Genomic DNA, 1095171 nt, shown 5'->3' with positions numbered 1-1095171 from the left:
TTTATCAACATTATCTTCCAAATTTTCTATTGGGATTTTAAAAAAATTTTAGTCGCATTAATTTCAAAGAAGCCTTTGTGTTTCAATGGCACCATTTATTATTATTATATCATCTTGTTCTTATGTCATGGATACATACTGCAGTAGCATCTCTAATTTCTCTGGATATGATGGATCATTTTATTTATTTATTTATTTATTTATTTATTATTTTTATTTTTGTACAGAGAGGAAGGGAGAGAGATAGAGAGTTAGAAACATCGATGAGAGAGTCATCGATCAGCTGCCTCCTGCACATTCCCTACTGGGGATATGCCCGCAACCAAGGTACCTGCCCTTGACCAGAATCGAACCCGGGACCCTTCAGTCCCCAAGCCTACGCTCTATCCATTGAGCCAAACCGGTTTCGGCTGATGGATCATTTTAAAAAGATTTCCTGTGCTCCCTGAATATTCTGTGTTTTTTTTCTCTTGTTAGCAGGAGGCAGGGCCCTACTCCCGGCCTGAGCCTCTCTCTCTGACAGTCCCTGTACCCTCTATTCCCGTCCCTTCACCAAAACCTACCCGTCTGAGGCCAAGTTCCTTAGCAACCTGCTGCCACTTCCCCAGGAAACATGCAGGGAACACAGCCCTGGAGAGGGCCTCAGCCCTTCGCCTCTGCAGCCACAGCCTGGCTCTGTCTAAAACCAGGGCCTCACAGGACCCTTTGGTGACTGAGAAAGAGCAATAAAGAACCACCTTGGGCCCTAGCCGGTTTGGCTCAGTGGATAGAGCGTCGGCCTGCAGACTGAAGGGTCCCAGGTTCAATTCCAGTCAAGGACATGTACCTTGGTTGTGGTCACATCCCCAGCGGGGGGTATGCAGGAGGCAGCTGATCGATGTTTCTCTGTCGTTGATGTTTCTAACTCTCTATCCCTCTCTCTTTCTCTCTGTAAAAAAATCAATAAAACAAAACAAAAAAAACTCCTTGGGTAAGAGGGATCTCCCAGTCCCACCTCCTCCCACCCACACCCTATGGTCCCAGATAAGCCTGCTCTCCTGGGGAGACAGGTCCTGGGAGAACAGTGTACTAGCTTAAGAGAGCCGCCTGTCCGAGCCTCAAGAAGTGGGTGAGCTGGTTGATGTCACATTGGTCGCTTGAAGTCAGCCGTGGTGAGAGTCTGACCACCGTGGGACTTGGCAAAGGCTACACGTTAGCGATGTTTTGTTTTGTTCTCAGAACTGGTCATTAGACGCTTGCCAGCACACACTCTGGTCACTGTCCCCGCTCCAGGCCAAGGCTCCTAGAGAGTGAGGTGAGGCACAGGGCACCTGCCTGGGGTGGGGCATGATGGGGATTCGTGCTGTGAGGCCGGGCTTGCTCCTGATGACCTCTGCCCCTTGCTGCACGAATGAATTGATTTTAGTTGTGCACTTGGGACCATGGCTTATTCTGCAAATGAGTCAGCCTATCTTCCAATGACTGGCTTTGGGACAATTTTAAAAAATATAAATGTACTAGAGGCCCGGCACAGGAAATTCACGGGTGGGTACCGTCTCTAGGCCTGGCCTGAGATCAGGGCCATCTTCCCCAGCTGCCTACAGCCGCCCCACCCCCCGCCACCAGCCACCAGCCACCCTGGTTCCCCGTTCACCATCGGGCGATCAGAGCCTGCCGGCCAGGGGAAGGGACCGAGAGGTGGTCAGTGCACCTCAGAGTGACTGGTCGAGTGGTCGTTCTGGTCATTCTGCCATTAGGGTTAATTTGCATATTACCCTTTTATTATATAGGACAGAGGCCCGGAGCAAGGGTAGGGGCCGGCTGGCCTGCCCTGATGTGGGCCCTGGATCAGGGTGGGGGGGTCCCCGCTGGGGGGTGGGCTGGCCGGGCCCAGGGCTGCGGTCATTCTGGTTGTCCCGCCGTTTCGGTCATTAGGCTTTTATTATATAGGATAATCCCTGTATCCACATAGCAGGGGGCCAACCACAAGCACCAGGCCCCCGATTGTTTGCAGGAAGCAAATGGGCCTCTTCCAGGAAAGGCCAACTGGGAACGTGAGTCCACGGAGCCCTGAAGGGGCAGGCAGCCTGGCACCCCCGACCCCGGTCAGCCTTGGAGCCTTGTGCTTCTCTGTCCCCCTCTCGGATACCCTGTGGAGAGCATGGGAGGTTGGGCTGGTCTCAGTCACCTGAGCCTGAACGGGACTTACCCGCCAAGGTGAAGGGGGAGACTGCGGGCTAAGAGAGAAAGGGAGACTCCCACAGCCCCTTCATGCCCTACGCTTCCATCTTCTGCTGCTGCCGTCCCTCTGGTGCCCTCAGTGCCGGCTTCTGCTGCCAGCCAGACTGGAGAGAGGCTGCCCAGGCACACTCCGGGTGGGGTGGGGGGGAAGCAGTGCCAAGGGGATGGAAGAATCGGGGAAACAGGAGAAGGATCATGGCCTCGGAGCCCTCACCAGCCTCTCGTGGACGCTGGCGGACGGTCCGAAGGGAACTGCCCGAGTGTGTGTGCCCCGGGCGCGGCGGTTACCGGGGCCAGGGCGGCAGCAGCTTCAAGGAACAGTGGGCCGCCTGCCCTGCGCTGACCTGGCTTCCCTCCGCGCCTCGGTTTTCCCGTGTGTGGCGTGGAACGCATCGCCCTCAAACGCCCCTGCGAGGTGCTAATTACCGCTGGGAGGAGACGTGGGGATCGCTGGGTGGAACATAACAGGACTAATAATGGATAATAACCCTCTGCCCCTCGCCAGGGCCTTTCATCCGCGGATCTCAAAGCCTTTAACAGCCTTAATTAATCCTCCCAACACTCAGCGCGGGAGGCTGGTGGTCATTAGCCCCACTTTACTGGTGGGGAAACTGAGGGAAGCCGGGAGGCTGGCTGGAGGCCACACAATACGCTGGCGGCCCCCGAGGGTTCGAACTCACAGCTCCAGCCGCTGGGAGAGGCAACGGCCCCAGCCTGCCTGCCCATGGGGGGCCCAGAGCGACGGGAGAGGCGGGGAGTTGGGGTGGATGTGGGGAGGAGCCTGGGTTACTGGGCTCTGGAAAGACGTGGGAAAATAGGAGGAGACCCGTAGGCCTGGGCTTTGACATCTTGACCTGGCACGTTAGGAAGGAGAGAGACAGTTACAGGGCAGCCTGTGTGTGCCAGGCGCCGTGCAAGGCCCCTTTGCGCTCTCTGCTCTCCTCCCGCCTGCGAAGCCTGGCCCTCTGTTTCCAGGGGAGGAACCCGGCTCATTGAAGAAGGCACGGTTTCTCCTTACCCGCTGCGGACCGAGCAACTCGCTTTGCCCTCGACTTGTTCATTGCCCAAGCCCTCCAGGCAGCACTAGGTGGTGTGGAGCATCGTTCCGGAGCTGGGGAAACTGAGGCACCGGGGAAAAGTGCCTTGCTCAAGGGCGTCATCTTGGATGGGCTATCCTCTTCAATGACCTCCCTGTCCCCCGCCCCTCAGGCCTTCAGAGCATGCCCCTCCCCACCCCTCCAGCCCTGACTTCCTCCCAGCCCCAGCGGGCAGGGGAGGCTGAGTGAGTCACCTCAGGAAGGACTCTGGAGTGCCGGAGGGACCGTGCAATTCCTCGGTCCGGGGCCTCCTGTCATCCCACAGGAAGTTCTCAGAAGAAGGAAAACAGCAGGGTCATGTGGGGGGGTGGCCTGGTGAGCATCCCTCCAGGCCTCAGGGGTGGCCTCCCCTATCGCGCCTGGGGTCTCTCCGGGGAGCACCGTGCCTCCACTTCGGGACCTGAGGGCTGAGCAGGGTACCTCCTCCTGGCACAGGGTGGGGAGGGTTTGAGGCCAGGGCATGTGACTGGGCAGCCACAGCCTCTGTCCAGGCCCAGTTCTCCAAGGGGGTCACCTAGGACGCCTCTGAGGTCCCCTCCAGCTCTGACAGCCCCCAGGGCCCCCGCTACCCTGACTCAGAGCCACACTCCTCAGAATCCCGTCTGCCTAAAGGGTTGCCCCGCACAAGTGCAGGGGATTCCTTAGGAAGCAGATCATCCCAGCAATCTCCTGCCGTGGGACGTGGGCTGAGCAGGCTGAGGTGGCCAGAGACCTGGCCCCTGCCCCTGCCCCTCACAAACATGCCCTGGGCCTTCGTTTCCTCTTGATAAAAGTGACAGTCAAAGTCCGAGGGGGAAAATGCAGGGATGGACAGCAAGACCAGCTTTCTCCTGGCAAGGAGGACAGTGTGCCGAGAACTCAGCCAGGGTAGGGAGAGGTGGGTGCAGGGGGGCGGGGTAGGAAGAGGTGGGTGCAGGGGGGCGGGGTAGGGAGAGGTGGGTGCAGGGGGGTGGGGTAGGGAGAGGTGGGTGCAGGGGGGCGTGGTAGGGAGAGGTGGGTGGAGGGGGGCAGGGTAGGGAGAGGTGGATGCAGCGACTTTGGGACGGGGAATGCTAACAGTTCTACTTGAGGTTTTACCCTCAGCCTTAATCCTGATGGAAACAGTGTCTACCATGTTATAGCCTTTGCCTCAGTTAGCCAAGTGCCCTCTCTCCTGTGCTGTCTCTTTGAATGCCCTTCCACACCCGGGGCAGAGGTGGGTGTGCACGCCCAATTTACAGATGGGAAAACGGAGGCTCAGAAAGATGAGCTCATGGGCTTAAGGGCACACAGGTAGCGAGGGGCATCCCCAGCCCCCAGCAGGCCTCTCTGTGGGACCAGGCCCGGGCAGGCTGTGCGAGGGGCCGAGGCCTGTTCCCGGAGTCCTCTCACGGGGCCTTTTCCTCCTTCCGAGGCCCTCCGGAGGAGTCTGGGGCGGGAGGCCAGGGTGTGGCCGGCAGTGGGCGGAGGTGCTGGAGGCTGCTGCCTGCTGGGCGGGCGGGGCGGGCACCGGGAACAGGGTGACCTGGACCGCCTGACCTGTGGTCATGGAGGGAGGCAGGCACGCAGAGGCGGCGGCGGCAGGGAGGCCCCCGGTGCCTGGGGCTCCACGCAGAGTCTGGGGCCCCACGCCGCCCGCGCTGCCCGCCCGGCCCTGCCCGCTGCCCTTCGGCCGCCGCTGGGCAGCTCCCAGCAGGGCTGTGCTCCCTCCCGCCCGCCGCCCTGCACCCAGGAGCCTGCTCAGACCTGTCTCCTCGCAAAGCACGGTAGCAACTCCCTGGGGCAGGAGATGTCTCTTCTGAAAGCAAGACAAGATTTAATTAAGCCCTCAACGCGCACAGTTGAGCCTGAAATTAGGGTGGTGAAGGGAGGGGAGACGGCAATAGAGGACAGGGGCCCGCAGCCCTGCCCCCGCCGAGCCCAGCAGCTCTGCAAGCAGAGGACAGAGCCCGGCCGGACACCAAACCGGTTCTGACAAACACCGCGTTCCTGCCCCCTGAACTCCCGTGTGGCTGGGTCCTGGGTCCACAGAGAATCTGGGAAGTGGAGACAGGCCACCTCTGAGATTAGGCCTGTCTGGGGGGGTTGGTTTGGTCCTGGGGGGGGGAGGCGGGTCTTGCTGTGAGTGGTACTGGGCCGTGGAAACCTTCCCATTCCTGAGGCCGCTGGGCTCTGGGGTCAGCCAGTCAGACCTCACGTACACATGTGCCAGGGTGGGGGCTCCTGCCCAGTACCCAGCTTGGCTTGCCCCGGTGGGCAAAGCTCACTCTGCACCCCCAGGAGGAAGGCAGCAGCCAGCTCTGATGTGCCCGCCTGTCCGGGCACCTGGCGTTAGGGACAATAGAGCAGACACTGGCCGTGGGACCGGCTACGGGCACGGGCAGGGGCCGTGTGGAGGGGCACTGACTGCTCCGCCTCCCGCTGCCCCGGGTCTCCCCTGGCTGCTCTCAGAGTCCAACCACGGCCTCCGCCTTGCAGCCTCCTCTGCCTTGCCATTTGGGTTTGCCCTGACTCTGCCAGGGACTGAGGGCGCGGGCAGGCGGGCAGGCAGACGTGTTACCGCTTGTCTCGGGGCAGAGAGGCTGTTGCGACAGAGCCCCTGAGTGCGTGTAAAAGTGCACGCGTGTAGCTCCGGGGAGCGGGCGGGCCTGCAGCTGCTGTAGGTTGTTGGCCGGGAAGGGGCAGCCTGCTAGCGAGGCCTGAGGAGGAGCCTGTGCTGGCGGCCACGGGAAGCTCACCCAGGGCTCTGGTGCTACACAGACTCCCTTTGGGCCTTACACCTCAATGGCACCCCTCCTGGGACCGGGCAGGGGTGTGGGGGGGCTCCTGGCACAGCTCCCCCATACTGAGCCAAAGGAGCCACCAGGGTGATGATTGGGAGTGGGGGTTAGGAGGGCCTGCCTCCCTACAGCATCCCCACCTCGGTCCGTGTCCTGTGGCCGAGACAGATGGCCACAGACCTGGGGCTCTAACCAGCAGGAATGTCCTAGCTCACAGCCCTGGAGGCCCGGCGTCCAAGGTCAAGGCGGGGCCTCCTCCGGTTTCCGGTGGCCGCAGCGTTCCGTAGCCGCATCGCTCCAACCCCTGCCGGGGCCTTTGCCTAGCCCTCTCCGTGGGTCCGAGCATTTTGGCCTCCCTCTTATAAGGACACTGGTCAGGGAACGTGGGGTCCCCCCAGATAGCCGAGGAGGACCCCACGTTGAGATCCTGAATGTCATTACATCACATGCTCGGGGCCTGGGGGGTTTGGATGTGGACATGTGTCTTCCAGGCCCCTGCTCCGCGGCCTCGGCCACCCTGTGGTCAGTCGGCTGTGGCTTGGACCCCTCAGGGGCGGGGAGCTCACTGCGTCACGCGCTGGCTCAGGTCACGTCCAGACAGGTCTCTTTATTTTAAACGTTCGCACTGGCGTGAGGAACCTCTGCCCACTGGCTGGCCCTCGTCCTGGCCGGCCTGCAGAGCTCATGCAAAACGTCCAAATACATAAACAATTCCCGCTACCGTCTGCCCTGGACAATAAAACCAGAAAAAGGCCCTGACCCATTTGGCTCCATGGATAGAGCGTCGGCCTTCGGTCTCTGGGGTCCTGGGTTCGATTCCGGACAAGGGCATATACCTTGGTTGAGGGGACATCCCCAGAGGGGAGTGTGCAGGAGGCGGCTGGTGGACATTTCTCTCTCATCCATGTTTCTGACTCTATTCCTCTCTGTAAAAAAAATAAATAAATAATAATAATAATAATAATTATATATATATATATATATATATATATATATATATATATATATATAATATACTTTAAAAAATAAATAAATAAAACCAGAAAAAAGATGAGCCAGCTTCGTCCTGACATCAGGATGGTGAACGGACCTTGGGGTCGGGAGACCTTGGCTCTCTGGAGGCTCTGTCCCTAGGACCTGGAGCCTCGGTTTCCCCACCTGAATGCCAGAGGGCTGGCTGAATCCCTGTGTTCGAGGGACGCATGTGGGAAATGCATCCTGGAGATTCACCGTTTGTGCTGGCTTATGAAACGCTCTGGGAAGCCCTGAGTAAAGAGAGTCCTTAAGTCAGAATTTTCCAAACAATGAAAACACCACCTTCTTTGCTCAGCCCCCAGAACTTCCGTGGCTTGGAGAGCGTGGTCTCCGTGGTGGCGGGGGGTCTTGGCCAGCTTTCACAAGCTGCTGAGGTCAAACCAAACAGCGGAGTTCAGAGTTTCGGGTTCTCAGCCTGCTTGTTGCTAAGCGTTTTGTTGGAGGTAACAAATGATCTGTTACAGGATGGGAGTCGAAAATCTGGGAAATGAGAAGGCCCTCCCGAAGCCGCAGACAGCCAGGGCGTGGCTGCGGGCCATGGCCTCCTTCCCGGGGCCCGGGCCTCTCTGGCCCCTGCCCGGCCCCGCCGAGGCCTGCCTGTGGGAGGAAGCCGGGGCGGAAGGAGCGCTTCCACTGCTCTGCCTGCCGTGCCCGCTGGGATCCAGACCTCACCTTGACCTCAGACTCTACCTGCTGAGCCCTCTTTCACCAGGCAACACTGCCTCTGAAGCTGGCTCTTCCAGAGGTTTCTGCTGAAGGTTCCAACTAACTCTCCTTCCTTTGCTAGGGGGGGATGTTGGACTATAGAGGTTGGATCTTATGAAATGGGAGCAAGAAGAATACCTGGACCTGCCGAGGGAAAGACTGTGCTGGTGGGAGGAGAATAGATGAGGGGGTGCCCCCGCCGCAGGAAAAGCCTGAGGGTGAGTCCAAGTGGGGATGGGGGTGGGGGCTCCATCTCTGGGACCAAGAGTAAGACTGGAACCTTGAAGTGAACATTAAATACGAAGAACAGAGTGAGCTGAAGAGGCCACCGAGTTCATTGCCCTGTCCCTCCACAAGTGAGACGATGCCTGGGGTACTGTCTTCTGTCTGGAAGAGCCCCCAGAAGGACAGCCCAGCTGGGGTCCACGCTCACCACACTGGTTACCTGGGCAACAGGGGGTTCACAGAGCTCAGATACAGCTTCCGGGCTGTTGAGTATAGAGCGCCTGTTCAGGCCGGTGTTATTTAACCCTCACAGCCTCTGACACTCTACAGGGGCACGCACTGAAGCGCAGGGAGTGAAACATCTCTCCGGAAGTCAAGAAACAAACCGAGTTGCAGGAGGAGCTCTGCCCGGCTCCCCGTCCCACCCCACAGCTTTCGGGGGTCATTCAGTAACGCACGCGGCTCCTGAAGGCATGGGCAGTTCTCCCTGCGTCTGACCCGAGTCTCCCCTCTCCTCCCCTCTCCTCCCCTCTCCTCCCCTCTCCTCCCCTCTCCTCCCCTCTCCTCCCCTCTCCTCCCCTCTCCTCTCCTCGCCTGAGCTGGGTCTGAGGGAAGGGCCACATGCTTCGGTCGGATCAGCCTCAGGAGACATCGCCCACCCTCTCGTGCAGGCAGTGGCCTTCAGGTATTGGGGCGGGGGAATGTTTGCCTTCTGTTAATGAAAAGAAATAGATGTGATAATAAGTCCATGCCCAACCCAGCGCCGTAATCAGTGTCCCTAACAATAGAGCTCTGTGTTTGCTCTGGGCTCTGGGTTTCCTTACCTTCATTGGCTGCAGCCGCAGCTCAGGAGCGCTGGCATGTCCTCCAGGGCGGGGCCGCAGGCACACTTACCTAGGGAAGGTCAAACCTGCCTGCCTTGAGTGCCCAGAACTCACCCTGGGAAGCGAGGTTCTGACAGCCTGCCTCAGGGTGTGCCAGACCAGCCCGAGGGAAATGTGCCCGGCTCGGGGGCTCCCGGGGCCGTGCCATGGTGCCCTGCACTTGGCGTCAGGCGCCTGGTGTCTGGCCCAGCTCTGCCTCTGCACCGTGGATGGCCCGAGGCAAGCCGGTTTCCCTCTCGGAGCCTCAGTTTCTACATCTGTCTAATGGGGGTTGAAACAAAAGGTCTCTCATGTTCCTTCCAGCTCTGACGAGACAGGACCCTGTCGCCCTGGCTCTTCTCAGAGCTGCTTTATGCGTTAAGCACGCGGGCCCTTGGCGAGTGGTGGCAGACCTCAGAGCTCCCAAGCTTTTCCTCTGGAAGGTGGCTGGCCATCCATTCCTGCCTCAGCTCCCTGAACCCTCCCTTTCTTTCTTTCTTTCCCGCTTCCTCTAGCTCTCCTGTGCCTGGGATCTCCCAGCTTGTGAGGCACCCGCAGAAGCGTTATTCCCCTGAGTCTCACCACAGCCCTGGGTGTGTGTGTGTGTGTGTGTGTGTGTGTGTGTGTGTGCGGGACACTAGCAGGAACCGCAGGCCAGACCTTCCCCCTGTTTCACTGCACTTTGCCCACAACTCCAGGAGTGTGTTTGGGAACAGGGCAGCGTACAGACAAATGGACGGTGCACGGATCTTTAGATGGGTGCACACATGCATACTCCTTCCCACAAGGGAGCAAAGTGAGGCTCAGAGGGAACCCATAACGGCCCAGGGTCCCTTGGCTCTCAGCAGCAGAACTAGGATTGGGCCTGGGCCTCTTTGAACTAAGCCCACGGCCTTTCTGGGCATCGAACTCTCTACTCCTCTTTGCAGATGAATGGGTTACGTGTATAGAGATGAAGTAATTTAGTCAAGATTTTGCAGCTCTGAGTGGCAGACCCAGGAATCAAACTCTCCATCTTTTGCCTATAAACTTAGGGCTATTTCTGGAAACATCAAAGCTGCCTCAAAAAACAAGTGGAGGCCTTTCCTCCCTCCCTTCTCTTCAGGAACATCACCTGCCCTCTAAGAGCTTCTGTGTCCCAGGCGGGAAATCACATGATGTGCTCACTTGTGCAGGTAACAGAGCCACCACTCCCAGGCTCTCTGTGTCTCTAAAGGCACGGGGGAGAAGGTGCAAGTCCCATGTGGCAGCCCATGTGCCTAGTGACCCACCACTGATCCATGGGGTGCCCGGGTGGGGTGTGCTGACACCCAGAGGGTGCTCAGTTCGGACGCTGGTGGCCCCTGGCCCCACTTGGGATGTCTTATACTTGGGGTGTCTAGCTGAGTCCGTGAGGTCTGTCTTTCCCATATGAGCACACCCCAGACAGCTGGAGTGTTGGGAACTGCCTGAGTGTGAGCATTAAACTTGGGCTCTTCCCATCCCTGGCTCTCAGGTTCTCCCCTTCCCCAACCACTCCTCTCAGTCTCCCATCCTCTACCTGCCATCAGGGTGAGAGGCTTAAAGCTAGATTTTTCAGATTCAGGCCGCAGCCCATTATATTGCAGGGGGGGGAGGGGAGTCTTGCCCCAAGGAAAGCATTCAAGTCATTGGGAAAACTCAGGCTTATATGCATAGTTCAGATCATGTCCTCTCGTCTCAAAAAATTATCAGTGGAGGAGTCATATTTGCTTTAGATTGCTCTCCCTTTCCTGCCCCCCAAAAATGTACACACACAATTTGAATAATTACAAAGGCAGTGTTTATTAAAATACATTTCATTTTCAAAATTGAGCTATCAGCTATTAAAGTATGTATATATAATTTTGGGACACACTGTACAAGTATAACACAATTCAGGTCTCACTCCCTCTCATAAATATACACACATGTGTATAAATACATATATATGTATATGAATATACATACATTTGAATATATATACACATATATATGTGTGAAAATATCATTTCTTCCTCTTTCCTTGCTGAGATGTTTTGAATTGAACTTCAAACATTTCTATCATTTCATCTCTATGTTCTTCAGTATTCATCTAAAAAATATGGGTATTATCTTATATAAACACGGTGCATGCCATTATCCTACCTAACAGAATTCATGGGCATCATCCACTATCCAGTCCAAAACTCCAAATTGTATGTTTATAAAACAGATTCACGGGTACAGGTGAAGCTCTGACCCATCACTGTTCCCGTGTCCCTTTCTCACTCCTCAAGTTGGAATGAAATGCAAGCCCCTCCAAGGTCAGCCCCGGAGAGTTCCGTGGCTGGAGCTGAACTCACAGAACCGTCTGGGTCAGCTGATTCCTATTCCCATCTGGCTTCTGAATCCTCTTGAGGACGCCCACCAATCACTGCCTCCCGTTGAACCTCTCCCAGAACTTTCTGTGATATTTTCAGGCAGGATTTCTTCCCTTCCTCAAGCTGAGGTCACTTCAGCTCCCTCACCAGCCTCCAGACCACGTAAGCCTCCCTCTTTTTCCCCAGGGAATGCCCTCAGAGATTGGGAGACAGCTCAGGGCCATCCCCTCCTCCCCTCCCCCCAACCCAGACTATAAATCTGAGACCATTCCCCTGCTCTCAGTCAATCCACCAGTCTCTTCTTGACCCACATTTGTATATTTTCCTGAACTTGGACTCATCCTTAATGCTGTCAGCTCTGCAACCTCCCCCACCTTCACCTGTCAGCAGCCCATCAGACTCCCAAGGCCGATGTCCCTGCCACCACATTTATGAGGCCTTTTCTGATGTGTCCCGTCTCGTATGTTCTTACCCTCTGCCTTAACCAGAGAACCGTGGTAGCTGCCTTGTGGCATTTACTATGTTCTGACTTGTTTTAAAGTTATTGGAGAATTTTTTCCTCCTTCAGCAGATTCCAAATTTAAAGACAGACACTTCCGTACTGGTCTCTGTTGTTGTCGTTTTTGGAACCTTGAGCGAATAGTAAGAGCCAACAGGAGGTGCTCTTTATGTGCTCAGGGTGCATCAGTGAAGACTCTTTTAGTTGTAGGTGACTGATACTCAACTCAAACTGGCTTGAAAAGAAAAAGGAGGTTCTTGTCATATAATGGAAAGTTCAGAAGTAGAACCACTGTAGGCACCAAGGGGTCCATGGGATCAGGCAATGCCCTTAGAGACTTCTTATTCTCCACTGCTGGGCCCTTCTGGGTTGGCTTTCCTCCTTGTAGCCTCTCCTCGAATAGTAGCTAAGAGGTGGTCTCTCATTTGAAAAAGAGAGTGTTCTTTCCCAAGGGTTTCAGCCAAAGTCTTAGGTCTGACTCTCAGAGGCCATGCTTGAGCCCCCTGTACAACCCTGAACCAGTCAGTAAGCAGCCACCAGGAAAAAGAGGTGTCCTGTCGGGCCAGCACTGGATCATGTGTTCCTGTGCCCATCCCTGTGCCTCAAGGGTAGGGTCAACCCATGGCACACGGAATGGGAACGTGGAGGTTCCCCAGAATAAAATCAGGGCACTCTTACCAGAAGGGGGAATGGCTGATGGGCCAGCCAAAGGGCAGAGAATCGGCAGAGAAGAAAAGCAAAAGGACTGGCAAGTGGGGGGTCAAGAGAACTGGGTGCACCGTGCTCTGCATGCAAGGTTGGTTTGACATTGAGCCCATGACTTAACCTAACCTGAACCTCAGTTTCTTTCTCTGGTAAATAAGGCCACTCATGGGAGCTCTGGTTACTGCGCAGGCTGTTGGAAAGGTCAGATGAACCCTTGTGCAGGGGATGTGTCTGTGTGTGTAGACATGTTTGATGTCATGCTAACAGGAAGATTTGTCAACACCTTCTATATAAGAGTCTGGGGCCTGAGTGCACATGTTTGAATCACAGCTCAATTTTTTTTTTTTTTTTTTTTTTTGCTGTGCTACCTTGGGTGACTTTACCTCTCCTGACTCCAGTGTTCTTCATCTATTGAGTGGGGGTAATAATCGTAACAACCTCATAAAGTTGTTGTGAATATTAACTGAGTTAATGTGTGTGACTCAATAAAGCACTGTCTGGTGCGAGGGAAGCCCTATAAAAGGCTTTTATAGGTGTCCTCATTGTTAATTGCTTCATGCCCCCACTATTTTGTGTGTTACCCTTCATTCTTCCCAGCAGGATTGTAAGCTGCCTGAGGGCAGGGCACATTCAGACTTCAGGCTTCTCTTATGCTCTCGCTTCTCCCCTAAGTGTTTGGTCAGAACCTGGTGGCTGTGACAGCGGGGCAGGGCCCTGGTTGACCAGATTAGAAGTGGGCAGAGTCTTCCTGGAGCCTCTGGCCCGGGCATGGAGCAGGAGCGGGGAAGCTCCCTCCGGAGAGCCCCTCCCCCTGGGATTTCCGGTCCTCAGATGCTCAGAACAGGAGGGTGAGAGAGATGTGTTTCCAGGTGAGACTTGAAGATGGCTGGGCAGGAGACCGCTCCTGATGGAGGACCAGAGGGAAAGCGTTTCTCCCTGTAGGACATCTGTGCCTCCCTTGCTCCATGACAAGCCCTAGGTTCAGCCCATCCTCTTGGTGGCAGGTGAGGAAGCAGAATTCTGAAGATGTCAAAAGACACGGCCCTGGTCACACAGTCGGGGCCGCCCTGCGACCTTCCAACTTGAAGCTCAACCCAGAGCTTCTCTTCAGTGCAGATCTTAAGCCCAGAGGGGAAGCAAGAAAGCTGTCTTCCTCCTCTCTGCACCCGAAAAGCATTCCTACCGGGGATAACTTCTCTTCTGACTCATAAAGATATTTCTGAATAAGATCACTAGTCACTTTATCTCTGGAATGTATCCGGCTTCACACACACACACACACACACACACACCCCACAGGAACTACCCTGTTCCTGCCTGAGTCTTTCTAGGGCAGCGACTGCTCAGAGTCTACAGAACTGCAAGCTGGTGGCCAGGAAGGCCTCATTTGCATATATGCTTTCTGAGAAGTGTTGCACAAGCTGCAGTATACTCCTGAACGTAACTGAAGGGAGCTCAATGGTTTTCGTTGTTGTTTTCTAATACACAGCAAAAGTCAATAAAGTGCCCTCATCTAAGGGGTGAGCTTGTTGGATTTTTTAAAATTCATACCCGTGTAACCACCAGCCAGATGCAGATCATTCGCTTTATTATTACCATGACGACCGCCTTTAAAGCAATAGTATCTTGACGGCCCCGTTTTCATTTCTTCTCGTTGGTGTATACCCCATACCAGCAATGGGAATCACCAGCAATGGGAATCATGGTGGGCAAAGGTACATGCCAGGTCTCAGAGCACTTCAGCTGGGAGGGTCCCCTTGGGATGTAGAGGAGGCTGAGGAAGGCCACAGGGGAGGGAGGGAAGGAGGGAGGGAGCAGTGCTTATCCACCCAGCAGTGTTCCCCAATGCTCATCTCTCTTGATCAGCATCTCTCTTTTTTCTGCTCCCCACACCGGAGGGACACAACCCATTGCCCTGGATTAGTGGCTGGGTGTATCCGCGCCGTTTAAAGAGAGGGGAGGCCCAGTCTGAGAAAGCCATTGTTTTAATGCCCACCCCCACTCGGGATGACGTGTGAGACTCCCTGATGGACTGTATTTCCCCATGAGGAGCTACACCGGGATTTAATAGCATCTATGCTGGTCATCTCCCATTTGCCGAGTATGTGCCTTCCCCCTCCACCACAAGACCCACTCTCCACACTCTTCCTCGCCCTGACCTCCCTGGACAGCCACTGTCCAGAGATGGGGGAGGAGGTGGGAGAGACGGGCCTGCATCCCTTTGCCCCTCCCCTTCAGCTCTCTCTCCCGCACTGGCTGCCTTTCCCTCCTGCCGCTTGGTCCTCGCTCATGGCTCTCACATCGCTGTGCTCTCCCCTGGGCCACAGCTTCCAGCTGCTGTGAGGCTCTGAGTGTCACAGGTCCTCCAGGTGCTGTCTTAGTCCTGCCCACACCTCAGTTCGGAGCTTCTCCCTCAAAGCCTCTCCCTTTGAACCACTGGGCTGAAGTCTGTATCAGGACTCTGGACGGATCCAGAGGTTTCTGGACAAACAGAAACGCCTCCATATTAAATAGTCATTGATGATCAGGGGCCCCCGGCTTTCAGAGAGATTAAAACGCCATCAAAGCGTATGGCTTACTATGGAAAAAGGACGGCAGGTTCACTCAGGCGTGGTGGGTAGAGGACTGTCGATGGTTAAGGGTTTGCTTCTAACCCGCCCAGGCTGGGAGCAGGGGCAGCCTGCATGCAAAGTCAGGTGAGCTGAGTCTGAGTTCAGGCTCTGACACCCACAGGCTGGGGGACCTTGAGAAGGCTGCCTTGCCACTCTGTTTGCTCGGCCTCCTCTTTGGCAATCCAGAGTCACCCCAACCGACCAGGGTGTTGTGAGGACAAGCGAGGCCACAGCTGTGGAAGGGCTTCATGAATTATCCAGCCCTCGGACGTGTGGGCCAGGGCAGTCCCAGGGAGGCGGCCATTCTGGGGTTCTAGTCAGGAGCCACCAATTGAGCTGGCGGGACAAAGGAGGAAGCTGGCAAATGCAGGCACGGAGGCCCCAGAGATCCAGAGACAAAAATGAGAAGACACGGTTCCTGCCCCACACCCCTTCCCTCCTTTGATGTGAGCTTTCCTTAGGCTGAGTGACTGACGGGTGCAAGACTGTTTATTCAGCAGAGAATTAGGCGCATGACAAAGCCATGGACCAGGTGATGTCCATGCTTGCTGGAGACCAGTAAGAGAAACAGAGGCTGCCGGGGGTGGGGGTGGGGGGTGGGGGGCGGGTCCTGCAATGTCATGGAGGCCCAGCGGCTCTTCCAACCGGGTCACTAGCCCACTCATCAATTCTCCCGGGCAAATTGCCTTCACCTCACTTTCTTGATCTTTGACCAGGAATAACACTCCCCTCAAAGGTTTGCTGGCAGGAGCCAGTCCCTGCACAGTGTTCAGCCTGGTGCCTCTTGGTAAGCTCTCAGGGAAGGCTGGCCTCTGCTCCTCTTAGTTATGTTATTCCGGGGAGCCAGGGGACCCCTTCGCACTGGGGCGATCCCGCCCTGATCCCCCACAGAGGGAAGCTGGACTCGAGGTCTGGCAGACACCCTTGGGCCAGACCAGCGCCAGTCAGCCCCCGCAGCACCGGGGCTCAGCTCTGTGCGTCCGGCCCTCGGAGGCCTGCAAGGCGCGGGCAGGCTGCAGGAGGCAGCACGAGGTCTGGGGCAGGGGAAGGCCGGGATCAAAGCGCTCCGAGGCAGGCCGGGGCGCAGCCAAGGGAGGCTGGCGACTTGCATCAGCACAGATTCCGTGATGCTCTGCAGACTTCTCGGGGCGGCTGGGCTTTACGGGAACCCACAAGAAAGGAAAGGGCCGGGGACCGGCAGGGCGGGGGCGGCGAGGGCGCGCCGGTGCGCTCTCCCGCCCGCGCGCTCCCGGCGGCGCCGGCCCGGCTTGGGCGCGCCCGAGGCCGCTCCCGCTGCCTTTCCCCTCCTCCTCTCCCCCGCGTTACTGGAAGGAAGGGCTGTGTGTGTGGGAGAGACCCAGAAGCACCCGGATTTTGGAGTGCGGGGCCGGGGAGGGCCGGGCGGCCTCTGCAGGTCAAAAGAAAACGAAAAGTGCATCTGGTTCGCGCCTCTTGGCCAGGCGGCTGCTCTCTGGGGAGCCCTGGACGCCGGGATTGCGCCTCCCTCTGCCGACCCGCTCCCCCTCCCTCCCCTCTGACTTCGCAGAGGCTGCCTGGGCCCGCGAGGCGCGGGCGGGAAAGGGCAGAGAGAGAGAGGGAGGGGAGGAATGAGAAAGTGTCACGATTTCTTCGGCAGCGCCCTCCCACACGGTCCCCACCCCCGGTTTTCTGGGTTCTGCCGCTGCCGCTGGGGAGAGGGTTGATTGGTTTTGCGTCAAAGGACTGCATTTACTCAGTCCTGCTGGGAGAGGCACGTAAACAGCCTGGCAGGCGGCGCTCAGGGATTTGAAGACACACACACACCTCCCCCTCTCCCCCCGAAACCCCGCGGCCAACGCGCGCCCCGCGCCCCCGGCGCCCCGCCACCGAGCGGGGGACCCCGCCCCGGCAGTCACGGGGAGATCGGGGAGTCTGGCTCGCCTCGCCTCGCCTCCCCGCGCGCGTCCTTGGGGATGGCGCTCGGGACAGAATGTGTTTTATAACTGTAAACAATGACCCCGACTATTGTTTGGGATTACCGTATCTCGGGGCCATTGGGGCGGCCAGATGCCGCCAGCCGTCCCGGAAACGCCAGCGCTTTATATAGAGAGCCCCCGGGAGGGCTCTGAGTTCCCGGCTCTATTTTCTTTCCTAGCAACACCCCCACTTTACAGATAAGGAAACTGAGGGGCCGGAACCGTGATGTGTTCCAGGGCACGACGCGTCATCGTCCCCGCGCAGCTCCCCGTGGGGTCCTCCCAGGGATCTGTGGGGGTGAAAGTGGCGCCCCTGGAGAGCTGGGTAAACTGAGGCTAAAGCAGAGCCTGGACCAGCTAGACCCGAGCCCCTGGACTCCTGGTACAGTGCTCCTCCGGCTCACCCCTGCAGGAAGGTTTAGGTTCCAGCGTGGACAGGGGCCTTAGAAGGGCACCTGTCTCAAGCCCTTCATTTTATGGGGAGAAACTGAGGCCCAGAGGTCTCGAGGGGCTCTCCTGAAGCCAGTCCCACAGCTCCCAGACAGCACAGCCCGGCTCCGGCTCCGGGGCTCCGAGGCCTGTGCCCTTTACCCCGAACCTCGTCCCGCCCGGCCTGATGAGGCGGGAAGACCTAGGAGTCCGACTACTTTGCTCCTTGAACTTCGCTCCAAAACAGCTGCAGACAGTGCTCGCCCACACCTCCTCCCAGGCCCCTTCCCTGTTTATCACTGTTGTTGGTGTGTGTATGTGAGAGAGAGAGTGTGTGTAAGTGTGAGTGTATGTGTGTGTGTGTGAGAGTGTGTGTGTGTGTGTACGTGTGAGTGTATGTGTGTGTGTGAGTGTGTGTGTGTGTGTGTATATATATATATATATGTGTGTGTGCGGGCGCGTGTGCTTTAATTTCTAACAGCCTGGAGTTTGCTTTTAATGCCCGATTGCCCCTATTAGCTGCGTTCCAACTGCCCTGGCTTAGAGGGCGGTCGGGATGTCTTGAACTTGATTAATTTCGTCTTCCAGGCGACTCCTATGAAATTAATTGGAGAGAAAGAGAGAGAGAGATGGGGGGCTGAGGCAGCAGGGTACAGCCGGCCACCGAAGGGAAAATTAGGCAAACAGGCCGGCCCCGCCCGGCGGCGCCGCGCCCTGCCCAGCCCGGCCGCAGGGCGGCGCGGTGCCCGGGTGCCCGGGGCGCCGCAGAGGGCGCCGGCGACCACGCGCGGCCGCGCCCTCCCCGCGAGCTGCTCTCCGCGCCCGGCGCTCGGCCCGGCGTTGGCGCCGCACGGAGCCGCCTGTCTCGCCCTCCAGGACTGTGATTATTCTCCCAAACCCGGCGCCGAGGCCCAGAGAACTTGGGGGTGGCGGGGGGTGGAGGGGGGACTGGCGGCGCTCTCCGGAGCCCGAGAGGGAATCCCTGTCCCTACACGTCACCCGAAAGCGAGGGAACCCGCACTCGCGTCCTCTAACGCAAATGACCATCTTTGGCAACCTGCGCCAATGGAACAGCCCAAGGGCGCCGAGCCGGGGAGGGGTGTGCGGGGGCGCGCTGGGGCCGCTGCGGCTCCCCCAAACCGCGGGGGCCGGCCGCTCGCACCCCCGCCACCACCTTCCTTCCCCGCGCGGGGCGAGCTGCTGGCGTCAGCGCCGCCCGGAGGACGGGCGGGCGGGGAGGGGAGCGCAGCGCCCGCCCCCTCGCGCGCCTCCTCCTCCTCCTCCCCCTCCTCCCGGGCCTCCTGCCCCCGCCTCCCCGCGCGCTCCTCCCAGCGAGGTTGACGTGAGTGAATCCACATGGTACAGGGGCTGGAGAATAAAGACTGTGGAGTTGAACTCGTGCCATTGTAGTGACTCATCTCGGGCAGAGCACAGGGGCTCCGAGCGAGCGAACTGGCGAGCGAGCGAGCGAGCGGCGCTCGGCGGGGACCGCGGGGGAGAGAGAGACGCGGCGGGCGCAGCGGGCCGGGCCGGGAGCGGGCGCCCGGGAAGGGGTGCGGGTCCAGCCGCCCGAGCCGCGGCGGTGCCGGGAGCGGGGCGCGTCCCTCTCCGCTGGGATCCCACCGGCCACGACGGGACGGGGCGCAGGCTGGGCTGCCTTCTCCGAACCCAGTGTCCGAGCCGCTGCGAAACTCCGGCGGCGGCGGCGCGTTGGCCACAGGAAGTTTATTTTCAGTGTCTTTTCTAAAAAAGGAGGAAACAGAAGTTTCTCCTCCGAGCGGGCAGCCTTCCTTGTCGCCTGATTTTTGCCCTGCCCGACATCGGGGGTCCGCAGACCGGGCTCCCATTCTTTTCTAATTGCCCATTTTTGATAGAACCGGCGGCGCGGCGGTCCGGGCTCCGGCTGCGCGCGGGGGCGGGAGGGCGCGCGCAGGGGAGGGACCGAGGGACGCGCCGACTTCTTAGAGGGAGGGACCGGTCCCGGCGCCGGTCGAGCAGGAAAGAAGTGCCGCGCTTGGCGCTCAGGGGCCACTGTTCCCGGGTTCGTGCCGCCGCCGCCGCGGGGGAGCACCGGGGAGCGGAGACTTCAGCCCGGGCGCAGCCCGCAGGGAGCGAGCGAGCGCGCAGCAGCCGGAGCGCCGCCGCCGCCGCCGCGGCCAGGGCGGGGAAAGAAAAACACGCTGTTTCCTCTGGGGCCCCCACCGCGGATCATGTACCAGGATTATCCCGGGAACTTTGACACCTCGTCCCGGGGCAGCAGCGGCTCTCCTGCGCACGCCGAGTCCTACCCCAGCGGCGGCGGCAGCCAGCAGGTAGGTGCGGGGCGCCGGGGTGCACCTGGCGGCGCGGGCGGGCGGACCCCCATGCCCTCCGCTCGCCGCCGCCTCTGCCTCTTTGGCTTTTCTTTTCTCTCCCTGTTTTGGCTTGGCGAGAAATGTTCTGTGGGCCACCACTGTAAGTGCTGGCTTTTCGTCCGGTCCTGCCCATCCCCATCACTTTTCTCTTAAAAAAAAAAAAATGGAGCGAGGAATGGGTTTGGAAGCCAGCAAACCTTTTCCTTCACCCTACATCCTACCCGGACAGCACCAAGCCTGTTACCTACTCCTTACTTCCTCTCCCGGGAATCCTGCACCCCCTTTCCCTCTTTCTCCTTGGCAGACAAAAAACCAAAACAAACAAACAAACAAAACACCTTTGTACCCTCCCCTGCTCCTGCAGGAGCGCCTCTCCCTCTCTGCCCCACCAGCCTTAGTGAATTTCTCAGAGACGGTGGGCTCCTAGTCCCCGGGAGGGAGGGGGGCGGGGGGCTCTGGGAATCAGGTGCGAAGGTCTGGAAGGAGGAGGTGAGCCTGGGTTGGCTCTGGGTGGCCCCTGTGCGCCCCGCGCCCATCCCTCTCCGGTTAGGGTCAGAGCAGGAGCCCGCACCGCTGTCAGAAGGGGTACCCCGCCTTGAAGGTCCGGAGGCACCTGGGACAAGGACGCCTACAGAGAGAAGTGGGGGAAAAGGCTCCTGGGTGGTTCTGGAAGCCGGAAAACAACTTGCTTCTAAAGCAGCCGGACTGGTTTGCACTGGAGGGATTCTGCGTGTGATCTATGTGCCCATAAATACCAGAAAGGTGCTGGTGGGGTGGTGGTGCTGGTGCGGTGCCTGTGGCAGCCCTCCCCCCCACCACCACCACATCCCACACCCCCAGACTTGTGAGGGAGCTGGCTTAAAAGGCCACTACAACCTGGAGCTGCTGGTCAGGATCTAGCCAAGCTGACTGCACCAAGAGTTGCTCTGGGAAGGCGCAGTGGCCTTGGCTTCTAGAAGCCCCAGCCCGGGGGACCCTGCTGGAGTAGAAAATGGAAACACGGTTCCCTTGGGGATCTGAATCGCCTTGTCCCAAAGTGGCTCCCCATCCCTGGTGAGTCCCCACCATGGCTTTTCCGTGTCTTCCCTTTACCTCCCCCCCCCCCCCCCGCGTCCCCCTTAACCCCCCCCCTAGAGAGTCTGGTCTGTGCGTGGAGGGTGCGGTCAGCGCGCCCTTTGTGACGGGCACCAAGGGGATGAGTTTAAAACCTTATCGCAGACGTGTTTGAGGTTGTTTGCTTTCTAGCCCCGCTAGTGGTTTGTATGGAATCCAAACATCCTTAGGCAAGGGGCTGGGGTCAGGTATGTCCACTCCCTCCCAACAGATGCCCAAACATCCCTCTCCTCCCCGAATTGGGAAGGGGGGGGGCTCCTTTGATTTCTTGCCTGTTGGTTGGCTGCTGTTGCTGTGGCGGTCCTCATTGAAATAATAACAGCCTTGCCGCCTGGCCCCGCTCAGCCCCTGGGGCCTGCATGGGAAGTCAGACCGGACACCAGCGCCCCGATTGAATAATCTGTGTCACTAGGGCTTTGAGCCCAGGATGTGAGCGGAGGCAATTCCCTGTTTTGGAAGAAAATCAGACAGGAAACCGGTGCTAGGAAGAAGGAAGAGAGCTCGGTCCAGCAGAGTGTAATGGGGCCTCATTACCGAAGCAAAAAAGCAGCTGTTGGCTAATTCCTAGCATGCTGTAACACATGAGGGTTTTGCAATTAGTAATAACTAGTGCACGGGGTTCTTGACTATACGCCTGCCCTTGGCCCAGCAGCTTGAGCGAGGCGCCTTCAAAGCAGAGGGATTGGCAGGGGAATGCCGCTTTAGACAAGTTTCTCAGCCTGTCCACTCCTGGCTGGGGCGGGGGGCTAGAGGGTTGGGGGGTGGATTGGGGGGGTCCATCACCTCTCCGCCTTGGAGCAAATCTGTTCTATGGTCCTAAGAACTGACTTTGGAAGGCTTTTGTTCCTGAACAAGTCAGCGCCACGACCCCACCCAATCTCCAGGTAACTTTATTGCACCCCAGATAAACCCTGTAATCACTTTATTTCTCTCAGCTTCCCTTCCGGGGAGACTGCCGGCAGTTAGTGATGGGCCGTCCTCCTCTGTGGCGTCTCAGTGGACCAATGCCTGTAAACCACTGTTCTCTGGTTTTCCCCTGGGCAAGTGAACGTTCTTTTTTCCTGATCTCTCTGTTTTGGGGGGCGCTCATATGGCTGCTGTTTACTCCACCCAGAACTTTCCTCTCCTCTCGAGCTTCCTAAAGCACAGGTCAGAGTCGTGTGTGCGTGTGTGTGTGTGTGTGTGTGTGTGTGTGTGTGTCCCGGCTGCAGGGCGAGGGGGGAGGGTGGGGGTACCGGGAGAGAGGAGACAACTTTTTTGTCAAAACCTCTGTTCTTGTGTATGGCAGGAACTCGAAGCACGAGAAATATTTCCTGTCCCAGTTATAGTTTGAATCTCTGAGGTCGGTCATTGGTGATTTTTGTTCTGTCGGTGATCGTGGCACACATCTCCCCTTCCTGGCTTTTTCTTTGTGTTGTTGTGTGTGGTTTTGTTTTGTGTTTTTTTCTCTCTCTCTCCCTCTCCTCTCCTGACTTTCCTAGGAAAACACCTCCCAGATAAATGCCCTGCTTGGCTGCTCCACTATTACGGTTTCAGGCCCTGAGCATTACGCAATCCCGCCGGTTACACAAACACAGGTCATTTCATAACTTGTTTTCATCAGCTGGGTCCCCTTTTAATGAAAAAAATAAAAATAAAACAAAAACAAAAACAAGACCCAGACCTTCCCCAAGGCTGCCGTGTGTCTGCTCTGTAGATAACTTGTGAAAATAAATCAAGGTGGGGGGTGGGGGGGACAGTTCTTTTTTGGAATCAAGGAATCCCAGACTACCTCTCGTCTGCAGCAACCACCCTTTCCCAGGAGACAGACACACACACAAAATTTCCCGGAGCGAACTGTTGCCAACTGTACCAGGCTGGGACATTCCTCACATCAAAGAACTTTTACCAGAAATGACTGTGATTCCCAAGTCAGCCCTAACCGTGCCTCTCTGGCGCCCCCTACGGGACAGTCTTAGAAGAGCCGTCTGGGGAGTGTATTTTTCCAGCTCCTGAGCGTTAACTGGGTGAGTTTTTGAAATTCTTAGCATTTTTTTTCTTTTTCTTTTTAGTTCAGGACAAATAAATGGCACACACTTAACAGCAGTTAACTCGGAACTGCTTGACGTTGAGATGCAGTTTAAAAAAAATTTTTCTTTCTTTTTTTCTAAATAAAACCTGGTTGAAAAGGAATGTTTCCCCCCCCCCCCCCATTCTAATGTCTGTCTGTTCAGGAGAGAGCCCGCACAATGGCTTCCAATTCCGCGGGCCTGTTTCCTGGATGTGCTGTGTTAGGAGACCGGGCATTGTTTTGGCGGGGGATGGTCTTCAGGGTTTCGGGGAAGGAGGGAGGTATATATGAAGGTCTCCTGCCTTGCTTTTTTTTTCTTGGCCTTGATCTTACAGACGTCAGAGGTTAGGATCAAACACAATGTTGCCCCAGGAATTGGTCTGTTCCGCTGATTCTTGGTGGTGGAATCAGCGTCCCTTTCTCATCAAAGTGAGCGGGTGCAGCGGCAGTCCTGTGTGGTCTGAGTGGCCGCTGAGTGTTTCTCTCCCGCCCGCTGAGTGCACTTCCATTCCCTTCTGCCTGCCTTAGTTTCCAAGGTGAGGGTAGAGTTAGGAGCCCCGTGGTGTCTGCTCTTTTCCGTCGTAAGACAGGCACGCCAGGGCGTACACGGCCGAGTCACGGTTGTCCCTTCGGGATTGCTCCCCGAGGAGACTCACACACACAGGTCCTTAGTCAGACTCAGAGAGGTCTCACAGCACCCCTCGTTTGGCATGGCCCTCAGCAAGTTCTTTTGAAAAATCCTTCCTGCTAACAAGTCTTTGTCCTTGGAGGTAAGTTTCCTATTTGGAAATTACCAAGAGACGTGACATGTCAGGGAATCACAGCTGACGGGCCAGGTCTGGGGGGTCCGGTTGGGTCCTCGGTCCACAGCAGAGCGTGACTCCAAGTCCATTGGTCTCAGGCCTGGAGTTCGCCTGCGAAAACGGTGGCCAGGACAGGGCACCCCAACGCAGCACCTTTGTCCTCTGTACCTTAGGGAGCATTTTCCTCTCCGTTAAACAGGAATGAAAAGACTGGCTTTGAGGATTCAAGAAATGAACTCTCTGGTCTACTTGTGGAAGGAAAGGAAAAAGTAGCCTCGTTACTTGGTGGATATGCATTATTCGTGTTGTATACAGTGTCTTTTGGTGGCACCACGTCATTTCAGAATGGTGGCAGCTGCCCTGATGGAGGCGGATATGTCTGTTCCAGCCCCTACCTCCTAACTGTCTCCCATCAGCCCGCCGGGCCGGAGAGGGGAGCTCGAGTTCTCCTGCCCAGCGCTGGCTCTTCCTGTCACAGGGCAGCTGCTGTGGTTGTAGGGGAGGGGGCGTGCCCTTCTCCTGGAGGGGACATGTCTGAGGGGCCCACGGAGTAGTGGAGAGAAGCCCCTGTGTTTGGAGTGGGGTTTCTGGTCCAAATGGCCCTGGGAGGAAAGAAAGGGGAACCCAGGGGAGGAAGCCTGCAGCAGCCACCTCCTTCTTCAGTCCGTGCCTTTCCCTTTCTCCCCCGATTTTCTCCGTCCTGGCGGGGAGGTAGAAAAGGGCCTCGGGCTCTTTCCCGTGAACCTGGGAGAAGGAGGGCGTTCGGAGGAGGCAGGCTGCCTGCCGTCGTGTTTTTACGCTGTACGGTTTGGGGAAACCACGCGTTCTTAGCAACCATTGCCATCGTGGCCTACGTGGCTTGCTCGGGTGGGAGTGAAAAGTCAAGGTCAGGCTCAGTGTCGATCTGTGAAGATTGGCTGAATCCCATGTGGAAGGCTTTGGAGGACATCCCCGAGTTCAATAAAAATGCAGAACGTCGGAGTCGAACTGGGCCTCACCAGGGTGGGGTGCTGGGGTTATGAGGGAACATTCGCACTGACCCTCTCGTCTTTCCCTGAGCCAGACTCCTGGGATGGGGGACTTTTCCTTTTCCTGTGCTGGGAATCTAAAAAAAAAAAAAAGAGAGAGAGAGAGAGAGAGAGAGAGAGAGAGAGAGAGAGAGAGAGAGAGAGAAAGGCGGGGGCGGGGGGGAGGATTCGTAAAAGCCATACCTACCTGACCATGGAGACAGGCCACAGGCATTCATGGGCTTCATGACTTGAGCGCTTGGGGGCTCAGTCTGATCAGTCTGATGGAGAAATGGCTGGCCAAGGGGATGGGCTGAGAATGCCAGCCCCAACTGCCATCTCCATGCCGTTCCTGCCCCGCTCGTTAGTGGCTCGGATAAGCCCTGCCCTGTCCGTGTCTGCAGGAAACAGGAGCCCAAACCCTAGTTCCGAGGCCCTTCTTTCTATAGAAGGCCGTGGTTGTAGCCCTCATCTCTGCATCCAAGGCTGTTGTGTAAAGCGCAGGAAGGTCATTTCCCAAAAGCGGCAGCTGCTGGGCTGCAGAGACCTCTCCGGTCTGATGAAGCGGAGGGGGCCCTGGGCACCCTGTGTTCCAGCTGCCTCTTAGGCAGGGGGAGGAGGACCCGCGTACGTACTGAGCAGCTCCTGGCACCCTTGCGTCCAGGTGCTGCGGATAAAGGAGGGCCTGACGCCCAGGGACCCCCAGCGAGGCTGGTGAGGGTTCGGACTTCAGCTCGCTCGCGGCTAGAGAGGCAGGTGCCAAGCCAGAGCCCGTCCCCGTGACCGGCTGGGCCAGAGGAACGCCTCGGGTCTGATGTGCTGCTTTCTCGCTTCCTCTCTTTGTTCTTTTCCCCCAAACCTGAGCACGGGAAATGAAAATGTCCCTCCAGAAGAGGAGGCACCCAACCACGGCCCCAGGATTTGTGTAAGGAAGGTTTCATGGAGCCCAGGCCCGCCTGCGTGTTTACACATTGTCTGTGACTGCTGCGTTCACGCTGCAGTGGCAGACTGGGGTAGTTTGCAACCGAGACAGTGCGGCCCACAAAGCCTAAAATATTTACTGCCCGGCCTTTCACAGCAAACGTTAGCCAAACCCCCCTCGGAGAGGTCAGCGGGGGCCAGTGTGTCCTTATATGGGCATTCTTGCCCACCCAGAAACCGGCAGGATGGCCCGGTTAACTGCAGCATGTGGAGGGCTGGCCAGGTTGGAAGGCCACACAGACATCCAGCATCTCTGACCCTGTCCCTCGATGTGGAGCTTCCCGGGGAGCTGGGGGACCCCAGAGGAGCCAAGGGAAGTCCCGGGTCACCTCCTCTAGCCCCCATGCTCAGCACATGCCCGGTGCTGCAGCCAGAATCGAACGACCCAAATGCCCACCCCCGGGAACCTCGTCTTAGTTTCTGTTCAGTGGAACCCGTTCTTAGAGGTTTAACCCCAGGTGTATCTTGGGCCCGCCTGCAAGGAGGAAGGCCAGCCAGGCCGGGACCACAAACTCCTCGCCCCACCTCTTCTCTGAATAACACCTTCAGAGGTGAGACAAGACATCTGCCAGATCTCACTTAAACTGGTGTGTGTGTCTCCCAGCAGAGGCTCCTCCGGGAGACAAAGCCTTCTTTATCAGCCCCAGGCCCCTCTGGGGATGGGACGGTGTTTACAGCCAGGGTGTTATCCAGATGGCTGCAGTCCCTCTCCAAGGAGGTGTACCTGCATTTAGAGGCAGTCATTACCTCTGTCTTGCTTTTATTGCTGTCTTGTTTTGTCTAGACCAAGCCATCGCTGCAAGGAATCTGGCTGGGGGCCGGGAGCACATTCCCTGCCATCGAGCCAGCCAGCAGGCTGAGGGACCCAATCCTCTGCCTCCTCCTGAGGGATCTGAGTGTCCAAGCTTTGCTACTGGTTCTCTGCTCCCCTTGGACTGAAATGGGGGCTCCTTTTGGTGCTTGGAATGAGGAGTGTATTTCTTGGGTGCTTTCCGGAAAGGAAAGCTGACAGTCCCCCACCCCATCCCCCAACCCCCATAGGTGGAGGTCAAGGTCACATTAAACCCCGGATGCCTCAGGGGTCCTTCAGACCCACAGCCTGACTTGGGAGAGAAATGGAGTGAAGTGTTGGGTGCTCCCCGGGAGCGGGGCGCTGGCAGTTCTCCCCGGAGCCACCCGTGCGGAGCGCGCAGACGATGGCGATGATGATAATGTGATGGCGGTGGTGACAGCAATGGCGATGCCACCTGCCATTTGTCGGCGGCGTTTCTCAACCCTGGCTGCACATTAGGATCTCCCCAGGTGGTTTTTAAAAATACCTTATCAGAACCCCACCCCAAACCAGTTATTTCAGGACGCTAATGGCGAGGCTGGCTCCAGCCTTGGTGTTTTGAAGAAGCTCCCCGGACTGTTCTCATGTGCAGCCGGGGTGAGAACCACGCGTGTGCTTTTACAGCCTGTGATTACAAGTAGCTACTCATTTAACCCGCAGCACAGGGCAGTGAGTGTGGTGTTGGCATTCCCACCGAGGCAGGGAAACTGAGTCCTCAGACATGCCAAGGCCTCAAAGCCAGGCCTCCGGACTCCCAAGTGCAGACTCCCTGTCAACACCCCCCCACCCCTCCCCACCCCCCACCCCCTGTCTCATCCTCCCCATTCTGCCCCGCAGCCTGAGAAACAGCCGTCGGGGCCCAGTGCTCCCAGTGCTCCCAGTGCTCCCAGTGCTTCTGGCTCTCATGGCTCTGCCTCCTCAAAGCCTCACCCTGGTTGTCTGTTTTCTTCCTTGTTCACTGCACGCTTCCCTCCCTCACATCACACGCACACCACGCACACACATGCCCACACGCACACCCACACCCACACACACCTTCTTTGCAGTCAGCTCCTGATAAAAAGCCCAGTTGTCTGCCTTCTGAGGCAACACAGAATCCCCTTGCCCTGAGCAGCCCTCCTCACGGGATCCCAGGATCCATTGCACCGGAAGCATCACACAATCCCTGAATTGATTGCACTGGGTGGCATGCTTCGTGGAATCCCAGAATCCCTTGTGCTGGGTCCCTCTCTTCATTGAATGCTTTTGGCCCGGGGCTGTCTGGACCATGAGGCAGCTGCTAGGGTCCGGCAGTTAGAAGGGGAAGGAGCCAGGAAGGGTTCTCGGCTCCCTCAGATCCCATGAGGTGCTCTAAGCGCCCCTTCATTTATACAGCAGGAGCTCAGGTGTCGTCACCAGCCGCAGAGACGGGGGGGGGGGGGGGGGGGGGGCAGCCATTGCTGCTAATACCGCTGATCCTAGTTGGTGGGATTGGGCCCGAGTGGGGGAGGCGCCGTAGTGCCCTTGCTAACGAGGGCATAATGACAGCGGGATTGCATGGGAGGTTGGACAGAGTTTTGTGGGGCCTCCTGGGTGAGAGGATGATCTGATGCTCTGTCTGAGGGCGGGGAGGGGGAGGGGGAGGGGAGGCGGGGGGGGGTCCAGCACGTGGGCTGTATTTTGAGGGACAGCTCCGGCCTCCTTGCCGGGTGACCTGGCTGCATTGGCAGAGTGGCCTGGGAGACGTTCACCTCTGGAGCCTGCCTTTCTGCCTCTAAATCGGCCATCATGGTAGCTCTTGCCTGGGGGGAGGGGGGAGGATGGGGGGTAATCTAGGTAAAACGCCGCCGTGCCTGTCGCTCAGTGTGTGCTCGGTGCGTGCTGTCACTGCTGTCGTCATCGGGCCCTTCCGATCAGGGGAGAAAGGGCTGCGGGCTCTTTTTATAGAAACAGGAAACTCCTGAGGACGAGGGTTCTTTCTTGTGCAGGGGAGCTCTTCCCCGAAAGCTCCGTGTTGGTGGGAGGGGGGTGTCCCCTCCTTTCTCCCTCCTTCTCTCACTTTCTAGTAGCCGCCCCAGGAAAGGTCAGGCCCCCTGCCGAGGAGCACGCCGGCTGAGCGGTGTCGTCATCTCACGTTTTGAGTAGGGCGCTTCCTGCACGTGCTCAGAGGGCGCTGCAGCGTGGCCCGGGCGAACAGAGAGAGAGAGAGAGAGAGAGAGAGAGAGAGAGAGAGAGAGAGAGAGAGAGAGGAGAGAGGAGAGAGAGAGAGAAAAGTCTGAGCTGGCAGCGCCGGTGTCCCCCAGATGCATGGCTGAACACGGGGAGCTAGACCTGCAGACAGGAGAGGCACCGCATGTCCATCCCACGCAAGAGGGGGTGGAGGGCAAGGTGGAGGTCAAGGGCAGCCAGGGGCGGTCTGACCGCACACGCTACCGCTTCCAGTCTCGGGGGCGGGAGGACAGCTTTGCATGGCCCGGGCCTCACCCTGAGGGGATCACAGCTCCATTCCGGTCCTGCTCGGAAAGGGACGGGAGCAGGCACAATACGCTTCCTGACCCTGGGAACCATGGGCAGGTGACCCAGGGCCTCGGGAGGCTCAGGAGGGAGGCCAGCCCTCCTGCAGATGTGCACAGAGCTGGCCTGGAGGGAGCCGGGGGGCCTGCTGAGTGTGAGTGGTTAGGGACCACACCTGTCCTCGAAGTCGTTTGGGATACGATGACGACGTTGTCCCTGAGGGATGGAGTCCCCGGGGCTGCATTCAGGGAGCCAGTCTGACAGGGGGCCCCAGGAGTAGGTGAGAGCCCCCTGGTTCTCGGATGTGCAGGATAAGCCCACCCGTGTCCTGACCTCGGTCCCCCCTGCCCCGCCCCGCCCCCAGCGTTGGCCCTGCTTCCTGCTGGCGTTCGCCTCTTGTCTCTACATGCCCTGTCCTGCTCGGCACTCCCGGGCTCAGTCCTGTTCTTTCTCATTTCAGAAATTCCGGGTAGATATGCCTGGCTCCGGCAGCGCCTTCATCCCCACCATCAACGCCATCACGACCAGCCAGGACCTGCAGTGGATGGTGCAGCCCACGGTGATCACCTCCATGTCCAACCCGTACCCCCGCTCGCACCCCTACAGCCCCCTGCCGGGCCTGGCCTCTGTCCCCGGGCACATGGCCCTCCCGAGGCCCGGCGTCATCAAGACCATCGGCACCACCGTGGGCCGCAGGAGGAGAGATGAGCAGGTACAGCTCACCGATGGGCGTGGAAAAGCCACGCCGGGGGCTCTCGGGGCCTCGTGACACCGTGTGCCGTTTTGCAGCCTGGTGGGGAGCTGGGTCAGCGTTCCGGGGTCACTGGGAGGAGAGAGAAAGAGGGGCTGGGAGCACCGGATTTCCACCATGGAGGCCGGGGTGGAGACCTGAGGTCAGGGCCGGCTCTGTCACCTCCCGCGTCCCTTAGGATCTCTGGCTGCAGGAGGGGGTCAGGGCACCTGCCAGCCAAGGCTTGTTGCCGCTCGAGTGCGGCCCGGGAAACACCTTGGAAGTGGTGAGGGGTCGGCAAATGGGAAGAACTGTTGGGCCTGCCTGCAGCAGTGTCCTTCTTGGTCCTTGGCAGAGTGGCCACAGGACAAGCAGCCAACGCACCCTGGCCAGCTTCTTGGGATTAGCCCTTAACTGTCTTCCAGCGTCTGGTGCAGGCAAGCCGCCCGGCTGACCCTAAGGGTCGCGTTCTAGGCCGGTTCCGCCCCCAGAGCTTTACCTGCCTCCCACCGAGTGCGGGGATGAGTGTTCCTGGGGCAGGACTGGGGTCCTTGGGGCCTGCCCCGCTGCTTCAGCTGACCCAGGCGGGGTGGAGGGCAGGCAGCAGCCTTGTGTTCCTCCAGGGGCTCAGCGTGGAGGAACCAGCTGGCTGGGAGGGACCAGAAAACGGTGGGGCCTCTGCTCTCTAGTCAGCGTCCACCCGACACCCAGAAGGCCCCAGGGAGCCAGGCAGCCCAGGCCTCCTAATTCCAGAGGGAGCCCCCAGAATCATGCCTAATTCCAGAACAAAGCACCCCTTCCCCGATGACCCGACCAAAGCTCAGACAGCCCTGCTGGGCCACTCAGCAGTGCGGGAGGAGCCTGGACTAGAACCCAGGGCCCGGGGCTCCCTGCGCAGTGATCTGAAGCCTCACACCACCAGGAGCCCGGGGAAGAGGACACGCTATGGCAGGGGAAGAACCCCTTTTTCAAATACAGTGTGGACCTGGAGAGGCCCTCCGATGGCAGCATCGGGTCCTCCGCTCGGGGGCCGTCCGCTCGGGGGCCCTCCGCTCCCCGGTGCTCCAGGATGAGGATCTGTAACCACGGTCCTCTGGGTGATGGTGACCCGGGGCCAGAAGTTCCCAGTTCAGATACCTGGAATTACAAGGGCCGCTCTCCAAGGAGCCGGAAGCTTCTGCAGGGGCCCTGTATCCGCTGCGTGCTGGCTTGTTCTGCTCACAGCGGGACCCGGGAGGGGGGCCTGGGAGGGGTGTGTAAGAGATGCTGAAGCGACACAGCTCCCAGTTGCTGTTGGGCTGCTGCTGGGGTGGGTGGGGAGGTAAGTGGCCAGGATTCCCTCTCCGTTGCCTCCATAACTGCAGTAGCAGATAACGCAGTAGCAGCGGTCCTCGTGTCTTCCCTCAGCGTGCTTCCTCCAGGAGCCCGCGGTGCCGAGCTCTGCAGTCCCCGGGGAGCTGGGTTCTCCCTGTGTGTGTGTGACTCCCGAGGGACAGCCAGGCTTGTGAGGGGGATGCTTCGGGGCTAGGAGGACAACAAAGCCAGATGCACCGAACTCTCTTCACCCTTATCTGGGCTCAGCTCACCCCAGATTTAGAAGTTTATGCCCGGAAGGGATTTTGGAGACCAGCTTTTTAAAAACAAAAGAACACGTTCCCTCTTTGCCCATTTTACAGATGAGGAAACTGAGGCCCAGAAAGGAAAAGGGCCTTGGCCCAGGGTCACACAGTTAAGTGAGTGCAGAGCCGGGACTGGCATCCACCTCCCTTGACCTCCAGCCCTGTGGTTTCCCCGCCGCACCATCGAGGCGTGCCCTAAGACAATCTGTCTGGGAAATTTCCTTCCTTTTTTTGAGAGGGAGGGAGAGAGCCAGGAGCCTTTTTTGTTTCATGTCATTGTCAATTAGGAGTTCAGACAATCATCCGGCAGCTTGGAGGCAGCTTGGAGGAAGCCTGGGCGGCAGCATCCTCAGCCTTGGCTCTCAGTGGCTCCTAGCCCTCGGGTCTTTTCCCTGAAACTTGCCTCTGCCTTCCTGACCTCCCCCCCTCACCCTCCCCCCGCCCCCACCCCGGGGGAGGGGCCGCCACAGGAGCCAGCCTGGTGCCTCCCTTCCCTCCTCCGGCCTGCCCAAGGCTCCCTCTGAGCCCAGGGCGGTGACAGACCGAGGAGACGGGGAGGGGAGGGTGTGTGTGGCTTGTGGGTGGGTACCCGGTAGTGCTGACACACTCAAGCTGCAACCCTGTTGATGTCACCACCCCTGAACGTTTCCTATGCCCACAGCTCCCACAAAGGTGCCCGCCCCAGACCACAGCAGATAGGAAAGAGATGCCTAGGCCCATGGCGAGGCCACAGGTGGTCCCGAAGCAGCCAGAGGGGAAGGGAGGCCCACGTGGACCATCCCGCCTTCCATCCTTGCGGGGGAGGGGCGCGCAGGGCCTGGCGGGGAGCCTGAGCCCAGGCCTGCAGCAGGGCCTGGGGGTTGTCCTGGGAGCTGTGGGCTCAGGGGGAGACAAGCTGAGGAGCAGCAAGAATTCGGGGCCTCTGCAGAGCGGCCTCAGGATGTCAGCCAGGCGCTGGCCCCGCACAGGGCAGGGTGTCCGGGTCCCTGGCCTCTGGGTCTCCGGTCCACGCTGACTCTCCTGGGACTCAGAAAAAGCATGAGAGAGGAGACCTCGGAATCACATCTTCTTCCCGGCGCTCTCTAGTTAGAGGATCCACACACTGGGGATCTCATCGGATCCCCACAGACTTGGCTGAAGGCGGGACAGGTCCTGCGGACCCCGTTTTACAGATGGGAAGCCCGAGGCTCAGGAGGTTCAGCGGTTTGTCCCAGGCCACACAGAAAGGCCGTGGCTGGGTTCTGCTCCCCGCCGGCCTGATACCTCCCAGAAGAGAGGATGGGGGCCCGTGGCTCTCTGGGGGGGCGGGGGGGGGACACAGGGTTTCAGAGGCTGGGACGGAGGCCAGGACGTGAGGGAAGTGGAGGTGGGACTCGGCTGTGGGGTCAGGTTTTAGGAAGGGGCCTGAGGACTCCTAGGGATGCTACCTGCTGGACTGCTTGGTGCATCACCCCACCTGGCAGCCGCTGCCGGGGCTGAGGGACTCGGTGAGGGAGGAGCTGGTGAGAGAGGGGCTGGCCTGGGTCTCCACCCGGGATGTGGGAGCGGCAGAGGAGCTGAAGGAGTGTGGTCTGCCCTTCTGGGAGGGAAGGGGTCCCAGGGCAGACACAGATGGGTGGGCGCTCAGCCCCGCAGAGCCCGGGAGGCAGGGCAATCTCCCTGGTCCCCACCTCCCTCTGGGCCCTGTGTCTGGCCTGCTGGGAAGGACTTGAAAGCTGAGAAGGTGTGAAGAGCTTGTCTGTGTCTGGGCAGTAATTGGCACGTTTTCATGCCAGTGTTTGGAGAATTTGGATACAGGGCTCGGGCAGCCAGCGTGGGGCCACAGGGTCACCTCAGTGTCCACAGGGATGGGTGTGTCCTCTCTGAGGCTGTGCCCTGCTTTGCTGTTCCAGAACCCCCTGAACAGCACAACACAGCACAGCAACCGAGCTGGGGGTTCAGGGAGTGTCCCAGGGGCCTACCCTCCTCCCAGGGGAGCCCGGAGCACCCCTCAGGGAGGGCAGCATCTCTCCCCCAATCCAAGAGTGTGTTCGGCTTTCTTACCCAAGTGCCCCGAGAGATATAGCCCCAGGTCTGAGCCCCTCAGAGTCCCCTAAGCCCCCAGGGCTGCGCTGGCGTGTGCCGTCCGTGTGGGATAACCTCACGGGATGGTCTTTCCTTTTGAATTGCTGCCTGCCTTGGCCCGCAGCCATGTCCTGTGTCACCTCCGCCTGCAGGGCATTGGGACGGAGCCCCGGATGGGCGCTGTGTCAGCACTGCTGAGTGGAGCAGAGGGCTTGCCCCGTGGCATGAGTCACGGCCCCTCGCCAGCCTCGGTGTAAGGAGCCGGGCTGAGCTCTGCGGGGAGGCTTGCTCGCTCCGGCCTCTGATATACCTCGAGCCCCTCAGACCGTGCCTGGCACGCAGAAGGTGCTTGCTCGCTGAGGGAGCGGATGTGGTGGGCAGGGGGAGCAGAGGCGCCTGAGGCTCCTCCTCCTCTGGCCCATCCTGTCCCGCCTCGCGGCGTGTGCCAGGCCGCGGGCAGGTCCTCGGGTTGAGCCGAGAGCAGCTGGCAGAGGAAGTGGGGAGTGGGGTGGTATCCTCCCTCTGGCAACAGACCATCCTCCCTCCCTCCCCTCCCCCCCCCAACCTGCAGGGTGGCTCTTACTCGGGGCCCAGCCACTTAGCCAAATGGGGATAATGAGGCTTGCAGAGCAGGCGGCGGTGGGGAGGGGTAATTAGCCCGGGTTTGGAAGAAGCTGCTTTAGTGGGTGGGGCCGGGCCTTGGCTGGCACCAGGGGACTCCCTGGGGGAAGCAGCCGGCTCCCTCCTCTGGCTGGCCTTGGCACAGGACCAGGGCTGACATGACAGATGCTGCTGCCGTCATGCCTGGGCCGCGTCCCTGACCCATGGCTGCCCTGTTCCCCTTGGGCACGTGGGCCCTCACCTATAGGTGGGTGCAGCCCTGAGTGACCTCTGAGCCTGGCCAAGCTCCTCCGGCCTCCCTGCCTCCCTCCCCAGTCCCAGAGGGGCTTCCTGCCCTGCTTCAGATGCAGCTAAAGGCAAAACCGGTTTGGCTCAGTGGATAGAGCGTCGGCCTGTGGACTGAAAGGTCCCAGGTTCGATTCCGGTCAAGGGCATGTACCTTGGCTGTGGGCACATCCCTGGTGGGGGGTGTGCAGGAGGCAGCTGATCGATGTTTCTAGCTCTCTCTCCCTCTCCCTTCCTCTCTGTAAAAAAATCAATAAAATATATTTTTTTAAAAAAAAAAAAGAAAGAAAAAAAAAAAGATGCAGCTAAAAAGAAACAAAAAACCCCCAAAGCTGGGGACCGTCCCTGAACCTAACCAGGACCTCTGCCTTGCCTCTAGCTGTCCCCTGAAGAGGAGGAGAAGCGTCGAATCCGGAGGGAAAGGAACAAGCTGGCCGCTGCCAAGTGCCGGAACCGCCGGCGGGAGCTGACGGAGAAGCTGCAGGCGGTGAGGAATCTGCCTGGGGAGGGGGTACCTCGGGGTGGGCTGCACGGGGCCCCAGGCTCCTGGCCTCCTACCTTCTCCTGCCCACTAGCGGCCTGCAGATGGGTTCGTGGCGATGCACAGCCCTTCCTCTGTGCCTGTCGGTAGCTCTGGCCTGGTTAGAGGGAGCGGGACGGAGGGAGCTGGCCTCTGGCACCAGGCTGGGCCCAGGAGAGAAGAGCTGGCCCGCTCAGTGGGCCCGGGCCCTTCCTCTCTCAGTCCGAGTGTCCCCTGCCCTCAGAGCTGCCGGGGCTCCCGGGGGAGGGACGGCAGACTGTGTGGGCACTGCCAGGCCCCAGGAGCCAAGGCAGGCCTAGACCTGCCCCTGCCAGGGCTGCCTCCCAAGCTCCCAGCCTCCCCCCTGCCGCCTGCCAGCAGGAGGGGCCCCGCTCGCACAAGTGGCTGGTTTGGGGCCGGGGACACCTGCTGTCGGGTCTTGATGCCCTCGGGAGTCCCTCTCCCCTGCCACCTCGTTGCCCACACCTGGGAGCCTTGGCGCTGCCCCGAAGTTTGACCTGATCGATGTCACTCAACTCACTCAGAGCCTGCTCCACCGGATGGGCCGTCCGCCACGTGGGGAAGCCCCAGCTGGGACAGGCTCTTCCGGCGGAAGTGTTTCTCAGGGAGGAGAGGCGGGAGACCCTGTCAGTGGTCCTCACAGAGCCCCGCCAGGGTGGGGCTTTGGAAATCACCCGGGACCTGTGCATCCCATCACCTTACGTAATCCTCCCGGGTACCACTGGGCAAACGGCTACACCTCTCTGAACCTGTCCCCTCGCCTGCAGAGTGGGTTGAGGATCATATCTGCTTCAGAAAACTGCTAGAGGGTGGGACGAGGAAAGGCCTCTGAAACGCCCCCCTCGGTGCCTGGCACCTGCTCCTGCTCCTCTTGCCCACCCTGGGGCCCTCGCGCCTGGGTATCGCATGTGCCCCGCGTGGGTTCTGTGATGCCTGTACTAACGCCCCCTGGAGGTGTTCCTTAGAGTCGGGCGGGTGAGGGGGAGTTTTCTGTCGCCACGTGAGGCGGGCCCACGAGGGTCAGCACTCCTTGCGGGGACCTCCCCTCCCCGGAGAGCCCTCTTCTCTGCCAGCCACCCAAGGAGGCAGGCCCGCTGGGTCTACGCCGGGCGCTCCTTACCACACACCCCGCTCCCCCGCCTCCCCACCCCCGGCCCAGCCACCCAGGCCCCTGAGCCACATCCTCCACAGGAAACCTCTCAGAGGCTCGTGACGTGTGTCAGACCCTTGAGACAGATGGAAACTTTTTTCACTCCGGAATGGGCTGCGTGTGCTCCGTTCGGTGACGCTCCGGCCCCGTTTGCCTCGTGCTCGAACGGGAACCCGTGTGCGGGGAAAAGTGGGAGGAGGCCGGTGACACACACCTTCTCGGCTGCCATGACTACCTACCCCTCCGTGTGTGCGTTCACGTGTGCGTGAGCGTGTCTGCTGCTTTGGCTTTATGTGGACGGAGGGGCTGAGGTCCCTGCAGGTGAACCCCGCCATCCTCAGGTGCCTGCCTAGCTGCCAGGCTCCTCACCCACCAAGCAGGGGGGCTGACCTGAGTGCCTGGCAGGTTCCCCAAGTCCCGAAACACACGCTTCTGAAGTCCGAGCGAAAAGGGGAGGAGGGGCTGCGAGGACCCGGCCATGAGCCGGGCCGTGCCTTGGGCTCCGGTGCTGTCCTCCTGCCTGGTGTTCGGTGTGTCCACTGCAGCCTCTGGGCTCTGGAGGCAGATGCATTGGGGTCAAGTCCAGGCTCCCTACCTGTTGGCTCTGTGACTTTGGGCAAATGGCTACACCTCTCTGAACCTGTCCCCTCGCCTGCAGAGTGGGTTGAGGATCATATCTGCTTCAGAAAACTGCTAGAGGATGGGGTGAGAAAAGGCCTCTGAAACACTCCTCTCTGTGCCTGGCACCACGCAAGCGCTCGGTCGCTCAGTCATGGCCATGCCCGGTGACCTTTCACCTTTCCTTCGGGCTGTCTGCCTCCTTCCTCAGGCTGGCGCTTTGGAAATAAAGGGAACCTTGAGCCTCCAGGTGACTCAGCAGCAGCAGCGGGGTCTGCAGCCCAGGGTGCGCTGGCTGCTTCCACAGTCAGTCCTCTGAGGACGTGGCTGGGTTTCCTTTTGTGCCTGGATTTATTTTTTAAATATATTTTATTGATTTAAACAGAGAGGAAGAGAGAGAAGTAGAGAGAAACATCGATGAGAGAGAATCATCAATCCGCTGCCTCCTGCACACCCCCTACTGGGGATGTGCCCACAACCAAGGCACATATGCCCTTGACCAGAATCGAACCTGGGACCTTTCAGTCCGCAGGCCGACGCTCTATCCACTGAGCCACACCAGTTTCGGCTCGCGTCTGGATTTGCACGGCCTGCTCCGAGCCGGTCCCCGGCAGGTTGGAGCAGCCCCTGACGGCCCCCTCTCTCTCCCGCAGGAGACGGAGGAGCTGGAGGAGGAGAAGTCGGGCCTGCAGAAGGAGATCGCCGAGCTGCAGAAGGAGAAGGAGAAGCTGGAGTTCATGCTGGTGGCCCACGGGCCCGTGTGCAAGATCAGCCCCGAGGAACGCCGGTCGCCCCCGGCCTCCGGGCTGCAGCCCCTGCGCGGGGGCGGCGGGGGCGCCGTGGTGGTGAAGCAGGAGCCCCTGGAAGAGGACAGCCCCTCGTCCTCCGGGGCAGCGGGGCTGGACAAGGGCCAGCGCTCCGTCATCAAGCCCATCAGCATCGCCGGGGGCTTCTACGGGGAGGAGCCCCTGCACACCCCCATCGTGGTGACCTCCACGCCCGCCATCACTCCGGGCACCTCGAACCTCGTCTTCACCTACCCCAGCGTGCTGGAGCAGGAGTCGCCCGCCTCGCCCTCCGAGTCCTGCTCCAAGGCGCACCGCAGGAGCAGCAGCAGTGGGGACCAGTCCTCGGACTCCTTGAACTCCCCCACCCTGCTGGCCCTGTAACCGGCGGCCCGGGGGTCCTCGTCGCCGCCTCCTCCCCGGGGGTCAGCTCCTTCCAGCGCCCGGGGCTGCGAGGGCACAGGGGGCCGGCCAGCGAGCTTCCTGGCTCCGGGACCGAGGAGGCACGGGGCATGAGGCGCCGGAGGACCAGCCTTCTCTGGGTGACCCCCGAGAAGTCCCGAAACCTCCTCCCTTGTCCACCTGGCAACGCAAATCCTGTTTCTTGAAGCGCCTGGGAGAACTGAGCGGGCTCGGGCATCTCTCTGAAGCTGGTGCGGACCGTTCCTGTCTCTGCCCGCGAGCATGCCCGTGGCCTTCCGGTGTCACCTTCCCCCTCGATGTGCCACTTCTGCCCTCCCCCCGCTCCCGCCAGTGTCAATTCCACTTCCTCTCGGTTCTCATCAGACTGGCCATGACATTTCATCCGGGTGGTCTAACTATTAAATAAACTTCATTTCTGGAGACGTGGCAGCAGGTGGCCCTCCGGCCGGGGCAGCCTTGTCCAGCGGGGACGACGTGCAATATGGAACCTTCCTCCCCCGACACTCCCCGACACCGCCGCCCCGAGGCCCCGCCGGCTCCGCGGGCCCCGGAGGGGGTGCACCGGCCCGGCCCGGGGAGGCCCAGGACCTGCCCCCACCATCGGAGACGCCTCCCTCGGCTCTCCGCGCAGCGGCTTGGCCAGAAGACGGGGAGTGAGGGAGGCAGCCAGGGCACAGGCTGTGTTTGCCAAATGCCTCGTGAACAGGCCAGGAACCGTGCCAGCGAGCCGCGCGCTGTTCTCGCCGGTGTCCTCCTTCACCTGGTGTCTGGAGCAGGACGTCTCCTGTAATTACCGCCGCGCGTCTCTGCCCCTGGACCCTTCTTCTCTGCCGACCGGGGAGGGGGGTCCCTCCCTCGGAGCCACACGTCACTCACTCCTCGCCCCAGCGGCTCTGCCCTCCCCGCCCTGGCTCTCGGGGTGACGCCACCCACAGAGATTTAATGAGCTTGGGCCTGGACCCTCCCCAGGTGGCTGCAGGTGGCCCCTCCCCACGCTTCAAAGGCACCTGCGCCGTGGATGGAAGGCAGGGGAGGGAGGCGGCAGCCGCCGAGTGGGGTTTGCCTGACGCCCGCCCCGGAACCCCGCTTGCCCTGTCCTGGCTGCTCATTGGATGGGTCGAGTGCTTTCTCTTTAGACTCCCCACCCCCCTCACCCCAGTGTGCTCCTCGGTTCCGATGGCCAGCCCAGAGCGGTCGGTTGCTATGGCTTATGGCTTGTGCACCATTCCCGGGGGGCCGCTGAGATGCGAGATGAGATGAGATGCTCTCACTGCCAGACAGCTGCCCCCCTTCCCACCGCGGGGGGAGCGGGGAGCTCCCTCTGGCCCTGAATCAGAGCAAAGCTCCGCGGGGCCCCGGCCTCCCACCCTCCCCGCCTTCTTCTCACAGCCTCTTTGGCCGTCCTGGCCCAGCTCTGGAGATAACTGTATGATAATTTAAACGATGTCGCTGTTATTTAAATCAAACCCAGTGGGGAGGGGGTCAAAGGAGGGAGAGGGCAGTGGCCCTTGGAGCATACCTGCTCCTCCTCACACCTGGGCCTCTGTGCGGGTCCGTTTCGTGTCTGTCACCTGCTAGACACGAGAGTGGGATGGTGTGTGCTTCGAATACGCAGCCCGCCTGGCCTGGAGGCCACGTGTGGAAGGGAAAAAGGGGTGTTTTTCTGGGCACACTTTGCAAACGCCGTTTCCCACGTCCCTTGGCTGTGACGCTGCCCTCCAGGTCCGGAGGCTCTGGGACGGGTATGCCTAATTAGAAGGGGCAGGAGGGTTTCCGGCTTCAGGCTAATCAGAGAAGAAGCCGGCCAGGGGAAGGCCAGCTCGGAGGAGCGTCATCATCTCAGCTGGTGTTCGTGGCCAGTGGGAGCTCTTATCCCCTCTCTCTCTCTCTCTCTCTCTCTCTCTGAAGCTGCTTTCTGGTGCTTCATTTCTCAGAGCCCCTTATGCCCCAGTTTGCACAGCTCTGACCCCAAGGCAGGCCGCAGTCTGTGACTTGGGGCCGGGCTGGACATTCCTGAGATGGAGTTTGGCTTCCGTGCAGGTTTCCAGCTGCGTTGGCTTAGGGAGCAGCAGCAGGCAAAGCCCCAGGCCCTCCGGAGCCTCGGGCTGCCTCCCATCCGGGCCCTCGCCGTGTTCCAGGAGGCGGCTGGGAGGTCTGGGGGGAAGGCGGCTGTGGCACCTGTCGGGAGCCCATCCTCAGGTGCTTCCTCTGGTTTGTTCTCCAAGTTCATGCACACACGCCCCCGTGCTCCAGAATCACCAGACGGCAGGCCCGCTACGGGGCTCCCGCCACGGGAACAGCTGCTGTGGGGCCTTTGCACCGGGGCCGGGACCGCCGTGCTGCCCCCGTGTCCCCGGCAGGGAGGCAGCTGGCGGGGCTCCCGCTGGGCTGCTGGCAGCCCTGGGACCGCTCAGGGCAGGCATCCGACAAGCAAGCATGAGCATGGCCTTGGCCACCTGGCCGGCCTTGCTGGGAACTGTGCTCCTGGCCGGGGGACGGGGACAGCTGCTGACACAGGAAGGAGAGCAGGTCCCAGGTGAAGCTTAGGAAATCGCCGGAGCCAGCTCTACGCAGAGCATTAACTCACAGGGGAGGTTTCCAGAAAGAGGCCATTGTTCTGCCTATGTGCAAGGCCAGGGTGTCCGCTGGCCGGTCAGACCAGTGTCTCCAAGCCAAGAGCCATCAGAGGCTGCTGCTGCCTGCCTGCCTCGGGCTCTGGGGAAGGAGTGTCCTCTGCTCCCATGAGGCTCTGAGTGTGAGGGTGGGCTGGGCTCCACATGCATGGGGACTTCTCTGCCCCTCGATGGACCAACCGTGCCCCTGGCAGCCTCCCCTTCCCCCCATTTAACCTTCAGGTTGATTTCCTTCCTGACCAGACATCTGTGAGGTCCCTTTAAGAAGGAAAAGAATAAGCACCTAGTCTGTGCCAGGCACTGTGTTAGGCACTTTTAAGTAATACCCTCTTTCAGATGAGACGAAGGAAGGAGGACATGCCTTCGTAAAGGTCCCCAAGCAATGGATAAACAAAAAGCTGGAGACGAGGAGGTCTTCCTTCCAAAAGCCAAGGCGAGATTGTCCTCGGCCTGAGGCTCACTCCCGAAGACCTGTCCCCCGCCCGATCCTCCCGCCTCTAAGGCTCCTCTCTCTCTCTCTCTCTCCCTCTCTCTCCCTCTCTCTCTCTCTCTCTCTCTCTCTCTCTCTCTCTCTCTCTCTCTCTCTCTCTCGTGATGTGCCCCTTCTCACTCCTCAGACGGCCGGAGGGGTAACCTGAGTCCTTATAGATTTTGTGGACCAATAGGGTATGTATAACTTGCTTTAAAAAAAAAAAAAATGTAAGTAAATGGGTCTTGCTACTTTTCTGCTTGTGGAGTCTTTTTGGCATTTATCTTCAAAGCCAGCATCTCACTATTTATTAACAGGTTGGGGTATGTGTGTGTGAGTGTGTGTGCACATGTGTATGTGTGTGTGTGTGTGTGTGTGTGTGTGTGTACATTTCCAGGTGTGCCCGTGTCCTCCTGCAGCTTTCCAAAGGAAACCCAGTCAGCCCACCACTCATTGGACATTCTTCTCCTGCTTCTAGTGCTTTGGCCGGACATCAGCAGAGGGTTTTAAATTTTCCGGGGCTCACGTGTCCAGGAGGAGCGGGGTTAAGTTTTTGAGGAGGGTGTGGGAAGGGGAGGGGGAGAAGAAACGGACGTTTATTTTATTATTTATTTTAAATGTTTACATCTTTTGTGCTGTACCAAGCCTGAATAGAAACAGATAGCATTAAAGTACCCGGTTCCTCTCTCCCTCTCTTTCTTCCTTATTTTTTTTTAAATTAGGCTAATGATGCTTTTTGTTTATTTGTTTCTGAAATGATTTGTGACTTGCGCTATATAAACTGTATAAAAAGGTTCTGTTTTTTTAAAAGATGAATTGTCACTCCTCTGGGGTCAGCGGTCCCCCCCCCCCCGCCCCAACAAGTCTACATCAGGAGAGAACACAACAAAAGATCCTGCCCCGTCCCCTAAAAACTATTGTATCCGTACGATTAAACGTCTATTCCAGTTATTTCAGTTTGTGGTTACTTGCTGTCGAGGGAGAAAACCTTCACTTTTGTACACAGAGTAGGTGTCGGGAGTGGGAGATGTACATATATATATATATTCCGGTGTACAGTGGGGAGTGGGGAGTGTGGTGTGTCCCTATTTGAGATGTTGACGACGTGCTGCTCTCCGATCCCGGAGGGAACCACCTGTGCAGCTCCTCATAGCCCCGTGGGAACCTGAGCACCGTCTGGCACCCCTTTTCCTCGGGGAGATGGTCCCAGGGGAGCGGCTCCCCATGGGCCGCTCCAGGCAGGACCCTGAGTGCCACGGTCTTTGTACGGTTCTGAAAACGGAGGCGTATCTCTGCTCCGAAGCATCCCTGGCGGTGTTCTTGTCCTCGTTTCGTCCCTTTACTGTAAGACAAGCCTCCAGTATTTGCACTAAAGAAGCTTGTTTGAAAAAGCTTGCTGCTGTGGAAGAAAGAACATATTGAGACTTTTTTCCCCCTTGGCTTTTTTTTTTTTTTTTGGTTAGCTTTTCCACTTTCGATTGAGTAGTATTTTGTAGAATAAAATGAATTAAGATCGAAGAGCCTCGTATGGTCGGTTTATTCCACCTCTTCTTCTCCCCTCTGCTGTCATTCTCCCTCCCAGGCTGCCCTGCCGTGGGCTTTGTGGGGTGCCTTGGTGTCTCTGGTGGTGAGGGAGGCAGGGAATGAAGGGTCTGCCCGGAACCTCTCTCTGCAGCTCCGGGAGGTGGGCTGCTGGGCGGGGCTTGCAGCGCCTTGCCTCCCGCCTCTAAGGCTGCTTTCTCCTCCGGACCCTCCCAGGCCTGTTTCCGGCTTCTCCGGCCTGATTCTCAGCTCCCTGCCAACTACCACGGAGGTGTGAGCCAGTAACAGTTGGAGGTGCTGTCCCTTCCTGGGGGTGTTTCACTTGAAACCCAAGAATCTTCACAGAAGCAATGAAAGGTATCGCTCAGAGGGGCCAGGGGGTCAAATTGGAACCCGCACGGGGAAAGGGCCCTGCCAACAAGCAGGTCCCCCTTTTCAGCACCAGGAGGCACACGGTGTTCGGTGCGGCACACCAGAAGCGTCAGCCAGCCCCCCGCGTCCTGTCCACCGTCCGGGAGACCCGGGCAGCTGGGGAATGCTGCCCCGGGCCCTTTCCTGGGGCCGTGAATGGCGGGGAGGCACACCGGTCCTTAGTTGATGCTTGCAGTGTTGCCAGCTGCTGAGAATTAGCCCAAATCTGCCGGGGCCAAGCTGGGCGTGCAGGCCTCAGCCTCGGGGGCAGTGGTCGGCAAACTCATTCGTCCCCAGAGCCAAATAGCAACAGTACCACGATTGCAATTTCTTTGGAGAGCCACATTTTTTAAACTTAAACTTCTTCTAGCGCCACGTCTTCAACATAGACTCGCCCAGGCCGTGGTATTTTGTGGAAGAGCCACACTCTCGAGAGGCCAAAGAGCCGCGCGTGGCTCACGAGCCGCAGTTTGCCGACCACGGGTCTGGGCTATCTTGGTCCCAACCCTCTCAGGGACCTGGGCTGATTGCAAACGCCATTGGTTACATTTCCGGCAAAGTTGGGCTTCAGGGATGAGCGGGGCCCACGCCCTGGGGAACGGGGTCTTGGCGAGGGGTCCAGGGAGGCTCCCTTTCTGCTGGGCCTGGGCCGCCCCGAGGGAGCACAACTCTGTGGCCAGGCTGTCCTTGCCCTCGGGACGGCCTCCGCGTCAGGGAAAGGGGAATTCCTCCAGGAGCCGCTGCCTTCCAAGACGCCCAGCCCCGTCTGTCTCTCGGGCGGCAGGGTGAGACGATGTCTGTGAAGGCCTGGGTGAGGCGCTAAAAAAAACAGGGAGGAAGCTTACGTGGTTAAAGCCCTCAGCCCTCGGTTATAAAGCGGACAGATGCCACTTGATTATAGGACAGCCGCTGCGGCTGCGGGGCCACGTTTGGAATGGCAGGGTGTGATTTCCCTTCGGGCCTCTGTGTTTAAAGATGGACGGGCTCCGTGGACGTGGGCGGCCCAGCCCCCGCCGGCCCCGGAGAGCAGGAGGGCTGGTGGCCCCCGCTCCGAGCCAGCCATGCATCCCCCCATCTGGACGCCACGGGTCCTCCCGCCCTGGCTCCCGTGACAGAGTCGGCTCCTCCCCCGACGAGGCAACAAAGGGCCGCCGTCTGGGGAGCCAGCCGGGAGCTGCCGGGACAAGTCCACTCGCCTTCCTGGCCGTGCAGCCGGCCCGGCCTCGGCCTCGGCCTCTGCAGGGCGTGCCCGCCGTGGGGAGGAACTCTGCCCACGACTCTGCCGCGGGCGGGTCCTCCTGCTTCCTCTCCGCTGGGCCCTGGTGGACAGACAGACGCCCCAGGAAGCCGTGGGGCTCTGTCCACCATCTGCGAGGTGTCTCTGGAAAGTTCCACTTGTTCGGTGGAAAAATAATAAAGCCCTGGGAAGTCCTCAGGGGAAGAAGCCCCTTCCCCAGGGCCCGTGCAGCTGAGGGGAAGCACGCCCAGAGCGTTCTCGGCCCGTTTCCGTGGGGCTCAGCTGAGTGTCTCTGAGGCCACGGAGAACCTGGGCCTGCCTATGCAGGGGGGACCCATTCCTGCCCGAGGGCAAAGTTTAGGGTGCCTAAACTTCTGGAACCTAGCTCTGTCTTATCCCATAGGCCAGTGGTCGGCAAACTCATTAGTCAACAGAGCCAAATATCAACAGGACAATGATTGAAATTTACTTTGAGAGCCGAAAACCGACTTCTGCACATGGGCCACGAAGTTTCAATTGCACGTGGTATTTTGTGGAAGAGCCACACTCAATGGGCCAAAGAGCCGCGTGTGACTCGAGAGCCACAGTTTGCCGACCACTGCCATAGGGCCTGTCAAAAAGGGTTCTGTGTTATTCAGGGGGATGGGACCTTTTTTATTGAGGTGAAGCTCATGTAACATAAAAAGCAACCATTTAAAGTGAAAAATGTAGTGACATCGAGTGCTATGGCCACCATGTTGTACTACCGCCACCTCGATCTGGTTCTCACACATTTTCCTCAGCCCAAAAGGAAACGCTGACCTGCTGAGCAGTCCCTCCCCGTCCCCTCCTTGCCCTCCCCACTCCTCTATCTGTCCGTGTGCGTGCATACTTAGGCAGCTTTTGAGAATCCCAGTGACTGGACTGGCTGCCCTAAATACCATCATGAAACACGAGCAGGGAAACTAAACCAATGAATAGCAATATAGTTTGCTCCTTGCTTTCGCACTTAACGGATTTCCTAGGCCTTCCCATTCGTGGTCTTGCTCAGAAGCCCAAGAGACGAGCGTTGCTGAACGTGTTGGCAATTATCAGCTCCGGGAGAAATTCCTTTTCCCTTACGCACCGGCGGATCTGGTCCACTGGCAGCCAGCGTCGCTACCTTGAGCTGCTGCATAAGGCCTGCGTTTGTCTCTCAAGAGGAAGACAGAACAATCCTGAAAAGACAGACTTTGTTCCCCGACGAGAACAGACGCTCTTTTCACGTAAACATAGGAGAACCGAGTTAAATTCACTTTAAAAATGAGGATGTAGGCAGAGGCCATCACCATCATAGTCTTACGGGTTTGAGGGGGAAAACGCCTCATTCATTCAAAGACATGTTTGTGTCCCCAACTAAGTACGTGGCACCGGGGAAGGCCTGCAGGAGACAGTTGTGAAGGACATGATCCGTGTGTGTGTGTGTGTGTGTGTGTGTGTGTGTGTGTGTATGAGTTGTTGAGGCGTCTCTGCCTCCCCCTCAGGTGTTTTCCTTTGAAATGTCCTCAGAGCACACAACACAAGTTCCCTCGAGGGGGTCACCCTCTGGTGGGAGTGGAAGGGGGGGGGGGAGAGAGGCGTTGACAGTGGCAGGCGCTGCCTGGGTTGGCCTGTGGGTGGTGGGGCTTTCTGAGAGGATTCCCCAGTGGAAGGGCCCTGGGTGGAAGAGGCGTGGATGTCTGCGCAGGATGGAGTGGGAGCGGGGCCTGGCTGAGGGAGCGGTCTGTGCAGAGACTCAGTGGGAAAGGGAAGTGGGCGGCAGCTTTGGGGCCGGGGAAGGAGTCCCCGTATGTGGAGCTCGGGCTGATGTCAGGGAGTGATGGCAATGTAATCTGAGATTTTGAGGGCCTGGATGACAGCCCAACGTAGTACGCCTGTTTGCACCACAGAGTCCTTCCTGCGGGGGAGGTAGAGGTCTCACGCACGTGCGCGCACACGTGTGTGTACACACACACACACACACACACACACACACGCCCTTGGCAAGTAATTACAGGTGCACCGAGTCTCTCAAAGAAGATGTACAAAGTGTTGTGGGTGAACACAAGGTTTTCTAGGGAAAGTAGCCTCCCAGGGGATCTGATCATAAATTCCTAACTCAGCAGGTCACAGTGGGCAGTCATGCCCCAGGCGCATAGATAGCTTTTTAGTAAAAGTTTTATCTCTGCCTTAAGCAGGCCCTGACCATGGTTCTTGTGGATCTTGGCAGTCAAGTCCTTAAAGGGGCTGCTCACCCTCAAGAGAGTGCGTGACCTTGCTAACTCTCCTGCTATCAAATCCCTGCCTGCTTTCTCCCACCTCCGCCTGCATCCCCTCCTTCACCCAAATGCATAAAAGCATAAAAGTAGCCGAAGCCGGTTTGGCTCAGTGGTAGAGCGTTGGTTTGCGGACTGAAAGGTCCCTTGTTCGATTCCGGTCAAGTGCATGTACGTTGGTTGTGGGCACATCCCCAGTGGGGGGGTGTGCAAGAGGCGGCTGGTCGATGTTTCTCTCTCATCGACGTTTCTAGCTCTCTATCTCTCTCTCTTCCTCTCTGTAAAAAATCAATAAAATATATTTTAAAAAAAAATAAATAAAAATAAAAGCATAAAAGCAGCCACAAAACTTATTCTCAGGAGCGTTTGCGGGCTTGTTCCCCGGCCAATGGCATCTGTGTGGCTGAAATAAACTCTCATCCAAATTCTCTACGGGGTTGGAAGTTTCTTAAGTCCACAGTGTCCTTAGTGCAGGTGCCACTGAGACTTTTCCTAAAATAGGGGTTCCGTTGGGGTATTGGGAGCTGCAGGGGGTTATAAATGGAGGGGCGTGGGGCCCAGTCACACTCTCGGAGGACTCCTGCAGGATGAGGTGAGGGGTGGGGAGGAAGGGGTCTGGGCAGGCAGTCTGTAAGGGACTCACGGGGGAGGGGGAGGGCAGGAGGGAGCTCCTGGACATCCAAGCTGTCTGGTTCCAGGAATAGAAATTTGGAGGCCCAGGAGGAGCCGGGTGGGGCAGGGCGGCCCAGGCCCATGGCGAGGAGCTGGCTGGCTTGCAGGTGCGGGCATCCCGCTGCAGGGCCAGGGCAGGCCTCGCTCAGAGGCGGGCAGGACGGAAGACCCAGCTGGGAATTTCCTCTGGAGAAAATCCCAGAGCCTTGCAGATCGGCACCACCATCAGCTCGTTTCCAACCTGGCCTGGCCTCGGCTCTCTGTGCTTTCCTGGCCCGTTGTCTCTCTTGTTCCCCAGAAGGCGGCTCAGACTGCTTCCTCTCTCTCAAACCTTCCCCCAGCCCCCCTCCCCCCCCCATGTTCCACAGATGAGGTCACCTCCCACTTCATAGAACATGGGGGCCCTCAGAAGGGGGTGTCCTCACCCAGCCATTGCTAGATCCGCAGGCCTGCCTTTCCTCCTGTACCAACAGAGAAGGGACCCTCTGGGCCCCCAAGGCTCCTGCCTCCCCGGCTCTGGATCCCACTGCCTTCCTTCTTCTCAGGGACCCTTGTCAATCATTTTCCTCCTCTGCTTCTTCTGCCACTGGCCTCTGCCTCCCCAAGGGCCCCTTCCCATCAGCCTTAAGTGAGGTGCAGGGTCACCCATCTTAAAAAAGACAAGAACCCTCCCTTGACCCCACCCCCTCTCCGCCTCCCAGGCCAGAGTCCCAGAGGAGGCCTCTTTTCTTGCAGTACCACTTCCTCACCTCCCACTCTTCCCTCAGCCCACTCAAGTCTGCTTCCACCCCCACGGCCCTGGACTACTTCCCTGTGACCAAATCCTGCAGACACACCCCAGTCTGCATCTCCTTGGCTGTGGCCCCACAGCCCGCATGGCTGACCGCTCCTTCTTCGGCTTGCCTCTTCCTGCCCTTGACTCTCCTCTCTCCCTCACCATCATCCAGCCCTGCCTCACCTCCTACATACGTTTCCAGTCAGAGTGTTCTATCCAGCCCCACTGTCACCATCCGCACACAAGCCCCCAGCATCCCTCACCTGGGCAATTCAGCCGCTGTCAGTCCTCCCTCTGCAGGTTCTGTGTGGTCACTGTCTATTTCCTGGGGCCCTGGGGTTGTGTTAGGGATGAACTGTGGAGACTCTGACAGGCCCCAGTGAATGCTTTTTGCTGTCCGGTACATTTCCCTCCAAAGCCTGTTGCTGTCCGGTACATTTCCCTCCAAAGCTCAGCAGGATTCCAGTCCTCATGCCGAGGAGGAAAATGCTGTGTCCCCTCCTTCCACAACCACGTCAGCATTACGGCTAAATGACAGAAGCAGCCTTGAGACCCGCCTGCAGACTAGCAGAGCAGAGGCCCCATAACTCAGGATATAAAGGGAAAGCCACACCAAGATGGGCCTTGTGTCGTGCATCAGCAATGTTAGGGACACAATGCTGCACACACTTGGCTGATACTGGAATAAAAGTCGAAATAATGGCCCGGCCTGAATAGCCCGAAATAATGTTGGCTCAGTGGTTGAGTGTCGAACCATGAGCCAGGAGGTCATGGTTTGATGTCTTTATTTCTCCCTCTCCCTTCCCTTCCTTTCTGAAGTTAATAAAGATATATATATATATATATATATATATATATATATATAATATATATATACACATACACACACATACACACACACACACACACATATATATAGTATTATCTTTGTTTTATTTTTAATATTTTTTAAAATTATTGTTTAAAGTATTACAAATAGTACATATGTCTCCGGTCTCCCCCCATTTACCTCCCTCCCGCCTCCCCCATTTCTCCCACCCCCCGGCACATGCCCGTACCCGCCTAAGTGTCTGTTTATATTTAAATTTTTTTTAAATGTCAAAATAAATGAAAAAAGAGTTTAGCGGGCTTTCAATCTGTCGGATTCTGGTTTGTTTTTCTTATAGAAACCCACGGCTAAAGAGCTAGTGTCACCATGATCGGGACATGCGCACCGCACGGGGACCTGGAGTGGCTTGGGAAGGAGACACGCGAACCGTCCTGTGCCTGGCCACACCAAGCCACCACGTGCACTGGGATGGAAAGACTTCTAGTAGATGTGTGAGGGCATCTCTTCTTGGCCCCACCCCCCACCCCCATCAAAGGCACCGCTGCTCTCCGAGGCTTCAACTAGAAGACGAACCATCAGGATGCACACCGACCTCCTTCCACACCTGCTTCCTCTCTCGTGCGCCCCCACCACCCTGCCGACCCAAGATCAGGGCTCTCGGGATGGTCCTCCTCTTTGGGTCAAGTCCCACGGTCTCTCCTGCCAGGCTTGCTCCTCGATGTCTGAACGAGGAAGTTAGAGGCGTCCAGAAAATCCTTGAACAAGTATCCTCTCAAGACTGTGGTCTGGCCGAGCAATCTGATTTTCGGGGTGTCAGGAGCCACCTATTACTAGCTGCTTCCCTGCACGTGTTTCCTGGCTGATCCCCACTGCACTTCCAAGGCAGGCAGGTGACTGCGCTGACCAGGACGAAGGTCACGTGGGCGGAAATGCAACAGAGAAATGCAAGTTCTCCCACTTTTCAAAACAGGATCTTATATTATTAAAGACTTCCTGCTTTGCTCAGGGTAAGTCCAGAATGTGCAAGATGGTCCTTTGGGGTCTGGCCCCTGCTTATCTCCCCAGCCTCAGCTGATCACACTTCCAAAGTTGACCACACTGGGCTTTCTCACTTCCTTCAGCACATGCTGCTCCGGCCTTCCTCAAAGCTGCGTGTAGTCTGGAAAGCTCCTGGCCTTTCTCTTGAATTGACAAACTCCTATTCATTCCTCAGGGTTTCCTCGTTGTTAATTCTCACCGGAGGGTATTTTTTTTTTTTTTTTTTTTTTCCATTGCCTTTCAGAGAGCGTGGAAGGGAGAGAGGGAGGGACAGAGAGAAAAAGGAACATGGATGTGAGAGAGACACATCAACTGGTCGCCTCCAATACCCACCCTGACAGGGACGGGGAGTCAACCCGCCATGCAGGCGCGTGCCCTTGACCAGGAATCGAACCTGAGACCCTTCGGTGCTCCAGCCGACGCTCTAACCACCGAACGCAGCGGCCAGGGCTCCTGTCTCAGGTTTTGGTTTAGATAAAAGTCACTGCATGGGGGAGGACGTCCCTGGCCATGGCACCCTTGTGGCTATTGATTATTCTCAGGATGCACCAGGCACCCCTGTTCCCCGCTGGAACAGCAGCTGCGGGAGGGCAAGAGCGATGTTGCCTCCCTGCACATCCTCAGGTCATCAGGGTCCCTCATCTAGATGAGAACGATAACTTTCTGAAATGCAGGTCTGCTTGAAACCCTGGGGCGGTTCCTCTGCTCGCTTGGCTGAAAGGCCAACTCCTTCCTGTAGCTCCCAAGGCCCTGCAGGACCCGGCCTCTTCCCTCTCCCCTCTTCCTTCCCCTCTCCCCCTCCCCCCTGCTCCCTCCCCCAACCCTTTGCCATTCTTCTAGTCTTTCAGGTATTGCAGGGCCCAAACTTTGCCTTCAAGTCTCCGGACAAGCCATTTCCGGTACAGACAACTCTCACTCACCCTTCAGCTCTCAGCTGACAACTGCACTGATTGGCTGATGGATCAATCGATTGATTGCATTGAACAGTTCGCTCATATCTTGTCCTAGGTGCCAGGAAATGTGCTACGTGCGGAGGAAACAGAGTGAATGAGACAGACCACCCCCAGTTTCCTCTACGTTATCTGTTCCTGACCGTTCTCGCCCCAAGGCTGGGTTACCGGTCTCCCCCGGGGCTCCTCGCTCAGGAAAAAGCCCTGGCGGCTTTACCACACTGTCGTAATGATGGTGTGCCTGGTCTCCGCTCACCCATTGGCTGTGGTTAAATGACTCTAGGAACCATCAAAGGCCTCGGCTCAGGGTAGTTATGAGAAATGGGAAACGGCATAGAGTGGATGAGCTGAGAGGAGGGGCTCAGGGCAAGGGGGAGAGGGGGGTCGGGGGGCAGGGCCAGGGGGCAGGGCCTGAGAGGAAAGAAGAGGCCCCTGTGTCTCCTCCTTCCTCAGGGAGCTGCAGAAAGTGTGGTCAAACGTGTGCTTGGAGCCAGGCCTGAAGGGTGATACGTGGTACCATTCTGTCTATTCCATTACCAGAACTGGTAAGCCCAGAGGGACAGGAAGCAGGCTGGTGACAGACCGAGGCTGGGCAAGGCAGCCAGGGGCTGGGGGGGAGGGTCTTTTTAAAAAATAAATATTCTATTTATTTTTTTCAGAGAGGAACAGAGAGGGATAGATAGTTAGAAACATCGATGAGAGAGAAACATCGACCAGCTGCCTCCTGCACACCCCCTGCTGGGGATGTGCCCACAACCAAGGTACATGCCCTTGACCGGAATCGAACCTGGGACTTTTCAGTCCACAGGCCAACGCTCCATCCACTGAGCCAAACTGGTTTCGGCAAGGCTGGGGGGTTCTTGATAAAAATGGCAGAGGTGCCGAAGCCAGTTTGGCTCAGTGGTAGAGCGTCGGTCTGCGGACTGAAAGGTCCCAGGTTTGATTCCGGTCAAAGGCATGTACCTTGGTTGCGGGCACATCCCTGGTAGGGGGTGTGCAAGAGGCAGCTGGTCGATGTTTCTCTCTCATTGACGTTTCTAGCTCTCTATCTCTCCCTTTCTCTCTGTTAAAAATCAATAAAATATATATATTTTTAAAAATGGCAGAGGTAGTGGTTGCACAACACTGTGAATGGACTGAACACCGTTGAGTTGTACACTTTCCAACGGTTGCTTTTATGTTACGTGAATTTCACCTCAAGAAGGAAGCGAGGGAAAGAGAGAGGGAGGGAGGGAGGGAGGGAGGGAGGGAGGGAGGGAGGGAGGGAGGGAGGGAGGAAGGAGAGGGGGTGGGGGTCTTTCCTTTACGTCGGCCAGTCTTGAAGTCAGACTCCTCAGTCTCTGGGGAGGCCTGGGTCTGCTCTGACAGGAGAAAGGACCTCCCAGAGCCGCCGGGTTCTTCTCGAGGGACAGGTGAGCTGGGAAGGCCAGGACACTGGCCGGTGTGCACTGGGCACCGTGCAGCGTGGCCGCTTCTCAGACACAGGGACCGGGCGGTGGGGCTAGTCGGCCATTGGAAGCGTGAAGTCCCGCGGAGTCCCGCATCGGCTGCGTTTCCTTGGACAAGTCACCTCCCTTCCAGAACTTCCTACCTGTCATCTCCTCCACGCGGCTGCTGCCGGGATCAGGTGCCATAAAGCGCTGACGGTGACTCAGACTCACTCGGCCCTGCATAATGACGATGGCATCGCGCTGCAGCCATCCTTCCTCCTCACAACACGAGGGAGGAGGAGCCCAGAGCGGGGAAGCCACTCATCCAAGGCCGCACAGCGCGCCCGGGGTCGGCCCGAGCTCCCCCGGCAGTCATGCCCACCCCTGCTTGGTCAGGCCTTTTCTGAGGATCTTTAATGGATCAGTTTGCCTCTCACACCCTCATCACCTACCCCACCACCCCCATGTGGCGATGGACTTGGAAAAAAGCAGGCTGCCACTGTTTCCTCGCTCTGCCACCACGGGATGCAGACGGGCACAGAGAGGTGAAGGTGCCTGGCCACACGGACACAGCAAGGGAGGGGCCAAGCCAGGCCAGGGACCTGCCTCTATGCACCCTTTGCACGTGTTTTTACCAGGTAGCCACTGTCTCTTCTTTTTGGTTTGCATGGCACACGGGCACAGCAGGCACTATTGGATGGAAGGTACAAGTGAGGGTAGCTCCCAGATGCCCAGAAGAACATGGGCCAGGCCGGACCACGCCCGCAGTGTGGCTGTGCCCCCCTCCCCAGGTTGGCAGCGAATGCCTGGGGAGGTGCGGTGGGGGGGAGGGGTAGGGGAGGAGGACCGAATCCCAAGCAGCGGGTGAGTGGCCAGGAGGCCGTGTTTGGAGAGGGAAGGTGACCTCTCTTCATCAATGGAGCGCGATTCTGGGAGACCAGGAGCTGATTGGTTCCTCCAAACCCTCAGGGACGAGGCAGACCCTTTTGTAGTGTGGGGTGCCCAGTGGACAGTATTGACATGCTGTTAGCAAACCCCGCTCCTGCCAATCTGGGTTCCAGGTCCCCAGAAAGACCCAGGCTAGTTGCCAAGAGGCACGGCCAGCACTCAGCCAGCTAGCTGCTGGACGCGGGTGGCTGGCCGTCACCCATGGCCGACACAGGCCGACCTTGACCCGGCCTGACAGCCCACTTTGGTCACAATGGCAAAGGGGCCGGCTGCCAGGGAGGCCCGGGCAGGTGTCTGGCTGCCTGCCCAGGTCAGTGGGGGCGCCCCAGTGACCTCGCAGGGAGGGCAAGGAGGAGGGCCTCAAAGCACACAGACCTCGGGGCAGGGAGCTCCAGAACCTTCCCGTGCCAGGCCCTCCGTTTGCTGTGTCTGGGAGCGACCTGCCGGCCCAAACCTGCATCCCTTCCCCCAACTCTCTCCCGGCCCAGCGGCAGGAGGCAGAGCTACTCAGCAGCAGCCCATCCTGACCCACTCTGGCGCGGGGAGGGGAAGCCAGGCCTGAATGGACGCCGAGGTAGTTCCCATTTCATCACAGGCTCTTGGTGTGAGGAAGTGCGAGTCGCTCGTAGCCCATTCTTTCCACATTCTGAGCATTCCAGGGGTTGCATTTCCTCTGGACCATTCCAAGGGCGGCATGGTTACCCAATCTGCTTGCATTCCTCCCGTGACGGGGAGCCTGCCACCTGACAAAGCAGTTCCCGGCAGCTGCCGTGCGGAGCGTCCATCCTCACACTGGCCGGCTCCCGCCCTGGGTCCCCTCTGCGCCCCGACAGAAGCTGGCCGGTCCCTCTCTGCGCGGCTTTCGGAGATTGGGAGACAGTGATGGCTCCCTGTCTCTAAGGGGTTAGCAGGAGGAAAGGAACCCGCTCAGGGCCCAGGGCAGCAGCAGGGTGGCCCCCTAGGCCGTCTGCAAGGCAGACACACAGCCTTGCTAGCTGGGGGCACCTGCACCCAACCGTGGAGCCTTTTGGGGTCCCTGGGGCCTGGAGAGAGGGGTATGGTGTCCCTGGAATTCTGCCACTTCTAATCTCATCACTTCCCGGTTGGGATCCTTTAAGTCAGTTGCTGAGACTTTCCGAGCTTTAGTTTTCTGCTCTGTTAAGTGAGAAGATATCTTATTGTTCTGTGTTGCGGTTCAAGTGACATCGCCTATGGAAAAATGCTTTGTCCACCCAAAGCTGCGCTACGAATCACTAACCGATGCCCGTGGCTTTGACGTGGGCCTCCCCGGGGGGGGGGGGGGCGTCCCCCTGAGTCAGCGCGCACCCTAAGAGGCCCCAGCCTCTTCCCCGAGGCCCGTGGCTGGTCCCTGGCACTGTGGGGCTCACAGCTCGCCCGTCCTGCCCCAGGGCCTCGGCTGGCTTCGGAGACCCGGAGAGAGGGGTGAGCTGCTCAGGTCTGGGTTTGGAGTGGGAGCCACGTGGGAGGGGCCCAGTGGGGTCCCCCCCCAACACACACACTCTCAGTGGGTCCTCCTCTCCCGGGGCTGCACCTGCACAGACTGGGCACAGCACAGCGGCCACCCCTCCCTGCCCAGCCTTCAGTTTGGACAGAAGTTCACTAGGATCCCCCAAGGAGAGGGGTGTATTGGGGGAAGCAGGGGAGGGCCCCGGGAGGGGGGAGGCACAGCCTGATGACCTTGGAGGCCTTGTGAAGGGAGGCTGGTGTTCAGTCCAGCCCCGCCCGGGCCCGAGGAGGCCCTGGCAAGGGAGGCGCCCAGCTGGGCAGTGAAATATGGGGCTGTCCGCTGCATCGGGGCCCTGGGGCCCAGGCCAGGGCTCCTTCCTGGCAGCGAGGCGCCTCTCTGAAGATTCCGTGCCGCTAGCCCCCGGCCCAAGACTCCATCCGGGCTCCCCGGCGGGCCGATCCTGCGACTGGGCAGCGGCTGCCGTGGCGGAGTCATGGGAGCAGAGAGGCCAGGAGCCTCCACAAATAGCAGCCTGTCGCCACCACCTAACCCCGATTCGGTTTATCCTGAGTTCGCAGCAGCTCCCGTGGGGTGCACTTCCCAGGCGGGGCCAGGCCGGCGGCCCGTCCTTCCTCATGCCACGGGGTGCCCTGAGGGAGGCAGCGCTGCAAACAAGGGGGGGCCCTGGAGGAAGGGGGAGAGGTCAGGATTGTCTGGGAGGGGGGAAGTGGTGGCGGCAACCCCAGGTCAGGCTGGGGGTCAGGCCGCCTGTCTCAGTGGGTGCATCCCCACCTAGTGCAGCCCCCCACCCTGGGCAGCCGCAGGGCTAGCAGGGACGTTACCCACTGTGCTCAGACCCCAGGAGGCACTGGGCAGCACAGCCTCCTCTCTCTGCCCATCCATCCTCCGGGCTCGGGCTCCCCAGCCGTACAGTGGGAACAAGTCCCATCCCTTACCTGCCTGGGGGGACATTGAGCAGGAGTGAGATAATGTCTGCACGCTCAGCCCTCTGCTGGCTGCTGGCTGGCTGCAGGAGGCGGCCTCAGCACATGTGGATTCTCACTGCCTAGCTTGTGCCTGGCTCCCTCTGGGGGTCCCTGCTGCTCCCAGCCCCCACAGAGCCAGTCTGCAGGCCCCACAGGCCATCCTAGGCATTGCCATGGCCGAGGGAGCGCACCAACCGGCACCCAGCTCTCTGGGGCCCGAGGCCTGGGCCTGGATTAGCTCCCCGAAGCCCATTTTCCAGGGTTCAAGGAGCCGCCACCCGCTCCTGGCATTCTGGTTCAACCAGGAGCGGGGCGGCTGGGTGTGGCGGGGCCTAATGAGCAGGGTGTGCCCCCAGGAGTTGTTAGGAGGGGGTGGCAGCTGTGGGCGGGTCCCCACCCAAGGCGGACGGGCGGGCCAGCTTGCACAACATTCACCTATGCAAGGGGCCCCGCATCCCTGCCTCGTGTGTGTTTATTTAAAAAAAAACAAAAAACACTCCACTTTGGTGGTGGGGGTGGAGTGTTTCCAAATATTTAAAAAGACAGAATGCGAACACTTTCTTAAATCCCCACATCTATGGGACGAGGAGTGCGGGTGCACGTTTGTAGGATTCTCACTGATGACAAAGAGGGTAGCGTGTCCCGGCGTTAACCGGCTCCTGCTCTCCCTCGGCTAACCCCTTTTGCGATCACTGGGTTGTGGGGGGCGGGGAGCCTCCCGCCTGGTGTCCTCCACGCCTCATCAGGGCCTGCCTCCTGCCTCCGGCTCTGCGGGAAACAGCTGCCCGCGGCCTCCGTTGTCCTTTCCCGGGCGGGAGGGTGGCGTGTCAGGGCCTGCCTGGTGTTTGGGCATCAGGCTGTCACCTACGACCTCTGACAGCTCATGGAGTTTGCGCCCCGATCGGTTTTCCGAGTGATGCCAGAGTGGACTCAGGGCGCTGCCCACTCGCCGTCGGGTGCCTGGGACCGTTGCCCTGTTTGCGAAAAGCGGCCTCCAGCAGAGTGCCTTTGGGTTGGATTGGATGTGGGGGTGGGGGTGGGGGTGGGTCTGCGGAGAACACTGCTGAGGCTCCTGTGTGTGCACTGGGGGCCTTGGGGTGGGGGTGAAGGAGCGGGAAGGGGTCCTGCTGGGTTTGGAGACTGGATTGTGGAACTGGAGGCCTCGGCGGCGGGAAAGCCGGGGAAAATGGACGACGACTGAAATTTAGCAACAGGACGACGATTGAAATTTCTTCTGAGAGCCAAATTTTTTAAACTTAAACTTCTAACGCCACTTCTTCAAAATAGACTCGCCCAGGCATAGTATTCTGTGGGAGAGCCACACTCAAGGGGCCAAAGGCCCACAACCAAGGTACATGCTCTTGACCAGAATCGAACCTGGGACCTTTCAGTCTGCTGGCTGATGCTCTATCCACTGAGCCAAACTGGTTTCAGCGAAAAAAACAGATATTTACATGACGATTCATAACAGTGGCAAAATTACAGTTATGAAGTAGCAACGAAAATAATTTTATGGCCGGGACTGGTTTGCTCAGTGGATAGAGCGTCGGCCTGCGGACTGAAAGGTCTCGAGTTCGATTCCGGTCAAGGGCATGTACCTTGGTTGCGGGCACATCCCCAGTAGGGGATGTGCAAGAGGCAGCTGATCGATGATTCTCTCTCATCGATGATTCTAACTCTCTATCCCTCTCTCTTCCTCTCTGTGAAAAATCAATAAAATATATATTTTTAAAAATGCAACTCTCATTTAAAAAAAAAAAAAGAAAATAATTTTATGGTTGGGGGTCACCAAAGCATGAGGAACTGGATGAAAGAGCTGCGGCATTAGGAAGGTTGAGAACCACTGCGCTAGAAGGAGGCACAGGTGCCTGGGAAACAGCACAGGTGATGGTTTAAGTCTCATCCCGCAGGCCTGCCGTGAAAATGCTGGAGCCACATGCGGCCCTTTGGCCCCTTGAGTGTGGCTCTCCCACAGAATACTATGCCTGGGCGAGTCTATTTTGAAGAAGTGGCGTTAGAAGAAGTTTAAGTTTAAAAAATTTGGCTCTCAGAAGAAATTTCAATCGTCGTCCTGTTGCTATTTGGCTCTGTTGACGAATGAGTTTGCCGACCACTAAGTCTAGAGAATTCAAGGCCCCTTCCCCCAGCTCCGCTTTCTCTGAACGTCTGCAAAGAGAGCAAGTTGTTGGGCATTGCGGCCAGACATACAGAACGGCGTGATCCTCGGCCTGGGACAAAGGCAAGGTGGACCTGCCCTGCATCCGTGTCAGGAGGCTCACAGGGGAGCACAGGCCACAGGGCTTTGGGGCCCAGCGTCCCCATGGCAGTCCCTTCACTGACCCCGCGTCCCCAAAGGGAGGTCTGACCTGATTGCTTAGCTGCTGGAGCTTACATTCATAATTTTAGTAGCTTTATCCTTTTCTGCCTTTGAATCGTTTCAAATAAGTGATGGGCCAGAATTGCTAGTTTATCAGAATTGCTTACATATGTGGTTGACCAGTTTGATTCATGTTGTTCTATCAGAGTTACAAGCTCCTCATCTAATCCTTCCAGAAATGCTCAGTCCCTTCACTGAGCCGGCTGGCAGCGCCTAGAGCATGTGGGAGGGGCCAGTCCCCTTGACCCGCTGTGACGGGATCAGGAGGTACCAGGGTCCAGGGTATCTGGTGGGAATGGGGGCAGACCTGAGAAACCAGGCTCTTCCGAGTAGGATTCACAAGAACTTTTTCTTCCAATGGCACAAGCCACGTGAGCATTTGAGACCTCCTCCCCTTCCAAACCCACGGGGGTGCCGTAAATCAGGTGGTTACTCTGCCTTGAGGGGTCCCACGACCTGCCAGCAGCCAGCCAGCACCAGGCTGGGTGACCTGAGGGCAGAGCGTGGCAGCCCTCCAGGTCTTATTTTATGTTATAGTGTATTGTGTTGCGGTGAAATAGACGTAACATGCGATTTACCGTGACTCTTCTACTTCAAGATATTACATTAAGAAATTAAGTTGTGTTTGCATGCTCATACATAAGGTTTGTTAGGTTGTATGTGGTAGCATATCTGGTGTGTGTGTTCAATTGTGGTCTAATAGGCATCACCTACAAATGAGCATTTTAACCGTTTCTAGGGGTTAAGTATGTCCGAATTGCTTTGCAACTTCTCTCCAGAACTTGTTCTTGCAAAACTGAAACTATACTAAACACAGCTCTTCAGTTCCCCCTCTCCCCGGCCCCTGGAAACTTCCTTTGTTCTCTATGGAGGCATCCTCCACACACTGTGTGATGGATAGACCTTCAGTGCAAAATTCGGTGCATTTTGACAGATGCATACACCAATGTAACTACATCTCCAGCTTCTCCCCCATTTTCTCCTTTAAAAAAAAAAAGTATTATTAATTATAATGATAATCAGCATGCTGTACATCAGATTCTCAGAACTTTTCTGTCAATCCCCACCCTCTACCTGGAGGCAACCAATGTTCTGATTCCTATCATCATAGATTAGTTTGGCCTGTTCTAGGACTTCATTTAAATAACATTGTACCGCATGTTCTCTTTTGTGCTGGTTTCTTTCAGCGTAATGTTGTTGAGGTCCATCCACGGAGCATCTATCCCCGGTTCGCTCATTTCTATGGCTGAGTATTAGTCTGTTGTAAGAGGGTGCCTCCGTTTGTTCATTCATTCACATCTAGATGGGCATTTGGGTTGTTTCCGGGTTTGCTCCCCATCTTCCCCCACCCCTTCCCTGTGAATACAACTGCTGTGAACATTTTTGGACAAGTGTGTTTGGGGTTTTTGTTTTTTTTTTGTGAATATGTTTCCATTTCTCTTGGGTGCATAGTTGGGAATGGAATCTGTGAATCATAAAGTAGGTCTGTGTTTACCTTTATAAGAAACTGCCAAATGTTTTCCGCCATGGTGGTACCATTGTACACCCCCCACCAACCTCTGAGGTTCAGGCACTCCAGGTCTTCGCCAGCATTTGGTGTTGTTGGCCTTTTAAGTTCAGCCGTTCCAGTGGGTGTGAAGTGTATGTGCCCTGTGGTTCTCATTTGCATCTTCTGATGAACACAATGATGTTGAGCAATTTCCATTTGTTTATTGGCCAGTTGTAATCTTCTTTTGTGACATGTCTGGTCAAGTCTTTTGCTCTTTTTCATTTCTTGTGTTTGTGTGTTTTTTCTCTTTTTTTTATTGATCTATTGGTATTCTTTCTATATTCTGGATATTAGAACTTTATCAGATATATGCAGGGTACCCCCCCAAAAATGTATACACTCTTTAACAGCTGATAGCTCAGTTTTGAAAATAAAATGTATTTTAATAAAACACTCTCTTTGTAATTATTCAAAGTGTGTGTATACCTCTTTTGGGACACCCTGTATATTGTGAATATTTCTTTGTGGACTAGCTTGTCTATTTTTTTAAAAATGTCTTTTCATTTTAAAAAAATTGATGAAGTCTAATTTCTCCATTAAAAAAAATAAAGGTTCCTCCTGCTTTTTGTGACCTGTTCATGAAACCTGTGTGAGCTGTTTAAGAAACCTCTGCCTTCTTCAAGGTTTCGGAAATGTTCTCCTCTGACCTCCTTAAGAAGTTTTAGGTTGTATGTCTAGGTTTATAATCCATTCCCAAAGTAATTTTTGAGTGTGAGGTGAGGTACGGGTCAATGACCATCTTTGTATCCACGAATATCCAGTTGCTCTAGCACCACTTAAAATTGAAAAGACTCTCCTTCTGCCTCCTAATTACCTTGGTGCTTTGTTTATCATCAACTCACCACATATGCATCTCTGTTTCCTTGAACCCACTATCTGTTCTTATGCCAAGACCCCACCGTCTGATTACTCTAGGTTTATAGGAAGTCCCAAGTCCAGCAGTGAAAATCCTCCACGGGCAGCATGCTTTTGAAACACCAACTCCTTCCCCCAGGATCTATCCTTTGCCCTTGTGACCTTCAGTCAGTTCGATTCTGAATGCCAAGGGGAAGTGAGCACAATCCCAAGAGGCAGGGCATGGAAGAAGAAGGTCTTCCTGCCGTTGGTTTTGAAAGCTAAGTCCTTAGAGAGTAGAGACACACAGCATGAGAGCTAGTAGCTCCCCAGCTGCTTCCAGCCAATAACTCTGCCAAGACTGTGCGACTCAGGAGCCATCGAGACCTCAGGCGATACAGGGCAGCAGCATGAATCCTGGACTTCACCGTGGCTCGTGGCTGTGGCTTGGGAGAGCTGTGCCCTGAGGGGCTGTGGGCCATCCCAGCAGAGGTATGGACAGGTGGCCCTGCGGAAAGTCGCCCCAGTGCTTGGGCTCCTGTAGACCCCCCAGAAAGTCAGTGCTGACGCTAAGTAAAGGGCAGGGGGATCATGAATGGACTGTGATTAATAATCTCCCACTCCGGCGACCGGGGTCTCAGCTGAGTTAGAGGAAAGGAAGAAAGTAATCTCTCCAACATCTGAGTTTATTGCTTAAGGTTTATTCTGGCTTTATATGAAGCTTCTAACAAATGACATTTTATACACACACACACACACACACACACACACATATATATATATATATATATATATATATATATATATATATATATATTGATTTCAGAGAGGAAAGGAAAGGGAGAGAGAGATAGAAACATCAATGATTGAGAGAGAATCATTGATCAGCTGCCTCCTGCACACCACCCACTGGGGATTGAGCCTGCAACTGGACATGTGCCCTGACCAGGAATCCAACCGTGACCTCTTGGTTCATAGATGCTCAACCCCTGAACAATGCCAGCCAGGCAACAAAGGACATCTAAGTGACTAAGGCTAATGGTAATAAAAGTGATGACGGAGAGGGGACCCAGCCTTCTTGGCCAGGAGGAAGCAGGGGGCTCCCCATCCAGTTGGTTTGTTTTTCTCACTTAGGTTCCAGCCCCGCCCTCTAGTTCCCTTCTAGTTAACGCACCTCTCTTGTCATGAGCAATCAGAGGACATCATGGGAGGGGGGGGGGGGCCCCAAGTGACACCTCGGATAACCTCGTGGAGCGAGGCTCTGTGAGCCCCATTTCCAGGTGGCAGCGGCTGTGGGAGGAGCTGAGGCTCTGAGTGAGGACACCGGGCTGTGGTGGTTGCAGAGAATATGAGGGCAGGGCCGCCTCGTGCTTCGCGGTCCTGGCATTGTTTTCCATGCCATCCATGTGCCGGCTACGCCCATTTCAGGTATGGGGAAACTGATGCTTCAGCCCTATTTACCGAGGGCCAGGACTCTAGATTGCATGTTGTTTTGCTTATATTAGCAGGTTCAGCTCGCGCCTTAACTCCAAGAATGTAAATTAGACATTTCAAAACGCATCGAATTAATACATTCCTTTGCTGTGATCCCATTTCCACTAAACGTTCAGAAATGAGGCACATGGAAAGTGGAAAACACGCAGAAAATATGTGCTTGACTGCACTCTGGATTCGGGTGTACAGGAGAGCGTGAACACACACACCCAATTGCACACACACCCTGTAGGCTGGGCCCTGGATTAGGGCCCTTTCAAAGCAGCCGAGGCTGAGCTGCCAAGTTCAGGGTTGCCCCGGGCCTGGCTGTACTGGGGTGAGGCCAGGGGTGCCCGGGTCAGGGAACCACAGTGTTCTGGAGCCCCATGAGGGCCTCCACCCTGCACCCACTGCTCAGGCAGCCCAGAGGGCGGTGGGGAAGGCCAGCATCGCTCAGGGGTTAGATGCAGGGGGCCTGGGTCACAGGACCTCGAGCCTGTGGCCAAGTAAAGCTGTGCTCCTCTCCAGGGTCCTGTGACCCCTGACCCTCACAGGAACCCCTGGCACATGCCTCAGTGCCCTGCTCAGGGAGCACTGAACTCGTTCACCCTTCCGGCAGTTGGGCCATGACGCGCATGGGCCTCTTACTCATCCTGAGGTCATCAGTCATGTTTCCAGGAGTGTGAGTCATTCAGGGAGGCGGGGTGGTGGGGGAAGGGGCAACTCCAGGGTGGGGGTGGGATGAAATTGAAGAGGCAGTGAGTCCCAGAACAAGCCCTCATCCCTCTTACTGCAAAGCAGGAAATGCTACTTTAAAAAAAAAAAAAAAAAAAAAAAAATATATATATATATATATATATATATATATATATATATATATATATATATTTTATTGATATCAGAGAGAGAGAAACATGACTGCTGAGAGAGAATCATTGATTGGCTGCCTCCTGCACGCCCCACACTGGGGATTGAGCCTGCAACCCAGGCATGTGTCCTTGACCGGAATTGAAGCCGGAAACCTTCGGTCTGCAGGCCAATGCTCTATCCACTGAGCCAAACCAGCTAGGGCCGGAAAAGCTACTCCTTTGGAGAAGGGATGTAACCTTAATCTGCTCCAAAGTAGGTGTGTGTGTGTAGAACAGGGGCAGCGTAAGCCAACAGGAGACAAAGAAGTGTCCCCTTCCTGGGTAGCTGAGAAAGGCTGGCAGCCCGGAGGAGGGCGGCCGATAGGATACCTTTTGGACTTATCAATAAAATAGGAACTCACATTTGTCTAATGCGTTACCCCATCTATCTGCCTGGAAACTGCTCAGCGGGGTGCCGTGAGTGGCTAATGCCCCAGCCTGGGAGACAGCAGAGCTGGGACCAGCACCCAGGCCCTGACCAGTCCAGCATCTACACCCCTGGACTGGGAGGCGTCCTCCGATCAGGGGCTTTGCCAACCTTGGACTTGTTTTCTCTTCAAGATCAGCTTCCCACACCTGGACCCATGTTTTTACACGCTGTGCTCTCTGGGGTCTCGGCAGAGGGCACTCCTGGGGAGGTTCAGTCCCAGATCATCCCTCTTCCCTCCTCCTTCCTGCTCTGGGGCTTAGCTGCCTTCAGCATAGAATCTTTTCCGAGGCAGTCACAGGTGGGAGAGCCAGGAGACCAGGTAAAATGGGGAGCTTACCAGCCGGGTCTGTGAGAGGCCCCAGCCTGAGGAGGTAAGCACAGCGGTCAGGCATGTCAGCGATGGACAGGCCCAGGGACCCGGCGTCTCTCCCCCTGTGCCCAAGTTGCTGCTGTTTCCCGGAGGACGGCTGAAATGCACCCTGAGTTTCCTGGAAGAGGAAACCCTGCAGGAAATGCCCGGAGAAAGGGAACTCCCGTTTTGTGGGCACCTGCTCTGTTCCCAGACGTTGCGCTGTGTTTTGTGTGGCTTATCATTCTTGGATCTTCACAAAAATCCCCCGGGAGGCTGATCGTAGCATCCTCATTGTACTGAAGGAAACTGAGGATGCACAGGTTATGAAACTTGGGCTGCATCACCAATGAGTAAGGGAAGGAGGCAAAATTAGAATGTAGATCTGACAGCCGCGTGCTCTTGCGACTGAATCATTCTGCCTTCGAAAGTCAACAACGACACGGGAAATGTATCTCAAACCACCTCCTCTCAGATGCTAACCTCAGATCAAGATCAAAGAGAAGGGCAGTGTCACGGGGGAATAGCCTCTGGAGACCAGAGCCGCCCGCCAGCTGAGCTGGAGCCCCCACGCCGGAAGTTCCTGCTGAAGTCCTCATGTGCTTGGAGAGAGGTGACTGAGTTAAAATGAGCTCATTCGGGTCCTAATGCCACGTGGCCGGCGTCCTTTACAAGAAGGGGTTGTGGCTCCGAGGCTGAGCGTCAACCCAGGAACCGAGAGGTCACCGGTTCAACCAATAGGTCACTGGTTCAACCGAGAGGTCACTGGTTCGATTCCTGGTCAGGCCACATGCCCGGTTATGGCCTCGATCCTCAGTAAGGGGGTGTGTGAAAGGCAGCCCATCCATGATGTTTCTCTCCCTCCCTCCCTTCATTCTTCCTTCCCTCCCTCTCTCTCTAGAAATCAATAAAACGTTTTTCTTTGCAAAGAGATTAGAGCTCGGAGAGAGGATCATGGGAAGACACAGGGAGAGGTGGCCTTTGGTAAACCAAGGAGCCAGGCTTCCAAAGAAACCACCCCTGCAGACCCCTTGGCCTCGGCCTTCGTGCCTCTAGAAGTGTGAGAAGGTACCTTTCTGTGTGTAAGCCGCCCGGTCCTGGCTGTGGCAGCCCTAAGCGCATGGATGCGGAGCCCGTCCTAAAAGTCACCTCTGTGCTCCCAGCCCCACACGAGGCAGGCACCGAATCACGGTGCTGAGCGGCCGGAGGAAGTGGCAGGAACAGAGAGAATTCGCTTTTTGATTTTTGCAGCCAGCCTCTGCCCTCCTGTCGAAACTTCCTGTTTCTGAGGAACAGAGGTTTTCACGGATCCCAGCGGACATCCAGTAAGCCCAGCAGCGATTTCCAAATAGTTCTGGTTTTGGTGAGCTCAGCGGTATGAATCAGAAGCGGGCAGAGCGGTTTCCCTGGAAATATACCTGAGGTTATGGGTTAGAATGAGAAGCAAAGATGCGTTTGGGGATTCGTTGGCAGCAAGGAAATGCTGGCGATGCTGGCACCCTCAGCCACGGGGGGAGGGTCTCTCCTCCCGGGTGGACAGGAGCCGCCGAGGAACCTGGCGTCTCCCCCGAGGGCCTGGGCAAGGCTTGTGGCTCCAACAGCAGCAACCGCTGGGTACCCAGGGCCCATCCTCAGGATTTTTGTTTGTTTGTTTTGTTTAAACATATTTTTATTGATTTCAGGGGAGGAAGGAAAAGGGAGAAGCATCAGTGATGAGAGAGAATCACTGATTGGCTACCTTCTGCAGGCCCCACACGGGGATCCAGCCTGCAACCCCGGGCATATGTCCTGACTGTGACCTCCTGTTTCATAGGTTGACGCTCAACCACTGAGCCATGCCGGCTGGACTCAATCTCACGGTTCTCAGAAGGGTCTCTTACTTGAAAAAAAGAATTCCAGGGATGAGGGTGGCTCCTAGGAACCCTGGTCATCTGGGGGGAGTGGGGGGAGAACAGGTGGTAGCCTAGAGGGGGGCCTGGCTACAGTCTCTCCCCCCCCCCCCCCCCCATGAGCCCTGGTAGCTTCCCTAGACACCTGGTGCTTTGAGACGCTCGATCACACTACGGGAAGCCCCGCCTCGGACTCAGGGAGCCAGGGTCTCGATGCTGCGATGGATCGACAGGGCATGGGAGACAGGGTTGAGGCTGGGTGGGCCCCACATCCCAGGGAAGCCAGCTGTTTTTAAGGGAACGGCCACGGCTGAGGAGGAGCTGTGAAACATCGTGGAAAGCACTCTCAGCAGGAGGGGGCTCAGGGCTCAGAGCTCAGCCGGAGGGCCTTGGCAGGCCTAGCTTCTGATTCTGGCTTGGCCGCTGGTTGGCTGAGGGGCCTGGGCATGCTCCTTTTCATCCCTCCACTGGGCAGTGGCTGGACCTCCGAGGGTCCCTGGGAGTGGCCTGGGTGGTGGTATGCGCCTCATGACTAAAGGCAGCCTGGCTCCTGAGTGAGCTAGCTGCCCTCTGGCTGGCTGGCTGTCCTGGGTGGGACCTTCAGGGCCCCCACCCGGAGGACAGCAGCTCAGCATCTCTTCCATCTCATTTTCACCACATCCTGCTTCACCTTCTCTGGAACCACTTATAATTCCCCAAACCTTCCCCCAGCAGCAGCCCGCTGTGCCTGCAAGCACGATGCTCCATCCTCGGCCTGAAACTCCCTGCCCCTCCCTTGTCTGGCTCCTGCCTACGCCTCCCACGCGATTTACCCCAAACATCCCCTCCCCTCCCCTCCTTCCCTCTTTGGGGCGTTTTTGTTTTTTTTTCTGGCCGCTCTCTTGAATGGGAGCCTTGCTACTGGCCTCCAGTCACATCTGCACTGGCCCCTGCACACTGGCCCCTGCACACTGGCCCCTGCACACTGGCCCCTGCACACTGGCCCCTGCACTGGAACCACCTTTTGCTTCCAGGCCATACCCCCCCACCCCCCCCAGGTCCTGTCAGTTCTCCGCCCCTCCCCAAGGCCTCGTCCAGAGTCTGAAGCGCCACAGCTCACAAGCGGAGTGTTGAAAGAACTTGCTAACTGAATGGCTCCTGGGTCTGGGGGCGGGCTCAGCAGTGAGTCACAGGGCCCGTCACCGTGCCTTGCCCCCACCCACCGGCCGGGTGAAACACTCCCCATGGTGACGTCCTGAATTCTCAGAATCACCCATGCCTTCCTTCTTCTCCTTTTGCTCCTATCTGCTTCTCATCCCCCTCCCCCTCCTTCCTCTCCTTCCCCTCCGGGGGCGGCACAGCCAAATAAGGCGCCGTTCTCTCCCGCCCCCTGCCCCGTGTACTGTCACCACGCTCACCCAGCGGTGACCCCGGGGTGACGGTGCGATAGAATCATGAGCTCAATCCCCAGGTGGAGATAAGATCGCAAGGCAATGCCTGGAGCTGGACAGAAACGGAGACTGGGTTGCTGATGTGGGACAGGGTGCTCTTCGCTCTGCTAACGGAGTGGAGGCCTGGGAGGGAGGTGAAGGGGGAGGGCGCTGTTTCACTGGGAAAGCCTGGGCCCGGGAGAATGGGCGGGAGGTGTGGGGACCTGGCAGAAGGTCTGGCCTCTCAAAGCCTCCACATTCCAAGACAACTCCCGCCTCCCGCCTGTGGTCCCTTGGGAAGGGCAGGCCTCCTCCCCCAACCCAACTCAGAGGGTCGGCAAGAAGGTCCCCCGGAGGGGACAGCCTCACTCACGCCCCACCCAACCCCAGCGGACATCACTGCCCTTCCTCTCCTTTTCTGTCTTTGCTCCCCTTTCCTCTTCCCTAAGACATCTCACTCAGTGTGTGTGTGTGTGTGGGGGGGGGGGGGGGGGGGGGGGTTCTGGCCATTCAGACCGCGCCTCCAGGTCGTTGTCATTTCCCTGTTGGGTACCTGTCCCTGGGAATTGAAAGATCCGTGAGGACCCTGCTTCTGACACACCCCTATGCTTCTGGGATCTTGAAGAGAACAGAAGTGATCTATGTGACTCTTTAAAAACACACACAAACATCAGAATAGAAAGCAGCGCTGGGGCTGGAGAGAAATGATACAACAAATAAAAGGATCGCTACCTCCTGTGCCTGCCTCGTGGGAAATGCATGGCCTGAATTAACCCCAGGAAGGCAGGTAAGTCAAGGATGGTTCTTGGCTGGTTCTTAAGTAAGGTGACCAGCCGTCCCACTTTTGGCAGGACAGTCCTGATTTTTAACAATTTGTCCTGCATCCCGAGGCATTTTAAAAAAGATTCTTTCCAAACATCGGGACTTTTTTAAAACTCCGAGGGACAAATTGTTAAAAATTGGGACTGTCCTGCCAAAAGCGGGACGTCTGGTCACCTTATTCTTAAGATGCAGAAAGGGGCTCGTTGGCCACACAGCGCTGCTCCGGCCCCATCGCCTCCCTCGGCACCCCAGCTGTCTCCTGGGCTGTGAGCCCTGGAGGCCAGGGGCTGTGCATTGCACCTCTGGATCCCTGGTGCCGGGTACAGGACCTGGCACGGTGGTTGGACTGATCGTATCATTTATCACCCAAAGTGGGGCACTTCAAGAGTGAGGGGGGGGCTGTTAATGATGGCGTCAGGACAGCAGGTGTAACCCAGGGCTAATGAGCGAACGACCGAGTCTGAAAAAGATCGAGGCGCTTGGCACAGAGGCACCCGTGGCTTCCTGCATCTGCTGATGCCGCGGTCAAGCAGAAAACGCGCTTGGGCACACACTGCATTTTAAAGCCCGTGAACCATGTGGCTTAATGGGTTGGGTGCCATCCGGTGCACCAAAAAGTTGCCTGTGGTCAGGGCACAGACCTGAGTTGCAGGTACGGTCCCCTGGAGGGGCCCGTGGGAGGCAGCTGATTGATATATTCCTCTCTCTCTTAAAAAAATAAAATCAATGAGTTCATCTTTGTTCTCTTGCAAACGAGGACTCTCGTTACCGAGGGAGCGCTGGGCTGAGACAGCAGGACGCTGTGGGAGCTGCTCAGAGCACCCTCCACCATGTGCGTTCCATCGTTCTTTATTGCGTTTCATCCTCACACCTGCCCTGCAGAATGGATCCTCTTGTTACTTTTTGCAAGTGAATCCACTGAGGCTGAGAGAAGTGAAATATTGTGTCCACCGCCACGCAGCTGCCAACGTCAGAGCTGCCTCCCAGGCCCGAGACTGCTGGACATGGGGCAGCGTGGTTTGGATAGCCTCCACCCTGCTTTGGGTGCCTTCTCTCCCGGAGAGCGCTTAGAACAGAGGCCCGGGTGTCCCACTGAAAACAGCAGCCTGCTTGCCCCTGCTCTGGGCCTTGGTGGCCCGCAACCTCCCGTCCTGGGGGCTGGGACCAGGGCCCTGTCCACATGGGAACAGTTTGCCTCCTAGAGGCCAATCCCACATCCGATTGCAGGGGGGCCTCCTGGGTGGCACGGTGGCCAGGCAAGAAGGTGAGACGTGGGCTCCTCGTGGTGCCAAGCCCTCCAACCTCCCCTCGGGGAAGGCTGGGAGACTTGAGGGTTGGGGCTGGGCTCTCATGGGGGAGTGGGTTAAGGGAAAGAAGGCAAAGCCAGACGCCTAATCAGATGCTCCTCTCTGCGTCCTGCCCTCCCAACTCCCACTCCACCCCCAGGGGGGCCATTTCTCCAGAAAGGCCTTCTGTGGCCAGTTCCTGAGCAGGCCCGGAGGTCTGCGGTCTCCAGCTTAGGGTGGACCATGCCATCCCAAGCACCTGGCAGGGCCTGGCCAGGCTAAATGGGAAGAGGAAGGCAATGCCAGGGTGCTCATTCCCTCGCAAGATTCCCAGGAGCCTAGGCTGCGAGGGCCCCTGCTGTTGCCCTGGGCAGGTGGGGGAGTGAGAGGAGGTGAGCCTTGGCCAGGCACTGGCACTGGCTCGGCCAGAGCCCTCTCCCAGCTCACCCTCCCCTGCCTGCCCTCTGCCCTCAAACAGGTCTTCAAACAGGCCTTGCCCCTTGCTGCCAGCCTCTAACGGCTAACTGGCGCCCTCTAGTGTCAGCCTCTGGCCCAGTTGCCCCTCTGGGTACATCTCACACAACTCCCTCCGGGGAGGAGGCAGGCCTGAGTGTCAGTCCCCCAAACCTAGGGCTTCTCTTCCAACCCAGACACCTGATACTGATCCGGGGACAACAGACAGAGAGAGGACTGTCCCAGGCAGGTTGGGCACCTGGTCCCCCTCTCCGGCTAGAAGCGCCCCTGCCCCACCGCTGCTCCCAGAGACACATCCGTGGGAGCGGCCCCCTTGAGTAAACAAGAGAGCGCTGTGAAGGCCCCTTGAGTAAACGAGAGAGCGCTGTGAAGGCCTTAGCGTGAGGCCGGGGAGAACAGGTGGCCGGTGAGCATCTATTAGCCACGCTGGGCAGCAGCCAGCCTGCTGCGGGCCCCAGGTGAAGCCGCTTGGGGAGCAAGGAAGGGCTCCGAGTCCCGGAGCTGGCGCCTCTGGGAAGGGCCGGAGGGCTCCCGTGGTGGCTCATGGGATGGACCCAAGGCGTCCCTCCTCTTGCCGTTCTGGGTCTTGCTGGGGAGTCCAGAGGAAACCGGACCTCCGCTCTCAGAAGAAGGGGGTCCTGGCAGGGTGCCTCTCTGCTGGTTTTGCAGACGGGCCGCCCCTCCCCTACCCCCCTGTGCCAGCTTCAGCGATGACCTCTGATCCGCTGGGCAGGTGAGTGTGTGGGCGGGCACCTGGCCTAGCTCTGTCCCCACTCCCCCTCCCCCGTTTCCTCATCGCTGCCTCCTGGCTCTGGGGACAAGGCCTCAGGTGGTGTGATCGCTGCTGACTCCCAGGCTCTCTGACCCGGGCTGAGGAGAGGGGGCAGGCACCTGTGACCCCAGTGCCAGGCCCAGGCCCAGGCCCAGGCGGGCCCAGCATGGGGCCTGGGTCTTCACTGGGCAGCAGGCAGGGAGGGAGCGGGCACACACACACATAAGCTATGGAAGGCCCCAGGGTCAGAGCCGGGTCAGGAGGACAAGCAGGCTCTGGAGGCAGAAGAGGGGGCCCGGGGAAGACCCATAGGATGGGAACAGCAGGCTCAGCTTGGGGGCTCCCAGGGGAGAAATGGGGGAGGGGGGGAGCTGTGTGTGTGTGTAGGTGTGATTCAGGGAGGCCCAGAAGTGACTTCGGCAAAGCCAGGGAGATTTGGGTGCTGGGTTCTCCTTGGGGTAGGGAGGACAGGGCAGGCCCGGCACCTTGTGTGGGAAAGGAAAGAGATTTGAGTTGGTTTTTGTGTTCCTCAAACCAGTTTGCCCACATCCTTGGCATCTGTGCCCTGGGCACGACCTGCTGGAGTCAGGCATGTCTGGGCCTGAGGGGCCGCGGTGCCTACGTGAGGCCATGGGGTCACCGGGCACTGGGAGGGGAGGGAGTCCTGGACTCTGCCTGCTTCGCTCACGTAGAAGGCCCCTCCCTGCACCTGACAGGCAAAGCAATGTCCTCCCGCTCCTCTCTCAGCCCGACCCTACCCCCACCCACAGGGAGTCACAGTCCGAGGGCATCTCTCCTCGGATCCACCTTTTCTCTCCTCAGGGCCCTCGCTCTGCACAGGGCTTTCTTCTGCTCACAAATAGCTTTGTATGACCAGCACCACACACACACACACACACACACACACACACACACACAGAGAGAGAGAGAGAGAGAGAGAGAGGCATTGAGATTGAGTCTGGAGCAAAACAAAACACCTGGCTCTGCCATTTACTAGCTCTGTGGCCTTGGGCAGGTCAAACTCTTTGAGCCTCAGTTATCTCCCCTGTAAACTGGGGTAATGACACTTAATGGTCCTTATCTCATTGGGTTGTCATGAGGCTCAGGGAGATGATGCATGTGCAAACCCTGCACAGGCTTCACCCAGGGCAGGGATTGTTATGGCAGCTCTCATAAAACACACACACACACACACACACACACACACACACAACCCAAACACAACCCTCACCCGAGAGTGGGAACGCGGGCGCGAGGGCTGCTCCCGTGCCCGGCCCTTCTACGTCCCTCACTCAGTAACTACCCTATTGAGCCCGCTGTGTGCCGGGCACTGTTCTAGGCACACAGGCGGTATGAATGACTGAAATGCAAGATCTCCACTGCCTTGGAGCTCACATTCTAGGAGAGGAACTCCCTGTACCCCCGCAAATCTACCCAGCACACACTCTGACTTCTCCCCTGCAGCCACAAACCTAGCCTGGAAGGCCAGGCCACATTAGGCCACTGGGAATCCTCTTCTTAAGTACCTCACGGTCACCTGACAGTCGGCAGAAGCCCTCGGGGGGAAACAAGGCCGCCCTGACACTTGCTAGAACACTCAGAGCCTTGTGGCCAGAAGAGGACAGTCATTAAGTCTAATTGCCCATTTTCCAGATGAGGAAATTGAGGTCCAGAAAAGTTAACTGCCTTGCCCAAGGTTATGCAACTGGTCACTAACCCAATTACTCATCCAGTCAACAAACATCTATGGATCTCCGACGCTGTGCCACCCAATGTTCTGGGCACTGGGGACAAGGCTCTGCCTTGGTGGGGCCTTCATTCTGTCAGGAGGTGACTAAAGATATAGATAAGGGCCCTAGCTGGTGTGGCTCAGTGGGTAGAGTGTCAGCCCGCTGACCAAAGGGTCCCTCCCAGGTTCAATTCCAGTCAAGGGCACGTACCTTGGTTGCAGATTCCTCCCTGGCCTGGGCTCATGCAGGAGGCAACCCATCGTGTTTCTCTCACATCACATGGATGTTTCTCTTTATCTCTCCCCTTCCACTCTCCCTAAAAACCAATGAGAAAAAAAATCCTCAGGTAAGGATGACCAACAACAACAAATACAATAGGTGAGCTAATTACAGGCAGTGTTGAGTGAGTGCTGGGCAGACAATCCGACAGGAGAGTGGGAGGGGGTTAAGGGAGGCTCAGGAAGAGGGGGCATTTCAGCGGAGAGACCAAGCAGAGGCTGGAAGGACTGCAGAGAACCCCGCCCCTGCACTTACAGGGCAAAGCTCTGCCCTCCACCCCGCCCGGCGGGAAAGGTAGCATCAGCAGAGAGAACGGGCTGTGAGACCCGCGGGGAGAGCAAGGCTTTCTGAGCCTAGAGCAGGGCAGCCTTGGCGTGGGGAGCAAGGTGGCCCTCCTTGCTGCACAGAGCCAGGGGATTGGGTGCTGCTGTCTTAAATATGTAGACTTTATTTTTTAGAGCAGCTGTCGCCAAGCTTTTGGACCTCGCGGACCACCGGTTGGTGACTGCTGTTTTAGGTTCACAAAATTGAGCAGGAAGTATAGTGGGAAATTACATAACCCCACAGACACCCTGTCCCACTCATGTACAGCCCCCGCCCCCATCAGTATCCTTCCCCAGAACCTACATGGACACGTCATTATCACTCAGAGTGCCTACTTTGCATTAGGGTTCACTCTTGGGGCTGTGTGTTCTGTGTGTTCAGACAGGTGTATGATGACCTGCACCCACCATTGTAGTATCAGACAGAGTAGTTTCACTGCAAGGAAATGCCCCATGCACACCTCTTCTTTATCCCTCTCTCCGAATCCCTGATCTTTTTACTGTCATCATAGTTTTGCCTTTTCTAGAATATCATGTAGTTAGAGTCATGTCACCTTTTTAGATTGGCTTCTTTTGCTCAGTACTTTGCAGCTAAGTTTCCTCCATGTCTTTTCATGGCTTGATTGCTCATTTCTCCCCCTGCCCATTGATGAGAGAGAGAGAGAGAGAGAGAGAGAGAGAGAGAGAGAGAGAGAGAGAGAGAGAGAGAGAAACATTGATGTGAGAGAAACATCCATCCATTGCCTCCCATACACACCCCAACCAGAGATCAAACCCACAACCTTTTGGTGTATGGGATGATGCTCCAAACAACTGACCCACCGGGCCAGGGCGATAGCTTAATTCTTTTTAGCACTGAATAAAACCCCATTGTCTGGATATGGCGGCTGCTTTTGTTTAGTTCTTGGTTTGAGGGGGGTGTTTTTTTTTTTTGTTTTTTTTTTTTGTGTGTGTGTGTGTGTGTGTGGTCGTTTATCTAGCCTTTCGTTCAGCAATTTCAGCCTTTTCATTCCCCACTGATGGGGCAGAGCTGGGATGTGGCAGTTGCTTGCAATGGGACTAGCTGGGAACCATGTGGCCTCCCTGGGCCCCAAAGCTGCACTACCCCCAGTGCCCAACAGGTGGCCACACATCCCTGTTCTGGCCAACTTCTAGCTGCAGTGACTGCGCAAGACCCGGAATTCTTGGGAGGTTCTGGGAGGGTCCAAGATAGAAACAGTGGCTCTTTCCCATGGACCACGGCTCTCTGTAGGCAGCCTGGGGAGCTGAGCTACATGGTTTGGGGAAAGGAGAGAACTTGGAGCTTTTTGCCATTTCTGTTTAAGGAAAGAGTCGTTCCCACAGTACTGTCTTCTAGAAACTTCCAGGAAGTCTGGCCCTCAGGATGGGATCTGATCCCAAGTGAGTACTTCCAGGTGCAAATAGCCTTATTGACATGCGGAAGGCTCCCCCAGGGAAAGGAGAGAGGGTGCTGGTGCATTGCTCTTGGAACTAGCAGCCTAGAGGGAGAAAATATTTCTGTGGAAGGAGGCAGTGAATGAATACACAAAATGTGGCATGTTCACTCAGAGAAATACTACTCAGCCTTAAAAAGGAATGAGATTCTGATACTTGCTACAAAATGGACAACCTTGCAAAGCTAGTAACAAAAGGACAATTATTGTATGACTCCACCTCTAGGAGGTACCTGTAGAATGTAATTTTTAAGACAAACGTAAAATGGTGATTGCCAGGGGCGGGGGAGGTGGCTGAGGAGTTGGTATTTAAGAAGGAAAGAGCTTCAGTTTGGGGTGATGAAAAAATTCTGGAAATGGATGGTGGTAATAGGTGTATAACATGTGAAGTTGTACTTAATGCCACTGAATTGTACACTTAAAAAAAGGTTAACATTGTAAATTTTATGTTATACATATTTTATTATCATAAGAACTTTTTAAAAAATCGATTGATCCAGGACCATAAAGTCCACAGAGCCCATTTTGTTTCTTCCTGGCTGTCCACTCAACCTCCCTCTACAACAATCTGACATGAGGAGACTCCCACCCACCACTTCAAGGTCATAGTTTTGCCTTTTCTAGAATATCATGTAGTTAGAATCATGTCGGAGATTTCACTACTTTGAAAGAAAATTGAATCTCAAGTGGCAAGACTTGTGCTAGCGCTTAATAGCTAAGCCTCAGCCTCCATATCGATATCATCGGGAAATAATGCTGGCCCATCCTAGTCACAGGTTGCAGAGCCATCAAAGGTCCAGTGAGGTACGTATGTGAAAGTACGTCATAAGCTCGAACACAGATAAGGAATAGTTAGCACTATCATCCTTATTGCCTCCTCGGTCATTGGCTCCATTTGGGGACAGCTCTAATTGTTGGAAAGTTCAGGCAGAATTGTGAATGAGCAAAGGTTGCCATTGGTATCATCTCACCTCTATGTGTGTCTTGGGATGTCTCTCTCCTTTTGGCAACTTTATACTCCATAGCGACGCTAACCTCCTGATTATATCGTATCCCTTGAGAGCTGTGTCAGGGAAAACCCATTTCTCCTGTGTGTCTCCTCTACCCTCACATGGCTGTCACACTCACAACCAGATGTATGGGGATTCCCCACCTCCTATCTCCCTGCCAAGCAATTCTGCAACACCAGGTGGGTATCCTACAAGTCAACCCAATTCTGACACTGTCTATCCGGAGGTAGTGTCAGATTCCACAGGTTAAGGCTCAGTCCCACAAGACTGTCCCTCTCCCCCACTTCAGGTACCAATTGCAAGTGTTGCTTGTCACTTGTGTGCTGCGGACCAATTAGCTATAAATCAGAGGTTCCCATGATTAGCTATAAATCTTGGGTTTGATTAATTTGCTAGAGCAGCTCACAGAACTCAGGAAAAACAATTTACTTGCTGTTCTTTTTCTTTGTTTTGTTTTGCTTTTTAGAGAGGAAGAGAGAGGGAGAGAAAGACAGAAACATCAATGATGAGAGAGAATCATTGATCAGCTGCCTCCTGCACACCCCCTACTGGGAATTGAGCCCACAACCCAGGCATGTGCCCTGATTGGGAATGGAACTGTGACCTCTTGGTCCCTAAGTTGATGCTCAACCACTGAGCCATGCCGGCCAGGTCAATTTTACTTACTGTTGACCAGTTTATCACAAAAGGATATATAACTCAGGAACAGCCAGATGAAAGAGATGGGTAGGACATGGTATGTGGAAAGGGGAGAGGAGTGTCCATGCCCTCTCCACTAACCTGGAAGCTCTTCAAACCCCATATTTTGGGGATTTTAGGCAGGCCTAATCACATAGGTATGATGGATCATTAATCCCATCCCCCGCCCGATCCCTCTCTGGAGGATGGGAGGTTGTTCTGAAAGTTCCAAGCTTCTAATCATGCCTTTATCTTTCTGGTGACCAGCACCCATCCAGGAAACACCAGAGTCACCGTATCAGAACAAAAGACCCTGCTGTCACCGAGGAAATCCCAGGGATTTAGGAATTCTGCGTCAGGAACGGGGATCAAAGACCAAATATTAGAACAACAGGTGCTCCCTGTGCTCTTATCATTTATAAATTGCAAGGATTATTTTTTAGGAGCTTTGTGCCAGGAACCAGGGGAAGAGACCAATACGATTCTTTTTTTTTTTTTTTTTTTTTTTTTTTTTAATTATCTCACAGGAACTAAAGTGCCACCTCCTCCAGAAAGCCTTTCAGATACTTACTCTCTCTTTTCTCACCTAGCCAGGCAGGGTTTCATGGCTGTGTTATGCAATGGGTACAGAGGTGAAATTATAAAAGACCTAGATCTGGATTCGCCACAATTTACAATGCAAACACTTAACCTCTTTGAATCTCAACATCTCTCTGTTGTGGGGACCTGATGTGGTGGGGACCAGACATGGTGGGGATCTCCCTTTTTCATGGGAAGAGAGATGAAAAAACTAGTTCTAAGTGGAGGTGGCCAGGGATTGAGAAATAATAGAAATAAAAGAAAAGAAAAGAAAAGAAGAGGAAAGAAAAGAGGAAAGAAAAGAGGAAAGAAAGAAGGAAGGAAGGAAGGAAAGAAAGAAAGAAAGAAAGAAAGAAAGAAAGAAAGAAAGAAAGGAAGGAAGGAAGGAAGGAAGAAAGAAAGGAAGGAAGGAAGGAAAGAAGGAAGGAAGGAAGGGAGGAAGGAAGGAAGGAAGGAAGAAAGGAAGAAAGGAAGGAAGGAAGGAAGGAAGGAAGGAAGAAATCACACAAATAGATTTAAAGCTGGGAGCTGGGTGGGCCGTCAATCTGTCTGATGGAGAGGCAGGAAGATCTCGACCTGACCCCTCCCAGCACATTTATTTTATACCCCCAATGCCAGAAAGTAACACCAAAAATTAGGATCAAAGGAGCTTATTTGCATTCTTAAGTAGGCCCTAGCATTCCTGTTGCTTGACTGGGCTGATATGAAGGCCAAGCTGACTACACTTTCCGCCATCTTGGGGAAATGTGTATCCTAGATGCAGCTCTGCCAATCGCTTTGGACTCAGCTGGCAACAATTAAAAGAAATGTCCATGTGCCTTCCCAGGAGGCCCTCTACACTCTGTAAATTGATGGCAATGAATTATTTAACACGCTGATAATGAAGATTAAATGATATAACCAACAGTGCTAGAACATGGAGGATGCTCCATAAATGATAGATGTCTTCCTTTGAGCTCTCACAGACATTTATCTGAGCTTCAGCCTTGCATCAAAGGTGTTTTTCTGTTCATTCACTCATCCAACAAATATTTAATTGACTATAAAGGCAGTAAGTGTTATGAAGAAACTAAGCAAGATATGGGAGGAAGAGAATGTGTGTTGCACTACTGGTTTATTTAGGATGGTTAGGAAAGATCTCATTGATAAGGCATTAATTTAGATCTCATTTATTTAGGATGGTTAGGAAAGATCTCATTGACAAGGACGGAGGCATGTCGTTGCCAGAGATTACAGGGTTTGGGGAAAGTCCCTGATGCAGGAATATGCTCATGTGTTCTAGGAACTGCAACAAAGCCAAGATGGCCAGATTAGAGTGAGCAAGAGAGGGAGGGAGAACGAGCAGAGGCATGGGAGGAGTTTCCTCACATGAGGCCCTTGTAGACGGTCATAAGGGGCTCTCTTTCATTTCTTGGTGAGGTGGGAAGCCTGTGGGGAGTCTTGAGCAGAAGAGTGAAAGAACTGACATAGGTTTAAAAAGGATTCCTTTGGCTGCTGTGTCCTCTCATTGATGGTAGGGTAGCAAAGGAAGAAGTACAGAGGTTGAAAAGCAGGATATTGCAGCAATCCAGGCAAGAGATGATAATGATTTAGATGAGAAAGACAAATGGAGGTAGAAAGAATAGTCAGATTCTGAATATACATGATTTGAAGGAAGAGTCGAGAGCACATGCTAAGGAGTGAGAAAGGCACTGATACCCAGATTTGTGCCTGGGGAACTATAAAGTTGGTTTCCATCACTGAGCTAACCAACGTTATGAGAAAAGCATGCTTTGGTGAAGGATATTTTTGCTGGATATAGAATTCTAGGTTGAAAGTTCTGACTTTTAGTACTTTAGAGATGTTAGTCTACTGGTTTTAACCTTTATTGTTTTTCTTCTTTTTTTCAGCTTTATTAAGGTAGATGCTCAACCACTGAGCCAAAATTGTTGATATCTAAAGTGTACACTGTACAGTATAGCCTGGCTGACGTGGCGCAGTGGTTGAGTGGTGATCCAAGAACCAGGAAATTACAGTTCAATTCCCGGTCTGGGCATGTGCCCAGGTTGGGCTGGATCCCCAGTCGGGGGCATGCAAAAGGCAGCCAATCAATGATTCTTTCTCATAATTGATGTTTCTATCTCTCTCTTTCTCCCTCCCCCTTCCTCTCTGAATTCAATAAAAATACATTAAAAAAATAAAGTATACAATATGATGATTTGATATATGTATACATTTTGAAAGGATTTCCTCCATCAAGTTAAGTAGCACATCCATCATCCCACATATTTATCTTTTTTGTGATGAGGCAGGCGGTGAGAACACTTAAGTTCTCCTCTCTTAAAAAATTTTAATTATACAATACTATAGTCATCAACTTTAGTCACCATGGTAAGCATTAGACAAAATTTCTCACTAGTGTTAGTAGTAGTGGTTATTAATAGTAGTGCTATTAACAGTAGTAACTCATTTCAACCTTTAAAGAATCACATTGCCTGGTTCTTCTCTTTTCTCTGGTAAACATCTCCAGTTCCATTGATCCTTCCAGGCAAAGTGTGTTTTCCTGCCCCTTTGTACCCACTCACGCTCCTGGAAAGAGACGTTCACACAGTACTGTCTTCTAGAAACTTTCAGGAAGTTTCTAACAGGCTAATGCTTCTCCAAAAAGGGCAAGCCTTCAGAACAGGACACCGGAGTCCTCATGCAGGCACCGAGGGTGCAAACAGAGGCTCTCTCCTCCCGTGGCCTGAGTGCTTGGTGGCTAATAATGCTGCCAGAGATCATTAATAACTAGCATCAGAGCAGAGAGAGGACTGCAAGCCCAGATAAACAAGGCGTGGGAGGGATGCTGGGAAATCAACGAGCTGGCATCCTGGAAGGAATGGGGCTGCAGGAGCGTGGCAGCCCACCCAGGAGGAGCTCGATGCCCAGCGGCTGCACCAGCTGTCTCAGGGTCTGGCAGCTGCAGGGAGACCGAGGGAGTGGTGGGGCTGTGATGAACTTGGGCGGCACAAGCTCCATGCGAGGGAGGAAGCAGTCCCTCCCCTCAAGCCAGTTACTACCACGCAGGAATGTGGGTCCTCAGGTTTTAAGATCACCCACTTTTCCAAAGAAGCCAGGAATACGAAGTCTTATATATAGAATGATCTCATTTGAACGTACCAACTAATTAAAAAATGTTTCAAAGTATGGTGTGAAGCCACAGCGCCCAGGCTGTACCAAACCCCTGTGACCCTCAGTCCAGCTTTGGGACCTCTGTTCTGGGGGCTGGAGCCTGGTCACTGCCCACCGAACTTCTACTCCAGCCTCCAAACAGTTCTCAAGTCGCTGCTGCCAGGGCCAAGTTCAGGAAAACGTCTGCTTTCTGAGCAGCCAGAGGGAGCCTGCCCGAGTCTCACTCATGCTTTCTGGGCGGGCAGGAGAGAGCCCGGAGGCTGCAGTACCGTGTGGAGGAGGGCTTTGAATGGAATCCAGCCCCCCCCCCCCCACACTCACCACCTCTCCCTTCTCCCGGGGCGGGAACATCCCTGCTTGTTGGAGGAGAACAGCGGGCTTTGGTTGGCCTCTGGCTTCTTCCTGACTTCAAATCCTCCTTCCCAATGACTGTTGGCTTATCTTTCTGCAAAGAGATGAGCCTAAAAACGCATCGTGTGTGCTTTCAGATAGAAAACATGCAATGTTTATCCGAAACCGGTTTGGCTCAGTGGTAGAGCGTCGGTCTGCGGACTGAAAGGTCCTAGGTTCGATTCCGGTCAGGAGCATGTACGTTGGTTGTGGGCACATCCCCGGTAGGGGGTGTGCAAAAAGCAGCTGGTCGATGTTCCTCTCTCATCGACGTTTCTAGCTCTCTATCTCTCTCCCTTCCTCTCTGTAAAAAATCAATAAAATATATTTAAAAGAGAAAAGAAAAGAAAACATGCAATGTTTATATGCTAATCATAACATTTTAGGTGCCTTATGGATCCACAGAATCATAGACTTTTAGCGCACGAGGGGGGCCTTTCAGCCAGCTAGCTGGTCAAATCAGGTAAACTGAGGCAGGGAGTAATTTGCCTGAAGTCTTGCCATTGGGTCGCTGGCCCCTCTAGTCCAGATAATCCTCCCATTGCCTTGGGAAAGTAAACCAGAACTACCCCTCACCTGCCCCCACCCCACTCACATACTTCACATACTTCAGAGCAACTCATCTTAGAGATAGTATCGTATTTTAACAAAGTAGAAAATTTGCATAACATATTAATAAAGTTTTAAAGATATTTTATTTTAAAATATTAATAACCTAGCTGGTGTGGCTCAATGGTTGACCATTGACCTGTGAACCCAGAGGTTGTGGTTCGATTCCCGATCAGGGCACATGCCCTGCTGGTGGGCTCAGTCCTCAGTGTGGGGCATGCAGGAGGTAGCTGATCAATGATTCTCATCATTGATGTTTCTATCTCTCTCTCCCTTCCTCTCTAAAATCAATAACAAATTTTTTAAATAAAATAAATATTAATTAAAATGTTAGTAAATCCTCCATGAAATCATGCAAATCCCCAAAAGTTGTTTTTTTTAATGTACTTTTATTGATTTTATTTTTATTTATTATTTTTTTAATATTTTATTGATTTTTTACAGAGAGGAAGGAAGAGGGATAGAGAGTTAGAAACATCAATGAGAGAGAATCATTGATCAGCCGCCTCCTGCACACCCCCTACTGGGGATGTGTCCACAACCAAGGTACATGCCCTTGATCGGAATTGAACCTGGGACCTTTCAGTCCGCAGACCGACGCTCTACCACTGAGCCAAACTGGTTTCGGCACTTTTATTGATTTTAGAGAGTCATTGATCGGCTGCCTCCTGCACTCCCCCTACTGGGGCCCAAGCCTACTACCCAGGCATGTGCCCTTGACCGGAATTGAATCTGAGACCCTTCAGTCCACAGGCCAACTCTCTATCCACTGAGCAAAACCACCCGGGGCTCCCCAAAAGTTTTAAAAATTCTTCACAAATTGCTCAGTTGAAACCCAACAGGCCAAGTGAACTGTAAACTGTGTTTAGCTAGTAAACAGAAACTGCTACCATGCTTTGTCAGGACTGGTTTTCATTGGCGTGAGTTTTAAAATGTGCAGGTTTTCAAAATGCATCTTTCACATAACATGAATTTCCTGGCACTCACTGAGCAGGGCTATTGTCCTTCCAGATGGATGAAGCCTTCTCTGGCCTGAGCTTTTGGTGTTGATGGCTGGCTGCCCCGCCCACAGCCATTCCTCCTCTCTACCTGGACAGTGGTAGCAGCCCGAGGAGGTGAGTCATGCTTGGTTTAGGCCACTCATGGTTATCCCCTCTCCTTTTTTCTCTTTTTTTAAATATATTTTATTGGGTTTTTTTTGCAGAGAGAAAGAGAGAGGGATAGAGAGTTAGAAACATCAATGAGAGAGAAACATCAGTCAGCTGCCTCCTGCACGCCCCTCCCTTGGGATGTGCCCGCAACCAAGGTACATGCCCTTGACCGGAATCAAACCCAGGACCTTTCGGTCTGCAGGCCAATGCTCTATCCACTGAGTCAAACCGGTTTCGGCTCCCCTCTCCTTTGCCAATGCTTGGTTTAGGAGTGGTGTGACCCAGTTCTACCTCGTAGACCTGAGGAGGAGTTGGCTGGAGACCTCTGGGAAAGATTTCCTCTGACAAGAGCAGAAAGATACAGAAAGCTGCTGTTTCTCCCTATCTTCAGATATCACTGTGCACAAGTCGGATGCTTGGAGATGTGGCAGCTATTGTGCAGCCGTGAGGGAAAGCAAAGAGGATCATAGAGAACACCTACTATGTGCCAGGCTGAAACCCGTGCTTCGTGGTGACAGTCAGGGGAGGAAGACGAGAAAGAGGTAGGCACAGAAAGCTGAAGCAGATAGAGCCTGCCCTCTCAGCAAGTCAGGACCCAAGCTGGGGTGACATCGGCTCCTGGAGCCCTGAGGTCTCTCTCCACTAGGGATGAGAAAGAAACGCTTGTCCTGGAGTGGGAGCAGAGGGCACCCAGAAGGTGGGGGGAGGGGAGGGACCAGGTTGACCTCTGCACACTGAAGGGCATGTCTGGGACACACCCACATGCGCCACATGCCGTAGCCAGGGTGCTCCGGAGAAGACATGAAAGGTTCGCGGGGCGCCCAGATGTGTGTGGAGCTGTGTCATGATGGGGACTATCTCTAGGAAGGGAAGCCATTCAGCAGTTCACTCGGGCATTTTACGAATTTACAAAATGCTGACTTGGAGCCACACCCTGTGTGGCTTCTAGGAAGAGGGAATGAAGCTCAAAAATAATTAGGAGCCCAAACAAGACAAATCACATACAAGGTGTGAAGTGATCAGGCAGCCAGAGCTTGGGGATTCGGAGAGGAAAATGGTCCCTGGCACCTGGGTCGTCAGGAAGGGCTTTTTGGGGTGAAGGGGGCAACAAGAGGGAGTTGGATGGCGGAGGCTTGGAGGCTGGAAGATGGACAGAACGGAGACTCTCAGATAGAAAAAGGAGCCTTCATCTTACTGCTTCCTTTCTCCAATGGGAGGAGTTTAACTTCTAGGTCGTAATCTACCTTTTGATTCACGGCTTCATTCTATTCAACACATTTTTTTTTTTCTTGAGCAGCTACTACGTGCCGGTATGTACTGGCAATGGGGGCTATAGAGAGACTGATGCCTCAAGGAGCTCTGTGCCTGCATTGAGACAGACCTGTGGTCAGCCATAGACTGGGGATAAGTGCTTGTTATGGGAGAAGACACAGGGCGTCACCAAGCCTCGTTGGAGGAGGAACACCAGGGGGAGTAGGGGAAATGGCAAAGTGGTTTTTCAGGGGCACAGATTAAAGCTTATCACGGGGTTCCAGAGAATTCTCCAGGCCGGTGAGGCTGCTGGCCTGATGATGGACTCATCCCCCACTCACCTTCCTAGTAAAGTCCAGTCCCTGGGAGTCTCTGTGGATGACCCCCTAATTCGTCCAAATGGTTTTGGTCTCCCATCCCAGAGTAAGGAGAGACACATCTTCACCCCCCTGGACACGTTCTCTTTGCGTTGAGTTTACAGCACGGGCATCTGTAAATAGACACTTACTGTACTGGGGTGAGGAAGGGTGTGACGGGATAGTGTAGGCTCGTCCTCCTTACATATTCCTTAGTCAGCAGTTTTTTGTTGGCCCTGAACTTCCTCCGGAGCTTTCTGCCTGCTCATGGGGGACCATCAGTGCTAACACCTCTCCTGGGTGGAGGTGCCTCCATCGGAGGTCAGCGGAATGGAAAGAGCACTGGGATGCGGGGAAGGAACTCCCTGCGTGTGGCATTCCATTTGCACAGTGCAAAGAGATGAGGCCATGTTGAGTGGCCAAGCTGGTGAGGCAGGATCCATCGGGGCACAGAGGCTTCTCTGGCCCAGTCCTGCCCAGCATCATGGTGCTGGACAGACAGGAGGAACTGGGAAGTGGCTAAAGTGGTCTGATGCACTGAGATGAGGTGTGAGGCCAGGTGGTGAGCTGGTGGCGTCAGAAAGCAGCTGCTGGCTTCTGTTGGCCTCGGGGGAATCTCCAGGCTCAGGGAGGTGTTTGTTGTCCCCAGCATGGGTCATCACAGATCTGTCAACAATGGCTATTTCCATTCCCTTCCTGTAATACCCAGAGGGCTACAGAAGGAGCTCCTGCATCCGAGGAGTGCTCACGATAGATGGCCAGTTTGTGCTGACAGGACCAGAAGTGTTCTGGAGCTTCAGAGGAGGGCCAGATCACTGCCGGTGGGAGGGGCTGGAACCAGGCGCCCGTAGCAAGCATTCCTGAGTCCCTGCCAGGACCCAGGTGCCAGGCTGAGCACTGCATACACCTAATTTCATTTAATCCTCACCCCCCGGAGGTATGGATCACCCCTTTCTTTTATGGGTTGGGAAACGGGCTCAGAAGACATGAAGTAACTTGCCCAGGGACACACACAGCTGCCAGGTTATGGTCAGATGTCAGACTCCGAAGTGCATACTCATGCATTTGCCTTGGCGGCCACATGAGACAGATGGGACTTGAGGTGCATCTGGCAGGTGGGAAGGAACGTGCCAGGTGAAAACAACAGGAAGGCCTTGGGAGCTGGAGGGACAGCCTGAGCAAAGATGGGGAGGCAGTGTGGTTCCAGAAGTGTGTGGTTAGCTCAAAAGGAGTCTTAGGGTGAGGCCGGAAGGAAGGCTTTGGGCCTATGGTGTGGGGGGCCGGGAGCCCGGGCCGCCCTGCTCGAAGGGCCGCGGGGGGCTCTGCCCGTCAGCGGGCAGTGGCTCGGGCGTGGCCACCTCCTGGATGACGGAGCCGGCCCCCTCGGCCTCCTCGGCCTCCTCCCCGGCCTCGAAGGGGGCGTTGGCGGGGGCGGCCAGGTCTGCGGCGGTGTTCACGGCGTCAGTCCTCAGGGACCCTTGGACCCTCAAGGGTCCAAGGTAGGGCTTTATGTCCCTTCCAGAGGCCGTACCACTCTAGGGTGATGAAAAGAAGACGTGATGACAGAAAAGGGAAGAACAAACCCAGAGGGTGGGGAAGGAGGACCTGCTGGAGAGATGGGCTGGAGGCAGGAGGAAAGGGGAGGAGTTGCCTCCCTCGTGTGGGCAGTGGAGTCTCTTAGAGATTTGCCGCCTAGAGACACTTGTCCCGGGCTGAAGGTGCAGCGGGCAGACATCAGGGAAGAGCCCAGCAGCACCCACCACCTGGGGTGGAGAGCGAGAGGAAGAAAGGAGCTTGTGAATGGACAGGTGAGACATGACCCTCTGTTGGCTTGGTTGGTGGGACGAAGGAGGGACAGGTCTGGTGAGGCCCACCACACTGTCGTACTCAGGTGTTTTCCACAGACCCAGCCTGGCTGTGCTGTGCTGTGAGTCTGTGTCTTGGTCAGGGAATGGTTCCTACAAGATGACGCCTGCTCTTGCTTGTCCCATGTGCCGTGGGACCTGTGGCACTCCCTATGCTTTGGGCTGGGGTCTGTGCCCTGGACCCAGACTGAAGCAGCCATGCCCACTCCGAGGCCAACCCCTTATCTGTCAGCTCATGGCTGACCCAGCGGCGCCTCTGATCAAGCTCCTCCAATCACTGTTTTTAGACCTGGCTCAAGGTTTGCCTCTCCCAAGCAGCTTTCCTCGGGGGCTTACCCTTTGGCGGCTTTCCTTTGCTTACTGTCTCTCTAGATTTTGTTTTCACTGTGTTCATCTTATCTCCCCAAAGAGATGAGAAGGCCTTTGATGATAGGGATCGTATCTTATTTCTTTTCTGTCTCCCACATTAACACCCACAGTTGGCTAACAGAAGGTTGAATGAGTGAGAATTCCCTTCCACCCACTCTAAGAGTGTGCCCCCAAGACACACTCAGAGGATGTGGTGAGATGCTAAAGCCTGCCTCCTCCATGATGGTTCTCTGGAATGATGCTCACCTGGGAGGAACCCTGGTGGTGATCCCACCCTCCTCCTCCACTGAGGGGCAAGCAGAAGTCCCAGGTGGGCACAGGCGCCTAAGGGCTCGGAGCTGAGCCAAGGCTGAGACCCACCACTAAGATCAGCAATGACTCCCCTTTGCTAAAACCCAGCTTTCCAGGCCTCAGATCCTTAACTTCTCAGCAGCACCCTCAGTTTGCAAATGTTCTTCTCTCCAGGCAGCCACTGGCTTTTCCTCTTCCCACCCTCTCCCCTCCCTCCCCAGGCAGACTCACCAACCACCGCTGGAAAGGCCACATCTGACTCCCGCACAGCTCAGGCTCAGAATTCTCTCTTGAATTGATAGCTGCCTTCTCTCTGGCATCTCTCGGGCACCTGTCATGGCCGCTATCTCCAAACCTGAATGTCTGACATCCCCTCAACATTCTCCCAAGAAAATCTCAACCCTGCTCAGGGGTCCCTCCTTAGCACGTGAACTGCTCCCCTGTCTGTGTTCAGGTCAGACCTCAAGGCATCTTCCTCCCTCCCCCCTCACTCAGAGCCCATCTTCCTAAACATCTCTTTTCCACTTCTCTCCATCTCCCCCACGCCGGCCTGCCTTAAGCCTCCTTGTCTCCTGACGGGCTCCCAGCTTCCTTCCTTGTCTCTCCACTGGCCATTCCCCACCACACAGCCACCAGTCATCTTTTCAAAACAGTAAGCAGGTCCTATCACTTCCCCTCTTAAGACCCTTTTTTGGCTTCTTGTTTCTCTTAGCATAAAGGCCCCGATGTCAGCAAGGCCTTGAATGGCCTCTGCCGCCCTTCACTCTGCATTGCTGCTACCTTGGCCTCTTCACATACTTCCGCTGATTTCAGAGCCTTGAAATGAGCCTGGGGGAGGGCCCCTGGCCACATGTTTCCATTCTGTCATTTTCCATCCATTTGTGAAACGAATGAATGCTTCTCTACCTGCCTGGAATATGCATGCCATGAGGTAAGGGACCTCACCTGGCACATGAGAGCAGCTCAGGAAGTATGTGTCAGTGCTCAGGCCTCTCTCAGGGATGACACTCCTGGCTTCTGCTCCCCAAGCTCTGGGGCCAATGTGTGCTGTCCCTGCACTGGGTAAGGTGTGAGCACCTGGGGGCCAAGAGGGCCTGGGGGTGATGGTCACAGGAAAGAAAAAAGAGAATGACCAAGGGACTTGGCCTTGAATTGGGAGGGGGGGGAGGTGGAGATTGCTTTGTTTCCTAGCAATGTGAGAAAGGAGGAGGGAGAGTCCAGTCTGAGACTTTATCACTCGGTGGGTGGCCCTTACGTTCTCTTTAAGTCATTGTTACACATTGGAGACTCAGTCACGTGCTGGGCCAAGACCCCTGCTTACTGGGGCAAATACAAGGAGCCTTCGAGCCTTCCAGCAGGTGGGGTCTTACCTGCAGAAGCTGTGAGTGGCTTGGGGAGTGAGGGCCTGCCTTGGGGCGGTGCTCAGCAAGGCTAGGGCAGGGTCTCTCTGAGCCCCACCGGGGAAGCAGCCATGTTAGCAGGTGCTGCCCTCACAGGGGGCCCTCGGCTGGCTGGGCTCCTCCTAGTGGGGCCCTCACGGCTCGCAGGGAAGGCCCTGGTGAAGAGCTTTCATGACACCTGAGTTTTGCAATCTTCAAATGGGGCAGGAAAAATTGCAGATCAGGAAGCCGGGCTGTAGCCTGAAACCAAACGAAAAAAGGAGCCCCAGGCTTGACCCCCGAGGAGGCTCTGCGTGCTGGAAGCCCAGCATGGCCGCCAACCCAAGGAGGCGGGTCGAACCCCAGATGGCCGCTTTGCTGAATGTCCTGGACACAGGGCCCAAGCGGAAAGTACCTTTGTCCTCTCTCAGCCCCTGCAAACCTTTCTCTGGCTCCATTCTTCCCTGCAGACAGAGCATCCTTTTCTGGTCCCTCTCGTGGAATAAAACATCTCGCTCCTTAGGATATTGAAGCTCTGTGCCACTGAACAGGTTTCCCACACTCGGGCTGGGGAAGCGGTGGGGGCAGAGGAAAACAGCCCATTCTCCTCTCTCTCCACCTGCCCTTCCCATTCGGGGAGAGCGAGGCTGCCGTGGGTAGAAAGTTTGGGCAAGAAAGGGGAGGGAGAGCTTGGCTTTTCACATCCGTGTGCGGCATTGTGCCCTCAGGTAGGCAGACTGCAAAGCTAGATTCTCTGATGGGGGCTGGGGTCCGGCTGGAGCCTCTCGGGTCCCTGAGGTTCTCTGACACAGGCCGGGCCTCCAGCCTCGAGGATCCCTCTGGCTCCACCAGTCCTCACTCGGTCCTTTAGCATCCTCTTCAGGGGTCTGTATCGCCCCACCCCCTGCTCCTCCAGATCCTGTGTGATAGTTGATTTCTAAAAAGAAATGTATATTTGGTCTTTGCCCAGGTTCCAGGCACAGTGTGCTTCAAATCCTTGGGATTTCTAAGCGATAGGAAGGGTCATGCTGCCTTTTGTTGTGTTAAGGAGGTGGGTTTTGGAAAGCCCAGTAAGTCTCCGATGGCTGCACCTAAGGTTGCCAACCAAATGATCAGAGGGTTGGGCCTTTCCATCTGAGCCCCCATTCCTGCCTCACCCCCTTCACTTCTGGGGAGGGAGAGGGGCTGGAGATGGAGTTCAGTCACCAATGGCCAATGGTTTCCTCAGTCAGGCCTGTGTAATGCAGCCTCCGTAAAACCCCAAAGGATGGGCTTCGGAAGCTGGGAAGGTAAACACATGGAGGGAAAGCGGTGGGCCTGCAAAGAGGATGAGAGCTCTCTGTCCCTTTCCTCCTGCCTTCCCCACACATCTCTTCCGCCTGGCTGCTGCTGAGCCATATACTTTCATAATTAACTGGTAAAGAGCAAGCGGGCTGTTTTCCTGAGTTCTGTGGGCCACGTTAGCAAACTAATCTAACCAGGATGGAATCATGAGAATCTCTGACTTATAGCAGATTGATCAGAAGCACACGTGACAACCTGGATTTGCAATTGGTGTCTAAAGTCTGTGTGTATGGGATGGGGCAGTCTTATGGGACTGAGCTGTTAACCTAGGGCCGTGGTCAGCTAACTCCGGCTCACGAGCCACATTCCAGCTCTTTGGCCCCTTGAGTATGACTCTTCCACAAAATACCACAGCCTGGGTGAGTCTATTTTGAAGAAGCGGCATTAGAAGAAGTTGAAGTTTAAAAAAATTGGCTCTCCAAAGACATTTCAATCATTGTACTGTTGATATTTGGCTCTGTTGACTAATGAGTTTGCCGACCACTGACCTAGGGGACTGGACTCTATCTCCAGGTAGACCTCGTCAGAACCGAGTAGAATCGTAGTGTTACTGGACAGGGTGTGTAGCCCTGAGTGGGTCTGCTTAGGGCCAGTCGTGTGTAAGCTCTTGACTTCATGCAGGAAAGATTTCACAATCCTTGTCCAGGTGCATTTGAAGGCATGAGTATGACAACTGGGGATAGTGAAACAAGTAAGGGCTTAGAATAGAAGAAGCAACAGGAAAGACCTAGTCCTGGCTGCTTTGGTTCCAAGATTGTTATGGGAAAGAAATGAGCCAAGGTGAGGCTGCTTTAGTTCACTGAGGAGTCAAAGGAAAGGAGGTCTTGGAGACAGGTTCGGGGGTGAGCCTGGGACGAGCTGCCACTGCCCATTGCTCCCCTGGTTGCAAGTCTCCTGGGGACCCTTAGAGCTTAGGAGATGGGTGCGTTTGGGGCAAAAAAAAGGAAAGGGAAGGCGCCGGCATACTTCCAGGAGGAAGTGTGCCCAGGGTCCTTTGTCTTGGGAATTTTTCTCACTCTTTTGCAGGTGGGAATCTTAGGCAAGTTCTCAGGGGAGGGTTTCAGCAAAATATTAGTTTCCCAGGTGTGCCCTTTCAGGGTCATGCTCCACTGACTGCTCAGTGCCAGGGCAGGGAGTCATTGGTCATTGCAGCTGGTCCTGGCATCACCCACCTGGCTTTGCTGTTTTTATGAGCCTGGAGCTGAAATACGACGGAGGCCTAGATGTTATTTCTAGGCTGAGACCTTCTGTATCTGGCTGTAAATGGCTCGGCCAGTTTGTTCAGCTGTCTGTCTGAGTTTTTCTGTTCCCCTGTCATGGCTTACTGGCCTGTCTCAGTAGGACACCCAGCTGGTATTGCAGAATTGTTTGAGCCCCACATATCTGGTGTCAGAAGTGTTGCGTGACAGTAGTGTGAGTATAAAGGAGACACACAGGAAAAGTGAGGTTTCCCAACACTGTGGAAGGTCAGCCCCTCCTCCCAAGGTACCCTCTCCCAAGGAGGTTTTTAGGGGTCAGAGACCACTTCTGCTCCTCAAATTCCCGGGGACATCTGTCAAATTCTATGAGACCTCCTACCTTCAGAGGAAGCAGGGGCCCTACACAGCCCACAGATAACTTCCCTTCAGAGAGAGGCTGGCCATGTGCCTCTTCTCTCTCCTGAGGAGCTGGTGGTGGCACAATTGATTTCTCAGACTCTTATTCAAAACAGCAGAAGTTGGCCAGCACCCCGATTTGGGGTGCAGCATATTTGGCACCATGATTCTTGGTCTTTGGGGGCTTTGCCTAAATGCTAAGACAACAGGAAGTCTCACTTGTGTCCTCCAATTTCATGTGCTAAAAAGTTGGGGCAAGAGAGGAAGGTACGGTAAGTCCAGGGAGAGGAACCAGAGCAGGGGAGGCACAAATAGAGGTCGGGCAGGGAGAGACATGGATGGAAGCCCAGGAGAGGACAATAACTTGATATTTACACAGCATGGGGTAGGGGTGGTGGCAAAGTGTCTCATTTCACTTTGTTGATTCTTTCTTCAACCCTGGTGGGGCAGGGGTGGGGTGGGGTATGATTCCCATTTTAGAGAGGGGATGGAAAAACTGAAGCTCCCAAATGCAAGGGACTCAGAGGGCAAGAAGCAGAATTTGGGTGTCAATCTAAGTTAATCAGTAAAGCATCTAGAGAAGGTCCCAATTGTTTTCCCACTTAAAAAGGATTTCAAGTTACACTGAGCAGGGTTAAAATACATTCTCCATGTAAAAAAGATAAATAAAACTTTAATGATAAAACTAATGACCGCTTTGACCTTCAGCCTTAAGTAATGGTAAGGTGTGTGACCCCCTACACACACACACACACACACACACACACACACACGTAGCTTTCCATAGAATACATGTAGTCTTTTATTAGTTGTGTGTGTGTGTTGTATTGTGTATTGTGTTGTATTGTGTTTTTTTCAAAGGGTCTCTCATTATTGGGCGCCTTTGTTTCTTCCCTCAAAATTATACCCTGAAAAGGCTGTGTTTCTAGGTGCGGGCCCACCCCATTCTTTTGTATTACTGTCTAGTATGGTATTCTACCACAGCTTACTTAGCCGCTCCCCTGTTGAAGGGTAATTAAAGAGTTTCTAATATTTAAAATAACAGGCACGTAGTTTAAAAGAACTGCAACATTGCAGGAATCAATGTTGGAAAGTCTCAGTACTCATGAGGGACCCAGGAGGCTCACTTGGTAATGAGAAGGGACACAGGTGGTAGTGGAGGGGGAGGGGAGAAGGGAAAGGCCTGAGTCACCGGTCAGGAGCCCAGGTTTGAGTCCTCTTCCCCTCTCTGGGCTTCTGTTTCCCCTTCTCTGAAACAAACAAGCCGGGTGCCAGTGGTTCTCAACCTTGGTTACTCATCTGAATCACCTGGGAAATGCTAAATTAAAAAACAAACAAAAAAGTAAACAAAAACAGTGCCCGCCCCCGTCCCCTAGAGGTTCTGATTCTACTGGTCTGTGTTTAAAGCTTCCCAGGCGGCTCTGACATGCAGCAAGGTTTGAGACCAGGGCTTGTCTAACGCTAAAGTGCCCACAAAACACCCGGAGCCTCCTTAAACTGCACTTCCTGACCCGGGAGGTCTGGGCTGGGCCTGCGATTCCACCTCCAACTCACTCCCCGATGACACCCACGTAAGCAGAAGACTAGATCCTCTGAGCTCTTCTTAATTCTACCCTGTTTCCACACTGACCTTCAGCCAACTAATGCAGGGCTGAGGCTGGTGTGTAGAGTGTGCCTGAGAGCCCAGGTGCAAAACAGAATGGCTCCACGGGACCAGCAGGGCCGCTGGAGGGACCCGGGGCATGGGGTTGGCAGGGCTTGTTCAGCTTCGAGGTAGGAGCTCCTGTCTCAGCCATGATTCAGGCAACAGTTGGCCCAGGGACCTCCGAGAGGAGGCACAGTTTCCAGTCAGGCCAGCTGAGCCAAGCTGCAGGAATTCAGGGCAGATCCTGGGAGGAGGCCTGCCTCCTCCGAGGAACTCCACCAGATGTCAGGAAGGGGGTCCGCCTAACAAGACCGGGTAGCGTTAGCCGTTTACCATGTTTATAGGCGTGTTCATCCATAGGGAACCAGTAAGAATTAGGACCACCAGTTGTTTTATCTGTGAAGTCATGTGGTGGTTGTGAGTTCTATACTGTTTTCTTGCTTTGAGGTCCTTTCAATGTATTCCACCAGTTGTTACCTGGTTTTAGGTTTAACCCACTTAGAAAGTAAGATGAGCGGACAGCTTTGAGACTGACTCCTGAATTTTTCTTGGAAGATAATCTCTAGTCTGTCCGTAAAATCTCCTTTTGATTCATTTTTTTCCTCTGCTTACAAGATTGTATCAAGAGCCAATCAATTTTGCCTGGCCGGTGTTGCTCAGTGGTTGAGCATTGACTCATGTACCAAGAGGTCAATTTCCAGTCAGGGCCCAGGTCTGGGTTATAGGCTTAATCCTGGTGGGGGCTATGCAGGAAGCAGTTGATTCTATCGATATTTCTCTCTCATCAATGTTTCTATCTCTCTCCCTTCCTCTCTTTCTAAAAAAATATCAATAAAAGCATACTTTAAAAAATGTCCACAGAACTTACATGCATATATGCATAATCCATAGATAAGCAATAGGGTGGTAGAGGTCTGGGGTGGGACTGGTGGGGGAGGGTAGCGGCAAGCATAAGGGGTCGATGGGAGAAAAAAGGGACCTATGTAATACCGGTACTTTCAACAATAAAGATTTTTTTAAAATACAGAGAAAATCATCATCAACAACAATGAAAATAAATATCTACTAAAGATTCAATCAATATTTTTATTATTTAGTTTTTTAATCTACTTTATTTTGAGCAGTTTTAGGTCCACAGCAAAATTGAGAGAATATTCATATAGCCCAGGACCTCTTCCCCACTCCCCATTGTCAACATCCTGCACCAGAAAGTACATTTTTAAAATCAGTGAACCTGCCAGTCGTGGTGGCTCAATGGTTGAGCATCAACCTATGAACCAGGAGGTCACTGTTCGATTCCCTATCAGGGCACATGCCCGGGTTGTGGGCTCAGTCCTTAGTGGGTGTGTGTGTGCAGGAGGCAGCTGAACAATGATTTTCTCTCATCACAGATGTTTCTATCACTCTATTCCTCTTTCTTCCTCTCTGAAATCAATAAAAAATATAAAATCAAATCAGTGAACCTCTACTGACATGTCAGTATCACCCAATGTCCACAGTTTACATTAGGGTTTACGTTTGGTAGTGTACATCTTGTGGGTTTTGACAAATGTCAAAATATAAGACTATACTGTCATGTACCCACCACAATTCACTGCCCTAGAAATCCCCCATGCTCTACCTGTTCAACGGTCCCTCCATCCTAACCCCTGATTTTTTTTTATTATATCCATAGTTTTACCTGTTCTAGCATGTTATATAGTTAGGATAAAACAGTATATTATCTTTTTGATTTGGCTTCTTTCACTTAGCAATGTGCATGTTAGGTTCCTCTATGTCTATTCAGGACTTGATCACTCATTTCTCTTTAGCACTGAATATTTCTTTTTTTTTCTTTTTTTTTTTTAATATATTTTATTGATTTTTCACAGAGAGGAAAGGAGAGAGATAGAGAGCTAGAAACGTCGATGAGAGAGAAACATCGACCAGCTGCCTCTTGCACACCCCCCACTGGGGATGTGCCTGCAACCAACATACATGCCCCTGACCGGAATCGAACCCGGGACCTTCCAGTCCGCAGACCGACGCTCTACCACTGAGCCAAACCGGTTTCGGCAGCACTGAATATTTCATTGTCTGGATGTACCGCAGTTTTTCTGTCCACCTACTGAAGGACATCTTGGTTGCTTCCAATTTTGGGTAATTATGCATGAAGCTGCTATAAACATCTGTGTGGGCATGTGTTCATCTCTTTGGGGTATAGTACAAGCATGTTTAGTTTTATAAGGAACTGCCACACTGTCTTCCAAACTGGCTGTGCCATTTTTCATTCCTACTGGCAATGAATGAGAGCTCCTATTGCTCCACAGCCTCACTAGCATTTGGTGTTGTCAGTGTCTTGGATGTTAGCCATTCTAATAGGTGTGTAGTACATCCTGTTTTAATTTGTAGTTCCCTAATAACATATGATGTGGACCATCTTCTCATATGCTTATTTGCATGTCTATATCTTTTTTGGGGAGGTGTCTATTCAGGTCTTTTGCTCATTTGTAAAATCAGGTTTTGCCTATTCTTATTGAGTTTTAAGAGTTCTTTGTTTATTTTGGATAATAGTCCTATATCAGATATCACGTTTGAAAATATTGTCTCCCTATTTGTGGTTGTCTTTTTATTTTCTTGATTCTAATCACTTTTACAGCGAAGGTCCCAGAATTCACTGGTAGTAAATTCTGACCTGTTTTCTGGGCTCTCTTGAAGCCTGTTGGTTTGGCATGCATGCTGGGGTCCCTAAAGTCTGACCCTAAAGTCTATTCTTCCCTTTTCATTGATAATTTAGGATTTGATCTTCCTACCAACAGGTGAATTAGTTGGCAGAGATATGACAGGCCTGGATCATAAGCCCCTGGGAGAGTCTGGATTTTTTTTAATAAAGAGGTGTCTGTCTTGTCAGGGTTTGGGGAAATCTTGGACAATAGCTCTTAATTGCACTGAGAACAGGGTTTAAACTCTGGTGCAACACACATGTGATTCTCAAAAGGGTGTCTTTGTAAAGGAAACCGATGATTTGGGGTGTAAGGGCTTGTTAGGAACAGGCCAGGGATCCAGGCGAGGGGAAAGAAGAGGGAAAGGGTGGAGGGATTAAGGTCAGATCCAAGCAGGAGTGGAAAAGAGGGTTTGGTGAAAAGGGGGGGAGTTTAACAAGGGAGCCAATTTTATCCCAGGTCATTTTTTACACTTTAAGTCATCCAGTTCCTTGTTTGGCCTTGGCCAACAAATTCTTTGAAGAGTTGGAATTCTGTCTAGAAACACCAGAGTTACAATTAAAAAAAAAAAAATGCTGCTCATGAGGCCCGAGGAATTGTATTCCATTGTGTTCTAAGGCACCTCTCAAATGAGCAGTTCTACACACGCGTCCCCAAAGTGTCCGCTGAAGGCACCAATCATTCTTGGCGCAGTTCTGCCAATTAGAGAAGGATAGGAGTTATCATGGGTAATGGGGCCCCAGAAAGGGCCTGCTTTCCCAGCGGGGACACGAGTCGGACCGAGACAACTCCCGATTACACTCAGTGGAAAGTCCAAGTCAGGGGAAGGTGCTCTTGACCTTGTATCTTGAGTCCTTGGCCTAATGGTCAGTGACCTCTGAGCACAGACCCAATGGTCTGAGTTCCTGGCAGATGGAACTTAGAGAGAGGGAATGTGTTCTCTCTGAGCCGAAACACAGCTCTCAGGACAGATAGCCAGGATGGAAGGACACTTGCATCCGGTTTTGTTGGTGATTCACAGCAAAGCTTGTCCTCAGAGGGTGCTGGTCTGGTGAGAACTGCCTACTCTCCACTCTGTGAGGTTGACTCAAATAGCCAGCTTACAGGACCCTCCTCCTCATGACAAAGAACTAAGGACACCAGAGAAAGCAAAGAGATTTACTGGTCCAGGTGGACAAGTTTCCTGGGCAGTGAGGTTCCAGGGACCTTGGTGGACATCACACCTGGGCAAGAAGCAAGGTCCACAGTGCCAAGCAGGACAGACTGGATCTGAGTCCTGGCACCACAGATTACAATAAAAAAAATCAAGCGAAACCTGAGACAAAATTAGCCAAGGCTTTTTATTTATAAACTTGCAGCCACAAGGGAACTGTATATCATTGCTCTCATTGCAGCCGGGGTTCAGAGGTGTCTCAAAAAAGAGCACGTTTTATAGAAAAGAAATGGGGGAAAAAAGAGAGAGAGAGAGAGAAAATACTGACAGTCTATGATTGGCAAGCATTCTATTAGGGAGGATTGTTAGAAACGGGAGACTCAGACTGACCTCCAAGGACACTTGGCAGTCCTCGAAGGGGTCCCTCTCCATAATTCACAAGAGTGGGAAAGCTTCAGGCTTCCCTGTTTCCTGGGGAGAGCTATTTTCAGAGATGCCGTGACTCTGGGGGACGTAGGAGGATATTTGGGCCAGGCCGAGGCCACGCAGGGCTCCCCCTTCCTTCGGGCAGCGATGTGTTGTTCTTGGTCCCAAGAGTGCAATTCTTGGGACACAGTTTCCTACTGGTGCACAGCCACTGTGTGAACGAGTAATGAAGATGAATGAAGCATATGCCATACCCTTCCCAGCCAAGGCGACAGAGCCAACTGAACAGCTTTTTGACACCTGACAAGATGGAGTAAGGGATGTAATGGAGCTACAGTGAGGGCAGGAGACGTTCATCTTGATTCTGTTTGCCAGGAGTCCCCGGGGAGTGACTGGAGCTAGGCTGGGTGTTTCCATCCAGCTAGGAATTGCTGAGCATCTGCTCATGCCCGGCCCTGTGCTAAGTGCTGGGGTCACAGCAGTGAGCCACTTGGTCCTTACTCATGGCCAGACAGACAGGATAGACTTTGAACAAGCAATTACAAGGGTGCTGAGTGTTCGAGGAGAAGCACAGAAGGCCGGGAGCAATGACTGGGCAAGAGCAAGCATTTCATAATTATGAAATATTTTAACTAAGTCCTCCTTTCGTGAGGCCAAGAAGTAAGAAGGGTGCTGCTGTCGCCTGAGAGTTCCAGACAGAAGGGATTGCAGTCATTCTTAGAGCTGAGATGGCGGCCTGGGCCCAGATGGGGTGGTGAGGATGGAGACCGGTGAGTGGTTTCAGGAGGTGGTCTAGAACATAGAATTGATGGGCCTCAGTAATTGAGGATGTGTTTGGGCTGAGGAGAGGGAGTTCTCAAGAGTCATTCTTGGGTCTGTCCATAAACACTGTTGCCATTTCCTGTAGGGGTACAAGTGAGTGGGGGAGAGATCCTACCTTCAGTTCTCAACTCCTTGAGTGTGAGGTGCCTATGAAGCATCCAAGAGGAGATGTTGAGTCAATGCATGAGTTTATGGGGTTTGAGGGCGAGAAGGGAGGGCTGGCTAAAAATTGAAACTTAGGAACCATTGACACAGATTTTAAATGTTAGGAACCATTGACACAGATTTTAAATGTTAGGAACCATTGACACAGATTTTAAATGAAGCCATTGGGTTGTGAGGGATCACCTTGAGAAATGGAGGGAAATAGGTCAGGCCGGAGTCCTGAGGAGCTCTAGCAGCAGAGCTGCAGCTGGCAAAGGAGGCTGAGAAGGGACGTGTAGAGAAGAAACCAGGACAGGGTATTTTGAGAATAGGGAGAGGTCACCTGCCAAATGCTGCTGAGATGTCAAATAAGATAAGGTCTGAGGACCTTATTGTCCAAATATTGCCCTGAAAGCATTCCAGGTAGAGTGATGGGACCTGAAGCCACCCTGAGGGGGGTGGAGATGAGGAAGTGGGAGTATTTCACAAGGCTGCCCCCTGGGATGGGTGTGGGATTGGGCAGCCCACCTATAGGGGTTGGTACAGGAAACCAGATAAGAGGTGATAAAACCCAAGAGCTTGGAGCCTCACTCTAGTTAAGAAAACATGGATCTCAGTGTCAACAAAGAGGAACGATAGCAAACTTGGCTCGAGGTAGCTCCCAGAAGCAAAGATGAAAGTGAGTGGGAAGGGGAAGGAGCCATCAGGGATCCCACAGAACTGGGCCCAGGAGCCAGCTGCTCTCTGGAGCCTGTGATGAAGGTGCACGTCCCTGCATGTTCCTAGTCACGCGTGTCCTTGGGGGCCTCTGAGGGTCCATTAAGAAACAGACTGGAATGAACAGAAGTAAAGGAATGATAGCGTCTCGGGGTAAGAGAACTGGCCTTCGGAGCAGAAACCCCGGTATTAACAATCCGCCTTCGCCGCCTGCTCTCTGTGTGATCTGGGGCAAGTTTCTAAACATTTCTGCGGCTAAAAGACAGTCCGTCTCCAGGAGTGTTGTAGTATGGGCTAGTGTGCATGAGGTAGAAATGGAGGAAGTATAGAATTTGAGAAGTTCTTTTCCTCAGGTTTTCTTTTCTGGCTGCTAACCCTCCAGTTAGGAACAAGGCCCTTCCTGAGTCCACGGAAGAAAACAAGCGGAGGCTGAGCTGCCTGAGCCAGCAGTGCCCGGAGGCAGAGCACACAGGCACACCTGGGTGCCAGAACCCGAGTGATAAAGCTCCTCAGCGCTGCTGCGCCCCGTCCAGCCAGGCCGTCCTGGTGGCTGGAGCTCCCAGCAGATCTTCCCTCTTGACCTTGCCTGGCTCAGCAGGCCCATCGGCATCAGGGCCTTGGGACAGAAGGCCAGCCCTCCCCTCTCCCAACCACCCCCAGAGCCCTCGCCTTAGGTGGTGCCTTTAGAGGTAAGTGGTAGGCCTGCCCAGGGAGCTGACAAAGCAAATGCATGCATGCACCATCCTCATTGCTAAAGCTAATGACACTGTGTGCAGTGTGTGTGCGCAGAAGTGTCAGGGTATGAGTGAATGTGCGTGGATCAGCCCAGCTGGTGACACCACGCCACAGCAGCCCCGTGCCCCGCAGCCGATGGCCCAGGGCCCCTTCTGGAGCAGCAGCATGGATGGGGGGATGTCTCAGCTGCGGTAGGAAGGCTCTTCCTTCCCTGGACCCTTGGTCTGGGAGAAGCCTTCCAGGCGGGTGATCTGCTCTGAGCACAGCCAGGGAGGCGTGGAGGTTAGCACATGATGCAGCAAGGTGTGGAGCATGTGAGATTCCTGGGAAAGACCGGGAGGCTTCAGTTCTTTGGAGAACAGGTCACAGCTCTCACACACAAGATGCAAAGGGAACTGAGTTAAGGGAATGTTTAGCAGAAATTCCTTGGGAAGCCCTGGTGGGCAGAATACTCTCACACACTTGTCTGCTATGGTCGGCAAACTCACTCGTCAACAGAGCCAAATATCAACAGTACAACAATTGAAATGTCTTTGGAGAGCCAAATTTCTTAAACTTAAACTTCTTCTAATGCCACTTCTTCAAAATAGACTCGCCCAGGCCATGGTATTTTGTGGAAGAGCCACACTCAAGGGGCCAAAGAGCTGCATGTGGCTCGAGAGCCACAGTTTGCAGACCATGGGCCCAGAGCATTCTGTGGACCCTGTCACGTAGAATCTCAGGTCTGATCCTGAAAGAACTGCTCCTGTGTGCCAGCGCCTACTGGCCATGCCGGCTGGCCTGTCTCCATGGGACCCCCCCTTTTCCCGGATGGAGATGCAGGCCCTGGGCACCGGGAAGGCCTGGCTCCACTGGACCCGGGGCCCTCAGCCCTGGCTGCACATAAGGACCCATCAGGGAACTTTCCAAAGGACCAGCGCCCAGGTTCCACCCAGACCAGTGAACTCAGAGTGCCTGAGGGGGAAGCCCAGGCACAGGCATTGTCCTAAAAGCCTATCAAAATTCAGGCGATTCCAATATGCAGTCAGGATTGAGGGCCACTGCATGGATGGATAAAGGTGTTTTTTTGGCTGTTTTTTTTCTTGGGGAAGAGCCAGGAGCTGGGAAGCTCAGTGTTGCTTCTCCAATGTTTCCTCCCATTACTTCATGGTATTGGGCTAACCTGCCCTCTTTCCTTAGTTTTCTATCATAAACATGATTTGTATTCCTTTTGTCTTTGCTATTTTGTTCTGGCGAGCTGACCCTTTTTATGGTAGCCTTGGTCTCCTTCCTTTTATCCTGCCTTTCATATATGTATTGATTTACATTCCAACGTTGAGTGAATTCCTGCTACAACAGGCAGAGTGCTAGCTGCTAGCAAGAACCAGAAGGCCAGGTCTGGTGGAGTGTGTCTACTGCGATTTGTCTCATTGTTCTTTCTTTTTTCTCTCTGTCTCTCTTTTTTTTTTTTCCTGTGATATTTTAAATTTTTTTATTTTTTTTATTTTATTTTATTTATTTATTTTTTTTGTGTGTGTGTGTGTGTGTGTGTGTGTGTGTTTTAATAGACATACAGCCGAAACCAGTTTGGCTCAGTGGTAGAGCGTCAGTCTGCAGACTGAAGGGTCCCAGGTTCAATTCCGGTCAAGGGCATGTACATTGGTTGCGGGCATATCCCTGGTGGGGGATGTGCAGGAGGCAGCTGGTCGATGCTTCTCTCTCATCGACGTTTCTAGCTCTCTATCTCTCTCCCTTCTTCTCTGTAAAAAATCAATAAAATACACTTTTTTAAAAAAAAAAAAAAAATAGACATACATCACTGGTCCCTTCTTCATTTTGTCTCTTTCACTGGAAACAGCTTGATTGGGCTGGGGCAGGGCCTCAGGGAATCATCAGGGTGGGGCAAATAGTATGAGTCAGGTTGATGGAGTCTTAGATATGGTACCTGCCTGCTGGTTCTGGGGGGGGAGGGGGGCCAAGGAGGAGTGAGGGAGGTCCTCAGAAAAGGAACAATGGCTTCTGCAGCACCTCATACTGGGAGAAAGCTGCTCCCCACCCTCAGATCTTTTGCTGATGCTGGACAGTTCAGTTCCTCCCCATATGTCTTTGGTGCCTTTCAAATTGCTGCTCCCGAGCTGGGACTCAGAGCGAGCAAGTCCGAGTTAGTCTGTTCATGGGCCCTTTAAAGGGGAACTGCTTGGGACTCCAGAAGCCTCTGTCCCCCTCAGCCTCAATTCCCGCTGGTTTTTACAGCCAGAAGTTATGGGGATTTCTCTTCCCGACACTGGAACTCTGGGCTGGGGGTCCCCATGTGGGACTGGGACCCCTCACTCCTCAGGGGAGACCTCCTCATCCCAGATATCCCTCCCGATTTTTATCTGCCACCTGTGGGGATGGAACCAGCCATCCCTGTGTCCCCTTATACAGGTCTCCATGTGGCGTCTTTAATTCCCTCTTTGTGGGGCTTTCATTGCAGCTTGACTTCAGGCAGTTCTGAATGATGGTTGTTCTGTGGTTTAGTTGGAATTTTGATGTGGTTGTGTGTACAAAGTTTGATTTATATACTCTTCCCCAGGCTCAGAGCTAACTGCAAGCATTGCTTATAGCTGCTAACACAGGGGAGTTTGGTATAGCTGCATCTTTCAACCAGAGGGAAACAAACATGTTTTCTTTCTTTCAAAGTCTAAGGATTTCTTTGTGGATCTGATCTACTACTCTCTTGAGTAGTTTTCTTTCTTACTTTTTTTTTTCTTCCCCATGATCAATATTAAGAAATATATATTGCACCACCCCATGTAGCTGAAACAAAATTTCCCAAAACATTATTTACCCTTACCAAATGCAATGCCCTTGGATGTTTTGTATTCTATTTAATTTTTTTAAGTGGGCTGATCATTCACCAAATTAAATTCATGGGATAATAATGGGTTGTATGTAACTCCCAGTTTGAAAATACTCTTAGGGCAGGTCTGCTTTAATCCACAAGCTTGGTCTAGAACCCCCTTATGGATTGTTGGACAACAGCACTCAGCTGAGGCATGGACTGCCATTTCTAAATGATTTAAATTTATGGGCCTGTGCTTTTCCCAATAGGAGCATGTGCTGATTGAGGCTGAAAACTGAAATGGAGCATCTTCCCTTTTCTAGGACATGTCCTTTTGGGACATTTCAGTAGCAAAAATCAGAAAAACAAAAATTTACAAATAAGTGATGGAGCTTGTCTCTGGCTTTTGACCAGTGCTTTCCCTCTTGTTTTCACAGCTGCTAAGAGATCACAAAATAAGTAGGTGCTAATTAAACTAACACATGTAAAGAGCCCACTGCTATGCCTCATGGAGTGCCCAAGGAATGTTATTTCCCCACTGCCTCCCAGTTAAGAATTTCTTTTATTTCTTTTATCTTTTAGAGAGAGGGGAAGGTAGCAATAGAAACATCAATGAGAGAGAAACATTGATTTACTGCCTCCCACACACCCCCTACTGGGGATCAAGCCTTCAATCGAGGCATGTGCCCTGACCGGGAATCCAACCAGTTACTTCTTTTTTTTTTCCTTTTTTTTTTTTTTTAAATATATTTTATTGATTTTTTACAGAGGGGAGGAGAGAGGGATAGAGAGCTAGAAACATCGATGAGAGAGAAACATTGACCAGCTGCCTCTTGCACACCCCCCACCGGGGATGTGCCCGCAACCAATGTACATGCCCTTGACCGAAATCGAACCTGGGACCCTTCAGTCCGCAGACTGACGCTCTACCACTGAGCTAAACCGGTTTTGGCCCAACCAGTTACCTCTTGATTCATGGATCCATGCTCAACCATTGACCCACCCTGGCTGGGCTTAGTTGAGGATTTCTTGATGTATTGAGAGGACTCAAATGTTTCTAAAACTAAGAGAACATTTCAAAATGCCTCACAAAGGTTAAAAATCTTTCGTAGTCATTTTCTAAATGTAAAGGAGATTAGACTGGTGTATGTGTCAGCCCAGTGGCGCCTGGTGATCATACAGAAAAGTAGGAAGAGACAGGAAGCAAATGCATGGCTTGTAGAGCCAAGTTATTCCTGCCTATTTCCCAGCATGATGGGAAATAGGCAGAAAAAATTTGGCTCCAACTTGCCAAAGCATGAATGGAGACCTGTGAATGCTCATTCAGTCCAGGCAGACTCAGGGATGTCCTCAGAGCTGCTGGGGGCATAGAGCTGGACTCCTGACCTTTTGACTAGCAGGACAGTAGCTCTGGGTCTCTGTGGAGCTTGTGGGCAGTTTAGTGAAGGTAAGTGTCAGGTGTTCAGGAGCACCTATGCCCAACTGGCCCCTGCAGACCTCGCGTTGGGGATATTTTCTTCTTCCTTCTCTGTGTCCTGCTCCCTGCCAGACTCTAGGGCCAGCTGACGGCCAGTGGGCTAGTTGTATCAGTGTCCACACACTCCTGCTGTGTCCTGAGACCTCTGTGCTGCATGTGCCACATGTTTCTGAGCAGATAAGGAAAAACAACAACATCTTAATATCAGGAGTGAGGAACAAAGAGCCGCCCACTTAGTCTTCACTTTATATTCAAGATAACCAAGCTACCACTGTGATTTTAAACACAGGAGAAACATGTCAGCAGATCAAGATCTGAGGTTGGGTAATAGAAACCAGCTCCAGACTCCTAGCTAGATCTCAGGAGTCAGGCTCTTGGCCTTGCTGCCGTAAGGGTAGCCACATGCATGGGTGGTTTAAATATATTTGCTCATGTTAACCGAAGGCATTTGTTCCTTGATATCTGCGGGGGGATTTAAATTTCACCCTCAAGGGTATTTTGTCGTCCAGGCTTTACATTTCAGCCCTGCCTGTCCAGTTGAGACCCAGGCCAGCATTCCCACTGAGTTTGCCCACGGGAAACTGTTGATTCTTTTTTTTTTTTTTTTAATATTTTTTATTGATTTTTTAAAGAGAAGAAGAGAGAGGGATGGAGAGTTAGAAACATCGATGAGAGAGAATCATCAATCAGCTGCCTCCTGCACACCCCCTACTGGGGATGTGCCCACAACCAAGGTACATACCCTTGACTGGAATCGAACCTGGGACCTTTCAGTCTGCAGACCGATGCTCTATCCACTGAGCCAAACTGGTTTTGGTGGAAACTGCTGATTCTGCCCAATGAGTTCCACAGCTCACCTCAGGCATGTATCTCTCACTGGAACATGCAGACAATAGATGTGTGGTGTGCATGTCAGGCCATCACTCCCGGCCACCCACGCTGAGGGGATGAGGGACAACAGGAACCACCCTCTGTACACGGTGGAGACCAATGCCAACAGTGGCCATTTCTGGGCACCCATCCTCCTGGGAGCCCATACCTATCTTTGACCCATCTGCCCTGAGATATCATTTGCCTAAATGTTAATATTTATCATTTACAGCTGCCACTATCCCATTCAAAGGTGAACACAGTAAAATTTATGACAGGCGCGTTATCAGACAACAGAGGCGCATAAAAGGAGGTGCGACAGCTCATCCATCTGCTGACAGGATTCATCCCAGACCCTCGACGCCTGGAGGACTCCGACATGGGGCCACGGCTGCACACCTTCCTGCTGGGGCTGCTCCTGCTCCTGGGGCCAGGTACGTCTGCGATGGCCCTGCTGGTGGCCCACATTGCTGAGACACGGTGCTCGGGAGAGGAATGTGTCCTTTGCATTAGCACAAAATGCACGGCTTGGGCCCACGCAGGCTGCAGTGCTGCGGTGAAGTGCCCAGGGCTGGGGCCAGAGGCATGATGTAGGCCAGTGGTCGGCAAACTCATTAGTTAACAGAGCCAAATATCAACAGTACGACAATTAAAATTTCTTTGGAGAGCCAAATTTTTCAAACTTAAACTTCTTCTAACGCCACTTCTTCAAAATAGACTCGCCTAGGCCTTGGTATTCTGTGGAAGAGCCACACTCAAGGGGCCAAAGAGCCGCATGTGGCTCGAGAGCCGCAGTTTGCTGACCACTGGTGGAGCGTCACAAAGACCTGGGTTCTCGTTCTCTGTGTTGCGTGGCCTAGAGCAAGTGTTCCCTCTCTGAGCCTTGATTTTTTTTTTTTTTTTTCTCATCCGTAACATGGAAAAGCCACTGCTAGTGATAAGCACATTTTGATCATCCTATGTATGGTTTTCGTTTTTGCTACCAGGACAGAGGAAGGCAGGTGTCAGGTTGATAATTATAAAGGATTGCCCACAGTCTTTAGTGCTGTTGGCCCCGATGGAGAGAGTGGGCTACCAGGCAGGACTTGGGTTTCTCCCGATGCCAAGGGTTAGGTTAGGAGAAGGTTGTGCCTCTACCACAGTCCCTCTGTGCCCTTTGTCACCTGACCCCTGGCTCTGCCCTCCTCCCTTTATTCAGAAAGACAGAATCCTTTACACTGAGGAGGGCTTTAACGGTGCCACGTTAGCCCTCCAGGTGAGAGGCCGGGTCCAGAGCCAAAGCACTTGCCTGGAGGCCACAGAGAAAGGAAGGAGGCATGAGCCAGCAGCCTGGCCTGCTGGGTGCAAGAGCCGGTCCTGCTGCTCACCTTTGACACCTGAGTCCAGGGCTGTGTGTGCAAGGTGGTGGTGCAAGGTAGGGAGCATTGAGGTAGGGGTGCAACGTGGGTGGGGTGTGAGGGGGGAGTGCAATGCCTGCTGTACTTATTGCTCAGGTGATCACATTCTCTAATTGCTAATGAGGCTGCAGTGCTTTTTAAAATATTGTTTGTTGCCCATTGAATTCTTCTTTCATAACGTACCTGTTCAAGCGTGTTTCCCACTTTTGTATGGGTTTGTTTCTTTTTCGTTGGTTTTTAGGAGTTTTTGTGCATGCTGTGCACTTGCTCTTTGTTGCTGTAAGTATGGCAGATATTGTATACTCTGAAGTTCATCTTTCCACTCCCTTTAGGGAACATTAGATGAGCAAATTCCTTAATTGGGGGAAAGAGGGGATAGGGCATGAAAACCACCCAAATGAGAACAAATGGAGGCTATTTATTCAGAAATGGCTATAGCAAGGGGTCAGCCACTGCCACTTGTGTTAGGCAGACTCCAAGGCAGGCAGGGGCGTGGAGAGCTTGGCAGTGAGAAGGGGGAGGCTGCAGGGGTGCTCTGGTTGGAGGCTGGAGGCCTCTTAGGTCAGTGGTTGGCAAACTCATTAGTCAACAGAGCGGCAAACTGAGGCTCTCGAGCGGCACGAGGCTCGCGAGCAGTGGTTTGCTGACCACTGTCTCAGGTGATCCTTTTGGGGAACATATCTGGCTTCCTCAGGCTGGGCCTGAGTAGTAAGCAGGGACAAAAGTAGGGAAGCTGCAGTCATGAGCGAAGTCCCGACCGCGTAGGGCAGTGGTCGGCAAACAGCGACTTGCAAGCCACATGCGGCTCGCGAGCCGCAGTTTGCCACTCTGTTGACTCATGAGTTTGCCAACCACTGACCTGGACTCTTGATTCCAATAATTACAGGCTGTTGTTGTTCCTTGTGATTCTAGGGCCTAGGCTGGCTGCTGAGGGTGGTGGGCGGGCTTCTGGGCTGGGCTGCTGCAGATGTTTGGGAGTTGGGAGTTCCGTTGTCAGCTGTGGTCTGGCCTTTGTATCTTCAGTCTCTCTAGTTCCAAAGTGTTTCATCTTTTCCTTTATGGTTTGTGCTCTCTGCTTCTTATTGGAGAATCCTCTTCTGCCTCACAATCATGAAGATAGCCTGTGTTTCTTTCTAAAAACGTTACGAATTGATTTTCTCTTTCGGGTGTTTAATTCAACTGAATTGGCTTTTGTGACTCGGGGGAGAGACAACCCCAATTATATATCGTACTTTGCGTGCAGGTGCCTTGTTGTCTCGGCACCATTCACTGAGCAGTTGTGTCCTCACAGCTCTCATCAGCCGCCTCTGTTCATATATAAGGATCCCCATGTGCCGGCATCTGTTTCAAACTCTGTTTTGCTTTACTAAGTCATTGGTCTATCTCTGTGCCAAAAGCACATTATCTTAATTCTATAGCACACATGTCAAACACAAGGCCCGCGGGCCAAATCCAGCCCGCCAGGCCTTGCAATGTGGCCCGCACCGCGCTGTCATCACTGCACTCCGCTGTCAGTTTATGACATTGTCAGTTTATGACTGTTCAGTAAACCATTCGGCCCGCGATTTAGGCTGGATTTTAGATTTTGGCCCCTTCTCTGATTGAGTTCGACACCCCTATTCTATAGCTTTATGCTAAGTTTTATTATTCGAAAAACAAGTCTATTTTCCCTTCTTTATTTGTTTGTTGTTGTTTATTCTCACTCAAGGATATTTTCCCATTGATTTTTGAAGAGAGTGGAAGGGAGAGGGAGAGACGGTGAGAGAGACACACACACTGATTGGTTGCCTCCTGCACGCACCCCAACCGGGGCCAGGGAACCTGCAACCGAGGTACGTGCCCTTGACTGGAATTGATCCTCGGACCCTTCAGTTCTCGTTCTGACGCTCTACCCACTGAGCACAACTGGTGAGGGCTGTTTTTCCTTCTTTTTAAGGAATGACGTGGCCCTAAACTTTCATACAAATTTTACTATCCATGTGTCAATTCCACCAAACAAGCAAAAACCCTGTTTGGGGTTTTTGTTTTTTGTTTTGTTTTTTGTTTTTGTTTTTTCCTAAATATATTTCATTGATTTTTAACAGAGAGGAAGGGAGAGAGATAGAGAGCTAGAAACGTCAATGAGAGAGAAACATCGGCCAGCTGCCTCTTGCACACCCCCTCCCGGGGATGTGCCCACAACCAATGTACATGCCCTTGATCGGAATCGAACCTGGGACCTTTCAGTCCTCAGACCGACTCTCTACCACTGAGCCAAACCGGCTTCGGCACCTGTTTGGGTTTTCATAGGAATTGCTTTGAAATCTATGAATCACGTTGGGGGAAAGAGAGATCTTCACAATATTGAGTTTTCCAAACCATGAGCATGCACTTAGATCTTTAATGCCTCTCAAAGTTTATCGTTTTCTCTGTTCAGGCCTTGCATATGTGTCTTAGGCATATACCTTTTGTTGTATGGTAAACAGATTTTTAAATTTTTATTTTGAAAACATTTGCTATTGGTGTCTAGAAATAAAATTGATTTTTATATATTGATTTTGAACCCAATTAAACAAAATTTAATGTTACCTGCATATCCTTTTGGATTTTCTATAGATACATCCTGCCAATCATGACAGTTCTATTGCTCTTTGTAATCTCTGTACCTTTTTTAGCTTCTGCCTTACTGTGTTGGTGGGTACCTCCATGATAATTTTTCCCAAACATGGTGGTTGGAGGTATTCTTATCTTATTCCCAAGTGTTGTTTTTTTTTTTAAGTGTTTAATGTTTTGTCAGAAAGTAGGGTGTTCACTACTGACTGTTCTGTAGATAACTCTTTATGAAACCCAGAAGGCTCTATTTTATTTTTAACTTTCTAACCCTTTTTAAAAAATCATAAGTGGATGTCAAATTGTATCAAATATTTTTCTGCACATATTACAATGGTTGTATGATTCATTTCTTTAATCTGCTACTGTGCTGAGTTAATTAGTTGACTTATCAGTCACTGATTATTAGATTCACCAAAGATCACACATTGCATTTACTTGACCTGCTTCTTTAATCTCTTTCAATCTAGAACATTTTGTTAGGCGTTTTTGTTTTGTGTCATTGAACACTTAGGCTGGCTTTTGTCTAGCAATACAGAAATTATTTGGACAAATCCAAATTGAAGTGCAAAAGCCAGTCTAATCATTTCAGTATCCAAAGTCTTTTATCTGATTCTGCTCTTTTTTTTTCCTTGCTAATTTTTGTTTTAGTCAATGTTCCTAAATGCCTTATTTTTTTCTGTGCTTGATTTTTTTTTTTTTTTTTTTGTGAGCTGCTCAAACTCCTTTAAAAATTATTTGTGAGATTCTTTGAGGCCTAGGATAAAAATGTCTGTGTTCAGAGACTATATATGTCATTCTGTCAGGCAATGGGACATTCCCATTTGAGGATCACTTCAAATTAAGCTCATAGTGTGATCTTTAGAACAGCCAAGCTCCGCATTAAGCACTATGCATATATAACAGCCTCCCTTTAAGAGGGATGTACTATTACCCCCATTTTACAGATGAGAAAACTGAGTCTCAGAACTTAAATAACTTGCCCAAGGTCACCCAGCTAATAAGCACAGGAGTCAGAATTCAGTCCTGAGTCAGAGTCCAGTTCTGGGACCCTTGACCACCACCCTGCATTACAGTCCAGCCCCAGGGAAGAAAGAATTGCAACTGGGCTTTATTTAAGCTTTAACATTGACAAGGAAAACAGATTCCTGCTCTAAAAGTTTGGGTTTATAAAACTGAAGTATCATTATCTCAAAACTACAATTGGCAAAAGCAAGTTAACAAAAAATAATAAAAAAATAATAATAAAAAAATCACTGTTTCTAAGGATATTAGAAAAGACAACCTTCACCTGAATTTCGTTTTCCAGGGGATTGTCATGCCTTGGTAATGCCCCTATGCCAGGCATATCACCTCAAAGCCAAACGTGGGGAAGAAGTATCTCTTCTGTTATCAGCACAAGTGAAGCTAGTCAATGTTCATTTTACAAGGGCCCAAAGTCCTTCCTCCTTCCTGGAAGTTGCTAGCCTTCTGGAAATACAGTCTTGCCAAATAAGAGTTGGAAGCAATCTCAACTTCCAGTGGCCCAAGTCCTTCCAGTTTTTGATAAGAGATGGATGGGGACTTGCTTGGGTCCTATACTTAGTTGGTGGCATCCCCACCCAGGTATGGGGTCTTTTCTGGAGGCTCAGGTGTCCTGCCTGCCCGGGATGTCATCTGTACTTTGTTACTTTTTAGGACTTTGTTGTCAATCATTTTCATCAAGCTGCGTTTTTGCTGCTGTCAGTCAACTGTCTGAGCACTCTTCTAAGAACAGGAGTTAGGCTGAGCCTGGCTGGTAGATCATAAACCAAATGTGAGGAACCCTCTGGGGAGAGAGAGCTGATCTGCATAAAATCACTGGAGCAGAATTAAGTACCAAAATAGGTGCAAGTGGCTGCAATGAAAACACCAGGATTCAGAGAACTGAGAGATGAATGTGGGCTGCGGAAGTTTCATGTGGGAGGTGAAACTCGATTGAGCGCTGGAGGCTGAATGGGATTAAGTAAACACAGAGGAACAAGGAGGACTTGCACGTGTGGGGAGCAGCACCGCCAAAGGCAAAGTGGGGGCTCAGCACATGGGCGTGAGGAGCAGGGCAGGCCTGGTCTGGATTGGTGCTGGGAGGCAATGGCCACATAAAGGGGAATTTTGAAATCCCAAGACAAGAAGAGCAATGGGATGATCCTGGTGTCTTTCAGCTTGAAGAGACTTCTGAAACGATTTCATCCAAATCTTTTCTTTCACATTTACAAAAACGGAACCCTACAGAGGTAAAGTGACCGGGCCCAGGTCACCCAGCGCTCTGGAATTGGAATTTGCTAGAGCGGAAGTGGGGAGCTATGAAAGGTTCTCCCGCAGGAAGTAGCCTATGCAAGTGGCATTTGGGGCAAGATGTGTCTGTTGGCTTCAGACGTAAAAGGTCACGAGTCGAAAGAGACGGCACACTGTTGAATCAGTATACCCAGCTCTGGAGAGCCCAGCAGTGGGTGTGCTGGGCTCTGGGAAGGTCCGAGCATGGCAGTGAGAAACGGATCCTTCCCACCAGAAATTCCCATTCGTCTTTGGGAGGAGAGCTTCCTGAGGGCACACAGTTCCCTAAGAATCCTTCTGGTTGGAGCTCACTAATCATGATCATGCCCCACCCCCAGCTTTGAGTGTCCCTTGTCTGTCCCCTTTAATGTTCTGGCCTTGGTGGCTGCCGCTGGGAGGGGTCCCGAAGGATATTAGTGTAGGAAGAGTTGGGGCTCCAGGCTGCTGCCCAGGCAACATCTATTCACTTTCACCACGGACCCCCTTCTTTAGGGTGTTCCTTCCTGATTCTGGGTCTGCTTCACTTGTCCCGGGATGGGAGGAAGTTGGGGAAAATACAGTCTAAAAACAAAGCATTCCTGTTTGAGGTCATAAAGTCAGTCAACTGCAAAACTCATGTCAACTTCGAGTAGGTTCTCTCCTGTTAGGGTGTTCCCTAGAGCATCCTTGCCGGTCTAGGGGCACGGGTGTGCTTGTGGGATCTTGGGTGACACGAGTGAAGACATGAGGGTGCACTGGTCTCTGGTTGGACTGGGATCTGCAATGGGTGGTGGGGTCTCCCTGTGGTCGTCAGCACAAGACGTGGAGTATTTAGAGGTTGGTGGGTTGGCTGTCCACATCATCTCTAGTGCTTCTTATCACCTCATCAGACTAGAGGCTGTGTCTGCCCAGGGGCTGTGACGGTGTAATCCTATTGGCCGCAGAGTAAATTCCCATATGCTAGGAACTCGGGTTAGAGAACAACATCCATACTAATAAGCCTTTTTATAACCTTGTAAGAAGGCCCTGGCACCAGGGAAAGCAAACCGGAGTAGGTTAAAGAGACTCGAGCTCCACACAGGACCCTTTTAGCAACTTGCTGAATGGTCTCCGGCAAGTTTGCTAACCCCTCTGTGTTTTAGTGTCCAGAAGTATTAAATGAGATGACCTCAGAGATCCGCCCACCTCAGCCATTCCAGAATTCTAAGACAAACATGCAGAGGTCAGACTAGCTCCCCAGAAAGGTCCTCTGGCCTTCGTGTCACCTTCCACTGACTCTGGCATGTGACTCCCCAAGCTAACATCCCGTGTTCCTCGGAGCACATGGAATTCTCATGTTGGAGCAGCAGCCAGACGTGACTCATGGCTTCTGACTCGGGTCCCACCACAGTCATGTGCCTGCTCACAGGGGGCCAGCAGCAGCCCACAGGCCGTGGGTGCGAGTAGGAATGACAGTGAAAGCCTGGCAGCTTCCAGTCCAAACCAGCACAGGGACAAACACTGGCTGATTTGGACCCTCCCCTTCCCAGCTCGCCACTTAGTGGGTGCAGGGGGTAAGGAGGAGGGGAGAGAGTGCAAGGCCTGCCCTGCCCTCAGTCTGTGTGAGCTGGTGGAAGTCGCCTGGCCTCTCTGAGCGTGTAAAACATGCCCACAGGATCCTATCTGCCTCCTCTTTAGGGTTGCCGTGAGGACATTATACACTTTCAAAGAGGCCAAGAATGCAATGTACACTGAAGAGTGGACTTAAGGCCACATGTGTTGGCCTTGACCGTCCTCCCCACTGCCCGGGGCAAGCACCTTCCTTTCATCCAGAGAGATCACTCACCCCTGGCATTGTACAGCCCTCTGGTTCACAGCACTTTCTTCTTCTTTGATCCTCATGAAAACCCCATGAGGAAGGAAGGGAAGCCAGTCTCACCCCCACTTTCTAGATGAGCAAGTCCAAGTTCAGAGAGAAATCCTCAATCAAGGTCACAAAATGGCAGGGCCAGTCCAACCTGCATCTCTGGGTTGTGGGTCTAGGCAGCAGGCCATGTGCTGGGAATTACTGCTCCAGGAGATACTGCCTTGAGGGAGAATTGGGTGTGACTTCTGGGAGCCAAGGCCCCATGCTCTAAGGGTCCTTTGTCAGCTCCAGGCCCTCCCTGGTGGCTGTATCCACTGCGGGTGGTTGATCTTAGCCAAGCCTGTCTCTTAGAGTGTACACAGATGTCTTTCTCTTTCATTCCCATCAAGGTGGAAAAGTACATGTTTTTTCCCCTTACTGACCTTATGGAGGTGAGTTCTTGTTGTTGTGTTTTTTTGTTTTTGTTTTTTAGAGCTCTAAGCTTTTCATAGACCCATGAGCTTGGGCTAAAACAACCTTCCAAATAGGAAAAATTCCCTTGGGATTCCTGGATTGGGTTCAATCATGTCACAGGTGCTCTGACAATTTTCCCCACAGTGCCTGAGGGCGCTGCAGGAATAGGCAAGAAACTTTCTTCCCATGTACCTGGTGGGAAGCAGAGAACCAGAGAGAGGGCCCACGCCATCCCAGGATTCAGTGGGGACAGGACCAAGGGGTCCACAGTTTCCATGTGGGTCTTCAGGTCTAGACATTTACATTGATTCCAGGCGGAGCCTCTTTCTGACACCCCAGGGCAGTCAGTTATCATGGATGATCAAGATCTTCAAGTTGAAAACATGAACTATATAGTTCTATGAGGAAACCCCAGAATATGGAGCTGGGAAGGGTCTGAAAAATGGCCTTTGCTAACCATCTCTCTGACACTGAATTATAATAATCCTAAGTAGCAATTACTGCATCTTTACCATGTGTCAGACACCTCCCCTTAGCATCTTTTTTCTGATTTTCCCAAGTGATCTATTTAACACTTTCAGTGTGTCCTACCTGTTCTATGATCTTTTCTCCTTTCTCCCTCCTCCTCCTCCTCCTCCTCCTTTTCCTCCTCCTCCTCCTCCTCTTCTTCTTCTTCTTCTTCTTCTTCTTCTTCTTCTTCTTCTTCTTCTTCTTCTTCTCCTTCTCCTTCTCCTTCTCCTTCTCCTTCTCCTTCTCCTTCTCCTTCTCCTTCTCCTTCTCCTTCTCCTTCTCCTTCTCCTTCTCCTTCTCCTTCTCCTTCTCCTTCTCCTTCTCCTTCTCCTTCTCCTTCTCCTTCTCCTTCTTCTTCTTCTTCTTCTTCGCTTCAGTTCCCATCACCCTACCAACATTAATAACTCACTGATTGTACATTTTTTTGGTCATTTTGGCATTTAAGATTACAACATGCATCCTTGAGTTATTAAAGTATAATATAAGTGTTACTCTGTTTACTCCAGCCAAATCTGCTCACACAGCAATTTTATATATATTTTAAACTCCACACTATATTATTTTTATTTATTTATATTGGTGTTGACAAGCTTTTTCTGTAAAGGGCCAAATGGTAAATATTTTAGGTTTTGTGAATCATATATGGTCTCTATCACATATTTTTCTTCTTTCCATTTCCCCTTCTCTCCCTGCAAACCCTTTAAATATGTAAAAGCAATTCATATCTAGAGAACCATACAAGAATAGGCTGTGGACAGAGTTGACCCTATGGGTCATAATTTTCTGGCTTCTGGGTTTTTTTGTTTGTTTGTTTGTTTGTTTATTTTTTATGTGTGTGTTTTTACAGTCATTATTATTTTAGAATTCCCTTTCATATTTATTCTTTCTATTCTTTATTCCTCTAGAACCATTTTCCTCTTAGCATTTTGAATGTGTCATTCCACTGTTGTCTGGCCTCTATAGTTTCTAATGATGAGTCAGCCATTAATCATCATGTTGGTCTCATGTATTTAAAAAGTTGCTTTTCTTCTGCTATTTTCAAGATTTTTTCCCCCTTATCTTTAGAACTATGCCTAGACATATTTATTATAGTTGATATGTCTTGGTAAAATTTTCTTTGTGATTTTCCTACTTACAGTTTTGTTTTTATATAGCTTCTTCTATGTATGGCTCAATATTTTTCATCAAATATGAGAAGTTTTCAGTAATTATCTATTCAAATCTTTTTCTGCCTCTTTCTCTCTTTGATTCTTCTATGAATTATTACCTGTATGTTTGTATGCTTGACAGTATGCACAGATCTCTGAGGCTCTGTTTATTTTCCCCTCTATCTTTTTTCAGAAATGTGCTTTCTATTGATCTGTTTACGTTTACAGATTCTTTTTTCTGCCATCTTAAGTCTGTTGGCTGAGCCCATCTAGTAAATCCTTCAGTTATTATACTTCTCAGCTCTGGAATTGATTATAAGTATATATTATAGCTATGTAAATATATGTAAAAGAGTCTTTAGTTCTGTAGTTCTTTGAACATAATTTTTTAAATTCTTTTCAACTCATAGCTGCCTTGAAGACTTTGTCTGCAAAATCTAACACTGAGCCCACTCAGAGCCAGTTTCTATTCATTGCTCTTTTTCCTGAGTACAAGCCTAACTTTTCAGGTTTGAGGCATTTCTAGCAACTTTTGGTTGATAACTGGATGTATTCAATAAAATTTAGCAATTCTGGATTCAGCTTTATTTTTCTGGGAGTCGTTGGTTTCGTTCTTAGGAACTTGTCTGGACTTAAATTGTGGAATCAGTCTCTCTCATCTATCCTGCCACTGATGTCTTCTTTATTATTTCTTTAAAAAAAAACAAAAAAAACTAACATATATATATATATATATATATATATATATATATATATATATATATATATATATATATATATAATTGATATTTTACAGAGAGGGAGAGAGAGGGAGAGAGAGTTAGAAACATTGATGAGAGAGAAACATCCATCAGCTGCCTCTTGCACACCCCCCACTGGGAATGTGCCCGCAACCAAGGCACATGCCCTTGACCAGAATTGAACCTGGGACCTTTCAGTCCCCAGGCCGAAGCTCTATTCACTGAGCCAAACCAGTTTCGGCAGTTTATTATTTCTTGTGTTTATTTTTTTTTTTTTAACCTGGAATCCTAGAGGCTCAGGCCTGGGTCTACATGGCTTCTTGATCAGCCAATGGTTGGACAGAGGTCATGCTCAGACTCCTGGCATTTGTAAGGTTCTGCTTATTGGTCTGTGAGTAGATGGGAAAATAAACACAAAATTGCATCCAATTCCCATTTCTCATTCCTTTACTTGTACATAGGGCTCTTGCAGGTTTCTTTACCACATACATAGATTTCCAGTCAGCCCAGAATATGTGAGAACATATTTCAGTTTTCATTGCTGGGGTTTCCCCGTTAAATATCTGATCGGTTCACCTCTAATCCCAAACCGGGAACAAAACGGCAGGCTAACAGAGCTGCAGACATTACCCTTATTCCACCACTTTTCACTTTCTGTTGTTTGTTTTATTTTTCTCTCTTAGTTTCTGTTTATTGTGTGTGTGTTGTCTCCTGGGAATTGTTTTTATTATTACACGATAGGCATTGGATAGGAAAAAGCAGAAAGATAATTTCATGTTCTGGGTGTTGCTATCTTTTTCCATCAGGGCTTCACTTTTGCTTTTGGCAGGTGTTTAGATAGAGGCAGATTGCCTTAATCTAATCTGGAGCCAGACTGTGACAAATATACCCAATGGAATCTTACCTGTTGCGAAGGCATGGATGGACCCACAGGGCGTTATGCTAACTGCAAGTCAGACAAAGACAAATAAGTACCATATCATTTCACTTACACATGGAATCTAAAGAACAAAACAAACAAACAAAACAGAAACAGAGCCATAGATACAGAGAACAGACTGATGGTTGCCAGAGGGGTGGGGGTTTTGGGGGCTGAGTAAAAAGGGGAAGGAATTAAGAAGTACAAATTGGTAGTCACAGAATAGCCACAGAGATGTAACTGACAGACTAGGAAATACCTGGTATAGTCAATAATGACATAACTATGTATGGGGCTAGGTGGGTACTTGAAATATTGGGGAGACCACTCTGTAAAGTACATGATTTTCTAACCACTATGCTGTACACCTGAAACTAATACAGAATAATACTGAATGTAAAGTTTAATTGAAAACTAAAACAAACAAGAAAGCCTGGCTTTAGTCTTTTTGGAGGCTGGTCTGTGTCAAGTGCATCTCTATGCCTAGGGTCTAGCTCTTTGAGTCCCAGCGGAAACCCCGGGACATTTACCGCAAACCCTCCTCCTGACGGCCATGGAGCCCCAATGTTTCCCCACCTCCATGGGACTGCTGAAGCTTCACAGCACATCAGCCTCCTACCTGCTGATATCTGTGGCCTGTGGTTAGGAAAATGCTTCAAGGGTAAAAACAACATCAACTGTCGGGCTTATTCTCTTTACTTCTCTTTGGCTCTTGACCCCTCAAATTCTTGCTGCATTTATGACTCTCAACAGCTTCTCTTTCTCTATCTCTCCCTCTATCTCTCTCTACCCTCTCCCACTCTCCTTCTCTCCCTCCCTGCTCCTCAATGTGGAAATGCATAATAGAATGTCTGCAGAGGAAAGAAATAAGGCCCAGCATAGTTCAGAATAGTTGCAGGGGGAAAAAATGAAGGGATCCGTCAACTGTCTTCAAAAATAGCCTCTTTGAGCCCCTTTAAAACCTTTTAGAACTAGAGTCAGCAGGCAGGATCTGTCAACCCAGCCCTGAAATAATTTTTCACTTTTGCTGTTACAAAAGTGTATTAATAATCACATCTGTCCTCCTGGATTGTCTGGATGGTAAAGCAATAGCATCTTTACCAAAATTAACCCTTTTCAATACATACTTTGCATAGGCAGTGGGCTGGATCTTCTACTTGTGTTATTTCATTTAAAATTTGTATAGAGTTCTGAGTAAGCTCGCTATCATAAAAACCTTTTTATATAAGAAAACAACTTCATAGATCAGGGGACCAATGGCTTTCGTTGAGGATGAGAGGTGCTGGATGGCACTGTACCATTATTTGGATATTTAAAAGGTCAATGCTTTATGGGAAAACACATTAATTTGTACACTTAGAGGGGTCTATTTTTAAAACTAAAAGAGAAAGGTGTTTAAAAGACTGTCCCACAGAAAGCTGGGATGGGTAGTGTCTCTGCCATCTTGCTACCTGACTTTTCCCCCCTTCACCTGCATTCAGCAAGACCCCCCGAGACAGCCCCTGCTCAGCCATTATGTACAATGGTGTCTGCTGGAAATCCCTTGAGGAGCTCTTCTCCTAAGCTCACGGCACTGGTGAGACTGTTCCAGAAAGCCTTCACCCCCCTGCTTTGTCCTGGCTCCCCAAACCACAGCAGCTATTTGTCCAACATGACCTTCCTCGAGCGTTCTGCCTTTTGCTAAGGAGCCAGTGGAGGAATGTGCTGTGATTTGCCTGTGCAGTGTAGAGTCATTGCTGACCCCTCTCAGATAACACGTCTGCTTTTCAGCCTGGGGTTCTGCTCTAATCGGCGGCATTCATGGAAGTAGGGTGTTCCAAACAATGGAGGTGATAGCGGGAGGAACGGAATCCAGATTTTCCTAACATAGGGATGTGACTGGGCTGGGAGGAAGGGCAGGCAATGTGCATGTCTGGGTGGGAGTTAATTCCAGCTAAATAACCGGAACTATTTTTGCTTTATTTTAGGGACCACCCAGGTCCATTCCTTCCCTGGAGAGAATACATCGGAAGAGCAACTATCACCAGAGGTAAGGGCTGTCCTCTTTGAGGGATGAAGGGATCTCTTCCATTGGGCAAATCCAAGTTTGTTTGTTTTTTAAAATATTTTTATTGATTTCAGAGATGAAGGGAGAGGGAGAGAGACATAGAAATATAAAAAATAAGAGAGAATCACTGATCGGCTGCCTCCTGCATGCCCCCTTCTGCAGATTGAGCCCGCAACCCAGGCATGTTTCCTTGACTGAAATAAAACCTGGGACCCTTCTGTCTGCAGGCTGATGCTCTATCCACTGAGTCATACAAGGTCGGGCTTTTTTTTTTTTTTTTTTTTAATATATCTGTATTTATTTCAGAGAGGAAGAGAGAGAGAGAGAGAGAGAGAGAGAGAGAGAGAGAGAGAGAGAGAGAGAGAGAGAGAGAGAGAGGCATCAGTGATGAGAGATGATTATTGATCGGTTGCCTCCTATTCACCCTACACTTGGGAATCGAACCTGCAACCCCAGTATGTGCTCTGACGGGAGTAGAACCATGACTTCCTGGATCAGGGGTTGATGCTCAACCAGTGAGCCACACTGACATCCAAGGTTTGATGCAAGTTGGCAGGTCCCTTCCTTGAGGGAATGAGCCGGATCAGCTGCTGCCCCTAGGACAAGGGCAGCGTGACTGTATCTTCTGGAATTTGGGGCTCATCAGTCCTGCAGACGGAGTGGGTGGTTCCCAGAAGTGTCCTCTGACGAGTTATCTCTATGAACCTTGAAGCAGATGCTGTGAGTTATCTGAAGGCATCTGGGTTAGGTCTTCCCAGCATATCCACAAGATAAGAGCTGAGAGTAAATGCTTTATCTCTTACTGCAATCGGTAATTTGAGAGGAATTAACTTGTGTCTTGTGATAGTGAGAGAGATGGCCAAGGAACTCATTTACTGCACCTTTCCCTGAGTTGGAGTACAGTGAGTCCTCACTTAACACCGTTGATAAGTTCTTTTTTATTATTATTAAATTACTATCTGTGTACATATATCATTGCTCCCCCCCTCCCATACATGCCCTCCCTCCCCAAAGTTTTGTGTCCATTGGTTGTACTTATATGCATGTATATAAGTCCTTCGGTTGATCTCTTATCTTCCCCAGATCTCCCTACCCTCCCTGCTGTAATTTGACAGTCTGCTTGTTGCTTTACTGTCTCTATATCTTATCTTTTGGTTCATCAGTTTATAATGATCTTTATTATCCACAATTGAGTGGGGTCATGTGGTGTTTCTCTTTCATTGATTGGCTTATTTCACTCAGCATGATGTTCTCCATTTCCATCCAGGTTGCTGCAAATGATGAGAATTCCTTCTTTTTTATGGCAGCATAGTATTCCATTGTGTAGATGTACCATAGTTTTTTTATCCAATCATCTGCTGATGGGAACCTAGGCTGTTTCCGAATCCTAGCTATTGTAAATTGTGCTGCTATGAACATAGGGGTTCTTATAACTGCGCTGAAAGGACCTGTAATGAAACCGGTTTTACCAGAGGCTAACTGCCATAGACAAGAGTTACGTTTCCGTGGCATCTCATCTCTGTTACCCTGTTTCCCTGAAAATAAGACATCCTCCGAAAATAAGACCTAGCGCATGGAAAGATAAGACATCCCCTGAAAATAATTTTTTCTCCTAGTGCAACTTTGGGAGAAAAAATTAATATAAGACACTGTCTTATTTTCGAGGAAACAGGGTAGAAGTTGAGTGAAATGACTTTATTTAAGGACCTGCGGTATTTCCTCTGCCCCTTTCCGTTCTGGGGAGAAAACATAGGATCTCCCTTCCCACAGCCACTCATGTGATTCCCAGAAGCAGATGCTCTGGGCTCCTGTGAGAGCTGAGGATGCCTGAGTGGCCTTGAGGACCCGAGCACTGGCCACCCAGCCCCTCCTCTGCTCTCAGGAGGCCTCTGGGCTCAGGACACGCCAATCTGGTGAAGACTCAAGTCTCCAGCTTCAAGTTTACCCAGTTTCCAGCAGCATATAAACATAGTGCCCCATCCACCTGCTTTGGTGCAAATAATCAAATTAGATGAGAGAAGGTAGATAATACAGATAAATATATCATAGATGGATTTTCAAAAATCTTTTCCTCTAGGCACAGTGGGTCTCTTCTTAATGTATTTCTTTCTTTTTTTTTTTTTATTGTGGTAAAAGGCACATAACATAACATTTACCATTATAATCCTATTGAAAGTATCCTTCAGTGGCATTAGGTACACTCACATTGTTGCACAACCATCATTGCTGTCCACCTCCAGAACTTTGTCATCATCCCAAGAATGGATTTTTAGGCTCCCTCCTTCTCCATCCCACTTTTCAGAGGCACCCTGATGTCCCACCAGCTAAAATTGTTGTAAAAACAAAACAAAACCAAAGTGTCCCCTTGTCCTAGGTGAACGGTATGGGATTAGTAAAACCATGACTGTGGACAATTGTTGCTTCTGGACTTTGAATGTAGCTAGAACAAGTACATGCTCGTTTCTACATCAGGCTTCCAGGACCTGCAGTGTTTCCATCCAAGGCAGCTGATGTTTCTGATGTTTGATTTCAGTTGCAAAGCCTGAAGAGTTTTCCATTTGCATGCGACCTAAGGAAGTCAGGACCCGATGTGCCTTCTGAGTCAGGTACGTGACCCCTGAGCCATGGCTCTGGTGTGGCCAACAGAGGCTCCAGCCCGCCTTCTCTTGTACCTTGGTGATTCGCATCTTTCCTCTTCCCCATCCCTAGTCCCTCATCCCTTCACCTTCCCCCTCATTTATTTCTACTGTGGGACTCAGACTGACACACCAGTCAGAGTTAAAACCAACAGGACCGCATAGTGGCTTGGCTGATGAGAGCAGCTTCCAGGAGAGACTGCAGATCATGTGACAGGAACTGTTACACAAGGAGTGTAGGCGGGAAAGAAACTGATGCATTTCTTAGGAAACGGCTTCTTGGGGAGCCCATTGGATGAAAGGGGTATCTAGGGAGACTGAATTCTAGAAATACAGGCAGCCCACATGGACATGGAGGCTTGCTGGTGTGCCATTCACGTACAGCCTGCATCCAATGTTTACGTCTGTTCATAGGCTTTGGGTGCTATTCTCCGGCAATCTCCAAGCCAGTGTGATCCTTTATGTGCACAAGTGGTTCTCATTTTAATACTTTGCCCTCTCATGAAGGGTGGTCCAGAAATAGAGCCGTGCGATAGGTGGGAGGGAAAATGAGGCCCATGGTGACCTGCCATGGGACACCTTTTGGAGATCGGAGTTCAGTTCGCAGTGTGGCCTCCAGAGAGGAGTGAGCCTCTTTGGAGCAGGTTCCTAGGGCCCCCAGCCACCACCTGGTCTTCAGCTCTCCACTTCCGTGGCTCAGCTTTCACAGCTGTCCTCAGACGGGAGGACAGGGGTCTGCCCCTTCCATCCAGCATCCTTGGCCCGCATTGTGGGGAATGTAGACCTGACCCTCTTCCCTGGGTTCCTCTCGTTGCAGTCCATTCTCTGAGACCTTCCGATATTAAATTCGTGGCAGCCATTGGCCATGTGGAAACTGTGAGTATTTCAAGGGGATGGAGGTGGGAGACAGGGGTTGGGATTGTTATATAAGGAGTGTCCCTCCCCTGTCCCTGCTGCAGGCTGTGCTCCCCACAGCCTCAGCTGCTCCCCCTTCGCACAGGCCCCAGCCCACTCCCCCATGCACAGTGGCGGCTGTGTGCAGAGTATGAGACTTCACTCAGAAACTGACCACAGACCCCATGAAATCGGCAAACAGAGTCCCTGTCCTTGTTTTCCTCTAGCTGTGCCGGTGGTGGCAAAGCTGCATGTATGACGTGTGTGTGTGTGATGTGTGTGTGATGTGTGTGTGATGTGTGTGATGTGTATGTGTGTGTGACGTGTGTGGTGTGTGTGTGTGATGTGTGTGTGTCTGTGTGTGTGAGAGACATGTGTATGTGTGTGTGACATGCGTGTATGTGTGTGACGTGTGTGTGTGTGTCTGTGTCTGTGTCTGTGTGTGTGTGTGTGTCTGTGTCTGTGTCTGTGTGTGTGTGGACTAGGGTGAAGGTGGAGGTTTCCTGCTGGGAGAGCTGGGAGAAGGGAGATGGTGAGAAAAAAGGTTTCGTGTCACGGGGAGCGCACTGACACTGCTGAGCTGTGTGCCCTGCATGCTGATGCTTGCATTCCAGAGCCGGGAATGTGTGACACTCGCTGGAGGACTCACAGCCTTCCACTCTGGGCAGGAAAATCACTCCGTGTCAGGCTTCCGAAGTCAAGCCAATCAATGACTTCCAGCCTTTGGCCCCAGCTCTGCCAGGCTCCGTGTTCATGAATTATTCAGATCCCAGCTCCTGCCTGTCACTCAGGGAATCCTTTCTCCGTCTGCGAGCCTGAGGCCCAGAACACAGCTTCCGTCCAGGATGGTGCCCCAGCCCCAGAGGCATTATCATGACACTGACGGGCACCTCCACCCACAGAGTAAGACCTGTCTGCCCCAGAGCTGGCTGTGTGAGCCGAGCCTGGTGTATAAAGTGGCAGGCCTGGGAAAGAGAGACAGCGAATTTAACATGGGAAAAGCCCGTAATGCAGACACTTTTGCTTTGAGTTCCCGGGGCTTTCTGTAACCAAGGCGCAAGCACTCGCCTGTGACAGGACCCAGCACTGGTTTGTTAATTGCTCTGAACTCCCTTTTCCTCATAGAACTTTAAACATCAGATTTGTAAATGTAAAAATCATTTTCAAACTAACACTTGTGGCTCATGTTTAATATAAGTACAAGTCAACCACAACACATGCATAGAGTGTAAAATATTGAAGACCCATTCACAGCTCCTATTCCTCTGCCTCAGGAGAGGTACACACACACAGTACACACATGCACACACACACCACACACATGCGCATGCATACACCATACACATGCACAAGTGCACACACACATGCTCATGCATGCAAGCACAACGTGCACATATGCACACATGTACACACATTGCACGTGCACACAAACAAGTACACATATGCATGCACCTTCTATTTCTCTGGGTTCTGCCCCATGTGCTGTGGAGGGAGCCTGCCACTCTTCCTCCCTGAAAACCTGGCCTGGGTGATGTGACCTTCCTCTGGGTCAATGTTCCCCTTTAGTCGGTGGGAGGGGCTGTCTGACAGGGCCTCAGGAGGACAGGCTGGGCCGCCTTCCAGGCTGGACTGACACCTGCTGTCTCTTCCAGCTCCCGGACCCGGGGACGGCCGGTGCGAAGAAGCAGCCATGGTAACTATGTTGGAATCACAGAGCCGTGGAGCGGGGCGAGCCTCAGAGGGCCTGCTCTGCTCTCTGGGGCCAGGCAGGAAAGGCCTTGCTCCGGCTCCCTTCGGAGAGGTGTCCCTTAGGAGACCCCAGTCTCCTGCCTCCCGGCCCACATGCCTCATGCCTGTGAACCCCCTGGAGGAAAAGCAGGAAAGGCCACACTCGGCATTCTTGCTTCCCTCCATCATCCAGGCGCCCTGCTTTGCTCAGGGGCTGTGTGCAGGGTGGGCCAGAGTCTGTCTCATTCTTCCCGGGGCCCGCAGCCCCTTCCAGCTGGGGGTGTGGGGAGAAGGGCCCAGACCGAGCTGTGGACCTCATTTGGGCGACTCCTTTGCCATCTGAGCTGTGTCTCCAACTCCAGGAAGGAGAGTCAAAAAAGCAGAGCCAGGCTGAGCCAAAGCTTGTCAGGCCCAGGGGGTTGCTGGCCCCGTGACACAGCCAGTCTGACCCATGCATGTGTGCTTCTGCTTGCAGGCTTGGGAAGCGGACACAGCAGGCGTGCATGGGAGTGGTGACAGGTGAGCCCTGGGCCTTCGGGGCCAGATCCCAGCTCGTCCCATCCCTCCCAACAGAGCACATTTTGGTAAATGGAGAGAATGTGCCCTGTTGGCCACTTGGTTGTGGAGTCTGAGGAGAAAGAGGGGACAGTCACCCTGAAAGGAGGGCGTGAAAACCGCGCCTGAGAGTCCCTGAGTGAACAGAAGCCAGGAGGCCTTTGTGGGTTGCAGTGTTTCCCAACCTTCTCTCATGATGAGAATCACCTGGTGGAGTTTTTAAAACACAGATTCCTGAATCCCAACGAAGAAGTGCTAAACTAGAATTTTTGAGAACATATAGGTAAAATTGCATACCTAACTTAGTGCTCTGTATATAACATCTGTGTTAGAGCACTAGTTAAGTATGCAATTTTACCTATATGTTCCCATGAGAGAAGGTTGGGAAACACTGGTTAGAGGACTTGGGAGAGGGGCCAGGTGGCTGGGCTGGAGTCCTGAGCCTCCCCCACCCCCACACACCAGCCCCGGAGCTGGACCAATAGCACTTCATCTGCAGGAACTGCCCGCCCCCCACCACAGGAGAGGGCCCGGTCTAATTTTCAGCCTCTTTCATCTTGCAATAACTCCCGAAGCTATAAATATATCAATTGGATTCAGAAGGAAAAAAAAAAATGAAAATCAACGATATGCCACCATCTGAAGATAATCATTGTTAACACTCGGGCTACTTTACATATGAATGTGCTGATGATGTGCTCTCTGCAACCTGTTTCCTTCGTTTAACATCAGACACCCCTTGTGACTCTATTAAAAGTCACCCTGGAACCTCAAGTCCCTCAGCGCCTGCTGAACTAGCTCGTGGGATGTTAGAGTCGATGACAAGGAAACCACCGTTCGCTCCCTCACAATTAGAGCGAGGCGGCTTGGATGCAGCGTGTGCTCTGCTGAGCTGACCTCCTGAGAGCAATGGCAGTGAGGGGGCCGGTGGCCTCTCAGTGCAGCCAGGAGGGTCCCCACGGGCCTGGGGGTGACTGGGCTCCCTGCAAAGGACGGGGTGAGGGAGGCACTGGGCCTGCCTTCAGCCTCGCCCTCTAGCGGAGCAGATGGAGACTGGTGCTCCGCCTCCAGGGTTGATTGACAGAAGAGGGGATACTAGTGGCCAAAGTGGTGGGAGGGTCCCTTGGAAAAGGCCAGAAGTTCTGAAAGAGGAGGCCCCGACAAACTGGGTGACCGTCACAGCCCTCCTAGGTTTGGCCTGTTTACCCTTACGTGGCAGGAAGGAAGAAATGGGTGGTGTATTTGTGGTGTCGGGAAAGATAGGGTGTAGCTTAGATCCTGAAACGCAAACACAGGGGCTGTGCCTGCTTGCCCGCCTGGTGCCACGTCCTGGCGACCCCTCCTTAAGCAGCGAGGCCAGGAGTCTCACCTCACCGGGTTGGAGGTGCCGCACAAGCAGGGCAGTGAGGACAGGTCTGGCCCCTGAGGTCCTCAGAGGCAGGACTCCGGAGCTGCCAGGGGACCCAGCCTATGTGCAGGGCAGGGCGAGCGGGCAGACGGGGTGGAGGGCAGGTCCTGGGAGCTCAGCAGGTGTGTGTGTGGCAGGGTGGGTAGGGGGGGCTGAGCCAGCACAGGGGCACCAGGTCTTCCAAGGAGAAAGCGCTGGGGATGCCCAGACGCATGCGGTGTGCAATGGCACCGCCCACACTCAGCCCACCCTGCTCAGCCCCGGAGCCCAGAGCTCTTCAAGTCTCACCAAGCCCTCCCCCACCACTGCCAGGTGCAGAGAGGGAAACTGAGGTGGGATGGGTGAGGCAGGGCTTTCTCCAGATTACATGGTCAGTACATGGCAGGGTTCCTGTGAACACAGGGGGCCAGCCCCGCAGCCTGAGAACCAGAGAGAGGCAGAGGACAGAGAGGACGGACAGGTGTCCAGCAGAAGGAAGACACAAGGACAGGCAGGTTTATGGGAAAAGAACCCACGGAACTGTCTGAGCAGAAAGAGGCCACACAGCAGAAACTCCTCTGGTTGGGAAGCAATTCTGTTTTAAAGACCTAGCGCCAGATAGGTCTCTCGCCCTCACAGCTGTTCTGATGCCCAGGAGGAAAACTGAACCCCCCCCCCCGCACCCCTGCACCACACATGCACACACACTCAACACACACTCACACACACATGCACACACAGGTAGTCTTCCACTGGCCACAGAGCTCCCATTTTCTCACCACACGTGAGAAGGGGCTCCTTCTGCAAGCTGCTCGGGGCCTAGAAAGGGATGCTCATGAGTTTGGGTTGAGGATGAAGAAGACTGAGTCACATGGGACCTTGGTGGCTGCCAAGCTGACAAGGCTGAGTGGCCAGTGTCCTGCCTGCAGCCCAGCTTCTCTCCCAGACCCCTTCCCTGTCTGCTGCCTGCACAGTGCCGGCTCCTTCAGCGGAGCCCTTTGGATTCTGCTCCCACGAAGCCCCCGGCACTTCTGGGTGGGGGCAGAAAGAGAGGAGGACCCGGGGGGAGTGTGCGGGGGCATCCCCCTCTCACGACACTCTCCCCGCTCTGCCCTCTTCTCTCCCGGGAGCAAGACACCACATCACTGCTCCCGGCAGCGCTATTTCTGGCGGCCCCTGGCTGTCAGCGCTGGGACACGATCTCCCATCTCCGCTCCCCAGAGCTCTCCCACCTGCTGTCACTCTCCGGAGAGGGGGGCCGGGAGACAGCCTGCCCGGGTCCCCTGTCCTGCACGCTTTCCCAGGGGTCCATGCCACCCAGCTTCTCTCAGCCTTGGAACCTCGAGTGCGTTGCTTAGCTTCTTAGCTTGTGTCCCCTTCCCTCATAGAAGATGCTGAGTACTGAGCCTGGCCTAGCGCTGGACAGAGGTTCATTTTAGCTCCATTCGTTCGGTTTCCGGGGGCCTGCCACGAGGTTGACTTCACGGCCCAAGGCCAGTGTGAAGGCCATGGTTTGGAAGAGGGTCGGTGACCCTGGGCCTCTCACCCCAGAGGGGACAGTCCCTACAGGTGACCTGCAGCTGTGAGAGCCACAACCCTCAGACCAGCCCTCTCTTTCTCTAGTCCTTTCAGACATCATCAAACACTTCAACCCCTCAGTTCTGAGACCCACGTGCACCCCTGGGGGGAGAGTGATACCCCGCATTGGTGCTGAGTAAGTTCCTTTCCTGGCTCTCTCCGGGGTAGGGACATTGGGGAAGGGGGGACCTGGCAAAGTCAAAGGGGCTTAAAAATTGAGGTCCGTGTTAAGTCAGAGCCACAGTGCATCTCCTGCACCGATTTAAGTCTGCCTAGTGGGCCTAATTTTAAAAATTGGGACATGGTCTGCCCTCCAGGACAGGATTGGTAGGGTAGCTTTGAACTCGGAGACTGGCTCCTGGGCAGGGCAAGGGGCCAGCCTCCAGCCCTGGACAAAGTGATATGGAACTGGTTTCCTCTCTGCTCACCTCCCTCTGTGCAGAGACTTGTGGATTCAGGCAAAGGAACTGGTGAAGAGCATGAAAAAGAACCAGGTAAGAATCCATCTGTCTCTGTGCCTGGGGCTGCCCATTTATTCCAAGCACATGTATATAGTTTATAAAACTAGGATGCTACTCGGTGTAGATACTTTTATAACTGCTTTCTTAAGTGTGGTATTTTCCATGACAATAATTATATTTTCCAACACCGTTTTAGTAGCTACACAGTGTTTCATCATATATATATATATATATATATATATATATATATATATATATATATATATATATTGATTTCAGAGAGAAAGGGAAAGGAAGAGAGAGATAGAAACATCAATGATGAGAAAGAATCATTGATTGGCTGCCTCCTGCACATTCCCTCCTGGGGATTGAGCCCGCAACCCAGGCGTGTGACCTTGACTAGAATCAAACCCAGGACACTTCAGTTCTCAGGCAGATGCTCTATCCACTGAGCCAAACCAAACCAGCTAGGGTAACACAGTGTTTCATCTTATGAGTGTTTAACAATCTGCACCTCAATCCCCTATGTTAGACACTTATATTTCTGCTTTTTTACTGTTATAAACAGGCTTCATCGTTGCAGCTCAATCTTTCCTGAATTCTTATTTCTTTACAATATGTTTTGGGAAATGGAATTGTTGAATCAAAGAGTATGCCCTTAAAAGTCTTTTAACTATATTTTGCCAAATTGCCCTCTTAATCAGTTATACAATTTGAGTTTCCCACCATATAATTCTCTTTTTGAAAAAAAAAAAAAAAGATTTTATGGGGGTGTGGGTGTGAAATTGAAAGATATGAAAAGAAAGCCCTTTTGGTATCAGGTCTTACCACTATCGCTTTTTGATGCTGTTGCCTTTTCCTTCAGCAACTTGACTTTCAAAATGACTGGAAGCTAATCAATGTGTTCTTCAGTGACACAAGCCAGTGTCACCTGTGTCCCTCCACCCAACAGGTAACCCACAGGCTGGGGGTCAGAGGGATTGCAAATGCCAGGGTGGGGGCAGAGTGAATGAACTAATCTACACCTGGGCTGGGTCTGATGGCACCTACTGTCGTGTTTAACCGAAAATAAGACATCCCCTGAAAATAAGACCTAGCGCAACTATGGGAGAAAAAAAATTAATATAAGACACTGTCTTATTTTCGGGGAAACAGGGTAGTATTTCAGGATTTGGATGGGTGGGTAGATGGATAGATGGATACCTAAGGATTCAAGGAAACATGTACAGGGAAAGATATTTTACCATCTTTGATATCAAGTAAAGGAAATTGAGTTATAGATAAGCTGAGTCAATGATCATTATACAATTGAGAAAAATCAACCCCCTAGTTAAAAATTGTTTTGCCTCTCTTAACTCTGATGTCATTTAAGTATGGAATTTAGGAAATAAAGCAGGATGTGCACTCTTGTCATCATCTCTTGAACTGGGAAGCCTACTGTTAATTCCCGTAGACCATCCTCCAGGCTCCTTAGCTTTCCTGGATGCAGGACATGAACTATGTGACTGCATTATTTTTATTTCTAGTAGGTGACTATCTAGGACAGTGGTCGGCAAACTCATTAGTCAGCAGAGCCAAATATCAACAGGATGATTGAAATTTCTTTGGAGAGCCACATTTTTTAAACTTAAACTTCTTCTAATGCCATGTCTTCAAAATTGACTTGCCCAGGCCGTGGTATTTTGTGGAAGAGCCACACTCAAGGGACTAAAGAGCCTGATGTGACTCTAGAATTGCAGTTTTACAACCACTGGCCTAGCCCATTGCAGTGAAACAGACACTTACAGGGTCTGGACTCTTTACTGCTCTCAGGTTAAAATCTAGTTTTGTGAATGAGTAAGATGGAAGAAAAATCAGTTAAAAGAAGAGAAAAACATGAAGAAGAAAAAACAAAGCCAACGACAGTGCAAAAAATCTATCATTCATTTGTTGCAAATGCCTTTAGAAGCAGGGTTTGGTCGGCATTGGGAGGGCACTGTGGCAGGAGGCTTCAGGAAACGTAAAAGTGTTTCTACCTTTTGACTGAAGCATTCTTCTGACTGTGAAAGCAAGATACACACAAAAATGTGTCCTTTCATGTGGAAAAACAAGCTTTTTCCTGACTTTGGGTTCAAGGGGGAGTTTATTATGTGTGTGACCTTACAGACGAGGGGCATGTCTGTAAGAGTTTGCTGTGTTCCATTAAGGAACAGGGACAGTTGGTGCCCAGGGGACAAGCATCCAGCATCCGAGGGACCAGTGGGCCCCGCTCGTTCTGCAGCCATGGATAAGCACCTTGGCGGGGAGAAGCACGCAGGGACCCCCAGGTTCCCTGTGGAGGCTCGAGGCCCTGAGTGTGGGCAGCGAGGGCCTTTCCACCCAGAGGTCCCCAGGCTCTGCAGAAGGAAAAGTGAGATGCTCATGGTCATGTTCAGAGAAAGATTCCCGCCGCCTGAGGAAAAGGAGACAGCAGGCTTTATCTCTGGCTACGGCCACAGAGCGGGCTCAACTGGCTTCCGGAGGCCAAGCTCCCGCCCGTGGCCTCCCGCCTGCCTGGGGACTTGGGTGGGGAGAGAGTCTAGTGCGGTCACAGCGCGGGTGATTGGCAGCTGTCTCCAGCATCACCGCCTGCGTTCCCCCGGGGGGCAGAACAGCTCCTGGGCCTGCCTTGTCTTCCTTCGGGGGACAGCTGATCTACAGGCGGCTTAGCAATTTGTCTCGTCAAGTTTATTTTTATTTGGTGTGTTTTATTTTTTTGTTTGTTTGTCTTGTGTTTTTGTTGTTGTTTTTTTTTTTTACCCTGAAGAGGTAAACCAGGGTCTGTTTTCAGAGTGCTCTCATTTGTGTATTTACTTTCATCACCTGCAGGGCATTAGTGGGAAAAGGGTGTTTTTAAATACTCTTACTCCGGTGGATGTGGCAGGGAGAGGTCTGATGAAAGAATGCCATGTGGAAGTTTCAAGGCCCATCTGGGACCTTAAACCCAAGGGTAATTGTGTTCGCCCTATGGGAGTAAGTCCTGTCTCCTATCTCCCATCCCATGATGCAATGCGAGCTGTAGCGTCTCTTTGACCTTGAGCTTGCCCTTTCCTGACATGGAACTTCTCACTCGGGGGCGTTTGATTTTGTCCCAGCGGATGATGGGCGGGGGAAGTCAGAATGGACAAAAACCCGGGAGCTCTGGAAACTCTACCGTTTGTGTGTGGGAAATGGGCATCTAGTTTGTAGGGCCCTGGTCACTGTCATCTCCGCTGAGAGTGAAGGGTGAGGAGGGGAAGGGACAGGGCGGCCTGAGTCTAGGCATCCTTGGCCCCATGTTCCCTGGCCCTGCCCACACTCAGCACGTGTCTCCTCTCCCAGCACAAGCACGTGACAGGCAGCATGGCTAAGCTGACCAGGATGCTGGACTACCTGCTGCAGGAGGTGAGGCTCTGGGTGCCCCCTCTCCCCCTTCATGGACCACGCCCCTGAGCTGCCTGGTGTCTGCCTTCTGCAGGATAGAGGGCACTGCCCTTCGGAGGGCTGGGGACTGGCAGGGAAGATCCTGGTTACTCGAACTGCCTCCATGGGTTGAGAGAAAGCTAGTGGCAGACCTCCCAGGAGGGAGAGCAAGACTAGGGGAAGGGTCTGGAGGAGACTTGGAATAAAAACCTGGGTTGGTTTTAGCGCCCTCAATTCTTGCAAAAGATATCTCCAGCAGACTCCTGGGCAGGAAGAGGAGAACGCACAGCTCCTCCCTGAAGCTCATTGACCCCCCTCTCTCCTGAACAGTGAGGGACAGTGAGGCGGGAGGTCCCTGAGACCCCCCCAGGGCTTCCCTCTGTGGAGGGACCGTGATGGGCAAGCTCTGTGGGTCTGACTCCTGGGAGTCAGCGTCCCTGTGGCGGAGGGTCCGGAGTCCCGTCACCAGCATGGTCCTGTCCTGCTTCCTCGCTGACACCTGGTGGGACAGTGCCCTGCCCGCCATGAGGGTGGTGAATGCCACGTTTCTGCATCACCAGCAGGGCTGGCAGCTTTGGACCAACCCCAACCAAACTTCTCCCATAGAGGCCCACCACGCTAGCCAGACCCCCAATGGGCTCACACCTAGGGCTCCAGGGAAGACCCTGGGCAGCGATGATGACCGCATCTTCTCCTCCCACCACCAACCCCCATTTCCTCTTAGGTCCCCAGAGCATTTGTGAACCTGGTGGACCTCTCTGAGACTGCGGGCGGCTCTCCGCGGCACCACGGGACCCAGCTCAGGTAAAGAGGGAGCGGGATGGGACCAGCATCTGTGGAGGAGCTGCCAGGTGCCAGGAGCTGGGTGGGGCATGTCACTATGTCACTACACACTAAATCTCCCTTGAGGATTTAGTCAGATGGCCTGCCCCCACTAGAATGACCTGAGAGTTTACAAAGCAGGTTTGGGAAAATATCCATAAGCCAAGAAGTGACACTTGTAGAAACTGGAAAGGAAGAAAACTTAGCCTAAATGTACTTTGTCTTCACAGAATGTGATTGGCATGTAGGTCTGAGATTTGTCATAGAATGTAAACTCCTTGACCCCCGGATCCTGAGATTTCTGGCTTTGTACTCAGAAAAGAAGTTCACGTGGCGAGAGTCAGGGTAGGGACAGCTGGGGGTGGGGGCAATGGAGAGGAGAGGACAGTCTGAGCAGAAAGGGGAGGTGAAGAGAAAGAGCAGGGAGTCGGGAGGGAGACGTGGAGGTGGGTGTGTGGTGAGGAGGCAGGGAGGGCGGTGCCTCCGGAGATGGAGTGAGGGGGGAATGTCTCCACCTCCCTTCCTCCCTTCCCCACCCGATGGGGGAACGGCGGGAGCCAGGTCACAGCGCACCCCTGAGACCGCAGCTTCTCCTTCCCACTCCCCGAGCAGCCAGGCCCCAGCCCCCTCACTCCCCCACAGCGGCCAAGCCCATGATCAGAGCTTCATTCTGGCTTATTCTCCCTGCAGCCTCGCAGCAGAGCCCTGCAGTTGCTCGGAGGACACCTCGAAGATGTCCCGGGTGGTGGCACAGTGGTCCTACCAGGTGAGCCCCTCGGGGAGGCTGGCGGCTCTCAGGGGCCGTCATGGAGGAGAACAGGGTGGCAGGGACGGTTAGGGTGTAAATCCCCCTTCTCCCACGGAGTCAGGAACAGAGAGCTGCTCTCGGTTCACTCCGGGTGTGACTAGATTTTTCCTCATGTAAAGTGGAGACAATACTAGCGGCGGTGGTTCCCTCGCTAGTGAAGGACTGGGCAGAGTCATCCAGAAAGGATTTGGGTCATTATCACCTAGTGTGCCTACAACTGCACTGTGGCTGCTGACCCGGGTGTGCCCAGGCTGGGCCCATACCCCAGCCCACAGCCCCAGGCGACTCAGAGGCCCTGAAAGTGGGCCGCTGGTTTAGAGATGAGACCCCCAGAGGGTGAGGATGGCTCCGTGGAGGCTACCAAGCCTGCCAGCAAACAGCTCAAACACACTTCCTGTTGACATGTTCACACAAGGTCTTTGGCTTGAGCAGAAAGTTATGCGTGAAGCCCTGTGGCCCTTCTCTCCAGAGGCGACACGTTCTGTACAGTTAACGGCACGTCTCTCTATCGAACTAGCCCTTCGCAGAGCATGGCACCCTCGCTGCGTGCCCGGCTGCCCCTCCTCCGTGAGCTCCAGGGAATAGAGTTCGGCTCTGTCTGTGGGATGAACTCAGAAAGCGTGTGGCATGTGCTGCTCATGGCTGAGGGCTGCTGGGAGCTCCTGGGGGGGCGAGGCGGGCCGGCGGGGCCTCGCTGTGCTCCTGGCGCCCACACTCCGCTCTCCCCTCCAGGACAGCTGGGACCGCCTCCTGGCCTCCAGCAGGTACAACGAGCAGGAGTCCTTCTCGGTGGTGTTCCAGCCCTTCTTCTACGAGGAGGCCCTGTCCCCACGCTCGGTGAGTGAGGGGGACTGTGAGCAACCAGGCGTGCACCCCCTCCTTCTCCCTCTCCCTCTCCTTCTCCTGCCCAGGTGGGACCCACTGAGCCCAGGACAGGCGCTCTCAGGGGGAAATGCTGGCCGACTTCCCCATGGGGTTGGAGAGCCCCGAGGCAGGCTCTTGGAGGCAGAGTGGCCAGGGGCACAGAGCTTGGGCTTGAGCGGAAGGCTCCCGGCTCTGACACGGGCCAGCTGTGTGACCTGGGCAAGCTGTCGGAACTCTGCCCGGCTCCAGCTGTGAAGTCGGGGCCACTGTTGCTGTCCCCGCCCTCTTGGGTGGTGGCATGAGTGAACAGGTGTGAGGGACTCAGGAAGCCCTCAGTCCCTCTCGGCTGTGTGACCCTAGGAGAGAATTTTAGGGCACAGGGCACCCTCCCCCCGCTGCAGGCTCTCTGCCTCCACCCCTGGAGGAAGGGTGGCTTGAGTTGACCCTACTGCCCCCAGGTCACTGGGCAAATACCCCTTCTCCCAGTGGGGTGCCTAGACCATGAGCATGGGGTGGGTCTGCACGTGGTCAGTAGGGTCTCTCTGACGTACTGTGTGCCCGGGACAGTCCCCCCTCCAGGCTCCTGGCTCCTGCCTGTTGGAGTTGTGCCCCCCACCCCCGGACTTAAACCCAGACAAGCAACCCAGGCATGTGCCCTGGCCAGGAATCAAACCGTGACCTCCTGGCTTATAGGTCAATGCTCAACCACTGAGCCACACTGGCTGGGTTTAAACTGTCTAAATGATTATTTAAAAGAAGGAGAAGGACCTAGCTGGCATGGTGGGCTCGATTCCCAGTGTGGGGCCTGCAGGAGGCAGCCGATCAGTGATTCTCTCTCATCATTGATGTTTCGATCTCTCTCCTTCTCCCTTCCTCTCTGAAATCAATAAAAAAAAAAAAAATATATATATATATATATATATATATATATATTTTTTTTTTTTTTTTTTTCAAAGAAGGAGGGAAAAAAAAAAGGAGGAGGTATATTTGTTCCCAAACCCCCTGCCACTCAGACCACACAGAAATCCCTTTCTGTCACACTGCTCCTGCTGTTGGGCTCAGGTGTGGAGAAGCCGTGATGGTGAGGGTTTGGCCCGCTCCTGCAGGCCTCACCTCCATGCCTGACCCCCGACAGCAGTCCCATGTGGCTGCCATTGCTGCTGTGGAGAGGTTGAGAGGAGAAGTCTGGACAGAGCAGGGCCACCCCATCTCTGCCAGGGACAGCTCCAGGGCGTGGCAAGCCCTCCCGTCCTTGGGGCCCAGGCGCTCTCATGTGGTTCTCTTTCAGGGGAAGTGGCCACACCAGGATCCCAGCACCCTCGCCTTGAATCTCTGGAACATCATGGTGAGTTGGGAGGGGTTCCTGGGGCTGCGGGGCCAGCCCGGGGATTGGCCTAAGGAGGGGCAGGGCCTCCACCACCACACCCACCCTCTCCACTGCTTTGATAGAGGGACTGCGGGATGCTGGCAGGTCCCAGAGCAATGATGCCAGGCCACCAGGGATCCTTCCCACATCTGGGCATGGCTAGCTCTGCCCACCAGGGAGTTTCACTGCCTCTTCCTAGAGCAAGGGCACAGCCCTGGCAGCGTGCAGAGGCCGAATGTCCTGGGAGTGTGTGAGGAGATGCACTTGCAGTGGGGCCTAGGGGCCATCTCACACAGAGATCCAGGCCAGCTTTCCACCACGTGACATTTCAACACCAGCACGCGATTTCATGGCCCAGGGTGGCACCTGGGCTGAGCACGGACTTTCGAGCGATGGAGACCTGGGTCAAATCCTAATGCCATCTCTCACAGGTTGTGTGAATTGAGCGTCTCCCCTTCCTTTCTGCAAAACCCAGATCCTGCGGAAATCTGTTTAGCTGAGTGGATAGAGCATCGGTCTGCGGACTGAAAGGTCCCAGGTTCGATTCCGGTCAAGGGCATGTACCTTGGTTGCGGGCACATCCCCAGTAGGGGTTGTGGAGGAGGCAGCTGATCGATGATTCTCTCTCATCGATGTTTCTAACTCTCTATTCCCTCTCTCTTCCTCTCTGTAAAAAATCAACAAAGTATATTAAAACAAAACAAAACAAAAAAAACCCAGATTCTAACACTGGCCGGGACCTGGCCTGTGTGCACCTCACTCGTGGCCCACAGCGCATATTGGACGCGTGTTGGTGCTCCTCACGTAACTGTGCCTGGTTTCCCCACCTCCTAGGCCCCCCAGGGCTGCCTGGTGGGTGGGATGAAATGTCAAAACTTCGAGCCTTGGTACCAGACAGGCACCTGATTTTGCCGTTTATTTTTCTTCCTATTTTTTCCCTATCCAAGCTACACTATTTTTAGAATTCCAGTGACAGGAACTTGTTTTTCTTCTACCTTGGATTAGAAAATGTTTTCTCCATCTTTTCTACTAAGTGCTCTGCTGAGTATCACCAGCAGCGAGCGAGCGGGCGGGGGCGGGACCGGCCCCTGCAGCCCTTGTCCATGGAGTCTCACTCTCCTTACAGAAGGCATTTGCTTTCTTTGTCGGTGGGCCTGGCCCTTGGGTGGAATATCTCCGAGGGGACCACCTGCTGTTCATCTCCTGTGGAGGCAGAGGAAGCGAACCTGCCCCCTCTGGCAGGGCCGCCCTCCCGCCGCCCTCTCTCTGGACAGAAGGGCCGACTATTCCAGCTCAGCCCAAACTACCTCCTTCCCCTCCCACGCCACCTGTCTCCCAGGCAACGAGAGAGAACCTACCGTGTTCCCTGTGCTGGGGCCAAAGCAGACACAAAGACACACCAAACAGTCTTGGCCATCACCCAGCCCAGTTGGAAGGGTCAGGAGCCTCAGAGGGACAAGAGTAGACTTGAACTCAGCCAGCAATGATGCTGGACTGGGCACCCAAAGTGACAGAGCAAGCGGTCAGGAGAGCCCCATGGTGGTGGGGCTTGTGAGAGGTGGCAGAGGAGGACAGGCCGGTATGCCCAGGCCAAGGCCTTTGTGAGCAAAGGATCTAGAGAAACACAAAAGCCAAATGCATGCCGAGAGACAGTGGAAGCTGGTCTGACAGGACAGGAAACAGGACAAGGAGGTCCTGGGAACAAAGGAAGCCCTCAGAAGGCCAGACAGAGAGAAGCTGGGGAGAGCAGACAGGGAGGGAGGACCCCTTCTCCCTCCTCCTTCCTCCTCCCTCCTCCTTCTCTCTCCTTCTCCCTTCATCCTGCCACTGAGTGTCATCTGGTGATGGTGGCAGTAGTGGCAACGCCTTTACTGAGCCCAGGTGACATCCTGTCCATTTAAACAGGCACACACGCATCCTTTAACCCCTTGTGAGAGAGGCGAGGACGAGGGTGAGAGGGGCACGGGGGGTGGAGGGTCTCCCGCTCAGTGTGACAGCAGATGTCACAGGGCCCGAGGAGAGGCACGGGCTTTCCTGAGGGAGCAGTTGCCCCGTTCTCTTCAAATCAGGCATTTCCCACCGAGAGTCCTCAGGGCTCCTGCTCCATGCCAGGGAAGAGGGAGGGGTTTCCCTTGGGGCGTCTTCTGGCTGTTTTTTGAGTGAGTCCCATGACTCTGCTGTGTTCATTCTACTAGAATTATGAAGATGTGGCTATTCCCATGTTCCTTTCCAGACTCCGTTATTGATTAAGTGTTTGAGAGATTGGAAAGAAGAAAGCAGGCCAGCTGGACACCTGGCCACCACCCTGGGCCCACTGGACACCTGTGTTCGGAGCAGGCTGACCCCTGTGGGCGGTCCTCCCCTCAGAATGAAGCTGGAAGAAGGGACCGCAGTTCCTCCCCCAGGGGAGGGAGGCCACTCCTTTTCCGAAAGGTTAATTGCACCCTCTTATCGGACTCTGCCCTTTTGGGTGAAGAGCCAGCCCCTAGAAGAGTTCAAGTTCTCCTCCTGCTTCTTGCTTAGTGGGCACAGATCCTGGGACGAGATATGGCCAGAAGCCGAGTGGAGGCTGGCAGAGCTGTGGCTGAGGCAGGCAGGGTGCTCCGTCCTGTAGCCTCCTGACCCTATGTCCCGTCAGGTCAAGGGCCTACGGTGTCCCTGGAGCCTAGCACCTGCGGGGAGTAGCCCTCCTGTGGGAGAAGACGGCTCCTGCAGGAGGAAACCGTGCGCTCTCGACGCCGCTGCGTTTCTATGTGTTTATGGACGTATAATGAGGCATGTGTGAGAGGCGGGCTAGCAGCCAGGGCATTGACAAATAACAACGGGAACTGTACAACACTGCTCCCACATCAAGTCCTTCAGCAGCCTTCATTCTCCTCTCTCCCCTTTGATGCCTGTACCTGCCGGGACACTGTGCACGCTTCGTCTGGTTGTTAGACTTTGGTTATTGTTTAAGAAGTAGCTGCCTGTGTCAGAGCTGATGCCACCATCACCCATTCCCAAATCAAGAGACATGGGAAGCCGAGAGCCGATGAGTTGGATCGAGGACCCCAATGTCCTTGTCCTGGCCCAGCCTCCCTGGTGCTCAGCTTCTCCTGTGATCTCGGGGGAGAGGGGGGCCAGGAGTCAGTGACTCCTTGCTCGCAGTGGGCTCAGCTTGAGCATATGTCAGAATCGCCCGAAGGACATGCTAGAATGCAGAGAGCTGGACCCCAGGGTTTCGGCTCCATAGGTCTGGGGTAGGGGTTGGGAGGACACTTGCATTTCTCACGTGTTCCCAGGTGACATGATACCGCATCCAGGGTCAACTCGGAGGAACGCTGGACGGACAAGTCTTTCTTGGTAGCACCTGGAATGCTGCCGCTGGCCGAGCATCACCTTCTGTTCTAAAGATCGCCCTCTTTCCTAGATGGAGCCCGCAGGACAGAAAGATGAGCTGCTCAGTGCCAAGGAGAGCTGGCCCATGAAGTGTCCGTCTCAGGTAGGGGAGGCCTGGGAGAGAGGAAACCTCTCGCTGAATAGGCAGAGAGATGGGGCCACCAACTGGGCTTTGCTGTGAGGTGGGGTCTCACCTGGCCGAGGTGTTGGCCGCTTTCGAGTTTGGGTCTGTTCGGGGTTTGTTTGCATACTTGGCACACGAAGGTTTACCAAACATAGCTATTGTGGCAGAACTGAGCTGTCTTCATGATGTTATGGCCCCTTCCACCCAGGGGGAGGGCATAGGGGCAAGGCCGTATCTCACCTGACCCCACGTGTCCCAAATGGGAAGATGGGTTTCTTCACCATGTGCCAGATATGTAATAGGCATGTATGTAATGCTCCTGAATGAATGACTGAGTGAATGAATGAATGAATGAATGAGGGAAAACCAGAAATGGGTAGAATTCCTTTTGCCATTTAATGGTGGTCCAGGTTTTGGCTTTCTGGGTGAAGTGTTAAGTTTTTGGTGCGAGGCCATACGAACAGTGTAATTCACCCTGTTTCCCTCTTTGCTCTGGCTGCCAGGATGCTTACAACTAAGTTCTTCTCTCATGGAAGCATACGTACTTTGCTGGTAGCGTGACCTACAGGTAGAGAGCCCGAGATGCCAGCTATGGCCAATGGGGAATCTTAAAGCGTGAATGGGCTCCTTCAGGGACCTCATAGGCAGCACAGAGAGGAAAAGCCAGAGAATGACTTTCATTGAAGGGATGGTGTGAATGCTCCAAGCTGGCCAGAGGCATTGTGGGTGACACAGCCTGATGGTTAAAGGGTGCAGATGTCTGAGTCCTGGTTACAACGCATTGCTTTTCTCTGCAGGAAAAGCCATATCTGTTCACCTATAACAACAGCAACTACCTGTCCTGGCCGCCAAAGCCCCGTGAGAAGCCTGAGGTACAGAGAGGTGTTCTATGGTTGACACTCATGCAAATGAGCCAGGGGCCATACCGCTGGCTGAGCCTGCGGAAACGTCCTGGCACCCCAAGGGCAGGCTGGATGGGTGATGGTCAGGGGTGTGGCTGTCTCCTTGGTGCTTGAAGGATGTTTTCCCTCAGTCTCTGCCTCGAGAGCAGCCTGCCAGCCAGCGTCCTGCAGCTCCCTGGGGCTGGGGCTGGGGCGGAGGGGGGGTGGGGGGGAAGGTTGGGTGTCGGCACTGCCTGCCCCTGTCTGTCCTGCTGTAAAGCAAGGCTCTTCAGGCCCTTCCCCAATCTAGGACAAGCCCCTTTGTTTTTAACAGGAAGCTTTTATGAGTGTTTATTTGAGCCAAACACTGAGGACTAGCCTGGAAACCCAATCTCTGAGGATTAAGAAAATGCAATTAAGAAAATAACAATTCTGCAGTCTTGTTTGTTTATTGGAATGATATTGGTTCACAAAACCATACAGGTTTCAGCAATCCAGTGTACGACTTAACAAAACATCACCTTCACACTGTGTGGTCTGCCCATCACCCCAAGCAAAGTCTCTCTTCGGCCCCATTTCCCCCTCCTTGGCCACCTCCACTGCCCCTACCTCCTTTCCCTCTGGCTATTCTCACACTGTTGTCTACATCTGTGTGATGTGTGTTTGTGTGTGTGTGTGTGTGTGTGTGTGTGTTTGCTTAATCTCTTCACCTTCTTTCATCTAGTCTCCCAACCCCTACCCTCTGACAGCTGTCAGTCTGTTCCCTGTACCCATGCCTCTGTTTCATTCATCACTTTAAATTCATCCGAGGCCTTCATCAGAAGAGAAAATCAACAGGAAAAGCTGAGAAATGTAGCAAAATCTGCAGCCAAACAGGCCTCTGATATCGGCTCCCACTTCAAGGGCCACCTCACACTTACTCATGTCCTTCTTATTGCTCATCTCATGACTCTGATCCTCTCTGTCAGATTAGATAGGGCACCTGCACTGCTCTGAGCAGCCGAGACACTTGCAGGCTGATGTCCACCTTCTTTGGGCACTGGGAACTGATACGGGTTACATCAAATTTGGCCTCGTGCCATCACTGCCTCCTTACTGTATAAAAGAGGGAGAGGGTTACTCCTGGTGGTGGAGGCAGTGCTGATGGCCGGGGCCTGAGAAGCACAGTGTGGAAGACTCTCTTGCACATCCACTTGTCCTGCACCTTCTAACTGTCACCACAGCAATGAGGACAATCTGAGGGCAGAGAACTGGCTCTGAGTTCCAGTACAGGCTTTTGCACTTGCAGGCTCTGTGTCACTGGACGAGCTAATGAACTTCTCTGTGCCTTGTTTATTTGGATATGGGAAGCGATGAAAGTCATAGCCCTACCTCCTGGAGTTGTTTTGAAATCATAACAAATGATAAGTATAAAGCATGTGTGATAGGATCGGCATGCTAGAGTTATGCATTCCGTGCTGCCATTGTTTTCATATGATGACAGGGAGAGATACATTCCTGCAGGTTACAGTTATTGATTACCTACCTGCTCTACGCCTCTAGGACTCAAGGTCGGTGAGAGCAAGAACCCAGAGTAGGTATCTAATCATTATTTGTTGAGTGACTAAATGGGTGGGTGGGTGGAATGGGTGGATACCAGGCATGGGAGGCAAAAACATCAATAAAATATTTGCTGGTCCTAAGGGACTCGGTCTAGTGGAGCCAAGCAGGACTATTGCACAAGGGAAGACGTTCTGGAATCAAAGTTTCCGTGGAGCTTTCAGGGAGCAGCTAACTGAGGCAGGAGAGGAGGAAAGAAGACTTCCCAGAGAGTCCCCACGACCTCAGCCCTGAAGGATGCCTGAGGTTAAACCAGGCAGATGGGAATGTGGGGAAATGGAGGGAAGGAGAGGAAAAGGGAGAGTAGAGGTAAGAGCTTGTGCAAAGAGATGGAGGCATGGAGAGTGCAGAGCATTAGCTCAATTCTTAGGGTTTTGAATGACTGGGACTGCGTAGACCATGCTAAGGATGGGCTTTGTGTTGATATTAATCAGAGTAGAAATGTATTTACTATTCAGCAAATATTTATGAGCATCTACTGTGTACTGTTCTCGGCTTTGGGGCTGTAGCAATACCCAAAACAGACTTTTAAAAGAGTGCTGTTTTCTCTGAGAATTTGGGCAGGGGAGTGGTCTGATTGTATTAGGTTGAGAGAGAGAGGTCCCCCAAGAAGCTGGGAAGGAAGCCAGGGGCCTGAAGTGGTGATGCTGTGAATACTGCAGTGGTCCAGGCAAGAAGAACCAGGCCTGGACGTCAGCTGAGGTGGAGGGACCAGAGAAGAGGGGACAGGTTTGGAAGCATTCGGAGAAGATGCTGTGGGCACCTGAATCTGTGTGTTGAATGAGAGGAAGAAATCTTAAAAGATGGTTGGGTTGCTATTTTTTTAAAAAATATTTTCCAATTTTAGAGACCCCACGCCTCACCCAATTTCAACGTGTCCCATTTCTCCTATTTCTCTGTCTTGTTTCAGGTGAGAGATGCATCGGAATTCAGGTGCCCGCCCATGGATCCCTCCAACAAGATTCCCACCTCAGGTACACGCTTGAATCAAGTGATCTGTGAGCTCGTGGGAGGCCTGGACTCGTCAGAGTAAGGGCACCCGTAGAGTCACAAGGGCTTTGCACACAGCCTGAGGTACACCCAGGAGGTTTTTCAAGGACAGTAGCAATAGCTCTGCATGTGCAGGCATGCCTTCTTTTATTGCGCCTCACAGATGTTGCATTTGTCACATAATTGAAGGCAATACCCTCCCCCAGCAAAAGAGATGATGACTCACTTTATTGCGACACTCCCTTTATTGTGGTGCCCTGGACCCATACTCGCAATATCCCTGAAGTATGCCTGTATATTTGTAAGTTCATGCCTGTGTTTGATTATTCTTTAACTGAAATAAGATATGATGGGATGGGATGTGATAAGATATGATATGTTCTAATGTGATGTGATATAATACGATCAGAAAGCATTTATTAAGCATTAACCGCGTGCCAGACCATATTCTGCAGAGCTCATGTTATTGTCCCTGCCATCAAGCCTTGATAAGGTGATTTGCTCTCCAAAAAGCAAATATACCTGGAAGCAGAAAGAGAAGTAACTAGACCACAGTCCCAGTCAGAGCGACGTGCAGGACACACACTCAAACCCCACACAGAACAGGAAAGCTGTCTTACAAATGTGCTATTTTTACTGCTGCTATTTCTAAAATGTTGTTGGATATGAAAATGAAAGTCATGGAATGTTCTAGGCAGAGACCTTGCCACAGAAGGGCTGCCTAAGGGCCGAGCCTTCTGCTCCGGCCTGCCAGTCTGGGAGTGATGGCTGTGTGTGTGACTATGGGAACTCACAGGTGGGAGTTGGGGGCGGGGGGGTATATGGTGACCCAGGCAACTCCAAACACCAGCCCCGGAACATTTCTGCAGCAGTGAGATGGGGTCCTGGAGGGTGACTCAATGGTTCATTGACTTGTTCACTTGCTCATTCATTGTTGAGATGCTTGTTGAGTGCCTCCTGCGTGTCCAGCAGGATAGACAATTAAGTCTGGAGAGGCCGCAGTGTCTACAGAAATCTCAGGGATGAAAAAAATTTTTTTTTGAGAACTTTTTTTTTTATTAAGATATTATATGTGTACATACCTTACCAATCCCCAACCCTCCCCCCTCCCATTCCCAAACATGCCCTCCCTCCCCATAGTTTTTCCTCCATTGGTTATGCTTATATGCATGCATACAAGTCCTTCGGTTGATCTCTTATCTTCCCCAGATCTCCCTACCCTCCCCGCTGTAATTTGACAGTCTGTTTGTTTCTTTACTGTCTCTGTATCTATCTTTTTGTTCATCAGTTTATAATGTTCCTTATTAAGGGATGTAAATCTTTAGTCAGGTTGCCTCTTTTTGCTGATTGTTTAGTAGAACAAATAAATGTCTGGCTATTAGCCTACCTCCCACACATGTCTCGACCCTATGCACTCTATTTAAGCCAAATCTCCCACAAACTTTAGTGTATAACTAGCTCTAGTTCTATAATGCAGAATAAGGGAATAGGTGGTTGAGTTACATTCTCTCTCTCTCTCTCTCTCTCTCTCTCTCTCTCTCGCTCTCGCTCTCGCTCTTTTAGTCTTTGACTTTCCCCTCATACAGTTGGTGACAACGCACTTCTCTTGGTTAGTTTATTAGCAGGATTTTTAGCAGTAGAAATAAGTTATTAGCTTCATATGTAGGCCCTCCTATAGCAAAACCTCACAGTTGCTATTTATGTGTCTATGTATAGAGAGAGCAGAGGAGAGGAGGAATATCCATGTTTTAATAGCCATAGTCCTTACAGTGAAATGCTATCCGTCCTCTCATTAATCTTATCACTCTGCAAGAATGATCTACAAAGTGTTTTTGCAATCTGCTTAGATTATGCTCCTGTCATGACAGTGATAACCAACCAATCCATGAGCGCATATCTCAGCATCTAAAAGCCACATAAAATCTGAGCCTCCTCCTCATGCCCTGACCCCAGAGATTGGTATTCACTGGCACTTGAATGTGTAAGTGCCAGACATCTCCGGGCCTTGAGATCTGAGATATGCTGGTGATAGGGGCTGTTTGGATAAGCAGATGGGCAGATTTAGGCTGGCTTGCTCTAACCAAGCGGGCATGGTGCGGAAACACTCCCCAGGCAGCGGGGCAGGAGGGTGGGGCAGCGCTCACAGATCAGTACTGGGTCCCTATTTAGGCAAATGACCACTGCTAACTGGCCCATAATGAAAAACACACTTCAGTGCTGTGCATGGCCTATGACTGGACATTTTAAGCATGTGTGTGACTTACAATGGAGTAGGCAAATGGACTTAGCACAGGGCCACATCATTATTTTCCCTTGATAATGATCATCTTTCTGGTGAGGTCGTTCACTTTTCTAGAGATCACATTTGCAATTTCTAATCAAGATGAAGGCATCTGATACATATTTATAACAGGTTATCTTATCTTTATATTCCCAATGACTCAGGACCTGGTAAGGACCCATACATGTTTGCTGAACTAATCTGAATTATTGAATATTTCTAATTCAGCAAATCAACAACTTCTCAGAATAGAAAAAGACCTTCAAGCCTACTAGACCAGTGGTCAGCAAACTCACTAGTCAACAGAGCCAAATACCAACAGGACAACGATTGAAATTTCTTTGGAGAGCCAAATTTTTTAAACTTAAACTTCTAATGCTACTTCTTTAAAATAGACTCACCCAGGCCATGATATTTTGTGGAAGAGCCACACTCAAGGGGTCAAAGAGCCGCATGTGGTTCTCGAGCCGCAATTTGACGACCAAAGTATCTCCCGTTCAAACCATTTTTCTTATAAAATAACTGTTTTGCCCTCAGAGTAATTTTCAGAAACCTTTCTTAGCACCCCCCCGCCCCTTGCTTTTTTTTTTTTCTTTCAACCCAACCCAGAGACAACACCTAGCTAACCAAAGGTGATGGTTCCCAATAGGATACTGCTTTCCTCAACAGGCCAGCCAGAGCTCCTGGCAGCCTCACCCTCATTCCATGGGAGCCCACAGGAGATAAACCTCTTCCACTGGTCTATGGGCTTCAGTGAGATGTATAGGATTGATGTAATTTTTATAACCAATTGGAATTTGGTAGCCAACGGGTGGATGGATAAATGAATGAATGGATGCAAGCCTTTTTCCTCCCAGTCCGCTCACCTGTGCAGTTTGCTAGGCACTATCTCCTGTGGGCTTCACAACTTCATAAATACTTGCATCATTTTACATTATTCCACGACCCTGTCCCTATCATAGTTGGAATAACTGAGAGAAAAAGTGTTGGGGCCTGGTAGCTGGGTTAAGGTTTTCCTAGTGAGAAAAGGAGTCGCATTTTGCAAACAAAAGAGTGGCAATGATAAGGAACCAGAGGGACATGGCTCATTGGCTGTCTTTTGAAGTTAAAATCAAGCTTCAAATTCTGTGCAGGGAGAAAACTTATAGTATTTGGCGCAGCTGGCATGGATCAGTGGTTGAGTGACAACCTATGAACCAGGAGGTCACGGTTCAATTCCTGGTCAGAGCACATGCCCGGGATATGGGCTTGATCCCCAGTGTGGGGTGTGCAGGAAGCGGCCCTTCAATGAGTCTCTCTCTTCATTGATTGTTTCTCTCTCTCTCCCTCACCCTTCCTCTCTGAAATCAATAAAAATAAAATAAAATAAAAACCAGTGTATTTGAAAATGGGGATCCACAAAGCTCATTATATGCCACTGTCACCAACAGTATGATTCAGAACCGTTCATTCATTTAAGCCATTGATTCCTTTCTGAGTCCCTGATATTATTTATTCTACCCATTTGGCTAAAATGAGCTACAGTAGGTCCTCGGGTTACGTCGGAAATCCGTTCCTACGTAACGTTTCGCCTTAAGTCAGAACCCACCTATATAAGCACCAACATCACTCACATGGGGCACATACACAGCAGTAATGAAGTGAGACAGTAAAAAGAATTTAAAAGAGAGAGAACAATTCCTGACCTTTACTTGTGGTAAATAAATAATAAAAAGCATAAAGCACATATGTACACAGGTCGAAATGACGGACCTTTATATATATATATGGGAGATGACAACGTAAAGTAACCCGAGGACTGCCTGTACACAAAAGCTGATGTGAAAAACACCCCAGGGCACAGCACTGAGTGGTCCCTAAGGCTTTCCCTTCATTGGGACCAGTACTGTCATGTCCAGTGGAGACCCTGATGCTGTTTGGTTAGCCACCCGCTGCTCTGGCTCTTGCTACTTAATCTAGCCTGTGACCAGGAAGTCATGATGCCCCTCAGGGAGGAACAGCCTGCATGTGCCTAGGTGAGACCAGCCTGCTTGGCAAGTTCAAACTCACCCCGAGACATCTGGATAAATAAGTGTTTCCCTTCCCTGTAGTTTCCATCATTTTAGGCTTGGAGAGCTGTCAGATCCCTGACACAGAGCCCCTTTCTTAGTCTGGCATTGACCTTAACACTTTTCTTGGAGCTCCTACTATGTGCGAGGCACATGTTTTATATAAACTCACACTGAAGCACTTCAAAGGCAGTAAACAAGGACCCCTCTTATTCCAGCAGTTTACCACCATTGAAGTCTTTACATAGGTCCCCAAAATCAGAGAGCTTTTGTTTCTGAAATTGCTCCACTTGGTTAAGTTGTTGGATTTCACAAGACAAAACTCCAAAGTGCCAAGCCTTTCTCCTGGGTGTAACTCTTCATGTAAAGAGGGTAGTTTCCCTGATTCTTCACTCTTGCCTACCCTTTCCTTGCTATTCATCGTATTTCCTCATCATTCTGATGGCCTTCTGATAAGAGGGCCCCTCTGAAGAAATCTTGATGAGCTAATGATGTGTTTATCAATTCCTTCCAAGGTGCTGCACAATTTGTACCAGATAATGCTTAGCTAATCAGTCCGCACAAACATAATCTTATCTTTAAATAGTTCTTTTCCCAAGGAGAGCCATTGCTAAAGTGCTTGCTGTGTTTCCAGGCTGTGTCTGTGTCGTACATGATGCTATTAACAAAGCTCAAATCAAGGTCTACAGATATGAAACCGATGATACGTGTTGGACTCCATCTTAATAAAATCCCAGATAAGTCAAACGCCTCCCATCTAGCCTTGGCTCATTTGGTTTCTTATCTCTTACAGGAAATCCTTTAGGATGACCAACAGGAGAAACCCCCTCCCCTATCACACATAAATTAATCTGTCTACACGTGTGTATATACACACACATATGTATGCATGCATATGAATGTGTATTTTCTGTCTGCTATAAATTTTGGAGACAGGAATGGTTGGTTTCAGCTGCCTCTTGATCAAATGATAATGTGATTTTGATGCAAATATATCCATTTCTTCCACAGGTGTCACCCCAAGGGTTTCCCCTAACCTTTTTCCTTTAGAGTTTCACAGAATTCACTGTGTTACCCATTACGGCAACAAGAATATGGTGATTAACTCTCATCAACAGGAGTTAAAAATCAACCTTCTGGTTTCTTTGAGGAAGAGGTCGTTTTGAAGTTCTTAGGCTCAGCCCCGCTAATGTGTGCAGCTGGCTTTGTGATTTGATATTGTTTCTTCTAACCACATATCCTTGGGCACACCGCAGACCTACCAAATCAGAGACTCTGAGGGTGGGGACCAACCATCTGTGTTTTAACAAGCTCTCCAGATGGTCGATGCCTGCTCACATTTGAGGACCGTGAGCCTATATATTCTGCATACGCACGTTCACAACGGTGTACGTGTTAGTTTGCCTGCTGTCGTGGGAAGAGGCAGGGACTTGTACTTCTATCATGAGAGTGATTCCTCGGGGGTGGCAGGTCCCCATCTGCAGACAACACAGACGTCAGTCAGGTAGACAAGATGTCGCCATGGAAGGAAACAAAACATGGGGATACCGAGTGTTGATGTTGCTTCCTCCAGAGGTGTAATGACACAGCCACGATTGGGATGTTGATGAGTGAAGTGGGCTTTAGGTTGTCCAGCTGTGTCAAAAGCATCTTTTTCCTGGGTGTCACTGTGTATTTATAAAGTGGCCTGCCAAAGAAGAGCTGTCGAGAAAGCCTCCTTGCACATGCATTTCGGTTCATCCGTTTTAAGCAATGGCTGCTGAAAGGATGGGCTTCTTCCCTCGGGAACTGGGCCCCTCCCTGGCACAAATGCTGTTAGACTTCTCCGAAGGCCTGAAGGCTGTTTGATGATGTAGCTCGGCCTTGCACTACCAGAGATGAGGAGGGAGGCTCATCTAAGAAGAATGTGGAGCTATGGCAAAGTCAGCATGACTGTGGGACAAGGCACTCTAGGGGAACGGGAGATATTGGGGGTAGGAGGAAGTGAGGCTTGTGATCTGAAAGGACAGAGCTACACAAGGCAGAAAGAATCTTAGGTGTGGTTTCCAACATGCACTTGGATTCGCATTCCTATGTGTATAAGGTGAAGGGGTAGATAAATATAGTGGCAGGTATACCCATGCAAGTTAGTCTGTATACATATAGGGTGGGGCATAAGTAGGTCTACAGGTGTGAGTGTGCAAAATACAGAATTTACTCTTGTACTATTACATATTAATTGTCATACTTCCCATATGAACCCTGGTTAGCAAAATTCATGTTTGCCAGGCATAAAAGGCCTGTGGCCCTAATCTACTTTCCAACATTATTTTTGTTAGTCTTCCATACCCATCCCTTAACCAAACCGTACAACTATGTGTTCTTCATAGGCATCCCAGGCCATACCATACCACATCCATCCTGTATGCTTTCCATCGCCTGCCTGGCTCTCTCTCCATCTCATCTCATAATGTCCTGAGGCTTAGTTCAAACACCACTTTCTCCATGAAGCCTGCTCAGAACCACCCCCACACCCCTAGAGGTCAATCCTCCTTCAGCTCCAGCACTTCCTATCACTTCATACCTCTCAGCTATTACATTTACCAGCCTATCAGTTGTAACCATGGCTGTTTCCCGTTTCCTCCTCAGCCCATGAGGTTCTTGAGGCCACTTAACTCACCAATTCCACTCCTAGATATATATCCAAAATAATGGAAAACAGGCTTTCAAATAGACACTTGTACATGAATGTTCATAGCAGCACTGTTTACAATCACCAGAAGGTGAAAACAAACCCAAATGTAAGTCCTTCAAATGATGGACAGATGGACAAACAAAATATGGTGTGTCCATGCAATAGAATATTATTCAGCTGTGAAAAGGAACGAGGCACTGACATATGCTATAACATGGGCAAACCCTGAGAACATGCAAAGTGGAAGGACCAGACACACATGGCCGCATGTCGTATGATGCCATTTGTAGGAAATGTCCTCAAGAGGCAAATCCAGAGACAGGAAGCAGGCTAGTGGTTGCTAGGAGCTGGGGGAAAGGAGCGATGGGGAGTGACTGCGAAGGGGCCAGGTCTCCTTTGAGAGGAAAATGTTTGGGAACGCGATAGAGGTGGTGGTTGAGCACCATTGTGACAGTAGCACTAAATGCCACTGAATTGTTGACTAAAGTGGTTGATTTTATGTTGTAAGAATCTCACCGCAATTTTAGAAAATGGCGGTATGAAAGCATTTCCCCTCTTCACTGTAGAGAAACTGAGCTACTCTTTTTAGCAGGATGATAGGAGTCTTTGCCCTGAATGTGACCAGATCCTAGAACAGAGTCTGTGTTGGCCGTGAGTCCACCAGAGTTCCTTCCCTCGTCCCCATGCTGGGGCCACTTCGTGCCCTGAGGATGATGCTCACCTGTGGCCTCAGGTTTCCTCAAAAGCCAGCAGACTCCCCCCTGCAAGCAGGGCCACCTCCAGCCCCGCGCCCTGTATCCAGGTGCCCCCGGAGGACCTGCTGTTGCTGACCCTCCTGGCAAGGACGGGCCCGGACTCTCTGTGTCCTAGCTGAACTGCTGTGGAAAGCAGACTTGCGCCCCAGGTTCCCGGGAGGCAGGAACCCCGATCTTCCATTCACTCCCACTTGGTTCTCAGTTCACAGGCTGAAGCCCTCGGACATCAAGGTGATCGCAGCCCTGGGCGACTCCCTCACGGTGAGTGACCCTGACTGTGGAGGGGAGGGGAAGGAGCAGGTAGGGCCTGGCCTGGGGTCATGGGGCAATGGGAGAGAAAGCCTCACCCCTGGCTCTCAAGTGTTGCCATCTCGGGTCCCGATCGCCAGTCCCTCTACATCCCCGTGCTCCCTGGAACCCGGCGTTCCTTGCCCATCTGGTTTTCCCACCTACACTCTGCACTCCCCATTCATTCTTCTTCCTACACTGGGACGAAGGAGAGAGCAGGAAGTCGGGGGATCCCAGAGGGAGCATCTGGGGCGGAAGTGACCCAGCCCAGGTCGCACAACGGAACTGGATCGGGTCCCCCACCCGCAGAGCGGCCGTTCCTCAGAGACCTGGGGCTTTGTCTGTCCACGTGGCAAAGCTGAGGGAGGGGCAGAGAGATGATGAGACAGGAGCAGTCTGATGGGGAGTCTGGGGGTGAGGAAATGGGTCAGGAGAAGACAGGCCCCTCTCTGCAGCTTCTCCCCGTGACTCCCAGGCCCTACAAAGAGCTGTCCCTGAAAGCCAGCGCAGGTTCTCCTGAGGTTCCCCTACAGGAGCTTCTACTCAATAGCGGCTCATTACCGTGTGGCCAGCATCTGGTCCAGCCAAGTGTCCCCCAAAGGCCAGCGGGCACCTTCCCTGCCTGTGGCCTGTTCCCAGAGATATTATCTCACTCGATCTCTTCCACAAAATCCCCTCAAGTCCGACTCTTCTTAAACTCAACCGATGAAGACTGCAACGCTGGGTGAGGCTGTCAGTGACCCCAGCCACTTGGCTTGTGAGTGCTGGCGGGGCCGGACCCCATCCCAGGACTGTCTCCTCCTGACCCCTCAGTGGCCCTTCACCCCAGTGGCCTACGGCTAATAGCCCTCAGGAAGGATGGGCAGGCTGGTTCTCAGCACTGCTTACCCCACCTCCACCGGCCAGGTATGGCCTGGTGTCACCTCCACCCCCCATGGCTCCTTGAAGAGGCTCTGGGACAGTGGTCGGCAAACTCATTAGTCCACAGAGCCAAATAGCAACAGGACAAGGATTGAAATTTCTTTGGAGAGTCAAATTTTTTAAACTTAAACTTCTTCTATCACCACTTCTTCAAAATAGACTGGCCCAAGCTGTGGTATTTTGTGGAAGAGCCACACTCAAGGGGCCAAAGAGCCGCATGTGGCTCATGAGCCTCAGTTTGCCGACCACAGCTCTGGGAAGAAGGAGTCCCCAGGAATCCCAGCCTGTTCGGGATTCCCTGGGGAGGCCTCACTGAGGGCGACATAACCTGCAGCAGCAGAGGACTTGGGCACCAGAGCAGGGACCCTTGGGGTTGGGGGTGGGGCGCTCTCCTGGAGGCCCGCCCTCCTCCCCAGGCTGCCGGGGAGCCTTCCGTGTGCCCTCGGGCATGACCTTGCTCAGAAGCAGCAGCTTTAGGCGAGGGACGTCCGCCTGCCGAGAGGGTCCCCATGGTGGTGGTAAAAGACCCTGCTCTTCCGTCGGCCTAGGGGTAGGCGCACGGACACCTTTCCGCCGTCTGGGTGAGGCACCGCCATATAGAAGAATGGTGATACGCTTCCTTCACGCCAGATCTCACAACTTTTTTAAATGAAGAAAACAGGCCCCGACACGTGTCCTCATCCTCGAGCACCTGGCTAGACCAGGGGCACCTGCTTGGCCCGGGCAGGGCTGCTCGGGGTGCGCCGAGCGGCGGACGGCCCGGGGTCCCAGCAGGAGTGGCCGCTCGGCTCTGAGACAGGAGCTGTCCGGACTCTGGGTTCGAGAGAGGGCCCAGGCGTCCTGAGCAGAGCAAGGTGCGGGCTTCCGGCCAGCAGACAGGGACACTCACCGCCGTGTTGCTCCCTTCAGGCAGGCAACGGGGCCGGGTCCTCACCCGGGAACGTCCTGGATGTGTTTACGCAGTACCGAGGCCTGTCCTGGAGGTGAGTGAGGTGCGGCCGGCCCCCGAGACCCACTTGGATCCCTGCCCCAGTGTCAGGAGGAGCCCTGGGCAGCGTAGAAAGCCATCCCTCCCACAGAGGGATGCGCCGCCTCGTACTTTTCGTGCGAAACTTCTGGGTTGAATTTGAGGAAGGTATTCATCAGCTTTCCCTAACCACTGCACTTCCCAAAGCAGGGCCTGGGACCGGGAGGGGGCGTCTGGGGGAGACACCAGGGAAACGTTTGGGGTGGAAGAGCTTCTCCAGCTTCCACTTCTCCCCGAGGGACCAGATCCCGGGCGGAGGCAGTGGTCTTTGGAGCCAGAGTGTGTCTGGAACCCTGGCTGCCCAGCTCTGTGCAACTTTGGGCAAGTGACCTACCCTCTCTGGGCTCGTCCCCTCATCTTTGATAATATTGTGTGAGCACTGTCGTGGGGGTTAAAACCGAAGCTCCCCGGCACCATGCCTGGCACAAAGTAGGTATAAATGGTAGCTGGCATCCTTATGAAAGGATTTTCGGTGGAACGCTCAGAGAAGACAAGTGACCTGTCCCAGATCACACAGCCAGGCGGTCAAAGGCCAAGAAGTGTGGAGGCTTGTGGACACCTCGCACGGCAGCTTCCCCCGTTGCCCGATGCTTCCTGCAGGCTTGTTCCTGCCCCGACTTGAACCCAGGCGAGCACAGGCCTGGGGGTTGCTCAGCCTGGAATCCGGCCTCCCTGGCACCAGCTGGTGTTGAGTCCCTGGCATCATAGCTCGCTCGTTAAGCCCCACCCACTTGGAGAGCCTTTTAGATGTTCCCAGGCCTGTTGGCAGAGGAAGAAGGACTATGGAAAGCAGGGAACCCAATAAGCTCCGGAATGGTGCATGTTTTCATGCCTAGAAACGTTTATTTCCCCAGAATGTTAGAAGTGCTTGGGAGCTGGTGCTCTCTCGATTCAGACACCTTGGAAAGCGGGTTTGCCCAAGCCCAAGGGGAGGAGAACGTGGAGGGCAAACCCTCTCACTGTGTTCTCAGTAACAACAGCCACGCCCAGCCCGTGGCCAGGGGCAGGACGACGGGAGCTGGGGAGAAGGGGATCCACTTGGATCCCTGCCCCAGTGTCAACATTCAAAGTTAAAATGTGCAAAGTCAGCAATGACTGTTTCTTGCTTAGATGTTCAGGTTTGCGGGGGAGAGGGGAGAGGCGTTGCTGTATTCTGGTTTGTTTTTCAAAGTTTTGTTGTTTTTTTACTGAAATCATAAATGAAAGACAGGCTCCAAGCCCCCTGGGTGTTTCTCAAAAGGTGAGAGGTCTGTCTTGCTAGCGTCTGGGATATTTTGGCATCGCTGGGTTTTCTAATCTTCTTTTTTTTTTTTTTCCTTTCTTTTTTTTATTTCCACAACACAGCGTGGGCGGAGACAGGAACGTCAGCAGTGTCATCACCCTGGCCAGTGAGTACTCGCTCCCTCCCTCGGGGTTTAGGGCGGGTTTGCAGTCACCCTGCGTGTGTCTTCCGCGCCCCCTGGTGGCGGCCGCGGGCCTAGCAGGGGACCAGGTGACAGGAGGCAGCCGCATTCGACAGGGGGCGCTGCTTCGCCGTTGTGGTCGCCCTGCTTTGCTTCTGGAGAGTGATAAAAGCTGGGAGGTGGTTTTTCTTCTCTTTTGAGAAATTGTATTTGTCCAAGGAAGAGAACACGAGAGGAAAAAAAGAGACCTCAGGCCAAATCTTAGTGCAAGTCATTATGAAGAAATGATTCAAGAAGGAAGGAAAGGAAACCCATCTCTGCTATGGCCTATCCACAGAGCAGAGCACCTCGGCATTGATGGAGGCTTGGGCTGCATTAGGCACCACATGCAGGCATTGAATTCCCGGGTGCCGCTTTAGGAAACGCGTACTGAAGCGATAATAAAGAAGTTACCTCGCTCAGGCTATGCGAACACGGTCGCCTTTGGAGCTTGACGTTTTCTTTCAATTATTTCACCCACAGCCTGCTTGCAATGATGTGTTCAAGCCTGACTAGGTTCTCTGAAAACCTTATCTTACTCATCTTTTTATTCCCCTTTGTGGGTGCACATCACCATGCTGGTTCTTAAGGATACCTGCAATAAATGTTAAAAATGAATCCCCCCCCCCTTAAAATCTATAGCTAATAATTATACCTGAGAGGAATTCCCTCGGTCCCGTTCTCATTTACTCTTCCTGTAATATAGGCCTTTGTCATCTATCTTTAGCAGCTAGGAAGTTATTTGAGCTCTAAATCACTAAGAATTTGGGGATTGCTTCATCTCCACATAGGCAGAGCTGATTGTGCTTCACATCGGTTATCTGTTTCTGCTATTTATAAATCCTGTTGAATTTAAGCAGGTACAGTCCTATGGCACAAGGACTCCCTGTCTTCTTTATTTCTAGATCTACACACGAGAGCTATAAATAACCTCCCTATTGCTAGGAGATGCTTTGGGTTGCTTTTGTAAGTGTGATTGACTGGCTCTGAGCTGGCCCCGCCTATACAATAGCTTGCTGGGCTCTCTGATTCCCACGCTGTTATCATGGATAACATAATTGAAAATCAACAGGCCCAAGAGCTTTCACCAAAGGGACTGACAAAGGATTGAGACTATGTCACCCCTCAGGTGGACTCTCTTTACACACTTAGCCCATGCGAAGACCATTCAATGGGTGGGGGAGGGGGTAGTCCTTTCAATAAATGGTACTGGGGCAACTGGACAGCCACATGCAAAGGATGAAGTGAGACCCCTACCACACACCATACACAAAAATCAACTCAAAATGAAATGCAGACCTAAATGTAAGAGCTAAAATTAACTCTTAGAAGAAGATAGAGGAGCAAATCTTCATACTCTAGTTTAAACAATGCTTTTTTAGGTATGGCACCAAAAACACAAGTGACAAAAAAAGAACAAAATAAATATATTGGACAAAAGTTAAACACATTTGTGTTTCAAAGGAAAAAGCCCAAAGAAAGTAAAAGACAACCCAAAGAGTGGGATAAAATATTTGCAAGTTATACATTTGATAAGAAACTGTGTCTAGAAAATATAAAGAACTCTTATAACTCAGCAATAAAAAGACAACCCAATTAAAAATGGGCAAAGGCAACACTATGGACGTTTTTAATATTATTGAACTGTACACTTAAAAATGGTTAAGATGGTAAATTTTATGTTAGTTCTACTGCAATTTTTAAAAATTGGGCAAAGGATTTGAATCAACATTTCTCAAAAAGAGATATACACATGGCTAATACGCATCTGAAAAAGATACTCGATATCAGTGACAGTCAATGCGAATCAAACCACATCATTTCACAGCCACTAGAATGGCTATAATAAAAACACAGCAAATAACAATAAGTATTCGTGAGGATGTGCAGAAACTGAAACCCTCATACGATGCCAATGGAACATACAATGGTACAACATCATTGGAAAAGACTCTGTGAGTTTTTCAAAAGATTAAACAGATACCCAGCCATTCTACTCCTAAATTTGTACCCAAGAAAAATCCAGGCAAAAACTTGTACACAAAAGTTTACAGCTGCATTATTTGTAATGGCCAAAAAGGTGGAAATATCCAGGTGTCCTTCAGCTGACGGATGAACAAGTAAAGTGTGGCCTGTCCGTACACGGGGATATTATTTGGCCATAGAAAGGAACGAGGTGTTGACACCTGCTGTATCGTGGGTGAACATCAGAAGCACTATACTAAATGAAAGAAGCCAGCCACAAAAGACCTATTGTGTTGTATGATTCCTTTTATATGAAATGTCCTGAATAAGGACATTTGTATATAGAGAAAATAGATGAATGGCCGCCTATATTTGTATATAGGAAATACATTAATGGGTTGGAGGGAACGGAGAGTGAGTAACTGGAGGAAATGGAGGGTTTCACTTTGGGGTGATGGGTACAGGGTTTCTCTTGGGGGTGATGGAAATGGTCTCAGGTTGACTGTGGTAATGGACACACAATTGCACTAACGCTATTGAACTGTATACTTTGAAATGGTGTGTGCATTATCCTAATAAAGTTATATACTTGGGGGAGGGGCGGGAGACTCCTGAGCATGACTCTTCCTTGTATTTCCAGACATCCTCCGGGAATTCAACCCGAACCTGACGGGCTTTTCCGTTGGCACTGGGAAAGAAAACAGCCCCGGAGCCTTCCTAAACCAGGCTGTGGCCGGAGCCGTCTCTGGGTGAGCAGGGGAGCCCGGGGTGAATGCAAGGTCTCTGGGGACCTAGTTGGGGGTGTGGCCTAGACTGGGATATATGATAGCCGGGGAGGCTGGTCCAGGGGGAGGGTCTGAGGGTCAAAGACTGGACGAGATGGGCTCTCCTGGGGTATCCCTTGCTGTGGGACACAGAAAGCTGCTAGCCTGCCTCCAACTCCACCCCAGGGACTCGTCACAATTGACCCTGATGCCAGGTATATGCTTTGAGCAAATTCCTTTTCTCCTCTGTGAATCTCATGTGACCAGAGATTCCGTTTTTATTAATTTATTCATATTTTACGCCCTCTTCTCTGTCCCTTCCTCAGACATGCTTGTTGGGCTCTGGACTTCACATGCTCATGTCAGGAAGGCACCCTAGAATGAAACCTTAGCCCCACGGGCTTTGGGGCTCTTTCATGCAAGTAATCCATTTGCCCAAGCACACCCTGAGTTGCAGGGAAGAGTGAGAAATGATTATCCCTGTATCACAGAAATGGGAGCACAAAGAGGCCAAGTGGCCTGGAAAGATGCATCAACTCAATGACATGGCCTGGTGGATTTGTGCCTGCAGGGTTATCCGAGATTTGATCATCACCCCTTACACCGGTACAGCAGAGCACAAGTTACACAGTGCTTCTGTTTCTGTTATTCTTTGTGTTCTGCACAGTAACTGTGAGTTGGACAAAGCAGAGGGTCAGATACCCATGTTTTCTTAATGATGATACTGAGGCTCAGAGAGGCCAATGAATCACCCCAAACTCTGGCCCCACATCTGATAATTTCAGACGTACAGATGAGGAAATCGGGCCTCCAAGAGGTTGCATGGCTTACCCAGAATTCCCGCCCAGGCTGACTGGTACCCGGTCGATAGTGACTAAGACCAGGCCAGTTGGGCTAGCAGCTGAGAGGAGGAGGAAGACTGCTCGTGTTTCCTGCAGGGCACTGTGCCAGGGACTTTACTGGTGATGATGGTGATGATGATAGTACAAATATTTCAGTGGATGGTTTATAATATGGAGACTCACCATGTGCTGTTCTGAGGTTTTGTTGTTGTTTTTTTATATTTTATTGACTTCTTTACAGAGAGGAAGGGAGAAGGATAGAGAGTTAGAAACATGATGAGAGAGAAACGTGGATCAGCTGCCTCCTGCAAACTCCCCACTGGGGATGTGCCTGCAACCAAGGTACATGCCCTTGACTGGAATTGAACCTGGGACCCTTGAGTCTTCAGGCCAACACTCTATCCACTGAGCCACACCAGTTAGGGTTGTTCTAAGTTCTTTATGGGCACCGTATTTAATCTGCCCAGTGATTCTGTGAAGAAGGTATGCTTACCATCCCTGCCTTACAAAGGCAAGAACTGAGAGTGGGCAAGGGTAAGTTCTAGCCAAGGTCTCCGAGCTGGCCAGTGGTGGGACCAGCACTCAAACCCATGCTGCCTGGCGCTCATAAGGGCTCTTCCTCCATGGGTCAGTTTTGACCATCTCACTTACTGCTCCCAATGACCCTCTAAGATTGGGGATTTATCTCCATGTTTGCAGGTGTGTTTTTTTTTTGTTTTGTTTTTTTGTTGTTTTTTTTTTTTTTGCTTTTGTTTTACTAGGTACATAAATCACATTCCCACAGTTAGCAAGAGGTAACTAAACGTCAAACCCACGTGTGTCTGGCTCAGCTATGTCACCTTGAGAGTGAGGGCCTTTTGAGGCTGAGGTCACGGCAGGAGCCATGCATGACACCAAACACTCACATGCAGCCTCCATGTGCCCTGAGTGAGCATGGCTGGGGGAGAAAGTGTGTAATCCAGTCAGGAAACAAGTCCTCCAGCGGTCCCTGCCTCACCGTGGAGTGTTCCGCTCATCCGTAGACATGACGCCCCACCCCCACCCCCAGCTCTGAGATGGCATGGCCTTCAGTCCAACTTCCCTGCTGTTTATTTTGTTCCTGTCCTCTGCTGAGTCCCCTCCCAGCCCAGCTTCACAGTCCCAGCTCCTCACATGACTTCTTCCTGGGTCTGCCCACAGGGATCTGCCTGCTCAGGCCAGGAGGCTGGTGGGCCTGATGAAGAATGACACGGTAAGTCTCGGGGAGGAGCCACCTGGGGCCACTTGAGGTCAGACTCCCCAGAGCAGGGATTGGACGGGAGAAATCCATGGAGACAGAGAGAGTCAGCTTAGGGGGAGGACAGAGCCATGTGGAAGTCTAGAAAGTCCACCTTTTGAAAACAACAACAAAAAAACAAAACAAAAAAAACAATGATTTAGTACCTATGACCTGTGACCTATGACCTCAGGGCCCCAAAACCAATGAACAGGAAACATCAGTGTCCTCTAAACCCTGTGGTGTGTGAGGACCCTCCCCTAAGAGTATTCAGCACTTTGCATTTTCCTTGATTTGACTCTGGGATAAGGCATTTACTTGTTTGTTTTTTATTCATTTCAGAGGGTAAATTTTGAGGAAGATTGGAAGATTATCACCATGTTTATAGGAGGCAATGACCTCTGTGATCACTGCAATGATCCGGTAGGTCCCAGGCCCTTAACTCAAGACACACACAATCCCCATCCCCACCCAAGGACGGATTTCCACCCCAGGTGCCTGGAGCAGTGCTGTTGGGTTGGGACTTGGGGCTTGTGGTTTGGCATGGATCCAACCTGGGAATAATCCCAAAACTGAGTGGGCATTGACCTCCAGGATGAGATTTTAGCAGGACGAGCAGCACTGCCAATGAGATCAATCCTGATTAGGTTTCTGTGGAGGAGGCCTGATCCTATCATTCTAGAAACCAAGATAACATTCCAGTGCTCCCCAAACCTGGCATCTCTTTGTAAGTCAGCTCTTTTCTCCTGGGCTGAGCGGCCTCGCTTCTCTGCCTTTGTGCCGTCAGTTGTATGGGAAAGTTGATTTCCTAATGCAGGCACTTGGGCAAAGTCCAGAGCCCAGCCATTCCGGGCTGATGGGAAGCCCAGGAGCCTGGCGGCTGCCCTGTGGGTTCGATGCCTCTTCCTGGAATCCCAGGTTCTCTGAGCTGGAAGAAACCCACAGCCATCCTGACCAGTCTCCACCCACAACAAAAACGCCTTTCGCAGAATCCAGTGGTTGAACATTTCCAGTGATGGGCAGCTTTTGAACTTGCAAGGCAGCCCTAAGTAGTATTTGGAGTCAGTGTAAATTGCTTTGTGTTAAGCCCGAATCTACTTGGTGATATACATGCCAATGGTGATATCTATGCTGGGCATGCCTCTTCTACACTCAATTCAGCTGACTTTCTTTTAAGTAGGTTTTTTTTTTTTAATTATTGTATAAGTAATACACACAGAAATCATATCAAAGCCCAGAGAAAATTATGTTCTCTGTACCATATTTACAACATCCAGAAATGCCGTTGCTAACATTTTTATATGTGCCTAGCATTTTCTGTAACTATGGAGAAAATGCTTTCTTATTTTCTAAAACTGGTATCTACCTGAAAATATTGTTTGGTAACCTGCTTTCTTTTTCTTTTTTTCAATGGCAACACATTGGGAAGATATTCCTATATCAATATTTAATTCTTAGTTGCTATATAGTAGCCCATCATATAGATTGGCCATAATTGAGTACTTAGCTTGTATTACTTCTGATTAGGCCTATTATGTATAACACCAGGATAAGCAACCACCTTTATGTACATCCAGAATTATTTCCTGGTATATATTCTGAGTAGTAAGCTCTCTAAGCAAAAAGATATATATATCCCCCCCGCCCCCCATGTTTTATTATGAAAAATTTCCAAACATATTGAGAGGCTGAAAGACTGGTGCAGTAAGTGCCCATATGCCCACCACAGAGACTTTAAGGTTGTTAATACTGTGCCACATTAACATATATCTGCCCATCTATCTCATCTGGGGGTGACTCCGCATATTTTTAAAGCTTTGTGTACATATTGCCAAATGGCTCCCAGAATGTTTATACCAATTATGCCTATTTCTCCCTATTCCAACTGGCAATGTATGTTATTTAATAACTGCTAATCTGATTAATGAAAAAAAAATTGTATTATTTTCAAATTTTGCATTTATTTACTTTCTAGGTGAGAATACATTTTTATTTCCTTTGTTTGAATCTCTCCTCTTGATAAATTCTACATTATGCCCTTTGGCCATTTCCTGTTAAGGCATTTATCTTTATTGATTTACAAAAACCCCTTATGCCAAGTATACTAACCCTTTTTCAAATACGTTGCCTATTTGTTGTCTTCCATTTAGCTTTGTTTACAGTGTTTTCTGATAAACAGGACTTTTTTTATTTTATTTCTAGTATCGTTTGCCGGGCACGTATTATACGCCAGGCATGGTACTAGGAGCTAAACAAACGAGTGAAAACGCAATCTCTGTCCTCAGGAAACTCCCACCGTCAGGGGAGGATGACACAGGCAATTCACCATAACACAATTGAGAAAACCCCATGTGTGGGTCTGGTGCAACACTGAAGGCAGAATTGCCCTGGGAACTTGGGAATTTGGCATGGGGTGGGAGGAGTGTCAGAGTTTATACAGAATTAGGAGACTTCCCAGCTGGCACTGAAGGCTAGGACATTTGTCAGGCAGAGATTTAGGAAGCTGAGCAAAATTTAGGAGGTGGTGAGTCTTGCTGTGGCCCTAAGGGGCGGCCCTGCTCCCAGGCCCCTCCTTTCTTGGCATCGAAGTCCCGGCATCTGGAGCTCTGGGGCCGGGGGAGAGGTAGAATCCTGGGCCCTCCACCACTTCGCCACAACTCTGATTAGTTTGGTAGAGCAAGGCTTTTGATTAGACTTCATTCAGAAAGGATGCCACTGCTTTAAAAAAGTGTAAGGACCACACCGAAATCAAGAGAAATGACCATTCAAGTATGTTTATGCCTGGGAGAGAGGTTCACAGGACCCTCTTGCCCTCCATTGTCTCCTGGAGTGACTTGGTTGGGCTGTGGATTCCCTGGCACTTGAGGTCGGGTGGGGAATCTTTTCTCTGCCAAGAGCCATCTGAATATTTATAACAGATCATTGGCAGGCCATACAGAATTAGCAACTTAAAAACTGGCCTGCTCTATTTGTTCAAACATTTCATTAACTCATCCCTAATGCCTCGGCAAGGCCAGACCAAATGATTTCTCGGGCCTTAGATGGCCCCCGGAACGGACCTCCTCCACCCCTGCCTCAGCAGAAGAGGTCAAGGCAGAGGACCAGAGGATGTTCAAGCTGCAGGCGCTCTTAGGGGTCCTCTGCTCCAACACCCATTATAGAGGGACCCAGAGATGGGCTGTGGCTTAGCTAAGGCCCTGCATCGAGTTGATAGGACGTGGATCCAGAGCTTTCCATAGCTCCATGGAGGAGAAAGGGTGCTTCCCGTGCAGAAGAAAGGGGTCACAGCCATGAAAAGCCTGAGGGCTGTAGGGTTGGTATGGAGGCTTGGGACCCCAATGCAAACCTATGCTTCAGTGGTGCCCATTCTGGCTGAAATATAGGAAGGAGGGAACCTAAGAGAAGAAGCCGCCTGGTCTGCGTAGAGATTGGGTGACGAATGGTCTGAGGTGTTTCCTCTTCCTGCAGGCCCGCTACTCCCCCCAGAACTTCACGGACAACATTGGGAAGGCTCTGGACATCCTCCACGCTGAGGTACCAGGGCCGGGTCACGGGGCCTCTGAGCAGCTCAACCACAGTTCTCCTCAGGCCTCAGACCAGCCTGGAGGCGGCTCTGGCTTCTGGCTGAGGTGCCTTTTCCTGGTGCCTTGACCTGGAGACCAGAACAACCATGCTGTCTGTCCTGGTCCTAACAGCCTAAACACATGGGTGTCGATGGGGAGGAGGAGGGAGAGGCAGGGAGAGGCGGTGATGCAGGAAGTGGATGGGGCCAGATGGAAGGCCATGGACCTGACAGCCAACAGGGGGGCTGCCCAGCCTCCAGCCTCTCAGGGACTGGTCTTGCCTTTGCTCAGGTCCCTCGGGCGTTTGTAAACCTGGTAAAGACTATGCAGATCGTCAACCTGAGGGAGCTGTACCAAGAGAAGAAAGTCCCCTGCCCACGGCTGATCCTCAGGTAAGCTCCTGCTCCTGCTCCTGCTCCTGCTCCTGCTCCTGCTCCTGCAAGGGACATAGCACCCTGAGCAGAAAGTTACTCTGATGAGTTAGGAAAGCCCAAGGCAGAGTGTGAGCAGTGCCAGGACCGCCCCATTTTCTAGCCTGACAAGGTCTAATGGAGGAGACTCTTATGACCTCAGCTACCCTTGGAATATGCATTTGCAACCTAACATGCTTCTGCTGTCACGGCAGCTCAGGACACCCTCCATCGGCCAGGGAGGGAAGAGTTGAGCATGAGTCATGGGGGCCTGTGTGGACCTACTTTTCAGTGTATGCAGAGCTCCCCCTCCCAGGGCCCCATCTCTAGGACAGAGGGAGCCTCTGTCTGGCATGGTGCTCCAGGCTGGGTGCTCACAAATGTAGGGCTGTTGTCACTCGATGGAAAAGCAGGTGCTCCAATCAGAACCAAGAGGGCCCAGAGGACAGAGTCTTCCCCGGAGAACAGACGCCCTGCTCCTAGGAAGCCAAATAGAGGGGGTGCCCCCTCTGGTATCCCACGTCTGCATGACCCTCAGGAACAAGATGTCCTTCTAGCCCGAGCACAAGGCCTCCTCTGGACCATCCACTGAGGTCATGGTGGCTCTGCCCATCCCCCCGCTGCCCCCAGCTCTGTAGCGCCTCCCCGCCTCCCCCAGCATATCACATGGTATTTATTCATGTGCCTCTCCCCCACAGCCCTGAACTCTGTCTGAGTCACTGCCAGCACAGCACGGGGGCTCAGCGGCTGTTGGCTGAAGGGCTGAATGAATAATTTACAAGGGCCAGATTTGCTCGTTGAAATGAAGGGATACTTGGCTGGTCCCCTGAAGATCCATGCCAAACCTCACCTCAGGGCCCAGACTGCACAGGTCCCCACAGGAGGCCTGAGGGAGCTGAGATCAGGGGGGCGGCTGCCGGATGACACACGCCTATTAACACAGCCGGTGTCAGGCGTGCTATTTTCAGCTACTGACGCATCCGCTGGCTCCCACTTTCTCCAGTCCCCGGGCCACGTGGGGTTCAGTGTTTTCATTCCGTTTCAGAGCAGCTCACCCAAGAGTCTCTTGCTGCCAATCATGGGCAGGGTTTTCAGACAATTAAAGCTCAAGGTTCAGAGCATTGCATTTGCCAGGTTCGTTTTCAAATCTGATGTCCAAGTCACAGACTGTGGGTTAGACAGGTTCAAGGTCACCTTGTCCTGCCACCTGTCCAGTGCACTGCCTTCTCTGCTGCTCGGTCTCAGCAGGGGGTGCTGAGTCTAGACTGGGCTCCCCACACTAGTATCATCTTATCCCCCTGGACAAAAAGCCCAGATCAGAGCTGCAGACTGGACAGAGGCAGTTTCACCAGGAATTAGGAGCTCAGGTTCAGACCAGACAGACTGGAGTTCAAGTCCTAGCTCTACCCTTTACATCCATGTGACCTTGAGAAAAATCACCACACTGAGCCTCAGTTTTTTCCACTATAAAATGGGGTAATGATAATACAACTTCTAGAAGAGCTAAAGAGAACTGAACAGGTTAATACTCAGAAGACTCTTGGCACAGTAGCTATTCAATATGCGTTAGCCATTATTATTATCGGTATCACTATTGTTATTGAAAAGGAGGTGTTCCTTACCCGTGCTGCACTGTCCTCAGGCAGTCATGAGGCAACTCCACCCCGTAAAAATCACGCCTGCCGATCTCAGAAGTGACTGTCTCATCTTCACGAGCAAATCCAGGTCTGGGAGATTTTCTCAGTTCCATCTGGTACACCGGACAGGTTAGCCAGTCCGTTAGCACAGACTCCTGATACCATCAAGCTGAACAGATTCCGAATCTCAGGCCAGCATTTCTGCACCATGCACTCAGACCGTGACTTGGTGGGGTGGGGCACCTCTTCTGTTTGCTCTGCAGGAACCTGTGCCCCTGTGTCCTGAAGTATGATGATAACTCAACAGAGGTTGCCACCCTCATCGAATTAAACAAGAAGTATCAGGTGAGGTGGGCAAGGGTTCTGGGCTGCTGTGGATTTGGTTGCTCAGGTTGGAAAGAGATTGTGCCAAAGTTATTGTGATCCCAACCGGGTGTGAGGTTACCTCTGACCAGTTTGCATATTGAAAGACATCCTGCAAGACGGGGGTGGGGGTGGGGGGGCGACTGTGGTTTCATTTACTTTATCAGCTATAGAGTCACGTAACTGAACACACATCACCAAGTCTCAGTTATTTCTAGTTGTCCGTGCAGAATGGGTAGGAGCCTCTGACTCCCGGTAGGAAACTATTTCCACCCAGTGGAGTCTGGAGGATTCCGTGAGAGAACATGCATTTCCTGTGTCCTCCCCTCCTGGGGGAATGAGTGTTACTGGGGAGCACGAGGAGAAAGGAAGTCAGCAGGTGGCCTTCAGACATCCTATGGGTTGGTCATGCCCGGCCTTTCTCCATCAAAACTTTGACCAGAGCATCGGACTCCCCTGACTCTATTTTGTCTTTCCCCCAAATTAATTGTCCGGTCACTCCCAGCCTGCAAACATCTTCCAGAATGGTTCATCCTTCAAGTCCAAGGTCTCCTTAGAGTAGAACCACTTCTCTGCAGACCCTTTCGGATGAACACCACCTGCCAGGGGTGTCAGGGCTCAGGAGAAGGATCTCTATCAGGCTCTGACGCCCTCGCCCAGCCCTCTGGGTGACTGCCCTCTGCACCGCCCTCTCTGTGAGCAGACGCCTGGTCTCCGAGGCCAGCACCAGGAGAGGGAAGGCAGTGGAGATGATGGCCATGAGAGTAGACCTGTTCCAGGTGGGGTTCTTGGGTTCAAGCTACAAAAGCTTGTGCCATTCTGGTTGATTGAATCAGATTTATCATTTCATCCAAATATTGGAAAGAGCTAGAAAGGTAAGGTCAGTGGCCAAGCCACCAGAATCATGGGGTTTTAGAGAATAAGCCCTAAGAATCAAAATTAGGCCCAAGAACTAGTCCATGAGACACCATGGACACCACTGGATCAGGTGCTGCCCTCTGCAGGATGGAGTTTGTGTGACTCCAATGGGAGTGTCCATTGGGGACCCTCGGCACGAGCACTTGCCCAGTTGTAAGGGGCGTTGAGAAGCTAGTTTTTCCCTTTCTCGCCTTCTACAGTTAGTGGCAGGCTGCCCTCTAACAGAGGAGTTTCTCAGACATAGAAAGTGGGTTCAGCCCGACCGACATGGCTCAGTGGTTGAACGTCACCCTATGAACCAGGAGGTCATGGTTCAATTCCTGTCAGGGCGCACGCCCAGGTTGTAGGCTCCATCCCCAGGAAGGGGTGTGCAGGAGGTGGCTGATCAATGATTCTCTCTCATCATTGATGTTTCTCTCTCTCCCTTTCTCTCTGAAATCAATAAAAATATATATTTAGAGAGAGAGGCGGGGGGGGGGTTCAGATGCTGGTAGACAAAAAGAACGATTCACCAAATTGCCTTCAACCTTTCTAGATTAGCCAGCTGTTCCAGGCCTGACCTTGCTACCACTGAGACTCTAACTTAGTGTCCTGGAGGAACTCACACCTCAGCCACCTGAGGCCATCAGGCCCTCTCTCAGGACCCTTTCCCTCCCTACTTCCAGCAAAAGCGATGGGTTCCCCCTGGAGACGATCATTGCTATTAGTGCCACCAGGTGCCAGGCATTCTAGACAGTTTCTTTCATTTCTCAAGAGGCATGGTGCCATGGTGAGCCATTGTGGTTGATCCATGGAGTAACCAGTAGCATTGGGAAGGACTTAAGTGATGGTCGAGGTCTTGCCAAATATCCTCCACTTACAGATGAGGAAATAGAGGTCTGGAGAAGGAAAGCATCTTGCTGAAATCCACCATCTAGCTAGTGGCACCGCACCCTCTGCCCCACTCGAGGCTCGGCTTGTATCCAGGAGACTCCCCTGGGAGGTCACACTGAGGCATTCCCCACACAGGCGCCCTCTTTCTGGCTGTCCCTGGACAGAGACAGTGCGTGGTGTCTTCTGAAGTGACCACCCTAATGTTCTCGGGTTTGCTAACCTGACCTCCCCCGGCAGCCAGGGTTTTGGCCCCGAATGGTGAGCACCTGGCAAGCAGGGAGACGGCAGTCTGGCAGGAGCAGAGCCAGAACTGGGCTAATTGGTCCTCCTGGAACGGAGCCCGAGTGGAAGCTGTGAGAGGAACAGCTTCATCACCTTCCTGGACAGACCTGAGCGGCTCACAGGAGTGTGCAGGCCGGGAGCCGCGTGCTCACACACCATGCTATAGAAATAGGCATTCAATGGTGTGGACTCATCTTGGATTTTCTGAACAAATGTAGGACAGAAATAAAGTAAATGTAAGGGTTATCCCAACAAGTCATTTGATCAAATATGTACCCCTCTCCAAGTTTTAAAACATATATATATTTTTTTATCGATTGCAGAGAGAAGGGGAGAGGGAGAAAGAGATAGAAACATCAATGATGAGGAGAATCATTGACCAGCTGCCTCCTGTATGCTCCACACTGGGGATCGAGCCGACAACCCGGGCAATGTGCCCTGAGCAGGAATTGAACCGTGACCTCCTATCTCATAGGTTGACACTCAACCAGTGAGCCATACCAGCCAGGCCCTGTCCCCAAATTTTAACCAAGAGCTTTACAAGAGGATCAAGCTGATGGACTTGGGTCTTCCCCTACATTCCATGGTCAAATGTATGCAACGGCAACATAGGCTGAGGACAGGTTGAGATAAAGGCTGATCTAAAAAATAGTGGACTCCTGATCAGTTGAGATTGATTTCACTCCAAGTCCAGACTCTGTTTCCTTCTCTGGCGGAGAAGAGGGTTGCACCAAGCCGGAACAGGTGCAGGGAGCCCTGACCCCCTTCCGTTTGCCTCCTGCAGGAGCGGACGCACCAGTTGGTTGAGGGTGGGCGCTACGACACGAGGGATGACTTCACGGTGGTTGTGCAGCCGTTCTTCGAAAGAGTGGACATGCCGAAGACCCCGGTAAAGAAAGCTCGCGCCGTGGAGAAATGGGAGGCCCAGGTCATGCCCAGCTGTGTCTGAGCATAATCCGTGTTCCCCAGCGTCGCTTAACACAGCCCCTCTTCTCTGCCCTGTGCCTAGGAGGGGCTGCCGGACAGCTCTTTCTTCGCTCCAGACTGTTTCCACTTCAGCAAGAAGTCTCATGCCCACTCGGGCAGTGCTCTCTGGAACAACATGGTAAGATGACCGAGTTCGGGGGGAAAATGTCCTTCCTCTGCTGAGAAAAGACCCCAGAGAGCTTTCCCGGACCTCAGAGGCCCATCACTCGGGCTTTGTGAGTCCTGGCACAGCACCGATATCAGTCCACCTCTTTGTCCCTCCCTCCCTCCTCCAGCCCTGACCTTTCCATTCTTGCCACCTCTTTCTCACCACCCCCACCTTCCTGCTTCTTGGTTTAGCTGGAACCCGTTGGCCAGAAGTCAAGATGGCATGATTTTCAAAGCAAGATCAATATCACGTGTCCAAACGAGGTACAGTAAAAGCACATCCTGCCATGGCTCCATCATTCCCAGCCTTTTAAAGTCACATTAAGGTTTCTCAGTTCCTTGTACACCACAGCTCTGTTCGCCTGCTCACCCACCGGGCTCCGGGGAACCACCCACGGAGCCCTCTCCGGTTGGACTGTGATGGGTGACAGCCCTGTGGCCAGGAGGCCCTAGGGGGCTCCTCCATCTCTTCCTGGCACTGCCAGCCCTAGCATGGGCCTGGGCTGCGGGCAGCTCTTTCCAGGCAGAAAGGGGAACACGGCATCACCACCCAGCTCTCACTGGGAAGGTGGGGGGGGAGGGGGAGAAGCTCAGGGCAGGATGGGACAGAAGGACACTCCATCGCCATGTGGCCACGGTCTCCAGGGCACAATGGGAAGAGCGAGGAACAGGAACTGATTCCAGAATAACATCTGCTGGGATGGGGGTGGGGTGGTCATTTGGAAGCTGGCGCTGGGACGCAGACATTAGCCAGGAAGGCAACGTCGATCAGGCCCCCACGCTCACTCACATGTTGCTGGGAGATTCTTGGGCCTCTGCAGCTGCTCCCCCACCTCTGTGAGCTCCTCTGAATTCCCAGTGGGTCCCACTGAGCTGGGCTTGCGTGAGGCAGGACCTCAGGAAGCCGGACTTGTCTTGCCTGGGCAGGAAGGAGCCCAGGCTGCTGCAGGGTATGGGTGGCAGGGGGTGGCCAGGGGGCCTGGGGAGCAGAGACAGGGCTTGTATGAGAAGAAAGGGGTGCTCTGTTGGGAGGGGCAGGGTTGAGAAAGAGGTGACACAGCCGCCCAGCCAGCGAGGTGGGAGGTGAAGAGCAGGCCGGGCCATTCCTGGGAGCCACCGCAGGGTTTATTCTAATTGTTTCTGGGAGTTCAGGTTGGGTCAGGGCTGCAGAGAGGGCCCCAGTGCATCCTGGGAAGGAGCTCCAGGGTCAGCCTGGCAGGGAGGGGCTCACAGTGTTGCTCACCCCCCCTATTCTCACAGGACTCGCCGTTTCTGTGGACCTACAAGAACAGCGTGCAGGTATCTGCCAGTTGCTTTCTTCCATTTCACCAGCCAATGCATGGGGCGGCCCCTGAGCTGGGACTGGCCCAACAGGGTGGGTGAGAACAAGGGGTTCACACTCCTTTATGAAGTCCGTCCACCTACATCTTAGGCGGGGTACAGGGCGGGGTAAGTTCCATCAATGGGCCCAGCCGGTCAGGTCACGGCGTCAGCAAAGACATAGGTGGCGATCTCATCCTCCCCATAAAGCTGCTCTGGAAGCAGGACGGGGGCTGGGGTGGGGTGGGATGGGGTGGGGTGCGGTCATTTTGCTGATGCCGGGATTCTTGCATAGTTGGTGGAGAGGTCTGCACTGTTAGCAGATCCCAGGAGTGGCTGATGTCCAGAATCACCTAGGAAACCTTCTTCAAATGCCCTTTTGGCTCCTCCCCGGGGGGAAAGGGGACAGGAGTCTGTCTGTTAAAGCTTTCTCAGGGTCTGACGCTCAGGTCCGTTCACCCCTGAGGTTCATTCTGTGCCCTTAGGGCCATGGGAGCCAGCTGCTGTGCAGCGACAAAACCCCTTCGGACTCACCGCCCACCTCAGGTGAGCCCTCAGCGGTACGCCGGGACCCAGGGCTCTCCACAGGGTCGCCGGAGCCCGTGAATGTTCTGACAGCATTTTTCACATGCAACTCAGTGCCTGCTTCCTGTCTGGGCGGTCGCCTGGGACAAGTCCCTGATTGGCCTCCCTCTGCCCTGTGAGATGCCTCACCTGGCAGGCCCCAAGGTGTCAGGCCGGGAGCTGTTCGCTGCCCTTCCATGTCAGCCCCTTACAGGGAGCACAGGGAGGAGCATGTGACCTCCCACCCAGTGGCCTCGCCCAGTGGCCTGACCTCACTGAGGCCCAGAGGTAGGGTGTGGGGTGCTGAGCGAGTCCCAAGAGTGGCCCAGCTCTGTGAGTTGTCCTGGGCTCTAGGCTCTGCGATCCCTGTCACCTGAAGCTTTAGAAGGCACTTGGGGCACAGGAAGGCCTGATCCGATTATTTCTCAGTTGTTGTTGGAAATCCAGAACCAGCTCCAAATGGGCGGGGGGGGGGGGGGGGGGGGGGGCGGGGTGTGGAGGAGTGCGTCAGGCCCGGAACTGAATCTCCGATGGCGCAGTGCCCGCCTGGTTCTGCACTGGGGCCACAGATGGTATTCCACATGACAGCTGGCACCACAGTGGTGGGATCCCACCATGCCTTCCCTCCCTCCCTCCCACTGTGCCGCCTTCCCTCCCTCTTCCCCCCTTCCCCATCTCCTCCCCTTCCCTCTCATCCTCCTTCCCTTCCTTCCTCCCATCCTTCCTTCCATTCCCTTTTCTTCCTCTCTCCCTGCACCTCTCCCTCCCATAGGTCCAGTATTCCTCTATTGTGTCCTTATGGGGATAGTCTGTCCTTATATAACCCCTGCCTCCAGGGCCCATGGACCCTCAGACCCGAGAGGCCCAGGCGCCCTACGCTGGCATTCCCGATCTCGCTTAAAGAAGCACTAGGCTCCTACTCAGCTTCCTTCCCGCAGACTCAAGTGTGTCCGCTTGTCTCCGCAGTGCACGCCCTGAGACCTGCAGACATCCGAGTCGTGGCTGCTCTGGGGGATTCTCTGACGGTAAGGCCCCAGGGGTGGAGTTGGGGGGGGGGGGCGGGTAGCTGCGGTAGCTCCCGGTGCCAGTGCCAACTCCAGGGCCTGCGCTCCCGACCCCTGCCGTGTCCCCCTCCCTGCTCTGGCCTTGTCCATCTAAGAACATGGCCATGGCTTGTTTCGCAGCCCCTTTCCCATTCAGCTGTGCCAAGGGAAGTCCTTGTCAGGAGGGGACTGAATGCTCTCAGGCAGTGGAGGCTTCAGACACCTATTCCACTTTTTAACCATTGCAAAAATGCCATTCAACTCAAAAACCCTCCTACACCCCACCGTGTGGGCGCACTTCCCCTGCGGACGGTGCAGCTCAGGCCCTGTCCGCTTTGCCTGGCACGGAGAGCAGCAGCGACTCCAGGGCTGTGGCTGGCGTGCTGCTCCTAAGTTCAGAGAAGGACTCAGCCGTCCCAGAGGGCTGCGGGCAGGCCGCTCTTCTACAGCCATGGGTTGCCTTGCAGAAGGCCCCAGCGGGAAGGAGAGGAGCGTCAAGTTCATGAGAAATCTGCCCACTGCAGCCCGCCAAGATCCGTGGCCTCTTCCTCGGGCTTAGGGGGAACTCCGGAGCATGACGCTGACAGTAAAACCATAACGGTGTCTCACGTTTGTAAAGCACTGCAGAGGCTTCCAAACCGTTTTTGGTTTTTTTTTTACAACTCTGATCCCATTTGGTCATGCAAGGAGCGCTGTGACATAAGCAAGCCAGGCCCTCTGTGCAGCGAGGAGGCAGCTGCGGTGAGCAGGCCGCGAGCCCAGGGTTTCTGACTCCCGTCCAGCGTTCTGCTCATGCGCGATGCGTGTGCTGGGGACCCCCTGCACGCCCGCAGCCTCCGCGCGCTCTCCCTTGCTGAGTTCCCTGTGCGTTTTTGTGTGTTTCCTAAGGCTGGCAATGGAATCGGCTCCAAACCAGACGACCTTTCTGATGTCACCACTCAGTATCGAGGGCTGTCATATAGGTAACGTTAACCCATAGTCCCCTCCTATCCCATGTCCACTCCCAGAGATGGGGGGGGGGGGGGGGCTGTCTCCTGTAAAGACATAAATACCAAAGAGCTGGGACCAGGTCTGGAAGGGGCTTTCAGAAGGAAAACCTCTATGTCTGTCTGCCAGATGTGACCATGTGGTGAGTAGAGAGATCTTTGACTGCTGGTGACCTTTCTTTTTCTTTTTCTTTCTTTTTTTTTTTTTTAATTGTGCAGAAAAAGCAAACCAGGGTCCTTATCAGACTCCTGGGTCAGCAAAGCCAACATGAAATGCACCTGAAAAACACCCACCAGCTCTCTGAGTCTCCACCCACCTGTTTGCATGTATACGTGCACCACGTCTCTGTCTACTGTGTCTCTATGTGTCCACTCGTGTCGGTCTGTAGTCGCACCTCTGCCTTTACGTGTATGTACACACCTACTCAGAAAACTCCACAATGCAATCCACCTCGGGAGGAAATAACCAAGACAACATCACAGCCAACACACGTGGACTGAGGGGGATGTAAGGGGAGCACCGGCAAATGTGTGTGCTCATCCGGTCAGTGGCCAAGTGCCACATGGATGCCAAAGGGGGACTTCCAACCTGGCTTCCCAGAGAAGACGGGTCCCCAGTCATGTTGAGACACAGATTAGCCATTAGGTTGGGGAAAGGGGGAAAGAGAACTTTCCAGCCACAGAAGTAGAAAAGCTCAAGGTAGCAGGGGGGTGGTTAGATGTGGGTGTTCTTAAGTTTCCTTCCTAATAAAGTTAGAATTGAAGCATGCTTGCCAGTCATTGGCGATGAGCTCAGAATTCAGAACAACTAGAACAAAGCCAGCCACGAGAGGGCAGCGTGCTAACGAGAAGCTGGGTGGCCCGGCCATGCACTTGCCTCCTCCCTCTCCTTCGCAGTGAATTATTCCTATGAGTCGTTCCTTCTGAGAAAGTGAGAGGGAACACTGGGGTGATTAGGATTGTGACCGTTCTCCGGTCATCCCTGAGGACACTCAGAGGTGTCCTCTCTCAGCCTGTAGCCACCCACAGAGAGGACCCAGGGCGTGGGTAGCAAGAGGCCATCACCCTGAGAGCTGAGGAAATCGCCTCCCAGCCCTGATGTCCCCTAGGTTTCCACATATCTTAGCCAGGTAAGTGGCCACTAGCAGGCTGCCTGGGAGCAAAACCGAGCCTCCCCTCCGGACCCCTGGGCCCCAAACGTTACTGAGGCTGTGAGGAACAGAAACACCTGAGAGAGAGGAAGGAAGGAAGCCGAGCTTATTCCAACCCGGAAAAAGTCTGAGGCCGTGGCAGCTGCATGTAGTCTTAGCCAGCGAGGGCCCTGGCCTCACATCACAGAAAATGTGGGAAACAAAAAATAGATGCGCCCGCCCACGGGTGATGGCGACGCTGGACCTGGCGTGCAGTTGGGGAAGGGAGGTGACCTGACACTCTTACAAACAGTTGGCCTGGACAGGTGCTGAGAGTCAGATACACACAAAGGCCACTTCTGCCTAACGTTCCTCTCTGCAGCAAGAGGGACATGTGGCCGCTGTGCCGCTTCTTCCTGCAAGTGAGGTCCCATATGAACTCACGTTTGTCTTGGAGTTCTCATTCCAAGGCCCCATCTGTTCGATGGCTGCTAGTCCTTTAAGCCCTTCGTTTGTTCTAAATGTTTTTAAATACCTGTCCCGGGATTCCCAGGTGTTCAAGATGAAGCTCTGGGTCAGAGCCTGAGAGACAGCTTGACACATGGTGGACTATGTAGACTGTTCCCCAAAGTGTGTTCCAGGGAACACCAGCCCCAGCCACATTCCTGAAGAGGGCAAAATTATTTGTATTTTGGGGGAAACATTACCTACCATAGCTTTCCTCTGGGGAATTCCCATGCATGTTAGCATATTAAGGGCTCTGAGATGATCTACAATGAAGAAAAAATTTTTTTAATTGTATCTATTTAATCCAGTGTTTCCCTTAATCCCAGAAGGCCTGCTTTGTTTGTATACCAATTAGCGTCCCCTGGAAACGGTCCACATACAAGCCCAGCGATTTTTAACTGGTGTGCCGCAGCAATTTTAAAACATGCAATCCCTGACTATTGCGTCAGGGGCACTGACTTCTTTCCCTTAGATTGTCAGTCATCGCTGTGAATGAGTCAAATGTATACCTATTTTTTTTTTTGTCAGATCGGCCAAAATTATAATATATATTCTGGTATGCTGAAGAATTTTAGTAATCAGTTTATGTGTGCCATAAGGTGAATAAAAGTTAAAAATCTCTGTACTAGACTAATCTGAGAAAAGCAGTTTTTCTGAAGTAAAAAATGCTCCCCGATTGGAAATACTAGACAGTGAATGATCCTACGAAAATTAAAAATGCAATTAGATCTGCTTCCTCTAAGGAAAGTGGACAGGGCGGGCCTCATGGAGTTGGACCGGGAAGAAGTGGACCCCGAATTATCGGGAGGTGGGTGGCTGTGAGCAGGAGGTTTGGCTGAGCGTATTTCTGAGGCCCCTGGACCTGTGAGAATCATAGCTTAACGGTGTGGACTTCAGAGCATTGCCTTTTCTTTTTATCGAACTCAGTTTGCTTGTTGGACACCATTCAAAGGACCAAAATAAAACTTACCAGAAAACGCATTTCTTTGTCTTGTTAATGAGTACAGCCTCACATTACCGAAGCTCCTTCGGCCAGCATTCCTGAGCATCTCCTCTGCGTTTCCCTGCTCTGTGCTGGCAGCGGAGGCGCAAGCCCAGCCGCTGAGCTCATGGTGTAACGTTGAGCTCATGGTGTCATTCCAATCACATGAGTCTGCACTTCTCCTGTAGACTCGCTGTTCGTATGGATCCGTTTTCTTTCACGCTTCACATCATCCTGGTCACAATGAGGGCTTACAATCCCCGTTCCATATGTATTTGTCTAATTCTCTCTTTTCTCCTGGAAATGTTCGCTCTAAAATGGGCTCAGAGAGAGAGAGAGAGAGATTCCGTAGCCTATTGGTCTTGATCGGCTAGAACACTTATTTTTAGAACAAAGGTACCTTTTACAGTAGAAAGCACTTGCCCTGTGTGTTTACGTGTGTCTCTGTGTTTATGTTTCTGTGTTGATTGAGGGAGAAAAAGAAGCAGAGTGAGAACACCGTGATTAGAGACGGTGCATGATTTATCACTTTCTTGCAAGTGTGGGGTGTTCTGATTTCGTGCTTTTAGTTCAAAGAAAGGAGGGTCAGAAGCAGCTAACGCAGCAGCGTGGTGGAAAATTGGGAAAGAATCAGAAGCTCATACAAATGCCCAACCATCGGCCAAGTTCGGGTCAGACGTTTTTTGGGAGGCGGGAGAGAAAGACCTGAGTGAGGCTGGAAGGGCAGGGCTCACCTGGCTGCTCTCTCTCTCCAGGACCAGGGACTGCTGAGCATTTGGCTTAAGTAAGCCCTTGACCACCTTGGTATGCAAGAGTCAACTTCATGCCAAGCATTCCTTGAGTAAAGCACAGCCATGACTTTGATTCATGGCCTGTGCTTCGGAAGCCTGTCCTGGTGGGCTGGATGCTAAACACTGTGTTTTTATGATCTATTGGTCTAGGCCAGTAGTCGGCAAATTCATTAGTCAACAGAGCCAAATAGCAACGGTACAATGATTGAAATTTTTTTGGAGAGCCAAATTTTTTAATCTTCTTCTAATGTCATTTCTCCAAAACAGACTCGCTCAGGCCGTGGTATTTTGTGGAAGAGCCACACTCAAGGGGCCAAAGAGCCTCATGTGGCTCACGAGCCACAGTTTTCCGACCATGGTTCTAGACGAAGGCTGGGATTGAGGAGGGAAGTGCAGAGGGAAAAAATAACAGTAAATGCAGTGCATCTGACCATTGAACTCTGTTAAAATAGGTATACTTCTCTCTTCCCACATATATTCAATTTTAATGCAGGGAAGGAAAGGAAATTTTGAGTGTGTCTTGGGGTTAGATTGAAGGCCAGAAAACAATTAGATTAGGTGAAATTAGACTATGGTAGAAAGGCTGTGAGATTGACCTCCCCACTAGACAGAAAGGAGTTATCCCTTTTCTAAAGGTTTCCAGCTCAAGCTGGTTTTTGTTACGTTTTGGGTTTTAGTAGCCTTTAGAAAGTTAGGGAACCTCAGCTTCCTATTCTGTCAAATGGAAATAGTGGCATAGACCTCATAAGCTTGGGGAGATGTGAGATAACTAATGCAGAGAGTGGAGTTCCTGGCTGGACACATAGTAGATACTCAGCTAAGCTCTCTCCCTCTTGATTTGTTGGAGAAATGAAACAGCTCTCTTTTACCTTCAAATCCTAGATTTGGGGGAAACCAGCCCATTGGGGAATTCAGATTTTCTCAGAATCCCTCAAACACAGAGATGGGTGGGTCTGGCACATGGATGCTAAAAACAAACAAAAAACCTCATACTGGCTTCCTCCCTGCAGTTCAGGAGGAGACGGCTCCCTGGAGACCGTGACCACCTTGCCGAGTGAGTAACCACCGGGGGCTGGAGTCTGTCCTCTCCTTGCATCTGACCCTCGGGTTTCTTGAGATGCCTCTCAGCTAGGAAAGGAGGAAACAGTGTCTTCCTTGGACTGCTATTGACCTGGGAGGAGGGGCTTGTTGACAACTAAATACCCTCGGCGTCCTGTCTGGGTAGGGGTCATTCTCTGGCCAATATAAATGAATTGTGATCATGTTTAGACACATTCATTGGAACTCCACTAAGCCGCCTGATCGAACAGAGCCCTCTGCAGAACAGCAGTGACTCTGTTAACGTGCGCTGCCGTTGCTCCCTGCTCAGCTCTGCCTTCTGCACTCCTATCTAATGCCTCTGTTGCTTCAAAGCACCTGGGGCAGAAAAAGACTGTGTACGTGAGGCATGCATTAAATTTTAATGGGGGTAATCTATGAATAACCAAACACTGAATTAATATTCTGTAAAATAAATAAATAAATAGAGAGGCATGGGGACAGGGGGCTTATAGGGCTGGAATAAACACCGTATTTGGAGCCCAGAGACCTGGGCTCAAGCCCTGTCCTTTCTGTGTGTTTGCCAGGTGACCAAGGGCAGGTCACCAGACATTCTGAGCCTCCTCTTCTTCAGCGGGCCCAGAGTGTGAGGAGACAATCAGATGAGACAGCGAGGATTCTCTGTGGATTGTAAAGGAGAGAGAGAGAGAGAGAGAGAGAGAGAGAGAGAGAGAGAGAGAGAGCGAGCGAGCGCGAGCGAGCTGGGAGGCCCTTGCTGTCCTGTCCCGTCCTGTTCCCTCCCGGGCTGCATGAGAGTGGTAGCACAGCCCATGTTGGCGACTCTAGACCAGAGGAGATCCCTGGCCTTCCCTCCTGAGCTCCGCGTCCCATTCTCCCCCTCTTCTCGCAGACATCCTTCGGAAGTTTAACGAGTACCTCACAGGCTACGCGCTGGGCACGGGCGAGGCCAACGACACCAACGCGTTCCTCAATCAGGCTGTTCCTGGCGCGAAGGCTGAGTACGCATTTGGGGAGGGGGCCTGCGGGAGGCACCCCCTTTCGGGGTAATGCTGCCCTGCGTGTGCCAAGGGGGCATGTATGCGTGTGCAGCAGTGCCGCTGAGAAGTCGGAGGTAGCAGCAGCAGAAGTGCCCAGCCTCTCAGGCCGATCTCCCAAGGGAGTCCCAGGGGTCCCAGAGGCCTGGGTTCCCTTGTTTCAGCCCCGTCAGCTGTGCTTCTGTCACACTGTCATCTTCTTACTGACGCCCATGCCCTCTGGTTGATGGGCACAGCCCAGAGCTGTTTGCTGAGCCTGGGGAATGGGAGTCAGGTCAGACGGGCCCACCGTCAGGTCCCAGGAGATCACCAGTCTGAGGATCCATCCCAACAGGGCCCTGAACCAGTGGGAGCTTGGGGTGCCCGGGACCCAGTCCTTTTGTAAATTACAAACCCACACACGTGTGCCGTGTGTATTTATTCTCCGTCTATTTCTAAGAGCATTGAGATACATTTATTTTTTAAAATAACATATTCTTAAGAGAAAAGCCACAGCCATGGCGGGGAGAGGAAAGCACTCCGTCAGTAGGAGCATTTGGATGGTTCCTGTGTCTGAGCATCATGCTGTGAGCTTCCCGGCAGCCAGGGCAGAAAGGGGAAGCATGCCAACGCTCCATGGACCTGAGTTCAGGAGCGAGGCCAGTCCTTCAGAGGCTACACATGGCGTCCCAGCATGGAATCCTAAAAGGCGCTTTGCACGTGTGGTTCTATTGAAAGGAGAGGATGAGGAACAATTGTGATTGGCAGGTCCTTTGACTACAGCGTTAGGACAAACACTCAGTGGGTTTTTCAAAGGGTTGTTTGTTGTAATAACTCTCCAGAACAGGCAAGGCGCTCCTGTCCCTGAGCAGCGGGGTCTCCGCCAGCTCACACAGTGAGGCTCCTGCCCTGGGGACCTCCAGGACAGACCCTTTAGGAGGGAAAAGCCGGGCACTGTTCCTGAACAGGACTGATCTCCTCTCCCTTTCAGGGAACTTACAAGACAGGTCCAGACTCTGGTGCAGCGGATGAAAGATGATCACGTGAGTCTGATTTACGGCTCCTTTTAAACCCTCATGCCCTAACCCACAAAAGTTCCCACGTGGACTGGTGTGCTGTGAGAACAGCGAGCCCCCCTGTCACTAGAGGCACCCAACCAGGGCCACCCTTCAGAGGAGATTGCGTTGATGGAGAGAGGTTTGTTGCTGATCACCACGTCCTTGAGCGTCCCTCCGGATGCTAAGATCCTGTGATCTATAAATAAACCCCTAAAGTCTGATTTTATGACTTCAAGCGGACAAGGACGTGTTAGCGCGGTGGTGTTTTAGATTTGCTTGTTGGAACTCATCAAGCCTGTTCCTCCCTCTGCGCAGAGAATAAATTTCCATGAGGACTGGAAGGTCATCACGGTGCTGATTGGAGGCAGCGACCTGTGTGACTTCTGCACGGATTCGGTAATGGGGGCCCGGCCTGCTCATGGCTCCTGACTTCGGCATGTAGGCTCGGGAGCGCCTCTTTGAGGACGATCCCTAGAATCCACCCTCGGATTGCACGCCCACACCTATGTGTGTGTGTGTGTGTGTGTGTGTGTGTGTGTGTGTGTGTCCGCGCACGGGCACACTCCTTACCCCAGGACCCTCAGGTTTCTGGCTCCAGGTAGTGTGAGGGTATCAGGTGGCAGCTCCATGGTGCTTCTACCCTGCCCCTCCCTCTTACAATTCCCGAAAATTCCAAAAGAAAAAGACTGGACCACCCCTCCCCCCCCCCCAAGCAGTTTGAAGGAGGACTCTCCATTTCTGCCCCTTTACGCAAGCTCTGGCTGAAGGTTCCAGTCTTCTGCTGGCCCATCTTTGATAGCAGCGGCTGCTCGTCTCAGATTCCGACGATGAGCTGGTGACGGCTAGAGGCCAGAGAGAGGACAAGTCCTTGAGGCTGGAGCCAAGGGGGCTTTCGCCCCCCCCCCACCCCCCACCCCACAGCCCTCTCCTCTTAACCAGCTCTTCCTCTCCCTCCTGTCTCTTCCCAGAATCTCTATTCTGCAGCCAACTTTTTTGACCATCTCCGCAGTGCCTTGGACACCCTGCACAGAGAGGTGGGTGGCACAGCTCAGGCACGGGGGGCAGGGCGAAGGTGGAGCGGGGAGAGAAGGTGAAGGCTCCTCCCCTTTCCAGAGGCTGGGGCCTGTGCACACGGAAGCCTCATTGCCTTTGGAATCAGCCCAGAAGGATCTTGGGCTTGACCAGGGAAGGCAGTGTGGGTGCTCATTGTCCCCCCAACCCGTACCCAGGACATTCCCTGGAGGCAGCAGCTGGGTGACTCTCAGGCTGGGCACTGCCTTCTGGGCCACACATGTGTCCAGAGCAAGCCCTTCCCCAGCACTGGGCTCTGCCCCCACCCCCAGCATAGGCAAGCCCCTCCAACCACCAGGCTGTTCTCTGGGTGGCTGAGTCTGGACCTGCTCAGCAGAGTTAGTCCAGGTTAGCAGTGGTCGGCAAACTCATTAGTCAACAGAGCCAAATACTAACAGGTATCCACAGTACAATGATTGGCATTTCTTTGGAGAACCAAATGTTTTAAACTTAAACTTCTTCTAACACCACTTCTTCAGAACAGACTTGCCCAGGCCATGGTCTTTTGTGGAAGAGCCACACTCAAGGGGCCAAAGAGCCGCATGTGGCTCGCGAGCCGCAGTTTGCCGACCACGGGGCCAGAGAGACATGGTCCAGGGCTAATGTCTGGCAAACAGGGTACCTAGCCCACTACACTGAAAGCTGACAGGTTTGGGTTCACTGACTGATGGCTGGACGGAGCTGAGCTCGCGGCATTTAGACTTGGGTCTGCCACCTCACCCCGTCCCCTGGGCTGCCCTTCGCTGCAGCCATGGGGAGCATGGCCACAGGATCCTGGGTGAAAGCCCAGTGTTGGCGCTTCCCCGACCCCCACTCAGCAACTGGAGGGAGAAGGTGCCCCTGGAGCCCCTCTCTTACCCCTGTCCTTATCCTCAGGTGCCCAGGGCCCTGGTCAACCTTGTGGACTTCATGAGCCCCAGTGTCATGCGGCAGGTGTTCCTGGCAAACCCAGACAAGTGCCCGGTGCAGCAGGCCAGGTAGGCAGGTGCTGGCTGCCCTCGGCGGCAGGAGCGCTCACTCCTGGTCTGTCTCGTGCAGCGGGAACGCCTTCGGGTCTCTGGGACGTGGTCTGTTCACGTGCCCAAGTCTGTACAGGGGGCCTTGTGCCAGGACAACTCCTTTTTGAGAGGTTAGAGTCATGATTCACCCCATATCCAACCTCAACGTGTCAGCAGGGTGTCTGTGATGTGGGGGAGCCCCAGGGAAGAGGCCAGCTGGGACAAAGGCTAGTGGCCCCAGCCAGTGGGGGGTACAGCATCGGATGGCGAAACGGAAGCAGAAGATACCTTCTATGTTCACGTATTTATGTAACAAATACTTGGACAGAACTTACTGTGAACTAGGCACTGTCCTGAGTGCTCTCTCTTTTTAAAAAAATTGATTTTAGAGAGGAAGGGAGAGTGAGAGGGAGATAGAGACATCAATGATGAGAGAGAATCATTGATTGGCTGCCTCCTGCATGACCCCTTCCCCCACCCACTGGGGAGGGAGCCCACAGCCCCGGCATGTGCCCTGACTGGGAATCGAACCATGACCTCCTGGTTTATAGGTCAACACTCCACCACTGAGCCACGCCATCTGAGCTGATAGCATGAAGTGCATTTCATGGGCATGAAATAATTCATAACAAAATAAATGCCACACTGGGCACTGGTGCCAACTAAGGTTTCTGAGGGCCTGAGCACGGGAAGCCCAATGCCAAAGGATGCATGTTTATTTTATTCGTAAAAATGAAACGTTTCACTTTCATTGCCTAAATTCATTCTTTTTAAAAATATATATTTTATTGATTTTTTACAGAGATGAAGGAAGAGGGAGAGAGAGTTAGAAACACCAATGAGAGAGAAACATTGATCAGCTGCCTCCTGCACACTCCCTACCTGGGATGTCCCCGCAACCAAGGTACATGCCCTTGACCAGAATCGAACCTGGGACCCTTCAGTCTGCAGGCCAACGCTCCATCCACTGAGCCAAACCGGCCAGGGCCTAGATTCGCTCTTTCGGTGTCATTTGCTCTGGCCCAGCGCCTGCAGAGCACTGCTTGTGCTCTGTTACTACGAGAGGATGCTCTTCCCTGCATCCTGAGGCCCCGTGTCAGGCCTGAAACCCGCCCCCAGCGTGTGCATCAGAGCCTCAGGCACAGGTGCTCCGAAGCCCGGGCTCCATGAGCTGCCGGTGCAGCGGAACCAGCCCCTTACTGGAGCTCGGGCTCCGGCCCTCCTGCCTCCCTCTCTGTGCAGCGTCTTGTGTAACTGCGTGCTGACGCCTCGGGAGAGCTCCCTGGAGCTGGCCAGGCTGGAAGCCATCACCAGAGCCTACCAGGTGAGACAAGAAGGGCACCATTTGGTGTGCTCTGTCCCCCACCCTCCGCCCCCATGCAATGTACACACCTGCCCAGATCCCCCGAGGGGAGAGAGGCACACAGGGAAGGGAAGAGCTGTTCAGGGTTTGAGGGAAGACTTCACCATCTAGGCCCCTTCCTCTGCCCCCCAGATCCCCCCGCCTGGCTGAGGCGTCTCAGGCACCTGGTTGGAGTGGGTTCAAGGGAGTCTAGGTGGCCAAGCCCCATGGCCCGACGCTTGGCCTGAGGAGGACCAAAGCCTTGGATACCTCATGGGATACCCTTCCCCTCCCCTGCACGGGGCCCAGCTGCCCCCTCACCTCCTCCGCGGGTGGAGAGGTTGCAGGTCCCCAGCCTGGGGGGGCTCTTGGGAGACTCTTCCCAGGTTTCCATTTCTTGTGGGACGTTCTGCCTGGCCCTTCAGAGCTTGCAGATCCCTTAAAAACAAAACAAAGAGGCGACCCAACCTGTTTCCAATTCTCTGGAAAGAGCTTTGCAATCAAGTGTGTTTGCCTGCTCAGCTCTGGGGAAGGACTGAGTCAGCACCACCACCCCCATTTCCCAGGGCGGTGGCGCTCTGCCCACCACTCCCACCCTTGCCCCATGGGCCCTGGGGCCACCGGGGGCCTGTGCTGAAGGCACCCATGGGTGTGTCCCCAGAGCAGCATGCTCGAGCTGGTGGAGTCCGGCCGCTACGACACACGGGAGGACTTCTCCGTGGTGCTGCAGCCCTTCTTCCGGAATACCAGGCTTCCCGTCCTGGAGGTACGTCCCTGCCCCACCCAGCGGGGCTCCCGGAGGGAGGAGGACAGTCAGGGCAGAAATGCCACGTGCTCCCCGCCAGAGAGTGAGCAATGTGGGAAAGACACGGGCAGCTCCCCAGGTGCAGGTCTGCTGAGCGCAGCCTCCTGGAGCACCTGAGTTGCATTCTCAGAGCCAGCCTGAGGTGGGAAAGCAGCCTCCGTGTTATGGAGCGTCTCCTAGGTGCCAGGCACTGTGCTTGCCACAAGTACCTTTGGAGGTGAGTTTTATTTTCCCCCTGGAGCGGAGGCTCAGGAATGTGAAGTAGCCTTCCTGAAATCATAGAGGAAATACAGGACACAGAGGCAAGATTCGAGCATGTCCGGCTCCAGAATACTCCTTTTCTGTCACCTACACATGGTGCTGTGGTCACAGAGGAGGGCCCTGGGCATTCAGGTTCCACCCCTGCTTGCTTTGCACCTGACATTCCCACTCTGAGCAGAAGACTTGTGAGGGGACCCGGGTGGGGACTTGCTTCTGTCCACCTGGGTGTCCATCCTAAGGGCCTCACCTGACTGGAAGGAGCTTTGAGCAACCTTGAGTGCCTCAGGAAAGGGGAAGGTGGCACACTGGTTTTGCCCAGGCCTTCCCTGAGAGTGGGTCCCATTCTCCCCACCAAGTCCACCAGGAGCATCTGGCCAATGGCTGGGAAGTAGCTTTCCCCATCTGGCTGGCCAAGACTTCCTTAGGGACTAGATCTCATGCCCTCAAGCATGGCATGGACTAGGGCATCACAACAATGTGCCTAAAATCAAATAGGACTCTTTTTTTGTTAAATAAGGGAAATTGGGCCAGAAGGACAATGGGGTTTAGGGTCACCCAAAACTATTGATCTGTGGGATTGCTCTGATCTCCCTCTTGAGGTGATCAGGCCCTGCCCAGTGGCTCAGAGCACCCCCAGGTGAGACGTGTGTTGAGGCCAGTCAGCTGTGGCTCCCTCTCCACCCTTGATGCCAACAAGGTCTTGAGGAAGGTCTGTTTCTCTCCTCCAGGATGGGCGCTTGGATATGTCTTTCTTCGCTCCCGACTGCATCCACGCAAGCCAGAAATTCCACTCCCAGCTCTCCAGAGCCCTTTGGGTCAACATGGTAAGTGAGGGGGCCCTGTTTCTCTGGGGTCCTAGTCTAGAGCAAAGCACCTGCCCCCATAGACTGGAGGTGCTAGTTCTCAGCCTTCCTTGGCCAGCAAGGTACAGAGGAGCAGTGGCCACACATCTGTACACGTCCATGGATTTAAAAACACAGAGTCCTTACGATCCCAGGATTAGCCACACTCTCTCCTCTGTGCTGATGACTCTTTACATGAATCCAAAGCAGAGCCCTCACATACATGCACCATCTTCTGTGTGTCAGGCACTCACATAGGCTTCTCACTGAGGCTTCTCAACAGCCCAGCTACATTATGAATGTATGAGGAAGCCGAATCCTAGAGAAGCTGAGAGATGTGCCCAGTATCACACAGCTGGCAAGTGGCAGAGCCAGGAGTGAAAGCCAAGGCCCCTTACATCGAGCTGGGAGCCTTCCCAGGGCAGGGAGATGTTCATTTCTGTGTAAACAAATTAGTACACCTGTGTCTCTCTCTCCTTCCCCAACCAGCTTGAACCCCTGGGAAGGAAAACGGAAACCCTGGACCTGTCAGCAGATATACCCCTCTCCTGCCCCACACAGGTAATGAGGGAGGAGCCCAGAGCTCTGACCCTGCCCTTCCACCTTCATGCTCGTCCCCAGCTTCCTCCTTGCCCATCTTGCTGTCCACTGGAAGCGGATGGCCTTTGGAGGGTGGGAGGAAGTGGATGAGAATGGAAAGGGGAGAAGCACTTATTTCTTTGGGTTGAGGATGAGGGTGGGGAACGTGGATTCTTGAGCAGGGGAGTCAGGAAGCCAGAAGGATGACCAGAGGCTCCTTTTATTTATTTTTTAAATATAATTTATTGATTTTTTTTTTTTTTAACAGAGAGGAAGGGAGAAGGATAGAGAGTCAGAAACATTGATGAGAGAGAAACACCAATCAGCTGCCTCTGCATACCTTCCACAGGGGATGTGCCTGCAACCAAAGTACATGCCCTTGACCGGAATCAAACCTGGGACCTTGCAGTCTGCAGGCTGACTCTCTATCCACTGAGCCAAACTGGCTAGGGCAAGAAGGCTCCTTTGAGCAGCCGCGCATGAGGCAGATAGGAAAGTCAGTCTGCAGGTGGAGGCCAGGAGAGAAGCCAGCCGGTCAGAAGTTGTGATCAGTGTCTGTAGAGCCTGAATGGGGAGTTTCCAGCAGAAAGAGGGTCAGAGGACGGCCCGGGAGCTGTGTGGAGAAGGCCACATCGCAGTGGCCTTTGTGAGGGCTCTGGTAAGGACTCAGCTCCTTTAAGGAATGTACGTGGTTATTCAACTTGATCTCGGGCCTAGGGTAGGGGTAAGTTCATGTTCCCACTGCCTTCAGCTCTCCCAGCCTGGCCCTGTCTCATGACTTGTTAACCAAATAAGGCCGAGGCCCGAGAGCCCTCAGTGGCAATAGAAGCAGAGGGGCCTGACCCAATCTGGGACGCTGGGTTCCCTCCTGGGTAGGCTGCATCACTGGCTCCCACCCTCCGGCAGGACAGGAAATGGCCCTATAGCTCCCCCGTGTGTCTGCCAGGGCTCCAGAGAGGGTGACAGCACCCTGTCTGCTACCTTCCTCACCCCAGTCTGCAGCCCAGGCTCAGTCTCTGTGCCATCAGCCTTAGTCTGGAGAACAGGAGTGATGGGAAGAAGGAATGCAGAAGTGAGGGCAGAGGCAGCAGAGGGCTTGGTGGCTGGGTCTGGTTCTTGGAGCAAAAGAGATAGTAACAACCAGTGTGTGGATGCCTCCACTCAGAGGCCAGCTGCTGGCCCAAAGGCTGGGGAGCCCCCAGAGGACTGTGCTGTGCCAGCTGTAAATAGTCTAATGCAAAATCCTGAGCATGGCTAAGGGGACCTTGGGGAGGAACCAGACAACCTCTGTAGTGGGGGTACTTGGGGACTCAGAGAAGAGACTATAAACCATGCTGGAGGTAAATCCTATATAATAAAAGGCTAATAGGCAAATCAACCAAACGGTGGAATGACCAGTTTCTATGATGCTCAATTCAGGAGCTGCCCCCTGGTGGTCAGTGTGTTCTAGCGGGGGAGTGCTGCTCAGCCAGAAGCCAGGCTCACGGCTGGCCAGCACAGAGGCGGTAGGAGCCTCTCCCACCTCCATAGCAATGCTGAGGATGTCCCAACTGATGGCTTAGATAACCAGGCCTAAGCCATCAGTCAGACATCCCCTGAGGGCTCCCATACCACAAGAGGTGCAGGCCAGGCTGAGGGACCCCCCTCCCTGAGTGCACAAATCTTGTGCACTGGACCTCTAGTGTTTCAATATTTTTACACCCATATGATTACATTGAGCATCAGCCATAGATGTTCACTCTGCCCATTCAACCTTCCACTAAATAGTAAATGTGATAACAGTCCATTCCAGGGGTCTGTCATTACTCTTCCTCCCCACAAACGTTTATTAAGTACCAGGTTGGAGCCTCGGCACTGGGTCGCCATGGGCCTCAAGGGGACCTGTGCCAATTCTCTGCCCCAGCAAGGAGCCCCGACAGGGTGCCTCTCCACCAATACTCAAGCCACGGTGGGCTCTGCTCCTCCTCCTGGCTGAGCCTGGCTGAGCCTTGGTGAGCAGAGGAGAGCAAATCCAACCTCCTAGAGCCCTAGAAGCCCAGCCTGGAGGAAACGGTTGCCAGGCAACCCTGGGGCCCATTCCCAAAGGCTCCATCTGTCAGCTAGCCCCACTTCACCGCACCAGGCAATGTAGCATTCTGTGTTCCTCAGGTCCCATCTGCTCCCTCCCGTGTGCCCGCCCGAGAGCTATATAAAGTCCACCAGCATCTCAGTGTGAGCTGACGGGGGCCAGGCAGCTAGTATTTTAGTGCGAGCCGTGTCTAAACATAGAGGCGACAGGCAGGACCCAGCCGGGAGAGAAGAGAGCGATGGGGAGCTTTCTCAGACTCCTCCCTGCCCTTCCCCTGCCCCAGCCAACTGCAAGTGCATTCTGCCGGGCCAGCTCGGGCCCTTAACACTCCATGGATTTCTAATGGACTTTCGGGCTGGACAAATGATTTCACAGCCAACTTTTGAATAGCCACTCTGTGGACTCCTCTTCCTGCCTTTATTACCTAACTCAGGAAGCTGGCGGCGGCTCCTCAGGCTTGGAAGAAAGCAGCTGAAGACCAGCCCCGTCCTTTCTAAGCTCTTACTCATCTTGCTCTTTCAAAGTGTTTGACAGTTAACCCTCTGCTCCCTGAGTTTCCTAGATGTGAAAGCACCTCGTTGCTCTGTTTTCTAGTTGTTTCCCCTTCTTTTAAAATTTTCATTTATTGTTTTTTTATTTATTTTTTAGAGAGAGATTGTGGGAGGTGGGAGGAGATTGACTTGTTACATCTATTTATGTATTCATTGGTTGATTCTTATATGTGCCCTGACCATGGATTGTACCTGCAACCTTGGCTTTTGGGAACGACACACTAACTGAGCTGTCCAGCCAAGGCACCTATCTGTTTTAATGACCCTCTTCTCCTCTTCCAGCCTTGCAAATGTGGACATTGTCCAATCTCGTTTCAGCCCTGTTCTCTCATCTCTCTCTCCCCCCTTCCCCTCACTTGGAGATTTGCCCATTTCCGGGGCTTCCTGTTAAATTCCTTTGCACCAGACTCCCCAGTCTGTGTCTTCATTTCTTTCTTTCCCAGCTCCCCTCTGTCTGTCTAACCCCTGAGAGCTGTTCCCCCTGGATGCTCTCTCTGCTACAAGGTCACTGAGACGGCAGCTGAAAGGAATGAATGGTCAGGGCATCCGCTAAGCAGGGAAACCAGAGAGAGGCGCAGAGAGAGGCAGAGAAAGAGAAACCAAAATCATCTCCAGCAATAGCACAGCCAGCCTTTTATTTTTGAAAACGCGGAGGTTTGTTGGATTCCATTGTGCATGTTGTTTGATGGTGTTTCTATTTCGAATGACACGTGGGGGACACTGTGACCTTCTGAATGCTTTGGACTTCTGAATCCCCTGATCCTGCCCTGACCTCACAATCACCTCAAACTCAACAAGCTCTCATTCAAAAGCCCATTTTTTAATATGAAGTGTTAAAATAGGAACTAAATATCTGTCTTCCCAGACTCTGCTCCTTAGGGCTTTCCTGTTTCTGTCGCTGTCGTGGTTTCCACCATTCTACAGGCATGGAACCTCAGGCAGGACCCTACCTGATAGGAGACTTCCCAGTGCCCCTCCCACCTGCCCCTGCTTTCCATTCTTCCCCCTCCCTCCCCCCATCCCCATTCAGATTCTTAGCACTTTGCAGGTTAAAGGTTACCTGGTCCTATCTTCCCATCATAAAACAACAGAGAACTCTATAACCTTAGGTTCTCAGCAGGAGGGCCTTGGCGTCCTGTTGTGACTCTCGTTGGATAAGTGAATTCTTCTACCACATCCTCCCACAGCCTCTACTTACATGTCTGTACTTTCCGGGCGGTGGCAACCCATGACCAGGTTGTGAAATTAGCCTCGTAGGTCATGAACCAGCCCAGATGGGATGGGATGGGATGGGATGGGATGGGATGGGATGGGATGGGATGGGATGGGATGGGATGTCAGAGGTCATGGCTGCTATGTTATGTCTCCTCCCTCCCACCACCCTTCCCTGATCTTCTCTTCAGCGCCCTGAACCATTTATGGCAGAACAGCCTCGCGAGCCCTGCCTCACGTAGCAGGCATGCCTTCTTGGAGCATGGCCCCTCTCCAGGGGGCTCCCCAGACCTGCCTGTTTGGTCTGAGCAGCACAGACAGAGCCAGAAGCACCACTCCTTCGTGGTGGAACTTTAAACCTGTGACACAGCCAAGACGAACGTGACCTTTTCCCAAAGCCTCTGACGCATGATGCTGACTCACGTCAGGTGGCTGTCCCGGCTCTGCCCCCACCGCCAGGCAGGCCACACCGTCTTTGCAAAGACTTCCTTGTGCTGGAATTGAACGGGCTTCACCTTCTGCTTACGGGTGTTATCAGCAGAGTCAAAGAGAGCCAATCAGATCAAACAGTAGGCTCTCTCCTCCATGGCATCTGCTCAACTCCAGGCCTGGAAGCCACTCTGACTCATGCACGTACCAGCAGCTTCTGGTCAATAAAACAAGCCCTGGGCGCCTGGCTACCCGTCTGCTACTGCCCTGGACCTGTTCATACGGTTCCTGCTTTGACCTCATTCCCTGCTGAATCCCAGTGTCTCCCTGACCTCTGACCCTTTGACTCAGTTGGCCCTCTCTGGCCCCTCTCCCAACCCTTGCAGCGGATGACCAGGCACACTCTCCAGTCTGACATTCAGCACCTCCAGGAGAGCAGGGTGCACCTCTGCCCTCTGGTTCTTCCTGTGCTTCTCACTCTGGGACTAGCTCCAGGCCCCAGACCCTAGGCCCAGTCAGGGTTCCCTTGAAGTGGGGGGGAGTATGTTAACTAGAGACCCACCCACCGCTGGTCTGGTCTTTGAGAACCGTACATCCCCAGATCTCACGGCCATTCCTCCCCAATCACTGCACTATGGCACACTATTCTTTGACATTTCACCGCCGCCTGGAAACTTCTCACGCTCTCTATCTGCCTATTTTGAACACCTCCCTGTATCCTCCCCTCATCCTAGCACTTAGCACGGTGCTCTGAACACAGGGGGCACAATGAAAGTGGGCCAGTTATGTATAGAAAGCTCCCAGATTGCCCTCGTGATGGCGAATGCTCTGGAATGCTAAGTAACATGAGCCGGAGACAAGCCTGGTTAGCTGTGGGGACACACCGCGTAAGGCCTCTCTGCCTCGCACGGTTGCAGGTGGTCCAGGGCGCCCTTCCTGCTCTCGGCCCTGAGTACTCCTCCAGCCCATGTGTCAGCAGGAATGCTGACACTCAGGAGGAAGGAGAGACGTGTGTGGTGCCCAGGGAGCCAGGGCCCGTGTGGGGGGCTGGGACTTTGGCGTATGTAGATTTGTTTCTTCAATCGAAGGAAAATGAAATGTCTCGGGAAAATGTCTGCTGAGTCCATTTTCCACTCCCTCGGTGTCTGACCACACAGGGCCTGACAGTGTGAGGAATGGAACCAGGTTGTTCCTGGTCAGCAGGGCCTGCCCAGGCAGGTCAGGCCCTGTTCTCACTTACTACTTGCTCAGTGCCTGGAACAGACCCCTCGCTCACTCTGGGCCTCAGTTGCTCTTCCTCTGTAAAATGAGGGTTTCCTGGGGCTGTGAACTCAGATCTGATGCCTAGCAGGAACATGATGGTGTGAATGGGATCAGGATGCGAGAGAGGCCGTGGCAGGACTGGCACCGAAGAGAGCCTGTTTCTTCTGTAACGAGGGGGAAAGAAGACATTAAAAGCAAATTGATCATCATAACACTGTTTATAAAAGGAAAAAAATTGCTATAATGTAAATCTCTTGCCAGAGAAATCACAAAGGAAAGAAAACAGATCAGTGTGATGATTAGGGCGATGTTCTCAGATCCCTGAATAAAACATACATGGCCCTATTTTAGGCCTTTCCTTTATCCCTTGCCAAAGACGATATGAAAAACCCCCTAAGGAATGAACAAAATTATGTTTACACAGTTCTTTTTTATTTGAGTGCAGAAAACTCACATCAAATAAATCTAGAGGACAGGATTATTAGTTCTTTCCTAAGCAACCTCTGATATTGTCAGATAACCTCTCCTTGTGGTTTCTTTTCTCTCTTAGAATGAGCCTTTCCTGAGAACCCTCCGGAACAGTAACTACACATACCCCACCAAGCCCGCCATCGAGGTAACTCCTGGTGCCCAGCTGCCTCTCTCGGGGACAAACCATTCCCACCTGCCAGTGACTCGGGGTGGGACGGAGGTCTCAGAGTGGTAGTTAGCTTAAGCAGGAGTGTGCCCTTCTTACATACTGAAAATGGAAATGTTAAAAAAAAAAAAAAAATTGCCTGAACCACAGAGTTCCAGGATTGTCCTAACATGTTCTTCGGAGCTTACCTGACATTAGCAGCCAACAAGAGGAAGTGGCCATGGATGTTTGACCTTTGTACAAACATCATTTCTGATTAGGCAACTGAGCTTTTCAAAGGATGAAGGGGAGGCCATAGGTATGATGTGCCACTGACTTCCTGAAAGGTGGAAGCCGAGTGGAAAGAATCTCAATTCCAGGGCCCGGGCCCAACAGGCAGTTGATGCATATCCAGGCGGGTCCCGAGCCTGGTTGGGTTCCAGTTAATGGTACTGGCTTTGAGGGACCCCAAGGATTCGGGGCCCACGGCTTTAATGATTACTACTCCAAAGATGATGGCTTAGAGCCGTGGTTGGCAAACTGCGGCTCTCGAGCCACACGCGGCTCTTTGGCCCCTTGAGTGTGGCTCTTCCACAAAAGACCATGGCCTGGGCGAGTCTATTTTGAAGAAGTGGCCTTAGGAGAAGTTTTAAGTTTAAAAAATTTGGCTCTCCAAAAAAATTTCCATCGTTGTGCTGTTGATATTTGGCTCTGCTGATTAATGAGTTTGCCGACAACTGGGCTAGAGGATCCTGGACCACACCAGGCCTGTCCTCTGTCTTATGTGTCTTTGCTTCTGCTGCTTTAGATGAGTTCAAAACCCAGCCCTACAAGGTGTGGTTTTTTCAATAGCTTGCTATTTTAGCCACAGACAGGCAACATCATTAGAAATGCAAAGTCCCGGACCCCACCCCAGTCCTACTGAACCAGCATCTGCAGTTAACAGGGTATGGGGCACACTGCAGTGTGGGGTTCTCCCCTGTGACAGACCCCAACTGTGTCTCTTCATCGGTATGGTACTTGCTTGTCTCTGGCTCACCGCTGACTGAGATAGTTCTAAAGTACTCACAGTTATAGAACATTTTTTAAAATGCCCCCTGATATTTGTCATAGCACAACAAGCACATTCTTGACTTGAGTAGAACATCCACACAGAAGAAGGAATCCATGCGTGTGGTGAATTGAGCAATTCCTTGGAATAAACTGAATTATATCAAATTAAGCAAATAATATTTAAAAGAAGTTTCATTTTGCTCCCTGGTGAGAATAGTGTTTTGAGAAGGCTTGTCTTTGTCATCATCTGATTAAAACAGAAGAAATGAGCTTCCAAAACCTCTGTGGAGAATCAGCCAACCAGTCAGTGCCTGTCTGTGGAGCCCTACTGTGCGCTCAGCACTGGGCTTGTCCCTCAGGCCATCTTAGGGACATGCAGGTATTTGCACCTCTGGAGAGGGAAGGAGATTCTGTGTCTCCCCCAGCTTACTGGTCATTTATGTGTTCTCTGCTTCCGTATTATTATTATTATTATTATTATTAATATTATTATTATTGATTTGAGAGGGGAAAGAAAAGGGAGAGGAAGGGAGAGGGAGAGATTTGTTGTTCGACTTACTGATGCATTCATTGGTTGCTTCTTGTATGGCCCTGACCAGAGATCAAACCCACAACTTTGGCATATCTGGACAACACTCTAACAACTGAGCCACACAGCCAGGGCAAGGTGCTCTGTATTTTAGAGAGGAAGAAAGAAGGAATTTGACTAAAAGTGCCCAGGTTACAGGCATTAATGTTTACACATACAAGGAAATGGTTGGCTATTACATTAAATATCCAAAAAGATACACACATGTGCAGGAAAAAACACGCAGAAAACAGGGACTCTGCAATTGTAAAAATGCCATGTTCTTTTTCTAAATATATTCTAACTATAATTATTGTTTCGGCTCTGGCATCCTAATTAGTGTCCATTAGCTTAATGTTAAATAACAACACCAAGACCCAGCTGGAACCGCTTATTAGGCGTCCAGAAATGTGTTCTCTGGGAGACCCCCTGCAGCGTGAATGACTGCGCTGTTTCTACCCTGTTCTGCCAGGACTGCTGGCTCCACTTAAGAGTGGAGATAGTGGAGATGGGAAAGACTGGTGTGTGTGTGTGTGTGTGTGTGTGTGTGTACCCACCAATATGTGTTTTGCGCATAGGGATGAACAGACACCCACTTTCTCCTCATTTCCCTCGAAGACCATCTACAAACTAACAAATCCTTCCCTCACGTGACCCCCTGCAGTGACATAGTTCTAGCAGCCACCAAATGTTTCTTAGCTAGGCCAGGTGGCTCAGTTGTTAGAGTGTTGTCCTGATATGCCAAAGTTGTAGGTTTGATCTCTGGTCAGGGCACATACAAGAAGCAACCAATGAATGCATCAATAAGTGGAACAACAAATCTCTCCCCCTCCCTTTCTCTCCCTCTTCCTTACCCTGCCCCCTCTTAAATCAATAATAATAGTCTCGGTCCGAAGCTAACTTCCCTGCACAATGAGTGTTGGGCGTTGTGTCTTTCCTCCTGTTGATTTAGAACTGGGGCAGTGACTTCCTGTGTAAGGAGTGGACTCCGTCCAGCAGTGTTCCCACCTCGGGTGAGTGAAAGCGTCATTTCCCACACCACTCAAGGGCCTTGCTAAGTGTCCAGGTGGTGGGAGATCCTGCAAGCACATCCTGGAGCCTTGAGCGGGCCTCGCCCATTCCCATGCAATGCAGTCCTAGATCTGGTGCAACCCAAGAATAGCTGGCCTAAAAGCCCTGCCGGGCTGCCAGGCCTCTCCACCAATCACACTTCTCAGTTCCACTTAGTCCCAGGGGCAGTCCCTCGGGCCTCCCTGCCCTGTGAGGTGGGGACAGTCAGGGATTAGGGTCCTCTCTGCCTACACTCATGACCCTCGTAGCTAGGACTTCTCTGGACCGCTCCAGTGGGAATCTGGCACCTCTCAGGATGGACGAGGCCATCAAGGTCATTACCTTGAGTGCCTTGGTTCCTCTAATGCAGTGATTCTCAACCTTCCTAATGCCTTGACCCTTTCATACAGTTCCTCGTGGTGTGGTGGCCTCCAACCATAAAATTATTTTCATTGCTGCTTCATAACTGTAATTTTGCTACTGTTATGAATTATATTGTAAATATCTGTGTTTTCCGATGTGGGTCAGGTTGAGAACCACTGCTATAGAGCCTAAGACCATCGGAAAACACAGATATTAGAAAGGTTGAGAACCACTGCTCTAATGGATGTAAGAGGCAAAGTTGCTAAGGCCCTAGGCTGGAAATAGTGTAGTGGGGACCAGTGGGACTACAGCAGAATCTCAGACTTCTAGTCAAGTTGGTGCTTTAAAAAAAAGACCTCCCCCTGACCACATCCTTTTGCCTGTCTATCCTAGTCCATGAGCTCCGACCAGGAGACATCAAAGTGGTGGCCGCCCTGGGTGACTCGCTAACTGTGAGTACTGAACTGCGCCAGCACGGGCACCCACCAAGCCCTGTGCGGAATCAACATTCCCTCCACACTGGCTCTGTGTTTGGCTGGCACTAGTGAGAACCAACCTGTGTCAGGCACTGAAACACAGCCAGGCAGCCACAAAACATCACCAGACAATCTATAATGCTCTGCCCTCTGCCCTTCCACCGTCTCACTCAAACACCACCTCCCCAGGGAGAAGCCATAAATTTATACATGCCCTTGCCCTATTGTCCCCAAGCATTTTGTCTCTGCTAAGGTACTCAGCCAAACCTGCCACCTATATCAGGAAACTCACCTCCATCTACCTGACTCACAGAGTGGTGGTCTTACCCACACCTGCCCAGAGCCCCTCACCCCATTTGAAGATGTGTTCTTTGGGGCAGAGAGAGCCCAATTCCTGCACTTAGCACAGTTTCACCAAGTGAATCCTATTAGCCGACTATTTAGCTACTGCTGTGTGCACTCTGCTAGCAATTCTGAGGGGAAAGAAGAAAGACATAGCTATAGCCTCAAGAAATCTATTGAAAAGAAGGAATGCACATAGAAGAAGCTACATAATCATATAGATGACATACAGGCCTCCCCCCCCCCCTTTTTTTTTTTAAACCAGGTATTTATTTCTGTAAAAACAAACAACTTTCCCCCCAGGTGTGTGAATGTGTTTTAATTTTGGTATGATTAGCTTTGGTGACGCGTGTATGTGGGTCAGGGGTGAGGAGGGGATGGGGCAAGATTATAAGATGGGGTAGGTTAATTTAAAAAAATCTTTGCATCATTTTACTAGTTATGGCTACTATGCATTATTTTTTATAAGATTTGAAGAGAAATCCCTCTCTCTTTTTTGAGATAGGGCATTTCGAGAAAGTTTATAAAGGAGACAAAAACTGGCAAAGGTCTTAGAGAATGAATTCAGCACCGATCCAAGGCCCTCATGTATCAGATCAATTTGCTTAGACCTGGAAATGTGTGTGGACAGGAAAGGAGAAGGAGAAGGAGAAGGAGAAGGAGAAGGAGAAGGAGAAGGAGAAGGAGAAGGAGAAGGAGAAGGAGAAGGAAAGAAGGAAGGAAAGAAGGAAGGAAAGTGGAAACCAGGTTATGGCGAACTCAGGAAGCTGGTAAAGGGGGTTGGCTTTGACCCTGTGGGTAAGAGAGGCCCACTGAAAGGTCGGGGTCAAGGGGAGGTGTAAGGACAGGTGAGCTGAGAAGAGCAGCCGGACAACTGGTAAGAAGGGAGCAGGCACTAGAGACCATGGAGTCAGGTCAGAGGTCATTGTGTTGCCCATGGTGAGAAGATGACGGTCTCACCTCAGACTATGGCAAAGGGAACAAGAAAGAAGTGGGAGCTAGAGAGTGTGGGAAGGAAGGACCTTGGTTCTTCTAGGACTTGGTTGCTGGTTGTATTTAGCGGATTGGGGCATCAGGATGGCTCAGAGGTTATGTGGCCTGGAGAGGAGCTGGTACATTTTCAGAAAAGGTCCATCCAGGCCCCGGCTGCTACACAAGGGCACAGGGGCCTTCCCAATGCCCCCAGCCTGCCCTCCCACCCCCTACCGCCCCCCAGGCTGCAGCCTGCCTTCTCTTTGTCTTTCACAGGCAGCGGTAGGAGCCCGCCCCAGCAACTCCAGTGACCAGCTGGTGTCCTGGCGGGGACTGTCCTGGAGGTAAGGATGTTCCCACTTCATTTCTCTGGATGACACTCCCCCAGCGGCCATGAGTGGTGTTTTCCTGTGAGCCCTGCGGAGACAAGGCTCCGTGGCCCGGCGCCGAGATGCCAAAGCCCTGGTGCTCATGCTGGTCCTAAGGGGGATGGGAATCCCATACCAGGGGCAGACTCTCTGGCTCTGACTCAGAAACATGACGACCTGTGGAGCAGCAGGCCGGGTGGTTTGAACAAATGTGTTTCTCTCCCCAGCGCTGGAGGGGATGGGATCTTGGAGACCCACACTACGCTGCCCAGTAAGTAGCAACACGCAGAGGCATCACTGGGGCCACAACAGCCCCTCGCTGAGGCCAGGGCCTCCCCTGAGCAGCAGCAAAGGAGTTATCTGCAAGGAGGGAAGTCGCCCAGCCCCGAAATGACCCCAATCCACCCTGCCCCCCACCTGAGCCCCAACGCTGCCCATCCAGCTCCCACTCACCTGTGCCGCCTGCTTTCTCCCTCCGAAAAGACATTCTCAAGAAGTTCAATCCTCAAATCCTTGGCTTCTCCACCGGCACCCAGGAGGAGACGGCAGGCCTGAACGTGGCCGTGGAAGGCGCCCGCGCCCGGTGAGTGGACGTGGGCACGGGAGGGAGGCGGGCGGGCGGGTGGGCTGGGAAGTCAGGGAGGGAAACAGAGGCAGCGAGGAGGCAGGGACCTGGGAGCCTGACCCCATGAGCAGTCATCGCTGCCGGGCACGGAGCACTTCTCTGAGCTGGCCCTCACGCACGTGATCTCCTGTGACCTCGTGCCCTTTAGGATGGGCACTGGCATGAGGACACAGGCTTAGAAAGTTTCCTGAATGGTCCAAGCTTAGCAGTGAAAGTTGTCAGGGGACCCAGGATCTGCCCTGGCTGACTTGGGCCGTGAGCTCCCTGCCCGGCAGAGGGTCAGCGAACTTCTCAGGGACTCGGGGACTCAGTGCGTAACCCCATGGGCAGCCCCCTTCCTCTCTCCCCATCGCCTCGGATCCTGCAGTGTGGGTTCTGGAAGGGCTGTTATTTTGACATTAGGGAGTGAGGTGTGCGGCCCGGGAACAGCAGGGTAGGTGTTTGTTTTCACTCCGGTTTCTGTTGTTGACAATAATTCAGATAATTAAAGCTGAAATGCCTGGCAGAGTTCATTGATTTTCTGCACCGAACGTGCTGGGTGTTTGCTTTTAGCACGATTGCTGCACTCCCATCACCAAGGAAACGCCGCGGCCCTGACTCACTGTGTTTACAGGAGCCTTCCTTTCCGTCTGTCCGTCAGTCCGGAGGGCCCCACGCTCGGCCCGGCCCTGAGACTCAGGAAGCCATGTCAGTTCCTCAACGTCATAAGCAGGAGGAACTAATTTTTCTGCAAAAAATAAAATCTGGGTTTCGTGGGGTTGACCTCTAACTGCTGTTAGGACTATTATTACAATATTATTACCTCCATTGTCGTCGTCATCATCATCATCATCATCATCATTTCATTATTATTTACAGCCCAGGCTTCGTTAGCCAGGAGGTGATTCTTCAGTCTGTTGGCATTTTAGCCCCTTTCTCGCTTCACTGCTCTCACTGCCTTTCCTATTTCACTGCTGCTCCACAGTGGCTACTAAACCATACAGAAAAGTCAGGAGGTGACCTCCCTCCCTCCCAAGGGCTTACAGTCTAGTGAAGCAAACAAATAACGTTTGGGGGGAAATGTTCCGTATGGCAACCCTGCAGACCGAAATGATTTCGTACTTGGAGTGCAAACCGAGAGGATAGAAAAGTGTAGTGTGAGGACTAGACAGTCTCAATACAGATGCAGGAGGGACCCGAGAAGTGATACATCCGGCCTCTTCCTGTAAAAGGTGAGGAAAACTCAGCCCTGGCAGGGTTGGCTAGCTGGAGTGAGCTCGTGCAACAAGTTGGTAGCAGAGCTGAAAGGAGAACAGGGGCCCTGTAAGTCTTGGCGCCGAGGTGGAGAAGGAAATGGAGGAGGCATGGATGAATGAGCTCAGCGGAGAGAAGGCTCGCAGGGAAGGTGGGACTTGCTCTGAGCCTGAAGAACAGGGCTGGGAAGAGAGGAGTAAGTGGGCGTTCCTGACTTCCCCCAGTGCTCACGTGAGCTTATCGCCCCTGAGGGCCCCTCGTGGCATCTTGAACCCATTAAAAGGTTATAAATACTTCTGCGGTCACCTTTAACCAGGTCAGGCTTCCTTTATAGCTTTCTGACGTGCCCACCGATAGCAGGACTGCACGGGTGTGGCCCCGGGTGTGTAAATGAGACACAAGGGCAGGGAAGGTGTCATGTTTGCTCGGCCACAGCTGATTGTGGGCATGCAGAGATTTTAAATGGCCAGGCTGTACCAGCAACTGTTCCTAAGACATCCTCCAAGGAAGCCTCGATTGGCTGTATCTCTTTGCTGACATAATTTCTCATATACATACTTTAAAAAATAAAATTAAAATTAAAAGGTTTCACTGGCATTCAGTACACTGTCATTGAAAGTCTGCAGTTTGATGCTTTGTATGTGCATATGCCCGTGAAACCATCACTGCAATCAAGTTGATAAACACATCCATCACCCCCAAAAGTCTCCCTGTGCCCCTTTGTAATCGCTCCCCCTTGCCCCTTCCTGCCCCTACCGCACTCCAAGCAACCACTGGCCTGCTGTCTGTCGCTAAGATGAGCCTTCTTTTTCTAGAATCATATGTAACTGAAATCATAGACCATGGGTGCCTTCGTGTCTAACCTCTCAGCCAGCAGGATTATTTTGAGATGCCTCCATGTTGTTGTTTGTACCAGTAGTCCGTTCGTCTTGATTGCTGAGTAGCGTTCCACTGACCCGCAGGTCTCTCATCCGGAGCATTTGTTGCCTTGTTCATAGCGGGCATCGGGAGGCAAAGGGAGAGCGAACCCTGTCCTTTTTTGTCTCCCCTGCCTGTCTTGCTTGGAGGGGAAAGTCAGGAGAAGGAGAATGGTGTTGATCGAGAAGGAAAACAAAAGGATTAAAGGGCAGAGAGTGGGGCTCCGACGTGAAGGCTGACGGAGTCGGGAAGCCTGGAAGGGGAACGCGGAGGGATAATGGAGGGCTGTGGCTTTTTTTCAAATACACAAAAGGCTGTTTTTAAAACAGGCAGCCGATTAAGAAGTGCCCGGGCTCAGCTTGCAGTGAGAGCACTGGGTGAACTGTAAGGGCGCTTCCCTGCTGGGAGGTTGAGCAGATGCCACCTCATGTGGCCGGGAGGACTGGCCGACAGGAAGAGGTGGTGGGATCAGAGGAGCCTCCAGCAGGGTCTGGGTCCATGTGGCTCCGAGGCTCTGATTATTACTTGGCTGCCATTTCTTAAGAGTCAAGCCTTTCAATACATCCTGAGGGAATAAACTTAACATAATGTGAGTCTTTCGGAAACACATCCCTGCTGGGCCAAACTCCTGCCGCTTGAGCCCTTGCTCCTGGGCCCCCTCTAACCATCCCTCTCTTCTCCTGCCTAGGGACATGCCAGCCCAGGCCCGGGACCTGGTGGCGCGAATGAAAAACAGCCCTGTGAGTACAGGACCCGGGGCTCCAGCTGGGGTGGGTCAGTGGTTCTGAGAGACCCCTACGGACGTCCCACTGCAGCTCCTGCTCGAGGCATGTCCGTATGAGGGCCCAAAGGAGCCACCAGAAGCAGGCCCTGCCCCCTACCCCTAGGGTGGGCAGCAGAAGGAGAGATGGAGCAGAGAGCTGGAGATTGTGGTGTAGGCCTCCAACAGCGTCCCCCTTTAGGGAGCTGGCTCTGCAGAGCCCTATTATGTAAATGCTGGCTCTAAAAATAGGCTTCTCATTCCAGTCCTTCCTCCTTCCCCATCCCAGCCCCTCGCAACCTTCTCACTAGTCATTGCTTTTTTAATGCTCTGTGTTTATGCCTCGGAATCCAGCTCCTGGCGGGACTCCTATTATGGTGGTGGCTGAGTGGAGAGCGGCTCCTTGGAGGGCCTCTCAGCCCACACCCCACCTCTTGAGTCCCCGCATAGCTCCTCTCCGGGCCCCACCTTGGTCTGCCCCCTGCTCCCTCACCTGGCCCACCCCCTGCTCCCTCACCTGGCCCACCCCCTGCTCCCTCACCTGGTCTATCCCCTGCTCCCTCACCTGGCCCACCCCCTGCTCCCTCACCTGGTCCACCCCCTGCTCCCTCACCTGGCCCACCCCCTGCTCCCTCACCTGGTCTATCCCCTGCTCCCTCACCTGGTCTGCCCCCTGCTCCCTCACCTGGTCTATCCCCTGCTCCCTCACCTGGTCCATCCCCTGCTCCCTCACCTGGTCTGCCCCCTGCTCCCTCACCTGAAGAGCCCTCCCAAGAGGCAGCTCTGGGTTTTTGCTTCCAGCTGCATCCTTTGCCCTGGCTCCTGGAAGGCCTTGATGCCTCCACTGCACACAGGACTGCAGCTCTCTAAAGAGCATTTCAAAGGACAATAGTCTCCTGCAGTGTGTGAGCAGATACATGTGTACACCTGTATATTCTCATATTCTCTCTCCCTCTCCCTCTCCTTCTCCCTCTCCCTCTCCCTCTCTCCCCCTCTCTTTCTCTTCCTCTCTCTCTCTTTCTCTCCCTCTCTCTCTCTCTCTCTTTCTCCCTCTCTCTCTTCCTGCTCCAGCATCACAGTGAGGGCGAGGCATTGTCTCTCTACTGTGAGACAGAGAGAGTGAGGGACACTTGGGGGATGTCTGGCCAGGGAAGCCCCTCCTGAATATGCCCCACACCAAGCGCTAAACCTAGGATCTCTGTCCCCGCAGGAAATCAACCTGGAGAAAGACTGGAAGCTGATCACTCTCTTCGTTGGGAGCAATGACTTGTGTCATTACTGCGAGGATCCGGTAAGCCACTGGCCTGCGCCTCGGGGACCAGGGGAGGGAGATGCTGACCAGCGGCATTATTGTGCCCGGAGCCCTGAGCTTCCTCTGGAGTCACCGTGCCTGCTCTCCAGGCACCAAGTCTGCCCAGGCAGCCCGGGCTCACACATGCCCCATGAGGCCTGGCATTTCCCACTGTGGGAGGCCCCTCGGAGACCAGCTTCATTGGTCTGACTCCAGAAGAGTCTAGAAGCACCCAGGCTGGCCACTGCCAATGGGGTGGCCTCTGTGATGCACACACACTGGTTTCTGGGAGCCAGTGGGTAACTTGCGAGACCCACCCCCACCTGCTTGTCGTCCCTGCCCTGTTTGTTGGTGTTTTTCATGTGGGTGGAGGGGGTGCAGGGGAGCTGAAACCATGTCACACCTGGGCTGGCTAAGGCTCCCTGCGCTTCAGGGACATCATGAGTGAACCAGCCTCAGCCTGCCGGCCTGGGAACCCGCCCCCGTGCCTAACGCTGTTTCTCTGAGGAAACAGATCCAGACTTACAAACCTTGGGAAGTTGTAACTTTTGGAATACATCTTGTTCTAAGTTGAGGACATCCTGTATTTTATTTGGCCAGAAAAAGACAGCTGCCATTACTCAGAGGTCATGGTAGGATGTTTGACAGGCGCAGGCGGGGGGAGAAGGCATTCATCATTCCTTGTGGCTCAGAGACACCACCGGAGGCTGCATGAGAATTCCTCCCCCCACACACGGGGCTTGCTCTTCCAGGCCCCCCGCCCCGCTCTGTTCACTGCCTCACTGTGCAGACCCTGGAGGCAGTGACACCACCCCAGGGGGCGTTGAAATGTCATTGCATCTTAAACTCAACGGGGTCCCGGAAGCCAGAAGTGACCTCGGAGCCACCTGTGGGCACTTGGGTCAGGAAAATGCCTCCACTAGCCCCAGAATGCCTGTCCTTGTGTAAGCAGGTTTATACTGAGAGTATTTTTGTGAAAAGGACCCGATTGCCACCCCACAGGACTAACTAGGAAGAGGCCTAACCAGCCTCCAGTCGGAAGATGGAGGTCAGAGGAGCCCTAAAAGGACTGTAGGAGTTAGGGGGAGCCCATGGGGCCAACATGGCCATCTGGTTGGAGAAGAATGAGGCCGGTGACGGAAGGGAGTGGAGGAGTGGCAGGCCCAGCACTGCCAGGGGCTGTCTGTGGGTTTGAGATGCCACAGAGTAGGGTGAGGAGGGGAGGATTCGTGGTGTCCAATAGAGACCCTGTCCACCAGCAGTGAGGGCTGGGCTTCTGGCCGGTCCAGTGCCATCAAAGCCCCTCTGCACTCACGCTGCCGCCATCCCGGGCGCCCCGGGCCCCCTCGGCTGGAAGCAGACCACTCTCCTCCCTCTGAGGAGGGCCCAGGGCTGAGGAGAGCCCTTCCTTTCTTCACAGGAGGCCCACTCAGCTGAGGAATACGTTCGGCACATCCAGCAGGCCCTGGACATCCTCTATGAGGTAGGACAGAGCAGCAGCACGTCCTGCTGGTAACCTGCCTGCCGCTCACTCCCTGGGGCTGCTCCCAGGGTGCACCTGGGCAAGTTTGTTCCGGGAGCTGCACGCTGAGCAGAGCCCCACAGCGAGCAGGCCTGGAACACCGGATGCCATGGAGAGGCAGCCGCCGGCTCCCTGCGGGGACATTCTGATGGATCAGACTGCATTGCTGGTGGCACAGAGTTTGCCTCTGAACCCCATTAGCCTTGTTTGCAGCCAGGTAGTGTGGCTTACCAGCAATGGGACTTCTCCGGACCTCAGTTTCTCAATGTAGAAAGTGGGGCCGATCGAGAAGATGCAGTGAGATCGATAGAAATCATATTTCCTCTCTGAGGCTCAGTTTCTTTATTGGTGAAAGTAGGGCGGGGAAGTTGGCTTGTATAGATGATCCCTTAGGCTCATTCCAGTAGTCATCAGTGCCCGCACCCCATCTTCCCCCACCCCCTCACAACTGCTTGGGGATTAAGGAAGCCCACCCCTCTGATCCCACAGCTTCCAAGGGCTTTTGTCAATGTGGTGGAGGTCATGGAGCTGACCAGCCTACACCAGGGCCAAGGCGGGAAATGTGTCATGCCACTGGCAGCTCAGTAAGTACACGGTCCCAGTCCCAGGGTGAGGGTACTCTTGGGAGCAGGGCTCACACATGCCAACAGTGAGACCATTGCTCAGAGCACACAGTCCTATCTAATGGGCAACTAGCCAGGGACTTGCAAAATCACTTGAACAGGCCTCTACATTGTTGAATGCCTACTATATACACGTCCCTTCCTTTCTCAGGACCTCAGTTTGCTTTTTCCATAAAGGGAGACAGACAGGCCAAATGATCCTTAGAGTCTCCTGAATTGTCAACGATTCTAAACGCCAGCTCCAGCGAGTCGCTCTGTGTTTGAGAGACAGCAGCGGGCACTGAGCTCCACCTGGCCTCAGGTCCTGGCTCTGCCATTTAGGACCTGTGGGAGCTTGCCCAAACCACCCAACCCTCTCTGTGCTTTCTACTACTCACCTGTGAAGTTCCTTGCAAAGGAGATGGGAAGTCTAGAGGAAATGCATGCCAAGTACTTGGCCCCAGTCCGGCAGGCTCTTGGGAAATAGTGGGTTTTATAAAGGCCTTTATAGGACTGTCCTTGAAAGCCACTGCAAGAGGAGAATTTCTGTTGGGGGCTAGAATTTATTTAAAGCTCAGCTGTTACCCTGGCAGGAAGTTGCCTTTTTCTGAGGCCAGAGGGTCTCCCAGAGTTTTGCTATGGGGAGGAGATTCTGTAGGGGGTTGAAGGGTCCTATCTGGGGTCAAATGGATTTGGTGGGAAGACGACAAGCTAGTTCCCATTATTGATAGGAACCTAGACCCCCAGGTGAAGTGGCCAACAGCTGGGGGTATGGCGGGTTCCTCCAGCAAGGTGGTCTTACATTCCACCTGTCAAGGCATCTCAAGCTGATTGGCCCGCCCTACCCTCTCACTCTGGAGCTCTGAGAGAGAGCCCCAAGCAGCTGGAGATAGAGAAGGGAGGCCTCAGGAGCATAAAGGAGAGGGACTGGGCCATCATGGCAGTCGTCACCCAACTCCATCCCACTCCCTATCTGGTCATTCTCTGGACAAACCACAGAAGCCAGAAGCTTGGGATGGAGCAGCCAGGTGGCATGGGGAATGGGCAGCCTCTCTACACAGAGGCCTAGGCATCAGGTGCCAACTCTTCCACCTTCTCTCTCAACAAGTACCTGCTGGACCTTGAGGTTCACTTCTGTGACCGGGGTCCATGAGTCAGCAAGGCTGTGTTGTGGAGGCACCTGGATGTCATCCCTTTCCCATGTGAGGCAGCACAGGGTCCAGGTCTCTGTGGGCAGCAGCTTCCTCTGGGTGGGGGGTCATCCTCCCAGGGGCCCAGAGTCAGGCTGCCCCCAGGGAGCTTCTCCATAGGACTCCTTGCCTTGTAGGAGCAACTGCACTTGCTTCAGGCGCTTCCAGGAGAACTCCCCAGAGATGCAGGAACTGAAGAAGGTGAACTGGAACTTTCAGGTAGATCTGCACCCCTTCTCTTCCTGCCCCAGGTGAGAGGCACCTTTACTCCAGAGCAAGGGTCCAAAGTCACGATTTCAGCAGGGCTTTCCTGAAAGCAAGTGCTCCCTAAGGGCAAGTCACAGCCCCTGAAATATTTATTCAGGTGGATCGAACACCAAGGCTGGGGGAGAGGGGGGGATGGAAGAGGGGAGTGAGAAATCTCAGAAGGGAAGCTAAGAGAACTTCCACTTGCCAGCACTGGGTCAGCCCGAGAGTGTAGTAGCACTGGGCTCCCAGAGTTGATGTCATGTGATGGCTGCCATTCCCACCCTGAGGAGGAGGAGGGCATTTACTGCCTGTTGGTCTTTCTCCCAACTTACCGTCTCCTCCATTGACATGGCCACTCTGAGCTTTTCTGCAGCTTACCCATCTCATGCACAGGACATGTCATCTTACCCCTTCTAAGCCACTTCCCATGAGCAACTTCACCCTCAGATATCTCCCCATATCTCCCCATGAGCAGCCTGCACTTCACTGACCCTACCTGCTGCTCATGGGTTTTTTGTTGTTGTTTTTACATCTTGTCTCATTTTCCCAATTGGATTATAAGCTCCTTAAGAATAAGCATATCTCATCTATCTCTTTTAGAGTCCATAGTTTTTAAATCCAAAGACTAAGGACACTCATCCCCTAAGTTCACAAGCATTTGGGGGAACTGGCATTGGACTGGGGCCCATGTGATAATTCACCTCTTCATGCTGTGTGAACCGGGGAGGCCTCTGGTTCATGCAGTCTGGCCAGCAGCTCAGACCCAGCCTTGCAGAAACATCAGAGTAGAACTGGGTGGTACTCCTGCCTGTACCCTAGAGCAGCCCCTTTAAGTCCCCATTGCCTAGGGTGGGTTGGCCTCCATCATGACCAGCCCAAGGCTAGGACCTGCCTGTCCTGGCCAGGAGGGCTGAGCAGCCTCTCTCTCCGTCCTCAGAGTGGTGTGTCCAGGTTCTCCTACTGGCACCAGTACCTGCAGCGTGAAGACTTCGCGGTGGTCGTGCAGCCTTTCTTCCAAAACACCCTTGTCCCCCTGAACAAGGTAAGCTGCAGGCATTTCTAGGAGGCACGTGTGTGGGGCCATATCTTAGATGGTGCGTTTTCTTCTCTATGTAGGCTTTTCTGTCTGCTTCTCCTTTACCCTTTTTAATTTTTTTTAAATTTTCATTTTTTTAAAAAATATGATTAAAACCTAGCTTCATTTGGAAAGAAAAGGAGAAACTCGACATTGACCAAGCTCCTGAGGCCTGGCCCTGCTCTTTGCTAGATTGGGATAGAATGGAAATCTTCCTAAATGTGTTATTCTTTTTCAACCATTAGGGCAGGGATGCTCACGGAAAAGGATGGACTGTGGGTGGCTATCATTCATGTCTGTTTACAAAGTAAAAATTGAAAAATTGGGCAACTTCATCAATATCTGGGAGGGTGACCCCATTATCAGCAGAGTGGAAAGAATGAAAGGAGAAATGCCCAGGTCGCCTGCTAGGTGGGCGGGGGCGGGTAGCAGTGCCCTTGTCCCAGGAAGATAATGCCCTTGCCTTTGGTCACAGAGAGGAGGGGCTGACCTCACCTTCTTCTCCGAAGACTGTTTCCACTTCTCAGAACGTGGGCATGCCGAGATGGCCATTGCGCTCTGGAACAACATGGTGAGTGCCTGGGTCCGAGTGGGCTCCTGTCAAAGAGGGCCACCCCAGGATGTCGACAACAAAAGCCTAGTGGCTGTCAGAGCTCCTTTCTCCCCAAAGCTCAGGAGGGTAGCACACGCATTTGTCCTGACAGATCAGATGATCCTATCGGTAACGCCCTAGTACTATGGGGGGATGATTTTGTAATCAGGTAGACTAGATGAAAACAACAGTTTCAACCCCTTACCGTGTGACCTTGGGCAAATGATCTTTCTCTCTCTCTGGCCATCCGTTTCATCATCATCTGTAAAAACAATGAAAATGGCACAGATCTCAGAAATTGAAGGTAATGTGAAAACAGCATTCAGCAAGATAATTAACATTCAACAAATGTCAGCCCCATCACTCCACTCTCAACACATTCCCAACTCTTATTTCTTTAAACAGCAAAAAGAAAAGAGCCACTGGCCTGTTTTCCCAGGTTGTCACCTGTTCCCATCCTTTCTTAAGGTGGCAAAGGGGACATTATACAATGAACATACAGCCCAGGGGCCACAGGAACCCCTGGCCTTGCCTCTGCCCTGCATAGCCTGCTAGTCACTACTAGACAACCAGCTCCGTCTGCACAGGGCAATGAAACGCCTTGCCAGTCCTCTGGCTTCTTTTGCTTTAATCTCAGTGAGTAACCCAATCTCCACCCCCACGTGCATGTTCCCTCATTTCTCCCATGGTGACTAAACAGACTGCACTCCTGCTACTTTTACTGCCGTTCAGGCCCACCGTGTCCCTGCCAACCACCACTGTCCAAATATTCCCACACCTGTCAACTCACCCAATGGGTCCAGTATCTCACTCGGCTGACTCAAAATATTGACTTTTCCCTTAGCTACACCATCCCTTCACCTCAGAACAGCACGTAAGCCGGTTGAATCCTTGGCTAGCTTCATTGCAGACTCAGCCTTCCTCCACTTTTTGTTTCCCATCTGTTGACATCACATTCTACCCACTCCTAAATCTTTCATCATACTCTCAGCCCAGGACTCTGAATTTCAACCACAACATCTTTTAGTTCCTTCCCCACCCAACCTCCACAGGGTCATTGTTCTAATCCAAGTTTGTGCAGCCTAAAACAAAAATCTATGAAAGAAATGAATCAAAGTCCTATTGTCTTTCAGTGGCTGAGTCACACAACTTCATTCCTTTTAAACCCCCGCCCCTGCTCCCAAGAAATGGATTTCTATGCAATTATTCTCCTGAGATGTCAGGGGATTTCAAGAAGGGCCCAGAATTCTAAGCCCTTAGCCTTTCCTTCCCAGCATTTTCTGGTGGCATTCTGAGCCTGCCTAATGCCAGGAGTCTCCTGGGGCTTGATGACTCAAAAATGACAGAGCTCATTGGTCTCTTTCTGCATGAATTAAGGATGTCTTTCTGGCCTCTTCCAAAGCAGCTCAGTAGTTCTCCCTATTCACCCAGGTGGGAGGTTTTTATACATAAAGGAAACTGGGAGGGGTTTTTATCTGAAAACAAAGGTACACACTGCCATGGAGCCATATAGATAAAGATACAAGACTGCCCTTGGCTCCCTGCCCGTCATTGTCCCAGCCATACTTCTAATTTAAGAAACAACAAAGTAAAACTGGACGAAAATCATCTAAGAATAACGTATCCTTTGCTGTGTAATTTTGGGAAATAATTATCCAGTCCAGTGTTTTCATCCAAAGCCATCTCAGCTATAAAGCTATTGCATCACACCAACTTTTCAGAGTATTTTCTTACTGGAATTTCCCCCGTAGAGTGACATAAATAAATAGCACTCTTAGAGGTACTCTGGCCAGAATGCTCTATAACTAAAACACAGAGACACGAAGCCATTTGCCCAGGATCACACAGCCAGTTAGTGACAGAGCAGGGGTTGGCCGGTGATCCCAAGGTACCCTACCAGTGACCCAACAATTCCACTCCTGGGCATATGCCCATCAGAAAGGTCTTAGTTGTCTAGTGTTCTGGAAACAGCACCACCTGGCCTTCCCGCTCCCAACCAGATAAGCTCATATGTACCCGGTGAATTCCTGTCTCATAATTAGAGTCCTATGACATAGTGTCTGCAAGCTTTGGCCGGTGATCCCAAGGTATCCTACTGTGCAGCAAACACCCTTTAGATTCATCATCTCCTGCACCTCCTCTCTTAACAATTTAGGCTTCGTTCGGAACGTTTGCAAAGCCAGAAATATTAGCAATACCAGGAAATGTTTTTCTCCTCCTTTTTATTCTTTTGTCTTCTTATAAAGCTTTTCCTTATTTTTTTCTGATGCCTAGCCAGCAGTATTGAAATCTCCTCCCCGCCCTCCCCACCTGCTATGTGCATCTCCCCAGGCTCTGAGTGATAGCCGAGCCTCATGATGGCATCGCTGTCTCCAGGCTTATGGCCCTTAAAATAGCAAATCTGAGCTCTGGCTGTAGAGTAGAATCCTCTGGAGACTTTAAACACAATATATGCCTGCAACTACTTTGAACGTATGGATTCCCTGTGACCCAACAATTCCACTCCTGGGCATGTGCCCATCAGAAAGGAATGCATGGGTCCACCACAGCTGCATACAGACTTTTCCCAGCAGCATTATTCATAGTCCCCATGTCCACCACCAGGAGAATGGACAAACTGTGACACCTTCATACAATGGAATACCTTACACTTAAGAGAAACACACTTCAACAACACACATATATTTCAAAAACAAGTCAATTAATATATAGTCTCATTGGGGGTGAATTATACTGGATGAGGGAGGCAGAGGGGCCCAGGGTTCTGGTAATAATTCCTGCTCACTTATGATTTGTACTTGTTTCTATATGTGTGTCAGCCTCATTGAAAAATTTGCTTACAATAAAAGAAAAACGTCTGGGCCTCATTCCCAGAAATTCTGACTTAGTCTGGGTGGCACCTGGGTTTAGTATATTTTAAAAGCTCCCCAGGTGGCATTATTATACAGGGTTTGCAAACCACCGCCTGAGATTTATTCACCACAGTAGTCTGCAGAAATGAAAAGCTGACACTGCTTTCAAATTTCCAAGGTCCACCCACCCCGAAGGAGAGGCCTGGCCCCTTAGCACCAAACATCAGGCCACCTGCGACCTGACCCCAGTCAACCTATCTGGCAGCCGCTCCGCCACCCTCTGATTTGCACTTGGCAGTCTAAAAAGGAGTGAAATTTCCTGCGCCGCCATGCTGTCTCTGCCTCTGTGTGTCTGCCATCACTCACCCCTTCCTCCGGACTGCCCTTCCAACCTGCTTCTTACCCTCCTCACCACTCCACTCCAGTGCCAGCTCCCGCAGGAAGTCTTCTCTGAATCCCCAGAGCAGTCTAGAGGCCCACCCAACCCCACTGTACCCTGGCCCAGACCTGTCATTTGGCTCTTCATTGGTGGGGAAAAATGGACTCTAGAAAAACAGCCTTGTTTCTGTGGCCAGCCCATGCCTCCTGCCCCTGCACTTCTCCACTGCAATCTCCATTCCACCACCCAATCGCTCAACCACTAGGTGATGGGCACTGTTCCGCGTGCTGGGGACACAGCAATCAAAAAGAAATAATGGCCCTGATCTCATGGAGCCTACAGTCTCCTTGGGAAGGAACAAATAACAAATAAACAAATGAACAAGGTAATTTCTGACCACATTCAGGGCTTAAGAAAAAGCAAAGCAGGGAACTATGACAGAGAGGAAAGGGGGGTGAGAAGAAGGCCTCACTGAAGAAGTGAGGCCTCACTGAAGACCTGTGAACTGAGAGAGGCTGCCAGGCATGCAGAGGACTGGGCCAGACTGCTCCAGGCAGAGGAGGTAGGACCTGTGCAGGCCTGGAGACAGGGATGAGCTTGAAGCTTCTGAGGAACATAAAGGCCAGTGTGACTGGAGGGAGAGAAAGGGTCAGAGAGGTGAGCAGGGCCTAGTCCTTGGATGGCTTTCCAGCCATATAAACCCTCTTACCCTCTGGCTGTTGAGTAGCGATGAAACCTTAGTCTGAGGTTAAGGAAATGGAGTGGGTGGTTGAGGTGGTAGAGGGAAGAAGGCTTGGGAGGGAAAACTCCAAGTTCTTTGTTGGATGTGGTAAGTTAGAGATGCCTTCCAGATAATCACCTGGTGTTATCAGATGAGCTGTTAAATATCTGAGTCTGGAGCTCAGAGAGTTGGTCAGGGATGGAGATTTGGGCGGGGGGGGGGGGGGGTGGAATATGGATATCATTAGCATAGAGGTGGTATTCAATACCACTGGTTTAACTGAGCGCCCTAGAGAAAGAATAGGTGGAAAAGAGTATAGGACCAACTGCCAAGCCCTAGGACATTCATTCCAACCTTTGATACCAGCAACAGAGGAAGATGAGAGAGGGGGAGGGAGGAAGGAAACAAGCAGAGCATGATCTCCAGGGAACCAGAGAAGTGAGTGGCTTGAAAGGGAGGCATCAACTTTGACAAATGCTGCTGAGAAGTCAAATAAGACGTAGACACACACACAATAAAGTGACCATTGGACCTGGCAATGCAGAGGCCATTGGTGACTGACAGCTTCAGCCAAGTGAGGAGACTGGAGACCCATTGGAATGGGTGTCAGAGAAAAGGGAAGACCAGGAAGTCCAGTCAGTGATTACAAACAACTCGCCCTAGGGATATGAGAAGTAATGGCAAAGGTCGCTAGAGGGGATGTGGGATCCAGGGGAGGGCAGTTAAATGATGGGAGATAGAATAGTTTGTGCTCTGATAGCAGGGAACCCGTAAAAAGGGAAAAACTCATACAATCATCAAACCCAAATGATCACTGCCTTCCTCGGCACCACTTGGTTCCTGGGTCCCTGGGACATCATTGGGAATCATCCAAACTGGCCTTCGGTATTCATCTCTCACCAGGTGGTTCTGTTACCATGGTGCTAAGTAGAAATAATGCTCTCTTATACGTGTAAGTCACGTCCTGCTCACACGTGCTTTCATTTCATCTTCTCATCTGATCACAACAACCCAATGTGCAGTTGTCAGGACAGAGTTTAATGCCCTGCCCCTAACCTTGGGACAGTTCAGGAGCCAGCCTAGCTTCATACTGGCCGTTATCAGCAGAGCCAGGACCCCAGCGGATGACCCTGCTGTGCTCTGTCCAGTCACCATGTGGGCACCAGAGCAGCCCTTCCTCCTCTGTGTTGCTAAGGAACAGGTATAAAGGCTTTAAGTGAACACAAAAACAAGACCATGAGCCAGGTGTGGTCATTAGCTGGCACAGAGTACTTCCACTTACCTCACAGGCAATACCTGGAGTCAGGAGCTGCTGAGGTCAGGAACAGGCAGGGACAGATTATCAGATGGTAGAGGCCAGAAGTTCAGGACAGTTCGAACCGGTGTTCATCCTTTTTGGGACTGAAGGTGCTGGGCGGAAGAGGTCCAGCAGCTTGCGGCTCTTCCTCAGAGGGCCCTAGGGCCAAACGTATTTGGGAGAACCTCTCTAAACCACAGAAATGTTGTGAGTAAACCTTTTTATCTATGAAGAAAACATACAAAGATGCTCAAGTGAGAAAACCCAATTTCTTAAGGTTGACAAGCTGAGTCTAGTCATGGTGTCATGGTAACCAATGTGTTTTCCTGAAGTTGACTAGCCCCACACACTTAAAAGAAGTTGGTAAATACGAGGATGACCATTTTACAAATAGAAAATGCAGAATGTCTGCCATCACAGCCACCCACAAGGAAAACAGGAAATGGAGGTGCTGGGCCCTGACTTCCACTCAGTGTGGCCTCTAGACCAGTCAGTCTCTCTTGGGCCTCAGTAAATCCAGGACACAGACTCAGTCCTCTCCCCGCCCCACCCTGGTGGGCCTGTCACTCTGTGAGAGAGTCAGGTCCAGCTTTGGCCCCGGAGCTGCTGGTATCTGCTGTGGGTCTTGCTTCATAGCTGGTTTCAGTTTTGGAAAGAGAAGGAGTCTGGTATGAGAGACCACTCTTTCAGGAGGGGTCTCCCAGCTTTGGAGGAATCAGGATTTCCTTTCTCTCCTCAGCTGGAACCAGTGGGCCGTAAGACGACCTCCAACAACTTCACCTACAGCCGAACCAAACTCAAGTGCCCCTCTCCTGTGAGTAACGGTCCCACCTGTCCAGCATGGGACAGGCGTCTGGGGTGGGGATGGGGGCGATAGAGCCACCGGGAGACACACAAATCCCCTGGGAGGCTTTGGCATCGTACACTTCTTTCACTGCCACCATTCTCACATCTCACCTTTCCCCACTGTCCCAGGCACCTTTCAGCTCCTCAGAGTGGGGGCAGCCATGGGTGAGGGGCAGGAGGAAGCAAGAGGTCCTGACTGAAGGAGGAAGAGGCACTCAGGGGAGGCAGGCAGGACTGGCGGAAGGTTGAGTCACCCTCTACCCTGAGGAGTCTGAGTCATGCTCTGTCTTAAACAAGGTGGAGGAGCTCTCCCAAGCCAGGCATGCCACTAGGGCTGGGGGGTTGGGAGGCAGAGAGAAATAAGACACCAAGTCTGCCCTGGGAGCCTACAATCCACCTCCTCCCTTCCCACCACTGCCTTTTCCAGGCCTTACTGCCTTTACCTGGACCACTGGCTAACTCCCGAACTTGCTCCCCAGCTCTCTCCTCTCCCCACTCTATCCATCCCATGTTCACTGCAGACACCAGCCTGCCAGGATTGTCAGGACTACTTGAAACCCTTCCCTCCATGAAACCGTCCATGGAAGAAAGGCACCTTAGACATTGTTCTGTCACCTTCAACACTCTCTGCTCCTGAAAACAGAGCAGTTCCCTGGCGAGCCCCACAATTGCCCTGTCTGTGCTTTCACTGCTGCCTCCTCTGGAGGCGCATCCCCCATCTCTGCCTTTGGAAAATCTTTACATCCTCCAGGCCCTGTCTTAGTCTTTACATCCTACTGTCCCTGCATACCTGCCTTAGTCTCTCTTGTGTTTACACTGCTCCTAAGACACCGAAAGGCTCCAGTGATGTGATCGCTTCTCAACATGTCTTATCTCCCACCTGGGCAATGAGAGATGTCATATCTTAGCTCTCAGGCACTCGCACAGCTCCCTCAGCCATGGCTCCCGCAACAGGCACTCCGTGTTCGCTGAAAGGGAGGAAGGGACCCAGGAAGGCAGGCCCAAGCGCCTTCTCTCCCGGTCCCTCTCATTTTGGTTCTCCAGTTGACTGCAGAACCAGCTGTCCTTCCACCCTGACCTTCTCTGCTCCCCCAGCACCCCTGGATGGGAGGATGGGAATATTTGTCCAGCAGTGGCCTAAAAGAAAGAGTTGGGGTCTCCCCCAAGACTTTTATTGGCCACTGTCAGTTCCCAATCTTCCACAATGGGGTCAACAGGAGGGAGATGCTGGTGAGACACACAGGAGGTTGTAACTGGGTATTGACCACTTTGGACACCCTCCTCCGGAAGGTCTGGGCCCAGTGGGATGAAGGAGCTTTGCAGATCATGAGCTGGGGATATGTGCAAGGCTGTGGTAGCATCTCCAGCCAGGGACCCAAAGAGCCCAAGGTGGGCAGCTAGATGGTTTTCAGAGGCCCCAACGCCTGACCCTCTCCTCCTCCGCAGGAGAGTCCTTACCTCCACACCCTGAGGAATAGTCAGCTACTCCAAAGCCAGGCTGAAGAAGGCCCCAACATGCTCCCCTGGGCCGTGCCAGTGGCAGCAGGAGGTGGCCTTGCAGTTGGTGTCGGCGTGGTGATGGCATGGAGAGCCATGAGAAGCCGCCAGAAGGAAGATCCTCCAATAAACCTGAACACTGTGAGTTTGTAGGCCCACCAGCTGCATGGATGCTCATCCTAGAAGCCCCAGCCACACACTCCTCCCCAGCCCTCTACCTCAGCCACCGCAGAGCGCTTCCACACCTGGTGACGTAGGAAGCCAAAAGGACCATCCTGACTTACCGAGGCCTGGGACCAATGCTCCTGGAATTGGCGAATTTAAATGAAGGCCAAAGCCATTCTGTTCTTGGGTTAACCTGCTTGAAGCTCTTGCCTTCCATCTTGTCATGTGATGAGGATGTGGGAGCTAGAGCCTTTCGTGTCATCTCAGCCAGTGCTGCCCAAGTGATCGCCGACCCGAGCCAGACCGGCCCCTGTCGGGCTCCAGTCAGCACTGGAGGAGCAGATCCTCAGTGCCCAAACCCACTACTTAGAGTGTGGGGAGGACACTGGTCAGCAGGTGCTGGCTAGAATTCGGGAGCTGGCTGGCCACCATCCATTACAGTCCAACACATACCTGCCGTGCACCTGTTTTGGACCCGGGGCAACACAGAGCACTGTGGTACCTCCAAGGCTGTGAGGTTCCTGGCCAAGAAGACAAAACTCCTTCAAGAGACAAGAAGCTCTGTGACAGTGCAAGTCAGCGCTATGGCAACGACGGGTAAACACAGCCGATTGCTCTCAAGACTAGGAAGAGTTCCTTGGCAAAAGTTTCCTGAAAGAGGACAATGTTGAAATTCCATTTAAAAAAAGATAAAGGATTGGAACATGAACACCTTACATATCCTCAACCTGGCTTACTCCAGGGACTAAATTTCGGAGTGATTTCCTCTTTCTACGTTACCAGGTTGCTGAGAAAGAGACAGAGTCTGACAACCCAGGCCCTACCATGGCAAGACCCTGACTGGATGTCTTTCCCAGATCATTCCTTTGATTTTGCACAAAAACCCAGGGAGGGGATGAGTTTTGAAACTAAGAGTGGTGGTTGCGCAGCATTGTAAATGCTACTGACTTATTCCTTTAAAAAGGTTAATTGTAAGTCCTGTGAATTTCACCTCAATAAAAAGCAAGCAAAATGAATCCATTATCATCTGCCTTCTAAGCATATCTTCATATATCTCCGATCACATAGTGTGGGATGACAAAGAATGTGAGTTAGAACCCCAGTTATACCATCTGAATGTGTGGCCCACAGAGCAAACCCCATCAGCAGCCTGAGCCCCGGTCTCTCAGATTCCTCCTCTATAAAAGTGGACTCAGAGAACCCATTTTGCCTGCCTCGCAGCACAGCTGGAAAACAAGAAATGCCTGTGAAAATGCTCTAAAATACTGCACACCTGGAAAGGAGCTCTTTTCTCTTCTGTGGAGAGTTGAGATAGTGTTCAGACTGCAGGGGAAGTGGAGAGGTCTGAAGACAGGTGTGGGAACGGGGCAGTAATGGATGGATGGATGAAGAATGCCTGCCTTCCTCTCGTGAAGGGTCATCATCTTTTGCAAAACAGGGTAGAGTCCCCGGAGGACCTAAGTCCTGTCCCAGTGTTCTCTGAGCTTCAATTTCTGTTTGTCCAGTGGGAATAGCATACCTGCTCCACTTCTTCCTAAGGACCAAAAAACAGTGACAAAGACACACACGTCCTAAAAAACTGCCTCATCATAACTTGTGCTCCTGGCTTACCACAGTGTAGCAACAAAGAGAACCATTAAATCTAAGAGTTCATCTTCCCCCCACACACCCCCAGTTTGCCCTCAAGTCTCTATACCTCCAATAGTTCCCATTTCAAGAAATCACAGAATTCCTAACCTCAAGTCCCTCACTTGAGTTGGAGTTGGAATTTACACTACCTGAGTAATCCAGGAGCCCCCGGGGCTGAAAAATGAACAACAAACAGTGGTCCCAGGCTGGTGACCAAGGAGCACTTGACAGAAACAAAGAGAACTCTCTAAAGGGACACAGACCAGGCCCCAAATTCCCACCAAATATATGCTGAAAATCCAAAATGTAAAAACACATGAGAGTACGTACTTGAACCCGGTGGTAGTATTCACACATTGACCCCATGCCATGTCCCTGACCCGTAGGAAAATGTTCTGTCTCACTAGGATGACACCCACAGCCACACCACAAACAAAGCCAACAAATCCTGAGGAAGCTACAGTCCATGTTCCTCTCCATAGAGGCTCTTTTAATGCAAACAAGATTCGTATGGATTAAATTTGGTCAGGAACCTTCATAAAGAACATGGAACTTTGTGCTCTTTAGGGTGGAGAGATGATTTAGTTAGAGGCCAAAAAGAAAGGGTTCGTGGAGACTGAGGAAACTCCATTAAGTGGAAAGATGTGATTAGGAGACAACAAGAAAGCCAGAGAAAATGAGGATGGATAAGCCAGGGAGAGTTGGGTTAGTGAGACACTATGGAGGGGGTGAGGAGTTAATAGTGATTATGTTGTTATAAAGGTTGTAATATCAGGCTGCATTTGATTTGGGACTATAAATGCAATTGGGATAAGGTTGGTACAGCTTGGCTGGCATGGCTCAGTAATTGAGTGTTGACCTATGAACCAGGAGGTCACAGTTCAATTCCCGGTCAGGGCACATGCCCAGGGTTGTGGGCTCAATTCTCAGTATGGGATGTGCAGAAGGCAGCCAATGGATGTTTCTCTCTCATCAATGTTTCTATCCCTTTCTCCCTCTCCCTTCCTCTCTGAAATCAATAAAACATAAAAATATAGAAAGAGTGTTTTTTAAAAAGTTGGTAAAAATAAAAATAAAACCAATAAGAGCTGACAGAGGGCTTACACTATGATAGGCATCATGGTGCACAATAATTAAAATTTCTATATCCCTATTGTCATCCCCCCTTTTTTAAATATATATTATTGATTTTTCACAGAGAGGAAGGGAGAGGGATAGAGTTAGAAACATCGATGAGAGAGAAACATCAATCAACTGCCTCCTGCACACTCCCTACTGGGGATGTGCCTGCAACCAAGATACATGCCCTTGACCGGAATCAAACCTGGGACCCTTGAGTCCGCAGGCCTACGATCTATCCACTGAGCCAAACCAGTCAGAACTGTCATCCCCTTTTTACAGAGAAGAAAACCAAGACTCAGAAGAGAGGTAACTGGCCCTGAGCTATACTTTCACTGCATAATGGGACATTCATCAAAATGAAAACTAGTGTCCAGGGAAAGGGAAAATCCCAAAGCATAAAACAGATGATCCAGCAGGGAATTGGGCCAAACTGCAGATAAACATGGTACAAAATAAAAGTCTAAAAAAAGAGGACATTGTTTTCACAAGGCTAGGATGGCACCATGAGTTCCTCTGTTTCAATTAAAGAACTAAGTCATCTCTAGTTAATAAGCTATTATTTTAAAAATTAATGGAAGGGACTATGGTTTATTTTACTAGCATCTATGTAGAGTTTCAACAGCAGGCAAATCTTTTAATTAGAAAAATAAAATGAAGATACAATCCCTGTGAGAATCAGTAGACAAAACAAATGGCAAGATTAGACCCACATTTTACGTAACAGTCTTTCTTACAACAGAATTGAAGACAGACTATACATTTGTTTAGAAAGATTAAAGATGAGGGATTTATATAAAACATGAGACAAGAATAAGGCACCCCCCCCCCAAAAAAAAGCAAATTTATGAAAGAACTAAGAATCAAATAGAACTTCTAGAAATCAAATACATTGGTGATAAAGAAGATTAAACTTTGGGAGAGATAACAGTAGGTATTTAGTGAAGCAGTATTTCCTGGGTACTCACTGTGTACCAGGCATTGTTTTTAGCGGGAAGTCTGCATTACTCATCGGTTCTCACAAAGCCCAGGGAGGTACACCCTACTATTAGCTCAAAATCTTACAGACAGGGCAACTAAAGCAGATTCTGTGTCTTTTCAGTCTTTTTGTAAGAACTGGGATAAAAACAACAGTTTAAAGGATGGGCATTCAATACTTCCTTCCCACATCAGTGGTTATTCAAGGGGCTTTGTAAAACAACCATAATAATGAAACTACATTTGGCACCTTACAGTTTACAAAGCATTTCAGCATCTTTGCATTTGATCCTCACCACAAACGTGGAAACAAAGGTCAGTGTTGTTAAGAAAAAAACATCTAAAACTTGGAATGAAGACAGGAAAGTCGCCACCTGCCCTGTCAGTGCCCTCGCTCCACAAGCTCATTAAGAGCTTTTCGGTCATCTGGGATACACTGTCAGGCTGTGCTGTTTACGATTGGATTAGAGCTCAGGCATGTTGACTAGTGGATTTCTGACTAGTGGGATAGATAACCCGAAGGCTAGTTGTATCAGTTACCAGTTCTGTGTCTGTAAGCAACATTATTTCAGCATTCCTTTAACCAGCTAATTGCAAATCTCCACTCCTCAGATTCTTCTTTGAACCGAACTTCACCATCTTAATCATTCCCTCATTAATTACTGAGTTGAAAAGTCTTTGACATGTGTTCATTCTGTATTACATGAAGACATGCTTTTAACTTTTTAAAATTAAGAAAATGGTTTTTTAAATTATTTTTAAAATAACAAGAGAACATGTCTTTTAAAATTTTAAGAAAATATGCAAAACCTCAGGATATTTTTTTAAATTAGTAAAACTGAAGTAAGAACCAACCAGCCAGTATTTCTATCCCCAGCTAATAGTTCTCAGAGAAACATTTGCAAATATGTCTCTCTAAGGCAGTGTTCTGCAAACTCATTAGTCAACAGAGCCAAATATCAACAGTACAACGACTGAAATTTCTTTGGAAAGCCAAATTTTTTAAACTCAAACTTCTTCTAATGCCACTTCTTCAAAATAGACTCGCCCAGGCCGTGGTATTTTGTGGAAGAGCCACACTCAAGGGGCCAAAGGGCCGCATGAGGCTTGCGAGCCGCGGTTTGCCGACGACTGCTCTAGGGAGATGGGTGCAAGCATATTCATGGCTGTGTTCACAAATCACAAAAACTGAAAATGATTAACTCAATGTCCATCATGAGTGGATTAGGAAATACCTTGGGGTATTTTAACACACTGGAGCATGTAGACATCAGTGGAAAATGAATCACTACAGTTTCATTCATCAACTTGGGTGAATCTTACATCTAATGTTAAAAGAAGAAAGTTTGACAAAGACTTCATGAAATCTGATTCCATTTTAAAAAAGGAGCTAGATAGTGAAGGTAGCAAAGGAAACCAATGTGACAATTACCATAAAAATCAGTAAAGTTGTGGCCTTTGAGAGGAGGAGGGCACTGCATTTGAGAGGGGATGTGCGGAGGTTCTAAGATACCAGCATCGCTATTTCTAACGTAGATGTTGGATTCACAAGATCTTGCTTGGTAACTTCCTTTAAGTTGATGCATGTATATATTTCAGGCTTTTCCTATACATACATTTCATCACATTTTTAAAGTTCAAAGAATGAAGGAAGATGGCTTATACAAGAACCAAGCTAAACTAGGTCGTTTATTTATTGAGTGGCCAGTCGCAGGGGGCTCTTCGTGGCTCTGAAGCCAGAGGACATTTCCAAAAAAATCCCCACCTTCTTGGTCCGGTAGAAAAGCTACTCTCAAGGGCCACATACAAATCCTTGTAAGTGTTCATTACAAAGCCACCAAAGTGAAGTAAATGTGAGTCAAAGTTGACCTGGGCAAAGAGACAGAGACCCACTCTTCAGGGCAGGCCCCGGATCCAGCTGGCCCAGACCCAGCCTCCTGGGAGCTGGCCAGGGGAGGCCCAGCTCCTTAGCAACAAGGAACTTGGAAGCAGCGGCGAGAGCTCACTGGGCTTTGGCTGAAGAAGGCCGGGATCTCTGTGCCATGGTCAGAAGACTCGTCAGGTAAGCGTGCGTCCACTGTCCTGGCACTGTGTGCCTCTCAGAGAGGCCCAGAGTCCATCCCCCTTGGCCCTGGCGCAGCATCCAGCCACAAGCATCTGCCATCAGCGTTCCCCTGGTGCTGGGGGAGCAGGAGAGGAAGTGGGGGAGGGAAAGGGCAAAAGAAAGGGAGGTGAGGAAATGGAGGCTCTGCTAAATAGAGTCCACATGGACATGTTTGGGTATTTGAGTTTCAAATACCGCTAGCAGGGTACTCCGCACTCTCCAAAGCTAAGCGACCAAATCCATGTCCCTTCTGGGGGGAGAGGAAAGGAGTGGACAAAGGCGGTCAACCCCCTAGGAGGAAGGTGCCCTGAGCCCTGTGGCGGACCTCAGAGGCCGTGCCCGAAGGGAGGTCTGCAAGGCAGCTTTGTTTTTTTCCACTTATTGGAAAATAGCTCAGAGCAGATCTCCTCTGACCAGTAGATAATGTCGTTATGTATGGAGGTTCGATTTCAACCTTTCTTTTCCGCTTCTATTTTTGTACCGCATTTTCCCCAGCAGGAGACGTGATCAGCATCTCTCTGGGTCTAAAGTCCCCTGGGAGACAAGGAAACAGGAGCGGTTTCCTGTCCCCAGGGTAGCCCACCTAATCTAGAGAGAGGCACAGGTGCCTGAAAAATAGCACAGGCGATGGTTTATGTCTCATCCCACAGGCCTGCCATGAGAATGCGGGAGCACTCAGCACAGAGCTCCACCTGGCAGAGTGGACACTCCATTCATTTAGCAACTATTGATGCTATCCAGACAAGCAATCAAATTAAATAAGAAAACCAAGGAGCCTTTTGTTACTCAGCCAAATGCTTATTTATTTATTCAGTCCACACACACACACACACACTGCCCCAAGTTTATATTTAGGTTGTTCCTATAGCAGAACACTTTGACCAATAGGTGTCTTCATTCATTCTGTCCATCAGTCAGCCAATCAGCCGACGGAGCTGAGCCTCATTACCATGTGTCCTGTGTAAGCCACCAGGAAACATGGCTGAGGGCAACGCAGGTCATCCCCAACAGTTTCACAGTCTGCCGTGGGGCTCGCCATGTTGTTTTGATAAAGCACTTATATCAGCAAAAAGCTTTAGCATGTAGAGCCCAATATAGATATAGTTATTATAAATTATATATATATGTACAACTGTACCGATATATAAATCACAAGACATTACAAAAATAGAAGCTGTTAAAGAACTAAATCACGCTGAAATGAAGTTTTGCTCTTGTTAAAATAGTAATGATATTTGAGGGGGAAGAGAGCATTTTGATTGAAGGTGTTTCACTATCGTTTAAAGTCTGATTTAAAGCTCTGTAAGATAAGGATTCCTAGGTCTGGTTTCCTATTAACTTTGTTTACATGCTTGCTTTCAAAAGTTGTCACAGTTAAAAGGAAAAGATTCCTTGCCAACATGGGTAGCTCCAAACAGAAGGTACCTTGTCGGTTGTGTTAACTACATCATGACTGTCGTTCATTTACACAAAGATGGTTGTTGAGCTGTCACTAATGAAAGGCCCTCCTCCCCGGCTTCAACCTTTACTTCTCAGCAAACGCGTTGGGAGGTGTCCCATTTTGCACAAAGGGGCTCAAACCCCACTGACACTCTTCCCTTTGAGATTTTAAAAACAGGTTTTATAATGTACTTCTCCGTGTTTTCTTTTTACTTACAGATATGAGAGTCTTTACAGAATCACAGAACACTGGCAACATTCCCAAACATCTGCTTTCAAAATCAATCTCCTCCCTAACCTTTGTGTTTAAAAAGCACCATTGCACATTGCTCTATATAACTTAGTTTCAAAAAGCAATTCCTTCTTTTCCACAAAGTGAGGCTTTCTTTGTTTGTTTTTCTAGTATGTACTAAGTGACATAATCCTGACAACCAGCTGTCATACTAGAAAGGGTCAGCAAGTTTGGAAACTATTGATAAAAAACGTGTAATTAATCCTCAAGCTTAATGGTTGTTATAAGCACGTTGCTTGTATCTCATTACAAAAATGTTGTAAGGATTCTATTATACTCAGAAATCTTGTTTTTGTAACAATTACTGCATTGAAGATATCTTGCTGTATTTTGTGCACTCCTGGCTTGGAAGCAATAGCTCACCAGCAAATGAAAGACTTTCATTGACGGTGCTAGATCTGTATTCTTACCAAGGAACCTTTTATTCGACTCTTCAATTGGTGAGTACACTTTCGCAGTTTTTGCAAAGAATTGGTTTTATTAAAGAAAACATTTTCTGATGAAACTAAATCTTCACTGGTACATTTTTCTTTTGATGGTACACATTCACACAGCTACTGTATGTATATTTTATAACTAAAACAATCCAACCGATACCATAGGCTAGAACATGCTGGAGTTTTTATCTATATTACTAGAGGCCTGATGCACGAAATTTATGCACGGGGCAGGAAGGCGGGGGGGGGGGGGGGTGTCCCTCAGTCCAGCCTGCACCCTTTCCAATTTGAGACCCCTCAAGGGATGTCTGCTTTCCCGTTTAAGCCTGATCCCAGTGGGATAGGGCCTAAACGGGCAGTTGGACATCTCTCTCACAATTCAGGACTGCTGGCTCCCAACCACTTGCCTGCCTGCCTGATTGCCCCTAATCACTTCTGCCTGCCAGCTTGATTACCCCCTAACCACTCTGCTGCCAGCCTGATCAACCGACACCTAACTGCTCCACTGCTGGCCCAATTGCCCTCCCTTGCCAGCCTGGTCACCCCCAACTGCCCTCCCCTGATGGCCCGGTCACCCATAACTTCCCTCCCCTGCCAGCCTGGTCGCCTTTAACTGTCCTCCCCTGCAGGCCCAGTCACCCCTAACTGCCCTCCCTTGCCAACGTGATCGCCCACCCCTAACTGCCCTCTCCTGCCGGCCTGGTTGCCTTCAACTGCCCTCCCCTGCTGGCCATCTTGTGTCCACATGGGGGTGGCCATTTTGTGTGTTGGAGTGATGGTCTATTTGCATATTACCTCTTTATTATATAGGATAACCAGATACCTGATGTTTCATAATTTGTTCTAACACATAGCAATGTTTTCTCTGCATCTTCCAACAGTGTGTATAAACAAGTACCTATTCTTTTTTATAGTGTATAATTTCCCTGGTTTTATCTTAGTCATTGTGGTATGTAATTCTTTGCCTCTCTACTAAGACAACTTTAAAAAGATAGACAAGGCCGTTAAACATTTATCATTAAGTTTAGAGAATTTTGTGAGGTGGTGATTTCAGAACCCTATGATTTCAAATATTGCTTTTAAAACGCATGGTGGTTTGTGGACACATAACAAATGTCTTGCTAATCCATATAATCTTATATCATTACTTTATATCTGGATGCAACATACATCCTTAGGGAGGGGCTTATTATTACTAGGGAGAGGGTTATATAAATCGGTACTCAATATAGACTTCTTGATAATGTCAATGTTTTATCTTCTCGTCAGGCCTGACTAGATCGTCATTGTTTTTATTTCATGATGTGGCCATGTGGAGCCCAACTGTCAGAAAACTGTCAGCTCCGCCATTTTCCTTGTTGCTCTTTCTGACAGCTTGTCAGGCCGATTTCAGTTCCAGTTCTATTACTTGCTAACTCTGTGACCTTGGAGGACAATTGTCACAGCACGTTGAAAGTAAATGATTGAGCAAAGGGCCACTTCCAACACCTCTGTGTTGGGAATGTGACATGTGATACTTGAGTGAGAGTGCCAGGGTCAATCCACAGATTGTTTTTACAATTGATTATTAGAGAGCAAGGAAGGGAGAGGGAAAGAGAGAAACATTGATGTGAAAGCCGTTCGTGGATCGGCTGCCCCCTACCAGGATCAAGCCTGCAATCTGGGCATGCGCCCCAACTGACTGGGAATCAAACCAGCAACCTTTTGGTTGTATAAGATGATGCCCAACCAACTGAGCCACACCGGCCAGGGCCCAGCACACTCTTGAAGAGGAAAAAAGACCAGGATCCAGGAGTGGGAAGCAGAAGGTGGCTCTGGTATGACTCTTGGCCTGGCTGAGGGACAGTGGGACTGAGTTTCCCAAACTATGCTCTGGGACAGTGGTCGGCAAACCACGGCTCGCAAGCCACATGCTGCTCTTTGGCCCCTTGAGTGTTCGAATGTCACTTCTTCAAAATAAACTCACTCAGGCCGAAAACCGATTTCTGCGTATGGGCCACAGAGTTTCATTCGCACTGTACATGGTATTTTGTGGAAGAGCCACACTCAAGGGGCCAAAGAGCCGCATGTGGCTCACAAGCCACAGTTTGCCCACCACAGCTCTAGGAGATGTTAATATGTGTGCTCAGGCAAAAAAAAAAAAAAAAAGTGCAGTGGGAGGGAGCTCAAAAAGTTTGAAAAACTTTGCTCTCAGTAGCTCTCACCTGGAAATTAGCATGGCATGCTTGCATCTGAAAGGTGCTGACAACCTCTGACTTAAAGGAACTGCTTCACTTCATTGGATCTGCTATTTCCCATCTTTGTTGAACCCACGGCATCCTTCCTGCCACGCTCAGAAGCGAGGCACGGAACAGTGCTGTGGAGAATGTCCGCTTGGAAACACAGCCACACCGAGCGTGTCTGCCAACGACGCCCTAGCTCTTCCCCTACAGGCTCTCCCCTGCTTGCCGTCCCCCGTGGACTCAGACCAACCTAAACACTCCCACCTAGTTCAGTCTTGGACAGGCCGTCTAAAAACACCCTCTGCTTTATGTGACCTGACTTAGTGACAGGCTCCATGCTTGGTATTCTTGGTATCTTGCCTAGACACTTTTTTCTGCCCAGACTGTTGGTTGCCAGACTTGAATCCCTAACAATTCTTCTCCAGAATTCAGGGTCTGGGTTCTTAAAATCAGGCTCTGGACCTGACCGGTTGCCTCCTGCCTCCCTCTTTTCCTTCCCCCCCTCCTACCCGGCTCCTCCAGGCCTGCTGGGGGGGGCGGGGAGGGGAACACACACCTACCCATTACTCCCCACATGCGCCGTGTCTGGGTGTGACCTTGGGTCTGCTGGTTTCTGGTACCTGTGCCCTTCCCTCTCAAAGCATTCCTGCCCCTCCCCTGGGTGTTCCATGTCCTGTCCTCACTGGGATGCCAACTCGGCTCTCAGAGCACTTTGTTGGTTAACCTTCAGATGTTTTTCCAGAGTTGCAACTTGGGGAAATAAAATAAGAAAAGAAATGACAGTCACTGGCAATAAGCCTGCCAGGGCTTGGGCAGAGTGCACCTGAATCCTTACGGATGGTGGCCTGTGTGTTCAAGGCAGGGGACCACCGCAGCATGTGCACGGGACCAAAAGGACAATAGAACTGGGGACAGCCAGTTTGCTTTCTGGACCTGGGTCTGTGACTGTGAGCAAGTCCCCTGACCTCCGTGAGCCTCCGTTTTCCCGACCACAAAATAAGAATAATCACACCTGCACTGCCGACGTTAAAAGGAGGCATTGGGAAAATTCAGATGAAATAAAATCTATGGGCTCTTTGAAAGTGAGCATTGCTGTAACAATGTAAGGCATTATTATCCATATTTTATGGCTTAGCGTCTTTCTGCCCACATCACAGGCTCCGGATGGGGGCAGGGTGAGGGAGGTTGTTGTTGATTTTAAAAGCAAATAAATATCTTTCAAAGGTTGACTCCGCAGACTTAAGTTATGAAGTGATGGTGAATCACTGGCCACTTCCCCCATCCACTCCACTGAATTGAGAGTGAAGTGACCTATTCAACCTGCTGCGTGGTCACAGAGCACAACCATAACCCAATGGGCATGGCCCCTGGGCTCAGGGAGATCCGAGTTTCCGTCCTGTCTGGGTAAGCACTGTGTCTAGGGTCGGATGACTCTGCACCTCTCCACAGAGCAGGCCCTCCCTGCCAGGGTGAAACCCACAGGCCTGGTGCAGGGACTGGAGGGTCAGAGGAAACACTGAGCAGTGGGGACAATACTTGCTCTGGAGTTAGGTGACATTTAGTCCCTGCCCTGCCACTTACTAACACTGAGTCCTCAGACACGGGACTTAATTTCTCTGTCCCCTATACTTCTAAACAGAGACAATGGTACTTAAGCCCCAGGTTGGTGTGACAACACTGTATGGGTGTGAGCTAGAGGCAGAGGAGGTAGAGATGATGGAGCAGCAGAGGGGAGAGAGGTGGCAGTAATTTGGGTGATTATGGGGGTGATGGCAGGAGGTGATGGTAGTTGAATAGGGCTGGATTGGATTCCATTGAAGAGTATTTGGATTTGTCCAAAAACAATACACAAGCTAAAAAGAGACCCTTGAACCTCAAAGGGCTTAGACCAGTGGTCAGCAAACTGCTGCTCATAAGCCACATGCGGCTCTTTGGCCCCTTGAGTGTGGCTCTTCCACAAAATACCACTGCCTAGGAGAGTCTATTTTGAAGAAGTGGTGTTAGAAGTTTAAGTTTAAAAAATTTGGCTCTCCAAAGAAATTCCAGTCGTTGTACTGTTGATATTTGGCTCTGTTGACTAATGAGTTTGCAGACCATTGGCTTAATAAGACCATTGGCTTAGGCCATAGCAAAGACCCCTAACAGAATGGTCCTTGGCCTTGAGATCCTAGTGACCACCTTCCTGGCGTCGCAGAAGGCTTTGGTCACGGGGTGCTCAGTGAGGCCGAGGGCACAAACCTCTCTGTGTGGGGATGTCCCGGGTGCCAGCGGAGGGAGGAGCAGAAATGCTTGCTTTCTCTTTCTGTCTGGTCCTGGGTCACTGGGCGGCAGAGCTCAGCAGGTTGCAGACAAGGCTGGGAGTGAAATTCATTTCATTCCATCCTGCAAGCTTCCACTTTCTGGTGAAGTGGCCGTCCGGCTGTCTGAGAACCATTCAGAGAGGACACATTATTTTTCACCTTGGAGGGATGCAGGATCAAGTAGATGACAGCTGACCAGCTCTTGGACAAGATGAAGATTCTGCTACTCAGAGTGGCCCCAGGCTCGGTGTCATCTGGGAGCTTTTAGAAGTGCAGACCTATGAGTCAGAATCGGCATTTTTCATCCTCGAAAGATTCTCAGGAGATTACTATGGAAGGAGGGAGGGAGGGAGGGAGGGAGGGAGGGAGAGAGAGAGAGAGAGAGAGAGAGAGAGAGAGAGAGAGAGAGAGAGAGAGAGATGCACTCACAGGGCTCCATTCCTTCTGCAGGCTCTAAAGGGAGAATCCACTTTCTGACCTCCAACTGGTGGAAGTCACCTGTATTTCTGTGTTCCTTGGCTCTGGGCCTCTTGCTCCCTCTTCAAAGACAACAGCACAACTTTCAAAATAAATTTAAGAGGCACTAGTGCAGTGAGCCATGCCTGGACTAACAGTCTGGTGTTGTTTTTCACAATATTAAATTCAGTATTCATTCCTCTCCATTCAACAGACATTTACTATGCACCTAGTCCCTGGAGATCAGGCAGTAAACAATACTGGTCCTGTCTAGGTCCAAAAAGAGCTTACAGGGATGTCTTGCAAAGGAATGGGACAGGCCATTCCTCCCTGGCCACATGTGAGGAGTTGCTCACAGCGCTGGGCAGACACCTAGCCTGCAGACACCTCACCTTGTTGACAGCGGAGTTCAGGTTGCTGTTTGGCTGCAGGCGCTTGGAATCAGGACCTGGTGTACAATAGGGACATACTGTGCGTACACAGAACTGAATTGCTCAACTGTGGCGAATTGACACTCCTTTCTCCTGCCCAAATTCCTCCTCCGTCCTCATCTTTTCCTCCTTCAGAATTGTCCCAAAGAGGCCTCCCTTAGTCTTTCCTACCATTTTCTTTTCCCTGTGTCTTCCCAAAATTTCCATGTACATTTCACCAGTCTGTGTAGCAAAAACAACTGATAACCCAACAGCTTTCCAAAGTTACTCTTAAGCCAGGATGACACACACATGTCACGGAGCCCTGACCCACAGCACTTCGGACCACCTACAGCTTTGTAACGTGACTCTCCCTTTTGAAGACTCTTGAGCTCAAAGGCATAGTTGGGGCAAGCCAACCCCCCACCCACAGGCGCCAGAGGCCACAGCGCTGGGAGCTGCCAGCCTCCAGGAAGATTAAATACAGCTGTAACTGGATGACATCTTGACGTTCTGAGGGACCTCCCCTCTTATGCTAATAGCACCAAACATGGCTCAAACTCCAGTGGGAACCCAGAGCAAGCAGGGTTGCTTGCAGTGACAGGACCCAAATTCACTTCCTGGCTTCGAGGCAGGAATTCTAGAAATTCACTCCTCCAGACGGGAATAGAGCACAGGGTTGCTCCACCCTGGCAGCACAGAGCGGACAGCCTGTCCGAGCACCTGAGCCCACGCCCCACACTGTTCTCCCCAACACGCCCCCAGCCAGACTCCTTGTCCACAAGGAGTGCCGTGTCAAGGCCCAGGCCCCAACCTTCCCTGCCACCACGATGGATATTGTGTAACTCCATGCCCGGAGGACTGAACTTGATCTCTGGGATAGAATATCCTGCATAGATTCTCTCTCACTACACGGAAAGAAAATTGCCTCTGGTTTTCCAAGTAAAAGAAATACAGACAAAGTCCCTTCTCCCCAAGGCCCTGTTGACAGCAGTGTTGACGTAGATAGGCTCGTGTGTGTTTACTCAAAGCGCTTGGGTTTTCAAGTCATCAGTACAATGTGTGGGCTGGGAGGAGGCAGCAGAGAGATGAGAGGAAACCAGCGTTGACTCAGAGCCCTCCACATGGCGGGGTGGTGCTTGGCCTCCTCCATCGTGGTGGCGGCAATAACATTTGTGAAGGTGGCATGACGAGTCCCACTCCGGAGACAAGGAAACGGAAGCTCAGATTCATGGAGCAAAACCAGGATTCAGAGCCCCATTGCCTGATTCCAACGGGCTTTCCTCTCCAGCCCGCTGTGTTCAGGAAGCCAGCAAAGCTCCAGAAACTTCCACCAGGGACGGCAGGGGCAGGGCCATGCGTGTGGAGGGTAGACTTGTAATTAAAGCTCAGAAAATCCATGACGTCCTTGGAAACTATCTAACTGATAACTCCCCTGGCTTCCTGGCCGTGGAATCGGGCTGGAACTCTGACAGCCCTGCCTCCTGTAGGCCCTGAGGCCTTCCGAAGCAAGTCCCGGCAGGTGGGCAGCCTCTCACCCTTTCGGCCACACGTGTTGCGACAGACACTCGTGATTCCACCTGCCTTCCTGCAGGCCTTAGTCACCACCCTCGTTCATAGAGCGCCTGTTTCTAGCCTGGAACCCCTGGCTGTCAGCTGGTCCTCGATAGGAGGCCCTGCCCCAGCCCCACCCAGCTCCAAACCTATGGAGTTTCAGGTGGTGGCTACCCATCTCTGCCAGAGACCCCCCTTTCTCTGCCCCACACTTGGACCCCAGCAAACCCTTGTTATTTGTCAAACTCAGTCACTGATGTGGATGCAGGAAATTTTGGCCGCCTCCCTCAGAATCCAACTCCACAAATGGGTTGCCCTCCTCCCCCCAGTACCTCTCTCCTTCCCACCTCCACTGCTCAGTTCCCAGCATGGATCCAGCTCAGCCCACCTGAGCCAGGACCATCCACAGGTGCAGACCCGAGGACGGTGCTATGGCTGTGAGAACTGCTATATCATTAGATCAGGGGAGCGCGGAGGATTTCACCGCTGCACGGGACAATTAAAAGTTTCTCGCCAATAACTTTTCATAAAGGGATGTAAGGGGTGTTTAACAATGCATCTAATTCAGCATGCCAATCCCTGACGCATGTAATATTGACATCCCACCCATCCCTGGAAAGACAAAGCATGGCGAAGTAGAGACGGGACACAAAACCTGAAACACCAATCAGGTCGACTGTGCCTGCGGGAGGGGATGTCCCCCCATCACCATGGCAAGGAGCTGGTGGAAGATGGGCAGCGAGAAGTAGCGTGAAGTATGGAGAATTCCAACTGCTCGTTGGTCATGTTTGCTCACGCAAGGCAGCCATGAAGGGCAACACCATGAAGGGCAGGCATCCAGAACTCACAGGCAGCTGCCAGCTGAGAATCTTTGGCCGGGAAACAAGAGCACAAGAGAAAGCTGGTTGGGAAAGCTGGCCTCCCCATTAGCCACTGGCACGCCTCGCCAGCCCTGCCTGTCCCAGCTGGCTGTTCCAGCCTCCTCCTCGGTTTCCTTACCTGTTGTCCCTCGCGGCCATGGCTCCTCCTCCTGGATGGGCCTCCTTCTCCCCGGAAACAACAAGTACTGGAAAAATGCCTTGTGCCTCCTGAAAGCCAACAACCCAGACAGGCCAGGACACGCCCCACCGCGCTCCCCAGGACTCTCATTGTCTCATGGTGGCCCAGAGAGACCGCACACTCTTGTTTACTACCCTTTTCAACTCTCACCTGGGCGTGCCTGCCAGACAAGTGTTTTCCAGGGCTATTAGAGAATCCCCTGGTCCAGTGGGCCTGGGGGAAGTCTAAGAAATTTGCATTTCTAACAACACCCAGGTGCTGCGGTGCTGCGGTCCCAGACCTCTGGGGAACCACGGTGCTAGTGATTGCCCGAGTGAGCTTTGAATCAGTGTAAGGCCCAACCAGCGCTTCCTCATCCTACAAATCGTGCTGTCCTGGGTCCGAGATGGAACTAGACAAGCAGCCCTACTTTCTCATCCTGTATAAGACACTATTCATCCTGGCCAGAGGCTGGGCTCCAACAGTGTCCTTGAGTTCCTGTGTGGGGACAGTAGACTATTAAAGGAGACGTTCATGGTACTTTCATAACACACCATGGGCCCCAGGACAAACTTCTTACTGAAACCTAGGCAGCCACAGATTCTAGGTCCTTGGCCTCCCAGGTACTTACCAAGCCGGTAATTGACAGGGACCAGAGGGTCAGCCTGATGGGGCAGCACCGCAAGGAAAGTTCCTCTTTGGGCCTCTACGGAGTTGCTGCTTCCTCCTGAAACAGGACTCCAGGACTTCAGGACTTCATTTGTTTATAAAACAAAAGAATATGGGCGTCTTGCCCTGGAGATGAGGCAATCCAGCAGTCTGCTCCCGCCTCCCACTTTCTAGGGGAGAGAACCCTGGGCTGGGAGTGAAGGAACGCAGGCTCCAGCCTGCTCATGACTATCTGTCGAGGAGAGAGGGGTGTCTGTCATGTTTTTAATTCAGAGGGTTACCCAAATGGCATAATGATGCTATATGACATTGTGGATTTTTAGGACCGTTATGGTTATCTTTTCTAGAACAGGACTCTACACCAAAGCAGCTCCCCCTGCACTGGGAACAAACCCAGTCTCAGCCCACTTTCCTGAGCCCCTCCCTCCTGTATTGTTTCCGATGGTATCTGTTCATTCATCAGACACTTGCTGAGCCCCTTCTCCTTGCCAGCACTCCACCAAGTCCCAGCGTCTGGAAATGAAACTGACAGGATTCTCAGCCTGGAAGAGCTCTGGTGGGACAGAGTGTGGTAACAAGTGCAGTCCCAGCCCAGCAGGACGCGTTGATAGGAGAGTGGGCCGAGGGCACAGGGAAGCCCAGGGGAGACCTGCAGCAGAGATGGCTGGTTTCTGCCTAACACCTATTCACTCTTCTTCCTTAGGAACAGAACCACCATTTTTAGTTTCCTATCGGGCAACCCAGAAAAAAGACTTTATTTTCCATCCTTCCAGGCTGTCAGATGTGACCATGTGATGACATTCTGGTCAATGAGATGTCCTTGGGGATGATCTAGGGCCATGGTCGGCAAACTGCGGCTCTCGAGCCACATGAGGCTCTTTGGCCCCTTGAGTATGGCTCTTCCACAAAATACCATGGCCTGGGCGAGTCTATTTTGAAGAAGTGGCATTAGAAGAAGTTTAAGTTTAAAAAATTGGTCTCTCAAAATAAATTTCAATCGTTGTACTGTTGATATTTGGCTCTGTTGACTAATGAGTTTGCCGACCACTGGCTAGGGATACTTCTAGGAAACCTCCCGAAATGGCACTTAGCACGTGCCCTTTCCCCTGACTCCACCTCCATCTCTTCTCCTTCTTCTTCTTCTTCTTCTTCTTCTTCTTCTTCTTCTTCTTCTTCTTCTTCTTCTTCTTCTTTTCTGTTTTGAATGTAGTTTATTATTATTATTATTATTATTATTATTATTGTTTAAAGTATTACATGTCTTCTTTTTCCCCCAATTGACACCCCCCCCCCCATTTCATCTTAAATCATAAGAATAGAGATGGTCTTAATATAGTAGAGCATAAACTGGAAGGAATAGGTCACGATTCCTAACAGCTTTGTGTATCAGTCCTTGGTTGGCTATCCCTATAACTCATTGACATGAAAGAAAGTACACTTTTATCTCATTTTTAAGTCACTATTACTTTGGGTTTTCCAACATATGTAACTGAGCCTAATCTCAACTAATTCAAACCCATATTACAAGTGACCTGAGGACTTTGGACTTCATTTTATAGGCAATAAAGAACTATAAACCCTTAATTTTTTTCTGCAAAAAGTTTTATTGTTTCTATGTGGTCCAAGCCTGGGAGAGGGCTGAGGGTGGATAGAAGGATGGCTAGTGGTTTCAGGGAGAAAGAGGTTCAGACAAAAGCCAGACAGCAGGGGGTGCAGAGGCCCCTCAAAGGCCTCTGGGCTCCACAGGCTCCTGGTGGTGCCTGAGGCAGAGCCCGTAGAGGAGCTGCTCGCCCAGCCCAGGCCGGGGCCGGCGGCCTGCAGAGGTGGGTCAGGTGTCGCCCATCTCCCTGATGGGCTTCACCTCCTCACCCCGGAAGTGGTTCTCCTGAAAGTCACAGAGCGGAGGGTCTGCGGGTAGAACCAGGCAGGCAGGTCCACAAGGGCCTGGTTCAGGCTCCTCTCCAAGGCCATGGCAGCTTCCATGTGCCCAGAGGTTTGCCCCCTCATCCTGGGGAGGCTTCAGCACGTCCTGGAGAGAATGCGGCCACCGCGCTGGTGTTGCATCTTTAAGAAGACGCTCAGCGCCCTGCCCTTCTCCTCCAACTCACCAAAGAAATGGCCCTCGCCCTCCAGAGCCACGTCCTCAGCACCGAATAGAAGCCCAGAGAGAGGTAAGTGTAGAATACCCACAGATACAGGTTGGCCAGGCGGTTGATCGCAGCCTGCACCTCAGCGGAATAATTCTGACAAATTTGGGAGCAATGGTTGTTTAGCAATGAGTTAAGGTTTAAAAAACACACAGAAATGGTGTTGGCTGGTCTGGGAGGCTGAGGATGACTGAAGGTGATGACTGGAAAAGAGGTTGGAGGGTGGTCGGAGGCTGGAAGAAGGGGCATCCTGGGTCTATTCCATCCAAACACTGCTGAAGAGAGAGGCAGAGCCAGGGAATGCTGAGGGCACTGCCACTGTAAACTCGGTATAAGCTGTAAAGGAACTCGACATGGAGAGATTAAGGATGAAGGAATAGAGACTGGGGAAGCTTGTTTTGTGACAGAAATGAGAAACTCTGATTTGGAGGGAAGGGTGATGTATATGGTTTTAAACTTGTGGACTTTGAGGTGACTGCAATGATTCCATGCTAAAGAATCCAAAAGGGAGACCAGCCGGTATGGCCCAGTGGTTGAGCATCAACCTATGAACCAGGAGGTCATGGTTAGATTTCTGGTCAGGGCACATTTCTGGTCAGGTTGTGGGCTGGATCCTCAGTAGGGGGTGTGCAGGAGGCAGCCGCTCAATGATTCTGTCTCATCTTGATGTTTCTATCTCTCTCTCCCTCTCCTTTCTTCTCTGAAATCAACAAAAATATATTTTAAAAATAAAATGGTAAAGATGGTTACAAAATGCATACATTCATGAATAAATAAATAAATAAATAAATAAATAAAGGAAATATCTAGTAACTTTTTTAAAAAGGAACAGCTGAAACCCCAAGAGTGGATAAGGCTTTCTGGGAAGAAGAAAAAATAGACAGGCTCAGCTTTGCAGAACATAAGAAGGAAGCTAATCTAAAGAAAGAAAGACAGTTGGTCTGAGAGGAAGGAAAGACATTATGTCACCAAAGCCAAAGCATGTGTGACATAATTGGGAAACTTTTGGAAAGAAGCAACGAGAGAGAGGCCGATTGTTCAACCAAGTCTAGTCAAATTGCTTTGATACCCGTGGAGTGTCTGAGTTAGCACTGGCTGCAGGTGGTGACCATCTAAATTAGATTTTCTAAGCTGGTCACAGAAAATGTCATTTACAGCAAGACAGGGCCTGCAGGAAGAACAACAACGGCGCCCATTCCATTGTAATCGTTTTCAAAGCAAAACGCTGCCCTGCGTGAAGTACAATAGCGAATCCACCAAATCAAAAGTCCGTTTCTGAGCTGTGGTGGAAACTAAGAAATGCAGAATAAAAAGTGCCTGCAGCATGCTGGGAGAAGTGCCGAGGAAGAGGGCGAGAGAGGGGATTCTGGAAAAGGATCTTCACTGTCTTACAACGGCTCACTCCACTTGCAGTCAATCCAGGGAGGTGACCTTTAACACGATCCATCTGCAGCCACTAAGAACTCACGGAGGCATGTCAAAAGCCAAAAGCAATCTTTCGCTTCATATCTGGAAACAGATCCCTCTTAGGGGAAAAACTGTCTTCGCCTAGGAAAGAAACCTTTATCAAACATGAGAGGGCAGATGTGACTGGAGGCATAGGTTAGCAGGAGAGAAGCTGAGAGAAAGTTAAACAGTAGGGGTGACAGAAGGAGGGATAGCAGGACTGCAGAGTCGCCAAAGAACTTGTAAAGACAGAGGGGTCTCACGGTGCATTGTGACTGAAATGAAAGCGTGCTCCTTCTGTCTCCTCAGACTTTAATAGAGGGCGGGGGAGGTTGGGTTAAAAGTAAGGAGCAAAGAATGAATTCCACATTGGCAAACACCAGGGCAGCGATTGAAGGGAGAGACCCAAGGCAAGAGCAGAGAACAAGAACTCTTTGGAGCCGAAACCGGTTTGGCTCAGTGGATAGAGCGTCAGCCTGCGGACTGAACGGTCCCAGGTTCGATTCCGGTCAAGGGCATGTACCTTGGTTGCAGGCACATCCCCAGTAGGGGGATGTGCAGGAGGCAGCTATCGATGTTTCTCTCCCATCCATGTTTCTAACTCTCTATCCCTCTCCCTTCCTCTCTGTAAAAAATCAATAAAATGTATTTTAGAAGAAGAAGAAGAAGAAGAAGAACAACAACAACAACAACAACAACAACAACAACAACAACTCTTTGGAGACAGGAAGCTGGAATCAGAGGTGACCTTGAGAATCAGAGCAGAAAGACCCCAGGCAACATCTGGGGTAGATTACCGTAAAGGACTGACTTCATGCACAGTTGGGCTGAGGTGGGCTGGGCTGGGGTTGTTGTAATAGCCAATCAGTCTTTTTAAGCAATGGACCACTTGTTTCTTTAATCTATCTCTGTTTCCTTCAATCCTTCACAATGAGTTGTAAGGATGAGGGGGTGGCTCACAGCTTCAAGTAAAACAGATCAAAGAAAAGGAGAACTGAGAAAAGATTGTCAGATTTGCAAAATAGCAAGTCATTAATGATGTTGGCAGGAGAATTTCCTGCAGGAGTGGGGCCAGGGTCACTGCAGGCAGTGGTGTGGACTGTCTATCGCACAAAAACAGCCACCGGCAAGGCACTGCTCCCATCCTAGCCATCACACAGTGAATGTTCATGACAATGCTCCAGCCAAAGGAAGAAAAGTGTCTTGAGGAATGGGTCCCTCTTCTTAACTGGCACAAGGGCATCTTGTGGGCCAGCAGCAGCCTTGGTGGGGACGGAAGGCAGATGGCAAGAAGGATATGCATAGGTGGCTAGTGAAGAAATGAAGGCCGTGTATTTGGAGCTCCTCTCTAGGTCTCCACTGTTTATCCATTGCTGCATTACAAATTGCTCCAAGATTTAGTCACTTCAAACAACAAATATTGATGGTCTCGGTTTTGTGCGTCGGGAATCAGGAGCAGTTAAGCTCAGTGGTTCTGGTTCAGGGGCTCTCATGATGCCAGTGTTAAGCTGTCACTAGGGCTGCGATCATTTCAAGACTCAGCTGGGGCTGACGGGTCCACTCCTAAGCTCACTCAGAGAGAAGTCGGCAGGCTTCCGTTCCTCGTACACTAGTGGAATGAGTTGGGCTCAGCTTCTTGCCATGCCAGGTGGGGTCTCTCCACAGAGTTGCTCACAGATTGACAGTTTGCTACCGTGACTGATGAGAGAGAGAGAGAGAGAGAGAGAGAGAGAGAGAGAGAGAGAGAGAGAGAGAGAGAGAATGAGAATGAGAGAATGGGGAGGAGGGGGGAAAGATAAGAGATGAGTGAGGGGAGGAGAGAAGAAGAGAGGAGAGACAAGTGAATGTTCAATACAGAAGCCGGAGTCCCTTTATAACCTGATTACAAAATGATGTGAGTATTGGAAGATGGGATCATCGGAGGCCACCTCAGAGGCTGCCTGCCTGTTGAGATAAGCTCTAGGCCATGGGTTGCCTGAGATGAAGTTGACCAGGAAGGAACAGATCTTAGAGGTGGGTCGTTCTGGTAGGCATGGCGGCAAGAAGTGGTTATGTCAGGTGTTTCCCACTCAGGGCTCAGCTCATCGGGAAGATGTGCATTTGCCATAAACCCAAACGTCAGTCAAGGGCAGAGATTGACATGCTAAGAGAATGGAATTTAAAAGTTCTCAGCAAAAAAATAATAATACATTGATAAGTAGTGAGGTGATGGATGAGTTAACTAACTCAATGGGGGAAATTCTTTCACAATATATACATATAGGAAATCATTATTGTATACTTTTAATATCTTATAATTTTATTGGTCAATTTACCTCAGTAAAGCAGATAAAACAAAACTATTTTCTCATGTGTCAAAAGAAGAAATTAGACTAGAGGATTCTGTAGTTTCCCTTTCTCTTCTGCTATTCTGAGATTCAATAGTGTTGAAGAGGACACAGATTAGCGTTGACCCACCATAAAAATATGCAGTTGGCTTCTCAGCATTTAATGGGAATCGGAGGGGGCCTAGAAGAAATGTTATATGCTCACCCTCTCTGTTCTGTTTCCATGGAGTCTGTGCGTCTGCGGAGGAAGGTAAAGCATATTTCCTGTGGGCAGTTGCTTACGTCTCCTGAACCCTCTGGGGAAGAGGCAGCATGGCAAAGCTGAAAGTTTATTTGGACTTAAAAACGAGCAGACCTGGATGCTGGTCCCAGACCAGCTGTGTGAGCTTGGCAACTCGCCCAGCCTCTTTGGGTCTCCATTTGCTCATCTGCAATGAGAAGAATGCCCTGCCAGGCTCACAAGATTGTTGGGGAAAGATCTCTCTGAAACATTAAGTGCTAAACAGATGGTCATATTAGGAGAATCCAGTCAAAAAGGCTGGTAGGGCATGACAGAATGTGTGGCAAGTGGCCCATAGTTTAGAGCCACAAGGGACTTCTTAAAGATTTGTAGATTCCAGCAAATTAAGATGAAAGCTGGACTTTGTGAGTCTGTCTGGTAAGAGGCAACATGGCAGAGCTATTGAACCAGTAAAACTGGAGGGTCAGAGTTCCAACTTTGCCATTTACTAGCTCGGTGACTGTGTGCACCACATGCTCCTCTCTTGAGTCTCAGTTTTCTCATCTATAAAATGGGCATAATCTTCTTACCTTGCCTGCATCCCAAAATTGTCACAGGATCCAATAAGGTCATGTTTCTAAAAATGTGGCCGACTGTAAAGGTGTGTGTGACCAATGGTTGGCAACTACTGGACTAGATAAACATCTACAGGTGATTTGTGGGCAGCTACAGGCTTCATCTGTCACTTTCTCCTCCTCCCCAACCTGGAATTCGTATTGGAATCCCTCCTGGGAGGGCATGTTCAGATGAGAGATTGCTCAGAGAACAAGGGTGTCCAGGCAAGGGGCAAGCAGATGTCCAACCCAAACTCCACCCACCTGGGCCTGTGCCAGGCAGCAACTCCAGCCTTCTAGATAAGCAGACGGCCACAGAAGAGGGCTTTCCTCCTGCTGAATGAAGGCTCTAACCTAACCCTTGCTCATGGAATCCATCCCTTCACCTCTGGAGTCTGGGAAACTTACCCAGGGAGAGAAGGAAGGGGAAAAAGACACAGGACAAACTGCACCTCCAGTTTGGAAGAATGGGGAATAAAAGGTCTTTTGGGTCTGGATAAAGACCTAAAAGGGAACTCTTCAAAGCATTGGTGAACGTTTCTTCCATTTTTAATGCAAGATTGATCTGAAGGCCAGAGTCAACTCTTTTCCGAAATGGGTATTGTGATAGACAACAGTGCAGTTGATTCTGGAGCCCTCGTGTGCAGCCCATTCGAATTTCTTGTGCTATTGGCTCTGCTTTTTTGAGATGTTTGAACATCCACCATGAGAAAAAAGGAAAACACATCCAGGGTCTCCCAGTCATCTCAGTGAATGATTCTCTGTCTTTTAAATCAGGTTTCCCCTGGGGTTTCTCATAAAAGCAGGCCATCCCTAACATTTGTGGGGCCTGACACAAGAGTGCAAACAGAGCCGCATTCTTGTAGGTCTACTATTTGAAAGTTATTGATCAGGCTAACGAACAGAATATGTCGTACCATTCTAGCTTGATACAATGGCCAGGTTGAAATTCAAAATTCTCACTCTCCTTGGAATTCTTCTACACAGAGAGAACCCTCCCCCAAATGCTCAGCCCTGGGCTCATGGCCTTCTCTCCCCATGGCCCACTCCATTTACTCACATGCCCAATTTCCATCCACACACCCCACTAACAGCCACTCCTCTGCCACCCTTTGCACAGACTGGCCATGCTGGTTGTGACCTCTGCCCTTGATAGGATGGACCTAGAAATAGACTTGAAGAGGTGGCAGCAGCCTTAGGGCCGTTCACTCAGGAAATTCTAGGTACGTTAGAGATTCTCTAGGTGCCCAGAGAATGTTCTGGGAGAGGTTCGCTGGCTCCAGGTATCATGTCTCTTCGCCATGAAGACTCCTTACCCCCAGGGAGAGGCATGGCTGGAGGAGGGTCAGAGGGGAGTCCTGTAGAGGCCCAGGGTAGGAGAGGGCATCTAAGGGCATTATTGTTATATAAAAATCTGAGTGCTCTCCTGGATCACTCCCACACAGTACGACTTTGGGCAGCTTACATCTATTCTCTGGGCCCAGTTGCTTCAATTGTAAAATGTGTTGTTTGAGCCAGAAATTTGTAAGTGCCTTTACAGGACTAAAATCCACCCTAATTGGAACATTAAGTTCCAATAACACGGGTGGAGTGTGTGCCACAGGCCAGGTACTGTGGTGAGTGCTTTTGCAGACACAGTCTTGTAAATCTGTGATTCCATCACTCCACACCCACTTCCCAGCCAGGCAAGCTTAGGGCGCTGTGCCCAGGCTGGAAGTCCCAAAGACTTCCAGGGATGGATGCTAAAAATGATAAAATACTAAGATCAAGGACTGGATCCCACAGTCTACCTGCAGCAGCAATCAAGAGGGGCTGCAGGGCAGTGGACACTTTGTAACAGACCCAAGGGAGAACGGGTGCCTCCTGCCTGGTCAGCGAGGTGGGAAGGGAGCTGGTTAGGGCTACAGTTCAGACACTTTCATACACACACACACACACACACACACACACACACACCAAAAAAAAAAAATTTTTGAAAACCCCTGTTCCCTTTTATTTGCTCTTAAAGGGCCAGGCAAAGATAGTAGCCATAGTGGGAAAAGGAAAGCTAAATCTGAAGGAGATAGGAAGGCCAATGCAAGGATTCTTGTGTTAAGACTGAGGCAGGCCTACAGGCTTTGGAGAACAAGGCTTCCTATCCTTTTTCTGCTTCCCTACGATTCTCTCTAGAGCAGTGGTTCTCAACCTTTTTAATGTCTTGGCCCTTTAATACAGTTCCTCATGTTGTGGTGACCCCCAACCATAAAATTATTTTCGTTGCTACTTCATCACTGTGATTTTGCTACTGTTATGAATCGTAGTGTAAATATCTGTGTTTTCCGATCGTCTTAGGCGACCCTGCTAAGCAGTTCTCAACCTGTGGGTCGCGACACAGATATTTACATTACGATTCGTTAACAGAAGCAAAATTACAGTGATGAAGTAGCAACGAAAATAATTTTATGGTTGGGGGTCCCCACAACGTGAGAAACTGTATCAAAGGGTCGTGGCATTAGAAAGGTTGAGAACCACTGCTCTAGAGTTTCACAGTCCCCAGTCTTGAGGTCAAGCTGACTCCTGTACCTCGTATCTTTGGTTCATTGGCCTCTTCGGGCCATAGACTTACTATTTAACCTTGCACAAGTGTCTTCATTCTCCGGGCCTCAGTGTCCTCAACTGTAAAACGAACCTTCTGAGGACGAGAAGAGATAACACCTGTTACGCGCCTGGCGCAGAACAAGCAGCGGCAATAGCCCAGTGTTAGCAGCCTATCCCTCTCACCTGGAACAGCAGGGAAATGAGGCTTGCCCATGGAGAGCTGGGTCAGCCCTGCTCTCTGCCTTAAATGTGCCAATGTGCACTCCTTCCTTGAGGGCATCGGTCTTTGGCATGTCACCTCAGGCACAGGACAGCCTGCAGCCTGCACAGCCACCCAGACCGCCCTCCAGCCCTCATCAAATATTGACACAGTGTACAATGTCTGCGGAACACAATACCCTGCTTCTCAGACGCTGCACGGGAGCCTGCCCCTTTCTGACCCCAGGGGACGGGGAGGGCTTTTCAGGTCCTCAAGCAGCTGCACACCTGGGAAATCTTCCCTCATCAGGGGCAAACCATACACACCACCCCTTTTATGACAGGATGAAAACTCCAGCCGCCTGCCTAAAGGTTTTCCCTACGAAGCCAGCTCCCCAAGAGGGAAGGGAAGGAGATGACAGTAATGTTGGCAGTACCTCCTCTGTGCCCAGTGCAGACAGAGGGCTGTGCAGGCATGATCTAACTTAATCCCACAGGAGCCCCGAGAAGTGGGCGGTACTGGCTACAGGTGATAGATGACGGCACTGGGACGGAAGGGGATTAACCAGCTAACTCAGGCAAGGTCACCACGGTTGGTTGCCCAGGGTGATGTTGAGATCCGGATGCCCATGGAACATTGGTGTGCTTCTGCTGGCGCTGCTCGGGAAATGAGAACTGAAGATGGTGGGAGATTCCCCACGGCCCCAGTAGATCTGCTCCTGGGACGGAGGCCTGGGGTCAGGCCCACTTAGCAGGGCCCCTTTCCTTGCAAGCCAGTCACAGACGTGGGCAAAATTGAAACTGTAAATTCTTTTGGCCCCTGCTAAGCAATTCCTGAGCAGATGACATCTCCTGATCTGTAGAGGGCCCCCTGAGAAAGCACATGGACATTCTTTAAATTGTTAGCTGAGCCGAAACCGGTTTGGCTCAGCAGTAGAGCGTCGGTCTGCGGACTGAAGGGTCCCAGGTTCGATTCCGGTCAAGGGCATGTACATTGGTTGCGGGCACATTCCCGGTGGGGGGTGTGCAAGAGGCAGCTGGTCGGTGTTTCTCTCATCGACGTTTCTAGTTCTCTATCTCTCTCCCTTCCTCTCTGTAAAAAATCAATAAAAATATATTTTTTTTAAAAAAAATTGTTAGCTGAGCCCGAGGCACTGGAAGAGTACCTTTGTCCAGGTGTCAAAAGGGGCGGGTCTAGATATGTAAATCCAGTAATGCTAGGGCCTAGTTAAGAATGCAAATAAGCTCCTTTGACCCTATAAATAAACCTGCATGGCTTGGGGGGTCGCTTGCTGCCTCTCCATCAGAGAGATGGCGCCCACCTAGCGCCCAGCTTGATGAATCTATTTCTGCCTCCATGTCTCTTTCTTAATTCCCAGCTCCTCCACTCAGGAACCTGTCATTTTCCATGATGGACACGGAAAACAGAGAACCTCCCCCTCCCCCCGCACTAATCCCCAGGGCCAAACCTTGTTTTCAGCCTCTTTGTGAATCAAATTACACCTATTCTTTAAGAACGTCCATTAATAATAGACATGTACTGAGCTGTCCCTGTGACGGGGTCCTGAGCAAGGCCGGGGCGGGATGGGACATAGGTGTGGCACATCCATTTCTTAGCTTAAAATCAGTGTTATCCTCCAGTTACGTATAATCTACTTACAAGTCACAAGAATAATAATAGTATGCAATGTTATTTATTAAACGCTTTAGAGTTTAGAAAGTTAACCATCAAAGGAAGTCCATGCCTCCCAGGTTGATCTTCATAACAACCCTATGGTGTCAAGTAAAGGGTATTATGAGGAAACTTGGTCACAAACTGGTTACTAAGTGACTGTCCCAGAGTCACACAGCTATGTAGTAGCTGAGCCAGAATTGGAACCCAGGTCTGTCTTACAAATTGTATAAACCGCTGTTGTAAAGCCAGCCACTTTAAAGATTTAAAAAAAAAAAAAAAAAAAAAAAAAAAAAAAAAAAAAAAAAAAAAACCTGAGGTGCAGAGAAATAAAGTGGAGCGGCTTGCCTAAAGTCACACAGCAAGCTGGGAATTTGTACCCAAGCAGTCTGGCTCGGGTCTGAGAGCTTACCCCCATACGCTTCCTCTGTAAGAACTGCATTTCTATGCCACGTCCCCTCCACTGGGGAAGCAGAAACCCAAGTTCTGAAAGCACATCTTGATTAAAAACCACACCATTGTCTGCATATAGGCACATGCATGTTGAGGGAGATCTGAACAAGAGGATTTCATAAGGTTCCTCAGGATAAACGTATTTGAGGGAGGTCTTGCAGCAAGTACACACTGATCAACCCAGAGGAGAAAGGAGAAGTATTTCCACCCAGCAAGCCAAGGGGTAATGACACCACCCCTCACGGAGCCAGAGAAATTGAGGGCAGATAGCAAGCTGTTTCCTTCCTGCTCAAGCTGAAGGTGAGGCAACTAATGTCATTCAGTCTTGAGCACCTACTGTGTGCCTGGTACTGGGGATTCAGCCAAGAACGAAACTCAAAGATGCGCAGCAGGCCCATGCCTGGTAAAAGGCCAAGAAGACCGGAGTTCCATGAAGATGCCGTGACCAGGTGTCCTCAAGAGCCATGGTGAGGAGGGGACATGAGGTCTCATAGGGAGATCTCGTGGCTGAGGGCCTGCTCGCCGTGGGCCCTCAGCAAACAGCAGCTGCTGGAATGGTTACCACTATTTTGAGTCTTCCCCACGCAGGAGCCGTGTCACTGTTTCAGCTCTCCTGGGTACCTCCACTGGAGGCACAGGCCGGGCAGAGGAAGTCGGGGGCTCTACACCCCACTCGGTGGCCCCAGAGGACCCGTGTCTCCGTGTCAGGGGGGCTGTGCAGCCCCAGACATTGGCCTTGGCTCAGGCCTGGAGGGAAACCTGCTTCCCAGCACGACTCCCACATTCCTTCTGGGTGGAATGCCTTTATATGGCCAAGGCCAAGTCTCATGGGCAGCGACTAATTAACTCTTTACGTCCCTTTACAAAACCCCGAATGGGAGGACAAGTCCTCCTCTATCCTGAAAGTGCTGACGCCTCGGGAGTGTTTTTATTTGGTTGTGACCCCATCTCCTCTCGATGAGAGCCTGTAGCGCCGGTTAACCCAGGGCAGGGATCTGTCTGAGCACCGCGGTGAACACGTCAGCGGGACTGAATAATTCCGGGGGGAGCGAGAGCTTGTTGAGTGGGGTTTGAATGAGGCAGGAACACCGCAAACATGGTGGGGAGTATACAACGTTGGAAAAGATGGGGTTCCTGATTTCAGGGCGGTCCCTAATACAAGAGAGTAAGCGAATGGTGGTGGATCAAAAGGAACAGCAATCGGAAAGGAGGGTGACCCTTAGACCATCAGGGGCTCATGAAAAGCCTGAGGTGAGAAGCAGAGGTTCGTTTGGAAAGGATAGGGCCCAATGCCGCTATCTGATCCTCTCCCTCCCCCACCCCAACTGGCTGGATAAGGTCAGGACATGAGAGAGGATCCCTGCTTATCTGTGACACCCATGCAGCTGTGCTGGCCACCAGACTGGCCTGTGCAACCAGCCGCCTCACCAGGAGCCCTCTGCCTGGCACAGCACGTGAGGGTCACACAGCCAGGAGCAGCAAGGTAGTGCCAGGTCCCCATCGGGAAATCTCAGGCCACCACAAGACTGTAGGATGGGCCTTCTAGAAGGCCTGGTGCTAGGCACAGCCTTCTTCATTTCATACCTGGTGGGACTTCCAGCCTGACCTCTCTAAATGCCAGTTTGAATCATGTGACTGCCAGGCTGTCCCCTTCCCACTGTCAAACTCCTATTTAAACACCTCAGCCCCGCGCCCAGTACCCTTTCCCCTCTGGCTGCGTTCACCCTTGAAGCATCTCCCCAGGACTGTGCTGGTCTCCCACCATGACACCTAGCTCCCCTTTCTCTCTTTCACCAAGGCTGCCCTTTCCTTCTGAGAGTCTCCCTGATCCACCCACAGCCTCTCCACTCCTGCCTACTCCATCCTTCTCCGGAAACAACCCTGCAATGTATACCTGCCTGGTGTCACTTGTCAAGTTCCACCTAGGAGTGGGCCTCCCTTACTCCATGAACTTGGATGTTCCCTGAGGTACGACGTGAGGAGCCCAGGTGGAAAGCAGGTAGATTAGGCTCCAAGGACATGACAGAATTCAATCCCTACGCGTCTAGGAGCCACGACAGCATTTTGGCTCAAGCCATCGAGATTGTGGTTTTGGAAAAGCCCCCTGCAACAGCAGTCCACAAGACGGGGAAACCAGTGAGGGGGCTGTTGTCACAGGTGAGCCAGTCGGGAACCCGGAGGCTGGGGGACAGCAGAGGGCATGGTGACAGAGGCCCTCCTGCTCTTTGGCAGTACTGCCCACGCTCCCCACCTCTTCAACTTCCTCTATTCTTTCATTCAGTCCACAAACACCAGTTGAGCTCTGCTGTAGACACTGTGCTAAACACCAGTACACCAGGTCCACTCTCCCTCCCCATCTTGCCCCGCTCCTCTCCTCCCTTCTCATGCCTCTCAGTCCTTGTTTCCCTGACACCCTCCTTTATGTTACTTTTCCAACAGGAACTCGGGGCTAAGGCCCAGCCTTGCTGGGGGCAGAGTCACTGAGGCCCAGAGACCATGCTGCCCCTGCAGAACTTGCAGAGAGGCCCCCGGAGTGCAAACTCAGCAGCAATGTGGTCTGGCCGACCAAACAAATGCAAACACCCGACTCTCCCCACCTGGCTTAAACTTCCACACCACACACCCTGCTCCATCTCATAGAAAAAGACAAAGAGGAGTCCAATACCTCCTCCAACGTAAACCTCAATGACCTTCCCCGCTAGTGGGAGGTCACCGACCTGAACTGGTATATTAGTCAGGGTCCGGCCAAGCAGACAGAGCCCACTATGAATATTTACACAAGGGGATTGAACGCAGGGAACTGGTCACATGAGTCCCAGAGGAGCTGGAAAGTCTACAGGGGATGCTGAGGCAACTCAGAACTGCCCCCACCCCTTCCCCAAGGGCCGGAGGGACAGGGCGAAGGAGAGGCAGAGCTACCTGAGCCCAGGGGTTAGGATCACCTGTCAGGAGCTGCACAGGAGCAGGCCTATCTGGCAGAAACCAGAAGGCAAAAAGATTCACTGCCAGAAATGCCATCAGAGGCTGAGAGAGACGGGAAAATGCCCTCGCTCTCTCGGCCTCCTCCTCCCACTTCCCACCGGGAGCCCTGGCACAACAAGGCCTGCCGTGGCCAGAGCAGAGCAGGAAGCCGGCCAAGAGCCAATCTGTGAACAGATGTGGTCTGGGCTCAGCTGGGTGGGCTTTGGCATGGCTCTCACCCTGTGCCCGGGCCAGGCCTCCAGAAGCCCACCTGGCGTGGCCTTGGATCCACAGGTTGGGGCCTGAGCATCAAAGAGAAGCCCCTTTCACCCTGGCGGCCAGAGGTCACTCAGGACCTCATTCCCCACCCCCTGGGATGATGGCTTCTGAATGTTCAGACTCACTCGTTTCCACTATGTCCGTGGCCTGCAAACCGGGGCTCGTGAGCCACATGCTGCCCTTTGGCCCCTTGAGTGTGGCTCTTCCACAAAATACCACGGCCTGGGCAAGTCTATTTGGAAGAAGTGGCGTTAAAAGGAGTTTAAGTTTAAAAAATGTGGCTCTCCAAAGAAATGTCAATCGTCCTTTTGGTATTTGGCTCTGTTGACTAATGAGTTTGCCGACCACTATACTATGTAGGCCTTCCTTCCTCCTTCCTTCCTATTTTCCCTCGTCTTTTCTCTTCCCTTCCTCCTTTTTTCTTCTTCCTTTCCTTTCTCCCTCCCTTCCTTGCTTTTCCTCCCTCTAGTATTTCTCATTCACTCATTTGATGACACAGGGATCACCCTCTATGTGTCAAGCTCTGTGCTGGGCCCAGAGGACATGTTGGAAAATGAGACAACTTATGAGACAGTTGCACATGCACAGATTTCTACAGGACAAGTCCACGCATGGCCCACAGAAGTAGAGGGAGGTCAGTGCTCCCGGGAGGATGGCAGGAAGGCTCCCAGAGGTGCTGACGTTGAAGCTGAAGCTTGCAGAACATTTCAGCACTAAGCAAACAGAAGCCGGCTTCCCAGGCAGAGGGAGCAGCATAGAAAGACTCAGAGGTGACTAGGAGATTTATTCCTGGGCTGGGCGGAGGGCGGGGCGGTGAAGGGCGGGTGGTGTGAAGGAGACAGGCAGGGCTGCTTGCAGGAGGCCTGAGAGTATTTCTCCTGGAGCTGTGGATGGGCTGGAAGAGAGAGAGAGAGCTTACCAGAACTGAGCTTGAGAAAGGCCACTCTGGCTACAGCTGGAGGGGGACCAAGGGGGGAGGCCAGGTGGAAAGCTGGTGCCATGCAGAAGTCCACACAAGCAAAGGGAGGTGAATGACCTCATTGCACAGGCAGACCTCGGAGACATTGTTCGGTTCCAGCGAGGCTCATCTTTTTGCTGGTAGAGGGTCTTGCCTTCATTTTGTTAAAAAAAAAAAAAAAAAAAAAAAAAAAAATACAACATCTGTGAAGCTCAGTAAAGCAAAGCACAATAAAACAAGGTGTGCCTGTAGTTGAGGTTTGATTACTTGGAAAAAAGGAAAGGAAGGAGGGAGGGAGAGAGGGAGGGAGGGAGAGAGAAATGAAGAGGGAAATGAAGGAAAAGAAAGGGAGGAAAGAAGAGAGGAAGGAAGGGGGAAATCCTGTTTGGAGAAAGTGAAGCTTGTGTTCAGTACTAGTAAGTCAGTCGTCAGGGGCCCAGGTTGCTAGGCTACGGGAAAGTGGAACAGCCAGTGCTAAAAGGAGCTTCCGGGGAGTGGGTGTAATGAGGCAGGTTGCTGCCTCCTCCAGGCCCCAAGTTCCAAGCCTCACCCACCCACCCTTCCAGGGCTGATGGGGGGAGGGGGCGGGCTGTTCCACCTCCAGGAAGGGCTTCCGGGCCTTGGCTGTGTCAGAGATGCCCCGCTGGACGGCTGCGGTGCACCTGTCCCTAACTCACCTGTGCCACGTGCCCCCAGACCAGGCAGCACCGCGCTGATCCCCTGTGCAGGTCCCAAGTGCCATTCACCCTTTCCACCTGTTTTTAGGCCGTTGGAGGTGTGGGCTTTTCTGGATATCTACTCTTCCTGGTTTGCCCTGTGTAACCAAGTAGCTTTATTTTTATTTTTTATTTTTAATTTTAGCATCAAATGACTTGATTAAAAACACTTGTACTTTTTTTTTTTTTTTTTTTTTTAAGCAAATTCAGAGAATGGGGGTAGAGAGAGCTGCATTGCAGCAAGAATTGAGGCTTGACCCTGGAATTCAGACTTGAAGCCACATGGCCTAATAGGGTCTGGAGACTGCGTGTGACCAGGGCTCCAGACATGCATTCCTTCGCCTTTTCCCCTGCACCAGGCCCAGCACAGGCCAGCTCTGTGTACTCGGGAGGAGGGAGAGGGGGTGAAGCCTGGGGCAGGGGGGCAGGGGCAGACTGGGAGAGGACAATGGGGCAGGGAGAAGACCTATGTAATACTTTCAACAATAAAGAATTTTTTTTTAAAGAGTTGCTCTGAGACGAGTACTCTTACAGGTCAATCACATCAACCTCCCTCCTTCTGCTCTGATGCACCAATGTCCCTGCAGCCTCTGCCTCCTCCCACAGGGTCTAGTGCTCCTGGAGTGAACAGTTTAGGGAGCTGAAGCCGCAGTAGACTCTGAGAGGCAATGATAGGGAAGTGACAGGTGCCCGGAAATAGGAACACAAGAGGAACATCACATGGGGGACGGAACTGGTGAGGGATGATGGAGTCAAGACCTGATTAAGTCTCCTTACAAGAGACCAGCAAGAGAGGTGAGCGCAGTCCCAAGGAAAACAGCTGAAAACAGCGAAGAGGACATGAAGATGGGACCTAGAGAAGCCTCTGGGGACCATGGCAGGGGATGCAGAAGGAGGAACGGATGGTTGTCAGCATTCCCTGTTCATCACCCACCGGGGCAGAGACTGCAAGAAACAGTGTTGGCACAAGGCCACCGCGTCCCCAGTCCCTACAGAACTCCCCCCCCCCCCACACACACACACACACTCCCAGGGGGGTAACTGTTCCTCTCCTACTAAATGTGATGTCCCCTACCTATGGGGCCTGTGCAGCTTCACCTCTCTGGGCATCGGTTTCTCGTCAGTAAAATGGGATCATAATCACCTCAACCTAACAGAGTTGTAAGGTAACTTAATATAGGAGAGGTGGTTGGTTTGATTACTTGGAAGAAAGGGAGGAAGGAGGAAGGAAGGGTCTGGCAGATAGGAATGACTCAGTGAGGGTGAACTGTTAGGATTTTCATCATCACCATCACCTGCATTTTACTTTAAGCATGAAATGAATGACTTCTGCGAGACAGGAACTCTTACCCCCTCCTATTAATTAGGAGAAGTGAGAGTGAGGAGGTCAAGTGCTTGCTGAGGCCACACAGCAAATGGGTGTGGGAGCCGAGATTCAAACACAGACCTGCCGGCTCTTCAGCGCGCATTCTTCCCACTGTGTTCATTCGTCTCTCTTGGTAGCTTGGATCCCTGATCCTATGGAAGTGTTACAGAGGCCCCTCCCCTTGGAGAAGCAGCCGTGGGCCAGTGGGAAGATCACAGCTGGAGTCGGAAATCCTGGGTCCCGGGTTCTGGGTCCTACCTGCTAATGGGGTGACCTGGGACACATCACTTCTCTCTGGACCTCGGCTTCCTCGTGTACAAGGGGAAACAGTCCCCTCCTGACGGGTGTTGTGAGGAAGGCAAAGCTTCTCTCTGGTGAAAACACCCACACAGAGCCTTTCTCGTGGCAGACAAGCAGAAACATGAGAGGGTTCTAAATCCCCCCACTTCTCGTGGATTTCTCATCGCTTTTCCTCTGGCTTCCTGGGTGCGCCCTCTGCCCTGGGAAACCACTCCAACCTCCGTTCCTGAAACACCTTTCTGCCCTTTGCTCTCTCTTCATGCTTACGTTGTCTTTCCCGGGACGTGTACATCCACGTTCGAGGCTCCAGTTCCTGTTCTGTTAGTGACCAAATCTGTGCCTGCACCGGGGCTTTTAGCCGGAGACTTAAAACACTGCCCGATTCCGAGAACCAACCCCAAGCAAAATGCGGAATTGGGTAGAGCTCCAGCCTGCTGCATCTTCTCACCCTCAGGCCCTGGCAGTTGAGGTCCCTGGATTTTCTCTCCCTCTGATCAAAGCTGATCTCTGGACAGAAGCTGACATTCCTTTACACTCTAGTGAGAGGAACAGGCATTTGAATGAGGGTGAGAACGTCCGCAGAAATCCACGCTTGTACCTCCCCAAGGGAAAGATGCTGGATTGCAAGCACAGGCCATAAACCATGCTGACCATTGGGGCCCACCGAGGTGTCAACCAGGCCCTAGCATCGTCTCTGGGATGTTTCCTTGCTTTAGGGGCAGGATTACTGTCATACCTGTCAGGCCTCTGACATCTCTTATCTCTGTATCTGAAAGAGCTCTGGGAATGTTAATGAGTGCAAAACAGTCTAAGAAAGCAAACTTGCAGGCAGGCAGTAGCTTTCAACTCCAACTGAAGTTCCTTGTATATGTCTAAGCCTCCTTTAAGAAAGTCGAGGTTTCTAAAGTCCCTGTCAGCTCTTGTTCTAGAGAAGAGGTACTAAATAATGCTTCGAGTGCTCTGGACCACAGTTGTAGTTATGTTGCTAGCTGATTTCTAAAAAGCATTTCACTCTTATTATTGCATGCATACTGGGCACACGTGGATTCAGTTTTCAGCTCCCAGTCCCACCTGCGTGACCTTGGGCAAATCTTGTGAGCTTTCCTCTCAATTTCCTCCCCTACAAAGGGAAATAATAGTAGCTGACTCGGGGGATTGCTGTGAGGCTTGTAAATGAGATCATTTCTGCAAAGTATCTAAGTCAGTGCCTGGTACTTCGCACTCATAAAAGCCAGTTCCCTTCTTCTCTCCTCCCCCACACGTCCACTCCTCTGCTACACAGCCCCACGGAGAATTAACGGAAAGATACCCTCAAGGCTATCCTGAACCATGTGTTCTAAAAGGAGATACATTTAATTATTTAAAAACCTCAGACACACATTCCTTTTGTTTAATGACTTCCAAGGTTCTCTTTCGCCCTTTCCTCCGGTCCCTGGGAGAGGGAAAAAGAGTAAAAGATGAACAGGAGAGTGGTGTGTGGCAGTCACTGTGCTAGACCCACCAAAACAAGGAGACTGTTTGGAACTAAGAAATTATCTACAGTCTACAGAGTGGAATTATTAACCTGACCTAAACTGTAACGTATGAGAGGGAGGCCAGCCACGAGTTCCTCCTTTGGAAGCACCGGGACAATTTGTCCGTTGGTGTGGCTGGCATTCTCTTCAAGATCACAATAAGATGGAAATCTTGTCCAGCTCATTGTGCCTTTCTTAAATTTCCTCTGGCTGCCCCCAGTGCCCCAGACCCATGACTAGCCCAGGTAGGAATTTATGATCAGATCTACCCTGTGAGGTCACTGGGTTTGTCAGTTTCATTATAGAACTCCCTTCTCATCCACAATATGAAGGTGAAGCTACATGCAGGAGGCGAAGCCAGAAAGACTCTCCAGGCCAGAAAACAGAATGGCCGGTTGTAGAAGGGTCCACGATGGGCCTGGCTGGATGGAGCGGTCAGCGTCAGCTGACCCAAAAGTGCCAGGCAGGGCCAGGCATAGAGCAGGAGCCAAGTGCCAACCCTGGGAAGGGGAAGGAGCCGATGGGAGGCTCCTGCTTGGCCCTTTGCCCATCAGTCTCTCTCAATGTTGCTGATCTGAAAACACTCACTCCTAAAAAGAGGTGGCACTAATAAATACACATATCATTAAGAAAGAAAGAAAAAAAAAAAAAAAACTTCGCAAGATCATAGCTGTTACAGCCCTTTTTACAGACTAGGAAACTACTGCCAGTGGTTGAAACAGCCTCAGGCCCTGGGGCTCTGCGAGTCTGGGACCAATGTCATTTCCTCTGATCCTCTCTGTCCCTCCCCCCACTTGCACTGGCATGCTGGGCTGTAATTTGCCTTGGATGCGGTTCAGGTTTCTGAAACGCTTCTGTGTTGTCCAAAGCCTGGGGGGCTTCCATCAAGCGTGTGTGTGGGGCTTGCTTGTGAGTTTCCAGAGAGTTCAAAACACCCACCATGCTATAAAAATATTTTACTGCCCAGACATTCACAAACACCCTGCCAAATTTTTCAAAGGTCTCTCTCTACCTAGTCCTACCCACACTCTCCTCTTTCTCCTCCTCCTCACTAGAAAGCTTAAGAGAATTACAGTGCAAAATTCATATATTCTTAAAATCTACAAAGTTTAAATTATTATAGCATGGGTCACTATGATGATAATTCAAATATTGGAAAGGAAAAAAAATGTTGAGCAATTCTCCAAATTATATATCCCAGATAAATCTTTCTTTTTTCTTTTTTAAGTATCTTAACAAAGGCAAGTAGAGGAAAGAATGCCAGGGAAGACAGAGAGAAAAAAGGGAAAGCAAGATTGTCTATATTCATAAACCCTAAATACCTAAACGGATTTATTTAGACTCAGTGTGCAATTGGCATGCTTTCATATGAAATGCTGAAAATTTTAATTGAGATAGTCAACCACACAGCATGGCCAATAGGCAGCAAACTGTCTTTGGAAGTAAATTAGGATTTCTTGGCTCATTACAGGGTTTGGAAAGGAGGATGAGTCGAATGAAAAGGAGAAAGAACTCCCCATGGTTGTCAACAGAAACAGAATAGGGAAAGAGAACTGGTCTTGTTCTCTTTCCCTATTCTGTTTCTGTTGACAACCATGGGGAGTTCTTTCTGGCTTTCAGTCTTAGCTCTTCCACTTGTTTGCTGGGTGACCCTGGATAAGCCATTTCTCTTCTCTTGGCTTCAGTTTTTCCCATCTGCTGATGATTCCACAGTGCCTTCAAATTCCATAAGGAGCCCTGGCTGGTTGTAGGCTCAATCTCTGGGAGGGGGCACACAGGAGGCAGCCAATTGATGTTTCGCTGTCACATCAATGTTTCTCTCTCTCCCTCCCCGCCCCTCTCTCTCTCTCCCCCTTTCCCTTCCTCTCTAAAAAATAAAATTAAAAAAAATCCATAAGAATATTTTTAACCAATATAGAATCACAACCTTATTTTTTGTGTTGTTTTTGCTTTCTTCCTCCAAGAGAATGAGGCGAGGCGAGGAGATATGGTTGCTGCTGAACACACATTTACCCAGAGGGCACAGCACACAGACATTTGGTTGCAGATCTGACAAGAGCATGTCTCACATCCAAATCCCAGGCTCAGTGCAACTGCCCACGTGACGCCGGGCTGGAGCAGCCTTGCTAGGGAGGAGCTCCGGGGAGGCCTCTGAAGCTCTCTCACTGCAATGCTCCCAGAAAACCAGCCCTGTCATTACGCCTGCAAAGTCAACATCACCCTCGGCAGGAGCCCAAGGGAGCAGTCCCCTAACGCAGAGCTCGCTCTTCTGAAGGGAGCTCTTTCACCATTCATCACTCCACCGGTCCCTGGTTAAAACATGAAAACAAGCGTGGGGCTCCCCAAAGAAATCACAGGCCTTCCACCCACAGCCGCCGCAGGCTGTGGGCAGCATTCAGAATTAGGTTTCACTGGCTGGTCCAGACCAGCTTGTCTGGGGAGAAAAACATCCACAGGAGACAGAGAGGCAGGGTTCTGGGGGTAGGGGAAAGAAAGGAACCTCTGCTAGGATGGCCACAGAGCTATGGATGGTATTAACACATTCAGAACATTTTTTCCCCAGAGTCCACATTTTAGACTTATCACGAGCATTTCTTGCCCTAACGATATCTCATAAGTATATTGAATTTTTGGCATATCATTTTGTTCTTGTCCATGGAGATACTGCTTCATCTCGTCAAAGCTGCATCCGTGTGTGTGTGTGTGTGTGTGTGTGTGTGTGTGTGTGTGTGTGCCTTGAAGCCCTATCGAGCTAGTAAATTCTTCAAAGGCAGAGGGAGTTCCAGTTGTTTGCTTTCCAACCCCAACAAGGTGCCCAGTGCAGCACTGAGCCAAGACGGGCAGAATGCCTTCGCCAGGAAGTCAACAGCAGCTCTTCAATGTGCCTCAAAGCCCCTCTCCCACCCATTTCTGTGACCCACAATGCACTACTTCCTCCCTGGGTCTGAGAAGGCAGGAGAGCATTGAGAAAAGTGTTATCATCTATGTCTACATAGCCCAGACTATTCTATACTCCATCTTGTGCTTTCTGAAGAGTGGATCTTGCAGCATAATCTTCATATTACTCTATGACATAGCTGCTTTGTCATTTCCATTTTACAGATGAAAACACTGAGACTCGGATACATAGCTAAGAAATATATAGTAGACCTAGGATTTAGGTCAGGGCTGGCTGACTTGAATCCTGTGTTTTAACATCTAAGACAGCAATTTTTAACCGGTGTGCCCCAAGAGGTATGCTGCAAGAATTTTTAAAACATGTAATACCTGTCTATTTCCCTTAGACATCAAATTTAAAAAATGACAACAGCCAACACAACAATAGCATAAATGAATTAACATCATACCTATTTTTTGTCAGATTGGCAAAAATATATATTTTTCAGTGGGCTGCAGAATTTAAGTAATTAGTTTATGGGTACCATGCGATGAAAAAGGTTGAAAAATCGCTGATCTAAGACATACTGCTTCCTGACGTAGTTTGTGAATTCCTCAAGAGCAGAAATCCTGCTTTTTCCTTTTCTGCACTCCAGCAGAGCCGAGAAGAATCCTGAGCAACAGTGGGTTCTTGGCATCTACCTGCTGACTGACTGACGGATGGGAGGTCCAGGCCCAGGGCGGTCGAACACCAGAGACAAGAGTGACGAAAGCATAGAGAGTGATCTTGCAAAGAGTTTAGAGAGCTGCTTAAAGCCAGGCTGACTTGGGGGTGGGGTGTAGGCACAGATACCCCTTCTGGGCAATATTCAGAAACTTTCAGAAAGCCCTGAGAAGGAAGATGGCTTTTTCTCCTCTAAGGAAAATCCTTCAAGGAATAAGGAGGCATCAGCAAGGGCACAGGGATGGCTCTGGGGCCAAGCCTAAGTCAGTGTCCCCATCACGAGTGATCACTGAGGAGCCAGTGTTGCTCTTTGTAAGAAACTGCTCAGCTGTTGCCCTGGCTGACATCCAGTTTAGAAAAATGTCAGCACTCAACTGTTCCTCTTCTTTGGGCAGTCTGAGGGATTTTCCTTCCTCCTCCTGCACTACAGATATGAAGGATCGCAGCCCTATTTCCCTAATGGCTTATGTTGCAATGTATAATTTGTAAATCAGTTATTTGGAACTGAGTACACATTTCCCATGAGGAAACGTGTTATTTTAAAAGGTTGTGATCTCATGTCGGTCCTAAAGGCCTTCTGTTGCCCATTGTAAATAGCACTGAGTCTGATGGTACATGTCACCTACAAATAATCATGTGTTTGTAGAGGGAAATGCATTTCCAATTCCAGCTCCTGCTAGCCTCTCAAGGAGGTCACAGCTGCTGCAACAGAGCTGACCAACTCCCCTGAAACTTATGGGCTCGGGGTGGCACACGTGAGGCTATAAATCACACTAACTGACCTCCATCTTAAAATTCACAGGGATTCCCACCATTCCCAGCCTGTTAACTCCCTGAAGCAAAGAGATCAATGCGAACCTAGTTCCAGCTCCATCTCAAGACCCTGTCCTCTGCCTACTATTCTATGCGAAGGGACAGGGATTGAACTAGTGCCGCCAAGAAGCTCCATATATATGGTTAATCCTCTCCCGAGGAGACTTTTTCCATTGATTTTAGAGAGAGTGGAAGGGAGGGGGAGATACAGAGAGAAACATCAATGTGAGAGAAACACATCGATTGGTTGCCTCCTGCACATGCCCGGGTCAGGGGATGGAGCTTGCAACCAAGGCACTTGCCCTTGACCAGAATCAAGCCCAAGACCCTTCAGTCCACGGGCCAACGCTCTAACTGCTGAGCCAAACCAGCTAGGGCCTTATTTATATTTGTTAAACATTATAATAACTACTAATTTTACTTAGTACTAACTTTATGCCAAAGGCCTTTTAATTTGTTCTGTTTTAATTTATTACATTTTCACAACAACCCTATTGTATATTTATCATACCCTTACACAGAATCTGAGAAAACTGAAGATTGGGGTGATTAAATAACTTGCCTTCAATCACATGACTAGTGCAGGGAGGAATCAGGATTCAAACCCAGTCTTTCTCAAACCTCAGATTCCAGGCTATGAACCACTTTGCTATACTTGTTTCTTTAGAAAAGATATTTTTAAAAAATCACAAATATTACTCCCCCCCAAAAAGCTAATGTGGCTATTACTGATATCAGACAAGTGAGTTTGGGATAAAGCGAGTCACTGCGTTCTGATAAAAGTTCTCATTCATGTCTTGGCTGGTGTGGCTCAGTTAAAGTTGCCAAATCAGTTCCTGATCAGGGCACATGCCCAGTTGTGGGCTCCATCCCCAGTCGGGATGCATGCAGGGGGCAGTCGATCAATGTTTCTCTCTCCCGTTAATGTCTTTCTCCCTCTCCCTCTCTTTTCCTCTCTCTTTAAAAAAAAATCAATAAAAATATTTTTTACAAAAGGAAAAAGTAAATCATGTCAGACCGAGGAAATACCACATACCAAAAACCAGAGAGGCAAGAAAGCATAGCATGTACAGAGGTCTAAAGCATTGGGTAATTACACTGAGTAAGAAAAATCAAACACTGAAGGTGGTAGCGATTTCCTATTCATGAAGACTTCGTTTCTGTGATAGCTTCCTGGACCAGAAAAAAGAACCAAGTTCCTCTTCAATATAAAGCTCCGGCTTTATATTGAAGAGGAACTTGGTTCTTTTTTCTGATCACTAGATATGGAATACTACTTCCGTGAGGGGTGGGAAGAGCAAAAGCAGCTAATGCTTTCATGTTCCTTGGCAAGCCCTGCATTGCAGAATCCGGAGTCCCAGAGCGATTCACTCCGGTGATGTCATTTCAGCCTCGGATGATTGCATGTCCTGAACAATCACCAAGAGGTCCAAACAAGACCGACTGCATTACTCAGCCGAGCGAGCTGCCTTAGTTCCTCACTTTCATAATTACAGTCTGATTTGTTACATGCAATAAAAAAGAGGGGAAGAAAGGAGGAAGAAAAACAAGGGTGAAAACTATTTCATATTCATGCCATGACCTAACACATCCATCTGATTTCAGTTGGCAAAGGAAGCAGCAGATCCAGTCGGACAGAAGAGATCAGGAATGGTTACACCATGGGCTTCTGAGTCAGGAACACCTTTTATAGGTGGTCAGTTTCTACCAGGACGGGTGATTTGCTCAGTCATGAGCAAAACTCTTAGAGAGTAGCCAGAAAGTCTTAGGAAATAATGTGTGCTTTAGACAGAAGGAACTGCTTTTTAAAATTTCGGACCAATTAGACAATTTGGACCCACTTCATGTTGATATGGGAATTGACATTTATTCACTTTTTTTGGTTTTGTTTTTGTTTTGGGGGAGTTGGTGTTGAAAACTAGAAAATGAGAAAAGAGGCTGGGGGGGCTGGGTAGGGGGGAGGGTCTTCTTTCTGGTTTTTTCAAAATGTCCTTTTTATGAGAGTTAAGCATGGTTTTCGCTTTAACCGCAGCAGAAAGCGTTTTCCACGTCAGAGGAAGTGGACAGCAGGCCTTGCACCCTGTGCTCTGTTCTCTCTCCAGGGACCCACGTTTGCCTCTGCGAGGAGCTCTCTGCCCCTCTTCTCTTGTCTGCGCCTCCTTTCTTTGTTCATCCCTCTGTTCCTTTCTTGCCCAACAGAGAACAGCAGAACGTCTGCAGCTGCTTACGCTTTGTAGAAGCTGCTTGCTTCTGATAAATCTGCAAGTATTTAGCAAGGGCATGCCGAGCGACAGAACCATGCTAGGTGCTGGGAACACAGCAGGAAACCAAGCAGGCAGAGGGCCCCACTGTCATTGAGCTACTTTTGAGGGTCGTCCATCTGGGAGGGCATCTCAGAGGCAGTGCTCTCTGAGCTGAGATCTGACTGTGAGCAGAGAACACCCGGAAGAGGGCTCTCACCAGAGGGAAGAGCCCGGTGCGAAGGCTTTGGGAAAAGCATCAGCTCCATGCCTTCCAGGAAAAGGAAGGGACTCGGTGAGTCACTCCTGTCCGGCCACCCACACATGAAGGCCACTCGTAGCTGCTAGGTCACTAGGCAGGAGCCATGCCAAGAGAGAAAGGAATGTCCTCTGCCAGCGGTGAGAAGCTCAGAGAGTGAAGGCCTCTGATTCTGGTCTGGGGAGTCTGTGGTTTCAGAAATTCAGTGTGGCAGCCTCTGGCAACGGCACAGAGTAGAAAGAGGCTGGCACCTGAGAGGCAGAGCGGGGAGGCCAGGGCGGCAGTCCGGGCTCTAGAGATGGTGGCAGAGGGCAAGAGAAAGAGGAGGTCTCTCTAGGAAAGGGAGAACAGGGCTCAGTGCCTTTGGGAGAAAAGCATCAGCTTGGGTGAAGAAGAATGGGAAACTGGACATAGGAGATGAGAGAAATTAGTTTAGGGCATTTGGCCCACAGAGTTCCAGAGTCTGAATAGATGCAGGAGAGAGGCGCCCCTTTAGAGGTCTGAAAACTGGAGGCAGGTGAATCAGAGAAGGAGGATCGGGTTTGTGGAGGGGATGGGGAAGATGGATGGGCAGACAGGTACACCCTTACATGATCACACATGCACTCAGCAATGCCAGTGCCTCCTCACAATGTGCCTAAATGTATCTTTTTTTTCTTTTTTTAATTTTAATTACTTTATTGATTAAAACCCCCCCCATTCCAATCCCCCACCACCCCCCACTCCTGCCCCCACCCCCTATTGTCCTTGACCACTGGTTAGGCTCATATGTGTGCACACAAGTCCTTTGGTTGATCTCTCCCTTTTATCCCCACCCTCCCTTTGAGGTCCAACAGTCTGACCCATGGCTCCTTATCTCTGGGTCTGTTCTTGTTCATTAGTTTATGTTGTTCACCATTTCCCCAAATGAGTAAGATCATGTCCATGTATCTTTTTTTTTTTTATATACTGGAAGCAAGATGGCCAAGCCTCTGTTTTTATAGGCTGCGTTTTCACCACCTTTTAAACCTTTGTTCCCTTCCAGTAAACATAAAATTCACATGCTCTTTTTAGAAGTCATTTGACATTTTAAAATAGATATAGGAACTAATAACAAGGCAAGGTAATGTCAGAATTTTTTTTCATGTTTTCTGTATCTTACTATATGTTTTCGTCGTTAATGCCCTCTGCCCAGATTTTTGGTCTGTACCCTTCTGACCTACTGGAATTTCCATGCAAATCCCTCCCGGTGAGCTGCCTGCTGCCTGAAAGTGGGACCAGATCTGCAAACCAGCCTTGGGCTACTGTTCATTAACTCCAAAGGGAAAGGAAAAAGGCAACAACTTAGTGGACAGGCAGGGCTTGTCTTAAAACAAGGTAGATGTTCCCTAGCTGGTTTGGCTCAGTGGATAGAGCGTCGGCCTGCGGACTGAAGTTCCCAGGTTCGATTCCAGCCAAGGGCACATGCCTCCGCTGCAGGCTCGATCCCCAGGAGGGGGCATGCAGGAAGTAGCTGATGAATGATTCTCATCATTGATGTTTCTATCTCTCTATCCTCTCCCTTCATCTCTAAAATCAATAAAAATAGCCGAGACCGGTTTGGCTCAATGGATAGAGCGTCGGCTTGGGGACTGAAGGGTCCCGGGTTCGATTCCGGTCAAGGGCATGTACCTTCGTTGCGGGCATATCCCCAGTAGGGGGTATGCAAGAGGCATCTGATAGATGACTCTCTCTCATTGATGTTTCTAACTCTCTATCTCTCTCCCTTCCTCTCTGTACAAAATCAATAAAATATATTTTTAAAAAAATAAAATAATAAAATAAAATCAATAAAAATATTTAATAAATAAAAATAAAAAAGGTAGAAGGAGGAGGCCACTGGGTGAAGAAAGCTCACCTTGTCAGAGACCAAAGCTAGGCCCAGTGACTACTAAGTGGATCTGAGCCTAGAAGAAACAAAATCCCAGAGCACAGGAAATTACAGTTATAATTTCTTAATTATTCTGTTGTTTCCAAAGATATTTGCATGTATAATTAAATAAAAAATCACCTCTCTCAATTTAAAAGAAGCTATGCTATATATAGATTTTAATTTTAAGGTTTGTAGTTCTTTTATGATCCAATCTGTAAAACTAGAACCTTTATCAAACTAAGAGTGTGTGTTAATATAAGTAAAATGGAAAGATGAACACTTTCTGACAGTTGAAGGAGTGAACAGCCAGCCCTGCAGGTGAGCTATATTGTAAAGCAGGAGCCACCCTGGGTCTAGGGTCCCTTCCAACACAACACTTTTGTTCTATGAATTGGTTTGTATCTAAATATCATGAGTACAGCATTGAGTGTGGGCATTCACAAATTTGGTTCTCTCATCAGAAATAGCCAGTTGAAAAGAACCATGAACATCATTAGTCATTAGAGAACTATAAAGCAAAAATCACAATGACATACCTCTTCTCACATACTAGGATAGCTGCAATGAAATAAAATAAAAGACACACAATAGCAAGTGTTGACAAAGATGTGGAGAAATTGAAACCTGCATAGTAGGATTGTAAAATGGTGCAGTATTTTTGGAAAACAGTCTGGCAATTCCTTAAAAGTTAAACATAGAGTTAACATATGACCCAATAATTCCACTCCTGGCTTTATACCCAAGAGAAATGGAAACATACATCTACACAAACACTTATACATGAATGTTCATGGCATCATTACTCATAATAGTCAGTAAGTGGAAATAATTCAAATGTCTATCAACTGATGAGTCGTTAAATAAAATGTGACATATCCATACAATAGAATAGTATTCAGCAACAAGAAGGAATGAAGTCGAGATACATGCTACAACATGGGTAAACTCTGTGAATATACCAAAAACTTCATGTGTACACTTAAAATGAATGAAGTGTACAGTATGTGACTTATATCTCAATAAGACTGTGGAAAGAATGGAAAGGAAAAAAAGAGGTAGGAAGAAAAGAAGGAAGGAAGGAAGGAAGGAAGGAAGGAAGGAAGGAAGAAAGGAAGGAAGGAAAGAAGGAAGAAAAAGGAAGAAAGTCTACGGCCATATCACCCTGAACGCGCCAGATCTCGTCTGATCTCGGAAGCTAAGCAGGGTCGGGCCTGGTTAGTACTTGGATGGGAGAAAAAGGAAGAAAAAGAAGTCAAGGGAAAAAAGAAAGGAAGAATTCAGTTATCAAATTCAGAATGCACATTGACTGATAGTTTCCAGAGCAGTTTAGATTTGTGCTGGCAACACCTGTGGGAGGTGGGGATGAGAAAGAATGAGGAAGAAAGAAAAAGGAAAAAAAGAACAACAGCAAAATAGGAATTAAAATTTTAGCATAGCTGTTATTTGTAATTTGCTAATTAAAGTGGGATTGCTACTGTATAAGTATCTGCTGCCATATTCTGTCACCAGAGTTTTTATAAAGATAGTTTCTCCTAAATTTCCAGACCGTAGCACCCTGAGACCCAGGCAGCCCAGGTCCCTGACTACTCCCCTGTGTTTACTCCACACACTAAGCAGATCGGAGAGCATGTGGGTGCCTCTGGCCCAGTGCAACCCCTAACCCTAAACATTCCTTCTTGAGATAACATCACCCAGGAGCCACGGAAACACACCATATCTCTCTTGCCCCTTGTCTTCAAAACAAAACAACATTTTGTGGGTTGTGTTGCTGCTGATATTAGAGAAAAAAAAACAAAAAAAACAAAACCACTGCTTTGCCAGAGCATTGATCTGATTACTGAAGGGTTTGATTCCAGTCAAGGGCATGTGCCTCAGGGCTCATGCAGGAGGCATCTGATCGATATGTTTCTCTAGCATCGATATTTCTGTCTCTCCCTCTCTTTTCCACTCTCTCTAAAAATCAATGGAAAAATAACCTTGTGTGAGGGTTAAATAAACAAACAAATAAAAAAAACTGCTTTGGAAAGATTTGAGTGGTGGAAAAGCCTAGGTAAGAAAAGACAAACTAATTAAGTTGTCAAAGCCTTCCTCTCAAAGTGTATCAATGCAATAAGTTCTTGTATAACAAAGTATCATTATCCAGGTGACTGAGAATATTTTGCAATAGTAAACAATTCATATTACTTTTTAAATGTGAATATACAGATGTAGCTGCAGCATGCATGAACCATAATACTGATGTTTTATACTGACAACCAGATGGATATTAAACACTAGGACTGCAATAATTTCATTTTTATTAAATATATTTAATAAAATGTAATCAAATATTCAGAGTTAAATTTAAAAGTTCAGCTATATTTAAATCATTTTATTATATGTAAAATGTTGGTGTACTCATGTATTATTTTTATTTTGTCTTTTATTTTTAAAACAATAACTGCTTGAAAATATACAAAGTAATTATACTTTAAAATTTATACGTACTCCAACTTACATTTTGATAAAATATACTCAAATATTAAGCATTTTGAATGCAATTGCATTTTATTTTTAATCTATTTTGTTATTACTGTCAGTTGAACACAAAGTACATGAAAATATTTACTTTAGAGAATCCAAGATGGCTGCTCGGGTAGACACCTAGCCGCAGCCGCACGCAACAATTTCAATAAAATACAACTAAAATATAAAATGGACATTACCCAGAACTACAGGAAAGTCAACTGACTGGAAATTCTACAACGAGAAGCAAGGAGAAAACCAGAAGGAAGCACGGAGGAGCTGTAAAAGCCCAAGGTACGGAGACACGCGGTGCGCGCGGAGAGGACGGAGCCGGAGAGGAGGGAGGCCGAGTGCCTGGCTGGCGTTCCCTAGCGGGAAGGAGATAAACACTCGGACTGTGCTGGGCCCCCAACTGCTCTGAACCCCCGTTCTAGGCCAGACCCTGGGGACCCAGGCTCATCCAGAGGGAGCTGGGCTGTAAGGCGGTACTCGGGGAAGCAGCGAAAGGAGGTCCCGGAGGTGCACACAGCGCGCAGAGAAGGGCCGGCCGGCTGTGCCGTAGGACTGCCCTGGCGGGAAGGAGACAGGCTCCAGACTGCTCTGAACGCCACCTCCAACTCCACTTCCAACTGAACTGAACCCCAGTTTCGGGCCCATTGCGGGAGAGCTTACACTGTTTGGTAGCAGGCGAAAATCGAGGGCACCTTTCTCTCAGAGGCGCTTGCAACAAGTACTGAAGGACCCTGAGTCTCAGGAGTCGCATAGGGCGGGGCTGACGGAAGCCAAGGCTGTAGGCTCCACCCTCAAACTCCGCCCCATCAGAAAAGCTGCCTGCGAAAATGCCTAAACCAAATAGATCACAAACGAAAGAAATGGAGGACAAAAAGCGACTGGATATAGAGTTCAAAACCACACTTATAGGGTTTTTCAAGAGACTCCTAGAAAAGGCCGATAAAATAAATGAGACCTATGAGGATATGAAAAGGGATCAACAAGAAATGCTAAGGGATCAACAAGAAATAAAGAATACATTGTCTGAAATAAAAAATATTCTACAGAGTCCTAAAAACAGAATAGAAGATCGCAAGAATCAAGTCAAAGATTTGGAACATAAAGAGCCAGAAGACACTCCTCTGCAGAAGCTAGAAGGCAAGAGAATCCAGAAAATTGAAGATAATGTAAGAAACCTCTGGGACAACTTCAAACGATCCAACATCAGAATCATGGGGGTCCCAGAAGATGAGAGAGAGCAAGATATCGAAAACATACTGAAAGAAATAGTGACAGAAAACTTCCCCCACCTGGGGAAAGAATTGGACTTACAAGTCCAGGAAGCACACAGAACTCCAAATAAGAGGAATCCAAAGAGGACCACACCAAGACAAATCATAATTAAGATTCCAAGAGCAAAGGACAAAGAGAGAATATTAAAAGCAGCAAGAGCTAAGCAGGTGGTTACCTATAAAGGAGCACCTATACGATTGTCAGCTGATTTCTCAACAGAAACCATGCAGGCCAGACGGGAATGGCAAGAAATATTCAAGGTGATGAATAGCAAGAACCTACAGCCAAAAATAATCTACCCAGCAAAGCTATCACTCAGAATCGAAGGCCAGATAAAGAGCTTCACTAATAAAAAAAAGCTAAAGGAGTTCATCACCACCAAACCAGAATTATATGAATTGCTGAAGGGGGTTCTTTCAGAAGAGAAAGTAAATAAAGATAAAAATTATGAACAACAAATACGTAACTATCAACAAGTGAATCTAAAAACCAAGGAAATTAAAAAAACAAATCTGATGAACAATATTAACTGTTGAATATAATATTGTAGAATCAGAGGTATGGAAGGGGAGTGAACTGATGATTCTTGGGGAAAAGGGGAGAGGGGAATGTGGGAAGAGACTGAACATATAAACTGTGCACCTATGGATGAGGACAATGGGGAGTGGGGAAAGGGCAGAGGGTGGGGTGGGAAGGGGGGGGGAAAGGAACACTTGTAATAATATGAACAATAAAAATTTATTAAAAAAAAAAAAAAAAAGAAAGAAAATATTTACTTTAACAACATAATTAGTGTTTTGCTGAAATCAAGAAAATAAAATATTGTGGAGTAAAAGAATAAGAATTATTTGTCTTTTTTTACTCAAATTATTTGTCTTTTGTTACTCAAAAAAAAATGTCACTAGCTCATCCAAACATGTACACAAATAATTAAATTCTTCATCTTTGCTATTTTGTTAACATTCATTAGCGTTTTTGGATTTTGTTATTGATTTGTCAAAATAGAAGGAGAGAACGTATTTTATTTAACTTTTAAAAACTTTTTTGCAAAGTTTAAATGTGTGCCCTTGCTTGGCCTGCTTCCAGAGGGGTCCAAGCAAATGTAAGGGCTGAGCTGGGGAGTTTGGAGGAAGGCCCAAATCTTTGCCTTCTCCCCAGAAAATAAAGACAAAAATTCCAGGAATTCCTCTGGCTAGCTATACTTCTCTGAGCACGCTTAAAATTCACCTGAGAGGCAACGCCGTCCCCTTGGGAATGAAGGAGTAGAGAGAGGAGAACTAGGAGAGGCCACCACCAGCCCCAGTCTCCATGGCAGTTCTGAGAGCAAAGCAGAAAGAGCCAGGCCCGCAAGCTTCCCAGGGTGGGTGAAGGGGGTGGTTCCGAGCTGAGAGACGGCCCACCCCACAGGAATCAGCCCAGAGAGACGCTGCTGTTTGTGCTCCTCACCCTGGCTGAAGCGCTGCAAGCCCCAGGGATATGCAGGCCAGGAAGGTGGCGACAGGAGTGGGGTCAGACGCTCTCTCGGGAACATCATGAGCCTTGGGCCTGGGTCTTGCAAGCTCCTAAGGCTCTTATGCTGGTCAGAAAACCACATCCCCTTTAGACAGAAGAAACATGCACGTTTCCCTTTCCTCTTTGCAGAAGCAGCGGAGGACCAGGGAGCTCGGCTTGGCCAGGGGAGGCAGGTCTGGGTTTCTGTCCCCGGTAGCCCCTCGGCTGGGCACCAAGCCCAGCCCACGACCTGCACCATCATGCTCCAGCCTGGGCGGCGGCGGCCGCGGGAGAGCAGGGAAGGTGGGCCGACTTCTGGTGGTGGCACAGGGGAGCAGAGCTTTCGAAACCCCATGCCATGCACCTTCACGGTCCATTGAGGTGCCTCTGACCCCAGCTCCAAGTGACACATCAACTCCAGCAGCTCCCCGTCACCTGATGTGCAGCACAGTATAGTTTTGTTTTGTTTTGTTTTGGTCTGGAAAAAGGAACTGTACAATTAAAAAACTTTTTTTTTTTTTTAATTTTGATCTAGACCAGCCACATCATGGCCTCTGGAGGCAATGGTAGAGAAGGGACAGCCGGTGAAGGAGGGGGGTGTGGGTGTATTTCAGGGATAGCAATAGCCACTGACTTTTTTTTTTTTAATATATATATATTATTGATTTTTTACAGAGAGGAAGGGAGAGGGATAGAGAGTTAGGAATATCAATGAGAGAGAATCATCGACCAGCTGCCTCCTGCACACCCCACATTGGGGATGTGCCCGCAACCAATATACATGCCCTTGACCGAAATCGAACCTGGGACCTTTCAGCCCACAGACCGACGCTCTATCCACTGAGCCAAACTGGTTTCGGCAATAGCCACTGACTTTTGTCCCTCTAGCAGTAGGTGTACCCCTTCTTGACCCCACCAGATACTGTCCTTGACAGTTACTTAGAGTTTTTTCAGGGTGGGGAGTCTCTGTAACTCTAAATTACTAGGCTTTATGAAACATTTCACAAGCCAAAGCAGACAAACAATATGTTTACATTTTAAACATCCACATTGGAAAATCTTTTAGGTATAATCCACTGTAATGTATAGCCAGCAAAGCGGCCTGACATTATCTCATTGTCCTGACTAAATTTAGAAGCAAACCTTTTCAGAATATGAAATTAAACAACAAAGGTCATAGGACAATGAGTAATACGCTATGTGTAGTTCGTTATTCCTGGTCTTAGCCTCTATATAAAAATTGTGTGTATAGTTTTTTCACTTTGAAATGTCATAATATTCCTGGTTTCCAAAACATAAAGGAAATGAAAAATAATATTTCTTCAGAGAATGTAATGTTTAATTCTTTATTGCATCCCTTTGACCCGTAGCTTGCGTATAAATATGTGATGCACAATTCTTTGTGCCATTGAGATTAAGGGTTCAGAGTATGTTTAGCCTTTTCAAGTAGACACCAAATAATTTAGATACAGAAAAGATATAATTGTTTCTCAACAGCTACTAAATCTGATGAACCATTTTAATCATAAGATAGATAGAAGTACATTTCATCATTTTCCATTAAGAGATAACCTCTACTTTTGAGGTTAACTTCAAACAGTACGCTATTGTTATCTACCCTTCAAATTTCAGACTTCAAAAATCAAGCTTTTCTATTAATATTGAATGAAAGTCACTTGTCTGCCTAATTTTTTAAAAAAATAAGCTCTAGAGATTTAATGCACAGTAGAGTGCATACAGACAATAATGTACTATAATCATCAAATGTGCTAAGAAACCAGAACTATTATACATGATTCCAACCACTAAAAAGAAAAGATAATTAGGGGGTGTCATTGGGAGTGAGCTCATTCTAATACTCCAATAAGATAAAATAAGCCACGCTGTTAACAGCGATGATGGAAGTGATAGGCTGACAGATGTTTACTTGTGACTTGGGTGATCACTAAAAAAAGATGCATGAGGTCAAATCCACTTTTGCTTTTTTTGATAATGTTGCCTTCGTGCCCTGGGAGGTCTGAGGATTTTTCCTCTAAATTTTTTTTTTTTTCTTGCTGCCCTAGGATTTACACTCTTGCTTCTTGACTACTTTAACATCACTGAATGCTCACTAAGTGTCCAACAAACACTGGACTAGATGTTAGGAATGCAAAGATAAAGAATACAGTCTTGGCAGTCAAGGAGTTCAGTCTGGAGACTTCAGACAATGGGCGTTCTGTGTGGTATGCACTAGTGGCCTGCCTAAGGTCCAGTCCAGCCCACAGATTTTAAGTCCAGAGAAGGGATTCAGTTTCTTCATCTGGATATTTTTTCTAGGTAGGACCCATTCAAACTCTAAAATGCATATGATTCTAATTGTAAACTCTAGGTTTCATATTATTTCAGATAAGGTGTTTTAAAGACACACTGATATAGCTACGGCACTTCTGTAACGCAGATGCCAGTGGTAGTCTTAGTGTCCCAGACTCCTCTTAATGTTTTTCTGATGTTACTTAACCTACATTTACAGTTTATCTGCTGGGGGGGAAGGGTGTTGGTGTGGGTATGTTTTGAGAGTGCAGTACCCCTTTAATTAAGCCTCCCTTAGTAAATAATGGTTTTGTCATCTTTCTCAAATTACTTGCCACAGATTCAAATTTTGAAAGAATTTGCTTGTCTTTGACCCTTTTTAAATGAAGACAAATCTGAGACACACTTCTCTCTTATGTTTTAGAACCTTCAAATGGTTCCAATTTGTGATTTAATGGGTGGCTTCTTGCCCGTCTCTTGGTTTGCATCATCTAAGCTCGTGGGGTTTGCTGATTCAGCAATCATTCTGCTCTTTATAGCTCTTCTGCTGGCTACCTCCAATAACTAGAGCCATTCTCCAGCTTCAGGGGTAATACTCGTTTTGTTTGTTTTGTTTAAGGAGGTTCAAGAAGACCCAGAGCAGAGTTAGATGAACTATAAACCAGTGAACATCAACTGGGGGTAAAGAGGGATATGAGCTTTTTCAAACTACACAGTGTACCCCCACCCATCCCTGTCCACTGCAGCATCTGAAGTTCACTGCAGGCAGAGAAGTAATAGATTAGAATATAGAGCCCAAACTCCTCTTACATCTCTGTCACCAACTCCCCAACAGCTCTGTGATCCTGGTTCATCTCTGGTCAATTACACTAGTCAAAATTGCACATTTTTGAGTTTCAATAAATAAAATTTTTAAATAATTTAAATCCCAAAGAAGGAAATATTTCATAAGAAAGTTATCATGGAAAACATATATTTACACTGTCGGCTATATACTTACCCCAAAAACCAACAGCAAAGTTTGTTACATTGGGTTCTTTGAGTAAGTCTTGTTCCTCCCTCGAGGAAACAGACATTCAATTGTAGCTGGAGGATCTAGTTTCAAAATGATCCTATTCCTCCACTGGGGTGTGATTTAGGTGTGTTATCCTAGCTCCTGGTGAAGAGCCCCTTTCCCAGATGAATGGTAGAGAGCTGATGGGGCCCGTCAGAGCCAGGCGGTCCCAGACCCCCAGAGAAGTGAGTGTGAAGCTTAGAAACACTGACTCAGAAAGCCCTGGGATTTGGTACTTCCACCAATTACCAGAGCTCATCTCATTCCATGTTCTCCTGAGCTTTCTCTAGAAAGTCTCATCTTGCCTCCCTCCACTCTGTTCTCCCAAGTGTTCTAGGAGGTCACAGCTCTTGTCCGGCCCTCTGGTCTCTGTTCCCTTCTTGGGCCTTCCTTGTCTCCTTTGCTGTCAAAGCCTAATAATGTATTTATTTTCTGGCAATTTACAAAGACATTTTCTCATTCCATGAACTAGAGTGTCTTTGGTTTCTTGGCTGGGACCTTGTGGATTCTTGAGGATGTGTCCAGCTAGAATACACTCCTGGACTCTTGTCTTTCCCTCACTCAGTATCCCCTCAGGAAGTCATGTGAGTTATAGGATTGGTAAACTTCAGAGAAAAAACTGAGCTTAGATCAGCCCCTGTCTTATCAGAGACAGCCTGTCACAGGCAGTATAAATTCTAGCCTATTCTCTGTGATGCAGTATGGGGCCAACACAAGTCGTTCTGCCCTGAAACTTTATCTTAGGGGCAGAAACACACTAACCCAAGCTCACAGAGACTGGGTATAGCCAGAATTCAAATTTATACCATTTTAACGATAAATGCAGCCAACTAGGAAGATGGCCCCTCACATCAGTAGATCAGCGCATTTGCTCCCTGTAGACAGGGACCAACGTGATTTAAATACTATATTTAAAGCATGAAATCTGAGTAAGAAGAGGTAGATAGTTGATTTATCAAAGGATGCATTTGACACAGGGACCTGAGAGCTCAAGTCCTGGGGCCAAGGCCCCTTCTCCTCTGAACAGTATTTGGAAAGTGCTACCAACTTTTGGTTTCTTCAGCTTAGGTCTCCCATGCTATGGGCTGACAGCACCTCTGCCCACCTCCTCTGTTCACCTGGGCTTTCTCCAAACAATTGATTCATTTGATGCTTGCCATTCTGAGATGACCTGCAAGTCACCTTGGTTGAAGTTATAGGTGTGTCTAAAATCTTCTCTATAATATTTATCAGTTGCCTATCAGTTTACTCCTCTGCCAAGTGTGTGTGTGTGTGTGTGTGTGTGTGTGTGTGTGTGTGTGTGTGTGTGTTTACTGATTTAACTCTTAGAAGACAACCTTATATTCTATTTCCAGGTTTCTTTGGAACATACTGTACTGTTACCCCATTTACTTCCAACTAAGTATTTTTTAGCTCTTTGGGGAAAACAAAACAAAACTTTAGTATAACTGTTTTTTATCATAATTTACAACTTAACTGCCTGAATTCAAGCACTTAAGCAGTTTTCCCCGGTTTTATATTGTAATAACTTATGAGACTGAACTAATGAAGATAAACATCCAGTGAGGACTCTCAGTTTAAGTCATCTGGGGTTTTTTTTAAACCGCTGTTAAATAATCTTATGTAATAAACTCAACACATCTCTGAGATCTCTAATCTGTCTCCAATGGATAAAAATATTTTACTTTTAAGCAAAGAAATACCCAGTTGGATGCTTCCAACAATAGAATCAGCCTGAGATCAGAAATGCCTTTCCCGGCTGTCTTCCTTTATTTCCTCTCCCAACCTCTCTCGTGTGTTAGGCACAGTTTTCTGCACTGTAGACATAACAGTGAAAAGATGATATAATGGAAGGTTCTAGCCCTCTGGAGCTTACTTTCTAGTTGAAAGAGACAGATTAGAAAAAAAAAACCCCACACAAATAAACAAGAAAACTGTCAGAGAATACAATTGAATAATGTAATATGACCATTTTAGATGGGGTCGTCGGTAATATGAAGAGTGATGTTGAAGCTGAGTCCCTGAAGAGTGATGTTGAAGCTGAGACATGAATGATAAGAAAGAACCAATCATGGTTTAAAAAGAAAAATGGAAGGTAAAGGACATTGCAGGGAGAGGAAGGCAGGGACAAAGGCCCAAAATAGAGGAGCTGGCTTGGTGAGAGTGGCAATAAGAAGAGAAAGGAGGCTCATGGAGTGGGGCTGGCGAGGAAGGAGGTTGGCACTAAGGAAAAGTCTTCCTTCCAGAGCATAAGGATGCGGAGTGTGTGCGGGCAACTTCCTTGATAATTTCCTCATTTAGGGGGACGATGGGAACTGAACTGCTTTGCCCTAACTCATGTTTTTTGCTCTATTTTTAAAATATCTCATAAGCAAAGAGGAGTATGTAATATGGTTTGGCTCAGTTTCTATACTATTGTCTCTGGCCAAGCTCATTTGTGTGTCTTTTTCAGATGTACCAGGCCATACCATGTTCCAAGTGAGACAAATGACATTTGAGAAGAGCAAAAGGGCGAGGGTGTTAAAAATGCATCACCCACCCCTCAAGAGCTCAGAGGTCACATGTGTTTAAAAGCCAAGCATGAAAGGGTAGGGCCCAGGTGAATGACTTTTTATGAACTGTCTTATTAAATTTGAAAATACTTTTTGAGGGATGGAGGTGCCAGGATTCTGGGTCTCAAAGGAATGAATAAATCAGGCTTCAAAACATATGTCAGCCCTAAAATTTGTAGGTCCATAAACTCATTGTTCTCACTTTATTCAAGAGAGAGCTGACTCTGGGGAACTAATTCAACATTAATCAGAGGTATGGTAGACTAATTAATAAAAATACAATGCCATTTTATTCATTACCTGTGACTAGTAAGAAAATTTATTTAAGAAATCCAATTAAAGTCAGAAGGTTAAATATGGAAGCTGAACAAATCAAGTTGGGTATTTTGAAAGACTGTTTTCATTAAGCAATGGCAGTCTGCTACAGTCTTTCTTTCACTACAAGGACATACGATTCCATCTGGGAGAATAATCTACTTATTCAGCTGGATAGAGAAGGCCGAAGAAACACTAGCAAACTTTTTACTCCATCATTCCTATTTCTAGGTCTGGGCCACTGTTTCCCACAGAGTGGTCTAAAGTCTCCCTGCAGTGAATGTGCCTTGGAAATTTATTAGAAATTTCTTTTTCTAGGCCCCACCCACACTTCTGAGTCAGAATCTCTGGTCTTTGGCTGGGAATATTAATTTTACGTCCTTCTCTGGAGAACTGTAAACACAGGACTGTTTTTGAAAAACCACTGCTAGCTGCTAAGCTATATAACTCCAGGCAAGTTAGTTACTTAGCTTGTCCACGCCTCAATTTATTTGTCTGTAAAACAGGGGTAATAATAGGATCAAATGAGTCAAGATGTTTAAAGCCTGTAGAACAGAGTCTGGCACCTACTAAGCCCACAATACATGCTTGTATGATATGATTACCATCATTAATGCCATTCGTCATCTTCATTGTCACCATTCAGTCCCTCACACTCCTGTTTGCTCAGAGATGTGATTTTTATTTGTCATGAAACAAAGCCAAGTTTGTTGGTTACTATAGTAAAGGAGACAACACCCTTGACAGAGTCTTAATAGCATCTCTCAGATTGTTTTTCAGGGTTTCTGCTAATTAAGGAGAGAAAAAGATAGTGTCTTGAACCACTTCCAAACCATGCAGCAGGACCCATTTATTTTTAGGAGGGTTTCTAATGGCACCCTCAGTGTTTGACTCAAAGCTCACCTTTGATCTCAGCATCTGGCCTCTCATTGCCCTGTATTGAAAGTTGGGCTACATCTTACTTAGGGGGTCTCAACATTCTCTATTTACTGACAACAGCAACAAATTCATCTCTCTGAATGTTGTCACTTGTCTTGAATTACCCTCATATTTACACCTTCCTTTAAAAACTGAGCAAAATGTAGAAAGGGGGTGGGGGGGAAGGAACATTTGTAATAATATGAACAATAAAAATTTATTTTTAAAAAAATGTAGAAAGAATCCTCTCCACCTAGTATTGGCTGAGTGACAGTGATTCTAATTAAACCCTGGAGGTTCCATGCAAGCACATCTGGAAGCAGAATACCACATACCATGCTCTGCAACTTGTCAGAGTCTGTAGGCACAGCAGAACTTGGGACAGCACATTCCTATCAACTCTCTTTTCATCTGAATTCCTTGGGTTACAAACATTAATTAAGCCTCCAAACACGCCTGGGGCACAGATAATCACACTAGTCATTCCTGCATTGTAGATGGGCACATGAAAGGAGGAAGAGGTTAACTGAAGTTAACTCTTCAGGTTGGGCTGAATCAGCAGCAAAACCACTTTTCATCCTTATAGCAATGAAAATAGTTCTGCAACTGGTTTCCTTAAGCCTGACATTGAAAACTAAGTTGCTGAGAATGGATACATTTTTTCAAAAACAAAAATTAAACCTAATCTGGTGAAGAAAAATGGAATTTATGTCCTGGATTTAGCCAGAGTTTAGCTACTCTGACTTCCTATAGGTCCAATCTGTTTCCCCAGTGCTGGACCTCTCTATCTTCCAATAAATATAGATTCTTGTTCTCTCTTCTCATTTCCACTTACCGGTAAACTGTGAGTCTACACTCTGTTGTTGGCCTGCAGTGGGGGGAAATAGTTACTCATGATAAGGATGGCTTACACGACCTGCTGAGAGAGAGCCATGCCTATCAGACCACCTGGCTCCACCCATTCCACTCACCTACTGGTTGCTGCTAATATAACCTAGCTCCCAGGTCATCATTTAGCTGTGTCCAGGACTTAGAGTACTAGATCTAGATTGGTAGCTGAGATTCAGCCCTAGCTTTTAAAAATAATAACTTTTGGCCTTAGCCAGTTTGGCTTAATGGATCGAGCATTGGTCTGTGGACTGAAGGGTCTTGGGTTCCATTCCAGTCAAGGGCATGTACCTTGGTTGCAGGCTCCATCCCTAGCCCTTGTCGGGGCCTCATGTGGGAGGCAACCAATTGATGTGTCTCTCTCACATCGATGTTTCTCTTTCTCTGTCTCTCCTACCTTCCACTCTCTCTAAAAATCAATGGAAAAATATTCTTTGGTGAGAATTAACCAAATAATAATAATAATGACAATAATAACTTCTATTTTTCTCTTGTTACAATTAATCATGTCTTCATTTTAGACTTTTTGGAAAATATAGCTGAGAAAAAAGTGAGAACATTTAAAACATAACAAAAAGAAGATAATTAAAATTTCCTGTAATACTTGTTATTGATGTATAGTATATATGTTTATATATTAAAGTGTACTAATCTTAAATATATATTTTAATAGATTATATGAGTATAACTGTATATTTACTTAACCAAAACCTAGGTCAACATAAAGAAACATTCTAGCACTACAGAAAGTCCTCAGTTGCCCCTTCCCAGCCAATATCCCTATGCCCCAGAGGTAAAGTATATTTTTGCTTTTATCACTTTTGATTAATTTTTTAATTTCATATAAATGGAATCATATAGCATATACTTTTAATATCTTCCTTTTTCTACTCATTAGAATGTCTGTGAGATCCATCCCTATGTTATTTGTAGCAGATCGGCTTTTGTTTGTTTTTGTTGTGTAAAATTGCACCATGTAAATACACTGTAATTTATTTATCAATTCCCCTGTTGAGGGATATTTAGCTAGCTTCCAAATTTTGGTTATTAAAAATAAAATTGTCCATGTCCTTCAGTGGTCACATGCATTCATTTTTGTTGGGTATATACCTAGGAGTGGAATTGCTAAGTCATAGGGTTAGGCTTAGAGCTGGCTGTTAGACATGTGCTAGTTCCCCAAACTGATTGCATCATTTTACATTCCCATCAGCAATGTGTGAAAGTGCCATTAACCAACACTTGGTATTTTCAGTCTTACATTTTTGACATTCTGTAGAGTGTGAGTTGGCATCTCATTGTGATTTTCACTTGCATTTCCTTGGTGACTATTGATGTTGAGCACTTTTTCAAACATTTATTGAACACTGGACATCCTTTTGTGTGAAATGCTTGTTCAAATCTGCCCATTTTTTTATTGGGTTGTTTGCCTTTTTCTTATTGATTTATAGGATTCCAGTCCTTTGTTAGACATATACATATTCTCTCAGTCTGTGACTTACCCTTTCACAGAACTTCTTAATTTTATTAAAGTCCAATTTAACAATCTTTCCTTTATGGTTAACTTTTTATGTCTACTTGTCTCTGTTTTGCTTTCCATCTTATCACTCTCAAACATTCATCAAATTACACACACACACACCAATGTGTGGTCAGCACAAAGTGTTAAATATTTCTTCTCATGCTCTGTTTAAACATTACATTTACATGTCTCATGACTTCAGCAAATCCCATTCTATACAGGAATATCTGAGATATTTTTTAAAATATTCTGCTCACCCCAGCTACAGGAGAAAAAAAATGTTTAGCTACTAAAAAATGACAATTTTGTGGCAGTAAGTTAGATTCCTCATTTAGATCCTCAGATTCCTCATATAAAAAATATAAAAGACTATGACACTAAAGTTCCTCCAATCTCTAACATTCTGCTATTTTACTTAATGGATGTCATTTGTAAAGAGAAAATAGATTAATTCAAATAAATATCAGAACATAAATATATAATATTTAAATAAAAGCACAGAATGAAGAAAAATACATGTGCAAATATAAATAAAAGATCTTTCCCTCTAAAATACACTGATAGAAACAGATACAAATATGTAATTCAAATATGTATGGTAACATTCCATTATATGCCATAACTAATCAAGAAAAATGAACCGAAAGTTTATACATCTGGTAGTAAATGTAGTAAACCACCATCTGGAAAAAAATGGAGAAGCTTATTAAAAACACAAATTAAGGCTTGGCCGTTATGACTCAGTGGTTGAGCATCAACCTATGAACCAGGAGGTCACAGTTCGATTCCCAGTCAGGCCACATGGGTTGCAGGCTCAATCCCCAGTGTGAGGCATGCAAGAGGCAGCTAAACAATGATTCTCTCTCATCATTGATGTTTCTATCTCTCACTCCCTCCTCCTTTCTCTTTGAAATCAATAAAAATATACTTTAAAAAAGCACAAATAAAATGACATTAATGCAGCGATTTTCAACCTGCTGCAAGAATTTTTAAAATATGCAATACCTGACTAGTCAGGGGCACTAACCTTTTTTCCCTTAGATTGTAAAATTTTTTAAAATGTCAACAGTCAACACAACACTATCACCCAGTGTGAATGAATCAAAATTATACCTTTTTTCTTTTTTTGGTCAGATCAACAAAAGATACAATATTTTTTTGGTGTGCCACAGAATTTTAGAAATTAGTTTATGTGTACCATGAGATGAAAAAGGTTGAAAACAGATACATATTTGTATCTGTTAAAGGCTGCATTAACAGATACAAATATGTAATTCAAATATGTATGGTAACATTCCATTATATGCCATAACTAATCAAGAAAAATGAACCGAAAGTTTATACATCTGGTAGTAAATATGTAATTCAAATATGTAATTTGAATTACATATTTACCCACCTTCCCCTGGCTGTAGCCAAGAATGACCCCTCCTTCCCTCTCATTCCTGAAAACTCTGCCCCACTGAGAAATCACCCGTTTTCTACACACACACACACACACACACACACCCCACCGTGAGTAACTGCTGTGAGTTAACTATCCCTACCATGAAAGCAGATAACAGCCATTGACCAAATCCACCATCTACTCACTTCTCACTTCCTCTCACAACAGTGTCCCAGAGCTGGTCCACCTAACTAGCCCCAACCTCTAAGCCACACTGCCTGGTTGTTCCAGCCAGGGCTGAAACTGGAATCAGACTGCCCTGGTGACTAGAGGCAAACCAAAGCCTCTGTCTGAGCCTTCCTTCCTGTATCTATATAAGGGAAAATCTTTGTGGCACAGGATTTCCAGGGGGATTAAATGTGATGTCAGTAAAAATTCCCAGCGCATGGTACATTTAGGAAGCTCCAGCCAGAAGCCTTCTTTCTGACAAAGGAGCGACGCCCAACACCTGGCCAGGGAAACACTGACCCTCCCAGCCACTATTAGAAGTAAACCAATGTTACTAGAGTTTGGTATTCACTCTCATTCTCGGAGTGGTTTGTTCAAACGTGCACTAAAGTACTAGGGGCCAGAGCAACCTTTTTAGCAACTAGAAAGTTGTCTGTTAAGCTGGTGGCGCTGTTAAAACACATTGAAGCCAAACGGAAAACTGTTGTGCTCATGGTTGACCAGGCTGTCCTGGAAGACCAGAGGATAAAAAGTAAGGTGAAGCTGGGCATGGGGGTGCAGCGCTCTAAAGGATTCCTGCACAGGAAGGAGAAAGAATTAAACAAGTACCAGGGGTCCTCAAACTTTTTAAAGTGGGAGCCAGATCACGGTCCCTCAGAGAGCTGGAGGGCCGGACTATATGAACTACTAATTTCTACTGTAACACCTCGGCTGCGCTCACTGCCCAAAAAACCTGGCGGGCCGGATCAGACTCCTCTGCGGGCCGCATGTGGCCCACGGGCCGTAGTTTGAAGACCCCTGATAGACTCTTACTCGGTGTGATCGCTGTCAAGGAGGGGGAGGAGGAGGAGGAGAAAGAGAGAGAGAGAGAGAGAGAGAGAGAGAGAGAGAGAGAGAGATCCAGGCTTGGTACAGATTCAAGTACTAGTTTTACTATTAAGTCAATAATTTAACCTTCCTGAATCTCAATTCCCTCAATGTAAGAGTGAGATTAAAAATCTCTCTCTCTCTCTCTCTCTCTCTCTCTCTCTCTCTTCTCTCTCTCTCTCTTTCTCTCATTCTCTCATTTCCCAGCACATATGCTCACTCCATTTTTTTCCTTCTGCCCTTGCATTCCTTATCTTTTGGCCTGGAACCAAATCCTCCTTTCTGGCAACCAAACACCAGACATCATGAACTGTCCTCAGCCCATCTCCTCTCTCACTATTAGATCAGAAGTATCAGAGCTTCTCTCATTCTCCCAGCTGCCAGCCCAGCCTTGGTTGAAATTTATGGCCCAGGTCTGCTGTGAACTAGAATTGTGTTCATGCCTATTGCTCAGAGTGGTGGAAAACGCTGATAGATGTTTTCTGCCATGCCAAATTAGAATCCTCACTGGCTTTTTCCCATAAAACTCTGCTATAATTGGTGGTTAGAGTCCCTATTACCATGGATACTCTTCTACAGTTACATTAAGAAGTAAATTGATTTTGCAGGCAGATCTGGGAATTTAACCACTATTTGTACCACAGTCTCTGTGGGAAAATATAGTCTGTGTTCCAAACAATTGACCTTTTGGAGTTGATCCAGTTCCTAAGTTGGGGACGGCCTGTACAATATTGTGTTACATTTTGGGTTTCATTTGTGTAGTTCGGAACCAAAGACTTTTTGTAGCTGAAAGGAACTTTGGAGATCCTTTATTAATGGACTGGCTTTGTAGTGAATGAAGATGAGGTTCAGAAAGCAGAGGGATTTGTCTACAGTTATTCAGCTACTTTGGTCTCTTACCTCCAAGCCAACGTTTTCCCCACTAAGCAAATCACTGTGTGCTCATTTCCCCACGTGGTCATGGAAGAAGTTGAAAAGAGCATGACTTCCTCAGCACAGGATCAAAAATACTAAATGTTTCATAAATACTTAATTGGTCCATTATTCACTTTTCTTTCGAGGTCCATTCACTGTATGATTTCCTTAAATAGCTAGTATCATTGGGTCACTTCAATTAATGACTTATTTATAATGGGCTTGAGTAATAAGTCATAAATATTCTAGTTAACCAGTGTGTCTCATATTAAAGAACCTATCAGTGTTGGATGTCATTCCAATAAATATTTTTCACAGCTCACAGACATATGTGGTTTTAGTTTCAGAAAATACATGCCATTAATTTTAATGTGTTCTTAGGGGAGAGTTACTCATTTTATAACTACATTAGAAAGCTTAATGCCTTGTTTGTTTTGTTTGCCAAAACTAATTAAAACAGGCTTACAAAACTATTCAGAAGTAAAACTTCTCCAACTGCAAAGATGCCTCACATAATTTAAACATACGGCATGAGGAGAGAAAATATCATTAGAAGTAAAATATTTAAATTACTGTATTTGAAACAAATTTTTCATGTTTTGTATACCTTCCTTCATCGGCAAGCACATTTAGTTATTTCCTGGTATCCTGTTTGAAATGAGCAAGATCAGAGAACAATGACAGAGAAACAATCTCATATATGTTGATGACATGGTTTTACCATAACAAACTTGGAATGACCTAAATAGATAGCTGACCCTGTAATCTAATTACAAGAAAAAGAAGAGCCACCAATCAACTCTTCAAAAATTCAATAGTCGTCCTTTGTGGTGGCTGCCCACCCAATGTTAATTGCCTTAGAGTTAACAGTTCTATATAACCAACTAGCTCTTTTGGTTACTAGGCATTTATTTTGCCATCGTTTTATCTTGAAGAATAGAGAGTTAGCTTAAGAGACAATGCTCCGCTGAGAGGTTGTGTGTGTGTGTTGGGAGGTCGGAGGTGTGTGTGTGTATGTGTGTAGGTGGGGGAGACAGGGGAGACTGTTATTGGCCAAGAGCAGGGGAAGAGGCTTTTGGTAATACCTGGATATATAATTTTTGGACTAAAATGACTGAGAACATGACTTAGTTGATAACTTTGGTGCTTGATTCTTCTCTCATATGTGTACTGAGATGAAACCAAAACTAAATCCTAAGGAAAAATCTTGGCCCTGTCCATGTAGCCTGGCTCTGGATTGAGGGGTGGCCTCCTACTGATGCACATGTTATTGTATGGTGTCTCAATATCTTTGAATTGAGCTAACCACAAAAGATATACTGCCCTTGAAGTATATTTGGCAAAATTTAGAACTTGTTGCCACCTAAGACTTATTGAAGACTTGATTAAGAGGAATCATATTTTTGGAAGGGCGGCCCACTAAATAGCCATTCAAAATTTATAAACTATCGGGGATCGGTCAGGGCTGCAAAGAGCTGTATATTACCATCACAACCTCCTCATTTCGATATCTAAACCTATTCACTTTCACACTATATTGGCCTGTACTGAAAGGTATATAAAAAATATCCCTTGAAAGTCCATGCCATGTTTACTATAATACAAGAAATGAGGCTGTTATTTACTATGTTCCAAAGTGCCTTCTTTGGAACATAGTGAATATCTATGTTGAAATTCAGCACAGTGATGGTTGGATTCCTCTGAGCACTGGTCTAAAGGGCACTGACCTGTCCCAGGTATTCCCTATTAGTCAGTACAAATGAGATCATGATTGTATTAAGACCTCAATTTTTGATTCCCCAAACCCCTTGCACTTAGGAAGTCCAATTTTCCTCCACAGACATTTCTGGAATTACCCAAGAATATGGACACGCATGACCCAAGTCTCCCTAAGCCTAGTGGTATGCTAGTAAATGTTTAATAACCAGCTCTCTGATAGAAAGAAGAAAAAAAAACCTACAAATTTATAGCATTAATTTTACAATAAGGAAATTAGCAGAACTTATTGTAAAAACTCCCTGTCAATATGATGTCACTAAACAGGGAGTTGAAAGGAGATGCATTGCAGCATATCATTCTACTCAGGGTCCGGTGCATGAAAATTCAGGCACTGGAGAGGTGGGGGTCTCTCAGCCCAGCCTGCCCCCTCTCACAGTCCAAGAGTCCTCAGGGGCAGGAGGCGACCGGGCAATCAGGGGAAGGCAATGCCACATCACACCTCTGCTGCTGCCACTGCCAGCAGTGCAAGCCTTGGCTGGCCCTGGTTACCTGAGCCTCCGGCCAGCCCTGGGCAGCTGGACAGCTGCCATCCGAGGCTTGCCTATGCCTGGGGCTGGCCCTGGGAAGCTGGAAGGCTGAGGGGACTAGGTGCTGCCATCTTTGAAGGCGGGGCAATCAATTAGCTTATTCCCTTCTTATTAGATAGAACTGGAGGCCCGGTGCATGAAATTCGTGCATGGGGGGAGGTATCCCTTAGCCCAGCCTGCACCCTCTCCAATCAGGGTGGGGGTTCCCTTGGGATGTGGGGTGGCCTGGGTGACAGGCCTGTGGTGGTTTGCAGGCTGGCCATGCCCCCTGGCGACCCAAGCGGAGGCCCTAGTATCTGGGGTTTATTTATCTTCTACAATTGAAACTTTGTAGCCTGGAGCAGAGCCAAGCCTTCTGCTTGCTCCTTGGCAGCAGCCATTTCTGTTTGGATTTATGTATCTTCTATAATTGAAACTTTGTAGCCTTAAGCGAAGGGCTGGGCCAGCCAGGGTGTGTGAAAAGCTTGGCTTCCTCCAATGCTGGGGAAACCCAAGCCTCCCTCCTGCTCTCTGTGGTGGTAGCCCTCTTGGTTGGGTTTATTTGCATATATGCTCCTGATTGGCTGGTGGGTGTGGCTGTGGGGCGTAGCAGTGATGGTTAATTTGCATATTACATATCTTTTATTAGATAGGATAGTATTTCCATCATACATATACTACAGATGTACTAGTAAATAACCTCTAGACTATACATAATAAATGTAGCAACATACTAGAAAATAGGATGAGTTTTGAGTAATCATTACCTTTGTTTTCAGTACTGTATAATTTATTTGTAAGTCTATATAATTTGATTTTTAAATAATAGCTCTGTTTAACAACTGGCTTGCAAAATTCCTGGAAGTTCAACCATTGGCTCTCATGAGAGTGTAAGCTGGCTCCAGCACTCCACTACATAAAGCCTCACTGGTTTGGGAGTCCTAGCTAATATTTGCCCTTCGGTTTGTTAGAAGGGGATCCTAGGAAACAAGGAGCAGAATCCCCTAAGTCTTGCCACATGTCCGAAAAGAGTGGGGGGGCAGTTTCCTACATGCAATCAGCAGCACCACCTGGTCCCCTCCTCCGGAGCCTGCTAGTCTCCGGGCTTGGGCACTCTATAGGATTGGGGGCCACCACGGATGGCCAAATCAATGTCTCCTCCGCCACTGGCAGCCTTCTCCTGTCTCTGCGGCTAGTGAACTACTGATGGCCTTCCCTCTGCCCACTGGCCCCTCTGCACACTAAGGCCAACAGCCTCAGGGCAGTATCTGCCACACCAGGCTTCTCTTTTCTTGGTACCCACCTACGCTTGAACCTTATGGAGGCTCCAACTGCCTCTATTTGCTGCTGCTTCAAACATGGGTAATGCATTCCGCGTTTCCCCGTTAACGGAAACATAAAGACTTGTTTGCAAAAGCAGGGAACGAAGCCAAGAAGAGGAACGCGAGGCGGGAAGGGCACAATAACATCGTCCGCGCAGCGCCGGGGCCTGGGCGGCTGGGAAGCGGGAAGGTCAGGGCCGCCTCCGCACCGCCAACCCCAGGAGCCCCCGGGGCGCCTGCGCCGCCGCGGCGACTCCGCGCTGTGACCGCGGCGGCGGCGGCAACAGAGAGCCGAACCCAGTGCGACTGCGCGAAGGCCGGCGGCGCGGGAGGGCCGCGGACAGAGCGCCGTGCGCCTGCGCCGGGCTGCGTGGCGCGGCGCGGGGCCGGGCCGTGCGCAGTCGGGGCCGTCGGAGGCGCTGGTGAGCTTTGCGGATCTGGGCGGTGCCGAGGAGGACGAGGCGGCGCTGGGTCTGACGCGGCCCGGCTGGTGGGGGGCCCCGCTGGTTTATTTATTTATTTACCGTGTGTGTGTGCCTCCGAGTGCGCGCGCTCCGCTGCTTGGCGGGGAGGGGGTGGGGGGAGGGCCGGGGGCCAAGCGGGAGCTGGAACCGGGTGGAAACGCCGCGTGACTCGTAGGTGAGGGAACGCCGAGCGGTCGCCGCCGCCGCCGCCGCCGCCGAGAAGCCCAGGTTCCGGCCGCCGGGAAGCAGCGTCTGGTGCCGACAAGATGGCGGACGGGGAGCTGAACGTGGACAGTCTCATCACCCGGCTGCTGGAGGGTGAGTGCGGGGGCCGCGGGGAGGGGAGGGGGCGCCTCGCTAAGGTCTCACGCCCCTCCGCTGCGGGAACCCAGGGGACCCCCGGGCTCTCCCCGCCCCGAGGCGGCCGGCCGTGGAGGGGAGAAGAGGCTGGTGGGCCGGGGGGGGGTCGCGGCCCGCGGGAGGCTGGGCTGGAGGCTCTGTCGCCGCGGGGGCCGGGCCGGGCCGGCGGGCAGTGTCCCCGCGGAGGGGGGTGGGGGCCCGCACGGCGGCGCGCCGGCCTGGGTGCGGGGAGCCCAGGGTGCTGGGTGACCCTTCCCCAAGGAGGGTGCCGGGAGGCGGACGCCCGTGTGGTACGTCCGTGGAACGTGGGTTTCTGTGCTCTTTTTGTGCTTTGCCCTTGGCTGCCTCGGATCCTAGTTCCGGAGTAAATTTTATACAAAAACCTTCTGCAGACGATTGTGTGACCTGTTTTGCATTTTTTCATATGATGCTTTAGGAAGAGCTCTGTTTTTAAGGAGAGGATCACAACGGAAGTTAAATACCTCCCATGTATTATTTTGCTTTAAAAAAAATAGTAAAAAGGTGTCTGAGCGAGTTAAAGATGCTCGCAAGGAAAATGGAATGTGTGGGCTCGTTTGCTGAAGGTACTAGCTTTCGGTTTTGAGGATTTGATTTCTGCACAAACTCGGAAAGGGTCTATTGTACGGCCTCTCCTGTGTTACAAGGTATTTACAAGTCTTCCTTCGCAGATTTTGAAGTTTCTGGACCATTCAGTTTTTATTGAATAGTTTCATGTTGGGGTGGGGATCGAAGGAAAGTTGAAGAGATGGAGAGGCCGGGATATTCACAGCTAATCGCGCTCTCCTCCCGGTGAATCCCTTTACCCTAAAATTTGCCTCATCACTAATTGCTTTATGAATATATATATATATAGAGAGAAAATAAGCCTTTAAAAATGAGTTCTTTCTGCCAGAAACGGTCAAAGGATTATTATTTGCTTTCAGATTACTGAAGGTAATTGTTTGATAGTGAAGGTAATTGTTTGATACAGTGTAGCAATATACTTATATTTGGAAAGTCATCAGAGATTGTATGATGATTTTGGGTGAAGGGGAGGGGGCGCTAGTTCCTTTTCGTTTAAACCAGTGATCGGCAAACCGCGGCTCGCGAGCCACATGCGGCTCTTTGGCCCCTCAAGTGTGGCTCTTCCACAAAATACCACCGCCTAGGCGAGTCTATTTTGAAGAAGTGACGTTAGAAGAAATTTAAGTTTAAAAAATATGGCTCTCAAAAGAAATTTCAATCGTTGTACTATTGACATTTGGGTCTGTTGACTAATGAGTTTGCCGACCATTGGTTTAAACCATTGTGGGTACCTCATACTGGTTGTGTAACAAACTACAGTATATTTGCTCCAGATGTGAAAGCCTTCCAGCCAATTAAGACTGAATAAGAAGCAAAGTTTTCCCAGGAAGTATTTACCTTTACTACCAAGCTATTCCTGGGAGGCCCCCTGGTGCCTGCAGTTAGTGTTCACTACCTAAGACTTAGTGGACTTGAACAGACGTGAACATCTTGCCGAGTGAGACATTTGCTTTGAAAGAATTTGTATATTGTTATTGTGTGTTCTAAGAGAGTAATAATAGCATTTTAAAATATTTAATATGTTAATTTGGGGGGAAGTTTCGTTTAGGCCCACATCTATTTTTATGCATTTTAAATTCAGCTCGTAAATTTAAATAATTTTAAAATCTGATGTTTGTGTCTCAACTCATTCACTTTTATTTTTCATATACTTAACATTTATATTTTATAGGCATAAAACAAAATAGACTTACATGTTTGATCTGGAACTTTTTAAGGCAAATGCAATTTTTTATGATTATAGATAATTAAGAATCTTTACTAGTGGATTATTCAAGGTTATTGGTAAAAAAAAATGGTGTGAAAATAGAATGAGTGAATGATTCCATTTATTTTTGTGAATTCAAATTACATAAATGATTGGTTTTGGTTTTGGGTGATCATTTTTCTTTAATTGGTGAGAGTTCTAGTCCAAAACATTTTTCCCTTTTTAAATTACCAAACGTTGACCTGCTTTGTGCCAGTCACCAGGAATCCAAAGAAAAACACAGTTTTTAACTCAAGAAACTCCTAATATAAGCAAGTGATTTGGGAATTTTTTTAGCCTTCTCTCTGTTCATATTCATCACACCCATCAGTAAAGAATTCCATTACTTGCTTCTTAAGCCAGGAAAGTATATTTAGTTTGTTTGACAGTGCCTCCCTGAGGTTCTTAAATTCTCCAGGTTCCTTCTCTCCTTTTCCTACCAAAATCTAGACCCATTAAAAAACATCCAAAACAGACTTGGATTTTCTTATAAGTAATTTTATCTTCACATAAAAATTTTTGTGTTTGCCTTGTTTTTCAGTGATGTCACATGATAGTTGAATTTAATTCAAATTTTTAAGTGATTTCAGAGAGGAAGGGAGAAGGGAGAGAGAGAAACATTGATGGTGAGGGAGAATCATTGATTGGCCACCTCCTACAGGCCCCACACTGGGGATGGAGCCTGCAATCCCGGCATGTGCCCTGACCAGGAATCTGGTTCATAAGTCTGCTCAACCACTGAGCATCGCCAGCAGGGCAGCACAGCCAACTTTAGAATGTTTCCACCCTCAGGCACAACCCTGTTCCCATTAGCCAACACTTTCTTTATTTCTTCACCCCACTTTCCCTTCTCCCCACACTAGGGAGCCGCTAAATCTATTTTCTGCCGGGATTGTGCCTATTCTGGATGTCTGATACAAATGAAAGTATATAATATATGGTCTTTTGTGATTGACTTCTTTTAATGTTTTAAAAGTTTACCTATGTTGTAACACATGTCAGTATTTCACTCCTTTTATGGATGAATATTTCATTGTATAAAATAACTAATTGTATCTATTCATCACTTGAGTTGTTTTCCCTTTTTGGCTATTGTGAATAATACTGCTATGAATATTAGTGTGCAGGTTTTTGTGGGGTCATGTTTTCAGTTCCCTTGAATATGTAACTAGGAGTGGAATTGCTGGATCACATGGTAACTCCATATTTAACCTTTTTCGGAACTGCCAGACTGTGTAAAGCCTTTTTTCTGAGTAAATTGTTTAATTTTGACCCAGTAGTGTAAAGGTTAGGCAGTTTGAAGGAAGTGTTGAGTTGCTTGTGGCAGCCTCAGCTTCTGCAGAGAAAGTGTGTATAGATCCAAAGCCAAGTCTGTTATAAAAGAGCAGGTTGGGGAGCAGGGGAGATCATCTGAGGAATACTTTCTTCTCTTGCTTCTTGGATGAGAAGCTAGAGGAGGCATAAAGTGTTACAGGTTTTAACTGATTCAGAAATTTGGAGTGTTTGTTTTCCCAATAGTTACTTCCAGCAGGCGAGGGAAAGCTTGACAGTTCGAATAGCCCAGAAGTGTTTCTGTTTTGTTATTTAAGGAGAACTGGAGCTTTTCTGGTAAATTTCTAAATCCAAGATTAGGATTTATTGGGACTTATACATCTATTTACATTTGAGTCTAAATCCAGGTTATAGTAAGATTCAGAATTAGTAAATTGTATCTGATAGGCTTTTATTCTTCACATTTATTGTTTAAGAGGGTATCCATCCCAATGACAGGCATTCTTAAACAACTCTTAACAGAAGTAAAATAATGTAGGTGCAAAAAGAATGTCAAGGTATTTAGAAATAATAACGAAAATGTCACTAAGTGTTTCTGAAACAAAGGTTATCCTGGAAGTCTTGGGATTGGGGTATAGGGATGCTAAGAGAAATGGTTTGTAAATGTCAGGAAGTTCAGCAGTGATGTGGTGGAATCTTCTGTTTTTGCGTGGATACATATTTTTGTAATCTCAGGCAGCAATCATTGCTCCTCTACCTGCTATAAATAGCTATTTCACCGCTTATTCTTTCTGGGAAAATGGAGGATCAGAGAAGATAGGGGAAAGAGATAAATGTCATAATTCTTCCTTCTGGTACACCCTCCATATTCCCCCAGACTGAATTGATTATCTTTGAAATCTTGGTTATTAGTAGGTGAAAAGTGTGTGTGTGTGTGTGTGTGTGTGTGTGTGTGTGTGTGTATATTTCAGTCTCTGAAACATGCCATAAAACAGAGACTTTGTATTGGATAAAATGAAAATGCTTAATGGAAATAAAGTCTATTCCACAATTAAGGGGAGTGCACACACTAATTCTGAAGATAAAGAAGTATAAATAATTAGTAGCTAGTCCTTTCTTAGTTTGATGGATGAGTTCAGTTTCTGATAACAGTGGGTACTTGTTATATAGTAGAAAAAGTAGTTAAAGGGCAGTGACAGTTGTCCTTATCCTGTCTCTGCACTATTCACATGTGTAAGTGATTTCTGAAGGTATACATAATCTTCCTGAAAATCACTGGCCTCGGGCTCTCCCTTCCCAAATTTACCCACATCTGTGCAAGGACGAGGAGAGGTATTTATACTATGTGCATATCTAGTGGGAACATTGTCTTTGGCTCTTCATTTGTGCTGATACTGTATAATTTGGAGGTTTGGGCACAGTTTTTGTTGTTGTTGTTTTCACTAAAAAGGAATTCTATACCTAGAATTCATCAGAATATCCCCGAGTTCCCAGCCTGTCAATTACAGGTTGACCAAGACATTTTCTTGGCTTGTCTAATACTATTTTTACTTTTCCCCTAATCCTACCCCCTATGTTCAAGATTTAGAGAAATCAAAGTTACTTTTCATAAGTTTAAGGACATCTGTTATATATTGTGGGCATTCTTTAACATATACCAAAAACGTACAAGTGGTAATTTCTTAACAGTTTATTCATTGATCTATCTTGTACTTTAAATGGGTCTTACACATGACTTTGTAATATGCATTGGTCATTTGAGAACACTGGTTAAACTGAATTATGTAGATTTCAAATGTACTCACACTTCTGTGATACCAAAAATATCACATTTGATAATATTATAACAAGATATTAGAAGAATCCTTAAGTATGGAGAAGCTGTCAGGTTCATGGTGCTGGATATAAGGTTTCCCAAATTTTAATTTTCACTTGAAAGCTTGAAATATAACATTAGCAACAAATGCTGTCAGTTGTTTTCCTTGAAATGACAAGCACACTTTATTCATTTTCAAGAGTATCTGTTAAATATCTAAGTGTGAATAACCATAGTGTGTTAGTTGTGCTTTCTAGTAAAAAAGATGTTCTGTTTGGGGATGTAAGGGAGTGGCCAGATCAGCTTCAAACTAAAACAGTCACATGAGTGCTTTTCTTGGAGACAGCTCTTGTACTTTGGTATGCAGCAGAAATGTTTTATGGGTACGTCCTATTTTGTCATACTGAATATGAAAAAGATGTATACTCAGTGGTGGAGATGTAATAAAATTGTTTTTACTGCTTCATTAAGGGCATTCTTAAGTGAAGCTGGGCTTTTTTATGTTTGCTAAAAGTGGATGGCAATAAATACACTAGTGACAACAGTAGTACAGTTAGACAGCACTGATTTGGTTTGTGCTGGGTACCAGCAGTTTTACCAGCCGTTGCTTTTACATGGTACAGATGTCAGCACAATTAAAAAGGAGTCACACTTTGAGAACCTTAGGGCTAGGGCATTCCTTCCTCTATTCCTAGATTGTCTAGCCCTCATCTATGTGTGTTTTATCGATGTGAGAGAAAGAGAATCAATTGATTGCTTCCTGTACACATCCCCACCAGGGATTGAACCTGAAACCTGGGTATGTGCTGTGACTGGGAATCAAACGGGCAACCTTTCTGCGCATGTGCCAATGCTCAACCAACTGAGTCACACTGGCTAGGGCAGTTACTTTCCTTCTTTTCCCTTTTATCATTATCTGCTTATCAGTGTACTCGAAATGATTTCTTTGAGAATTTATGAAAGCCAGGGGTCTTCTCAGAAAAACATGTATGTTCATGTGCATACACAATATTATAGACATTCGGGTTTATTATGCACGGCTCTGAAGGCCACCTGTAGACTCTGAAACCACATTAATTTTCCTATCAGACAGACTTCAGGTACATTGAAATCAATGGTGACTGCTTAATTCTTTCACTTAAAACTAAAATTATATATTTTAGCCAATTGTAAAAATTATATATTTTTTCTTTTTTGGCTAAAGGTAGACTTAACGTGCAAAATACAGGCTGGGGCAAAAGTAGGTTTATAGTTGTGGGTACACAAAATAGAGTTTATTCTTGTATTCTTTTTTATTCTGCTTATTTTGTTTTTTAGGTATGTATTTATTGCCATTTTATTGTTCATACTTTATCTGCCTCCCCCCCAAAAGAAGGCCCTGTAACATTTCATATAATATTGGTTTGGTGGTGATGAACTCCTTTTATCTTTCTCTTGTCTGGGAAACTCTATATGTCTTTTGATTCTGAATGATAACTTTGCTGGATAGAGTAACCTTGACTATAGATTATCTTGTATTATTATTAATTGTATTATTTTCCATGCAAGTAACTGTAAACTACTTTTACTACACCATGTATATTGAAATTAATTGACATTTATTATACAGAAAAGTTTAGGCAATATAGGAAACCTGGATTTAAATGCACTTTGCTATTGAGTCATATGTATCCTTGAGTAAATCTTTATTAGGTGTGGAAGTAGGGTAGAACCAATTAAAATTAAAATGTTAAAGATGGGGCAGATATGATAGATAGTAGAATTAGTTCTTTTTTTCTTGGCATCCTTTCTATTTTAGAGAAGGCAAGTATTAATAAGAACTTGCTGGAGAAAGTAACAAGTGGTTATTGAAAGATAAAATTTATTTAGCCTGGCTGGCATGAGTCAGTGGTTGAACGTAAACCTATGAACAAGGAGGTCATAGTTGGAGTCCAGATCAGAGCACATGCCTGTGTTGTGGGCTCAATTTCAGTGTGGGATGTGCAGGATCAATAATTCTCATTGTTGATGATTCTAGCTCTTTCTCCCTTTCTCTTCCTCTCTGAAATCAATAAAAATATTTTTTAAAATGTATGGGCTTAATAGTAAATGGAGAATAGTAGAGGTATATAGAGATATAGCCTATGCTTTCCTTTTTAAAATGTCTTCTCAGTTAAGATTGAATGGGAGCTAGCAATATATTTAGAGGTTAAAGGGAAAGTGAATGGAGAAGGTAATGAGAGGAAATTATTACAAGCTCAATTCATTAGGACAAATAAGGAACTCCCATGCACCATTTCTCCCCACTCCATCTCAGAAGTTACTGGAAACCATATTAGTTAATGAATTTTATTTTTTCATTCATGTGAAAAGTGTTTTTCTTCATCTAACTAGCTTATAGAATTTTTAATGTAATGTCCTACTATAAACATAATAATTTATTAAAATTTATTAAATATCTGCCGAAACCGGTTTGGCTCAGTGGTAGAGCGTCAGTCTGCAGACTGAAAGGTCCCAGGTTCGATTCCGGTCAAGGGCATGTACATTGGTTGCGGGCACATCCCTGGTAGGGGGTGTGCAAGAGGCAACTGGTCGATGTTTCTCTCTCATCGACGTTTCTAGCTCTCTCTCTCTCCCTTCCTCTCTGTAAAAAATCAATAAAATATACTTTAAAAAAAATTTATTAAATGTCTGGCTGGCACCTTTGAAAATCTGTTTTGTTTTGATTGGAAAATAGAAGTGGTAGTTGATTTCCAGAAGCCAGTTCCAGCATGTCATGATTGCAGGAGTTTCATCGAAAGGTTGATGGAACTTGGGAACTCAACAAGGGCTGAGTCACATATGGTATGCCTGCTATGAATGCTAAAGGCATTTCCCCAAACCTGAAAAGGATGATTGTTTACTGCCAGACGGCTCAGGGCATCTTAGTCTACATGTTATTGCCTCCTCCTGGCCAAACACCTGAACAGCCAGTTGGAGGTAACACCCCTAATCTGACAATAGATTTGTATAAGAAACCCTGGCCTTTGATGTGTATATCTCCACCTTGCCTTAGGACAATTTATGTTAATAAAAAACAAAGGGTCCTGACACGGGAGAACTTGGTTTCCTTAGCCAGGCCCGCCCACCCCTCTGCTCTGTAGGAACAGAGGCCCTTAAATGCCTTTCTTATATATATATATATATTTTTTTTTAATTGATTTTTTTACAAAGAGGAAGGGAGAGGGAAAGAGAGCTAGAAACATCAATGAGAGAGAAACATTGATCAGCTGCCTCCTGCACACCCCCCACTGGGGATGTGCCTGCAACCAAGGTACATGCCCTTGACCGGAATAGAACCTGGGACCTTTCAGTCTGCAGGCTGACACTCTATCCATTAAGCCAAACTGGTTTCGGCTCATATGCCTTTCAAAATTTTGTTTCATCTCTGGACTCTTATTAATTTACGCATAGCCCCTTCTCCAGATTGTCTGAACCCTTCTAGATGCTGATTCAAGACCACTGGCATTAAATGGTGCCCAACGTCCGACATTAGTTGATAAAATTCTTGGGACTGCTGATGATATTCCAAGAAGTGTGTGAAGCTAATTCACCCGACAGCTGCTTTTCCTAATCTTTCTTTCTTCATAGCCACAGTTTCTTAATGATGCTATTTTGGCATTTTATTATTAAATGCAAGACTTTGCTGAGAGAATAGGTCAGACACTCAACAGGTGCTGTCCCTGAATCATTTTAGGACTGTGAGGCCTCACGTTAGCCACTGAAGAACAAAGAGGGCTGCATTTCCATGGTAGCAACTTGCCGGAGCGTCAAGAACTAGCATGAATGGAGATAGAAGCAAAAGATCATAGAATAATCTTACTATTATCATAGGACCTAACAGGTTTTCTGATAGTTTGCTGCCTGTCAAAATATTGTCTTATGGATAAGTTTTAGAAAACTGACCATTTATTCATTGTTTATCAGTACGAGGATGTCGTCCAGGAAAAATTGTGCAGATGACTGAAGCAGAAGTTCGGGGCTTATGTATCAAGTCTCGGGAGATCTTTCTCAGTCAGCCTATTCTTTTGGAATTGGAAGCACCATTGAAAATTTGTGGTAAGTAAATGGGTAAAGCTTGAAACAATCTCTTTTGAATCTGTTTTTCTCCCATATTTACATTGAAGATCTAGGGGAAATGTTTTAAAGTTTTTGTATAAAAGAGACTAATAAGTTTTCTTTTATAAAATTCTATAAAAATTGAAACTTTTGCCCTGGCCGGTTTGGCTCAGTCGATAGAGCATTGACTTGTGGACTAAAGGGTTCCAGGTTTGATTCTGGTCAGGGGCATATGCTGGGGTTGTGGGCTCAATTCCCAGTGGGGGGCATACAGGAGGTAGCTAAACCATGATTCTCTCTCATCACTGATGTTCCTCCCTCTATGAAGTCAATAAAAAATATATATTTCTTTAAAAATTGAAGAAATAGCCAAAACCGGTTTGGCTCAGTGGATAGAGCGTCCCCCTGCGGACTGAAAGGTCCCGGGTTCGATTCTGGTCAAGGGCATGTACCTTGGTTGCAGGCTCATCCCCAGTAGGGGGTGTGCAAGAGGCAACTGATCAATGATTCTCTCTCATCGATATTTCTAACTCTCTATCCCTCTCTCTTCCTCTCTGTAAACTATCAATAAAATATATATTTTTAAAAAAAAATTTGAAGAAATATTTCTTGTCATTTCTTGAAATGACAAGTTACAAAGTATTAGCTACATATACCACAGATAAAAAGATTGCTATTCTCACTATATAAAAGAGTTCTTATAAATAAATAAGAAAAGGCTATACAGTCAAAAAAAATAAAGAGTCAGGTATTAGAAGAAATTCAAATGGCCAATATATGTAAGATCTTCAATCTCACTAGTAGTCAGGGAAATGCAATTCAGAATCAAATCCTGAATTATAATCAGATTGAAAAAATATCAAAAAATTGATTATCTAACGTTAAAGAAGTAGTGAAATAGGCATGTCGGTACACACAAGTTAAAAAAAAACAACAGGTACAGCCGAAACCTATTTGGCTTAGAGAATAGAGCGTCAGCCTATGGACTGAAGGGCCCCAGATTCGATTCCAGTCAAATGGGTACAGAATTAGTGTCAATATGGCAACGTCCATGGTATCCTACCTTTGTTGTGATTATTTTATTTTGAAAATTATGTAACTTTACAGTTTGTTTGTTTTTAAGTCTGATAATGGCTTTTGGCCAAAAGCAAAAACTTAAGAGCTTAAGTAGAGTGATCACATTTTTACATAGTTCATCTAACAGCTGGAAGTGGTATAAATAATATATTGTGCTGGCTTTGGTTTAATAATACAGTTTTTCTTGATAGTGGCTATTAGTGATTAAGACATAGTATTTATAGACTTAACTATCAGTTTTTGCTCAATTAAGGATTATTTGCTATATGCAGAAATTTATCTGGCCCTGGCCAGTGTGGTTCAGTTAGTTGGGAGTGTTGTCCCATGCACTGAAGCATTGGGGGCTCTATTGCCATTTGGGGTGCATATAGGAGGCAACCCAATCAATGTTTCTTTCTCCCTCTCCATTTCTCTCTCTCTAGAATCAATGAAAAATGTATTCTTGGGTGAGGATTTTTAAAAATTTATTTTTCACGTTTCTTAGTGATCTATTTGAGTTCTTGCTATTTTATTTGTCTTGCTATTTGGTATAACAATAGGACCTAAGTTTAACTACCAGATAATAAGATTAACTGTATTAGTTCTCTGTTGTTATATAACAAATCACCCCAAAACCTTATTGCTTAAAACAACATTAATTTATCACCTCACAGTTTTTGTAAGTCAGGATTTTGGACCCAGCCTGCCTGGGCCCTCTGATTCTAGGGCTCGCCCAAGACTACAGTCAAGGTGTCATCTGGGGCTGTGGTCATTTCGAGGTTCAACTGGGAAGGGATTCAGTTCCTTATGTGCTAATGGATGAGGGCCTCTGTTCCTACTGAGCATGTGGCCAAAGTCCTCATTTAGTTCTTTGCCATGTGTGGTTTTCCAGAAGGCAGCTGGCTTCATCATTAAGAGTGAGAGAAAGCAAGAGAGTACAAGCAAGATGGAAGTCACAATCTTTTGTTTGTTTCAAAATATATTTTATTGATTTTTTTTTTTTAGAGAAAGGAAGGGAGAGGGATAGAGAGCTAGAAACATTGATCAGCCACCTCCTACCCCCTCCCTCCCCAACTGGGGATGTGCCTGCAACCAAGGTACATGCCCTTGCCCAGAATCAAACCTGGGACCCTTCAGTCCACAAGACACTCTGTCCACTATCCACGGAGCCAAACCAATCAGGGCAGTCACAATCTTTTGTAACAATCTCAGATGTGACAGCCCCTCTTTCTTTTGCTATATCCTCTTTATTAGAAGCAAGTCACTCAAGGGGAGAGGATTACACAAGGGAGTAAACATGAGGAATCATCTCATAGAATGTGATTGTACAACAGTAACCAAATATTCTAAAGCTGACTTTTTCTCTTTTTAGGAGATATTCATGGACAGTATACAGATTTACTGCGATTATTTGAATATGGAGGCTTTCCACCAGAAGCCAACTATCTTTTCTTAGGAGATTATGTGGACAGAGGAAAGCAGTCTTTGGAAACTATTTGTTTGCTATTGGCTTATAAAATCAAATATCCAGAGAACTTCTTTCTCTTGAGAGGAAACCATGAGTGTGCTAGCATCAATCGTATTTATGGATTCTATGATGAATGTAAGTAAAAATAAAAACCTATTTCTTATTAATGGGAAAAGTCCCTAATAATTTTTTACTTAAAAAAAGTTCTTCCAATTTAGAGTTCTTTAAAAAAAATATGATTTATTAAGCATAAGCCCAAGAAGAGAACCTTTCATGGAAGAGGAACCTGAAACTGGGAAATGTAATAGTTAAATTGGTTCCTTGGGATCTCTTTCAGGTTGACTGCAGCTTGGTCGGCTGAAAGGACCTTTTGTAATTAGCTTACATAGTAAAATATCTAAGTAGAATAAAGGTTATTACAGATAGTAGCTTCGCTTCTGGTTTTCTAGTGTCCATTAAGGTTTTAGTGCTCAGCATTCTTGTGATATAACAGAAAATCTTACTGGCTCTTTGTCAAAGAAATATTGAGGCATCCTATGATTATTATAGATATTTATTTCTGAGGGGTAGTATGTAGTTTCAATTGTTTAATCAGACCAGCAGACAGAAAGTGGGTTGTAGTGTATCAAACTATAACCACTTTTCTGAAGCTACATCAGAAATAAAGGTTCATTTTTAAAAGATAAAATACAGGCTTGAATATCCTCAGGATAGAAATTGTATAAAATGAAATAATGTATGTGAGAACAGCTTACAAGCACTGCTTTGAGTTAGCCTTACCATTGAGAGACAGGTAGAGATGTAAAACCATAGGAAATTAGAGTTTGCGTCTTTTATCCCTTCCCTGGGTTAGTTGTTGCAACTTATTGCCAAATTCAGAGAAATTGAGTAACACTAAAAAGGTGAACATAAACTTAAGATTGTTTTTGTTGTGCCTTTTTATGCTAGACTAAAGGAAAATTTTGGCTTTTGTCTCTGTTTATACTTGCTATAGTGCCAAGTTGTAATTCATTCAAAAGTGAATACCAGTTAAGCTCTTGTAAGTTCTCCTTTATTGGTAATAAGTTTATGCTGTATTACTCAGTGCATTAGAGTTAAAATGGACAATGTCCAGAGGCACCCCTTTTGCTTCTATTTGTTTATTTATTTGGCTACATATGTAACTAGTACATATATTGAATGGAAAAAATAAAAATAGTCTATTAGACCCTTTCAAAGTTGCTGTCACAGTGATCTTAAAAGACAAGTGTTTGATGTATTGTTTCATAGAACACCTAACACAATCTTTGAAGTCTTTGTAACTTTACTGAAGGTGTAAATGTTTTTTTAAATGTATTACCATTTTTAAAATATACAAGTAGCACTTGTTCATTATAGAAAAAAACAGTGCTAGATAAACAAAGAAAATTGAAATTATTCATAATCTTGTGGTTGTGAGATAACTAATGAGAACAATTTAAATGTATTTATTCTATTTGCTTTTTCTTTTTGTAGGCAAACGAAGGTTTAATATTAAGTTGTGGAAGACCTTCACTGATTGTTTCAACTGTCTGCCTATAGCCGCCATTGTGGATGAGAAGATCTTCTGTTGTCATGGAGGTAGACTACTAAATTTACCTTATGAGTTTTTCTTATTCTTCTATTATTTAGAAAAGACCTATAATATATTTTTTTAAATATATATTTTATTGATTTTTTTCACAGAGAGGAAGAGAGAGGGATAGAGAGTTAGAAACATCAATGAGAGAGAAACATCGATCAGCTGCCTCTTGGACATCCCCTACTGGGGATGTGCCTGCAACCAAGGTACATGCCCTTGACTAGAATTGAACCTGGAACCCTTCAGTCCGCAGGCTGACGCTCTATCCACTGAGCCAAACCGGTTTTGGCAAGACCTATAATATTTAACAGTGCTTTTGTGAAAACTCAAGTGATTAAAACTGTTTTAAACATGACTAAAATCTCTCCTACCTAGAAATTTATATTTATATATAATGAAAATTTAGTATTTATCTTTAAAGAATTTCACATAGGATAACCATAGTTTTGTTTTTAATAATATCATCCTTTTGCCTCTGTTGTAACAGGAAGATGCCCCTACTATCTGTAAAAATAAGAGGATAGCTGTTTTCCTGCCTTTATTTAATGCCTTTTATCAGAATCCAAACATCATTTAATATTTCCACATGCCAAGAGTTCTAGGCTTTATGTAATATGTCTGCTTTAGTTCTAAAAATAATTTTTGGTAGAATGTTACTCTCTATGACTTGTTAAATAAGCTTGATTTTTGAAAACTTATTTGAAAAATTAATACATTTCTAGCATCAGGCTACATGCCATGAAAATAGATATAGATATGGCGCCAATATATGAGTTGGCTATCTTGGGGAATTTAAAAATCTATTGATAAAATATATACTTTCAAAACAGATATTGAGTAATGAAAGGAATTTATGTCAAAGAACTTATAGAGACAGTAATTATGAGAAGTCAGGAAAAGGAGAGAATTGTTGGGTAAATGTTATGGAGACACAGGTTTTGGAGAGGTGGAAACATAAGACAATATGGTTAGTTTAAGAAATGAGTGAGGACTGGCCTGTCTAGAATGTCAAGTACATGTTGGGGAATGATGGATGGGGTCAGATAATAGAGATTTGAATACCGAGCAAATGAGTTTATTGAATGGTTTGATAGCCAAATTGGGTTTTTATATAGGGAACTAATTTAATGAAAATACTGTAAGAAAATTAGTTATCTATCAGTATAAGGGAAAAATTAAGACAATGCTAAAAAGATAGATGTACTTTTCTAGGTAGTTTATTCTCTAATGGTACATAATTCTCTGTATTAATTAAACATTTTACAATAGATACTAAACATTTAAGAAATTGTAGCTCTTACACATTAGCATAGCTAAGAATAGAAGTGTAGCAAGCAGGAAGGAGTATGAATATTTAGGTTCATTCTTTGTGATAATGCTTAGATTGTCTACCAAAGAGAAATACTGGCTGTACTGTGTACTGCTTGAAAGATTACAAAGTATTTTCATGTTTATCATTCTGTTCAACAGGCTTTTGTGAAGATAAATGAGCATGTTGGCATGGATTATAAGAAGGTCTAATGGACAGGGAATGGTTGGAAAGAGAGTGGTAGGATTTCTTTCCTTGGGAAATTTTTTTGAAATGAAAGAGAATTTTATTTCCTGGTAGGAAAGAGTAGAGAAGCTAATTATAATGTTCTGTTATATCAAAATGGGATTCTATTTAATAACAAAATATTAAAAGGAAAATTTTAAATGTCTTTAATTTCACATAGTGAATCTACTTAATTAAATATGTTTTTTTGTTTGGGTGAAATTATTTTAGACGTCAATAACTATTGACTCATGTTTTTATTTATAGGACTGTCACCAGACCTGCAATCTATGGAGCAGATTCGGAGAATTATGAGACCCACTGATGTCCCTGATACAGGTTATGTATATAGCGATGTTTGCTTAATTGTTTTATGTAAAATTACTAGAGGCCCGGTGCACAAATTCGTGCACCGTGGGGTCCCTTGGCCTGGCCTGCAGGGGTTGGACTGAAACCGCTCCAACATCCCCTGAGGGGTCCTGGATTGTGAGAGGGCACAGGCCAGGTGGAGGGACCCCACTGGTGCACGATTGGGGCCAGGGAGGGATGCAGGAGGTTGGCCAGTCAGGGAGAGACCACAGTAGGGCTTCAGGTCCAGCTCATCTCACGCAGTCCCCATTGGCTGGACCCCACCAGCAAGCTGACCTACCAGTTGGGGCGTCTGCCCCTTAGTGGTCAATGCGCATCATACCGAGAGGTTGAGCGGCCTTAGCATATCATTAACATATTACACTTTGATTGGTTGGACAACCAGACAACTGACCCTTAGCATATTAGGCTTTTATTATATAGGATTGGCAATTTGAATTTAATTATATTTAGTGGAAGTAGAATTGGTTTATATAATAAATAAATAATAGCACCCTACCAAATACAGATTTATTTAAAAGTTCTAGTGTGTTGTTGGCTCACAGATACGTAAAATTGATTAGTGGAGTAGACTACAGCACCCAGAAATAGACAGTGTAGGAGGTAACTCTGTAAGGAAAGGATGAACTATTCAGGAAATGCTTGTGTGTTACTTGCTTATCAATATGGAGAAAACACATACAAAAGATGAACAGCCTTTTCCATATATTGTGTGTGTTCTTAGAATGAGATGTACACATATTTCCTCTATGGAAAAGGTTGAAAGTATACCTTAAGAAACCAAGGATGATTATATTTATATGGGGCTTTAATAAAAAATGGCTAAGTTTGATAACTTAGATACCAGAGGCAAGAAATTGTTACTGTTTATTAAAGGGTGAAGGGATAGGAGAAGAAATGTAATGAAGGTATACTTTACTTTATAAACTTTGTTTTGCTTTATTCATTGCTGGTTTTATTCTTTAAAGGTTTGCTCTGTGATTTGCTATGGTCTGACCCAGATAAGGATGTGCAAGGCTGGGGAGAAAATGATCGTGGTGTTTCCTTCACTTTTGGAGCTGATGTAGTCAGTAAATTTCTAAATCGTCATGATTTAGACTTGATTTGTCGAGCTCATCAGGTACGAAATTTAAAACTTTTGTGTATTTTAATATTAACTTCACACAAGTCTACTTTTATTTTTGAGGAAACTGAGAGGTGAAGCCTGTTTCACAATTAACAGTCTAATGATTTGTTAACCCTTTCTCACACTTTAAGAGGAAATGTTTCAAAATAATATATTTTTGCAGTTATACTGCAATTTAATAAATTTTTCAGTGTTTGAAGCTTTCTAGAAATATTTGATCCCATTATAATGTGATATTTACATATTATAGATAATAACCAAATGAATTGTGGGGATTTTGATAAGAACCAACCACACTGTAAAAAGACATTTTTTAGAAAGTTGAGGAAATTTGATTCCAGTCAAGGGCATTTACTTTGGTTGTGGGCACATATCCACAACTGATTGATGTTTCTCTCTCATCGATGTTTCTGTCTCTCTATCCCTTTCCCTTCCTCTCTGTAAAAAAAAAAATCAATAAAATATATTTTTAAAGAAAAGAAAAGAAATAACATTTGCTTTGTGGCTCAGTTGGTTGGGTGTTTTCCTGCGCACTGAAAGGTTCAGTTTGATTTCCAAATCAGGCACATACATGCCCAATTTTCTGGCTTAATCCCTAATAGGAGGACATGCAGGAAGGAGGTAGTGATGTTTTGCTTTCACATCAATTATCTCTCTCTCTCTCTCTCAAAATCAGTTTTGAAAAAAATCTAAAAAAAAATACATATTCCAAAGCAATAATAGATTACACACTGTTGTACCAGGCAAAGGGAAAGAAAGTAATAAAGTTCTAATTGAACTGAAGTGTACCTTTATAGGACTTGGTTGGCACTCAGGCTTAGGAGAGATGGGTTAGCCAAGGAGAAGTGACAAGTAAGAGTCCCTTGTTACTAGGGCATGCTGTTAGGCAGTGGTGGAGCTAGTGTTGACTGGTAAGATGATCTCCTTTGTGGGGGCTGCTGCACAGCTTTCTCGCTACTAATAAGCTTTTACCGGGAGAGGAGCTAATGCCCTTAAGAGAGTTACTTAGGTCAGCAGAGTCCCCAGGAACTCTCACATGGTCTTCACAAACTCTGGGTATTTATAGTTTAAATGTTCCCTTGCCATAGTTGTTTCTTTACATGTGTTTTTTTGTTTGTTTGTTTGTTTTTTTAAATATATATTTTATTGATTTTGTACAGAGAGGAAGGGAGAGAGATAGAGAGTTAGAAACATCGATGAGAGAGCGTCATCGATCAGCTGCCTCTTGCACACCCCCCACTGGGGATATGCCTGCAACCACGATACATGCCCTTGACCGGAATCGAACCCGGGACCCTTCAGTCCCCAAGCTGACGCTCTATCCATTGAGCCAAACCGGTCTGGCACATGTTTGTTTGTTTTTTAAGTTACTTTTGTTGTTAATCTTCACCTGAGGATATGTTTTTCCATTGTTTGTTGTTTATTTGCCGGGGTGGGGGTGGGGGGGGTGGGGGGTAGAGGGAGTAGAAGGGAGGGGGAGAGTCAGAGAGAAAAACATAGATGTGAGAGAGAACATCAATTGGTTGTGCCTGACAGATTGCAGTCTTGGGGCTAGAGCCTGCAGTTTAGATACATGCCCTTGACTGGAATAAAATCTGTAACCTCTTGAATCTGAAGGCCAGTGCTCTCGCCACTGAGCCAAATTGGCTTAGGGCAAATTTTTTTTTTTTGCTAAGCCCCCAGCAGTGTCCCCTAGTAGCTGAGCTGCTGAGTGCTTATCAATGACAGCAGATGAGATCATGACAGCTTACCTCATTCTTATATCAAAACAACTTTACTGCCCTAGCTGGTTTGGCTCAGTGGATAGAGTGTCAACCTGTGGACTGAAGGGTCCCAAGTTCAGTTCCTGCCAAGAGCACATGCCTGGGTTGCGGGTTCGATCCCCAGTTGGGGGCATGTAGCAGGCAGCCGATCAATGATTCTCATCATTGATGTTTCTTTCTCTCCCTCTCCCTTCCTCTCTGAAGTCAGTAGATATATTAAAAAACAAACAAAACAACTTTACTCTTACGAACTTCATTTTTGTCATAAACAGGTGGATTTGAAATCATATCAAACCAATACAAAACACAAATCATCTCTAATATTAAGAGACTTGTGATGAGAAATAACACAAGTTCCAAATATTTTCTATAGGAACAAACCTGTTCTTTCAGTAAATGTGTGATTGAATGAACAAGGAAACTAAGAACTAAAAGGATGTACTGAGTGCCAACCACCATGCTGAGCCTGGAGTAGATAAGGTGGCCAGGGCTTAACAGAAAAGGTTAATATCTAAATTCTACCATGAGATAATTACATCATGAGCATGTACCTGATACTAAGAAATTATTTTAAAACATAAATTGTTTTGGAGGTGCTTTCTTAGCAAGTGTTGTAGGATAATTGTTGCTTAATCAAGGGTACCTAACAAACAGTATTATTGCCCATTATAAATAAATATTAAGTGTTTAGATATCATTACCTCTTAAATTGTAGAGCTGAGAAATAATAAATTAATTCACTCAGAAATTGACAATACTAAAAATTATGTTAAATTATTAAAGAAAATTTAATTATTAAAATTTTAACCTATAACAAGCTAATTTTTAGGAGTATTATCTGTGTAAATTAAGTTCAATTTAGTAGAGCATTATTTGTAATATAAAATTTAAAAGTGGAGCAAGAAAAACCTTGCCATAATCTGTTTTTCCTTGTCTGGTTATTGTTCACTGAACTAAGAATTCTATAGTTGGATTATAATGCCATCATCTAGAAGTGCTTAGGGTCTCAGCTCCCTGTAGACACTACATACCCTGTTTCCCCGAAAATAAGACAATGTCTTATATTAATTTTTTCCCCCAAAGTTGCACTAGGTGTTATTTTCAGGGGATGTCTTATCTTTCCATGCGCTAGGTCTTATTTTCAGGAAAACACGGTATTAGCATATGCAGAGCCCTGGAAATGGCATGATTTCTAAACTTCTTAATAGTCATAAATTTATTATGATATCATGTAAACTAAATCTTGACCATCATAGTAAAAGCACACTAATTTAAATATTCTAAGGCAGTTTAAGAATAAAAATCAAGTTTTCAAAACGGGGTTTGCTTTTTTTTTTTAGGTTTTTATTACATTAATCTCAGTGAGTTTAGATGGTTGAGAATTACATGTTTTTTTCCTTTGACAGGTTGTGGAAGATGGATATGAATTTTTTGCTAAACGACAATTGGTGACCCTATTTTCAGCCCCAAATTACTGTGGTGAATTCGATAATGCTGGTGGAATGATGAGTGTGGATGAAACTTTGATGTGTTCATTTCAGGTATAATATAAATTTATAACAACCGGAAATATAATTAATAAAAGTATTGTCAGAAGAAAATTTTCTTTTAGACTGGTGTACTTTCCTTGAGCCAGTGTAGAAAATCGGTTTTATTAAGAAGTGAACCTCATTGTAATATGAACAATAAAGATTTATTTTTTAAAAAAAAATAGAAGAAGAAGAAGAAGTGAACCTCAGCATAGGTTCAGTAGAGATTTCTGTTTTTATTCACAAAGGTTTCAGCCTTTTGGTATATATCAGATATTAGAGTTTTAGGGGACCTAAGTTATAGCAGTCATTTTTCCCAAAAAAATTTTAAGAGAAAGTTTAATTAGAAAGTTACAGAGGTAGTAGAGGTGAGCCAGCTCGGGAAACAAAAGAAGCCAAAGAAGGGCCAGTGGAGCTCAAGAGAAAGAAAGGCAAAGGAAAAATGCCTGGGGAAACTGAGAGGGAGGGAAAGGCACAGGCCAGTGCAGGGTCCTTAGTATTGAGGGTTTTAAAGACCGAGTTTATAAACTCAGATGAAAATAACAATATTTACCTAAGAAAAAGCTTTCCAGATAATTTTAAAGTACCAATTTATAAATGTAGAAACATTTATATTTTAAAAGTGAATAACTTTAACATGCTACTTAAAATCATTCTTGTTGATAGGCCAAAACAACTTTGATACTTTGTTTTTGCAAAGGTTATTTTATATCCCCGAACATACATACCTTCTTTTTAAATGTAGACCATTCCCCTTTTTTTTTTTTTATATTATACTGTTTGTAACTACTAGTATAAATGAGTGTAAATTTTTGACTTCTCACGTATAATTTAAGGATAGTAACCAGGCCATATCCTTCAACAGTCACCAGAGTGGAGTTGAATTAATATATTATTTTTCAGTGAGGCACTGTGATGCTTTGAATAGTTTTAAGAAATATTTCATAAGCCTTTTGTATGCATTTTTTGTATAAATATTGAAATTTTCTACCTATAATGAGCGTAAAGTTCTATTAAAAATGAATACAAACCAATGGACACAAAACTCTGGAGAGAGTGGGTATGTATGGGAGGGGGGCAATGATAAAATATGTACATAGATAATAATTTAATTTAAAAAAAAATGAATACAATTTTTGCCAAAACCGGTTTGGCTTAGTGGATAGAGCGTCGGCCTGCAGACTGAAGGGTCCCAGGTTCGATTCCGGTCAAGGGCATGTACCTTGGTTGCAGGCACATCCCCAGTGGGGGGTGTGCAGAAGGCAGCTGATCGATGATTCTCTCTCATCAATGTTTCTAATTCTATCCCTCTCTCTTCCTCTCTGTAAAAAATCAATAAAATATGTTTTTTAAAAATGAATACAATTTTAATAAGACAATAACAAGTATTGCTGAGGACATAGAGAAATTGGAACTTTCACACATCCATAGTAAAAATGTACATTGATAGTGAAAATGTAAGATGGTGTAGTGAACATGGAGTTTCTGCATGACCCAGCAATTTTAATCTGAGGTATACACCCAAAAGAATTAAAAATAGGTATTCAATTATATGCATATGCATAGGAACATTATTTATAGTACCCAAAGGTTGAAAACAACCCAAATGTCAATCAGCTAAAGAATGAATAAACAAAATGGCATATTGTTTGACAATTAAATGTAATGAACTACTGATATATGCTGTAACATATATAAATCTTAAAAACAAAGAAGCAAGTCACAAAATTCCACATATTGTCAGGTCCTATTTATATGAAATAGCCAGAAAGACAAATCAATAGAGTAAGAAAGTTGCCAAAACGGGTTCGGCTCAGTGGATGGAGCGTCGGTCTGCGGACTGAAAGGTCCCAGGTTCGATTCTGGTCAAGGGCATGTACATTGGTTGCGGGTACATCCCCAGTAGGGGGTGTGCAGGAGGCAGCTGGTCGATGTTTCTCATCGATGTTTCTAGCTCTCTATCCTTCTCCCTTCCTCTCTGAAAAATGGATAAAAATATGTTTAAAAAAAAAATAGAGTAAGAAAGTCGATTAGTGGTTGTTTAGAGTTAAAGGAGGGAGAGTGAGTAGGGGAGTAGAAAGGGGATGGGAACAAGGTTTCTTTTGGGGTGACAAAATTATAGATTATGGCCGTTGCTCTACAACTCTGTAAATACATATACTAAAAAGCATTGACTTATACATTTTAAATGGGTGAACTTTATGCTATATAATATATAAAAATAAAGCTGGTTTGTTTTGGGGTGTTTTTTGTTTTTGAATTTTTATGAGTTTATTTGAGCCAAACTGATGGCATATGCTCGGGAGCAAGGTCTCAAATGCTTCCTCAGAGCTGCTTTTTAAGTGAAAAGGTCTGTTTACAATAAAAAAATTAAGGTGTGAAGAGTTTGTGACTAGTTAACCTCTAAGTAGTGGCAGAATTATGGTGAGAACCTAGGTCTTTTTGACTCTTAAAGCCAGAGTGTTTTCCTCACCACAGAGATACACTGATTGGAAAAAATTTTTTTGCTTAAATCTAAGGAATGGTAGTTGATAGGTTTTGTATACTAACAAATGCTTTTGTTAGTAAATTATTGATGGAATGGTACAATTGCACTATTCAGATGTTTGAAAACTTTAAAATGTGAGAAATATTTGTGGAAATTTACTGTTTTTTCTACATTTTTATTGCACTTTATAATTTCTGCCATTTATTGAATAAGAAAAAAAACACACCCACTGTTGTAACAGTAATTTTCTTAAGCTTATTGCACTTGAAAGAATAACGTTGTTAATAAATTGTTTACTTTAAGATATTGAAACCATCTGAAAAGAAAGCTAAGTACCAGTATGGTGGACTGAATTCAGGACGTCCGGTCACTCCACCTCGAACAGCTAATCCACCGAAGAAAAGGTGAAGAAAGGAACTGTCTAAAGAAACCATCAGATTTGTTAAGGACATACTTCATAATATATAAGTGTGCACTGTAAAACCATCCAGCCATTTGACACCCTTTATGATGTCACACCTTTAACTTAAGGAGACGGGTAAAGGATCTTAAATTTTTTTCTAATAGAAAGATGTGCTACACTGTATTGTAATAAGTATACTCTGTTATAATATTCAACAAAGTTAAATCCAAATTCAGAATTACCCATTAAAGTTACATCTTCACTTACCACAGTTTTTAAAGTTGAAAAGCATCCCAATTAAACTAGATGTGATCGTTAAATCAGATGAAAGCATGATGATCCATCTGTGTAATGTGGTTTTAGTGTTGCTTGGTTGTTTAATTATTTTGGGCTTGTTTTGTTTTGTTTGTTTGTTTTTGCTAGAATAATGGCAAATATTTTAAATTTTTCCCCCTAAACATTTTTAAAAGTGAAATGTGGAACAAGTTCTAAAGACATTCACCAACTATTATTTTCTCTTGCTTATTTACTTATGTACCTGTTTAATCTTACTTAGAAAGCTTATGCTTCATTGCTGTGAAAAGGAATTTTAGAGGTTGGTATTTTAAAAGTATGCAAACTGTCCAATCCAGTGATTTAATCAACAGTTTGGGCAAACATTATAGCTGGTAGTGAATATTTTGCTTCATACAGAAATTGCCACAGATATGGATTTGTGCACTCTAATTTTTAACTGATTGATGCTGTATTGTGAAGTAGCATTTCATTTAACTTTAAGATAAAGTACATATAGTATTACCCACCTAGTTGGTAATGTGATTATGTGGTACCTTTGTTTTAGGTTTTAATTTGCACGAAACACCTTTTGGCATGCTTAACTTTCTGGAAACACTTTCACCTGCATCGATTTTGTTTTTTGGGTTTTTGTTGTGGGTTTTTTTTGTGTGTGTGTTTGTGTGTTTAAATCCATAAAACATGGGAATCCTTTTTTGATAAGCCTTGGAAAGCTGACACTCTCTCCCTTTCTCTGTACGAAGGACATATTTAAATGAATGCTGGTCTGTGGGACATTCTGTCAACTAAGGGTATTGGGTGCTTAACAGTCTATTAATGCCATGTGAATGTTGTATACGATTGTAAGGCTTATGTCACTAAAGATTTTTATTTTGATTTTTCATGATCAAAGTCCATATGATATTGTATAGACATGCTTTGTAGTGAACTATAGTAGCAATAATTTCTGTACATGATCAAGCGTTTTTTGCAGCATTTCTTTTCTCTCTCCCTCTATTCTCTCCCCCCCCCCCCCCCCCCTTAAGGGTTAGCATTAACAAATGGCAAGACTACAAAAGTGAACATAAAGATTTTATAAGGAGAACTTAGAGGACACAGATTTGTGATTTTTGGGTGTGATACTTTCGATGTGATTCTAAAAGCTTTTATTGAGCATTGTCAAATTTGTAAGTTCATAGGGACGGATATCATATTTATAATGCCCTTTTATGTTTGCTACCACAGATGTGAAATTCTTGACCTTAATATTGTCGTTAAAAATGTTAAATTGAGAATTCTGTTAACTTACGTTTTATGAATTGGTGTATTGTATTATTGCAAGAGATTTGATTTTCAGCTCAGTGCAACGTTCTTTCAAATGCATATGTCTTTTTTTCTAATTTCATTTTGTTTTAAAGCACATTTTAAATGTAGTTTTCTCATTTAGTAAAATTGTCTAACTGATATGAAGCCTGACTGGTTATTTTATTCCTTTTTTCCCTTTACAATGAGACATTTAGATATATTTTATTCAAATACGATTTCAGGGTCTTTTACATATATTGAATTGGTCCTTCTCTGAAGGTGTTCATGTACTGTATATGATGTATTAGATTAGTTTACACAAGCTTTTATCTAATGTGATTCAAATATCTTCCTCACTGGAGTGAGGGTTGAGCAATTTCTAGTAGAATTTGAGGTGCATTCTTAGTATTCAAGTAAAGTGGGTCTAGAAAATAAGCCTTTGGAATAATTTATCCAGGTCAATTCTGATTATAGAAAAATAGTCACTAATTAAGCCAATTAATATTGGTCACTACATTTTAAAGGACGGGAACTTACCATGTTTAAATGTTCAAGCAGCCTTAAAGTCACTTCATCATGTACATAATTTGTTTATTACAGATATTTAGTTAACACTGCTACTTGAAATAAAACTACATTCCTTAGGAGAAAAATAACCTGTAATTCTAGTGTCACTAATTTATAGTGTTCTTCCTCTCTGATTTTTAAAAATGTTTATAGAGAGAGGGAGACAGAAACATTTGATCAGCTGCATACCCCCTACTGGGGATCAAGCCCAAAATCCAGGCATGTGCCCCCTGGGAATTGAACCAAGACTTCTTGGTGCATGAGAGGATGCTCAACCAACGGAGCCATTCGGGCCAGGGCTCGACATTTATTTCTTCACATTTTTATGCTGAAAATGTTTTTAGAAAAGGAAGGTGGGCAAGCTTACTCTGCTCTTGTTACCCTGACCTAATCCACTCCTCTTTTTGAGGGTCTCCCCCTGAAGGCAGAGCTGCATCGGTGGCATTCACTTGGAAGAACCGAGTCCCTTTTGCTAGATTTCCCTGAAGAGCTCAAACATGGTTAAAGGGATTTTGAAAGTGACAGCATACCTTATAAAATTAATAAGAGTTAAATAAGACATAAACTAATCCATGTAAGTCTACACCTAAAGTTCTATCACTGTGCTCTTCATAATGTTCATCAACAAGTGCCATTTAGATACAGTGTAACAATTTCGATGTTAAATGTGTCGCACTGCGGCTGGAGTGGCCTGCAGTGGGGAAATAGCCACGAAAAGCTGGGACATGGGGAGTGGGGGTGGGGTGGACTCAGTCACCAGTTAGGGAGAAGGGGAGAGGAAGGAATGTCCCAGAAAACACCAAAAAGCTGTGATGAATCCTTTGTTGTATTCCTTCAACAAACATTAAGCACCGACTACATCCTAGGCACCTGATCCAGGGCTAAGTCAGATGAGGCCAAAAAGAAAAGGCTCCTGTAGAAGAATTGACAACTCAGAACAGATTTAACAGAAAGGGAAGCATTAGCCCTTCTGTCAGAGTCCGAGGTATTCACACCTCTTACTAGTTTAGGTTATAAAATCACTTTAACATAGCAGACAGACGGCTCTGTAAATACACGCCTCACTTTGGAAGTGCCCTAGAGAAAGGCTTGGGTTAAATTCGGGGGCCTGAGGACACCTGGGAGGTCGTGGCCTTTCGCTTTGTCCCAAAGGTGACAGGGTACCAGGGTAACGGCTGAAGGTCCAAGGGGAGCTGTGATCTGGCACGTGGGGCACGTGCGCACGCACCCTCAGCCCGGCCACGCCCCCGGAGGCCGTCCCTGGGCGCTGATTGGCCCGCACTGCCCTCGCTCCGGATGGGCGGGAGTTCTCGAGGGTCCTGGAGCTGTGGAGCATCCGCGGAGGAGCAACCGTCTGAGGCCGGCGGCGGCGGCGGCATCCGGGAGGGAGAGTGACCCCGCTCGGCCTGTCACCAGCGCCAGAATTTCGCAGGTACCTTGGTCCCGGCGACTCCAGGTTCGTGGTGCCTGGTCCCTCCATCCCCTCACACCCAGCGCCGCCGCCGCCCACCGAGCGTGAGGTGGGGCGTCGGCCCTGCCCTTTCCTCACACGCTTCCCGGGAGGCCCTGGGGTGGCCTCGCCGCGACGAGGCGCCCTTCCAGGGCCACCAGCCCGGGCTGGGAGTCGGGCGGGGCGGGGTGGGGGGGGCGGGAAGAGGGCCGACGTGGAGCTCGCGGTTGTGGGGCCTGGGAAGGCGACGGGGCGTCAGAAGGGGCCGGGCGCCCTCCGTGGTCGGGGTGGGAGTTTCGCGGCCCCAGGCTGAGCAGGTGGGAGGGCCGGCCCGGAGGGGAGAGGCCCGCCGCCGCCCGCGTTCTCCGGGGCCCGGGGTCGCGGTCGCTGCGCCCCCCGCACACACACGGAGCGGTGGCCCCTGCATGTCGGTTACAGGCCTGGAGCGGCGGACATGTTCGGGGGCCCTCGAGGCCAGGTAACCAGCCTCCGCTAACGTGTGAGGAACCTAATGGAGACCCTAATGACAAGCGTAAGAACGCCTGGAAACACTGTAATCCTGTTCCCAGGGAACAGTGCTTACATTGAAATTGTATTTATTCGCTGAAGCGCAATGTGGCTACCTGTCATTTTCCGTTGAAAGACGAGCCCTGCTTGTAAAAAAAAAAAAAAGATACAAGAATAGTGCTGCTCGGTGTTGAGGTTTTGGTATCAGCACCGTGTTAGCACTGGTTCCTCATGAACCTTACAAAATAGGTATGACTAGCCATGCTTCCTAGGTAGCTTTAAAAAAAAAACCAAAACATATTTTTATTGATTTCAGAGAGGAAGGGAGAGAGAGGGAGACACGTCAACGGGGAGAATCTGACGGGCTGCCTCCTGCAGGCCCCGCGCTGAGGGTGAAGCCCGCACAGGCCTGCGGGGGAGGAGGAACCGAACCCGGACCTCCTGGGTCCCCGCCAACCACGGAGCCACGAGGCGGGCCGGTAGTTTTTATTGAAAGTTACTAAGTCCATGTCTCCTCTCTCAGTGAGGAGCCGTCCCCGAGATCACACGGCCTCAGCCGCGAAGCCAGTCCGACGGAATCAGCTCTTCATCCGGGTCTGCGCTCAGCGCTTTCCTTTCCTCTCAGCTAGCGCTGCCCTTCTGCCTTCCGGTGGCCTACAAATCCTGTCTTTTTTTGTTTGTTGTTTTTTAATTGATTTTTTAAAATACATTTTATTGATTTTTTTACAGAGAGGAAGGGAGAGGGATAGAGAGCTAGAAACATCGATGAGAGAGAATCATCGACCAGCTGCCTCTTGCACACCCCCCACTGGGGGTGTGCCCGCAACCAAGGTACATGCCCTTGACCGGAATCGAACCTGGGACCCTTCAATCTGTGGGCTGATGCCCTATCTACTGAGCCAAATCGGTCAGGGCCTTTTTTTTTTTTTTAAGGCCTCATTTGATTGTTGTCCCTTTTCGCTTCGGTTCATTCCCTTCCTTGGAATTATTACCAAGTTTTAAGAAGGTGGGGGCGGGAGGCAGAAGGCGAGCGTGTTCCTGCTGCTGCACGTCTTTCTCCAGCTCCTCGGCTCCTTCAATTCTATTCAGTCCGGTTTCCATTTTTCGCAACACTTGACTCACTATTGGGTTGGATATCTAATCAGATTTGAATTTACTGAAACAGTTGTGCCATATAATTTTACAAACACTGTAGCATCTAGGCTAAAAGTGTTCTGTAACCATTAGATGATAAATTAAATTTGGGAGAGAAAAAAAGTTTAAACAGGAAAATTGTGGAGATTTTCTAAATTTGCTGTGTTTCTCAGTAATTAGATTCTGTGGTTATAATAGAGAAGAATGCTATAATAATTTCAATAAGTATTATTTTTAAATTTTTATTTTTTTATTTTTAGAGAGAGTAGCAGAGGGGAGAGAGAAAGGAAGAGAGAAACATCTGTGTATTACACTTATTTATGCATTCATTGGTTGCTTCTTGTATGTGTACTGACTGGAGATTGAATCCGCAATCTTGGCGGATTGGGACGGTGCTCTAACCAACTGAGCTACCCAGCCAGGGCCAATAAAGATCTTTTTTTTTTTTTTTTTTTTTTTTTTTTAAGGTTTTATATGTGTATATATCTTACTATTGCCCCTCGCACTCCTATACATGCCCTCACTCCCTAGAGTTTTGCATCCATTGGTTATGCTTATATGGATGCATTAAAGATTATTTTTTGAGTTATTTTAGCCAAAACCGGTTTGGCTCAGTGGATAGAGCGTCAGCCTCCAGATTGAAAGGTCCCGGGTTCGATTCCGGTCAAGAGCATGTACCTTGGTTGCGGGCACATCCCCAGTAGGGAGTGTGCAAGAGGCAGCTGATCGATGTTTCTCCCTCATCGATGTTTCTAACTTTCTATCCCTCTCCCTTCCTCTCTGTAAAAAAATCAATAAAATATATTTTTTTAAAGTTATTTTATTTTAGAAAATATATGATAAGCCCATCTTTCTTCCCTACAGCAATGGCTTATTTAACCACTAAGTCATAATTTACTGTATACTGATACTGCAAATGCTAGAATTAAATTTTTATAAAATATAATCTTGTAGCCGGGTTTATGTTTTCCTGTCAAGGTGACAGTAGGTAATATTGGACTGCTTATTATATTTCAAGTGTTTGTACATGATTTCATTTAATCTTTAAAGCAATTCTGTAGTGGTAAAAGAATATGGAGCTTTGGTGTCAGTCTTGGATTCAAGTCCTAGCTTTATCACTCACTAATTATATGACCATGGGCAAATTTCTTAACTTCCCTAAGCCTCAAACTTCTAATCTAGAAAATAAGGATAAAATAACACCCTCCTTATAGAGATGTTTTGAGAGTCAAATGAGCTAATGCATGCAAAACCCTTGGCGAAGTGTCTGGCACATATTAAGTGCTCAGTGTAAGGCTGCAGTTAAGGCTTACCTGCCTGTCTTGAATTGCCAATGAGTATTGTTTTCATTTAGGACCATGAATTTCCAAACTGCTGCTTCTATTGTTTGATCACTCTGTATATTGCCTGCAGAGAGAAGAAATTATTTAGATACCTATAAATTAGCTGTTGTCCAAAAAATATCTCAGATATTCAAGTATGAATTCTGGTATGATTGTTTTCATGTTGGTTGAGTCCATATAAAAACTCATTATAGGATTTTGCCTTAGGAGCATAGTTCCTCCTTCTCTATCTCTTATCCTTCCCAGGAGTGGCCCATATTTTTTGTCTTTTAATTTTTTACACTTGCATTCTTATTAGTGGCCCATATTTTTTGTCTTTTAATTTTTTACACTTGCATTCTCTATATCTAAATGAAGAACCTCAAGGTGTAATTTGACCGAGAATATAGCATTGATAGCTTCTGTCCTTAAGCACCTTCTTCATAACTTTATTGCCAATGTTTGCATATTAATCTCAATATCTCTTTGGAGAATTTCAGCCATTTCTTTGTCTATTTTCTCAATTTTTTTGTGAAGTATCCTAACACATACATCAGAATTTAGTGGTATAGTGTAAAGTTATGAGCATGATATTTATCTTTTTGATTGAAAGAAAATTGCATTTTATTGCATGATATATCCATGGTTGTTTTAATATAACAACACTAATATAACTTAACATTGAGTAAAACTTACTTCCTGGGAGATATACCTCTTGGGAGATATACCACCGTTATTCTATATTCTGGCATATTCTATGCCTGAGCCTAGCCCCTATACTCCAGTTTGAGAAGTCTATTTAGTTTTTTTCATCTAAATTGTTAGGGGGTGGGGGGGTACAGATGAAGCCCCAGTTGTCTGCCAGATGAGGTGGTTAGAAAAGAGAAGAAAGATCTTACATAATTCTCATGGCTTAATTTATCACCCATTTCATCTTCAATTTGGTTGAACCTTAGGATCTAGGAAGAAAGATGAGGGAAACTGTGAATTACTTTTTAATATAATACTTGATGTATTATATTTAATTAATTATAATTAATTTCCAGAAATTGTTTGCCTTGTTCTATAAAAAATTTGAGGTGTTATATAATAATCATATGATAAAATTATGTCAATGCAAGCAAAATGTTAATCAGTAAAAAAGAATATCACAAATAGATTATAAAGTCAGTATAGTTTCTTAAATTAACTTTCAAAATTGGTTTTTGAGTTCCCTTGTAGTCAAAGCAAAATAGTATACAGGACCTTATTTCTTGGGAAGAGGAGGTATATCAATTAACCAAAGGAAGTCCAGCATTTCTTAGCACTGAATTCTAAAAGCACTTTCTCATATGAGTCACTGTCACAACATTTTAGTAGCAAGTTCAGAAATGTCTCACATCACTGCGTCTGGTGGTATCATCCAGTTAATTTTTTTCATATAGAAATGAGTAAGAGTGTGATAAATAATTATATGTTTTATTTTTACAGGAATCTTGGAAAAGCAAAATGAGGCATAATCAGCTGTGTTGTGAGACACCACCTACTGTCACTGTTCATGTAAAATCTGGGTCAAGTAGATCACATCAGCCTAAAAAGCCTATTAACCTGAAGCGTCCTATTTTTAAAGATAGTTGGCCAGCATCTGAAAAAAATGCACAGAATAGCAACAAGTCTAAACGCCCCAAAGGACCCTGTCTAGTTATACAGCGTCAGGAAATGACTGCTTTCTTTAAATTATTTGGTAGGTTTAAAATATTATAATAGTGTAATATTGATAATTAGTACTTAAAAATGAGAGAATGTGAAGATCTATTTTATCATTTTCATAATAATCAGAGGATGCTCTTATTTTCTATCAGATTTCTCATTCCAATCAAGTCTATTTTTATGTTTATTAGTCTTTTTTTGAATGTAGATTTTGATTCTTTTGGATTAGAAATTCAAACTCATTTTACTTCTAGATTACTTAACTACAAGTGTCAAGTATAAATATTGGGCAATTCAAATTCATAGCATGATTTTTCTTTGACTTAAAGTAAAATACTGCATAAAATGTCAGCCAAGCCAACTACTCAGCTTCAAGATTTTCTTCAGTGCTCTAACTAAGCTATTGAATTTGTTCAGATCATGAGACAGTGAGTGTTACTTTTTTTTTTTTTAAGATTTTTTAAATTGATTTTTAGAAAGGGAGAGAAACATTGATATGAAAGCAAAACACCTGCCTCCTGCATATCCCCTACTAGGCATTGAGCCAGAAACCTGGGCATGTGCCCTGACAGGGAATCAAACTGGGGACCTACTGGTACATGGGAGGATGCTTAACCAACAGAGCCACATTAGTTGGGCAAGTCATTATTTTTTAAAGACTGAGTTCTGTATCAGATTCCATTTCCACCTTTTAAAGATTGATTTTGGAAAGTAACAAAAAGCTAATCAAGAGTTACCCAATACCTATCTCTCAAAAAGTTATTGGGATATTCAATGAATCAAAAAGTTTTACCATTCCCACTCCAATCTAAGCTATATATTAAGACAATTCAGAGCATCCTATATAATATAGATGTAATATGAAAACAGTTGTTACACCAGGAAGTGTAACAACTGGCCGAGTAATGATCAGATCACGGATCAGCAGGAGGGTGGGGTAGCGAGCTACAAGCAGGCAACAGAGATCTACAGGAGGGGTTGGGCAGCAAGCTATGAGGGAGGGGCTGGGGGGACACGGAGGGAGCTACAGGAGGGTTGCAGCGAGCTACTGGCACAAGGATTCTTGCGCAGGGCTACTAGTCATTTATAATCTTATGTAGAAAATCTTCAAAAGGAAACATTCTCTCTTTAAAAGACAAGTCATAGCTAGCTATCTTTTGTTATAGATGATGATTTAATTCAAGATTTCTTGTGGATGGACTGCTGCTGTAAAATTGCAGACAAGGTAAATTTAGTAATAATATAATCATTAATGTTTATTAAGTTTATTATTAAGTTTAGAAAAAGAACTAGCCTGCATTGCTCCTTCAAAGTGGAATCCTTGCATATTGATTTTTAAATTAGCATAAATCATAGATTCATTCTGTATTTTGGGGAATTACATAGTATTAATAATTGGATTTAAAAGACTTTAGACTTATATCTGTGTGATAGAAAACAAGAATCATTATAGATTTAATATGTTTAGATCAGAATTACTACCTTTTTTCAGGCTGTAGAGAAAGAATATTCTGAGATTCATTCCACTAAAGCAGTCTATTATATATTTTAATATTTTGTAGGTAATTTATATCAAACAAATCCCAAAATCTTAGAGTAAAATTAGCTCATCATGTTCTTTTATCAGTGTTTCATTTAAAAAAAAACAAAAAAACATGCTAACTTAACATTCTCAGGACCGAACTATGCTGTCCTATACTCTTTCAATTTAGCTAAACCCTTATGATTTCAGCTTCGTGATTGCCATCTTATAATAGGTAACCATAGAAACTTCAGCATGACTTCACATCAATCTTAATGTGCCAACTAACAAAAAAAGGAAATGAATAAGTTACTCTTGGTGTGAACTTTTAAAAATTTCAGGTTTAAGATAGCAGAGATATAATCAGAGAAGGTTTGTTTTTTAATTTTGGAAAATTTCAACCATACACAATTTAGGGTAGATATTAAAACAAAGACCCTCCAGGAACCTATCCACTAACTGTGGGCCATTCTTGTTTTTTCTAATCCCTCTCCCCAAAAGTAGACATCCTAATAATTTTATCCATAAATATTTTAAGATGTATCTATAAAAAATGATATATTTTTAAAATTAATCGCAATGCCACTAACACTTTTAAATGTTGATGGTACTGACTTAATATCAAATATTCAGTTCATTTGTGTAGTTTTACACTTGATTACAGTATATTAAATGCATTATAATAATTAAAGTTGTTGGACAGCAGGGGGCAGTGCTTTCAAAGTTACCAACCAGGAGCACTCTGTTTTAACACTATCATATTTAAAACTTGGAATCTCCTTTATGGCCAATCCTGTGAAGGTAGGATACAGAGGCATTTATGAGAAGGAAATCTAATACATAAATATTACAACTTATTTTTTTAAGTTAAACAACCAAGGCTTAGCATAGTGTCTTAAAACCAGGCTAGACGTGTGTCTTTTTAGTAATAAACATAAAACTTTTTTCAGTGAAAATAAGTCCATGTTATTCTAATTTTTGATTCGGAGTTATTTTTAAAAGATTATGTTAGAAAGTGAACATGGATATTTATAACTAAAAGAATTCAGGGGGGAAAATGTGTATAGAACACAACCATTGTGGCAACATATTAACATGATGAATCTAGGTCAGGGGTCCTCAAACTTTTTAAAGTGGGGGCCAAATCACGGTCCCTCAGAGAGCTGGAGGGCCGGACTATATGAACTACTAATTCCTACTGTAACACCTCGGCTGCGCTCACTGCCCAAAAAACCTGGCGGGCCGGATGTGGCAACGCGGGCCGTAGTTTGAAGACCCCTGATCTAGGTGAAGAATATGTTTATTCATTTTATGATTATTTTCACTTCTCTATAGGTTTCATATTTTAGATAGGAAAAAATGTGTTTTTGGTTCAAAAGTAATGACAATAAAATTTAGGAGTTCATTCTAGTTATAATCTTAATCATGATAAATGGTCAAGAATTAACTTCTCACTGTTCACATGGATTATAGGAAGCCAAAAAGGAAGGACCCGAATAGGGAATTCTGTAATAAGGATAAATAATGCTTTATTGTTTTAGCTTGTTAGTCATCTTAAAGGTAACTGTTTTAAAGCAGTTTTATTTATGAAAACACAACATTCATATTAACTTTTAACTTTTTTCCCTGTAGTATCTTTTGGCTATGACCTTTGTTTATTTCAAGAGGGCTAAATTTACTATAAATGAGCATACCAGGATAAATTTCTTCATTGCTCTGTAAGTATGCTTTCTACTGTGATTTTTGTGGTAGTTATTTATAATATAGATGATACTTTATTTCAAGCAGAGGCTATTTAAACCTGATGTATATTTTTGAATAAACCTTCCTGTATAAAAGCTATACATTTTTAACTTTAATACGATATGTTCTTTTCACTGATCTTATTCTACTTTATGCCTAAGATTTATTATTCTACTTGAATTTGTACTTGTACATTTTTTCAGTGTTTCATATAAATTGTCCCAAATTCTCTTCTTTTGTACTTAGGGTTTTTGTTTGTTTGTTTGTTTTTAAATATATTTTATTATTTTCCACAGAGAGGAAGGGAGAGGAATAGAGAGCCAGAAACATCAATGAGAGAGAAACATAGATCAGCTGCCTCCTGCACACCTCCCACTGGGGATGTGCCCGCAACCAAGGCACACGCCCCCGACCTGAACCAAACCCTGGACCCTTCAGTGCCCAGGTCAACTCTCCATCCACTGAACCAAACCGGTTAGGGCTGTACTTAGGTTTTTGAAAGCCAGAATATACATTTGGAATTAATATACATTTCCAATTAATATATACTAAAAACAATTATCATCATTGCTCTTTTACATTGACTCGCTTGCAGAAAATGCTCTAGACATACTCATTGTGGATTCCTGTCTATAACTTAAGTGTTACTCATATCTGATACCTATAGTATCTACTCAGTACTTAACACTGTATTTGACCAAGGCATATTGTTTTCCAATTTCTTCCACTGACTTTGTAGTAGTCAGATTATACTAACTTTGTGATTTGGTAAATGGTTTTAATGACATGGCTTTCTAATCCTTGGGTCAAAATTCTTCCAGAATCTATGTAAATTAAGGATATGTATCTCTAGCTCAAAACCATTTATACCTAGTAAATTTGAATACCAAAACAACTGTTAGCACTATAGGATAAGTGTTTACTCAAAATCTGCTTAATTCAGAATCAAAGAAATCTCTGCATGCATTCAGGAGACACATTTCCTCATACATGGGAAAAATGAATTCAATATGAAATTTGGTGATGATTGCTAAATTGGGGGAATATAATAGTATTTGCTAATACCGAGTATTAAGTGCAAGACACCACAAAGTATTTTTTACAAGTTCACTTAATCTTCTGATGATACATATTTTTTAATTATCCCCATTTTACAAATAGGGAAATTAAGGCTTAGATAAGTACTTTTCAAGATCACAAGTTAATAAGTGGCAGAGCTGGGGCACAAATTCAGCTGTGACTTGCCAATGGCCAAATTCAGCCATTGACTACTAGCTATAATGCCATTGTATTTACAATGTTTAGTATCCTATCTAATGAAAGAATAATTTGCAAATTGATCATCACTCCAACACAAGATAGCCCGCAGGGGCGGGAGTTAGGAGGGACTAGGCCTGTAAGAAAGGGCAGTTGGGGTGATCAGGCCTGTAGGGGAGGACAGTTAGAGGTGACTGGGCCAGCAGAGGATGGCAGTTAGGGAATGCCAGGCCTGTAGGGAAATTGGGGGGAATCAAGCCTGCAGGGAGGGCAGTTGGGGGGACCAGGCCTGCAGGGGAGGACAGTTGGGGGGAACCAGGCCTGCAAGGGAGGGCAGTTGGGGACAACTAGGTAGGCAGGGGAGGCAGTTAGGGTTTACTGGGCAAGCAGAGGAGGGCAGTTGAGGTGGACCAGGCCTGCAGGGGAGGGCAATTAGGGGTGACCAGGCTGGCAGGCAGAAGTGGTTAGGGGCAATCAGGCATTCAGGCAGGCAAGCGGTTGGGAGTCAGTAGTCCTGGATTGTGAGAGGGATCCCAGATTGGAGAGGTGCAGGCTAGGCCGAGGGACTACCCACCTCCCTCATGCATGAAATTTGTGGGCCTTTAGTTATATTCTATTTGTACTAAAGGTCCACCGTGTGAAATCACATGAGACCCAGACCCCAAGTGCTGCGGGACTCAGGGTCAAATCCCCGCCCACCCACACGTGTCTTGCTACACACGCAGCCCTGCTCACCCGCACAGTTTTTTTTTCATACTCAGTTGCCTCTTCTACTTGACTATAGGCATAAGGGCAAGGAGCATGTATTTAACCTTTTTTTTGCATCTTTTAGTGGCTAACATATGAAAGGTTCTTAATTCTTTGAACCTTGAATAAACACAATTATTATGCAAAAAATGGATTCTGCTCAAAGAAAATATTAACAATTTCAAATTAGAAGGGGACTTATATGTATACAGTGCAGATATTTTATCACTGGCCGGGACCTCTTATGTACTTTTTAAAACCATGTGCATATTCATATTTAGTTATATTAATATAAAATGAGTACCTATATATTATTTCAGTTGAGACTGAAAAATTGTTTAATCAAGAATCATGATGTCCAATATCATGGTACATTATAGATTATTCATGTTTCACTTAGCAAGCATGAAAGGAACCAATCTTCCACTCTCTCTACCCTTTTAAGAATTCTCAGGGATACTAAAAGTAAGAAATTACATAATTTTATAGAGAACAGGATTTGATTCATATAATGAATGGTTTTAAAAAAATTTATTTTATTGATTTTTTTACAGAGAGGAAGGGAGAGGGATAGAGAGCCAGAAACATCGATGAGAGAAGCATCCACCAGCTGCCTCCTGCAGTATGCGTATGCACTCACAACCAAGGCACATGCCCTTGACCGGAATTGAACCTGGGACCCTTGAGTCCACAGGCTGACGCTCTATCCATTGAGTCAAACTGGTTTTGGCTAACTGAATGGTTTTAACAAGGTGCTTTATAATTCTCTATCTAATAAAAGGGTAATGTGCAAATTAACCATCACTGAGTCTAACACAAAGATGACAGCACCCATAGCCACAAGATGCCAGTGCCCAGTCCTCAGCCCCACTGGAGTCCCCCAGTCCTGAGGGGAGGGCCCGCTGAGAGCAGGCAGTGTAAGCGGCCTGGCAGAATGCTTGCTTCTCGTCACAGCGATGAGGCAAGCATTCCACGCCTGGCTGCAGATGGGCCCCTGGGGCGCGGAGAACCTCTGGGCAGTAGAGATACTACTGGTGCACAGATTCGTGTGCAGGGCTACTAATAAGATAATACTAAAATACATACAATTATTTTAAGGAAGGAAAAATAATATATAGGTACTCATTTTATATTAATGTGTCTAAATATGAATATGCACATGGTTTTAAAAAGTACATAAGAGGTCCTGGCCAGTGTGGCTAAGTGGTTAAGCATCGACCTATGAACCAGGAGGTCACAGTTCAGTTCCCAGTTAGCACATGCCTGGCTTGCTGGCTTGATTCCAAGTGCAGGGCATGTGAGAGGCAGCTGATCAATGATTCTCACCATTGATTTTTCTATCCCTCGCCTTTTCTGAAATCAATAAAAGTATATATTTTTAAAAAGGTACATAAGAGGGTATACAATTAAAAGTAAGTCTTCCTTCTAAAGACCTTGGTCTCCTTCAAGGACAACTGTTTCATGTGTATCAGTCTAGAAATAATTTTCTATACATTAAGCAATGTGTATATTACATGAAGTATACTCTACACTTCTGTATCTTTAAAGACTTTTTCATGTGAAATATGTACAAAATAGTACATGGACCTGGCCAGTATTGCTCAGTGGATTGAGCATCTTTCCATTCAATGAGAGATCACTGATAGAATTCCCAGTTTCTGGCTTGATCCCTAGTAGCGGGTGTGCAGGAGGCAGCTGATCAATGTTTTCCTCTCTTCTAGAAACCCATTCTCTCCCTTCCTCTAAAATAAATATTTTAAAAGTGATCTTTTAAAAAATAGCACATGGTATATAGTATGTAGCTATAGAGTTCTCACTGCAGAATAATATTCTATTGTTGCTTATATATTTGGATTTTTTTCAACCATCTTGTGTACTTTTTTTATGTTCCATTTATTCTGTTTCTTCTTTCCCCTCCATTTTTTATCTTTTTGGGGGTGAGATTTTTAAATCATTTTTGACACCTTTTTTTACTTCCACTTATTTAGAAACTATGCAATTTATATCTATTCTTTTAGCAATTACCCAAGTTATTTTTAATCACACAACATTGAGCATTTTAACTCCAATTAACCAACAATTATCCATTTAACTCTCTTTTTACAATTCTGTAGTTTTTGTCTGATGTCCAAAAACTATTATTGTTTTATACATTCAACATTTGTTTATATTTACCCTCACATTTATATCTTTGCTTACTGGTCCTTCTTGCGTCTGAAACCTCTCACCTAGGATCATTTGCCTTCTTTCTAACTGCTTTTGAGGTCTCTCTCTTTCTTTTTTTCCCTTGATGTTTATTCTAGTATCTTCAGACTTCAGGGTCCATTTCTGCTCATGACACCTTAAGTGCTTTGTAATTTTCTTATTGTAAATTGCCCACTTTTCTTGGAAAGTCATCTATGGGGCTTGCATTGTTTCCAATGGGAAATCTCCATTCTTATCTCTTTTCTGTGTTATTCAATTTACATTTCCCCCCTCCCACCCCTGACTGCTTTTAAGATTTTCTCTTTATCATTGGTTTTGAGTGATTTGATTATGATGTACCTTGGTTCTTTGAGCTTCAAGCAGCTTCTTTGTGGGTTTATAATTTTCATCAAGTTTTTAAAATTTTTAGCCATTTATTTCTTCAAATATCTTTTTCTGTGGACCTGACATCTTTTAGGGACTCCAATTTCACTTTTATTAGTCTGCTTGAAGTCTTATGGCTCATTGATGTTCTGTTTATTATTTTTGTTTATTTTCTCTACATGTTTAATTTTGGATAGTTTATGTAGTTATGCAGTTTTCTTCAATGCACAGTTTTTTTCCTGCTGCAATATTTAATCTGCTATTCCACTCAGTGTATTTTTCATTGTACACATAGTTTTCATTTCTAAAAGTGTGTCTTAACTTTTTTAACATCTGGAATAGTTATAACTGTTTTAATGTTCTTATCTGTTACTTTTACCTTGTACTAGTATGTCAGTTTTGATTGATTGATTGGATTGTGTTCCGCTTCTGTGTATGCCTGATCCCTCTCAAGCATTTGACAGGATATTGATTTCCATTTGTGCATAAGAAACTACCGGATTGCCACAAAAGGCCATCTGAAGGGTGGGATGAGGGCATGCGACAGGGAGTAAGGAAGGCTGGGGGAAGGTCAATAGGGGGAGGGAAGGATATATGTACTACTATATGTAATACTTTAAATAATAAAAATAATTTTAAAAGCTCTTAAAGAGAAAAATAAAGGTTTAGAGGGTAACAATGCCTAAAACTTATCCAGGGCTGGAAATAGTGTCTGTTCCCACTAGCCAGACTGAAAAAAAACCCTCATAATTGACAGGATATTGAGTAGAGTATTCAAGAAGTTATTGCATCACTAATAGAGAATAATTAGCCCCAGACTGAATATTGTTCCACATCTACCAAAAGCATGACCTGAAAGGATCATAATGTTTCCAAGTAACTGCATCCCAGAACAAAGCTCAAGATTTATAGAAATTAAAAAAAAAAGATTTATAGGAATACACAAATATGCACACAAAAGAGAGTTCACAAATGTTCAGAACTCATTAAGGTAAAATTCATTGCATCTCTTTTGTTTATTTATTTATTTACAGTAAGATGGAACATTTTTTTATGTGTTTATAGTGCTTTGCAATTTTTTTTTTTTTTTTTTTGTGAACTACCCATTCTTGTCATTTACCTGTTTCTTTCTTTGAGTCATTGGTCTTCTTTGCTAGGTATCTGGCTAATACAGTTGAAGAAGATGAAGAAGAATCCAAATATGAAATTTTTCCATGGGCTTTAGGGAAAAATTGGAGAAAATTGTTCCCTAATTTCTTAAAATTAAGGGACCAACTCTGGGATAGAATTGATTATAGGGCTATTGTAAGCAGGCGATGCTGTGAAGAGGTAAGATTTTAAAATACTTTATATGTGTAATCACTGTCTTTTGTTCATATAATTTTCCTTGCTTTTTAATGTGCTTCTAACATTTGCATTTTATTTTTTTATATATTTAAGGGTAGATCATTAGCCTTGATGGTTAACATGAATACAACTTATGTATTGCAATGTTGTTTTAATTTTATACCACAAGAATTTAAAATTGTTATTTCTGTTTTTCAGAGCAGTCTGTTTTGGTAGGGTTTTTATTTTAGTGTGTTTCTCTTGTCTAAAAGATCACCAATATATTGGAAAAGGATAGGTGTGCATATTTTTAAATATCTCACTGGAGTTGAATAATAATTTCATTAAATAAAATATATGAAATTTCAAGTCCAAAGATTTAAATGTGAATTGCATGATATAAAATTTATATAAATGTAGAATACATAAAGTTTCCTTGATGCCAGATTTTATTAAGATAAAGCAGAAAGACACTAAAAGTTAAAAGATTGGTTATTTTATTTAATGCTTTGGTATTCAATAAAGAAGAAAATTAAGTTTTAAACTAAAGAAAAATTCTAAAGTAAAACATTAAATCAGTGACCACTGTAAGTCAATATTAATAAAGAAAACTTCGATAAATGTGAGCTAGATAATGCTATAATTAAATGGAGTTATATCCAGATAAATGGACTATAGGCCAAAAGAGACAATGGATTCGTGTCAAAGGGAGAACTTTAGGGGCATATCATAAAACTCTGCCCAGAACTACAATGTTAATTATATTTATTAATAAGATAAAGATTTAGCAAGTATGCATATTTGTAGATTAAAATAAGAGGATTGTTGAATGTTGGGGAAAATGCAAGGATTCAGAGATAACTTAGAAATTCAATCATTTCTTTTGGGAATGTAAAATAGTATTGTTGCTTTGGTAAACAGTCTGGGTGTTCTTCAAAAAGCTAAACATAGAATTCCATATGAAGTTAGAGGTACACTTCCCTAGCTTGACCTCTTAAATACTAGGAGCTACATTTTCCAGTTGCTTATACAGATTTTACACATATCTAACCATCAGAATAACCCTGAGGCAGAATACTATCCCCATTTGAGATATAAAAAAAATTTAACCTCAGAAAGATTAAGTAACTTGACCAGTATCATACAGCTAGCAAGTGGCAGAACCAGGATAAGAAACTAAAACTGACTCTAAAGGCAGTGTTTTATCTAACAAACCTCAGACAACAGTAACTGATAATATAGTGAGAAATCTTAATTGCTTCATAAATAATTCATGTAATCCTCACAACCCTCTATAATAGACACATTCTCTTTCTTCATCTACAGATGAGGAAACTGAGGTACAGAAAGGTTAAGTAACTTACCTTTGTTCTTACCATATTCCTTGTCATAATTGCAAACATTTTAAGATTAGCCTAACATACATAGTTGGAAATCTCAATTAAACATATTCTTCTCAGCCCAGTATATTCCAAAGCTAATAATAATTGTTTTGGGATAACTGTATTGTCTTTCACAAACTTACCCGTATTTTCCGGCGTATAAGACGACCCCCTAATTTTACAGTTAAAACATAGGTTTAGGCCTATATTCGCTGTATAAGACTACCCCCCACTTCAAAGAAAAGACTTTGCTGTCAAGATCTGCAGGTAATTTTTGTGCAATTTTGGTCTTTTGCCCCCGATTTTCGGTTGACTTTTTTTCGTTTCAAAAGTCGTCTTATATGCCGGAAAATACAGGTAAAATATTCTGAATTGAAAAACCTAGAAGGTTGCTTCAGTCTTGTTTTCTATTTGAAATGATTTAAATATTTTAAATTATTGTCAAGGGTTCAAGCAGTGAACACTTTATAGGTAAATACTGCTGTATCAGGAGATGTTTTTTTTTTTTTTCAAGATTGGTAACTTAGACTTTTAAATCTAGTTTTTAAAAATAGCTGTTCTTTCCTTCCCTCCCTCTCTCTCTCTCCCTCCCTCTCTTTCTTTTTCCTAAAGAGGAAGTGAGAGAGAGAGAGAGATGAAAACATCAAGATGAGAGAGAATCATTGATCAGCTGCCTCCTTTTTATACCCCACACTGGGAATCGAGCCCACAACCTTGGCATGTGCCCTGACTGGGAATTGAACTGTGACCTCCTGGTTCATAGGTTAATGCTCAACCACTGAACCATGCCATCTCGGCTAGAGATAGCTGTTCTTAAGTTATATTTTTTGTGCTTAGTTTTATTAAATCAAACGTATTAAAATTCTAAAAGAAAGCTTTCCACTATAGGTTATGGCCATTGCTCCAACCCATTATATATGGCAACGAGAACGCTCTGTGCATCACAGTGGAGCTGTTAGAAACTACAACAGAGATGAAGTTCAACTGCCCCGGGGACCTAGTGCCACACCGGTAGATTGTTCACTCTGCGGTAAAAAAGGAAGATATGTTAGACTGGGATTGTCTTCATCATCATCTTTATCCAGTGATACAGTAGAGGTGATGGAAAAACATTCTCAGGAATCACACAACTCAATGAGCAAGATAGTTGAGCCTTCTCAAGCTTATAGCTATCCTCAAGGTATGATTTAATGATATGTCAGAATCAGATTTATGCATGTTAACACAAATTAGTTATTGACCTATAGGCAGGGATACATAACATATTATACAATATGAGTTAAATTAACATTGAAATTTGTCTCCTTTTCGGTTACTTTTTGTCTTGTGTTACTGTTTTTGTTGGTAACTTACCTAAACTAAAAGATTTTAATGTGATTTATGTTAAAGTAAAACCTAATCACCCTGGGTCTCAAATATTTTAAGAGCATTTGAAATATTTATTCAAAAGAAATTTTAAAAGGAAAATAAATTTATTTGTAATCTCATCATTTAGTTTTATCAGTGATTAACTATTGGTTTTCTTCCATACTTTTTTATTTTAAAAGTTTAATACCACTATGCTACAAGGTTGAAAAACACAGAAGTCCTTTGTTTTACCCCTTCTTTTTTTTCTATACACTTTTTAAAATTGTGATATAATTGATACATAACATTGTATTAGTTTTAGGTATACAATATAATTTGATATGTATATATTGCAAAATGATTGCCACAATAAGTTAACATTCATCACCCACATAGTTTTAGTTCTTTCCTTGTGATAACTTTGAAGATCTCTTCTCTTAGCAACTTCCAAATATACAATATAGTACTGTTAAGTGTATTCATCATATTGTACATTACATACCCAGGACTTAATTATCTTATAACTAGAAGTTTGTACCTTTTGTCCACATTCATTCATTTTGCCTGTCCCCCTAATTTCTGCCTCTTAAAACCACCAATAGGTACTATGTATCTATGAGTGTGATTTATTTTTTTTATATAGATTCTACATATAAGTGAAATCACACATTATCTTTCTCTAATTTATTTCACTTAGCATCATGCCCTCAAGGTCCATCTATGTTGTCGAAAATGGCAGGATTACCTTTTTTTTCTGACTGAATGATATTCCATTGTATGCACATACCACATTTTAAAAAACCATTCATCTGTCAGTGGACACTTAGATTGTTTACATGCCTTGCCTATTATAAATAATATTAGAGGCCTGGTGCACGAAATTCATGCACGGGGGCAATGGGGTGTCCCTCAGCCCAGCATTCACCCTCTCCAATCTGGGACCCCTCAAGGGATGTATGACTGTCCATTTAGGCCTGATCTCACCGGTATCGGGCCTAAATGGGCAGTTGGACATCCCTCTCACAATCCAGGAATGCTGTCTCCCAACTGCTCACCTGCCTACCTTCCTGATTGCCCCTAACTGCTTCTGCCTGCCAGCCTGATCACCCCCTAACCACTCCAGTGCAAGCCTAATTGATGTCTAACTGCTCCCCTGCCAGCCTGTTTGCCCCCAACTTCCCTCCTCTGCCTGGTCACCCCTAACTGCTCTCCCCTGCAGGGATGATCGCCTCCAACTGCCCTCCCTTGCAGGCCTGGTGCCTCCCAACTGCCCTCCCCTGCTTGCCTGATCACCCACAACTGCCCTCCCTTGCAGGCCTGGTCCCTCCTAACTGCCATCCCCTGCTGGCCATCTTGTGTCCACCTGGGGACAGGATCTTTGATCACATGGGGGCAGCCATATTGTGTGTTGGAGTGATGGTCAATCTGCATATTACTCTTTTATTAGATAGAATAGAGACCTGGTGCACGTGTGGGGGCCAGCTGATTTGCCCTGAAGGGTATCCTGGATCAGGGTAGGGGTTCCCTTGGGATGTAGAGTGTCCTGAGTGGGGGGCCTGTGGTGGTTTTCAGGCCAACCACACCCCTGGTGACCCAAGTGGAGGCCCTGGTATCTGGAATTTATTTACCTTCTACAATTGAAACTTTTTAACCTGGAGTGGAGCCAAACCTCCTGCTCACTCCATGGCCAGCAGCCAATTCTGTTGGAATTTATGTATCTTCTTTTTATTTTTTTATTTTATTGATTTTTCAGAGAGGAAAAGAGAGGGATAGAGAGTTAGAAACATCGATGAGAGAGAATCATCGATCATCTGCCTCCTGCACACCCCCTCCTGGGATGTGCCCAAAACCAAGGTACATGCCCTTGACCAGAATCGAACCTGGGACCTTCCAGTCTGCAAGCTGATGCTCTATCCATTGGGCCAAACCGGTTTTGGCAAATTTATGTATCTTCTATAATTGAAACTTTGTAGCCTGAAGTGGAGGCCTGAGCTGGCCAGGGTGTATGGAAAGCTTTGCTTCCTCCATTGCCAGGGGCAACCCTAGCCTCCCTCTCTTTCCAGCTCTGTGGCTGCCGCCATTACTGTTTGGATTTGTTTACTTTCTATAATTGAAACTTTGTAGCCTTGAGTGGAGACTTAGGTCAGCAAGGGCAGGCGGAAAGCTTGGGTTACTCCATTATCTGGGAAACCCAAGCCTCCCTCCTGCTCTCTGTGGCTGTAGTCATCTCGATTTGGTTTATTTGCATACTCGCTCTCATTGGCTGGTTGGCGTGGCTGGTTGGGTGTAGTGGAGTGATGGTTAATTTGCATATTACTCTTATTATGTAGGATGGCAATAAACATGGGGGTGCAGATGTCTTCGAAATAGTGTTTTTCTTTCTGTGATATTGGATCATATGGTACTTATATAAAACACACACACACACCTTTATTGTTGAGAGTATTACAGATGTCCCCTCCACCTGGATCTCACCCCAGGCCTTCGCCACCTATTTACTGTCTGTATCTATGAGTAATGCATATATGCATATACTTTGGTTAATCTCTTCTCACCCAACCTCCCTTCCCTCTGAGATTCATCAGTCTGTTCCATGTTTCCATGCCTCTTTCTATTTTGTTTTAAATTTCTTTTTAAAAAAAATATTTTTATTTATTCCAGAGAGGAAGAAAGAGGGAGAGATAGATACATCAATGATGAGAATCACTGATTGGCTACCTCCTGCACTCTCCCCCTACTGGGGATTGAGCCCACAAGCTGGGCATGTGCCCTTGACCAGAATCAAACCCGGGACCCTTCAGTCTGCAGGCTGAAGCTCTATCCACTAAACCAAATTGGCTAGGACTATTTTAAATTTATTTTTAAAAATAAGTTTTTATTGATTTGAGAGAGAGGGAGAATAAAGAAGTAGAAACATCTATGAAAGAAAAACACATTGATTGGTTGCCTCCTATACAACCCCTATTGCATGTGCCCTGATCTGGAATTGAACTGATAACCTTTTGATTCATGAGTCGAGGCTCAACCACTGAGCCAAACCAGCTGGGCTGGTTCTATTTTATTTATTAGTTTATTTTGTTCATTAAATTCCTGGTTCATTTATTTTGATTTTTAGATTCAATTTTTGACAGTTATGTACTTATTGCCATTTTATTGCCCATACTTTGATCTCTTTTTCTTCTTTGACCCTTTAACATTTCATGTAATACTGGTTTGGTAGCAACGAACTCAAGCTTTTTCTTGTCTGTAAAGCTCTTTCTGACTTGCAATTCAAAATGGTAGCTTTGCTGGGTAATCTTGGTTGTAGGGCCTTGATTTTCATCACTTTAAGTATTTCTTGCCACTCCCTTCTAATCTGCAAAGTTTCTGTTGAGAAGTCAGCTTACATTTGTATGAGTGCTCCATTGGAAGTAACTGTGTTTTCTTTCTGCTTTTAAGATTCTCTTTGTTTTTAATCTTTGGCATTTTAATTATGATATCTTGGTGTGTACCTCTTTAGGTTCATCTTATTTGAGATTCTCTGTGCTTCCTGGACTTTTTGCTAGATTTTTTGTGCATGGTATATAAGTAGTGGTCGATTTTAAGTCTTTTGTAGTGATTCCAACACCATTATCCATTCCCAATTACACACATATTCTTGGCTCCTTTGTTGTAAATTAATTGACCATAGTTGTGAGTTTATTTTTGGGCGTTCTATGCTGTTCCATTGATCTATGTGTCTGTTTTTATGCCAACACCATGCCATTTTGATTACTTTAACTTTGGAATACTATACATTGAAAACCTGATTTTAAATCATGACATGGTACAAGTGTCATATTTATTTGCATATTTCATTTTTCTTGAGATTTAAGTAGCTTTGAATGGTGTTTTATATTGGGAAATAATCTTATAAACTAGAAATACTTTTAGTCAATTACACAATTTTTATTTAAATTTATAAAGGTATAGTATTTCTCTGATATTTCTCAATTTGAAATAATCAGAATAGTATCCTAGCAGAAATCCCTTTTACTTATTAGAGCCTTCCAAATTTTCACCCATCTGAAGACAGGACTGATAGATTTCTATGTTTCTTTCTCACTCTGTGAGACCCACATTATTTCAGAATTTTATCTATTTTACCACATCTTTATGAGATTAACAGTGGCCATTGAAGTTTCATTTAAAGCAGTGTTCGGCAAACTGCGGCTTGCGAGCCACATGCGGCTCTTTGGCCTCTTGAGGTGGCTCTTCCACAAAATACCACGGCCTGGGCGAGTCTATTTTGAAGAAGTGGCATTAGAAGAAGTTTAAGTTTAAAAGATTTGGCTCTCACAGTGGGAAGATTAGGGAGAGGTGGGGGAGATAAGAGATCAACCGACTTGTACACATGCATATAAGCATAAACAATGGACGCAAAACTCTTGGGGATGAGGGCATGTATGGGAGTTGGGTGGGGAGGGGGCAATGGTAAGATATGTACACACATAATACCTTAATTAAAAAATGAGGGGGGAAAAAAGAGAAATAAAAAAGATTTGGCTCTCAAAAGAAATTTCAATCGTACTGTTGACATTTGGCTCTGTCGACTAATGAGTTTGCCGACCACTGACTTAAAGAAAAACTAGACTTTTAAGACTCTTGAAGGTAGGGGTCATGTCTCAGTCATTGTTCCATTTCCAGATCTTAGTAATCACTACACAATTTTGACTTATGAAATATGTAGCCTATTGCCTTCGAGCACTTATAAGCATAATTTTTATTGGTTCACTCATATTTGAAGGTAAATAGGATCTACTATAGGAAATAATAAAATAAGAATTTCCTTCTAGCATCCCTCTCCTATTTCCCAACTCCTTTTACCTATTCTCTTTGATCCTATAATAAGTAAGATTTATTAGATGTTTAAAATGTTAAGCATTTTACACCATATGTTATTTAATATTCACAGCCAAACCTAAGGTAAATACTACTATTATCTATACTTTGCAGATAAAGAAACTGAGGTTTAGAGAGGTTAAACAATTTGCCCAAGATGGTGGTGTGACATCTGAACTCAAGAATGACTAGACTAGCCGGGACCGGTTTGGCTCAATGGATAGAGCGTCGGCTTGGGGACTGAAGGGACCCGGGTTCGATTCTGGTCAAGGGCATGTACCTTGGTTGCGGGCATATCCCCAACCAAGTGTGCAAGAGACAGCTGATCGATGACTCTCTCTCATCGATGTTTCTAACTCACTATCTCTCTCCCTTCCTCTCTGTATAAAATCAATAAAATATATTTTTTTAAAAAAAGATATTCTATTAAAAAAGAAAAGAAAAAAAGAATGACTAGACTAGCACCTGAGTTCCTAACTATTATGTTTTACTGCCTCTTTTGAAGAAAACCTGCCTTTGTGATAAAAATAAGGTACCACATACGTCTGTCAGCAGACTGCTATGGATTAAGGAAATAGTGAAAGCATTAAGAACCAAGTCCCTAATGAAAGGCTATATGGAGTGAACTGGAAGAGAATGCCAACCACCATTAGAACAGATATTTACAGAAGCATTATATTTTATACAAATTAGCTCTTGTAGTTTCAGGAACAGTAGCACTATATTTTAGGCTTTGGTATCTCAACAGAAAATCAGAATGCAATCAGGGAATAGGGCTCTACCAGTCACCTTGCTCTGAAAAAAAACAAAAACAAAAAAGCAGATCTTTGAGGGATTGTGGATGAAAACTGTGGTTAGGCCCTAGCCAGTTTGGCTCAATGGATAGAGTGTCGGTCTGCGGACTGAAGGGTCCTAGGTTCGATTCTGGTCAAGGGCACATGAATAGGTTGCAGGCTGATTCCTAGTAGGGGGTGTGCAGGAGGCAGCCAATCAATGATTCTCTTATAAATGTTTCTCCCTTCCTCTCTGAAATCAATAAAAACATATATTTTTTTAAAGTTAGGGGAGTTGTAAATGCAATAAACGGAACTATGCTTTCACCCCAATTTCTCTCCCCCCCCTTTTTTTAATCCTCACCTGAATATTTTTCCTTTGTTTTAGAGAGTGGAAGGGAGGAATGGAGATAGAAACATCGATGTGTGTGAGACACATTGATTGGTTGTCTCCCACATGCATCCCAACTAGGGCTGGGGATTGAGCCTGCAACCGAGGTATGTACCCTTGACTAGAATTGAACCCAGGACCCTTCAGATTGTGGGTGCACTATCCACTAAGCCAGACCACCTAGGGCTCATTCGCTCCCTTGATGAAAGCCATAAAGCCCTGGTTTAGGAAAGACAATTCCTATACAGGAAGGAACAAATATTTACTCATCAACTTTTATTCAGAGTATTGACTCAAGAATAAATGTAAAGCTGAAACTGGTTTGGCTCAGTGGCTAGAGCGTCGGCCTGCGGACTGAAGGGTCCCAGGTTGGATTCCGGTCAAGGGTATGTGCCTTGGTTGTGGGCACATCCCAGTAGGGGATGTGCAGGAGGCAGCTGATTGGTGATTCTCTCTCATTGATGTTTCTGACTCTCTATCTCTCTCTCTTCCTCTCTGTAAAAAATCAATAAAATATATATTTTTTTAAAAATATAAATGTAAGCCCTTTGTTTCAGGATGACAGAGAGTAGGCAGTACAAAGAAAATTTAAACATTTACATTCATTTTCCCTAAAAAGGATTAAGGGAGTATTTGAGAAAGGGAGGGTAGAAAGAGGAGGTTGGTTTAAGGGTCAGAATGTTATCAGGAACAGTGATCGGTCTCTCACTGCCTCAGTGCTGCTGATTCCCTGTAGTGACCTCTGCTAGCAAAATTTTCTTCCTCCTATCAACAAGAAGGTGGCTGGAATCACCTAACAGTTTGTGGTTGCAGTAAACTCAATTCAGCTTTCTCCAGAAGAGACACAAAGAACTGATGCTCTGCTCCAGGCTCTTACGCCAAAACTTAGCAATAGATGCTTACCAATGCTTCCATCTTTCTTTCCAACACAAGCAAGTAACTTCTCATTTTTTCAGGTAAAACATTAAAATTCTTTCCTCAAAACAAAATGCTCAAAAAACAAATTTTATATAAGCATGTTTATGACATTTATTAAGAACATAATATTTTTCTTTTGACAAGGCTGGGGGGAAATAGATGAAGCATTCTTTATAAATTTAGATACATCACTATCACTAATCATGTGCTAGGCATTTTATAAAGGTAGCCTCATTTAACACTTTACCTGTTTCCCCAAAATCTCTTGAGTGGCACTATGATACTCATTTTACTGATGAAGACACAAACTCAGAGAAGTCTCAGCTGACGCTCTATCCACTGAGCCAAACTGGTTTCGGCGAGTATATCATTCTTATCAGCTTCTCCATATTATTTACTACTAGAGGCCCGGTGCACTGGTGGGGTCCTTTGGCCTTGGCCTGCAGGGATCGGATCGAAACATCCCCTGAGGGGTCCGAGATTGCGAGAGGGTGCAGACCAGGCCGAAGGACCCCACTTGCACGATCAGGGCCGGGGAGGGACCAAGGGAGGGCTCCAAGGTGTGTCTGGCCCATCTGGCCCAGTCCCAACCAGCCAAACCCCAGTAGCAAGCTAACCTACCAGTCAGAGCATCTGCCCCTGCTTGTCAGTGTGTGTCATAGTGACTGATCAAACAGTTGGACACTTAGCATATTAGGCTTTTATTATAAAGGATAACCCAGATTTCTTTGTACCTTTTAAGATACATGCAAGCCATTAAAATATGTATGTTAAATACAGATACATAAAATTTATCTTAAAATGCATATTTTATTTCAGTAGCCAATGACCATCAATCAAATAAAGAAAAGAAAACTAATTTCATGAAGAAAGACAAATCTATGGAGTGGTTTACAGGAAGTGAAGAATAAGATGGCTCAATTAAAACAACTTGGAATCATTAACTACAATATGTCTATAAGACAAATGTCAAACTGGACATTTAAGCAGTTTTAAAATGTTACACATCTTTTGCTTTTGTTATTTTTCAGAATTATAAGTAAAAGTTATAAAAATCATAGTAATAGCAAAAAATACCAATCTACAAAAGTAATGATTTGCAACATAAAGTTCTATTTTGATACTTTTCTGTCTTCAAATTAGTTGCCGTCATCTGAGGTATTCAGTTGAGTTGTGGTTTGAACTTCCTCAACTTGACAAGAAAAGCTAATTTAAGGGGGGGGAAAGTAAAGGTCATTATAATAATTACAAGAAAATACCATTTAATATGGCCTGAAAAGATTACTCACCTGTATGACCAGTTTGCCAGTGCATAGGTCTAGCAATATAGGGAAATGATCCATATGGAAAATCAGAATGTGATTCTTCTGTTGTAGAACAAAATACATATTGTAAATTATATAAAATATTTCATAATTTGTTCAAATATTTCAAAATTGTTAAAATACAAATTTATGTCCTTTTACTGTAAGTTTTTCTTTCACTTTTTTTTTTTTTTTAAAGCATTTTGTTTTGGAGTTACTATGCCAGTTACCTCACAGAAACAATGTATCAAGGATTACATAATAAACTTATATATATGGTTTTATAACTTAACAGATAAACTCATATAATAAATCAAGGAATATATGAACATTTATTCATAGCCTAAATGTGTACATACAACAAAGTCCTAAATTTAGAGAATTCCAGCCTCATAAATAGCACATATTACTTTATTTGCATATCAGGTCCTATGAAATTATTTTCCTTCAGTAATAATCACTGATCTAAATTTTAAAAATTCTTTAGTATATATATAAAATATTTCAAAAGTCAATCTTGTCACAGGTAAAATATGAATATTATAAAAAGCTAACTACTTCAAAGGTATCAAAGCTTTATATAAAAGGCAAGCAAAGTCATTCTGTTTCTTACAGATTTTAATTTAACAGCATAAATACCACATTTCAATTTAAATACAAAAAAAATCCTTCAGAAACATTTATTGGTCAATACTCTCAAGAACCTATTCTCCACTAAAAATTTCATACACATGCATAAAATAAAACTGAAGCTCACCATGGCTATCCTCCTGAAGTATCTCACCGTCAGCTCTAATCTTTTGAGAATGTAATTGTACATCCACGTTAATTTCAGGTTCTACTCTTTGAGCTAAAATTCCATTTTTCTGTTTTGCAAGGCAAACCAACCAATCTCTGACAATGACTTCGCTTATCTTTTCACATGAGAGAGGAAGTTCACAAATGCGAATTCCATCTAAAAGTTCAATAACCTGTGTGATGCTTTCAGAAAAGTAAAAAATGTACTTTAAATTTCTAATACAACTTTAAATTTACTATACTTAAAAGTAAAAATGCAAGTTAGGGCACATAAGCAATTTTAAAGAATACTAAGTAAAAAATACAGAGAACATCATTTAACATTATTTGTTCACATTACACTTTTTAAATGTTTCTTTTAAATTTCCCGAAGAAAATGCATCTTATATTGCCATTTATGTAAAGGACGATTTAAGCAGTAGTAAAAGTGATTTGGGACATATGTAGTTTCATAAGTTTTACAAGATGACATATATATCTAACTCAGTTACAAATGAACGTGTTTCAAATCATAAGTAGCCACATCACTCACTTTGCAAGATATACAGCACATGTACCACCCTGTTTAATATTAGGGTATAAAACAGGCAAAGCAACTTGAGGATTCAACATATCCAAAGCTACCTGTGGGGGAAAAAGAGAATCAGACTGAATTCTATTTAATTATGGTATAGGTTATCATGGTAAAATGATACACTTTTGGAAAACAATTACCCAGTTAAAGTATTGCATTTTCTTGAATACTGTACTACTATTACTTTACTGCTCCTCAAAAGATATATTATCACACTATTTGTCATAGTACTTTACTACATAAAAATGGTGATGGCATGCCCTAGAGCAGGGGTCTTCAAACTACGGCCCGCGGGCCACATGCGGCCCGAAGAGGAGTCTGATCCGGCCCGCCAGGTTTTTTGGGCAGTGAGCGCAGCCAAGGTGTTACAGTAGGAATTAGTAGTTCATATAGTCGGGCCCTCCAGCTCTCTGAGGGACCGTGATCTGGCCCCCACTTTAAAAAGTTTGAGGACTCCTGCCCTAGAGGTTTGGCTCAATGGAAAGAGTGTCAATATGGGGACTGAAGGGTCCCAGGTTTGATTCTGGTCAAGGGCCCATGCCCGGGTTGCAGGCTCGATCCCCAGAAGGGGGCGTGCAGGAGGCAAATGATCCATGATTCTCATCATTGATATTTCTATCCCTCTCTGAAATCAATAATAAAAAATGGTGGTGGCATGTCTTGCACTGGGCAATGCTGGTAATAAAGGAATCCTCCTTTAGTTATGTGTGTGTGTATATATATATATATATATATATATATATATATATATATATATATAGTTTCAATGCTTTAGTTGAGCTTTTGGCAATAGAAATTCACATCTCAAATATTTTTTTTAAAGATTTTTTTAAATTGATTTTTTAAGGGAAAGAAAAATCAATGTGAGAAATAACGTGATTCTTACACTTTAGAATGCCTAAAATTAATATTCAGAACTTTTCTTCTGAATATAAAAATAAAATATCTGAGCCTGGGTAGAGTGGCTCAGTTGTTGAGCATCAACCTATGAACCAGGAAGTTATAGTTCAATTCTAGGTCAGGGCACATGCCCAGGTTGTAGGCTCAATCCCTAGTAGGGGGCGTGTAGGAGATAGCTGATCAATGATTCTCATCATTAATGTTTCTCTTCCTTCTCCTTTCCTCTCTGAAGTAAAAAATATATTTCAAAACAAAACAAAACCAAAACATTTGAACCCTGGCTGATGTGGCTCAGATGGCTGGGCATCATCCATGCATCAAAGGATTGCTGGTTTGATTCCTGGTCAGGGCACATGCCCAAGTTGTGGACTGGATCCCCAGTCAGGGGCATGCAAAATAAATATGGTCAAAATAAAAAATTTAGTGTCATTAAGGACATTATGATATACTTTTAAAACTATGGAAAAGGCCCTAGCTGGTTTGGCTCAGTGGATAGAGCATTGCCCTGCAGACTAAAGGTTCCTGCAGACTAAAGGTTCCCAGATTCAATTGTGGTCAAGGGCACAAGCCCAGGTTGCGGGCTCAATCCCCAGTGTGGGGCATGCAGGAGGCAGCAGATGCATGATTCTTATCATTGATGTTTCTATCTCTCCCTCTCTCCCCTTCCTCTCTGAAATCATTAAAAAATAAAAATAAAATAAAAAAAAGACTGGGAGAAGGCAAGGAAGGATAATGATGGCTTACAACAGCAAACAGCATTGGATGTGATGAGAAGTGGTATAAATTTTGAAAAGGTAAGAGCCAAATAGGATTGGCTGTGAAATGTGAGAGAAGCACAGGAGTCAGAATGAATCCTCAACATTGTTAACGAATACTCCTCTACATCCCGCCTTTAACGGTCTGTTCCCTCTCAAATAGAAGTTATTTTTCCACAAAAATCTCACAACATGAAGCCAAGTGTTAAGCTCAACATGCTCCAAACACTGCTTACTCTAGAAATGCTGAGGTTTATGATGCTCAACTCCTCCTCCTTGTTCACTACCCCATATTTATTAATAACTTTGGCAACTAATTCAGTAAGTCTCTTTGCTCTAAAGAAAAAATACTCCTTCCATGCCAGATACAGAAATGGGGCAAATAATGAAAGAAGACCCTCTCCCATACAAAAGAAGTGTAATCCTTGTTTTTGTCACACACAGTAATAAGTAATATCATAGGAACCACTTTTGAAAACTTACCGCATCGAATGTTAAAGATTTTATGTCTTCACTTGCTCCTGAAATATCTTTATGAATAAAATGCACATTGTCTGGCCACTCTTCTACATGACTAATTTTCCATGAATCACGCCAGTGTTTATAATTCTTCTTAGCCAGTTCATGGTGGTCTTTTCGTATTTCAAAACTTATGACCCGTCCTTGTGATCCAACTTAATTTAAACAGATAATTTATGACAGTTCATGGTATTAAACATTTCATAAAATAATATAAAAATTATATTGTAAAAAGGTATTCTATGGGTCCTGGATTGATTCCCCAACATTAAAAAAAAAAAAAAAAAAAAAAAGTTATATGGATGTGAAAAGAAAAAAAATTCAAATAGTTCAAGTTTACAAAAGTCTCTATCCCTTCCCAGATATCCAATCAATCTCTCTCTTCAGGGGTAACCATATTATTAGTTATTTACCCTTCCCAAGATAGTTGGTGTCTACACAGTGTGCAAGTACTTCTTTATTTTTAACACACATTGTGATATATTGTGTCCTCTAACTTCCTTTATACTTATCGTGCCATTTCAGTGATTAACAATCTACTGCATTATTTTTAAAGATTTTATATTCTATTGTATGGCTATGGCATAATTTATTTAGCAATCACTTGCCAATAAAAATTTAGTTTGTTTCTAGTCTTTCACTATCATAAACAATATTGCAATAAAATTTATTATGCCCAAGTTTTTGTATGCATGAGCTAATATATATATCTACAGAATAAATTCCTAAAAATGGGATTGCTGGCTCAAGAGGTATGTGAATGTTTTATTTTGAAAATTATTATAAAATTGTCCTCCAAAAAAGTGATACCAATTTATACTCTACCAGCAAGTATTTAAGTGCCTATTCTCTATACTCTCAAACTTTTTATCTACGTCAATCTAAAAGTGAATATAGTTTATCGTTGTATTTTTTTTTCTACCAATAAAGCAAGTCAAATAAAAACTTTATTGCTCAATGTTGGGTGAGAGTAAAATAGGAAGAATCAATATTAATCTAGTTTGGTTAAACAAAATTATGTTTATATTCTCATAATAATGTTGCCTGATTCATCCAGTCCATTTTAATTGAGTGCTTCCTTTGTATCAGTTCCGGGTATTGAAAAAGTAAAATTATATTCCCATTCCCCAGAATATTAAGGTGCATAATGTTTTATCGTTGTATTTCTTTTGTTATGGATCAGGTTAGACCTTCCACATATTTAAAAAGTATTTGTATTTTTGTGTGCCTAAAGACTTTTTAACTGTTTAGCATAGTAATACTGTTTCACAAAAAACCACTGCATTTTAACAAGGCAATTCATTTTCCACCCACCTCTATCTGAGGTCATCATGTTCTCAAAGGATAAAAATTAATGCTAATAGTAGCATAAGATAAACAATTGGAAAATCTATAATAAAAAAAAGCATAATATGCTAATTAGACTGGATGATCTTCTGGATGAAGCCAGAGCTGCGAGGGAAACCAGGGTCCGGGATACCAGAAGGAAGCCGGTGCCAGCTGCTGGGGGGCGGGTTACTCTTGCACAAATTTCGTGCACCAGGCCTCTAGTATAATTATAGAGGGGGAAATCCATTCCAAAGGTAAATAGTATTAATTTTTTGATCACTCATAATTTGCTCAGTGGATAGAGCATCAGCCTGAGGACTGAAGGGTCCTGGTTTGATTCCGGCCAAGGGCACATGCCTGTGTTGAGGCCTGATCTCCAGTAGGAGGTGTGCAGGGGGCATCTGATCAGTGTCCTCCCTTCCTCTCTGAAATCAATAATGAAAAAAAAAAAAAAAAAAAAAAAGCTTAGTGGTGGTGGTTGTTTTTTTGTTTGTTTGTTTTAAGTAGAAGCATTAAAAAACATAAGAGGAGCAAGAGAAAGCAAAACAAAAGGTAAGAGTGACTGGAAAAATGTACAAAATGGGGAGAAAATTTAGTTGCTTACATTTGTTTTAAAGAGAATTCTTTGCATCCCAAAGTCATGTGAATATTTTCCGAAACATCTTTATTTAACTTTCTGTTACTATGAACAGATTAAATGTTTTCTTTGTTATCTACATTCTGCTCCTTTATCCCACTCTCTTACCTGCTCTGGATAAAAATAAGCTCATTCCACCAGAGCCAGAGCCAGCTTCCAAAACAGTATCTCCTGGGTGAATATTCATCATCAACAGCATCATACTTATATCCTATGATTTAAACAAAGCAATCAATAAATATGTACTAAGCACCTACTATTACTTCCTCTTATCAAATATCATGTTGGACTTGGGAGAAGTGACAAAAATGGATTAAACCCTGACCCTGCCTAGCAAGAGTTTATATATATTTTATTGACTTTTTACAAAGAGGAAGGGAGAGGGACAGAGTTAGAAACATCAATGAAAGAGAAACATTGATCAGCTGCCTTCTGCACACCTCCTACAGGGGATGTGCCTGCAACCAAGGTACATGCCCTTGACCAGAATCGAACCTGGGACCCTTCAGTCCGCAGGCCGACGCTCTATCCACTGAGCCAAACTGGTTAGGGCAAGAGTTTATATTTTACTTGACAAAATAAGAGATTCAAGAATCAATTAGCTAATAAAGCAGTATAATGTTGACATTATAGACAATTAGTACAATGAGAGCTCAGAAAAAGAGAAATCAGCAGACTATCCTAGTTTAAAGACAGAGTGGGGAATTTAAGGAAACAAAAGGTAGAAACAGCTTTGAACAAATACTTTTAGTGGTTAACACAAAAGTATTGAATTCTGCAATACTTTTCCCTTTTCAAGACACTTGGCTGCTACCTCTTTGCCTGACTGGCTTTTCCTTAAATTGCGTTTCTTATCAAATGTATCTCCTTGGAGCCCTGGACAGTTTTGCTCAGCGGTGGTTCTAGTGTCGGCCTGTGGACCAAAGGGTTGCAGATAGATTCCTGGTCAAGGACACGGACGTCAGGTTGTAGATTGGATTCAGATCTGGTCATTCCAGGACTGGTCGGGGCTCATGTGGGAGACAACCAGTCAATGTGTGTCCCTCTATCTTAAAAAAGATCAACAGAAAAACTATCCTCAGGTGAGGATTTTTTTAAAAATGTACCTCTTTGGAGACCTTCTCTAACCACTAGACATAAAAACAATTCTCTTTTCCCATGTCACCCAATACAGTATCACTGTATCTTCATGACATTTAGCACTGCCTGAAATTATATTATTCTTTCATTTACTTGTTTTTTTCTTTGTCACCCCCTCTAGGATGTAAGGTCTGTGTTAAGAGCAAAGACTGTGGTTCACCACTCTACTTCCCTAAAGTAGTGCCCTGAACATAGAAGGTAGGTGATTATTTGCTGAATAAATAATGAGTGTCTCCTCATCTGAGAATAGGAGTTGTTACAAAGGAGCAATCTGCTCAAGGACTGTGACTGTAACTAAGGACTGAAATAAACCACTAGCAATAGATGATTAGTGTAAGATTCTAACAAGGAAGTAGGTAGTTAATTTATTCAAAAAGGATATTCCTTTTATGTTTAGTGTCTAATTTTAGCTGTGTTAATATAAAACTTTAAAAAAATATATATTTTATTGATTTTTTTACAGAGAGGAAGAGAGAGGGATAGAAAGTTAGAAACATCGATGAGAAACTTGGATCAGCTGCCTTTTGCACACCCCCTACTGGGGATGTGCCCACAACCAAGGTACATGCCCTTGACCGGGATCGAACCCGGGACCTTTCAGTCCGCAGGCCGATGCTCTATCCACTGAGCCAAACTGGTTTCAGCAATATAAAACTTTTTCTATCCATTGTTGATAACACACTTCTAGTTTCATACCTTATCAAATGAAATATAATTAAAATATCACCATAATGGTACTAAAAAAAATTGTTCCATACTGAAACCGGTTTGGCTCAGTGGATAGAGCGTCAGCCTTTGGAGTAAAAGGTCCCAGGTTCAATTCCGGTCAAGGGCATGTACCTTCTTGGTTGAGGGCACATACCCAGTAGGGAGTGTGCAGGAGGCAAGCTGATCGATGTTTCTCTATCATGGATGTTTCTAACTCTATCCCTCTCTCTTTCTCTCTGTAAAAAAATCATATATATATATTTAAAGTCATATCCATGATTTTTTTTATATATATAGACTGCGAAGAATAAAAACCCTTAACACCTGAGAAGTGCTTTAAGTACGTGAATCAGGTCGTAGGGCTGCATCTCTTTTGCTCTTTCTGGAACCAATATGCACCTAACTCCCATCGCGTTACCTTTGGGTATGTTATGGCAGGACCTCTTTTCATCAGTAACACATAGTCTTCCAGTGCCGGCCTCCTCAGCATAAAGCGCTTACCCAGGGAACTCCTTAGGATCTGGCCAGGGAACTTCCCCACGATGTCGCTGAACGGGACCACCCCCCAGCTACTATTTAAATGCCCGGCGTTGCTCAACCGAAATAGTTTCTTAAATTGTGTTTCTCTTTCCCCAGTCTCGGCTAAAATCAGCTCCCCAGCCCGAAAGGGCTCCTCTCTGGAGGTTGTCCAGGGAGAGGCGCCGTGAAGTTCTCCCACCGGGGCGGGCAGTGGGGGATCCCCGGATGCCGGGTGTGCGGGATCGGGCAGAGCCAGGTCTCCACTCGAGTCCTCGCGCCCTTGAAGGGATGGCTCCTCTCCACGCGTCGGCAGTCTGAGGCTTTCCAGGGAAGACAGCCATCTGGTCCCAATGCCCCGGCTGCTCGGAGGGAGTGATGGAGGCGACTCTGCCCCGGGTACCTTCTTCGGTGCCGCCTCGTGCACTCTCGGTCCACCTCGCGCATCTCTTTGCGAGGATTCGCTACACCGTGACCGGGCTGTCTCCAAGGGCTCCGGTCCGAGGCCGCGCGGGAACGGGCAGGGCGCGATCCCCGGCCGCCGCCTGAAGCGCCGCAGCCAGAGCAGGACTGGACCGCGGTGGCCCGCCGACCACATGCTGTGTCGCGCCGGCGCCGGCGCGGGGAAGTGACGTAGGGCCTCGCGAGGCCGCGCAGGCGCCGTAGCGGAGGAGCTCGGGAGCGTCTCCGCGGGGAGAGCTCGGCGCCTGCGCCTGTGACCGGAGCGGCTGGAGGCCGAGCTGGGGGCGCGGGGCCGCCAAGCCCTCGCTCCGTAACCGCCCCGGGAGCGTGTCCCGAGCCCCCGGGGCTCATTTTCTTCTGAACCGCTGACCGCTGGCAAGTCTCCCGCAGCCTCGCCTGGGGACAGCAGCGTGAGGAGCCACAAGGCCTGTGGAAGCGCTGCCTAAACTCCATCCCAGGGCCCGCTCTGTCGTGGTCGGGAACACGGACGTCTCCAGGTCACCCCCAGGTGGACAAGCAGAACGCCCCGAGTGGCGTTTGACAGGCGGCGGTTGGAAGGGCCACCCGCCGACCCGCGCTCCTTCCCCGCCGACCGCAAAGCCTCCCCGGCCCTGCCGAGTTCCTTCCGCCTGCGCGCTCGCCCCAGGCCCAGAGATGGTAGTGGCAGGATTCACTCTTTGCTTATCTACTTATTAAAACAGTAGTTTGTTTTTTTTTTAAATAAACAAACATAGTTGTTTTTAATAGTTAAGAATCGACGTTTAGTTAACTTTGTATTTTACCCTCCCCCCAAAGGGTAAAAGGCCACTGCTGAAACAGGTGTCAGGGTAGCGGGGTGTTTAAAGGCTTAATTCATCCCTCCAGAATTCATGTGTTGAAATCGATGCCTCTGTACCGCACAATAGGACAGGATTTGGAGATAGGATTTTTAAAGAGGTACCTAAATTAAAAATGAAGTCCTTGGAATGGGCGTTAATCCAGTCTGACGGTTATCCTTTTAAGAAGACATTGGGACACGGGCGTAAGACCGCCATCTACTGGCCAAGGAGAGAGGTCTCAAGAGGCCAAAACCTGCTCTAGCCTCCAGAACTGGAAGAAATTTTAGTTGTCTAAGCACTTTCCTCACACACACACACACACACACACACACACACCCAATAGCATTAACTGTATTTTCTGATTCTCTTTAATTGGATCTCTTTAAAAACGTATTCCTAGGTTTTGGAACCCTTCAAGAATTTAAATAAAAATAAATTTACTCGTCCAAACAAAACGAGGAAAAGATTTCTCTTTGGATTCCAAAGATTCATTTAATGTTAAATATCACTAACTTATTTGTTTAACATTAACTCAATAGGCACAAATTTACCGAGGGTCTGGCAATATTAGGCACATTAGATATTTATTTCATTTACGTTTACAATAACCATGTGCTAGAAGTAACTTTTCCCATTTTATGTATAAGAAAACTGACCCAAGGAGATTCAGTGAATTGGAATGCATCCCATAACTGACGAGTAGCATGACAGGGTTTCCTATTTATGTCAGTCTGGTTCAGCAGTCCATGCTCTTTGTACTCTTAATACTCATTCTCAAAGGCCAGTCAACAGTACAATTGAATTCAGAGTTAAAATAAAATATATTCAAAGGGCTGTGAATTCAGTTTAAATTTTATAAAATAGATCTTATTACTTTTGGAGACTTAATACTTTTCTAATTTGTGCTTTCTAAAACATCAGCCATGGTAAACTTATCATCAGGATTTCTCTCTCTTGATCCTAAAAATGAAAAAAACTGTTCCCAAATGCATGTTTCACTTTTAGTTTTGACATATATTTCAGAGAGGAAGGGAGAGGGAGAGATAGAAACATCAATGATGAGAATCATTGATCAACTGCCTCCTATTGGGGATCAAGCTGCAACCTGAGCATATGCCCTGACCAGGAATCAAACAGTGACATCCTGGTTTATAGGTCAATGCTCAACTACTGAGCCATACCAGCCAGGCTGGCTGACATTTTTAAATCTCCAAACTAGTTCACTAGTTCTATGTCTAATCTTTCCCTCTGAGAACTGTAACACTGCACCCTTCCTTTCTGCTTTCCAACTCTTTCTCAAGTGCTGCCAACTCACCCTGTATATTCTAGTGTAGAACTCAACCACAATTCCTCTGAATATTATTTGTGAAGCATTTAACCTTTATGTTTAAGGTCTCTGTCTTTGTTTATGAATGCACATAAATAAACTCCTCTAAACTTAAAACCCTTTAGAAACTCAAAACCTTGGGCACATCTATACATCTATTTATTAATTGTTAATTAACTTATTTACTTGGCATAAGTGAACCCTGGTCGTGCATACCGTATCTTACCTCCAGAAGACTCCCCTGAACACCCAGGACAAATACTGTTCTACTTTCTTTTATGAATTGCTTGTTATTTAATTTTTGTAAAACTGTACTCACTAATTTTTCTCATTGACTTTTTGTATTGTAGATTATAAATGAGCATAGAGTAAAAACTTAGCAAGACCTTGTACAAGTGCTACTATTGTGAACTTTTAATACTCTAAGAAATCCTCAATTAAATGACTCTTGTTTGTGTTCTGAATATTTTAAACAAGTTGGTAAGGTTACATGTTAGTAAAGATACAATGTGTCTAAGTAGGAAATTTCAGGCTAAGAGGGCACTCGGAAGTGTCAGGTATTCCTGGGTGTACTCTCCATTCCAAAAATTATGTTAGAGTTTGGTATGGCTGCTCAAGTTCCAGCCGTTGTATCCCAATTTCAGTCAGTGATAAGGAGGAAGAGGGAAGGTCATGCCCTCTTTCCTTAAAATACTTCCCTAAAAATGCACATATCACTTCTGCTTACATTTCATTGACTAGGACTTAATTACATGGACAGATCTAGCTGCAAAGGAGGCTGTGAAATTTAGTTTTTAAAAAAATCTTTATTGTTAAAAGTATTATGTAGGTCCTCCTTCCCTGCCCCCTCCATTAACCTTTTCCAGACTGCTCCCATCCTCCCCCTGAAATTTAGTTTTTATTAGAGCTGACCATAGGCCTAACTAAAAAACCTGAAATTCTATTACTATTGAAGAGGAGAAAATGTGGATTTGGAAGCAATTAGCATTTTCTCTCACAGGTGCATGCTTGCTAATTTAGGCAATCCTCACTTAATAAATGAGTGTATCCCTAAAACTTGTAAATAAGACATTTTCAATCCCTAAGGTAAATAGTGGTTGAATTCCAAGATCTACTCAATAGTCTGTTGATTGCCTGCCCTGAGTAACTTGGTGACTGAGTTACTTGGTCCACCTATGAACCAGAAGGTCACGGTTGGATTCCCAGTCAAGGCACATGCCTGGGTTGTAGGCTTGATCTCCTGTGTGGGGCGTGCAGGAGGCAGCCTATCAGTGATTTTCTCAAGTCATTATTGTTTTTATCTCTTTCTCCTCTCCCTTCCTCTCTGAGATCAATAAAAAAATATTTTTTAAAAATAGGGCAGGTGGGGTGGGGGAGTCTATTGAGGGAGAAAGTAACTGAAGCAGTATTCACTATTGAAGAGACAATGGAAAACTATAAACTATAGACAGGCCCTTGTATCTTTAAAAAAAATAAAATTCATAATTTAAACTGTCTGTTAGACACCATCTCTGGTTGATCTATTAGTGCCTCAAACTCAGCATGATCCAAACTGAACTAACTCATTATTTCCTCCTTTCTCCTTTTTGTTCTTCCAGTTCCCTGGAAGCCTGATCCTCTTTTATTCCCTGTATCAGTTAAAATCACACGATTTTCTTTTATTTCTAGGCTAAAATGTTCCAAGTCATCTGTGACTTTTCTCTCTGTGAAGCTCTCTCTGGCACAGACAGATGAACACTTATAACCTCTGATCAGTGGTCAAGTCCTGTGAATTTCCATTTCTATTAGACACCACTCAACATAATTTGACCAGCCCCACAGTTTCAAATAGCATCTGTCTTCTAATGCATCCAAAATCTGTCTCTTTTAGCAGTCATCTCACATATCCAATTTCCTACTGAACAACTCTATTTAGATTTCTAGTATGCATATTGTATTAAACTGTCCAAAATAGAACTCCACCCAAACTTGATTTCCCAATTAAACTAATGGCACTATTCACTTACTTTTACACTGTTATGATTGGATACATTATTATTATGTGTATACATGATTATAGATTGAAAATGGATAGGCAAAAAATGGAAATGATTGTTATAATCGTACAGTTATAAGTATTTCTTTTAAAAAAATATATATTTTATTGATTTTGTACAGAGAGGAAGGGAGAGAGATAGTTAGAAACATCGATGAGAGAGAGTCATCGATCAGCTGCCTCTTGGACACCCCCTACCGGGGATATGCCCGCAACCAAGGTACATGCCCTTGACCGGAATCGAACCCGGGACCCTTTGGTCCCCAAGCCGATGCTCTATCCATTGAGCCAAACTGGTCTCGGCTATAAGTATTTCTTTTAAACATTTGTTTAATCATGCTAAATAAAAAACAAACAAACAAAAAAAACCAGCTTTGTCCTGTGTGGGTGGCTCAGTTGATTGAAGCATCATCCCTGTACACCAAAATTAGTTTTGGGTTCGATTCCAAGTCAGGGCACATACCTCAGTTACAGGTGCACTCCCCGTTTGGGGCACGTAAAGGAGGCAACTTATTGTTGCCCACTTAGGTGGCACCAACCCTGACTTCCAAAATGGAACAATGCATCTACAAAAGTAAAAGTGATGGCATCTACGCCATCAATCTGAAGAGAACCTGGGAGAGGCTTCTGCTGGCAGTTCAAGCCACTGTTGCCATTGAAAACCCTGCTGATGCCAGTGTCATACCTTCCAGGAATACTGGCCAGCAAGCTGAAGTTTGCCACTGGAGCCACTCTGACTGCCAGCTGCTTTACTCCTGCAATCTTCACTAACCAGATCCAGGTAGTCATAAGGGAGCCCAGACTCTGGTGATTACTGATCCTAGCGCTGACGACCAACTTCTCCTAGACACGTCTTAGTATATTATAACCTGCCTACCACTGCTCTGTGTAACGCAGACTCTCCTCTGGGCTATGTGGACTTCGCCAGCCCTTGCAACAACAAGGAGCTCACTCAACAACAAGGAGCTCACTCAGTGGGTCTGATGTGGTGGATGCTGGCTGGGAAGTTTTGTGGCACCATCTCCAGTGAACGTCCATGGGAGGTTAAGCCTGATCTCTACTACGGAGAGCACGAAGAGATTGAAACGGAAGAGAGGTAATTTTAGGGTGTTCCCTGCCGCTCAGCCTGAGGCCAAGGATGGGTCTGATGAGGAGCAGGTGCCCTCTCTGCCTATTCAGCAGTTTCCTATTGAAGACTCAGCACTGAGCCTGCCACAGAAGACTGGTCTGCAGCCCCCACAACTCAGGCCACTGGATGAGTAGAAACACCCACTACGTGGTCTTAAGTTATTCTTCCACAAACTCTTAAACGGAATGAAAATAAAGTGGATGAAAAATAAAGTTTCAAAAAGTAAACAACTCAAACCTCTCTCTTGTTTTAAAGAAACGGGCCCTGCCCTGCAACGCACCCGTCCAGTTACTCCACGCGATCACGGTACTTGGTACTAGTTAGTTTTGGGCCCTGCGGGCCACTGTCCGCAGGTCGGGCCCGCCCCACGTTCTCCGGCGTCGCCCAGAGCCACGCCCCGAGTTCCCTCCACCCCCACTTCCTCCGTCCCACTTCCTCCCTCAGGCCCCGCCCCGCCCCGGTGCGCATGCGCGCCAGCGAACACGTGGCTGCCGCGGAGCCGAGCAGCAATGGCGGCGGGTGGCGGCCGAGTCGCCGACTCCCTGTCTTCCGCGGGGGTCCCCTGCGCCTTCTCCCCGCACAGTCAGGCCTTCTTCGCTTTGGCGTCTGCCGATGGTCACCTGCGAGTGTGGGAGACAGCCAACAACCGGCTACACCAAGAGTACGTGCCTTCCGCGCACCTCAGCGGTACCTGCACCTGCCTGGCATGGGCGCCAACGCGGTTGCAGGCCAAGGTAAAGCGAGCGGGACGGCGGGGGTTGGGCGTCCGCCCGGGCTCGGCTCGACTCCTCCCCACCCCTCCAGCCCCACGGCCCGCAGCCCCGCATCTCGCGGGGCTCTCGGGAGCCCGGGGCGTGGAGGCGGGGAGTGTGGCGGCGGCGGCGCGGAGTGGGCCCCGGCGTCGCCAGTCCCCGGCGGGCTGTCCAGAGGGCAGCGAACTGAGTGCCCGCCTGATCCGATGGGCAGTGGACCAGAGCCCTGTCGGCGGGCTCCATGCGGTCTTCGCCCTCTCCCCGCTGTCTCCAGGGCCGCCATGTTCGCCGAGGCCCCGGCCCCTCCGGCTGCCCGGCCTCGCCGAACAGAATGCGATCTTCCGAGCCCTGGCTTTTGACAGAGCCCCACTTCGGGGCTACACCACTCATCGAACTCACTCTTTACCCTCTCATCGGATTTGCCCTGGGCGGCTGGAATCAACAAGTCGGTTTCCTTGCTTCGGTGCACCCCACCCCACCCTTGGGTGCCGGCTCACCACGTGTTTGTCTTCCACGTCCAAGGCGTGGGACTCGCCCTCTGGATTCTCACAGGCTCCTTTCCATCCTCAGCCGTTTGCAGCTTCTTGCTTTTCACAGAGGCTCGACTTCCCTTTGAATGCATCCTTTCCCCCCAAGTCTGAAGTTTGTATTAGGATATGTAGGTAAAGTGAAGTGGTTTAACTTAAATATGAGTCCAGGTGAAGTTTGTCTTAGATGGGACACAGCCGACTTTGGGAAGGCTTTTCTCTGTTAGGATTCATCTCAGGTAAGATGCCATGCCCTGGTGAGTCACAGCCGCATCTGCTCTAACTCACACGCACGTGGGAACTGCGATTAAGCGACACTGCCGGTCTTTCAATCCAGGCTTAGCTTCCTAGTAGTAATTTTGCCTCCAGTTCCCTATTTGTAAAATGGAGATAATAGTACCCACCTCACAAAGTGTTTGTGAAGATTAACAGATTTAGTGTGTAAAGCATTTAGAATAGTTCTTGGTGTAAGTGCTACAAGTTTTGTTACTCGCATTATATTTGTATGGCTAGTTCTGCAAGGTAAAGACTGACTTTTTGACTTGTTTGGGAAGAAACGGGCTCTGGAAAATTAAGCAACTTGCAGAAAGCAAAAAATTGAGCTCAGTTCTCCATCATATGCAACGAATAGTTAATATTAGGCTGGTAAAAAAAATTTTCCCCCGTTCTGGTTTTCTGTAGACTTAAAATGACATTGAATGCTTCAGAAATAAGACATTTATCTAGGCTTAAATTTCCTGTTAAAAGTCATAGTTTTGAATTAAATATAGCACTCTAATACAATAGAAAAGTATTTGGATTTAGTTTCATAACCAGGACTCAACTCAAACTTGGTTTTGTCACATTAGGCAAGTCACTTTAATTTTGGGGGCCTCATTGAAAAGTGTGAGGGGTTACATTAAAAAGTTTTTTTTATAGGTTTCATATCCTTTTGCCTGTATTCTTTCATTTTAGCACACAACTCTATAAAATGCCCTGAAGTTATTACATTTTTTAAAACTAAGAATCAGAACTAAGAAAGTTTAAATGACTTCACCAAATTCTTAATGACCAATAAAGTAGTTGTGGCCCCTGGAGTTGAGATACTATGACTGGTGTAGCATGGTCTGGCATGTAGTGTGTGCTCAATGTTAGTTGTTATTGAAAGAGTCAATGAGTGATCCATATGGACTCATCTATGGTTTGCTGCTCCACTCCTCATTGAAAAATCAGCTTGTAAGAATACTCTTTATGTTTCAGTGATTGGCAATTCATCACCCAAGGACAAAGTTTGGTGATGCTATCCATAGAGGGAAAATGGGTGATGTCGTTTTTCTTAGGTAACAGGAGTTAAAGCAGTTTATAAATGTGTAGGAAATTTAGACTGCTACTTCTTGTTCTCAGTCACAGAGTGATTATAATACTTTGCATTTAGGCCACAGTAGTTTTTAAAGGGTTTTTGTACATATTATATAGCTGAGCATTTCTGGGCGAAGAGGACCTTGAATGATGACAAGAAAAGTACAGGGAGACATTGATGGACTATGGATGGATGCCATTGTTTGAGCTCCTTGGGTTTAGGTGTGCAAACTAAGACTGAGATGTTATGTTATATGCCAAAGTCACACAGTAAGTGGTTAAGCCATCTAGGAACTGACTTGCTCTTCATTCCCCCCTTAAATCTTTCAAACTTTTTCTCCTTTTCTGCTTTATCTGCCATAGAGCATGGAGAAGTAGACCTTGTTTACTATTGGCTACCACAGTAAATGTATTTATGCTGTTTTGCTGTCACTGCTTAGGACTTGCTGAAAGAAGCACATGACATTTCAGACATTGGACAGGGCAAACCTATTAGTATAAAGGATGCTTCTGGGGAAAATCTGAGCTGAGCATCCCCACTCCTTTCCCTTAAAAGATGTAGCACCATCCAGTTGTGTTGGTGTACAATGCTCTGTCTTAAGGTCTCTCCAGTATTTAAATGTCAAAAGAAGGTAAACTTTGCAGATAAGATCCCACTGGCAGAAATAGACTTTCCTTTGTATTAGAATGTAGTAGTAATTGTTTTTAATGTAAATACTATATGTAATTATATAAAATGCACACATTTTGCTCATTGCTATCCGTGAAACTTGCCAGAGTAAGTGACTAAGGCCAAGAAATGGCATAGAAGACTAATTGCAGTATGAAACTTGAAACTTTGGCATAATTTTCAGTGTCTAGAGGTCAGTATTTTTAAAAAATGCATTAGTGGATTGTTAGTGGATTGTGAAATAGATTAGGGGGTTGTCATTGCATTAGACAATAGTAGAGTATTTTGCATGGTAAAGGATACATTTTTTTGGTGAAACTTCTTTCACTTATATATACACATTCTTATGAGTATGCACCGGCTCTCCATGTAAACACTTTTCTTCTGGGATTTAGTTTGCTTAACTGATCAAATTCAGACTTCTCTTTACCTCGATATGCCTTTTTCTATGTTTTCACCACATCTGTACTGTGTCTTGCTTTTATAAATTATGCACCTGTGCCATTCAGTCTCTTACTCAGTCTTATTGTCTTCTGGATCAAATTCTGATCATCTGTCTTCAGACTAGTGTTGATGTTGATTGCTTAGCTCACTTTCACCTTCATATTTGAGAAAGATTCTAGCCTTAAAAAAAAATCATATCCTTTTGGTCTTCACTCCTGGTACCTTCAGGAACTCAGGATTTCCAATCACATACACACATAGGAACCAAAGTTTTTGTGATCAGGGAGTTAATGTAAGGATGGAATTGAAAATAAGCTGGAAAGGTTAGTTGGAGGCAAATTGGGGATGCTTTTGAATGCCAGTTAGATGTTTTACTCTTAGGGTTGTCGTTGACGTTTTTGATCACAAGAATAACAGGTTCAGATAGAAAATGCCAACAAAGGCCTGTCATAACCTGTTATCATCAGGTACGTACACTAAACTTTTGGTTTCAGAAATATTTAGTAATGAGGTAGTACTTTAAGTATTAGAGTTCACTAAAATGCATCTTGGTTATTGAAACTTCTTAACTGGTTGATGTGTTACATGTTTGGACATGTTCATCCTGCTGAATGGGAAGTTATTTTTAAAAAGATCTTCTAAAACTGAGAAAACATACTACATGGGTCAGTAATTCTTTGAGATTAATTAGATTATGTTTAGATCCTCAAAATTGGATAATACTACCACTTGTTTGCTGATACGAAAACTAGGGCTTTGAATATGCTAATGTTTAATCTCTAAAATTTCTGTGCTTTTAAATGCAAATCCACAGAAAAACAAACTATTGTACAGGTTAGAAACCTCAGTGTAGATAATTCTAATTTGATTTGGGAAAACCAAAGCAGAAGAAATAATTTCTGGAATCTTTTAGAGTTTCCTGATGAGGTAGTAATAGATGGGTATACTTTCCCCGATTATCCTCACCTGAAATAGGGGTTTGTGTTCATAACCATATGCAGAAACCACATTTGCTTTCTGGGGTCATTCAGATGTGGCTTTAGAAATTCATTTAACTGAAGCGGGGATCTAGGACAAACCTTGTGCTAAAGTTTCAAGGTTTCAAGCAAATTAAATGTTACTCTTGAGATTATCAGATTGATTTATTTTTTTTGGCTTTTAATTGTAACATCTCTTTTGGGTCTATGAATGTGGATACATTTTTCAGAACTTGCAAAATGTGTTATTTTTTCTGTGTGTAGAACGTTAACCTATTTTTTTTATTGATTAGTATGTCAGTGGATCAAATTCTTCAAATGTACCATCTCTATAAAATAACATAAAGAAAAACATGGAAAATGCTTTATAAATCTAGTCCTTGATATTCTTGATGCACTGGTAACATAGTTTTCATTGGTGGGTATTGGGTTGAGCAGATTTTTATGTATCCTGTACTGCTTTTTTGTGCTGTAGAGCAAAGATCGAGCTCTACAGGGAAAAGGTCTCTTTGGGCATTGGTTCGTTTTACACTAAAAGAATGGATTTCTCAGCTTTTTTATGCTAAAATATAGGCTGGGAAGTTTTAATTTTAAAACATTACAAATATGGAAGATAATTTTGGAAATTACAATTTTTCAGCATTATAAACTGACATAGTACTCTGAAGTTGGGATCATTGATTATCTTTTGATGGACAAACAGCTGTTACTATCATTTTTGAAATAAATCCAAGTCTTATCGCCTTTGAGACTAGATTTAAACTTGTGCCTTGTGCCTCTTCTGTCATTGGAATCAAGACAACTTTTAGACTAGCTGTGTGCTGCTGTTTAGTTACAGCAATTTTTTTCACTCAAATTAAAGTAAATGCATTTTATAAATATTAAGACATTTGTGCCTGTTTTCCTAAAAACAAAGCTAGAATGTGAAAGAAAAGATGAGGTGGAAGGGGGGGTGGTGGGCTGCTTACTAGTAGGTATGGGTCTGTCATCTCTTTGCTTGGGATTGGAACATTGGACCTGTTAACAGAATATCAAGAGCATACCAGGTTGTTCTATTATACTTGACACCTTCCTTCCAGGGAAGTAGGAGATGGGGGACGAGAATTATGAGCTCTTCTGTTGGATTGATTTTTTTTCTAAGTAGTGAGAAAGTGAGAATCCTACCTCCACTTTTTTTTTTTTTAAGTAATGTCACTTAGTAGCAATTACATTTCCTTTGTGGGTTATTGGGCATTTGCATTTATGCATTAATGATGTTTCAATGTTCTAAATACAAACTAAACATTTTTTCTTCTTTTATTTTTAGGAAAGTCCCCAGAGGAAAAAAAGGAAATCAGAACCTATAGAAACAAGTAACCAGATTGACTTGTTGGCTCTTGGTACAGCAGTTGGTAGTATTTTATTATACAGTACAGTAAAAGGAGAATTACACAGTAAATTAGTAGTAAGTATGTGTGTATGTGCTATAAAAGCTATGGCAGGGAAACTGGTATATTAGAGATTTGTTAAATAAAAACTGTTCAGGATATGCAGTAGGAGTTACAGGTGCACTATGGGTGCATTTTTCTGCCCCTTGCACATTTAAAATTCTGAACATAATATTTGATCATAGCTATGGTAGGCAACATTGTTCTTATTATAGATCAGGATATGAAAAAATATTGTCTAGATTGAAAATAAGAAAGGGTGAAAAGAATTCTAAGTATCATAGAAAACTGCAGGAGGAAGTCCACCATCTCTCCGTCAGAGAACGAAGGAGATGGTTGGAATTATTGCGGAAACTCAGACCCTTGAGCTGTGTGGCTCTTCATGTGGTGCTGTCTCTTGACCAGGAGTTGGCCCCATGGACCTGGGCTCCAGAACTCTGAGGAGGGGGCTCCAGAGGGGAGGGCTCCAGCTGACTGCTGGTGTCTGAAGGGAGGGGATGAAACTGTTCTCCAAGTGCTGGAAAAATTGCATTCAGCCACTGCTAGAAAGATTGCCACTGCTGGGTTGAAGAAGCAGTGGGATGATGCAAACTGGGAGGTAGGAAGGAATGAGTCTCTTGTCCCTCCAGACTTGTCTCCCGTAGCGCCCCTTATTGGTGGAGCCGCCTGGCCATCCAGCTGGCAAGGCAGAAACATGGTTTGTAGAAGCCAGCCCTGGCATTGCAGAGCAGAGAAGTGAGAGTTTATCTCTGCAAGATAGTAACTTCTGACATACTTTGTTTCAGACAAGATTTATTGCAGTATGTTTTGGTGTTCACTAGATAGGAATGCTTTCTGTAGATATGAATAAATGTTTTCTTTTTTAAGTTACATCTTACCTACTTTTGAACTACATAATGTTGAAAAGTGAAAAATTTTATACCTAAATCTGTTTTTAGTTTAAGATCCTGTTTGATAGTTTATATATTTCTTGGCCTTATGCATATGTTTAAAAAGTACATTTGGGTATTTTGTATCCTGATATTTTCTTTCTTTTTTAAAAAAATATATTTTATTGATTTTTTACAAAGAGGAAGAGAGAGGGATAGAGAGTTAGAAACATCGATGAGAGAGAATCATAGATCAGCTGCCTCCTGCACACCCCACTACTGGGGATGTGCCCGCAACCAATGTACATGTCCTTACTGGAATCGAACCTGGGACCCTTCAGTCCGCAGGTGACGCTCTATCCACTAAGCCAAACCGGTTTTGGCGTATTCTGATACCGTTTCCCCAAAAATAAAACAGTGTCTTATATTAATTTTTGCTCCCAAAGAAGCACTAGATTTTATTTTCAGGGGATGTCTTATTGTTCCATGCACTAGGTCTTACTTTTGGAGGATGTCTTATTTTCGGGGAAACACGATATTTTCCATTCCATTACAACATAAACAATTTTCATATTTGTCAAGAATTACTTATAAACATTTTTAATGGCTGCCTAAAATACATTAAATTGGATAGTCCCTTGCTATTACCATTTACGTGGTTTCTGATATTTATTTGGTATTCTAATTTTTTTTTCTTACATGAATTCCCGGAATTACTAACCTGCAATTAATGAGTCAAAGGTTTTGAATATTAAGGCGTTTTTTACATAGTATGAAAATACTTGCTGGAAGAATTTTCCTGATTTGTACTTACATCAGCAATGGAAGGATGGTACCAATAGCATTATTGCCTCCATTGAATATTCACATTAAAATAGCAATAACACTAACCAGAAAACAGCTAATTTGATAAGTGGTGAAAATTTCTTTTAATCTTGTGCCTCTGAGTAAGCGAGCATCTTGCCATGTTTAAAGTGTCATTAATATGTTACCTAAGACCCAAGGGAACATTTAGTGTTTGCCTGAAAAGAACAGTGATTTCTTTATTGAGACAGTTTTGGCACCTTTTAAAAAGGATTATCAATGATAATTTTGACTGGCCATGATTTTTACCTAAAATGTTGACTTTAAACTCTTAGGATTGGGCTATTCACTCTAGTGTCACTCCCCCCCCCCCCCCCCCCCCCACTGTATTTGAAGAATGTACCATGCTTTATGTTGGCATACCTGTTAAAAGCAGTGGCAGTTAGGATTAGGATCCTTTAATTTAGCATGTAGAAGTATGTTTTTCCAGCAAAGAAGGGAAGGTTAACATTTGATGACATTATGGGTGATTTATCTCATTTTTTATGTTAGAAACGGATAGATGTAGGTGTTTTTAGTTTAACCCAAGCCTAATGTTTTAGTTAACTGTTTAGTGATGATTCCAGGATGCATATGAGATTATTTTTCCTTTAATCTCTCTCTCTTTTTTTTTTTTTTAAATCTACAGAGCGGTGGACATGACAACAAAATCAATTGCATACAGTGGCATCAAGACAATGGCTGTTTGTATAGTTGTTCAGATGATAAACATATTGTGGAATGGAATACACAGACGTGCAAAGTAAAGTGGTGAGTAACATTGATGGTTCTGTAGTATTGGAGGATTGACTTGGAGATACATTAGAATTTGACAAATGAAGACTGGTTTTTAAAATTTCCCCCCCAAGATTGTATTCTTGCTATAAGTAAAATTTGATATTGGGCATAGTGGGGAATGTTGACACTAACAGGACTATAGACTCTTCTCAAGGAACTTAAAAAAATATATTTTTATTGATTTCAGAGAGGTAGGGAGAGAGAAAAGCATCCATGAAAGAATCATTGATCACTGCCTCCTGCGCACCCCCTACTGGTGTGTAATAAAGTAATCAAAACAATGCTCTGGAAAAAAGTAATCTGTCACTGGTGTCTAGAATATATTGGAACAAGCTGGTTTGAGAGAATTAACTGTGCATTTGCTTAGGTTTGTATATACTTGTCATTTAATTCTCACTTCTGTAGTAGTATAATTCTCAGTTATTTTTAGACATTAGTTTTATTATTTATTGGAGGCTTTCCTCCAACTACATTTATTTTTTTGAAGACTTCTGCCTTGGAGGGTCTGCTGAACAGTTGTCCTGGCAGGATTTCCTTTTTCCATCATCTTGAAAAGTAGCCTCTATTTCCTAAATTCCATGTTTCATTGTTGGTTTGCTCTTTTTTCTTTTTCATAAAACCAAGTTTATTCATTTTTTTTCTTTTTTTAAATTGTCTAAAGTTTTACATATGTGTTCCCCCTTCCCCCCATTGACTCCCTGCCATTCCCACCTCGGGCAAGCCCCCACCGCCCCAGTGTCTGTGTCCATTGGTTATGCTGATATGCATGCATACAAGTCCTTGGGTTGCTCTCTAACCCCTCTCCCGTGCCATTTGTCTCTGGATCTATTTTTGTTCATCAAATTTATGTTGATCATTATATCCCACATATGAGTGAGATGTGATATTTGTCTTCTCCAACTGGTTTATTTCACTTAGCATGATGCTCTCCAGTTCCATCCATGCTGTTGCAAATGGTAAAAGTTCCTTCTTTTTTATAGCGCCATAGTATTCCATTGTGTAGATGTACCTGTCTTTTAATCCACTCATCTGCTGATGGGCACTTAGGTTGTTTCCAAATCTTTGCTATTGTAAATTGTGCTACTATGAACATAGGGGTGCATATATCCTTTCTGATTGGTGTTTCTGGTTTCTTGGATATAGTCCTGGATTACTTGGTCAAATGGGACTTTCATTTTTAACTTTTTGAGGAAACTCCATACTGTCTTCCACAGTGGCAGCACCAGTACTCTGCATCCTGCCAGAATTTGTAGTTTGTTGATTTGTTGATGATAACCATTCAGACAGGTGTGAGGTATCTCGTTGTTTTGATTTACATCTCTCAGATGATTAGTGACTTTGAGCTTATTTTCATATACCTCCGGGCCTTCTGTATGTCCTTTTTTGAAAAGTGTCTATTTTATTTAGATCCTTTGCCCATTTTTTGATTGGATCTTTTATCTTCCTTTCGTTCTCTGTAAGTTTTGGAGGTTAAACCCTTATCGGAAATATCATTGATGAATATGTTCTCCCATGCAATGGGCTTGTTGTTTTGTTGATGGTTTCTTTTGCTGTGCAGAAGCTTTTTATTTTGATGTAGTCCCATTTGTTTATTTTCTCCTTAGTCTCCATTGCACTAGAGATGTGTTGGTACACGTCTGCTATTTCTTTGGAGTTTTGTAGGATTTTTATGGTTTCCTGTTTTACATTTAAGTCCTTTAGCCATTTTGAGTTTATTTTTTTATTTAGTGTAAGTTGGTAATCTAGTTTTTTTGTTTGTTTGTTTGTTTTTTGCATGTATCTGGCCAAATTTCCCAGCACCATTTATTGAAGATACCTTCTTAACTCCATTGTATGCTCTTGCCTCCTTTGTCAAATATTAATTGAGCATAGTGGTTTGGGTTGATTTCTGGGTTCTCTCTTCTGTTCCATTGGTTTATATGTGTGTTCTTATGCCAGTACAACGCAGTTTTGAGAACTGTGGCATTGTAGTATAGCTTGATATCTGGCATTGAATTTCCTCCAACTTGTTCTTCTTTCTCAGGATTGCTGTGGCTATCCGGGTTCTTTTTGCTCCTTATGGTGAAGCTTACTAGAAAGGGTGCAGGGATGGTAAATTTATTGAAATTTTGCTGGCTCACGAGAGTCATCATTCTAGCCTCACAGTTGATTCATAGTTTTAGGATAAGTAATTTTTAAAATTTATTTTTTTATATATTTTTTTTGATTTCAGAGAGGAAGGGAGAGGTTGAGAGAGATAGAAACCAATTATGAGAGAGAATCATTGATTGGCTGCCTCCTGCACGCCCCCCACCAGGGATTGAGCCCGCAACCTGGGATGTGCCCTGACAGGGAATCAAACCAGTAACTTCTTGGTTCCTGGGTCGAAGCTCAACTGCTGAGCTACACCCGGCTGGGTGAGGACAAGTAATTTTAAGTTGGAAATAATTTTCCCCTCAGGATTTTGAGCATTGGTTTATTGGTTTTAATTATCCTTAGTACTCTAAAATATCCTGAGAATTTTTTTTTTTTTCCATTAGTCATTAAATTATATTGGAATTTGAGGCACCATTTAGCCTGGAATTCTGTATTCTTCAATTTTCTTATACTATATTTGTCCCCTCTGTGGTTTTCTTGTTATTATTTTTTTCAATCATTCTCTTGAACTCACTGTTGTTTAGATTTTATCTCTCCTGGACTGCTTTAAGATTTATATTTCTTTTTCTCTCTCTTATTTTTTCTCTTTTGTCTTTCTCTTCTGTTAGCTGGTGAATTTTTTCAATTTTATCTTCCAAATCTTTTATTGAATTTTTAAATTTACCATATTTTTTAACTTACAGGTACTATTTTTTGTTTTCTGAATTTTTTTGTTGCATCATGCTCCTTTTATGCACTTACTGTATTATAACTCTAAAGAAATTAGTTATAGGATTTAAAGTTTATTTCTTTTGTCCCTTGTGTCTTGTTTGATTTCAATCTGTCTTTATTTTTTTAATTTTTTTTTATTTTTTAAATAAGTTTTTATTTTTCATATTATTACAAATGTTCCTCCCCCCCCCCCCCCCACCATTGCTCTCCTCCACCAGGTTCCCACCCCACCCTCTGCCCTTTCCCCTCTCCCCATTGTCCTCGTCCATAGGTGCACAGTTTATGTTCAGTCTCTTCTCACGCCCCCCTCTCCCCTTTTCCCCAAGAATCGTCAGTTCACTCCCCTTCCATACCTCTGATTCTATTATATTCAACAGTTAATATTGTTCATCAGATTTTTTTTAATTTCCTTGGTTTTTAGATTCACTTGTTGATAATTACGTATTTGTTGTTCATAATTTTTATCTTTGTTTACTTTCTCTTCTGAAAGAACCCCCTTCAGCAATTCATATAATTCTGGTTTGGTGGTGATGAACTCCTTTAGCTTTTTTTTATTAGTGAAGCTCTTTATCTGGCCTTCGATTCTGAATGATAGCTTTGCTGGGTAGCTTATTTTTGGCTGTAGGTTCTTGCTATTCATCACCTTGAATATTTCTTGCCATTCCCTTCTGGCCTGCATGGTTTCTGTTGAGAAGTCAGCTGACAATCGTATAGGTGCTCCTTTATAAGTTACTACCTTCTTTGCTCTTGCTTCTTTTAATATTCTCTCTTTATCTTTTGCTCTTGGAATTTTAATAATGATGTGTCTCGGTGTGGTCCTCTTTGGATTCCTTTTGTTTGGAGTTCTGTGCGCTTCCTGGACTTGTAAGTCAAATTCTTTCACCAGGTGGGGGAAGTTTTCTGTCACTATTTCTTTCAGTATGTTTTCGATATCTTGCTCTCTCTCATCTTCTGGAACCCCCATAATTCTGATGTTGGTTCGCTTGAAGTTGTCCCAGAGGTTTCTTACATTATCTTCAATTTTCTGGATTCTCTTGCCTTCTAGCTTCTGCAGAGGAGTGTCTTCTGGCTCTTTATGTTCCAAATCTTTGACTTGATTCTTGCGATCTTCCCTTCTGTTTTTAGGACTCTGTAGAATATTTTTTATTTCAGACAATGTATTCTTTATTTCTTGTTGATCCCTTATCATTTCTTGTTGACTCCTTATTAATTCTAGTTGATCTCTTTTCATATCCTCATAGGCCTTATCCATCTTTTCTAGGAAATTCTTGAAAAACCTTATAAGCGTAGATTTGAACTCTATATCCAGAAGCTTTTTGTCCTCCATTTCTTTCGTTTGTGATCTATTTTGTTGTCGCATTTCGCAGTTACAGATGGGACGGGGTTTCAGGGTGGAGCCTGCAGCTTTGGCTTCCGTCAGCCCCGCCCTATGCGGGTCCTTCAGTGCTCGCTGCCGGCGCCTCTGAGAGAAAGGTGCCCTCGATTTCCGCCTGCTGCCAAACAGTCTATGCTCTCCCCCAATGAGCCTGGTATTGGGGTTCAGTTCAGTTGGAAGTGGAGTTGGAGGTGGCGTTCACAGCAGTCTGGAGCCCCAGTCTCCTTCCCGTCAGGGCAATCCGGCGGCACAACCGACCGTCCCTTCTCTGGGGTCACTGTGCGCTCCTCCGGGACCTCCTTTCTCCGCTACCCCGGGGTTCCGACTTACAGCCCAGCTCCCTATGGCTGAGCCTGAGTCCCCGGGGTCTGGCCCAGAACTGGGGTTCAGAGCAGTTGGGGGCCCAGCACAGTCATAGTGTTTATCTCCTTTCCGCTAGGGAACGCCCGCCAGGCACTCGGCCTCCCTCCTCTCCGGCTCCGTCCTCTTCTCGTGCGCCGCGTGTCTCCGTACCTTAGGCTTTTACAGCTCCTCCGTGCTTCCTTCTGGTTTTCTCCTTGCTTCTTGTTGTAGGATTTCCAGTCAGTCGACTTTCCTGTAGTTCTGGGTAATGTCCATTTTATATTTTAGTTGTATTTTATTAAAATTGTTGTGTGCGGCTGCGGCTAGTTGCCTACCCGAGCAGCCATCTTGGATTCTCCCCGATTTCAATCTGTCTTTAACATTAAAGGCATTTTTAAATGAGTGCAGGTCTTCGGCTGGCTGTTGCTTTTGAAAATGAGACATTAAAAACCTTAATCGAAGGACTGTGTGTGTTCTGTGACTCAGTTGTTGGGCTTCGATTGTAGAATGATTGGGCGGCCTTCAGATTTCAGTATGGGTCACTCCTCTGGAACCAACCACATTTCCCTGAATGGAGTCTTCTGATCTAGTGCTTTTCAAGCTCTACTGTGCATATACAGTACTTGTGCATACAGACCTGATTTCGTAGGTCTAGTTTGGGGCTTGGAAATATGTAATTCTAACAGATTCTCAGGTAATGCTAATATAGGCGGGTTACACTTAGGCTTGTAAAGCTTTTAATGGAGAACGGGTGGAGGAAGTGGTGGTGATATTAGCTCTGCCGGCATTTTCTTTTTTTAAAAGTATATTTCAATTAATTTCAGAGAAGAAGGGAAAGAGAGAGAAAGATAGAAACATAAATGGTGAGAGAGAATCATTCATCTGCAGCCTCCTGCAGGCCCTGCACTGGGGATTGAGCCCCCAACCCGGGCATATGCCCTGATGGGGAGTTGAACCATAACTTTCTGATTCATAGGTTGAAACTCAACCACTGAGCCACACTGGTGGGGCTAATATATCTATTTGACATTTTTTTCTAGCCTTTTGCTTTTATTTTATCACTTATTTAGTGGTCATTGTTTTTCCCTCTATGATTTCTGGTTTATAATTGCTTTGGAAAAATCTGTCCTAACCACAGGATTATAAAGTTGGTTCTATATATTTTTCAGTACTTATTTTTAGTAAGTCTTATGTGCATATAGTATAAGGTAGGAGTTTTAAGTTTTTTTCAAATGAGTAATTTGACATTCCAATGTGATTGGTAGAGCAATACATTTTCTTTCACTTTTGAGTTAACCTCTTTTGGTCATAAGTTTGCTACTGTTATTTCTTGATTTATAAGTGAATAGTTAAGCTCCCTGCTGCCTATGACAGTATTATTGTGTGCAGCAAACTGCAAAGACTGTTACTAATTCTATTTGAAGTATTAAAAAGGAGTAATCTACAACTAATTTATTTTACCCTATCAGATGGGGCTCATCTATGTGGATTTGGGATGACATAACCTTTTTGGTTGAGGAATCATTTGTATTATTAGGTAAATTAAAAGTGAGCTTTCCAGCCCAGCTGGCGTGGCTCTGTGGTTGAGTATTAACATAAACCAGGAGGTCATGGTTCCCTTCCTTGTCAGGGCACTTGCCCAAGGGTGCGGGCTCAATCCGCAATAGAAGGCATGCGGGGGGAGCGTGGGACACTGATCAATGATTCTCATCATTGGTGTTTCTATCCCTCTCTCCCTCTCCCTTCCCTTTTGAAATCAATCAAAAAAAAATTTTTTTTAAAAAAAGCCAGTTCTCCAGAGCATGTAGGAACCATTGGGGTTGGGGGGGAGGGGGGGCGGGGTAGGATGGACTTGCAGAGGTCCAGCCAGCATGGTAATTTCCTGGCATTAACAAAATCCACCTCATGGATCACAGGGTATTCCAACTACCCATTTTACATTCTTATATCTCTTAACCATTTCCTGATACCTTTTAAAAACCAATCTTATCAGGGAGGCTTTACCATAGTGATATGTTTAAGGTTATGTTCAAGTGATATGTCAAGTTTCCTGACACAAGCTTTTAGGGAATGCAATTTGGCATTGAACCTTAGTTGGTATTTTTAATGTCTGATTTGTCTTTTGTTATGTTTTTGCTCTGAATAAAGTTTCCTCTGTATTGAGATATTTTTGTTTCTCTTCACTATACAGCAAATGGAAAGGTGACAACAGCAGCGTTAGTTCCCTGTGTGTCAGCCCAGATGGAAAGATGTTGCTTTCAGCTGGTCGAACAATCAAACTATGGGTTTTGGAGACCAAAGAACTATACAGAGTGAGTGAATCAAATTAGTTATAAGCATAATAGTAATCTAAAGTAAGTATGGAGAAATCAGAGGTAATGGGTCATAGTATAATATTTTAAGAATACAGATTCTTGCCTGGCTGGTGTGACTCAGTGGATTGAACATTGTCCCATGGACCAAGAGATCCCAAGTTTGAATTGAGGTCAGAGCACATACTGGGTTGCTGGCTCAATCCCCTGTAGGGGGTAGAGGAGTGTAGGAGGCACCCGATCAGCGATTTTCTCATCATTGATGGGTCTATCTCTCCCTCTCCCTTTCTCTCTACATACAATCATTAAAAAACAAACAAACACATTCTTTATTTTTAAACATATCAAATAGTAGAATTATTAGGCAAAAGTTAGCCTCTAAATCTAGTTGGTTGGTGTTAAATATTATTATTATTAAAAAATATATTTTATTGATTTTTTACAGAGAGAGAAGGGAGAGGGATAGAGAGTTAGAAACATCGATGAGAGAGAAACATTGATCAGCTGCCTTCTGGGTATGTGCCCACAACCAAGGTACATGCCCTTGACTGAAGCTCTATCCACTGAGCCAAACTGGCTAGTGCTGTTGGTGTTAAATATTAAATAGGTTATACATGTCCACTTCACATACATTGGAAAAAGGAATAGACCAAATGAGTGGAATTACAATTAAAAATCTTTTACTCTATTATGCAGTGATTTAGTGATTTTGATTTCTAGCTTGCATTCAGCATTTGGTCCACTTAAAGTATTTAACTGAAGATTAGTATTAGATGTGGGTGTTCTCAGGGGTTACTGAACTTGTGGTGCTGTGATGATGCCTTAAAATTGTGGTTTCGACTCACTGAGAGTAAATGAAGACCTACAATTCCTTGGCTGTGTCTGAGCACCTTTTCAGTCCTTTAATAATTGATAGAATTTAGTCGATCTTTAACTCAAAAATGGCAGAACCACAGGTAGTGGAGTACTGTCGTGGGAGCTAAAAGGAACATCTTAATTTTTATTATTTTCTGTTGGACTTTTTAAAAGAAGTGATGATATAGCACGAGTAACCTTAGTTCTTAGAATTAAATTTGTTAACTTTAGTCTAGAGCTCTGGATTCAGATATGTCTTATGATACATATGGACTCTTTTTTGCTGGTTTATATCCTCTGATAAACATGATGTAATTTTTTTTTTTTAGCACTTCACGGGACATGCAACGCCAGTTTCATCACTTAGGTTCACTACTATCAGACCTCCCAATGAGAGTCAGCCATTTGATGGGATTTCAGGTCTTTATTTTCTGTCTGGAGCAGTACATGACCGGTTACTTAATGTCTGGTACGTAATCTTTTGGCTTTGCCTTGAAAGAATCTATCACAGCTTATGTGGTTAATATAAATGATGAATATGAGACTTACTTTATTATAGTTAATGTTAGATTTATATTGACTTATAATAAAGAATTGAGCCTGCCTTAAACTGACCTATATAAAAAAAATTTAAGAGCACTGTATAATAAAACTTCCTCCGTTCATTAGAGATGTAGTGGGCTCAATATTTTTATTAGTGGGCAATTTAAAAATAACCTTTAAAAATTTTTAGGAAAATCTTAGTTTGTTGAAATAGATGACTTCTGGGTTAGTACAGTAATGTTTATTTGTAGATGATTTACTGAGGACATTAAACTACTTGGCTATGTTTTTGAAACTACTTTTAAAAGTAAAAATTAATTTTGTATTAAAGTGCCATCAAAAAGTTTTCAAATTTAAGAAATATGTGAAATTTATTGAATTTTATGGTATCATCTGGCTGTTCATGGACAAAATAGAGATTTAAAATATAGAAGTTTTTCATTCTAGTAATCAGTTGAGTTTTCTTGGCCATAGAAAGTTGCTATTTATATCAAGTAATATTCAGATGTAAGTGGGGCTCCTTAAATTATGTGTTCCTTAAAGTTGTGTGCGGAAAGGATCATGAGGCCACTCTGTTTACCTTCAAACCATCAGCTAAGCTGTGGTTTCTAATTATATTTCAGTCAGATTACATTGGTTTTCTTTTATTTTTATTTTTTAAATGTTTTTATTGATTTTTTAGCCAGAAAGGATGGGAGAGATATAGATAGAAACATTAATGAGAGAGAAACACCAACTGGGGCATGTGCCCTGACCAGGAATTGAACTGTGACCTCTTGTTTTCTGGCTCAGTGCACAACCACTGAGCAATACTGGCTGGGCAAATTACATTGGTTTTCTATTTTGTGTCTGATGTTTGAGGAGTACCTATTGATGGGATTTCTTTTCGTTCTTGAGGGTTTACTACTTATATAAGAAATTAGTAATGCCAAAAGCTAAAATCTGCCACCAAAGACTTCTGACATTACTAAGGTGCTTCAGACTTAAATGTTTTACCCCTAGACCTAGGGTTCTCTGGGTACAAATTTTTTCTGTAAAAGAAAAGGTGATTTCTGTTGTGTTAAGTACTTTGACAAGAATAAATGTAAAAGCCTATATTGAAAGGCTTCCCAATAAGGCCATCTATGAAAACCTTGTTTTTTGTAGACGAGTGAGCCTAAAATTCCCTGATAATTACCATTGAACGATTCATTTATATAAGGAAATAACATCTAAGGGTTTTTGCTGCTGAATGAAGATTTTTAAAACTTTTATATTATATAAGGAGATAGTACTATCTCCTATTGTTAGGCTAAGATAGCAGTTTCTTCTGTAAATAGTGGTCTGATGGCAGTAATTTTGAACATGTCTAGTATGAATGTCCAGGTTAGAATGAATCTTGTTTGAAAAACTTAGAATTTGTCAAATCAATGCTCTTAATTTTCTTGTATCAATTTAATGAGCACCATTTAGTGATACTGAACTGAAATAATAAGGCAGAGCATAGCCTGGTTTATCCTCGTGAGTGGTGGGCAAATCATTTTTTCACTGCCAGTACACATAACTGTTAAAGACCATGAAAGCTCCACAGATATTGAGTTTGAGGTTTACAAATAAATTTTAGCATGTAGGTGAATTCTCAAATCATGAGGATCATTTGTACACACACACACACTACTGGACTCTCAGTATTGCTATGATGTTTATTCTTGGATTAACCTTTAGATTCAGTGTGAACCTAGTCAAAATCCCAGCAGACTCAAGTAGAAATTAACAATGTGATTTTAAAATTCACATGGAAATGGACATAGCCAAAACAAATTTGGAAAAGAAGAAAAATGTTAGAGGACTCATCTGATTTCAAGACTTGTCATGCTACAGTAATGAAGACAATATGGCATTAACATCAATCAAAATAGACAGATAGGAAAAGAATACAAGAATGTTATCTGTTGTTTAAATCTGCCAGAAATGCATTAATGCTTTCTCTTTTCCCAGATAATCATGTTATACAGTAGTGATACAAGTGCTTCTCTTACTTTGATCTCTAGTTACCTTATTAGTTTTCAAAAGATGAAAAAGTTGGGGATCTAATGGTGTGACTACTTTTTGGTGTTTGCCTTTAAAAAAATTGTTTTACTTCCTAATCATCAGTTTTGTTATCTAGGCAAGTCCGGTCAGAAAACAAACAGAAGAATGCAGTGATGTCTTTCACAGTTACAGATGAACCTATCTATATAGACTTGACTTTGTCAGAAAACAAAGAAGAGGTAAATGGCTCAATTTTTGAGGATTTGTTTTCTGATTTTACAAATATTTTTAAAATTGGGGTTTTGATGATTTAATGAAATAGGAAAAGAGGGGGAGGAAGAATGAAATATGACAAAAATCTTAGATGGTTTGAAATAACAATTAGGCCACTGTTCAGCTCTCCTGAGAGGAAGGGACCAGTGGTACCTTCAGCAATCCGGACTATTACAGTTTCCTGTTGTCCGCTTTTGGATTTATCGAACCTCCAAGCTGCATTCTCCTTGACTGTGTTATCTTTTTGGCTAAAGATTTTTATTTATAAGCTTGACAACAACTTGAATTGTTATTTTGAAAACAGTAATTATTTTTAAATGCAACAACTGTGCATTCTTGCTGTTCTAACTTTTTCTCTGGAGTTTTGTAAGTGTAGTATGAAAGTAACTGTCCGTTAGGGTAAACTGAAGTTTATTTATGACTCATTTTTTTCTTTTAGCCCGTTAAATTAGCTGTGGTTTGCAGAGATGGTCAAGTTCACCTTTTTGAACACATATTAAATGGGTAAGTAAGAATTTTCTTAAGTCAGAAATTTATTTCCCTTCCCTGGCTTGTTATTTCTCTATACCTTCACCCTAATATTCTTTGCGTTTTCAGTTAGATTGTTTTGAAAGCATCCTTAATTCTTAATCCATGTGACTACGTACATTCCCAGAGAGAACTAAAGATTTTGGCATTGTGAATCATTTCTTCATGTTTGTGGTTAGGAGAATGGCTTTCTGTGATGCACACTTAGTACCAATAAATGTTGGTAGTTCTAAAGATAACTTTAAAAGAAAGTGGTTTAGTTGTAGAGTTTTGTTTGTGAACTTTTGGTGAAGCCTTAATTTTTAACTCTGATAGTACTTCCCTCACCACACATGTGGATCCGTGAAGCATGGCGATGCTAGTGTTTGGTGGACAGAGGGGAGTGTTATTGGTAGGCTGTATAGTAGTCAGATTAAGGGCCAGTAAATTATGGGCTGGAGGCCTTTTCCAATAGAGACCACATGTGGCCTCCCAGAACTAACATACTAATATTTACTGCCTGGTTCTTTACAGAATGTTTGCCAACCTCTGCCATACACTATAAACATGGTTGGAACTCAATCATGTACATAATTATACTAAAATTTAAAATAGTTTCAGCTTTTTATTGTCAGTTGATATTTCCTTTTATAATCCTAGGATAGTTATTTGTTTAAATATAAACTATTTGTGAAAGCATATACACTTATTTTAAAACATTCAGTATGCAGAGACAATTATAACCCAAGTCTCTGTGTTTTGAATTCTACTCTCTAGAGGTAATTGTTAATAACTTGATGCCTTAATTTACATAGTCATGTATACTTGGACTGTATCACTGAGGGCCCAGAAGTAGTATGCCATGGTGAGGACTTGGGCATTTCTCCTTGGGCTATAGTAAGTAAGCCATTGACGGATTTTAAGCAGTATAAGTGGGGTTTTACAGTTTTAAAATGTAAGTTTTGAGTCATTCTGTTTGATGTGTTGAAAATTGACTATAGAGGTGTAAAGGGCAAAGCAGAGGTCAAAAATCCTAAATAGAAATTGCTTTGGAGTCTGGGTACTAGGAAGGGTGAATTGGAAAGATGGATAGTGGCATGCTTACAATTGAGATTATGGCGGTGGGGTGGGAGGGGTGTTAAGATGATTGGTGATAAGATGTCTGTGATGTGAGAGTGAGTGGCTGAGATGCAGTGAAGGGCAGAGTTGTTGGAGGTAGGAAGGTTAGGGAACTGAGAGGACAGTGTCAGAGGAGCATTGACCTGCATGCTAAATATAGAAACCACTAAGAGGAATTCCTCAGGAGTGGTGTTGGACAGAACAACAGGAGCCACTAAAATCTTTTAAGAAATGAGGGAGAGTGACCCAGAGGGCTTTGGATGATGGCAGGACGGGGAGGTACTTGGTATCTCGTGACAACAGTTTCAAAGGTTTTAGAGGTGAAGGAGGGAGAGGGACTATTTGTTGTCTTGGAGTGTTTTGTTAAAGAACAAGGAGCATGTTAAATTATGTCCAAGCCCCTGCCACAAAGAGTGTTGGAGAGCAAACAGCTACAACTTGTGAAGGACTGCTGTGGTGAGCTACCGTAGAGCAAGAAGGTGAAGAGAGCTCTTAAGAGAAGACTCTGAGGATATAGTTTTATTGATTATATTTTGCTGATAATTTTTTTCCTGGAACTATGTTGCTGAAATCCTGGTGAGGCTTTTAATAGTTGGGAGTAATTAGAGTTGAGGCTGATTAGGGCTTGTCCATAGCTATTTGGGACTGAAGCTCAGGGTGATGATAGAGCCCGTGGGAGCTTGGGCCTCTTGGGGTTGACAAGTCGGATAGAAGGGCAGATGGGGCTGAAGGAAGTACTTGGTGGTGAGGTCTTGAGTGTTGGGTAGGGCTGGGAATAGATGAAGTACTGACAGGTGCTCTGGGGACCCTGGTGTGTGAAGGCTAGAGGAGGGTCACATTTCATGCCAACTTCAAAGATAGTATGAGATGTTATTGCTAATATTCTAATTTATTGTTTTTATTTCTAGATACTGCAAAAAGCCTTTTACTTCAAACTGCACAATTCAGATAGCGACACCTGGGAAAGGCAAGAAATCAACACCAAAACCCATCCCTATTCTAGCGGCAGGTTTTTGCTCAGACAAAAATTCCTTGTTGCTTGTATATGGCAATTGGTTTCAGCCCACCATTGAGCGAGTGGTACGTAGATGCTACTCTGGAGTAAAGCAGTAACAACATGTCTATGGAAAACAATGATTTTTAAATGATACATTGGTCTCTTATTGGAATACTTAAAAAGAACCTTTCACTGGGTGGTTTATTTTCATTTGTGTGAACTGTAATTTTCATAGTGAGCATATCTAAAATATTTCAATGCTTAGTCAGTTAATATAAAACATTATAGATGTTTGATGCTTGCTCCTCCTCTGTTTGGTGTGCTATAGCTTTGAAATCTGGTGTCTCTTTTACACTTACAAGCATATCAGTTTGGTCTATCCATGTTTAAAATGCTTGGTAGCCACACATTTGTAGTGGCTTTCAATACACACACACACACACACACACACACACACACACACACACACACACACTATTGATTTCAGAGAGGAAGGGAGAGAGAGAAACATCAGTGATGGGAGAGAATCACCAATTGGCTGCCTCCTACATGCCCCCTGCTGAGGATCGAGCTCACAACCCAGGCATGCGTCCTTGACTAGAATCAAACCTGAGACCCTTCAGTCCACAGCCAATGCTCTCTCCACTGACCAGAAAACCCAACTAGGGCATGGCTGCTGTTCACAGATAAGGATGAATTTGCCCAACTACCCAAAGTTAATGTTTTGTTTTGTTAATCTTCACCCAAGAATATTCCATTGATTTTTAGAGAAAGTGGAAGGGAGGGGGCGGGGAGAGAGCAAAAATTGATGTAAGAGACATGAGAGACATATCCATTGGTTGCCTCTGGCACTTGGTCCTAGTGGGGCCAGGGATAGAGCTTGCAACCAAGTTACATGCCCTTGCCTGGACTTGAACCAAGGACCCTTTGGTCCATGAGCCCACACTCTATCCACTGAGTCAAACTGGCTAGGGCCCCAAAAGATAAATCTTAATAAAAGGGCCCTTAGTGATAGCACCCATTGAGTTTTCTAAGTGGAAATGTAATGGGTGGTGCAGCCATCTGACTTTTTATTACAAAAGTTTCTTTGGAGCGGGCCCAAGGTGTAGATGAGCCTCGGGTGGCAGCTGCCCAGCCGCCCAGGGCCACCTGAGGCTAAGGTAACCATGGCCGGCTAAGGTAACCATGGCCGGCCAAGGCTTGCACTGCCGGCAGTGGCAGCAGCAGAGGTGTGTTGGGGTTGTTGCCTTCCCCTGATCGCCGGGTTGCCTCCCTCCCCTGAGGACCTCTGAACTGTGACGGTGGGCAGGCCCGTCTGAGGGGCTCCCCCCTCCAGTGCATGAATTTTCATGCACCAGGCCCCTAGTACATTTATAAAACATTGGTTCAGGAAGACCCTCAGAGACACTGAATGGAATATTTCATGCCAAAGCAAACTCTTATTGAGTTTATTTAAAAATACTTTTTAAACATCTACATGGATTTGGTATAATAAAAAAGAAAAATTTTAAGTTGTAAATAAAAAGTCTTATTGCCATATGTCGACCCTATTGCCCCTGGACCCCTCCAGATGCAGCCATTGTTTCCTATTGTTTTATCCTTCCAGACAAATTAATTATATGGGCATAGAGAATTGCATGTAACCTTAAAGCTTATGGGTACATGTGGGCTTTTCTGCATTTGACTTCCCCTGTTTAATGCTGAATCTCAGAGCACTTTGTTGATCAGCACTGCTGTCTTTGCCTCACTTATGGAAAGGCCAACAGTAGGAAATCTGGGGTAGGATCATTCTTAGCTCAGATTAATTATTTACAAGGGTGATGAACTTACATTTGTCTTAAAAGTCTGTCACATAAAATTTCTGTTCATAATATGTGAAAAATTCAAGCAGTTCCTAACTGAAAAAAGTAAACATAATGTCTTGTATCTTCCGTTTTCCCATTTTCCTCAGTGCTATTAATTTGACAGTCTGAGTTGCTCACAGTTTTATATAGAAGTCTTTCATACTTTTCTGTATTTTCATGAAAATGTATAAGTAGGCATTTGGTTTTCTTATTCCCGGTTACTTTGTTTGACATACTGTCCCCTCAAAATTATATTTACAGGCTTTAAATTCCAAAGAACCTCATATGTGCTTAGTAAGAGATATTTCAAACTGCTGGGCTCCAACAGTAGAAACAGCTATAACTAAGGTAAGTGCTTTACATACTAGAAGGTGAGAAAAAAAAGATTTGGGTAAATTGAATTGTCACATAATATATTTGGATTCTTTAATATCTTTATAATTTTAATAAATTTTGTGGGATTGGGTTTTAGATATCAAGGTTATAAAACTTCATTTCTGTTCTCTTGATTTGTTGAATGGAATAAGTAAACAGATGACTAGAAGTTGAAGACCTTGCTTTTAGTTCTTTCTGCCTCCATGCATGTTCATTGAATAAATATCAAAATCAAAATCACCTATTATTGTTTTAACCCAGTACTTAAAGGAGCATAAATTTGTTGAGAGGAATGTTATATTTCAGGGTGGAATAAGACCTAAAACCATGATGGGGCTGTAACTTAAGACCATGAATAAAAGCTAAGCTCATCATGATACTTTATTTTGAATATAATGTGACATCTACATGTAGGTATTGTTTGGCCAGTTTAATGAGAAAAGGAAAGCCAAGACATGCTATGATGACATCCATATGGTTTCGCTTCTGGCTGAATTTCAGAGATGACACCTTTCTCTTGGCTGTCTGAGCATTTCTGGCAAAGATCAATTACTGGCGGTGGTCGTAAGATGTACAGCTTTACTCTTTCACATTGTTAAGTCAGTGTGTCCTTGTGTAATCGGTAGATTTTGTTTTTCCTGGCTTTTAATCTTATGTAGTTTTGAATGCTTTAAAACTATGGCTTCAAATTATAATTTAAATACTTATTTGCCAACATTTATTTAAACTTTGATAGCTATGTTAAGTTAATCAATACGTTTTCCAGTAGAAAAACCTTTAAAAGCTGTTCATTTTCTCAATGGGGATAAATATAGTAAGGACCAAGGCATAATCCATGCCCCTTCTGTTCCTCGTTAACAGGTGAGAACACCAGTGATGAATTCTGAAGCAAAAGTGCTGGTGCCCGGGCTACCTGGTCATCATGCAGCCATCAAGCCTGCTCCTCCACAAACTGAGGAAGTAGAGAACAAGAGGAAATTGGGGGAAAAGGAGGTAATGTATTCACTTTGACCATTTTTGAGTTTGAAACTTTAGAAACTTACTTTTAGATTGCAGCTGTTAACACTCTGGTTATTTATCCCCAGCTGTGTAGATTCTGAAATTCCAGATTGTGACTTTTGTAAGACCTACATAGAGTTAACAGGTGGTTTACTTACAAAGCCACTGTTATGAAGAAGACACTTCTATTAATTAAAGAGAGGGCTGTTTTAGCCATTTGTTATGTTAACTGGATAACATAATTAAACAGATTAAGCCGGGACTTGCTGTGATGATTTTCATTGGGTTTCGCATTATGCTGAGTTCCAATGATGCCTCTTCTCTTGGCTGTCTGAGCATGCCTGCCTGGTTTAGTGCTAGTTGATCTTTAAAAGTGATAGTTATTACAGCTTTTTAAAGTACTTATAAATTTTATTTTTTCTCATCTCTTCAAACCCTCCTGTGGTTGCTATACTTACATATGTAGAATCCTCTTTTCATCTTCCAGTCATGTATCACTGTTGTCTAAGTAATCTAGCATTTTAACTCTTACCATTAATTAGAGAAAGATTGTTAATGTTTCTTTACCTGATTTTAAATGTCTTACTTTGTATAGTGGGAGTTTGGGAATAACATTGCTTTTCATAAAAACTGTTTCTCAGTAACATTAAATGTATCTTATCTAACAATAGATAAACATGTAAAATTAACCGTACTTCCGCTATGCCCATGGCCAATCAGGAATGAGTATGCAAACTAACCCGACAAAGATAGTGGATTAATTTGCATATGCAGAGCGGCTGGGTGGGGCAGGATGTCTGCTATGAGAGGAGAGGGGGCGTGCAGAGGGAGCTATAGGAGCAGTGCTCTGGCCAGGAGCAGGGACTTGGTGGCTCCTGGGCGGCTGGGAGCGAAGCCAGCGGAATGAAGGCCTATTCTTGCACGAATATGCAATGGGCCTCTGGTATTAAAAATAATGTGCCAACTTTCTTGAGCTTGGCTTAGGTCTAACCCTTTCATTTCCTCCTGCCTTCTTAATATTTTTCATAAGTTAAAATATTCCAAATTGGAGGCTTTACCGAAGCATCTCTTTTTGCTTTGTTGGTCAGAAAACATTTTTATGTAATCATATTGGTTTTATAAGGGATCAGTTCTATACATTTAAGTTTTTGTATAGCAGATTTTATCATGTTTATTTACACTTACATTTTAGATTTTTATCAGGGGAACTTGGTTGTAGTTTTGCATCTTATAGAAAACTAGGCTCCCTCAGCCTGGCCTGTGCTTCTTGCAATCCAGGACCCCCTTAGGGAATGTTGGACTGCCAGTTTTGGCCTGATCCCCGCAGGCTCGATCTAGACAGAAGGGAGCCCAATCCCCATAGGTCCAAGCCAGACAGAAGGGAGCCCAATCCCCACAGGCCCATTCTCCGCAGGCCCGATCCAGATAGGAGGAGCCTGATCCTGTGCTTTGAGCACATTTCTCCTGGTGGTCAGTTCACGTCATAGCGACCGGTTAGCTGGTCATTCTGTCTTTTGGCCACTTAGGCTTTTATTTATTTATTTTTATTTATTCATTTTTAACATTTTATTGATTTTTACAGAATGGAAGAGAGAGGAATAGAGAGTTAGAAACATCGATGAGAGAGAATCACAGCTGCCTCTTGCACACACACACACACACACACACACACACCCCACTGGGGATGTGCCCGCAACCACTGTACATGCCCTTGACCAGAATCAAACCCGGGACCTTTCAGTCCGCAGGCCGATGCTGTATTCACTGAACCAAACTGGTTTCGGCCACTTAGGCTTTTATATATATATATATATATATATATATATATATAGAGAGAGAGAGAGAGAGAGAGAGAGAGAGAGAGAGAGAGAGATAAACCAACACCTGGGACTGACTGATAAAGGGGAAAATTTAAAAATTGTTTTGGAAATAAGTCTCTATGCTCTTTTAATAGTATTTGTTTCCTTTTGCAGATCTCAGGTTGATGGCAACGAACAGTTATTTTCACTTTGTGAAAATAGGTCCTTTCTTGAGTTTTAGTAATCAGTTGTTGAATCTTCATATATAGAGGGATTTTTATCAATTACACTAGGCCTGGTGCATGAAATTCATGCACTGGGGAAGGAGGGGGGGGGGGGTCTCTCAGCCCGGCCTACACCCTCTCGCAGTCCGGGACCCTTCAGGGGATGTCCCTCTTGTATTCTGGGAGCCCTTTGGGGGATGTCTGTGACCCCTCAGTCTTTACCACCTGCCTGCTCGCTGTTCCTTACTTCCCCTTAGCGCTGCCACAGAAGCGGGAGAGGCTCCCACCACTGCTGCTGTGCTCCCCAGCCATGAATCTGGCTTCTGGCTGAGCAGCTCCCCTTATGGGAACACACTAACCCCAAGGCGCCTGCCCCCTGGTGGTCAGTGTGTGTCATAATGACTTATCGTTCCCCCATTTGGTTGCTTTGCATAGTAGCCTTTTACTATATAGGATATTTAAATTATGGCTTCTTGGACAGTTGTTTTTTTCACTAGACCATAGAAACTGGAATTCTAGATATTACACTTGGCTTTAAGGCAATGAGGTTCTATTGGAATGAGAAAGCAGGCTTGTGTTTTTCAGGGTTGACGTGGGAATCAGTCAGTGTCTTTTCTCATATATAAGCAAAAGTAATTTGACGAAACTATTAATACTTTATGCCCTAAATGGTTTATCATTAACGGGTTATCTCTCTCTTGTAGGTTAGCATTGAAGAACGCCTGGGATCATTGAATATAGAATCAAAGAAAGAAAAGGACGACCTACAGACAAACAGTTTTCCAGTTCTTCTGGCACAGGGTTTAGAAAGTAATGATTTTGAAATGCTAAATGTAAGTATTATAGCAGTTTTTAATTGAATTAAGATGGTTAATTTTTCTTAGAAATGATTGACATATACATTCAGAGTGAATTGTCATGTTATATAGCCATTTTAAATGTAATATTTTATGAGTTGAATCAAAAATATATATAATTTGGTGGCATTATACAGACAGTCACTAACCTACAAAGGAATTGTATTAAATTATTTTGAACCTGGAATGCATTTTCTCATAGAAACATTGTTCAGAATTGTTATTAGGATCTTAGGCTTTAGTTCACAAAAGCCTTTGTAGACATAGTATACAATACTCAGCATTCTAGATCACAATTTATATTTTTTTCTGTAGGAAAATGCGTTCCTGAGTTTTTACTCTGGATTCCAGAAACTTATTTCCCCCTGGCCGTGAGAGGGGGCAGTGAGGTGGAACCTTGACAATGGGTAGGAGGTTTGGGGAAAAATTCAGGAGGGTTGGGGGTTATGTTATGAAGTATTTAGAAGTAAAAACTACTAAAAACTTTGTATAAAGGAAGGCATTTATGATTTCTGTGTTTGTAAGTTGGTGACTGCTTGTATGAAGTTACTTAACTAAGTCTTTTTAAATTCCAGAATTTGATACTGGTCTGTAGAGAAAATTTAAGTGTAAAAAATTGGATTTAAGCACTGTTTGATTAGCTTAGGGCAATTTATATTTGCTGAATGCATATAATTTTGGTAACTCAGCAATATTACAGTGCCACTTATTATAGATGTGACTCATATAATATGTAATTTATGAAGTTTGTATTCATATATGTTTTAAAAATCTATTTTTTATTAATTTCAGAGAAAGGGAGAGAGAGAAACATCAATGATGAGAGAGAATCATCAATTGGCTGCCTCTTGCACACCCCCTTCTGGGGATTGAGCCTGCAAACTTGGGCATGTGCCCTGACTAGGAATCAAACTGTGACCTCCTGGTTCATGGGTCTATGCTCAAGCACTGAGCCATACCGGCCAAGTTTTGATTTATATTTTTTATTTAAATTGGGAATATGTTATGTTTGTGTCTAAGGTGATTTTGCAAAATGAGAGGGGAAATCATCATCTCTAAAGTTAAAATGACTTAAAATAGTTTGGAAGTATATATATTTTGGAAGGTAGATTATAGTTTAGCATGGCATGCACAGCTGGTTTTCAGCAAAGGTACTTACTAAGTTGAGTCAGTGGAGAGAATAAGTCTTTGAAACTAGTGCTGAACCAACTGAATATCCACATGGGAAAAGAAAGCATCTTGGCTTTTACTTCACACTCTACACAAAAGTCATCAAAAAATAGATCATAGGCATAAATGTAAAACCAAAACCTACAAAACTTCTAGAGAAAAACAAAAAAAATTTGAAAATTTGAGTGGAGAAAGGTTAGTTAGATGCATTATGAAAACAAAACAAAACAAACAACATAGGATGCTAAAGAAAAATTGGTCATTTGGACTTCATGGAAATTAAATACTTGCTCATGAAATGACAGTTAAGAGAATAAAAAGGCAAGCCATAGGCTGGGAAAAAATGCAACTCATATTTGAGTGAGAATTTATATCCAGAATATGTAAAGAATTCTTACTTTGTGAGACTTAACTCAAATAAGAATTCATAAGGCTAATTACTGCATGTAAAGCTCTTATGTATCAGTAACCATCACAAATGCAAATTAAAATTACAATGAGATAACTCTATTAACCAAAAGATTGATTAAAAATTAAAAGATGGACTATTCCATCCTATATGGATGTGGAGCAACTGCAACTTGCATCTTGCTGGTGGAAATGTAATATGGGTACAAATAATTTGGAAAACAGTTTGGCAGTTTCTTAAAAGTTAAGGATACATCTGTCATATGACCCAGCCAGTCTAGGTATTTGCCAAGAGAATAAAAAAACTAGGTTCATACAAAGACTTGTATGTGAACTGTCATAGCAACTTTATTTGTAATAGTCAAAAACTGGAAAGAACCCCAATGTCCCTCAACATACGAATGGATAAACAAATAAGTTATTGATACATCAACATGGGTGAATCTCAAATTTAGACTGTAAGAAAGAACCCAGAACAAAAAATAAAGGTATATATTGTATGATTTAATTTATATAGTAATAATTCTAGAAAGTACCTACCAATATATAGGGGTGCAGGTGCAAGGAGGGATAGGACATAAAGGGGCCCAAGGAGACCTGAGGGTAATAGGATGTTTACCTTCGAGTTTGTTTCATATGTAAACATATATCAAATAGTACACTTTTTAAGTGCACACAGTTTATTATGCATCAGGTATATTGCAGTGAGATTGTAAAAGAAGAAACAGATTATCAAAATTATCTTAACCATTTGCGGCTGTGTTGTTTAGGGTTGTTCTTTAAATATATTATTGGCAGAAATGAATGCTAACTTCTGTATCCATTTAATAATTTTGCCTCATTTGGGATGACTTATTTTTGAAGGTTTTTTAAAAATACATTTTTATTGATTTCGGAAGGGAAGGGAGAGAGAGATAGAAATATCAGTGATGAGAGGGAATCTTTGATTGGCTGCCTCCTGCATGCCTGGGAATTGAGCCTGCAACCTGGGCATGTTCCCCAACTGGGAATCGAACCTTGACTTCCTGGTTCATTAGTTTAAAGACCAACCACTGAACCGCACTGGCTGAGCAAGAAGAAATCCGTTTATTGACGCAAATGTCTCGTAACTGAAGACTGCTTTTCTGATAGCCATAAGATAATAACATTCTCATTCAGGCCCTCCAACCTTTATTTGCTAAAATTCAGTTAGTAGTTTATTGCTTGGTTTTAAAAATTATTTTACAGACTTTTTTTTTTCTGTAGTGTTCTTAACCTCTGAATATGCTTATATGTCTTTCCTTTTGTCACAGAAAGTACTTCAAACTAGGAATTTAAACCTAATAAAGAGGACTGTATTAAGGATGCCCCTGCATGCTGTTATTCCATTGTTGCAAGAGGTAATGTTGAGTACTCTGTTCATTTTAAGGTTTTAATGCTAAGAGTTTAAGACTAAATCCAGTATTTAGAGAAATGGATTTGCAGTATGTAAACAACCAGAGCAATCACAGTGGGTAAAACATAATAGATCTATTTAAACAATATTTGCCTAGTGATTTTGGCTGCATTTTTTATTGAAATATAATTCATATTCCATAAACTTTACCCTTTAAAAGTAAATAGTTCAGTGTTTTTACTGTATTCACAGGTTATACAATTAATCACACCAAAAAAAAAAAATATATAATCCTGTACCTATTGGTCACTTCCATCCTCCCATATCCCATTTCTGGCAGCCTCTAACCTATTTTCTATCTCTACAGATTTGCCTGTAGAGATAGAAAATTGATTTATATGCATGCATATAAATCTTAGCCCAGATTTTTATCAGGTCATTCTTATTGTGGGAGCATATATTGAGATTCTGTTACATTGGTTGGACATTTAGGAATTAGGATACTTAGGAATAATGATTTCCTAACATGCATTATTTTCATTTGTTTTTGTGGATGTGTGTATCCTGGGAATTGGTGGAGATTAACTGTCCCTGAAGTACTGTTGCTTATATTGTTTTTCTCCCCCTCAGCTTACAAAGAGATTGCAAGGACATCCTAATAGGTAAGATGCTTAAATAACTTAAATTGTTTTGTTTTTATAAATATTTTATAGCTTTTTTATTTTATTCAGAAAACGCCTGTGTAGGTTTTTAAATTTTATTATCAGGTCATTTAATGAGTTAATCTTTTTTAATGATTTGGTGTAAAATTGCCATTTGTAGAACTTAACCTCTGGTAGCAGCTAAGATAAGATAATCTATTTATCTATCTATCTATCTATGAAGAGCCAGCTAGTGGAATGACTTTTTTGCTATGACACCCACTGAGGCCAGTCAACCGCCCAATCTCCCTTGGCCCCTTCTCGTTGGCCTTGCTCTCAATTGGCCTGCCCCACCCTGATTGGCCCACACCCCCTCCCCCTGGCTAGCCCTGCCCCCTATTTCACACCCTACCCCAGTAGGGGGCAGGGTTGGCAGGCCAACCTCCTGCAGCCCCTCCCCTCAGTCCCTCCCCAGATCAGCCCGTCCACCCAGATCAGGGGCAGGGCCAGCCAGCCAACCTCTTGCCTTCTCCTCCTCCTGACAGGCCCTGATTGGGGCAGGGCCAGCTCCCCCCCCCCCCCCCCCCATGCATGAATTTGTACACTGGGTCTCTAGTATGTTATAAAAGACTAAATTTGTGGATCTTTTTGTTATTAATTTGATAGTTAGATTTAAACAGGAAGTTGATATTTCAGAGACCCTAAGCTTTACTATAGTATTATTACTGTCTACAATAAGCAGTTTTTCTTATCTAAGTTATTGCTAAAGAATTAATTCATTAGGCCCAGCTTACACATTTTTGATCTGTATTTGTTTGTAATGTTGGTGTGGTGGGAATCTTTTGCTAATTGTACCTGATGATGAGCTCAAATATTATGAACATAAAATATAAAGTTGAGCTCAGGTTATGTGCCCTGATAGCAGTTAATTATGAAATAAAAGCTTGAGTTTTATTCTTAAAATATTTTAGAGGAAGGGAATTTTGTCCTATGTTTCCGTCCGTCTTACTTTCCCCTCACTCCCAAGAAATTAGTATAGTACACAGATCTGAAATAATGAAAGAATGTAAGGACTGTTAAATTCTCAGAAGTTTATTCATATAGTTATTTTCTGAGGTAATAGTTTGTAGATCTTCACTTCACCTGAGTTTTTCTAATTTTATTACTCAGTTGTATTTAGTTTCAAATTAGTTTACTTGGATTCTCCCCCCTTTTTTTCAGTGCTGTTTTAATGGTTCAGTGGCTAAAATGTGTGTTAACAGTCCATGCATCATATCTATCCACAGTAAGTCTTTTCAGCTACAATTGAATAGTTTGACTTTGATAAGGATTATAAACTGATGGCTTAACAAAACCACTCTCCATCTTCAGCCATAAGCTACTGCTTTTTTTTTTTTTTAATTGATTATGGTATCACATAATTGTCCTTAAGCTACTGCTTTTAAGAGAAATGTTTTAACATATATTGACATGTTAGCTTTCAGGTGTTTTCCTATATCTATAACCTGTTCAGCAAAATTATCCTTACATCATATGTGTCTTCCCACTTCCCTCTTAAAAACTTAGCAGATTTCAGAAGTTTTATATATGTGCTAACATGTCTTCCCTACCTTGTCACAAGGTAGCTTGTGATGAAAATGACTTAAATTAAGCATTCAACACGTGGCATTTTGCTGGGGCTGTTCTCAGCTCTTGGTTGTCTGTGCACATGGAAGGGAGGGAGCATAATGTCTTACAGCAGCACCAGAAAAAACGTTATCGGTCAGTGTGAGATGCTGCTGCTAGGCTAAGTCGTAAGCCGCCACACCGCTGGAAATGTAAACAGATGGCTCGTGGTGTATCGGCTAAATACTCAGGCACATCTACACATGACTTGTGCGTTTGTTATCTATATTATGTCACAATAATATAAAACCTTTTTTTTTTTTCTTTAGTTGCCTGACCTGGTACCCCAGCTGGGTACACTATACCAGTTAATGGAAAGCAGAGTAAAAACTTTCCAGAAACTTTCCCACCTTCATGGGAAGCTTATTCTTCTTATCACACAAGTGAGTAAATTCAAGTGTTTTGTGCTAAAACTCTGGATGTGGTAGGAATGGAGTGAGGATAAGGATCGTTTACCTGAACATTGAAAACTCCCTATCTCAGTAAGAAGTGGCAAATCAGGATCCAGTCTTGAACTTGAAAATGTTATGTATTTTAACATTACATGCACAGTAAACTCAGTTGTACCTATCTTAACTTTCACCGAAAGGTTCTCATTTCAGTTGTTAGAACAGTTAAGATGATTGTGGCACTCTGAACAAAACTTACAGGGTATTTAGCCCGAGGCAGTTTGGCTCAGTGGATAGAGCATTGGCCCTGCAGACTGAAGGGTCCCATGTTCACTCCCAGTCAGGGGCACATGCCTGGGTTGCAGATCAGTCCCCGGTAGGGGGCGTGCAAGAGACAGCTGAAAAGTGATTCTCATCATTGATGTTTCCATTTCTCCCCTCACTTCTCTGAAATCAATAAAAATATATTTTAAAAAGTTACAGGGTCTTGAAATAGTTAGAAGAAGTTGACACAGGAACAAATTCTGATCATCTTTTAAAAAGATTTTTCAACTTTTACAGAGTAATTCTTTCCTTATTGCACTTGATGAATTTGTTTTTTCCCTTGTATTTGATCTGTGTCATATTGAGGTAACCCATTATGGTTGTTGAGGGTGAGTTTATACTGTTGGAGAAGGTTCTGTTGTGCTGCTTGAGATAAACTTATACTCTACTTGTATTAACAGCCTTTCACTCTCTTTCAGGTTACAGCTTCGGAAAAAACAAAGGGAACGACTTCTCCTGAACAGAAGGCAAAATTGGTGTATGAAGAAGGTAAAGCTTGGGGGGAGGGGCTTATGGGGTAGAGTCTACAATTGGAACATTTAGTTATTGACTCATTTCTGTTATCTTATTTTGTAACAATATTAATGTGAATGAGGTCATGCTCAGCACACCTTCTCCAAGAAAGTGGGCATGCCTATGGCAAAAATATGACTAGTAAGAAAAAGCACAAATATAATAACTAACAAAAAAAGGCATTAGGTATGGGAAGGTATGTAGATTTAAATAGAAGAATACTATTTCCCCTCATAAGCCACCAGGTAGATGAATAAGTTTTTACCTTGTGAAATTTAGGCGTCTTTATGAATCAAGACCAGACAAGGATAGTGAAGAAAATAACATTTTAGACTATCCTCAAATATCTTAGGTAGCAAATTGACTGTGGAAGTACTTAAGTAATCATTTAGTCATTACTGAGTAGAATTTATTTAAAGATTATAAGGTCATTTAGCATCAAGAAATCTGTTAATGTAGTCACCATATTAATAGATTAACAGGGAACACTATATATTTTAATAGAATGAATTCAGTTAAATTGAATGTCTCATTACTTGATAAAGTGAACAACCTAGGAATTTAAGGGAATTTCCTTAATCTATATCAAACAAAGTTCAGAAGCATTTTCAGAAAGACAGGAACAAGATACTAATGTAACTTTTACTGCTGCATGTCCTGCCTAATACTGGATTGAAAACATGAATTCTAGCATGTTGATCTTTGCAGTTGTTATCCTTCTCCAATAGAAAATGCAGCAGGATCTGTAATAACACTGTTACTAATAGATATGTAAATCAAGTTTACTGGATACCAAGGCCAGTATTATGTAGTATTATGTAGTATTATGTCTCAGGAATGTACTGTGTGTCCACTAATGTGTGTCCCAGTCAGAAAATGTATTAGAAAAATAAGATCTCGTTCATAGCAATAAAAAACTATGAAGTACCTAAAAGTACATCTAAAAGTGAAGTATAACTTTTGTAAGTTATAAGACATAATTGAAGGACATAGGAGCATATGCTGTGCATACACAGGACTTATAATTCAAAGTTCGCCCCTCACCTCTGGCAACCACACTCTGTTCTGACTTATTTCACTTAGGTTACTGCCTTCAGGGCCCATCCATGTCACAAATAGCAGGATTTCTTTACAAAGTTTTTTTATGGGCATTCCATTATATATATGTGCCATATTTTCTTATTTATTTGTTATGGACACTTAACAAATAATGCTGCAGTGAATATGGGGTGTAGGTAGCTCTTGGTTTTGTTTCCTTCAGCATACACTCAAGTGGGATTGCTGAATCATATGGTAGTTCTATTTTTAATTTCTTGAGGAACCTCCATACTGTTAGTGGCTACACCAGTTTACATTTCCATTCATAATATACATTTTAAAAAATTTTAAATATATTTTTTAAAATATATATATTTCTTTATTGATTTCAGAAAGGAAGGAAGAAAGGGGGGGGGGGAGAGAGAGAGAGAGAGAGAGAGAGAGAGAGAGAGAGAGAGAGAGAGAGAGAAACATCAATGATGAGAGAGAATCATTGATTGACTGCCTCCTGCTGCATGCCCCCTTCTGGGGATCGAACCCATAACCCAGGCATATGCCCTTGGCTAGAATTGAACCTGGGACCCTTCAGTCTGCAGGCTGACACTTTATCCACTGAGCCAAGCCAGCTAGGACATAAATTCTTTATTGTTTATGTTTTGTTTCCACCCATTGACCTTTCCCCAGCTGCTCCCACCCCTCAGCCCATGCCCTCACCCCCTTGCAGTCTATGTCCATTGGTTATGCTTATATACATGCATATAAGTCAAGGCTCCATTTTTCCCCCACATCGTCAGCTTTGTTTTTTAAGATAGTATTTTGGCCGAAGCCGGTTTGGCTCAGTGGTAAAGCGTCGGTCTGCGGACTGAAAGGTCCCAGGTTCGATTCTGGTCAAGGGCATGTACATTGGTTGCGGGCATATCCCCGGTAGGGGGTGTGCAAGAGGCAGCTGGTCAATGTTTCTCTCTCATCGACGTTTCTAGCTATCTCTCTCCCTTCCTCTCTGTAAAAAATAAAAAAAAAATGAAAAAAAGATGGTATTTTGTTAGCATTTTGGTACTTCATCCTGCTCAGTGAAATCTTGATGGAATAATGTGCCATGTGCTTTTATGCTGATGAGAATATTAATGTTACTACTTAGATGGATCATAGTTGAATATAATATTTCTGATAGTAAACTCAGGTAACTGATGATGTTTGGTTTTCAGGGCTCTGCCCTCTGCTTTGATCACAAAATTAAGGCAGCATTTTTTCCCCTCTTATAGAATCTTCTGAAGAGGAATCGGATGATGAAATAGATAAAGATTCTGATGTGAGTAATTTGTTAATTGGTACATAAGTCTGCTTTTATAACCTTGTACCCTGTAAGAACAAGATCTTCATGAGCACTTTCCTTGCTTAATATTTTTTGCCAGGATAATTGGGATGAAGATGAGGAAGAGAAAGAAAGTGAAAAAGATGAGGAGGTTGATGAAGAGGAGGAAGATGAGGATTCGGAAGAAAAAGATGAAGAAAATGGTGAGGACAGAGATGTGACAAGTGAAAAAGAATTAAATGGAGATTCTGATTTAGATTCTAACAATGAAAGTGAAGAGGAATGAAGACAGAAAACAAGCCAGTGGAACGGCACAGACTCTGGCTCACCTTCCCCAGTGCTGCGCGTTCCCTGGGGCGGAGGTTGACAGGATGCCGAGGACCGCTGCACATTTCCCAACTGCTGATGGTGGCTCCCGGCCCGAGTCCTGAGCGAGACTCAACTGTGTAAATAAGAGTGTTTCATTCAAATGTTAATAAACTTTACACAGTAAATAGACACATTTTCTGCAATGTACTGACATCAGTGTCGAATATATGGTATATTTTTATAATATAATATCCTAGTATGACTTGGTTATACCAAGAATTGGCATCAGTGAAGATAAAGACATTTCCCAGATAGGGTTCAAGAACTGGACTTGTGTGAAGGAGTCAGCTCTTATCTCAGGTTGGTATCTTCCATCACATCCAGACATGAAGCAGCACGAGCGAAAGAAGTTTTAATTTGATAATTATAAACTATGAAGGCATAACAGAATGAGTAAAAATGTGATTAAAAAAAGAAATCACCAGTGTCCCTAGATTGTCTGTTAACCATGGTAATCTGGTTTGAGTCAGATTGGATATTTGGAGGGCTTCTCTAAATAAATAACCACTTATTTTTTAAGCTGTCATGTGAAATATTTTTTAAAAACAAAAAATTATGATAATTAAAATTCAAGAGTTAGCCATATTAAGGATTTTTCCTGACTACAATTGCCTGTAAAGAATCATTAGTGTATAGATTTAGAAGTGCTCATTACCTGCAACTTTTAAAGAATTCAGTTGTAGCTGCTTTTGAAGAGGTTTTCATTTTTATTTAAATTACTAATGGATCAAAGAAGAATTGTTTATTTTTCCTCTTTGGTTTTAGATATTGAAGATAACCTTGTTGGAGTTTTTTTCCAAAGAAAATATTTTTATAATTCAGTAATTTAATGTTTTCCTTTCTTTTCATTACCCACTCTTGGCAGTGTTAGGGTATCTGTTTACCTTTAAAATAATAAATCTGACCCAAGATTTTTTATGTATGTATAAATACGTATTTTGGTGTGCCACAAACGCCTTTTCAAATTAGTGATTTTTTTTTTTTTTTTTTTTTTAAACATGCCAGTATTTGTTTAGTGCTCTCTAGGGAACATTCAGATGGAAGCTCGCCTCTTAAGGAAGGCTGGGGAGGTGGGTTTATTTTTCCCATCTGTGAATATGTAAAACAAAGCCATTATCTTTGAGGGACTTCCTAACCATCCACGGTGAAACAGATTTCTGTGCTCAACTAATAGCGCTGGAGCGGGAGACGTATCTTGGGAAAGGGAGTTTCAGCCAGCTACTGTTCTAATGTACAGTTATATTTGTCTATAAAAGGAGCTGTTTATGGGAATTTAATACCATTCTCTTTGTAAAGTGAATAAATATTCATCTTTACCCATTGCTTGTCTTGTGATATATGTAGGGAAGTGGCCGCACGTTTGGCCTTGTGGTATAAAAGTTTTTAAAAAGCAGTCTTGCTCCATTAGCATTAATAGGCAAATGCTTCCAGTGCTTGTTGGATAACATTTGTAATGAAGTGAAAGAACCAAGAACTCGGTTGTAATCTAGTGATTTCTTTTCTTTTTTGTTTTTTTAAATATATTTCATTGATTCTTCACAGAGAGGAAGGGAGAGGGATAGAGAGCTAGAAACGTCGAGAGAGAAACATCGATCAGCTGTTTCTTTCACACCCCCCACCGGGGACGTGCCCAGAACCAGTGTACATGCCCTTGACCGGAATTGAACCCGGGACCCTTCAGTCCACAGACCGACGCTCTACCACTGAGCCAAACCGGCTTCAGCTAGTGATTGTTTCTTGATGTAGACCCACTCAGCTGGGTCACCTGGCCCAGCTCGCAGCTGTCTGACCTTCTGGATCCTGTGCTTCCATAGTTCCCATTTTGTGGTCTCGGTCAGATTTCCCTGCACCTGACTATAAAGAGGTGTCTAACAACTGCTTACTAATTACTTTTTAAGTTGATTTCAGAGAGAGAAAGAGAAAAGGAGGGAGGGAAAGAGAAAGAAAGAAATATCAACGATGAGAGAATCACGGATCGGCTGCCTCCTACAAGCCCTCAACTGGGGATCTAGCCTGAAACCTGGGCATGTGCCCTGACCGGGAATTGAACTGTAACCTGGTTCATAGGTAAATGCTCAACCGGGCACTAAAGTTTTTGGTTTAGATGAATCCAGAGTTAAATTATGTTTGTTACAGGGTATTTATACTGTATTCTAATCTAGACGGAAAAGTTGTGTGTGTGGTTTCGTCTTATGATTTGATTTTTTTCCAACTTTTGATTTTGAAAAATTAACCATTCGTGATCAAAGCAAGAGTCACACAGTGTATTTGGTTGTCATTGCTCTGACAGGACAGTTCCTGTGGTTGGGTCTCCTCATCACCACTTAGACGGCTGGTTAAGGGTACGTTCTAATGTAGGGAGCAGGTGGTTCTGACCATGGCACCACCACAATATGGTTATAGTGAAACAAACTTGTTATTTTTAGCCAATCTTAGATCTTGTTAATCTCAACCTAGCCAAGTCTTCCCCTTCTTTTTTTATTGTGAACTGTACCCTTTCAGCCTTTGTAAGTGTACAGTTCTGTGGCATTAAGTACATTTACATGGCTGTGCAACTGGCAAAGTCTCTTAAGTGGTGATTTTTGTGATACGATCAGGTCCAGGAGGTGAAAGGGTGAACATGAATATAGTCAGTCTGTTGTGAAGAGACCAAATGTGAGGCCAGAAGCTCCAATTCTGGGCTTATACTGCAGCCTGGCAATGAAAAGCCTGCTTGGTTTCTTTTTTCTTTGGTTCGTAACAGGAGAATAATGGCAATGCTGGTGTCACAAGGATGCTGGGAGAATCAAATGGGACAATGTCTGGGACACTGAACCCCAAAGTGCAGTACCGACAAAGGAGTTCTTTATAGAACCATGAATTGTTAGACATTTTTCCAATATGGGAGGGGAGGACGGGGCCCAAGTTCCTAAGGGAAAGTCCCTATGTTCTCTCACACTTTTTAAGAAATTGAAACAGAGCCTATGGGTAAACAGTCCTTTTCCACAGGTGAAAAATTACTTAATTCAATGTTTTTCCCTTTAATGTATTTTAAAATATATATATCTTATTGATTTTTTTTTTTTTTTTACAGAGAGAAAGGGAGAGGGATAGAGAGCTAGAAACATTGATGAGAGAGAAACATCGACCAGCTGCCTCTTGCACACCCCCTACTGGGGATGTGTCCGCAACCAATGTACATGCCCTTGACCAGAATCGAACCTGGGACCTTTCAGTCCACAGACCGATGCTCTATTCACTGAGCCAAACCGGTTTCGGCCCTTTAATGCATTTTTTAATTTGTCGTTTTAAAAGTACCAATAAAGATGTTGCTGGTGGGAATGCAGATTGGTGCAGCATTACGTTCCAAAATTCAAAATGGAATTTCCGTTTGATCCAGAAATCCCACTTCAGGAAATACTAGGTGTACTGGTTAATAATGCGGATTTTTTTCTATATCTGGGTTACATATATGTTGATAAAATATATGATTTGGTATGTATGCCATTTTGTTGTATTAACAACAAGCTTCAAAACTTCATATGTCAAGTTTTCTGAAGGTGTTAACATCATAGATATTTTTACACTTAAAAATGTTGAATTTTGTGCCAAAAAAGCATTTGTGTGAAGTTTTCATTACTTTGAAGAAAAATGCTGCTGAAAGTTATCGTATACTTTGGGAAGCTATGGTGAACATGCTCCATCTCACGATATGTGTGAATGCTGGTTTAGACAGTTTAAAAGTGATGATTTCTATGTGAAAGACAAAAGAACGTCCAGGTCAATTTGAACCACGCTTGGATCGTAAAACAACCAGAATGGGCCAGAAGACACGGCAAGTAATTTTGCTTCATGATGATGCACCATCACCCACTTCAAAACCAGTTAAAGACACGTTAAAAGATCTTGCCTGGGAAGTATCAACCCACCTGCTATATTCACCAGACCTTGTTTCTTCAGGTAGATTACAACTTGTTCTGAGCAATGGCACATGCACTTTCTGAGCAGCACTTCAAAACATGTGAAGAAGTGGAAAATTGGGTCTCTGAATGGTTTGCCTCAAAACAAGAAAAGTTCTATTGGGATAATATCTACAAATTACCTGAAAGATGGGGGAAATGTGTAGCTAGCGATGGACATTACTTTGAATAAAGCACTTTTGATATTTCTCTTGAAATGATCGTGTTTTCTTTGATTACAAAATCCGCATTATTAACTGGTACACCTAGTGTATCCTAAAAAACCCAAAACACCAACAGAAAGAATACATGCACCTCTATGTTCATAGCAGCCTTATTTACAATAGCTAAGATTTGGAAACAGCCCAAGTGTCCATCTGTAGATTAATGGATAAAAAAAAAAAAAAAAAAAAGGCGGTGGGAAATTTACACTGCAATACTCTGCAGCTGTAAAAAAGGATCTCACCCTTTGGGACAGCATGGATGGACCTGGGAAATACTATGCTGAGTGAAAGAAGCCAAACTGAAAAAGACAAGCATCACATGATCTCACTTGTGGAATCTAATGAACAGAATAAATTGACCAACAAAATAAGACCTGAAGCATGGAGGCATGGAACAGACTGACATGTCTTGATGTGGGGTTGGGGGAATGAGAAGAGATAAACCCAAGAGCTTACATGCACAGCCCCTGGACATGGGCAATAGGGTGGTGAAGACCTGTGATGGGTGGGTGGGTGTGGGAGGAGCGGTGTAGATTGCAGGGAGGAATGGGAGCTATCTGTAATACTATCAACGACTGAAGAGCATGAGGAAGGGACATAAAATCAACCATTTGTAATGTTTTCTTGTGTCTCCTTTTCATCGTTCTGCACGTGTGCACACATTTTTCTTAAGGAATCTGGATCATATGTTTTAAGTGGCACATAGTAATTATCCTTTGAAATAATGTTGCTTGTGGCACCCGTGTTACACCAACTAAAAGTTCTGTTATAATTGGTTAGAAGTAATGCTACAGTGAACATTGTTGCATTTCATATTTTCCTTTAAAGGTACCCTTGTGAGATATTCCTAGAAGTGATGTTACTGAAATGCAGCAATACTCTCTCAGACTTAAGGAATTTGCCCAAATTCTTTCCCAGAAGGTGGTAGAGATGCGAAGCCCACAAGCCCTCTCATCGGGAGACTCCGTTCGCGGGCTGTTTTCATCAAAGTATTGCGGGCTCAGATTCTTGTCTGTGCTTCAAGGGGCTGTCTTACCTGTAAAAGCTTTATATATGTGAAAGATATCCCTTGCCAAACAAGCTACAGACATTTTATCCAACTTGTCCTATCCTTCTTTCCTGGATGCTATATATATATATATTTTTTTAGATAGTTTTCTTATTTTTAAGCTTAAAAACTTTCTCCTTGGAAGATACTCCTTGTATTTTGCTCTAGTCATTTTATATCTTTATTATTATTTTTTTTAAAAAAGGATTTACCTCTCTAGTAACTGGTTGTTATTTACCAATGCACTGGTTGTGAAATAAAATGGGTTGCCACCACCATTTTTCAAAGGAGACAGGTGATTACCATGGGAGGTACTGGTGCACTGCGTGTAGTTCAGGGTGGTTGTGTCAGAGGGGTTCATATCCGCGAGGGTGCAATGCGGAAGGTGTTCTGTGGGTAAGACTGAAAGCTGCTGCTGTCACTCGCGAGGAATTCTGTGTATCAGTGTGTCAGCGAGGCGAGCTCTCGGGCTCTTTCTCTCCCCCTAACCCCCGGACCAGTTCTCTGCACGCTGTGGAAGACTGCTTGCTGTGCCCTGAATTTGTGTCCTCTCCAAACTCATTTGTCAAAATCTTAATCCCCAACGTGATGGCGTTTGAAGTTGGGGCCTTCGGGATCCCTCCTGGTGGGATCATCCTTGTTAGAAGGATGGGAGAGGGCTGGCTTCCTCTGCTCTCTGCGGGGGGAGGGGCGTGGAGAAGGCGGCCATCTGCAAACTCAGCGGGTCCTCCTGGGGCACAGGTCTGCAGGCACCTTGGTCTGGACTCCCCAGCGTTCAGTTCAGAGCGGAGGAAGAAGTGCTTGCTGTCTAAGCCACCCCGTGTGGGAATTGGTCACAGCAAACGGATAAAGGTGCTCTTTCCACCCCCTAGACTGGGCCTTGCTTTGCCATACGGCAGGTGTGTTTCAGCTTTTCGTCCTAGTCCACAGATCGCTTCTTGTGCCAGTACGTTAGCTTGCACGATGGTAGCTTTATAATTCATTTTTAAATTTAAACATATTTTCCTAAACATATCTTTTATCTTCCATATTATTAAGTAAAGTTTCTCTGGTTGTAAGAAACAAAAACTTAACTAGAGGCAGCATCAGCAAAAATAAACGCATTGTAATGTCAAAGAATCTCAGTGTAGAAGGGTCAGCCGGGCCTCAGGAAGGATTGCGAGGAGGTGGGGGAAACCATCGGACCGCGGTGCGGTCCCTTAGCTGTTGTCCTCTGCCGTCCTCCCTGTCTTTCCCTGCCTCCCAGTCCTACAATCCAGCCACCCTGGTTTTCAGGACAGGTGGGTGTTCTCTGCCGCTCTGGTCCACTCTCCTTCTCCATCTGCTCTATGCACTGGAGGCTGCCTTTTGCACACTGCGCCAGCCTGGCTTCTGGTTAAGATCAGCCAATGCGAGGTCCTGGCAAGGCCTGGAGGGAGGGAGGGAGGAGGTCAGGATACTTACTGGCCTGGGGAGCTCCGCTGTCTCCACTTGTGTTTTGACTCTCACAGGAGTGCAGTAACAACCCCCTCTTGGCTCTTTTGTGGCTCTTGGTTAAAGGTTGCTTCCCCATTAAAAACCAACTCCCCACTTTCCCCTCCCCCAGCCCCTGACAACCACTTATCTTCTTTCTATGATTTTGGTTAAACACCACATTGAAAAAATAAATTAGAATTAGACAAGTAAACACAGAAATGTATTGTTGTAAGGAAGGATGAAAACATGACCTTGGCCCAGGCCTTGTAGGAAGCACCGATGACTGGTCAGCTGCCAACAGATGCTGAACAGGTGCATCCTAGAAACCAGCAACTCGGCTTAGAGCTGAGGTCCTTGATTCAGTTCTACTAGTACGGGTGGGAGACTGTCTAGTTTTGAGATACTAAAATATGTTTTTTTCTTCTTTTTAAAAAATATTTTATTGATTTTTCCCCAGAGAGGAAGGAAGAGGGATAGAGAGCTAGAAACATCAATGAGAGAGAAACATCGACGAGCCGCCTCCTGCACACCCCCCACTGGGGATGTGCCCAAGGTACATGCCCTTGACCGGAATCGAACCTGGGACCTTCCAGTCCACAGGCTGACGCTCTATCCACTGAGCCAAACCAGTTTTAGCTAAAATAAGTTTTGATGAACGTAGAGGCTGCAGCCAATTTTTCTCGTGTCCCCAAACCCTCTCTCCCTCGCTAGACATCCTGTGGCTGGAGTTCAGCTTGCACAGGGGTTTGCTCGCTGCTCTTGCTCTGATTTGTTGAATTTGGTGGCTGCACGGAGAATCAAGATAATGAAACATCATCCCATTGTTAGTGATCTATAATTGTGTTTTCTTGCCTGCTCACCAGGTCTATCCAGGTTGCCCAGTTACTTTTTTAAGAAGAACAATGTAAAAATAAAAACCAACCACTAGGTGTCAGCCTTGCTTTGTGCAAATTTCTTCTTATCGTGGACCAGGCATCTGGAGGAAAGGTGCTGGTTGTGACTGCTCCTGTGTAACACATGCCGGATTGATTGCTTCCTCAGTGTGGGTTTAACTCATGCCTCTATCCCTGTATGTATGTTCTGTAATCTGGACTGTTATATGCCAGTGCTATCCAACAGACCATTCTGTGAGGACAAAAATGTTCTCTGATGCCCAGTATGGAAGTCACTGGCCACGTGTGGGTATTAAGCCCTTAAAAGTAGCCAGTGTGGCAGAGTAAATGAATTTTAAATTATATTTTCATTCATTAATTTACGTTAAATAGCCACATGTGGCTATGGTTTGGAGCATCACAGGTCTTCAGGCTTGATTAGATTTAGGTGTAATAATTTAAAAAAATATGTATTTTATTGATTTTTTTACAGAGAGGAAGAGAGAGGGATAGAGAGTTAGAAACATCGATGAGAGAGAATCATCGATCAGCTGCCTCTTGCACACCCCCCACTGGGGATGTGCCCGAAACCAAGGCGCAAGCTCTTGACCGGAGTCAAACCTGGGACTTTTCAGTCGGCAGGCCGACGCTCTATTCACTGAGCCAAACCGGTTTCGGCTAGGTGTAATAATTTTGACAAGAGATCTTATCACGATGTATACTTCATATTGTAACACACCAGGAGGCAAGATAATGAAACATCGTCCCATTGTTAGTGATGCTGGTAAAAAAAAAAAAAAAAAAAAAAAAAAAAAAAAAAAAAAAAAGCCTTTACTGGGTATAATTTACAATTAATAAAAGCATACATTTTATATTTACAGCTCAATGAGTTTCAACAAATGTTTATACCTGTATAACCATGATATAATCCAGTTACAGGAAATTTCTATCACCCCAAAAGGTTCCTGTGCATCTTCCCAGGTAATCCCCAATAGCCCCAATATCCCTCTTCCCATAGGTCTGTGGCAACCACTGATAAGCTTTCTGTCACTATAGGAGTCTTTCCAAGAGCTTCATGTAAATAAAATCTTACACATACATCCTTTTGATTCTGAGTTTCCATGAAGGCTACTTGACATACTGTTTTTGAGATGCTGTATCCATAGGTTATTGGTTGTTGCTAAGTACCATTCCGTTGTACGGATATGCTACAACTTATTTATTCCCCTGCTGATGGAGATTTGGGTTGTTTCCAGCTAAACGTTTCGAGTCTAAGCACTGCTTTCGCTGCACCCTGCAGGTTTTATAGGCTGTGTTTTCCTTTTCATTCAGTACAAAACATTCCCTGTCTCTCTTCTGTGAGTTCTCCTTTGACGCATGGATTATTTAGACGCATGATTTTTAATTTCCAAATATTTGGGGATTTTCCAAAGAGCTTTCTGTTAATAATTTCTAATTTAATTCTGTTGTGGTAAGAGAACATCCTCGGAATGACTTAATTCTTTATATTTACTGAGACTTTTTTCTAATGACCCGGCATATGATATATCTTGGTGAATGTTTCTTATGCCTCCCCTCTCCTCCCATTCCCTGTCCTCCTATAATTGTTATAAGCTAGCGATTCTGGAATACAGGGGAAATGGGACATACAATCCCCTGCCTTTCATTCCATGTTTCATTCCAGCCACATTCTGGAATCATGCCGTTGGCCAGACCTGTCCCAGGACCAGGATGATCTCCAGCCCTGACATTCCTTCTGTTTTGTGAAACAAATGTAAATGCAAAAAAACACGCACCTGTCAGGGTCCCTCTCCATCACCCAGCTCCCGAGCTCAGCCTGTGGTCTCTGTATTTCTGGCATCTGGCACAGAGTGTGGCACAGGCAGCTTCGGGGACTGCTTGGTGTTTGACATCCCAGCAGGGACAGGATGTGAGCGAGGGGAGCAAGCAGAGACCCTGCTGAGGGACAGGGCAGGCGAGCTTGGAGGGGCTTGTTGGCCGAGGTGCTGAGTGCGACCATGATCCCAAAGACACTGGGAGCTACGAGGGCTGCCTGGCTGGGCAGTGACCACCAGGTCTCACTTTCAGAAGCTCTGGCTATGGGCTGTGATGGGAGGGTGGGCTTGGGAGGCAATGCCCAGGTGGAACTAAGGGACTTCAAAGCCGACCTTATCCTGTCCCCACCTGAACTTGGACAGGGGTTACCTTTCCAGGCCTCAGGGTTCCCACCTGTAAACGCAGGTATCTTCATATCTAGCTCTCGGGGGACCCGACACAAAGCCCAGGGGGTCTCTTGCTGCTGCAAGGCCTGGTTTGGAGGCAGCACCTCCTTGCTGGGGCCTCTGGTGGAGGGCTTCATTAGTTCAGTTCAGCCAGCCAGCCTTGGACCGTGGAGTGGAGCGCCCCCTGGTGGAGCCCAGCGTGCCTGCGGTTCTGGCTCCAGGCAGGGCCCGCCCTGGGGCCTTGTTCTCACTTCCTGTTGGCTGCTCGCCTGGCCCCTCCCGGAGCTGGTTAATGAAGCTGCTCCTCCCGGGGCCTCAGAGGAGCCGCCCTGGGCGGGATCTCAGAGGAGAGAAGCCCGGGGAGCGCTGGGAAGGCCGGGAGCCGGTTCGGTCAGCACGCCCTGGGCACAGGGGCCTCCGCCGGCCTGGCCTCCTGAATGTGACCAGCCTTCCGCCAGCTCTCCCTGCTCTGTGTCTCACACGCCTGCCAATTCCTCTGCAAAGAACATGGGGGATTGAGGATGGGGGGTGAGGGGGGTGGCGGCGGGTACAGAGAGGGAGGGGGGCAGGGAAGAGGGTCAGCCTGGAAAAAGTCTTCGTGTCTTTGGGCAAGTGGTTCTTCGCAAGACTGCCCAGCATGGGTGAGGCCCTCCGGCCCTTGGGTCATGAGGGCCAGAGGGGGGCAGGGTGAGGAGGGGGGACAGTTATCCTTTGAGGGGAGACGCCAGCCTGGCTGTATGTGTGTCCGAGGGCTGGGCTCGGTGAGAAAGCACATGCCGGCTGCGAGGGTTCCTGTTTCCCACGAGCTGGGGCTGTGGCCTGTGGTGGTGGAAGAAGCCACAGGCTTTCTGCTGAGAGAGGTTAAGCAGTGGCCAGAGGTCACGAAGCTGGAAGAAGCAGGGTCAGGATTCACACCCAGCTCCGCCCGCGGCCAAGGCCTGGACGCTCGCTGTGCGCCCTCTGCCTCCAGAAGCAGCTGGAGAGCCGGCCCAGAGTTGGGCCCAGGGGCCAACTGCCCCGAAGCCAGGGGTTCGAGCGGGGGCCTCCCTGCCCCAAACCTGCCAGCACGCCCTTGCCGCCCGCGTCGCCGAGCAGCGGGGCCCAGCGCGCTCTCTGTGGCCCCACAGGACAGGCCGGCCCCGGGGAGCCCCCGGCCGCGGTGAGCCCCAGCGGGGCTGAGGCCGAGGGGAGCCGTCTCCCGGCTCCCTCTCCTCCACGCCAGGAGCTGGGCTCCTGAGTCGTGGTTGCTATGCAGCCTTGTTTATCCAGAGAGCCTGGCAGAGAGCGGGAGCAGGCCAGCAGCGGGGCCGGCGGCTCTCCCAGCGCCTGCCCAGAAGGAGGCCCCGGGCCCAGGGCTGGGAGCCAGGCAGGAGCCAGGGCCGCCGGGCACCGGGCCACCCTGTCCTTGCTCCCTGGACCCGCCAGCAGCAGCAGCGTCTGTGGGCAGACCATGGAGCCCGGGTCCCTCCGGTGACAGGAGTTTGTGCCCTGGACGGGGCAGGGAGAGGTGATGTGCCCGCCGCTGTGTGTGGGGAGGGACGGAGAAGCCCTGGGAGGGGCATCAGGGAGCTGCTCTGGGGCGAGGACCAAGGGCGGTGAGGGGAAAGGCCCCTCAGGACGTGGGGCTGTGTGACGTGGGGCGGTCCCTCCCTCTCCTCGGGCCTCAGCTCCGGGGGCGGGGGTGGGAGTCTGTGAGCCTAGGAAGGAGGGGCTGCCCGGCTGTGCCCACCCAGCAATGCCCTTAGGGGGCAAACTGCACGCAGCACAGGCCCCACCGGCCAAGGCTCCCTGCCAGGGCCAGGGCTGCGGTGCCCGCGGAGATGGGGCCTGCAGTGGGGAAGGCTCAGTGCTCAGGGGCACGGGTGGGGTGGGGTGGGACCCCCAGGAGAAGCCCAGGCTCGGGGGGGCTCTGCTCTGGGTGGGATTCCGGCCCCGCCCCCTCTTCCTGGCTGTGCGGGCTTCGGCTCTTCACCCTGAGCCTCAGTCTCCGGGCCTGTGAAGCGGGGGTTCAGTAGCCCCCCTGGCAGCTGCTCGGACTGGAGACAGGAAGGAGGGCAGCGTGCGTCGGCCCCTGTGCCAGGCAGAAGCTGCGCTTGTTGATGCCGTTGTTATTTCGGGGATGATGGGGTTCATCGGAGCGGATCTCGGCTCTGACACAGGGACCCTGTGAGCCCCTCTTCAGGACCAGGGCCCCCGTGGCTGGGCCCCCGGGCTGGCATTTCCTCCGGGCACCGCGGGGACTGGTGTGCTGTGCCCTTGGTGCAGGCGGAGGCGGGTCGCAGAGCTCGGTGGTGCCCTGCCCCCGCGGGGTGTGCAGGCCCCACACTGCGGTCCTCTCGCCCTGGCCCAGGCCGGCCGCTCCCGGGCTGGTCGGCCTCAGCCCCCCCATCCCCGGAGGGGGCAGCTGCGGGGGGCGTGTTCCTGCAGCAATGCCCAGGCCCCGGTCCTGCCGGCTGGGCTCGGAAGGCAGTGGGGGCAGACTCGGTGCTCAGTGGTTTTGTCTTCTCTGGAGGACCGTCTTGAAGGGCCGTCGGTATCTCCGTTTCCGTCGCTGAAGGAAAACGGGGCTCCGAGAAGTTTGGTAACAGGCCTGCCGTCACACAGCTCCCGGGTCCTGACATGCAGTCTGATCCACCCGTATCAGTGCCTAGCTTGTGGATGAAGGAGTGAGTGATAGTCTGGACCCAGGAGGTCAGAGGTCAATAGGTCACCTGAGAACATCAACAATTTCCCTGGAGGTTTTATTTATTTATTTATTTTTAAAATATATATTTTTTGATGTTTTACAGAGAGGAAGGGAGAGAGATAGAGAGCTAGAAACATCGATCAGCTGCCTCTTGCACACCCCCTACTGGGGATGTGCCCGCAACCAAGCTACATGCCCTTGACCAGAATCAAACCTGGGACCTTTCAGTCCACAGGCCGACGCTCTATCTACTGAGCTAAACCGGTTTCGGCTCCCTGGAGGTCTATGGGGCGGGATGGGGCCCTCCTGTTGAGGGGAGGGGACTGGTGTGTGTATGGTGAGCCAAGGGATGGCTGGCAGTCGGAACGTTGCCAGTGACGAGGGGCAGATCTGGGTTGAGCCACATGATTTCTCCGTGCCCGTCCAGGGTCTGGGCTGTGGTGTCTACGTCTCAGTCCTAACGTTTTGTCAAGCCCCCCCCCCCCTCCCCTTCCCCAGGAAGTCCCTCCCGGGTCCCACTCGAGGGCTCTGCATGGGACGCAGGTCAGAGGACGACATTCCTTTTCCAGAAACACCTCCAGCGTCCCCTCTGCCTGCGAAAGGCCCGGCCTCCCCTCTGCCTGCGAAAGGCCTGGCCTCCCCGGGGAGCCTCCCGGGTCTCCCCTCCTGGGCCTCGCCACCTCCCCTGGGGCTGGTTCCTAGGACCCTGAGGGCCCAGAGGTCAGAGGTATGGACCCCAACAGGGGCAGCCTCAGAGGGCCCCGCCTGCTGGGTGGCCTTGGGGGGGCAATGGAGTGGACCCAGTTCCTTCCGGACTGCCGGGGTCCCTCCGGGCGGGGGTGGGGGTGGGGGTGGAGGTGGGCGCTGTGGGCGGTCCTGGCTGGTGGCAGTGTGCCCGCTGAGAGGCCTGTGGGGGGCGGGCTGGGAGGCAGTCTGCAGAAGGCCCTGTGCCACAGAGGTGGCCTGACCCTCACGCCAGCTGGACCCTCAGGCAGCCCCGAGCCTTCCCTTTGCCTCCTGGAGAGTGGTCGCTTTGGGAAACCGAGGCAGTCATCTCCACCTTGACAGCCGATGATGAGAAGCAGGGCTGGGTCTTGTTATAAAGGGAATCTGGCCTGTATGGCGCAGTAGTTCTCAATCCTATTCAGACATCAGCATCACGCAAGAGGTAAGGGGGAAAAAAGACATAAAAAAAAAAAAAATCCCAGCAACAGGTCCCGTGGCCTCTTCCAAAAAGACTAAGTCAGGAGGGGCCCGAGGCAGGGCCTTGGAATTCATCCTGTTAATTAGCTCCCAGGTGATTCTGGGCCGTGGCCCAGGCTGAGCACCGGAGCTGGAGTGATATCACCTGTCTCCCGGTACTCTGCACAGGGAGTCTCCACTCTGCTCAGGGCGGTAACAGGGGGTTGTGTGGCCTCTGTCCCCAGGGCCCGACTCCAGCTTGTTGGCTCTGATTCAGTGGGTGGTCAGTCCTCTCCTGGCACATTCTGGGCAGCTGCCTCACCCGTCTCTTGCCTGTCCCAGCTCACGGGGGCAGGGACAGGGTCCAGTCCCAGCTCACCGGGGCAGGGGCAGGGGCAGGGGCAGTGTGCAGTCCCAGCTCACCGGGGCAGGGGCAGGGGCAGGGGCAGTGTGCAGTCCCAGCTCACCGGGGCAGGGGCAGGGGCAGGGGCAGTGTGCAGTCCCAGCTCACGGGGGCAGGGGCAGGGTCCAGTCCCAGCTCACCGGGACAGGGGCAGGGGCAGGGGCAGGGGCAGAGGCAGTCCCAGCTCACCGGGGCAGGGGCAGGGGCAGTGTGCAGTCCCAGCTCACCGGGGCAGGGGCAGGGGCAGGGGCAGGGGCAGGGGCAGAGGCAGTCCCAGCTCACCGGGGCAGGGGCAGGGGCAGGGGCAGTGTGCAGTCCCAGCTCACGGGGGCAGGGGCAGGGTCCAGTCCCAGCTCACCGGGACAGGGGCAGGGGCAGGGGCAGGGGCAGAGGCAGTCCCAGCTCACCGGGGCAGGGGCAGGGGCAGTGTGCAGTCCCAGCTCACCGGGGCAGGGGCAGGGGCAGGGGCAGGGGCAGGGGCAGGGTCCTGTCCCAGCTCACCGGGGCAGGGCCGGGGTGTTGGGACCTGCCGGGAGGATCTTCTGACATCTTGCTGGGAGAAGTGTGTGTCTCAGGGACATTCCTGGCCACTTGTCATGACCATGTGGCCAAATCCCATCCCCAGAGTCAGCAGACGGAGGGTCCTCTCCCCGGGGGGAGGACATTTCCTGAGCCGCGTGGTGGGAGGCCTGGGAGGGCTGGTGGACCTCGGTGCGGCCCGGCCCGGGGGGTTGCTAGGAGCCGCTGTGCCTTCGGGGCCAGGGCGGGGCTGGGGACCAGCTGGCTTCTGGATGGAGGGCAGGCTCTCCCAGTTCCTGAGCTGGGAGTCCCTGCTCAGCGGAGGGAGCTGGCGCTGCATCCTGCCGGTCCCCAGAGGCCATCTCGAGGGAGCCCCTTGGAGGAGTGGTGGTGGCCTGGTGGGTGTAGGTGTGGCTTCACCCCTGATTTTCTCCCTGATCAGCTCTGGCCTCCCATCTCCCTGCCTGTCAGGGTGAGAGTGGCTCACCATGATCTCAGCCAAGAATTTATAAACCTGGGTGAAGCCACAGAGTCTACGGTGAGGCCCTTGTCACGTAGAAAGAGAATGAAGTCAGACTGAGGACAGGAGCTGATGACAGACCCCGGAGGTTGAAGGGGGTCTGGGAGGAGGCTTGGGCGGTCCAGTGGTCAGCGCAGGATGATGACATGGCTGCGAGGGCCGGAGGCTGGCTGGGCAGTGCGGGTGAGAATGAGGGCCAGAGCTTCGGCAGACAGAGACAGGACGCCCCGAAAGACAACACGGGCTGGGTCCTGGGAGGTGCCACCAGGTACTGAGGGGTGACAGGGTCACGAGTCGTCCTGCGTCCTGATGTCAGGGTGCTCGGCAGCAGCTGATGGAGGGGCCCAGGGTCAGCTCCCCGTGACGATTCCACTCCCCACTGTCCCGAGACCCTGAGGTGGCCCTGTCGGAGCCACAGGCAAAGCAGGTGTGTGGGTGTCTGACGCTCCATCACGAATCTGACCGCAGCCACCTGGCCTTGACCCTCAGGCTGTGAAATGTCCAGAGGCCAAATGTGAGAAAGGAGCTGCCCATTGGTCCAGGGCAGGTTTACTGTGGAGGCCATGCTGTGTTTAGCCCGACAGGCCTCTGGGGTGCGGGAGGGGGTGGGTGGAGGGGTGGTGGTGGTGTAAGAAGCATGGTTACTCGTGTGCTGACTCTCTGCCCGCCCGCCACAGGGCCCTGCATGGTGCAGGTTGGGGCCCTTGGACCCTCGAGGACTGTCCTCCTGGCCCAGAAAGTCGCCGCTGCCTCTGGACAACCTCCCGGCGCCTCCTCTGCCCGGGGCATGGGCAACCGCGATGCTGCCCCCCCAGGTAAGGTGCCTCGGGGGGGGAGGGGGTCCGGCTCAGGATCTTCCTCGGACTCTCCTGGGGATAGGGCTCTGCCAGGGAGACATAGCCAGGCACTGTGTCTCCCGTCCCCGCCCAGCTCCCCGTGGGTGGCACAGGCCTCTGGCTCCCTGGCTGGGGAGGAGCTGAGAATGTTCTAAGAACTCTCTGTGCCAGGGCTGCCCCTCCTGGTGGGAGAATGAGGACGGGCAGAGGACTGGGGGGGGGGGGGGGGCGGTGAGGAGGGAGGTGGGCCCTCAGCTGACACGGCCGGAGAGAGGGAGCCGTGTGGCCGGCTCAGTGTCGGGATCAGGGTTCCAGGCCTGGCACTGCCTCTGGGAGCCACTGTGGGAGCCTCAGTTTCCCCTGGCGAGCGAGGGGGTCGGCGGGTCCTGCCCTCAGTGGAGTGGGTGCTGGTGAGGTGGGAGCCCCAGCTGCGCTCCAGCCAACGTCCACCCCTCCCCCACCCCAAGGTGCAGGCGCCTTCTGGCCCGGTTCAAACACGTCCCTTCCGGAAGGTTTTCCAGACCCGCCCCCTCTGAGCACCAGGGGCCCCACTGGGCGGGGGCGTCGCACAGCTCACAGCTCCCCCTGCAGTAAGCCCCTGGGAGCAGACCTTACTCCCTCGTGCACTGAACGCCCGTTAGCGATAGAGACTGGTCACGCGGTGGAATGTAAACTAGATGCAGGTCTCCCCTGTGCTTTATTCCTGCACAGACTGTCAGAGGGCTCTGCCGGGGGCAATCTTAAGCGGGGGTAATGTGCACTGGAGGATCCTAAAGAAAAAGAACACTTGGCACATGTGTGTGTGTGTGTGTGTGTGTGTGCATGTTTGTGTGTGGTGTGTGTATACACGTGTGGTGTGTGTGTACATGTGTATGCGTGTGTGTGCACGCGTGTGTGTGTGTGTGCGCGTGTGTGTGCACATATGTGTGACGAGGCAACAATTCTGTTTGGAGCAATATGGTGAAGGTGCTTTGCTGCCTAAGAAAGAAAAAGGTTCAGACGGTTTTGAAACCTCACGGAGGTGCTGCTCTAGCGTGACCACGTGTTCTCACGGCTCTGCCGCAAACCGGCCAAGCGATTCGCTCTGAGGAAACACGTTACAAGAAACAAAGAGCAACAGCCGCACGGAGCGGGCCCCACACGCCTTGTCGCCCATGCCTGCCGGTGCTGGGCACGGCCTGGATACTCGGGCGTTTGCCAAGGAGAGATCGGACGCACCGTGTCTGCTGGGGGCACGATCGGCTCTGATCAGCCTGCACATTTCCTTCCTGCCTGGGTGGTGTGTGTGGTGTGCTGGGTGCTGGGTACCCCTGGAGGGGCTGGTTGGGTGCTTGGCGTTGGAGGCGGGTCCCTGGGCAGGAGGCCTCTCTCTGTGCGGTGATAGGGAGTCCCTGCCTGTCGAGTCCCCCTCGCCCTCCGGCCTTTGCAGGCTCCGCACTCTCTAGATGCCGCTGAGACTTAATGTGACCAGATGTCCCGCTTTTGGCGGGACAATCCCGATTTTTAACAACTTGTCCCGCGGCATTTTTAAAAAGTCCCGATTAATTCGGGACTTTTTAAAACGCCGCGGGACGCGGGACACATTCAAAAATCGGGACTGTCCCCCAAAAGCGGGACGTCTGGCCACCTTACGCTGAGTGAATGAATGAACCCAGGGGGCCCAGCAGGGACGGACGGGATTCACGGGGCAGATGGCTGTCTGTTCCGGGGAAGTGGTGCCAAGAGCCTGCCGGTGCCCGGTGCCGCCCTGGGCTCTGGGTGCCAGGCCGCTCCTGCCTCTGTCCCCCCAGCTCCCCTGCAGCCAGCGCCCAGCGTCCTGCTGGAGGCGCCCTCGCAGCTCCCGCGCGGACGTGGGGACCCCGGCAGCCTCATGCCAGACGCTCCCCAGAAGGGCTGGCCGGCGAGGAATGGCCACCCCGGGGACCTCGGGGCCCCGTCCCGGGGACCCCACCCTCCGGGGCCCCTCCCTTCGCTGGAGTCAGAGGCCAGCAGTGTGGCCCGGGACACCACCCAGATCAAGGACAAGCTCAAGAAGAGGAGGCTCTCGGAGGGCTTGGCGGCCTCATCCCAGGGTGAGCCTGGGTCCTGCCCACCCGCCCCGGGCCCACCTCTGAGTTACCCCCACGCTCTGAGCTCCTGGGACTGACTTATTCCCCCCCTCTGCCCCATACAGCCCCTCTGGATGCTGGGGGAGGCCCCAGAGGAGTGGCCCCCAGGGGTGGCATGCCCCGGGCCACCGCTCAGAGGCTGCTGAGGCTGCCCAGGCCCATGCCTCCCATCGAGAGCGCCCCCACCACCCCCGAGGCCGGCGCAGCCACGGAGAGGGGCGCGGACCAGCCCGGGGGCAGCCCGGGGCCCCGGGAGAGGAGCCCCGGCGCCCAGGCGGTGAGGACTCTTGTCTCTTCCCTTCCACCCTTCCTCCTCCCTTTCCTGAGCCCCGCGCTTCTCCGGAGGGCTCCCAGGCGTAAGGTCACCGACATCCTGCTTTTGGTGGGACAGTCCCGATTTTTAGCAATTTGTCCCGCGCCCGCGTCCCGTGGCGTTTTAAAAAAGCCCAAAAGATTTAAAAGATTCTTTCCAAAAATCGGGACTATTTTGTTTTTTAAAAAAATCTATTTTATTGATTGTTTACAGAGAGGAAGAGAGAGGGATAGAGAGTGAGAAACATCGATGAGAGAGAAACATTGACCAGCTGCCTCTTGCACACCCCCTACTAGGAATGTGCCCGAAACCAAGGTACATGCCCCGGACCGGAATCGAACCCGGGACCTTTCAGTCCGCAGTCCGACGCTCTATCCATTGAGCCAAACCGGTTTCAGCCAAAAATCGGAACTTTTTAAAAATGCCACGGGGACGCGGGACAAATTGTTAAAAATCGGGACTGTCCCGCCAAAAGCGGGACGTCTGGTCACCTTACCCAGGTGCGGCCCTCGGGGTGGGAAGGGGCTTGGGTCCCCCTCTCATTCCCCCCCTCCTGCCCCCACAGTGCCCAACACCTTTGCAGCTGGAGCCCTGAGGCGGCCCCGGAGTCCCCGAGCTCCTGCCGAGCAGGGGCTGTTGGCCACCTGGCTGTCACTTGGGGGCCCCAGGCCTCCTGGGTCTAAAGGCTCCCGAACCCCGCCTGCCTCTGGCCCTTCCCGAGTCAGCCTGGGGCGCGTGGCCGAGGGGAAGAGTGCGGGCTGCGGACTCGGGAGTCTGGGCTCTGCTTTCTGCTCTGCTCCCGGCCGGCTGTGTGGCCTTGGCCATTCCCGTCCCGCCCTGGGCCCCAGGGTGCACGTCTATGAAAAGAGGGGGCTGGGCCAGGTACGTGTGAAGGTCCCTCTCCGCCCTGGTGCTCTGGGATTTTTTAGAATGAGGAAAACGAGAGTAAGAAAAGGGGTTGGAGCAGGGATGAGGGACCCCTTGCCAGGCTTGTTGCCTGGAGTGGTGAGGGAACAGCGAGCTTCCCGGGCCTGGGCCCAGTGGCCGGGGAGAGAAACTGGAGCCACTCCCCGGCACTGCCGCCCGCCCAGGGGGCTCCAGCAGGCAGGGGCCGCCCTGGGCGAGGGGCCCGGAGGGGAGTGTCCCGGGCCCGTGTGTCTGTGGACTAGACCTTCCTCCCCCTCTGCTCCCAGACGCACACCTCCCGGCAGTACCTGCACTGCAGTGACCAGAAGATGCACCAGCCTCCGGGGGGCATGGTGATCCCGCCCATCCCGAAGGCCACCCCTGGCTCCCTGCCCAGCCTCCTGCCTCCAGGCCCGGATGTCCTCGTGGGCCCGGGGGCCCCCTCCACACGGTAAGCAGCCTAAGTCATAAGCCCCTGGCAGGCCGTTCTCCTTCTATCCCCCCCGAGATCTGCTTGGGGTCCCCACGGCTGGACCCCCTGCCAGAGCAGAGCTCTGGGGGCCCAGGCGTGTGAGGAGCAGCGCCCCCCACCGTGAGTCACACACCTGGGGAGGCTGCAGCCCTGTGACCCCGCTCTGACCTGACGCCCCCAGTGCCTCAGCCTCTGTCCCCCGCCAGTTTCCTGGTGTGAGGTTGCTGCAGTCATGACTCAGATACACAGGATTTTAAAGCTCTATTGCAAGGAGGCTCTTTGCTATTATGGATTCTCTTAATAGGTGGATATTAAAGATATAAGCTTATGAGCTTGAGGCAGTGTGGGAGGGAGAGTAAGGCTACAGAACTTTGAAAGGGTCTTCATATCCAAGAAGGCTGGGGACCAGTGGGGTGGAGGGTCTCTGGGCCGTAAGGAGGGGGAGTTTATGGAGTGTCCTTCACATGGCCAGGCGCATCCGTGTGGTCAGTCCAGGCTGACATAGGAGCTTGTGTGTGTGTGTGTGTGTGTGTGTGAGAGAGAGAGAGAGAGAGAGAGAGAGAGAGAGAGAGAGAGACTCTGCTGACGTAGTTCTCTCCCATTCTCTGGAGCCTGACGTCCTGAATTCTCCCTCTGCTCTCAAGCTTTTCTCTCTGTGTCTCCCCAGCTGCCTCCTCTGTCTGTCCCCACACTCCCCCAACCCAGTTGGAGTGTGGGACTGTCTGTGGACCTGCTCCTGGGCCAGAGCTTGCTCTGGACTCTCACACAGTGGGAGGCTCCTCTGCCCTCCAGGCCCTCAGCACCAGACACACCCCTCCTCTCCTGCTCCCACACCTGGCCCCGCCCCCCGAGGGGCAGTCTGGGAGCTAGAATGACCAGAGTGACTCTCTGGCTCTGGGCCAGAGGCCTCTCCGTTCATCCCATTGCTCCTCACTCTGCATCGCTGGAGCTTGATGCCCTTGAGCTCTCCTCGGGGCTCACTCTATGCCTGCTCTCCGCCTTCCCGCAGCTTCCCCTGTGCCCTCTCTCTTCTACCTTAAACTGGCTGTTCCTGAAGTTTGTCCCAGGGCCCTGGCTCCCGTCTCCTTCCCTTCCCTCCCTGGCATCCTACCGGTGTGGCGGCTTCCAAGGCTCCGTGGGCGTGGGTGACCACCACATGGCCCGCTCTGCCTGGTCTCCCCAGGGCCAGGCTCCGGGCTGGGCCTCCCCCGTGTGCAGGGCGGGGGGGGCATTACTCACAGGCGAGGGGGAGTGTAGGGGTTAAGCTCTCATGAGTGGGGCAGTTTGGGGGCCTTGAGCCCAGCCTGCTCTGAGCTGGGAGATGTAACTTCGCTGCTGCAGGTTCCTGCAGGGCCGGGCTTCCTTCAGGACGGAGCAGACTCCGTGTGGACTGGCTTCCGGGGAATCGAAGCCTGTGCAGCTGGCAGCGGGCTCAGAGCTGTGTTGGGACGCCCGGTTAAGTTTGCAGAAGGAGCTACAGCTTTGAACCCCTGGGCCCTCTCTTTACAGGGCACCCTCCACCCCCCTGCACAGTGTCCCCCTCGCTGCCACCCTGTCCTCGAGCTGCCTACCCAGGATTTTAAAGCTCTATTGCAAGGAGGGGGATAGATAAAAACATCCCCACAACCTCTCGCTCACGGTTCTTTTCTCTCCCCCGTTCTTTTAAGATTGCCTCGGGAGAGTGGGCCTCGGGAGAAGACCCCTAAACCTCTGGGTATGTACTGTCCCTGTGCACCCCCACTTGTCACTCAAGCTCGGGTTCCTGGGCTGGGTCCTGGGGTCGGAATTAGGACCGGAGGAGACCTGAGAGCTGTTGGTCCCAAGCCGCTCATTCCCCGGACGGGGACGCTGATGTCAGCGGGCACCAGTGCGTGTAGCTTCGTGGCGACCAGCTAGAAATGGGGTGCTGCCTTACGGGACCATCTCCTGGTCTCTGAGTGTGGAAGCAGCCAGCCCATCCCCCTGTACTCAGAGCCGTGGCTCCCAAGCTGCCTCTGACACGTGGCGAGGCCGCCCTGCCCTGTGTGATCAGGGGGGGAGGGCATTCCTCGCCAGAGGAGGAGAGAGGTTAACCCCCAGTCAGCCAGGAGGGGCCAGGGTCAGGGGAATAGACTCCAATGCTGGAAGGGAGGCAACCGGCAGTCAGACATCCCCCAAGCAGTCCTGGATTGGAGAGGATGCAGGTTGGGCTGAGGGGACCTCCCTGCACCCCCCACACACCCCTGCCGTGCATGAATCTCGTGCACTGGGCCTCTAGTATTGGAATAAGGTGTGTAGTGATTATTGAATGAGTGAATGAAGGGATAAGTGAATGGATGAATGACAGGAGGAGAACATTAATCTTTGGACAGCCTGTCAGTGCATCTCTGTAGAGTACGTTTCACTTGGGCCTTTCTCCACCCAAGCAGTGTTGGGCAGAAGACCTGAGGATGGAGGGCTTAGGCAGTAAATGTTACCACAATCGCAGGGTCATAGAGCCTCCAGGCTTCCCAAGGGACTGCTGCTGCTCCATCCCCCCCCCCCCTTTTTTTTTTTTAATGTTTTTATTGATTTTTAGAGAGGAAGAGAGCAGGATAGATAAAAACATCGATGAGAAACATCATCCATCAGCTGCCTCCTGCATGCCCCCTAGTGGGGATTGAGCCTACAACCAGGGCATGAGCCCTGACCTGGGAATGGAAACCAGTGACCTCTTGGTTCATGGGTCGATGCTCAGCCACTAAGCCACCCTGGCCAGGCCTCAGTTCTGTTCTTATTCTTGACTCCTCAGAGCCAACACCTTTGGCCCCGCACGTCAAAGGCAGGTCTGCTGCCCCAGAGAAGCCTGCTCCGTCTTCATCTCAGTCTGCTCCTGCGCCGACAGCCTTTTCCGCCAGCCATACTGAGGAAGCCCAGCGCTTGCTAAATGAAGGGGAACTGAAGGAGAGCAGCACCAAGGTATCTGAAAATTGAGAGGAGGAGGAGGAGGAGGAGGAGGTCGGGGTCAGGGTGGACACCTGGCTGCATGCAAGCATGTTTCTGAAATGTACCACGTGGGTCCCCTTGAGGAAAGCAAAGAAGAACCTTGAGGCAGCTGCCCCTAGTACGTGAGGCGAGAACCTGCAGAGGGCCTGGGAGAAGGCTGAGGAAGAGAAACGAGAGAAAAGGGTGAGGGGGTCTAGGTGAAGGGAAGAGTATGGTGGGGAGCTGAGGGCAGCGGGGAGGTAGGGAGGATGGGAGGGAGGGAGGGAGGGCAGGAGCAGGTCACACCTGGTTCCGAGGGAAACAGGATGTGGAGGAGAGTACAGACGGACTTAGGTGCCCCAAGCCGAGTAATCTGAGCCAGAACCCAAGATAGCAGGCGAGAGGCAGCTGACGGAGACAGAGCAGCCAAAGGCTATGCTTGACAGGCTGACAAATGGCTTGCACTTAGAAGGTGACCTTGGCCCAGATGATTCTCTTCCCCGAGTGAATTCAGTAAAGCTGGGAGAGTCACTGTATGGGGGCTGGTGCTCCTTCTTTGAGAGATACAGAAGTGCCATGAACATAGCTCGAAGGCCTCCTGGGTACTATGTTAGGTCTGGGATCCAGGGATGGTGGGGGTCGGGTCCAGGCCACAGTCCTTCCACTCCAGCGAGGGTGACTCCGTGAAACAAAGAAAGAATGACTCAGTGCTGTGAAGTGACCTCATCCTCCACCTCACAGTGGCCACTCACTCCCCTGGTCACACCGTAGCCCTTGGCACTGCCAATAACTTCACCCCCACCGGCATCTCAAGTTCAAGCAGCCCCCTCACTCGCCACTGTCTCTTGTTGTTCCAGCTCAGTCCATCTGACATTCCAGCTCTAACATTTTGTTCCTTCTTGCGCACAAACAATATTCTTCTTGAAATTGGATCACTCCTATTGGCATCTTCACTCTCTGTTATTTCTTTCATCTTCACTGCTCCCAGCTCCTCACTGCTCCCAGCATGCCCAGCCCACCCCAGCCTCAGTGCTGTCACTTTCGCTGTTCCCTCTGCTCTGAATGCTGCATGGCTTGCTCCCAGCCCTCATGGATGTCGCTGCCTACTCTTGGCAAAATAAAACAAAGCCAAAACCATTCTTTCCTGAGTCCACCGGAGTCAGGCTCTAGTCCACATCTCCCCAACCCCCATCCCAAACTTCCCACATTCAGGCCACTGAGGACCACTCCTGTCCCAGGTGTGGCACATCACTGTCCTCTTTTAACTTGACCCGTCGGCAGCGCGTCCTACTTGGGTTCCCTCCTGGGGTTGGATGCCAGGGATTGGCTTCTTCCTTGGCTCTCTGCCTCCCTCAAAGGCAGCTCCTTCCTAGTCCATCTTTGCCGGACCCTCTTCACACCCCTGACCTCTGCAGGCTGGAGGCCCCCAGAGCTCAGACTTCTGGCCTCGTATCCATTTGTACTGACCCCATGACCTGTATGGCATTCAGGGCCATCTATATGCCAGAGGACATCCAAATGCCCCACCCAGCCCAGACCTTCCCCTGACGTCAAGTAGCAGTGAAATTATCTAAGTATATAAAAGCCAAGTGTCCAGAGTGACCGGAATGACTGATCACCATGATGTGCACTGCAGCCAGCCAACCAGTCCAAAGTGGGCGGGGCCAGCTGGCCAACCTCCCGCAATCCCTCCCTCTGGCCGGCCCCCACCCATGCATGAATTTGTTCACCGGGTCTCTAGTATATATAATATATATGACCTATATTATTACATAAATTATATATTATTTATAACCTTATCTAGAAAGGAGAGAGATACTTATCTTCTATGGTGGGTGGCAGTAAAAGACGACTCCAGCAGTCCAGCTGATCCACCCAAAAACATTGGGCCCATCCTGGCCTCCTGTCTCTCTCTCATTGCTCACCTCACGCATCAGCAAGAGCAGTGGGCTCCACTTTGAAACAGTCCAGATCCAGCCAGCTGCCATCCTGCTACCCTCGTGCAAGCCCATCACCCCAATACATGCGATCTCTTGCTCTATTTTTGCAACTTCTTGTGAGTGTTAAATTATTTCCAAGTAAGTTACACAAAACAACTCTCAGAGCCCCACCCCCAGTGGGAGTCAGATCACGTCATCCTCTGCTCAGAACTCCAGCCACTCACTGTGTCATGCAGAGGAAAAGCCCAGGTCCTGGGCATGGACCACAGAGCCAGCGCACTCACTCCTGTCCCACCCGCCGCCTCCAGCCGGTGGCCCAGCATCCTCTGACTTGGGTGCTCCAAGCAGGATCCTCCTCACTGCTCCCAGCATGCCCAGTGCACTCCAGCCTTAGGGCCTCCACATTCGCTGTTCTCTCTGCTCCGAACACTGCATGAACTGCTCTCTGCTCTCACGGATGTCACTGCCTACTCTTGGCCTCCTCAGTGAGTCCCCTGGGCCCTCTGCCCCTCATTTCCTGTTGGCATGCAGTGCCTGGCGTTACAGGCGGTAGAGACTGGCCTGCTTGTTCTTTGTCCCCTGGCCTCCCCACTCCATGGAAGCACCCTGGAAGCACGGCCTTGCCATTTTGTTTATTCCCAGAACAGTGATTGGCACACGCTTGGATGAAGAAAGGCATAGAAAGCCCAGTTGGGTCCCCAAAGGTAATGGAGTTTGCCTTGACCTTGTGCCAGATCCAGGTCACCATCTCCAAGTCCGCCCAGGAGACGATGCGGCTGAAGCAGAAGAAGGAGATGGAGCCGGTCCAGAGGGTGGAGGAGTCAGGGAGCACGAGGGAGCTCACGGCCCAGGGCCTGAGTGCCCAGAGAACCTCGATGAAGGAAGGTACTGGTACCCGGGGCAGGATTCCCTCAGGCTGGGGGACTTTGTGGCCAACATCTTTGGCCCAAAGAGAGGCTGCTGCAGTCTCTCCCCCCCCCCCCCCGCACCCCCCCACTCCCCCATCCTCTCCTGAGACTGGACAGGGAGCCACAGCTGCTCTCTGGTAGCCCGCTCCTGGGCCCATTTCCAAAGGAGGGCGCTGGAATTGGGGATCAGACAGAACCGGCTCCTTCCTAGGACTTCCTCTCCCCCCCAGGCCTCCTTCCCCTCTGGGGCAGGGGGACCCTGTCCGTGCCCACCGGGACAAGCAGCCCCCGCAGACACACCACCGGCGTCGTCCTGAGGAAGCGAGCCAAGCGGGCCTCACTGCCCAGCATCCCCGTCAGCAAGCAGGAGCCCTGCTTCGCCCGCCATGCTTCAGGTGGGGCCCAGACCGGCTTGGGGCAGGGGGGGGGGGGGCACGTGCCCTTCTCGCTGGGCTGCCTTGGGATTCCATGGGCATGGCAGAGGCGAACCTGGCTGCCCATGTTAGAGTAGGGGTGGCCCTCCCCCCAGAGAGAGGAACAAAGTCTGGGAGTCAAAAGCATCTATGGGCCGGGCTGGGACCCCCCGGGGTATCACCACTGGAACTGTGATGGCTAGACAGGTATGACCAGCCTGTGTGACATGTCCTAGACCATGGATGCTGGGAAATAGCATCCCCGGAAGTAGCTGGACACACCAGGAAGAACAGGAGAGGGTTCTGGGAAGGCCTGGGGGTCCTGCATGTTGCCTCATAAGATGCCAGGGCTGGACAGTGCTGGGTGCAGATGGGGTCGGAGGACCCAAAGGTTCTCTGGGATATTCAGGAAGGGGTCAAGGGGCAGGGAGGCTCTGTCCCCATTCCCCCAGGGCAGGGGTCGGCAAACTCATTAGCCAACAGAGCCAAATATCAACAATATCAACAGTATAACGATTGCAATTTTTTTTGAGAGCCAAATTTTTTAAACTCAAACTTCTTCTAACGCCACTTCTTCAACATAGACTTGCCCAGGAGTGTTATTTTGTGGGAGAGCCACACTCAAGGGGCCAAAGAGCCACAGTTTGCCGACCACGGCTCCAGGGGAACGTCTGTTCTGCCTCGCCCTTTTGTGCTCCGGGCGTCCACATGAGATTTCACTCAGAAAGAATGTGCTGCTGAGGGATGTTTGGCTCAGAGTGCCTGTGAGTGCGGGGCGTGGGGGGACATGGACGGGAGAGCAGAGCAGCCTCTCTGCGCCGGGAGTAGTGTTGACCCACTTCCTTTCCCCTTCCCTTTCTATCCGTTCGTTCAGCAAGCAGGAAGTCTTCATTTGGTGCTAGTCTGCAGCATGTTTTTAAGGCTTGCAAATATCCTTTTATTTATATATTAATTTATTTTAAAATGTATTTTTATTGATCTCAGAGAGGAAAGGTGAGGGAGAGATAGAAGCATCAATGAAGAGAGAATCCTTGATCAGCTGCCTCCTGCACACCCCCTCCTGGGGATCGAGCCCGCAACCTGGGCATGTGCCCTTGACCGGAATCGAACCTGGGTACTTTCAGTCTGCAGTCTGATGCTCTCTATCCACTGAGCCAAACCGGGTAGGGCAAAAAAAAAAATAAAAAAAAAATCTCCTTTTAAATAGAGATCTCTTTCCAGGCTTGAGACATGGGAAGCTGGCTGCAATTTTATTCTAGAGTTTAGAATGTTCTTTTAGTTTTACTGTGAGCATAGACCATATTTTGTGACAAATGATATTAGTTTATCAATTATGGTAGTGATATAAATTTCCCTTTAAAATAAACTTATGTAGGATTTGAAAAGTGGTTTAATTTGAAGAAAAATACCATAACAATACAAGTATAGGTGATTAAGAGATATGGCAAAAACGACAACAACAACAAAAAACAACCCGCCACGAAAGTGGTCATTGAATGGTTGACACTTGGGAAAGAGCACTCTATCCAACCCACCCTACTCATTTTATACAGCAGAACTGAGACCCAGAGTCTCAAGGTCATCCGAGGTCATGCACGGGGATGGTGGTCCCTCGGGACTAAGACTTTGGCTGATGACTCTTGTGCCAACGTAGAGCGGAGAAGAGATTTGCCCGGGACCTCCTGGGTGCACCAGAGCCAATAGCATGCCAGCGGGGATGCAGTTAGTGTGGCAGTGAGAGCTCTGGGCTCTGAGACCTTCCCATCGGGCTCTGCTGGCACAGGAGCTGAGGGGCTGTCGGCAGGGAAGGGGGGTGGGGGTGGGGTTGGGGTGCCAACTTCTCTGGGCTCTGATGCCTCAACTATGCAATTCCTGCATTGGACCAGATAGACGCTTCCCTTGTAGGAGCTGAGGATTCTAGCATCTGTCCCCGAGGAAGGAGAGCCTAGAGAACATGACCTGTTTTCTAAACAACATCCCTGCTTATGGTCAGTCCCTGCAAGTGTGGCCACGGCTGGACCGTGCAGTTGCCTGGCTGCCTTCATTGTCCCTGCTTTCTCTGGCCTCTGCCTCCGATCACGTCCCTGCCCTTGGGCAGCCTCAGAGGGGTAGAGAGAGGGGGACGGGGAGGCTGATAGCACAGGCTCAGGGGTGGGTGTGAGGTTAGAGTGACGCCACAGGGAGTCGGGGAGTCATTCCTTGATGGACTTACTGGCCTCACCCCAAGCCCAGAGAGGGCGGGATTGGAGGTGCATGCCATGGGTTCAATCAGATGGCATCAAGAGGCATATCACAGGCAAGCTTCTGTGTCATAACAGGTTGGCAAAGGCAGGGATGGAAAACTCAAGGAGAGGTGGAGTTGGGAAGTCTGTGTGGCTCCCGGGAAGTCGGCGTCTCTCCCTGACGCCCACTCACCCACCCACCCGGGGAGGGGGGCTCAGTGCTGCGGGCCGGGCCTGGGTCCTCTGGTAAAAACCCCCTCGTTTCATTCCTGTGAGCGCAGCTAACTCGTTACCCGCGGTGCTAACGTTCGGGTCCCCTGAGTGGGAAGAAGAGGAGGAGATGGATCTTCGGGCCTTCGAAGAGCTGAGGCCTTTCTCGAACCCAGAGCTGGGGCTGATGGACGCCCTCCGGTGCCTCGACAGCAGTGACTGGTGAGGTGACACCTTCCCCTTCACGTGTGGTGGCCAGGGGAGAGCTGCAGAATGGCTGCTGCCACCACCCCCCACCTCTCCCACTGCCGGGGCCTGGTCCCGTGGAGGGAAGTGCGTGTGTGTGTGCGTGTGTGTGCCCTGTGACCTCCAAGAGCCCACTATTCTGCTCCATGGCACACCAGGGCCAGGCATGGCAGGTATAAACGTGGCTTTCCAACACTTCGGGAGCCCTTAGAAAGGTCACAGCCCTTCATTTCTCTAAGTGAAGCCACCCTGCTACCAGTTCCTACCCCTGTGCCTGTGGACAGGTTCTTAGTTGTGAGCAGCGCCGTGACTCGGGGTCCAGAGCATTTGCGGGAAGCCCTCCCGTCTTCTGTCCTCATGGTCAAGTACCAGCTTGTCACAGGTGTGGTGCTCCTGGTCCTGGGGTGGGCTTCCCTCTTGGGGGAGGTTGAGCCAGGGGTCCCATAAAATGGCTTTTACTGGCCTGGCCTGTGAGGCTCAGTGGTTGAGCTCTGACCCATGAACCAAGAGGTCACTGGTTCCATTCCCGGTCAGGGCAGGTGCCTGCTTTGCTGGCTCCATCCCCAGTAGAGGGCACGCAGGAGACAGCTGATTGGTGATGCTTCTCTCTCTCACTGGAGTGTCTATCTCCTCTATCCCTGTCCCATTTTCTCTCTCTAAAATCTACAAAAACATATTTAAAAGCAGAAGCGGTCAGCCTGGGTGCGCCAGCAGGAAGCACTGGGGTGCGGAGAGAGTGGCGGTGCGCTGCCCTGGTCGGCGGAGGGCGCGGGGCTCCGTCCGCCCCGCCTGCCTGTGACCGGCCTGGGCTTGCTCCTCAGGCACCGGAAGGAGAAGGGCCTGGTGAGCGTCCAGCGCCTGGCAGCCTGGCACCCCGAGGTCCTCGCCGGGAGGCTGCACGACGTGTCCTTGGCGGTGACTGGAGAGGTGAGGCCTCCCAGACAGCCCGTGGCCGGGGCCCCCTGCCCGCTCCCAGCCGGTCCCCCTTCCCTGGGGCTGCTGCCCACGGCGGGTCACGGAGCAGCCACGGAGAAGCCACGGCCCCTTGGAACAGGGGCATCAGCCACGAAGGTGGGAAGTAGCCACCCATTTCTCAGATTGGAGAAACTGAGGCCTGGGCTTTCCTTATTTCTATGCCGCCGGCCTGCATTGTCCTTTTACTCAAAATGCCAGTGGAGGGATGGAGTGTCCAGCCTCAGGGTGGTCGTAACATTTCCCAAGCCCTTTCTCTCAGCTTCGGCGCTGGGCTAGGCCGGGCGTGGCCGGGCCCTGATGGGCAATAAGATGTGTCTCGTCGCAGATGGAGGCCACGCCCCCCCCCCCCCCCCCCCAGCCCCTTGGGAGTAGGTTGTTCCAGTGAAGGACCTTGTGAAGATCCAGTTGAACGTTCTTTATAAAAGTGCTCGGAAGACTGTGGTACAAATGTCCAATGGTAATGATGGAATTCGTCATTAGGATGGTAACCACAGCAATCATGTTTTTTTTTTAAAATGGGACAAAATATTGCCCAGAGCTGCTGCAGCCCAGGAGGCCTAGGCCTGGGGCGAGGGTGGAGGCCCGGGAGGGGGTGCAGTGGCCATTCTCGGAGCCCCTGACGGGGTCCGGCAGTGTGGGTCCTCTCCCATCTCTCCCCGAGGTCACCAACCTCCGCTCCAGGGTGTCCCGCTTGGCCATCGGCGTCCTGGGAGGCCTCTTCCGGGCCCTGAAGAAGAACATGGACCAGGAGGCGGAGGAGGTGGCCCGCTGCCTGCTGCACAGGATGGGCAACACCAGCGAGTTCATCCAGAGGGCGGCCAACCGCTCCCTGGGGGCCATGGTGGAGCACGTGACCCCCGCCCGGTCCCTGGCGGCCCTCACCTCAGCGGGCATCTAGTACGTGGCGGCCAGTTGTCCGAGGGGAGGGGTGAGGGTGGCCCAGGAAGGGGAGGGGAGGGGAGGGGAGGAGAGGGGCATGGGGCGGGAGAGGAGGGGGACTGCTTCACACGTGTAGCTGGGGGAGCTCCTGGTGGGGTGTCCCGCCTCTGGAGCCCGGGGATGAGGCCTGGGCCTCCTGGGACAGGGGCAGTGCTCCCCCGGGAGCACCTAGGTCTGCCTGGGGGCCGGGAAGGCAGAGATGCCGATGGGGCGGGGGGGGGGGACCTTTCTTGGTGGAGAAAGATGGGCATGAGCATTAAGGCCGAGGTGGGGAGTGTCCGGCCTGTGGGCCTTATGAGGCCCACGAAATCATTTGGTCTGGCCCTGCCCAGGCATTGGGGTGAGTTAATTAAATGCTTGGCCAAATACAGCAGGAAAAATGCACAGCTGATAATGTGGTGCGGCCCACAAGTGATGTTTGAAACACCCAAATGGCCCTTGGCAGAGAAAAGGTTCCCCGCCCCTGATTTAGACACAGGCAGGCTGTGAGGCGGGAAGGCGGAGAGCGGCGGGCACAGGCATCTCCAGGGGACACCAGTGGCTTCTCTCGTCCTTGCCTGTCCCCCTGTGGTTGTTGTCAATCTAGTTCCATTGTCAGGAAGGGTCTGCTCTTCCCCTCCGTCCACACAGGACAGAATTGGGGGCCCATCCTGGCATGGAACATGGATGCACAACTGTAGGACCATGCGGGCCAGTCCGGGGACCCCCTCCCCTTCCTCGGCTGAGCCCCTGGCTCGCTGTGTCCTCTCAGCCACAGAAACCCCGCGGTGCGGAGGTGCACCGCCGAGCACCTGGCGGCCGTGCTGGAGCAGATCGGCGCTGACAAGCTCCTCTCGGGCGGCAGGGACAGCACGGACATGCTGCTGCGCAACCTGGTCAGGCTGGCCCAGGACTCCAACCAGGACACCAGGTGAGGCAGGGCAGGGCCTGGGCACCGCCGACCGGGCCTGTGCAGGGCAGATGGGGCAACCAGCCAGCCCTGACCCGCACAGCTCACTTCCCCGGGGTCATGGGGAGGGACAGGTGGACGGACGGAGCGGTGTCCTTTCCTTACAGCCGTCCCGTCTCCCCGTCGTCACAGCCAGGCTGCTCAGGGAACGGTCAGCACTCCCACGCCCACTGTCCGCCTTCCTTCTCTCTCCAGCCACAGCGACCTCACTCTTCTTCCTGCCCCACCCCAGCTCCCTTCTCTGTCAAGACTCTGAATTCATTAAAAAAAAACAAACATATATATATATATATATATATATATATATATATATATATATATATATGTTATTGATTTTTTTACAGAGAGGAAGGGGGAGGGATAGAGAGTTAGAAACATCGATCAGTTGCCTCCTGCACACCTCCCACTGGGGATGTGCCCGCAACCAAGGTACATGCCCTTGACCAGAATCGAACCTGGGACCTTTCAGTCCGCAGGCCGATGATGCTCTATCCACTGAGCCCAACTGGTTAGGGCTGTATTCATTTTTTCAAGAGATCATTAATGAGCATTCTTCATTATTCTGGCGATGACCGTGAATAAGAAAAACTATGCCTCAGCTGTCTCCTTGGAGTTTATCTCCTAGTGGGGTGCACGAACCATCAACAAATACATAGTTATGGTGATTTTAGATGCAGATAAGGGGTAAAGAAGGAAAAAACAAGATGTCATGGAGAACGGGGTGGGGCTATGTTAGACTGAGAGTTGGGGCATCCTTCTAAAGGGAGACATTTGAATTGAGAGCTCGGTCTTTGAGGACCTGGGGTGGGAGTGTCCCAGGCAAAGGAAATGGTACCGAGGCCCCTGGATGGGACTAAGCTGGGCGTTCATGGGAGACAGGGCCCGGCTGGGTGGGGCACGGGAGTGGCAGGCAGTGTGGGCGATGAGGCCGAGGGGGCAGGGCCCCTGCCCAGGAGGGCCTCCCAGGCCACAGTGAGGGGTGGAGGTCTTTTGTGTGTTTCTTTTAATAGCTTTTTTTTTTTTTTTTTTTTTTTTAATATATTTTATTGATTTTTTACAGAGAGGAAGGGAGAGAGATAGAGAGCTAGAAATGTGGATGAGAGAGAAACATCGACCAGCTGCCTCCTGCACACCCCCTACCGGGGATGTGCCCGCAACCAAGGTACATGCCCTTGACCGGAATCGAACCCGGGACTTTTCAGTCCGCAGACCGACGCTCTACCACTGAGCCAAACCGGTTTCGGCAGGGGTGGAGGTTTTGGTTTGTGTGTGACCGGGAGCCACTGGAGGAGTTTTCAGTGGGAATGTGAGGCGGTTAGGCGATGCTAAGCAGGCGAGTGATGGGCTCGGATTGATTGGCTTTCAAACCCAGGGTTGGGGTCCAGTCAATCACACTCAGCTCACAGTCCGCTGCCGCCATGTCTGCAGACTGCACCCCACACGGTACAGCCCCAGAGGTGCTGGGTCCACCCAGGGTCTCTAATTTTTATTGATCTAATGCACATGTGTCAAACACAAGGCCCGCGGGCCAAATCCAGCCCGCCAGGCCTTGCAATGTGGCCTGCACCGCGCTGTCATCACTGCACTCCGCTGTCAGTTTATGACATTGTCAGTTTATGACTGTTCAGTAAACCATTCGGCCCGCAATTTAGGCTGGATTTTAGATTTTGGCCCCTTCTCTGATTGAGTTCGACACCCCTAATCTAATGGGTAACAGTGCCAGCTCGGTGCAGAGTGCTTTTTTTTTTACCCCTTACTATAATAGTTTGAGAGTGTCTTTATATGCTTGCTAGCCTTTTACTAAGAAACAAGGAAGCAAACACCCTGGCTGCTCATTGGAGGATTGACAGTGGGGGGTGGAGCCTGGATGGAGGAGGGGGTGCCAGACTGAAGGCTACCCCAAGGCCAGGCAAGAGGGGCTTGTGACTGCTGCGTGCAGGGAGGTGGATGGGGCTGGGGCTGTGGTTTTCAAACTGCGGCTCGCGAGCCACATGCGGCTCTTTGGCCTCTTGAGTGTGGCTCTTCCACAAAATACCACAGCCTGGGCGAGTCTATTTTGAAGAAGGGGCGTTAGAAGAAGTTTAAGTTTAAAAAAGTTGGCTCTCAAAAGAAATTGCAATCGTTGTCCTGTTGATATTTGGCTCTGTTGACTAATGAGTTTGCCGACCACTGGCTTAGGGTTAGGGCCGAGCCAACAGGAGGTTGGCTTTCGAAGAAGGGGCAGAGGTGACATTGAGGTTTGTAAACAGCCGGGAGAACGGTGCTTCGTGTTACTGACGTGAGCAATGCTGTCGAGGAAGAGGAGGTTTGGGCGGTGTGTTTTAGCTGCCGTGGGGGATGGAAATCAACATCTAACACGTCTCCAGACCCAACGCCCCCTCCCTCTGACCTTCCTTTCACACTGGATCGTGCTGACTGCACGTGCCTTCCCTTCCTGGAACCGTAGGCTTCTCAGCTCCCGCGGCACCTACTCCCTGTCCCTCTGTGGCCATTCCCCACCTTCCCTGCCATCGGAATGTCGGTGGCCACAGGAGTGTCTTTAGTCCCTGTCCCCGTCGTGTGACTTTCTCTGAATGGTGCCCTCTCTTCCGGTGGCTCCCGCCACAGGAGACTCCGATGCTCCCCACCCTCTGGCTCCAGCCCACGCCCTCTCAGGGCCTATCTCTGATGCCTCCACAGCAGGGGTCCTCAAACTTTTTAAAGTGGGGGCCAGATCACGGTCCCTCAGAGAGCTGGAGGGCCGGACTATATGAACTACTAATTCCTACTGTAACACCTCGGCTGCGCTCACTGCCCAAAAAACCTGGCGGGCTGGATCAGACCGTAGTTTGAAGACCCCTGCTCCACAGGGACCCTCACCGGGATGCCCAGCTGCCGTCTTCAGGTGCACAGTGCTCCTAAATGAACCCACGGCCTTCGCCCCAAGCCTGCTTCTTCCTTCTGTTGTTAAAAGTCACTGTTATTTACTGAGTCGTCTGAGATGCAGAACGGGGAATTTCATACTTCATTGATTCTAAGACACACATTTCCTCCCCACATTTTAATATCTTACAATAGCTCACCGTTATTGACCAGGGAGCCATTAGGACCCAGGTTTTACTATCTGCACATTTGCACACTTGGTCATTGCTGCTCATGGTAGGAACCTTTGAATTAAAATCCGCACCGTAGAAACTACACTAAGAGGCTTTCTTTGCTTGCTAGCCTTTCATATTTATTTTAAGAAGTCATTGTGGATGCTCGGTGGGGAATTATTGAGTTTAATTGCTGTTAGAAATATCATACTATTACTTGGCATCGAAGTGGAAAGTTATTGCGTATAAGGGAAGGCATGGAAACAGAGCTGTGGGATATAAATTAGACATTAATGCAAACATTCGTCACCGAAGGAATGACCAAAATTCCACATCTTCTTGCAAAGCCACCAGCAAGTACGCCACTCACCCCTTACATACCGCTCCCTTCTGTTTCTGAGATCCCGTGAGGAAGGAGCATCATCGAGGGCAGCCATCGTGGCCAGTGTTTTCCTTTCCTGTTTTTCCTCAGTGGAAAATAAGTCAACGGTGCATTTCACAATCAATAAAGTCTTAGTTGAGCAAAATACGGCCATTTTCAGTGTCTCATGCTCTACCTCCAGACAACTGCCACGTCCCGCAGTTTCAACGTCTGATCACGCCTTCCTACCCCCCCTCCACCGCCTCGCCCCAGGCCTGGGTCCTCTCTTGTCTGGACTGGTAGAGTGGCCCCCAAATTGGCTCCGGCCTTAGCCTTGTCCTCAAAGATCCATCCTCCACACTGATCACAGTGCAAATTGGATCCCCCCTAGCTTCCCAGGGAATGTGGGCTACAGTCCAACTCCTCCCCCTCTCCCTAAACTGGTCCTACCCCCTCTCCAGTGGACTCTGTTCCAGAGTCCAGCCCTGCCTGCCTTCCTTCAGGTACACGCCTGCTGATGTGTCAGGCTGTCTTATGGATCCTAGAATTTCCCCCTCCTCCCATTTCCTCCCCAATCCTGGCCCACTTGTGTGCTCCTACTTACCTTTTGAGCTCTAACCCAAGGATCACCTCTTCCAGGAAGCCCTCCGTGATTCCCTGCCCCACCTACCACTATTCATATCACCAGGAAGCGTTGGCCACTTCCTCCTGGTCTGCCCCACTGCACCTTTCCTCAGATTTCTAAGTATCCCATACTAGAAAAAGTTTGGTATAGCCACCCAATGGAATATCATACAGTCATTAAAAAGGATGACATGGGAAGATGATTGATGGAGGAGGAAAAAAAGTTGTACACAAGTTGTTTATACATTCTGATATCAATGAAATGTATTTAAATTGGAAAAAGATGATAAGAAAATGCAAAAATGTAATAGTGGTGTTTTTCTGTAATGGGAGCGGTGTTTATTTTTGTATGAATCTAGCCTTTAAGTAGAGAAGATTGTCATAATTAGAAAAAGTATTGAAACCTCTCTAACTATAACTAGAAAGCTGTGTGAAGTCGTAATGCGACTTTACGATGTGTTTCTGTGGCTGTTTCCTCATCTTGCCCTTCGCCCTGTGGCAGGTTCTACGGCCGGAAGATGGTGAGCATCCTGATGTCGAACGCCAAGTTTGATGCATTTCTGAAGCAGTCCCTGCCATCTCACGACCTGCGGAAGGTCATGGCGGCCATTAAACAGCAGGTGAGCCGGTGGGTGTGAGGGGAGTTGGGTGGGGGACTGGAGCTGAGCCTGGCCACCCTCACGCAGGTCAAGGGGCGCAGGTCAGGGGGCGGGGGCTGCTCTCAGAGGCTTTTATTTCACCCGGGACTCCTGCTGGGCGAGGTCAGCATGATTTCCTCGTCCTCTACTCAGCCTGGGTCTGCCCCTGTCTGCCCGTGTCCCTTGAGCCTCCCTGGGCCTCTGCTTCTCCATCTGTGAAATGGGCATCTTGACCCCCAATACTTGGCCCCGACTACCAGCGCTCTGGGAGGCTCAGCTGCGCCCGGGAGGCCTCCCAGGGGAGAGGTTAAGGCCTGGGCTGGAGTATCTGGCACGTCCCCAGAGGCGACTCCTTCCGGTTCACGCTGTGTGTGCATTTTCCAAGGGCCTGGAAGAGAGCGGTGAGCTGCCGTCTGCCAGAGGCCACAAGGTGTCGAGGAGCCTGCCCGCGTGTGAGAGCGGGCTGCCCGGTGAGGACGGGTACGGCCTCCCTGGTCTCTCTGGGCTCCACCTCCGAGATGCCGATGGGGCAGCAGCAATCTGAAAGTCACTCCTGTGCCTAAATCCTGGGAAGGCGCATCTGATCTCCTTAGCGCATCTTCTTAAAATCCAGGGAAGCCACCCCTCTCTCCTTGAGTAGTCTCCTGCTCTCTCTCCCACGTGGCCTCTGGGCCAGACCAGAGCAGCCGGTTCCCTGCCCCTTCGCTCCCCTCTCTCTGCTGTGCCTTTGCTTCTGCTAGTATTGCCTGTATGGGCTGTCCGCACCCAGAGCATGCCCGCTCGTTCCACCACATCCCACAGGATCCAGCTCGCCTGCCATCTCTCCCAGGGGCTCCATCTGACACTCTGTGTCCCCACGTCCTCTGGGTGGACAGGTCCTCATCCGTCAGTCCTCTGTCCATCACAGACTTCGCTGTGCTGCCTCCCGGGGCTGTGAACCCTTCGGGCAAGACCGTCTCTCATCTCCTTGTTCTCAGCGCCCAGCCCAGGCCTTGGCGCTCAGTAGACAGAGGGCAGAGTGTAGGAATGAAGGACCGAATGGTGTTGGTGGGACTCGGGTGAGAGGCATGAGCGCAGAAGAGCGAGGCTCTGAGCTGGGATGGGGCTGGCATTCTGTATGGAGCCGCTCTCATTCTGGCTGGAATGGGCTGGGGGCTTGGTGGGAATGTGCTCCCTGCCTAAGAGAACAGGACTTCTTTACATCTTCCCAGTTACCGGAGGACTGAGCGGGGCCTAGACAGCCGGGGGCAGGATTCGGGCACCTGGCAAGATCTTCCCCGACTCTTAGATGAAACGTGTCCTAGTTATCCTTTCGTGATTCCACCCCCTCACTCCAGCTTTCTCCTCCATTCTTCACCTGCCTGCTGAAAAGAAAAGGAAAGGAAAGGGAAGAAAGGGGAAGGGAAGGGAAGGGAAAGAAAAGGAAGAAAAGGGAAGGGAAGGGAAGGGAAGGGAAGGGAAGGGAAGGGAAGGGAAGGGAAGGGAAGGCAGGAAGAGAGAGCCCTGCCCGCTGGGGCTCTGGGCAATCACGTTGTCCCTGGAGGAAGAGGGGTTTCCAGATTCCTCTCCCCCCCCCTCCCCCGCCTGTGGGGGGGGCCTGGGATAAGGTGTGTCCATGCCCCGGCCGCCCAGGTCAGATGCTCCTTCTGCTTAGGCTCAGCTCCAATGACCCGAGGTTGGCGGAGCTGCGCTCCTCCAGGCGGGGAGGCTCGGAGATGGCGGAGCAGCTGCGGGAGCTGACGCGGCTGCTGGAGGCCAAGGACTACCAGTCCCGGATGGCAGGTGTGGGGCGGCTCCTTGAGCACTGCCAGGCCAAGCCGGAGCTCATCACCGCCAACCTGGTCCAGGTGAGCGCTGCCTCCCCCGCCCTCCCTGCCCGTCTCTCCTCATGGGTGCACCTTCAATTTGGAAATCTCTGAACGGGGTTAGACGTTGGCCAGACCCCTCAGGGTAAAGGGAGCCCAACAAGCATTTGCTAGCCAGTTGCCTTGGTAACGCTCTAAGACGACTTGGAAGTGGCTGGAGGGATGAGGGCACTGCCTCTTACCAGGCACCTGACCAGGGACCACTCAGAGGTGTCCCGGCATCTCTCAGCCTCTTGGAGATTTGTGGGGGAGGAGGGCAGAAGTGAAGGTGCCATGGCCAAGAGCACTACCGGTCTAGCTGTGTGCGTGACGTTTCGGGGCAGAGCAGGTAGCTGGCCAGGAGACTGGGCCAGGATGGGCGAGGAGCAGGCACAGGCTGGAAACCAGAACAGGTGCCTGCTTCTTCCAGGAGCAAGGCTGCTGACAGCCGAGCCTCATGGCGAGTGGCTGAGACACAGGCATGGAGGCAGCAGGCTGGGCTTCCTTCCTTCCTGGCTGTGATCTGGGCGAGTGATTTCACCTCTCTCAGCCTCCGTTTTTTTGTTGTTTTTTTTAAAAATATATATTTTATTGATTTTTTACAGAGAGGAAGGGAGAGGGATAGAGAGTTAGAAACATTGATGGAAGAGAAACATCGATCAGCTGCCTCCTGCACACCCCCTACTGGGGATGTGCCCACAGCAACCAAGGTACATGCCCTTGACCAGAATCGAACCCAGGATCCTTGAGTCCGCAGGCTGACGCTCTATCCACTGAGCCAAACTGGTTTTGGCTCAGTTTTTGTTTTTAATGGTGAAGCAAGGAGGAGAACACATGCCTGCCGGGCTGTGAAGATCATTCCAGGAAAGAGAGAGAGAGGGCACCTGACGAGATGCTCTCAAACTGGGCACACGAGTGCTCCATGTGGGGTCCTTCTTCCCTCCTGCACGCCCCCGCCCCTTTGAGGAGGCGCACTCTGAGCTCTGGCCCTGGTTGGATGACGCCTGTCAGGGCCGCGGGGGCCGCCCTGCCGAGGTGGGTGGCTGGGCGCTGGGACTCCTGCCCGCCCGGTTCCCACGGGCTCTTGGCTTCTGTTCTCTCCATAGGTGTTCGATGCGTTCACACCACGGCTTCAGGATTCCAACAGGAAAGTGAACCAGTGGGCGCTGGAGGCCCTCACCAAGATGATCCCCCTCCTCGGGGAGAGCTTGCACCCCATGCTGCTCTCCATCGTCGTTGCCATCGCGGACAACCTCAACTCCAAGAACCCGGGGATCTATGCTGCCGCTGTGTCTGCCCTGGATGCCATGGTCGAGAGTCTGGGTGAGCCTCCTGCCGGGGTCCCGCGTGGCTCTGGGCAGCTGGCTCCGCCCCGACTGCCACCCTGGGCTGGGCCCATCCTTCCTTCTTGGCAATCGGCGGAGTGGAGAAAGGCACGGGTTTAGCGTTTTCCCCGAGGCTGGGTAGGGCGCGGGCCGGTGGCCCAGGGCCTGTGAGGTGCTTAGTTGGCAGAGTTTCCATGTCCCATCCGCCTGCGGGTCTCAGAGGGTGAAGCTGGGGGAGATGTGAGGGTGATGCAGACTTGCCTCCTTTAGCACGCGCGACGTAAACGACTCGCCCAAGGCCGGCTGGGTCTGGAAGGAAGCACGGGTCAGGATTGCCAGGAAGGAGCCGGGCAGAGCTGTCAAGCATTGTCTCAGTTGTAGCTGGGGTAGCAGAGAATGCGGCCTGGATGGGGACCAGGCGGATGGATGCTGGTGAGACCGCAGGGCGAGCCTGTTGGAGAGGACCAAGCTGATGGGCAGGTGGCCTGGAGGGCTGGCCACCCTGGTTGGCTGGTGCAGGAGGCAGGCCAGGGTCCCACGGGCTTTTTATTTTTATTTTTAATATATTTATTGATTTTTTACAGAGAGGAAGAGAGAGGGATAGAGAGTTAGAAATATCAATGAGAGAGAAACATCGACCAGCTGCCTCCTGCACACCCCCTACCGGGATGTGCCCGCAACCAATGTACATGCCCTTGACCAGAATCGAACCTGGGACTCTTCAGTCCACAGACCGATGCTCTATCCACTGAGCCAAACCGGTTTCGGCTCCTACGGGCTTTTTGAGGGTAAAATAGCTGAGAGCTGCCTTTTAACAACACTGTTTGGGGCCAGAGCTTCGGGTGTGAGGGGTTTGGTGTGAGGGGTGGGGAGTGACATTGGAGTGCGGTTGGGGGAGGAATGAAAAGAAAAGGTGGAAGGACCTATGGGAGAGACATCAGGAAAGGCAGGCGCTTCCCAGTTCCCAGGGGGCTTTGCGGTATCACATCTTGGTCCTTGAACAGCAGGTGGCATTTTGGTGCATAGACTGCGGTTCTCAGTCCCTTTTAGAGTACTTGAAGGTGCTATTTAGTGCACCTGGTACACAGGCTGACGTGCAAGGTCAAAACTCCCAGGGTATGCGAGAATGTAGTTCACACTTAGACTTGTGTCCCAGCCAGGAGTGGAGCCGTGAGTTTCCGCAAGCCAATCTCGTCGTGATGCAAGGGAGCGTGGGATCCAGGAACCGTTGCTGTTTGCCCGTTGCTTGCTGTTTGTTCTGATGAGCCCAGAGCGATGTCCCCTCCTTAGCACCCGACCGTGAGGCTGGCACCTAGCCTGGCCCACACCCTCCCCCCGCCTCACCCTCACAGCCTAGCTTGAGCCCAGCTCCGTGTCCTTGGCTGGAGCCTCCAGAAGAAGTTTCAGTTACAAATCAAACGCCTGTCCCGGCCCTCCTCCGCCTCTCAGGTTCATAAATATTGTCAATTTCCCCCCTTCATCTCGGAGGGGATTTATGATTTGCTGGGTTTGTTGCTGTAGAACAAATAATATAAATCCAGCCCTAAATTATGGCTTGTTCTCAGGGCTGCTGTGGGTAAGTGAGATTGCTGTTGCCAATAACCGAGGCTCTTGGTAAATCATCGCGGGCCCTGGGATTTATTGGGAAAACCTACACCAAGCAAAACGGGCTTTAGCTGTTTGGAGAGGAAAGCACCCTTGTCTGGGGAGAGGAGATTTAACTCTTCCTTTCCGGGCTTGCCATGGGGCTGCCAGTTTCTGGCTGCAGAAGCTAGTGTCTCACATTGTCCCAAGACTCAGGTCCCCTCTCCTTGGGGCCCTGCCATCAGCACCCGAGCCGGGGACCTGGGGATGGTCTGCTTTTGGGAGCTGACCACACCTGGAGGCAGGTTGCAGTTCCCAGGAGGACACCTAGAATCCTCATTTCCGCCGGCGACAGGGTGTCCCCACGTGTGGCTGACGGTGCCCCCTCTGGCCCATCAGCGCGGGGACTGGGTGCAGGGAGCCTGGAAGCAGGAGGGAGCGGAGCTGTCTTCCTCTCTGCTCCTTGGGTTGGGGCTAGGCTGGACTGGAATGGGGTTGGCCTTGGAGGGATGGAGGAGTCCAGGAAATCCCTGGCACAGGCTCCCGTGGGTCAGGTCCCACATGAACAGGTATGGCCTGGGCGCTCCGGGCCACATGGCTTTGCTGTGAGCCGTACCCTGTCCGCCCCACCAGCAGCATGGGTTTTGGGAGAAATATTCACTAGTGATGAGCTGAGCTCTGTATCCACCCAGGTCAGACCTGCGGGATTTAGGTTGCCAACAAGAACTCATCTGTGCCAACAGTAGACACACTCTTCCCGGGAGGGGTTCTCATGCCGGGAATGGCCACGCCTGGTCTGCAGAGGGTGAAATGGAGGCGGTAACTAAACTTCCCCCTGGTCCAGGGCTTTGGTGGTAGAGGCAGGGATGGGGCAGGTGGGACAGAAGAGAAGGGGTGCAAATCTTCCTTCCCACGTCACCCAGGCTGAGCCTGGTGGCCCTGGTGGTTCGGGGGAGAGGGTGGGAGGGGGGTGGACCCTCGGCACTCTCCTGGGAGTGGCTCGGAGCCCTTTGAGCAGAGCGGGCTCTCACCCAAGCCTGGTCATTCTGTCCCAGAAAGGATTCTGCGCCCCGAGCCGCAGAGGATCTGTGCAATGCTGAGAAGTACTTAAATGTGAAAAGTCACAAAGCAACAGCTCAACAGGCTGCATTCACTTCCTGCTCTGGCGGGCCCAGGGGGTCGGGAGCACAGCCATGCTGGGGGGCTGGCCTCGTGGGCTGCTGCTTAAGACCCCTCTTCATTCTGGAAGTCAGTAATCAGGGTGACTCATCAGTCACCCCATCTCTTCTAGCTTTTAGGTTTTTTTGGGGGACAGGAGGTATGTTGGTTACAGAGCAGGTGGGATTTCCGTCCCTTCTCGCTTTTGAGGAGATGGCGAGGAAGGAGACACATTGCTCCTTCTGATTTTAGGGGCATTAGTCCAAGTACCAAAACAGTTCCCGAGCCGACTGGCGGGTGCTTTGGGCTCAGTAAGCACCAGCAGCTGACAGCTCACCTGCTTCCGGTCAGACCCCCACATTCAGGCTTCTGAGCGCCCAACGTCCCATTCACTCCCCGCAGCCCCTGGCCAGTGCTGCCGAGAGCAGATGAGCTCGGAAATGGGTGGCTTCAGATCTACTTTGGCTGTTTTTCTCTCTGACTGGAAACCTTGTATAAGTCATGTGACCAACATGATAGTGTTCATGGAATTTACAGACCCGTCCACGGTGTCCCTCCATCCACCAACCGCCCGAGGACATACCTTACCCTCCGTTGTCTGCGTGCACTCAGAGTTCCCCGTTAGAAACCATCATGTAAGCACAGTTCCGACTTCGCGTCTTTCATTCAACACGACCCGGTTTCCCCATGCCATTATGCAGTCTTTCTAGTTAATTTAAAAATATAAAGTGTACTTCCCACCGCCATAAACGTATACTTATTAATTATTGAGGCAATAAAAATGCAAAGCATCCGGAGGGGAAAAAAACCCTCACTTACAGTCCCAGCTCCTAAAATAAACCATCGTTAATGCTTGGCACTTTCCATTATAGATATTTTTCTGGGCCTGTTTGTATACATGGCTGTGATTACATTACACATTTGAATCTGACTTTTTTTTTAAAGACAAAGCATGAGCATTTACATATCATTACACGCTTGAGTCACTGCTACATCAAAGCTTACATTTTCTGTTGAGGTGGCTCATACCGGTTTTTCCTTGTGACGGACGGACTTAGTTTTAGCAGCCGCAGGGAAGTGGGCTGTGTGACATCGTCACTTACTGAGCTCATTGCATTGTGACATCATACCAGCTTATGGTCAGGAGTCCAGTTTGATTCCAGTTTCTGCTGCTGCTGTTCATATGCCACCATGTTTTTTGTATACTTCCTTTTTTTTTTAAAAAAAAAACACACATTTTTATTGGTTTCAGAGAGGAAGGAAGATGGAGAGAGAGATAGAAGCATCATTGATAAGATCCATCAATTGGTTGCCTCTTGCACACCCTCCCCATCCCCCCCCTGGAGACCCTGAAACCCATGCATGTGCCCTGACCAGGAATCAAACGGTGACCTCCTAGTTCATAGGTCGACGCTCAACCACTGAGCCACGCCGGCCGGAAGGCAAGCATTTGCTCAGCACCTGTGTGTGCCAGGCGCCTGGGCCCATGCTCTGGAGTAGGTGTCCGTGGGTCGTGCATTTTTAAGTATTCCCTATGTTCTCTCTTCTTCCCTGCTGTGGGAGGCCATGGCAGTGGCCCGGAGGGGGAGGCCCAGCTGCACCCAGAGAATGTCCTGGGCTGTGTTGTGAGGAGACAGCACGGAGGGAGGAGTCCTTGTCCTCAGAGGGGAGCTCGCGGCTGATGATGGGGTAGGGGGAGAGGAATGGGGGAAATAGAAACACCCGCACACAATAATGCAGGTGGTGACAAAAAACTTACACAATCACGGCTTTACCGAGCGAGACACCGAGACCACTTCTCTCTCTCTCTCTCTCTCTTTTTAAAATATATTTTATTGATTTTTTACAGAGAGGAAGAGAGAGGGATAGAGAGTTAGAAACATCAATGAGAGAGAATCATCTACCAGCTGCCTCTGGCACACCCCCTACTGGGGATGTGCCCTCAACCAAGGTACATGCCCTTGACCGGAATCGAATCTGGGACTCTTCAGTCCGCAGGCCGACACTCTATCCACTGAGCCAAACCGGTTTCGGCCCGAGACCACTTCTCACAAACTGCAATATTCTCTCTTACCACCCAGCGTGAATTATTTTCACGACTCTTGTCTTAGGGAGAGAGCTTTTGGAAGCAGCAGAGAGTACATTTCCTCCTCTCTCTACCTTACGAGTCTCAGGTAGAGAGCCAGGGAAACAGGAATTAGCTCTTGGAATGGCTACCTGGTGGAAAAAGAAAGCTTTGGTTGCATACCAGTGTGCACGCGGAGCCTCCGTGCCGAGCTACGGCAGGAACTCAGAGAAGGTGCAACTCGCCTGGAAAGACTCCCTCCGGCAGGTCCCTAAATGCTGTCCCCTGTGGAGAGAAATCTGGCCTTGAGCTGGTCAGCTCTGGGGTCGCAGGACGTACTGGCCGGGCTCCGCTCTGGTAGCGCCGCTCACCTCCCAGGCCCCACAGCCACATCCCTGAAAAGTGCCTTTTGTTACTGGTCCCACCTCCCCTTGGATCCTGCTGTGACTGCTGTGGTCGCAAAACCCTGGGGGCCGGGAGTGCCGGCTGCCTCCAGGGTCTGTGCAGAGGCAGCCGGAGGCGAAGGACACTGGTCCGACCGTGTGTATTTTCCAGATCAGGGTCCCTTCCTTGAGCGAGGGGACTTCCTCACCTTACGTGTCTTTGTGAGGAATGAGGGTTTCAAGTTCAATCGTTGGAGAAGCCAGGAGACATCGCCAGCATGGGGAAGAACGGGCAGCTTCCAAACTCAGTCTCTGTGGGGCCCTGCGGGAGCTGACGTTAGGATAAGGTGACCGGACGTCCCGCTTTTGGCGGGACAGTCCCGCTTTTGAACAATTTGTCCCACATCCCCGCCAAAAGCGGGATGTCTGGCCACCTTACTTTAGAAACACGTCAGAGCAGCTGAAACCGGTTTGGCTCAGTGGTAGAGCGTTGATCTGCGGACTGAAAGGTCCCAGGTTCGATTCCGGTCAAGGGCATGTACTGTACTTGAATTGCAGGCACATCCCCAGTAGGGGGTGTGCAAGAGGCAGCTGGTCGATGTTTCTCTCTCATCGACGTTTCTAGCTCTCTCTATCTCTCCCTTCCTCTCTGTAAAAAATCAATAAAATATATTAAAGAAAAAAAGAAAAGAAACAGGTCAGAGCAGGCCGGAGACCCGCCTCTTTATCCCGAAACACCGCCTCCCAGCCCCTGGGATGGTACCGCCAGTGCTTCTTCTCTGTCGTCACAGAGGGCCCGCCCAGGGCCTCTTCCCCACGTGGATGCTGTGTGTGTGTGGGGGGTGCCTGGCGCCCTGGCTCAGGCCACAGCATAATGGCCACGGCCACGCCCCTCTCTTTCAGACGGCCTCTGCCTCCTGCAGACGTTGGCTGGGCGGGTGCGCTTCCTCAGTGGCCGCGCCGTGCTTGACGTCACAGACCGCCTGCCAGGTGAGCACCCCCAGACATGCCCCCCCCCCCGTCAGTCTCTGTGCTCCTCCCTAGACCAGAAGTAATTCCAGACCATTTACACTTTTTGATAATTTGGTGTTTAAAGATAACCCCTAGCCGAAACCGGTTTGGCTCAGTGGATAGAGCATCAGCCTGCCGACTGAAAGGTGCCAGGTTCGATTCTGGTCAAGGGCATGTACCTTGGTTGCGGGCACATCACCAGTAGGGGGTGTGCAAGAGGCAGCTGATCGATAATTCTCTCTCATCGATATTTCTAGTTCTCTATCCTTCTCTCTTCCTCTCTGTAAAAAACCAATAAAAAATTAAAAGAAAAAGAATAAAGATAACTCCTACATGGCCAGGATATGGTGTTTGCATTTGGTCAGAATGAAGCAGGTTGGAATATAACTGAAGCAGTTCCTTCGGAGACCACAATGCTTTCTTCCTCTCCACCACAGCCCTTTGGGTACCAGGTCCCCATCACTTCCTCTGCCCCCCTTCTCCCCAGCCCTCCTGCCTGGTTTCAGGTGCCTCTAAGAGCACATCCCCCCTGTGCCCGCCTCCCTCTGCTGGCCCAGCTGGCGCCTCACGGCATCGGGCCCTGGGGAGCTCAGCACATGCAGCCTGACTACGGGCATCGTGCCACCTCCTCCACTGCTCCTGGCCTCACTGCTTGCCTGGTTTCATTACCCCAGTGACCTCAGAGTGGCCTCTAACCTTCCATCCAGGTGCCAGGCCTTCCCCAAGTAGGCGAGGCGGGTGAGGCAGGGCTGGGGCCATGTGCAGCCACAGTGCGATGCTGTGGGAGCCCGGGGGTGAGACCTGGGCCACGTAACCAGACCAGCCTGGGTACCACACAGGGAACCCTTTCTGTTGCTCCAAATCCGTACTTTCTGGGGAAAAGCCTTCCTGTTCTTGTATTGGTCACTTATGGGGCCCAGAGGTCAGTGCGCACCCCAATTTAGATGACCTGTTTACTATATATATCCCTCTTCTCCCTGCAAAGCAAGAGTTTCTGAGTAGCTCTTCTGTGAACTAGGTGCCAGTCAGGAACACAGGAGGAATTCCAATCCACACTGGCTTGGACTAATAATAGTGCAGCTTAACACCCGTAAATCTTTGGCTAATTACTTTAGCTGCCTTTTAAGCTTACATTTAATGGGGGTTTCTTCCTATTGGTGACTCCCAGAGGGCCACTGCCAGTCTCTGCCAGCTTGAGGGACGCATCCATCAGCCAGGTGCCCCCCTCCCGGTACCCGAGGAGTGGGAGCTCCTGTGGGGATTGATGTTTCCTTTGGTGTGTGTGCATGTGTGTGCATGTGTGCGTGTGTGCGTGTGTGTGTGTGTGTGTGTGTGTGTGTGTGTGTGTGGACCGCCCCCACCCCCCTTTGGGGGAAGCAGGGGGCCCTGCCTGGGCCTGGTTCTTGGGGAAGTTCTCACCCTCATTTGCAGGTGGAGAGTTAGGAAACGTTTGAGTCTAGGTGTTCAGAGCAGGTAGCTGGTTGTCCGGTGAGGTTTGGCCTCCAGACCCTGGGAAGGCCAGGTGGGGCTGTTTTATTACTTTCCGGGACTTCTCCCTTGAGTACAAGTTTTCTCTGTTTTTTTGTGACGTCTCATCAGTGATAATGAGGATTTAAGCGTTACTATATAGTAGCATTTGTCACCTGCCTACCTATGTCAGCACTTCACACACATGTATTACCTAATCTAACAATCACAAGAGGTTGGTTCAGGATTATGATCTTTCCTGGCGAGGGAACGGGCTCAGAAAGCTTGGGCGGCTTTCTCAAGCTCCCACAAGCCAGCACAGAGCAGAGGCAGGACAGAATCGGTGTGCCCGCCTCTTCCTCGCTCCTGGGCTGCTGGGACCCCAGCACTTTGCCTTTGCCTGCCCCTCCCTCAATTAAAAAAAAATTTAAAATGTTGTTTTATGACCATTTGGGATAAACACAAATACACACCAGGCTGCATATCTTCAAATTTCCTTCTTCTCATTTTATTTTAATTAATTAATTTATATATTTTAAAAAAACATATTTTATTGATTTTTTTTTTTTTTTACAGAGAGGAAGGGAGAGGGATAGAGAGTTAGAAACATCGATGAGAGAGAAACATCCATTAGCTGCCTCCTGCACACCTTTCCCTGGGATGTGCCCCCAAGCAAGGTACATGCCCTTGACCGGAATCGAACCCGGGACCCTTCAGTCCTACAGGCTGATGCTCTATCCACTGAGCCAAACCGGTTTCGGCTCCTTCTTCTCATTTTAAAGGAAATTAAAATACGTTCCTGGGCCCATAACTGTGTGAGGCTCGGTGCTGTGCCTCAGGCATCCGTCGGCCCGGGCCTCGGTGGAGTGACCTTTCCTCTCTCCTCCTCACAGGACTGGTGGCCTCGGTGTACCCCCGGAGGCCGCAGGCCGTGGAGCGCCACGTCCTTCCGGTCCTCTGGCACCTCCTGACCGACGTGATGGGGGCCGGGGTGCAGCCCGGGCGCGGGGGGAGCGTCCGGGCCGTGGTGTGCCGGCTGGCCCGCTGCCTCCAGCAGCACCTGGGCCCCCGGCTGCAGGCCCTGGCCGCCGGGCAGCCCCAGCGCGTCCTCCAGGCCCTGCAGGCGCTCCTGGCCACGGAGTCCCGGTGAGGCGGCCCCGGCCACCGGCGGAGGGATGGCACCCACAGCACCCGTCCCTGCCAGCTGGACTGGAGACGGATCCGAACTAGGCGATCCTTATTTTGTATCTTATTTTACGTGTATGATGGCAGCATCGCCCGGCCTGCTTCCCTTAGCGTTCCAGATGTACATGGTATATTTTGAAGTAGAAATAAAAGAGCGACTTATTTTTCTAAGGTTTTTCTTGTCTTCCGCTCTTTGAACCTCAGAGAATTTTTCAGTACTAACCAGGTTTGTGGCAAACAGAACAAAACATGAGCGCAGCAACCCGGATAATACCGAGACAGGGAAGGAGGGAGAAAAGTGCAGCACAGGCCCCCGCGGGGCAGGCCATTTTGGGATGTAGCCCCCACCCCCCCGCCCCAGTCTTTGAGCAGATGGACAGCCCCCACCCCAGTCCCGGGACCCTGAGCTGGTCATTCCATCCCAGTCCGTGTGCAGTGGCCTGATGGGAGGTGAGTGTGACAAACAGCCCTGGGAGTGGACGGACGCTGTGCTTCTGCCTTGCAAATGCTCTGTGCGGCGTCGGTGGGTCCTAGGGGAGCCTGCTCATGACATCTGTCCAGCTGCTCCTGGAGAGGCAAGGAGAGTGTGACATGTGCATTCCTGAAGGGACCTCCTGGCTCCTTTTTTAATATATATATATTTTATTGATTTTGTACAGAGAGGAAGGGAGAGAGATAGAGAGTTAGAAACATCGATGAGAGAGAGTCATTGATCAGCTGCCTCTTGCACACCCCCTACCGGGGATGTGCCCGCAACCAAGGTACATGCCCTTGACCGGAATCGAACCTGGGACCTTTCAGTCCCCAAGCCGACGCTCTATCCATTGAGCCAAACCGGTTTCGGCCTCCTGGCTCCTTCTGAAGTAGATGATGCTTTTGCACTGGAAGCGCATCAGTGAGAGCACCTGGAGCATCCGGCTCCACGCGGTAGGCGGGGCCCCATGAGGCTCCAGGATGGCGCAGGTTCCCCCAGTTGGGCTGGATGGTGGAGCTGGAAGGTGTGTTGGATCAGGGGGGCCAGGACGTGAGGAAGCAGGGAAGGTGCTGCCCCCGGATGGGGCAGCCAGAGAAATGGCGTCCCGGAGGTGAGAGGGGGCCGTCCGGGGCTTGGCCTCTGGACACGGGAGGAGCGGCTCTGCCTGGACGAGGTTCGGTGGCAGGTGAACAGTGGTGTGACCAGGAAGAATTGGGGCTCAGGGCATCAGCAAAGACACATGGGCAGTATGGTCTCAGTCCCGGTCAAGGAGCCCAGGACAACAGCAACTCGCGGGGGCAGGTCACGGGGTCAGCACTGAGGCCCCACCTGACGCAGGGCGGAGTGCCACTGTTCTGGGCAGACAGTCCCCCCAGCAGGCCGGGAAGCCCCCACTAGACTCACCTCTGTGTTTCTCAACCCTGTGGGTGCCCCGGCTAAGGGGGCCACTTTCCCAGGTGTAACTAGGCAGCGCCTTACCCCCCCCCCCCCCCAAATGCCCTGTGGTGAGCATGCGCACCACACAGCCATCCTGGGGTTTTAATAGGCAGCTTGAGTGTGACTTTGGGTAATTTAGCCCCAATGTGAGCACTTCTCACCTAATTGTGGCCCCAGCGGGGGCTTCCTGGCCTCCAGGGCCCTTGGTTGGTTCCACCTGAACCGGGTTGAAGGCCTGCTGGACCGGGAGCCATCAGAGACGCTCTCGGGGCTGATTGTAAGCATTGGCTTTATTTTTACATCATGTCATTGGTTTTGTTTGCTGGAGCCTGAGCACGCTTTTTGGGTTTGGTCAAAAGATTGAATTTTCTGCTTGTCAAGATCCTAGGACCTAGCAGAACATTCCGGGGCCTTTGAGAAGGGTAGGGGCTCAGGGACAGAGTCAGGCAGGGATTTCGAAGGCAGAGGTTAATTAAGCTCAAGGTCATTGCCCTGACTCCCTGCGTTCCTGGCCTGTCTTCCAAGTACATTTTCAAACCCCAAGCTTCCCGTCCCCCGTGCTCTGTACCCACCCCCGAAGGGAAGGTGTTTAAGACAACTGGAAACAGCTGAAAGGCAAACAATACTGCTTTGCCTGGTCCTGTTTTCCTTCATTATTTCAGGTTTCAATCTCATCCCAGGCACCCTGGGCTCTGGGTGAAGTCAGTGCCAGCAAGACTGAGGCTAATGGGGCTGGCCGATGTGGCTCAGTGGTTGAGCATCTGACCTATGAACCAGGAGGTCACAGTTTGATTCCTGGTCAGGGCACATGTCCAGGCACAATCCCCAGTGTGGGGTGTGCAGAAGGCAGCTGCTTGAATGATTCTCTCTCATCATTGATGTTTCTCTCTCTCTCCCTTCCTCTCTGAAATATATAAATAATATAAATATAAATATAAATATAAATATAAATATAAATATAAATATAAATATAAATATAAATATAAATGATGAGGCTAATGGAAGGCCAGTGGTGGGGAATCTAGATTGGCCTGGGAGCCAGGGTGGGTTTGAGCGGAGCCACCACTCCTGGCTTGGTTGTGTGTGAGGCCAGAAGCCCTACTTACCTGAGATGCTCTGACCTCAGATGCAGGTGGGCCTGGGGGGGCAAGCACAGCACAGTGTAACATGGGCTAGAACAGGCTCAGAACACTGACTTTATGGCAGTTCAACAGGACCTTTGACGTAGGGCTACTGACCAATAGGCTGTCTCTGAACAGCTCGCCTTGGGAGATGGGGTGGGTGCTGGCAGCATGCAGGCCTTCCAGCAGATGGTCAATTGACAAACGTGTTGACATTTATCATTCACTGCACCAGCTCCCCTGATACACGCAAAACACTGGTTTATTTAAAAAAGAAAAGAAAAAAAAGAATGTATTTCCCAAAATCCCTTTCATTCACGGTGTAGGCTTCAGGAGGCACATCTTGCCAAACACACGCTCTTCACAATGAAAGAAAAGTGGTTTGCCTGCTCTGCCTGCTCCAGCCACGTGGATCGTGTTAGGTTCTGAGCTGGGTGTGGGATGCGAGGAAGGAAAATAGTTGCTGCTTACAGTAAACAACCGCTCAGACCCACGCTGTGGAGGGAAGGTGCAGTTCATTTTCAAGATTGTATTCATACTTGCAAAGAGCTGTCACGGCTCCGCCAGAATATTATATTTGCTTGTTTCCTCCAGGAGTCCTTCTGACGGAACCGGGAAATTGTGCTTCCCCCGGGGTTGAACTGTCTGCTGTGAGACCTACGTATTGATGGAGAGCTGGCTGAGGGCCTGACTCCCCCGGCTGGGGGCGGAGGAGGAGGGGGCGGGTGTCATACACCTCAAAAAGGAGCTGGCCCAAATAAGAATAGGGGTGCATTATGCACCCCTTCAATGACTCTCCTATGCTGGGCTCCCTTTTGTCTTTATAAACAACATTCTTTCTTGGTTTCCAACTCTGTGAAGAAAAAGTGCCGACTCTTGAGTCCCCCAAAGGGTTGGGTTCATGGCTTAATTAATTAAAAAAGACAGAATGAACCCCAAAACCTGCCCTCCCATTTCCCTTGAGCACAGGAAGTGGACTGGGCCCGGCAAGGCTGAGGTCCTTGGTGGGCGGGTAAGGGTGACCCACTTGGGAAGCGGTGGGACTGGGATCGTCCTGGCTGCCAGCTGTGCTCTCCAAGGCAGAAGCCAAAGGCTCAAAACCGAGCTGATGCCACCCACACAAGCGGTCCGCTGTGGTGGACTTAATTTCTTTTGTCCAGAGTCTAATTCGCAAATAACCTGGGCTAACTCTGGTAGTTGGGATGGTGGCCCACCTGCTCCTGTGCCAGCTTGGTCCTGCTTCCCCTTTCACCTTTCCTGTCTCACAGCCCCTGGGCTTTGGCACCCCCTCCTCACAGGCCCTGGGGAAGCTGACAGGGTTCTTGAAGCCTGTGGGTCCTTGTGCAACATGATATCTACAGGAGCTCCTTGTCCCGCTGCCTGAGCCTGGAGGCTCCTGGGACCTCTCATGACATCACACCTGGGGACACACGGTGCCCAGCACTGGCCTGGCACAAGTGGGTGCTCGGTAATTGCAGGGGGTGAGGAGGCATGAACTGCGCTACAGCTGATGGCAGGAATGCTGCCCACAGCTCTCAAAGCGTGGGTGTTGGCTGCTGCTCACCAGCCTAGCTCGGGGGAGGGGCAGCCCTTCATCGCAGAGAGCCTCCCACCAGGCACAAGGACGGGGGCCAGAATGGGTCATTCCAGACTCTTCCAGGGCGTTCTCTCTGATGCTGACCCCTCCATGGTATAACATGCTGCCCGGCTCCCGGCTGCCCACCGTAGCTCCCATTGGGCAGCCAGGTGCTCAGGCCCCACTGACACCCTCAGGCCAGCCCCAAACCTCTAAGACAAGGCCCTTTTGGGGGTGAGGGGGTGATGGAGGGGGGGGTGGACACACAGACTCTGGCTCCTGCTTCTATCCTGGTGCTAGTCACTAGACTTTTTATTGCCTGCACGCTGTATCCCCGTTTTCTCAGCCATGTCCCTGTCTAGTCTCCTTGCAGCTGGGGTTCTGCTCTGTTTCTTCCAGGACTCGGGGAGTCCTGGCCCTAAATCCTGGCACAGGGTGGGCTCCACTTTCTGTCCAGTCCTCTGGCCTGGGAGCTGGGTCTCTCCACACGGCCGGCTTCCTGCGTGCCCAGCCGACCCAGCCCCCACCCCCCACCCCCGCCTCGTTACCCCGCTGCAGGCCTGGCGCTGCAGGTAGACTGCCCGGCTCTCTATCCTAAACCTGATGTTCTCACACGCTTACCTCAGCCCGGCCCTGCCTGGCAGCTGGACGTCCTCCCATTTCCTGTAGTTCCCAGGGTCCGCCCACAGGCTCCGGCGTTTGGCTGGGCCCCAGGACCCGCCCTGCTGCCTGAGCTCTGCCCTGAGGATTAGGGCTGCTTCCAGGAAAGCATGAGCTGCATGAGCTGGGCGGGGCGGCACAGACATTCCCAGCAGGGGGTCCGGGGTGGCCCCTCTGGGTAGTTCCATCACTGTTCCTGGGGGCCTTTGAAGAGTTGATCCCTGTCACCCCTATTTTAATAGCTGGACAAGTCAGGGTGAGATTCATTTACTCGGACTCATGGCCTACCCTGAGGTCACAGCTTAGTCCCCAGGACCCAGGTGAACATGTTCTTGGGTCATGATCTGTTTCAGCAAGAAAGGACTTGAGCTGAGACTGGTTTGGCTCAGTGGATAGAGCATCGGCCTTTGGACTGAAAGGTCCCAGGTTCGATTCTGGTCAGGGGCATGTACCTTGGTTGCGGGCACATCTCTCTCTCATTGATGTTTCTAACTCTCTATCCCTCTACCTTCCTCTCTGTAAAAAAAAAAAAAAAAAAAAAAAAAAAAAAATCAATAAAATATATTTAAAAAAAAAAAAGAAAGAAAGACTTGAGCCCTGGCCGGTGTGGCTCAGTTAGTTGGGTGTCATCCTATGCATCGAAAGGTTGTGAGTTCGATGCCCAGTCAGGACACATGCCCGGGTTGTGGGCTAGATCCCTGGTAGAGGGTGAGAGGGTGCGTAGGAGGCAGCCAATAGATGCTATGCTCTCACATCAATGTTTCTCTCCCTTTCTCTAAAAAAAAAATAAAAGGACTTGACGTCTATAATTTCCTCAAGCTTAAAAAGTCAGCTATGCAGCAGAACTGGAAGGTTGTCTCTCAGCTGTACCCCGTGGGTGAGCGTTCTTGTCTTGTGACAACCCACTGAGCCGGCATTGAGTCACCCAATTACTGCAAATTCTTTCCTAAAGAGAAAACACTTCACAGCCTCCAGTGGAAAAATTCCAAGGTCCACAGCAAAGATCTAGCTTGTTGGCAGAAGCAGGTTTTTGGCACAAATGACTGCTCTTCACTTCAATTTCAACTCCAGCAGAAGTTCTGCAGGCAGGTGACCCGGTAAAGGTGGCCAACAAGACCGGGGGGTGGGGGGTGGGGGACGGGGAGGAGCTACACGTGCACGAGAGACCTCACCTACACCCCCCACCTCCAAGCCCAGGCTTGGAGAATAAGCTGCTTGTTTGGACGGCGTGGCCGTGCCCCCTCAGTCCGAGAGGCATGCGGAGGCGGAGGGCGGAGCACTTGAGATGCGACTCAGCCCGAGAGGCGACGTGGCTGCCCGAATGGGCTGGAAGCTTTGTGTTTGGGGCTTTGGAGCTCAGCTGGAGAAGGGGGAGAAGAGAAAGGGGGCAGGGGTGGGACTGTGTACTTTAATTCCACCTCAGTCTTCTCATCTCTGGAGCAACCAGCTTTCCAAACAACGCTCTTATTGGGGACGTGAATGCTGAGCTTCAAACACAGAGCTTTCCAACCATTTGCACGGCGAGTGGTGGGATGCTCATGAGCAATGAAATGTCACGGGAGGCCATAGATGCTAGGTCCCCATCTATTGGCTGTGTGACCTCAGGCCACCCTCTGGGTGAGGGGTGCACTGGTTTTCTGACCTGCAACACCGGGAACATGCTGCCTGCTGCATTTATTGTGGTGAGGATGCGACAGTTTCAGAGGGCTGACTCAGAACACCTGGCCCATCGGGCATAGACATCCCTCCCTAAGAGAAGGCCGGTGCTGAAAGGATTATGAGAGTTGTAGTTGACTTTTGGGTCCCAAGAGGACCCAGGAGCTGGCACTGAACACAGTGCTTGTTCATGACTTAGCAGACCTGTGGGCCGGGCCAGGCCTTCCCGGGACACCCCGAGGAGCTTGTTGGCCCACCGTCCAGGGGCAGCCTGACTCTCGGCTGGCACTCTTCTCTTCGCCTTCGGGGTGACTGGGTGACGGGGTTCACTGATGTTCCGTTGACCAGCCCATCAGGCCACTTCCTTCCGCTGGGGTTTGTCCTGAGTGCGGCCGGCGCTGGCCTCCCGGTGCAGCCCGTGGCCCAGCACGCAGAGCTCCGGGGGAGACGCAGCCCTGCCGCCCTTCAGCTCTGGGGCGCAGGGGCCGCTCCACAGCTCCGTGTCCTTCTTGGGGCTCCCCTCACTGCTGCTGCCGAGAGAAAGGACAGGTGCCGATGATCAGACAGCCCTCTGCTGCTGCTCTGGCCCCACCCTGCTCTCTGCTCTCCCTCTGGCCCCACCCTGCTCTCCACTCTCTCTCTGGCCCTCCCTGCCTGTCCCAGGCCTCTGCCTTTCTGTGTCAGGTTTGCCTGGCAGGTGCCGTCCTCCTGGCGCCCGCGGTGGCCGGGCATGGTGGAAGCCAAGCTCCTGGAGTTTCGACGGACAGGCTGAGTCCTGCTCTTCCTCTCATGCCCAGGATCCTGCTGCTCTGAGCAAAGCCACTCCCTCCGGAGCTCTGGGAGCCGGCCTTGATGTTGTTTTTGTTTTTAAAGCTCTTAGTTAATAAAGGGCTAGGCTCAGCGAGCTGACTTAAAAACACCACCAACAATACAGCCCTCCCCCTAGCCCCCTGCTTTTCTCAGCTGCCACCCTCTTCCTGAATGGAGTGCCAGGGAAGCGGCATGGCCCCGGGCTGGCGTGTGGCTAGAACAGACCTTCTGGCTGCTAAGTGACAGAGGGTCACTCACAATCCTTCCAGCAGCGGGGGCTCTGAATGGGGAGGGAGGCCCCGTGTGCGTGGGGAGCACAGAATGGAGGGTGGTTATGAAGGAGCCAGCTTGGGCCAGAAGGGGGACCAGCTCCGAGAGCCATGCTGGCTGTGTGCAGGCAGGCTAGCCTCAGGATTGCTGCAGGGAGGGTGGAGTCTGGCTGTCTGGGTTCAAGTCCTGGCTCTTCCACTCACCAGCTGTGTGACCCGCAGCATGTGAATGAATCTCTCTGGTTCTCTTCTGTGTAACGTGAAGATGAGAATAGTACCCATCTCATAGGGCACTCAGAGGTATCAACATTGGGTGAAGCCTGCCAAGCTCTTAGCGTGTTAATTAGCTCGTGATAAGTGCTCAATAAACGGCCAGCTGTCACCCTGTGCTGCTCTGTAGCAAGAAGAGGAAGTCACCCCTGGAAAGGGCCCCTGGGACCACCCTGTCTACGGAGGTGAGCACTGAGGCCAGAGCCTCTCCACCGGTCACCTTCGGGCAGGATAAGACCCGGCTCCCCGTGTGCACAGACCAGAGGCCCTTCTCTCGGCCGTGCCAGCGCGCTCCTGACTGTGCCGTGGGCTCTAGCACGCGTGGGCCCAACTCCGTGTGGCCAGGCTCCTGTGGGGCGTCCAGTGGAGGACACGGTTGAGTTTGGATCCCACCAAGATTACGGTGGCAGGAATGGGGGGTTGTGAGGTGGCAGCGGGGTGGGGGGGGGGGAGGTGTATCAGACTGGTACACATATGATTTTCAGGCTGTGAGGGACCCACCACGCACGGTACCTAGAACCAATCTCATCTGCAATGGGATCTGGTCCCATCCCAGGCCCCTGCAGGACCCTGTGGGGCCACAGCTCACACCTTACTTCTTCTCCCTGCTCCCGGGAGCCACTGGCAGGAACAGGAGGGGCGTGCCCAGAGGAGAGGCTGTGGCACACAGTGCCGGTGGAGGCCGACGCCGAGGTCTGAGCCAGGATGTGATCCTAGAACTCCTGCCCGGCCTCAGCCAGGTTCCACGCCTGCATGAAGCTCCGGTTAGGAGATCTGTTTCCTTGGTTGCCATTGACTGTGGCTCTGCCTGCTCCCAGATCTACTGTGGAGACAGGTAGCCTGAGCCAGGAAATGATGTGTGTGTGTGTGTGTGTGTGTGTGCTACAGAGAGACCCTGCCTGGGGGGTCCAGTCCTACAGACTAATAGCACCACATTTAGGGGAGAAAGTCTGGACCCTTGCCAAATGCTCAAGTGCCCCAGCATGCAGAGTCCTTGAGAGCGGCCCTCCACCAGGGCTTCCCACGTAAGAACAGTGGCAGCTGGGTCACTGAGCTTCCTGGGCACGCCTCCCAGGATGTTCCCAATCCTCCGAGCCCCGGGACCGGCTAGATATAAATATCATTTTTTCTATAAAAGGGCGTGTGCCTAGCACAGGTGACCTAGCACAGGCTGTGTCCCTGCAAGTCCCTGCCCGAGGAACCGGCCGCTCTGAGCGGGTTCTGGCTGGGTCTGGCTCTCTGACCTGGCTTGCCGGCTTGGTGTATGGCAGTTTCCTGGAATGGCTTCCCATCTGCAGGAGGGCAGGACAACATGCCTGGCATCTACAGAGCGGAGAAGGCTTGGGGTTCTCACAGCCGGCACACTTCTGCTCCCGGACGCCAACGTTACAGGGCTGAGGGGGGACGGAGGCGGGAGGGGGGCGTGAGGAGTGAACAGCTTCACAGCTGGGAATGGCTCAGAGGTGTGGGCTCACCAGGAGACAGGGGCATGGGTGCGAGTCATCGTGTGACCTTCCACGTGACCTTGGGAAGGTGCCTGTTGGTGAATTCTCCTCTCTCTTTCAAGCCACACCCGTGGGACCTGGAGCTGGCCTGCACCTGGTGTCGACCCCCCTGCACCCCCCACCCCCAAATATCTCCAAGCATGGAGATTCAGGACATAAAACAAACTTTCTGGCTGCCCTTTTCTGAGGAAAAGCCTCCGAGAAGGGCACTGTTTTCTCCTTGAACAATTTTCTGCTGCTTTGCTGTTGCTCCTGGTGTTTTAGAAACGGTAGTGCTTTTAATTAATGCCACCTTATTGTGCCTGTTCTTTCCTGAAGGGCCCGGTTTTAGAAATCTAATAACGGAGCGAGTGGCTGGCGTGAAGGATCATGCATTAACATTTAGAGCGGTTCTCTGATGAAAGGCATGGAGCTGCGGGAAGCTCGTTTTGGATTTAAGAAAAAGAGCAGCGCTATATTAAGATTCTTGCAAAAAATAATCAATACTTCATTTTCTTTCGAGGGGCTGGGGAAGTTTATGTAACTGTAATAATGCACAACTTTCCCGAGATAATATCTTTATTTAAAATTGACTTGCTGAGCTCGCTGCTGAAAAATGACCATTTACGCCTCGACAGGCTGTGGGGGCTGCAGGCTGTATCGCTTGGGCAGCCACGGGCTGCTGATTTACACAACCGCGGGCAGTGCCAGAGAGCGGGGCGGGCGCTGGTGAGCTTTGTCTGAGCTGATACCCAGACACACTGATAGCACTTCCTCTCTAATAGGCCTCAGATTTATGTCCTCCTCCCCGCCCCCTTCCATGCCACAGTCTGGCAAAGACACACTTCTCCTTCAGGCTAGACAGTGGCCCCTGGCCCATGGCACCAAGTGCCCAGGCCTGTCTGCATGCTGGGTGCATGGCAGACGAGTCGGCTGCCCTCACAAGAAAGCACACTTAGATCAGTCTGCTAAGGGCGCTGATGGGGAGTCTGCTTCCTGCCCTCCAGGCTTCTGAAGGGAGAGGGGAAGGGGCGGGGGATGGGGGCTGGACTCGGGGAGAAGTGAGGGCAGGTCCTTGGGGGACGGGAAGCTAAACATTTCTGTCCCACATCTCCAGGACCAGCCCTCCTCAACATGTGTCCCCAGGGGTCCCTGAGACACTTTGGGGGAGGGGTCTGTGATAAGGGTGGCCAGATGCCATGATTTTTAACAATTTGTCCCGCATCCCGTGGCGCAAAAATCGGGACTTTTTTAAAACGCCGCGGGACACGGGACAAATAGTTAAAAGTCGGGACTGTCCCGCCAAAAGCGGGACGTCTGGTCGCCTTAGTCTATGAGGTCAACACCGTTTTAATAATGATTCCGAGCTGGTTTGCGCCCTTTTCGCTCGTTCTCCCATGGATGCAGAGTGGGTTTCCTGTCTGACTGACCTGTGACAGCACAGCAGACTGATTGCTGGGACCTCTGAGAGTCAGCTGTCTCTTCCTGGAGCCACCTCCAGCGAGGCTGGCGGGGATGTGAGGCTGGCGGGGATGTGAGGCTGGCGGGGATGTGAGGCTGGCGGGGATGTGAGGCTGGCGGGGATGTGAGGCTGGCGGGGATGTGAGGCTGGCGGGGATGTGAGGCTGGCGGGGATGTGAGGCTGGCGGGGATGTGAGGCTGGCGGGGATGTGAGGCTGGCGGGGATGTGAGGCTGGCGGGGATGTGAGGCTGGCGGGGATGTGAGGCAGGGCCACCCCGCATGGAGGTTTTTGTTGTGGAAACACTGTTAGCTTTCCCAAGGATATGTTATTCACATTTACATACAATGGGGTCACAAGCTTTCAAAAACTAATACTATTTCAAACCTTTCCCAATTCTAACTTACAATGCAGTGAACAGTGATGGATCCCACACACATACTCAGAAGCTCTTTTGGGTTCTCTGTGGTTTTTAAGAGTTTAAAGGGGTTCTGGGACCAAAGCCTTTGACGAACTCCCCCCTGATGCTGGTCTAACGCAGGGGAGCCGAAATGACAGAGCGCGCGGGCTGCTGGGCCTGGACAGGGTGACAGGGACTCGGCCAGGGGCAAAGCAGGCCATTTCCGTTTCCCGCCTCGGAAATACCGGGCTGGCTGGCTGGGCTAACGCGATGGCTTTCCGCTGTGTTTGTAACTGAGCAGAGCCGCTTTTCAGAGCAAATCTCAGGAGCCCGAAAGGAGTGACAAATGAAAACACAGCTGCTCACAGTTTTGGGGATGCCTGTGGGGAGGGGGGGGGGGGACTGGGCATTCCTAGACCCTTTTCTCTAATTGCCTCTTCTCTTGGAGCACAGTTCGAAAGCTATGGATTCAGACAACCCGAAGGGCGAGTCTGGTCTATTCCGGTAATGGGGGGCCATGGCCCGAGGGCTCTCCTTACCTGCTCTGGCCACGCTGGGCTTCACAAGCATGGCCGGTGGTGCCGGGGGCAGGCAGGCGGAGGCGGACGCCCGGCTGGCAGTCAGAAGCTGTCCTTCTGATGAAGGGCTGAGGGTTGAGGGCACACAGGGTCATTCCCCGCTGCAAGCCCCCGCTTGGTCGTGGCCCTGAGCTGCTCCTGCGGCATCCCATGGGGGCCTCTCGAGGGCCCCCAGCTGCAGGTGGCAGCACTGGACTGAGCGGGTGGGCTGCTGCGAGTGACGACTTAGCTTCGAGCAGAGAGGAGGTGGCTGGGCAGCACACTGGACACGTGTTCCCAGAGGCCCTGGCTGTGGCTGCCTCAGAGTGTCCAGAACCTCTTGTTTCCTTGTGCCCCTGAGGGGGGAACTCTGGAGAGGGAGGGGAGGGAGCAGAGGCCGGAGACAGTGCTTCTGTGCGCTGGGCCGTGGGGTTGGAGATCTGGTGCTGAGCAGGTGGGCTCTCGGGGGGAGAGCTGGGCAGCTTGTGCTGGGGTGGTGTCACTGTTGGGGGGCTCAGCGCCCTGGGGCTTGCTGGAGGGCTGATGGTGGGGCTGGGGGACCTGTGCACAGAGGGGACACTGGGCTGAGCAGGTCTGTGCGAGGAGAACGGGCTTGGGTGCCTCCTGTCTGCTTTGGGCGCCCCATGTGCCTGGGTAGGAGAGACCTTCCTGCTCGGAGGGGAGCTGCGCTCTTGGCTCTGCCTCGGGGCCTCAGAAGAATGCGGCCCCCGAGCCGGTCTGGGCAGGCTGGGCTCTGAGGTCCTGCTCTGCCCGGACGTGTGGCTGGAGCGGTGCCAGGGAACTGCCCTCCGGGGGTGCCTGGAGAGGCTCATGGGCCTGTCCACGCGCGCCTGACCCCGAGCCCCGCCGTCCTCCGCCTCTGGGTCTCGGCTGATCGCTGGCGGGGGGAGGAGGTCCCCAGCCAGCTTCCCCGGGCTGCAGCCGCTCCTGCCGCCCCCCGGCCCGGTGCTGCGGGGCCCGGTGGGGGTGGCCGCGTGCCTGCTGGGCAGCAGGTCCGTGGGACTCACGGAGGCTCCTAGCTTCGGGGAAGCCCATGGTCTCCGGGCAGAGCCAGCCTCTCCCGGCCCTGGCACGTGGGTCCCTTCAGGGGAGCTCCCTGCCAGCCCTCTGCTTTCGGGGAGCTCCAGAGAAATGAAGGATCTGTCCATCAGGACTTCCAGGGGTGGTGGGGGCAGGTGCTCCGGGTCCTCTGCCTCCCAGGGCAGGTCCTCCCTGGTGGGCGCTGCCGGCAGAGGGGGAAAGAGGGGGACGAAGGGCCTCCCGCCTGGGCCGGCTGCTGGAGAGATTTGGGGCTTCGGATACAGAGGGGCAAGCCCCCTGTATATGGGAAATCGGGGGTGCATGATGGGGACCCCCCACTTCCTGAGGCAGGGGCCCGGCCCGGGGTCTTTGGACTCGCCCAGTGTCTGGAGACACTCCGTGGGACTGAACGCTTCAATGAGTTTCTTGACTGAGGGTCTGGGGGGCTGGCCCCTGCCGGCCCAGTCCTGGGCCCTGGCAGGCTCCCCGGCCCCCTCCCCCGGCGGGATGGCATCTGGAAGCCGCTCCGCTGCCCGCTGCCAGGGCCGCTCACCCTCCGGGCGGGGGCGGCGTCTCTGAGGGATGCTCTTGTCCTGATTTGGCAGAATGCTGAAGCTCTTGGCCAGAGAGGCCTTCAGCTTGCTGATGGTGCTGCTGGGGGCGCCCCTGCCGTGGTGGTTGGGCCTCAGCGATGCCGCCCTGGGCAGCAGAGCCTGCCCCCTGCTCTGCCCCCTGTTCTGCCCCGGCCCTCGGCTGCCCAGGGCGTAGAAGGCCTCCAGCCGCCGGCTCAGGTCTCCCTGGACCCTCCGCAGCTCCTGGAGGGTGAGCTCCTCCATGTGGCTCCGAAGACACGCCTCTGACTGGCACCTCCTCTGCCTCTGGGGGCTGCTCCTGCTGCCATGGGCCGTGCTCGGTCTTGGTGGGACCGCTGTCCTCTCCTCCTCCTCGGCCCAGTCCAGGTGCCCAGAGGACACGGGGACGAACTTGATCCTGTCACTGATGGCTTCCTTCATCTTCAGGATCATTTCCCGCACGTGGGGGCTCCCCAGCCTCCCGGGGTGTGGCTGAAACAGGCTCTCGGGGCCCGCAGGGGAGGAGCGCGGCCGCGGGGGGAGACTGTCCTCCTTCTCCTCTGTGCTGCTGTCTGCTCCTGCTCCGAGGGAGGGAGTGCCCACCAACCCGGGGCCTTTAGGAAGAGGTGCTTCCACGGAGACCCCGGCCCCTAAGGAGTCACATGAGTTGCCTTTGCCCAGCCCCCCAGGCCTGCAGGGAGCACCTTCTGGGCCTGAGCTGGAGGGGCCTCGGCTCCCTGCTCCCCCCTGTGCTGCTGGCTGCACCTTGGCCCCAGGAGGGCCTGAGAGCGGGCAGTCCTGGGGTCGGTCTGAACCCCCCCAAAACGGGCTTTGCTGCCAGGCGAGTCCCACCAGCCCGGCCTCCGCCGTGGGGGGTTTCCCCGGCTTCCCCTCTGCAGGCTCCGGCGTGCGGTCCCAGCTGGCTTGCTTGCCCAGCCGGTCCACCTGGTGCACAGGCTCACTGTCCGCACCGATGCCGCTGTCCTCGGAGCACAAGGGTGGGCCCTGCCCGCCAGGGTCGCTGCGGCCGCTCGCCAGGCTCTCCAGCTGCCCCAGAGTCCTTAGGAGGCGCTCATCCGTGCCCCTCTGCACGCTCAGCTGGTTCCCCAGGCGCCGGGCTGCAGTCTGGAAGTGGCTGCTGGAGCCCTCCAGGCAGCCGCCGGTGAGCGAGGCCACCGCGGCCTCCAGCGCCTGCAGCCGGCTCACCGTGTACTGCAGCAGCTGCTGCAGGAGATCCGGCTGCTCCTGGGGCTCCCCTTTCCTGGACGGCCAGGCCAGGTCCTCCCCCACGTCCCGGAGGAGCGCCTCTCCCTCCCGGGAGATCTCCCCCAGGAGCTGGTTGGCCTCCTCGAAGCACAGCAGCAGGAGGCTGACCATGGGCTGCAGCAGCTCCCGGGTGTGGGCGGCCTGGCGGGCGAGGCTCAGGATGGCCTCGTACTTGGAGAGGCAGGAGTGCAGGTAGGCGTACGCGTGCTGGTGGGCCTTCACCAGGGGCTCCGGGAAGTCCACCTTGCCTCCAGACCCCTGAGCGGGAAGGGCGGCTTGGCAACGGAGGTCCCGCTGGCTGGACCCACTGGGGCGTTTGGGGTTCTTTTCCCACAGGGAGGGCCCCTGGGTGGCACTCTCTCCCCCACAGAAGGCTGCCCCCTGTGACTCTCGGGAGCTCTGCGTCTTGAATGGGATGTCCTCAGCCATGTGGCTGTGCGATGTGGTCAGCTGGGAGGGGGAGGTTTTGGTTCCTGGGATCAGCCCTTCCAGAGGTTCCTTGTTGCCTGCGGTGGGATCTCTTGTGAGCTGACCGTGACCTTCAGCCAAGGTTTGGGCCCACCTGGGACCCGGCTGCACCTCTGTCGGCCTCCGTCCCCGGGACAAGCCCCCCCCAGAGTCATAGCAGGCGGAGCTTCCGTCCAGCACGGGGATGGCACCCCTCTCCCTGGCCCCCGGACTTCCTGGCAGGACTGCTTTGGGCTTTTTAAAAAACTGGATGCCACTCTTAGCCACGCTGTGAATAATGTCACTGTGGGAAGGTGTACACCCCATGACTTCAGCTTGTATTCATCTCCCACCCTCGACCCTCAGAGAATCACATAGAAATAGTAGCCAAGGGCAGTCTTACTGGTCCATCAGGCAATGTCCGGGTCAGAATCCTCTGAAGTCCGTGGTATCGTGTCCCCAACTTGGAACAAACTTTCTGACTCCCTGGTCCCCGTGTAGAGGTGATGGTGCCTGTTGTCCGAAGTTTTGACCTCTCTGCGGTCAGCGAGCAGCGGGGCAATCATGAAGGGCCGTAGGCTCCCGGATTAGGGGCCTGCGTGAGCTCGTGTCCTGGCAGATGTGGACGGCAAGTGGGACTGTAAGCCTATTAGGCTAATCACGCCCCAGCCAGTCAGCGCCGGCGGTGTGCTCCAATATAGAACTTCTCCGCATTTACCCTCTTGGGAAGCGGATTATCTCTGCACGTGCTTATGCTTTTAATTCTGTCCAGAGGCCATATGAAACCTGGAGAAATGAGCTGTAATTGCACAAAGCTCTGGAATAGACATTTTGTGGGAAAGAAGCATGGGCGCCCCGGGGACAGCTCCTGGCAGGGAAGTGACCTTCACAGGGTACGAAGGGCAAACCAGCCCCGTGTGCTCCAACCCGCCCTTCCACACTCAGTTCCCACTGACGGCAGTAGGGAGACGGCCCTTTATTTAATCATTTTCCAGTTCTGGACATGTTGCTCGTAGCAATTTTCAAGTTTCCTTAACAGAAAAGAAAACTCACGGAGAATCTTCGAAAGTTGTTGAAGTTGCTGATATTCTGGTTTTTGTAGGCTTTGTAGTTTTTCTTTTCTTTCACAGAGCCCGGTGCACCCCAGGAAAACAACACGGAGGGTGTCTGGGCAGCTTCAGAAGCAGAAAGGACTCCGCGGTACCTTGTCTGCTGTGAGCAAGCTGGAGACTGGCTCCTGGGCCCATGCTCGGCGGATGCCTGTCACACACAGCCCGCAGCCCCAGAGCGCATCATTAATGGAGCTCTCCAGCCTGTTTGTTTGAAGCAGAACTCACGGGAAACAGAGCTGACTCGGAGCCTGGGGCCGCGCTGTGGCAGGCAGCAAGAAGTTGCTAAATTTGCCACAGAGGCGGGCTGGCCCAGTGAACACAGCACTGGCAGGAGGGCTCTTTCCTCTTTCTGGTAACAGAAGGCTTCTGTGTGTAAACGTTCTTCCTCTCAGATTGGGGTCCCTGCTGGGATCATCTCTGTGAAAACCTTTCATCTAAGAGGCTAAAAGTATTTCCAAACCAATGTAAATATAAGTATTTGCCAGAAGGCTCTGCTGTCAGATAGCTCTGCCTTGTAGACTGGTTTTCTTGCTTCTTCCAAGTAACTTAGGAAGTTCTTTATGCACCGCCACTCAGTTTTTCATTAAGACTCACTTTTGTTTTTCCTTCTTTTCAAGGTAGGTGCTTCAAATGGAAAAACAAAACACACACACACACACACACACACACACACAAACAAACAAAACCCAGACTACTCTGAGTGGAAATGTAAAATGCCCCAACAGCGTTGGGAAATGATTTGATAGCGACACATACACTTATCTTTTGACCCAATCAATTCCACTCCTAAGAATTTGCCTGATTATTGAATGGGAGGCAGCCAATTGGTGTTTCTCTGTCACATAATTTTTATTCTCTCTCTCTCCCTCTCCTGTACTCTCTCTCTAAAACCAATAAAAACATAGTTTTTAAAATTCTCAAAATGAAAGTGAACTGGCTGACACATAATACTATGTTTTTTTTTTGTTTTTTTTTTTTGCCCCCCTCCCTCCCTCCTACACATCCCCTCCCTCCCCAGCGTTTTGTGTCCATTGGTTGTACTTATATGCATGTATACAAGTCCTTCGGTTGATCTATTATCTCCCCCAGATCTGTTTTCTGGCGAACTAGTGCGGTGACTTGAACGTGTATAAGTGAGCACTTACGTGAGAGATAAGCTTTACGGTGAAGGAGGATGAGTGCGGTTGTTCATAAGAAAGCTATTTTGATCACCATCCTTCAGTAATTTGCATTTGCTAATGAGCAGTCAGAATAGAGCAATAGAGCCTTTCAGGTAATGGGGTGGTGGGGGCGGCCAAGAACATGTATTTCCACAAGCAGCTATTTCCCCAAAATATTTTTAGGACAATCTTGTTCAGAAGTTTCTTCTGAGCTATTTTTGGCTGTGATATAAAATTAGCCTAATTACTGTTGGTTGTTCTCCACAAGGTAAAATAGTAAGTGGCATTAAACCAGACTACGTGTGGCAGACCCGGATGTGGATAAATGTTAACGGGCGCGCTCTCCTCTCTCCTGGTACTCCCAGACGTGGTCACAGCCGTGCTGGAAAAGCCCCTGCCTCCCCTCACCACTGGTTAAATACCCGAGCGAGGAGAGGGGAAGGGTCTGGAGAGAAGCCCCAGGGTTGTGTGTGTGTGTGGGACGCCCCTGCCCCATCTCTGATCTCAAGGCTTCATCTGCAGGGTCCTTCATCTGCCTGTGCGCTCTCCCTGGGCCCCACCCTGAGACTGCAGAAGGCCAGGCCGCAGCCTTGGGGAGAAATGAATGCCCATGTCGTCTTGATGTGGCCGAGTCGGAATGCTGGTGTGGCACGTCTGTACAAAAGGATGGGAGCTTGTCTGCCCCAGGCTCCTACAGGTCTGAGCAGCACAAGAGCACAACCACAATGTCCTGAGGCTTCCCTGGAGAATAACACTTAGCAGAGACGGGTAGGGAGCCCTCGGCCGCCCAGATGAGGTGTGAGAATCAGGGAGGCTGGAGCTGCCCCATATGGACAGGATGAATGAGAGTGCCGTTGGGTCCCAGTGACCACCCAGGTCACCTCTCAGGGAGCCCAAATCATGCCCAGAGTTGGGCAGGACAGACTAAGTCCAAGCAGCGGGCTCCTCAGGTAAGCCCCTGGGAACTGAGACTCAGTGCCAGGGAAGACAAAGGGGAGGAGAAAGAGTTTGAAACCTAATTGTGGCTGAATGATAAACCTGCATCGACGAAGAAATGACTGGATTTGGGTGCGTTTATCTGAGGGTGACGAGATTACATTTTCTGTGCTTTGAGGCAGAATGGAAGCGCAGGGCAGAAATTACACTCAATTATGGGAGAAGAAAGACGATGACGTGGGCGCACACTTGAGTCAGTGACTGTGAAATCTCCACTGGCTGCCATAATCACAGGCGGCCAGGCGGCAGCAAGATCTCGGGGGGACCACGAAGCCGTTCCGGGCTGCTCTTCCAAGCTATGAACTGATTGGCGGCTGCTGCTCAAAAGGCTGACACAATGTCTTGCTGACAGTCATGACAAAATCCATTCAAACTTCTGTTCAGAATGTTCCCTTTTAGGGGAGTTAACACTTGGTGGTGGAACAAATAGATTTTTAAAGTTCTGCGGAGGCTCAGCCTAGATGAGAACCCCGTGACTCAAAGAGGGAAAATATGAAATTCCAGGCTAGTTGGCTAGTTCTGTTTGGCCCTCTGACCCTCTCTTTACCTCTCCATCTCTCTCAGAGCCCTGGGAGGCAGAGCCTAGGCATCCTGCCCTCAGAGACATTGGTGGGACTTGGAGGGAGGGAGCAGTGAGAGTCGGGGTATTGATTCCGCCATCTCCCTTTGGGAGAGTCTCTTCAGTCCCCAGGCTTCTTCCTTGCTAGGGAGTGAAGGACCAGGCCCTGCTCTGGCATTGCTGCTGGCAGCTGAAGAGGCTGGTTAAGGTTCTTAACCAATGGTCACTGGCCCTTTAAATCTGGTATCCATGGCACCCGAGGCAGTGCCATTATGATGTATGTGCTGCCTGTAGGGAAGCAGGCTGGTGCCCTCACAGGAGGACTCCACCAGCAGGGAGGCAAGTCGCAGCCTGCCACCACCACCCAGGCTCTGTAATTGGAATCAGCTTATGGGCTCAAAGGAGCCCATTATAAAAACATCTATTTCCATACACTCCCAGCCAACACGCTAAACAATTTGCACTCTTGCGGAGGAAGAGACCCATGAGGGATTGAAAGAACTCTTTCCTGGGTGACACTGAGGAGGCAGTGACATGATTTGGGTAAGTCACATTATATAATGCATCTTGTCCCCACCCAGGCCTCTGACGAGACCCCATTCCTCCTAAGGCACAGCTGAGCATCTTGGACAAAGCATACTATTATTTTAGACACAAGAATAGAATTTTGTGTACTCACACCAGGGAAAAAAGAAAGCTTGGGAGGGCAAACATGGCAAGGCAAAGCAGACCCCAAAGGACATTGTCCTAAGCCAGTGGTCTGCCAACTCATTAGTCAACAGAGCCAAATATCAACAAGTACAACGATTGAAATTTCTTTTGAGAGCCAAATTTTTTATACTTCTAATGCCACTTCTTCAAAATAGACTCACCCAGGCCAGTGGTATTTTGTGGAAGAGCCACACTCAAGGGGCCAAAGAGCCGCATGTGGCTTGCGAGCCGCAGCTTTCTGACCATGGTCCTAAGCTCCCCAGCAGCTCGCTGGCAGGCCGCATTGAACCAGCTCTTTGAAGAGCGCAGTCACTTCCCATGGACAGTAGAGCCCTGTGTGGTCTCTTCGGAGGGGAGAGAGGAATCAGGAAACATAGGTGTTCCACTGCTCACCACCGAGGGAAGAACAAAGGGGGTTGTTTTTCTTGGTCTGAGCTAACTTCCCTCAAGAAGCTTCTCTGGAGTTGCATGTAGTTGCTCGTTCAGGTCACCAACACTGATTCTACAGAGACTCAAGAGAGTTGTCCTAGTGAAAAGACACATTCATTTTCAGAACTCGAGTCACTACCTTCTCCATAGATGTTACTATCCTTTGTAATCTCTCTCTACATCCAACTCTCTGTCCCGCTCCTAATGCTGCCCCCCTCACTAAAGCCACCCATGTGCTTACAACAGCCACCTGCTGGATCTCCTTGGCTCTTCAGTCCCTCTCACGGTGATTTGGGTTCAAAGCACTGGATCCAGTCTTTTCCTTCATGAGGTCCCATTCATTGTTTTTTTCTCTGCAGCATCTCTTCCTGTTGATCTCCCCCTCATCCCAGGACCCCAGTATCTCACCTCTCCTGTGCATTCTGAATCAAATCTAGGCTCTCTGGTCTGGATCTCAAGGGGCTTCCTCTAAATTGAAGGAGACCTTCCCATGCATTGCTCCTGCCTTTGGCCCACTGCTGTTCATGTTTCTCCCTCTCTGGCTTGCATATTCTTTTTCTCTCTTCCTCCAAAGAACAACTTAAATTCTACTTCCTCTATATAGAGTTTTAATTTTAAGCAAATAAAATACCCAAATATGCAGTTAAATTTGAATTTTGGATAAACAAAAAAAGCTTTTTAAAATGTGGGACATATTTGTGCTAAAAAATACCTGATGTTTTTATGAAATTCATATTTAATTGGGAACCCTATATTTTACCTGTCAACCCTACCACTTCCGAACCTTTGTTTAATGACCCAATTCTCCCATATCTCCGACTTTCATTTCCTAAAATATCTACTTCAGTTTTTCATTATAAGCTGTCTTCTACTTGTTGACTATGCACATAGAATTAACACTTATTGAGCAATTTAACATCAGGCTCTGTAATTTTTTATTTTTATATAATAGTTTATTGAATTCTTACAAGAAATGTGTGATATCCATTTTATAAATGAGGAAGATGAGTCTTTGAGAGGTTATTTGATTTGTTCAAGGTCCTAAAACTAATTAAAGTTGAACTTTGATCTGTCTGTAGTGTGTCCATCTTGTTCTGGTATCCTTAGCACTGTTTTGATTTTAATGTTGAAAGTACCTTCCCAAGAACCCTCTCAGTTCTGAGCTAAATCTATATATCTGACTTCAAAGCCTGGGAGTCTCTCCCACTTCCCCCCTTTTTTAGAGTTTCAATTTCTCCTCCTTTCAGGTTATAGAGTCCTTAACCTAAGGGTGTTTGGTGATACTAAGAATTACTTAGTAAAGCTTGACAAACAAGGACCAGGAGCTGCCCTCAGAGCCTGCACCTCTTTGGGATTGCAAAAGCTGAGGACTGTGTGGACCAGTGTGTAGATGGGGCGGCCAATCGTAGATGCAGCTGAGCCCTGAGCATAGCTAGCATTCGTGATGTCCATGGGCACTGCTTGCAAAGATGTTAGGGCAGTAACATGACGGCTCATGAGCCCCAAGTGGCTCTTTGGCCCCTTGAGTGTGGCTCTTCCACAAAATACCACAGCCTGGGTGAGTCTGTTTTGCAGAAGTGGCATTAGAAGAAGTTTAAGTTTAAAAAATCTGGCTCTCAAAATAAATTTTAATGGTTGTACTGGTGATATTTGGCTCTGTTGACTAATGAGTTTGCCGACCACTGTTAGGGCATTGCTACTAGCCACAGTTCTTTTAAATTGGTGAAAATGCAGCTCCAGGATAGGCGTGTGGTGCCTCACTTGACAAGTGGAACCTTGAGAGACTCCCTGCTTTGAAGTCTGAGTTAAGGCGTGGGGAAGGCTGGAGATACGGAAACCACTGTGTCGAGAGGAGGCCTGTATAGGGTGGGCAGCATTCTCATCAGCACCTTGCTGGATGGACAGCGACCAAGGAAGCTGAGAATCTGGTGTTTTTTTGTTTTTGTTTTTGTTTTTTACTGGAACTGTGCTTTTGTGCAATGGGCACACATCCAAAACATGGTTATATTATTACATAATAACCAAGTTGTTAACATGATGCTAGGCAGGTGTCGCCGTTATGCTGCAGAGTGGGTAATAAGGTGTGGTGGGAAGGGCAGAAACAATAGCTTTTCATTCTCACAGGCCATTGGCATGACTTTTCTCAACTTCATTTTGAACACAGGTCATGACGGAGCACACGCTAAATATAAAAACTAAGTAAGTTGTCTGTGGAGAAATCATTTGTAGAAACCATTGGCTATTTTAAAATTATTTGTTTAAATCATATTGATAAATGCAAAGATCTCAAGGCAACTTTATTTTCAGTTGCTAAATTTCACTTTAAAATGCTTGAATTTTAAAATATGCTTTTTGTTTCAGGATTTTGAGAAAGCATGACAGATAGGGGACGTAAAAGTTAGCCAGGAGCTTCTATTTTGAAAGATTCCTAACCCTTTCTTCTTTAGAAACTGGTGGTGGCTTTTCCCCCACAGGACAATCCTGGTCAAGCCTCAACCCCTATCCAGCCTGTACTGTAGGTTCTCCTCTAGCTAGACTCTTTAAAAAATAAAAATATATTATATATATATATATTTATATGTCTATGTCTATGTCTATATTAATTTCAGAGAGGAAGGGAGAGGGAGAGAGAAATAAAAACATCAATGATGAGAGAGAATCATTGATCAGCTTGCCTCCTGCATGCCCCTTCCTGGGAATCAAGCCTGCAACCCAGGCACGTATCCTTGACTTGAATCAAACCTGGAACCCGTCAGTCCGCAGGCTGACACTCTATCCACTAAGCCAGTGGTTGGCAAACTCATTAGTCAACATAATCAAATATCAAAAGTACAATGATTGAAGTTTCTTTTGAGACCCGAAAACTGACTTCTGCGCATGGGCCACAAAGTTTCAATCGCACTGTACGAGTGTGTCCGCATGTGGTATTTTGTGGAAGAGCCACACTCAAGGGGCCAAAGAGCCACATGTGGCTCTTGGGCAGCAGTTTGCCGACCTCTGCACAAAGCCAAATTGGCTAGGGCCAGCTAGACTCTTTACTCTCCTCCAGTAAGTTTTAATGTTGCCTCCAAGCTTTCCTCTTGCAAAGTGTCATAGTTAAGCATTGAATGTCTTGAACTAGAGTGCCCGAGTTCAAATCCTGGTTCTGCTTCTACGGTGTGATCTTGGGTAAGCTACCTAACTACCATGCGCCTTGATTTCTCCCACTGGAAACTGAAGCTGACATGATATTTCTCCATCAGGAGTGAAATGACTCATGAACATGCTTAGAACAACACACATCACACCCCACACACTCAGTAAATGTTAGCACCTTGTTTTCATAACTGAATCTCATTATCCTTCCCAGGTGGCTCAGAATGTCTATCTTGATGCCTTTCCCAATGACCCCATCCTGTAACGTGCACTCCCTCTTGGGAAATCCCTAGTACTGACACCGCTGTTGTTTTTCTTGTCAGGTTGTTAATATTCTTTTCTCAGGACCACACACTGCAGTTTTTACTCAGCTGTTTAGTGAGCACTCACTTTGAGTCAGGCCTAGGGCTCATGACCACACTTGGAGGCAGGTAATTCTTTTATTTTTAAAAAATACTCACTCTAGAGAGAGACTACGGGAGGGAGAAACATCAAGGAGAGAGAGAAACATCAATTGGTTGCCTCCCATAAGCACCCCGATCCTGGATTGACCTTGTAAGCTAGGTATGTACCCTGACTGGGAATCAAACCTGCAACCTTTTGTTGCTCCAAACCACCCAGCCAGGGCCCAGCTGCTGTTCAACATACTTATTCTCCCCAATTTGTCAGCCATCTGTTGATTTTTTTCCTATGGTATTCTTCACTGAAGAGAAAACTTAGTTGTGGTGTAGCCAAATCTCCCAGTCTTTAAGTTTTGTGCTTTTGCAGTCTTGTTTTATGAAGTCAGTCCCTGTCCCACATTCATAAAGATCTTCTCCTAGATTTCTTTTCTGCCTTTCAAATGTGGGTCTTCATTCGTCTGGAGTTCACCTTTGTGTATGGTGGATGTGGGAAATCCAACTTCATCTTTTCTTCATAAACTAAGCCAGTTTCACCAATACAATCTTCTAAATAATTTACATTTTCTCATTAATTTATGGATTCTACCTCTACAAATATTGAGGTGCCATGGGTCTGCTTCCGAGTTCTCTATTGTTTCACTGTCCTGTGATTGCACTGGTACCACACGTTTTTATCACCACGTGGTAGTGACATAGTATCTGGCAGGGCCGGTTTTCCCTCTTGGCTCTTGCTTTTCAAAATTGGCTTAACTATTAATATTTCAAAATGTATTTTCCCTTACCTATTGTATAAGTTTATTGAAGTTCCTTAAACTTTGAGTTCCTGTTGGAATTTTGGTGGTTATAACAGTAAACTTAGAGTTTAAATGGGCATTTTTACAATGTAAAGTCATCCTATCCACGGAATATCTTCCTTTATCCAATCTCCTTGTATATCCTTAAATAGTTTAAAAATTTTTTTCCATAAAGTTCCTGGATATTATGCTTTAGAGTTTAATTGCTATGCTGAATGGTATCTTATTGCCTATTAGATTTCCTGGTTGCTTACTGCTGATGTATAAGAAACTATTGATTTTTAGAAATTGATCTTGTACTTGGTAACCTTCTTGAACTCACTTATTACTTCTAATGGTTGATTCTGTTAGATTTTCTAATCTAATGATTTTATCATCTGCAAACAGAAATATTTTAGAGGCTCTACCTAGTGCTCTGCTCTGTTATTTTGCGTTTAACTGCCTCTGCTAGTTGGATTCCAATCTGGCAGCCCAATTCTGACAGCTGGATGTCTCTTGTACACCCCGATTCTGGAAGCAGAATTCTTGTCTTCCCCACTATGACTCGCTCACTACCTCAGTCCATGTTAAAAGCAGTGATACTGTCTTCTTTCGCCTATTCCCTCTAACCCTCTCGAATGGTTTGGTAGACTCTCTCAAATGGTTTGGTATCCTGGCAATTTGCCTGTGTGACCTGTACGGTGTTTGGGTGTAGCAGAAAAAGCCAGTGGCCTGGCTGGTTCTAACAGAGACTTTTATTATCATTAGGAACAACTCAGCTAGCCACACCCTGCCATTTACTAAAAGGGGCGTCTCAGAGGAACAATTTAAATCGGCAATAAAAGCGAACCGTATACCCGTGGAAACGTCATCCATAGCCTCTTCTGTCACACGTGGGTCTTTATGAGTTTCTGTGGCTCACTGGCAACAGGGAACAGTTATGGTTACTGAAAGCCAGCCAGGGCAGACTGTCTTCCTTCTTGTCATCAGTTAAAGAGTTGGGCGGGGTCATGCCAGAACAGGGTAGAAGAGAGCAGGGAGAGGGAGGTGGAGTGCACACACACACACACACACACACCCAGTGAGAAGTAAGCCTCTGCCTGGCTTATCATCCCTGAGAGAGCAGGAAGACGCTAAACCTGCAGGGACAGAGTCCCTGGCAGCTGACCAGGAGCTGTGGGATGGTCACGGCATTTACATATTGTGCAAGTGCTAGGGGTTTTAGTGACAGCATGCCCCACCCCACTCAGCAATGCGATGCGACTGCTGCAAACCCCGGTTTTGGTATTCCGAGCTGTGCTAATGGGAGCATAGGAGTAGGAAGAGGTGGCCGTTTCTCTCCTATCCACACACCAGGACACCCCGTTTCCTTCCTGAGCTTCAGACAAGCTGCGATGCACACCTCTGAGTCCCTCAACCTGCGGGTGAGTGGGGCCATCACCCTGTCCTGTGAGGAGCAGCCTCAGGGACAGACAATGCCTGTCCTCCGGACCCTGCTAGGAGTCAGGTCCAATTTGTACGTTCCCTGGGGTAGAAGGAGGAGGAGATGCAGGGAGGGGGACGTTAGCTCCTAAGGTCGGATGAACGTCTCAACAAGGCTGACGACAGGGGAAATGGCTGCTTTCAAAGGAAGGACGTTCTTGCAGAGACATGAGCAGGTATTTACTCAGTGTCAGCCCCTGCCAGGCACCGTGCTTGGTGAACATAGAAACACAGGGTAGCAATCTGTATATCGGAGCCAGAACAAAGGGCCTCAGAGAGAGGTGTTAGGGCGCAGCACTACTGACTGGGTGTGAAAACCTCAGTCATGGGAAGCAGTGGACTTATTTGCTTCATCGAGGGGACTCCTGAAGCGTCACATAACACCTCCCCTCCCCCTGGATGATGGAGATCCAGGATGTTCGCCTCCGTGCTGTTCGTGCTGTTCGCTGTCACACTTACACCACTCTCTGTTTCTTGGGGGAGGGAGAAGGGGACCAGGAGAGGAGGGGGTGAGAAGGGCCAACACAGCAGGGGAAATAAACTTCTGGAGTGGCTACTCATTCCGGCCTCTACCCTGACACCCTTGGGTGTCATTGTCCCACTTTGGGCGTATCAATGACTGGGCTTTTTCCAGCCAGACCTGCAAACTGGCAACTGACTGATGGACCTACTCTGGGCTGTGCAAGGGGGTTGGGGGGGGGGGTGAGGGCTAGATGCTGGGGAGCCCCAACCGGATGAGACCAGGTCCCTGCTCCAGAGAAGGTGGTAGGAGCTCTCGTAGCTCGGGAGGCAGGTCGAGTAGGCCGGCTAAGAGCTTTCACAGAAGAGTGTGCAGCAGGCCAAGGGCTGCTTCCCAGGTCACTGCCCTGGGCCAGGCGGGGTTCCTCCAGAGCCCGCCTCGGGCTGCGGGGGCAGGGTGTGGGGAGAGTCCCAGCGGCCCAGCTCCACGCCAGGTGAACCCAGGAAGCACCCCACCACCTTCCAACCAACCTCCAGGCCCAACCTTCTGTCCGCAGAGGCTGGGGGCTCAGGCTGGAGGCGCGCGAGTGCAGGCGCGCCCCTGTCCTGCCCCCGCCCCCCCACCCCCCGCAGCTGCGCGTGCGCGCGACCCGGGAGGCTGCACTGCGCGCGCGCGCAGGACCCGCGTGGGCCCGGCTCGGGCGCGCGCGAGGCGGCGGCGGGGGGGCCCTGGAGGTCCGGCGCGGCGCGGCGGGAGGCTCCGTGGCGGCCACGGGAGACCCGGCCGGGCAGAGGGGCGCGCCTTTCGGCCTTCCGTCCGCGCCCCCGCGTTCCCAGCCCGTCCCGAGGGGACCCGAGGAGGCAGGTGCGGCGGGAGCGCGCGGGGCCGCGGGCCGAGCGGGCGGGGCGCGGGTGCCCGTGGGGCGGGCGGTTGGCGGTTCTGGGAGGGCCGCGCGCGGAGGCGCCGGGGTCGCCGGCTCCCCGAGGCCTCCCTGGGGCGGCGGGGCTCACCCGTGAGGATGTGGGTGCCCGTTCCCGTTCCTCCGAAGGGTGAACTTGAGGAGGAGAGGCCGCGCCGCGTGGGGAACGGGCCGGCGCCCGCGGGCGGGGCTCTGGGCTCCAACCTTGACCGCCCGGCGCCCGTGGGAGCGCCTCCCGCGCGCACGGGGGTGCGTGCTGGCTCGGCCCTGCTCCCGGAATGGGCCTCTTCCGCCCTCGCCTTGCTTATATTACATTGTTAATAAGAAACCTTTTGCCACTGGGAATGCAGAACTAAACCAAATGACTATTTTTTTGCTACCCCGAGATTCCTTCATTTTAAATCGTGGGAATAATGGGGAAGTTTGGTGAAACGCGCGAGACCTGCCCCACCGAGAGGCGAGAGGCTCGGCTCAGACGTCATCCCTGTGGATCCGAGTGATGGGTTTATAATGTCAGCTTTCTTTCCCATTAGATGTCAGGTGGTTCCTCCCCCCAGAGACCACAGGCAGTGTGGATACAAACCCGGAGACAGTGTTTTGATATGGATCAGAGCATGACAGTCTCCTGGGGGTAATTACCTCGCTCTGTGCTCCCAGCTGGATGGTGGTTCCCCTTGCGGCGATATATCAATAGGATAAAAATCATGCCTTTGAAATGTTTCAACCCTCTTCGGAGACACGTTCCCCCGAATCTTTTCATTGTACTTCCACGTGCACCTTGACATTTGCCAGAGAGCAGTCGGATGCACCACAGTTTTAAGCCGCCTCAATGGCAGATCACGTGGCGCAGGACATGCAGCGACGATGGAGGGAAAACAGAATGGAAGATGGCAGAAGTCTAGCTTTGTTCATTTTTATGCTGCAAAGCCTCCCCGGTTCTATCTTATTTTGCTAACATAAATATGCATTTTTTAAATGCTTTCGTTAGATAATGGACGGACCTGGGCTGTAAGATTGGATCTTGAAATGTAATGAATATATTTATTTCTATTTTATAGAAAATTTGGCACAGAATATATATTACATGTAGGATTTTATTTCAGACGTTTCAGATGACCAGATACAGTTCCCACCAGCAAGGCCTTTAAGAAAAAAAAATGTTTTTTTATGCTGTCTTTGATTGTTCATAACAGCTTCAGTTTGGAAACATACGCTAGTGTTCTTAATGTTACAGAATTAATTCTTTCCCCCTGTTTGAACCTACAAATATCTGCTTCCTTTTAGGCTTTCTGTTCCCTGGGTAATGATCTGTAATTACCTATGCTGTTGCCGGCTTGCTTAGTTTGTTAGCCTTTTTGTTGTTGTTGTTTGTTTTAGGATCTCTGTATTGTTTTCTCACCTGGCCTTTCAGCAGCACAGTTTTCCTTCAGAACTTTCCATGACCAAGGGAACGTTTTTTTCTGCCGTGTTCATATGGCAGCCACTGGCCACATGTGGCTTTTGAGCACGTGTATGGCGCTAGAGAAATGGAGCACTGAGCTTTTAATTTGATTTAAATTGCCACATGTAACTAGAAGCTACCTGCTTGGGCACCACAGCTTTTGATTATTAGTCCCTCAGGAAGTCCCCCCTGCCCCCTTGACTCCAGCACTTAGTACAGTTACACAGTAATTACACCTTTCTTGTAGGCTATAATCTATGTGAGGGCGAAGGCTTATCTGTTTTCTTTATGTGTGCTATGCCCAGACTGGGATTCAGTAAGAAACACTGGATAAATATTTGCTGAAGGACTAAATCAACTTCTGGAGGGCAGGTATCTTTTGTGTTCTCTCTAGGCCTAGAGCAAACTCAGTATCAAATACTGCAAATCTCTGCTTAGTGGTTAAACAGATTTCATGGACATGGGTTGCTGAGGACGTATTTTAAATGCTTATTTTGGTTGGGCTACTTTTTTTTTTTTGGAATTTCTTGAAGACTCATGAGAAAATGCTGTGTGAAGTTGAATGATTCCAACTTGTGTGGACACAGCTTGGGTTTCCTGTTAGTTGAGTAGGTCAGGGATGCTGCCCTTTAACCATATTCCACGTAAATCCGAGGGCATCTGGAGGCCTCCGGGAGGTTCCTTCCTGAGGCCCTAACCAGCCTTCAACTACTCTGAAGAAGTTAGTGGGCCTCTCCACTCACCACCATTCTGAGTTAGGTCATGGACCAGGAATCCTTGAGAAATCATGAGATACTATAGCCATATTACAAGATGCTTTGCTCAGAGCTGATTTGGGATGATGGGATAGGATGGGATCTACACTAATAAAAGAGAAGTATACAAATTGCACATCTGTGACACCCATCAGCCAATCAGGAGTGAGTATGCAAATTAACCTAACAAAGATGGTAGGCTAATTTGCATATGCAGGCGTGGATTGGCTGGGTGGGGCGGGACATCTGCCATGAGGGGGAGGGGGGAGGGTGGAGGGAGCTCCAGGAGCAGCGCTGCAGCCAGGAGTGAAGACTTGCAGGCTCCCAGGCAACTGGGAGGGAAGCCAGGGGAAGGAAGGCCTATTCTTGCACGAATCTTGTGCAATGGGCCTCTAGTTCATATATAAATAAAGATTTGGGGAATTTGAATCTACTTAATGTATCTGTTATGTACACAGTTAAATAGGGCCAACTTAAAAATCTTAAGCTTTACTTTGTATAACCCATTATCACCAGTTAACCATAGTAGAATTTGAAATGAAAGTATGTACTCCATTCAGGTTAGTATATCTCCAAGTTTGACCAATATTCTCAGGTGTCATGCCATCTAGAAATTTCTTTTGCATAAGGATTTTAAGGCTATACAAAAGTTTGTAGAGGTGTATAGATTCCTTTGGTGGGGCAGACTATTGGGATTTCATGAAGGAAAGGAAGTAGAACTGGGGAAAAATGGAACGAAGACAAAATACAAAGAATGTTCACTCCATTGGTTAGGTAATACAGCTCTCTGAACTTGAAGTAGCTGACATGTAAAATGATGAAGTTGATTACATTGTGTTGAATGACTCATCTTTCCATCTTGAATCGAGGACTTGAATATTTATTAAGTATGTGAAGGCCACTAAGCTAACTCCTGTGGCAAGTGATAGTTATATTATATAAGATACAGTTCTTTTAAGAATCACAACAGTCTGCAAAGAAATGAAAGGTGCTTTGGGGATCACTTCTAGAAAACATTTTTGAATGTAAAACCCACTCTGAAAAGGAAATTTGAAAGGTGGCTCCTCTTAACCAACTTAGAATGATAACCACTTATTCACTCTGCTGAAGAATTACGAGTCTCCAAATGTGATTGTAGTCAGGCTAGTCTTCCTAGAACACAGCTTGAACAGTAGGACAGCCTCCTTTGAAATAATCAGTGGTTTCCCAGTGCTCATGGAATTAAAAGGTTTCGTCTGTGATCAGGTATTTAAAGTACTTCTGAGTAAAGCCCTAAAAAGCCATTACAGCCTTACCTCTCACTGTTTTCCGGGATGTAGAGCACATTCCAGCCTATGTTCCTCTAAGTGCTCCCCCTTTACATTTCTGCCCCAAATCTCTGCCTACTCATCTTTTAAGACCTGTACCCTAGGGGATGCCTCCTTTCCCACACCATTTCTGACTCTCAGGAGATGCCACACGGCATGTTCCGGGTACTTATGTTATGGAACAAATCCCCTCTGTTTCATCATCTGTAGTAATTAGTGCTATTTTATTCACCCTAGTAGACTGTAAGCCCGAGACCATCTGTAACTCATTTTTTATTTTATTTCCTGAAACATCCAGATCAGTGTAGTGCCTTGTAGGCAGTGGTTACATGTTTAACGTTTTAACAAGCTGTGCTAAAGGTAGCTTCATTCTCTGCAGGGAATAGTTTGTTCATAGTTATTGGAGGCTAACAGGTAGAAAAGCTGAGTTACTTCTACACTGAGAAGCTACAGTGTTGAAAGGAGGGTGGTCTTGGTGGCATGTGCTACTTTTTAGAATGGATAGTGTTTAAGGAAGATCACCATGCCATGTGACACCAATCCTTGTTATATTCCTACTAGAGGCCTGGTGCATGAGATTCAGGCACTTGGGGAGGGGGGTGGTCCTCTCAGCCCAGGGGGGTCTCGCAGTCTGGGAGCCCTTGGAGGATGTCTGACAGCCACGGGGAGCTGGCCTAAGCCGGTTGTGCGACATCCTTAGCATTGCCACGGAGGCAGGAGAGGCTCTCCCCACCGCCGTGAGCCCAGCTTCTGGCTGAGCAGGGCTCCCCCTGTGGGAGGGCACTGACCACCAGGGGTCGGCTCTCTGTTGAGTGTCTGCCCGCTGGTGGTCAGTGTGCATCATAGTGACTAGTTGTTGTGCTAATTGTTCATTTGCATATTAGCCTTTTATTATATAGGATTATTTAGCAAGGTTAATGTCAAAATGATTCAAAGTATTGGGTGGCAAGTCATTCTAGTATCCATGAAAACTTGAATACTGTTAACATAATAACACTGAATTGGGTTACTTAATATGTGATAATCTCTACATCCATGTAAACATACACCGTATGAGAACAACGAAACCATTTTACTCTTTACTAGTTCCTGCTATCATTTAGCAAACATGTGAGTCAAGTTGGGAAGGAACCAGTTGTCTTGGAGAAGTGATGTTTCCTTAGACAAGGGTGGTGATGGTAAAGATGATTAAGTTAGATGGCAGGTTGGTTAACCACATGTAGTAGAGCACATTGAGTAATAATAGCAAGGCATAATCTGCTAGAGGACACAATCAATTAGCTATTTTCACTTATTCTATTCTTTCTACTGAGATATACAAAATCATTTTCATTTGGCTTTGTAATACGGTTTTTTGTTTATGTTTAAAAAGTATATAGACAGTCTTAATATTTCATATTTAAAGATTTGATGCAAAAGAAATTGGATGGTTTTTGACCTCATAGTTCAGTTTCACTAACATTTTCTCTTCTTTCTACATCATTTGGCTTGGTGCAACACCAGTCCAATTTACAGCAAATTTATTCAAACCACTCATGTTGTCTGGGGAAAAGGTAATAGGGATATGGTTTAAAAAGCATGACCTTCCGGAAAACCCATTAGAGCCCTTGGACACCCAGCCTTTGATCTGCCAGCCTGGTGTGAGGAAGACAGAGCGGGAACCTCCTTAGCACCCTGACGCCTCTGGCCCAGACACGTACTGGCTTCATAAAGAGCTAGTGTGTTTGGGAGAAAGGCCTCCATTCTCAGAAATCCAGGACTGTGCAAACTTGCAAGGGCCTAAGCCTTGCAAGTAGGGGTGTCGAACTCAATCAGAGAAGGGGCCAAAATCTAAAATCCAGCCTAAATCGCGGGCCGAATGGTTTACTGAACAGTCATAAACTGACAATGTCATAAACTGACAGCGGAGTGCAGTGATGACAGCGCAGTGCGGGCCACATTGCAAGGCTGGATTTGGCCCGCAGGCCTTGTGTTTGACATATGTGGCCTAAGGGCTGACCTTGAGCAGGGGTTTTCAAAGGGGTTTCACACTGAATACTTTCTGCAGACAAAGCCTTACCTGAGGCCATTATCTAAAACAGATGGAAACTAAGCTGCTTGGGGTGCAGTGTTGAAGGTGCCTGCTGCAGTCCCCTTTCCCTTAGCTATGGGTCCTGTGGAGATGGGGTTTGGGGTTGGTCCTGGCGGTGGGATGGGGCAGCCAGGAGAGGGAGATCCCTGTGGAGAGGGCAGTGGCTGATGTTTACTAACTGGTACAGAAGGGCTTCTATATTTTCAGAACTGCGTGTTCATGCCCATGTGGCTGGGCCAACAAACTCATCTTTCACAACAAGAAGTCAGTCTATACACACAAAAATGAAAATGCATCCTTGGGAAAAATCATAATGACTTCGGCCTTTAATGCTCTTTCAGTTTCTTTCTTTTTTTAATCTTGAAGGGATGTTTTAGGACCGTGGTTGGCAAACTGCGGTTCGTGAGCCACATGCGGCTCTTTGGCCCCTTGATTGTGGCTCTTCCACAAAATACCACGGCCTGGGCAAGTCTATTTTGAAGAAGTGGCGTTAGAAGAAGTTTAAGTTAAAAAAATTTGGCTCTCAAAGGAAATTTTAATCATTGCACTGTTGATATTTGGCTCTTTTGACTAATGAGTTTGCCGACCACTGTTTTCAGTCTGCAGACCGACTCTCTATATCCACTGATCGACACTCTAGCCACTGAGCCAAACTGGTTTCGGCAGAAGTGGGCTTTTAGATTTGTACGAGAGATGTGATTAACATTCATTAAAGTTTTCTGGGGTGTCAGGAAATAATGAGAATATCCTAAACTAGATTGTGTTCCTGTGATGAGCATGTGCAAGAGCTATTGGGTGTCAGATTCCATGAGAAGTTAAAGGTCCATTGACCAGGGATAATATCTGTGAGTAAAGAAAACATCACCCATTTAGATTAGCTCAACATTTAAACATTTTTTTTCACCTATAATTGGGAAATAATATGGCTCCTGAGCTTTGTCTAGAAAGATAGTATGTACTGCTGACTCTATAAGCTAGGGGTGTCGAACTCAATCAGAGAAGGGGCCAAAATCTAAAATCCAGTCTAAATCGCGGGCTGAATGGTTTACTGAACAGTCATAAACTGACAATGTCATAAACTGACAGCGGAGTGCAGTGATGACAGCGCGGTGCGGGCCACATTGCAAGGCCTGGCGGGCTGGATTTGGCCCGCGGGCCTTGTGTTTGACACATGTGCTATAAGTGGTATGTTTGCTAAAAGGTAGCCCCCTCCCCCTGCTTCCTTTCTAAAGTGATTCTTGAAGGTTGAAGTTGAAGGTGTCAGTAAGGTCAGTAAGTTAGATATTAAAAGGACACAGGCTGTTTATGGTGAAGGCAGTCACTCTCAGTGGCATTCACAAGTGACGTGCTTTCTCTCTCCTCTCCTTGCAGGTGGCTTTCTGAAAGATGACCATAGAGGACCTCCCAGAGTTCCCATTGGAAGGAGAGTCTCTGATCGGAAGATACCCGTTTTTGTTTTCAGGTTCAGAAACACCCGTGACCTTCTCCATTTCCGCAGCACCAATGCCTTCCGACTGTGGTATGTGAAGTAGCTGACTTTATTGTCTATGAACTGGTAACTTCTGCCTTATGTCTGTTTTATGCTCATAATTTTTAAAATTGCTAAAGTTTTCCTTTATCAAAAATACAACTGCTTTTTCTGCCACTTAAATGAAACATTTCATTTCTGCTATCAGCATTTTTACTAGGTAAAAAGCTCATTTTATGCACCTTGATTGATTTAGAGGAACTTATTTTCAGGATGCAGTGGTGCTTAGACATCTAGCATTCTTCTGGTATTCATGTATTTATTTTGGTTAAATATAGTAACTTGTTTACAAATCCATATAGTGAGAAAAATTACATGAAAGCACTGTCAACTAGCCATCTCTAGGGGCCCTGTGGTCTTTGAAATGCTAGAATTCTAATTAACACAGGAAATGCTCTCTCCTGAAAGGCCCCAAACTCAGGTGACAATGTAACAAGTTTTAGTACACAAGCAAGTCTAATTTGGACCCTGTCTCAATCATCATTGTAATTATCAATATATCAATATATCTATATCTATATATCTATATCTATATATCTATATCTCTATATATATCTATATATCTATATATCTATATATCTATATATCTATATCTATATCTATATCTATATCTATATCTATCTATCTATGTCTATATAAAAGTCTAAGCGACCATTACAACCGGACAACCTGCTGGTAGCTATGGGACACACTGACCACCAGGGGGCAGATGCTCAGTGCAGGAGCTATCCCCTGGTGGTCAGTGTGCTCCCACAGCCAACCTCCTGTGTCCAGCCAACTTCCTATGGTCCCTCAGGACTGGGTGAGATGGCCCTGATAGGCCCTGATCTCTGGCCAGGCCGAGAGACCCTACTTGTGCACGCATTTGTGCACTGGGCCTCTAGTACACAAATAAAATATAGTAAAACTAAAAAAAATCAGGGAGGGTGAGACCTTCCCATGGAATGATATTGGTTCTTATTTAAATTGGTTCATTTAAATCTCCTCGGTAAAATATAAATTTAAGAGTATCCCAGTTTTTATCTATTTAGATAAATTTTCCCCAAGACCCTATTTTATCAGCTAGTTGGTAAAAGAACACCAGAGATAAATTTGATAGATTTGTTACATTTCTGATTTGGAATTTTTCGAGTAAAATATTGGGTCACCATTTCAAATCATCTTTGAAGGTAGAGATAATACAATTTTTAAATATTAGTAGATATAAAAAAATTATTGGATTGGAAATTTGTCCTTTTAGTCATATCCATTCTAAGAACTATTCATTTCTAAGTATGCTATTTTTATGTGTTCAGATTGTGCAGTGGATTACCTTGAAATCATCGAAAGTATTACACAAAATCTGTGCCTAGATCCTGGGAATTATTTGCGGCTTTTACACAAATTGACTGGGTTTATTGTCAGATATAGCAAAATTAGTTATATGGGAAAAGTATTGAACTAAAGTACTTTGTTCCTTGCTTATGACACTTACCTAATTCTACCTTGAGTCATAGTTGTCTTATTTCCTTTCCTAGACTATATAAGTCTTTGGGATGGAGCAGGAATTATGTTTTGTTTTTATTTATCTCTGTAGGGCTAATAAAGTAATTTATTGATTAGTTGCTCAGTTTGTGTTGAATAAATACTTTGAATGAAAGGTGACAATAGATATTGACCCTTTTGTATAACTGAAATTAAACATTGTCTATATTTTCAGAATTATGGATTCTTAGAATCTGAATGGACCTATAGTTGAACTTTCCTTACTCACTTTCCAGCATAGCAATTCTATTTTCAGAAGCTCTGACAGACACCCATTTAGCCACTTAGCTATCTTTAACAGTGGGAATACAATACTGACTCTTGGCATATTACTTATTTTCTCTATCCCCTTGTTTATTTTTTGATCAAATGAGGATAATAACACCAATCTCATATGTTGTTATGAGGATGAAATAAGGTAATTTACATACAGTGTACAGGGTGGGGCAAATGCAGGCTTATAGTTGTTTGTATGAAAAATCTATTTATAGAAAGTCTAAGCAACCTCACAAATTTATTGGCGTGTTTGTTACTTTTATTGTTATTGTGTATTTTTTTTTTCATTGTATTTCATTTAAAAAAAAAAAAAAGGAAATCATTTACAAATGCAAAGAACAGTGAAGGCAAAAAACCGGTTTGGCTCAGTGAATAGAGCGTCAGTCTTCGGACTGAAAGGTCCCAGGTTCGATTCCAGTCAAGGGCATGTACCTTGGTTGCAGACACATCCCTGGTTGGGGGTGTGCAAGAGGCAGCTGATCAATGATTCTCTCTCATCGATATTTCTGGCTTTCTATCCCTCTCTCTTCCTCTTTCTAAAAAAGCAATAAAATATATTTAAAAAAATGTATATCACACATGTCCACCATCAGAATGAACAAATATTAGTATTTTGTTGTATTTCCTTTAGCTCTTGTTTTCTTATTAAAAGAAATAAAACTTTAAAGATAAATCTCCTCCACTTTCCTTTCTGAGTCAATTCCCCTTGCTCCCCAACGGTAACAACTATCTTATATTGAGTGTGAATATTCCAAATCTTATTATTATACTTTTTTTGCCTATAAACAATATGCATTTTTGTTTTATAAGTTTATAATTTTCTGTAAGCGATTGATATTGTATATTATTCTGCAACTTAATTTATTGATTAATGTTTTTGAGACCTATTTTTATAAATTCATGGCTTAGATATCTAATTCATTTGTTTAGTTGTGAACTTACTCTTCATGACACATTTATATTTTTAGAGGTGAAAATATTGATCAGACTTGACAAATTTTATCTGCCTTAGAAATAATTTTTGGAAAGTTTGGGGTTTGAGATCAGGGTTATGTTTTTGTTGCATCTATGATAAATTATGGGATGGTAAATAGAAATCTCATCCTCACAACAACTCAAGAATGCCTCCTACTTTTTGGCAATTTTTATTTTGTTTTTGAGTATTACTTAAAGTAAAAATATACTTTTTCTAACATCTAAAAATATTGGAATCATTTAAGCTCTGGTCTTATTGTTTAGTATTTTCAGGATATTACCAGTACCAAGCTCATGGTATTGGTAAGTGTATGGTAAACCTATTTATTTGTAACTTTTAATATATTTAATTTACACCTTTTATTTCAGAGTTCTCTTTCTTTGATCCAAATGATACATCATGCCAGGAAATTCTCTTTGATCCCAAAACTTCTGTATCAGAATTATTTGCCATTTTAAGACAGTGGGTTCCTCAGGTCCAGCAGAACATTGACATTATTGGGAATGAGGTAAGAAATTATCACAATTTAGGATTGTTAATCACATAGATCCCCCTCCTTCCCAATCTAAATGGAAAGATGGTGATAAAAGAGAGACCTTTTAAAGAGTCTGATGTTTGTTCTTTGTATTTCCACGTTTTTACTATAGTTAAATAGTTAGTACTATAAATTCTTTCCATTGTTCCCTCACGCTCCTCACTCTCTTACGTATGGGATTCTGACATTGTAGACTCTTCACAGGAGCAGGCATTTTTGGTACTTTCTTTCTTGTACAAATTAATTTTGTAAACTTAAAGAAATATTTCATGAGGGTATTTGATTATCATCATGTTTTATCTATACTTTTGGGTCGTTTGTTAAAGAGTTAGGCTTAAATACAATTTAAAAATATTTTTTGAAGGTGGGATGAAAGAGTAACTGGTTTCCTTGGCCAGCATATTATCATATTGTAGGAAGAGCGTGCTCACACTCTTTTCAAATACCCTTATACCCATGATAAATAGAATTTTGCTTACTCTTTGAGAGGCTAAGGGACATATTTGGAGTGCTAGATTACCTTGTAATACTCTTCATAAATTTCCTTCAGTCGGTTGGCAAGTTCAGTTTTCATTCTTGTTGGGTGCAGACATAAGATCTCTCCTCAAGAGAAGCCAGTTCTGTCTATACGTGTTGTTGAGAACTAGGCCAAAAAGGCAGGCTTACTTGTTGCCCAGCATCGGTTCAAAGTCAGTGGACTTCAGTAATTGTTGTCATCACCTCTTCCTGGGTTTCCTCAGATTCTTAAGAGAGGCTGCAATGTGAATGACAGAGATGGACTGACAGATATGACTCTTCTACATTATACCTGCAAGTCCGGAGCTCATGGTATTGGTAAGTGTGTGGTAAACCTATTAAATTGCTTAGAACATCTGTATTGGTGCCTGTACAACCATAGTCCCCGGGGGAGCACCTGGCTCTGATGATAGCATTCCCTGAACAAGTGAGATTCAGTTAGGTCCTCCCAGAAACTTACTGCCTTTTCTCCCTTTTCTCAAGGTGGTCTTAACAGCCTCCTGGCACCTCCCAGCCTTTCTGGATCCAAGCTCAGTTTTCTAGGCAACCCAACCCCTGAGGCCCCAGTCCTTAGGCCTGTCTTGGGTCTGTTCTTCATATATAACATGTGCTCATGTTTTCCAAAATTGGTGTTTTCTTATTGTATAAATTTGCCTCTGTTATTTAACTGTTGTGACCATTTCCCTGTTTCCATAGTCTGATATAGTGCTTCTTAAACTATTGATAGTGAAGGATTCTTTTTTTTTCTTTCTATCACGGACTTTTACTTTTATAAAATGAAATAATAAAAAATGAAATCCTATCTAATAAAAGAGCAATATGTAAATTGACCATCACTCCAACACACAAGATGACTGCCCCCATGTGGTCAAAAATGGTTGCCCCCATGTGGATACAGCATGGCTGCCACAAGATGGCCAGCAGGGAGGGCAGTTGGGAGGGACCAGGCCTGCAAGGGAGGGCAGTTGTGGGTGATCAGGCCAGCAGGGGAGGACAGTTGAGAGGGACTACGCCTGCAAGGGAGGGCAGTTGGGGGCAATCAATCCTGCAGGGGAGGGCAGTTAGGGATGACCAGGGAAATTGGGGGCGACTGGGCCTGCAGGGAAGGGCAGTTGGGGGGACTTAGCTTGCAGGGGAGGGCAGTTAGAGGTGACCAGGCCTTCAGGGGAGGGCAGTGAAGGGTGACCAGGCCTGCAGTGGAGGGCAGTTAGGGGCAATCAGGCTGGCAGAGGAGCAGTTAGGCATCAATCAGGCTGGCAGGGGAGTGGTTCGGGGGTGATCAGGCTGACAGGCAGATGCAGTTAGGGGCAATCAGGAAGGCAGGCAGGTGAGCAGTTGGGAGCCAGTAGTCCTAGATTGTGAGAGGGATGTCCGACTACCCAGTAGTAAAGATATAAAATACAAGCCCAAATATTTTCAAAAGACATAAAATGATATTTCAATTAATATACTTATAAGAAATGATTTATAGGAAAAAAAGAAAAGGGCTATAAAAAGTACAAACAAATTTTATTTTGGGACTGGCAGTAATCCTTGCAGCCCACTCTGAGTAGCACTGGTCCCATGTGTTGTTTTTACTGGCTGTGTAGTATTCCATTCTATGGATGTCTCATAATTTATTTAACCGATTTCTTATTATTATACTTTTAGGTTGTTTCAGAATTTTATTCATAATAAAAAGTACTGTGATGAATATCTTTACAGCTAAGTGTTTATCCACAACTCTGAATATTTCCTTATTTTCTTAGACTAAATTCCTTTGAGGTATAAGTGTATATGCAATATATACTATTTGCTTTGGCTTTTGAAATGAGGTCATGGTTAGCCATCCATTGGAACTTAAATTTGTACGGAAGAGAAATAATTTAAAAACCTTCCTTAGGTGATGTTGATACAGCTGTAAAATTTGCAACTCAACTTATTGATCTGGGAGCAGATGTTAGTTTGCGGAGTCGCTGGACAAATATGAATGCTTTACATTATGCTGCTTATTTTGATGTCCCTGAGCTTGTAAGAGTGATTTTGAAGACATCCAAACCAAAAGGCAAGTACTATAAGATCGCCATTAGATGTTACTCATTGAATATTTTATTAGTGGCCTGAAAATGATAATTCAAAGAATTTTTTTTCCTTCCTAATTCATCTTGCTCCATATGACCTCCCATCTCATTTTTTTCAAGAATAGTTTTAAACTTTCTATAGTAAAGATTAGTTACTATCCTTTCACAAAAAGGCTCAGTACAAAGAGATACAAAATAAAAAGTGTTCTCCAGGTTTTTATCTCTCTGCAAATTTCCCAGGATAACATGATTTTATAAATTGTAATTGAATCTTTGTGCTATATAATTCCTTTGTCCTATTTGAGTAGCCAGAAATAGAGCAATAAAATCTTCAGAGCTAAGCATTGAAATCATAAAAGAGTATTTATTTTAGATGGTATTCAGTTCTGAAATTCTGTGTGTCTATGAAATGATAACTTTTTATATGGCCTTTTTTTTTTTTTTTCTCTTCCTGTCTTGATATCTTAAACTTGAACATGAGAATGTCTAAATTGCATCCTAGAATTGACTTTTCCTCTGGTTGTCTTAGGGGTCAGTTTTATTTTCAGGAAATTAGGAGAACAAGCACAGTAGTTAAAGGCAGTGTTTCCCCACGTTTAGATAACTTGACTTAGAGATTCAGTAAATAAGTTTCCCAGAATGTTGGTTTCTAACCTCGGCTGTGTGTAAGTGTCCACTTTCTCTTTGACTTACCCCCGTTTGCCTTTTGGATACTGTTAGGAGGAATGCCTCTCTTGATGGTACGGTGTCTTTAATAAGGCAGGAGAGTTTGTCTTGAGCACATCCTGCTGGTTTCGGTTGAGGTGAGGAATGTGGGCTGGGGTGATTCGATGAAGGTAGGATTGGCAGAACCGGAGGTATAGTAAACTCTTGTTGTAGAAAACATTCAAAATAGGATCCCCAAATCTGAAGGATTTCTTGTTTCTAAGTATAGGATCATGATAATTTATGAAGTTATTAAAATGTCCTTAGAATTGCAAAATTTTATTTCTTATTCTGAAGTCCAAACATTTGTTGAATAAAGTATTATGAAAGAGTACAATATGTAGACATTTATATTTTTAATTAGTTTTTAACTTCTTCTGGGTGTGAACATTCTGCTTTTTTTTTTTTTTTAAGGGTCAGATAGTAAATATAATATTTTAGGCTTTTTATGGTCTCTGTTGCAACTACCAGATTCTGTAGTTGTGGCATTAAAGTAGCCATAGAGAATATGTAAATGAATGTGTGTGGCTATGTCCCAGTAAAACTTTATTTACAAAAACAGATGGTGACTTTGATTTGGCTCGTGGGCCATTGTTTTCTGGGCCTGACCTAAACCCTACTGCCTCATTGTAGTCATCCTGGTAAATAGATTAGAGCAGGGGTCTTCAAACTACGGCCCTCGGGCCACATGCGGCCCACAGAGGAGTCTGATCTGGCCCGCCAGGTTTTTTGGGCAGTGAGCGCAGCCGAGGTGTTACAGTAGGAATTAGTAGTTCATATAGTCCGGCCCTCCAGCTCTCTGAGGGACCGTGATCTGGCCCCCACTTTAAAAAGTTTGAGGACCCCTGGATTAGAGGTTTAATGAGAGATGGTGTGAAGATGGTTGTCTCCACAAATATGTATTATTGCCATTAGTTGCTTTTAAATATAGTTTAGTTTGTGATAGTTAGAAAGCCGATAACATTAATCCATTTTATAATGAAATTTTATTATGCTGAGAACATAATTGGTTAACCAGATTGTAATATGAAAATGTTGTTCCATTGTGAAATGTTGCTTCTGGTGGGTTAAGTCTCAAAAATTGGCCAATGAAGCTCATCCCTCCAGCATTACCCCAAACCCCCAGCCTGTCCCCTTTTACATGACACTAGCCACATTTAGGAATTTAGTTAATATACTTGTGGTGTTTGGTTGCAGATGTGGATGCTACTTGCAGTGACTTTAATTTCGGGACAGCTCTGCACATTGCCGCGTATAACCTGTGTGCAGGCACCGTGAAATGCTTATTGGAGCTTGGCGCCAATCCTGCATTCCGGGTAAGAAGTTAAATTAAAAAATGTAACCATCTAACAGTGCATAGAGAGTTGAATCTAGATTTTTTTTTTTTAGATGATGTTTTTGAAAAACATGTAAGCAAATAATTTATATTTGTGTGTCCCTGTAAAGAGTAATGGTGTTAAATCCTGGTATTGAGTCTACAAAACCTGCTTCCGTTCAGTAACATGAAGTGCTCCTTCAAGTGTTTAAGGATCTTTCATTTGGCTTTTGGTGTATTTATAAATGTTAACTGTCAAATACAAATGCATATATTCAAGTTATATTTCAGTATTAAATTATACTTTAAACTCTTTTGGAAAGAAATTTTTATTCCAGACAATTTTGAAAGATGCACATTTAAAAATGGAGTGAACTTTAAAAAAATCAAATTAAAGGAAAAAATGTATTTTTTCATGGTAATGTTACTGACTTACAAAGTTACCACACAGGGTTGAATTCCATAAACTTTAAATCCCTTCGTATTCTATTGTTTTCACAGCAGTGGCTCTTTTTTTTAGTCCAGTGACAGGGATTCTTCACAGGCAAGAGTGGCAAATGTGTGAGAGAGCCTCTTCTCTTCTCTTCCCTGGCTCTCTCCCCCCCCCCCCCTACTTCTTTGCCACTTTTCTTCCTGTTTAACCTCATCAGTTGGTTTATTAACTCTTCCTCCCTTCCTCTCCCCCTTCCCTATTGTTTATTGGGCACTAGGAGAAAGCAACAATAAAGGAGGTAAAAGTCTTTGTCTTTAAAGAGAGTAGAGTCTAGAGGGGAGGATGGTCAGTAAGCAGTGGTTTTGCTGTAGTGTGCTAAGTTTAGTGGTAGAGGGGTGTGCACGGTGTGCACAGAGGGCCTGTATAGGAGGGGTGTCTGGCAAAGGTGACAGTGAGTGCTCACACCTAGTTAAAATTAACCAGGTACACACAGGAAGGAGGTGAGAAAAGCATTTTAGGCACAGACAGTAGCATGAGCAACTGCTAGAAGACGATAATTCAGTTTGGCCGGAATGTGAGGGTGATCGTGTTTGCTTTTGCTGGTAAACTGTTCACAAAACCCTCTAGTGGAGAGAATATTTTGAACTTAGCAAGATGCAGTTGTTGGCAGTGGCGAGAAAGGCACCAGGTGTTAGACCACTGGAGTCAGACCAGACCTGGGTTCAGCAACCTTGGTACTTGGTTACTTGAGTTCTGGCCAGGAAGGAACTCAGAGCCAAGGCTCACACTATAGGAGTAACAGAGGTAGAGGGAGTGGTAGAACTGGGCTCAGGCAACAAGTCACAGAGGCAAAAGAAGGGGTCTTGGAGCTTAGGAGAGGAAGGTAATGGTAATGGGTGGGAGAAGGGGGGGAAAGGTGAGGGTGGAGAGGGAGGGGAAAGGCACAAGGCTGCTTCCAGGAGGGAGAGCACTTGGGGTCCTCGTCCTGAGGGCTTTTAAGGGTGAGATTTAGGGGAGGTCCCAGGAGGAGATCTTAATAGAATATTCATCAGCTTTCCAGGTGTGTGCCTTCAAGGTCATGGTCCCCACTGATTGGTTGACGCCAGGGCAGGGCCATTAGTCAGTGCTGCTGGCCCTGATGCCAGCTATTTGTCTGGTTTTGCTGTTTTTCTGGGCCTGGAGCTGAAACACAACTGAGGCTTAGATGTACATGACGTGGGTCAGAACCTCATTGTCCCGGGGGCGTGTAATGCTTGAGGGCCGTTCTCCAGCCCCCTCTCCAAGGTTGTGCAACCAGCAAGACTGGCAACAGGGAAGGAAAGGTCAGGGAGTGTCTGATGGGTAAGATCAGTGATACGAAAGGTCAGGGGGTCAAACCATCTGACCAGATTCCTAGGGGAGGAAGGGCCTTGTTTTTCCAGTTTTGCCTGTTGGCTAGGCAGCCGGGGCTTTCCGCCCTGGTGATCTACCGTACCTCTTCCATCATCCTTGGTCTGCTCATGTCTGTCTAACTGCCTACCACACAGCGAGGTATGTCATCGAGGAAAATTGCCAATTCATGCCAGAAATAATAATAGATTACCATATTTTGAAGGTTAGTACTTAAAAAAAAAAATCAGTCACCATGTGGATCATGCTCTGATAACCACTATTTCAGGAAAAGAAAAAAAAAGGAATTCTATAATTAAGCCTTCTTATATTTGCATGAAAATAATCATTGTTATTTTAATGTTTTTTCTTTTTCTTATAATAAATCTTTATTGTTCAGATTATTACAGGTGTTCCTCTCCCCCGCTCCCCTCACCACTACAGCTCCCCTCCGCCTGATTCCCAATCCCATCCCATGCCCTTACCCCCCGCCACTGTCTTCATCCATGGGTGTAAGGTTTTGTCCAGTCTCTTCCCGCACCCCTCAGACCCCCTCCTGGTTCGTAGGTTGCTGCTCAACCATGGAGCCATGCTGGCTGGGCGAAATATTAAAAAAAAAATTTTTATATGACTTTGTAGAGCTCCAAGTAATTGCGAAGTGAAAATTTTCTCTTTTCTTGCAGAACGACAAAGGGGAGATGCCCGCCGATGTGGTTCCTGACCCCGTGGAAATGCCCTTGGAAATGGCCGATGCCGCGGCCACTGCCAAGGAAATCAAGCAGATGCTGCTGGACGCGGTGCCCCTGCCGTGCGATGTCTCCAAGCCCGCGCCCCTGAGCTCCGATCGTGCTGCTAGCAAGGCAGTACTGACCTCAGCCGGCCTGAAGTTGGGGGACCGGGTGGTCATTGCAGGACAGAAGGTATAGTAACCAACTACGGTGTCTGCAGCTGCATTCAAGGTCACTGTGCCTGCGGTCTGGGGTGCATCCAGTGTGGTTAGTTTTGAATCTTTGACAAAAGTTCAGTAAGTAGGTAGAAAGATACTTAATGGAAAATGTGAAATTGAAATGCCTGTTTACCATAAAGCATGATTTAAGAGTATAAACTTATGAACTGAATAATGAAGACATTTCACTTGAATGGGAAAGGAGCGACTCTCGAGGAGCTGCCGCGTGAATGGAGGGCAGCCTCTGCCCTCCTCCGTGATGTTTCCCCCACACCTACTAGTGCTTCACAGAGACGAAGTCTGATTTACTGAGAAAATGGCTTCAGAAAGGGCGGTAAGCTGCTGACTGTTACACTGAGAATGACGCTTACCGACTTCCAGGGGAATATAGTCACAGGACATTTGTCAGCTTTTCGTTGTCCTATCTGTGGGGTAAAGTACCAGGAAATTATGAATTCAGAACATTGGTTTACCTTAGGATTAATATTCAGCGTCTTTCGTAGTAATGAACATACCAGTCAGCTGGGTTCATCTTTATCCTCTTGTTTCCAGTCTCTTTATATATATATATTTTAAATTAATTTCTTTATTGAGTAAGGTATCACATATTTGTCCTCAACCCCCCCATTCCTTCACCACTGGTTAGGCTCATACGTGTGCACATAAGTCCTTTGGTTGATCTCTCCCTTTTATCCCTACCCTCCTTTTGAGGTCCAACAGTCTGACCCATGGCTCCTTATCTCTGGGTCTGTTCTTGTTCATAAGTCTATGTTGTTCACCACTTGAGTGAGATCATGTCTTACTAGAAATATATTTATAAGAATAAAAAATGAGACAAGCAATAATCGTTATGCTGAAAGGCATATGAATCAGTCTGTAGTGAGCTATCAAGAATATATTATAAATTTTTCAAAAGCCTCCTAATATTTAAATTAAAAAAGGGAGAAAGTAGAAGAATATCATGTAAGGAAAAATATCCTGAAAGTAAATTACATCTAGAAAATTTGTACTTTAGAAAATTAATTGTAATGCTATCAGCAAGACACCCATGAAAAACACACATGGTGTCAAAACAAGCCAGAAGAAAAACTTTTGGGGAAAAAATGAAAAAGGATCCCAAGTCAAATTTATAGAAAATATTTCTTTATTAACTTTTGGTTGAGAATATGTTTGTATATTTTCTTTACATTTTTATTTTCTTTTAGCCGATTGCTTGGCTTTTCATTCTCTTAGGAGTGTCTTTCAAAGAGCAGAAATGTTAAATTTTAATCAAGTCCATTTTGTCAACTTTTTCCTTTATGGATTGTGGCTTAGTATTAATATATCTAATAAATTACTATATTTTCTTCTAGGAGTTTATAATATTAAGTATTACATTTAGTTTTGAGTTCATTTTTGTATAAAGTACTAGTTGTGGATAGAAATCCTTCCCTCTTCCCTCCCGTCCCTTTCTTCCCTTCTCCCCTACTCTCTCTTTGTTTTTCTCCCCTCCATCCATTCGTTTCAGCACCATTTTTTCTTTATTAAGATATTACATATGTGTCCTTATTCCCCCATTGCTCCTCCCCACTCATGCCCTCACCCCCCTGGCGTCCGTGTCCATTGGTTAGGCTTATATGCATGCATACAAGTCCTTTGGTTGATCTCTCTCTCTTACTCCCACCCTCCCCTGCCTTCCCTCTGAGGTTTGACCATCTGATCAATGCTTCTCTGTCCCTGAACCAGCACCATTTTTGAAAAGACTATTCTTTCTCTCAAATTGCCTTTGCTTCTATGTCAATTGACCGTATAAGTGTGGGCATATTTCTGGGTCCTATTTTGCTCCATTGCTCTAATGGCTGTGCTTTCTTCAGAACCACTCTGTCAGATTGCTGTAGCTTTATAGCAGTTCTTGCCATCGGATATTTTTAGATCTTCAATATTTTATTTTTTTAGTTCCTTTGCCTTTCCATGGACATTTTAGAATCAGCTTATAGATTTTTGTAAAAAAAATCCTGCTGGGATTTCGAATGAGTTATGTTAAACATAGATCAGGCTTCGGAGAAGTGACATCTTAAAAATGTCAAGTCTTTCCATCACAAATGCGCTAATTTACATTTTACTCTAATTTACATTTTCTTCAGGTTGGAACATTAAGATTTTGTGGAACAACTGAATTTGCAAGTGGGCAGTGGGCTGGCATTGAGCTGGATGAACCGGAAGGGAAAAACAATGGAAGTGTCGGGAAAGTCCAGTACTTTAAATGTGCCCCCAAATACGGTAAGGAGGAGCCTATCTGACGTAATGATAAATAAGCTCAAATACTCAAAATTTCATTCTTTTATTGTCGGAAAATAAAACTCTGTATCCCTGCCCCCACTTCCCATTGCTTATTAATAACCGAAGGGGCTGCATTTTTCCTGCCGAGAGCAGCTCAGGGACTGGGAGGCGTGCTCACAGGAGAACACCAGGTCCCCGGGCCTCCGAAACTCCTGCTTGTGCTGGTATCATGACTGAGCGGAGGACTTTGTTATCAAGGAAATACAGAGCCTGGCGGTTGGAAACTTGACAGATTGGAAAGCAAATGAGGCCAACTTTACTTCCACACTCTTGAGCTGGGACATTTTTTTTTCCGAGAAATGATTGTTTAATTAAATTCATATTCTCTTTCTCTAACACACACACACCCAGACACACACATATACACGTGCACGCGCACACGTACCCTTGACACATTGATTTCAATTTGACCGTTATTGTGTTGTGAATATTTTTCCTTGCCATGAAATATTCTTCTAGAATAGTGGTCACATGTGGCTCTTTGGCCTTTGAGTGTGGCTCTTCCACAAAATGCCATGGCCTGGGCGAGTCTATTTTGAAGAAGTGGTGTTAGAAGTAGTTTAAGTTTAAAAAATTTGGCTCTCAAAAGAAATTTCAATCGTTGTACTGTTGATATTTGACCCTGTTGACTAATGAGTTTGCCGACCACTGTTCTAGAACATTCATTTCCCTGGCTGCACCATATTTCATCTTATTGCCCGGCGGTGAGGCAATATGGTAAATTGCTGAAGAGTGTGGGCTTTGGAGTCTGAGTGCATGGGTGTGAATCAGCTTCTCCAGCTACCAACTGTGTGACCTTTTTTTTTTCTCTTCTTGTGCCTCAATTTATATTTTATAAAATGGGGATAACAATACTACAAGGACTATGAGGATTAAATGTGTTGATGAATATATAAATCCCCTAGCATAGTGCTTGATTCCCTGTAAGCACTCAAAAAATGTTAGCTATTTGCTAGCTGTTACAAATTTATCCAAATGACCAGTTTCCTTCTGTCATACACTTATGATGGAGCCTCATTTGCTTGGTCCATTACTAATTTTTTTTTGTTTAAAAATGATCATTGTATAAGATTTTAAAAACATAAAAAAGGAAAAAGAAGAAAACCATCTATATTTTTTTCTGTTTAACAACTTTGTAACAAAATTTGGATTATATATAGTTATATATTTTGTACTTTTACTTGACAACCAATATAATTTCCCCAAATTTTTAAATATTGTGATTTTTGTGTCTCCACTTCCTTTTTTTTCTAATTTGATGGATGAAAATTTCTGTCTGAATTCATATTTCTCTGATTGTGGAGAAATGAAACCCTTAAATATTTCATGGTAGTATATGTATTTTTTATTTTATCTTGACAGTTACCAAGATATATTCATATTATTTGTCAGTTAACATTTTGGGATATTAGTGTTGTTTTTTTTAAAGCAGTAAGAGTTTTTAAAAATACAAATACATATTTAGGATATGAAGTTCTTTTATTTCTTACAGGTATCTTGTTCAGTTTGTCATTTGCCTTTGAACTTCATTTGCAGTGTTTTTGAACATATAGTTTTATGTAGTTAAAAGGTCTTTGCCTTTTAAAATTTCTTACATTGCACTTAAGCTTAGCTAGATCTTCCTAATATAATCATTAGTTCTAAGTTTTATTCTTTTGAATGTTTTAATTTTTTTAAACTACATTACTTAAACAATTGGGAATTTATATGGTTAGTTGTGAGAGATGAAGAATTTAATTTTAATTTTCCTCTATTAGCTAATCTTGGCACCTGTCAAGCAGACCAAGGGCAAGATCAAAACCATTAGCAACACACATGGCAGATGTAAATCAGATGGCTGGGAAGTGCTTATATTGTAATATAATATAAGATCTCATCATCCAAAGGAGAGGCATGCTTGATTAGGACAAAGCTGGATACCCCCAAGAACCTTGCCTCTGTCTTCCTTTACAAACTTGAAGGCAAGTTGGGGGGCAAGAATCATGCGTTGGGTTATGCAAAAGAGTGGGAGCAATCTTCCTGCCGAGCCAGCGTGGTGTTCTGAGCCCAGTCCAGACGGGTTATAGAAGTAAACCAGAGATTGCTCTGGCTCTTGAAATCTACTTGCTCCTCACAATATGCAAATGTGACCTCGAAATCTTTGGGCACACATCTTCAGTAGCATTGTATACATTTATATTTCCAGATATAAAATAATCCCCCCACACCCCCCCAAATTCGTGGCAATACAGAATGTGATCATCATCAAGGGCTAGTGTGTATGTGTGTGTGTGTACGTGTTTGTCAAAGAAAAGAATAGAAAGTCAAGGAAAATTGGGTAGGTGGGAGACAGAGCAGAACATTGTGGATAAATCAAAGAAGTAGGAAAATCAGGGTACGGCATTGTAGAGTCCAGGGGGAGGAAAGAGTCAAGATCGGCAGCAAAGTATCACCGCTGACACTTGTTATACTTGTGAGCTAGTACAAAACACTCACGTTCTGTAGAATCTTGATCATTTCTACAATTTTAAAATAAGTTGGTTCTAATATATTACATTTTACTCATGATTTCAGTTAGGTTATAAACACTCAATGGAAGTGTATAATATACATATTAGGACTTTATTTTCTTTTTAAATATCTGGACTTTTTTTTTTTAAAAATAAAAATGTCTTAGCAAGATAATCTTGTTATTTATAGTCCATATCCACTGTGATGTCTATACATACTTACTGATACTGTATACTTTTTTTTGGATAAACTTATTTTTAAATGGAATTCTGTGCTCCCAGCCATTGCATTTGGCACTCCCTCCCTGTGTCCATGCATGCCTCCTTCCCCAGCACACACTGTATTGTTTCTGACCGGCAGGAGCCGAGGGCTAGGCGTTTAGGAAAGGTTATATTTTATACTCAAAGGATTTTTTATTTCCCTGTATGTGTAAGGCACTGTAATTCGGAACAGTGGGGGGAATGCAGAGATGAGCAATACTGAATTTTGTCTTCTAAAGCTGTACAGGCTTGAAGAGAGATAAAACGTGGACATAAAAAGCTTTAATGTGAGAAAATATGAGTCTGAAAGGAGGTAGCGATAAAGTGACACAGAAGAGTGGTTTTTATATCATATAGTGCGCTATTTGTCAATATCTTAGAAATGATTGTAATGGAAAACTGTGACCTTTACTCTTTTCTCTTTCCCCTATATTTCACTTAACGTCTGATTATGTGTCTTGTATGGGATTCTCAAGTTATTGTGTATGTTGTTTGTCTTGACAACTAGGTTGTAAGCTCTTTGAGGGCATGTACTGTGTCTTTCTGTCTGTCACTACAGGACACCTAGTGGGTGCTAAAAAAGAACTTAAAGATTGATATTACTAAGTAGTTGTACTGGTTTTGAAATGCTTTTTTAAATTGCTTAACACCAAAATTCTACATTCTCCCTTAGGCATTTTTGCACCTCTTTCAAAGATAAGTAAAGCAAAAGATCGAAGGAAGAATATAATCCACTCTCCTTCTACAAAAGCTGTGCCTCTCACCAGGTCCCAGAAAATTGATGTGGCTCATGTAACATCGAAAGTGAATACTGGTAAGTCCAACCAGAAAGTTAAATATCTCCTTCAGCATTTCAATCTTATTTGTGGAATGTCTCATAAGTAGATTGTTTCACACCCCCTTTGCTACCTAACTACGAATCTAATAAAACCTGCATCTTAGTGTATTTTTAAAGCTCAGTCATAGTTTATGATTTTAATTCCTGATAAGAGTATTTCAGATCTGTTCCTTTCCTTCCTACTATCTCCATAATCTTACCATTCTCCTCCTCTAACATCAGAGTTAGAGTTTATACCTCTAAAAATCTTTCATAGTTGCTTTATGTTTGTCACCTGTTCAGGAGTTTCAGTCACTTGTGTTTTTGTGTTTTTTTTTTTGTTTTTTTTTTATCAGGAAAAAAACCCAGGTCTGACTCCTGGACCTGGCAGCCAGAGCGCTTTGTCTGTTTGATGGAGTCGGATGGCTCCCGAGTCGAGGATGGTTTGCTGCATCTCACTGTCCCCCCGGGCAGCGGGCAGCACGTTGATCTCCCTCCTCGCTGAGAGCTTGGTCTCAGGCTCGCTTCCCAGCGCAGTCATTTGACTTCTGCCTTTTGAGGCTTCAGTGATCCTGTCCTTCCTTTTTCAGATCCTGTTTCTCCATTAAACTTCCCCAGTGACCCCAGATCTCTCTGATCTCTTCGTCCCCTAACTGCTCCACACTCTGATCCACACCACCTGACTGTTCTTTGTTCTTTTGGGTTTTGTCCTCTGACTCCGGTACTCGGGCAGGTCTTTTATTCTGTCGGTGAAATTTGAAGTTTAAACAGATGGTGAGGGCATTTTGTCCTTTTGTATGCTCTGCAGCACATTGCACAAAACAGGAGTGCGACGCATGCTTGCTAACTCATTCAGACCCAATGCAGAAAAGGCTTTCTGTTGGGACTGAAGGATTCTGTCCAGCAACTTTGATGGCCTTTCCAACCTGTTCTGTTGGGTTTTTTGAATATCCCTGTGTAACACCGCACTTCCTAATTGCTGTAGTTTTGTAAAAAATACTTCTTGGCATCCAGTAGAAGAAAGCCTCCTACCCTGAATTAGTGTCTTACCTATTTGTGCCCTTATAAATCACACTTCTGTGTAAATTTTAGGAAAAGCCGTTAAGTTTCATTTAAAATATATTTGTTGACGTCTTAACGGGTATTGCATTTAAACTTCAAATCAGGGTAGAATGGACATCTTTATAATATTCAGTCTTTGAATGATGAGCTTGGGATATCTGTTTAGTTAGGTCCTTCAGAAGTATCTTAATCAGATTTTATAACTTTCTCTACAGATGTCTTGTACCTGTTTTGTTAGGTCTATTTCTAGGTCTTCATATTTTTTGAAGCTATTGTAAATGGAATCCTTTAAGCTCAAACCCCGAAGTTCCAAGCAGACAGGGAATAAAAGCTCAAAGAGAAGCCCTCCACTTCCCGTTTGGGAGACAGAACGTGGAGGAAATCTTCCTGAGTGCTTCCTTCCCCCTTTGGCTCTTCCCCACCTCACCCTGGGCAGCCCTGTGTGGTGCAACAGGCCCCTGACCCCCAAGGGAGAACCCTTGCCTCTGACCAGAGAAACTGGGGTCCCAAGAACATGCCTGGAATCCCCACTAGTTTTCCTTCTTTTATTTTCACACCTTGCCCCAAGGCAGAATCTGCTTCAGGAGATGGTAGGACAGAGCTGGGAATTAAAACCTAGACATTGTATCCAGAATACCAGGAGGGGTATCCCCCCCCCCCCGCCCCCCCCCCCCCCCCCCCCCGCCCGGGTAGGAAAATATCAGGGAGACCATGGATGGGCGGGAGCTCAAGAAAGTGACCTGAACATGCTGGGTGTGAAGTCTTGGGCTTACTCCCAGGTTGGATTTGCTCGGATCTGCCTGGTCCCACACTGGTGCTAGGTGGCACAACACATGAGATGGATCGCAAAAGGGCTTTGGCAACTGGACTGACATTGGAACCACAGTCACAGAAGGTGGGGAACTTTCAGCCTGAACCTAACTGGGTCGACTTCTGGCCAAAACAAGACAAAACAAAACAAAACAACATCTCCATTGGAGTTAAACAGGACCCAGAGTCCTCTACAATAATATTCACAGTCTATGGGATACAACCCAAAATTGCTCAAAATGTGAATGATCAGGGAAATATCAATCTCTCTCAAAGGATGATCAAAAGATGCCTGTCCTGAGATGATATAGAGTTTAAAGAAATACAATAACCAGTGCTCCTAGAATTAAGGAAACACTCCTTAAACAAATGGAAAGTTTCAGTACAAAAATGAAAATAAAAAAAGAACCAAATGATGCATGTGTACACACACACAGAAGAATGGGGGTAATCTGAGATCAGTGGATTTTATCAGTGTCAGTATTCCTGTTATCTATTGTATAATAATAAAAGCATAGTTTGGCTCAGTGGATAGAGTGTTGGCCTGCGGACTGAAGGATCCCAGGTTTGATTCCGGTCAAGGGCATGTATCTTGGTTGTGGGCACATCCCCAGTAGGGAGTGTGCAGGAGGCAGCTGTTTCTTTCTCATTGATGTTTCTAACTCTATCCCTCTCCCTTCCTCTCTGTAAAAAAAAAAAATCAATAAATATATTTTTAAAAATCCTATATAATAAAAGGCTAATATGCAAATTGACCAAATGGCAGAACAATCAGTCACTGTGATGCACACTAATCACCAGGAGGCAGATGCTCAATGCAGGAGCACCACTCAGCCAGAAGCTGGGCTCATGGCTGGCAAGTGAAGTGGCAGTGGCAGGAGCTTTTCCTGCCTCCGTAGCAGTCAGACATCTCCTGAGGGCTTCTGGACTGCTAGAGGGTATAGGCTGGGCTAAGGGGATCCCCACACCTTCCCCTGAGTGCATGAATTTTATGCACCGGGCCTCTAGTATAATAATAAAAGTGTAATATGCTAATTTGGCTATACCGTCTAACAACCTTCTGAATGACTTTCTGGATAAAGCCAGGATTGAGGCAGCTGACAGGCGCTGGGGCTGCGAAGGCCTACTCTTGCACGAATTTTGTGCATCGGGCTTCTAGTCTTCTATAATAATAAAAGCATAATATGCTAATTAGACTGGATATCCTTCCGACGTCCTTCCAGATGAAGCTGGGGTTGCGAGGGCTGAGTCCCTTGCATGAATTTCGTGCACCAGGCCTCTAGTGTTGTTATAATACGTTTTGTAAAATGCTGTCTTTGGGGGAAAGTGTACAAGATCTCCCTGTATTGTTTCTTACCACTGCATGTGAATCTCCGGTTTATCTCAACAAAAAATTAAAATATTAAGAAAGGACCAAACAGATATTTTAGAACTGAAAAGTAAATTCACTCTGGGTTGTTTCCCAAAGTCTCTTACCCACCTGTCCATTCAGCTCCTGCTGTTGCCGCTCTGGCCTCATTCCTGGCCTGTGTAACAACTTCTACCTGGTCTCTGTGTCCAATCTCTCCTCTAGTTTCTGCCTCAACTGTGCTGTCAGGGTCTCGTCATTCACCTGTAACTGTTCTTGCCAGTCCTCCTCTCCAAACCCGCCAGAGGCTCGCTCCTTATCGAAGGGTTCCAGTCCTTAGCCAGCACTGCCTCTTCTAAGATTTTACTCTGACCGAATCTCTCCAGTTTACTTGTCCCCCAGCCCCAGACAACTCTTTATTCCAGCCACACTGCTCATCCTTGTCTGACTCTGTCTTTGAGACTTTATTTGGTTCCTCCAGAAAGCCTAACCCCCAGTTCTTTCTGACCACACCTCCAGTATTCTCTAGAACAGTGTTTCTCAAACTTTTGACATATGCGTACCCCTTCTATAATTTTCGTAACGCTGAGTACCCCTCGTACTCATGAGAATGTAGAATTAGGTGCAGCTAAGCACGGTGCAGTGCATATCCCCACCAAACTCCGGTGCAACGCGTACCCCCACCAAACTCTTCCCGTACCCCTGGGGGTACGCGTACCACACTTTGGGAAACACTGCTCTAGAAGAAATCAGACCCACCCCTCAAGACCCATCTCAACACGCAATCTGGTGGAGGCATTTATTTATCTTTGTAGCCACAATTATTGTCCCCTCTTCTTCTGCTAGTGCTTATATCAAATTGTCCTCCCATTTTAGTTATCCATCTCCATGTCTTTCTACCTCACTGACAAGGACAGGTCTCCTGTAGGGCTCAGACCATGTCTTCTTCATGTTTGCGATGCTACAGTGCCAAGCACCGCTCTCCACCCAGAGTGCTTTGTGAGTGAGTGGGACAGGAATGGATGTCGGTGGAATTGAAAACTGGTGCAGTGCCCTAGGTTTATTGTTTACATAATTTGGTTCTTTAGGATTGAAACAGGAGTCTTAATAAGGGAGAGTGTTATTCATGAGCTTTTTTTTTCTTTAGTGAATTTTTTGTGGGAGTTGGGTGTATTGAGAGTCGGGTAGTCATTTTCAAAATACCAGTGGCAAAGGATACAGGATATTTTACTACCTGACTCTCATTTAAATGAGTAATTACTTGTGAAATTTGTTTTTACCTGAAGTTTAGTATCTAAATAATGAACTTGCATGCTCATACCTGTGAAATGATGTAAATCGTTTGCAAGTCCTCGCAAGTGTGCAACTGTCCCAGCTCAGCTGCATTTGTTTGCTTTGCCGGCCAGCCTTGTGCATGCACGTCTGACAATCCAGTAGCTGTGCTGTAAATGCTTTCTGTTATTTAGATTTCTTAATGGAGTGTTAAGTACGTTTAAAATACACTGTAGTGATATTTGGGGAAACAGGTTTTCAGGTGGGCTATGAATGCATTTTTTTTCCTCTCCCTTTAAATAATGAATTATTGGCTCCTGCTGTCTGTGGATTTATTATCCAGCATGTTTTCAGAAGTGGGTAAGATTTAGGTGGAAGGGCTGTCTGTACTGAAAAAGAAAGTTTGTTTTTATGTGTAACGATAAGCAGAATTCTTCCTGCTGAGCTTGCTTCCTGCTGTGTTCCAGGGTTAACGCCACCAAAAAGAGACAGCACTTCGGAATCGACGCTCTCGCTGCCAGCTGGTGAGGAACCGAAAACCGTGACGGAGAAAGATGGTAACACACTTTGTAATCCTGTCCTCAAAGTGACATCTCCTGATGGCACTTTACAGAAATTTAGTGACATAGCTTCTATGGGGCTAAATTTTAAAGTTTTTCAGGGAAAAATCATTATAGTAAACATTTGTCCTTGAAAAATCCCCTAAGCAGCAATTACTCAAGTAGGTATATGTTTTTATATAAAATCCTGCGAGGTGCAAAAATGCCTAAGTTCACTCTTGCATACTTACATTAGAGAACTATATTGAGAGCAAAAGGACATTACATTTTGTAAATGGCTTGATAAAAAGATTTAAAGTTGCCTTTAGCTTTCAAATCATCAGGTTGAATAGATCAAGAATAGAAAATTCAGGAGTATTCCTGCGTGCCTTCAGGTTAATTCAACACATTTAAATATTAAACTTTGTTACCTTAACACATATTAGCAGTGTTGTTTGCATAATAAGATGGGATTGTACTGTCCATCTAAAGTGAGAGGCGGAGGGAGTGATAGGTAGTCAGCTGAAGTCTCCTGATGTGACGACGTGGTCCTGTATAAGATTGTCATCAGACAGTCTGATTCCTTAAAATACAGCTGCTTGGGTTATAAGGTCTTTTCTGCATCAGCTGTCTCTGCATGAAACCAGGCATGTAATTCAGCACCAGGCAATCCACAATTGGGGAAGCTAAGTGGCGAGTTTCAGGAGGATTTACCTGGAGAGGTGTCTCATCGGCTCACTTCCTGTGCTCGCCCTTTGACGTGTTCTTTTCCTTTCCCCGTGTCAGTTCACCTGCCTGGATCCATCAGCAGCTTGTCCTCTGCATCTTCCTTGGAGCACAAGCAGAGCCGCCCCAGGAAACTGAACGCACGTGGCAATGGCAAGCAGACCACGAGCAAAAGCCCGTCTGCGCCATCGAGGGCCAGCGCTGGTATCTATGGCTTTTTCAACCAGGCTTTCTTGGTGGTTTTTATCTTGGTCTGTTTGTAAGTAGATTTGCTCTTTTTAAATGTGTAGAAGGAACCCTTGACTTCAATCAGATTGAACCTCTTGCACCCTTCCCTGTGTCCCCACAGCCCCTGCCTCCTTCCCAACTCTCAGCTCCTTGCCTAGCCTCTGCTCAAGCCTTTCACCCATCTGGTTGACTTCTATTCCCCATGTGTCTAAGGCCTCCCACCCCTTAAGGTTCATTATGGAACTCTGGGACACACCCTCAGATAATTGGAAATGTATGGTTTGCTATCTTCCTTATCTCTTTCCCAACATAAACCAAATAATAACTAACATGTACTGTATACTTACTACTTTGGGTACTATTCTAGGCACTTTACATACCTTATTTTATGTAATTCTCAAAATAAACCTATGGAATAGGTACCAATGTTAACCTCATTTCATGAATGAGGAAACTGAGGCTGAGGGAGGAAAGCCATAGCCGTGTGTAAGTGGCTCCCCTGGGCTTCACCCCCAGGTCTGACTGCTGCTTTCTCTGCTGCTGTTTAGTCCATCTGCGTCCCAGGTCTCGTTAACTCTTCCCCACGCCACAGGGTCCCCAGTCCCCGCCAGGCAGACAGTAGTGAGCTGAGCCCTTGCCTCAGTACAAGCGAGTCTACACTGCCGCAGTGTGGGCGACCTCACTGCGCTGTTGGCTCAGACGGGCCTTGTGGAGTCTCTTCACGTCGCTGCTCCTATAGGACTGGACGTTTCCATGTAATTTAATATGAGAGCTCTCACCCTCAGAATTTCGTTTCTCACATCATGCATATTGGCTTCTGCACATGCTTTTGTGTCATCTTCATATTTTAAAAGCATGCTTCCTCCAGTTTTACCCACTATTTAAAACCCTGTAGGAAGGGTCAGAGGCTCTCCTAATACGTTGACCATGATGTCCGGCTCAGATGTGGTTTTAACCAGCCGAACCCTGCCAGCATCTGTGCAGCTTGAACCTGAGAGTCTGGGTTTAACCCAGGTGTGCCACCTGGCTCCTGTGAACACCCTGTCTTAGTTCATTTCTGAGTTTGTGTCTTTCCTATGATTATAATTCTTATGAAAAACACGCTGAGACTGTGAAGTGCTATGAGATATTAGTTACTTGAGGGCCTAGGGTTGTTTAGCATTGCCCTTTATCCAGGTCTCCCTCCTCCTCCTCCCTGGGTTTACTTGTTGCCATAGTTTCTCCCCTTTCACAGGGTGACGTACCCTTTACCCCCTACCCTCCTGTGGGGTTCTCTAGGTCTCCCCAGATAACAGCTGTTCTGCCTGGCTGTGGGGGTGGGAGAAGCCACCAGGCCCACCTCTTCTCTGTTATAATTGGACAGCTCTCTGGGCAGGATTCTCCAGGACTTCTGATGTTTAACAGGGCATTTCAGGGTTTAGCCTTGAGTCAACATGAGGGGTTTTGTTCCTAATAAGGAAATCAGATGGGGGTCACTGGAACCTTATAGCAATTTCACCTCAAATCACATTCCTATGTGTATCATTTACACCAAGTCCCAGGGAACGACTCTAATTGTAGGACTTTACAATTGGCCAATGACAGCCCATGGCCAAATCCAACCTGCCACCAGTGTTTGTAAATAAGCTGTTATTGGAGCGTGCCACGCCCACCCTTGTCCATGTCAGCTTTTGTGCTGCAACAGCAGAGCGGAGTCGTTGTGACAAAGCCGAAAGCACTTACTCTCCAGCCCTTGACAGAGAGTGCTAACCTCTGTTCTCGGAGCGGGTGCCACTGGGCAGTTCGGACAGATTGATCAGGAATTGTGTGTGTTCAGTTCCCACGGCCAGAATTTTCTCAGGCAACTCTTCACGTCTCCTTGAGTAGCTTGACCTCACATGAGAGAAACAAAAGGGTAGATTGGCGATCTTCACAAGAACTTTCAAAACATGCAATTCCTGTTGACTTAGTAAAGGGCACTGACCTCTTTCCCTTAGTTTGTCAAATAAAAAAATGACAACAGCCAACATGACAATGATGTGAAGGAATCAAAATTGCATCAATTTTTTTGTCAGATCGGCAAAAAATTATGTTTTGGCATGCGCAGAATTTTAGTCATTAGCTTATGTGTGCCAGGAGATGGACAGGTCGGCACTCGCTGCTGTGGACGATCTATGTCGAAATCTCAACCTACTGGACTGGTTAGAAAATGTAGTGATTTTTTGGCTAATGTGTTTTCTTATTTTTTTCCCCTTTGTTTTTTCTCCTCTTTTCCTGCCCTAACCCCTTTCCCACACCAACCGATGACCCCTTTCCCCCACCAACCGATAACACAGGTTTGAATTCTTCAGCAAGTTCTGGAGGAAGTAGTGCCCGCCCCGCGGGGGAGCTCCAGCTGGGGGACCGGGTGCTGGTGGTTGGCCAGCGGCTCGGCACCATCAGGTTCTTCGGGACGACAAACTTTGCTCCAGGTAACGCGTGTGTGCGTGCTTCGTTCAGCTCGAATTCTGTAGAGTGCACACGGTTTAACATGTCACATGCAACTACAGAGAACTTCCGAGGAGCCATTGGTAGCTGTGGCGCAGGAAATGCACAACAGTGATTAGAATGCAGAAATTTTCTTGCCAATTGTGTTTTAAGTGGCCCAGTGTTAGAAGTGGTTGTCACTCTCTAGTCTCACTGATTGCTGAGTGTGCTCAACCAAAGAGAAGACACGTTAGCGTTAGGTTTTTGCTGAGGATAATCTTGAAAATGAGTAGATGGTGAGTTCACTGCACAGCTTTTATCAGAGAAAAGCAAGCAAGGTTCACAGGAAAATGACAAAGCTTTTGCATGCCCCGGGATCTTAGAAATACGTTTGTGTGTTTATGTATTAATTCCCACCCAGACTTCTATTGAGTCCAGAAGCAAAGGTTATTTTTCTTTTGCATTTCCAGTGACTGAAATTTCAGGTAGAAGCCACTTGAGTGAAACCATGTTCGGCTGTTCTAAGTAGCAATGTGCTGCTTTGACACATGGTGGCATCGCTGCCTGGAGGGACCAGGTTGCCCAGAACAATGATTTTTTAAAAAGCCTGCAGCAGCCTGTGAAGGGTCTGAGCTTTCATCCTATTTGCAAGCTAACCAGGTAGATTGCCAATGGTTGCCGGGGTGCAGGCAGACACTGGGGGCTCCTGGGTCAGAGACAGAGGACTTCAATGCTCACAACAATAGCAGGAGCCAGAGTGTCACCTTTTTTTTCTTGCAATAGTTCCCTGGGCCCCAGTCCTGAAGGTGAGCTAGGGGGCCAGGTGACACTGCAGGCCCAGTGGTTTATACTCCAGGACAGGAGCTGTGAGCTTAAGGCACCTGAACCTTTACACCAGACAGTAAGCATGTCTGTCATTTGCTCTGGGGGGTGGGAGTGGGGGGGGGGGCACGACTCTGTCTCCTCCAAGCTTGTTCTCTGTAAATAAGCCAGTCAGTGCCTCTGTCCATGGAACACACAGAAATATGAGTGCGTCATGCAGCATTGTCTGCACACATGTTGTTGCTTCATTAACGTCACTTGTAATTGTAGTCCAACTAGTTGATTTGAGAGGGGTCATGTGCTTTATAATTCATGTTTCTCTTAGGCCTCCAGGTAGTAATTGAGCATAGTTAGGATCTTCTTAATACAGTTTTCAAAAACTCAGGAATCCCAAAAGCAGGTTGTTTTTTCACAGTTGCAGTATGTCTTCCGAGTTTCCTTTCTGTGGTTTGTTAGACAAGGCCGGCGTGGTTCATCATTTAGTTTGACTTTTAATTTTTAAATTCCTAATGTGAAGCATTTAGAAATCTGGAGAGTAATAAGCAAATACAATAAAGGTTAGACACTTTTTTGTTAAAGTCATTCCACCTTTTAGAAAGTAGTAGCATATATTTCTCGTGGCATCAAAAGTTACGTCATTCAGTTCTGTGGCGCAGCGGTCCTATCTCGGCGTTTTATAAATGATAAGATCTAGCCCAGAGAGGGTCTTGTTTAGTGTCCTTAGCATTGGTATCAGGGCCACCTCTGAAAGAATATTGTCTTTCAAATGGGAAGATACCTGTACCTCACCACTACCCGACAATGTGTAGTGGCTGTTAATAACACTTGTCATAATGCCTTTTTGTGTGTGTCACACATTCTCAAGAGTTATATGGTAAGCATGTAGCAGTTGCATGGTATATATCACTGATAAAAAGGGAAAATGCAACAAATTATATAGGAAAACATCAGCGGCAGAAGGAATTAAAACTTGGAAAATTCTAACTCTGGCACTCAGAGAAATAACGGCGGCCACCAGATGAGCCTGGCTAATGACGTTCCAAAATGTGATGACCTACTTTCAGGGCGTTACTTAGGGCCATGCAGTAGGTTTGTATCCATTGCTCTGTACTTGTGCACAAGTAAAAAAGAGGTTGCTGGCTCCTTTATCCGTCTCAGTACTGACACCGCCCATGTCACCAAGACCAGGACAAGCTCTGGCTCATCACAGCTCTCAGACACGTAGGACTATTTACTACAAAACAGTCTTGCAATCTTTCCAACCCAAACTCCAACATTTGAAAATGAGCTCAAGAGGGAAAAATACTAAGAACTTCCAGGTTGTTTCTTTAGACATTATATAACTGACTCTTTGAACTAGTAATTGGAAGGAAACAATATTTTTGTATTTTGGAATTTATAAGTTGCAATACGTTTCTTAATATCTACATCCTCATTTTTTTATTTGATACTGATTGTAAGGGACCAAATATAATGAGTACTGTATTATCCTTTTTAATAAAAAATGGGATTTTTTGGCACTTTAACTGGCCTGAGTCACCCTCAATTTGAGAATCATTCAGAGCATTTGTCCACTTATCTAATATTTACCGCCCGACTATCCTTTTTGGGCTCTAGAAAAGGAAATCCTACGACTTTCCTCAGATTAGACCCCTTTAAACATTCAAAAGCCTTTTTAAAAATCCTTCCTCTTAGATAACCTACATCTTTTCATTTAGATTAAAAAGAATATTTCTTTTCACCCCGAGTGGGGAAAAATAAGAGTTACCATGATGTCTAGTCATATTTTCCATTTGATTTGTGTCCTCCTGTAATGATTGAGGAGCTGTTTGTGGTGGTCTAACACTGGGAGTAAAAAAGAGGTTGCTGGTTCCTTTATCCATCTCAGTACTGACACCGCCCATGTCACCCAGCCCAGGACAAGCTCTGGCTCATCACAGCTCTCAGACACGTTCTGGTCATATTACTTGCATTACAGCCAATCTTGCCAAATTAGAGTTTGTGCATTTTAGCTTTCTCTCTTAATGTGCAACTCTGCAGTGAAGCTGGTAAAACGTTTTCCCTGTTCATTTTCAACTTTTCCAGTCTTAACCTTTGACAGCTGAACGATCATGACAGTCATCCCTCATTTCGGTCATTTGTGAAGCTGTGAACCCATCCAGACTTTGGGTTTGGGTAGCAGCATCACCGCTTTGGCTCCAGTGCAGATGCCCTTAAAGCGCCCGTTCTCCTTCCAGGACAGTGGTACGGGATAGAGCTCGAGAAGCCGCACGGCAAGAATGACGGCTCCGTCGGCGGCGTGCAGTATTTCAGCTGTTCTCCAAGATACGGAATATTTGCTCCCCCATCCAGGGTACAAAGGTGAGGAAGAATGGAGTTCATATTTATTCACAAGAACGCCTTGTCATTTGCCGTGGTTTATAGTCAGAGCCCCTAATTTTATATTGAAGCCGCGCACCGATTACGCTCCTGTCTTCTTTCAGGGGGTTAACCAGCCACTGCTTTCAGAGAGGCTCATGGAAAGCTAAATTTGCTTTGCTGAGGATTTGCAATTTTAAAATCCTCCTTTATTCCTCATTTGCAAACCCCATGAGTACGTGCAGGCTATAAGAAGTGGCGTTTGCCGCGAACACTGGGAGCAGCGAGCTAATCTGGCATGCAAACAAAAGTGAAAATGCTCTCTGATTGCTCCAGGCGCCCCATTCATCCTCCTGCAAACCTAATGGGACCAAAATGGCTTTTCCTCTGATTTCTTTAGTTTTCAAAAATAGATAGGCAGTAGATCTTCGGCGGGAAGCGAAGCTTCAAGTATTTATGTGTAATATACCTCCTCAGTGGCTCCTCTTAGCACAGTGCACCTTTTGTACTGGCTCACTCTGGTTTCAGAAAATCAGACGTCATGAAATTCCAGGTGCCGCTCGGTAGAATGACTTAGGTGCTGCAAGAGGTTGGCTTGGCATGCTTTCCAGTGGCTGGGAAGTGGGATGCTAATCTTAAGCAGGAAATAACGTCTATGGTAGAACCACATTCATGAGATGGGTCTGCAGTCACACTGTGGGAGTCTCCTCCAGCTCACGTCCAGCCGGACTGTGTGGCCAACTCCTGGCACGTTTAACAGGTTTTATATCCTTTTGCTTTCTCACTCTAATGACTTATAATTTTTGTATTAATTTTCTTCTACGATGTACTCGATATAATGATATAATTTACTTATGATACTATAGCATTTAATATAAGCTTTCCAGTTTATAAAGTGTCTTCAATTAAATGTTGCTTTATTTGACCCTAATAACTTTTTGTCAGCTGAGTTGGGAGATTGCAGGAGCTAATCCAAACATTTACTGAGCATCTGATGAGCGGTGGGCTCCGTGCAGTGCACTTCGTTATGAGCATTCCCATATTACAAGTGAAGAAACGTGGACGAGATAAAGAAATTTAGCTAAAGTCTCACAGCTAGTGTAGGGGAGGAGAAACTTCCTTCACTCTCAGGATGAAGTAGCTGGACTGGGGTGGGGGTCTATGAATTAAACCGACAGCAGCTTAGATTAACAGGAGAAAAGACATTATCAGTTCATTAAATTTTATTTTTACGTGCACGGACATCACAGGAAGAAATGATACCCAAAGGAGTGGCGAGGTTGGAGCATTATAGAGCATCCTAATAGGGGAGGAGGCAGGGAAGGCTGCTCATGGGGGAGCAGATGGTTGTTAGGAAAGGTGAGTGGGCACTTAGGAAAACGGACAGGAGGTAGGAGGGTTTGTGACGATCTCTGTCTGGGTGTGGTGTCGACTCTAGGCTCCTCTCATGGCTGAGTCGGTCCTCTCTGCTCGGTGAAACTCCTGGGTAGGAGGTTTACAACAACCGAGTTCTGAGCTTGAGGATCCATTTTTAGCAGCATCCAGAGAAAGCTTTCCCCGGCATGTGTTGATTCTCCTGGATCTTCAGCTCAGAATAACTCTTACCTCAGAATGGGCTGTGTGTATGCGGGCGGGCAGGGTGGGGATGGGGTGGGGGTTGGGGGGAGGGGGTGTTTCTGATCTCCTTTAGTGAAGGGCACATAGGTCCCAGCCCAGGTTTGCTATTTTTTTTTGTTGTTTTCAAAGACCTCGCTTTTAGAAAGGTTGCTGTTTTTTGTTGTTGTTGTCATTTCATAATGAAGAAAAAGAGGTCATAGCTAATGATTAGCATTAATGTTACTGATCCAAGGTCTGTGTGCCTGACATTTTGAAAGGCCAAAACGCAGAACATCAGAGTTTGGAGCAAGAAAAGGTTTATTGGTAGAGAAGTCAACAACTGAGGAGATGGGAGTCCTCAAATCCATCCCAAGAAAGTGCAGAGTTCAGGCTTCTTTTATGTCAAGAGAAGGGGAAGTGGGAGGGGCGAGAGGGGACGGACAAGGGCCGCACAGACCGCACACGTCTGGGCACCTGCAGGAGTCCCAGGAAGACCTGAAACCTTTCGTTCTCAGTCCGTTGACCCCAGTTGATTTGCATCCTTTCGGGAGGCTCCTGCACATCTTTGATACGCAATCATTATTGTTGTACACATCTTCCCCATCCCCTCCGGAGAGGCACCTCCTACCTAGCAAGGGGCTGTTTTTTTGTTTGTTTGTTTAAATTTCGTTATTGATTAAGGTATCACATATTTGTCCTCATCCCCCCCATTCCCATCCCACACCCCTCCCCATGAATGCCCCCACCCCCTGTTGTCCTTGACCACTGGTTAGGCTCATATGTATGCACACAAGTCCTTTGGTTGATCTCTCCCCTTTATCCCCACCCTCTTCTACCTTCCCTTTCAGGTCTAACAGTCTGATCCATGCCTCCTTCTCTCTGGGTCTGTTCTTGTTCATCAGTCTATGTTGTTCATAATTTCCCCTAGATGAGTGAGATCATGTGCAACTAGAAAATGAGACAAGCAATATTCGTCACGCTGAAAGGCAAATGAATCAGTCTGTAGTGAGTTTCTTTCTGGGCCAACAGTTCTTTTGAGACCCAATTTCAATGTCAAACAGTTCCTTATGTGTACATGTCAGCAATGATATTTCAGTTCTGGATGGTGGACAAATGGTGGTAACGCAGGCCCGACCTTCTCTGATTTGGTCCTGGGCAACCTGCAGTGACGCACAGCTGCTGACTGCTAGTAGTTTGGCAAAGCGACGTCAGCATCTTTCATCTCTGGACTGCTTCTCTTCTGTCTTCACGGCCGGAAGGGGCTGTTTTTTTATATCAAGCCACCAGCAGAATTCCTCCAATGATGGCATGTCTGTGTGTAAGAACACAGCTGAACAGGACGGTGTCGGAGAGGCTGAGCGTGTCCGTCTGCCGCACTATCAGCCGGCACTGTTTTAGGCACTCGGCACAGACCGCAGCAGCAGCTGCAGGCCAGGCATTTCGGTTATGCCTCCTTCACAGATGAGGAAAGTAAGCACAGAGAGGTCAGGGGGCGGGGGGGGGGGGGTGTTTGAGCCCATGCAGCCTAGTCATGGTTAAAAGAGGCCCAGTGGCTCTCTTCAGGGCCCGTATCTTATAAGTGATTGACTTGGGAGTAAAATCCACGTGGAACGGGCCAGTCTTCTGGGTTCTCATATTACTTTGGAAAAACTTCATTAACACATTGCTACAGTCTCCTACAAGTTTAATTTGTCTCGCAGTCAGGAGGACAGGGGTTGTTCATTTCACGTTCGATTACCCGGAGAACGTAGGGTGGCTCACTGTAGGCACGCCAGAATCGATCACGCCTAGCGCAGTGTTTTTACGCCGTAACAGCCTTTCTTCCCTGTGGGATTATGAAGCTGCTTTCTTTGATGTGGTCTCATCCTCTTCTCGCTTTGGTAATGGAACACGTGTTTTCCAATTTGTTTCTCCCCCCTCGCCTTCTATTTCGTTTTCTTTAAGGTGATTCATTTAAAAGCAGCCCCTCTTAAAAGAAACGGGGCTCTCTCTCTCTAAAGGAACCGCTGTCTCGATCCAGCTGTCTTCCTGTCATCCTCTGATTGTCTCATTCATCCCCATCAAATACTATTAAGTGTCTTTTAGCACTTTGTGCTGCGCTAGGCATTCTGTAAGCAAATAAAACAGACATGGTCCCTGATTGTGAGGAGCTTCTCATTTAAACCAGCTTCTGAGCTCTCTAAAGACTCCACTGATCTTCCCTAAGGAAGAATGTTTAATCCCTTTTATTGAATTTATTGGGGTGAAGAAGGAAGAATTGAAAACTAGGGGCTGCGTGAGGGCAGTCTTAATAAAATAGTGGCACAGGGCTTCTCCCAGATTGTGGCTGGCCTTCCTCTCCCCCACACCTCCGCACCCCACTTTTCTATTTAAAAAACGTGCCTCTTGTCCAGCATCTTTGCACATGTTATTTCCTCTGCGTGGAGGCTTTCTACTAACACCCAGCTGTCATCTAGTTTATAGCTCTCATCCATTAACTTATCAATCAACCAACATTTCTTTAGAGAAATATAAGTATCTATCTATCTGCTAGTATCTAGCCATCTTTTTACCCAAGTGGGCATCAGTATAGTATTAATTTTTTTATTTTTAGTTCTCACTTATAGATCCTTATTACGAATTAACTAATCACTTTTAGAATTAAGTTCTCAACTATCCATCACCACTTAATTCAAGTATCTGTCTTTTCATCAAGTCATATTTTCTGTGTTCGTGAGCCTGTCATTGATTGCTGTATGATGAAGATCATGTAAAAAAGATGCATATAAGTTGCAGGATGAAGTTGCAAATATTTCAAGAGTTGCAGGATTTCTTGATGGCAGCAGAGTGCTGGAGGAAGTGATTGACAGCGAAGGCTTTGCAGATTTAGGTCAGCAAACAACTGAAAGAAAATAAGACTGTTAGGATTGGCTTTTTAAAGGTAATGATTTGAATATCTTCCTATATAATAAAGAGCTAATATGCTAATTACACCAGACGGCTGAATGACCTTCTGGAATGACCAGTGGGCGGGGGGGGGGGGGGGGGCATGAATTTCATGCATCTGACCTCTAGTTAAAAAATAAAGACAAACCTGTCAGGAAAGTGACCTTTATGTTTATGCTTAGAGTCAAATATAAAGTAAAAAAATGTTGAGTTGTTTGAGCCATATAATTTTATCAGAAAAATCACACACGGACTCAGCTCATATCTTTCTTAAGTTTAAGACTGTGATGCCCTAGCCAGTTTGGCTTAGTAGATAGTGTTGGTGGCCCACACAGGAAGGGACACAGGTTCAGTTCTGGTCAAGAACATGTTACCTCGGTTATAGACTTGATCCCTGGCCCTGGTTGGAGTGTGTGTGGGAGGTAACCAATCTATGTGTCTCTCTCACATTGATGTTTCTCTCTCTCTCTCTCTCTCTCTCTCTCTCTCTCTCTCTCTCTCTCTCTCTCTTTCTTTCTTTCACTCTCTCTCTTAAAAAAAAAGGAAAAATACACTGGGATGAAGATTAATAAGAAAAAAAAGAATGTGATATTTTTACAACTATAACATTTGTTAAATTTAACATAAAATTATCTTCATAGTTTTCAGTTTCATCCTTGAAGATAAAGTTGCAAAGTAGTAAAGTCAGGGCCCTATCTTAAGTGAACTCACTTTAAGTTGACTTTTTTCTATACAAATTATTGTTAGATAACAAAGATCTCTTGTTTTATTATTGTCTGTGCCTGATGCTAGACTGAAGTTCATCCTGGCTCATAATAGGTGCTCAATAAATGTTTGTTGAATGAGTGAAATGAGAAAACCATTAGTGTGAAACCTCAGACGGTTAAGAGCCAATCTTAAATCTGCGGACCAGCAACTTCTAATAAGGTTTGCATTACTTGTTTTATTTACAGAGTAACAGATTCCCTGGATACACTTTCGGAAATTTCTTCTAATAAACAGAATCATTCTTATCCTGGTAAGATTATGGTTTATGTTCCTAATAACTATTCCTTTGCTTTTATTTATTGAAGTATTTTATTGTGAAGTATATATGTATACAAAAAGTGTGTAAAGTGTATTTGTATAGTTTATATAATCATAATCAGATCTGTTACCTGCCCCCAAGCTGAAGACGATTATCTGAATGACAGAATTCCTTGTTTTTCCCCTAACTCCTTTTTTTAGTCCTCAATAAAATAGAAACAGAGTTATTCAGTTTCTATTTTCTTTATCCTTTCTTTCTGATTGCTTGTCTGATATATATATTTTAAAACACATTTTTATTGATTTTAGAGAGAGGGAGAGAGAGAAACATCGATGTGAGAGAGAACCATCAATCAGCTGCCTCCCATATGCCTCCCTGATCGAAGATCGAACCCCCAACCTGAGTATGTGCCCTGACCAGGAATCAGCTGGCAAACTTTCAGTGCATGGACTCAGCTCAACCACCTGAGCCACCTCTGCCAGGGCAGGGTTCTTTCTTTCTTTCTTCTTTTTTTAAAATGATTTCAGAGAGAGAGAGAGAAACATAATAATTATGTTTACTCTTTCCAAATAATAGAAAAGTTTTAAAACTGAGTTATACAGTTTCTATTTTATTTTCCCCACAATTTTTCCATCATTATAATAGTTTTTATATGTAATCATTGCTTATTTAATTTGCTCACATGTTTACAAACAGCCCTTGCCATTTGCCCTCAAAACATCCACCCAGGATTGTTTTATTTCTACCTCATGTATATTCTTTAAAAGTCCTTTTAGAAAGAGGTCTGCTTGTACCAAGTTCTTGTTTTTTCTAACGATAGTTCTACTGGGTAAAACGGAAACTCAGTGACCGTTTTAGTTTGAAAGGCATTTTCTCCCTGCACATTGGCAGTATGATTCTACCAGCTTTCTGTCTTGTGTGTTTTTTGATAAGCCAGCTCCGAGCCTGTCCAGTCCACACGGTTGTGGGTGGTTTGTCTTTTCTTTCTGATTGCTTTTCTAGATCTCTGTTCGCTTCGTGTTGCACAGCTTCACCGTGATGTGTGTAGGTGGGGATTTCTCTTGTTTATCCTGTTTGGAATAAGGGATCTTTCTGGATCTGGGAACTAGTATCTGACCAGTTCTGTAAAAATTCTTGTCCATAGACTTAGAATATTTTCTCCTTCATTCTCTTCATTGTCTGTCTCTGAAACTCAGACGAGCTGTAGCCTTTCTTACCTTCCCATGCCTCTTTCGGCTTTTTCACAATTTTGTCTCCCTGGACGGCATCTATTATCTTCACGTCCATCTTTTCATTTCCTGGTTCTTTCTTGAGCGATGTTTATTCTGTTGCGTAATCTAACCACACAGTTTTTAATTATAAAGTTTTCTTTTTTTGGTAAATCTGTTTGGTGGTTACTTATTGTCATTTATTCTTTCCCCATTCTCAAGTTTTCTTATATGTCTTTGAATATTTTCAATGTTATCTCTTATTTTATGTCAAATCATTCAATATTTGACGCCTTTGTGATTCTGAGTCTGCTGTCTGTTTCTGTCTAGCCCAACGTATGGTGCCTTTGTGCGGTGGGTTTTGTGGTTCATTATTGTGAGATGCTCCTTTTACTCGGATCTAGTAGATGGGGATTTGTGAGGCCTCGGTTGATGCCTCCAGAGACTGTATTTACTTCAGCCTGTTGTCTCGAGGCACTGCCCAGCCTGGGGCTGTTCTAATCTATAGCCCCTGCAGCTTTCAAAATGTCACACAGACAAAATGAACTGCACACATGACCCTAAATTCTGAGGGAGGAAATGTTGCGCTTTGAGCATTTAGGTTGACCTTTGTCGTTGTCCAAATGGTGTTTTGTTTTGTTTCTTGCTAACCTTACACTGAGGGGAGCGGCCTGGGGCCCTCACTTGAACCAGGAGTCTTGAGAGAGTCCCCCTGCTGGCAGCAGCTGTCTGGCCGCCCCTGTGTCCCTGTGCCCCTGTGTCCTGTGTCGGGCAGGCAGCAAGGCGGTGGCCCGTTCCCCAGAAGTCAGAGGCACCTGTGGTTCGAGATGGTAGATGGCTTTGGTGCTTGGCTACCTCTCCTGGTTTCTCTTTTTAGGTTTTGGCCTCACTGAAATTGGGCCTTTCATGTTAGCTCAACAGCATTAAGTGCATCATAGTTATTTAAAATGATACTCACTTTAGTCCAGAGCTTCATTCATTGGGTCTGCACTAACTGCCAGAGCAGGAAGTCCCTTCTTTTTAAAAACATCTTTTTAGAAATTTACCTTTTGTGAAATCTTTTTTCTTTTTCTTTTTAGATTACGCTATCATTTGGGGATGGCAGCAGTCATCAGCTCTGAAATTTTATTATTTAACAAATCGGATATATTTAGTGATAGTGTTTTTAAACCTTTTTGTCTTTTTTAATATGATTTATCCAGATTAATATTTGAGGAAAAAAACGATTCAGCTTTATCAATATATACTTCAGTGTAATTTGGTTTCCAAGAACCTTTCTAATAAAACTTCTGAATGTAGTGTCATGATCATAACTTGCTCGCGTACATGCACTCTGTGTGAGAAAGGTCAGATTCAAATTTGTTGTGAAATCTGAACTACGTCTATATTCTGGATGCACTTATGTTCCGTGCTTCCTCTTTCCAAAGGAACATTGGAACTGGCAGGACATCTGCGGGAGGGATGATAAAAGATAACTTTTCATAAGGGGACACACGGCGGTGTTTTCCCTCCTCTGACCTTAACCTGCATGTTTAGGTTTTAGGAGAAGCTTCAGCACCACCTCGGCTTCTTCCCAGAAAGAGATTAACCGGAGAAACGCTTTTGCCAAGTGAGTATGGAGAAGACTTAGAAACACACCGTTGGAGAGGAGCAGGGCAGGAGTCTGCGGAGGACAAAACGGGGGTTTTGTACCTCTCACCTGGCGGGTCGGATCGCATTGTCAGGGAAGCGAGGGATGGGCGCTGAGAGGAGCTGGTACACACGTCGCCGGACTGAGCCGCGCTGCATATATTTTCGAATTGGTTTAGTTCGTCAATAAAGGTCGCAGGAATTTACATTTGTGTTATCACTGAATAGGGGGGACTGATTTTAAAAAAATGCTGCTTAATTAAAGAGTTGATTTACTGTTTTCAGCAGTGTATGAAAGCCATGCCAGGCCTGTTTGCATAAGGTAATCTTACCAGTAAAAAAACACTCCTTCTCTGGGACTATACTGGTCACAATGCATTCTGTCTATTGGTTTGTTTCTTTCTTTTTTTTTTTTTTTTTCCTTTTTTTCCGTTTTTTTTTTTTTTAAATTAAGGTATATGTGTACACATCTAGAGAGAATCTCTTTTTCTCTTTTTCATTTACATTTATTTACCCCACACCCACTTTACTTCCCTAATAGTTTTCTGAGACTTTTAGAAACGATTTTACTCTTAGAGAAATGGGAGGCTCTTCTAGATGGTCTGGGTTAAGGAGTTCTTTTTTAAACTTAATTCCTTCCAGTGAATCTTTGAACAATGCAGGGGACAGGGGGCAGGGGGGGGGGGGGTTGTTCCTGAATGGGGCAGTACATAGCCTCGCTTAAGTCTTGGGTCCCTAGAAGCTACTAGAAACGAGAGCCCAAGCTCAGGGTCGTGGCCAGCCGCTGAGCCACAGGCAGGCATCTATGTAATACCCTGGCGACAATGTGCGGAGGCTGACATGTCATTTGAGAGCCCCGGCGGGTCCTGAGGCTCAGAGAGGTCCTATGAGATGCTGTCTAGAAGGACTGGGTGGGTGTGTGTTGTATGTGCGTGTGTGTATATTTTTAAAAACATGTTTTGTTGATTTTTAGAGAGAGAGGCACGGAGAGGGAGAGAGAAACAAACAGATGTGAGAAACATTGATTGGTTGCCTCCCATATGCACCCTGACCAGGACCAAACCCACAACCTAGGCATGTGCCTTGACCTGGAATTGAACCAGTGACCTTTTGGTGCAGGAGATGATGCTCAACCACTGAGCACACCAGCCAGGACACTCTTCCTCTCTCCCTCTCTCTCTCTCTCTCTCTTAAATCCAGATTAGAATAGTATTAAAATCGTCAAAAGGGAAACCTTTCAAAATGTCAAAAGTTTATTCTGCTGTTGCTGTTTAGACTAAACAACTCAAGCTGTGAACACACAGTGCTCGCTCCTGTGACTGAGCCATGACCCGCAGGGGAAACGAGGACGGTAAGTGGCACCACCTGGCCCTGGCCCTCAGCCTTGTTCTCCCTTTTCCCCGCGGACAGATCCAAGGCCGCCCTGCGCCGCAGCTGGAGCGGCTCGGGCCCGGGCGCGGAGGGCGCGCGGCTGCACGAGGGCGCCCAGGTGCTGCTCACCAGCTCCAACGAGATGGGCACCGTGCGCTACGTGGGCCCCACCGACTTCGCGCTGGGCATCTGGCTGGGGCTGGAGCTGCGCAGCGCCAAGGGCAGGAACGACGGCGCCGTGGGCGACACACGCTACTTCACCTGCAAGCCCAACCACGGCGTCCTGGTGCGGCCCAGCCGCGTGACCTACCGCGGAATAAAGGGCTCCAAGCTCGTGGAGGAGAGCTGCTAGTTACCGCCGGGGTGGCCGGTGAGTGAGCGTGTGAGCGTGTGTGTGCGTGTGCGTGTGCGTGTGCGTGTGCGTGTGCGTGTGCGTGTGTGTGTAAGACATAGTCGGTGGCAAATGTCTAATTAGCCACTATTTAAAATTTGAAAATATGGCCATCTTCCTAAAAACCGCACAACAATCCAGAGAGACAAGCTAGCACTGTGAACTGTGGGGGTCGTGTTCCCCCAGAACAGTTTGGAAAGAAGCGTTTTTAAAAGCTTTTGAAGCTCAAGACCCTTCCGAGACGTGGGTAAAGGTGCCCGCGGTGGGCCCGCTGCTGCTGCCCACATCTCACCCGTGCGCAGCGCTGGGTGTTTCCTGCCCGCGGGCTGGCCCAGCTTTGGTGACATCTGATGTCATAGGGCCTTTTCCTGTCAAGTATTTCGGGGTTTTCCTTACGGTCCTCACTAGTCGTGCAATAAGGAGCTCCTGTGATTAGTGTATTTTTCATGTTTGGGGCAAAGTTATTTGCCCTTTCAGGAGGGCCTCATGGAAAGCTAGGTTAGGGCTTCGGAGCTGGACGGGGCCCTGGAGGCGCCTGGCTCAGCCTGGCGTCCATCGCCAAGCACAGACATGGCGCCTGAGCGGTTTCCTCACCCTCGACCACTGGATGGCTAAGGCCTGAGGAGGGGGCGGGTCTTCTGAACGTGGCTCGGGCTCTCTCCTCTATACAGAGCGGATACTCTCAGCTTTCTCTTCTGCATCGGTGCCTAACTCATCTGGATGAATTATAAAAATGACGATTAGGTCTATGAGTTCAAGTCATAATGAGGACTTTTGCACATACTTATTTAACTTCCTTATTGGACAGATCTCACACACACACACACACACACACACAGACACACACACACACGAAGCACTTTTACAATATGATGCACTTTCATCTTTGCCATCTTTTCCTCCTGGGGTAAGAAAAACTTTAAAAAATTATATTGAAGAGAAGAGAGCAAATTAAGATGTGTTAGGAAGAATGTAATAGTTAATCATTTAAATGTTATGATTTCTCATTTTTTTTGTGTGTGTGTTTTATTCATAAATCTGGTGTTCGCTCTTGTTGCTGTTTTGTATTTTCATTTGTTGCAAGCCATTCTGTTACAGCCTCAGGGCCGAGTCATCATGGTTTTATTTTTTTGTGGAGCTCGTGTTGACAAAGTGCTCTTCATAACAGAGTGAGGTGATAATGCAAAACATATGTGTTGTGGATACGTATTGAAGTTTATGGTCCTGTATGTGTAATGATTGATCCCTATTTGCAGATATTTAGACCTTAATCTACAACAGAACTATCGGAACAGTTTGCTTTATAAGATTAAAATCCTCCTTCGGAATGGAGCTTACTTTGTGCTTAGAAATACTAGGTTGAACTATTTTGCAATATACTATTTAAAAATCAGAATTCTGTTGCTTTGCCGCCTTTTTAAAAAGAAGTGTGGCATTTCAAATATTGTTAGAGCTATTTTCCTGAAATACATGTGCAAAATAAGGCTGCTTTATAACCAAGGAATATTTTTATTGACTGAAGAAAATGACTGTACTGATATTCAAAAGTAAACTTATTTTATTATATAGCTTATTTCTTAAAGACTCTATTTATACCTTGACATGAAATCCCTGATTATATTGAACTTGGGGTCTATAATTCTTCCTGTTGACTATAAAACACTATAAGTAATGCAACACAATTCAGCGTTGCATTTTGAGATCAGAATAATTCTCATATTTAGATTAGGATTATTAAATCCATGTAATGTGTATGTTTATAGATGCTATTAATAACAAATTTGATGTTTTCATTTGTTTTGCTTATTGATGTCAAAATTCACTTCTTAAGCGTTAATAAAAGGGAAGCGATTTGGTTTTGGAATGGTATCTTGTCATTTCCCCCTCCTTCCTCCCACCACTCTGCCTTTCTCAGTGACGTGACTTGTTTTCCTTACAATAATGATTCAGATTTGTCCTGTCCTCATAAAGTGTCTTAAGAAGTGTCATGCTTTCTGCTCAACAATAAAGATGTGTTTCTAGCCACCCCCTATTATATTGTGTTGATGGACAGAGAGCCACCTAAGAAAATAATGTGTTTCTATAGTTTTCTAAAATTGCTTAACTGTCTTTTATACCAGTGGGATTTCATTGGTTTATGTAAGGTAGGGCAGAACACTTTGAAGTTAGATTTAAAAACATATAAACAACTAGAGGCCCAGTGCATGAAATTTGTGCACAGGGATGGGAGGGTGGGGTGTCCCTCAGCCCGGCCTGCACTCTTTCCAGTCTGGGACCTCTTGGGGGATATTGGGCTGTTAGACTGTCCTCACCTGCCAGCCTGGTCACCCCCAACTGCCCAAACCAGCAGTCAGACATTCCTTTCACAATCCAGGACTGCTGGCTCCTAACCACTTGCCTGCCTGTCTCCTGCCTGTCTGCCTCCCTGCCTGCCTGATTGTCCCCTAATCTATCCCCTGCCTGCCTGCCTGATGCCTAACTGCTCCACTGACAGCCCGATCTCCCCCAACTACTCTCCCCTGCTGGCCTGATTGCCCACTACTGCCCTCCTCTGCTGGCCATCTTGTGGTGACCATCTTGTGATGATGTGGGGTGGCCATCTTGTCGTGACATGGGGCAGGCATCTTGTGGCAGCCATCTTGTGACGATGTGGGGTGGCTATCTTGTGATGACATCATGGCAGCCATCTTGTAATGATGTTGCGGCAGCCATCTTGTGACGACATTGTCTGACACCACTTAGGCTTTTATTATACAGGATTATCTGCATTCTACTAAAAACTCTTTGTGTTTTAGGATAACTTGGTGGGGATATTTGAGAGTGCTTAAAAGTGTTCAGATACAGATGCTCACTGATCTGAGTCTAGACCAGTGTTTCCCAAACTTCTCTCATGATGAGAATCACCTGGTGGAGTTGTTAAAACACAGATTCCTGAATCCCAACTAAGAAGTGCTAAACTAGAATTTTTGGGAACATATAGGTAAAATTGTATACTTAACTAGTGCTCTAAGACAGATGTTATATACAGAGCACTAAGTTAGGTATGCAATTTTATCTATATGTTCTCAAAAATTCTAGTTTAGCACTTCTTAGTTGGGATTCAGGAATCTGTGTTTTAACAACTCCACCAGGTGATTCTCATCATGAGAGAAGGTTGGGAAACACTGGTCTAGACTGTGGGCCCGCTCTGAGACCCTCCCCAGCCTCTCCGGACCCCTTGTCCTCCCCCTCGTGTTTACTTTATCTCCCTAGCACTTAGCACTCTTGGTCACGGTAACATTTTTGCTTGCTATTTCTCTCTCCTCTCAGTGGCCTGAGGGCTGGCTATTTGGCTGCTTCGCTCATCGCTTAGTTCCCAGCACCTGCGTGATTCTCGGCTCCTGTGGTGCTTGGTAATGTTGGTTGAGTTCCAGAGGCAGCAGCCGCCAAGTGTCGGCAGCAGGTGTTGTTGAGTTCACAGGGGCCTTGGGCGCCGGCCATGCACCTGGGAGTCTTATTAGCGAGGGAGGAAACAGGGCATGTAGCCCAGCTTTCCCCTAGAACAGTGACAGGAAGGAGATAGAAAATGTTGGGTGTTGGGTAGAAAAGGGGGCAAGAAAGACAACCACAGGCTCACCTCAGGCAGCTGCCTTTGTGTTTTCCCGGGGCCGGCTCTGAATTCCTGTTTGCTGACCTCTCGTGTAGGGAACATGGCGATGTGTGTGTCTGATAGAGGGAGAGTGAACTGGATCTGACTCATGTGCGCCCAGCGTTTCATTTCAGAGGTTTATTTTGGATCTACGCATGTAGACTGTGATAACATTCTTTAAGCCACAAAGTCCGATGGCTTGAGACCTCCTGTGTTAATACTCATTCTTAATTAAGAAGCAGATCCAGTCGTGTACCCACCAGACATTTGTTATCTAAGCGATTCACTCGGAGACAGGTAATGTGCCACACTGCAAGCCAGAAGGAGAATTTACCTTTTATTTTTCTTCATGCCCGTGGCTTCACTACACTTATTTGTGATACAAATACATTGGTTAATACAAAACTCACATTATCACACGTGTTTGGTAATGTTTAGGAATACCCCTCGGTCCACACACAGCCCCTAACTTACACACATGTGCCACAGCAGGCATTCCTAACGAAGCTGTGTGGGCTGGACAAGTAGGCCACGTGATCGTTTCATTACAAGCAGGTGTGATGCCATTGCATAGGCGGATGGAATTTTTCTACCAACGTTTTTGCTAAAGCTCCTTGTAATGGGGGGGGGGGGGGTGGTGGTGGGGGGGGAGGAAGCGTACGTGGAGGGATGCGAGCTTCTTTGTCTGGAGCATGTAGTCTCAGGAGTGGGCACTTAGTGTTGTTCAAATTGGATAAATGAAATAGTCTCGGAAATCTGCTTGTACTGAATGTGAGCCTGAAGCATCTCTGAAGTGTAGGAAGTTTAAGCAGCCGATGTGTGTTCCTGACACGTGTCAGATCTCACGGAGGGTACGTTCTTCCACCTCTGCTTTCCTCGAAGTAGACGTACCCTCTTGAAGACTGAACAGATTATTTTTCACACAAATCAGAATAAACTGGTGTGGAAACAAAGCACGTTAAAACTTTACGCACAGCGTCAGGCTGTTCTTTTCATGGCCTTCTGAACATGACCTCTGGGTTCAGCGGAGGTCCCATGTGGGCCATCCCTGCCAGTTCTCCTTATGAATGATGGGTATCGCTACCCAAAGCTTTTGGAAAACGCATCCTGAGGTGGATTTTAAAATGTGTTAATAGTCATAACAAGTCCCTTGTTGGTAGCAGGGAAGGTGGAGTTTGCATTATGGATGATGGACAGAGAAGAGTAAGGTGGACAATTTCAGTCTCCTTTCTCGAACCTGCCAATAACAACGGTCTCTAATAAGAATTCCAGCAGATTAGTCATATTAGTTAAAGTGTGATTTTCTCAAATGATGTTTTTCTCGAAGGGAATAGAGCTCAGGGAATGAGATCGCTGGGGCCCCACTGCACACTGGTGTGTGACGCGGGGGATCCAGTGTCCTGTTCTGCTCAGCTGCTTACCTTCTGTCACCAGCTGCTTCCTGGTCCATGCTCGAGGAAAAAGAATGTCTCTCTTTCCTATGACTTTATTTCTTTTGAGAACTGTGAAGGTCTATATAAATACTGCTTTGAAATAATACAAAAATATTTTTTCCCCTCAACTTTCAGATGCACTAAAATGTAGGTAACTTGCCTTCCCAGTCTTGTCTTTTGGTGGATTATTTGAATTGGCTGTCTTTGGGGATTCTAGACCCACCAGGAAGCTCTAGCATTCACCACAGGTTCCCAATGGCAGTGGGTTTAGCTATAAATCTGGAAAGAGGGGTTCTATCCAATTCTGTGGCAATTGCTTCTGTTATTCATGAATTCCTCATCTGGGTGCTGTTTTTTTGCTTTGGGATGGGCCCCAGGAGGTACAAACTGACAGCCGACAGAAAGTGTATCAGGTCTGGCATCAAATACTAGGTGTGGTAAAGGTAACCCTTCAGAAGGTACATTTTATAATTTTACTTTGATAATAAGGCCTCACTTGTGGCAAATGTAACCAGAGAGAGATAAGTGTGTGCCACTGAAGGGGTGAAGGTCATTGACGGACAGGAGTCTCAGTCCTGTCAGCCCTGCTTCTTCCAGGAATCTACCCTGACTAACCTCATTCTGCTATGGTAACGATTTTATCATTTGTTGAAGAAATCTCTGAATAGAAAGAGTAAACAGTGATCTAATACTAAATTTCTTTCTGGTCCATTTCCGTATAAAGATTAAGTATAATTTGGCTCCCCGGGATTGTGCACTGAATTAATTGGCTCTAAATGCTCTAAGAGTCAAGGTCAAGAACATATATACACCCCAGGCATGTCTTGTGGATGGATGGAATTTACATTCTCCGAAGAGGAGGCTTGCAGAATCCCAGACTTCAAGTTGGAAGGGGCCTTTGAGACCAAACTGCTGATGTTTTTAAATGAGAGAGTAGGAGTTTAAGTAACTGTCCTCTCTTGGGGGCTGAGCAATGGTAAAACCAGGGTGGGGCAAAAGTAGGTTTACAGCTGTAAGTATTCAAAACACATTTTAGTATTGAATTATTAATTTTACTAGAGGCCCAGGGCATGAAATTTGTGCATAGGGGAGGGGGGTGCCTCAGCCTGGCCTGTACCCTCTCTAATCCGGGACCCCTCGGAGGATATCCAATTGCTGGTTTAGGCCCGATCCCACAGAGATCGGGCCTAAACCAGTGATTGGACATCCCTCTTGCAATCTAGGACCGCTAGCTCCTAACTTCTCACCTGCCTGCTTGCCTGATCGCCCCTAACCACTCTGCCTGCCTGCCTGATTGCCCCTTAACTGCCCTCCCCTAATGGCCTGATTGCCCTTAATCGCCCTCCTCTGCCAGCCTGGTCACCCCTAACTGCCCTCCCCTGCTTGCCTGATTATCCCTAACCACCTCTGCCTGGCTCCCATCACCATGGCTTTGTCGGGTAGGACATCCAGATGGATGTCTGGAAGATGTTTGGTCTAATTAGCATATTATCCTTTTATTAGTATAGATTATTTTCCATATGAACAACTGTAAACCTATTTCTCCTGCCCTCCCCCCCCCCCACCACTCCACAGATAGATAATTACAGTCTACTACCTGTGTCTTTTAACTCCTGCCCAGTCCACTTAATGTTTCTCAAGTAACTGATGGGTGCTAAACCACCCAAAATATTATACTCATGTGAAGTCTTATCAGCCTACTACTCATCTACATTGGAAAATGGCCTTTTATTTTTAAATATATTTTATTGATTTTTTTTTTTTTTACAGCGAGGAAGAGCGAGGGATAGAGAGTTAGAAACATCGATGAGAGAGAAACATTGATCAGTCGCCTCCTGCACACTCCCCTACTGGGGATGTGCCCACAACCAAGGTACATGCCCTTGACCAGAATCTAACCTGGGACCCTTGAGTCTGCAGGCTGACGCTCTATCCACTGAGCCAAACCAATGAGGGTAAAATGGCCTTTCTTAACATGTCAATATCCTTAGGGCACTAATCCATTAGCTGCTAAAGCTTAGTGAGAGTTCATTTGCTAAGACTACAACCGGCTGATAGGCGCCTGCTGATTGCAGTGACGGTGGATAACTGCTTTCAGGAGGCAGCGGGCCTTAGGTCCGCGGACAAGGGGCACACAGACGCAGGCAGGTCCTCGCAGCTTCCTGAGGTGAGCCTGGCCGTGCCACCTGGTCGTGGGCGGGTGGCACTGGTTTTACCTTTGCTCAGCCCCCGGGAGAGGACAGTCAGTGGCTTTGGTTTGTGCTTCAGTTCCTCTCGCCTCTCAGTTGTAGTTAAGAATAGTCTGTGCTCACTCTGAATTCTCCCGATGTTTTAAAGCTGTGAATCTAGAGCTAAAAATAGCTCGTAATGAATAGTGTCTTGAAAGTTAAATACACCTGCTCAGGCTACCAAATGAAAATAGCATTTTAACGCAGACGCCTCACTGTTTGTTCTCAGCAGTTGTCTTTGTTTTAGGGCATTTTGTGGAGGATGACAGAGATGCTGGTTTTTGTTTTGTCTGTTCACACAACACGGGGAGCCATCTGCTGTGACGAAATTGGCAAAGTCAAATTGCATGTTCTTTGGGGGACCCATTTAAAAAACCGCCAAAGACAGACTGACAACACTCCAGACAACTTTATGAGTCTTGTCGTGGGAGTCTGTTATTGAGGAGTCTGAATTCACAGGCATCTGTGTTAGTCTATAAAGCTGGTGTGAATTTTAATCCTGCTATTACTGAGGGAAAGCTATTAAAGTAGCCTGATTACTTAGATTTTCTGAGTGGAATAAAGTTAATCTGCAGTCACATAAAACATCTTAGAGCTATCGAGTTTGCTAAGTGTCATATGGAGATGCCAGAAATTAAAAAAAAAAAAGTATTACTCCATTGACTAAACCTTTTCCATTCTGTGATGCTTGCTTTAACCCTTAGTCCTAAGCATAACAGTTTTACATTCATGCTTTGAGCTGGAAAGGTCTTGGTTCTGGTAGGGTTCTTGCTACTGTCATTAAACAAGGGACAGCTGAGGAGCCAGGGACGCTGGTGGCCATGGGTGTGGGCACAGGACGCCCTGGAGCTGCAGTGCTCGGGGGCAGGGGCACTCTAGCTTCTGTAGTCCCCTCGCCCCAGCCCCAAATCACTGGGCAATTCAAGAGGAGACACTGCGGTGCAGGCTGGTCCAGCGACCCCAGGGGAGCCAGAACTCACCCTAACGGGCAGAGGGCATTCCAGACTTTCGACTACTAAGTAGATGGTGCTAAGAAAATAAAGTCTATCCCCGCTGTTTGGATGGGCTCTCATTTTGGGGCCTCATTTAATTATCCGGCCATTCCTCACTAACGGCCAGTTTCCCAGTGGGATGGCTGTGAACTCTGATGAGCTGCTTTATAGACATGGAATGGAAGCAATTATTCTGGCTTATGGTTTAATTCACGTGGCCTCTGCAAACGTTATTGCGCCTGACCACAGTTAATGTGAGCATCACAGCCTCTGCGCGGATCACGGTGGCCACGTGGCTGGGGCAGTGCTGGGGTCACGGGTCTGGGTTAACGCCGTGCCGATGCTGGTACCTCGGCCTACAGCGAGTTCACTGAAACGCCGCGAGGCGGTCGAGTCTCACTGTGGAGTCGTTTGCTTAGCTGTGTACACAGGCTTTTAAGACTTGACTGTCAATTTGAACTTGATGTGGATATTATAGTAGGGCATAGCCTGAACATGTAATGATTTGTAGTTTTTAGCAGAGAAAGGGGTAGGGTCCCTCCCTCCCCCCATGAACAGCAATAAGGAGTCGGCTGCGGAGGCGTGTGCATGCTCCCCGTTTAATCGGTTACTGGTTACAGATGCGAAGTGACATGTCCAGTTTTTGGCGTTCCTCTGCCGCCCTCCTTCAGGAGCAGGGTTCTCCAGGCGCAGTTCTCGGCTCCCTTCAGGTGGTTTGTGAGATACATGGACGTTGACATAATTAGACGATTTACTTTTGCGCCTGGCGTGAGCCACAACTTTTCCTGATGTGGTTATCTAGAGATGAGTTCACTATGCCCGATGAAAACATGTAGGTGAGAAGGTAAGGAAAAGTGGTCAGGGCATCGGCCGATGCTCAGAACTGCTGGCCTGACTGGGAGTCTGTCTGTGTGGGAGGCCTGGTGAACGCGGCCTGGTGCTGTCAGAACAGAATGGCTTTCCCACGTCCAAGGCCGATGCTCCAGACACTGGTGAACCTGGAGGTCGGGAAGGTGGTGTGTACCCAGTCCTTTTGCTGGGAATGCTCAGAGTCCCGCGGGTAGCAAGGCTTTCCTCCCAGAGCAAGGCTTTGGCACAGCTGTCACCAGGAGAGGACCCGGGCAAGAGGAGGGAGGCAGAGCGGACAGAGACAATGGGATCGGAGCTTCCTGGTAAGTAAAGCATTGCTGCCTAAGTGCGTGTGTCAATTTTTTGTGGAGATAAATTATCTGTGAAAACCAAGCTCAGAACCCCCTACTTTGTGACATGTGCTGTCAGCCTCAGCTCTCCATGTCTCTTAGTTCCTGCACTCACGGCCCCAGAGTTTTAATCTACATTCGACAGCCGTGCAGATGCTGCTGCTTGTATTCCAGCAGCTCTACTCCCATGTGTGCCGGGGTCACATGACCGGGGGAGAAAAGGAGGTGGACACGGGGAGGAAGGATGCTGGTCCCGCAGTAGCACCTCTCGGGGCCCCCTGAAGACCTGCCTGTCACCGTGGGAACTTCAGCCCGGTAGCATTCATGACCAAACGTAGGTGGTTTTGGCCCAGATGGACTGACATCAGCCCATGAGAAGGGGTGTGTCTCTATGCTTCGCTGTTTCACAGCTGCTCCCAATCTTTAGTTTTACATGATCGGAGTCTGTTTAGTGGGAAGTTTTAAAGCGATGGACTCAGATCTTCGGTTAGCAGTCCCAGGTGCGCGCTTCGGGAGGAGGTTTGCTTAAGGCATGAGGTAAACTGACGGAATGCTGAGCGTCTGCGCTGGGCCCGGCCACTCGAAGGACCTCCTGCAGGTGAGAACGTGCACGTTTTCTCCAAACCGCCGCACTGTCACATGTTATCATCGTCAAGGAGTCAGCACAATGGGAAGTGTCTGTCACTTGACGTGTGACGCTTCAGTTACTTGTCCATGAATTTTCAAGTAGAGAATGTCCTTCCCATGCCGACTCGTCACACATGACTCCTCTTTGTCTCCCCCCTTCCCCCCAGTGGTCCAGGCCACAGCACCCAGGTCAGGGCGCATCCCTGGCTCCAGCTGCGGCCTCAGGAGCAGCTGTCTGACGCCTGTCCAGCTGCGCAGGACAACCCTATGCAGCCAAATCCGGGCCTCGTATCTCCCTCCCACTTGTGTTGGTGACAGTTTTTTCTTTTGAAATGATAGGATGAACCCATGCTCAAAACCTCTCCAAAGCATTTGGAAAATACAGCTTCTATGTGGCTCTTCAAAACAAGTTGGCACAAAAGGAAAAGTGGCGTTTGGTCTGGCTTGTGGAGGAGCCGCGGCCCGCCTCCTCCATGGGCTCAGGGTTCCCCGGGAGAAGCAGCGAGCGCCCGCTCAGGGCCCAGGCTGGCTCTGGAGGGCCGCGTCCTCGTAGTGACCGGCCCCGGGGGCAGGGGCGGCCTCCAGGGGCAGGCCCTGCTGCTGGTAGCCGTAGTTGACGGTGCCACACGGGAAGTGGCGCAGCCTGAACAGGGGCACTTCCTTCACGCTGGCCGTCAGCGAGGACGGCTCCAGGAGCAGGGCGGCCCCGGGGACTCTGCCCGCAGTAGCGCTGGGCGGGACGGGGCCGCCGCCCCCGTGTCCCGGGCCTCCCCTCTCGGGTTCCTTCTGCGCTGGCGGGCGGGCCTTCCTGGCAGGCTTCTCTGTGAACCACGAGCCGTACGTGGGGTTCCACAGGCTGGTTGGCTTGTTCCGGGATCGCTGGACTTTGTGCAGCTCAGACGGTGGCGGGTTCAACTGAGCGAAAGCCATGTCAACGTGTCCCCCTCCCACGGCCGGCCCTCTGGCCACTGGAACGTTGACCTCTGCCGCCGGTGGCTTCCTCACCGCCTTGCCCGAGGAAGTGGAGGGCAGGGGGGCTGGAGCAGCTGGGTCCTGCTTGTCCCCCGCTTTCCCTGCTGGGGGAGAGACTAGGAGAGGAGGGATTCCCTCAGGGTCTTTGGGCCTCACGGGCACTTTCTCCTCCTCCTCCACGAGTGGGCCATATTCTATTGGCAAAGCCGTGTTGATCACATCTGGATCCTGCAGGGAGGAGAAAGGAGCTGATTAAAACTCAATCACAGACACGAAATGTTGGATCTGGAAGATACCTGAGCAATGATCTCACCCAAACTTACTTTACTGATGAGGAAACCATTCAGTGTTTATTGGGAATATGTTAATTTATAGGCACTGGGGATTGAGAAACCAACGGGAGCCTGGCCAACGTAGCTCAATGGTTGAGCATCAACCATCCTCCAAGAGGTCATTGGTTCGATCCCCAGCAGGGGGTGTTCAGGAGGCAACTGATTGATATTGGTGTTTCTCCCTCATCGATGTTTCTATCTCTCCCTCTGCCTTCCTCTTGCTCTAAAAACCAATAAAAACATTTACACTAATAAAAGAGTAAGATGCAAATTGAGCCGAAACCGGTTTGGCTCAGTGGATAGAGCATCAGCCTACAGACTGAAGGGTCCCAGGTTTGATTCCGGCCAAGGGCATTTACCTTGGTTGCGGGCACATCCCCAGTAGGGGGTGTGCAGGAGGCAGCTGATTGATGTTTCTTTCTCATCGATGTCTCTAACTCTCTATCCCTCTCTCTTCCTCTCTGTAAAAAAAAAAAAAAAAAAAAAATCAATAAAATATATTAAAAAAAATTATTCCAGTCTATTCCAAATAAAATCTTTCTAAAAAGAGAACTCTGTGTTTGACTTCAAGTTTTTGTGTGTGAAATGGGGCGGGGGGGAGGGAGGAGACACACTATCCCATGTTGGTTTACAAGGTTTCTCTCTTCTTGGCTACGTCCCGCTTCCCTCATGTTTGGGTGGGTGATTTATTTTTCATATTGTTACATGTCAAATGTCACAGAGCAGTGCCTCTAGTCTGGCTGTGACGGGCCCTTTGTGAACCCCAGGAAATGCTGAAACGCTGTGAGGAAAACCATTTACACACCAACTCTGTGCTATTTTCGTCCACAGATCATACTTATGGCCATGGAATGTAATAGAGAAAAGCAAAAGCAGTTGCCAGAAATTTGAGAAAAATTTGTGGGAGGAAATTTAAACTTGGCGAAATTTGAGTCTTTTAATGTTTTATGCAATTTGGGACAACCATGACTGCAGTTTAACAGAAAGCACACCGATCTAGTATTCATCAGTAAAGAGTTTAAGAATAAAAAATAACTACCTTCTGATGCTCATTTATATTTTAGCTTCTCTGTTCATTATTGATGTCTATAGTGAGTCATTCAAAATGTGCTCAGACAGCCCAGCTGGTGTGGCTCAGTGGTTGAGTGAAGACCCATGAACCAGGCAGGAGGCCATGGTTCACTTCCCAGTCAGGGCACATGCCAGGGTTGAGGGCTCGATCTCCAGTGGGGGGCGTGCAGGAGGCAGCCAATCCATGATTCTCTCTCTTCTCTGATGTTTCTATCTCTCCCTCTCCCTCTCTAAAATCAATAAAGGTATATGTTTTAAAATGTGCTCATACAGAGCCATCTGTTTTTAAGAGGGTATACACTTGGAAAGCAGGGGTTTTCCATATTTCCCTGAAGATCCAGTTTTATTCAATAAAACATTAGGTGCCTTGGAGGCAGTTAGTTGAATTGAACTGATCCCATGCCGTGAGCTGCTGAAGAAAGCAGCTACTAGTATTAACTATAAAACTTGCAAACTGAGAGCCCAATCATTTTACCTTATAGATAACATTCACTCTCATGATCCTAACTCACATTTTTTCTGGCCAGTTTAACGTTTATTTCACATTCCCGCATTGGCCATCATTAAAATGTTTCCACACAGACGCTGACAAGGGGGCATGTCTGTACCTGCGTGCAGTATTCGATCCTCTCCAGGATGATGGCGAAGTTGGGCCTGTCCTCTGGCTGGTGCTGCCAGCACTGGGTCATTATCCTGTATCTGAAAGAAGGACCAGCACATTCATTAAAACCAGGAGAAACAAGGATAAAACGTACATTTCTTCCCCCCACGTTTTTCTAAGTGGGACTGGGGGTGGCAATGCCTTTGAGGATGGTAACCCGAGGTCCCATGTGGTTGGCATATGCTGCCCTCTGCTGATAGATCAAGGAATCATGCCAAGTGTATAAGATAACGCCAAAGCCATGAATACAACCATCCTGTGTCCCCATTAAACATGGCCCTCTCATTCCATTCCTGAGTTAAAATCACCCCTAAGGAGGAATACTCTGATTATTCGAGAGACTTGGTGCACAAAAATTCATGCACTGGGAGGTGAGGGTCCCTCAGCTCGGCCTGCCCCCTCTCACAGTCCGGAGCCCCCAGGGGATGTCCTCTGCGGGAGGTGACCAGGCCGATCAGGGGAAGGCCCCACCCCCATCACTCCACTGCTGCTGCCACTGCCGGCTGTGACAGCTGCAAGGCCTGAGCCCTGGATCTTGCAGACACCGGGGCTCACAGCTGCCTGAACCATGGCTGTCATGAGCCCATGGTTGCCATGAGCCTTAGGCTTCGCAGCTGCTGTGGCTTTGTCCAGATGGATGCCTGGAAGACGTCCACCCTAATTAGCTTATTACTCTTTTATTAGAATAGATTGCCCATCTGCCTTGCTTGTGGCTAGCAAGTGAGGGGTGCCAGACAGGACAGCAGAAAATGTGGGGAATGGGCAAAAGTAGGTTTACAGTTTTGAGCATGCAAAGCACAGAGGTTATTCTTCTATTAGGAACAAATATAAACCCACATTTGCCCCAACCTGTATTTAAGGGACTCAAGTACAATGGTGTTTGGATAGAAGGGTTGGTGGCCAGGGCACACATTCTTTGAGGAGTGTGAGCTTGGTGAGCCCACGGCCTTCAGCCAGCTGAAGGACATCTTTTTGGGGTTGAAGTTACTGCTTTTGGGGCCGGAAGACGAACCCATCCCACTGGAATCACAGACATATTCCTATCTCGGGCGCATTAAGGGAAGCCAGCCACCTGCCCTTTCACCTTAACAAAGCACATGGGGCTGCACATGCTTTGAAAAGGAGAACTGCTTAGGAACTTGTAGAAATGCTCCTAAATGGTGAACAACATAGACTGATGAACAAGAACAGACCCAGAGATAAGGAACCATGGGTCAGACTGTTGGACCTCAAAGGGAGGGTGAGGATAAAAGGGAGAGATCAACCAAAGGACTTATGTGCACACATATGAGCCTAACCAGTGGTCAAGGACAATAGGGGGGTAGGGGCATGAAGGGGAGTGGGGGATTGGAATGGGGGGTTGAGGACAAATATGTGATACCTTAATCAATAAAGAAATTAATAAAAAAAAATAAAAGAGTCGTACACAGGCCCAGGGCAGTTCTTCGGGGGGTCCATCCGTCCTCCGCTGGTGACAAATTCCAGGACCTCCTGGTTGCTCTTGCTGGGGTATGGCATATATCCAAGAGAGAATATTTCCCACAGCAGCACTCCAAAGGACCTGTGCAGAGGACAGAAGACATGGATGTGGATAAACACACATACACACATGCACACATGAATACATACATAGATACACAAGTGGACACATGGACACACACGTATATACACATACACAGATGTAAAATTTTAATTTTTTATTACACACATTCCACAACAGAGAAGCCTACCTAATAAAAGAGTAATATGCAAAATATCCATCACTCTACTACACCCACAAGTCACACCCACCAGGCACACCCACCAGCCAATCAGAATGAGTATGCAAATTAACCCTAACCAAGATGTCTGCAGCCACAGAGAGCAGTTGAGAGGCTTGGGTTTCCCCGGCAAAAGAGGAAGCCAAGCTTTCCACACACCCTGGCCGGCCTAGGCCTCCACTCAAGGATACGAAGTTTTAATTATAGAAAGTAAACAAATCCAAACAGAAATGGCTGCAGCCATGGAGCAAGCAGGAGACTTGGCTCCATTCCAGGCTACAAAGTTTCAATTGTAGAAGGTAAATAAATTCCAGATACCAGGGCCTCTGCTTGGGTCGCCAGGGAGTGTGGCTGGCCTGCAAACCATCACAGACCCCTCGCTCAGGACACCTCACACCCCAAGGGAACAACCTCCCCCCTCCCCCCCGCCCCTGATCCAGGACACCCTTCAGGGCAAACCAACTGGCCCCCACCCATGCACCAAGCCTCTATCCTATCTAATAAAAAGTAATATGCAGATTGACCATCACTCCAACACACAAGATCAAGATAGCTGTCTCCATGTGGTCAAAGATCCTGCCCCCATGTGGACACAAGATGGCCAGCAGGAAAGGGCAGTTGGGAGGCAACAGGCCTGCAAGGGAGGGCAGTTGAGAGGGACCAGGTCTGCAAGGGAGAACAGATAGGGGCGATCAATCCTTCAAGGGAGAGCAGTTAGGGGTGAGCAGGCCAGCAGAGGAGGGAAGTTGGGGTCAAACAGGCTGGCAGGGGAACAGTTAGACATCAATCAGGCTGGCATGGGAGTGGTTAGGGGGTGATCAGGCTGGCAGGCAGAAGCAGTTAGGGGCAATCAAGAAGTCAGTCAGGTGAGCAGTTGGGAGCCAGCAGTCCTGGATTGTGAGAGGGATGTCCGATTGCCCGTTTAGACCTGATCCCAACGGGTAGTTGAACATCCCTTGAGGGGGTCCCAGATTGGAGAGGGTACAGGCTGGGCTGAGGGACAACCCCCATCCCGTGCACGAATTTTGTGCACCGGGCCTCTAATTGTTAATATGGATAAATGAGAAAGCCACATATGATGCTCTGTAAAAAGATAACCATTATTAGCATGTTGTTGTTTTTGGTTCTAGTCAAGTTTAGTGCTTAGATTTTTTTTTTTTCCTTTTGTTAATCCTCAATATTTTACCCTTGATTTTCAGAGAGTGGAAGATAGAGGGAAAGACAGAAACATCCATGTGAGAGAAACACATTGATTGATTGCCTCTTGCATGAGCCTCAACCAGGGCCCGGGCCAGGGAAGAGCCTGCAACTATCGGGTCTAGTAATAATTAATGTCGTTTTTAAACATTCGTTTAAAATCTTGCTTGGCGTTGACTTGTATTGACATAACCTTCAAACACGTGGTATCTACAGAACGTGTGAAGTGCAATTAACAAGTTTTGCTTGAAAAAGTTTGTGTTTGGTTTGGTTTTTGTTGCAGAACCAGGGCTAAGAAGATGGCGGATGAAGAGCATATTCGGCACTGCATGCTTTACGAGTTACAATTAGGAAGAAAAGCAAGTGAGGCTGCAAAAAACATCTGTAGTGCTCTTGGTCAAGATGCAGTTAGCGCCAGAAAATGCCAGCGTTGGTTTGAGAAATTTCGCGAGGGAAATTTTTCGTTAGATGACAAGAGTGGTCGAGGCCGTGTGTCCAATTTTGATCAAGAAGCTCTTCAAGCTCTTTTGGTGCAAAATCCTCAAATTACCCAACAAGAGCTTGTGACAACTTTAAATTGTTCACAAAAACAATTTCCAATCAATTGCGTGCACTTGGCAAAGTCCAAAAGTTTGGAAAATGGGTTCCTCATGAGTTGACGGACAACAACCGTAATCAAAGAGTCACAATTTGCAGTTCGCTCCTCTCTCGTCAAAACCGTTTGCCATTTTTAGAGCAAATTGTTACTGGAGATGAAAAATGGGTGCTGTATATTAATTTGAAAAGGCGGCCTCAATGGTTGGACAAAAATGAGGCTCCGCAGCCCACGCCAAAACCTGACTTGCATGCGAAAAAAGTGATGTTGTGTGTTTGGTGGAATTTTAAAGGAATTCTTCATTATGAACTTTTACCATCTAACCAAACCATTACAAGTGCAATGTATAGTGCCCAATTGGAAAGGTTAGCCCAAGCTTTAAGAGAAAAAGAACCCGCGCTGATTAATCGGAAGGGCGTAATTCTTCACCACGATAACGCAAGACCGCATACTGCAAGAATCACTGCTGAAAAACTACGCCAGTTGGAATGGGAAGTTCTCCCTCAACCTGCATATTCTCCTGATATTGCCCCTTCTGATTACCATTTGTTTTGTTCTTTGCAAAACTTTCTTCTTGGAAAAAAATTTAATAATGAAGAATGCCTCAAAAATGCATTGACCGAATTTTTTGCATCAAAATCATAAGAATTTTACAACAGAGGGATTAAAATGCTTCCTGAGTGTTGGGCACAAGTAGTAGAAAACAACGGCAACTATATTGTTCATTAAATTTTGTTGTATTGTTTAAATAAATTCGATTTTAAAAAGTATTAGAAAACGACATTAATTATTACTATACCTAATAGGTATGTGCCCTTCACCGGAATTGAACCCGGGACCCTTTGGTCTGCAGTCCGATGCTCTATCCAGTGAACCAAACCAGCTAGGCCGCTAGGGCCTTCTGAAACTTGATTTTTTTTTTTCCAAATTCCATTATAGCATAACATTCCCATGCTAATAAAACATTTTGTAACTAGCATTTCAAATGCTATAAGAATTCCCACTAAGTAGTTCTGTCATATTTGCCTTATCATTTAAAATTTTTTAAATATTTAGAATACTATGATAAATATGTTTGCATTTTTTTAATAGGACAGTTTGCTTAATATAAATTTCCTGAATTTAGTGCTAGAATAACCTAGTAAGTTCTAGGATAATTCCAATGAAATGACTAGGTCATAAGAATACCAACACTCTCCACTTGACATACACTTTCCACTTGACTTCCAAATGCGTCACTCTGCCAGCCTCGCGCAAGAATGCACCCGACACTCACCAACACCCAGCGTTCTCTCTGCACCACCAGCTCCTACTTCATTCTCTCCAGCTCAGTGGCACCATCGCTCATTACTGGCTCATGCTGCAGTCGTGGGCATCGTCCTTGATCACCACACTCTCCCTCACCCACTCCACACCAGTGGTCAGTGTCCTGTTCCCCTCCCGCACCCACTCCGTACCAGTGGCCAGCATCCTGTTCCCTAACTACTCATGACCAAGCTTGAACTGGACCCCTCTGAAAGCGTCCACTGCCACCCCGAGGCCCAGCCCCTCTCACCTCTTACCTAGAAACGAGCAGTATTTTCCGAATGGTTTCCCCTCTTCACCTGTCCTACTCTAGTCTGTTTTCAATGGCAGCAAGTGATTTTTCTTTTTTGAAGTGATCATGTCACCCTCTTGCTTCTAACTCTTCAGTGGCTCCCATTGTGCTCAGAATAGAATCAGCATCCGGAGCCTCCAGCCTGGGTCCCAAGGCCTTCCTGCCTGCCCTGCCATCCCACTCCTGCTGGAAGACTAGTTTTTGTCCCTGTCCCTGGCACACAGCCTAGAAAGCCTTCCCCAGACCTCCCCAGGGGCACCTCGCTGCCATTCAGGTGTGGGCATGCCCATCCTCTGGAGCACACGTGTCAAACACAAGGCCCGCGGGCCAAATCCAGCCCGCCAGGCCTTGCAATGTGGCCCGCACCGCGCTGTCATCACTGCACTCCGCTGTCAGTTTATGACAATGTCAGTTTATGACTGTTCAGTAAACCATTCAGCCCGCGATTTAGGCTGGATTTTAGATTTTGGCCCCTTCTCTGGTTGAGTTCAACACCCCTACACAGCCTTCCACACCCTCCTCACCTACCGCCACCCCTATCCCCACTCCTACTCCCACCCCCACCCTGAAGCAGCCTGCTCTGGGGGCCCTCTGCTTCTCTGCCTCCATAGCTCTTATTAGCATCTGAAGTTATGTGACTTACTTGCTTCTTAAAACATTTTTTGAAGCAATCTAAACTTCAAAAAGGAAAAAATAGGTACCTGTTTCTAGATGTTGATATTTTGCTTTGTGACAATTCTCCCTCATTTTGAAGAAATAAAATAGATATAGGCAAGCCCCACCCTCCACCCTTTTCCTGCTCTTTCCCCTTCCCTGAAGTTAGCGTCTCCTTCCATGTATACACTTCTCAGTGTGTGAAAGTATCCTATCTAATAAAAGGGTAATATACAAATTGACCATCACTCCAAGACACAAGATGGCCGCCCCCACGTGGCCAAAGATGGCTGCCCCCGTGTGGACACAAGATGGCTGCCACAAGATGGCCTGCAGGGGAGGTCAGTTATGGGCAGTTAGGGTTGACTAGGCCAGCAGAGGAGGGCAGTGGGGGGCGGGGTGACCAGGCCAGGAAAGGAGGGCAGTTGGGACAGACCAGGCCAGCAGGGGAGGGCAGTTGGGGGGGGGGCGCGCCAAGCCAGCAGTGGAGAACAGTTGTGGGGGGACCAGGCCTGCAGAGCAGGACAGTACAGAGGAGGGGAAGACCAGAACAGCATGGGCAGGCAGTTGTGGGGGACCCAGGCCTGCAGGGGAGAGCAGTTGGGTGGGGACCAGGCCTGCAGGGGAGGGCAGTTGGGAGGAACCCAGGCCTGCAGAGGATGGCATTTTGGGGGCGTGGGGTGGGGGGGAACAGGACAGCAGCTGAGGGCAGTTGGGGGAGGGAGACCAGGGCAGCATGGGCGGGCAGTTGGGGGGAACCAGGACTGCAAGGGAGGGCAGTTCTGGGCAATCAGGCCAGCAGGGAGGGTAGTCAGGGGTGACTGGGCCAGCAGAGGAGGGCAGTTGGGGGAGACCAGGCCTGCAGGGGAGGAGAGTTGGGGAGGGGAGGGGGATCAGGACTACAGGGGAGTGCAGTTGGGGATGACCAGGCCTATAATTGAGGGCATTTGTGGGGAGAACAGGCCTGTAGGGGAGGGCAGTTGGGGGGGGGCAGTCCTGCAGGGGAGGACAGTTGCGGGGGTGGGGGGGGGTAGGCCTGCATGGAAGAACTGTTAGGGGTAGGGGGCCCAGGTCTGCAGGGAAGGGCAGTTGGGGGGACCAGGCCAGCAGGGGAGGGCAGTTGGGGGGGGCAGGCCAGTAGGGGAGGATAGTTGGGGGGGATCCAGGCCAGCAGGGGAGGGCAGTTGGGGTTACCAGGCCAGCAGGGGAGGACAGTTGGGGGGGGGATCCAGGCCAGCAGGGGAAGGCAGTTGGGGGGGGGGCAGGCCTACATGGGAGAACTGTTAGGGGTAGGGGACCCAGGTCTGCAGGGGAGGGCAGTTCGGGGGGTCCCAGGACTACAGGAGAGGGCAGTTGGGGGTGGCGGGGGGGAGAGACTAGGCTTGCAGTGGAGGACAGTTGGGATGGACCACTGGGATTGGGCCTAAACGGGTGGTTTGGACATCCCTCAAGGGGTCCCAGATTGGAGAGGGTGCAGGCATGCATGAATTTTGTGCACCGGGCCTCCAGTAAACAATAAAGTTTCTGTATTATGGACTTAATGTTTGTATTAAAATTAAATAACATCCTGTCCCTTTTTGGAACTTGCTAAATGTCATTTTGGAATTCACCCATGTTGATGTATGTGAGTACAGGGTGTGCTCTCATACTGCTGAGTAATTCCCCATGACATAAGTAAACCACAGCTTGTGTTTTTATTCCCTATATGAGGGACATTAGCCTGTTGGAGCTTTTTCTCTATTGTGAATGATGTTGAAATGAACATCCTTGCTCAAGTCTATTTGTGTCATGCTCTCTCTCTCGACACTTAGAACTAGGATCACGGGGAAATAGGATGTGCATGTGTTCAGAATAAGGACTTAATTACCTGCATTACTCTCTGTGTCTGGATGGGATGGGTTGGGGTGCCCTAATGCTGGTGCACACAGGAATCACCGGGGGGTTTGTTAAAACATGAGTGCTGGGCTCACCCATAGCGTTTTGCTTCCATAGCCGGAGGTGGTGGCTGAGAATCTGCTTCTAACAAGTTCCCAGGTGGTGCAGGTGCTGCTGATCCACAGACCTCACTTTGAGATCCATTGGGTTAAGCCAGTGGTTGGCAAACTCATTAGTCAACAGAGCGGCACACCATGGCTTGCGAGCCACAGTTTGCTGACTACTGGGTTAAGCCAAAGCTAAAAACAGACCCAGCAATCCTACCTTATGACTTAGCAACCTCCTTTCTGGGGATCTAGCCAAAGAAACAAATCAGTATTTCAAAGAGATGCCTGCACTCCATGTTCACTGAGTGTTATTCACAAGAGCCAACATATGGAAACACCTAAGTGTCAGTGGATGAAAGGATAAAGAAAAGGTGATATCTGTCTATCTATCTATCTATCTATCTATCTATCATCTACCTACTTACCTAACCTTTTTATTAAACAATATAATAATTACTAGGTGTCTAGATTAATATCCTAACACATACACACTAATACATATATTAATACATAAATATATACACATGTCACCTTTTCTTTATTCATCTGTGTGTGTGTGTGTGTGCGCGCGCGCGCTCTGTTTTAATCCATAAAGAGAAGGAAATCTGCCTTCTTTAAGAATCTGGGTGAACCTGGAGGCCATTATGCTAAGTGAAATCAGCGGGCCATGGAGAGAGAAATTCTGCATGATCCCACAAACGTGTGGTATTACAGAAGCAGAGAGCAGGACGGTGGGTGCCGGGGCTGGGGGCACACAGCTGTAGGCCTGCGGGATGGCTGAGTCTGCAGAGCTGATGTGCAGACAGCAATGCCCAGCTTATCTTTAGCTGTAGGAAGGGTCTCACCGCTACGGTCAGCAGCCCCTCAGAGCCCCTGCTCCTTTCTCCTTTATTCTGTTAGTGTGAAGATTTTATTGCTCAATTTTCTAATCCCAACTCAATGTTGCACTCCTGGAATAAATTCAAATCCAACTTTGTTATGTAAAAAAAAAAAAAATTACGTGTGCTCTCCGTGTGTGCACCCCCCCGGCCAGCAGTATCAGCGCCCCTGGGAACCTGTAAGACAGGCAGATCCTCATATCTCCTGAGTCACAAACTCTCAGGGAGGGCCAGCGCTTTAAGGAGCCTTTAAGGAGCCTTTAAAGAGCCTTTCTGATGAGCGGCTGGTGGACCATGTGCTGACACAGGGCCTCCTGCTGAGGGGTGGGATCACCACCCAAGGCCCACGGGGGACCTGGGGAGGGCAGCAGGGAGACTCACCACGTGTCTGTTTTGGATGTAAATATTCCTTCCATGAAGGCCTCTGGGGGCATCCACTTCACTGGCAGCATCGCACAGCCGCCCTTCCGGTAGTAGCTCGCTCTGCGGGGGAGGAGAGGAAAAGTGAGCTTGGTTCCAGGACAGCTCTGAGTGGAAGCTCCAGGCAACTTGAGCAAATGCAACCATCTACCCATAAAAGGACCGAAGCCAGCGAGGCCCGTGGTTCAGGAGAGCGGGGAACACATCATTTGGTTAAAAACGTTGTCATTTAATCACACACAAAACTGCCCACCGGAGGCATATAGGCAAGATAGACAATGACGACACACCCACCGAGGACGGCGAGATCTCCCTGCCGGGCTGCGTTTGCTGTAACTCACAGCGAGCAGCGTTGCCCCAGCCGTGGCCGTGCCGCCTGCTCCTGCTGAGCCCCAGGAATGGGAGGCCACACGGGAGCACGGGCGGCAGGGCTGTGTCCCCCTGGCTTTGGCTCCCTCCTAGTGCCACGCGGTGTTAGGTCAACACCAGCACCCGACAAACACGCCAGGCAGCGGCCGGGACGCTGCCCCCGGCACACAGCCCAGCCGCGGAACAGGGCCGGGGTGCAGCGGGCTTCAAAGGTGCGAGCTAATTTATTATCTTTTGCCGGTGATGTCATGAGTGCAAGTCACTGATGAAAACGAATTAATTACCTTCCCCGCCTTTGACACCAGCTCCTCCCTTGGCCTGTGCTCTCCTGCCACCGTGGGAGGCAGCTTTCAACAAACAATACTGAGTGTTGAGAGTGTCAGGTGCTCTGCCGCGTGGTGAGGACGTAAATGAGCCTTCCGAGGAAAGGGTTTGGTGGGAGGAACAGACGCAAGAACCCGTGCAGCACAGGGCAGCGTGTAGTGAGGGAGAGTGCAGGGCTCGGTGACACAGGCGAAGAACTGATGTTCTGCTCAGGGTGGGGTGGGGCAGGAAGTGATTCACAGGCGGGGGGGGGGGGGGTGCAGGGGAGGGGCTGATGGTGATGAAGCTCCCCCAGAACACCGAAGATGAGATTGCAGTGCGTGTGGGAGCCTTGGGACAGGTTGGGGTTGAAGCCTGGAGTGGGCGGGGGGAGAGAGGGGCTGTGAGAGCTAGGATGGAGGGGAAGGGCTCACTAAGCCACAGGCACTCCGGGGTCCTCTGAGAAAGAAGGGGAGGGAACCCTAAGACTTTGGGTAGCAAAAGAAGGTAGAGTGCAGCAAACCAAGGTAACGTGGTGGAGACCAGCGGCTAATGACTATGGTGAAGAATATTGCTAACTCAGAATCTTCCCCGAGCTGCTCAATGGCAAAGCATGGCACCGGCCTTCTCCCCGCAGATGGCAGCCAGTTCTGACAGGGCCTCAGGGGACTCCCTAACCCTCCAACAGTAAGAGCCCTGCGTGGCCCTCCTACTCTTTCTCTGGGTTAGGCACGTGTGTAGCGACCACACACTGAGTGGCTTGCTCGACTCAGGGAGCAGGTCACTGTTGTGAATGATTAGATAAGGAAGTAATGTGAGATAAAGTGCAATACAAGTAGTTTTATAATTAAAAGACTATCCTTACATGATATTATTCTACAATATGCCATTAAAATTTTTCCCAGATTTGTGTTACCCCAATTACTTATAATAGTACCTCGAACCCTGGAGCCATGGGTCAGACTGGTGGACCTCAAGGGGAGAGTGGGGATAAAAGGGAGAGATCAACCAAAGAATTTATGTGCATACATATGAGCTAACCAGTGGCCGAGGACAATAGGGGTTGGAGGCATGAGTGGGGGTGGGGGTGGGGGATTGGAATGGGGGGTTGAGGACAAATATGCGATACCTTAATCAATAAAGAAATTTTTAAAAAAGTTATTTTATGTTTTAAAATATAGTCTTGAGAATATTACGGGAAAAAGAATGTACCTATCGGCTCTGAGCTACACTCCATGTCTCCTTGTGTGGGTAAAGACGACCCGTGAGCTGGGCCCGGCACCCGGCCAGTTCTGGGATGCTCTGGCCATGGAAACTAAGGCCTCTTGGAATCCCTGAGTTAATGTTTACACAGACACTCCTTCCATATCACGCATCCCAGTTACTGTGTCTCAGAGTGTGTTAGGATTAGAGCAATGAAACTGGAGACGATCTAGTGAAGAACTTGCTGTCAGTCATGGTGGGCAGTGGGATCCTGGATCCCGGATTTAGAACTAAGTTTCCCCACACCCCACGAAGGAACTTAATGAAACTTTAGGCAGCAAGCTCACAAGGGGTCAGCCATGATTTAGGACACAAGAAGCCACACCCCGTCCTCCCGAGGGCTGGGCTGAGAAGCTGACCCGGTCTTTGCTCACCTGTAGATGTCGCGGGCCATTCCGAAGTCCCCAATCTTGGCTACCCTTCCGGGGCCCGGACAGGTCAAGAGGCAGTTCCTGGCGGCAATGTCCCTGGACAAATGAATGGGAAACACAGGTCCTTATTCCCCTGGGAGAATACACGCGTCGTCTCAGCACTAGGATTTTCACTCTCACCAGAAGGTCAAGTAGTTTCCCCCTCCACTCTGTGTTTCCTTGTCTGCGTTACACTTCAGTAGGAAAGACATAGCCGCGCCAATTCTGGGCCTCAGGACTCGAGGGAAATGGGAAACGCTTAGGGAGATGATTGGAAATGTTTATTAGGACAATAACATGAAAATAACTATAATAGAAACTAGAATGTACTGGCCTTTTACTATGTACTGAGCATTGTCCTAAGTGCTTTATAGCTAATTCTCACAACAACCCTATGAGGTAAAGGGTGCTATTATTATCTTCATCTCATTACACAAATTACGCTAAAAGCAGGTACTAGGGACCAAGGCATCCCGAAGCTACTGTGTATACAGCTTGGTTCCTGCCAGCTGTTTGAAGGCGACTTCTAGAACAGCATGGCTTCCATGCTACCAAATTCAAGCAGGCTAAGGCATGCCCACATAGCTATGGTTGTCCTTGTTAATCGGCGATTATGGTTCTCCCATCCAGGATTTCCTCCAAAGCTTTAAAAAAAAAAAAAAAAAAAAAAATATATATATATATATATATATATATATATATATATATACACATATACATACACACACACACACACACACACACACACACACACACACACACACACATATATATATATATATATATATATATATATATATATTATTGATTTTTTACAGAGAGGAAGAGAGAGGGATAGAGAGCCAGAAACATCGATGAGAATCATCGATCAGCTGCCTCTTGCACACACCCCCACTGGAGATGTGCCTGCAACCAAGGTAAGTGCCCTTGACCAGAATCGAATCTGGGACCTTTCAGGCCGCAGGCTGATGCTCTATCCACTGAGCCAAACCGGTTTAGGCTCCTCCAAAGCTTTTGATAAGCTGCCTGCCCCCTAGCCAGTGGCTGAAGAAACCCCTCTTCCAGGTTCTGGAGCCACATTCTCCTCTCCGTTGAGTGCCAGATGGTCTACCTGCGGGCAGCATCCTAAGGCATAGCCAGAGGCCTCGCATTCCTGCCACTGACTGTCTCTCCCTTCCCCCCGCTTCCCCACTCCTGGCCTGCCGGGGGGAGCAGGTGCAGCCAGAGGAGTCTGGGGTGGCCTAACAAGTCCAGGGCAGGAACAAGCAGCGGTCCTTGGGGGCCACGGCTGGGGCTTGCCTGTTTCTGACTGATTTCTTGAAGGTCCTGGTCTTTGATCGAGAAGCACGCGCAGAATAAACAACTGTAGAGTGCTTTAAAAACAGGTCTGGGTTGGAAATTGTGGCTTAGGAAACCGGAACGGTGGGCCAGGGAGGGAAACGGATGTTGTTGACACCACTTTCCTGACCCAGAGGTTTAAGTTGAATTTCGAGGAGCAATGGTGCATAAGATGCCCTAATAAAACCATAGAAGCATAACATGCATGACACCAAAAAGAAGAAAAATAATGGGGTAGATAGCCATTACTTCTTAAGAGAAATACAGCGAAGTAGAGCAGGGACAGTATTTATGGCTCCAGAAAGGTCTTTACGCTGATGTGCCTGGAATGGTTGCTTCAAAAAGTGATCTTGAATGTAATGGCAAGAAAGTAAATACAGTATCCTAGAACACACCAGGAACTGGTAGCATGACACATAATTCGTGAAGTGGTAATAAACTACAATCAAAGGAAACAGACCTAGAAAATGGGAGTGTGTATGGGGTGTTCACTCTGAATTCAGGGGGTGCCCTGGCATGGGATCCTGGGAATGGGGGGACAGATAAAGGGTGGAGGAGAGAGAATGAGAGGTGATCCTTTCGTGGGCATGCGCCACAGATCACGCAGCCCGCTGGAGATGCAAAAGATGCTTTCCTAATACCACGTTCCCCAGAAGAAAAGCCTGGATTGAGACAGTCAATTTCTGCCAGAAGTCGCCTTTTGCTTATAAAGCAGATCATGTGATACATTCTTGATTTATCTCTGACAATTTCATTTCTCAAAAGAGATAAAAGGAGCAACAAGCTATTACTCTGGGATCAAATTCTGACCTTCAGTAACTCCTCACAGATACGGAGGCGATGGAAACCCGGAGAGAATGGGCCCCTGTTATCTTATCATCTCTAATAACGGAGCCCTGGATATGGGCCCAGGTGTCCTGGCTTCAGGGAAGCAGGTTTCAACACGTCGGAGGAAAGATGGATGGGATCCCTCAGCCAGGGAGTGTGTCTGCTCGGTGCTGACAAGGCAGAGATGCTCTCGGGGAGAAGCAAAGGGGGACATCGGAAGGCACCAAGGTGACTGCACAGGTCGCTCTCGGATGAGTCCAGTTGTCAAGGACATAGACATCGATGCAAAGGGGGCTGTAACCAAGGACGAATGCCACAAAGGGTGCAGCTCTGTCATGCCCAAGTGACAGTAAAGAGCTGAGATGCAGGCAAAGTTGTGGGCACACAGATAGGGCAAGAACGACACGGCAGGCTGACCTGAGCCCTGAAGCAGGGGCTGTGGCTTTGGAGGAGAACAGAGGGCTGGCCCCCGCTCCTCCTCTGCTTCTACTGTTTCCATCAGGAAAAGTCACCCAGAGGCTGGGAAGGTTTAGAATCAAGAGGAAGGACTGAAGACCAGAGGTGATGTGACAGTACAAGATTAGGCCGTGTGAGAGTGTGCAGCCTGGTTTTGGGAATAACTTTGGGCAGCCAGATGCGTGTGTGCCTTGATCTCGAATTCCCCATTCTCATTAGGGAGCGGGCATAACTTCCTGCTATGTCCATGCTCTTCCATTGCCAGCCTCAGGCAGCACTTCTCGTTTCTACTTTGTATTTAATATTCTAATGATTAGGACTATGCCTATCCCCTTTGGAGACTTGAGCTAACACATAATTGTTAATTCACCGGGTTGTTACTTATGAAATTGGAAGGAAATCGTTAGGAAGAGCTTTGCAAAGAGCCCGACAACCTCTTGGACTTTTCGGATTTCAGAATTAAGCTGTCGGCTGAGAAAGACCCCTGCAGCCAGCGGACAGAGATCAGCCTGCTCTGATGCCTACAGCAGCCCAAACACCATTGAAACACGAGGATCCGGTGGAGTAGAAGTCAGGTGTTTAAGTAAATCAAATAATCATTATGCTCATTTCAGGGTATTTCAGAAAAATTAATTTATCCAACAAACCTTCCTTATGCCTCACTATGTGTCAGGGATACACTATGTGTCAGAGATGAATAAAACAGGGTCCTCACCTTTGAGCACTCACAGTCAAGTGTGTGAAACTATGAACTCCTTTAATGGGCCTTAAGGAGCTCAGTTTTTATTTTATTTAATTAATATATTTCTCTTGATTTCAGAGAGGAAGAGAGATGGAGAGAGAGATAGAAACATCAATGATGAGAGAGAATCATTGATCGGTTGCCTCCTGGACGCCCCACACTGGGAATCGAGCCCCAACAGGGAAGCAAACCACGACTTTCTGGTTCCTAGGTCGACACTCAATCACAGAGTCACAACGGCGGGCAAGAGGGAGCGTTCCAGTGATATAGGACTTGAAGGTTTCACTTCCAGACACAGGCAGGGGTGGGTATTTTGATACCCATTTTACATACGGGGCGAGGGAAGCCCTGACAGAGTAAGTTGTCACCGTAAAGACAAAGAAAGCCGAGTCCTCACTGGAGGGAGACCCATCATTGCAGCCAAAGGGAGAGCTGGGCCTGAGACGGGTAAGGAAGAAGCAGAAGGAGGGAGGCGAGCAGGGCGCGTGGACTCACCGGTGGATGAAGTGATTTTCCTCTAAGTACTGGCAGCCGCAGGCAATGTCCTGGGCCACGTGCAGCAGGTCCAGCATGGCCAGGGAGGAGGGCTGGTTCTGTGGGGAGGCAGACATGATCCACTGGTGAGAGGCTATCGGGGGAGAGAAGACCTGAAACACAAGTTCAAGTGCTCCCAAGGAGGCCAAACCTGGACTCGCTGTTCCCCGGGGTCCCAGCCTGGCTTCCCATTAGAAAATCACCTGACAGGTTTAAACCAATAGGGATGCTGGGGCCTCAGCCCCACCAGTAAACCAATCACTCCAGGTGGGTGCAGCACCTGCAGGCTTCACGGCACCCCAGGTGAGGAACAGTGCAGCCAGGGCTGGGAACCCCGAATGATAGGAAGCCAGGAGGGGCCACCTCCATGGTACCAGCACAGGGCGTGGCACACTGCAGTGGTTCAATACATATTGGGGGTAGTTGATTTCACACGAACGAGGAGTTACCTAGATGTCAGCTGGGAGTTCCTCTGGCACCGATCAGGGCCTCCCCGGAACTCCCTGGAGCAACAGAGAGGGCTGGGGGAGGTGAGGGGCGTCACTCTTTATCCCGGGGCAGACGACAGGAGGGGACACTCTGTCCATGGAACATCAGGTCCTGTCTTCCGTGCCCAGTTCAAGTCCAAGTACAGGATCTAAGACTTGCCAAGACTTACAGGATCTAATATGGGCTCCCAGATTCCTGCCCAGATCCCCGAGCTCTCCTCTGCATGCACGATACGTGTCCTCCTCAAGGAATGCCCAGTGAGAAAACCAGAGCCGTGCCTCTTCCCGAAGTGCATGCCACACGTGCCCCGTTAGACCTCTGCCAGCTCCGCTGAGAATGTCAGCACGGGGCTGGAGGCTCTGCCTTGGTGGGTGGTGATGGGAAAGCCGTTGAGGTTGGTGCTCAGACCCTGGCAGAGATGCCTGTATGGCTCACAGGCTTGGCCCTGAGTGACCGAACCTCTCCTTGACAGTCCATAGCTTCCCAAAGAGATGAAGAGCACAGTGGGTTGGGAAAAGCAGGGAATCAGGAGGCCTAGTCTCGAGTTCCGGTCCCAGCTCTCCCACTTCCTGTGAGGCCCTCTCTGAGCCACAGTGTTCTCAGCTGAGAAAGGTTGTGCTGTTTACTGCACAGAGCGGTTCTGAAAAACGTGAAAGCTATAAGGAGGATAACAACGCTAATGAGGACCGCCGTGAAATGGGCTAGTCCAGTGGTCGGCAAACTCATCCGTCAACAGAGCCAAATATCAATAGGACAACGATTGAAATTTCTTGTGAGAGCCCAATTTTTTAAAACTTAAACTTCTTCTAATGCCACTTCTTCAAAAGAGACTCGCCCAGGCCGTGGTATTTTGTGGAAGAGCCACACTCAAGGGGCCAAAGAGCTGCATGTGGCTCGAGAGCTGCAGTTTGCTGACCACGGGGCTGGTCTTTCTGCCCACAGCCTCCTGCCAGGCATGCTCTGGTGCACACACACACTCATCTTCCGAGGAGTCCGATCGGATTCTTAAATGCCAAGGTGGGCCCCCCAGGGGCTCCCTGGAACAGTGTGGAGGCTCCTCAGGCTAAGCTGCTCTAAATTGAGGTTGATTGGCTGTGGGGGTGGAGTAGATTTCTGCCGCCACTTGGAGGCCCTGAGAGCAGAAGTTCAGTTCTGGCCTTTCTGTAGCGGGGTGTCTGTTGTGTTCCTGTTTTCTGGAGGGTGGGGAGGGTGCAAGTCTTCCCTGTAGTCCTTACAGACCAGCGGCACCTGAGAAGCCAGGGCCTAGCTCAGGGTCTGCTCGGCTCCAGTTCGTGGTGCCCGGGGCCTCCCAAAGACCCTGGCAGTGACAAGAGTGGGTAGCTGGATTCCGGGCCCACCCAGCGTGCTGCGTTTTATAGTTTAGGACTATGTCTGAGGTGTTCCAGTCCAGCTCTTGGACCTTATCTTGCAGATACTGGGGTTAGATTGGGTGTCTGCCCTAAGCCACAAGGCTGTGTAATGGCCGAGCAGGGCTAGGGTGTGGCATTCCTGGATGCATCTAGGTCTCTAGCCCTTTTACTATAACACACACACACACCACCTTCCTAGAAATTTCAGTACTTGATTTTGATAGTAAAACTCTAAGGTCAGCATGTACCCATTTGCAAAATGACAGTGGGGTTCAGGGTGAACGAATATAGACTGACCTGCCCCACCTCAGCTGGTTGGGTGAGTGACCTGTTTGGCATGACTGTCCCTCTCTGTGCCTGTCCATAGTCAGCAGGCCATACAAATGGACCCCGACTGGAGAATCCATTGCACAGGCCTTGCATGAGCTCCCAGGGCCATTGCCCACTTTTGTTCATTCTCTCCTGGCTATACCACATCCAAGCCCAGGGGCTGACTCCCTGGGCCCCTGAGGAGTTGCTTCGCAGTTGCCCTGCTCCGTTCCTGGCACAAGCACTGCGGAGACTCACCGGGCGAGGGCGGGTCTCCCGGAGGAAGGACTTGAGGTCTCCTCCCGCCATGAGCTCCAGCAGGATGAACCGGGGCAGAGCCTGCAGACTCACTCCGATGCAGCGCACGATGTTCTGGTGGTTGAATTTGCTGCAGAGCAGGGGGAGGAGGGGGGTAAGCAAATGTAACTGAGCTGAGTCTGGAAAACCATCGTGGGGAGAGCAGGACACAGATATGTTGGCAGCAGCCACATTATGTAAATGCACTCTGAAGATGCTGGAAGCAGGGGCCATGCTGAGCCTAGGCTGGCTGAGACTGTCTGGTCCCTGAGCAGGTGAAGAGCCAGAGGGCAGGCCTGGCCAGCTCAGGCTGCAGGAGGGCATTTGGTGGGTGGGGGAGGACCCTGCACAGACATTTGGGTGAGAAAGTGGGTGGGAGACAGGGCTGCTTGCTAGGGTTCACGTTTGAGTCCTCCAAGGCCGGGCTCAGGCAGAAGCTGCGGGGACTCCTTCCACAGGGACAGGGTGAGACCTGCCAGGTGACGGCCCCCATGGTGGATTCCTCCTGGAGGCCTAGGATTTGGGTTTTCTTATTCATGTGATCTTGTTACCACTCCTGGGGGGGTGGGCCCGGGCACTCCACATGGGAACCCACACACACAGGTGAAATACAACGGTGGGAAGTTATTGCCAAGTAGTGAGATTGAGTGACTTGGGTCTTCTTCATAGAATCTTATACTTTCCAAGTTTCACTCAATAATCATGTATTACATGTCTAACTGGAAAGTTAGTACATTTAAAGCAAGTACAGAGCCTGCTGCCTGTCCTCCTGTGGCTCCAGATGCCACAGGCTCATCACACCCGCTGCTGGGGCCTCCTTCCGTCAGCCACTCCCACCGAGGGGAGCGCCCAGGCTGCCCCAACCTCCAGGATGTTTGAGGCTCTGCAGGGCAACAGGAGGCCATGAGTTCTTAACATGATCTGCTGTCAGAGCCCTGGACACTGGGATTCCCAGGTAGGGGCCTCCGGCCATGAACTGCAGGGTGCAGGCTGCTGTGTGGACCAGGGTGGGGCAGCCTTCCACTATGTGAGGAGAACATGTGAGAGCTGGGGCGGTGGAAGACTGGTAGAGGAGCATCCTGGAGAGAGATGATAGCTAGCACACTCTGTTTCTCAAGAAGCAGGGAAAAGAATGGATGGATGTTAGCTGAAGGCAGAGTAGAACCAATGGGATTATTTGGTCAGAGAGATTTTTCCCGGTGACAACAGCCCTGGGGGGCCATTCCATTCTGGCAGGCCATGCTGAGAATCGGGGGAGTCTGCTGTTGGAGAGGGAGGGGTGTGCGGGAGGGGGCTCTCTCTGGGACATGAGTCAGACGCATGTGCACGTGGGCGGTGGGGTGTCTCTGTGACGTTACCTGATGATCAGGGCCTCCATGAGGAAATCCAGCTCGTCCTGCTCGGAACACACCTCAGGCAGCGTCTGGGCACAGAGGGGAGAAGGCCTTTAGCCCCAGGAGCGCCATCGGCGAAGACTGTGGCCAACAGAGACCGCCGGCCAAGCTCAGGCCCCCGAGGGACCCCGCTTACCTTTACCGCCACCTGCAGGGGGCTCGGGTCGTTGGGCATCCCAGACACCTGACCTTCATACACCTCCCCGAACGCACCGTGGCCCAGACCCCTGGGAAAGGAGAAGGCCAGATGAGGTGTAGGTGGGCAGGCCGAGAGAAAGGCTGGGCTGCCCACGAGGGGCAGCGGGGCACACATACACACACACACTCCAGGTCACACCTGCCCCTGGCTTTGCTGCTCAGCCCCAGGCCTCCATTGCTTTGTCTGAGAACCGCCAAGAGGCGTTACAACCTGGGATATGTGGCAGCAGTGGACAATCCTTCAGTGAAGACTGGAGCCTGACATTTGCCAAGGACACAGAGGTGACTGAGACCCGACCCTCGCCCTGAAGGTGTGCACTCTGGGGGGCGGGAGGGACAAAGGCTGACAGACACTCTGTGTGGTGCTCAGTGAGTGACATGCACAGGGGGTCTGGGAGCTCAAGGAGGCCACTGGGCTCCATCAGGGGGAAAAGGGGCCAGGAAGGCTCAGGGAGGGCATTTTGAGAGGCCTGTTCCCTCCCGTGTAGTCTTCCTCTCATTATTCAAGCCCCATGAATATACAGGGTGTTGAGTGATTTAATACCCCCCAAATGGCCCGAACACTAAACCTCTCTCTGGGAGGGTTAGGGGTGCCCTAGGAGTTTGGATTAAAAGTAACTTTTTGTTGGCCCCTTGTGGCTAGAGGAACCTGTGTGTTGGGGTGACAGCCAACCTCTAGAACACCCCCTTTCCTTGAAGGATGGCCGGGGCACTCACCGGATGAGGGTGATGCTTTTCCGTGGCACCTCCTTCAGGTCACTGATGGACGAGGTCTTTCCCGCAAAGCAGTAGTTGGGGTTGTAGTCCGTCATGATGGTTGAGGTGCGGAGCTTGCTCAGCTTGTATTCAGGGCTCTGCAGCTCCATCTGCATGGCTTGCAGCTCCTGGTGCTTCCGGCGGTACACTGCAGGCAGTTGGAAGTGGCCTGGACCAGGCACCCAGCACTGGAAGCCCACCACAGGCCACCTCCTCCAGGAAGCCTTCCTGGACTTCCATCACTTCCTCTGAGATCTAAACCTCCCATCACACTTAGTAATACTGACAAAATGATTATAGAAGTGAAGGTGTACTTTTAACATATTATTTAAAGTTAATGTAAAGCTTAATATCATATAAATAAAAGATTTTGCTGTATCATATAGGGGCAGAGATATATTAGTTTGGGTCCCCTGAGAAGCAGACCCAAGACAGGACTAAACATGCAGAATTTCATAAGGCAAATGGCTCTGAGAGGAAGTGGGGAGGGGCCCAGGAAGGCGGGGGAACCGCCAGGTTGTGCTGAAAGTCTGGTCCGGCATGCAGGAGAGTGAGGGAGGCTGAGTAACAGCCCTCGAAGGCCGTGCAGTGTAAAGGCGATCCAGCAAAGCACTGGGGACATTCTGGAGCCACAGTGGCCCTCAGAGGAGCCGGGTCCCTCAGGAAGAGGCCCGCCTCAGTGTCTCACTGTGCCCAATCTCCAGGGGGTGCAAACATGGTATGGATTTGAGAGCAGCCGGGCCCACCGCCCTGAGCTTCTGGGAGTTGAACTGCCAGAACAAATAGGTCTCTAAACTGGCATCTAAGCTGATGCCTGAGGACCCGAGTTCTAATTTCACCTGTGCTACTAACAAGCCCAGTGACACTGACGAAGTCATGTGACCTCTTTGGACCCCAATCTCCTCTGTAAGCAGGAAAAGTAACCCCTGCCCTGTCCCATACCCCACCGCCTACAGTTGTCTTAATGAAATAAATTCACCAATATTACCGTAAATGGTTTTGAAAAATTCTGAAGAGCTCCACCATGCAAAGAACCATTATCTCTGTTACACAGAGAGAGAACACTCTGTAGGCCAACGCCAGGGCAGGGGGCCCGGAACTGTGACCCACAGGTGGAGTCTGCCTTTAAGCCCAGCTCCACCCCTTCGGCCAGCGAGTGAGCCAGCTTTCAGTTCTCTGCGCCATGACATGTGTAACCGTGGTCACAGGGTGACCTGGGATTCAGTGCAGCCCAGAGCTGAGCCTTCCCTGGCCTGCCTTCCTGTCCCTGCCCACCTGTCCTGGGCATTTCCAGCAGGAGGAGCCTGGCAGGACCATGCTGAGCCCTCTGCGACCTGCCCATCAGCTCACCTGGCTTGCAGGCCTAATAGGAAACACCCCAAAACCAACTGCATTCGCTGCCCCTGGCGGGAAGGGGCTGGAGGCGGTGCAGGGGAGTGAGCCGCTGGGAGCAGTGCCGGCTGGGATGGGAGCTGGAGGTGAAGTCTGGGGGGTGAGGGTGGGGCTGTGCTTGAGCAGAGTGCCCCACCTGCCTCCCCGAGAGCAGCCAGGAGTGGGGCTGAGGTTCAGAGACAGGGCTTCTGGGGAACCACAGCTGTGCTGGGCCTGGGCTGCCTGGTCACAACCCGGACAGAGGGTCCCTGGCACTCGGGGTCCGTGCAGAGCCTGAGACGCCGCTCTGTCCTGCCTCCCCTGCCTCCCCTTGGCAGCCAGGGCTGTGGCACACTCACCGATCATGATGCCAGAGAACGCCAGGACGAGAGCGGCCACGAGGGCAGAGGTCACGACGGAGAGGATGAGCGAGAGGGGCAGGCGGGGCTCTGGGGTGGGCGACACTGGAAGACAGTCCCCACGAGATAGGGGTGACCATGCTGACACTGCTCAGAGCTGGCCCCGTCAGAAACCCCCTCCCCAGCCAGGACCAAAGCCGCTGCTCCTCTCAGCCTGCAGACATGCCCCCTTCCCTTTCAGAGGACAGGGGCCTGGGGCATGTTCACCCTGGCTTCGCAGCCCTCAGCAGCAGCTTTGGGGCAGGGGGGAACATGTAACATTAATCCAAAACACAGACTGTCCGATGGCGGGGCGGGGCTACAAGGTGAGCCGACCATGGCTCACACAAGACTCCCAGGCCTCGGATGACAGTGACCTCAGGATGACCCAACAGCAGGGTGCACCCTCAGTGACCCTGAGGCCCAATCACCTCCTGTGGCCGAGAGCCAGTCCAGAGCCCAGGAGGGCATGTCCCAGCACCCCACTGGCACAGACCACATCGAGGGGTCCTGCCTGGTCCCTACACTGCATTTCAAAAGGGACGTGACCACGGGAACAGCTGCAGACGTGGGACTCAGGAGGAGAGGGGACAACGGTGTCCTGTGCGAGTGGACTGAACCCAGGCATTCAACCTGGAGGGGCTTTGCAGGGGGAGACACTGGAAAAGCTGGGGAGGCTGAGGGGCGGGTGTTGCAGGGCGGGTCTGGCTCTGGAACACCCTGGAGGAACAGCGAGCCTTGGAGCACAGGCGATTCTAGCAGAGATGGCTGGCCCCCGTGCGGATGTGGGGGTTTACGCCCCAGGTTAGGGGTGGCACTAGGTGACTCAGACTCCGTCGTGAGGCGTGACGCATCCTTCACACTCAGGTCTCTGCCTCTTTGTCAGAGCGCTCAAGCTGGGGCAGACCAAGGCCGGAGGGGGGGGGGGGTGGGAGGTGGCAGGAAGATTATGAAACTGGGTGCCACGTGTCCCAGAACCATGGAGACCAGCTGTGGCTCCATCTCTGGGCCCCACCCAGCCCCTTACCAACACAGGAGACGCCGTCCTCAGCCAGCACCGTGCCGTGGTCGCAGAAGCAGATGACCTGGTGGCTCTCGGGGTCCAGGTGGCACTCGTCGCCCTCGCAGTGGCTGCAGTTCAGGTAGTGCTTGATGTTCACCTCCCCGTGGCCTTCCATCACTGCGGGCAAGGGGGCGGGCTAGCTGGGCCGCCCTGTGCCGCCCGCACCCTGCCCTGCCCACGCTTCATCTCCAGCGGCCAGCGTGCGCTCTTGGTCCCTGTCCCCAGGTCACTGTGTGGGAAGGTCCCAGTGCCTCTGGCGAGGGGGGCGCAGAGGCTGTTGGGATGTATTTATGCAGGTTGGGGTGCGGGTGGGGGGTCCACACACCTGCTCTTCAGTTAGTTGGACAGGGACAGCCCTAATGCTGCTGGATTTTCTAGGACTGGCCTGCCTGGTTGTCAATCTCCCGCCTCGATGCCCATATGAGACCCCACTCCTGACACCAGGACGCTTGGTGGGATGAGACCCATAGTCATGCCTTGTTTTCTGGGCTCCTGCTTGAACCCGGGGTTCAGATGGGCGGGAGAACTGGCCTAAGGTAGCTGGTCCTGCACCTGCTGGCGGAGGGGGTACCTTTTAAAGCCGGGGTGTACAGGATGCCCAGGGGACTGATGAAGGACACCCCATCCTCTCCGTCCATCTCGGGGTCATTGTCTGAGGCTGCGTTGCCGCCTGGGGCAGACAGAGACGTTTAACGCAGAGAGGTGGGCACCCAATCTCAACACACGTGCGCGTAAGCGGGTCATGCAGGGGGTGGGGGGTGGGGGCCCGGAGGGCGGGGGGTGAGGAGGGAAGGGAGGCTCAGGCACAGGGCTGCCCTGGGCTCAGTAGATGCTGGGTGTGGGCCACCTTCCCCTCCAGCCCCCACCGGGTGTCCCCACTCTAGGCCTGCAGGAAGCAGTGCATGGGAACAAGAATCAGACAAGTTCTAGTCTCCCAGGCTGGGTTGGCCCGAGAAGTTGCTCTCCAGTCTCCTGGGTCAGGGTAGGGACGTGGGGGAAGGGCCCCTGTGCCTGTAGGCTCCTGTCCCTCCATTCAGCTGGGGCTGGCTTATCTCTGGGCTCCCCCCCCCCCCTCGGACTCCCCCCTCGGGCTCCCCCCTCCGCCCATGGCTTAGAAAAGAGCATCTGGTTAAAGCAAGCATCTTACACAGCACAAAGCAAAACACAGACAGAGCATCACAGAGTGTGCATGCATTGTGTCCTAATCTGTGGGGATGGAGGAGACACCATTTGCCTCTCAGCTTCAGAAGGCTCTTCTGCTCTGCGTTAGCCCAGAGGAGAGAGAGGCCAGTGGCCAGATGCTTGCCCAAGGGCTGGGCCGGGCTGGGCTGGGGCTGCCCGCAGTTGCCCCCAGGAGAGTGGGCCGTTCTGGAGCTGGTGGGCTGAGGCAGGAAAGGGAAAGGGAGGCGTCCTTGAGGCCAGAAGCCACAAGCCAGGCCTTAGGGAGCTGGCTTGCAAAGACAGGGGCCAGGCCATCCAAAGGGAGGCATGGGGCTCAGAAGTCTGGCCTTCGAGGTTCTCAAGCCAGCACATCCCCAGGGTGGCTCTCAGAACACAGCCTGGGAAGCCAAAGCCTCTCGGTCATCGGCTTTGGGGGTGATCAAGAATCACACGGGATCTTGATGCGGACGCTATGGAAGCCTGGAGGCAGGATGCTGGCTCGCAAGCCAACACCCTGCCTCTGGCCGGTGGCCAGGCTGAGTGAGGGAGGCGTGCATGGTCACATCACAGTCCACACGTGGGCAGCCGGGGGAGGGTAGGCGAGGGCTGGGAGAGGTGAGGTGCCTAGGACTAAGGGAGGGGGTGACACCTTGAACACGAATCATCTTTACCTATATATCCTCCGCCTCCTCCACCGGAGGAGCACCCCCCTCCACCCCCTCCGAAACCCCCTCTGGTCTCCCACCCCCACTTCTTCATGGCCTGGGGGCAGGAATGTCCTCCGGTGGCGCCTTCCAGCAAGGATTTTCCAGACCAGAGCAAGGAAGTGTTATCATTCCAGCCACCTCCGCCACCTGCCGGAAGACAGAGAACCTGTGAGGCCGGGCTGGCTCAGCCACTGGGCCTGGCCAAGGAGGACCTCATGCACTCTGAGGGGGCCCAGGGGCCTTGTCTTCGGTGGGCCTGGGACTCGAGTCCAGGGACATGGCCTCTATCCTGGAGAGACCTGCTGTGGCCACAGCTGGACGTCCTGATGTGCACTCCCAGTACCTCTGCCTCCTGCAGGCCTCTGGCTCGAAAGCCCTGAGAGTGCTTGGCTGGGAAAGGGGCTGGAGAGGGCAGGCAGCATGGCACTCGGCATGTTCCTGGGCCTTCTCTCCAGAGCACCAGCCCCAAGTGCTAGGTCTTTGTTGGCTGCTTCCCATGTCAATAAGAACAGGACCCACCTCCCTGGTGGCCGCAGAGGCTCCTTGTAGGAGCCCTGGACCAGGCCTGGATAACCCAGTGGGCTGTGCTATGCACTGGGCAAGAGCTCCCCATCCTGAGCCTTAACCTGGGGATAATAAGATGGCCTCAGCGAGTTGACATTTGGGTCAAAGGAGGCGGTGAGTGTGGAATGCTTCATAAAGATAGATCAACAACAACGTTTTTTAAAAAATGGATTGAGTATGCAACAGTTGGCCATGTAGAGAAAAAATCCGCTAACTTTCTATGAGCTCGCAAAATGGGAATAATAATATCTTTCTAGAAAACCGCAGCATATGCTTTGAAAAGCACAGGTATACTAGCTGCCGAAGAGCTCTGTAAGTTATAAAACCCGCACAGGTGTAAACAGTGCTGGGGGGCGATTCCTTACTGTGGACCCGATAACTAGTTCTACTTTCTTCCAGCCCTATTCGTCTCTGGATTAAAGAGAAAGTTTGAGTATTTGCTTTAAACTAATCTCAAATTTTAAATGCCTCCCCAAACCCTCCTTCACTCCGATTGTGGAGAAAAATCCAAGAAGGAACTGCATTTTCTCTTTAGCGATGGCTGATCTCAGAGAATCGGAGAGTCTGCCTCCCCTTCAGGGCCTGTCCTGTGTGTGGTGTGGCTGCTCTCACAACTAGCACAGAGCCCAGCCACGAAGATGCCAGCAAGCGCTCCCAGTGAGGGGCTGTGTGAGCTGGCAGCCCAGGCCTGGCCCAGACAGAAACCAGAGGGGTCCAGAGGGTTGGACTCCGCTCCAGATTCCTCCCCTCTGCTCACCTCCAGGAGCATTGGTGAAACCCAGGGAGGGCTGGGCTGGCGGTCTGAATGCGGGTGCCCGTCTCATCTTCTCAGGGACCTCCCACAAGTCCCAACGGCATCAGCAAGTCTCTGGGGCTAAAGATGCTGCCTGCCCTTCCTCCCTTGAGGCCGGTCCCTACTTCAGAGCTCCCAGCCTCCCAGGTATGGGTGACGAAGATGCCAGAGGTGTGATGGCCCCGGGAGAGCGTTCCGGGAGAGGGCGGGCTGGACGGCTTTACCTGCGGCTCCGGAGTAGCCGTTGAGCCCTAGCACCGAGGAGTTATTCTCCAGCCTCTCGGGGTGGAACGTGTCCGTCTTGGCCCCGTAGGCCCTGCCACCTCCGCCGGCCGCAATGATAAGGGGCACTGGCACGCCGTCCTTCATCTGGCCCGGAGAGATATGGAGAGAGTGACAGGCGGAGCTGGGCTTCCACTCTGGAGAGCCAGCGCCCTGATGAATGAGTCCGAGTGTGTGCTCAGTGGGCTTCCACTCTGGAGAGCCAGTGCCCTGATGCTGAGCACACACTCGGACTCATTCATCAGGGGGCTCTGAACTCAGGTTGTGGGCTGGGGGCTCTGAACTCAGGTTGCAGTAACCGGGGGCTCAAGCTCAGTTGCTGCCTGCTCAGCCCCTTGCCCGAAGCTCAGAGGAGCCTCAGAGGTTGGGTGCTGGTGGCAGGAGGTCTCCTTGCTCTCTCCTTCCTCTCACTCCCTGGGGTCTCTGGTTCTGACACCTACCACCTCCAGAGAGGCACTCAGCATCACTGTCCCTGTGGGCGGGCCTGGCAGGGAAAGTCCACCTTAGCACAGAGGAGGCACAGTGGCCCTTTGGAGGCCTGAGGCAGGCATGGCAGAGGCCTGGGGGTGAATCGGGCTGGTACATCGAGAGAAGAGCCTGCCTTTCTTGGACAAAGAGTCCGTGTCCCTCTGGGCCTCGGTTTCCTCATCCTTAAATGGCATTAAGTGGGCATTTGGTTCCTGGGGCTGTCGAGAGGCAACCCCAGGACACATAGGCAACCCCCTGCACAGCCCACTCACCTTAAATACGTAGGTGGCTCCGCCCCCTCCGCCACCCCCTCCTGCCCACTCGTGCACGCTTCTGTTCACGCGGATTTCTTCCTCTATCACGTTGTTCTCCCCGATGCAGACTTTCTGGATCAATCGGTTTGTCTGCAGAAACAAACAGCACCTCGGGTTTGTGTCCAAGTTTCTCTACTTCCCAGCAGACAGATCTTCTACATTTAAAGATAGGGTCTGCCCTAGCCGGTTTGGCTCAGTGGATAGAGCGCCAGCCTGTGGACTGAAGGGTCGCAGATTCGATTCGGTCAAGGGCACATGCGTGGTTGCTGTCTCCAAACCCTGTAGGGGGCATGCAGGACACAGCCAACCAATGATTCTCCCTCATCATTAATGTTTCTACCTCTTTTCCCCTCTTTCTTCCTCTCTGAAATCAATAAAAATATATATATATTTTAAAAAGATAGGGTCTATCTCTCAAATAGCTTAGAGTTGAGTTGAAGAGACCAAAAATATACCCAGATAACTGTTACTCTGGGCAGTATTAGAGAAGGATCATGAGGATAGAAATTAGTTAGAAAATGCATGGGAAGTGGGGAAGGGAGAGTGAGCCTTTGTTGCTAACTGGTGATCAGGGAGGACTGCCTGCAGGAGGTGTCACTTACTTGGGCCTCGAAGGATAGGGAGATTTTTAAAAGACATTAAAGCACATTATATTAGTTTCAGATATACAACATAGTGATTGACATTTATATATCTGAGGAAGTGATCCCTATGCGAAATCTAGTAACCATCCATCAGCATACAAAGTTATTATGACATTATTGACTGTATTCCCTGTGTTGTATACTACATCGACTAGAGAGACTTTCAAACACAGAGAATGAGAGAAAGGGCATTCCAAGGGGAGAGAGCAGCACAAACCCACAAGGTGAGTGGGGTATTTGGGGAAGGAGCCTTTTTGGTTCAGAAAAGCCCATCTCAGGACAGAGAGATGGTTCAGCAGGAGCGGAAGTGTCCTCTGACTCTGAAGAGCAGATGACAGAGGTCCCACGTGGTGAGATGGAGGGACCGTGAGGCGGGTGGGTGGAGGGAACGAAACCAAGTCATGCAGAGGCCTCGGGTACGATCCCAGAAGGAACTGGACTCCATTCTCCGGGCAGTGGGAAAGGAAGTTGCAGGTCTGATGCCTCATGGAAAGAGAGAAAAACAGTGTGAGGCCAGACTCAGATTTATTCCCAGCTCATCTTTGTGAAAGTCACTTCTTCATCCTGGGCAACTCATTTCTCCCAGCTCACGTCCCATTTCCTGCCTCAGAACTCCCCTGGCACAGCCCTAAGTAGTGGCTTGTGTCTGCCACTGAGGAGGTTGTGGGCCTGGGGTCTGTCAGACACCCCTGACCAGCTGTGGGCAGGCCTCTGTCTGACCCGATGTGCATGGGGAACAGGCACAGGAGGTGGTGTGTAGCTGAGACAGGGTCTTGCATGTGCCAGGGACTGAACAAATGGCTGCTGTCTTGATTTGGATTCACTTCTGGACCCACACATGGGAGGAGGGGACATTGGGGGTGTGGAGCACAGGCCCATGCTGCGCCGGCCTGGCCAGCAGAGGGGGCTGCCCTCTGTCCCTGGCTAGGAACTGAGCTCTCCCTGCACATCCACCAAGTTTGAGAGCGAGTCGGTTGATTAATGAAATGATAAAGTGCAACAACCCAGAGGAACAAGTAGATTACAATTGAATTAAAACAAAAAGGACGCGGTCCTGTGAAAAGACATAACTGATTACAATCCAATCAAGTAAAAGTCCCTTGCAAAAGTCAATGCAATCTTCCCGCTTAGATGAAAGAATTACATTAGCACTCAATAAATTCCTGTGAACATTACGGAGCCTGCAGTTTAATGACTTAATATATTATATCAGGTTGGAAAGTCCTGATGATTGTTGCTGAGTAAAAGTTGGAGTCCAGACAGTGCTCATTCACGAAGGTTGTACCGGCGAAGCTTATGCCTGCTGCTTTGTTTTAACCCACAGCGTGGTGGGGGAGGGGAGGGGAGGCTACGCTTTGCTCCCAGCCCTGAGTTTATTTTGTGGAACTGAATTGCTTTCTCAGTAGCCCCTGTCCCCACATCTTCCTCTGAGGCTGCTCCCTGCCCCAGGTGGAAGCTGGGCTGCTGGCGAGGGTGGCGCCTGGCCCCAAGGGGACAGGCCCTGCAGGGAACTGAGTTCCTGCCAGGACAGCCAGCACTGCCAGGGACCTGGCACAGCAAGACGCAAGCCAGTAGGTGCTGGGCGTTTGCATGCCAGCTGCTTCGTCAGTCTGCACTTTTTCATGCTCCTGGTCATGTCAGACCTCTACCAGCTTTTTTTTTTTAGAGAAGTGGAAGGGAGGGGGAGAGGCACAGAGAGAGAAACATCGATGTGAGAGAGACACAACCATTGGTTGCCTCCGGCGTGCACCCTGACCTGGGCCTGAGATGGAGCCTGCAACCAAGGTACGTGCCCTTGAATGGACTCAGACCGAGACTCTTCAGTCTGTGGGCCAAGGCTCCAACCACTGAGCTAAACCAGCTAGGGCTCCACCAGCTTTCTTAGCTCCTGCTGCTGGAGTTCTCCCGTGTGATTGAGAGACACCTCGTGATGTCAGAGGTGAGAAGGACAGGCTATGTCTGGGGCTGTAGAGAATGGCGGTCTGGCTTGTCAAGTGATGGGTTATATGTGGAAAAGAACAAAAGGCCATAAAAACCGAAGCCTAAGCAAGGGTGGGGCTCAGCAAACACAGGAGCCCAAGTCCCTACTCTGTCCTGTGTTGTGAATGACTTTGAAGTCCCTTCACCACTGTGGTCTCCATTTTCTCATCTGTAAAATGAGACAAGTGGATTACCTGTTCTTCCAGCTCTCACCTGTGCTTTATGTTTTTAAAAGGCTTTAATCACACAAATAATAAATTCTACATGAACGCATTCTTTTTGTAACTATACCGGGCATGACTGATAAAGCACCCTCAATTGCAGTCCCCGCCCCAGAAACAACCGGTTAGGTGTATAGTTCAGAGCTTATTCTGTGTACTTATGGACATACAAGCGTCTAGGAGCTGGACAAGAAACGTTTAAGCTGGTATTTTTCTGTTTGTAATAATAAGTCCAAAGACAGCGATGCCCGAGCAAGAAAGTTTAGGAAGTGGCTTCAACTCGTACTTCTGCTAAAGGAACAACCATCTGCCCGTTCACATGGAATTCACTCCTTTAGTTTTAAGGGTCCTTGCGCAACCCAAGTCCCAGCCTTGGTCCCTGTGGGAAGGTGAAGCCCCAATAGCCACACCCCCAGCTTTCCCAGGACCCAAATGGCCTAGAAAAGGAGGGGCACCTGCAGGCAGGGCAAGGGAAGGGTGTGAGGGGTGCTGGTGCCCTCCGAGGGCCCCCGGGGGCCCGGTTGCGAGTGGAGGAGGAAGCCCAGCTCTGGCACTTACGCTGGGGCAGGCGTCCTCCCCCTGCTGTCCGACCAGGATGTACAGCGTGTCGTCCTTCTCCAGGTTGAAGATGCCCAGCACGGACACGCCGTGGGACCGCATCATGGTGTTCCTCCCGCCTTTCCCGCCGGCCGCTCCGTAGCCCGAGATGCTGCAATGGGACAAAGCACATGGGCTTCTGCCACGGGGTGAAGCCTGACTCCCTCCTGCCCCTGCCCCTGCCCCTGCCCCCCCCCCCCCCCCCGGGCACCTCCAGTGGGCCAAGTGCACCCCACGTGGGTCCTGATGGCTCTCCCCTGCAGCAGCCATGAGGTGAGCAAGGAAAGCCCTCCTCCCCCCAATGTCGGGAGAGGGCAGTCGCCTAGAGAGGGACAGTGAGGCGACTCATTGGCAGAGTTTAGAAGGTGAAGGACTAGTAAAGGGTGGGAGAAAGAATGAGAGGAAAAGGAGGGAGGGGAGGAGAGCAAGGACCAGGAGGGTCTGTGTTAACATGGGGTACAGGGGGGAGGGAGCTCTTTTTTTAAATTTTTATTTAATTTAATTATTTTTATTTTTATTTTTTTTATTAAATTATTATCTGTGTACATATTTTAACATTGCCCCTCCCCTCCCATTCATACCCTCCTTCCCCAGAGGTTTATGTCCATTGGTTGTACTTATTTGCATGTATACAAGTCCTTCGGTTGATCTATTTTCTGAGGGGAGGGTATTCTGAGATCCTGGGATTTCCCCATCATGGATTTACCTCCCTGCCCCAGATCAAAGAGCTCATGTGACCTTAGACAAGTAACTCACCGTCCCTGTTCCACATCTGTAAAATGGGATAACAGAGGACCCAGCTTCTAGCCTCTGTGTGTCGCCAGGATGAAAGGAATTAGTACATGCAATTTTAGCCTGGTGGCTGGCACCTAATAAGCACTCAAAAGTATTTATTATTGTTGCTGTTGTTATTAATGGTGGAATTAGAGGGGCTGACTTGGTAGAAAGTTTAAAGTCTCCTCATGGGTCTAACATGAGAAGGCCCCCGTGGAATGAGTGGGGAGAGCGCTGTATGCAGCCCAGCTGTTTGTTCCCGCCCCACCAGGAACACCTTCCGGAGCGGTCTGTGTGCAGACTACAAGCAGCCCATCAGGATGAAAACAAGCAGCGTGGCGTGTGGGATTATTTCCTCTGCCTCCTAGGTTGTTGCGATAGTCAAGCAAGGCTGGGGAGAAGTAACTCGGCTACTGGACCCCGAGGGGTCTGTTTTGAACGCAGCCCACTCACCAGCTACAAATGCCTCCTCAGAGGCCCCCTGCGGGGGAAGGCACTGGGGGGAGGGGTGGGAGAGGGGAGGTCCGGAGCTGTGAATTTGCACACAAAGCCTTCAGGCAGTTGTGCTCACTGCACACACAGTGGCTTCTCCTCCTATAACTTCAGGAAAGGCCCAGGTTCCAAGTGTGTGAGGCACCTTCTGGGGGCCCCTACGGTGGAGCTCAGGCCTGTTGTGCAGAGACAGGCCTAGAGGGCTGACTGCCGGCCTCTGTCCAGGCGAGGAACTGAGGCCTCCATGGGCTGCAAAGGAGGGTCTGGTGTCCACCGGCTGTCTGTGGCCGGGCACTGATGGGAGTCACTGCATGCTGGCGTGGCATGAAGCTGTGTGCACCAGAGGAGACCAGGGCTGGGCTCCAGGCTGTCAAGGAGCTCACACAGAAAGTGGGGAGATGCCCATAGCTATGAAGAGAGAAACCTCACCAGCAGGGAGAGAGATGGGGGACCAAAGGGCTGTGGGTCCCAAAGGGCCAGAGGAGGCCCTTTCCCAGCTGTGTCCTCTCAGAACCCCATCCTCTTCCCTGGTCAGATAAGAGCCTTATCTTATTTTCTGAACTCACAGGGTAGTGGGGGCTCAACATCAAAGGGGGATCATGGGTGAAAACTCAGAGAAAGTGGAAAATCTCTGCCCAGAATCAGGGCCCAGCAGGGAGACCTTGGCTGGTTGCAGGGCGTGTGGGATGGAGGTTTGGAGTTGGCTTCATGGAGATGATGGGCAGGTGGGCTCTCGGACAAGCAGAAGGAGGTGGAGGGTGGGAGTCTGGCCTGTGTCAATGGAAGGGAAGAGGCAGGAGGGCCTGGCTGCGGTGGGGAGGAGATTGCAGGGCTGCAGAGGGCAGAGGGGCCAATGCCTGAGCATCCCACAATGCACCAGGCATGGCTGCATATAGCACCCCCTTAATAGTCATAAATAGTAGCTGTTAGTAATCTCATTTGACAGATGAGGAATCTGAGGCTCTGAGGGCTTAAGTAACTTATCTGAGGCCACAGAGCTGGCAGACCCTGGTTCATACTCCACATTTCCCCCCACAGAGGCCACTTCCTTCCCAAGGTGCTGCTGGGAGGTCCATCTGGATGCACAAGGGGGTGGGCTGAGGGGCGACCGGCCCACCCTAATTCATGCAGATCCCAGCCAAACCCTCACTCCTGACCCATTACAAATGGAGGCCATGATAAGGACAATTAAAAAGCTGAGGGAAAAGGAAGGCTTATTAGTGAAGGGAAAGTGAGGAGAATTGTTGAGCTCAGAGAAGGGAAACCTGGGGCAGAGGGGGTGCTGCTGGTGGTGGGGGCCCAGGGGTAATCTGGGCAGAGTCCTGAGTTAGCGGTGTGGACGCTGCCTCTGTTCTGGGCTTTGCCTGGTTGCACCAGAAAGACCTCTCAGCTAAACGTGTGGTTTGCTTGAAAAACTGTTGCCTGAGATAGAGTCCCAGCCTGGCCATTCCTGCTATGGCTGAGAGGTACACTGTGCCCTTCTCGTTATTTTTGGCATCATTTGCATCAATCTGCATGCATTATGAATTCTTTCACCTGTTTAAATTTAGTCAAATTATTATCCTATCTAATAAAAGAGCAATATTCAAATTGACTGTCACTCCAACACACAAGGTGGCCGCCCCCATGTGGTCAAAGATGGCTGCCCCCGCCAAAACCGGTTTGGCTCAGTGGATAGAGCATCCGCCTGCGGACTGAAGGGTCCTGGGTTTGATTCCAGACGAGGGCATGTACCTTGGTTTTGGGCACATCCCCAGTAGGGGGTGTGTGAAAGGCAGCTGATAGGTGATTCTCTCTCATCGATGTTTCTAACTATCTGTCTCTCTTCCTCTCTGTGAAAAAAATACATTAAGAAAAAAAAAAAGATGGCTGCCCCCATGTGAACACAAGATGGCTGCCACAAGATGGCCAGCAGGGGAGGGCAGTTGGGAGGGACCAGGCCTGCAGCCTGCAAGGAAGGGCAGTTGTGGGGGGACCAGGCCTGCAGGGGAGGACAGTTGGGGGGACCAGGCCTGCAAGGGAGGACAGTTGTAGGGGACCATGTCTGCAGGGGAAGGTAGTTGTGGGGGATCATGCCTGCAGGGAAAGGTAGTTGTGGGGGAACAGGCATGCAGGGGAGGGCAGTTGGGGGTGGGGGCAGGCATGCAGGGGAAGGCAGTTGAGGGGAACTAGGCCAGCAGGGGAGGGCAGTTGGTGGGACCAGGCCAGCAGGGGAAGGCAGTTGGGGGGGACCAGGCTGGCAGGGGAAGGCAGTTAGGGGCAATCAGGTCAGCAGGGGAGCAGTTAGGCGACATCAGGCTGGCAGGGGAGTGGTTAGGGGGTGATCAGGCTGGCAGGTAGAAGTGATTAGGGGCAACCTTATAGGCAGGCAGGTGATTGTTTGGGAGCCAGCAGTCCTGGATTGTGAGGGGGATGTCTTACTGCCCTTGTAGGCCTGATCCCATCAAGATCGAGCCCAAATGGGCAGTTGAACATCCCTTGAGAGGTCCCAGATTAGACCAAGCTGGGTTGAGGGTGCAAACTGGGTTGAGGAACACCCCTGCCCTCCTCCCCATGCACAAATTTAGTGTACTGGGCCTCTAGTATTTTATAAGTTGTTTATTACTGACATGGTTTTCCCCTCCCTTTTTCCTCTTTCTTATTTCTCCCATCCCTAACCAGTTCTGAATGCCAGCCTCACCTAGGTCTTGACCTAGTGCTTGGAAAGGGGGTTGGATGGAAAGAGCCCTCTACTGAGTGACCTGCAGCAACTTGGTTAACCTCTGTGAACCTTATTTTCACCCCAAGGAGAAAAATGAGAACAAGGACCCCTGTCCTCCTGGGGATAAGAAGTGCATCTGGAAGATAACAAACTGATGGCAAGTGCAGTGTAGGGCTCGGGGCTGGGTCCAATCTGTAGATTCCAAAGCAGGCAGAGGGCTTGATGAGCAGGTGTCAAGAGCTGATTTTACTTTCCTGTGTGCTGGCCTCGGCCCCACATTTGAAACCTGGACTGTGGACTTGCTGAGAGCCATGGGGAGCAGACAGCCACCTGTCCAGACTAACTGCAGGGGCCCTGGCAGGCAGTGCCTCTATCACCAGCCCTCTGAGGGCTAAAATCCCACCACCGAGCTCACATCTCTGCAAGCTCCCAGCTGCCACTGCAAGGCTGGTCGCCTCTGGAGCAGGACGTGGCACAGAGAAGAAAGCAGGGCTCAGAGGCAGCGGGCCTGAAAGCAAACACAAGCGGTGACTCAGGGCCAGGACTGGGGTGCGGCAAGACAGGCACCTCCCCGGTGCCAACCCTGTGCTCAGGTGACCTTGAGAGCCCATGCCTCCTCAGGTTTTGTGTCCAAGGCACCTTGTTTACCCGCTTGCTGGCCCTGGCTCTGCCAGCGTTACTGTGTGGCTTTGGGTAGGTTATTTACCCTCTCTGATCTCCAGTTTCCTCATCTACTGTGTTTCCCCGAAAATAAGACCTAGCACATAGAAAGATAAGACATCCCCTGAAAATAAGACCTAGCGCAACTTTGGGAGAAAAAATTAATATAAGACACTGTCTTATTTTCGGGGAAACAGGGTATATAAGGGCGATAATAAGGATTGTTGTGAGATTTAAGTGAGATAATGACTGTGAGGAACCTAATTCAGTGCCTGGAGGGTAGCCAGGGAGGGACAAACAGCAGCTTCTGCTCTGATGAAGCCCATGGCTGAGCCTGTCCACACCTCTCCACCGGGTGACTTCTGGGAGGCAGAGAGGGAAGGAGCCCCTGATTTCCAGAGATCAATAGGAGAGCAGGGTGTGGCCAAGGGGTCAGGGGTCAAGGCTGTTCACCACTGTAGAGACCCCCAACCCTACAAATGGTGCCACACAAATTTGTGTGGGAGTGATCACCTCAGCTGGAATCTCGGGAGCTTTCTCCCCACCCCCTGTAAACAGTTTATTTTTGATGGCTGACAAACGACACATTAATTTACCTGCCACTCAAACGGAGAATCTGACTCGCAGCCATTCCAATTTCTCGGAAATTATAAGATACTGTTCTCAACAAGCTGAGGCTGTGTTTTTTCCCCCTCAGCTAAGGCCCCCGGTCAAAATGGATGTTTATTAGGTTTGTGTTTTGTGTTATTGACTGTGAGCTATTGTTACCTGCTGTAATTGAGTTGTGAATCTTTTTAAAATAAAGAATTAGCAGCAAATCAAAGCAGCTGCCTGCTGGATGCTGAAACAGGAGCACAGCTGGCTGTAGCTTGAAGGCTGCGTGGACTCCACACCCTGAGGGGAGTTGGGTGGGGTGGGGGAGGAAAGGGGAGGGGAAAGAGGAAGTGGACCCCATTTGAACGAGCATGGAGCACCTGGGTCTCTCCTGCACCCCACTCTGGGCTCAACCTCTAATTCCCAGCAGAGCCTTGGGCAGGCCCTTTCCCTCCTCTGAGTCTCCGGTTTCCTCCTCCGGGAACCAGGATGTAAGACCTGCCCTGCCTGTCCTTGCCCACAGGAGGCCAGCGAGTGTGCGCAGAGCGAGCGGGGTCAGGGGAAATGCCTGTTCAGGTGTAGCCAGATTACGCAGACAGGTCATGTGAGCCACCAGGAGACACCCCTGGGGTCAGCGGTGAAGGCCAATTGTCAAGGCACCTGCTCCTCACGTCCAGTTCTAGTCCTGATGGCACCTGTGAGCAAGGTGCTCTTCTTGCCTATGGCCCACCAGACCAGGGCAGCCCTACAACGCCGGTCTGCCCACCCAGGAATATCGCTCCGGCCCCCCCCCCCCCCCCCCCCCCGCATTCCAGCTGGAGGAGATCTCAGCGACTCTCTACAACCCCGCCTCCTTCAGATGGGCAGAGCCTGAAAGCACTGGCAGAGAGAGGGGGAAGCACACTTTCAAGGTCACATGGTGTAAGGGGCAGAAATAAACCCAAACTGCATTCTGCCTGCAGCCCATCGATCTCCTCAGTCTCCCTCTCCTGACTTGCCCTTCTCTGTGCTCTCATGGCGATGGCTAGCTGCACAATTAGGCTGACATTAATCATGACTTGTCACTCTCTTCTATAATGGTCTAGAACTTGACTGGTACTGTGGACTGTTATTTAACTTCCCTGCCCTGTGGACTTTCCAAAGTCTGTGGCACCCCAGAGACTCAGTCCTCTCTTTAAGTCCCACAGCACCTACTCAGTGCCCAGCTGTCTATGGATTGGGCTGAATGATGGTGTCACCCAGCTGTACATGCTGCCAGGTGAGGATGAAGCGAAGGTCAGAAATAGGTGACCCTCCACATCAGTAGGTTCCACGTGTGCAAACTCACCGCAGATCAAAAATATTTGAAAAAACGTTACCTTGTTGGTGACATGCACTATGCCCACGAATGGCAGTGTTGGTACTGAACATGTATGGGCATTTTTTTTCTTGTTATTAGTCCCTAAACCATACAGTATAAAAGCTATTTGCAAGCATTTTCATTACTTACAGTACTGTTCGTAATCTAGAGAGGATTTAAATCATACATATGTAGTTCATATGCAAATACTATGGCATTTCACATAAGGGACTTGAGCATCCTCGGCTTTGGGTATCCAAAGGAACCCTGAAACCAATTCCCCTTGGACACTGAAGGAGGATTGCCTCTGTGACAGCCTTTCGTTGGTTAAAGAACAAAGATTCAACAACAGTTGAACAAAGATTCAACCCCAACCCAGTGCTTTTCGGTTTTGATTCTTTCATTTTGACAGGATGCTATCTGAGGCCAATTCAACAGAATCCTGCAGATCAAGTTCTCCCATCTGGACACTTCATGGTGTCCTGCCTCAACAGCATGTGTATGTTTCCAATGAGTGTTCGCCAGGCAAAGCTGGTCTCAGTGTTCCAAAGAGAGAAATAGGAACAGCCCTTGATTAGGGCCGGGCTTATGTCAACATGGTGCGGCAACCCTGTGGCAATCCTTTCGGATCAGAAACCTGGCTAGACTTAGATACGGTTATAATTCACACCAGATGGGACAATGGATTAATTTTTATCTAATAGTGCAGTTTTCTGGCAGGCAAAATCTTTTTTAATATGGGGCCCATCTGAGGAAGGCGGGAGAAAGTCCTGGGAAGCAGGGATGTCAGAAACGAATGTCTGAGGGATCGGTCTGCTCCAGGCACTGCTGTCTCTGGCCATGCGGCGTCAGGCCAGTGCAAAGCTTCTCTCACTCCGCAGGTGGAGACAAGGGAGTGTCAATAACAACACCACCTCAGCACTACACGGAGGGGAAATGCCCAGTGGATCTTCAACAAACATCCATCCCCTTCCCCCCAGGAGTCCTTTTTTCCTGCTCTGGGACAGGGGTGTCCACGGAAATCCAGCTGGGAGGAGGGGGGCCTGGCCAGCTCGGGGCGGAGGGGTCAGGGTGGTGCGTGTCTTTGGCCATTTCCTGGGAATGTGCAGGACAGCAGCTAATGTGATTGCAGGCAAACCTCGTTATTGCATTCCTGCCCGATGGCATTTAGAAAGCACTTAGGGCTCTCCCTGAAACACTTTTACCTCAAGATCCCCGGAGCGGCTGCCTCTGTTTTTCCCAGGGGGCTGAGACTATGCTGGGGCTCAGGGGCTGCAGGAGGGAAGGGGAACTCAGTTCCCACTGCCCAGCCTCCGGGACATTCACACCAACCGGGACATCACTATGATACTTCCTGTTTAAACAGCCTGGCTGTGCAGTGGGAGGAGCCACAGTGAGGCCATGTTCCCTAAGTTCAGGGGCTAGGAGGGGATGTCTGGGCTGTGGGAGGCTCCTGACTCTCTGAGCCTCAGTTTCCTCATTTATAAACTGACTGCAGCCCTGATCTTGCCCAAGTCTGACCTGACTCAGTGGTTCTCAGGATTGCATCAGCATCATCTGGGAACTTATCAGAAATGCTATTGTTTAAAAAAAAAAAAATAATAATAAAAAAAAAAAAATATATATATATATATATATATATATATATATATATATATATATTCCAGAGAGGAAGGAGGGAGAGGAGAGATAGAATCATCAATGATGAGAGAGAATCATTGAGAATCATTGATCGGCTGCCTCCTGCACATCCCTCATTGGGGATCAAGTCCACAACCTGGACATGGGCCCTTGACTGGAATCGATCCCCGGACTCTTCAGTCTGCAGGCTGACACTCTATCCACTGAGCCAAACCGGCTAGGGCCAGAAATTCTATTCTTGACCCCACTCCAAGCCTATACGGTCAGATGCCCCAAGAGCAGGCACAGCCACCTGCGCTTTAACCAGCCCTGTCATCCCCATGCCCACTGGGAACCTAAGTTCTACCACTAGCGCTGCTTGATGGCCTCACAAAAGCCCAGGGGAGTCATCGGCCTCCCTCCAGACTGGCCTTGCTGTAAGGCAGGGGTAGGGAACCTTTTTTCTGCCGAGGGCCATTTGGATATTTATAACATCATTCATGGGCCAAACAAAATGCTCAACTTAAAAATTAGCCTGCTATATTTGGTACAACCTTTAATTAATGCCTAATGCCTTGGCAGGGCCAGACCAAACGATTGGATGACCTTATATGGCCCGTGGGCCAGACGTTTCCCAGCCCTGCTCTAGGGGAATTCCATGGGCTTGGGGTTGGACTCAGACAGAGTTAAACGGCTACTTCCCTTGAGAACAGTGAAGTCCCGGGAAAGGAGGCACAAGGATAACAACGTGGTCCTTCAAGTGCATCACACTTGTGTTTCCCATACGCTTGTCCAGTGCAACACCAAGTGCGATCCAAAGAACAGAAATAATTACAATTATGAATAATAAGGATAAAGCATGTTCTGAAGCCAGCTCATGCTTGCAGATCATCTCCACAAAGAGTTTGCGGGCCCTTGGAGAATAGAGGATGCATCTTCCTTGCTGCCCTATTTCATCATCTCCAATCTCCCTTTCTGCAGTCCTTACAATGGGCCAGAGTCTGTGGCCTCTGAACTTTGGTGTGCCACCCAGGCACCCGGGCACACGCACCCATAGACAGAACCCCAGTCCTCTGCCCCTTGGCTGCCCCCTCCCCCATACGCACCTGTAGGTGTCGGTGGCTGGCACCTTCCAGGTCTGGATGCCCTTGAGGGGGCCCTCGCTCCCCACCACCACGCTCAGGTTGGTGTTCCGGTAAGCATTGTTGCACTGGGCCTGCGTGGGGCCGTGGGGCCCACTGGCCCCACACGTGGTAAATAGCCAGTGAACTGTGACACAAGAAGAAAGACAATCACTCACGTGGCCCGACTCACGTGGGCCTCTCTGGCTGCCTTCGAGCTGTGTGCTCCATGGCATTAATATGGCACCAAGATCATTAGCATGAGATCAAAGAGGAGGCAACCAGCTACAATAAGGGCAGTAAAAAGATATCGTGAGAGAAGGTCCGTTCCAGGGGAGACGGGTGCAGGCAGCGGTGGTACCCTACCCTGGTGTCTCATCAAGTCCAGTGCAGTGCTAGGCAAACAATAGGCATGTAACCTGTGTTGGCATCTTCATGTAGGTTCCTCTTAGTGTGGAGAAGATTGGAAGAGTAACCGGGACACAGAGTCAGCTCCATGACCCCTCCCGGCTTGGGGACCCAGACCATGGGATTAGGAAGACCTGTAGTCCCGGCTGGCTGGAGTCTCTGTCTGTCTGTCAGGCTCCAACAGGCTCAGCCTCCTTAATCATAACCACTAGGATTTAGAACGGCAATAAGCAGCTCTTGGGCTTTTGATTATTTTTAAAAACATATTTTAGACCTTCTTTTTGGTCTCCCTTAGTAGGCTCTGAGCTTCCTAGTGCCAGGGTCCGTGTCCGCTCCATCTACCTGACCATGTCTCATCTGACCCAGGGCCTGGCACATAGTTGACCCTAACAGCAGTTTCCAGGTTGAGTGCCTAAGAGCTGCCTAAGAAAACCTCATTTGGTTTTGGGGGGGTCACATTGTTTTTAGTGCTTGCCCTCTTTTTCTAAGCCCCTCGCCACTGCCTGGGATCTGTCACCACCTGGAGCACCCCAGGTCCTTAGATAACCTTTGGGGCATCTCTGGGTCACTAAGCACACCCCACCTCTCCACCCCACCGTCTCCTTCCGCACTTTCTGCCTGTGAGTCAGATCTCACGTTGGCTGGAATTCTAACATTTTTATAACCTATAAAAACTTTAAAATACTGTGCTCTTGATAAACGGCTTTGACTTCAAATACAAAAAATGTCACTATAAGATTAAAGAAATTACTTCCCTTTAAAGAGATTAAGTCAAAGCCTACCTATAGGAAATTATTGAAAGATTAATTTGGGCACATATAGTTTTGTTCACTAAAACCGTTAAAGTAAATTTTTTGGGGGGGGAACTTTCAAATAACTTAATGATGCAAAAATGAAAGATTAGTTTGGGCTACTAACTACAGGTGATCAGATTGGCTCACACTGGGCAGTGATAGTCATCTGAAACCAGTGGCGGGCTCTGTGACACTGCCCTGGCCCCAAAGAGGCATGCAGCCTCCCAACACTTTTCCAGACTTCATTGTTTTTCAAATGAAGATGTTGATTTCTGTCTGGTTTCTGAAGGTTGTTTCAAGGGCAAGAAGTTGATGAATTCTTTGGTATGAATGGCTGAAAGTTACTTTTCTGATCTATTTGTATTATTAAGGGGTAACCTGTTAATTCCAAGTTGTAACTCTTTACTGAAGGCATTTTAGCAGAGGGGCTCTCTTGCCCAAATCTTATGTGTGGGCTGTGCTGGGGGTGGAGGTGGGGGTGGGGGTGTGTGGGGAGGTGGGGACCTGGGGGAGTGGGCCGTTTGAAATGAAAAGGACATAGGCTTTGAAATCGGCAAGGACACCTGAGTTTGGAATAGTCTCATCACTTACTAACTGTAGGGACCTGGATCGAGTTCCTTCATCTGTAAAAGGGGCTGCACTGGCATTAGAATTAAAGGAAGCAAGGGGGTATGAAAGGTCATTGTAAAGTTCAAAACTCTAAACATGTGAGTTGTGTCAATGACTCCTGCCTACACCCAAGGCTGGTGCTGTTGTAACGAATAGGAAATATGGCGATGGGAGTGTCTGTGAATGTGAATAGATCTCTGCCAGCAGCTCCTAGGAATTTAAACTTAGTGGGTTGGGGATGAGGTCAGGTACAGGGAGTTGAAAAATCTACTCCTCCCATCATCTCTAGTCTATTGATTTGATCAGACAAGTATGATATAATAGGGTGTCCCAAAAATTTATACACACAATAAGGGCAGTGTTTATTAAAATACATTTCATTTCCAAAATTGAGCTATCAGCTTTTAAAAGTATGTATACCTTTTTTGAGACTAACATAACCTAATGTAACGTAACATAACAACATAAATATTTCCCCTTATGTGTGTGCTGAGAAAGAGAGCTAAAGGTGTGGGCTTGGCACCCTACCCTAAGAATACCTACTACTTAGACTTCCTGTTGGCATTATATTATGACCTAAGGCAGCAAAGGGCAACATCTGGCATTAGAGAGGATCAAATGGCCGCACGGAGGAGCCTGGATTGGAGGCAGGGGAGGAAGGAAGGCTGGCTCTGCCCTCCTTTCTTACTTTGAAAGCAAAACAAAAAACTATTGTGTTAAAACTCATTTATGGAGTTTTATCTTGTTCTTACTTATCATTTATCTTTTTTTTTTTTTTTTAACCACACACTGAAAGCCTAGTTTAATATTCACTCACATCTAAATTGTATAAAGAACTCACAAACATCAAAATACTGATTGGTTATAGACATGTGAGTAAAGAAAAATCCATTAAGCCCTGGGTTTTATTTTAAGTATATTGCAGAACCCTCTAAGAAAAAACAAATCAATTAGTAATACACAGCACAATGCTGAAAATCCAGTGATTGTACTGGTTTTATTACTGTTGCAAAGCCATCTTGTCTGCTCAACTGAATGCAAAGAAATAAAGCACGATACAAAAGAAAATAAGTTCTCAACTATGGCTGTTAATCGCAATAATGAGGATCTGCCTCATGCTGAATGCCGAGGGGGTTGTATCACAAAAGAGCACTCAAAGGCTCATGAAAACCTTTTGTACCATTAAAAAAAAAAAATCTTCACCTGAGGATATTTTTTCCCACTGATTTTCAGGGAGTGTGGAAGAGAGAGAGAAAGACAGAGAGAAATACTGATGTGAGAGAAACACATCGATTGGTTGCCTCTTGCATGCTCCCCCAGGAGGGCCCAGGCCGGGCTGAGCCAAACGGGCTAGGGCCTTTTTGTACCGTTTTGTACCATTTTGATTCTGATCCTTGGAACTGAAATTTACCCTTATCTGTTGACTAAGTTGAACTTCATGGGACCTGTGGTACCAAACCATTCTGATAACCAGTATAGATCCCATTACATCAAACCAGGACCAAAATCCAAGTAAATATAATCATTCATCATCCATAATGTATACAACACCATTCTTTATGGTCAACTTCTTTGGTTTTTGTCTTCAGGCACTCCTGTTATCTGTATGTTGCATCTTCTTTGTCTAGCTCTGATGAATGTCATCTTTTTTATTTTTTAAACATTTCTCTTTTTACCTTCTATTTCTTGTAAGGCATTAACTGTTGTGTTTATTTGCTCTTGAATTGCTTCCTAATTTAGTTTTCATGTCTGAATTATTTTTTTTTCCTTTCATTTTACGTTCTTTTCTGATTCTACCACCTGGTCTCTTATGTTTTGTAATATTGACATGCTATTTTTCATGTCTTATATTATTGTTTTATGGTCATTTAGCTCAGTTTAAAATAGAAGGTCATAATTTTGAGCTCTTCTGTAGGCATGTATTTTTGTTATGCTTTCATTTTTTTGTCCAGTTGTTATTATGTCCTCTATACTCTTTAAACTTTTTAATTGTAATTTTGTATGTGATTTAATCTTGATATTTCTGTTATACATTTTTATATAAAATTAGTTTTCTAGAACTTTCAGGGTTCAGGAGATGTTCTAACTTCACAGAACTTCCTTTATATTTCTTGTTATTTTAAAAATATATAGTGTTTAAAAATATGCCAGTTTGCTTCCTAATGTTTCTGGCTGTTTCACACTTCCCACCCCACATACTTTTACCTGAAAACCCTTTTATTTACTTATTTTTATGATCCTTATATTACTAAATACTGATTTTGCTTCCAGAAATGTTTTTCCAGTGTGGGTCCTTCCTGGAAAGGAGGCGTGGTGGCCGGACGGCACTTGTTGTTTCAGATCTTACCATGGACCGCTTGTACTGGGCAAAGGGCTCTCAGTTGGTTTTCTGTCATTTCCAGCAAATAGCTGTTAACTATTTGGGGTTCCTCCTGCTCTCAGGTTTGTAAGACAGCCTGTTGCTTTTCTCACCTTTCTCTTGCTTAGGTGTTGACACTATGCAGGCCTGTGGTTGTTTGTGCTTTGTTCTGACCCACTTGTATTTTGGGGTTGAGAGGAATACCTTATAAACATGTTTGTTGCATATATTCATGGGTTTTCAGTTTTGATATATGGTTGCTCTGTTTCCATGGAAGGATTCAGAGAGATAAAAAGAACTATGCTGTTACTGCCATCACCACCATATTCCCAGAATCCTTGAGAGAAAAAAAAAAATCTTAACGTAGGAATTACTTGAGGTCATTTGCTATGATTAACCCCTTTATATCATCTATCTGATCAGTTCCTCGCCTGCATTCCTATTTCTGGGGCTGTAGGATTTTTCAGATTTTACCTCATTGACATCTCCAATGACATTGGCCTAGAAACTGCTGCTACATCATGCAGCCCACTAAGTGGAATTTAACTTTTTCTTCATAGTGCCACCCAGACTTAGCTAGATGTTCTGGCTGTTTGATCCTTCACTAAATGGCTTCAGATATAAATGTTTTATACTGACTCTCTTCTCTACTGTCAGATATATTTTCTTAGTGTTCATATCTCCCTATGTTTAATCTATTTTATACCCAATGCTGGGTGAAGGTGTGAAAGTGGCCCTCAGCTCCTCTTGTGTATCAGGCTGAGGGACAGCTAGATGCAGGAGCCTTTGTTTTATAGTTTTGGAATGCATTTATATTTTGAAACATATTTGGTGGATGGGAGAAGACATGGGAAGGAATCTCAGATAAAAGGATGCTACAATAGCGGTGAGTAAACAGGGCTGGGAATCTTTGGGCCATTCAAGTTCAAGGTGTTCAGTTACAGTGCATTTACGTAGCACTTCCATCCTCCAGTAAGTTTAGCTTTTTACAGCTGGTAGGTCATCAGATTACATGTGTCTCATCAGCTAGGCAATAGTGTAGAAAGGTGACCAGGTGGCCTGTGGTTACAGACAAAACCTGAGGCTGAGGTGGGCACGTGCAGTTACTTATTCAGCAGCACCGTTTTTAGTTGATGCATTTTCCATGTTGTTCTAGTTAGTTTCTCAGACAGACTTTGTTTGCATGTACTTGCACACACACACACACACACACACACACACACACACAGTTCATTTGTGCAAAGCTTTCCAATCGTTTTTTTCTCGGGGTGTTTTTTGATGAGAAGTTAGCAGGTAGTAACATCAGTAATTGTAACACTAGCCCTGTCTTTTGTACTGTGTTCACACATGTGATCTCTTTTTCCTTTTGCCATCATTGTCTCCTTTGCTCACACACAGTTCCTCTAAACAGTCAGGATACCCGAAAATGCTGAGGTCTCCCAGGAATAAAGGCCAGAGGCCCAGGGCCCTCTCTGCTGGGAGGTAGACATTGTTTCACTGGAGGAACCTCCTAGTGAGTCAGCTCCCCAACAACAGGGCAGTAAGTCAGGGCTGTTGAGATAAAAGCTGCTTTCAGAACCGAATTACCCTAAACAGCTCTGACATTGGCAATCGGAGGGAGTTACTAATGGCGCCTGGGATGGCTGCTGCGCTGTGCTCTTAGCCACCCCTGCTCCCCGAGGGAATGCCAGTAACACGCGAGAGAAGAGAAAGGTCACAGGGAAAAACACTATCCTGAAAGCAAGAACTGTCAAAATTAAGTTAAGGGATGCCTTGGGGCTAATTTGGTTATCCCCAAGTTGGCTTCAGCTCAGAGCTGTGTTAAATATGTGATATTGAGATGGGTGCTGCGGACTCACCCATCTGGTGGTTACACATAATGGATGTGGTTTGAGAATTAAAGTGGGAAGTGGTTATGGTCCAAATCTGAGCTTCGCCACACTCAAGCCTGAAGCATCATTGATTTCTGCCTGTATCTGCTCTGTCCCCTGACTGGGGAGAGAAAGCCTTGGTCTAGGCCAGTGGTTGGCAAACTGCGGCTCTTGAGCCACATGTGGCTCTTTGGCCCCTTGAGTGTGGCTTGGCATTAGAACCACTTCTTCAAAATAGACTTGCCATGCTGCAAACCCACTTCTGTGCATGGGCCACGAAGTTTCAATCGCACTGTATGTGCATGTCCACATGTGGTATTTTGTGGAAAAGCCACACTCAAGGGGCCAAAGAGTCCTATGTGGCTCATGAAATGTGGTTTGCCGACCACTGGCCTAGACCATGAAGGGTGAAACCCTTACAAGGCTTTTGTGACTGTAACACCTCTGGCAGGTGGGCTGATGGAGGTACAGGAGCCCAAGAGGCCTCGTGATTTGGAGCTAGGAAGAAAGCATGTCCTGGCTCCTGGGTCTGAGGCCCAGACCCTCTAAGATAAACTGGAGAGCGGAGACACATGAAAGAGGGAAATCCAAGTGTCAAGAACAGAAAGAAAAGTAGTAGGCGGAACATACACTCATTTGAACACCCACACCCACATTACTGAAATCCAAGGAGCCCTGCACTCTGTAAGAAAACACTTGAATCTTGATCCTTAGCAGTGTGGACACTCCACTGACCCGATGGCTGATGGAACTGATCAGTTGATTTACTGAATGGATTTATTACTAGAATCAAAGTCACAAAGCTGGTTGAGAGAAAAAAAAAAATAGTCCTATTTTCCAGGGAGCTATTCTGGAGAGTTTTAATGATCCTTAGTTAGAATGCTGGATAAGCTTGAGCTATGCCTTATTTTCCTTAGTTGTGAACATTGATCCTGGAAGAGTTATCATTCAATCAGTCAGTTATTTAATAAATTATAATTAAATAAATAAAATTTGCTCTCAACAGTTATTATGAAGAAACTGTCAACATTCACTATAAAAAACAAACCAGCCATCCTAGATCCACTGGCCTGGGATTTGTTTGAAAAATGTATCTTTCTTCACACACCATGCCTGGTGCCCTTCCCTCACTGCTTCTCCAGGAACTGCCAATAGCCATGTGAGCATGGAGGAGATGACTCCTTCCCGCTCGAGCTTTCAGATAAGAAAGCTGGCTAACACCTAATTGTAACCTTCTGAGAAATTATGAAACAGGACTCAGCTGAGCTGTTGCTGGTTTCCTGACCCACAGAAACGAAAATGTGTGTTATTTTAAGCCACCACTTTTATGGTCATTTATTATGAAGCAATAGATAATTATCCAGTCACTCCACAGCACTGCCCCAGCAGCCAATACTTTCTTTGGTCTCCTCATTTGTGTAAGCACCCAGAGTGTGGAGGGCACTGGCTTGGCTGAGTCCTTCCCAGGGCCCTCTCTCTCATTGCCTTTCCTCTTCCCAGTGAAGAAGCAAATGGGAAGAATCCCCTTTTGTGATCTATTGATAGAATTAGCATTTCAGCCTTTCCCCTCCTAGGTCCTCTGTCCAGCTCCAAGCCTAGATGAATTTAAACAAAGTGACATCTGCTCAGGACACTGAAGCTTAGCTGCAGCAAGCAGAGAGCTAACAGGTTCCGAGGGGATGCAGAGTGGTTTTGAGGCAGAACCAGCAAGTCTGGGAGGATGGTAATTAAAATGGGACATCCCAAATAATAAGCGCTTAATACACTTGCACTGATGGTCTTGAAGCTAAATGATCTTAATCAAGGCATGCAGAGACCAGAGTTCCTGGACCATTTATTGTCTCCTACTTATGTAACCTTTCACTGAACCAAAGGGGGAAAACCATGTTTTCTCAGGCCAGCCGGGAGAGAGGATGACAGAATCCTCTCCATGGCTAAGAGGAGCCCGGGCATGACGTTAAGTTGTTTGGCATTCATTTGCCATAACTCCAGCACTAGTCTATAGTGTTAGATTAGAGATTTGTGAGGTGTTTTGGAGTCTGTCAGAGTTGGATAATGCTATACTATTTCTCCAATGGGGCCCACGGTCAGATAGTTCTAATGTAACACTATTGATTCCTGGCTTTCTCAAAGGATACTAAAGAAGGATGATCAGTTCAGTATAATTTGCAAAACATCCATCTTGGATGAAACCTTGTCACCCTTCAGGGGAGGATAAAGTCAGCCATGGAGTGGGGTCCTGTCCTAACTCCATGTGTGTGTGATTGGAAATTGGAATGGGAACCAGTCTTTCTTGTGCTGGGACAGTAGTGGCTTCATCTCAGGCTTACATGAACCCAGCTCTGGGTGGCACAGTTTCCAGGAGGGACACTTGGGCTCATTTCCAGCTACAGGCCCCAGAACTTGGCACAGAGCAAGCACACAGCACATACTAGTGAAAATAAAACCCAGCTCTCTCTCTCTCTCTCTCTCTCTCTCTCTCTCTCTCTCTCTCTCTACACACACACACACACACACACACACACACACACACACGATGCCTAATGCATGAAGATTCATACAAGAACAGGCCTTCCTTCCCCTGGCTGCCAGCACCACCTTCACTCCCACTGGAGCCACCTTTCCACCTTCCCATACTGCCCAGAGCGGCTGCATATGCAAATTAACCTGCCAGCTTTGTTGGGTTAATTTGCATACTCACTGCTGATTGGCTGGTGGGTGTCATGAAGGTATGGTCAATTTGCATCTCACTCTTTTATTAATGTAGAGATATATATATTTAGAATTGGGATTCAGAAAATTATGAAAACATTGACTAGGAAGCAATGATGTCTTCTACAGTGAACACTGAGGCAAATCTTCTGACTGGAAGGAGGAAACAGTGGGCCTGGAAGCAGCAAAGCTTCTTTGTGGCCAGCAACCAGACAGCAAGGGGATTGCTCCTAGGAGGGCGTGGAGTTAGGGGGGAAGACTTTGGAGTGAGCTGGTCCCTGGCTTTGCAGTTTACTGGTGGGCAAGTCCCAAAGCCTTTCTGATCCTGTTTCCTCGGTTCTACACCAGGGAAAGTAATGGTGGCTCACATAAGCTCTGGACACATATTCACTCATGTGATCCTTTCATCACACCTATGGGATGCAAACACAATATTTTAAGGTGGAGAAAAAAAGACACAGAAAGGAGAAGGGTGTGACTTACAGTAAGTTGCAGAGCTGGGATTTGAACAAAGGCAGACAGTGCTCTGAAAGCTGTGCTATGCTGCTTCTGGAGGGGGCATGAGTGGGAGGGGGCTGGAGGGATCAATGAGATGTGCTGAATGTGCTTAGTACCTGTGGGCAGGTGAAAGAAGGCAGCCTGTAGACAGGGACCATTCACCTGGGAAGCTCTGCTGCAGGAGACACTCTGCCGGGGAGCCTCCAGTTCTAACCTGCCACCTGCCACTTGTGCAAGTGCAACAGAGCAGCCCCTGCGCCTTGGTGTTGGCCACCCATTAGGGAGGTGGGCTGGCTCTCCAGTGGGCAAAGCTGCTTGCACTGGACAAGACTCCTTAATGTCAGTAACGGGGATCATGAATCCGAATTAGTTCCACGCCAGCTTTCTTCCTGGAGCATTTGGGGGAGAGAGGCGCGGAGAAATAAAGAGTGACATCCTAATTAGGAGGGCGCACCTGCTGCAGTGACTGGGCACCCACGAACCTTGTTAAGGCTGGTGCTTCCTGCGTCATCGTTTGCTATAAATAGATGAGAATCTAAAATTAGTAAAACAGGAGAGAACACGAAGCTCTCGGTTCAATAGTAGGCCAGCTGAGCAGGAAAACGGTCAGTGCCTAACAGTTTCCAGGAATTGCACCTCTGGCCCTACGCCTGCCGAGCTCCTCGAGTTGCCTCCCCCAATAGAATGGGTGCTGACAGAGTGCAGGCCATGTACATTAGAGAAGGCTGGAGCCACAGAGGGCCGCCAATTAGGTGCAATTATCAGTTCTCTCACCTGTGCATGGTGCATTTGTGCCTAGAGAACTGTTTTGAATATTAGTGAAGATGCAAATGTGCTCTGTTTAAGCAAAAACTCACATTAGAAACAGGAGTTTGAGAGATTGGAGATTCTGCCAGGTGACCTTTACAACAGTGGGATTCTTTTAAATCAGGGATGGGGAATGTCCAGCCAACAGACTGTGTAAGGCCCACAAAATCATTTGGTCTGGCTCTGCTAAGGCATTAGGGATGAGTTAATTAAATGTTTGACCAAATACAGCAGGCTAATTTTTAAGTTGATACTTTTGTAGTACCCGCAAATCCTATCTAATAAAGAGGGAATATGCTAATTGACCCTCACACTGTCGAAAAAGATGGTGGTGCACACAGTCAATAAAGAGGGAATATGCTAATTGACTTCCCTGCTCTCAAAGATGGCAGTGCCAAGAGCCAATAAGGAAGGAATATTCTAATTGACTGCCATGCACTCAAAGATGGTGATACCCACAGCCACAAGATGGTGGCACCAAGTCCCCTCAGCCCCGCCAGAGTGCTTGCCTCCGGAGTTCCCCAGTCCCCTCAGCCTCCCAGGGCTGACCTGAGGCACAGAGCAAGCCTCAGATGGTGGCTGTCCAGCTGCCCAGAGCCGCTCGAGGCTCAGGTAACAAGGGCTGGCCAAGGCCTGCACTGCTGGCAGTGGCAGGAACAGAGGTGTGATGGGGGCCTCGACTTCCCCTGATTGCCAGGTCGCCTCCTGCCCCTGAGGGCTCTTGGACTGTGAGAGGGGGCAGGCCAGGCTGAGGGACCCTCCCTCCAGGGCATGAATTTTCATGCACTGGGCCTCTAATAATGTTATAAATATACAAATGGCCCTTGGCAGAAAAGTTTCCCCATCCCTGCTTTAAAATTTATCACAACTGTATCCTTCCAAATGTTATTTGGCTTAGAAGATTTTAGCTTTCTGTGCAATTAAAAAAATCCACTCTTTAGCCTTTTACATCAGTTGTAAAATTCAGGGCAAAGTTACTTAATCTCTGTGGGCCTTGGTCACCTTGTCTGTAAAAGGGGATCAGATAGCACCAGTAACTGAGAGACTGCACATGAGAGAGCCCACCACAGCTGCTGGTGAGCCTGGCTGGGCCTGCGGGGCCTGAGTGTAGAAGACTGCGCTGGAACAAAGACCCCAGTGCGTGAAAGGCCAGGCTCTGAGCGAGGGGCCGGCCCCACAAAGCCTGCTTTCCAGCAATGCCGTCATCCCCAGAAGGCGTGCTTGGATGATAATGGCTCTCGCTACAAATTCTATTAACTCTAATAGTTGTTCTGTGGTGAATGGATAATGCGTTTAGCAGAAATAGACCCAATCAATTTATATGAAACACATAAAACTTTCTCATTGGAATTGGCATCTGTTCTTGAATCACAGGAGCGTGTGTGGGGACGGAAGGTCTGTCACCCTCACTTCTGGGCACATCCACCGTGTCCTGGGTTAATTAGAGAACTGGGCCAGGTAACGCTCGGGCTTTCTTACACCCAGCATCACAGCTGGCTAGTGCAGGCCCCTCCCCCCCAGGCCAGGCCAGGGGTTCTGACTCCCGGTCCAGTGCTCTTTTCATGATCCCACTCAGAAAACGGTAAACCAACTGTCACCAACTAACTCGGAGGCAAGACTGTGGTTTGAGCCAGGACTCCATGAGTTGTAGTGACTTGTGGGTTGGGCCCAAGGTTTAGCCTGGTTCTCACTTAGACTGAGCTGATCCGTTTCCACTCTCCCTACACAGCCGGAGGAGAGAGGTTTAAGGAAGCAGAGGCAGGATCGCCTGTCCTTACCTGGGCTTTCAGAGAGACAGGACGGCGGAGCCCGCACCCACCTCCTCACCACTAATGCTCATTAGAGAGAGGGCGAGCGCTCCGGAGCTCAGTGATTGCATTATCCCAACCATTTGGTTAGTGTAATTGTATGTGCAAAGCTGACAAATGTAATTTTCTCAGACTTAATACTTATCCCATTTTCTCTGTTTTTTTTTTTCTTTCTTTCTTTCTTTTTTTTTCTTTTTTCTTTTTTTTCCCCCCCTTTCTTTCTGATTAGCTAGTGACTCAGGCTTTCGAGAATGCTTCGAGAGGCACCTGGCCGGGCTTTTCTCTGCCAGGCCCTCATTGGAGGGGACGGCTGGCTGGAGGGGCAGGGGAAGGGGGGATTAGGCATGTTTAGGCAGATTTGGAAGCTCTGTGAGTGAATCTCCTGAAACTGCCTCTGCGTTTCCAGGCGGTGCCCTAGCCAGCCGCCCCGTTCCAGCCCAGCAGAAACAGACAGCGCTGAGCTTTGGAAGAAAATTTTATCTTGTCTCCTCTGACAACTGATTTGTTTTACTGGTCACGCAGGGGCTCTCAACTGGATGCACTACCCTCTTTTTCCTTTTTGGTGTTGATCTGTGGTTGGAGACTTGGACACTCAGAAGTAGCTCAGCTGGCTGAAAAAAATGTAGATTTCAGGCCCCCTTCCTTACCAGCTGTGGGCCACTAATAATCTTCCAGATCCTCCTCCTCCTCCTCCCTACAGTGGGAACACAGTAGTTGTCCCTGGGCAGTGAGGACGGGAGGAGCTGATGTGTGGAACACCCTAGCCAGGGTCAGGTGTGCTCATGGATTACTCCTTTCCTCCCCTTCCCTTCTCCTCAGGGCCCCAGCCCTCCTGTCCTCTCTAGGGCGCCTTCCTGGTAGGAGCTCTATGTTTGGATTAAGTTGCAGACTGTGGTCTCCCTGTTCCCAGGCCACGTGGCTCCCTTGGGCCAGAAGCTCACCTTGCCCCTGTGGTGCTGGGCGCATGGAAGGCAGGTGTCAGGCCAGTGTTTGCCTGCCGATTATTTGAGTGGGTGTGGCCCTGACCTAGGCCTCTCCATGAGCCTGTTGGAACCCCCCACTCCTCCAGGATCCCCCTCCTTCAGGACCCTCCTCCCTCAGGATCCTCCTCTGCAGAACTGGACGTAATCCTTGTCTACCTGTTATCTCCTTTTTCTAACCTGTGAGTTCTCTGAGCTCCTGACCTGGATCTGGTTCTGCTCAGCATTTCTGCCCTCAGAGGAGTCTGTTGGAACTGTGGACTCAACATGGATCCAGGGGCAGCCAGCCTCCTCTCCCTGACCATGAGCCTGAGTCCTGGCCAGGGCTGATGCAGAGGGCACAGTAGACCTTATCTTGTGGGTGGTGGGGAAAGGAGGCCCTGCTCCCCTCCCCCTATAAATCCTCTCGATGAAGACAGAGGCACCCCCACCACACACTGCTAGGGTCCACAGCAAGGTGGGACTGGGAGTTTGTCAGGCTGGGGGAGAGATGCCTCCTGCTACTGAAACACACAGCAGGGGAAGGGGTGTTGGGAGCCTGCCTCAGCTTCTCCCTCACAAGAGCTGCTCCCTGATGTGACAGTGGGTCCTGGGGAAGCACTAACTCTTTATAGGGCTCTCTAAAGCCTCCCAGGGGCTCAGTGTCCTCTTCCCTTTGAGTTGGGGTTACTCCAAAAGGGGGTCTGAAGAACCAATGCTGACACACAGCCATCTGCCCATCACCCTGCTCTGAGGCTGGGCCGCTCAGTAGAGGAAGCTGTGTCCCAGCCATTGTCATCTCCAGCCATCAGGCAGCCACTCACTTCTGATTTTATCTGGACGTGGTAGGGGAGTACCAACGCTTTTGAGCCGCTGTGTGATTTCATTAGTCTGAGTGGCCACTGGCCAGGCCCTTATCGACCAGCCCTTTAGGGACAGTGGGAGTTCTATGGCAATAAACCCGAGTCAGGCAGGGTTGATGGCAGGTTTCTGAATGCTGGCTGCAGGGGAGCCAGCAGCTGACATCTGAGAACTGAGCCCAAGCATTAAGTGTCCACCAATCAATCAGTAAGTGTTTCCAGAACCCCTGCTGTGTAACCAGTGCTGGTGGTTAGGCAGCCAGTGGCTTGCTGTGATGTTTGCTTAGTATGTCCTGAATTTATCACAGGAGCCATGGTTGACCAAGGGCCGGGAAGTCAGGGAGATAGTTGCTCCCTTATGAGGTGAGGTGCGGGGAAGGCCATTGAACGATGAAAGCAGGTCCTCCCTTGTGTTAGACGGTTTCAATGAGCCATGAACCAGAAGGCAGGGATGGAAAACAGAGATTACAGCGTGGAAAACTGGAAAGGTATTTTGAGCTTCCCGTTAAAGGAGAAGAGAGGAAGGGGGAGGTAATGGGAGAAGCCATGAACTTTTCCCCTGGTTTGGAGCTGTGAGGTCAGGCAGGAGCTAGGATGGGATAGTTAGTCCTGGAGTAGCTTTTCGGAGGAAAGGAAGAATGACAGCAACCACAAAGCAAAGCTAATACTTAATATGTTGAGAGTCAATGCATTCAATGTGATTTGCAGTAAACAAGGATTGCACATTTATAAACAGAAGTGAGAGATTTATCATTTATCTATCCGGATGACCTATTACAGGAGGAAGAGTGTCTCCCGGTTACTCATGTTAGAAGAAGCCTCGGTGCCCAGGCCCACCGCTTACCTGGGGAACCCTGACTGTGGGTGTGGCCCAGAGGCCTTCATCAGCTTCCCTGGGGCTGGCTCATGGAGCGAATAGCTGCTGAGGAACATCACTCTGGGGTCTGAGACTGACCCCAAAGGACGCCCTGGTCAAAGAGAAGTTGAGAAGTCACTGCCATGGTTTAGGGCACGAGGCTGAAGAGGCCTGTGTTGGAAGCGGCAGAGCCCCCTCAAGTAGTCCTTCATCCCAGGACTGCTGAGTCAAGCAGCGTTGATGGGAGCCAAGCTCTGGGGACACGTGTTGAACCTGACGCCCTGGGGGGGTTTCCCCAGGATGGGCTAGCCTGCCTTCTTGCAATAGGTAACCTTGGCCTTGGGCCCAACCCTCTTTATGTGGAGGAAAGATCTGATAGAAGGTTTGCTTTGTTCAGTGAATAGAGACTGATTTCAGGGGGCTGAGTTGAGGCGAGGTCAGCCTGGTTCTCTGTTTGTGCCAGTGCCTGGGTGTTCCCTATGCATGGAGGAGTGCTCCTTTGCACACCTGTCAGAAGTTCTGTAGTAAGAGAGCCAGCTTCTTCTTGGAGGCCCATAGCCAAAGTGCAAGTAATGTTCCTTTTAAAGGTTGACTTCTTATTCTTTAAACTTAGCTCCCCATCTCGATCATAGCACCCATCTTTCTTCTGCCTTTTGCAACAAATAATTACTTTGCTAATATTAGTAAGTTGAACTCTTACCTGTAGGGTCAAAGAGGGGGGTCTCTCTTGGTATATTTTCCCAGAGTTTCATCTCCTTGTTAGGGTTTCTTTCAAACAGATTTCGTGACTTGGGTGCTGTATTCTGCAGCATCTTGTCCTCCCCACTGACTGGAATAGAGAAGATCCCATTGGTTGAGTTAAGTGAGGCTCCGCTGTAGGGAGGTGAGCATGCCCCAAGGGAAGGTGGGAGAAAGTGGCTTAGGTGAAGGAAGGACAGTGAACCCGGGTAGTCTGGGTGGGAACAAGTGCCAGGGGGCAGGGTGGACTCACTGGTAAGGTAGCAGTCCAGGCTGATGGAGATATTGTCAAAAGCCACGGTGGCTCTGGATCCTTGTCCCCACCATACGACAATCTGCAGCCAGAACCTGTACATGTGTTAAGAGGAGTGTGTGTGAGGAACAACCTGGCTTGGCCACATCTTAGGACTCAGCGTCCAGCAAATGGATGCTGAGACCCTTCACATGATCACTGTTCATCAGCCTTCCCTGTCTCAGAGCGACTGTCCGAGGAGGCAGTCAACATCTCCCCCAACTTGTCTAGCACAATGCACTGCCCTCTCCGAGGGACTGTTCCACATGTTAATCAATTTGGAGTCTGGGGCTCAGATCTAGAACTCCTGGGACCTCTAGGAGAGCTTTCACTTTCTGGGTGTGGACATGGGTAGGCTTGATGTTCCCAGTGTGGTCTAAGTCATTGTTAAAATACTAAAATGTTTCTGTACAAACTGAGAAAGAGCCACTGTCCCCTGACAGGCCCCTTCCTGTTGCTTTAGGCCACCTGGCTTTTCCTGGTGCTCCCTAGATTTCACACATCAGGGGTCTCAAGGATTTGGTGTCCAGCATCAGTTCCCACTGGAGTTGGTCTGTGTGGTGCCCAACTGGTTGTTACATATTAAATGATTTGACTCTGAGCCTTGGGGGTGTTTGTAAACAACACAGAGTGGACCATAAGTATTAACAGTAAACACACTGAGATATCATTTTCCACCTCTCATAGCCTTGCAGGTCAAGGACTGTGGCCAGGGAAGGCTTGAAAGTAGGCTAAAAAACAAACAAACAAACACATCTTCAGTTCATTTGTATCCTGGGGAGCCGTCCTTCTGGAAGCTGTCAGCCATATCTTTCCTGCTGTGAAGCGAGAGTTTCCTGAGAGCTTTAAAAACCTTTCCTCCCTTCAAAGTCAATCCAGAATGACCTGCAGGAGGCTGTACAGTCTCTGGTGTGGGTGTTAAAATATCAAGAGAGGAAGCCCATGTCCCAATGGGTGACTGAGTTAACCACATGTAGGATGGCTGTTCCATGGAATGCCCATCCCCAATATAAAAGGATGGACCAGATACAGGCTGTAAATTGTATGGAGCTGAAAAACATTATGCTGAGTTAAAGAGATCAGACAATAAGTTAAATATCTCATTATTCTATTCATAGAAATTACTCCATTTATATGAAACTAGAGGCCCGGTGCATAAAATTCATGCACAGGGGGAGTCGCAGGGGGGAGGGAAATGGTGGTCCCTTCAGCCTGGCCTGTGGCCATTCGTAGTTCAGAACCCCTCAGGGGATGTATGACTGCCGACTTACACCTGCTCCCTGCTTTGGCCACTGCTGCTATGCTCTCCAGCCATGAACCCAGCTTCTGGCTGAGCAGTGCTCCCCCTGTGGAAGCACATTAATCACCAGGGGGAAGCTCCTATGTTGAAAATAAATATATATATATTTAGAATAGGCAAATCTATAGGCAGAAAGCAGATCAATGGTTGCCTACGGCTGGGAATCAGGAGGTATTGACTAAAAACTAGCTCAGGGTTCTTTGGGGGGGGGGGATGAAAATATTCTAACATTGGATTGTGGTGCTCTTTGTACAACTGTGCATTTGCTAAAAGTTGTCAACATGCACACCTATAGCTCAATAAAGCTGTCAGTACAAAGGAGAGAGAGAAGGAACCCACACAATAGGTTGGCAGCCAGGGGTAGCAAGAGCAGAAAACCAGAGCATTGTCAGGAATGGGAGACTGATGGGTGGGAGACAGCGGGACATAGAGGGCAGAGGAAGCACAGGACACAGGCCTATGGGGGATTCTAAGAGAAATCCAAAAGGAATACTGCATTCAAATTGCTTACAATCTAGTGGGGAGATGAAGAGTGTATACATACATCAGTGTAGAATAGGTAGAGGGAGGTAAATGCCACATGAGGTCTGAATAAAATCCTCTAAGAGCTCAGAGAAAGGAGGAAGCCCACCAGGTTTGGGAGGTGGGGAGCATTTCTCAGGGGAGTGGTATTTAAGTTGGTGTTGAAAAAAGAAAAGGACTCAAAGGTGTGGGTGTGGGGATGGAGGACAATGAGGAGAGGGCATTCCTAGTAGAGGAACTAGAGTGAGGGATGTCTCAGAGCAAGTCAGGGCCCCTCTGGCTCAGGTGTGAGAGGTGTGGAAGGAGGTGGAGATGATGATAGGCATGGGTGTATCACACACCTTCAGTAGCTTCTCTGAGTCTTGGCACAATTACAGCTCTCATTCCCCAGATCTCCTTGGGGCATGTGGTCCATGGTTGAGTTCCTGGCCGGAGCCTCAGTGTCCCAGGACACAGTAGGCAGAGCTGCCTGATGTTCCCACACAACCATGGGTAAGGGGCCCACAACCACCTTCTTGAGTCTCCCCTTTTTGATTAGATCATCCCTAATCTGACATCCATAGGCCAAGGGCCACCCTGGGCACTGATTTCAATGCTGAGCTGCATCATGGGTGTGCCATCTCTATGGGCCTGGGATGCCTGAGCCAGTAAATTATACATGTGTGCCTATCGAGCATGGGGGGAGGGGGACAAAAACTCCTGTTTCCCTCTAAATGGGCCCTTCTGGAGAAACTGAACATCTTCCCTCCTACCTGCTTTATTATTGAGAGATTAGAGCTGCAAAGTTCTCAACCAGCCACTGGGACTCTTAGCATGGACGACCTGATGCAGGCTGGGGCTCAGATGGTTTCTAAATAGAATAGTTTCTAAGTGCTCTGTAAGGCAACGGCGGTGACAGCTGCTGTTTAAAAGAGTTTGACTGACACTTGGAATTGCACATATTTTGAGTCAGGAACACTCACAATAATCAGGGAAGACTCAATCAGATGTCGCATCAGCTGTAAACACACATTGCTTCCTCTGTCTATCTAGGAAGCCAATCCTTCCCTTCAAGCTCCAGGTTCTAGAGGTTACAGGGAAGGGACAGGTGGGGCAAAGGGTGTGGGAGGGCAGGGGTGAAGCAGAGGCAGTTTGGGAATGGGGTCTGGGGATGGTAGGAGATGGGACAGGAAGGAGACAGCAGAACCATCTAGGAGTTTCTTTTCTGTGGGGTTCACTGGCCAAGAGGTGGCCCCTGGGGCCACCAGATTCAGGCTACTCTACTTTGCATGGTAGCTGGTTGTGGGTCTTTACCCTAACCTCAGGTGAAGAAGGGATTGCTCCTGGCTCTGCTCAGCCTCTCCCTGATGGAGGTGAGTGAGGCTTCCTCAAGGCTCTCACAGTCATCCTGGCCCAACCACTCTTTTCTGTTGACCCCTCTCCTCCCCTCCCACCCCAATGCAGACACCAGGCTACTCTCCAGAGTGGGCCATGGCCTCAGGCCTCAGTTCTGGCATGTGCCCCGGGGACTCCTCTGGGATGAAGAGGAAGTTCTAGGATACACTGGGTGGAGTGCTCCGGGTCTGAGGGAAAGTTCTAGCAGGTACCAGGTGAGCTGCTCTGGGTTTGAGGGAAAGCCAGTCCATTCTGTCAGGATCGCAGGGGCTAGGTGGTGTAATGAACATATAGGTTACTCTGCTGACCCTGCCCCAAAGCCTTAGCTTTGTGTGGGGGAAGGGAACCAGGCCCCCATGTCCAGAAAATCCCCGCCCTCCCTCTCCGTGGGTGGCTGGGCAGGGAGAAAGGAAGAGGCAGTCTTCGGCTCCTCCAGCTCCCTCTCTGATCTGTGCTTCTTAAGATGGTGGCAGCCGAGCTCCCTCTTTCTCGCCCTCAGCATTGCAGATGTCACTCCCTGCCCTTCAACGGTTCACAACTGCTCAACGCTGCTTTGGTTTCTCCAAAGAAGGCACTTAATTGAATGGGCTGTTGTTGGCTTTTCTCTTTTTTCCCCAACTGGTGGAGTTTGGAACTTGTTGCTAAAACAGCTCTGGCTGGAGATCCCGGATGAAGCCTGGCTTTTCATAAAGAATCAGGCCCTGACTCCAGGCTGCACAGTTTGACAAAGAGGCCTGCTGAAAGTTGGCCCTGGGGGATTCTGGAAGGTGGCCAGTAGGGCAGTGGGCGAGGCTGAGGGGTGGCCTTGGAACTGGGCATCTCCCAGATTCCGGGTGATCTCTGTGTAGAAAGTGCTGATGCTGCTCACACACAGCTTGAAAAAATGCTCTATCTAGTTTAGATCACAGACCACTAATGGACAGTGAATGTGACGCCTTATTTGCCACCCGGCCAGCCTTAGGGGCTGACAAAGCTAATTAAGTTCACTTCATGATCTTAAGTAGCTGACACAAAGGTGTGTCTGAACGTGGACTGAGGAAATAGGAATTATTTGGAGAGAGGACAAGACAGAATGGCCGGAGTGGAGAAAAGGCATTTGACAGATGGGCCCCATGTCTCAGATTCCTCTGTCAGCCACCATGGGCTCGGAAGGAGGGGTGCCCAGCACCCCTCTCGCAGCTGAGGCCTGGCTGGGCTCTGGCTGTTTTGAGAGAGCCTGCACATTCTGCTGAGGAAAAAGCACCTTCTCCAATGGCTCACTGCACAATTGATTTGCTCGGCAAAGTATTCTAAAATGGACCGTCACAAAGCTTGGGTCGCAGTATGCATTTCTATTAGAATAATGTATGTGATGAAAAAGCCCTGCTGAGTCCGCCCTATTGTCTGTGTAAATGACTTCAGTTACCATCAAAAGGAGGGGCTGATGGCCAGCTTGGGGTTTCTGAGACCAGCACTGGTTGGGACCTAATGAACACATTGGGCTCCAGGTGATGCTAATGGACACACAGTGGAGCCCTGACTTGAGGAGTCTTTGGTTCCTGCGCAGTGGTGGGGTGGCTGGACATTCAAGGCTCTCTCCCACTCTCAGAAGTAATTTACCATCTCCTGACTTGGTTTCCCCTCTGGGCTTAATGACACAAAGAGCAGTGAGAATGTGTCAAATGAAGAAAGAGAAGGAATGTTCTTGGCGGCGGAGGGATGTTCCTAAGCTAGATGGTCTGGGAGGCCAGCAAAGGAGAGCAGGAACCTCAGGAGAGCATCATCTGACTTGCCTGGAACCAGGAGACCATAGAGGTCTCTCACCCCAGGCAACTCCTCCCACTATCCTTTGCAGAACCACCCAGTTCTTCCATTTCATTTAGTCTCATGAACTCCATGACATTGGTGAAGTACAATAAGCCCCCTGGAGCAATTGGGGGACCTGGAGGGTATCCAGAGCTGGAAAGTGCCTGCATCCACTTTTCTCAGAGAGACTGGGATGGCAGCTGCACCTTTCTCGGACACACAGACATTTCCAACACAGCCCTTTCTGCTGTAGTGCTGGCTGGTGGCATGAAGGGCCGAGATGGTGCCAGAGATGGTGGCACCTCCCAAGGAAAGGGATCCTGACAAAACATCTCATGTGGGTGAATTGGCAGCCTTCTCCGATGGAGTGTGGATTGAAAGGGAAAGTGAAGACTGGGCTATACACTTGGGGATCCTGGGCAAGTCACTGAAATTTGGTCGGCACCACCTTGGTTTAAAAAAAAAATCTGTCAGGTAGGTATTCCCACAGTGGGCATCCATTCTTCTTTAACATGGGAGATTCCAGTTCATTGTTCCTGTCTTATATTACATTTCGTTAGAAATCTCTGTTTCTCGCCAAAACCGGTTTGGCTCAGTGGTAGAGCGTCGGTCTGCGGACAGAAAGGTCCCAGGTTCAATTCCGGTCAAGGGCATGTACATTGGTTGCGGGCACATCCTCGGTAGGAGGTGTGCAAGAGGCAGCTGGTCGATGTTTCTCTCTCATTAACGTTTCTAACTCTCTCCCTCTCCCTTCCTCTCTGTAAAAAAATCAATAAAATATATTTAAAAAAAAGAAAGAAATCTCTGTTTCTCCAGGTGGAAATTTAAGTTATATCTCCCCCTATATGCCTCCAAGCAAAGATGATTTTATGAACCAGCCACTGTGTCTACAGCTGTAAGTATAGAGATTCATAATAAGGATCCTGACCTTGAGGAGTGTAGACAGATTTGTAATTCCCATTATTCACTGATGAGGGGATTTCTAATGTCCCTTTCAGACCTTCCCTCACACAGCTACAACCTACCTGGGAAAATACTGAATCTGGGCAGTGTGAGAGAAGTCAAGAAAGACTTGGAAGAACTGGATGCCTAGGCAAATGTACAACAATGGGCAGAAGAATCCCTCAGGAGTAGGTGTGGTTGAGGGGCTATGCCCAAGGTGTGGGTGAAATGCCAATCAGGCAGCTGGAACCTGGGTTGGGACTCAGGTAGAAATAAAGACTATGAGTGATCTGCATGGTGGTGAGCATGGAAACCATGAGCATCAGTGAGGTTCTTGGAAAACAGCGTGCAGAGAACTGGATTCTGCTTTACTTCAAATATCAGCAAAGTCTTATAAAATGGACCGTCACAAAAACATATGAAAAATATATGCCTTTGTTGACTTGTAAACTAAGCTGTGGATATTACCAGGAAAATCTTGAGCAGATCTGAACATCCCATTATTCTAAAAGGGTTCCCTCCCCTATTGCCATTTTGAGCGACTACTTCTTAAACCAGGCTCATAGGCCGGATCTGTCTCGCTGCTTTGCACTCTTGATTGTGGAAACTTAGCAATCAAAAGTAACAACTTGTCTCAAACGTCACAGTAAATCAGTGTGAGAAATAGGATGTAAAGCTCAGAATTGCTAACTACTCCTTGCTCCAATGATCTGGGATATTTTCTGAGAAAGAAACAAGGCCAGATCCTTCCAGAGTTATGAATGTTTGATTTGTATACATGAACGCCTTATTGCACACTGCATTGCTGAGCCACCTGCCCCAGCTTCCTCCTCCTCAGAGGGCCGACCCAAGGCTGTTTGAGCTACAAGGACCTCTTCTTCTCCAGCTCCTCTCCCCTCTTTCTGATTTCCATTTTGAGACTGAAATCATTTCACATTTGGTCCCTCCAGAAAGCATCCAACAGTCTCCAGGCTCTGGTTTCCTATCTCCAGCCCAACTCTGGGCTCAGTGGTTCTCTCCCCACAGCCCAGAGCACAATGTCCACATTCACCCTCTCAGGATTCTCTGACACAACCTTGCTGAACCCACACAAGACAGCCCTGTCTCTGAGCCTCAGCTCATCCTCGTGGCCTTCTTTGGAATGCCCTGTCCCTTTTACATTTCCCTAAGACTTAAGTTTCCCTCGAGTTCCATCTCATCCTCATTCCATTTTCTTCATGACAGCTCCCCTGAGACATGGAGGTCACTGTGCCCTTGAACCTGGTCATGCTCTGTGGGGCCCTGAACAAAGGGTCCTTGTGTTACTGTTTGCCTCTCAATGCACATGCTTTGTGTATTCCTCAGCGTGCAGGCCCTGTGGCTCAGCAAGGAGCTGGGTCATATACCCCTTTCGATTTCTGCACTTGTTGGGGGCTAAATATATGTTTGCTGACAATGTAACAGCTAATGGCACTTCTCCAGTTACTTAACCCAGTCTTGCCCACATGATAGCTGAATTTGACATTCTATGCCAGTGACTTCCAAATGTGGTTAGACATCAAAGCCACCTAGGGAAATATTTATTATGTTTATATCTATCTATATCTATATCTATATCTATCTATATCTATGTCTATATCTATATCGTCTATATCTATATCTATATCTATATCTATAATCTATATTTATATTTATTCCTGGGCCTAATATGTGATCTACTGAATTGGAATCTTGTGTATGGGGCCCAGAACGCAAGACTGATCAATGCTCAGAGTAGCTAAATAAGGATCAGTATTCTCAAGTGACACTCTGACAGATATTCAGAGATGGGGACTGTATACACCGGCTTATTTTGTGACACAATATATCAATCTTCCCCCCTCCCTCCAATCAATCAAACCCATTTTCATTTCTTCTGGGCACACAACTAGACTACATTATCCAGCATCCCTAGCAGTTAGGTATAACCAAGTGATTGAGTTCTAGTCAATGGAAAGTGAGCTGAAGTAATGATGCATAAAATCTTCCCATGCAAAATTGCCAGCACCAAGTGCGACAATGAGTACTGGCTGAATAAATCAATATGCAGTGCCTGGGTGGTTGTGGAGGTTAATGTCATTTCACACTTGAGCATCTTCACAGGCTACTTTCTGGTGAAGTGAAAGAAGGTGGAAGGAGGACCCCTAAGGGGAGCCTCTATGTTTAATTACCTGCAGGCCCCTGACTTAACCCCTCTGCGCCTCAGTATCCTCTCCTGGAAATGGGAGATGACATCTGCCCTAACTTCTCAGAGGTGGGGGGCAGGATGGGCACCTCACATGATGAAGGAGGAAAGCACCTGGAAGAGAGGTCTGTGGCCATTGTGGATGGGGACAACATGGGCACAGGGAGTGGGGACGGCTTCAGGAGCTGTTGTGACAGGTGCTGGTGTGTGTGTGTGTGTGTGTGTGGGGGGGGGGTTGGGTGTTGCCCAGTGTTCCTATGACATCTCTCCTTCCTGGGGAAGAATGAGGCGGGGGGGCGGGGGGGAATGAAGGCAAAGCAGCTACACCTGGAAACATGTGGGGAAGGGGAGGCAGGCCACACCCAGGGCCTGCCCTTTGGCCGGCTTCTCCTGGGGATAGTGCAGCCATCGAATGGCCTGGATTTTCCATGTCAATCCTATGGAAGTGAACTTTATTCTCTATAAAGGGTGATTCTCTAAATATACAACTAAATGTATTTTACTTCTGTGCCTCTGTCTAACATGGCACATTAATATATTTGCAAATAAAAAATGTCTACCAGCACCATGCATAGTTTTGGGGCAGAGATAATCAAAGGCATGCTAGATGCTGACTTGAAAGGCCTGTGGGGAGTGGGCCCTGTGCCCCGGAAGGAACAGGGGAGATTCTCCTCCTCCTGGGTTGCCAGGCTGGAGGTGTTAGAGAAGGCAGGCAGGCCAGCAGGGCTGGCAGCGAGTGGTCTTGGGTTGGAGCTGGTGGTGGGGAATTAAGATGATGGATTTCAGGGGGTGGATGAAGTAAAGGAAAAGTCTAACTCAGAATGAATAAGAGGTGTGGCCTAAAATAATCCCAAACCAAAATGTTTTGTTAACAACAATGGCTACCATTTATCAAGATTTCTACTACATGCCAAGCACTGGCCACTCATTTTCTCAGGCGAGTCCATAGGAAGCAGACTAGCCTACAGGTTAAGGGAAAATTACATCATCTCTTTAGAGCTCAGATTCCCCTTATGAAAAAGGGAATTAATAAGAGTATCTACTCCAGTGGGGTGGATTTAGGGATGAAATGAGATAATGCATGTCGAGTACCCGTTACAGTGACTGCAGGCAGTAAGTACTCAACAAATGCCAGCTCTAATCACCCCTACTTAGAGCTCTTCCTTTGGCTCTGAGAAAGCTGTGATTCAATTCACAAAAATGTGACTTAAACCCAACTTCTTCAGAGGTGTGTCTAGACTTGCAAACCGAGGCTCATTGGACATGCCTGGATTTCCATTCACTGGAATTTACTATCCTCCTAATGCCTTTCTCATCACAGAAAGATGCCACACAAAGGGCAAGCATTGTTACTGAGAGCATCTGATGAAACGGGGGTTCTGTGGATGAGAAACAAGACTAGACCAGAAGAAAAATCTTGGCTCGTGGAGTCTCTTGTCTCAACACATGAAGATGTAACTGCATTTCAGTGATCCCATTTGAAAGATGCATTTGTGAAATACACCACTTGTCATTTAGGGCAAAACATGCAAAGGGAATAGGAAATCTAAATATCTTGGGAGGGGATGTTTTTTCTTGTTAGGCTCTGTATGTAGTGCACAACTAAAAGCCTCCGTAATGATAGCACAGCCCACACATGCGATGAGTGATGTGCTTTCTATTTGGCTGCCCAACTGCAGTGCTTCCTGGGATATGACTTGATCCATGGTGGTTCCAAATCCACCTTGTAATGAGCTAAATGTAGCATCTGCCTCTGCTCTGTAGACATGTGGAAGTTTAGGATGGTGTGGGAACATTGTGTTTCATTTAGTAAGATGTGCGATTATAAAGAGGAAAAGTTGAAGCATGTCCCTGCAAAAGACTGACCTTTAGAATAAGGGGAGAGAACTTGTCTTTCTTCCATTTTGAGAAAAGAAAAGAATTAATTCCAGCAGAGAGAGTGGAAATTGAACGAAAGGGGAGAAGACGAAGTGGGGAGAAAATGAACAAAACTAGTGACATGAGGTGGATGTAAAGCAATGCAATAACTTTTAAGCGCACATCAAGCCAATATTTAAATTGGTGCTATCCTTCAAAACAACCTTGAGAGCTCATATCTGTATTCCAGGGAGGTTGCCACTGCTCAGACACACTGGGCACTGCTCTGGGAGATTTTCTTGTCACCCTTTGCAGTATGGTTGTACAGTTAATATCATTTTATAAGAATGACATACTGTGACAATATTTCTATCACGTTGCCTGTTTGGTAATGGACAGTAGAAATATCATTCTGTGGATCAATGTCTTCCTGTCATCAGCCTTCATGTATCTCTGGCATATTCTTTGAGTCACTGCATAAAGACTACTGTGTGGGGCAGCAATCTTAGGGTAGCTCTCTGCTCTCAAGTGCTCAGCTCTAGATCTGCCTGCTCATAAGGACTGGGACACACCATTAGGACCAAAGTCTTTCATATAAGAAGATCTCAACAGGACAGTGACCAGACACAAGGAAGTCTCTAAGGAGGGTTCCATGGTTGGAGAGCTGTCCAGGAATTGGGTGCTGATGAGCTGGAGCCAAGACCTGCCTGTGGACAGGTGGTGCAAAGGTGCTAACACCTGCCCCAGGTCAGGAGGAAGGGAGTTGTTGGTCTTTGTCTTTTATCTATTTTCTTTTTTTTCATTCCCTTATTTATTTCCTTCCTCTACCTTCTCCCTCCTCCCATTTTCATTTTCTGGCAAACTGGGCAGCTATAGCTCACCTTCCTGGGAGAAAGAGGGAAGACTGTGCCTCTTGGTTCTCCTCCATCAGAGACTTACCCTTAAAAGGAGTCTACAGAACATTGATGACAACAAATTCTTAAAAACCCTCATTCCATCTTAGGGTTGGTTATTATTGCTAAATTGGGCATCCCAGCCTCTTCTGAGGCATTAGGTGGGGAGAAGGTTATTACTATCTATTACTAAGCATTTAGTTCTGGGCAGGCAGTTCCCCATGCGCTTTCCTTCTTTAAGCCCCTAGGAGATGGATGCTATGATTGCTCTTTTATAGAACATGGCTTGACTTGAAAGGTCAGTGGTTGTGATATGTGCTACTTATTCAATGAACTATCTGAGGCTACCATAACTTAGGGATCAGAATGGGCAACATAGAGAATAAAATTCATTGATATCTACAGTACTATATATTCATGCTTTTGATCGTCATTTTACTTAGTCTCATAATAATCCTATGAGTCTAAAGAGCTAATATGCAAATGGTCATCATGCCCTCATGCCATAAAGGCTCAGACACTCAACACTGGGGAGAGAAGAATGGGAATCAGCCAGGCTGTGGCCTGGGAGAGGGACAAGCCACCTGCCCCACGGTCCCGGGCAGCAGTGCCTGTGGTTGCAGCCCAGGCGAAGCCACCTGCCCATGGTTCCCTGTGGTTGTGAAGCTGGCCCGGGTCATGGGTGCCTGTGGCCAGCCAGAGGGAGGGAATCCTGGGTCCTGGGTGTGGGGGCGAAGCAGAGGTGGTTAGGGACAATCAGACCAGCAGGGGAGCAGTTAGGGGTGATCAGGCAGGCAGACAGAGGGGTTAGGAGTGATCAGGCAGGCAGGCAGGCAGGTGAGTGGTTAGGAGCTAGCAGTCCCAGACTATAAGAGGCAGTCAAACATCTCCCGAAGGGTCCCAGATTAGAGTGGGTACAAGCCGGGCTGAGGGACTCCCTCCCTCCCCATACAAATTTCATGTACCAGGCCTCTAGCATTATCATAATAACTCCATGTTATTATTCTAATTTTATAGATGTAAACACTGAGGCACAGAGAGGTTCAGTAATTGGCTGGCTGAGGTCACACAATTAGTAAGTGGCTGAGTCAGTTTTCAAGCTTGGGATTTTCTGATTCTAAAGCCTATGATCTTTCACCCCCAGTGCTTCTGTCGTTTTATGGGCCAGTCACATCTACAGTCTAGTTGGGGTTTAGCAAGTGAAACCCTGTGCCTCACCCTCTGGCAGTTCTATTTGCCTCTGGGTCTTGATGCTTCCTACACCATCTCCAGCTCTGGGCTGGGGTGTGTGGGGAGCTTCCCACATCAAAGCATGTCAGTAGTGTGCAGGCTCCGAGAATGGGGGCATTTGTGTGTTCTGTAATTGCACACTTATTCGGTCATGAGACATCATCAAACCAAGCTGGCCTTTGTCTGAATCGCCACTGGAGAGTTTGGTCTCATCAATATTAAAAATGTCAATCTGATAAATAGCACTAAACAGGGAGGAGGGAGGCTGAGACCAGCCTCTTTCCAACAGAACTCTAGTGCATGGGAGTGAACAGAGTCAACATCTTACTTGCTGTAAATCCCCTGGAGTGGCCATGAACGAGAGAGGGCTGCTGGGTTGAGGAGAAAAACTCCCTTTGATTCATCTGAATTAATTTCGCATCCCCCCGTAGGGAAAGCTCCGGCATCACCCTCCTGATCTCCACCCCTGCACATAGCCCTCAATCCTGAGGGAGCGCCCGTACTGCCCCTTCTTTCACTTTAATTAAACCCATTTGTCCTGGGGACATTGAGCCTGGGGATGTCCCAAGGCTTTGATGTCTAACCCACTGGCATGGAAGGGGTGGGAAGCCGGTGCTCAGAGTGAGGACAATGGCTTCTTCCTCTGACTGCAGAGCTTGAGGTACAAGCTCTGGGAAGAGCAGACTCTGTGATGTTTGGGTAAAGAATTTGAGACCCAAATTTATATTTGCAAAGCTGTGTACCACCTGAAATCACCCTCTGCCTTTTGCTTGAGCCCTTTGCTCTCATTTTTTGATGGTAGCTCCACCAGGAGGGAAAGTTAAATGTATTGTGGGAGTTTAAGGCAGAGGCTGCTTGGGATTGTAGGGCTTGCTACTTAACCTATTAAAGATGGCCTTTACCTTCCCAGATCTATTCACCTGGCACCTCTATAGAGAACCCAACCCCCCTTTAGGTCTGGAACAGATCAGCACCAACCACCTGGGGTCTAACATGATGCACCAGAGTGTCATGTGAGCAGCTGTGCCAGGCCATCTGTACTCAAACATGGCTTGCTGCAGGCCAACTGCAGGTGGCAGTCTGGTGCTATCCTGGCAAGACAAGTGGCCGCTGAGCTCAGCAGTTACTGCTCCATTTCAGAGCCACAGGAAATGAACAATCTTCTAGTCTAACCCTCTCAGTCTACAGATGAAGAAACTGAGACCCGGAGAAGTTCAAGGTCACAAAGGTCATTAGTGATGGAATCTGTTTCCTGAAGAATTCATCACCCACCTCATCCACCTGCCTCAGGGACCTGACTCCACCTAGCACTGGTCTCTGATCTGCCTGAGCGCTGGTCCTCACTCTGGTGCCACTTGCTGGTGCTTCACTTCTTTGGTTCTGTTTCCTTCCTTGTGAAAAGGGCAGGAATGGGGAACATGGTAAGGCCTGCCCTCCCTGCATGGCAGGTTTTGTTGTTGTTAATTAAGGAATAAATAGTCAAATGGGAAAGTAAGAAAAAAAATGCATTAAGTAAGAGAAAATGCTGTATACACATAAAGCCTGATTATTATTTGGGGGTGACATTTTATAGGAGGCAGCCAATCAGGCCAGGCCAGAGATGTGGGAGGTGAATACTCATCAGCACTTACATCCCTCAGAGAAACTTTCTGTAAGCCTGCAGAAAGTATGCACGCTCCTGTGTGTTTGTGTGTGTGTGTGCATGTGTGTGTTTGCACACGTTTGTGTGTACATGTGTATGTGCACATCTGGATGTGTGTCTTGGATAGAGAGAATAGGGGAAGAAAGACATGCCTCCTCTGCATTTTGGCTGATAGAGAGAAAGGGAGTAACGGGATGGCAAGAGGCCCACCTGTCAGCTACGTCAAGGAGGGGCAGCACCATCCACTGCCACAGGCTCAGGCCTTCATTTGTGGCAACATGCCAGACCATCCTGCTCTGCTCCTTCCCGGTTCTGTTCTCCACCAGCACCAAGGAGACGTTTCCCCGCAAGACTCCCTGGATGAGCCAGGACATCCGGAGCTGCGAGGGAGAGAAGAGCCAAAGGACACGGTGTTAAAAGAACTTCAGGGCCTCTTTCTGAAACTCTCAACCCTAAGGACATTGCAGAGACTCAGTGAGGTGAGCCGGATGCCCTGTACTTGATCTTACTCCCTGTCTCAAAGGCCTTTACTTAAGATTCAAGGAGCTGGGCAGGGGCAATCAATGGGCCATTTTGGAACTTTGTTCAGATAGATGTCATCATCCTAAATTCACAAGATTCTTCCTCTGAGGTGATATCAAAGTCAACAAGGTCAATGAACTTCCTAAAGAGGACCCAAACATTCTTGTCTGTGGCCCCAATTCACTTTGTGACCTTGGGCTAGTAAATTTGGACTCAACTTCTTTCAATGATGTGGGTATTATAGATTTTTATTTCTCCCCTGAACACACTGACAATCTTATTTAAAGGGTTCCATGTCACATGTTATCCAACTGAAGACCCTATGACTTACTACCTGTGACCGCTGGTAGGCAATGGTGAGACAAATTTAGATCTTTTAAAATGGTTGTTTTTCAGGATGAGAATGCCCACTCTGCCAAAAGGAAGCCGCAATCATATGTATTCAGTATGTATTTTTGAAAGGTTTCTATGAATTTGTTTCCTAGACACATGAAAAGGAAATATAACTAATATTTCTAAGAAAGTTTAAGTTCAGTCATGCCCAGAGGCAGTGTATACTATAAACAAGCTCTCTGGTCTCTGTGTTTAAAGTAATAGAGGTTGTATGTTTGATAGAAACAATCTATAAACACTTAAAAGTTAGGACAATTACAGCATAGCATTGCCCCACATATTTCTGTTCACATCCTGTCATAACAAATGGCTATTGTGGAAAGCAAGGTAAAATGTGTCTAATGCGAGCTGGAGTTCTCATCAACTATGGCTTCACCCCAGAGATTCTGATTTAATTGGCCTCGGGCAGGTCCTGGAGCATCAGCAGTTTTTCAAATCTCTCCAGATCATTCTAAAGTGCAGCCTCAGTTGAGACCACTGGGGAGACGGGGCCACTTAGTGCAGAAAGGAGCCTGGCCTTCTCAGTGAGGAGCCCATTTTCATCTTGGACTTGGAGTGAGAGGAAATTCTTAATAAGTAAAAAAAAATGGCTTAAAATGTGCCCACCATTGCCAAGGTGCAGAAAGAGTGTTTTTCCTATAGGGGAGGACACGACCCCCATCAGAAGGCCTGCATGTGGCTGCCACATCACCTCTGAGTAAAAAATGAGAATAACCCTGAGAGTGAGAGACCCCTGGGCTGGGTGAGCAGCTGTGACCTGAGAATGCAAACAGGATCTGCACTCTCCTCTTGGACCCACAGTGGATGGCTCTCACCAGTTTCTTAATTAGAAGAACTAGAGGACTGATGTCAATTCTTGCCAAATATCCCTTATGAGTTACTTGTATCTAAATAAATAGAGAGCAACTATCTGTGGTTCCCAGAGCAGATCACAGGCTACAGTCCCTCTCAATGACTTCTATTTTCATAGATTAATGAATCCCTTTGATATCATTATGTGTAGAAACCTATGCCAGGTAGACCTGGGTCAGTTTGGTGCCTAGAACAAAAACACCCTTGGAATTTGATCTTAATAAGACCAATTTCTATTAGGGTGGCCTATAAGATAAAATAATTACATGCTTATTGAATAGGAGAGAGCTGTGTTAGGCACTTGTGTATATGTGCATTGTATCTCTTTTTATACTCACAATAAGTAGAGAGAGGTATTGTCATACCCTTTTTCAGATATGGAAACTAAAGCTTCAACAGGTGGAGTGAGTCACCCATGGTCACTAAGTCCATATGCTGCAGATCTGAATATCACACTGTGTTCTATGTTCTTTCTACCATATCTGTTTTGCTGTATACATCTGATATATTGTGGTGATAGGCACTTAAATCTTTTGGGTGTATTGTGAATGTTTTCTAGACCCTTGTTGCTCAAAGTGTGGTCTGGGGACCAGCAGTGCTGCATGACCTGGGAGCTTCTTAGAAATTCTGGCTCTCAGGCCCTACCTGTTCAATCAGAATTTATTCTTTAACAAGACCTCCTCTCAGAAATGTCCTCATATTGGGGGAACTAGGGAGATAGTGGATTTTAAACCATTTATAACCATTGTTTCTGCCAAACAATGAATAGTCATATATGTGTATGTGTGTGTATGTGTAAATATACATAAAACAAGAGTATTCACACAAATATGGGAAATCTTATACCAATCCTATATAATAATAGAGTAATATGCAAATTAACTGTCACTTCAGGATAAAGATGGTGGTGCCCACAGCCAATAAGAAGGGAATATGCAAATTGACATGACAAAGATGGCCGTGCTGGCCAGAGCCACAGAGTTGGCTCGAGAGTGAGTGGGAAGGTTTGGCATCCTGGGTCGCTAGGACACCAAGCCTCACTGGAGAGCAGAGTGGGAGAGCAGGCTGGAGTTCCCAGTCCTTTTGGTTTCTGCAGCCCCTGGACCAGAAGCAGAAAGCAAGAGTGTGGTGAGGAACCAGGAATTCTGGGAATTGTAGTTCTGGTGGCAGTCCCTGGACCAGAAACGGAAGCCCAGAGAACTGGGAGCACCAGGAATGCTGGGAAACGTAGTTGCATGATCTCTTAGACACTGGAGCAAAGTGAGCCTGGAGCAAGTTACTGTTGTGGGTGGGGGATGGAGGGAAAGCAAAGGTGAGAGACATAAGAAAAATCAGAGTGTCAAGGAAAAATTAGAAGGAAGATATCCTGTAACTTCTAGGATATCTCCACCAATGGAGCAAAGAAAAAAGAAAAGAAAAAAAAAAAGACCTCTATTATTCTGTGAGCACCAATCCAGGCTGGGCTGGGTTCTCAGACAATTCGCTCATATGATTGCAAAGACAGACAGAAACTTCACTCTTTTATGTAGCCAGGCAGATACAATGCACAACATGCACTATTTTCGTGGAAGAGGACTTAACAGAACTGTTTGCTATACACTCTTTGGTAAGTCACCTTTTTGGTGGCCATCTGTGTTAATTAATTGCCATAATTAAGAATAAAAATTAAAACTTTTCTATCTCTATGACAAGCAGGTCCTTACAGCTTGGAGCAAAGTAACTATCTATAATAATAAAAGTGTTAATTAGACAGGATAGCCAAACGACTTTCCGGACATCATTCCAGATGTCCTTCTGGAGGAAGCTGTGGTGGCATGGCTGAGGCAGAGGTAGTTAGGGGTGATCAGGCAGGCAGGCAGAGGCAGTTAGGGCAATCAGACAGTCAGAGTGGTTAGGGGCAATCAGGAAGGCTGGCAGGCAAGCATCCTGGATTGTGAGAGGGTGCAAGTAGGGCTGAAGGACCACTTCCCCTCTCCCCCCACGAATTTTATGCACTGGGCCTCTAGTGCTAAATAATATTTATGATAAATAACACTTATTGGGGCCTATAACAGTAAAACTTTTGATCCTTCTATACGCACTAATAGATATGTTATAAATGGCAGTTTTGGACTAATAAACTCTTTTATATGCAGGCAGCAAATGAGACAAGTGGAAAAAGACAAGGCCAGGAGCACGCCCCCAGCAATTCTATCTCTGGCTCCAGCCGGCTCTTTCACCAGGACTTTGCTCCCTCCCTCTCGGTGGGCCTGATAGACTTTCCAATTATGTGCCACCAGTGTTTGTCGTTTCATTAATTAAAGTTCTGCATGTAAAGCAGAGCTGCATTGTGGCTGGGCCTGATGTAATTATTCTCTCATGGCCCTCCCTCCCACCCCAGAGGCAATTACAGCAATTTTATGTCTAGAACATGCCTCCTGTTTGCTATGCATACCTTGTGGCAACTTCACAACAACCTCTTGAGCCCACAAGAAAACATATCAGCATGGAATTTAGGCTGAAGTTGGACAAAAGAGAATCAAAGGTATCAGGTAATGTCCACGGTGCATGCAACCCCAAATGCAGGAAATGCTACAAGGGGGCGGGTGCTACCTTTCTGTGAATGTCTGAAGGGCTGCATGAGTTTCCACAGTTGAGACAAAACCAAGGGTGGATTCTAGTGTGTATTTCACTTCCACACAAGGGAACATTTCTTAACAGACAGAGATGCCCAAAGATGTGCTTGCTTGGGGCGGATGGTGGATATTGCTCGAGATATTCCCCACATCTCATCATTGCCAAATGACTGGGACTGGGTTGTCGTCAGGGACATCCAAGCTTTTGAATGGAGGTTCAAAATCCTTCCCCACCTAAGATGCCACAGGTCTATGTGCCTGGGTGTGAACTTGTACTTTTAAAAGGTCCTTGATTTCAACATGGCCCCTTCCTAACTTCACTGAGCACCGACTCGCTACAAAACCTGGTGTTCTTGTATTACCACCTCCTAATTCACCTGGAAAAAGTAACTCTCTGGCTATAAATAGCAGAATGAAAAAATCAACCCAACGCAGCAAGAAGCAGGCCAGATGCGGAGTTTTGATAACGAGCAAATCAAATATGCTGGCAAATACTTGCAATTACAGAGGCTTAAGAACTGCTGGATTCCTGGCCAGGTAGGAGACTTAAAAGACTGAGATCCTTTTGAAGACAGCATCCCAGGCCTCCTTGTCTCTGAGGCATTGCAGTGAAGTCAGAGAACACCCATGCAGGGGCATCCACATGCCCCCGTCGTAAAAACACAGCAAGAGAATGTGAAGGCTTTGTATAAAAATAATAACCGTGGGATCCCCGGCTGGTGAGGTTATGGTGTTACAGATATGTTTTTCCCTTTGGTCTTTTTGAAAATTTTTTTTATAATGAGCATATATTATTTTTGACAACTGGAACAAAAACAATACAATAAATTTAGGGCACACTGCTATTAAAATCATGTTTATGAAGAATCATATTGATGTAGAAAAAAGATGATATGAAGAAAGAAGACACAAAAGGCTTATGTGGTGTGATAGTGCATGTATAAACCTTTATCTCTCACTCTGCTCAGATCTGCATTTTTTTTTTTTTTTTTCTGGAAGGAAATGTAGCAATGTGGAAACAGAGGCTATCTTTGGGGAGTAAGACTGTGGGCAATTTCCATTTTCTTCTTCATTCTTTCCTGTATTTTCCTAATGTTCTATAATAAAAACAGAGCACTTTTGTAATCAGAAAAAACACACACACACAATAAACATTATATTAAAAAAAGCAGCAAGGGAGGAATGCGATGTTGTTGGAAAGTGGGAAAAGAGAGGGTGCTACCGCCCACTTCAGGGAGGCTCGGGTCCTCTGCCTGAACTGAGGGCTTTCCAGGAAGACCAAGGGAGGTGGAGCCTCGGGGGAATGAAGTGGGAGTGCTGAGGACAGATTTTTGAAATCAGAAAAAGCCGCCCTGTCATCATATATGAGCCTCAGGTTTCATCTGTAAAATGGGGCCAATCATACTCTCCTTGTAGAGTTACTGGGAGACTTTACCAAGATTATGGGAGCCCACTGCTCTGCGTAGCAAATACTTTTGCTCAAGGTTGGTTCCTTTCTCCTGCATTGGAAAGAATATCAGGGAATCCCATGTTAGAGATAAACAGCTCACACAAAACAATAAGGCAGGATGAAGGATACTGTATTCAACATTTCAGTCCAGTGTTTTATCTCCCAGGTTCACCAGAAAGTTATCTTTCCAGTCTTATGGGAAGAAAAAGATGGTATTTTCCTTTGAGTTACATTGTAATGGCATGACCTTGGGCTACCAGCCTCATCTGTGCCTCAGTTTCTCTGTGTATAATGGGGTCGATGCAGTGAAGTAGCTTTGTAATCCTCTGGCTGGGAAACTATTGTCCAGACAGCCATTGGAAAGAGAAGGGACTCCAGGCACCCGGGGAATGTTTATTATTTGATGGCTGGGGAGAGTCTGTGTTTTCCGCAAGGTCCCTCTGTATCTGGGCCACCTGAATATGTTATCTCAGTCCCCAGTGGGGGCCACGAGGGTCCACGTTAACACGCAGGTTTTGAAGGGGATCCAAAACTCTGCCAAGTGCCCGGAGGGTTTTATTCACACCCAGAGCCCTGACAGTAATTCTTCATTTGTCTCATCATGTAATGGCAGAGGTATTAATTTTGAATGGCTCAAAGGTTTTAAATTAATTATGTCCAACTGCAATTACAATGGCTGTTGATTACTTTAGCCCATTAGCATGAGTCCCAGCAGCGTCAACCGCATCACAATAAGAGGTGAGGGGATGCTGGGATCCAGCAGCGTCCCAGCTCCAGGAACTGAGGTGAGAACTCGCCGGGCTCAGAAATCCCAGCGGGGCCACACTTGGTGGATCCTGGAGAATCAATGAGGAGTCTCCTTGTTAGCTCTCACTCTGAACCAGGGTCATGCTCACAACTGTGGGGCTGCCCAATCGATTAATTAATTAATTAAAATGATTATTGATTACATGGCTTCATCAGGCACATCCTCCTGTCTGCTGGGCTCCCAACCTGCCTGCCCAGTGCTGATTGACCCAGAGGAGAAAGAAGAACACACAATGCCTGACTTTATGTCTGCACTCACTCCTTCATGCCTGTGCAAATTAAGAAGAGGGATAATAATAATCCTGGAAATTCATAACATATTGTAGAGTTTGTAGTCTGCACATTTTTGTTTGATCCTTGTCAGGAAAACAGGTATTACCATCCCCAGTGAGAGGCAGTGCGTGAGGTCTTATGGCTCATAGGTGGCAGAGCTGGGATTCAAACTCAGGTGACCTTGGTGAAGTTCAATGACCTTAGAGTGTGTGCAGATCTGACTCTGGAGTTGGACAAACCTGGCTTCAGTCCTGGCCCTGCCTCTCACTAGCAAGGTGACCTTGGACAAGTCACGAAAGCGTTGTAAGCAGCAGGTTCCGCATCAGTGAATGAGTGTAACAGTCTCTCACAGGTCTGTTGCGGTAATGAGATAAAGTAAATGAAATACTTAGCACAGTGCCAGCCACATAACAAGCGAGTAATAGATTAAAAATGCTACCTATGTCAGCTGAACAGTTATGAAGGGTCCCTACCCTCAGCCCCCTGACTAAGGGAAGGCTTCTTTTTCCTCGTGGTGCAAAGAGGGAAGGTGTTGGAAGGCTCTGGTTAAGAATTTGAAATTTATTTTTTATTTTATTTTATTTTTAAACATATTTTTATTGATTTTTGTACAGAGAGGAAGGGAGAGAGATAGAGAGCTAGAAACATCGATGAGAGAGAGTCGTTGACCAGCTGCCTCTTGCACTCCTCCTACTGGTGATATGCCCACAACCAAGGTACATGCCCTTGACCGGAATCGAACCAGGGTGCCTTCAGTCCCCAAGCCGATGCTCTATCCATTGAGCCAAACCGGTTTCGGCAAGAATTTGAAATTTATTTTTAATGTAATGCAGCTGAGTGACTCCTAAGACACCTAGAGACCAGGACCTATTATTCTTAACTTTTGTGCTGCATCTAAAGAGATCCCAGGTTCCTGCGGTCTGTCTCCAGCCTGGCTGGCCACATGTGGGTTTGAAATGACGACTTGCTGGCTCACCACCTGACTGAGGACCCTCTGTACCCAACCTCCCCTCCTTCACCCTCCTGCCAGGCATCTGTGTGCCCATCCAAGCCAGCCACCTCCTGTGCTGCCTCTGGTCCATGCCTGCAGCTGCCCAGCCTTTTCGTCTGAGGCTTCTGCCTGCTGACTCCGCAGAGAAAACCTCTGAGCAGGTACCTTTGAAGTGTGGGGTTCAGGTTTGAGTCCGGGTTCTGCATGCTCGGGCATCACCTGGTCCTCGGGGAGGATTTCAATCACCTCACAGGTGGCTGTGTGGAGGACAGCCAGTCCCTGCAGTCTTTGGTGTGTGCATAGGGCATCCTTGCAGCAGTGATGCTATTACAGGTGCATGACATGGCCGTCGTTAGCTTCTCTTCTGAAAGTGGGGTCCCAAGTCTCCTACTCATGCAGCGGGGCTTCAGGAAAGCCATTTAGAAAATGCCTCAGGAAGCACTCCTGGCCCTGCTCCTTCCCTCTGATGTGGAGGCACAATTTTAGGCCCCAGCCTAAGGCCCTCTGAAATGACGGCCCTATCACTGGGGTGAGTGGCTGCCAGAATTAAGGCCCCCTGGAGTCTCATACCAGCATCAGTTCAGGGACTCATACGGTGTGGGTGGGGCAGCCAAACATGCTATGCATGGGCTTAATAGTGGTGTGGTGGTGGGGGGAGTGAGGTCACACAGAGAGAGGTACTGGTGCAGGAGCACCCCATCTGGGCTTCTGAAACGGGGCACGTGACCTGCTCTGGTTACTTCCCAGGCTCCCTCCCTGCCTTGGTGACTTCTTTCTAGTCTTCCTCTCCATTCTCTCTTGCCCCCTCATTTATTGCTGCTGCCCCATTCGTAGGGGGTCCCCTGGGAAAGGGGAGATGCTCTTGTGTCCTAGGGATGCGTGGCTGCCCTGCTGGCCAGCTGTGCATAGTCACAGGCAGGATCCTCCCACAGGGGCTCCTCAGGAGGGCTGTGAGCAGGGGGTACGGATGCCCGAGGGTGGTCCAGGTGCCAGCCTCCCCTCCCACATCCCTTTGGGCCACATCTGCTGGTTTTAGTGACAGTGAGGGGAGGCCTCCTTCCCCGCAGGCCAGGAAGTCCATGGTGCCATGGAGGAGCCCGCTGGCCACCTGCTGCCCTGAGTGGCTAATTAAAGCTATCCTTTTACCACCATAGGGCTGATGTCAGGGGCAGAAAGGAGGCCCGGCCATGTCCCAGGATCCCGTATCCCGTATCCCGTATCCCGTGTGTGTGTGTGTGTGTGTGTGTGTGTGTGTGGTCTATGTGTAAACCCATGTGTGTAAAGAGAGGACAGGGTGGCTGCCACTCTGGGAGGGTCAGACAACCAGCACTGGGGACTGCCCTGCCCTAGGGTCTCCCCGCAGTCCAGTGGGCCTCGTCCCACACTTCCTGGGTCCTTTCATTCCTGCAGCTCATAGGAGGAAAGCTGCTCCATGGTTTTTTTTTTGTTTTGGGAAAAAGAATGAGGGAAGCCCAATTCCCCCCTCCCATCCCAGACCTTGTTCTGTCCTGAGAACACGGCTTAAAATATTCCAGTCACAGGCAGGCTATTCAAATAAAATACAACCTCAAACCACACGGGGGTTTGTGGAGACATTCAGCCTTCCAGGATGTGTGAAAGGCAGGGGGCGGGGCCAGACGGCCCTGCCACTCTCGGGGCCTCTTTATTACTGGCAGCTGCAATGCCAGACACATCCCCCTGTGTCTTCCAGCCAAGGGGACGCAAGCAGGTCTGACAGCAAGCGACACATAACAGCCGCTGCAAGGCTTCCCTCCCCGGTGGCAACTTTAATTATTTGAACTGGAGTTCAGCAGAACAAACATAAAAAGAAAAGAAAATCTGAATATATTGTAGGTGTCTCCCCAGTTTCCCACAGAGAACAGCTATTGGGGAATAGGGGGGACAACAACCCCACAAAGCTCTCATTTACGGCTGGGCTGGGCAGAGGACTTTAAATATTCATGCCCCCGATGCAACTGTGCAGAGCGGTGAGGAGGCAGGGCCCGCACCAAGGCCAGCACAGCGAGAGGCATGGTCGGAGGCACCCGGAGGAGCCCAGAGCTGGCATGCTTCGGGAATGTCCTGGAAGGTGGCTGGTACCACAAAGGCACACCCTGGCTATGTCTCCATCATCGGTGGGCTCCTGACCTGGCTCCCTGTGGGCTCTGATGGTGCTCTCCTAGCGCCCCTGTCTCACTGGCTCTGCCCCCTACCCTGTCATTTCTAATTCCTTCTCTGACGTATCATTCTAAAAGGCAAATCACATGGCACACTTTGGAGCCACAGGCCCTGGAGGAAAACTCTCAGCGTGGGCTCAGAATAAATTCCAGTCATGTTGGCAAGGACACTTTTGGCCAATTGCTCTCAAGCTTCAGTTTACACCCGCATCACGGAGGTGGGGTTTGAAAATGCGGAGTCTGGGTTCTGCTCAGTGATGCCATTCCGGGAGCCCAGGGTGGGGCCTAAGACTCTGCATTCACTACAGGTTACAAGTGACTGCAACTGGAGAAACACGTATGTAGATTTCCATGGAACTGCACTGAAGGTGACACCCGTTCCCCTGTGGAATCCACTGAGGACTGTGGGGTTTCTTGAGAAAGCACTTTGTGATATTCTGCAAGCACTTCAGCTCCCCAGAGGCCGCACGGACCAGCCTGCTCTGGGCTTGGAGCAGACGTGGGGTGGTGGGTGTCAGCCCTGGAGCCCATCTAGGCTAGCTGCCAGCCCTTTGGGCCTGACTCATTGGAGGCCGTCCATGGCTCTCTCTGGCATCCGCCCTCCTGCACCAGGGCCCCGCAGCCAACAGAGGCCCCTGTAGGTCTGCAGGGTTAAGCTCACACCGTCTCACACAACAACGCAACATCCGTTTCCTGTCACTAATGTTCAGCATATCCAGGAGAACATCAAGTCCCTGCGTCTGCATTTAGGATTTGGGTGAAATAAGGGGGCAGGCTTACAAACCTGAAAATGGATATTTCTGTGTTGGTTATTTATTCTTTCTGATGAAAACACTTCCCCAGAGCTGCGGATTCAAAGACCCGTCAGTCCTGGATGAATGTCTGAGAGGCTGAAACAACGTGAGCTGAGGGACGGCTCGCCGCCTCCCCTCCATTACTCCTGCTGAGCCACCTGCTGGAAAAGGGCAGGAACCAGCAGAAAGAGCCCAGAGTGTGGCCGGAGGAAAAAGAAAACAGGGCAGTAAAACAAAAACACCCATTTAAGCTATTGATCAACCCAAAGGTTATTAGAGAGATGATGAAGCGTTAGGAAAATATCATTTTCACCTCGACATTTCTTTTTCTAAAATCAGGCTCTATTACACCCAGTGAAGAGCAGATTTAAAGATCAAATGCTTTTAAGGATCCCCTCGCCTCCCAGCGGGCCACCGTCTCTCCGCATTTAGATTTCCTCCTAAGGAGCCTTCCTTTCCAGGCACCTGCTCCGAGGCACCTGAGAGATACCAGCGATGACGATGGCTGTGTAAGGCCACCATCTGCATCAGAAAGCGCGGCTTCTCAGATACAATTGAGCATAATGGATCTATTTATTTGTGCCCTGACTTCTTCCCAAAAGGATTTAAGGTAGCTCGCAGAGATACATAAAAAATCTAGTCAGATACCATAAACTAGAAAGGGTGGGAAAGGCGGGGCGGATGTGGTTATAAACTGGGACCAGGAGTGAGGCTGCTGCAAACAACACATCCCCGAGCCCTGTGTGTTCACGGAGAGGGGAGCCTTGGGTTTAATTTGACCTTTCTTCTGATTAAAAAAATGCATTCCTATATCTTCTCCGTTCGCATTTGATTTATGCCTGTGAAGTTTCAGTTCACACAAAGCCTGGAAGGCTAGCGTTTGCCTGCACCCCTGGGCAGGGAAGCTGCGGGTCAGAGCCGCAGCTCCCGGGATTCTACCAGCCAGCAGAGAGGAAGCAAAGCTCTCAGTGTCACAAAGGCCACAACTGGAAGGGAAACAAATTAGTCAGAGGGCAACTAGTTAAGGTGACCAGATTTTAACATTGGTAAAGTGGGACACCATTGACATGGCCACCGAAAACCGTATATTCCCTTCCCGTTCTCCTGCCGTTCTCTAGCTTGTCATGCATTCTTTCAAAAAGTCAGGACTTTTTAAAAGCAGGACGTGGGACAAATTGTTAAAAATCGGGACTGTCCCGCCAAAGGCGGGAGGTCTGGTCACCTTAATACTAGCTATTCCTGAAACAAGCCAGCAAGGAATTTCTCCTGTAAGTTTCCAGAAAGAGAGGATCGACCATAGGCTTTTCACTGTGTGCAAGGTATTGATTGGGGGGGGGGGGGGGGGCACGAGGGAGCAAAGAAGTGCAGTCAGGGCCCCGTCTTCCCAGAGCCCAGAGCGGAGAGTTTGATTTTGGGCTCAAGTCCTCTTTCTCTGCCCCATCCGTATGTCGTGTGTTTATACAGGGTGCCGGGCACGGTGGGCTAACTCTTGTCATGCTTAACCTGTGCCAGATGCTAGCCCTTTGCACACACTATTTAATTCTCACCTCCTTGGGGTAGGCACCCTTACTGTCTCCACCTTCCAGATGAAGAAACTGAGGTCCTGAGAGGTTATTAGCTGCCCAAATAAACAGTTCAACAATCAGGGGTGGAACCTGACTGGGACCGTGTTCTAAGCACATTTCTTGGACCCTGGAGAACATGACCTTATGCTAAAAAACATGGCGCCACTCCCTCCATCCTCACCCTGAGAGGTAACAGCTAGAATAGGGGTGTCGAACTCAATCAGAGAAGGGGCCAAAATCTAAAATCCAGCCTAAATCGAGGGCCGAATGGTTTACTGAACAGTCATAAACTGACAATGTCATAAACTGACAGCGGAGTGCAGTGATGACAGCGTGGTGCGGGCCACATTGCAAGGCCTGGCGGGCTGGATTTGGCCCGCGGGCCTTGTGTTTGACACATGTGAGCTAGAAGAACCGTTTGGGTGAGTGACTCTCAAGGTACCGCCCTGAATGCCTCTGATGTCTTACTGAAATCTATGTAAATCAAATTTCTGAGGCTCTATCACCTGAAATGCATAACAAGAGATTGCTATTTTTAAAAAGGACTCTGTAGGAAGACTTTTGTAAATCACTGTTACCCTCCCCTGTGATGCCTCAGAAATATTTCCCCGGTTTGCTTAAATCAAGAGCCCACTGCAGAGGCTCAGGGCTGCTGAGGATGGCGTTTGAGGTGAGGTTCTCTGCAGGTGGGACCTCACCACGTCAGTGGGCTCTCTCTACCTGGAAGATGGCGAAAGTGGCTCTACTGCCCTCCGTCCAGGAGAACAAGCAGCCTGACCTCAGGCCACTTTGCTCCCTGTTTGGGTTCGCCTGGAAATGCAGAGGGGAGAGTGTGGGAGGAGAAGTCGGAGAACAGAGGAACATGGAGACTTGCCTCGCACGGAGAGTTCTTCATCGGTGCGGGGAACGTGGTGCTGGTCACTGCAGCGCTTGCAGGAGTGGGCACCTCGGTGGTGTTGAGCAACAGGGCGTGGCCTGGGCAGAGAGGAGAAGAGTCAAAGCTGCACCATCATCACGCACTGAAGGGCCCGAGGGTACAGTATGGGATTAGTAAGCGCAGGGGTTCATGGGAACATCTCCTCTGGCCTCAGAATATCTTTGAGGTAGTGGCTCTCTGCTGCCCCCAGTGGATAAGACAGCCTGCTTGTTACTGACCCAGAACGTGGCTTGCAAAAGTCTTCATTCCCAAGGGCCCATGATGTCCTAGCATCATAGAGCTGAGCTTCTGCATCTCTGTCTCTTAAGGACCACCAGCTTCAACCCAGAGGCCAGGAACGGCTTGAAGTGCCCTGCCCCCAGCCCCATCGCCTCAGCACCCCGTCATAAAGAGAGCTACACTTCCTTACCTCTCAATGAGTAATGGGCCTGCCACACAGTAGGTCTCAACACATACTTGTCGAATGAATGGATTATTACTGTTGCTGCTATTTTTACATTTCAGCGAACACTTCAGCAAGGCTCTCATTTTAAGGAACAAAAGGTGACATCTACCTAGGCCTAATTCTAAGCTGACACAATGTGGAGCACCCCAGGGCAAGCTCAGGACAGCCACCCACCCACCCAGGCTTGCTCTGCAGGGTGAGACAAGGTCCAGCTGCCCTGGGCAGTGCCCTAAGTCTCTCATCTGGCTGGGGGGGGGGGCACCAGGGGGGAGGAGAGGAGTGGCAGTACCTTGGCGGTCCTGGAACCGGGCCTCCTTTAGGGTCTTGACCTGCCACTGGGGCGCGTGGGGTGAGAGTGTTCCTTGGGACCAGCCACAGAAGCCATCCTCGAAGCTGCAGTAGAATCCAGCAGGGAGCTTACCTGCAGAGAGAGCACAGGGACAGGCATTTCCTGGAAGCTGGATGCAAACTATGCCAAGCCAAGTATAATTCGCCAGGTGACCACACTGTCCTCACTAATAACAGCTCCCTTGATGGCTGATGATACTGATCGTGATGAAGAGAGGCCCCAATCCCCAACTTGTACATGTGCTGTTTACGATTTTCTAATCTTCAGAAAAAACGTAATAGCAATAGCTCCACAACAATGGTTATTGTTGACCCAGTTTTAGACATGACAAAGCAGAGGCTCAGAGATGCAGAGCAACCTGACCAAGGTCACCTAGCCAGCAGGTACTCCAGCTGGGACTGGAACCTAGCTTTTCTATTTCTAAATCTACACAGACCCACAAAGTACGTGACCCAGGGAGAAGCCCATGTGTGCTCACTGGAGTACACTCCTGAAGCTCAGCCAAAGGCATGAATATAACAGCAGCAGGGGCAGTGTTGGCCTGGAATTGGTTTGGTTCCCTCAAATCACCTGTGTGCAGAGACACACTTGCTCAGAACTTCCTTTTTGCTCCCATTTCCCAAGCCCCTTGCAGTAAAGTGAAGCCACATGAGCAGTTCTGGCCAATGCAATGTGGGCAGAAGGGATGTGTGCCTCTCCTGGATGGAGGCTGCGGAAAGCTCTGTGCAATTCTTCAGTCTCCTTTCCCCTGCTGAGGGGCCACGGACACTTCCTGTTCCTGGGGATGCTGCTGTATGAGGTGGAGTCCCTGCCAGCCTGCGTCTCAGAGAGACCCTACGGAGCAGAGCCCCTCACCCAACCCTGAAATGTGGGATGGTTTATTACTGCAGCAGAACCTCGCCTATCCTGACCAAGCAATCCCAGTTACTGGAGCCTCTTTACAGCATCTGTTGGTTCAGCATAAATAGCCCCATTATCCTTTTCTCTGCATCAGACTGACCTCAGACCCCATTGAAGAGGCCACAGTAAGCTTCATAGACCACATAAGCTTCATATATTTCGCCGCTGCCCACAGAGGGAGGAGGGCAGGGAAGAAGGTTAGAGAGGGCTTATGCTCTACAGCTGACTGAGAGAACGGCTGCAGGGAAGGTGCTCAGCCCTGAGTGGGCATCGCAGGCTGTGGTGACAGCTCCCAGCCGACCCTGGCATGGCTACGTACTGTGCAAGAGAGACTGAACCACGGCACTGTCCCTCCTCCGTCTCGCCTTCCTGGCAGTGGCAGGCTAGCACAGAGGGCCCTGACGCTTCCTGGCTGTGACAGCACCTTCGTGAATTATTGCTCATTTCCCCCCGATTCTCTGTGCATTTCACACAGAGGCAGCATTATAAATTAAAACAGGCTGTCACGACTTGGACATCTCTTCCCATTTATACCCCCCTGAAGAAGTCATTTCCCCAAGCCCTGCATGTTCCTCTGATTAAAAATCCAACAGCTAAGGAGATCTTTCTGTTTTATTTTTATGCCCCCCTCAAGGGATCCCATATCCACTTCTTCTGCAAAAACTAACTGGTGACCTTCCGGGGAGCGTCCTTTACAAGCGTGTTTAACCGGGTACGACAATGGAAGATGCTAGCAGGTGATGGGCTTCCGTTAGGAGGAGGAGGCAGGGGTGAGCTGGGGCCTGCAGGGCATCTCACCCTCTCCTCACCCTTTCAGGAGGCGAGGGGGAGATCTTGATTCATGGGTGCTGATACCTCAACAGCCCTGGAGTGTGCCCCGTGAGCTCTAGCCTAGCCTCTCTGTTGCCTACTGTGCGACCTCAGGCAAGCACTTTCTTCCTCAGCCCCAGCTCCCTCTGCAAGATGGGGTAATAGTAGTGTCTATGTCACAGGGCTGTTTTGAGGACAAAATGGAAGAGAGAGTGTGGGAACATTTTATAAACAGACAGGGTTGAGCAAATACCAGCGGTGGTGGCCTTATTCATCATCCTTCTCCCCTGGGCAGGGGAGCTCACCAGGGGGTGCACTACAACAGCCCACGCTACCCGGAGGCAGAGACAGTCTCTCAGCTGCTTTTCTGGAGACACCTGTGCCTTCCACCTGTGCAGGAGTGAGGACAGCCAATGGCGCTGTCCACCTTCTAGCCCACCTTGTTCTAACTTGGCACAGGATGCAGGGTGATCTGGGACTGGCAGCCCCGTTCTCTTCAGGAGGTAGGCAGACTTGGTCACTGGACAATTGATGTGATAACTGAGACCTCAAAGGGTGGGTGGGGAGGGGATAAGAGAATGTCCACTACTGCAAACACGTGGGGCTGTGTGTTCAGCAAGAAGCCACTCCTAAGGAAGCTGAGGGGCATGGGCATCAGAGCAGAGGTCCTTGGTGAATTAGACCGCGTTTGGGAAATTGCCACTAAGGCCAATTGCTGAGCACAACGTTGGCACACAGGGTTGGGTCTAATGTCAACTCCTCCTCTGACCATCCCTTTCTCCTCTCATCCACCTCAGGCACCTGAGCAGTGCTTGGCACACTGTAGGATCACCATACTTAGTTGCTGATGAAATGGGAGTGAATTCAGTCCTCTACCCCCTGTCACTCAAAATGTGGTCCAGGGACCAGCCGCATCCGCATCACCTGTGAAACTGAGAAGTGTGGAATATCGGGTCCCACACGCCAACACCATCCCCAGAATTGGAATCTGTTTTTTAAAAATTCCTAATGTCTGTGCGGCACTGCTCTACCCCACCCTCTCCTTGGGCTGCAGCCAAATATTTCATTGGCCGGATGGCAGGTAGGGCTGTGTGTGGGTCAATCAATCCCGCAACATTGGCAATTATGACACCTGATTCCACTCTAAGAGAGACAGATTTGTGGAGTCACGGAGATGTGACCTCAGCAACAGCGGTAGAAACTGCCAAGTACAAACTCCAGGCCAAATGGCACCACTTCTTTTCCTTCCTGTGTGACAACTCGGTTAACATTTTTGATAAATATGCGTTATACATTTCCTTGAAAATATAGAGTCATGGGGGAAAATGTTAGAAGAAATACATCAAAATATTATGGTTATCTCTGAATGTCTGAGAGGGAGGATTATGGGTGATAGTTATTTTCTTCTGTGTACTTCTCTAGATTTTTCAAATATTTTACAACCAACATGTTTTATTTTACAATAAAGAAACATAAAAAAACCTGTTTTGCCTGACAGGAAAAGTATCCCTACTAAATAGATGAGATTATTAAGCACACGGAGGGGGAGTGAGCTGCTTGCAAATACCTGGTGAGTCAATGACTTATCCAGGGGATGAAGCGAGAACACCTCATGCTTTCCTGGGGAGCCACGTGCCATGAGGGCCACTGCTCAACACCCAGGGGCCCTCAAAGACACCCTTCAATGGGTGATAGCATCCTGGATGTCTCACTTGAATCAGTAATGTTTAAGTGGAATGAGAGAAGAAGGATGGATGTGGAGGACCTGGTGTGAATGGACAGGTTGGCGACTGGATGGAGAAGGACAAGGGCAATGCTGCCTCCTCCATGTCAGGTCCCCACTTATCTCAGACAGAGATATTGCTTGGGGTTGAGTCTGAGAATCGAGTGAAGCCCCAACAGGTGAGGGAATTCCTTTTGGGGAGAGCGTGGATTTGAGGCTGAATTGGTGGGATAGAGCCCACTTCTCCCTTCAAATTCCAACCATGGCCAGGCTTGGTTGACTACCCTGGACCAAGATTGGCGACGCTTGTGGGGGTTCCTTAGAAGATCTGGACATCCCCAGTAGGTGAGCGCCTGCTCAGAGAAAACATTCTAATAGGTTCCAGACTACCTGGGAAGGATCAGGTGAAGTCAAGAGCATTGGACATGGACACATAACACATCAATGGGCATCATGTTCCAACTCATATTACAGATGAGGAAATTGAGGCCCAGAGGTGGGGATGAATGATCTTACCCCCAACTTACTTCCCTAACCTTTTCCTAGTCCCTTCTTCCTGGGTGGAAATATAGCTAGGGTTGTGCTCGGCAGAACCAGCTGCTAGAAACTCACAGAACAAGAGTTTGGCTTGTGCCGGTTCAGAGTGTGGGCTTTGGAGTCAGACTGAGTCTGAATCACTGCTCAGCCACTGGCTAAAAGTTTGACATTGGACTTCAGGTTCCTCATCTCTAAGGTGGGTGTAATGGCATCACATAGGATTGTTGTAAGGGTGAAATAAGTTGATATATGCAAAGTGGTTGGAACAGCTCCCAGGACATAGTAATGGTCAATAAATGTTAGCCGATATTATTACTGCTGTTGCTATCTTCATGGGGTTGGTTTCCAGAATCAACACCAGTCAATGTGATAGGGAAGACAGCAAATATCCCACAGAGAGTGGGGCACAAATCAAGGAGAATGATGGTGGCTAATGGTACTGTAAAGATCAGAGTGGCAAAAAGATTGAAATAACCCTCCTTCTGGATTGAACTTTTCTTCCTAGCAACCGATTTCTGTAGCTAAGACCTTGGTGGGGGTACTCTCCAGTGTGGAGCTGTCATTTGACAGCTGGTCAGAGCAGCTGCTCAAGTGTAGCTGGAAAGGCCACAGGGCCCCAGGTGCCTGCCCTCAGGCCTGCAGCGAGGCTGCCCTCCAGCTTGGAGTTAGTCCTGGAAACTTGTTAATGGCAAGTCCCTGAATGGTGGGAAAATGCCCTCAGCTCACAGTAATGGGCAGATCCCGCAGGCTCAATGCTCTAATCATGGCTCTGCTCCTGACATGCTGTGTGACCCCAACAAATCAATTACCTTCTCTGTGGTTTCATTTTCCCAATTGTAAATCAGGGCAGGCCCTGCCTGACCTGCGTCCCTGCTGGGAAGTGGGCATAAAAAAACTTAAAAAAAAAAAAAAAAAAAAAAAAGGGCAAAAGCAAAATCACACAGCTCAGAGGCATTGCTGGAAATACTGCAGAGACCAATAACTAGAGACACACAGAGGCCTCAGCCTGGGCAGCTTGGTGGCTAAGTTCATTTGGGCCACATGCAGAGTGAAAGTCTGCGAGACAGGCCAGGAGCCAGACCATGTGGGCAGACGAGGCCCCCTACCTGCAACTCCTTACTGGGCTGATCTAAACAACCGCAATCCCACCATTATTGGAAAACTTCCCTCAAAAGTTTTGCATAAAAGGTAGTTTTTAAGTTGAAAAATGGATTTCTTTATTGCTTCATTTATAAGAGAATAAATAAAACCGCTTCCCCTCAAGGGAAAGTCTGTCCTCCAGATGACCTGGGAAACACTCTTAACTTTTTAAAGCTGTTTTGCAGGCCGGTATCACGGGGCTGGTGTCTTGGAGGCGAGCATTGGCTGCTGTATCTGGGCCCCCAGCACCCAGGCACACACCTGCTGCTGCTTCCCAACCCTGTTCTGTTGTTTCCTCTCCTGCCCCATGTTGGAGTTTCAGCTTGAGGGCAGGTGCTATGTTTTCATCTCTGCTCCAGGATCCAGCATCTTTTCTAGCTCACATTATATGTGTTCTGTGTTTTCAGTTTCCCTGGGGAAAATGTAAAAACCTCTAGTGTTTACTCCTAGCCAAATAGCTACTGAGGACGCTGTACTGAAGTGGAGTGAGCACTGGGCTGGGAGTTTAATGCTGCTACTAACTACCAATGAGGCCTCAGCAACTTGTTTTCCTCTATGGAGCTCAAGTTTTCCAACTCATTTATTCATTTTAATGAACAAAGTGTCAGTTGTGCCAGGAATCACGTGAAATATTGGTACAGGGAAGAGTACCAAACCCCATCTGCCCACAGAGAGGAAGAGAAACATGGAAACCACCCTCATTGAAATGTAATAGATGTGCACCCTCTAAGATGGCTAAAACAGAAAGGCAGATAATAATAAATGTTGGCAAGGATGTGGAGAAACTAGAACTGTTATACATTACTGGTGGGAATGTAAGATGGCGCAGCACTTTGAAAACAGCTTGGCAGTTCCTCAAACTGTTAAATATAGAGTTATCATATGACTCAGCAATTCTACTCTTAGGTATATACCCAAGAAAAATAAAAACATCTGTCTACATAACTTGCACATAAATGTCCATAGCAACATTATTCATAATAGCACCAAAGTGGGAACAACCCAAGTGCCCATCAACCGATGAAAGGCTAAACTAACTGTGGTTATCTGTACAATGAAATATTATTTGGCAATAACCATACACAAAGGACTGATAAACACTGACGCTTGGGCTGCCCTTGGAAACATTATGCTAAGTGAAGAAATTAATCACAAAAGACCAACCACATATTGGATGATTCTATTTATATGAAGTGCCCAGAATAGGCAAATCTATAGAAACAGAAGGTAGATTATGGCTGCTTATGGCTAGGGGAGGGGGCATAGTTGGGGGAAAGTCAGGAAATATTTCTAGGAGTTTCTTTGTGGAGTGATTAAAAATGTTCTAAAACTAATAGTGATGGTTGCACAACCATGACTATGCTAAAAAACCCTGGCTTGCATACTTTAAGTAAGTGGGTTGTATGGTATACTAGTATGAACTATAGCTAAAAAGAAAAAAAGCTGTTAAAAAATAATGGATGCTATGGTGGGTGGAAGATACACCGAGTTGGGACAGGAGGCCCAGAGAAAGAAGGACCAACTGTCCTGTGGGGTTGGTGACTGGAGGTTTCCCAGAAAAATCAACTCCTGAGGGGGGTCTTGAAGGAGCAGGTGGGACTTGAGAAGGGATAGGGCATTCTGGGCAAGGGATACCACACACACAAAGCCACGGAGGTTTGAGGGAGCTGAGAAGTAGTCTGATATGGCCGGACCTGGGGTACATGGGAGTGTGGGAGGATGAGAGAGGCAGTGGGTGATGAAAGATGAGGATTGAAAAGTGAGGGAAGTCCAGGCTTCAAAGTCATGTTACAGAGCTGGGCATTCGTCTGAACATGTCCTCTGTGTACAAGGATATTGAGGGCATAACTTATAAGATCTTGTTTGGTTCTTAATTTTCATGCTGTTTCTGGACCACAGTTTTATCACTCCACAGATCTTAGTCTCTTGAAGACTGTGCAGCTTTTGAAAGTTGCCCCTGAGATGAGACACAAATGGCACTGGACACAGGACGGCTGTCCAAGTTGGAATGCATGGGGTGATGGGCAGGGGAGGGAAGTGAGCGTGGCTGGGGTGAGGTGGGTGGGGCAGCCCATCTACTCACTGCAGAGCTGGTCCTCATCTTCTCCCTGGGCGCAGTCCTGATGGAAGTCACAGGCCTGGCCGAGCTGGAGGACTGTCCCGTTCCAGCAAGTGAAGGAACTCTGCAAGGCCATCTTGGAGCCTGGGGATGTCCCTGGAGAGCACACAGAGACACAGGCCCGGTCAGTGTGGGTGGCCCAGCTGCTCAGATCCCAGTGGCTTGACTGAGACACCGGCATCTCACTCTGGCCACACAAGGGGCAGTACCAGGAGGCTGAGAGGAAGTCAAAGTCCAACAGCCCCACAAACCCTTGGGGATCTCATTTCCTAGTGATGGGGAGCAGCAGAGTGGCCGAGGTTTGTCTACGTCTCCTCAACAGTCTGGGGTCCTCAAACCCATAGCTTTAGTGTGCCAGGTGGATGGCCTGCAGGTGGGGGCGGGGGGGCTCATCTGCACATAGACAGCTCTACCCTCAAGGTCATGTTTGGGGTGTCAAGGGGACTATCTGGTCCAGTGTATGTCCCCCATGTTCTTGACCTTGGATGCCACCACTGGAGTGATTCTAGAAACGTGCAGTACTCTTGGCTGTGGAACACGAGGAGCACCACTGAGAGGACCAGCCCTGGACCGGCCTCTCCATGACCGGTTGTGTGATGCTGACCTTGTCCCTTCTCTGACTGGCCCCCTGTTTCTCCATTTACAAAAGGTGGGGTTTGGACCATATTTCTAAGGTCTGTTCCAGTTCTGAAATTCTAGATAAATCCTATTATCCAGTGGAGGATGGGAGAGGACGAAGTTTATAATGAAATTGTTAGCAGTTATTTGTTTCTGTATCAAGAACAAAGTGTTATGAAAATTCGTTAACCTGTGACCCAGAGAGCCAGGGAGGAGAAGGCTGGACTGGCCAAGCATGCCCTACGACTGGGCACTTTGCCTGGGACCACCTACCAAGGGCTGGTGATTCTGATGGCACCTTCTATTGCCCAGCTCGTGGTGGGTGTGGGATGCAGGAGCCTCTGGCCCACCTGGAGATGAGCAGGAAGGGCCCACCCCATGCCTGGCTGCTCTATACTCCATACTCTTTTCTAGCTCCATCCCACTGGCATCCAGTGCCTCAGCAGTCTCCCCACCCCCACTCTATCCACCTTGGCTGGGTGGTGGAGAGAATGACCCAGGATCCCCACTTGGGGGTCCTGTAGCTTCTCTGAGCATCATCTCTGGTGGCTCCACCAACCCTGGCTGTGAAATTAGATGGGTCTTTATTAGATTTTATTTTAAGAAAATCTCTCAGCTGATTGAGATGTGGGACTCTCCAGTTAGATGATTTTTAATACCTAAAATTCCACAATTTTCTGGTTCAGTAGACGGTTCCCAGTAAGATGGGCACTATCACCAAGTCCAGCCTGTTGACTTCTGGGATGCCTTTGGGTGCCTCAGCACATCGGCTTTGTAGAGAAGCTAGGCAAATCTTAACAGTGCTGGTTTCCTTAGTGGGAAACTGAGTCAGAGAGCTGCAGTAACTTGCCTAAGGTCGTGAAGCTGGTCCATGGGATTCAGGCCCCATGTGTCAGACAGCAAAGCTGTTCTCTCCATCTCATGGGGGAGGAGCACTGGAGGTGGCCTCGGGTCCTCTTTCCCAACCTAGTCTGGCTGAGGCTCAACTTGTAAGTTGATGGCAGGTGGCCACTCGGCCCTGTCAGATGGGGCTCCAGCCTGGCTGGGCATTCTTGGTAACTCCTAGGCATGGGAAATCAGGCCCTGCTTCCCTTAGGGAATCACATCCAAGTTTTGTTATTGTTTTTAATTGATTTCAGAGAGGAAGAGAGAGGGAGATAGAGATGGAAACATCAATGATGAGAGAGAGTCATCAATCAGCTGCCTACTGCATACCTCCTATTGGGGATTGAGCCTGCAACCCAGGCATCTCCTGGTTCATGGATTGATGCTTAACCATTGGGCAGGGTACATCCCAGTTTTTAAACCTGCTCTTCAAGGTCCTTTGTGATCTGGGCCCAAATTCCTTTCCTGTCTCACCTGTCTGTCTCTCCCCATGAACCCTGTGCTCTAGGATCAGCTCTAGTGTTGGCTCCCATCTTCTCAGCAGGTTGTCTGAACCTCCGTGTCCTCCCCTTCCTCACTCCCCAGCGTTAGCCACTGCCTGGCCCCTAAGAGGGCTTACAGAGAGCCTGCACATTAGGCTGCCTATCTGTGAATGGCTGCAAAATGGACCCACCCAGAGACCCACATCCTAATCCCCCAAACCAGAAAAAACATTACTTTAAGTGGAAAAGGGACTTTACTAATGTGGTTAAGAAAAGGACCTTTAGATAGGGGAGATTCTTCTGGATTACTGACATGTAATCACAAGGTTCTTACAAAGAGCAGCAAGAAAGACAAGGAAGAGGTAGGAGATGCCATGAGGGCAGCAGGGTTTGGAGTCATGAGCCAGGAGACACAGGCAGCCCCCAGAAGCTGGAAAAGGCAAGGACTGGGTTCTCCGTAGACCCTTCAGCGGGAGCCTGCTCTGCTCTCACGACTTAGCCAGAGAGAATGACTTCAGACTCTGCCCTCAGGAACTCTGAGGGGATAAATGTGTGTTGTTTGAAGCCACCAAGCTTGTGGTAGTTTGTTACAGCAGCCACAGGAAATGAATGCACCAGCTAACCCAGCCTCCAGCTGCAATGGAAGACAGTCCTCGGAGACCACGAGCTCTGAAGCCCAGCACAGCCTTAGATCAACTTCTCGGTTCCTTAATTGTTCTGTGACTAGTTTGCTGTGGTTCCCTGGACTGGTCACCTCTGCCCCCTTCTTCCTCACACAGAAGGAAAAATGTCACCCCTATCTGTCCCTGTGCCTCAAGATAGCCCAAGTCAATGGTTTCTCCAAATTCCAAGAGCAGAGACACGCACAACCTGTCAGTCACGTCCCCTTGGAAGCTGGGAGGTAAGATGTGTCTAGGAGCTGGGGTCCCCCTGCAGAGGTGGGGCTTTGCTGGGGGGGGGGGGGCTGTGGCCTTTGTCACAGATCACAGCAAGGACACCTGGCATCATATACAGTGTTCTGCTACCTGCCTAGCACAGCGCCAGCACTTGACCTACCTGCTCACTTACCATCTCCAGCGACAGGGCCACTCTGTTCTTTCCACTTCACAGAGGGAAGTTGCCAATTGAGGGCCAGGGGCAGTGGTGGGCAGGTGGCCTCCAGCTGGGGGCTGCTGTGAGGGCTGCATTGGTGTGTCCACCCAGCTGGTGGGCCCTGCCTGCCCAGTGACACTGCCTGTCCTTCCTGCCCCTGTTTCAGGGATAAGGCATTTAGGATAAGAACACTTCTTCACATTTGCTTGGTGATTTTTAGTTTTCAAAGTATTTTTCCCCAGTGTCTTATATTGGATCATTATATACAGCGAGGACCTTCTTACCCTTGTTCCCAACCCTAAGGAAGAAAATATGAGCAAAGTAAAAAACCCCGTGAAAGTCTTCCTCAACCTATGGAACACGTGTAAGCTTGTTGTGTTTCATTCACACCTTAGGATTAGGCCTGTTTCTCATTATGCGTTTTCACACACCAATGACTTGTCATTCCCTCATTCTAAAAGCATATGCCTATTGTCTGAAGTGTGAAGCTGGGGTAAAAATAAACAAAAGCAGTGCCCAGAATCGCACCACCCAGAGGCCATCATTTCTAACATCTCTGCAGTGTTTTGGTCTATTCGTTAAACGCGTGTACAGTTGTGCCATATGTACGTATGTCTTAAAATAATTTAAAAAGAACACAAGCTTTACCAAAGATTTAAAAATTCTCCAGAAGCATACCTTTTAATGGCTACAATACTTTGGGATACGCACCATCATTTATTTCAACAGTATTCAATGTTTGTATTGTTAGACTGTTTATCAGAACTCTTTGAAGACTCTCTTTGACAAAAAAACCTTTGCTTGCATTTCAGATTATTTTCATAGGATAGATTCCCACAAGTGGAATTACTGAATCAAAGGGTGTAAACATTTTCAAGGCCCTTCATATAGACTGCCAAACTATTTTCTAGAAGTTAATCCAAGTTACACTCTCCCAGCTGCGTTCACACGTGCCTGCCCCTCTCACTACATCCTGGCCAACTCTGAATAGATCGTGACTTTTATTTTTAACTAAAGGCATTCTCCTGCTGTTTTATTTGGTATTTCTTTGGTACTACATTTTTTTCACATGTTGTTAGCTTTATTTTACTTTTACGTTGCCCACTTCCATCTGCTGATTTATCTATTAGGTTCTCCATACTTTCATATAGAATTATATGAGATTATGAGTAAGGATGTGAAATTATTTATTATATGCTTGACAGTTTCTGCCAGGGTTTTGTATGCGTTTGTTCTGTTTATAACGTAGCATGATATACAGGAGTTTTAAGTTGTACCTAGTTCACACCTATCCACATTTTCCTGGGTGATTTTTTTTTCTTTTTTTCTTTTCTGCTTAGTTTGTTCCATGTGGGACTGGTTATGTGTGGGTCAGCCTTGCCAGTCTCTGGGTTGCCCTCTCATTTTAGGAACACCTTCACCCGCATCTCATCTTTCAGTAATAGGGACCCAGACCTCATCTACGACACTTTTGTAGATTCTCCCCCTCCTCCCCTCCAGGGACCTTCCTTTCGCTTGGACTTCTATCACTTATCACTTCTTGCATTTAACATGGCGGACATCCCACCTCATGTCATAAGCAGTTGTTTGTATGCTGTCTTCCTCACCAAACTGTAAGTGCCTGGGAAGGAGATACTGAGTCTTATCCTCATGAGTCTAAAACAGTACTTTGTATAGAAATCTCTCCACCCCTCACTTGGGAACTGAATTGAACCTGTGCATTATATGTGGAAAGTTTCATACCTGTTTTATGGTTGAGAATACCAAGGCTCAGCGTGGCTACACAGTGTGCTGAGGGATTGGTGAAAATCCACGTTGTTGACGTCTTGTTCTCTATCATTTGTACTGTGTCTGTCTGTGGGGTCCCCCTCCGCTCCCGTACCCAAGTATAGATGTCCTCAGGAGCAGTGATTGTGAGTACAGAAGGGCAGGAAGTTGGCATCCCGGCCCTTCACCCCAAACCTTGACAAAGGAGAGATCTGGTCGTGGGAAGGGAATGCTGCTTTCACTCTCTGGATGCCCCAGAGCTAATCCCTAGATCTCTCTTTTCTTGGTTAAAGCACAGCCACAGCCCAGAGAGGCGGTCCCCTTCAGGCTTGCTTCTACAATGCCTCTCCCTCTCCTTCCCCTGGCGGGAGACGTCTCGGCTCCCTGGCATCGCATCCGCCATACCACAGAGAATTTTATGCTTGTGAGGGACTCAATTAGATGTATGCCTGGTCCTCTGATCTCTCCTGCCAGCCAGACTCAAAACTAATGAGGCGCAACAAAAAACAACTGCTCTGTCTTCCCAAGTTCCTTTTTTATGGGGTCCATAAATTCCAAGGAAGGAAGTACCCTTGGTGAATGATTGCAATGAAGGGCCTGAGTTTCTTAAATGGCATCTTCTCTGTGGTTGTGAAGTGACTCCTCTGGCTTATGGAGGATGGTACCTGAGGCCCTGGGTGGTCACAGCCAGCCTTGGAAGCAGCGGATCTTCTTGCTGGCACTTCCTGATGCTTTCCACCTACGGGTGCCAGTGAATCCTGGTAACCATTGGAACACCAAGTTCCCTAATCACAGAATACCTAGGGAGATCTGAGATCAAACTGCTCTGGGTGAGCTGGTGCTTGGGGATCTTTTGTTAGTAAGGATCTTCTTGGTGGGAATTTATTTATCTTTGAAATAGCAATTCTTCCCAGAATAATGATGTAAGTCACCTGGGGCCATAAATTCTCATCATTCCTTACCTCTGTAGAGCATTTTAATAGCTTACAATGTGCTCTCGTAATCCTTCCTTGTTTGAACCTCATAAAAAACTGGCAGGATAGTTATAATTATTCCCATTTGATTAATCAGAAGATTGGGGATTCGAGAAACTAAATAATGTACAGAGAAATGCTTTTTAAACTATACGGCACTATGAAATGCCTGTGGTCTTGCAGCAAGTAAACCTCAGGGGAAGGCCCAGCAGAGCCTGATCAGATGATCTTAGGTGGAGTTCTTCTCTCAGACTTGGATTAGGTCACCTTTGGGACCAGCACCCTGACTGCCCATGGGAATCACTGGGGAGGTAGAAATCCTGTTGATCTTCAGGACCCACCTGGATCAATGAAATCAGTAGAAGGACAGGCCCTTGGCATTGGTGGCTTTAAAAGCTACCTGAGTGATTCCCAGGGGTATCGGGTTGAGGGCCTCTTCCTCAGAGGCTAGAAGATCTGCCCTTGGGCATCTAGGAATATTGGGTGCATCCTTTATCTCCATGGGTCTTCACTGCCCTTGATACAGCGAGGGTGAAACCTCAAGTCCAACCTTTAAGACCACCATCCATTTACAATATCTTGATTCTGGAGATCCAGGCAATGGTTGTTGTGGCTATATGTTTATAAAGTTGATTTGATATAATTAGTGCCATCTTTATTAATGCTGGCCCTTTAATGACTCTCCCCTGAAACCTTCTTCCCTCCCATGCATCTTTACTAAGCCACTCACCCAGCAAGCTTCCCTTGGATGCCTCATGTTAGCTTTTCCTGTCTCAGTCATCTGTCATTTGCATCCTGGAACCTGTCACCTGAAACACTATGCCACATTTGTTTGCCTATTTATCTAGTCTCCAGTGCAGGAGAAATTAGTTCATATTTGCATCTGAGACACGTGTGGTCCAGGTCAGGTCACATGAATCACTGTTCCACACCATGCATGACTTACTGGGTTCTCTGGCTGAGAATGGTTCCTTTTCCCTCATTGTGCATTCAAAGCAGAAACCCAACACACTCCCCTCCTTCCATCATGTCTTGGAGATTTGGTGTTAAAAAATCTACATAACTCTCCTTACTCAAATTTCTTTTTTAAATGAATGTCAAATTTTAGGTCACTTAATTAATTTTTAATTAAGGTGATTTATGTGGCATTAAAAAAGGCACATTTGTATCAGCTTTTGGGCTCTCTCCCGCCTGCTTGCTGATGCCTAACCAATGACACTTGCTGAGGGGGAAAATTGAATGCTGCTTCGGTGAGATGGGGTCTTACTCTTAAATGAAAGACAAGGGGATGTGGTGTGTGGAAGGAGTCTGCCTACTAGAGAATGGAGAGGTCAGGAGTGGGGCTGGGCCAAGTTCCCATTGTAGAAACGTACTGTTTCCCAGAATGAGGAGAATCAGGTACTTGAGGGTAAACAAGCCCAGAGACATGAAAATGGATGGTGACGTGATGAGGATGCAGTCAAATAGCAGGCACAGGCTAACAGCTGTTACTACTGTGCTGACGTTAATGGAAGGCCTGCGAACTGTGTAAATTAAGCTTGGCAGAGACCAATCCTGCTGAGGGCCCTGGGACTCATAAATTGGAGTGTGGACAGCCTCATTAAAGAACTGGCATCTTGGGTTCCTACTCAAAATGTAAATCAGTGAGGAGAAGGCCTAGCTATGGAGGGCTGACAATAAGTTGGTAGGAAAGCACTGTGCTGGGAACCAAGAGAGCTGGTTGGAGGCCTAGTTCTGTGACAAGGCTCTGGGCCACAAGCTAGTCACTTCTATTCTGGGCCTCAGTTTCCTTGTTTGTGGACCCTCAAAAGCCAGCCATTCACATTCACCATGGGCTTAGTCTTTGATGGGGGGTCCAAAGACCCTCTGCAACTAAGTCACACAGGAACTTGTTAATCATGCTTTCTGGGCCCTCTGTAGACCTACAGAGTCAGAATAGCTGGGGGCAGAACCCTGGAACTAGCATGCTCCACAGCGCTCTGGCTGACAATAGGGTGCACCAAAGCCTGAGAACCTCCAGTATAGAGAAGTGGATCTTCAATTTCTTCTTTCCTTAGAACAGGGGTCTTCAAACTACGGCCCGCGGGCCACATGTGGCCCGCAGAGGAGTCTGATCCGGCCCGCCAGGTTTTTTGGGCAGTGAGCGCAGCCGAGGTGTTACAGTAGGAATTAGTAGTTCATATAGTCTGGCCCTCCAGCTCTCTGAGGGACCGTGATCTGGCCCCCACTTTAAAAAGTTTGAGGACCCCTGCTTAGAAGAATCCCAAGCCTTCTGGCCCTATGTACCCCCTCACCGGGACAGTTCCCTCCTGGGACCAAGGTTATCAGAGTTCCTTTCACACCTAGATTCCTTTTTTGTTATTCTTCCAGCAGTGCACGCTATCACTTTGTTCAGTTTGCAGTGATGAGCCTCTTCAGGTGTAGGGAAAACAATACTTGGTTCCAGTCCCCTCTTCTACCAGCTCACAGTGTGAACTCTGACAGTTCAAGGGATCCTCCTCTCCTGTAAAGCAGGGATGCTATCTCATTTATGGGATTCTGGTGAGGATCAAATGAAATTGTATACACAAACAATATGTGAGGTGCTTATGAGCTAATTTCATAGAGTATCCCAAGGGGTTTGGGAAAATTGACCATGGAGGATTGGTGAAAGGGAACAATAAGGGGGCCAAACAGGCCAGATCTTGGGGACAGACAGCACCTTTGAAAATCCCTCACATCCCATAATATAGGTGAGCATCAACAGGGCTAGATCCTATCAGCAAAATAATGATAGAAACAAACCCAACAACAATTTGCTCCACAATAATAGCTATGAAAAAGAATAGTTGCAATGATGAGTTTTCAAGATTATTTGTCTCTGGAGTCACCTGACTGCCAATTAGCTCTCTGAACCCAGCTCCTCTTAGGTCCCAGTAAACCTTTTCTGGTTTCCATGGCATTCCATCCAAATGGGACTTGGTGCCCTAGCACGGCCTGCTTTCCCAGCGTTGCTGTGCTACTTTGCATCTTTAGCTAAACTCTGTGACTTGCTTTTCTTGAACATGCAGCCATCACCACAGCCTTTGTGTAACCCAGTTACTTTGTCTAGAATCATCTTCTCCATCTGCACAATTCCTCCTCACTCAGATGCTTGTTCCTCAATGGCTTGTTCTCCTTCCTCTAAGAAAGGCATGCGATGGCTCCCTGGGGTGCTCTGGTAATCACTGCACGCCTCTAACTGTGCTCTCACCTCACCCTATTGCGTGATATGTCTGCATTGCCAGCGTCTCCCACGAAATTCTAAATTCTTTGAGGCAGGTGGTCCATCTTACTTAGTTTCTCTCCTGGAGAGTGTCTGGCGCATGGCAGGCACTAATGAACGCATGGCGAGGGAGTGCAAAATAAATCACCAAGTTCACGCAGAAGAATGGGGTGAGGTGGAATTTCTTGACATTTTGGAAGTTGCTAATTCCTCTAGCTTATACCATAGAAATTCCACCCACCTTCCGCTCCCCTCCATTCCACTGAATCTTCGGATTATTGAGCAAGAGAGTCAGCTCTGCAAAGAGGCTGAGGAGAAGCGGGAGGAACACCAGATCTAGAAACACAGCAAAGGCTAGTGTGGCCCAAGAGGGTCACAGAGGGTCATGAAGCCTGGGAAAGGTGGTTAGAGATGGAGTAGGGGGCAGAGGCCCAATTAGAAAGGACCTTGCAGGCAGCAGGAAGGGTTGTAGATTTTGCTTAAGGAGTTTAGACAAGAGACTGAAAACAATCCTATTAATTTTTCAAAAGCTCATTCTGAGCAATTTAGGAAGAATGCAGTGGAGAGGGCAAAGGAAGTGGAAAAGCCGGTTTATAGGCTGTAACCTAGCAAGCAATGGAGGAAGCAGCTTGCACAAAAGGTGGTGGAAGAGATGGAAAGGAGTGAGTGATGTGAGTTACACATGGGGGGTGACTGACAGAGGGGGTGACTGACTGACAGGAGGGCTGATGGCCTGGAGGTGAGGAGGAGAGAGGGTGACACCAGGATGGTGCTGGGTGAAACCTGGGCTGCCAGCTGGCATGGTAGAGCCAGCGTGCATTCCTTTCAGAATCCCGATTCCTTGACAAAGTCAGTCTCCATAGAAATTCACGAAGAACCACTAAGATTCCCTCAGGCCATTAGCAGGAAAGCAGAATGTGTTTCATTTTTGCTGCTGAGCTCTGAAGAAAGTAAAAATTTTCTTATTCCCTTGTACCCTCCACAGCCCCTTTATTTTGTGGCACAGTCCTTTTCCCAAGGTTTCCCCATTCGACATTTATCTTCATTGCTTTGCTGAAAAGACAGAGCAATCATTTTATTTTTAATATTATAAATAACCTCTGTGTACACTTTGCTATTAGTCTCCCTGAAAAGTGGTGACATTTAACCATTCTGCACCACAGCTCCCCGTAAAATATGTTGTTTTCTCCTCTTGTTTTTTCAGTGAACAATGAACAATTCCAATCATACCTTGGAGATTTAATACTAATCACAAATAAATGATAGCTATGCCTGAGACCGCGGGAGGGGCTGTGCAGATTACACAGTGGGAAGGCTGCTGGGAACAGAGAGCAGAGGTGAGCAGGGGGTATACAGACCGAAGGAGCAGAGCAGGAGCACTATCGCGGGAGTGGCCTCTTAAGGCACCTTAAAGACAGGAGGGAGGTCATTTTGCCTCCACCCTATCCTTGGTAGCCATGCTGGGAGGTTTGGCTGAAGAGACAAGCTGGCCATTGGGTGCTGACACAGGTATCCATCTGTGATAATCATGTCCACCCTCATCATTTATTGAGTGCTTAGAATCTTCCAGGTACTGATATGCATTACTTCATTTACACCTTATAGCAACTGTATGAAGTAGTTGTCACTGTCTCCATTTTATTGAGAAGAAACGAGGACCCAAGAGTTTGTAAAGACATCCCTAAAGTCCTCGAGGCAGAATTTGATGTCTACCTGACCCCAGAGCCCATGCTCTTAATCAATATGCTAGATCCACCGGGAGGAATATCCATTCTAGGAGCCCCAGGAATAAATGAGAGGGAGGGTTGTGAATTGCAAGCCAGTAGAGCCCCAGAGAGAAAATGTGCAACAGGCGTAAAAATGTTTTCAGGGATGCTGCACCAGGTAGATGCTAAGGCAGAGTCCAGGCACAGGGGGACAAAATGGGAGCTGAATATCAGAGTTCATAGTTTGTTTCCTGGGCCAGGCAAAAAGCCCATCTCTTCTGTTGTTGGGTCAAAGGAGAGAGTAATGGAAAAGCACTTTGAGTACCAGCAAATGATTAAGATTTTATTTTTATTACGAAGCACCTGACATTCATATAGAATCTCACCAGAGCTATAAAAGGCTCACACCCTCATCTCCTTGCCTTACTGAAGGTCACCTCCGAGGGGCAGCTTTTCCTGGAGACCTTATCTAAAACCTCTCTCTCCCTGCTCCACCCCAAAACACAGGCACTTCCTATTTCGCTTCCTATTTCTGTATTGTTTCTCCTTGCTACTGATTCTGGGCATTATACACTTTCCTTATTAGTTTTGTTGCTAGTCTTTCTCCCCCACTAGCAGTGTTTTCACTGCCGAATCTCCCTCTGGTTCCTACTACAGTGCCTGGCACATAGTTGAGAGACTAGGTAAATGTATCTCTTTCATAAATTATTTTGGGCAACGGATTCAGAAGCATGATTTATGTTTTATTCACAATTTAGAATTGGTGTTTCAGAGAAAACCCATGGCCACATGTATGCAAAGCTGGGATCTGTTCATACAAAAAGCAAGTCATGGGAGAGGCTCATTGCAGTGACTGTGGCCTTCCCTGTTTCTAAAGATCTTGCTCGGTGCTGCCAACTCCATTTGGGAGGATGGCTGTACCCTCATATGCACAACTCAACACGATCTGGGGCAGGCGGGGGGGTGGGTGGGGGGGAGGAGTAATGAAGCTGCAGGCATGGATTGCTGGGAGCCCTCCCCTTCTCTCTCCCCCACACACAGAGGAGAGAGTGATGGCCAACTCCCAGTAAGAAGCGAGAGGCTGTGAAACTGTCAGAAAATACTGTACATTTTAGGCTCAGAACCAAAAGGGAGGCTGAGGCCAGGCCCCACGCTATCGATATTCAGTGGGTGGGCCACTTGCAGCAGAGTCAGAAGGAAGCAGGGTTTCCTTGGAGGAAATGTAAAGAGCTCCCGTGTTATTCAGTTTGATAGACAAGGAGAGGTGGAAAGGAGGCTGAGGCTCCTATGGAAGATCAAGGTCACTTGCGTTGGGTAGGAGTCAAGAATGTCTTCATATTTTTTAGTTTTCAGTTCTTTTCTAAGGTTCCCATGTCAGGGGCTGACCTTCTCAAGAACCACAACATTGGGAGAAACCTAGGAAAAGGAAAGCTGGATGACAGGCAGGAGGAAGGATGAAAAATAATAAGAAATAACATTCAATGACTGCCTACTATGTACCAGCCATTTTCTTTTTGTGTGTATTATCTTTTACTGGATTCTTTGAATGAACATGACTTAAATATGCAAGAAGGCAAGTGATTTGGAATGACTACTACAAGAAATGGAAACAAACAAGTGTTGGTGGGATATGGAGAATAAACTGGAACCCTTATGCACTGTTGGCAGGAATGTACAGTAAAAGGGTGCAGCCACTGTGAAAAATACTAGGGTGGTTGCTCAAAACATAAATAATAGAATTACCATATGATTAGCAATTCACTTCTAGGTGTATGTATATATATATATATATATATATATATATATATATATATATATATATAATTGAAAGCAGGGTTTTGAAGAGATATTTGTATATCCACATTAATAGCAGCATTATTCACAACAGCCAAAAGATGAAAGGAACTCCAGTGTCCATCAACAGATGGATGGGTAAACACAATGTGGGTATATGTGCACCACAGTATATTATTCAACCTTAAAGAGGAAGGGAATTCTGACACATGCTACAAAATGGATGAACCCTGAGGACATTATGCCAGTGAAATAAACCAGTCACAAAAAGACAAATACTGCCTGATTCTTCTTAGATGAGAGACCTGGAGCAGTCAAATTCATAGAGACAGATAGTGAAATGTTGGTTTCAGCCAGGGACGAATGGGAGGGGCGCCTGGGGAACTATTTAATTTAATTAATTTAATACAGAGCTTCAATTCTGCAATTTGAAAAAGTTTTGGAAATAAATATTTTTAACACAACTGAACTGTACTCTTAAAAGTGGTGAATTTTATGTTATATGTATTTTCCCACAATTAAACAAAAAGATGACTGGCCTTGTAAATAAGCCCTAATTAAGACGGCAGGGCAAGAAAACAACAGCATGTCTACTGAGATGTCTGTCCCAGAGGCACTCAGGTTCTTCTCTTACTTTTTAAAAAAAATATATTTTTATTGGTTTCAGAGAGGAAGGGAGAGGGAGAGAGAGAGAGAGAGAGAGAGAGAGAGAGACATCAATGACGAGAGAGAATCATTGATCGGCTGCCTCTCGCACATCCCACACTGGGGGTTGAGCCGCAAGCCAGGCAGGTGCCCTTGACGGGAATCGAACCTGGGATTCTTCAATCCGCAGGCCAATGCTCTTTCCACTGAGACAAACTGGCTAGGGCTTGTGGAGGGCAACAGGGAGAAGCTTGTGATAATTTTAACCTGCTCCTGTTTGGCTCCCAGTGGAAGGAGCTGGCATGTGAGGCAAAGGACACAGCCAGATGCACTGGCTGGAGCGAGGAGGCCTCACCTCTGCTCCCACACTGCAGCCTGTTAGCGCTGCACTGGGCATGAGCTCTCTCTTACCTACAGTCTGTTTATCTGTGAAATGACAGGGTGGGACCAGGTGAGCTATGAGAGGCTGTGGGTCAAGGTCTCAGGCAATGACAGGGAAGAGTGGAGAGAAATTGCATGGTTGGAGGAAGGTGCCAGGGTAGCGAAGGAAGGTCTGGTGATCATGATTAATGTGGATGACAAATTGGAAAGCCTCGGGGAGACTCCTGCTCAGCTAGAAGCCTCTCAGGCCCCACGCTGTGTTAAATGTGGCCACCTACGCAGACGGCTGCTTCCGGCCCAGCAGGCCCCCAGCACACACGGCTCCATTTCCATTTTTATGAGTATTTCCTGAACTCTCAGGGGATTTCTATCAGGCACTGTGTACTTGAGAGTGAAGTGCCTCTGAGCAGAGTTTACAAGTTCTTTTCGAGAAAACAGGTGAGAAAACCAACAAGACTTGATGGGCAGGTCTGTGAGGAGACCTACAGAACACTCATGCCCACAGGTCCCAGGGCAGCGGCACACGGTCCAGAGCAGGCAGTGCTCTTGCCTTGGGGCTCCTGGGAGTACAAGGATGACATGTTTTAGGTGGACCCGATGGAAAGTTTTCAGTAGCCAGCTGTCCTTATTCTCCACGGCTCTTTGTCATTGCTGGGCACATGAAGAAGCTAGGAAAGAGGATGGGTTTTGGAGACAGATAGGCCGAAATAGAATCCTGACTCCAACAACTGGTCTTGTACAAAGTACTTGATTGCCTTGAACTTCAGAATTTATCTTGTAGGGTTGTTTCGAGGTTTAGAGAAACTACAGGTAGGCCTCAGTGCCCAGTACAAATAGCAGTGGCCATTCAAAAAATGGTAGATGAAGAAGAAAACATGGTCTTCAGTATTGAGGCCATCTTGTATGTTGGGGAAGATATGTGAGCTAATAATAATAATAATAATAAATAGGTGTGTGCTGTGACAGTTTTAAAACATCTGAAAATTGTTTAATGATTTTCATGAGAGAATTATTGAGAGGTCTTCTCTCCATGAATTCAGGCAGGCTTGGGACGGCTTGGACTAATAGCATATGTTGGAAGCCACCAGGTGACTTTCAAAGCTAGATCATATAAAGCTATGCAGCTCCCACCTTCGTCATAGATACGTTTGACTTTGGAGCCTAAAGCTTCCACACAAGAAGCTTGACTACCCCAAGGCTACCATGCTGGAGAAATCAAGGGGAAGCGCTCAGGGAGTCAGAGGTCAAGGGCAGGCACTCTGGGACAGTCCCAGCCAAGCCCAGCCTCCCTGTATCTCTGCTAATGCAGGAGACACGCAAGCGAGGCCAAGTGGGACCCTGTACTGCATTGACCTGTCAGCTGAGTACACTGAAGAACCTCCATCAACCACAGGATACAAAGCAATTACCTAGTGGAGCCCTGACTAGACTCTTGTCCCTCAAAACACAATAGTTGTTTAAGCAATTACACTCTGGAGTATTTGTTCTTTAGAATTAGACAACTGAAATGTTTGAATGACAGGCCCACAGAGGAGGGGATCTAACTATGGGGCAAAGAAAGGCTCTGGAAAAGAGGTGACACTTGAATTGTACTCAAAGAATTGGCAGGAGCTCATCAGACAAGGAGAAAGGACAAGGAAGTCCCCAGAAGAGGACAGAATGCCCAAGGAACAACAGGTTGGACCACCCACTCTGCTTCCTCTTGAAGGGCCAGCTGGCATGAGTCAGGGAGGCCCAGGAGGCAGGACTAAGTCAGGAGCTTAGGGAGTGCCAAGAGGATTTGACTCTGGCTCAGGGTAGTTAGTCCAGGATGGCCCTGAAGTGAGAGGCATTCTGGGAAGGTAAGGCTGTGGGAGGGGCCAGCAGATGGCTGCAGAGGGTGAGGCCTGGGGAGAAAGCTGGCTCTGTTTCAACTAACTCAGCTCCCCCATCACAAACTTCTCCCTGTTGCCCTCCACCAGCTCCTGTCCCAAGGTGGTCCTTGGGGCTCTGAGAGCAGCTGGCCCCACAGGTGCAGTCACTGCAAAGGCTCATGTGTGGTGGATTCTTAGTGAAGCTAAGACTGGCCTGAGGATGGAGAAACACCTTCTTCCCTCCCCTTCTCTGCTCCAAGGATCTGCTTCTTCCTCCACGCCATGCATGCCTACAGTCTGTGAAGCCAGTCAACCCTAGTGTGGCCATGTGTTTCTCTCACATTCTTCCCTGCCACAGCCATCCCTCCTGCATCCCTCAGCACAACCAGGGAAGTAAATGAAGGCTTTGGAGTTGGCAGACCGAGTTCAAGCTCAGCTTGGCCACTTACTATGTGCTTGACCTTGGATGGTCCCACCTCTCTGAGGCTCATTTTTCTTTCTGAAGAAGAATGTCTTTTTATTTTGCAGGATAATTATAAAGATAAGTAGAGTTTAGGAAAGCAGCCAGAGAAAGGCTGGTTTATAACATTTCCCTCTCCAGTTTCCACCTGGAACTCCATCCTATTGAAGAGGAGAATGGGCAGGAAGCTCACTCTGGGCTCAGAGTGACAGCCACTAGCCTGTCTTGTCAGCTGAGCTCTCTTACCAACACGAGTCCTTCATCTGCTCAGCACACACCTGCCTCTGGGTGGATAATTGTAGTCCCTGGCTTTGGATGGGGCTGCTCTCTGCTGGCTCCCCCTCATGGCTCTCTGTTGAAGCTCTTGGCATGGCAACGGGGAGAGGGCAGGTGCCAGGTGGGAAGGAGGATGCTAGCTCAGACCTGAGGGGTGACCCAAATGTGAAGCTGCAGCAGAGCCATTCCTGGATCTGCCCAGGGTGTTGCCAACCTGCTTGCAGCACAGCCTCCTGGCTTGTGCAGATTCCGACCCAAGGACCAGCACCCCAGTGTCGATGACTGGGACTCATCCAAATTATTGACAGGGCCAGATATGTCAGCCTGGAATGTCTTATGTCAAAAGTAGGGTCAGCAAAGAAGATGCTCTCAGAAAGAGCTCAGGCACAGAACATCTTTGTGCTAAACAGCCTGCTTCCTGAAATGGCCATGCCCAGCCCATTGGTGGTTAAGGAGGGGAGGGAGGAAGGAGGGGTGGAGAACCAGTTAATCACCAAGATGCTGGTGCCAGAGACCTCCATGTGTATCACTCGGAGTTTATGTTTCAGAAAGGAAATGGTGAGGACCACTAGGCAGAACTTCAGAAAGGAAATGGTGAGGACCACTAGGCAGAACTTCAGAAAGGAAATGGTGAGGACCACTAGGCAGAACTTCTTATAAAGTTCCTTATACTGATGGCAAAGCTACTCTCTCCAATGAAAATAAACAAGCTCAAGTCTTCAAAGATAATAGATGAAAAAGTAAACAATTTCTGCATTGTTCAAGAAAGGATTTTCCATGACCTACAGTTATATATAATAAAAGAATGTAAATAAATAAATCAGGGTGATTGAAGAGTAATATTTTAGTACAAGTGTGCCATAAGATTTCTATGTGATAACTAAAATTTGGCTAAAAGTATACTTCTGTGCTTCCTAGCAGCCCAAGCAAAAGGAAGATAGATCTATTATAAGATTCAAAGTGTTAATTGAAAAAATAAATGCTCTTTCTGACTCTGAAACACAAGATAAATTGTTTTGTGGGTCCTCCTAAGTGTTATAGTCGACAACACCTTCACCTGCATCTGTCATCAACACAATAGCAGTCAATTAGACATTATATATAATAAAGGCCTAATATGCAAATTGACTGAACAGTGAAACGACGACCGGTTGCCCCAGGCTGACCACCAGGGGGCATATGTTCAATGCAGGAGCTCCCATGGTGGTCAGTGCACTACCACAGCGGAAGTGCGGCTCAGCCAGAAGCCTGCTCACAGTTGGTGAGTGTAGCAGCAGTAGCAGGCGCTTCTCCCACATCCACAGCAGTGCTAAGGAGCAGTCAGTTGAGAGATAAGGAGCAGTGAACAGGCAGGGGTAAGGAGCAAGGGCTCCCGGACTGCTAGAGGGCACAGGCCAGGCTGAGGGGATCCCCCCATACACAAATTATTGCACTGGGCCTCTAGTTTTCTATAAAAGTGCTATCCCTGAAGCACATACATCAATGGAGGGTTAGATCTTAAAAACTGAGCTGCACCAACTTTGCAAAGATCTGAAAATAACATCCAGTACCAGAAGACTAGTGAGTTAGGGACTCTTATATATGACCGCTGAGAATGAAAATTGACAGAACTTTCTAGAAAAGCTTGGAAAGTTCCACTTCTAGGAAACGTCCTTGAAGAAACAGAGAGCTATACTTACTACCCCCCCCCCCCCCCAAACAGTAACAGTAGATGATAGGAGCATAAAAGTGCAAACAAAGCAAGAACTCCAGTGGTAGGGGAGTGATAATAGAAGCCTGCTTCACACAAAGGTGGTTTTTTAAAAGAACTTTTACCAACATGAGAAAAATGTTCATGATAAATTAACTAAAAAAATACCCCCCACCTATATCTAAATCTGTTGGAACAGCATGACAAAACCCATTTATACACACAAAGGAAATCCAGGAGGAATATATCATATTGTTCACACAGCTACCTCTGAGCTGGAGGATTATGAAGGCTTTGAGTTCTCCTTTTTCTGCCTTTCTGAATTTGTGTGCTCTGTAGTGGGCATATGTAACTCTTAAAATCAGAGAAAGGAAGCAGTAACTCTAAAGGAAGAATCTGCTTTCTCTTCCTAGGTCCACGCCTACATTCTAAAGATACCTATTCATCGCACATCTCTATTTATGAGACTCTTCAAAGCACTTTCTTTTCTTTACCTCATTGTTATCTCACCATCACTACGGGGAGCAGGCAGGGCAGGGGTTCCATCCCTTTTTAGAGAGAAAACTAATTCATGGGATGGTACCATTTGAATGGAGTCTTAGCTTTGTTTTTAGAAATCCACACGTCGCTGACACCCTGACCCACACCTCCCTGAGTACCTCCTGCAGAGGTAGGGATGTGGAGATGGACCCTGAAGGCGGAACTACCAAGCTGTTGACACCTCTCAGGGTTGCTGCATCCCTGAGACACCCACAGTGCCCTGGCAAGGCTGCTAAATCATGGTTTAGACCACACTTTCACAGAGGCACAAATTGCTACTTTGCGCTGCAGTGAATCTCAACATCTGATTTCCACTGACAGCTAAATTAACAAATCAGCTAAACTCTGCTATATTTTATGTCTCGTCTTATGCCAGATTTAATGTGTTCCAGACACAACACACTGCAGAGGAGTTTGGATTTACTGGCTCAGGGATAGCTGTAAACTATTCCCTGCGTCCATTTCACTCAGTGAACTAGGAAGCAGTTCCTGCGTCCATCTGTCAGAATCTCTGCCTGGGAGGAGATGAATGAATCCGAGGCGGCTGACCTGGCCAGGCAGTCCCCGAGAGCTGGCCATTCACTCTGCAGCAGGCTTCCCGGGTCTTGGTTACAATCAATGGGGTGATTTCTCTCACAGTTACTTGCCCTGACGGTCAGATATGGCCTACACCTGCTCCCCTGACTTCACTTTGCTCTCTTGAAGAGCAACATGGAATAAAATACCTTTATTTGCTCAGCACTCTCCATAGTTTAAAGCTAAAAAAACATAAATGCTTTCATTTGATCCTGATAATAGCCCTCTGGCATTTTACCGTCACCTGATTTTATAGATAAGGAAGCTGGTTCAAGGTCACATAGGTGGTAAGGGGTAGAGAGGGACTGGAATTGTGATCTTCTGGGTACCAGTCCAATACACCTTCTGGAATATTCTAAGGGTGGGACCCTCTGACCCTGCTTAAGAAGGACCTGAGAATTCCTCTGAAGCCTGGCACCTTACTTCTGCTAAATCCTGGCTCTCCAGGATGGAGGACACACTGACCAGGCAGCATGACAGTGATCGACACCTGTGACATCATCCCCATAAGAAACTGCAGAACATCTCCATCACCCCCAAGGAACTGTATGCCCCTTTCAGTCCATGCTCTCCCTGCATCTTGAAGCCCAGGCAGCTACTGGGCTGCACTTTGGCACTCTAGCGAAGTGTGTATTATAGGTAAATGGAATCATATGATACCTGCTCATTGGTGACTCTCCATTCTTGATAATACCACTTGTTGAACTCAGAGCCTAGACCCTAGAGCAGTGGTTGGCAAGCTGCAGCTCGCAAGCCACATGTGGCTCTTTAGCCCCTTGAGTGTGGCTCGATGTTAGAACCATTTCTTCAAAATAGACTCGACCAGACCAAAAACCGACTTCTGCACATGGGCCACGAAGTTTCAATCACACTGTACGTGCATGCCCACACACGGTATTTTGTGGAAGAGCCACACTCAAGGGGCCAAGAGCTGTATGTGGCTCGTGAGCCACAGTTTGCTGACCACTGCCCTAGAGAGTGGGCTGGGAGCTGCAATGGGGAGGCATCTGTCTTCATGTGGAGGGACTCATGACAAATTTCTGAGAAGCCACCCCAAATAGCCAGTGGCACTATCAGCTTATGGGTACAAGCCTAACTCCACTGATTGGTATGGCCAGACTTTTTTTTCTTCTTTTTTCTAATTCTACAAGCCCTTATGTAACTTATTTGAAACAACAAAGACTCTAACATTCCTATATCCTTACCTCAAAGTATCGAGTCCTAGGAGGAGCTGGAGAGGAAAGAAAGTGACCCTATTGAGATCACATATGATAGCTCACTGTGTGACATAACAGCCCTTCCATATTCCAGATGAGAAACAACTTTTGAGACTTAGTATCTTAGCCAAAACCACTAAACTCTTAAGTTCTAGAGTTGTCTTTCAGGATCCAAATCCTGGTCTTTCTCTTGCCCGATACCTCCTGATGAGCAGGCACAGAGACCCTGATGATGGAGACTGTGGGATGGCAATTGGTTATCACCCCAGCCAATGGCGACAATCCCTCATTAGCAGCTCCTGCTTGCCCTAGGCCAGTGCTAAACTCTCCTGCAGTCAGATCCACATTCTTTCAGGCACTGCCAGCCACAAGGTAACAGCCCCACAATAAACTCTATGTTCCTCCATCCCAGGGCCTGCTGGTAACACTCTGGTGATCCCAGGGCAGACTGCCCACAATCAAAATAACTACAGAGCATTCTCCACATGCCACATGGGACAATGGAGATAAATGAGACATGGCACAATCTCTTCCCCTGAGGTTCCCAACTCAGATATGACAGTATACTAGGGGATGCCGGACTGAACAGAGAGTGTGTCTGCTTGCTTCCGATCACATTCCAGTTATTAAGTAGGCAGCCACCTGTCTAGAGCAAACCTCTGCGTAGCAATGAGAGGTCAGAGCAGTCCCTTTAGCACTTGGAATAAATACTAAACAGAAACATGGAAGATTATCAGATAATCGGATGGTTTGATGGGATGGTGTGTGTGTGTGTGTGTGTGTGTGTGTAGGCGGGGAAGGAAGAGATGGGGATGATGCTCTGACCTGCTGGGGTGTGCCTGCAGCTAAGTCCTTGGCACCTTTCTTAGAGGGCAGAGAGGAGATTTAGGGTCCCACAGCAGAGAATTGGGAAGCCTGTCTCCTCTTACCTCTTATAATTATAAAGGAACTGGTTGTCCAGGTGGCATGGTTCAGTGATTGAGCGTTGACCCATGAACCAAGTGTTCTCTAGTTTGATTTCCAGTCAGGTAACATGCCCAGGTTTTGGGCTCGATTCCCAGTAGGGGGTGTACAGGAGGAAGTTGATCAATGTCTCTCACTGATGTTTCTTTCTATTATCTCTCCCTTCCTCTCTCTCTAAAAAAAAAAAAATCTATAAAAAATCTGATTGATGGTCCTATTCATGCCTATGATGCAAGGACTACTGGGAGAGTAGGGGGAATGTAGGTGAGAAAACAAGGGGGGAAATTCACCTCTACTGCCTTTCAGGCTCCAGCCCTGGGAATAATGACTGCTTAGGAAATGAGCTGCCATAAAGCTAACCTTCTACATCTGCAGAGTGCTTTCCTGAGTCACAGATGTAACTGGGATTTACTCCAAAGAGTGGTTCTAAAACTTTAGCATATATCAAAATTATGCTTCTTAAAACCCCAGACTTTCCCACTCAGCAGCTCAGATAGAGCCTGATCACTTGCATGTCTGATTATGCAAATATGGTGGTGCTGGTCCAGGGATTGTCCCTTGGATTTGGCTGCAAGGCTGTCGGGATTTTCTGTTTCACCTTGAAGAATTTCTCATAAACTTGATGTGAGCTGATGAACTGGGCCCTCAGACAAGGGGAGATTTGGGGGTGAGGGAGTCTATTCTCTTCTCTCAGAGGCAGCATAGTCTGTGCCAGGCTGGGTGGGTGCTGAAAACATTAGTTGCAAGATTCCACCCTCACCCCAGTGAACTCTCCCCATCTCTCTGAGGCTGACTTGGCATCTCTTTCCAGCCAGATGGTCCCCCAGGGTGGTCCATCTGGGTCTGCTTATGAGAATGTATAAGCTGGGTCTGTATAAAGTGCTGGCAGCTCTGGGGAGGGCATCTGAGTGCCAGCCCTTGTAATAATAAATGCTGTCCATTCATATGGTGAGCTGTGTGTCCTCAGAGAACCCATGAGCTTCAGCTCACTGGGCCTTTGCAACAACTTGGACAATCAGGTCAGCAGGAAGTAAGGGGAGAAAGTGACCATAGATCAGTGGTGACATTCTACAGTTGAAAAACTGAACCTCTGGGGTACCAAGACACAAAGCCAGTTCAGAAATTTCAATGAGCTAGCCAGTAGCAGGACCAGCGTTCTTCATACACTGTGGATTCACATGGTATGACAGCAAGTACCAATGGCTCAGATGGTTAATGTCTTGATTTCTGAAGCACTTTGACACCATCATGAGGTTAGTCTTTTCCATAATTCTGAGAGGTAGTGATAAACCACTGAGAGGTTTGGTTCTTGTCCAGATACCATAGGAAGGAAGAGGCAGGTCTGAAGGCAGCCTGCGTTCCTCTATGTGCAGCTCTCTCTGTCAGGACAGACCCCAATTCAATGCTCTCTTCCTATTAACAGTGTTCACTGTGATGCTCCATGAAAGGGGCCCAAATTCACTAGGAACTCCTCAGGGGTCCGAGCTAAGCCCTGAAGCCAGGCTGCCGGAGTTGGACTGTCCATCACATGCTCACTCTATAAGCGTAGGCAAGTGGCTTCCCCTCACTGAGACTCAGTTTCCCCGTGTGCGGTGGGGGTAGTAAGAACCTTCTTCCTCAGGACTTTGTGAAGAGCAATGAGCCTGTGATACAGATCTCAGTGTGGCCTGACTGGGTGAAGCCTGATGAATGTTGGCTCTGCTACTCTCGGGGTCCCTGATGACAGGGGCGGTGACTGCCGTCTCTACTGGCTTGGAGGGGACAGTGGAGTCAGCTTTCTTCTGTGAGGAATGCTGGGTCCTAATTACCAGGACTCGATGGGTTCCCTGGCCTGAGGCACAGCCTGTCCTTCCATTCTTGACCTCATTCTGACTGATGTCTTGACAGTAGGTCTGGGCCTGGGTTTTGGCCTCTCTTTGTCGGTGGCCTCATCCAGGGAAAGTCATTTCAAACTGTTTGCTGGTGACTGCTGCCTGTAGGCTGAGATTCATGGGCAACAGTGGCTTAATAGTCCATTAGGAATCGCAGTGGGGAGATCATCACGCATTATGCAGAGGCAATTGGCACGGCACCGATCAGGGTAGGGGGTGGCAGCTGAAGAGAGAGGTTCATTTAGACACAAAACAACTCCACATCCAGGAGGCAGGGGTCCATTGCACTGGGCTGTCGTCAACCTCAATGCAGACACCTGTGTAGCCGGTGCCCTGGCTGGGGGCCCCTCCTTTCACTATTGAATCAAAGGCTGATATAACCCAGTGTGTGGCCTTGCTCGAAAGGCCCAGCTGGGCCAGTCAGGTGTCTTTCTTCAGAATTCAAAGCTGAGGCAGTGCTGTCTGTAAGGGGTCTGTGGAAAGGTCCCGTTGTGGATTTGGGGTCGGGGCAGCTGTTCATCTGAGCAGGAAGAGCAGAGCAGCCCATCCAGAGCAGGACTGTGCAGGGCACCACACTAACTCGTCCTCTTGTTCTTCACCCTTTCTGCTCACTGCCCCTATTTTAGACATAGAGAAAGCTAACACTCAGAGTGCTCCCTCACACAGGGACAGAGGAGGCACCTGCAACTTTCCGGGTCCAGTCCCAGGCCATGGAGACCCTCACCGTCCTCCCACTTTTCTTGGTGGTGACACGAGTGGGTGTCTGACACCTGCCCTAGCAGCTGACTGGTTTCAGAGGCCTTTGGCCAACCTGTGGGTGTTCTGCCACTTCTCCTCTCTTCCAGGATAGAGCGATCACAGATATTATTTCACTTGATCCTACACTGTTCCTATGAAAAAGGCACGGTTGGCATCATGATTCAATTTTCAGAAGAAGAAACAAAGCCTCAGGTCTGGGCCTAAAACCAAGGCCCCTTTGCTCCCAGTCCAAAGCTTTCCTACATGATCTTCTTGTCGCCCATTACCTTCTACAAGGGTAACTGCTGAGTTTGTAAATCCAAGGATCTCAGCCCATCCTGGCCTGTGCTCCCCCTAAACACACACACACACACACACACACACACGTCCTTGAAGGTCTCTGCCATAGGAACCACTATACCATATCCCTGTTCCTCAGCTGCGGCTGATGCCTCGTGGGCCCAGTAGTAATGCAGCGGCTGCTCTCAGAGAGAAAGCCTTGTGACCACAGGAAGCAGTTCTGTTCATTCAGTCTCATCTAATTAAGAGTCACTGAACTGTCAGACACATTACCTTCTGGATTAGGCATAAAACCAACACCCCGAATTCTCCAAACTCTGTCCTTGCTGGGAACTCTGCCTGTCCCCTATGCTTGCCTGCCATAAGGAGCAGAAGGCCTACCTCCAAAGTGTAGGCTACCCTGAGGTAAGACATACAAAGCCAGAGCTTGGGGCGGGGACCCACATCACTTACAGTTTGCTAAGCGAGCCCCAGGCTTTTTCGCCATCAAATTGAATGAAAAGATGCAGCCAGGCCTGGGCTCTCAACTTTGTTTCTACACTTTAGTTCTAATGAAAGCCCCTGCTTCTTAGGTTCTCTCATCTGAAACGGGGATAATGAGCTGCTGCATGGGCTATGCTGAGGACTGTGAGATACCCCATCCAGTGTACTCCTTACTTGGTTCCTGGCCAGATTTGGATGTGGGTCAGCACTGACCAATGGTGGCGCTGCTGTGCTAGTTAGCTCTGTGTCCTTATCTCCTCCTCACCACCGTCCCCACTGTCTCCGTTCTACATCATCCTTTCTCGCTCTGTCAAGTTTCACCGTCAAGGCCCCCACCCTCACTGTGCTACATACAAGGCTCTGGGACTCTCCCAGGGAGAGTGATCTCTCTCCCTCCACACAGTACGTAACATTGCTTTTAGATTTTAGGAAGGCCAGGTATATTATTTCTGATGTCACAGCAGTCTTGGCAAACATTCATGGACAATGCCTGAGCTATTTAGGGTCAGACCATGGCCAGATTCACTCATGTTCTGTCCTTCAGGTCACAGGTGGATGCTGTGACACTATTGGCCTCCCTGGCATTTGGAATGTTCAAGGTTTCTCATGTCAAGTGCCAAGCTCTAGCTGGGATTTGACCTGGTACGTTTTCATGCTAGCGATCCCTTTTAGAATCTGCAGGTTGCCTTAGCAAGGCCTTCCTGTTGGGGTGGGTGGAAAGAGTTTTCTTCCTATATATGATGGTCAAGGGTATATCTCAGAAATTCTTCCCTCAATTTCTGAAATGCTTGATGAAATCCTAGTGGCTTGGCCCTTCCCGGGCCCTTAAAAAGAGTAGTTACCAGTTATCAAATCTCCCTGTATACTAATCACTATGATAAACACAAAATATACAATCTCTTATTTATTCCATATGGCATCTCTATGAGATAGATGCTATTATTATCACTTTTTTTACAGATAAGTTGAGACTAAGAGAAGCAAAGGACGGCCGAGTTAGGACTACTGGTAAACCGTCTAATGGAGATCCGAACCTAGAACATCGACTCCAAGGCCAGAGTTCCTAACCAATATGACACGGAGTTTGCCAGGGCACCTCTGAAGTTTTTATTATCTCATGAACTGTTTCTACAAGGAAACACACAATGTTGCAAAAAAAAAAAAAGAAAAAAAAAGAAAAAAAAAGAATAACTGTTCTGAGATAGGCTCTATTCTTTGAAATAAGAAATAATGTCCTCATAAGATATTTTATCTTATTTGAAAATTTAAATCTCTGGTGATGGTTAGGACTGATCAAGGTCTATAATTTTAAATAAATGTTCTGGCCTAAGGTGGAAAATAAAGAAAACACCCAACTCAGATAAGTAGTTGAGCCTCGTGCAGAATGCCTGGGAGTCGGCCTGCTCCTGTTGAGGGCTCTTGGTCTTGTTTGTCTCCACGTAAGAAGAAAAGTCTCCGGCAGACGGCCCCCAGGAAGCAATTGGGCTGACAGCAAATTCTTCCCAGGGCTCCGGGGGGACTGTTTCAATCTTGAGTTTGCTCAAGCGTCAGGCAAGCTGATTGTTCACCGGTTCCCCTCGAATGTGGATTTACTCTGCCCGTGGGTACCCACCTTCCGGTGCAGCTTCTCCGCTTCATCTCCACAAAATAAACTGCGTGAGGCTGAGAGGCGGCGCCGGCGCCATCTCCCACTGGGATCACCTGCTCGTTCACTTCCCCGATCTTGCCCCTTCGGTGATGCTTCGCTCAGTTGTAATGAGTTGTCACACGTCCTCCTTTTCTACCAGACAAGCTCTGTGAGGACCAGCAATTCCCCCTGCACACACTAGCAGGCGATGAATAAATGTTGGGGGGATTGATAAATAAATGGTTTCTTTTTCAACTAAGGGATAAACAATGAGGAATATCCTAGGTCCGTGGTCGGCAAACTGAGGCTCACGAGCCACAATGAGGCTCTTTGGCCCCTTGAGTGTGGCTCTTCCCCAAAATACCACGGCCTTGGAGAGTCTATTTTGAAGAATTGGCATTAGAAGAAGTTTAAGTTGAAAAAATTTGGCTCTCAAAAGCAATTTCAATCATTGTATTGTTGATATTTGGCTCTGTTGACTAATGAGTTTGCCGACCACTGTCCTAGGTATATGTAGGAGCATGGATGACCCACACAGAACTTAAAAGGAGGCCTTCCGCTGTGGTTATCTTACACATATTAATTGGGACTGATGTCCCCTGGATCAGCAAATCAGACTTTGTTCTGCAGCCAGTTTCCATCCCATGAAAAGGGGTTTTTGGGCTGGCCCTGTGCTTCTCTGCACCCTAACTCCAGACTTCATCCCTTTGAATTTCACCAGAGCTATGCCATTCAGTTTCCAGATTGTTCCAAACAGCAAGGTTCCTGGCAGGTGAGCTCCTTCTCAGTGAGGAACGTAGGCAATTAGCCCAGAAATCCTCCTCCCTTTTCCCCAGACGCTTTCTTGTGGTGAGTTAGGTCAAGTCATGGTATTTCATTAGGATAATAAAAGGGAGAAAGTCAAACTCTTAGAATGTGAAAGTCTCTCATGTAATAAAAGCTGACTGGTAATTTATGGCTGTTCCACCTGAGGGTGACTTCAGGATCAATACACTCTAGTTGGACTTCCAGAGACTCAATTCATAGAGGAGCTTAGCGGATCATTAGTGAGCCGCGCCAGCCAGCTCACCTCCCAGAAGGCAGCCTGCGACACCCAGCTCATCCCCAGACTGAAAACCTACTGAGCGGAGTGCTGGTTGGGTGGTCTCACTGCCTTCTTACCTCCTTTTCCATCTTGGAGAGAACTTTACCTAACCTAGAATTCACTCAGCGTGGCCCTTGGGTGGTGCTCATGTCTTTGCAGACTCTGTCCAAATGCTTCCTCATCGGTGTGAGGAAGAAGATGTGTATTTCAACTCCCTTCTTATAGCCAGGGCACTCAGCGCCCACTGGCTAGATTTGAAGCCACAAGCTGAGGCTTTCCGGGGCTTAGCTCAGATGACCTTGGCCCTCTGCAGTCCACAGACCCTTCCTGATGGGAAAGGGTATGCATAGCCAAGAGCAAGCCTTCTGGGATCCAGGTGTCATGACAGCCAGAGGTGGCTGTTTCCTTTCTTTCTGAAAAAGGAGCTGCTGCGGAGTTTGCATGCTGCCTTGACCTTGGCTAGCCAGTCGTCTCCCGTTAGGGGTCTAGTCCCTGTGTAACCACTGGCCTTTGGGCAGCAGGAAGTACAAAGGGCACACATTACCCAGGGCTTCTTACAAAAGGCTCCCACCTGCACACAATGGGTACCTTTTCCAAAAGCCCTGTGCTAAACATGTTTTCGTCAGTGACTACATGTGAAGATTGTGCTCATTGGGCATCTTCTCTGTATGTGATTCTGTGGTAGGTGTCAGGTGCTGCGGAAATACAGAGATGATTCATTGATTCTTATCCCCAAAGACTAGCAATCTTAGGGCTGGTGTGACAGGAGCACAAATAACTAGGAACTGTGGTAAAACCTAAGGACCATAATGGTGGTGAAAATAAAAGCCTGCAGACGTTTAGAGGAGAAGTCGTTTCTAGGTGGATGAGATGAATTAATTATACTTAATTTATGTGCTCTGCAGTAAAGGTGCTTGTGCGTGAGGTTTGCTTAAAGAGGGAGGTAGGAAGCCCACTTGCTCTGTATTTTTCTAAGAATAGAGCGTTCTTCTAAATCCACTCCTTGTGCACCCCTGTCATTGGGGCCTGGAACCAATAGGCTGCCAGGGTGCGGAAAGACAAAGTGGAGAAGAATGGCCCATATAGGAGGGAGGCTCCCGGAGGCCATGCTGTCAGGCTGAGCAGCAGTCTCCCCGGATGCTCCTTGTTGGGGAGACTCTCTCCAGAGGCTCAGGAAACGGATGAACCTGCAGGCTGATCTCGCAGGCAGTCTTAAATGGATACCCCTGATTGACAAAACGGGTCCCCATGCTATTAGGAGTGGTGACAGCTTTCAGACGGGGCGTAAACTGATTGTTAAAGACCCCTCCGCATTATTCACCAGGGTGGGAGAATTCGTTTCAGTATCCGGGAAAAACAGTCATTTGGATAATTGCATTCTGTTTCCCTGTGTCTCCTCTAACGCATTAGCGGGAGATAATACTCCACATTCCAAGTCCAGAACCATCCCACAGAGCTGCTATTAAACAGCTGTCACCTTCCTCCCCATAACTGGATGCATTTCTCGGCAGGAAGAATGACTCCCTGTGTGTGCACACGCGTGCGTGGGCCGCATCAATCCTAGCATGTAGGAAATGTATCACCAGAGTGAGAGGCAATGCATCACAGTGAGAAAAACACTGGTCTAGTCAGGAGACTAGGGTTCTGGACTGGGCTCAGCTGTGACTTGCGGTGTGACCTTAGGTAAGTCACTGAATTTCACTGGTGCCTGGGTTTCCTAAGCTGTAATGTGAGGAGCCTGGTCTAGGAGATTCCTCTGGGGTCTGCAGTTTGATGTCACCATGTGGTATCCTTATGAGCAGAGCAGGGGGTCCCCAAGACTCTTGCTTTGGGCTGGAAACTCTTAAAACAGATTGGCCACATAATCCTTGAAGACTGCGCCCTGTCCACAGCCACCAACCCCAAAGAGTAAGGCTGTGGAGGCACTGGGCCCAGTTCTTCTTTGCTCCTCATTGATCTAAAGCTACGAAGACAGGTTGCCTTTGAAAAAAATTATATTTGGCTCATTCTTTCCTCACTTCATTGTTTTTCATGATCCATATCAGACCTCTGACCCCACTAAAGTAATGGAAAATTAGAGAAGAAAATGATGAAGGAAAGGATGAAAGGGGAGAGGGAGGGAAGGATGGGGAGGAGGAGAATTAGAAAAGAATTGGGAGGGTGGGGGAATCCCGGAGAAGAAGCTATTGTAAGGAGGCCAAATGCAGAATGACAGAAGGCTATGAAAGTAAATGCTGGAGGTTTAAGAAATTCATGTCCCCTCTTCTTCCTTTCCTTATCCTCTTCCCTGTCTCCTTTCTTTCCTTCCTTTCTTCCTTCCATCTCTCTTTTCTTTTCACCTTCCCTTTCTTCCCTCCCTCCCTTCTTTCCAATAAACACTTACTAGCACCCAATAATCTGACACACAATATTATACATCACTGTTCTCTATGCTAAAGATGGGTAAGTCGTGATGCTAAACATGAGTAAAATTTGAATAAAATATGATCCTTCCATGCAAGGAGTTGACAGTATTTTAGAAGGAGGTGAGTGTCTGATGTGCAATGAGATGTGGAAAGACTAATAGGAGGGAATGGACCAATTCTACTGGGGGAGGGAAGGAGTGTTAGGAGGCCTCATGGAACTGGATGGTCTCATAAGATGAGAGAATTTCTGTGCTCTTCTATTATGCATGCCCTCTCTATAGTTTTGCAGAATGATCTTCCTTTACTCAGGAAATACTTCCGTATTTCCACTGTGTATTTCCACTGTGCTGTGAAACCCCTTTAGCTGTATTCGCTGCACTGTGCTGCAATCGCCTCCTTCCATGTCTGTCTTACTCACTAGACTGAGTTCTTTAACACCAGGAGACTTAGCTTAGTTGCCTTCATATTTATATTGTCCAGGACCTACCTACCACAGTGCCAGCAAACAGCAGATGAACACCCCCCTGCAAGCAAACAAAACCCTCTTCTCCTCGTTCCTTTCCCTTCCCTCTGTTTCTTTTGCACCTGCCTCTTCTTCACTCCAAGGTCCCTAGCAGAAGCGGGTTAGCCTAAGTGTCTCTTTCATACTGGCGGTCTAGAATGTTTTCTCAGAGCGTGTGTGTGTGTGCAAGGCTCTCTTCGCAGGCAGAGCCTGGTGTGTGTACTAACAACAAGCCGGTGGATCTCAGGAATGTCTCTCCTCTGGGAGTGCAGACCACCCTTTGGCTTTCTTCTTCCTCGGGGGGCCTTCATCCATTGCTGCTGGGCTATTTCTTAGAAAACAACATACCCAGGCAACTGGAGGCATGGCCTTTTCCACCACGCGGTGCCTCTTTGAGCTCACACCACTCAGCCCCAAAGAGGTTGGTCTCTTGACTTGAAAGTGAAGGTGGAAGTCATCCGGCCTTGACTCACACCCTCATAAAGCTGTCACTTCCACCAGGATGTATATTCCATGTCTATGAACTCATGGGCTACCATCACGTCTGGATCTAAGGCACAGGACGACATGGTTGTCTAGGTTATAGTTGGCTTCACCTACATACCGGTTACTCAGTCTATTTTTTTTCCTGAGGGAATTGTGTCTTTTGATCTTTGTACACAAGTCTGGGGACCTCAGGAAAAAACACATTTAAAATAATTAAAATTAATAATTCTTCATCATTTCCACCTCTGAAAGCAGGATCCTTAGAAAGCTGGTACAATCTGAGTCAACAATTCAGACTCAGTCATCTCTTCAGAAAAGTTATTAAGAAGTTTATGGAGGACACCAGATTGCAAATCTCTTCATGAAGAGCACCAGGAGACTATAATACCTTAGCTGGAAACTGAGGCATCTCTGGCAAAATTTTGGACTCTCTTATATATGGGACCTTCCTCTTTCTCTTCCTCTCATTTTGGAAGTGAGATTATGAAACTCTAATGGTCCCGCTGAAATAAGTCTAAGTCCCTAAATATGTCACTCAATCTCATAATCCATAATTATTATGGGCTATAAACAGAATCAAAATGGGAAAAATCTAAACATTACTGAGTTCGTGTTCTACATTGAATTGGAGTCTTTCATGATCACAGATGGATTAAAGGGAGGCTTTCTCTCCAGATACATGTTTCAGATAGCTTCCCAACCTCCATCACAGACACTTGTGTATTCAGACCAGAAAAAAAAAATGCCCAGCATGGGTAACAATAATACCTAGGAGGGCCGACAGGCTTTGATTTCAGGAATGTCTCCCCATGCCCTCCAGGGAAAGAAAACAGTACAGCTAGAAGCGTGAGGGCATCTCTGAGATGAAGGCAGGGCTTGAGCTGAGGAAGGGCCAGCTAACGAGGTCAGCTCACCATGGGCTTCATTTCCAAGACCAGGAAAGCTGGGAGCTCTAACACGTTTGCACTAAGAGGAAACTGCTGATAGAAATCCTGCCAGTTCTTTCTGAGGGACACACTGTCCTTGAGGAAAGAGCCAACCATCATCTTTACACATGTCCTAGTTTTCCCTGTCAAAGAAACTGAAGCCCTACTCAGGCATCCCTGCCACTCTCTTCCTCAGAATATGATGGTAGAGAGCTGGGGCTCAAAGCAGTGGTCAGGAACTGATTAGAGAAGGCGAGCCTTTGGGGAGCCCTGATAGGGGAGCGAGGTCTATGCATTTCCCACCTGGGACTTGGCCTGGTGGGGTGAGGGAAGGAGGGAAAGACCAGAAAGATTGAGAGGACTTGCAAGCAAAATGACACGTGTCCCCGGGTGAGCTCTGGGCTCTTCAATAGATCAGGATAGTAGAAGAGGCAGCCAAAAGTTTGTGGATGGAGAGCACCCCAGAATATGATGGTTTAGAATTCTTTCTTTTTCATTCTCCTTCCCATTCCTCTGCTGAGTGAGAAACATGGGAGGCTTCAGTGGCACCTGATAAGAGCTATCCATTCTGGCCCCTGCAGAACCACGCTCTCTTGGTCTTTGGACCTGAGAGTCCTGTCTGCAGGTCATCTAGTCCATACAGATTCCTCCTACTCTATCCACAAGTCTTCTGCAGGTTTGCCCACACCATTTAGGCCACCTCTGGGCCTCTGCCAGGAAGACACTGAGACTCAACACCAGGAGACACTCTCATGCTGCAATGTAGGAAGAGGCTGGTCATAAACATTTGAGGAGGGAAATGATGGGTATGCCTTTATTTATCACACAGAGTAAACAATTGCTATAACTCTGTGAATTGAGTAAATGCTTTGGTATTACATACAATCACAGGTTAGGGTGGAGAGAGAAATGGGCAAAAGGGCCATGCCAGAGGGAAGATGGCAACGAATGGACAGGGCAGCCCTCTAACTATGTTAGTATGCATAGGTATTAGGGAGAGAACGTGTGAAAGCCAGCACGTAAGGGTTTGTGTCTGTGCACTAACAAGAAAGATGGTATGATAAAAAGGCAATAGAGACCATTTCTCCTTATAATTTTCTGCTTTCTGTTCTAATCCAAATAATGTAATCCTAAGAATGTCTCACCCCAGCTTTACACCCTCAGAGCCCAAATCCACAGGCAGATGCTTTAGGCCTCACAGTCTCCTCGATCTTGGGGAGTGGAGTGTAGGGAACTGAGTCCCAGTCTTCCCAACCAAAGTGACCCTCTCTGGAGGTCATTCTACTGCTGTTCACAACTGGGACAACTCATTCACCCTGCTGTGGGCTTCTGAACCATACACCTCCACAGAGGCTGTCTCCTGACCCAGACTGCCTGTCCCTGCGGCATTGGTGAGCTAATCAGAGCCAATGTTTTCATTACATTCAGGTTTCATAGATGACTGAAAGGGTAAGCTTATAAAAGCAAAATAAAGTTGAGGCATTCAATCTCTCTGGGCCTTTTAAGACAACAGACTTATTATGTCCATGTGAATTTCCAGGAAGAAGCCTCTAATTAAAGCTTATTGCCTCTCAGCTGCCATTGGCCTGCGATGTGGCTCGTCCTTCCTGTTCATTAGAGCAAAAAGGCATCCTAGTGAGGAGGTGGCCTCACAGAGCCCATGCCCACCTTCCGGCCCAGGCCCCCTGTGAGCTGGGGAGGATCCCAGTCCTGCCATGATAGCCCCATCACCATCTCCTGCATGTAATTTGGGATCCAGACAGGATATTACATGCCTGTTCTTGAAGGAAATGATAAGACCCTGGTCTACCAGTTGCATGAATGATTAATGAGGGATAATTAGTCAATGTTTGGTAAGCATTTTATAGACACAAAATGTTGGCTAAGAGCTAAATGAAAGAACAGAAGCAGCAACATCCAAAAGGCTATACATCTACCCAAATGCCACACAGAGAACCCCAGAATGTTGGATGGAGGGAAGGAGGGATCACGGAGCAATTGCCCTGTGGTTTCCAAGCTGTGATTGCAAGGCCTTCAGGGCAGGTGCCCCATAACTGCCTCCCAGTGTTTCCTCCCCAACACATGACAGCTGGAAAAGCGAATTAAAGTTCCACAAAACTGTGTTTGCAGCATAACTAAAAGGAAGATAATGCCCAAAAGTCCAAATAACCATTAGTAAAGGAGAAAAAGCATCTTAGCCCATCAGTTCACACTCTTGTCCTCCCAGCCTATGCCTGTCAACTAGCAAGCAGCTCCCTCAGCCCTTGTGCATAGTCCTCCACTCTGGAGAACATCAGTGTTTGGTTCCCACAGCTCTAGGTGTGCGGAGGTCTGTCCAGGGGTCTGGGCAGAGCAGAACTAAAATGTCTCTCAGCTCTTCAGATAAAAGTTTACTATCTCTCCTGATATCTCCCTTCAAGCAAAACAAAACAAAACAAAACAAAACATAGGAAAACCAAACCAAACCAACTCTGAAATCAATTCTGTCCTCGGGAAAATTTAAGAAGCTGTAGGCCAATGCACAGGGGACTTTAAAATCAAATTTTTGCTTAGTCTGGCCCTAACCTTGACCTCAGTTTTAGGAACTGAATCCTTCTCTGCCTGATTTGGTGGGTTAGGCCCAAATGCTGGTCTCTGGTGTCACTTTGGGACTCTGCCTACCATTCACTCACCTGTCTCTTGCAGTGAGAAGATACCTGTCCTCTGGCTCAGCTTCCCAGCAGGCGATCCCAGGCCTGGCTCCTTCCCTCACCTATGTCCCTCTGTCTTCCTGGAGTGGTATTTCCTCAACATCTCCTTTGATGTACCCCAAATGGCAGAGAGGGGTGAAGTCACTTCCTAAAATCTGGGGATCACTATGAGCAGACAATGTCTTTAAAGCCCATGCTTTATCTTAAAATTTGTGTGTAGTTTGCATTAAAGTGAAATATATAACCATGCTGGTTTTCATATAAAAGTGTCCCTCCACCTCAATCTTCCGGTAAAACTAAAGCTCTGTGGACTCTGGGTTTTCACATTCCCAGAACACCACTACGTATCCTCGAGGTATAAGAATCACTGGCCCCACTTGATCCTAACCCACTGGTTGGATCCTGGCTCCTCTTAACTTGCCCACAGCCAATGCCTGTGGCCAATTCCTGTGTGGCTGAAGTGTTGGAGGCAGCCTGGTCTCAGACCTTTGGGGCAGAACACCGAGAGCAGACTCACCATCCTTCCTCCAGGGAGCATCCTTAAGCCTCACCAAGCCCCTGAGTTGAGCAATTTATTTCTAAATCCAGTGTTTCTTGATGACTCATATCAGTTGTTTGAGCCATGGTCAGTTAAGAGTAGCAAGGCCACAGGGTGACTCAAAAAGGGGCAGAACTAACCCTGGCTGATTTCCCATTAGACTGCAGATATCATGTCACACTGTCATACTTAACTCACATGGCCCAGGATGGGTACCACTGTCTTCATTTCATTCATGAATTATTTAACTCTATAGGATGTAATGGACACATAGCACCCAAGCAACTGAGGTAGGATTCAAATCCATGCTTTTCTTACAAAAATCCTATTCTCCTTCCACTGTCCATCTGTTGCATCTTTTTTGCCCATTTCACTCATTAAGGCCCCTATCAAAGAATGAAAGAAACAGAGACAGGAGGTGAGGTTGGGATGTATGAATTCTGCCATCAGCTTCAGAAACATGAAGAGGGTGTGAGAGAGGTAGTGGATTGAAACCAACATCTAAACTGACACTTCTCTTATCATCTCTGGAAAGAATTTATCTTGGTCCACCTTGCTCTTCTCATAGCTGCAGATGTGAAGGAATGGCTGTGAGAGGGGCCTACAGAGGGAACACCACTAAACCAAGCCCCTCATTCATCACCAGGGAGAGTTCCGGTCTCATTAATAACTGGGGTTTAATCTTCCACATTCAAAGAGACTCCCATTACCCAAAACAATAATTTTTAAAATTACCCCGCAGTGTGTCAATCGGGTATTGAATACTGAGTTACTTAAAGCTAATAAATGCTTCTAGAAATTATTTGAACATTTGATGAATTAAAAGTTATGAAATATTTATAAGCAGTAACAACACCATTTAGCACCATTAATAAAATAAATACATTAGAGAATGAAATTCATTACTGTTTTACCACTAGACATTGATGTCAATGACTGAATATTGCTCCAAATTACTTGTAAAATAGACCAATTATTTCACTGTGATTAATCATTTCAATTATTTCTTTTATGTAGATGTAATTTGAAAGTAATTTTCTTGTGGGAGTACAATGACCTCAGCACACTAGGTCCTTATTTATTTATATTTAAAAACCTTGGTGTCTGTCCCCTCCCCCCAACCCCATTTCTGGGTGATTTCCAGCAGTTGGATATTTGAAACAGTTGCTCAAGCAATCATTATTGTTCCCAAGCACTTTGTATTGGCTTTATTAGTAATTATGAATAAGCTCTCCCAAAGTTAGAGACTCCCTGCCACCAGCAGTAACATTAGCAGGAAAAGGAGGGACTGGCAAAACCCTCTCCTTGTTCCACCAGCTATGGCCCTGCTGTTTTAGATGAGTTCAGCCTGAGGAGGGCTGTGTGGTAAGCAGGTTGAAGGACTTTCTAGGCTCTTCCCTGGCCTCCAAGCACCCCCACAGGATTAAACAGTCCTATTCCTTTTCATTCCGCAATGAGTTTTGTGTACGCTGCCACAAAAAAATGACTTCATTAGAGATAAAAGCATAGATCATAGGGAATAAGGAAAAGAACTCTGCAGCTTCAGAACGCGGATCAGGGCTGTTAGACTCTGATGGGAAAGTAGTAACCTTTCCCACAGCTCCCTGGCCCGTCGGCTCAGACAGAGCCCGGACAGAAGGTGAGATGTGGGAGTGAGCCTGCAAGCACACCCAGGTAGTTGTGCAGGATTAGTCAGCCCTGGTTTCAGAGTGAGGACATTCAGCTCAGTCAGGGACACAGGACAGAGAGGGAGATAAGTATTTATTGTGTTGAGCTCTGTACTGGGGGTTCTAGCTCTGTGCCAGGGGTTCTACACACAACATCAGTTTTAATTCCCCAACAAACCTATAACTGTGTATTATTAGCCCCATATACTGATGAAAAAATAAAAACTTATAGACTTTAAAAACTCTTCTAAGCTTCAGAGGGTGGTCAGTGATGGAGCTGGGATTCCATCCTCATTCTGTTTTATTCCAAAGCTGCAGTCTCTCTCCTATCGTGTAACAGGAATATCTTTCCTCAGTGCAGACCAGGAGAAAAGCACTGGTAGTTTTTAGTAGTTTGAATGCAGAGATTAAAAAAGAAGATGCCATTTTTGATTCCAGGAACATAGCATCTATTGAGCGAGGCACATACGTAACTCTGGTAAGAAAGACATGCATGAAAGTAATTGTGAGCTGCGACTGCTTGGAAAAGATGGCATTTGAGCTGAGGTATGAAAGAAGTGCAGGACTTGGAAAGACAGAAGGCAAGGCAAAGGGAGAGAGCACGCTTCGTGTGCTGTGGCCAGACAAAGGCATGGCGTGGGGAGGTGTTGGGGGAATGTGTGAAGGGGTCACAACCCCAGTGTTTCCTGAGCATTCCTTGGAAATGCTCAGGAAACACTGGGGTTACTATATTCTTCTCTGCTCTCTGTCTTACACATTCACACTGACCCCTTCACACCCCTTGGTGACCACAAGATCTCAGTGGCTGGATAAAATCATCATTTTAATGCTTATCTTCCAAACAGTACCATCCACAGATAAACTACGGGCAGGAAGTTTTAGAAAGAGGGTGTTAAGACGTAGAGTGTTTTTAAAACAGGGTTCACCCTCTACCTGGGGGGCACACTGAGAATTAAATGAGGACACGAGGCTGTGGCTGTGATTCCTCTTTGCTTTCACTTCCAAGCAGTAGATCCCACTACTGCAGAGATGACCCAGTCCCTTGAAGTGACCAGCCCAGAGAGCCATCTCAGTGCCAGTCTCAGGTTGGCAATGCTGTGGCTGTCAGAGCCCCCTTAGTGTTAACTTCATAAGGCTTTGCAGGAGGAGTCAGAAGAGTAATTTATTTTTGTGAGTAGTATTTTATCCACAAGAAACTGAGCAGCATGGAGGGAACAGCTCTGCTTTTTAAGGTTTCAGGCCAGGTGAGGCCGAGAAGGGGCAGGAAACTCAAGGCATAAGCTATAATGCACCTCCATAGCCATCTTCTCAATGACCCTTATGATGGAGGTTAATTTTGAAAAACTATTAGCATAATGTTATTCCTAGTCCAAATTAAAAAACAATTCATATGCTATTCTGGGGGAGACCTTCAATGTCCCTTCTGATGTGAGGATAGCTAGTCTATGGCAAATAAGCGGTGGAAAGGGCTCAAGTTATGATCTTTGTGAGAAAGGCACATTAGCAATGGTTTGGAGGAAGAAATTTCTACAAATGGAGCAACTCTTCAAGATCTCTGATTTAACTTAAATGTAAGTCAGGGATGCCATTTGGGGAGCAGCTTTTGGACAAAGTAGAATGGACATCTTTAAAGCTACAATCCCTGGCGAGCCTTTCACCAGCCCTGTTCACGCTTCTCAAAGATACAACTTCTCTCCTGGCCTTCATGACCTAACCAAAGTAATGACCTCAGAAAACAGACATTTGTCTACATCCAATAGGCCTTGAATGTGTGCCTGAATTTGTTCTGATTTGGGAGAAAGAGTTAGAAATGCTCAGGAAACACTGGGGTTACTATATTCTTCTCTGCTCTCTGTCTTACACATTCACACTGACCCCTTCACACCCCTTGGTGACCACAAGAGTCCAAGCCAGAGAAGGAGTGCAGAGATCATCTGATTCCCGAGGGGGCCCATCTGTTCTTGGGCCTGGAGCCTCTGACGGAAGGGAGCTGGACCATTAGGATACTCCTATGTCTCTTGACCAATCCACCTTCCCTAGAGAATCAGAGGCAGACTGCTTTTCTCCTTCTGCTAAGAATGTGTCCAGCCAGAGGAAACACTTTCTGGATCATTAGAGAAAGTAAGAGAGGTCAAGTCTCTTGGTTTCACAAGAGTAGAGAAACAGACAAGAAACAGGTCTTTTAAACCCTACGACAAACTCTCTGCAAATGCAACATAAACTACAGAGGAAAAGTTTTGTAGGTGAAAGCAAGTTGTAGAGTAAGTTAGAAAAAAAAAAGTTTGTACGACTGGGTGAGATCCTTGATCAAAGGTACAAATCCTTTTTTTGCAGGTGTAATTGTGCTGAGCCTGGAGATTTGTAGGCTCTTATTCCCTTCTCCTGGTGTTACTCAAATAAGGTTAGGCCAGTTCTGGGAAATGATACCTCTGCCTGTCACGTTCCTGTAAGCTAGCTCCCTTTTGGCCTCTTTTGGACGGTACACAGGTCCTTGACATCCACGAGGATTGATGATGTCCAGAGGCACTCACAAATCCCCAAGTTCGTGAGTGCGGAAACATTTGTGCAAGTTCCTGGCTTACTCCCAAACCGCGTGTTTCCTGTACATTGCCTCACATCACAGGTTAACCACCCTTTCAACTTGAACTGAATGTCAATCTATCATATTATGGTGATTTTGCCGTCCCCCACACATAAACCAGTTTTGATTAAAGAAGAAGAAGAAGAAAAAGCACACACTTTGTAAGTTCTTGCAAAACAAGCAATGAGTGAAGAGACACAGCAGCACAAGGTGCTGGAAGGTTAGTTCCCCACTTAAGGGAGTCTCTTTCACACACAAGCTCCAAGAGGCATGAGATTTAACACCGGGCCTCTACATGCAACAGATGGCCGTGTGTTAAGGGCTTTCATGGTTGTTCATGAAGTCTAAATGAAGACTTTAGGACTGCGAGTGCCACGGGCTTCCTTCCTGTCCACACATCCTTCTTGTGGTTCTAAAACCACAAACTCCTTGGCACATGTGAGAGCTCCCTCCCAGGGTACCTCTGGGCAGAGCAGACCCAGCAGGAAAATAACAGTAATGAAATCAACTTCCTTCCGAAGATTCTCCTATACTCGTCTCTATGCCCTCTGCATGTGCAAAACAACAAAGGACGTTTATAATCATGATGCTAGGCCTTCTGATCAAGGGAAGATCAACCTCATATACAGGGTAGGGCAAAAGAAGGTTTACAATTGTGATATGCAAAACACAGAGTTTATTTGTGTATTATTATTTATTAATTACTGTATTATTTTCCATGCAAACAGCTGTAAACTTGCTTTCTGTATCTACTTATGATCCATTTCATTCTGCTTACCAATCAGAATCAAGGCAATAGCTAATAAAGAGATACATATAAAATATAATCTTGAAAATAAAAATGCAAAATCAAAAATTCTGTAGAGGGAGGGGGAAATAGACTTATCAAAAAAGTACACGGATAGAATTACTGTGATTTAGTTCAGAGTTTCCTGGTAAAAAAGACAGAAAGAAACCCAACCCAATCAATTATGCTTCAGGAGAGAGATGCCATCTCGAAATAAATTCACAGTGTGGGACTTAAGCCAAAGGAATTCAATGACACAGGGGACCATGCTCCAATGGTTTTTACAAAATAAGTGAAAAATTTGACAAATAACCATTTCCCATGTTGTCCCTAAATAATAGCTTAAATCAAATCATTAAAAAATACTTAGTAATAAGTTTTGCCTCAGGAAAAACCAAGTATAATAATCATTATCAAGTTGGCGGGGTGAGGAGTTGGAAAGGCTGGCAGAATGTGGGTAATTACTGAAACTGGGTGGGGGGTTTCTGATGGTTTGTTGCATTATTCTATCCATTTGTGTACATTTGAAATTTTCCACCATAAAAATCTAAGACAGTGAAATCATTCGACAGCCAGAGAATTGAAGCTAATATGTTATCTAATAAAGACTGTATTCTGTGCAATGAAGTTTTAAGTTAGGCAGATATAATGTTACATTAGATCTTTGAAAACCAACCATCTGGGCTGTGAAGCACTTGATGATGTTCAGAATCAGCCCTAAGCACTGTAGACTTTTCTAGATAAATGCATGCATTCCCAGCTAACCATGATGGCGGTTACTGACACACTTAGGACAACAAGCTATGGAGGGGTGAAGGGGCAAGCCAGACCCAGTTACCTTCACTGCAGTTCTTCAGGGCAAAGAAGTCCACTGCAGACAAGCTTCGGTTTCCACTTGAAATGTACTCCAGGGCCACTCGGAACGGGTTCTCTGGGCGCCCAATTCTTCCCTGCAGCACTGTCCAGCTGGTGGCATAGAAAGCGAGGGAGAAGCACAGAAAACAGGGATGAGAAGCAAGCCTAACCTGCAGAGAGTGCCTGCCCTGCAGTGGCGTCAGGGCCCACACTCTCCAAGGGCATTGCCAACAAGAGATGGAGCTCTACGTGGCTTGCAGGAGAGATGCCCTGAGTGCAGCACAAGGGCATTTGTTCTGTCTTGTCCAGTTAACTCAGAGACCCAATTTCTAAACTCACTGTGGCCATTGGGTTTTTTGATTGTTTGTTTGTTCCCTTCCCTCCTCCCATATTCTCTTTAGGCAGTTACAGACCTGTGAGATATTTCAGTAGCTGGTCTTACAGGAAAAGAGTATATATACTTGAGAAAAACTGGCAGCAGAGTGAAGGAACAGCCTTTAAAACATTTATCTGTCTATTCATAATTGTCTCTGGAAAGAATACTTGGTTTTCAGAATTTTATATGATCCCCAAAGTCTCAGGATCCTCAGGTTTGCTATATTGTTACTTAAGGGAAGCTTGCAAGAGCTATTTATTTACTGCAGGAAAATTAAAGTGCACCGAAGCATGTATTTTGGGGTAGAGGTACCTAAGATTGACGTGGACTCTGCAAAAAGGTGCAAACAGAAAAAGACAAAAGCAGGTCAAACGGCGAGCTCTGCATCCATCTATAACCAAGGACACTGCCACGGTGGGTAACAGAGAATCTGCTAAATGAACATTTTCACACCTCACTCAGGCGATTAACCTCTGGGAACAGGCTCTGTCATTGATTGGAACATCAAATTTGCTTCCCAACAATGACTCAGGTTCTTAAAGAAATATATAGCTATTTTGACAATTTATGTGGAGAATTGAAATTATATGGACTAGTTCATATTTTCTTTCCTTTTAAAAGATAATTTTATTCAGGTGTAATTGACATACAATAGAGTGCATGTATTAAAAATGTATAATTTGATGACTTAAAATGTGTAAATTGATGAGTTTTGCTATATGTCACATGTGTCAAACACAAGGCCCACGGGCCAAATCCAGCCCGCCAGGCCTTGCAATGTGGCCCACACCGCGCTGTCATCACTGCACTCCGCTGTCAGTTTATGACATTGTCAGTTTATGACTGTTCAGTAAACCATTCGGCCCGCGATTTAGGCTGGATTTTAGATTTTGGCCCCTTCTCTGATTGAGTTTGACACCCCTACTATATGTATGCAGCAATCTGCCCTTATCCATGGTTTTGCTTTCTGTAGTAACAGTTACTGATATGAAATGGAAAATTCCAGAAATAAACAATGCATTGTTTTAAATTGTGTGGTGTTCTGAGTAGCTTGATGAAATCTCGCCCTGGCCTGCTCTGTCCACCCAGGATGTGCATCATCCTTTTGTGAAGCGTATCCATGCTGTGAACACTACCTTCTCATTTGTCACTTGGCAGCCATCTTGGTTGTCAGACCGACTGTCATGGTATCGCAGTGTTGGCTTAAGTCACCCTTAGTAACAGCCCCAAAGCCATTCAGATAAATGTTATTGCACCATATTGTTATAATTATTCTACTTTTATTATGTTATTGTTGTTGATCTCTTACTGTGCCTAATTTATAAATTAAACTGTATCATGGGGATGTGTAGAAAAAACCCCCCACAGTATATAAGGTTCAGTACTATCCGTGATTTCAGACATCCACGTTGAATATACACCTGCAGATAACAGGGGACTCTGTACACGTATGAACTCATCATAGTGTTTCCTGTGGCCTGAACACTACGTTGGGCTTAGGTAGAGCAGTGCAAGTGCTAAGGAATTCAGGGAAAGACTAGCTTTCTGTTTTAAAACATTTTAAAGCATCCTCCACCACAAGTATAAAGTGATGCTTATTATGAAAAATGTTAAAAGTCCAACAACTCAGGAAAGTAGATAAAGAAAAGTCACCTCAAAGTCATTATTCAGAGACAACCACTGTCAACACCTCAGTGAACAGCCTTTCAGTTATAATTCTACGTAAATGAGAGCACACGGCACGTGCTCTGTGGCTGCACCCTGCCACTCAATGGCATGTCTCAGCATGTTTTATTATTATGAGACAATAAATATAGATTACAGGACCAGTTCAATGATTGCATTTTTAATGATTTGTGCTCTGCTCCTCATTTTTCCTTTGTACACCACGCTGAAGCCAGCCCTGTGTACTTCTGTAGCTACTGCCTTGGGACACAGGGCCTGAGTCAAGGGGTATGACATTTAAAACACGGAGGCATGTTGTCAGCCCTCCAACAGCAAGTCAGAGGTCTCATTTCCATCTTTTCTAGCTTTCCCTGACAAAGGTGTTGCCTGAGGCAATCACTGGTCCTTCCGTGGGCCTCCAGGAGAGCAGTTTTGAGTCTCTGGTCCCTGCCATGTAGCTCGGCAGGCACTGGGAGTCTGCTGAGTGAAGAGAGTAATTTTGTTAGCGAACTATACTCTTCTGTAGTTAATTCAGACCACTGGAGCCAATGCCTCAACCATTTAATAAAAGTGCATTGTTTCCCCACAATAGAGGCTGTAGAAGGGATTATTGCTGTTGTAAAGTTTGTTCTCTGTTACTATACCCAGCAGGTTTTCTATCCAAAATAAAACCAGTGTAATTGAATAAGGACAAGGAGGCCTCTTGGTTTAAATGTGGGGCTGTCAACGGAAGAAATCTTTGAAAAGGAAATGTAAATGAGGGATTCTTATGAAAACAAACAAAAAAATTAGAAATTTTCTTGCTCTTCTGAAAGATAAAGGGACTTATTTTTGAGGAAAGATGATGGTGAAAGGCATGACTATTCAGATTCTGCCAAGAGTTGTCTCTCCCTGCTCCGAGGAATGATGGATTTTAATTCCAGGTACACAGGGGCCCTTGACAATGATTTCCAGTTCTATATTGGCACTAGCCCTCTGGATAAATGTGTCAAGAGTTTTAGGAATTAGTTTCTGAGTTACTGATGCAATAAGTTTTGTCTGGAATTCTCTGGTCTCCCATAGTTTACTGCTGCAACTTTAATAACTTTCAGAGCAGTTGCCAAACATGTATTTTATAACCAGGGAAGTTGGGACCTGTAAAGGGCAAGCTTATACCTAAGGTCAGATTTGTTTAAGAGAGAGCCAAAAAATCCCATGGAAAACAAATCCAAGCTCTCTCTTCTGTCTGCCTCCATTTTCCTTACTTATATTCTAGTGCTCATGAAACTCACTCATTAGGGTCTCATTTTCATCTTTAGCTGGTGTTCGTAGGAGGAAGTTCTCTGTTCTGACCTAGAAACCAGCGTGCAGCCATATCCATGTGCTGGGGATTTGAGAACATCTTAGCAATGATGCTTCAATCAATCAATTTGACAGTGTGGGAGTCCACCTGGACTCTAGGAAGCCAGAAAAGCTGTATGGATAGCCTGTAACCATCCATTATTTTCTAGTGTGTTTCTGAAGCTTTCGCTTCCAGTTCTGGCTCTGTCCTTCGTTTGTCTGATGACTTTGAACAAGGCACTTTACTCTGAAAGTCTGAAATTGTGGGTGTTTTCGGATCAATTGTATTCTTAGCCAGAGAAAGTGTCTTCAACTTCGTGTGAATTTGCTGAGGAAAAAAACTGACCACACTTTTTTTTTTGCTGAATGGCTTCACCATAATGAATAAATTAGAGCCCATCCAAAAAAAAAAAAAAAATCAGGAGAGATGGTTTGTGACATGGGGGCTGGAAGTAATATGTACAAAAGCCTCTCAATTGGGGTTGAGTCGCATATTCTGGTCCTGGATTTGCATGGGTTGCAGTTAAGTCCCTGCACCTCCTGGGGGGTTGAGTTTCTTTATTTGCAAAATGTGAGCACTGAATTTAAAGTTCTGAGGCTATAACTTCTCTCACTGATTGCAGGAGTCTTGGTGACAAAATGCTTTATGGAAGCCCTGAAAGCTGCAATGAACAAATAATATTCTACAGATTATTATTTATGGAAGAAGAGTTATTAGTCCAAAACTCACAGATTTATTTATGCAAAGCACCTCACTTCCACCCCCTTGCAGAAAGGGAGACTTGTCCGAGGTCATTCACTTGGTTAAAATCAAGTATACTATTGCTCCTAGAGAGGCAGAACAAGGGGCAATGCAAACTGTGGATCAGTCTATGTATCCAGTTGCTTTTCATATCACTAGAATCACAGAGATAGGAAAGGATATGTCTACTCAGCATTGCTAGAGGGATCGCCAGTCTGGGTCTTCAGGATAGATATGTCAGCCAGACAGTGACATACAATATCAGAACATGCATACACAAAACAAAACAAAAAATCCTAAGAAGCTCTGGCATGGGAACAAAAAGAATCTCTAAGGCTCCCACCATTCCACACCAGGTTAGTCTCTACGAGCTTAGAGGAAATCGCCTGGCATGTCTGCTGATGAGACTGAAGGGCTGGCAGCTGTCTGAAAAGGACAAAGACACCAAGTTATTTTAAGCCCAGATTGAAGGGGCACTTTTGACAGCATGTGAGGGCCAGAGATGGCAGTTGACAAGATAGAGGAAAGTGTATTATTTTGTGGCTGTGACATTCCAAAAGGCACAATGTTGATGTAGGGCAAGCTCACAAAAGTGAGCCCTCAAACCCTACGTGCTAGTCAATGGAATGCCTTTCTGAGATGGTCTTAGCTGCTGTAATACCACAAGGCCTAGATTCAGTTCTGGCTCCACCATTCACTAGTTAAGTGACCTCAGACAAATGGTTTACCTTCTCTGATCTTCGGCTTCCTTATTTTAAAGATGGAAGCCAGAAGAACTAGCTTGCTGTATTGTGAGGATTTGTGAGACGGATGTATGTAAAGGAACATGTTTATTAGGAGCTATTCTTACAGAAAACAACTTTCTTCATGGAATGACATGGGTCCATGAAACTCTCTGCATATCAGCTCATTTATGAGATTCAGGGGGGAAAGAATGCAGGTAAAAGAAAGTGAGAAGGACATTTGTAATTTAAGAATACAGCTACCTTAATTGTTTAAACTAAAAAAACCACACACCTAAAATTAAATGAATCTTCATTTAGGCATAAACCCAAGAAGTTTTGTTAAAACACTCATATAAGAAAGCATATTAGGATGGGACTGTAACAACAGATTAACCTTCTGACCAGAACCTCCAGTGTCCCATCTCCCTTACAGTAAAAGCCTCTTATTTACCTTTGCATCTTTTTGTAGCATGTGCAAAGATGCCTTGAGTCTAGATCTTAGTTAGAATGTGTTGAAATCCATTTTTCAGGTCTTTATTGCTGCATTGTTACACACTTTGTAAAGTATTAAGTGCTCTGAGGACCTAAAGATTTAGTATTTAGCTTTGCATTCCAGAAACTTACAGACAAGTGAGAAAGAGTAAAAGTATTTATCAAAATTTATAGTGAATGGCAGTATAGAAGAGCTTAGTAAGAGGCTTACGAACTACATACTAGAGAGTGAAATGGTGTCTCAGACTGGGTGATGAAGAGAGGTGAACCTTGAAGATGGGTTCTGAAGAGTGAGCAGGAACTGGGGAAAGGGCAATGCAGAAAGACTGTAGGCATGAGCTCATGAGCAGAGGCCCCACAGTCTGTGTGCTCAGAGAGTAGGCAGTCCAGTCTGGCATGAATCAATGTTTTCCATTGGCCTCTATAGGAAGGAGGCCCTGTGTCTTACCCACCCACCACCAACCTCCTTAAAGCCAGGATTGGTGGATCATTCATCTTTGTGTCTCCAGTCCCTAATACATTACAGATGTTCAGCAAATATATGTTGAATGAAAGAGAAAATGCATAAACAGATTTATATTAAATCAGATAAGATTCTGACATTGTTGACCAAAATTTATATTGTAGTGAAGCTGAGTTACTCTGAAAGTCCATGTGAGCTTATTATCATTAGCTCTCATCTATTCAAGTGACAATGATGACTTAGGAAGAACCTAAAGATGGAAAATTTGGGTTGAGGGAATCTTGGGAGTTGGTTCTCCCCATTCATCTACAACTCTCTCCTCCCCCCCCCTTAAAAAAAAAAGAAGCAGGATCTTGGGGAGAAACCATCAAATTAGCTCTTGTTCATCTACCTAGAATCCAACAAAGGAATCAGGGAATCATATAACTGAGATATAGAAACAATCTGAGTGCTTAACTAGGGAAGGTCCCACCTGATGCAAGATTATTCTTTACAAGGCAGTCAGCTGTGAATCAAGTCAATGTAAATATTAAAAACCAGAGGCCCGGTGCACGAAATTCATGCATGAAGGGAAGGGGTCCCTTCAGCCCAGCCTGCACCCTCTCTAATCCAGGACCCCTTGGAGGATGTCCGGCTGCCAGTTTCAGCCCAATTTCAGGGATATCCCTCTCACAATCTAGGACTGCTGGCTCCTAACTGCTCGCCTGCCTGCCTGCCTGCCTGATTGCCCCCAACTCCCCCTCTTCTCCCCCCACCCTGCGCTGGCCTGGTCATCCCTCTCTACTGGCCTGGCCACTCCCTTCTGCTGGCCTGGTTGCCCCTCATTGTCCTGCCCTGCTGGCCTGGTTGCTCCACTCAGCCTGCTGCTCAGTCGTTTAGTGGTCCCTCACGAACAGCCCTGCCAGCCTGGTCACCCCACGCAGCCTGCTGTTCAGTTGTTACTGTGAGGGCATCGTGACCAATTTGTATTTTACCCTTTCATTAGTATAGATAGCAGCAAGACCAATAATAACAGCACTAATGATATGATCAACAACAATTAACATTTATTGAAGGCTTATGCTCTGCTTCTAGCTGAGTTTTAAACTCAAGTTAGTGTAGCTCAGTAGTCTTTATGGACATGATCTTAAACTGCCTTTACAAGCTTCTTGAGGTTAAAACATCACTTCTGTAGGTCTTTGTTTCAACTTCTGGCCTCAGAGAGCAAGATTAGAGACTTGAAACTAAGAGACGTGCCCATTCTCATGTTCTGTGGCAGTGACCATAGTTAAGTGATTTGGTGGTGACTAACCCCAGTGCCAGGACAGCCAAATTCACGGGTTAGAATCAGGATGATGGGAACCACCCAGATTAGACAACCGCGTAGAGCTCAGTCACACGATTATCATTACTGCCGAGTGCAACACTGTTAAGGTGCAGCCACGCAGCTGCTATTCTCTCACATGTCTCTCTGCTAAGACGCTCTCTTGACAGGTGTCTGGACGTGAATGTGAAGGTGTGAAGATTTGTTAGAAACAAGGAACTGAGCCTGTGGGAGCTCGTCTAGAATCAATACAGGGGGAAAAGGCAATTGCATTTCTCTCTCTAGTTTTATCTTAAAGAAAAAAAAAACCCACACATAACTTTCAAGTTTTTCTTAAAATATACCTGGTGGTAATTCTGCAGCAAATATAAACCATTCAGCACTATTTTTTATTGTTTCCATTAAATCAACCCACATTTAAAGCATTTTTATGGGAGAGAGCAGGGAGGGGGGAAAAAAAGCCAGATCAATGTAAATTTTAATGTGAAGTTCTTTGTTGCTAGTTAATTTTCTGTAGCAATAATAGCACTTGGTATGTGACACAGGGTCTTTTATCTAAGGAGCCTTAACTTTCTTATTCTCTTGCCCTTCACAATTTCCCAGAAGTTGGATAAATGCCCTGGAGAGGATCAGATCTGGATGGGAATGAGGGTACAGGGTGATTCAGGCTGTGGCTCCAGTGGCTCCTGACAATGAGCTGCCCTGAGACTGAGGGTGGCTATGGGTCGATGGGAGGGGCACTGTGGAAGCAAAGGGGGCTTGAGGCAGGGATGGGCTAGCTTGGGCCACAGGTGGACTCGGGTGAGACCTTTAGCACTGGAGGCTGGAAAACAGTTTTGGTTTTCATCAAAGACTATATGGGTGACAGGGATCTGGAAAGTGGCCTGCCTTCTCAGGGTGGGGCCAAGAAGGTGCTCCCAAAGTGTGTTTTCCCTAATTCTTCTTGTGCTTTGGAGCTAAGAGAAAATAAACGGTCTTGGGTTCATTGCCCTGGCCCCTCTCTAACTTCTAATCTTCTCCCTCTTTCCCTCCCTCCTTCCCTCCCATTTTCAAGGTCAACTGAATGTTCCAGAGTACTCTCTAGTACTCCTACACATTCCACTCCTCTCCCTTGGGTTGTACACCTACTGAGAGTCAGTTAGGCTTGTTCCCAAGCCTCTTCATGCCAGCTGTACTCATTAAGTTGCTGCAACTTGAGCAAAAAGAAATTGAATTATTTTGTAAAGACATGAAGGGATAAGTCACTAAAAAATAATTATTGCTTAATTAGGCATGAATAAGGCAATAGAAAAGATAAAAAAAAGAAAAAGCTTATAATCCAGAAAGCCTCTAGATTAGTTGATAAGTGTTCCAAAAGTATTTGTTTTAGCAAAACTAAAACTGAAAACATGGCTGTGATGTGGTGGTGTCATGGATGTGATTTATGCTGAAAGAAAAGTACAGAACTCTGGTCAACAGAGCCACACTGCAAGCATAGGTCTTGGCCCCACATCAAGAGATTGATGAATTGGCATCCATTTCGAAGTTGCAAGTTAAAATAAAATGTTTAAAGATGTAAGTCAATTCCCAAGCAACTATTGCTCCTAAGCTTATTGTCTAAGATGGCTTCTTCCTTGTTCTAGTTTGTATAAAGAAATATACAGAGGATTCACTAGTGTTCTTTCTTCTTTTTAAAGGAAGAACACTGAGTATCCTGGCCAAAAATCAACAAAGAGAAAACTTCTTCGATTCAACAGCAGCAATCCTGGGAATCCTGAAGTTTCTCTTTCACTTTCTCTGAGTCTTGGATTAGGTCCCACCCACACTACCACCTCCTCTACCAGCTGCTGAACACCCCTCATTAGGGGGCTGTGGGAGGGACTCAGCTAGGTTCTGGGCAGTGGAAATGGTTGGTACTAGCATTTCAGAACTCATTTTAAATTATGGAACTGGGCATGAAAGTTCCCAGGTGTCCCCCACTCCACAGATTTGTCAATCTCTGGCAGGGTGGGTGACAAGATTTATCAAGAGACCCAAGTGACTGGTTTGAAGTTCTCTTTCTGTGTGAGTTTGGGCATAACACCCACCAGCAGCCAGAGGGAATCTGGAATTTGGTTTCCTAACTCTCTTCCTCCCAATAACTTTTTAGCACCATCTGTTCTTTTCAAACTCAATCTTTTATTTCAAGTCAACTCAATGCAGTCAGTTCTTTTGTTCATTTTAAAAAAAATACACCTTCCCCTGGGAGAAGAAGAAAGACAACACTGGCTCTGAAATGCAGCTGCTTCTGTAGGGTCCGTCCCCTTCAGCCCAGTCTGCTTCCATCATGAGCCCTGACTCCCATATGGGTCTAAATTTTCAGCTTTTACCTGCACCTCCCACCCCCATCCCTGTCTCAGAGCTCAATGCCTGGGATTTCCCAGCCTCAAAGGAGTTCTCCCTGCTTATGCTCAAATGATATCCAATTGTCCATCCTGTTCCCTAAAGAGCCAACCTAAATGTCATGTAATGCATTAACGTATTGATCGGTTCAATATGCAAGCCTCTGAACCAAGCAAAATGCTGAGGTCCAGCTCAGAGGTTGTGTTTCAGTCATAAATCTCTGGCCAAGTCAAGCTACTGTGCAGAAACTTTACATGGTAGCACAGACCTGGAAACTTTACATGGTAGCACAGACACTGTGGCCATCCCTGTAAGCAAATTCTGGGTCTGGGACAGTGGTCAGCTGAGCTGAAAAAGGCTGAAGGGCCTGGTGTGGCAAGTAAGAGTAGCCCACAGATTTGTACCTATCAGAGATGACCTCCCCCATGCTACATGCTGCCCCTACCATGCTTGGGGTGGCCAGCCAGGGATGTGGAGGAGATTGCCAATGGCATCAATGGATCATGCCCAGAGCCCCTTGGAGCAGAGGGACTCACTGGCCTGCTGCAGCTCCTATAGTGTACTGTGGCAAAAAATGGCCAATGGGCATGTTTGTGAGAGTGAAAGATGTATGACTGGCATGAATCTTGGAAACTACCATGCCTAATCCTCTCATGTGGAAGAGAAGAACTGAAGTCTGGAGATATACCCACTTCATATAGCTACACAATATTGAATTGTGTCCCCTCCCATGAAAAAAAGCCAAAAAATCAGAGACCTTATTAGTGTGTCAGTAAGCTTATTTGGAAATAGGGTCTTTATAGAGGTAATCAAGTTAAAATGAGATCATTAGAGTGAGCCCTAATCCAATATAACTATGCCTATAAAAGGGGAGATTTGGACATAGAAATAAATACACACAGGGAGGACACCTCCGTGAAGAGGGAGAGAGATATGGGATGATGCATCTACAAGCCAAGGAATTCCAGAGATTGCCAACAAACTCCCTGAAGCAAAAGAGAGAGACCTGGGACACATGCCATGAAAGGAACCAATCTTGCGGACACTTTGAGTTTGGACTTCCAGCCTCCAGAATAGTGAGCAAATACGGTTCTGCCTGTAAGCCACCCGGCTTGTGGGACTTAGCTACAGTAGCCTTAGCAAACTAACATAGTTGGCTAGTTCTAAACCATCCCCACTAAGTTGAGAAACAAACTTTAAATTATTTTTACTTATTATCGAATAGCATCATCTTTCTGTGTGATGACCAGCTCATGACAGGCGGCTGAGAATAGAACTCATTTCTCACAAAGGAACCTCATTTTCCCTAGGGCCAGACAGAGCACAAGACATTTTGCTGCACATTCATCTCTGCCTCCCAGATGAATAATATCACCTCCACCTTCGGGGAGGCCCTACTGGAGAATGAGACTAGAAAGCGCTTGCTAAAGCCCAGGAATCATGGGACCCATTAGGTTCGCGCAGGCAATGCTAGTACCTTTAATCCATGCTTGATGAAATGAATGAACTTGGACTTCAGAATTCCCCGGTACCAGCCACATGGGAGCTTTCGGGCACAGAGCAGACAGAACTTCCCCAAGATTGTATCAATGATGCGTTCACCTGGGAGCCAATTTCTAGGCTAGAGCTGCCACTACCAATTTTTATATGACATTAGAGGGTAAACTCAAAATAGTAACCAGGAATTTTTGAGGGATGCTGGGCCTGCAGTAGAAGCAGAGACACGTGGGGGAGCCAGGGAGATTTGGTGGAGGGTAAGAATCACCATGCATGAGACCAGCCTTCATCCTCTCTCCTGAGTCCCCTTGGGCTTTGATTATCTACAGAAGAAAGCCCTGAACCCCCAGAATTCTTTGATGCTATATCTGACCCTCTCTATATTGGGAACTGTGAATTTCTGGAAAAGGCAGGCTTCTTGTTTTAGCCAGTTCAGTTCTTCAGTAATACACAAGGTGGGGCAAATGTAAGTTTACAGTTGTTTGTATGGAACATAATACAATCAATAGTAAAGAATAATACAAGAATAAACTCCAGGTCTTCCTGATGGGGAACAATTCTTAAACTCACAACTCCTTGAGAGGGAAGACTTTTTTTAAAAAAACCCCTAGGCTCCTTGGTGGGACTGCTTGTTAAACCTGGTATCTTCCAACCAGACCTGTGGCTAAAGCCTCCGGAGCAGGACTCCAAAGGAGGTGACACAAGTTGGGCACTCGGATCAGCCAAATCCCAGGGAGCCACTATGTGGAAATAATTGGAATCTTTTAGCGAAGGTGTGTGAGAGTGATTAAAAGGAAATTGCAGTTATGGAGCCCAGAGGTAAAATTTCAAAACTGGCCCATAAATCCTGGTCTGGCATGAAATTTAAAACTCCCAAAGGTCTGCGATGCCATATTAAAAGGGTTTTAATATTAAGAAGTAGAAATAACGAATGATAATTAGAGTATTGTTTCTGGGAGTAGGGGCAGCTCTGAAGGACAGGCAGGCTGGAACTACAGGGCAGGCTCTCGTTGGGTTGTGTTTTATATCCTCACTTCACAAGAGATGAATGAAGGAAGGGAAGGCGGGCTTGGCAGAGGGCTGTTGAGTGAAAATCTGGCAGTACCATTCCTCAGTGAACTCCGGCTCAAGTTCTCCTGAAAGTCAGAGACACAAATGGCCTTTGCCTGCTATGCGGCTGCTCAGGGCCAGATGGTGCAGAGAACAGTGACCGGGTGGAGAATGGCTGGGAGGTGCAGTGGAGAGGCAGCAGGGAGTCACGGATGGAGAGCACTGAGGGCCTGGCTCATTACCTGGATCTTCATTGGCTGGGGAGCTTTAGGCAAGTCATTCCACCTCTCTGCGCATGGTTCCTCTATTTACCCCCTCCCAGGATTGTTGGAAGAATTAAAGGGTAGAATGAATAGGAGAGTGCTTTGAAAATATATGTTGTAATAGGTTTCTATTGGTCCCTGGTCCTCACCTGGATGTGGTCTTTCTCCTTTGAACTTATTTAAGTTGATTCCCTGAAAATTTGTTGAAAAAAATATAGCTGGATGATTCCGGAAGCTCATTTCACCCCCTGGATGCTAGGCTGATAGCAGTGCCTTGCACTGGTCTGGCCAATCAGGACACACTAGGCCCATCATCCCTGGGCTCTGGGTTCTGCATATTATCTTCTCAGGCAGGTGCAACACACCATGGCTTTTTATCAACTTGTGATCAGTTGGAATCCCTCTTTCTCCCTACCCTTCTCTAGGTTACCCATAATCCTTTTCTCACAAACTGTTTCCAAACCACAATTTTCCAGACCTTATAGGTTGTTGCTCAAAGCAGCTGGTTATTTTGAATCTGAATGTAGGACCATGACATTTTCTGCAGCAAATTTCAACTGGCTTGGTTTCTGGAATTTGGAACCTGTCATCTGTGGTATTATGTCCACTACCAAGCTTGGAACCATCTGCGGACCAGGCCTCCTGTGGAACGAGATCATGAACATACAGCTTTTAGCACAGTGGCTGGAGTGTCGTAGATATGAACAAATGTTAGGTTCTCTCTCTGCCACCATTTCAGACAGGCGTTAAAAATATGGACGAGTTGCCGAAACCAGTTTAGCTCAGTGGTAGAGCGTCGGCCTGTGGACTGAAAGGTCCCAGGTTCGATTCCGGTCAAGGGCATGTACATTGGTTGCGGGCGTGTGCAAGAGGCAGCTGGTCGATGTTTCTCTCTCATCGACATTTATAGCTCTCTATCTCTCTCCCTTCCTCTCTGTAAAAAAATCAATAAAATATATTAAAAAAAAAACAAAACAAAACATGGACGAGCCAAAGTTCAAGGCAGAGTCCTTTATCGTTGCCATAGAGACACCTTAGGATGGACTAAGCTCACTCACTGTACCTCGTTGTTTGTAAGTGTCCAATTTGCTGTGGACCCACCTTCCCAGAATATCAAGGGAAACAGTGGGGAGTATGTTTCTTAAATTGAGATATTCTGTGTCTGCCATGTTCCCTCACCTACCAACCCCACAGCCATACAGAGGAGGTTGCCCAGGACTGGCTTTAGGTAGGAAGCCTATGTTCACTCTTGGAATCCAGTTTTTTGTTTTCGTTTTTGTTTTTTTTTCCTGAAAATTCCCAAACCACTTCCTCAGCAACATTTTTAGAAATGACTGGGGTTAATATTTTTAAATTCAAGCATTCTTTGATTGAAATAAAGAGAGAGCTAAAAATATAGCATTGTCTTGAATTTAAATAAAAAAGTTAAATTGGCTATAAATGAAAATTTACTCAGACTAGCTTAGTTTCATCTTATATAGAGGAAATACCAACAGGACACTTGATAATTCATGCTGGGTAGGTATAAGAAACTGACTTTAGCCCTAGCTGGTTTGGCTCAGTCAAGGGCACATGCCCAGGTTGCAGGCTCCATCCCCAGTAGAGGGCATACAGGAGACAGTTGATCAATGATTCTCTCTCATCATTGATGCTTCTATCTCTCTCCCTCTCCTCTCCTCTTTTCTCCTCTCCTCTGCTCTCTTCTCCTCTCCTCTCCTCTCTGAGATCAATAAAAATATATTAAAAAACTGATTTTAATCAACAATTAATATGGCCATCCAATACATGCAGACCCTGTTATCTATAAATCTATAGCAAGTGTTCTAGCAGAAGCAAAGGAAGAATAAAACAAGAATCGTACCCATAAGCAATTTCTAGTTGTGAAGACTAAAGTGGCAGTATGGAGTCAGAAACAAATAAGCCCAAGGCACATATCAGCAATTTCAATGAATCCAATAGACACTTATTGAGTACAGTATGAACAGGCATCTGGTAGGTACTGGATATGGAAGATGAGACACAGTCCCTGCCCTGAAGGAACTTATATTTAAGAATTCACATGCACTGAGGAAATGCAAACTAAGGGATTTTGTCTAGCATGGGACAGAATTAATTAACTCCAGTCATAGACGCTAAGAGAAGGATACCTTCTGAGAAATGCATTGTTAGGCGATTTCATCATTGTGGAAACATGGAGTGCACTTACACAAACCTAGGTAGCCTGCTACAGGGCAACCTACTGCTCCTAGGCTACAAACCTAGATTTTATAAACGCTGTTCCCACAGCCCTCTCCCAGCTTCCTCTGACAGGGTCAGAAACTGAGTATCAAAACTGCCACATCTGCACCATGAGCAGGGATGTGGGGTGGACTGACTGGAAATGTCAAGGAGAACTGGCTGGGTGAGTTGTAGATCACCACAACAGTGACCCTCAGGAGGGAGTGAAAGGCAGCCTGAGGATCTGAAGGAATAAGGAATGAAGATGGAGAGATAAAGGATCAGAATGGGTTTGGCTATTGCATGCTGAAGCAGTGGTTAGATTAAGGAATTCTGTGGCATTCACACACACACACACACACACACACACACACACACACACACATCGTGTTTATATGAAGAGGGTGTAGAACTGAATACTCAATATTTTGACTTTGGAAATTTGTTATTTATTCCATTGATCCTATCAGGCACAAAGCACTCTCTCTCTTGCATTGAATTGATGTAAGAAATAAAATTTATCTACACTTTATAGCATTATGAACTGAAAATATTTATCAAGTACAGGGACAGGCAGGCTTCATACTACCACAGAAATCTTTTACTGAAGTGGCAGTGGTGCTTAATACTTGTTAAAATCGCTCCTGCATCCTTGTACTGGATCTTAGGTCCTCCACAGCAATGGGTTTACAGCAATGTCCTCTGAAGACCAGTGAGCTCTGGGAGGGCTGGCGTGCCCTCTGAATATACTGCTCTGTGGGGACAGGCTCCTCCGTGCTGAAGCAGGTCAGCGGCTGACTGACTGGGATTGAATCTGTGCACTCAAAATTGAGGTGCTGTGAGATGAAATCTATTGCTAAGCCCCACAGATATTAGTTTCATCAGAGGAAAAAGAAATACTTCCGAACCACATATCCTTCCCTTTTAAACAGAAAATTTAGCTCATTGTCATCTTAAGGGATCCATCATTGATGGCTACATTATATGATGAAGGACTGGAATAGGTAAACAGGAAATCTAAAGGGAACAGAGGAAGGGGAAAGATTTTCCAGACACGAGGAAAAGCAGCATGCAAGTCCCCTTCATCCAGCTCCTGTGAGCAGGGACAAGGACTTGTAGTGGGGCTCAAATTTGGGATTCTATAACTTGATTGCTCCAGAATTTAAAAGTTCAAATCCCTTAGACAGAGAAAATGGTAATTCAAGTTTAACAAGAAATAGATAATTTTACAGGTCAGGGAGTCTGTTTCAAAGTAAGACTTTCATTTTGACAGTGTCCCTTTAAAGAATGTGACTCTGGGGATTTTTTTCTGGCTCAGAATCTGCCATCCTACACAATAATTAGCCAGTGACACATTTTCTTTGTTGTTCATTAAAGATTAATGAGGGGCAGAGCTTAAGGCCTGGTGAGATGGAGAAACCCTGAAGGGTTCATTTGAACCTTTCATATCTGTTCTTTTTTGGAAACTCTGATGAACAGGTTCTCGATACAACAGCAGCCATCTGCCTTCTAACCTACAATATGTCTTTCATGAAAACTCAGATGTTTCTGGCAGGCTGTCTCCCACCATCAGCTCCAAAGCACATGCACCAAAGGAGGCAGAACAGATGTTTGGAGCTTTGCAGTGGCTTGAGTGTGCTTCATGCAGGGGCGATGGGCATTTCCAGCAAAGTGTATCTCCTCACTCAGTGCTGAGTTCCCAAGGTCCCATCCAGGAGAAACTCCTGCGAACACTGCAAGGTCTGGCCAATTTATTTTGTTCTGTTAGATTTCTGCTAGTTCTTCCCCTCGGCTAAAAGCCACACTGGGAGACACTGATGGGTGATAAGGAGAAAGTTTATTTAACAAAAGGAACACCAATAAAAGTTTAAATACTTCTGCTTAAAAGTAGGCAGCTGGAAATAATGAAATGCCTTTTGGGAATTTAGGAGGCTCTGGCCCTTTAAAAGATTAGTTCACAAAAATGGATCCATGCTGATTTAGACCTTGCTACTCAGAGTGATGCCCTATTTGGCCTACTTGCTGCTCTTTTCTGTCTTTCATTTTCTGAATATGAATCTGGCATCATTTAGCATCTTGTACAATGCCCTGTATTCAGAGGAGCTCAACATCCATTAATAGATGATGATGCCAATAATCAGAGCTAGGAGCTGTGATTGTATTATAAGCAAAGCATTTAAATAATTACAGGACCAATAAGGCCCAGAGTGACATTTCTCTATCCCCATCACTGATGAGCATGACCTTGGGACAAGTCAACTCCCACTGCTCCCTGGGATGCAATTCAGGGAAGGCTGGGGCATCTTCCATAGAAAAGGCCAAAGGAACCAACACATAACTCCACCAAATTCACCACCCTGTGTCTTCCCCAGTCTTCCCTAGGAAACTCTGATGCCCTGAAGCCCCCCTCACACACCTCTCCATTCTCCATTCCTCCTGCCCAGAACTTCTTTGCACTGAGACTCCTTAGAATTTGAGGTGGAACAAGAATCTAAAGGGGCTATGAGCTGAATTATTCCCAGCCCATCCTCATTTGCCTTCATTACACATGAGGTTCCTCTTATGCCAAGAGGCCTCAGTCTGGGGGATGACCAACACCTCCTAAGTAAATCACTAATTGTACCTGTACTCATTTATAGAGACTGTGCAGAGCTCAGAGGGCTGCCCAATTCATGGATCTTCTGAATTAGGAAGTAAAATAGAATTCTGAAGAGGAGGCAGGGAGAACTGGCCTGAAAAATGATTGAGAGGCAGGTCTTCCTGCTCCCCAACCCTCTGGCACACACTGATGTTGTCCATGTGTCAGCTTTCCCCATTGACAGCACATCTTATTTTGTCTGTGACGTCTAATGCATCACCTACATTCCAGGCTCAATCCTGGTCAGACAGAACTGAGAACTGTCCCTCAACCTGCCAGCCAACTTATCTAATTGCCTAGAATTCACAATTTTCTGATCTGAGGCAGTTCTTTATCTTCTTAGCAGAACATATGTCCCACCAGGCAGCACTATAATAAACCTGTGAATTGAATTTATTTCCTTGGGTGAGATGTGCAACATCTCAGGGAATTCAGGAGACCTGGGTTTCTAATTCCACTTTTGTTCCTAATAACAGCTAACATCTACTGCATTCCCATTAGGTGCCAGTGTGCTAAGTAGTTCATATTGATTATTTCATTCAACCTTCACCACAACTGTAGAAGGGAGGTCTATCATGATGAAGAAAAAGAAATTCAGGGAAGTTGTGATATTGCTCAGGATCACACAACTAGGAAGAGATGTGGAGTTCTAACTGAGGACCTAGGTCTGCCCGACTTCAAAACCACTGCTCTTAACCACTATCGGTACTGCCTCCCAATCCACATGGAGCCAGGCAAGCCCCTTTGAGTCTCTTGGACTTGGTTTCTTCTTTATTTGCAAAATAAGGGAGTAGGTCTAGGACTTCCTAGGTCCCTACAGCTCCACATGCTATGGATCAAGTCCTCACACCTCCTCTTTGACCTAGAAACCTTTCCTACCCCACATTCCTTTCAAGTTACTCAAGACTGAACCCTTTTTCTACTGAGCCCCTTCTCTCCCCATGTACCATGTCATGATGGTCATCTGATAAAAGCCCTCCATCTTTGTCTTCCTTACCTCTGAGCATAGATTTGATAGAGGAAGTGAGCCAAATAAAGGCAAACTCCTAAAGCCACAGAGACCCTATGACTAGACACAGAGAAAGATATGCCAGCATGGCCAAAGGAGAAAGAGTGAGCAGGCTATGGAGTGGGTTCTTGGAAGATTCCTGGAGGCAAAGGTATTTAGGAAAAAACCTTTTTATAGGATCTACATGGAACTTAGGATGGGAGTAGGCCATGAAGGGCAATAGCCAACTGGTGCTCAGGTTTGTGCCAGTGGGACAGGGGCAATGAGTCCATCTCAGCCAGGCTCTTCAGCCAGTCCCTGTCACCAGTCACCTTGAACCAGCCTTTGGACTCTTGACCTGTAGTCTGAGGTTCTCTGGAGGGATAAGTATATATTATAGGGATTCACAAAACATCCTTCATTATTTTCAAAGGGGCTCATGCAATACTCTGACTTGAAAAATACTATATAATCCATTATATGAACTAATGACTTTGAGCAAGCCATTTCATCTCTCCTGGAATGGATCTGCATTAAAAAAAGAAAACACACAACATAATGGGGGATGGGTAGATGAGATAATTCTTAGTTCCATGAATTTTAGGCTGAGAAGAAAGGCAGGCAGACCTTTCTGAGATTGCTGTCTTAGCCAACTGCCTCAAGGTCACCAATTTTGAACACGAGAAAACTGAATCAAGAAAAAACAGGATTTGCTGATGTTTCTTTGGAATGGAATTGCCCAGGAAGAAGAAAACAAACATCCATATCAAGACACTGATTTATTTCTCTGGCGTCCACATCTCTATCTATGCTCTCTGAAGGAAAAGAAAACTTGAGGCTTGTTTTGCTGTTGTTTGTATTGTGATGACAATGGAAATGCCATCTCATCAGTGAACAATGATGTAAGTGAAGGAGAGGCACAGATACCGTGTTTCCCCGAAAATAAGACATCCTCCGAAAATAAGACCTAGCGCATGGAAAGATAAGACATCCCCTGAAAATTAGACCTAGCACAACTTTGGGAGAAAAAATTAATATAAGACACTATCTTATTTTCGGGGAAACAGGGTAGATGAATCTGATAATATGCAACTCGTGGAGGAAAGCCCATATTTATTTTGTGTCCTCCAAAATGCCACCCATTCTTTATCCCATCTGTTTTCAATATATACTTCACTATTAGTCTCTAGTAAGGTAAAAGAATAGGTCACTATTTAATTTATTTGCCCAGCTAGAATTGGAGTGCTTGCTAAGATCATCTTTGACCTTTCTCTTTCTCTTTCTCTCTCCGCGGAGAGCGTGTCCATTTTCATAGGTTCAATGCTGTTTTCTGTGGGAATGACTTTTAGATCTTCAGCTTCAGCTCTGACCTGATGACTCATCTGAACCATCAGCAATGCATTTCCTGTTTCTTTGAGCCATTTCTACCTGGATGCCCTCCACCACACGGAGCTCGCTTCAATGAATCAGCCAATCCTTCCATCCATTATTCTACATTTCTCCTGAGAGTAGGAACATAACAATTCACAAGTCTTGGGCTTCTTTGATTTCCTTTCATTACAAGGATTTCCAACCTTCTAATTACCACCATTAGCTGGGCCAATCAAGCCTCATCCTCTTCTTTGATGCCCTGGAACATGGCCAAATATTTGTTCTGGGTTTTGCTTTTCTTTGTCAAGACTCTTATTTGGGCCCTTGGTTCCTAGGGCATTTTCAATCTGCCTGTTTCTCCGTTAATGACCCAGACCTATTTTGCTCCTTGAGTCTTGCCCTATTGCCCACTTCTCTACCCTGTTTCTGGCTTTTCTGTTTGCTCACTCTCCACGGCCCTGTTAGCTGCTTATCTGATCTCTGCTTGGACCTTGAACTGGGTCAAGTTCAACATTCTCTTGCCTGGATTTTTATCTCAGTCATATACATCTTTAAACGCATGCTCAATCTTCATAAGTTGTAGTTCAGGAACCCTCAGAGGATCATAGTATGAAAAAAACCCCTTACTATCTTAACATGTAAATCAAGGAGTTGAATCAGATGATCTCTAGAATTTCTTGCAGTTCTCAAATGCTATGACTTAAAAGCACTCAGAGACCATTTAACTAAACATTTTCATTTGAGCAATAAGAAGCCAAGACCCAGAAAGATAAAGTAATTTGACAGTCTGGGTACTAAGATGGGATTAGAATTTAGGTCTTTTAAATTATGGCTCTTGCCAAAACTCTCAGCTTTGCCATTGTCTGCCTCTCTCCCTGCCCTAGTTCAATCCCCTGCCATCTGTCAGATTGTTGTTTACTTGGATATAAGAAGGAAAATAAGGAACTCTTCTCCCAGGTCACTGCTTGCATTAGCAGCTTCAAGATGACAATGAGAATGTGCAACCCACTTACGAGAATAAACTGTTTTTAAGGACTTGAGCACATTGATTGTTTTTTGAGAGTGGCACCACTAATTACAAATAAGTCCTGTCTATTTATTAAAGCAGGCCCCCTTCAGACATTTCCCGCATATAAACGATCCTTCCCCACAATTAGGGTAAATTAGTAAGGTTTTACTGAACTAATGAGACAATGTTTGTGAAGCTTGTCTTTATGTCTTCCAGGCCATTTTGAGACAAGAGTCTATAATTGGGATGCTCACACAGCCACATTCAAGGAGGTTGCATGGGAAGGGAGGCTATCAAACCCCCTGGTCACTTCACAAAATGCTATATGGAGGTGTGGCTCCAGGCTCAGGGGCATGAACACACAAGCATGTACACACAGGATATGGGTACATGCAGGTTGTATATATAGAACATCAAACAAAATCATATGTTTCTATTCTCAGTTCAGCTCCCCCTTCCCTCTCTAATAAATGATTATCTGGATGCCCTGGTGCTGACATGCTAGGTCTGAAATCTTGCCTGATTCATGAGGGATAATGAAATAAAGCAAAAATAGTATGTGCCTTTTATTGTGAACTAGACTCTAGCTCTATTTTAGCAAATTATCTATCATAACCTTCCAAGGAAGTGTAATTATCCCCATTCAGTTGATGAGGACATGAATGCCTAGCAACCCAAGACACCGTTAGTGTGCTGAGCTGGCATTCAAACCCACTGTCTTTCCACTATGCCCCATAGTGAGTGCTTTATCCCTAGACTAGTTTCTCTGCTGAAGCTCTATCTGATCCCCCAACCTGACTAGCTTTCCATTTAACTTTTTTTAAAAAAAATCCTTTTAGCATAAGATGGAGTTTAAACTCAGGTCATTACCTTGCCCCAGCCTCTACTCTGATGTCTTTGATCCTTCAGATCTCTATCCTGCAGCCCTTCAGGAGATAGTGGGCAAGGAGTTACCTTAGGATGGCAAAGCACTGCTTTAACTAACAGATTTGGAATGAGCAGGCTTCCCAGTCAGGCCCCCTGTGTTGAGGACAGGCCTGAAGACTGCAGATGGGAAATAAGAGGATGGGATGGGTGCAGAACCAGCTCTACAGCCCCACCTCACAACCTCTGCCAGGTGCCTGAATGCCTATATGTTGACCCAATACAAAGCCAGTGGCTATGGGGAATGCAATTGTGGGATGCAACTCTAATTTTTAGGAGATCCATCATTTCGTTATTTCTTCAAGCACTTGATTTATAGTTTGAAATAGGACTGAGTCCTCTTTTAGTTTCTAGAAACAACAAACATGGCATCGAGGGCCAGGTTTGAGAGGTTTAGTTTTTGAGTTTTCCAGAAGCAACTTTTTAAGGGATTAGCATCATTTATAAATGGGATTAGAATTTAGGTCTTTTAAGGGAAGACACACAAGTTATTAAGGGAAGTAAGGGATTTCCAGAGACTCCCAGACTTTGGGAATAGTGTCAGGAAGCACAGAAGCTCACTTTGGTGGCTCCATTGGGAAGAATATACGATGTCAGATCCAGGCTCAGGCCCAGACACTGCTCCTTTAGTCCTCTGGTCTTAATTCCTAGGATGCCAGATGATGGACTGCAGAGACCAGAGGTACAAGGGTTCAAATTATGATTTCATCAACCAATAGCTATGTTTACTTAGCCTCTTTAAATGCCAGCCTTTCCATCTGTAATAAGGAATTAAACTATAAGATCCATGTTGCACCTCTACTGCCTGGCTCACTATCTGCCTGGTAGAATGTAGTCAATAAATATTTGCTCATCAGATAAGAATTTCTCTTGTCTTATAGAAGTTTGGTGCATGAGGATTGAATTTAAACATTTTAGCAGGTCCATCAATGTTAGCATTGTTTCTTTGCTTTGTTAATCAGCTTTTGAAACACTTTCTCCTTCCTTGGCTCAAAATTCCTGATCCTGTTCTTGGGATATCTCAAGAGGCAAACTTGCAGTGTAAATGCTACAAAGAACAAAGACTCCTAGATACATAGATTTTCATCCCCAAGAGAGTCCTAGGGTTAAAAGGACACCTTGAGAAATCTATCCTAATTCGTTAGTTCACCAGATAAAGAGATTGATGTAGATGGGGGTGACTTACTTCAGGACATGTTTAAGTTTTCTACAAGTGGAATTATAATTTTATTTATGGAAATCAAGAGAAGAGACCTCTAAGTTTCACATTCCTGGGGCACAGCACTCCTCTAAGTTCATGCCTCCTGGTTTCCTTTTCTTATCCAATACACACAACTCAGAAGAACTGGTTTGTGTAATCTGATAAGACTTGGACAAGATGGTGACAGTTTGACTAGGAAGGTGGGGCCTACACTGGAAAGGTCTCCAAGATATTACACTAATACACCTGACACTGAATCTTAAAAATAATGTTTAAGTTCAGATCTTCCCCAACCTCTGGAATATAGGGACCTAAGGTAGTAGACATAACTGATTGTATGTTACTAAAACAACTTTTACTGGTATTTGAAGGTTTCAGATGCTGCTTAGAATTGGTCAGAGAAATACCTGAGTATGAAAAGACATAAATTTCGCCCAGATGCACCGGCTCCCAGGTTCATTACCATACTGACTGAGAGTTCATTCTCATAGAGGAGCATTCCCACCAAGGGCTGATTTCTCCTTCCAGCCTGTGAAGGCAGAGCTTCCTCACAAAGCTGGTTCAAAGGAGAGAAAAATCATTCCCTGCTTAACATTCTGCAAAACGCACAGGCAAATTCCCGAAGTCAATCATCATGAATGAAGCCATTTAAGAGTGAGGCCCGCGACTCCTCTGTGCGGATGAAAAGCCAGACAGAGTACAATGCCGGCAGAGGAGACTGCGGGCGACTCTCTCTGCTTTGTCACCCTTTATGACCTGCCTTACAGTCTCAGTGCCCTTCACGGAAATGTCTTGCTTTGCAAAAAGAAACAGATAACCACAGAGAGGAGAAATGCTAGCCCTGCAGCCTGTTATTAAAAAGTCTGGGCAAATGGGATGCTGGCCAGATCTCCTCTGCAGCTACAGGCCCAGAACTGCAGCAGAAGCCGCAGAAGTGATCTGGAGACTGCATGCCCTCCTCCATCATGGGACTTGTTGGGAAAGCAAAGACCATGGGGGCTGCATGGTTAGTCCATGTCCAGCCCAGGGTGGCTCTGGCAGAACAGCACTGTTGGTTCCCTTCTCCTGGTGTCCAAAGGGGACAGTGGCTCCAATCCATTCCTGAAGTCAATGGCCACCCTCTGCTGGTGCTGTGTCCAGAGGTCAACAGGACACAAAAGGCTAAGCTGGCCAGACTGACTGCAACCAGGAGGCCACCTTTTGTGAGTCTCTGGCTTCATGTGACCATGCTTGAATATGCTAGTTAAGTGGTGTTGAGTGTCGGCTTGATGAGTGATCGGGGTAGGAAAGCCAATGTACTAGTTTCAGCTCTACCACTGAGTCGCCAACACAGTGTTCACTCTCTCATTCACTCAACATTTGCTGAGCACCTACCATGTCTCAGGAAGCATGATAGTAGCTGAGAACATTGAGATGAATGGATCCCCTGAGGGATGTACTGGGGAGGGGGCATTTGGAAGGCCACTTGGTCTCTCTGGGCCTGTTTCCTTTAAAAGCAAGGGTGGTGCATGTTATTTCTATGGTGCCTTCCCACTCTCTCTGAGTGGATGACTGGGCTTTCTGAGCCCACTGGAGATGGGCACTGGATGAAAGAGAGGGGTCCTGACTCCTGGTTTACTATTTCATGCTAGCCTGGCTGCCTCCTCTGTCTCAGGAAGCCAGTGCATATGAGTCAGGCATGAGAAGCTGAAAGCCAGGCTGTGGTCAGCATCATGAGTAACCTCTGTCCAGTTCATGGTCATGGTCAGGGTAAAGAAGAGCCCTGAACCTCTCTGCACAGCCCCATTTTGCAATTCATAAACTCTAAAATATAAAATACCCCATGATAAAGTCTTGAGGAAGAGCCTTTGTTTTCTAGAAATTTTAGAAAAGCAGTTCATTGTATAGCAAACTTCTCTTTTTCTTAACCGCTAAGACAGTTCAGGATTAGCTTTTAGGTGAACAGCATTCTAGAATTCTGCCAGCCCACACTTGGTTTTGCTAAGGCCTCTACACTGAAGCTCTTCGAGCTCTGTCCACAAAGAGAGGCCAAGGAATTAGTCTATTAGGAAACTGGGGGTGGCCCTCTAAGCTAAGGGCATAGAAGTAAAAGGCTTACTTTAATGATAGTCAAGTCCTTTTCAGAAGACCCTAAAAATATCCAGCAAAATCAAGCAAGATCCAGGAAGGTTCCAGGGCCCCTTGACTTTCTCACTCACAAAAAACACCATCCCCCTTGGCACAGGGACATCCTTCACGATGACTGACTGCATGTCCCAAATTGTAAGGATCTACTCACTCAGAGAAAACCTGCTTCTTGACCCTATGCAAGGCCTCTCTAGTCCCAGGCTTCTTACTACAGATAATGAGCACTGCCTAGGCATCAGCAGGTTGGGCTGTTCCCTGAGGTGGTATTTGAACATGACACTCTTCCTTTTCCAGCTTCCTTCACGCTCACTTTCTGAGGAAATGCCTAATGAAAGCAACATGGCGTCAATAAGTTTTTATTTAGTCTTTTTTCTTCTTCTTGAGACTTGTTAGATAGATATCCTTTACATCATATGGAAAATAAGAAGTGCCAATGGGGGGAAAAATGCTCAATGACATCTTCTGCCAGCTACTGCTTCTTCATGAGAGTCCCCAGACTGAAGGATGGAGTATTTGGCATGGCCTGGGGTTATTGTTCCGCAAGGAATCCAAGTCTCACTCTGCCTAGAGAGACTGGAAATCTTTCATCTTAAAAGCTTTCTCAGGAACTGCTTTAAAAGTGGTGCCTGGGTCTATAACAACTCCAAATCTCAATCAGTAGCATTCGCTACTTTATTTTTTCCCCTGCATCAAATCTCTATTCAGTCTAGGGGATCTTACCTGATAAGTATGACTAACAATGCCACAGGAGATGGGCAAGGGAGTACCCACAATTTAGAAGGAGAAATAGAGGGCACATTAATGCCAGAAGGAGAAATAACTTCTTTTTCTGTCTTAGCACAGGGAAGGAAAACTAGCTGTCAATCACAGAATATCTCTATGTGCTCTGGCATTAATGGAACTAGGTTATTTCAAATGTTGACAATTTCATTTAATTCTAGAAAGAGGAAGAGGAAAAGGAGGGGGAGGAAAAAAAGAAGAAGAAGGAGGACCAGGAAGAGAGTGGGGAGGAGGGAGAAACTAAAACTGACTTGAAAGAGACTGTGACTTGCCCGTGGAGCCTTCAGCTAGAGATGTAGCTAGGATTTACATCAGGAACAAAACCTCTAAGTTCTTGCTCTCTCCACTATATTGTGTGGACCTAACCAACAATCTGCATCCTTTTGTGATTAATTAGATAGGAACAATTAGTGTCAATGGAGGAGAAGGTCAACATACATGGCTGGATTTTATCATACCCCAATCTGTCTTTCCCAGGCTGCCTCAATTCAAGTCTCCAAGCAAGAAAGCAGATTGTTATTGATAACGGAATGCTTTTAGAAGTACCTTTTCAATTCGTTCTGTTTCTTCAAGTTCAAGCTGGTGTTTATTGGCAAATAATCCAAGCAATAAAACTGCCATAAATGGCAACAGACCAAGCTAATAGAAAATGTGCATTGTAGATGAAAAGGGTGTAGACAAGAATAATGATTCCTCATTTTTCCTGCTCAAGAGAGAACAATTAAGAAGGGGTGAGTGAGTTCTTAGGATATTGGGAGCCTACTGGAGATTCAGGCTGAATTTACCTCATACACAGGTGGGGATATATATTCACATATAATCGGAGACATTTAAGAGTGAGAAAAGGGAACCAAAGAAGAGGAGAATAATTTCTCCTTGTATATTATTAAAACATTACAGGTAAGCCTAGTGTTCTTTTTGACCAGTAGGCTTCCTCTTCCCCTTCCCATTTCCATCTCTAGAAGTAACTACAATATTATATTTGGAATATATCTTTTCAGTCCTTTTTTTCATCTCTTTCTTTCTCTCTTTCTCAAACACACACACACACACACACACACACACACACACACATCCATAGAGATTTTCACAAGGAGAATAAATTCTTGTGGTTACATGGGTAATGAAAATTTAATCTTAAAAACAAAAAAGGAGGAACGAAAGAAAAGTGGAACTTAAAAATAAAGCTCACTTTTGGAATGAAGCTACTGATTCAACTTTCAGGGTGTTCAATAGATCAATGTAATTGTCAGAAAGAGACTCAAGTACGGTAATTCTGTGAATGGTATATTATCACCTGAATTTCTTAACAATACAGCTTTAAAGATGACCAACTTGAAAATAACCAAACTGACAAATTATGCAAATAATCAAATATTATAAAAAATACTACTGTGATCTGTCACTGAAATAAACTTGAAGGGAAGACCTTTTGAAAATCCAGAGAGCTTAGTATGATACTTCTTGAACATTGCAGCTGTGTAATACCCATTGATCTAATTTAATGAATCCAGGATTAAAGCTGGTCTTATACATTATGATTGCCATTAAGGCAAAGGAACTAATTAGCCTAGTCAGAGAGGTTGCTGTGATGGTATATCAGTCAGCCTGAAAGTAAAATGTGAAAGAAGTTGGGAGTATCATGTGCCAATAGATACTTAGGCTTTTTTGTACCTAAGAGTTCAGTTTTTCATTCGTTCATTTATAATTTTTTCCCATTCATTTACCTAGTACTTGTACCATTACCAAGCACTATGCCAGGTGCCAGAGATACAGAGTAGTGTGGTGAAGACTTTAGAGAGAGACTGGGGTTAGGCTCTTGGCCCTAACACTTACTGATGGTGAGATTTTAGGCAAGTTAACCTCTTACGCTTCAGTTTCCTCACCTGTGGAGTGGTGATAATAACCAATTTCTGTTGAGGGTTTAGAGATAATATTCACAGAAACTATGGTTTGGGGGCACAGAGTAAATGTATATAGCAATTATTATTTGGATACCTCCCCTATTCTGAAGGAGCTCACTATCTAGTGAGAGAGAGAGAGAGAGAGAGAGAGAGAGAGAGAGAGAGAGAGAGAGAGAGACTAATAAAGAAACAACTACCGAGGGGTAATAATTTGAAATGGTGACAGGAGGAGCTCTGAAGACCTACAAGCATAAGTGGTAAAACTTATTTTTAAAAACATAATTATTAAGATTTCTGGGAATTGTCCTTTAAGGGCATATAGCAAATGAAAACAACAACAACAACACAATTTAAAAATATACTACAACTAAGTAAAAACAGTAAGAATTTGTGACATCTGAACCTCCTTCCTCACTGCTCATCATGATGGAAACTTCTATCCAGGCAGGTAGAGACAGGGCTCCTTTCTCTCCATGTCCCATTCTAGGGTTCGGTACCTTCCCAGGAAGTGTATGCCACCAGTTTTTCTCATTCTCCCCAGCTATATGTGGCAGAGACTAAATTCCAGAAGAATGTGGCCAAGAGGTCGGGTCCCCTTACTCCACACAGCCCCTACTCTATATCTGGTATGGCACACTGATAATACTAGGGTCCCCGACTGGCCTCACCACAGCTCACTGTAAGATAGAGGTTCCATGCTGGGATAAGCAAGTTGAGAAGAGAAGCTACTAGTCCTGCCCAGCACTCTCACCATAAAGCAGGTGTAGCTCCAAGAGAAATAGGCATCCTTTCAGGGAAAGGCAATCATAAAAACAAAGGTCTAAAAAGTTATCTGCAAAGGAACTGACTTCATTTGAAACAATGTAGAGAAATAAAAGACTCAGGGTGCTTCCAAAATTAATGCTGACTTTGGTAGTAAACAATTGAGAGGATACTGGTAGATTCATGACATCAAGAAACTAAACAGTAGACCAGCTATTTTACCAGAGAGAACCACAAAAAGAGACATTTAAGAAGCTCCATCTGAGTTCAAAGGAAATGTCAAAGACTGAAAAGGGACCCAAATTGGATTGGATCAGAGTTGGAGTAATACATGCCTAAGAGCTTTGCCAGAAATAATAGAGCAATCATCTAGCAATTAGTGTAAGCCAATAGCTGGATATAATGCCAACAAAGGGAAATAGCTTAACAGAGACCAGAGGAAGGAATAGTCAAATAAAGTCCTGTTAAAGCCACTCTGCTTGTAGGTTGTAATTCCAGCATGACCAACTACATCCTTTGAAAAGTGACAGATGCTTCACACAGCAGGGGAGACTTTACTAAAGCCAAGTAAGATCACATCTACATATCTTTTGGAGGGAGACACAATTCAATGTATAGCATCCATATACAGGGTTATTATAGTAAAAATGCTGAAAGCAAAAGACAAGAACAATTCTTAAAAGCAGCAAGAAAAAAATGAGTTGTTACTTAAGAAAATACCAGAGTAAGAGCAACAGCTGTATTGTTATCAGAAACAATAAAGTCTAGAAGCAGTGGGAAGACAAAGTACTGATAAAACCAACAAAACAAAAAACAACTCACACCAGTTAATCAAGAACCTCATACCCAGCAAAACTATCTTTCAAAAATAAAGGTTAAGTAAAAACATTTCCAGATAAATAAAAATGAAGAGAATTGGTTGTTAGCAGACCTGCTTTATAAGAAATATTAAAGTATTCAGGCTTAAAGCAAGTAACACCAGACAGTAATTCCATGCACATAAAACCAAAGAACCTTGGTAAAGGTAAATATCCTATATAATAAATATGTAATATGCAAATGGTCAATATGTCGTGAAGTGTAATGACCAAATCACGGATCAGCAGGAGGGTGGGGTACCAAGCTACAAGTGGGTGGTGGAGATCTACAGGAGGGAGCAGGGCAGCAGGCTATGAGAAGGGGTGGCGGGGGTGGGGGGTGGGCTATAGGAGAGTGGAGCAGTGGGTGGAAAGCTACTGGAGGGAGGCAGCGACCTACTGGCAAGCTACTGGCAAACGACTGGTGCACGGATTTGTGCACAGGGCTACCAGTGTAATTATAAAAGACAGTATAAATGCATAATGTTATCCTTCCTTCTCTTAAGTGATTTAAAAAGCAGTTTTATAAAACAATATGTATATAATTGTATTATTGAGCCTGTAACATACAGAGATGTAATATGTTTTTATAATAACAGTACAAAAGATGTGAGAGTTGGTGCAACGAAGTTGTAATGGAGTAACAAATGACACTAGATAGGTACAAATTAAGGAAAATAGTAAATAAGAAGGTTAATATAAGTAACACTATGACTATATACTTGCTCTTATTTTTTTCTCCCGGCTTTTCAAAATTATATAGTTATATAAAGTAATATTTGTTAAGTCTGTAACATATATAACATCCTATGTATAACAATAGCAGCAAAAAAGGGAATAAACCTATATAAGTAAAATTTCTATATCTCAATGAAATTAGATTACTATAAATTTGAAGTAAATTCTGATAAATTAAGATGTATATGGTAAATGTTATAGCAATTATTAAGAAAATAACTCAAAAGAATATAAGAAAAGAATTATCAGATAAAATTAATTGTTACTCTAGAAAATATTCACCGAATTTGAAAAGAAAACAGTATGAGATAAAAAGAACAAAAAAGACATCAGACAAATAGGAAAAGAAAGTAAATGGAAGTTGAAAATCCATGCATATAACTGTAACCCTAAATGTGAAAGGATTAAACAATCCAATTAAAAGGCAGAGATGATCAAACAGCAAAAGAAAAATAAGATCCATATACATGTGTCTATAGGTGACATACTTTAATGTAAAAAAAAATACAACATGCTTAAAATAAAATGCTGGAAAAACATATGTCATGCAAATAGCCTACAAAATAAGCTGGAGTTGCTATATTAATAGAGAAATAGATGTTAAAACAAAAATATTACTATATAAAAGAAGACATTGAATAATGATAAAAGGCATATGGATAAATCATAAATTAAATATAATTGAATTCAACCCTAACATTAATGGTCAATTGATTTTTGAGAGGAAGAGGGTACCAAAACAACTGAACAGGGGAAAGAATAGTCTTTTCAAAAGTAGCCTTTTCTAAAATAGTCTTTTCAAAAAATGTTGTGGGAACAACTGGATATCCAATGCAAAAAAATGATGCCAGATCCTTTTCTCACAAAGATTGAACTCAAAATGTTCAAAGACTTAAATGTAAGGGCCAAATCTGTTAAATTTATGGAATTGAAGGGAATTCTTTATAATCTCATATTTAGCAACATATTAATAGATAATAATAATAAGTACAAGCAACAAAAGAAAAAAAGTAGATAAATTGGAATTCATAAAAATTAAAAACTTTTGTATTTCAGAGGATACTATCAGGAAAGTAAAAAGACAATCCATAGACTGGGAGAAAATATTTGCAAATCATGTATCTGATAAGGGACTTGTACTAGAAAATATAAAGAACTCTTACAACTCAATAATAAAAAGATTTATAAGCCAATTAAAAATGTGCAAAAGATGTTTTAAACCAATGATAAGGAGACATTTTTCTGGCCATATAGTAAATACTTTAAGGTTAAGGGTCACACAGTCTCTTATAACCACTCAACTCGGCCAATTGCAGCATGAAAACAGCTATAGAAAATACATAACAGCCGGAACTGGTTTGGCTCAGTGGATAGAGCATCGGCCTGCGGACTGAAAGGTCCCAGGTTCGATTCTGGTCAAGGGCATGTACCTTGGTTGCGGGCACATCCCCAGTGGAGGATGTGCAAGAGGCAGCTGATCAATGATTCTCTCTCATAGATGTTTCTAACTCTCTATTCCTCTCTCTTCCTCTCTGAACAAAATCAATAAAATATATATTTATATATAAAAAAGAAAATACATAACAGATAAGCATGGCTGTGTTCCAATCAATTTTATTTATAAAAACAGCTAGCTGTCTGTGGGCCATAGTTTGCCAACCCCAGCACTAGAGCAACTTCTGAAAAGTAAAACAAAGAGCTAAAGCTAATATGTCAATTCTGAAAATAAAATGGAATCTATGGACATACCTAGATGGCATAGGTGCCATTGCCTGACATAAAGAGAGCAGTTAATGAATACTGTTTAAGGAATGAGCCAAAAAACAAATAGGGCAGGACATAGGCCACACACTGTGCAGGATTTTTAATGTACTTGGATGCATCCTTCCACACAATTGTCCTGACCCCCTGTGTTTTGAGGCCCCTCGATGGAGAGCTTTGGGAGGAAAGTGGCCCAGCCAGGGCAGTGCTGGTGCACTGTCATCATTCCAGTCGAATGCAGCTGGGCTGACATGCAAGGTGAAGGCAAGGAGGCTCTCCTGCAAAGGGAAAGCTTTTTTTTTTTTTTTTTTTTTTCTATGACTGGGGTATAAAATGAAGAGTTCTTGGAAACATAATCAACTCTACAAAAGACAGATTTGGAGATGCCAGGCACAAGAGAATCATTATGAGCTATGAACCAGAAAGGACAATAGTAAGCTAGGGAAAAATGAAGGAAAATTGATTTAGGTGATTCAATCAAATGATTTTTGATATTTAATACAAAGGGACTTAGGAGATTGAAAACTCAAACCAAATGATAAATTTGGGAAGATAACATGCTCTCAGGCTGTATCCCTGAAGAGTCATGTGTGTATTTAAGGCTATGTCTACAAGACACAACGCAATAGTGTGAAAGCAGAACCTTCAGGCTAATGGATTAAGCAGAATGCAGGAGTCATTCCTCTTGACGCCTGTAACCAACTGCCTCTGAATTTTAGCCAAAAATAAATCCCCAAATAAGAAACACTGAAGTGATCTATTTTTTATTCATAATGATTTATTCTAGGCACATGAGGACTGACAAATCAAACCTTTGGTCAAACCTTTCCTTTTGCTTAGGATTCTGTGCAAACTGTCTGCTTGTCCCTTAACTTGTAGCTAACTGAAAAGTCTGTATACCACACCAACCACAAGCAAGAACAGCATTAGAAATTTTGGAGGTGTTCAGGTAGGTTATATCCCTGGTGATGTTAGCCAGAAGATTTAGGGTTCTCCAAATTCTTACAGCCATTCTTGTGATGGAAGCTGAGTCAACATATGAATTAGGAAATAGTCCTCTAAATGTTCCACCAAGCAAATAAGGATGAGCGCCTAGTAGATACTTTGGGGACCCACATATAAACCAGATGTGCATTCTGTCTATAGGAGCTCTCAGGCCAATAGAGAGAGAATGTTCTGACCCACTCATTAAAGAAGAAGAGGCAGCATTTTAGCTGACCCTTGAAGGATGGGGCCTGGAGGAGAACATTCTAGTGGAAAAGGAACTTTAAGGAGACCCCCTGAATCCCTGGGGCCTTGGTTGCAGGTTGGCCTCTCTGTGACACACATTTCCTGGAAGACAAATAACTTTAGCTTCCATTATAACTAGGTCATTTATTTGATGATTCAACTTGGACAGTGTCTACACTGTCCCTGACTTGTGCCATGGTACTAACTATGGTACAAAATAGCCATGTTCCTGCATCTCTCCACTTGAGAATTTGGCTCTAAGCAATGGATCACCCAACGGTAAATTAGATGTAGTTATTTTTTACTGACTGCTTTGATCCATTGTGCAGCAATTGATTTGTAAGTGATTCATTCAGACTTGCCCTTCAGCCTCTGCCGTCATTTCTCAGTGAAGTGGAGATGAATAAGCACTAGATAATAAGTTCAGAAAAATAATAAGTTCTAGTCCCAACTCTTCTACTTAAGCAGCTATGAGGTTCCTTATCTCTATCAGAAAGTAATAGCTAGTCAGTAAGATGCTTCCTAGCTGCACTGTCCATGATTTTACATAATCTACAAAAAAATGTTCTCTTGCAGACCCTAGGGGGAGAATCTCTAATTATTTCCCAAATGATGAGGCAATACTTAAGCACTGTCAAAGGCTGTTATGACAATACTGGATGCATGGTGGGAACCTCAGGATGCCCCCCATGGATACTCTTTGGTTGGCTAAGTGATTGCTTCTGATTCCTGTGGTCTATACAGTGCTTCTTAAACTTTAATGTGCATATAAAGTGACAGAAGGATTTTGTTAAAATACAGATTCTGATTCAGTAGGTCCCAGGGTGGGGCTGGAGATTCTGTATTTTTTAACAAGCTCCCAGTTAATACTCATGTTGACTACACCTTGAGTAGGAAGGTTCTAGAGAGTTTTTATTAAGAGACATGAGACTGGTATTAGGAAGCTTAATACTATATCTGAGGGAATGTCAAATTTCAACTAACTTGTGTTTTCTCTAAGTGCTTATTCAAAGGCCTTGTTCAAAGCAGATGACTAGTAAGTGCTTGCTCACTGGTTGATGAATCTTATTCTTTTGTTAAAGGTTAGACGAAAATGCATCTCTTTCCTTCTTCATTACCAAGGCAGTATAGCCCAAATATCACCTGCAACATCACCCTCTATCTGTTGGCAATTGCTATTAAGAATTTCTAGATTTCTTAGACAAAGTTTAATGGAATATTTACAAGATATTTTAAAACTCAGAGCTTCTTTGACCCCAACCTCTCAATACCTGGAACCAGCCAATGTGTTTTGTAAAGTGTGGAGAAGCGACGGGCATGGAGATGCATGCTTTTGCCTGCAGTTTTATTGGGTAGGCAACTAAGTAATTGCGGATTTTTTAAAGAAAATCAAAGACAATTTTTTCATGGAACTAAATAACTTTATTCTGTAATGTATTGCCCATTTTGATCAATGACCTTTTGCCATCTTTCAGGCAGCATCATAATCCCACGTTCAAAAAACTTCTGGTTTTTATTAGCAAAAAACTGAATCAGGTACGATTTGACATCATCATCATTATTGAAATTTTTACCATTCAAGAAGTTTTGTAAAGATCGAAACAAAAAGTAATCAGATGGTGCAAGGTCAGGACTATATGGTGGATGTGGCAAAACATCCCAACCAAGCTCCATTAATTTTTGCCGAGTGACCAAAGATGTGTGTGGCCTTGCATTGTCATGATGGAATACAACACCTTTTCGATTTGTCAATTCGGGCCGCTTTTCTTCAACTGTATTGTTTAATTTCGTTAGTTGTTCAATGTAGACATCAGAATTGATCGTTCGGTTGGGTGGTAAGAGTTCAAAGTAGACAATTCCTTTGTAATCCCACCAAACTGACAACAAAACCTTCTTTTGATGAATATCAGCTTTTGATGTTGTTTGAGTTGGTTCACCTGGCCTGCTCCACGATCTTTTCCGCTTGATATTGTTGTAAACAACCCATTTTTCATCGCCAGTTATCAGTCGTTTTAAAAATGGATCATTTTCATTACGTTTCTTTAGCAAATTGCAGCTGCTAATGCGTTGCGTTAACTGTGATTCTTTCAGTTCGTGAGGAACCCATGTATCGAGTTTTTGAACATAGCCAAGTTGTTTTAAGTGATTTTCAATGCATGTATGTGATACATGAAGCTTCTCTGCAATCTCACGTGTTGTACTGTGACAGTCTGAATTGATTATTGCTTTGATTAGGGAGTCATCAACTTCAACTGGACGACCAGAGCGTTTTTCATCTTTGAGTGAAAAATCACCAGAACGAAATTTGGCAAACCAATTTTGACACTGCCATTCTTTTAAGGCTTCGTCACCATAAACAGCACATAACTTTTTATGAGCTTGCGATGCGTTTTCCCTTTGCGGAAATAAAAAAGCAAAATATGACGAAAATGTTCCTTTTGATTTTCCATTTTTCAACGAACGCCAAACGAAAACTACAAAGCAGATCAAAAAACTTTTTTTACTGATTAACAGCTGAATAGCCAACTATCAAATAACAAAATGTGTTTTACATTTGTACTACGTCTGCAAACCTAAAAATTCAACTGAAGCCATATGTGTGTGAAACCCGCAATTACTTAGCTGCCGACCCAATATAAGGCATGTTTTCCACATCCCTTCATCACTTGTACCTGAACAAGAATTCCTAATGTGTTATCCTTGGTTAAAAGGGAATGCATAAATTTTTAACTGAGTATTTTCAAAAACTTCAATCTCAATCTTATATATTTGTATGACACACTTCAAGTAGGCACGTTATCCTTTAAAAAAAGATGGAGAAACATAATGAACTATGGAAAATGGGATTGGGCTATGATGCAATATTGGGATAGCTTATTCCTTTTCTGAAAGTTGAGAAAGCAAAATCTATCCCAAGACTCCCTCCTACTCCTGCTTTGTCTTCTAGGAATATAACATTCCTATTGATTGCTTTGTGATGAGTAATTTGCATGGCTAAAGTGGAAACATGGTCATCAATTTAGGGTCTGGTGAGCCATAATGTGTTTCTTACTGAATATAGTGTGCATTACTTGGAAGCAATGCTAGTTGCATCATAAATATTTCAGTGGTCAACATTTGGGACTTGTTTGTTTGACCTGGCTCTAAATCAGTCAATAAGTAATAACAATAGTTTGGCCTTTAGAGTTTGAGGAGTGCTGACAAACCACATGTTTAAAATTCATAAGATAGGCATTTATCAGAATAATACTTCACCCACAAAGAAAGGCATCGATCAGTTCCCAACATATATAATATCCACATAAAGTTGGAGACTTGCCTTCCAATTCTAATGGACATACCCGGGCTTATGATTGAGCAATGAGGCAGTTGTATCTTTTCCTATTGGGTCATTGGGAAATACATTTACAAGGGAATAGTCAATTCTGGATCACAGATAATTAGAACTGGAAGGAATAATAGAAAACTTTCAGCCCAAAGCTATTATTTTATAGATAAGAAAACTAAGACCTAGAGAACTGAACTAATTTGCCTACGGTCTCATAATTATTGAAAGCACCCAGAACTCTTGGTTGTTAGGTCAGTACAGTTCAAGAAAGCATCTGCCTTGTATCAAGCATTGCCCTTAAAACCTCCCAATTTAGTGAGCCATTACCATTTCTACCAATAGATTTGTGTGGCTTTGGCCCAACACACAGTGGAAATGAACTAACCAATTAGAGAAAACAAATAGTCTCTACCACTTGATATTCATTTATTATACAAAATATGTGTTTAGTCTGCTATGTGCCAGGCTCAAATGATTAAATCCCGGGGAGTCATTGAACTCTCTTACCCAGACCTTCAAGGCTCATTTCTCAACATAAAGACTCAGGAGTGTTCAGCACCAAACCACTCTGCTGAATCTACTCAAGAGTAATGACTTCATGTATCTGTCAAAGATGGCCCTGCCAAGTGCTATAAACGAAGGATAACTGTGCATAACATCAAAGAGTTTTTGAATGGCTTGGCCAGCGTGGGCCAGTGGTTGAGCATCAACCTAAGAACCAGGAGGTCATGGTTTGATTCCCGGTCAGGATACATGCCCTATTTGCTGGCATGATCCCTGGTATAGAGCTTGCAAGAGTCAGTCGACCAATGATTCTCTCTTATAACTGATGTTTCTCTCTCTTCCTCTCCTTTCCTCTCTGAAATCAATAAAAATATATACTTTTAAAAAGTTTTTGAATGACCAAGTGCAGTGCTAGGTGCTTTCATATTCATGACCTCACCAACTTTGGGCAGTAACTGAATGAAGTATTGTCCCCTCCCCTAATTTAAAAACAAACAAACAAACAAACAAACAAAAGGAAATCAAAGTTTGAAAAGGCTTTATGAAGTCAATCCAAGGTCACAGCAGTAATAAAAGCTGGAGCTAAGATTTGAATATAGGTAAAGTTGACTCCAGAGGCAATATAAGCTTTGCCCTCTATTTGCCTTTTTTATTAAGGGAACTTTGTCAAGAGCAGTCAATTGGATAGACCTTGACAACTTTAACCCTTAAAGTAATGCTCTAGACTGAACATTTGTGTCCCCCCATCAAATTTATATATTAAAGCCTAAATTCCCATTGGGAAGACATTGGTAGGTGGGGCCACTGGGGGTGATTAAGACATGAGGGTGGAGCTTTCATGAAAAGATTAAAGGATTTGCAAGGGAATGAAGAGACCAGAGCTTCCTCTCTCCACCATTTGAGGATAGGACAAGAAAGTGGCCATTTGTAAACCAGGAAGTGGGTCCTCATTCGACATCAAAATGCCAGGATTTCTCAGTTTCCAGCACTGCGAGAAAATGTTTGTAGTTTAAGGATACCCAGTCTGGGGTATCCTTGTTATAGCAGCCTGAGCATATAAAACAAGTACCAAGGTGGGATCCATTTGACCTTTAAGATTCTTTCCTCCTACACATTAACCATTTAATTTGTCATCTGTCTTACATATTTAAAAAAAAATATTTTTCTGTATAAGACATAGCCTTAATAACGCAAAGATTTGGCTTTGAGTATAATTTTGGTCCTTCCTTCAACCCCCACAAAAAGATAGCCAGAGGCCAAAAAGGCATGGAAAGTACTTTTCTAGTAATGCAAGGAAAATGCAGAATCCGTACATTATAAAAAATCAGTAAGACTTGAACACCTGAGAAATCTGATAGTCTTTTAAAAATTTTTATGATAAATGTCAACCCATTTTGCCACATCTTCCTGAGTGAGACATATGAACTGATAGAGAGGAGGCAAGGGCCCTTTGCTTCCTTCTCACTTTCCAGCATTCACTGCCTATTTCCCAGGGGACCAGTTTCCTAATGTCATCATCTTTCAAATGATATCTCCAAATCAAATTATCACCTCCAAACTCTTCTCTTACATCATTTTCATTAGCCTCTTTATATTATTCTGATTCAACTGAACCTATTAACTGAGATATGGCAGGTATCAAGAGTTCATCTTCTACTGGGTATCATGAGGAGCTCTTTGAGATGAGCTCCTTTCAACAGAGGCCAATTTTGTTGCTATCATATTGATGCTTGCTCATCAGCTGATAACTCTCTATTAGCCCATCAAGTTCAGCTTTTAATGGCCAAACCACATTTGTGACAGCAATTCAATTTCTACTCTGCACTTGTGATTCCTTGATACCTTGGAATTCTTATACCTGCTTGATTAGCCACCTGAGGTAAATGGCTTAGTCATTTTATGTTTTATGAAACATCTGTGCACTCTGATCATAGGCCAGCCAGAGGAGAAAATGGCTCTGGAATCCTCCTTAAACGATTTAGGAAGCACAGACCACAAGGTCTATGTGACATGGAATTCAGAGAGGATAGGAAAGGTAGTTAGGGCCAAAGCTCTAGCCAATTCCAGGATTTAATTAAACCGATGCCCCTTTAAAGGAATTGAGTGGCTTTGGTGTTTTCTAGCTGACCTTTTGGGCCAATTTTGAAGGGGAATCAGCTCACTCCATTTGAGTTCTTCCTCTAATCCTGGGGTCTTGGTGGATGTGCAAACACACTACAGCCTTTAAGTTTCTCATTCTTTCCTCCTGTTTTTTTTTCCTCCCTTCTTCATCTATTTTTGAAGCCCCTTGTGTGCCCATTGTTCAATAGAGAATCTGTTGGTTTGAACATGTGTGATGTTAAAAAGAATTAAAAAGCAGCCTCTGAGATTCAGAAGCTGGTCTGGCGCTCATAGCTCAGCCATATTATTCTCCTATCAAATATGAATACAGAATACTGAGCTCTGACAAAGTTACTCTGAGATCACAAAAAAATAAAATAAAAATGAGATAAAGCAAGCTTACTTTTAAGCGCGCGCGCGCGCGCGCGCACACACACACACACACACACACACACACACACACACATCACTGTGGTGAATACAAAATACCAAACACCCAAGATGAGTTGCTCCTTACCAATTACTATTACAACTTTATACTCATTCTAGCTTTCCCTCCCAATAGAGAAGATTTATTGAGATACCCAATCATATTGCCCCACTTTTGATATCATCCAATGTAGAGCAAATCCCTGCTTCCCGAGTCCAACCAAAGCCCAAATCCTACAATAGTTCCTTTCTAACTCTCTCTTATTGAGAGATCCCATGGTTCCCATGATGTTTGCTCTTCCACATGGCAAACAGTAATAAATTCAACTTGTTTAACTACAGATATGTTCCTCGTGGTCTTTTCTTGAGGAAACTGGTAAGTGGCAAAAACAACAACCCTTTAAACAGCAGTTTACATTTTAAAAAGTTTTCACACCCATTATCTTTTTCAATTTTCATAACAATGAGGAAAACAGGCAGATATTGTTATAATCATTTTCCAGCTTAGAAAATTAAGGCTCAGTATGGTTAAAAGGGTTATGTTAGTTCAAGATCTAGTAAGTATTAGAATTGGGCCTTGAGCCAAATCTTCTTGCTCCATATGTTACAGGTTGAAAGTCCATGTGCCTGACATGTTGGAAAGCCCAACCTCAAAACATCAGAGTTTAGAGTAAGGGAAGGTTTATGGATTGAGAAGGTGTCAACCAAGAAGATGGGAGACCTAATCCTCAAATCTATCTTAAGTAAGAACAGAGTTCAGGCTTCTTTAATGTCAAGGGAAGGAGAAATGAGAGGGGTTGTTTTGGTAAAACTCAAGCCTCAGGCAGAATTCTACTAATGATTAGTGTTAGGCATGACAATGCAGGAGCTATTAGTCTGAAGGCCCTGAGAACAACACAGGCTTGAACAAGAAGGAATCAGAGAAACCTAACATTTCACTCTGTATAATTATTTAGGTTTTTTTTTTTTCCCCCTCTTGGCCAATCATAGAAGAAGTCCCTCAACTATTTATTTACTGCATCTCCAACTGGACATTACAAGTGAGAAAAGAGTCCAGAAACAAAATGGAGTCACATAGCCAAGCTAACAAAATTACTTAAATCAGAATATGCTGATACATGAGGAATATATTTTAATTTACTTTAACTAGCCTGAAGACTTAAACTTTTGAAACTTTCAGTTGTGCATCAATGCCTGGTGAATTTTGATAACTCATTAAAGAAGTTAGGAAAGAATGTTCATGTGAATAACTTAGGAAAAAGTGTTCATGTGTCTATACCACCTGACATCCATTGTCTCAAACACCAGACATCTAGAAGATTATCCATTTCAGACCAACCCAGAGGCTAAGAATGTAGGATGGATCCTTCTTAAGAATGTACTTTTTACTCTCAACTTTTTTCTTTGGAACACTCTGGGTGTTACTTTGTAGTATTTCTGCTTTGCATAAAACTGTCATTTAATTCTAGTGAAGCCTCCTGATTCACTTATACCCTATTGACACAGGTGATAAGGGGATGAGGTTCAAATATCTTTCAGAAATATCAACTGTAATCAAAGATTTTTTGAGGAAGCAAAACAGTTTACTATTTTTCAAAAGAGTTGGTTAAAACATTTTGGAATTAAAACTAAAAAATAAAAAATAAAGATAAACAGAGAGCAAAAAAATTCATTATTTGCTACAAGTGGCTTAAGTATACTTTCCCAGATTCAACCCCCTCTCCCCCGGGAGTCTGTATTTAGGCATACTTAGTTGGAACTTAGAATTCTATCTAATATTCATCCAAATGCCCTTCATCTCTTTTTGGATCAAAGAGCATGAAGCAAACTCCTTGAACTGACATTTGGGTTCTCTTGTTGGAGCACTGAGGGGCAACTTGTCCACAGGGCAATGAGGGTTAATAAAAGTAGAGTACTGTGTTTCTTGGAGCTCCCATTGATTCTGGGGAGGAGAGTTGAGAACTTGTCCTAGACACCAGTTCTCTAGGGTTCCAGGGACCACCCAGCATTCTGGAGCTTGGCCTTCTCCAGACCAGTCCTCCTTGTGGGACTCAAGTTAGAATCTGCCCCCTCTCTGGCCCAGCTATTGCCACTGAGAGGCATGGGGAAGGCCAGAGACCCTAAAAGAACTAACCTGGCTCCAGGCCATGTCAAAGCCCAATATTTATCTAGGGAGCATACACTGGTCATATGTGGTACACAGGCCTCCGGGGAATTTGAAATCTGATCATGTGCCCAGGCAAGCTCCTTTTAATACTAGTAGATCTACTCACATATATACATTTTGAAAAAACACTGTGTCTCTTTTCACATCTAGAATTCATCTCGACCCCAGGGGCTCTAGTACTGAAATAATATATAGCTACCTTCAAAAGAACAAAGGAAAACTGTCAAGGATTACCTGAGCTGACAAGCTATTGGTATGATAATGTTATTTAAAAATGTACAACATAAAAGTAGTTATAAACCCTTTATGCTTATAGCTCTTGCATGGCTATTAAAACCAAACAAAACAACCCAATAATTATTTATAAGCTAAGTACAAACAAATGTACAAAACCATGCAATTCAAGTGAACAGATCAATTCAATGTGATGAACGGTGTTATTGGATGAAACAATATCACTGTTCACAGGACAACTAGGGTACAGACTATTCCTACTCAGGTTCTGTGAAGAGTTAAATTCTGTCCTCCAACTCCTGGTAGCTTACATTCACACAAGGTCATTAGGTGAACCCTAATCCAATATGACTGGTGTCCTTATAAGAATAAAAAGGAAAGACACACAGAGAAAAGACCATGGATGGCAGAGACAGACATTAGGAGTGATGCAGCTGTAGGTTGAGGACACCAAGGGTCGATAGCCACCACAGAAAGCTCTGAGAGAGTGTGACCCATCTGACATCTTGATTTCTGGCTTCTGGCCTCCAATAATGTGAGAAAATAAGCCATCCACATGGTGGGACTTAGTTATAGCAGCCCCAGAAAAGGAATGCAGGTATTTTAAGTTGATATGCCCATCCTACATGGGTTGTGTGAAGAATCAATTCTTCCAAGAGTTTTTGCTATGCCAGCTGCTGCAAACACTCCTCTTAGTAGGGTCCCTTGTGGTCCTTTGGCTGTCAATCCTCACCAAGCCTTCCTCACCTTTTTCATGTGTCATGACAATTATAATACCTTGCCTTGATACCAAAGTGATGGAAAACATAAGCCCAAATGTAGAGGAGAAAATGTCTTTCTTTTGGATTATCCAAATGGAAATTAATCATCTAAATTGCTACAGAGAACTCACAGATCCTTGTGTGTCTGTGGACTCTGACTGAGGGGCAGAAACAACTAGATTTTGTGCATTTCACATTCCCTCTGACCTCCCTTGGTTCTCTGAATCCTATTTGGCTCTGGGCCTTGGCTGGCAACTCTTAGATGAAGAGCTTCTGATTTTAATAGTCACTTTGGACTTCTACTCCTCATCTCACTTGATCTCAGCTTGGCCTTGCAGTCAGGGTCTGGTCAGGCAGTCTCTAGCATCATCCACTCAAGCACTGTAAGAGTCAGAGCTTGGCACCCTCAGCCAACAAGAGGGCCCCACACCTGCAAGAGGCCCCTATGAAAAACATTGACTTTCCTGTATACTTCATTAGGCAGTTTCAACACACAGTGTGACATTAAAACTATTTAGCAACCAGTCATTTAGAGTCTCTCCAGGGAATCCATAGAATGGAAATTTGCCTGCTGGGACCACCAAACTGTAAAGGATGCTCTCTTCCTGTTTGGCTGGGAGACATGTGGAAATGGGGCAGTACATAGAGGACAGGGGGGCTGGATTGACAAATTGGAGGGTACCACAACAGCTCCTTATTGGTGCTCATCTGGGCTCCTTGAGTCTGGGGCACCTGGGAAGTGATGGGCACTTGCAGGGCCTGGAGAAGTGGCTATTTTCCAAATGGATCTAGAAATATGCAAATGTTTTAATAACCACTATGTACCACTGGAACATCAGCTCAAGTTTAGCAACCACAAAAGAGCCAATTATGTGCTTCTAGAAGTGCTTTGGAAGGGGCTGGAACATGTCTCAAGACCTTGATTTGGGTATTATGATTGTACTGAGACTAAGGAGTAGCAATGTCTTTTTGATCGTTGGCAGGAACAGGAATGTCCATTGCTCCTCTGTCACCCAGCAAGGCCCCTCGGATGCATCCATCTGGCCCATTGTGAGAGGAGTGAAAAGTTGCGGTCATAGGAAAGAAAACCACTTTCAGCGATGCTGTCTTGAGGAGGCACAAATCATTTCCAAACAAGCTAAATTAGCACTAATTGAGAAGCAGATGTCCTACTCCTTGTCTGGAACTTGCTGGTTTCATTATTCACATATTTACAGGAAGCAGGCTCATAGGTACAAGAAAGCATACCTAAGATCACTAATGACGAACCCAAAGCATGCCTCCCCTCTGTCTCCTCTAGCAGGAATCCTTCCCCCTCCATTATAATCCTTGTGATAATGCCTCTTGACCGCCAAAAAGAGCATCTGTTGTGAGAATGCACTGAATCAAAAAACCTTGTAGTACCAGGAGCTCTGGGGCGTTAATTACACAAATTGCCCATCAACTCCATTGTTACTCTCTTGCCTCTGATAAATTAAAATAATGTTGAAACTTAAGCATGATGCAATTAAGCCAGAAGTTGTCCTACACATATGTATGGGAGTGCTGGCTCCTCCCAAGCAGCCATGGCCAGGAGCTCTGGACATTGGCTTACAGGCAGTGTGGGGGAGGGGAGTGCACTATCTGGCATTAGGAGACTGGGTTTATAGGAGCTTTGGAGTGATCTTGAATATTCTCCTCTAATCTTTAGAGCTCCAGCTTCTTCATCGGTAAAGATAGGGATATATTACTAGTTTTCCAGGCCTGCTTGCTGTGAGGATAAATAAAAGAATGGCCAAACCGGTTTGGCTCAGTGGATAGAGCGTCGGGCTGGGGACTGAAAGGTCCCAGGTTCGATTCCCGTCAAAGGCATGTGCATTGGTTGCGGGCACATCCCCAGTAGGGGGTGTGCAAGAGGCAGCTGGTCGATGTTTCTCTCTCATCGACGTTTCTAGCTCTCTATCCCTCTCCCTTCCTCTCTGTGGAAAATTAATAAAATATATTTAAAATCACTTGATTGAATCCTTAAAAAAAAAAAAATATGAAAGCACTCCTAGACTCCCAAGCATGTGGAGATGTATTTGTGTGCGTGTGTGTGTGTGTGTGTGTGTGTGTGCATGAGTTTTAGTCCTGACTTCTGTGTGAACTTGGACAAGTCTCTGATGCTTCTGGGCTTCCAATTTCTTCTGTAAAAAGAAAATGCACAAATGATTGTCAATGTCCTTTCCAGGTCAAAGACCTCTGATTCTAACTCAGAATATGAAAGGGACGAAGCCAGGACTGTGCCACATTGTAGTTACAACTTAGGGAGGCAGGGGCTTGGGAGCCTTCCTGAGTGCCCTGCTCGAAGGATGGCTATGCAGTGGAGAAGGAAGGCACAGTGCTGAGTGACACTCAGGCAGGTGACACCTTCATCTCCCTTTCTCCTCTTCCTTTCCTTCTCTGTTTCCCCATTCCTTAGACTTCAGGACTGCCAGGAGGTTGACAAGAATTTTAAAAATGGTTGGGAAGGGGCACTGCTGAGTCTCCACGCTGAACCAATCGCTGCTCTCTCAGCCTGCAAGGTCATGGATATGGACTGAGAGTAATGGGAAACCAGGCCCTTTCAGTAGCGATGAAAGTAATAGATAATAATCCAGGAAGGCAGTGGAGACAGACAGTTAGCTCTACAAACACAGGAGGTTCTTATGCCAGGGGCACTCTGATAACCAAGCTAACATAACTCCTAGCTCAGCTAGACTGTTTCTTCTGGAGGCATTCTGTACCTTCTCAGTTACAATTTCACTCCTTTTCCAGTTGCTCCTACAAGGCTGCTATTATTAGTCCCAATTTGAAGATGGAGAAACTGAGGCACAGGGGAGAAAGTCACATCATAAATTACCTTGGTTCTCTAAGTTTCTCAACAGTTTATGGCAAATAAACTACAGTAAAGCACACTGGGATTGCTCTTCAAATATTTATTTATGCTGCTTAAACAGTTCCTGAATGAAGAGGGCAGGGAGCAAAGGGAAGCCATGGAACAGCCATCAGAGCTCCTAGTTACCCTTCTCTATCCTTTCTCTTGTCTGGTGTCAGATAGTTAGGGGGTTGTGGGAAGAACATGAGGACACAGGGGAATGTGAAATGACACCTGGGGAGCAAGATGCCGGACAAGCAAGTAGCTGACATTCTCAGGAAGGTAGGTTCTTGTTGGGCATCTTGAGATGTTAGGGGCTGAGTCACCCAATACACCTAATTCATAAATGGCTTTAATAGTCACTTTGGACTTCTACTCCTCATCTCACTTGATCTCAGCTTGGCCTTGCAGTCAGGGTCTGGCCAGACAATCTCTAGCATCATCCACCCAAGCACAGTAAGAGTCAGAGCTTGGCACCCTCAGCCAACAAGAGGGCCCCACACCTGCAAGAGGCCCCTATGAAAAACATTGACTTTCCTGTGTACTTCATTAAGCAGTTTCAACACACAGTGTGACATTTGTGAGGCTTAAAGAACGCGTGCCCAGGGGACAAGTGGGGGCCAGGCAGGATCATCTAGCCAGGCTGCATTAGAACTTTCTAGGGACAGGCACTTTTGCCTTCATGGGACCCTTGCTCTACACAAAAATGTTAATAATCCTAACTTACCATTACATTGGTATACAGACAAATGTATCAATATTATATTAAAACTTTATTTGACCTAAAAGTTATTTTTTCCTTCTTCTGATTCTAAAAGAAATTAAAATGTTTTCATGGGGCCATGAAACCACTGTGGACCCTAGCACTCAGCCTTGGGGAGCATTTTCTACCTCCCAGGCCTGCAGGCTGGAATAGCTGTCACCTCAGGTCTGCCCAAGCCTATCCAGGCTGGGCTTACCAAAACTCACAGGATCAAAAAATGGGCTAAGCTTCTAGGGGATAGAAATACGTCACTGCCTTACATATGAAGAAACAGAAGCTCACAGAGGTTAAGGTCAAATTATCAGAGATAGAGAAGCTAAGATTATTTCAAGTTAGTCCCTCTTATCCAAAGCTCACAGTCAGTGTATCTGAGCTGTACACACACACACACACACACACACACACACACACACACACACACAGGGGTGGACAGAATAGGTTTACAGTTGTTCATACAGAAAAAAGACATGCAGGTTATGATTATTATAATAGCTTTACTAATTCAAAAGAATGTTACAATGCAACTGTAAACCTCCTTTGCCCACCCTTGTATATATCTAGATATCGGGATATATCTTAGCGAATATGGAAATTAGTAATCAGGCAAGGGTGGATCAGTGATAGTGTATCACAGGGAGAAAAGTCTAAAAATAAGTTCTACAAAATGCAATGGAAGAGGTCCCACAGAGCAATGGAAAAAGATGCTCAGAGGAAAAAAGAAAGCATCCCCAGAGAATTAATGTTCTAGTACACTGTAAGCTGCTTATATTTCCACCCTATTATCATAACTTTCAAATAACTGTCGGAAACGATAAAAGGACAATTACTTAGGGCCAGCTGCATCACAGGCTATCAACGCTGTGCCTGAGCCATTGGGGGTTCCCTCATAATTTCCCCATGGCCATGTAATGGGTGAAAGGAGATGCTGGATGAGCAGAAAATGGGGACATTTCACCACTTCTCAAGGGAACTCTTGGAGAACCAGGACAGCAAGGACCAAGACCATTTACTTGTGTGTCACAAGTCACTCTACTTGTTTAATCCCCTTATTGATAAAAAAGTTCATTACAACCCCAGCACTACCAAGCACAGGTTTTTGTGAGGCTTAAATGAAAGAAGGGTTATAAATAGGCTTTGTGAACTGCTGAGCACTGTCCAGATGCTTAAGACTTCACCTGCCCAACACAGTTTCCTGTGTTCAGACTTGTGTCAATCTGCCCTGGAAACACTGAGCTAGGAATGGTCACAGCTTCCTAAGAGCTGGCTCTTTGCTCTTCCAGCCGCTAGCCCCATCACCACTGAGATCCCCAAGCTGTGCTGCCAGACAATGACAGTAGATTGCACTCATTTATTTTATTTGACTTACTTGGAATTAAGGCTTTTTGAAAGCACTATGCAAATGTATGTAAATGACTATGTTTCATGCAAAATAATGTGCAAATAGTGTCCCCGTGTTGGCTTAGAAGAATCTGGTGGCCAAAGGCTGTTTATATAGGCACAAGAATATTTTAAACTTCAGGGATCCTTCCAGATGTTTTAAAAAATATGGAGAACCTAGAGTTAGTGTGGTTATTATCCTTTTAAAATATATATATTTAAAAATATATTTAAGAGAGGAAAGGAGAGGGAAAGAGAGATAGCAACATCAATGATGAGAAAGAATCATTTATTGGCTGCCTCCTGCATGTTCCCCTCTGGGGATGGAGCCCATAACCCAGGCATGTGCTCTTAACTAGGTATCAAACCGTGATCTAGTTTATAGGTCAATGCTTAACCACTGAGCCACACCAGCTAGACAGGCATCAATACTTTTAACAGCCCTGGAGGAGCCAGACTGCAGAGAAATGAGGTAAGGTGGCTCCCTTGCTGGGTGCAGAGACCCACACTGTGTCCTTTGATGCCCCCATTAGGTTAATTCCCCATGATGATAACACAGCTGTAACCCTGATACGCCATCTGGCCACCTCCTGCCTCCCTCACTGGGCTGAAGGAGCGAGCAGGGCACAGACATTGCTTAAGCCCAACCCTCTGTGGCAAGCCCTAGTCCTTGTCCAGAGGTCATCAGTGCAGCCTATTATGATTTCCTGCAGAAAGCTCTCTGGTAGATACTCCTACATGGGCAGGGAGCATTCAGTTCAAGGCAGGATGGGGATAGAGTATGCACACAGAGCAGGTCTGCTGATACGTGGTGCTTTTGTCAGATTGGGAAATTATTCTTAGCAGCACAGCAAGCAGTGGTTGCAGGAGGGGGAAAAACCCAATGTGTTTATTATAATGCGGTCTGAGATGATTGCCCCGAATGAACGAAATATAATAGAACTGGTCCTGGTTTGCTGAGCACACATAGAAGAAAAGAAAATGAAATCGGCCCTGTCGTCCTCTCTACAGTCTGCTTCTATTGGGAGATGACACAGTTCAATGGCACCTTTGGTAAAAGAGGATGGCTGGGGGAGAAGTAGAGGGATTTCACCTTGAACACAGATGGCCGCTTGGCATCTCAAGTTCAATGGCAGAGGTCCTCCAGGTAAGCTCCTGGTTTTGCTTCCTAACCAGAAACCCACCCATACACCTTTCTTTGGGGCAGAGAGCCTTGCCATTCTCAACCTGTCCGAACCTCTTTGCTGCTTAAATTTGTGTAGATTTTCAGCACAAGTTTACTGCCTCATAGATAGGTGGGGAGACATTGATGTTGCTTTTGAAGCCATTTCACAATTGGTGGAGTAAAAGGGTGAACAAAAAAATGATAAAGAGTTTAAACTATTTTTTATGACAAAGAAGGATAACATTTTTGTTTCCTTACAATATTGCTTTCTTTATCAATTTAAGGCTAGGTACAGCCAGAGATGCTTTATTGTTCTTTCCCATAGTGCTTGTTAAAATTTTCAAAGTTATACCACACTGACTTTTTTCCCTTTGTATTCACTGCTAGCGGACACAGTTTGAATCAAATCTGTAACAAAGAGAGAAGTCTCAGAGCCTGCTTGTTTGCTGAAACAGCTGGAAACCTTTTTTATTTTCTAAGAAGCCACGGAGGATGCAGGGGCTTCTGTGGTCCACTGATTTAATGTACAAAGTAATTTAGGTAGAGGGGGGGAATCCTGGTTTGGCTTTGTTGGTAATATGAGTTCATTTGCAACTCTCTTCTCTTCTTACCAGGCTTGGAAATGACTGCTGAAATTCAGAAGAGGATGTGTGTGCCTTGGGTGTGTTAAGCCAGAGGGTGTGTGCTCTCTGTCTACACTCTGGGGAAGGGATGCAGGCCATGCATCATTTTTTTACAGCTGTATTTGCACAGGTAGGAAATAGCAGTGTCATCTTGGAATAGCAGACACAATGATATACATGTTTGGGGGTATCTATAGAGCATAGTGAATCATGCAACATGCAAGTCAGCCCCACCATAAATTAATCCATCCTGCCCACCAAAAGCTTCTTAGGTAAGTGGAGAGGCTGCCTTAAAATTACTTTGGAAGATGAAAAATATCCCCATATATAGTCAGGCCAATAAAGCAGCCATGCAGGAGGATAAAAACAAGAAGGGAGAGAGAGTGCCAGAGTTGGAAGAGGATGACAAGCAAAACCCAAAGGGCAGGGGGACATGCTGTCACCCTCATGCTCTCCCTTGGGCAGTAGGGCAAAATATGTTCTCTAAAATCTACTACTTCAAGGGGTGGGAGAAAAAGTTGTAATGGGAGAGAAACATTTTAAAAAATATTTGCAGGACTATAACCTATAAGTAATGAGAAGGGGAATCTTTCAACTTAAGGACAGAAGCTTAACAGGAAATTTGGCTGGGCTGCTTCAAGTTCTTTGGTTGTTTTTGGCCTATTCAGGTTTTTTTATTCTTCTGGATTGAGTTTGTGGAGCTTAGAAAAATCCCATTTTTTTTCTAAGAATCTGTCCATTTCATCAAGCTATATTACCATTTCATCTAAGTTGTCCATTTTGTTGGAATACACTTGTTCATAGTATTTTTTTTTTATAATCGTTTGTATTTCTGTGGGATCGGTTATTATTTCACCTCTTTCATTTCTGATTTTGTTTAGTTTGGTCCTCTCTCTTTGCTTCTTGGTGAACCTGGCTAGAGATTGTCAATCTTGTTTATCCTTTCAAAGAACCAGCTCTTGGTTTTGTTCATCTTTTGTATTGTGGGTTTTTTGTTTTTTTGTCTCTATGTTGTTTATGTCTGCTCTGATCTTTATTATTTCCTTCCTTCTGAGTACACTGGGCTTTTCTTGTTTCTCTCTTTCTCACTCTTTGAGTTGTAGGATTAGATAATTTATTACCTTTTTTTTCTTGTTTTTATAGGTAGGCCTGTAGAGCTATGACCTTCCCTCTCAAGACTGCTTTCACTGTGTCCCAGATTTTGGATTGTTGTGTTTTCATTGTCGTTTGTGGCCATGATGCTTTTTACTTCTTTTTTGATCTCTTTGGTAACCCAATCATCGTGTATTAGCATGCTAATTATCCTCCAGATGTGGAGGAAGAAGAGGTGGAGGATGTGTGGGAAAAAGGGAGTGTGCAGCCTTGGAAAGACATGAGGTATTTGTTGAAGAAGATGTGGGACACAACAAGCCTGTTCAAGTTCCCAAGGAAAACAAAGAGGCATGGGCTGTCCCCTCATGCAGCGGCTGTGTTATTTATCTTTGTGTTCTCAGAACCCAGTGCCCATGCCACAATCTAGGTATTCAATACACACTTACTGAATTCGATTTAATTAAAGTAGTTAATGACTTGGATTAAATGCAATGGTTGGATTAACACATACAATGCCCTCCCAAGAGAATTTTTCAGCTTTCATTGGGCAGGTTCATAATTTTGCTGAATAGAAGTGGCATAGTCTTAAGGCCTGAGTCTTGAGGGCTCAGGGAAGTGAGTCTCTATAGACTGTTGGAAATGGGAGCAAAATTAATTCAGTGAAACATAGCCCATCCTGGAATGACCTACAGAATTGAATTTATTTTCAACTGCAGTATGTATAAAAGAATGTGCTGTGCTGCCTTCCAGATCTAAAGGCATAAAAAGGGTTCAAATTTGGGGTGTCTTTCCAGCAGAAGAAACAGAATCTTTTCATTGAATATTATTTTAACTCTGCATCAACTACTAATTGTGTGCCTAGCATCTCCTTATATCCTTCTAGTGATATTAAGTTAATATTTATGCTTCACAGAGGAGGAAACAGAGAGGTAAAGTGACTGGTTTTAATTTGCACAGCAATAAAGTCATGAATCCAGAAGCTCAGCCCAGCTCTTCTTTATCCAAAGTTCTTGAGAAGGGTCCTAGACATCATCTAATCTAAACTCTACGCTGCACTGATCCACCTTGCTTGCTGCCAGGAATGGGCATCAGCCGGTGAGACAGAATAGACTTTAAGAGAAGGGAACCCTTAGCCACGGTCTCTTTCACAAAGTGAAGAAGCGTGAGGCCAGGAGGTGTGGTGTTTAGGAAGCCCAGAGTGCTGCTGGCAGTCTTGCATCCCATCTTGCCTCTATAATTGTAGCTGAGGGACCTCAGTCAGGACATTGCCTTGTCTGAGCTTTAGCTGTGCCACCTGCCAGATGACTATGCGGAAGCCCTGTTCTACCCCAGGAGAGCAGCAGGGTGGGGCCTTACATCTGGTCTCTTGTTGGAGTCTCTTGTCCTCTATGCTGGGGATAGATATGGATGGATGTTGTTTAACTGGCTGAAGATGTTTCTGGGTGGAGAGTCACTACATCTACCTACATATACTCAAATGACCTTCAAAACAGGACGAGAAGGTAAACTGAATGGCAGGCCCCTGGACTTGTAGGCAATGATGCCAAAGAGCGCTACTTTAAGGCTTCTTCCAAATCCAGCTTTCAGTGCATCTGTGGCCTGTGTGTTGGATAGCAGGTTGCAGCCTTCAGGTAGGTCTCAGGGTGAACTCTTCCAACAGGAGCCCAGACCAGGCCTGAGCTTTAAAGTATATCTCGCCAGGTTGGACTGGAATTCTGTCACTGATATGGAGTCCTCTTAACTATCTCCTTCATTCTCAGACGGAGACTTTGAACACTATGACTAAGGGAAGTTGGGCTCAAATCACTTCTTCATATCTAAGTATAGAGAGTAATAAAAGTAAAAATAATTCATTTATAAAGGGCCAACTATATGTTAGAGACTATACTCTGTGCTTTCTATAAATTATTCTATTCTATCCCCATAATAATCTTTTGATGCTGGTATTATTATTCCCATCTTATGAATGAGGAAACTAAAGTTGAGAGATGGTAGATATCTTGTTCAAGATTTTTTTAAAAATCCTCCTTATTTTCATATACTTCCTTCCCTGCTCAATTCTAAGTTTTCAGCATCTTGAAGGTTCTACCAACAGTTTAGAAAGGTCTCAGATTCTACACTTACCAATAGTCTTTGTGCAGGCCTTAGAGGTGTGTTTCACTTGCAGAAAAAAAGGTTCTAAGAATAACAAATAGAGACATGAAACTTACTTTTTAAACCAACAACAGTGTTGAGCATAGTACTTTGTAATGTGGTTGTGTATATATAGATAAACTTATATATGTATATATGTGCATATGTGTATATAAGTGTGTGTGCCCATTTAAATATATGTGTATGTACATGTATACATATTTGCAGTTGACAAATAATTTCAGGTCCATTTATGTAACTTGGGACATGTAGGCTACAACAATCATCTCTAAGTGATTAATTTCTTCCAAAAACCAACCAGGAAAGTATCTGCTCAATCACACACAGATACTTAGCTTCGGATATGCTATGTTATGTTATGCAGAACTTTTTAGCATTCAGCCGAGGGTTTTATAGTAACTTATCATCAGCCCTTCTCAACATCCTGGGATCTGGAGATGACTCTAATCATTAAAGCTTTAATTTGTGTTAGGCTGTGTCTAACAAAAGGACTATACCCTTTATAGATACTGCATCAGTCTTACTTTCAAAACAATCTTGAGGCTTGAAATTTCTTATTGACCAATAGAATGCACTGGAAACTTCCTATTGTTCCCTGTGGGCTGCATTAGGAGATTTCAATGGTATCTACTGCTAGCAGATTTGAGTGATAGTGACTTCATTTCACAGACGGTGACTAGACAACTGAACCATAGCTGAGGCATCCATTAAGATCTAGGTCCCCTGATGCTGGGAATATTGTCAATAATATTAAAAGTTGCCAACATTTCTGAGCACTTAGATTGTGTCAAGGCTGTGCTAAAAAGAAGATAGAAATGCTGTTCAGGCCCCTTTGGGCTGTCCTCAGCCATGCAGGGCCATTTTAGTGGGCATAAAAATCACTTGGGAATTGTTTTCAAATATAAGTTCCTAGGACCTGCCTAAAAGTTCACCTTCAGTAGGTGTTAATTTATATTTTTAATTATCATTCTTTCTAATGCCTCCTATGTAGATATCATGGGAATATACTTTGATGAGCACTGACTTAGGACTTTCAATGCCATCCTTATTTTCTCTTGAAATTTTCCCCATCATTCATTTCTTAAACATTCATGAAGACGTTAAAACGTGGAAAAACTGATTTCTAAGGTGTTTGTCCAGATTAAAAATCACTTTCCCACACAGCCTCATACCAGCCAAATATACTCCAGAAGGCAGGTATGGGGCAAACATGGGAGACACAGCGAGCACTCCTCTTCTGCTCCTTGCTGCCCACGCACCCTGATATGTTAAGGTGTTGGGTTAGAGGTCCCATGAAACCTGAGAACAAGCTCCCTTATTTATATCCAAGGAAATTTTTTGATTGGCTCAAACTCCTTAGTTTTGGCAAATAATTGGCTAACAATGGGTATTTTCTACTTATAAGATATAAAAAGAATATATTGAAAATAATTTCTCTTCTTAAATGAAAATACAAATAAACAAAAAGCAACTTTCTTTCCCCATCTTTTCTTTCTGGAAATACAAATAAGTAGCCATCTGGTGACCTTGCTGCAGAAAGCCTAAGGACAAAATTTAGGAATGCTAAGCATGGTGGGACAGAATGGTAAAACCTCAGTAACGACATCTGAACTGGTTTTAAATGAAGAAAAGTAAGTCTGTTTTGGTTATTATAAATTGGACTTTATTACTTTCAGCTAAAAGTATTCCCAACTAATATAGAAGTATTATAATTATTAAGATGTTTGTTTTATAGAAAATGGCATCAGAGAGGTTTAAGTTACTTACTCAAAATCTCTCATCAAATAAATAGTGGATCCTGGACTGAGCTCAGATTACCTTCTGCTGAATCACTGACTCTGAAGCCTCGATTTACAAAAAAAAGGGATTCCAATGACTATCTTCTAATAGAGTAAAAGAAATCCAATGTGTGTGTGTGTGTGTGTGTGTGTGTGTGTGTGTGTGTGTTTTGCAGTGGGAAGGGAGTATGGTCTCCTTATCCCTTTTCAACTGGAAGAATTCTTGTTAATTGATTTTATATATTGGACTTTCTTAGAAGATATAATTTAAAGAAAAGGCTTCTGCTGATTTAAAAAAATAGTTTAAAATAAAATAGCATTATGCCATGCTTTTTTGCTCTTATATATAAGGCACTACAATACTTGATTATTTTTCTCAGCTCATTTGTTACCTATTTGAGGAGATAAGACATGCAACTCGAGAGTTAAACTAAAGAAGTGTAAAGCAATGACTACTTTTTGCTATAACATGTCTCTAAAAATAGTTTTATAAAAAAAATTATTGCAAAAACAATTCCTATTTTCCCATAGGAATTATGGCATAAAAAACAACCAATTAATTTCAAATATAGCCAAATCAAGATGTAATATTATTTGAAATAATAAAATGATGACCCACAATCTAAAAAATTGGGATAAGTATATACTGAACATATTACAGCACCTTTGGGCTTATTGTATGATCACAGAAGTTATATAACATATAAACATAAAAATCTATTTCATAAATCTACATGCTAGATTTATGGAATTAACATGTTAACAACAATATACCAAAAACATAATTATTTGCTTCTTTGAGGTTTCAGCAGATGAAATTTTATAGGACATTTAGATGCTTTCTCCTCTTGTAAGTGTGAAATAGCTGAGGAAATTAGTAATTATGCACTTCCTGTAGCAAGACAGATTCTTTTTTCCTTTTTTTATTTTATTGAGTTTTTACAGAGAGGAGGAGAGAGGGATAGAGAGCTAGAAACGTCGATGAGAGAGAAACATCGACCAGCTGCCTCTTGTGCACCCCCTACTGGAGATGTGCCCGCAACCAATGTACATGCCCTTGACTGGAATCGAACCTGGGACCTTTCAGTCCCCAGACCGACGCTCTACCACTGAGCCAAACCGGTTTCGGCAAGACAGATTCTTGTAGCAAGTAGAAGTATCCAAATATCCCCTTCACTTGAAATTCCATGGAAAATCATGATTGGTGTTCAGAGATCCACAATGGAAGGAGTGGTATTTTTCATATAAAAAAAAAAAAACAAAACAAAACACAACAACACATGTAAACATCTACTGTTGCTTTGGTTTATTTAAAGCTTCTTATGGAAACTTCCACTCTGCCCATTAGGCTTAACTACTACAGGGATTGGCCTCCTGTCATAACCAATTGGAAAACCAAAAATCTATATAAACTGGTGAGTATCAAATATTTCACAACAATATACAGCACAAGGCTGTGATCCATGAAAGAATGGAAATAAATGAGATGAGCCTTACAATTTCCCCTGTAGCTTCCAGACTGTAGTTCAGAGAGAGTAAACCCAAATAGAGTATGGTGACTTTGCTGCATTGAAGAGGCAGAGTTAGGAGCTTGGGGAGGCCAAAGTAGCGAAAGTTTTCAAGGAAGAGATCAGAGAAGCGGTGGGGGGCAGGGGAAAAGCTCAGCCTGGGAATGTGTAGAGGATTCCTCTGGAAACTTTGGCTGAGTACTAATTGATGTGTGCATGAGAAAAAAATTACACAGGACAAAGAAAGAAACACCAGAAAACAATAGGCTAAATAAACCAATAGACTGAATAATTTATAGCCAAGGCTATAAATAGTCTGTGACCTAACCAGCCAGAGTTTAGTAAAGTCCTCAGGAGAATTACTTTTTAGTGGTGGTAGAGTTAAATTAGCCCCAGAATAAAGACTACTCTGAACCCCACACAGCAAAACCTGAAAGGATCAGACTGATCTGCAGGTTACTTAACTGCACATAAAAACAAAACCCAACACTCTTTAGGGGATATAACAAATATCCAACTTCCAACAATGTAAAATCACAATGTCCAGCATCTAACCAAAAATTATCAGGCATTCAAATAAGAAGAAAACATGATGAATCATTATGAGAAATACAAGTCAAGGGAAACAAATCCAGAGGTGACAGATAATAGAATTCGTAGACAATGATTTTATAACAGTTATTATAAATATGCTCAATGATATAAAGTAGCATAAAACTATCTAAAATAAAATTCAGAGAGAACAAGATTAAAAAATTCACAGAGCATCAGAGAGCTATGGACATTTATCAAATAGCCTAATCTAACATGTGTAACTGAAGTCCAGAAAGGAGTAATCTATTTGAAGAAACACTAGCAGAAAGATTCCCAAATTTGTTGAAAACTGTACACTAAGTGGCCAGATTATTATGATCTCTGAACACATAATAATCTGGCCATTCAATATATATATATATATATATATATATATATATATATATATATATATATATATATATTAGAGGCCTAGTGCATGAATTCGTGCATGGATGGGATCTGGCCAGCCTGGCCAGGGGGAGGGGACATGGGAGGTTGGCTGGCCTGCCTGCTGGTCAAACTCCCAGTTGAGGGGACAATTTTCATATTAGCCTGTCATTATATAGGATATACACTGAATGGCCAGATTATTATGTGTTCAGAGATCATAATAATCTGGCCACTCTGTGTAGATCCACAGTTCTAAGATGTTTAAGGAACCCCAAACTGAAGAAGCATAAGCAAAATCACATCAAGACCTATCATTTCGAATTGCTTAAAAACAGCGATAAAAAGAAAATCATTAAAGCATCCAGATTTAAGGATGCACTATATCCAAGGGAGCAAACATAAGAATGACAGTCAAATTGTTGTCTGAAGTCACTGAGACCAGAAGACAGTAGAGCAACACCTTTAAATGCTGAAAGAAAAATGGCCAACTTAAAAAGTCTATATTTAGCAAAAAACATACTTTTGAAAATAAAGGCAAAATAAAGAATTTTGCAGACAAACAAAAGCTGATAGAGACTTTTGATATAAGACATGTGAAAGGAAGTTCTTCAAGCAGAAGTAAAATTGATATCAGATGAAAATTTGGATCTACACAAAGAAATGAAGAATGCCAGAGTGGGCAAACATTCAGGTAAATATAAGAAATATTTTGTCTCATTTTAAAATTCATTTAAAAGATTTGACTGTTTAAAGCAAAAACAATAACAATATATTGTGGGTTTCTAATATATGTAGAATTAAAATGTATAGCAACAGCACAAAGGCTGGAGGGTGGGGAATGGACATACATATATAACAACCTTATACCACACATGCATTCATGTTATTTAAAGGCAGGTCGTGATAACTTTAAGATGACTATTAAAAAAACCCCTAGAATACCAATTATGTTATAAAAACAAAAAGGTATACATAATAAATCATAGGTGGAGATAAAATGAAATAAGAAAAATTGAGTATCTTGAAGGGAGGCACCACGTGGATAGCTTATACTCTAGATAGCCAGAGACACATTAGTATAGACCTCAGAAAAGAAGCTCCAAACCCCTATAATAGTGCTGATATCTTGTTCTCAAGAACTGTTGTCATTCTATGTCTAGAGAGTTCTGTAAACCACACACACTCACACACACACACACACACACACATACACGCACACACACACACACGCCAAACTTCATTTGAAGACTGAATGTTAAATATGTCTCACAAACATATGTAGAACAGTTTTCAAATATAGTTTATTCTCATGATGTAAATTTCTTTCACAGTGTTATTAAATTTATAGGACTTGCTGTCATCATGTATTTTTTTTTTTTAGTCAATTGATGTTATGACTAATGATTAACTTCTACTAGATGGGAGTCATTAAAAGGCTGGGAACCAAGGAATCATTGTGATGAAATGAAGTCCCTGAGAATTTGTGACTCTTCCTTATATATATAATAAGCAATCACTGATAGTTTCTGAGTGGCATGATCTATTTTGGCAACACTCTCACACATTTCACATCTGGTAAAAGTGAGGTAGAAAAAGCCTATGGTTTGTTCTGAGGCTCAGTGACTAGAATTAAATTAAATAATCACAAATCAATCACTCAATTGTTAATTGGCTAGCGGACAGTTCTCTGTTTGGATTATTGAAGTGACCAGACTATATCTATTGATATATATAAAAGCCTAATATACAAATTGTCCCCTTGGGAGTTCAACCGGGAGTTCGATCGCTTGCTATGACATGTGCTGACCACCAGAAGGTGACGGAGAATGAAGGAAGGCCCCGGCTGGCAGCTGGAAGGCTCTGATTGCCGGCCAGATTTAGGGACCTTACCCGTGCACAAATTTCATGCACCGGGTCTCTAGTATTATACATAATTTGAGTTTATACTTGATTACATAAGCCATTTGTTGATAGGTAACATCTGTAGTGAACAACTGTAATTTTGTGTGACATATGCTCAGTATTCCTTATTTTGGGGAACTGCCACATTTTCACTTAATTTGATTGTAGTGGGATTGTTAATAATTTCACCCCTCCTCCTGTTCTAAGCTGGCAATACCCATTCCACTAACATAAAGTAATTAATTCAGCTTGATCACGTGGCCCAAGAAGAGAAAATAACTTTCCTTTCAGGGCTATAATATGGATGCTATGTGACAGAAGGGATGACTTTTTCTCTGGGATTATGAGCACTAAGAACTATGTTGGACCAGAGCTGACCTGCCAGTGGCTCTCTTGTCAGGAGTCTTACTTATAACAGAAAATATAAAAGGCAAGCAGAGTTGAAGAATGGAAACAGAGTCCTGGTAACATTAATTAATTTATTGTTTAATAAACTAGCAAATATGTATTGAGTACTTACTATGTGTTTAGCTCTATTCTTGGCCTTGGGAATAGGCAGTGAAGAAGCCTCTAAGTGCTTACATTCTAGGGAATTCTTGAGCCCCTTGACAGGGTGGAATCTGAAGCCCAGTCCTACAGTTTTAGACTTTTCAGTTACATGAGCCAATTTAACCTTCCTTTTCTACTTAGTTTTTCTGAGTTGCTGTCACTTGAAAGAGTTCAAATACACTATTAATTCTGGTTTTAAAAAGCTATGAGGATCTTAAATAAAAAGGAGCTGGTTTAATATTAAAACTTAAATCTGTTCACTCTTCCTGATATAAAAACCTACCAGCCAGACTAGAGCATCTCAAAGTGAGACTTAGGGATCAGGGAGCACTGAGTCTCAGGGGGATAAAATAAGCAAAAATTGTTTTTTTCCCATTATTATGAAATACATTTTTATATAATCATATTTATATACTACTTGCCTTTTCTGTTCTCATTCCCCCATGAGCACATAGCATAGTTTTCTAGAGGCAACATGACTTCTATTAAGCCAGAAATTAAAGAGATTTGCAAAAACATACAATGCTACTTTGCAATTAAATTTTTTAAAGTTTTTTTTGGTAAATATAATTGCTTTTCAATAAAACATGTTTATCATTATTTGCAAATTATTTAAAAGATTAATATCTAATATGATCAATTCAATAGCTTTAACCCAGATGAACAAAGCTCTTTGGGGTCCTCAATGATTGTTAAAAGTGTCAAGTGATCCAGAGACAAGAATGTTTGAGAACTGCCGATTTAGATTAGTGCTGAGCAGTTGGTGTGTAAATAGATATACAGGGTGTCCCTAAAAAATGTAAGCTCACTTTGAATAATTATTAATTCCAATGGGCTATATCTAAAAAGAGAGAAACATCACTTGAGTTATCAGCTGTAAAGTGTATATATATTCTTTGGGACACTCTATATTTGTGGTGAAACTCAGAGATACAGATGAGAAGGATGCTATATTATGGGAGGTCTAAGTGCAAGGTAAACTCACGAACATATATTTCTTCCTTCTCTTTGTCCAGATGAAAACTTCCTGGTTCAAACTGAAAACTGCAGTAACTGCCTCCACTAACAATGCCTGAGAGGGTGCTAAGAAGCTTTCCTACGGAAACTACTCTTACTGCCAACTTGAGTGAAGGAGCAGGCATTCTTGTCAACAAGATAATGAAAAGATGAATGGTCTATTCACATCTGTGGATATGCTGGACTAATGTAAGGAATTATCTGAATCAGTGATCATCAGTCATTATCTTGTGTCAAATTAGCATCTCAATACCCAGAGCCTTAGATTTGACTAAGTGGAGCCAGTGTAGTTAGCAGGAATATCAAAATAAAAAGTAGCAGGTGGTCTTAGGATATTACAGCTTTTATTAGCATAACTATTTTGATAAGATCCCTCCCACTTTATTTTTTTTACTTGTATTCTAACATTTCTTTCCCCAAAAAACTAAAATCCCTGGTTCTGTACAGCCCCAACATCCTCTCACACGCATGCTCCAACTTCATGGCGGTTGAATCCCTTCCTACTTTTCTCCAATTTTGGTCCTCCCTGCAGTGCTCCTAATGGCATCAACCCCCCTCATGGCTGAGCCTCCCATCTTAGAGCGTTTAACTTCTCTCTTAACAATCTTAATCATCCTCTTTCCTCAAGCCCCTGGTTTTCAATAAATTGCTGATTCCTGCCACTTCTATCCCATATTTCACTGTGATTCCACAGCCCTGAATCATCCACTCCTTGTTTGGACCACGTGACACGCCTGCCAAAGGAACATGAAACTTCTCTGAAGATCCACATTATCATCCAGAGCCTGTAGATTGAAAGCACTAATATCAGTAATGAGAGAAAACAGAGCCAAAGGACCCATAGCCAAGATAAAAATAACACAGAGAAACAGACTTTGAAGACTGGTGATGACGTTATCAAATATATACTTTAAAATAATTATCTGCAGAATATGTTTAAAAATTGATGAAATAGCCGAGACCGGTTTGGCTCAGTGGATAGAGCGTCGGCCTGCGGACTGAAGGGTCCCGTGTTCGATTCAGGTCAAGGGCATGTACCTTGGTTGTGGGCACATTCCCAGTGGGGGGTGTGCAGGAGGCAGCTGATCAATGATTCTCTCTCATCGATGTTTCTAACTCTCTATCCCTCTCTCTTCCTCTCTGTAAAAAATTAATAAAATATATTTTAAAAAGTGATGAAATAGAAAGGATTTCATCAGAGAATGTGAATCTCTGACATAAGAATCAAATGGAAGTTCTAGAAGTGAAAAATATAACAAGTGAAATAAATAATTCAATACATTCCACCTGAGACTCCAGACAGACAATGTTACGTAGAGTGAACACACAGAAAAAAGAATGTGTAAAGTAGAAGAGAGGTCAGTAGAAAATACCCATGTTGAATCACAGGGAGAAAAAAAAAAGACGAAAAATACAGAAGAATACAAGAGACATATGAAACACAATGAAAAAGCCTCAAATAGATGTAATTTGAAGTTCCAAAAAAAAAAGAGGAGAGGAAATGACAGAGGTAATACTATCAGAATACTGAGAAATTTTTTAAATGAACAAAAACATCAAGTTTATTCATAAACCCCAAACAGAATAAGTATAAAGAAAAATGGATTCAGTCATATCATAATAAAGCTGTTGAAAATCAAAGACAAAAAGAAAGTCTTTACCACAGCCAGGGAGAAAAAACACATTACTCCCAAAGAAGCATCAGTGAAGCTGAAAAGTGACTTTCCACAGAGGCAATGGAGGACAGAGCGAATATGTTAAATTTTCAGCAGAAAGAAAATGACTCAGCTACGAGTTATTCACCCTGTGAAACAGTCTTCAAAAATGATGGTAAAATAAAGAAATTTTCAGACAAAACAGCTGAGAAGTGTTTTTCTTGTAGACCTTCCCTGGAAGAAACATTGAGGAGCTCTTGAGGAGAAAGGAAATGGTCTCAGACAGAAGCATAGTAATACAAAGTACTCGAGAGCTTTGAAAAGGGAACCTATGGGGAAATATTTAAATGAATTTTGCTGTTTAACACAGAAATATGCCTTGAGAGATTTAAAATATGTGTAGCAATAAAATATATGACAACAAACAGACAAAGATAAAGATAACTCCATCATCCTTGAGGTGCCTAACAGTATCACCCAACGTGACCTAATTGTCCTTTATATAGGACTTTCCACCCAAACAGCAGAATACATTAAAATGTTATGCAGCACAGCCCATACTGCGCTATAAAACAAGTCTCAGACATCAAAGCAATTTCAAATTATCCAGTGTATAGAATTTAGGTAAAAGAAGGTCCTTGCCTTATTTAGGAATGATAAGTATACTAATTTAAGATCAATTCTAATAATCTCTAGGTAACAACAAATAGTGTAGTAAAAGAATACATAACTAACAAGTTAATAGTATACTTTTTACCTGTGATTTCTTTCAAATATTTAAAGATGGAGTAAAAGATCAACTTCACATAAACTTTTAGCAATAAATAAACAAATAAATAAATAAATAAATAAAATAAAAAATAAGGAATACTTTTCATCTTGTTTTTGTAAGGTCAGCATAACTTTGATAACAAAAGCTAAGAAGGCTTACAAGAAAGGAAAAATTACATGAACATAGATGCAAAAGTTATAAAGAAAAATCTGAGCAAATCTTAGGAGTTATATATAAAATGGAGAATCCAACACAACACGTTGGGTTTATTTCAGGGTATAAGATTGGTTGAATTCTCAAAATTCAATCAGGGCAATTCACTGCATTAATAAAAAATAAATATTATATGAATAACTTGATAAACATGCAAAAAGTATTTGATACCACTTATCATTGTTCATGATTAATACTGTCAGCACACTAGGAACAGAAGTTGTGGCAGACTGTATTTTCCAAAAGTGGCCACAGCAATATTTCCATTCCCATAGGCTCTTCCAGAGCCTGCGGACTCTGTGAATCTCCTGTTGAATAGAATGCCGTGGAAATGGCACTATGTGACTTTGAGGCTGGATTATAAAAGGCAATGCAGCTTCCACCCAGCTCTCTCACCAGGCTATGAGAAAACTCAACTAAGTCTGTATGGATCGACTATATAGAGGAGTGCAGGAGGCCCCCAGCCAACAGGTAGCATCAACCCCCAGGTGAGTGAACAAGTTTCAAGTGATTCCATCCCCTCAACCCCAGGGCTTCCAGCCAAGGCTCCAGACAGACTTTGTGAAGCAGAGAAAAGCCTTCCCTATTGTTCCTTGTTTAATTCCTCATCCTCAGAATGTGGATAGTAAATGCTTATTTTTTGCCACTAAGTTTTGGAATGCGATCATAGGGACTAAAAGAGAAGGAAACTTCCTCACTTTGATAAGTGACATCCACAGCTATCATATCCAATTATGAGACATTGAAAGCTTTCCTCTGAGTCAAGGAATGAAACAATGATACTCATTAACACCATTTCTAAAGTACGCTTTACTGGTCTTCTTAGACAATACAATAGGCAGATAAATATATAAATAGCATACTTCTTAGAAAAGAACTATCAACTTCAGCAGATAATAGGGTAGAAAATGCAAAATAATCGATAAACTTTTAGAATCAAGAAGTAAATTTAGCTTGATCTTTGGATACAGAATCAATATATAACAAAAATTGTATTTTTAAGTTCTAGTCACAAAAGAAATTTTTTAAGAGACTTTTCCAAAAGCACTTTAAAATTGCAAAGGAATATATCTAAAAAAAAAAAATTGGCAAGAACACAAAGAAAACTACAAAATATTACTGAAGTAAATTAAGGAAGACTTAAATAAATGGAAGCCTCTATTATGCTAATGGGTTGGAAGGCTCAATATTGTTAAGAATGTCAGTTTTCCTCAAATTAATCTATAGGTTCAATGCAATTCCAATAAAAATCTCAGCAGGCTTTTAACAATGTGAGGTGATTCTCAAATGTACATGGAAATGTAAAGGGCTAAGCATGGCAATGACAATCGTAAAGAAGAACAAAATGGGAGCATGAGAGTACCAGATATCAAGCTAGGTTATAAATCTACATTAATTGAAACAGGCATTAATGCAAAGACAGAAACATAGAAACCAACTGAATAGAGCCCAGAAACAAACCCACACTTATAATCACCTGGTTAATAACAAAGCTGCCATTGTAAAGTGAAAATGGAAAAATACAATCTTTTCAAGAAATAGTGTTGGATAAAGGGCATGCTTATATGAAAAGCAAAACAATACAGCTTCTTCAAAGATGACGTGGGAGAATGTGTTATGATGCTGACATAGGTAAAGGTTTCTTAACTAGAACTCAACATGTACTAATCACGAAAAATGGCAAGTGGTACTTTCCAAAATTAAAGACTTTGCATTAGAGATACTACTAAGTAAATGGAAAGGCAAGCCACAGACTGGGGAAATCTTTCCAATATTCACAATGCATAATCTAATATTTTTTCAGAATACATAAAGAACTTCTGTTCAGAATACATAAAGAACTTCTAAAGTTAATAAGAAAAATATACATAGTACAATAACAACAACAACAAAAGAGCAAAAGACTTGTACAGGTCCAATAAGCATATAAAAAAAGGTCAACATTGTTATTTACGAGAGAAGTACAAATTAAAGCCACAATGAAATACTACTTCACATCTACCCAAATGGCTAAAGACAAACAAGCACACACACACACACACACACACACACACACACACACACCTCCCATAAACTGACCACCACCCTACCAATTGTTGAGAATATGGGGGAGCTGGAAGTCTCATATAGTGCTAGAGGGAGTGTAAGTTGGTATAGCCACTTTGGCAAACAGTTTAGCAATATCAATTAAAGCTGATGCACACAGGTTTTTGACCCTCCTAAGTAAATATACAAAACAAATACATACATAGGTACAGCAGAAGACATGTATAAAAACAACCAAATTTATTGCATAAAGGTGGTATGCTTATACAATGGAATATTATACAACAGTGAAAATTAAATTCATAATGTTATTATTAAGGGATCCCAAATAATAATATTATTATTAAGGGACCTTAATATTATTATTGAGGTATCTTTAAGGGTCCTATGATTACTAGAGTGGGCACAAGGAGGATTTTTTCTTCTGCATGGTAGTTATATGAATTAATTTTGTAAAAATTCATCTACTAGTTGTGTGTGGGTGTGTGTTTTTAAACTCTTTTCAATATATTTATATATATATATATAAATATATTGAAAAGAGTTTAAAAATTTTTAAAAAGAAAAACAACAACCCATGAGTGATGACTTTCTGTCCCTAGGCAAATGTATGTATTTGCCCAAATGCCCAAGGTGTGGGCTCGATGCAAGAATCACATACAGAGTTCCACTTACTGCTGTGGAGCTAACTCACTACAGCAACATTATCTGACTATCTGGCACCTGGGGGAAAATTGTGAATTCAGGAATATGCTCTTTCACAGACAGCACTGCAGCATAGAAAATTACTCCTGAACTCATTTCATACTCCACTGGGTTTGGGGAAGTTTAGTCCAGGTGGTTTTTCTAGAGGAACAAAAGTGGGGCTGGTGGAGAGAAGTGGGTATGGGGAGGGGTGATTTGTCAGATCAAGTTGAAAAGCAAAGACAGAAGAGCACAAAAGCCTGAACTAATTGTCTTCAAAGCACTGACACCCTTGCCACTTGTCAGGGCTCAGGCGTCGGTGTCACTTTGAAGGGAGAGCTTATGGAAGCCTTGACGTTTCTGCAGAAGTGCCTCTGTGGCTCCTCTGTCTAATCTGAAGTCCCCTCCTACCTGCCCATCACCATCAACTCTAGCTTTGCTACAGTCAGCTCGCTCCCTGAAGCAGCAGTGCCCCAGCTCAACCAAGAGGGGAGGGAGTGGAGAAGAGTCATTTGTAAAAACAGTCATGGGATGGAAAACAGCATAGGAAATATAGTCAATAATATTGCAATAACTATTGTGGTGCCAGATTGGTACTAGACTCATTGGGGTGATCACTTCGTAAGGTTTATAAATTTCTAGCTGTATACCTGAAAGTAATACAATGTTGTATGCCAAGTAAAATAAATTAAAACTGATAATATTGTATGTCAAAAAAAATTTTTTTAAAGGCAGGGGGTTGGGGGTTAAATCATGAGGAAAGCATCAGGGGAGACCCAAGGCCCAGCAGCTGGTCCCGGAAAAATCCCCTCCTTTGCTGAACCAGAGCCACATCCCTGGGACAACCTGGTCTCAGCAAGCTCAGAGGCAGCACTGAAAGATTTCCCTGTACGAAATGTCTACTGCGTACTTTTGACAGCCTCAAAAGTCACATGGTGCCAATTCCACTGCATTCTATTCAATCGGAGAGTCACAGGGTCTTTCAGGCTCTGGAAAAGTTATCTCAGATAACATTATTCCCAATTGATTGATTAGGAAATAGGCTCAGAGGCAAAGTGTCTGTGAGGGTCACACAGGTGGCAGAATCTTTTTTTTTATAATATATTTTATTGATTTTTTACATAGAGGAAGAGAGAGGGATAGAGAGTTTGAAACATCGATGAGAGAGAATTATCGATCAGCTGCCTCCTGCACACCCCCTCCTGGGGATATGCCTGCAACCAAGGTACATGCCCTTGACCAGAATCGAACCTGGGACCTTCCAGTCCACAGGCCAACGCTCTATCCACTGAGCCAAACTGGTTTCAGCAGGTGGCAGAATCTTATCCCAGAGCCTCCCCGTTCCTCGGGTCCCCACACCAGTGGACATATTTGGTTGCTGTGGGTTAGCAGCATGATACCCCCAGGCCCTCCCAGCCAGCCCCAGAGGGAGGTGGCTGTCTTCTTTGCCATTCTCCCTTTTCCATCCCATGGAGTGGCAGAATCCCTGCTGGCTCTATGAAGATAAGGGTGAACCCCTGGGGCCAGCCTCCATTTAGCCCGGGCCTCTCAGTCAAAGGTTTGGAAAATGTGGCTAGAAATTTAAGACAGCCTGAAGCACAGCTGGCTCCCACTGAGCAAAGAGCACTGCGCCCCGATAAAGGCTCATTCATCTCTAGGAGCTTCATGCTTGAAAGGCTCGGAGCGCCTGCAGAGGAACTGTGCAGACTGACATCACAATAAGCAGAGAAAGCGTGACTGTAAAATCCCAGACAGGCAGCAAGTGTGACGGGTGACATCAAGTCCCACAACTGCAATGACACAAAAGTCTCTGTACAGAGACAGGGGGCAGGCTCCAGTCAGGGAGCTGCATGCCCACCAGCCTGTGCTATGGGAGAGAATGGTCACAAGGCTCCATAGGAACACTTTATAAAGTTATGATGTGGAGGCCAATAGACTTTGCTGCTTGCTTTCCAGGTGATGAACGGAGGTTCAGAGCCATACCTTTAGTTGTCAATTCAATTGCTCACTCACTCATTTATTCATCCATCCATCCATTCACCTGACCCACAAGGAGCACAACGTTCTAAGCCTTGAAGATAAAACGAAAAAGACCTGGTTTCTGCCCTCGATGATCCCACAGTATAATAGGAGTAACAGACACAAAATAACCATAATTGTTTTTAAATGTCAGCAGTCCCCCCCCCCCCCCCATTTATAAAGGTAGTTGTAGGAAAGATAATTGTGAGAAAAACAGAAAGTATCTGAAAGTAGTATCAAGAAGGAAATAAAACCCACACATCATCCCGCTATCCAGAGACAACCATGGACATAGCTCAAGGGCCCTGTGGCCAATGCCATGGGAGAGGCAGACGATGTGAGTGGGAGCACAGGAGAGAGAGGGAGTGAGCAGCCCCGGAAAGAGGGAGGACTTTCCAGGAGGAAGTCAGGCAGTGCTTCCCTGGGAGGGAGTGCAGAAGGGGCAGGAAAGCGTGGTTGTGTGGGCTGGCACTCCTTGTGTGTGAGGGCGCCCAAGGGGAGGAGATGGGAGGAGGGCTAAAATTGCTAGGCAGATTGCGAAGAACCCCCGGGACCCCTGCAGATGCCATCATTAGCCATCCTCCCACTGTTGTCACACTGCAGACTTCAATTGTGAGACGGCTTTCTAATAAGTCGTTACTAATGACTCTTCAGGTGTTGATTGACTTGCCTTTTCATAGTTAATTTACATTAGAGTATGTTCAAATCAGTCACTAAGCACCTCATTCCCACTCATTCACATACTGATCTGCTTCAAGAGTGAATGGGAAAGGGGAAGAGCAGAGCAGGATGGACCCTCCCCAGAGGTGTGTTCCAGCACCCACTCCTGCCCCATTGATAAAGACCTGCTCCGTCTCCTCTTCCTGCCTGAGGTACTGTACATCCTGTGAGGGCAGAGTCCATACCTGCCTTACTATCTGCTAGATATGCAGCCCTAGCACATTCATTTATTTACTTAGTGAATAAGTATTTATTGAATGTCTACCATGTGTCTGCCAATTGACACATTTCAACTGTGGGGAACAAACTTCCCTTCATCATGGAGTTTATAGTCTATCCAGGGAGGGAGGGAAAGACTTTAAACAGATACATACACCAATAAACATCCTATAGAATAAAAGCTTAATATGCAAATCAACTGAATGAGGAACAATGGCAGTGGGGGGAGAAGAGGAAGGGAGGAACTGGTGAGTAGGCGGTGCCAGGCCAGTCAAGGCAGATGCCAGTGGCCAGAAGAAGAGAATGGCAATTGGGGGGATAGCAGAGGATTGATGGGGGGTGGGGCCAGAGCTGCCCCCCTGGTGGTCAGTGTGCCTCCACAGGGGGACCACTACTCAGCCACAAGACAGGCTGATGGCTGGCAAACGCTGGCAGCGGCAAGAGACTCTCCTGCCCCTGCCTAAGCCATCAGTCAGACATCCAGCCTGCAAGAGGGTGCAGGCATGCTGAGGACCCCCCCATCCCCCCCCCCCCCCGTGCATGAATTTTTGTGCACTGAACAAAGTAGTTACTAAAAAGTGTGTATTAAATGGAAGGACAGTGGAAATCTGCATACGATGATGGATGCTTGTCATATAGGAGACTGAGGTTTGCCTCCATCGAAGCCTGGCTACTGTGACCAACAGCGCTGAAGAGTTTGTAGTATGGGAGCAGCACAGTCAGATACGTGATTTAAAAGGATGACAGCTGCCTCTTTTGGACCCTAGTCTCTTATTCTATAATGTCTAGGAAAAGGCCTAGATGGTCCCTAAAAGCTCTTTTACTTCTCCTACTCTGGAATCTTTGACTAATCGACCAATAACTATCTACCCAGCTCATAAACAAACTTGACCTTTCTCACACCTTTCCCGCTCTATCCCCTTCTCCCAACTGCTATTCTCCTTTTAGTTGTCCTTGAGCAACCCCCATGGAATTCTTCCTCTCCTTATCAAAGCTGCTTTCATAAAGTGAGATCAAAGGAGGATGTAAATGCCTGGTAAGATTTATTGCGGTATTACTTCCCCTATTAGCAATGATAAACTCTTAAGCCAAATAAATGAATGCTAATAATGGAATTCCAACCAAATGGATGGATAACACCAGGCCCACACTTAAAGCTCCTCAAAGGATGGACTGGGTTGTAGATAGGTAAGGTTCCCATTTACCATGCGGTGGACACAGTTTGCAGGAGGGGCATCCAGTTTAGAAAGGCTGTGGGTGTCCACAGGAAGAGGTGACCTGTGAGGGAGAGTTGAGCTGAGCAGTGCAGGTTGGGTAGGGTTTGGGCATGTGAACAGGAGCAGGGAGATGATTCCTGGCACAGATGTTTCGAGAGGGTGGGTCACAGAGACTGAAATGAGCAAGGGGCCTGGAAATTGCATAATCACCATCAGTACGCTTAGTACCACCTTATCCCACTAGCCAGGGCAGAGACCGAGACAGCTGCTCTGTTACTTCGCAGCCCCGTGGTCTGGAGCACACTCGTAACATTTCCGAGATGCCGTTGCATAGAATAAATGGCCCACCTCTCTAGTTGTGAGGATTTAGAAAAATAGAAACCATGAAACTGCCCAATAGAGTGCCTGGCACACATGTGTATTCAATTGACATAGATTTTCTTTCCTTCCCAGCTAAGCAAGCCAGGAGTCCCACCCTCAGGCCTAGGATGCTCTTCAGAGGCACTATATGACTCCTAATAGCCCAGAGTGGTTCCTGGGACATGAAGGTCACAAACCAACAGGGAGACCTCAAAGGCTGCAGCTCTTTTTGCTCCGGGCCCAGAAGTTGTGAGGCTGATAGATCCTAACCGCCTGCCAGGTTTAGAGGTACAGGGTGGCGGACACAAGGGTTGTGTAGAGACGTGAAGGAAAGAGGGCCTCTGTGTGGGAAGGGACAATCAGAAACAGGGGTGCTTCAGATGTGGCTGGATGGCTTAGGGCAAATTGATTACCTGGCCAGCACTAGGTTGGGGGTCAGAAAGACAAACTGAATCCAAATGTGATTTAATCCAGGAGCTCAGGTTCCAAATGTGCAGGAGCATACAGACAAGGGGAGATCTCTGCTAGTGGATAAAACACTGATTTTCAAACAAATAAACAAAAAAAAGAGACTCTTTTCCCGGAATACAAGTTCAATATTGATAAGCTGGGCAAAGTGCTGTCCCGCTTGGTGTGTTTCTCCATCCATAAGAAATGAGGAGACCTCATTTTCGGATTCTCAGAACTCCCCAGGTTCCCTGATTTTGACTCAGGGATAGAAATATGAATATTAATATAATCACAAATAGAATACAAACACACATAGGGAACAAAAATATGGTCATAAATACAAAGCCCGAAATTTCATATGAATATGGCACATGTCTCTGGGGGAAGACCGCTTACTCCGGGCTCCTTCAGAGTCAGTCGGCAAACCACCTTTTGTTGAACACGTGACTATAATATCCTTATTTTGTGTAAAGTGCATGAGAGCCTCTGCACAGCTCTCGTACAAGCCCCTCCCAGGGAACGCAGGGCGGTGCTGCCCTCTCCGTGCGCCTGTGGAAGCGGAGTGAGCGTGCGAGGAGCCTGCCGCCCTGGGGGCTGCACATTCATCTCACTACCCTCTGCCTCTACCAGAGCTGGAGAACGTCCGGCCCGCAGTCCCTATCAGAGCCGTGAAATAACTGGGTCGGGCATTAGAGGTGAGTTGTTTAAATCTTTGACCAAATAAAAGCAGGCTAATCTTTAAGTTCATTATTTTGTATGGCCCGCGATGACGTCAGAAATATCCCAATGGCCCTTGGCAGGAAAAACGTTCCCCACCCCTGCAAGCCAACCTTTGAAATAGAGGGTTTATGCTGTCCTGTTAAGGCTCCTACAAACGGACTAGGCATGAGTCATTTGCTTGTGCAAATCGAGTCACACCGTTGGGTTATTTAGAGGAGAGGTCCCACCTGAGCTTTCTAGAGGCCAGGCCGGCCTGAGAACACGGTAGGACGTAAGGGCTCAAGTCTCCCAGCTTTCTCCTGGCTCAGTTTTGTCGCCGAGACCAGGAGGAGCTAATAAGCAGGTCCAGGGATGCTTGAACACACAGGTCTAAAACTCACACTTGATTCGCTCGCTGATTTTTGGAATTAATTAAATACCCATTTTACCAAAGCTTTAGGGTGTTTTTGCTCTAGAAAGCCTCTTTTCTCTTAACTAAATTGAAGCCCATAAATGAGAAATACAGTGCATGAAATTTCTGGGTGTCACACCATAAATCTCAGGCATGTGGCTTTGTAAATCTCCTTGAGGATAAATTGTGGCAATAAAGAGTTTGCATTTTCTCCACGTACTGCTGGATTCCAGGAGCTGAGCCTTTGACATTCACAGCGCTTGGATTGCACACTCTGGGCAGAGGAGGAGGCAGCCTGGCTGTAAGCCCTCGGGGTTGCCTGTCCTCTAACCTTCTGTCACCAACTGTGGGTGCTTCTGTCCTGGCAGTGACCTTGGGAGAAGTGAAGAAGATGTGGAGGAGAACATTCGTCTTAGGGGTGGAAGGCATAGGTTTAAACGAGAGATTCTTGGAATCTTGTACAGAAAGAAAATCTTTGACCTAAATACACTAGACACATAACTAATTTTTTTTTTTCTAAACAGCCTTTCTCATTCTCTTCAACCTGACTGTCCCTAAGTGTTTTATTCATTCAGTTGAATATTAAATAGTTTAAAAAGAATGAATAGCCAGAACTGGTTTGGCTCAGTGGATAGAGCGTCAGCCTGCGGACTGAAAGATCCCGGGTTTGATTCCGGTCAAGGGCATGTACTTTGGTTGCGGGCACATCCCCAGTAGGGGGTGTGCAAGAGGCAGCTGGTCGATGTTTCTCTCTCATCGATGTTTCTAACTCTCTATCCCTCTCAATTCCTCTCTATGTAAAATCAATTATATATATATATATATATATATATATATATATATATATATATATATATAAAGAATGAATAAAACTCCATATACTTTACATAGAAAAATCCCAAACATAATATGGACAGAAGAAACACAAGTTCCAAAACATATATACAGTGTGAAAAAACAAGCCTAGGCACCGACTATGGACACATTCATATACAGTGAAAGTATAAAATCCCACATGGAATAACACCCAGAGCTCAGGGGAGTGATGGGAGAAGATAAAGGGGCAACAGAGTAAGGCTTGAACTTTATTAATAAGGGGAAAACCAAAGTCAATGGAGCAAACTATTAAATCTACTATTTCTAAGTGTTAGGTGCAAGGCTGTTTCTTATACTTGATGTATTTTTTTTTGTATGTCTGCAACATTTCACAATTAAAAGTAAAATATTATTTTTAAATGATTAAAACTATATTGAGAGATATGATATAATTTACTTTGCTTTAACTTGAATTTCCTGAGGCTAAGCCTCTTTTCATAGATTCATTGACCATTTTACTTTTTCTTCAGTGAATTGCCTGTTCATATACTTATTCTTTTTTTTATTTATTTGTCTTTTGTCCTTTCCACTCTTGAATTAGAAAATCTTGTGTAACAACTCTTTACACATAACCCTTTTTTGTACTGGAAGTATTTAAAGTTTGCTGGTTGTATGAACTGTTTATCGTCTCTAAAGTAAGTGGTCCTAGGTTGTCTATTCATGTTTCTTGCCTCTGCTTTTCATTGTTCCATTGCCCTAGGGACACCTTAACATTTCTGATGTCTGTCAACCTACCCATTTACTTTACTGGCCAGCCAAGAGGAAAGCCCAGCCAGATACAGGGAGGCAAGCAGAACTGGGCTGGCTGGGTCAGGGGAGAGCCCACAGGCCCTCTATACACTCAGGTGGATGCAAAAGTGGGCAGTGAGGAAGCTCAAAGAATAGCCATCTATCTGTCATCTGGAAAATCGGAGGAGGAATCCTAAGCCAATGCTTCTCACACCTGAATGTGAGGACGAATCTCTTGGAGGCCATCTTAAAATGAAGGTTCTGACTCCACAGGTCTGGTGAGGCATGGGATTCTGAATGTCTAATGGGGTCGCAGGTGATGTTGCTGTTGCTGGTCCAAGGGCCGCATTGGGAACAGTGAGATACAAAAGAAGGAAGAGGAGACTCAGTGTGGTCCTTTGAGTCACCACACATAGCACTAGGGTGTTTTCCTCTAACAAGAGCCTGGGCTCCTATGTCTGAAGATAAGCTCCAGATTCAATGAAGAAAGGTCTAGAGATCCTTTTAGAATAGCTGGTGAGAAAATGGCTGCCATGGAGGCTCAGTGACTCCCGGGGCCATGCAGCTGGTTAGTGATGTTTCTAGACTATACTTGAATTCCTATCTGCAGTCCAGTGCTTTAAACATTTTATCATTTCATAATTCCCACCTTAGAAGAAAACAAACTCAACAGTAAGAATTCACTGAATTGCCAATATTGTTGGCTTTAAGCAACTCCCCTGCAGACAAACCCAGATGTAAAATAAAAGAGCAACAGGAAAGGGAAAAAATTATCTTTCAGTCTTTATTGTAGAATTCCTGTAAACTGTAAGCTCACATAATAGACTTCACAAATCATTTGATTTTACCAAAAATCAATTTACACATCCTATTTTATCCGCACACATCAATTTACACATCCTATTTTATCCACACACACATCGCATACATAAAGGCCAACCTTAACGAATGTCTCTGTCCTGCCAGACCCTAAGTAATCATTTTTCTGTAACTTTTGGAATCTCTGACTTTGGTATAGTGTCTTCTTTTGGCTTCTATTTCTTCACCTAAAAATAGTTTTGGACTCATTGTCTCCGAGTTCTTTTCAGTTTTAATAATTTCTGAGTCTAAAGTTTCCTTCTTTGTATATTTTAAATGTGGTTTCCTGGGATTCCTCTCTCCAGCTGTCATTTTCTCTTTACATGGTTCATAGCTTTCCTGCCCAGAAAAGTGATAAGTAAAAGGAAGGACTATTGATACGGTAGTTACTTTATATTCAGGAAAGAATGTCCAGGCATTATTTAAAACCCAGGAACGGAATGACTTGTGGATTGATTTTCAAAGGCTCTAAGCCCCCCCCCCCCCACACACACACAAAAAAAGAAAGAAATTAATTGCCCCACATCCTACCTGCCTGAGAATAAATAATATGCTCAGCGCAGTGTGCATGTTGGAAAACCTGGTCAAGCCCTTCAGATGGACCACAGATTTCAGATGGACAAAGTCTAACCTTTGGTATAGCCCTGGGTAAATCCTGACGGGCATTGCCTCTTTCCCCTGAGACATCCTGGTTTGAGACCAATATTGGAAATGAAAACCCCAGCAGTGTGAAACCACAAAGACCCTCCCGCTGTTTGTAAAGACAGTGTGGTAGCAGCCCTGTGGTCAGTATGAAATATACCACTGGACAGCATGCCGTGAAGAGGGTTGGTGGGAGAATGTTAGCCCACTGCTCAGGGCCTTGATTTTATAAAAGGGGGGTATTGGTGTGCAAGATTTTCTATTCTCTTTTAACAGCACACAAGGATTCTGTATCTGAAGGTAAATTTGGAGTACAGGCATAAATCCTACTTGTTTCAAGGTCAGGAGAAATGAGGGAGAAAGATGCCTATGCCTACATCTGAGGGAGGAAGTATAAAATCCGGGTGGCTTAGTAAAGAAGAAGAGATGTCCAGGCTAGAAGAGAAAAATGAAAAAGTTCACCTAATGTTTAAAAACCTGCGCTGAAGCTAATGGCACAAAATGAGGTCCTGTACCGAGGCTTTGTTCAGCAGGAAATCCATGGCACAACTACCTGGTCCTTTGCATACAAATGAGTGGTGTTGCTACAGTGGAATTACTACAGGGCCTTATATGTCAGCTGATGAGAGGGCAGGCAAGTGCTATAGTAGAGAAAGCAAAGCAAAAGCTGAAAAACTCAGAGGCCTGGTCTGTGGGGAAGAAAGTTCTTTATTCCTTTATGGCATTTTTTATTAAAATCCATGGCAGGAAGCTCCCCAAGAGTATTTCCATTTGTGCATGGAGGGGAAATGGGGAAGGAGATGGCAGAAGAGGGCCAAATGGCAGCCTGAATAGATCGACAATCCTGTTTTGTGTCTGCCCAATTCTCTTTCACTTGGCTGTGGCTGGACATTTGTTGGGCTACACTGAGAGGTGGGAACTAGGAAGAGACAGGCAAAAATCTGCACCTGGAAAGAGAACCGGAATAGGAATTGCAAGCATAGCCACTGCCAGCAGTTAGTGGGGAATCCTGTCTTCTCAGAGGGTGAAGTTAGTGTATATTGTTATCTCCTACCCTTTAGAATTCAAACACCACAAGGACGAGGCCTGTGCTACTCCATCATCTCATGCATTTCCAGGGCCCAGGAGACTGTTTGGTATGAAATGAGCACTTCACAAATGTCATAGAAAAACTAAGTAAGCTTCTGTGGACATTGTTCTGAACCTCTGAGATAATGTTCTTAGACTTAAATTTAAACATCTATCCCCCGGACCATAACTTACGGGCGGCACATAAAGTCAGCACATTTTCAAGATCAATGACATCTTGAAGCCAGCCATTAACTGCAAAAGTCAGAGCTGCTTAAGAGAGATAGGGGATGTCCTGTTTTATCACAAACGAGCAATATGGAAAACTATTCCTTGACATATAGCCTACCAGTAAATTAAAAACAATAAGCAAATTCCTTCAAATAGCTTTCACAGTGTGTGTTGTATGCCTTTCTCTTTGAATATTATTTACGAGAAATAATTTACTGATGTTGTTCCCCCCAAATTATATACCAAAGAAAATTAAAAGCCCTACCCAGGAGGAAATAATGAATAGTAGCATTTAATTAAAACCAAAGTGAGTACAATCAATGCCTGTCTAATACAATAATGAGCTTAATTTAATTTTCACTTAAATGGGGAAAAAAGAGAAACTTAAATCAACTGCCTATGCATTAGATGACAGCAATTTTTAAAATGCAAGTGTTTCTAAAGCAGAGAGAATAACAATGGACAAAACCAATGCCAACTAGCAGGCCCATGTCCATTGTGGGGTAGAGTTAGAGTGGACAGTTATTAGCAGGACTATGTATTTTGAGCTTCAGGGAAGCAAAATTAATTAAAAAGCAATACTTTAACTTCCTGATCTTTGGAGTCATCAAAAAAATGAGACAGAAATTGGATTTATAAGGTTGCCAGTTTGGAATCATGGCCCCAAAGGGACTGAACTAAACAAGTTAAGCGGGTGGGGGAGTTTCCTGTCTGCTCTCCACTGCATACAGGGCAGCACTGAGCAAGAGGTGGGAGGGCAGTGTGGGGGGGCATGCCAACCCTGGACAGCTATTTGGGGCTGTGACTGAATCTGCAACTCTAGGAACAGGATTCAGGTTAGATAATAAGGTGGGACTGTTTTTCCAAGTCCCAGTTTGACTTTGAGAAAAGGGGGTTACATCCAATTAAAACTGCTATCTATGACTCCACCTGCATCTGAAGAAAGGACTTTACTTCAGAGGGTTAATCTGTAAAAATGTGAAATGGGAGGCAAGGTGGTTCAGTGTTCAGAGCACCAGATTTGAGGTTGGGAGTCCCGTCCCTGCAGTTTGACACCTCTGTGATCTCAGGCAGATCACTTAATCTCCTTGCGGTTCAGTTTCCTAATCTGAAAATGGGGTTCACAGCAGATGATTCAGGAGGTGGGGAGACATTTGTTCAGTGCTTCCTTTGTACCAGTCACATTACTAGGTAACATTATTTCATTTAATTTTCTGTCCATTTACTAATCCAATTGCCATTTTACTGAGTTAGAATCAGGCCCATAGTCAGGGTCAGACCCATCCAGCATCACAGTGTGTGCCTGTCCCCTCCTTGCAGGCTGCTGGCTATCCTGTGCTTGTTCCTGGAGCTCAATCCATATTCAAAAGCAAGAAAGACCCAGTGCAGTTGGAGATATTTTGGTGTTCTCTGTTCTTTGTTTTTTCTGATTGTCATTTTTTGTTTCTGCTGGACTCTTCCATAATAGTTACACACACACACACACAGGCACACACAGACACACACCACACCAATAGCCTTCCACATTCTGCCTGCCCTACTTAGACTCAACTTCATAGCAGCAGGGATCATCTCATATGCAGTTCTAAGTAATCCCAGGACAGTTCTCCCGGCAAAAGTGATGCTATTTATGTATGGCGATGTAAAAGATTCAACTATGTGCATTCTCTCAGTTTTGCAGGCTGCTTTTTGGGTAATTGACAAGTTGCTGTTATTCACTCCTTAGTAACCTGTCACCATGCTCTACTAGATGCCTACTTTCTGTTACCTAAGTTGTGTTTCATGGTGCTGTTGTATTCATCAGGATTCTGGGGTCACTCCCTAACCCTCTAACCTGAGACTCCAAACACTGGTGACTCACTAGTTCTCCTAAACATCTAATTAATCACAGAAGCACTGAAGCAGAGCAGCACTAGCCAGGGCATGTCAAGCAGTTTTCCCACCGGCATGAATGATCACATCAGAGCTGCAGGGTTGGTTTGGGCCAGATAATATTGGTAAGAATCCAGAGAGCTTTCGTGCTCATATTTTATAAATTATACTTAGGTTGGTTGAAAAAGCACAGAATAGGGAAAAAAGACATCTAACATTTTTTTTTCCTTCATAATTTACTCATGAGCTCCACCTCTTACTTAGTAATAATGGTAATAATGTCAAATTGTTCAGACCAAATGGATTCCCACAACCAGGGTGTATCTTCAAAGGGAGACAAGGGGTTGGAAGTGGGACTACCAATAGGCTTAGCAGGAAAGTGAAGTTAGGTCAGCACTTTTGATCCCAGCCTGGTCCTCCCCCATCTGGGAAGGCTGCTGTCCTTGCCCAAGCGCAGGACTTTGGGTTCATGAAGCAAAGAAGAAAATATCACTTTATTACCCAGCTCAACACCAATGACCATGGGGGGGCACTGGAGTAGTGAATGGGGCTATCAGCTCTGAGAAGAAAAATCTGCCAAAGAAAAACTCACAGCTGATCATCCTCAGGGATTTTTTTTAAAATGTCCACTTAAAGAAGAATTAGAGATGAACTATTAACTAGAGCAGAACTATGCAAATGAATATGCAAAGGAAATAAAAAGAGACCATTATTTATGCACATTTTTACATCTCATATTAGTCTCTCTGCATTTCCTTTTTCTTAAATTGTGTTTTCCTTTTCTTTTCTTTTCTTTTAATTGAAGGTCCCTTACTGGTCCTGCTTCCATGAGTGGCCACAACTAGGTGGAAAAGGGGAGGGGAATCTGGAAGCACCAGGGAGGTTATAATCTTCAGAGGTGGAGGGAGGAGGAAGGTCCAGGGGGTGGTGGGTCTGTTTGGCAACTGGGTGAAGGGATCACCCAGACCTCTGGTCTGGCAGGAAGGGGGCAGTCTGCAACCCCCACAGGCAGGTCTGGGACTGCCAGACTCTCCGGGCCAGGGGCAAGAGGGGGCTCACAAAGGCTTGCCCACCACAGCAATGACAGTACCTGCCCCCAGCTTCTCAGCCAGAGTGCAGGGTCCTTGTTAGCCTGTGCCTAAGATCTGGTACCTGAAGGACACAGCGATAGGAAGCTGGTTCTGCAGGTGTTCTGGAAAGGGTGTAGCCCACAGAAGAGAGAAACACGTCAATAAAAAGACCAAAAGCAGGCGATGCTCATAAACACAGGAAGGTGGGAATTCTGTAGGCAGCAGGACTCAGGAGTTGCATTATATCCAAGCACCCAAACCCTGATGGGGGAAGGTGAAAGGGATGCAGGAACTTGTCTAACAGAGACTAAAATGTGAGTCAGGGCCTCATGTATCCTGGAATAAAACTGAGCCTGGTATCATCCCTAGGGACAAGGGACAAGGGACAAGGGGGCAGAGCTGGCCAGGCAACAGGCACGACTAGATACTAAATTCCCATGATACCCATTGCTTCTTAAGCTGCCTGCCCCTGCCTAAGTCAGAATTGGAGCTAGAGGCGGGAAGGGACTGAGCTTGCCATCAGCAGGGTCAGGAGAGCCTGGCATGTTCAGTGGAGGGGCTAATGCCCAGCAGAGCCTGGCCATAGTCAGGTGGTGTGCTCATGTGTTGCTCTGGCTCATTTGCTAGCATCCCAATGCCCTGGATATGGTCACATGCCAGGTCTATGCGAGGAAGAAAGAAAACTCAAACACATTATATACTATGCCAGGGTCTCAGAGCGTGGTCTCTGCATCAGTAGCATCAGCCTCACCCGAGAACTTGTTAGAAATGAAAATGATCAGTCCTTGCCCCAGACCTACTGTGTCATGTATATGGGGGTGGGAGATAGGGATCTGTGTAATAAGCCCTTCGGGTTTGTTACACCCAAGTTTGAGAACCACTGTAGCAGGTCAGGTGGTTTCCCTCTTCCTGTGTGTCATGGACCCCTGGGTAATCTGGTGAAGCCTGTGGACTCCTCCTTAGAGTCATGTTTCAATGCATAAAATTGAGTGCACAGGAATGCATGGGAAACCAACTGTCCCCAAACATAGTTCTTAACACATGAAAAATTATCCTATATAATAAAAGGCTAATATGCAATCAGACTAATGGTGGAACAACCAAAATAACTGGTCACTATAACATGCACTGACCACAAGGGTACGTGTGCAGAACATGGCGGACATTGGCCACAACAAGATGGTGGAGAGGGTGAGAAGGAGCACCAGACTATGGTGGGGTGCTGGTTGCTGTCATTGGGGTGAGACTCTAGTGGTTACTGAAAATTCTTTGCTCCTGCACACCGCAGTCCTGCCCCTGAGGGCTTCTCCACCTCCCCCTGCTCCTGAGGGGCATTAGGAGCAGCTGCTACTGCTCACACCTGCTGACAGCATTGGCCCACTCGCACCTGCTACTGACGCCAGCCCCAATTGCTCTGTGCCATCAACGGATGTGAACGGTGCCAGCACTGTCAGAGTGTGGGAGTGGCATTGGCTGGAGTGGGACTGCCAGCAGACAGGGGACCAGGGCCTGTGGTGGGAGGGGTCTGGTGGGGGTGCAGAGGATGGGCTGAGACAAGCTCCTGTGTCTACCTCAGTCTTGTGGCCCACAGTTCCTTTCAAGGTGCACAAATTCATGCACTGGGCCCCTAGTGCTATAATATTATGTATGCTTCTGAACACATTTAATAACAGCATCTCATGTCAGATCTAATATCTGTAAATGAGAAGTCGTGATGAGGGTAAACAGTATTTCATGATGTTGCAACTACTGTAATGAGATTTGTATTTATGACAAAATCTCATAGACTACCACTCCAGTAGATTTGTTGCCTACACTGACAACTGAAGAAATGCTAAATGCCCATTACAAGTAGTAAACTAAAGATGTAAATTTTCAAGCCAAATTCATAGACCTTTCAATTTTATCCACAGTCTTCTAAAGGATCCATGGCCCCAGAATTAGGACCTCTGGTATAAGTATTTATTGAACATAATTTTTAAAATTCTTCTAACAATCTTATTCTTAATATTCCCATTTTATGGATGAGGAAATTGATGCTCAGAGGACTGAAGAAACATATCCAGTGTCTTACACAGCCAGTAAGATCAGCAGTGCAGGTAATAATGCTGCTGTGCAAGCAGGTTTTCCTGAGTAATCTACTGGTTTCTCCCCAGTTCCCAGAGCAGGGCTGGTCCACAGTATGTACTCAGTAAGTATTTGCTGAATGAAAGCATACATCGAACTGGACTGCTTGAAAGCCAAGCCTGCCTACCTCAAAAGTCCATGCTTCTTTTACTGCCACCCACACTGTGCTGCTACTAAACGGGAGGTTTCTTATTTATCCCAGGAGACAGGAAAGGGAAGTTCAGTTCCTGATCCACTAGACCCAACAGCCGAGCTCTGATTCCAAAATTTACGTTGAATACATACATCATGAGCAACATTATCCATCAAAATTGGAAAACAATTCTACAAATTGAGGAGAGGAGCAACTCAGCAAGGAACACGAACTCCTCTGGTTTCTTTCAGACACAGTGGAGCCTGTTTCTGAAACAGGTGTTGCTTCCACAGACCATGTATCCTTCTTTAACTAACAAATTAGGTAGGGCTAGCAGTGAAGGATAGAGGAGACTATTGGGGGAGGGACTAAGGAGGGCCTGAGCTCTGGGAGGAATACAAAAGAAGGGAAAAGAAACATAGAAGGCTGCCTTCTCATCTGAGCAACCAAATTTCTCTCAGGGGTATTGTATAGATGTCTAATATTCTTAACTAACCACATTTAATTTAATTAGTTTAAAGGTGAATCGAATGCTCAAAATTCATTTACATAACAGCAATTCTAATACTTACAAATTATACAAGCAATTAAATCCTTAAGAACAAATGTATAGGCCATAAACAAAATATCCATCTAGTAGAATTAATTAGAAGCTGATCATGAAAAATTTCATCCTTGTCCTGACTGGAAATATATGCTATGTTACCATTCCAAATTACAGTATTGCAGGGTCAATCATATTCATTTGCCACACTATATTTAATGTGTTTCCATAACCATTTCCTTCAGAATCAGAAATTCATTTATCTTTAAACTGTGCCTTCTTGGCCCAACCCATCATCAACATGTGCTATCATGGTTACAGGTGTTTTGAATATATTAGATGACATGAGGCTGACCAATTGGGATGTATCAAGAAATAAAATGCAGTCTCTGCCCTTGAGGAAAGAAGAGACAACATTCAAGTCCTTGGTGATTCAGATCAGAGTTACTTAAAAAGAGTGGGGAACCCAGCCAGTGTGGTTCAGTGGTTGAGTGTCAACCCATGAAACAAGAGGTCACTAGTTCAATTCCTGATCAGGACACATGCCTGGGTTTCAGGCATGACTTCCAGTAGGGAGCATGCAGGAGGCAGCTAATCGATGTTTCTTTCTCATCATTAATGTTTTTATCTCCCTTACTCTATGAAATCAATTAAAAATATTTTTAAAAAGAGTGGGATCTGCTAGTACATAATTAGGTATTAGGAATTGAATGAAAGTCGGGGCCTCGGGGTGAGAATCTGCATTGGCCTGAACTGGCCCTATTCAGTTCTGGGTCTCTCCAGTTTGGCTCAGTGCGTGGCACACAGTGAGTGCTTAGCAAAAGTATTGATGACTCACTTGGTCTAATAAGAATAAAGTCAAGAGTAGAGAGGGGGAGCTGACTTATGTTTGTAAAAGTTCCTAATGATGGGTTTTGAGGTGGTCTGAACTCTGGAGGTATGCCAGGGCTCTCTGGTTATGCAGGTGCCTGTTGCAGATGAGATCTAGGCAAGTGTCCTGATTTAAAAAATCAACTTCGTAGTGGCAATATTGGCATCAATCCTTGGCCAAAGTTTAAAACAGATTTCTAACCAGATGGTTTGGGAGCATTTAGAAAAGAAAGTAGGAATCATGGAAAGCCACCACGGGTAAACTCAGAATCAGGCTTGCAAACCAATTTTGTTTTCTCTCTGATAGTCTTGGCACATGGCAGGTTGGGGAGTAATGCAGTAGAGAGCACGCATCTCATTTCAGCTTTTGATGAAATCTTTCCTGCTATCCTTTCGAGTAATAAGATAGATGTGGATTAGTTGATAGCAGTATTAAGTGGATTTACAGTTACTTAGCATCAACAGCAACGGAGGATGGATTAATGTGTCTGTCCTCTGCCTTGTCCTGCTGAAGGTTTCAGCCAACACTGGGATGAGGATCAGAAGGCTTGCCCATCAGAGTTTTAGAAGGCTCTACCCCCATAGCTCACTCCTGAAACTGGTGACTCCAGTTGCTAAAAGGACTCCTCTGGTCCAGATCCTAGTCTCCTTTCATTCTAAAATTCTGTCCTCCAGCCCAGCCAAAGCCAAAGGCTTTTATCATGCCAGAGAGTGGGTGATTTCCTTAGCTGCCCCATAGCAGATTGAGTTGTCCTAGAAGGGCAGTATGGGTTACAGTCAGGACACTTTCGAGGTCCCTGCATCAGAGAAAGGTTAACTAAGATGATCTCTAAAGCCTTCCTGTTTGCTCTTTGATTCTTTTATTATCTGCAGGAGCAGTATAAAATGAAAAAACTCACTAGCTTTCAAAACAGAACTGACTTCATCCTTTACTCCTTTGGTAGTCTGTTTCCTCATCTGTGCAACGGGACCAACTCCTATTTCACCAGCTGTGAGCAGATGACACAATGTGGCCTATCTAAAGCACAGAGTTCAGAGTAAGCTCTGCATAAATGTTAGTTACTGTCCATCTTCCAGCACCCAGGTTGAGGGTGTGCCCTTTGTCAGCAGACTGAACAAGGCTCCCTGAGAGGTTCTGTGCAGCCCACAGAGTCCCTCTTTGCAAGGCCATCACTGTCTGGATAAAATGGCTCACACATGGTGAAGTGGCATGCACCTTTAAAGGTGTGATCCTGGCAGAGCAAAAGGGAGGCACAAGGGGAGTGCAGAGAGATGCGCTGGTCTCGCACTAACTTGTTATGGAATCTTCAGCAGGCTGCTCAGGGTCTGGGAGAATTGTCCCAAGGTCCTCGAATGAGCAATACAAAGCAAAATCCCATCCTAATGGACTTGGTTCGTTAAGATAGGATAAATGAGATTGCTCAGATCAGAGCCCAGCACTCGGGGTGCTGAATAAATGGCAGTTTTAAAAATCATTTGTAATGATAATAATAGCATCAAGAAGAGTTTCAAGCCTTTAACTCTTCAGAGCTGAAATTAATCTATTTAGGGTCCCTGTCAATGGTGGGAGGAATACAACTAAAAAAAACTTGAACAGAAGCTGTGGGAGAAATAAGTGATGAAAGGAGAATGCTAATACTGCAGAGAGCTTGCTTGCTAAGCAGAGGGTGTGGAGAAGGCCGAGAGAGTGTGAGGGCTCTGAGATCTAAAGAACCAGCAACTTTTCCCATACTCAAGAGAGTTGGGACACTGCAATAAAGCTTTGAATCCTAAAGGGGGCAGGTGGGAAGTAGGGGCTGGGCAAGACTCCAACACAGGCTTTGTTCCATACAGGTCCAAGCTGACCAGACAGGCCTGACCAGACCCAACCCAGAAAGCACTGGGTCAGACCAACTGCTCCCTCAAGTCATTCCAAACCTTAGGATGCTTGGGCTGCCTGGATTTTCAACATGCCATTACATTGGACCCTTCAGGTGCCTCAATAATTTTGTCTCAAGGCTGGAATCTCAGGATTGACTTAGTGCCTAGTAAACTATGCTGTGTGAGAAGCTTAGAGCCTTTCTCCCTCTCCCTTCTCTCTCTCGCTCTCTCTCTCTCTCTCTCTCTCTCTCTCTCTCTCTCTCTCTCTATAGTTCTTTTGCTGGTTAGAGCAGTTGGAGGTATTTTCTTTCTTTCATTGACTTTTTCATTCTATAAATATATTTTGCTCACTGGCTAAGGCTGACTCTATGCACTCTGCCTTATTTCCCATAAGTTGCTAGTACATTCTCTATTCCTTTTTTTTTTTCCTGGCATGTTTAAGAGGACAGGGTAGACAGGGTAGTTAAGTAAGTTCATATTGCTGAGACAGTCTTATGGATTGTGCTGCTTATCCCCTGCCTACCCCAGATCTGTCTTTGTCCTCCTCCTCCCTGCTTTGTGCTGCGGGAGGCTGAGCTGTGTGGAGTGCATTCCCAGCTCTCTTGCTCTCTGGCTCTGGTTGGGTTTGGCCATCAGGTAGCACCACAGAGGGAGGGAGAGAGGAAGGAAGGAGAGTGACACAGGGGAGCTTCCCTAGCGGCAGCATTGCCACAGTCTGTCTGTCACTCAGCACAGTCATGGCCCCTTTCATGGCAGCTTTCTCTCCAACACACTCTCCCTCGCATTCTAGGGACCCTGTCACCCTTGTCCCTTCAGGACTAGAGCCGGCATGGCCTGTGGTTACTGGCTCTGGGCTACAGCTCTGTCCTGTTCACATCCTTGTATAGAATCTCCTTTCTTAAACTCACTTCAAATTATCTATCATTTATTTCCTCCTGAAATCTTGAATGATACAAACCATTTACTTCAACCTCCTCATGTCAACAGAGGAGGAAACTCAGGAAGTGAGTCGTCCCAAATCACTCATTATAGAAGCTAGGAACAAACTGAAGAAGCCATGATGAGAACTGACCCAGATTTTCTTGTTTTCTTGTGTTTAGTCTTTTTACTCAGTTCCTAGAAAATGCTATCAGGTTTCACAGTGTAATTAATTATGCTGGTACATGCAACGAATGGAGCTATGGCGTAGCACATCTACTCAAGATGCTGATAAATTCAATAATGAAATGCACATTTAAGTTTCAGTTAAGAGCCAGACCTAGCTGAGGAAAAGTACACAATCTGCATTTTTTTAAAAAAGAGGGAAGCTTTATATAACTCCTGCTCTGATATCCCCTCATCCATCTCCCCCATTCCTCGACAGATGACAGTTCTTTGTTTTGGAGTCTCCTGTGGCTCCACATGTAGGGATCAAATGAAATAACTTATTTGAAGTATTTTAAAAAGTGTAACATGTTTCATGAAATGTGAACCATTATTGGTATTCTGCCTATAAATATTTGACTTGAGAACATATGCATGTAAACAGCCCTTTTGATAATTATCTATCACATCAGATCCAGGCCCTTAGGCAAAATGTAAGGCCCTCTAAAACCTACTGCCTTTCCTCTAAAACTCCCTCTCTTTTTCATTATGGCAGTGTGGAATTAATTCAGACCTTTTTTATTTGCATTCTGGTTCACGGTCACTGTGTATAGCTGTGCAGGCTGCCCCTGCAAAAGGAGACCATATACATGGCATCCCATCAGAATGCTGTGGATCTTGATTTTTTTTTTAAATGACAATTTAACAGAAGGTGGTAGTAGAATGGCTTGCACTGTTAAAATTGGTATATTATGACAGTGTGATAACAAATAAAAATAAAATGTCTTGAGGAAGGCATTCTTGAGGAATGTTCTAATATGACCCTCCTTCTAGTTTCACAAAAAGCAACAATAGTATGAGTTTATGAAAGTTCTTTAATTTAACCCTGGCTTTGTAATCTACTCAATGGGCATGCCTTAAGAATAGAGATGGCAAATATTTGGTACCACAATACTCTCTGTCCCCAGCTGACCCCAGAAACCCACCATGCATTCTGCTTTTCTCGCCAAGTCTCCATGCAGCCAACACCATGTCCGAGGCAACTATTACCAACAAAGTGGGCAGGAGTGTCTGCTGACACCCATTTGCTGTCACTTCCCAAGAGGGTTGTCATAAGGTTTCCAAGATGATGAACCTATAGCATCTGGAACATGGGATGACTGTTGTTTTATGGGAACACAAAACTTCCACCAGAGCACTGGGAATGTTCTACACATCTCAGGTTACCATTCGCTCTAATGCCACTGGGTTCCTACCTCTCCACTGGCCCATGCTCTGACTCAAAAATTGATCAAATACAAATGAAGCCTCAGTCTGTGTCAGACACTGTGCTTATGACCCAGGAGGCCTGGGCCCCAGCTCTGTGCATGTTGTCACTGACCTCCACTCACTAGGCCCCTTCCCTCCTCTGTGAGCTCTGAACAGATCCATGCTCCACTGCACGCTACTAACCAGAACTTGGTGGTGATTTGTAAGTCTCTGTAAATCTAATTATAACTTTTATGTGTCTAGGCTTATGTTCCCATCAAGAAGGCAAATCCCTTGAAGGCAGTATCTATTTCTGCTCTTTAGGTTCAGTACTCGGCTCACATGGGAACTCCACAAACCATATTGTTTTGGTCATGTAGGAGCGTGACAAATAAAGCATGATCATCTGTTATAACTAGTCCCTGGTCACCTTTTTCATATGAGGCTAAGAAAATGAATATAGCCATAAAATGATTATTGCTCTCCCGGTCCAGAGAGTAAATTTACTTTTTTTTTCCCTCTCTTAAGTCCAAAAAAAGAACCCCACAAACCTAATTAAGAGCTCCTGATATCTTTATAATACTATCACTTATAATAAGTAATAATAGTGTTAAGACAAAATGCAATTTCTTATGCCATTACTATTAACTTCTATAGGATTCATTTTTCTTCCCCCGCCCTCTTCTCACTGGGCCAAATGCATTTCAGTAAGTGCATCTAGGAGCTGAGAATCTGATAAAGAGTTATGGGTCTCACCATTTACTCTATGCTCTCCTTATACTGCAGCCATATTCCTTCCTGAGGACATGGCATTTTGACTGTGGGTGTTGTGATTAATGTCCAAATATGGTTTGAAAGTGGGAAGGGAGGCATGGTTACCAGGTTGGGGGTAAGGAGGAAATACCCTCCAATCAGTGTTAAGCTTTTTAGGCAAGGAAATACACACTGATGCAAAATATACAAAATCAAAAGCAGAATACTTTGAAATAAAACCCTCTTCAGAAATCTAAAGCATGTGGGGTTGGGGTATGTGTGTGGAGGGCCACAAAATGCAGGGGAAATCACAGAAGCTTTTTGTGTCCTGGTATCTTCATCTATAAAATGGGAGTGCTGTCTCAGTGTAAATGACACATCTGATGTCACAAGGATTGAAACCAGGGTCGCAGGTGTGCAGATTGGAGATGTCAATGGAACACCCTGCTGAGGGGATGGGGGCCCCGATCCAGCCTGGCACCACTTGCCTGTCTGGCCTTTGGCTCATCTGTCTAATTTGCAAGGAGGAGCTGCATGTGCTGGCAGCCACCTTGTGAGATAAGTGTGCAATGACTTTCTTATTCAGCCACCACTTCTCCTAATGGGTGTCTATCCCTCTTGCCAGTAGAGAGAATGTGGAGTTGGATCATCATTATAAATGAACTCAGGAGAAATGGAGGCATGAAGAGGTCAAGAACACAGATTCACAGGTCACTACATTTTGAAGCTAGATGATCACCTACCTATTCCAAACACCTATTTTTTTTTCAGAAAAGGAGTCTAAAACTCAAAAATAACTTGCTTCACCCTCACAAAGAGGCTTGTTATAAAGTTCATTAAGTCAGCCGGTGGCCATTGGGATGAGAGCCTTGAATACTAACTGACAGGCCTGCACATTCAAAGCAGGAGTCTTCTATTCTCAAGGTATATGCTTGTCACCCCAGTTTTGTGGCCCTTCAGATCTCAGCATCCTCTGGACCTTCTTCCCAGGGGTTCTCTCCACATTCAGATTGAAGGTTGACTAGTTAAACAGACACCTGGAATTCTGATGCTTCCCTAACCACACATTTCCAGGGAAATGACTCCACTCATCCAGAATCCTCACCCACCTTTCTAGTCTATCTCTTCATCTGGCTTATTCATAATTATTGCTCAAGCAATAATTCCAAATTCCAGCTTTCTCCCTCCAACCTTCCTTTTTTCATGGGTGGGCTCTACTTTTCCCACAGTGAACTCTCTTTTCAATTCATGCTCCTAGCCTTTTCCTTCCTTCCTGGCTGACTGACTTGATCTTCTGGTCTCCTCAGAGCTGCCCATCTATTGGCAAGCTCTTCATCTTTTTGTCCTTGCTGACTAAGTAAACCTTCCTCTTCACAATCCCTTCTCTCTCTAATGGTTGATTTTCTTACTCATCTAACACTTGTCCCCACCTCATTACTCTGTCACCATCACAAGGGACATTTCACCATTCCACAAATACTTGACTTCACAACTCTGGGACTTAAGTTTGGATGGTGTTCACTAGTCAGCATCACTCATCTAGACCTTGCTGCTTGTCAACCATGATTTCAGGCTCCAAGATTGCTTTCTGGATATGTTTTGTTTTCCTTCATCCTGGCCTACCCTCACTTTCTTCCAGAACCATTTCCATACACTTATCATGAACTCTATCTCTGACTTCATATCCCTCTAGTTCAGGGGTCCTCAAACTTTTTAAAGTGGGGGCCAGATCACGGTCCCTCAGAGAGCTGGAGGGCCGGACTATATGAACTACTAATTCCTACTGTAACACCTCGGCTGCGCTCACTGCCCAAAAAACCTGGCGGGCCGGATCAGACTCCTCTGCTGGCCGCATGTGGCCCGCGGGCCATAGTTTGAAGACCCCTGCGTCTAGTTCCTTGGATCCTGGTTCCCTTACTTTCAGGCTGGACTTCCTGGACATTGGTTTTATCCATGTTCTACCCTGAGGAGGCATGTCCCCCTGTCCTGCTGCTGGCTCTGTCTCACCCATCCCCAACTGGACAAATCTTACTTCCGGTCACCAGAAGCTCAGCACTGTCATGTTTCTGAATTCACTGGTCTCCCTGTTCACATAGGGACTCTGATCTCAGCTAGATCCAATGCTTTCTTCTCCAATTTGTGTCCATCCACAGTTCCTATAATACCACCCCCAAACTTGGTAACTTTTTTCAGTGTATTCTCATCTTTTCACTATTAGCACTTGGTCTTGCTTCCCTGAGGTGACTGGGATGCCAGCCAGGAGCCCTTTAGCTCCTTTTAGTCCACCTAACTTTTTTCCTGACACCTCCTCCATCTTCTTGTCCTCTCCTCTTGTTTGTCCAACTCATCTTTTCCAGCCATTCTAGATACTTCCTGAACATTACTCTTTTTCTTTCAATCCCTCTGTCTCTTGCTAAGTCTTTCTCTTTCCTCCACTGATTCTCTAAAGTTTCTACTATCATTCTCCTTCATTATCATATTTCAATGTCCAGTTTCCACTCACTTGATATTGTAGCCTCATTGCCATGTTCACAATTCTCTGAAGATGTTATCTCCTACTTGTCAAACCCCAAGGTTTTGATCAACTGGTATCATCCTCTAAAAGACCCTGGCTGGAACTCTGACCCTTCTTTTCCATGTTCCTAGTTGGCCTGCTGTACCAGCAAGTTTAGAGCCCTCTCCCCTTGGCTTCCTTTCTTTAACACCTCTAAAGTGTGTCCTCAGCACAATTCTGTGCCCTCGTTCACTTCTTCTCTGGGAAAAGCAGGTGTCCTCTCAATGATCCCTTCTCTGTGGAATGCTCCACTGCCTCTTCTGCTTAGCTCTCTCTGGACTTCTTACTAACCCTTAAAATTTTTTGTTGTTATTGTTGTGGTAAAATATACATAACATAAAATTTATCATCTTTAGTGTATACTTCAGTGCCATTAAGTACATTCACTTTGATCTAAAATCATAACCACTCCACCACCCATCTCCAGAACATTTTTCATCTAGCTAAACTGAAACTATATCAATAAAATATTAACTCCCTATCCCCTCCTATACTTAGCCCCTGGAAACCATTCCCAGTTTCTGTCTCCATGAATTTGACCTCTCTAGGTATCTCTTATAGTTGGACTCATACAGTATTTATCCTTTTGTGAGTGGCTTATTTCACTTAGCATAATGGTGTCAACGTCATCCAAGTTATGACATGTGTCAAGATTTCCTTAGTTTTTAGGCTGAATAAAATCACATTGCATGTATGTACCACATTTTTGTGCATCCATTCAACTTCGATAGAGATTTGTCATTTAACACATTTTTATCATGTTTCTCTGTGCCAGACACTGATATATACTTGACAGTAAACCTGTCATTGCACCTGTCTCTGTGGAGCTTAGAGTCCATGTGGTGCCCTCATTGTTGGGTATGAGCCGCATCTACCCTAATGGGAGACTCTTGAGGATACAGACCATAACTGGTTCCTTCCAGCAGCCAAACCTAACAAAACTTCTTGCTCAGAGTTGGTGCCCAGTAAACATTTGGTGAATGAGTGAATGAATGTATTCAATAAGTACTTGTGAATAGATGTTTTATAAATACATACTTGGAAATCTTTCTCTTGAAGTTTCATCCCTAGAGACTATTTGCAGTAGAAGTTGCCTCCAAACACATGGATCACTCAAGTTTTTATTACTGAGAGGTTCCTGTTACTCCATAAATCTTGAGCTCCCCAATGTAAATTGCCATTGAACAAGCAGAACAATGACATGGGCATTCTTTTTATCAAGGGCCTAGTATTAAGACAGATTAACTTGGAGGGAACAGCACCAGCCTGGGTATCTGCCCCATGCCTCATTCTTATTGTGATTAATGAGATGGGGGACATACTTTTTTATATTCTGCCTGAAAACATATTGAGTTTATGCCTCGTCCCACATTGTTAAATATTGTCTTAGAATTACATTATCTCTTACACAGATGGATGAGCCTGGTGCTGTGTGTACTGCTGACAGTTTTCCTGAAATGGGACCAGGATCGGTAAGGAAATCATTCAGCCGTGATTACAGCTGGAAAGCATGCAGAGGTCTCCAATAAAACTAGCTTGTACAGGTATGCAGTGAATTCAAAAGCTAAGGATTAGCGCAGAAATGCAGAGATGTTGTAGACCAAGAACCAAGACAATAAGAGGTAAACATGTCTGTAAGGTGGGTGGAAAACTAATAATATTGACATCTTGTAGAATTAGATCATGTCTCCATATTTGCCATTTGAGCACCGTAGCATTGCATGAGGACTCAATAAATATTTTCAAAGTCAAGGAACTTAACATTTTCCAACTATTTCTATATTTATCATTTTACTTTATTCTTAAACTAATCTTATGAGATAAATAATGAATCTTATTCCCAATTTACAGGTGAAGAAACTGGGATACAAAGTGGTATGATGAGTCACTCAAATCACCAGGAAACTGAAATTAGTCATCTGGACTACTGAATTTACATGCAGGGACTTCTCTTCTACTTAATTCATTCATCTTTTCAATCCATGTTTGTTGAGCAACTAATGTTCTGCACCTAATTTCACTGAAGGTTGGAAGGATGAAGAAGACATGATCGCTTCCCTCAGGATATCACAGCTTACAGAGGATGTGGATGTGAAAATGAGTCCTTATAAAAAAGTTGCCAAGAGCAAGAATACAAGAAAGGGGGAAGGAAGACCAAAGAGAGTAAGTGAAAAACTTATATGTATATATGCATTACTCATAAACACAGACAATAGAGTAGTAAAGGCCTGGGGTGGAGCGGAAACTGGTTTTGTGGATCAAGGGGAGAAAGAAGGAAGATGACATCTATAATATTCTCAACAATAAAGATTTTTCAAAAGAATGGAGACATGGGCACCACACTTAGGCAAATGGAGGTCTAGAGGACTGACTTGCTAGGTGAGGCTGATAAGGCTTTGTGAAAGAGGTGATCAGAAGAATTTTCTAGATGGATACAGTGGCTTAAAAATCCTGTCTAGGGGTATGTGCAAAGGCATCGAGATATAAAGGCATCTTCAGGGAATTCCTGTTGGCATGACTCAATGTGGGTGTGTCGGAATAAGAGTGGCAGAGAAGAAAGACTAAAGAAGTAGCAGGGGCTGGATTCACTTGGCATAAAATTGACAAATTTATGGACCTACCAAGTTCTATGAACTGCATTTGATGCTATTTATGGGGTGGCTATAACCAGAGAGAGAGAGAAAGTGCTTGGCCTTATGGAGCTTTCTTTCTAGTGAGCAAGTTAGATAAGAAACAAGGAACCAATGCATTGAGTTACCAGATTGTGAGTAGTGCTGAAGGGAAGTAAACAATGTGCTGTGATAGAGAAAAAATGGTCAGAATAAGCTTCCTGTGGTCATGATGTTTTAGCTGAGATAAGGATGAGCTGAAGATGACCGTGTGGAGCAAAGGAAAGGGAGTGCCATGCTTGGGCAATAGTAAGTAGCAATGGTCTGTGGTTGAGAGAAACAGATGGGCAATGACTTTGGGGAGAATGTTATGAGAGAGGGTCAGACATGGCAAGTCATACAGAGCTTTTGGCCAAGATTTTATTATAAGAAAAATGGAAAGCCATTCAAAGGTTTTATCATGACATAATTTGATCTATATTTTTAGCTTCCTCTGGCTACTATAGAGTGGGTAAAAATAGATTACTAATAATAATAACTAATACAATAATAACTAAATAATACAAGAAACAAACACATAGTTTCACAGTCACAAGTGTAAACCTACTTTTGCCTATCCATGTATGTAGAATGAATTAGAAGGAAATAAAGTGGAAACAGGATGCCTGTTAGAAGGCTACTGCTATTATCTGGGTGAAGGATGATGGTGACTTGAACCAGGATGCTAGGAGACGGGATGGAAATGCATAAGTATATATTTTTGAGATAGAGTTGATGGTTGGATGTAGGACAAGTAGGAGAGAAAGAGATCAGAGAGATTACAACCTTGGGTAATGCTTGGATGATGGGCCTCTTCCTGAAATGCAGTGGAGGGACTGCCTGGAATAACATGGAAAAACTAGGGACATGGAGGCTTGGCAGCAAGATTGGCCTTCATCCCACAGGAGATGGGGGTCTCTGAGTGATGCTGAGTAGTAGAAGGTCAGACTGGCCTTTTAGAAGGTTATTTTGACATTGAGTTGAGAGTGGGATCAGGGAGGGAGTCAAGATGTGGCAAAAGTTCCCAGGTATTTATGGCCTGCTGACATCTTAGGTGTCTGGCACTTAGGAGTATGAAGAAAAATGTGATTCCATCTGGGTAGAGTTAGTAAGTAAAGAAGAGTAAGGGGAACCAACTGGCCTAGAGTAGCTCCAGAACTCTGGGGCCTTCAATGGGGCATAATTGTGAAATAGTGGGAGGTTCTTCGGCTCTCTGGGTGGGAAAGTTGATGAATTCCCTAATAGGTGGGCCACCCTGATGGCAGATTTTTAACCATCTGGGGCACCCAGGCTGTATATTGTCTTCAGCATGGATTCCCAGGGCTATTTGGAAGGGGAAGAGTGTCCAGGGACCTAATGTTACACAGGAGCTGAGCAGGTGCTTCCCCCTCTCCCCACCCTGGATGTGTGCCTGGTCCTCTCAATAGACTCCTGGGGCATCAACAGCCTCAGAATGAATTTACTGTCTAGAGATGATGAAACTGTCTTGGGGGTGCTGAGTTTCCTGACACAGAAGTTCAAATAGACTGATGATCACTTGGCCAGACTTAAAAAGCCAGCTGGAAGTGATACTAAATGTTCTAAAAATCTTGGTGGTTCTGATGAGTTTTGGAGGAGCTCTGTGTTAGGCTGGCACACTGATATGATTGACATTCCCTTCTGGATGGAAGAACTTGGAAAGACATGGAACTTGGCCCCTCTGTTGCCCAGCTCCTGTTGGTGGTGGTTGGGGGCTTCAGGGAGTTGCTTTGTACTGATAAATGGGTGCAGGGCAAGCCAGGGACACCAACGGCCATGGAACACATCGAGTAAGAAATCATCCTTTTAAGAGGCCGACCCAGTGCAGTTCTGCTCCTTCTTTAACGCAGAAGGCAGCCAAAGGGTACCCTAGGCTCTCTAAAGAGAACAAGTATGAAGTCAGAAAGATTTCAAACTCAAAGGGGGAAAATTAATTGGAAAATAAAGTAACAGTTGTTTGGTTCAGCAGCCAGCAGCAGTCCCATTGGGGCTGTTTATTGACATCCACCACGTGTAAATGCATATTGAAGAAAACTCAGCCCTTGCCAAAGTAGTAGCTGCAGACATTGCAATGAAACCCACATGGGCTCCAACAGCACTTCCCTGAACGAATGAACTCTGGTTTGCTGTAATTTGTGGTTAGCTCTCCCAGAGCCTGTGCTCCCTCAGGAACATCTCTCTGTACCTGAGATCATAGGTCAGTGCTTTCGCAGGGACTATGGCTGTGGGAAGGATGCTGGGGTAGGCAGGTGCAGAGGATCATGGTAAGTCTCCACCAGAGACAATGATCTGGGACAGCATGACTCAGTTTCTTCTCTCCATGTACAGAGTTCTCAGATCAGGAGTCAAGCTTTGAGCATTTGATTCCTCTTTCAGAGCCTGCACACTTCTTTTCTTTATATTATTCTATCAAAGAAGTTACAACATATAGCAATAGCTTTTACTGCTAGGTTAAACCAAGAAGCATAGAACATATTTGGACTAACAGGGATGATCAGAGAAGGATACTCATGATCAAGGATAAAATAGGACTGGCCTCAGGCATAGACAAGGTGAGTGCATCAGCAGCTGATGTCATCAGACATTTAAGAAAACGTGGAACTTGACCTGTCTTTTGATGTTGAGCAGGATTTGTCAGGGGCAGAGGAGACTGAGAGAATATTTCAGGTGGGTCGTTGTGGCAACAGCTCCCCTTTATAGCTGAGAAAGTCACTTAAAGTAGTGGCAAAGATATGGAGATATTGGAACTCTTGTGCATTGTTGATGGGAATGTAAAATTGTGCAACAACTATGGAATAGTATGAATGGGGATTCCTCAAAAAATTAAAAATAGAATTAGCATATGATTCAGTAATTTCATTTGAGGGTATATAGCCCCAAAATTGAAAGTAGGTCTCAGAGAGATATTGGCACACCCAATAGCCAAAATGTAGAAGCAACTTAAATGTCCATCTACAGATGAATGGATATACAAAATGGATTATTATTCAGCTTTTATTTATTTATTTTAAAAATATATTTTATTGATTTTTTACAGAGAGGAAGGGAAAGGGATAAAGAGTCAGAAACATCGATGAGAAAGAAACACCACTGATCAGCTGCCCCCTGCACACTCCCCACTGGGTATGTGCCTGCAACCAAGGTACATGCCCTTGACCGGACTCAAACGCAGGATCCTTGAGTCCGCAGGCCGATACTCTATCCACTGAGCCCTGAGCCACATAAAATTTTGAAGATGCTAGGGCTATTCAGCTTTTAAAAGGAAGGAAATTTTGACACATGCTACAACATGGATGAACTTTGAGGACATTATGCTAAGTGAAATAAGCCAGTCACAAAAAAACAAATATTATGTGATTCCACTTATATGAGGTCCCTGAAAAAGTCAAATTCAGACACAGAAAGTAGAATGGTGATTACCAGAAACTGGGGAGAAAGGAGTGGGATGTAAGTGTTTTAATTTGGAATGATAAAAAGTTCAGAGATAGACAGTAGTGACAATTGCACAATAACGTACATATACTTAACGCAACTGAACTATACACTTAAAATAGTTAAGATGGCAAATTTTATGTGTATTTTACCATTATTAACATTTTTAAAGATTAAAAAAATCATTTTTTAAAAAAAGTAAGAGACAGAGTAGCTTCTAGAGGCAAATCGGGGGTGCAGGACTCAATTTTCTCTAACATTTCTGTGACATTAGTATCCAATACAATATCTGGCACTTAGAAGGGTTTCATGTTTGAGGTATGAGCCCACAAACTAAAAAGCAAGAACATCTCAGAAGAAGAGCAGGAAAGGCAGGCCAAGCTGACTGAGTCATGACTTAAGGTGTGTCCCTAGGACAGAATCAAGAGGCCACTAAAATCATTCAGATGACACTCCTGAAGGCCTGCTGACCAAGCCACCTGCTGGTTATAATCTGATATTTTAGTTGCCCATATGGAGCTGCTTGTAGGCAGAGAACACATTGATTGGCCAAAGAGGGAATTGCATGTTTTATTGGACATTTAAAAATATATGACTTACATATGTCTTTTGGGAATGTAATTAGCATGAGTCCTGAGTATGTCTGACCCTGCAAAAATGAAGGTGTGATCTAGAACTTGGTGAGTACACTTAAAAATTGCTGCCCTGTAGGGCCTTGCTGACTTTCTAGAAAATGGAGAATCATTTCTACTATGACTCATCAGATGAGCCAGGAGAGCAGAAGGCGCAATGAGACTCTAAGTGTTCTCATCTCTAGTCTCAACTAAGATCTGTGTGTGGACATTCAGATGCATTTCCTTTGCTAACCGAAGTGGTTAGAGCAGCATTAGCATTGCCTGCAAGCTTGTTACAAATGCAGGTTTCAGCTCCATCCCGACCTACTGAAACGGCATCTCCATTAGATCCCCAGGTGACCCATATATGCAGCACACCTTGAGAATCTGCTTCACACCATTCAGCTCCGGTTTCCCAGGCTTGCACAGTCATGGGAGTCATCTGGGGTGCATTATTAGAGATTTCCAGGCTCCTCTCTTGGTGATTCTGATTCAGTAGGTGGTTATTATTTTAATGGAAAGTCTCCTAATAGGACATTAGTAGCATGTGCAAATACCACATGAATCAGAGAAGAGAAATACTCAAGCTATGTGTTTCTGGGACACACACATTCCACAGCACCAATGGTCATGTGCAGGAGGCTTTCTTGGAATGAAAGCTTCTAGAAGAAAAGGGCATCGATTTATGAATGTTTATAAGCAATGTAACAGTAAATTTTGGGTAGTCACCATTTAAATAATTCTGACTTCGATCTTTACCAGCATTACTGATTTTGGCTTCATCTCTCTATGAAGCATCTTCAAAACACCCCAGGTTTTCCTGTATACATTTTTAAAAGCTTATTTTTTTTAAAAGTGTAGCCACAATAGAAAGGCTTAAGGAGACTAGAGAGTCCTTCAACCATGGAGAAGGCTATTTTAAGAGTAAATTAGATCAGCAAAAGCTTTCTGTACTCACTGGTACAATCCCCTTCAGCCCCTCCTACTCTCATGCTTTTCACTGAATATAAACTCAAAAATCTGAAAGAAAAGAGTCTTTCTACCTTCTAGGCAAGTATCTCATTCTGGGCCCTCATGAATCCTTGGGAACCTTCATTCATGAATCAGTTCTTACCCCCTTCACCCCAACTGAGTCATCAAAGAACAGTGACTTACCCTAAATTTGATAAATTATGCAAAAATCAAGGACACAAAAGTGAAATCTAGTTCCAATGAATTTCTAATACAATACATTTTACAACTAAAAGAACCTTCTAGGTAAGCAATTATAATGCACAGTTTTGGGACCTTAGAGAGCCAAAAAGAAGGTAGGGTTGGAGAGAGACATTTAAAGAAGAAGGGAGAAATGGAGGGAAGGAGGGGAGGAAGGAAGAGAACTGGAGAGGGGGCTGTATTTGCAAGGCAATTGAAAGATCGTTCTTATGTTTAGCAATTATGATCCATTGGTATTCCAGGTCTGGAGCTTATCAGAAGAAAAAAGGCCAAGGAGTGTGCCAGTCATCACTCCTTGCTCTAGGATTCCCTATGGGGTCATGAGTATAAATGGAAGCTCCTGCATAGGCCTGGCCCAAAGTGACCACAATCCCCTGACAGTCCTGTGGGCTTCCCTTGAAGTGAAGGGGAAGAAGTCCCAGGAGGTGAAAAGACAACTGGGATGAGCAGAGAGAAGGAGGCTGACCTAACTACCTCTTCTCCCACTAGTGACAAAAAGCCTGGGACCCCTTTAATTTATCCATTAATATGCTCTGGCAAAGATGAAATGTACCTAGTAATTGACATTCTTAAAGCCTCTTAAGAGTCCTTGGAGCAGGTGGTTGCTACTTTAAAGCATAAAAATATTAGCTTGGGAAGTCAATGAATAAATAAACCAATATGTGCTTAGCACCATACCAGTTGCAAAGGCGTGCGAAGTAAGTATAAACCATGCCCCAATTGGAAGGAGGCCGTGACTGCAGTGCCCATGAACAGGCTTTAGAGCTCTGAAGTAAATGAAAACTCAGAACTCACAAAGACCTAAACTCAAATTCCAGTTCTATTGCTTTGGGAAGTTGCTTGATTTCCCTGAGCCTTGGTTGTTTTCTGCCCTGTGAACATAAATTAATAATACTTACTTCATAGGATGTTACAAGTACTCAATATGTACAATATTTTTATAGCAACAATTCAATAACCAGCAGTGAGTGAATAGTCTTGGGGGAAACCAAAGACACATACAGAAAACAATTTGTAAACAAAGATAACACTGGATATTGATAGGCTAAGGAAACAAAGAATTGAGTATACTAGTAGCAACCTACAGGCATTATGTGATCAGATGAGACACTGGAGTGTTATTTTGTAGTCTAGACAGTTTTATGGAGTAGAGCGAAGAAGAGAACAGCGTGGGTTGAAGTCTCTTGGGAACCCTCAAGGAGAAAGGCAATTCCTGAATCCGAGTTCCATCCTGACCAGCTGCATTTGAGCCATGCCAAACTGGGCTGGGGGACAATGCTATGTGAATATGTTACCTTGATCTCTGCCCCTCCAGCAGGCAACACCTCTGACTACTCTTCACACCTCAGCTACTCCGTCTGTCTATACATAAGCAGCTTCACTATTTTACTCTCCCCTCACTTGTCTTTCCACTCTATTCTCTAAGTATTTTTTAAGTCAACTTTATTGAGGCATAATTTATATGCAATAAGTGGCATCCATTTAAAGGGTACAACATGATGAGTTTTAATACATTATTCCATGAAGCCATACCATATTAAAAAATATAGAACATTTCCACTATCTCCCTTCCCGTCCCTTTGTAGTCAGCCCTATCCCCTTCCCCAGGCCACCTCTGCCCTGGTCTCTATCACTGTAGATTAGTTTGCATTTTCTAGAATTGTATGTGAATGGAAGGAAGCACACACCAAATGGTCTTTGTTCCTGGTTTCCCAATAGTTCCCCCTATTCTGTGACTCAGCTTTTCATTTTTTAAGTGGAATCCTTTGAGAGTAAGAATTAAGTACATATCTATTTCTAATAGATCAGTATTTTGTTTTATTGTTGATGGTTTTTGTGTGCTAAGAAATCTTTGCTTATCTCAGTTTGCAGATATTTTTTCTTAGGTTTCCTTCTAGAAATCTTATGCAGCAAGACCTTGCTTAACATCATCAATAGGTTCTTAGAAACTGCAACTTAAGGGAACTGATCTGTAACAAAACCAATGCTACCATAGGTTAATTGATATATATATAAGAGTTAAGTTCTTATGGCATTTTCTGGTCACAAGAAACTCACCAAACTTCTAAATAAAGATCCCAAAACATTTCTAATATTAAACACTGAAATAAATGTGAGTTATACATACAGTTGAGAAAGATTAATAAAATCAAGGAAGATAATTCTTTTCCAACACACTTATTCTAGTTTAGGGTGGTGGGGGGGGGGGGAGCGGGGGGGGGGGGCAGGAGTCTCTCCCAGCAACTTAGGAACAAGGCCGGAACTCACCCTGGCAGGATACCTTCCATCACAGGCCACTCACTCACACGTATTCACTCGGACTGGGATGTCTTAGATATCCCCACACCTCATGTGAACATCTTTGGGATGTGGGGAAAACCAAAGTACCCTGAGAAAACCCATGCAGACATGGGGCCAACATGTCAACTCCACACAGACAGTTGCCCTGGCCAGCAATTGATTATTTTCTCCCATCAGTGTTATAAAGAAATAATGTTATTGGAGGACCCACTGTAGTTTAGGTTTTACATTTAGGTCTATGATTCATTACCAGGTAATTTCCTAGACATTTTAATAACTTCCTTTGGCTCCAAGGGCAGGCCAGCATGCCAGCAAATCTAATTTTTTCTTTCTCCACCCCAAATCTTTTCTCTGAGCTCCAAACCCACGTCCACATGCATACCCACTGCTAAACACTCAACACCTCTGCAATGAACTTTGTACTTTCTTCTCCACATCTGTGCCTCCTTCATTTTTGCCTGTTTTAGTGAATGGCTCCATTCACCCAATCAATCAAGGCAAAAATATATTCCTCTCTCTCCCACCTATATCCATCCATCACTAAACCTGTCTATTGTACCTTGTACTTAGATATGTATAAGCCTGTTCATTTCTCTCTAGACCCCACTCTGCAGTCAGGACTACCTACCTGTCCCCTGAGCTGCTGCAAAGGTCTCCATACCCACTGCTGCCCTAGCTCCAACACTCTCAATCCTGCCCTTAAAACTCTACATCAGCTGCTCCTTGGATCCAAAGATGAAAGTTGTGATGCTAAATGTGCCAGATCTCTCCTCTGTCAGCCTTTCACCCCATTCCTTTCTCCAGCAGGCCTCTCCTTACTTTCAGGCCCAGATTCACCAGTTTTCTTTGATTTCCTAAAAAAAACTGTCTTACCTCTTTCCCTTCAGGGCCTTCAGGTGCTATTTGCATTCCCAGAAGGAGTCTTGCCACTTGGTCACATGACCATCCCTCTTCAGAATTCAGTTCCAATGCCACTTCTATGGGAAGGCTTCTCTGATCCCCATCTGATTCAGGCCTCCCTCTTGTAAGAGCCTGAACTACTCCACCATGTGTCACTCTGGTAGTTTTATGTTTATTCATGTAACCGGTAGTGTATGCTCATTCTCCCCTCTAGAGTGCAAGCTTCATGAGGACAGCAATTGTTTCTGTTGCTCCCAGCTCTATTCTTGCCATACAGCACAGTTCCCTGCACGTAATAGAGGAATACTTAGTATTTACTGACTGACTGACTGACTGACTGACTGAATGAATGAATGAATGAAGACAAAGAGGAGGGCAACCCTACATGGAAAGAGGAAAGGAGGTAGGCCAAGGGACACAATTTCACCAAGACAAGGAGGTCAGAATGGAATTGTGTGGTTGTGGAAAACACATTTGTTGATTTTCTTTCCGAATTGGGAATCAATAAATAATTTTCTTTCCCCAATCATGTAAGCAGACAACTAATTATAACAAGGCTGGTGGGAATTGCATTGCTTTCATCAAAATCAACCTGTAACCAGCTTTAGAAGCATATGGCAAAATCGGTTCAGCACAAATGATGCAGTTGTAACTGAATTCTCTGGTCACAGCAGCTTCCCGTTTAAAAGCAATTAAATTCAGGCATCAAAAGGCAAAAGCAAAAGAGGAAAGTTCAATTAGAGATGGATATTTTTCCTCTAGAGCCTTTCTTCACAGGGCTGTGAGGGGCCAGTGCAAACCTGACTGAGCCGGACTGAGGGGAGAGCAGGGCCAGTGATCTGAGTGGGGGCTCTGGCATTGGGTTCCCGCTCAGCAGCAGAATGCAAGCAGACCTTATTATTTCCATCTGGCCTCAATTTATCTAATAATAAATACATATTCCTCCCTCCTAGTGGTTTGTTATTTAATTTCACCTATGAAGAGAAGGAAATGACTAAGTGCACTGCTTAGAAGTCTCCCCCTCCCCCTCCTTTTCCCACGTTTCCTTCCCCTTCCTCTCACAGGACTCAGGGCTATATAGGAAGCTTCTCTCCAGCTTGTGATGAAAGGTTATGATGGTTCTGCTCTCATTTTACCCAAATCAGCACCATGTATAGCAGCCTCCTCCCAGAGCCTAATGGTAGCTGCATTAAGGGGCCCAGATCTCTACCCTGCAGAAAGTGGTATGTTGCTGAGTAGGTAGCAAAGATGCTACTTCACATGGAACATGTAGAGGAGACAGTCTCTTCTCACTGGTGTTTGCCTCTGTCCACCTGACATATCACCTGACAGGGCCACTGGTGAACTCCCCTTGGGATGGAGGGTGGAGCCAACTCTTCACATTTCTTTTGTAAAGGTCATATCATACAGTGTGGTCATGGGCTCTGGAACCAGATCCTGTGGGTTCAAATGCAAGCTCTGATCATTACAAACTGTAGGGCTACAGCAAGTTCAGTGTCTTCAAGGTTACTATGGACACTGTAACCATACAAGGGTTACCTCATAGGACTCTAGTGATGATTAAATGGATAAACATAGGTAATGGCACTTAAGTGCTAGCCAGGTCATAATTATTGCTATTTTTAGGCAGCAGGCTGGTTAGCAGTGGTCCTTAGGCATTGTTTTCCATCTCTAGTCAAGGAACCTGCTGCTTTTCTCCTTCCTGTCCAGCACAAAGGTGTAAGATATACTGACTCATTATCCACTTCAACTTGGATAGCAGCATGACAATATGTTTTAAGTTCTAATTGCTCAGGTAACAAACATTTATTTAATACCTATTCCATGCCCAGAACTTGTTTTGGACTTTGGGGACACCAAAATGACAGCACAGTGTATACCTGTAGCAAGTTCAGACTCTGTTGGGAGGAATCAGTGGAAATGTCTACAGAATTACTGAGTTTCCATGGGACTGGAGTTGTTACTTGCTAAGGGCCTTAGAGGCTAAGACTGAAGGGATGCCCATGGACAGAGGTGCTATCCTTACAATCCTCATAGCTGTGTATCTTGGGGTTTTGGGATCTGAATTACAGTACTATACAATTAATGTTTTATTTCTCTTATGTATCAAATGCACCATTATATCTCTGGATGTAAAGTTAAAATAGACAGAATAGATCAACCACCTTTTACTAAGGCACTATGCTAAGGGCTTTCACACCCATTATATTATTTAGCCAGTCCTCTGTGAAGATGTCCAGATTTCTTCAGAAACCAGGATGCCATATGGAATAATTTTTTGATGAATGGAGTCCATTACCATTTGGGCTATAAGCCCAGGTGATTGAAAACGCATAAACCAGGCAATTGTCCTGGTGTTGCCATGCTTTCCAATTTTTAAACCTTCTGCCGCTAATGGAGATATTAACTGACTCTTGATGACAAAAGAATTAGCTCATTGAATCACCACATCACCATCTGGATTGCAGCTCTTCCTTTTCCCTGGTTTCCAAGACATTGTTTAACTTTTACACTAGAGAATGTTGGCTGGTGTCTTTCGTTTCTTTGTGTGTGCTTTATTTTACTACCAAAGACTTCTGTCTGCCTGGTTTGTACTTAAACCTAGATTTCATGTGATATACAATGAGAGCGAGAAAGAGAGTCTCTCTTTCCCATTGTCTCTTACTCCTGGCTGTCAAGCTCAGTGTGTCAATCAAGTTCCCAAATCTGAGCTCTTAAGATTTCACCTAGTGGAAGCCCTCCCTAGAGGGATGGAGAATAGAATGGGGCTGGACTAGGTTACAGGGTCCCCCAGTTCCCTTCCTCGGAGTCTGAGTCGCAATAGTCTTGAGGCTGTCTCCCTGGAACTATCCCCAGACCCGTTTTAAATAACGTATCTAAATGTTAATGCACACTTAAGACAACAGTGCAGCTCATACTCTTCCCAAATTGATTCATTTTGCAGAGGGCCTGATGCAATTTACTCAGTATAAAAATGTCTCTGGCAATTAGGGGGACAAAGGGGCAAAGCTGGTGGACCATAAGGATGACAAACAAAGCAAAATGAGGTGAAAGCTGGGACAGAATTGAATTTCTTTTGAATCAGACATTTTTGGGAATGTCAATAGCAAACAAGAAAGGCTTTCTTTACTTGCAAAAGAAACTTGAGAATTCTCCATCAGGAAGAAAAGATGCAAATAGTGTAAGAAATGATTTTTATGAAATGCTCCAATAGCCTCCCCGGTTCCTAACAGCATGAATTTTAGAGTGTTTGGGGTTCAAATAGCAGGATGCAGCCAGTGGAGGCTGATCCATAGCATAAGCTTGGATTACTATACCCTGCAGGAAGTGGTATGTTGCTGAATAGGCAGTAAAGATGCTGTTTCACATGGAACATGTAGAGGAGACAGTTTCTTCTTACTGGTGCTTGCCTCTGTCCACCTGACATGTCACCTGGCAGGGCCACTGGTGAACTCCCCTCAGAGCAGAGAGAGAGCCATCTCTTCACATCTCTTTTGAAAAGGTCATATCATACATTGTGGTCATTGGTGGAGGTTTCTTATCATTGAAGAACCAGACTCCTGACCCCTTCACCGGTGAGACCACATTGGGAGAATGTGACTCTGGAAAATATGCTATAGAAGAAACTAAAATTGTTTAGGCTGGAGTGGGAGAAGTTAAAAAGAGACACGAGGCCTGGCTGGGTAGCTCAGTTGGTTAGAATGTTGTCCGGATACACCAATGTTGTCCGGATACACCAATAAATGCATAAATAAGTGGAACAAAAAATTGATATATCTCTCTTCCCTCATTCCCTCTTTCTTTCTCCCTTTCTTTTCTATATAAAAATCAATAAAATATGAAAACCATCCTCAAAGGAAAGAAAAGCTGCCTTGTTAGGATAAAATAGGCTTGTTCTATGTGAATTCAGAGGAGAAATAGAGGTTCAACTGGATAATGGTGAAATAGGAGAAGGAATTAATATATATTAGTTACTCTGTTCAAATTATTCTAGGTGTCCTGTACACATTGTTATAATATTATTTCATAGGGAAATTGTGGTATTAAAAGCAATCCTATGCTTTAGTGCTAAGAACATGGTAAACACTCAATACATATGTAATGTTGAAAATGATACTCCTCACAAAGCTCCTGCAAGGTAGGTATTACCATTTGCATTTTATGGATGAGACACAAGAGGCTTGAGGAAATTAAATAACTTTTCAGAGACATCCAACAACTTCCCCAAGGTTACAAAGCCAGTTGGCATGAGAGAGCTCTTCCTGGCTGCTAAAACTGCCCCACGGTGGTGGGATGGTCTCCTTTGCAAGAGGGGAAACTCCCTATTGGTTGAGCCAGGTGAGCGGGAGCCAGGTGACCTTTGGAGGGGGCTCTTGCACTGGTTTGAGGTGAGGGTAAAGGATTTGAATTCAAGTACTTTTAAGGTTCTTTTCTGCTCAGTGACATTATGACTGACATATTTTTTTCAAGTTCGGTTAGCTACAATATGGCTTTAATCCATCTTAGCATAAACAGTCATGTGGGAATGTGAAAGTGAGAGGCAGCCACTTACGAAGGCCAAAGACTCAAGGATCATGAACATATAGTGAAATACAGGAGTTTCTGTTTTCACCTGACTTCTGGCTTTGCCAACTATCAAATTTCCTGGCTCAGTTCCACACACAATGAACCTGCTGCCACCAGCTCCCCAAATCCAGAGGCCAGTTTTAGTAGACAAGGGGGCAGAAGGTTAATCAAGAAAGTGGACAGATAAGTGAGGACTTTAAAAGTGGGAATCATCTAAGTCTGTTGAGAGGATGACTCTTCAATGGGTACCAAAAGGCTCCCTATGGAGAGTGATCGGATGAGAGACTCCAGACAGAGCAGTCACTCTGAGTGAGGCCTGCAGGTAAACATCCAGTGGAATAATGATTAGAATTTCATGCACTTAGGAAGGAATTTTAGTCCTGGGAGAGAAAAAACACACACAAACTAATGGAGAGAATATTTAAGGAACAGTTGGAAGGAAGGCAATTGGAATTCATTCTAGCTTATCTGAAAAGATAAAATCTCAACAGGAACCAGTGTGCTTAAGTGGGAGTGTAAAGAGTAGTAAACTAAGGAGAGGGAGATATTGAGGAAAAATACCAAGTAGAAGTCTCTTGTGAAAGATTAGAAAACAGACAGGGAACATATATAGGAAATTACCTGGAAAATTGGAAGGGCTAAACGGATCACGGAGATGGTGACCAGAAAGCGTGGGAACCACTTTATTTCAAGGCTAATGTGTGCCAGCATTTGCTTAGCAGTATGAACAGTTAGGACTACAAATGAAGACAAGGCAGGCTGAGGACAGTCACTATATCTGGGGTTGGGTAGAAGGAAGTGAGTTGTTATAGAGGATGGAAATGAAATTTTGGCCAAGAGCTTTCTAGATGCATTTTGTTTCTTAAAACCACATCTCAAGTTCTCAAGAAGCCGCTAGTGCAGCTAAGTTGGGGTTTTGTTCATTTAATAAGCATTTATTAAACACATGCTGTGAGTTAGGCACTGTGCTAGGCACTGGAGATACAGTGATCAACAACGCCCATCCCTATTCTTAGGGAGCCTGGTGGGTAAGAAGGACATGTAAAAGGAACACATGTGGTGCAGTGCTGAGATGTAGAACAGGCAACAAAAGTTGGTGCAAAGGATGGTGTGATCAGCTCTGCTTGGCATGGGTTTTGGGGTTTCAGGAAAGGTTTAGGAGCTAAGAGATAGTTTCTTAAAGGAGGAGAAGAATTGTACGTGGTGGTGAGGGAGATGGAATAAGGCAAGAGAGCTTGAAACAACTTGTTTTAATTGGGGTAACTGTGAGTAGTTTGATATAAATGAAGTATGGGTCCAAGGAGTGGGTAAGCTAGGCTCAAGAGGGTGGGGTAAGATCGGGGTCATGAGCCATGCTAACAAGGAGCTCAGACTTGCTCCTCAGATTCTCATGGTTCACCAAAGAGTTCTAAACAGATTAATAGACTACAATATTAACTTGCCAGTTGTCTCATCAAGGTCTTGGGACTTCCTAATGCCCAGGAAGAGTCACAGACATTATCCTTCTCAAAGATTTCCAAGATCATTTCACAGAATTAAACACACAGTAGAACATCACGCTCCTGCAGGTGAACTGAGACTCTGAGCCAAGAAGTGGGGCCACATAAAACAGCACAGCATGCAGCTCTCACTGCAGACACCCTCTGTCCAACCTTCATTGGAGTGAGGCTTGGAGGAAGGCCCCAGGCCCTCAAGTAAGCCAGCTGTGAGTGGTATAAAGAAATATGTAGGCTACTGGCACCATGAGGTCTGGTGCCTGGGAGTGGTCTGCTCTTGGTTAATAGGTGGGGCCTTCCTGCATGGCCTCCCCTTTCTGGCCGCCTGCTGGCAGAGGACAGCTGTCAGTAATTTGAAAGTAGCAGTGGGAAGACTCCTTCTAGGAGCTTAGTGATGTAAGATCCTCTTAGGAATAAACAGTGAGCCAAATCCGGTGTAGATTTTGTAAAGCCCTTTAAACGTGAAATCCCGTGGTTGATATAGCTCTTAACTAAAGCTCTGAACCATAAGAAAATGCATTTCTGCTATAAAAAGCAAGGAATTTAGCTGAGCGTGTGAGTGTGGCACCATAAACAAAACAAAGCAGGGAACAGAAAGCACAGGAGCAGGTCAGGTAATGAAAAACAGGGAGGTGTACTTGGAGGCTTAGAGCGAATGCCGGGCTGAGCTGAGCTATTAAGCAGGTCATAGTGTTTCTTTACTGTGTGCTGTCAGCCCTGGTTGCCTACAGTTTTTCATTGTAAATAAAAGAGCTGATGGTTCCATCACTGATTTGGCTCCCCACCACAGACAGACCTGCATCTGCAGGCCAGAGGGCTGGATTGGCACAGAGCTTCAGGAGACAGGGGAGCCAAGACCACCCTCTCCAGTGGACTTTTTATAACTTTCTGGAGGGCCAGGCTTAACGCTTTCTAGTCTCTGCTCTCAGGGCTGCCTGCTCACAATGTGCTTCTTCTGTGAGCCAAGGCTTTAGAATTTTGCCCTTTACCTAGGGTGGGAAAGATTACATATACACCAGAGAAAAGATGCAGCTGGGTATTTACCAAGAAAAAAAGGTTAATAATTATATATAAATAATAATATGGTCTTATAATATGATCTTAATCTTTGGTTGATGATAGGGAGGCCCTCAGTGGGTGATGAGGACTGGACTGTGGAGCTAGATTGCGTGCGCTCAAATGCAGCCTGTTCCTTACTAGCTGTGTGACCCTGGGCCGGCTATTCAACCTCATGGAGCCTCAGCCTCCCCTGGAAGATGCCGATGATAAGAGCACCTTCTTCACTGAGTGGTGATAAGCATAGGGTTAAGTGAGAGGACTCATAGAAGGCACTAAACAATTCTTGGCATCACAGAGTAAGCACTAAGTAACTATGACTTCTTTTCCTTGCTATGATATGAATATGCCCCCAATGCCATTTGAAAACACCCTAAAGGGGCTTGTCAGAGGAGACATTGAACTGGGTGCTGTAAAAGGTGGTAAAGGGCAAGCCATCAGGAATAACAAACTTTAACTACTCTTCCTGCAAAGGGGGAGGAAGAGGGAATGACAGGAAAGTCCTGCAGTCCAGACCAATTGTAACCAAAAAGTGGGAATAGCTTGTACTCTGAAATCTACATATACTGAGATGGAAATTTATTGCACACATGGATCATCTCTAGGAACTTGGATTCCTTATATGGGAGGAAGATACTACCAGAGAGAAGGAGCAAGTGAGGAAAGTGCCTGAACCCAGGGTGAAATCTTTTGAGCACTTGTAGCAGGACATTTGCTACAAGAAGAGATGTGAAAGGGATTTGGGGGTATCCAGGGATGAGACTTGCCTGTTTGGACACTGCCTTGGTGGGAAGGGAAACACAAACTGGTGGCACATACACACAAAAGTGTGAGCACTCAGAGAAATGGATAGGGGCAGGGGAGCTGAGTGACAAACCCAAAGGATGGTACAGACACTACATACAACATGCCTTATGTTTGTGGGATGCCTTCCTCTCCTCATGCATCTGACCACTCCCTTTCCCTTCAGAGCCCAGTCTGATGTCTTCTCTGTGCAATCCAGCCACCAGCACACTCAGGTGTGCAACTCCTCTGCACCCCTGTGGCACCTGTGCACACATGCATTACAGCCTTTTCCCCATAGCATCATACTGTCCCTTGTCATCCAATGCAAGCCTCACTGTGAACCCCTAAAGCAGGATGAGTCATCAGAGTCCAACCAGTGCCTAATACTCTTAAGCATTTATTGACAAAGCACATGCTGCAATGCATGAGTGAATTCCTTGACACCAGTGGTCTCTTGCCTAAATTCCTTCACCTACCTTCAACATCGCCCTCCACATTGGGAAGTGGCAAGGCACAACAGACACTTGAGATGAGAGGTGATTGTTGTCTCTATGCATTTTGACCTCTCTTTGTACACAACCTATATTTATCATTATGGGATTTGCCAAGATGTCATTCTGACAAGCCACAGGGTTACAGGTATTCACAATTCTCTCCTCTTCCTAGTGTTCAATCCATCAAATATCCGGAGCACAGTGGGAAGATGAAAGTAACCGGCTTAAAAGAGCCCAGTACAGCCCCTGGGCTGTCAAATCTCGAAGGTCAAAGCTGGCAGAAGCCAATGGTCTTTTCATTTATTTTTCTTGACGCCCATCAATGAAAGCAATCGTGAGTAAAAGTTGTAGCTGCCAGGAAAGGAATTGTCCTTTGTACTTAGTGGCAACCTTCACAGTTCAGGTACACTCTGACAGCTGCTTCCTGAGCCCCAGGGATGGCTATACATCTATCCCTGGGCTCGGGCAGAAGGCGGGTGAAATACTTTTCATCTTGTCATCGATTGAAGACTCTTCTGTGATCTTGGGCTGGGATTTAATTTTTAGATCCAGAGCTTATGTTTGAGAAGAACTGCCATTGTATAACTACTATAAATTGATCTGGTGTTTAGTCACCTAACACAAAACACCTACTAAGTGCTAGGCTCTGTGCCAGGCTGTGGGGAATAAGATGTACAAGCTAACATCTTTACCTGCAAGGCTTTTGGTCCAGAGTTAAATGACCAAAAATCAGATGAGTCTCTTGAAAAGGCTTTTCCTGACTGATAAGAGCAGGCCTCAGTTTTCTCAGAGCTAGGCATGATACCAGGGTTTAACTGCAAGGCCTGCTTGGGGAAATGGCATAAGAAAAGAAAAAAAAAGACCCAAAAGATCTCTGTTCCCCATTGACTATAAGCAAATGACTGAGTCTCCTTGAGATTCAGTTTACTCCTCTATAAAATGGGGAGCACAATTCGTGGGACAGACAGCAGTGAAGATAAAATGAGTTGATAGACATAGATGCACCTGGTAACCTGAACATGTACTATGCAGATATTCATCATGAATTTTAACATAGCACCTGCCTCCTGAAAACATAGAAGAGGCAATGGCTCTTCTGTTAACCTGGGACCTAGAGGAGAGTCGCCATTCTAAAGAACAAAGATGGATGGTGGATGGTGGGTAGATGCAGGCTCCCTCTGGTCTAAAAGATCTGGGTCTTCCTAGTCTACTCCGTACTCCTCTCAGGCCCCTCTGGCCTTGAAAGCCATAGTCCTTTTGGAGAGAGGATAACAGGTGTGTCCTAACTAGACCTACTGGTGGAGACCAGACCTATACACGGCCTTAGATCTCCCCCAGCCACCCCAGCTTTGGGGGCTGCACAGGCAGGATCAGGCAGGGGTTGGAAAGCCTGTCACAGCCTGTCCACCAAGACACTGTGAATGACTTTGTGAGGGAGAAACGACTTTGCACCCTGCCATCATGTCCATCTCACCTCTTCAAGGTTTCTTTCTAACGTTTCTCCTTACTAGTTAGTAAATGGAAACAAGAAAACTACCAGCTTATGTTATGGAGCAATTCAAGCTGAGATGTTAGTCATGATTCTTAATTTTCAATGTATACCAGATTCCCTGTGAGCACTTTCTAAAATACACATGTCCATGCCTCTTCCCAAAACTAATAAAATCAGAATCACTTGGGATGAGATCAGCTGTATGAGTTTTATAAAATGCATGGTTCTGATTTGTTCCCCCAGAGCCTGAGATGTACTTAATTAATGGCTTAAAGTCCAGGTGTTCTAGAGAGGACTAGCATATTAGTGGTTGTTTCATTATTACTACTCACAGGGGTGAGAAATATGGTAAATCCTGACATAGTCAGTGGGACTGGAACTTTGGGGTCCAACTTAGAGAATACAGGTGGTTAGTCCAAGAATAAGGGGTGCAAAATTGCTACACTTGGCTCACCTCCCTCCCCTACCACCCAGAGCAGCCTGGAGGAGGCCAGCCCCGATTTGATCCTCACAACCACCCCATGAGGTGGGCCAATTATTACCATTTTACAGATAGGAAAATTGAGACTTACAGAGATTCAAAGACTTGCCCAACCTCCCAGCACACTTGGGCCCAAGTCTCATGGCTGCATTACACTCAGAGACCTCCTAGCTTTATCACTGCCCTTGACAAGTTTGAGTCTTCATGACTGTCCCCATGCCTGAGAAGTCTGCCCTTGACAAGCCTGGGTGTGAGTGTTAAGGCTTTAAAAAATTATCTTTAAAGCCTTTGAATGGCTTTCTCTTTTTAGTGTAAATCACCCGTACATTAAAGCCCTTATTGTATATTTATCAGCATGTTATTCAGACCAAGGGGAAAAGGAGAGAAGCTGACACTGTGAATGACTTTGAAAGTGAGAAAATGCTGGGCCTGAAATTAAATCATTGCGACACTGCCACTTGAGGGCATCAATTTCAATAAATGATCACCTTCTTTATTTCTGACCCATTTATCATGCAAAAAGGAAGCAAAGAGGACTTGGGCTGGGCACTGTTGAAGGCCACAGGCCTCTGATTTCCCACACTGGCCAGACTTGCCACATTGTTCTGGGCCAACTGTAGTTAAACCTAACGTAGCTTGGCAAAGGCAGTCAGACATAATTTCAGAAGCAAATTCCTAGTGGCCTCTTTCCATGTTACCCTATCCTGAGCCTCTTCCTCATCATCCTACTGAGACATGCTGGTCTATTTATAAGAAAATTCAGGGTCTGTACACTAGTGGCAGAAGGGTTCTGTGGGTCAGTGATGGGTAACTGTCTTGTTTACCCGAAACGGGGGCAGGGGCAAGAGCGGAGTCTGGGCGGGGAAAGTTGTGTCCTGCTACCCCAGTCCTGACTGGCACCCTGAGAGGTGTTGCTGATATTACAGGATGAAGGAAGGGAGCAGACAGCAGCTGGGAGCTCTGTTTTAAAGGTAAGAAGCCTAAGCTAGGAAGGCATGTGGTTGTTCCATAACCACGCTGCAAATTAGCGGTGGAACCAAGGCTGAAACTGCATCTCATGACACCCTTAGGGGTGAATCACTTTGGGGTAGATTTCTCTGGCAGGTCTCCCATTAAGATTGCTGCTGGTTTTACAGCTGGGGTCCTTGGTCAGAAGTGACTGGTTTACATAAACATGGCAGCCATGTGAGTACCCAACATTAACATTGGGTTGTTTTCACCTGCAGAGGTTGCTGCAGATTTTAGTCTAAGGGCAGTGAGTGTCCAGACTTCTATGTAGATACTACTGTTTAGCCAGGAGACAGAGCACAGGAGAGCTGGGCTCTGGAATGTGCACTCTGACCTTCATCACTTCACATCCAGCCTCTAGGCTTGGTTCCCCCCATCAGGAAATCATTGGGGAAAAGGGAACTCAAGTCTCCTGTGAGTGTGGGCTTAAGATCCTAAGGAAGGTGAATCTGTGTGCTGAGGACACTCATTTCTCCACCACCCTCTGGATCCAGCCTTGTTTGTGCTAGGATGGCGCTGACAGCTTATCTCGGCTCAAGTCAGGGTATCACCAAATCCTGTCTGTTTAAGACATCTTTTTAAGTATTCAAATGATTGGCAAGTCCTCCCAGGGCCCAATTCTTCCCTCCACACCCTACGTAGTTTGGTTATACATAATAAAGTCCCCAGACAACCAAAGCTGCAAGAGAAAGCCCAAGAGTTTGCAATGAATGTCCTGGGAGGGGCCCTGGAGAGTTGCTCCTGCAGCTGGAAACCCCACCAGCCCCTTGAGCCTGTATTTCCGAGGCCAGGAAGGCACGAGCTTCCCACTGCTGGGCTGCTCTTTCTGAAACAGCTTTCTGCTGAATGGCAGGGACATGCAGGAGCCAGAGCAGGAGCTGGGCGTCCTGTGCTGGCTCTGCTGGCACTCTCTTAGCTTAGCCTTTCAGTGTTTCCGGGTCCCAACTTGAAAGCATTTGCACGAGCATGTGCTGCTGCTCGCCTGCCTGTGTGTCCATACTGGGCTGGGTGCTCCCTGGAAGCAGTGCCTGTGCTGTCTTTGTCTGTTCCCAGCACCTGTAATACAGGAGGTGCTCAATCCATGGTTTGTAAATAAATGTATGCCCTGGAAGCAGCTAGCACGTATTAAGTGTCTACAATAATTGGGCAAATTGCGAGACATTTTCTTTGTGCCATTTCACAACTCACCGTATTAAGTAGGGTATTATCATATTCATTTAATTAATGGGAACTTTGTGGGTTCTGATTTCTAGTAAAGATGTCCTATCTTATGCCTGTTGGATTCTGCAGCCAGTGGGGCTGGGCTACTGGATATCCCATTTCTCTGCTTCCTTGCTTTTGTGGCCATTCTGGCTGACCAGGTGAGCAGGTGAACATGCTGGGCACACTCTTTGTCATCTGTGCCCTAGGAGATGCTGGCCAAAGCCAGGCCATTTTGGCAGACATGTGCTCACTCTGTGATTCATTAGACTTGCTGTTTTCTAGGAGGTGGAAGGCAGCATCTGCTGGGATTCCCCAACTGCCTTCCCTGGCGCCAGCTCCTCCAAGCAGGCTGCTGCTCCCCATGATATTGCCTGTTCACAATTCATGGCTTCCAGGGAATTGGTGGCTTCTTTGACTTGTCATTCCTCAGCCCGCGCCTCTGCGTCAGGCTCTCCCAAGATGACTTTGCTATGACAACTCTTCCCTTATTACTATAAACACTGAATGTCATTTTCCAAACAGCAGTCCCCAAGCCACCATGTTCTGTTCAGAGAAGAAGCCAGCCTCATTTGTAATCATCACTGTCATATCAGGATTTCACTGTGTCCCCCTTGCCACACTGAGGACCGTGCTGTTGGTGTCATCTCTGACATTAAAAGGAGTGGGCTTCCAAGGAGGCAAACTGCCCACGATCTCAAAACTAAAGGATTCTTGGGACTGACACTGACCCATAGTCAGAAAACAGACAAGTCTCAAGCTTGTGTTTCAAAATTCTTAGCAGAACAGAGCCAACTAAGGTATTAATGGTGTCTTACGTTTGCATCCTGCTCAGTGTGTGCAAAACCCTTTACGCCCTTTATTGCACTGACATAGAGCACCACGTGAGTAGAACCGGCATCACATTCCCCATTTTACAGATGGGGAAACTGAGGTTTGGGAGGGGATGGGATTTGCCTGAAGTCATAGAGCTCTTTCTTGGAACATTCTTTGGTGGACCACCAAAGGCTGGCCTTTGTATCTCACATGCCTCCATAATCCAGTTAAAGAAAAAATAGCCAATAAATGATTGTTCATTGACTGATGACTGAATAGTGAACTATGACTTATATTCAGGGCTTTGATTCACAGCATAATTTTTTTTCTGCTGCACCACTGTGAACTAATTGAGCTTTTCCACCTATGGGCAAAAAGGTTCAGACCCCCTCCATCTTGTTTAGTCAGTGACCTTGGGCAAGTTATTTGATCTCACTGAATTTCCTCATTTATAAAATGAAAAATAATACTAGCTTCTGCTTCATTGTGTTATTTAGTATTAAATTTTAAAAATGCATGTAAAGTGCATAGCAGTGACTGGCTAGCCCATCTCAGAAGTGCTTAATAAGTATTAGTAATAGGTATAGTTATTATTATTCAAGGATTGGGACTGGGTGTTACATAGCTTTGTAACACAGGACTTAGTACAGCAGTTGGTAAGACACTTGATTGTTGGGCTCAAGACCCTTGCTGCCAATACACATTCATCATGTGACATAGAGCAAGCCCCTTCATCCTCTTGGGTCTCAGTTCCAGTTCCAACACCTGTGAACTGATGAGGATGAACCAGGTAAATCCCATGGCTCCTCCCAGCTATAAAATGCTCTGGTTATTTCAATGGTCCTCAGTGGGGATGTTTTCATCCCCCAGGAGATACCTGGCCATGTCTAGAGACATATTTTTGGTCACAACCAAGGCAGGTGCTACTTGCATCCAGTGGGTAGAGGCTTGGGAAGCTGGGGACTACACACAAAACAATGTTGATGAAAAGAATTATCTGGCTCTAGCTGTCAATAATGCCAAGACTGAGCAAGCTGGATCCAGCTCTACACAAATACCCAGAGCTCTCTGAATTGTTGGACAGGTGCCTGTGCCTTGCAGTTTGCCAAGAAGCCTATGGAAGCAGCATTCCTCCACACAGAGGAGAAGTCTATGGATCTCCCCTTCAAAAAATTACTCAGAAGTTTATACAGCTTTACTGAGAAAGCAGTGGGCAGAACCCACCCTCCCTCCAGTCCAGCACACTATGGAGGTGGAGGATGAGTAACATCATTGTTCAGATGAGAACCCTCTGCAAGGTGTTTTCTTAGAGAGAAGCTAAGTCCAAAGTCTAAGCTTAGCTAGAAATTTGAGCTCTTTCTCCTACAAACATGCCATAAAGAAGAATCTCTTGCCCTTATCCTATATAATAAAGGCTAATATGCAAATCGACGGAACAGTGGAATGACAAGTCACTATGACACACTCTGACCACCAGGGGGAAGACACTCAATGCAGGAGCTGTCCCTTAGTGGTCAGTGAGCTCCCACAGGGGGAGCACTGCTCAGCCAAAACCCAGGCTCATAGCTGGCGAGCATAGCAGCGGTGGCAGGAGCCTCTTTTGCCTTCATGGCAGTCAGACATCCCCTGAGGGCTCCTGGACTGTGAGAGGGCGCAGACTGGGCTAAGGGACCCCAGCTCTGAGTGCACGAATTTTGTGTACTGGACCTGTAGTTGATTATAAAGTAATCAGACCTGGAGCCATTCACAACTGGGATCTTGCAGTGGTATTTACACTTATAAAATGAGAAAAAAGGCAGCCACAGAGAGGCCCTGGTTCACATTGGTTTTTCAATGTCACCACTTCTAGAGGCACACTGGATCAGGAAGTAGGCAGGTATATTCTAGAAGAGTTCACTGACATGAGTATTGGGTGTCACCTCAGTATTGAGTAAGCTTTAGAGGTTCTAGAACAAAGGTTGTCAGTCTCTACTGATTTGAGACTGACACCGTGTGGTCTCCCTGACCAGTTCTGCTCTAGGTCCCATGCTCCTCCTAGGGTGGATACAATAGTTTTCCCTTTCCCTTTCCACTAAAGTTCTGCTGCTAAAACCTACTTTCCAGCACATTAAATTACTTTCATTTCGGCTGTTTATCACTCCCCTTGGCTGTTTTCTCCTTGGCTCTGTCTGGATTTTGGAAAATGAATATCTTTAACATCCACTCATTAAATGCCAACTCTGCCAGCTGCTCCTCTGGCCTCTGGAAGGCCACCAGTCTGGGCAGCCAGAGGGCCCCACAGACCAGGATGTGAGATACTATCCAGGGAATAGTAACAGTTATGGCTCAATCTGGTCCCTACACATTAAAGAGCAGTTGTGAGTTTTAAGTAGATGCCACAGGATCTGAACTTTTTCGGTCAAAAGCCAAATTGTCTTCAATAGAATAGATCTGGAATGAGCAAGGACTTACCCATGCTTCCCCGGAGTAGGTACCAGGAGGATCTCTCTTCCAGCCTCGTTGTGGGGCAGCAGCTGGGCGACGTACCTCCCGGAAGGCTGCAGGTGCCTGTGGACGGAGACGGCCAGTCTGCAATGCTCACTGCTGCTCCTCATCCATGGGCTCAGGATGGTATGCTTGGAGTTTGCTGAGGTGTTGAGGAGGAGGAAGGAGCCTGCCAAGAGACCAGGAAAGTGACTCTGCAGATGTGTCCAGACAGGCGGACCAGCAGCACCTTTGCAGCAGGTATTAGAGACCAATGGCATCAAAGTCTGTGATGCTGGAGGCCTTCATCACTCTCTTTGCACACACCAGCTCTCTTCCCCTTCTCTTACCTTTGTAAAACCTAGAACCTGATGTAAGAGAATGGCGACTAAGGACTGAGGCTTTATAATCAGGCACACCAAGGTTCTCACCTTAGCACCCCTACTTAGTAGCTCTACGTCCTTGCGTCTTATCACCTCTAAAATGGGAATGGAAACCTCTATTTCAAAGGGTGGTTGTAAGGATTATGTGAGATAATCCTTAAAAGCATTTCACCCATTTTTAGGCAGGGAGGAAGCACCTATCAAATAATCAATTATGAGATTTTACTGTCTTCTAAATTAAAGTAGAGATGACCGCTCACAGATGCTTTGCCAGCCAATAGGTACAATTAACAAAACCCCCCATAGGCAACAGGGAGAAGAAGAGTGTGTATTACCTAATCCTTAGAAACCCAACCCAAGTGCTAAGACATTCTTATAGATTTACATACTGGTCTAGGGGGACAGTCTAACCGAGTTACTCCCTCCATAAATGTGCCAAGTGGAGCCAGGAAATGAGGGCCATCTTGTGACTATCAATGTAGGTACCTCCACACCCCAGAAACCAGGATGCTGGCATCTAGGCCAGCCTTTAGGTCACAATTTAAATCAGAGCTAAGTTCTCCATATAACATTCAAGCCAGCTTGAGTTTCAATTTGTTGGACAATTCAGTTTCCCAGTAATGTATGCATTAGCTCTCGGTTCTCAAGTAGTTATGACCAGTTCAAGGTTTTCCTTGAGAGGTGTGTGCTTGGAAAGGAAGTATTTGGGTCATATAGAAGGAAGTAGTTAAGATCCTGGCTCCTGCTCCTTTGCTTATTTGCTGAATGAATTTGGGCAAAGCACTGACTTTTTCAGGTTTCAGTTTTCTGCTTATAAAATAGGGTGAGAAGGGTTGGCTGAACTTATAAATCTCTGAAGACTCATTTCTGCTCTCGAGTCTATGAGTCAAGTGAATTTGCAACTGGTCTCCAGAAAGAAATCCTTACAAATCCCCCACTCCCTCACCACGACTCCCACCTCCACCGGTGCTGTGCCTGTGGCTGAGTTTCCCTCTGGGGCATGCCAGCCCTAATTCCAGTAGCAGTGGCCAGTAACTGACAAGAAACTTATATTCCTGGTGGTTACTGTCAGCATAAAAGCACAGCATCATCTTACTGTTCCATGCATTTCTTCTGGTTCACTTGCCACACTTCCGCATTGCAGTTTTTGGACCATTAGATGCTGCTCCTTGGCAGTGGAAGCCAATTCGAACAAGATCTCCAACACTGCCAGTGGGAACCAGCTGAGGAGTGTTCGGATCAGCCTTTTCACCCCCCACCCCTTTCTGGGCACCTCAAATTAGTCGCCTTCTCCAGATAACAGTATTTACCTCATAGGCAAATGAACTAGCACCCCCTCAATAGAGAACGATGCAGATAAAAAGGGGGGATTCCTATGAGACGCAAAGCAGTGTCCAACGAGAAGGCATTGTGTCAGGATTAGAGATTTGCAGTGTTCTGGAGATAGGTAAATGTGACTTTTGGTTAAAATCAGGAGAGGTCAGCACAAGCCTGTTTCTGAGCTGGATGGAGGACATTGGCATATACTGGAAACTGAGTCCTCTGTAATGTTAGGAAGCATGGCATATGGGCCTTTGAAGCTGCTCTACCACCCTTGGTAAATAATTTATATCATTACTCTGTTTTACAATGGGAGAGACATTCTTATAATGGGCATAGAAGTAAAATAAAGGATTAGAACCAAAGATTCAGAATGAAAAAAGGAGTTAACGATCATGTAATATAGTGCCCTTGCTTTTCTATGGAAGCAGACTGGAGATGGGAATGGAAAAATGACTTACTCAAAGTCTTAAATAGGAAGTCCAGACCAGACTTCAGGCTCTGAACTCTTAACCACTATTCTTTCTCTTCTTCCTTTTTCATTATACCACTGTATCCTTTATCCCAAAAAATGACTAGGGTGCCTCGTGGCCAAGTTGTATAGCTCAGGAATTCAGAGGGATGGGAAAGGAGAAAGACAGGCAGATGCGACCTGAACCAAATCCGTTGGTTCACTGGCTTCCTTACCCACTCCCTCTGCCCTCAAAGTTCATTTAATGGATGCCTATTCAAGCACTGGCTCAGCCCTGGGGACACTGACAAGAACCAGACACAGTTCCGGCCTTCAAGGAACATCAGGTCCAGGAGAGGGTGATGAGGTGTTTGCAGTAACTGCAATCAAAAGCAGAGGCTCTAAGTCACAAGACACAAACAGGTAAAGCGTGCTCATGGGAGGCTTCATGAAGGATACCTTAGGTTTAATTGGGAAGATGCATAAAGAAGATGACCTTTGAGCTAGTCTTCAAGGATAAGAAAAACAAAAGTATTGGCAGAGTCCACCGTGCAGGATCTGAGAGGCATAAATGCAGAAAGTGTATCATGGCTTTGGCTACAGAGCAGAGTACATAAAGAGAAGGCTGGGAAATAAGAAAGGCTAGGGTGGTGGGTGTGGGACCATAGAGATTTATTCCTGGCAGAAGATGTGAATCTTTATTTTGTGAAGAATAAGGAGCCAGAGAAGGTTTTGGAGCAGGACAGTGACATTATCAGAGTGGTGCTGCAGGAAGATTACTCTGGTGTGGTGAGAGACAGGGGTCAATACTGACTCAATTGCATCCTTCTCCGCCAGTCCTCACTAGGGATAGCTAAATGTAAACATGATGGCCTTGTATGTTACCATATTAAACAAAGGTACCGTGTTGGGGACAGACTCAGGGGTTGACTGGGGCCCAATTCTGTACTAGATTAGAGTATATCTGTCTAGAGCAGGTGGGAGTTCTAGAAACACCTCTGCGGCAGACTCTTGTTCCTGACATTTTGGGGTCATGGTCTGAGCTTAGGAAAAAGCCACACATGTCACACATAAGGTGCCCTGGTCTGATATTGTACTCTGATGTACCCAAATAGGTGGAAAGTCAAATTGAAACCAGTTTTGGAGTTTCTGAAGGAAAGAAAGTAAGTAAATAAAGGAGGTGTTCCCTTCTCAGAAAAAAGTTTGCATGCATGTGTGCATGTACACACAGACACACACAGGCACACATACACACACACACACACACACACACACACACACACACACACACACACAGGAAACTCAAGTTCCCAGCAGGAGAAAATGAGGTTGAAAATGCCGGGACTTGGGAGTCTTTCAGCACCACTGTTCCTCCTGCATGGGTGTGAAAACATGTAAATTCTGTCCTTGTAATTCAGTACCTCAGTAATGGGACTCTTTCAAAGATGACTGGAAGATGGATTATTCCTCTGCTTCTAGTATGTGAGATGATGTTTATATGAATTTTATTTTGTGCAACTGTACTATCAATAAGAGACAGAACTTAAAGTATTTTCACTTTCAATGAAACTCTGTAGTTAAGAGCTATCTCTTCATCGGCAGCTTTCCTCTACAAAAAAAAAAAAAAAAAAAAAAAAAATTCATAAGCTCCTTGGAATATTGTCAGCATAAATCTTTTAAAGTCAGTGAGGATTTATCTCTCTTCTCCCTCTTTTCTGTTTCCTGTTTATTTTGCTCAGGACAGCTTGGGGCTACATGAAGGCTCCTGGGGTCCCCTCTAATTAAGAGGGATGGCCTGGCAGCTCACAGACCTTCTTCCCTGATGTGGGCCATGAGGCAATGCAGAAGCAGATCAAAGGCTTGGTTTATACAGTGCTGGGAGTGGACCCTAGTTTCCTTCTTAGTGGACTGGAACACTTAAATATGAAATAGTTGTTGTTTTTACCTTTGGTCACCAATACAGGGATGTGGGCTTAAATTTTGAACCAAAACCAAGGGCCAGGAATCTCAGGGTCAGACAGACTCCTATCTAGGCTCTGCTTCTATCTAGTTCTAGACTTTAGACAAATTATTTCAATTCTTTAAACCTTATTTTCTCAAATTCAATATGGGTGTAGCCTACTTCCTATGGCTGTGGTGGACGTGAAATGAAATAATATACATAAGTGGCCAGTACAGCTCCTGGTCCTTGGTAGGAATGTGATACGTGGTGATTCCTGCTTCAAGGAGTCTGGAGCTCCATCACTAACCTTGGAGTCAGAAGGACTGGATTTGAGCCATTACCAAGCTTCCTTCGTTTGTAAACTGAAAGAACTGGATAGTCTCTCTAAGGACCCTATAGAAACTGTCAGTAATTCTATCTGCCTGCCCAGAATATTATTAATCTAATGGAACCCTGTCAAGTCTCCAAGCCCCCGAGCTCCAAAGACCTCTCCTCCTAATTCACCTCTCTGGGGTTTTTAAACCAGGAGTTTCAATCAACTGGTCAAATACTCTGTGAACTGATTCCCTGTTCCACTTCCTCGCTTCCCATTTACACACATGCATCCTCAGGAAGGGCTCCTGTCCTAGCATCATTTGTTTCTGTAGATGCTTCTGCTATAAAGTTATTACCACTTCTACATGTCTGATATAGCACAATGCTTGCCACATGGCAGGTATGCAACGACTTTAAAAATTATATATATTTTATCGATTTCAGAGAGGAAGAGAGAGGGAGAGAGAGATGGAAACATCAATAATGAGAGAGAATCATTGATTGGCTGCCTCCCACATGCCCCACATTGGGGATTGAGTCTGAAACCCAGGCATGTGCTTTGACTGGGAATCAAATTGTGATCTCCTGATTCATAGGTCGATGCTCAACCACTAAGCCATACTGGCCAGGCTGCAATGACTTTTTAAAATCAAATATATACACATGGCAAGAAATAAAATTATTCAGAATAGCTCATAATAATTTTTTTAAAAAACTATCCCCAAATCATTCTCCTCTCACCAAGTCCCAAAAACATTTTTAAAGGTTTTTAATTTCTTTTGCCTTCATGACCCTAATTAGTATAATCATAGTGTTTTGTTGGTGCGATAACCTTAGGTTCTTTGCATTGATGCCACAGTAAAAAAAAATATGCTTATCCTCCTTTCAATATTTGATTTTTAAAATCCCTTCCTATTTTTTATTACTTACCTGTTTAATTTTACATGGCAAATTTATTACTTGTTCCATCAGCTGTAGGCAGTGGCACCTGACTCTCTTCATGAGAAGATTATGCTATTAGTCTTCCTGCCCTTTTCCTCTTCACATTCACCCCCCAAGTCAGCTGTGCTTTTACTTTCCATTGTCAAGGTTGTACAAGAATAATTCAGGCTTGTGTTTTGTTTACAGATTGATTGTAAACTTGAAAATCAATAAGCAGATCTTTTATACTGATGACTATATATTTTTTCGCTGCAGCAAACAGGGCTGTATTTATAATCTCTATAGGTTGAATAATACACCCCACTCAATGGAGAATGTTTCCAGCATCAAGATCAAGGTTAGATGAATATTTTCTCTCTCTTTCACTTTTACTCTCTCTCTTACATAACCACTTGTCAAAATTGTGGCACATTTTAATTTGCTTATTTGAATCAGAAATTTCTTATGAGTTTATTTCTCTAGAAATTTCTAATTGCTTTTCTCTTTTGTTCATTTTGCACCATATCACTAACACTTCTATATATTCCTTGTAAATCTTTCCATCCTTCTTGAAGACATTGACTTCCTGTTTTCATTTGTATTCCCTGCTTTCTGCCCCTAGTACAGCTATGGTTCTCAAATTTCTTTTCACTGGAACACTTCCATTAGTCACACTGTTCTCAGGAATATCTGAAATGTGTTTTTGTTTTGCTTTCCTGTCTTCACACTTGGTCGATAACTTTGCTGGCCACATTTTCTAGATTAGAAGCTGTGCTCCAGACATGTGAAAGTCTAGCTTCAATGTTGTCTAGTATCAGTGACTGAGAAGTCAAAGGTTGGTTTTACTGTTAGGTTCTTTGTAGTCAACCTGTTTTCCTCTTTTGGAAGCTTTCGGGATCTTTCTTTAATACAGAGGAGCTGAAATTTCAATCTAATGTATCTAGGTATGGATCTCTATAGAAATTTATCTGTGGCATTTGGTGGGCTCTTTTAATCAGAAAACACATGTCTCTTTCATCTCTGAATTGTTTTATTATTTCTGTGATATTTTTATTCCCTCCTCTTCTCGGTCCTGAATCTTTTTGAAGAGCTTTATCATTCAAGTTAACCTCTGTTATCTAATTGATCGTTGTTTTCTCTGGGGTCAATTTTTTTATGTTAATATCTCTTTTCCATGCTGCTGGGCTATTAATATTGTTAAAGAAGAGAGACAACAGACCCTAAATGGAGTCACTTGTACTAAACCCCACATCACCAAACTGAGACTTAATTACTAAATTAATTACAATTTTCACCTCTTCCAGCAATGCATCTTAAACTAGTTAATCAGGAATTTTATGGTCAGTACTAATGAGGTCACCTGTCTGATAGACTCTGCTATTTCTATTTCCTAGAGAAAGGTGACCTTGCCACAACCAACCTTGTTTTGCTAGTGTAACTTCCCTGTCCACTCCCTTCTGAACACAAGTCTTTCATTTTGCACAGCTCCCTGGAGGTTCTTTCTATTTGCTAGATGGGATGCTGCCAGATTCATAAATCATTGAATAAACCCAGAAAGATTAAAATTTTCTCAGTTGAATTTTGTTTTATAACTATTTGTTGGATGATCCTGGATCAGCCCCCCTATATTCACACAGGAGACACAAGGATCACTAATAGAATGTCTATGTACATAGATTGTGCTTATTCTCTTTGTCAGAATTGGCCTGATGGCAAGAGTCAGGGTCAGGCCATTTCACAGGTGTCTGCTCTCCAAACCAGCATGGAAAGGTCACTCTGGACATGACTGCTTTGCTCCCACAAGCAGCCCTATTTCTCTCAGTCCACCTGGATTTTTATAAAATATCTCCCTTTTTTCTTTCCCCTGTGGTTAAGCATCCTACTATCATTTGGTCTGAAAAATGGCATTTGAAAACCATCTGGGTTAACCACACCAGAGAGGACTTTCATTCTTTCTCCTCAGTCTTTTACCTCCTCCCAGAGGAGCCTTCTCAGTACTCCTTATGGTGCCTCCCAGCAGATGGGCTCCTTCCTCTGCTCTAAACCCTTTTGATCTCCTCAGCCACTATATTTGCTCCATCAATAGCTCCTATCTCCTCTTTGTGCCCTAGCCATCACTCAGGGCTCCCCTCCTGTTCTGTCCACTATTCAGAATTTATTCCTCCACTAAATCCTTTATTATCACTTTAGAGGGATTGCAGGAGAGGAGACAAATGTGTGCCCAACCCACCATTCAGAACCAGAAGCCTCTTAATCATTTTTTGAGTGAGAATATGCATAAACAAATGCATGAATGGGCCAATTTCCATCTCAAAAAATCACACATGATTCTGGCACGGCTGACTAATTGTCCCTATTGCAATTAAACTATTAGATCATTACTATAAGCTATCACTTATTCAAGTGATCATGATGCCATTCAGATTAGGAGGAACTGAAGGAACAGCAGAAGTTTAATAGGCTGGAATGTGGACAAAGGGAGTGCAAGGTGATGCCCAAAGTCTCTACCATGAGATGCTTGCCACCCCCGCCCCCCATTGGATGCTACACAGAACACTAGCCTCATAAGGTGTTAACTGGTATTATGAGAAAGCTCTAGGATCAAGCAAATTTGAAGATTACTGGGTTAAATGAAAGTAAACTGCAGGACTTCTTAGAACCTTAACCCTTTGCACTCCGAACCATTCTGGACATTGGCTACCAGCTACTCGACGCTACTTTGCGGCGGAAACGTGCGTTGAAATAACTCAATTCCCCGTAATCACTAATAAACTGTAATGTCCCCTGAGAGGGGACATCCGAGTGATATGCTAGAATTCCGATGTCCCCTAAGAGGGGACAGCGGAGTGCAAAGCGTTAATATGCCAGTAAGAGTTGTGACTTTGGAGCAGAATGTCAAATGAAAATTTCCAATACTCCTTTTGGCACAGAACTCTTTGGCCATTGTATATAATGCAACATGTAATATGCTCTCAAAACCTTCCTCTAATCTATTTCTGCTCTAAAAACCATTTGCAGAAAGTAAGAAAGGAAAAAATATCATGAAAAAGGGGTATTCTAGAGGGATAATCACATATCTGTATGTATATCTACATTTGTATCATCTCTTAAATCTTACATCCTCCCTGTTTGTCTGACTTCCAAACTGTCCTCATCAGAAACTAGGCCCCCTGTGGCAGAACAATGCTTTTGGAAAGGCTCCTCTGAGTTACCGCATTGGTCTCCCTACCTGAGGCGACTTAAAAATGCTGCATTCCATACCTGACTTTCGAAATGTCAGAGCTAGAAACAAACACGGTGGTTATACAACTTAATACCTTTCTGTACTGGGAAGAAACCCAAGAAGCATAGAAGTTAAGGACTTGCCTAAAGTCATACTGTGTGTTAGTGGTGGGTCAGGGATTAGAATCAAGGTTTCCACTCCCTGTCCATTGGAAAGTCCGGTCAGATTTCCTTAGGGAAAAAGTCAATAATGTCTATATACTGCATGTGTGTCCTAGGGTGTCAGCAAAAAAAGATAATAAAAGGCAAAACAAATAAATGAAAGGAAACAGAAGCTAAAGTGCTGAGAAACCTTTTTTCTCTCCCTAAGAGCTCATTTTGGTAATCCTCAAGGAAAACAGAAAAGCACTTGATCTGACAAGAGAGAGAAAGGAGAAGCCAAATGAAAACTAAACAATTGATTTAATTCAATGAGAAATGGGAGGGGGAGATAAGAGTATCTGCTGCAGGTGGGGGAGGGAAGGGAGTTAAGTAATCCAGAGCGCCTTCTAGAACAAATTCTGAGTGGGAGAGAAAGAAGCAGGAAATAGTTTTCCCTTTCTCACATAGGTGGTTAGCTCTGGAATCAGGTTGTTCAATTTTTGCTTTAAGTCTCAGTTGTCAGGGTATAAAAATTTGCCATGTTATTTTTAAAATATTGCTATGTGGTAGCAGATTTTATCTTTTGGGTAAATTTTATTGATTTTTTTAAATTAAAATTTTAAAAAGCATTTTTTAAATTTAAGGCAAAGGAAACAGAAGCTAAAAGTGTATTCCTTGTGGGAGTCTCACATGATCCCAGACTTTGTAATAAAAAGTTCTGACATTCCATGTACTTCATGCAGCTCTCAGACACCCTATTGTTGAAGAAAGAGAACAGAACATGGACAAACATTGACAACTAAGCCATGCAGCTGAAGAACATGGGCAGACCACTGTTTCACCCACATATCACCATGGGAAAGCTGCATGGAGCACCTGTACACCATCCCTCCCAACTCCTCCTTTTGCAGAACAAGAAATTCCCATGCAGGAAAGTAAGGTCCGTGTCTGAGACAGGCCAGGCATGGCAAGAGGGCCAGACCGAGTTCTCAAAGGTTCTATATTATCTGGGCTTCCTCTAACTGCTCCTTCCACTTCTCACTTACGCTCCCCCCCCCATATAGTCTGCACACAGTAGTGAGAGCCATCTTCTTAAATATAACTTAGTCAATCACTCCTTTGTTTTAAACTCTTCAATGGCTTCCCACTGATCATAGATTAAAATCTAAATTCCTTACTATGAGCTACAAGGACCAGGGGAAACCTGACCCTATAGCAAATGCTATAGGTTGGCTCACTCAACTTCCTGCCTTTCTCTTTTACTGAGACTGGACATTAAAAATGATTTCACTCAATAGGCCTTTCTTGTACATAAGAGTTAACATGTAACATGGTTCTGAAATGTAATCAGAATTGTGCACACAGGGTTGTCAGAGTTAGTAGATAAAAATACACAAGACACCCAGTTAAATGTGAATTTCAGGTAAATGATGACTAAGTTTTTCAATACAAATAATACTCAAGTTATTATTTTCCTGAATCTCACATTCAACTGGGCATCCTGTGTTTCATATCTGAAAAATTTGGGGAAAATTCCCCCTCTCTGCTTTTTTCTTCTTCTTGTCTAGAACATGAGCATAATGCCTGGAGATGTAGCAGCTGCCTTGGGACCATGAAGTGACAAGCATGAGTACGTGGGTTAGAAAGGTAATTAATTGAGTCACTGATTGTGTTGTTGGATATCTGCACCATTGCCTGTTTCTGGTCTTCTTATATACATATATAAAAGCCTAATATGCTAAGTGTCCAACTGTTTGTTCAACTGTTCAACCAGTCACTATGATGTGCATTGATCACCAGGAGGCAGACACTCTGACCAGTAGGTTAGCTTGTTTCTGGGGTCTGGTGATCAGGATTGGACAAGATACTAAACACTCACTGGAGCCCTCCTGTATCCCTCCCTGTCCCAGATCATGCACCGGTGGGGGTCCCTTGGGCTTACCTGCACACTCTCAAAATCCAGAACCCCTTAGGGGATGTCAGAGAGCTGGTTTCAGCCTGATCCCTGCAGGCCCCACTGGTGCACAAATCTGTGCTCTGGGCCTCTAGTGTGAAAAATAAACTGAACACCCATGCTCTTTCCTTGACTAAGCCACTGCAGCAAGGACTTTGCTCCTTTACAGCTGATGCTCCGGGAGCAGGAATCTTACCTGCCTTGGGCCAGCTGTCCAGGGCCTAACACAATGACAGGGACAGTGCTTCCTGAATAACCATTTGCTGAAAAGATGAAGAAATGACACTTAACCAAAAAGTGGGCACTTTGCTTGTTTCCTTGTATCTTATCTAAAATAGTATCATCTTCTTATTTACATTGGGGAGAATTTTTCTCCCCTTTGAACTGACTGGAAGTTATGAAAGAGGTATTATTTGCAACACAAAACTAATCAATTTTTTAAATGCTCGTAAATTTAGACTCTTAAGAACAGTGTTTTTCAAATTGTGGTTTGTAACCCATTAAAGGGCCATGAAATCAGTTTAGTGGGTCATGAGCAGCATTAAATAAAAAGAGAAGAAGAAGGAGGAGATCAGGAAGAAAAATAAATGAAATTTAAGATATCCATATTGTCATTTTCCTTTGGGAAATAATGGCTACTAATCTGCATGTACACACACACACACACACACACACACACACACACACACTTATGTATACCACATTGTTATGTAAGATATATTTCTCACTGTGGATCATAGCTTTAAAAAATTGAAAGGCTCATTGAATATTGTTCAAATTTTAAATGTCCATCTATGGAAATTACACTGGCCTAATTCTGGTCCCTGAGCCCCTTCTCATTAGCTGGGTTACTTTGGGAGGAGAAGTAACCTATTTGGACAGCATTTTATGAACTATAAAACTTTCTCATATAAACAATCTTATAACAACTCGGTAAAATAGATGTTCTTCCCTATTGTAATTGTACTTGATATAGCAGCCACCAGTTACATGCAGCTATTGAATACTTCAAATGTGGCTAATGCAACTGAGAAGCTGAATTCTTCATTGCATTTAACCTTAATTAATTTATATTTTAAAAATGAAACCTGACTTAGTTATGAGAAAAATTTGTTTGGAACAACTGTGCATGTGAATCTAACCTTTCAACTATAGATTCTATGAAATAAAGATAAAATATTTCAGTTAAAATTTTAGCCTCCCAATTGAAATTTACAGTAAGTATAAAATGCACACTGGATTTCAAAGATTTAGTATGTAAAAATGTATTTTATGAATAATTTTTATATTGATTACATGTTAAAGTGATAATAGTAGATATATTGGGTTAAATAAAATATATTATTAAAATTAAGTTTACCTGTTTCTTTTTACTTTTTGTTATGTGATTTCTAGAAAATCCAAAATTACATTTTTGGATCATATTATATTTCTCCAGGACAGTCTTGCCCTAGGCCACTGAATGAGTAAATCCTTTAATCACTAGGACAGTCCCGGTCAGTAAACTCCAAATCCTTGACTCTTCCCCCTGAATTACAAATTACATCACCTTAGGCCTCACTGTCCCTTTATAAACTGTGAGTGAACTGGAAGATGATGATAATAATAATGATCGCTAACCCTTAATGAGTAACTAACAAGTCTTGGGAACCAAGTTTACATTTTACAATGTTTATTGCATTTGAATTTACAACAGCTCAGTAAGTTAGGTATAGGATTCTTACACCCAGTTTTTATAGATGAGGACACTGAGGCTCAGGGATATCCATTAATCTGCCTATCACCTCAAATGGTTTCTAGGGGTGTCGAACTCAATCAGAGAAGGGTCCAAAATCTAAAATTCAGCCTAAATCGCGGGCCGAATGGTTTACTGAACAGTCATAAACTGACAATGTCATAAACTGACAGCGGAGTGCAGTGATGACAGCGCGGTGCGGACCACATTGCAAGGCCTGGCGGGCTGGATTTGGCCCGCGGGCCTTGTGTTTGACACATGTGGTTTAGACTGAGGAGCCCAGAGTCTATGAAGTCCATGCCAATGACAGAACACTTAGGGCTTCTCCCTGGACCACAGCCCTCAAAAGCAGAGGGGCTCTGTTTAGGTAACATGTCGCTGCATCTCCCAGAGTCCTGTTAGGTTAATTTCCTTTGGGAAATAACGTCTCCTGATCGTGCTGCTGATTCCACACCAAACAGAAGAAATCTCCAAGCTCCAATCTTTGTATATATAGATAAGGTTCAACAAGGTGACTTTGTATCTAACAAATTTTCAACCAAAAAATTGAAATATGGGCGCTTATTTAAAGATCTATTTGCAATATGAAACTACATTTCAATAACAGCCTTAAAATACAAAAACAGATCATGCTTTCCCAGTGAAATTATTTTTCTCTTGTTATAAACATTGTACACACATTAAATGCAATTAAAAAAAAATGATAAAAAGAAAACAACTTACAGATCTGTTAATCAAACTTTCTTTTTTGTTATTCCTCCAATTTCATAGGATTTAAAAATTTTATTATTACACTAAGTATACATTTTACTTGCTGTTTCACTTAAAATCTATATATATAAAAAGCCAGCAACTGGAATGTTGTAATGACAGAAATGATTGGTGGCTATGATGCCCACTGCAGCCAGCGAACCAGCTGGATTGGGGGAGGGGGTTGGCTGGCCAACCTCTCTTGGCTCTTCCCCCCAGCTGGCCCTACCCCCATGGGCCTCCACCATCCCAATTAGTCTGCAGCCCCTCCTCCGGTTGGTCCCGCCCCCTTACTCAAATATGGGGCGGGGCTGATTGGCCAACCTCCTGCAGCCCTTCCCCCAGCCTGGCCCCACCCCAGATTGGCCCTCCACCCCAATGAGGAACCCCTTGGCCTGTCCCTCACTCGATGGGCCCCCACTACCCTGATTGGCCCACAGCCCCTCTCTCCAGCCAGCTCCACCCCAATCAGACTCCCATTCTGATCAGGGGCAGGGCCTACTGGCCAACCACCATGGCCCCTATCCCAGGTTGCTGGCCCCTGATCAGCCTCTCCCCCACCACATTTGGCCCTCACTGCTGGTCCACTGCCCACAGCCCTTCTCACGGCCAGCCTCGCCCCCAATTGTCCCACCCCCATCCCCAATTGGGGTTGGGGCCCACTGGCCAATTGCCCATGGCCCCTCCTCCCAGCCAGCCTGGCCATTATTGGGCCCTGACCTAGGTGGGATGGCCGGCCAACCTCTTTCCACCTCCTCCTCCCAACAGATCCAGCCTCTATTCGCCCTGATTGGGGCGGGGCCAGCCAGACCCCACCCATGCACTAATTCGTGCACTGAACCTTTATTAATGTCATAAGAATTTTCTATTTTCTTTTGTAGGCTTTGCAAAAATATTTATAAATACTTATATAATATTCCAATAAGTGGACATCACACTTAAACTATTTCTTTTTCCAGCAGTGGGGAACATCTAGGCCTGAGAAATCATTTGGTCTGGCCCTGCCAAGGTACAGGGGTGAGTTAATTAAATGTTGTCCAAATACAGAAGGTTAATTTCTAAGTTGGTAATTCTGTATGCCCTCCAATGATGCTATAAGTATCCAAATGGCTCTTGGCAGAAGAAAGGTTCTCCACTGCTGGTTTAGACAATTGTTTCCAGTTTTTTCCATTATAAAGTTGCTCTCCTACTCTTTTTAATATGACAGTCTACCTGGAGGGTAGACCGACATGTATCAAAAATCTTAAACTGTGCTATTCTTTGACCTAACATTCTCTTTCTAGGGATTTGCTTTTTTTTTTAAAAGAGTTATTTATATATAAAGATTTCTTTGCAAAGTTTTTTTGCATTATTTATGTGAATGAATATTTAGAAATGGTAAGTATTGAACATAGGAGATAAGGAAGGTATATATAGATATGGTATATCTATACAATATACTATAAGACATGCTGTCTTAAAGGATAGGTAAAGATTATAAATATTTTTTAAAATATATTTTATTGATTTTTTACAGAGAGGAAGGGAAAGAGATAGAGTCAGAAACATCGATGAGAGAGAAACATTGATCAGCCGCCTCCTACACATCTCCTACTAAAGGATGTGCCCACAACCAAGGTACATGCCCTTGACTGAAATTGAACCTGGGACTCACCCTTGAATCCGCAGGACGATGTCATTGGGGCAAGCTTCTGGTGGTTACTGAAAATTCTTTACTCCCACACTCTGCAGTCCCTCTGGGAGCACGCACCTGCTGCTGGCACCAGCCCCGCTTGCATTCACTGCTGGCGCCTGGCTCTGGTCCTGATCACTTGGCACCATCAGTGGGTGCAAGCAGTGGCTGCCAACCCCAATTTCCCTGAGGGCTTCTCCAACCCCCTGCTCCTGAGTGGTGATCAGGGTAGCAGCCTCTGCTCGCACCTGCTGACAGCGCCTGCCCAGCTCACACCACTGCTGGCACTGGCCTCAATCGCTCTGCTCCAACAGCAGGTGCAAGCAGGACCATCACCATCAGCATGTGGGAGCAGCGACAGTGGGAGCAGGGCTACCTGTAAGCAGGGGATCTAGCGTGTGGCAAGAGGGGCCGGGACGGGATGCAGAGAATGGGCTGAGACCTACCCCTGTGCCCACTGAGCCTCACAACCCACAGTTCCTTTCAAGATGGACAAATTCGTGCACTGGGCCCCTAGTTTAAAGATAATAGCCAGCTGTGGCTGGTTTTGTTCAGTGGTTAGGGTATTGGCCTCAGGACCAAAGGGTAGCAGGTTCAATTCCTGGTCAAGGGCACATACCTTGGTTGCAGGCTCGATCTCCAACCACCTTTGGTTGGGGCCTGTGCCAGAGGCAATTAATTGATGTGTATCTATCACATCCAAAGTGTCTCTCTCTCTGTCTCTCTCTCTCTTTCTCTCTCTCCTCCCTCTTTCCCTCTCTCCTCTTTCCCCTCCACTTTCTATAGAAAAAAATCAATAAAAAAATATCCTTGGGTGAGTTTTAAAAGATAAATAAAGATAATAGCCATCCTAATGAATATGATGTGGTATCTTACTGTGGTTTCTATTTGTATTTTCTTAGTGACTAGTGATATTGAACATTTTTCACCTGCTGGTTAGCCATTTGTATATCTTCTTTGGAAAAATGTCTATTAAGTCCTTTGCCCAATTTTTAATTGGGTTGTTTGTTTTCATCTGTTACATTTTCAATTAGAGCCACAGTGACTTTTATGCAGAGTTTTTAAAAAACAACACATCTGATCGTGTCCTTTCCCTGTTTCTATAACTTCCGCTGCCTCTGGGGTGAAGCTCATGCTACCAGCTGGACTCCCTCTGCAGCCTCCTATCTGATCTTACAGTCACATGCTGTGGATCCCTCTGCCATTTACCACCAAATGATGGAATTACCTGTGTCCCTCAGAACCAGGACACACTCACTCACTCACTGAGAGTACGGGTGGACCTTTGTCATCTGCATACACCAATTCATAGCGCAGAGAAGCAGCTCAATATTTGCTTAACAGAACTGAACCGAAATCTCGATTTACATGAACTAACTGCTTACCAATCAGTAATGCATGGGGGTACCTGTTTCATTGCACTCCTGCATACGCTGGGGATTGTAACATTTGTTGTTTCAATTTGCATTTCTGTAATTACTAGTGAAGTTGAATCTTGTCTCCATATGTTCCTTAATTAGTTATTTTCCCCTTTCGTGGATTGTTTGTTCATTTCTTTTGTTCAGTTCCTTTAGGAGAAGTAGTGTTTTCCTCATTGACTTGTGAGAACTTTTTAAAGCGAGGCCATTAAATCTTTGTCTTATTATATTTGCTAAAAGAAAGTACTCCCATTTTTTATCATTTAATTTTGCTTTTAATGTAAAAAATCTGTGCAATTTTATGCTATCAAATCTTAGATATAAAGTTTACCTTTTTATATTGATGAACTTAAATGTTCTATAATGGCCTTTAATAGTATCACTCTCAATAATATTAGATAATAATAATCACTTTATGTAAAGGTATACAAGTTGCTTTATGGACCTTTGGATAGAACCTTTAAGCATAATTATATTCCTAGAAATCATAAAGTTAAAAAAAATAACAGGAAAAATTAAGTTAAGTCACTGACTTCTATATTATAAATTGGGCTTTTGTTAAGACTTTCTTAGTTATTAGAGCTAGGGAGATAAAAAGCCCTAAATTTCAAGTGAGATTTCAATTGCAAACATTAGTGAGGCCTGAAGAAGGTTTAGAAAAGAGGTGGCAAATAGTCAGCCCGCCGTGCCCTTTGCCCATGAGGCTAGGGAGGTTTCCTTTGGCCCAAGCTTTTAAATTTGGGATGACAGTCAACATTTAAAAGCCAGGAAACACCAGTCACAAGAATATCTGTATATCCAGCTGCTCTAGGGGGGGAACAGAAGATCTGGCAACAACAGGCCTGGTTTGGGGAGGGCGATATTAGCTGGATTTGAGTATCTGCTACTCCCTGCTATGGCCCTGTGCTTTCAATTCCCTAGTGTCCCACCACTGAGGCTGAGGGTCAGAAGCCATTTATCATCTTATCCTTGGCCCACTTTTAATAGTATTACTTTGTCTGCCAGGCTATATAGGCATTTGATTTTTGGTTTAGAATCGTGGTTGAATTTGGTTCATAATCTCACCAACCAGCCTGGGCAGTGTGGTTCAGTTGGTTGGAGTGTCGTCCCATGCACCAAAAGGTGTGTGTGTTTGGGGGGGGCGGGGCGGGGGGGGAGTTGGATTCTGGTCAGGGCACATGCCTAGGTTGTGGGTTAGATCCCTGGTTGGGCTGTGTATGGGAGGCAACCGATTGACGTTTCTCTCTTACATCACTGTTACTGTCGCTCTCTCTTTTTTCCTCTCTCTCTTCCTTACTCTCTCTTTAAAATCATTTTTTAAAAAATTTAAAGGCATGCTTCTGAACTGGGAACAGTTAATCTATGAGTATTTGACTTCTCAATTTCTGTAAGTGGAAACTGCTGCCTGCTTCCTACCCTACTAGATCTAATGAATATGATTTATATTGACTTCAATTCAGAAATTCTGTACCTATAGTCCAAATAAGCAAATGGTGAAATGACCTCCATAGCAAGATGCAGTTGGTAACTTATATTGTAGATCCTAATGGCCGTAGGTAATGAGGTAAATGAATAGGAGCAGCTTCTCAATGTCTTTGGAAAACAGAAGACTTTGTTACAAGAATCAGAAGTAGAAGACAAAAAGGACCAAAGAACAGTCAGTTGTTTGGGATAAAAGAAAAAGAATAACTATGAAATATTTCTAAAGAAGATTTAGAAAAAAAATTTTTGGTTGTGAAAGAAAAGGTGGCTTTTCCACCTACTAAAGATGTAAGTTTGTGCATAAGGAGACTATCTGAAGAGTCACCTAGAGTATCCTGAGATAGGAGAGGGGGGTTGGAATCCTGAGCAGCCGCATCCCACTGAGTGAGGACATGGTCGATATCGGTCCCCAGGGGAACTTGGCATCAGAGCTCGATACCTGCGATGGCCAACTGGTACCTGGGAACTTACCTGGGAGCTGCTGCAGCCTAGAGAGATTATAGCTCACTGCTTAGTGCTCTTACCACCTGGACCAAATCCTGGCTCTGCATACTTGCTATGTGATCTTACTGTATAATGAGGCACACAGCCTCTCTGTGGCATTGAAAAAAAAGGGACATAATAGGACTCTCTCAGAGACTGTGGTGAAGATTCACAGAGGAAAGTCATGCAAAAGCACTTAGGATCCTCTCTGGTATTCAGCAAGGTATTCACTCTCATTATCACTGTCAACACAATCATTACTATCACAAACAAGTCTGTCCTGAGCACTTGTGTTTCTGTCAAGACAGCCTTCATGATGAGGGATACAAGAAATGCAGCAAGGACAAATTCTTAAGGTCACAGTCACTATACAGGGGCCTGAATAGGAGTGAGCCAGGTAGGAGGGTTACTAGTATAAAGGCAACTACATGATTTCATATGTTCATTCTTCTTTAAATGCAAAAGCTTTAATCAAGAAGTTTAGGTGTTGCTAGTGATTTGGGGCCTATGGGAACTATCCAGTTTTCATTTAAACCTGGAGGTGACACTCAGCTTAGGTTTTCTGATCAATATCTACCTGCACAGGTTTACATTGATGACATTTCCTAGGTTTCTCAAGGCTTGTTACTAGGCCTCAGGGACCTGAGCTCACCTCCAATTGGAGTTTATAAGTTATACTGTTTAGCTTAGGTTATAAGTTATAAATATCTCTCTTCCAGACAACTTGTAATAAGTTACATTTCCATATTTTGATTTCTTTCTTTTTTTAATACTAATGGGTTAAATCAGAAATATCTTTACAAGTGTTTTCATTTTACTCCCTTCTACAATATTTCATACAACTCATGGTCTATTCCATTGATAGGAACATTTATCATACAAATGCATAATAAAATCACTTATACTTTGTTCTCTAAGTACTGTATCGGTCCTAAACAGGCAGATTTTCACTGCCTGATTGATGGCTGAAAACGAGCAAATTCAACCATTTTTAATAGAAAAATGAAAAGAATAAAGGGACCAAGAATAACCTTGAAATTGAGACATATTCTCTAAATTCTGCTTGTAAGTAGTCTAGAGCAGATCATCAAATAGCCCATTTGGAAACATTAAAGCATATTGAAAGTGCTTGGTTTTGGGGAACCAAATAATCAAGTGCTGGAAGCCAATTCCAGCATGTCATAATTGCAAGAGTTTTATCAAAAGGTTGATGGAACTTGAGGAATCAACAAGGGCTGAGTCACATATGTTATCACCGGTTGGGAATGGCTAAGAACATTTCTCCAAACCTGAAAAGGATGATTGCTTGCTGCCAGATGGCTCAGGGCATCTTAATCTACATGTTATTGCCTCCTCCTGGCCAAACACCTGAACAGCCAGAGGTAACTCTTCCAATCTGACAATGGGTTTGTGTAGGAAACCCTGGCCTTTGATGTGTATATTTCCACCTTGCCTTAGGACAAATTGTGTTAATTAAAAGCAAGGGGTCCTTACAAAAACAAACAAACAAAAAAAACTCTGAGATGAGGAGAACTTAGTTCTTTTAACTAAGTCTTCTCTGAGTCCCCATAATGCCTTCCAAAATTATGTTTCATCTCTGGACTCTTGATTAATTTACACACAGCCCCTTCTCCAGATTTCTGAACCCTTTTAAATGCAGGATCAAGACCACCGGCATTAGACATGAGCAATGTAGACATTCCTTATCTAGCCAAGGATGCTGACACTCTCTTAGGAACTAATTTAAAAATAATTCCCATCAAATCATTAGAGCTCAGGGCTCAGAGCTCACTGATCTCAGATCCTGGGGTATGTGGATAGAGCAATGTTTCAGCAGGTTGATAGACTGGGAACAAGTAGCAACAGCAGATTATCATCCTTTACGCTGATCCCTCAACTAACAGCTGGGCATGAGACTAAACTGACCAAGGGCCCTGAAATAAAAGCATTTTCCTTCATTTCATAGGTCATTGAATAGTTTTAAGCATCTGCTATACATATTATATTGAGTGGAGTGAGAGTGTCTCTATAACAGTATATATGCCCTCCTTGTCCTCAGGGAACATAGAGTATAATAGAAAAGAAGAACAAAACAAAAGGCACAGATGGGTCCCAAGTACCAGAGTTGTGAAATAATGGATGCTGAGATTTTAGGTGGTGAGTTAAAGTTAGCCACTTGCTTATGTCCAGTCTCCTGTGCCAGTTTTTCTAAGTTGCTCAGAGAGTCTGAGCTCGCATGCAATGCTTTTTGTACCCCTGGCAAAGGTGTCCTCTGGGCTGGGAGTCCATACTGCCTCCTCTTCTGTCAGACCAGTGATGTCTGCATTGCATTCCCCGTTGAGTCCTTGTGTTTCAAAAATTGTTCTGGTTGCTGGAAAAAATGGATGCCAACCAAATCTGATCTGAACAACTTTTCCTGCTTTCTGGCATCTATAACCTGAAAGGACTCTTAGAATTGGAAATGTCTGACTCCATGTAGACATATTCCTGCTTCTCTCAGGACTAGTCCTTGGTAAATGCTTTCACTCCGCCTCTGCCAAGAGTTTTTTTTTTTACCCTCAGGCTTGCCTACAGAATAAAGCCCAAACTCTTTAGCCTGGCCCACACCTTTTCCATACCTTCCTGACCTCCGTTCCTTTAGTTAACCCCATGACCTAGCCCCCCACTCCACAGGGTTGATCACTGCTACGCAAGGTGCCCTTCCTCCATTGCTGCAGACCCTCCTCTCTGCCCTTTCTCCCCTTCTCTACCTAGAAATCTCATATTCACTCTTCAAGTCCTATTCATACTTGAAGAGTGAATAGGTTGCTTCCTCTGGTGTGCCTTTTCCAACATTCTCAAGCAAGGTTAGTCTTGTTTTCTTTCCCCACATCCATAACTTTGTGTATAATATTTTCCCAAAGTTAGTGCATTACTATGACTGTGTGCTTGTTTCTAGCTAGTCTGTATTCTACCCAAGGCTATGAATCATGATTCATTCACAATTCATTCATTCATCCAAGCATTTATCCCAGTCCTGGCACATAGTAGATACCCATAAGTGACTCCTGAATTAATAAATTTAGGTTTAGAAATGTGAAATAATCTATTAATTGCTTTAATAGGTCAAAGTTGGAAAACTTAAGAGGGCCAGCTTATAAATTTCTGTCCATAAACACTACCAGACACATGCACAGGTGGGAAAACGAGCTTTCTAGTCAATATGCATCCAGTATCCGATACACTTCAAAGGATTTAGATAGATCTACCCAGGTCTGAAAGCAAAGAGAGTTCCTCAAAAGTTGAATGGACTTTCGCTCATCCACCAGAGGTGGTATAGCAAACCCAAACAGAACTTCCATAGCCTTTCCAGGAATCTGGGTATTAAAGAGGAATCCATCCAATGGCCTCAGGGCCTGCACTCTGTACGTGGTTTTGGAGATTCAGAATTATGTTCAAGGCTATTCGTTAGAAATTCAGAGAGCCAAGAGAACAAACATTTTGGTGTCCTGTATACCTGGGTAGGAGTGATGGAGTAAGCAAGAGAAGGTGCCCCAAACTCCTGCCAAGTGAGCAGCAAAGGAGCACAGGCTGGACACTTGTTATCGGTGACAAGCAACAGAGATCTCCTGAATCAGTGACAAGTAACAGAGATCTCCTGAATCATGACACAATTTTTAATATGTTCAGTTTTCTAATCTTTATTGTCTCTCTACATTCTTAATATTTACCATCAACTCTTAATGAGGTTCTATATCTTCATTTGGGGGGGATATACTTCTATTAATTTATCACGTTTGGTCTGTAAGTAATTTCAGCAAGTCATGGATAAATTATTGTAAAGCATATTTATTTAGCACAATCTAATTATTGCAACATTCAGTGAAGGCAAATGAATAAATCATGAATGAAGAGTAATGAGGGCAGAGTTGCTGTGCATGCGTTTGTAGTGAGTATATATGTAAGTGGAGATGCTTGTATGTATGTGTGTTGACCTGTAAAACACATTTTCCTGACATGGCTTGGTATTTGAATAAAATATCTGTGCAAAGACACTTTTGATCTGTACTGTCCAATAGAATAGCTCAAGCTTCACGTGGCTATTGAGCTTTTGAAATGTGTCTAGTCCAAACTGAAATGTGTTATAAGAGTAAAATACACACCATATTTTGAAGGTGTTGTTTTTGGAAAAGGTAAAATATCTTATTATTTAAAAAGGAGTTTTGAAGTTTCTTGAAATGTTAAACATAGAGTTAACATATACCTAGCAAATCCTTTCTTAGGTACCTACCCAAAATAAATGAAAACATAGCTTGGTTGGTTTGGCTCAGTGGATAGAGCATCAGCCTACAGACTGAAAAGTCCTAGTTTTGATTCCAGTCAAGGGCACCTGCCCGGGTTTCAGGCTTGATTCCTAGTAGCGGGCATGCAGGAGGCAGCCAATTAATGATTCTCTCACATCATTGATATTTCTATCTCTCCCTCTCCCCTCCTCTCTAAAATCAATAAAAATATTTTTTTTAAAAAGAAGTGGAAAACATATATCTATGCAAATATTCATATGTGAATGTTCATAGCAGTTTTATTCATATGTAATAGCCAAAGACTAAAAACAACTCAAAGGTCCATTAACCGGTGAATGGATAAATGAAACATGGCTTATCCATAAAATGGAATATTACTCAGCAATAGAAAGGAACAAAGTACTGACACATATTACAACATGAATGAATGTCAAAAACATTATGTTAAGTGAAAGAAGCCAAACTCAGAAGATCACATATTTTACAAATACCTTTAAAGCTATGGAGACAGGAAATACACTAGCGATTGCTTGGGGCTTGGAATGAGAACTGAGAAGGATAACAAATGGCCTGACCCAAATTTCCACTGAAATATATAATGTAATAATTTTCATGTTACTTACATATTGAAATTATGTTTGGGATATGTTAGGTTAAATGCAATTTATTATTAAAATTAATTTCACTTGTTTATTTTGCCTTTTTTCAATGATATTTTGCAAGATTTTCAAGGTGACTCTAATATAGGCCAGCATGGGATTTACAAATCCAGGGCCTTGCTCAACAAGCACTTAATAATGAATTTTGGTTTAAAAGGGAAAAGAGGAAGAGATGGACAAAGAGGAACCACAGACTCCCACAGGAATGCGAACTTTGCAATGCTCCTCCCAACCAGGGCAGGACCATTCTCTGCTCCCTGGTGGTGGTCCATCTCCTGCCAGGAAATCCCTGCAGCTTAGGAGACAGCTCCTCCTGTGTGGGACATGCTTTAATTGTGAGATGTGCATCTCCTAGTTCAAGCTCAAACTCTAGTGTCCACTTATCAGTCCTATCCTGCCATCTGGACAAGCCTGATAAGTCCATCATCTCCCCACACAATGATCTTTTCACTATTTGAAAACAATTATCAGGATTTCTAAGCTCTCTTTTTTTTCTATATTATGTGCCCTCAGTTTCTTGGTCTGTTCCTGGCATGGCCCCCTCTCCAGGCCTATAATCATCTCTCAGCAAGAGTTTGTCAATATCCCCTTAAAAATGTGGAGACTCCAAATGCTCATCCTCCAGATGGTGTCTGCCTGGGGCTGAGTACAGCCGGACAATTACATTCCTTGATAAGGCCATTACATTCCTAGTAATGCAATCACCACACTACATTGGCTCAACAGCAGAACAATTGGGAAGAGGAGAGGAAGGAAGAGAAAAAAAGAAAAAAAAAAAAAAAAGTAAAGCTAGATTACTAAAATTTTTCATCTGTAGAATTTTAATGTTTGAATATGCCACTTCACAAAATATTCATCTGAGTGGATATGAATCCAACTTATGAGAATAGAGGGATTGTGGACAAAGAAAGAAATTCTCACCATTTGGACCTTTTTCTTTACTATGAGCCTTTCATCAAGTGTTTCAGGGATCAAAGTTTGGGGACATTGGCAAAATGACAATATTCAGCAAAGGGCTGAGCAGATCTGAAAGCGCTTGGTCTACCTTGGGTAGGATATGTGCTATTTGGGGAATTTGGCTTGGTTCCCAACGTTAAGCCCAGATCAAATGCAAACCTCATCTGCTGGAGAGGACATTCAAATTCCATGCTGTGAATTGCAACTGAGCCTTACACTGACTTGCTCCAAAAACATGGCCTCCTAAAGAGCAGCGGCCATGCTTGACTCCTTTGTGCTGGCACAGGGCCCAGAACACAGGTGGAAGGTATTTGCTTCTCAGGCAGCTTAGTTACACACATCTCTCTCCAAAGACAATTCATTTCAAGTTCAATTTATGCATATCAAATACTCACTTTGTACTAGATACCTAGGTAGGGTGCCTTTACATATGGTATATTATGTAACATTTTCTATTTCTTGCATTGAGGCAACTTGGGTTACAGAATGGAAGGGGGGCATTGATTGCTATTCAGAAAAGACCACTGGACTCCTGGGAAGATGGAGTGCTGATATTGGAGGTAGTAGAAGACCAGGGAAGTGCCAGAAAACTCAGGGACATGAGGTTTTCCTGCCTGATCTTTAGATTAATCATAGACTGGAACCATTTTCAACATCTATCACATTGCTCTCCGCAGTGACATTGCTTCACCTGGATCATGTCTCCTTCTCTCAGAAAGTATCAAAAATTCTACAAACCAATACCCTCTTCCCGATGTGAGGAATTTCCTGCCCCCCAACCCCCCAGTAACTCTCCAAAGGAATAATTCTTCTGAACACTAAAACCAGACTTTTCCAATTTGGACTCTCAGAGGCCAATCTCAAAGAGTGACAGGCACTCTCTCTTATCCATCTTATCTATTTAACTATCAAAATCAAAACAAAATTAAATCAACAGAGAAGCAGACACTGCCAAATGGGTGTCCTAGACAACAGAGTGGTGAAGCCTGGCCCAGGGGTCAGGGTCAATGGTGACAAAAATGAGTCATATATATTACTTTCAACAATAAAGAATTAAAAACAAAAACAAAACAAAAATGAGTGGGCATAGGACTCCTAGCCCAGTGCCTGGCTTGGAGGATCCCGCCACCACCGCCTATCCTTAGCAAAGTGGGCAGACTGCTGCTTCCTGGCTCCATTAAAACCGTGTGGCAAATGCCCATTTCCTCCAAGATTTCCTGTCACTGCCATGGTCGTTGGGAGGGGATACCTCACACAGGGTTGGTCAGCCTATCCTCTCTACGTCTCTTCTTTCTCTGTTTCCCTCTTAAGAAATAAATGAAAACAATAAAAGCACCCGTATTTGCGGAGCCCTGAAATGAACAGCAGTGCTTAGTGGATCCACTGCGGTTGTTACAAGTGGGCACTCAGGCCTGAGAATGGAGCGCTGCTTGACATCAGACGCACTGAGCCACCCTTTACATCTTTGGGCCGTTGCTTTATGTGTTGGTGTGTTTGTGCTGCTATACTTGATTTTCCCATGGCCCTTCCAGGGTTTGATCTAAGAGGGCCCTTGTGCGTTCTCCCTTTATTACCGAGAGGTCAGGGGAGGGAGTTCTGCCTGCGGAGGGCAGAGTGATTGAAAACGTTTACTCTGGTTTACTGTCTCTTGAGGCTGCGACTGTGGTATTTGCAAAGCTCCCTCTAATTTCTTCACAAGAAAACACATATTAGATGCTGCCCATGTGGAAAGGTGGCCTTAGATAAACACAGGATGGCATAACGATCAATGGGAGGATACAAACTCCATAGCAAATTTCTCAGCAACCTTACTCGGGGGAGGAAGCACTATGGTGAACCAGATAACGGCAGGCAGGGACCGTGGTAAGCTCTGAGCCATTTCATCACTTAAACCTGGTGTCCTTAAAAACACTGGTGTCGGTCCCACTCCCAAGATTGTGACTAGTCAATCAGTTTGGGTGGGTCCTGGGCTTTGACAATTTTTAAAATATTTCCAGGAAATTCAGATAAATTCAGATAAATGTGGGTATCATGGGGATGAACTGTTGGAAAACACTGTTTCTAGATAAGACCCAGGAGTTGCAGTTTGATAGATCAATTCCAAACTGCCCCCAGCAGCTGACTGAAGGCTCCAGGTGAGCCTCAGTAACCTGCTGATGGGGACTCAGGGGCAGCTCGGGCAAGGCAACTAGTTTTATTCTCATAGGTGTAAATAACATTTCTACACAACTGCTCTGCCTCAACAATGAGCACAAGTTGAGCCTTCAAAGGCACACTGCTTTCTCCCTAGGGAAGGAGAAGGTTTTGTCTGTTTTCAAGGAGAAGGTTTTGTCTGTTTTCATGGATCTTTCCGGAGAAGCAGGATAGCTCACCGCACAGTGGGACCCCAGGCTTGCAGGGCAGGTATGACCAGGGGCATACACCAGAACACCTTTAGGCGAGAATAGTCTAGCCTAAAGACTTGAGGCCGTTTTCAGAAAAGTAGAAAATAACAATAACAACAATAATAATCATTTAACTGATCACCTGCTGTGTGCCAGGCATGGCGCTGGAGAAGGGACAAATGAACCACACACGCTAGTGATGATCGATGTGCACTGTGCCCTGGGGTCAGGTGCTGCTGTAGTCACGCAGGGCATGGTGATGTAATCCTTACAATAAACCCCTGGGAGAGGATTAATTTGCCAATTTTTGCAAATGACAAAACTGAGACAAAGTAGATTCAAGTCTAAGGATAGAAATACTGCAAATGGTGAAACTAAGATTTAGACTTAGGTCTCACTAGCAAGTAGCTTCCTAGTGGTGAGCATCAAGATAAATAGATATAGATTTAGATATAGGTTTAGATTTAGATCTAGACTTAGATATACATATAATATACATATAATATACATATACATGCATATGCATATGCATATACATATACATATACATATACATATACATATACATATACATATTCTAAGACCCAATTTAGCTGCTTAGCAAGCCTAAAAGAAACTTAGAGTTAGTGAGGGAGGGTGGTCAAAGTAAAACAATGAAGTGTTAGACACCAAGCATCAAGCAAATGGGTTATGGAAAAGTAAGAGCTACAGAATAAACAACACAGAATTTAAACAAATGAGAGGAGCCCTAGGGAATCTACTTCCCAGTCAGATTACTTAGTGGTGAATCCCCAAGGCAGTGGCCCAGATCTCCTAATCGCCAGCAGCAATTAGGGTTATCACAGGGAAAAGCAGGGCAGCAAGACAAAGCAGTCGGCCTCACTCACCCAATAGCTAGGGCACAGCAGCAACCTCACAGCACTCTGCAAGCCTGATAGATTGTTATTCTGAACATAAATTCTATTTTGTTCCTAAAAGGATTTTATTACCTTTTGCATATGAGTTCAATACATGGTGAGATTGAATTAGAGCAGCTGGAGGAGGAGGAGGGGAAGGGGGTGAAGAAGGGACAGGAAGGAGGATGGGAAGGAGAAGGAGGAGGAGGAGAAAGGGAGGGGAGGGGGAGGAGGAGGGGAAAGGAAGGAAGGGATGGGGAGAAAGAGGGGAGGGAGGGAGGTAGGGAGGTCAAAGAAAAGAAAGAGAAATCTAAGGGTAGGTGTGGTAACTATTAGCACTCATGTCTGAGCACCAAACCAGCTTTTTGCCTGGAGAGACTCTTCCAATACTGAACTTCCCTTTACAGAAAACTGAACCGGGTGTTCCTTGCTTAAACTACAAGCCAGGCCCAGGAAAACAGGTCAAGGCCAGAGCCAGAGCCACCCTGCCTGGATCACTTGATGTGCCATCCAACTTGTTCTGGTCTGCTGATGGTGGCCACTCATGCCTGCTGAATCCTGATCAGTTATTTGGATCCAATTGATCTGAGTGGCCATGTCATTCTTGGTCTGGACATCGTGGGTTATACTGAACTTGCTAGAGCATTGAGGAAGTACTGCTAGTTTGCCTCATTACATTTAAGAAACCAGTAATAGTAACAAAATCAATTTGCTTTATCCCTATACAGAAATGCTCTTGCTATACTGACTTGGTTGTATATCGAACTTTGATGACATTTGGGGGTCAGATATCCCCCAAACACTTTCATATTGTTAAGAAGTTAATCCTTGTAAGAAACTGAGAGCAGAATGTGGAGAGAAAAGTTGTTGCATGCATTGCTGGTAGGAATGGACGTTGGCTGAAAATATCTGGTGGAAAATTTGGAAAGAACCTTAAAATTTGGCAAAAACTTTAGCTTCAGCAATTCAATCCTCAAAATTGATTTAATGGAAATGGGATGAAGGTGAGTAAAAATTTAGTTTCCAGAATATTTTAAGAAATATTGGTTATAATAGCAAAGAAAAAAGAGAGAGAGAGAGAGAGAGAGAGAGAGAGAGAGAGAGAGAGAGAGAGAGAGAGAGAGAGAGAGAAACAGCCTAAAAAGGAGAATGACTAAATGAAGTAATTTATTCATATACGGGATTAGGAGATAAGGTTGGATTGGAACAGTTAATGACCTGGGAGATGATCATGTTATGTCCCTATGTAATAAAACAAAGGTCACCAAAGAGAACAGTAGTTTTATATATGAACTATATATGTAAATATATGTCTAGAAAAAAAGAGACTGGAGATTAGGTGGTCATCTTTAAGGCATAAAATTATAAGTAATTTTTATGAATTTTCATGCTTATCTTTTTTTCTCATTTTTCCCCACAATGAATATGTTATTTTAGTCTAAATAAATTACAAAAGTATTTTTTAATATATTTTATTGATTTTTTTCAGAGAGGAAGAGAGAGGGATAGAGAATTAGAAACATTAATCAGCTGCCTTTCAGTTTGCAGGCCGACGCTCTATCCACTGAGCCAAACCGGTTTTAGCGCAAAAGTAATTTTTTAAAAAGATGCAGTGAACTCTGGGTGTGGCTTTATGTCAGTGAAGAAGGCACAGGAGGGACCTCTCAGAAAAGCCAGCCTCTCAGTGACCACAGGCAACAGAAACTAGATGACACCACTTGGTTGTCTTACTGTCTTCTGTATTCTCACAAAATTAAGGACTCAACAGATACTGAGTACATCTTTGCTGACTGATCACTTATCAGTTATTGATAGAGTAGGATCATGTGACCAGAGCCCAGAAATACTGGCCTTGCCAAGAGCCAATAAGCAGGACATACTGACATTTTCCATCTCAATGCAGCCGCCCATCAATGGTGTCAAGCCCAGGTTCTTCTCCACACGCCTAGTAACTGGCCTATGCCTGATGCATCGTAAGCACTCAGGTGTCTCCTTTAAAGGGACAAAGCCTTTATATGCTCTCTTTTTCCAGTAGGAGTGATATTTCAAAGACTCTTGCCCCCCAAAATGTCTTCATACAGAAGTTTCGCAGTAAGGTGACATCAACTCACAGCTGTACTTGAAAAAGCCTGAAAATTCGCATGCTCCTCCCTCCTGGAGTACACGCTGAGACTCGCTGTTCCCACGTCAAGACTAGCCTGTTTTCTTGCGAAGTACAAAAGATGAAGCAATTATCTGTGGAGTTCGGTAAAATGTCAGCTTTTCTCTGAATCTCCTTTCTAGTCTAAATCTCATTCCATTTCCAAGAAAGCATTTTCCTGATTCATTCTGCTCCATTTTCTCAATGCCTAGCTTAGCTTCAGAGAGAAGGCTCGGCCTATTAGTGTTAAATACTATGCTTGGGATGTGTGCACCTCTTTGTCATCTCTAGGAGGAATATTTGACCATGAAAAATGGGCTTTAATAATAGAATGTTGAGAAAGATGACACAGAGATGATTTACCCCCATGTACATATATTGTGACATATTAAACTGCAGACAGTTTGGGTGAGACTCCGAGTCTTAAATAAAACATTCAATATCTGCGCCAGCACACAGCCAAAGACGCTGCAGAAAAACAAAACCAAGAAAACATCCATATGCCGCTTGGAGCAGCAGGGTCAATGCCAAGTTCCCCGCCAGCCCCCCTCCCAAATGGCTCTGCTGTGGGTTTCTGCCTGGCTGCGGAGCACTGAACTGAAAAAGTGGATAATTAATGAAAATTTTAACATTCAACAGTGAAATTACCTTTCCCAGTGACTGACAAAGGCAGTATAAATAATTCAGCCTCTCCCACAGTTGACCGAACAGAGTGCCTTCCCGCTTTTGTCAACAGCATAGAGACATTCTTCTCCCACTGTCACATTCTGTAGTGGCAACAAGTGTCACTGCCCAAGTCGACAAATGAGAGGGGGCAGAGAAAATTAAATTGCCAACTGGTCTCAGTCGTTAGCTCCGACTGTGCAGTGTGCTTTGCTGCTGGGTGACTCCGAGTGGAGGGCAGGCCTTGCAGGCTGAGGCTCCTAGGTCTGCAGGCCAAGCACAGCCACTAGAACCGGCGGGCCATGTAACGCCTTCCTGCCTGGCACACCTGCTCCCTGATCCCACAGCCCCTGAAGGAAAGGAAGAGGGATGCGGGCTGGGCTCCGGGGTGGCAGAGATAGGAAAGAGAGGAAAGAGCTCACTGAACTGGGGGGAAAGCCCTTCTTCACTTGGGGTCCTAAAACTGATGTGTGTTGCCAAGATTTCCTCAGGGGGCTGGGTGGGAAAGGCAATTGCTTGGCACAGGGGTAGCCAGGAGGGATGACGGGTCATTCTGGCTCTGTATGAGGTCTGTAGGTGGGACCCTCCCAGCACCCTTCAAAATTATTCTGGTTCTTTTCACTTCTTGCCATGGGAGTGGGGGCTCTTTCTTTAGATACTATAGCCTGCGCCCCCTGCAGTGCTCCTTTCCACTCAAGGGAGGAGGCCAGAGGCTCAGTGCCCAGAGGACTCTACCCGCAGGGCTGGCCCCACTGGCAAGCCCTCTGGGTGCTGGCTGTTGATTTGCATGTGGCAGGGCTCGCATTCCATCTACAGTGTGAAGCTCTTCATCCCAGCTCAATGAATTTTGCATGTTTCCTCTCCTTCACCCTTAGGGCCTGAGCTTAGAAATCAAATAGCCTGGCTTTGTAACCACAGCAGGGGCAGGAACAGTGGATTGCACCCACTGTACGCTTGGCACCCCCATTCTAGGTGAGAACCCAGAGTAAGTCACTTAATCCCACCTCTGTCACTTCATAACTGCATTACTTGGGTAAATCACTTAGCTTTACTTACTGAGCCTCAGTTTCCTTGTTTATACAATGGAATGGGTACTAACATGTGCCTCATAGAGATTGGAGGTAATAACATGAAACAATACCTGGCACAGGGTGTCACTAAATGTGACATGCTCAATATATGTGATTTCCTCTCCCTTTTCTTCCCCCAAACGAGGTCCAGAGACAGTGTCTTCTGTACAGATGAGGACATGGAGGTGACAAGGAAATTGATGGAGTCCCTTAGCCATTGCTCAAACAACCAAGGGGAACAAAAAGGCTTCTGGGGGCAATACAGAGTTCTTCCTCTGCCAGGGCCTGGGCTAAGGACTTAAGGAGATACCCTAGTGCAGTGGTCGGCAAACTGTGGCTCATGAGCCACATGTGGCTTATGAGCCACGGTTTGCAGTTCTGTTGATTAATGAGATTGCCGACCACTGGGATAGGGACTTCATCACAAGGAACAACAACCTGCAATTAGTGGAATCGAGAGTCTATGTCAGTGGTTGGCAAACTCATTAGTCAACAGAGCGGCAAACTGCGGTGGTTGTCGAGCCGCAGTTTGCAGACCACTGCCCTAGTGGGATAAGAAATGATCCCAGTCCCAAAGGAACCTTCTACTTAAGTGAGGAGTAGTCTACCAATGTTGAAACAATTAGCAAATCTCCTTAACAAGAGCCTCTGGGTAAAGAGTTTAGCCTTCATTCCTAAGGGAAGCTACTCAGGGTTATTTATTTCTCATTAGACTCTCTAGGGCATGCTAAGAGCTGCACAATTAAACTCCTTATATCAAGGAAACAACTATTAAAACCTAGGATTTGAACAGATTTCTGAAACGAAAGAGGCTAAACAACTAAGATGGATTCTCAAGATACTGCAGAGACATTAGAGCAGGAAGATGATGTTTAAGGAAGAGAGAATATATGCATATGTCCTCAACTTTACATATGAAATTGGATTTTTTTTTTTAAGGCCCTCTTCTCTGGGGAGCTTAGTGAGTTTGCTCAGATAGGACTGCGGTGCTCAGGACGTGAAAATTCTAGGAGTGTTATGTGTGAAGAGGAAAACATCTGGACAGAGAGTGTGTTTGTGAAAGTTCTCTGGGGTGAAGGACTCACAGGGTCCCCCAGGCCCAGACCACAGGTGTTCCCATGGAGATGGAGTCTCAGGGGCAGGGGGTGCTCAGGCTAAGCCCTTGTAGGGAGCTCTCCCTCAGTCTTACCCGGACTCCAGGGTAACGCTCCTCAGAGCCTCTGACAAACATAGCTGATCTCCCTTAGACTTTTCACTCTCTCAACAGGACAGCTGGCTCCCTGAGAGTGATGTTGAAGGTATCAGAGTTCCCTGGCATAGGGCACATTTGTGCAGAGAGTAGATGGAAAACATTTTACCCAATGAGGGCTCATCAACAAAGAAAAATGTATTTACCAGTTTCTGAGAGAGGAATGTAATTCCGTTTTCTCATCAGTCTTTTAAACTAGAAGCAGGAAATATAAAATCTTTTCACATTATAACAAAATAAAAGCTTCCATTTGTTTTCTGTATAATCACGAAGCAGAGACTCAGGGAGAGGGGAAGGTGGGAAAAGAGAGGAAAGATCTGGAGGGAAAAATCACTATAGGAACCAGGAATTCCACAGGCCCAGAGCAAGGGGAGCAGCGTCGCATGCTTCCTCTCCCCCTTTGCTCCCGGGGATGAACGGTCAAAGGATGCTCTGCAGAGGGACTGGCCAATAGAAACCACCCGCACACACAGCGGTGCTTTATAAATAAGACCCAGCTGAAGACCATGCGGGCCATACCAGAATGAGTATGAGGCATTGACGAAAATCATCTCATCCTCACTGTTCTTGGAGACAATGCAAAACTTCTCTTTTAAAAAAAATAATAAGTTTAAAATATATATATATATATATATATATATATATATATATATATAGTATTGATTTTTTACAGAGGAAGAGAGAGGAACATTGCCCAGCTGCCTCCTGCACACACCCCACTGGGGATGTGCCCACAACCAAGGTACATGACCAGAATCAAACCTGGGACCCTTGAGTCCGCAGGCCGATACTCTATCCACTGAGCCAAACTGGTTAGGCCCACGCAAAACTTCTTATCTTGCAGAGTGAGTAGAATCACATCCATTTTAAAGGCCTGGGTTCAGAGTATCATTTCCAAATTGTGGTACTTAGTTTAGACTATCTTGGTTGATTACACTTCAAGCCACTTGGGGTTTGTTCAGCCCTAAGTACCGGTAAGGATTTCTTTCCTTGGAAGTTGCCCTGAGAGGCAGATTTGATGAGAGGTCTTAAGCCCTTGATGGAGAACTCAAGATTTTAGCCATCCAGAGAGGTGGCTGGCCACCATTCACATGAAAAATTTCAGACTTCAGGATTGAACCTGAGCTCCTCAGCACAGCACACAAGGTCCTGAGTGAGCCGGGAACTCCCTCCTAGGAGGGTCCTTACCTTCACTCCCCAGCACATATCTCTGTGCTGCCTGCCTCTGCTGCTGTTCTCTGCTTTTGACTCTAGGGCCCCATGAGTTGGCCACCATTTATCCTGAATTTCCTGGGACAGCTATGATTTCATATGTTTGCTCCTACTGGCCCTACAAACCATTGAAATGTCTCAGAAAGTCTCCTATTTGGCCTCCAAACTACATTTCCTGACTGCTTTCCACAGGAAGTATCCCTCTACAGACCCTGTTTAATGAAGATTTGGGGAGAGAAGTCTGACCTCGTGGCACACAGGCAGGAACCGGAAAACGTCCCTAGACTGGCCTTCAGGTCAGTGCTTCTACCATTTTGCTGGTTTGAGTGGAGTGACTGTTGGCCTGGATTCTTGTCTCAGCTTCTGCTCGGGTCCCCATGAGCTTCTTAGGGGCCTGTTTTCTGCTGTCCAAATGGAACGCCTGAAAGGATGCCTCCAGGATGAAGGCCGCTTGCTGCAATGCCCTTCAGTGCCCAGAGACGCCTGGGAGGAAAGGAGCATGTGAAAAGCAGGCATTACATTATTAATGCCCACTCTGCGACTTCAGAGACTCTGGCAGGCACAACCAGGCATGCCAGCTGCAAACATGAGTTTGTGTCCTCGGGCGATTCCCTCTGAGAGCCTCTCGGAATCAAACTCTGTTTCTGATCCTGTGACCTTTGATTGCTGATAAACTTTGATTCATGAAGGGGCCACTCCAGGTGAAAATTTTCATAGAACTCAATTAAACCAAATTGATTGTGGTCGGCTATAAGAGTGAAACGGGGTGGGGGCAACCCCTGAGAGGACACCAGTGAGGTGAAAAGAACTTTTAAGAAAACCGACCACAGAATAGCTTTAGCATCTTGCAAAATTCCATTCACACTGCTTTCTACAAACTCTTGTTTTACAGCAAGCTGGGAGAGTTTGAACTGGGTTTTATCCATTTTCATTCTCTGTAGTTATCTCAGTGGTGTCTGAGGTGTGGGATCCAATGCTGGCCTCCACCCCCGCTGCCCCACCCCCATTGACCGGGTCTCCTGAAGGATCACCGCAGCTCTGTGACATTTTAATTTGCCGGAATGAGACAGAATGCAAGCAGGAAGGCTCAGGCCTGTGCATTTATCTTGCTTGGGGGAAATTAGTGCTGGCTTTGGAGCACACCCCCTGTACACACCAATGAAAAAATACAATTCAATTTGTGTTGGCAGCTTTAGGAGAGCAAGGCAACCATTTGTTAAGTGTGGGGTAATTCAGCGCCTGTTTTTGCAGAGAAGCAGCGCCGAATCCCCAAGTTGGCAATTTTGCCTGCAGATAAGTAAGTTTGCAGCCCTCTGGAAAGTTCCTGGGCAGGCGTCTGCTCCTCTGCAGGGCTGCAGCCCGGGAAGGCATTTCTGTGGCCAAGTCTGCCAAGTGCCAAGCTCACCAAAATGCAAACAGAATGGAGTCCAGGGGGCTTCGCATCACAGGCCTGGCCAATGTTCCCCTGCAGGGCATATCCTGGAGGTGGAGTGCCGCCAGGAAAATGTTTACTTAGAACTCGTAGCACACCTTCAGTCTCCCTATTCAGGATGTGCCTCAAGGCTCCCACCTGTCTCACTTCACTTCAGGTGGAATGTGGGGAGCTCCAGGCAAGAGCCTGCAGTGACCCCCTTTCCTATTAGGAGACCCATGGTGTACAGCAGTGTTTCCCAAACTTTTGACATATGTGTACCCCTTCTATAATTTTCGTAACGTTGAGTACCTCTCATACTCATGAGAACGTAGAATTAGGCGCAGCTAAGCACGGTGTAGTGCATATCCCCACCAAACTCCGGTGCAACGCATACCCCCACCAAACTCTTCCGTACCCCTGGGGGTATGCGTACCACACTTTGGGAAACACTGGTGTACAGGGTACAGGATGAGGCACAGGGGCAGGTGGATTTGCTGCTAAAGACTCACATGAGGCAGAGGTGCATTTTAGAAATGAGAGATGAATGAAACAGAAACTGATGGGCTGAAAAATAGGGGTTGCTCATATACCCCCAAATAATCACTGACTATTTAGAAATGATCTGGTTTACAAGTACGCTTTACCCCAAACTCCCCTCCCATAAGCTCTCTGAGACCAGGAGGAAACTCCACATCCCTCCTTCCTGCCTCCTCCAGGGTCGGGGCTGCAGGCCAGCCTGGGTAGGCTGTCCCTTTTCTACTCTCAGCTTCCTTCCTAACACTCGCATGCTCCCCTCTGACTGCAGGCTAGCTGGGCAGCCTCCCCTCTCAATTGTCAATGCCACGTGGCGAGGAAGTGGCAAGTGCCCTCAGCAGGTGCCTAGCTGCCTGTCAGCCTCTCACATTCCTCGAAAGAACAAGATCTTACCTATGTTCTGGCAAGAAGTGACAGTGGAAGCTCATAAAATAAATCTGGCATGTTTGAGTGCAGATCCTGTGCCTAACCTTTATTCTCTTTGAGTCATTTTACCCTTCTGAGCCTCAGTTTCTTCATTTAGAAATAAATAATCCATTTCAGATGAGCTTAAAGCAAATGACATTTATAGAAGTCCCTTATGCCCTGTGCTGGCACCCAGTTAAGATACTGAGAGACACTGCACAGACAGGGCTAAAAGCAGTGCGGGGTTCTGGGTAGATCCTCCAACAGAAAAGGGCTATTAGTGAAAGACTAGGTAAACACAAATCCATAATCCAGTTCAAGCAGGGCACCAGCGTTCACTTATTACTGTATCTGCACCAGGGTTATGGCAGCTGTGAACCACAGGGAGAATAGCTATGCAGACCTGTGCCCAGGAACCCTGAACTCACTAGGCAATGGTGGGATAAATCTAGAATTATTATTAAATAAAAAGTTTCATTTTTAAATGGGTATTTAACAGCTAAGGCAAATTAAGTTCAGTGGTACTAGCATCAGCACAAAGACTGGTTTCTTGGTCCCGCTCCTCAACAGCCTTTGGCTGAGGTTGGAAGTGGGTCCCACTCCTCACCAAACATTGGGTGAGGTTGGGAGTGGGACCCGCCCCTTGACAACCATTGGGTGATGTTGGAAGTGGGACGGGCCCTTCAACTACCATAGGGTGAGGTTGGAAAGGGGTCACTCTCTGAACTACCATTGGGTGAGGTTAGAAGTGGGACCGGCCCCTCAACAACAATTGGGTGAAGTTCGAAATACATACCACTCCTTAACAATCATTGGGTGAGGTTGGAAGTAGATCCACAAGGCAGGGCCAAAATTAATTACAGAAATACAGATCACTCTGAACAACACCCACCTTTAGGCACAGCCCCTTTGACTGGTCCTGCCTCTTCCTCACTGCTCATGATGCATCTACCCTCAAAGATAGGGGGCAATTGTGTCACCCCAAAGCACCTCCCCCGACACCCTGCCTTCTGCCCCCTCCAAGGAGGCACTATGTGTCTCTCTCCCAATGCTCAGACTGCGGGAAGGAAATCACAGCCTGTGTACAGGTCAGACCCTGGCAGACACCCCAGGGTCCTGGAGACCAGGGATCCAGGGATAAATGGTGTTGGTATCACGTGCCCTGACTGTGCAATGAGCATGCTCCACACACACCTGAGGTGCTCTTCCCCAAACCACAGTCTATTATGAGGAAAACATCAGAGAATCCAAGAGGCATCCTTCAAAACACAGGACCAGCACTGTGCCACTGGGCATGGCCAAGGGTGGCTCTAGGAGGGGGCGGCTGAAAGGCTTGGAAAAGACAGACAAGAGAATGGAAGCTGGGTCTCGGTGGGATGCTGCTTCCTGAGAGATAGCGCCCAAGCCCACTAGCTGAGTCTTAATTTTATAGCAGATGCCACAAGGTAAAATCAGGACTTGGTCAACATGACTACAGCATTCTCAAAGGTTTCCATCCTACTCCATTGCATGCACCTGATCAAACTTGGATTACTTGCAGCCTATATCACTCAGGCAAGTGAGGCCACGTGTTCAGACCTCGGGTTCTAGATTACAACTCTAGCTGTTGGATATCACTGTGCTGGGAGGCTCTGCCCTCCAAGCTGGGACTTGCACGTGGCCATGAGAGACTGGGTCCTCTCATTAGTTCCAGTCTTGAACCTGTCCAAATGCTTTAGCCCCTCTCCACACAGCACCCTCCAAGCTCATCATAGTCATTAAAAGCAAAGACAACTGAGAGACACTGCACAGACGGGGCTAAACGCAGTGCAGGATTCTGGGTAGATCCTCCAACAGCGAAGGGCTATTATTGAAATCCTAGGGAAACACAAGTCTTTAGTCCAGTTCAAGCAGGACACCAGCGTTCACCTATTAGCGGGATCGGCACCGGGGTTATGAAAGCTGAGGAAAACAGGAGAAACTACCTATGCAGACCCGTGCCCAGGAACCCTGTACTCACTATGCAATTGCGGGGTAAAGTTAGAATTATTCCAAAACAAAAAGTTTCACTTTTAAATGAATCATTAACAGCTCTGGCCAAGTAAGCTCAGTGGTATGAGCATGACCCAAAGACTGGTTTGTGGGTCCCGCCCCTCAAAAGCCATTGGCTGACGGCGTAGTGGGTCCCACCCCTCAGCAAACATTGGGTGAGGTTCCGAGTCAGTCCTGCCCCTCACAACCATTGGGTGAGGTTGGGAGTGGGTCCCGCCCCTCAACAACCATTGGGTGATGTTGGAAGTGGGACCCACACCTAAACAGCCATTGGGTGAGGTTCAAAGTGGGTCCCACCACTCAACAACCATTGGGTGAGGTTGGAAGTGGGCCCATTCCCTCAACAAGCATTGGGTGATGTCGGATGTGGGTCCCTCCCCTGAACAATCATTGAATGATGTTATGTGGGTCCCGCCCCTCAACTACCATTGGGTGAGATTGGGAGTGGGACTGGGGCCCCTCAATTACCATTGGCTGAGGTTGGAAGAGAGACCTGCCCCTCAAGCACAATTGGGTGAGGTTCAAAGTGGGTCCCACCCCTCAACAACCATTGGCTGAGGTTGGAAGTGGGACCAGCTCCTCAAATACCATTGGGTGAGGTTCAAAGTGGGTCCCACCCCTCAACAACCATTGGCTGAGTTTGAAAGTGGGTCCCGCCCTACAACAACCATTGGCTGAGGTTGGAAGTAGTTCCCACCCCTCAACTACCATTGGGTGAGCTTCGAAGTGGGACCAGCCCCTCAACAACCATTGGGTGAGGTTCAAAGTGGGTCCCACCTCTCTACAACAATTGGTTGAGGTTGGAACTTGGTCCGGCCCTCAAACCCCAATGGGTGAGGTTCAAAGTGGGTCCCACCCTTCAGCAAACATTGGGTGAGGTTCCAAGTAGGTCCCGCCCCTCAACAACCATTGGGTGAGGTTGGGAGTGAGTCCCGCCCCTCAACAACCATTGGGTGAGTTTGGTAGTGAGTCCCGCCCCTCAACAACCATTGGGTGATTTTGGATGTGTGTCCTGCCAGCAATCATTGGGTGTGTTTGGATGTGGGTCCTGCCCTTCAAGAACCATTGGGTGAGGTTCATAGTGGGTCCCACCCCTCAATAACCATTGGGTGATTTTGGAAATTTAACATCAGAGAATCTGAGAGTCATCCTTCAAAACACAGGATCAGTACTGTGCTTCCGCTGGGCATGGCCCACGGTGGCCCTTGGCTGAAAAGCTTAGAGAAGACAGACAAGAGAATGAAAGCTGGATCTGCAATAGCTCAGGTTCTGTGCCCTCTATTAATATGGTCTCTGTTCAGATACTTGATTCTGGGCTATTAACAGAGACATAAATGCTAAAAAGGGAAGGACTTTGAGACAGCTCATTTATTGTTTTTGTTTGTTTAATCTGCTCCTCAGTGTCCTGAGCTTGAGAAGGGACCCAGAGCCTGCTTGGAGATGCAGAGGACATAGAAAATGCACGTATTCCTCCCTGTCTGCAAGCAGAACCGCTCCACTCCATCTCTTTCTTAATGCTAGGGTTGGTGGTCAATGAAGGATCCACCTGAAATAAGATTCCAATGCAGCAAAGCAAAAACTGCCACCGGGGCCCCAGAGATGGTTTATTCCATGTCCACATTTTAATCAAAGGAGCCTGAAGTCAGAGAATCGAGACTTGCCCAAGGTCACCCCATTGGTGTAGAGCCCACATGGTTGTTTGAGCTCTGCCACCTCCTGTCCTTCAAGAACTCTTGAGTGCTATCTCTGTGTTTTCTTGGCTGGTGATGCCAGGATATATAGTCATGGACAGTGGAATGTGGGCAGTGGAAGGGAGTCTGAGTGATGTCAACGTGGGAATGCACACACTTTAAGAAGCAGCAGTAATCACCTTGTGATGTTTGGGGAGTTTGGGGTTTGTCAAATTCTTAAACTTCTTTCTTCAGACCCTGCTGAATGGATGTGGGATACCACAGGACACGAAGCAGCACCATAGAGCTCAGAGCCCAAGATTCTACCCCTGACCCTTCAGCCAATTTATCAAGTAATTTTGTCTGTGATTCTCCTCAAGTATGGGCAGATTATTTCCAAAACCCCTCTAGCTTTAGAATTCTAGGCTCTCTTCCTCATCTTTAACAATGACCTCGTCCTTGCACTGGTGTCTGTATTTTAAGTCAACTTGCCATAAAAAATATTGGGTCGGCAGCTAAGTAATTGCGGGTTTCACACATATATGGCTTCAGTTGAATTTTTAGGTTTGCAGACGTAGTACAAATGTAAAACACATTTTGTTATTTGATAGTTGGCTATTCAGCTGTTAATCAGTAAAAAAAGTTTTTTGATCTGTTTTGTAGTTTTCGTTTGGCGTTCGTTGAAAAATGGAAAATCAAAAGGAACATTTTCGTCATATTTTGCTTTTTTATTTCCTCAAAGGGAAAAACGCATCGCAAGCTCATAAAAAGTTATGTGCTGTTTATGGTGCCGAAGCCTTAAAAGAATGGCAGTGTCAAAATTGATTTGCCAAATTTCGTTCTGGTGATTTTTCACTCAAAGATGAAAAACGCTCTGGTAGTCCAGTTGAAGTTGATGACGCCCTAATCAAAGCAATAATCAATTCGGACTGTCACAGTACAACACGTGAGATTGCAGAGAAGCTTCATGTATCACATACATGCATTGAAAATCACTTAAAACAACTTGGCTATGTTCAAAAACTCGATACATGGGTTCCTCACGAACTGAAAGAATCACAGTTAACGCAACGCATTAGCAGCTGCGATTTGCTAAAGAAACGTAATGAAAATGATCCATTTTTAAAATGACTGATAACTGGCGATGAAAAATGGGTTGTTTACAACAATATCAAGCGGAAAAGATCGTGGAGCAGGCCAGGTGAACCAACTCAAACAACATCAAAAGCTGATATTCATCAAAAGAAGGTTTTGTTATCAGTTTGGTGGGATTACAAAGGAATTGTCTACTTTGAACTCTTACCACCCAACCGAACGATCAATTCTGATGTCTACATTGAACAACTAATGAAATTAAACAATGCAGTTGAAGAAAAGCGGCCCGAATTGACAAATCGAAAAGGTGTTGTATTCCATCATGACAACGCAAGGCCACACACATCTTTGGTCACTCGGCAAAAATTAATGGAGCTTGGTTGGGATGTTTTGCCACATCCACCATATAGTCCTGACCTTGCACCATCTGATTACTTTTTGTTTCGATCTTTACAAAACTCCTTGAATGGTAAAAATTTCAATAATGATGATGATGTCAAATCGTACCTGATTCAGTTTTTTGCTAATAAAAACCAGAAGTTTTTTGAACGTGGGATTATGATGCTGCCTGAAAGATGGCAAAAGGTCATTGATCAAAATGGGCAATACATTACAGAATAAAGTTATTTAGTTCCATGAAAAAATTGTCTTTGATTTTCTTTTAAAAATCCGCAATTACTTAGTTGCCGACCCAATAGATCTCAGCTGCTCCCTTGTATCTTCACAAGCTTCAGGTGACTTAAAGATCCCATGGCTTATTTAATCTGACCTTCAAAAGGTGACATTTGGATCCACACAGGCATGACACAATAAAAAATGTTCAGCCCAGCTTTGATGATCACATGTAGTGATTGTTATGCAAAGAAAGCTCTGGCAGCCTCCTGCACAGCCTCAGTGGTGTCCTCTGTCCTCTGCTGGTACTTGCTCTTTTTCTCTATGCCCTGCAAACGAACTCGGCTTATGCGAGCCATTCTGAGGCTTACCCAAAAGTACCTGCTGTGCGCTAGACTTGAAAAGCTGCGCCTCAAGCCACCCAGTCAGACTAAGAAACAGCTGCTCTGAGGAACGGGAGGGCACCCATGGGGCTCTTAAGGATGTGGAGACAGTACCCGTGGCAGACTGAAGGCAGTTCCACGAGCTGTGGATACTGGGAATGCAGAGGAAAGGTCAGCAGACCCCTCAGCAAAACTTCAGTCTTGACCAAGCTAGGCACGTGGATAGATCACCCCAAAGCGGGCATAATTCTAGGAGATTCAAGTTTTTCACTCACCGGAGCCCGGACTCATTGTAAGAAAAAGCAATGATTCACTCGGAGGCTTCAGAATGGTATTAAATTACTTGTCCATTATTATGTGATTTATGCTGGGATTGGGCTGAGAGGTCTCTGTATTGCTTTCTCCTCCTCACACCACCCACCCTCTGTTTCAACCGCTGCCCCACAGCCACAGAATTTATAACCCAGAAATTGGTTTCTGAGACCCAGCGCCATGGTTGTTTTCTTTCTGCCAGAGGTTTTTGCTACTGTGTGGGTTTATGCATATGTCCAGATAATTCTTATATTAGGCCACAGGGAAAAAAAAAATTCAGTTTGCTTTTTACTTAACTCCAACCACTGCCCTGCCAGTCAAACCCATTTATCTCCCTCAGCATGGATTGCTCATGTCAACCCGTGATTACCGTGCGCTACCTCGCTAACAGCCTGCTGATTATCCCAACATCTGAAAAGCTGCCTTTTGTAAATTACATTGCAACTAATAAAGCCCAAATGCACTCGCTTCGGTGTCCTCTCTCCCTCTTGCTCTCCCTCTCGCTCTGCCTTGCACGGGAGCCAAACCGCAGGGCCAGCGCTGGCATCGGAACAGCATTTTAACCAAAGCCAGGGACTCCAGGCTCAGACACGGAGAAGGTCTCTTTTGCTGCGAGCGCAGGGGAATCAGCGTTACAGGGCTTGCCTCTGATTCAATAAGCTTTCTCCCAAAGTTTGGGAGTCAGATTTGAGCTCTGTTATTACGATCAAGGCAGAAAATCCAGACACCAGGCCACACTTTAATTTGGGATAATAGGGAAGATGAACAACATGTGGTGCCGATCATGGAGGTGCAGGGGCTGTGATTTTTAAATTACGCTAAACAGATGTGGAGGGAAAGTTGCCATGCACTCGACAGTTTAGCTCAGCCGTAACAAAGACAGGCCCTGGCGTGGTTTGGGGCTATTTACGCCATCATGCTGTCCGGGGGCAGTGAATCAAAGATGCTGAACGGCAGGCTCACACCCCTCGCTCAGCAGCTGTCAGTTCTCGGGTGCTGCTGAGTGATGCTTTAAGTGCCCTCCCTGTCTCAGTTTCCTCATGTCTCAGGCAGAGAGAAAGACGTGTCAAGGCCAGGACTAAGGGATGAGTCAGTACCGGTGACCATATGGTGCCTATTTCCCAAGGTCAAAGCCTCCCACAAAGCTGCAGGGCTCACCGTGGAGCAGAGCCTGCACACAACAATGGTGGGGACAACAGGGTTTATCCAGTGGAATCCACCGGTAGCCCCAGAGGCGAGGAAACACCAGCTGGACCACTTTGCTCTGCCCATTTCTCACCAGCTCTGCTCACCACTCCGTCTCACAGAGCCCTGGGGAGGAGAGGCTGGGAAGGTGAAATGTGGCCTGGAGCACCTTGAAGTCTGGGGGCTGCTGGTCAAGGCTAGAGGCGGGAGTCACTTGGACCGAGGCCCAGAGCTCTAGGAAGTGATGGCCACTGAGGACCAGGGCAGTGAGGGTGAAGCATGGAGCCCAGCCCTTGGACTCCCAAGTCTTTTCTCTTTCCTCACTGCTTAAGCAGAGAGAAAGGTGAGAAAGCCAGGGAAAGGGAGGCATGGGTGTGTGTGTGGGAGGGTTGGGGGAAAGGGAGGTGCCCTGGCAGAGTTTGCTGCAGGGCGATGGTCACTATGCAGTTCTACCCCTCCCCGTCCTCTGAGACTCATGTCAAACGTCCACTCATAAAGCATGTAGTAGTCCCTGTCTGTTTGCAAGGCATGGGCCAATGTGGTGAAGACGTAGAAATATCTCCTGCGCAGTTCCTGACTGCAAGCCGTTTGCACGTTTTAGAGGGGCACAGACAAAAGCAGTTGGAGGAGAGAATGGCGAGAGTGTGTCAGTGTCAGACACAAAACACTACGCAGGCGCAGGATAGGGAAGTGAACTGTTGAAGCAGTCCTGACACGCTCGTGGAGGGCCCTCCCCACCCCCTGAAAAACTCCACCCCAAACCCTGGGAAAAGGTAAACCTCACCTTCCTCCTGTGCATGTGTTCTTCCCTAAATGCAGAATGGACTTTGTCCTGTATTTTAATAGGAGGGTCTGTGAGTTTGAGGCAAGAACTCTTAGGACCAGTCTGATACCTAGGACCTAAGATGGGGGCCTTGGGTTTTGGTGGGGGCAGGAAAGTGCTAGATTGTTCAATACCTGCCCTATATCTGCCAGGCTTGGGCAGGGCTACAGAGGCTCAGACCTCCCTGCAAAAAAAAAATGAAAGGGACATGGTGATGCCATGCTGTTGTGTTAGTTTCTGTGGGGCTCTGAGTCTAAAGAATGGTTGCCTGCACAGTAGTTCCAGCGAATGCGATTCTCCAAAGTCTGAAATAAAGATTCCCTTCTAAGAAGTAGTCACATTTGTTTCATAGATAGAAGTAGAGAGATAGGGAGGGAGGGAGGAAGGGAGGGAGGGAGGGAGGGAGGGAGGGAGGGAGGAGGAGAGAGAGAGAGAGAGAGAGAGAGAGAGAGAGAGAGAGAGAGAGAGAGAGAGAGAGAGAGAGAAAGGAGGAGAAGGAAGAGGAGGAGGAGAAGGATGATCCCAATGTCATGTTCACACAGGGTGAAAAACAAAGTCTGAATTCAAGCCCAATACTCGTCTTAACCCAGAGAAACTCCTTTCCACTGTGCTCTGCTTCCTGCTGCTATTTACAATATTAAAACTAAACATCTGCATCATTCGTCACAGTTTGCATTCCAAGTCTCACAATTTAGTGATCTTTTCATGTATTAGTCTCTATTTCAAGGTGAAGAAATGAAGTCATACAGGTGTGAGATGATTTGCTTAATGACACCCTGCTGGTCAGTGGGAAACCCCATAGCCTGCCTCTTGGCTAGACCTCTAGTCACAGTGGAACCCTGCTCAGAGAACAAGGAGCCATTCACACCTTGACTCCAACCCCAACCTCTCTTGACTTTAGTTTTCTGATTTTAACACTGAGGTAAAAATGTTTCATCCATTCTTAACCTTTTCTTATTCCAATTACCATGAGAAACCCGCATCCTTCTTCCCTAAAAAATCATTTTTGGGGTGATGCTATTCTCTGATTTATTCTGTGGCCGCAAATGGAAGGACAGACCCCATACGTACCAGAGGTGCCTCTTCCTTCCTGTTTGTCACTTGTCCCATCTCCGGCAGACACAGCCACCTGAAGAGCCAGATAAATTCTTCTACAGAAAACACGGGATGTTAACAGGGTGACCAGGGAGGTTATGCCTCTGGGGCTTTGGTAGGCCTCCAGTGGAAATCTCATTAGCTGCCTAAATTTCTTTACTAAATAAATGAGACAACCTATTTATCATGTAAACTTAATTAGGGGTCTGATTTATTTACTCTGTGTCTACCAAGGTCTCACCATCTTCCCAAGCTCTACCCTCCCCCCCCCTCCCAACTCCAGCCATCCAGCCAAGGTGTGTAACAATAAAAGGTAGTTCTGTCCTTTTTGGATTTTGGCCCTGCTGTGGCAGCAGGAAGCAATAGTGCTAAAGGCAAAGCCAAGAAAAGATGGGGTAAGAGAGGCAGAAGTTCAAAACTCAGACTTCCCCTGCAAAAAAAAAAAAAAAAAAAAAAAAAAAAAAAATTCCTCCAAAGAATCACCAAATCAGAGTGGGCTCTCTATGAGAATGAGTCCCTAAGCACCATCCTAGAGTCAAATCAAGCAGGATTTAATGCAAGGGCAAGGACATGGTGAATCCACAAGCAACCACATGTACAGTCCCTTCATGATACAGGGATTTTCCTCTTAGTATTGCTTAAATTGTTTCTCTGTTTATTTTGTTGTTGTTATTGTTGTTGTTACTCAGCTTTTATTTATTTTTAAAACATATTTTTATAGATTTCAAAGAGGAAGGGAGAGGGAAAGAGGGATAGAAATATCAATGATGAGAGAGAATCATTGTTCAGCTGCCTCCTGCACGGATTGAGTTCACAACCAGGGCATATGCCCTGATTCCAGAATCGAACAGTGACCTTCTGGTTCATAGATTGATGCTCAACCACTGAGCCACGCTGGGCAGGCTGTTCCTCTGCTTTTAAAAAAAAAATAAATGTTTCTTGGGAATTTTTCCCAAGTAAGATCTGAGAAAGACTAATTGTTGATTCTTCTGGATCTTAACAGGAATTTTGCAAAGAAACTAGGCAAATAAATTTGGTCAAACCTGAATAAATAAAGTTTGACTTTATAGCATGCACTGCGACTCTCAGAGAAGCTCATGGATAACAGGTGTCCTCCAGCCCCTGTGACCAATACTTCCTCTTCCCAGGAAGCAAGAATCTGCAGAACTCATTCCAAAATGGCTGGTGTAGGTATCCTGGAGTCTACCCCTGGATTTAGCCAAATGATCAGAACTGCCTTCTGATTTACACATTGGTATGGAGACATCAGCCTATATTTAAAGGTCATTGTGAGCAATGCTGCATAAAATGCATTACTGTAATTATTATGCTGGTGATATTGGGTATTGCTTTCTCTTTAAGGACTCATGTAAAACATTTCTATCTGATCAGTTTCAGAACACATATTTTTATTAAACAATTGGTTTGATTCTACTTTAGACATTGTGAATCTTGTAACTGAAAGCACTTTGTGCTTTATGAGGGCTGCTAGGAAGCATACAGTAAATCTGTGGCTTCCTCTATCAGATATTGCAATACATGGCATGGTTTTGGTACTAGGGACATATCAAGACCCACAGTTATTTTCTTTCTTTTTTATTTTTATTATTGACACTATTATAGATGACCCCCATTTTCCCTTCTGACCCTTGATCCAACTCCACCCAGCCCTACCACCCCTCCCATGGCCTTCAGCACTCACTGTGTGTTGATGGGCTATGCATTTATGTTTTTTGGAAACTCTCTTCATCTTCTGTAGTCTAGTCCCCCCACAGTTATCTTCTTATTCACATTTTTTTACTTCATCTTAGTTTCTTAATTATTTTTAATGTATTTTATCTATTTCAATCATTCATATTTCCAAGCCTAAATTCTTTTTGGAATAAGACAAGAAATAAATGCATAATTTAAAAATTGTTAAAGTCTCATTTTAAGTGATGATGCAAAGAAAGTGAAAATCAACCATAATTCCAATACCTAGAAAAAGTTATAGCTACTTTAACAGTATTTTGATGTATTTTCTGTCAATTATTTTTCAAATATTGGAATCATATACTACATACAAAATTGTATCTTGTTCTTTCCACTTACAGTATTTAATATTCTATGACATTAGATATTCCATATAATTAACACTTTCTTATTTGAGGGATTTTAGCATATTTTCAGGGATTTGTTTTGTTTAGTGTTATAAATAATATGTGTGGATGAAAGGAGCCACATGCTTACCTGACAAGCTCAGGGAAGGCCTGCAAGACAGTCTTGCAAACTCAGGGACCTAAAGTAACCACAAAGGATGGTCTGAAATGAAACTTTAACTAAAAGCAGTTATGGTGGGTAGTTATATCCTAGAGGTCAACCTTTACCTTAACCGAGTCCATCTGTCTTTTTGCATCTATGATAACAGACCCTTGAAATGTCTGGGTAACTTGTAACTTCCCTTTTTACTGGACTCCTTGAGGCACAGCCTAGGGTGCCTGAGCTCCAGGACAGATAACACAGATTCCTTCATTATCATGTTAATGGTTCCTACACCCACCTAAGTTTGTGTCCATCATTTTAATTTTTATCCAATCCCAGGAGTTTCCCCACTTTGCTTTCTCCCGCCTCTCTAGTCTATCACCAATGGATTTCCTATACCCACTTATGTCCCTTTCCTTTGATTGCAATGTATAAATATATATATAACCTTCTATTCTCTGGAGCATTATCTCAATTCATTGAGGTTCTGCTTCCTGGCATATGTCAAAAGTTTGGCTCAAATAAACTCACAAAAATTCTTTACAGGTTTCAATGGTTTTTCAACATTAACATATGTATTAAAGATATTTCCAGAATATATATTCAAGCTTCTAATTACTTTATGATAGATTCCTTAGTATTGCACAACTGCTTTCTAAAAACATTGTATCATTCTACATTCCTGCTAGCATCATAGGAAACATACATGTTTTGTTATAACTTCACTGGCATTATTGGGTTATTATTTAAAAACTTTGCTAACTTTGTAGTTGAAAACAATTTTTTAATTTTCATTTTTAATCACAAGAGTCTAAATCATTTTTCAACTCTATTAATCTTTTTCATGTATTTTTCTTTGAATTTTGTTTCTTATCAGTTGACCATTGGGGGTTATTAATCTTTTTTATTTATGTGAGGCTTTATATATATATATATATATTAAATATATATATATTAAGTACACCCACTAAATTCCTATGTATTTTGGAAAATATATTTGTGTTTCCATTCTTTTATCATTTCAGATTACAGAATTTAAGTTATTATATAATCATCTTAACAGATTTATTAAATTTAATTCTGATCTACATTTGATGATAAAATAACTACCCTGTTTCCCCGAAAATAAGACAGTGTCTTATATTAATTTTTTCTCCCAAAGTTGCGCTAGGTCTTATTTTCAGGGATGTCTTTTTTTTTTTTTTTTTTTAATATATTTTATTGATCTTTTACAGAGAGGAAGGGAGAGAGATAGAGAGCTAGAAATGTCGATGAGAGAGAAACATCGACCAGCTGCCTCTTGCACACCCCCTACCAGGGATGTGCCCGCAACCAATGTACATGCCCTTGACCGGAATCGAACCTGGGACCTTTCAGTCGCAGACCGATGCTCTACCACTGAGCCAAACTGGCTTCGGCTTTCAGGGATGTCTTATCTTTCCATGCGCTAGGTCTTATTTTCGGAGGATGTCTTATTTTTGGGGAAACACGGTACATATATGTTTCAAAAATGTTTGATCTTTCAAATTTACCTAAATTTAGTTAAAATTTATTCTGGTATATCTTGGTCTTCTGTTGAAGTCTCAAGGCCCGAGCCCATGGGAATACACCAGTCTACCTACTCTGGGAAATGGAGACACTTTAGCATTCATTTAGGGTGTGTCTTTAGAGAAAGTAACTCTGGTAACAACTTCTGCAGTGTGATTAGAAGTGAATTCGTGAACCCCTATATTACCACCTCTCAAAAAATATATAGTACCTTTTGCATCTATGGACAGGACCCAACCAAATTTCGCCATTATACATGTATCCCTTTTCTTTCTACTATATTACAACAAACATGCAAAAACCAAAAGCCAGAAAAACAGAATCCTTGAATTGGTTCCCAGAGTTAGAGGTGATTATTTTCCAAGACTTTTAGCTAAGAGTCCCAAACTCTGTGGGACAAAGTCTAGGATGGAGGGACATGGGATAGGGGATCCATGAGGTTGAGGTGGGCACAGCCTTACCTGCCCATGAGGATGGGCCTGGATATAGCTTTGCTTTTGTATCTTCCTGCTTCTGCCTCCCTAGCCTGGGAGTTAGCCTCCCTCCCACAGAATGGTGGTGAGTTAGGCAACCCTCTAGGGCAGTGGTCGGCAAACTCATTAGTCAACAGAGCCAAATATCAACAGTACAACGATTAAAATTTCTTTTGAGAGCCAAATTTTTAAACTTAAACTTCCTCTAATGCCACTTCTTCAAAATAGACTCGCCCAGGCCGTAGTATTTTGTGGAAGAGCCACACTCAAGGGGCCAAAGAGCCGCATGTGGCTCACGAGCCGCAGTTTGCTGACCATGGCCCTAGGGCAATTAGAGGAACAGTAACATATATCCTCTGTATAAAGAGAAGGGGCAGGATGTTCCTAAGCTTCAGAGCACAGACAACAAGTCCCTGGTCTTAGATCTGTGACTCCTGGTTGCTGACTGATGTGTTACATCTGGCTTAGGCTCTAGGCTTATTTTTAAGCATAACTCAAAGCATTAACTTCATGATGAAATATAAAGCCCAAGGTAATATGGCCCTGACTTTTCTGAGCGATCACTTCTCCTTCTGCCCCTCCCAGAATAAATCAGATTTTTGTTTGTTTCCTTCCTTGAAATGAAGTAGTTGCTGGATCCACAGGCCCCAGCCTCTGAAAATCACTTCCCTTTTCAGTTCAACCACATGCTAATCTGTCAATTTGCTGACTTGGGCAAATAGCATTGTGCTTTTGGTTTTCTTGAAAATGCATAACTGTCAGCAGCTTCACACTTCTTTCTTTAACTTCTTTCATTTCCTGATATTCCATACAAATAAAGAGAGGCTGGGTGATGGACATATTTTTAGTAAACTTTAAAACCCCCGAATAAAGGTGAGAGAGTGTGTTTATGTTGTGTTCAGTATTCTCATATGTGCTAAACATAATTTTTTAAAAGTAGCTTATCACTCCAAAAGCAATAGCAAATAGGAATATGAAAATACTGCCTAAACAATGAGGCCATGGGACAGAGCAAAATGGGGATGTCAACTCTCCCAGAATCCAGCCCTCCCCTCCATTCTTGTGCAAAGAGATGCCTCTTCTAGTTCAGGAAGCCAGAGAATGAAGCCCTTAGTGCTGGGGCCAACAGAGCCTTCTGTCCCTACCCTGGGCAAATTTACTTTAGATTGTTCACACCAAGAATTTAAAGTAGGTGATCATGTGTTACAGCTTTCCCAGTCTGTTTCAGTTTATGCATATTGTTCCTTTTTCACTCTTTTCTGTGATATGAACGTCTATCTGTCCAAAATGCACATGTTGAAATTCAAATGCTCCTTTTGATAGTATTAGGAGTGGGCCTTTGGGAGGGCTTCACCCTCATGAATGGGATTAATGCCCTGATAAAAGAGATCCCACAGAGTTTCTTAACCCCTTCCACCTTGTGAGGGTAAAGGAACCTGGAACCAGGAACAGAGCCCTCACCTGACCACGCTGGCACCCTGACCTCAGTCTTCCAGACTTTGAACTCAGAAATAAATTTGCTGTTCCCCAGTGAGAGAGGGGCCTCCAATCATCAGTCTGACATGAATGGCCAAGTCAGCTTCAGCTTGAGGGGCTACACGAAAAATTGGTATCCTAGGAAAGGCTGGAAGGGATATTCTAAAATAGGAAAGCAGGGATCACTACTAGGTAGGGTTATGGGGAGTTTCTATTTTCTTCTTTCTTTAGTCCTATATTTTCAAAACTTCCTGCCACACATAGGAGGTATTTATAACCATAAAAAAAAATGTTGTTTCTAAAAAGAGAAATTGAACATAAGTAAACATATGTAAACAGTCTATTTTACCAGGTTGTAACATAATACAAAATGACTGGCTCAAATACAGCTCCGAACTTTTTGTGGCAATTAGAATCTGTTTTCCTAATAGTATGGCATCCTACCATACTGTTGATATTTGGCAAAGACTCAGATTAATTTACATCATTATGACTTTAATACCTCAAAAGTAGATCAATTTAGACCAGTGATTCTCACACTTCCATGTTTAACTCAATTTCAATTCTAGTTTCACATTTTTTCATAACTACAATGAAAATATACCTCAATATTCACTTTAAGAATTTCAGTATTTTTGCCGGGACCGGTTTGGCTCCATGGATAGAGCGTCGGCTTGGGGACTGAAGGGTCCCGGGTTTGATTCCGGTCAAGGGCATGTACCTTGGTTGCGGGGATATCCCCAGTAGGGGGTGTGCAAGAGGCAGCTGATAGATGACTCTCTCTCATCGATGTTTCTAACTCTCTATCTCTCTCCCTTCCTCTCTGTATAAAATCAATAAAATATATTTAAAAAAAAAAGAATTTCAGTATTTTTCCCATTATTTTTGAAGTTTTATTTTAATACACTGTCTCAATTTAGCATCTACTATATTCCATGCACGGTTCCAGATTATAAATAGTGTAAAAAACAGGTAATGTCAGCCTCACATAGTAGTATGTCACGCATGTACATTTCTAGTGAAATTTACTAAATTAGGATTATGGATTCCACTAAGACCCGAAGGACCAAATCCTTTAAAAATATACTTCATTCCAAATGGAGGTCAAATGCATTAATGATTTCTCTAGTTAATGGAAATGTTAAGAATAGGACCTATTCATTTCTAAGTCTAGTGTTTCTACTATATCCCAAAGATGATAGATATTAATAAAAATAGTCCATTTCCACACTATCTCATCTGTTGGTAATTTTCAGTGATTCCCTAGCTATATTCAATGACTATTCTCAATCTTCATCCTATTGATCTCTCCATAATATTTGGCACTGGGATTATCTCTTGGGTGATATGTTGGAGGGAGTATGAGCTTTACGTTTCAATTTCAGCTACATGTATACAAATAACCTAATACAGTGTTGGCATTTATAGATACTCAACAAATGTTAGTTCTCCTCTCTTACTTCATAGCACATAGTACTTTGATTTTCCTCTTGCCTCTGATTTCCCTCAGTTGACCTGTTTCTATCCTAGCCTTTTAATAGAATTTTTCTTCTCCTAATCCCCACTCTGTTCTGGGTCCTAGCACTTCTCCCTATATTCCAATCGATGGCTTCACCTTTCCTATCTCTGAAAATAACTCTTAGGTCCACAGCTTAAGCCTCAGTCTCTTGCATTTCCCATGTCCTATATTTCTAGTAGCCTATAAGTATCCTGAATGTTTTGCTGTCACCTCCACTCAGTGTTTCTAAAACAACTCACGATCTTTCCCCCAAAACCACTTTTCCTTATCTAAAAATTTCCATGTAGAGGGAGCAATGTGCCTGAAGGCAAGAGGAAAATGGAGAACTTAAGGAAATGATAGAAATTCAGAATGGCTGGGAGATGGGAAGGGAGAGAGCCTGCAGAGGTGATCAGGGCCAGATTCTGAGGGCATTTAGCCATGTCAAGGATTTATGACTTGATCATGGAACCAGGGGGGAACTCTAACACTAAGGGACTGGCTATAGACAAAAAGAGTCTTTGAGAAAATAGATTCTAGAAGAGTGTTGACATGGTGGCAAAGACTGGCCATTTGAGAATTCCCTAGGCACACAGGGCAGGCCCTCCTCCTAACAGGGAGCACTGAAAGCATGTGGGAATCTTCCCAGGAATACTTTTGGGAATACCACTGAGTCTTGAATGAGATCAGACTTCATAAATGGTCCGTGAGGTCTTTCCTCATTACCCTGCAGTGAGGTCAGAGGGCCCCTTGCCCAGCACTGAATTCCTCCCAAGAGGGAACATTTGAGTCTAGGCCACTGGATCTTTCATTGTGTAACTATGGGCCAATCAGTACTTATAACTCTTAGCACTCCCTGCCTTCAAAATGGATAGGAAAGTACCACTTACTCAAACACTGGGAATAGGATAGGTCAATGAAATTCTTTGAGGCCACAGAAAAGGGTCTGGGAAATATGAGACTATTATTAAAAGTAATGATGATGGAAACTGGAAGAAAAGGAAAGGTCTTCTGGAAATCCAATTCCCCAACTCATAGCGACAAAAGCAGTGGACAGCAAGCCTGGCCAGCCTCACAAATCAGAATCAAGTAGCTACTGTCAACAAGGTGGTGAGGGAGAAGAGATTTAGTGCTCATTCCCAGAGCCATCATATCTGTTGTGCTTCAGGTAGAGGGAGGCAAAAGATAATAAATCAAATAAGAGTATGAATCAACACCACTAATTTGGTGCTGAGTCATGCCATTTGCCATGGAGTGGTCAGAAATTCTCACCAAAGCCAGATGCCCTTTTCTTACAATTGCATAACCAATCAAATAATAAATGTATTAAATCCTGGTTTGAGTGTGACTCATACAGATTTTGCATGGGAGGGTGGGGGGAAGCTGACAGCTGAGGGGTCCCAACTGATTCTAAGGACCTAATGAGTAATTCTGTCCATTAAGGAAGCTGTGGCTGCCTGATTAACGTAGAGCCTTAGCAGTGTTTTTTAATAAAAGTTTTAATATGTACCTCTGCTCTACCCGAGTCATGTTTAATTAGAATCTGAAAAGCTTCTGGAGAGCTCTCTCCTCTTTAGCAGGTGAGCAGATGCAGATTCCTCCTGGGGAGTAAGAGGACAGCTAGGCAGGCAGGTGCAGGGCTGACGAGGGTAGACTGGAGAGAGGCTGAGCACCATTTGCACGAGAAGAGTGGTGGTGCCAATGTGTGTCCACAGAGGGTAGGCTGGGCCAGAGTCTACCACCTCCTTTATCTCCTCACTTCATAGAGGAGAACACTGTGGCTCATGGGGTACTAAATTTTAAAAAGGGGATGGCAGTCAATATTACTGTAATAACTATGTATGGTGTCAGATGTGTACTAGACTTATCAGAGTGCTCATCTCATAAGGTATATGTCTAATAACTATGTTGTACTAATATGATATTGCATGTCAACTGTCATTAAAAATATATTTTAATAATAATAAAAAAAGGGAACACATATTTGTTTTTATTTGTTCACGTGGACAAGAGTATCAGGACCCAATGTAGAATACCAGGGATGACACTAAGGCCCTGCATGGTCCTAAAGCACACTGTTCTCATCCTGATACCTTTTATTAGGGATCCTCTGAGAGCTCATGGCTTCACCACCTTGCAAAGAAGGAAGGAGTACCAAAGGATTTAGGGAGCAAAGGGCATCTGGCTCAGGATTTAAAAATTATATATACTTACATACCATAAGAAAACACTAGAAGAAAATGCTCCATAATATCAATAGTGATTAACAGCCTCTGGTTGCCCTAGCTGGTTTGGCTCAGTCGATAGAGTGTTGGCCTGTGGATTGAAGGGTCTCAGGTTTGATTCCGGTCAAGGAAGGGAACATGCCCAGGTTGCGGGCCCCATGCCCAGTAGGGTACGTGCAGGAGGCAGACAATCAATCATTCTCTCTCCCTCTCCCTTCCTCTCTGGAATCAATAAAAAATATATTTTAAAAATAGCCTCTGATTAATGGGGTTTTGAATTATTTTTATTTTCTTATTTTACACATTTTGTATATTTTATGAATATTCTATAATGGGCATGAATTGCTTTTATAATAGAAAACAAACCTATAATTTTTTAAAATATACTTTTTATTGATTTTTTACAGAGAGGAAGAGAGAGGGATAGAGAGTTAGAAACATGGATGAGAGAGAATCATCAATCAGCTGCCTCCTGCACACCTCCTACTGGGGATGTGCCCACAACCAAGGTACATGCCCTTGATTGGAATCGAACCTGGGACCTTTCAGTTGGCAGGCCGACACTCTATCCACTGAGCCAAACCGGTTTCGGCCAAACCTATAATTTATATTGTACAAAAAATACTGTTTTAAATAATATGTCACCTTAATCCATGACTTCTGTTCCTTATTACAAAATATATAGACACTTTAAACTACATATAAAATGATATAGAAAATCAGACAAAAAAATCTGTATTTTAAAATAACAACGTCCAGGCAGTTAAGCTGGATGGTGTGGAACAGCTATAAAAAGATATAGCTGTGTCATCAGTAGATAAGTTACCCTCAGAGGTAGCTTAAGAAACAGTGGCTGGCTTTAAAATGACTACAAAGAGAACCTGACAATAAAATTCACTAAAATATCTGACTCTGCAAAAAATATATATATATATTACACTCTGTCCTAGAGGAGTGCTATGCAATTGAAAAGCCTCTGGTGTAGCAAGAACATCCTTAGTACAGGGACAATCCCAGATGAGATGAAATAAAAATGTGAGCTCTTAAGTACTTTTTAATGTTTCAAAGTCAATGAGGGACTGACAGCCTGGGATAGGATGGTGCCTCCCTCACTTGATACGTTTTTAAGCTTAAAAGTCCCTTTGCGGGGGATGAGAGCTGTCATTACAGAAGCTGGAGGCTGGAATCATGAGGTGCCAAGGGGACTTTTAGATTAAGCTGTTGAAATGAGTCTGCTCTTACGGTACCAGAAGGTGACTGGAGCTTTGTCTGCATGGTCTGCAGGAAAATGCAGGTTCTCAGAGATCTGCTTGGATTAGAAGGTTAGAATTTGAACTTGAACTTTTTTTTTTTTTCTGTTCAATTTGGCAAATTGCACATAAACTGACACTTCATTTCCCACACCAAACACAGGGAAAGATAGAAAAATATTTGAGTATAAGAGTTAAAAAACATAAATCCATACTCAAAAATTAGAGACTTCTCATAACCAAAATGGGGATCCAAAAGGAAGAGATAAAAAGGAAACCCATCATGACCAAGAAGATCAACACTTTGCCTACATCAAGGCCAAGACCACTTCATATAGTGGGGGGCTGGGTCATGATACTAATCATATTGCAGAACTAAGTTTGTGCTGTGCCTCACCTCTGCTATTTTCCCAAGAACGGGTGTGGGTGATGCCAAACTGCTCACCTGTATCTAGGTTAGGACCCAGAATTACATTGCACCCGTGAGAACAGGGCTCAGAACTACCCCACCCACCCAAGAGGGGTCAAACCAAAGAGGTAATGGAGGCAATTTCATCCAAGAAGAAGATATGGAATGAGAAGGGGTGGTTCCAGAAGAGAAAATACATAGAAATTTTTGAAATGAAGGCTGTAAAAATAGAAGAAAGTATATCATCATTTTCTGTGGGAAACAAAATGCTGAAACCGAAGACACAGCTCCTGGCATGAGAGTGGAAGCAAAAGAAAAGCCTGGGAAGAAAGCAGCAAATGAACTGGGAGACAAAGGTGAACTGTGCAGACTGAGACCATGGAGCCACCCATGTGAAGGCCTGGTTGTGAGCGGTGCTGGTTGCACAGTGTGGTGCCCCTGAGAGCTCTGAGGACTCAGGCAGGGCTGACCTTGCTGGGAGCTGGACAATAGGATGAGATAATTCAAAGGAAGGGGCTGAGATACTTTAAGAAGCTGGGGTAGTAAATATACAAAATAGAAATTGGTAGAGCAAAGAGGAATGGTGGTAGGTGGGAGGTAGGAAGGACCCAGGCATGTATTTGAAAACAGGCAGCTTAGCTTGGAGAACTCAGAAAGGGCTAAGTGTTTCTACTAAAGCGTAATGGCAAGCCCAGAGGGACATCCATCTGGGTGGAAAGAGAGAGGGCTGCTCGGGTCACTGACTATATTTGGCTCAAGTTTTCAGAATTGAGTTTGTAACCTATTTTATAATTCCTCAGATATCACTTATTGTTGAAAGCTCAAATTCACTGTAAAACAGTTCAAAATAACCAGAAGGCATTTGCACACAGTTGTGTCTATGTGTAGAGGAATTCGCTCTATCTGATGCCCCTTCTAAAAGCAATTTCAAGCAAGCCAATTCAGAGTGGCCTCTGTGAGCAACACAGAAAATATTGGGTGGGGAGGACCAGAGAGTGGAAGTTCGGTGTTGCAGCAAGCCCCCAGACAGTTCTAAGCACCTTAAAAATACTAATTTCATACTTAACCAAGACCTTGATCACTGGTTATAGCTCTAACCCTACTTATAACTTGATCCTGGCACCTCAGTTTCTCTAATCATACCTCTTCCGCCTACCTATTAAGGTTAACTTGAGTGTCCATTGCAAGGATATGAATAAAAGATCTTGTTAACTGTGATGTGAAACCAGAGTAGAGGCTGAGGTAGGGGATCTCTAGGGGAAAGAGCTGTACCCCAAGGCCTGGATTCTACATTCATCTCAGGGCCATGTCAAGAGGGCTGGTGAGGTTTTCTCAGAGAGATGCTAAGTGGCGAGGATAAGACAGAATTACGGAGTGTTCTGCAGAGTGTGGGGAGAGATCATCTAAAGAAGAAAAAGGCCAGAGAAGCGATGCTGACCTCAAGTGACTCAGTCACGGTTTGGGCAAACATCAGAAAACAGGGTCTGGATGTCTCTCACCACACACCGAGGTGAAGCTTACTGGCCCATCAAGACTGAGGGGGAGAGAGAAGCTCTGATGAAGGCATGTTCAGGTGGCACAAAAGGAAGCTGTACAGAGCTAGGTGGAGACCCCAAGGCTGTCTCCAATGGCCCCTGAAGGTATGAGGGCCATCAGAACTCAGCCTGACTCAGCATTCTCTGGGGTATAAGCTCCTCACGGCAGGATGCCACATGAAGTTGAACAACCTTCATAGAATCATATTTCTTTTCCTTGATATTCTGCCAGCTGTGTAGGGTTCATCATTTTTATGATTTTCCCAGAATCTCACTGCAGAGAGCTTTGATGGGCACTTCCTCAAACATTTACCCAGGGAGTTCCCAGACCAGGTTCCCTCCCAGCTTGGGCAGGCCCTCATCAAGTCCAGTGACTTTTTATGGAACCCTGTTTTTGAAAGAACTCCTTTATATATAAAACAGATACAAATGGGGCTGCTCTGAAGAATCCTGGGGTAATTCCCAGGTCACCTGCCTGGACACATTTGGTGTATAAAAGTCCTTTCTTTTTTAGTTTAGGAAACATTTGGTGATGTGCCTAGAACCACATGACAGGGCATGGAGCAGAAAGGAATCTAGAACTCAGGGCGCCTGACTCCCAGGTGTGCAGAGTTCTGTTTGGCTTCAGAGTGTCACTGCCCCTCATGTGTCTCCCGGAGGAGGAGTAACAGTGATTAAGACCAGGATAAAGTGGCCCAAGTCTCTGTGAAAATGTCCGATGACAATAGGAAGGTATAGGGAACATCTTTTCCTGTGTCACAGTTGGAAACAAGGACAATCCTTCCCAATGGGCACCACACTGTCTCTGAAAACTTCCTGGAGCATTCATTCAGTTAGCTGACAGGACTGCAGAGAAGGATAGCAACCACTGCTCAGTTCATCAGTTAAGCTATGATCCCCTCTGCCTGGAATGGTCCTTTATTTATTTAAAAATTTTTTATTGATTTCAGAGTGGAAGGAAGAGAGAGAGGGAGATAGAAACATCAATGATAAGAGAAGATCACCACCGATAGGTTGCCTCCTACACTTCCCACAATGGTATTGAGCCTGCAACCTGGGCATAAGTGCCTACCAGAAATCGAATTATGACCTTCTATCGATGCTCATCAGTCGATGCTCAGTCACTGAGCCACCCTGGTCGGGTGGGAATGCTCCTGCATTATCCACTCTTTTCTAGCTAAATATCACTTATTCTGAGATCTCCATTTTCATTTCACTTGCTTATTTCCCAATTTAAATATTTCCCTGTTAAAATTCATAATTACGCCCTTTATTTTCCTTTCTATGCAATTAGTAAGTACATAAAAATGATTTGAAGTATTTGTTTGATATCCATCTTTCCCATCTATAGTACATGCCACGAGGCTGGGACTAGTCTATCCTCATCATATCTGTGTATTCAAGGTAAAGCACAGAGATAGCAAAGTACAGCCCGAGAGACAAATCTGGTCCTCCCTCTGTTTTTTTTGTTTGTTTGTTTGTTTTGTTTTGTTTTTATTCTTATTGATTTCAGAGAGGAAGGGAGAGGAAGAGGGAGAGAGAAACATCGATGATGAGAGAGATTCACTGATCTGCTGCTTCCTGCATGTCCCCCACTGGGATTTGAGCCCACAACCTGGGCATGTGCCCTTGATGAGAATCGAATCCAGTACTCTATCCATTGAGCCCAAACATATAGGGCATCTCTCTGTTTTTGTGTGACCCAAGAGCTGAGAATAGTTTTTACATTTTTAAATGGTTGGAAAAGTAAAATAATAATAATAATTCATGACATTGGAAATTACATAAAATTGGAACTTCATAAAATAAATAAATTGGTGCACAGCCATGCTCATTCCTTTGCATATCGACTATGGTTGTTTTCACATTACAGTGGCAGAGTTGAGTAGTTACAACAGAGAGAGAAAGGAGAGAAGGGCAATGTTAAAGTTCAAACTCGTGTCAAGGATTAAACTGACCTTTCAAACTCCTGCAGGGTTTCCACTTATTGAATTTCTCCAAAGTGGCAACAGAACTGAAAACATCAGGATCCAGAATCCAACCTGGCCCCTCTCAGCTGGTGTTTTAGACATCCATGATAGGTAAATATCCCAAGGACCTGGATAAAAGGTGCTTTGTTAAAAGCCACTTTGAACTCCTCCCTGAGAAAAGACACTTAAGGGGATAAAAGCATTTCTGGTGAAAGAGGCCCAATGTACTCTGAAGTAGAGGTTGGTGTCCATTCCATTACAAAATGCAATTACCCTAGGAGTTACATGTTCTGACACCACATTGCTCTGCTTTCAGATCTTACTTTTGTTCCTGCTCACCTGGCTGACACGGGGAACAAAGCCAGAGTCCTGTGCAGACCAATCTCCCTGGATTCATGCGCCTTGCTTCAGCTTACCCTGCTCAAACCAGAACTATATTAAGGAGGGTGACAGTGGTGTTAATTCAAGTCTCTTGAAAAGTCAGTGAATCCTCCCATCAATCATTGCTGTTGTAACATTCTGGCTAACTTTACTTATTTCACTCCAATGAATAAATATAGGTGATGTTTAATGACAACAGAGCCAGGGTAAGTTGTTGGAGGAAGCTATGGGGAAAATAATAATCTAAAGCCCAGAGGAAATTATTTTTTACTTGATACCTTTGACCTCATAAACTCTCGGGATTGGAAGGAGCTTTAAAAGATTATCCAGTCATTATGAACTGAATATTTTGTCTCCTCCTAAAATTCATATGTTGAAGCTCTAATCCTCAATATTAGGAAGTGGGGCCTTTGGGAAGTAAGTTAGGTTCAGATGAGCTCATGAGGGCTGGGCTTCTATGAGGAGATTGGTGTCCTTATTAGAAGAGGAAAAGAAGGAAAGACCAGATTTCTCTCTCTCCCCCTATCTTTAAGGACAAGCCTGGAGAAAAGGTGGCTAATTTCAAGTCAGAAAGAAAGTGTTCACCCAGAGCCTAATGGGCCAGCAACTTGATCTTAGACCTCTCAGCCTCCAAACTATGAGAAATAAATGCATATTATATGGCATTCTATTTATTTAATTTATTTGCTTATTTATGTATGTATTTATGTATGTATGTATGTATGTATGTATGTATTTATCTATCTATCTATTTATATATATTTCAGAGAGGAAGGGAGAGGGAGAGAGAGATAGAAACATCAATGATGAGACAGAATCATTGATCAACTGCCTCCTGCAGGTCACCCACTGAGGATCAAGTCTGCAACCCAGGCATGTGCCCTGACTAGGAAGCAAACTGTGACCTCCTGGTTCATATAATAGATTGACACTCAACCACTGAGCCACACCAGACCAGACATTGTATGGTATTTTATTATAGCAACCCAAGCTAAGACACCAGCCAATTTGCACACCTGAATTTGAGTGTCCTCTCTATAGTCTCTGTTTGAATGACCATGATGACAGACACTATCTCACCTCTGACAAAATCAGGATGACTCCTGATAATCAGCTGAAACTGCGCCCTGTAAATCCAACCTGATGTCGTAGTTTCATCCCTTGCATTCCAAAGGAAAAGCTTCATGTTTATTTCATGAACCAGCCCCAGGACCATTCTAGCTGTCCCGCCTCCCATTCCCATTGCTACCTTGCTATAAGCTTACCAGTCTTCTTTTTCCAGATGCAACAAGCTAATATTTTCTAAGCACTCTTCATATGCTATGATTCGAAGTCTCATTTTTCCACTAAAGCTTTCAAAGGAGACAGTAAGCAGTCAATGTGGTAGATGCTTACTCCATTTCCCTTTCATGTGTCCCTCTCAGGAATGAGGAAATAAGTAAAAGGCATGCCTACTGGATAAGCCACTATCTGGATATTTAAAAATTGCTTTCCATTTAAACCCAATAGTTGTCTTATGAACGTGGCATAAAGAGTGGATACTCCTGGTCAATTGCAGAGAAAGGCGCAGGACCCCAGAAATAAAATGGAAATCTTGATGGGCCATTTCAGGTCTTGATCTCTGCACTAAACTTCAAAGAATTTGTGTTTTTGAGAATGCTCTTAGTAGAAGGTAAAGAAAGAATAGCTTCTACCACATTGAGGTAGCTAGGAACTGGGCATTCCTGTGGGCAGTTAGACTCAGGAGAATGAGTTCATCTCTTGAGGCAGATCATATGATTCGATGGTTGGCAAACAGCATGGCTTTCAGGCCAAATCCAGTTGGTGAGTGTAGTTTATTTTGTTTGTCTTTAAAGAAAGCCACACCAATCTGTTTAACCTACTATTTATGGTTACTTTTATTCTACAACGGCAGAATTGAGTAGTAGTTGTGACAGACTATGGCCCCAAAAGCCTAAAATATTTTATATTAGCCCTTTATAGAAAAAAAGCCTGCCAACACCTGATCTAATTCACTGTTTTCTAGTATTGTATGCCTTGCAACACTAGTCCTGTGTGATGTGCCCCCAAATATAATTGAGGAAATTCTTTACACTGGATGCCCCTCTTGGAAAATTTTGGAAAATTCTTCACACCAGATGCTCACTAGCCTCTTAAAAAAATAAATAAATAAAATAAAATAAAATATATATATATATATATATTTTACAGAGGAAGAGAGAGGGATAGAGTTAGAAACATCAATGAGAGAGAATCACCGATAAGCTGCCTCCTGAACACCCCCCCCCCCCCCCCCCCGGGAATGCGCCCACAACCAAGGTACACGCCCTTGACCGGAATCGAACCCTGGACCTTTCAGTCCGCAGTCCAACGCTCCATCCATTGAGCCAAACTGGTTTCGGTATCACTAGCCTTTTTAAAGGCTCCAAGAAGCCTCATAGCACAAGTCTGTTTAGCTTTGTTTAACTCAGCTTTCCTCATACTCACTTGACCCTATCAATATTCCATGGAGCACAAGGAGCACACTCAGAGAAACACCAATCTTGTTGCTTATTACTGTTTTTTGAATTGATTTTCTTTCTGAGCTGTGGATGAGCCTTGCTTAGATTTTCCAGTCCAGTGACAGTTATGCTGATGAAATCTGAGGGGAGGGCTATAGTGCTCCCCTTAGGCCAGAGCAGTACAAGGGCACAGTGCCTCTCTCCCTGAGAAGGAGGCAACATCAGAAATTGGGGAGCCCCTTCAGTGGGCCAGAGGATTCCCCGTACAATGTCATCACCTTTTCTGTCTTATTAGATAATTCCTATGAGCAAAGAGCATACTACCTTTCATATCCAAACAAAACAAAACTCATTTAGTCCCATTCCTATTCAGCCACCACCTGTTTCCTTGCTGATGTTTACAACAATATTCCTAGAAAGCTGTGTCTGTACTAATTTCTTCCTATTCTCTCTAGAATGTGTCCTAGTCAGGCTTTATCCCCCACCACTTCCCTGAAATGATTCTTATCAAGGTCACCAAGATCTCCACATGTCGAAACCCAATGGTCACGGCTCAGTCATCATATTTAAAACATCTGCAGCATTCTACACAGAGAAGGATCCCCTTTCTCCTTCTCTTGGTTTCTGGGATCCCACTCTCCTCTGTATCTCCTCCTATCTCATAAGCCCCTCCTCAGCTACTCTGCGGGTCGCCCTCATCGAATGAAATATCTGCAAACCCCTCAATGGAATACTTTTCTCTAGCTACACTTTCTCTAGATGCTCTCATCCTACCCATGACTTCAACTACCAATGACCCCATATTTCTATCTCCATCCTCAGTTTGGAATGCTCTTTCTCCAGAAATTTACTTGGGTCACTTCTTTCATGTTTCTGCTAAAACATTACACTATCAATATGGCCCTCCCTGACCACTCTCTATAAATATATGTATAAATAACAGCCCTAACCCCTGCCTACCACTGTTCCCTTAACATGCTTTTTAAAAAATCTTCTTAGCACTTAATTACCACCTGATAGCCTCTGTATAGGCTTAGTTATTTGTTGGTTGTGTGTCTCCTCTCACTGGAACATAAGTTTTGTGAAGGCAGGGATTTTTTTGTTCTAATCCCAGGGCCTGGAACCCTAAAGACACATAGATGGCACTAAGTAAATATTTAGGATGATGAATAAAGGTTTGAGTTATCCACCTTGGGGTTGTAGAGGAGAAGAAGATGTTTGTCTTTAAATAGCTATTACTCCTTTATATAACATAAATCTTACAGGATTCTGCAGCAGGAAATGAATTTATACCTCACATTCAAGGCAACTTCTTCAGCTCTCTAAACTATAACTGTGAAGAAGTGGTATCTTGTGTGATTTGGGAGGTGTCCAGTACCCAGTGGCTGGTCTCTCATATTTGCATTTCCAGTTTTTAATGCTCATAACTTATCTAAGCGAACAGATTTAATTTTGTTCACCATAACTTGTGTTTAGTCCAAAGAACTGCAATTCTGCCCTTCCGTTTTGAGAAATTCTGCTACACAGTTGCAAGCAGGGCAGGGGAGGTGCTCTGAGAGAACTTGACCCATCCTGGTGGCCCACAGAAGAAAAACGTTAAGAATCATTGCTTCAGAGGCCTTCCCTCATTCTTTTACATGTTCAAGGTGAACATCTTAGAACCAGTTTTGGGTGGGACCTTGAATGTCATAATTGTCCCATAAATGTCATATTCTGCATCAATGCAGTGACCTTCGACACATTTGTAACATGGGGGTCATCTTCACTTGAGCCCTTTAGAAACAAAATATATTCACTTTCCTATAACTTTCCTTAGGTTGAGTCCAAACCAGATCCTTAAAACCTCCCCATGCTGGTCTTGGTTTTGCCTTTGAGACCTAGTTTCACATAAGTCTCATTTTCATTCATTTGCCAGGTCTTCCAATAGGCCTGTGAGCATGGGAAAAAGCATTCATTCCATTCATTTTGGAATAGCAGCATAACTCTGTTGGCTATTGAAACACGTATACATTAGTGAATATTTCTATTTACCTGCAGGCTGCAACAGGAGTCTGAAGAATTGCTATTACCAGGATATGGATGGGGCACCAAGGCATATGGATGGCAGATGATTCACCATTGGCTCAGTGGGCAAATGATTCAGGGATGCTCATTCTTTGCTCTGACTTGGATCCTCTAATGTTCTATAATACTCTGGAGAAAGCTGTTATAACAATGGCTCCGACAACATATTAGAATTCCTATTATTGAGAGAGATGCACTTTCATTTAAAGGGTTTGATTCTTCTTAGATGAGTTCTACTTTCTGCTTTCCGTTCATTCAAATCCCGTGTTTATTATAGCCACTCCACTGCTGGCCTGATAAAGCTGAAATTCCACTCACACCAGCCAGCACACTCGACTCCGGGCAGCAGCAGATAGGAGCACCTGTTCTGCTGGACACAAAGGTTTCTCTCCAGTTTAGTCAGCAAGCTGGATTTAAACTGACAAGATCATAGCTCTACAAAAAATAAGGTCTATTAATTGTCCTGTGGAAGGAAAAGGTCATTGGGCAAATGTTACCTGGTATCTCATTTCACAGCTAAAGCCTGGACTTTGCCATCAAATCATCTCTCTGTAACTAGATTCTGCCTCTCAACAATAATTTTAAAGATGACTAGGTCTCCCTGTGAATTTTGTTACTTGAATACATTTCACTTATACCCAAATCAGTCTGGAGCTGCTGACACTGTGCTTTCTCCAGGACCCCGCTGAAAAATTTATTGAGGTGTCTGGGCGCATTACCTGCCTCTCCCTATTGAAGCCCATTGCTCAGGCCTCAGCTCCTCAGGAAGAATAGGAGTTTCCTTTGTGTGACCTGAGTTACTGACAATGGCAGAGCATGGGAGTAGGTTAGGTGGGAAAATGCAGCCCACTGGACCAAACACGATTTACTTAAAACCTCCAGGGATGGATGGGCTGCAGAGGAATGGCAGCAAAGAGCCCACGTCAGAGTTACAGGCCCTGAGGGATGGAAGGGGTGAGCGAATGTCTGTGTGTAGACAGGAAGCTGCTGTAGAAGAGGTTTCCTCTAGCTCTCTTTGGGACATTGTGGGCAGAAGCCACATGTTTAACTTCCTTGGACTGGCGAGAGCACATTTTCAGGTTGAATACACACTACTGAGTGTCTACTATGTGCCCACCCAAAAGCAAACATTTCCATGTAGTACAGTACTTCCTTTAGTTCTCACCATAGCCATGTGAGAACTCTACCTAGAGTTTTAATGCCTTGCCTTTGCCTATTTGCCGTTAGCAGGTTGATTAAATAGTCATGTCAACCACCTTAACTTTTACCATTAAGAAGGTAGAAATTTATTGAATAAATAAATAGACAAACAGCAGGCAGACAAGTAGATTCTTCCTTTCCAGTATCAATGTCAGAACCTCCTTACAGGAGCAGATCCAGGATGATTTGCGTGATCACATGGCCAAGCGTGCAGAATTGGGACTTAACAGAGAACAGCACTGATACCCACACTTCCTCCTCCTTCCCACCCACTGCCTTCCATGGTAACAACCAGTTAAATGCCTTTGTGCTTATAAGACACCCTTGTAGTCACCAGCTCAGTAGTGTGCTGCCCCTTTCATTTTAGCTCCAAGATTTTTCTTTGTTTTTTTAAAATCTTTACTTGAAGGATCATTAAAGTCCCTGATAAGCTTCATTTCACTCCGCTGTTTAGGTCTCACTCATTCAGGGCAGTTGTGTCCACATTTCAGGGTTCCACACTGAAGACAAGTGTAGAAATCTACTTCCAACATATGGTCAGTTTCTCTCTGGTTCCCAAAGTTATCGTGAGAGCCACCAGCACGGAACCTGCTGTGGGGGAATCACCCTGTGTGGAGGTTCTCCCTGTGGGCCTTCTCTTTCCAGCCCTGCTCCTGGCACCACTCCGCCTTTCCCCCGGGCTCCAGGCCCCAAGACTGGCCGGCTGGGGAGGAGTCCACAATGTCCAGTCTCCAGGTGGGTTAGCTCATGAAGGTGGTGGGAGAGGGATGGGAGAGCCACGGTATTCTCACTGAGGGCTGAACTGTTGTTATGAGGAGGTGAATCTGGGGACAGATGGTTTTGCTGTCTTCCCTCCTGTCTTCAGACCTAACTCTCCTTGACCTAATTCTAGTCAGGCTCCTCTTTATCTTCTAGGCCTTGCCCCATCCTTTTTGGGCCTGCACAGCCCAATGCTAGTGAGAATTCTGCCAAGTCCAGAATCCACCCCCATCCCCACATTGTCTAACCAAATTATTCACCCCTCCACCTGCCTTCAGCAAGAATTCTGTTAGGCCAGTGTAACAAGAATTACCTGTCTCTCTTAGTCATTTTCCCTCCACCAATTGCTTTTGTCTATAAGTCCCCACTTTTCCTTTCACATTTGGAATGTTCTATACTGAGTTCACTTTTCCTCTATCATGATTGTGTCCCTGCGTAAAATCTGCTCTCACCGCTGTAGAGACTATTTCACTCCATTTTCCCTGACACTCCCAGACAGGCCTTTGGAACTGCGAGGTCTGCACTACGCAGACCCTCAGAACATCTGCAGACCAACTTGGGAAGAAAGGAATCAAATCAAAGGTAAACGCAGGGCGCAGGGCTTCCTGGCACTCCGGGAGTGCTCCCACAAGGGGAGGTCAGAGGACACCGCATGTGAAAACACAGTATCAAATATGAACTTCCTCAGAAAGGAACCCAGGAGCAAACTGGTGGGTTTTAGTCCAGGTTACATTTGCTCTCCCAAGCTCATTGTTTAGTCATGAGTGTGTTATGAGATAATCGTGCTCATCGGTCACTTTCTGTAAATAAAGCCAAATAACCTTATTAACCCAAATTATTTTTTGAATGCCCATGCCAAAAGGAAGCCTAGAGCTAAATTTGGTGCTCAACTGCAATAATAAATTTATCCCAGATGTCTGGCATTTCTCATTCTCTTCTCCTTTTAATTAGTTTTGGCTCCCCGTCCATTTTTAATTGTCCAGTCCATTTAATTGTTATTTGAGACTTAACAAAATAGAACACTTCAATCCCCTTTGCCTTTCTCCTCAGGAAGTCAAATTAGCTAATATTTTCAGGTACTGACATTTCCTTTCAGGGAATAAGCCCTTCCTGTAAAAAATTTAGCTTGGAAACATGAGTGCAAATGGAAATACAGTCCATTGACTTGGACGCTGCTCTTCCCTGCTGTAGACATCAGCTGACTTCTGATCTTCAGCTGGGCATACACCACACAGATACAAGCACCTTACACATCTATGCCTCCACCTCTGAGAAAATAAAGCCCTGTTCTCCATGGAACAGGGATTTTGAACACCAGATGGGAGGCTGAAGTTCAGTGTTCTTCCACAACAATTAAACAGCCTTGTATATCATAAAGAGAATTTACACAGTCCAAACAAAATGGCTTCAAATACAGCCTAATGTGATTACCAAGACTGATTTACTCCTTTCTGGGGTAACCTGGTTACTTAGCTTTGTATGGGTCCTGCTGCATTTGCTTCCCCCTCTGGCTAAGTGAAGACAAGTCCACTTCTAGGCAATCAGGAAGCAGATGAGCTCTAAGGCACAGGGACTAATGGGCAATAAAGCAGAAGCCAGTGTTTGCTGCCTAACTCCACCATCCAACCAATGTGGATCTGGCCCAGGCAGCCAAAGCTGTAAGGGGACTCACCAGGGATGCCAGGAATTGAGATACATGAAGAGCCAGGCAGTGTTAGTTTCCTTCTGCCATTCCTGTGGTTCCTTCCCGAAACCAGTGCCCTGCTTTTCTTGAGTCCCTGGATCTTTAGACCCTGGGTGACCAGCGCCACCTGCTTCCCCAAACTCTTCCCTGACAATGACTGCTGCAGTAAGTTCTAGGGGCGCTTAGCATCATGGGACCTGTTTTTAATCTCAGATCCACTTGCCAGCTCTGTATCACTTGACCTCATAGAAGTTGGCTTTGCTCAACCAACTATGTCCAAGAACCCAGTTTAGCAAGAATCCAGTCAAGATGGTTCAGCCATAACCCCTCATCCTCAGTATCTCATAGCCTGGCCTGTCTTCAGCAAGACTTCAGTTTTGCCTATTTAGCCAGAATCTTCCTTTAACCCTGATGTTTCCTTTCAGTAACTTTCCTTTTCCCTGAACCCCTCTCTTTAGTTATTTTCCTTGTTGTATTTTGGATTTAGCCCAAGCTCTCTGCTTTATGATAAAACTCCTATTGCAATAGTCTTAAAGTCTGCCTTATCATTCTTTATAATGTCACGAATACGTTTTTCTTTAATAAGACCCCAAGCATAGGTGGTCTTGCTTGTGACTTTTAGAATGCTGTTCCCTGTTCTCCTCTTTCCTACGTGTTCTCCTCCACGTTTTAAATTATAATTTCACCTCCTTTGGAAATTTTCCACAACCCCCACGCTCATTACAAATTTCTGTCTTGCGCAGTACTCTGATACCAGATAGCCTGTTATCAAATTACCATTCCATCTTTCTAATTTTTGATCTTGAACAAGTTATTTAACCTGTGCCTCAGTTCCCTCATCAAAAAATTAGAATAATAATATTACCTACCACATTAGATTGTTTTACTAATGCTTTAATTCTATTAAATGCTTAGATATCATGTTTGGCTCATAATAACTAATAAATTTTATTATTATCAGAGCTCTTTTAATATTTTACAATTATTGTTATCAATACTATTTGCCCTGCCCTTAGCCCCCAATCCTGGACCAGGAAGCTTCTGACTAGTGGGGTTTATGTCTCATTAATCTTTGCACTTTCCTCTAGCTTCACATCACATGGCTCACAGGATGCACTCTGCACTGAGAATAGGTCTGATTGAGAATTCCCAGCAGGTGTTGATGAGTGCTAATGCTTTAATATGACCTCTCAGTTTGTGTTTTTTCAATAGCTTTGATACATAAACATTGTACATATTTAAGGTGAGCAACTTGATGTTTTGATATATGTACACATTGTAACAAAGCACCACAGTCAAGCTAATTAACATTTCCATCACCTCTACTTACGTGTGTGTGTGTGTGTGTGTGTGTGTGTGTGTGTGTGTGTGTTTGTGTGGTGAGAAGGTTGAAGATTGATCCTCTTCACAAATTTCAAGTATACAGTGCAGTATGGTTAACTATTGTCACCACATTGTAATAAGATCTCTAGAACTTACATAACTAAAATTTTATATCATTTGGCCACCATCATCCCATTTCTCTCACCCCACCTCCAGCCCCTGGCAACCACCATTCTACTCTCTGCTTTTATGAATCTGACAATGTTAGTTCTGTTTACAAATGAAATTGGGCAGTATTTGTCATTCTGTTTCAATAAGCATAATGTCTTCCAGCTCTATCCAGGTGGTCACAAATGGCAGGATTTCACTCTTTTTAAGATTGAATCAATATTCCATTGTATGTATAGACCTCATTTCTTTATCAATTCCTCCACCACAGGACATTGAGGTTTTTTTCCATATCTTGGCTATTGTGAATAAAGCTGTGATGAATGTGGGAGTGCAGATAGTTCTTTGTGATCCTGATTTCAGATCTTTTGGCTATATACCCAGATATGGGACTACTGGATCATACTGATCTTAGTGTTAATTTTTTGGATATGACACTATAGCCCAGGACCTGGCACCTAGTAGCATTCAGTGCTGACAAAGACTCTTCTTGACCTAATGTAATTTTAGTCAGACTCCTCTGAGCCCACTTTTTGACACTTCCTTCCTGGCCCACATCATATGATAACTACAGGTAGGTGGTTTGGGGTCAAATGGACGAGGGGGTATAGAGTGTACCCCAGCACATCTCCTTCCTCAACATGGTGAACTGTTCAGTAGGGCCTGGGCCAGTACTTTAGAAGCTGTTCCTCATCTCTGACCCACGTTCAACCCAGTTCAGAGCAATCAAGCAAGCCTTTACTCAGGGAGAGGCCTCATCTTAGGAAACCAATGTTTCTGATCAAAGGTCAACCTCAAAATCCAATCCAGAAGCAATTACAGTCCAGTTTAAGAGCCACAGTTGAAGTTCAAAGTCCAACCTTCTTTTCTGAAACAACTTGTCTCTGCCCTTCAACAAACAAGGTTGTGTCTCAGGGGACAAAACTACAACTTTAATTTAAAATCCAAAGCTCGGTGCTCCTTCTGAGCTGTCATCAGTTTGTTATACAGCTCTGTCGAAAACACCAAGATCAGTGAGCATGTGCTCTGCCATCCTCTTTCACCTCCATTTCGGTGGTGCTCTGTCCCTGAACCCACTTGCCTTCAATTTGGGGAAAGAGGGTCCCTCCTCCTCCGTAGAGCCAGCCCCTCCCGTGTGTTCCTACCCTCTTTCTCCTCTAGGATTTGAAGATACTACCCCTGCTTCTCCCAAGTTCTCCCCTCCTCATCACCTGCTGTCTCCCAGTACAGAGTTGTCCAAAAAACTGGCAGGTGGTTACCACCAGGGATATGCAAGATGATTAAAAAATAAAGCACTTTAAATATTTCAGTTATGCAGTTATTTAAATATGTATTAAGAAGAAAATTATACACATCAAGCCCATAATTTCATAGGTGTTATGGCTTTATATTTAAGTTTTTTTTTCAAAAACTTAATTGAATTATAATAATACCAAATAAGTGATAGCGGGAGTGGTGTGAACCTTTAGAAGCAATGGCCTGTAATTGGCGCAATCTTTGCACTGTAGAGAGCCCTGGGTTGGCAGCCAGAAGTCCCCGCTCTGCCATGCACTTGCTGTGAGGCCTTGGGTTAAATATCTTAACTTCTCTGGGCCTCCTCTGGGATCATGTGTGATTTCATGGAGCTAGCTACTTCCCCAATTTTCAAATGAGCTTGGATGTTTCCAGTGTGTGTGTGGGGGGTGAAATGCCTGAACTGTTCCTTGCGTATGCCGAACCTTCAGGTTCTAGTTCTCCTCATTCTCTCCCTCTCTTTTAGTAAATGGATTCTGACGGTAATGTTTTCTTCACCCCCCCCCCCCTTTCTCTCCTTTAAAATCCTCACACTTCGCCTGGCAGCCTGGTGACCCCCTGAAAGAGTCCTCTCAATGGCACTGTGACTTCCTCCATAGAAAACAGTGCTGCTACCATGCTTGCTCTAGAACAACCCAGGGTACCTGGGCTTTGTGACAGGCCTGGGAACCTCCCCTGACATGGGGTGTGCTGTATCCAGGAGAATGGATTCTGCACTCTCCTTGTCTCAGTAACAAGACTTTTAGAACCTAGCTCCATGCATTCATAGTTGAAGACCCCTCCTGCATTGTCACACAACATGCAGCCAGGCTCCCTAGGCTGCTGCCCTCACTCAACTATGCTACTGCCTTCCAATGAACATCAGAGAACTGCCAGGAAGTAGCCCCTGGGGCACTGGCATATAATCAGGGGCTGCATCATGTGCCAATACTCACAGTGAAGGCCTCCAAAAAGCATCAAGCTAGGCCGCCCAGTGGCAGCAGCCCCAAGAGAAGTCCTGGGAGAATGAACACAGTGGCTGGGTTTCTAGGTTCATTACTTGGCTTTCCATCCTTGGACCAAATGGCTTCTTTCTTCCTGTCTCAATCTCTTAATGGGCTAAATGGCAATAATTAATGTTAAAAATATTTCTTTCCTAAAGGCTGCTATACAGAAGTGCCGCAAACTGGGCGGCTTAAAGGAGAGAAATGTATTGTCTCACAATTCTGGAAGCTGGAAGTTCAAAATCAAAGTACTAGCAGCGTTGGTTCCTTCTGAAGCCTCTAAGCTAAGCACCCCTCCAGGCCTTTCTCCTTGGCTTAGAGAGGCCATTTCTCTGTTCAAATGGTACACTCCTTCTATGTTTGTCAGTGTCCAAATTTCCCCCTTTTATAAGAACACAGGTCTTATTGTATTAGGGGCCCACACTCCTCTAGAATGACCTCATCTTAATTAATTACATCTGCAACAACACTATTACTTGGCTTTCTGATGTACTAGGGCTGTAGTCGGCAAACTACGGCTTACAAGCCACGTAAGTGTGGCTCTTCCATAAAATACCATGGCCTGGGGGAGTCTGTTTTGAAGAAATGGCATTAAAAGAAGTTTAAGTTTAAAAAATTTGGCTCTCAAAAGAAATTTCAATCAGTGTACTGTTGATATTTGGCTCTTTTGACTAATGGACCGCTGTGCTAGGGGGTTAAAACTTTAACATAAAAATTTGGAGAGGGGCTCAATTCAATCCTTAGCAGACTTGAAGAACTAACTGAATGAGTAGTTGGGGCACCTAGGTATATGGAGTCAGCTCTCTAGGCCTTAGGCTTTTCCACATCTCTTAAGTCTGAAGATAGGACTCAATCTTGTCAAAGATCCCCTCAGCTCCAGCAGTCAATAGCTTCATTATCTAATTGAAATGAATCCAAATGTTTGCTAAGCACTTAAAACTTCTTACATGGAAGATACAGTATAAACACTGGGAAATAATAACCCCAGAGCCTCTGTAGAAAGAGTGCATACACATTCAAAGTGGTTTTCAAACATTGTTCATTAATCCTTACAAATCCCCTGTCAGACAGTATTATTAAAGAGCAAACTAACAATTGTGCTATAATCTGGTCAAGTAAAAGAACAGTATCTCAGACAAGATAACAGAAGACTTATCTGCTATGAGGGAGGGCTGACTATGCAAAGGCCGGGCAAGTGGAAAACAAATAGAAAATTTCGCCTCAGGTGGCTTGGAAACAAGGGTTGGAAATGAGGCTTTGGCTGTCACGAGGGACTTTCCAAAGGAGGGAGGGTAGATTTATGAGCAGACCTTCCAGAACACATGCATCATTCATGGCCTCTAATTTTTCATGCATAAATGTTTGAGCTGATATTTAAGATCTAGGAAATCTTTTGGGAGGAAATTACAATGTTTTCCTTAGGTGGAAAAAAAGTACTGCCCTACATTATTTTTTTCCTTATCTAGAAGGTGGAAAAAAGATATCAACTTTTTCTACCAGGGCTAAAAATGTAGGAGAGGTTGAGACTAAAGAAATGTGGCCATTTCCCAGAAGCCCTCCATCCTATGTAGCCATCAGTTATGTCTTCACCCTGACCAGCTTTCAGAGCAGCTGACTAGAAGGCACACTCTATCTCAACACTTGATTTTATGCTCCATCTAGAAAGTGCAGTGACAGGTGGCATGAGGCTGAAGTCGAGCAATGGGACAATAAGTCCGGACTTGCACAGTCTCTCCACTAATGAATGATGGAAGGGGCTGAGAATGCACTGCCTGCCCACCCCAAGCTTAAATCACTCCATCACTGGCTGTCTTCTGGCCTAAAATTCCACTTCTGGTGATTTTGGGGTTGCAAGAATTTCTATCTCCAATGACCACTTTTAAAATCCAAATGTTTCTGGAAGGTGAGGACTAGACCTCAGTGTGAAAGAACTTGCCCCAGCTACCCTTCTCCATGGTGCTGAAAGGTTAGAGGGGAACTGAGTGGGGCATGTGCCCAAAGCTGTGGTGGGAAGTAGGCAGGAGGAGAACAAAAAAGAGGTGAGGTGGGTAATGGGAAGACAATGAATATCATTTCTGCTTCCCTCACTACTCTGCCACATGGGCTATAATACCGGTTAACCTCACCTAGTGAAGCAGCAATATAAAAGTTTACAGGTTCATTGTAATGAAGTATGAATATGGCTGAGTTACTTTACCATTCAATACTGTGATTGGGTTGGTAAACCTGATCACATGCAGTCAGATACTCCTACAGGGATCTACTGAGGCTTCCTTTATTATAAACACAAACAAACAAACTGTGAAGATGATGACTTTAACAGAACCTGGGTCCTTCTGCATGCCCTGCCCCAGCCTCATCATTTAACACTCCTTCAAACACACCTACACCCAATTTCTTATAGCTCCCCAAGTGTACCAGCCCCTCACACCTCCTTCACACTGCTGTTTCTGGGCCATCCCATCTGGCTAACCACTATGCTTCATTTAAGACTAAACTCAAGCTGCCCTTTTCAGAAAGCCTTCCCTGACTTCCCCAGTGAGGTTCCTCCCCTGCACCTGCAGCACTTACCATTCTGGTTATGACTGTTAGTTTAGTATCTGGTTTCTTCCACTAGGCAGAATTGACAGTCTCCACCTAGGCATTCTGGGTGTGAGACCTAGTTCCTGCCACTTTGGAAACACTGAAAACCATTTATTGTGAATGAACCTTTTTTTATTTTAATCTGTTGAATTTGATGATTAAAAAAATGATAGAACTCACTTGTGGTGAGGGTGAGTTGAAGCACTCATCTTCCACTTTGTGTGGAAATATAAATTGACTCAAGGCCCATGGAAAGCCATTTGGCTCAATGTGTTGAGCAATAGCAGCTTTATAGCCTTTGACCCTGGCACTGCTTTTCTGAGAATCTGATCTCAGGAAATAATATAAACTATGAAAAACTGATCGTCATTATGACAGTTAGGCAGTATTATTTAAAACAGAAAATACCTGTACGGAACTTAAATGTCCAATTGTAGACGAATGGTTAAATGCAATCTGATCAATGGTTCCCAATCATTAAACATCAAGGGTGTGAAAACCTATATCAAGTATGGAAAATAATTATAATAGAATATAAAATAAAAAGATGTAAAAATGCATATATAGAATGATTATGACTATGTAAAATAAAAATAATAGCTAACACACATTGGTGGCCCATTGTCATACTTCATGTGTATAAGTATTTAAATTCTTATAACCCTACACTAGAGGCCTAGTGCATGAAACTCGTGCACTTGGGAGAGTCCCCTCAGCCCAGCCTGCACCCTCTCCAATCCAGGATCTCTTGGGGGATGTCAGACTGGCGGTTTAGGCTTGATCCCGGGGATCAGGCCTAAACCAGCAGTGGGACATCCCTCTCACAATCCTGGACCACTGGCTCCTAATTGCTCACCTGCCTGCCTTCCTGGTCACCCCCAACTGCATCCCTCTGCTGTCCTAGTTTCCCCTAACTGCCACCCCCTGCCATCCTGGTTACCCCCAACTGTATCCCCCTCTGGCCTAGTTACCTCGCACTGCCCTCTGCCAGCCTAATCACCTCCAACTGCACCCTCCTGCTGGTCTGGTCACCCTCTCCCAGCAGCCTGGTCACCCCCAACTTCCCCCCTGCTGGCCTGGTTGCCCCTCATAGACTTCCCGCCAGCCTGGTCATCCCATGCAGCCTCCTTGTTCAGTTGTTTTGTCATCCCTGACTAACCCCTCTGCTGGCCTGGTTGTAGGCAGCCATCTTGTGAGGGCATGAGGGTTAATTTGCACACTACCTTTTTATTATATAGGATGGTAGGTACTAACAAAGATTCTCTCCTTAAAAAAACTAGGCAAGCTTCTCTGAGTTTGCTTTTCAACTAGGCCCAACCTGGGGCTCTTGTGTCCTTCTTGGAGAGTCCAATTCTAGTAAGAATCCTGCTAAGTTAGTTTAACCAGAACCTATCAAAATCTTATTATCCTCTATATTTGATCCAGTTCCCTGTTCTCCACCATCTCCCAGGGATGTCTGATTGCCCTGACCTGCCTTCAGCAGGAATCTTCTTAGGTCAATTTTGCCAGAGTCTTCTCTTACCCCTGATATTTCCTTTTTGTAGCTTTCCACCCACTGCTCCATGGCTATAAATTTTCACTTTTCCTAGTATTCAGAGATGAGCCCAATCTCTATCCACTACTACCATTGCAGTAGGCTCTCTTGCATAAAATCTGCCTTACTGTTATTTAACAAATGTCACAAATGCCTCTCTCTTACCAGTGCTATTAATATCTCCATTTTATATGTGATGGGCAGAAGTACAGAAAGGTTAAGTAACTAGTCCTAAATCATACAGCTGGTAAGTGACAGAGCCTGGATTCGAATACAGTCTATGTACAGAAACTGTGCTCTTAACCACTGTGGTATAAAATTCATCCAGAAGTTGGAAGAAGATAGACAGACTTCTAATGCTTTTCTAAGGTTGTGAAAACACATATGACTTTCCTTTTATCTCTATCAAATTTTCTATGAATGTGTTTATACTACTTTTACAACAGCACAATATATTAAATTAAAAAGTTATAAATTTGATTATAATATATAAATTCTCAGATGTCTACTTGCAAAGCTTGTTTACAACAGTTGTTCAGTTGTTGGGTTAAACATTTGGAGCTGTCTTAAATAAAAATGTTTAAATACTCAGTTATCTGATGCACACAGAAAGATACACATAAAATTAAAATTATATTTCTGCTCATGTATTTTTTTTCCTTTTCAATAAAGTGTATTCACTGTAATGGGAAACATATGAGATCAGATGTTTCTACCCTAGGAGGATTCTTCGTAGAAAGAAATCAATTCACTAGCCAGAAAAAAAAAAAAAAATCCTTTGTCAAACCATGTCTACTGCTTTCTGTTTGCAAAATATGCTCACTGCATTGTGGGAGGGTGGGATAGGGGAATGGATTCTCTCTGGGCTCGAATACCAGCCCTGCTTGAAGTAGTTGCTAGTAGGAATCCTAAACCAAGTCCTTGGTCCTCGGGGCACTGCTCAGGTGAGGCTGTCTGAGGAGAGACCAGTGTTGCGCCCCTGAAATGGTACCAAGGAAAGGTACACTTAAGTTTCTTCTAAAGTCATCTACAATAGTTTGAGGTATTTTATGAAAGCAGAAGCAACCATCCAGATTTCCTTGCACGCTAGCACACAAAGGGAGATTTGATGTCTGTAGATGAGTGAGAAAAATTCTCTCTCCTACGTAAAGATACAGCAAGAAGGTGACCATCTGCAAGCCAGGATGAGACTCTTCACCAAAAACCTGGCCGTGCTGGTACCCTGACCTTGGACTTCCCAGCCTCCTCAACCGTGAGAAAGAAATGTCTTTTGTTCACCCCCTGTCTGTGGTATTTTGTTATAGCATTCCAAGAAGACTAACACAGTATCCCCCTCCCCCCCACTCTACTGTTCTGCTTCAAACATGGTTGCTAGAGCGAGATACACCTCTATCTCTGCCAGAGATGATGGGGGAGGTCCAAGGGAATAGGAGAAATCTGCAGTAAAAAGACATCCTTGTACTCAGGGCTCCTCCAACCTACCTGCAATCCACTCGCTGCAGTTATTACACCTACTTCTAGGAGCCTGGCTGCAGTTCCCAGAAAACACCAGTATCAGGTAATCACACCCATCATCTCTTTAATGATGCTTAATACCAGGAGCCACTGTGGCTCTGTGGCCCCGCTGACACACAGAGGCTCAGCTGGGAGAGATGCTCTCTCGGAGGCATACAGCAGCCTTTTCCAGACCACCATGGCTCTGTTTTATAGAAGATTTCTCTCTAGCCCAATTATAGCAGAGAATTCTTGTCTGTTCTCCTGCCCCAGATGCCCTCTATACAGCACCCAGAGAGAGCAACAAATCATTTCATGCATTCTAAAGGCAAGGATGTTTGCAAGAAGAATATTCGCCTGCTCTCCACTCCCTGTCCCCACAAACACCACTCATTCACCGTCGATGCTGCACATTTCTGCATTAGATGGCAGGTAGCCCACGACCACGTCCTAATTTAGCAAATGAAGAGGGTGACTAGATTCATGTGTGTGAGCTGCAGTAGGCCAGGGAATTGTGAAGCATTTGATCCATCCCACTTCAGTCTCATTTTTCACACACGTGCCTCTGGCTGGTTTATTGTTAAGACCCCAGCAGGAGAGAGGAATGAGAAGACATGAGTCACATCTTGTTTGTTACAACAGGAACATGTCCCAGGACCATTTGAAGGGGAGGGAGGGAGGGGGTTAGAGGGTGGAATGATGAATACTTCATGTTCTATGAATCAAATATGAATTGAACTGTAATCAGGGCTTAAAGTAGATGGCTGCATAATAAGTGCTAAACAATTCATCTTTCTGTCAGGCAGCGGAAAGTAATTTATTCATTACCATTTAAACAAGAAGAGATCTTGTGTGTATAAAGACAGAAAAGTTTAGTGTGCTCCATTTTCGATGGCACTGCAAAGGGCTCAGGTTGAAAGTGCTGAGAAAGGAAAAAGGAGTGAAATAATCTTTAGAGCATCAAACCTTGATTTAGGTTGGGAGACATCATTAATTCCTTTTCAGCATTCAGTTGAGAAATCAACAGGGCTTAGTTTAAGAATTCTTTAGATGAAAAATGGGTAAATTCAGTAAAGCTTGATCTTACTTTATGTATCTCAGGCAGTCCCCAAACAGCTATGTGTGAAGTTAGAAAGTATGCATTAAGCTACATTCTTTCCCCTTTAACTTCCATTATGATTTCAGAGATATGTTTCCTTGAGACCCCAAAATACAATAAAAGCACCATTTAGGCCTCTTATGATTCACTGCAAGCATTCTACCTTTGTCAATGTGCAATCTTTAAGCATTAAATCGTCCCACAAAACCGTAAGAAAAATGTACACCTTTCCGCATAATCTTAGCACATTCAGGATGAATCACATACACTCTCTGTTAAAACACGTAATATGACTAATTTTCACTTTACTTCAAATTTTTTGTGACTCCCTGGGATTTAAGTATACAGGCAGCCATAGTTATCAGGAGAATGCTTCAGGATTTCAGCCAAACTCATGAGCTGGAGGAACCATATGGTAGAGTTTTCTTGGGCAGAATTCAGTTGTAGCACTTCACAAGCATTATACTGTATTCATTTGTTATTGCATAGCAAATACCATGTTGTGTTATAAAGAAACCAATTTACAGCTCTGTTTTAAAACTAGGCGAAATTCTGTTTAAAAATGCCTGAGTCAGAAAAATATGTCTGGGCCACCTTAATAACTAAAACCAAATGTTTGGCAAAGACCAAACTTTAAAACCTGCTTACTAAAATAGTTCATGTGTAATCCCAAACAATTCCATGCAAATAACTTTTAAATTAATAAAACTTTAAAGGAGAAAAAAATCTGTTTTAAAAAGAGCATGATAAAATAGTTACATCATACAGATTTATTATGTTCACTATGCTCTGAGTTGTCTCTTCACAGCAACTGGAGCAGTCCCCAGACAGAGAATGACCCATGAGTAGGTATAGTCATTCTGTCTAATGTGGAGAAGCTGCAAGGAACCCAAATAAATATGGAGCCTGAGACTGCCATGGAAGTGTTTGGAAGGCAAAGTTATATGATTTCTCTGGTAAGCTGCATGTTGTTATTTAAAGAGGACACACAGCTCTCTGCTTAGTTATGTGTGCATCAGAGCAGATCTACACCCAGGAATCCTGTGAGAACTGCCCCCTCACACACGTTTCTGAGTCCTTAAGAAGCCCCATACTTAAAGCCAACCTATGGGACTACCGCCTATTAACTACAGTTAAACTAATTTGTCATATCAAATATTTAAAACTTAATTGTATTTTACAAAGTAACTCTGAATACAAGCAAGTGCTTGGAAGTTCACAATTCTAAGGAGCCCAAGCTGGTTAGCTCAGGTGATTAGAGCATCATCCCAATACAGCAAGGTTGAGGTTTACCTCTCTCTCTCTCTCTCTCTCTCTCTCTCTCTCTCTCTCTCTCTCTCTCTCTCTCTCTGTCAATGAATAAAAAATTTAAAAAAGTGTCTAGGGGGAAAAAAGGGAAAACCATGCTAGAGACACCCAATAGTCAAGGCCAATTAAAGCACAGAGGCCTTGTTCTCAATACTCCAAATGTCCAAGGCCACTCTGTGCTTAGGCTAAGATACCATAAGCAAGGACCCAAGCACAATAATCCCACATTATACTGCACAAGCGTGCCCTTCTGCTGCTAAAATATGATAGATGTAACTATTGGCGCAAAGCCTTCTTTGTCTAAGGAGTACTATACAGGTTATTGAATAGCTAGTGTGCTGGGAAGAGGAATGTGTTAGAGATAGGGGAGCCTGAGCTGAGAGCTGGTACTGCTACAATGTAAGGCTGAGAGCTCAAAGAGAGCTCAGATAGAGCTGCCTTGTTAACCAGCCAGTGTATGGCTGCCTGTTTTATGAAATGCTGTGAAAGACTGTTGTCTGATGGCTATATGACCACTGGCTTCTACAATAAAGACTCATTCTAATATACCCACAACTTCTCATGGCTTCTCTGTCTAAGACCCGGCATCCAAGAAGGTCCAGCCCCAGGCAGAGGGGCTCAGACCTGACATCTGTAACTAGTGAGCAGAGGATAAAGGAGGAACTTGGACTAAATTCCCAACACTTAGTGTAGCGAGTAGGGTTCGAAAAGGAACCTACTCTAGCAAAGTCGGGAAGAATTTAGAAGAATATATGGACACAGAGCAGCTGTCTCTGAAGAAGTAGAAAAATGTTTTCTAAGCACAGGTGTTTTTTCAAGCACACATCTATGACAATGTGAACCAAAAAAATGACCTACAGTGTTGTTTTTTTTGTTTTAATCTTTCCTAAAATAGAATATTGAGTTTATCCACATGGTAGGCATATTTTTTTCTTATAGAATCTTCAAAGCTAAGGTTTACAGGAGAATCTTAAATTGAATAATCTTAAATTGCTCTCATAATTCTTTCTGTTATACCAATTCCAAGAAACCAGATCTAAGGCATTGTTGTCCACTTAGTAACCACTATCTGTCTTTCAGCAACAACAACTTCTAATATTACTGCATTGCCTGGTACTGTGTTTAGTCCTTTACATACATGATTTTGGTTAATACTGAAAACTCTGTTTTAATGATGGAGGCTTACAGCAGTAAATCACACTGTGGCAGATGGGTCAGGAATTGAATTCAAGTCAGCCTTATTCCAAACACAGGTGGAGTCACCACACATTCTTAGACCTATAAAAGATGAGCCACCTCTAGAGGCAGTACTGTACCCAAACACAGTTCTCATTCTACTTCCCACCATTGCCCATAAAAGTGCTTTCATATTACTAGTAAATAATAAAATATTACTTTTTTTTTTTGGTAGTTCATGCCAACTACAATTCAGAATCTAGACAGAAACTTGAGTGAATGTTAATGGCCATGAGTACCTTAAAGGTCTGGCAATTGGCATAGAAGAGAGTGAGGTAAAAGGACACCTGGTTGGAGAACAATACTTGTGAATGCTCGGGAAAGTAACCATGAGGATTTGTGGGTATTTCTTCTCTCTGGCTTCTCCCAAAGCCACTAGGGAGAAAATGATAGCGTCACAATGGCTATCATTAATCAAGTATCCATTACTAATCCCTCTACAGATACATGTATTTAGGTGTAATTTGTGTAGTACATGGTACTTTATGTTTTTTATGAAAGATGAGGATATATATAAATGTACATCTTCAAGATATTCAAATACAAAAGTCAATTACCAAAGTAAAATTTCACTAAATATGCACAAACTAAATAAAAATGTAAAAGAATAGCATGCTCTTCCAGTTATATATAGAACTTTACGATTCAAAAAGCAGTTATGCATTTTCTACATCATAACATTGTTCAGTAAGATTCACTTAATAAAACTTCTTACTAGCAGATATCATTGAACAAGTGATGGTGTTGCCCTTGCACCATCTCTCAGCCAGCAACAAGCTAGGGAGAAGGCTCTAATCAGGCACCTGGATCTTTGACTTCTAGCCTACAGAGCTATGACAACATAGATTCCTGTTGCTTAGGTATCCCAGTCCATGGTATTTTGTTATGCAGCCCTAGCAGACTAAGACAGCAGGGAAACATACTGCACAGTGGGCTGGGATGAACTGAGTCCATGATGACTCAACTCTTGGGTTTAATGGGCTTCATTTCTCACTTCTTCCTCTGTTTAATCAGAATCTGTTTCATCATAGGCACAACAATTATCATGTTAAAAATAATCTTTAGAACATAAAGAGGCTCCACTTGGCTATGTGCTCAGAAGGTGGAGAATAGCTTTACTCACATCAAACACTATTCATGGGTCAAAGAGGAAGTCTCAAAGGAAAGTTAAAAATATATTGAACTGAATAAAAATGAAAACAACATATCAAAATTTGTGGACATAGCTAAAGCAGTGTAGAAATGGAATTTTATAGAACCAAATGCTTACATTAGAAAAAAATAAAATTCTCAAATCAATAATCTATGCTCCTAAAAAAACAAAAAAGAAAAAACAAATAAACCCAAAGAAACAGAAGGGAATATAAATATAAGAGCAGAAATCAATAAAATTGAAAACAGAAAAAAATATAGAGAACTGGTTCTTTGAAAATGTCAATGAAATTGAGAAACTTCTAAGCAAGAATAACAAAGAAAAAAAGAGAAAGTGCAAATTACCAATATGAGAACTAAAATAGGAAATACAAATCCCATATCCATCAAAAGATTAAGGAAGTACAATAAACAATTCTCCTTGTATCAAATTAACAATGTAAATAAAAGTGACCAATTATTAAAAACACAAACTATCTCAACTTATCCAATATGAAACAAATAATTTAAATAGTCTTATAATTATTAAGGAAATTTAATTCATCATTTAAATTTTTGAAAACACAAACTATCTCAACTTATCCAATATGAAACAAATAATTTAAATAGTCTTATAATTATTAAGGAAATTTAATTCATCATTTAAATTTTTGAAAACACAAACTATCACAACTTACCCAATATTTTCACTGAAGAATTCTACCAAACATTAAAAAAAAAATGAACACCAACACCACACAATCTCTCAGAGTTTTTAAAAACAAATTGGGGTAATGTGAATACTGAGAAAAGGGACACAGTATCTGACTCTGGGGAATATAAAAGGTAAGCCCAGTGCCTCTGTTTCCCCTTAGATTCCCGTGATTCTGTGTGGTCAATTCAGGTACCTGGTCTTCCTCTCATTCCTCCATCAAGTAACTATTAAGCCAGAGTGTGTTGGACTATGGGGAATTAGCTTCAAAAGGCTGGCCATGTCCTTTGGGGGCTTATCCGAGTGAGAGGAGAAAGGTATCCAGTAAGTGTTACCAATGGAGGAGCTCTAGGCGTTACAAAGGAATAGGTTCAGCGAGGTGTGGTATTTAGTCAGGTCACAGAAGGCTCCCTGAGAAACAGAAATTTAAGCTGAGAACTGAAGGATGAAAAGGATATGGCTGGCGGAGGAATCCTAGAAACAGAATGAAGAGCATGTACAAAGTTCTTAGATGTCATGTCGAAACATTCCAGAAGCCCAAAACTGCCCAGAGAGAGGAGAAGAAGAGTGGCTGGTAATGAGGCTGCTATAAGGAAGTGGCTCGGTTTATTAAGGGCCTGGGAAGCCTTGTTGAGGATTTCTATTTTATCCTGAAAGAAGCAGGCAGCCACTGGCAGATTTTAAGCAAGGGAAGTGGAATGCAAGTCCATGGTTCTGCTGATTACCAGCTGCTGTGTGAGAAAGGGGATGGGAGGACAAGGATGGAGGTAAATGACTAGTCTCCCTAAGATTAGGTTATTTGGTAGAGGGTGAGTGGGGGGAAGAGTCCTGAAAGAGAGAAGAGTCTTGAGTGAACAATAGGCCAGCACCAGAAAATAAAAGATGACTACATTGGATCCTGAAAATCAATCCAACAGCTTAGCACTGCAAGTACAGTACATCGTGAATCGTGTCTGCTGAATACAAGAGCCCCTGGGAAGGCAGGGCCCCGAGACAGGCACTGAAAACAATGCAGTCATTCATGCTTCTATTGTTCAATTCTAATGAGTCCACTCATCCCGGTAATAAAAATAATGATGTGTTTGAATAACATAATTGCTTAATAGCTATTCCTTACCACCACCACTACCAACCCCTACCATTATGATGAAACTAAAATATTCTAGAATATTTATCATTCTGAGTCAGAAAAAAAAAGTGTGTGTTTATAGATTTTAAGAAATAAAGTATATACAGGATCTAGTTATTTCTGTGGCTTTAAAGGGGGAACTTCTCCTTAGGAGTAGCAAAACACATAGTGGTTATTTCAGGAAAACCCCTTCCACACGAACAGAATCTTTCTTTGTGGAATTTAAGTAGATGGTCTCTGGGCCTCAGATTCACCATCCCTAGTGTGTCGTGTGGAGGGGAATCATAATATTTGTGGTTTTCAAACCCAGTTGTACAACAGAATGAACTGCAGAGCTTATTAAAAACACATCTGTCTGAGTGTGGGGCCTGGGTATCTGCATTCTAAGATGTTCCTCGGAGATTCTAATAATCAGCCTTGGCTAAGTTCTAAGATTCTTTCTGTTTTCAAAGTCTAGGATCCTCAGTGGGAGAGCTTGTTAGACATGTAGAATCTCTGGTACCATTCCAGATCTCCTAAAACAGAATCTACCTTCTTAACAAAAGTCCCAGGAAACTGAATGTACATTAAAACTGTAGATGCTCTAGTTTAGGACTCACTCTACCTTTCATGCGTGGTCCTCATTTCCTACAGTTCAAGGAAAACTTGGCCTCTGGGGAGGAAATCAACTTTCTAGGAGTTGTACAGCCGCTCAGCGCCTGAGCCTAGAATGCTGGTTGTCCTTTCTCAGCAAGGACACAATGCTTCTCTCAGAGCCATAAATAAGCTCAGAGAAAAGAAGCTGAATCAAGCAAAGGTAAATCAAGTCCTGGATTGTGCTGGCTCATGCATATATTGGGAGACAAACACACACACACAAAAGGAAGTACTAAAATCTATGAATATTTCTTTAAAATATTTAAATAGTAGATAATCAGAGGCTGACTTCAAATCTGGGTCTGCATAAATTTCTCCCCAGGGGAATTGTATATCCTTCTCGCTTTCAAATTCCTTTTTCCCTGGGTCTTTTTCATCCTGGGCGATACCCTGCAGTTTCCCTCATCTTAGATCTTAGACCTGGATCTTACCTTTTCATCTGCTGCTTAAAAAAAGGCAAACAAAATAAGCAATCACCACCACCACCAGAGAAACCTGTTGTAATTCTTTCCCTCAGTAGTATAATATATGAATAAAATCCAACTCTCCATTCTTACTTCTCTATTCACATTCAATTTGCCTACTGTCTTCAGGAACTTACTCATTGACATTTAGTCATTAATTCAACTAACATTTATTGAATACCTACTTATTATGATACCCCATGCAACATACTAGGTGAGATTAAATTAAATCTGTCTCTACTCTCTAGGAGCTCATAGTTTATTAGGAATTTAAGTGAAGATTTCAAAAGAGAAAGAGATAAAATGCTTTGGTGGGGAAAAATAATATAGGTTTCTTTTTTTTAAAAAAAAAAAAAAAGAACTAAAATCTGGGAAAGATAAGAGCTCCTCAACACACATACACACATACAACAGGAACACCCTGAGGTGTGGTCCTCTGGCTTGAGTGTAACCATCAGCAGGTTAACCAATAGCAGGTTAAGTTCCACTTAAAGGGGCTAAGCCCCTTTCCAATGAAGCAACGTCCACTCATGATTACTCAGTTTGCAGAGGCAGATCTGAGCCTAATTTGTTGAGATTTGTGATAGAATTGATCAGGGGAGGAGAGGGTGCTACAGTGATAGAAATCTGCCAATTTCCAATTATCTTTTATTAGTCCTTGCTTCCAGCTGTCCCTGAGGTTTCAGAAACAGAGAGGTTATAGTCATGTTGATGTGTCTTTGCATTACCAGAATGAATGCCAGTGACTATTTTTTTTTTCAAATTAAAGGGTTTTTTTTTTGGTTATGCTTTATGATTTTTTTTTCTCTCTCTCTGGGGAATAATAGAATCTTCCCCATTCATATAGGAATCCAGTTGTTAGCTATTATGTTTGCTGACAATTTAAAGAAGTTTTATATCCCTTAGCAACCGGATATGCTCTCAGTTTGTCTCTGACATTAATAGAAGACCTTAAACATACAAAAACTCAACCTGTATAACTTTTTCTAAAAGTTAATTCCTCTAAAAGGTAATTATAAAAACCCTGCTTGCAGAGATAATTTCTTAACCAGAGAATTAAAGTGGTTTTAGAAAGTCAGAATTAATTTTAATGGCCCTCACTTGATTAATTCCTCCAAGAATACTTGGTAGATATTCAGCGTGTCTGGATTTCATTGGCTTTGGGTGTAAGAACTCCATTCCAGGCCTCAGGTGTCAGATCTCCATTCTCTCTTGCAGATCCCACAGCCTTGGAGACCTCCAAGTCAATTTGCCCAGATAGGCCAAGGACCTGTCCTTGAAAGAGTGGGCTTAGAAAGGCTCTTAGCTTTTCCTTTTAAGCTCTTTTTGTAGTATTTTTACTACCACCAGGTGGTAGTAAGTAGGTGCATCCATGGGAAAGGTGATATTATCTAAGTATAAAGGCTCACTTCTAGGAAATTATCAAAACAAACTCTGCTTAATGAGTCTGGATATCTAATATAATAGAATCAATACTGCACACGAACCAAATACAAAAATACAAATATAAAGGAAGTATCTTTTGGCTTCCTAATACTTTTTTGATGATGCCCTGCCTCCCCTTTACAAGGGCCTTTAGTTTCAAGCCTAATCTTATTTGTCACAATTCTCGGAGACATACTAAATAAAGCTTTCAGGTCTCTGTGTATTTTGGTATCTAGATATGTCTGATTCACTTAAAGGCTTTCATCCAGTGACAGTAACCATTCCCAATGAGGGCTCCATGTTAACAGGGCTTAAATGTTTTCTGCCCCCTCAGGCTCTTTGGGTGATGATTCAACCAAAGAGAAAATGGGAAGTGAAAGTTTGCACCCCTCCCCTCTGACTCCAGTGGATTGCAATAGGGCTACTTTTAATGTGCTTAGCAACAATTAGCTCTTGAAGCTGCAACAGCTGCACAATGCTGATGCTCTCCAGATGCAGCCAATGAATTAAATCATGCGATAATTCAATTGGAAAATTGGGTGTAATTATGGAGAATGTAGAGTCTGCTGGTCGCCTCACAGTGACTTGGAGTTCTTGGAAGAGCAGTGGGGTGGGTCATTCAGGAAGTGCATGGCATACACAGAAACTGGTATGGGTGTCTCCAGGAATCTCAGTCCCCTCTCTGGCAATGAGAGCATTACCTAGCCCTGTACTCAGTTAATTTGCTAGCCACCAAAGTAAATTTATTGTAACTTCAAAACTTTTCACAGACCACTCTTCATAACATGATAGTGGCTGTACTTGAGTATCTGCTGTTTGGGAACATGAAAGATTAGGTTCCTCAAGAACTAGCAGTTCTTGTATTAATCAAAAAAGCCAGTTAAGTCAGAGAATCATAAAACAGGATACCTTAAACATTCTATTTTTACTATAAAACACATACATATGTTCATATACCAATATTTCGATGTAGGACCGTTGATGAGTCATCTTTCCTAACATTCTCACCATACCCTTAAGACAATGTATTGTCTATAATTTCTCATTTGGGTTTATGTAAAGGGGAACAGGAATAAAAACCTAAAATGATTTGTAGAACATTTTAAAGAGATTTCTTGGAAGATATTAATACTTTTCTTTCAAACTTTATCATCTTACTCCTAAAGACTCTGTGCATAGCACCAAAACTGGTTTGGCTCAATGGATAAAGCATTGGCCTGCGGACTGAAAGGTCCCAGGTTCGATTCCAATCAAGGGCATGTACCTTGGTTGTGGGCACATCCCCAGTAGGGGGTGTGCAAGAGGCAGCTGACCGATGATTCTCTCTCATTGATGTTTCTAACTCTCTATCCCTCTCTCTTCCTCTCTGTAAAAAAATCTGTGCAACTCAAGGAGCATCCTCCAGAGCACTCCTTAGACCTGTGCAGTGACAACCTGCAGAGCCTTTCCCAGGGGTCCTGCCACATTCAGCAGCAACTTCCTTTTTTAGTGGCTGTTTTTATTGACTCGTTCCAAAACACGGAACTGAATTTTCTCGCATTGTAATTATCATAAATATCTTTGAGAACAAATACTATGAACTCTTGGGAAACTAACATCTTAACTGATGGCAGCAGAAGTGTGCAGGGACAGTAGAAAAAAACCTGCTGACCTCAAGTGTTCAGGCTGCTATGGTCATCAATCAGGATGCTTTGCAAAGGGAGCGGTTTAATACAGAGGGTTGGTAAAGTGGATGTTATTTAAGAAAGCTTCTACTGAACTGTGAATTTAGTGATGGTCTTAAGTGAATCTGTATTTCGTTTTAAATTATTGCTTCTACATAATTTTGAAAAATAACACCTAGAGGTGTCAGGCATTTTATCTTTTGAGTCCACAAACAGATTTGGGGATTCCTTATCATTGCCTCATAGGCATAATAGTCCTGAGGTTGGAAACAACTGGCTTAGGGTTTCCTTCCCATAGAGTAAAAAATGATTGAGGGTAGTTAATAAGTGATAAGAAATTCTCTTTGTATAACAGTAATTTAAAATCAAAGAGGAGAATGGTGAAGCTCTTCTACTGAGAGGCACCCTTTCCATAATGAAAGTTTCCTGGATAGCTTGAAGGGCACAAGAAACATCAATGTGAAAGGCAGGGGGAAAGCCACCAATTCACATATTTGGAGCTTTCTCCAATTTCTACTCTTTTGTTTCTCTCTGCCTTTGAGTAAATCACACTTTGCCTTTTAGACCAGGCCAGCAAATAGTCTAAATCTCTTTAGACTTCAGAAGACCTCAATGAGGAACAGTTCCCCCAAATCAGATAGTGTTCAGTTCAAATCATGACTCTGCCACTTGCTGACCTAAGTTAACTTAATCGAGCATCAGTCTCCTGTCTGTAACAAGACCATGGTAACAAGCACTGCACAGAGCCACTACGAGGATTAAAATGCTTTAGCACATCCCCAAAGCCTCAAATATGTATAGATGTTCAATAAATATTAGACAGAAGCTATAGGTAACCAAACTTTTTTTTGGAAGGTAGAGGAACTAGGAAGATGTATGGTGTGAGGAACAGAAGATGCAAAATAGGCAGAGAAAGAATATGAGGAATAGTAAAAATAATATACAGAATTTCATGGTTAAATGCAAATTTATGCATTCTGTCCTTGGCATATTCCAACAACCCTGTGAAACAGGACAGATATTAGTTTTCATTTTACAGACAAAGAAGTTGAAGTTCTAAATGTTAAAAGAGTTGGGCTAAATGATGAAAGAGGTGGGATTGGACCCAATGTCTCATTATTCCCAACCCAGTACTTTACTCATTAGAACATATGATCTTCAAATTTCTGTCTTTACTGCACTGCCTCAGGAACTCTGTGATGAATCCCATCTTCCAGATGACCTACTTGTGGTCTAGAGAGAACTTATACAAGCAGAATCATGACTTTATAAAGCTGTTTTTGGTCTTCCATGTCTAGCATGACTTCTATAAATGATTCCAAGAGAAAAAGAAAGCTTGTGCCATGAGTTTGTGTACAGGGAGCACTAAATATAAAAATTGCAACTGGAAATCACCCATTGACATTAAGAGCAAGAAGAAAATGATATTATTATGAGCCTTGAGTTGTTTTATTAGTGAGTAGAAAATTACAGGAAGTGATGTTTTGAGGATAACATTTTTTAAAGGTCTAATGTAACTATCCGGACATATTAAAAGACACTATTTCCATATTCTTCTTAGATAATCAATCATGCTATAGCAAATTATGAGTTCTTATTTTTAGCTACACAATGATAATGAAAATTGATTATAGTCATATTCTACTTCTTGAAACACTGTCAGCAAGTGAACTGAAATGCCCCAGAATCAATCCACTTAAAAATATACTAGAAGTTGGGAGGGGAGCCCACATCAATTACTCTGACATCTGTTAATAAAGAAAAGATGATATACTGACTACTTCTGTGACTACTGGCCAATAAAGCAAGGTCTTTTGTTTGATCAACTAGAGACATCTTCAAGAAGTAAAGAAGCTTATGGATCTTAGCTGCTGAAGATCAGATATTGGTTTCCAGAAATAGAATTCAGAGAAACCTTAAAGAATACTAATAGAAATGTGCAAAAACCAAAGAGAACAAGCTATGTTTGTCTCTGATTTATCACCCTTCAAAGTCTAAGAAGGTTGTCTGTGTCTGGATTAAAGTGATCTCAAAATGCGCCTGAAGGTAGAAAAGTGGCAAGTTTGGGATACTGTATGGTTGTTGGTAGATGCTCAATATGGTGACATTAACAAACTGGATATTTGGAGAAACTGGGAATGTCACATTTTGTGGGTCTAGTTGAATTATTTTGACCTTCATGGTTTTAGAAAGATATCAAGATGTCAAAAGGAATATTAAATGATAATATACCAGCTCCCTATGGTGTTTCTGCAAGCCAGTCTCTTGGGTGCTTAAAAATATACTGAACATAATATCTTAGAGGAGATCCATGCTACTAACCTAACAACAGATTTTGTGAGAAACTCAGAAAGTCCTCCTTCTGGTTATTTATTCTTAGCTCTGTTCAGGGAGGCTCAGCAATAATCACGTGGGGCAAGAAGATAGTCCTTTGGGCTGTAGGCCCATGATCCTTGGACTCCATCACCCTCACCTTATAGTGTAAAGGCTCAACTAGTTTCAGAGATCAGGTTCGTTAAAAAATTGATACATTTTTGTAGAAAAAGAGACAAAAATATAGATTAATTTCTATTTTCTGAGGAATTGAGTTTTAAAACATGCTTAATGGTCATTAGCTCTCCTATTAGTGCTCTGTGGCATAGAAATGTAAAGTACATGATTTATAATGGTTTAAATATATTACAGTTAGAAGAGACTCTAATATCTCTCCATGTATGTGAGATTTTACAAATGTAAGTTTTTACATTAAATACTTAAATATACCCAACCTGTTATATATCATTCACTCAATTCCTCTCCTATTCCAATGAAGATTTGAGACTCTTGTCTTTAAGAACTTTATATAAGATTGGGTGTATTTTAAGCATTTAATGTAAAATTTCACATTTTTAAAATTCACTTTTGTAATGTATATTCCCATGAGTTTTGATAATATACATGGCTGTGAAACCATCACCACAAACAAGAAACTTTTTTATACCTTAAAAATGTATGCCATGCCTCCACTATGTATTTGAATGAATATATATATATGCTTTTGATCCTCAGACAGAATTACATATTCTTAGAGGAAGAAGCAAAGAAACATTAAAAATCTCATCCTAGTTATAACAAAGAGCCCAATGTCTCCCTGGTTGGCCTCCTCATTTTCTGCTCCTCGTTAAGCACTCAAGCAAAGTATCCACCAAGAACTGAAGTGTCAGTTTGGGTAAGCTTCCACCTCGAAGTAATACTTCTGAAGTCCCAAGGGGAATGAGCCAACTAGGTGGATCCTTTGCATTCCAGTGCCCCTGCCATATTCTCATAGATGCTTTAAGAGAGTTGGGCCCAAAAGTCTTAAAGAAAGGAGAAATGGGGATAAGATAAAGAGTGGAGAAGGGGGATGGAAAATCTGGACTGCAAAGGTGACAGGGAAAAACAAGAGACCAAAGGGCAACTGTGGTGGGTTCAAAAGAGCAGTGATTTTGAGTCAGAAGTCAGAAGTCCTGGTCTTCATACCAGTTGCACCTTCAGTAGTAGCATGATTCTAGTTACATTAAGTTACATTACCTCTGTGAACCTCAATGACTTCATCTGCAAAATGGGATAGGTTGCTGTGAAGACTAAAGAAGTCTTTCAAACTGATGTGCACATTGTGAGGCACCCTACAAAAATTAATTAAAATGGCAGAGCACCAACCAAAGATGGCTGGGCAAAGAAGCCAGGGAGGGTGGGGATATGAACATGGAGCAAATGCCCGAGACAACAAATACAAAATAACTCTGCTATCAATAAAAACCTGTAAGTAGATATGTTTGAAAGTCACTTCTGAAAGAGACCTGAAGAAGGGATGGAGAATGTTGGGGGTGGAGAGAAACTCCTCCCAGCAAGACAATGTAAGATGACAAGTTAGGTCACAGTGGCTGGAGCGGAGACAGTGATTTGTTGTCTAACTCTCCAGCCATGATGGAACTATAACTAATGAGGTTATTCTGGTTAAAGGAAGCACTAGGCCTCCTAATGAAAAACTCTTTGGTGACTGGTGTTAGGAAAAGAAAAAACAAACTGGCAGCTTATTATTAGTTCCATAGCAAGTTAATTAATTTTTACCAGTCACTTCAGGTCACTTGCAGGCCGGATCATCTGTCTCACTCCACTGAACAGCTGGAGGGATGGTGGATGTGTTCTGGTTCTGAGATTAGGTGTGGCCAACTACATGGCCAAAAAACCATGAGCACTCTTCCTGATCCTTTCTTCCCATGAACCCTCTAGCCAGGCCAAAGGATTGCAATTCCATGAGATACAAATAAAAGAAAAATACTTAGAATGAGGTTATTCCCACCTCTGTCCATTATTCAAATGAAAATCAGAGTGCAATGGTGCACTGAACACTATGGAGCTTGCAAAAGTTCTAGTCAATCTTTCCCAGTGAAGAGATCTAGAACTACGATAAAGTCGCTTAACTTCCCCAGGCTTCGCCTAGCTCACCTGAACTGCCCACCTGCATGGAAAGATGCTCATTTGGTGTCTCTTCTAGTATGGGGAAATTAGATAAATGTCAGGCATTTGCCAAATTTTACTGAACACCCTTTCAGATAGAAATCAGTGTCCTGGTACAGACCCTCCTCAGAGATGGGAAAGCAAAGGCTAAGAAAATGCTTTAATAAAACACACATGTATTTGTACAGAGGTTGACCAGGCCTCAAAAATATTAGCATTTTTAAAAAGATGTAACATGCAAGTATGATGAATGCCATTTGTTTTAGCATGCATAAAATGTTCTTAATCATGTATGCTGTGTAACATATGATATATGTGTATAACATGTGTATTCACCCCCAGAATAGACCAATACAAAGTGGCTCATAACTATATAAAAGCAGGGACCATAAGTTGAATCCCCTCTTTAGGCTACTGTTCAGCTGCTGTGGTTTTTAAATCTCTTATATTTTGTTCTAAATTATAAAGTTTTCAGCAAAAAGAAAAAATAAAGTTGGGGAAGGACTCATTATCTCATGCCATCACAGACATTTTACTGGGCTTTCAGAATTGCCCTTCCTCCACCTCTTTTTGAATAAGGGACTAGAAAGCCTAAGCTTTGACATCTATCCAGGTGTTCACGAGCCATGGTTTCTTCTCCTCCCGCCTCCCCCAGCACACACATTCCCTGTCAAGACTACAGCAGGTAGTTGGCAGAAATGATGGGGATCCTAGTCTAAACCCATTCAAATAAAAGAATTAGTGGCTGATATAGAGAGATTTGCAGTCTCACCAGAACAATGCTGTTTAATGAAATAAGCATAGCATTTATAGACAGCACTTCATGTCCCATGACAAATCAACTGGCATTGGTCGCTAGGCAAGTATGTATGACTAAACATCACCACATCTGGGAGTGGGGCTCCTCTGCTTTGGGAAAGTGAGCTGAAGAGATGCCCGTCCTTCAATTTGGTCTATTCTGGGGGTGGGGTGGGGGGTGTCTTATTCTGGGGGGTCTCATCTGCCATTGCTGTCTACTGTGATTTAGCACTGCATAGGGCCTGGGCTGCTCACAAAAGAGCAGCCCCATAAGAAAGGTGAGACAGTCGAACTGCCCTGTTATACACCAGGAAGCTGAAAGTTCACAGAGATAAAGCTAATTACCTATCTTGGAGCTGAGACTAGACCTAAGATATTAAAAAAGCAAGCAAGCAGCTTATCAGATAAACAGATACCAAAATAAAAACCATCCCTTCTTTGCATTGACAATATCTGTCCTCAGGGACAATTCTAACTCAATATTCACTTGTAAATTGAGTTTGGCTGTTAGTTTCTAAAAATTTAATTTACATATTTATGTAAAAACACATGTATCTTTTTTTTTAATTTGGGGGTTGTGCTCTTCATAAAATATTTAATATAAGAAATTTGATCAATCTCTTACCCTTCTTCCCTACTTTCTCTTCCATCTCTATCTCCTTTCTTCTCTCCTATTCTGTGCTTTCTCTCTTTTCCTTATCTTCATATGACTCTTTCTTACATATTGTCATTTTCTGTATTATTAGCTAGAATAATAAGCACCCCTTTAATATACTAGTATACAGTTTTGGAAGGAAGCCTTGACATGTCCCTGATGTGCCATGGAAAATGGAAGCACCAAGAGTCTCCTGGGGAAGGGGGGGGGGGGGGAGTCAGTCCCTCTGGGGCCCAGCCAGGGTTCTGCACCCACAGACCCCCTAACACGCTTGCTGACTAGTTGTGTGATTTAACTCTATTCCAGGAGATAGTGTACCAGCTGAATAAAGAAAGTACACAGACTGACTGTGAACACAGACCAAAGAACATTGTAAAGTCTGAGTCATCTGTGCCCAATTTGTTCAAAGGAGTCGGGAACAAATGGTTCAAGAAGAGTGGCAAACCCAGGTCCCTCTCCGCTGCTCCCTCCAGAGGCCCCTCTTCTCTTGAAGTTTCTCAAGGAAATAGGACCACCCCCTTGATGTAATCCACCCAACTCTGTCAATGCTTAATATTCTCCCTTCTTTCCTTTACAAGAGATGGGGCACATTGATATTGAAGGAAAGAAAGATAGACACATAGGAGGAAGTGAGGGCAAAAGGAAGAATGAAGGAAACAAGAAGAAGACTGGGGCAAAGAGAAAGAGCAGAAAGAGAGCTCTCAAGCCAAGGGACAGGGGAGGAGGCGCAGGGAGAGGCAGCAAGCAGTCAGCCAGGGGAGGCTGGGACTTTCCTTCGGGTCAGGAGTGTGCACAGCTACACAGGAGGGCCTCGATTTCCTCCCTTTGGAACCTTCTCTCCATTTCCATTATTTTCAGTCTCTTTCTGAACAAACAAAATAGAAACAGACTCATAGACACAGAGAACAGAGTGATGGATGCCAGAGTGGAGGAAGGTTGGCGGACTGGGTGAAAAAGGTAAAAGGATTGAGAAGATTGGTGGTTACAAAATAGTTATGGGGACGCACAGTATAGCATAGGGAATATAGTCAACTAGAGGCCTGACGCATGAAATTCATGCATGGGGAGGGGCGTGTGCACCTTAGCTCAGCCTGCATCCTCTCCAATCTGGAACCCCTCGAGGGATGTCCGACTGCCGTCGGACATCCCTCTCATAATTCAGGACTACTGGCTCCCAACCACTCACCTGCCTGCCTGCCTGCCTAATTGCCCCTAACCATTTCTGCCTGCCAGGCTGGTCACTCCTAACTGTCCACCCCTGCAGGTCTGGTCCCCCCCAACTGTTCTCCCCTACAAGCCTGGTTGTCCCCAATTGCCCTCCTCTGCCAGCCTGGTCACCCCTAACTGCCCTCCCCTGCAGGCTTGATCACTCATAACTGCCATTCCCTGCTGGTCATCTTGAGGTGGCCATCTTCTGTCCACATGGGAGTGGCCATCTTTGACCACATGGAAGCAGCCATCTTGTGTGTTGGAGTGATGGTCAATTTGCATATTAATCTTTTATTAATAGGATAATATTATAATGACTATGTAGCATGCCAGGTTGGCACTTGAAATATCTGGGAGATCACTTTATAAAGTCTATGACTATCTAACCATTATGCTATACATCTGAAACTAATAAAACATAGTGAATGTAAGTTGTAATTCAAAACTAAAATTTAAAGGTAAATAAATATATTTTAAAGTGCTGAATAATGCAAAAAATGGTTTCACTGATCCTCTCTCCCCTTTTTCATTTTTTTAAAGGAAATGTCGTCTCATTTTCATCAGAACATATGGACATTCATCACTTCAGATCTATTATCTATCCTTCAAGCAATTTATTTGAAGATATTTTTCCACACCAAGACAGTGTCTTCCTCCAGGAATTTCTGTGCCAGTTTTCATAATACAGCTTTTGATCCTTATCATGTTTGTGGCATATATCACTTTGGTGATAGCACAAGCTGCTTGGAACAAGAACCATGCCTTATACTACAATGTTTTTCTCAGGATTCCTAGAAAGGTGTCCAGTAGACACTAGGTGCTTAAGAGCTGCCTGACGACTGACAAGAAACCAGAGATTTGTCTGTTCATATACCAACTCATAGGAAGTCTGACTATTAGACTAATCCTCCCTGCACTGAACACATTCTCGGAACAACATTGACTTTCCATAAATTCATGTACAGCTACCACTGTATTTTCTTAAAGGGCAATTCATAAATCAGAGCAGACTAAACTGTGGGCCTAATTTCCCCATTGAAACTCATAATATTCATCTTCCCAAGCAACCATAAAACATGATTCCAAAATGACCTAGTGATTATATCTTGGGGACATCGAAAAAAGTTTAAGTAAAAATGTCTTGATTACACTGACACAATATTCTTTCATGAAGCTATGCTCTTATTAATCACTTGAGGTGAGTCAAAGTAAACATAATCAGTCAAAGCTTTAAAGGAAAGAGAGTCAAAGAAAATTCTTAGTCCAAAACTGATTGCTCTCCCTCCCTTTCTCCTTCCCACTGTCCTCCTTTCTCCCTCCCCTGTTCTCTCAGTAACTTTCACCCAAGAACAAACATACACAGTGATGACAGCTGGGAGATCTGGCATGATTTCCCTCTGTTGAGTTTAATCTCATGGGGACCATTTCAAGAGGGCTGGACTGTATTTTGGGTGACTCACAGTTGTATCACATATCTAAGATAGTGATTTCTAACCGGTATACCACAACAGGCACTCTGGCGTGCTGTAAGAACTTTTAAACATGCAAAACCTACTTAGTCAGGGCACTGACCTCTTTTTCCTTATATTGTCAAATAAAACAATGACAATAGCCATTTGGTGTGAACGAATCAAAATTACACCTTGTCAGGTCGGCAAAAAGCATATTTTTTGGTGTGTCACAGAATTTTAGTAATTAGTTTATGCGTGCCATGAGATGGAAAAGGTTGAAAATTGCTGATCTAAGACATATTTAATATCTTCTCACCACTATTTTTTAAACTTAAATTCTTTATTGTTTAAAGTCTCACCACAATTTTTAATGAATCAGGCAACATTTTCAACTAGTTTCACCCTCTTTTGTTTTACATTTAAAGGAAAGCATAGGACAAAATTTCACTTTAAACATCAGGGATGTGCAAGTTTAGACTTGGTTCCATGTAACAATGCACCAACATCACAAATAGGTCTAGTCTATAACCTGATATGTTTCAGGTCAGGATATTTTCAGTGCTTCTCTCTAGTGTTTGCCTGTGATGTCAAGTAGAGAAATAATTGAAATGCTTGGCTCCAGGCTGAAAGCACCCTGAAAGTGACTTTTGAAAATGTTTCCTTGTTACACTGAAACAACAAAATAAGACTGGAAGAAAGAAAGGAGGGTGATATCTGTGGGAATTCCCTTGTTTTCTTAATGCCTCATTTACTTTCTCCTACTAAATACAGCTTTTCCAATTCTTCCCCAGGCAAAACCTTCAGAGGTGTTTGTCCTACAAGGACTGCTCCTATTGCCAGTGTTTCTGAGATCCAGGAGTGACAGCTCAGTGTCGGCCTATCAAGACTTCACTTCTATAAGCAAAGGTAGCTCAGAGCCTTGATTTGCCTAAGTCCAGAGAAACTCTCCATGGGATGATACAAAACCAACCTCACACCCTAGCTAGTTTGGCTCAGCAGATAGAGCGTTGGCTTGCAAACTGAAGGGTCCCAGGTTTGATTCTGGTTAAGGGCATATCCCCTGGGTTCGTGTTCAATACCCAGTAGGGGGTGTGCAGGAGGCAGCCAATCAATGATTCTCTCTCATCATTGATGTTTCTATCTCTCTCTCCCTCTTCATTCCTCTCTGAAATTAATAAAAATATATTTTAAAAACCAACAACCTCATAGTCTGCTGTTTCTGACCTCCATTTCTTAGATAGTGATATTACTAAATATCCAGTTGCCTGGACTATATAATTTAATTAATATTGACCCTTTTATCTTCAGCTACTAAGACAGATCTCAGATTCAAAGCCTTCTTTCTACTTTCAATGTGACTGCTCTGGCTTGGGTCTTTGTCTATAAATTGACTTAAGCAGCCTTTTACCTGACTGTGTTTTGGCCACTCTTTACTCATGTTCCTCCTCCATCACTATTAAAGTGATCTTGGTATTACAATATCTGACCAAGTTACACCCCTCTATTTATAAGCTCATTAAAGTTCTCCTATTTACTCTCTGCCTTATAAAATCTGGATTCCTTAATGTGACTTTTAAGGTGCTTCTTCATAAGTTGGTTCTGAACTATCTTTTCATCCTCATGTCTCACTACAACACCCACATTGCTCCCTGCCTCCACCCAGAATGGCTTCTAGCTGTTGAACCTCAACTTTGCTTTGCACAGTCCTATGTTTACATAGACAACCCATCACTTCATCCCCACCAAACACTTGTGGCTGCTCTGATCGCTTAGAGTTATAGATCATTTACAGAGGTTCAATAACTTGTCTGATTTCACTCACTAGTCTCCATCCTCTGGTTGTGTTACAGGATTCCAGGGCAGGAGAAATATGGAAACTGAGACAGGAAAATTAAAACAAGGCCAGACAGTATGGGCAATGTGCAGCCAGTTTGAAACTAACAAATCATTATTTTCCCCAGCCAAGAACACCAGAGCAAATGATTAAAAATTTTCCCTAATGAGAGAATGCAGAAAGGGAAGGGAAAAGGGAGGACAGAAAAAAAAAAAAGGTCATTTACCCCCTAAGCAGAGAAGGAGTCTTAAGACTTGGCGAGATAAAGTTGCCAGGTGCTTCTCATAAATTCTGGGAAGGCCACAACAAAGTAGAAAATAAGGGACCTTGAGAAATCATCTGTACTAAAATATTCAGCAGAGAAATTTTGAGACCCATAAATGGGAGGATATATAACACCTCAGACTCCCACCCCACTTGCTCTTCAGATTAGCTGAGAGTCCATTTGTGCTTTATAAACCAGATGTATAGGCTTACTTGCTTTACTTTTTCAATAAAGGTGTATGCTTTAATTGCTTTAATAAATTGGCTTTTTACAACGCTGTCAAGGTCTCCTGTACAAATTCATTTATTATGAGAAGATAAGGATTGAGGTTGGGTCAGCCCTCTCCACTGACTCAGGGGTCTGTCCTGTCCAGTAACACATCTCTGGTGTTGGTGAGAGCTAAATTGTCCTTTCCTTTTCTATCCTATATAAAAACCTACCTTTCCTTTAACCCCTGGTAAAATGTCATCGCTGCTTCAAAGATGGCCTCAACAACCTTTGGCTCTCCCATCTAATGCTGCTTTCAGTCCCCTTCTTCCCCATCTAATGTTGCCTTCAGCCTTCTCTGTCTTTCTGTGGGATTTTGGTTAACCCTTTGCACTCCGCTGTCCCCTCTCAGGGGACATCGGAATTCTAGCATATCACTCGGATGTCCCCTCTCAGGGGGGACATTGCAGTTTATTAGTGATTACGGGGAATTGAGTTAATTCAACACACGTTTCCGCCACAAAGTAGCGTCGAGTAGCTGGTAGCCAATGTCCAGAATGGTTCGGAGTGCAAAGGGTTAATTACAGCAATAACCACTACCAGTTTAATGTGTCTGCCATCTACTCTAAATATGAACTATTCTTTATGTCTTATGCATTTATGACATCCTTTATCCTTTATGTCTACCATGGGCCTGACAAATAGTAGATAGTATTTAATTATAGGGTTGAGTGCTAGGCTCTAAGTATTGGAGGCTCGCAGGTGTTATGGGTTGAAAGGGTCCCTAAGCAGGATAAGCATGGGGTGACAAAGATAGGTGGCGCTCTTGTCTAAGTCCATTATACGAACTTATCATTCAGAATTAGAGTTGAAGTTCATTATGATAATTGTTTGTATCCATACGGCTTCTCATGGGACCCAGAATGAGGCTACATCCATGATGGGAAACCAGGTAAGACCTGATAGCTTTCAAAGAATTTTTTCATTAAAACACACAGATAAGATATATCTACTATAAATTTCACTCACGTAAGAGCTGCCTCCTCTTCTTCCTGAGAAGTAATGAAATAATTAAATAGAACCGACCCCTGACCTGAACCTCCCCGCCCCACAGCTCCTCGCTATGATGCATCGCTGCTTCTCATTCTCGCCTGCTATTCTGTCACCACGCCGAAGTTCACACAACAGTGCTCATCTCTAGGCCATTTTCAATTAATTTCCTGAGTAAAATTTCACGAGACACTATCAAACCTTTTGCTAAAATCAAGATATATTACATCGACTCTATTCCTTTAGTCTACTAATCAAAAAAGCAATCAACTTTGTCTGGCATGATTTGTTCTTTTAAAACCCATAATGCTTATTGCTCATAATTCCATTATCCTAGATAGTATTTTTTTCCTCCTAATATGTGTTTCACTATTTTAACAGGGATTGAATTACTAGATGGTCGTTTCTAGAGTCCCTTTTCCCCTTGTTGCTTTGAAAATCTGCTATCTAATTCGATCCTATCAAAAAATGGTATTTCCTTATTCTGTTGCATCACAGAAGAATAAAATGTGGCTTCCAGGAGTCAGTTGGCCAATGTCCTTGTATTTTCACGAGGCTTTCCTCACCTTCCTGAACTCTTCCAGACTACTATCCATTGCTCACTGTCTCCCAAACAGGAGCAGTGAAGACCTCCTTTGATAACTGAATCAATGATCCACAACCTTAGGCTCAGGAAGCATTCCTAATTTCTCATCCAAGTCCCTTCAAAAAGAGGATCATATGGTAGAGATGGCACAGATTTGAGTTCAAATCCTGAGTGTGCCATTTACTAGCTGTGTGACATTATTTCATTTTTAAATGGGAAGTAATAAGAATTTTGAAATACAAACATTTAAAAATGTTATATATTTTGACCTGGGGGGAGGGTGTGTCCTTTGGCCCAGCCTGCACCCTCTCCAATCTAGGACCCCTCGAGGGATGTCCAATTACCCGTTTATGCCTGATCCCAGTAGGATCTGGCCTAAATGGGCAGTCGGACATCCCTCTCACAATCCAGGACTGCTGGCTCCCAACTGCTTGCCTGCTTGCCTTCCTGATTGCCCCTAACTGCTTCTGCCTGCCAGCCTAATCACCCCTTACTACTCTCCTGACAGCCTGATTGATGCCTAACTGCTCCTCTGCCAGTCTGATTGCCCCTAACTGCCCTCCCCTCCAGGCCTGGTCCCCCGACAAGTGTCCTTCCCTACAGCCCGGTTGCCCCCAACTTCCCTCCTCTGCTGGCCTGGTCACCCCTAACTGCCCTCCCCTGTAGGCTTGATTGCCCCCAACTGCCCTCCTTGCAGGCCTGGTCTCTCCCAACTGCCCTCTCCTGCTAGCCTGATCACCCACAACTACCCTCCCTTGCAGACCTGGTCCCTCCCAATTGCCCTCCCCTACTGGCCATCTTGCAGTGGCCATCTTGTGTCCACATGGGGGCAGCCATCCTGTTTGTTGAAGTGATGGTCAATTTGCATATCACTCTTTTATTAGATAGGATTAGGTAAGATAGACGCCTGGTACACGTGTGGGGGCCAGCTGATTTGCCCTGAAGGGTGTCCCAGAACAGGGTGGGGGTTCCCTTGGGGTGTGGGACAGCCTAAGTGTGAGGGGCCTGTGGTGGTTTGCAGGCTGGCCACACCTCCAGGCCACCCAAGCTGAGGCCCTAGTATCTGGGGTTTATTTACCGTCTATAATTGAAACTTTGTAGCCTTGAGCGGAGCCAAGCCTCCTGCTCACTCTGCGGCTGCAGCCATTTTGGTTAGGATTTATTTTCTATAATATAGCCTATTATATGATCTATCCTGGAGAAAGTTTTCTGTGCACTTAAAAGGAATGTACATCCTATAGTCCTTGGGTAGAATGTCCTATATTTTTCAGGTAGGTCCAGTTGGTTGATAGTATTATTCAAGTCATCTATATAATTCTCTTTTAGTTCTATTCATTGTTGGGAATTAATAATTGAAATCTCCAACTCTAATTGTTAAATTATCTGTTTCTCCATTAAGTTTTGGCAGTTTTGCTTCATGTAATTCGAGGCTCTATTGTAGGGGTGTCGAACTCAATCAGAGAAGGGGCCAAAATCTAAAATCCAGCCTAAATCGCGGGCCGAATGGTTTACTGAACAGTCATAAACTGACAATGTCATAAACTGACAGTGGAGTGCAGTGATGACAGCGCGGTGCAGGCCACATTGCAAGGCCTGGCGGGCTGGATTTGGCCCGCGGGCCTTGTGTTTGACACATGTGCCTGTTATATACATTTATAATTGTGAATCAATTTTTTTTAATAAATATCAAATGTCTATCTTTTCCTTAGTAATTTATTGTTTTAAATTCTGTTTGTCTGATATTAAGGTGGCTACTCCCACTCTCTTATGGTTATTATTTGCATAGTATCTCCTTTTCTATCCTTTTACTTTACTTTTTCAACTTCTTTGAATTGATGGTGTACCTCCTGTAGAAAGCATATGGTTGATCTTGTTGTTTTTTTTATCTAGTCTGACAATCTCTGTCTTTTGATTGACTGGGCTATTTATATTAATACTAGGGACCTGGTGCACTAATTCGTGCATGGGTGGGATCTGGCAATAGGGGATGATGGGGGAAGGGAGGTGCCTGCCAAGGGAGGGTGGGAGGGACCATGGGATGTTGGCCCCAGCAACAAGCTAACCAATGTCCAATTTCACAAGGAATTGGACTCCCTTCTCCTTCCTGCCTGGGCCCAGGGTGCAGGCGAACCAGATTCAGGGCTAAATATATTTGCTTGGGTTTGCATTAGTCTTTTTTGCTATTTAATTTTTATATCTCTCTTATCTTTTTGGTTCCTCCATTCCTACTTGACTGCCAAGTATTTTTCAGTGTAACATTTAAAAACTTCTCTTTATTTTTTAAAAACATTTTTTGGAGTTATTTTCTTGGTGGTTGCTTTATACTACATGCATCTGAACTTATCACAACCTATTTCAGATTAATACTAACTCAATTCCAGTAAAATATAGAAACTTAGCCCAAATATAGCTCCACTCCATTTCCTACCCTTTGTGCTATTATTGTCATATATATTACTTGTAGATGTGTCAGCCCAACAATATAGCTTTGTAGGTGTGCATTTATGAAAGACATAACCTTATGTCTTTCAAAGATGTTAAGAAAAGAAATAAGAGAAAACATATTTATTGAGTCTTTTATATTAACCCGCATATCTACTATTTCTGGTGTTCTTCAAGGTATCTCCTGGTATGATTTCATTTCAGCCTGAAGGACTTACTTTAATATTTATTGTAAGGCAATTCTGCTAGCAACTTTGGATTCCAATTTTCTCCTCTCAAGATTGTTGTTGATCCTTTTGTTATTGCTGTTTTGTTTTTGTTTCTTTCTTAGGTTAGTTTGTTTCTTTGTTTAATAACTTGGCTGAGTTGAATCGTGGAATCTTTTTCTACAATGTGTGACTGCTAATATCTCTGTTCAGCTCCTTTTTTTCTAATGTTCTTGTTTTTATTTTTTACTCTGGCTTCCTATGGGACATCTGTGTGTAGCTTAGTAGCCTATTAATATTTAGACAGAGGATGTGCTCAAACACCTTGAATCAGTAAGATTTCTGTCTTTTTTAATCCTCACCTGATAATGTGTTTGTGTGTGTTTTTAAAGTTGATTTTAAATAGAGAAAAGGAGAGAGGGAGTATAAGAGGGAGGAAGAGAGGGAGGGAAAGAGAAAGAGACACCAATGTGAGAAAGAAACATGATCAGTTGTCTCAGGTATGTGCCTAGAATGGGGAGTCAAACCTGCAACCTACATATGTGCTCTGACCATGAATTGAACCCGCAACCTTTTGGTGTATGGGATGATGCTCCAAAGAACTGAATCAGCCTGCCAGGGCAAGATTCTGTCTTTTGCCAATAGGTCTGTGTATGGGTAAGAGAGTGCTGATCTCTTTCATGTCTCATGTGTATAATCATCCAGTCCTAGAAAGTTGTGGCTAGCCTGAGAATACAGATAATCTCATAGAATATGCTTGCCCTAACCATGAAAGAGACTCAAGCAATCTAAAAACCAAGGAAATTGAAAAAAAAAAATCTGATGAACAATATTAACTGTTGAATATAATAGAATCAGAGGTATGGAAGGGGAGTGAACTGACGATTCTTGGGGAAAAGGGGAGAGGGAGATGTGGGAAGAGACTGAACATAAACTGTGCACCTATGGATGAGGACAATGGGGAGTGGGGAAAGGGCAGAGGGTGGGGTGGGAACCTGGTGGAGGAGAGCAAGGGTGGGGGGGAGGAACATTTGTAATAATATGAACAATAAAAACTTATTTAACAAAAAAAAGAGTTTGGTATAAAGTAAAGAACTTGGGATTCCATTTTCAAAAACTGAAATTCAAGATCCAACTATGCCTGGCTTTGTAGACTTGAACTGTGTATTTCTTCTCTAAGCATTTATCTGTGGGCCAAGAATCATTCCATGAATGTCTGCTTCATACGGGAATTTAGGCCAGGTTCTTGGGACCTCACAAAGAATGAGAAAGACCAATCCTCTGTCTAAAGATTACTATTTAGTCTCAGTTTAACAATCTATAAGTTAGGGAAACTAATAATACCCATCTCGCTGTGTTATGAAAATCAGTTGTGATGGTGGATGGAAAAGCACTTTGAAATCTGTAGCTCCTGCCTATTTCCTTTGGGACAGAGGCTAGGACCAGCCCCTGACAGCTCACCGCAGGCCCTGTGCATGTGATTTCACGGCTTCCTCCCACCACAGAAACAGCTCTTCCACATGCATGAAAGGCTCATCCAGTTCCATCCCATTAGGCACTCAACTTCTCTAGGCCTCAGCCAGGGTTGCCTTCAGCCCTTATTACCTCCAGGAGACAAGCTCCCAGACACATCTCTTCTTTCTAGCCTTAGATCCTGCTGCTACGTATTTCTGTTCTATTTCTGATCCACAAAGATGTTCCCAGTGGACGGGGTAGTTGACAGGTACCTTCATTGGATACCTTCTACAATAATTGCAAGGGATTTTTGTTAAAGGCCCAGTCAGTCATCCGAGCCTTGCTTTTTCTGGAAGGGTGCCCCAAAAGCACACCACATTTTCTACAGACTTGATCAAGATGTGCTGTACTAGTTTCCTATTGCTGCTGTAACAAATTGTCAGAAGCTCAGTGGCTTAAAATGACACAAATGTGTCATCTTACAGTTCTGGAGGTCAGAAGTCTAAAATGGGTTGGCAGGGTTGCTTTCCTTCTAGGCAAGAGTCTATGGAGAACCTATGTTCTTGTCTTTTTTTCCAGATGCTAGAAACGGCCTGCATTTTTCCCCTCATGTTCTCTTTCTCTGTCTTCAATGCCAACAGCTGCAGTGCTGCCACTGTACATGGCACTGTAACCCCCTTGATTTTATATGTCCCTTTGACCTAGCTTTTTATCTGAAGTGTCCTGCATTTCTATTGTTTTAAGTCACCCATCTTTTATTAATTTGTTATAGGAGCTACAAGAAACTAACACACAAAGGTATAACAGGAATAGACCAGAAGACTGGATGACCTCATTTTGGCACTGCGGTGCCCTAATCATCTGTGACAGCATTGCTAGCCATTCCAGAACTCTAGGACAATGTCATCTTGGTAAACAGTAGAATCTCAGTAGCAGAGTTCCACCCAGGTCCTTCACCAAAAACAAAAAACCCTTGAGAATTAGTGCCCCTAAGAAAGTTGAGTTGATATAGGAAGAGTCAGCCCCTCCTAGATAGTCTACTCCCAGTCTTCTTGTGTAAGCATATGAGTGAGGGTTTGGGGAGGGGCTTTGAAGAGGGGCCACTAATCCATTTTCCATTTTCAAGCTAGTGTTCATGAAAGAGTCAAAAGCTTGTCTTTCTGGAGAAGAAAAATATGTTCCTTTGACTACATTCAAGACACTGGAAGTAGCAGAAATCAAACATACCCCTAGGACTTCTTGAAAAGTCACAGAATGCCTCAACCTGATCATTCCTCAGACTTTATTAATTCATAATATTGTGTTCCATCAAGAGCATCACTTTTTATTATCTTGCTGCTCTGAATTGAATCCCGCTTATTATTCTCATCTACAGGGGCCATAAATTAAAATCATGTAGAATTTATAATCTTACAGTTCATTATCTATGATTGGTATTATCTCACTGCTTTTTGTTCTGGCCCTTATATATCCCCTGACAAGAAATATGGCAATAGAGTCTAAATACCATCTAACCAATACATGTTGAGTTAAAAAAAAAAAAAAAAACTTTAGTAACTATACTAGCCTAAAGGGCACCCATCACTCCTCCTTATCTCCACAACCAGCATAGTGTCTGCCAAAAAAGACAGAAAAAGTGAGATCCTAAAGAGTTGGGAGTTAGAACTAGAATGTAGGTCCTTGTTTTGCCATTGTGCAGATTGGGTATATCACCCTTCACCTTTACCTCTTTCTCTGAAGGTTAAAGGACACTATGATACACAAGCCTCCTTCATGGGGAACAACCCTACTTCAGGCAACAGGTAGAGATGTAATTAGTTAACTCAAAAAGTAATGTGTGGCCCATTACTGAAAGCTCTGAATGCCCCTCAGTGGCATTCCAAAGTATCCCTATGACCTGGGAGGCAGGTCCCTTGTTTCTAAGACTGATCAAGGATGTGTGAGTATAGATTCCCCTGTTAAACCCCAGGAAAAATAAACACAAGTTTCTAACAGTGGTGAGATCTCCACAAGTTATATTTGGATTTGTTTGTTCACTAAAGATTTTGATGAAGTAGACTGGTATAGCCACAGTGGCATGTGTCATGCCTATTCACATCATTGTCTTTAGTGATGTGACATACTACCATGTTTGAAAGAGCAAAGATTTTTCAGTGATAGAAGTTATCAAAAATCACTAAAAAAATGAATATTCCAATCTTGATTGATTTATCTAATTGGAAAATGTTCACATTTAGTATGTGCCCTGGTTCTTGGGACCCAGTTTATAAAAACATAAAGGCATTGATAGATTTCCACATTGAAAAGTGATTGTCCTTTCCTCTACTCCTTCTTCTTTTCTTTTTTCTCACAGTTCTCAGTGTAATATGCCGATGTCAGAGGTCACAAGATAGAGGATGGAGGAGGAGAAATAGGCAAAGAGTGGCAAAGCATAAACTATTGGCATTGTTTTAAAAATTGCTGAAAATGGTGTGGCTCAGTGGATGTAGCATCAGCCTGCAGACTGAAAGGTCCCAGGTTCAATTCTGGTCAAGGGCATGTACATTGGTTGTGGGCACATCCCTAGTAGCCGGTGTGCAGGAGGCAGCTGGTCAATGTTTCTCTCTCATCAATGTTTCTAACTCTCTATCGCTCCCCCTTCCTCTCTGTAAAAAATCAATAAAAAAATATATTTTTAAATATTTAAAAGCACTGGATTTCAAAGTTATAAAATCTGACTTCATAATAGATACTTGTCTCTCTCTCTCCTGGTCTCACTGAACTGTGATCATAATTCAACAGTTATCAAATAAAAACCCTACAGTAATGAAAAATACATGTACTGCCAGGACTATTTCTGGAGCTGGGAATTGGAATCCAGAGAAATCCCTAGTGGTGGCTGAATGGGAGAAAGTCTGAAAAAGAGGCTTACGTCAAAAGTACAACATATCTAACTATGCCTCAGAATCATCTGAGACGCTTATAAAAACATAAAATTTCCGGAGTTCCATGGAAATTGAATCTGCAATGAAATATGTTTTTCATCTGCCACATGAACAGAAATGACAGTCTGACAATACCAGACACTGGTGAGGGGTACAGTCCTAGGAAAGAACACTAACACATCCCTATTGGGGGTCATAGTTTGGTGCCATCACTTTGGAAGATACATCAGCCCTAATCATTAGACTATAAGCTGCACCCCATGACCCAGCAATCCCATTTCTAGATCTATGCTCTAGGAAAACTCTTAGACATGCTCATGCATGCAAGTATAAACAAAAATGCTTACATTAGTGCTGCTGGCAATAGTAAAAACCTGGAAACAATCCAAGTGTCTAATGAGAGTAGAAGAGATAAATTGTGAGATTTTCATGCAATGGATTAAAAACTAAATGAACCACAGTAACAAGCATCAAAATGGACAAACCACAAAATGACAGTCTTATGCCATTTATATAACAGTTTGCAAACCTGGTCCATATGTTGTCTGGGGCTACATACATAAGTGGTGAAACCATAAACAAAAGCAGACTCATGATGAACACAAAATACAGGATAGTGTTTACCTCTGAGAAAGGAAGATATTTTAAAATGTTTTTTAAATGTATTGATTTGAGGGATTTATTTGTTGTTCCACTTACAGGAAGAGATTTTTATCTGGGTGGGGGATAGATTGTAAAGGGATGGACAACATTCAAATTCCTACACTTGGTGGTGAGAACACAAGTGTTGATTTTATTGTAATCTTTAGTCTATGCATATATGTTATATCTACATTTTTGCATGCTAAATTTTATAATAAAAATTTGAAAAAAAACCCATACAACAGATTTCTAAACTCCATCTCAGAACTACTAAATCATAGTTTCAGCTAGGGGGTCTGTGCAGTATTTTATATAACTTCTCCAGAATAGTTGGATGCACTGTGAGGTTAAGAGCCACTCACCTACATACAGACACACATTCTCTACAATAAATATCAATATCCAGGTGAAAGAAGCTTAAAATATAAATCAAAGTCAGGCAATTTCAAGAGGCATAAAAAAAATAAAAGGGTAGCCTGGGACAGCGTATAGGAAAAAATGGTCTCTCACCACAAGGCTCCAGGCTGATGAGGAAGCCTAAGAGCCATTAGTTACCTTTGTGCCACCTCCAATGACCCCCTAGAGTAGGGGTGTCGAACTCAATCAGAGAAGGGGCCAAAATCTAAAATCCAGCCTAAATCGCGGGCCGAATGGTTTACTGAACAGTCATAAACTGACAATGTCATAAACTGACAGCGGAGTGCAGTGATGACAGCGCGGTGCGGGCCACATTGCAAGGCCTGGCGGGCTGAATTTGGCCCGCGGGCCTTGTGTTTGACACATGTGCCCTAGAGCTTACTAGAACCTGGTCCCTGTTAGATTCCAAGTAAGATAATCACCCCCCAGAAATGGTCCCAGGGAAGGCTCTTGCCATAACCTTTGTTACAAAGAAGAAACACAATGTGGCAGAAAGTGTCCATGTTTAGGACACATCACAACAGACATCTAGACGTAGGCCCACATGTACATGCTGTGTGATCTTCAGCAAGTCATTTGCTCTCTCTGAGCCTAGCTTTCCCATTTCCCTGTCTCCCTCATAAAACTGGAATCCAGTGAGACAGTGTGGGTAAAAAGATTTTGCAAACTGAAAGTACCATGTCAATTATTATTTCATCCTAAAAGCCAAATACTAGTACATAGGCTGTCAATTCTGAGTCAGCAGTTAGCTGGGTCCAAGGAATTAGAAGCTCTAAAATTTGTCATAGAGAGACTTGAAGGCAGGAGTAAGGCTTAGTGCCTCTACATCTTTCTCTTAAATCTCAACAAATATTTAACAAGCACCCACTACTTCTCCAGAGCCACCCTTTTCCAGTCCATGATAATTCAGAAAAGGATGTTCATAAATAGCTCTGGACTACCCAGAAGCACCTTGAATGCTAATAAGTAGCCTGAATATTCATTCATTAATGGCTTTGAAACTAACATTTACCCAGTTACACAATACCTTCCTAATCAGGGTTGCCAGATTTAGCAAATAAAAGAACAGGGCACTGAATTAAATTTACAATTTTTAGTATAATTAGAATAAATTTTAAAGTATAACTATGTCCCAACTATTGCATGAGATATATGAAAAATAATTTGTCCCTCAAGTTTAACTGGGTGTCTTGTTTTTAATCTTGTTTCCAAATGGACAAACAGATCAGCACTTTCTCCTACATCTTACATTGGGAAATGGCATGAAAGAGAGACATGAAATCCTGTTTCCATTACTTGGTAAGAGAATAAAGGGCTGGATTGATCTTGAAATTGGACTTGCATCCTCTCTTTCCTTGCACAGCTCAAGCAGGCATGGAGAAGCACAGATATTAAAAGCAGGTTTCAAAGGACATGGAGTAGAGCAGGGGTAGGGATGCCTTGATTTTTCAAACAGAAATTGACATTCCAGCCATCCTGGCCCATCCAGAACACTTGGCAGTAGCCTCTGCTCTTACCTCTGGGCATCTCCTTGGAATGCTCTGCCTCGGGCCCATCCAGCAGGTCCATCTGGGAGGCCTCCTCCGAGGCGACACGGCGCCAGGACCAGCTCTGGTTCCCAAGGTCATGGAGTGGAGGGGAGTACTCCAGCTCACAGGGGAAGTCGAAGCTGCACTCCAGCCCTGCAATGACAGTGACAGCCAATGGTGAGTGGGGCAAACTATTACCAAAACATGGCCATCCAGCCCTAGAGCCTTACTCCTCCATTCTAGGAAGTTGGCCTTTGTCACACGCGGATCTTCGCCCCATTCTGAAGTGGCAAGTTGTCAACTTCACAAGTGGCTGGCTCCATGTTGGTGAAAAGGAAGCTAAGAGAGAAAAAGGTGGTTTTTGTATGACTCAGAGTATGGGAGGTGTCCTCAGAGATGGCAGGAAAACTAACAGGTTGTACCCTGAGAAGATCTGCATCCTAGGAGGCTACCTGGTGACATGGAGAGGACTTAGGTCAAGTGGGAAGCGCCTGACTTTGCAATCAGATAGGTCTGGATCTAAGTCTGGCAGTGCCATTGCCAGCTGGTTATTCCAGGAAGTAAAATGAACACCTTTGGCTTCAAATTTCCATACCTATACATTGGGATGATAATATCTACTTTGGAAGTTGTCTGTAAGAACTAATAGATATTGCATTATCTGTGTATATAAGCTTTGTCCATCACTGAGGCTCAGGAAAAATCCTAGTCAGGTCCTGCCCTATCTGCAAAGAGAAAGCCATAGGGCTTATGTCTAACTCACAGCCCTGTTTGCCAGCTCTATTGTCTACCCTTCAACTCCTCTCCAGAAAAGAGGGCCAACGTTATGCCAGCTAATCCACACTATTCTCTCTGGAGGCAGGAATGGGGTCAGTCACTGGGTAAGGAGAAAGAAGGAAGAGGGATGTCTTATTATCTTTTTATCTGGGCTTCTTTGGGGGATAATCATCCTTGTGTCCAGATCATTCCATTTTTTGCTCTTCTTTTAGGATATAGTCACCTTCTCTTTCCCTTCCTTACTCATTGTACATTACCCAAAGAAGATGAAGCACTTTTTACCAGGTAGGCCCTCAAAGCTAGCTGATGCATCAATAGAATATGTACCAAAATGCGAATTATTCATCCACCTATTACTTCATCATCTCCCCTCAGCATGAGGATGTGAAGAAAGAAATAATGTGATATGAAGAATGAACCTCTGGATTAGAAATTGGGGGGAATTTGGAAGTGTCCAGGCTTGGCCAGTCTCTTCTCATGTATGGAACTTTATGCCCTCAATTGGAAAACAAGGGCTATAGACAAGTCACTGACTTGCTGGTTACCTTGAATAAGCCATTTACCCTCAGTGGGCCTCAACTTCCTCAAAATGAGACCTAGATTAGCTGCTTTCTAAAATCCATATAGATGTGACTTTTTTAAGGGTTCAAATTCTGGCTCTCAGAAGGGTTATAACTAATTTGATAAATAAAAATGTGTGATGGTGCTAATGTGTACAAAGTCCCAGTTATCACTGTGTGTTTTAATTGCTGATTCTGGGCTCTTGATATCTTGTTCTCCAAGAAGACTCTGCTGAAAATTTCAGAATGCAGAGAAGTGGGGCCAGTTCTAGTGTAGGCAGCCAGTCACCAGATGTTCATACCCTTAGGTAGCTGGCCCTGTCCTGGAGTGGGAGTAAAATAAAGCCCATAGACACAGGCCAAACTATAAGTTTAGGGGGAGAGGAAAAATCCCTTCAATTATACTCCTATTAAGCAACTTTCTTCTCAGCCAGTAGGGATTTATGTGCCAGCTGTTCTCTGGGAGCTGCCATTCTTCTGGTCCTAAGGTTAATACCACTCGCCCTTTCACGATTCAGACAGTTCACCTTTATAATGGCAAAAATGAACAGACTGAGCCAGCCTTGTCTGAGTTGACATGACACTTGCTGCCTACATATTTCATCAGCCTTGAAGACTTCCTACCTGCCTCTGGGGCTGAGCTGCTGCTATGAATTGGTATCCATGAATTGTAGACTGCTCTAATCTTCAAGACTCTCCTGCCAGGCACCTGGTTTAGATAGCAGAATGCAAGGAGAAAAGTAATCCAACATTTTGTACTCTGTGACACAAAAATGATCCCCATAATGAAAGGTGTGGCTACTAAATGTGGCCCTTCTGGGGAGGTTCAAAAAGACTCAGCCACATTAGGAAATGGCAAGTCAGAAGATGGGAGAGAAAATTACTGGCCATCCCCAAACCACATTGACAATTATTGTACCTTTCTCAAAGCTTCAATTACTGTGGTCCATCATCTCTCTTATTTTTTTCCCTCCAATTAAAGTTATCCAATTTATATTTTGACAGAAGTGTGACATGCATTCTTAGACACTGCCTGGCAGATGTGCAATCGATCATCAATCGTGGGATCTTTGGATTCAGAAGAGTCCAATAATTGGCTGTTTTTGGAGCAAATCTTGCCTAGTGAAACAGGCGAGGCAGACTCTCCAATTATCAAATGGGTTCGTTTTGAAATTCTTGCTCCAAGGCAGGCTCACTTTAGCTGTCAAAGCTGTACTCTTTGGCTTTAAATAGAAGTGGAGTTAACATTACTGCTCATTTGGGGTGAAATTAAATTGGGCCCTTCCTGCATTCTGATTTAATTTCCCATAAAACATAGGATGGGTTTCCTTCTCCTGAGCTAGTCTCAGTGCCTTTTGTACAATATTACCTGGGATGTATCTTTTCTAAAAAACACCAGGTTAAGTCTCATTTCCATGTTTTTTGTTTTTGTTTTTGTTTTTTTTTTGGTTTTTTTTTTTTTTTGAGGTTCTAGACCTACAGTGCTTCTTGAATCTCTCTCCTTAACCCTCCTCTGACTCAGTCTGTGTGGGATAGGGGAGTCTGTTTTACAGATGGAAGTCAAAGGGATCAAGGGCTTCAGTGAAGTGTCTAGCCTTAAGTAGCCCAATAGCAGAGGAAGGTTCCCACCCAAGGGAAGGGTTGGAAAATAACATTCACTGAGTCCCACCTCTCTGCCAGAGACTATACTAGGTATTGTCTTATGTAACTATATTTAATCTGAAAAAAACCCCCCAAAAAACAAACAAAAAAAAAACAATGAGAAGTGAATGTCCTGTCTCTACAGAGGATAAAACTTAGGCTCGGAAAGATTATTCTACTTGCTCAAAGATCAAATGACTTTTCTGAGGCCGAACCAGAATCTGACTCAGGGCTGGATAATGAAGACCCAGGCATTTTTCATCACACCTCCACAGCTTCAACATCTCAACCCACTTAAAGCAGCAGCAGCGGGGATAATAAAGAGCTTGATGATAGATCAGACATGTGGGTAAAAAGAAAAACTGAAAAAAGGGATGACTCAAAAAAGATCTCAATCCACTATTATATTTTGGTTATTGGACCCAAAGTCTGCAACCTCTTCAGATCTGCAAAGTCTCCTACACTACCCTAAGAGGACAGGTAGGTATTTCCTCTGTGTCAGACCCGTTTTGCAAAGTGACTATGATCTTCAGAAGAACCCAGAGATTTCAACCCTACCTTATCTACCTGCTAGGAACCAGGGAAATCGAACACAATGAGAAAAAGACATACTTTCCAGAATTTGCCGATCACATAGTTGAAATCACAACTATCCACCTTTTAGCCACTCCCATCATGAAAGAAAGATAAGGTAATGGAATCTCCTGGAAATAGTTCTCCTGTTGGGAGTCAAGTGCTATAAAGGAAAAGGTCTTGGCAGGGCAGTGATGATGTTCTGGGGTTGGTCTTGCAAACAGCAGCTGAGGGGTCTTGGGAGATCTATTTATCTCTCTCTGTCTCATTTTGTGCATTTGAAAAATGAAAGAAATAGAGCATACACCCTCTACGGTGCCCTCCATCTGTGAAGGTCATTCATTTTAAAGAGCTCATTCTGGGTCAACACAACCAATCCTATAGACTGTCAGTCAGTCACTTTCACTCTGTCTTCTTATAAATGAAGGCTTGTTGCCATCCCTAGAAGCAGATTCCCCGTGGAAGGAAGCTGAATGTGCATCATACTCAATTAGGACTCAGGTTATCTCAAAATTCACTCTCAAATTAGGAAGGAAAGTTCAGGTAAGTTTTACAGATGACTGTTCCAGGTGAATGTGTGTATGTGTGTGTGTATTTTCATGCATTTTTTTCAGTTTGTACCTATATTCTGAATTGCTCCATTAGCAGTTAGCCTCAAGACATTGTCTTAATATAAAAGACAATCATTCAGAAGACTACTATGGTAACTGATCAGAAAACTCTGTGGTGACCCTGCCCAGAGAGATGCACGGTTCTCTTACCAAAATTCCTTGGCTGTAAATAAGTTGGCAATGACAGCCCATTCTGACACTGAGTCTGAGGGTGGAAACCTAGCCTCTCGGTATGTTGTGAGACTATCAGAGTTGTCATGCCCAAGGCCTATGCCTAGCTACTCAGGCAGAGACAGGGCCTTCACATTCTGGGCCACGTAGAGAAGACTGCATGTAAGTTCCAGGCACAGACCATAACACCATGGAAGGACAGTAGGGCAATATGTTGTACTTTGGACATTTAGATCTTCCCTTTGGTGGGCTCTAGAAATAGTGCTCCTTTGTTTACAGACTGACCTCAGGCTCAAAAAAATCCCTTGAGTCAAGGCCTTTGTGTCTTCTTGATTTTAACCCTGTAAACCCAGAGGCCTCCCACTAGTTTCTTCATTCACTTAGTCAATTTCAATTAAAAGACAAGCAACCTCCTTTCGTTTTTAAGACACTTGTTCAAAGACTGACCAATTTCCAGATGACTAAAGGGTGGCAGGGGCCTTAAGAGCAACTGCCCTGGGGCAATCACAGGAATCCACTGGTTAATGTCACACAGACTCAACCCATCACAAGGTTTGGAAGCAAATGTTACAGAGTGAAAACCAGTAATAAAAACAGAGAAGAACACATGTTTATCAATCCCACAGGTACTTCACCCTTTTTCATTTTGTCTCTTACTACAAGTGTTTCAGAAGTCAGGCTTGGGATCAGACTTACTAGTAAGTTCTTGACTCTTGTAACTGTTTATAGAAGAGACCCAAGCTTCAAGGGGAGGACTCATGAAGGTCGTGGAAAGTATTTTCATAACTGGTAACATTTTCTAAGGGCTTTCTGGGTCAGATGCTATGTCAGGAACCCTACATCATTACCTTATTTAATCCCTATGAATTAGGCAGGAATCTTATCCCTATTTAGCAGAGGAAGATACTGGGATTTAGAGAAGTGAAACCACTTGTTAGGTTACCAAGATAGGAAGTGATTAAGTAGTAACTGATCTGCTTCCTCCCTGGGACACCTGAAGCCTTGGTGTCAGTATTTATAAACAGGAAATTATGACAAAATGGTAGCAGAAATAGGTATCCTCATTCAGAGCCACAGGCATCAATAGGGGCGGAGACCTGCAATGAGGCAGGACAGGAACTGAACCCATGGAGGGATAGGCAGGGCCAAGCTGTAGGCAGGACAGAAGTGAGGGCATCTGAGCCATCCTGAAAGGAACTGATACCATCTTTATATAGTTGAACATAGAACACCCTAATGGAAAATGAATCAGAGTACACATTTCCCATATGCAAGTGTTAATCCCATTGGGTATGTGATTCAGGAAGCTAGGGCTAAATGTACAGTAAGTCCCAGGTGAATTATACAGTTCTCTTAGAAGCCAAATAACAGAGCTTCATATTTGAAGCTATAGTTGATTATATAGAGTCCTAGAAATCAGCATTCTCAAAGCACTGTCAGTCCTTAAAGACAGTACCCAGCTCAGGGAAATTCCTAAGTTGCCAGAATCCTGAGGCACAAGGCAGGGTCTCCTTTTCATAAGTGATTCTCCAGAACTTCCCAACTGTTGACTTTCAGGGTCATGAGGAACCACCTGCCATTGAGAAACTGAGGCCTAGAGACAATGAAGTTTGTCAAAGGATGATTGGTAGTCAGGTTGCAAAATTGGTACTAAAACCCATTTCCTAACCCTGTGATTTTTATTGGTGGAATTATTATTATTATTATTCAAAGCTGTGGGTAACAAACAAACAGTACCTTAAAGAATTAGGAAATTTCCAAAAGTCCAGAGTATGCTTTTCTAAAAAACCTAGCAAAAATATACATGGCTAGGTTTCAAATAATCTCCAATAAGGCTTTCTGGATTCTTTCATCCTACATGTTCACCTGTGCCAACAAGCTGTGTTTGATGGTTGCTGAAAGCTTCCTGCTAGAGAGCAGATTTTTGCATAGACCAGAAGATGCAGTGAGAGCAGAAGGAGGGAAGCAGTGACTTATAAGTGAAGGATAAAGATCACCAGAGCCTGGCCAGCATGTTTCAGTGGTTGAGCATTGACTCGTGAATCAGGAGGTTTGATTCCAGGTCAAAACACATGTTCAGGTTGTTGGATTGATCCCCAGTAGGGGGCATGAAAGAGGCAGCCAATTAATGATTCTCTCTCATCATTGATGTTTCTATCCCTCTCTCTCCCTCTCCCTTCCTCTCTGAAATCTATTTTTTAAATCTTAAAAAAAAAAAAAAAATCACTAGAGAATTCTTGAAAACTCTTCCAACTTTGGACCAATCAGCTCCTGCTTTGGGGCAATTCATTTAACCTCTTGAATCTTAGTTTCATGAGTATAAACCTGAGATACCTATCATAATAATTAGCTGATAAAGACAGTATCTACTGTGACAACCAAGGAAGGACATGAATGTAGAAGTGCTTTCTTACCAATATGATACTGTATATGGATGTTCTTACCACTTTGGTCTCCCTGAGCCTCAGATTTACCACTGGAAACTGAGGTATTAGCTGAGCTGACTGTACCTTGGAGGACCCAGGCACCCTCCTCCCTTGCTCTGTTTCATATCCAAGCTTCAGGGGATACCTGGGTGTCTGGGGAGTAATTAGAAGCATCGAAGATGCATGGAGTCAGGCTGCTCATGATAAAAGCTCTGTCGCGCCAAAACCGGTTTGGCTCAGTGGTAGAGCGTCGGTCTGCGGACTGAAAGGTCCCGGGTTCGATTCTGGTCAAGGGGATGTACCTTGGTTGCGGGCACATCCCCGGTGGGGGGTGTGCAAGAGGCAGCTGGTCGATGTTTCTCTCTCATCGACTTTTCTAGCTCTCTATCTCTCTCCCTTCCTCTCTGTGAAAAATAAATAAAATATATTATAAAAATAAATAAATAAATAAATAAATAAATAAATAAATAAATAAATAAATAAAAGCAAGCTCTGTCGCTTTACTAGATGGGTACCTCAGGGCAAATCATTTAAATTCTCTATGCCTTACTTTTTCATCTGTAAAATGGGGGTTAAGGTAGAGACCACCTCAGGGAATTGTGAAAAGGATTAAATGCAGTTTGTGTACAAACACCTACTAGTAGAGCAGTGACTCGTATGTGATTTTGTATGAAATGATAGCCATCATCCCTGTGGCCTTTTGGGTGGCTCCAGGGATCTGTTGGCAGAGGAGAGTACCCAGCACAAAAGGCAAACTTTGTTGCAAGTCCTTACCCAATCTTTGCTTTCTGGCATGCTAACCAAGCTTTCCTTTGGAAGTGAAGTCACATTAGACCTTGAGTAAAGAGAGCTGGATTCTAGCCCTGGCTCTGTGGTATGATTTCAAGCATATCTTTAACCTCTCTAGTCTCAATTCCTCATATGAAAAAATGAAGTGGAGAAATAAAATGATTCTCAGGTCTCTCCCATCTCTATCATTCTAAGGCTAATTTCGCCTTTTGGGCAGACGGCCGAAACAGAATCCCAAGGGTCCTGACTTCTAACCCAGGCTCAAATAATTAGGGGCTTCTACTGTTCCCTTTCTAGGTTATCTCCCAAAGAGGCACTTAGCCCACCAGTCACCTTTGATATTAATCCACCAGCTGTCATCAACATCTGGTCATTCACTTCATAAAACTAAGTACCAAACCTGGCCCTTGTCTGTCCCCTCCCACAACCACTATTCATTTGTCATGGGGCCCTAGAACTGAAATCATACACTTCCTACAGCTTATTCCTTAGAATGCATCTGGGAACCAATCACCCAATTCCAGACATCTGTTTATCTCACTTATAATCAATCTGCAGTAAAGAAGGTCCAAGTCTCCTTCAATTAATCAATTATATAAGCACAGCCTTGGAAGACAGTCCTGGAAGATGCTCTCTAGCATGCATGCCCACATGGTGAGAGATAGGCACCAAAAGCTTAATTCTCATTTCTCTTATATGTGGTCCTAAAAATGATACAGAAAAAACAAATTGGACTTTGCTCATCATCCCAGATCAGAAAACGAAAAGGAATTGAAATTGGAGGCATTCTGAAGTTACTAGCTCAGCCTCCTCACTTACAGATGGGAAAATTTAAGGTGAAATGAGTGACTTGGCCCAAGTGGAGTGGCCTAGGGTCTGGAGAAGTAAGAGTGTGGAGACCAGAATTCAGGTTGGACTTCCAGTCCAGTCCAGTTCTCAGCCTGCGATTTCCAGGAAGCATCATGGAAGCGACCATACAAGCGGGGGGGGGGGGGGGGGGGGGGGGGGTCTCTAACAGAGTTAAGCAGGCTCTAGAGGGCATGAGAAATCCTAGTAATATATATACTGCACAGCATGACATCCATCTAAATGAGATCATTCCTGAAACCTGAAGGCTGGCAGACAGCTCTGAGGAATGCAGCATCCACAACAACCAGAGGAGGCTGTTGGTCACAGAGGGTCTCTACCTCAGAACATGCAAAGTGACCCTCCCATTTACTCTTTTATCTCTGCTGCTGAGGATCCTCTGGAGGTGAATAAGGAGTTCATTTCTGATGCCAGCCTCAAAAACAAGCAGATACCAGGTTCCATGTGGGCCCACAGGGCCTGGGTTTGAATCTCAGCTCTGCCATCAGCCCTAGGCAGATCACGGACCTCTCAACCTTTCCTCATTAGTAAGATGAGACTATTTAATCAGATTGCTTTGGGTCCTGACAGCTTGCAATTTTTATGAATTTCTCATAGACCAAATTATTCTAGTCATCTATTCAAATGCTTGTTAAAATCCTATTAATCTAAGGTCTCTTCTGATATAAAGTTTTGCATACAAGGTTGCTCTTGACAAAACATTTCATTTTAAGAGGATTTCCTCTCGTTTTTCTCACTCTTGATCAGTCATTTTTCTGCATATGTTTTGGACACATGCCTTTCTAGGCTTGTTAGAAATGCTCTGTATATAATATGCAGATGTCCCAAAGCTGTCAAAACAAAAATTCCTCAGCTCACTCATGTCTACTGAATATGCTTTTTAAGATTAAGAGATAAAATAAAGCTTTCCAAAGTAGTTAAAGCCACAGCTTTGAATTCTAAACCAAAGTATGTCCAGTCCAGGTACTGTTCTCCCTTAAAACATATGTCTTTCCTGAAACCAATTAGAATGAATGACTTTAGGAATAGAGGAGTGCTGGGAACATCTTATCCTTTCATAAAACAGAGACCCAAACGGGTTGAAAAGATTCAGATTGGGAATTGAGAGACTTGCATATACTCCTAGTTTGCTCCTGGATTGTTCAGCAAAAATGTTGCAATTTATTAATATGTTTATTAATAATGCAACCGAGGACAAACACTGAATTATTCACTAGGGATGCAAAATGGAAGAAGATGTGGATTTCTTGACCTCTAAGGGAGAAATACTACATGTAAGTAGGGATGCAAAAATGACCCTCAAGTGGGAGATCAAAATTGGACCAAGCATTAGGGAGTTACCTGCCTAGGTGTGAAAGCTGACACCATGCTAGCAGGTGAATGAATACATGGACATAAGCCTAGGCAGCCCTGAGTGATCCTTTCCATGCTTGTCTGCCTGTCTGTCTGTCTGTCTTGCTCTCGGTTTCTCTTTCTCTTCCCTCTTTCTTTTCCTTTTGTCAACGCCTTTCCCTCTCTGGCTGTGACAATTGTTTTAAATGGATCTCTTTTGACTTGCTTTTCTTGTCCTTGTGTCAGCTGGTGAATCATTTATTATATTTTAACCTGACTTGTTTCCTTTCTGCTTCTTTTTACTAATGTAGAGATAAATGGTTGGTATTTATTGAGTGGATCTATATGTCTTCATAAGAGATATGATGAAGTAGAGCATTTTAAACAAATCTCTCCTTGAAACACCTAAGCCAACTGCTTTTTATTTAATTTCCATGGATTGAGTTATTTGGATCCCAACAGGCCAGTAGTCCTGAGGGTGTCTGATGTTTCCTGCTCTTGGTTTTGTATGACTGGTGGCTTTGCTGTCCCCTTTGGGACTCAGTCTTTAGGGTGAATGCATCCAGAGGCCTTTTGCTTAAAGTGTTGTAGATAAAAACACTGAGGCATAGACTAAGAAAACACTTGACTTTCCAGCTCAATGGAGCAGTGATGGGAAGAGGACACAAGGAGTCCTGGCCTATTAGGGCAGAAGAATTGGTATGAAAGCTTTCAGCCCTGACATTGGGCCACTAAGGAGCTGCTTTTCACTGGTGCAGGCTCTTAAGGGTGGAAGGACTGATCACAGCTAGCCACATTAAATATGTAATTTTAGAAATGTGATCAAACAGACTTGCTTCCTGAGTTATGAAGCAAATCCTAAAGGGGACTAGAGAGCCTTTTTGTTTTCCATTTTTTAGTTAGTAATAGGTTGATTTATTTTTAGGGAGAATTATATTTAATTACTCAATCTTTTCAATAAAAAATGATTAGCAGCAGCAGGGAAAGTAATTAAAAAGTCTAATTTTTCTTTCTTTTCAAAAGTATCAGTCCCTAAATTGGATGGTCCCATGGCTAGGGAAGCAGACAAAGTTTTAACAGAACTTTTATTAGTTTATTAGAGCTATCATAACACAGTACTACAAACTGGGTGGCTTAAAACAACAGAAATGTATTCTCTCACAGTTCTGGGGGCCAGAAGTCCAAAATCAAGGCATTCCTAGGGCCATGCTCCCACTGACAGCTCTGGGGGAGAATCTGTGCCATGCCTTTCTCATAGCTGTTGGTGACTGCCAGCACTCCTTGGCATTCCTTGCCTTGAGATGCATCACTCTAATCTCTGCCTCCATCTTTACATGGTGCTTATCCTGTGTGTGTCTTTGTTTATTCTAATCCAGTATGATTAGACCCTATTTCTAAGTAAGATCACATTCACATGTACTAGGGGTTAGGAGCTCAATATATCTTTTGGAGGGACACAATTCAACTGCTAACAGGGACTACAGTCTCTGGTGAGGAAGACAAGATGGACCATGGTGCTTGGGCAGAGGGGGGCTATACTCACATTTAGAAAGAGGTGCATTACCTGGCCTACATGGGACAGTCTCAATTTAGGGACAACAAGTTTTGATCCTACTGCTGCCCCAATCTGGAATATCAGACTTGTCATTCAGTCCAAACACCAGGTTGGCTAGGAAATGAGGGCCTCCTCATTAAGAGGAGACTTTATCTTTGAATCCACTTTGTGATGTGGTAGAAAAAGCACTCAACTTGGAGTTGTAAAATCTGGGTTCAGTCTTTTCTAAATGTCCACCTGCTCCATAACTTGGAAGCACATAAGTAAAGATCTTTGGCCCTCAATTCACATTTCTATAAAAATGTTTTATAAAATAGTATCTACCCACCACAATTTTATAATAAGCTTAAGTGAGAAAAGGGTGTATGAAACAGTTTTATAAAGTATCAAACTTTTTTTTCCTGTATGAAAATTATTTCTCCTCTTTGCCTGGCCCAGAACCTTTGGTTATTTATTATGTTTTAAATGTTGATTGGATTCTTCCCACACCCAGAGTGGGCAAACATGAATTACAGCTGGGCAGGTACCATCTGTTCTATTGCTTCAGAGCTCAGTGGCCCCAGTGAGTCATCAAACCCCTTGGTGGCCTTAATCTCTTAGCACCTGGAGCTACTGGCTGGAACAAATTTTCTTTTTAAACATATTTTTGTTGATTTCAGAGAGGAAGGGAGTGAGATAGAAACATCAATGATGAGAGAGAATCATTGATCCACTGCCTCCTGCACATCCCAGGGATTAAGCCTGCAACCTGGGCATGTGCCCTGACTAGGAATCGAACTATGACCTTCTGGTTCATAGGTCAATGCTCAACCACTGAGCAACCCTGACAGGACTGGAACAGATTTTTATCTGGGTGGGTAGTTAGAGCCTAAGCCTTGTAGTCAAGCCTATAAGTAAGTCTTAAGGCAGCAGAGCTGATGATAAAAGGAAAAAAGTGTTTCTTTAGATGTCCTCCCTCCTCCAAAGCATAGAGATGAGCATGCAGCTCTCTGCTTGTCGGTGATGAAATCAGCAGGCTCCATCGTTCAAGACAAGTGGCGAGAAAGAACTGAAATCAGGTACCAAATGCCACTAAAGAGAATATATTTTACACAACAAAAAAGGCCCCAATGCAAATTAGAAGAAATATAGGGAGACCTCCAAAAGATAGGTCAAATTTTTTCAAGCAGATAATTATAGGCTGGGGGTGGATAAATCTTATTAGCCTCTCTCTACTTCATCTCTTCCCATAAAACACTGATGAAGAGAAAGCCATACTCAATTCAAGTCTGGTCAGCTGGCCTGAGACAGCTGTCTAGTCGGAATGCCTGTGGTCAGGCTGTGGATGCCTACTCTCGTCACTGCCCACAGCTCCTCCCCAGAATGCAGGTGGAGACAGTCAGCCAGGCACAAAGCTCCGCCACTCAAGTGCCCACATCAACTTACTGAGACTTGGTTACTTCTCACTGTCTGAAGAATGATCCCTTTAGGCGGCAATTTTCCAGTTAAATTTCTCCACTCAAGTTTGAGAACTCAAAATTAATGAAGTTGTTAGTATTTCTTAAAATGTCTTTCATGGCAGGCAGCTAGAAGGTGTGGATTTATCACCACTGATCCTGGTGGCCTCTTTAGTTCATACAGAGCTATGGGCTGAGCCACCACAAACATCCTTAAGGAGACAGGAGTCTTGGCCTTAACCCTGGCTTTAGTCTGCTCTGCAGTAGGTCTCAGGGTGAGCACACAATCTCTGTGCTCTGGGGTGAGCCCCAAAGGCACTCTTTGTGGCAATGAGCCTAGCTGCCTTCAGAATTATGTCTCTGTTTTCTGGGCTCTGGGAGAGCAGCAACAAGTCTTACTCACTGTTGTATTTTTATCAACTCCAACATCTGGCACTAGACCAGGCACACAGAGATGGTGATGGGAGCAGGTAGGCCTTTAATTCAGTCTAAGCTGAATAACATATGATAAAGAAGGTGAAGAGGCTCTGGAATTACAGCTTCACTCAGTCAAGAATCATCTCTTCACATCTGTGAGTCAAAAGCAGTGATGGTGCTGACTTTGGCCTTCCCGTTAAACATTGGGCAATGTCTGGCCAATGGTTTGGGAAATCATGAGGATTCTAGATGACAAGGATACACCACAAAGAATAAATGCAATCTTCCCTGAATCACACAGGAGGCAAACCTGCCTTTTTTTTTAATTCTGTATTTTATAAAAGTTGAATGACTTTGAAAACAAATTCGAATTTTTATCCAGACTCGTTTTTATCACAAATTTGATTAAAAGGCAGTAACAATACAAAGAACCAGATTGCAATTACTTATAGACACTTGCCCTTATTATAAGATGACATTCAATGTCTGGCTGAAATAAAATCAACAAGTAATTCTTATCTGGACTCTCCTGACAACTACTGATCTTCCTCTCCCACTGGGGAGGCTTAGGACTAGCAGGAAACCTCCCAGCACAGTATAAACCTAAACTGTCCTAGGGTTTCTGATGCACTTATTTTTTTTTAAGTTTGAAATGAAAGGTACAGTTAATATTAAACAAGACTAACTGCATTATGGATGAGAGATAGCAGTGAGTGGAAGATCTCTGTTAGGTGCATTTTAAATAGCTCAGGCCCAAGGGCAGAGCCTGGGCATCAGGAATAGGTAAATATGCCCAGAAGGGAGCTAGAACTCAGTGCTGTACTAGGTTCATAAATGCTTAATCCAATCAGGCCTCATGCGTGTCTTCCCTCCCTGGAAGCCTTCTGCATTCATCATGCACAACTTTTATGAGTGTCTTCTATGTGATGAGACATAGTGAGGAGCAAATGCAGCTTAGTGCCTGCCCTCAAGGGGTCCACTCTAGAGGAGTTTAAAAGAAAAAAAAATATCCACCTGGAAATACATTAGCTCTCCTCCAAAGCTGATCTTTCCTCTGCAGAGGCCCAGCTCCCATGAGTTGTTAGGATGAGCACAAAGAATAAGGAATCCTATATCAGGTAAATATGGCCTCCTGGGGACACCTAGAACAGGACCTAGCAGGATGAGTAGGCAGATCCCTGAGAGACAAAGTGACTATAAGGAAAGAATTCAGTTTTATAGTTAGAGAATCCACTCTATGTGATCTTATTAAGTCCAGTTTCTACAAATGTTAAAATGGAATGGGTGGAATGTGGCCTCTATTTCTGAGTTTGTTGCAGAATCAAATGAATTAAAATATCTAGAAATGTGTTTAGGCACCTTCAAAGAGATACTCAAATGTAAGGGAGTCACTTGAGGGGCTCAGAGGACCTGCAACCCTCACAATAACAATCTTTTCTTAAGAGATCTCTATTATTAGAAACAGTCTTGGGTTAGAATCCTATATCCGAAAAATCACAGTCAAAATGCAAATAAGCATTACATGTAATGACTGATTAGGGAATGTTGGGAATATCATAAAGGCTGGAGGTTTGGGGGGGGGGGGCATTAGATAACACAGCAAAAAAGCCTTCAGGATACAGAATGCATCCTGAATCTGGATAGGACTGGCCTGAGTGTTGACAGAAGACTAAAGGCACAGAAAGACTTCCTTTGTGTTTTGGGGGATGAGGGACCCATGGAGAGCCATGGAGAAGAAACTAAAATTCACAGCTTCCTTGAGATGATAATTTGTACATCACAAATAACTATCAAAAATATACTTACCATATCGGCTGCGATGAGACAGAAAAGGGAAAGAATCTTTCATTATCCAGGTCAGATTCCATGCAAAAGAATCAGGAACAGGAGAAGGCAGGCTTGTCGGTGACTCTAAGAAACTGTGACCTGGACATAAAAAGAGAAGAATAATAATCCATCTGTTGGGGATGTATCATATCACTTTTTAAAAGAAAGTTTATAAGAAGCTTTCATGACATCTATTGGAAAAGAAGGCGAGAAAGACCAAACCACTAGAACATTGAATTGACCTGAGGACCTCAACGCACATTTGCTACCAAGGGCAGCCAAACCTCAGAAGTCTGAATCTTGTGACCAAGGGCCTGCCAAGACTTCTGGGAGATGAACTAGAAGCCAGGCCACTTAATGGCTTGGTCTAATAGCTCTATCCCAGGAACTTGTGCAACTTTATATATAACTTCAATTCATCTCATCCAAATATTGCCTCTACTATACATTATGTTCAGACTTGTAACTTCATTAAATGTTGCTTATTTGGGTTGTCGCCTTATCAATGAGAAGGCTGAAATTGCACTCAAGTTATGAGTTTTTGACAATTATATTACTTTTTTTTAAATGGTAGGTCATGGGTTTTTTCCCCCAGAGCCAAGAGTCTAGAAAGCCACAAAGGATTAATGTTGCTCATTTGTGTGTGAGAAAAAAGGATTGAGAACAAAAGAGCAAAAGCAATATTATTCTTTTGTGTAACAGTACCTCAAGTGGGTATTGTGTGGTGAAAAGTAATCTCATCTGAGGCCACAGACGTCGACTTGGGGACACATTTAAGTTTCTTAGACTTTTAAATACTTAAATTAATTTACAAATCAAATGAACAGGCATTGCATGCTCTAATGCAGTACTTTCCTGAAATCCCCAACTCAGTCACCATTTGCTAATGTTTTAAGACAGGCAAGGCTTTTTCTGTTAAAGAAGGGATGTGAGAATAAGTTCTGTTTGGTAAACAAATGTGTTGTCCAGATAGATCTTTCTGGTAGCATTTCTATAAAATAGGTCAAGAAGCAATTCACTGAAAGGGGGCAGGGTCTATAGAAAGGGGCAACGGGACTGAGAGAGGTGAGGCCCATGTCCAGATAGGTCTACTTCGGGCATGTTTGAGTTTATTAGACTTTCAAATAATTAATAATAAGAACTAAGCACATATGGACCAGGCACTATGTTAAGTGCTTTAAATATCTGATTACATTAACTTTTTATAACCTTGTGGATAGGTACTATTGTTGCTCCTCATTTTGTAGGCAGGGAAATTGAGGTGGAGAGAAGTTTAATATTCTGACTGTGGCCAAGAGACTAGAGTCAACAGACCAGGTTGATCTGATGCTATCACACACAGTATTTCAAGGACCCCCACAAACTATTGGAAGGTGTTCTACAGCTCTCCAAAAGCCCACTCAGGACCCCCAAAGGGCAATAGCTAAGGTCAGAGATCACCACTGAACATGCTCCAGAATGCGACAAGAGTGTGAGGATTTTTGAGAAGATTCTGGCAACTAATCCCTACAATGATCTTCATGTGAATAAAAATTAGCACTTCTGTGTCTGAGTCATCAGCGTAGCTCAAATTTTTAAGTAGTTTTGAAACAACAGGAAGATCAAACCTAGCTATTGATATATTTCCTGGTTTCCAAGTGAGGTCATTTTTCTTAAACATATAGTTTGGGAATGGTATTTACTTCCTGGATACGAAGCACCAAGCTACACTTCAGGAAGCTCTTATGAATCTGTGAGTGGGCACAGAATGACAGATGACTTTTAATATGGACAAGGTCCAGGTTATATATTCACCAATAAAAAAAATCTAAAATGATTTAAAAGGAAGGGATCTGAGGACTGAATCATGGCCCAGCAAGAGCCATGGGTGTCACTGTGGGTCATCCTTAAAGATAAACTTGAAGCATTTTGCATCAAAAAATTCCAATAAATTATTGGGCATCTTCAAAGTTGAGTACTGGAGAGAAAGCAGAAATGTTTCTCTCGCCCTTACAGGAAGCTTTAGAATTTCTGCCAGGAGGCTAAGCTCACATGAGCCTCAGAGGTAGGTGGGTAGTGATTTACTGCATAAGGCTGAGCGTACAAATAGAGAGATCAGCCAAAAGGCTGGGCCTCCTCACCTGAGAAGGAAAAGACTAAGAAAACGCAGCCAGTACGGATGAAGTTATCTGCCAATATTGAAAGCACTAAGGCATATGTGAATTCTAGCCAACGTTCATGGAATATTTATAAATTTAGAACATCAAGAAGGAAGCATTTCTGTGTTTAATAAGCACATGGAAGAAGCTCCCTATTTACTTCCCATTGCTGCCCTTGCCCCCCTCACGCCAGCAGAGAAAAGCGATGCCAAGAGAAGCAATCCATGTAAGCAGGGGAAAGGCTTGTGGTTTTTTTGGTGGTGGTGGTGGTGGTGGTGGGTTTTTTGTTTTTGCTTTTGGTGCTTCCTCTGAAAATGTGAGGAATTTAAGTGAAATTGGCCTGACCAGAACCGATGGATGGGATGAAATGTGTGTGATTAAAACCCACTGGACCAAGAAGAGTGTACTGGCTGCTGAGGAAGAGGGTTAAAACAGATAGGAAAGGGGAAAGTAGGAGCAAGAGCTTCCGGGCTCCCAGTGAGGCTCGCACGGACACCACCTGAGGAGAAAAAGGAGAGAAATGCACTTTGAAACTCCCAACTTCTAGATACCACTCTTGCCAAAACCGGTTTGGCTCAGTGGATAGAGCGTCAGCCCGCAGACTGAAGGGTCCCGGGTTCGATTCCGGTCAAGGGCATGTACCTTGGTTGCGGGCACATCCCCAGTAGGAGGTGTGCAAGAGGCAGCTGGTCGATGATTCTCTCTCATCGATGTTTCTAACTCTCTATCCCTCTCTCTTCCTCTCTGTAAAAAATCAATAAAATATATTTTTTAGATACCACTCTTTTTCAAAGCACCTCACTTTCTCATGTCCCCAGTAGATGCTGTGGTTCATCACTATAACAATTCCCCTGCAAACAATGCAACTTCTTTGCCTCTTTCCTCCTCCACAATTGTCCTGAGCAGCTGGATGTGGTGGTAGGAGAGGAGGGAAACAGAAGGGGAGGAGAAATAGACCACAATGCTGGGATGCCTCATTTTATATTCAAAGCCACAAACCTCAAAAGTACCCTCAGGACTGCCCTGGAATCCTACTGCATTCCCTGACCAACTCAATTTACCTCCCTCTCTCCAGCACCACCACTTCCAACTCTCTCTTACCCCTCAAACCTCCAATACCCACAGTTTCTCCACCTTCTCAGCCAGTATTCTTGTTTATTTCATTGAGAAGAGAAAAGCTAATTTCCCAGCTTGCAGGCGTCAGTACCTCTATAGGCTACCTTCTCTCCTGTCATATACTGTGTATTCTCATAAGCAGTGGCAGCCTCTTTAGTTGGGCGCTAATCTCATCTCTTTTCAAGGAATATGCTCTCGCAATAGTTCCCCCTTTCTCCTACATCAGTTTTGTCCCTTTACCATCAATCACATCTGCAGCAAATATATACCAATTTCCTTGACCGTCACACTCACCTTCAGCCACTGTCCCATCACTCTGCTCTTTGTTACAGATCAGTGTCTTCAAATATTTGTCTATGCTTCTGTCTCATTTCTTCCCTCCCATTTTCTCTTAAACTCAATAAAATCAAGACTATCTCCACTACTCCAAGTCAAGGTCATCAGCGACCCCAACTTGCAGGTACAATGGACACATCTCAGTCCTTAACTTATTAGTCCTCTCAGTTGCACTGGACCCTGCCAACCATCCCCGCTTCTTGGATTCCTCGTATCCTGGTGACCACATAGTCCTTGGTTGCCATACTCCTTGCCTCCTGCTTCAGTGGCAAATCCTCTTTACTATTCTTTGCCAGATCCTCCCCATCTTCCAGGCTGTGCCAAATGAGCATTCTCTGCTTTCCAGCAGCAAATGCGTAGATTTCATGGCTGAATACTGTTTCATTACAGCAGCTTCAATCAGCTGACAAAGACAAAGACCATAAATTCCAAGTGACCCCAGGACATGCGACCCTTCCTAGACTTCAATGAACAAGGGACTTGTTTGAAACAATCACATACAGACTTAGAAACTCATTCTCTCCTATCCACAGTGCTGATTTTCAGTTCTGAATTAGCTCAACCACCTTATATCCCTCTTCCTAAGGTTTAAAAACTCTGACTTTTCTTCCTTAGAGAAATAGTGAATTTCTCCTTGCCTGACATGTAAATAAGCTCAGCTTTGGTTTGGGTTTGTGTGTGAATGATTTTTGGGGGGTGGTCCTCTATTTTAATTGGCAATTATTAAAAGTTGGGAAACTTGGGCCTTTTCTCCACCTAAACTTACTCTCAAGATGCACCTCATCTAGTTTCATAGATTTAAAACACATCTATATACCAGCACTATCAAATTTATATCTCTATACCCAACTTCTCCCCTGAACAACATAATATACTGGTATATCCAGCTGCCAATTTGGAATATTCATTTTATTGCCTGATGAGTATCTCAAACTTAACATATGAAAAATAAATACTGTCATTCCTCCTGAACCCCGGGTGTTCCGCTTTTCAGAATGTAATTGCTTGGGCCCAAAACCAAAGAGGAATCCTTGACATCATTCTTTTTCAAACACTCCACATCAATTCATCAACCTTTACCTGAATGTTACTCCTCATTTCTCTCACATTACCTTTCATCCTATGACATTTCAAGCTGGTCTCCCTGTTTCTACTATTGCTCATCGTGAAAGGTGTTCTCCACACAGCAGTTAGATGGACACTTTGGCCCTGAAATCACTTTCACGTTTCTTGCCATTGTCTACTCCTTGAAGGCCCCACGTGACTGGACCCTTGGTTCTCTGATCTCATATCCAACCATTTTTTCCTTGCTCATGGAGCTCTAGCCTACAGGCATCCTTGTTTTGCCTAAAACTGGTAATGCTCGCAGCCTAGAGAACTCCTCTTCCTAGGCACAGGTAGTCATCCCCTCTCCCCATCCAGATCTCTGCCCAAGTGCCACCTCCTCAGAAATAGCTCTTTATCATCCTGTTCAAAATGTCCCTCCCAACAAACTACTCTTTATCCCCTCCCCCTGCATTTACTGTTTCTTAGATTTATATTAATTTATTTAATATGTATCTTCTGAACTAGTCACTGCTACATCCCCATGCTTGGCACATCATAGACACTAAATAAATATTTGTCAAATGAATGAAACCAGAGTCCTTGAGAAAACTGATAGCTGTAGGCTAATCACATAGTCTGTGGAACCTCAGTGCTCTGAAAAAGATGGTAAGGATAAGAATGATGTACATTCTACCAACTCTCAGGGTTTTGGCAGGGCCATATGAGAATGTGTGCAAGATGTACCCTTTAAATATCAGTCATGCCATTCTTGAAGTTTTATTCACCTATCTCTGCCTCAGAATCCATCATGAATGGGAGTCTTGGTTCCTCTCCTTTTATTTTGGATCTTGAATACAATTTCCAGAAATCTAAAGTGTTCCCAAAGAGCTGCCATTCTATTACTCACTGCTTAATTATTAGCTCTGCCAACTGTCCATGATCTCTGCTATCCCAGTTTCAGCCAGTTAGCCATATCTCTATTTCCCACTCTGTGTCTGTTTATCCCTAAGCCAGTGCACATATTCTAGTGAAAAGATCACATGTGTTGGCATAAATAATGAAGAGCTACATGTGTGTGGTGGTGATTTACATGAATACCCTAGGTTCACCAGTAAGCATGTTTTACAAACCTACATCAATAAGATGTAAAAATGCCTCTCTTCTAAACACTCTTTGGAACTGCTCCTGCCTTGCCTTGTACACATTTTAATTATTTATTTTCCTTCCAACAATGAAACAATCAGTGACAGCCTGCTGGTTTTCCCTTGCATTTCAAAACACACTTAATAATGCATTCCTGTACAATGATTTTGTGTCACACAAAGCAAAGCTTAATGGGTCAACTGGTGGTGGTGAGCAGGCACTGCAAGGCTGGGCACAGAGCGGAATTGGCAGCCCTAGAGAACTGCTTTCAGTATCCACTGTGTTTAGCCCGTCTCTGCTCAGCCACAGAAACTTTCTCAGTGCATTTCTATGACTACTAGAGTCAGCAGTGATGTTGAAGGTTAAAGAGCAAAGTTAGCAGATGTGGCCGTTGTCCTAAGCACACAGACCTCCCACACCTTCTCTAGGCCTGGGAAACGGGGATGCTGAACTAGGTTCACTCAGGTCCTCTCCAGGTCACACATCGTCAGTTCTCCAGTTTGCTTTACTTCTCCTCCAGCTGGCTCATTGAGAGAGAAGCTATTAGTCTCAGGGGCGGCATCTGAATGGAGCTAAATGGCCCCCACTGCACTTCACCTTTCTCTAAGCTCCACTCCCACACTGCCAGGGAAGGTTCTCATTCTTCTAGTGGCTCAATTCTTGAAGCAACATTATTATCTGCTATAATATTCTCTTGTACAGTTTCATTTGAACAAGTTTCTTGCCTCCCTATAACCCCAAAAGGAACTGCGGGTAACTACTGAGTTCATTCAGTGGTGAATCACATCTGTCAGTCAATAAAAGCAGCACTCCTTCCCCAGGCACAGCATTAAGGACTATTGAGGGAGATAGAAAGGAAGTTGTTATGTCGGCCCCTGCCTTTAGGAAGCAGATTACCTGCAAGTATACTAGACCCACACTAAAAAGGGACAAAGTGATTACTGTAGAAATAGCTGAAATTTGCAGCTTTCACATTTTGACTACTACTTATTTTTTTGGCCTTATTTGCCACTCAGGGTCCTTCCACATTCTATTGTTTCAATTACTCACAAGTCTCCAAACTTTTGGTCAAGTGGATCTCTGCCTAAAATGTCCTTTTCCACCCCCTGCTATCCTAAATCCTACCCTTTCTTAAAGGCCCAATCCAAATCCCACCTTCTCCAAAGTTTCCCATCTTCCCTGAGCTGACTCCCTGGGATTCAGCATGGACCAAAATAAAACTTGAACTGGACCTACCCAACCTCCTTAACCACCACTGCTTATTACCACTCAGGGCAGTGACAGATAGGCCATTTATCAAACATGTTGATCCTGACAATGGAGTATAATAGTATATTTCACTTACAAATCTCAGGCACACATATTTAGAAAAAAAAAGGGGGGGGGAGGGGGATTTTTCATGGAGCTGTTGTTTAGTCTCATGTAGAATATGCTTCTCACTGTCAAGGTCAGGGTCATATCAGAGGCATCTTCTGGTCATGTCTACAAAGGCTACTAGATAATAAAGGCAATGTGACATTTTATGCAAACCTTTCAGAATTTGTGTCCCAAGTTGCTACATTTTTACTTATCTAGAGATGACCTCATTCTCTCACACAAGGGCTCCTGAATGGCCTGTGAGCCCTGTAATGTCTTCTCTTGCTCTGGAACCTCTGCTCGAAGTGTTCTTAGACACTGGTCCTTCCTACCTAGCCAAGGTGGACTCTCAGGGTGGTAGCAAAGGAAGACTGACAGTTAAGAGGATATCACTCTCCAGGTGGCCTGATTCTACACACACACACACACACACACCTGAGCACTTCCCTTAGCAAGGGCAACATGACTATCTGTTTTGAGCCCATTTTTGTGGTTTGCTTGTACTCCACTCTTTAAGAAATTTACTCCATTATGATGATCAAGCCTATTTTCTCTCCATAAAATATGTTGACTAGAATAATAATCCAAAGGAAGACTTTGAACTGCCACAAGGCCTTTCATCTTGTGATCTCAGAAAGCTTTAACTGAGCACTAAATAATTAATATACTGCAAGTGACACAAAGACCAGACAGCCTGGAAAACCAAGTCCATCAATGAAACACTTTTCTCTTTCAGGGCAAGGGAGTGCCCGTAGTTTCTGGGTAAATTATACAAGAAGCTACAAACTGTCCAGAAACACCTGGCTCTTTTCTTTACTTGATGAGTCAAGTTGGGAAGAGACAGTTACCAGGGTGACCCAAGGGAAGGTCATGGCCCATTTTCACAAGACTTGGTGACCACAGAAGCATGGGTACTAACTATTAAACACGTTCATCATGACTTATGACTCACTGATGACTTTCAGAGCCATTCCCTCTCAAGCCCCATAATCATCCTGTTAGTTAACCCCTTTTCTAATCAAGAAGACTGAGGCTCAGAAAGCACAACTGCCCTACCCTAGGTCACAGAGAGTGAGAACCAGGATAGAACATACAGCTAAGGATGCTTGATATGTGGACTGAACAGGCATGCCACACTCCAACACAGATCTCTTGGAGATGATGTTGATTGCTCTGGAAAACAGATACCCTGAGTTAAATACAGCAGGAAGATTGATGAGGTTGTAGATGCCTGCAACATTCTCCTAAGTGAGGATGACAGAATTCCTTCAGGTCAGCTGGGCAGGTGACTTAGATTCACACACCTTTAGTGAATGCAGCTGGCTCTCCAGAGCCTCAAGCTCAGCTAGCACGGTTTCCATGGCAACCAGATCTGATGCTTGACCCTTGAGATGGAGTCTTAACTGGTCCAGGGTAAGGATGTTTGCAATGGAAAGAGGGAGAGATGTAAAATATTCTACTAACTTCTAGTCTTTTCAATCCTTCCTTATTTTTTCTTTTTCCAATTCCTCTTTATCTACTTGTCATCCCTCTCATTTCAGGGAAAAGAGATTGTCCTATAGGAGAACTTTAAATATCACATTGCTCAGAACAAAAACCTCACTCATGGGTGGGCACATTTCCAGAGCCTGGAAGCAGAATGCTCTCACAGGCTGGTGTGCTGGCTAGAGAGACCTGGGTTCCTGGGAACAGTGATGTTACTGTGCAACCTTGGATAAGCTACTTAACCTTTTGGAAGCTTTGTTTCTCTGCATATAAAACAGAACTCATCTACTTCCCTGTCCAACTGTAGAGACACTCTGAGAATTAATGAGACAGTATGTACAAAGCCCTCAGGCTCTTTTGAAGAAAGACACACTAGAAAATCCTTGTGCTGCTACCAAAGGGCATTGTCATAATGATGCATTTTAAAACATTCTTCACCTGTCTTACTAAAATAAACTCAGCTTGGATTAAAAATAGATAGGCCAACAGCCTAATTTGCTTCTCCTGGTTCTGATCCTGCAGTTCCTCTTTGCTTCCTTTCATCTTGTACTGTGAATATCAGTGGTCAGTGTTACCCTTGACCCCTATGCAGAGACCCAGGGTGAGAGAGTTGGGAAAGATGATAAAGACCATTTACTTTTGTCCTGCCACCACATATATGAGGAAGCTGAAACACAGGAAGCACTAATGCTTTAGCCAAGGTCATCTCATTAGTGAAAAATCAAGAATCTGGTCTTCTGACCCTTCATTCATTACCTCACCCAACCAAGGAAGAGGGGAATAAAGAAGGGAGGAGGGGAAAGAAATAGGGGCCCATGAATTTTTGCTCTTTAAACTGCAACTCTGCAATACTCAGGATGAAAAAGAAAATAATAAGAAAAAAAAACCACATGACTTCGTGTGTGTGCCTACTTGTATGCAGGCACAATATGAGGTGCTTTACAACCATTGTCAATGAATATCTCACAATTTTCTGAATGAGGGATTATTATCCCCATTTCCATTGAAGGACCTAAGGCTCAGAGAGGTTAAGTAACTTGCCTAAGGTCCTATAGCCAAAAGATATGGAGCCAAGAGTAATTAATTCATTTGATAAATATTTATTGAGTATCTCCTATGTGCCAAGCTCTTCCCTTGGCAGATAGGATGCATTAGTGAGCAGAATTAAACATCACCCTCTTGGAGCTTAAAGTATGGTGGAGCAGCAATCCAACCACCTCACAAATCCTTGTAACATCTCAATGTTGGCATGCATTGTAAAGGTGAGATACACAGCCCTATGAGAATGTATTAAAAAGGGACTTGACATCATCCATAAGGCCAGGGAAGGTTGCCTAAAAAATTCATGCTTTAGCCGAAGCCATTTTGGCTCAGTGGTAGAGCGTCGGCCTACGGACTGAAAGGTCCCAGGTTCGATTCCGGTCAAGGGCATGTACAGAGGCAGCTGGTCGATGTTTCTCTCTCATCGACATTTCTAGCTCTCTATCTCTCTCTCTTTTCCTCTCTGTAAAAAAATCAATAAAATATATATTTTTTTTTAAAAAAATTCATGCTTTAGTAGATGTGTAGAATTGACTAAAGACTTAGATGGGGTGGGGAAAACAGAGGCTGACATAACTTCCTTTGTATCTGCCTCAATAGTCCCAAGACTATCTCAGTCCAGAGCACCTGCTCCTCAATCACTACCAAGAAAAGTGAGGTGTCACTGAGGAACCCTGTTGTACGGACCTGCAGTGACGCCACTGTTTAATCCAGAACCTCTTAGAGAAGAGATGTAGATTCCACTAGAGAACAGAGATGTTGAATTACATGCAGCAGAAAAGCAGGTCAGATCACAGGTGTCTGCAGCATTCTCCTCACTGAGGACAAATGACCTCTCTGGCCCCTATCTCACTCTCTTTATCTAGTTAACACTAGTCACCCATTTTAGGACCCCAGTTTAAGCATCGATTTCTCAGGCAATTCCCCCTCCCCACAACCTTAAGAGTAAAGTGAAATGAAGATATGCCAGTTGTTACCAATTTGAAACCCGAATTACCTTCTGAAACAGTAAAGGGATAAAACTGCCCCTGGAACCACTCTTGCAGCCACCTAGCTCCTAATGATCAACCCATATTTGCATTTCCCTCACCACAGCCCTGACTAACATAACCAAATCCTTTCTTTCTTACTGCCAAGTTTTATTTTGCTTTAAGTAGTAGGTGAAGAGATTAAAGGAAGCAGCTGGAAAAAAGAGAAAAAAGAAGAGGGAGGAAATTGAAAGAAGGTATAAGGAATGGGCAGAAACAAAGAAGAAAGAAAAAGTGCATAGAAAGAAAGAAAGCATCCGGTATTTTTCCCTTACTTAGAAGTTACACGAGAAAGTTACTCAAAGTACCATTATAAAAAGGCCATAAAACACCTTGGGGGAAATATGAAAGGCACGCTGCCACCATACAGATGAGCACCCTGGAATTAGCTGCCAGAGCAATGTCTGAAAAGAGGAAATTCAATGGTTCACATGCTGCCTCCTCTCCCTTCCTCCTGACTTCCACCCTCCAAACCACCTGGCTCAGAAAGCAGAGGCAGTAATTTTGAGCCAGTAAGTATGAAGGAATGTCGGAGCTGTTATTTGCCTTCATGAAGCACATCTTGAGTGCATCTCTTAGAAAATATAATTTAATACACTCTTAGCTTCACTAAAGAAAACCAGAAAAAGTCCAGGAAGGTCTAAAGAAAAAAATCAAATATAACCCATATCTCCAGCACCCACACAACAATTGTTAACATTTTATGGTACACTAGAGGCCCGAGGCACAAAATTTGTGTAAGAATAGCCTTCCTTCCCCCAGCTGCTGGCACAGGCTTCTCTCAGGCACCAGAGACCCAGGCTGCCCTCTCAGCCCTGCTTTGTCCAGAAGGAAGTCTAGTCTAATTAGCATATTATGCTTTTATTATTATAGGTTGTTTTGTGGGTTGGTTTTCACACACTTATCAAGGTAGAATTTGGCTTAAGGACTGATAAGGAGAGGGCAGAAGGGAGTTCCTCTCAACTCATGAGATTTGTCTGAGGACTGATTTGAGGAGATGAGGTTATTCTCTGGAACTACGTGAGGGGTTTACACCAGTCAGCTCATACCCTAGACTAGAGCACAGATGCTGAAACTGTGGAAATTTCCATTCCAAGGCAACACAGGCTAAGAGGGAGCAAAGGCTGGTCAATAGCAGGAAGGGAGGCCTGAACCTGGGTGGACTTGGGACCCAAATGCAGAGAGACCAGAGGAGGCAGATACACTACTGTATCATCAGCACCATTGGGCAGGGAAGCAAGGAACTTCTGCTTGGTAGATGTCTATAAGGAAGTCACAAGAACCCAAAACTATAAAAAATGTATTATGTCAATGCTTTAACTTTAATAAGATGCCATACATTGGTTTGATGACTTGAAAGTGGAATTCCATCCCATTTTCAAAGGGACAGCCAAAGAGGGAAAACTGGAGCAGAATCCTCTCTCTTTGTGGCCAGTGATAACATCTGATAAATGTGCAGCAGCTCTCAAAGCCCAACCATACGCAATCAAGTATTTGATCTTCACGATGGCCTTGTGGGATAATTTTGTTAAAGCCCACCTTACAGTTCAGACACATCTATCTGGGTGTCCCCCGGATCTGTCGCTTGCTTCAAAAGACCCAGGAATGCCCCTTCTTCTAGCCTCCAACTTCTTTTCCAGTCATCACCTTGGGAACCACCACAGTCATCCTCAGCTCCCAAGACCAACCAACACTGGTTTTTTACGTCCCGCTTTTGGTGGGACAGTCCCGATTTTTAACAATTTGTCCCGCATCCCGCGGCGTTTTTAAAAAGTCCCGATTTTAAGCAGGACGTCTGATCCTTACCTTAACTCCTTATTGCCGAACAATCTTAAGCTCCCAAACTCGTCAGAGTTATCCCACTGAGGTGGAGGTTGCTGTCAACCGCCTGGCCAACCTGCATTTGCAGGCCTCCCACACATACCACTCTCTGGGCTTCTATTTTCACCCAGACAATGTGGCTCTGGAGGAGTAGGCTGCTTCTTTCAAGAGTTGGCAGAAAAGAAGCACGAGGGCGCTGAGCGTCTCTTAAATATGCAAGCTCGGTGCGGTGGCTGCATTCTCTTCAGGATGTGCTGGAGCCTCCCCAAGATGAGTGGGCAAAACTCAGGACACCAGGAAGCCGCCATGGCCTTGGAGAGGAGCCTGAACCAGGCCCTTGTGGACCTGCCTGCCCGGTTCTACCCACAGACCCTCAGCTCCCAGACTTCCTGGAGAACCACTTCCGGGGTGAGGAGGTGAAACTCATCAGGATGATGGGCGACACCTGACTCACCTCCGCACGCTGGCCACCCCTGGGCTAAGCTGGGCAATTATCTCTTCAACAGGTTCGCTCTCAGGCAAGACTAGAAGCCTTTGGAGCCAAGAGGCCTTTGAGAGGCCCCTATGCATCCCTTGCTGTCTGGCTTCTGCAACCATCAAGCCCTCTACCATGCTTTTAACAACCATGGAGCCCTCTTCTCTGCTTGGACCAAATGGAAACAATAAAGATTTTTGCTGCAAAACAAATTAATACATTAAAAACAAAACAAAACAATAAAAGCCCAACTTCCAGAGAAGGAAAATGAAAACCAAAGAGGTTAAGTCAGTGCTTCCTTTTTTTTTTTTTTTTTTTTTATCATGAAACACAGAGAAAATGCTAATATTTATATGGCCCATTGGGTTAAGTAGAAGCTGCCCAAAGTTAGAGGCAAATGGACTGAGGGCTTCAGCCACTCCTGGTCCAATCCAGCCTCCCAGAGTGCTGAGGGTTCAATAGACTGGTATTTCTTCTACACACCTGGCAGCCATCTGCGGCGCATGCAACACCAATATACACTGCTGGGGAAGGAAGCTCTGGGCTACAGTCACACTGCAAGAAGCCAAAGAGAGTGCCATCCACTCCGCATCTTGCCCTGGAAACATCTGAGACAGCAAATACAGATGCTAGTCATAAAAGAATTCTGGGCTTACTCTGTGGCAGCTAGGAAAAGCGCAGGTGTGCCCAACACTTTGTCATCACCCACACAATGCAGGTGATTTGGGTAAGGTTCTTGAAGTTGGATGTGCTGGGGCCCGAGGACATTTCCTTTAAGCATTTATAACTGCTGGGCTGCTTCACCAAAGGAAAAGGGCAAAATCCGGCTCCTTTCTCTACTCTGAGAAATGCACAAAATAATTTCACAGGATGGTTACTGAATGGCCAAAAAGTAATGATTACAAATGACTGAGTTAACTGCCATCCACGGCCTCATCTTTCATCACACCGGAGTCTTATCAGAAGTCTCATCAGGATTAGTGGCTCATCATGACTGATGACATTTGCCGACCAAGATGGCTTGGCTGCCTCCCTTGTCCTTTCAATCATAGTGGCAGGAAAGAGCCTTCTAAGGTTTGAGCATTATCTCTGAGAAATTGCTTTCGACAGTGATTCCAGGAGTGGCTTCCAAGATAATGGACTCTGCCTGCAAGTGACACTCTATCTCCCAAGACTTCCCAGGTCTTTCTGTCATTGGAGATTCTAGGCAGCACTGGGCATGATGGCCACTACTCCAGGTGGATAAGAAACAAAGCTTTGTAGCCTGCTGAATAAAAGATTATAGTCAATATGAGCAAGTTACACTCAGGCAGCACCTACACAACGTTAAACCTCTGGATGGAAAATGAAAGTATTTCCTGAGTTCCCCTAATATCTCCAAATGCACACCAAAGGTTTCCATCTCATCAGGATAATGTGCCGTATGTCAATCCAGCTCAAGAGCAGTCAGAAGTAAGCACTGAAAATATCTGGAGCAGGTAAATGAAGCACAAGCTAATTAAATAATACTACTTTTATCGCTAACAACTGTGCACCTGGAAAGCTGCTGTAGGAGAATTAAGTCATGTCCTTGCTAATTGCTCACATTTGGCAAAAGATTAGCACAGGGTGGGAGAGAGAGACATCATTTCACCCTGGGCCATGCACACAGGGTAAACCCTTGTTTTTTGTGCAGATATAGCCGGAGACTTTTGGAATCCCTACATCCTTGAATCACTTACCATTACCTCCTTAAAATGCATTGCCACAGTAGACATGAAACAACAATCACTCACTAAGTGACTTGTGACCACACTCACCCTAATAGTGTGAGACCTTCGAATTCTTATCTCAGCAAAATGACAATTTACTGTATATCAGGCAATTTGGAGTCATTTGCAAATAATAGAAAATGTGACTATTAAATTTGCCACTATTGAGAAATTACTGTTATCAGAAGATGAAAAAGTTAGAGGAATATAACCAGATATAAAGGTACTTTTCCAGATATAGTGAAATTCACTGAGAGTAACTGGGGGATGCAGACTCTGAACTGGGCAGAGTTGGGGGAGGCAATACCTGTTAGCACACACCCCAGAAGTCCTATCCGTGCTTTCCTCACTGGCCACATTTGTAGATTTATGCAGTTTTCCTCTCTGTGCTCTTTATCTTTATTCTGTTTGCCCACATTCAGGTCCAAGCAAAAAGCATTGCAGAAAATCTCCATCAGGTGCTTATGAAAGCTCTGAGCAATCATGAAGATTTTAAGTTGTGTCGGAGATAGAAAACTGACTAATGTTTTCAGATATTTTTTAATGGAAAAATAAAATGGAGTTCAGGGACCATAGACTTATAAGTTTAACAATGGTCTCTGGTAAAATTCTAAAATGTTTAATTAGCCAAAATTGATTTGGCTCAGTGGATAGAGCGTCGGCCTGCGGACCCAAGGGTCCCAGGTTCAATTCCGGTCAAGGGCATGTACCTTGGTTGCTGGCTCATCCCCAGTAGGGGGTGTGCAGGAGGCAGCTGGTCGATGATTCTCATCCATGTTTCTAACTCTTTATCCCTCTCTCTTCCTTTCTGTAAAAAAATCAATAAAATATATTTTTTAAAATAAAAAATAAAATGTTTAATTAACCAGGTGGCTTAGAAACCTTTAGAATCATATACTGACCATAGGGAGACAAAAACAGTTCAATAGGTTTTGACACGGTCTGATAAAGAATAATATCCTTACTATCAAAAGAGCAACACGCTCCCACACCTACATATCCCACCAAATAAAAAGTAAAAGAAGTACAAAATCAAGATCCTTCTAAAATAAATAGATCCTGATATCCACCCCCCCTCTCTCTACCTCATTCTTTCTGACACATACATACAAAACTACAAGACTAATTAACTTTTGAGAAAAGCTCAAATCCAACAGTAACCAAAGGAAAACAAATTAAGACTGAAATACTACTTTTTCTTATGGGATTAGAAAATATTTCAAAATAACATTTAATAATTTAAAACAAATTTTAAAATAATTATTCCCAAACTGATAAGGGGTAATAAAATAAATAATTGTATACATTCCTAGGAGTATAAATAATACATTTAATTATTTGTAATAATAATGTAATAAGGACTGACAATGAGTGCTTAGAACGGGTAAAGTCCTATGCACATTCATTCATTTTATTTATTTATCACAACTCTAGGAAACACATAGTGATATACTCCATTTGCATATGAAGACATTAAGATAAGGTGACTAGACGTCCTGCTTTTGGCGGAACAGTCCCAATTTTTAACAATTTGTCCCGTGTCCCACGGGACGTGGGACAAATTGTTAAAAATTGGGACTGTCCTGCCAAAAGCAGGACATCTGGTCACCTTACATTAAGAAGATAAGTTTCAGATGCTCTGGAGATTTTGATTCTTGTCATCTGGGGGAGGGAGGATGAAGATGATGGGGAGAGGATGAGAGGAGAATTGCAAAAGTCCCACAGGTGATTCTGATTTGGGCATAATTATCTTCCTACAGAGAAAACAAACTGTACTGTACTGTAGATAAGTGCATATAAACTATTTTAACAATAGCTATAATCTTAAAACTTTGATTCTACCCTAAACATATTCTGAAATTATAAAAATATTTGTTAACAATTGCATTCTTCAGTAATTTTATAGTAGGAAATGCTATCTCAATTTGAAACAACTTAAATATCTGGCACCATAGTCATTAAATTGCAGCTCGCGAGCCACATGCGGCTCTTTGGCCCCTTGAGTGAGGCTCTTCCACAAAATACCACTGCCTGGGCAAGTCTGTTTTGAAGAAGTGGCATTAGAAGAAGTTTAAGTTTAAAATTTTGGCTCTCAAAAGAAATTTCAGTCATTGTACTGTTGATATTTGGCTCTGTTGACTAATGAGTTTGCTGACCACTGATCTAGCAGTAGTTAGAATAATTATGTGCCAAGTACTAGTTTAAGCTTTACTTGAATTGACTCATGTATTCTTCATAGAAACATTAAAAGATAGAGATTATAAATATTCCATTTTGAATATAAAAAAAAACAAAACTGAGCCACAGAAAGCTTGAGTAATTGGTCTGAGATCACAAGCTGACCTACCCCATGGCAGCATCAGGACAAGATGCCCATGCAGCCTTACTTCAGAGTTTTCACTATTAACCAACAAACTCTATATTTTAATTCATTTCCATGATGGAATATTATGAAGCCATTAGAGATGATGTTTTCAAAGAGTTTTTCATAACTTGAGGAAATATTTACATTTTATGCTTGGAAAACTGCATATATATGATCTCAGCTATGTAAAAAATATACAAAGAAAATGCCTGGAAGAAAATACACAATTAATAGTAATTGTCTTTGAATGGTCTTGTCATTTATTTTCTTCTTTATACTTTTCTGAATTTTTTTCTTATTTACTAGAATAAACATGTGCCTTTAAGAAAAAAGAATAGCCAGGGTAGAAAATAAAAAAGTCATGCTCATGCTGAATTGCCCTTATTTCCATTTTGACAATGTATTTTAAAATTTGACAAAGTAACTTATATTTAGGGCATTAAGGAAGGGAGCAAGTTTAATATAAAATGTCTCAAACTGTTTATTAATGGAACAATGCTTCTTGTATTAATAAAAGAGAACCAAGATTAAGGCTTATGTGCTCTTGAATTTCTAATTCTAGAACCTAGCAGTGCCTTTTTCGGTATTCACTGATAAATATTTGCAGAATGAGTGACCTTATCTTACTTAACTTAAAAAAATCAATGACAAGAAATGGAAGAATTCCTTATCAAATTTGTAGTAATAACTGATGCAACAAAAAAGAGTCAAAATTTGAAATTATGTAAGCCCAATTCACATAAAATGTAATACCCCTTAAAGTTTTCAGATTATCAATTGCGTATGTATCAAAATTCTTAAAATGATTTATCCATTGATTTACCGATTCCAAAAATACCCCAAGAAAATAACTATGGATGTGCACAAAGGCTTAGCCTCAATGATGCTCCTGGATAATACCCACAGGTTAGAAATAGTTCCATAAGAGTAGATGAAAGGTTGAATACACTGTGGGTATACTTAAAATGTAATATTATCCAGGCAAAAGATGTTGCAGAAATTTACTTATTGATAAAGATATCTTATATAATAAAACCCTAACATGCAAATCAACTAAAAGGCAGAATGACCGGTCACTATGATGTGCACTGACCACCAGGGGGCAGATGCTTAACACAGGAGCTGTCCCCTGGTGATTAGGGCGCTCCCACAGGGGGAGCACTGCTCAGCTAGAAACCTGTGCACGAATGTGGGCACCAGGCCTCTAGTATTTTCATAATATCCTATATAATAAAGAGGGAATATGCAAATTTTCCATCACAAATATGGCTGCACCCACAGCTGAACCCAAGTTCCCATAAGGAGGCTTAACAAGCAGTTAGTGGGAACCTGAGGCTATGCCCTCCCCTGCCCCTGTGGGGCTTGACAGGGGACCTCAAGTCTAGCTCCACAACCCAGTGCCAGGCCAGGGGGCCTCAGGCCATGCCCCCTACCAGATAGGGCTTCACAGGGGACCTCAGACTGCACCCCCCACCCAGCAAGGCTTGACGGAGGACCTCAAGATGCACCCCCAGTGCTGGGTTGAGGGAACTCAGGCCATGCCCCCACCCATTGGGGCTTGACAGGGGTGGGACTGGCCAGGTCTGAATCTCGCCCAATGGTGGGGGGACTGCCGGGTCTGGATCTCACACAATTTTGAGGCGCATGTGGGTGGGGACTTGACTCTGGATCTTGCACCCCAGACTCTGACAGGAGGAAGGTTTTCATATACATTTTACTAATTTTCTTTCATCTCTGACACTTCTATTATAGGAGAAATGGCAAATAGCAATATTAAATTATTTCCTCTAATTAATCCCCTTTTAATGTGCACAAATTTCATGCACCAGGCCACTAGTGTTAAATAAAAAAACAGACTATAAAACACTGCTAACAGTGTGGCCCTAATTTGGTTAAGAAATATAAAAGTGGTAAATAGCTAGAGATAAATACAGCTGGGAAACCTATACCTTAAAGTGTTAGTGGTAGATACCTCTGCATGATGTATTTATGAGTAGCTTATGTGTTTGTATCTTTTTCATAATGCTCTGTTAAATGTGAATTCCTTTTTTTAATGTAAAAATATCTCCTACATAACTCTAGAATGGGGTTTTGCAGTTGGTGCTGATTTTATAACATTTCATGTAAAAAAAGAAAAGGGAAAAAAAACCACCACGTCTGGATGTTTGACTTCCCTAAGCTCTTATATGGCAATAATATCAATGCAGCATGGCTGCTAAAGAGACATTAACTCCAATCTTAAGTGACACCACTAACAGCAAACCTCTAGACTGTGGACAGCAGTGACTCCCTTGGGCTCTGCAATGGGCAAAGCACATAGATAATATTGCATTCAGTTCTTGGAATTATTTTAGGAAAAGAACTGACAAACCAGAGGTCCAGAGCAAAGCAGCAGGTGGCAGGGACATCTGTCATGAGCAAGGTTTGCCCAGAAAAGAAGAATCTATGGAGAGGCATTACCTCTACCGTCCTTCCCAACTTGGTGTCAGTTTCATTTTATATAATCCTCCCTGAGCATCTACCACTGGGAACATTCTGGCTAGTTCCCCAGAACAGCACAGTATTGTCTACGAGGGTGGGCAATGATTGGAGTTGGAATGAGACCCAGGAGGAAGAGAAAGGTCCTGAGGAGGGTAAGCTAAAGTGAGAAGGAGAAACACAGGCACGAGAGGGGACAAGGGGGAAAGTGCATTCCTGGAGGGCAGATGGAGAGCCCTGAAACCCAGATCTTGGCATGGGAGGAATTGAGAGGCTGAGATCACAACAGCCAAGTAGAAAGATGGCCTTCGCAGTAGCTTTTAAAGTGCCTCAGGCCAGGGAGGAGTCATGTTACGATAAATTCATTCATTTACTCATCAGCTACTACCCAAGTGCTTGGATGCTGTAGACATAAAATGGAGTTTCACATACAAGTGGCCCTGGCCTGGAGCTAGGAGCCTGGGTCAATAGAAAAGACCAAATGGATTTTGTTGAAAAATAAATGACACATTACAAATGTACATGTTCTTTTTTTGTGGAAGAATCATGTTCAAATTCTATGTATCATTACTTTTTCTCATAACATAGGCTTCCATGTTTATATCCTGACAGCATAATTTAGCTAATGAGCCCACTGAGCAAATTGTTTAACTTGCACAGTCATCTACTATTTGTTGTCATTCCAGTATTAAAGGGTGGCCATAAGCGGTTTGTGTGTCAATTCCTGACCATGTAGAATAGGTTGCCCAGGTTTTTAAGATCAAGAAAATTTCAAGGCATGATTTAGGACTTATCAGCAGGAAGAAAAGGTGTCAAACGAAAAGCTGAAATGATCAAAAAGGGGCTACTGAACTCAGTTATCCTCTATTGAAAATGAATTAATTAAAGCTAAAAAATGGTAAGAACACCATAAGCCATTTGTCTTATTTAAAGCTTTATGCTTAAAATTTCATGAGACTCAAAATGAAATGTTTCCAAGTTAGAATACAGAAGGGCATTTTCTATTGATAATCCAACAAACAGCAGACAATAATTTCTATGATATGATTTCAAGGGAGAAAAGTGTGGGAAAAGCATGGTTACATATTTGAAAAGTTTGATAAACCTGAATTTACATTTCTAGTTGACTACTTATTTGGTATGTGATTGAGGCAGGTTAATGAACATATTCAAGTCTCAATTTTTTTCATCTGTTAAAAAATGTAATGGGGATGAAAAGTCTGCCTTGTGTGAATATTAAAAGATTTTATGAGACGTGTATTGTAAATGTCAAGCATATACCAATGCCTGCTTTAATGTGAGTCTCCTTCCTTCATTAGAATCAAATTATTGGAGGCCAGCATGGGTTTTGACTGAGGCCAGTTGATTGACAACATAGCAGTGCAAGGACTTCTATCATCATATGTGCCTGGTGCTAGAAATGTAACTAGGAATGTAGATAAAATGTCAAAAACATCTTCCAGTACATGTAATGAAGTTTTAAAAAAACGCATTTGTAATGTCTCTTTTATCATTTTTATTGCATTCAATTCAGCAAACATTTATTGAGTGCCTACACCATCCATATTCATTCCCTAGTTTAGCGGAACTTCTATTGCATTCTGATGTGAGGTCAGAGACGAATGTTTCGAGTCTCACGTTTTAATGACATTGAGAAGTTTTCTGTCCTCAACTCTGCGGTGCCAGTCCCTTGGCCATTAAGCTCCAGGCTGGTACAAAGGAGTTCTATCAGCTCAATGAATTAACAAAGAATAATGCTTTCCACAGAGCAGAAATTCAATAACAACGGCAGTAAAAAAAGAGTGGGAAGAAGACAGTCAGAATGAGAGAGGGGGAGGGAGGGATAGTTACAGACAGACAGACAGGACAGTCAGAAAGATATGGGGGGGAAAGACAGACAAATGGACAATCAGATGGACACTTAGAGTGATAATCAAACTGACAAAAAGACTGTTTTCTTATCTTTAGACAATGATAGTGAGGAGGATAAAAGGGGTAATTCCCATGTAACCCTCAGATTCGGATGCTAGTGAACGGAATCCAAGTCAGCAAGCTGAGCGTCCATTCCTGATACCCTATAATTAAGGCCCTCTCTCCTTCCCCGATACTGGTCTTGCAGAACTGGTTACAGAGGCCATTGGACTGTGGACAGTGCACTGCCCAAAGGGAGGGCTATTAACTCTGACGCCAGGCCAGACCATCAGATATGGCCTGGAGACCCCCAATACCTGCGACCTTCTTGCAAGGCCTGCGAAAAGGACAGGAAGCATAATCCATGTTTGTGGGACAAAGATCACAGGGAGGGAGATATAAGGGGAGAGCCCCGTGAGTGTTCCTTCACTCAGATTTGGAAGGCTGTTCCCTGAGTCCGCCGGTGTTATTAAACAGTATCCCTCCTACTTCCTCAGAAGCGTCCTTGGTCTTCTTGGTCTTCTGCAACAATAGTATGTTACCTACTTCAAGGACTATTGAAACAAACATTTCTAGCCCTAACTGGTTTGGCTCAGTGGATAGAGTGTTGGCCAGTGGACTGAAGGGTCCAGGGTTTGATTCTGATCAAGGGCATATACCTTGGTTGCAGGATCCTCCCTGGCCCTGGTGGGGGCTTGTGCAGAAGGCAACCAATGAATGTGTTTCTCTCACATGGATATTTCTCTCTGTCTTTCCTTCTGTCTTCCACTCTCTCTAAAAATCAATGGAAAATATCATCGGGTGAGGATTTAAAAAAAAAAAAAAAAAGAAACAAACATTTCTAAAAATGAAAGTATTACGTTCTAAATGGTAATGAAAACTATCAATATTAAATGTCAAATAAAATACACAAATCATACTAACATAAGTATATGTGATTTTTAAACATTTCTATAATCAGCATACTGAAGCCAATCAATCTTCATTAAAAAAAAAAAAAAAATCTGAAAAAGAGGTCAGATGCATTCAGAGCCTTCAAGTTAAGCTGCTTGGTTTTCAAAGCTAATCAGCTCATGCCTCCTTCGGTGACATTCACCTAGTCCCTGGGAGCTCACAGAGACCCAGCTCCACCCTCTCTTAGAGTTAGAATCATTCATGGAGATTCTTGCAAGACAAAAGCTTCTCTGGCTTCTCTCTTATAAAAATCTCCAGGGCAAGCTGAAGGCAGGTACCCATGGACTGAACCATAGTCGCGCTGCAGGGCTCCTACTAGCCACCAAAGACTCCAGCTGGCAAAGCCTGACAGTTACTTGACTGGGCCCAAGAGCGGTTTGGAGAAGGGGCTGGGGTTGGGAGGAGAATCACTTACTCAGAGTGCTGGGACTCAGAAGGTTTCATCAGCCACGAAAAGAGTCTAAAAACTTTTGCAACAAAATCTGCCTCAATGAGTATACTGGCCCCTTCTACACCAGCAGCTTCACTGCCACGGGGTTTCCTGGGGCTTGAAGACACCTGACCACAGGGCAGGGCCTGCATGACTGTGCATGAACTAGGCAGGGAGGATATTTTTGCCACAGCCTTGTTGCTGGAGGAGACTGCAGGGCCACGCTCATTATGTGAGGTGCCATCTATAACCCTAAGGTGTCACTGGTGACAAATAACCATAGGGCAAACGCTCTAAACTGCTTTTCTCATGGCAGGTATGGGCTAATGATGCTAACCGCTCCTCAGGTCACCCCTGTGATCAAGGGCCTGAGTTTACAGGCTCCGACCTGAACTGAGACCTGGGGTGGGTTTTTAGAAGAGACTGGAGGACTAGCCTGTTACAGACTGTGGGAAAATCACTTCCTGGATGTAAATCTCAGACTCTGTGATTGTAATATAGAGAGGCTAGAATAACTGGTTGCCAAAGTCCCTCCTGAATCTGATTTTACCTACAGCCTTTATATCCTTATCTTAGATCCTTCACCCAGCTAGCAATCCAAGGCTGGATACTGATCCCTTAATCTAGTGCTCCAACCAGCAGAAGCCAACAACTACAGGTCAGGAACAGAGACGGCCAAGCAAGAGATGCTGGCATGTCAAACCTGACCCACTTTCTCATTCTAGCCAGGTGAGCAAAACTGCATATTCCCTCCCTTTCCTTTGCTCTAGAACAGATGGAGTGTTCCAGAACAACAGCCAGCTCTACACACAGCTGCAGCCCCCAGCAGGCTGACAACGCCCAAGCCCAGCTGATGAACAGAGCCTTCCATACGCTGGCCATCCTTCAGGATAACACCAAGCATTTCTCTTTTTTTAATATATTTTTATTGATTTTTTACAGAGAGGAAGAGAGAGGGAGAGTCAGAAACATCGATGAGAGGGAATCATTGATCAGCTGCCTCTTACACACCCCCTACTGGGGATATGCCCGCAACCAAGATACATGCCCTTGACCGGAATCGAACCCGGGACCCTTCAGTCCGCAGGACAATGCTCTATCCATTGAGTCAAACCGGTTTCGGCAACACCAAGCATTTCTTGCACTTAGGCAGCATCTCTACCAACATCACAATAATGGCCAAGCTTGACCAGTGGTTGGCAAACACAGGCTCGCAAGCCACAGGCGAGGGCTCTTAGGCCCCTTGAGTTTTTAGCAAAGGCCAGTACCCAAATTAAGTTAATAACAATGTACCTACCTGTATAGTTTAAGTTTAAAAAAATTGGCTCTCAAAAGAAATTTCAATCGTCTGTACTGTTGATATTTGGCTCTGTTGACCAATGAGTTTGCTGACCACTGCTCCAGGCAATAGAAGGAGAGAAAACCCAATAGCACAGGGATAGGGATATAATCCAATCTCAGCAGCCTTAATCAGACCAAGGAAAACAAGTTGTGTTCTTGCTGGGCTCTTAGTAGCAATTTTTTTCTGACATTGAGTTTCATGCTCTGCCTATCCCTGAGTAGGGGTTTGGGGGTGGGGGGATGGGGGGGGGAGAAAAAAAACAAACCAACCAACCCATTTTTCAAGATTGATACCCCATAAACTAGCTGAGATCTCTAAAGCCTCTACAATCATCCCTCCCCACCTCCAAAGCTTGCCCAGAAGTGTCCTTTAATTTGAAGAGTTTCTTCTGTTTCATTTAGAGGTGTGATGTTTGGCATGGTGATCTGATTCTCAGAGCAGCCCTTTTCAGGCTAGCTTTTGTTCATCACAGAAGCCTAGACCACATACGCAACATAGAGCAAACTCATGTCAGTGGTTTGAAATTAAAGAATAAATGAAGGAGGCAACAGATTTCAAAAGAAAGCCAGCCCCTTGGCAAAGGAGGGGGAGAGAACATGGATCCTCGGAACAGCTCAGATCCCTTTCCCTTTGTCATTATAGAGCCCCTGAGGACTGATTCTTGTTTGACTTGGAGCCTGTGGTTTGACAAAGTCTGAACATGACCCCTAAATTGATTTTAAATCCTTCTTCAGAGGAAAGTGAAATGATAAAACACACAGCACCCTTTAGAGACCATCTGTCAGAACCACTCAACAGATGGGGGCTTAAAACTCGGTTAGCTGGTTTTTCTTTAAACTTTAAGAGAATTTGCAGGTGTTAAGTGGGCCCCAAGGATGGCAGGCCTCTTCAGGGCACAGGTTCTAATGAGGACACCATGAGAATTACTAGACAATGGGATCAGGACAGGCCTAGAAGGCTCCAACCATGCCCATTTCCTGATTCATATGGAGGTCTCCAGACATTCAAAATCTCCCTCTCAGATCAGAAGTGCTTACACTGCTCTCTCTAGTTGAAAATTCACAAAGAAAGCTCTCAGAGAATAGTGGGTTTCTATATTACAGCATGTAAAACTTAGGCTTGCAACCCCAAAATACCAAAAGCTAGGATTTTTCCTATTTCAATATCGGTTTCCTACATGACCATGGGACTAGCAAATTCCTGAGTATCTAATCCTAAGTCACCACACTGGAGGGAACTGCGGCCAACAGAGGAGAAATAACTTGCCCAAAACTCTACAAGTAGAAAAAAACAAGATCCCACTGCAGTACAGTGACCTTCCTAATTTCTCTGCTACTTTGGGCCCAGGGTAATGGGAGAGGCTCTGGGTTGGGGACAGGATGGACCAACACAGGGAAGTGTGCTTTTCTAGCTATCTGTTGCTCTGTAGCAAACCACTCCAATATTTAGGGCTTAAAACAACAACATCTATTTTGCTCACAAATCTGCAGTGTAGGCAGGCCTTGGCAGTCAGCTGCTCAGTCAACTGGATGATTTGAGGGCTGGAGGCTAGACTCAACCAAAGGCTCATTCATTCACTTGTCAGGTGGCTGATGCTGCCTCTTGGCTGGGACATCACCCAAGGCAGTGGCTGGAACGCCTAGAAATGCCCTTTCCATGAGGCTCTTTGCCTTCTTCACAGCATGGTGGCTGGGTTCCTGGGGGTTGGGTGAGGGCATCCCACGTGAGAGAGGAAGTCAGACAGAAGCTATTCCCTTTCCCAGTGTAGCCTCAGAAGTCACTCAGTGTCAACTCTGTGCAGTCTGTTAGTCAGGTGTGGGCATCCCAGGTAAGCCCACTTTCAAGGAGAAGAAAGGAGGCGTGTCAAAGAATGTGCAGCCACCACACAGCCAAAGACTCCTTTTTTTTTTTTTTTTACCACATAGGGTAGAAAATAGGTGTGGGTTTCCACTATTTCAAATAATCCTACGAGAAAACTTGCTTATTCTGTGCCTACTCTATAAAAGGCACTATATTCAAATTTTTATGTGCATTATCTCATTTCAACTTCATTCCTAATAACAGAAACCACACTCTCATTTTACAGATGAGGAAACTGAGACTCTGAGAATGAGCTTGCCTAAACTCACTCAACTAGGAAATGGCAGAGAAGGTTGTATTCCGGGTCCGGATCGAAAGCTCGTTCTTTTCTCACAAGTTGCACTTAAGCAGTGGGCAGAGACTAAATCCTGGTGATGTCTGATGGTTAATTTTATGTGTCAGCTTGACTCAGCCAAGGGATGCCCAGATATCTTGGTTAAACATTATTTCTGGATGTGTCTTTACAGGTGTTTCTGGAGATTAGCATTTGAATTGGTGGATTGAGTGAAGCAAATAGCCCTTTCCATTGAATAGAACAAAAAGGGGGAGGAAGGTAATAGTTTCTCTCTTCCTGACTGCTTCACCTGAGACAGCAATCTGGTTCTCCTGCATTATGACTCAGACTGAAATTTATACCATTGGCTTTTCCAGTTTGCAGATGTCAAGACCATGGAACTTGTTGACCTCCATAATTGCATGAGCCAATTCCTTATAAAAAATCTCATATATTTCCTGTTGGTTTTATTTCTCTGGAGGACCCTGACTAATATATGGTGTAACATCCTAAAAAAAAAAAAAAATGCTGAGCCCTAGAGAACTGTGATGTGATATGCAATAAAATTAGCAAAACTAGCACAGTTCCTGGCAAAATGTGCTTCTTGCACAGATCAGAAGAAAACTGGAGCTCACAACTTAGATGGCGTACTCCTGGTGAAACTATGTCTACCTTTTGTGCTAATGGAGTGATCAGTAGTTCTTTTGCCTGGCTAGATCTTTTCATCCTTCAGGCCCACCTTAAATGTTACCGTCTCAAAAAGTCCTTTCCTGATCACCCTATCAGAGGAGGTTCCTGCACACTGATATGTTCTATCACTGCCTGTTGTTTGTTTTCTTCACATTGTTCATCCCAGCATGTAACACATATCAGTTCAGTTACTTGCTCATTGTCTGACTCTCCTTCTGGACTGTAAATTCTATGAGAGCAGGGACATCAAGTGCCTAAAATAGTGCCTAGTAGAGAGTAGGTATTAAATAAATATTTTTGGATGAACAAATGAATGAATGAAACAATGATCCTAGACTGTGAATATCTTGAGATCAATTCTTGATCTCCAGCTGCTATAGGTCCAAACCATCAAGCCCCACTATAGAAGAATCAGTTATAATAATAGTGATCTTAATGCACTATTTACTATGAGTCAGATACTTATCACTCTATGAATATTATAACATTTAGTACTTATAATAACCCTATAGCATATGTGTTAGAACTCTTACCATTTTATAGATGAGGAAACTGAATTTCAGAGAAGATATGTAACCTGCTGTAAATGAACACTGCTAGACAGAATTAAGGTGCCCTGGCCAGTTTGGCTCAGTGGATAGAGCATTGGCCTGAAGACTGAAGGATCCAGGGTTCAATTCCAGTCAAGGATATGTACTTTGGTTGCAGGCTCCTCCCCAGACCTGGCCTTGGTCAGGGTATATGAAGGAGGCAATCAATTGTGTTTCTCTCATATCAATATTTCTCTCTGTCTTTCCCTCTCTTCCACTCTCTCTAAAATCAATGGGAAAATATCCTCAGGTGAGAATTAAAAAAGAAATGAGTCAAGGCTAAGATTCCCAATGAGGTCAGTTTTATTCCAAGTCTTTCTCTTTGCTATTAGGCAATACTGCCAACAATAGGTTTCTTTAAAGATCTAATAAAAAAAGCAACTGGAGATCAATTTTAAACCAATAAATTTTATGGGAAAACAAAAAGAGAACTGCATACCAGAATCTCTGGCAATGTATTCCTGACATGAAGTTAGTATTTGGACCAGGTCCCTGTTTATTGGTGACAGATACCCAAATTGTAGGAGCCTGGATCTTCAAAAGACACATAGGAGTGGTATGAAAAGGTTCAGCTTTGCTTGGACCCTTTAAATGTAACTTATACTAAACTCTCAGTTTTCTATGTAGGAATCGGCTTTGACACAAGACTTGGCCCCCATGCTGCCTCTAGCATCTCTCCTAGTTGTGTTTTGTGATATACTCATGTATTTGGAAATCTGTTAGTGAGAGAAACCTGATGTTTTCTGGACTCCTCTAGAACTTTAGGCCAAAATAGGAACAAAAGTTTCTGTAATTGTTCCCAGTTGCTAGCTTTGAGATATACACTACACCCTAAGCCTTTTATGTTTTCTACTCCAACCATGTGTTTGAGCCATACTCCAAGTGTCTTCTCATCTGGGAAAGAAAAATAGAATCTATCATGCATTTGCCAGCCTTTCTATTCATCCCAAAGAAACATAACACAAGAAGCCGTGTAAATATTGTTATGCTAAAAGAACCACCGTCTCTGAGATGAATTTCATGCATTCCTTTATTTCTCACAGAATCTCAGGGTTGGAAGGTTCTTTAGGAGGCTACCAAGTCCGTGTATCCTCACAAAGCCTTTGGCTATTACAGCTGATTCCTCTGCCTTTCCTCCACAAGATTTCAAGTGTGTTTGCAAGAGAGGAGGTGAAAGTGAGGGGAGGGGAGGAGAGACACTGTAATCCATGAGTGGTCAACGTTGACTGATGGAAACATTCTCTTTATTTAGAAGGTTAACTTGACCTGCCTCAAACTGCCCTTTAAAACACTGAAAGAAAAATAGCCTATTTCTTCTCTTCTAATTAGTGCTTTATTCATAATAATATGTTCCAACTAGTCTGAAATGTTGAAAACGTATCTTTGAAAACAGGTGCTCTTAAGAAAGATTGTTTGCATAATAAAACCTAAAAGCAAATTTCAGGAACAATTACCTACAAGTAGACATTGAACAAATGGTTGAATGAATGAAAAAGTAGCTTCACACCAATTAAAGTGGAAGTTTCCATTATATTCTTAATAGACACCACTGAGTCACTATGTGGGCACATCAACTTCGAAGGGAGAGGAGAATATCTCAGATCTCAGAGGGAGGGCTGATGTCTCTGTCCCCCTTCTTCACCTCAGCCTAGGATACCAGAAAAACCATCACCTTAAATTCACCATCCCCTTACTGTCCAACAGAGAGCCTAACCAGAGTGAATGCTCAATAAATACTCCATAGAATTTCAGCAATATTTCAGAAAACCAGCAATATTCAGAGGTTAGGCCCAAGTACACTGGACATGACCTCAGGAGTCCCTGAAAGGCTCAGTATTTGAATATCCCCATCCCCAAACACCCTTACACCTGCTGTTGATGCCTAAAGTTCCTTTAATGGAAGACTAGAGACTGTCACAGCACACATTGTCAACCTTTCCCTTCTAAAGTGTCAAGACCCAAAGAAAAGATAAATTAACTACAACTCACACTAAGGTGTAAAGGATTGTTGGCAAGCTACAAGAAACCCTTTTTGGAAAGCTACAAGAAACCAATTATCAACAAAAGAATGAATCAAGTGAGTCCTAAATCTCCTCTTCTCTGGGCGAAATGGCAAGAATAAACTGAGATTGCCTATCTCCTCTGGAAACAACAACAACACATGTTTGAGTAGACTTCCCTTCTTAAAAGATGCAAGACTCACAACAAGGGATCCACATAGTGCCTCTCAGCTCTGTATGCATTATGTGCTTTGCAGGGGTATCTGTTACCCCATTAACTACACATTGGGGCAAGCTCCAGTATGTCTGAATCAGGAACCATGCACACTAGTGCTTGGCCAGGGACTGCTCTGGAATGACACTCCCCACTCATGGCTCTATGAATCATCTGCCCATGTACTCCCCCTCCTCTTCTTCTCCTCCTTCTTCAGGTTTTATGTGAAAGATAATCTTATTAAAATCACTAGAGCAGTTTTTCAAGCCCCTCCTATATTCCCAACCTCCTTAGGACATGCCTTGAGGGTAGAGGCTGGTGGACTGTCTTTAAAACAGTGCCTCAGGTACTAAGTACCCTTCCTTCCAAACATGTAGTCCAAAGAAAAGGCCCTTTAATCATGAAAAGATTAAATAGAGTCACATACATATCCTAAGGGCTCCAAAAAGACCCACAGGATCCCTTGCTAACTAAGATTATGGGTCCAGACAGGGTTCTGCCTTCTATCCTTGAATGAAGTCCTCAGGTCCAACCCCAAGGAAAGATCTAACCATGCTGGGAAGGAGGAAGCTCCTATACAGGGTTGTGGACCCCCATTCACCCTCTCAGACCCCAAGGAAAAAGAGGTCATGGCTTCCTCCATGGCCCAAACACCTCCAACCTCATGAGCTCCATCGTTTATTAGCCAACATAAGGTGAGCTTTGATTTAGTCCACCAACAGCTTGTCTATATGAAACTGGAGTGACATTTTTTAGTTCATTGAGTCCTTCCCCAGATTCTAACAAGATAGGGAGAGGAGAAATTAGTCCTCTTATTTTCCAGGAAGGGAACACATTCTCCCTGAGGCCTGTGGTATTTAGAGGATAGCCATCTCCCCTAAAACAGCCTCAAATCCTTGAAAGCAGGTTCATGTCAATATCTCAAGGGCAGCCTTAATGAGAACTGAGGGCTCCCCACCAAGAAAAACAGCCTCAAGAAGCATTTCAGGGAAGAGGTGTTGTCAGGGAGAACTGTATACATGAAGCTGGGACAGGCAAAGTCGTTTTATTGGGATTTGGTCCCAGAGATGGTTGAAGGCGTTGGGCCACACACATATTGGGTATGAGTATCTCAGCTTCTTGCTTCCTTTGTGACTCTAGGGAATGATTGTACTTTCTGCTCCTCTTGCCTTCTGCTGCCCTGAGTTAATGAATCACAGCAGACAACTGGTTCTGAGGTAGCACAGGATCCCAACTGCCAGGCTCTGCCTGGATGCGGCTCCCATTTGCCAAAGCTTAGGGACGGTTCTGAGGCAGGACTGTCCCATGAGGTGATGTGTAGCCAAGTGAGGCAGAGGCAAAGGGAGTGCTCATGTTCTCATGTTCTAGAGTTTTGGGACAGCTCTTGGCTTTAGATCTGTGTTTTTGTTCACCACAACTTCTAATCTTTGGGGATGAAAACATACACGAACCCTATAAATATTATCAAAAATAACCATAAAATAATCATGATGATAAATATAACTAACATATTTGAGATTTGTGTGATATGAATGTTCTCCCCATTTTAGAGGTGAGGAAACAGAGACTTGGAAAGCTAAGGTAATTGCCCAAAGCTACCACCATCTAACTGGGTTCCATCTGTCCCCAAAGACTTTCCTGGGCTCTATACCTGCTGCTTCTCCCTCAGGTACTACCCCAACACTGCAGAGTGACCCTGGAAGGTAGGATGAAGGAAAAGCAGTCTTATCAGCCAGCCAGCTACACCAACCTCACTCGCCAAGAAGTTGAGGGTCACACTCAAGGCTGAGCAAGGGGGTTCAACCAAGGGAGTGAGGCTTGGCTGCCTGGCTGCCTGGCTGCCTCACTCCAGCAGCAGCTCACTGGGTGTCTTCCAGAGCCTGCAAGTGGAATCTAAGGGGATATCCTCTGTGCTGCATGTGTCCAGCTGCCACTTGGTCCTGAAGCTCAAGAGAGTGGGGCTGTGTATAGTCCACGGCCAGGAAAAAGTGCCCATCTCCTCTACTAGGCTCATTAAGCCTCATTTCTCCTCTTATCAGCATACTGCTGCGGGTCTGCCAACTCAGAAAAGGCCTCTGAAGCTCACAGTTCTGCCCATGGCAGAAACACACAAAAGGAGGAGAGACAGGTTGAGAATTTCAAAATATGCAATAAAGTGGAAACCCCTGCAGTGTTCTTAGCATGGAAACATTAAAATAAAATCATTTGACAATTATTCGCCTGGATCAAGAAGGCGAAGTCATTTTTTAGAGCAGCCACTAATCTTAGAAAATAATGAGTATGATTTGATCCGTGTAAGGAACCCGAGCATTTGAAGATTTCACCGCCAGAGGCTCTGAACTTTCCTGAGGTATCCACAAAGACGGGAGGTGTGTTGGGGTAGGGGGAGCACGATCACTGCAAGCATTTGCAGAAGTGGTAGGAGTCTTAGATCAATGATTTCCTTGATTACCTTGTTTCCCCCTCCAGCAAGCCTAGTCACCATCTCAATTTCTATTCCTATCAGCCAGAAAAATAAAGATTGTTTACAGAGCTGAAATAACACCTGCTTGGTTTATCTTATTTTAGAAACAATAAAAGCTAGAGAGTTGGAAGGATTAAGGAGGAAAAAAATCAATTGTGTTCCTTCATGTTGGAAACATTAAAAAATAAGTCACCCTGCTACCTGCTCTAAGGCCCAATTTGGCTCTACATTACCCAGGGCGATTTCCAATTTCATTCGGCAACGTCCCAAGGTTTACACTCAACTGAACCATAACTGGGTGCCCTTGAAAGACTCCAAGACATTTTTTCTGGTCATTTTTTTTTTTTTTTTAATAAATCCAGGCTACAGATCTGATGCTAAACATGCCAAAAGAAACAAAAACATTTGCTTTTGGAATTAACACCTAAATACAGTAGCAGCCTGAATCTGGCTGAATTACTTTAAATATTTTTAAAGTGTTTTACATCTTCTCAATTTTCAGTATCTTTGTAAGGAAGGTAAGAGAGATCCCCCTACCCCCATTATACAGATGTGAGCACTGAAACAAATAAACAGCCAAAGCCAGTTTGGCTCAGTGGACAGAGCGTCGGCCTGCCCACTGAAAGGTCCCGGGTTCGATCCCAGTCCAGGGCATGTACCTTGGTTGCGGCACATCCCTGGTGGGGGGTGTGCAGGAGGTAGCTGATTGATGTTTCTCTCTCATCAATGTTTCTAGCTCTCTATCCCTCTCCCTTCCTCTCTGTAAACAAATCAATAATATATATATATATATATATATATATATATATATATATATATATATATATATATTTTTTTTTTTTTTTTTTTTTTTTTTTTAAAGAAGAAACAAACAAAAGACAAATCTACTGGCTCCAAGCCACAAGAATGAGAAGCAATTGAGCTGGATTAGAACCCAGGTTTTCTGGCTCCCAATGCAGTGCTCTTCCATGCACCTTTGCAGAATGCAGAGCATAGCCCTTTCTTCCCCAGATGCCTCTCCATGCAAAGGCAGGTCTAGAGGGCAGAGCAGTTCGAAGGGTGACCTCACCACCCTGGCCATGAACTAACACACATGTCCCCTGCCCACCCTCGCTAGCTGCAGACAGAAACCAGCCACCCCTTGACTGTTCCTTCATCTCTGGTGAGGGAATACTAAATATTCTGAAGCAGCGTTCCAAACCTATTTGGGAATGAAGATCTATTCTAAGGCTGAACATTTTTGTCAACTCATGCATGCCGATGAGTGTACGCTAGTACTCAATGATATTATTTGCCAATAAGAAAAACATTTCTGAATGAGTTTATATTTTCCTAACCACAGCAGCTTCTAAATTCATTTTGAGGCAAAGCATCACAGAAATGTGCAGGACAAATGCTCCCACAGTCTAAGGAGCTGCTGGGTACCAACATGAACATAACAAAGGCAAGGCCTGTTCTTCCAGATCCTAGCCCAGAGCTGCTTTGATGTATGAAGTGATTTTGAATTTGGATGCCTATAAGAAATGTTCATGAAGTTTCTCCACCAGCAGCTTCTCTAAACAGCTTTAACTTTGGGGGGGGGGGGGGTGTTACTAGGGGCTAGAGGGGAGGGGCTGTGAGGGGCCCTCTGGCAATTTTCCATAATGAGGTGATTTCATTCTGAAACTAGTAGCCAATTCTCTGTCTATGGGATGTGTTTCTTAGTTCCACCTCCCCTCATAGAGTGAACCTTCTTCTCTCCAAAACACCTCACCCCTATAATCCTGGCCTGACTCTCCACATATGAGTGACCCTGTATGAGGACCCTATGCTGCACCACAAGGTCCAGTATGTCAAACACCCAAACATCCTTGGCTCTGTGCTGAGACCAATCCATCGGTTGGTGCTTTGACAAGGAACCCTGAAGTGTAGGGGGAGAACTTCTCTGGGGACCCATTTTACCATAGCACCTATTTCTGTAGACTATCTCAGGGGCTGGGACTTAAAGAGCACACAATGGAGGAAAATGCTAAACTACAGTCTTTCTTTTCCTCAGAATGGATCCTGCCAAGTAGGAAAAGGAAAGATTTCACATCCCCAGGTTCGGGGGGGGGGGGGGGGGGGAGGGGGAGGTACGGGAGGCAGCTGGTCAATGTTTCTCTCTCATCAATGTTTCTGGCTTTCTATCACTCTCCCTTCCTCTCTCTAAAAAAATCAATAAAATATATTCTTTTAAAAAAGTTTTGAGAAGAGGGAAGTGGGTGATAAGAGTTCACCATTCTTGGGTGCTCTGCCTGTGGCAGGCAACAAACCAAACACATTATATCCCTTTTCATGTAATTGTCTTATTAACTTTATGAGACGCATATTATTACCCACTTCCCAATTTTGTACATGGGGAAAAAATGAGAGTAACTAACTTGCCCCCTATTAGACCTTGTCAGTGGAAGAATGCCCACAGCTGGCTCTATCCCCTGTAGGTAGAAGACCCTCCCAAACACATGTTGACTGTTTTATAACAGCCTCGACTCTGAACGAGGCCCCCTATGAAAGTACATCCCATCATTTATGAATTCATTTATTCTTCAAGTAAATGCCAGGCACTGTTGGGATTAGGATCAAGTGAACAAGACCAGCAAGACCCCACCCCCAGGAAACTGCCATGCTAGTGGGAACCAATAGCACTCATGTGTAATGGCAGGGAGTGATAAAAGCTGTAATTACAAAAGAAAGCAGAATAAAGGGCTAGAGAGTGACCGGGGGCCAGGGAAGGCCTCTTGAGGAGAGAGCAGTTGAGCAGAACTCCGCATGCTTGGAGCAAGTGAGCTCCATGGGATGTTGAAAAGAACAGAGTTGCAGGCAGAGGATGCTGGGGGCAAAGGCTTTAAGGCAGGAGCCCACGTGGCAGGATCTGAGAAAGGCCAGGGTGCCACGGTGGCTAGAGTGAAGTCTGGGAGTGCAGTAGAGCATGGAGTGAAGTCAGAGGGGCAGCCTGTTGTAATAACAACAGCCAATGCTCCTGATACTCTTCCTAGTGCCGGGCACTATTCCTGTGCCCTATGAGATCCCATCATCCCCGTTTTACAGATGACAACCCTGAGTTATGTAAGTGGCAGGGCCGAACCCAGGCAGTCTGATTTCGCAGTCCATGCTCTTGCTATACTCTTTATGCCCCATACTTTATTTTCCAGATAAAAAACAGGATTCCTGGTTTCATTTGAATTTCAGATAAATAGCAGGTAGATTCCCCCCCCCCCCCACTTTATTGTTTGAAAATTTGAAACTCTCACTTTTTGCAAGTAGTGTTTTTATGATGAGCCTATCCCAAATACTGTGTGGCATTCTGTTTGTACTCTTGTTCTCACTGTTGGTTTTTTTGTCAGAGCTGTCAACACTGCCTGTAAGCTATCATGAACTCTGGGTTTTTCCTAAATGTGCCCAATCGTCTAGAGCAGAGGTTAGCAGACATTTTCTTCAAAGGATCTGATAGTAAATATTCTGAGCTTTGAAAGGCCACATACAGATTCTTATCAAATATTCTTATTTGTTTTTGGTCGCTGGTGTATGATTTTAACAACTCTATGAAAATGTAGAAACTATCTTAGTTCGCAGGGCATGCCACCTGCAGTTTCTGACCCTTGGCACTCACTCGAGCATTACAGTTCAACATGGCTCCTGATAAACAAGGCACGGACAGTCCTTGGATAGTCCTTTTCTGAGGATCAGGCTCGTCCCAGTCCTGATTGTATCTGGAATGGTGATTTGACCCCAAAGCTTCCATGCCCATGTGATGTATCAGAGATAAGCAGGATTTGCACCTTGTGGACCAGTCTCCTTGGGCTCCTTTCTGCTCCTGTCCTTCTGTGTGTTGGCATCTGGGCCCCTATCACTCTCCTGGGCGTCCTCCCCGCTCCTCAGGCTCTGCTCCTACCTTACTCCTCACCATTCCCCATGGGTGATGCCCTCCTAGCCTCTACTGCTTCTTTCATTCTTGTCTAACTAAAAAGCTTTCAGCCAAAATGCATCCCCTCTTCTACCACCCCTTCAAGTTTCCCCCTTTCCAAGCACTTCAGATTTCCCTGGAAGAGTCTCAGAAGCCTTGTTTCCCTTTTGTTCTCACCATGCCCTGCCAGGCCCTTTCACCTAAGTGTAAACAACCACCTCTTTTTTTTTCTTCTTCAGTTCCTGCTGAATGTTTTTATTGTATTTTTCACAGAATTGCTTCAAACATTCTTAAAGTCCACATTAGGTATTTATGGAAATGTAACTCTCTAATTTATAGAGGGTTTTTTTTTAAATTTTTAAATGTATCTTTATTGCTTAAAGTATTACAGATGTCCCTCCCCATTGACCCCTTCCACATGGCACCCACCCCTCTCAGGCCTCCATCACACCACTGTCTGTGTCCCTGGGCTATACATATATGCATATAAGTTCCTGATTAATCTCTCCGCACCCCACCCACCTCTATATGTTTGATGTAAAATGTCCTACGATTTGACTTTTCTTATGACTCAGAGCATCTCTCTCTCCCCCCCGCCCCCCATACTTTTCTCTCTCAGAACATAATGAAGGCATAGACTATTTGGCCAGTGGAATTCTTTCAGTGCCACCCCCCTTTCCTGTGTGTCTAAGCTGTCTTGCCAGCCTCATCTCTTTTCTAACGTTAACAAATTTGAATGCAAGTCTATAGGATCGTCACATCAGATCTGTTTCTTCATTATTGTACCTTCCTGTTCCTTGAGAATATCCATTATCCTTCATTTGACTTAGGTTTTCTGTCTGCCTTTCCATTTAGGCAGTTTAGTGGGTGATTTAGCTAACTGCAAGGTGTCTAGTATTCAAGAAATGGTAACAACAAAGCAGCCAAGCAATCCCATTGAAAGAGCCCTCTACCAGATACTTAGGACATTAGAGAAAGGTAAACTCCCTGAGTGTGTGTGTGTGTGTGTGTGTGTGTGTGTGTGTGTGTGTGTGCAGGCATGCGCATCTAGGTGGAGTTAAAGAGCAGGAATGTCATTTTGAATTTAGTCTTCTAGGACATGATACAGTGCCAGAGTCTTCCCCTAACATCCTCTCTGGGGAATTTCCAATGCCTGGCTTTGACCAATGTGACTGTTTTAAATCAGAAACACTCTGTGGCTTTTGGACAAAATTCAAAGCCATAATAAGAAAGATGTCTATCATTTCTCTCTCTCTTTTCTTTAATACAATCCTTTGGCTTTCATGATCTTTGGAATTTGTAGCAGGAGAAACCCGTTAGTGATAGGCACCATGATGAACAGGTCTGAGTATTTATGTAACAACATTGCACATGAAAGTATGAATAACTCACTCCTTTCAAAGTCAAAAGCCATTGTCACATTAAGTTATTTGTGCACACAAGATAACTGCTGCTCCTAGGAGTGCAAATAATAGCTTTGCCAATATGAAAGCAAAAACATAATTACTTAACAATAAACATACTGTACACTGGTAACAGCTGTTATCAACAGCATGTCTGAAACCAAAACAAAGGATCTTTTTAAACTCCTGCCTGTCATTCTCAGGAAGGCAAAGTCTTTTTTTCTATCACAGAAGTGTGACTAAGCTACCAGGATCTTCCCCAGACCCCATTCTACCCCTGCTTTCAGGCCAGACAGGAAGCGTGGCCTCATTCTGCCCAGCCAGAAAGTGGGCAGGTGATTCTGAAGGAGAGTTACTCAGACGGTTTTCAGGACAGGCCTATTCATTGGGTGGGAAGGTGGGGTGGGGAAGAGAATTAATATTATATATTTGAATATTACATATTTCTTCCTTGGTATTTGAAAATCGTTTTGATAATTGCTTTACTCCGGCTGTGAGTTTTATGTCAGCCTTCCAGATAAGCATATAGCAATGGCTCATCACAATTTATACTGAGAATTTTCTTTGATAGCCCTAACCATGGGGAGAAAGTAGTGATAAATACAGTCCATTTTTGGAATTTCCATATATATACATTTGTTTCTTTCCACATAGTCACAAGAATGCCAGCACAATTCGAGACAGCTGTGAAATAGGCAAAATCCCTCCCCTTTCATCCTCCTCCCCACCCCTGCCCCCCATCCCACCCTGTTATTATACACTCCTTTCTGTTTGATCAGCGTGTCTCTGGGGTCTGAGTGACTCTTGATACTGACATTTATTATTTGGGTGACCTCAGTAAGCTGTTTACCTCTCCAAGTCTCAGTTTCTCCATTAGGATATCGAGGATAATAATAATCCTTGCATCATTTCTAGGGGAGGATGAAATGAGAAAATGTATGTCAACGTCCTGGCTGCCGCACCTGGCACATAGTAAGGGATTGCTAAATGTCAGCAAGTATTTTATTACTGTTGTTATTATCATTATTATCACTATTAACCAAACTCACCCATCATTCCAAGGGATGGTGCAACTGCTGGACTTCAACTGCAAGATGGACACATCAGATTCCATAAATCCTTCCCCCTTTGATCTTTGCTAATTAGTCTGACCTATGACCTGGTTCAAGCGAGTGTCAGTGGATTCACGAGTTACCCTGTATGACTGGCTCTTGCCTCTCCTGCAACAGTAATTTCAGATACTAATGTCAAGATTACTGTTCATTTTTGTTTAGGGTAGAGGAGTGTTTGGGACTCTACAATTTACCATACAGAGATGTTTGCAGACAATTTATTAATCCACAGTAAAATTAGGTGAGCCGTGCTCAGCATGCCCTGCCTCCTTCCTGAAACTTTGAAGAAGTTTCTGGTTTTCCTTTCTACACCTCTCCAGAGCCTCATGGTACCCCTCCTTTCATACCACTGTAAGGAAAACACAACTGCCTGTGGCTGGAGTTTTCCAGAAAGCTCTCACATACCTGCAGAGGACACAGGGCCAAGCTGCCCAGAGAGAACACATCTCCTCTCTTACATTGTTGCCACAGTACAGAATCCTGTGCCAGCTTGGCCTTAGTGGTCCCCTACCCTAGTCACTAACAGAAAATAAACTCAGGGAGAAGACACCTCCCAGGCATTTATAAATGTGGGAGGTATCATAGTAGAGGAAGAGTAAGCAGACATTTATGGCAGACAGATCTGGGTCAAGTTCCTAGTTTTCCTAGCCCTTTTGTGATGTGGGACTTATTTCTTAGCCCTTGGAGCCTCAGACTTCCTGTGCCAAATGGGGACCATACAAAGATTATGACACTCCTCACTCAATAATATTCCAGGGGATGTGCAGAGCTACAATCTTTTTATAAAAATATATTTTATTGATTTTTTTACAGAGAGGAAGAGAGAGGGATAGAGAGTTAGAAACAATGATGAGAGAGAATCATTGATCAACTGCCTCTTGCACACCCCCTACTGGGGATGTGCCCGCAACCAACCAAGGTACTTGCCTTTGACCGGAATCAAACCTGGGACCCTTCAGTCTGCAGGCTGACGCTCTATCCACTGAGCCAAACCGGTTTGGGCCAGAGCTACAATCTTTGTGGAGAAGTAAATCTTTTAAAAGCACAAGGAATCGCCAGGACTGGCGAGCAAAACAAAATAGATTGGAAATTATTTCCAGTGGAACTTAAGCAAAAGCCTGCCTTCCCTTTCCACTGTCTGCTGTGCCCTCACTGGGGAGTCCCTTGGTGGCCCCATTAGAAAGACTATAGGGCTTGTCCACTGGCTCCACACAACCACCCATCCTCTCCTCTGCAGCAGAGTGCTGCCCTCCCAGACAAAGACAGACTTCGGGGTGCGGGGAGCAATCTCTCCCCTTGGGTTCCAGTAATGAGCCCAGAAGTTTAGAAGGACTTTAAGCAGGAGGCAAGGAGAATACAATGCATATTTAGTATCTAATTTAGACGGTTCATTTAAAAATCAGAAAGCATTCACCTCTACTAAAAAATGGCCCATTCTAGGTTAAATTTTTAATTATTCTGGAAAATGCAAATGAGAAGCTATAAATATAGAGTGGGGGAATAATCATAGTATGCACAGTGTAAATTTAAGTCAGTCGGTAAAGGGGGAAAGAAAATCATTTGCGTTAATATTAAGTCCAGCTGTTCTTTAAAGTTGGTTTTCCCTAGCCGAAAATTCTGCATTTGCTATGACTGACGGTCTTCAAAACCTTCTGAGTTTAGACAATACTTAATCTGAACATCTAATAGGTCATTCTTCTCTAACATCATTGAACACTTCCATTAAACCCAAGTTATTATTATCAACATTATGAGGCCTGTCAGAAGCAAGCCCATTGTTCAAATAAATTGACCTCCACTACAATTGACCTTAACATTGCTCAACTGTTTGACAGTCAATTATCTCATGATCTCCCTTCAAATGGGCCTCACTGCTGAAATAACTAATCCATTACAGAGGGAAGGTTATTTTAATAGCTGAGCAGAGAGTTGCTTTCTGCATTCTCCCCGTGAGTATATATTGCAGAACAACTTGTAGCCCTCAATCCATCTGACAAGAGAAAAGCATCATGCCAGATTCATGTTTCAGGAGAAAAACAAAGGCTTGGTTAGGACTCAGGGATGGTTAAGATGGTATTAGCCCTAAAAATATAGCAACGCTTGGAGACTTTCCCACTGTGCCTCAGAACTATGAAACAGAAGAGGAAATGAAAATACAAGGGGGCTTAAGTAACTAGCTGAAGGCTGTAGGGGAGAGCTGTAAGCCCCTTCCTAGCTCCAAGAATATAGGCAGTGGCTCAAGAATGGGCTCTGGAGTCAGATGAACTGGTTATAGGTCTTGCATATCAACACTTCCTAGCTGTGTGACATAGGATAAGTCATATCTCTTTGCTAAACTTCAATTGGTTTATCTATATAATGAAGCTAACAATAGCCACTACATAGTGTTGCTTTGAGTTCTAGATGACATATAAAGCCCCAGTCTAGGATCAGGTCACAGTAGGCATCAAAATAGTGTTATTGCAATTATTATACATGCCATTATCTTTTCTAGTCACTTTGAGAGTCAGCTTTTCTCCCAGACTTGTGACCACTGGATAACTCTCTGCTTGATGGTGATCTTGGCATTGAGAACCAAGGATAGGGATGTTCCCAATTCATGAATGAGGCCTAATAAAATAGAACAGTTAATAAAAATGTGTGCTTCATAAACCGGGAAATTAAATGTTTCCCCATCAAACCAGGCTCAGCCCCCACATTTATTGGCCTTTGGTGACTCAGCTGTCTCTGGAGGAGCTCGGGGCACCTCTGCTGTAAGGAAGCCAGTTGGCCCTGCCGGACAGGCCACTGCTGTAGCAGAAGCATGGTGAGCACTGTCCTACTATCCCTTTTACACCAGCTTTTAGGGCTGGACTCCACACCTTATTTATGATCTGCCTCAGCCCCGTTAAATCTCTGAAAACTAAATGCATGCCTCCAAATCCCAGAACACTAAGAAAGAAGTCTTAGCTACTGTTCCCATACAATAAGGCCTGGGCTAATTTGGGGAGGGGGTGCAAATGGGAGGATAAAGAAAGAAGGAGGGAAAGAAATGGCTTTCAGGTTTCATGCCCACTTTCTGGGATCCTTAACAACTCCCTCCAGTAAGAACTTATTTTGCTCTCAAGCCTCCTTGGGAGGTGGAAATCACTAATCACCAAGAAACAGGTAAAAGGAGGAAACTATCGTAGATACCTCCTATGACCTCCTTGTTGTCAGCGATGACCAGAAGCCAGATTTCCCTCAACTCTAATCCAATGTTTCCAATGGATCCCCTATTTGGTGTCAATCCCTGACTTTTCTAGTCTGTTTAAGGACCACAACATACAATGCAAGTTTTCTTAAGATCAGGGAGAGCCACTAGAGGGCTGGGGCAAAGCAGAACTCTTCAATAGAGTAGGGAAAGGTTTGTCCAGCCAGAGAGGTGCCTGGTCTTAGTGACTAGATCCAAGTGGGACAGTTGTGCACTAGAGCCTGCTCCCATAGCTCCCAGAGTCCACTGTGCTCATCTCTTTCCAACTCCCAAGTTCAGTAATTTCACACTTAGAGCTTGAAAGTGGCCATGATGGGACTATTTATACCAAAAATGCCAGATTAGAAATACTTTTCTTCAGAGGGCTGATTGTTCAACATTTACTAGCACACCACAGGAGTAGGACCATCTATTATTCATGCATTCATCAAACACTGTGCAAGGAACTACAGGCAGAAAAATGGATAATGGATCTTGTCTGATTACGTCTTTTGTTCTGTTACTGGCTTGATCTATCCTTGTAGGGTCCACAGGAACTCCCAAGAGCAGAGACATTGAAGTCTAGCCAATTTGCTTTTTGTCATCAGCTTCAATAATAACGTGGTTGGGTAAGGATTTAAAATTCTGGGCTAGAGGGAAAGTCAGCAATCACATTCAAAGCCATGTGTATTTTATTTTCATGACATTTGTTTCTGGTCTTCCTTGGGTTGGTTGTATAAAAATATTGGCTAAGTGTCTCTTCTCTATGTATTTCTCACCTGAAAATGACTGAGAGTCGGTGAAGTTATAGGGTGACCTCTTTCAAAAATCATAATGCAATCCCCCTCCTCCTTTAGGAGTGCCCTCTCCCAGGCTCTCATGAGTTCTCTTAGGATGGTCAGAATAATCTTCTAATTAGTCTCCCTGCTCCCATCCCTCATCATGACAATGCTGCCAGAGGGAGGTATTCCCCCCCCCTTTCTTTAATTAAAAAAAAAAGCCTAAGTAATGCATGTTAACTTTAAAAACTTGGAAAATACAAATCAGCAATCACCTCTAATCTCACCACAGTGGTGCCCAGGCTTTTCTCCGAATATATATACACAGTGATGTGCTGATAAATTAACAAGTTGCTCTCTGTTAACAATAACAAAAAGCCCTGATTTGCAGTATTTGTCAATTTCCTTGATAAATACTTCCACTTAGATAATGTCAAGCTGCTAGAATGATGTCACTGAACATGAAATTGGGAAAAGATGCTAACAATTGGTTTTTTCAAACTTTTATGAGCTAGCTCTAGCACACTCCTGTAAAATACACATATAGTTTTATTTTATTTATTTTTAATATGTTTTTATTGATTTCAGAGAGCAGAAGGGAGAGGGATAAGAAGATAGAAACATTAGTAATGTGAGAGAATTATTTATTGACTGCTTCTTGCATGCCCCCTACTAGGGATAGAGTCCTGAAACCCTGGCATGTGCCCTGACCAGGAATTGAACCATGATCTCTTGGTTTATAGGTCAATGCCCAACCACTGAGTCACACCGGCCTGGCCATATATATTTAATTTATTTATTTAAAATAAAATGTAAAAATATTACATTCTTCTTTGCAACCCATTTTTTAAAGTTTGTTCATGCCAATGAATAAACATCACCCATGTAATTTTAAATAGCTGTATGATATTCTATTGTATCAATGCATACAATACTAAACGACAATTCCTTCTGATTTTTGCGAGTATGAACAAAACCTTGGGGTACATAACTGGAGATATATCTTGTAGACAAAGCAAGTTCAAATCCAGAAACCTGACCTTTCCCATGTCCTCCTTACACACCTGAAATGGATCTCGGATCACCACAAAGCCCAGCTCCTTCAAAGGTTGTGGAGTGCCCCTTGGGCTGCTTTGGATACCTCAGGCTGAAAGATGGGTATTTAAATTCACATAACATGGGCTCCATCCGCTTCCTGAGTCATCATGAATCACTCCATATTTTCCATACAGATTGCCTCACGTATTTGATAATTATTTCTCTGATCACCTTCTCCTGATCATTCTTCAGACATCTCCCAGCAGTCAGTGCTTTCCCAGGGCTTCCCAGCAATCCACACACCTGTTTTGGCACCTAAATAAATGTTCATGACCTAAAGCTGTGTAAATCTGAATATTCAACAGGACTCCTCAAAGACATATAGGAACTGAATCTTCCTCAACTTGGTGTGCACACCTGGTATCAGGCCTGGAGCAGAGCTGGAGCTTAATAAATGACCGTGAAACAAACCCTATATACTTCCAGCTCCCCTGCAGCATTTACTTTCTAATAGGAGCATGGAACTGCCCTTGACAGAATTGGAACACCAGTCCAGGGCAGAGGAGGAGATCTTGACTGCTGGCTTCTGAAAATGGCTAATAACTTGCTCAGAGTCCAGCCTCCAGAAGGCTCTTCTGGAAATCACTGTATGTCCTGCCCTTCTGAGACTCCTAACTCCTCTGGATGAGAGTAATTCAACCCAGGGTGGAGCTGACTTTCCTAAATCTAAGGGCTCTTCCAGTAATAATGATATAAGTGTAACTTACTTCTTCAAAAAATTATTGAATTTTATTGGGGAGACATTGGTTAATAAAATTGTATATATTTCAGGTGTGCAATTCTATAATACAGCATCTGTATATTGTATTGTGTGTTCACCACCTTAAGTCAAGTCTCCTCCCATCACAATTTATCCCTTTACCCTCTATGACTCTCCTCCCAATCCCCTTTCCCTTTAGTAATCATCATACTGTTGACTGTGTCTATGAGGTTTTTTCTTTGCTTAATCCCTTCACCTTTTCACCCCAAATCCCAAGCCCCCTCCTCTAGTCAGCTGTCAGTTTGTTCTCTGTATCTACAAGTCTGTTTCTATTTTATAATTGTAGCCTACATTTAAAAATGTTCTACGTGCATTGAAAATGAGAGCCACAGCTAACCTTTAATAAAGCCTCCTGTGGGCCAAGCACTACGATCAGGAATTTACATTTTTTTAATTCTATTCTCACAGGATATTCACTAGTATTACCCCCACTGTAGAGGCCAAGAAGGAAGGTCTGGCTTAAAGAGGTTAAGTAACCTGATTAAGGTAATACAACCCATAAATTTCTCTCCTTCACAATATTTGGTGATCCTTTCTTCAACTCTTTAAAGGCAGAGAAGGGATAGAGGTCAACAGACAGGCTCAGCAGGATAAGTGACATGGCCAAGGCCACATAGCTGGGTAAGGAGACCAACCATCCCAGTTTTCCCAGAACTGTTGCAATTTTAAAATGAAATTTCCTGTTTCCTGGACAACCCATCAAAATAGAATAGTGGGTCAGCCTGTGAGGGATCAGAACCCAGGGCCTCTGACTCCTAGCATAGGGCTCTCTCCACCCAAACTGTACTTTCTCTTTTCATAATGAAAGATGAAGTCATTAGATGTGTGTATTCATTTTTCCTGAGTCCTTAGTGAAACAGGCATTTCAGAGTCTGTTTAGAACATCAATCACCCAGGCACTCAAGAAGAGACAGACCCCAGCTGGAACTGTTCTTACTAGTACGCTCCAGTGATGAAATGCCCAGTTTCCCCCCCTTCCTCCCCTGCCTGCTCAGCACACCTGGACTCCTGCCACTCATCTGTAGAATGTGCCTAGTGCCATCTGGCCCGGCATCTCGTGTTCTGTCAACAGGGATGTCAAACAGGCAAGATGAAAGGACATAACTCCCAGGAACATTGCTCGTCTCCTGGCCCCAATCTGGGGAAATCGTGGCGATTACTCATTAGGTAGCTACAAGGAGTGCAAAATGACTCGCTGCAGTCAGGTTGTCAGCTGGTGCCTGCAGCAGTCTTTGTTTTAGCAAGTCTTCTGGGGACTATCCAAGACTTTCAAATGAAGGTGGATATAGACTAAAGTATCCCAAGGGCTACCTGGCAATGTTCACAGTTTAGAGATGCGATGACAGCTGTATCAAGGTCTGTGGTTCTGCCAACAGATAGCAGATCCCCTCTCTGAAAGGGGCAGAGGAGAGAATGGACAGACTTAACAAAGGGACCCAGACTCTAAAGAGCCTTATCTTCACATCCAGTACCCAAGCCAGTCTTCAGATTGCAAGTAAGTGTGAGTGACTGCAAGAAAATTTGATTAGCTTTTGAAAAAATAAAACTACTCATGTCCTATTCAGATATTCTATTTGGTACACATTCTTAGTATAAATTAAGAAAAAAATTGCAAAAATAGATAGGTTTGATTACATACAAATCTACTACTTTCTTTTTAACCTCACCCAGGATATTTTCTCATTAATTTTAGGGAGAGTGGAAGAGGGAGGGAAAGACAGAGAGAAACATCGATGTGAGAGAAACACATCAATTGGTTACCTTCTGTGTGCACCCTGACCAGGGTTTAGACCAGGGAGGAGCCTGCAACCAAGGTACGTGCCCTTGACTGGAATTGAACCCAGGATCCTTTGGTCCACAGGCCAACGCTCTATCCACTGAGCCAAACTGGCCAGGGCTCTACTAATCTCTATGTCAGAAGATGTCAAAAGCAATTAAGGAAATAACTGAAGGAAAAGATACAACTAAAGGTTGATAACATTAATATACAGAGTTCTTAATAATCGATTTAAAATGGTAAACTTGGAAATATTAAATTGGGAATATTAACAAAATAGAACATTTTAAAAGTTACCTAATATCTAAAAATAAATAAATAAATAAATAAATAAATAAATAAAGGCAGTAATTTAACCAAATATATGGAATTGCACATTTAAAAAATGAATTTTGCTTGTGAAATATATACATTGTATGAGGGGCTAGAGAAAGTTTCTTTTATCCTCTGCTGATGGTAATATACATAAGCACAAGTGTTTTTGGCAATCTGATAATATGAATTAACCTCTTTAAAAATGTACACTCCCCATAATCCAGTAAACCCATTTTTATAATCTCTAAATAATTATAATTAAACCATTATTTAAAATAATGAAAAAAAAAAACTTTAAGCCTAAATAGTTTAAAATGTAAAATATATCTATACAATTAATGTTTGCAGTCATTACGAATCATGCTTTCAAAGGAAACTGGTATAAGAAAAGCTCACTATGTAATGTTGAGTATAAAAGTAGCATTTAATACTATAGTATTCAGTATGATTCCAATGTCATCCTATATAATAAAAGTCTAATATGCAAATTGACCAAACAGTAGGACTACTGGTTGCTATGATGCACACTGAACACCAGGGGCAGACGATCAATGCAGGAGCTGTCTCCTAGTGGTCAGTGCACTGGGCTCATGGCTGGCGAGCACAGTGGCAGTGGTGGGAGCCTCTCTCACCTCCGTGATAGCGCTAAGAACCACTCAGGGTATGTCCACCAACTGGCTTAGGCAGTGGGGCGGGGGGGAGGGGAGGAACGGGGAGAGGAGAGTGGTAAACCAGCAGGCAGACATACTCCAAGGTAGGGGTGTCGAACTCAATCAGAGAAGGGGCCAAAATCTAAAATCCAGCCTAAATCGCGGGCCGAATGGTTTACTGAACAGTCATAAACTGACAATGTCATAAACTGACAGCGGAGTGCAGTGATGACAGCACGGTGCGGGCCACATTGCAAGGCCTGGCGGGCTGGATTTGGCCCGCGGGCCTTGTGTTTGACACATGTGCTCCAAGGGGTGCCAGACTGTGAGAGGGCACAGGCTGGGGTTAGGGATCCTTCTATCCCCCAGTGTGTGAATGTCATGCACTGGACCTCTAGTTAAATACATATGTGTATACAGGATGGGGCAAATGTAGGGTTATAATTGTGAGTCCCACATGAAACGCAGAGTTTACTTTTGGATTATTATTTTTCCATATGAACAACTGTAAACCTATTTTCCCCACCCTGTATATATTTATGTATATATGTATATTTATGTGTATATATACACAAAATAACAGGATGTTTAAATATGGTGCGTTTATTAGCAACCTTAAGTATTTTCTCTATGCTTCTCTTTGTTTCTCAAATTCCCCACACTGAACTTGTATTATTTTCTAATCAGAAAACAAGCTTTCACATAAAAAGGGCAGAGAAGAATATGAAAAGGAGTTAAAGCCTCTTGACTTTCACCTTCACCACAGCCCTACGGAATGGTGAGTCTCAGCCCTTCCATTTCCTACCAATCTATTGTGTCTCTTTGTCTCTAGGTTATCTTTCACCTCCTTCTACTTCTCTTTTCTGATCAAGAGAGAGCAAGGTAAGCTTGAAGTTAGAACCATCACTTCTCTCTTCAGCCTTGGAGGTGCCCACAGTAGAACCAGACTCCCTGTGCTTAAAGGGAGGAAAACATCGCCCAATCACAAGCTCATTGAGGGAAGAGACTGGGCCCATTGGTGTCTGAGCTTCACCTCCTAGCCCTGTGCCCAGCTGGGCCATAAAACTGACCTCAGGGTAGGAACACTTCAGCACACAGCTATATCTCACTGCTTAGTGGTGAGGGCTATTAAATATTTGGGATGCACCTCTTCCTTCAGAGGAACTCCCTCTTTGGAGGAGAGATTAGACAGATTTACAATGAACTATAACACACAAAAGGAGGTGCAGTGAAATAAACGTGCCCTGAATGTTAGAGAAGAAAAGGGTCATAAATGTGCAAGGACAAAGAGAATGAGAAAGCAAACAGCAACATTTTGGAAACTGGGGAGCAAATGGATGACTAGACTAATAATCAACTGATTTAAGAGATGTCAGAAAGCTGGATCCTCAACAGACCGTGTGAGGGCCTAAAAGCAGACGTATTTTCTCAGTAGAACTCCTCAAAAAAGTGAAGCATAGACTGCTGCCTCTGTGAGTGTGGGAAGGGAGGGGAGCTTTGTAAAGAATTTGATCAAATACTATCTGAAAAGCAGCGGGATCCACAAACCACCTTCCTTCTCCCCTCAGGAACTAGAGGTGTGTTTGCTCCCTGGACTGGGTAAAATGGAGACTCCTGTGGACATCAGACACAACCAGAGGAAGAGAGCAGAGCACTGAACACAGGGAGAAGTGTGAGCATTTGCATCCTAAATGCTGAGACCTACAGCATTCTTCCCTACTGGGTTTCCACAGATGTGGCCATCAGGCCTAACCCTGCAAACAGCAAACTTGGAGAATTTTCCAGGGGGATTTAAACAGCTCAGTAGGAAAGACGGAAAGACACTGAAATCGAGGCTGTCCAAAGAAATTGCCTGGCCATAACCTATAGTGAAATCCACAGATGATAAGCCCCAACAACAAGCTCAGAACTTCCAGACAGCATTTGAGCACTTCTCTTAATAAGAGCAGAAACTAGAGTTCATAGAAATTTTAGGAAAGTCTCTAATATGAAAAATGAAAATTAAATGAAAGAAACAGGAGAAATGCAGCCTAGTAGAGATTATGCAAAGTTTTATATTCAGAATATATTTAATATCCTGAGAGATAGAAGATATATTATATTTATGAAAAAACTGAACAATATATAAACATTAACAGAGTAAAACTGGACTGGTGAAATTAAAAATATTATAGTGGAAATAGAAAAAGTCAACTGAGATAAAGAGACAACAAAAATAGAACAGGAAAAATAAAAAAATAAAAAAAAAATGACAAGTCCAGAATACCCAACACACAAATAATAAGAATTACAGAAAGAAAAATCTCACACACACACACACGCACGCATGTGCATAGATACACACTGGGGGAGGGGGATAACCACAAAATAATTCAAAGAAATGTCCCTAAACTAAAAGTCTTAACTTTCCAGATTAAAGGGGTCCATATAGCAACAAAGATAAAATAAACTCAAAAATCACAGTGCCATGAAATTTTAGAGCACAGCACAAAGATACAATCAAATAAATTTCTAGAGAGAGGAAAATAAAACATCCCATTCCAAAGATTGTAACTCTGAATGGCTTTGAACTTCATGATAGCAATACCAGAGGCTACAAAATAATGGAGTGATACCTTAAAAAATCTGGAGAGAAATGACTTCCCATCTAGAATTCTATTCTCAGAGAAAGAAACTACTAATCAAATGAGAAGGTAAAATAATGGCTCTGTCAGATATACAAAGCCTCAGATGTTTTACCTCCCTGTACATCATTCTCAGGAAGCTGCCTGTGGATGTGCTCTGCCAGAATCAGTGGGATACTGGAGGGACGAGTGGGATCTAACATGGGAGAGACAAAGGGAATGTGGGGAATGAGGCAGAAGAGAGGGCCCAGAATGGCAGGGAGTAAGCCATCCATCCAGGTCAAAGCAGGGCAGGGGGCTCCAGGAGAGACTGCGTTAAAAAAAAAAAAGACTGGCTGCAGAGCACAGCATCTGACACGTGGAGAAAACATTTAGACTCTCAAGCTAGCAGAGAGTTTGCGGCTGAAACTGTGATAAATTTAGAGGAAACTAAGCTAATATAAAAGGATATAATGTAATTTAAATGTAAATATAAAACAAAACAAAACCTCTAGGGAGAATGAAAGAGTATGTATAAAAGGAAAAGTAAAGGCTTCGATATCAATATCATTTGCATTGCCATATAATATAAACACTGAATATTGATTTGAACAAAATTAAAATGTAACACTATTGGGAGAGTGGAGAGAAAAGAAAGGCACATCTTGGTACACAGAGTAGAGTGAGGGAATTGGGGAGGATATTGGGGATTACTGGAGCATGAAAGAATCCATTCCTTACCTACCATAATGCGAAATCAATAGGTTGTTTTTAAAACCCAAAATCAAGAAGTAAAATAAATCATGTTATTCAGAGATACAGGCCTATATATACCCTAAAATCAGCTAAGTAAGTTGAAGGTAGTAGTGTCTCTGATGAGAGGAAATGGAGGGTAAGGGACAGTGGACTGCTGTGTGTCATAAGTCTTACACTGTTTTTATAAAATTTATTTTTATTATTAATATTAGAGGCCCAATGCACGAAATTTGTGCAAGGGGCTCAGCCTTCACAGCCTCGGATGCCTTGCGCCCCCAGAGCCCCACCCCCTTCCCACTGGAAGTTCTGGAAGGTGGTTCTGCCATCTGGCCTAATTAGCATATTAGCTCTTTAGTATATAGGACTCCAGACCCAGTGCATGAAATTAGTGCACTGCTGGTGGGAATGCAGTCTGGTGCAGCCACTGTGGAGGACAGTATGGAATTTCCTCAAAAAACTAAAAATGGAACACCCATTTGACCTAGTGATTCCACTTCTCGGACTATATCTCAAGAAACTAGAAACACCAGTTAGAAAGGATATATGTACCACTATATTCATAGCAGCACAATTTACAATAGCTAAAATTTGGAAACAGCCTAAGTGTCCATCAGCAGATGAATGGATTAGAAAACTGTGGCACATCTACACAATGGAATACTATGCTGTGGTAAAAAAGGAATTCTTACCATTTTCAACACCATGGAGAGCATTATGCTAAGCAAAATAAGCCAGTAAGAGAAAGATAAATATCACATGATCTCATTTGTAGAATATAATGAACAACATAAACTGATGAACAAAAATAGATTCAGAGATAGAGAAGCACTGATCAGACTGTCAAACATGAGGAAAGGTAGGGGAGGTTGGGGGTAAGGAAGAGAGATCAACCAAAGGACTTGTATGCATGCATATAAGCCTAACAAATGGACACAGACATGGGGCGGGGGGGAGGGGAGGAGTGAGGGCATGAGTGGGGTGTGAGGGAAAGAGGGGATAAGGACAGATATGTAATACCTTAATCAAGAAATAAAATAAAAATAAACTATGAGCATGTGTAAATTTTGATAAGCTAGTAATAAGTTAAAAAGAAAAAAGAGTGAATCTCAATTCTTCAGTGCCCTTCACTCTCACAAGTGAAAACAGAATTTTCCTATCTGTTCTCATGTTCAAAGCAGGAACTGGCTTAACATGCAGCATGGGGACCTTGGCTTGGACTTGGGAAACTTCTTTCTCCTCAGCACTCTAGGAAAATAGGGCTCACACAACAATGTGCTGGAATTCCAACCTATTTCTCACTGTTTCATGCTTGTCATGTTCATGTAAATAAAAATATCAAACATCACTGATGTTGCAACTACACCCGTTCATTAAATTGCAACCATATGTTGGCTACAAATAAAAATTTTGGCAAAAAAACAACAAAAGCATTCTGTGAGAATCAATATGGATTTACAAAGGAAAAGTATACTTTTATTATTTGTAAACTGTGCACTACACATATTTTAGATCAGTAAAGTAACAGTAAATGTGTGTGCATGTAGGGATACACACACATACTTTTCAGAGTATCTGCTGTGAAACATGTACCCACCACTGAACCTATAGCTGTTGCTCGGGAGTGAGGAATGAGAATTGGCCAATAATTCCCCAGGGCCTGTGTTCTTGGAAGCAACTTCTATCCTCGCCTCTTTATTCTCCACCATTTGGGGAGTCTCTGCCCTTTGGGAAGGTCTCAGCTTTAACTTTACCAATTAGCAACTTGGTGGGTTTTCCCAAAGGGCACTGGCACTGAGAGTGATAGAAAGCAAACTCATTACATAAAATGGGTTTCTTCAGCATAAAATTAGGAACTACTGAAAGATTCATTCTTTTTCTAAGAATTACACGTAAATCATTCATCCATTTGAATGGATGATGAAAAGACAACTGGACTATTTATTGCATTAAGCACCATGCATTTTTGGCTGAATTTAATTTAATTAATTTCCTCACAAAATTCTATTCTTTTCAAAAAAACATCATAAAAAAAAGGACTTCAAAGGAAGGAGAGATTAGTTTAAAATCTTGAAGGGCAAAAGGAGAAAAACAGGATCTGTGAAGACTTCTTTATAAAGAGAAGGTATTAGAACTAGGTTGGCATTAGATATAAAAATCTTTGTGAAAATGTAATCTGGTGGGATAATAGCCAGTTGAGAGTTGTTCCTGTTGAGGAGAATGTCTAAAAGATGGAAAAGGCACCACTGCACGGTGATGGCTGGAGTGGCATGCCTCCAGTGCAGCGCCAACCTTTTGGACCTCACGGACCTCCACGGGTTGGCAACCGCTGCTCTAGTGAATGCCACCTCCTGAAATGGCCCATGTAAGTAAGGTTTGTGCTACACAAACAGGATGTTTAATTAGTGTTCATTAAGTTGATACAAATGGCTGTCATCTGACTTTCTCCCCCATTGCTTTGAAATTCCCTGGCTGACACATATCTGAGTGACAGGAAAGCTCGGCTCTGAGGCAACTTAGTCCCAGACATCTGCAGATGCACACCCTGAATAGACAGGCATAAACCGTCAGGGCGAGAGGTTGAGGCTCTCTTGCTCTCTGGCTCTCCAGTTCCATACTTACCCACTTCAGAACCATTCTGGGAACCCAGGGCTTTAGCCTCATGTTTACAATCCTGTTTTACTAAGTGCTCTTATATGCATTTTGAGCCTCTCAACAATCCTATGACAAGGGCAGAACTGGCATAATGCCCATCTTCCTGAGAATGAAACCAGGATTCCCAAAGATTAATGCCTTAACCAATGTCCCAGGACAGAATTCAGCCTAGACCCACTCGGTTATTTTAGCTTTTAGCCCAGTCCTCTTTCCACGAAATGCTGACATTTGAACTCTGAAATGGACCTAAGAGGTAAAAATAGAATGCTACATTTCTGATAGAATTTTCCAATAGAATGCAAAAGGTACCACTCTGTGAACCAGAAAAGTATGAAAAACTGGATACAGCAATTAAGCAGTTTCAGTTGTGTATACATGGCCTCTCTTTGAAAATGGATGACATAATTGTACTCTCAAGAAAAATCAGTAGATGAAATGAACTTCACCAAAGAGTTGCCGAAAAACATGATTTCAAAATTTTGACTTGGAGATGAGTTCATTTAAATTTACATAGTTGATCATTCTGTAATTGAAAAGGAGGGATTTCTTTCTGGATGCAATTAAGCTGGATGTTCGTGTCAACAGACAAATAGATGAAGACAAGAAAAGAAAGCCAGACTGAAGATTCAGAGCAAGGCAAAAAATAAAAAAAAATAAAAAATATTTAGTGTAATCATTGGAAGTGTCAACAAGCAAAAGACCTTTTTTTGTCTGATTAAGAGATAGAAAAATACAACATGATGCTTGGTGGAAGGTTATAAAGGGGAGCCATACATTAAATGGGAATTTGGACAAAAGGTCTCTTAAAATCCGTTTAATGCTCAGATCTTGATTTATTGAGCTATATCACACTCTAACTTAGTAGTCACAGTATTGATTCACTCACTGAAGCTGACTATTTATGTCTCTGATGTAAAGGAAAGTGACAGAGTCATGTTTGTTTGCTAACCAAAGGAACTAGAGATAGTCATACTACTAGGAGATAGGAAACCCCTCCTAAGTGAAAACCACATGGAAGGATGAGATGAAGGACTGAAATGTTAACCTCTTCCTCATAGTTTGAAGCCTAGTTCACCAAATAGGATGTGAGTATTCTCTCTCCAGTATAAAAATGGTAAAACAGAAGAGAGAGAGAGTGAGAGAGAGAGAGAGAGAGAGAGAGAGAGAGAGAGAGAGAGAGAGAAAGGTTCCAGAACCTTTAGAATATAGCACAGTGGTTAATAGCTTGACTCTTCTAGACAGACTTCTCTGGATTCAAATCCCTGCTTCCCCACTTACTAGCTGGATGACTCTGAGACAGCCAATTAATCTGTAAAATGGGTATAAACCACAGTATTGACCCATTGGCCATTATAGAATTAAATTAAGTAGAGTTACTTAGCCTCCTTGCTGGAATGTAGTAACCACCCAATAAATATTAAAATGAGCAAATGCTATAGTTCAAAGTTTTCACTAAGCAAGTGTTGCACTCAAAGAGAATCATGAAGGTTACAGAAAAAAAAAAAAATCTTAGCATCATGGGGTATTTCACAAATCCTTGATCATTTTGAAAAAGTCACATGACTGTTCACAAATTAGAGAACTCTCAAGATTAACAGTGTCCCTGAGTCAATCATGGTGAGGGACATTTTCTAATTTCCCCATTTGAAGCAGTGAACCATGTGATGGATGGTATCACAAACCCTTCACTGAATTAGACATGTGTTGATCATCTTCTCCTTGCCAGGCATGATGCTAGGCAAGGCATAAAGTTTAATTACTCTTAACACTCCTTACAGATATATATAGTCACCTATTATTGGGCTTCCTTGGTCCTTCTGCCACATTATATATATATATATATATATATATATATATATATATATATATATATATATATATATATCTGGAATTTTTAAAAGGTGATTGAATGTTGGAATAAAAGAGCTTATTGCCAACAAGACTTTTGATAAGTAAGGTGGCCCTTTAAGCATGGGCAAAAAGGATATTCATAAAAAATTGACTGACAAGCCTAAAACAGCCAAGATTCTTAACTTCCTCCTCAGTCAGTCCTTCCAATCTCCACCTTGACTCCATGTTGCATGAAAAGTAGCGATGGACAAGAGGTTGAGGACTGTATATAGGAGGAAGGTTCTCCCTTTCCCTCCTGGCTACTCCGACCTTCTGAGAGAGTCTGTCAGAGATCCATCCCATGCCTCCTGTGGGTCTTCCAAAGATGAGGGAGCTGTCTGTTTTCTCTACCATGACTACAGACCACCTTAGGCTCTTGTTAAAGTACTGATTCCAACTGAGCATGTCTAGTTTGGGATCTGAGACTTTGCATGCTACCAAGACGCTGGATGATGCTGATTTCTCTGGTCCTCAGACCACGCAGTGTAGAAGGGAACAGAGACCCTTTCAGCTCTGACTGCCCCAAGCTTGTGAGCCGGAACCATCTCAGCTAGAAGTTTCCAGAATAATATAGTCTTAGTAGTGATTCCTACAGGCAGCTTTCTTTTCCTGCTGTCCCCACACACCAGCCCAGTCCTCCACCTGGTGAAAACATAAAGCTCAGATGTGAAGGACTCAAGGGCAGGAGGACACCTGAACTCCAGGCAGGCAGTGTTGCTAAGAAGCTTACAAACCCATGAATAACTACAGCGGGTCTTCAATAGCTCCAGTTGAGTCCTTCCAGTGAGTCCTCAGGAAAGGACAAAAGTTCAGAAGAATCCCTCTAAATCATTTGCATTCATACTACAGGAAATGCAAGCACATTAGGATGCTCTCCACAGTCTTTGGTGTCAAGTGGCAGAGCTAATCACCTTCCAGTGAATAAGATCTGGTTGGTGGCAGTAATTTAGCCTCCCTTAAGCATCACTCTGGACTCATATGTTAGGATAAAAGACAGAAAACACTCTCAAACAAAGAATGTCTTATGTGGTTGGATCAGCCTGACAGGAACGGCCAGTGTCACTGAGCAAATTTCAGCTCAAATGCCAGGCTTGGAGATGTCTCCCCACCAGAGTAAAAATAGACCAGAATGACAGTACCGTGTGTGTTCCTAGACAGCTGAGATTTGCTGGCTTTGCAGACACTAGACTGTGTGTGTGTGTGTGTGTGTGTGTGTGTGTGTGTGTGTGTGTGTGTGTTGGGAGGGCAGGAGGAGCAATGCAGGAAGAAAAAGGTAAACAGTGATCCTCTCTCTGTGAAATGCCTGCCATCTCCTTATAATTCACCTTTCTATGGCACTTGAAAAGAAACTCAACCACCTTTTTTTCTATTTCCCTGGAAAAGACAACATTAAAACTCCATCCTTCAAAAACCTTACAAATTTGAATAGGAAATAAAGTCCACTCTTGTGAGGTGAGGGGAGGGGTTATGATTATAAGCTTGGTACCCCCTCCACTTTCTGAATGTGCTACCACAGGTTTTCCTCTCCAAGAGGACACAGAATAACGCAAGGCTTTGTGCTCGTTCGATGGGGCTACCAGGAAAGACCAAGTGGAGATGATTTACCTGTGAAGTCTTTGCAATTCCTATTTGGAAGCTGTGTGTGGCCCAAGATCCTCTAGCATTCCACCATCAAGCACTCTATGTGCCAGGGAGGCTAAGCACAGGCCCAGGAGAACTGGGCTAAGTGCCCACTGTGTTGGTGAGGGCAGGCCAGTTTCTCTACTGATATCTGCCACACTTCTTTGGCTATAACTGATAGACATGAATAAAGTGAACCTTTGAAGACCTTGAGGAGCTCTAGAAGAACAGCCTCACTGGGCATTAAATCAAGTCTCCTGAACCCTAATTCAAGCCATACCAGCCCCATGGATTCCTGATATGAATCCACAAATTTTATTTGAAGAGTTTTTTGGTGAGTGTTTAGAGGTCACCCAGACATTAAATTTGGCAAGAGAAGCTCTCCAAGGAAGCTAGTACTTGGTTCTGGAAATAAGACATCATGTGCTAAATCTACTCAGAGAAGTGCCACCCAGTTGTTGGAATAAAAAAGGTTTAATTGCTAAATAGTGGGCTTTAAAAACCAATCAAGTACAGATGTAACTTTAATTAGAAGAGCCAAATAAACAGTGTCAAAATCTTAGTGTTTGAACAGCCTGTACCTCCCTGTTCTTTTCGTCTCCAAGAATATGATGTCCAAACAGAAATTAGGCCTCTGCCATCCACTTTGGGACAATTATAAGCAAAGGGGCAAGCATATTACTTCACACACTCAGAAACAGTCTTTCATATGGGGTTTTTGGATATGACTCCTCGATCTCAGGAATGCTGAGATGCAAATAACCAGCTTCTATTGTGGGTCAAGCATCCCAGCCCTGAAGACAATGGGTATCGACTCGTGATCTCCACATACACACTCAAAAGTGCAGACTGAAGATTATCAATCAATTTACAGTCAATACTGTCTACACACTTCATCCATCTTAAAAAGAAAAAAAAAATTGAGACATGTCACAGCAATTTTTTACTCCGGCATCTCAAAAACTTACAGGATCTTGATGACCTCCTGTTGCCTAAGAAGTTGAGATAGCAAGATGACAGAATATTCACTTTCCTACTCTGTCTCTTCACGAAGACATTTTCTGAAGGCACAGAGATGATGGATTCACCACCATGAGTTCATTGTCAAGCCCCAAGGACCCTCACCTACTGGAACAACTTTGAACTGCAGGGCTTGGGCCTCCCACTCACTTGGGTATTTTTAGACCTAAGCACAGAACAAAACTGAACTTTTCAAACAGGAAAGGAATGCAAAGTATGTAAGGCTGGTTTTTAAAGGGCAAATCTTGTTTGACAAGACTATTGATCATGCCTAACTACATTATGACAGGGTCACCTGGATTCATGAGTATGCAGGATGAAGCCAGGTGGGGAAAACTAATCCCTGGGCACTTGAGGGAGGTCTGAGCAGTACCCTCCACTGAAGGTGATGGGCCATGTAGCACAGCTGGTGAGGTATAGGTGGGAACAAATACCACAGGAACAGTCCATGTTGCTTAAGGAAGGTGGTGCTGGCAAAAGGCTCTCTGCATATCTCTGACACCCTTTCTGTTAGCTAAGCTTTGGCCTTATCATCATATGAAAGCCTAAGTACTAATTTTTAAGATGACTCTTGCCCACTCAGTAAAATGTTCTTTGCTGGCTTTCTAGGTGCTTATAAGTGGTTTAAAGAGAGAAATATATGTCAAAGCGGCCAAGTATCATCTTCAGAAAAGTTAGACTGCCCCAAGCTCTGTCCTCCCCCTTCACTCATTCTTATAATAGGTGTCTTATGCACACCTACTATGTGTCTGGCAGCTGCTAGGAATGAAGGGAACACAAATGATTCAAACACTCCTCCACAGAGTTACAAATATTTAAAACACATCCACCTCCTTCTGAGACTGAGTGCAAATGTAGCTGCTTGTTCTTATTCAGGAAAATACCATCTTTGTTTTCCATTCCACCCTCTGCTTTGGCAGAGCTATTCTTTAAAAAAAAAAAAAAAAAAAAAAAAAAAACTATCCAGTACTTAGGCTTCTGCACAAATCCTGTACTCCAGAGAGAGTGGAAACCACTATTTGGCTTCTCACAGGCTTACTTTCAGCTCTAGCACACCAGTTCCCCTCCCTCCTCTGGGCCTCACAAGTAGAAACCAGACTCCTCACCTCCAGGGAGGAGAGAGAGCATGCCCATGATCACACAGTTGACATGCTAGGCACACTTCTTAGAAACACATCATCTGCAAAGAGACATGAAATCATTACAATATGAAAAGCAAACAAATTATCTCACCTATGCAAAAATGACACTGCCTACTTAGTATGTTGGGTGAGGAGCTGTATTGAGGGGGTTTTCTTTCCCCTTTCATCTTCCATGCTGTGACCACAAGGCTGTAAAGCCATCAAATACTAGATCCGGCCAGGATTCTCATGGGGTCTTTCCTCTGTCTCCTGTCCTTTATCTCCTATCTCCTTTTATATAATAGACCTTCACAGGGTTTTTGGATTTTGTGACTTGCCCAAAGAAAGAATTCCTTCTTGATAAGAAGCTGATGGACTCACGGTCTTGAAGGCTTCAAAAGTTCAGAAATAAGGTAGTATTGAAGAAAACACATGTTATGAAGTAGAACAGGTGACAGTTGGAGATAATAACTGATGGGCTGTTTATTCCATATATTTCCTCTTACCTATTGACACTTTCCTTTCTCATTCACTGCCTTAGGGGAGGGGTGACAATGGAAGAAAAAAATAAGAAAAAATGGTTGAAATCTAAAAGCCAAAGCTTTGCTTTACAAGAGTTTAGGCTTTTCAATATCCTAAGACACAAAGGGCAGGAAGCTTTAAAAAGGGATTCAGAAGCTAACCCACATGTTCCCTTGCTAAAAAATTATTAGTAGATTAGGGCTCTCTGAAGTCTGGAGAGGTGGGGGTGGGTGAGAAAGATGAATCAGAGACCAAACCTCAAAGCAGTTCTGTACTTCTTGCCTTTTATAGCCTTCGCAGTCTTCCTGGAAGGTAGACTAATTACAGGGAATATGTGTAAGAAGCCAACTGAAAGTCAGGACCTAATTTCCCATCAGCCATAAAACTGTAGCAATTTCCAGCAGTTAGGGTTTGAACTGAACCAGTGACCCAAAAGCCATTATCACTCTCCAGAGCCAGCCTCTGGTTTTGCCTCTCAATTCCCTTCTCCAGAGCACAAATGAGTCTTTCTTGGCATGTTTATGCCGGTTCCTCTCCCAGAGTCCTTATTCTCAGAACCTTTTGCAGAGTGCCCTTCAAGCACATTCTAGAGCAGTGGCTCTCAACCTTTCTAATTCCGAGACCCTTTAATACAGTTCCTCATGTGGTGACCCCCAACCATAAAATTATTTTCGTTGCTACTTCGTAACTGTAATTTTGCTACTGGTATGAACTGTAATGTAAATATCTGTGTTTTCCGAGGGTCTTAGGCAACCCACGGGTTTAGAACAGCTGCCTAAGATTCTCAGAAAACATAGATATTTACATTACGATTCATTAACAGTAGCAAAATTACAGTTACGAAGTAGCAACAAAAATAATTTTATGGTTGGGGGTCACCACCACATGAGGAACTGTATTAAGGGGTCGTGGCATAGAGAGGTTGAAAACCAGTGTTCTAGAGGGACTTCCAGCTGTGTGAGCTATTCTGCTATTCATTAACATTATTCAATACATCTCTCTTGCCCAGAAGGTGTGGCTCAGTGGTTGAGGGTCAATCTATGAACCAGAGGCCATGGTTTGATTCCCTGTCGGGACACATGCCTGGGTTGTGGGCTTGATTCCCAGTAAGGGACCTGCAGGAGGCAGTGATCTATGATTCTCTCAAAATTGAAATTCCTTTCTCTCTCCCTCTCCCTTCCTCTCTGAAATCAATAAAAATATTTTTTAAATCTGCTTTCTTTTTTAAAAAAAATAATTAGCAATATGAGTTTAATGAGAAAACTACATATAACATTTTATAAATTTATATTATAAAAAACAGAAAGATTCATTTGCATATGTTATATAAACATATTTTAACTCTTAGCTCATATTTGCATACTGTTTGCTAAAGAAACAATTTGAACACATTCAAAAATAAAATTTATTTAAAATCCAACCATTCACATTTCTTGCTTTTAAAGAGTTGCAAACTCCTTCCAAAGTAAAAAAAAAAAAAAAGAAGAAGAAGAAGAAGAAGAAGAAGAAGAAAAGAAAGAAAGAAAGAAAGAAAGAAAGAAAGAAAGAAAGAAAGAAAGAAAGAAAGAAAGAAAGAAAGAAAAAAGATAGCCAGGCTTAAGATTCTGCACATTTGCAACAGCTAAATATAAATTTGATCATGAAACTTCTAATGACAAATCAAAAGGAAAACATGGGAGAAACCATATAGGGTCTTCAGAGAAAGAAAACAAGGTTAATTTTCAGCACTTCGATAGAAAAGGAATGCTTAGTCTGGAGCTTCACCCGGAGGGCTGGTTTTTTAGCAACTTCCTTCCTGTCAGGCATTTCTGAGATTTTCTTATCTCTTGAGTATAGTGATAATAATCATAATTACAAACACTTAATAGGACCTTCAATCAGGCACTGTGTTAAGAATGTTACTATCATTAACTTTTTTAACCCCCACAATAGCTCTATGAGGTAGACACTATTATTTTTTCCTTTTTAGTGATGATTAAAATGAGGCACAGAGGTGAAGTAAATTCACTAGTCCTTTAGCTTAATGGTAGTGTTGACAGGATTTTCAACCAACCAATAATGAATTTTAAAAATGATCAGTAATAATAAAATGAAAAGATAACATTTTAAAAATACATTTATAGGTAATCCCTAACTTGTTTGCTTGCTACTTCCAATCTTCTCAAGTGCAAAATCTTTCTATTGATAAACTAGAGGCCCAGTGCACATAATTCATGCGGGGGGGCGGGGGGAGGGGGTTCCTCCCTCAGCCCAGCCTGCACCCTCTCCAATCTGGGTCCCCTTGAGGGATGTCTGACTGCCCATTTAGATTCGGTGGGATCAGACCCGGTGGGTGTAGTGGAGTAATGGTTAATTTGCATATTATTCTTCTATTAGATAGGATCAGATAATAAGCAGTTAAGAAACATTTCGTTATCTAGTACTGAGGAGTAAATCACTTCTAATTGTAGTGGCTTAGAACAACTACAATTTAATATTTTTTTTAGGGTTCTGTGGTTTGTTTGAGCTTCACCAAGAGGTTCTTTTGCCCCATGTGTCACTAGCTAGAGGAACTCACTCAGGAGCAACCAGCTGATGGTTGGGATGGTCTGGAAATTCCCTGAAGGCTTCCTGGCTGTGGCATCCATGCGATCTCTCACAATACTGGCTTGGCTTCCTAACATCATCTGATTTGAACAGGAAGGAAGCAAAAGATACCATGCCAGCCTTCCTCAGGCCTAGACTCAGGAGCCTGACCTTGCTACTCCTGCCATTTTCTATTTGTCAAAGCAAGTCACAAAGCCAGTCCAAATTTAAGGAAAAGGACAACAGACTTGACCTCTTGATGGGCTGGATTGGCAAAAACATACAGAGAAGAAAAACCTTATTGGTACAGTTTCCTGAGACCCTCTATCACAGACAATAGTCTGTATACTTTTTTCTCTTTTCATTTGACTACTATATTTAAAATAACTAAATATGAAAAACAACCATAAGAAAAAGAAATAGAGAAATAAAGGAAAAGGGAATCGAAATAACAGTGAGTAATATTTTAGAGAAGAATTTAAATGGAAGTTGTAAAACCCAATTTTTTAAAGTTTATGTGGGGGCAAGGGAATATTCTATGTAGAGAAGCTTGGACAAAGACCCACAGGCAAGAAATGACAATTGAGTTTTGGAGGATGGCTCACAAGTCAATAAGACTGAAAAACAAGATGCAAGCATAAGAATAAAAAGATATGGAAGGCTTTGAATGACAGGCTGGGGATTTCTTTAGATCACTCCTGATGCTTTTGGTGGAAGAGGTGTTGGGCTCCATTTCCAGGCAGGTTCAAAGAAAGCTGAACCACTGCAAGGCATCTGTCATTGCTCAAGGGCAGTGACTTAAAGATAGCAGACTACATTATAGGTTCCCCTTTTCCCCTATCTTTTCCTGTGGATGTGTTTTTCTCTTTTCAGCATCATAATCAATAGTTCTCTCCTTTGTGATGGATCATATCAGGCACCACTATGCTAAATTGTCACCTGACAGTTAGTTTGGATGCTATTCTCCCAGACGGAACACAATTTTCTCTTCTTCAATGCCCAGAATATTGAACGGGCCTAAGCAACAATGTCCAATATGTGTCAAGTCACAGTTTTGCTTCAGGACTAAGGAAAGAGAACACATCCTCGGCCGCCCCCACCTCACCACAGACCAAGGACCCATGAAATGCAAAATCAGTAAATGTCAACCAGTCTCATAATAAAAACCCATTTATTATTGAGAAAGCAGGCACACACACAAATGAGATCAAAGGCCCACTATTGTTCAATCATGATGTACCATCCATGCTGAGCAACTGTTGACTTTTATATAACTGGAAAAAATGTAAATACCTCTAATCCAACAAGATAACTTCATAAGAAATCTCATCTGAGTTTTGCTTCCGCAGGAGATGAGCTGGTTTAGCTATTTTAACAAAGAGCTTTGAAATATAAAATGTTCCTGAAAGGCTAGAAAAGAAAGGAAAAAGCATTATCCCTTAGGGAGACTGAGAACTGCAATATCCCTGTCCTCACCGGGCTCCTTAGGGATGGAGATTTCTCACATGGTCACCCCGAGGGACAGAATCCTGAAGAAGCAAGTACACTGAGCACACACAGGAGCTCTCCAGCTGATGACCTTGTGTACATTTCTTGGGGCTTCAGTTGTCTCGTCTGACACACAGAAATCTCCAAGAGCTATTTTAGCTTTGAAATGTTATGATTCTTAGATGGAAGGGGGAATGGGGAATACAATAACATTTTATGTGGGTGAGAACAAGACTGAAAATAACAGATGGTGGGAGGGATTAGGAAGTGAGGAAACATAAAATAGAAAATGTGTTTAGGCAACCACATGAGAAGTATAACAGAAAATGGAAAGGCAGATAAAGTGGGGAGGTAAGGAAAAAATAAAGATGAGGTTTGTGCTAATATACACTAATGATGATAGCTTCTATTTATTCAACACCTACCATGCTATAGATATAGTATACATTTTCTCTAATATCCACAGCTTTCTGAGGTTAGTATTATTAATATATCCATCTTACCGATGAGATTAATAGAGGTTAAGAAACTGGTCCAAGTTCCCACTGCTCATAATTAATTAGGCCATATTTGAACCCAAGAACCCAAGCCATTCTTACTTCAGCCTCCTAACATATTCCCCTTATTGTTTAGCAAGAGACCAGTGCTCCCTTTTGCTTAAGTATATAAACTATAGTTCAAGTAGAAAATTTATCAAAAATCCATGAAGGTAGCATCTTCATCCATCATCAGTTTTGAATGTGCCCCTAATGCAGAAGGAAAAGATAAAGGTGAACATTCCCTAAATCATGAACAATAAATATCACATTTTAGCATGATTCCCAGTGTGTCAAAAAGAGGGACAAGCACTCACTTAGAAATCTGAAGATTCCAGTCTAGATTATTGCCATGAATTTCTTGCATGGCTCTCCATGGGCCCTACCTGTCCTATCCACCTCCGAGCAATGCAGAGAAGCTGGTGCACATGTGTTAATAGACATAAGGTGTAAGATATAAGCAAGGGACAGTTCTGTCCCAGATACTTCCTGACAGTAGAGGAGGGGAAAGGAGATCAGAGCTATTTCAGAGGGACACACTGACATCCTGCAAACTACAGATGCCTATTCGTTGCTTCAGAAGAGTCAGGCTCAGCTTTCAGGAAATTGATGATTTGTAAAGGAAAACCCTTTCAGAGCAGACAAACTGGCATGTGAGTGAGACCATTAAAGCCTTTCTCATTTTGTGAAAGACACAAGCCTGGCTTCTGTTAAATAGAAATCTCCCAAGTACTCCGAAAAGATGATTAAATTTACAGAAGTTCCATTTGTCCACAACCTTTCACACAGCCTTGCATTAACAAAAGAGAGTTACATGGGTATAACTCCATGTGATTTGGGAAAATGTGTAAAACAAGAAGCAAAGCATGCAAATTTGTTCAGGTCACAAGGCTAAGACCCAGAAAGAAAGTAGATGAAACTGAAAATGAATATTGCAGCAGGGGAAAAAAAATTAGTATGAATAGCAGCCATGAACCACCACTAACCCTTACCCTGGTTCCCCGAGGACACTTCCCTATGGGTTCTGACTACTCCTTATCTTTCATTCCCTTGATATTGAAGCACAGAGAAGGTTCAGAAGAATTTCACCCACCCAGGGGGACAATGTTTTAGAGTTGATAGATTTCTTTTTTACCCTATCTGCAAGGTTGGAACTAAGTATCTATTTTATTCACTGTTCCTGGAGAAATGCCTTTTAAAAGTTATTCACCATTGTCATTTCTACTTGCGCCTTCATTTACACATACAATAAAAATAAAATGAGACGGGGAATGATTGATGCTCCTCTTTTTAATGATGAATGCCACCGAGTTTTATGTCCTTTGGAGAGTTTTTTCATACTCATTTTCTTTGCCTTGCCTTTTCTTTCATTCAATCTTTTATCCCACCCCACCCCCTCACATTATCTAAACTTCTATAGACAGGACTGCTCCCCCAGTTCTAACCTTACCCACGAACCAGTACAGCAGCAGTTCCAACAATGGGAAAATGGAAACCACGTCATCCATTTAACTTAAGCATCAAGCACAACTGTCAGGGATTCTTTAGAGGATAATCCAAAGGCAAGTGAGTTGCATTTGAACAAATAACTTCTCCTGGAGAGGAAATAGCATCCATAATGATGGATGTTAAACCAAAATGTGTGTTAGGAGAGATGGTGCTACAGGGCTTCCTTGAGTAATGTAGATACCATAGCATGGGCATTCCTTGAACAAACATTTATAAAGCACCGAGTGTGTACAGGCACTGACCTAGGAAATTAGACTTCAAGGGGAATAACACACAGTCACTCAACTGAAGGACTCACAGTCTGAGTGGTGGGAGCCCCAAGTCTAGGTGAAAACTAAATGCAAATAAATAAAAGGTTTCCTTTTCTCCCCTCTGCTTCTTGATTTGCACAGACAAATGTCCCAAAGATTTTTCTGGGAGCTTTCAAAGGGATGGAAACACACCAACAAAAAGGAAAGTCTCCTGAAGTCCAGTTTCCTTTATGTTTCACATCAGTTTCAATGTAACCTGAACTGATGTCATTTTCAGGCACCACAGTAATACATATGGTAATGGTGCATTCATCTGGAAAAACACACATTATGCACCTACTGTGTGCTAGACACAGTGCCAGGTGTCAGGTAAAAGACCCAAATATGAATAAATTGGTGCATCACTCTTCAAGCCACTTTGTTTTTCCATGATTGAATCACTTGCATTTATTTACTTATAGCAAAACACTTTTTGTATTCATACTGTATAATGTGAAATCAAATGATACCCAGGCTTCTCCTTCAGAGTTCAAAGAAATATAAGTAAGCCATGGGATGTCTGCACTCGTATAGGGAGAAGGAAGATGGCCTTGGGAAGGCTTTACGGCAGAGTTGACGTGTGGTTTGAGATTTGAAAGATGAGTAAGAATTAGCCAGGAAGAGAATGGAAAGAGGATATTCTAGAGAGAGGGGGCAGCAAGTGTAAATGATGCTGTTAGAGTAGGGTGGGCTCTCTAAAGTATGTGGGTGGGAGTAAAAAACTGACCATGCCCTGCACCAAAGAAAACTGAGAACCCAAAGATGATCATTGGTGACTTTGATACCATCTATGGTCTTCAGGCTTGAGGTAGTGCCCACTGGCACCACAGCAATCCAATCAATAATGGTTCATTCCCATTAATCCCAGTCAAGAGAGATGAGAATCTATGCCCTTGATCAAAGTGTTGGTATATGAAAATATTTGTTAGATGTAGCATGTAAGCATATTTGTGGAAATGGAAACACATCCTCATTTTTCTGCAGATATTAAGGATATCTATGAAGGCAAGAGAGTTTCTTGGAAGCAAGTAGTGATTACCATTGAGAGGAAATCTGCATGGCAGCCTCTGCCTGGCCTTTAGGCTGTGGCCTGTTTTTAGGGACAACAAAGGAAATTGTCTTAACTCATCCAGCCATCTGATGGTGAAAGAGCTGTTTAGATTAGGGGCCTAGTGAAATTTTGTCAAAGGCCTCAGTGATGTGGTTCAGGACTTGGACACATAGCCATAGCAAGTGTCATGACAGGTTTCATAAGAAGGGCTAGAGTGTCATGGAACACAGGCAGTGAAGGGATGTCCCAGTGGACACATTGATATAACATTCTTCATCAGGGAAGCAAGAGATTAACAGATGAAACCAAAAGGTCTCTCCAACCGCCTGCATATGTTTCTAAAGCTTCCCACATGATACTAACATATAGTCATGACTGAGAAGTTTAGTGACACAGCTCCTCTCTCAGTTTCCATTTTTTTTTAAATATATACATATTATATATAAGAGAGGAAGGGAGAGCGAGAGAGAGAGAGAGAGAGAAATATCAATGATCAGAGACTCATTGATTGGCTTCCTCCTGCACACCCACTACTGGGGATTGAGCCCACAAGCTGGGCATGTGCCCTTGAACAGAATCGAACTCGGGCCCCTTCAGTCTGAAGGCTGACTTGACTCTCTATTCACTGAGCCAAACCGGCCAGGGCTCTCAGTTTCCCTTTTATTTAATGAGGATGTTGGACCAAGTGATAGTTAGGGGCCTGCACATTTTTAAGATTCCCTATTAAGCTTGGTCCCATCCCCAGCCAGCAGACATCTCTGAAAAGACCACTTTCTCTTTGCATAATTCAATTCCGGAATGCCACCAGGAGGACTGACCTACCACAGAGGTTGGCATGTGGGTTAATGAGATCATATTTGCAAAGTGTTTGGGGCTCTGGGGAAGGAATCTCTAAAATATGCATCTAAAGAATGGTTACGGCAACATTAACGTCATCTTTTTAGGAAGAATAAACCACAGTTCACAACCTGCATCTGCCATAATTAGACTATGGAGCCTGGATGGAGAGCAGCAGAGTGGAAAGTAGATTAAAGAAGGTCAGCTCTTATTGAGACTAGTTGCCAGGTCATGAGACATGTCTATGCAATTACAATTGATAAGGGCTGGATTTAAAATGTTAATCTATACAGAATCCTCTGGTCTCTGAGCACACACCATTAGACTCCTTTGCGGCCCAAGTCTTTGTGGACCTACATCCACGGAGACAAAAGATGAATCTTGTGTGTGTGTGTTGGGGGGGGGGGGGGGGGGGGGGAGGATTCCAAAAGTAGATAGTAATCAGTGGGACTCTATTTTTAAAAATGTTACTATCTGTGCTTTTTCTGGCACTTTGAAATTACAACAGGTGAAATAACCTTGAGAATCTATACTTTAGTTCTGCTCATGCACAGGAGATAGGAACTGGAATGAATCACAAAGACCTGAGAGAGAGAGAGAGAGAGAGAGAGAGAGAGAGAGAGAGAGAGAGAGAGAGAGATTGGTTGCCTCCCATTCTCACCCAGGGATCAAACCCACAACCTAGTTATGTGCCCTGACTGGGAATTGAATTTACAACCTTTTAGTGTATGGGACAACACTCTAACCAGCTGAGTCACACCAGCCAGGGCTAAAAGGCTTTTGAACTGGGATAAATTATAACAAACATGGTAGACAGAGGATCATCCAAATAATTTAGAAAAATAATTAAGATTGGCGGTTTAAAATGCCACAAATTCAAACGCACACAAATTGCCAAGAAAACATAAAAATTTGTTCAAACTCACTACTAAGCGAAGAATTGGCATTTACTATATGATGCTATTTTTTTCTTCACCTACTAAATTAATACATATTTTTAAAGTAATACTCATGTGTTATGGAGATAAGCATTCTTACATTCTGCTAGTGGGAGTAAAACTATTCTAGCAGAGCATTCTTTAAAACTCTCTGAAGGCAAACAGAGATAGCCCTTATAATGTGCCTATGTTTTGACTCAGTAATTTAACTCGTTGAAATCCATCTCAAGAAAGTGGTCTGATTAATATACCCATAAAAGCTTTTTGCATAAGGATATTTATTGCTCCAATCTTTATAGGGAAAAAAACTAACACAGAAGAACTAGAAAGTAACCTGTCAAAAATAAGAGATTATAAAGTAAATTGTGGACATCCAAGATAAGCTATCATGCAACCTCTAAAAAGTTTGTTTATTAAGAGTTTATGTGATGTCAAGTGAAAATATCTTAGAAATGTTATTTGAAATATATTTAAAATTCCCAAAGTATATCTGACAGGAAATATTAAATTGCTAAAAGTTGTTACTTTGGGGCCAGTATGGCTCAGTCTTTGAGGGTCGACCTATGAACCAGGAGGTCACAGTTTGATTCCTGGTCAGGGACTTCATTCCCAATGGGGAGATTCAGGAGACAGCTGATCAATGATTCTCTCTCATCATTGATGCTTCTATCTCTCTCTTCCTCTCCCTTCCTCTTTGAAATCAATAAAAATATTTTTAAATTAGTTATTTTTGGGTGGTAGAATTATTGACAATTATTTTTTTCAATTACTTAAAATTAATATTATTTTCTAATTAAAGTAATCGTTTTATAAACAGAACATAGATGCACACTCCAGTTATTACTTTGCAGCACAAGCAAGTGGGTTTTCAAGCTCAGTCACCTATTCTTTCTATCCTTTTTTTCTTTCTTCTCCTTCTTAATCTCTCTCTCTGTGAAGCCCACATACACGGCCTTGAAAAAGGAATAAAAGGATCACTTGTAGCAGGCCTAACTTTTTCCTTTTATCCCAGCAGCCAAATGGGAAGATTTCCTCTAAACAGCAGATCTGTGGAATTGTGCAGAAAGAAAAATGGATAAATACTTGACTAAGGTTCTCTCTGCTGGGGAAATGCTCCTATAAATGACCAGAGATTTCTGTGATAAAGCATCCAGTCTCTGTGGCTATCTTCCTAATAAGCCAGAAGCACATTTACTGTAGCCTGGTGGGTAACGATCAGCGAAACGTATGAAAAAATACAGCACAGATTTCCTCCAAATGTCAGCAGCCAATTTCACTCTGGGAGGTAAAATTACTGGAACTGATAAGCCAATATTAAGGGACCAAAAAAAGCTCCTTAAATATTCCAAAGACCAATTTGAGCCATCAGGCCCAAGTCTGAGTAAACGGGAAGATGACAATCTGAACATTAGAATAAGAATGAATTGATTTTGTACCTCATCTCCAGTTTCATTGTGATCTCTGACAGCAGAAATGGATTTCATTTTATGTCATTTTCTTCTAAGCCTCATAGAATATTTTCTTCCAGGTCCTGAGATATGAGCAGAAAGCACAGTTGGCCCTGTCTGCTCCAACCCAGCAGAGACTGTGAATAACTTTGGAGTTATTTAAACTTGTTCCTTTCCTCCGAGCAACCTGGCTATTCATTGGCTGGTCATTTCAAGGCTCAGAAAGATGAAGGTGGAGATAAAACTACCTTAAAGGGAAATTGGGGCTGCTGGGTTGGGGGTGGGAGGGCATGGAAATAGTTTATGATGAATATCTTGGGATATGGAGGGGAAGTGGAGCTGTCTTTTAATGTTTTTTTTTTTTTAATAAAAAAGAATAAGTGCAAATAATATCCTATTTGTTTAATTTTAGGAGACGCATATGGGCTCATGATATCTATATATCACTTTCAAATGGTTCAATAATAACAAAAAATCACATAGGGATGCACTCACATACAATAATAAATAATAAATATATATATATATATATAATATATATATATATATATATATATAATATATATATATATATGGGATGTAACAAAATGTTAAGAATTTAAAAATCTAATGAATGTGTATATAGAGATTTATTCTAGCAATTTTCTTCAATTTTTAATCATTTTTAGATTTTAAAAATAGATTCAAAACAATTTCCGTGATTGGATGTATGCTCTATATTCTAACCAGTGTAGATAACTATATTTCTTGAGCACATTCTCTGCTTTCCCAACTTCTTGGCTTTTTCCTGCTATTCCTCCTTCTGCCACTATTCACTGATCTAGCAATCAAAAGCATCTTCTGTCTTCTCTTATCCATCCCCAAATATATTGGATTTCTTGCCTTTGGATCTCTCTGAAGAACCAGTTGACTAAAATAGTCACCTTGCCTATGAGATCCCAAGACAGCCTCTCATGCCCCCATTCAATCACTCACTATTCCTTACTAGTTTTGCTTGTTTAATTGTCTCTCTCCCTTTCTGGACAATAGGCTCCCTGAAGGCAGGGACCATAACTGTCTCATTCATCAGTATAGCCAAAATCCTGGAACAGCGCTCAGCATAGAAGTTCTCGTGAAATATTTGTGGAATGATTGAACTACCAGGTACCGACTAGTTATTTATCTACTCTTTCAAGTCTTTTTAAGATCAGTGAACCTTACTTATGTCTATATAAAGGAGGTGCTCAATAAATATTTGTTGAATCAAATATAAAAAAGAGCAGAGAAATGTGAAGCTTTTCAATTTCACCAAAGGACTACACTTGTTCATTCATGCAGTCACTGGTCCAAGTCAAGTAATGCTTTAGCCTTAGCCAACCAACTGACAAGAGGAAGGCAAAAATGAGTAGTGAGCTTTTGGATCTCCCTGGTCAATGAGCAAGTCTTACAGCTGAGGAAGCTACTGAGGGTTAATGACCAGGTATTTTAAGGTGGAGCATTGCATTGGATTGCCATCAAATACTGATCTGAGAATGTGAGGGTGAGCAGACAGGATTTCCCTTACATTCCAGTACCCTGTATAGCTAATCAGAAGGGGGGGAAAAGCTCAACAGGGGAGTAATCGCCACATTTTGATAATTACAATATAGTCAAATCCCCTCTTTTTGTGCTCACGTGTGAAAGTATTATGGGTACTTTATTATCAAAGCAGTACCTTCACCAGTTTCCCTCCATTTTGGAAGAGCCAAATGCTCTCAGTCACAGGTTCACCCAAAGGGACAAAGTTATCCATGTAAGTCCCATTTAAAGGAAACTTTTTTATGTTTTTGATGGAGACTTAGGTTGCTTCCATAATGTTGCAGTGAAAAAAAGGGTGCATACAGGGATGAGCAAAAGGAGGCTTACAGTTATGGGTACACAAAACACAGAGCTTACTGGTATTATTGTATTATTATTTATTAATTGCTATATTATTTTTTCATACCAACACCTATAAACCTACTTTGCCCACCCCTCTATATTCTTTCAAATTAATGTCTTGGGTTTCCTCAGATACAGTGTACCCAAAAGTCAAATCACTGAGTCATAAGGTAGTTCCATTTTTACTTTTTTGAGAAACCTCCATACTGGTTTCCACAGAGGCTACACCAATCTGCATTCTGAATAACAGTGCACAAAGGTTCTCTTTTCTCTACATCCTTGCCAACACTTGTCTTTGTGGATTTATTGATGATAGCCATTCTAACAGGTGTGGGATGTTATCTCATTGTGGTTTTAATTTGCATTTCTCTGATGACTAGTGACATTGAGCATCTTTCAAATGTCTATTGGCCATCTATATGTCTTCTTTGGAGAAATGTCCTCTATCTATTTCTTAATTAACTTGTTTGTTTGTTTTTTTATGTTGACTTGTATAAGTTCTTTATAAATTTTGAATATTAACCACTTGTCAGATGTATCATTGGTAAATATCTTCTCCCATTCAGTAGGCTGTCTTTTTATTTTGTTGATGGCTACCTTCACTGTGCAAAAACTTTTTACTAGTTAGATATAGTCTTTTATTTTGTTTTCCTTGCCCAAGAAAAAAATATTGCTAAGAGAAATGTCATTGATTTTACTGACTATGTTGTCTTCTAAGAATTTTATGGGTTTAAGTCTTACATTTAAGTCTCTAATCCACTTTGAGTTTATTCTTGTATATGATGCAAGAAGGTGGTTTAGTTTCTTTCTTTTTTTTTTTCTTTTTGCATGTACCTGTCTAATTTTCCCAGCACCATTTATTGAATAGACTATCTTTTACCCCATTGTGTGTTCTTGCCTCCTTTGTCATTAGGTATGAGTTTATTTCTCGGTTCTCTATTCTGTTTCATTGATCTATGTGTCTGTTTTTATGCCAGTACTATGCAGTTTTGATTATTATATCCTTATAGTAGTTTGATATCAGGCAGCATGATACCTCTGACTTTGTTCTTCTTTCTCAAGATTGCTGTGGCTATTCAGAATCTTTTATGGTTTTGTATAAAACGTTGAATTTTTGCTCCAGTTCTATTAAAGACATCATTGGCATTTTAATAAGAGTCACATTCAAACTATCAATTGCAGTGGGTAGTATAGACATTTTAATGATGTTAATTCTTCCTTTCCTTGCCAGCTAGCTATTTTTGATGTGGCCTTTCTTATCAGCCAGATTACAATGGAACCAACAATGTTTCCATAGATAGTCTCTATACTTTTTTTTTCATTCCACTTGTCTTTTGACTAAAGAAGAAACATTTCAGAAACTTCTAGTCTAATTTTTTTAAAGAAAGAAAATAAAAATCCTGAATCCATCCTGGGTGGCAAAGAGGATATTGAAGTGGTTATGAATGGGGCTGTAGGGGAGAAATGGGTTAGAAAGAATGGCCATGCATCACTTTAAGAACCTTAGCATTTTTGGTTTTATTTTGTTTTGCTTTACTTTTAAGTTAGAGAATAGCTGGCCAAGAAGCAAAGAAACAGAGAATAAGAAATTATTATAAAAGGATATTTCAAAATGAGAAAGAAACTATTGTGCTATCATTAACAAATCACATTTGACTGCACAGGAATGCAACAACGGACCCAAAATGGAATGATGCCAATGGTCATGGCTGGGGCCCGGCAGTCCTATGTTCATCTATTATTCATTGCACCTGTGTTCAGAATTTTCTCTCTGTCAAGTGCTGTACAGCATTAGGCTGAAGAAGAGGACAAAGGCCCTTCTTCCAAACAAGGGAGCCAAATATGCAAAGTAACAAGTGCATCCACTGTGATGTCATCAGTACTCTAAAAATGATGGCCACGCAGGAGGAGGACACCCACACTGTTCAAAGGTAGAGGTGAGGGTGGGTTGGAACTTAGAAAGGGGGATTTCTCTGAGGAGGTGATGACTAAATTGAGTCTAAAAGGGTGAGGGGTGGATTAAGATACCTCATTCATGGTTAAGATACAATAGGTTGAACCTCTCAGAGAAGAAAGACCTAAGGTAGGTACAGCCACCACCATGCTGACCAAAGGAAAAGCCCCCGATTTGGTCAGTACTTAAGTCTTCATCTGGGCAGCCCAATAAGTGCTTGCACATATCTTCATCATTCCTAGCATTCCTTGAAACTCGGGCAAGGAACCTGAACCAGTCATTGGTTTAATTTATTTGCTATTTATATTCTACCTTCAAAAGCAATCTAAGGTGGTTTCACAAAAGTGAGTTGGAAGGAGGACTTCAAAGAGGATAAGTCACTATGGAACAAGATTCCTGTTAAGAGCAGCTGGTCAGTGGAAACAGAAAGCACATAACTCCCTATAATTGCTCCCCACCAAAAAAAAAAAAAAAAAAAAATGGAATTAAGGTCCCTAGAAGCTTCCAGTGGGAAGGCTGACAACTGGACTTCTTTCAGAAGGGTCAGAGAGGACACTGAGGACATTTATATTTCCCTCACATAGGATGATTTAACAGCAGAACATTCTCTTTGAGGCTCAAGAAGTATCGTTTTGGACCAAGAGTAGTCCATCAGCTCCCACCACCATGAAATGCAGGCAGAAGGGAACTTCCCTAAGGATTAGGGCCTTAAGTTTTGAGCAAGACTTGGGAGCTAACTTACAGCTTATTTATTTCTGAAAACTCTGATATGTAGTGATAGAGTAGAGCCTTACAGCTTGGAATGTCCATGCTGTTGCCTCCCATATATATTCTATTTCCCTCTTTTTTTCCCTTCCCTCCTGTCTCTCCCCCTACCTCACCCGGTCCTACACACACACACACACACACACACACACACACACACACACCCTAAATTCATATGAGTCTTACTCACAGCGAGGGGTAGAGCAACCTTAGGGCCTGCATGGCCTTTTCCTTCCCCAGGGAAGGACAGCTACTAAAGCAGTCTTTCCAAGCTCCCATGAACCCACACATGGCAAGAGAAGCACAACCTTTAACCCAGAGACGACTTTGGAATCCAGGGAGGCCACTCCCCCACCTAGATAATGGAGGAAAAGAAAACTATATAATAACTAGTGGATGGTGTGAGAAATGTCTGCCCTCAAGAATAAGAGTAGAAGAAACATAGGAAACAATAACCCATTTGCTTTTCCAATTTGCAGTTCCTCTTCATTGCACCTAATTTGAAAAATTCACAGAACTTTTTAAGCTCAATGACTAGTCATCGATCGCTTGGTCCCAGAGACAGTGTTGTTTTTGTTTTATTTTTTTTTTAAAGAGCACTCCCATTGCTACATATACTGAGCAACATCTCAATTTTCTCATTTACTCTTTTTAAATAACATTTTTAAATGATTTTAGAGAGAGGAAGAGGGAGAAAGAAAAACAATTGGTTATATAAGTTTGGCCATATAGTCACAACTGAATAAAAATGTGCTTCTATTTCTTCCTTTCTTCCCTTAACTTCTTCATTTTCTGTTTTCTTTCCTTCCATCTGACTTTTCCACCAGGAGAAAGTTTATAGACCACACAAGTTAAAAGTGTCTCTAGAAATCTTCTAGTAATTCATTCTGAGGAAATCAAGTTGGAGAAACCACACCTGGACTCACAGTTGTTTAGTGAGTCAGCTCTGGAACCATGTTGCTTGACTCCTATGTCCAGTCTTTCTACTACACCCTGCAATATGGTTGCAAGGCAAATCAGTTTGGGATGCGTTAGTTACTGACTTCTTAACCCCGAGGTCTAGAAGGGCATAAGTAAAAGTGATGATGATGACGACAATAGATTCCAAATAAAAACCTACCTCTAGTGCTGTAAAGTAAACTATACTATCAAGGAAACTAGTCCTGCTTTAAATGTTTACTTGGTGTAAAGATCAAAACAAAATAAAATATCCCAAACCTAATTAAGATCTAATATGTTCTGCTGGGTCACATAAGAAACCCACACATGTCTTCCAAAATAGTCACCCGATTAAGCTCAGTCAAGAATGAGAGGAGAAGAAAGCTTAGTAGTTAGTTGTTTGGTTGTTGTAACTGGCAACTCTAGCTTACAGAAAGAGAAAAGAGATGGGACAGAAAGGGGAGGAGAGAGCGAAGGGAAAGATGAGGGAAGAGGAAAGAGGAGAGCAGAGCTAAGAGCTAAGAAAGAGGAGAGGAAAACACCCCATAATCAATTCTGTATTCAGGGGCTGATTGTTAAGTTGGTAGATGATTTAGGATCTTTGCTTTCCCTTCTCCCTTCACCAATAGATTTTAGATTATTGCTTTCTTCCCTGTACCTCCACTGGAAAGAGGAAAAGAAACAAAATACTAAAACTAATTCCCTTGTTTAGAAGTTGAAAACCAAAACAGAAGTCCAAAGCACATTTTAGACAGTTGTAGCCATCCTCTTTACACCAACTTCCAAACCATGCATCCTGGCTTACTTCCAGCTTCTGTGTTTCCCTTTGAATGTGAAAATAAACTAAATGGGATTTTTTTTTAAATAAGAGAACTTTTAAAAATGGTTAAGATGTATTCAAAGGAATTCTTTCTTAATTATCTAAAAGGCTCGAACTACAATGCAAGTGAGAAAATGCTTTTATTAAATGCCAAATATTTTTCCAAAGCAAGCTCAGGGAGATACAGTACTCACTCTCAATGAGTTCTGTTCATGCCAGCAAAACATAGTGATAGTTTGGGCAACTGTCCACATAATTCAGGCCAAAGAAATCTGCCATTGCCACAACTCCATTAACATGAGGTTCTGAACAGCTTACTTAGCTCATTAGGCAGCTGACTTGAGCAGGGAATGAGCCAGAAGAGATGGAGCTCCCACAAACTACTATGGGAAAGCTGAGTATAGTCAAGCAAACCCTTGTTTGCTTGAATTTAACTGGTTGCTTAACAACAATAAAATGACCAGTAACTAGTTCTTAACTCCTTTAAGACAGTAATTGGTTGTTTGCATGAGTTCTCTTCCTCAATAACATGTGTGAGGGATTTTTCACACTTAAGGTGTGCAAAATTAAATGGAGAGTTTTAACTATCTCTGACTCTGTTTAGAGAGAAAAATAATACTGGCTGTCAGGGTGCTGGTCTTCACCTGTTTAGTCATTAATTTAGATTGCTGTAGTTTTTATCAGGTCCATCATGTGGAAACTGTCTTTTTATCATACTAAGGGAAATAAATTAACTGTACCAGGGTGGATTCATTCATGTAGAATAAACATTGTCTCGGGTTGTCTACACAGTGAAAAATAGATTCAAGGCAGTTTCACACATAGATAATGGGATCCCAAGCGTGGAAGTCAAGGCGGGGAGGCAAATTTTCTTGCCTCAGTAAACTGCACAGCTCTCCACATCCCCATTCATCCACATGAGCTCAGCCTCAATGTCTCCTAAAGGCAGAACTTTCAGGAAACAAACAGCTCAGACTGAGAAGAAATTAACCTTCTCCAAGCAACAGCAACGGTAGGTAAGTAAGCATTATATATATAATATATGTATATGTAATGCTTAGTATTAGAAGCCGAGTAAGTAACACCACATCTATTGTTTTTCAAGACAATTAGGCAATGCTCAGAGGCAAACCAAGAAAACTATATCTCCCCCTTTCCCTCATTACTGCATTGCAAATTTAAAAGACTGCCTATCTGTGAAGCCAGCAGTTAGAACATTTTCAGAAGAGTGATCTCATCTTTCAAGAGCTAACTATTGTATTTACACAGTTCCAAGTGAACATTAAAGATCCCTGCCTGCTACTTCTAGTCCCACAGACAGATGAGTGGGGTGGAGACCACAGGTTGGGTACAAGGCACAGCAGCCAACACTCTGCTCCCCTTAAGATCCTTCCATTCTACTTGGAATGAGTGAGATCTCTGAGAATTACAGTGAGCCTGGTTGCATGGTATGAAATATTCCCAAGCATTTCAAACACAGCATTCTTTAGGACACAAAGAACTTTTATACCCTCACCTCATAGGCAACTTCTAACCAGGACCATAGAAGGTAAGTATGAACAGGATAACTGTCTGCATTCAGCCATTAAGGCAGCAGGAGTTCAGAGTGGTTAGTGAGCTATAGCAGCTTCCTTCTGTGTAGGCCCATGGCTCCCACCACACCTCTGCTGCCTTCCATTTTTTGGGGGGAATGCCAGCATTGGGTTGAAAGTGGTTGCCAGGAGTATGGGTGCTGGCCCATTAGTCCTACCTCTGACCTTCCAGAATAAATCTTCGTTCTCTGTTCCTTAGATCCATCACCTATTAAATGAGGCAAGAATAGTGTTCACGCCCCAACCTCACAGAGTGACTGTAGGGAGTAGCTGAAAGAATAGACAAGGAGGCCTTGAACACATCAAGGACTGTAAGACAGGAACCCCATATATAGGTATTAGCCCCAGGGAGCAATTGTATTCCACCGTTCCTTCCAGCCATTGTCTATGTGTATCCGCCTACTAGCTTCTCCCACTCTTCTGTCCTTGTCTCTTCACATCCTGCTCTACTCTTTATCTGAACACCCTCTTTACAGTGCTGGGTTAGACAAAGATACAGCTGAGAAGTACAGAGTGCAATCTGCAAGGAGTTTAAGACATTGGGAAAGGCATATGTGTGAATGAAGAGCTAAAATGGAGGGGTCCTGTGGATGTCTGTGCACATGTATATACACACATGCATGCCCACTATAACAGTGTGGGCAAACTAAAGACGAATTTATACAACCTCAGCTCTCAACAGGTGAATAAATTCCAGGAGTTATCAAATATGCAGATGTTTTTCTAAAAATTCCAATGTCTTATTCCGGCTGGTGTTGTCCAATGTTGGCCCATGCACAAAAGGGTCACAGATTTGGTTCCTAGTCAAGGGCATGTACCTGCATTGCAGGTTTGATCTCTGGCCATGGTCAGGGGCATGTGGGGGAGGCAATCAATGTGTTTCAATCTGTGTTTCTCTCTCTTTCTCTCTTTCTCTACCACTCCCTTCACTCTTTCTTTAAAAAAGAAAAATGAAGAAATAAAAATCAATGGAAAAAATATCCTCACTTGATAATTAACAACAACAAATCCTAATTTCTTATTACACTTTTCCATTGTCTTCCAGCTGTGTCACCATATGGAGAGGCCTGAATGCTTTAGGGAGGTTTCAAAGTGGAAGACAGGGGTCACAGAGAGTTGAGTGAAAGCGTAAAGCACATTGTGTGCATGTATGTGCATTGTGTCCCTTCTGGATGTTGTTGGGGAAAGGAGTGTGGAATGGTGAAGGCCTGAGACTAGCTTCTAGATAGCATTTGAGAAAAACTAACATTGTTATGCATTAGAAAGTAAGAGGCCCACACATGATGTAGAGGAAGAAGAAAGAAATAGTTTAGAAAAGAGAAGATGAGATAGAAAGCTAGGGACACCCTAGCAAAATGGCAGGAGAGCTGTAGATTCTACCATTAAATAACTGAAATTTAAGGTGAAGGAGCTGCAGTTCCATGTGGATAAATACAAATCTACCTAAAGATTGCAGACTGGCTGGCTGGCAAATTTGGGTAAGACCTAGGGCTGGTTGGGGCTGTCCTTTCCTTGTGTTCTCTTGGCGAGACTTTCTACCTAAGCAATGTGGATCTTTCCAGATGAACTCTGAGACTAGTAGGAAGAGAAGCAATGACTTAAAGCTTCCCAAGGAAGTGTTGAAGAATTGGTGACATCATTATGAGGTTAGATGGGAAAATGACTGATTCATGACAAAGAAGCATCTAGGCCTGGGTAGGGAGGGCATTTCTGGGTGGCTAAGAGACAATAAAAAAGAGGGAGTCTCAGAGCAATATCTAGAGTTAGATGGTGATGATAAGGGCAAACAGGGGGTCTTGGAGGAAAACATCACTGGTCTGTGTTAGACAACTGTCAGGAAAAACACACGCACACCCCTTCATTAAAGAAATCTCAGACACGCAACCACCTACAATATTTTTATACTTCACTCGGGGGTGATCCTCAGCAAGGATCACAATCTGCACAGATTGAAAATGACAGTTAAAATGTTAACTTTTTAAACCCACAAATAGCACTTTGAGTCTTTATAGTGAGTTGGCAGGTGCTACAAAGAGCATATCTTTCCTATCTCTCCCTTGACAGCCCAGAAATATCAGTCACTCTCCTCCCTGTGGCTACCACAGTGATATAATGAGAAGCAAGGGAGGAGATGAATCTCTCCCCAGACTCTCATCTAGGGAAGCCAAGGGAGGCTGAATGAAAAACAATGGAAGATAAGCAGAGCTGTGTGAATCTAGTGCTATCGATTTGGCATCTGTCTCAAAACATTCCTCATTGGAATGGCGGCAGCCCTTGGAAGGGTGCAAAGAGGTTTCCTTCCTCTAGGAGGGGCTCTGTGCTCAGGAGCCCAATGCAGGTCGAAGAGGTGGGCAGAGGGACTCTCAGACCAGTTCCTTGGCCTGTTGCCAGACTGCAGTAATGTGCTGAGTTTAAGTGTCAATGGTTTTGAATTAGCACTTGAAAGTTTTTTGAAGGTGCAAAGTGCTAGGTGGAAGATTCAAATAAATACCAGTTCAGTGCAGGCCAGTAAGCAAGTAGTAGAATTGAAAGTGGAAATAGAAAGAGTTAATTAGGTGATTATTAGGGATAATAGATGAACGTAATAAAAATTTGGAGTTGAAGGGAACTGAAGAGTCCTAATACAGTTTTCCCGCAAAGTATAGGATTCTACCATTGTTCACCTGACATGTGATTTTAGACTGTCCAGAAAATGCTGTAATGACACATTAAAAACATTGAAAAACATGAATTTACATTGTGAAAAAGTTACTCCTTCTTGTACCTCAAAGATAAGCTCAGTTGGGTGCTACAATGTCCTTAACATCTAACACTTGCCAGCTCCATTTTTTTAACTAAAAGAGCAAACTTCAAATGTTGAGACCAAAGCATCTAGCAAGAATTTAATCTCATTGTTTGGGTTTTTCATTTTTTTCATTTCTTCACATATCTTTTTGTATCCATTTACTCTAACAATATATGGTTTCATCTTTTAAAATAAAGTTATTAAAACAAAACATTTTAGTTCGTTGGAAAAAAATATTAAGCAGATGTAACCCAAATAGGACACAAATGATGAAGGTGGCACACATATGACTGGAGCTTGGAGAATTAAAATGCTCGGCCTAGAGCAGAAAGGACTTGCCTACGGAAGCCCGTTTTGTGGTTCTTCCACTCCTGCTACTGGAACCCTATGAAGAAGCAATGGAGGTAAAAGTCAGCCTGGTCCAAAAAGCCTGAGCTGCTCAGAAAAGCCGCATGATTTGTCTAAAGCTCTGGGCCCTAAGATCCTCAGCAGGAGGGCCTTCTCAGGCCAAGAAACCTACAACCAAGAGTCAAGTATGGTATGTTGCATGCTGATGCTAGAATAAGTCAATTTGCCTCATTTTCTTTTCCTTTTCCATCCATTTCCTAGACCTCTGGGAGATAACAATTGAGCTCAAGCCAGGACACACATCAGATGGAAAAACAGGCATGCCATTACCCTATCCTTGCTGGTCTGTTCTCCAAACCCCTAATGTCCTGAATGCTCCACCTTAGAAGGTAGTGGCTGCACTGAATGGTATAAGTACAGGATTCTGGGCCTCCGGAGGGCTAATCGCTGCCTTTCCACATGGCAGCCCAGCGTGATCAGAATACAAAGTGGAAAGCAGAAGTCCACCTTCACGCTGCCTGCCATGCATCACATCCATACACAATTGCATCTTGATGGATGCAGCAAACACAACTCTATATGTCTGCCACAGCCCCGGTGACCTTTCAGATCCCCGAGTTAAAAGGACCATTATTCATCTTTATGAACAGCTTCCAATGACAGGTCTGCATGATAAAACCCAGAGACACTTTGATGAAGTAAATAACTTAGCCCCATCCATAATGACCTGCCATTCCCAAATCCTAATGCCTTTCCAGGGATTGCTTCCCCAAACCAATGATATGATAAGCCCCTTATTGATGATGCCTGGGCAGCATAAACTTTATGCAGAAGCTAAACTGTATCCAAGAGTATATGAATTTTAAAGAAGGATATGGATGAGGGACATTTTCTTATCCGAGGTTCTGCAAAGACAAGACTACCACACATTTCCATTTCTTAAATAATGGATACTATATATTGGCTATCTATAATCTGCAACAGGTTTAACTTGGAAATTTCATGCATTATTTTGTTTAATCCTCCCAACAGCCTTACAAGGTGACTATCTCCATTATGCTGAGAATCAGAATCAGTTCAGTGTCTTATGAATGTCACCTCAATAGCAAGTAGCAAGGCAGCAAGCCTTTTAAAATTTTGCTGGAACAAGAAAGGATATAAAAGAATGTATGACTACATGACAGAGCTGGGATGTGAATGATGTATGCTAATTTTACTACCCCTTACCACTTCTCTCTCAATGAGAAAGCTTGGTTTAAGGGCAGGAGGGGGGGCCTTCTACTTGGTGTATTCTCCTGATGCTTTGCATCCTACTGGTTCCTTATCCTGATGTTTGGGCTACAGGACATTTGGAAGAGTATGTGAAATCCCAACAACACCCAGCTCCCATCTTCAGATACAGTAAGAATGGAGGTTTCATGAGACTCTTTGTGTGTCTTTTGCTGCCCTGTCCTGAATTCAAATGATTACTTCCCAGAAACATACATAAAGACCAACAAATTCCAGCCGAAACTGGTTTGGCTCAGTGGATAGAGTGTCAGCCTGCAGACTGAAAGGTCCCAGGTTTGATTCCTGTCAAGGGCATGTACCTTGGTTGCGGGCACATCCCCAGTAGGGGGTGTGCAAGAGGCAACTGATGGATGTTTCTCTCTCTTCGATGTTTCTAGCTTTCTATCCCTCTCTCTTAATCTCTGTAAAAACTCAATAAAATATGTTAAAAAGAAAAAAAAAGAAAAAAAAAAAAAAGACCAGCAAATTCCAGACAACAACTAGTATTAGCCAGTGAATTTGTGAAGACAGCAACAAAATGGCAGCTGGACTTTCCAGCCTCATAGGAAAGAACCAATCTGAGTGCAACCAGTTTCTACTGCCTAGGCTTGTATCTCCCTCTGACTTTTGAATCCTCCCAAGTCATTGATTGTAAGAGCCTGATAAGCCTGTGGATTTTCTGCTCCAACTTGAAATTCATTATAATTGAGCTAATGAATATATATAGATAAAACTTGAAAGGTGACACAGACAAAGAACAGTGATAATGTAAGATGGTGGTGTTTGGGGTAAAGTTTTCTTCTTTACAATTTAAATTAATTGAGATATCATCATTAAAAATAATGGATATGTAGTCATATTGTGAAATGTTATCAAGGAGAGAAGGACTGAGAAAAGACTGATGTACTTTTTAGTTGGGAATGACTTGTGATGGGGAACCTGGGAGAACAGTGGGAAGAGGTCAAAGGAAGAGTCAGAAAATGCAGGTTCTCTCCCCAGCTTCCACATGCCTGGCAAACTTGTGCAAGTCAAGTGACTCCATTGTCAACTTTCTGAGCCTTAAATCCTATGCTAATAAAATGGCACTCACAATGCTGTCCTGCCTATCTCCTGAACCTTCCATTAAGGGTCTATTTTAGCATATCATACTTTCTAGCATGTTGCAAGCTGTGAGCAGAGAACCTCAAAAATCTGGAGTGTTCCGTGCATTGTTTCTGGAACCTCAGATATTCCTGGTGCAACATTCTACACTAGAGTAAAATCCTACCTCTATCACTTAAAATAAGTGTGTGACTATGGCTAAGTTAGTTAGGCTTTCTTAGCCTTTGTTATCTTCTCTGCCAAAGGGGGTAGTAATAGCCAATTTGCATGGTTGCACAACTAAGAACCTAAGTTTTTAATATAATAGCTGGCATTTCTTTATAGAGTCACCAGTCACTTAAGCATATATTAAAAAAAAAAAAAATGAGCAGCAAACACTTTCTGGCCTTCCAAACACCTTCAAAAGCTCCTCTTCCAAAGCAAGGTCCTTTGGCATCAGTCACATGAAGTCAGTCACCCTATTGGATCTCTTAAACTGGTAGTCCAGGTTGCATCTTGTACATTAGTCAGTCTTGTTTATACCACATTTTTTTTTTAAGTGCACATGTATCATTTTAGTTGTTGTTGTTGTTGTTCTATCACTTAAAAAACAGTAAGTTTACAATTATGGTTCCAGATGCCCACAGGCAAGAGTAGACCTAAGCCTGTCCTGACCTCTTTCATTAAAGCTAACATGTCCCATTTTAACAGACTGGGCTCTCTTCCTTCTTTCATGGCATTGCACAGATTGTCTACACCTCAAGGAATTTAAATTTGGGAGCCCTTTGAGTTCCATTAAAATGATCTCTTCTTACAAATCTTTCACATTTATTTAAAACTAAAAGGGAGAGAGTAGGGGCTGCACATTCAAGTCTTGAGTGAGCCCACTGTTCCTGGTCCACCACTTGTTGGAACAGTTCTCTGATGGGATCCAGTGGTGAGGAAGGCGTTGGAAAGAGGGTCCCCTTCTGACAGAGGAGAGGTTTGCTCTTAAAGCCTTCTGCCGTTAGACTGTGGAGAGGTCTCTCTGGTGGGATTCACAGCAAAGGCCTCGCAGAGTTGCATGAAATCAAGTGCTTTAATGAATAACATTAAGATGATGGTACTATCATTTATTCATGAAATACAGAATTAAAGATTGAGGAAACACCTCCCTCCAACTTTGCTTCCTGACAACAATATTTGTGTGTGAACAGACCCTATCTCTTCTGGGTTGGAGGCAGCAGTAAAAAAAAATTTCAACAAACACATATTGTGAGCCTGCTGTGATTACTGTAGACTCTTTTAAGAATACAAAGAATTTTTAACACATGATCCAGGCCTTCTAGTGAAGAACACAAGACAAATCCACATGAAACATTAAGTAACATTCACTCATTCAGGCAAGCAGGAAGAAAGAGGCCATTTGCAGACAGCTGAGTGGCCCTGAGCAATTCTCTTTTTCTTTAAACCAGTTTCCTCTTCTCTAGAGGAGATAAAAATAATCCCTGCCTCTTGGCATTGCTGTATCAATAAGATAGCAATATATCTTGTTATGGTACTTTGTAAAAAATGAACTCCTAATCCAGGATAGCTCATTGTTATTATAAGCAAATATCTACTATGGACAAAATAATTTGTTCAGCACTTGGGGCTGTAAGATTCATCAAGAAAGGCTACTCTACAAGTGATTACTAACCACATCCCAGTAAAAAGGCTTCACAACAGAGCAAGACCAGAAGGAAAGAAGAGTTCCATAGAGGGAGGCTGCCCAGTGTCAGGAGAAAAACCCTGGCTGCAAAATTGGTCCCCATGGGTTTGGGGCTGGTGCTGCACCATCTGGCTCTTCGACCTTGAGCTACTAACTAGCTACACTTCTATGTGCCCCTGACTTCTCATCTGTAAAACGAGGGGGTTGATTTCAATTACTTGCATGGCTCCTCCCCATTTGGCAGCTGTGATCTATGGTCTATGAGGGGCTGGGCCTTGAAAGATGAATCAGATTTCAGTAGAGGAGTGGGAGCTCATGAATAAAAGTGTAGAGGCAGAGACAGGAATATTTAAGAGAAAGGAAGTAATAAAATAAAATAAAATAAAATAAAATAAAATAAAATAAAAAGCTGACATTTATTGAGTACCTACTTTGGGCCGTGTTTTAAAGTGCTTTGTGTGTATTAACTCATTAATTCCTCACAACAACCCTAAAGGGTAGAAAAATTATCACCCCTCTTTTTTTTTTTTCAAAAACAGACAAGAATGTGATAGGAAAACAAGGTGTGATATAAATAAGCAATGTGACTGCAAGTTGGAATCTTTTCCTGCTCCTCTGAGCAACAAAGCTGGGGCCGTTCTACCATTGGTCTACCCAGCCAGCTTCTGTCCCCACTGAGTGGACTGCTAAGCCAGAAAAACTAAAGCCTTCATAACAGTGTGTCAGATGAGAAAGGGTGCTTCAAGGTCATATGCCCAAACCTTATCCACCAACATTTTATTGACTTAAACACAGAGGCTCAGGGTACTTAAGTGACTTTCTCAGGAATTCATTCATTCGTTCATCCTTTTGTTCATCCATTCATTCATACTATGCATCTCCCATGTGTCTTGTATTGTGCAAAGCCATAGAGATGCATGGCTGAGCTAAGTATAGATTAAACAAAAGTAATAAAAAGAAGAGTCCCCTAAAAGGGAAATGGAGTGAGTGCTAAAAACTTGGATCTGGAAAACTTAACTTAGGCCAGGGGACTAGAGGTTGCCTTCTACAAGGAGTTGAGTTTAAGCAGAACTGGTAATTGTGGGTTATCTACTTATAAGGAAAGCAGGGAATGAAACCAAAACCCAAGTGCCCATGGCCAGTCCTCCTCAGACTCTGTGTTAGGATGCTAACATGTTTCCTGTTACCATCCAACTGTCTTTTTTCTGCAAAGTATAAAGTACATTAAGATGGACTTGGCTCACCAGATTCTGCTGTGTGCGATGCAGGGAATAAGACTTATTATTCCTCTTATTATCTCCTATTACTGCTTGCTTCCATTTCCCTTGGGGTTTTAAATTTGTAAGATAGGCAGGAGTTTTGATGTGACCTGGATTATATGAACACCTACATCGACGCTGCTGCTTTCTCTCTCCAAGCGAAATCACTGCAAGTGTGTGTGTTTGAACCAACTTGGTCATTATGCCATTTGAGTTTTTCCCTTTTCCGCGGCCTATTTTTAGATGCCTTCTCCCATTTTCTGAGCTCTATTAGCATTAGGTTTTCATTTTAATCACGCTCTCTGGGCAGGCCAAATTTAGGCATAATGAAAACAAAAACGGTTATGCAAAATGAGACACATTAGAGGAAGCCCGGCTGCGCACACGTGCACAGCATCGCCAACTTACCATGGCTGGGAACAGCGTACAGGCTTTCCAGGACCCACTGTTCTCCCCATTATGCTCCAAGAACATTCTGTTGTCTAAGTAATGCAGCTCTGAGCTGCTCTGTCCACAATCCCCTCAGCTAGGTGGCTGAGACAGGGTTTTGTGGTGCCTCGCTCTGAGTGGGTCAGCCCACAATAAGCAAGACACTACCAAACCTCATCGTGGGGCCTCCATCCCACAGCTTCTGCAAAGGGAAACGAGATCTTACCCCCTCGGGCCTTGGTTCTACACTGTAGCTACAAATGAGAATTCCCTTGTGTGCTTTTAAAAATACTGCTTTCCAGGAAGATGTCCAAGACTGAGTGAATCAGAACTCCTGAGGGTAGAGCATGGGCAGGAGGTGTTTTTTTTTCTTCATTTTTTTTATTTGGCTTCTTTAACATCTCCATACTCCACTCCACCTTACCCCGGTGGTTCTCATGTCCAACCTGGGTGGAGAACCTTTGTTCCAGAAAAAAATAGAGGCGGGGAGGGACAGCTCTTCGCTCAAAGTGTAGTTCTCACCCCACCCCCGCATCACAATCATCCGGGGGCCTGTTAAAAATGCAGAATCTCAACGTCCAACATGAACCCACTGAATCAGAATTCACTTTAACAGGTTCCTCTGGAATCCAGAGAGTTCATACTCAATTACAGACTGAGAAACTGTCATATTCTCATCTTTTCATCCAAGGATATATGTAAAACTTAAGTCTAAGAGCCCAGATTCGGCACTACCTGGGTCAAAATCACTCTGCGGCTTATTTGACTTGGTAAATGTTATACAACCTCCCTGTGCTTCCATTTTTCTCATCTACAAAACAAATGCCATTTAGTTCACAGAACTGTTATGGAAGGAGATTAGTCAATACAGCGTGAAACAGTGCTGGTTCATTGTAAGTGTTCTCTGAGTTTTATTAGTTACTGCACTGACGTGGGTGTGACTGAGTGACACCCTAGACTGGCACTTACCCTGCTGTTTTCAGTTCCCCTTGTATGTACAGAAAATATGTTGCCATACCAATTGAACGGCTGCATTTGGGCATTCAGAAAGGGTTAAAACAAGGGGACAGCATTAGGATACATGAACCTTTGTTCCCCTTCACTGAAAGGACTTTGTTTTGAGAGCGAGACTCCCCATGTGTTGTCAGAGTGACTGCTTGCTTTTCACCATCCACACCACCGTGATGCCACCACAGTGGGTCAGAATGCAATGCTTCTTTCTTGGGATTGAGCCCACTGCGATGAGGAACAGAACCCACATTTACTTGGTAAGCGTGAAAATCATCTGTCTCCACGACTGGAATGACTTGAGTAACAACAGGCTATGTGGTTTTTAAATACGTTCACAAGTTCTCTGATACTCCTCTCTTCAAGAGACGGACCTTAATTCCTCTCTCCTTGAAAGTGACCAGGACCTAGTGAGTCACTTCGAATAAGAATATATTGGAAGCGACAGTAGGTAACTTGGGAGATTAGGTTATTGATGGCATGGCAGCTTCCTCCTTGCCCTCTCTTACATCTCCTGCTTTGGGGGAAGCCAGTTACCATGTCGTGAGCTCAGGAAAGCAGCTATTCGGAGGAACTAAGTCCACACGAGTGGGCCATCATGAAGTAGGTCTCCAGTTGTAGTCAAGCCCTCAAATAATTGTAGCCTTGACCAACAATTTGACTGCAACCTCAGGAACGACCATAAGCCCCAGGCAGCCTGCTTAGGCCCTTGTGGGTTACCAAGCCACCAAAACTGTGCTATGCAGTAATATAGTGAAAGCTTGTAGCTGTTTTGATCCACTACATTTGAGGGAAATTTACTATGCTTCAGTTTATAATTAATACCCTTGCCTGGGAAACAGCAAATGGATAGCTTCTGAAAACATGAGCAATGCAGAGAAATGAAAGAGGACAGGGATCCAGATAAAAATGAAAGTCCTAATAAAAGAAAGTCTCGGGCCATGAGTAAAGATAGGACTTGTGACATTCTTGAATTCTTAGTAACACTAAAGAACATAGCCTGAGGACTTGAGGTTTACCCTGGCTTTGCCACTGACTGGTTTTGTGGCATTGGATAGGTCTCTGGAGCCATCTTCCTCTCAGAAAGATAGAGAGGATATGATGGGAGAGACCTAACATATAGGTCTCTGAGGGTTGGAGCTGCTACCCCTAAATAAAAATTCTCCTCTCTCCCCTTTTCCTTTTCCTATCTTTTATTATTTTTTTTATATATATTTTATTGATTTTTTACAGAGAGAAAGGGAGAGAGATAGAGAGCTAGAAACGTCGATGAGAGAGAAACATCCACCAGCTGCCTCTTGCACACCCCCTACTGGGGATGTGCCCACAACCAATGTACATGCCCTTGACCGGAATCGAACCCGGGACCTTTCAGTCCGCAGACCTACGCTCTACCGCTGGGCCAAACCGGTTTTGGCCCCTTTTCCTATTTTTTATATTTCAGATCCCAAATAGTTGTTAACCTAACCCCAGTACATTTGCCTTAAACAACAATATTGCTATCATAGAATGGGTTGGGGAAGAAGAATATGTGGAGAATGGGGAGGGAAGAGATGGCACATATACTCCATCTGGATGAGTGGTGGGTTCTGACTGAAGCCTCCACCACAGTAGCGATGGAGAATGATGTCAAACCAAGTATCCCTGGTGATGTTCAGAGAAGGGGAACCCGTTTTCTGTTCTTCTACCCACTGGTGCCAGAGAGAAGAGGCAAGCTATGCGTAATGGAGGTTACTCCCCCTGCCCCCCCGTCTCTGCCTTCCACCCTCTCCAATCCTGCTTTGTTTTCCTCTCCTCTGTATTCTCTTGTTCCTTCATCTCCTCCTCCCTCAAGAATCTACCTCTCAGGAAGACTGTAGGAGGATTGGCACTGATCTTGACAAATGTCTCTTGCATGGGACTGACCTACCCTGGGTTGCTCTACGACCACTTCTGCAGCAGCTGTCAAGGCCCTGTATTTCTGTAGAAAGGACAAACATACCACAGTTCTGCAATCTACAGGAAACCTGCCTCTTCAAAAGAGTTAGTAGAAACCCAACTCTAAAACCCCAAACTCATGGAGAAAAAGAGTGACTGTGATCTTATAAGACTTTTCTGTATATGAAAATTTTTTAAAAATAGAAATTATCCCTGTAGTTTTTGGCATTTGTGCTTGATTTATCATAGGCTTTGAAATATAATCATAACAAACTTCTACAATGAGAATCATCAATACATTCTGAGTTACTAACAGACAGCCTCTTGGATGATTTAAAAAAAAAAAAAAAAGACACTTGGCTGATGTGGCTCAGTTGGTTGAGTGTCATCCCATGCACTGTAAGGTTGGCAGTTCAAATCCCAGTCAGGGTACATATCTGGGTCGCTGGCTGGATTCCCAGTCAGGGTACATGCAGGAGGCAGCTGAACAATGTTTTTCTGTCTCACATCATTGAAGTTTCCTCTTTTTCTTTCTCCCTCTCCCTTCCTCTCTACAAACTCAATAAAAACAATTTTAAGAACTACAACCTTATCTTTACCAGTCTTTCCCTTTCTCTCTCTCTTTCTGTGTCTCTGTGTATCAGGATTTAGCATTCACATACTCAGTTGGTCTTATACAAGCCTCATGCAATATTAAAATGTTTATGCAACCCTTTCTGCGCTTGAAGCAGCAGCAAATGTTCCTATTGTGCAAGGACTGAGGAGAATAATGTTCTTACACTCTCCCAGGAGAAAGTCAGACACCAGAGCAATTCCTGTCTTACCCTCCATGATTATCAGAGCAAATATCAGATCTCATTCTCCCCTGATACCTGCCACATCCTTGGGATCCCCACGCACTGCCTGGGCACTGAAGAGAGGACACTGCCTGGTCTCTTTGACATGAGGAACAGAGAATTGGACTGGCGCTCATAAGGCTTTTATCTAAGCTCCTGGCTGCAATTCTATAGGCATCTGCTATGCTGATATTAGTGAGGTATCAAATATTAAACCCATTTAGGGGGCATGTTAACAGTGGGACATTTCAGAAAGGTTTGCCTTCAGCTGCTGCACTCTTACAGGAAATTGATTTCCAAATATATTAACCTAAGTACAAGTGCTGGAGACTAACAGAGAAATCAGTCTCAATCCAGTATCTCTCAACCAATGATCATATGATATTTGATGGAGCAGATATTGCTAAAAGAAATAGAGAGGCTTGGAGATAACAAATGATGGACTCAGGACAGCATAAAACTCAGATGCAGTTCTTGAAACATAGCTTTTGCCAATCCCAGGAAAATTAGAACATCAGAGCTAGAAGGAAGGTCTTCAAGATCAATTTCTATATGAGGAATCAAGGTCTAGTGAGGTTAAGGGATTTATTCAAAATCCCTAATTTGTGGTTTACAATTTAATGCAAAACCCTACTGACCTTCTAAGAAGAGGAGACAAGCCAAACATTTCACTGTAATGATGTGATGTTCTCTAATGCACAGGTCTTCTCTGCTTATGGCCTGCTATCAAATGATGAGTTCTCTGCAGAGTAGTTTACATTTAGAGATGCTTTCTGCTTATTATTTCTATCACCTAGTCCTAGCTCAATCTGTTCAGTAAGCTCTGTTGACTGAGGGCAGGGGCAGGGACTTAGGTGGAAAGGTCAAACCCCATTTGAGGTGATTTGGTGTCCCTACTGAGAAGCTAGTTCCATAGCCCAAGAAAACGTCCCACTACTCACTTTGCAAGGGACCCTGGGATGAAGGGTAGATATGGCTAAACTAACCTAGGAGTACTCTCAAGGCTGGCTGAAGCTAACATCATAGATTCTGGCATCCCTCTCACGACCAGAGAGCTGGGTCTGAAGCAGCCTAGGTGGCTGTAAGGCAGAAAGCAAGAACATGCTTCACTCTCAGTTCTACTGCTTAAGATCATTGCCAAGCAAGTTTAAACATGCTTTAGGCTTGTCACAGTTGTTTTGGAGGCAGTTTATTTAGAATCACATTATAGGTATGCACTTGAATTAATGAGGTGGGTCTATCTACACCTACAAAGAGAAGTACATTCTTCATTAGATTAATTCTCAGTGAACCCATCCTACTACTCTTGAGTTCTGGTATTAGAAAACCCCCAGGGTCAGTGCAAGACTGTCCCAGATTCTCTGTTGCTCCAAGCTATGGGTGCCTGTCTCTATCTACTCTCAGCCCAATATAACCCTGATTCCTGAGGTTCTCTTCCCCCTCTTGAACTTGAATCTCGCTTCTCAGTAGCTGTAAGTCTCAGCAAACACTCTGGGCCATGGGAGTACAGGAGCTGTCAGCCTCCAGGTAAAGATTTGAGATTTCCACTAAGCTGATGCCATAATTTGCTGTATCTTCCAAGGTTCTGCTTTCCAATACAGACATCACTCCCTTGGCAAACCAAAGTGGCATGGAGCCTCTGGCTGCCAACAACTTCAATGTGGACTTGGCTCCAACTTAGACGACAGAGTGTTTGTGTAGCCTCTCACCCCCCTCTTCAATATGGAGTGAATGTTTTCGTGTAGCTCTTGGCTGTAAATACTTCCAGAAAAACTGATTTTCAATCATTTCTTTCATTTCTGAATTCATGTTTTGTCTTTCGCACAGACACTAATGGCAAAGAGTTCTCTATCCTTTCAACTGAATTAATTATTGCAGGGGGGAATTATGCCCAGTCTTCCAAAAGTAGGATTGCTGCTAATGTAGTCTGGAAGAAAAATCACTGGTCAATGTCCAGGATGTGGCCAATCAATATGCTCCGCTGCCAGTCATTACCTCCCCACCCTGAGGATGCAGGAAGAACCCATGTGGAAGTAAATCTGAGGTTTTCAGAAGAGACTTCAGTTAAGAGCAGTCCTATTGGTGCAAGGTCTTTTCCAGTTTCAGCCCAGGGCTCCTACGAACCTGGCTATTCTAGATGATCCTGTAGCTGATAGAATCAACATAACGTGAGAGCTTATTAGAAGTGTAGAGCCCCAAACCTCGTGTCTAACCTCCTAAATCAGAATCTGCATTTTAATTAGATCCCTAGGAGATCTGTACATATATTCAACTTCCTTACTCTGTATCTTTAGGTTTAAGAACTCCACTACAGGCTAAGCTTCTAGTTCCTAATCAGCAACTCTCCTGTTTTTATTTTTTGCATGTGTATCCCATGATGACCCAGTCCCAAAACTGTTGACCTAACTCAGTCCACCAAATTCAGTGTCTTCCAGGATTCAATACCTAACAGCCTCTGTGGTTGATAAAAATCACTAACCTGATTAGGCCACAGTATCTCCAGATGCTAAATGGCAATAAACATATGTGTCACTCTCTAAGGGACACACGTGCCAGGAGGACAAATGAGGTCATCCATATTTAACACTGCTTATTATTATACAGTTACTACAAAGCATTATTTGTGAGCATCATGTCTGAGTTAATGGCCACTATCTCCTGAATAGGGTAACCATTGTCATTACATGCTTACTTCTGAGACTGTTAAAAAAAGTTGGGGTTTTACAATGCTCTCCAACTCAGTAGATCATATCATTCAAAGACTTCAGTGTACTTAACAGACTTTATGAAGAACCTCTAGCAACAGGAAAGGAATTTTGAATAAAGGTAAATCTTTACTAAATGGAATGGTAAGGTCTCCTGTCTGCATTGTCATCTCTATGGAAATGGACAAGCAAGGGAAGGTAATATGGAATTTCTTACTCAACATAATAGAGAGATTGGATTGGAATTCTGGGCACTCAGAAGCCAATTCCATCTAGGTATCTGATGGAATGAGCAAAGAAAATATGACTCTGCACTCTTAGATCTATGTCTTCCTTCACTGACCCTTGTATCACCTGTGTAAGAACCAACTCTAAATCAATAAATAATGTAGCAGCCCTAAGGCAAAAATATCTAGCTCCCTTCATGTTATCATGCCTGTCTTTTGACATATGGTCTCCTGTGCTCTATAGTCTGAATTTTCACCAGTTGGGTTGAAGAATTCAGAGTCATTTTCCATATTATGAGCTCTCTAAAAGAGACTAAAGTTAAATATAATCCAAGAGTATCCACAGCAAGGATCATTCAGTAAATAGAATAATAGTTGCCTTTTATTGAGCACTTACTATATGCCAGTCATAGTACAAATGCTTCAGAGGAATTATTTCATTTAATTTTCACAATAATATTGCACGTTGTAGGCATTTTAACTCTCATTTTACAAATGAGGAAAGAGACTCAAAATGTGTGGAATTTACCCAAGGTGACAGAGGTAGTAACTGCTGAATTCAGGACTAAAGCCTGTGATCCTAATGGCATTCCCTACATCTCCTTTCCTCAAAATTACAAATATAACTCACAACCTCTAGTTCTAGGCAGTTTTGGTGCTATTGTCCTTGGAAGCTTAGTTACATGGTTTCTGGAGACCCCCTTTTAGACTCTGTCTTTAGCAACATCAATGTACTTCCCAGCCCTACCCAGCCCTCATTTTCTTAAGCCAGGGAGCACAATTTAATAATGGAAAGTCAATGGGGCAGATAGTTGAGCAGATAAAATGAAGGCAGATATATAAAAGCACTTTCTAAACTACAGTGGGTCATACAAATAGTTTGACAAATAATTTAAAATATCCTAAGATATACATTAGGAAGGTGAGACTCAAAAATGCTAGTGAAATTAGAAAATGTATCCAGCAAGGTCACACATCTGTTAAGATCAAAACCACTGACTTCCCATCCAATGTTGTTTGGGGGCAATGTGAGAAAAAATGCTTCTTTCTGACTGGGAGCTCTAATTTACATTGTATGTTTAATATCTACATGGTAACCACCTAATTAGTTTAAAAAAATTCAGCTGTGTTAGCCAAGTTTTGTAGGCTTGACACAATGCCACGTAGTCAATCTCATCAATTTTCTCAGATGATTTGACAGGTTATTTTAGCAAATGGTTGATTGAGCTAGAGGCAGAAAATTCTAAAAGAAGGATCAACCCTAAACAATTAGGGCAAGGCTAACATGTAGGCTCTATATAGATTGGGAAGGGACAAGAAAGATTTTCCTTGGTTAATAATGAAATTGGTTTAGACATCAAGATGATGACTATATAATAGGCATTCTATCAGGTTAAAAATAAGGACGAAGAACTGAGATTACATCAGAAAGTACGTTGCCGAAACTGGTTTGGCTCAGTGGATAGAACATTGGTCTGCGGACTGAAGGGTCCCAGGTTCGATTCCTGTCAGGGGCATGTACAGTGGTTGCAGGCACATCCTTGGTGGGGGATGTGCAGGAGGCAGCTGTTCAAGGATTCTCTCTCATCGATGTTTCTAGCTCTCTATTCCTCTCCTTTCTTCTCTGTAAAAAATCGATAAAATATATTTTAAAAAGAAAAAGAAAGAAAGTACGCCCTCCGGAAATGTGAACAAATGAAAGGGGGATGAATATGGAGAGAACTCATCAAAATGAGAAAGAAAGATAAAGAGGGTTATGATTCTATATTCCCGAATTGGCAATCAGTGCCAAAGCACTTCACGGCGCCTAATTTAGGAGCCGTTCCATTTCACCCACACCAAAACACAAAGACTAGAGTTCTCTGATCTGTCTTTGGCACCCACTGCACCATCAACTACAGCAAAACAAAAAATACACACCTTCGCTTCAAATTGTGGCAGGCAAAATTCCATTTGCTTTACCTTTCAAAAGAGCACAAAGGCATTGTAACTCATTCAGCTCTATTAGTGTAAAAAGAAAAAAATCTCTCCATTAGACAAGCTCCCCAAAGCCTTGAGAGCTAAGCCAAATAAGGAGGCAGCATCACTCAGGCTGGACTGATGAGGGAGTAAATCAAATGGTGACAAGGAAACAAGCAATTGTGAACCATGTCTTTTGTATAGCAAAGGGGTCTGAGTACCCTGCTGGCAGCCAGCGAATAATAAATAACAAGAGTTGAGAGCAAATTTTGGAGCTGTGTGTGTGTGTGTGTGTGTGTGTGTGTGTGTGTCTTCTAAGTTGATTCACAGGCTGAGAAAGTAGAAGAAAATACAAAGAAAAGTGGGGGTTGGGGGGAGATTCAGTAGCTATAAGCTATACTATGGTGTGTTTACTGACACACTGACATGACACAAAAAAGAAAAGGCCTTTCCATCAGAGCATCCTGCAACCACCAGCCTTTTTATCTTCATACAATATTGCAGTTAGGTTATTCCATGCCATTTTTGTAACAGATAAGAAATTAAAGGTCTTCCTGTTGTACAGAACTGAAAATAGAGGTAAGAGCTTTTTCTTCCTCCCTTGTGATCACAGTAAGGAGCTATGCTGGCACTTCACCCAGATCTCCTGTAGCATCTTCTACTGATTTTCTGTGCACCACCTCTCCTCCACAGCCCTGGCTGTGTGTGGGCATAAGAAAGCCCAACTCTCTTGCCTTGAGTTCAGACAACACCAAAGCAAAACTTAAGTTCCAAAAGTCTCCTGAAGGAATTTTATCTGAGACACTCCTTTCTTCTCTTCCCTATTCCGCTCCCCCCACTCCTTTACCAGTCTCCCCAGTAGTGCTTCTTTAATAAATCACTTTCATGCTAATTTAATCTCCAGGTCTGCTTCTGGGGAACCAATTTAAGACAATCGAGTTTCATCAAAATTTTTTTCTCTATATAATTTAGGATGGGCTAAGTTGTGCTATGAAAACATACAACCCCTAAAATTTCAGTGGCTTAAAACAACAGTTTATTTCTTGTTCATGCTACTTGTCCATTGAGAATTAATAATTAAGAAGCAGTCTCTGCTTACCTTAGTCACTCAGAGGCCCAGGATGACAGAGCCATCAACTTGAACATTGTCAGTTACCATGATGTAATGAAAAGAAAGACTAGAAGACTCAACTAACAAAAAAGTGTTCACTCAAAATTAAAACAAATCACTTCTGCTAATAACTCATTGTCCTGTACTAGCTTCATGGCCCCATCAACTGAAAGTGGGTCAAGGGCAAACTTCCCTAATGAACTGCAATAAATCAGAGCTTAGAACCATGAGATCTGTTCCCTCCCTATGAAATATAGTGTGGTTTCTATGAATATCAATTTATCCCCATAATCTACTTACATACACTTTCTACAAGAGACTGTGTGGTTGGTTAGAGAAATCAAGAGCTGAAAACTATTGCTGTTATCCCATCTTTGCCATGGGCTGGTAATGTGGTATTCCTAGATAATTCTTGTGAATGCCTTGGTTTCTCTAAAGGTAAAACAAACTAATAAAATTTATGTGGTCTTTCACTTGGTCAAGACAGAATAACTGGTGCCAAGCTATACATCATGATGCAAAAGTGTATAAAACCAGAAAATATGTACAAAATCACTGTTTTCAGACATTGGATAGAAAGCAGTAAAGAACTGATCCTGAGAAAAGGGAACTGCATGAGACAAGCTAGTCAATTGACTCAGTTTTATATCTGGAAGCACTTGTTGGATTGTGGTACAAAAAGAAGAAACCCAGACAAAACTGGTTTGGCTCAGTGGATAGAGAGTCAGCCTGTGGATTGAAAGGTCCTGCATTCGATTCCAGTCGAGGGCATGTACCTTGGTTGCTGGCACATCCCCAGTAGGGGATGTGCAAGAGGCAGCTGATTGATTATTCTCTCTCATCGATATTTCTAACTATCCCTCTCTCTTCCTGTCTGTAAAAAAAGTCAATAAAAAATATATTTTTTTAAAAAAGAAGGAACCCAAACATGATCTTGCTGAGCCCAGGAGACAGATATTGGGGTTCAGGACTAATGAAGTGGCTGGAATTTGTGGGGTATGGTACAAGAAAGAAGAGAACTATACAAAAAGGAGATCCACAAGTCTGCCTATTATTAAGGAAGACAACAAAATCAAAACAGTCAACAAAGTAGCATCAATACTATTCATAATGCAATAAAAATGACCAATTGACAAGGAAGTAAAAAAAACGTGGTCATAACCAGAAGGCAAGTAAGTTAGTAGAAACAGATTGAAAAAAATAAATAAGAATGAATTAGCAATTAATGACTTTAAAATAGGTAGTATAACCATATTCAAAGATTTAAAGAAAAATGTTAACTTAATGAAGAAACCAAAAAAAAAAGGAATCACAATAGAAAAATGGTAAGTAATATAAATAACCAAATGGTAATTCTAGAATAGAGAAATACAATATCTGAAATAAAAATTTCACTGGTTGAGCTTAACAGCAGATGAAAGAAAAGATCAGTGAACTTGAATACCAATCAATAGGAACTATCCAAACTAAGAAGTAGATCAGGAGGAAAGAATGAAAAGAAAATAGCAAGCCTCAGTGGATTTATGAAAAAAAACTAGAGGCCTGGCTGGTGATCAGGGACCAATCAGGCTATCTCACCCAGTCCTGATCCAGGCTGATTGGGCAGGCCAGTGGGAGGGACCGAGGGAGGTTGGCCAGCTGCAGGAGGTGGCTGTGGGAGCTCACTAACCACCAGGGGGGAGCTCCTGCATTGAGCGTCTGCCCCTGGTGGTCAGTGCACATCAGAGCTACTGGCCAGTTGTCCAGTTGTAATGGTCACTTAAGCCATATATATAGTAAGCAGTGTAGTATACATGAAATAGACCTAAGAGAAAGAGATGAAAGATTGAAAAAAAATTGAAGAAATAATAGTAAAAATTTTTCCAAGTTCTATGAAAAATATAAATCTACTGATTTAAGAATTTCAATAATCCTAAGCAAGATAAATACAAATAAGGCTCTACCAGGGCATATCATAATCAAATTGCTAAAAAACTAATGATAGACAAAAAAATTGTATAATAATGTGCATAGCAACTTTATTTATAATAGTTCCTAACTAAAATAACCCCAATATCCATCAACAAGAGAATGTATAAACAATTTATAATACCTACACTAATAAATGAGAAACATGAAAATTAACCATCACTCTGCTACACCCACAAGCCACGCCCACCAGCCAATCAGGAGTGAGTATGCAAATTAACCCAACCAAGATGGTGGCCAACCACAAAGCTGGAGCAAGCAGGAGGCTTGGGTTGTCCCGGCAATGGAGGAAGCCAAGCTTCCTGCCTGCCCTGGGTGGCCCTGGCCTCCACTCAAGGCTACAAAGTTTCAAATATATAAGATAAATAAATCCCAAAAAAATGGCAGCATCCACAGAGCTGGAGAGAGCAGGAGGCTTGGGTTGTCCCTGGTGATGGCGGAAGCCAAGCTTCCTGCCCACCCTGCCCTGCCCTGAATTCTGCTCAAGGCTATAAAGTTTCAATTATACAAGATAAATAAATCCCAGATACCAGGGCCTCTGGTTGGATCACCAGGGGGCATGGCTGGCCTGCAAACCACTACAGGCCCCTCGCCCAGGCTGCCCCATGCCCCAAGGGAAACCTCACCCTGATCTGGGACACCCTTCAGGGCAAACCAGCTGGCCCCTACCTGTGCACCAGGCCTCTATCTTATCTAATAAAATAGTAATATGAAAATTGACCATCACTCCAACACACAAGATGGCTGCCCCATGTGGTCAAAGATGACTGCCATGTGAACACAAGATGGCCACCACAAGATGGCCAGCAGGGGAGGGCAGTTGGGAGCAATCAGGCCAGCAAGGGAGGACCAGACCTGCAGGGGAGGGCAGTTGGGAGGGACCAGGCCTGCAGGGGAGGTCAGTTATGAATAACCAGGCCTTCAGGGCAAGGCAGTTAGAGACAATCAGGCTGGCAGGGGAGCAGTTAGGCATCAATCAGGCTGGCAGGGGAGTGGTTAGGGGTGATCAGGCTGCAGGCAAAAGTGTTTAGGGGCAATCAGGAAGGCAGGCAGGCAAGCAGTTGGGAGCCAGCAGTCCTGTATTGTGAGAGGGATACCCCAGATTGAAGAAGGTGCAGGGTGGGCTGAGGAACACACACTCCTGTGCACTAATTTTGTGCACCAGGCCTCTAGCTACTATATAATTGAATACTAGCCTATATAATAAAATCCCAGTGACCGAAATGATGGAACGAACAAAATGATTAGAGACCAGAACGATCATGGCCCTTTGCCCCAGCCGCTGCCCCCAAGTGAGCTGTTAGGCGTGATCAGGAATGCAGGCAAGCAGTTAGGGGTGATCAGGGAGGCAGGCAGAGTGGTTAGGGGCAATCAGGCAGGCAGGAAGAGGCAGTTAGACATGATCAGGCAGACAGGTTAGCTATTAGGAGCCAGTGGTCCTGGATTTCGAGAGGGATCCCGGATTTTAAAAGGGTGCAGGCCTGGCTGAGGGACCTCGCCCTCCCCCCCGTGCATGAATTTCATGCACTGAGCCCCTAGCTCATCAATAAAATGGAACAAACTGATACACTATAACATTTATGAATCTCACAGATAGTATGCTAAGTGAAAGCAGCCAACCAAAGAAAAAAATTACTGTATCATTTTATTTATAGAAAGTTCTAGAACAGGGGGAAAAAACTACATTGAAAGAAATAACAGTAGTTGCCTCTGGCATTACTGGCAAAGGTATGAGGTATCTTACTATGGTGATGGAACTGTATCCTTAATAGGCATGAGGTTTATGCAGGTATATGCAACTGTCAAAACTCATCCAAATGTACACTAAAATATCTGTATCTCATTATATATATTCAATAAAATATTTTAAAGTTAAAAAAACCAAAATCTTTGTATAGTGATCAATGATATACCTTTGCTGTTTAGGCACAGTCTGGTATCATTCTTATCACCCAAAATGGCTTTCCTCTGAGCTATGAAAGCCTGCAATTCCAATTCATTTATCTAAAACTTTATGCCTGTTCAAAAAGCAAAGGACCCTCATATGAGGTCATATTGAAAACCATTTCACTTTATTATACATTAGTTTATTAGGTCCTTTTCAAAAATGTGTTTCATGGTGATGCTGGGTCTAATACCATTGGGGTCAAAGGAGGCTGTTTTTTTTCTTGTGTGTTCTAATTTTCCCTCAATAACCATGTATTAACCAAGTCTTAAAAAATGGTCAGTTGGAAAAAATAAAAGGAGACATATGTACTACTACTTGTAATACTTTAAACAGTAAAAAATTAAAAGAAAAATGAATGAAGTTGTTTTGCTTTGCTTTGCTTTGTTTTTTAAGAGCATGGAGATCCTGGATGACTAGGCAGGGTGGGCGCTCCAGGCAGATGGAGAACTGCAAAGGGAAAAGTAGCTGAGAATTCCAGAAGATAAATTTCATCATCTTCAAGATTTCACATAACTGCCTTCCAATTCAGGCCAGCAAAACATTAGGATAATTGAGGCAATTTCCTACACAGAGACATGGCAAGATATCTTTATGGAAATTTCAAAGTCAGAATGAATACATTAAGTAGAACATAACATGAGGTTTTTGTTCATGGCAGAATTAATGCTTTACCATTCCCAGTACTTGCCACATTCTTTCTTGCTTCCCTCCTTCCCTCTCTCCCTCCCTTCCTTCTTCCCCTTCCTCCCTCCCTCTCTCTCTTGCTCTGGAATAATGTTTTCCTTATATCTGCCGGTGGAAAATCCTTTCCTCCTTTACCCCAAGAGACATTCCCCACAAAGCCTTTGCTGAGTGTTCCCTCCTTTGAACTTCCATGGCTCCCAGTGCTTATTTTGGAAATCTAGCTTGACTTGTTATTGTGACTTCTTATAATAATGATGAGGATACCAATAATAACTACCAAGTATTCTGGGTTTACCAACATGTGCTACTCCCTGTGTTTTACACAACCAGCTCATTTAATCCAAATAGCCACTCTTCGATATAGGCAGCATTAAAAGGGAGTTTAAACAAGCCAATAAGTAAACTCAAGCCACATAGCTTGCTCAAAGACAAAGCTAGTCTACTCAGCAGATGTAGGATTAGACCCAAAATTGTCTGACTCCATAGCCCTTTGTTCTTAACCACTATTTTACCTCCTGACATCCATGTCTCATTTATTCTAAAACAACAAAAACAAAAACCTAGATACTGTCTCTATCTCTGTATTACTTACTATGTGACAGGCAGAGTGTTCAGGGTTCCTTTAAGGGAGAGATCATAGTTTGCACATCTTTGTATTGCCTATACTGCATCTCACAGGGTGTCTGAAAAATACATACATCTCAACATATGCTTGAAGGAATGAATACATAAACAAGCCCATTGCAAAATTCTAATTCTTTCCCAAATTCCAAAATTTGTATTCCTAGAACCTTAAGCAATTGAAGTGAATGAATAAATGAATACAGACAAAACTTGGTTCCTACTTCAAACATAGGCTCAATATTGGCTACAAATAATACTGGTTTTGTTCAGTCTTCCAGTTCTAAGATCTGCAAGACTGGTTTCTATTCCTCTGTACCTCAGATATATTTCTATATCTCTTTTCTAATTTGTTTTCTGATGGAAAAATGTTACAAAGAAAAGCTATAGCTATACAGAAATTTAATGGGATCTTAAGTTCAGAAAAGAAAAGACTATGACATTCACACATACTATGTCATTAAATTTGGATCACATAAGTTAATGCATCCTATTAATAGTTGAATGCTTGTATGACTTTGCAGCAAGTAAAGTATTATACTTTAATTGTATTATCTTATCTGACCTTCACACCTTGGAGTAGGCAAGACAATTTGGATCATCTCAACTTTGCAGATGAACAAACTGAGACATAAAGTGATTATCTAGTAAATAAAGTCAAGATCTCAATCTAAGTCTTTTGGCTATAATTGTTCTGTCTACTCACACCATACTGCATCTAGCTTATTGGTCATCAAAGATTGCACGCCCTAGTCTAACTATTACTCAGTGTATAATAGACCATTTTGCTAGGCCTGTGTTGGGGGACAGAGTTAGCCCTCTTCATTTTGACCACTTTTGTCAGGTCATTCTTAAATGTGGTTCCTATAAGTTGTAGTAATAAAAAGTTATAACTTAAAATACCTTGTGAAGCCAGACTCTCACTACCTCAGTATCATTCCATCATTTTTTTTTTAGGTAGGAAAGCTAAGATTTAGAGGAACTGATTTTTCCCAAGATAACATAGTACCCAGAATCAAGGTTTTAACATATCCAGCATACTGTATACATACTGTATACAAGTTAATCTAATCTGAGTACCCTCCAATGCAACAAATTCTTCTGTTGTATTCATAGTGGATATTCCTTCCTGTTCATCTTTACCATCATAATCCAGTTCTATCCGTTTGTGTATTTGGTAATCATAATAACCACTGCCTTTATAGTTTAACCTCTAGGGTGGCTTCTATCTGATTTTGCTCAGTGTTCTTGGGAGCCCTCTATTGGCCTTCTGGAGAATAGCAGGCAGATTCTGCTGGGGCTGTGCTCATTGAGGCCTGGGGAGCTACTGAACAACCATCAACTATCAGAGTCAATACAGCCCTGCCAGTGCTGTTCATTTCAGCGCTATCTAAACACAAAACAGGGTGAAGAAATCTGTGTTTGCCAAATTGAAATAAGACAGACTTGGCAATGAAATAAACATCCATTTTCTCAGCTTCCAAAAATATCCATCAAAACTAATTTCTCAAAAAAAAAAAAAAAAATCCACAAAACTTGTCTCTGAACAAGAACTGGCCAGCCTTCCTTAGTGAAAAGGTTCCTTCATCATCCCACCTCCTCCCTACTGTCACCCCAGCCGTGCTCTGTAGCGTGGTAACCACATACATTAAAAAAAAAAACTAATTTTACCTCCTCTCTTCTTCCCTCCATTCTTCTCCCCTGACCCAGCTCCTCTTCTTAATCTCCTTCCTTTTTAGTCCTTTCCTCTTTCCCTTTCTCTCCTTATCCTAATAAATTATATAAGAAACTAAAAAGATGAATTGGAACCTGCTTCAAGGAGATTGTAATCTGGTAGGTAAAACATAACAGGTATATTTTAAAAGAAAATACATTAAGAACCCCAGGAGGGGTTCCAGCTAGATAGACTCCTGTGGCTGCAATCAGTTACCTCAAGTAACGGGGATTTATTGGAAGGATACACGTGTACAGAAACTCAAGAAAAGCTCCACTATAACATTTCAGAAAAAGCAGAAACTGGAGGGTGAATCTGAACCTGGGGCTTTTTTAGGGCTCATTCATCAATCCCGTGCTCTACCAGGGCACACAACACATCCCATGTGTCTATATTTTTTTTTTTCAGATATCAATTGACTTTTTCACCAACGAACTTTTCTCTAACAATGGACTACATATACAACATGGTTAACACCCAGTTCTTCAAGGAAGACACTCATGTTCCTGGGTTAGGGATAGCTTTGGGAGGGGCAGTACAGTGCTGGACATTTCCAATAGCAACAGGGCAGCAGCTGTACCAAACATTGGGCCACATGGGAAAGGAAGAAGGTGAGGAGTACGGAGCAGCAGGCCTCCATAGCATGTACCAAACATTGGGACTGAGCCACATGGGAATGGAAGAAGGTGAGGTGTACAGAGCAGGAGGCCTCATTTTCATCAGAGCAGCTTTGCCAAGCGCTGCATTTGACTGTGTAGTCTCAACACAAGTGGTGTGCTATGAGCACCTGGGTCATGGGAGCATACCTTTCTACACCTAGTTCCATCCAAATTCCTCCCTTACGAGTGGGGAGGTAAGTGTCATCTGGGGAACTATGGGCTCAAAGGGCATTGGTATTTGGTTGGCAGGTGATGAAGGGAAAGGAAACATTTTAGAACGTTTTAGTAAATGTTCTAACACTGCAGGCAGAGGACATGAGAGAAAACCTTTGCCTTCTCACCTCTTATGAGGCTAGGTTCACTACCTTTCCTCCCCACTGTGGGAAGTCCCCAGGACATAGCTTGACCAAGTGGAAGGGGAAGGGTGAGCATGTAATCATGATTGGGTGAGAAAGGTATGAGGACTTGAGAGATGAGTAGTACTGACATTATAAGGTTATATTGGTGGAGAGGAGGGGAATGAGATAGGGATGGGGGTAAGGGGATCATCAGCTAGAAGGGGTCTTAATGCCCCACCACCATGCAGAGTTGGTTTCAACTATGAATTGGAATTACTGGTAGTGAAATTTTGTCCTATTTTGCACCCAGTCCCACCTACCAGGTACACACATACACATAATTTCCTTTAAGATTTTCCGTGTGTGTGTGTTTGTGTGTGTGTGTACACGCATGTAAGCCTACACAACTTCTAGAAGAAAGAATAAAAGGAGGAAGGGAAGAAAGAAGTGAAGGATGGAAGGAAGAAGGCAGGAGGGAGAAAGGAAGGGAGGAAGATGGCTGCTGAAGGATGTGGTTATTATACCCTTCGACAGCCTGAGGGTGGGCAGAGTGAAGTCCAAGTTCCGCTAGTAGATTTATTCATTGAGGAAAAATGTATATCGTAAAGACCTGGCAAATAGCTTTGTGAAGACTGAGTGCTCATTGATTTACCTAGAGAAGGACAAACCTCTCATAATTTGTCAGTTTAATGAACACAATCAATAAGTTGTCACTTATCAAAATCAGAAGTCCTGGCAACATAAAATGGGTTACCTTGAAATATAATGCACACCAGTGACAAAAAACCATCCCTTCATCTCACACACAGTGGATAACTAGCGCCCTCATGCAGCTTACCATCTAGTGGGGGATCCAGACATCAATCAATTACCCTCACAAAGAAATGTAAAACTCAGCTGTGACAGGAACTTTAGAAAGAAATGTCCATAGTGCTACGAGAACACATATTGAAAAATCTGATACACAGGACCTGGTAAAACAAGTCAAGGAAGCATTCTTGAGGATATCTTATCTCAAGGATAAGAAGGTTCTGTCTGAGCAACAAGGTAAGAAAAAACATGGTAGGCAAAGGAAGCAGCATATGCAAAGGCCCTGTGGAAAGTAAAGCATGGTGAGCACAAGAACCCCCAGAGGGGGCACAGCATGGCTACATGGGCAGCAAATGGGAGCAGAGTGAGTAGTGCCAGATGAGGCCAGTGGGGAGTGAGGCACTGCATGAAAGACTGTGTGAACCATTTTTTTAAATGTTTTTATTGATTTTAGAGAGGAAAGGAGAGGGAGAGAAACATCAATGAGAGAGGGAAACATTGATTGGCTGCCTCCTGCATGCCTGCCACTGTGATCAAGCCCACAACCTGGGCATGTGCCTCGACCAGGAATCAAGATGGCAACCTCCTGGTGCAACCAACTGAGCTACACAGGTCAGGACTGTGTGAACCATTTTAAAGAATGTGTTTACTTTATCAGAACAGCAAAGAGGATCAATTAAGGGGATTTAAATAGGTATTCAAGAAAATGTTAATTGAATATATTATAGATCAGAAATATGAAAAGGCTTGTAAACCTCTGATGTTATAGGTGAAATGTTATTTGAATATCTGTCTGGGATTTTTCTCCAGGGTTAAGGTCTATAGTTCCTTTAGATTCCCAAAGGGGCCCACGATCCTCCAGAATATAGAACCACTGTCCTGGTTTTTACGGGGAGAGTGGACTGAATGATTTCTCACTAGTGTCCCTTCCATCTCTAAAATTCATAAGCCTAAGACCAACCCTGAGTCATCGAAGTAGTTGGCAAACTTAATTTCCCAGTCACCAGCAGGAAATTAGAGTCAAAGTTAGAAAACAAGGATTTGATGTTGCTGGCATCAGAATAAATAATACACTTATCCTAACACTGATTCCTCTCTCTGCCACTCTCTCTCTCCCCCACCACTCCTCCCTCCCTCCATCTCTCACATGCTGCCCTTCTAAGGAAGGTCCCTCCCAGGCTGTGGATAGTGAGCTTTTCAGAAGATTGGTGCCAGGGGTTCCCAGGGCTGTCATCTAAGGTCCAAGAGCATTTTCATAACCAGCTCAGTCACAGCTGAGTCCAGGGGGATTATGAATACATATCTACTCACTTCTTCTCTCCAGGCCCTCCCTTGTCCTGCTGGCAAAGTGAAAATAAAGCAAGTGGATCTGAGCCAACAAAGGCACAGTTGACACTCAATGATTTGAGTCACTGGAGGGGATCATCAGCGTGAACAATCGTAGGCACAGTGGTGAATCATTCATCCTGAGATTTGGAGGCTAAAGCTACTGATCCCTTAGGCCCACAAAAACCCCAGATTTTTCTTCAGCAGTGATTCCCTAAGGGTGTTCTCTGGTACCTTAATTCTAGGGGGTATTAGTAGGAGTTCTGAAAATAAGTAAGATTCCACTATCAAATAAACTTGGGATACATTGAATTACAAAATGTAAAACAGGTATCTTCACTGCAAGACTTCTCCAATCCTTTATGGCATTTTTAAAAATATATTTTATTGATTTTGTACAGAGAGGAAGGGAGAGAGATAGAGAGTTAGAAACATTGATGAGAGTCATTGATCAGCTGCCTCTTGCACACCCCCTACTGGGGATGTGCCAGCAACCAAAGTACATGCCCTTGACTGGAATCGAACTTTCAGTCCCCAAGCCGATGCTCTATCCATTGAGCCAAACCGGTTTCGGCGCATTTTTTTTTTAACCCTAAAGAAAAAAGACTAGTTTCTAATTTCTTCAAAAATTTTAAAGACTTTTCCAGAGCCTTTGTTTGAGGAGCATCTCATAGCATCCATTCTCCAAGGCAGATTTGGGGAAATGTGGCTTTCCAACGTGCTCCTAAAGGGCCTCCATGGCCTGGTTCATGCTGGGGCTCTCTAAGCACAATGCATAACCCTTATTTTCCATTCAAGGATCATATTAAACCCTGCATCACACAGGAAGCCTTCTCCAATGGTCCAGTCCACATTTAGTGCCTATAGGTTGGGCAGCGCATTTTGGCCCATGATTAGAAGAAATTCAATTTAGAAGTTTGGAGTGTGATATCTTACAAGTCCCATGGTCTGATCTTGTCAGTCTCTCTGACCTCACCTCGAATTGTCCTTTCCTAGGGCAGTCACCATGGACTCCTGTCTGTTCCTTGAATATGTCAGGTTCATTCCTGCCTCTAGCCCTATGCACTTGCCTGCTCTTCTGGGTCACAGACAGTTCACATTGTCTGACTCTTTCTCATCAGCCTCTTGAACTCAACAGCATCCCTCTCCACGTGGCCTGCTGTTCCAGGGCCCTATTTTCTTTTCTTTATAGTACAGATCACTATGTAAAAGTTCTTCTCATCTATATGCTTATTTATTTTCAGTTTTCCCCTCTAAAATATAAGCTCCAGATGAACAAGAATTAGTCTCTTGTACTCATCCTAGAACCTGGCTCATAGTATATATATCAGATGTTAGTTGAATGAATGGATGCTCTCAATGATTTGTTACTTATAACTTTTGTCCTTTAGGAAGTATTGCAATCTCCTTGAAGGCACAGACTATTGTCATCCGTGCAGTGCAGCAGAAAGGAAGCTAGGGAAAGTGAGAAACAGCCTGGGGTCCATCCTAATTCTACCTCTGTGTCCCCTTGGCCTCCCTGTGCCTCCCTGTGTCTCATTTCCTCCTTCTGTGGAGCAGCTCAGCTATTCACCAATGTACACCTCTACACGCAGTTCAGAGTTGGGGGTACACAAAAGGTCACTGAGTGATTGAATAAATATATAAATTATTGATAAATGTTAATAATATATATTTCTTGATAATCTATGAGTGCCCAATAAATACTCAGTGAAGTAAAAAAGTAATATGTAATTTTTTGTTTATATGGGTGAGGGGATATAATCCTTTGGCAAAAAAGGAAATAGGCATTTACTTTAAGTACAGTGAATTTTAGCCTGTTCGGTCTATCCTGGCAAAGGTTTTCCTTTCTCCACCCATAGCCTTCAGAGTCATTCAAGACCTACCTCCTCTCCCTGGCACTAAAGGACATGCTACGGTGCAAGAAAGTGATGCCACCCTCCCTGGAGACCATCAAAAGTCAGCAATCTCCTTACTGGTTATCTGTTAGCAAATACTGCTGCTGCTGTTGCAGTAGTAGAAATAGTAATAGTAGTAGTCATCGTTGTTGTTATAGACACTACTGACTGACAGTTTATGTGCCAGGAACATGTGAATAAGTAAAGCTCTTTACATATATCATTTGATTCTCACGAGAATTACAAGAAATGGGTTCTGTTATCTTTCCACTTTACAAATGAGGAAATGAAGCTCAGGAAAAAACTCCCACCCCAGGATTTACAAGCAGGTCTGCCTGCCTCCAGAACCAGGCTCTTGCTGAGCTAAAGGCCTATAAATACACTTGAAGGGCACGGGAGTACAAAGAGCTCTGCCCCACGGCCAGCTCCCCTGCATGGAAGCACGAGAAGGGCCGGTGGCCCCATGTGCGAAGGCACCGGGAGGAATCTCCCTGCAGGTGGCTTAGGAACCGCCGAGAGCTCTGCTTCCAGGGTTTATTTCCTTCACTTTTCTGAGGAGCCTGTCATTCCCCTGCCATGGACAGGTAGCTTCCTTCTAGAGGTGAACACGATGGCAGTGAGGCATGAGTGTGCCTTGGTGCCCTACACAGTGGGCAGAAGACTGCTGGGAGAGGAAGGAGAGTGATTGTGGGGTCCGTTGGGGGTACCTCTGGAGGCCTGCTTCTGTCCCCGCTGAGGCTGAAGCTTTGCCAGCAGCCCAAGAAGCTGAACAAATGCTTCAGGAGCCCTGAGGTGCTGGACAACCAACAGGGGATTTTAATTAAAGCAACTTGCTGATCAGGTACATACTTAATGTTATAATTACTGGTGATGACAGCACCATGAAGTACAGGCGAGCAGGAAGTACTGACCAAGCAATTTTAAAAGGTTGGTCTAATGCTCTTCATTTTTCACGAAAGCCTAAATTGAGTTTGTGCTTTCAGAGAATAATGGAAAAGACAGAAAGGTGAACATGACAATTCAGCTCCAAGTACCCAGACCTAAAAAAAAAAAAAAAGTGACTTTTCCTCTGAAGTCAAATAGTGCCATTCAATAGTGGAATATGGAGGGGGAGGGAGAGAGAGGGGAGGAAAGAAGAGAAAGAGAGAGAAGGGAAGTGGAAGAGGGAGGCAGGAGATGAAGAAGGGAGAAAGAAGAGGGAAAGTAGGAAGAAGAGAAGGAAGAGGAAGAGGAGGAGAGGAGAAGAGGAAGTAGTCTTGCCCTCGATGAGCTCATTGTCTATTGAGGGAGACAGACTCCTGGCTCCAAACATATAGGCTCAGGAGCCAACAGGATTTGAATCCCTCCATGAGAAGCAGGGATTTCCAGGAAGCGCCCTCTTAGCTGCTGGTGAGGTTGACATGCAGTTGCCAGCATCTCTGGGTCTCTCAGGCAGTGCGGCACAAATGTGCCTTATGCCCTTGGAAGGTAGTAGGACTTTTCTTCCCAGCCACTCAGCAGCACAGTGGGACTTCAACTCAAAAGTCAATGAAAAAAGTTAAACATCACATAGAGTCAAAGCTATGCTTGAAAATCCGGTAAACTGCCTATGAAGTACAGCATATGCATACTTCGTGTTTACCACGTGGTTCCGAAAAGCTATTTCCCAAGCTAGCTTGAGAACCACTGAGCCACACTTAATGGGAGGCAGGAAAGGAGCATCTCTATGCATAGGATGGGCTGTCGAACCATATGGTCTTCGAGATAATTATGAAATTGCTGGTGGCAAAAGGAGATGGTTAGAGATTTCTGAAGTGTTTCTTATTTACCTGGCAAGGTTTCTGCATAGTGTTTTAATACCTAGTCTCTAAAACCTTAATAAATGTGAATGGATTTTTATGTTTTTCAGAAGGTTACTCAGGATGGGGAGTGCAGATTAAGCTCTCAGGAACCCGGAGGCTGGGGTTCTGCTAGGAGCCAGGAGGATGAGATGGGGGCATTCTTGCTCTAAGGGTACAGGTGAAGGTCCCAAAGAAGGCCAACTTAGGAGACTGAGAGAGGAGCTGATTTCACAGAAAATGCAGAAGTCAGGGCCACAGAGACTTGGCAGCCACACAGCCAAACAGCAGCCAAGCCACAAAGATCCTGGAGCGGGAAATAATGTGTCAGGCAGCAATTGGTGGGTTGACCTGCCACAATACCTTCCTTGAGTGTGTATTCTGAGTACAACCAGCATGTGCTTCTTCCACCCCTTCTGGTAAACCTCCTTGGGCCTCTAGCTTTCTCATCCTCAATGCTTACCCAGGAGGTTGCTCAGGCTGGTCCCATCTCATAGGACCTGCCTGCTCTTCTCCACCAGAACAAGCCTCACCCCTTCTTCAAGGTCCCACCTAAATCCCACCTCCCCTCAAAAGCTGGGGCTCCCATGACCATATCTGGGAATGGCTCCCCATCTGCCCTCTCTCCCCTAACCTTGCCTGCTGGCTATGCTCATCTGACACTAGCTGGAGCAGTTAAGAGCACAGGTGTGAGCCTGGCCCGCTGGCTCTGAATGTTACCTGTGGCACTGAGTATTGGCCTGGCATGCTACTTAGGCCAGCTGTGCCTCAGCTTCCCCTTCTGTGCATGGGGGGAGAAGAGTAACAGCCCCACAGAGCTGTGAAAGAATTAAAGGAGGCCAGGGTTGTAAAGCACCTGAGGTGTCTGGCATAGGGAGAAGTACTTGACAAACATTTTTCAAAAGATCCTTAAGAGAAGGATTTCATACCTTGCTGAATTCCCAGGGCCCACCTGGCACATCATAGATTCACAGCAACTTGTGTGCTTTGTTTTATTAGAAAATCATTCATTTAAGAAACCTTTATAAAGTGCCTACACCAAGCCATTTATAAAAATGAACAAGATATATCTCCAGCCCTCCACGGGCTCTTGAGAGCAATCCACCTGCCCAGTTGTGCAGGTGCTTGGCCGGCAGCACCACTAGGTAAGTTGCAGCGATTTCCCTTAACCCAGATTCCCCAAGAAAGAGAAGGTGGGAAAAGGAGGTGGAGGATGGGGGAAGCAGTTTTGGTTTTCTTGAACCACCTATCTGTTGCGGTTCACTTTTTATTTAGAATTAATCTCTATTTATTTCCTTTGTCAACTTGCACACTGCCCACAGCCCCTTCCCATGGCTGGCCATGCCCTCAATCCCAATCCTGGAAAGAGCCCACCGGCCAATCCCTGGAGGCCCCTCTGCCCAGCTGATTGGGACCAGGCTGGACAGACCCCACTGTGCACGGATTCGTACACTGGGTCTCTAGTATTTCAATAAAAGAATTTAAAAACAAGGGCAAAACCATGAACTGTGAAAGATGCCCAAGAGCCTGGGAAAGAAATAGAGAAGAAATTCTCAGTAGCAATTGCAGAAAATTACCCTGCCTGAGGCCTCCCAGCAGTGCCCTTGCCAGTGACCCCAAGGAGGGCTTCATTTGGAGTCAGAATAGTCGGGGGGGGCCTATATGGCCAAATTGGGGGCTTCTTCTCCTAGGCCTGGTTGCACAATCTGGTCTCAGCCACTCTTCTCAATTCAATGTCTTTTCCAATACTTCCCATTGTGGCCTGAGAACTCCTGCCCAGCCTTTACCCTGGATACAGAGAAGTTCCTTGCAAATCTCTGCCTCTACACTTTCCTCCAAGGTCCTCCTCCCCTGCCGTAACAAGCCTGGCCCCACCTCCTCAGGGAAGCCTTTTCTGAATGCCCAAGCACTCTGTAACCACCTAAATCTCTAGTATCCTGCCAACCCAGGCCATTGGGAGTGTCTGGCACCTTTCTTTTTGTCTTGTCTTCTCACCCAGGTTTCCATCCTTTGAAAGAAGCAGTCATATCTTTTCTGCATCCTTTACCGTGCATCGCATAGTGTCAAACACAAAATTAATGCTGAATATACTGTATATATTCATGGGTTTGCCAATAGTTATATCCTGCCTTTTCCTGACTTAGAATGTAAGCCCTAATTAAGATAATAATTAACTGACTTTATTAGATTATAAGGAAATGTCTTAAAATTATAATAGCATATTATTGAAGTATCGAGTACCTGCTCAAAACCTGTTAATGGTGTCCCATAGACCTGAACATAAATTGCAAAATCTTTTCCAAAGTTAGAAGGACCCTCCCACCAGGCTGCTTCCCTCCATTCTCTTCTACACTTGCTCTTTCTCTGCTCCCATCACATTCAATTTCTCAAAAGGGCTAAGTTCTTTCTAGGGCTAGGACTTTCCTCTGGGGTGGTATTATTGATTTCCAATTTCTCAGGAAGACCTTCCTGCATGCCTCCACCAGTGGTTCTCAATCTTGGGCACGAATCAGAATCTCCGAGAGAACTTAGAAAACATAAGCTCTCAGCCTTTCTGATTCAGTAGGTTTGGGGTAAAGCTTGCAGATTTAGATGCTTAACCAGTTCCCAAATGATGGGGACACTTTGAGAACCACGGGTCAAGACCAAGTGGTCCCCCTTGTTACTGGTAAAGCCTCCAAGGACACTTCTTATCCCCTTTAGAGCTACACTTGTCATTGTTTGTTTTTATCCTCCTCACCAGACTATAACTTCCACAGGGCAGGAGTGTGGCTAAATACAGTATCTCCTGCTTTTCAAAGGTTTAATTTCTGGCATTTTAATGTTTCCAAAGAACATTCAAAATGTTGTCTCATTTGATTTTCAAAACAGCTCTGGGAATGGGGAGGAGCAGATGTAGATTGCTTCTATTCTTCAGATGGGCCAGTGGAGCTTCGGGATGCTCGGACGACTTGCAAAAAAACAGTCAGGTAGTAAGCAGTAGAATGAGAGCTAGAACTTGATTTCTTTACGTTTTAGCCCATATTATTATTCTGGCTATATTTGTTTGTGGGGACAGATAGAAAACAGAACAAAACCTGCCACTGATTTTTCTCTTCTGTTCCCTTAGGTGCTTCCACAGGAATAACCTGTGGCAAAAAGTTTGATTCCTTGGAGAGGGTATGCCATGGTAGCTAAAGCAGCAATGAAGCACTAATTCATACAATGTGTTCCTTTCCATAGACATCACAGCCTTCCTCCAGGTGACAATCCCACAGGCAGATGAGGCATGTCAGTGCAGAGGCTATGCATCTTCTCCAGGGCAGTGAAATCTATGTAGCTCTCCGCAGCCCTTTATGACTCAAAACCAAGCCAGCAGCCTCACCCACCATCACCCAGGTTTACCAAGATGGGCCACCACAGGTAGGCCTAGGAGTATGACATCTTGATATGCATTCTGCAATATCGAGAAGGTCTCACACCATGGGACAGAGCTCTCAAAGCCTAGCTGTTAAGAGTGGAAACTGAAGGAACAACCTGCCTGGAAGAAAATTCCAGCAGTCTTGAAATCTTTCACTATACACCGCCCTGTCCAGACATACTCAGTTTCAGCTCTTGATAGAACACAACCTAATGGGTGTGTTTGACAGCTGTGCCTGAAGAACTACAGAGAAACCTTATACACTGGAAGTTGCTATTATTAATAGTGATACAATGACTCCCAAATTCCTACCTCCCATCCCAACTTCCCCACAGCCTGTTTTATCTCTCCATTTAGATATTTCACAGACACCTCAACTACAACATGTCCAGAGCAGAACTCTTTGTTTCTCCCCTTAAATCAGTCTTCCCCATCTTAGTTAATAGCAACTTTGTTCTTCCTATTACTTACACCAAAAATTCAGGCTTCATCCTTAATTCTTTACCTTCTCTTATCTGGAAAACCAATCTATTATCAACTACTGCTGGTTCTTTTAAAAAATATATATTTTATTGATTTTTTACAGAGAGAAAGGGAGAGGGATAGAGAGCTAGAAACATCGATGAGAGAGAAACATCAACCAGCTGCCTCCTACACACCTCCACCAGGGATGTGCCCACAACCAATGTACATGCCCTTGACTGGAATCGAACTTGGGACCCTTCAGTCCGCAGACCAACACTCTATCCACTAATCCAAACCAGTTTCGGCAAGTACTGCTGGTTCTGACTCCAAACAACACCTCTGAACCACCCATGTTGCTCTCCCCACTTGCACACCAGTCTAGCTGTCAACATCTCTCTCCTAATCCCACCTACTCTAGCAGCCTCTCTACCTGCCTCTTGGCTTCTACCTCTGCCCTCCTCCCCATCTGTTCTCCAGGTGGCCATCTGAGCAATCTTCTTAAAATGTAAATCAGATCACGCTGTTCTCCCACTTAAACCTCTTTCAAGGCTTCCCACTGGGCTTGGAATAAAATCTATATGCATGCTGGTGGCAGTGAAATCTAGCAGGATGAAACCCTATCTGGCTCTCAAGCCTCTCTGATACCTCTTCTTCCTCCTTCAGTTCTCTCATCATTTGGGGCTCATTTCTCAGATTTTCCAAGAACCTCCCGACCTCCCAGCCTTTGTATCTACTGTTCCCTCAACCAGAATATTCTCCTCTCCCCAAATCCCTTCATTTCCCACACAGGACCAGTCTTTCTCACCCTTTTAGTCAGTTTAATTGTCACCGCCTCAAAGGGGCCTTCACTATCCACACTATCTGCATTAACACTCCCTGGGTTCTCTTGTGTTTATTTATTCTTTATGGATTAATATAATTTACTGAACCAAGCATACACTATTGGACGATTGGGTTGGTTTCAACTTTAAATTAACAATCCTGGAATTAAACATTTTTTAAATTAAATCTTTACTCATCTCACCATTATTTTCTTAGAATAAAGCCCCAATTTTTTAACTTATCTATTTTAGTTAGCATGCACTTATACAACATTTCCTCTGTATAAGTCATTATTTTAAATGCTTTACTAATATCAATTCATTTATGTGTGTGCATACTTTTTTGTAGTTAATTTATGTATTCATCCTAAGGACACTTGTTCTAAGGACACTTAAGCCTGAGATCTACCCACTTAACAAATGTTTAAGTCACAATGTTGTACAACAGATCTCTAGAAGGTATTTATCTTGTAAAACGGAAATTTTAAACTCATGGAGTAGAAAATTCCCATTTCCCTATTCCCACAGCCCCTGATATATTCTCTTTTATATTTCTACTAGAGGCTCTCATACACGAGTAGGGTCCCTAGCAGCTGCCGGTTGCCAACTGCCAACCACCCCTAGGTGGTCAGTGCACGTCACAGCGAGTGATCAAACTCAGTTTTGTTGAACTCCCTTGGGGACACTTTGCATATTAGGCTTTTATATACTGAGATTATTTTCCATGTCCTTTACATATTTTGTAGTTATATAATTTACTTGTGACCTTTTTTGTCTGTCTTTTCCATTAGACTGTGAGCTCCTTGAGGGTAGGAACAACCTGCCTTATTTTCTAATGTAAACACTGTGGCCCACAGTAATCCTGGTGTATGGCACGCACCTGGCACACAGAGGACTCAGGAAACATTGATAGCACGAACCAGTGAATGAGCAGGCACTGGTCCGTGCATATATATAATGTCAGCTACTCTTCACATCTGCCTACAGTAAAGTTAGTATGTCCTTTCCATACTTGAATACACCCAAGCTCATAGGTTCAGAGGCTTATACCTGAGTCAGTTTGAGTCTTGGGCTCAGGCTGCACAGTGCTGCTGCCTAGATGCATAGCAACCCATCTCCATACGCAGTGCCATGCTCATTTATTAGGAATAACACAAGGAGAGTTATCCCCTTCTTCTTCCTACCAAGAGATTGCTGTTTCACATTCCTTGGAAATGGCTATATAAAGATGAAAATCTTTATTAGCAAATCCATGCACAACCTTTATTAATTGGTCAATATTCAAAGATTACACCTTCTACTTTAGAAAAAATTAATAGAACAGCTTCTAAAAATTAAGTAGTGAAATCAACACATGACAAAAGTCTCCATGCCTCCTTGAAATAAGTGGTTACAGAAATTTGTTAAGTCTCAGTCTTGCTTTAGAACCACCAGTTCAGCGAGCATTGGACAGATGGAGGCCCTTCCATTTTGTTTTAGAATGGCCATGGCTTTGTGGTTCCTAAAATAACCTTGATCAAAACTAGACTCTGTTTTGTCTTCTCTATTATTTAATTATTTAGTTGTTTATTTCCCTGCAATTTGCTTTGTGTAAAGAAATCACCAAATTTTAAAGCCAAAAAGTGCCCTGAACATCATGTTTTGTTTCTTTAATGTGTGACACTATTAATTCAAATGACATTAATTTAAAATTCATAATAATTACATAAACATAGAGTGAGAGGTACTGTGGCTCTTTCTAGTTAAGATATGCATATTCTCTTTACTGACATGCTGTCTCATCCCACAAAAGATGTGAGGTGACTGCCTGATTAGTGTGCTGAGGTTCTCTGAAGGAGGAAGGGGGGATGGACATGGAGCTGTGGGTTAGGGCTCCATATGTCACGAAAATCTGAGGTTGAATTTGGCTCTACCATTATCGAGCTATGTGGTTTTGGACAAGTGACTTAACCCAGCCTCAGCTTTTTATCTGTAAAGTGAAAAATAAAAATAGCAACTTTATTACAGGGTGCTTGTGAGGAATAAAAATAAATATTGCATATTAAGTGCTTAGCATAGTATCTAGCATGTAGTAAGTATTCAATAGATTACTATAGCTACCACTAGCAATATAAGTCGTCTTAATGAAAGTACCTACTATGTGTCAGGTATTTTACATACATGACCCAACTTCTCACCTCAACCTTTTGAGAAAGGTTTTTCAGGTAAAGAAATCACTTGCAGGTAAGTTAGTAATTTGCTCAAGGTCATCCACTCAGTAGGTACAGGAATAAATATTTGAACCCAGATCTGTGTAACTCCACCATTAGGTTGCTTTCACCAAATCATACCTCCATGGAGACACATGTAAGTGGTTAAAAAGAAGTGGTGTCACCTGTCTACCCTTGATGTGCACAAAATGACTGGAAAACAAGCATGTGTGACAATGAGGAGTAAGGGGATTAATTAGAAGAGAAGTATCATCAGTGGAGGGACCTGTGTCTCTCCTGAGGGCCAGGAGCTATGGACTCACCATGAGAAAGGTTGTCTAACAAGTGAAGTTTTTGGTGGAGGTAGAGCACTAAGTAAGAAATTAAATGACCACAGTCTTTTCTGCCTCTGGGATTTTGTTGTAAGTGAGACCACCATTCGTAGTTTTACTTTTTAGCCATGTCATCTTCATTTTCTTTGTGTAGGCTGGGCAGTGAGCTGTGGGGATGGTATATGGCAAACATAGAACACTGACCTGCAGGTAGGACACATCTGGGAGGAGTGAATGTGCATCTCTGTTGAATTAGAACTGAGCTCAAATTTATTTACCTTATTTATAAATTCCTCAGAGTATGTATGTACAGTGTGCTTTCAGATTTTACAGATGACACAAAATTTTTCTAAATATTAAACTGATGGGAAGAAGCCAAAAGCTCCTGGGTGGCTCTGTGAATAGGTGTGGAACAACAGCAAGGAGTTTTCTCCCACTTAATGAAGTCACTGCTCTGAGTTCTCAGTTAAGACCCACAGAATTCACCTGGGACTCTTTCCCAGACTGGACCCCAAAGACTTCCATTTAATGTGTTTCTCTAGTCAAACATGTTGGCAAAGAAAGAAAGAAAAAAAGAGGAAGAGGGAAAATAAAACCGAACAGAAGATCCCACACTGACTGTGTCAACTCATGGTGCGGTCAGGACTGGGCTGTGACTGAGTGTGATTCTAATCCCAAATTTCAGGGGGAAAATCTGAGAAGAACAGTTTAAACAACCAGAGGAACACTGAGATTGTACTAAAATTATTGGGATTCTTCAGTTCACAGTCAAGAACTCCAAGGGAGGTTGTGAAGGAAGTCTGCAAAATGAATTTACGAACAGAGAATGCTGGAGAAGCTGAAGCCAGAGGTACATTTGGCAAGTAAGTGGAAACATTCTCTCATTAGGTGGACAGAAATCCCATGCAACCTATTACTACTCTCAAGAGGCAGAAATCGCTGAAAGAATAAATGGTTTAATTCAACAAATACTGAGTATTAGAACTAGGAACACTAACCATTTTTTAATTAAACTTTTTATCTTGAAGTAAGTATAGATCCATATGCAGTAGTAAAAAAAAATACAAAGCGATACTGTGGTGCACCGTTTACCGGGTTTCCACCAATGGAAACATTTTGTATACTAATAGCACAATAGCACAAACAGAATATCGACAATGATAAAAATCCAACCATCTTAGTCAGATTTTACTTGTGCTTATGTGTGTGTATCACGTGTTAGTTCCTGTATCCACCACTACAGTGATGCTACTATAGGCCCATTCCTGTTGAGTTGTGAGACTCCTCTAATATTGCAGCTTGGGCTCAAGCACTCCCCTCTGGCCAAGTCTGTTTTGAAACATCTTCCTTTCCTACTTTTTTATAGAGGGCAGACTTTGCACTGAGTTCTGAAGACTCTCTCACCTTTAGTGGCTTCTTTCCTCAACTTCATCCTTCAACACATTTCTCCCAATCAGTTGCACATTTAATCCTATCTTGGCATCTGCTTCTCAGAAGACTTGACTTCATTTCATGATTATGATAAACCAGGATATAAGTACTATTGTTTCCATTTTCCAAATAAGGTGAAGAATGGATAAATGTTTACTTAAGGTCACTGCAGTCATATTCCATGTTTGAACACACCCACTTCTTCCTGCCTTGGGCCTTTACCCACACTGTTTCTCCTATCGTGAAGTAACAGTGTGAGTTCCTTCTCCTCTTTTAGGTCTTGGCAGAGGAGTACTCTTGGTCTCCCTAACTAAGTTCCTTTCTGTTTTTCTCTATCTCTGCCCCTGGTTTATCTCCTTCACAGAACCCACTATTATATAAGATTATGTCCTATACTGCTTAGTGTTTTGTCTGTTTCTTCCCTTGGAAAACAAGTCCTATGACACCAAGAATCATGTCTTTCTCTTCCTATTGTATTGAGAAATCCTAGTATAGTACCTGTCACATAGTCAATACACATCTGTTGAATAAAAGAATGAATGGGTGAATAATTAAAGTATTTGCATAGCATTTCCCCAAAAACATCTTATTTAATGAGAGGGGAAATAGAACACACAGAAAAGACAACGGTTAAAGCTATTGGGTAGGTAAAAATATTACTCCTCCCAACCCCCAAATGGCTTCAGGTGCCAGGTGTCTCTAATAATGGGAGTCTGCAGCCTATGAGGACATGTCCTATCTTTGGAGAAATTGCAGTGTTTTCCTAGAAGAGATCTGTATAAAGCTAGCAGTTCAAATGTGAGCACATCATGATGACAAATACCTCCCATCCTCAACCCTGAAGGACACGGGAGATCAAGCAGGGCTGATATCCATCAAAGGTGTCAGAAATGTCAGCCAAATCCTTTCAACCACATTCTGGCCTAACACTACTGAGTTCAATGGGTTTACCCTTGTCAGCCCAAGATAGAACTCTGCTTCTGACTATTAAAATAATGGAGCTTGTGTCTGGAGTGATCTTCAATGACATCTTCCCAACATATTCATGACCTCCTCTCCAGCCTAAGGTGACTTGCTTAGGGCACATGCACTTCATGGGACTGCAATTTAGCCCCATGTCTAACTGAATAGCTGGCCAGAAACAAGTTCAAGACAGTGGTATTGATGTTAGGGTTAAAGATAGTGGTATTGGTGTTAGGGTCAGGGGTTCCCAGGAGCAAGGAGAGGAAAAATATCCTCCTCCTGAGAGGGAGGATGGAGACCCATTGTGGCAGATTTAGGGTTATAGCTCATGAGGCTGTGTTAAGAGAGGACCCAGCTGCTCCCTAGACCCAAGATTCATTCTCACTGAGCTCAAACTTCTAGATCAGCAACTTTGTCATTCTGGTAGCCACTGGGTTCAGCATTGAATCCAAATATACTCTACCCAATATCAGATAACGTCAGTATTATTTGATTTCTACTAGAAAATTCCCCTCATCTCTCATCTTATAAACAACTTAACTTGTCTAGCATAGTGAGATATTAATCATCAGCATCACTGTCATCATCATGGCCACTATCATCGTCCAACAATCCTTTGCATTTTAAATAAATCCTTTCAGCTTATAAAGTCTCCTCAGACATATGATCCCACTTAATTTTGACAATTCCCCTTTGCACAAAAGAAATGTAGGTTGGAATATTTGGGGCTTTTTGTTATAATGGCTAGAGAGCCAATTCATACTAGTTCCAGCAAGAAAGGGAAGATTTTGCTAGTACTCGGGCTGTTTCACAGAGTCCAGGAACCGGTTCAATAACTGGAAATCCACAAAACATTAGTACCCGGGCCTGGAGAGTCCCTGGGACTTCTCTCACCTTTTGTCTCCACCAGTCTGTCAATCTTCTTTATTTGTTTCTCATGCATGAATTAGCTGCTCCTAAGTTTTATATGCAACAGCGACACACCCAGAGACTCACAGATTCATATTCTCTCTCTCTCTCTCTCTCTCTCTCTCTCTCTCTCTCTCTCTCTCTCTCTCTCTCTCTCTCTCTCCAATTCACTCCCTACATGCCAGGATAAGGAACTGTTGGCTCATCTTTGCTCAGACACCCATTCCTGGATCACAGGACCATTGCCATGAGGACGCAGGTATGGGAACTATGATGGATGAAAAGCTGAGCTGATATCAAGTCTAATACCAAAAAAGAAACTTGAAAAGAAAACTTACTTAAATAGATGTGTGTGAAATCACCTAACATTATGCCTGGCACACACCTAGTGCCCCAAAACAGAAGTCATTATGATTATTGATAGCATTATTATTGCCAAAAGTCATATTGCCAGTAAGAGAGGGCTCAAAACCTAAAATAAGTCTCTGGATGCCCAAGATCTCTCTCCTGGAGCCCAAGGGTCTCTGGGAGAGGGGACCAGTCATTCAGTGTCAAATCCTTGGCATCTAGCCTGGCACTTGGCAGGGAGTGAGTTCTTTAATTTTTTTTTTTCAACAGTTTCTACTGTTTCTAGGACCACAGCAACATCAATGTCTTTCTATATAAGGCATGGGGGAAAGCAAGGAGAAACTGCAGGCTGCCCCTGAGCAGCCCACAGGCAGCCTCCCATGTCTCAGGAAGTGAATGAGGCCACCTGGCTCCTCAGGAGATGGGGTCTTCCTCCACATCATCTCTCTTCCACAGCTCAGCTCCAGGAACTGAACTCATTCCCACTGACTGGTAACTGGAGAGAAAGGAAGGGCAGTGAAACCCGCTGGTGGTTATGGAGCAACATTTGACAGCGCAATACACTGGTGACCTTGAGCAATGAGAGCTGGTAGCATCTGAAGTCTTTTAGAGGAAGAAGTACTAGCTCAGTGTGTAGCAAGCACAAGGCTTTCAAAGCCCACTAGGAATTGGCGAGTTTAGCAGGCCTTGTCTAAGGACCAAACCTACATGGGAGTGGAAGAATTTTTAATTTCTATGGTAATAAGGAGATTAAACTCCAGTTCTATTTACAGGCTGAACTTATGAGCTACATCCCTATGCCCCAGGCTAATCACCACGATATGCAGATTTACCAGGGACTAGTGATGACTGAAGAGAACCTACATAAGGAGGAATTAGAGCTAGCAGATGAAAACAACTCCATGATTAAAGGGCTTGAGAGAGAGAGAGAGACTGAAACAGGGGGAGGGAAGGGACTGAAGGAAAAGGTCCTTAAAGGAAATGTGCCACATGGAATACAAATCACATGTTTGAAACCCCAAAACTCTTGCAACAATCACATGGGCAAAAAATATGCACCAGGCACCCCAGTGAGGCTCCTCAGGGCTCTTTGACCCTACTCTCTCTGACCTATGGTTCACAGACAGTGGTGTACATTGGAAACCCAAGGCACCTGTCAAAGCTACATTTCTACACTTTTCTGCCACTTACAAACAAGCCAGTTTCTATCTTTTGCATGAAAAATATACACTGGCTCAATATTTGAAGGGCAAAATTCATTATCTGCCTGGCACTGTATGACAGTTTTCGGGGCGGTAGAAGGATTAATATATTTACATAGAGAAAACCTCCAGCCTCTTCCACATTCTGCAGGACACTTCAGTCCATGACAGAATGACAGATTGAAGAAGAATTTTCTAGAATATAGTTCCTAATTCACAGTGGCCCAGAGCTCAAATAAGCATGTCAAAGAAGGCAGAATTAAGTTACTTTCTTGAGTCCTTATATCTATTCAAAAAATGTTAGTTCTTAAAGAAAGAGAAAGATTGTCAAGGCATTCTCCAGAGCAAAGGTAGCAGAAATAGAAGTTCTATAACCAAAATAGTCATTGGCTCAGTATGTAACTTCTGTATTGAAAGTAGTCAAAATGATATTTCTGGAAGGTAATTTGATCAAATTACAAGGCTCACTTGTCCTAAAAAGATATTCAACCATTTTGTTGCTGTATTCATGCGATTCAACTGATTTCATGAATTGCAACAATGCTGTTTTGTCTCTGACTATTTGAGAGCTTATAACTTGGGATGTTCTGTGATTTCCTTTTGGGGAAACTGAAACAAAGAGACTGAGAAGGCTCAGAGTCACAAAGACAGTCACCACTCAGAAGGAAATTGAAGCCTACAAATGGAAATTCACGACTCTGACTCAAGATGTCTGAGTTCCAGCTGCTATTCTTTATAACCTTGGACAAGTTCTTTTATTACTAGTACATGGCTCTTCAATTTCCTCATCTGCAAATGGGGGACTTCACTCGTGGCCTTCCTGCCTTCCAAGACTGTCCTAAGGACCACGTGTCCTTGCCCTGCTTGAGTGAGGAGTGTGGTGAAAGAAGATGACAGCCACAGTTGGTGAGGATGGAGGAATGCACATCTAACCAAATAGCAGTGCCTTCACTTCCCATTGAGGGTGAGGACAGAAAAAATTCAGGCTCTAGTAGAATCAAGAGGACAGCAAGGATGGCTAGCAGATGCCTCACAGTAGCATCTTCCTGAGCAAAGCAGCAAACCATGGAGTCACCTCTCTTGGGCTCCTGTAATATGGAAATGCCACCAGAACCATCAGAACCCTCATGGCCCAGACCACAGTTGCCTGATAAGCACTCTGAGATTGGGCCTTAAAAGTCTGACTCTTTAAGTGTCCCCAACAAAGCAATGGCCCCTGGCCAATATAGAAGGTATTTCTCCATGTATCCTGGGAACCTGGAAAGTTCTGGAAGCTCTCCCTTTTGGCATGGCCCAAATTTAGCAGTGGAGAAATGCAAATTCCATAAAGAAACATTCTTACATTGACCTCACCAACAATGAATAGAAATTGCCCCATGATCAAAGCATCTACCAACTACAAACCAAATCGATGAATGCAAAGAAATGTATGTATGTACAAATCCTCTTGTCCCAGGATTTGTGCATCCCAAAGCACTTGTTGGTATGGTTGGTTTTATAGCTTTAAAAGATTGTGAGATTATTTCCTTATCTATAGCTACTTTCACTGGCCCCCGCCCCACCCCCATCACCCAAGACCAAGCAACACTTGACATCTATCAACTGAAGCCTGGTGCAAAAAAGTGTTCTGTTGGTGTGACAAAAGCTGACATACTTAAAAGAAACCTTGGCAATAACAAGCCTCCTTCCAAGCCCAGGGGAAAGACATGATTACCAGATCAGAGGGCAGAGACCCACCTGCTTATTCGTGCAGTCTGTTATGAGGACCAGTATCCCACCCACCCAAACCTGGAAGACTCGCTGAGGAGAGTACTGTTTGGTAAGAGTAGCTTTTCTGCTATTGTACAGAATGAAAAACAGGTTTTCGTTTTGTTGGATTGCAGGATGAGTCAAGTACACATCTTTTTGTTTACCAAAAGACCACCTACTTACCATTTGTAAAGGGACTTGATTGCCTCCGAGAAATATTAGTGTGGAGCGGCAGTATTCCACCCACTGAGGAGTGCAGAAATCAGAGAGAAAAGACAGAGAAGGAAGTTATGGACCTTTAGGTCTTCAGGTGGTTAATTATAATGGAAACTATTATAGGCAAGCTTCATTTTAAGTGCACACCCACTGCATCTATTGTCTTGTGATTATTCATATTTTACAGATGGATAAACTGAGGTTCGGTGTTCACACGATTTACCTGAACTCCAACAGCTGGTAAACTATCACCCCAGACTTAATCCCAAGCCTAAATTTTGATCTCTGACCATTCCTAAGAAAACACACTGGTCTGTCCTGCTGGGGCACTTTATAATACAACTTCACCCAGGTCAGACCTGGATATTACCAGTAGGCCCTGGTCAGTCTTGGGGCCTTAGAATTTCCAGTTCACCCTAGAGAATGAACTACTTGCCAATCACTATGATGAACTTCCTTGCCATAAGATTAGGGAGCAAAGAGAACTCCAAAATAGGAAAGTTGGGCCAACATAGTGGCACTAGGCCCAGTAGACAGCTGGGTTGAGAGATAGGGAACATTTATAGTTGACAGGTATGTGTGGTACAGGGTCCCTGGGTCTATGAGGAAAGTAGCATCAGGAGACAAAATCAGCCAGGAACCCAAAGTCAAGATAAGGCTGGTAGATAGAGCAGGGAGAGGGGCCAGGACAAGGAGCTGCACCAGAACATAACATGCTGGCTGGGCAGAGTCCGGCAGAGGGGCCAAGCAGTGATCAGGCAAGAAACAGGACTGATGCTGAGCACCCTGGTGGGTCTAAGAGCACCTGGGGAAGGTAATTTCACCCAACATCTGTTGCAAACAATGACTCCAGAACCATAAAATCCTTTGAACTCCATGAGCTCAGGCACTCAGCTTGCCCTTGCGTGGTCCTAAACGGCTACTGTCCCCATGTAGCCCAGTCTTTGTGGCACCATCAGAACACATAGATCTGACCCAATGGACAAGAATCCCTCCTCCAATTAATATTCCAAGACTCAGAAAACATCTGACCTGAAAAACCTCCAACCTCTAAACAAAGCAGCTTATAGAAATATTTTCATTTCCAACCAGTGCTTCTCAAAGTATTGGTCTATGACAAGTATTTTACACCAAGCATGCAACAACACACTGAATCCTCACTCAAGAAGTTCTTGCAGTTAAAAAAAAAAAGCGGGGGGGGGGGGGGGGGGGGAGTCAGCTGAACTAATCCTCAAACTCAGGGATGAAGATTTACCCTCTGGTGCAAGATCCTTCTCTCATCAATGGCTGGTAACAGTGTGTGAACAGGCAGCCTGTTCTAAACTATTCTGCTTCAGCTACTTGGTCTAATGTCCTTCCTCTCCAAAGCAATACATCAATTCCACTTGTGTCCCAGGAGATAGACATCAGGGGGATTTGTGGCCTCAAGGACTCACCTCCTAGAGTCCTCCTAGACTCAAAAGATGGGGTGGCTGTAATGTACCAGCTTATTCTATCCTTGTGCTCCCCAAAGCCACAGAGTTACTATTCTTTGGAAGCAAAAGAGAATATGCCCACTTATAATCAGAAGAGGAAGGAAGATTGCCAGACCAAAATCTATGAGAAATGTCTCTTCCCCTTGGGTAAGAAGCAGCCAGTAAGTTGCCTTAACTATTGAGGCCAAAACTTCATGGACTGAATCTGTCAGAGAAAAGAAGGGCTGCCTGAATGATTTCAAAGGGACAAATTATTACTTTATAGTCATGTGATGCTATTACAACTCTTTATCACCTGAGATGATTTTCTCTGACGGCCCAGGTCCCAAGGCAGATTTGAAGCAGATCTAAAAGACTTCGTCCTACAGATTTCTTCTGCATCTGTTAAAGGCTATGTCGTGTCACAAAATGGTTAGGGGCACTTGAGTCTCTTCTGCGGATCCATCCTTGGAGACATGTCTGCCTCATTAATGACAAGGCCACTTTGTCATCTCTCAGACCAAATCTCTCTCTGGCAGCCTTAGGGGAGAATCTGCTTCTCTCCATTCTGCTTCATGCCTTTGCTGCCTGTCAGGCTCTATCTTGATTGTGTCTGTGGTCATTTGGAATTAGCTGTGAAGCAGGAATAACCAGCTGAGAAGGCTGATGTGCCCCCATGCAGGAGGATGTGATGATCTGATCCAGAAAGGAAGCAGGAGCCTGGGGGGTTGTCAGAGCCCTTTACTGGCATGCTAAGTAACCTTGGGTAGTTGTTCTTAAATATTGGGGGTCACAAATCTTGCTGAAATATGATGAAAACTCAAAAAGAAAAAAGTGCCTGTAAGTGCTGCGTGCGTGCGCACACGCACACACACATACACACACAATTCCCCAACCCACTCACTTGTGAACCCAGCTTAAAAGCCACTGTCTTAGGGGCTCTCCCCAGCCCAAGACCTACGTACCTAGGCTACTCCTGTATAGGCTCCTGGGAATCTGTGAATAGATGCATTTGAATCTTCAGCGCTGAAAGAATAACCTACGTGGGCTTGTTCTAAGGGCATATACGTGGGGTGAAGGAGACCTGGGTTTTTATTTTTCCAATATCTAATTGTTTGGGTGTAGAAAAATGCATTTCCTCTAGCCCCCCATCTTAAAAATGAGGGTGATGAACAGTCTCTTCAAGGAGCCTTAAGGATTCCATGGAACAAACAGGTGGTTGTAGGCAGGGGCCAGATGAAGTCTGGGTAGGCATTTTCTCACTCCTCCCTGTCAATCTGGAGGCAGCTCTTTTGGCCTTAAAAAGTTGGTCCCATCCAGAGCTAACTTTCTAGGATTCTAGATCTGGCCAGGACAGAGAGCTAAGCCAAGGGTGAAGATCTCAGAAAGGGCCTCCCTAGCATCTGTCTACTCTGGCTCTTTTCTCTATACCAACAGAATGTGGGTCCACCTTCAACCTTGTAGCCTCCTACTCAAGCCCGATGCATGAGATGCACATTGTATGGAAGTGAGCAAGAAAAAAATCCCTGGATGGGGAAAGGAGAGAAGAAGATTTCTAAGCTCCATCTCACAATCCCTCCAGTTCCAGGGAGCTGAGCCTTGCAAAGTTCCAGGGGCATCACATGAATGCTGAGAGAAAACAGCAGACTGCTACCAACCCATTCAGTGTGGAGCTGTGTGACTGGTATTGTTCTGCTAACTTGCTAAATAGCTATAATTAAGACCGGGCTATTATCATTCATTGTGATCGTCCCTCTTCTGATTGGCAGGTTAATGCTTTCACCAAGTTTCAAAGAGCAGCATTCTATATCTTCTAGAAAGCTAAGGGGGATAGATGCTGACTCTGGAGCAAAGGGTGAGGAGCATTTTATCAAGTGGATCCTAAGAAGGTCCCTATGTATGAAACTTATGTGCCTGTGAAGCAGGATCCCCTGCCAACTCTTCCAGATACAACAGGCAGCTTGTGTCCCTTATGCCTCCATGTGTGTTACAAGTTGGACCTCTGTACTCTTCACAAATTAACATGGTGGGGCTGGAGGAGTGGATGAGATTCCAAGAATGAGGCAAACATTCGGCACGACTTTTAAAGTATCAGCCGAAATGCCACCTCCTCCATGAAACTTTTCCTAATTCCTTACCTACCTGTACCCCCCTTCACCTTCTCCATGTCAAAATGAATCACTCTCTCATCATTAATTTCATTGCATGTACTCCTCCCATTTCCCTTGCCTTAAAACCTCAAATTCTCTACAATTTCTATTGCCATGAAATTGGAGGGAGAATCAACTAGAGGCTCCTGGATGCAATGGGTTCTACGAGTGGGGCAGGCCCTTTTGTGTTACACACCCCTTTCACAGCAGCTTGGTGAAGACCCTCACACCACAGCCCTCGGTCAATGTATTCATCTGCAGACAGGGATGCTATTCGAGGTTTCCTAAATAAACATGATCATTTCCAGGTCTGTCATGAAATGCAAAAGGTTGTGAAAGATTCTAAGCATGAGAACCGTGGTGTACCCTAGCAGCAAACCTTGGTTTGAGGCAGAACACCTTCCAGAACTATGGTTGTCAGACTTGAGTGTGTTAAGATCAGGAGAATAAAGGCAAACAGGAAGAAACCAAGTGACAAATTATAAACAGACCCTTAAGAAAAGAGAAACAAAAATAGTACGTAAATAAAATATGATGTCTGACAAACTATTATACCAGGTTAAATTAAAATTCTATCTATTTCTAAAACCCAGACAATACCAAGTAGGTTTCACCTCACCTGTGCAACAGACATGAAGAGTCAAAGGGGAGTTTATAGTTGCTTACTGCTAGAGCTGCCTGATAAAATACAGACACCCAATTAAATTTGAATTACAGATAAAGAATGAAAGAGTAAATACGTATTTAGCATCTGTGTATCCCAAACAGTGTAGGGAACAAGTTTAGCTGACATTCAAATTTAACTGGGCATCATACATTTTTAATTGCCAAATCTAGAAACTCTATCTGGTACCCAAACATTTTTCCCTTTATAGTAAATAAAAGTGATCAATTATTTTTTTTATAAAATGGAACCTAAGTATTAGCTAATGACCAATGCTAATACAAATTTATTTACTAAATTTTACTTATTTATTTAAGAAATGATACAATTCAAAGCAGAATTCAAAAAACTATAAGCTTCTAAATAAATATGGTTACTTCTGTATTAGCTCTCAATTGCTACAAATTACCATCTCCATATCACCTATTTTCTCTAAAGGGACTTTTCCCTTTGTTCAACCAAAACAAGTATATGTTTGGTCCTGCATAGACCTTCTGGGATCTGTGCTGCTCCAGCTGGTGAACCTAATTCAGAACTGAGAGGCAGATGGGCACCAATAACCTTGAAACATGTAATTTACCCAGAAAAAAAAATCAATAATGTTTATTTTCAGTATGTAATATTAGCTCTGGAACACTTTAATTCACAAAAGTCAATTTTAAGACATGTACATTACTTCTTGTTAATTTCTCACAAAGAAATTCCTCTTGCTATACCCACAATCTTTGCATCTTTTACACTTTTAATCAAAAACCATTTGGGGAAAATACCAAGTTACATGCCAATTTCTAAGACAGTTCCTTTACCACAGAAAACTCTTACTATAACATCTAGTACACTATTTCCTTCTGATTCTTGAGGAATTTGCATGCCATTTGGTTGTATCAGAACATTTTGTCAAGTGAAGTTCTAAGAAGATCCAGATGTGTGAAACTAATGAAAGTGAGTAGCTATGACAATCTACAGTGGAGCATCCTCATCCATGGACACAGTATGAAAACCACTGGATAGAAGTTAATTTAAGCCGAAACGGGTTTGGCTCAGTGGTAGAGCGTCGGTCTGCTGACTGAAAAGTCCCAGGTTCGGTTCCTGTCAAGGGCATGTACATTGGTTGCAGGCACATCCCTGGTAGGGGGTGTGCAAGAGGCAGCTGGTCAATGTTTCTCTCTCATCGACGTTTCTAGCTCTCTATCCCTCTCTCCTCCTCTCTGTAAAAAATCAATAAAATATATTTTTTTAAAAAAAGAAGAAGTTAATTTAAACTGAAAAGTGACTAGAAAATTAGTTTGGCAGCTTTCTCTTAAATTTTATTTTTACTTTGTTAATGTTTAAGCATACATTAAAATAGAACAAAATGGCCCAGCCGGCATGGCTCAGTGGTTGAGCATCAACCTATGAACCAGGAGATCACAGTTCAATTCCTGGTCAAGGCACATGCCTGGGTTGTGGGCTTGATCCCCTGTGTGGGGCATGCAGGAGGCAGCCGATCAATGATTCTCTCTCATCACTGATGTTTCTATCTCTTTCTCTTTCTCTCTCTCTCCCTTCCTCTCTGATATCAATAAAAATATATTTAAAAATTAAAAAATAGAACAAAATGTTTCCAGCACAAGGGTTTCTCTGCAGAAGAAAGATGGGAAAGAAGGCAGGAGATATAGATATCTAGTGTCTATCCATTTACCTGAGGGATTGAATAAAACAGGGGGTGGACTTGGTTGGAAATAGACCCTCTGATGAAGATGGGCTCAAGTACGCTTCAAGCAGTCGTTTCAGAGCACATCTCAACCTACTGACAGCTTGGAGCAGGGCAGCAGCAGCCATGCCAATGCACCAACAAGAAGCATAAATGAGAAGGACATAAATGTTGTAAAGTAATCAGGGTTTGAGGTCCTGGAAACTTTCTACCACACTCCCCTTTGTGAATTGTGACTCCTAAATGAAGAGATACACCTATTTTCATCTCTAATAATTATTTCTAATCATTTACTCTGCAACAGACACTGTGTTACATGCTTTACAACCATCAGGTCATTTTAACCGCACAATAAGCTGTGAGATAATGTTGTCCCCATTTTACATATGATAAAATCAAGGCTGAGAAAACCTGAGGACTGAGAACTGAAGGAATTGTCACATAACTGATAAGTGAGACCATCCATGCCAGAGCCCAGGTTCCCACCACCACTCCAGACTGCTTCCATAGGCACTGATGGAATTGGAGCACACAGGGGCCTGAACACCCAGACTCTTTCCCTTAGTCCAACATACATACTATCTCCCAACAGAATACAATCTTTTTAATAGGCTCTTGGATGGCGGGGGGAGGGATGACTGTGGATCTTCAGGATGATCTAAGCACCCCACAAGCCCATTTTTAAAAGCAAGTTGAATTTTGAGCCTTCCCAAGGTCGACACGGTCAATTCTGTCAAGCCCAGAGCTAGGCAAACCCTATATAAAATCCTTCAGCCCGTTCCCCATTAGGGCGCAGAGGTGTCTTGTGATGGCCATAATGCGTCTCCCCTAGATTTATGGTTCCATCTATCTGGGCCACTCCTGATGGGCTATTCTCACCCCCCACTGCCTGACAGCTTTAGGGATTCTCCTCAGGCCATAATTTCTGAATATTTCCACCACTCCTCTTCCCTGGCCCTAGAATTTCAGCTGGTTTCCATTCAGAAAAAGATTGCTCCATTTATTCTAAGCTTCATGGGCCTTTTTACATTTATCTACTGCTCAGCTGCCTTCCTGATTAGGTATTTAAAGATAAGCCCATCTCCTTTGACGAGTGACCCTGCTCCTTTTCTCGCTGCTCTGAGTTTCTCCTGGGAAGATTCAATATCGTTTTATATATTTTCAGGCTTCCAACTCATTCCATTATTCTTTTCCTCTTACCAAATGAGATAATGGATGTGGAAGGGCCTGAGAAAATAGAAAAAGGTGTATAAATACTAGTTCTTTGCTGCTGTTGTTGTTGTTGTTATTGTTGTTTTTAAAACTAACTACTTCCCAAGATCAATTCACTGGGGTGAAATATTAACTCTCACTGCTGTGAAGATTCCTGGATACATTCTGAACTTCAAACAAACCAAATGCCAAGGTTGAGGCTGTCCACACCACTTACATATATTCTCTGGCATATAATACAGCCTATTATAAGCAGATTGCTGTCCTGGCTTCAAGATAGCTCAGTTACCTAGATTTCTATGTCCACAATACATGCACCAATAGAATTTAGTTCATTTAAATGAATGGAGCTTATTACATTTCAATAAATAGCTTACATGGGAAAAACATGGGACAGATAGTGCTGGATTCAAATCCCAGCTCTGCCATTTATAAACTGAATGACCTTGACCACAGTAACTCTTTTAAACCTCCAATTCCTCATTTTCAGTCATACCTGGACTGGCTTGAAGATGAAATTCAATAGTCCTATAAAACCCTTAGCAGAGTACCTGTCATCAATAAAAGTGTGCGGCTAATAATATTCATAAAGAAATGAAAGACTAGAAGTCATTGCAAATAGTATAAATGCTCTTAAGCTTTCAAATGGAAGGGATGTCAAGAATCTGAAATATTTTCTGAAATAGAAGATCATGAAACCCAGAGAGAACTTAGTTGCCCTGTCTACAAGCTCTTAGAGCCAGTGCCACGTGACTCTGTCCCCCTTCCAGGGTCTGGCTCACGGTAGGCACTCAGTGAGTCTGAGCTGCTGCTGTGGATGGTGTTGTTGGACTGAAGACAGCTGCACAGCACACTGCCCATGTATTGAGAGTCTGTGAGCCCTGAGCAAGAAGCCACTTGGGCAAGTGACTTCACCTCTCTGAGCCTCTGTGAAATGGAAAAAGTCATTATAATTCTCTCATAGGGCTGCTAGGAGGGTTATATGAGAGAGGGAGGCAAAACCTGACTCAACACAACAATCAAACAAAACAAAACTTATCACAATAATAAAGAGTTAGCTCTTAAGACTTTCAATAACCTAAGATCACCAAGTGCAGTGGCCGGCAAACTGCGGCTCTTGAGCCACATGTGGCTCTTTGGTCCCTTGAGTTTTTAGCAAAGGCCAGCTTAGGAGTACCCTAATTAAATTAATAACAATGTACCTACCTATATAGTTTAAGTTTAAAAAATTTGGCTCTCAAAAGAAATTTCAATTGTTGTACTGTTGATATTTGGTTCTATTGACTAATGAGTTTGCCGACCACTGACCTAGTGAATTAATGGGAAAGCAATAAGAGCCCAAGAAGCAGGACTTCTAGCCAGGATATTTTCTTTACTGCAGAAAAATAAAATTTTAAAACATCAAGGTGTTCTAATGTTATAGTCTGTTTCACTCTTACTCCTAAGCACTTTTTTAATGCACTATATTCTTTGATTCTAGAGTCCCTTTAAATTCCCAAGCATTATACTTTTCCATTAGGAGGAAGACAAGGCAAAATGTCAGTATCTGAAAATGCTGCTGCTTCAAACACATACACACATATGCATGCACCACACACCATTTACATAGATTCTTCTTAAAATATACTTCGGAGGTTAATATTTCCTAAGGAAAGATGTAGTATTTGCTTAATAATCAATGGAAATCGTAAAACCACTAACATTTCTATCATTGGTAAAATCTCAGTATATCAAGTCATATGCCCAGGCTCATTTCTGTAGACTTAATATCAAGGTGTCATCATTATTCATAATGCGTTTTTGAATCAGGTCTTAAAACTTAATGTGGCTTTTATGCCTGGCGATAAGGTGGGATTTGGGTTGGCAAGTTACAGTGGCACACATGAGGGCCGCTAGTAAATCCTAATTCTCCAGTATGATTTAAAGCCTTAATTTGCCCTGAAAGTTATTACTCGGGATGGCCTCCTGCACCATTCTGCGCTGTGAATGGGTGACAACCTGGGAAGGCAGACCACACTGGAGTGACTCAGGATTCCATTAAAAATCCTTTCATTTTGAAAGGCACTGAAAGTGAACAAGGGTTAAAAGACAAAGCTGTTCTCTAAAAGGGAATGGGCTGTGAGTTGAGTTATATGACTAAAAAGTCTTGGCAGAAAGACAAAAGCTGAGAATGGAAGCAGGAAGTGTCAGCTCCAAGAATCACTGCACTGGGGCTATCAGCCCAGCTCAGCCAAGGTCTGGCTCCTGTATTATTCCCTCAGAAACCTACCCAGCGACTCGTCGGTTTGATGTGGAAAACAATTCATGGGCTTAGTAAATGAGTGTTGCATGATTGGCCATGGTTTCTTATTTCATTCCGTCTAGATAATATTTGCATTTTTTAAAAATATATTTTATTGATTTTTTTTTTTTTTTTTTTTTTTTACAGAGAGGAAGGGAGAGAGATAGAGAGCTAGAAAAATTGATGAGAGAGAAACATCGATCAGCTGCCTCCTGCACACCCCCCACCGGGGATGTGCCAGCAACCAATGTACATGCCCTTGACCGGAATCGAACCTGGGACCTTTCAGTCCGTAGGCCAACGCTCTATCCACTGAGCCAAACCGGTTTCTGCAACAATATTTGCATTTCAATAGTCCCTCCAGTGGCTTAATGCAGGAGGTCCTTCACCATCTCAATTCATCAGTTAATTGTGGGCTTCAACTTAGTCAATTACAGGTCAGGTTATGGCTCTCCCAAGAGTCTTTTTTCAGCCAACAGACATTTGAAAGGAAGACCACAGAAGTGAGCATTCTCAATGGCCCAGGTGCAGAAAGGGGGCTGGCTACATGTGATGGGTCTGTCTCTTTCCTTGGCATTTCATGCATTTACCAGGTATGGTGTCTGGTGCCAGAAAACTTTAGCACGTGTCTCTCCATCCTGAAGTATGGGACAGATACTGAATTTCTCCATGGAATCTACAATGGGAGAGTAGAGTGAGGGTACAAGAAGACCCAGACACTGCCACAGAATTAACAAGACATGTGGTCATAAGCTCTTGGGGAATATGAAAGAGGGAGTGGGTCTCTCTTGTGGAGACAGGGAAAACCTATGGAAGTCCCATGTCATGGAGGAGTTGATTTTTTAGTGTATTTAACACATTAAACGCCCAGCCTGTTTTGTCTTCTGGACAGAACGCATAGTGTCAGCCGGGACCAGTTTGGCTCAGTGGATAGAGCGTCGGCCTGCAGACTGAAAGGTCCCGGGTTCAATTTCGGTCAAGGGCATGTACCTTGGTTGAGGGCACATCCCCAGTGGGGGGTGTGCAATAGGCAGCTGGCAGGCACATCCCCAGTGGGGGGTGTGCAATAGGCAGCTGGCAGGCACATCCCCAGTGGGGGGTGTGCAATAGGCAGCTGATCGATGATTCTCTCTCATCGATGTTTCTAACTCTCTGTCCCTCTCAATTCCTCTCTGTGTAAGATCAATAAAATATATTTTTTTTAAAAAAAAAAAGAAAGAAAGAAAGCATAGTGTCAATCACTCATGACTGACTGGGGGCTTAACGTGTTACAGTATGAAGAGCATTTCCCAGGATGGAGAGAAATGGAAAAGGCGCCCCAAAAGAGGGAACCACTTGACCAAAGTACATAGCTGTGAAGGTAAATTGGATGTTGCTAGGAATAGTATTGCCCCCAAATTCTATGTTGACCCCTTTCCCCCCAATCAAAAGAAAAAACAAGAAGGGAAGAGAATGAAGAGAAAAGATAACAGAAACCCCAGTTTCTATGCCATTGATTCCCAACAACAGAGCCAAGGAGAATCTTTCTCCCACTCTCTATTCCAGCTCCAGGAACACCAGAGAAGTCTGTCTCCCCTGCTGCCAGTAGCAGAGCAGGTGCATTCTTTCAGCGAGCCCATTTTGGTTCCTTCTTCCACGTGGTAGGTTTAAAAGCACAGGGAAAGGCCACATTCCTTAGCAAAAATGGAAGAAGGAAGAGTTTCTTTGAAACTGATCAAATGCAATTAAGGCAGAATATCCAACTTATATATCTTTGATTAACCTGTATCTGAAGAAAAATTATCGGTGATTAAGAATTAGATGAGGTGACTAATTATATCAGGAATCTGCCTTAGAAGGAATCTCTTTCAGCACCAGAGAAAGAGCTGATAAAAAATAATCACAGCTGTAATGGTACCTTTTAAGGAGAATAATTAACCTGTAATAATAATTTTGGCTTTGACTTAAGCCCTGTGAAATAATCCTTTTTCATTAACTACAAGTTCAATTAGCATCAATAACGAGCATTCCTTTAGAAGTAACCACAGCATCAAACTCCCTAATGGCTGGACCTGGGGCTGCGCAGACTACAGATGAGAGGCCCTCGGCCCTGGCTGCCACAGGAGCTGCACATCCCGAAAGTGGGGAACTTTGAGTGTACCTATTACCGGGGGGGAAAAATTATATCTGGAAAGTATAACTTTCATATGACACTGAAGTTTGTAAGGAAGAAAAAGAAGTAAGAAGGGAAGGAAATTTCAATTTAGTCACTTTAAAATATTTTTTCTAGTATTCACTGTGCCTTGGACACAGTAGGTACTTCTCTCAATGTCTGTCCACAGTCAAAATGAAAATCAGAAGCAGCCAAACTGTACTATCCACCTGCCCTTGACTGGGCTCCAAAGAAGGTTAGTGAAAAGTGCACCGGACACCCTGAAAAATAAAGGACTTAATGCTTACTACGTCACCGCTTTGCCTCATCCTTAACCTACACACCTCAAAGGAGAGAGAGATTTAAAACTCAAAGAAGGCACTATGGTAGGCAGAGGTGAAACAGGAGAACTCAGGAAGAAAAGAGGAACAAAGGAAATGAGTGACATTGCTGAGGAGTAAAAGGATAGGAGTACTTCTGGGTTCTCATCCAACACCATAGGCCTCTGGAAAATTATTACCAACATCTATTTTTAAATAGTGTTTTCCCTATAGGGATGGGAAGAAAGCTCAAGCTTAGCACAAGAAAGGGAACTTCAGGTTTTGAAACCTAATCCTAGTTAGAGGAACCAAATCCCAATTCAGCCACTTACTAATATATAGTTTGATCTGGGCAGGCCACATAACCGCTCAGAGCCCCATTTGTGAAACAGATTAAAATACCCATCTTTTGCAGTTGTAACGATTAAATAAGAGAATGTATATAAAATGCCTGGCATGTAATAATGTTCAATAAATGTTAGTACCATGTGTCTTATTTCCCTAATCCCCCCTCCCCATCATTAATTTATCTAATCTCAAGTCTGATACTTTCTATGCCAGACAATGCTTGAGAACAGCCAAATAAATTTCTGGGTAAACTTTCTCTTTGAAGGGGAGAAAGAAAAAGATTAAACAAAACAAAAATTCAACTTTGCCTGGCCAAAGAGGCTCAATGGTTGAGCGTTGACCTATGAATCAGAGATCACGGTTCAGTTCCCAGTCAGGGCACATCCCCAGGTAGTGGGCTCCATCTCCAGTGTGTGGCATGCAGAAAGCAGCCAATCAATGATTCTCTCTCATCATTGATGTTTCTACTAGTATCTCTTTCCCTCTCCCTTCCTCTCTAAAATCAATAAAAATATATTTTTTAAAAAGAAAATTCAACTTTGAAGTTCTACACCCACTATTTGAACTCCATTCAAACTATAAATGAAAGCTTGGTGCCAGGAGAGGAGGCCCGGCTTCAAGACCATCCACCATATCTGAAAGCTTGACTTCATCTGATCACGTTATCTGCCAAGCATCCCCTCTCTCATTGAGAAGCAGTGCTTTACTTAAGAAAAGCTGCAAATCAAACAACAGAGCTGTCGAGGGACAGAGAATTTAGCTCTTTAAACATTTCCTCCTATAAATATAAATGGTTGCTTTCCTCGAGGAAGCTTGCATCCCTCTGATCTCTGAAAGATTGGTGAGGGTGCCAAGAGGACTGGCATATCTTCTGGTGAACCTTCCCAATCACCTCAATCTCTTCATTGACAATCTTCTGATCTGGCAGAAATAAAGGTCATTGTGTCCCTCAGTTTATAAAGTGTTAGGGGAAGGGGGAGTAGATCAGAGGGGAGAAAGAACACAAAAATCACCATGGAAAGAGAGAATTACTTTTAATACAGTTGCATAATCCATAATTCAGCAAGATGTTCATGTCTCTTATCTTCTAAAAAGCATGAAATTAAGTTCTAAGCAAAGTGCATAATTTATGAGGAGTGTCTGTGCTGATGATTCCCAAATCCCTACGCCTAGCCCTGCTGCTTACACAAGTTCTAGTCCCATAGTTCTGATCGCCTCCAGGATATTGCTGCCCAGAGTCAGCTATCATCTCAGTTTCCCATGTGCAAACAGAACTTAACTCCTCCTGCCAAATTTCATTTCTTCCCCAATACTTCTTCCCTATCAAAGGAACCAGTTATTCTAATCTTTCTGGCAGATTTTTCTAGAAAAACTTGGAGTTCCCCCTCTTCTGGCTCTGATGCCAAGGTCTATGAAAGTTTTTTGGAGTCAGAGGCAGAAGGGGGAGTTTTATTTTCTCTCTGTTATTTTAACTTTCCTAATCTTCCCTATCCCACCACCCCAAGTGACTAACTCCAGTCTCTACATACTAATCCAGACTGTATACCATTACCAATTAAATTCTTAAAAAAACATCAGAACTATGAATGGCTACTTCTTGCTATGAAAGGGTTAAACACTTGCTTGCTTTCCAAGGCCTTCCTGTCATGTCCTGATCCCATCCTCTTCATCCAACTGTACTTTCCAACATAAAATCTCTTATCCAAACAAAGATGTCCTAGCAAAGCATGAGATTCATAGTAGGTATTCCAGAACTAGTGGTAATCAGACTGAATATAGCACCCCTCAATCCATGCTCCGTGCTCCCCAATCCCTGCCTAGAATGCTCTCCTTTAATCCTGACTCCCCAAACCCTCCTCATCCTCCAGGACCCACAGAGCATCAGCTCCGTCAGGAAGTCACTGCTCATGTCCCCTACTCACTGTTCTTTGCCCCAACACACTCAGCCTTTACACCCATCATCTCTTGTACTATTCCTAATTAATTTGTTGGTAGTGCTTATAGTACTTCCTATTTAACAGAGCACTCTTCTACATTTACAATCTTATTTAATCTTTTCAACAACCCTGTGAGAAGGGAATCATGCTCTGCACTTCACTATGGCTCAAGAGAGTTTAAATGAAGATTGCAAAGCTAATTGATGCTGGTATCAGGTCTTGAATCCCTAACTTTTGATTTCAAATTCTGTATATTTGGTCTTTTTTATTTGACTATAAGTTCTTTAAAGTCAGGGACTACATTTTGTAATTGATGTCCTTTACCCTATAAAACTTTACAAAGTTCTGAACACACTAGAGGTCTCTAGGATTATCTGTAAAAGGGGCAACTGAAGTTAAGAATTGATGAGCCGTTAAGAAGTGAACAGTGAGTTTATAAGATACACAGTGTGTTTACTGGGGCATGGGTTATTACAGATGGAAAGGACTTGCTCAAGTAGCCCTTTAAATATACCCTATTTTCATGCCTCATCCATTCTCTGTTCTTCCTTTCATTGATTCAAAAAGTGTTTACTGCACACCTGACTCATTGGCAAATGAGTCAAATACTTCCTTATCCCTCAATCCTACCTCTAATATAAACCCTTCAGATAAGGAAAAAATACTGTTTTATGTGTGTAGGTAGATAAATAACTATCTATCTATCATCTATCTATCTATTGCCTCTGTCCATACAATTGGACCCTGACTCACTGAAATGATTAAAAGAGAAAACAAAAACAAAGCAACTTGAGTGTGTTTACTATCCTCCTTTCTTCCTATATAATAAAAAGGTAATATGCAAATTGACTATCACTCCAACACACAAGATGGCCATCCCCATGTGGACACAAGATGGCTAGCAGGGGAGGGCAGTTGGGAGGGACCAGGCCTGCAAGGGAGGGCAATTGGGGAGGGGGGAGGGGAGGACCAGGCATGCAGGAGAGGGCAATTGGGGGTGAACATGCTGGCAGGTGGAAGGCAGTTGGAGGCAACAAGACTTGCAAGGAAGGTAAGTTAGGGGTGACTGGGTCAGCAGTGGAGGGCAGTTGGGGGCAACCAGACTGGCAAGAGAGGAAAGATGGGGGCAATCAGGCCTGCAGGGGAGGGCAGTTAGGGTCGACCAGGCCAGCAGGTGTGGGCAGTCAGGCATTAATCAGGCTGGCAGGGTAGTGGTTAGGAGGTGATCAGGCTAGCAGGCAGAAGTGGTTAAGGGCAATTAGGAAAGAGGATAGTAAACTCACTCAAGTTGCTTTTTTCTCATTTGGAGCCAGCAGTCCTGGATTGTGAGAGAAATGTCTGACTGCCCTCGTGGGGTCCCAGATTGGAGAGGGTGCAGGCTGGGCTGAGGGACATACCCCCCTTTACCCCATGCATGAATTTCTACCAAGCCTCTAGTATATCCATAAAAGCACAAAATACTTGGATTTTCTTTTGGGGTGAAAATGAAAATAATTTCTTTAATCTTATCATAGTCTTTATCCATATTAGTTAGAACTAAACAAATCTTCATAACATGCTAGTTGCCAAACATATAAGAATAAAAGAGGGTAATCATTTCTCACAACCTATCCCCAACTATTTGCAGAAATAGCATCTTCCCAAACTTCCAGTAATGTTTTAACACTAGTCCTGGAATTAGTAAAATCACAAAATTTTAATATGAAAGGGATAGTAGAAATTAGGACTCACTTATTTCCTATGACAGAAACTAAGACTCGAGAAAGTTTAGGTGATTTGCCCAGGTTCAAATAGAACAACTCGGCACATCCTAAAATAAACACCTAGTGCCCGACTCCCAGGTACTGAGCTCTCTCCCCTCCTTCTACTGCCTCAATTCATGCAGTTTTCCAAACTTCAGAGTTAATTAATAAGGATTTCTCTACTATGAAAGTAAAAGATCTTATAATGAATGTCTCAAGAGTTTAGAAATAATCTTCAAGACTTAATTAAAATTATTTGACATTTAAAAATAAATAAAACTTACTGGTTCCTATGGGATGGCACTGATTTTCAGATGACTTCAGCTTTTTGAGCAAATAGGTTGCTTTAGTCTACAATATTTAAATATTTTCTTTGTTTAATTTAATTTCTACAAGGTAAATTAATTTTTAGTATAGTTAGATGTCAGTAAAGATGCTATGAAAACAAAGCAACAAAAATAATTAGAAGAAACTCCTTTATTAGTAAAGCAACAATAAAATACAACAGTGGGTAATATTTTCAGTGTTTTAATCACTTGGCAGTGCTATACTATACTCTTTTTAAAAATTATCTAATTTACTCCTAAGAACCTTTAAAAACAAATGCTATCAGAATCTCTATTTTATAGATGAGAATACCAAGAGCAGAAAACATAAGTTACTGTCATAATGCCTTAAGAACTTTGAACTAGTAAGTTCTGAAGCTGAGTACCAGACCCAGAATTAACCCCACATTCTATTTTCTCAACACAGTGCAATACTGTGTCCTTTCAGAAGTAAATGGGTTAACTGATGTTCACAGGGGTTTTTTTGTGTGTTTTTTTAAACAAAACCACCTTTTAGAGCCTCCATTCTGAAAGGAATGCTGCTGTTTCTGATGATAATTGAGTATGAGGCTGAGTAGAGAATTATATTCTAGGCTGGGGGATTATACTTCTATCAGGATTTACACAGCTGGAGCAAGAGAATTCTCTCTCTTGTTTTAACAATAGAAGGTCTTCACTAAAATGGGGATAAGAGATACAAGTAAAAATGTACATATTATAAAATAGTTTGTAGCCGAAACCGGTTTGGCTCAGTGGATAAAGCGTCGGTCTGCGGACTGGAAGGCCCCAGGTTCGATTCTGGTCAAGGGCATGTATCTTGGTTGCGGGCACATCCCCGATGTTTCTAACTCCCTATCCCTCTCTCTTTCTCTCTGCAAAAAATCAATAAAATATATTTTAAAAAATAAATAAAAGGCTTTAAAAAAATAGTTTGTACCTCATCAATGGAAAGGACATGTGGATTGTGGGTCTTTTTCTGGAATTCCACCATATACCATACCACACAGATATGAAAAAAACAAATACAATTTTGTGTTGCAAAGTGCTTTCTTAATATAAACATTCTCATTACCTAACAGGAATCATTTGTGTCTTTGATCTATTCAGATTTTTCACATTTTCTGTTTTCTGAAATGTAAAGATCACTGCTTATACTTAAAAGCACTTACAATTCTCATAGGTCAGACTCTTTGCGTAAATTATACCTAAGTTTAAATTAAGTTTCTTCCCTGAACATTTAAACACATAAATAATCTCTAGCCATCCTAGCTGTCATTTTAAGCTATTTGACATTTATTGTTCTGAAGGCGGGGGGGAGGAGAAAGGTCATATCTATCAAATCTGCATTCATACTTCTGGACATTTTTCTCCAACCAGATTTTCCCAAAATATGATATTGACACTAATATTCTGAAAGGAAGGAAGGCCCCAGCCTGTTTGGCTCAGTAGTTAGAGCTTCAGCCTGAGGAACAAAAGGTCCCAGGTTTGATTCCGGTCAAGGGCACATTGTACCTCAGTTGCAGGCTCCTCTCTGACCTGGGCCCTGGTCGGGGGCAATCACTCGATGTGTTTCTCTCACATTGGTAATTCTCTCTGTCTTTCCCTCTCTCTTACACTCTAAAAATCAATGGGAAAATATCCTCGCGTGAAGATTAAAAAAAAAAATTTAAAAGAAGGAAAAGAAGGGGAGAGGAAGGGAAGAGAAAGCCTTCCTACCTTAGCTGACAAATGTGTATTTAGTAAACCTTACTGTTTCCTCCCTCAGCCACGTTTGTCAAGGAGATGTGTGGGTACAGAAGGACTGGAACATGAAGGGAAAGGCAGGAGCTAGAGAATGCATGGCTTCCTGATCTATTTAGCATGACCTTTGGTCATACTTCATGGAACATATGAAGAACATCTGGACCCCTTTTGAGCTCTCTGTCCTTGGTCTGAACATTTGTCTTCTTGTCTCAAAGAAGGGAGTTCTTTTCCTTCTCTCCACTCACTCTTATTGCAGTTCTGCCCATTCCTACCGCTAAGCTGCAGCAACATAAGGTTAAGAGCCTCACTGTGCTCCGAGATGATCAGATTAAAGTGGTAGAAACTTGTCCTCATTTGAAGCCCACCCCTTAGTAGGGGTGTCGAACTCAATCAGAGAAGGGGCCAAAATCTAAAATCCAGCCTAAATCGCGGGCCGAATGGTTTACTGAACAGTCATAAACTGACAATGTCATAAACTGACAGCGGAGTGCAGTGATGACAGCGTGGTGCGGGCCACATTGCAAGGCCTGGCGGGCTGGATTTGGCCCGCGGGCCTTGTGTTTGACACATGTGCCTTAAGGAGAGGAAGTCAGGAAGGGAAGAAGCAAGCACAGTGAGCACTCTGAAATCCAGAGACAGTGAGGAAGGAAGACAAAAGGAGGCTTCACAGCATTCATCATTGCTTTTTACTATACATTTGCTAGTTTGTACATTTAATATGCTTTCCTAGCCAGTCTGTAAACCTTGTGAGGGCCAAGCCCTGGTCTGTTTTGTTCATCGCTATCTGAGCAGCCCCTACCACAGTGTCTGATATATTGAAGCTGATCAATAATTATTTGTTGAATTAACAATTTAAAAAATAACAATTAAAAAAAAAGGAGGAGGATAAGGAGGAGGAAAAGGAGAAGAAAGAGAAGGAGGAGGGAGGGAGAGAGAGAGAAAGAATGAACGAACAAAAAATGAAGGCAGGGGGAAAGGAAATCTCTACAAAACTATTGTACATAGGGGTCCCCTTGAGTCTTTGGCTGAATATTAAGTTGTTCATTTCATAGGGTGGAATTCCACAAGGCTGAGCAAATAACAGCTAACAGGGAAAAAATACCTTGCAGGGAACTATAAACTGAATAACTTCTGAGCTCACCCAGAATCATAAAATGTTTAAGTGCTTACTAGCCAGAGTTAAGTACTTAAAATCTAGAACGTCGTTGAACATTCAGTGGAGACCCCAGAAAGTTCAAACTGTAGGAGTAGGCCTAAACTAACCATGATTAAACTCCCTCTAACAAACCTTGACAATAATCCTTAAAAGTATTAAATGGATAGGCAAGTAAATTAACTCCCTAGCCAACAAAATTGAATCTTAATGAAGAAAACAAAATCCACAAACTCAGAATGTAATATTTGTAATACACACATTCAATAAAAAATATTACTCAGTGTTCAAAGAAGCAGGAAAATGTGACCTTTAACCAAGAGAAAAATTGATCAATATAAACAGAGAAATGACAGAAATCACTTAATAGACAGAAAGCAATTTTTAAAAAGTTGTAAGTCAATGTGTAAGTGTTTTCATTGAGGGCTTATTTTGTGCTGTTGTTTTAAGAGCATTATATATTATCTCATTTATTTCCATGACAGCCTTCTGAAGGAAGTAATTTCTGTATTATTTTGAGGAAGCTAAAGCACAGAAAGTTTAAGTAACTTGCCTACTATCAACCCAGCTTCTAAGCATTAAGGCTAAGATCTGACCCCAGGTAATATGGGTCTAATTGCTGTGTTCTTTTCTATAGTACCAGACTGCCCAAAAAAAAAAAAAAACTTTAGTACAGTTATTATAAATATACTTAAGGACTTAAAGGAAAACATAATGAGGAGAGAAACAAAAATAGTTATAGAAATTCTAGAGGAAAAAAATACAATATCCAAACTGAAAATTTATTAAATGGGCTTTTCCCCCCCAGCAAGTTAAACATGGCAGAAAAGAGTGAACTTCAAGACAAGCAACAAAAACTATCAAGACTTGCCCAGCCTGTGTGGCTCAGTGGTTGAGCATCAACCTATGAACCAGGAGGTCACGGTTCGATTCCCGGTTAGGGCATATGCCCAGGTTGTGGGCTCTATCCCCAGTGGGGGGCATGCAGGAGACATGGCCCTCACTGGGGATATGTCACAATCAGCTAATCGATGATTCTCTCTCATCATTGATGTTTCTCTCTCCCCCCCTCTGAAATCAATAAAAACATATGTGCTTTTTAAAAAAAACTATCAAGACAAGTTCAGGAAGAAGGAGGGCTGAAAAAATTAATAGGCCCTTAATAAAATATGGTAACACACTAAATAATATAACACTTATAATTAGATACCTAGAAAGGTATTTTACAAATATGATGAAAATTATAAACCCCCCCAAAAAAACAAAAAACTTTTCAACAAATGCCAAACAAGAAACATACATACACACACACACACACACACACACACACACACATACACACACACACACACACACACACTCTACAAGGTACATCATAATCAAATTGTTGAAACCCCATGATAAGGACAAAATCCTAATATAGTAATGGGAGTGGTGAGTTGGACAGAGACATTAGGGGAGATATAAAGGAAACATCTGACTTCTGATCAGAAGCAATGCAAACCATGTAACAATGAGACAAGATCATTCAAGTGCTATCAATCAGAAAGTATATCCAGTGAAAATTTTCTACAGAAATAAAAGCAAAATAAAGATACTTTCAGTAAACAAAGACAGAGAGTTTAAATACAGAACAATAGCATAACATTAAATATTAAATCCTGAAGAAAAATGTTATTCATTGAATGAGGGATTTCCAGTGCAGCAAGATGGAATAAGCCCATTAAATTCTATTTATCCTGCTACTTACAAATAAAAACTCTGAACCAAATACAAAAAACAAACAAACAAACAAAACCCAACTATCAGAAGACTCTGAAAAGTAAATAAAATTAGGAATATTGAGAAAGAGAAGTCAAAATCTAAAAAAGTAGCCCATATGAAGGCAAGTTTTCCCTCTTTACCTCTTTTCTCTTGCATCCGTGAGTCAAGTTCGGGCCCCCATGGGCGGCACCTTTCTTTCCAGCTAAAAGGTCATGAAAAGGGGCTTGATGAGTCAGAGTAAGGAGGAAAATCTCCATTTCTTTTTTTTCCCCTTCTTTTTTTCTCTTATCAACCAGAGCCCTCAACCAGAGTCAGCATGGCTGACCATGACAGCAGCCCAAATTCTAATAGAAACTCTGTTAGAAACCCAGGCCAGAGGACTGGGAAAAGGGGGCCCCTTCAGGCCAAAGAATCTGAAAAGAATCCTTGCTTTGTTTCTCTTTGTTATCTCTCTGTTTTGCCCCAGAACAACCCTAGTGTCAGAAAATGTGCAGCAGTTGTACATATACACAGAAAATCTCAGAGAGGAGAGAGCCATAGAGGGAAACATGTTAATTCTGTGAAGAAACTAGCCCAGGATCCCAGCTCATCTCTGAGTAGCACATATGTGGATATGCAGACAGACTCAAAGCAGCATAACAAAGGCTTTGAGAAAAAACTAAAGTTTAAAACACACCTGAGCCTCAGATCAAACAACATAATGTTCAAAATTTTCCTGGATACAATATAAAAATTAATCAATACACAAAAAAATGTGAGCAATAATTATGGGAAGGATAATCAATAAGTGCCAATAATAAGATGATCCAGATGTTGGTATTATCAGTAAAAAAAATTTAAAGAAGCTATCTATTATAACTATATCCCATAAGGTAAAAGTAAATATTCTTAAAAATTAAATGATAAGGTAGTTCTATGTAGGTAAATAGAAATTATTTTTAAATAGAAAATTTAAACTGAAAAACACAATATCTAAAATTAGAAATTATAGCAAAATGGAAACAGAACAAAGTCAGTAAACTTGAGTTCAGACCATAAAAACTGTTCAATCTACAGAACAGAGCCTAGTTGGGATCGAGCCTACAGCCTGGGCATCTGCCCTGACTGGGAATCACACTGTAACCTCATGGTTCATGGGTCAATGCTTAACCACTGAACCGCACCGGCTGGGCCAAAATTGAATTTTTAAAAGTCACACAAGATACAACTATGTGTTTTCTCTAATAAAGATACCAAATATAAAGACATAAATTAAAAGTAAAAGAATACAACAAATATACCATGCAAGCACTAACCACATATAAATATTACTAAGAATAAAATAAAATATGGCATGATAATAAGAGAGTCAAATAATCAAAAGAAGACACCTAACAATTCAAAATTCATGAAGCAAAATTTAACAGAATTGCAAGGAGAAACAAGCAAGACAAAACTTGGAGATATCAGCACTCCTTTATTGGTAATACATGTAACAGACAGAAAATCCATAGGATACAAAAAACCTGAACAAAACTATTAACCAAACTGACCTAACTGACATTGAACCCTCCACCCAATAACAGCAGAAAATTGTGTCCTTTTTGCCGAAACTGGTTTGGCTCAGTGGATAGAGCATCAGCCTGCGGACTTAACGGTCCCAGGTTCGATTCCGGTCAAGGGCATGTACCTTGGTTGTGGGCACATCCCCAGTAGGAGGTGTGCAAGAGGCAGCTGGTCGATGTTTCTTTCTCATTGATGTTTCTAGCTCTCTATCCTTTTCCCTTTCTCTCTGTAAAAAACTAATAAAAAATATATATATTTTAAATTGTGTTCTCTTCAAAGTGTATATGAAACATTCAGTAAGACAAACTATAAAATAAACCTTAAAAATTTGTAAATAATTGAAATAAAACCAAGTATGTTCTCAGACAATATCAGAATTAAACTGGAAAACAGTAAGAGAAAAATAATTGGGAAAATGACCAAATATTCTGACCTAAAACACACATGAATAACCATGGGTCAAGGAGAAAGCCAAATGGAAAATTAGAAAGTATTTTAATTGAATATAAATGAAATTCTATTACAACATAATGAAATTTTTTAATACAGCTGAATGTTATTAGAAGAAATTTTTGCATTACATGCTTATATTAGAAAAAGAAGAAAGGTGCCAAATCAATTATCTGAGCTTTCAACTTAAGAATCTAGAAATAAGAAGAGCAAATTAAACCCAAGGCAAACAAAATAAAGGAAATTTAATAAAATAAGAACAGAAATCAATGAAATTGAAATAAAATTTAAAAAGAGAAGAAACTGGTATCACAGAAAGTTAGTTTTTTTAAAAATCAATAAAATTTGTAAACCTCTAGCCAGGATTACCACCAAGAGAGAGATTATATAAAGTATGAAAGAGGGGACATCACTAAATACCTTACAAACATTAAAAAAAAAAAAAACAATAAGAGGATATTATGAACAACTTACTCTATGTTAACTCAACAACTTAGATAAAATGGACTAAATTTCTTAAAAGATACAAATGGCTAAAGTTCACATAAGAATAAATAATCTGAATAATCCTATAATTGGTGTAAAATAAATCTAATTAGTAATCAATAAATCTAGTCCTTGGTAGGAGAATGATAAATTATCTTATCTATATATATAAAAACCTAAGCAACTGTTCAACCATTCAACCTGTAGCTATGATGTGCACTGACCACCAGGGGACAGATGCTCAACACACAAGCATGGAAACATGGAACAGATTGGTGAATCTCCAAGGGAAGGGGAGAGGAGGGAGCATAGGAAAAGATTAACTGAAGATCTTATATGCATATTAGAGACCCAGTGCATAGATTCATGCACTGGTGGAGTCCCTCAGCCTGACCTGCAGGGATTGGCTCTCTGACATTCCCCAAGGGGCCCCGGATTATGAGAGGGTACAGGCCAGCCCAAAGGATCTACCCCACCAGTGCATTCGTGCCTCTAGTATTCACATAAGGAATAAAACACAGAAATTTAAAAGAGAAAGAATACTGGTATACACAACAACCTTGGTGAATCCTACAGAAGTCAAATTACATAAAAGAAGCCTAACACAAAAGGGTATTAGTACATATAATCTCATTCTATATACTTAAAGTTAAAAAATAAGCAATACTAATTGATTACATGGAAATCAGAAGAATGCTTACCTTGGGTATTGGGGAGATACAGACTAGAAAAGGACTGGAGAGAACTATCTGGGATATAAGAAATGTTCTGTATCTTTATCTGAGCAGTGATTATATGGATTCTGCACAAGTGAATTATCATCAAGCTGTACACAAATCAATGCATTCAATACTATTTATTATATTTATCATTCTTCAATTAAATTTTTTTTCTGATGTAAAATGCAGGTTCTTATGTCCTATACCAGAGATTCCTTTCCAGAAAAGTTTGTAATTGAGAAAACTGACTCCAATGAAAAAACACATTTTGAGAAACCTTGGGGAGGAGCCATATAAACCCTTTTCAGGACTACTGAACTGTTAACTAAAACCCAAGACCTACCTCAAAGTCTGGTACCTGTGTACTGCTGCTCCTTAAGCCAAGGGTTGGTTGAAAACATAGGTGGATGAAGCGGAATCTCAGCACTTTTTATGATCTTGTATATTCATTTTTCTACTACCTTATATATTTATTCTTAATAACCCACACTGAAGCCTTTCATATAAGTTATAGCATACAATGCTCTAGAGACTCCATGAGGAAGTCAAGAAAAGTTTTGTGTTACCTCCTTTAGGAACAAAAATGCAGAAGCTCAACAAGATTAAGGGAGTTTCACAAGATTTCAAACCTAATAACAAGCACCTATACTAATAAAAGCCAAGGTGGCCCTCGCACCCTCCTGCAGCACCACCACATCATCACAAGATGGCCACCACAAGATGGTCACCACCACGTCATCACAAGATGGCCACCACAAGATGGCTGGCAGGGGAGGGCAATTGTGGGCAATAAGGCTGTCAGGGGACGGCAGTTGGAGGTGAACAGGTGAGCAGGGTAGGGCAGTTGGGGGCAATCAGGCTGGCAGGGGAGGGCATTTAAGGGCTCACCAAAACAGGTACAAGAATACCTCCTACCCCCTCACTACCTCACTGCCAGGCCAAAACCCTCTTTTAACTTCTCCTTTCTCATACTTTGACCTGTGTAAAAGAGCCAGGTCATCACCAGACTAAGAAAGACTGGCCACATCCTAGTCCAGAGGACAAACAATGGATCTAAGGGAGAAAGCATCCATAGGGCTCCTTGATAGCTTTATTCACAGCTCTGTCCATGTGGCTCCTGAACATCTATAATCATTCTCCCCAATACTACCTATTCTTCACCTACTCCCAAGCAGAGATGATGTCCATGAGCTTCTTTTGGAGGCAATCACTCAACTATGGCTTATAAAAGCAAACAAACAAGTAAACAAAAAATAAACACACTTCACCTATAAAATGTTTTGTGGTTACTTAACAGCTTCTTTTAGGTTGAGGTACTTTCCTAAGGCAACCTCCCACCAAAATCCCTGGGCCCTGTGTTTTCATGGAATCTCAAAGGTTTAACTGCTATTAAAGGGCTCATGTCCATTAACCAAGTGGTACTTTCCATCTCTCTCTCCTGCCTTCCACTTGACAATGAATGGTGAGGCTAGAAATGTAAGGAAAGGGCACAGCTTCAGCTGATTATAACAAAGAAGTTACCGGAGGCCAGTGGCCCAGCACCTCTCTAGGCATGGAGGGGCTAGAACTGCATAGATCTCCCTGTTAGGGAAGATCGCTATCAAAAAACTACTCTTCTGTAAAACCTGTCATGTTCTTCCTCAGGATTCGATTTCATACTTTTAAAAAGTTAAGGCTTGGTGTCTTTCTATAGGAGAAAAATAATTGGGTTATGAATATAGTGCTTTAATCTTTGGACTGAATCCAGGGTCAAAAAACCTACAAGAAGATACAAGCTGATAGAAATTAATTAAATACCACACCTCAATCCTTTTTCTCATCCACAATTCGGAGAAAGACAGACCTCCCATAGTGAGAAAATGGAAACTAGCACACTGGTTTCTCTCCTCATTTCCACCAGATCTCATCTCTTATCTCTTGGAAATTAGAAGTTCGTCACATGGGGAACCCACAGCTACCAGTGTTGCCACATATGGCCACAAATAAGGACTGCACAACTCCAGATGGCACCATACAAATAGACTAAAATGTATATGCAATGCTGGGGTGTTGTTCCTGCTGTGGAAAGCCATATGGTTCATATTGATGGAGTACTTTATTGTGTGTATTTTATTGGGTTAAGTATTTACATGTATCATCTAATTTAATCTCTATGACAATGTCTCGAGATAGGAACTATTACCATTCCCATTTTTCTAATAATGAAACGTGGCCTCAAAAATTTTAAGTCAAGGCTATTTAACACCAAATATTTTTTGCAAAACCTTATAACAAGGATAAATTAAAGTTTTTCATCTATTTATATGTTTTGGTTGTTTATAATCTGCACCTTGAGATGATTCCCTTAGTGGAAAGAGCCCTCATTTGAACAAAAGGTCTGTGATCCTATTCAGTAACACACCTCATAATCTCTCAATTCATAAATGAAAGTTTCATATATATTACTTCCTACCTATATAACCTTGAAAAAGTATTTTCAAACACCTAGATTTGGTTACTCCATTTATAAAATAAAACAAATACTTGTGCTACCTACTGTAGGATTGGTAAAAAATAATAAATGTGAAAGTGCATTATAAATTGTAAAGTCTCACACAACAACAGGATAGTATCCTCTATAATAAAGAGGTGATATGCAAATTGACCCTCATGCCCTCACATCACAAGATGAACACCCCCACGTCATCACAAGATGGCCACCCCCACATTGTCACAAGATGGCTGCCAGGGGAGGGCAGATGGGAGGGACCAGGCCTATAGGGAGGGCAATTGGGGGGGGGGGGCAGGCCTGCAGGGGAGGGCAGTTGAAGGTAATCAGGCTGGCAAGGGAGGGCAGTTGGGGGCAACTGGGCAGGCAGAGGAGCATTAGGTGTCAATAATGCCAGCAGGTAAGCAATTAGGTGTCAATCAGGCCAGCAGGGGAGCGGTTAGGGGGCTATCAGGCTGGCAGGCAGAGTGGTTAAGGGCAATCAGGCAGCCAGGCAGGCAAGTGGTTAGGAGCCAGCAGTCCCGGATTGTGAGAGAGATGTCTGACTGCTGTTTTAGGCCTGATCCTAAAGGGGTCCCAGATTGGAGAGAATGCAGGCTTGGTTAAGGGACACGCCCACACACCCCAAGGCCTCTGATAATGGTTATAAAGGCAAAATGTCCTTTAGGGGTCAGGCTGGGCAAATTCCCATGAAGTGAGTTTATCAAGCAGTAATCTGTAATCAGAAGAGTGGCAAGGGACTGCAACTTCTGCAGACCCAACTCTGCCTCTCTTCTCCCTCCAGGCTAATCCCTCTGACCTTCACCTTTCAAATAGCTATATTTACTCACAGCATTGCAAAAGGTTTTTAGGTAGCCAGTAGGAGTCCACCAAATCTAGAACTTATATCTTCTCTGTCCAATGACTTGATGATGCACACACCTATAGATGTATCTTAATGCTGTGGTGAGTATGCCTCCCCACAATGGACGTACAGACAACACCCCACAGAAATACTCTGTGTTCAATCTGGCAGAGAAGACTAAACCCAGTAATTTCAAAATATTTTTCATTAACAACCTTCTTGTAAGCACTTCCCACCAACTTCAAAGATGCATATGCAATTATTTTCTTTTTCTCCTAGAAACACCAATACTCAAAGGTTCTCAAGAGTTATATCTCACCATGGCAATCACTTTGTCAGTTATATAGCTGTCTAATCACTATGGTGTACACTTGAAATGAATCCAATATTGTATGTAAACTATAATTGAAAAATTAAAAATAAGTTAATAAAACCAAAAAAATAGTTGTATCTCAAAATATCCTGATTCCTGTCACTGTTTCCCACACCAGATCTCCTGCCCATTGTGGCTTCTCAACATGTGAAAATATAGAACTGATTAATTATGAACTCTGTGGCTTGTCTGACCCACATCTCACCTTACTCTTTGCTCCCTTGGAGTTCCATTCCATAGTGGTGGAGTATCAATTACAGAAAATAAGGTTTCCCTGATACCCAATCTGAAGTTTCCTTCTACAAGTATCATCCTATTACTTCTATGGACCACACTATATAATTCCTCTCCTTCACTGCCACTCTCTCTTCAGATATCTGTAGATTGTTATCATAGCTTTCTCTTCATTGCTACTTGGCCCAGACATATATATTTAATTATTTTCATCTGTCATCATAAATCAGTCCCTTTAACTCTTAAATCAGCTCTCTGCTCTTCTCTGGACTAGTTCCAACTTTCCCAATTCACCTCCAATAACTGATATTCCTTCTGGGAGCTGAATTTCATTTCTATCTTCTTCAGCTCTCTTTGTCCTTCCAGAAATGAAATGGGAAGGGACTGACAGATATGTGAGGTTAAAAGTCGGATGTATTAAATTACATACATCTATTTTAAATTGATCAAGTCTTTTCACAGTACATGTGAAATCCCTAGTCATATAGCCCCTTTCTTGAAGTGGGAAGAAGTAGAGTGATTACAGGGAAATAGGTCCTCCGAACCCACAAATCATCATTTGTAGGCCTCTTTCTAGGAATGGCAGAAGCAAAATGTTAAAACATCTATAAAATAGGCTACAAAATGTGGCTGTAAGCTATATGATGGCTTCCAGGCAGACATCTTTTCTGAGGTTTGGGGCACTATCACTGATACAGTCCCAGTAATAGCCTCTCTACCTCTTCTCCAGGAATGGGTTCTATGGGGAGCTGCCTCAGACTTTGAAATGCTAACCCCATTTGTGAGTTCAAAGCAACCCACATAGAAAAAAATAGCATTTAATGTATTATAAGTCCTCTCAGGGATCCTTTTGTCCTCTCAGCCAAGCCAAACCACAAGTAATTCAGTTATTGCTTTGTCTTGACTGGGTACTTTTCCATTTTTACCCCATCCCTAGTTATGGTCCTACACAGAGTTAGGAAGCTATCTTCAGTCAGACAAATGAACTACTTTAGGCCCTTCACCACAACAGTAACAGAACTCCCATCTTCTTCTCTTCCCTCCCAACAGAAAACTCCATCAGCATGATTGTGCCCCTCAAGACTAGACCACCAGTCAGTTGGAAAGAATTCAGAAAAAATAAACTAAGTTGTGCCTATTTTCCCTTTGTATACTTGAAGAGCCTATGTCACAGAAGAGTTAAATGTCTTTTCTATAAATCACAGCCTATATAAAAAGATTAAATCCATTACCTCAAACATGATAAATAGTAAAATCAATCCAAGTGTGAGAACCTATGCTTAAATTTTCAAACAAGAAAATGAATGAAACCATAATGATGTAAGTTGCCCCAAACACAAAACATGATATGCAGGGTGTGTCCATTCCCTGTGCTTTACTGTCATCATGGCTTCTGTGGTTTATACATGCAACATTCTCTTTTACAGCCTAATGTCTTTATAATGGATATAAAAATGACTTCTCTGGGAATATGGATTCTCTCCCCTCTTTCCCCCCTCCCCCACTTTACTGCTTTCATGTCTATGGGCATCTCTAGAGCTTTCCCATCACCTCTTGTTAAATGACCATGGGTTCTAGCAATCTAGATCCACTGTTGATCCACTACTGCTGGGAAGGTCTTACAATGGAGACTATATCTGAATGTAAGACAGGAAGCTAGTCCTGCCTGGCCAGATGCCTAACTGAAGACAGTATACATCTCAGAGCAGGAGAGTCCAGCCTTTTCCAAGTGTGAACACCACAAGGCCCAAAGTGCTTTTCAATAAGCTGGCTGTCTCTCTGGAGGTCATGGGGAGCTCATCCAGTTACACTTAGTGTCTTATTTGTTCCCATCAATTATCATTTGGTCCCAATCCTGCTGAAAAATGCTTGGCCAAAATTTCTAGCTTTTTAATGGCAGAATCCTGGCTCTTTCTCAAACAGGATTGCTAGATGTGTCAAATGATGCATGAGGGCTTGGTCCAGTTGCCAAATGGACTGTGCTGCTGAGGGAGGACTTGGGGTGCTCACAGCGCTTCCCTACCATCAGTATCAGAGCAGCTCTTAAAGCACACTCCTCTCTACATGAAACTCCCCCACTCAGCAGCTTCATCTCTTATCTAAGGCTCGACTAGATTATATTCTTCAAATGCATTACACATGTGACACTTCAGAGACATCCACTAATAACTTCATGCAACCTGTTTGTATTAGGCAAGTTCAGGATCACAGAAAGACCCCTTTTACCTGTCACCAACATCTAACAACAGGTGATCTAGACTGCTAGGGCCTGTGGTCACTTAACAAGAGGTGATGGGAGAGCTTTAGCGATGCTCATAGACATGAAAGCAGTAAAGTGGGGGGCGAAATCCGCATTCCCAGAGAAGTCATTTTTATATCCATTACAAAAACATTAGACATTAAAAGAGAATGTTGCATGTGTAACCCACAGAAGCCACAATGACATTAAAGCACAGCTGTTCTTTTATGAAAGTTTCTGTGGTGAGACAACAGTATTGGTCTCCTAACTCATCAGACCCTACCTCTTACTATGGATTAATATATATTTCACCATTGAGTAGAAAGGAGTCATTTTACATGTCAATGCCAACAATGTTAATGCTGAAATATGCACCCAAACTCTGTTTTGATTGAGGACCACATACCAGTATGTTTACTGTGCAATGACTGAGGAACCTCAGCTTTTGAATATCCCTGCGGATGAGAGGATTGCATGTATATGGAAGTATGTGTGTGTTGAGGCAAGCATGGAGATACTTGTAGCTCTACAATGGGCTTTTTTCAATGCTTTCCATCCAATTAATTCTAGACATTAGTAACCACTGGAGCATAAGAATTTCATTTCTTTCTGATGATGAGAATGACATAAAAGATGCTGGGTTTGCTCAAAAGAATTAGTGTAGGCTTTTAAAAGGCATGGTTTCTTTTCTGTGCTTTCTCATTCATTTCCATTGTCTATTTTATTTACGAGTCTTTCCCCTGTGGCCTTATAAGAGAAATCTCCATTCAAAACCACCTGATTTTCCAGTTAAGGATATTATGGGAAGAGATAGAAGTAATTGCCTACACACATACTCACACACATATACACACACAACCAACTCGGCAAATGTGGGCAGAAAAATGAGAGAGTAAATGGAACAGAAACCTCATTTCAGGAGTCTCCAGCAGAGAGATCTGCAGTGAAACAGGCCTGCCAGAGACCGGCATCCAGAGCTGCTGCTGCTGCAGACATTCAAGCTAAGAATTGGAGGGAAGGAAGGGGGCAGGGGAAGAGAGGAAAATCAACTATTATCTCTCCCTGACTTCACAGTGACTCCCCAAAGGAAGGCAATCTTGGCAACTTCAGTCCCTCACTTCGCATCTTCCTTCTTTCCCCTGTCCCTTAGTTCCTCTGGGATTCTCTTACCGAAATCTGAGAGGAATAAGAGTTTGAATAGATAGCAGACTGGGGTTGGGGAGGAGGGAGTAGAACAAATTCATGAAGAAGAGGCACCCCCTAGGTAACCCAACATTTGAAGGAAATAGCTGGTTGGAATTCAATATGACGAGGAATTCTACATTCCCTGAGAAAGTATACCACATTACTCAAACCTGTGGTAGCCAAACAGAGGAGCAAGAGGAAGGGAGGATGGGCAATAGTTTTGAGCTCTAGAACTAAACTTGAAACATACAAGCAATAGGTTCATTTCAATTTCACAGAGACCCCCCCTAAAAAGGGCATCAATTTTGGTTGGGATCCCATGTAAATCAGGAGAAGGCATTCTGCCAGGAGCAGAAAACTTTTTTCCCCAATTTGGTTGCTGAAGAGGAAAGAAGATCCTTAGGGAAAGACTGCCTTTTTGCGGGGAGGGAGGGAGAAAATATGGTCTAACAAGGGGGAGAGGTTTGCAGGAGGAGGAAAGGGGACCAGAGACTGAGGTTTTGGAAAAGGGAGTTCATTGACAGTGGATCCAAATCGATGTGTCTAACAAAAAACAAATCCCTACAAACTCAGGCGAGAGCTGCTCACCGATCCTGAAGATCTGAAAGAGAAGGCGGGGCTGAGAGGCGCGGATCGCTGCTGACAGCTTTCCCTCTCTGCCCACTTCGGACGCCTTCTTCTCAGGCATCAGGCGGATCCTCAGCCGCCCTTCGCCATGGCGAATCCACCAGCCGAACAGCTCGCTGAGGTTGAACTGGAGCAGCCCAGCGGTCGCCTCCTCTGGGGGCCCCACGCAGCCCTCAAGAATGGACTCCTCTCCCAACTCTAGCACAAGCTGCTTGGCCCGCCGTAGCTTGCGAACCGAGCCGCCCTTCAGCACCCTGGACAGCGTCCGCGCCGGGGCTGGCGAGGAGCTGGCTCCCGCCGTCCTAACTCCGGGCGGTGGCCCCACGAGCCTGAGCAACGGGGCGCAATCTAGAGCCAGCGAGCTGCGCGCCTCCAGCCTGCCGGCCCTTGGCTGCGAGGGGGATGGCGGCGGCGGCAGCAGCAGCTCCCGGGCATAGACGCGGAAGAGCGAGGGCACCACGAAGTCCACCGCCAGGCTCTTCCTCTGCAGGCGCGAGTAGCTCAGCGGCTCCCGGGGCTGCAGCGCAGACCCCATGGCCAGTGGTGAGCCCACGCTCTGGTTGGCCTCGGTCTCGGTCCCAGGGCCAGAGGCTGCTGCTGAAAGCAGAGGCGACAGCAGCAGCCACAAGAGTCCTAGGGCTCCCATCCCGCCAGAAAGGTTATGTATAGGAGTCTCCCGACTCTCCGGAATCCAGCCTCTCACCCTTCTCTCCCAAATGAGAAGGGGTTCCAAACAGTCCTTGGTCCTGAAGGCTCCTTCCACCTGATGTCTATGGAATTAATGCGTGCACTCGGTTCTCTCGCTTTCCTCCAACTGCAAGGAGGCCAGCAGGAGTCTCAATGAAACAGGGCTGAAAGCTCAGGGGCGTGTCAAGAAACCCTGAAGTGCATTGGGCTTAGCAGCCGAGACCCTGTGCCTCTTTTGTGACTGTAGCTCGCTGCCCTCTGGAAGGAGAGAAACTACAATGGTTCAAAGGTAGGTGGCAATTGGGTACTGTCCTCTCCTGCCTCCCATGGCCTGAGCTGTGGTCTGTCCGCTCTCGATTGTCCTCCAAAACTCAACTTTCCAGCTGGACACAGTGGCTCTGAGCTGTTGTCTGCTGTCCCGGGCGGCTGCCGCACACCTTTGGGCTCCTCTGACCCTCTCGCCCCTTGAAGGAAGGGGTGCCGATGGATGGCGGAGACTGCTTTCTCGTGCACCCTCCTGAGACCCTCCGGAGCAGGAAGTCTTTGGGCTGCGCCGCTTGCTTAAACTTCTGGGCTTGAATTGAGCTCCCGCTGGGAAGCGGAGGCTCAAGCCTCCGCAGCGCAAGTTTGAAGCAGCATCCTTGCTCTCCTCCCGCGTCTCTTCTCAGAGTTCTGGGGCGCTACCAAAGAAAGCACCCCAGCGGCAGCAGCAGAATGAGAGCATTCAGGACAGGAGAGCCTGAAATCTTGCTGCCCCGTTCTCACCCATCGGCAGCCTCCGCCGCTTCGGATAGGCTGGCCGGAGGGCGGCTCGAAGGTGCCGCGTTGCCCCGCGACCCTCCGGACAGCGGCGGCGCCGGGAGGTGCCAGCTGCTGCTGCCGCTGCTGCCCAGGAGCCGCTGGATCCCATCTGCCCGGGCGCCCGCCACTCACATCTAGCGGGCAGAGCCGAGAGCGCGCCCGGGAGGGGGCGGGGACGCGGAGGGGGCGGGACTCAAAAGCTTACTCCTCCGCCGCGGCCAGACCTACGCAAACCTGCCCCGCCCTGCTCGCATCCGCCTACCAATGGCGTGGCGATGTCGGCTCTTATGCAAATCTGCAGAGGCCTGGGCATTCATTGAGAAAAGCACAAAGCTCGCCCCACCCTCCCTCCTCTTCTTTCCCCCTTCTCCAGATTCCCTTCCCTATTTCTCTGCTGTGTGAACGGGAGCTTCTTTTAGATAAATGGGAGGATGGAAGAGGCATGTGTAATCAAGCACTCTCCCTAAGTATGCATTTAGGAGATTAAACAGGACTGACTTCGGAAAATCGGGTATTGGAATAAAACTGGAGGCCAGGGTCAGGAAGGAGGGGGAGAAGAGGCAGGGTGACAAAGCCAAATGCCAGGACAGCTTGGATTAGAAACTGAGAGACTCTTCTTGAGCCTTCTATTATTTGAATGTATTCCTGGGAACCTTGTGATTGATGGGCCATCCACACAGGGAGAGCTGGCAAGGTTGTGGGGTGGGGAGTGGTAGTGATCTCCCAGATTTCTTCGGCTACCATAAATACTTTTCAGACCTGCCAGTTCCTCTTCCCCACCTCCCCCTGCCCCAGTTTCCTCAGACTAGTGTTTACATGTGTCACCTCCTTCAGTTTCAGTGAGGTAAATATTTTAAATTCCAGTTTGGGAGACGAGGTTGGAGACAACGAACTGGGTCGTAGAAATCTTAATTGGTTTTCCTTGGGTCACAGTTACACATGCCTCCCAAGCCCTTACTCATGTGCTCTTAACCACTGCTCTGCCATACCACCCCTACCCACCTCATCCCTTTAAGAAAGAGGCCAAGAAGATCTAGGGGTGACTTAGCTGGAAGGAGTAATGATCTGATACTCTTGCCGTCAGCCTTGAGAGTTCAGAACAGCAGGCCTTTCTTTATTCACCTGTAAAGTAAGGACTGCACCTCTGGTCTCCTTCCCTTCATCTCTCTCCCAGCTGCCAAGACAGAACTCAGATAATGGCTGTGTTTTCAGCAAGTGGCTCCCTAGAACCAGAGATAAAACAACAATCTTTGGTTCACATAAACTCCTCTGTTCCTTCTTCTCAAAGGTTGATTGTCGGGACTGTGCTAACTGGGGGGAGTTAAAAATAAGGCAAGATCCTCCCTTGAGGAGATCACAGCCTAGCAAGTAGCAGATGAGTTTCTTAGTGGAATCAGAGCACAGAGTAGAGTTCAATCTCCCTCAATGAGCTACAAAAGACTGTAGTAACTTGCCCACTGCCCCACAGGAAGTGGTGGCCAAGCAGGGCCCTGTTCTCCCAGGCTTCACTCTGTCCAGCATTGTGGTATTGCCTTTGGCAGCTGAAAGACCAAATATGTATTTTTTTTCCCTAGGGATGACTTGCTTTCTGCTCTATGTTTGGCAACTCTCTTAATTTGATAGGCAACTGGCCTCTCCCTGGAAACCAAACTGAGTGCACTGACTCTACACATTTAAGGGCAAAGATTGATTTGCTCCAAGGAAAAGAAATTATGCTCCTACATAGATGGAAAAAGGCATGGCGGGTAGAAGAGAAAGAGAAGAGGATGGAAAGGATATTGAGGTATTTTCCTATCATAGTATGTGAAAATATACTAGTAGATTTAAATTTTCATCAGATTTTGTTGGCATGCACACTGATGAAATAATTTTCAATTTAAAATGTTATAAAGATTAAAATGTAGGCCCCTTCACTCTCCCACTCCAACCCTTATTTTCTATATAATTCTTGTCCTAAGTCAAATTGACCAGTAATTTGTCAGTAACTCTGAATTGTCTACTACAATCAATAGCCACTAGAGGGCTGCAGAGACTAGAAACTTCAGATGAGACATGATGGTTTTACATTCTCTGGGATAATATCCGGGGCTGGACCATTCATTGCCTTTGCACCCAGTAAACACAGGGGTCTTGATTAATTCTCATACTATTCTAAATTCTCTAAAATTTCTCCCAAGAAAATACAAGTGCTTCTTCATGTGGATTAAATCACATCAAATCTCAAAAAATATTCCCTTTTCATTCATTTTCAAAAGGAGACCGCAAAAGGAGAACGGAATGAACATTAATAGAGTCTATATTATTTCCATTACAGACACAAAACAGTTAAGGCTCAGAGAGGCAAAATAATCTGCCCAAGGTCAAACAAGTAAATAACAGAGTTGGAACTCAAACCAGTGATTCTTTTCCTCTAAAATGTACACATCCTGCTACAACAAATTAGGTGTTTTCCTCATGCTGATAGCTAGAATTTTGAGAGTTCTATCCTATATCATTGCCACCTGGAAGATGGGAGATGAGATAGTGTAGTTAAAAGCAAGTGGAGAAAAATAGAAAGTTTAAAAGTGTGAGAAAAAAGTGATAGCTACCATGCATTGTACACTTATGAACCAGCATATTTCAAAATAATTATCATGCATCATATCATTTAATATTCATAATAACACTATGAGGATAAGTAATAATATCTCTATTTTACACACCACAAACTGAAGTTCAGAGAGGATAACTTTCCAACAATAAGATTACATGGGTAACAGGATTTGTTAAATATGAAGGGGCGGGAGTGGAGCCTGCGATCGCAGGGAGCGTAGCCTGTGATGGATTGCAGGGAGCTGGGGGTCCAGTCCTGTCCAAGGCCGAAAGCCCCCCATGGCTGAAAGCCTTCGCCGGAGCGGAGCCTGCAATCCATTGCAGGGAGCTGGGGGGTCTGCTCCTGTGATCGATGGCAGGGATCAGAGCCTGCGATCGATCGCAGGAAGCTGGGAGTCCCTTTGCAGGGAGTTGGGGGTTTGATTGCAAGGAGCTGGGGGTCCGCTCCTGCAGAGGCTTTCGGCCTGGGCAGGAGAGGAGCCTGCGATGGATCACGGGAATCTGGGGGTCACCTGCCCAAGGGGCGGAGTCTGCAATCACAGGGAGCTGGGCGTCCCCTGGCCTGAGCAGGAGCTAGGGGTGCCCTGTCCAAGGATGAAAGCCTCTGCCAGAGGTTTTCAGCAGGGGCAGGAGCAGAGCCGGAGATCAGAGGGAGCTGGAGGGCGCCTGCCCAGGCCTAAAGCTTCAGACAGAGGCTTCAGGCCTGGGCAGGGCTCAGCCCGTGATTGGTGTGAACTATAGAGGAAACACCTTTTCTAACTGCACATTGGCTTAGCTTCCTGTATGCCACTGGTAATATTCTTAGTAACTTGGATAATAAGAATCCAAAAAGATGATTTGGGTTTTTCCACTAGACTTCTGGGATAAAAAACGAAGGTCAGATGCTGGAGAGCTAAGAAATGTCATATCCTGCCCTAGCCAGTTTGACTCGGTGGATAATGCCTCAGCAGAGTCTGGGTTGATTCTGATCAAGGACATGTACCTAGGTTGCAGACTCCGCCCTGGCCAGGACTCAGATTAAGGCTCATGCAGGAGGCAACCAATCAAACTGATAAACCAATGACTGCGTAGGAGGTGGAGCTTTTGATGCTGACTGGCATAGAAGCCGTCCAATCAGAACCAAATCTGGGTGCTGTGGGGAGCCAATGACTGCTTAGGAGGCAGAGCTTTTGACACTGACTGGCATATAAACTGAACAATCAGAACCAAATTGGCCAGGAGAGGCGGTCAGATGGGGGCAAGATCAAGCCTGTGGGGGCAAGATCAGGGGAAGGCTGTGGGGGCAAGATCAGGTCAGCAGGGGAGGGCAATTGGGGGCAACCAGGCAAGCAGGGGAGGGCAATTAGGGGCAATAAGGCAAGCAAGCAAAGGCAGTTAGAGGCAACCAGGCTGACAGGGGAGGGCAGTTATAGGCGATCAGGCAGGCAGGCAGGGGAGCAGTTAGGACCAATAATCCAGGATTGCGAGAAGGATGTCTCCAATTGGAGAGGGGGATTCCTGGCTGAGGGCATCTCCCCTCCATGTATGAAATTCATGCACTGGGCCTCTGGTGAAATATATTCTGATAGTCCATGTCCATTTCAGGTGATCAGAGGACTTATAACCATCATCATTTAGGAACCCAGGCTGATGGGTCAGTCACTATTATGAACTCAGAGGGTCTGGCATCAATTAAATACTCCAGCCTGGAAATGGCGCATGTTATTTCCATTCAATACTCTGACGGTAAATATTCATAGGGTCCTAACCTTCCATGAAGGAATCCACAACATAGACAGAAATATCTAGCCACCGCTTTACTGATTCCCAAAGGAGAAAACATGCAAGTGTTGCATTAGATAACTTAAACCAGGAGGGTACCAGAAGACTGGAGTTATCCAGACGGAAACTACCTCAATTCCCCTGGGATCTACAGCCAACTGAGGAGCCCAGCTACCATCAGATACCACAGGCTCAGTCCATTTTTATCCTCCCCATGTGTGATATGAGGCCACACAGCCTCATACACCCGAGAGTGACAGCTTTCTCCTGGAAAAAGCCCTCCTCAAACACTGGATAGTGACAGCTCTCTCCTGGAAACTATAACAATCTCACATTTACTGAAAAGAGAAGAAATGAGAGAGATCAAAGAGAATATTAAGCCACTATGTGTTTCAAAGCAATGCCTGGGTTTGCCAAAGCAGGTACATTAGAGAAAAAAGAGCATCAGCTATTACTATACCTAGCACCTGTTGATCTTATCACCTGCTGCTATCATAATATTTTTCTCTCTTTTCAAATATCCTTTTTGGCTGAAGAAGATTGAAGTAAACGTTTGGGGTGATTTGTTTATCAATATAGTCTTCTTGAAAAGCCTTCTAGAGAGCTCCAAATCAACACATAATATACATTCCATTTAGTTCTTTCTGATTTTTGGCCAATATAGGTTAGTGCACTGGCCTGTGACTTTTACTGGCATCAAGGAAAAGGCTTTGGTATCTTAGAGCCTAATCATGTCTGTATGATGAATCAGATCAACTATAGGCAAATCAATCTCTAAGTAATGGATTACATCTAATTGACCTGTTCCAGTTGTCTTAGTGATCAAAATATAGACAGTTCCCACTAGCCAGTCCAATCAGATCCATCATTTCACATATGTATTGTTCCTGCCTAGTTTTCTAACCCTGCTTTCCTTTCTTATTCAGACCCAGAGCTGACTGCACTGCCTTGACTGAGTCCTACCTAGTTCAGGCATCAATCTTGGTTCTACTTAGGAGGAATTAAGATCAGAAGGCTCAACAGCAGTTGTCTTAAAAACAATCCTATCTAACAAAAGAGTAACATGCAAATTGACCGTACCTCTGCTACACCCACAAGCCAAGCCCACCAGCCAATCAGGAGAAAGTATGCAAATTAACCCAACCAAGATGGCTGAGGCCACAGAGCTTCTGCAAGCAGGAGGCTTGGATTTCCCCGGCAATGGAGAAAGCCAAGTTTCCCTGCCACCCTGGTCATACTAAATATCCTTTTACTTTGAATCCTGTTTCAATAAACTGCTATTTTTAAGGGCTGGGCTTAGCCTTGTTTTTACAGCACTCTTTCTCCAGACATTGCCCTTTCTCTGAAGTCTCTTCTCCACAGACTAGCTTCCCTGAATTGCAATTCATTGTCAGCCTAGGTGCATATATATACTAATTCCTAGTCCTCTTTCTCAGGGATGTGAATTAAAGATGTCCATCTTTCCTTTCTGCCTTCTTCTAATTGGGTCCACAGCCAAGTGGGAGCATCATGGGACACAGGGCATGGCCATGGATGATTAGGCCAGAATCAAATACTTAACTCTAGAGAAACCAATCCCTACACTAGGTTGAGCCCATCAGCTTCCCTCTCCAAAATTTGAACTAGGAATCAAAGAGACTGTGTGGGCAGATATCTGAGTCATATTAATAGCGGGTTCCAGAATGTCCTCTTCTCTGAGGATTGATGGTTTCCATCAAATCTTTGACCTTACATATAAATACCTCAATTTGGGGATAAACTTGACTCCTGGCAAATCAAACTAAGACAAGCTGAGAATCTGCCTTTTCCCTCTCACTGGTCCTTCATTGTAATGAATCCCTGCATAAGTCCTACCTAGACACTGTTCTCTAATCTCAGGAGTATCTGACCCCAGAACTGCTCACCTTGCTATCCAGGGCTGGTTTGGTTTGTCCCATAAGACAAACCAAGTTTGAGAGTCCTCTACTTTCATTTCTGTGCTGACTGTGAACTGAGAACCCAAGTGGATTGGCCAGCACTGGAGAAACCTATGTCCATAAAGACCATTTCTTTAAAGCCACAGATCTGGCTATGTAGTCTGATATGATCTCTGTCTATAGAAGGTTTCCACATAGGAGGTAATTTGGATGCTGCATTGCTCATATTTTGCAAATACTTCAAGGATTTATGAGAAATAAAGTTACATCATGCTGATTCAAAGCATTCAGCATGCAAGGTTATAATACCTGGGACCAATACGTGAACCCCCAGCATATGATAGCAGTCTATACACAGGAAGGGTTACCTAGTTCCCAAAAGAAAGAGCTTCATCTTTATATATTTCCCCTTTCTAACTTCCAATCTCTGCCTAGTGGGTCCTGGTGGCTAACAGCCTCAGTACAGCCCAGAAAGTCAAGTAGCTCTTTACAAACAGACAGACCCTCAAGCCCACCACCAGTCAAGGATGTCTGGCCATAGGACATATCCAAACTCTGGAGCCTTGCTCATTGCTTGAACAACAAGCATCCATCAGTAGTAACCTGTCACAAAGATGGCCCCATTTCCTTGTATGTACATCCTGGTGCTTTGCCCTTCCACATATAACAGTGTCACCAGTAGTATATGTGCAAATGATAATGTATGACCTCTAAGTGTGGTCATATAAGATATGTGGCTTTCTAGAATCATGTGCTCTAGGGGGATCCAACTGCCATGTTATAAAGATACTCAATAGCCCTCTGGAGAGGTCCATGTGGCAAGAAATAAAGGGTTCCTGCCAATAACCAGTCCCAACCTTCCAGGCAGGTAAGCAAGTCATCTGGGAAGTGGATCCTCCAGCCCCAGTCAAGCCTTCAGGTGTCTGTAACCTCAGCTGATATCTTCACAGTAACCTCACAAGGGACACTGAGCCAGAACCACTTAACCAAGTCAAATTCTTGACTCATATCATCTGTGGGATGTAATGTTTATTGTTATGTTAGGTTGCTAAGTTTGGAGTTAATTTATTGTGTAGTAACAGATAATGAATACACCACCATCCCCTTTCAATTGACAGGTTTCCTCAATCTCCCCTTTACCTGTATCCTTATCCAAGCCAATCCACCACAGTAGTGTCAATCACTACAGGCCACACGCAGCCCTCAGTCTCAGCAGCCAGGGACAGGATACCTCTCGAAAACACTTCACTGTTCTCCTGCACTGGCAGCAGAAGCTACACATCCCTCACAGCCCTGGGAATGAATCCTTCCAATCTTGTTTCTTTTATGACTTTATTTTCTTCCTGATTATAAAAGTGACACATATTAATTCTAGGAAACTTGGAATATTCAGAAATATATTTAAGTGGAAGTTTAAATATCCCATAATCTCACTCTCCAAAAATAATAACTCAAAATTCTGGTATATTTCCTTCCAGTATTGTTTTAAATTAGTACAATTTGGTTCATGCAAAGTTATATCCTGCTATATTTTTTAACTTAACATTAGATTGTGAGCATTTTCCAATCTCACATTCTGGAGATTTATGATTTCTAATGACTGCACAGAATTACAATGTATACATGTGCCATGATTTGTTTAACCAGTCTCTATTTTGGGATGTGTGGGTTGCTTCTAAGTCTTTGCTGCTATAAATAATTCTGTGACAAATATTCATGTACATTGATCTTAGTCCATGACTCTGATTAATTCTACAGCTCATAAATCTGCTTGCATTTCTTTAAATCCTTAAGTTTCTTTGTAAAAAAAATGTAACCACTAACACATGCATAGAATTGAAAAGTTCCAAAAGGTTAAGCAGTGAAAATGTATTTTGCTCCCACTTGGGTTCCCTGGTCCTTCCTGTTTCTTTCTCTAGAGGCAATAATTGTTACCTATTCTGGGCTATTCACACAGAACTCTTGTATGCACATACAATCAGCTTGACCCTGGGGATCCTCAAGACCCTTTCAGGGAGAGCATAAGGTCAAAACTATTCTTATAATAACACTAAGGACATTATTCATTTGCTTCACTTTCATTCTCTCACAAGTGTGCAATGGCATTTTCCACAGGCTGTAGAACTTGTGATGATATCATCACTTTGATCTTAATGAAATGTACAATTGTATATCCTTGAGGTTTCTAGAATTTTCAAAGGCACTCCTTGATTGGGGTCCTTGATAATTTTTTAGAATGTAAAGGCCTCCTGAGACCAAAATGTTTGAGATCTGTTGGTTCAGACCTTAACGTGTGCACATGTACACATACACACACACACACACACACACACACAGTAAATTGATAGCATGTCACACTGTAGCTTTTTTACCTATGACAGTATATCTTTGATATCATTTCATCTCAACACCTATAAAACAGCATTAGTGTTTTTAAGTATTTTATTCTATTTTATGATTTTTTTTCATATGTATTCAACCAACTCCTATTGATAAAATTTAGAATTTTTTTCAAATCTTTGCATTCATTATTACTCTTATATAACAATATTGTGTAGAATAATCTTGTCTCTCTTCATTTTGTTCAAATACAAGTAGTCTTCCCTTATCCTCGGGAAATATGTTATAAGACCCAAAGTGAATGCCTAAAACTGCAGATAGTATTGAACTCTCTATCAATTGTTTTTACCTATACATGCATACCTATGACAAATTTCAATTTATAAATCAGGTGGTAAGAGATTAGCAACAATAACTAATAATAAAATAGAACAATTATAACAGTTTACCATAATAAAAGTTGTGTGAATGTGGATTCTCTTTCTCTTTCCCTCCCTCCTTCTTTCCCTCCCTCTCTCTTTATCGGGTGGGGAAAGTATACAAAAGGATGATTTAAAACTTATAAACTGTTTATTTCTGGAATTTTCCATTTAATATTTGCAAACTGCAGTTGACTATGGGTAACTGAAACTGTAGAAAGTGAAACATATAAGAGAGGACTACTGTATATCCCTATCGTGAATTCATAGTGATGGAACTGCTGGCTCAGAGGGTATACATATTAAAAATAGGTATTGCCAAATTGCCTTCCATAGAGAATGTATCAATTTTTATACCCAAAATAATTGAGAGTGACTGCTTCCTCACAGGATGCTATCAAACTGTTGGTCATTAATATTTGATAGTTAAAAATATGGTATCCCATTGTACTTTTTTTTAAAATATATTTTATTGATTTTGTACAGAGAGGAAGGGAGAGAGATAGAGTTAGAAACATCGATAAGAGAGAGTCATCGATCAGCCGCCTCTTGCACACCCCCTACTGGGGATATGCCCGCAACCAAGGTACATGCCCTTGACCGGAATCGAACCCGGGACCCTCCAGTCCCCAAGCCGATGCTCTATCCACTGAGCCAAACCGGTCCTGGCCCATTGTACTTTTTTAAAAATATGTTTTAATTGATTTTTAGAGAGAGAGGAAGGGAGAGGGATCCAGAGACAGAACCATCAATGAGAGAGAAATATCATTGATCAGCTGCATACTGTATAGAGCCCCCCAATAGGGGGGATGGTGCCCAACCCAGGCATGTGCCCTGACTGGGAATCAAACTGGTGACCTCTTGGTTCCTGGGTGGACCCTCAATGGGAGCCACACCCACTGGGCTCCCATTATAGTTTTACATTCCATATCTCCCATTAACAGTAGATCACATATATTTTCCTATTTGAAAAGTCTTTTGTATCTTTTCTGGAAAGTCTCTGGTTATGTGCTTACTCATGTGTCTTTTGACTTGTTAGTTCTTTCTTAGTAGGATTTCTTTACTATTAAAGAAATTAGCACATTTCTATTTTTGCCTTTTGATTATTTTATCTTACCATGCAAAATAACTTTTGCAGCTATTAAATTAATAATCTATTTAATTTTTTGGGTCATAAGCACCCTTCATATACACACAAAATGTTTCAAAATTTATCCTATATTTTCCTCTAGTATTTTTGAGTTTTTAGGTTTTAATATTTTTAATGTATTTGGATTTTGAGGAGTAAAGAATTAGTTTAGAATACAACTTTATTTTTTTTAATTTTCTTCCTATGTGGGAGTCACTGAATAAACTCAATATCTATTTCATTCAAATATATTTTCCTCGCTGATAAGAAAAGCCACCTTAATTGTAAAATATTTTTTGCCTATATTTGGGTCTCTTCCTGATTCCCCCATTCTGTTCATGGATCCATCTGTCTACCCCTCCCAGGATAGAAAACTTTCTCCTCTTTCCAATTATCCTCCCTTTACAGAATTTACCTATACTCACTCCTTTATTTTACCATATGAATTTTAAAACTGACTCAGCTAAGTTTTTAAAAATCCTATTACTTTATTTATTGGGATCACTTAAAATTAACTAATTAGCATCTTGATAATGTTGAGTCTTTTTATTCAAGAATGTGTCTTACTTTTTACCATAATCTTAGAAACATTTAACAATTTCCTCATATAGTTCTTGCATATTCCTTATAATGTTTATTCCTATTGTCCCCTTTCCTATTGTAAATTAGAATTTTTCATATGTAGTTTCCAACTAGTTATTGGCAATAAATATGGGCATGCTATTAATTATTTTCTAATCATTTTGTGCCAGCCTTCTTAAGCAGATATACTTATTGCATACAACAGTTTTGCAGTTCTCTTGGATTTTCCAAATATACAACTTTATCACTTGCAAACAATGATAATTTTGCTTCATTTTCTCTGATTTTATACCACCTTTCCTTCTCTCATGAAATTTTATTGGTTAGCCCCTCCAAAAACAAAAATAAATCATAGTGAGTGTAGTATAGAGCTTTGTGCTATTCCTGACCTTATGGGAATGAGTCTAATATCTCACCATTAAGCCTGATGCTGGGATTTGCCTTGAAAAATACATCTTTTTTATTGAATTACAACTCTTACATTTCCAAACTCTATGTTCCCATAAAAATTTCAGATACCCCAATCAATCATCGGGGCCCACATCCTGTACCTGCTAGACAATGTGTGTGCACATTGCAAATTGAAGGAATGAGTTTGCTATCTAGCATAAGGTGGTAATCTCTGGCCTGAAGACCAAGATAAGATATTTTTAAACATTTTCCTCTTAAAGGGATTACTGAAAAGGAGGCATTACATAAAATCCAGGTTAGGGTGCTGAGTAAGAAGTTGTTATTTGAGATCTAACTAGTTTTTTAAAAGCATTTAAGGACAAGAAACTGTGCCTCTAAAATCTTTAAACCCAAACCCTCACACACCATGGATCTATGTGAGCTCTCCTCCCCTGTGCCCTCTAAGTCCTTGCCGTCTCTGACTCACAAACCATACCTCAGCTCTGGACTCAGGGTCATTTCAGACACACATTCTATCCTGGCCCCAAAGTACCTAATGCCTCCCCTATGTAGGCTGTAAAACCAAACTTTACAGCATTGTTCCCACATGGACATAAGAGTAGCCTGGGATGCTTACTTAAAATCCCAGAATCCTGGGTTGTAAAGACCTAAGAACCAACATCTGCGGAGACACACTGCCTTATAGTTCCATCACTGTTACAACAGCTGATGAAATTCTCCCCAAGGCCTACAAAGTCCAACCCTTCCTCCTCAGCTCTTCCAGATCCAGTTTAAACCAACCGGCTGTCCCTAGAAGTACTTAAGTGTGGCTCTGACCGCCCTAGAAAGAACAAATACCGTTTCTATACTATTTTGACCCAGAGTCTCCAAAGGTTCCCATGAATTTATGGGAAGGTGGAGACACATGCAAAGCATCCCTGTGTAGATTCCAATGGGCATTCTGAAGGAAGTGGGCAAGACATGTCCATGAATTAAATGAGGTAACTTGGAACCTTCTTTACAGAAATCAGCCTTAACTGGAATGGGCCATAAGCGTCTGACAAGGCTGGCTCTTTAAGTCCATATTCACAAAACAAGCCTGTCTCAAATTCCACAGTGTCTCAGAACCCCACCCTGCTCCTGCCTCAGATTCTAAGGCTAACAGGAGTCAAGACAACATCTGATGCACCCCCTGGCTGCCCCATCGCTGATCTGCTGGCTCTCATTTTTGTGAGAGAAAGCTGGCTGCCCTGTACCCACCCACCTCTGCCCTCTTCCTGCTTCCTCCTTTCCCCATAGCCTGCTAATGCAGAGTGGGTCTCACCTGCAACGAGCCTGAGTGAAGGCCACCTATAAGGATAAGCATCCCTGGAGACAAGCGACCATATTTACAAACTGTCTACTGCTCACATGCACCCAGTCAGGGCCACTTTGGAACGTGGCTTTCCAACACTGAGGAGACCCACATGCAGCTCCTGTGTTAGGGTCAGGGGTGGTGAGAAGCTGAACTGCTTTTAAATTGGTCTTCAAGCAAAAGAGTAAAGGAGCTGGGACCATTAAGGAACACTCACTCAGAAGCCATACTGCTGAATGCCCTCTGGGGCCTTGCAGGACTCTGCTAATGAACCCCCGTCCCCCCTCAGTGATCCCCTCCCCCCACGCCGCCCCCACCATCCCACTGACAGTTACTGCCCTGCAAATCACACCACATCAAGGCAAGTTTGCAGGGAGAGGAATGTGTGCCTGGCCATCAAGGGAGCCCATCTGGTGAGTCCAGCTTCTGTCTCCAGCAGCAGGAAATAATGAAGGAGGCTCCGCTGAGGAAAGAAAATCATTTTTCCAGCCAATCTCTCGGCCTTTTTTTACAGCAGTGATTTTCAAAGCCTGGTGAATGCAAGAGGACTCCCTTCTGGCAGGGAATGATGAGCTGTTCTGTAGCCTTGAATCATGACATGGCACTACGGGCTACTTAGTAACAACTTAAATTGAGTTATCGAGGTTATTAAATGTTGGCATTCATAAACTAAAAATAGCTCATCATTAGAGTCTGCAGAGGAGTTTAATTCAGTGTCCAGTAAAAAGTCAGGGCGGCTTGCAAAGCCTGGCCACGTTTCCCAGTTCCTGCTCATTGTGTGTGCAACTCCTTATAGGTAGCTGCACGCCAACCATTTTAAGGAAGTTGGCTTTCCTATCAGCAGGTCTTCCGTGTTACTGAGTTTCACTCATAATGCCAATAATTGCCATATGGTTTCTTACTAGTAACAAGATTACCACAACTATTTTGAGCTGGTGAGGTTTTCAAGAGCTGCTACTTTTGATAATTTAAAATATAAATAGTCATTAATTTAGATTATTATCAATTTAGAATATTATCAATTATTTGGTTAACTCTATGGTGTGTAGTGATATATAGTTGCATTAACAACATTTCAGGGCTATAATTTTTCCAATGATTAAAGTCTAATAGTAATCATCTCTATCCCAGTGCTAATTTGCTTTTATATGGACACTTAATTTGTAATGTGCTGCCTGTGAATTTGTGCCATTGGAATAACTTGAACCTTCTGTAAAAAAAAAAAAAAAAAAGTAATAAAATCACTGGGTTGTTTTAAAACCACAAAGCACTGTTTTAGCATATATAGACTTGTATAGGCTCACTTTCTTCTTTTACACTGTGAATAATATGCAGTATCTATTTCTAACTAGCAACAAGTTTATCACAATTTGTTGATTTTTTTTCTCCAATTCTTTTTTATGCTCACCAACTCTGATCACCAACTGAAAGAAGGAATGGGTGAGTCATGGAGTCCTTCACCTCATGCCAGTGGACTAATGGTCAAAAACATTTACGACTATAGGGTTCGGAGGGGCTCTGCAAAGGAGGCACTTGGCTGGGGGTCCAGGTCTCACATCACTTCATTAAAGCCCAGAAGTTTGCTTCAATCTGAGCACACAATGAGTTTCTATGTCTACAGAGGGAATCCTGCTGCCAAAAAGTGTCTGAAATCTCTGCACTACATTTTTCTATTTGGTAAAATACCATAGTCTGAGAAAAAAAAAAAAATACCGTAGTCTGTAAAATAATGCTAAGAAAATCCAAAAAGAAAACACTACCTTATTACTTGTGGTAGTTGCTGTCTTTAAAAAATAAAAGAGCCCTGACCAGTTTGGCTCAGTAGATAAAGCATTGGCCTGTGAACTGAAAGGTCCCAGGTTCGATTCCGGTCAAGGTTGCAGGCACATCCCCAGTAGGAGGTGTGCAGGAGGCAGCTAATTGATGTTTTTCATCGATGTTTATAACTCTTTATCCCTCTCCCTTCCTCTCTGTAAAAAATCAATAAAATATATATTTTTTTAAAAATCAATAAAATATATTTTTTAAAAGAAACACAGAAATGAATAGTGAAAGCAATGAAGGGAAAAAAAAGCTAAGTATAGAAAAAGGTTTAATTCAGCTCAATTTAACTTAGCAAAGCACCCAGTTGAATGTTGGGAGTGGGGGGACTTCTTAAAAAGCAGATTCTGATTTAGCAGGTCTAGGTTGGCTTGGGATACTGCATTTTTAATAAGCCCCAAGGTAATGGCAATGCTGCCAGTCAGAACCCTGAGTAACATGGATCTAATAAACCCATGCTACATTCATGTCTTAGTATTGCATAATAAGGTGTTACTTCTGTGACAAATACTGCTGCTTACCTATCTAGTACTCATTTTCCTTTCATTTGACAAGAGTCCCAGTTTTGCTCACTGTCCACTGTAGTGGGAGTGGGGGTGACATAATTCTGACAAAAGAAGTATAGGCACAACTTTCTGAAAAAGACATCCCTTCCTGTTTAAAATGGTAAAGCCTCTGGTGACTGACAAAGGTCTTGGCCTTTGTCTTGGATTTCGGTGTTTTCTCCTTTTCCTACCTAAAATATGGATTTAGTGCCTGGAGGGGCAGCAGGTCTTGCTGTCATGGCACTGAAAACACAATGGAGCTGGAAGACAAAGCCTGGGGTCCTTCATGCCTCATGGATTGAGCTTACTTACTGTTACCTGGTGTCTAGGTTTCCCAGAGGCTTCCCTGAGATAAGAATTCAATGGTAGCTTTTTGGGAAGGAAACGCAAGTAGGGGATAAGAAGTAACACAGGGAAGGGAAGAAAGCCAAGAATGATGTGTCATTAAGCCATTTACCCCAGTGGGAAGCTGAAGCTTACTCTCACTAGGGAAGTCTGGAGACTATATAGAACACATACCAGAATTATCCCACTAAGAGGGATCCAGGAAATCCCATTCATCTTTGGAGAGGGCTGCTTCCATAGCATATTAACTATCTAGCACACAGGTTCACCCTGCACATGGATAGGTGCTCCTGCAGAGTCTAAGAGCCCTAGGACCAATTTGGGGATATTTCCAGTAGCAGTAAGAATCTTGTATACAGTCAGAATTGTCCCAGCTAGAATTATGTTTCAATTCTAGCTGAAAAACACTTTATTCTTATTTTAAAAGAGGTTTTTACCTTGTTACATAACCATTAGACGGCAACATTTAACACTAAGCTCTAGGGTTAAATTGTCAAAATCCAAGACAATATATTTAGAGGCAGGAAATTTCTAGCAAACACTAAAATACAGGCAGTCCTCAGGTTACATCAGACTGGACGTACATTGTTTCATGGTGCCATCTCCCATTTATTTATTTTTTTAAAATGTTCTGTCATTTCAACCTATATACATATGTGATTTATGTTTTTTTATTATTATTATTATTATTATTATTATTATTATTCATTTACCTCAAGTAAAGGTCAGGAATTGTTATCTTTTAATTTTTTTTACTGTTTCATTACATTACTGCTGTGTATGTGCTCCATGTGAGTGATATAAGTGCTTATGTAGGTGGCTTCTAACTTATGGTGAAAATCACGTTATGTTGCCACAGATCTCCAATGTAACCCTAGGAGCAACTGTATACTGTATCAGCAACCATCTACTCTGCTATTGGGATTAGGCCTCTCCACAATGTGGGGATTTTGATATTACACCCAGAGCTTATAAATATGTTATGCACAAAGAATATTTCCCCACTTAGTTTAGATTTTATTTTTTTTAGTTCTTGGACAAATCAAAGAGACTTTCAATGAGTTCAGGAAAAAGGATTCTCCAGATAGAAAAAGCTCCCATCCTTCTAAATGATTAACAACCTTATGAATGACCTAGAAGACAACATATGAAGAAAGTTAGAAGGCACAATGTACCAAGCTGAGACAAGGTAGAGATATAAAGAAAGATTAAAATATGCACACCTGAAACCTATAATGTTATAAACCAACTAGGGACCTGATGCAAGAATAGGCCTTCCTTCCCCTGGCTGGCAATATGGCTTTTGCTCCGGCCATAGCTGCCTTCCACCTCTCGCCTTGTCAATTTGCATATTCTCTCCTTACTGGCTGTGGGCACCGCCATCTTTGTCTCAGAGTTATGGTCAATTTGCATATTCTGTCTTTATTAGATAGGATGTTTCCCCAATAAAAATAAATTACAAAAAAGAAAAAATGGAAGATTAAAATAATGAGTTCATAAAGTTCTTGAATACAGAAATGGGAGGTGAGTATACTAAGGTCATCTCTTATGCTTCTCTAAGCCCTTTGGGTGACCTTGGGGTAATGAAAGCACAGTGGATAGAAGAAGGGCTCCACTCTATTCCACTGCCCATTGCCCCATTCCACACAGTGTCTAAGTTAAGGGTTGCAGCTCATGTAATATGAACTGGAGATTAAGCAAGATGCCTATAATTTCAAAGATCAATGATTTCAAAGACAAACCCAGCAGAGTAGGCAGCCATTACTAAGGGGCAGAGATTAGCAGTAGTTTCAATGATACAGCAAATCCCCCTCAGCTAACTGAATGAACAAATTTTGGATAGGCAGGATCAGAGAAACACCAGGGATATGGAGGAAAGGGAACCAATTTCTTTTTAAAGAATTTTGAAAACATTCACAGTCTCAAATATTTCCAAATCAGATTCCAACATAGCATCCAAACCCTCAGGTGCTCCTCTAATGCAAGGGTCAATAAACTGGCCAATGGGTTAAATCTGGCCTGGAACCTGCTTTTGTAAATGATGTTTTATTGGCACATAGCCATGCTCATCCTATATAATAAAAAGCTAATATGCAAATAGCTGAACATTGGAACAACTGTTCACTATGATGTACGCTGGCCACCAGGGGCGTGCATGGAACATGGTGGGCATCAGCCCTGGCAGAAATGGTAGAGCAGGTAAGTGGGGGGTGCCAGACCAAGGTGGGGTTCTGAACACTGTCATTGGGGTAAGTCTCCGATGGTTACTGAAAATTCTTTGCTCTCACATGCCGTGGTCCCGCCTGGCACTCGCACCCGCTGCCAGCACGAGTCCCAATCACTTGGCACATAAGTGGCTGCTGGCCCTGATCACTCCCAAGGCCTTTCCCACCACCCCCTGCACCTGAGGGGTGATCAGGGCAGCAGCTGCGGCTTGCAATCACTGATGGCACCAGCCCCGATCACTCCATGCCCAATCACTCTGTGGCTTAAGCGGATGTGAGCAGGTCAGCACCATCAGTGCATGTGAACGGCAACAGCTAGAGCCGGGCTGCTGGCAACAGGGTGGGGGAGGGGAGACACGGTGGGAGGAGCCAGGTCGTGCGGAGGAAGGGTCGAGACCTGCCCCTGTGCCTACCGCAGCCTCACGGTCCACAGTTCTTTTCAAGGTGCACAAATTCATGCACTGGTCCCCTAGTTATGTAGATAATAACACAACAGTAGAAGCAATTATAACAAAGACTGTATGGCCCATAAAGTCTAGAATTTCTACCATCTGTCCCTTTACAGAAAAGTTTCCCAGCCCCTGTTTCTAAAGGAAAGGATGGATTTTCTTCCATTACACTGAAATATGAAATCTTCCATTGGTCATCATTCTTCCCTGGAGCCATGGGAGGCTGTACTTTCCTCCATCAGACAGCTCTAAACCTTCTCCACCAGGCAACCCTTGGTTATGTGTAATAAATAATGTGGCTTGCTCTAAGCTCTCTCTTCTCTAAGTGAAAACCGCTGCCTTATTTAGTCACTGCTTGTATTTTAGGGAGGACCCATGCACATGCATGCCTGATCAAGGGCTGTATCCTGAGGAAGATCCGTGTTTTTCATTCCCATTCCTACTCTTTGCCTACCTCTGCCCCAGAAATCTTTGGGTTCTTAAACTTAAGAACTTAAACAGATAGTAATAGGTATAGCTTGTATTTATTCAGTCACCAATTCCCTTTATGAAAAATCTGTCTGGTTAGGTTTGCTTTGTCTATTAATCAGTTTATAGCCCCTAAAAAATTGGGTAAGGTAGCAAGTAAATGGAGACAAGCAGGGAAAAAAAATGTCTCAGCTCAGTTTGGCTGGATATTAGAATCAATGATGCTTATAGCAAAAAAAATAAAAAGAGCTTATACTAACTTCTTTATTTAACAGATGAGTAGACACCCAGATAGCTTATAGAACTTGCCCACGGTCACAAACTGATCAGTGGTGGGATTTGGATTAGAACTCAGGAGTCCAGAATCCAGGATCATTCTTTCCACTGTTGTTTTTGTTTTTCTCTCTTGATATAGCTAATTTCCTTTGATCCTCAGTAAAGATGTTTTGAGTATTTTAATGAATATAAAGTGGGAGAAAAAGAGAACTTTTCCAGGCCATTATCCTATGTCCAAGGATTCCCCTTCACTGCACTTTCCTCCCAACTTTCTGAGACTTCAGTTAGGCAAATGACATTTAGAAAGAAAAAAAAATATTGATATTTATGTAATTAATATAATGTATTGAGCATTTACTATGTATCAAGCACTATGACAACAGCTTCTATTCTAATCATCTAATCCTTATAACATGATAGATATTATTAACCTCATTGTGTAACTCAGCAAATACCGTTTTAAGAGCCAACTGAGTGACCATTGTGGAAATGGGATCCCAAGCAGACAATCTGACTCCAGAGCGGGAGCCCTTGGCCCCACACTCTCCTCCTCCCTTCACTTACCTACCACATGTCAAGAGGTAGATGTAAGTCTATAAAGCATTACTTGATTGTCCTTTCCCTGATATTCTTTTCCTTCCTCTCCTTTCATGCTTAATCAAGCAATGATTATTCTGTTCAATCAGCAAAGATCTATAATGGACCTATTAAAATCTGCTTTTCCTCCTCCTGTTTCTCCTCTTATTTTTCTTTCCTCTCATTCTATTCTCTTCCCCTTAATGGCTTAGATCTGCCAAAAGTTCCCAAAGGAATTGTCAGCTCAGACAAGGGATGCAGGCTTTGCTCTCCTTTGAATCTGTTCTGTTAAAGATGTGGTTGATGCTATCAGCAGGCACCTGGAATTGACTTATAAAAAGGGACAGACGTGGATCCTGAATTCAATTCTTTCAGTTCTGTTCATATTGGACCTTTCTTTGCCACAAACTATGAGTGAGACTGGAATACAAAAGAAAAATATAGTCCCTGCCTTCCAGGAGTTTACCACCTAGTGGGAGAGATATAAACAGATTATTCCAAAACAAAGTGGTTGGTATATAGGGCAAATTATGAAACCCAAAGAGGGGCATTTGGCTCAGCCTAGTAGGGGTCAAGGAAAGTTCCAAGAGAGAAATTCTTAAGTTGGGTATTTTAGGATCATTAAGACTCATCCAAATCCAGAAAGAGGATGAAAGTGTGCGTTCAAACAAAGGGTCGAACAAGCATGAACCCTCAGTCTGGAGGCCATTGAGGATGGAAAAATCTCTTGAACCTATTCATGGGTAAGACCAAGAGTCCTTACTCACATAATAGGCACCATTTAGTGAGATTTATGCCTCTCTTGTAACCTTAAATATAGTCTAATTGGATTTTCACAACAAACTACTAGGTAGGTAGTGTAAGCCTCACTATATAGATCGTTGGGGCTTAGAGAGAAACGAAGTTCCTTGACCAAGTTCATGAATATAGGCAGTGATAGAGGTGGAATTGGAAAAGTTCTTGTTCTGATTTTCAAGCCCATACTCGTAACCTCTACACACATATTTGCCCTCCCTGGAGCAATATTAGCTTCTCTCTTTCAACCCGGAACATATCCACCCATCATTTACTAAGAGTATTCATAAGAGCTAGGGTTGGGGATCAAATGTAATGCATTCAACAAAGGGAAATGTCAGGAAGGGCATGGGCAGCTGTGCCTTCCAGAGGAGTGTTCTCTGCTCTTTGGCATAGCAAGAAAGGCACACAGTGTTCAGGGCAATGAAACATGTGCATGCCCTCTCTCTCTGCCACACTTTGCAGGGTCCCTCAGACTGGTACTTGGGGACACAGGTTCTCCACCACTGCTAAACCCTTGCCTTACGCTCAGATGTGTTGGTAGCTTGCTGATCAGTAGCAGTAGGTGGCTCTGTAATAACTTAGAGCTCCCAGATCCCACTCCCCTTCCTTTTACATCTGTCAACATTGCCTTTGTCCTGGGGCCAGGCTGAGCTCCATATTGGAACCAGCACAACCCTGGCCTGAAAACTGCTAACTGCTTTTGGTAATGAGATTGCCAATGATGAATAGATGTTTTACTCCTTGTTCCAGACCCCTTGCTGAACTTAAGTATCCAGTACTTTAAAAACACACACACATGCACACGTGCACAGAAACACACACACCAAAATCAAAGCCCAGAATCAGCAGGTTTGAAATAATTAAACAAAGCACTGTAAACAAAGCTGATGCAAAACCCAGGTCAGTGAAGCCGGGTGAACTGCAAGTTGGAGTCTGTGTATGCACCTCCCCTTGGGCCCAGCAGCTGTGGGTCTGAGGGCCAGGTGTCAAAGAGAAAATCAGGTCTTCTTAGAACAGAAGCCAGTTGCTAAGGCTACAAAGAGTCTTGTGAGGCCAATAACCAGTGGGATGTTTTCCTTAAAGGCCTCTAGGGTGTGAGCTTTAGTCAGAATAATACTATATAATAAAAGGCTAATATGCAAATCAACCAAACGGTGAGATAACCAGTTGCTATGATGCACACTGACCACCGGGGGGAAGACGCTCAATAAAGGAGCTGCCCTCTGGTGGTCAGTGCATTCCCAGAGGAGGAGTACTGCTCAATCAAAGAAGCCTTGAGCCAGGCTCACGGCTGGCGAGCACAGCAGCGGTGGCAGGAGCCTCTCCCACCTCCGAGGCAGAGCTAAGGATGTCCTACTGCTGGCTTAGGCCCAAAGATTCATGCAAGAATGGGCCTTCCTTCCCCTGGCTGCCAGCACCACCTTTGCTCTGGCTGAAGCCATCTTTTCGCTTCCCCCCTGAGCCACCTTTCTGCCTTCCCACACTGCCCAGAGGCCTAGAGCAGCTGGAACAGTGCTGAACACCTGCGTAGTCGCCCTGGTGATGACACAAGCATCCTGCCTGCCCTGGGCAGCTTGGCGCCTAAGTATGCAAATTAACACGCCATCTTTGTTGGGTTAATTCGCATGCTCACTCCTGATTGGCTGGTGGGTGTCGTAAAGGCACAGTCATTTGCATCTTATTCTTTTATTTACACTGAGTGGCCAGATTATTATGCATTCATAGATCACAATAATCTGGCCACTCAGTGCATATGGAAGGAGAAAACAGGTGGAGTGCAAGAGAAAGAAAGGAACATTCCAGTGGGAAAACAAAGGGCAAAGTTTGAACAAGACTCAGGACAAGGCTAGCACCCTATAGTATGTGATTTCAGCTTGCCCTTAGGAAAGTCAAGGATTTGGGAAATTGCTGAAAACCAAGGTTATTTATCAATTGGTAAATACAGATCATTGATGAAAGGAGAATCACTAATTCAGAAATGAGTAGCTGGTGCAATGACTCCTGCTAACAAAAAATGTTGATAATTAAAACGTATTCCCAAAAATAGTAGGCACAACAAATGTCTTATTCCTTTGAAGACTTCATTCAAGATCAAAAAGAACAGGAAGAGGCCGTCAGCAGAACAGAACACTCAGCAAAAGGAGAAGAACATCCCTTGGTAAGTACTGGCTGGTAACAGATGAAACCGCAGCCCAGAATGCAGTTAGAGTTGGCTACAGATGAGGAAGTAGTTACATTTTCAAGCAAGTATAATCCGAAGGGAGCAAAGATGAGAGGTGTGTTTATGGAACAATATACCTTTACTCTCATATGCAGAATAGTGGGCATTTGTACCATGTAAAGAAAGTCTCTTTTTCTAATGCATTTGAACAAACTACATTGGGAGGACTAGGGCCTTCCTTGTAAAGGTTTATGTCCCAAGCAAAGTCCTCTTCATTTGAACATTTGGGAATAAGGGCTCCCAATACTTTGCACCATAAGGAAAGCTGCCAGTCAGTCAGGAAGTCCAAATAAGTACAGAGATCTGCCTTTTCCCAGCCTCAATCAAAAAATGATTGAACAGCCTGCCTGGAGTGGTTAAGTGGTTGAACATCAACCTATGAACGAGGAGGTCATGGTTTAATTCCTAGTCAGGGCACATGCCCAGGTTGCAAACTCAATCCCCAGTAGGGGCATGCAGGAAGCAGTCAGTAGATGATTCTCTCTCATTGTTGGTATTTCTATTTCTCTCTCCCTCTCCTTTCTACTCTGAAATCAATAAAAACATAAATTTTAAAAAATGATTGGACAAGCAAAGCTTTCATCATAATGAAGAAACACCAAGATTTAAAAAAAAAAAAAAAAAAAAAAATGTCCCCAGTGGAATTCAGTAAATACTGCATGAATAAAACAAGATCAGATTGCCATTTTTTAAGTATCAGAGAATAATAATATTCCATGTATCCTCTCTTACTAGTAAAAGTTACTTTAGGATGTACTTCAACAAATTAGGGATGGAAATATAGAAAGAGAAAACTATGGGATCCATAAAATAATGGATACAATCCATAATAATATAAAAACTCACAACCAGTGATAAATGGGTCAAAAGAGACTGAGACCTCCAAATAGAGTGGAACCTGACATAAGAAAGGAGCAAATAAGAAAGATTCTAAAGTAAAAAAAAAGCACAAGTGGAAAGAAAGCTGGGAATGGGGACTGAATAGAACATTAGGATTTAAAAAGCATAAAAAGCATGGGGGTAAATAAAGGTAGACACCTAGATACTCCAAGAAAAATTAAAATCACTCTAGAAAGTTATGGCCCAAATATGAAGCAGCTGGTTTAACACAGAACAGGAGATCACTGTCCTTGAAAAATAAATGAAATAGATTCCAAACAATAGACTGCAGCCCAGAATGCACTTAGAGTTGGCTACATATGAGGAAGTAGTTAAAGGAATAAAGTGAAAAGTTGTCATTTCTTCCCTTAACAAGAAAAATGTTAAAGCAATCCATAATTTCAGGATGAGGGTTGAGGAAGGGCAAGTGCAAGAAAGGCAGAGTCCAAATATGAAAGCAGCTTAACTATGACATTATTTTGAGCATTTGGTGGAATGTAAGAAAGAATAATCCATTTGAGGATTTTTTTTTCCTTTGAGTTGCACAAGAGTAAAGACATCACAACCGTAGAGAAAGAAATATAATCAGAGCCTCGTACTTGGCTCTGCAATAAACAGTCAGCACATCCTCATAATATCCTCAAAGCTTTGTGTCGTTTTCTACTTCTAAAATCAACTTATATATTGAAAGCAAATAAACTCTTAAACGTAATTCCAAAATATAATGTAGATACTCTCAAGTGACGCAATGTAAATTACTGTTTGGCTCAGAAATTGAGAGGTGAAGGAAGAGGAAGTAAAGGAAGGGGGTGGGGTCTTAATATTTTCATTTTATGAAACTGGAAACTAAAAGGTATAGTCTTTATTTGCTATCAGGAGACTCATAGGTTTAAGTACAATATTAAAATTTTCAAAGCTAAAGGAACTGAAATTAGAATAGTGGTTGCCAGGGACTTCTGGGAGGAGGGGGAGAGAGTAGAAAAATAGGTAGATGTTAGTCAAAGGGTACAAACTTGTACTAATAAGATGAATAACACATTCTAGGAATTTAATGTGCATCATGGTGACTATAGTTAACAATACCGTATTATAATCTTGAAAGTTGCTAAGAGAGTACATCTTAAATGTCCTCACCACAGGCACACACAAAAAGGTAATTATGTGAGATGTGATGGGTGTGCTATCAAGCGTGAATGTGGTAATCATTTTGCAATAAAATAATACGTGTATCAAATCCTCATGTTGCACGTATTAAATTTATACAATGTTATATGTCAGTTATATCTCAATAAAGCTGGGACAAGAAGCTAAAGGAACTGCAAGTAGTGACATGTTCTTCTAGAAGTAGGGAAAGAGGAGGATAAGAGGGTAATTAATCTACATTTTCCTTCACCATCAGAGGAAGCCAACTGACGCTCTAGATTTGAGAGTGGTGTCAGTGTGCCATACAGCATATGGTGGAAGCCAGACTAAATCCAGGAAAGGTTCAAAGGGATAGTTTCAAAAGAATTGCTTCTAAGCCAAGGTTGAAGATGGGAAGGGCAAGGGCAAGATGTGAACCAGGAGAGTTGGCTTTACACATACACACACACACAAACACACACACACACACGGGGCCCAGTGTATGAATTAATGCACCTTGAGAGGAACCATGGGCCGTGAGGCTGTGGTAGGCTCAGTGATGGGTCTCAGCCCATCCTTCCAGCCCCCTGTTGCCTGCAATCACACTTCCTCTGCTGCCACTCCGAGCTGACAGCGCTAGCCCCACTCGCACCTGCTAAAGGCACTAGCAATTGGGCCTGCACCAGCAACAGGTGCGAGAGAGGCCAGCACCATCAGCGAGTGCGAGTGGCAGCGGCTGCCCCATCACCCCTCAAGAGCAGGGGAAGATGGAGAAGCCCTCAGGAGCGACCAGGGTTGGCAGCCACTGATGGTGCCAAGTGATTGAGACTGGTGCCTGCTGGGGGACCTACGTATATAGGAGCAAAGAATTTTCAATAACCACCAGGGACTCACCCTGATCACAGCGACTAGCACCCCATCTTAGTCTGGCGCCTCCTCTCACCTGCTCCACCATCCAGCCAGGGCCAACATGTTCTGCGCATGCCCCCTAGTGGTCAGCGCACATCATAACAACAGGTTGTTCAGTTGTTCCGGTTGTTCCACCGTTCGGTCTATTTGCATATTAGCCTTTTAGCATATAGGATTATTTTTGCTATTTTTATTTTAAAGGAAGCATTTCCAAAAGCTCAATTATAGTCAACTAAACCTGCATTCAAATGCTGATTCTTTCTCTTCTTTACCACATGATCTTAAATAAGTTATAACCTCTCTGAGCCTCAGATTCTTCACCTATAAAATGGAAATAATAAAGCCCACCTCCAAAGGATATTGTAAGATAAAATGGCACAGCCTACATGAATGCACACAACATTGTTACCATTACCCCCTTCTGATGGTGTGATCACTGATTCTTGGGCTCTCAGTCTCCACTTTTATATATGTGCATACCTTGTTTTATTGCTCTTCACTTTACTGCACTTTGCAGATACTGTGCTTTTACAAATCGAAGGTTTGTAGCAATCCTGCATCAAGCAAGTCTATCAGCACCATTTTCCAACAGCATTTACTCTCTTCATGTCTGTGTCACATTTTGTTTATTCTCTCGGTATTTCCATTGTTTTCATTATTATTATACATGTTATGGTCAGCTGTGATCAGTGATCTTTGATGTCACTATTGTAATTGTTTGGGGTACCACAAACTGCACCCATATAACACAGCAAACCTAACCAATAAATATTGTGTGTGTTCTGGCTGCTCCCTGACTGGCCATTCCACATCTCTCTCCCTCCACTCAGGCCTCCCTATTCCCTGAGATACAACAATATTGAAATTATGCCAGTTAATAACTCTACAGTGGTCTCTAAGTGTTCGAGTGAAAGAGTCAATGGATGCAGCAAACTTCATTGTTGTCTTATTTTAAGAAATTGCCACAGCCACCCCACCTTTAGTCAGCAGCCATTGACAATGAAGCAAAACCCTGCACCAGCAAAGATTATGACTCACTGAAGGCTCAGAGGATAGTTAGCATATTTTATCAATAAAGCCTTTTAAATTAAGGTATATATGTTGTGTTTTAAATGTAATGCTTTTATATAGTTAATAGAACATAGTATAGTACAGACATAATTTTTGTACACACTAGGGAAACAAAAATTCATGTGACTCGCTTTATTGCAGTAGTCTGGAACCAAACACACAATATCTCTGAGGTATGCCTGTATTTCAGATTATTCTCACAGCTACAGCTGCTGGATCGTTTGCTGATGTTTTATCAATAAATTCATTAATTTTAGAATCAGTGTGTAAACAATGAAGAACAGTATATTTTTCATTTTTTTTAATATCAGGAACTATTCAAAGGGTATAATGTGCTTGCTTTTCAAGTTCTACAATAATCATCTAACCCCCACTCTAGAATTATTACACTGGCAATATTTTGAGGAAAGAGAAGTGAAATTCAGATCCAAAAGCACATAATCTCCCCTCTCTTGGTCTTAAGCTCCACAAGGCAGGGAGAAAGAAATTCCATCAAATTTCCAATAGCACTTCAAGGTCTCTTCCAGCCCCAGGACTTATTCCCGATGCATCACCCCCACTTTCTCATCCACAGGCTCCGTTCTTTCTCTTGTGTCTATTTTCTCTCTGTACAGCTGAAGTAATCTCTCATAATGCCAGGCAAGGTGCTTTGAGATCCTAAGATGAAAGGATTTGGACCCATAAACATGGAGTCTGGAACTGCTTGATGGTACATGTCTCCGAACCCTTCATTCAGCTCTGAACACCTCTGTAATCTTTCTCCCTTTAAAAGTAAACATGCCATGCAGGGAGCTGGGGGTATGCTGCCTTTCAAGATACCAGAAGTCCTATTTTCTGAAAACAGCCTGCTTGTTTCTAAGGCAGCACTTGGCTGCTGCTCTGGATTCCTGAGCCAACAGAACCTCCCCGAGCAGCTGGGAGAGGCAGGTGCTTCCTGACTCCTCCACATTCACACCTGAAGTGAGAACATTCTAGTCCCATTCTTAATAAGGCTTCCTGCCTGTCCCAACTGGAAACAATAACTGCCTCTGCCCTTCGCTTCCCACCCTTGACCCCATAACTCCAGAAGCAATTCAACGTGGCCTAGATTCCTCTCAGTAGTGCTTTTCATATTCTCTACTGGCAATAGAATCATCTTCATAAATTAATTTCTTTTCCTGAAATCCAGGCTAGATGACAAATAGTAGTGGAGCAGTTCTGGATAAAGGGGAGTTGAGGATAAAGAATGCTACTGATTGGCCACCATTCCCCACTCCCAGTCCTCTTCACTACCACATACTCACACTCTGGGGTGAAGCTATATATATATTTAGCTCTATAAATGAGGTTTAAATTGGGAGGGAGAGAAAGGATATGGTAGCAGATGACACTCCTAACAAAAACCAATGGTGAAAAGCATTATTTAAACTTTAGAAACCAATGCACAAGCTGGGAAGCCAGGGCGCTTGGGCTACACAATCCCCTGTTATATGCATAGCATGACCTTGAATGGATTACTTAAATTCTCCAGGCTTCAGTTCCCTCTTCAGGTAAGGGTTAATGATAGTGACCCATTCCCTTAAGTCTTTCCAAGCAGTCATTGGCAAAGGTCTTTCTTCCTTTAGTAATATTCTTTGAGGAATAATGGGGATTGATGACAGTGTCTTTGGTGCATAAAACCCATGTTTTATGATATTTTATGGGAGCCAAAAGGTAATCTCAATTATACCTATATTTAAAATAATTATTTACTCACATATAATCATTCTTCTTCATTGGAGTCTAAACGTGCACTTGCAATTGATTAAGATTTTTATATTTTTACAACTTTCTATAAGATGCATTTATCCCCTCTACTTTGCAATATATCCCCACTAAAACTTGTTCAAGGTAAGTCTGACATTTTTAAGACATGATTTTTAAGTGTTACCTGTGTGCAAATAACATTAGCACTTCCAAATTAAATTGTTTTTATTTTAATGCATAGTGACAAAGAAATACCTAATTTGTATTCTTGGGAGTAGAGAGAGTGGTATTAAAAATACCCATTTAATAACATGCTTAAAATCTTAAGTTCAAGGAAAGTTAGGAATATATTTTATGGTTTGCCTCAGGAAATTATTTTCCTCTTAAAGCTGGTCTTGGGGTTTCTGGATCAATAAAATATGCTAGTACTTTCCACAAGGAGAGAGATCACCCTTAGGTATAAGATGGAAGGAGACAAGGAAAGATAACCAGCCCTGTTTTCACACTCGCCTTTCTTCTTATCTTCCTGTATTCCTCAGTAAGTTTTCCCAACCCGGTTCCTTAATTCTGTGTTAATTATGCTTTTTCATTCCTATGACTGTTTACAATTTACAAAACACTCTCACACTCATCTCATTTCATTTTAATTCTCCAAAAATCCCAGGGTATCTGCGTAAAAGCTCTTTATATATATATATTTTATTGAGTTTTTACAGAGAGGAAGAGAGTGGGACAGAAAGCTAGAAACATCAATGAGCTGCCTCCTGCACACCCCCTACTGGGGGATGTGCCCGCAACCAAGGTACATGCCCTTGACCGGAATCAAACCCGGGACCTTTCAGTACACAGGCCAATACTCTATCCACTGAGCCAAACTGGTTTCGGCCATAAAAGCTCTTTTATACCCATTCTCCAAAGGACCAAACAGGCACAGTGGAGTAACTGGTTACCCAGGTAGCCAGCTTCCTTAGGAAGATCAATTCAGAAGACCTAAATTCTGGTTCTAGTCTTGGCCCAGCCTGACTCACTTAGCAACATCGGGCACTTGACTCATTTTGTCTAGGCCTTGGTTCCCCTTCCATATACTGGGGATGTAAATGAGACTACCTCACGGGCATACTATCGAACTCAACATGACACATACATAACGTGCCTGAAAATGGCTTTCAAGGAGGTGCTTTCATTTCATCGTGTTTCATAGGCTCCTGGAGATGCATTCTTTTGAGGTTTATGTCTTGGGACCTCATCATTCTTCAGAGTCACCCTTAATTCCCAAGGGACCAGCCAGGCATAGGACCTCAAGGAGAGAAAGCACAGGGTTGGTCCCCTGACGTCCTCAGAAATTGGCAAGAAGGTTGTTCCTAGTGGTGCCCTTGCATTCTGGTCAGCCCAGGCTCTGTGGGGGGCATGCACTGTGCTGGCTTTTGGCCCCTCAGAGCAGTGGCTGCAGCTCTCCTAGGGTCATCATGCCTCTTGCTGAGGCAGGGATGAGGGGCAGGAACACACCATGATATAATTGGAGAGCCTGCCCATCAACCACAGAGCCTGCTGGAGAGCCAAAACTGACAGAAGGGGATGGTGGGGTGTAGAGCACTGATGCAAGCAGCAGCTGGTTCTCCAGCTCCCCTGGTCCCTGAGGCCTACTCTCCCTACTCCTGATCCTCTCAGGACACAGTCTAGTGAGCTTTCTGTGCTCATTAAATGTTTTTTTTTCTGGGTAAAGCTTCAAATCCTGGATTAGGCAGATCCTGGCTCAGATCATCTGCAATGCTAATCAGGGCCCAGAAACTTGCAGATGCAGGGACGCAGAGTTAAGGTATCCCTGAGTAGGTGATAGTGAGTTCAGTGTTAGGAGAGGGGGCAAGAAAAGGACTCCTTCACTTGATTTAGCATCTTGTTATTGTTACATACATAGTTTTCAGATGTGCTTCTGAGTGCTTTATAGATCTGGGGCTCACTATGTCTAGGGAGGGAGAGGCAGCTCTCAGGAGGCCCTCTTTATTTTCATAATGGCTTAGAGGACCAATCCTAGAGGAGGGAGGTGTCTGCAGGGCTCAGCAGGCCTGGCAAGAGAGCTGGGTGCAAGGGGCAGGTGCTGGCCTGCTGCAAGGAACCCAGGCCTTTGGGAGATTCTCACCCTCATCATCTGAAATGTCCTAATGGGGAATAATACTGCCAGTTATGGCTGACCTGGATTGGGACTAAGCACGGCACTGCTAAATTGTTTGCATGCAGTTTTTTATTTGCTACTCACAATGGTTTTACGAAAGTGGGACAATGAGGGAACTGTGGCTCAGTTATACAAGTTGATATAACATGTAAGTGACAGCAAAGCTTTTAACTAGAGCTGGAGTCCTAAGTAGGCTGCTCTGAACTTCTACCCAGGCATGAACAGGCTCCACTGAATGATATGTGAGGGCTCTTTGAAAGAGAAAGAAAAAAAAAAGTGTTTATTGAGCAACTACTTTGTGCTAGGCATTTTGCATTCATTATCTCTGATATTCACAGTCTCATGAGGTAAATGCTCCTATCTCCAGTTTACAGATTATAAAACTGAGACTCAAGCTATGAACCTGAGATCCAAACCCAGTGTCCATCTTCTTTCCACCGGGCTGATCTAGATGTGTTTATCTATGATTATCACTCATAGTCCATAGTCCCCTAACAAAGCCATTAAAATAAGAAGCTCCTAGGGATCTGTAGAATTAAGCGGGAAAGGGGTCATAAGTTTAGGTTGGGCAGGGATATCCCAGAGAAGTTTCTACAAATCCCAAAATGCTTGGAGTTACTGACCCACGTTTTAAGAATCTTGGATTTCAAAGTCATTAACCTAGAGTGCCCAGAGATATAAAGTCACAAGTTTTTTAAAAGTCCTGAGGGGAAAACATCAGACCAAGAGTAAGAATAACTTTTCCAAGGTTCTCCCCCCTCCACTCCAAAGTCTCTGGGTGACTTCTAGTATGTCAATTATCCTCCCTGGGCCTCAGTTTTCTAATAAGACCTTTTAATAACCCTTCTGACTCTATTCCCTAATTCTACAGTCAAATCTATCTTAGTCTCCCAAGAGAGGTGTCCTGACATGTTAATTGTGAGGCATATTACAAATAATTTGTTACTAATATTAGGTGTGCCAAATCAGAGACCATCCAAGTAAAATCACTCTCACTCATGGTGATGAAAGGGAGGAGGGTGGTTCCTGAGATGTTTTCAGGGGGACTATGAGGCCAAAACTATTTTCATAATAATACTAAATCATTACTTGATCTTTTCACTGATTTGACATTTTCACTGATGGTGCAGAGGCAACAAGGGGCAAAACTGCTGATGCTTAAACCATCAAAAGAGGCCGTGCCACCGAACTCTACCAGGAGTCATTGTGTTCCTCACCGCCATGCACTCAGCAAAAGAAAATGCCAGTTTCTCCACAAATTTCCCTGATGAACCAGGAAACAGAATGACTTGTATTAAATCTTGATGCCTGAGTAAACATCTTTTTAATAGGCTGTGCCAGGGAAGGGGAAGTTAGCAGAAAGCACTTGTGCTGCATCCCTGGTGTGGGAGTTGTCTTCAGGACAAGCCCTGGTCCTGCCTAGTTTTCCCACGGAACACCATTGTACTTGAAAGAATGACTAACAAACTATGATTATTAGTAATACACACTTCGTCAAAAGCAAACAAAGTGAGATGATCACTTCTTGGAAAATACCCGACTATACTTACTGTTAATGATACAATTTGAGCTTTCAAGCTAAAATAAGAATTCTGTAAAACATTTTGTATCGGTGTAATAAAAAGTGTGACTCCATTTTTTATATTTAATAGGCCCCGATCCTCTCTTCCCCTGGTGTCCCACATCTGGGCAAGCTGATAAGAAAGCCTCAGTGCTCGCTCTCTCTCTCTCTGGGTATTGGCAGAGAAGTTAAAACCCTGGCTGTGCACAAGAACACTTCCTCTGTTCCAGGATCCTAACTACAACAGAAACTAAAGCCATTATCACCTTGTTTCACTAAAGTCATTTCAGACCAGCTGGGGTGCATGTGTAGACTGTGTGTGTGTGTGTGTGTGTGTGTGTGTGTGTGTGTGTGTACAGAGTGTTAACACTCAAGAGTCTTGGTGCAAATGTAGACTCTTCACATCACTCTTGACATCCAATCCAATTTGGGGTGAGGAACTGATTCCACCCTCTGTGGGCAACCACAAAAATAGGCATTGTGAGCACAATGGTCGGCAGACAGCGGCTCTCGAGCCACATGCGGCTCTTTGGCCCCTTGAGTGTTCTAACATCACTTTTTCAAAATAGACTCGCCAGGCCAAAAACCAACATCTGCTGCATGGGCCACGAAGTTTCAATGCACTGTATATGAGCGCCCGCACGTGGTGTTCCAAGAGGGACGATGGGGGCTTGCCCAGGGTGGGAATGGCTGGGGAGAAATGGAGGGGGGGGTCAATCAGGGAAAAAGAAGATATATGTAAAACTTTAGACAATGAATAAAAATTTTTTTAAAAAAATAGAAGTTTCATTTAGCAGAGCTGGTCATAGAACATTTCCCCATTAAAAGCTACACTGGTATGTTAAGACGTATCTAGAGACTACAAATAAGAAGAGTGAGGTATCTGGGAACTGTCATTAAAGAACCAGTTTGAGGTATCAGTCACATTTCTCCCGGAGAAGAGAGATCTGAGGGAAGACATGACAGCTGTCACATTATGTGAAGAGCATTCATGTAGAAAATGTGTAAGTTTCTCCCTTGGTATTTCAGAGGGAAGGCTGGGGAGTCATGGAGAATTATGGGAAAGCTTATTTTTATTTCCATTTTGAGGGAAGAACTTCCCAACAATTAGAACTTTCTAGTAATGAGATGGTCTCTCTCTCAGATGTTAAATTCCCTCACAAGATAAGCTTTCAGTGAGAAAAGATGACCAGACGAATCTTGTTATTAGTTGGGGCCAGATTATAGGGTAGTTATAAAGCCACAAAATTCAGAAATTCAGTAGCTAAATATGGCAAATGTTTAGTTTCCTACTCACACTACACATCCAATGTGGAGCAGGAGGGATCTATGCTGACTGTGGTTCTTCAGTGACTAGATATCCATGATGACCACATAAGTAGAAAGGGAAAGATCCTTTTGGAGCATCTGTTCATAGGTGACAAGATCCTTCCTCTTCATTAGCCAGTCTGTGTCACACTGACACAACTACTGAAAAGAGTTATGCGCAAAAAGCCAGAAATACTTAGAGAAATGCACTAATGACAATTATAAACTTCAATGATTATACTTGTCTTGACTACTCTGCAGGATGGTTGAGAGTAGTGCATGAAAGTGCATGAAAGGTCTTCATATGGAAATGAGTGGTGTGCTGCTGATGTGCTGCACCTTGTTCACTGCTTTTTCACTGGTACCTCACACCATACCTGGTGCATAGTACAGGACCAATAAACACATGGATAACATGTGACATTTTTAGTTGATTTGACTTCTTCCTGGGAAAATGAAATTTGAATGTAGACATATTTAGGCAAAGTTGACTAGTCTACTATCATTTATTGAGTTATTGAAAAACAGAACCCTTCATTTAGATGAAAGAGGAATTCAATGATCTCAAAAATCCTTTTTAACAACAACAAAAATGCTAACTACACAGCTTCCCCTTGGAGACATAAAAGTACAATGGTTATCCTAAATTAAGGCCCTGAGTTTCATGACTTGTGGAAGAGATTTTATTCCTTCTAATAAACCCCTCTTTTTCATGCTTTATACTTTGTGGCTTTGCTTTATTAGCATGATAGCATAAAACACTTTCTGAATTTTATTTACTGTGTCCCCATTAGCATAGTAACAACATGAAGTAGACAAATTGTTTTGTTCTTGCTGGTAACCCCAGTGTCAAAAGAGTGCTGGCTACATAGTACTCATCCAGTATTTGCTGAATGGGTGTTCTTGGGCCCAATAAGAAATGAGAAAATTTGATAATTATAAAGCCAAATAAAAAAAACCTGGGATTTTGAATTAGGTAAACATACAGCATAAGAGTTTCTCTGAGCCTTTTTGACTGTGAAACAGAGCCTCCAACCTTGAAACATCAAAAACCAAAGGACTTGTGTGCATGCATATGGGCCTAGCCAGTGGCCATGCACAACAGGGGGTAGGGGCATATGTGGGGAGGGGTTTGGGATGGGAAGGGGGGGGGATGGGGACAATTATGTGATACCATAATCAATAAAAATGAAAAAAATAAAAAGTCAAAAAAAAAAGTATCCTGGACAAGAAAGCTTCACTCACAAACCCAACCATTCATTTGTCAGCGTGAAAGGAACCTAACTGGGATACACAACCCCTTTGAGGAAAAAACCTTGTTCCTCACAATAGCAGTTTTCTGCCGCAGTGGCATTTTTCCCAACACATTATGCAAAAGCTGGTTAGAGAAGATGCTGAGGACTGTTATTTCCTAATTTGATTCTGCCATTTCCAGTAATGGAAAGCTGCACTCCAGCCATCCATCTTAATAAGTGACAAATGCATTTCATTAAAACTTCCTTAAATAATTTCTTGTGGTTTTTAAAGGAGGGAAAAACAAGAAAGAGTGCTATTTCGTGCTCCCATGCATGTCAACATTTTGAGAGCCATTAAATGAAGCAAGATCTTGTCTTGGGTTGAAAATTAAGTGGTCAACGGATGCCAGCTCAGTGTGTTTCTCAGATGCGGTTGCCCATTGGACAAAGGCATGAAAGGTGTTAGATTGCGATGTCGAGTGAGTAATAATAGTAATAGACAATACTTGACAATTCCTATTGCACTACCTGTCCCTAAATACACTGAAGAATGGAGATAGGTAATTCTGTAAATTGACTCTTTTCAACTTTGTGGCTCTCTGCAGGTAAATAGGAATATAAAAAATCCAGTATAGTGAAAACAGCAGTATGCTGAATTCAAGGAATTTCAATTCCAGTCTTATTTCTACTGCTTAGGAGTTCTGTGACCTTGACCAAGTCAACAAATTAATCTCTTTGTGTCTCTTCTTCTACTTTGTATGGTGAAGATATAATACTTGTGAAAACAACTTAACAGAATTATTATGAGGATTAAATGAGACAATACAGAAAAAAAAAAACACTAAATGATGAGGAAACTGTCACCAAAAACCTTCATGAAAGTACAGACCTTCCTTCTTTCCTCCTTCCTTCCTTCCTTCCTTCCTTCCTTCCTTCCTTCCTTCCTTCCTTCCTTCCTTTCTTCCTTCCTTTCTTCCTTTCTTCCTTTCTTCCTTCCTTTCTTCCTTCCTTCCTCCCTTCCTTCCTCCTTCCTTCCTTCCTTCAGAAACAGGCAATATCTTATCCAAGACAACAATAGCAGAACCAAGACTACAATTTCACTTACCAGATATACCCTACCTGTCCTCTTTGGGGACAGGGGTAAGGAATGTACTGCAGGCAGGAAGAGGGAAGGAATTTACTGAGCACTTGCTATGTGTCACATACTATGTCACATGTCTTCATGTGAACCATAGCCTTTATTCCTCACAATAGTCTCAGATATATGGCTATCATATTCTCACTACCCAAAGCAGAGAGTACGGTTCAGAATTATTTCACTGACTTGCACAGAGCTAGCAACCAGTAGAGCTAGGATTCAAGCCCCAATCGCACTCCAAGCTCTGCCCTTTCCCCTGATATCTCCCAATGTCAGCCAACCCCTGAATTTAAGAATGCTTAGAAAACTGTATATGAGAACGGATGGGGATTAACAGTTCTCATATCCTAATCATATCATTTTGTCGTGATGTTCTCTGTTAATGGTTTGTTGAGTGTCTCTGGGGAAGTAGATTGGGTTCTAATCCCATCTCTGCTGCTAAGTAATCTTGTACAATTCCACTTCTTCAGATATATCCATAAATATTTTTAAACAGCTCGATGGATGGCTAAATTAGCGAATTCTCAATTAAAGGGGCTTTTGGCTTGGCTCTCTCTGTCCCTAAGAACCCTAGAAGACACTCAGAAGTTTGATCATAACTTATGAATGAGCTCAGACTTAATTTTCTGTTGCCAGTCTACACACACTGGTTTAAAAGAGAATTTGGAGTGTCTGCATGCAGCGGATGAGAGCGAGATAAAAAGCTCACACAGCTGCTCTGCTGGCTTTCCTTGGCTGGCCCCTGACAATGCCTGAAAATATCAACCTCGTAAGAACAGACTGGAAATGAAATCATAAGCTCAAGTGGGTAAAATAAAAGTCCCCTATGGCCAGGAAAGGAAGAAAAGGGAAAACAAAAGCAATTATAAAATTCTGACACATGCAGGCAATTCACCTGCCCAGGAAGAAGCCAAAGGGTTGCTGGAGCATTTGGAGTGGATAGGAGAACAGCATTGGATTTAGAAACCTGAGACAGAGCTCAAGGCTAACTTTAAAGTGACTCCTGAGTGACTTTCCAGAGGTCACTCACTCTCCCTGCACCTTCCTTTCCCAACTATAAAATACAATAACAGATCCATCCCACCTGCTTTTCGAAGTTATGCTAAGAGTTCAGGGTGAGAAACCAGAACAAGAAGGGCAGGTTACTGCATCCAACGTGGGTTTCAAATCGCTCTGCACATAATCTTAATTATTCGTTCTCCATGGAACAATGTAATTGGTATGTAAATATGCCTTACTTTCCCTACCTGTACTTTTTTTTTAAGGGGAGGTAGTCAACAAACCTTTATGGAGAATCTACTATCTGTACAATCTGCAGAGAGATACAAAAGGTACAAAAGTACTTCTTAACCACCTTAGGGGATGAAAATAATCCGCCGAAATTTCCATCCAGTGATTAACAATGAAGCTAGTTTGGAATTTTGGTAGACACAATAGTGGCCCTCAAAAATAGCTATGTTCATCCTAGCCAGTTGCTCGGTGGTTAGAGCCTCAGCCCATGGACTGCAGGGTCCCAGGTTCGATTCCGGTCAAGGGCACGTATGTACATGCATGAAATGCAGGCTTGATTCCCCGGGCCCAGGAGGGGCACTTGAGGGAAGCAAGCAATCAATGTGTCTCTCATCGATATCTCCCTCTGTGTGTCTCTCCCCAACCCTTCCATTCTCTCTTTTAAAAAAAAAAGCAATGGAAAAAATATCCTTGGATGAGGATTAACAATAACAATTAAAAAAAAAAAACTCTATGTCCTAAATCCTAGAACCTGTGAATGTATAAGATTATGTAGGAAAGGAGAATTAAGGTTGCTAATCAACTAACCTCAAAATGGGAAGATTACCATGGGTCATAGGGATTATATGTAATCACAAGGGTCCTTTTAAGGGAAAGAGGGAAGCAAAAGAAGAAGAACCAGAGAGATAACTGTATGAGAAAGACTTGGCCTGATGTTGCTGGCTTTGAAGATGGAGAATTGGGGTCCTGAGCCAAGAAACATGGCGTCTTAAGAAGCTAGAAAAAGACAACAGATTCCTCCTGGAGCCTCCAAAAGGAATGCAGCCCTGCTGATGCCTTGGTTTTAACCTAATGAGACCCATTTTAGACCTCTGACTTCCTCAACTCAAAATAATACATCAGTGTTGGTTTAGCCACTAAGTTTTCTACAATTTGGGACAGCAGCCAATAATTCAGTTCACTTGTCTGCTTTTGTAATTTGAAGAGCCAGTCCTCCCGATTGTCTTGCACTTCTTTATAAGTAAACCTCTTTTCTAAATGCTTCATATGAGTCTTCCTTGAAAGTAATCATGTAAAAGTTAACTTTCCACCAATGAAAATGAAGCCAAAATATATACTCTCCAGTTATCTATTGATATTAAAATTTATGGTCCAATTACTTATTACAAATTATCCCACCATTTAGTGGTACAAAATAAGCATTTATTATGCTTGTGGATTCTGTAGGTCAGAAGTTCAGGACACAGTGGGGATGATTTGCCTCTGTGATGTCTAGGTCCTCAACTGGAAGACTAGAAGGCTTGAGAGCCTAAGAACTAGAATTATCTGAAGATGATCCTATATCTAGTAGTTGATGCTGCTTGTCATCTGGAATATTAGCTGACACTATTTACTGGAGCATCATTATATAACAATAGTGGCCCAGTGCACAAAATTCATGCATGGAAAGGGCGGTTCCATCATCCCAGCCTGCACCATCTCCAATCAGGGACCCCTGTAGGGGTGTCGAACTCAATCAGAGAAGGGGCCAAAATCTAAAATCCAGCCTAAATCGCGGGCCGAATAGTTTACTGAACAGTCATAAACTGACAATGTCATAAACTGACAGCGGAGTGCAGTGATGACAGCGCGGTGCGGGCCACATTGCAAGGCCTAGCGGGCTGGATTTGGCCCGCGGGCCTTGTGTTTGACACATGTGCCTTAGAGGATGTCCGACTGCCACTTTAGGCTCAATCCAGGCAGTCAGACATCCCTCTTGCAATCTGGAACCACTGGCTCCTAACTGCTCACCTGCTTGCCTTCCTGATCCCCCCTAACTACCCTCCCTTGCTGGTCTGATCTCATCCCCAACTGCCCTCCCCTGCCAGCCTGGTTGCCCTCAACTGCCCTCCTCTGCTGACCAATTTATTATAGTTCTAATTGGTCAGTTTCTATGCCAGTCAGTGTCAAAAGCTCCACCTCCTAGGCAGCCATTGGCTCCTCATAGTTAACCCAGATTTGGTTCTGATTGGTCAGTTTCTATGCCAGTCAGCATCTCTGGGCTATCAACAGGGCCTGGTCAAAAAGGCAGGGCTGATCAGCAGCCCTGGTGGAGGCTCAAAGAGAAATGGAGGCAAGGCTGCTGGCCAGATTCGGAGGGAAAGAGAGAAACAAGCGCTGGTCAAAAGCTGCCACAGATGCTACAGATCAGCCCCTGCTTCTCTCTTCAGGTCTCTTTCTGGGCCTGATTCGCAGCCCCCTCAGCAGTCACTGCTGGGTCACTGGGCCTGCAGCCACAGTTGTCAGCACTGGGTCACCATGGCAACCCAGCACTGACTTCCAGATGGTCAGCCTTTTCCCAAATGTTGTATAAAATTCCGGTTGGAATTTTATCACGTGTAGTCTTTTCAGACTGGCTTCTTTCACTAAACAATATGCATTTAAGTTTCTTGCATGTCTTTTTGTGGCTTCATAGCTCATTTACTTTTATCACTAAATAATATTTCATTGTATGCATGTACCACAATTATTTATCCATTCACCTTTTTGAAGGACATCTTAGTTGCTTCCAATTTTTGGAAGTTCTGAATAAAGCTGCTATAAACATTCATGTGCAGGTTTTCAAGAGGACATAAGATTTCAACACATCTGAATAATACCTAGGAGCACAATTACTGGCTCATAAGGCAAGACTAAGTTTAGCCCTGTAAGAAACAAACCAAGTGTCTTCCAAAGTTAATGTGCCACTTTTTATTCCCACCAGAAATAAATGAGTTCCTGTTGCTCCACATCCTCACCAGCATTTGGTGTTGCCACTTTTTAAGCGATTCTAATAGATTTGTAGAGATATCTCATTGTTTTAATTTGGAATTCCCCAATGACGTATAACATTGAGCATCTTTTAATATACTTATTTTCCATGTGTATATATTCTTTAGTGAGGTGTTTAAATCCTTTTCCCATTTATTAATTTGTTGTTGTTTTTTCTTATTGTTGAATTTAAAGAGTTCTTTGCATATTTTGAATACAAGTCCTTTATAACATAGGTTATAACATAGGTTTTGCTAGTCTTTAGCTTGTCTTTTTATTCTGTTAACAGTGTGTTTCACAGAGCAGAAGTTTTATATTTTAGTGAAGTTCAATTTATCCATTTTTTCTCTTCTGGATGGTACATTAGGTGCTACATCAAAAAACTCATCACCAAACCCAAGGTCACCAAGATTTTCTCCTATGTTAACTTCTAGAAGTTTATAGTAGTTCTGCATTTTACATTTAGGCCTATTATCCATTTTGAATAAATTTTTGTAAGGTGATATCAGTTCTAAATCAGTTTTTTCTGGATGTGGATGTCCTATTGTTCTGATACTATTTGTGGAAAAGACAATTCTTTCTCCACTGAATTGCCTTTACTGTTTTGTCAAAGATCAGTTGACTATATTTCTATGAGTCTATTTCTGGGCTCTCTCTTCTGTTCAACTGACCTATTTGTTTTTTCAACAATACCACACTGTCATTATTATTGAGCCTAAAATCAGTAGTACCAGTTCTCTGACTTTATACTTCAGTATTGTGTTGGCTACTGAGTCTTTTGCTTCTCCATACAAACTTTAGAATAAGTTTGTCAATATCCATGAAATAACTTTTGGGATTTTTATCTGGATTTTACTAAATTTACAGATCAAGTTAGGGAGAACTGATATCTTAATATTGAGTCACTTTTGGAAAGTACAATCTTCCATACTTCATGAGGGCAGATTGTGTGTACTGTTATACTCCCAGAACCTACAAGAGCATTTAGCACACAATAGGGTCTCAATAAATATTTCATTGCATGAATATATGAATCTTTCTAATCAAATGTCCAACTATGCATTGTACATCTTCTAAGTCCTCACCCTGCCCCAGGCTCTGGACAAAACTTGTGGGTATGTTGGGAAGAGAGGGATGGAATGCTATATTAATTTGAACTTCTCTGGTAGAACCTGGAGCCTTAGGCAAAAACCCTTAAATTAAGGAGCACAGCATAAGGTGGCTATAATATGTATCCTCAGTCCAAATCTCCTTAGTGGCCTCACCAAATAGGGTGCAGGTCTCTTCCTCTCCCTGGCATTCTATCTTCTGTTTTAAGACCCCTATGTATCTTAGCTAGAAAGACTTACTGCTTCAATCATCAATGGATGTCTGTTCTCCACCCATTATGACCCTTGGGAAATAGAGAATTCTCTTAATGGGGGATTTGGTGGTATTAGTCTCTTAATGTGTCTCTATCCTGGAAGGAAGTTAAATTTTGTTAGTTTTTAAAAATAATATCAGCACAACCTGCATGGTGGCTCAGTGGTTGAGCATCAACCTATTAATCAGGAGGTCACAGTTTGATTCTCGGTCAGGGTATATGCCCAGGTTTTGGGCTCGATCTCCAGTGTGGTATATGTAGGAGGAAGCTGATCAATGATTCTCTCTCATCATTGATGTTTCTATCTCTCCCTCCCTTTTCTTTCCTCTTTGAAATCAATAAAAATATTTTTAAAGGCAAATAAAAATAACTTCAGAGATAGGCCCTTAAATTCCTCCTTCCGTGAGTCTGAAATGTCTTCAATATTGTCAGTATAATCTAACAAAGCTACACTTGTGTATTCTTCCTTCCAAACACTTTATAAACCAACTTGTATCATCAACCCCGAATCTAAAAGCATCCTGTAATACTTTTTCAAACTCAGTTTCATCACTAGTACATTGTGTTCCCCATATCAGCTGTGGCTCCTGTGACTTCTTACCCATCTCTACCCACCAGTTTTCCAATAGGGAAACAGCTATTTTCTCAAAACCAATTGGTCCCATTGCTAGGGCAGTAATCAATCTGTGGGCAGATTATGTTCTGCACTGGGATTCTTAGCAGTCATAGATGAGGTTCCCACATGTAGCAGGTATAACTTTTATTCTACAACATGGAACATTAGAAATTTTACATTATTGTTATCTCCTGATATAAAATTTAATCTTTTCTGAGTCTCCATCCCACTGGGTTAGGAGCAAATGTAACTTTAGTCACTATTGGAACATACTAGTACTTTCCTCACTCAGGATTGGCAAAGTCCCAGGGACCTGCCTTAGTGTGTGTCATTTAGTCATGGCTCTCTGGTCCATGGCCCATCACTAATATGGTCATTGTATAAACCCATTAAATCCCACAAAGGTGAGCATCTATTCTGTACTAGGCTCATGGCCAAACCTGAGTGTCCAGGGTACCAAGTCTAGCCTCCTGAGTCTCTCCTGAGATCCTGCTATTTCCTGCAGTACCTTCACAGTGCCCACTGCTGCCAAGTACTGGTGCCTACTACTCTAAGAACCTGAAAAGTTTTTTTCCCCTTCCTGGTCTTATGGAATGTTCTAGAAACCCTCTGTTGTCTATGCCAGCCTCAATGTCTTGAGCCTCTCAGATACCACACACTTGCCTCTATCTTCCCTTCTCTTGCACATTCCCCTACGGAGCTTAGACTTTTGCAAAAACAAAAACCAGGAGAGCCACTGTCTCATTGGGGAGCTGGGAACTTCTGTAGCATCATGCTATTTTTCCTGACATCATTCACCACATTTTTGCCAAATGTCTATTTCCTGGGCTAGTCTGTGAGCATGGGTGGCGGGGGTGATTCCATGCTTGTCTTGTTTCCTGCTGTATTTTTACCACCTGGTACACCTCATATCAGGTGCTTAATAAATATTGACTGAATTCATAAATGTAACAAAATCTGTGGGGCGAGAGGCCCCCATGGCACAGTCACCATCCCTTCACTGTGTGTTAAAAGAAGAAAGGCATTGCAGTGGTCCATCTAGCTGCATCTCTCACACTACATGCCCCAAGGAATCTGGAAATAAATCAAATTTAGAGAGCAAAACTGAATTTTGTATCTATTTTAGGAGGGGGGTAGGGAGAGAAGTATCTTACTATATTTTTTGCAGATAAATTTGCTAATGCTGGGGAAAATGCAAGCCATCTTTAGGGGAGGGACAGCTACCTCTCCCATTAATTCAGTCATATTTATGGGGATGTGGGTTGGGGCTATTGCTGTGCGTGTGCTCAGATTGTCAATGAGGCTTTTAGCCATTTGGAAAGCATAATAAACTCCTCTCCATTCCCATCTGCACAGCCCATGCTGCAGTCATTCTCCTCTGTGAGCCCTACCTGCTGTCATGAGACTTCTCCTCCTTGCAATTGGAGGAAATGAGCAAATCAACCCTGAACACCCTTCAGGTGGCTCTGTGACCTTGCATTGCTCCCAGTGACCTTTTTCATGTTGTTCTTTGCATGGGCAATTCCAGCCATTACATTAGCAACACACAATTACACCTTCAAGGTAGATTCAAGTTCAGGCTCTGCTATGATATAAATATCTTAATGAGGTGACAGCCATGCAAAACTTCTGAGTGGTGTAAATCAGGGCTCTGAGAGATTGCAAAGACATGTTGGCAGGTTCGTGCCCCAGCATAAAGAAAGATAAAGGAGAAGAGGGGAGGAAGGAAGAGAAGGGAAAAAGAAGGAAGGGGACCTTTCTCTGATATTGCTGGTGGTAGCATGCAGCAGTATTTTTAAAAGTGATTCTAGCCCTAGCCCAAATCACATGATTATCTCAATAAACACAGAAAAAGCATTTCACAAAATCTGGAAACTTTATCCCTAATATCAGAAATAAGTCAAGAATGTGCATTTTTGCCACCTGTATTCAACATTGTACTAAACATTATAGCTAAGACAATGAGGCAGGTAAGAAAAGGAAAGGAAGGGAAGGGAAAGGAAAATGGAAAGGGAAAGGGAAAGGGGAAGGGGAAGGGGAAGGGGAAGGGGAAAGGGAAGGGGAAGGGGAAGGGGAAGGGAAGGGAAGGAAAGGAAAGGAAAGGAAAGGAAAGGAAAGGAAAGGAAAGGAAAGGAAAGGAAAGGAAAGGAAAGGAAAGAAAAGTTGTCCTGCTTAGAGAGGGAGAAGAATAACCATCTCCATCTGAAAATGACATGATCAATCACATATATGTTTTAAAATACTAAGAAATACACACACATACATACAAACTAATAAACAGCAAGGTTGTACAATACAAGATCAACATATAAACATCAATTGTATTTCTATATACTAGCAATAAAAAACCTAAAAATGAAGTTAAGAAAATAATTACATTTACAATATCATCAAAAGAATACAATACTTAGGAATAAATTTAACAAGAAGAGTGCAAGACTTGTATACTAAAAACTATAAAATACCATTGGAAGACATTTTATAAAATCCTAAATAGAAGTGACATGTGTCACTTTTTTTACTACATTGAATTTCAATAGTATTTACTACATTGAATTTCAATAATGTGTCATAGTTTTCTAGTTTTATGAAGAGAAAGCACACGTCATAGTCATCAAAATTCCCTACACAGGTCCTGACACAAGAAGGCGCCAATAAGTAGTAGGTAGACTGAAGGAATGAACACAACCATAGCCAATAAAATGGTCATACACACTCCTGATTAGAACAAACAAATGAACAAGGAAAAAAATGAATTCACTGGTCGAAGTAAGATTTAAAATCCAGAGTAAACTTCAAAGTGTAATGTAAGCTTCAAGTGCAGCTAGATATAGGTGCTCAGTAATATCACCAGGAAGCTATTTATGGTTCTCTTGAGACTCACAGAATCCTTTTTCCTCCATATTTGAGCAAGGGCTCTGTACCTGACATCCAATGGGCCAAAATGACTTGCCCTTCTCAAAACCAATTGTCAAAGCTGCCTCTGATTAGAAGACCTGGCTATATACCCACTTCTAGAGCAGGGGCCCGAGGTCAGTCACTCCCAAATACCACACTGGCAAGAGTGTGGAAACAGTGGGAACAAAAGGAAAGGGGAGGTTTTCTTACCAAAGAGGGTATATGAAGGCTGGACAGGCAGAAACAACAGCCATCCATGACAGAAACTCTTAGCTTATTCGCTCTTTAAGACAAACTTTGTGCTTCTTCTGTAGTTGCCTATAGATCCTACAAGTTGCTCCAAGTGGCCTCCTATGCCAGGTTGTTGACTGACTGATAGGTGAGACATTATAGACAGCACCAGCTGTGAATGAGTCAATCAGCACATGAACAAGGCAAGCATCACATAGCAGGTGAAGGCTCTGACTAGGAAACACTTTGCTGCATGCTGAGTATTTGGATTAATGGCTTTTAGGGTTGCCATATTTCAATGTAAATCAAATATTTATTGGTGATAGATGGCAAGGAGAAAAAGTATACTTTGAGGGTAATCATCCATGTATTCCCACTCATCTATCATTCGAGCAGCTGATTTTCAATCCCATAAAATGGGGTCTCAAACAATAGTAATCATATTTGCAATTTCTCACTCTTATATAGTCCTTTAGCATTTGCAAAGTCTTCCCATATGGTATTCATTTTAGCTTTAAGTAACACACCTGTGCAAGTGGGGATTTGTTATCCCCATTTTATAGATGAGGAATATGAGACTCCAGATGTTAAGTGATTTATCTATGGGTGACAGAGCAAGGGTTAGAACCCACGCCATCTGATAGCTTTCATCAAGATACCATGCTGCCTGCCCTAACGGATTTGGCTTAGTGGGTAGAGCATCGGCCTGTGGATTGAAAGGTCCCAGGTTCGATTCTGGTCAAGGTCATGTACCTTGGTTGCGGACACATACCCAGTGGGGGTTGTGCAGGAGGCAGTTGATCGATGTCTCTCTTTCATTGATGTTTCTAACTCTCTATCCTTCTCCCTTCCTCTCTGTAAAAAAATCAACAAAATATATATTTTTAAAAAAAGATACCACGCTGCCTCTCACCCATTTCCTTATTAGTCCCCCTAAAATACAGAAATAATATAAGTTGAAGGCTTTTCCAGTTGCCATACCTTTCCATACACATAAATTCATTTTGTTGGGAGCATTATCTCAATTCATTGAGGTTCTGCTTCCCGGCAATTGTCGACAGTTTGGCTCAAATAAATTCACACAAAAATAAATAAATAAATAAATAAATAAATTTTTGACAACAACCTGGGAGATAAATATTACCCATATTGTTTTTTATGAGTCCTTGCAGATCAAGAGTTGTGACTATGAAGTAGACTAGAGGGGTGGCCCAAGAAGGTATTGCTTGAGCAGTTGCTGTTTTCCTAAAAAATTCTTTTACTATGTCCAGCTTCCCTTGAGAGATCCCAATGAATGCCAAGTCCTGGCAGTTTCTGATCATTAATCAAATGCACAGCACGATCACACAGAAACTTTCCTCCTCAAGCGGTCTCTCAAAATGAATCTGTTCTTTCATCTCAATTTAAGTACTCAGCCATCATTCTCACAGATAATTGTCTATTTGTACAACCCAAATTTCTCACCGTTTGAAGTTTTCATCAGTCCTGCAGATGATAGGCCCCTCTTTACAAGTGTTTCCTGACCTTCATGAATCCTTAAGTGTCAGCAGAGAGCTCTTTTTCCTGACCCATTTATGCTGCCTTTTACATGTCAATTGCCTCATTTGAATGTTGTTTAACCTCACAGAGAATTTGGTATGAGCTCTTTGCTCTTAAAAATGGCCAATCATCTTCTACAATCATGAAATCAAGCACTTACCTTCCCTGTGGCTTCCGACAGGATAACTTGCTGACCTTAAGGCACCACAGCTACAAGATCAGATGTGCTGCTGTGTGACTCTACCAACACACAACAAGGAAGCCATTCTCCTTCATATCATGTTATATTAACTTTTTATATCATAGAATGCTGGGGTTGGAAAGAACTGACCATAATGCAACCTTTTCTATCTCTAGATGAAGAAACTAAGATTCCCTTTGAAATATATGATAGAAATTTTGATTGAAGGGTATAGAAAAGGCCTCCTGTAATAAAATTACAGATAGGGTCCTTCTTCTTTGGGTGCTCTTGGAAAGTAAAATTTAGTGATTACTTTGTCTATTTTAAGCTCTAGGTTATGTTAATGTAAAAAACCATTGAAGCCGAAACCGGTTTGGCTCAGTCGTAGAGCATCGGTCTGCGGACTGAAAGGTCCCAGGTTCGATTCCGGTCAAGGGCATGTACATTGGTTACGGGCACATCCCCAGTAAGGAGTGTGCAAGAGGCAGCGGTCGATGTTTCTCTCTCATCGACATTTCTAGCTCTCTATCTCTTTCCCTTCCTCTCTGTAAAAAATCAATAAAATATATTTTTTTTTTAAAAAGAAAAGAAAAACATTGAAACCTGTGAAGATTTTTTGTGATTTTTATTTGAACCAAACTGACGGTATACGCCAGGAAGCAAGCAGAACGTCAATGAATTGAGATAATGCTCCAGATAATGGCTAGTTACATCTGTATTTATACATTGCAATCAAAGGAAAGGGATGTGGGTGGGTTACATGAAATTCATTGGTGATAGACTAGAGAGGCGGGAGAAAGCAAAGCAGGGAAACCCCTGGGATTGGATAAAAAGTAAAATGATAGACACATCAGGAACCATTAACATGGTAATGATGAAGGAATTTGTGGTATCTGTCCTGGTGCCCAGTACATAAGGTTGTGCCCCAAGGGGTCTAGAAAAAGGGAAGCTACAAGTTACCCAGACATTTCAAGGGTCTGTTATCATAGATGCAAAAAGACAGATAGGCTCAGTTAAGGTAAAAGTTGACCTTGTCAGTGAAGACACTAGGATGTAACTACCCACCATAACTGTTTTTAGTTAAAGTTTCATTTCAGACCATCCTTTGTGGTTACTTTAGGTCTCTGAGTTTGCAAGACCCGTCATGCAGGCCTTCCCTGAGCTAGTCAGGTTAGCATGTGGCCCCTTTTGTCCACAGTCCCCATGTCTTTTGCACATTCTCACAATAATTTCTTCTTTACCAGTACAGTAATCTGTTTTAATGAGATATACATTCAGTAATATTCTCTTCTATTTTTTATGTAATAGAAAGAGCTCTAGACCTGGAGTCATCAAATCTGGTTCTAGTCCTGGCTCAACCACATCCAATCTTGGGAAACCAGAAAGCCTTTATGAGTCTCCACAATCCTGATCTCTAAAATGAAGTAATACATGTATACATCACCATGAAAATATTGTGCTATCAGATGAGCTCATATATGTAGGTGAAGACCACCACCATTTCTAGAAGATTGCTTTACAGTAGGGGAGGATAATGTTGTGACAGAATTTGTTTGATCCAAAGGTAAAATGTTCAGAGCTTTTGACAG

General features: G+C 45.6%; 11 protein-coding genes and 1 long non-coding RNA gene across 19 annotated transcripts; 8 read left to right on the top strand and 4 right to left on the bottom strand.

Moving 5' to 3' along the window:
* The first annotated feature begins 18844 nt into the window (after window positions 1-18844).
* On the top strand, window positions 18845-41986 carry FOSL2 (FOS like 2, AP-1 transcription factor subunit). Of its 2 annotated transcripts, none has more exons than XM_084900536.1 (4): window positions 18845-19776; window positions 29558-29809; window positions 34796-34903; window positions 37379-41986. In XM_084900536.1, the coding sequence occupies exons 1-4, from the start codon at window positions 19675-19677 to the stop codon at window positions 37892-37894; spliced, it is 978 nt and encodes a 325-aa protein (XP_084756662.1). In that variant the 5' UTR covers window positions 18845-19674; the 3' UTR covers window positions 37895-41986. The 2 variants fall into 2 exon arrangements, with proteins under 2 accessions (XP_084756662.1, XP_084756663.1); XM_084900537.1 differs by lacking the exon at window positions 18845-19776 and adding an exon at window positions 20675-20871.
* A 61859-nt stretch (window positions 41987-103845) lies between these two features.
* Window positions 103846-126304, top strand: LOC311631129 (phospholipase B1, membrane-associated-like; the record flags this gene model as incomplete). Its single annotated transcript, XM_084900949.1, has 7 exons — window positions 103846-103900; window positions 117307-117368; window positions 119920-119992; window positions 120840-120898; window positions 122569-122609; window positions 123120-123163; window positions 126210-126304. 7 exons carry the CDS (start codon window positions 103846-103848, stop codon window positions 126302-126304), a joined length of 429 nt encoding a protein of 142 aa, XP_084757075.1.
* Window positions 126305-126612: 308 nt separating this feature from the next.
* PLB1 (phospholipase B1) lies at window positions 126613-214461 on the top strand. The gene is made up of 51 exons (XM_084900207.1): window positions 126613-126658; window positions 127491-127577; window positions 129965-130027; window positions 130770-130849; window positions 131558-131633; window positions 132408-132512; window positions 133828-133884; window positions 137315-137386; window positions 138205-138279; window positions 140798-140861; window positions 148838-148896; window positions 150754-150827; window positions 152216-152259; window positions 154919-155027; window positions 157064-157115; window positions 157482-157562; window positions 160608-160673; window positions 160994-161094; window positions 163013-163094; window positions 165970-166074; window positions 166195-166290; window positions 166512-166583; window positions 167580-167618; window positions 168125-168185; window positions 169170-169228; window positions 170135-170208; window positions 174653-174696; window positions 175591-175699; window positions 176706-176757; window positions 177088-177168; window positions 177741-177806; window positions 178720-178820; window positions 180084-180165; window positions 180845-180949; window positions 181978-182073; window positions 182581-182652; window positions 188744-188809; window positions 191383-191443; window positions 192237-192295; window positions 193910-193977; window positions 194229-194272; window positions 194485-194584; window positions 197466-197517; window positions 198748-198828; window positions 200249-200311; window positions 200840-200934; window positions 202280-202361; window positions 203329-203433; window positions 203942-204037; window positions 210047-210121; window positions 211600-214461. Exons 1-51 carry the CDS (start codon window positions 126644-126646, stop codon window positions 211801-211803), a joined length of 3927 nt encoding a protein of 1308 aa, XP_084756333.1. The 5' UTR covers window positions 126613-126643; the 3' UTR covers window positions 211804-214461.
* LOC311630800 lies at window positions 204263-224327 on the bottom strand. The gene is made up of 3 exons (XR_014796460.1): window positions 224275-224327; window positions 209293-209466; window positions 204263-204320 (listed from the first exon to the last, which is right to left on the bottom strand). It is a non-coding gene; the product is annotated as an uncharacterized lncRNA (long non-coding RNA).
* A 54815-nt stretch (window positions 224328-279142) lies between these two features.
* Window positions 279143-303727, top strand: PPP1CB (protein phosphatase 1 catalytic subunit beta). 4 transcript variants are annotated; one of them, XM_084900165.1, is made up of 9 exons: window positions 279143-279256; window positions 279474-279616; window positions 288523-288654; window positions 291083-291313; window positions 292673-292777; window positions 294580-294651; window positions 295650-295801; window positions 298977-299111; window positions 301891-303727. In XM_084900165.1, the coding sequence occupies exons 2-9, from the start codon at window positions 279565-279567 to the stop codon at window positions 301993-301995; spliced, it is 984 nt and encodes a 327-aa protein (XP_084756291.1). In that variant the 5' UTR covers window positions 279143-279256; window positions 279474-279564; the 3' UTR covers window positions 301996-303727. The 4 variants fall into 4 exon arrangements, with proteins under 4 accessions (XP_084756291.1, XP_084756292.1, XP_084756293.1 ...); XM_084900166.1 differs by lacking the exon at window positions 279143-279256 and adding an exon at window positions 279259-279324; XM_084900167.1 differs by lacking the exon at window positions 279143-279256 and adding an exon at window positions 279266-279361.
* Window positions 303728-310036: 6309 nt separating this feature from the next.
* Window positions 310037-329982, top strand: SPDYA (speedy/RINGO cell cycle regulator family member A; the record flags this gene model as incomplete). 2 transcript variants are annotated; one of them, XM_084900677.1, is made up of 6 exons in its annotated part: window positions 310037-310271; window positions 311404-311462; window positions 313392-313477; window positions 319232-319403; window positions 321671-321962; window positions 329894-329982. In XM_084900677.1, 6 exons carry the CDS (start codon window positions 310037-310039, stop codon window positions 329980-329982), a joined length of 933 nt encoding a protein of 310 aa, XP_084756803.1. The 2 variants fall into 2 exon arrangements, with proteins under 2 accessions (XP_084756803.1, XP_084756802.1); XM_084900676.1 differs by having other exon boundaries at window positions 329891-329982.
* TRMT61B (tRNA methyltransferase 61B) lies at window positions 329754-339454 on the bottom strand. Its single transcript, XM_084900675.1, has 7 exons — window positions 338154-339454; window positions 335996-336098; window positions 333886-334076; window positions 331706-331797; window positions 331133-331356; window positions 330361-330438; window positions 329754-330277 (listed from the first exon to the last, which is right to left on the bottom strand). The coding sequence occupies exons 1-7, from the start codon at window positions 338847-338849 to the stop codon at window positions 330234-330236; spliced, it is 1428 nt and encodes a 475-aa protein (XP_084756801.1). The 5' UTR covers window positions 338850-339454; the 3' UTR covers window positions 329754-330233.
* A 5032-nt stretch (window positions 339455-344486) lies between these two features.
* On the top strand, window positions 344487-382465 carry WDR43 (WD repeat domain 43). Its single transcript, XM_084900674.1, has 18 exons — window positions 344487-344756; window positions 350037-350174; window positions 352519-352640; window positions 359423-359543; window positions 360728-360867; window positions 363088-363190; window positions 363664-363728; window positions 365759-365930; window positions 367953-368039; window positions 368928-369059; window positions 371793-371921; window positions 374816-374902; window positions 375529-375560; window positions 376761-376824; window positions 377474-377587; window positions 378337-378406; window positions 380731-380777; window positions 380881-382465. Exons 1-18 carry the CDS (start codon window positions 344532-344534, stop codon window positions 381064-381066), a joined length of 2034 nt encoding a protein of 677 aa, XP_084756800.1. The 5' UTR covers window positions 344487-344531; the 3' UTR covers window positions 381067-382465.
* A 14390-nt stretch (window positions 382466-396855) lies between these two features.
* On the top strand, window positions 396856-429476 carry TOGARAM2 (TOG array regulator of axonemal microtubules 2; the record flags this gene model as incomplete). Its single annotated transcript, XM_084900948.1, has 18 exons — window positions 396856-397038; window positions 398820-399126; window positions 399228-399439; window positions 400669-400832; window positions 402521-402567; window positions 403624-403790; window positions 406471-406621; window positions 406875-407039; window positions 409561-409711; window positions 410557-410662; window positions 411372-411607; window positions 412401-412559; window positions 417160-417277; window positions 417681-417775; window positions 418950-419142; window positions 420246-420462; window positions 426558-426644; window positions 429026-429476. The coding sequence occupies 18 exons, from the start codon at window positions 396856-396858 to the stop codon at window positions 429280-429282; spliced, it is 3015 nt and encodes a 1004-aa protein (XP_084757074.1). The 3' UTR covers window positions 429283-429476.
* Window positions 429477-436093: 6617 nt separating this feature from the next.
* On the bottom strand, window positions 436094-444644 carry PCARE (photoreceptor cilium actin regulator; the record flags this gene model as incomplete). The annotated part of the gene is made up of 2 exons (XM_084900549.1): window positions 436094-436271; window positions 440974-444644. 2 exons carry the CDS (start codon window positions 444642-444644, stop codon window positions 436094-436096), a joined length of 3849 nt encoding a protein of 1282 aa, XP_084756675.1.
* Window positions 444645-454913: 10269 nt separating this feature from the next.
* On the top strand, window positions 454914-503709 carry CLIP4 (CAP-Gly domain containing linker protein family member 4). 3 transcript variants are annotated; one of them, XM_084900785.1, is made up of 16 exons: window positions 454914-455017; window positions 463400-463547; window positions 466701-466840; window positions 467608-467701; window positions 469266-469427; window positions 471346-471464; window positions 473948-474184; window positions 476334-476469; window positions 479953-480093; window positions 485056-485145; window positions 485914-486057; window positions 488397-488531; window positions 491586-491709; window positions 497181-497245; window positions 499999-500071; window positions 501502-503709. In XM_084900785.1, exons 2-16 carry the CDS (start codon window positions 463415-463417, stop codon window positions 501812-501814), a joined length of 2106 nt encoding a protein of 701 aa, XP_084756911.1. In that variant the 5' UTR covers window positions 454914-455017; window positions 463400-463414; the 3' UTR covers window positions 501815-503709. The 3 variants fall into 3 exon arrangements, with proteins under 3 accessions (XP_084756911.1, XP_084756910.1, XP_084756912.1); XM_084900784.1 differs by lacking the exon at window positions 454914-455017 and adding an exon at window positions 456259-456399; XM_084900786.1 differs by lacking the exon at window positions 454914-455017 and adding an exon at window positions 456262-456399 and having other exon boundaries at window positions 485056-485112.
* Window positions 503710-511791: 8082 nt separating this feature from the next.
* ALK (ALK receptor tyrosine kinase) lies at window positions 511792-1046567 on the bottom strand (the record flags this gene model as incomplete). The annotated part of the gene is made up of 29 exons (XM_084900171.1): window positions 511792-513160; window positions 514944-515034; window positions 516423-516557; window positions 524041-524142; window positions 526389-526481; window positions 530284-530381; window positions 532749-532878; window positions 534146-534210; window positions 534318-534408; window positions 535097-535283; window positions 536866-536970; window positions 537932-538084; window positions 538539-538637; window positions 539800-539982; window positions 541417-541561; window positions 542215-542346; window positions 545660-545810; window positions 554985-555147; window positions 570241-570369; window positions 570532-570626; window positions 584529-584698; window positions 597632-597732; window positions 598429-598560; window positions 605682-605813; window positions 646404-646531; window positions 763432-763633; window positions 874238-874402; window positions 889211-889330; window positions 1045883-1046567. The coding sequence occupies 29 exons, from the start codon at window positions 1046565-1046567 to the stop codon at window positions 512474-512476; spliced, it is 4869 nt and encodes a 1622-aa protein (XP_084756297.1). The 3' UTR covers window positions 511792-512473.
* Window positions 1046568-1095171: the final 48604 nt, after the last annotated feature.

This window comes from Pipistrellus hanaki (assembly GCF_964339955.1).
Source record: "Pipistrellus hanaki genome assembly, chromosome: 12".
NCBI classification, from domain to species: Eukaryota; Metazoa; Chordata; class Mammalia; order Chiroptera; family Vespertilionidae; genus Pipistrellus; species Pipistrellus hanaki.
Note: the sequence above shows the minus strand (reverse complement) of the source record. Positions and strands in the feature narration are given on the sequence as shown.

Excerpts from the sequence above, each read along its gene's own strand:
- FOSL2 (XM_084900536.1), top strand. The coding sequence starts at position 19,675 with ATGTACCAGGATTATCCCGGGAACTTTGACACCTCGTCCCGGGGCAGC. Across the intron at positions 29,810-34,795 it reads GCAGGAGGAGAGATGAGCAG|CTGTCCCCTGAAGAGGAGGA; the intron begins GTACAGCTCACC and ends CCTTGCCTCTAG. Across the intron at positions 34,904-37,378 it reads TGACGGAGAAGCTGCAGGCG|GAGACGGAGGAGCTGGAGGA; the intron begins GTGAGGAATCTG and ends TCTCTCCCGCAG.
- PLB1 (XM_084900207.1), top strand. Across the intron at positions 177,807-178,719 it reads TGGACACCCTGCACAGAGAG|GTGCCCAGGGCCCTGGTCAA; the intron begins GTGGGTGGCACA and ends CCTTATCCTCAG. Across the intron at positions 192,296-193,909 it reads CCCTGGGTGACTCGCTAACT|GCAGCGGTAGGAGCCCGCCC; the intron begins GTGAGTACTGAA and ends TGTCTTTCACAG.
- PPP1CB (XM_084900165.1), top strand. The coding sequence starts at position 279,565 with ATGGCGGACGGGGAGCTGAACGTGGACAGTCTCATCACCCGGCTGCTG. Across the intron at positions 291,314-292,672 it reads TTATGGATTCTATGATGAAT|GCAAACGAAGGTTTAATATT; the intron begins GTAAGTAAAAAT and ends TTCTTTTTGTAG. Across the intron at positions 299,112-301,890 it reads CTTTGATGTGTTCATTTCAG|ATATTGAAACCATCTGAAAA; the intron begins GTATAATATAAA and ends GTTTACTTTAAG.
- TRMT61B (XM_084900675.1), bottom strand. The coding sequence starts at position 338,849 with ATGTGGTCGGCGGGCCACCGCGGTCCAGTCCTGCTCTGGCTGCGGCGC. Across the intron at positions 336,099-338,153 it reads CTGCCATAACATACCCAAAG|GATATAAGTATGATGCTGTT; the intron begins GTAACGCGATGG and ends TTTAAATCATAG. Across the intron at positions 334,077-335,995 it reads CTTATTTTTATCCAGAGCAG|TTGGATCACAAGGACGGGTC; the intron begins GTAAGAGAGTGG and ends GTTTAAATTAAG.
- WDR43 (XM_084900674.1), top strand. The coding sequence starts at position 344,532 with ATGGCGGCGGGTGGCGGCCGAGTCGCCGACTCCCTGTCTTCCGCGGGG. Across the intron at positions 360,868-363,087 it reads GACCGGTTACTTAATGTCTG|GCAAGTCCGGTCAGAAAACA; the intron begins GTACGTAATCTT and ends TTTGTTATCTAG. Across the intron at positions 376,825-377,473 it reads ATGCATCATATCTATCCACA|TTGCCTGACCTGGTACCCCA; the intron begins GTAAGTCTTTTC and ends TTTTTTCTTTAG.
- CLIP4 (XM_084900785.1), top strand. The coding sequence starts at position 463,415 with ATGACCATAGAGGACCTCCCAGAGTTCCCATTGGAAGGAGAGTCTCTG. Across the intron at positions 488,532-491,585 it reads GACGACAAACTTTGCTCCAG|GACAGTGGTACGGGATAGAG; the intron begins GTAACGCGTGTG and ends TTCTCCTTCCAG. Across the intron at positions 500,072-501,501 it reads CGGAGAAACGCTTTTGCCAA|ATCCAAGGCCGCCCTGCGCC; the intron begins GTGAGTATGGAG and ends CCCCGCGGACAG.